Genomic DNA, 1,152,005 nt, shown 5'->3' with positions numbered 1-1,152,005 from the left:
CACCCATTTTTCAAAAGCTCTGATCTTGTAGATATTCCATCTACAACATAAGAAAGGATTTTTTTTGTTTTGTTATGGGAAGCGTCTCAAGTAAATCAAATAGTGACAGACAGGTAGTTACTTTTAAGAGACTTGTTTAAGTAAGCAACTTGCATTTGCTCTAACCAACTTCTGTAGCGTTACTGTGGTGGTGTATCCAACAATCTTCATAAAGCTGAGTTTTCAACTTTAAGCACAAGCTCCATTTCGCTTTCTGAAAATGTTGCCCAAACTGATGCGTGTTTCCAGCACTTCCTGTTTTATTTCAGCCTCATAGAGAACTTAAAAGCTACAGGTCTACAATGTCAAGTATTACTTGTTTAAAGTTATTTATTCAATTTCTAAGTTTCAGATACACACAAGTTAGTGGCCACGTTCATTCTTCATGAAAGGTGTTAAAGCAAAGTTTTCTATATATTGCATCCTAGTAGTACCCCACGAATGTTGGCTCAGAACTTCATGCCACAAACTCTCAGGGTTTGCAGATAAATTGACTATCAATTTTCTGAATAATTTCCTCATTGGTGAATCCCTGTGTATGGGCAAGTGCTTGCATACTTGAAAGCTAATGTGGGAAAAGCATTGAGTCAAACAAGCCCAGCTGATGTCTGTCTTGCAAGCCTTTATTTCTGTCAAGCATATGTATGTTTGTGCATTGTATGAGAAAACATATTTAAAAAAGCCATTGAAAAGTAAACAGTTTAAACCTATTAAGCAAATACTACAACCTTTAACAAATAAGAACACAACTCAAATTGTCTGGAAGTTACCCTTCCCCTTCACTGCCATTCATTTCCTTTAAGCTGAATGGAGTATAACGTTCTCCTTCGGGTGTAACTAATAACGCCGAATTCAACGTCGAGATAAACCACATTCAATGAAAACCAGATCGCAGTAAGATTAACCATTTACTGTTCACTCTTCACATTAACATATGGTGAAAACTGTTGATAAAACAATACAAGATTGATACAGTATTTGTTCCTTAATATCGCATTTCCATTGTAAATACTGTAAAAGTGACCATAACTACATTACATGAAGGTGCAGTATACAGGCAGAGTTTACCTACGCCATTGATTACTTTAAATACACTTCAAAGCAAGCTATCCGCAACTCTTTAACTAACGAAAACATAAACATTATCGACCGTCGTTACTTTTAACAGGATCGGCATTAACGTCTTAGTTCAATATATCGATTATCTATTAACTTACAGCGTTGCTCTCACTGTGATTTCTAATGCTTGCAAAACAACTTCTGCTCAGGTGTGCCTCGTGGTAAGCCCCCACCCTCGTGTTAATTTCAAACCGGTACTTTCCCTCAAGATGCGGCGAAACCGGATGTGACGTCATCGCATGCCGATATATTTTACATGCAATGAATGTACTTTAAACACTTCTAATTCTAACTAGAAAATACTAACAAATGAATTACTAAGCGAAAATATTATAAACTAAATAACTGTCGTAAAGACAACACACTCCCCGCCTGACCTTCGTAAGGTCACAATGAACAGAGTACAAAACTTAGTCTCTTAATCAGTCATTGGGTAGAAGTAGAATAACTTCTGTAACTGGCCTTTGGTAAATTTTCACATCGCCTTGGTCGGTGGTCTTCAATTCGATCTTCCTGACATGTCCATTCCCACTAGGGAATGTAGCAGTGATTCTGGCCATTGGCCAGCTGTTGCGGGCGATTTGCTTGTCCCTGAGCAGGACTAAGTCTCCAACTTGAAGATTCCTGCGGGGTTCTGTCCACTTTTGTCTCTGTTGCAACAAAGGTAGATATTCCTGTCTCCAGCGAGACCAGAACTGATTTGCCAGAGCCTGGACTTGTCTCCATTGCTTTGTGTACAAATCCTTGTCTGAGAAGTCTCCTGGTGGAGGGGGTGCTCCTGCCTTCTGCGTAAGGAGCATTGATGGCGAAAGTATGAAGGGGTTTTCTGGGTCAGGAGACACAGGTAGGAGTGGTCGTGCGTTTATAATGGCTGTGACCTCTGCCATTAGGGTGCACAGTACCTCGTGGGTCAATCGGGTGCGTTGCTGCATCTCAGGTTTCCTTTTCCGGGTTTTCCGTAAGGACGTGAACCGTTTGACTGCCTGCTCTTTGTTATCTGGTGAGCGCTGGCGTGGTTCTCTGAAAGGCAATGGGGCAACCCCATTCTTTGCTTCATCTCTGAAGACCTTGGTGTCCTTTGTTTTTAAAGAAATGGCATCTTGAGCTGATTGTGCAAGTTTATTTCCATGCTCGGTATGAACAAAAACTGACTGACCTAGCGTCTCGTCAGTTACTTTACGCTTGTTAACGTCTTGTTGTGCTTCCTTAATGCACGGGACACTCGGGCAGGGTTGAAAGATTGAATGGCGGCCACTCTCTAGCACATTGGTCTTGAGTGTGTTAACCATCGGTTTGTGTACATCTTCAGGGCACACCCCTCCTATCACCACGCAGCCTAGATCCAAGCGTTGCACAAAGGGGGCGTCGTGTGGTCCATTGACCTGCTGCCTAACCTTGTGCACCCAGAGAACGTCTCTCCCTAATAGCAGGAGTATTTCTGCTTTTGGATCCAGTTCTGGGATGTGTTTTGCGATGTGGCGGAGATGTGGCTGGTGTAGCACCGCACTTGGTGTCGGGATCTCAGTGCGGTTATTCATGATTCCATCGCACTCTAAGAGCGGAGGGAGACAGATGACGACATTACCATCCAGGGACTCGATCTGGATGCCTTCTGCCTTCCTTCCTTGGGTTTCCATGTTGCCTGAGCAAGTTCTGAGGTAGTATGGGAACTGCTCACTCTCAATGTTGAACAATTTAAAGAACTCTGGACTGACTGGTGAGCGATTGCTCTGATCGTCCAGAATCACATAGGCTTTGATGGCCTTGTCTTTGGCTCCTTTAGGGTACACCTTAGTGAGGCAGATCTTGGAACAAGCACAGCTTGACTGAACTTGACCGCAAACTTCTGTACAGTTCGAGCTGACAACTGTTGTCCTGGAGTGAGCCTCTCCCTCCCCGCCGTCCTGTTGTGGGGGTGAAGGAGCGTTGTCGGTTGTAAGGGCTTCGGTCTTGAGCACTGACACGGGTTTATCGATGTTGAAAACATTCGAAGAGGATCTACCTGGCTTGGTGTAAATCGTACTGCTTCCTGGACCCACGAGGCTAGGGTCGTTTCGCATCTTCGCCTCCTTGCGCACAAACTCAGTGAGGTGCTTAAAGGGAGGAAATCGACCACCGTGGTCTTCCTTGTACTCTGAGGCAACAGGCAGCCACCTGTCCTGTAGCCCAAATGGAAGTTTGTCCACGATTTGTCTAATCCCGGATGGAGTATCTAGGTATACTAGACCAGCTGAGTAGCCATCTTCTTTGGCGCCTTGGATCTCCATGAGTAAATCTCCGAATTCTCTTAACTTAATGTGATCTTTGGCTGACACCTTAGGAAAGTTTTCCAGACGTCGATATAGCGCCGCTTCAATAATTTCGGGGGCCCCATATCTCTCCCGAAGTCTCTCCCACGCTTCGCTTAAGGCTAGTTCGGGTTTGTTGATGTACACTGAACGTATGCGTCTCACCTGTTCGCTTGACTCTTTTCCCAGCCATTTCGCCATAAGGTCCAACTATTGGGTTGCTCTGAGCTGGACTCCGTCGATAGCGTTGGTGAATGTGGAGTACCATGCACGGTAATTTTCGGGTTTATCGTCAAACTGGTACAGTCCCGAAGTGACAAGATCCCGTCGTGCTAAATACTGCATCGTGGGATCAACTGTGAGCTGCATGCGGGCTGGAGAATTACGTTGGCACCTATACGACTGAGAGCGTATGTTTCTTATGGAATTTGCCATCCTGGATTCGACCTCTGCATCTCTTCGCACCAAATCTTGTAAGTTTGGTGTCGAGAAATATTGGTTGTCAGCTCTTTCATTCTCGACTTCATCACCGAGTCGCGAGGGTAAATTGTCTTCCTCGTATGGATGTGATGCAATCGTGCCTCTCTGAGGTTCCTCATAGCTGGGGATGTTATCGAATACGTATGGAGAGGAGAGACGAGCCTGCCTGCCTATTTGAGATTGTACATAGTCGCTTGTGCGTTCCAATCTGGTCCTTTCTAAAGTAGATCTTACTTCGGTCTGATCATGCGTCCTTTCAGCTTCTTCTATGTACTCTGCTTCCGCCTTGGCAGCTTCTTCTTCTCTTTCTAGCTGCAGCACTTGCAACTTTGTCGATATCTTTGCCCTTTCCAACTGGGTTTCGGTTTCTCTGGTGGCCCTTTCCTTCTGGATTTCGGCTTCTCTGGCGACCTTTTCCTTCTGGATTTCGGCTTCTCTGGTGGCCTTTTCCTTCTGGATTTCAGCTTCTCTGGTGGCCTGTTCCATTTTCAAAACTGCTTCTTGTCTGGCGTAGTGCAGTCGCACCCTGGCGGCTTCTGCCTTGGCTCTTGCCTGGGTGGACTTACTTGATTTCGCTCTACTGCCCTTGTCGCTGGGCGGCGTCGACTTGATGTTGGATCGAGCTGACATTGCAGCACTTGAAACACCTGATAATGCCGCTTTTTCACTATAACGTTCTCCTTCGGGTGTAACTAATAACGCCGAATTCAACGTCGAGATAAACCACATTCAATGAAAACCAGATCGCAGTAAGATTAACCATTTACTGTTCACTCTTCACATTAACATATGGTGAAAACTGTTGATAAAACAATACAAGATTGATACAGTATTTGTTCCTTTCTTAATATCACATTTCCATTGTAAATACTGTAAAAGTGACTATAACTACATTACATGAAGGTGCAGTATACAGGCAGAGTTTACCTACGCCATTGACTACTTTAAATACACTTCAATGCAAACTATCCGCAACTCTTTAACTAACGAAAACATAAACATTATCGACCGTCGTTACTTTTAACAGGATCGGCGTTAACATCTTAGTTCAATATATCGATTATCTATTAACTTACAGCGTTGCTCTCACTGTGATTTCTAATGCTTGCAAAACAACTTCTGCTCGGGTCTGCCTCGTGGTGAGCCCCCACCCTCGTGTCGATCTCAAACCGGTATTTTCCCACAGGACGCGGCGAAACCGGATGTGACGTCATCGCATGCCGATATATTTTACATGCAATGAATGTACTTTAAACACTTCTAATTCTAACTAGAAAATACTAACAAATGAATTACTAAGCGAAAATATTATAAACTAAATAACTGTCATAAAGACAACACATGGAGACTTAGCACACAATCTGATTTTTATTTTAGCGTAGTACTTTAGAAGTACTGAAAATATGTGCTTTGATCTTGTATCATTGTCAGCATGGAAACAGTCTGGTAAATAGGAATTCTATGTTCCTACTTGAATGTCCAAGAATCATAATCTTTCTTGACATAAGACCGTAACCATGTCATAGGAACAGAATTTGACCACTCAATCTATTGAGTCTGCTCTGCCATTTAATTATGGGTGATTTATTTTCCCTCTCAACGCCATTTTCCTGCCTTCTCTATATAACCTTTGACATCCTTTATAATCAAGAACCTATCAATCTCTGTTTTAAGTACACCAAATAATGGCCTCCGCAGCCATCTGTGGCAATAAATTCCTTATATTCACCACCCTCTGGCTGAAGAAATTCCTCCTCATCTCTGTTCAAAAGAGACATTCTTTAATTCTCCACATCCACTCTATGTGGAGATTTCAAAATTCATTAGGTTTCAATGGGATCCCTTTTGATTCTTCTAAACTCCAGTGAGCACAGGTTCAGAGCCGTCAAACGTTCCTCATACTTCAATCCTTTCTTTCTTGTAAATCTCCTCTGTACCTTTGCCAAAGCCAGCATATCCTTTCTTGGACAGGGGGCCCAAAACTGCTCAAAGTACTCCAGATAAAGACACTCTTCACAATACAGAGAAATGCCAGCATTCTGTGCTTTCATGGATGAGTGCCTTCTGTGGTATGAAATTTAATGGCTCATTAAATGATGATGTTTGAAGAACATTTGAAGAAAGATTTGAAGAAACCTCCATCATGTAATGCCCTGAATTCTGAAATTGCGTTGTTTACTGTAATTGCAATGTCAACGTCCTATGCAGACTTTGATTGTAAGCCTGTGAATAAGGAAATATACTTTAAAATATTTTAAACAGACCTTCTCTCTGACAAAATCCATTAGCACAATGTTCACTGCTCTAAAACATCGTGTAATGTAGGATAACAATCAGCCAACAAATAACATTCTGACGTGTCACTCCTTGGACTCCTCTTTTGCCACAATGAGGCCACTCAGGGTGGAGGAGCAATACTTCATATTCCATCCAGGTAGCCTCTAACCTGATGGCATGAACAACTATTACTCCTGCCAGTATTTTTTTTCATTCCCCCTTCCCTCCCCTTCTATTCTCTGCTCTGACCTCTTACCTCCTCTCCTCACCTGCCTATTACCTCCCTCTTCCATGATCTACTCTCTTCTCCTATCAGACTCCTTCTTCTCCAGCCCTTTACCTTTCCCACCTGGCTTCACCTATCACCTTCTAGCTAATCATCCTTTCCCTCCCTCCAACTTCGTGTTCTGACATCTTCCCCCTACTTTCCAGTCCTGAAGAAGGGTTTTGGCCCAAAACGTCAACTGGTTATTCACTTCCATAGATGCTGCCTGAACTGTTGAGTTCCTCCAGATCAATGGAGCCTATGTTCGACTCCATTGCTTCTCTCCGAATGAAGAAGAAGAGAAGAATAGCCCTTAACTCGGCAGTGGAGTTATCGGGGCACTGTCATGACTGTGTTCCGTAGCAAGCTATTCTTGTTCTTACAAGGCCAAGTTGCTAGCTCGACACTCAAGCTGACTTGGATTCAAACTCGGGAACCTTCGCTCCGGAGTCCAGCACTGATATTATTGCGCCACCAAGTGGGACTCTCTCCAAATGAGGCATTGAGCAAAGCTGAAGCTAACGAAGACAAGAGCAGAGGACAGGTGGATGCTTGATGCCATCTGCCTCTCTTTGACCAGTCTTCCTCTCTGTCTTGCTACCTGCTGTTGGAGAAAAGTTCAGGAGTCTTGGGATCCATGGTGCAAGGATTGATCGGCGAGGCTAGTGGCTGAGGACTCATTTTGAGGGTCATGGTTTTTGCTGTTTTTGAGCAGTTAGATCGGGGCAGTTGGAGAGGACTGGGGCACATCGGTGGAGTCTGGCTCTGCAGCCTGCAGGTGGCTAGTGGCGTGGAGCTGAACTGGACTGAACTAAACTGAATACTCCTGGACTCCTGGGATGATTTTGATATTCTCTGTGTTGTTCACTCACTTCTTGCTGTTTGCGCGTTGTTTTTGGGTGTTTAAAGTGTCCCATGATGTTTTGTTGTTTCATGGCTGCCTGCAGGAGGACGAATCTCAGAGTTGCATTCTGTATACATACTTTGATAATAAATGTACTTTTCTATTTGAACTTTGCCTTGGGATTTTTTTTTACACTAAAGCTGCTACTTAAGCACAAACCACTGCTATTGTAACCGAAGTACTTCTGTAGGGAAAAAGAGTTTCTTGTCTTTTTCATTGAAGTTGATGTAATTGTCAACCAGAATATTCCATATTTAGTTTATTCCACTTCAAATACAATGACAGACATGCTGCAGCATTCACAAAGCTGTGGTTAGGTTAAATCTGTCTATTTTCTTGGTGTCATACTTCATAAAAAACAAAATGACAGAATAGGGACCTTCCTTAGGTCATATAATCTGGTCCAGGAAATGGTAAAATCTTCAAGGCTAATCTGTAAAATGCTATGATAATATTCACATTATTCAAACATTCCAATGTATGCTTCATGATTTTCCATTACTGGCTCTGTACCAGAAAATTGTGGTCTCCACCCGGGCTATTAGTTTCAAGAGGCAAATGTAGACAGGCTTCTTCACCAAAGTGAAGCAAATTCCATCAGGTTTTCAGCAGATGGGGAAACTATTCATTGCTTCATTCCATTTCAATACTCTGCTGGAACTTTTCTGGATTAATTCACAGCTAACTTGTTTCCCCATTCTCCATACAGATTGTTCAATTGGTCTACTTCAAATATTTAATCTGCTTTCCCTGAACGATCTCTGTTGTTGCCTTTGCTATTCCTCTGGCAAAGTATTCCTTGCCTAAACAATGCTCAACATAAGTATAAATACAGCAACTTTTATGTACTGACTACCGTCTGGATTGCCAGCCAGGGGGAATGATTCTTCACTCTTATCTAAATCCTTAATCTATTTTAAAGATTCCATTCATTTTCTTCTGCTGTTTTAGATCTGGTGAGAATAGTCCCATGTCTCTTATGACAAACCACTGAGACTTGGATGGCTCAGGGGCAGGAATGGTTACTTTGAGTACCAGGCTTTAGAAATTTCAGAAAGGACAGGGAGGGAGGCAAAAGAGGTGGGGGCGTGGCACTTCTGATCAGAGATAGTGTCACGGACATAGAAAAGGAGAAAGACATGGAGGAATTGTCTACAGAATGTCTGTGAGTGGAAGTTAGAAACAGGAAGGGGTCAATAATTCTACTGGGTGGTGTTTTTATAGACCACCCAATAGTAACAGGGACATCAAGGAGAAGATAAGGAGACAGATCCTGGAAAGGTGCAATAATAACAGGATTGCCATGGTGGGAGATTTTAATTTCCCAAATATCAATTGGTATGTCCCTAGTGCGAGGGGTTTAGATGGGATGGAGTTTGTTAGGTGTATTCACGAAGATTTCTTGACACATTACGTAGATAAACCTACAAGAGGAGAGGCTATACTTGATCTGGTATTGGGAAATGAACCTGGTCAGGTGTCAGATTTCTCAGTGGGAGAGCATTTTGGAGATAGCGATCACAGCTCTATCTCCTTTACCATAGCATTAGAGGGGGATAAGAACAGACAAGTTAGGAAAGTGTTTAATTGGAGTAAGAGGAAATATGAGGATATCAGGCAGGAACCTGGAAGCATACATTGGAAACAGATGTTCTCAGGGAAATGTATGGCCAAAATTTGGTAAATGTTCAGGGGATATTTGCGTGGAGTTCTGCACGGGTATGTTCCAATGAGACAGGAAAAGGATGGTATGATACAGGAACTGTGGTGTACAAAGGCTGTTGTAAATCGAGTCAAGAAGAAAAGAAGACCCTACGAAAGGTTTAAAAAGCTAGGTAATGATAGAGAACTAGAAGGTTATAAAGCTAGCAGGAAGAAGTTCAAGAAAGAAATTAGGAGAGTCAGAAGGGGCCATGAGAAGGCCTTGGCAGACAGGATTAAGGAAAACCCCAAGGCATTCTAGAAGTATGTTAAGAGCAAGAGGATAACACGTCAGAGAATAGGACCAATCAAGTGTGACAGTGGAAAAGTGTGTATGGAACTGGAGGAGATAGCAGAGGTACCTAATGAGTACTTTGCTTCAATATTCACTATAGAAAAGGATCTTGGCAATTGTAGGGATGACTTACAGTGGACTGAAAAGCTTGAGCATGTAGATATTAAGAAAGAGGATGTGCAGCAGCTTTTGGAAAGCATCAAATTGGATAAGTCACTGGGACCAGATGAAATGTACCTCAGGCTACTGTGGGAGGTGAGGGAGGAGATTGCTGAGCCTCTGGTGATGATCTTTGTATCATCAATGGGGACGGGAGAGGTTCCTGAAGATTTAAGGGTTGCGGATGTTGTTCCATTATTCTTGAAAGGAAGTAGAGATAGCCCAGGAAATTATAGACCAGTGAATCTTACTTCAGTGCTTGGTAAGTTGATGGTGAAGATCCTGAGATGCAGGATTTATGAACATTTGGAGAGGCATAATATGATTAGGAATAGTCAGCATGGCTTTGTAAAAGGCAGGTCATGCCTTACGAGTCTGATTGAATTTTTCTGATGATGTGACTAAACACATTGATGAAGGTAGAATAGTAGATGTAGTGTATATGGATTTCAGCAAAACATTTGACAAGGTATCCCATGCAAGGCTTATTGAGAAAGTAAGGAGGCATAAAATCCAAGGGGAAATTGCTTTGTGGATCCAGAACTGGCTTACCAGTGGTTGTAGACGGGTCATATTCTGTATGGAGGTCGGTCACCAGTGGTGTGCCTCAGGGATCTGTTCTGGGACCCCTATTCTTCATGATTTTTATAAATGACCTGGATGAGGAAGTGCAGGGATAGGTTTGTAAATTTGCTGATGACACAAAGGTTGGAGGTGTTGTGGATAGTGGGGAGGGCTGTTAGAGGTTACAGCAGGACATTGATACGATGCAAAAATGGGCTGAGAAGTGGCAGGTGGAGTTCAACCCAGATAAGTGGAAAGTGGTTCATTTTGGTAGGTCAAGTATGATGACAGAATGAAGTATTAATGATAAGACTCTTGGCAGTGTGGAGAATCTGAGGGATCTTGGGGTCCGAGTCTATAGGACACTCAAGGCTGCTGTGCAGGTTGACTCTGTTGTTAAGAAAGCATATGGTACATTGGCTTTCATCAATTGTAGGACTGATTTTAGGAGTCAAGCGGTAATGTTGTAGCTATATAGGACCCTGGTCAGACCCCACTTGGAGTACTGTGCTCAGTTCTGGTCGCCTCACTGCAGGAAGGATGTGGAAACCATAGAAAGGGTGCAGAAGAGATTTACAAGGATGTTGCCTGGATTGGGGAGCATACCTTATGAGAATAGGTTGAGTGAACTCGGCCTTTTCTCCTTGGAGCGGCAGAGGATGAGAGATAACCTGATGGAGGTGTACAATATAATGAAAGGCATTGATCATATGAATAGTCAGAGGCTTTTCCCCAGAGCTGAAATGACTAGCACGAGAGGGCACAGTTTTAAGGTGCTTGGAAGTAGGACCAGAGGAGATATCAGGGGTAAGTTTTTTTACGCAGAGAGTGGTGAGTGCGTGGAATGGGCTGCTGGCGACAGTGGTGGAGGCAGATACAACAGGGTCTTTTAAGAGACTCCTGGACAGAAAAATAGAGGGCTATGGGTAACCCAGAGTAACCTCAGGTAAGGACATGTTTGGCACAGCTTTATGGGCTGAAGGGCCTTTATTGTGCTGTACGTATGTTTCACCATTATTGACAAATCTACTCTGAAAATGCTCTGTATTATCTTAAGGAAAATATCATACTTGTGATCTAATCAATGTTTGGGATAAATTACCTGCCAGCTTGTACTCCTTCCTCTCACCCCGCCTTCTTAGTTTGGCTTCGTTCCTCTTCCCTTCCAGTCTCAGCCCAACATTTTCACTGTTTATTCCCCTCCATAGATGCTGCCTGACCTGCTGAAGTTCTCCAACATTTTGTGTGTTGCTCTGGATTTCCAGAATCTTGAGAATCACTTGTGTTTGGGATAACTTTTAATTCACTTCATTGTTCCTGTGGATTTCCACACTGATCTGCCCATCCTCAGCATACTCCACTGCCATGGCGAGACCAAATACAAGCTAGTAGAACAACATCGTATACTCCACTTGGGTAGCCTTTAACCCAATAACATCAGCACTGAATTCTCCAATTCAGGAAACACACACTCCTACGTCCCTTTCCACCTGGGTCCCCTCTCCCTTTGCTTAAGTATTTGATGTCACCCTTTCCCCACAAGAACTCTGTCACCTAGATTTGCAACTCTCCTCCACCTGGCTCCTTCCACCCGTGATCCACACCTATCCACCTGAGTTTCTTCCCCTCTCCCAACTGATTACATCTGCCATTTGCCCCTCCCTTATCCACCATCCATCTCCCTTCCATGGTTTTACATGCCCATGTTTTTCATCTGCTTCCACCTATTGGTCACCAGATTTTGTCTCAAGACTGCCCCCCCACACCCCACCCTGGCTCCATCTGCCCATCATTCACTAGGTTTCAGCTATTACTTACTCGCCCCTGTCAGACCCCTTCCTTGCTCCTCTTTACATTAGCTTCTGAAGACATCCCCTCTACACTCCAATCCCGAGGTAGTCTCAACCCAAAACATCCCTTCGCTTCTACAGATGTGGCTTATCTCGCTGATTTCCTCTAGCAGTATGTTTTTTAACAAAATGTGAAAATGGCAAAGGCTAAAAAAAACCCAGCATGATGAGTAACACACACACAAAATGCTGGAGGAACTCAGCAGGCCAGGCAACATCCATGGAAAAGAGTAAACAGTCGACGTTTCGGCCAAGACCCTTCATCAGGACTGCATGAAAAATTCATCAGCAAGATGATCAATGATTGCTAACTACAACGAATGTAGTGAAGGACGGCTATGGCTGAAGTCTGTAAACAGTCAAGCTACCAAGTGTGACATGAGCTGGGACAATGTTAATTTTGAAATAGATGTACTGTCTAGCCATGGAGAAAACATTAATTCATTCTGAAAGGAAGGTACTAATGAGGTACGGTTCTTGAAACAGAACATTAAGGAAATTGAAGGCAGAACACTCAGAAGACATGCAATAAATGAGGAGTTATAACATCCGAAGGACCTTACCACTGGAGCAAGAACACTTACGACAAAATATGGAAAGGTTCATGTGAAAGATCCAATTTAAGGGAATTCAGTCGGAGGGAGAAGGAACAGAATGAATAAAACATAAGGGTGTAGTATCGAGTGAAGGGATAGATAGGCCAGTAAACATTAAGCCACCATATAAGATCAATGGAAAACGTGTACAGAAGTACATCCGGGCAGAAAGTAGTGCAATTAGAGGACCAGAATCTGCCGTCAACAGGACAGAACAAGAGATGAAGGCACCTTGCCAAAGGTACCCAAAGGACAAGATTCACCTTTCCAGAAACAAACCACAACCATTGCTGATGTTAATTGTTATTTCCTTTTGCTTAATAAAAATTAGTTAATAAATCTGTTCTGGTTATAACAATGCCCATATTAATTTAAAACAGAAAATGCCAGAAATGCCTGTATAAATCTGTAGACAAGTGTGAGGTGTTGCACTTTGGGTGGACAAACTGGGGTAGGTCATACACATGGTAGGGCACTGAGGTGTGCAGTAGAACAAGGAGATCTGGGAATGTAGACCCATAATGCATTGAAAGTGGCATCACAGTTACTTAGGGTCAAAAAGAGAGTTTCCTTTACATTGGCCTTCATAAGTCAAAGCATTGAGTATAGGAGATGGGATGTTATGTCAAAGTTGGTTATGCCAGATTTGGAGAACTATGTGCAGTTCTGGTTGCCTGTCTGCAGGAAAGATATCAGTAAGATTGGAAAAAGTACAGAGAGAATTTACAAGATGTTACCAGAACTTAGTTATAAGGAAAGGTTGAATAGATTGGCAGTTTATCTCCTGGAGCGTAGGAGATTGAAAAGAAATTTGATTGAGGTACACAAAATTATGCGAGGTAAAGGTAGGGCACATTTGCTAGAACATTACCTGGGTTTCAGCACCTAAGTTACAGGAAAAGGTTGAACAAGTTAGGTCTTTATTCTTTGGAGCTTGGAAGGTTGAGGGAGGACTTGATAGAGGTACTTAAAATTATGAGGGGGATAGATAGAGTTGATGTGGATAGGCTTTTTCCATTGAGAGTAGGGGAGATTCAAACAAGAGGACATGAGTTGAGGGTTAAGGGGCAAAAGTTTAGGGGTGACACGAGGGGGAATTTCTTTACTCAGAGTGGCAGCTGTGTGGAACGAGCTTCCAGTAGAAGTGGTAGAGGCAGGTTCAATATTGTCATTTAAAGTAAAATTGGGTAGGTATATGGACAGGAAAGGAATGGAGGGTTATGGACTGAGTGCAGGTCAGTGGGACTAGGTGAGAGTAAGCGTTCGGCATGGACTAGAAGGGCCGAGATGGCCTGTTTCTGTGCTGTAATTGTTATATGGTTATATGGGTAAATGCAAGAAGTGAAAATAAAACTAGAGGTCATAGGTTATGTGTGAAAGGTGAAATATTTAAGGGGAATCTGAGGGGGATCGTCCTCACTCAGAGGATGGTGCAAGCTGCTAGCACAAGTGGTGGATGTGGGTTCGATTGCAATATTTAAGAGAAGTTTGGATTAATACATGGATGGGAGGAGTGTGGATGGTTATTTTCCAAACGTCGTTTTTTGGGACAAAATAGAATAACAGTTCAGACTACATAAGCCAAGGGACCTATTTCTATGACTGAAGAAATGCAGTAATAATGTTTCAGATCAAAGATCTTTCATCAGAAATGGGATAATTGAAATCAATGTTAGAGAGTCTGGATTAAAGTCTCTCTAAATAAATCTATGCAAAGTTAGGTTTACATCACAGAGAGAGTGGGGTGTGAGCTTTTGTTGTCACAAACACGTCTTTTCATATAGGAAACAGAAATAAACAAAATATAAAATCTTGTGTAATGATAGCAACAGTAGAGTATACATGCAGTTTTGGTTCTTGACAATTAGGATGAATTAAGAACTCTATCAGAGTTCAGCTGAGTGGTTTCCCATTGTTCAATAGAGTAAGATTCCTTTTGTGAAGAAGTAAATATCCTCATATCAATTTATGCAGTAAATATGTTCTTATAGATCATAATTACTCAGTGCAATTCAGTCTTAGCTGGAGCCTCAAAAATTACTGTACAAAACATTCCTTACAATTCAAAATACACAAAATAAAACAAGGGCCAAAATTGAAAGCATAAATTCTCTCAACAGAATCCATATTTCACTGTGCTTGTGGAATAATGACTGGTGCTAATAATTTGAACAAATACTTGCTGTGATTGTGTATGAGTACTTAAATCATGGGTTTAAGTAGTTGCTCAGCCTTTCTAGTTCCATCTGGGCACTCCCAAACCCACTAGAAAGCAATGAAAGGTTCAACTACTTTCTTGACAGAGTTAAACTAAGGTGCCCTTATTTTCTCAAATCCACAATGATTGTTGAAAGATGTTTAATTGAAAGATAATATTTTGCAATTTCTGTTCCCTGAAAGGTCATAAACCATAATTCTGTTCAGTGCTCTGGACAAATGGGCAGAGGTCTCCATTTGAGACCTAGCACAGACTAGACGACTGCTTTGCTCAACACCTGTAGTGGCCATCTGGAGCTCTTGGTTGAAAGCCATTTTAATTCCATTCTCGGTCCTACACCAGGCTGGCTGGCCTCAGCATGAAGCCAAATACCAGCCAGAAGAACATCGTTTCATATTCCCCCGGCTAGTCTAAACACAGAATGAGAATCAGAATCAGAGTTATTATCATTGACATGTATGATGAAGTTTTTCTTGTGGCAGCAGTACAGTGCACGTGTACATAAAATACTGCAAGCTCTATAAATAAAATAAATAAACAAACAAACAAGCAAATACCACAAAAGAGGAATTGAGAGGGAGTATTGTGGCAGAGATGACACTGTTCCTAAAAAGTTGACTACAGAACTTCAAGCTCCTTTACCTCCTTCCTGAAGGTAGTATGTTCAGTTGGTGAGGGTCTTTAGTGATGGATGCTGCTAACATTAATAGTGGGAGAATGCTAGGATGCACCACAGGAGATGCATTGACACAAAACATGATAAGGACTGGTGGGACTGGATAAAATAAGCATGGGTTTATGAGATCATACGTAATCAGAATCTCATTATTATATTTGTGTATGGAGTTATAAAAGGGAACCCATGAATGTGGTGTACTTGGTCAAACAGCCTGCTTCTGTGCTGCAAATTCTTTTTTGTTATTTTTGGAGAGGTGTTCACTGAGTGTGTGGGTAAATTAAAGCTGATCAAATGGTGAAAGGCCTTGATAGAGTGAATGTGAAGAGGATGTTTCCTATGGTGGGGGTGTCTAAGATCAGAGGACACAACCTCAGAATGGAGGAGCGCCTTTTTAGAACAGAGATGAGAGGAATTTCTTTAGCCAGAGAATGGTGAATATGAGGAATTCTTTGTCACAGGCAGCTGTGGAGGCCAAGTCTGTATGTATATTTAAGGCAGAGGTATATACGGTAGTTTCTTGATTGGTCAGAGCGTGAAGGGATTTGTGGAAAAGCAGGAGACTGGGGCTGAGAGGAAAAATGGATCAGTCATCATTGATGGGCCAAATGGCTTAATTCTGCTCCTTTATCTTAAGGTCTAAATAAACTGAAGTGGTAGAATCTTGGCAAATGTGTATGTTTAAAAGAGAGAGAGAGAGAGAGAGAGAGTACAAGTGGATGCATGTTTTAGGGAAATATGCTAACAAACAATGAAAGATGATGAAAAAAGATCTTCAGGTATAATGAGAAAGTCTTAGGTTCTGAGTACTCATTTTGCCCTCCAGAATAAATGCTGCAGTCATCTACGTGTGAATAGCCTTTCTGGTGGCTGGAAGAGAGTAGCTGGTATACTGAGCTTTACCTTTAAGGGCTGACTAACGAGCTCTCAGTTGTGTGATTAAGAGGTGGCGGCTGCAAGAAATTTAACTAAAGTTTCTCAGTAACACTTGTTGTTTGTGAAGCAGCATGATTTGATGTCTAATAATGCAGCTTTTCAAACACTGATGTTGAATATCTTCTTAAACCTGTTTAAAACAGTGTTTGAGAGACATGGTGATGGCATTTTAATGTCTAGGAAACAGTACATTTGAATTTCTGGGCCAGAGTATATTTGAGAAACCATAATACTGCTCAGTCTATAATAAACGTTACCAGACAGGGAGGAAAACCAATAAGGAGCAAGTTGCAGAAAGTTACATTTAATGACAGGAGGGATCTTAATGATAATAAACCACTGGAAGAGGGCTTAAGCTTGTTCCTCCTTCCATGGATCTTGATTGATTTACTGAATATTTCTAGTATATTCAAAGTTCAAAGTAAATTTAGTATCATTGTATATATACTGTGCCTCCTGCTCGATGGTAGTAGAGAGAGGGGAGGGAGATGGGTCAAACCCAGGCAAGCGGGATGGGCTTAGGTCTGACATGGAGAACTGAGCTGAACACCGGTTCATTTTCCGCTCTTGGTTTCAAAGCAGTCATCATTTTAATCTGGTTAGATGCTTAAATCCACCAAACCTTGGTTTGTCTTCCACTCTCGGGCTTTGACACTTTAGTCTGGCCTGAAGTTTGCTCCAATGGTTGCTACAACAATGGCTGTACCTGTGTTCTTGGGAGACCAGTTTGCCAAATTGTTCAAGAAATCACAAAAACATCTAAATGGTTCTTAAAGAGAAATAACAGGCTGCGGATTTGTAAAGGGGAACCACAGGCTGCAGACTGCAGCAATCATAGTCCAGAAGAAGTATATTTAGTAGAATAGCTAGTAGTTTTGTGAGATGCCTGCAAAAAGTTGCCTTAAATCACTAGCACCATCTTGAGTTCTTATTTCAACTGAAATGGAAATTTGTTCACTAATTGAAAGCAGAACTGTAGAAAAATAACTCAAAGATTGTTATGTGTAAAAGTTAAGGAACAATGGAAGGCCTTCAACATGGACAAAATTGAGGACCACCTTTTCATAATGGCGACTTGATAAGCTTTTGGTTATAAAGCAGAGAAATAAACTGAGAAACCCAAGATAGCTAGGACTTTGTGGAATATCTACCTCTAACATGAGAAAGTCTAACTGCACACACTTTATATTTAATAGTATTACGTTTACCAGTTCCTCTTCACCAACATCCCAGGGGATCAACATTTTCCAGAAACACAACAGGTATGGGGGTTGGATATTCTGCAGATGAGAAACTCTGCAGATGCATATAAATCCAAAGCAACACACAGGAGAAGCTCGGCAGGTCAAGCAGCATCAGTCGACGTATTGGGCCAAGTCCCTTCTTCAGGACTCAGGAACAGGTACTGAAGAAGTGTCTCAGCCCTAAACGTTGATCATCTATTCATTTCCATAGATGCTTCCTGACCTGCTGAGTTCCTCCAGCATTTTGTGCACATTGCCTTGGATATCCTGCAGTGAGTGCCTCATCTCCTGACTCCATATTCTACAAGGGAACGTTCAAGAATGTGATGGACTTGCTTCCACTTGCTTAGATGAGTGGAGCTGCAACATTCAGGGACCTCAGCTTTCTCCCAAGACAATGCAGCCCACTTGATTACAGTTGGGCTTCCTGAATGTTGTAGCTTAACTCATCCAGGCAAGTCCATCACATTCCTGAACGTTGTCAGGAGATGAGGCAGTCACTGTGAGATATCTATCCTCCCAACCTGGATTACAGCAGTTCACTTTCTCGGGTGTCATTAAGGATGGAAATAGATGCTGACCTTGTCAGCCAAACATGAATTAAAGAAAATGCTGAAGGATATCTATAGCATCACACAGCATTCCAAGTATTTAATGAAATCCATTTGAAATGCAGTGAAGTTGAAAATGCAGATTAATTTAATTTGATTTTTTATAGCTTGGTAAAATCCCAAAGCAACTTACACTTCTAAACTTCTCACCAGTAACACACACCTAGTAAATTGCCCTTGTTTTCAATATTTTAATGTCGGCCATAATGATATAATTAACATAAGTCATTGCCTAATTTGCAATCACAGCATTCACGAGTAGGAAGCATTCCCACTTTTGGCACTAAGAGTAAGCATCAAAATTCCCAAGTGATATATAGTTTGCCAAGGTCCAGAATAATACTCCTTTCAATCAGTCTCCACAAAATGTGTTGGCTCCATTTAATTCTCTCAGTTTCAATACACAGGTCATTATCATAACTGCCCCTCACTGAGATTGCTTCAGATTTTGTCATGACTGCTGCCTATACATGGTGAGAAATGACTTTATTCAAAATTGGAGATGGGAAATTCCAAATTCCGCTCAATTCAAGTGGAGATCCAAGAAAGGACTTTGTTAAGCCAAATTGTCCCTTGAGCAACATTGAATTTTTTTTAAAGTTTGAAGCATTTCTAAATGTAGTGTTGATTTCTATCCAATTTTTTTATAAAAGATATAATCAATTACACATTACTTTTATTCAGTGATGTAACCATTCTATCAGGGCAAATGATAAAGACAGTGATTTAATATGTATATATACTTATGGAATTCTTTTGAATTTACTTGTATATCTGCCGCACTTTTGCAGTTCCATGGGCCAAGCAAACTGAGGTCTGGATTCTACATCTGTTTAGTGAAGTAGAGAGAGCTGTAAGTGACATGTATCACCGAGATACATTGAAAAGCTTTCCTTTGCATACAATCTAAATAAATTATTCCATACATAAGTATATCAAGAGTACCCAAGAAATGCAGAATATAGTGGTACAGTTATAGAAAAAGTGAGGTGCAGGTAGGCAAATGAAATGTGAGAGCCATTATGAGTTAAGTTCAGAAGTTAAAAGTTCATTACTAGCATAGAAAATAAATCTTACAATATTGGGATAGATGTTGCACTTGAGCATGGTGGCGCATGTTCTCAAGCTTTAGTATCTTCTGCCTGATGGAAGGGGAAGAAGAGAATGACAAGGGTGGGAGTGTCCTTGATTATGTTGGCTGCTTTCCCAAGCCAGTAAGAAGTGTCGTGAGAATCAACAGAGTGGAAGCAGGTTTGTGTAATGGACCAGGCTGTGTTTGCAACCCTCTGCCACTTCTTGCAGTCTTGCCATACAATGTTTTGATGCATTCAGGCAGGAATTCCCTTTCTGTAAAAATTGGTGAGAATCATCAGGGACGTACCTTCGAGGAGATAGAGGCAGTGGTGTGCTTTATTAGCCATTGTGTCCATGTGACTAGACCATTCATACATACAGGAGCGTGTATTCTACCCCATTCCATGAATTGATGAACAGCTCTTTTGCTGACATTAAGGTAGAAGTTGTTGTCTTGTCAAATCAGCTCAAGTCACTTTTATTGTCATTTCGACCATAACTGCTGGTACAGTGCATAGTAAAAATGAGACAATGTTTTTCAGGACCATGGTGTTACATAACACAGTACAAAAACTAGACTGAACTACATAAAAAACAATACAGAGAAAACTGCACTAGACTACAGACCTACACAGGGCTGCGTAAAGTGCACCAAACAGCGCAGGCATTACAATAAATAATAAATAGGGCAAGGTGTCAGTCCAGGCTCTGGGTATTGAGGAGTCTGATAGCTTGGGGGAAGAAACTATTACATAGTCTGGTCGTGAGAGCCCAAATGCTTCGGAGCCTCTTCCCAGATGGCAGGAGGGAGAAGCGATTGTATGAGGGGTGCATGGGGTCCTTCATAATGCTGTTTCCTTTGCGGATGCAGCATGTAGTGTAAATGTCCATGATGGCGGGAAGAGAGACCCCGATGATCTTCTCAGCTGACCTCACAATCTGCTGCAGGGTCTTGCGATCCGAGATGGTGCAATTTCCAAACCAGGCAGTGATGCAGTTGCTCAGGACGCTCTCAACACAACCCCTGTAGAATGTGATGAGGATAGGGGGGTGGGAGATGGACTTTCCTCAGCCTTCGCAGAAAGTAGAAACATTGCTGTCTTTCTTTGCTATGGAGCTGGCGTTGAGGGACCAGGTGAGATTCTCCACCAGGTGAACACCAAGAAATTTGGTGCTCTTAATGATCTCTACCGAGGTGCTGTCGATGTTCAGTGGGGAGTGGTCGCTCCGTGCCCTCCTGAAGTCAACAACCATCTCTTTTGTTCACATTAAGAGACAGGTTGTTGGCTCTGCACCAGTCCGTTAGCCGCTGCACCTCCTCTCTGTAAGCTGACTTGTCGTTCTTGCTGATGAGACCCACCACGGTCGTGTCATCGGCAAACGATGATGTGGTTCGAGCTGTGTGTTGTCACCATGCCACCAGGCTCTCAATCTCCTTCTTGTATTTTGTCTCATTGTTTGAGATTTGCCCAGCTGTATTATGTCATCTGCAACCTTGTAAATGGAGTTAGAGCTGAATTTTGGAATATATTCGTGAGTGTATGGGGAATAAAGTAAATGAGGACATGGCCTTGCAAGGCAAATGTGCAGAGGATAATCATGAAAATATGTTCTAACATAATTAAAATATACAAAATTTACTAAATAATAGAAGTGATTTGAAAGTATAAAGTGAAGTAGTGAAAACACACAAACCACTGTTTTACCTTTTAATTAACATGGTGATACTTGGCATCCACTATGACTGGAGTCTTCATCTATGGAGTTAGATATCAAGAACACCCAGCCCCTTATCTACCCTGGACTCACAGGCAACATATGCCTCCAGTTCCTTTCTAACTCCTACACTTTCAATGTACAATTGTGGAAGTCAGAAAAAAGCTGGGCCACAAGGTAAGTACAGTATTTCTGGCAGATCCTGGTGGAAATGCTGGCTGGAGGGTTGCTCCTTGCACCGTGAAATGTTCTGATTTGAACTGCAGGAGGAGCCGGTGCAACGTATTCCTGGTCAGAATTCTCATCACTCAGCAATGACTGGGATTAAAGTAAGAGATGCTGAAATACACATTTAATAATTATTAATTTGCAAAAATCTCAACTGATGTAAAAATATGGAAGTGCAATTTTTTAATATGGTTTCAGAAAAAATGCAATTTGTTGTTAATTTAGTTTATTTTTTAATTTGTTCACAAATTTCTATCTATCTTAATCTATTTGATTATTTGATTTTTAAGATGTTTCTATCAGAGATATTTACAAATGACTTAAAAGATTGACTGTGGAGGGACAACTTAATGGTGTTGGTTGCCTGGACCCATGGGCAGACAGTTCTAAAACAGCCTTTTTCCATTGATGCTGCCTGATTTATTTGGAAATATATAGCACAGGTCAGGCTCTTCTGGCCCTTTAAACCATGTGACCAGCAACCCGCTAATTTAACCCTAGCCTAATCACGGGACAATTTGCAACCACCAATCTTTGGACTGTGCGAGGAAACCAGAGCACCCGGAGAAAGCCCAAGCATTCGGAGGGAGGATGTATAAACTCTGTACAGATGACATCAGGAATAAACTTTGTACTCCAACGCCCCTAGGTGTAACAGCGCTGTGTTAACTGCTACAACACTATGGCGCATGTGGAGTACAAATCCCTGATTTAGGAATATCTTCAGAGAAAGCAGAGATTTGTTTTTGTATAACAGCTCTTTGGAGAATTGTCTGCCTATTCAGTTCATTTCTTAATTTAATATTTTACAATTGAAAAGTGACACGAACTTTCCGACATACTTTACGGAGTGTTTCTTCAAGGTCTTCCAATTCCAGCTATCTTTTCTTGTAAATACTTCCACTGAGTTTGATAGTGATTCGTGACAAATATGTTGCAGTGATGTCATACATTATTATTGAGATGAATGTTCCATAATTTCAATTATCTCATCAGCATTATCCTGTGATGGACAGATTAACTGGTGAGGAGAGCAGAGAGACTGACTCTACACATTGCAGTTTAGAACAATGAGAGATGATCGAATTGAAACATTTTTTTAAAGTCATAACTTACGTGGAGAATGTAGGGCTGATGATTTTCCAATGGCTTAACACACTTGATTAACTTGGCTTTGAGAAGTGATAAGTAGATTTATGTCAACAGAAAATAAAAAGTTTGTTTGTATTGCAACAGGATGTCAATAAAACCTCGATTGTAATGGTAATGAAAACATGCAGGGAACAGCACCTCAATGTGTAAATTCAGCACATACACATAAATTGAACATTTGGATTAATTTAAGCCAGGACAAATGGGAGTTGAGCATCTGCGAAAGAGGTGGCAAAGGCTGTCCTTAAAGCCTGGTGGTGACTGGAAGGTGAAGATAGAGGAGGGACTGATGACTGTCTTGTGCATCTGCGAGTGCTGTAAAATCTTTAGTACCTGCGGAGCTCATGGAAATTGGTCTCAGACTGATTTGATTAATATTAATGCAATTTGCCTAAGCTTTTGCTTATAACACCACTTTAGCTTCCTGTTAAACAAATATAAAGATGATAATTAGTGAGGGTGCCCTTGAGCAGAGTTTGCACATTGGATTTGTGATTGTGCAGGATAACATCGGTGATGGTGAGAGCCAGAATGAGTATCTGAAATGTTCCTAGCAGGATGGGACAGCTGTGGGCCAAGATCAGATCTTTTGAAGCTTATAACTGCTGCAAGGATCAAAGAGGAGAATTATGTGCACAGTTTTCAAAAGTTATGCTCCCTCCCTTGAAATCACAATTATCTGAACTGGCCATTCTCAGGAATGAAGGCACCTCAGCAATGAGATTAAAAACCATGGCCAGCTATTCATCTAAATCTTTCAGAAAGATAGTAATAGTTATTGGTCCCACAACAAAATTGAATCTCAGGGTGAATGTGTAACAAGATGGATTACATATTTACATTATTCCCTTGTTCAAGGACGTGTAAGGAAAGGCTGACAACAACAGGCCAGTAGTTTAATATTGGTGAGAGGAAAGCTTTTAGAAACAATGATCTGAAACAAAACAATTAGTCGCCTGGAAGAAAAATGGATAAATTAAGGCCAGCCAGCAAGGACTCCTTAAGATCAAATCATTTTTAACAAATCTGAAAGAACTTTTTAATGTAACAATTTGGGTTGATAAGGATAAATCAGCTAATGTGTAAGCCTTTGATGTGGTGCCATATCAAAGATTGATCAGCAACTTTGTAGCAAATGGCACAAAAGAGACATTGATGACATAAAGTTTGCTTAGTAACACCATATGAAGCTCTTGGTAAAGGGTTTTTTCTTGAACAGAAGGAAGGTGAGCAGTGGAATTCCACAGGACATGTCATTAAAGGACAATAATTATTAATCTATTGATGCTTATTGACCTAGACTAGGATGGACAAGTCAAACTTTCCAAATGTGTGGATAACAGAAAACTTGGCAGGATTGCGAAAAAGAACAGTGGAGTATTTCACAGACACAAGAGATCTTACAGGTGCTGAAAATCTGAAGCAACACACACACAAAATGCTGGAGGAACTCAACAGGTCAGGCAGCATCTATATGTATTACAGAATAAAGGCATAGACTATTTTCTAAAAGTGAAGGAAGTTTAGAAATCAGTGTTGCAAAGGAACTTGGGGGTTCTAGTGTAGCATTCCCTCAAGGTTGATTCACAAATAAAGAAGGCGAATGCAAAGGAAAACTAGGATATAAAGGCAAGAAGTTACTGCTGAGGCTTTATGTATAAAATATTAGTCAGACCACACTTAGAATATCATGAGCATTTCTGGGCCGCATATCTAAGGAAAGATGTACTGGTCCTGGAGAGAGTTCAGAGGAGGTTCTGAAGAATAATCCCAGAAATGAAAGGCTTAATTTTTAAGGAGCATTTGATGGCTGCAGGCTTGTACTGAATGGAATTCAGAAGAACTGGGATGGGGAGAGGGGATCTTATTGAAGTCTACCTGATACAGCAAGGCCTGAACTGAATGGATGTGGAGAGTTGAGTAACTAAAGGCACAGCCTCAGAATAAATCAGAGCGTGAAGGAGGGAAACTTCTTCAGCCAAAGGGTGGTGAATCTATGGAATTTGTTGCCACAAAGGGCTGTGGAGGTCAAATCTTTAGGTTTATTTAAAGTTTAATAAATTCTTAAGATTGTATTCATCCCCAAGGATGAATATAATTGATCAGGTTTTTGATTGGAGAACGGGGTTGAGAGAAAAAAAGCTATGATTGAACACTGGAGCAGATTTGATGGGCTGAATGTTCTAATTCTGCTCTTGTACGAGCAGTTAATAAGGCACTGTAGCGGTGTGCTACACGCAGCGCTGAAATAACGACACGTAGTCGATGAGCTGCAGTTGCAAAAGAGATTTATTCGAACTTCGCAGCCTCGCTTTAAAGCCTTCCTGATCCCGCCCTCCCCGGGTGGGAATGCTGTAGGGGGCGCGTATTCACAGTCCCGTCCTGCACGCGGGCTTTTCCCCTTGCTGGTGAAGCAGACTTGGCGCCCTTTTTGGGACTGGCCTCAATGCCGGTGTGCGCCGGTTTGTGAGCCGGTTCAAGTGCGCTGGGAAGTGGGTCGCCACATAACCCTGTTGCAGGTGTCGTAACTCATCGGAGGTAAGGCGCTGATCTCGGCTCCGGTGTCGACCAAAAAACGGCATCCTGAACGCTTGTCCCACACATACAGGAGGCTATCCCAATGGCCATCAGCGGCGGCTGGCCTTGGCGTTTCCTGGGAACTTGCAGGGCGGGCTACAGCGGTGGGCTTCTGCGCCCCACCGTTGGTGGTAGAAGCACCATTGTTCATTGGTCTCCTCACCCCTGTCTCTGGGGTTTGCGGGCTCTGCTGCCGGGCCTGGTCTGGTCTGCTGCTGGGAGCGTGGCTTGGTGATCTGTACAACGGATGCCCCACTCTCCTTCTTGGCGTTCCACAGCAAGTCCGCCCGGGCTGCCACCTTCCGGGGGTCGCTGAAATCCGCGTCGAACAGCAGCAGGCGTATGTCCTCGGGCAGCTGCTCCAGGAATGCCTGCTCAAGCATGAGGCAGGGCTTGTGACCTCCGGCCAGGGACAGCATCTCGTTCATCAAAGCTGATGGCGGTCTGTCTCCCAAACCATCCAGGTGCAGTAAGCGGGCAGCTTGCTTGTGCCGTGACAGTCCGAAAGTCCTTATGAGCAGGGCTTTGAATTCCGTGTACTTGTCATCCGCTGGGGGAGACTGTACGAACTCCTCAACCTGGGCCGCTGTGTCCTGGTCAAGGGAGCTCACCACATAGTAGTAACGTGTGTCATCCAAGGTTATCTGCCAAACGTGGAATTGGACTTCTGCTTGTTGGAACCATAGGTGAGGTCGCAGCATCCAGAAGCTTGGCAGTTTAACGAAACTGCATGAACAGATGTGGCGTCGTTCATCTTCGGCTCAAATATCGTTTGGGCCGTCGAGGTCACCAATTGTAGTGGTGTGCTACATGCAGTGCTGCAATAACGACACGTAGTCGATGAGCTGCAGTTGCAAAAGAGATTTATTCGAACTTCGCAGCCTCGCTTTAAAGCCTTCCTGATCCCGCCCTCCCCGGGTGGGAATGCTGTAGGGGGCGCGTATTCACAGTCCCGTCCTGCACGCGGGCTTTTCCCCTTGCTGGTGAAGCAGACTTGGCGCCCTTTTTGGGACTGGCCTCAATGCCGGTGTGCGCCGGTTTGTGAGCCGGTTCGAGTGCGCTGGGAAGTGGGTCGCCACAGCACCTTCATTTCTGAGCATCACCAGCTTTGTATAAAAACAGAAATTATGCAGGATTTAAAAAAATACTGATGAGGCTTTAACTGGAATGTTGTGTTCAGGTCTGGAGCGAAATGAAAACATCAGGGAGGTTCCAACGGAAAACTCTGAGAAAACTCCTAGGCTGAGGGATTACAGTTACAAAACAGATTAGAGAGGGTGGGACTGATTTCTTTTGAGAATCGAATGATTTAGGGAGGTTGTTGAAAGGAGCTTACAGAAGTGTATAAAATGATGAGGGACCTGGATGAAGTCCATAGTGGGAATCTGTTCCTATTGCTGAAGGGGTTAAGGACTGGACATCACAAGTGTCAACCAAAAGGGAAGAGAATTAAGAGTGAGATGAGGAAAAAAGCATTTTATGCAGCACATGTTTGGAATGCACTGCCTGCAGATGTGATGGAGGCGTATTGCATAGTGGCCTTTAAAAGCAATTTGGATAGATGGATATGGTGGAGAAAACTTACAAAGGCATGGAAAAATGGCTAGTGGGTGAAACTATAGAGTTATAGCAGAGGGCTGGCAAGGACATGATGGGCCAAATTATCTCCTTTAAGCTGCAAACATTCTAAAGTTCTATGACCTTCTACATTATTGTTTGAGTGATATTCCTATTCTGAAACTGGCTGTTCTGCTTCTATGTTCTGCACTTCACAAAATGCATCAATGTTATACAGTGCCTTCGAACATTCTGAAAAATGCTATACAGATGCGAATCCTCCTTCTCTTATTCAGTGGTAAACAGAGCTTCTTTTCTGTGGTCAACTGCATCTTTGAATTTAGCGTGTCTCTGCCCTGTTGAGATATGCCAGATATTACTTAGAATATCAGCTTTCTGCTCTGCCGCATCTATTGACTCAATTATGCAGTCCTCTAAGTTGCTATAAGCCTTTAAGCCCTTCAGCATGCTGCTTTCCGTTCCTCCAACAGGCAGGCTCCAGATCCAAGACATGAGCCTGCTCCAAGATGTTGCCATCATCCCTGCAGTAGGATGCATGAAGTAAGATCCAGCCTAACTTAGTCCTAGATCTAAGACACATGAAAAATATTGAGGAATATTGCTTTATCTTTTCTGTTGTGTGAGAAAATATCAATCCTTGAATTGATCTTGCAATAGTTTTAAGGTGCAAATTAGACATTGGGCCAAACAAAATTGAATGGTCATATTAAATGGGTACACGAATACAATGCTTAAATTACTGGACCAGCATTCAACAGGTTGAATCGGAGGTAAAAGTTCACATCCCATTAGAGCAACTCTGGAATTTAAATTTAAAGAATTAAGTAAATCTGGAATTTAAAAAACAATGTAACTGCCCAATTATTATAAAGGTCACCCAGTTCATTAATGTCCTTCAGGTAGGGAATTTGTTATCCTTAGTCAGAGAGGCACATTTATGATTCCAGGTACCATGATATCGCAGTGTTTAGTGCAATACCATTACAGAGTTCGGAGTTCAATTTTGGCACTGTCTGTTTTATACTTTCTAACCATGACCACTTGGGTTTCCTCCAGGTACCCCTGTTCGCTCACACAGTCCAAAGACATATACATTAATAGATAAATTGGTCATTGTAAATTATCTGTGTTTAGATTAGTGTTAAATAGGTGTTTTACTGGGTGGTGAGCTGGAAGGGCCTGTTCTGAATCTGAATCAGAATCAGGATTAATGTCACTGGCTTTAATTTGTTGTTTTGCAGCCATAGTACATTGCAATCCATAATAATAAAATCTATAAATTACAATAAGTATACATATTTTTAAAAATAAATTAAATAATAGTGCGAAAAGAGAGGGAAAAATAGTGAGGTACTATTCATGGGTTCATTGTCCATTCAGAAATCTGACAGCGGAGGGAAAAAGCTATTTCTGAATGGTTGTGTGTATGTCTTCAGGTTCCTGTACCTCCTCATTGATGGTAGCGATGAGAAGAGTGCATTTCCTGGGTGATGGACACCACCTTTTTCCGGCATTGCCTTTTGAAGGTGTCCTCGATGCCGGGAAGGCTAGTGCCCATGATGGAGCTGGATAAGTTTACAACTTTTGGCAGCTTTTTCCAGTCCTGTGATGTACAATGGCTCCTCCATATCATGTACTGATGCAGCCAGTTAGAATGCTCTCTACGGTACATCTGAACCAAGGGGGACCAATATCCTTGCAGGCAGATTTGCTAGAGCTATTGGGGAGGGTTGCAGCCAGTTAGAATGCTCTCCACTGTACCTCTGTAGAAATTTGCAAGTGTCTTTGGTGACATACAAATTCTGCTCATTTTTGTACTATCCTTGTAATTTCATCAATATGTTGGGCCCAGGATAGATCCCCAGAGATATTTACACCCAGTAACTTGAAAGTGCTCACCTTTTCCACCTCTTGATCCTTCGATGAGGACTGATGTGGGTTATCTCGACTTCCCCTCTCTGAAGTCCATAATCAATCCCTTGCTCTTACTGCCGTTGAGTGCAAGATTGGTGTTCTGACACCACTCAACCAGATTATCTGTCTTGCTCTGTACGCTTCCTCGTAACCATCTGAAATTCCACCAACAATTGTAGTGCCATCAGCAGATGGTGTTTGAGCTATGCCTAGTCATGCAACTGTGGGTGTGGAAAGAATAGAGCAGTGTGCAAACACAGAGTCTTGAGGTGTGCCAGTGTTGTCCTATCTTTACGGAGAATAGTGAGGCCAGCAGGCTGCAGTGCTGATTCCGAAATCCTGGTTATGAGCCATGCTTCTGTAAAGCCAAGTATACAGAGTCCGCGCGGGATGTCTAAATAAATAAACTGGTGGTTGACTTTTAACTGCTGCATTCAGCAATTAGAGATGGATAATAAACCCATGGCCTTGGCAGTGACAACCACATTTTGTGAATAAATTAGTAAAAGAATTTGCAGTTCACCCACAATACAACCTTCTGACAAATAATGCTGCCAAAATGCATCTAATTTATTTTCAACCAACAACAGAAAGTAAAAATACAGCCTTTTGTTGAAAATTATTGAAAATAGGTTACTCTGTACAAGTATAGAATAAATACTTTTAGTTTATGATCACATTCAAAAAACGATGAGTGGGCAAAACTTACAGGAGTTCATTACACATATGGATTTACTATGGAAAATCCCTAAGAGGAGGGTGGAGACTTTACAAGAAATGGTGCTGAAATTGAACTTGGACTTGTGTTGGTTCTGCAATTTAAAATTGCACTTTGCAGGCCCGCACCCCCATTTGAATGATCCTGAGTATGAGATTTACCATTTATTAGTGAATGCAGCAGAAGTACTCTACAAGAAATGGATCTGTGACCGTGAATAGAGTCACGTAATGTAGCTGAAAAATATTTTAATTGTAAGACGAAAATCAGTGGATAATGGCATGTTTCTCTCTCCCAATTATTTTTGACATGTAGCCTATTTTTATAAATTGTATGAGAACCTTCCTAATTGGCTTAACTTAATTTTAATTTATCAGTCTGCAAATTTGAATAATGCAAGGAATTGATAGTGAGCTGGTCACTTTATTGAGCAAGTAATCTGGATTAATGATTTTCTCTATATGATTAAATTCAGTTAATAGAAAAACTCAATTACAAAGCTGGAATCAGAATTAAACTACAAGATTGCTATCAAATCCCATCAATAGGGAAGAAAACATACTCCTCCTGTTTCAGCCTGTAAGGAGTCATAGAGAGATACAGCACAAAAACAGGTCCTTTGGCTCTTTGAGCTTGCACCAACTATCAACCACTCATTTACACTAAACCTACATGAAACCCATTTTTTATTCTCTGTATATTCTCATCAATTGCCCCAGATTCTCAATCCTAACTACAAATTACAGATATTTGCAGTGGCTAACTAACCTACCAAACTGCATGTCTTTGAGATGCAGGAAGGACCTAGACAACCCAAATGAAGGCCTTGGTGAACATGGGAGAACAAGCAATTCCACACAGACTGCACTCAAGGTCAGAACTGAACCTGTTTCTTCGGCACTGTGAAGCAATGGCTCTACTGGCTGTATTGCCCAGAAATGAGACACGATTCCAGACACTGATGTTGAACTAAGTTAACAAGTGACCAGAGAAAAAGATTCAAGCTGTCCCGGAGAAAGGTAACATTCCCAGAGACTCAAGAAAGACTGCAGATGCTGGAAATCTGGAGCAACTCACAAAAAAAGCTGGGGAACTCGGCAGGTCAGGCAGCATCTAGGGAGTGAAATGAACAGCCAGTGTTTCAGACCAAGGCCCTTTGTCAGATCTGGAAAGAATGAGGGCAGAAACCAGAACAAAAGGGTGGGGGCAAGGGAAGGAGCTCATGCTGGTGGGTGATGGGTGAGTCCAAGTGAGGGGTGAAGATAGGTAGGTGGGGACAGGTAGTGGGAATAATGTGAGAAGCTGGGAGATGATAGGTGGAAGAGGCAAAGGGCTGAAGAAGATGGAATCTGATAGAAGAGAATGTGTTTTAGTGTTAGCATTCTTGGTTCTCTTTCTACAGATTCTGCCTGACCTGCTGATATTCCCAACATGTTCTATTCTTACGTGACAATATTTTATGTGATATTTTATCAACTAGTCTTAAAAATTCAAATATATTACATCTACCAGCTTCCCTTCATTTTGCCAGTTCTGGCCTCAGCTTTGTCAAACACTATTTCCCATTCATTAAGCCATATTGACTCTGCCCAGTCATGCTATAAATACCCAATTATGATAATCTTGACAGATTATAACACTTTGGTGATAACATATAATGACGTTAACTGATCTGTAGTTATCTCACCTTCTCAGCACCAGAGACGTGGCTTCAGTTCTGAAGCTGTCTGCGCGGAGTTTCTACGTTCTCCCCGTGACCGTTTGGGTTTCCTCTGGGTGCTCAGTTTCCTCCAACATCACAAGGGCATGCAGGCTAGTAGGGTAATTGATTACATGTGTGGCCATTTTGTTTGGCCAGAATGGCTGATAACTGTGTTATATCTCTAAATACCAGTAAAGAAAAATAAAGGACAGTTAGCCAAGGATTCTTGGGAATTTCTGGCCATGGATTATCCAAAGTGGAGCAGCAAATGGGATGGTGGCAAAAACCCAATGCTATACGTCAAAAGTCCATAGCAGCAAATGAAGCACGCCATTTCACAGACTACCACCCACTCCTCGCACCCCATCCATGGTAGATTCTGGATCTAACTATCCTGTAACAATTATTAACTGTACAACAACATATTAAGACTATTTCTTACTTAAGCTATTTCAGTGAATTTGTTCAGTTAAAATTAGAAATCTCAATTATGTCATAGTTTGTTTGGAAATATATCAGACCATCACTTGTCTTTTTTAGTATAGTACTTCTTTCATCCTTCGAAATAATCTGAATTGCCAATATACACTCAGTGGCCACTTTATTAGATACACCTGTTCAACTGCTTGTTAAAGCAAATATCTAATCAGCCAATCATGCAGCAGCAACTCAATGCATAAAACCATCCGGACATGGTCAGACCATACCTCAGAAAGGGTAAGAAATGTGATCTAAGTGACTGACTGTGGAATGATTGTTGGTGCCAGATGGGGTGGTTTGAGTATCTCAGAAACTGCTGATCTCCTGGGATTTTCACACACAACTGTCTGAGTTTAGAGAGGATGGTGCAAAAAACAAAAATTGTCCAGTGAATGGCAGTTCTGTGGGTGAAAATTAACAAGACATTCTCTTGTTAATGAGAGAAGTCAGAGGGGAATGGTCAGACTGGCTCAAGCTGGCAGGAAGGTAACAGTAACTCAAATAATCATGAGTTACAATGTTGGTGTGCAAAAGAGCATCTTTCAATACACAGCCTGTTTAACCTTGAAGTGGGAGGTCTACAGCAGCTGAAACATACACTCAGAGGTGCTTTATCAGGTACAGGAGGTCCTTAATGAAGTGATCGCCAGTTTGACTGACAAATGTATGGCTAGTTTCAAACACAAGAGTACAAGAAACAGGGTGAGTAGGCCATTCAGCCCTCTCAGCTTCTTTCCCATTCACCAAGACCATGAATGTTCTTTCATTGCAGCAATCATTTGTTGTGCTCACAACCCCCAACACCCACCGTGCCTTGATTCCTCAATATCCAAATATCAAGTTTTCTCACCAATTGAGCTGTCACAGCTCCCTTGGGGAGAGAATTGTGAAAAGTCACTACCTGCTGAGTAAAGAACATTATTCTCATCTTAGTCTTGAATGGCCAACCTAGTGACCTTTGATCCTAGACCCACAGCTCTCATCTTCCCAGCTAGAATTTTCAGGTCTCTTAACTATAAAGATTATAGGCTCAGTCTGCATAAACCAGTGAGCATTGTGGAGGAGCTTCAATGAATTCCTTCTCTTACAAATGTATCCTTCCTTAGATAGAGGGACTATACTTGTGCAGAATATTCTGGGTGTGGTCACAACAGGATACTGTGTAATCGGAGTGCTCAAATCCTTTGTCACCAAGACCAACACTATCAATTACTTTTCTAAGTTTTACTATTTTACTTTCATGTTTACTTTCAGTGATTCACTAAATACCCAGATTCTTTTGAACACAAATATTTTCAAACTCTCATCATTTAAAAATGTGTTTCCCATTTTTTTTGAAAACAAAATTAATTAACTTATGTCCTTCTGTGTTATGTTCCATTTTCCATGTTCTTGCTCATGAATGTAACCTGTTCTTATTCGCTGAGGCTTCCATGCATTTTTACAATCCTCATTAAATCAGCTTTGTACCATCAATAAGCTTAGATATATTATGCTTGCTCTCCTGAAGCAAATTATTGTCCTCACCACCCCCCACCCCCTACACTTATTATCCAAACTACTACCCAGTTTGTATCTTCAGCATACTTGCATGTGTTACTCATTGATAAAGATTGTGAACCCAAGCACTGATCCTAGTAGCACCCAATTACTCACACACTGCCAATCAAAAAATGACAGATTCACACCTTCTGTTTTTTCAACTAATTGACCAATTCTCATTCCGTGATGATATATTTGCCTCCAGTTTCAAGTCCTCCTGCAAACTGGATTATTGCTGCTGATAGGGTGCTGAGATAAAGGGATTGACAGAACACATGAGGTACTATAAATATTACCAGTAGATCGTAAGATTACTGTTTGTCTGATATGAATCACAATAATGAAAGTTCATATGGTATTTTTTGCCTATAACACTATTTTAAAATCTGCCTTTTTAAAAATGGCATAGAATATTTTATCAGTCATTACTTATTCTTGGTCAGATAATAAGAGAAATAAAATGTGCTCAAGACATCAGCATATTTCAAATCACCAGTTTATTTTGAACGCAAGAGATTCTGCAGATGCTGGAAATCCAGGGTAACGCGCACAAAATGCTCGAGGAACTCAGCATGTCAGGCAGCATCTGTGGTGAGGAATAAAGAGTTGACATTTTGGGCTGAGACCCTTCATCAGGACTGGAAAGGATGGGGTAAGAAGCTAATATAAGAAGATGGGGGGGAGGGGAAGGAGTACAAGCTGGAAGGTGATAGGTGAGGCCAGGTGAGGGGGAAGGTAGTTAGGTGGATGAGGTGGGGGAATGAAGTGAGAAGCTGGGAGGTGAAAGGTGGAAAAGGTTAAGGCATGAAGAAGAAGGAATCGGATAGAGAGTGGACAATGGGAGAAAGGGTAGAGGAGGGCACCAAAAGGAGGGTCTAGAGAGACAAGGAGAAGAGGAGGGGTGAGAGAGGAGCCAGAAGTTGAGAAGTGAAGGTGGGGTAAGAACTGCTGAGATCACTCAGCATTTGTGTGTGTTACTCCAGTTATAGTGATTCACTTGTTTTTCAAAAACATGTTGTTTGTGAGATTTTTTTTTAAAAGCAGTCTTGTGATAGCTGCAAACAGATGTAAACACATGGATAATTAATCCAGGACCCAATGGAATATACATCTGGTTAGGCACAATAAGTAAAAAGTTTGAAAAACCTGTAAAATAAGTAAGAAAATCCCAGGGTAAAAAGGGCAACTTGATTGAGAAACACAAAAATAGGTTGAATTGAATGTGCTGACAATAGTAGGGAATTTTAATAAAGTTGTGAAAGCAACTACAGGTTGGCCTTGACAACAAGAAGATATGTGAGAACATGAGAAGTAAATAGCAGGAGAACCAACTGTTAACACTAGCAAAGTCCCCCAGCATCTTCCCCTTTAAAATTGCTCAGTGAAGGTTCATCCAAGATATGAATTCTAAAAACTACTACGTAAACCTTCACCAACAAGATTTGTCAAGTTTGTGCTATGTTTCTACATTGCTACGGGATTTCTTGGCTACTCACGATTACTAGGGCTGAGGAAAAATGGAGGAAATTGTCTCCAACACTCCGCCTCATTTTCCTGAGAGATGTGCAGATGCTGGAGGCTGAGCAAGTTCACACGGGCCTCACAGCCAGTAAATGATTTTCATTGTTGCAAGGACCTGTTGTCACAGCATCATTTTGAATGATATTCTCTCACAGGCCAGAAGCTGTCATCCTGTGTCATATGTGTCAGCCTCCCTCTTTGCTGTTTCTAGCCATGAGAACATGTTTTGAATGCTCACCAAGGCTGTGTGCTCAGCCCGCTGCTGTTAACACTGCTGACACATGACTGCATCGCAGGATCCAGCTCGAACCGTGTCATCGAGTTTGCGGATGGCACAACAGTGGTTGGTCTTATCAAGAACGATGATGAGACGGAGAATGGAGAGTAAGTGGAGAGGCTGGTGGATTGGTGTCAGAAGAACAGCCCAAGCCTGAACACGGAGAAGACATAAGAATCATTGTGGACTTCAGGAAGGTGCAGACAAACCATCTTACATGACTCCTCCATAGAGAAAGTTACGTGCACCAAATTCCTGGGAGTTCACATCACAAGTGACCTCACCTGGTCCCTTAATATCACCTCCCTAAACAAGAATGCACAGCACTGCCTCCACTTCCTCACAAGCAAGCCTCCCACCATCACCCACCCCAGCACCTATCTTTACTGCGTTTTACAGGAGCACCACTGAGAGCATCCTGAGAAGTTGCATCTCCATCTGGTAGGGGAGCAATCAAGCATTGGATCAGAAGTGCTTACAAAGGACTGTGACAACAGCTGAGAGAATCACAGGGTCTCCCTATAATCCATCAGGACATTTATCATGAGTGCTTTTTACGCAAGGCTCTTAGTATTATTACCCATCATTCCAGTACCTTCTTCGACTTTCTACCATCAGGCAGAAGACAATGATACATAAAAACAGGAATCGTCACGATGAGAAACAGTTTCTTCCCCCCAGGCCATTAGGCTTCTGAACTCCCAGCCACACCATATTCAAAGTGTCACTGGTTAATCTGTTCCGTACCTTCCAATATTTAAAATTAATGCACTTTAGTTTGTTGTTTATGTGTGATTCATCTATAGAATTTATCCTTGCCTTCATAAGTTATTACATGTATTGTGTGTTTTGTGTACTACTGTGTTTACACCCTGGTTTAAAGAAACATTGTCTCGTTTCTATATACATTACAGTATATGGTTATGTATGTTACAATAAACTTGTGACAATAAACTTGACTTGATTTGACCAGTTTGGATTCAGCTAACGGCCTTCCATAACAAATTGTAAAATATCTTTTACACAAGGGAGAATTTGTCTGTGTTAGAAGATTAGCCCTTTTGGATTTAATAGTTTACAAAGTTACCTAAAAAGGTTGTTGTTTGGCTACTTTTTTCAACAGCTATGTGGCTAGCAAGAGCCAAATATAATGAAACAGTTTATTGAATTATTTACTGAAGCATAAGTGGCTATCAAAGCAGCATTGTACCAATGCTCTTCTTCGGTTGTCCATCGGAATCCGATGACAACGTCCACTCCTTTAACGGTGAGACCTTTGATGACTATACGGTCCTATCCTGGACCCACAAGTTCCTTTGCAGGTGAGGCATGTATATATGGTAGTAGTTGTAGTGATGATAACCATGGCTGCATTTCTCCTGGCTCTCTTCTGCTGTCTTCTGGTTGTTTTTTCCATCTCCAGAATATGAACCCCGTCCCTACACAGCTGTTGCCAAGTGCTACGGTCGGCAGCAACATCCTCCAGGTCCTCAGGTCTGATCTTGTACTTCCTTAAAGCATTCTTCATCTGATCCCTACTGCGCTTCTTCAGCCCTCCAGCTGAGCGTCGACCATGATGTATCTGGCCCTATAACACCCTGTGGGGTAGCCGACATGGGGGTATCCTTATCACATGCCCCAGCCACTGCAGCTGACGCTGGGTGATCACGGCCTCAATACATCTGCAGTTGGTCTTTACAAGTATTTCAGTGTGAGGCACCCGCTCACGCCAGGTAATTCCCAGGATGCACTGCAGGCAGCTCATGTGGAAGCGCTCCAAGGCCTTGATGTGATGGCTGTCAGTTACCCAAGCTTCACAGCTGTAAAGGAGGGTGGTGACACAGACCGCTTGGTATACAGCGACCTTTGTGGAGGGACGAAGGCTCCTGTTCTGAAAGACTCTACGCCAAGGTCTCCCAAAGGCAGCTGATGCCTGTTTAATGCGGCTCTGGATGTCATTGTCAATGCCGCTGTCCTCAGAGGAGAGAATGCTCCCCAGATATTTGATACTACTGACAGCTTTTCATCACCAACAGTGAAGGCAGGTAGGGTGGGTGGGACACTGGCACTCCATTGGCAAACCACTTCTGTCTTGGTGGTATTGACAGTCAGCCCCATCCTGCTGTACGCTCTCACCGCCACGGCAAGGACAGGCTGAAGATCCTCCGGAGTATTGGCCACAGGAGCACAGGCGTCTGCATACTGCAGCTCCAGGACCCGCTCCCTAAAGAGTTTGGTGGTTGTGTGGAGCCTCCTGATGTCAAAGAGGTGCCATCTCATCTGATGTCCACTGCCACACTGCTGCTGTCCTCAATCTTGTTGCGGAGAAGCTTAGTAACACACGAGAGGAAGATGTTAAAGAGCACTGGCACTAGCACACACCCCGTGCATACAAGGAAGGGCTTGGACTCTTGTCCTCCTATGGTCACCATAGCAGTCATCCCATTGTGGAACTGGCGGAGGATGTTAACAAGTTTATTGGGACAGCCAAACCTGAGGAGAACATCCCATAAGAGCTCTCTTTGCACAGTATCAAATGCTTTGGAGAGGTCAACAAAGGCCATAAACAGCTCTTGATGTTGCTCCCGGCACTTTTCCTGAAGCTGCTGGGCTGTGAAGATCATGTCGATCGTGCTCCTGTTCTTCCTAAATTCACAGTGCGATTCAGGCAGCATTGACTCAGTAATGCAACTAATGCAATGCAACTAGGTTACAGAGACATTAAGGTCTAGATTTAGTTTATTCCGTCAATCTTTAGGATTAAAATTACAAGCAATTGTTTACATTGCAAAAGGTCCTTATTCTAATACCTTATTATTTGAAAATCATCTTAAATAGATTGCAACTTGCAATTACATAATATTTAAAGAGGATATTCTGTCATACACCATTCCAGACAAGAGCACTGAGTCAGTGATCAAACTTGCCCTCCTCCTGGAGATCTTATCGTTAAGATCTTACTGGCACAGCTACTGAAGCCTCTTCCACACAGCACTCAAAGCTTGGATTCAATCCATGCTACCTACGAGGAGTTTGCCAGTACTATCTGACTTTCCTCTGGGCGCTCTGGGTTCCTCCCACTTTCTAAAGACATTTTGGATGGCAGTTAAGTTGGCCACTGTAAATTATCAACAATGATTGACAGAATCTGCAGGATGTTGATGGGAACAAGAGGAGTATAACAACAAAGGATTGGTGGAATTGGGCGACTGATGATCAGCACAGACTCATTGGGCTGAAAGACATGTTTCCAATCTGTCTCTCTCTATGACTCTGTTATGGAAGCAAGTCTTTAACAATTCAATTCAGTTTATAAGATGGCAACAACAGCTGAATATACTGGGTGAGGAAAAGGTTACAGAGACTGAAAACGTCTTACCTGCTGTGCTCGATATCTGTCACAGGACTTGCTGTGGAGTAGTGTCCATCTAACGAAGTGGGAAATGGCCCAATCATCAACTCCTTAAAAAAGCCTAATAAATCTATTTCAGGCGGTTGTCCCCTCATTGCTGTAAAGTGGTCTTGTACTAACTTTCACACTAATGCTCAGACTTTATTCTGCCAATGCAATTTCTCCAGATCTTATTAAAATTTTGATCCACCATGCTTAATTAAATGTAGTTGAGAGCTATAGTGAAAGAGGCTGTCTTGGATATCTAAGTAAAGCACCAAGAGGCTTGAGTAAACCGAAGTTAGTGGGGTCGAGGGGAAAACTTCCACTGGCTGTGGACCTCCTTAGCTGATGGGTGTATGGCTGGGACTATTGGAGAGCGTGAATATTGGACACTGTACCTCCCAATCATTCACAGCTACTTCACCTCTCCGTAGTGCTGGAAACTGCAACAAACCCAGATGGCTGCATAGCCTTTAATTCCAGTTTCGACCCATCACAGTGAAGCAGCACATAGCAAGATCCAGGCTTTGGACTGACGTGCTATAGAACAATTACATCACACAATTCAGAGGCACAAGGTATTCGACAGATGCTGGAAATCTTGAGCAACACACACACTAAATGGTGGAGTAACTCAGCAGGTCAGGCAATATTTAACTCTCTAACTCTTCATTTCCTTTTCTCCACCTCAGGGAATAGGCTCCAAATATCCACTGCATGCCCAGAGACTCCCACATCCATCTTGATTATAAAGACAAGAGATTCTGCAGATGCTGGGAATCCTGAGCTACCCACGCACACATGTGTGTACACAATGCTGGAGGAACTCATCAGGCCAAGTAGAATCAATGGAGGGAAATAAACAGGCCAAGAATCAGCCAGAAACGTTGACTGTCTCTTTCTCTCTACCTGACCTGCTGAGTTCCTCCAGCATTTTGTGAGTTTTACATCAAACCATTGGCAAACAATGATCATCTCCTAAAGCAGAATGACCTAATTGTTATGGAATCAAGCATCATGGAAACAGGCCATTCAGCCCACAATATCCATACTGACCAAGATGTCCATCTACATTCATCCATTTCCTGCATTTGGCTCATATCCCTCTATTTCTCCCTTATTCACATACCTGCCCAAATACATACAAAATGCCATGATTTTACCTGCTTCTACCACCTGCTCTGGCAGCTTGTTCCATATGACCACGGCCCTCTGTGTGGGAAATCTCTCCTTAAACGATATCCTTTCTCACCTTGAACATCCTGGATGTTCTCTTGTTTTATGCTCCCTAACTATTGGATAAAAACTATGATATCTACTCTGTCAATGTCTCCCATGATTATATAAGATCACCACTCAGCCCACTGCACTCCAACAAGAACAATGACAGCCTACCCAAACTCACCTTGAAATAAAGCCTAAGAAAATCTTGCTTCCTAATGCTTTTATATCCTTTATGCACTGCGGTGTCCAAAACACCACACAATATTCTAAGTGTGGCTTAATCCATGTCTTGTACAACCACAGAATGAAATCCCATCTCTTATACTGAATATAAGTGCCTAGAAAGGCAAGCAAGCTAAACACCACCTTTACTTCTTCGCTATCCTGTCTACCTGTATCACCTTTTACAAGAGTTAGGAACTTGCACCACGTGGTCCCACTGTACATCAATGCTTCTAAGGTCCCTGCTGTTCACTGTACCTGTCCATTCAATATTAGACAACCAAAAATGCATTACATCTCAATTGGCTGGATTGAAGTCTATCTGCCATTGCTCAGCATAACTTTGCAGTTGATCTTTGTCCTGATATATCATTAGACAACCTTCCATGCTGTATCCACCTCCACCACTCTCCATGTCATCTGCAAACTTGTTTATCAGATTCCAGATATTCTTAACGAAGTCATTCATATTTATGACAAACAATAAAGGATCCAGCACCAAACCGTGTGGCATAACCACTCGTTACAGATCTGTCAGAAATGAATTCCTCCGCCACTACCCCCTACCTCCTAAGGTGGACCATGGATACTGTCAAAAGAGTGCTAGGAAAGTATTCTTATAATTAACCATAGAACCATAGAATACTACAGCACAGTACAGGCCCTTCAGCCCTCCATGTTGTGCCAACCCATATAATCCTTAAAAAAAGTACTAAACCCACACTACCCCATAACTTTCCATTTTTCTTTCATCCATGTGCCTGTCCAAGAGGCTCTTAAATACCCCTAATGTTTTAGCCTCCATCACCATCCCTGGCAGTCATTCCAGGACCTCACAACCCTCTGCGTAAAAAAAACTTACCCCTGATGTCTCCCCTAAACTTCCCTCCCTTAATTTTGTACATATGCCCTCTGGTGTTTGCTGTTGGTGCCCTGGGAAACAGGTACTGACTATCCACCCTATCTATGCCTCTCATAATCTTGTAGACCTCTATCAAGTCCCCTCTCATTCTTCTACACTCCAAAGAGAAAAGTCCCAGCTCTGCTAACCTTGCTTCATATGACTTGTTCTCCAAACCAGGCAACATCCTGGTAAACCTCCTCTGCACCCTCTCCATAGCTTCCACATCATTCCTGTAATGAGGTGACCAGAACTGAACACAATACTCTAAGTGCGGTCTCACCAGAGATTTGTACAGTTGCTATATGACCTCTCTACTCTTGAACTCAATCCCCCTGTTAATGAAGCCTAGCATCCCATAGGCCTTCTGAACTACCCTATCAACCTGTGCAGCGACCTTGAGGGATATATGGATTTGAACCCCAAGGTCCCTTTATTCATCCACACTCTTAAGTAATTGACCATTAATCCTGTACTCAACTAACAGGACCTTCATATAAGTGTATGTTATTCCAGTGACAGCAAGGAGCTCCCTACATGTTGTGCTCTGGTTTTGTGTGTTCCGAGGTGACTGATGCCATTGTGGACTTTGTATACTGTGCAAAGTCCACAATGCTGTGCAAAGTTTGTCAGATGGGATGGAATTGTGGATAAATTTGAGGCAATGTGCTTCTTTTGTTTGTTCCCTGAGGAACTCCTCCTGTGTGCAGTTTTGGGCCCCCTATCATAGAAGGGATGCACTGATGTTGGAGAGAGTTCAGAGAAAATTTACGAGGATGATTCCTGGAATGCAGAGGCTATCATATGAGGAGCGTTTGTCGGTTCTTGGACTGTATTCATTAGAGTATAGAAAGATGAGAGGGGATCTCAGAGAAACATTTCGAATGTTGAAAGGGTTGGACAGAATAGATGTGGAAAGGCTGTTTCCCTTGGTGGGTGAGTCCAGGACAAGAGGCTACAGTCTTAGAATTAGAGGGTACCCATTTAAAACAGAGTAGAGGATTTTTTTTTTTAGCCAGAGTGTCGTGGATTTATGGAATTCGTTGCCACATACAGCTGTGGAGGCCCGATCATTGAGGGTGTTTAAGGAGATTGATAGGTATCTAATTAGTCAGGGTATCAAGGGATCTGGGGAAAAAGCCAGAAATTTGAACTAGATGGGAGAATAGTTTAGCTCATGGTGGAGTGGCGGAGCAGACTCGATGGGCTGAATGGCCTACTTCTGCTCCTTTGCCTTGTGTGTAATCTTGATCCTGCAGTTTCTGAGATTGGTCTCCACTAATCGAAATCATCTTCCTCTCAGCTTATAGCAGAAGAAATCTAATGTACTCAGGTTTATGTGCACATGGACTTATGGCTGTCAGTACAATAACGAGTGATCTTTCTTCACATTGTGTGCCCGTGGGCCAGGAACTCCTGGACAGCTGTAGGGATGATGCACATTTTCAAGGGGGACATCCTTGGATTTTCCTCTCTCCATCTGGTAATCTCTTCTCGTGATAGTACTCAGGATAATGTATCTGTGGGAATCAAGAGGGGAAGAGGGAAAGGACTAACCAGAGGGGAAGTGAAAAGGAAAGGGTGCTGAAAGGGAGACAGAGGGTAAAAGGATTAGAGATAGGGAGACTGAAGAAGGGACTTAAGGTTGGAGAAGGTGAGAGAGAAGAGCTGAGGAAAGTTGTGTTACATGATTGTGTCACAGTGAGTGGAACTACAGGGTTCATCCCTGTTTATTTTGTGTGGGTGTGGGTATCTGTACACACATAAGACTATAAGACATAAGAGCAGAATTAGGCCATATGTCCATCAAGTCTGCTCTGCCGTTCAATCATGGCTGATGTTTTTTCCCCTCCTCAGTCTCACTCCCTGGCTTTCTCCCCATAATCTTTGATGCCGTGTCCAATCAAGAACCTACCAAGCTTTGCCTTAAATACGACCTGGCTCCACAGCTGTCTGTGGTAATAAATTCCAGAAATTCACCACTCTCTAGCTAAAGAAATTTCTCCGCATCTTTGTTTTAAATGGACGCCCCTCTATCCTGAGGCCATGGTCTCTTGTCCCAGACTCCCCCACCATGGGATATAGTGTGTGCTAAGACACTACAGCAGATTCTGGTCTGCAATTGGCTATCTACATATTCCAGGCATTCGTATAGTGAACCATCTCTGTTTCCAATGCATTAACATCATACCTTGAATAAGGAGACCAGTCCTGCAGACATGCTCTCATAAAAGGTCTTACTGTATATAATTGAAGCACAATCTCCAATTCAATTCACCTATCAGTAAACAAAATCATTCTGTTAGTTTTCCTAATGACCTGCACACTGCCCATTTTGAAAATCATGCCCTCAGACAGCCAGATCCCTCTGCAACACCTCACAAAATAGATGCTTTTTTCTTATTTTCTCCCCCAGACTTCATTGTTCGAGATTTTCAGTGTGGGAGCAAGGATGGGTTGTTGCAAGTATACGGGGCCTTGGTGTGACCACGCTTGGTGTATTGTGTACAGTTCAGATTCCCTTGCCTATGAAAGAATGTGCTTGCCATAGAGGAAGTGCTTCAAAGGTTCACCAGATTCACGAACAACCATACGAGATCTAACTGCGATTGTGCTTATGCAAGTTTATAAGAACAAAATGGAATTTAATTGATAAACACGAGAGATTCTGCAGATGTTGAAAATCCAGAGTAACGTACACACAAAATGCTAGAGGGAGCTCAACAGGTCAGGCAGCATCCATGGCAAGGAATAATTGAAACTTATAACTTTTTAACAGGACCAGACAGACTGGATGTGGGGGGGTATGTTTGCACTTGCCGGGGTGTCTGGAAAGAAGGTGTCACTATCTCAACTTACACAACAGAAGTTTTAGAACTGCGGTAAGTGGAATTTTTGTCCTGATTGGAATGGAATTCCTTGGTAGTCTTCACTACCACCTACATAGAAGTCAAAATTCTCCACGTCATATCAAACGTAGGTCTTGTTTGCCTAACTCTTTTGATTCTATTCTTTCATGTGCATTCCTAAAATTTCTTAAAATTAGACAATATATGCAACTTGCCTGTGAATGGATGATCCAGAATCTCCCTAAAGTAACAATACCTTAATAGGTCTTTGAACATGTTGATATTTTCATTCATGATTTCTACCAATTTTGGCTGCTTATGAAAAATTTATAGCCTTCTATTATTTCAATGCCTCCAGACTCTGCAAATGTGATACCTTGTGGCGACCCACTTTCTGCGCAGGCGAACCAGCTCACAAATAGCCAGCGCGTGGGGGAAGACTTTGGTAATGCAGCTCTGATGTCATTCACCTTGAACAAGTTCTGTGAGTAATATTGCCTTCTGTTTCCTCATTGCAGCATTCAATATTCCTGAATTTCAGTGTTGTTTTCCCACTTAAGAATATCATTGGCCTTTACAATCATAACTAGCTTCCCCATGTGGGCTTTGAGTGATCTGTACACCTTGTTCTGTACCTAGGCTGCACTTAGAGCCGGCTTGGCTGATTTATTTCTTACTGTACTCCAGCTTCTAGTCTTTGTGTACTTCTGCCATCAGCCGTTGCACTCACGTACACTGACTAAATTGCTTTAATTTTTCCTTTAAAAATTGGTGCAGCTTTAAGAATGACAGTTGCCTGGAGCTGTCCATGCCTTCCTTTGATGTGTCCCCTGTAACCAATGCTAAACGGTCTTGGCCTGCAGTCAGGACATTGAACCATACAGGTCTGTTTTAGCTGGCAGCATGGAGTTTGCACAAACTATACGAGGAAAGAATGCTTACGTTAAAGATGTAACCCATTTTTCTTCTGATTTGATTTTTCCCTATACTGTACTAATTTGTGTCACTGTGTATGAAAGGAGACCCTGGATCCTGCCTGAGAGTGAGCAGATTGTACTTACAATAACAGTTACAGGACTCTGAAAGAAGAGTACTTGTTCTGTTCTAGCAAAGGTAAGGAACTCTACACTTGGAGCTTATCTCATAGGAATGACATCGCTATGCTCTCTGCCCACATGACTTATTTAGATGGCTATAAACGCAAATATCACATTGCTGGCTTCTATGTGACACACGTCCCCATTATCACTGGTGAATCATTCACTCTCAATATCTTAGAAATCATCAGTGATCATAAACCAAATGCAATAGCCATGATACTTATGCAGTATTGCATTAATTGCTGAGTGACTCATCGCCCAACTCCCTGGCCATTACCGATCTGGTTTCTTACAGGTTTCAAGGCACAAGTCAGAAGTGTGATAGAATATACTCATTTGCTTGGATAAAGCATTCCAAAGGGGGAGGGTGAACAGCCAGAAGTTGTGGTACCTATTCGTACCAACAACATAGGTAGGAAATGGGAGGAGGTCCTGAAGAGAGAATCTAGGGAGGTGGGTAGAAAGCTGAAAAGCAGGACCTCCAGGGGAGTCACCTCTGCATTGCTGTCTGTGCCATGCACCAGTGAGGATAAGAACAGCAAGGTATGGCAGATACATGCGTGGCTGAGAAATTGGTGCAGGGAGCAGCGATTCAGATTTCAGGATCATTGGGATCTTTTCTGGGGAAAGTATGACCTATGGAAAAAAGACAGGTTACACCTGAACTCGAGGGGGACCAAAATTCTTGCAGGCAGGATTGCCTCAGCTTTGGGGAAGGTTTAAACTAATTCGGCAGAGAGATGGGAACAAAGAAGATAGGGCTGAAGATGGAGCAGCAGTACACAAGCAGTGTGTAGTGAGCCTGTCAGGAAGGGTGGACAGATGATAGGGAAAAATTGCAGTCAGTGGGATGAGTTAATGTGTAACATGGGGGTGAAATCGAAAAGGGTGATGAATACAGGACTGAATGTGTTATATTTGGATGCACACAGTATATGGAATAAGGAAGATGATCTTGTAGTGCAATTACAGACTGGCAAGTACGATGATTTGGGCTAAACTGAGTCATGGCTGAAAGAAGGTCATAATTGGGAGCTTGACATCCATGGATGCACCACATATCAAATGGACAGGCAGGTTAGCAGAGGGGATGGGGTGGCCCTGTTGTGAAAAACTGAAATCAAATCCTTAGAAACATAGGATCAGAAGATGTAGAGTCCTTGTGGGTGGAGTTAAGAAACTGCAAAGGTAAAAAGATCCTGATGGGAGTTGTATGCAGGGCCAAGATGTGGGATACAAATTACAATGGGAGGTAGAGCATGTAAAAAGGGCAATGTTATGATAGTCATGGGGGATTTCAATATGCTAATCGAATGGGAAAATCAGATTGTTGCTGGATCCCAAAGGAGGGAATATGAGATATGCCTATGAGATGGTTTTTTAGAGCAGCTTGCGGTTGATTCCACTAGGGGAAAAGACAATTCTGCATTGGGTGCTGTGTAATGTACCAGATTTGATTAGGGAGCTTAAGGTATAAGAACCTTGGGAAGCAGTGATTATAATATGATAGTATTCACCCTGTAGATGGAGAGGGAGAAGATGAAGTTGGATGTATCAGTGTTATAGTGGAGTGAAGGAAATTACAGAGCTGTGAGAGAGGAGCCAGCCAAAGCTGATTGGAAAGGGATACCGGCAGGGAATAAGGCAGAATAATAATGGCTGGAATTTCTCTGGACATTTTGGAAAGGATTGGATAGATACATCCCAAAGATGAAGAAGTTTTCTAAAGAGAACTAACGCTACCATAGCAGACAAGGGAAGACATCTTAACAAGCATTCATTTTTTGAGGAACTCAAGGTAAGGAATGCCTTGATTGAAATTGATTTTAGTTCATTAACAACAATGATTAATTGAAAGGTGACATGAAAGATTATTTATTTGTGGTGAAGAAGGGAAGTTTGAGTTTTGATTAAATGCAAGCAATGCATATTGTAAAGTTAAGGATAGAATATTTTCCAGTTGATAATATTGATGAAAACATTAAATTTTATCATATATCATAAGCAAAACTGAGACATTTAGAAAATAGCCTTTGATCTTTCTTTTACATTATACAGATAAAAGTAGCTAGCTAAATCAGCACAAGTTTTGCTTTTCAAAGGTCAGTTTAATAAATTGCAGGGGAGTGGTTGTTAACTGCACAGACTGTACTCAAGGTAATAAGTTAATGTGTCATAAAATTTAGGTTTAATAGATTTTCTCTTTTAGATCAATACAGATCTTCAGACTTCTAAAATAGTCCTTGTTTCTCAAAATATTGTTAACATAGTTGTGCATGTTTTAACTTTATGAATTGTTCATCACAACCTTAATCTGGTAGTAGAGTGCTGTGTTAAATATTACTTGTCCCTTCCTGTTAGGCTGTCCCTTGAGACTTTTCATTCCTATTCAGGCATGATCATTGTGGCCAGCATTTATTGTCCGTTACGAATTGCCCATGAGTAAGTGATGGTGATCAGCTCCATGAAGTACTCGAGCTCTTTTGGTGAAAATACTCTCACTGTTGCAAAATATAAATCCATTGATGATGAATGCAATGTATTTTCAAAGCGGGATTGTCCTTACCAGAAGGGCAGGTGGTCATGTTCTCATATAACTGCAGTCAATACTTCTTTGTGGCAAAGCCTGCAGGTTTGGACAGTACAGCTGGAGCAGCCAGGGTTAATAACTGCAGGATATTTTGTAGATCTTACACACTGCGGTCACTGTCTGCTGATAGTGGAAGGAATGAATGATTAGGATGGTTGATGGAATGCAATTGAGTGGGCAGTTTGCCCTGGATGTGGAACCCCTTGAAGGTAGATGTTGCTACCATGATTGTTCTGTGGGTTTTAAGATGATTATTGACTCTGCCATAGTTGAAGCAAGGGCTTGCCTGAGTTTTTGGATTGTTGTAAGGGCCTCCCACTGTTTTCACATGGCTTCCGTGCACACCTGTTGGCCTATCCCACCAAAGGACTTTGAAGATACAGTGTTGGTGGTACTTTAAGACCCCTGCAGTACTGCTGTAAGTTCAAGGCTGTGGTGCATACATTATCACTCAGCAGACCAGGAACCTGGTGCCTGGTTTGAGTACTCGTGTTCAAATACCTTTTTTCTCAGGTGACCAAATATTGCATGAGTACACCCAAGACTGGTGAATTTCATCATGAAAGTCTGCTCTTGCTGATAGGTGGCTATCGTGTCATAGGAAGTGATCCATATTGACTGCTGGCCGAGCTAACTGTGCTCGTGGGAGCAAACTGATGAAGGATCTTTTACTTGGCAGTGTTTTCTGTCTCATACTTTGTGGAGAAATCAGTATTGGTCTGGAGTTCCGCCTCTAACTATGCAGAAGCTAAAAGTGTTGTCAGTATATTGGAACTTGACGACTGTGGTTGGTTGATCTAGGTTCTGGAGTGAAGAAAATGAAGATTATAGCATTTCCTGCTTCACTCCTGCTGGAAGTCAAGTAAAATATTACTGTGAGGAAGATTGAGAAGATGGTTGATGTGTTGGCACGGACTGACTTAACCAGTACTTAGTCAATGGCAGATCCTTAATGAGGATCTTGGCTTATCGTTCATAATGAAGCAGGTGGATGATGATGACAAAAGTTTGGCAATTTCTAAAGGATACAGAGGCCTGAGGGCACACACTCAATGATTCAGGAGCAGCTTCTTCCCTTCTGCCATCTGATTTTTGAATGGACACTGAACCCATGAACACTATCTCACTACTTTTTTTATTTCTATTCTTCTTGCACTATTTAGTTAACTTAATTCAAATTCAGATTTAGTTTATTGTCATTTAGAAACCACAAATGCAATACAGCTAAAAAATGAGACAACATTCCTACAGAATGATATCACAAAAGCACATGACAAAACAGACTACACCAGAAAATCCACGTAACGTTTGGCAATCCCCAATCCAGAGTCCGGAGAGGCTGCAGCATATTAATGTCGCACTACTGTAGCGATGTGCTACACACAGCACTGAAATAACGACACGCAGTCAGTAAGTCGTTTCGAGACTAGTTTATTCAAACTTCGCAGCGCTGGCATTTAATCCCTAGTGCCCGCCCTCTCCGGGCGGAAATGACATCAGAGGTGCATTACCAAAGTCTCCCCCTGCGCGCTGGCTATTTGTGAGCCAGTTCGCCTGTGCGGAAAGTGGGTCGCCACATAACCCCCCTCCCCCCCCCAGAACCGGCGATACACCCCCCAATGTCCACAGTCTGGATCAGCCTCTGTTTGGGAGGTCTGCCTCTGCACCGCAGTGCCTGAACCTCAACCGGCTGCGCCAAGTCCACATGGGCTGGTTTGAGTCAGTCCACGGTGAAAACCTCCTCTTTCCCCCCAATGTCCAGAACGTACATGGACCCATTGTTGTTGATCACCTTGAACGGCCCCTCGTATGGCCACTGTAGCGGTGCCCAGTGTCCGCCCCTTCGTACAAACACAAACTTACAGCACTGCAGGTCTTTGGGTCCATGGGTCGGGGTCCGTCCGTGCTGTGAAGTCGGCACGGGGGCCAGGTTGCCGAGCCTTTCGCGTAGTCTGTCCAGGACTGCTGTGGGTTCTTCCTCTTGTCCCCTTGGGGCTGGTATGAACTCTCCCGGGATGGCCAGGGGTGCACTGTACACCAACTCGGCCGACGAGGCGTGCAGATCCTCTTTGGCCGCTGTGCGAATTCCAAGCAGGATCCAGGGAAGCTCATCCACCCAGTTGGGTCCTCTCAGGCCAGGCCATGAGAGCCGACTTCAAGTGTTGGTGGAAGCATTCCACCAGTCCTTTCGACTGTGGGTGGTAGGCAGTAGTGTGGTGTAGCTGCATTCCCAACAGGCTGGCCACAGCCAACCACAGGCTGGAAGTGAACTGGGCGCCCCTGTCGGAGGTAATGTGGGCCGGTACCCTGAAGCATGCTACCCAGGTTGCGATCAGTGCTCGGATGCAGGAATCGGCAGATGTGTCGGTGAGTGGGACCGCCTCTGGCCACCTCGTGAACCGGTCTACCATAGTTAGGAGGTACCGCGCTCCTCGGGACACTGGTAGGGGGCCCACAATATCCACATGAATGTGGTCGAACCTCCGGTGGGTGGGTTTGAACTGCTGTGGCGGGGCTTTAGTGTGCCGCTGCACCTTGGCTGTTTGGCACTGTGTGCACGTTCTGGCCCATTCACTGACCTGCTTGCAAAGTCCGTGCCACACGAACTTGCTGGAGACCAGCCGGATGGTTGTCCTGATAGGTGGGTGCACCAAACCGTGTATGGAGTTGAAAACTCGTCGCCTCCCGGCTGCCGGGACGATGGGGCGAGATTGGCCAGTAGTCACGTCGCACAGGAGGGTCCTATCACCTGGGCCTACGAGAAAGTCCTGCAGCTGCAAACCCGAGACTGCGGTCCTGTAGCTGGGCATCTCGTCATCTGCCTGCTGCGCCTCCGCCAGTGCTGCATAGTCCACCCCCAGGGACAGGGCCTGGACAGCTGGCCTGGAGAGTGCGTCTGCCATGACATTGTCCTTTCCCGAGACATACTGGATGTCCGTCATATACTCGGAGATGTAGGACAGATGTCGCTGCTGGCGAGCCGACCAGGGATCGGACACCTTCATGATGTGAAGATCAACGGTTTGTGGTCCGTGAACGCGGTGAACGGCCTGCCTTCTAAGAAGTACCTGAAATGCCGGATTGCCAGATACAGTGCCATCAGCTCCCGGTCGAAAGCACTGTACTTGAGTTCTGGTGGTCATAGGTGCTTGCTGAAGAACGCCAGGGGTTGCCAGCGCCCCTCGATGAGTTGCTCCAGCACCCCACCGACTGCTGCGTCGGTTGTGTCCACCGTGAGGGGTGTTGGAACGTCCGTTCTGGGGTGCACCAGCATCACGGCATCTGCCAAGGCTTCCTTGGCTTTAACGAAAGTGGCCGCGGCCTCCTCATCCCAAGTAATGTCCTTGCCTTTACCTGACATCAGGGTGTACAAAGGGCACATGATACGGGTTGCTGAGGGGAGGAAACGGTGGTAGAAGTTCACCATACCAACGAACTCCTGCAGGCCTTTGACCGTGTTGGGCTGGGCAAAGTGGCAGATCGCGTCTACCTTGGCGGGCAGAGGTGTTGCCCCATCTTTGGTAATCCTGTGGCCCAGGAAGTCAATGGTGTCGAGACCGAACTGACATTTGGCCAGGTTGATCGTGAGGCCAAAATCACTCAGGCAGGAGTAGAGCTGGCGGAGGTGGGACAGATGCTCCTGACGACAACTGCTGGCTATAAGGATGTCGTCCAAATAGATGAACGCAAAGTCCAGGTTGCGTCCCACTGCATCCATTAGCCGCTGGAACATCTGTGCAGCATTCTTCAGGCCAAACGGCATTTGGAGGAACTCGAACAGGCCGAACGGGGTGATGAGTGCTGTTTTGGGGATGTCTTCAGGGTGCACCAGGATTTGATGGTACCCCCTGACGAGGTCTACTTTGGAAAAGATTCTTGCCCAATGCAGGTTTGCTGCAAAGTCCTGTATGTACAGCGCGGGGTAACGGTCTGGAGTTGTAGCCTCGTTCAGTCTTCGGTAGTCGCTGCATGGTCTCCAACCCCCGGCTGCTTTGGGCACCATGTGCATGGGGGAGGCCCATGGGCTGTCGGACCTCCGTACAATCCCCAATTCCTCCATCCTCTTGAACTCCTCCTTCGCCAGATGGAGCTTTTCCAGGGGGAGCCTTCGTGCATGGGCGTGGAGGGGTGGTCCCTGGGTCAGGATGTGGTGCTGAACCCCATGCCTGGGCATGGTTGCCATGAACTGTGGTGCCAGAATCGATGGAAAGTCCGCCAGGATTCTGGTGAATTCATTGTCCGACAGCGTGATGGAGTCCAGGTGTGGGGCCGGCAACTTGGCTTCACCCAGGGAGAACATCTGGAAAGTCTCGGCAGGTACCAGTCTTTTCCCTTGCAAGTTGACCAGCAGGCTGTGAGCTTGCAAGAAGTCCGCCCCCAGGAGTGGTTGGGCCACGGCGGCCAGTGTGAAGTCCCACGTGAACCAGCTGGCACCGAACTACAGCTGCACTTTGCGGGTGCCATAGGTCCGTATCGTGCTGCCGTTTGCGGCCCTCAGGGTGGGTCCTAGCTTCCTGTTGCGGGTGTCATACCCCGTTGGGGGCAGGATGCTGATTTCTGCTCCGGCGTCGACCAAGAAGCTACTGTTTGTCCCAGACGTACGAGAGGCTGTTCTGGTGGCCAACTGCCATAGTCATTAGTGGCAGCTGGCCCTGGCCCTTGCAGGGCAGGCAACAACGGCGGGCTTCTGTGCCCCACCGCTGGTGGTAGAAACAGCACTGTTCACTGGCCTCCTCACTCCTGTCTCTGTGTTGTGTGCGCCCCCCTGATGGGCCTGGTCTGGTCTGCTGTTGGGCGCGTGGCCTGGTAATCTGACCGACGGATGCCACGCTTCCCCTCTTGGCTTTCCACAGCACGTCTGCCCGGGCCACCACCTTCCAGGGGTCGCTGAAATTTGCGTCAGCCAGCAGCAGATGTATGTCCTCGGGCAGTCGCTCGAACGCTTGCTCAAACATGAGGCAGGGCTTGTGTCTGTTAGCCAGGGCCAGCATTTCGTTCATCAATGCTGACGGCAGTCTGTCTCCCAAACCGTCCAGGTGAAGCAGGCGGGCACCTCGCTCACGCCATGAGAGGTCAAGGGTCCCAATGAGCAGCACTTTGAATGCTTCATATTTGCCTTCTTCCAGGGGCGACTGTATGAAATCCACAACCTGGGAGGCCGTCTCTTGGTCAAGGGTGCTTACCACATGGTAGTAATGCGTGGAATCGGAGGATATCTGCAAATCTGGAACTGGGCTTCTGCTTGGCTAAACCACGCACATGGTCGCAGCATCCTGAAAGTCGGCAGTTTTAGCGAAAAGATGAAGAGTCGGTCATCTTTGGTCCAAATCCCGTTTGGACCGTCGGGGTCACCACTGTAACGATGTGCTACACACAGCGCTGAAATAACGACACGCAGTCGGTAAGTCGTTTCGAGACTAGTTTATTCAAACTTTGCAGCACTGGCATTTAATCCCTAGCGCCTGCCTCTCCGGGCGGAAATTATGTCAGAGGTACATTACCAAAGTCTCTCCCTGTACGCTGGCTACTTGTGAGCTGGTTCGCCTGCGCAGAAACTGGGTCGCCACAATACCATCTTAGCATGTTCCCCGGAAAGGAGCTCCATATCCACCAGACAAAACAAAACCGAAAACTAAAGCTACAAGACCTGCACAAAACCATATAGTTACAACAGTGCAAACAATAGCATAATTGATGAAAAACAGACCATGGGCATAGTAAAAATAGTCCAAAGATGTTAAAAGACTGTAAGTTTGAAAGAAACCACCACACAGTTTCCACAAGTCCTCAGGGTCCCGATAGACTCGTTATCCCATGCAGGTGGCAGAAGGGAATACCCCCGCTATGGACTTCCACGGCGCCGCCTGACTCAGCCTCGCAGATGCAGCAAACAATGAAAGCTCCATCGAACCCAGCCTCGCAGACACAACACACACTGAAAGCGCCCCGACTGCAGCGGACTCTGAGTCCGTCGAACCTCCGAGCCTCCGACCATCCCCTCCGACCATCCCCTCCAGCACAGCTTCTCTGAGCACCATCCTCTGCCGAGCGTATTAAGATACCCCTGCCAACGTCCACCAGCAACGTGACCCCAAGGACTGGAGCCTGTTCTTCTCAGCAGAGACCCGGACCTCACAGTAGCAGCAGCAATGAAGAAGGTCTTCCTGGAGATTTCCAGATGTTCCTCCGACCTCCCACGTCCGTTTTTCATCAGATTAGAATTGTGCATGGCACCCCGCTTAACAAATAACATATCAGCACCGGAGTGGCCGCTGCAAGCTGCGTCGCGCCGCATCCTGGCTCAGAGGATGTCTTTAGTTATTAAATACATGTATTTACTTAGTAATTCTTTATTTCTATTGTTATGCTTTTGTTTCTATTGTAAGAATTGTTATTTCTATTATTTTGTATTGCATTGTACTGCTGCCATAAGAACAAACTTCACAACATGTGCCAGTGATATTAAACCCAATTCTGATTCTGATCCCACTTTAATCCTTCCTGATTAATAGGTGACAGCTTCTGTGTGTTCAAGGAAGGCCACTTCTAAGGGTTATGCTGGTTCCCACGTGCATCGTTAGATTTATTACAGGGTGACAATCACCTCTATCATGCCTCTTGATAAACTGAATCATGAGGAAGTCTTCTGCAACTGGTAGAGGAAAATTCTTATGATTCTTTCCCTGTGGCAGGCAGAGGAAAAACCTCAAGATAACATTGACAAAGAGACTTGTCTCCTTTCTAGAGAAATGGTTATGGTAATGTGATAACACTAACATGCTTGTCTTTTCCTTGGTTAGGGAGATGAGGTCATGAATTTGTGCCTGCACTATTTCCCTGCTGTGCCTCTTCACGCAGGCTGGAGTTTTGCTCAGGTCTCTGACATTTACTCCATCTCATCCTTATTACTTATCTTGCCAACTTCAGTGAAAGCACAGTAGCAGTCCTGCTGAAGGGTCTTGGCCCGAAACATCGACTGTACTTTCTTTCCATAGATGCTGCTTGGCCTGCTGAGTTCCTCCAACATTCTGTGTGTGTTGTTGTTCAGATCAAGTGTCAGAATGGGGAAGGAATGTGATCTAAGTAACTTTGACCATGGAATGCTTGCTGGTGTCAGACCAGATGGTTTGGGTAACTCAGAAACTACTGATCTCCTGGGGTTTTCACACACAAGAGTGCCTAGAGTTTACAGAGAATGGTGCAATAAACAAAAAACATCCAGTGAGCAGCAGTTCCGTGGGCGAAAATACCTTGTTAATGAGAGAGGTCAGAGGAGAATAGCTAGTTGGTTCAAGCTGACAGGAAGGAGACAGTAACTCATATAATGATGTGTTACAACAGTGGTGAGCAGGAGAGTATCCCCAAATGTACCATACGTCAAACCTTGAAGTGGATGGGCTGCAGCAGCTGAACACTGCCAACATGCACTCGCTGACTGCTTTACTAGCTACAGAGGTACTAATAAAGTGGCTGCTGAATATATTTTCTTGGGAGGTCTGTTTTGTGTAGAGATGATCCGTTGTTTCACTTTTCTCATTCTGCCTCTTCGATAGATAGATACTCTATTGATCTCAAAGGAAATTAGTTTCACAGTGGCATTACAAGTGAACAGTGTACAAATTTTGGAAGAGAGCTAAGAAAGAATGAAAAAGCTGAGTTACCTTAAAAAGAAAGATGTACAAGATTTACAAGTTCACTCCGATAAGTTGGTAGTGTAATAATTACCATAATACTATACAGTAATGGGTGCACATTCGCAGCGACCAGATAAGAAGTGATGCTAGTATTGACAGGGTGTCCGCGATGGCAGGGTGTGGTAAACTGAGCTAAACAGAGCTTAAACAGAGGTTAATAAGAGTCGAACAGGAGGGGATCATCTCTTCCCTGGCTATAGGTTGACTCATTATGGAGTCTAATGGCCAAGGATGAGAATGACCTCATATAGTGCTCTTTGGAGCAGTGCAGTTTTCTTGGTCTATCACTGAAAGTACTCCTCTGTTCAACCAAGGTGGCATACAGAGGGTGAGAAACATTGTCCAGAATCGCCAGGATTTTCCATGGGATCCTTTGTTCTACCACAGCTTAGTCTCCAGCGTATTCAGTTTGACTCCTATATCAGAGCCTGCCTTTCTAATCAGTTTATTGAGCCTGTTGGCATCACCTGTGTTGATGTCATTGCCCCAGCACACCACTGCATAGAAAATTGTACTGGCGACAACAGACTGGTAGAACAAGTGAAGGAGAGGCCTGCATACTCCAAAGGACCTCAGCCTCCTTAGGAAGTAGAGGTGATTCTGGCCCTTCTTGTACACAGCCTCTGTGTAAGTGCTCCATTCAAGTCCATCATCCAGGTGTACCCCCAGGCACTTGTAGGTCCCCACCAGATCCACATCTTCACCATCAATAGTAACAGGGAACAGCACAGGCTTAGTCTTCCTGAAGTGCATAACCATTTTATTTGTCTTACTGATGTTGAGCTGCAGATGATTCAGCTTGCACCATTTAACAAAGTCCTCCACCAGGACCCTGTATTCTTCCTCATGTCCGCTAGACACCTAACTATTTCTGAGTAAGCAGAGAATTTCTGTAGATGACATGACTCAGTGTTGTATCTGAAGTCCGAGGTATACAGGGTGAACAGGAAGGGAGCCAGTACAGTCCCTGTGGGGCCCCAGTTCTGCTTATAGCCATGTTTAACACACAGCTCTGAAGCTGCACGAACTGTGCTCTGCCAGTCAGGTGGTCCATTATCCAGGATACAATGGTGCCAACCTGCATTGAACGGAACTTTTCCCCCAGCAATGAGGGCTGTATGGTATTGAAGGCACTTGAAAAATCAAAAACATGATTCTCACAGTGCTGCCCTGTTTCCAGATGGGAGTAAGCTCTGTTCAGCAGGAAGATGACAGCATCGTCGACTCCAATGTGCTCCTAGTAGGCAAACTGCAGGGGTTCAAGGAGTGATCTGACCAGGGGTCATAGAGAGCCAGCACCAGCTTCTGTAGGGTCTTCATGATGTGTGAGGTCAGGGCCACTGGACGGTAGTCATTCAAGAACTTCATTTGGCTTGTCTTGGGTTCTGGGACCATGCATGATGCTTTCCACGCAGTTGGGACCCTTTCCAGGCTGCGACTCAGATTGAAAATGCCCCGGAGAACTCCACGCATCTGCTCAGCACACTCCTTCAGGACCTCGGGGTTCACACCATTCAGTCCCAATGCTTTGCCGTGTCCGAGTTTCCCCAGAGCCCTTCTCACCTGCTCTGTAGTGAAGGCGATGACTGGGGAGTTGGTGGAAGGCGAGGGCTGGGGGAGGTGAAGATCAGGACACCTGCAGTTGGTATGTGGTGGTGTGGAGGGTGGGTGCAGGGGATGGAGGGGGTGTAGACAGTGGTAGCCTGTGTTGTTCATCCACTGGAGGTGGGAGGAAGGGAGGAGGGGAGGTGTTGGTGCTGAGGAATCGTTGGGTGCCTCAGCACCTGGGCTGGTGCGCTGAGGGGAGTGTGAACAGGAGGGCAATTGTCAAAACTGATTGAAGAATTGGTTTAACTCATTTACCCATTCAAGGCTGCATTCCGAGGCTCTACAGCTAGTCTGATTGAAGCCAGTGATGTTCTTCATACCTCTCCACACCTCCCACGTGCTACTCTGCCCAAGCTGGTTCTCCAGCTCTCTCTTGTATTCCTCTTTAGCCACCTTGATTTTTCTCCTTTAGCTCCCTCTGCACATGTTTCAATTCCTCCCAGTGTCCTGATCTAAAGGTTCTCATTTTGTGGTTGAGAAGAGCCTTGAAGAGTTTTAGGTGACAATTTCAGTTTGTTTCTAATTTCAGCATGTCCTTGGGTTTCTTTTTCCTGGACTGGGAGACATCCTGGCAAAGATGCTCATCACTGATAAAACAGCGAGGATATTTTTCTTTAAGTTTAATTGTTTGCACAATGAGTAGTTAAGGCATTTCAAAGAACATTAAGAATTCAACATTTTCAAGCTATTGTTACAGGCACTTGGGGGAGGTGTTGTGAACAGGAAGCCCACTATTCCAGGTTTCCCAAATGCTCAGCAGTTTTCAAATACAGATAACATTTTTTCTCTCTTTACTAGAAATAGGAGTTTGTGAAAACACTCAGCAAATTCTAACAGGAGGTCTTGGGCCTGAAAGATTAACTCTGTTTCTCTTTCCATGGGTACTGAGTGTTCCGAGCATTTTCTGTTTTATTTCATATTTCCAGCATCTGTGGGTTTTTGATGTTCTCAGTTTTCTTGTAAGGGTTGACCATAATTTACTTCATCTCTGGTTCTTTGTATCTACGGTAACTGATGAGGGTAATTTTGGACTAGCAGAGTGTGCCAAAGTGCAGCAGGAGATTCTTGTTGGGTTTGGCAGGTTGGTGGTCTGTTCCTTCCACTCATTCACTCAGCTTCACACAAGCTCCTGTCGGACATTTGAGGTTATCAGTGCCAGCCCAGGAGACCCTTCTCCATCTTAGATTGTCATTCGCCAGGAATCTCACGAGCAGGTGAGGATGCTGCAGTCGGCTCTCTCTGCCCTTCTGTTAATCTGATGCCATTTTGAAACTTGAAGTAGAACACTTCCTTCTGATGAATGCTCAGAAAGAACGGGAAATACCTACCACCAACATTATCCTGTCAATGGATTTTGGAGGATTGTGCATAGAACACATGGGTCCTATGCCTCCAGTCCTTTGAGGTGCCTGCTGTAGGTAGTGCACAGGAGAAACTAGCTTTGTATTGGGCTTGAGGTCTTGATCTTTGATTGACCTTCAGATGTCTTGAATTGAATTTCCTCACTTGCAGACCCCAGTCAATATGGACTGGTAACAACACCTCCTGTACGATCTCCAGCAGCACAGGTGCAGCTCAATGCTGTGTACTTAGCTCCCTGCTCTACTTGCTTTATACTTATGACTGTGTGGCTAAGCACAGCTCTGACACCATATTCAAGTTTGCTGATGACGCCACTGTCATAGACCATTTCAAAGGTGGTGACGAATCAGCATATAGGAGGGAGACTGAAAATCTGGTTGAGGGTGCCACAACAACATCCTCTTACTCAATATCAACAAGAGTCGATTATTGACTTCAGGAGAAGGAAACCTGAGGTCCACGAGTCAGAGGATCAGTGGTGGAGAGGGACAGCAACTTTAAATTCCTTAGTGTTATTATTTCAGATGACCTGTCTTGCACATAAGTGCAATTATGAAGAGAGCATGGCATTCTAAGAGCTTACGAAGATTCGAGATGACATCTAAAACTTTGCCTAACTTCTGTAGATGTGTAGTGCAGAGTATATTGACTGGCTGCATCAAGCCTGGTATGGAAACGCCAATATCCTTAAATGTAAAATCCTACAAAAAGTAGTGGATACGTCCCGATTTATCACGGGTAAAGCCCTCCCCTCCACTAAGCACATCTACATGGAGCATTGTCATAGGAAAGAAGCTTCCCTCATCAGGGATCTCCACCTCCCAGGTCCTGCTTCTTCTCACTGGTGCAGGAACAATTATTATCCCAGGTTCTTGAACCAAAAGGGATGATTTCACTCGCCCCATCATTGAAATGTTCCCACAACCTATGGACTCACTTTCAAGGACTGTTCAAATCATGTTCTCCATATTTATTTCTCCCTGCCCCTCTCCCTCTCCCTCTCACACTTTTGTTATCTTTTGCACACTAGTTGGACACCCATATTAGTGCAGCCTTTCATCGATTCTGTTATGGTTATTATTCTATTATGGATTTGCAGAGTATCCCCACAAGAAAATGAACTCAGGGTTGTATCTGGTAACATATATGTACTCTAATAATAAATTTACTTTGAACTTTCAAAAGCTGTGGTGATGTATTGGAGACTGATGAATTTCATCATGAATATCAGCCTCTGTGGAAATTGGCTTCCAAGAAAGTAAAAGTGGTCTTTGTGTGTGGCGGTGAAGATAATGTTCAATAGCAGGAAGAGAAAGAGAATGTGTTCCACCCTCAGTGATGGACAAAAATAACGGCTGGTATTTTTAATAACTGGCTGGATTCAAAAATATTCAGGGGTCGAAAAAGACAACAGATTCTGCAGATGCTGGAAATCTTGAGCAACGTACACAAGGTGCTGGAGGAACTCAGCAGGCCAGGCTGCATCTATATAGGGGGGGCATGTTTAAATGTATAAGTGTTTAAATAAATGTTTATACCCCTCCAAGATGTTGCCTGACTTGCTGAGTTCCTCCAGCATTTTGTGTGCCTATTGCTCAAGCATCTAAGACAACTTGTCAAGTGTTTTTAAACTGGATTTGACAACCTAGTGGGGTATTCTCTCACACCAGGGAAAATTCATATGGCTCACGTTGTTCCTCAGTTTCTGAGTTTCACCGTAGTCTGACTCGAGATTTCACAACCAATCCATTATCCAAACCAGAGGCTGCAAGTGTAAAGAAGAGACTTCTTCATCACTCTCATGCTGTGAAGTTTAACCACAGAGGAATTCTCATCTGTCTGAAACGACAAAGACATGTGGATCAAGTTATGGAGAGGACAAACTGGGGATTGTGGTGGGATGAAGGGAGAGGTAAGTAAGGGAGCCTTCTTAGACCATCTGTAAATCATATATCTGTATGCCATTAAGGATCAGTGTGCTGCAGTATGGTGGTTAAACTGATAATCATGAGTATATCCTCCAAGGCATGCAGCCAATAGAACTGTGCATGCATCTAGGAGGCTTAGCGCTGCTTCTAGCCATTTTGTGTCATCGTGTCTTGCAGGAGAGAGGATTATTTTGGAGGATGTCACCCAATGTACTTGACTGATATGTGATATTGCTTCCAAGGAAAATTTATTAACATCATGTACCATCTCTGAAGTGTGGACATCAGACACGGGGTTTGCGGTAAGTTGTGGGAGAATGTTTTGAATATTAGGCTCCAACCTGGATTGATAAAGAATATCATTCTATTGCTGAATGGTGTATGAGGATATGCTGTATTTGGTGGGAGATGGGGACAACCTATTTTGCTCATCTTAAATGTACATGTAAGGTTACCAAGGCCTCTTGATCCATTGTCTTCATTTCTTGGGCTTGGTTCCTTAGCCTTCACATTGCCTCTTGACTGTCTGCTACAAAGGTTTCTTGCCCCAAAGGTAGAAGACCTCTCCTCTTTCCACCTTACTACATCAAAGCATTCAGGGCCATCTGCCATCAAAGAATGCCATCAAAGCATTCTGTGTGCCCGCACCCACCCATGTTTTACCATCTCTCAAAGTCTGTTACCAATGCTTCCGGAATGACTTCCAACTCCATTTGCAGGTACAAGCCAACTCAGCTTTAAAATGTGCAGACTGACATTAGATAACTTTAAGCCACTTTTTTATAATGCAGTTTACATTGTAAATATTGTATATGCTGGTATTTGTATGTTTATGCACTTTTTATTCCATATTCATACTTCTAACTTTATTTTTATGTTTTTTATCTTTATAATTGTTAAAATATTTTTGTTGGATGTCACAGCAACCCACCACAGCAAATTCCTAATACATGTAATAATAATTATATCTGGCAAATAAGGTTGATCCTTGATGAATTCAAGGATCAACTTTAAAAACTTCTGTAGTTGTACAGTAGAGAGCATTCTGACAGGCTTCATCACTGTCTGGTATGGAGAGGCTATTGCACAGGACCGAAAGAAACTGCAGAAGGTTATAAGTCTAGTCAGTTCCATCTTGTGCACTCACCTACAAAAGTACCCAGGACATCTTCAGGGAGCAGTGATTCAGAAAGGCAGCATCCATTATTAAAGATCTCCAGCACCCAGGGCATGCCCTTTTCTCACTGTTACCATCAGGTAGGAGGTACAGAAGCCTGAAGGCACACATTCAGCGATTCAGGAACAGCTTCTTCCCCTCTGTCATCCGATTCCTAAATGGATATTGAAGCTTTGGATGCTACCTCACTTTTTTTTTAATATACAGTATTTCTGTTTTTGTACATTTTTAAAAATCTATTCAATACAAGTAATTGATTTACTTGTTTATTTATTATTATGTTTTAATTTATTCATTATCATTTTTCTTTCTCTCTGCTGGATTATGTATTGCATTGTACCACTGCTGCTAAGTTAACAAATTTCACATCACATGCCGGTGATAATAAACCCGATTCTGATTCTGATTCCTGATTAGTCAACACTGGCTGGCTTGAGCTGACTCTTACCGTGAGAAATTTGGGTGTCACAGTTAAATTCTAAAGCAACAAACAAAGCTATTACAAATATCTCTTTGCTGAAATCTTGCTGAATAGGTTGGACTACAAATGCTTTGTGTCCTGGACCAGACCAAACAGATTGGTTTTTAGCACTATTCCAACTAGTCCCCATTCTGAATATCATGTCATTGCTCAGATATGACTGAATTGTGGTTTTAACTGGGAAATGAGTCCTGACAAAAAGACAAAAAGACTTCAGTGTACTGAAAATGATTGATAAATTATTGGGAAATGGCAGAATATTCTGCCTGTGTAACGTTAAGCCAAATGAACCATGCACTACAGAAATAATGATGTGTGAGAAAGATGTTTTTAACATTAGTTCCTCACAGGGAATTTTGAAGTCAAGACAAACTGATGGTGTTGAGTGGTCAGTTTCTATTTGATAACTTCTGTGTATTTCTCTATTTGTTACGGGTAACCTGGACGACAGTAATGAGATATATGTAGAATACTCATTATGAACTGATTATCTGCTGTTAAAGCATTCAAGTTGTAGATGTGTTTCAATGGACTATCACTTAAAATAGATTCAATATGATATTGATGTAATTCTCGGATATCATGTGTTTTGCATTAGTTGTTATGTTTTGGTTTTCAATAATGTATTTCTCACATCCATGGGTGTTAGTATGTTAAAACACCGATTATGCCCCTGACCTCCAGTTCTTTGTGGCTAGGCAGGCACCCATAAATAAACTCATCCAAGTTGGTATCTGCCTTTCAAAAATTCTAGCTACTTTTAGAACAGAATTAGACAAAAAACTTTAATTGTAGTTTTACTGGAAAGTGTTGCTGAATGTAAGAGAATATCTAATGAATTTCAGTTGAAAATATGATACTCTTTGGCATCACCCATTGCTATAAGATTTGTGGTTTTAATGGATTTTGGCTAAAGATGAAGAAATCTTGACATTAATTGATAAAGTTCCAATTTTTACATCAATCAGTATGTGAATAAGGTCCTGAAAAAATATTTGAGCCTGTTTTTTTTTCAAACTGCAGTTATAATGTGCAAGTTTGCAGTTACTTTAGTTTGATGTAAAGAATTGAATGTGCCTCTGGGATCACACAGTAGTTCTTTCCGACAAGTAACAAAAACCATTCAAATTTGATAGGATGCCCACTAAATGGTGACGTAGCTCATCTGAACCTAGTGAGGGAAGGACATCGGTTATTGGTTTTAACATCCTGGTAGTTGTGGAAATAGAATTTGAAGATTGGAGGATGGAGTTGATGGGAGGAGGGGCCACTGTAATCAAAATTGCAAGGGGAGAGAGAACAGAAAGAAGCTCGGCCTCAGGCAAAATCTGAGCTTTCCAGATGATAAAGTCATGGAATATGCAACAAAGTATTCAAACACTTGCAATGAAATTGCCATGGGGACACCAGAATTTCTTCTGGAAGCCACAGTGACATTTTACACTAAGATGCTGATGGTATCATAGCGATTGTTATAAAAGCATTCTGCTGGACTTGATGGAGCAGGGACAGGAATCAAACGTCAGGGGGGTAGGAAAAGCCCAAGATAATAAAACAGAACGTTCTAGAATGGGGCTAGCAGCATCTGTGAAAAGACCAACAGTTCGTGTTTCAGGTCTGAGGCCCTTCATCAGACCTGGGAAAGAGAGAAAATGTTACTTTTCAAAAAGAGAAAAGTTGGAGAAGGAATAGATTGAACATAAGGAGTATCTCCTATAGTGTGAAAACAAATGACTTGAAGTGGCAATTAAGAAGCAGATTATGCTTTGTTGTCTGGTGGATGTGTTGCTAATTGTAAGGTGGTGAGAAATTAGCCAGCAAACCAGACTATACTAAAAGAGAACTGAAAAACTGCACCATAATGATGATGGGCAGAAGTGGGCAGGCCTGATATGGACAGAAGGACAGAGTGAGTTAGCCAAAGCTGGAGAATTCATTATTGAGTTCCACCTTCCCAGGGTGTAGTCATTCTGGTATAGAGACTGCATCTTCTGGCATACCTGGAGGAATTATTAAGTGAAATCAATTGGTTTCATTGAAGGTGCTTACAGAAAGTGCTGATATTAACTACATAGTGCCTATGTCGAAACTATCCCACCTGTTCATACTTAGCTAAGTCCTGGTATAGACAGTAGGCTTTAAATCTAGAGACAAATAAATCACAATAGATTCAGCATCATGCTGTTTGCCCAGATATGGGAATCCAAAGGAGATGAGAACAGAGGAATCTCTTACTGAAAGGACCAGTGAAGTATGAGAATTTGTGCTTATCCTTAACCTTAGATAATCAACTGTTCAGCATTGAATGTTTACACTCAAATTCAGTGCTATTAGAACAGATGGACAAAACCTTGACCCCAACCAGTGCAACGAATCGGCATATGAAGGCTGCAAAACTCTCTACACCCTTGGTATGTTTGGAGTCTACTTTCTAGTACAGGTGGCTTCTAAAACATACCAATGCCATATCATTTCATGTTCAAAGATTTAAAGATGGGACCATTGAAGAATCTTGGTAATTTCAACTCATGGATGAGGGGCACTACCAACTAGTAGTGTGTTCAATACTTCCAGGCTAACCATTTCCTACTCCTCATCGTCTAGGTAGCTCCTATATAATATCACAGAATGGGTGCTGGAGCATGGAGACTGTTTGGCTTTGGGGCTGATATGCTTCCTATTTAAGCTAGAATTGTTGATGCCTACATTAGAGAGGCATCGGAGTGGGTATGCAAAGGAGATCTGCAGTCGAATAGCAAGAAATCATCTTAGTCACTTTTCTTGTGATCGCAAAACCCTGTTGGAAATTGTTGATGTGGAATACAGTGAGTCCAATTCACTAATTTATTGGAAAACAGTGGGGACGGATGGCGGGGAAGCTACGTGGCCTCAGTCGTAGCAAGGACGTGGCCTCAGGGGGTTGACATTCCAGGCGAATGCCACGGAGACCGGGTTACTGCCACTGTGCATGGGTCCATGGTGCAGAAGGGAAAGAGGAAGAAGAGGGGAGCGGTAGTGAAAGGGGACTCAATAGTCAGGGGAACAGACAGGAGATTCTGTGGATGTGAATGGGACACCCTAATGGTACGTTGCCTCCCAGGTTCCAGGGTCAGGGACGTCTCTGATTGTGTCCACAACATCTTGGAGAGGGAGTGAGAGCAGCCAGATGTCCTGGTACATATTGTATCAGTGGCATAGGAAGGAAAAGCAAAGAGACAATTTAGAGAGCTAGGTAGAAAGCTGAGAAGCAGGACATCCAGGGTAGTAATTTCTGGATTGCTGCCTGTGCCATACGCCATTGGGGATAGAGAAAGGGTGATTTGGCAAATTAATGTGTGGCTGAGAAGCTGATGCTGGGGCCAGGGCTTCAGGTCTTTGGATCATTGGGATCTCTTCTGGGGGAAGTATGACCTGTTCAAAAGTGACAAGTTGCACCTTAACCCATGGGGAACCAATATTCTCACAGGCTGGTTTGTTAGAGCTGTTGAGGAGGGTTTAAACTAATTTGGCAGGGGGGTGGGAACCAGAGTGAAGGGACTCAGGGTAGGACGGATGGTAAAAAAGCAAAGATAACATGCAGTCAGATTGTCAAGAAGGGCAGTCAGACAATAGGACGTAATTGCAGGCAGCAGGGTGAGTATCAGTACATTGGAGATGCAGAATCAAAAAGGGTACAAATGCTGCGCTCAAAGTGTTTTATCTCAATGCATGAAGTATAAGAAGTAAGGTGGGTGGTCTTGTTGCACTATTACAGATTGTTGTGCATGATGTTGTGGACATCACTTAATCATGCTGAAGGATGGTTGTAGTTGGGAGCTGAATGTCCAAGGTTACACATTGTATCAGAAGGCTAGGAAGGTCAGCAGAGGGGGTGACGTGGCTCTGCTGATAAAGAATGACATCAAATCAGTAGAAAGATGTGACATAGGATCAGACGATGTTGAATCCTTGTAGGTTGAGTTAAGAAACTGCAAGGGTAAAAGGACATTGATGGCAGTTACATACAGGCCTCCAAACAGTAGCTGTGATGTGGACTACAGGTTACAAGAGGAAATAGAAAAGGCACGTCAAAAGGGCAGTATTATGATAATCATGGGAGATTTCAACATGAAGGTTGATTGGGAAAATCAGGTTGGTAATGGATCTCAAGAGTGAGTTTTTTGAAAATCTACAAGATGGCTTTTTTTTTAAGAGTGGCTTGTCATTGAGCCTACTAAGGCATCAGCTATGTTGGATAAGGTGTTGTGTAATGAACCAGAGGGAATTATGGAGCTTAAGGTAAGGAATCCTTAAGAGGCAGTGATCACAATATGATTGAGTTCAACTTGAAATTTGATAGGGAGAAAGTAAAGTCTGACATTGCAGTATTTCAGTGGAGTAAGGGAAATCACAGTGGTATGAGAGAGGAGTTGGCCGAAGTAAATTGGAAGGAGATGCTGGCAGGGATGACAAAAGAGCAACAATTGCATAAGTTTCAGGGGAAAATGAGAAAGGTGCAGGATAGATGTATTCCAAAAACAAAAATGGCAAAATAGTACAACCGTGGCTAAAGGGAAGTCAAAGTTAATGTAAAAGCAAAAGAGAGGGCATACAACAAAGCAAAAATTAGCGGGAAGACAGAGGATTGGAAAGGTTTTAAAACACTACAGAGAGCATCTAAAAGAATCATTAGGAGGGAAAAGATGAAATATGAAAGCAAACCAGCAAACAATACCAAAGTGGATAGTAAAAGCTTTTTCAAGTATGTAAAAAAAAAAGAGATGAGAGTGGATATAGGACCACCAGAAGATGAGGCCAGATAAATAATAACAGGGGCGAAGAAGATAATAGATTAACTAAATGAATATTTTGCATCAGTCTTCACTGCAGAAGACACTAACAGTGTCCCAGATGTTAAAGGGTGTGAGGGAAGGGATGTGAGTACAGTTACTATTACGAGGGAGAAGGTGCTCAAAAAGCTGAAAGACCCAAGGGTGCATGAGTCACCCGGGCCAGATGAACTGCACCCTGGGGTTCTGAAAGAGGCAGCAGTAGAAATTATGGAGGCATTAGTAATAATCTTTCAAAAATCATTGGATCTGGCATGGTGCCAGAGGACTGGAAAATTGCAAAAGTCACTCCACTCTTTAAGAAAGGAGTAAGGCAACAGAAAGGAAATTATAGACCAGTTAGCCTGACCTCAGTGGTTGGGAAAATGTTGAAGTCAATTGTTAAGGATGAGGTTACAGAGTACTTGGTGACACAGGACAAAGTCAGCATTGTTTCCTAAAGGGAAAATCTTGACTGATGAACCTGTTGGAATTCTTTGTGATTACAAGTAGGATAGGTAAAGGGGATGCAGTAGATATTGTATATTAGGATTTTCAGAAGGCCTTTGAAAAGGTGCCACACATGAGGCTGCTTATCAAGTTAAGAGCCCATGTTACCGGCATGGTTAGAGCATTGGCAGATCGGTAAGAGGCAGCCAATGGGAATAAAATGACCCTTTTCTGATTGGCTTCCAGTGACTGGTGGTGTTCTGCAGGGGTCGGTGTTGGGACCACTTCTTTTTATGTTGTACATCAATGATTTAGATGATATAATAGATGGCTTTGTTGCCAAGTTTACAAATATTATGAAGATTGGTGGAGGAGCAGGTAGCGTTGAGGAAACAGATAGGCTGCAGAAGGACTCAGACAGATTAGGACAATGGGCAAGAGAGTGGCAAATGAAATACAACGTTGGAAAATGCATGGTCATGCACTTTGGTAGAAGAAATAAATGTGCAGGTGATTTTCTAAACGGGGAGAAAATCCATAAATCTGAGATGCAAGGGGTCTTGGGAGTTTATGTGCATAACACCCAAAAGGTTAACTTGCAGGTAAAGTCAGTGGTGAAGAAGGCAAATGCAATGTTAGCATTCATTTCAAGAGGTCCACAATACAAGAGCAGGGATGTGATACTGAGGCTTTATAAGGAACTGGTGAGGCCTCTCCTTGAGTATTATGAACAGTTTTGGGCACCTCATCTAAGAAAAGGTATGCTGGCTTTGGAGAGGGTTCAGAGGAAGTTCACAAAAATGTTTTCCGGGAATGGAAGGGTTATCATACAAGGCTCGTTTGATGGCTCTGGGTCAGTACTCGCTGTAATTCAGAAGGATAAGGGGGGATCTTATTGAAACCTTTCAAATGTTGAAAGGCCTAGACAGAGTAGAAATGGAAAGGATGTTTCCCATGGTTGGGGAGTCTAGGACTAGAGGGTACAGCCTCAGGATAGAGAGGCATTCATTTAAATCAGAGATGCAGAGAAATTTCTTCAGCCAGAGGGTAGTGAATTTGTTGCCACAGACAGCTCTGGAGACCAAGTCATATTTAAGGCAGAGCTTAATCTGTTCTTAATTGGATGTGGCGTCACAGGCAGAAGGCTGGGAAGTGGGGCTGAGGAGGGGAAAAAGGATCAGCCATGATTGAATGGTGGAGCAGATGTGCTAATTCTGCTAGATCTAATGGTCTATGGTCTTACTATTGCTATAATTTAATATTCATTTTTTACCTCTTTGACACCTACTGTAAGATAGTATTGGATACAACCTTTGTTTTACATCAATAATGTGCCACATCCCAATTTTGAAAAAATTGTGTTCCAGTGTGAGCTCTAGGCTGATGGTGGAGTTAGTGGTGGAGAGTTGGGAAGGGTAGTGGTAATGTACCCTCTTGATTTTGAAGTTTGAATGAGTTTTCCCCTAAATTATTGTGCAATAAGTTGAGGTAGTCTGTTTTCCAGTATTAAAGATTAACTGTATTTGTTATGTATACATTGAAACATCGAAACCTAACAGTGAAATGCGGTGAATGCAGCAAATCAATTAGTGAGGATTGTGCTACAGGCAGCCTGTAAGTATCACTACACACCCAGCATGCCCACAACTTAATAACCCTAACCTCGCATCTTTGGAGTGTAGGAGGAAACCAGAGCACCTGGAGAAAACCCATGCAGTCACAGGGCGAACGGGCAAGCTCCTCACGGGCAGCAGCAGGAACCAACCCCCAATCAGTGATCACTGGTGCAGTAAAGCAGTTGTGCTCACCACTATGCTACCATTCCATCTCTTGTATTTCCAGCAATGCAATAGAAATCCACAGATTTATGACAGTGTGCTACAACCCACAATATTCTAAATCTGTTCTTCCCAATTCAAGATCAGAAATCCGATGACGTTTGAACTGTCAATCGCAGAATGGCATTAGAGAGATTGTGCCAATTTACAGCTAAATTGTTTTGAAATCTTTAGATTTCCACAAACAAAACTCTACACTGGCTAGAGCCTGATTCCAGGTTAGACAAAAGTGAAAAGATAACTTGCCTAACCCAATATGTCTCCCTCTCCCACTTCATTATACAAAACAATAGCAGAATACTTTTCAAGAGTTAAAGTTATTAGAGCGCATGTTTTATATTATTAAAAGTTCTTTTTATTGTATCATACCCTTTCTGTTGATTCCATTGATCATGCACAAAATGAACTCATTGATTATTAGCCTGGCAGAACATAAGAAACATGAATAGGCATTGTTCATTCAGAGCCTCATGCCTGTCCTGTCATTCAGTAAGATCGTGTATGTTTTCAACATTCTTCTCATACCTTTTGATTCCCTTGCAGTTCAAATGTCTGACAATCTCTGCCTCAAATATGGCCAAAGACTCTGAGGTAGAGAATTCCAAAGGGTTAGTCCTCTGAGAGAAGAAGTTGCTCCTTAACTCTGTCTTAAAGTCTCCTCATTCTGAATCCGTGCTCCTACTTCTAGCATTTGTCCTCGTTCCCACTATGAGGACATGCTTCTAGCCTCGCAAGTATTGCAATAATTTCTTTCTTCAAATCATCAATGAATATATCCAAATTATTAAATCTGTCTTCATATTTCAACCCCTTCACCCCAGTAATCTGCATAGTGAGCCTTCTCTGTGTTGCTTTCGTCCATGTATACCCTGCTGTAATTTTTTTTTGTTCCATCAGTATGCTTTATTCAAAATAATAAATTGTGAAAAAACAATTGACAGAGTCTTTCTCAACATTCAGTGTGCCATCAAATCAATGAGTTCTCTCACCAGTGTCTGAAGCACTTATGCTTCCTTCTCAAAAAGTACACCCATAACATGTTGAAGTTCTTAGTGGTGGCAGAAGCCTGGATTATGGTTCTTCCCCACAAAGCCTTCGCAGCAGCTGCAGTGAACTTCAGAACATCCCGCAGCACATCCACCTCCACCTGGCAGCATTAGCTTATGAACATCTGATTCCACTGGAGGACCAACAAGTTTCAGGAAAACCATAGTGCATCTTTTTTAGACTTGAGATCTTCTGCTGCAATTTACATTTGTTTCACTATGCATCCCTGGGAACAGAATCATTTGATGCATTAACCTGAAAATGTTCCATTTATCCTGACTGGTAATTAGTCAATCCCCTATCTAATACACCCACATGCTAACCCAGCCTTGTGTGCTTTCCACTTATGCAGTAACCTGACTGAATTTCTTCTTGAAATCCAAATGTACAACATCTACTGTATTCCTCTTTTCTCCATCATCTGTCACATCCTCAAAACCTCCAGCAAAATCATCAAACATATTTTTGTTTTGTAGGGCCATAGGCTCGTAGGACACAGAAACAGACCCCTTGGCCCAATGATTCCATGCTGAGCAAGGAGCCTACCATGGCTAGTTGCATTTGGCAGCAATTAGCCAGCCTGTATCCATACGCACCTTTCTGATCCATGTAAGTACATACGTCCTGTCAAAGTATGTTTTAAACTTTGTTATTGCACCTGCCTTTACCACTTACTCTCACAACTCATTCCATAAACCGAAGCCACCCCCCACCCATGAAAACCTTGCCCCTCAGGTCCTAATTAAACTTTTCCCTTTCACCTTAAACTCATCTAGTTTTAGATTCAGCTACACTTGGAAAAAAGACTGATTATCCACCATATCTCGGCCCCTCATGATTTTATAAATGTCTGTAGGTCTCCCCTCAGCCTCTTTAAATGCAGGGAAGACAGTCCCAATCTGTATGACCTCGCCTCATAACTCCAGGCTTCCATTCCCAGCACCATTATTGTGAGTCTTTTCTGCATCTGCTCTAGCTTAATTGAAGTTCAAAATGCATTTATTATCAAAGTATGTTTCTATTGTATAACCTTGAGATTCATCTCCTTACAGGCAGCCACAAAACAAAGAAACCTCTAAAAAACCATTACAAAAAGACAATCACCCAATACTGAGAGAGAGAGAGAGAGAAAGCAAATCGTGCAAACAATAAAAGTAAGCAAACAGCATGCAGAACTGAAGTTTTATGAAAGATATGACGCCAGGCATCACTGTATCTGGAACAGACCACAACCTCAGTTCATCACAAAGCCGAGTAAACGTCACAAGACCACAGACACAAAGCCAAGCATCACTGCAGCCAGAACAGGCCACAGCCTCCGTTCAGTGCAGGTTTGAGTAAACATTGTAGAGCAGCAAACAGAACCAGCCCTCGCCTCGCTTCCAGTCCTGACACTCTGACCTTTTCAATCTGGCCCGGCACTCAAATCATCCAAACACAGGATCATTCCTTGCTCACGGACCTCTCTGCGGCCTGCACCCTGCCACCATGTTTTGGCCCGTATCCAACCTTTCCAATTTGGCCTGACACTTAAATCAATCAGATATCCAGACTTCCCTCGCTCTCAGGAACCACCACTCTACTTTGACACCGCCTCTGTCTTTGCTTGCCTCAACCATGCCTTCCCTTGCTTCCATCACTGCTTGCCTCCACTTTCCTCCACCATCTCTTGTCTGCACCTCTGCCACAGCTCCCTCTACATCGTTGGCATTGATTGGTATTGGTGAAGTGTTAATAAGGTATTCAGTAGTTTTTAGTTTTGTTTTTTTTTGCCGCCAATAAGTAGTCAGTGAGCACCACCAGTAACATCTTAAACCAGAAGTTTCATCCTTCCTGGTCAATCAGAACTGCACACTGAGGAGATCACAGCTTGTGTTAACATATTGGGTAAACCTACAAGGGCCTGGAGAAAATCAACCAACTACACAACTTTTGGATCCGTGCTAGGGAAAGGAAAGAAGGAAAAACACAAGTGTTGAAGGAAGAGCAGAAAGGACAGGAATTGGGAACAACGCAGTGAGTGCCTCTTCCTGGGCTGCCTCCATGGCTGTGTGAAGCACTGAAGGTGTATCTTCAATTATTTGAAAGGAGATAGAAAAATAGAGAAGTGATTTAAAATCAAGATGTAGGTGAATCTTAAGTAAATAATTATTATGGATATTTACAAATATACACAGATGCTTCAGAAACTGTAATAGATTGGGGGTAGGATTGGTAGTGCCTGATTTTGAACATGATAAAGCAGGTGAGGATGAATGATGATTTCTCAGTATATACAGCTGCAATGACAGCTGGACTGTTCACTTTGCAGTGGGTGGAGGAAGCGAGACCAATGAGAGTTGTAATACTGTCTGATTCACGCACAACAATCAGGAGTCAAAAAGATTTACCTTCAGAGGCAAGACCAGACATTATGTGTGAGACAATACAAACCTTATTTAGACTCAAATAATGGGACCCTGGTGATGTTTTCTGTGGATTTCAGCACATGTTGGTATTGGGGGGAACAAGCATGTGGGTAAATTAGCAAGGATGACAACTAGACAAGCAAATAAAATAAAATAGCATTCAAATAAATTACAGTGAAGGAGAAATGAAAAACATTATTAAAAGTGGAAGTGAACACAATAGGACAAATAGAGAACAGGAGGACATCTTTATAACATCCAGAAAGAAGAATGTTGAGGAATGCAGGAAAGAGCAGGAGGTGATAATATTGAGACTGAGGTTTGGGCACACAGGGTTAAATAGTATATTGTTTTTAATAATGAAACACAATAATGGGAGGAGTGAGTATCGTATCAGCAAGGAACGGTTGAGCACGTACTGGTGAGGTGTCCAAGATATTATCAAGAGAGGAGATGGTTGATTTTAGAGCTATGATAGAATAAAATACAATTTAACATGAACAATATTTTGCAGAAAGGATTGCATTAAATCTATAGTGCTGTTAGTTAAGAATACATGATGTTTATAGAATCTGGTACACATATACAGTAAATTGTAAATATAAAAGCTTGTGTTTCCCCCACAAATAGTGGCTACAACACTCCAGCCAGACATGATCATGTGGTCCACAACAGCAAAGCTGGCATATGTTGTGGAATTGACAGTACCATGGGAAGATGGTGTTGAAGAAGCTTATGAGAGGAAAATGACCAAGTACTCTGAACTGGCAACTGAAGCTGCCCAGAATGGCTGGAAGACCAAGATTTTCCCTGTAGAAGTGGGATGCAGGGGTTTCATGGCTACATCTATGACCAGTCTATTGATGAAGGTGGGGGTGAGGGGTTATTCACTCCAACAAGTAATCAAGTCCTTGTCAAATGCAGCAGAAGAAAGCAGTAATTGGATTTGGATTAAATGGAAAGACGACAACTGGGCTGCAAGATGAAGACAGGAGGGTATGGAGCTGAGGGGTGGGGGTGTATCTGGGATACCAGGTAGCACCGTTCAGCCCTCTGGAGATGTTGTGGGCTTATCAATGAAATGTCAAAGAAAGAAGGTGCCCATCTGATGACCCTGATGAGGTACCTGCCCTCCTTGTCACCACTCCAAGCCAACATCGAGAGTGCTGACTTATCATCGGGATTGAAACATCAAGTCCTATTAGCTCTACTACTATGATATCCTGACCTACACTCCAGTTCAGAAGGTGGTGGTAATGCACCTCAAAGCTGTTTGCCAACTGCTATAAAACCTCAGAAGAAGAAGAAGAACTACACACAATACTTTAATGTCTCACTCGTGTCTTGTACAGCTCTGACATCTCAACTCTTGCACTCAGTGCCCCAAATGGTGAAAACAAGTATGCCAAATGGTTCCTCACTGCTCTGTCACCACCTTCAGGGAGCTATGCACTTGTACTCCATGTTGTTCTGTTCCACAAACAGTTCCCAGGGCTCAATACAATCTTCTTTACCCCTAGCACTTTGCCCACCTCTTCCACCACCTTGCTATAATCGGTTCCAGCAACAATCTCCACCCAGCTGCTTAGCAGCTGTACCAGCATTGAAGGTAATTGGGGTCAGCTTCTCATTAGTGAGCTCTGCTGGTAAGTTCTGCTTTGGTTTACTTTAGAAAATGTATCACTTGGCACTTGTCAGAGTTGAATTCCATCAGCCATTCCTTTGCCAGCTTACCCAATTGATCTATATTTGCTGTAACCTTTGGCAATAATTGTTGGGGTTGAATATACCACCATATTTGGTGTTACCTGCAGAGTTACTAATCATGCCACCTATATTATCATCCAGATCATCTATATTTATGACAGTCAACATGTTTTTTCATAAAACCATTTTAACTCTGCTAGATTATCTAATGATTTTTTAAAAAATGTCCTACTATAAAATCTCCTTAATGATAGATTCCAGCTTTCCCTAACATGGCGCTTCTATCTCCCTCCTTTCTTGAATGGTGGTGCTACATTTTGTGGTTTTCCTATGTTCTCAACCCACTGCATAATCTGGGAAGTTATGGTAGATTACAACTAATGTGTAGTATGCATTATTACTACTGCTACTTCCTTGAAGAGCTGAAGATGTTGGCCAGTGAGTCCAGGGAACTTGTCAGCCTTTCACCTGACAACTACTAGTTTGCCTAGTATGTTTTCTCTAGTAGTTCATCCCTCCTTTGAGTCCTTTGATTCAATGTTTTTTCTTCCAAGGAACACCTGATCAAATTGCTTTATCCATAGTGTCAATTGCACTGTAGCAATCCACTGCACCGACGACAAAGGGTCTTTTACCTGACACATCAATTATTTTCTGTTCACCAATGCTGCTTGATCTGCTGAGTATTTCAAAGCTCAAAGTTCAAAATAAGCTTATTAACAAAGTACGTGTATGTCACCTTACATTACCTTGTGATTCATTGTCTTGCATGGCATTTCCAGACAAGAAACCAAAGAATGTGCCCACTGGTATCAAAGGAAAAAAATCAAATAGATTTTCCAAAAAGCTATGCATAAACCACTGAAGACTGACAAACAAACAACCAATGTGCAAAAGAAAACAAACTGTGTAAAGAAAAAAAACAATACTGGGAACAAGAGTTGTAAATTGTTCTTCAAAATGAGTCTTCAGGTTGTAGAATCATTTCAGAGTGGAAGTGATTGAAGATTGCCTTGGCAGTTCAGGAACCTAGTAGTTGTCGGGTAGTAACAGCCCCTGAACCTGCTGGGCTTCTGTTCCCTCTTGCCTGACGGTCGTAGTGAGAAGGGGGTGTGACCAGGGTGCTGAGGCTTTTGATGATGGATACAGCTTTCTTATGACAGAGCTCTACGTAAATATTCATTAGTGGGGAGGGTTTTGCCTGTGACAGACTGGGCTGTATTCACCTCTTTCTGTAGCTTCTTCCATTCTTGAGAATTGGTGTTTCCATACCTGGCTGTGATGCAGCCAATCAGGATCCTCTCCACTGTGTACCTGTCGAAGTTTTTTGGTGACATGACAAATTTATGCAAAATTCTAAGGAAGTAGAGGCACTCCCCTGCCTTCTTAGTTAAGAAACTTACATGCTAGTCCCAGGGACATGAAGCTTTGAAAGTTTATAACTTTTGACATGTTATAAACCTGCTTCTGGAATTTGCTGCTTTTATTTTAGATTTCTAATGTCTGCAGTTCTGTTTTGATTTTCAATATATTCTAGTTCTCAGGTGAACATTTCAGTGGCTGATAGTTTTTGTTCATCCAATCATCATTATAAGCTAATCCTTTGACTATTTCAATGTTGTCCACGTTTACTGATTGATTATCTGCATGATGATGTTTTTTTTAATAATACAGTATGTGTATGGCTGCCCCCTGGTGGAAATAAAGATTGAGCTATTAGTTGAACCTGGATTGAAAACTAATAGCCAAGCTTCCACTGCAGTCTCAAATAACAACCAGTGCAATTCAACGTGTTCAATTAGGACCACAAAAGATTAAACAGGAATAGAGGAAGGGCCATTTGGGATCAACGTGGTATTCTGTGCCTGGAAATGGATGACACGGATGAGGTCTTAAGTGAATACTACTTTTCACTGTGGAGAAGGATGTTGTAGTTAGAAATTTCAGAGAAATTCCGTGGAACACTAAAACAAATTACCATTAAAAAGGAAGAAAATGGTGGGATACAGGCCATATGCAGACAGAATGAATTAGATGTCATTAGCTCAAACACGAGGAAATCTGCAGATGCTGGAAATTCAAACAACACGCACAAAATGCTGGTGGAACACAGCAGGCCAGGCAGCATCGATAGGGAGAAGCACTGTTGACGTTTCGGGCCGAGACCCTTCGTCAGGACTAACCGAAAGGAAAGGTAGTAAGAGATTTAAAAGTAGAGTCATTAGCTCAGTTAGTTTGGTGTAATGTTGTGAACAGAAGGAGCTATCCCTATGCTAAATTCTACTGTATGTTCTATGATTTATGTATTTTAGATAGCCAGACGAGTAAAACTCCTCAGAGCTTGATGAGATGCACCCCAGGCTGCAAGGGGAAAGAAGTCAGGAAATTATTGGGTTCATTCAGAAATTGTCAAGTTTTATTTTTCAATTGAATAGGTGCTAGATGAATGGAGGACAACAATTATAGTATCCTGATTCAATAAAGGCAACAGAAGAAAACTAGATAATTACAGGTCAGTGTGTCTAAGGTCAGTGACAGAAAAGTTTTTGGAAAATATTATGAGAGACAGGATTAATCTTGCAATATCTCTGTACTTCTTGATGAACAACTTAGAGACGTCTAAGTGGAGAAGCAGGGATTAAACAAGGAGAGTCACCATGGCTTTATTCATGAGAGCCTGTCTTCTCTCCCGATGCAGCCTGGGATGCATCTCATCTGACTAATTAGAAGTTTTCATTGTGGACGAGGAGGCTACTATTGATAATCTACCTGGACTTCAGTGAGGCCTTTGATAAGGTCCTACAAGGAAATAAATCTGAATGGTCAGAGCCCATGGGAATCAGAGAAACTTTGCAAATTTGATGTAAAATTGTAAAGGTGATGGTTGAGGGTCATTTATCCTGTGACCACTGGTGTACTTCATGAATCAGCAATGGTACACTTGCTGCTTGGTAAATCTGTGTGTGAGTGTGGAAGGCTTGATTAGTAAATTTACAAATTGGTGACGTAATCAACAATGAAGAAAATTAGTGTTCAGCTACAGAACAATATTGATTTGGTAAATTGGGCAGAGGAATATCAGGTAGAATTCAGTCTTGAAAAATGTGAGGTGATATGAGAGGATTAATAAGGCAAGGGTATATACAATGAATGGTAGGTTTTTAAGAACAGAGGAGTTTTTGTACACAAACTCAAAGAAGGCAGCCCCACAGGTAGATCAGATGGTAGCCACTAGCAGCAACATGAGAGAAACAGACTGCAAGGGAGAGACAGCTCCATAATTATTCCCAGGCCTGGCAGAATCCAGCCAATAATATACATGCTGAGAAGATTCTGTATGTTAGGAAGGATCACGAGACCTGCCAGGCACACCTTAAGAAGAGGCTAGTAGGAGGGAGAAATAGTGGTCTCCTCCAGGAATGAGAATCCCTGTTTGATGGGGCAAAGCTGGAGGAAATTTCACATCCTCACAAGATATGACAGGATATTGCATTTATCGCTATTTATTCCTGCAGAGTTAAGATCCTCACAAGAAATGTATTTTATGCAGAGCTCTGAGTTCTTTAAGTGGAGAGTAATTAATCAAATAGAAATATTGCATCAAGACACTAAAATTAGCTGGAAGAAAGTTTCTTTCATTCATGTTTATATTCATGAATATATATTTATAATATTCATAAACATGAATATAATTTGCATATGGACCCGAATAAGAGAACATGAGGAGATTTCATATGTCTTCTGTTCTCACTGGTTGATTGTTGCTACCCCATGTTAGTGTTTAGTATTGTAATGTTTTTATTTGTTTTAGTTTAGTTTATTTAGAGATACAGTACGGTAACAGACCCTTTTAGCCCAATGTGCCCATACTGCCCAATTACACCTGAGTGCCCAATTACCCTACTAACATGTACATCTTTGAAACGTGGGAAGAAATCGGAGCACCCAGAGGAAACCCACGTGGTCACGGACAACGTGCAAACACCTTATGGACAGTGGCAAAACTAAATCCGGGTCACTGGCATTTGTTAACGAGTCTCTTATTTCCCTTGTAAATTATTCCTGCTTCTTCCACTCTGATGGGAGGTAAGGTTTTGCATACTGTGCAAAAATGTTTCCTGCTCCTTGTGTTCCTGATGCTCTAGTAGCTCTGTCTGATGGATCTTTAGGCTTTCGGCTTTTTCATCCCTCTCCCATGTGCTTCTGTATCTGCCTAGTGGGTGACATGACAGAGATCTGCTACAACTGCTTGTAAAAACCCCGGCTGACAGTCAGTGTAACCACGGAGTTGGCAGTCTGGGTAGCTGAGCATGGCCAAGTGGCTTCTCTGATATCAGTGACGATAAGCAAAAATAAACAAAGATCTAGAAATCTGAAATTTCAAAAAAACAAAATGCTGCAAGTACTTGGCAGGTCAGACCACATTTACAGAAAAGAAACAAAGTTAATATTTCACCTCAATTTCTGCCTCCACAGGTCTTTTGCATATCTCTGCTTTTGTCTCTGTAATGACACTTTGAAAATGTACAGAAAATCTTTCAATACATTGCTCATCAGCAAGACCCAGGTGGAATACTCTGGCATAAAGCTCCTTGCTGATCGGTGCATCTTTGCCTCCTGCCCTGAGGTCTGTGACCCATGCTGGGTCTGGCCATAATAAAATCAAGTGTAATGTTGGGAGTGAGGCAACCATTGAATGCAAATGTCAGCAGGTAAATAGGTGAAAAGGCAGTAACTGTTACATTTCCTGGACTCTCCTCGAGCCAGTCTGATGCTCTGCAGTCAGGTACTGTATCCTGTTCAGTTAAATGCCTCTTTATTAAGTAGAAAAAGTAATTAGCTGCAAGATGAGTGTGCTCCATGACAATTGTAGATCACGGCCTTCTTCTACAATTTATATCAGCAAGGACAGAGGTATGCTTCACACAAACAATGATGTCATTTAAGGGTTCCCTCATGCTGGAAGAAACATTAGGTAGGAGCACTAATGTGAATAACACACAGACATGCCAGGCCCAATTTTGCGTCTGGCGCCTTTTTATCAAGGAATGGTCTTCAGCACAATAAACTCCGGATAAAGTGGAACTTGGACTCCTTACACTCAAAAAGCAGGGGCCAATTTCTCGACTATTATCCAATTTCTAGACTATTATCTACACAGACAATGTGCTACACTCGCCTAGTTCCCAGACGCCAAATTATAAACAAAGTCTTACGTATAGTTCTTGGTATTTCTATGGCTTCCTGGGATTCTGTGTCTGAAATTATACATGACAGTTATGTCTTTTTCATATTTATGAATTAAATACTAATGTTAATTTGAAAGAATGTTCATTGTAAAGAGAAACCACCGGAATTTGATGAAATGTTTAGTCAGTTCCACAGAAGGAATAACCAGAAAAGTTTTCTTTTCCAGATGTCAGTAAATTTACTGTTTTATTTCAGATGGATGTAAGTTATTTTTAATTAGATTTCCTGTCAGTCTTGTGCAGCTACAAATATCATCAGTGCTGTAGTTTTCAGTTTCCAGTGCAGCTAATGGCTAGCTGCAATTAATATTATTTATTCACAGGATGCCAGTTCTGTTGACAAGCCCAGTTTATGTTGCCCAACACCAATTTCAAGGTCACTTATGAGTCGATGACTCCGCTGTGGAGCTGGACTCAAGCGTAGCTGATTAAACATTATTAGCTCAATGGAGTTTTGTTCCAATGTTTCATGTTTACGGTCCTAGCTTTCAAGAACTGGATTTAAATTCCCTAGCTGCTGAGGTGTGATTCAAACTCCTGCCCCTGGATCAATTGCCCAGAGTATTACTATTCTGGTAGCTATGCCGTTATACTTCATGGCCCTGGGTTTGTAGTTAACACTTGAATGCAAGATTTCGGATCTCTTAGCTAATAGTTGTGACTCGTATTTTGATTTGATTGCAGTGATGGCAAACTGAACACCAGTAGTAATCTGCTCAAGGGTTCATTTGTGTCTGAAACAAGTTTTTAATGTTATAGCCTACACAACTGGAAACTTTGAGGGGATTATACAATTGTTTCGGCTTACTCTATTTCTCTTGAAACCTATGCTGTCTTTTCTCTGTAATATATTTATTTTGCAACCCTTAACAAACTAAATTTTAACTGAACTTGTACTTCAATGATGATTTGCAACAGACGCTGTGGCCAAGAAAGTACACCAATGCCTCTACTTCCTCAGAAGGCAAAGGAAATTTGGCATGTCCCCAATGCCCTCATTGATTTTAAGGATGCACATTAGACATCCTATCCAGAGGTAGCATAATTTGTTGTTATGGCAACTGTTCTGCTCAACTGCAAGATACTGCAAAAAGCTGTGAACACAGTCCAGTCGATTATAAAAACTTTCCACCCCTCCTTTGACTTCATGTATTTAAAATTATAGCTGGCTGGTGGCATAGTGGCATCAGCACCGGACTGCAAGGCAAATGATCACGAGTTCAAATCTGGCTGGCTCCTTGCACGCTTTCCATCCATGCTGGATTGATCATCCAGCTAGCTACTTGGCCTTGTGAAAAAAAAATAGTCAAATGCTATGGAAGTGGCAAAGATGCTGCTTGATGTATCACAAGGCGCGAAAAGGAACAACAATGTAAAACCATAATACATTAAATTATTCAGCCCTTCAAGTCGCAGTTAATTATTTAACCCCATTCTCTTGCCTTCTACAAGTAACCTTAACCCCCTAAACAATCAAGAACCTATCAATCTGTGTGGCTTCATAGTAGCACAGTGGTCAGCACAACGCTTTACAGTACCAGCAGCCAGGTGGCTTCAAATCCTACCACTGACTGTAAGGAGTTTGTATGTTCTCCCATGACCGCGTGGGTTTCCCTATGGTGCTCCAGTTTCCTCCCAGTCCAAAGATGTACCGGTTGGTAGGTGAATTGGTTAATGTAAATTGTTCCGGGACTAGGCCAGGGTTAATTTGGGGGATTGCTGGGTGGCACGGTTTGAAGGGTCAGAAGGCCTATTTCATATTACATCTCAAAAAATAAATTGTTGCCTTAGCCTCCACAGCCCTCTGTGGCAACAGATTCACCACCTACTGGCTGAATAAATTCCTCCTCACCTCAGTTTTAAAGGAATGTCCCTTTATTCTGAGCTGTGCCCTTAAATCCTAGACTCCCCTACTAATGCAAACATGCCAATTCCTCTCCATCCAGTCCTTTCAGTACCTGGTAGATTTCAATGAAATGGCAGACAGACAGACTTCGGTCTTCCGAACACTGAGTGCAAGCCCAAAGATATCAAATTGACTCATATATTAAGTCTTTTATTTCTGAGATCATTCTTGTGAATCCCTTCTGGATCCTCTCCAAGGCAAGAACATTCCTCCATAGATATAGGGGCCAAGATGGCTGTCAGTATTCCAAATGCCTTATAAAACCTCAGCACACATCATTACTTTCACACTCTAATCCTCTGGAGATCAATGCTAACATTTCATATGCTTTCCTTACTATCAACTGAAACTACAAGCTAATCCTGAACTAGGGCTCTCTATTCCCTTTGTACATCTGATTTCTAAATATTCTCTCCTTCAGAAAATAGTCTGTACCTTTATTATTCCTACCAAAGTGCTTAATTCCAGATTTCACTATGCAGTGTTTCATCAATGACTGTCCAATATCTAAACTTGTCCAAGTCCTTCTGCAGAATTCCAACCTATCCAACATTACCTGTTGCTGAACCTACTTTAGTACTGTTTGCAAAATTGGCCACAATGCCAGCTATTCCTTCATCCAGATTATTAAAGTAAATGTTGTTGTCCCAACACTGATCCTTGTGGAACTCCATTAATCATCAGGAGACATCCTGAAAAAGAGACCCTTTATCCCCACATTCTGACTTTACCTATTAACCATGTCTCTATCTTACCTCCACTACCATGGGTTCTTATTTTGCTCACCAGCCATGTATGTAGCAGCTTGTCAAAGGCTTCTGATATTCCAAGTAAGTAACATGTACCAACTCTGTTGTTTAACTTGCTTATTACCTCTTCAAATAATCCTAACAGGTTTGTCAGGCAAGACAAAAATGCGCAGACTTCGTCCTATGTTATTAGATATTTCCAAGTACTCAAAAATGTCATACTTAGTAAAGGACTCCAAAAATGTTACCAACTGCAAAAGTCTGACTAACCAGCCTATAGCGTCCTGTCTTCTAAAGGCCTCTTGTACGATAAAGAGTTCCTGCTCTCTCAGTCTATCTTGTCATGGCATTTACACCTTATCTGACTACCTGCAGTGCACTTTCTCTTAACACTATGTTCTGCATTTTGTTATTGTTATTCTGTTCGTACTACTTTGATGCCTTTATGTATGCATTTATCTATCTGGTCGGAATACAAGCAAAGCTTTTATGTGCTTAGGTACAAGTCACAATAATAAACTAATTACTAATTACCAATTATCTGACTATCCTTCATAGCAATATCAGAAAAGCAAGGAAACCTTAAAGAAATGAGTTCAACTTCAGTTATATTGTCATCTGCCGTGATTTTGCTAAAGTTATGGTGAGTGTTTCAAACTCCTGCAAGAAGTCAAGTTCACTAACATTTTAAAAATTGGATGACAATATTCTCCTTAGGTTGATATTGGCACAAATAATCAAGCTACTAAAATGCTGAAAACACTGGCAATTAGCCCTGAACAAGCTCTGAACACCAACAGAGATGGAGGACCTTCATTGCTACCCTAAATGCCAGCAGTGTAACGGGCAGTTAAAAACCAGCAATTATTTGCCAAAAATGTTATATTTGAGTTAATCCTACTTATATTCGAGTCTAATAGTTGCTGTTTTGTGTAACCTTTTCCATTTTAATAACAGACCAATTACTGGTGGGAAAGATGCCCAGGCTTTAAAGTTAGTTATGAGACTAGATTTAAACAAATTCAGTTTGCAATGTTTTAGGACAAAGAACAGAGAACAGCACAGCACAGTTCAGGTCTTTGGTCCTACAATATTCTGCTAACCTTTTAACCTACTCCAAGGTCAACCTAACCCTAAGAACTCTCCATTTTGTGATTCTTTCATCAGTGTTATTTTTTCTTTATTGTCAACGAATATAATTTTATATCATTTTATTTAAGAGATACAAAAGGGTGACAGGCTCTTCTGGCTCAACAAGACCATGCTTCCCAATTACACCAACGTTACCAATTAACCTGCTAACCTGCACATCTTCGGAATGTGAGGGAAAACTGGAGCACCTAGAGGAAACTGAGGTGGTCACCACTGGAAAGTACAAACTCCTTACAGGCCACAGTAGAACTGAAACCAGGTAACTGGTGCTGTAATAGTATTATGCTCATTGATACAGCACCATGCCTCCCATATATAAATAGATACACAACTCTATATTTATAGTGGTATTCTTTTTATAATGTTTAATTAAACAATAAACCAAAAAAACTCCTCGTGTTTTTTTTTGCAGAAATAGTCAATCTATCAAAGACTGCATCTATTGTGCATCTCCTGTTGCAGTTCAGAAGCTGGTGGTGATCTAAGTTCTTCAACCACTGCAGTCCCTCCAGTAAGTGTTCATAACAATGTACCTTCCTGCTCCTTCAATATCAGCCCTTCCAATCGATGCAAATTCACCAAGTCCTGGATTGTTCATCCACTTGTAGAGAACATGAGCTGGACTAGACTGTCATGAGACAGGTTAGATCTCCCCACCAATGAATTGTTGCTGTTCAGTATGAGAGGAATCCCAGGTTTGGACAATTTGGGTATGTGCTTGTCTGAGGAGCCAATAGTGCAAAGGTACCATCCACATGATTTTGACCGAATGCTTCCAAGTCAGTATATTTGCTCAATGATATTGGATAGGGAATTCCAGAACTTAGATCCAGATATGGTGAAGAAATGGTGACATATTTCTAACTATGACTTGGACAAGGATCTGCAGATGACTGGTGTTCCCATATGTTTACTGTTCTTGTCCTTGATGGTGACAGTGCCTGTGTGATTAACCAGGTGTATTTTGCAGATGGAAGACGCTGCAGCCATAATGCACGGGGGCAGAGGGAGAGAATGTTATAGTGGAGAGTAGAAGAGTAGAACGGCAAACAAACACACGACATTGTCCTGGGAAGTGTTATATTTCTTAAGTGTTGTTCCAGCTGCATTCATCAAACTGAACGGAGAATATTCCTTGTTTCTGAATTCCACCTTGCTTATGGGTATTGAGCAATGTGTTACTCATGACAGGATATCTCAGTCCTGAGCCCCTCTTGCAGCCACAGTGTTCATGTAGCTGATCTCATTAGGTCAATGGAGTCAGAGAAAAATACAGCACAGAAACAGGCCCTTTGGCCCATCTAATCCATGCCAAACCATTTACAATGTTGAACTCCCAGGGTGTTGATGTTTTGGGACTTATTGTTCATTTCACTGAATAAGGAAGGTTGGTGGTTAGATACTATCTTGTTGGGATGTCCTGTGATACTAACTTTACTTGCCATTCAGTCACCAGCTCATGACTGAGTTTTACAAAGACCATGTTACATGCAGGCCAGGACCACTTCCATTTCCTGAGCAGTCATGGACAGAAAGGAACGCTGCAATCATTAGATGGAAGGAGCGATATTGGAGAAGCAATTGAAGATGATCAGGCTAGAATAAGTACCCCCATTAATCACCAGCTTCTCTGTGTAAGCTAATGTTGGCCAACATCAGTCCATTGACTTACACCACAGAAAACAAACAAACAAATTTTACTCACTGGTGGTTACAGGAAAAGTTGATTGGTTGTCTACAGGACAATAGCTTATATATTAAAATGGTCCACTGATAATGAACCTATGGAGTATTTGTTTTTTTTCTTTGTTTACTCAAAATCTTGAACCCATCAGAATCATTTTTTAAGCTCTGGGTCTTGCTTTAAATATTTTGAGTCATCTTCCTAATATCTGTGGCACTTGGATGCCAACTGAATCCAACTGATGAGGTGCTGGAAGAGTTTCTTCACACCTGCTCTTGGGCACCTAGACATCAACCTGTACAGAATGATGGCCTACCTGGGCAATGAACAATGTTACACACACAAGGTGCGAGGAGGAACTCAGCAGGTCAAGCAGTATCATTGGAAAGGAATAAAGAGTTGATTTTGAGGGCGGAGATACTTCACATCAGTATGCCCTTCACTTTTGGGCTGTAGATCTAAGATTTGTAGAGGGCTTTCCTTAAGATGGATGGGGAACGAAACAGCAGATTCTAAACAGGGAATTGATTCAGATCACTGCGGTTGAGGATCAATTGCTTCCCTTCAGGTCTCTGGGATGTGTGGTGGTTGATGAAGCCCATACAAGATCCACGTGTGAGAAATTGCCAAAGATGGAGTGTGTAATTTGATAGCTTGGTGCCTCTGTGATCCTTCCACCATTTTTGCTGGTCTTCTGTGTTAGTCCAGTGAAGATATCCTGGATGCTCTTGGACATTGGGCAGTCATCGGCCAGGGATCCCCAGGAATTGATAAGGATGTAACTTTGCGACCATTCATCAACTATTTCCTCTGTACTTTTGATAATCTTTTGCAGTGATGAGGCTTGTTTCAGGAGTCTAGTGTTAGGCATGCAAATTGTATAAGCAGATAAACAACAGTTTGACCAACGTTTTGGATACACATTTTAAACACATTCTGTTTCCATTATATTAACACCCCAACTGTATCATCACCTTCAAGATGGAGGGAGGAAGTAGTAATAATTACAAAGGCATGAAGTGCTTAATCAGAACATGATTACTTTGGCATTTTGTTAAATGTGGATTGACAAGATCCAATGCTCATTTCTCTTCCCCATCCCAAACTGGGCTCTGCGGCAATCGCAAATGATTTCCTAATTGGAATCAATAAACACCTCGTTATCCCACAGGAAAGTGTTGGAAGTGTCCGCACAGACCTTTCACACGAGGATGGAAAGCTGTGAAAAATTAATTTTGGTGATGTTTAACTGGAGTTGCGTGTCATCAATTTACACCTTTTTACTAGTAGGAGTTGCTCTTAGCATTCTCGAATTAACAATACACAGCCACTTGGGTTTGATTAAGTTTTATCTTTAATCTGCATTGTTAGGCTGCCTCTTTTTCCACTTTACGAAACAGGAATATGTTAGCATTCAGCAAGTTTATGAATATGAAATGCTAACTATGGTTAGGTTTTCTAATAATTTGAGGTTTGTTTTCTTGGTCTTTCTTTTTGCAGAATTAAAAAATCATTTTTTGTAATAAACTCAAACGTACACGTCTGAACCCACCGCTTGTTACGGTAGATCAAATCTTCTTGTTTATTAGTAACTTGTTTAACTAAATTTAAGTTTTTAAAAAAATTTCCTAATATTTTTCAAAGCTTTCATCTGATTGATATATTTTGCAAGCGAATCTTTAAATAATAGCAAATTTCTCTCCTTTACTGATACTAAAAGATTCCTGAAAGTGACAATACCAAAGTACCAAGCGGGTTAAAAAGTTTGCGTCCCGCTGATTTTGAATAGGGTAGTTGAGTATTTCCGGAGCTGTATTAAAATTGCAGTCCATCAAGCGGATTTCAACCGTGTTATAATTCGGTAGTGAGCGTGGGATCTAATTTTATAATTGAAGTTGCGGTTTGATTTTCTAAGTGAGCCGAAACTAATTTGTAAATAATTATCTATTCCTTTTTATTAATTATCCCGTCCCTTTCAAAGCTATTGTTGGGCCTTAAGATATAATGTCAATGTTGTCTCGCAATTTATGCTGCAATTACGGTAAATAGCACACTTTTAAATAAAACATGCTTGAGGACAAGGTCAATACAGGCCTTAGGACGAGTATTGGGACACACCGAACAGAAGGTGTATTCAGAGAAACCATTCCATGCCCGATCCAGATCACAGTGACTTTGGCCGTCCCTGTTCATAGCTAGAAGTATTATTTAAGTGCGCGGGGTTCAACAATGACATGCTTTCAGGTGGGAAAGAGGCTTCTTGAATATTTCCTTTCTAATCTTCTGCGTCTGGCAGGGATTCACCGTTCACTATCTGGATGTCACCTCCCGTCGTGTGTTGAGGTGACAGTGATAACGCAATACGGAATAAATCCTCTTTTCAAGTTATCTGAACTCGGGGATAGCCTGCACACGCTTCTAACACCCTGTGTTGTTGTGCTGCGGGCATTTAGTGAAATGTTTATTGTGTGTAATGGGCGCGTTATCGCTCAACTTTTAAAACTACTTTGCGGTGTGTATTTATCTGAAACCAGCAGCTGAGCCCTGAGCCCTGCAGCCCAAAGAAAATGTCATCCTTAAAGCATGTGTTTTTACTCCTTGGCCTTGTAAATGGAAAATACCGGTAGTTGAGTACATTTTGTAAAACAATGTGACAGCTGACTCACACTCAGAAATTCACCGGTTTATTTATTAACAGGCTCTTAACGATTCTGGACGCTCAAATTGAATTTCAAAGGGCACTGGTCGGATTTGTTTTGGGCTGGGCTTGCCCCACACAAAGACGACGCCTCTTTCTAATTCATCAGAAGTGATGGAGGCGGGTGTGTCGTTGGCGGTAATGGACGAATTCCTGCCACTGCTCTGTGAATTTCGGGAGCAAATATTTGACGCCGCGCTCGCTCAACTTGTGTGGCTTTCGCATGGGGAGTTCGCAGCTGGCACCTTGAAGCACCCTCATTTACACCTCCTCCGACCTGCATGTGCACGCGGAGCGGAGCACCTGATCCTCGTGGGTGGTGAAATAACATTTTACTCACAATTTTAATGAAATCCCAAATTCTGACACTTTGCCTCCGAATACCCCATTCGCAAGGTCACGCACAACGGTAGGATGGGTCATTACACCGTCCATTTACAAAATGTCCTCTTCAACCTTCATTGTAGTTGTCCAAAACGAATCTGTTCAATTTTAAATGTATAATTGAGCCCTATTCCCAATGGCCACAATCTTAGAACAACTCAGGATTTTCAGGGGATCTTGTTTGGCGTAGATATGATTTGTACTGACTACATTAGGCCAGTAAATATCTTTAATTCCTAAGGATCACGGGGCGGGTGTATCCTCATTATCTCGATGTTATATTCTACTGAATGACCTACCAGCTCCGTGGGCCGTTCTCCCGCAGATATGTAGGATTGAACCATTATGTTCGATGTACCTTCGCTCTGCGTTCCCCTCGAAATATTTCTTGAATCATTTTTCCCTTTTTAGCATTAATGTTGCAGCATTACCGCAGGTCATGTGGTTCACAACATTCGACAGACGTTTAAAATATTACTGGAGTCATAGCAGCCCCAAACATGGCTGTTCCGAAGTAATTATAACTGACACCTATAGACGTGGATTTCCCAGTCCCTCGTTCGGTGAGGATGTTACAAATAAATTAAGGCAACATATATAATCTCTTTAGCGCAATATTTTATGCAGTTGGTATTTAGAATGACATAGATGGAAACGGTCACTGACAGCGGGGTCTGTTTGTGGCGTGAACGCCTTTGCTTTGGGTGAAAACTTTCCTCGATATTCGCATGAATGTATTGGTTCAGACAGAGGAGTTTAATCCCTCTCTCCAAGATCCTTGGATCAAGATACAGTTCATGGCAAATGGTTGTTTGAGCGGCTGTAGAAAGCGGGAAGGAGAGAGTTGCAGAGAGTACTTAAGTTGACAGCGGCATCAATAAACTAACATAACTATGTAGGATCAAAATTACAACAATTCCGTAAATGACGACGGAAGTCTACGTGCATCCTACACCAGATATCATCTGCGACTGACTTAAGTAACTATTCGGCCCTGATCTTCTCAGCCTGTCTGCAGGCTCCTCATGGTTGACCACATATTCCCCGAACCATTGTGCAACTGGTTGAAGTTGCAGTAACCTAGTTCCCAGTCTGAACCATCCAATCTTGGCCCTCAATTCGCTCATCAGATGCCCGCAATTTTAAACATGTATCGTCTTTCTAACTCCTTACATGACCACCTGCGAACTCTTCCAATCCTCTTGATGTCTGGGCTTTCTTTGGAGTTAAAATGTAACAGCAGAGGTGGGACTATTGTGGGTCATGTTCAAACAGTAATGACCAGGAGAGCAAGTTGTGCCAATGGAAACCAATCGTTTCCGGGTACTTAGTTGGATGGAATGTCTGCGCATTCTAGTACTGGCAAATTAGGCTTGATAGAAGGATGGGTGTGGTTGAGCTGGGTCTGATATTAAATGCTCGGGTTTTATTATGCCATCTCTCTGTACAGATTCAGTTGGGATACCAGGAAGTCGTTTGGTGTTCCGAATCTTGAGCGTACAATTAACGGCTGGACCATGGCACAAGAAATGTCACAATACTTGTATCTGAGGCAGATCAAATGTTGGCCCTGTGGAGAATCGCTCTTTTCACGATACTGCCTTTAACACCGATAATAGAAGTACTACATTCTTTGGCAAGCTGCGTTCCTAAGTTAAAGGTCCACACTGTTGACATTTAGATGCTAAACCCGATATATGATGCACTAGGGGGAATTTGTATGTGCAAAGTGTAAGTAAGCAGTCGGAATCTTAGCAGAAATAATATGTTCACTAAGTGGGGAAAAATTTCCATTCAGAATGTAGGGATTGAAAAAAAGTTGCGCAGCGCTAATGAGAATATTTTAAAACAGGCTGTGTGATTATAATCATTTCAGTGAACTTTTGTGAATGATCGTTATTGCTTTTTGTTATAGGTAAATGTGATTATTATCACCCTTTAACAATCATGCTTCATATTGGGTTGGACGTTTTGTTCCTCACCAACTCCCTGTAGTCGGAGCCCGCGGTATAAGAGGGGGAAAAAAGCAGGATGGGAAAAAGATGGGAATTCCGCTCAGTGTTCAGGAAGCGATAGTTTAAATACATCAACACAACTGACGACGTTTCTTTTTATGTGTAATATTCGAAGGCAAAAGACAATGAAAAATACAAATTTGCATTATGTTTGAATTATAACATCACTTCCCGCATTAAACGTTGCATATATCCCCCCTAGTTGTTTGAGTTTTTGTTGTTGGTTCGAATGTATGCCATATTACTTCCCTGATTTCTCCCCGATGATCACCAATGCATTTCAAAACGCGGAACATTTCCGCGAACGAGCAATTCGTTTTAATTCACAAAATGTTATTATTTGTAACTTTGCAATCAGCCAATTTCTGAAGCCGGCAAAGATATTTTTCCATGAATGTCTGGAACATCGGATTGATGCAGAATCTAAATGAGTTCTGACTCTCGAGTCCAACGTCAATTTGTTCCAGCTCTATTGTAATTATTAGTCGATGTAGACTTTTCCTGGATTAGAAATATTTATATGAACATTTTCAACAGCGCTACCTTTGTAGATAAGATGAAATAGGCTAACATTCAGAGAATCGCAGGAGCAAATTCCAAAACGAAAGTTATTCTAAGTTTTATGAAAACGACCCACAGTATTGGCACCTAATTTAAAATTCTACTATACAATAAGGGACAAGCAAACATACTTGGCCAACCTACTTTTTGAATACACCCAATAGAGCGTCTATGGTGGACTCTGAAATCCGGATCTTAAATATATGTAAAACTATAAAATTCGGAATAGTTATTTGTATTTCAGTGCTTAGCCGCATGCCTTCGCATGAAACGATTTGTCCCTCTTTGCCAACAGGTATGCCTAAGAAAAGGGAGGATAAATGCGGACAGTCGATCCAGTAACACAATCAAACAAAATGTACTTTGCAACTTCCTTGCCTTGATTTCACAGACAATTTAGTGTTCAGTCAGTCTTGCTCTGGTTTAGACAAATGCAAAACACTGCCCGAGGGCTTGTAAAAGTGTATTTCGCTGCTCAATTGATTCAATCTCACAGCGATAGTTCTCAGTTTTAAAATACACACTGGGTTCTCGGCTCCGAGCGCCCCCCCCGTCTGTTTTTCATTGTTTTAACACTTTCCCAGGGAGTTTGAAGAGGGTCCCACGCTGTGTCTGCTAATCATCTTTCTATGAGTCGATTTGAATATTCCAGTGATTAAGGCTTTGTTGACTTTGATGCATGTTCACGGCTTTGTTAAGACTATATAAAAACAGGGAGTCCGAGTACAAGGTAGTAGTACTGGAAGGTTGGATTTCGTGTAGCCACAACAAACTTTCGCAGCTTTCCAGAGCTTCTCAAGGCCTCTCAACGGTCTGTTGTTCGTTGGAAAGGACCGTTTCCCTCTCAGAAATCGAATTATCATTTACTGGATACAGTAGACACAATGAGAATTCTTTATCTGGTATCTGTGTTACATTTAGTGTTTTTGAAGTTGATATCTGAAGCAGTTAGCTTCCGACCGAAGATTCAGCCCTTGCCCATTCAAGCAGAAGATGATCTCGTTCATTCTAAAGGAGTTGCAGGTAATTCCCTCTTGAAACCTTTTCTTCCCTGATCATCTTTCATACAGTTCTGGGGCAACAGAGTATAAATCACGGCATTTTCTTGCTGTAACAGTTTTCCCCTCGGTCTTTTGGGAATAAATCTTGTTTGGCATCAGTGTGGATCTTAGATATTGTCCCTCTTGCTAACCTTTTAGTTCACACTGATGTCAGTTGCATGTGTGTTTAGTCGAGGACGCTGTTCATTTCTGGATGTGAACATCGGGACTTCAGATGTTCTGTTGTCACCATGTAGGTTGCTCTTTCGGTGGGAAACTATACGCGCTCCGGGATACCTGGCACCCGGACCTAGGGCAGCCTTTCGGAGTGATGCACTGCGTCATTTGCCACTGTGAGCCGGTATGTATCTCGCCACATCTCGATTTTTTTTTAAAGCTGCATTTTGTATTTTCAATTGTTTTATTTGGAAGGAAATACCCCTTAATTTCACGTGTATAGATCCTTTATTTCGTTACTTCACTCTCCAGCGGGCTTTCCTCAATCTCTCCGTTACTGAGCCGGCTCTGTCAAACATTATTACATTTAAGTTCACGGAGTCGTGGCACGGAAAGAGGCCAGTCAGGCCATTGAGTCCATCTGCTGATCAATGTATCTACGCAACCCCCCCCCCCACCCCCAAACTGTAAATTATTTTCTTTTAGCACCAATCCTATCCGCTTTGGAAAGCGCCGGTGGTCCTTACTCCACCCACCAAGTAACCTCTCAACTTTCTTTATCCCACTCCGAACAATTCCAGCTGCTCCATCTAACAGATGAAATGCCTTGTCCCCAGAAGCACTCTGGTAAACCTCTCCTGCACCCTTTCCAAGACCATCACTTCTGTTGTCATTCTAAAAGAGTCTGCTCTCTGAATGTGCGTTCTCTGAATTCAGTCTGCAATGCCGTTCAGAAGAGACGAGGAGATTTCCTTCAGAATTATTTTAGATCATGTCCGTCAGTTACAAGTACGTATTGCAATCACGGTCTAAAAACTTGGAGAGCAAACCAAGAACTTGGATGAGTTTTCTGTGAATGATCCGAGAGTTATTGCAGGTTGTTTCTGTTCAAAGGCTTTTACACAAAGGACGGTAGTTTAAAGGTTGTAAGTTAAACTCAGCGGTCAGTGTTGAAATTATTTCATCCCTGTCCTCGGCGAAGTGATGAATTAACTAATCCTCGTTTTCCTTTCAATATAAGTTTAACATAAACCGATTTTACTCAACAACCGTTCGTGCTAGTTTGCAAAATTCACGCAATTACGTACTGTATTATTCCCCTATTAGCTAAAGATTATGAGATACTTAAAGAGCAATACACATTTCTGTTTTAAGCAAGGCATTCTTCTCTCCACTTTCCACTACTCACCTCGCTAATTAGGTGTTTTATTTTATAGAGATGAATGTGTATTTGATAAACATTCGCGTCACTGAATTGCTGCCAATTAGACTGATAGTTACGTCTTGGGCAAATGTGGTCACCTTGAAGAATTTAACAGCAACAGAATAACTCGTGAAGATTAAACGATATTTATAACGTACATTTCACTCTTAGTGGAATATTTTATCAAGATAACTATTGTTTCTTAATTTGTAATACATTTTCAGAGCTAAAATATTCTTCAATATTTCGTCTTTTTTTAAAGCAACGAAATCGACGAGGTAAGGTTAATGGCAAAGTAAGCTGCAGGAATATCAAGCAGGACTGTGGCGAGCCTCCCTGCCGCAACGCGGTCTTACTGCCCGGACACTGCTGTAAAACCTGCGCCAAAGGTATGGACATTTCGCTGTCGTCGTCCGTTTCCAACCAAACCAAGCTTTTCAGAGAAGCCATTGCCCCAGTGTTCCGGAAATGACTAACCCGCCGTATTTTCTAACCTGCAGAAGGTGCCGGCAGCTCAGAGAAGGAAGCTGACCTCACCTCGGACGGATTTGAGTACTTCCCTCTGGAGAAAGAGGATGACCTCCAAAAAAGTCACAACGACCGATCATACATCACCTCCGAGGATATTTCAATGGACGACAGCAGGACAGGTACAAATTATACATGCCCTCAACCACCAGGATCTTGAATAAACACACGCAAAATGCTGGAGGAACTCAGCAGGCCAGGCAGCATCTATGGAAAAGAGTCAACAGTCGACATTTCGGGTTGAAACCCTTAATCAGTCTCGGTCCGAAACGTCGACTGTTACTTTTTTCCACAGATGCTGCCTGGCCCGCTGAGTTCCTCCAGCATTGTGCGTGTGCTGCTTGGATTTCCAGCATCTGCAGATCTTCCCTCGTTTGTATCTTCAATCAAATTCACTTGCCCATCATTGAACTGTTCCCACAACCTACATCTGATTTTCAAGAACCCTTCCTCTCATGTTCTTGATATTTATTGCTTATTTATTTATTATTATTTCTTCTTACTTTCTGTATTTGCAGTTTTTTTCTTCTACACTGGTTGAACACCCAAGTTCGGTAGTCTTTCATTGATTTTTTTTAATGGTTTATAGATGTACTGATTATGCCCACAAGACAATGTATATGGAGACATATATCAATTTTGAAAATTTACATTGAACTTTGAACTTCACATGGTCAATGAGGCAGTATTGGTCTTTGGTGCTTGTGCTGGGAATTCACAGGGCTCTGCACTTCCCTTTCAGATTTTGTGGCCTTGCTCACATCAACAACCGGCCAACTGCCAGCATCCCCAGGAGTGGCTAAAGCTCGTCTCACGCTGGTCAGATCCAACCTGGTATTCGCCATTCACTATGAAAGGTATTTCAAATGGGCACGTCGGGGAGGAGAGTCATGGAAGGAGGGGATATATGAGGGAGGAAGGTCGCAACTACCCATCAGCAGGCTTGTTTGCTTAGCCAAAGTCAGTGATGGTCTTTGCATGCATCCTAGTACTGTGAACAAAACTTAGCAGAATTTTAACAGTAATAAATTAATCCTAAAGAATTTTAAATAATAAAAAAATTACATTTAAATTGAATGCCCAAGTGAGTGGGTGCTGCCTCCCATCTCATGGCATAGGCACTGAATTCTGTCGACTTCCCTGTGGCAAATCCCATACTGGTCGGGCACCTCATGGATACTAGGCATAGAGAAGGAAGCTAGAGGAAGGCCTGGGGAAGTTTTTAAGCTACCAGGGGAAGTCAACGTGGGTTGGAAGGACCAAGACAACTGCTGCCACCACCAACAGATTCTGCTCTGCTCCCTCCGACCAGCTCAGACCCAAACCAGATCGTCTTTGATTTTGATCACCATCATCCCCTGCACATCAGCAAACGCATGCTATAACTTCCAGGACCGGAAGAACAAAGGACCCCCTCCCTCTTTGGGTGAAATCCTGCTCTCCATTTCCTTAAGTCTATGTAATGGCGGCAGCTGGGAGAATGGGAAGGTCTAATTCAATTTGCCAAGGCTGCTTCTGCTTTTATGTATCTCTTTTAAATCTTCTCTGCACCAAAGAAAGTGACCACAGCCTAAATAATCAGTCCTTATAACTAGAATCATTTAGCCCAGCCAACCTGGTCATAATTCTCTGCAGAACCAGTGTTCCTTCCTTGGTTTCAGACATTTTCTAATCCAGGAGCCTCTTAAAAGACCCTATTGGATCTGCCTCCACTACCACCACCGGCAACCCATTCCACATACTCACCACTCTCTGCATAAAGAAAACTTACCCCTGATATCACCCATTTCCAGGCAACTTAAAACTGTACCCTCTCATGCTAACCATTTCAGCCCTGGGAAAAAGCCTCTGACTATCCACATGATCAATGCCTCTCATTATCTTATACACCTCTATCAGGTCACCTCACATCCTCCGTCATTCCAAGGAGAAAAGGCCAAGATCGCTCAACCTATTCTCATAAAGCATGCTCCCCAACCCAGGCAGCATCCTTGTAGATCTCCTCTGCACCCTTTCTATGGTTTCCTGTAGTGAGGTGACTAGAAATGAGCACAGTACTTCAAGTGGGGTCTGACCAGGGTCCTATACAGCTTTAACATTACGTCTCAGCTCTTGAACTCAATCATACGGTAGATGAAAGCCAATACTCTCCATGCCTTCTTAACCACAGAGTCAACCAGCTGCTTTAAGTGTCCTATGGACTCGGATCCCAAGATCCCTCTGATCCTCCACACTGCCAAGAGTCGTACCATTAATGCTATATTCTGCCACCATATTTGACCTACCAAAATGAACCACTTCACACTCATCTGGGTTGAACTCCACCTGCCACTTCTCAGCCCAGTTTTGCATCCTATCGATGTCCCAGTATAATCTCTGACAGCCTTCCACACTATCCAGCACACCCCCAACGGCTGTATCATCAGCAAATTTACTAACCCATCCCACCACTTCCTCATCCAGGTCATTTATAAAAATCACGAAGGGAAGGTATCCCAGAACAGATCTCTGAGGCACACCACTGGTCACTGACCTCCATACAGAATATGACCCATCTACAACCACTCTTCTGTGGGCAAGCCAATTCTGGATCCACAAAGCAAGATCCCCTCGGATCCCATGCCTCCTTACTTTCTCAATAAGCCTTGCACGGGGTAACTTATTAAACGCCTTGCTGAAATCCATATACACTGCATCTACTACTCTACCTTCATCAATGTGTTTAGGTACATCCTCAAAAAATTCAGTCAGTCTCGTAAGGCACAACCTGCCTTTGACAAAGCAATGCTGACTATTCCTAATCATATTATGCTTCTCCGAATGTTCATAAATCCTGCCTCTCATGGTCTTTTCCATCAACTTACCAACCACTGAAGTAAGACTCACTGGTCTATAATTTCTTGGGCTATCTCTACTCCCTTTCTTGAATAAGGGAACAACATCTGCAACACTCCAATCCTCTAGAACCTCTCCCGTCCTCATTGATGATGCAACGATCATTACCAGAGGCTCAGCAATCTCCTCCTTCACCTCCCAGAATAGCTTGGGGTATATCTCATCCAGTCCATAAGACCATAAGCCAAAGGAGCAGAAGTCAGCCATTCGGCCCATCGAGTCTGCTCTGCCATTTCATCATGAGCTGATCCAATCTTCCCTTTAGTCCCATTCCCCCGCCCTCTCACCATAACCTTTGATGCCCTGGTGATTAATCCAACTTGAAGCTTTCCGAAAGCTCCTGCACATTTTCTTTCTTAATGTCTATATGTTCAAGCTTTTCAGTCCACTGTAAGTCATCCTTACAGCTTTCAAAGTCCTTTTCCATAGTGAATACTGAAGCAAAGTATTCATTAAGTACCTTTGCCATCCCCTCCAGTTCCATACACACTTTCCCACTGTCCCACTTGATTGGTCCTATTCTCTCATGTCTCATTCTCTTGTTCTTCACATACTTGTAGAATGTCTTGGGGTTTTCCTTAATCCTGCTTGCCAAGGCCTCCTCATTGCCCCTTCTGGCTCTCCTAATTTAATTCTTAAGCTCCTTCCTGCTAGCCTTATAATTTTCTAGATCTCTGACATTACCTAGTTTTTTTGAACGTTTCATAAGCTTTTCTTTTCTTGCCTAGATTTACAACAGCCTTTGTACACCATAGTTCCTGTATCCTACTATCCTTTCTCTGTCTCATTGGAACATACCTATGCAGAACACCATGCAAATATACCCTGAACATTTGCCACATTTCTGCCATACGTTTCCTTGAGAACATCTGTCCCCAGTTTATGCTTCCGAGTTCCTGCCTGATAGCTTCATATTTCCCCTTACTCCAATTAAACCCTATCCTAACTTGTCTGTTCCTATCCCTCTCCAATCTATGGTAAAGGAGATAGAATTGAGATCACTATCTTCAAAGTGCTCTCCCACTGAGAGATCTGATACCTGACCAGTTCATTGCCCAATACCAGATCAAGTACAGCCTCTCCTCTTGTAGGCTTATCTATATATTGTGTCAGGAAAAATTCCTGAACACTCCTAACAAACTCTACCCCATCTAAACCCCTTGCTGTAGGGAGATGTCAATCAATATTGGGGAGACTAAAATCTTGGTGCGTGGCCAAGTGGTTAACACATTGGTCTAGTGACCTGAAGGTCGCTAGTTCGAGCCTCAGCTAAGGCAGTGTGTTGTGTCCTTGAGCAAGACACTTAACTACATATTGCTCTGTGATGACACTGGAGCCAAGCTGTATCGGCCCTTGCCCTTCCCTTGGACAACATTGGTGGCGTGGAGAGAGGAGACTTGCAGCATGCGCAACTGCCGGTCTTCCATACAACCCTGCCCAGGCCTGCCCCCTGGAAACTTTCTAACGCGCAAATCCATGGTCTCTCAAGACTAACAAATGCCTATTATTAAAATTTCCCACCACAACAACCCACGTCAGGGATTGTCTGCCTGGTATCAATGATTGCATAACCGAGACTTGTAACCAAGTTCATAACCAAGACATCAGCTGATCATTTGAGCATCCACCACCTCCTCCTATGGCTTCATGTGACCCTGATCGGGAGGCAGACAGTTCTACAACTTGCCCAAGTGTGGCCTGCAAGCTAGCAGAGGGAAGGAGCCCCTTACACCTCCTCTGGTAAAGACCTATCTCCAGCCTACCACCCAATCAACTGAGTAAGAGAGCAAAACTACAACAGGTGGAGTTCAAAGGAGGGGAGTGTGAAACTCCCACCTTGGGTCTCTGAAAGGAAAACCTGTCCTGAAGAAGGGTCTTGGCCCAAGTTTTTGATTGTTTATTCATTTCCATAGATGGTGTCTGACCTGCTGAGTTCCTCCAGCATTTTTGTATGTGTAGCTTTGGATTTCCAGCATCTGCAGAATCTCTCGTGTTTAAAATATTTTCTTACTGTGCAGAAACCCAAAACTGAAATGAGCACAAAAATTCATGTGTCCATGTGGACAGATCACTGAATGCCGGTGTAAAAAAAACAGAACTCTGATGGATTGCTAGCCTAAAAGCATTAAAATGCACACAGAGGAAGTGATGCTTCTGTTAAATACAGCAATGATCAGTTCTCACTTGGAAAACTGTATTGGGCACTGAGAATCAGAAAAAAAATATATTGGTTCTAGAGGAGGTACAGGATATATTCATCCATGTGATACTGTAGCCTGGGAGATAAATTCTGAGAATATGCACCATAAACCTAGCTTGTGTTTCTTTTCAATCAAAAGGTGTCTATAATAATAAGAAATATAATCTTAAGGGAAACCATTTCCTGAAATGGAAGTGCATAGAACTAGACCATTTGGTGAAAACTGATAAATATTTTTGCACTTTCATGGTTGGAGATAAGGAACAAATTTGCTATGGATGGTGAATCAATACATTTAAACACTGAATTTGATAGGTCTCTCAAAGAATATGGAATAGAATGGTCTTGTAGAATTGAGGTGGGTACAATTTGGCATAATTTAAGTAAGTGAAAGAATTAGCTTGACAGGATATCGGAGATCTCCATACTCCCTACCTCACATCAATTGTCATTGAAATACTTGATCAATGGTATCGTCCATTTGTATTCAATTTCTCCTATGACTCTCTTCCCAGACTTTCATATTCCTCAAGTGTCAGGTTATTCCAATGCTCATCTTCTCTTGCAGCTAGCACTATTTTACCATTATAGTCGTCCTCCCTGACATACTGCCTTCTTCAGCCTATCTTTAAAATTCTTCACTCTAAGCCATCCAGTGATTCTATACCCATAGTTGGAGTAGTTGACAGAGGTGTAAACTGGGCAAAATGTCTAGAGCATAAACCAGATACTCTGAATGTCCAGTGCTCAGCAAGGGCCCTACCTTTGTACCCTTTCACCCACACCCCTGTGAGTTCTGTGCCTGCTATGATGCCGGGCTCCCCTTCTGTTGTGCCTGTCTCCAAGCCCACTTCTTCTTCAAGAATTACCCATCCCGTTCCTTGCACCCCTTCTCCCATCTCCAACTTTCCTCCTCTTCTTAGGCACACTCTGGTTCTCTGACTTCCCTGGATCATCTCCATTTGCCGACGAGGCGTCAACCTGGACAACTTCAGCATTTTCTCTCCTCCTCGAACCTTACCTCCTTGGAACACACTCCGTACCAAACCCTAACCTTACCATCAAACCCGCAGATGATGAAGTGCTTTTGCTGTGTGGTGGACTGACCTCAAACTTGCTGAGGCCAGGCAGCAACTCTCTGACACCTCCTCTTACACCTCCCTTTTAATAGGACCCTGCTCTGGACCATCAGAAAACTGTCTCCAACACCTCCCCTGACCATATCAACTGTGGAGAGCTCCTTCCACTGCTCTCCGCCATTATAGTTCCCTTACCATCAGTGCTCACTTGTACCTCCTACCCAAGATCCACAAAGCAGACAGTCCAGGTAGGTCCATTTTCTTTGCCTGCTCCTGTTCCATTGAACTTGTGTACTCGTATCTTAACTCCATTCTATCCCCCTTGGTTCAGTCTCTTCCCACCTACATCCAACACACTTCTCATGTTCCTGATTCCTCTTAACTTGCAATTCCTCAACCCTGACCGCTTAATTTTCTCCAAGGATGTCCAGTCCCTCTACACTTCTATCCCCCATCAAGAAGGCCACAAAGCTCTCTGCTTTTTCTCAGTTAAAGAACCAACCAGTTCCACTCCACTGCCACCTTCCTCTATCTAGCAGAACTAGTCTTCCCTCTCAGCAATTTCTCCTTCGGCTCCTCCCATTTTCTCTAGACTTGAGGGGTGGCCATGGGCATTTTCATGGGCTCAGCTATGGCTGCCTTTTCATTGCCTACATAGAACAGACCATTTTCCAAGACTTTCTTGGTAATACTCCCAACTCTTCCTGTTACAGTTACGATTATGTTGGTGCTGCTTCGTGCACCCATGCTGATCTCGTTGATTACGTGAACTTTGCCTCTAACTTCTACCCAGACCTTAAATTCACTTTGTCCATCTCTGAAGCCTCCCTCCCCTTTCTTGATATCTCTGTCTCCATCTCTGAGGATAAATTGTTGTCTGATAACTTTCATAAACCTATTGATTCCCACGGCTCTTTTCCCACCCTGTCTCCATTAAAAATACTATTCCTTTTCTCAATTCCTTCATCTCCACTGAATCTATCTGTACCCAGGATGATGTTTTCCTTTCCAGGATGTCGGAGGTGTCCTCCTCCTTCAAAGAACGGAGTTTCCTTTCCTTCACCATTGTTGCTGCTCTCACCTGTATCTCCTCCATTTCCCAGACATCTGAACTCACACATCTACTCATCGCCTTAACAGTGATAGAGTTCCTTTGTCCTTACCTACCACCCCATAAGCAATTTCTGCCATCTCCAAAGGGATCCTACCACCAAACACTCTTCCACCCCCACCCACCACCAACTGCTTCCCACAGGGATCATTCCCTCCATTCCCTCCATTCTCACCATTCGTCCCTCCTAACTAATCTCCCTTCAGGCACTTATCCCTACAAGCATCCAAAGTACTACACCTGCCCGTTTACCTCCTCTCTCACCTCTACTCAGGGTCCCAAACAGTCCTTCCAGGTGCCGCAACATTTGGGGTTGTCTATTGTATCCAATACTCCTGATGCAGCCTCCTCTACATTGGTGAGACCCGTCGTAAATTGGGGGACCGCTTTGTCAAGCATGTCCACTTCCTCCGCCAAAATTGGAACTTCCCAGTGGGTCAACATTTTAATTCCCATTCCCATTCTGACATGTTGGTCCATTGCCTCCTCTTGTGCCACAACAAGGCCTCCCTCAGAGTGGAAAGCAACACTTTATATTCCATCTGGGTAGCCTCCAACCTGATGGCATGAATAAAGATTTCCCCTTCCAGTAAAAAAAGATTTTCCCTTTCCTTCCCCTCTTCTTCTATTCCCCACTCTGGCCTCTTATCTCTTTTCTACCTCCTCCTGTGCCCCTTCTCCTTCCTTTTCTCTTATGATACACTCCCCTCTCCTATCAGATTCTTTCATCTCCAGCCCTTTACCTTTTCCACTCATCTGACATCACCTTCAATCTATCCTTCCTCCCTTCCACCCACCTTTTTATCCTGGAGTCTTCCCCCTTCCTTTCCAGTCCTGAGGAAGGGTCTTGGCCCGAAAAGTCGACTGTTCATCTCCATGGACGCTGCCTGATCTCTTGAGTTCCTCCGGGAGTTTGTGTGTGTTAATCGCAATTTCCAGCATCTGCAGAACCTCTTGTGTTTATAGGTTTTATAAAATCTGATGTTTCACACACAGATACAAATCTGTATTTCATTAATTTCTTAAGATTTGCCTCCTTGAGGCTATAAAATAAACGAGGGAGATTAAGGGAACCAAGCCAATATAACATTGTTGTTAACTAAGATTATTATGCTAAATGCTCATTCTGAAATGCATCCCTGTAATCTGAATATCTGCTGATTTCTTCTGTCTATAGACTCCGCCGCCCTATTAGGGTAAGCTTTCGGGATCAGGATGGGACAGTTTTATTCGAACATCCAGTTCGCAAGATGACTACACCTCAAAGCAACCTGGTAAACGGCTGATCGTCTTTCACCCATTTCCAGCTGGATTCTTTATTTTCTGGTGCTTTCTCTCTGATGTTTGCGTTTGGCCTTGTTTGCAGATCTGTGGCCTGTGGAGAAATGTACATAAACCTTTTATCAAGCTGCTGAAGTCTGATCAGCTCCACATTGTGCTGATGGCACAGCCACAGTCAGATGCTGCCATCCTAGGCAAAATTGTCAAGCACAGAGCACTCTTTGCTGGTAAGTTGATCACCTTTTAAAAAAAAGCCTTCACTAAGCACTTAAGCAAAATTTGAAGAGTTTGGGGTGCTTCATGTTTCGATATTTTCCCCCATTGGCTCCCAAAGTATTAGAGGAAAGCCAGTTTATATACTAATAAGTAAACATATCTTGTTTATAAGATAACTTGCATGCTGCAAAAGGAGGGTGTTCAACAACAGCTTCCTCTGTAGAACCAGATGGCTTCAAAACTGAGAAAGGGTAACAAGAACTTAAAGGTCAGTTGTAAGTATTCTTCCAAAAGAGGCACCAAACCAATGTTTTGTATTTTACGAATATGCTTCATTCTCTAGAAACATTCAGTTCTGTTCTGACTTCGACTGACGCTGATCACTCCGGACTGGGTGGCATTGCCATGCTGACACTCAGCGATGTTGAAAATAATCTACATTTTATCATCATGTTTGAGGGGCTGCTGAACAAAAGTGAAAAAGGTAAAACCATTTACTATTTTATTGTTCTTTTTATTGGGTTCAGACATCAGTTTATAAAGAGCTTATGATCCTCTAACACAACTCAACCCTACATTAGAGTAGCCTTAAATGCTATATAGCACATGCATGACTATAAGAGATTTTGGAGAAGGTAATGTTCCATCTACTATGATTTTCATAACTTCTTTCATTTTGACTGTTATGTTCATGTTGTGGCTTTGGCCATTTGATAAAATGTATTGCAAACATCCTGTTTACCTCTGCATAATCTTGCGGTATGCTGCTCACTTACAATTCCTTTGTTCTCTTGCAGACCACAGCCTGGTCCCAGTCCGCGTGCAATTATCATATGGGAGCCAGCCATTGAGAGAAGTCAGAGCCAACATCACCACCCATGTGAGATATCGTTCTCCCAAACTTTACTCTGCAACAGGTTTTAAACACTAAACACTCAAGGCATGGATGAAGGAATTAGAAATACTCTGCCAAGCCTCACAATACTTCAGAAACTTTGCCTTGTACCAGAATTCACATGGGAACATGTGAACACATCACTAATTCAATTTTTATTACTGCTCTCACAGTTTTAATTATTACCCAAATTCTGTAACCCAAAACTTCACCTGATTTTGAATCTAGTCTAGATTGCAACTGCACTTTAATTACAAATATTATTTTTTAGGATGATGTTTTATTGGACAACATATTTTTTGTTCATATATGAGATCTAGATGTCATTGGCAAGGCCAATATTTGGTGTCCTTTCGAATCCCCAAGTCAAGTATCTACTGAGACAAGCTCAGAGGTCAATTAAGAGTCAGCTGCCCTGTTGTAGGTCCAGTGGGGGCTATTAATGAACCATATGGGTTTTTACAACAGTCCAGTTGTTTCATTCTCACCACTCCTAATACTAGCTTTGAATTTCAGATTTTTAAAATTACTTTAAATTCACACAAAATGTATTCATGGGATTTGAACTCACATCTGCAGATCATTAATCCAGAAATGTGGAATCTAATTAATTCTACCGTGCCATCACACTCTGTACTTTATTAACACTCAAAGTTGATTCCATTGAATAATAAAATCCAAAGTACTCTGATGTTATAACTTTATATTATATTGAGAGAAATGCGTCTCCTCTTTGCCCAGGACTCCAATTTTGCTGAAGTGATGACTGACCTCAGTAACAAGGAGATGTTCCTGCTTTCACATGGCCAGTTGGAAATTTCTCTGGAAACTGAAGGCAGAAATCCAAATCGTATTTCTGGAATTGTCACAGCCAAGAAAACATGTGATAGTAAGTGGAAAACTTAAGTAATTAGGAACATGGAGGGACGGGAGTGAATTACTGCAAGAGTTCTGAAACTGCAGCTCAGCTGAGTAACTATGGAAACCATGGGGTAAATATACTTTACGCTGTTTTGCTTAAAGCTTCTGGCACTTTACAGTAAACAAGAGAACCCCTTTATCATTGTCTGCTGTTTATATGACATGTGCACAAGGGTTTGAAGCTTTGCACTGATGTTAAATGTTGAGGGACAATTTGGAGTCAACATGCACACAGCAATCTCAAAGAATCAACAGGAAAATACCGTCAAGGCATCAAAGTCATTTTGTCCAGCAGATGGTGTTATCACAATAACACAATCTACTGGGTTGTGTTGTAACTCAATATAACACGATCCTGGGAACCAACTATCATCCCCATTCCTCTCCTGGGTGAAGAGTGGGGATGTTAGTTGGTGCACAAGGTAACACAAGAATAAAACCTGTGATTAATTTAACAAAACTCTGGAAAATTCTGCTTCAATCCCTGGAGGAAGTCAGGGAAACTTTAGGAGATCCTGATAGCCCCTGGCATATTATAATGTAATTTGCGATGTCCTCTTCTTTCAGGAACTGCTCAAGTTCCTTTTTAAAGAACCATAATAAATGGACACCCATCATGTCGTGCAGGAATTTGTTCCAAAGGACTGAATAAGCGATAATTCCTGGCATCTATCCCAATTAGATTCAGCAAAGCATGACACGTTTGCCTCACAAGAGAGCATAAATTTGAAAGCCAGATTTTTCTGTCAGAATACCTCCGAAAAAGAATACTTTACAATGGTATTGTAATAAAAGCATTTAAAAGAAAGTAAGCAAAGCTATATGCTGTCTTAGAACTGTAGAGCAGTTTAGCACTGAAATAGGACCTTTGGAACAATGAATCCATACCCTCCACATTCCGATCCCAATTTCCTTTATATGGTCCATATTTCTCCAAGTCCTGCTCTTATATGTAACTACCCAAGTGCCCAAGGCTCTCCAATACTTAAATGTTATTACTTTACCTGCCTCAACCACTTCCTCTGGTAACTTGTTCCATATACTCACCACCCCCCCCCCCCCCCCAGTGCAAGTTGCCCCTCACCAGGTCCCTTTTAAGTCTTTCCTTGCTCACCTTAAATCTATACCATCTTGTTTTGGACTCCCCTACCCGGGGAAAATACTGTTACTATCCATCTAATCTATGTCTCTTATAACTTGAAAATGTCCTATAAGGTTGCTCCTTATTCTCCTACATTTCAGGGAATAAACACCTATCCTTATAACTCAGGCACCTGAGTCCTGGTAAAATGCTCAGAAATCTTTTCAGGTCTTTCCTATAACAGAGTGAACAAAACTATACGCAGAACCCCAAGTGCAGCCTTACCACTGACTCCTACAACCACAACATAATGGCTCAATTCCTACAGTCAGTGCTCAGACTGAGGAAGGTCAGTGGGCTACACACCTCCTCTGCCACCCTGTCCACCTTTGTTGTCAATGAAGTATGCACAATGATTTCTACATCCCTCTGTTCCATTAGGCTCCCTATTGGTCTACCATTCAGAGTAAAAGTTCTTTGTTGCTTTGACTTTCCAAAATGTATCACCTCGCACTTATCTGTATTGAAATCCATTTGCCACCCTTCGGCCGCATCCCTAACTGATCAAGATCCCCCTGTAATCTGTGACAACTTTCTTCACTATCAACAGCAACTCTTAATTTCATGTCATCTTCAAACTTACTTATCAAGCCTAACTGACCCCAGTGTCCCATGACTAGACATGGACCTTCATTCTGAGAAGCAACCTTCAACTATCTTCCTCTGCTTCCTACCATCAAACAAATTTTGAATCCATCTCCCTGCCTTCCATGGGATCTAACCTTCCAGTCCAGCCTACCATGCAGGTCCTTATTAAATGAAAGGAAATAGAATAGAATAGAACTTTATTATCATTGCTCAAGACAACAAGATTGCAGTGCTACTCCAATCCATGGAAAACATTGCATGAGGTATGGCTCTCCCTTTAAAAAAAAATAGAAATTCCCATATTTACAGTACATGCAACAAGTGACTTTGTTTGTCCCAAACACTCAAAGGCCACTGGCAAACCGGTGTGTAGCATTATTCAGCTGCACAACAGCCCTCAGGAAGAAGCACTTTTTCAGTCTTCCTGTCTAAGCTAAGATGTTTCCGTATCTCCTACCAGATGGCAGGAGTCTGAACAGGCAGTGTCTGGGATGGGATGGGTCTTTAATGACGTTACGTTGGCATCGAAAGCTATAGATTGTCTCCAATTCCGGTAGTTGTGTCCCAGTGATGTGCTGAGCACCCATTCAGTTACCTCTGATTTTACTAACAATTTTCAGTGTTAGGTTTTCATACTATTCTTACAGCATTAGCTCTTTCCCAATTTGAATCACACTAAATTTTACATACTTGTCATGCATTCAAGAGTAAACATTTTTCTAAATATTTGTCACTTAATTAATATGAGATGAACTTATTTTCAGGCAATTAGTTAGTCCTTCCTATAACATCACATACACGATGATGCATCAATAAGATATGCCTTAAAATATGAAAAATGCACAAGGGGAAGTGCCAGTAAGAGAAAATCGTTACACTTACTGTATATGATATTCTTCATATAATACATTTTATTGCTCATGAATTACAATATAGATGTCATAACTGTAGTTTTGTGGACGAACAATCTTGTGACTACTAGTTCCAACGTAAGAATACATACACGACGCTGGAAGAACTCTGCAGGTCAGGCAGTATCTGTGCGAAAAGAGTAGCCAATGTTTCAGGCCAAGACCCTTCATCAGGAATGGGTGTGGGGAGAGAGGGCCGAAGCCCAGTAAGAGAGATAGAGAAGGGGGAAGGGCTAGAGGTGCCAGGTGGAGAACCAATCAGAGGAAGGGTAAAGGGGGGAGGGGATAAGCATGAGAGAACTGTAGAGATAAAGGAGCAGAAAGTTGAAAGGGGAGAGGGGCAGAGAGGGACCAAGGATGGGGGGGGGAGAGGGGAAGGGAATTACCGGAAATTGGAGAATTCAATGTTCATACCACCAGGCTGGAGGCTACCCAGACGGTATATGAGGTGTTGCTCCTCCAACCTGAGTTTGGCCTCATCATGGCAGTAGAGGAGGCCATGTATGGACATATTTAGATGGGAATGAGAGGCAGAGATGAAGTGGGTGGCAACCTGGAAATCCTGTCTGTTGTGACGGACGGAGCAGAGGTGTTCGACGAAGCGGTCCCCCAATCTGCGTCATGTCTTGCCGACATTCCAACATAAACCTTTGAGCTTCATTGCGGATTTTATTGGTATTCAGAATTATGTGCTCTCCAACAGGGAATGTTGAGAATTTGGCCAGGTTTCTGGATATACTTGAATTGAATTGTTTAAGAAAGGGGGTCATGGCCAACAGAGCAAAAATTCGAATGATTAGTCCTCACTCACCAAGATGCACCTCTCATTGGTTCATAATAAGGTGGTATTAATGTTGACACTCTTTTAGGAATCTCAAAATCTCACTGATTTCTTAAATAATAATGAAGCAAAGCACTGATGTATGTAATCCAATTTGATTTAGTATATTTAACATGGTTTAATGCTGTTTTTCCCCCTTCTATTAGCTATTCAGAGTGTACTCTCAGGTGGAAATGCTCTCACGGCCACTAAAACTGGTGCTGTTGGTTCAGCAAAATTTACTTTACATGACAATGGGACTCTTGAATTTCAGGTAAAAGTTTTATTCCATATTATTCTGTAACCGTGTGCACAAAATACTTATTCTAATAACACAGATACCTTCTTCTATAGAATATTATTGGCATTGTTTAATACCAGAAAATGTATGCATATGATTAACCTTCAATTATAATTGCAGAGGATTTCAAATATTTGATTATAATCAATGGCATGCAGTGTTGGGTAACACCTCTGGCAAATGAATGTTATGTTACAGGTACAAGTAGCTGGCATTGCCAGTGAAGTCATAGGGCTCACAATTGAAACAAAGCCTCGACGCAGGCACAGACGGAATATTTTACACGATTTAACTTCGGACTACAGGAATAATTTTGTAAGTACCATGTTTGTATCTCTTTCTGAAAAGGTAAATTGCACAGTATTTAACAAGTAGCTGTCTGTGTTTTAAACCCCAAATGGTTTGTTTGTAATTTTAGGCAACTGGAATTAGCAACAGTCTAAATGCCAGGGACGTTCATATGCTATTACAGAATGAGCTCTTCATCAATGTTGCAACAAAGGAGTATGAAGAGGGGGAACTGAGAGGACAAATCAGTTCTTTACTCTATAGTGGCCTTCAAGCAAGATACTACGGTAAAGAAAATAATTAAGTCATCAACTGTTTACCTGAGAACAATACCCATTTTAAGTTATCATTCAGTACTTCAGTTCAATTAGCAACTCCAGAAACGATGTTTTCTGCTCAAATTCAGTGGTTTTATGAGCTCAGTTTTATCTTCTATAATAGAAACAACCAAAAAATACACTACAAAATGTAGATTCTGGAAATATGAAGTAAAAGCAAATAATGTTGTAAGTTCTCAGCAGGTCAGGCAATATCTGGGAAGAAAGACATAGCGTTTAATAAATAGTTGCCAGAGCCCAGTGAATTCTTGCTCTTCCTTTTGTTGGCTATGATATTAGTAAGTGTCTGAAGGATAGTCTATTGACTAGGTTTACTTCATGGAATCTAGAGCTGTAACCAATGCAATGAATCAGAGAGTAATGATCCAAAAGATCTGGACAGGGGAGGTAAGTAACCAGGAAAGTGCAGTAGGAGGGCAACATAAGTAAGTGTCCAACTAGGAGACTGAAAATAGTGAAAAAATTGAATTGTATTGCAAGTGGTAATGTATTTCAAATAATAGACCGGGAAAGAGTGGGGCTTTGTTGTGTAGGTTATTAGAGTAACAATAAAATTATCAACATATTTGGCTGGTACTTTTAATACAGACAAAGATAGCATTTATTCATCATTTCTATCATTCCCAAGTAGTCAGAAAACACATGACACAATTCTTTCAGCTTACAGTGGGAGACCTTTGAAACCAGAGAGGATGATTTTGGAGTTGCATCTGACAATCTAACTGTGTAATTGGAGTAAACACGAGGAAATCTGCAGATGCTGGAAATTCAAACAACACACACAAAGTGCTGGTGGAACACAGCAGGCCAGGCAGCATCTATAAGGAGAAGCACTGTCGACGTTTCGGGCCGAGACCCTTCATCAGGACATTAATTGGAGTCGTGTTCAGTTCAGATTCCTCAATCAGACTATAAAGGATTTAAATAGTCTTGAAAGGAAGCTGCAAGATGGGTTTCAGAATTTATAGGATAACGTTGTGAGAAAAGGTTATCTATCCTGAAGAAGGGCCTCAGGCCAAAATGTCAACTGTTTATTTTTTTTTCCCACAGAAACTGCCTGGCCTGCTGAGTTCCTCCAGTATTTTGTGTGTGATACTTTGGATTTCCAGCATCTACAGATTGTCCTGTGTTTGTGATTCTCTATCCTGATACTTTACTTTTCTGAGAATTTTAGAGCAAGTGAATGATTTCTGATCTACTTAATTTTCAATAGTTAAGAATTAACTTCTACCTGAAAAGAATTTCTTTTAAGGTAAAAACACTTCAAAACATGCCTCAAAGCTAGGTGTGTCACGGAAAATAAGGAATTTATTTAAAACCATTTTTTCCCATTTGAATGGGATTAGAAATGTAAAATAGAAAGAGCTGCAATAGCAGAATCCAACAGGTTTAAGGAAGGATTAGATGGTGTTTTTCTTGGAAGTATGTTTCAGGATCACTGATTCGCAGGAAAGAACCAGATGGGAGATTCAGACAAATCACTGACCTCTCCTAGTCAAAATTTTAATGGATTACATAATGTGTCCATCAACACCCAAACAGGACAGATTTGCACATTGAACAAATCACTTAATCAGATTTTATGGGTCATTTTCTTGGCCCTCAGTTCTGACTGAGGTCACTTCAGGCTAGAAACATTATCTGTGTTCCTCCTTTCAGTTGCCGATTAACCTGTGGTACTTTGGTGGCATTTTCTACTTTTATTTTATTTGGCCCCTCATTTTATAGAATCCTGTTCTTATTGCAAAAGTTGTTTTTAGCTATTAAAGTGGGCCATGTGTAAAATGTCTGTTGGTGAAGAAGCTCTTCAATACTAGTACAAACAACCTCTTCTCTACAGATCTGCCAATCCCATTAGCTGGACAGTTTGTGGTACCCCCTGTAAAGACTAGCTCAGCAGGGCATGCTTGGATGTCTTTGGATGAACACTGCCACCTACACTATGAGATACTTGTGGCTGGGCTGAGTAAAACTGAAGACATTACCATTAATGCACATCTCCATGGATTCGCTGAGATTGGGGAAGTGGATGAGAACAGCGGTGAACATAAGCGGCTCCTTAAAGGGTTTTATGGATCTGAGGTAATATTTTGTTTAAATAGCATTTTTTTTAAATCAAAATCACTTCAAACATATGGATGGGGAGAATTTGACCCAAGGCAACATTTTCATGACATCAACTTCAGAAAGTTATTTATTGACAACATACTCACTAAATGTGTAACCAACATGCCAAGCTCTTCCCTGGATTCACGATCTGCTCTGAATTATCTGATCTCAGTTGGGCAGCCATTAGAATACTATTACTGACAGAATGTTCACGGGGAATCAGCTGGGGTTCCAGCTCTGGATTCTAATAGACTTAAAGTTCTCTGGAGCAGATGCTGAGTGAGAATAGATTGGAATTCACAGTCATCCATGCTAAATTACAACCTGTCAACTTCTCCCTAAGTGGGCTTCTTGCAAAATTAAATACTTTATCTCATAAAAAGAAATTCAATGCATATGCCCAAGAAAATCGCCACATTTTCCATGTCAGGTCTCACGTGCAGAACCCTAACTGATTTTGGTCTGCAGATGTTTTTGAAACCAAACCTCTGGCGGAAGACAATACCCTTATTTTCACAGCAAAACGGGAGACTGACGGTCACTGTCACAAAACCAGTCTGCCATGTCATTGTTTGATTTTGAGATTCCTAACTCTAAAGTTGGCAGCAAACTCTTCCCCCCACCCCCACAAGAGAGAGAGAGGGAGAGGAATTTGCTCAATTACAGAGAACTCTGTCCATACATCTGCCGCAGCAACATCCTGATGATCCATCTCCCGTAACGCTTCGGTCAGGGACACTGGCTTGGGATCAGCTGTCCACCAGGCCGCGCCCGAGAGGTGCCATCTTCCAAGCCATGCCTGGAGAATGTCGGAAAATAGTCAGCCGGCAAGCTCCAGGAACAGGAACTCATCTGCCATCAAATAAAAGCAGTTTGAGTGCCATTGCAGATCAGGACTTCGACAGAGACGTGACCACCTCATTGCAAAGTTAATTATTGGTATTTTTAAAATCCAGTACCAATGCATTTAAGCAAATCAAAAACAATTTAAGGAATGTATGATAATTTTGATTTTTACATACAGCTAAAAGAACTTACTTTGTATTGGTCTTTTAGGCTCAAGGAATATTGAAGGATATTAGTAGTGATCTCCTGCGACATCTTAATAGAGGAACGGCATTTATTCAAGTTACCACAAAACTTAATCCTAGAGGAGAAATACGAGGACCGGTATGTACCAATGTGCTACAATTGGAAGCAATCTTTCAGCATGGCTACAAAATGATGTTAATGAACTGGTTAGGAGGAGAGAATAACAGCAAATCCTGATAAATGTGAGGTGATACCTACTGAGAGGGTCAACAACAGCTAGAGTATATAATGAATGATGGAACCCTTGGAAGTTGTGCAGAGCAGAGGGAGCTTGGCATACATGTCCAAAACAGCTGAAGGTATAAAGGTAGTTAAGAAGACATGCAAGATTCTTGTGTTCACTAATTGGGACACAGAGCAAGGTGGGTATGATTCAACCATAACAGGAATTAGTTAGGCCATCCATAACTGGAAAGCCATGTTTATTCCTGGTCACCATATCACAGGATGCATATAATTGCATTAGAGAGATAGAGAGGGCAGAGGAATGTCAAGCTATTGCTTGCTTGGAGCATTTCAGCTCTGAATGAAAAGACCATAACACCATGACACATAGGAGCAGCATTAGACCACCCAACTCATCGTGACTGATTTATTATCCCTGTCAGCCCCATTCTCCTGCCTTCTCCCTGTAGCCTTTGACATCCTGACCTACCAAGAACCTATCAACCTCCACTTTAAGTATACTCAATGGCTTCCCTCCAGAGCCTTCCGTGGCAATGAGTTCCACAGATCCACCGCTCTCTGTTTAAAGAAATTCCTTCTCATCTCCATTTTAATGGACACCTCTCTGTTCTGAGGCTATTCACTCACTATAGGAAATATCCTCTTCAGATCCAATCTATCCAGCCCTTTCAGTGTTCAATAGGTTTCACTGAGATAACCCCCCCCCCCGCCCCATTCTACTAAACTCCAGTGAGTACGGGCCCAGAGCCATCAAGTGTAACATCACACAATAACCCTTTCATTCCCAGAATCATTCTTGTGCACCTGCTCTGGACCCTCTCCACTGTCAGCACATCCTTTCTTAGATAAGCGGCCCAAAACTGCTCACAATACTCTCAGGGTAGTCTGATCAATGCTCTATAAAGACTCAGTGTCACATCCTTGCTGTTATATTCTAGTCCTTTTGAATTGAATGCAAACATTGCACTTGCCTTCCTTACGTCTGACTCAACCTGCAAGTTTAAAAAATCTTCTTCCTGTTTGGAAAATAGTCTACACCTTTATTCCCTCTACCAAAGTGTATGAGCATACACCTCCCCACACTGTATTCCATTTGCCACTTCTTTCTAATTGCTCATTCTCCCCAATCTTTCCAAATCTTTCTGTAGCCTCCCTGCTTCCTCAATGCTACCTGCCCATCTACCTATCCTTGTATTGTCTGCATACATGGCCTCAAATCCATCAATTCATTATTCAAATCATAGGCACGTAATGTGAAACGCAGTCTGAAAATCCCAGGAGACGGGTGTAGGAGTCGGTGCTGCTCCCCAGCGTTTGTTTGGCTTGGTACTGTGGTCAACTGCAGACTGCTGCAACATTCATGGACTCATGGAGTTGGATTATATTATTTCTGTGTGACTGTATTTTACTGATCTCTGGTATGAGCTTGGTATCTTGTATAAACCAATATGTACCTTGTGCTGCGTGTGACTGTTGGTACTTTGTTTTGCAGCTTTGCCCTGAAGTTATGCTGTTTTGTTTGGCAGTATCCCTGGGTATTCGTGTATGATTGAATGACAATTAAATTTGAACTTGAAAGAAGTGGTCCTACTAGGTAGCCAATCAATCGGAAAGGACCACTTTCTTCCAACTCTTTGCCTCCTGCCAATCACCCAATCTCCTTTCCATGCTTTTTTTTAGAGCAAACATGAGGAAATCTGCAGATGCTGGACATTCAAACAACACATGCGAAATGCTGGTGGAACACAGCAGGCCAGGCAGCATCTATAAGGAGAAGCACTGTCGAAGTTTCGGGCTAAGGACTGACAAAGGGTCTCGACCCAAAACGTTGACTGCTTCTTTCAACGGATGCTGCCTGACCTGCTGAGTTCATCCAGCTTTTTTGTACCCTCCCCTTTGGATCCAGCACCAACCTGATTTTCCCAGTCTACCTGCATATTGAAGTCACTCCTATCATTACATTGCCCTTATTACATGTTTTTATGTTTAGAGTTGAAATTTACATCACATCCTAGGTGCTGTTCAGGGGCCAGTATATAATTACCATCAGGATCTAATCACCCTTGCAATTTATTAACTCTATCCACAACGATTCTACATCATCTGAACCTATGTCACATATTTCTAGGGATATTATTTATTACTAACAGACCCACCGTACCTTCTCTGCATACCTGAAGGTATTGATACCTTGGATATTAAGCTTCCAAGTAAAATCTTCTTTCAGCCATGACTCAGGGATGCCCACAACACCATTTCTGCCAATCTATAACTATGCTACAAGATCATCTACCTTATTCCATATATTGTGTGCATTCAAATATAACACCTTCAGTCCTAAATTTATTATACTTTAATTTTGGCCTTGGCTCATCCCATTAGCTGCTATTTTTCCCTATCATTTGTCTGCCCTTCTTCACTACATTGACTTGTCCATCCTCAGCCCAATCACTCCAGTTCCCATTCCCCTGACAGATTAGTATGGACGTTTGCCAACAGCTTTAGCAAACCTGCCTGCAAGGATATTGGTCCTCCTCGGGTTCAGGTATAAGCCATACTGTCTGTACAGGTAATACCTTCTGCAGAAGAGATCCCAGTGATATAGAAATCTGAAACCCTGCCCACTGCACCACTTCTTCAGCCACTCATTCATCTGTGCTGTCATCCTATTCCTGCTTTGATTAGCACATGTACTGGGAGGTCCCGCTCTTCATCCTCTTCCCTAACTCCATTACTCACTGCACAGGACCTCGACCCCCTTCCTACCTATGTCATTGGTGCATACGTGTATCACAAACTCTGGCTGCTCAGCTGCCATCTGGAGAATCTTCTGCAGCGACTCCGAGGCATCCTGCACCCTAGCACCTGGGAGGCAGCACACCATCCTGGCTTTTCTTTTGTGGCCACAGAACCTGCTGTCCGTCTCTCTAACCACTGAGTTCCTATCACTATCATTCTGTCTGACTTTGCCTTTCTCTTCTGAGTTTCAGAGCTAGGCACTGGCTGCTGCTGCTGTGCCCTGTATGGTCATCAACCTAGCAATATCCACGGGGTGAGGTGGATCACCACAGGGGATCCTTACACTGACTGCTTATGTCCCTAGTTCACTGTGTGGTTGCCTATCCACTGTCTGAAGCCGGCACTCTGGGTGTGATCGTCTCAGTGAGGTTTTGGTCCCGAGTACATCCTTCTTCAGCTCCGGGTCATTGACCTTGTCAGTCAGGAGCTGAAGTTGGGCACACAACTCACTTCTCAGTGAAAGGGCAAATCTGTTTTCCGGAGATTGGGGAAGTTGAGGTAGGACCTGATTTGGGTAAGCAAACTCATTAGGGGCATGAACAGGTTAGGTAGTGAGAAACTTCACCCCTAGCAGAGGTATCTATAGCCAGATATGCGTTAGGAGAGAACTTATAAAAAAATATTATGAAGAATAGAAGGTGGTTGAAATCTGGAATTTCTGCCTGAAGGGGTGGTGGGGTGACATACTCTCATAGTTAAGAAATATTTAAAAGAGCTCTTGAAATCCAATGACACAGGTGGACATTAGCTGAGTTTTAGAAAATGACAAAGGTAGAGGTATGTATTTGATAGCCAGCACAGAGTTGGTAGGTTACAGCATCTGTTTCATGGTGAATGAAACTATGAGCATCAAGCATTTGTTTAAAGAAATATCCATCATATTTAGTGACTGCTGCCTGCTGTAGTCCCAGCATTTTCAATCGTATTAAAGCTGTAATCTTCCTCAGGTGCTGATTCCAAACCAGTGCGAGTCGAGAGGGTTTGTCACAACTAAGGAACCGGAGTTTGAAGACGGTCTTTTTGAGGAAGTTGTACCTGCTTCAGAGGAGTTGAAGAAAGATCCAAATTCTTGTTACTTTGAAGGGAAACGTAGAGCCCATGAGTCCCAGTGGGCACCAGATTATGACCGGAAGTGCTCCATCTGTACTTGCCAGGTGACAAAATGAAAGCCAACTTGACTGAGCGAAGGTTCAGTTGGATTTACTTTATCGATTATTTTTTTCCAGCATGGCCAGATTTACTCATATTAGACATATTTCTTTACTGTTTCAGAAAAGGACTGTAATATGCGACCCCATCATATGTCTTCCTCTGAACTGCACAGAGATTGTTCATGTTGAAGATAAATGCTGTCCTGTTTGCCAAGGTATGTTTTCAATCAATAAGAAGCAATGTGCCGTGCAATTAACAGCAACTGTCAAAACCCATCATTCTGAGTAAATACAGCACTGGATACATGCAATTAATATATTTAGAAAATTATCAATGCATCAAATAGTCATAAGTGATGTTGGTAGAATTCTTTTTTTTAATTGTATTAAAATTATCTGAAACTATCATATACTTTATGCCTTACTCAATTATAATTTGAACAGATAAAACCAAAGCAAAAGATGAAAAGAAAACAGGAACAGTCCAGGCTGAAGGTAAGTTTTCATTGACAAAATAAAGCTTTAGCTAAAATAATCATACATGAATTGGTGTTATGTAAATGTTTAAACCTGGAATTTCTGCTTAATTTTTCTGCACAGTCTTATCAGTATGAGCTTACCTGGTGAAAAGATTGAGGAAGTTTAATGTGTAAATTTTGTCCAGCATAACTGAAAGATGTTAAAACCTTTAGCACTTGTTCAGAAGCAGTGTGGCAGCTCCCAACACAAAAATGTGAACTGGTGATTGGGAGTTGAAATGGAATGGCCTCTAACAAAGCACCAGCAATTAATCTGGATATTTTCAACAGCATGTTAATAGGATTGAATATTTCTTGGACCCCTTGCCATGAAACCAAATTCTGTATCCCAATGAAGGAACAATAACTACAAGACATATTATAAAAATATGCTTCCAATAATGTGAGAAATAGATGCCATGATTTAATTTAATTTTTGGAATGCCATGATTTAATTTAATTTTTGGAATGGCCACGTTTTCACTGAAATCTCATGATATTACTACATTTAAAGGAATATTTTTTAAAGCAAAAATTAGATTCTTGGCAATATGCAAATGAGATTGAAGAGAATTGTTCAAATTTTTGGAGCAATTTCTGTTGGAAACTGGACTGCACTCAAAGTGGAAACTTCATCCCCTAACGTTTATTGAGGTATTGCTCAGAAATCTGACAGGCAATTTAGAGGAAATTGTACAGTATATATGAAGATGAATGCTTGAAATTCGAAAAGATAGGGAACAGTGAAATTAGACTGTTGAAATGTTTTATTTTTAAAAATTGGCACGGACATGGTAGATTATTTTCCTCATTTTCTTTTGGTAATTTCCTTTGTCTCTTTGACATTTGTTTCTGATTTTATTCTGGATGAAAACTGCAGAGATTTTTTTTGTTTTAAATTTCACATGACATTAAAGGATGCTATTCCGCCATTGGATCTATGCCAGGTCTTTGGACAATCCCACCAATCCTTTCACCAACTCACTTACCTGTTATCTATTCTTTCTCATGCTCACCCTAAGACACTTACATACATCTACCACTTGTTTTATCATTGTACCTCAGATCTGAGAAGCCTCTCATTTCGGCAGTCTGAGGTACCCACCTGCTTCAAGCAGGCAGGCCTCAATCATACCTGTGCCTAAGAAAAATGTGGTAACCTGCCTCAATGACAATATCATCCAGTAGCACTTACTTCCACTGTTATGAAGTGTTTTGAGAAGTTGGCAATGAAACACATGAACTGCCTGAGAAGCCAATTGGATCCACCCCAGTTTACCTACTGGCACAACAGGTCCACAGCAGATGCCATCTTATTGCCCCTTCACTCAATCCAGAAACATCAAGATGCTCTTTATTGTCTTTAGCTTGACCTTCAATACTATCATCTCCTCAAAACTAATCAATAAGCTTCAAGACCTTGGCATCAATCCCCCCCCCCCTTATGCAATTAGGCCCTCTATTTGTTCACTGGCAGACACTAATCAGTTCAGATTAGCAACAGCATCTCCTCCACAATCTCCATCAACACAGGTGCACCACAAAGCCTTGTGCTTCGCCCCTGCTCTACTCACTTTACACTTATAACTGTGAGGTATTGGCCAAATCAAAGGTGGTAATGAATCAGCACGTAGGAGGGAAATTGAAAAGCTGGCCGAGTGGTGCCACAACAACCTCTCACTCGATGTCAAAAAGACCAAGGAGATGGTTATTGACTACAGGAGAAGGAAACGAGAGGACCAGGAGCCAGTTCTCATTGGAAGATCAGAAGTAGAGAGGGTTGGTAACTTTAAGTTCCTTAATTCAGATAAAAGCTACTATTGAAAAGCACATTAAACATTAGAGTGATAGAAATTTCCCCCTTAATCCTCTACTTTGTGAAGTAGATATTATTATTGATGCTTTAAGATGTTGATTATATTTCGATTCAATCATTGATCAACATAGTTTTGTTAATACGAGTCAAATAGAAGATGCAAATGTGTATTGGGAGTTGCTAAAAATTGACAGCATTTTCCATTCTGCTTTTTGAGGTCTTCTTAAAGTGCAGCAATGATTAGAACCATAGAATAATAGAACATCACAGCACAGAAACAGGCCTTTTGGCCCTTCTTGGCTGTGCCAAACCATTTTTCTGCCTAGTCCCACTGACCTGCACCTGGCCCATATCCCTCCATACACCTCTCATCCATGTACCTGTCCAAGTTTTTCTTAAATGTTAAAAGTGAGCCCACATTTACCACTTCATCCAGAAGCTCATTCCACACTCCCACCACTCCCTGTGTGAAGAAGCCCCCCCCCTGATGTTCCCTTTAAACTTTTCCCCCTTCACCCTTAACCCATGTCCTCTGTTTTTTTTCCTCCCTTGGCCTCAGTGGAAAAAGCCTGCTTGCATTCACTCTGTCTATACCCATCATAATTTTATACACCTCTATCAAATCACTCTCATTCTTCTACGCTTCTGGGAATAAAGTCCTAACCTATTCAACCTTTCTCTGTAACTCAGTTTCTCAAGTCCCGGCAAATTCCTTGTAAACCTTCTCTGCACTCGTTCAACCTTATTAATATCCTTCTTGTAATTCGATGACCAAAGCTGCACACAATACTCCAAATTCGGCCTCACCCATGCCTTACACAACATCACCGTAACATTCCAACTCTTATACGCAATACTTTGATTTATAAAGGCCAATGTACCAAAAGCTCTCTTTATGACCCTATCTACCTGTGATGCCATTTTAAGGGAATTTTGTAACTGTATTCCCAGATCCCTCTGTTCTACTGCACTCCTTAGTGCCCTACCATTTACCTTGTATGTTCTACCTTGGTTTTTCCTTCCAAAGTGCAATACCTCACACTTGTCTGTACTAAACTCCATCTGCAATTTTTCAACCCATTTTTCCAGCTGCTCCAAATCCCTCTGCAAGCTTTGAAAACCTTCCTCACTGTCCACTACACCTCTAATCTTTGTATCATCAGCAAATTTGCTGATCTAATTTACCACATTCAGGACTGAATCGTCTTGCCACGTGTCATGAGTTGTGTCCAACACAGCGATCATTTGAGGACTATCATATTTTTGTATCTGCTAAAATTTCTCATTTTTAACAATATTGTTTTCCGCTATATTGAGAGTTTCATCGCTAATTTCCAAAACTAAATCTTTCTGATGACTACTTAGAAGAAACCACTTTTTGCGAAGAGCGTTTATTTACTGAGATAGAGTGTGGAATAGGCCCTTCTGGCCCTTCGAGCCATGCTACCCAGCAACCCCAGATTTAATCTGAGCCTAACCATGGGGCAATTTACAGTGACCAATGAACCTAGAACCAGTACATCTTTAGACTGTGGGAGGAAATCGGAGCACCTGGAGGAAACCCATGTGGACACGGTGAGAAGACCAGACTAATATGCAACAGAAAGTCACAACACTCCCTGTCCCAAGTGCTGTTCATTTGTAGAATACATACTTTGAATGTAGTTTCCTATCTTTGAATCCTTAGCCGTGTCATCCCAGGAAGCATGACTCTAAGGAAAGTTATAGTTACTCTCGTATATTTTCCTATTTCACTCTTGCCAGCCGAGGGTTGAAATGGGATGCTAATTCATCCAAACAATGAAACATCTGCAGGAAGAAATTATAGAGTTTATAAAAAAAAGGGAAATTTGAAATGAGTATTAGAAATTTCAGCACCATTTCTAGAAAGATTTGTCTGAGTTTTCATAGGGATAATAGGCTGTTAATATCAGTTATATTTTCACTATGTCCAGGTACAGAACAAATGAAAATAAAGTAACTCTAATAAACCATCCTTCTTATTATGTTCCAGGCTGCTACTTTGATGGGGACAGGAAATGGCATCCTGCTGGGACAACCTGGCATCCATTTGTACCACCGTTTGGCTATGTGAAGTGTGCAGTATGCAGCTGTAAGGTAGAAAACTCTTTAGACTATTATCAGAATTAGGTTTAATATCACCGGCATATGTCATGAAATTTGTTATTTTGTGGCAGCAATACATTGCAATCCATAGTAATATAATCTATAAATTACAATGAGTATGTATATATATGTATATGTACATTATGTATGCTGTAGGTTTATTGTCCACTCAGTAATCTGATGGAGGGGAAGAAACTGTTCCTGCAACATTGAGTGTGTCTTCAGACTCCTGTACCACCTCCTCGATGGAAGCATTGAGAAGAGGGCTTGTCCTAGGTGAAGGGTCTTCAATGATGGATATTAAGAGATCACCTTTTTGAAGGTGTCCTTGATACTGGGGAGGCTAGTGCCCAAGATGGAGCTGGCTGAGTTTACACATTTCTGTTGCTTTTTCCTGATCCTGTGCCGTGGCCCCTCCATACCAGATGGGGATGTAACTAGTTAGAATGCTCTCCACTGTATATTTGTAGAAATTTGAGTCTCTTTGGTAGCATACGAGGGGTGATTGATATGTCCGTGGCCTAAGGTAGAAGGAGTCAATTTTAGTAAACCTAGCACATTTATTTTTCAACATAGTCCCCTCCTACATTTACACACTTAGTCCAGCAGTCATGGAGCATCCAGATCTTGGACCTCCAGGAATGCTGCTACAGCATTCAACCAGCTAATCTGTCTCACTCCTGTACACCTCCACATCACCATCTGAAAATCTGCCAACAATAGTTGTGTTTTGGCAGATTTATAGATGGCTCTTGAGCTGGCCTTGCCATACAGCCGTGGGTGTAGAGAGAGTGGAGTAGTGGGCTAAGCACACACCCTTGAGGTGCGCCAGTGGTGATTATCAGTGAGGTGGAGATGTTCTTTCCGATCCACACAGACTGCGGTCTCCCAGTGAGGAAGTCAAGGATCCATTTGCAGAGGGAGGTACAGAGGGCCCAGGGCTTGGAACTTGTTCATTAGGTGTAAGGGTATGATTATTTTCATGAATTGGATAAAATTTTCATGAGTAATTTTCTTTCTGTTGATTGTTATAATGTTTTAAGGAAGAAGTGGTTAAAGAAATTACTTTCACTTGATTATTTTCTGTTTAGTGAATGTAATGACCTTCAAGCGGCTTTCTGCTGTAAATTCATGGAACAATGTGAGAAATCTGTTTGCAAATGAAGAAAAAACATTGTTATTTGAACAAAGGATATCAGAAATGAGGAGAATCCTGAAGTGAGCGAGAATGTCCTTTGCAGTGTGATTGATTAAAGGAAAATTTGATGTTAAATAGAGGAGAGGTAAAAGCCATGAGCTGGTGGGATACATCATGAGTTCTAGGAAGAGTTGATGGAACTGAAGGAAATTCATTCATAGCTACCAGCACTAAACACTTTACTTGTCGGTATTTGTGTATAGCACTCTGTTTCTAAAATTCATTACCATTTAAGTGGGTCCAAATTACAGAGGAGGAACATAATGTTTTTGTGTATTTCACAATTGAATTTCTATCAGGTGTGATATGTGGAATGGCAGTGAACAGGTATTAACAATTTTTAAAAAGATGGATAAAGTAATTCTTGGCAGGTCCATGCTTTTCAATTAAGCCCGAGTTAGCGGAAAAACTGTGGGTCTTTAAGGGGGAAAACACTTAACTTCATTGCCAGCATTTAGTGTTTGGGATGAATGCTTATATCAGGCACTGCTTCACTCTGCTCCCCGTATTTCATTTCACTGGGATCACAAGAGCCAAATGTCCAAACAGGATACAGCCATCTACTATTATACTCACATATATTTAAAAGAACCAACCAAAGTGGAGTTTCTTCTTCCATAAATTTAGACAAGAAGGGAAATAGTTTAACCAAAATGAGCAAAATTATGGATTGCAGTAAGGTTCCTGATATGTTGTGATATAGGCTGAATAAGAATTAATATTAAATATTTCTTGTGTTTCAAAGGGGGCAACTGGGGAGGTTCATTGTGAGAAGGTTCAATGCCCAGCTCTGCCTTGTAGCCAGCCCATTAGGAGGAATGCATCAAACTGTTGCAAAGAATGTCCAGGTTAGTAATTTGTACCACTTAACCTTTTAATGTAGTACATTCACAAAAAGGAAAACATCTTATACTTTTAGATCACTTTTATTACCTCAGAGTGTCCCAAATCTCCTGACTTTTGAAGAGTAGTCACTGATATATTGTAGGATATTAGTTAGTTGGAATTGACTTGCGATTACTAAATGGGCAATTGGTCAATTAGTAGTGTTGGGCAACATCAGCAAAATATCAAAATGTACCCCAGAGTATCCAAAGCACATTACAAGTCAGAAATAGACTTTGCATAGTTGTGGATTGATACTCTGAACTTGCTTCTGAAATTTGCTTTTTTACCACAGTTACAGAGATTGCCCCTTTTGACCACACAGACATGATGCAGGCTGATGGGCCCAGGCCCTGCAAATTTGGGCGTCATATATACATGAACAATAATAAATGGCATCCTGAAGTTCCTCCGTTTGGGGAAATGAAATGCATTACTTGCTGGTGTGATGTAGGTATTCTATTTAACGTTAAGAAACAGACCACATCAAAGTGCTCATTTTGCTTGAAATGTTGGAGTTAATACTTAAGGAATTACCAAAATTCTGCTATCAAAGCTATAATTTGTCCAGCCAAAGTCAGAAAATAAACTCTAGCTCTAAGATATTCAGTGAGATTTATGCGTAGTGGTTTAATAATGTAACTTGATGTTGGATTTTGTTGTTTTGCTTGCATTAGAAAATACCAGCTTATCAAAGCACAAGTGCACAGTATGGGGCTGTACTGGAGGATTACTGTTTCAGTTTTCACCTTTTTGAATTGTGAGGTGGTTTAACCCAGATGATTGAACCCTTACCTAAAAGAGAGGGGTTATTACAAATTGAACCAAATCTGTGACTCTCTCCAGCTGATTCAGAGCAATGTTGGCAGAAGCTTGGGAGAAGAAATACTTCCCCTCCTCTTGGCTTTAGCAGGCATCATCTTCAATATAATGGAAGGAAAAAAATTAATTGAAAAAACAAAATAGTTTAATATTATCCTCTAATTGCATGAATTAATCCAATAGTCGAAACATAATGCTCAGATTTGATACAGGTTTAAAACAAGAAGTCAATAAGGGCCACTTCCTCACACAGCCAGACACACCTGTGTTCAATCTTGACCTCAGGTGATATCTGTCGGAAGATTGCATATTCTCACTCTGACGGTGTGGGTTTATTCTGCATGTTCATTTTCTTCTCTAATGCTCTGAGTATGTAGATTAATTGCGGGGGGGGGGGGGTTTAATAAATGTGGTGTGAATAAAAATGGGATTAATATGAAAGGGTGGTTGCTGGTCAGTGGGGCAAAGGATCTGTTTCCATGCTGTATGTCTCTATGAAATGGTTTGAAATGTCATCACTCTCGTAATATTAGGAAGTCCATGAAGCTAATTCATGCATAGGAAGATCCTTCCAACAATAATGAGATAAGGACTAGATAAGCCATTTTACTGATGATGACAGAAGGATAAGCCTTAACAAAGATTTCTTTGATTGGCATAGGGGTTCCCAAGCTCTTTTATGCAACAGAGCCTTACCATGAACCAAGGGGTCCACGTACCCCAGGTTGTGATCCCCTGGGTTGAACCTTATTGTATCTTATGTCCTCTCTGAGTAGAAGGGACTTCATGCATTAATCTTAACTTGATTCTGACAGCCCAGCATTCCCTTCTGGCTCTGAACTGTGAGAGGATTATATGTTTAAATCTCTAGTGTGGATTTAAACTCATAACCCCTGAATCAGAGGCAAGAATGCTACCATAGGGCCAAGACTAACAGCAATTAGTAAGCGACAACATTGGGAATTCTGCATGTCATTGTGAGCCAGGAATGCTGTGACAAAAATCCACTAATTGTGTTTAAAATTTCAGGAGGGGTCCACAAAGTGTCAACGAGAGAAGTGTCCGCTTCTAACCTGTGAGAAAATTGTAAAGCAACAGCACAAGTGCTGTCCAGAGTGTGAAGGTAATTCGCATCTGTTCTAGTAAGGGAAAGCTGTGTCCGACCAACTTGATGCTATTTTGAGGGAGATAACGAGGAAGATCAATGGTGGTAGTGTATTTGACACAATCTATCTGGTGTTCAGCAAGGCTTTTGGCCAAGTCCTGTGTGGCAGGCTGTGTGCCAGGATTCAAAGGAGAATGGAACGCTAAGCCCAAAACTGACTTTGTGGCAAGAAGCACGGATACTTAATGATTGTGATTGGAAACTTTTACCACTGAAGTTTCACTGGGTTCAATACTCAGCTTCTTGGTTTTTGGAATAAATATTAATGATTTAGGCCTAAATTTATGGAGCAAAATTATTCAAAATCTGACCATATATTTGAGAGTGAAGAGGAAAATGTTGTATTTGCTGGAAGTTAGAAATGTTCTGGTCAGTTGATTTGAAAAAAAACATTTTCCTCCTTCCCCTATCTGGGTGGGGGGGAGGTTAGAGAGGGAATTCCATATTATCCTTAGAAAACTAGTAACACTCATCAAAATCAAGGATGGATTTAAAGTTTTGTTTTGTACTAATCGTAGTTATTTTTGAGCTTTTGCTCAAAGAGGATGTCAGATTTTTGCCCAAAATGATTTTGGACAGTTTGTTACAAGGTGCTCCCAGAAGCATGTGTAAACATTATAAGGACTTTAAAATGGAGTAAACAGCAAGGATCTGTTTCCTGTAGCATTGGGGCAAGCTCAGGGAACCTGGATTTAAAGTAACTGGTAGAAATTTTAGATGAACTCTCCCTGAAAAGGTGGTAGTACCTGAAATAGAACATTCTAAACACGACTTTGATGCGTAATTGATGTGCCCTGACCTTCCAGGACCTAATGCTGAAAAGTGAATTTTGACTTGATGGGTTTTTTTTTGACTACTATAGATAGACACAATGTGGTTAAAATGTTACTGACAAATTTCATCCATTTAATGGCAATTGCATTCTTGAAGTTGGATATTGAGAGTGTAGTGTTCCTAATAATTCAGAAAGATGCCATACTAATGACAAGAATCATGCAAAATTTTTGTGTGTGGGAGCTCATTTCTGATGTAGTCGGGATGCATCACTTTGATTATTCACGCACCGAGCCCACATTCTGTGTGGAGGACAACAGCCACAGTTTGAACTTCCCTTGAAGACCCTTTCGAATGAACTGGCTCACTCAGGAGTATTGGCACTTCCTTCTCGGAAACTGTTGTCTGCACAAAGCACTTCTTGCGAAAGGGTCTCTCCTTTGGGCGATATTCTGCAGGCATTTTATCCGCAGCTCCTGCCAACAGACCCCAAACCAGACCATTGTCCTTCAGAAATCAGATCCTTCCAAACTTCCATCACGTCCCAATGGGCGGAAAGGTACAACATATACCAAGAAAAACCCAACTGGCTGACACAACATTCCGAAATTGGACAAAACTGCTCCTTAACTTTAGCCAAAGCCAACACACTCCTACTAACAGGTCACACTGCTTTTGCAGAAAACTGCTGAAATAAAAAATACCCTACAGCATAGCAGTAAGAACCTTATTTAGGGCATTACTTAAGGATGCATTGCAAGCTATGAAATATAACAGACAGCACCTCCTGCAGGCTGGAAGATATAAGGCAGCAATTAGCAGTGATGTCCATGGCTGAATTGTCCTTTGTAAAGTAAAGATACTGGAGATGTATTCCCCAGCAGTTCATACCTGGAATGCTTTTGACTTTTTGTTGTGGTCATGACCAATGTTTTTGGCAGTTCTCCCAACTGTTCCTGCTTCCTTTTTTACCCCCAAGATTCTTTACTCTGAAGCTATTCATACCAGGCCACCCACGACTGAAGATGGGAGACAAATGTGGTGCCGTAAGATCTCACCTTAGTCATGAAGGCTTAAATTTGAAATTAGAATATGAATGAAATAACTCAGTGAACAATCAGCCTGCACGACAGACTTGTAACTAACATGCTTGTAATGAATTAACTGTTCAAACTAAATTACTGACAGTTTTTTTTGAGTGTTGAGCAAGCTTATTATGCGCTAAATCGGGGCAGACCAAAATGACGAAAAGATCACATGATGAGCTTAAGGATCTTATTTAGATATTTTAAATGTTGCTGAACAAAGTTTTGGCATGTCCTGCATTAAAATACAGAGCAGAGTACCCATTGTACATGATGTATCATAAGTGAATAACTTTTTAAAAATATGTAGTTAGTACTGTTACTAATTGTTGAATTTCTAATAATTTTCCTCTTAAAATGAAAAGAAGAAACATAAAGGACTAAAATTAGTTATAGTGCAGAGCTTAGCCTCAGAGAACACCTGCAGAATATATTTCTTGGCTCATCATACAGCTTGTGCAATGCATGGCTTTTATTTTGCAAGCGCTACAGGACTGACAAGATGGTATACGTATTTCAAATGGATGCACCATTTTAGTGAACAATTTAAATTTCATTGTCATGAAAGTAATTCAGGAGAGAATTTCCTTGGGGACAGGTGGGTGCAAGACAAGGAAGTCTCTTCAAAATGCAAATAATGCAATAATGATCTCTGCTTCTGGTATGCTTAATGCCTCCTGTACATGCTCCTTATAAGTGTCTCTAAAAATATTGCTTCAATCTACTGATTGTCTTTTACTTCTTTAGCAGAGACTTCATATTATAATGAAGATGGAGAGAAATTAAAAAGCCAACAGGACAAGAGCTGGGATTCTCAACCACTATCTGACTGAATTTGTGTTAATACATTCCACACGTGCAGTGAACAGAGTAAGCATGTGCAGGGTGCAAGGATGCCTACTTCAGTTCATCAGATTGAGATTTTGAGGCTTCACTTGAAAGATGAATGAAAAATCAATGAATGACAGTTGACTCAGTATTTGGTGCTGTTAATCGAAGAGGAACAAAGCTGTGAATACCATCAGCAACTGTGACTTGTTCTTCGTAGTGAATTCAGAAGTAGGTACTTGAGTGGCCTGGAAAAAAGACAATCAGATCCTGCAAGGAAGCATGAAATCAGACTGAAAGATCTTTCAGAAATTAGATGAATGAGACAATGATGAAGTAATCATTGCCAAAAGGTCTCTGTTAACTATCATCAATGCTTTCTGCAATTCAAAGGACTTTGAGGAACAGACTTATTTCATGTTGTTAGATAACTTTGGTTTAAAATGGCAAGATGTTGTGCTTCCCATGCATATGTTAGCTTTTTCTTGAAGTGTAAATCCACAATCATGTGATTATCGCACAACACACAAAAAAATCACATGGGTGTGCAAGTTCCATCCAGTGAGGGACTTCCTGGGAAGGGAGCCCAGAACACAGCTGAATGAATGAAGGTGTGATACCTTTCTTTTTCTTTTAGCAATTTGTCGTTAAATTTCTCTTGGAGATTCCCAGTGGGAGAAGCGGCTTGGTTCATGTGTCCTGATCTGCATTTCAATTGACCTTTTTTATATCCTCGCTATGCTTCTGTGATAGTCATTTGCATATGCAGAAAGACCCCCCCCCCCCCCCCCCCCCCCCCCCCGGGGATGAAGGTATCAGATAATGGAAGTGTTAAGTATGAGGCAATTTACATGTGTGCCCTCAACAAGCCCCAGTTGCATTCTTCCTAAATTCCTCACAGGGTCTTTATTTGTTAACCTCTGCAAGAGTGCTTTTGTTGAGAGATTTAATTTACAATGAAATAAATTGTAGCAGGTGAAAGTGAAGAAAGATCTCCAGCCAACATTTGCTTTAAATTGTGGCGACCCATTTCCTGGCACATCCGAACCGGCTCACAATTAGATAGCCTACGGGGGTTTGCGAGCACAGAGCTTTGGAGCCTCTGCGCCATGGGGGGGGGGGGGTGGGGGGGCAGGTTGAGGGAGGCTTAAAAGTGAGGCTGAAGATTTCGAATAAAGTTTTTCCTTCGACTGCAGTTACCGACTCCGTGTCGTAATTTTAGCGCTGCGTGTAGCACACCGCTACAAAATCATAAACATACGAATAGAGGAGCAACTTCACTTCACTGTGTGTATCTGTGTTACTGTGAATAAGAACTTGGTCTCTGCTGCAGGTGACGTTGTGAAATGTAGATAATGTAAGTTCCTGGTTTATCTTTTTCCCCGCTTCAATATTTTGCTATTTAATAGAAATATACAACGGTAACCTTGTTAGTAACCAAACCACATCAAAATGCTGGAACATGTTTGAATAGTTACGAATTGCTTGCCGAGTTTTACTTTGAATAAATAAAAATGAAATTTAACTGTAACTCTTGGGACAGAGATCTGCAGGAAGGTGAAGACTTTTAATAAAAGCAAGAGGGGCACCTGTATTTGACAAAAGAAAGTTGATGTGAACACTAAAGGGTGTGCTGACGCCTCCTGCTCTTTCTCCGTACCAGACCCATGTTACTTTCCCAACAATTCCAGTTTAATTGTCAATCAGCCATACACATGTACAGAGCTAAATGAAACAGTGTTCCTCAGGGGGCTAAGGTGCAAAACACAGTGCATACACTCACACACAACATGTATAGTTATGCCGGCAGTTACAGTCACACAAGTATTAGCACAAGTCCCTGAGTGGCATGGCCTTGAAGATCGATGTTGTCCTGGAGCCATGTTTCTGCAGCCCGGTGAGTAAATCCATACAGTGGAAGAAGGCAAAGGACAGACGTTGGTGTGGGAGTCAGAAGGAGAGTTCAAAGGGTGCTATGGGAAGGTCCTCAAATTGGGAGAACAACACCTCGTACTCTGCATGAGTAGTTTACAACCCAGTGATAGGAACTTCAAATTTTCCAATTTCAGGTTTACCCTCGCCCCCGGTGCTCTCTTTCCACACACACTCACCTAGTTTCCTTCTCCCTGTGCTCATCTCTCCTGTCCCATCCTCCACTTGGTTTCATCCCCTACCCCTATCAATCTCCCTGCCACCCTCCTTTGTCCTTTCATGTACAGGTAAGCCTTCTGTCTCCATCCTGATGCAGGGTCTTGACCTGAAACATCACTTTACACCTTTTGCCTCCACGGATGCTGCTAAACCCCCTTCTTTCTTCCTGGGATCTTTTCTGTGAACTCCATAATATCTGAGAGAGGGAACAATTTCAGCTTTAGAAATCAACAGAGTGATTCCCAAGGAACAGAGGATCATTTGAAGAATAATTATTTTCTTGGCATTATATAAGACCAGAAGGCATAGGAGCAGAATTAAGCCATTCAGCCTGTCAGGTTTGCTCTGTCAGAGCTGATCCAATTCCCTCTCACCCCCAGTCTCCTGCCTTCTCCCCATAACCTTTCATGCCCTGACTAATCAAATAGCTAAAAACCATCAATTCCATCATCCAAATTATTGGCACACACCATAAAAAGTAGTGGAACCAACAGTGACCCCAGCAGAACCACACTGGCAGCCAATCAGAAAAGGTTCCCTTTATTCCCACTCTTTGCCTCCACTCTGTCCATGCTAGTGTCTTTTCTGTTATATCATGGACTGTAATCTTGCTAAGCAGCCTCATATGCTGCATTTTGTCAAAGGCCTTCAGAAAATCCAAGTACACAACACACTGCATCTATCCTGCTTGTTATTTCCTCAAAAAGTTCCAACAGATTAGTCAGGCAAGATTTTCCCTTAAGGAAACCATGCCGACTACAGCCCATTTTATCATGTGCCTCCACATACCCCGAAACCTCATCCTATTACAATGAAGTGTAATCATAATTGCTAGAATTTTGCATAATAGTTGTCAAATGCCCAGATTCATGTACTGGAGCAAAAGCACCAGCTGTTCAAATGCATTTGATTTTCTTCAGAACATTAGTTACTAACGGAGAGATCCAGGAACTATACTGGAAACAATGAGAATCTTAAACCTGAAAGGGTAGGTTCATTTCATTAGTACAAAGAAATGGAATCAGAAGCAATTTTTAAAGTTATATGTATAGTAAAAGTTAGCCAGAAGAAATGCCCTTGCCAGATTGAAATTTCACTTCAGTTTGGAAATTTAGGTTTCACTTGGCACCCAGTCCTTGCCTGCTTTCACTATGTTATCCTCCCACTTGAGTCAGTTATATCTCAAGAATTTGACCACCAAATTTTCAACTGAAGACAATATTAATGTTCTGGTTCCAGCATCCAGCAATTACTTGGTAAAGGTCTTCACTGAATCAGGAAAACCAAGATATGGCAAGTTCCATGTCAATGATCAATCAAACTCGGTGGCAAATCTTTCCAGAGAGCGCAACAAAAACAGATCCCCATTATCTTAATTCCTGACTCATATATCCTTTTATGGGAATTAGTGTTTATCCATTTTGTAGGAATAGGGATTAGTTTTGTGTTTTGGATTACTGCCCTTTTATTTTTACAATTCCAAATTCTAATATTATTGGAACTATGGTTAAGTTTATGTAACACCGTTTCAGATTTTTACTGCTGTGCTGTAGGTATTTCATTGTAGCAGTTCTGTAAGAGCCGTCTGTTCTGCCTGTTTGGGTTTGAGCTGAGATAAGAGGCTTTGTTGTTCAACTTGGGAATGTCGGGTCATCCAATCAGGATGGTGGAATTGGGAGAAGGTTCTAGAGAATGCCGGGCAAAGCGGTTTTGTGAGAGACACTGGTGTGGGTCGAGGTCTTTTTGACGGGAGCTGGGAGAAGACAGGAGGGAAGATTGCTGAGGATGCCATCCCTCTTAGACAAGGTGCTCTGTGCAGATGAATGGCTTCAAGGAGGAAGGACCAGTACTCCTGTGGGAGAACCCATTTTTCGATGTGGATTTCGAGTGTCATTGGGAAGGTGGTGTGTGCTTTCATGCAGACGGTCCAGCATATGAGTTACAGTCCAACTCATGTGCATATTTGACTTTGTAATTATAATGGATCCTTTTTGGGTTTTTTTTCTTTCATCTCTTTAATAACCCTTTGGTGAAGTTAATGTTCATAAATATACTATCTTTATAATTGTATGTGGTGGACCAACTGCTATTTCTTGTCAACGGGTGATTGCAGGGGGCTATAAATCACGCAGCATTCACACAAACCAGGTCTGGGAGGGCACGGCATCACAACCTCATGGGTTTGGCAGGACCAAAGTTTATACACGCTGGACATATGGAGCCTGAGAAAGTTGGGGTTCTTGCTGTGGAGTCTGGTGGCTGTTAGCGAGGGGCTAACGAGTGTATTTCCAGAGACACGCAGTTAAAAGGGGTTTAGTTTAAAATGATTCATTGCTTAGGTATTTTCCAAAATTTATGATAACCATAGAATAGTGTCAGAAATAAGACAGATGAGCTTGAAGCTCAGATGAAAATGGGGAACTACGATATTGTTGGGATAACGGAGACATGGCTGCAAGGGGATCAGGCCAGGGAATTGAGTGTACCAGGGTATACGTGCTATCGTAGAGACAGAAATATGGGAAGAGGGGGTGGGGTGGCCCTGTTGGTGAGGAATGAGATTCAGTCCTTAGCAAGAGGTGACTTGGGAACAGGGGAAGTAGAATCTGTGTGGATTGAGCTGAGGAACAGTAAGGGTAAAAAGACCCTAATGGGTGTTGTGTACAGGCCCCCAAACAGTAGCGTGGATATTGGGTACAAGTTGATTAGGGAGTTAACATTGGCATGTGCTAAAGGTAATGCAGTCGTTATGGGAGATTTCAACATGCAGGTGGACTGGGAGAATCAGGTAGGTGCTGGACCCCAGGATAGGGAGATTGTGGAGTGTCTAAGGGATGTATTTTTGGAACAGCTTGTGCTTGAGCCAACCAGGAACGAGGCTATTTTGGACTTGGTGATGTGTAATGAACAGGAATTGATAAGTGATCTTGAAGTAAAGGAGCCATTAGGAAGTAGTGATCATAACATGATAAGTTTTTATCTACAATTTGAGAGGGATAGGGGCAGATCAGAGGTGTCAGTGTTGCAATTAAATAAAGGAGACTACGGAGCCATGAGGGAAGAGCTGGCCAAAGTTAAATGGGCGGATGCCCTGGCAGGAAAGACAGTGGATCAGCAGTGGCAGATACTCTTGGGCATAATACAAAAGATACAAATGCAGTTCATTCCAATGAGAAGGAAGGATTCAAAGAGGGGGAAGGGGCCACAGTGGTTGACAAAGGAAGTCAGAGATTGTATAGCATTAAAGAAAAAGAAGTATGACAGGGCTAAGATGAGTGGGAATACAGATGATTGGGAAAGTTTTAAGGAACAGCAGATCTTAACTAAAAAAGCAATACGGAGAGAAAAAATCAGGTATGAGCTCAGTCTAGCCAGGAATATAAAAGGGGATAGCAAAAGTTTTTTTAGCTATGTGAAGAGAAAGAAGATAGTTAAGAACAATGTTGGCCCCTTGAAGAATGAATTGGGAGAAATTGTTATGGGAAACAGGGAAATGGCAACAGAATTTAATGCATACTTTAGATCTGTCTTCACCAGGGAGGACACAAGCAATCTCCCAGATGTATGGATGGGCCAGGGTCATAAGGTATCAGAGGAATTGAGACAGATTGACATTAGGAAAGAAACTGTGATGAGTAGACTGGTAGGACTGAAGGCTAATAAATCCCCAGGTCCAGATGGTCTGCATCCGAGGGTTCTAAAAGAGGTGGCTCAGGAAATTGCGGATGCATTGGTAATCATTTTCCAATGTTCCTTAGATTCAGGATCAGTTCCTGAAGATTGGAGAGTGGCTAATGTTGTCCCACTTTTCAAGAAGGGAGGGAAGGAGAAAACGGAGAACTATCAACGTTAAAACGTTAGCCTAACGTCAGTCGTGGGGAAGATGCTTGAGTCCATTATTAAGGACGAAATAGTGGCACATCTAGATGACAAAAATAGGATTAGGCCGAGCCAGCATGGATTTACCAAGGGCAAATCATGCTTGACTAATCTATTGGAGTTTTTTGAGGGTGTAACAAGGATGTTAGACGAGGGTAAGACAGTGGATGTTGTGTACCTAGATTTTCAGAAGGCATTCGATAAGGTGCCACATAGGAGATTGGTGAGTAAAATCAGAGCTCATGGCATTGGGGGCAGGGTTTCAACATGGATAGAAAACTGGTTGGCAGATAGAAAGCAAAGGGTAGCAGTGAATGGGTGTTTCTCAGACTGGCTGGAGGTGACTAGTGGGGTACCACAGGGCTCTGTATTGAGACCACAGCTCTTTACGATTTATGTCAATGATTTAGATGAGGGCATTGAAAACTATATCAGCAAGTTTGCTGACGATACTAAACTGGGTGGCAGTGTGACATGCGAAGAGGACGTTAGGAGAATACAGGGAGACTTGGATAGGCTGAGTGAGTGGGCAGATACTTGGCAGATGTCATTCAATGTGAATAAATGTGAAGTTATCCACTTTGGAAGCTGGAACAAGAGGGCAGAGTATTGTCTGAACGGTGTCGAGTTAGGTAAGGGAGAAATGCAAAGAGACCTAGGAGTCCTAGTTCACCAGTCAATGAAGGTGAATGAGCAAGTGCAACAGGCAGTGAAGAGGGCAAATGGAATGTTGGCCTTTGTTACAAGGGGAATTGAATACAAGAGCAAGGATGTTCTTTTGCATTTGTACAGGGCCCTGGTGAGACCACACCTGGAATATTGTGTACAGTTTTGGTCTCCAGGTTTAAGGAAGGACATTCTGGCAATTGAGGAAGTGCAGCGTAGATTCACTAGGTTGATTCCTGGGATGGCAGGGCTGTCTTACGCAGAGAGATTGGAGAGATTGGGCTTGTACACACAGGAATTGAGGAGATTGAGAGGGGATCTGATTGAAACGTTTAAGATAATTAAAGGATTTGATAGGATTGAGGCAGGAAATATGTTCCAGATGTTGGGAGAGTCCAGTACCAGAGGGCATGGATTGAGAATAAGAGGTCAGTTATTTAAAACAGAGTTGAGGAAGAGCTTCTTCTCCCAGAGAGTTGTGGAGGTGTGGAATGCACTGCCTCAGAAGACGGTGGAGGCCAATTCTCTGGATGCTTTCAAGAAGGAGCTGGATAGATATCTGATGGATAGGGGAATCAAGGGATATGGGGACAAGGCAGGGACTGGGTATTGATAGTGAATGATCAGCCATGATCTCAGAATGGCGGTGCAGACTCGAGGGGCCGAATGGTCTACTTCTGCACCTATTGTCTATTGTCTATTGTCTAATAACTAGAGCAATTGTAGTAAGCTGATTTGTTTTTAATTTAAATCTGCAAAACTTTCATTTAGTTTATCAGTTACTTTTACCTACAAACGATTGTACATCTCAAATGCTCAGTAAGAACCAACAATATATTCTTTTAAGTACAGTAGCTGTTCACAAAAGCTCACTTATGCGATCTAATTTCCTCTTTTCTCGCTACAATTCAGTTCCTTTTTAACATATATCATCTACTCCAGTTATTATCCAAGCACCATCAGCTCGAGTTCTGATTTTTCATCTTTGATTAATTTCTTCAATTCTTGCTGGTTTCACAGCTCACACAGTGATACCAACATCATCTCATCTTAATCATCATTTGTTGATATTTCAGAGGACCTGTCCTGGGCCCAGCAGGTACGTCCAGTAATGGAGAAAACATGGCAACACCTTACTGTCTAAGAAGTTTGCAAAGGTTCGGCATGACATCTAAAACTTTGACAAATTTCTATAGATGTATGGTGGAGAGAATATTAACTGATATTGGCTGATATGGAAACATTAATGGCCTCGAACAGAAATTGCTACAAAAGGTGCTGGATACAGCCCAGTCCAGCACAGGTAAAAGCCTCCCCACCATTGAGCAAATCTACATGGAACACTGTCACAGGAAAGCAGCATCCATCATCAAGGACCCACACCACCCAGGTCACACTCTCTTCTCGCTGCTGATATCAGGAAGAAGGTACAAGAGCCTTAGGAACTACACCAACCAGGCTCAGGAACAGTTATTACCCCTCAACCACCTGTCTCTTAAACCTTCTCACACCCCATCACTGAACTGTTTCCACAACATATGGACTCATTTTTAAGGACTCCTCATTTCATGTTCTCATTTTTCTCTTTTGCATTTGCACAGTTTGTTGTGTTTTGCACATTAGTTGTTTGTCCGTCCTGTTGGGTGTGGTCCTTCATTGATTCTATTGTGTTTCTTGGATTTACTGTGTATGCCCACATGAAAATAAATTTCAGGGTTGTATATGGTAATCAATTTACTTTGAACTTTAGACCATAATTTCATAACACATAGGAGCAGAATGAGGCCAGTTAACCCATCGAGCCTACTCCGCTGATTCATTATCCTTCTCAACCTCATTCTCCAGCCTTCACCCTGTAACCTTTGATCTCATGATTAACCAAGAACCTTTCAACCTCCACCTTAAATACACCCAATGATTTTGACTGCACAGCTGTCTGCAGCAATAAATTCCATAAATTCACCACCATTGAGTTAAAGAAATACTTCCCCATCTCTGTTCTAAATGGATGTCCCTCTATTCTGAGGCTCTGCCCTCTGGTCTGCGACTCACCCACGATAGGAAACATCCTCTCCACATCCATCCAGGCTTTTCAATATTTGATAGGTTTTAATGAGATTCCCCCTTCATTCTTCTAAACTCCTGTGAGTACAGGCACAAAAAGCATCAAAAGCTCCTTGTAACCCCTGTTAACCCTTTCATTCCCAGGATTGTTCTTGTGAACCTCTTGTAGACCCTCTCCAATGACAGCACATTTTTTTCTTAGATAAGGGGCCCAAAACTGCTCTCAATACTCCAAGTGTGGTCGGACCAATGCCTTATAAAGCCTCAACATCACATCCTCGCTTTTCTAATCTAGTCCTCTCAAAATTAATGCTAATATTGCATTTGCCTTCCTTATCACTGATTCTGACAGCAGGTTGATTTTTAGGGAGTCCTGCACAAGGACCCCAAGTCCCTTTGACCTCTGACTTTTGACTTTTCTTCCCATTTAGAAAATGGTCAATGCCTTTATTGTTTCTGCCAGATTGCAAGACCACAAAAGCATCAATTCCTTCATCCAAATCATTGACATATAATGTGAAAAGAACGGGTCTCAGCAGCAACCCCTGCGGCACACCACTAGTCACCAGCAGCCAACCAGAAACAGCCACCTTTACTTATTCTCACTCCTTGCCTCCTGTCAGTCAGGCAATCTTCTATCCATGCGAGTATCTTTCCTGTAATACCATGGGTTCTTATCTTGTTAAGCAGCCTCATGTATGGCACCTTGTCAAAGGCTTTTTGAAAATCCAAATAAGCACCATCTACTGACTCTTCCTTGTCTATCCTGTTAATTCCTCATGGAATTTCAACAGATTTGTCAGGCAAGATTTCTGCTTTAGGAAACCATGTTGACTTTGGCTTATCTTGTCATGAGGCTCCAAGTACCCTGAAACCATATTCTTAATAATAGACTCCAAGCACTGAAGTCAGGTTAACTGGCCCATAATTTCTTTCCTTTTGCCTCCCTCCCTTTTTAAAGAGTGGAGTAATATTTGCAATTTTCTGGTGCTCCAGAGCCATTCCAGGATCTAGTGGTTCTTGAAAGGTTCTTTGCTTTGTGGATCCAGAACTGACTTGCCAACAGAAGGCAAAGAGCGGTTGTAGAGGGGTCATATTCTGCATGGAGGTCGGTCACCAGTGGTGTGCCTCAGGGATCTGTTCTGGGACCCCTGCTCTTCGTGATTTTTATAAATGATCTGGATGAAGAAGTGGAGGGATGGGTTAGTAAATTTGCTGATGACACAAAGGTTGGGGGCGTTGTGGGTAGTGTGGAGGGCTGTCAGAGGTTACAGTGGGACATTGATAGGATGTAAAACTGGGCTGAGAAGTGGCAGATGGAGTTCAACCCAGATAAGTATGAGGTGGTTCATTTTGGTAGGTCAAATATGATGGCAGAGTATTAATGGTAAGACTCTTGGCAGTGTGGAGCATCAGAAAGATCAAAGCTTACGGTTAAGAAAGCATATGGTGCATTGGCCTTCATCAATCGTGGGATTGAATTTAGGAGCCAAGAGGTAATGTTACAGCTGTATAGGACCCTGGTCAGACCCCACTTGGAGTTCTGTGCTCAGTTCCGGTCACCTCACCACAGGAAAGATGTGGAAACTACAGAAAGGGTGCACAGGAGATTTACGAGGATGTTGCCTGGATTGGGGAGCATGCCTTATGAGAATAGGTTGAATGAACTCGGCCTTTTTTCCGTGGAGCAACATAGGATGAGACCTGATGGAGGTGTACAAGATGATGAGAGGCATTGATCATGTGGATAGTCAGAGCCAGGACTGAAATGGCTAAAACGAAAGGGCATAGTTTTAAGGTGCTTGGAAGTAGGTTCAGAGAAGATGTCAGGGGTAAGTTTTTTTTATGCAGGGAGTGGTGAGTGCATGAAATGGGCTGCTGGCAACGGTGGTGGAGGCAGATACGATAGGATCTTTTAAGAGACTCCTGGATAGGTACTTAGAGCTTAGAAAAATAGAGGGCTATTGTGGGCTACAATATTGTGGGATAAAGGGCCTGTATTGTGCTGTAGGGGTTCTATGTTTATAAAAAAGCCATGAAGACAGAAAAGGCGAAATATGAAAATAAGCTAGCCAATAATATAAAAGAGCTTTTACAGTTATATGAAGAGTAAAAAAGTGATGAGTGGAGATTGGACCACTGGAAAATTATGCTAGAGGTAGTAATGGGGGGGGGGGGGTAAAGAAATGGCAGATGAACTTGAGTATTTTGCGTCAGTTTTCACTGTGGATGACCCTAATGGAATGCCAGTTACACAAGGGTATTATGGAGCAGAAGTGAGTGGCATTGCAATTCCTAATGAGAAGGTGCTCGGGAAGCTGAAAAGTCTAAAGGTAGATAAGTCACCTGGACCAGATGGACTCCACTCCAGGGTTCTGAAAGAGGAAGAATGAAGATGCTTAGAGGCATTGGTAATACATAGAGACATAGAAAACCTACAGCACAATGCAGGCCCTTTGGTCCACAAAACTGTGCCAAACATGTCCTTACCTGAGAAATTACCTAGTGTTACCCGTGGCCCTCTATTTTTCTGAGCTCCATGTACCTATCCAGGAGTCTCTTAAAAGACCCTATCGTATCCACCTCCACCACTGGCAGCCCATTCCATGCACTCACCACTCCCTGCATTAAAAAAACTTACCCCTGACATCTCCTCTGTACCTATTTCCAAGCACCTTAAAACTGTGCCCTCTCATGTTAACCATTTCAGCCCTGGGGAAAAGCCTCTGAATATCCACACAATCAATGCCTCTCATCATCTTATACACCTCTATCAGGTCACCTTTCATCCTCTGCTACTCCAAGGAGAAAAGGCCGAGTTCACTCAACCAATTAGTTGCCCTGTTGGTTTTGAAAAGCTTCCCCCTATTTGTGCTATATTATATGCCCTCTCTTTTGCTTTTATGCTTCTTTTGACCTTTTTTGAGAGAAGTACAGCAGAGAAACAGGCCCTCCAGCCCATCTAGTCCATGCTGAAACCATTTAAACTGCCTACTCTCATTGACCTCACCTGGGACCATTGCCCTCAATATCCCTACTATCCATGTACCTATCCAAACTTCTCCTGAATATTGAAATTGGGCTCACTTGTTCTGACAGCACATTCTACACTCTCACAATCCTTTGGAGTGGCAAAGTCTCCTCTTGTGTCTCCTCCCCCCACCCACACTTCTCACCTTTCACCTTTAACCCATGACCTCTGGTTGTCGTCTCACCCAACTGTAATGGAAAAAGCTTGTGGTTCCCTTGTAAGCCATAGTTGCCTCATCCTCCCTTTCATCTACTTTCTCAACTTCGTGATGTATCTGTCCTGCAGCTTCGGAATAATCTCCTTTATGACCTTCAATGGGGAATTATTTTATTATACAGAAAAGATCAGAAACATTTTCTACCTGATAATGCCTTTAATATTGAGTCTCCTTTACCTGTTATTATTGTTCATCTTTACATGATCTTTGGCATCCAAAATAATTTCTACTGCTGGAACTGTCTTTAATAAGTTTGGCTTCCCACAAAGCTCTTTCCTTTCTTCTATAGCTTTCAAATGTTTAAAATCTAAATGATTTTTTTTTGGTTTATTTTTAGCCTTTCATTCCTTCTTTCAAGCAACTGTAGTGGCCTGGACTATAAAATCTGATAATTTACTTAAGATATCAATAAAACAAATGACTTTCAAATTTTTCTACTCTGGGCATTTCAATACTTGCATAAGTTATAGTAACTTTCCTGAAAACAGATGCTTGACATAAAAGGACAGAAATTAATATTTATTCAAAGCAGAAACTTTCAAATGATTTTAATAAAGAGCTGTCAAGCCTGCACAAGGTACTATTGTTGTTTCATGAATCTGTGAACTCCCAAGATTAATTGCCATAAAATATTCTAAGTAATTACCAATGAAGTATTGTTGAGCCAATTACTATAAGCTCTATTACAGATCTGTTTGTCAGATGTGGAAGATTTTAGATCACAGAAACAGTTGAAAAGCATTCAACTCAAGCGCAGCTCCACTTTGAGATTTTAACCCTGTAGGAATTCCAGTTTCTTTGGGTGGGGATTTTTCTACAGAAACTAATGCCTGTTAGTTTACATTAATAAAACTACTTCTTTGTTGGTACTTCCACTTACACCATCACCAAAATTCAGAATATTTCTTTTATTTAAGATTATATTTTCACTTTGTGGAAGCGAGCCAGGAAGTTATTCCTGGTTACATGTGCTACTTGCTCATATAATGGTAGCCTTTGTTCCCAATTCCCAGCCTTCAGCAAATGTTTCCACCTTCACTTCCCATCTCCCCACTCACTCCTTTAGCACTACTATTTCTGTGGTATTACTTTGTTTATTATTTATTGAGATGAAGCACAGAATAGGCCCCTCCAGCCCTTTAAGCAATGCCACCCAGCAATCCCCCAAGTTAATCATGTGTCAGGACACTAGAGCAGGGATCCAATCGCAGACCCAGTACTGTGCACACAGTGATTTTACTTGAGTAACAAACCCTAATGTGCAAACACAGTCAGTGTCAAAGGTCAGGCAGAGATCAAAACATCCAGAGAAATCAAAAAAACAGAATTGGGAAACAGGCAGAGTCAATATTCAGACAAACAGAATACAGTTACAAATGCTGGAAAGGCTCAGGAAAATTCATTGGCACAATCTGGCAACAAACAGCTGAAAACACAGGACTGAAATACTCTGAGCAATAAACAGAGAGGCAGATGATAGGTAGAGCACAATGAGACACAGATGGCAGCAATACAGGTAATAATGAGAAGCAGATGAGAGACGGAGTACTCAGTGATACAGGGGCCGGAGAAGAGCAGGGACAGGAACACATGGCAATACAAAACCACAGACTGACAGCTAGAGGGAAACCCACAAAAAGACTGAGTTCAACTGGAGGTTCTAATATCATGGGACAAGTTACAATGACCAATTAACCTACCAACCTGTAAGTGGAAGAAAAGCCATGGAGTCACAGGGAGAATGTACATACTCCTTATAGGGAGTAGTGGGAATTGAACCTGGGAACACTGGTATTGTAAAGCATTGTGCTAACAACCATACCACCATGCAGCCCCATCAATATTATCCATCACGATAGCACATGGTTAGTTGAGTTAAAATAATTGATAGAATTTATCAAGAATAAGTTGCAATAATTGAGAATCTTTCACAATTTTAAAACAAACCAAGCTAGTTTCAGACAATTATCAAAATGGCATCTGTGTGCAACACTCCTTTGGTTGATGTCTTCTGGGTAGATCATGAAACCACACATTTACCTTCTTTTACGTTTTTTACATTTGCTGTTCATCGTGAATGTGACTCTGGAACTGTTGGAGCCTGCAATTTGCAGTTTGGAGAACGGTTGGATGTGCCAGTGCTCTGCAGTCTCCGAGGGGATTCCAAGAGGCAGAGGCAGTGTGCAGGAACTTTGTGGAGAGAAGGCTGCAAGCTGATGTTTGACTCCATTTCGCTGATTGAAGCTTCCTTTGTTCACCATTTAAAATGATGAGGAAGATTGAAACTTCGGCTGTCTGCCTTTCTATCACTGGGAGATTACTCTGCTGCTGGAGAGGGCAGACTCTCTTTATCACTGGTGAGGTTGCTCTGCTATGAAGAGAGGAGACTGCTTTTTATCGCTGGTGAGATTACTCTGCACTGAGAGGTGAGGTTGCCTTTTTATTGCTTATGAGATTGCTCCTTGCAGAGGGGCAGACTGCCTTTAATCACTGGTGAGACCACTCTTCTACAGAGAGGGAGAATGTTATCCAGGTATTCCGGGTTTTGGATGTGGACTTGGACTGTGGACCTTTTTCTAGTCTTATGGTTTTTTTTCTGTATTCTGTGCTTTTCCCCCCAATCTTTCTTGGACTTGTTTGTGTGTAGGGGAAGGGGATTTGGGGGTCAATGTGCCTGTTCCATTTTTGTTTGCTTTCTTGTGTGGGAAGGATGAATTTGGGGGTTGATGATTGTGCTGCCTTCTCTTCTTTGTTGGTTTCATGGCTGTCTGGAGAAGAGGTATTTCAGAGCTGTATATTTTGATAATAAATGAACTTTTGAACCTTTGATTATGAACTCTTAAGGTTAAAACAAAAAATGCTGGAAACACACAGTAGGTCATGTTGCATCTGTGGAAAGAGCAGAAAAGTTAATGTTTCAGGCCACAACACAGTGCCACTCAAGTACTGATATAAAACAGGAAATGTCTCAGTCAATACATGCACCAGTTAGCATAACCAAAACTGAAACAATAATCAGGATTAAAAAAAAACAATATTAACTGAAGCTTAAATATTAGCCAATGTACTTGGGAAAAATTATTCCTAACAGTACCATTGTTTCTTTCACATCAGCACAAGGTAATGTCACATTCAAAGGAAGGAAATTTATTCAGCTGTACACTGAAATATCCAAGTAAATTCTGAGCTCAAGGACTCTGAGGTGGAATTGACACTACAAAATTCTAATCCCAAGGCAATAGCACAAGGTAATAAACTGATGTGAAAAAGGGAAGGAAAATGGAAAGGTTCAGCAGGCAAATGTTCCCTTAAAGTATTCAGTGATAATTAGTGGCCGATAGAGAAGTGATCTTGTGAGTTCAGGTGAGAGTATGAGTAATCAGCTATTCATATATACATTGAAATGAATTGGGCAGGTTGATATAATTGATTTAAAACAGTTATTGTATTTGACTTAGCAGGCCCTCTGTTATAATGAAGAGAGAAAACCCTCAACTGCCTTACCAAAAGTCAAATACAGTGCAATATGTCTGGAATCAGGTTGCTGGTGACTTAAATACAAATCTAAGTTAAAGTTTGCCTGAGGATGATTGCATTCTGTTTCAATGGAAAAAGTTAGTATATACAACAAAGATATCATAACCTTTGGTTCATTATTTGAATATTTTTAGTTTTGCTTACACTGTGTCAGTGATTTCAATGGTGTGAATCAGAGCAGCACAAATAACTTCCAGGCTCTATACCACCAAAGTAACCATTGAAATTGCATTATTTGCAGAAGAGAAATTGATACTCAGAAATGGAAAGCTCCTATGGTGTATGGATCTCTTTTAGAGTTGGTAACTAGAACCAACAGATGATGTATTTAAAATCAAAATAAACTGGAAGTCAAATTTCATAAAGTGGAAAACTATAAATGATGAAAATTGGAAACAAAAAGCTGGAAATGCTCTGCAAATCCAAATCCAGCAGAAGCAATGGAGAGATGGAAATTCAACAGCTTGAAATGTTAAATCCTTCTCTGTCCACAGATCCTGCTTGACCTACCAACTACTTCCTTCAGATTAACTTTTTTTTTTACTATGGAAATGGAAGTTAGTCATTTTCTGAATTCCTGTTTGTGTGACACATGGACATAAACTCATTTTATTAGGTACCCCCGTACCACTGAGTACAAGTTAGTGACCTTCTGATTTTGTAGCCCATTTACCTCAAGGTCCAACATGTTGTAAATTCAGAGATGCTTTTCTGTACACCATTGTTGTTAACACATGGTTATTTGAGTTGCTGTTGCCTTCCTGTCAGCTTGAACCAGTCTGGACATTCTCCTCTGACCTCTCTCATTAAAAAGGCATTTTCACCCACAGATCTGCTGCTCACTGGATGTTTTTTTTTGTTTTTTGCATCATTCTCTGTAAATTCGAGAGACTGATGTACATGAAACTCCCAGGAGATTAGCAGTTACTGAGATATTCAAACCACCCTGCAAGCACCAATAATTATTCCATGGTCAAAGTCACTTAGATCACATTTCTTCCCCATCCTTATGTTTGAACAAATGAAACTCTTGATGATGTCTGCATGCATTGGGTTGTTGCCCCATGATTGGTTGATTAGATATGTGTATTAACAAGCAGGTGCACCTATTAAAATGGTCACTGAGTGTAAGTTGAGCAAAGTGTTGGTGAAGCCAAGCTGGTTGTCAGAAATGTAAAAGGCAACTGGAATGTCTGGGCTTGTCAGTGAAAAAAAAGTGGTAAAATCTCAATGTACACAATGTATATTCTTAGTGTATTCAGACATTGAAGAATCTCAGGTAGGGAAGCTGGAGACACAATTAAGACCATAGAAGTCTGGAGCAACACAAAATGCTGGAGGAAGTCATTCAGGGAACCTCCATGGAGGAAATTGGATGGTTGATGTTTGAGGTGGAGATTTCATCAGGATTGGGATGATGACCCAGTTGTGGTGTGAAGGATCTCGACCCAAAATGTTGACTGTCCATTTCCTTCCAGAGATGCTTTCTGACTTGCTGAGTTCTTCCAGCATCTTGTGTGTTGCGGAGAAAGGCAAGCATTTGGTTCTATCAGATTGACAGTTGATGTTAGGTAGCTGAGGCCACCATTTATACAGAGCAGAGTTGACTAGTTCTGTGTTATCATGGAGGAAAGTTCAATCGTTATTAAAGATAGCAGATAACGTGCCGCTTTGGATCAGGAACGGTAGAGTGTGGTGTATTGTAGGCAAGTAGAATAAATATTTAATTCAATATAAGTGTCACAGACTTGTTCAAAGTAATATGTCACTTTATTTAAGAAGGGAAGCGCTGTAATGAAATGACAGCTGAATAAAATCAATTTGAACTGAATGCTGGAGAATGCCTATTCTTCAGCTACATGCGTAATTATTTTCAGTTCTTCTTTGGCAATGAACACTGAGTCTTTCTTGATGACAAAATAAAATTTTTCACAATACCTCTGGCATCAACATTTTTTTTAGTTCATACCTCAGTTGTGCGTGCTGTCTTAAAAACCCTGTGTAATTCTGCGCTATATGCAGACGGTATGCAGCTGAACTGTATCAGACCGATTGCGAGAATATGTTGAATGCAGATGCAGCCAGTTGATCACGTGGTGAATTGATTTGGCCTCCTGCATGCAGAACGCTCTCTCTCGCTTATCATGGGCTTTCAATTACGTGTGTTTTCTTCTTGCACAGGCCTCATTCGTCGTTCCCTCAATAAGTTGTCCAGCATGTACGCTGGCTGACATGACTCAGTAAAAATGTTTAACCCTATTACTCCATTGCTGCTCTTCCTCCAAGCATCCATAACAGCAGCAGTAAGGTGGAGTTCTAATTAAATAGATTTCATATCATTTATAGTACAGGTTAAGTATTCCTCATCTGAAAATACAAAATCCAAAAAACCTCCAAAATCCAAAATTTTTTTTAGCGTTGGCATGACATCACAAATGGAAAATTTCACAAGGAAACTAGGAAGGTTCCCAGGCAAGGCACACGTCTCTGTGCACCACGGACAGTACTGGGAAGTGAACTCACATATGTAATGAGCAGAGTTAATGAAAAATAGAAAAACACCACAGAAAGTGGAAAAATTAAGATCTCGATCGTGTATCGAAAGAGTAGATTGGTCAGCATCGCGGCAAACACATGACACTTCACAGTATACCGATCGTGAAACAAACGAAGATTTATCATGATGAACAGAATACTGACGGCAATTGTGGATACTCAGCAGTCTGGTTGCAGAAATTTAAGAAAAGGCATTGCATAAAATTTTTAAATGTCTGCTGATCACAAAGCATCAGAGGAATTCTTTGCTGAGTTTGACGAAGGTCTTGGCTCAAAACATTGACTGTTTACTCTTTTCCATAGATGCTGCCTGGCCTGCTGAGTTCCTCCAGCATTTTGTGTGTGTTGCTTTGGATTTCCAGCAGCTCCAGATTTTCTCATGTCATTAATGAGTTTTCCAAGATTGCTGCTGGTAAACATCTCACACCAGAAGAACGCTACAATGGTGATTGATATCATATCTTGTATAAAAACTTTCTTAAAAAAGTAAAATACGTACAATATACTGTAAACTTTTAATCAAAATACAGGACTGAAATCCTGCCATTGCTTGTTGTTGTTCAACAGCTGATTCAGGTATTCTCCAAGTACCCCTTTTATCCAAAACACTTCTGGCTCCAAGCATTTTGGATAAGGGGTACTCAACCTGTATTGCTTTTATAAAGGAAATACATAAAATTTGTCCACTTACATGTTTAACACTTAAATATAGAATATCTGCAGCATTATATTTGATATGATGAGTTTGACATCGTAAGCCTTCGCTCACTTTTTACGATTCAGCAAGTTGGAGTTGCGTAACAAAAGCCTTCGAGCTATTCTGTATGTGCTGTCCAGTGAAGTGTAATTGCATGTCATGGCAGATCAGGTTGGGCAAGCTGTGTTTCTCCTTCACATTTTTTCACTGCCTCTGCCTTCTCAAAGGTCTATGTGTCCTTTTTGTATACAGTAGCACAGGGGGACGGGGACAGGACGCGGTTTGTCTTGTTCCATCCCAGGGCAGTTCATTTTCATTATCAAATAATACTGGAGGAAACAACATCAATTTGGAATTAAGTTGTACTTTTCTCTTCACATTTTCCCCTGCAGCACCTGTCAAGCACACCTATTTCAATTAGAAAGAAGAGGCAGGTGTGGTTAAAAAATGTTGACCCTTTTCTGTAGCTCACAGTAATTCCTCCACAATCTGAAGAAATTTTAAAAGTAACAGTGACCTGTGTATTTCAGTGTCATGAATTGAAGCATAGAAATATAGAACTTGAATATGTGAACCTGGTCAGGGCTTATTAGGGGAAAAGGGAATTGAATTCATTATTTTTATCCTTGTTTCTTAAATTCTAAGTTACACATCAAAATGCCCGATGAGTAGAAGGAAGAGCAGGATTCTGTATCTAGTTACATGTTGGCTGTAGTTACAGCCCTGTAGGTCTTGTCATTGTAGTCAGTCTAGTTCCAGAAAAAGTCAAGGAATGAGTTATCCTGATAATAATCACCTTGCACAACTTTTAAATATTGCATATTGACACTAATTACCTCACTTGGATCTCAAAGAGATCTCAGACTACTGTCTGCTCTGGATTGCCTAGGTCCCATGAGTCAGCAATACTGTTCTGGGTCAACATCCCAGGCCGAGTACTCAGCAAGTCTGCACACCAGCTCACTGTCATCTTCACGGATATTTTCAACGCTTCACGCATCCAGGGTACTGTCCCCATATGCTTCAAATCAGCCACCATCATCCCTGTATCAAGGAACGCTACCCCTTCAGAACTAACCAACTATTGCCCGGTGGCACTGACGCCAATCATCATGAACAGCTGAGAATGGCACATAGCAAAAACTCCATTCCTGCCATATTAGACACATCCAATATGCTTACCGGCAGGGCCACTCTATGACAGATGACATAGCTCTGTGATGCACCTGGCCCTGACACACCCAGAAAATAAGAACACTTACGTCAGAATGCTGTTTCTGGATTTCAGTTTGGCATTCAATATTATTGTCTCACAGACCCGGGTGAACAAACCTACTCCTTAGTCACAACATGGCCTGTGCAATTGGGTGTTGGATGTCCTAACAGACAGAACTCAGATAGTCGGGATGCACAACTGTTCTCCCCTCCCCACCATCCTCAACACAGGTGCCCCCCAGGACTGTGTACTGAGCTTATTATGGTGTCCTCGTACAATCACACTATCAAGTTCGCTGATGTGGTGGGGCTCATAATCATCAATGGTAAGACAGTCTGCAGAGGGGAGGTGGAAGAGGTCTGGTGCAGAGTGAATAACACCATCCTCAATATCAACAAGATAAAGGAGGTGGTTATCGACTTCAGGAGTACACACACTACTCACACGCTCCTTTATATCAGCAGCACAGGCAGGTTTCTAATTAGATGTTGCAATTTTGTTCATGCTTAATGGCATTCCTACTGCAACTCAATTGTGTCTCTGGATGATGTTTCTATCGATACAGCTATTTTAACTGCTCTTTGAACTGTGATTTGTGCTTCTGTTAGGAGCCATTTGTGAATGCTTTCTTGTGATTTTCCACAAACTAAGTGATTGCTTAGCCTCTCATTAAGCCCATCCCTGAATTGAAAATGCTCAGGCAATTTCTTCAATTCAGCCACATAAGCTGAAATGGATTCATCTTCTTTTTGATCCCACTTATGAAACCTAAAGGTGTTCTGCAAACAACAATGGTTTTGGTTCTAAATGTTCCAGCATTATGTTCACAATATCAGCAAAGCTCATTCCAGTTAGTTAGGTTGGAGCTGTTGAACTTCCAAGCAAACTGTGTGCTTTTCCACCTCTTACACTCTGCAACAGTAGCACTTGTTTCTCATTTTCTTCAAAATACTGCTCAATTCATTCAGTAAACGTCATCCAGTTATCTGTTGTGCAATTGAATGCATCTATCATTCTGATGTAACCAGACATTTCTGTTTTTTTTTAACTTATTACTATTATCACGCAGTACTCACAGTTTATGAACTAATAAATTTCGTCTGTTTTTTTGCCTTTTTTTAAAACTTGACCATCTTGCTCCCCTTCTGAAGAAACACATGCTGTGCATTTTTTAAATTTGAACCTCCCTCTTGCTCCTCCTTCTGAAGAAAATATATGCTGTATTTTTTTTAGCTCAAACATCTCACTGCACTTCAACAGGTAGGTCATCATCCTGGGTTTGTTTTAAAACTACCTCATCGCTATTGTTATGCTTTGTAACTCCAGAATCTAAACAAAAGAAAAACTCAGGAAGCAGGAAAACAAGTGTAGTTAGTTTAATTTTAGTGAGGCGCACACTTATAATGTGGCGCCATAATGACAAATGTCATTCACTTACAGTACTTCTTACGTATAACCCCTAGTGAATTATGTAAACAAAGAATGATTAATCAAACAATATATTTACAAAATTACCCAAACATTACTGTAATATTAAACAATACTGTACATTTAGCTCCCAACTATGACCTCCTTTCAGCCATAACTCAGTGATGCCTACATCATGCCTGCCAATTTTTAACTGTGCTGCAAGATCATCTACCTTATTCCATATACTGTGTGCATTCAAATATAAAACTTTCAGTCCTGTATTCACCCCACCCATCTTGTTGATTTTTTTCCCCATGTTATACCACAACCCATCCCACAGACTGCAATTTTGGCCCATCATCTGCCTGTCCTTCCTCACGGTCTCAAGACACAGTGCATCTAATTCTATACTAACCATTCTGTCCTCAGCCCTACTACTCCAGTTCCCACACCCCTACTAAATTAATTTAAACCCTCCCCAACAGCTCTGGTAAACCTGCTCGCAAAGATATTGATCCCCCTCGGGTTCAACTATCACCCATCCTTTTTGTATAAGGTCACGGCTTCCCCAGAAGAGATCCCAGTCGTCCAGAAACCTGAGACCCTACTCTCTGTACCAATTCCTCAGTCACGCATTCATCTGCCAAATCATTCTAATCTTACAGTCACTGTCATATAACTTACACACAACACATAAAATAATATTACCCAAGTAAATGAGCAAGTAATACTTAGTTTTCTTATCGACTAGAGCTCCTTTTAAATAGCACAAGAGCTGAACCATTCATTCACTGTTCCCAAAGTCTAGACAAGTGGTTTCCAAATTTAGTTATCAAAATTCTTCAGATGTTTGACTCCCTCGAGGGCTGGCAAAGTGTTGGTTTGCAATATTAGAGAAGAATAGTGAAATTATACATAATATTGAATTAATTAATAGTTTCACAAAAAAAGTTAAAAGAACAAGATAGAAAATGTTGAATCTGATAATACTGTGATCTAGAGGTTCTTCAGAAGTCAACATTTGGTATTTATGGCCATTTTATTACTTATTTATTACAAAGGAATGACAGTAATTAATGTACTCTACTGTAAGGAAGGGAAAGAACAAAAAAACAAAGAAAGAAAAAAGAATAAAGCATTCCTGGTCACCATATAATAAAATTAGTTCAGACCAGACAGATAAAGAACATTCCACTGATAAGTGGTAAATAGTGAGGTTCGGTGGTGTGATACAGATTGCAGAGAAAATTCCGGAAAAAATACAGAATCAGCTATACAATTTATGAAAATCTACTGAAGAATTACACACATCTGGGTGATTATATAAAAATATAAGCAAGCATTCAAAGCTCAACAATGTTGAAATAATAATTTTACCACTCTAATTCAACATTCTCTCTCTTGATTCTAAATCACACATTTAGAATTATTGCATCTGAAAATTCAGAGGCAGAAAAACTTGTGGTAGTTGCATACAGCACAAGACTTAATCCACATTTTGCTCCAAGTTATGCAAACATGAAAGAATATTTATAAATCTATGTCATAATTAGGTAGATCACACTTATGGGTAATTTAATTAATAGGACTAGATCTTACAATCCCTAAAGTTCCTGCACTGCACTTGACTTGAGTGGAAGTGGTTCTTAACGGTGACCACTAGATTATGTTACTACCATTACGACACACCTTCAGTTGTGTACCTCGACTTCACTGGGTGTTTCGGCCTTTTTTCACAAGACACCCTCAGCTGAGGCAGGCCCACCACAGGCTGACCAGACTTAGTTAGTCTCTAGGTGGTCACTTGGCAGCCCAGACAGCATCCCTTCTTTTCAACCACAGCCAGTGACTGCTCATTTCGGTGGCATAAGCAAGTGCTTTGATTGCCTTCCTATGTGCCTGCCCTCTGACTCCCACTTCCCTCAGCAGCCTATGGTGGAACTGACTACAAAGCCCCTGCACCCCACCTCAACTGGGCGCACTTTTACATTCCAGCCTCACTCCTCTGCTTCAAGTGCGAGGACAGCATATCGCAGACTTTTCCGTTCGTAAGCCTCATCAACAGCATCCTCCCGGGAGACTATCAACTCAATGATAAAGACAGGAGTTGGACCAAAGGACCAGGTCAAGCCGCAGGTTGGTCGTTGCAATTTCAGATGGGAAGGTAAGTTTCTGGCCTAAATCGACACGTGTTTCTCATTCCCTGGTCGAACTCCGTGGGCATGAGTCGTGAGACAAGGGGTTAGCCCCGGTTTCTCTCCTTCCTGGATGAAGGATGGTAGTTGTGGGACCATTGTCTGGGCATTGAGATCCCTGGCATTGGTAGTTACTGTCTTTACACTCAAGTTCAGCTGCCAAACGCCTCAGCACTTGGTTGTGTCACCAGGTGTATCTGCCTTGTATTAGGCTGGTCTTGCAGCTAACCAAGATGTGCTTGAGGGATGCACAGAGGACAGGCTGGATCCTCTCCCAGCCAAAGAGTTAGGTTTGTAGGAGAGGGCAGGACATCATATGTTGCTCTGATGATGAAGCTCAATCCGTTTGACTCCATGCTCCACAGCTCACTCCATGTGATTTTCCTCCTCTCAACACCCTCCCATTTCATCCAGCAGCCTTGCTTGGCTTGGGATGTTGCTTTGGCACATCTGGCTGCTTCTTCTTGGTGATGCACCTCCTCCTCCACCAGGTGCTGGTGTTCAGTTGTAGTAGCCTTTTGCCAGGTAGGTTTCATTGCTCCAAGGCCAAAGCCTCCTCTGCCCTGTTGGACATAGCCCACTATGTCCCGGTGTCACAGAGCGGCTTCTGCGTCCAGTACTGCTGCGGCTGGGGTCCATTTCTTCCCTGTTGCTAGAGCAGGAGCAATGCCTGTTACAATTGGGTCCTGAGATTTTTTGAGTGTTATTTCTAGCCTTGCTTTGGCACACTTGTATTCCTCCACCAGGCTAGAAATTGGCAGAGAAAGGACTCCATTCCCATAAAGTCCCATGCTGCTAAGACATCTCAGTAGCCCAAGCCACTTCCTCACATGTGGGTTCGCCAGCCTCTCTGCCCGATTTGCATGAGATATAGTGACTTCATAGATGGTAATTGGCCACATAGGTCGGGACAGCAGTCCAAACTGTAAGCACCAAAGCTGCAACCTCCCTGGGAGAGTCGTGTTGTTGATTAGCTTGAGGCCACTGATTGTATCCTCCTTTAGCTGTTCCACCTACTCAGTGTCTCTGAGGTCTGCATTGCAACAACGTCTGAGGCTGTTGATGGGCTTCTCCAGGACAGTTGGTATTGGCTCAGCGTTGATTCGAAACCTTCGGTTGGTGAGCCAACCTATGACAATTGAGATTCTGCGAGACTTACTGGGTTTGATCTCCATTTGTGCCCATTTGATGTTTCCCCGGAGTTTATCCAGCAGGCATTTCATGCATGCTGTTGTTGTTATTGTGGTCATGTCATCCATATACACCCTGACTGAAGGAAGACACTGCCCATTCTTCAAGCGTTCCCCTCCGACCACCCATTGTGATGCTCGGATAATGAGTTCCATTGCCATGATAAATGCCAGAGGAGAGATGGTACAGCCCGCCATTATGCCTATCTCAAGGTGCTGTCATGTGGTGGTGTTATCTTGTGTTGTGACACAGAACTGCAGATCCTGGAAGTACGCATTGACCAGCTTTGTGATGCCCTCTGGAAAAAGTTGAAAGCTGCCCACAGAGTCTCGTGAGGCACCGACCCAAAAGCAATGGAAAGATCCAGGAAGACCACATGCTTGAGCAGCTTTATTAATGATTACTCTTATGGAAGTAATTAAGATGTAGGCTACGATAAGGCACACCAGGGCAATATTATAGTCTGTAGTTTCAAGTAACCCTAGCTTCTTTGCTTTGATTTGATCCAAACAAAGAAATCCTATCCATCAGATTGATCATTGAATACTTATGTCTTCAGACTCACCAGGTATATAAATACAACTCTTGTATATAACTGCACACACTCCCCCCCCCCCCACCCCTAACTGCTAAGAGAATATATAATGTCATATGATTTTACATTGAATTTTACACAAACATTTTATGGGGTGTCATCAGGAAGCAGGAGGCAATCTTTGTCCTCGTAGTATCCTTCATGATCATATTGTTTGGTTATGATGGAATTTTAATGATAGCATAACATAATTTGTCAATGGAAAAATATGGAGTTCTGACTAAAGGTCATTCAGCTAGAACCAGTTTCCATTTCTGCAATATCTGAGTGGGTGGGGGATGGTTCATAAATTTTACCAAATGTAAACAAGTGAGGATTTCATTTAAAAAGGTTTGGAATCATTAATACAGAACCCGAAGCGCCACCTCTGAAAATGTCCATTTAGAGATTGAAATAACGGGGTTGTTGTATACTTGGAAAGAGTAGTTGTAACATTCTCTTACAATCTTTAAATATCATGAATATCACTCAGCTGGAGGGAATGACTGGAGGCAATTAAAAACAAAAATAGTTGCTATTGTCTATGACAAATGGCAAATGGGAGAGCAAATATATTTTAAATTGTCTAAAATTAAATAGAAGAGCACTGGATTTAGAACATCTAGGAACAATTAAGCATGAATGTGCTTAACTAAAGGAGGATTAATTTTAGAGTGTTGGAAAGTGGTTACACTAAAGTCAAATAATGATAGTTAATCATTGATGACAAAGGCAGATCAGAGGGAAAATTTGTTCTCAGTCACATGGAAGAAAACAGTAGTCATTACATGTTGCAACTTCCCAAATTTGATTCTGTTAATTCCAACAAAACCCTTTTTCAAAAGCGAAGTACTTTACGAAGCTGCTCCCACATTGCACTCTATGACCTTGACTAACTTGATTGCATTCTTTGTTAAAGGGATTGATGAAGACATTGTTGTCACTAATTCTGATTCTCTCTCCACAGATGCTGTCTGATCTGCTGAGTATTTCTAGCATGAATTGAATTAAATTGACTTTATTACTTACATCCTTCATATACATGAGGAGTAAAAATCTTTGTTACCTCTCTATTTAAATGTGCAATGTGCAATTTATAGTAATTTATAATAAATAGTATGTACAATGGGACAGTCAATATAACATAGAAATACAATTGTGTCAGCATGAATTAATTACTCTGATGGCCTGGTGGAGGAAGCTGTCCTGGAGACTGTTGGTCCTGGCTTTCATGCTGTGGTACTGTTTCCTGGATGGTAGCAGCTGGAACAATTTGTGTTTGGGGTGACTCGGGTCCCCAATGACCCTTCGGGCCCTTTTTACACACCTGTCCTCGTAAATGTCCTGAGTAGTGGGAAGTTCACCCCTCCTCCAAATGACCAGGTGTTGTGTCTCACTGTGGCTGATGTGAGGCAAACCCTGTGCTGGTTCAACCCACGGAAGGCTGCTGGACCAGACAATATTCCTGGTAGAGTGCTCAGAGGATGTGCAGACCAGCTAGCAGATGTTCTCACTGACATCTTCAACATCTCCCTGAGCAGCGCCACCATTCCAACGTGCTTCAAGGCCGCCACCATCGTCCCCGTGCAGAAGAAGTCTTCAGTGTCCTGCCTAAATGACTACCGTTCCATTGCACTTACATCCGTCATCATGAAGTGTTTTCAAGAGGCTCATCATGAGGCACATCAAGTCCCTGCTGGACCCCCTGCAGTTGCGTACCGACCCAACCGTTTAACAGACGAGGCCTTTGCCATCACCCTTCACCTGGCCCTAACCCACCTGGACAAAAAGGACACATACATTCGAATGCTGTTTATAGACTTCATTTCAGCATTCAACACAATCATCCCTCAGAAACTGATTGGAAAGCTGAGCCTACTGGGCCTGAACACCTCCCTCTGCAACTGGATCCTAGACTTCCTGACTGGGAGACCTCAGTCAGTCTGGATCGGGAGCAGCATCTCCCCCAAGGCTGTGTGCTCAGTCCACTGCTGTTCACTCTGCTAATCGATGACTGTGCTGCAACACACAGCTCGAACCACATCATCAAGTTTGCCGATGACACGACCGTGGTGGGTCTCATCAGCAAGAACGACGAGTCAGCTTGCAGAGAGGAGGTGCAGTGGCTAACGGACTGGTGCAGAGCCAACAACCTGTCTCTGAATGTGAACAAAACAAAAGAGATAGTTGTTGACTTCAGGAGGGCATGGAGTGACCACTCCCCACTGAACATCGACGGCTCCTCGGTAGAGATCATTAAGAGCATCAAATTTCTTGGTGTTCTTCTGGCGGAGAATCTCACCTGGTCCCTCAACACCAGCTCCATAGCAAAGAAAGCCCAGCAGTGCCTCTACTCTCTGCGTAGGCTGAGGAAAGTCCATCTCCCACCCCCCATCCTCATCACATTCTACAGGGGTTGTATTGAGAGCATCTTGAGCAGCTGCATCACTGCCTGGTTCGGAAATTGCACCATCTCGGATCGCAAGACCTTGCAGTGGATAGTGAGGTCAGCTGAGAAGATCATCAGGGTCTCTCTTCCCACCATTACAGACATTTACACCACACGCTGCATATGCAAAGCAAACAGCATTATGAAGGACCCCACGCACCCCTCATACAAACTCTTCTCCCTCCTGCCATCTGGTAAAAGGTAATGAAGCATCCGTGCTCTCATGATCAGACTGAGCAACAGTTTCTTCCCCCAAGCCATCAGACTCCTCAATACCCAGAGTCTGAACTGACACCAACTTACTGCCCTCTACTGTGCCTATTGTCTTGTTTATTATTTATTGTAATACCTGCACTGTTTTGTGCACTTTATGCAGTTTTGGGTAGGTATGTAGTCTAGTGTAGTTTTTGTGTTGTTTTACGTAGTTCAATGTATTATTTCATGAGGCATCATGGTCCTGAAAAAACGTTCTCATTTTTACTGTGTACTGTACCAGCAGTTATGGTCAAAATGACAATAAAAAGTGACTTGACTTGACTTGATCTACAGATGCACTGGGCTGTCTGCATCACTCTCTGCAGAGTCCTGCGATTGAGGGAAGTACAGTTCCCATACCAGAGAGTGATGCAGCCAGTCAGAATGCTCTCAATTGTGCCCCTGTGGAAAATTCTTAGGATCTGGGGGCCCATACCAAATTTCTTCAACCATTTGAGGTGAAAGAGGCACTGTTGTGCCTTTTTCACCACACAGCCGGTATGTATCGACCATGTTAGATCTCAGATGATGTGTATGCCAAGGAACTTGAAGCTGTTCACCCTCTCAGCCTCAGATCCATTGATGTCAGTAGGGGTCAGCCTGTCTCCATTCCTCTTGCAGTCCACAACCAGCTCCTTTGTTTTTGCGATAACCTGTTTTTATTCAAATTTCTAGCATGTGTTTTGTTTTTTTAACATTCAACTTTCAAATCTCATTTGATAGAAGGTGAAATGTAAAAAAAACAGTTAGCAAACCTGAAATTCAGGACGTTTTGGCGACTGGCTAACAAAAAGTACAGCTAATGCTGAATGTTTTATTTTATCCTGTTATCCCCAGGGACCGTTTCTTTAGGATTACTTGAAATAAAATCTTCTCTCCTTTGGGTATTCAGATCAATTTCAATGTTTCCAGGTACGAAGCAAAGAAATGTAAATATAATTTGGCGAGGAATGTTGTAAGCATTTGCAGAAAGACATCAGCTGATAAGATGAACCCCATACATTATAGATGAAAGTTAACCCTAGGAAATATGAAGTGATTCATTTACTATGAAGAGTGAAGAGGGAAATTTATACCAGTAGTTCTGAAGGGAGATTCAGGAACAAAGAAGGGACTGTATTTTGAAAAAGCAAGGCTAAGTAAGAATGATAGAACGACGTTTGGTTCAACAAACAGAGGTTTGGAGAATAAAATCCAAAAACTTTTGCAGATCTTTCAATGATCATTAGAGTACTCTGTGCAATGGCATGCACCATACTTTGGAAGTGTGCTAAAGGCTTCGAAGAGCCCAGAGAAGAGTCACTATAGTCCAAGGATAGAAATCTACAGCACATTTCAGGCCTTTCAGCCCACAATGTTGAGCCAACCATGTAACCAACTCTAAAGACTGCCTAGAATTTCCCTACTGCATAGCCCTTTATTTTTCTAAGCTCCATGTACCTATCTAAGAGTCTCTTAAAAGACCCTATTGCACCCACCTCCCCACCAGCACCGGCAGTGTATTCCATGCATCCACCACTCTCTGTATGAAAAACTTACCCCTTGTACCTTCTTCCAAGTACCTTAAAACTATGCCCCCTCATGTTAGGCATTTCAGCCCTGGGAAAAAGCCTCTGGCTATCCACACGATCAATGCCTCTCATCATCTTATACACCTCTATCAGGTCACCTCTCATCATCTTATACACCTCTATCAGGTCACCTCTCATCCTCTGTCGCACCAAGGAGAAAAAGCCGAGTTCACTCAACCTATTCTCATAAGGTATGCTTCCCAAACCAGGCAACATCCTTGTAAATCTCCTCTGCGTTCTCTCTATAGTATCCACATCCTTCCTGTAGTGAGGAGACCAGAACTGAACACAATACTCTACATGGGGTCTAACTAAAGTCTTATTTATCTGCAACATTACCTCTCGGCTCTTTAACTCAATCCCACAGTTGATGAAGACGAACACACCATAGGCCTCCTTGACATCACTGTCAACCCGCGCAGCAGCTTCGAGTGTCCTATGGGCAACGGACCCCAAGATCCCTCTGATCCTCCACACTGCCAAGAGCCTTACCATTTATATTATATTCCGTCTTCAGCTTTGGCCTTTCCAAATGAACCACTTCACACTTATCTGGGTTGAAGTCCATCTACCACTTCTCAGCCCAGTTCTGCATCCTATCGATGTCCCTCTGTAACCTCTGACAACTCTCCAGACTATCCACAACCCCCCCCAACCTTGGTGTCATCAGCAAACTTACTAACCCACCCTTCTACTTCCTCACCCAGGTCATATATAAAAATCACAAAGAGAAGGGGTCCCAGAATAGATTGGTCACTGACCTCCATGCAGAATATGAGCCATCTACAACCACCCTTTGCCTTCTGTGGACAAGCCAATTCTGGATCCACAAAGCAAGGTCTCCTTGGATCCCATGCCGCCTCGCCTTCTGACTGAGCCTTGCATGGGGAACTTTATTAAATGCCGATGAGAAGTTTTGTCATTTTTTGTACAGTGTTTGCTCTTATTACTGTATCTTTTTGAATATGGAGACATTGGAGATGTTGGTGTTGTGCATCTTATATCAAATGTAAGGGGAGTTCTAATGGAACAGTTAAAATGTAGATGGGAAGTAACATTATTTGAAGTGAATGATTTGCAGAAACTTCAGAGCTAGTAACCAAAGGATTTAGAAGAATCTGAGATGAACAGAAGATAACATTTTTATAAATTAGAATTTATTTTGAAAGATTCTAGTTGAAAGATTGGTGGAAGCATGTTCAACTTACTAAAAGAAAATGAATAAATACTTCAGGCTGAAAATATCAAAGGGCGTCAGGAAAAAATATACAATTAATTTAGTAGCTCTTTCAAAGTTTTGGCATAGTTATGATCAAATAAATTGCCTCCATTGTGCTGTGTAATTCTATAATTTAATAAGAAGCTGTGGGAGACAAGGAAACATTGTCATTACCTGGAAGAATTAATAAATATAGCATTATGACAGCCTTAAAAGCAAACACAATCTGGACATAATTAAAAAGGTAGTTAATAACATAAAAACCAACAAAAGGCTTGAAACATTTAACAAGTCAGGTGGCAGCTTCAGAGGAAGCAATAGCGGGAGCAGTAACCTTGACCAAAATGGAAAACCGTCATAGTTTGACAAATACCGTGATGAACAGGGAAGAAGGTAGAACAATAGGAAAGCAGGAGAGATTAAATGAGACAAGTTATGGTACTAGAAAGGAACAGAGAGGCAATGATGTGAAAGTAAAACTTGAGGTGGGTCAGTGATGGTATGAAAGGCTTCTGTAATTCCTATTCCTTTCTGTGCACTGCACTTCTGACTAGAAAACAATCAAACAGCAAGAAATCTGGTGCTCTCGTACCAGCATCTTTCATATCTCTTACTGAGCTCCCCAATGAAGTGGAGTTGAAGTGTATTCTCATATGCAATGTAACAAGCATGGCTGGATATTTGCACATACCAAACTCGCACAAACAACATGGTGATAACGATCAGGTCATCAGGTTTACTAATATTGAGTTCGATAGCGGCGAAGACCAGCTGGTAGGAGAACTGCGGCAATCTGCAGTGCTTGTGTCATGTGTTTTAGATTTCAGCATGGGCACACTGCTGTGCTGAAGTACAGCATGCACTGTAATCAGGCCTGACGCCCATTCTGTCCCTGGACTCGCCATTGGCTCCAGGGAAGATCCGTATTTTTAAAAGGAAGGGGCTAAATACACCCGGCTCCTTGGATTTGGGTCAGTCACACCTAATAATTCCCATTCTTCAGTGTGGGCCTCGATAATCCTTTATTAAAAGAATGCAGCTATTTGTTCAGTTTTCTTTATTTCACTGTACGTTAATACTTTTAGTTAAGTGGTTGTATTTCATGTTTTATGTATTGCTTTTTAAGTAATTTCAATTGATTTTCAGGGACATTTTAAGACAGTGAAATGAGCCCTAAAGCAGTGCTGAGACCTGGGCCTTGGGACGTAGTGGGAGACACTCTCTGGCTCACTCCGCGTCACAGAGAGCCGAGGGGCAAGTGTGAGTTGCAGGTTGGACTGTATGTGACTAAAGGGTAAACGTTGACCAGCACAGCTGGGCTAACTCTTATCCTTCACCTCACACTAGCGACAAGGGATTTTTAATGACTTGTGAGAGAAAAGACGGCTTTGATGTTCCATCTTTACTGAAAGATGGCCCCTCCAATAGTGCAGCTGTGGTTGAATGGACTGCCAGTTTTGAGCTTTCTGCTCAAGTCCTTCAGGTGTGGCAATGATCCCAGAGCCTTCTCACATGGCTACCTGCTGCATGAGTGATCCGGATTCGTACATGTGTGAGGACATGGAAAATATTTGGGGCCCAAAGAGACATGCCTAAGTTAGTGACAACAGAGGAGGCCATGGGGAAAAAAGAAGTACTTGCGTGTATTAAGGAACAAGCTGTTCATCTGTCTTTCTGTCTTCTGAAAAACAAAACTGTGGCTTTGTAATGGATGTACTGGACTGCTGAATTAAGAATCGACACATTGAACTAATTCTAAAATGGGTTGTTTTGGGCAAATGGAACTCTCTGAGTTGCCTCAGTGTTACCAAATTATGCCTGAGCATGAATAACTGGAGGTAGTGGGAGAGCAGGAAGCTTTGACCATACGTACAAAATGCTGAAGATTTTCCATAGAAACTCCTGAGAAAGTTCAGGCAATAATTAAAAGCTCAGTACAGCTTGTTAACACTAGAGGTTGCTGATGGGCTTTTAAAATATTTGATGAAACCTTATCAGGAATGTTAGCAATTATGAATCAGAATCAGAATCAGATTTAGTACAATTGACGTACATCATGAAATTTGTTTTGTGGCGGCATTTCTACACTGATGAAATCTGCACAAAACAAATTTCATTAGTGCAAACCCTGCACTGTAGACCACAGTGCAAGATCTATAGTGTGGAAATCTTGCACTGTTTGGCAGCAGTTCAGTGCAAGACACAGAACGAGTGCAAAGGAAGCAGAGTGAGGTAGTGTTCATGGATGGTTCAAAAATCTGAAGGTGGTGAGAACAAAGCTGTTCCTGAAAAGTTGAGTGACAGGCTTCTCTGTCTCGTTGCTGATGGTAGTAATCATTTCCCAGATGATGAGAGTCCTTCAAATCAAATTAAAGATGGTGACAAATTGACATGTAGGAGGGAGATGAAAATTTGGTTGAATCACAACAACCTTTCATTCAACATCAGCAAAACTAAAGAGCTAAATCAACTACAGGAGGAGGAAGCTGAAGGTCCATAAGTCCATCATCATAAGGGAAATGGAGATGCAGAGGATCAGTAGCTTTAAATTCTTTGGCTTTAACATATCAGAGGATCTGTCCTGGAGCTAGCACAACATCTCTAGTTTCTTAGAAGTTTGTGTACGTTCAGCATGTCACAAGTTTGACAAACTTCTATAGATGCACAAGGGAGAGTATCCTAACTTGTTGCATGTTATGGAAATACCAATGTCCAGGAATGGAAGAGACTGCAGAAGGTGGTGGACACATCCCTGTACATTACAGGCAAAGCCCTCTCCACCATTTCGTACATTTATATGGAACACTGGTATAAGAAAGTAGCATCCATCATCAAAGAACCCCACCATCCAGGCCAAGCCATCTTCTTGTTACTACCATCAGGCAGGAGGTTCAGAAACTTTAGGTCCCACGCCATCGGGTTCAGGAGCAGTTATTACCCTACAACCACCAGGTCCCTGAACTGGCAGGCATTAATTTAATCATTACTAATCAAACTGATTCTGTGATCTACAGACCCACTTTCAAGGATTTATTTTACAACTCATGTTCCCAGTATTTTTTAAATTTACACTTTGTCATCGTTTGCACTTTGATTGTTCGTTAGTTTTAATCTGTTTATGTATAGTTCTTTTGTAAAGTCTACTGTATTCCTTTATTCCCTATAAATGCCTGCAAGCAAATTAATCTCATAATAATTTCATATATGCACTTTGAGCTAATGATTGAAGCTGCCTTCTTGACGGAATAGTCTTTTGGTGCCATCCTCAGTGGTGCTAGTAATGGAGCAGTCTAAGTCTAAAATCCTCCCTGCACCTTGCTGTTGCAGCCAGCCGGAAAGCTCTGCATGCGATTTCTCAATCTGAGTTATGCCAAAGTAACTCTCAAAAAAATGAGAAGCTTTTAAGCTTTATTGTTATATTTCCTGTTTTCAAGCTGCATTTTCATTCGTTCTTGTTGCTTTTGAGGTTCTTTCTCTCTTTAATAATGGAGTCAAAAAATAACTCAACTGATTGCCTATTGCAATTGTAACTTTTTACAAAGATTTGCCCAGAACAGATAGAAGTGAAACAATAGATGGCATGAAAGAGAAGAGCTGTTACAATGCATGTCTTCACAGGAACCCAGGGAGAATCGAGGCTTTGAAATGAAGGGCCCATAAGGTAATATTAGTGATGGTGGTTGGTTACCACCACAACATAGGGTGCAATGAAGCAGGAAGGTGAACCTACAGTCAGCTGAGGCTGCACCTAGTAAAGCATCAATCATCAGGGGGAGCTAACATGCCTGTCTAACTGGTAGGAAAACTTTAGCAAGGTCCTGACTTTGCCTAAAGTGAAGGCAAAACACAAACTATGTATGCTGGCTAGAAATATGAAATGGGTAATTTGTCATGCTCTACAGAGTTGTTGTTTTGATATCAAATGCATCTCAGTCATAAGGGAATGAAGACTTCATTCTCATTCTCCTATTCATCCAGCTTCAATGTTCAAAGTTCAAAGTAAATTTATTATCAAAGTATGTATATATCACCATATATGACACCTTTAAGAATAGCAAGGTATAAAATTGGTCCTCTTGAAGATCAGTTTGTAGAGCTGAAAGAAAAAAGCACAGATCATAAATGTATTTTTTTCATCTGTATTTACTCGGGGGGGGGGCACGTAGACACAGAATCTATAGAACTAAGGCAAAACAGTAGTGAAGTCAAGGACTATACTGTACTGTATACAGAGGAGTTGTTTGCCATATTGAGGCAAACTAGGGTGGATAAATCCCCAGGGCCTGACGAGATGTTCTCTTGGACTTGTGGGAGGCTGGTGCAGAAATTGCAGGAGTCCTAGCAGACATCCTTAGCCTTAGAAGAGTTGCCAGACCATTGGAGAACAGCTAATGTTGTTCCATTGTTTGAGAAAGGCCCAAAGAATAAGATGGGAAATTATGGGCTGGTGAGCCTGATACCAGTAGTGGGGAAGTTTACTGGAAGGTATTCAATGGGACCAGATATATAAGTATTTAGTTAGACATGGACTGATTAGGGATATTCAAGGTAGCTTTGTGCATGATAGGTCATGTCTAACCAATCTTACAGAGTTTTTCGAGGAAATTACAAGGAAACTTGATGAAGGGAAGGGAGTGGGTGTTGTTTACATGGACCTTACCAAGGTCTTTGACAAGGTCCCACATGGGTGGTTGGTCGAGAAGACTCTGTCGCTCGGCATTCAAGATGAGGTAGTGTATTGGATTAGGTATTGACATTGCTGGAAAAACAAGAGGTGGTAGATAGTCACCTCTCTGACTGAAGGGCTGTGACAAGTGGTGTGGTGCAGGGATCAGTGCTGGACCTGTTGTTTGTCATCCATGTCAATGTTCTGCATGATAATGTGGCAAATTGGATCAGCAAATTCTGCAGATCACACCAGGACGGGGGTGTATTGGACAGCGAGGAAGGCTTTCAAAGCTTGCAGCAGGATCTGGACCAGGTCGAAAAGCAGGATGAAAAATGGCAGATGGAGTTTAATGAAGACAAGTGTGAAGTTTTGCACTTTTGGAGGACAAACCACGGTGAACAATAGGGCACTGCAAAGTGCAGTAGGATAGAGGGATCTGAAAATAAAGATCCATAACTCCTTGAAAGTGGCATCACAGGTAGATAGGGTTGTAAAGAGATCTTTTGGCACATTGTCCTTCATAGATCAAAGTACTGTGTACAGGAGTTGGGATGTTATGTTGAAGTTATGTAAGAAGTTGGTGAAGAGTATTGTGTGCATTTCTAGTCGATATCAATAAGATTGAAAGAGTGCAGTGAAAATGTACAAGGATATTGTTGGGACCTCAGCTATGGGGAACAGTTCAATAGGTTAGGACTTTATTTCCTGGAGCTTACGAGAATGAAGGGAAACTTGATAGAAGCATACAAAATTATGTGGGGTATAGATAGGGTAAATGCAAGCAGACTTTTTCCACTGAGATTACATGAGACTAGAACCAGAGATGAGGGGTTAAGGGTGAAAGGTGAAATGCTTAATGGGAATCTGAGAGGGAAGTTCTTCACTCAGAGAGTGGTGAGAGTGTAGAACGAGTTACCATGGGAAATGGTGGATATCAACATTTGCAAGAAACTTGGATAAGTACATGCATGGGAGGGGTATGTTCCAGGTGCAGCTCTAGGGACTAGGCAGAGTAATAGTTCAGCATGAACCAAATGATTTGATTCTGTGCTGTATTATCCTATGACTCCATATACCACCTTGAGATTCAATTTCTTGTAGGCATTCATAGGCAAACAAAGGGACAGAATAGAAGGAGCGAAACGCTTCAATATATCACTAATTATTCTGGATCAATTTAGATTTGTTCCAGAATGAGAACATGAAACACTTCTGAACAGATTGGTGGTGAATTTGAATGCAGGTTATGATGCCCAATTATTGCGTTGATTCTCAGCAGGCAGAACTCAGAATTTACTCCGCTTTTTCACTATCTAACTTGATAATTGATTAGGTGGATGCATGATTAAGAGTCCAAAGTCATATGTGGTTCTCAGCAGGCAAAGTTGCCAGCACTATGTAAAGCCACCCTATCAAAGGGGAGGGGCCACTGTGGCCATCGTGCATCAGTCTCTCAGAAAATGAACTTGATCTAGAAGACTTACACCCCCACAGAAGTTGGTGAAGAATGACCTATCCACAGGAGAAGACGCTCTTGCAGACATGCTCAGAAGGTGAAGGAAATGAGTAGCTTTGGTGGTGAAAGTCAAAAGTCAAGCTCCAATGTCAGTGCTGCAAGAGTTTCAAAGATTTGTCCTGAGTTGTCAATGTCAGTGGCTGTTTCTTCAAAGGCCGTACCACATTCCCTTGTTCCCAGACACTGCTTAAAGCACAACATCCTCACCACATACTGAGAAAACAATTTCTGTCCATACCTAATGTGCATATATTTCACTGTTCCCTCATATGGCATTGAAGGATATCTTAGACCCACATCCTCATAACTTGTACGACCTGCCAACTACTCAACCATGAGAGTTGCATCCCCCAAAACAAACTGCGCAACAATCATTGGCGCACATTTGTCTTTCTTGCAAGACCGGTTTTATGAAAATTTGTAGCAGTAGCAGCTAACTTGAGGGATAGCTGCCTGATTTACCTCAGAGGTGATGGTATTGGGTATAACTGGGTCTGCTGTTGCAGGGCTGAATCCATTAAAGATTTCCGATCATAATACTTCATCCTCCATCTCAAATCCCATCTTCCAATTAATCCACCTTCTTCTGATTAATAAGTAGCAATTGGTGTAAGGGTGTGTCCCATATTTCTCCACACCCGCACCTTTGTCCTTAGCCCTTTTACACCTTAACTATCAAAACAATCGAGCAAAGCATGAAGAGACCTTTCAAACACAGTTTGATACCAAACCAATTATGTCGACTTTAGTGATAATAAAAGAAGTTGGTCAAAAAAGTATATTTTGGGGAGAGCCTCAAATTTTTAAGCAAAGCCTTTCTTATTATCACTGGTGTCAACATAAGTAGCTTGGTTTCAAATGATGTTTGAAAGGTCACTTCATGTCTGTTGTGGTTATAAAAGATAATGCTGGAAACACTCAATATCTGTGGAAGCAGGAGCAGGGAAACATTTTGGGTCAAAGACCCTTAGTGAGACTGAGTTAAACACTAGTGACCAGCAGATAATCTTCATTGCCTGGTAGTTATCTTTTGTTTCTTTGTAGTGATTCCGATATGGTCAGAACAGCAAGAAATGATAAAGGACAATATCTCGAAAGCTGCCAGGCTCACAACCACTGACCTACAGAACTTGCTGATCACAGTCCAAGCAGTAGGGTGCTCAGGGAACAGGATCCCTCTGGGTGGCAACACAAGTCGGAATCAACATGCAATGTCTGCAAGCAAACAGTGCGACCTTTCACTATGGGAACTCAAAGATCCTGGTAAAGTCACACGCTCTTTCTTCTTGCTGGTTTCTGGTCATGGAGATTGTTCTCTTTGAATAGAGAAGTTTGGTCACCTCCTTTACACAAACCACAGGAGTTTACAAATACTTCCAGCTAGAGCCTGAGAGGAAGCTAGCACATAGAAGTGTATAGACCAGGCATGGGCAAACTACGGCCCGGGGGCCATATGCGGCCCGTTAAGCTTTTTAATCCGGCCCGCAGAACTTGATGAAATTATATTAATAAACCTTGTTAATGTTTTTTCCCCGCAATTCTGGCGTTTTCCCAATAGATGACGCACACATTGACCTTTGTTGAGGTGCAGCGTATTACTCCATATTTGCGCTTTACTCTTTGTTCGGCTCGACCTATTTGTGTGAACAGGCGTTCAGCGTCATGAACATCAACAAAGCCAGCCACAGATCCAAGTTAACTGACCAACACCTCAGATCCATCCTGAGAATTGCCACAACAAAACTAAATCCAGACTTTGATGCGCTGGCTAAAAAGGGAGACCAACAACACTGTTCCCACTGAAATTAAAAATAAGTTTCTTCGTTGTGTTATGTAAAAAATGCATTTGAAAATATTTTTTTCAATAAGCCTTACATGTTACATGTCATTTCTGTTAAGTGATGGACATGAGTAGTGCGCAGGTGCACATAAGTTCTCAAAATAAAAAATGCGCTCCAGATCAAATAACGCGCTCTGCATACTGTTCTGTCCTTGTGCTGGTCGTTGTTGAGTTTTGGCACAGGGGACAATTAAATAAGAAGGAGCAGGACAAGTAGACCTGCATCTCCTACCGTTTTTGAAATAAAGACAGTCAGGAGGAGAGTGATGATGATAATATCTTGAAGGATAACAGAATTTTCAGTGCTTTAAAATAATAACTGTTACTATTAAAAAAGCTGTATTTTATTCATTTAATTTTCAGTGTTTTAAAAGTCATTTCAATAAATAGCTAAATACCATGGGACGTCAAAGACAGATATTTTGTTGTAATGCATTTGTTCATTTTCAATTGAAATTAAAGCATGTTTTCTACATATCCCATGATATTTTATTTTCTCCTATGAGGTGTATTACCAAAACACTCCGTCCATCTGCTCCTGGTCCGGCCCCCCTGTCAAATTTTAGAACCCTTTGTGGCCCACAAGTCAAAAAGTTTGCCCACCCCTGGTATAGACCTTTGCAGCCAGTAGTTTTGTGATCCTTGTCTTGAACTGAAGAAGTAGACACAGCAACGTGTTTTAGCAAGGGACTCTTCAATGAAATACTGACATCTCATACACTTTTCCTTACTGAAGTTTGGGTAGAAAAGAATCTTGAAGCAGTTAGGTGGACATGTCATTCTGAGAGAGCTTCCCCCATTTCTGCTTTCTCCAGCATCTTTCCCTCCCCTGCATGCCCTCTGCTCATTTTCCCTGTCATGCTGTTTCAAAATGCCTATTAATGCACTAGTATCGAGGCAATTGAATTAATCAGAAGTTCTGAAGTTCGTGCAAAGTCCTTCAAGCATACACCATTCCTCTCCCTGAACACTTATGCAATCTGGACTAACCTCAGTAAGCGCCACGTTATTATTGTAGTAACAACCCAGAGAAATCAATCAATAACTAGCCTGGAATTAATTGATAATGTTTCCAAAAGGTGCTGATTAGTTGTGATGGACATTCCTTCCTGAATGGGGGTTTCCCCTTTTGAAAAGATGTGAAGGCATATGCTGGTGTGTACAGCCCTAATATGACAGCATGACATTCTCAAAAGTGCATGCTCCTTAATATCATGAGTTGGACGTTTTGCATTCTTCCTGAAAATTCCTGCTGCACACACACTAATGTCGTCAAGACTGTGTCTATTGTGATTCACCGCTGCTGTGCATGCAGGCCACGGATGTCATGATGGAGCTCCACGGACACTTACAATGCCAAATGTTCTGATCCTCCTGAGCCCAATTTTATCTGGGCTAGGTTACACCATGTGCTATTAAACAGCAGGTTATGTTTCAAAATAAGCCCGAAATAAGTGAATGTCAGTCTGAAATTTAATAAACTAAAATTAATATTAATGTCAATGCTGTATCATGATAAGTTTGATCATTTCTGAGAATCTTTAAGTATTTTTCAGAATTTAACAATAAAGCAATTGCTATAGAATGCAAAAGATTCTTTTTTTGATTTAGTTAAAAGGTAATTTTGACTGTGTTAGTTAGGCCAAATATAGGTTGATAAAAAAAACATACAAGTTTTTTTAAAAGTAGCAGGACAAGGCTGATGAAAGGTTTTAGCCCGAGATATCGACTGTTTATTCTTTTCCGTAGCTCCTGCCTGGCCTGCTGAGTTACTCCTGCGTTTTGTGTGTGTTAGCGGGAGAAGGCTGTTTAGCCCTTTGAGTTTGTTGTGCCATTCAATACAATCATGACTGAAAAATACCTTCTCTCTCCTCATATTCCTTAATGATCTTTCTATCAAGCTCTTAAATATTTTTAATGAACTGGCTCCTACAACTTTCTGTGGCAGATTCTACAGACTCACCACCTGATCCCAGACCCATCTGCATCAAGCCTGTTCAGCCCGGCCAGAACTTTCAATGATATCTCCTTCGTTCTCTCTAATCCCAGCCCTGGTTGATTCAATGACTGTTGAGTGAACTTTCACAACACTCCCTGCAATACAAAGCTAGGAGAACAAAACTGTACACTTACTCTCACCGAGGTCCTGAGTAACCTTAGTAAGATGTCCTTGCTCCTGCATTCAATATCATCGTGTCAAAGAGCAATACTTCATGGGCACAGGACCTCTTCCCAACCAGTCCACGTTGACCATGACACCCAACCAGCTTGTCCCCATCTCCCTGTCAGGCCCCTCCATGAAACTATGCAAGTCCTTCTTAAATGATCCTACTTTGCAATTACAGTAACATGATTCAGTAACAACTTCTTCCCTCTGCCATCAGATTTTTGAACAGTCCATGAACCCCTGAACACGATCTCATTTATCTTGTTAATCTTTTACTTTTGCACAATATCTTTATTTTCGTAATTTATAGTAATTTTACATATTTGGACTATACTGTTGCCACAAAACAACAAATTTCATAACAGAATAAGAATCAGAATCAGGTAGATTTGTTATCATTGACTCATCACAGAAGTTTGTGATAATAAATCGGATGCTGTTTCTTAATCTGATTCCATTTGCTTTCCCAACTGCTTGCTCTGTGCCTAGCATGTTTGCTTTCAGTCACCATTGTACAACAGAACCTAGATCCTGTTTTCAAATTTCTACCAAAGTTTCTCATTTATATTTATCCACATTGCACTGCATCTGCATTTGTCCACTTACTCAATCCGTCTAAATTATCTTGTAGTCTTATTTGTAAATTCACAAATGACAGCCCATAAACACATGAGATTCTACAGATGCCGGAAACTTTGACAACAGTTTTGCAAAGTGCTGGAGGAGCTCAGCAAGTTTGGTAGCAACTATGGAAGGGGATAAAGAGCTGAGGTTTCAATTCAAGTTCTCTCGACAGGACTGGAAAGGAAGGGGGAAGAAGCCAGATGTTGTTATCAAACCTAGGAAGATCTTACTTAATTCCACTATCCACATCATTGATATACATTGTGAATGGTTTGGCCCCAAGCATTCATCCCTGTCTACCTTGGTAGTCAATGCTTGCCACCCAAAAAAAAAACCCTGCTCTGTTTCTTGTCTGTGAACCAATTTCCTATCCACACAGTTACTTTACCCCTAATCCTATATTCTTTATACTTGCAGCTGAACTCTTAAGTGAGAATATTATTAAAGACCTTATGAAAATCCAAGTACACCACATCCACTAGTTCTCCCTTTACTATTCAACCACTTACACCCTCAAAGTACTCCAGCAGGCTTGCCAAACATGATTTTCCATTCATGAATCCATTTTGACTTTGCCTAATATTTTGTAAGTGTCCATTATCCCATTCTTTATAAATGAATAACTTTTCGCTACTGCAGGAAGGTCTAATTGGTTTTGAGTTCTCTTATCTGCCTTTTTAAAAAGGTAGCCACACTTGCCACGCTCCAATCATTTTGGAAGATGACAGCCAATGCACTTACAATTTTTAGTGCTTCCATTTTTAATGCAGATTATCAAATTCTTGGAATATGTTAATTTTCAGTCTTGTTAATTTTCCCAGCATTACTTTTTCAATACAAATTTTGTTTAATTTTCCTCACACCTTGTGGGGAGCTTTTTGTTTAAGACAGAACCAAAGTAGCTTTTGACCTGCTGTGCAACTTTCTTTGTTCCTCATTATACATTTCCCTGTTTCTGACTGTAAGCAACGTACATTTGCTTTTGCTACTCCTTTCTTTGGTTAAATAGCTTAAGTGTGCAACGCAGAACTAAAGATGAACTTCAGTTGTTGTTTACAAGTACCTAAAGGAAGACAGAGAACATTATATTATCCTACATCAAATGTTTTAGTAGAACATTTCAGCAGCATTGAGACTTACTTCCTGGCCAGTTTTGTGTTTTCTGAGTAAATATCCTGGACTTACAAGAGTCTTCAAAGCTGAATAGACTAAGATCTCATATCTTCCATAATTCTGATTTCCCATATTCTATATAAAATACAATGAAGTTAAACACACTGAGTAGTTGATTTGGAGATCCTACATGCTGTATGAATGGTCATATTTGTTGCTTGTGATGGAGTAGAGCCAGAAGAGCCATCACCATAGTGGTGGCCATCCCTCACGCAGTGATGCATTTCAATTCACTTTATGTCATTAGATCACATTCTTATAAACAAGAGAAAAACGTTTGCCAAGATTTTAATTTTGTATGAAGGTTGTAAGGTGGTGGCAAAGCATTGGGATCAGATGGTGTGAACCCGAGGTCCTGAATGAGTGTGCCGAGCAGCTGTGTGGAGTTCTCCAGTGCAATTTCACTCACAGTCTCTGCCTGGAAAGCGTCCCGACTATGGAAAGCATCATGCGTGGTCATAGTACCCAAGAAGAGCAGGCTGAACAACTTAAACTATTACCTGCTAGGGATGGAGGGATACTTTTTATTAAAAAAAAGAGGACAATTACCAATGAAGATTTTGCTGGTGGTGGATGTGGACCTGCAAGAGGCTCAACAGTCAAAGTAAATTTATTAACTAAGTGTGTAAATGCTACCATATACTACCCTCACATCTATTTTCTTGCAGGCATTTACAGAAAAAAATACAACTGGATTTCTGAAAAACTCTCCATAAACAGACCAGGATTGACAAACACCAACGTGCAAAAGGCAGACTGTACAAATAAAAACAATATCGAGAACGTGAGTTGTAAAGAGGCTTTGAAAGTTAATCTGTAAATCAGTTCGGAGTAGTGATGAATGAAGTTATTCATGCTGGTTCAGGAGCCTAATGGTTGTGGGGTAATAACAGTCCCTGTACCTGGTGGTGTGGGGACTGAGATTTCTATACCTTCTGCCCAGTGGTAATAGTGAGAAGAAGGCATGACCTGGATTGTGGGGGTCTTTGATGATGGATGCTGCTTTCCTGTAGCAGAGCTCTTTGTAAGTATACTCATTCACTCAGTAAAAGGTTCTCTGCAGACTAATAGGAAAGTCATGGCTTATTCTGCTCTGGTCACCTAAGACTCCCCTCCTCACCACAACAGCCCAAAAGTACCTCCCCCTCCACACAGGCTTCCACTGTCTACATCCCCTCCTTCCCCTGCACCTACCATCCACACTCCACAAACCAACTGCTATTGTCCTGATCTTCACCTCCCCCAGCCCTCACCTTCCACCAACTCTCCAGTCATCACCTTCACTACAGAGAAGGTGAGAAGGGCTCTGGGGAAACTCAGACACAGCAAAGCATTGGGATCAGATGGTGTGAAGGAGTGTGCTGAGCAGCTGTGTGGAGTTCTCCAGCACACTTTCACTCACAGTCTCTGCCTGGAAAGGATCTCGACTATGGAAAACATCATGCGTGGTCATAGTACCCAAGAAGAGCAGGCTGAACAACTTGAATAACTGCTGTACAGTGGCCCTGACCTCACACATCATCAAGACCTTAGAGAGACTGGTCCTGGCTCACCTTGACCCCTGGTTAGATCAGCCCTCGATCCCCTGCAGCTTTGTCTACCAGGAGCACGTTGGAGTCGACGATGCTGTCATCTACCTGCTGAGCAGAGCCTACTCCCACTTGGATAAGCAGGACAGCAGTGTGAGGATCATGTTCTTTGATCTTGCCTTCAATACCATACAGCCCTCATTACAGGTTGGCACTTCCATTGTATCCTGGATAATGGACTGCCTGACTGGCAGAGCACAGTTTGTGCAGCTTCAGAGCTGTGTGTCAGACATGGCTACAAGCAGCAATGGGGCTGTTTTTGCTCTCTTTCTGTTTACCCTGTATACCTTGGAATTTAGATACAACACTGAGTCATGTCATCTGCAAAAATTCTTTGATGACTCAGCAATAGTTGGGTGTATAAAGGGAGGACGGGAGGATGAATACAGGGCCTGGTGGAGGACTTTGTCAAATGACACAAGCTAAATCATCTGCAGCTCAACATCAGTAAGACAAAGGAGATGATGATGGAATTTAGGAAGACTAACCCTGCACTGCTACGTTACTATTGATGATGAGGACCTACAAGTACCTGCGATGCACCTGGATGACAGATTTGAGTAGAGCTCCAACACAGAGGCTGTGTACAAAAGGGCTGGAGTTGCCTCTACTTCCTAAGGAGTCTGAGGTCCTTTGGAGTATGCAGGCCTCTCCTTCACTTGTTCTACCAGTCTGTTGTCATCAGTACAACCTTCTATGTGGTGGTGTGCTGGGGCAATGGGATCAACACGGGTGATGCCAACAGGCTCAATAACCTGATTAGAAAGGCAGGCTCTGTTATTGGAGTCCAGCTGGACACACTGGAGGGAAGCTGTGGTAGAACAAAGAACCGTACAGAAAATCCTGCCAATTCTGGACCATGTTTCTCACTCTCTGCAAGCCACCTTGGGTAAACAGAGGAGCACTTTCAGTAAAAGACTAAGACAAATGCACTGCTCCAAAGAATGTTATATGAGGTCATTCTTACCCTTGGACATCAGGCTCTATAATGAGCCAACCTATAGCCGGGGAAGTGATGACCCCCTCCTGTTAGACTGTTTGAGGAAACTTATTTTTTATTCTTTCTACTTCTGTTGGAATATTTATATATTGGTATATCTGTGCGCCTGCAATGCTGCTGTGACACTGTAATTTACTTTTGGATCAATAAAGCATCCATCGCTCTATCTACCTACCTCTGGTCACATCTTCCAACATGTGGCTGCTTCTGGGCAATGTAGTTTTATCCAGCTTCAGTCTGCAGACACATTCTTCAGAAGCGAGGAGTACAACTGCAGGTGAGTGGGTTGTTACTAGGCAGCTGGGGTAGAGCTTTGTCCTCTGTTATATGCATGATGCAATAACATCCGTGCACTGAACTCTAGTTCCAAAAGAGACTTCAACAGAGCAGAAACACGAGATGCTGGAAATCAAAGCAATCAAAAATGATTCTAAAATGAAACAATGGAAAAATTCCGATTCCCATTCTGACATGTCAGTCCATGGCTTCCTCTACTGCTGTGACGAGGTCACACTCAGGTTGGAGGAGCAATACCTTATAATTCCATCTATGTAGTGTCCAACCTGATGGCATGAACATCGATTTCTCAAACTTCTGGTTTCCCCCTCGCCCCCCACCTTCACCATTCCCTCTTTCCCATTTCCTTCTCTCACCTTACCTCCTTACCTGCCCATCACCTCCCTCTGGTGTTCCACCCCCTTCCCTTTCTTCCATGGTCATCTTCCCTTTCCTATTAGATGATCCCTTCTCCAACTCTTTATCTCTTTCACCAACTTCCCAGCTCTTTTAATTCACCCCTTCCTCTCTCGCAGTTTCACCTATCACCTACCACCTTGTACTTCTCCCTCCACTTCCCCCAGCTTCTTGCTCTGATCTCATCTTTTTCTTCCAGTCCTGATGAAGGATCTCGGCCTGAAACGTCGATTGTACTCTTTTCCATAGATGCTGCCGGGCCTGCTGAGTTCCTCCAGCATTTTGTGTGTGTTGCTTCAATACAGTAGAGTTTGAATACCTTATGAAATAATTTGTTCAGCTCATACAACAAAAGATGAAATTTGACCTGTGTTTATGTGTTAACAGATCATATGATCTCTTGAGATGTCTCTATTCACAATATAATTTTATGACCATGTAATTTGGATTGCATAAGTGGCCTAGTTAGCAATGTAGTTTATTCTAGTATTCTAGCACCATGCAATAAAACCATGTGTTAATTTATGCTGCAACCTATCACATTCCCCATATGTTTTAAATTGCTTTCAAATAAGAAATTACTTTGAACACATTGGTTGCCTTTCTATGGACTACTGTGGTAGTCATTGGGTACAGTTATATCAAATAGCAATATGACGGTTGGGCACTAATTTATCTGTTTTTGGTGTTGGATGAGGGAATGAAAAGCTAGATTATCCAAGTTGATTGTGACGCCTGAAGAAGCTTTCTCAAAACTTCCTTCAAACCAGCATAACATCTGAAATTTATCAGTGTTTATCATCTCTTCACATCAACAGTGCACTGTTGATTTTCTAATTACTGTCTAAGCTCATTCTTTTTTTGATTTTCATCCAGTTTCATAATTCTTGTGACCTAACTTCCACGATAAATTCAATACGCACTGTGTCTGTTCATGCATTATAATAATAATTATCATGCATTATCCAGTTGAAGCAATAATTATACTTGCAAAATGATGGGCATTTGGCAGAGGGCGCTTTCAAGCTAGATCAGTTTAGGGAGATCCTTAGAAAAAAATGTGAAGAGTAATATTTTAACAAAACTGGGTTCTTGACTGTTCAGACACCAGTTCAAACATCTTAAATGCTCTCTCAGAGTGATGCTTCACTTCAAAGAAAATGGCCAGTCATTGAATATTTTCAGGGTGAGCAGGGTAAGATAGCCCCCTCAGGATCATGGATGACTTGCTTCCCTTTTGTTTCTTCAGGTTCTGAGGTCACCAGAGGCCTATGAAGGATGATTAGAAATTTTAACAGGAGTAGCCTGGTGGGGGGCACAGGAAGTTATATGAGAGATAGAAAGCTGTTCATAAAGAGTCCTTGTCCATGACTACTTGTAATAAAGAAGCACATTTGGAATGACATCAAAAACACTCATGTTTACATAGTGCTTCTGTATATTTACCAATATATAAACTTGAGTTTTTTGATGTCATTCCAAATGCACTTCATCATTTCAGGTAGCCACAGGTACCTGTGAGAATCTGTGGGGATATTGTAATTTTGCAGAGGGGCTTTGAGAATATCGTTGAATCTCATTCTCTGCTCATTTGGTAAAGTCATCCTGTGGCAGCGCTTAAAAGAGAGTGTCTGGTCAGAATGACAAATCACAAGGAAAAGTATAAACTATTCTGATGCAATGGGAAGACAAAGTACATGTAAAACAAGATCAAAATGGTTAACTAGCTGTTTGTAAACAGAAATTCAACCAAATAAAACATGCTGGTACAGGCTAAAAGAAAGTAGATCTATTATAAGAGTAGAATAGAAAGTTGAGATAATTTCAGGAACAAAGATAAAGAAGGAGATTATATTGGCAATTAAAATGCTATACAGGAATGATAGATGAATTATACAGAGTGTACATCTGCAAATGTCAATGTTGATGCAGGTGTGATCCCATAAAGAATAAGATTTGATGGGAAATTATATTTTGTTGGAATTCTGAAGGATTCTTTCAATGGACTGGGGGACAGCTAACGTAGGACCAGTACTCAAAATGGACAACAAAGGGAACAAGCAAGTTGGAGGTTCATTTGGAGGAAGTAGGCCAAATTTGGAGGCCTGACACCATATCTGTATTATTTATAGAAATTAGGATCAGTATCTGATTTTAAATACAACAGATTCTACAGATGTTGGAAATCATGAGCAACAGACACAAATTGCGAGAGAAACTCAGTAAGCCAGGCAAAATTAGAATCAAGACTGATGAAGGGCTTTGGCCTGAAGTGTTAACTGTTTATTCTCCTCCATAGATGCTGCCTAACTTGCTGAGGTCCTTCAGCATTTTGTGTGTGTTGTTCAGCATCAAATTTCTGAAGTTTCTTCCATAGAACCATAGAACATTACAGCACAGAAACAGGCCTTTTGGCCCTTCTTGGCTGTGCCGAACCATTTTTCGGCCTAGTCCCAGTGACCTGCACCTGGACCATATCCCTCCATACACCTCTCATCCATGTACCTGTCCAAGCTTTTCTTAAATGTTAAAAGTGAGCCCCCATTTACCACTTCATCTGGCAGCTCATTCCGCACTCCCATCACTCTCTGTGTGAAGAAGCCCCCCCAATGTTCCTTTTAAACTTTTCCCCCCATCACCCTTAACCCATGTCCTCTGGTTGTTTTCTCCCTTAACCTCAATGGAAAAAGTCTGAAAGTTAAATAAATAATCATTTATGCAACCTAAAAATCAGCTGGTTTTGTGCTGAGTGGGAATCAAGCCAGCTAAATGGCTAATCATAAGAACCCTACTAAAGTTGAAATATGGCTCATCCTGTGTGGTAAGGCTTTGACTGTAATGGGCTTGATTACTTAGTCCAATAGAGGTCATCGGCTTTCCCTGTCTTGGAGTCCTAGAACTCCTTTCTGCAAATGACTACAATTAATAGAAAATAAATATTACTCCTCTGCAGCTTTTTCTGTCTTGCCTGCAACTCTGCAATTCTTTGAATTTCATCCCACAGTTTACAATTTTTCAGTCGTGTTTGAAAATAATAGGGAGCCTTGAAAATGGTAACATTTCTAAAGAGGAACTATGATCAGTTTTGAATGAGCAGTCAGGATGTCAATATTTTACACATGCAAATTTTTCTCAGAGTCTTTCACTATCCAGCTGTGACTGATTCTTTCCAGAATCCTAAGTGCCAACATTTCCCAATGATTGACGGTGAACATCAGAAAGATCTGACATTTCCTTCTGTATTCAATTGTTTTCCCACTTTTTTGACAGTAAGATTATTTAGTGTTGATATTCCTCAGCTGTCTGATCTGTTTACCAATCTTTGTTCCGCGTGATATGCCTCCTTCCCTTTCCCCACTGCCTTCCTCCATCTGTTTCATCATAATCACTAACATATTCTTCAATTTAATTAGAAAGATTCTTTTTCTCAATAAAGTACCTGCTGAGTATGGCCTCCAGGGCAGAACTGTCCCTGATTTGGCAAAAATTGGAAAATCTCACTTGGAGCACTTATGGGATGATTGCTGCAGAAATTTACATTGCTGATTTGAGGCAAAGCACAAATTTCATTCTCCATGTGTAACATGAGACCATTCATATTGTATCAGGTCTTCCCCTTTAGAAAGAAGGAAGAAATTAAGGCCAAGCTGGCCTTGTAGAAGAAGAAGTGATCCAGATGTACTAAGCTTTCCTCTCACAGACAAGAAAGTGCATGGGCCTCAGCCAGGAAAACAGACTTTAATAGAAAGATGAAGGCCAGCTATGATACTCCAGAAAGGAACAATCCTTATATGAGATAATGTTGGGGGGTTTGACATGGAAAACCACAATAGATTCTCTTCCCCCAATGTACCAATGGACCAGAAGAAGCCAAAGGAGAATCCTAAGGGTTTCTACAGATATATTAAGAGCGAAAAGATAACAAGGGACAAAATTGCTCCTCTGGAAGATCAGAGTGGTAATCTATGCGTGGAGCCGAAAGAAATGGGGGAGATCTTAAATAGAATTTTTGCATCTGTATTTACTCAGACAACGGACACAAAGTCTATAGAAGTGAGGCAAAACAGCATCAAGGTCATGGACCCTATACAGATTGCAGATGAGGAGGTGTTTGCTGTCTTGAGGCAAATTGGAGTGGATAAATACACAATGTGTTTCCTCGAACTCTGTGGGAGGCTAGTGAAGAAATTGTAGGGGCCCTAGCAGAGATATTTAAAACATTCTTAATGGTGGGTGAGGTGCTACAGGATTGGAGGATAGGTAATATATTTTCATTGTTTAAAAAAGCCCCTAAGAATAAACCAGGAAATCATAGGCCAGTGAGCCCGACACCAGTAGTGGGAAAGTTATTTGAAGATATTCCTAGGGACTGGATATACAGTATAAATATTTGGATAGATAGCATCTGGTTAGGGATAGTCAACATGGCTTTGTGTGTGGTAGGTCATGTCCAACCAATCTTATAGAGTTTTTCAAGGAAGTTACCAGGAAAGTTGATGAATGCAAGGTAGTGTATGTCGTCTGCATGGACTTCAGCAAGGCCTTTGACAAGATCCCATGTGGGAAGTTGGTCAAGAAGATTCAGTCATTTGGCATTCATGATAAGGTAGTAAATTGGATTAGACATTTGTTTCACAGGAGAAGCCAGAGATTGGTAGTAGATGGTTGTCCCTCTGGCTAGAGGTCTGTGACTACTGGTATGCTGCAGGGACTGGTGCTAGGTCCATTGTTGTTTGACATCTATCTCAATGATCTGGATGATATTGTGGTTAACTGGATCAGCAAATTTGCGGATGACACCAAGATTGGGTGTGTAGTGGATGGCAAGGAAGACTATCAAAGCTTACGGCAGGATTTGGATCAGCTGGAAAAATGGGCTGAGGTGTTGCACTCTGGGAGGACTGACCAGGGTATGTCTTTCACGGTGAGATTGGGGGCACTGGGGAGTGCAGTAGATCAGAGGGATCTGGGAATACAGACCCATAATTCCATGAAAGTAGCGTCACAGGTTGATAAGGTCATAAAGAAAGCTTTTGGCCCATTAGCCTTCATAAGAGAATGTACTGAGTACAGGAACTGGGATGTTATGTTGAAATTGTATAAGACATTGGTGAGGCCTAATTTGAAGTATTGTGTGTGGTTTTGGTCACCTATCTATAGGAAAGATGTAAATAAGTTTGAAAAAGTGCAGAGAAAATTTACAAGGACGTTGCCAGATTATGAGGACCTGAGTTATCGGGAAAGGTTGAATAGGTTAGGACTTTATTCCCTAGAAGATAGAAGATTGAGGGAGATTTGATGGAGTGATATAAAATTATGAGGTGTATCAGTGCAAGTAAATGCAAGCAGGCTTTTTTCCACTGAGTTTGGGTGAGACTACAACTAGAGGTCATGAGATAAGGTTGAAAGGTGGAATGTTTCAGGGGAACATGAGGGGGAACTTCTTCACTCAGAGCGTGGTGAAGGTGTGGAGTGAGCTCCAGCACAAGTGGTGGATACAGGTTCAATTTCAATATTTAAGAGAAATTTGGATAGGTACATGGATGGGAAAGGTTTGGAGGGCTATGGTCAAGTTGCAGGTCGATGGGACTAGGCAGATTAATGGATTAATGGATCAGCATGGACTAGATGGGCCTAAGGGCCTGTTTCTGTGCTGAAGTGTTCTATTTCTTTAAGATTGGATGAGTTTATTGCAGGTGTCAACATCGGCCAAGACATTGTCCATCCTCAGGTGGCTGTTTATTGTCAATCATAGAATTAGATGACCTGAACCCACATTCTCCTTTGTTTACCACCAATTGCCTTTGTGTATTGCCTCTTTAAGAGATCCCAGCATGACAGAACACGGTAGAGGTATATTTTTGCTTCCTGGATTAGTTCTGAGACTCCAGTCAGTTATGGTGTGAAAATTATGTCACTAAAATGCATAATAATTCTCTCTTCCCAAGCTTGGATAACTTTTTACCGGCCTTTTTTGCATTGTGTAATGGGAAAACATACTGTGTGTTAGAAAGACAAGTTTGACAGGGCTGATGTGTCTGACTGTGCTAGAATTCCCCTCAGAATCTGAATTTAAACATGAAAGCCTGAGGGACATTAGAAGCAAGAGCCAAAGGTAGAGTTACCTTGTACCTTGACCAGGTTTTTGTGTTGCAAACTATTTCTTGATAACATATCACTTACATATGCATTCATGCATTCTTAGCCCATCTATGTTCACTATATCTGTCCTTACTTGGAATGGTATGTATGTAAAAATCCTTAGTCACATTTTACATGATAATAATTAGACAAACAAGATGGGTGTAGGATATATTCCTTACACCTGCAATTTCTTGTTTCTTGCAGAATGACATGACATTTCATTAAGAGAAACAAGCCCCTCCTGAAGGATAATCTATAGATTGCGATGACTCAATTCCCTTGGAGGAATCACCATGGATGTAAAAGTAGGAGCAGCTCTCAGGGAGTGGTCAACATTAAAAGTCAAGGCCCGTCAGGTCTGCACCATGCCCTCTCTCCAAACACCCCAAATCCTCTTACCAAATAACCTTAGGGCTAATACCATTCTCTCTATTAATGTCCTGATAGTTCAGATATGTACTCAGATACAGAAACAACAATACAGTGTACAGTAAGAACTGTTAAAGGCAATATGTAGGAAAGGTGGGATTACTTTGAATGGGTTAGATCAAGAGAGACTGATGACTGATTCTCAGAGTTATGAGGACTTTCTTCAGCTGGGGGGTGGTGAAAAATTTGTGCAGTTTTTTGCCACAGAAGGTGGTGGAAGTCAAGTCATTGGGTGTATTTATGGTTATGGGCAGAAGGCAGTAAAATGGCATTAAAAAAAAATTAGCCATGATTCAATGGCAGAGCGGACTCGATGGGCTAAATAGCCTAATTCAGCACCTACATCTTGTGGGCTTGTGAACCTTTGCTAATTTGTGACAACCTATTTTTCTTTTATTGTAGGCTAGATAAAATTGGCTACCAATGAGGCAGTGGGCCTAAGCTAATCCTAGATCCTTGCTAAGAACTCATGATTTTATCCACAATTTCCCATCCGTGCTTTGTACTCGCCCACAGCTGAAACAGGTTCTCTGTTCTGTTGCATGCTTTCATCATATTAAAGCAATCCCAGGTATCCTACAAATGCTATTTATTTCAGAGAAAAAAAAGCCTTTCTTGTTCAATCTTCCTTGATTTTTAAATTTCCACAATTCCAATAGCGGCCCACCAAACATCTTCTGCAAATCATCAATACATATTTTGCATTCTAGTTGCCGAAATTGCATGCAATTTGAGGGCTTATCAAGATTCAATATAACTTTATTTTACTTCCTTGCTTTTGTATGCTATTATTTTAGAATGAACTTATCATTAGCCTTGCTAATTATAATATAGAATATTGACTGCACCAGTGATACCATGGACTCAATTGTGAGGGTTTTCCATAAGGAATGGAATTCAAGGGCAAAGCAAATGGACAAGAAATAAAATGTACCACTTCCTTCACCTCTTCTTTAGTTATTGTCCAATGATTATCATTGTGCAATTATTAAACCAATTGTTTAAAAACTTTATCACAAAAGAACAAATATAAAAATTCTCCAGAACAATGGCCATCAATACAATTACAATTTTACCTTGAATGGTAATATGATTTAATTTATGAAAGAATTACTGAAGGAATGTCAAATATCCAGCTTTCATTATAAGGAATGTTGAACTTTTGACCTTCATCACAAATCATTTGATACTGCTTACTTTTCACAAACCTGTAATGAAGTGAATCTTAAAGTTTCTTAAAGTTTAGCTAGGACTTCAAGAGTAGACATATTTTAATTAATTATTCCAGTGTCTGTAGGTGTCTTTCAATTTGCTGTTCACAAAGATTAGAACAGCCAACCAAATGACCTTTATTAAAAGCAGGGAACACCCATCTGCTTGTAAACATGTATCAAAAATTATACCACATTAATGTCAAAATTACACATGCATCACATTCACATTACACTGATTTTTATTGAAAACAAATGTAAAATGGCCCAAACATTTTATTTTCAATAATTATACATCAGGTTAAATATATATTCATATACATAATGATTTTCAACTATAAAATCAGTCAAGAGATGGGTCTTTATAACATTTAACAGCACATCAACTGCAAGGATATTTGTTCAAATCCGGCAGGTGGTCTCAATTTTAATGGATTCTCCCCGTCTCTGGGTTGTCCATCGATATTTTCAATGGTTCCATTTAATATCAGAGATATGTATACAATCTGAAATTCTTGTTCTTCACAGACATCCACGAAAACAGAAGAGCAGCCCAAAGAATGAGTAACAGTAAAAACATTAACCCCAAAGCCCCCTACACTGCCCTCCCACTTCTGCACAAGCAGCTGCAAAGCAATGACCCCCTCCCACTTCTGCAAAAGAGCATCAGCACCCTCCTTCCACCGAGCAAGCTATAGCACAGCCCCCAATAAAGACCATGATCTGCAGTCCAACAAAAACTAATCATTCACCCCACAGTTTGACATGACACAGGCTCTGTCTCTCCCTCATAAAGGGACAGAGAGGTGTTACCCTTTCACAGCTGGAGGGGAGACATAACAAAACAACTCGCTGATTTGCAATGATGAAGTCTGCTCTTTTTTATGAGAGAGGGAGAGGGAGAGAGGGAGAGAGAGAGAGAGAGAGAGATTTGTCAAGTACAAAGCCTTGGAACCGCAAAGGCACACTCGCATTCGAGACTGCATCCTTCGGATATCAAAAAGCAGCCAGTCGTCAGAACACTGGGAGCAAGATCCACCACTGCAGAGAAACGGAGTCTGAGTGTAACTCTAGGTCACGGTTTCCGACAGAACCCCATCCACCCTGAAAAGGAAAAAGAGAGACATTAAAGGTAGAAATTAAGTTGTTTCTGCAGATGATGTCAAAGGAGTCACCATTGAAGCCCCGTGTCCCTCCCCATTCTTAACTTCCAGTACCTCCTAATCCACATCTCGTACAGTATTGAGTACATCATAGAACCTGATCTGTACTTAATCCCAGTCTTACCCTGTACATCTTGTTTGCTCCTTGGTTATCATATACCTGTACAAAAGAACAACATGGAACTTTTATACATCTTTATTAAATAGTTCCCAACCCTCAGCACTTCTTCATTCTCCTCATGGTTCCATCTTGCCAATTCTCCATGGCCTGGTGATTGGACTATGACAGTGGCTCTCATCGGAAATCTTTTCCCATAGTTTTCTATCTCTTCATCTGGGTCCAATTCCTTTCATCCATCTGTCCTTCAAATTTGGTCTATGCCAAACTCAGCTGAGTTATTACCAGCTAGATGGAGGGTAGCTTTGCTAGAGTGTAAGCTAGTGCTCTACAAACATAGAAAATAGGAGAATCTGGGCATTTGGGTCTTTTCTACCACAGATGATCACGGCTCTCATTAACTTCTGTACACTGCTCCTGCTTTGTTCTCACATCCGTTGGTCATCTAGCATTACCAATTTCTTGAATATAGAACAATAGAACACTACAGCACAGTACAGGCCCTTCAGCCCTCCATGTTGTGCCGACCCACATAATCCTTAAAAAAAAATGTACTAAACCCACACTACCCCATAACCCTCCATTTTTCTTTCATCCATGTGCCTGTCCAAGAGGGTCTTAAATACCCCTAATATTTTAGCCTCCACCACCATCCCTGGCAAGTCATTCCAGGACCTCACAACCCTCTGTGTAAAAAAAATCTTACCCCTGATGTCTCCCCTAAACTTCCCTCCCTTAATGTTGTACATATGCCCTCTGGTGTTTGCTACTGGTGCCCTGGGAAACAGGTACTGACTCTCCACCCTATCTACGCCTCTCATAATCTTGTAGACCTCTATCAAGTCCCCTCTCATTCTTCTACGCTCCAAAGAGAAAAGTCCCAGGTCTGCTAACCTTGCTTCATATGACTTGTTCTCCAAACCAGGCAACATCCTGGCAAATCTCCTCTGCACCCTCTCTATAGCTTCCACATCCTTCCTATAATGAGGTGACCAGAATTGAACACAATACTCTAAGTGCGGTCTCACGAGAGATTTGTAGAGTTGCAACATGACCTCTCTACTCTTGAACTCAATCCCCCTGTTAATGAAGCCTAGCATCCCATAGGCCTTCTGAACTACCCTATCAACCTGTGCAGCAACCTTGAGGGATAATATGGATTTAAACCCCAAGGTCCCTTTGTTCATCCACACTCTTAAGTAACTGACCATTAATCCTGTACTCAGTCTTCTGGTTTGTCCTTCTAAAATGCATCACCTCACACTTGTCTGGATTGAACTCCATTTGTCCTTTTTCTGCTCAACTCTGCAGCCTGTCTATATCCTCTTCAACAACCTACAGCTCCATCCACAACTCCTCCAATCTTCGTGTCATCCACAAACTTACTCACCCATCCTTCCGCCTCTACATCCAGGTCATTTATAAAAATCACAAATAGAAAGGGTCCCAGGACAGATCCCTGAGGCACTCCACTAGTCACCGACCTCCAGGCAGAATACTTTCCTTCCACAACTACTCTCTGCTTTCTTCCTTTAAGCCAACTTTTTATCCAAATAGTGAAAGTTCCACTTATCCCATGCCTCATGACTTTCTGGATGAGTCTCTCATGAGGAACCTTGTCAACTGCTTTGCTAAAGTCCATGTACACCATATCCACTGCCCTACCCTCATCAATTTCTTTGGTTACCTCATTAAATATATTTAATGACTTGGCCTCTGTGCAGGGGAATTCCACAGTTTCTGCACCGTCAGAGTGAAGAAACTTCTGCTCACAGTTCTAAATGGCATACACTGTATTCCAGGGCTTTGACCCTTCTCTTTGAATTATCCAATCACCAGAAGCATGTACCTTGCCTCTAGTCTGTTTAGTCCCCTCTCATTCTTCTGTACTCCTGAGAATAATGATATTATCAACCCAATCTCTCCTCACAATCTATCCTACCATTCCATGAATCAGTCTAGTAAAACGGTGGTTACATTCCTTCCAATGCAAGAGCATCTTTCCTCAAATAAAGAGACTTACGCTGCATGACAGAAACACTCTCACTAAGACAGGTACGGCTGCAGCAAGTGATCCTTGCTCCTGTATTCAAAATCTCTTGCAAAGAAGGACAACATAATAGTAGTATTCCTAACTAACTACTTTCTGCATTGTAACACTTGACCTCAAAGACTCATGTACAAGGACACTCAGCTCATGTTTAGGTTTCCTATCTGCTAACCAATCACCATACAGATAATGATCTGACTTCCTGTTTTTAGAACCAAAGTTGATAAATTCACATTTCTTCGCATTAAACTGTATCTGCCATATACTTATCTACTCACCTGTCTAAATTACATAGGAGTCTCTGCTTCCACTTCACAGCTCACACTCCTCCCAGTTTTGTGTCACATGCAAACAAGCAAATGTTAGATTTATTTCTCATATACTAATTTTTGATTTACAGGTATCAAGAATAATTGGGCCCAATCACTGCCTGCCACCCGGGAAAATAAAATATTTATTCCTGTTCTCTGTAACTATAACGTAACTAGGCGGCACAGTAGCGTCGTGGTTAGCACCAGGCTTTGCAGTATAGGTGACCCAGGTTCAATTCCCACTGCTGCCTTTAAGGAGTTTGTACGCTCTCTCTGTGACCGCATGGGTTTCCTCTGGTGCTCTGGTTTCCTTCCACAGGCCAAAGAAATATCTGTTGGTAGATTAATTGGTCATTGTAAATTGTCCCCTGATTACGCCAGGATTAGATTAGGAGATTGTCGGGTTACATGGCTCAAAGGGCTGAAAAGGCTTTTTCCCAATAAAAAAAAACATTTAAAAAGACTCCAGGAGATTTATTAAATGTGATTTCCCTATGCTGACTTTGTCCAAACCTGTTGATGTCTCCCAAGTGATCTGTTATTTCATCTTTATTATATACACTAATATTTCTCAAGGATGTCAGGTTAACTGGTCTGTAATTCATTTCTTCTCCCTCCCTTGTAGTCTATTTCAAGCTGCATCAATGCTCGTGTTCTGCTTCTGCAATGTACTGTGGCTCTGTAATCAAGTAATACTACTTAGCCTTCTGTTTCTGCATGACCGTGAAGAAATGATAAAGACCTCGAGATGTCTGTTGTATTTTGTCCATGGTAGATGGAAAGATCTTAGGGGATGCTTTAACTCCATGGGGTATTAATAACCAGGTATCTATGACTCTCTAAATCCAAGTTCAACCGTGCATGGGCTTGACATTCATACAGCGTGCTAAAATATTAAGTCTCTGCTAACACTGTGAATAACTTTTATAGTTTTGGTAAGGACTACTTCCCACTATATAATTATTCCCTTTTCCCAGTGTGAGGGATGACTATCAATAAGGCTGCCCGTTCACTATATGAACCTTTAGCGATACCTCATTCTTTTCTATCAGGCACATTTTGTCCTGTGTATGTGGCCGAAAGCCAAAGTGAATTGATCTCAGCTGATAACAAATAGGCTTAGCTCCTGGACGATTGTGAATGTAAGCCTTGTACCCCATAATCATGTTGTATGGACGAGTAAGAAGGTGTTGTTAGCAGCAAAGGTATTTGTAGACCACAGATATTGTTACAACACTATTGCTTTTTTGCCCCGTTAGCAGGCATTGGCTGTAACCAATCCACCCCATGAGTGCTCACTAAAGGTCACGAACCTGAACCTTCACCTTGGTTTCTCTCTCTACAGCTTCCTGACATGCAGAGTATTTCCAGCGTTGGATCCATTTTCTTTCCACAGTGATGATGTGTTTGCAATTCCACTGTGTGAAGATTACCACAGCAGTCACCAACATACAATTGTAATGTATTTGTGCAGGAAATACTTTGCAAGTAAGGTGCTCCGAAATACATTTTGGTTTTTTTTTATTATTGTGCCTCCAGCCACTAATACATTTTTCAGTTCAAGTGGTCTCAGACGATTGTGGTGTTGCCCACTGAACCATGTACAATAACTTACTTGGATCACAAAACAGGGTTTTCCCATGAGAAGAGTAAGTGAGCTTTACCTCCATTGTAGAGAAGCATAATCAAAATGGGAGCAGGAGTAGGTCATTCAGCCTTTCAAACCCCCTCTGCCATTTTATGTGAGCATGGATGATTATCCAAACTTGAGAACCTGGTTCAGCTTTCTCCTCCTATTCCTTGATCCCTCTCACCTTTTGAAAAAATACTGTACACAACGCATCTCTGAACATTCTAATTACTTGGCTTCAGTTGCTTGATGTGGTAGAGAAATCCTCAAATCCTCAGGTTCCTCACTGTCTAAGAGAAGGAATTTCTGTTCAAAAATCTGGTATTCGTCCCTTGCCCCATATAATGTTCTATGAAAGACACATCCTATACTTCCAGCTCTTAGTAAAAGTGGATGTCTAATGACATGCACTGAGTTGGAGGTGTATGACAAATCTGCACACGTTTGAACCGTGTAAGATCCACATAATATTTGTACTTCCATCTAATTTTTATGAATACAGCATCCAGTCAGTACCGGCTGCCTTACTTATTCGATAAAAACCCCAGAATAGAATTTCAGAATTACCTGGTGCTGATCGAAGCCATTTCTTCATATATTAATATTAAAGGAAGATGTTGATTGATCCCAATTACTTTTGAAATGTACTTGAATAGTTTGGATGGAGCATGGAAGAGTTTTCTGATTTTCTGACATGCCTCTTGATGCCCTTATTGGCTCGATGGAATGGCAGAGCAAGGTCCTGTCTTCCAAGGTTTGCAGGAAATATCTAGGTCTATACTGAAGTGACAGTGAAAATCTGTAATACTTCTCCCCTCCCGTAAATGATATCCAAAAGCAACACAAACAAAAGCAAAATTTTGGCATCAGTATACCTCCAGTTGCCTCGTGACCTCTAGGAGATGGAAACCACAAAATCTGGGGATAGATGCAGGTTTGGATTTCTTTCACTAGAGTTAGTGGTCTGAGTAGCGTTACCTTAGAGCAGTAAAAAAAAAACGATGTTGGTATGGCACTACAGGTATAGGCAAGCCAGTCATGAGCCCTGATGAAAGGTCTTGGCCTGAAACGTTAACTTTTTATTCCTCTCCATGGATGCTGCCCCACCAGCTGAGTTCCTCCAGCATTTTGTATCTGTTACTCTGAATTTCAGGATCTGCTGAATTTCTTGTGCTGGAGGAAAGACTGATGCTTTCTCCTTATTATTGGTGTTCCAGCTTGGCTTCTCACTTCATGATGAGATTTTGGATGAAATGAGTCATTTCATACTGGGAAAATGATAATGCTCCTGGAGACACTGGGAAATGGGCACTCAGTCTTGTTGAAAGGGGCTGGAAAGAATCTGTAATAATCTCAGTGGTATTATGTCCTCCTTCTATTACACTCAATTAGCCATAGCTTCTTGGATTCTATTGATTTCTAGGAATCTTGTTTGCTCTCTTTGTTCTATTTTAAATACAAATCACAAACTAATTGCTGTCCAATGAGAGCTCAATGGGAATCCTACGGAAAGGAGATATTAATATCCATGATTCTGTGTGTGTGTGTGTGTGTGTGTGTGTGTGTGTGTGTTGGGGGGGGGGAATGCATGTGGGGAGGAGAGGAAATTGCAGTATTGGTGGGAGTAGATGGTCCTCTTCTATGGCATCCATGGAATGTAATAAATAATAATACAACCACCTCCTCTTAATGTCATCCTTGGTCTGTGAACTGAGAAACCTCGCCACCGTGTCCAGTGCCGAATCGACAAAGATCAAAAACATGCTGCAGACCGGACTGTTATGGATTGGACTATCCCAATCAAAACTTCTGATATATGTAGCAGTGGAAACAACATATGTGGGAGAATCAATAGAAAAAGGTTGATGCATAGTTTATAATTTCCCATCCATTCATATTCCATGGTAGGATAAATCTTGGGTGTACTACTGGACTGTTATGAGATTGCTTGCAGTCTTTGTCTTCCTCAACGGAATGAAGTTTCCTTGTGAGGATTCCCAGCTGATAAATTGGCTTAGTTGTAGCAAGAGTTATAGCAACACTGTGTATTGTAACTTGGTGCACTTACTCCTTAATGGTCGTGAAGCACCATCAATAACTCTCGGAGACGTGAGGCGAGATATAGGCTTTTATTCGCTGGAAGAGAGCAGTCAGCAGCAAGAGATCCCCACACGACATCCTGGAGACTAAGGGAGGAGCAGTGCCTCCAATCACCATTATACCAGGGTCTGTGGGAGGAGCCATAGGAGCAGTCAGCGGGGGGGGGGGGGGGGGGGGGGCGTCCAGACAGGTATATGTAGTAAATCCTCTTCCTCTTGGAAACAATTTGTTTTTCTGCTCGAGCATTAATGCTAGAAGTAATTTTAGGATTATACTGTTTACACAAGGGATGCTGTGTAAAATGAATTCTGTGCACAATAATATAAGGAAGTTGGCCAAGCAATACAACATTAACCAGACATTTCTTTAAGTTTGAGAAATGTTTTGAAACAGCTTAATATTAAAGTCACCTATTTGGTGAGAACAGTTTGCTGCTTAAGGGCTATGAAATAGTATCTGGCTTTTTTCACTGGTCTCTATTCATTGGAGTGTAGAAGGTTGAGGGGGGATTTGATCGAGGTATTTCAAATTTTGAGAGGGATAGATAGAGTTGACATGAATAGGCTGTTTACATTGAGAGTAGGGGAGATTCAAATGAGAGGACATGATTTGACAGTTAGGGGGCAAAAGTTTAAGGGAAACACGTGGGGGTATTTATTTACTCAGAGAGTGATAGCTGTGTGGAATGAGCTTCCTGTAGAAGTAGTAGAGGCCAGTTCAGTTGTGTCATTTAAGGCAAAATTGGATAGGTATATGGACAGGAAAGGGCTGAGTGCAGGTAGGTGGGACTAGGTGAGATTAAGAGTTCGGCGGACTAGGAGGGCCGAGATGGCCTGTTTCCGTGCTGTGATTGTTATATGGTTATATGGTTTTCCAAACTAGAGCAGCCTCGTGGCCCAATACATTGAGAGGGGAAATATTCATTACCCACTGGAATCTGCATGGCTGCATTGATAGCTAAAACCATAAGTTATTTGCATTAGGGAGTGCTTTGTGATGGCCAGCATTTTCACTTGGAGTCATCAGCTGTCACTGCTTGTAGCTCAGCCCATCCCAGTCTTCCGCCTGAATTTGGCCAAATACAGAAGTCTGGCACATCTGATCTCCTGCTCTGCTGTGGTGCTTATTATCGAATCTTGTGGCGGAACCTTTGCACATTAGAGGGAAGAGCCAGATCCACTTAACATTTGGCACCTTAACTTTATGGCAGATTGATCTTGTGTACAAGTGGTAATCCCATCATTTCAATGACATTGCCAACTCTGGAAAAGGGAGGCTATATTTTTTGACTTTGCTCATTTTAACAGTACAGAACCAAAAAAGATCATATATATATATATATATATATATATATATACACACACACACACACACACACACACACACACACACACACACACACACACAACACCATAATCATGAACTCTGGTTTGGATCATGTATTCTTAGGAATTCCTGGTTTTATCTCCATCACCGATTTGTAAACAGGGAACAGCTTTAATTTCAGCCGCAAGGCATCTGAATAAACAAGGCTCTGCAGTTTCAACTCAATAAATGAATAACTTACATTAATAAAATATTTGAAGCTTGACTAAACTTCACTGTTGTTCTTGTGCCGAAATAAATAGGCAGAAGGGAAGGTGAAGTGGGGAGGGGGTCAAATTGACCCCAAGATAACACACTTGATAATGGAATACAGGCCTTTCCTTTGGACTTCAGCAGCAATGGCAGCTACCACTAAAAAACCTCTCAAACTGTGACATGAAATTTGCTTATTGACAGGAAAAAAATGTCAATTTTATTTATTAAAATTTTCTTTCTTTACTTTTTTCTTACTTTCTCTATCTATCTACATATTTATTTGTATTTATTTTGCATTTGCACAGATTGTCTTCTTTGCCACATTGGCAGTGTGTCAGTCATTATGTGCAGGTTTTCATTGATTCTATTGGATTTCTTTGTTCTAATGTGAATGCCTGCAAGAAAATGAATCTCATAGTACAGTATAAGAGATATATGAGACAGTATATGTCTGGTAATAAATTTATCTTGAAATTTGAACTTTGAATGCTTCGAAGTTAATTACCATTCCCAGTGATGACCCTTGAGTGGCAGGTAGCTATTCCACACAATGGTGATTCTCAGTTACTCACTCTCACCTAAATCCCAACAATAGTGCTGTTGTTAATAATAATAAACCTTCACAGCATATTAAAATATTCAAACATCTGTATCACAACTTTAATAATTAGGTTTTGTCTAAGTTTGCCCATTGTATTCAAATGAAATCAAGCAATTGATCAGAAAGTACAAGAGAAAGAGATTCTGCACAGCAACTTGACAAAGAATTGCCCAGGTCAGCAATGTTCTGAGTGGAAGATTAAGGATGACATTCAGAATCTTTGTTGTGTCAGGGTACACTTAGCAGCCAGTATTCTCACTTCTGGATCAGATCTGGATTGGTTTAATCTTCCCAGATGCTTTAGCATTTCTAAGAATTAACAGAAATGATAGTGCTGTGTTGTATAATCTTCTAGAAATAGCCCCTGCTTCTCTCTTTGCCAGTAATTTTAAAATATCATTTATTATTTGAAAAAGAACAAATGAGATACAGGCAAGACCTTACCCACATTTTTACCACCAACTAACACAATTAAAATGCATTGATTATTTTTATAACACGTTGCTAGGTGTGGGAGTTACTATAAGATCATTACACTTTACAAAATAAACAAAAAAGGCCTTATGAACTCTGGCCTTCATACACAAAAGAATGAAGTGCATCGAATTAATATCACAGTTTTTCAAAGTCCTGGTTAGATTATACTTGGATAATTCTCTGAGTAGATTCAGATCCACACTCTGGAAAGAATATATTGATCTTTGAGAAAGTGCACCAAAGCTTTACTTGAATAACAGCTACATACTAACTGCTGAATTACAAAAGAAGATTACGCTATTCTCTGGAATTTAGAAGTTTAATCATGGACATTTTAAATGTACAAAACAGGAAGAGAAATTGTTAAATATTTAGAGGATCTATCTCTATTAATTGAAGTTTGCAGTGCTACATTTGGGGTTAGGTTTATTAAGAACGAAGTTAGAAACTATTTCAAGTTCAAAGTGCAATTTATTATCTGAGTACATACATGTCACCATATGCATCACTGAGAATCTTTTTCCTGTGGGCAAACACAGCAACTTGAAACTGGTCAGAAACTTGAGACAGTGCAGCAGTTCAAATACTTGGGGGTAATCATCAGTGATGAAGGATCAAGACCAGAAGTCCTGGCAAGAGCCACACAGACAATGACTGCACTATCCAAACTCAACAATATGGAGGGATAGCAACATCACCATGAAGTACAAGATCAGACTCCAGTGTTCTTTGCTATTCTCCATCTTCCTGTACGCATGCGAGACATGGACCCTCACAGTGGAGCTACAGAGGAAGATACAGACATTGGAAATGAGATGCCATCGCAACATCTTGGGCATCTCATACTTGGACCACATCACAAACGAGCAGGTCCGCAAGACCATCCGGCACCACATTGGCCCTCCTGAAGACCTTCTCACAACGGTGAAAAAAAGGAAGCTGAGATGGTACGGTCACGTAACAAGATCCAGTGGCCTTGCAAAGACCGTTCTACAACGAAATGTGGAGGAGAAAAGGAGAGGCAGACAGAGGAAAAGATGGATGGACGACATTAAAGAATGGACAGGGAAAACATCTGCGGTGACCCAGGCCCTGGCACACAACCGTGACAGATGGAAAAGACTGGTGCAAAGCTTGGCATGACGGTGCCCCGACGACTCCACCAGGAGTGAAGGGCACAAGAAGAAGATACTCAGTGAATCTATAGAATAGCAATTGTAAACAGGATCAATGAAAGAGCAAGAGCATAGGAGGCAATAAACTGTGTAAATGCAAATATAAGTAAATAGCAATAAATAATGAGAACATGAAAGAACTAGAGTCCTTAAAGGGAGATCATTGGTGGTAGGAATATCTCAATAGATAAGTGTAGTTATCCTCTTTTGTTCAAAAGCCTGATGTTTGAGGGGTAGTAACTGTTCTTGAACCTGGTGGTGTGGTTCCTTAGACATTTGTACTTTCTACCTAATGGCAGCAGTGAGAAAAGGGCATGACCTGGGTGGTGAGGATCTTTGACGATGGATGCTGCTTTCCTACGACAGTGTTTCATGTTGATGTGCTCAGTGTTTTGGAGAGCTGATGATGTACTGAGCCAAATTCGCTCTTTTACCAGATTTTCCATTCAAAGACATTGGTCTTCCCATAACAGGCTGTAATACAGCCAGTCAGCACACTTTCCACTACACATCTATAGAAGTTTGTCAGGGTCTGTGATGTCATGCAGAATCTCCACAGACTCCTAAGGAATTAGAGGTGTTGTCTTGCTTTCTTTGCAATTACATTTATATGATGGGTTGAGGACAGGTCCTCTGAGATAGAGATACCCAGGAATTTGAAGAGAGTGGTATAAATTTGGAATTCTCTGGCAACTTGTTTTCCCACACTAGATCAATTATATATTAAATCTGATATTAATAGATTTATGTAAACCAAAATTATTAAGGAGTACAGGGTAAGGAAGTTGGTCATGCATAGTCAAACAAGAGGAGCGGCTTCGAGCTATTGGCTGCCCTACTTAGATTCCTATGCACTGGCTAAAATGTTTCCTCATAGTAGAGAAGCTCTAAAATAGTTAATTATCTGTGAACACACACAAAATGCTGGTGGAATGCAGCAGGCCAGGCAGCATCTATAGGAGAAGCACTGTCGATGTTTCGGGTCGAGACCCTTCGTCAGGACTAACCGAAAGGAAAGATACTAAGAGATTTGAAAGTAGGAGGGGAGGGGGAAATGCGAAATGATAGGAGAAGACCGGAGGGGGTGGGATGAAGCTGAGAGCTGGAAAGGTGATTGGCAAAAGTGATACAGAGCTGGAGAAGGGAAAGGATCATGGGATGGGAGGCCTCAGGAGAAAGAAAAGGGGAGGAGAGCACCAGAGGGAGATGGAGAACAGGCAGAGTGATGGGCAGAGAGAGAATAAAAACAAACAACTAAATGTGTCAATGATGGGGTAAGAAGAGGAGGAGGGGCATTAACAGAAGTTAGAGAAGTCAATGTTCATGCCATCAGGTTGGAGGCTACCCAGATGGAATATAAGGTGTTGTTCCTCCAACCTGAGTGTGGATTCATCTTGACAGTAGAGGAGGCCATGGATAGACATATCAGAATGGGAATGGGACGTGGGATTAAAATGTGTGGCCACTGGGAGATCCTGTTTTCTTTGGCGGACTGAGCGTAGGTGTTCACCGAAACGGTCTCCCAGTCTGTGTCGGGTCTCACCAATATATAAAAGGCCACACCAGGAGCACCGGACACAGTATGCCACACCAGCCGACTCACAGGTGAAGTGTTGCCTCACCTGTAAGGACTGTGAAATGTTTTGAAGTGTACGGGCAACATACAAGGACCTGCACTGATACTTGCAACTTCCTTTCTAAATTAACCTACATTGCAATGGTTGTCATGACCACAATTTAGAAGTTGTCAATTATTAATTGAATAGAACTCCCATTATTATCCATCTCTCTCATATTTCATGTTTGTGTATGGTTTCTAGGATTAGATGTTAGTTAGTAGGTACTTTTAAAAGCTTGATTACTGGGTGAACACTATTATACTGGTCCAAGGTCCTATTTCCCTGAATTCCTATCCAAGATACAGATGAAACATGGTGACTGTTCCACATTACCCCTGACATTAAGTAGAACTCTAATGCTGCTTGTGAAAATCATATAGAGAGAGAGAGAGAGCTTTGAGTTTGATGTTTACAGTGTTATTGGAGGTGCCTGTGCAAACCTGACATGGAATTGACATTGATAGTTCACACATTGTAGGCTCTATTGGTGTATTGAATAGACAATAGGTGCAGAAGTAGACCATTCGGCCCTTTGAGCCTGCACTGCCATTTTGAGATCATGGCTGATCATCTACTATCAATACCTGGTTCCTGCCTTGTCCCCATATCCCTTGATTCCCCCATCCATGAATGTTCTGACAAACCTCAGCAATCATGTAGATATGATTTCTGTAGCCATTTCTTAGTACAAGTGTTTCTCTCCCAGCTACAGAGGAGTGTTGCTACAGGATTCTATGTGGATGAAAGGGAATAGGAGTGTTCTTTTGGCGGAGAGCAATGCTGAAGAATACTACTTTCCAGAAACATGCTTTTTGAGTCTCCACTTTGGGGAAAGTGCAAGCTCTACTTTCTTACCTGGTGCAAAGGAAAGAAAACTAGCTGGAGCCTTGTGTTTGGGCTCCTCCCTAGCATACCAGGGACCGCAAATTATCCCATGTGGCCAAGTTCAATAGCAGCAGCCTGGATTCAGCCTGAGACTAAGAAGCATAGAATGCCCGTGACCCTAAACTCATGAAAAAGCAGTTACAGGAAATACAAGCTGCCTTTGAGGTCACTGTAGGTTACAATTCAGAGTGAGGATGGAATAACAGTTCTGAGTGTTGACCCTTCGAGCAGCATCAGAGTTAGAAAAAAAGTTGATTTGTAAGTAAATTAAAAAACACTGCTTTTCAAACCAACTGAACACCTCACTGCTGGCCAATCTCATGTGTTGCATCAGAGTTGTGGAAATTTGACACTGGAAATATGCTAAGGAGGCAAATTTCCTGCATTTTCCGCTACAGGTTAAAATTTTCAACGGCAAAGCATTATTTTCTTTCAAGTTACATGAACACATTTCTAGCCTAGTTTGTCTATTGTGAACCAGGTTATGTTTACAACTGCTTTGTACTTAAGCAACCTCAATTTACTTTTATTCGACGGAATGGACTCACGATGCCTGATCGCACAAACTGTGAACATACTTCTGTGTCATAGTTGTGCGGAGATTTTATAATTAGTTATTGCTCTCCTTTTCTTCCAGCTCTACTGTCAATTTCTTTGTCATACTGTTGCATTAAAACATAACCTCAAGCGCCATTATTTTCACTTCCCTTTACTCTTAGCTGGACTGGTTCTATCTGCAGATCATGCTTATTTAAATTATCCAAAGTTGCTGCTGTCCACTGCATTGTAATTGAAATATCAATAGTCTAAGGAAGTTACATCCTTATTCCATTTTGATGCTATTGCGATTGTGAAACCTGGCTACGTTCCTTAAATTTGCCAACACCAAGGAACACTCACTCCTTCTAACTGGAGAGATGACTACACAAATTACTCATTGTGTAGTGCACCATCAAGAGAAACTTAAAATTGGCACAAACCCATTGGGTGTCATCAGAGTTCATTAGATAACAGACCTATTACCTCTTATCTGCAAAGCACAACTAAAGTTTATTAAAAATAACACTAAGTTACAAATCACCACCATTAGTTTTATTAGGTTGCAACATTTAACTTACAACTCCTCATTAACTCTTGAACCTGGAGCATGTCAATCAGCAATAGATCTGAATCTTAAGCATACTGTAATCTTGAAACTATGCTGAGTTGTGTAAAACCTTCAGCAGAATAGGAATTGATGAGGCGGAATGTGGTTGGGAATCGGTTGGAGGACGTGGTTGAAACTGATAATCAGTCTCTTTCCCAATAACTGACCCCACTCCACTCTCGGAGAGAAAAAAATAGAGTGATATCGCTGAACTTAAAACAGGTTCACATTTAACAGGTTCTTAAGCTTGCAACTCAGCATATTAAAAACAGGCTGTATATTAAGGCACTTAATTGAATTTTTCTGTGGAATACAACCCAAGAATCAGAAATTTAAATGTTAGTGGCACTTCACCCTCAAATATACTGAGGTACTTTGACTGACTATTCAGAACAGCTTGTGATTTCTTCCAGGTTCCTGCCAGGGCAAAAAGGTGGACTGACTTTCCAAGGTATTTTCAGCGCAAGTGGGTTTGAGGGTTTTCTGTTCAAGGGGGGAAAAGCTGCACCAAATTGGGAAAGTACCCACTTTATACCTGCCTGATTTTACTCTCCATTGATTTTAGGCAGCCAGCTTCCACTGGGCAAGACTGGATTCAGAATTCCTCCAGTGAAACCAAAATCTTACAATTATTCATGGCTACAAACCTTGGCAGAGGCGATAGACTGATTTGGGTGTAGGGTGACATGGCAGCAGAAGGCCTGGGCAATTCTCTCCTCTTAGACCATAGAATCTATAGCACATTACAGGCCCTTTGGCCCACAATGTTGTGCTGACCATGAAAGCTACTCTAGAAATTGCCTAAAACTATGCCTCCTCATGTTAACCATTTCAGCCCTGAGAAAAAGCCTCTATCAACACAATCAATGCCTCTCATCATCTTATACACCTCTATCAGGTCACCTCTCATCCTCCGTTGCTCCAAGGAGAAAAAGCTGAGTTCACTCAACCTGTTTTCATAAGGTGCGCTCTCCAATCCAGGCAACATCCTTGTAAATTTCCTCCGCACTCTCCCTATAGTATCCACATCCTTCCTGCAGTGAGGTGACCAGAACTGAACACAGGGCTCCAACTGGGTTCTAATTAAGATCTTATATAGCTGTAACATTACTTCATGGCTCTTGAGCTCAATTGCACGGTTGATGAAGGCCAACACACCATACACCTTCTTAACAACATTGACAACCGCACAACCTTGATTAGCAACTCACCCAAACCAGACATGCAGTGGGGGTGGGGTGGGGTTGATGGTGCAGGCTTGAAGGGATTAGCTGGAGGTCAAAAGTCTGGTTTTGTTGGTCATATGATAGTTCATGGGGGAAGGCTTCAGAGATACGAAAGAAACAGAAGGGCTGATTTTCTTTAAAGAAAGCAGAAAGACCAGAGCAGCTTTCCAGCACAGGCCACAGTTTCATACCCTGTCAGTGGTTTTTGCTGTCAACTTAGGTGAACAGGTTTAGATTGAGCCGTGTGGGTCCAATGTGGATAGTTGGTGGGTGAGTTACTTGGAATTTCTAATTCCCAGTCTTTACCAGCTGGTTAAGAGTTAAAATCAATTACCAATACAATGAGAAACTGGAATCCACTTCTGTCCAAGGGTTTCTGCCGTTTCTTTGCCAAAGTTAACATTGGCCAGTGAGAAGGGCTCCTGAAGAAAATCTGTCAGAGACCAAAAGCAAAATTACCTGTTATCTGGGACATCTTTTGAACAATTCTAACAACTTACCCCCAGTACTCATGGCAGAGGTTAACTGAGCAAAAATAAAATAATCTGCTGGAGGGGCTGGGTAGGTCAGGCAACATCTGTCAAAGGAAATGCACAGTCAATACGTCCAGTTGAGACTCTTCGTCTGATCGATTTTTTTTCCCGTTTTCTCAGTTAGATTGAGGGTTTATATATACTTCGACCTAATTGCTGATCAGAATTTCCTTTCAGCACAAATGGGGCGAAGGCCATTCGGTATCTGAATTCTGCTGTTCTTGGCTTGTACTCAGTAAAAGAACTGCATAATAAATAAACAATGCTTCTCCTTATAGATGCTGCCTGGCCTGCTGTGTTCCACCAGCATTTTGTGTGTGTTGCATAATTGACGGCCTTGTTAACGTAATAAGAATTTCATCAAATTGTGAGGCATAGATATCAGATATTAATTTAAAAAATAACTATTCAACGACTTCCTAAGATTTCACCAGTAATGAACAAAAACACAACAAAAGCACGGTTTGTCTGGAGAGAGGGGAAGCAAACAAGCCAGTGAGAGAGAATGCCAGGGGGTATACAGTACTATTTCGATAGATCACAGACTAAAATGCTACTATTTAACGTCTCGCACGTCAGTTGCACTACGAAGACATTTACACCGTGAAAATATGCTGCATCTATCTCCAACACATCCTGCAGCGCTGGCGACAAATATCCGGAACTCCTCTCCCAATCAATGTGCTCCGCATTGTTAACCAACACGGGCCACGGGTGAGGAAGGGGGATTCCGAGTCGCCGGCTGACTCCGTCCAGCCGCCGATCCGGGGCGCTCGGCGACACAGCGCGTTAACAGAGGGCAGCAGAGGAGGGGAAGGTGCCCCCGCTTCAGCGCCGCGGCGGGGCGGGGCGAAGCGGCGACTGACAGGGAGCGCTCACCCCCTCTGCTGCTGCTGGCAAGTGGTGCGCTCCGCGGCTCGCATTGCCACAGTCGCGGGTCGCTCAGCGCTGCCCGGCAGCTGCAGACATGGCTGGAGTCGAGGCAACCCGGGGGGCGCTCCACTATGAACAAACTTTGGTACGAACTTTATTTTGTTATTAACCATTCTGTTACCGTTGGGCTAGCGTGGCTCCGCATTTGACTGAGTGACTAGCGCCGGCTCAGTTTCGTACGTCCCTGTCGCTTTAGTCTTCACGCGGTCTGCTGTCCGATCTTCCCCAGTGCAGCCGGAGTTTTGCTGCAGCGGTGTCGTTGGAGCATCAATTGAACGCTGCCAGATGTGAACACCGTTCTAGGCGCATGGACCACGCGTGTTCTTTCCAGCTAAAAGCTGGCCTTGTTAATTTGTCAAGAGTAGTACGGCAAACACACACTAGGAATTTTAATTTAGGATGGAATGGAATAACGTCTTGGTAACAAGGCAGAGGTAAATCGCGCCATTCGCAAAGACACATCCAGCGTTTTTAAGTTACTATCTGGGTAATAATTTCACGATCAGAAATAATGAAGTGAAGCTTTAAAACAGGGCTTTCCTATTAGAATTTTTAAGATTGTGCTCTAAAGGCCTCACCCTATGCCAATAATTGCTGGGATCAGTTGTTAATAAATCCTCTGAGCAACTATTTTGATTGCACATTCTCAGACTTGAGCTGAGAACTTTCCCCAGTGTTTTGTATCGTCTGGCAAATCTCAAAAATTGAAAGGGATTGTCATTTGATAAAGGAAAACAGCTATTTGGGAAGGATGTGCACAAATTATAGACTAGGAAATGTGAAAGAATGTAGGTTTAGCATTGCATTTCCCCAATTGAAGTATCCTCAAATTTAGTCTTGGCACTTTATCTTTGGGTGTAACATAAGTTTAAAGTGCAGTTTGTGCCAGTGATATTTGCTGGATGGTATGGGTTGTAAGGACAGATTCCATATGGTGACTGTGCTGTGGTGCTTGCCACCTGTCCAAGGTTGGCGTGTTTTTGTCCCAATGGGTTTTTGATAATTCACCTGTTTACAGGGGGAATGTTGCAAACCCATCTTCAGGAGTACGTGATGGCTCTGCTGTTACGTTCAGGAAGGACTGGTGCTCAGCTAAGAATGGTGACCAGTTTCTGGCCATCTTCCCCTTTATCTATCACCACAAAGGCTAACTTGCAGGTGTTTCCAACCTTTTTAATGCCATGAACCAATAGTATTAATCGAGGGGTTTGTGGACCCAGGTTGGGAACCCCTGGAAGGAAGTTAGATGTGTGTAAGCACTACTGACTGCAGGTTCCCTTCTAAGTCCTGTGTGTTGCTACTAAGGAATTAAAAGCTGCCTTCAACTGTTTTAGAGGATGTTGAGGACTTAATTTTTGTGGGTGGGGGGAGGTTAAGTCTGCAAAGCTTTCGTCTTGAGTGAGCAATGCCGGCTGTTCCTCCTTTGCTGTAATTTATAGGCATGGATGATCAGATACCTGCATTTATGCTTTCCAATTACTATATTATCTCACTGCTTTATTATCATTGCTGAATTCACCTCCTGGAGCTCATTATGATGGGGAGGCTTTTTGCAGAAGGACTGCACACCACATTCTTTGGCTACTGGTGTTAGTGATTCCTGCTTCCAAAAATGACTGAGGGAAATAAACTTTTATAAGACTTCCCTCAATCCTACTGCTATTAGTAAATGACCAAACTGTAATCCAAAGTCAAAGATTTAGTGTTAGTAGGCCTGCTACGCAAGTAAGCACTGGGAAGGCCTTTCTCCTTTGTCCCTAAATTGAGCTGTGTTCCCCCAGCAACAGACTCGATCTCTATGCCTTGCAACTGCCTGAAATGAGGTGTTTGCCTATTTCTTTCACCTGACTCTGATTGTGCTTCAGTTTATTTGCTGGTGGTTCTTTATCCTTTTTGTTTAACTTTTAAAACCTAAACACAATGCACCCTTAACCAGACTGCACCTTATCTCTAAGTATGAGATTATACCAGGTGCTGATGTCTGTCCTCTCAATTCCAGCAGGTCCTGGAGTTGTAGTGTCATACAGCACAGAATGGGTCATTCACCCCACTGTGTCTTCTGCACGTCCTCTGGACATCTGGCTAATCAGTGCGTTGTCAATTATTCTCATATTTGTTTTCCAGTCACTCCGTGGCACATACGTGTGTCTGTGCGTGAGTGTGAGTGTGTGTGTGTCTGTCTGTGTGTGAGTATGTGTGCGTGTGTATGTTTCATTCTCTTTTCCAGCTCTCAAAAATTGTTGGATATCTGTACTCTCAGCCATCCCTGAACTCTTCCACTGACTATAGCTATGGCCAATATTTCTAATGTTTGATTTTGTTTCTTAAGTCTCTCCTGCCTCTGCTTTTTAGTTAACTTTCAAGCACACGTTGTTGAAGATGAGGCATCCTCTTTCTGGGCCCTCCAAAGTTCTCTTTCAGTGGCCCTAATATCTCCTTGTCTTGCAGTCCCAAATTTCGTTTGAAACCACTCCTCTGCAGCATCCATGATGTTTCACTACGGAAAATTTCCATTAAAGCATAAGGTCGATTTGAAATATTAGGACAGGAAGTTTATTTTTGGTTCCCTGTGTACTGCTTGTAGGAATACTAGCCTCCTCATGCAGGCCAAAACATTTCTCTTGAGTCTTTGATTTCCAGATTTTCAGTTCACTTTCTTAGCTTTAGTTTGCCATTCTCCTGTGGTTCTCTTGCCATTCTCTTGTTGGTCTGTCCAACAATATCACTCATTAGCATTTTGCCATGTTTCATTATTGTTTCATCTTCATTTAATATATCCTGTGTGTTAGGGATTTTCCCTGTATCTTTAAGACTTTACAACTTGTCCAGTCATTGGAAAACTCATGTTTTAATTTTGTTACTGTTGGTGACTGTTGTGGGGGGAAAATACAGCAATTCAAGACCCTATTTTTTCCTGAGTTATCATAGACCATAAGATACGGCTGATTTATTATCCCTCTCAACCCAGTTCTTCTGCCTTTTCCCTGTAACCTTTGATGCCCTAACTAAGTAAGAACTGGTCAATCTTCGCTTTAAATATACTCAACGGCTTGGTCTCCACAGCCGAATGTGGCAATGAGTTCCACAGATTCAGCACCTTCTGGCTAAAGAAATCCTTAGCATCTCTCTTCGAAATGGATGTCCCTCTATTCTGATGCTGTATCCTCTGGTCCTAGGCTCACCCACAATGGGGATCATCCTCTCCAAATTTATTCAATCTAGGCCTTTCAGTATTCGATCAGTTTCAGTGAGATCCCTCTTTGGAGCAACATCTACGGAAGAAAGTGCAATTGATTTTTCAGGCCAAGACCCTGAAGGGCCTGCCGAAGGGTCTCGGCCTGGACCATCGATCATACTTTCCTCCACAGAAGCTGCCTGGCCTACTGAGTTCCTCCAGCATTTTGTGTGTGCTGCTTCTTTTAGACTTCATTTTAGGGATGCATCTATCCTGCACCTTCTGAGACTCCAGCCACAGCTGTTCTGCCACCATCACTGTTAGTGTCCCTTCCAGTCAACTTTTGCCAGCTCCTCTCTTAGGCCTCTGTCATTCCCTTTACTGCATCGTAATACATCTGACTTCATCTTCTCTCTCTCAAACTGCAGGGTGAATTCTATCATATTATGGTCACTGGCTCCTAAGGTTTCCTTTAACTTGAGCTCCCTAATCAAAACTGGTTCATTACACAACTTAATCCAGAATTGCCTTTCTCCCAGAGAACTCAACAACAAGCTGCTCTAAAAACCCATTTTGTCGGCATTTGACAAGGTCACTCTCTTGGGATCCAGCACCAACCTGATTTTCCCGAGCTTGCTGTATATTGAAATCCCAAATGGCTATTGTGGCATTGGCCTTATTAACTGCCTTTTCTACTTTCTGTTGAAATTTATATCCCACATTTTGACTCCTGTTTGGGGGTTAGTACATAGCTCCCACAAGAGTCTTTTTACCCCTTGCATTGCTCATCTCTACCCACAAAGATTCTACATCTTCTCTTCCTATGTCACCTCATTATTTGTATTTGGCTTTTTTTGCCAACAGAGCAATGCTACCCCCTCTGCCTACCTGCCTGTCTTTTCAATACAAGGTGTATCCTTGGATGTCACGCACCCAACTCTGATCTTCTTCATCCATGGCTCAGTAATGCTTACAACGTCATACCTGCCAGTCTCTAACTGGACTACAAGATCATCTACCTTACTTTGTATACACCTTCAGTCCTGTATTCATCATCCTTTTCAATTTTGCCTCCTTGTTACACTTCAACTCATCCTACTAACTGCAATTTTGCCCTGTCACCTGCCTGTCCTTTCTCACAGTCTCACTAATCACTACGTCGACTTGGGGACTAACTGCCCCATCCTTGTCCCTTTCACTCCAGTTCCCATCCCCTGATCACTTCTTTCCAGCAAGGACTGAGACCGAATGGGTACTTTCTATTTCCTTCCCCAAACATTTGTCATAACGTACTTCGGGCTGCGTATCAGCAGAATGATATTTGTATTATTATAGCGTTAGTTAATCTAGGGTTTTCTTTGGAACTCTTTAAAATGGGATCCTCTGTTTGTTTAGACACTGGATGTGCATCCTATTCAGCTATTGGCCCTTGTCACCAAACCACAATGTCCTTCAATGTTTAAGTGCTTGCTTCTTGTTGAGAAATACTCAGAAGCGTCCATCTTATAAACCATTTGAGCAGTGAATGTTGTGGTCACTGTAGTTGTACCGAGTGCTGCTTTCTGATCTGAATGAACTGGTTATGAATGGAAAATAGTGTCTCAAAGGTGGGGAAGAGGCCCAGGAGGTAACCATTGGTTGTTTTTGGAGCAACGATAAGACGCAATGATGAGTACTATATAAATCTGAGCACTACATTTCCTTGAGGAATATACAGTGGATCTGGTTAATTGGGACACATTGAGATTGGTACATTTTGGTCCAATGTAAGCAGCTGCCCCTATTAGTTGAAGTTTCATGGAAATAATAAGTTCTTAAAAAAGACTAACTTCCATTTGTGAATAACAATTTATGTATTTAAATGAAATAATGAACTAATTAGAAACCTTCCAATTCTACTACACTGTTATAAGTCTGTGTATTAGTTCCTAATTCCTATCAATGGAGAATTTCATCCAGTGTATGCTGATTGACTGTGAATGAACAAAATCAGCACAGACACCTTCATACTGCTTTCATAGAATACTTTCAAAAGTTGCATCCTTCAAATCTTCATTTTCATTGAAACATTTAACATGATTGTTGTTGCCTTCAAATTCTTCAAGGTTCGTAACTTGTTGAAGTAGTGAAATTGAATTTTTCATTTTTACTCCTGGCTTTTTCTGGCATCTCTATGCCTCAGCGCTGGAAAACAGTTCAGAATTGTCATACAGCTTGTTTCTCACCCCCTATCAGTGACAAAAATCACTGCTTTTTGAAGACAAACAGACACAATTGATGCTATTTAAAAGCTATTTGCTGTAAGCGTGGTGCAGTGTTTAATAGTCTCACAACTGCACACAACTGGTGCCAGTTAGAAACTGTTCGGAAACAGCCTCCTGTCCCAGTTAGCGGCATGGTGCCCCAAATAAACAAAGGGAATCCTGACTATTTTCTCAATTGGCTTTTGTTCTTTAAAAGTTGTCCTAAATGAGCGTCTGCCCCGATTTACCCATGGTCCAATTAATTGGAATCCACTGTATTATTATTGCCAGAGTTGTAATGCAGACAGCCCAGAAATGAATGTGAGCCTAGTGTGTTAGATGGGAAACCGGAGAAGGTAATCCAGTGAATCGTTTAAAATGGTTTGTTAGTTTAGCTTCTGTTATTTTTGAATGGCTTCCTAATCTTTACATTTAGTGAAGGCTATGGAACATAATTCATCCTAGTTTGAGGTTTGGACCAGCGGATAAAGTGAGAGAAAGGGACTGACCACAGAGAGCAAGCATTGACCTGATTGGCTGAATGGGACCCTTCTTTACTGTAATGATTGCAGTATCTTAAAATAGCCCACTTCCATTTCTGTTAAAATAATTTATTATGATCTTGCCACAGCCTGTCCTGAACCATTGTTTAGGTCTTTGTTAACTGTAGACTTGACTCTTTGGTGCAATTCCTTGTTCTACTCTTCGTAGTTGAACTTGTTTAAAAGTCTGTAGCCCATTTCCAAACTTGGTCCAGGTTGTGTTTCTCCCCATCACCTATGGCTCCTGTTTTTGCTCCTGATTAGAACATAGAACATAGAAATCTGCAGCACATTACAGGCCTTTTGGCCCACAATGTTGTGCCGATCACTAGAAGCTGCCTAGAATTTTACTACTGCATAGCCCTCTATTTTTCTAAGCTCCATGTATCTAACTAAGAGTCTCTTAAAAGACCCTTTTATATCTGCCTCTACCACATTGGCTGGCAGAGCATTCCACACACCCACCACTCTCTGTGTGGAAAAACTTAGCTCTGACATCTTCCCCCTCCCCCTCCCCCCCCCCCCCCACCACTATGCTCCCTCATGTTAGCCATTTCAAACCTGGGAAAAGGCCTCTGGCTATCCACACGATCAATGCCTCTCATCATCTTATACACCTCTATCAGGTCACCTCTCATCCTCTGTCGCTCCAAGGAGAAAAGGCCGAGTTCACTCAACCTATTCTCATAAGGCATGCTCCCTAATCCAGGCAACATCCTTGTAAATCTCATCTGCACTCTCATAGAATCTACATCCTTCCTGTAGTGAGGTGAGCAGAACTGAACACAATGTGTAACATTGGACATTCAGTTCCAACTACAACCATCCTTCAGCCACGATTCAGTGATGGCCACAGCATCATATCCAATAATCCGTAAAAGTGCAACAATATTTGAAAGCATCAAGTGGGATAAGTCACCAGGACTGGATGGGATGTACCCCAGGCTACTGTGGGGAGTGAGGGAGGAGATTGCTGAGCCTCTGGCAATGATCTTTGCATTATCAATGAAGACAGGAGAGGTTCCGGAGGATTGGAGGGTTGTGGATGTTGTTCCCTTATTCAAGAAAGGGAGCAGAGATAGACCAGGAAATTATAGACCAGTGAGTGTTACCTCAGTGGTTGGTAAGCTGATGGTGAAGATCCTGAGAGGCAGAATTTATGAACATTTGGAGAAGTGTAATATGATTAGGAATAGTCAGCATGGCTTTGTCAAAGGCAGGTCATGCCTTACAAGCCTGATTGAAGTTTTTTTGAGGGCGTGCCTAAATACATTGATGAAGGAAGAGCAGTAGACATAGTGTATATGGATTTCAGCAAGACGTTTGATAAGGTACCCCATGCAAGGCTTATTGAGAAAGTAAGGAGGCATGAGATCCAAGTGGACATTGTTTTGTGGATCCAGAACTGGCTTGCCCACAGAAGGCAAAGAGTGGTTGTAGATGGGTCATATTCTGCATGGGGGTCAATGACCAGTGGTGTACTTCAGGGATCTGTTCTGGGACCCCTACTCTTTGTGATTTTTATAAATGACCTGGATGAGGAAGTGGAGGGATGGGTTATTAAATTTGCTGATGACCCAAAGGTTGGGACTGTTGTGGATAGTGTGGAGGGCTGTCAGAGGCTACAACGGGACATTGATAGGATGCAAAACTGGGCTGAGAAGTGGCAGATGGAGTTCAACCCAGGTAAGTTTGAGGTGGTTCATTTTGGTAGGTCAAATATGATGGCAGAATATAGCATTAACGGTAAGACTCTTGACAGTGTGGAGGATCAGAGGGATCTTGGAGTCCGAGTCCTCAGGACACTCAAAGCTGCTACACAGGTTGACTGTGTGGTTAAGAAGGCATATGGTACATTTTCCTTCATCAACTGTGGGATTGAGTTTAAGAGCCGAGAGGTAATGTTGCAGCTATATAGGACCCTGGTCAGACCCCACTTGGAGTACTGTGCTCAGTTCTGGTCACCTCACTACAGGAAGGATGTGGAAACCATAGAAAGGGCACAGAAGAGATTTACAAGGATGTTGCCTGGATTGGGGAGCACGCCTTATGAGAATAGGTTGAGTGAGCTTAGCCTTTTCTTTCTGGAGTGACGGAAGATGAAAGGTGACCTGACAGAGGTGTACAAGATAATGAAAGGCATTGATCGTGTGGATAGTCAGAGGCTTTTCCCCAGAGCTGAAATGGCTAGCACAAGAGGGCATAGTTTTAAGGTGCTTGGAAGTAGGTATGGAGGAGATGTTGGGGTAAGTTTTTTGTGCAGAGAGTGGTGAGTGCATGGAATGGGCTGCTGGCGACAGCGGTGGAGGCGGGTACGATAGGGTCTTTTAAGAGACTCCTGGATAGGTACATGGAGCTTGGAAAAATAGATGGCTATGGGTAAGCCTAAGATTGTAAGCCTAACATTCTAAGATGAGGACATATTCGTCACAGTTTTGCGGGCTGAAGGGCCTATATTGTGCTGTAGGTTTTCTGTGTTTCTAACACCACCCACCTTATTTTTATACTCCCTGCACTTTGAGTACTTTATTCTTTAACACGACGGTCACCTACTGCCATATCAGATTTTTTGGCTCTTTTTGTATTTGCAGAATAATTGTTCAACCATTGATACTGCTCCTCCTTCCCCTCCCAACCACCTGCCAAGGTCCCAAGTCCCAGAATTTCCCTGTCTCTTTAAAAGACAGCTTTAAACTGTGTCCTCTGCATTGATATCTGGTTGTCTAACTTCAATTTTGTTTTTGATGATGCTTTTCAAAAATGTCTTGGAGTTTTCTTCGCTACACTTGAGGCCTGATACAGAATTTGATGTTAATGACTAGTTAGCTCAACGTCAGTGACAGGAGAGAATAATGGATTATTTTTTCCTCTCAAAAAATGTGAGAGAGAAGTCGCTGGACATTGAAAATATAATTAACTATAGCCAGCAGGGATTTCAATTGGAAGGGCATTCTTGATTGGTTATTTATTTGAGAACAGCAGAAAAATGGACATGGTTAGTACAATGTATTCAATATATTTTGGTCTTTAATAAGATATGGCATGCTGTATGTAGGAGTTAAGGTTAAAGCAGTCAATACCGGGGACAAATAACAAGCTACCAAACAACAGGCAGTGAGTTAAGGATCCACGGTAATTGTACAGACTGGTTTAAAAAATTTGGAAGTGCTCTGCACAGATTAGTGTGAGATCATTGCAATTTACTTTAATGATATTCACTTGAGAATCGCAAGTACAACATTTGCAGACAATATCACATTGGAGAGAGTGCTATTGCAAAGAAAGACTGTGACAAAAAGACTTAAATATGCAGTGCAATTGGCAAAATAGCTTCAGTGCAGATAAATGTAAAGCTGTACATATTTGTGAAGAATTGATGAGCTGCTTGTGTAATGAAACACGGAACAGGAAAGTGCAGGAACAGGCCCTTCAGCACACAATATCTATGCTGAACATTTTGAATTAAACTAATTCTGTTCTGAATGTACATGATCCCTTCCCTGCATATTCATACATCTAACAGCCTCTTAAACATGGCTCTTGTATCTGCTTTCACACTCCCTCCCCCCAAATAAATAAAAAGGAGAGAAATTAATTTGACGGTGATTCATTTTCATAGATGCTGCCTGACCTGTTGAGTTCCTCCAGCATTTTCTGTGCCTTGCTCTTGGAATATTTAATTCCTTACTTGGGCCACTTTTGCAATCATATTTCCTTTATCCTTGTTAGATCTAACCCACTTTTGCTGTCAATTTACTTCTTTATACTGCTACCTACATCCAGAGAACCTTCAACTTTGTTGTGTGCAATTATTTTTGAAGAATATGCCTGATTTTCTCAAGTCTTAATAGAAAGCTTATTGGAATTGTTGATAATGTGACACTTCACTTAATAGCTGTAACTTAACATTTTTGGTGAGGTGTGGAAAGCAGCAATATCACGTTGCCACTTCATTTCACAGTTTTTTTTTATAAAAGTCTCCCTTAATGTAATTGTAAAGGGAAAATTTGCAATTTGAATAATGAATATACAATCTGACATTACCTGTTTTAACACTAAATTGTAGTTCTGCCAGAAACTTGCATACTTCCAGGTTCCAGAAGGCAATCATCACTAGCTTCTCAAGGGTAATAAGGATGGATAACATATCCTGGCCTTGATGATGCTTCCCACATCTCAGAAATGAAGAAAATTATAAATTAGTTTTTAAAATAAGTTAATAAAAATCACAAGTGATTTACTTACGACAATAAAATCACTTTAAAATAATGGTTCATCAGATAGCTTCATCAAAATGCATTCTTTCATTGAACCATCAATTTAATTTATATTGGTAGCAATTTTATTTCTTTTTAAAAATACGTGCAGATATTGAGTTCTTTTCATTCACACTACCTTTTGTCACAGTTGAGTGGATTTGTTTTCAGTCCATAATGTTTGTATTTCTTTTGGATTGTGTGAATCAATTCTGGAATAAACATTAGAATTAGGAGAGGGATTTTGCTGACATTTATGTCGCATATAAGACATTTATGCCTTTAATTCCATTTTGGTTGTTTTGGAGCATGGTACCCTTCTTGAGTAGTGAGCTTAATTATCAGGGTGTGGCTGCAAAAATTAAATGAAGATTTGATTCTTTGAATTGTTTTGTCAAATAAAGGGAAGACTGCAATTTTTTTCCTACAGTTAGTATGGAATATTCCTCCGAATCTCATCTTGCCAAAGTAGAGAGAGTGGATTTTATTCCATTTATTTAATGTAGTACTTCTTATTCTCAGAAAATGCCTTGTGTAAATGGGGAGATTTCTTCAGATAAGAGTTTGTTTAAAGCATGCCACGACTTCTATCAGCCCCAAATAAAAAGCCAAGTAAATTTGTCTGGTATAGAGTTAGGGTTAATTAAGTGAGTGAAGGAAAATGTACTGTGTCACTTAAATTTGCAGTTTATTTTGGTTGTGTCACGTCTTCTGTAGTGCAGTTCAAGACATAAAAGTTGGGTGCTCTTCTACCATTTGTACAAAAGCCAGCAGAAATTTTTGACATTTGGACATTGCTTTGCAATATTCCATAAATTAGTGCTACAAGGAAGCTAAAAGTTTTGAAGAAGAAACTATATCAAAATTCATTGACAAGGAAAAGCCATGGAGTTGAAGATCAGTACAGCACAGAAACAGGCCCTTTGGCCCATCTAGTCCCTGTCACACTGTTATTCTGCAGAGCCTCATTGACCTGCTCCTGGATGGCATCCCTGCATGCCCCTCCCATCCATGTACTTGTCCAAACTTCTCTGCTTGTATTTGCCCGATCGATACCCTCATTTGTATACCTCCTATCAAATCGCCCCTCATTCTCAAATTAAATATTGCAAGTGTAAAGAAAATGGACAGAGACTTTTTAAAGGAAAGTAGAAGAAAATTATAAAACACAAAGAAAGTACAGGTGAAAGTACTGGTTCATGAGAGGGACCCTTACTCTGTGATAGTAGTCCTTCAAAAGTAAAATACCTACAACTGTTTTCTGAATAAGTATTATTCACAATCGCTAGATGACTTAACTATTCCTCAATGATGAAAATTATTGATAAAGGAACATCCATTTCTTTTATGTTAGACTTTATCAGATTACACTTTACTCTCCTAACAAGACAGTAACTCTAGATTTGAAGTAGGATCCTCTTGATTGCAGCAATAAAACTTTCATGAGCTTTTAAAACTTGTTGTGTGTTCCTGCTTTAAAATTTTATTTCCCTTGTAAACTTGAAGCTTTTCAGGATGGTTTTTCTGTCACATTTTTTTTGCTTCATACAATTTCTATTGTTGTAAAGAGGCAGGCAGCGCACATCTCTAAACTGAGTTGGTAACTTTTTGTGGAAGATGACCTCCTGGACTTCAGCCCCACTCAGTTGCAAACAGATATTAGTTTACTGCTGCTTTTAGTCCCTAGTTTTTCCGTGGCCTTGACAATTTTAACTTGTACTGCCACCACAAATTAAAGTTGTATTTTCTCTAATTGGCCTATAACGTTATTATGGCTAAGTGCTCAGCTTAAAACCGGTAGATTTTCAGTGTTGTATTATGAGAGCTTACATCAGTAATAATATTATTAAATAAAATTCCTTTCTTTTAAATTCTTGGCTACTTTCAGTTGAGTCGCAATATGCTGCTAACTTCCAAACACTTTATTTTTGACTTGCTGAGTACCTATTCGCAATTGGCACAATTAGAATGGTTTCTGATAATCTCAGTAAAAGGCAACTCACCCTGGAGCAAACACGAGGAAATCTGCAGATGCTGGAAATTCAAACAACAACACACAAAATGCTGGTGGAACGCAGCTGGTCAGGCAGCATCTATAAGAAGAAGCACTGTCGACGTTTCGGGCCGAGACCCTTCGTCAGGACTAACTGAAAGGAGGGATACTAAGAGATTTGAAAGTAGGAGGGGGAGGGGGAAATGCAAAATGATAGGAGAAGACCGGAGGGGGTGGGATGACGCTAAGAGCTGGAAAGGTGATTGGCGAAAATGATGCAGAGCTGGAGAAGGGAAAGGATCATGGGATGGGAAGCCTTGGGAGAAAGAAAAGGGGAGCACCAGAGGGAGATGGAGAACAGGCAGGGTGATGGGCACAGAGAGAGAGAGAGAAAAAACAAGCAACTAAATATATCAGGGATGGGGTAAGAAGGGGAGGAGGGGCATTAATGGAAGTTAGAGAAGTCAATGTTCATGCCATCAGGTTGGAGGCTACCCAGCCGGTATATAAGGTGTTGTTCCTCCAACCTGAGTTTGGATTCATTTTGACGGTAGAGGAGGCCATAATGGGAATGGGACGTGGAACTAAAATGTGTGGCCACTGGGAGATCCTGCTTTCTTTGGCGGACCGAGCGTAGGTGTTCAGCGAAACGGTCTCCCAGTCTGCGTCGGGTCTCATCAATATATAAAAGGCCCCACTGGGCCCCCCTTCCCCTTTCTTTCTCCCGAGGCCTCCAGTTCCATGATCCTTTCCTTTCTCCAGCTCTGTATCACTTTCGCCAATCACCTTTCCAGCTCTTAGCTTCATCCCATCCCCTCCGGTCTTCTATCATTTTGCATTTCCCCCTCCCCCCAACTACTTTCAAATCTCTTAATACCTCTCCTTTCAGTTAGTCCTGACGAAGGGTCTTGGCCTGAAACGTCGACAGTGTTTCTTCCTATAGATACTGCCTGGCCTGCTGCGTTCCACCAGCATTTGTGTGTGTTGTTTGAACTCACCCTGGAGATTTATACAGGCTTGTTGCTCTTTGATTTGTGGAATAATGATGTTATGCTCCAGCCCTGACTGTGGCACATGTCAGTATCTATAAACAGCTTGAAAATTCAAAAAAAATTACAGCTGCTGGAAATCTAAAGTAAAAGAAAAACTGGAAATACTCCGCAGTTTGGGCTGCATCCATGGGAAGGGAATTTTTCAGATCGAAGACCCTTTATTGGAAGTGAGACTGAGAGCTTGAAGAGTTGTCAATCTGAAACATAATTCTCTTCCTCATCCCATAGAGGTAGCCTGACCTGCTGAGTGCTTCCAGTAGTTTTGATAACTATAGACATATTAGTCATATATCTGGAATTGCAGCAGTGAAATTATGATACTCACCAACTTCACATAATATTAGAGTTCGCAAAGATATTGTTTCCACCTCAAGTGGCTGGCATTTGCTTGATATTTTCATGACCTGCTATTAATTCTTTCAATTTAAGAGTAAGTGTATTAAATTTTGTCACAGCTGTATTTACCAACTGGTCGCTGGTCGTTGGCTCAGCCCTGGTTTATTTTCACACTGTGTTTAGATGAGCATGCTGTCTGTCTTTGCAGCCCACTGTTCACCTTGTGTCACCTGACATTAAGGGTGGTATTGTGACGACTGCTGGGGTATTGCAGTGCGCACACTGTGGTATAACGTCGGGATGGTATTGCACATGCTATCTATAGTAACTTCACATCTTTTGCCAAGGGCATCAACCAAAACCTTAGTTGGTCTGCATACTAATGCAAATAAAGCTAAATGTGCTGTCGGTGTAGAGGAAGACCAGCTCCTGCACACAAATATTATTTGCTTTCCTATAATGTAGACTGCAATATGACATTTTTTATGTGGCCTAAAGTATTGTAATGTGATGGAGGAAATTACTTTTGAGATTTTCAGGACGTACTGTTTGAATGTTATTTGAACTATTACATGTTAGAAAATGCTATTACATATGATATATAGAAAAATTGAGCACACTGGGATCTTGTAAATCTTAAAAGTAAAGCTTTGCTGAAATAAGACCGTGGCTCTTGTGTGTGAGTGGACATTAGCCTGCTGGAGTCTGTATCGGAAAGTGTTCCAAAGCATTCCAATTCAACTGTGGGCATCTGGGGATTTTCTTGGTATTGAAGCTGCTGCTGGGAATTGAGGTCTCAGACGGACCCCAGCAAGAACCCTGCTGCTGCCCCTGGACCAACAGTTCAAACTTGACACCTGTTGGTCAAGAAGCTGCTCCCATCACTATTTTGTTTCAGGGATGCAATTGGTGAGGAATTTCCCACCCCTCTCCTTTCTACTGGTAACCACGAAGCTTGCCCCTGTCACCACCCCAATTGTACATTATAATTAACATGCGCATGACGTTTTCATCTTGAGTTGAGCTGTCCTGCCTTGATAGAACCAAGTGGTTGGGAAGATGTGCTTGAGAAGCATGGTTTTGAATTTTTACTTCTGATTCTTTTGCGGAAGCTGATGCTTGTTGGATTTTTAGCGCCGGATATAAGAAGTGAGTGGGGCCTACCAAGGCGTTCTGTGGAGCCTGAGATTGTTTGGGTTATTAGACACTTGGCAAGGCCAATGAAGAGGAGGTTAGATCCAAGCAGAAGGGCCATTCTGGGAGCAGCTGTTATGCCAGTGGGATTGGATTAGAGTGGGGAACAGAGGCTTTGGCTTGAGAGGCTTCATTGAGAAGAGGCAGAAATGTCCTCCCTCCCTCTTTTTCTTCCACCCACCCCCCCCCCCCCAACTCCAGCTAGAGAAGTGGGAATTGCAATCAAGACAGTGGAACACTCTACTTATGGGACGTGGGAAGCCAGGATGGCCTCCAGGGAGCTGTCCCTGATAACTGCCCCTGCAAAAAGTGCACCCAGCTATAGCTTCTTTCAGACCACATTAGAAGACGAGAACTGGATGAACTCGATCATTTAAGAGGCTGAGGAGTTAATTAACAGGTGATGCAGGGATAAGTAACTGGGTGACTGCAAAGGGAGGGAAAGGGAAGAAGCACCCAGTACAGGACTCCTCTTAATAACGTGCATACTTCCTCGGATAGCTGGCTGGTGGTGTAGTGGCATCAGCGCCAGCTCCCTTGCACGCTTTCCATCCGTGCTGGGGTGAGCGTTGAGCTGGCAATTCGGCCTCATAAAAACAAGAAAGCCTGCCAAAAAAACGCCGTCATGACAGCGTCCCGATGACTCCACTCGGAGCTAAGGGCTTCCTTCTTCCTTGGATACTGTGGGGTGGTGGGGAGATGAGGAAAACTACGGCACTGGTTCCACCTAATTACGTTGACTCAGAAGGGAAGCGGAGTGAAGACCCAAGCAGGAGTGATAGGGGATTCATTGGTTAGAGATACAGATGATAGGTTCTGTGGATGAAACAAGATTCCCAGTACCAGTGTTGGGGACACCTCAGATTGAGTCCATAGTATTCTGGGTGAGCAGTTGGAAAGCAGGAACCTACAATGTAGTGGTGTGAGAACTGCTGTGACCTGAAGAGTTTTGACTTTTTGTTAGAGTGAGCACATTGACCCAAATCAGCCCCCTCTGAGACAGTAAATTTCAATGATACTAATCTTTGATAACGTGCAAAGGTTTTTGTTGATGTTGGACTTGGATGGGGAGCTAGCCATTGACGTCCCACCTTGTTGTACACCCTGTATTCTTCTCTGATTTCCACTGAAATACAAATATATTGGGTTTGAAATGAGGTTTCCGCTTTTGTTGTTTCTACCTGTAATCTAATTTCACCCCCTCTAATTTTATGAGTACAGTAGATTCTGGTTAATTGGGCAGTCACTTAATCAGGGAAGCCACTTACTTGGACAACACTTAAAGAATAAAAACTAATTGATAAAATTTCCAGAAATTCCTTTCATTTATTTGGGACAATATATGTCTCTTAATTGGGACAGCACACTGCTACCAAACAGCTTCTAACTAGCATCAGTCACACGTAGTTATGTAGCCTTTGGATGCTCCACTGTGCTTAGAGCGGGCACGTTTTAAATGGCAGCGTTTGTGTGTGTTTGTCTTCAAAAATTAGTGATTTTTGTCACTGATAATTGGCAAGAAGTAATCAGTAAGACAACTCCAAACTGTTTGCTCACTCACTGCAGTCTCAAGCATTTAGGCTTAGAGGTGCCAGAATCAGCTGGGAGTGAAAATAAAACGATTTCACGCCTGCAATAGATTAGGAACTGTGAAAAATTTGAAGGTATCGACAGTCATCTTGAACAGTACAATGAAAATGAAGATGTGGAGGATGTGATCGTCAATAGCATTGTATGAAGGCAGTCCATTATCTGCACTAGGTGTCTGCACTGATTTTGTTCATTGCATACACTGGATGAATTCCTCTGCCAATAGCTATTAGGAACAATACACAGCTTTGAAGTACTGTATTGGTAGTGTTCTAATGTCTTCTGAATTTCATTTAAGTACATAGTTTATTACTCAGTATGTCTTTTTTTATCCCTTTTTAATTATTTTATGAAACTTCAGCTAATTGGGACAAAATGTACTGATGATGATATGTCCCAATTAACCAGAATCTACTATTTCAGTTTGCTTTGATGACCAGATGGAATTTGACCCTATCTATTTAAAGAAAGCTGTGAATAACTTGCTGCAATTACATGATAAGGTTTATACTTCTTAGACTACTTATAAACATTGGTTTAAGAGCTTACTAGGTTCATGGAGATAAACTTGAGGGTAAAGTCTTGAGTGGGTAGCCATAAAGTGATAGCCATAAGCTTGGTTTGCTTTTTTAATAAATCCTTTGCCACAGTAAAAAGGAATGAAATCTCTACCTCCCAGAGGTTAAATACATTTTTCAAAAGAACCTGTGTGCCGTGCTAAAAACAAATTTTAATTTTTTAAAAGAAGCTATTGACTTGGCAAGAATGCTGCTCTGGGTAATCATTTCTCAGTTGCTCTGGATAGGATACTGGTTGGTTCTTCCTTTTGGAAGATATCATATTGTACCAGTGGTGTTATTCCAGTTGATATACACCAACACATGCACTCTTCGTCCAGAGATGCAGATGTCTGTCAGAAAGTTGAAGTCTGGCTGATGTTTGTACTCAACAGAGGCCAGCTATACAGTTCCCCTTCATGATAGCAAAGTCCAGGTAGAGTAAGGTTTAAATATAAGACCTGTCTGGTTATGAATATTTATGACACAATTCAAGTATAATCTCTGAATTGCCAATTACATATGGCAAAGCTATCTGGTTATTTTTCTTTCCTCTGTTTTTGTGATTCTTTAAAAATAGAGGTTAAATATTGGACCTCCTCCCAGAGCTTGCATTTCCCTTCTTTATGTTTTAAAAAATATTTTATTGAAAGGCAGTTTGAAAAGCTGTTACCAGCGCAGATGGAAAAAATCACTGGTGAAATCACAACACCATCAACTTCATTCATGTGGCTTTCTGCTTTGACTGAATACAAAGCTTGCCAGCTATCTGTGGAATGAGGCCCTAACCTGGACTAACTACTGTACCAACCCATCGAAAATCCTGGATTCAAAAGTTCAAATGCTTAATTTCATAGTAATTGACTGGAAAAGAAGCTTTAAAATTTATATAAAGACACAGTTTTTTGGTTGTGTAATAATAAACCGTATATATCAAGTCAGATGCACAGTTAAAGAATAAACTGAAATGCTCACTTATTTGTTATAGGCACAAATTTTTCCCACTTATTTGTTATAGGCACAAGTTTTTCCCACTTATTTTTGTTGGGAGTGACATTAACTATGGTTACGTCTCACCAGTGATGTATCGATGTCACCAGTTGCATCGTGTCTTGAGTGGAGTTGTTTGCCAGTGTGGCAGTTGAAAATCCAATTCATCCTGGTGTTGGATTCCGGAAAGAGAAGAGGCTGGGGATTGGGGTGTTTTGGCCATTGCGATGGATTGCACTGCTCTTTCAGTAATAGGCAAACGGTAACGCTGTTAACACCTCCACCCACTAACATACCCCGGCTATCTCCACCCGTCAGAGTTGCCTATGTACAGACACTCCTGTGCCGAGAGTCACTATTTAAACATACAATCAACCTATGTATGTAAACCATCTCATGTATTTATAGTTATTGCTTGTCTGTGTTATATTTATTGTGTCTGTGTTTTTGTTTGTTGCATTGCATTGGTTCCGGAGTAACAATTACTCTATTCTCCTTTACACTTGTGTACTGTACTGGAAATGGCATTGAACAAATTGGAATCTTGTTTATTGTAGATTGTTGTGTAAGACTTTTAAGAAATGGGAGTGAGAGTAAGACATTCAAGCCCTTAAGACTATTCCCTTTGTAATACAAGATCTGGCTTTGGCTTAATGCTCCGCTGCCTGATCCTGAGGGGTTTTGTTTTTTAAAAATTATTTTATATCCTGGAATCCAAAAGTCCTTAGCGTTTGAGAAATAGCTGAAGGGTACATATAAACAGTGGAATTTGTTCCTCTGCCAAGGGATCCGCATGTAGCTAAAATTTAAATTTCAAAGATGTTCCTTTATTCATAAAACTTGCAAGAATTTGCAAGTGCATTCATGCTGCCATTTTCAGAACAAGATATAACATCCCATTTGGATTATATAAGCAAGGTATCAAATATCCTATGCATACACTCCTTGAGGAAATAGTCCAAGAATATTTTGAAGAAGTTCTTGCCACTTAGTGGTGTTGGAGGCTTAAAACTGTGGTGTTTTCTCAGTCTTTGGCAGGAGGGGGTTGTTGCAGGGCTGCACCAAGGACCAGAGTGCATTTCAGCATGTGGTCCTGAGTCGTGGAATGGGTAATCAACCTTCCTTTAATTAGAAGAGGAGGATCATTTTGGGCAACTGATATTTAAGCCCATTTCTAATTGCCCTTGAATTACTGCTTGCCAGAACATTTCTAGAGCATTATCATAGCGATGCTGGACAAAGCCAGCCACTAGTCTTTCCTGGGGGACACAAGTGAAACAGTTAGGGTTTTATCAACAGTGTGGTAGTTCAATAGTTGTCAACGCTGTTTCTAGCTCTCCTGCCCTTGGTGTGTATGTACAGAGCTATGCAGTGAGTTAAACACCTCCTCAAAAATCACCCAAGACAGAAGTTTCCTTCAGAGTTTTTAATGAGATCTTCCTTCTGGAAAGTATTGCTTTCTCAAGGACAACTAAAGAGGGGATGGAGATGGAGATGGATGCCTTTCCACAGTGCACGTCAAAATGAATCCAAATTAACTCGCCCAGGAAATGATATAAAAAGCAGCTTGCATACAGGAAGTGACGTTCATGCAAAGGAACTGTGCCGCAAGAGGCCAGAGCTCTAGCATGTATTTAACTGAATACAACATGAGATTTGCATATTTCTTTGGATCATCGATCCAGAGTCCCGGGTAGCTCAGTGGTAGCAGAACTGTTGTACTTTTTCTCCCTTCAAACTTTCTGTGTCACAAAAGGATGGAATTAGTTGATCTGCTCTGTCAGGGATGGGGGGTGGGAGGGAGTTGAGAGACAAGATTGTTGGAGCTCAATGCCGCACCCTTTTAATATTTGCTGTTTATCACGCCACTGTCCTATCATGTCAGAGGTTGTTCTTCATCAACATAATTTAAAATCCATTTCTAATTTTGAGTAAGAGTGTTAACATGGAAATGTAGGTTTGTTGTTTCTGTATGAATGGTTGACTAATTTTATAATACTTTTAAATTTTGATCATTGTAAGCAGCAGTTATGTTGATTTTAAAAGCTGAAGCCTCCAGTTGGAGTCTTAAGCTTTCGTTCATTCTTTGCATGAAAAAAAGTAGTTTGAACTTACCTTTTTGAAATAACATCCCTTCTGTACTATTACTTTTGAGAGACTTGGTGCCACTATTCTGTCTCATCAAAAAGTAGTCCTGAACAATGCCGCTACAACCTTGTATCCTGTTTGCATTGTATCAGGAGGTTACTTGGAAGACAATTTTAAATCTTTTAATTTTGTTTCAGTGGTTTTTTTTCCGTACAAATAAATGAGACTTTGTTTTGATGTGGACTAGTTTTTACTGTGTGGTTTCATAATTGAGCAAATCAGAAAGTTTATTATAAGATGTGTATAGTTTTCTTTTATCAGTCCTTCCCCCAAAAAGCCTGCTGAAGTTTTTGCCAAAAGACGATGGACTCTGCTGATTATGGCATCCTGTGCTAAATGTGCCTGGTAATCAAATGGATGACTTTCTTATTGGGAGTCCAATGTTTCTTGCTTGATCTGGTGAATTGCCAGTAATATCTTTGTCTGTGGCTGGTGACTTGGAACAAGTATTTGTTGGCCTTGACAGTTTGATGTTGGTTTACCTGTATTGCAAATGTATTATTTTTGATCAGCCTCAATAGCTTAGTGGTTTGTTCTAATATTGTAAATGAGACAAAACCAGTAATGTTGGCACAATTCTTGCCCAAGATTTTTTTTAAAGAAAATGTTATTGTAACTTCCAGAAGACTTTTGGGACTGCAACTTTAAATCCAATTATGAGAATTTGCAAGATTTTTCAATCCCTTTTGGGCCTTACTTCATGGGGATTCTTACAGCTGTTATTTTCTCCTCTGAAGATCCATTGAAATGTTCAGTATGTTTTGTGGCAATGTAACTTTTCCATTTTATAAGTTTGCAGAAATAGCGACCTTTATTTTTAACTGGTGAATGCAAAAGCAAAGAATGCTGGGTGACTGGTTTTATATCAACTGGACGAAGTTCATGTGATTATTTTTATTATCTTGACTATCAAATGCATTTGTAGAAGGATTTCTCATGTAAATTTCTCTTCTGCGTTTTGCGTCACTGGTGTATTTGGAGCTTGAAAACTTTTCATTTTGTACCACTTGCTGCTTCAGTTTAATTTTTGCTTTTCAAAGAGTTGGCTTTAGTGCATCACTGTAGGGGGAAAGAAACCTTTTTATGCTTTGGTGTACAAGGCTTCCTGTGAATGCGTTGGCACAGAATGTTCCACTAAATACAGATTAATGCTGCGTGTTGGTGGAGAAGTAGAGCCCACAGAGGCTCCTCAGGATGTTGAAAGATGGCTTCAGATTAATTGGTGGTGTTGAAGTCACACAGAGGTTGCCTTTGTTTTCTACCGCCATGTGATTACAAAGTGAGGTTTGTTAAAGAAAACTTCTCAATATATTTAATATACAATTTCTATTTAAATTGCCAAACGCAAAGGCTATTTGAAAAGCTGTGGAAAGTTAGAAATTAAAGTAAACCAAATCTTTCTTTTATAAATCAGGCTTTAAATGTATCTGAATATTCCAAATCTGCCCTACAACATTGTGCCAATCTCTCTGCTAGTATTATGAGACACAATATGTAATAATGTGTACTCTCCCGTCAGTGTGTTTCAAGTGAGCAGGATGTACTATAAGTGTAAAAAAAAATCACTTTTCCATCAGGAAGAAGCATTAACTCTTGTATCCAACTTATTTTTTGTTGCTTTGTCCTTGTATAACACACACTTTCACCTAAAATGAACCTGGACGTTCACCACGGAGAAATCTACTTCCCATTCTGAGACGTGGCTGTTTATTTTTAATTTTTTGTTGTTTCAGGAACACTGTCACATACAAACTAACAATGTTTGTTCTGAGACTATGATCATGGTGCCTAACTCTCCTTGCCTCCCATTACTTTGTTGCGTGGGAGAGTACTTACTGGGGAATGGTCAGAGACCGTTGCACACCTTGACCAAATTGTGCCATCCAGTTGAAGTCTTGCCATATTTGTGTCCCAGACGAGTTACAGGCTAAAGCCACTTGATACACTCCCCTAACAAAGAATCCTGATTCTTAAAGTGACTCGTCTATAAGATGAATTCCCATTGTTCTGGATACGCTTAGGCGTCACCAGTGCCACTGTACTTCATCAGACCCCTCGAGCACCAAAACAGCCTGGTTTTTCAATTATTCTTGAACTTTAAAGACATGAATGAAACGTCTTTGATCGGCTGAGGTGTTGAGTGTAAAAGTTGGGGAGCTGTGTTGTAGCTGACAAGTTGTGAGTTAATCAGTGTAGTTCGAATGGCCATATTACAGGAAGGATGCCGAGGCTTTATAGAAGATGCAGAAAAGGATCACCAGGATGTGGCCTGGATTAGAGAGTATTAGCTACAAGGAGGGGTTGGACAGATTTTGATTGTTTACTCTGGGGTGTCAGAGGCTGGAAGGCAGGGGGAGGGGAGGGGTGTTCTTGTGCTGTACCGTGCTATGTTCTTAATTTCCATAAACCTCAACAAAGGAAAGTGGTTGTGGATGTTGGGAAGTCAATCATCTCATCCCCAGGACAGTTCATGAATGATGCCCTTATTGTGGACACGGTGTTCAGCTGCTTCATCAATCACCACCCATCATCAGGTCAGAGGTAGGAATGTTCACTGTTCAGTTTGCAACTCCACTTCCAGTCCTCGGATAATGGGATCTCAACTTGATACGACTTTTGGCACTGAACAAGTGGAAAATAACATGTCAGAATGTGATAGTCTCAAATGACAGAAGGTCCAACCACTGAAGAATCAAAGGCATTTCCAAAATCCAATCTCCCTACCATAAACAACATGGGACTTATTATGGAAACTAAATTGGGCCAACCACTAAATTAGAGCAATTCTTTCTCAATAAAAGAGCCAACCAGTTTCCCTCAGCCAGCAGCCTCCTCTGTCTGGCAGAACTGGCCCTCACCCTCAACAGTTTTCCCTTTCATCTCCTTCCACTTTCTCCAAATTCAAGGTGTAGCCATGGGCCCCAGCAATACCTGACTTTTTGTTGGCTACGTTGACCAGTCCATGTTCCAAGCCTTTCCCTGTAATGCTCCCCAACTCTTCCTCCACTCCACTGATGACTGCATTTGTGCTGCTTCATGCACCTATGCTGAGCCCATCAATTTCATCAACATGTCTCCACCCTGCCCTTAAATTCAACTTGGACCTTTTCTGACATCTGTGTCTTGAGACAAACTGTCAACCAACAAGTTTTTATAAACCTACTGATTTCCGCTGTTATTTGACTGTACCTCTTCCCATCCAGTTCTGCTGTATAACAAAAAAAAACCTTTCCTTTTCTCAGTTCCGTTGTCTCCGCTGAATTTATTCTCAGGATGTGGCTTTCTTCTCCAGAACATTCACTGATGTTGTCCTGTCCTCCTCCTCCAAAACACTGAGTTTTCCTTCCTCTACCATTGATGCTGCCCTCAGCTGTAGCTCTTCTATTTCCCAGACATCTGCACCCATCCCATCTTCCCACTGCCTTAACAGGGATAGTTCCTACACCCATGACATGTCATCCTCCACAAGTTCCGACCATCTCCAAAGGGATCCTACTCCAAGCATATCTTCAATTCTCCGCCTCTATCCACTTTCTGTAGGGATTGCTCCCTCTGTGATTCCCTTGTAAATTCATCCCTCCACTCAAATCTCCCTCTTGGCTCTTGTCCATGCTACAGCTGACTATTCAGCTCCTCCATCACCTCGATTCAGGGCCCCAAACAGTCCTTCCAGGTGAGGCAGCACGCCACCTGTGGATCTGCAGGGGTTGCTTATTGTGTCCAATGTCCCGATGAGTCTCAGCAATGTAGAAGAGACACACAGAAACTGGGGACCGCCTCCTCGAGCACCTCCACTCCATCCATTAAGAGCATAACTTCCTGATGGCTAGACATTTTAATTTCAATTCCCATTGCGTTCTGCCATGTCGGTCCATGGCCTCCTCTTGTGGCACGATGAGGCCGGCCTCAGGTTGAGGAACCACACCTTGTATTCCATCTGGGTAGCTGCCAACCTGATGGCATGAACATCGATTTCTCCTTCAGTAATGCATTTCTCCCCTCCCCCTCCCCTCTTCTATTCCCCACTCTGGCCTCCTCCTACTTCTCCTCTACCTGTTGTCTTCTGCACTCTGGTTGAGTGCCCTAGTCCAGTGGTCCTGCATTGAATCTGTTATGGTTATTGAGTACATGCAGAAAAAAATGAATCTCAGGGTTGTACATGGTGACATGTATTTACTTTGATTTTTGAGCCAACATGCTCTCCCAGTTGTATAGTTTCCAGACTTGGAAATATGTTGATTTCTTTCTGTGTTGCTGGCTTTTTATACGAGAATTCTCCCAATATCTTCTCAAAGTCAGTAACGGCACCACTTCCACGCAACTTCTTCAGCACCAGATGGTCGCCAGCCAGCCTGCCTGCCCCTGTGCTCTCCAGCACCCCACCCTTCTTCAACCAGGCTCGCTGGTCATGTGATTACAGTCATGGAGTGATGTGGATGTTCAGTAATATTGATGGTTAGTCAACCTGTGGGAGTTCATTGATACAGACTGTTGTGGAGGCCAAGTCTTTGGATATATTTAAAGCAGAGGTTGCTCAGTTGTTAGGTTGTTAGGGAGGTACTGATTGTGTATGATCAGCCATGATCACAGTGAATGGTGGTGCTGGCTAGTAGGGCCGAATGGCCTACTCCTGCACCTACTGTCTATTGTTATAGGGAGAAAGCAGGAGAATGGGATTGAAAGGGAAAATAAATCAGGCGTGATTGAACGGCAGTACATACCTAATGGGCTGAATGGCTTAATTCTGCTCCTCTGTCTTATGGTCTAAAGTTTGTCCTTGCCAACGTTAATTTCACTCATGAAGTCCTGCTATTGTTCTGATAAATGTGTACTTCTCAGAAGCATCTTTACTGGGGATCTTTGTAGTTCTTTGAATGGGTCTCTGAATGGTTCTCTGACGGTGGTGTCTGAAAAGAGGATGCTGTCCAAGTTGCATGCCATCTTGGACAATGACTCCCATCCACTCCGTAATGTACTGGTTAGGCCAGAGACTCATTCCACCGAGATGTTACACTGAGTGTCATGGGAAGACACTCCTGCCTGTGTCAGACACCCTGAGCCAATAGGCTGGTCCTGGACTTACTTCCACTTGGCATGGTTAACTTATTATTATTATTTAATTATTTATGGTTTTATATTGCTATATTTCTACAGTATTCTTGGTTGGTGTGGCTGTAATGAAACCCAATTTCCATCGGGATCAATAAAGTATGTCTGTCTGTCTGATCAAGGTGTACTGCATTTCAAACCAGTTGAAGTAAAATCCAACATTCTTTTAGTGTTTTCCATTGCTTTTTACACTTAATACAAGCTTCAAGAAATTGAGTCCATGGATATCCAAATCTCTTGAATACAAAGGATAGAAATATTTGAGGTTGATTACAGAGACTGCAGCTACTTGAATCTGGAGGGCAGGGTGGTGTTTTTGTTTACTTCTCTACAAAACATGCAAAGTGCCCTTGCACTGGAATCGCATGCTAGGGAATACTTGACAGAGCTGTGCCGATGTTACTTGTCAGCAGCAAAGTCTACATGAAGAGCACATTTTGCTGTACGCTGTCTCAATAGAAGCCAGGAACTTGCTCTTCATGTAGTAGAACTAAATTGCCAGAGAGTCGCGACGCCACCCTGGAGATGAGCACTACCTGCCCTGGGTTGGTGACACATGAAGAAATTGCAGCTGGTTAGCCTAGAATGTGCATTGGGGAGTAGTAAGTGGAGCCCAGTAATGACCGGTATAAGATTTTCTCTATAGATAGACTGCCTCGTGATCATCCTCAATGAATTAGGCCCTTTTTCTGCTGATTTTGATTTTCTTCTGGTCTTGGAAGAAACCAGCTGTCTGAAAACCTGCTTCTATATTCAAGATGTGTACTGCTCATGAAGCATGTGATGGAATTGAGAATATATGACAGTTACCTCAACCACGTGTTTTGACCATAGATGTTACTGCTGCATCTGGCTGCACCATTGTACTATATGCACGGAGAATGGTAATGTGATTTCTTAAAGTCGCTGATTGCAGTTTGGAATCTATGTTCAGGATGAGATACGAGCAGAAGTGGAGGAAGAACGATACAGCAAGATGGTCAGCATGTACAAACAAGGCGCCTGGACTGATGGGAGCTTGCGGAACCTCGCAAGGTCACCTGGACAGAGCTCTGGTGAGCCAAACCATTGCACATCAAGTTTCTCATCCAATCAGTCTATGACATTCCCCCAAGCCCGGCCAACCTGCACAGGTGGGGCATGGCAAACACTCCAGCATGCCAACTGTGCCAGAGGAGGGGCACTTGGAGCATATCCTCAGCGGCTGCCCGAAGGTGTTGGGGGAAGGGCGATACCGTTGGCACCATGACCAAGCCCTAAGGTCTATGGACACAATCAGCACAGCGATTCGAGACAGCAAAAATCAGCACGCTCCCAAACAGTCCATCATCTTTATTAGAGCGGGGCAGAAGGCTCAACATCGGCCTAGCTCATTGGGAGGGCTTCTTGCCACCGCACGAGACTGGCAGCTCCAAGTCGACCAGGGAGGCAGGCCAAGTTCCCAGAGATCATCGCAGCCACTCTGCTCTGCCCGGACATGGTGTTAATATTGGAGTCTACAAAGCAAGTGGTCCTGCTGGAACTTACTGTCCCCGGGAAGACCGAATTGACGAGGCCAAGGAGCACAAGAGGGCTAAATACATAGATTTAGTTGCAGAATGCTGGAGCAATGGCTGGAGAACTCGCTGGGAGCCAGTCGAAGTTGGGTGCCAGGGCTTTCCTGGTCATTCGTTACAGCGGACTCTTAAACTCCTTGGAGTTAAAGGACTGCAGTGCAGCAGAGCCACCAAGAACATTCTGAGGGCTGCTGAAAAGGCCTCGCAGTGGCTGTGGACCGGAGGGGGGATCCGTGGATTAGTGAGCCACTTGGACATAAGTCGGGGGCTGATCACCCCCGGCTGGGTCGCCCAGGCGAGGGTGTCTGATGAGTAAAGACCCGAAACATCCTATGACCCCGGGTTCATAACTGAAGACATGTCCGAGTCGCACCAGAAGGTGCATTCTACAACTCCAGGCAATATTTCTATTACCTGGTGCAGAAAAAATCATTGCACTTTTGATGGACTTCCAAGACCTTTATCTATCCAGTGCAGAATTTGCAGCGTGGCATTTTGTTATGATTTGTGTTACAAGCAGCAGTACCTTGGCATAAATATTCAGTCCTTGGGATCCAAAGATTTCCAAACTTGGGCAAGGTTGTAAAACAAAAGTCATTGCCTGAGATCTCATAATTGAGAAGAATTTTTTGATATAATAAATTGATCTGCTTGCCTTCCTCTCTTCCTCACTTCCCTTTCTTTCTTTCTCTTTCAGTTTCTTTTTGTTGCGTAACTTGTCTGGTCTCCTTCCATTTCCCCAACTCCACCTCTTTTCTTTTATTTCTACCTACATTTGCTCTTTGATTCATCTTTTTCAGTTCCTTCGTGTTTGTTGTTTTTAGCCTGTGTGTGTTCTTTCTCTGAGAAGAAGAAGAATTCATTTTCGTGGAAAAACAAGTAACGTGATACTGTGCAAACTACTTGTAACATTTTGGATAAAGAAACTAAGCTGCTCATTGGAATGAGAAATTGCGGCTTGTGTTGTACTTGGACATTCTTTGGCTGGAAATAGATACTTTATTGATTCAAAGGAAATTACAGTGTCACAGTAGCATTACAGATATACAATTAGACAAATATTAGAAGAGAAGTAAGAATATATGAAAAAATAAATTGACTCAAACTGTCTAACAGGAGCAGATCATCACTTCTCCGGCTCTAGGTTGACTCATGGAGCCTGATGGTTGAGGGCAAGAATGACCTCATATAGTGCTGTTTGGAACAGCGCAGTTGTCTTAGTCTATTACTGAAAGTGCTCCTCTGTTCGGCCAAGGTGGCACGCAGAGGGTAAGAAACATTGTCCAGAATTGCCAGGATTTTCCGTAGGGTCCTTTGTTCTATCACAGTCTCCAGTATGTCCAGTTTGACTCCGATAACAGAGCCAGCCTTTCTAATCAGTTTGAGCCTTTTGGCATCACCTGTGTTGATGTCATTGCCCCAGCACACCACCACATAGAAGATTGTACTGGTGACAACTGACTGGTTGATCAAGTGAAGGAGAGGCCTGCATACTCCAAAGGACCTCTTCAGGAAGTAGAGGTGACTTTGGTCCTCCTTGTACACAGCCTCTGTGATGGTGCTCCACTCAAGTCTGTCATCCAGCTGCAACCCCAGGCATTTGTAGGTCCTCCACATCCATACCATCAGCAACAGGGAACAGTGTAGGCTTGGTCTTTCTAAAGTCCATCTCCATCTCCTTCATCTTACTGATGTTGAGCTGCAGATGATTCAGTTTGCACATCTGACAAGGTCAAATTAGCTACATGTTTACAATGAGTGGGTTGCATTTAAACTTAATGTATACATCTGGATTATTTGAGGCAGTGCCTTAAATCAGTCAGGATGATGTGCCGTTTTGGTTCTGCTTTCTATGATCTGGGGGCATTAAGCAAGACCAGCTTCATGGCTAAAATATTTTCAGTTCAGTAGATTGAGTAATCTACTTGTAATTGACTATTTTAATGTAAGTGTTTTGTCATTTGACATTGCTGTTAATTCCAGGTCTGTGAATAAAAAGCTGAGTTGTGTAGCTACAGTCATTATCTTGGTCTTTAGGCAAAACAGATCTTGGTTTCCCTTTGCTTAGTGAGTGTTCTTTGGCAGAACCTGTCTGGTCAGATTTGAAGCGGCAACAAGTGATGAAAGTTTCTTGGTTAGTGGAGTGACCCCATCTTTTCCCCTTGGTTCTCTTTGACATTTGAAAAATGTGTCTTGCTCAGAAGGTCTCCGTTAGAATGTGCTGGCAAACAGCTCTGTTTGCAATGGTTTTGGATTTTCTTAGTTATGGAAAGAAGACAAATTAAGAATCCAAGTATGGCAAATGGCTCTTTTAATCTGCTGTACAATTCATTAACACCATGACTAATCCACCTCAGCATTATTTTCCTGAACTTTTTGGTTTCTTACCCCACCCCCGTCAGAAACACTGAATTCTCTGTACTGAGCAAATTCAGTATCTGACCCACCAAAGCCTTTCAGGATCCAGAATTACAGATATTTACATTCCTCTGCTCAAAAATATTTCTCCTTTCAGTTTGAGATGGCCTCCCTCAGGCCATGATGTCTGGTTCAAGACTCCTTAACGAGGGGAGATGATCTCATCAGATGGCTGTCTTGTTAGTTGGTAATGTACTTTAAAAGTTTTGGAATAGGGGAAGGTTGACGTGAAGCATTTATTCCCTAGAGAAAAGGAGATTGAGGGGGGATTTTGTAGCGGTATGAAACATTGAGGGGTATAGATCAGGTGAGTGGATTCAGGCTTTTCCCTCTCGGGTTGGATGAGAATAGAAGAGGTCATGGGTTTAGGGGGAACGGTGAGATACTTAAGCAGACTCTAAGGGAGAACTTCTCCACTCAGAGGGTGGTGTGAGTACATAACGAGCTGCCAGCAGAAGTGGGTTTAATTGTAACATTTATGAAAAGTTTTGGTATCTACATGGATGAGAGCGACGTGGAGGGCTGTGATCTGAGTGTGGTGGATGCGAATGAGCAGAAGACGACTGGATAGGCTAAAGCTCCCAGCTCTATGCTGTCATGGGCTGATTCTATAGTTGAACTGACATCTTGTTGACTCCCCCCCCCCCCCCACCATCAGCTCGTTTAAAAAAAAATTAAAATATTTCAAAGAAAATGTCCTTGATAGAGAGGGTGGGGGAAACTGTTTCCTTTGTAAAATAAAATTAAAATGTGTACCATCATGTTAGGTTTACAGAAGTTGGAACAGAGACCATAAGACTATAATGTATAGGAGCAGAATTAGCCCATCGAGTCTGATCCACCATTTCATCATAGTTGATTAATTGCCACTCTCAGCCCCTTTCCCCATAACTCTGCCTTTACTAATCTACAGCCCGTCAACCTCTGCTGGAAAAAATACCCAAATGACTTGGCGCCCACAGCCATCTGTAGCAATGCATTCCACCCTCTAGCTGGAGCAATTCCTTCTCATTTCTGCCTAAAGGGACATCCTTGTATTCTGAGGCTGTGCCCTCTGGTTCCAGACTCCCCCACTATAGGAAATCTCCTGTCCATGTCCACTCTATCTGGCTTTCAAAGTCCAGAGTGACTTTGAAGATGTAGCAGAGTGAGGCTGCGTTGCTTGCTTCTGTTCTACTGGTAGATTTTACTGCTGAGTTAAAATTGAGAGACTTGGACTTCGTACCATCATGACTGATACAAATATAGTGGTCTGGACATCATATCTGATTAAAATTGCCTCAGCATATTTCTGCTCAATTTCAGGACAGTGTTGAGAATTCCTTTGACAAATTACTCAATATTTTGTGCACAGAAGAGAAGACGTGCCTGTTTTGGACAGCTAGGTTTTAACTGTGACCTTTTAACATGTACCACTTACCATGAGGTGGCATGCTAGTATAGTGGTTAACACAATGCTTTTCAGTACCAGTGACCCGGGTTCAATTCTTGCCGTAATCTGTAAGGAGTTTGTATGTCCCCCCCCCCCCCCAACTCACATCTACAATGATGAAGTGCTTTGAGAGGTTGGTTGTGGATAGAATCAACTCCTAGGATCATGACCCACTGCAATTTGCCTATCGCCACAATAGATCTACAAGTGCGTGTGATCTCATCGGCTCCTCATGTGGCCCTTGATCACCTGGACAATATCAACACTTGTATCAGGCTGCTGCCTATTGACTGCAGCTCAGCTCAACAGTTAACTCAATCATTCCTACAGGTCTGATTGAAAAGCTCAAAATCCTGGGTTTTTGTACCTCCCTCTGAAACTGGATCCTTGACCTGCTTACTGGGCGCCCACAATCTGTGCAGATCAGAAGAAACATCTCCACCTCACTGATAATGAATCAGAATCAGGTTTATTATCACCGGCACGTGACATGCAATTTGTTAATTTAGCAGCAGCAGTTCAATGCAAAACATAATATAGAAGAAAAAAAATGTAATAATTAATAAATCAATTACAGTATACATATTGAATAGATTAAAAATCATGCAAAAAACAGAAATAATATATATATTTAAAATAAGTGAGGTAGAGTCCAAAGCTTCAATGTCCATTTCAGAATCGGATGGCAGAAGGGAAGAAGCTGTTCCTGAATCACTGCGTGTGTGCGTTCTGGCTTCTGTACCTCCTACCTGATGGTAACAGTGAGAAAAGGACATGCCCTGGGTGCTGGAGATCTTTAATAATGGAAGCTGCCTTTCTGAGATACCCCTCCCTGAAGATGTCCTGAGTACTTCATAGGCTAGTGCTCAAGATGGAGGTGACTAAATTTACAACCCTCTACAGCTTCTTTTGGTCCTGTGCAGAAAGGGTAAGGCAAGGGAACATGCACCAGTCCTCATCGAGGGATCAGAAGTGGAGAGAGTGAGCAATTTCAAGTTCGTGGGTATCAACATCTCTGAGGATCTAACCTGAGCCCAACGTTTTGATGCAATTACAGAGAAAGGACAACAGTAGCTATACTTCATTAGGAGTTTGAGAAGATTTGGTACGTCACTAAAGACCGTTTCAAATTTCTACAGGTCTGCTGTGGAGAGCATTCTAAATGTCTGTATCACGGTCTGGTATGGGGGTGGGGGGGGAAGGGTCACTTGTTATCTCTGGCAACAATGAATATAGAATAGAGTCAGGTTTTTTTTTATAAACAAATAAACATTTATTAAGCTCTGCTCAATAAAAATGAAAAGTAAACAAACGACTAACTTAACTGGAAGTTAACTGCTATACGCAACTCTGGAACAGTTCTTAAAGTGGTAAATTCGAACACAGTCTTAAAGTGGTAAATACGAAAGTCCAAGTGATTTATACAGTCAATTAGGAGAGACTTTCTTGAAATAATGAACTCCTCGACAACATGACGTCACTGCTGATCCTAGCTGAAATATGCCTTGTTCGAAGGATTCACGACGAAGGAAATAAAAATGGTTTAAAGGAACTGACCTCTTTCTTGGCAAATGAACTCTGCACAACCTTTTCTACCCTTGGAGGTAGGGGTTATCTCAGATGCTGGTCACTATTTCCTGAATGAAGATCCAACAAGGTTGATCCTGTATTACCGCCAATGACACCAACTTTACTTGATCCTTTGGGTTCCTGTACTTCGGTAAAGTCTTCACTCTCCAATATTTAGACTTTTAATTTAAATCAAACATGCATCAAAAATAACTGGCAGTGATTTGCAAAACTGCCGGCACAACGATTCTGTACCTTACAGTAGAAAGTAAAACTCCACTTTAAAATGAAACTACGCAGCATAACAGAGTAACTGATGAATTAAATGAGGACTCAACACAAAAACTCCTGCGTCACAGCAGTCTTTCTCGTTTTATACCTGTTGAGAACATGTCATCACGTGACCTCACACTGGGGGGAAATTACAACACCCCACCATCACAAGACCATTACATCATGCTCACCAGATACTGAATTATATCATGGTCATAAGACAGTCACAAGATACCCACGGGGTATTTAACACACTGTACAGGATTAAAATAAGCTGTAGAAAGTTGTGAACTGAGTCAGCTCCATCATGAGCACTAGCATTCAGGACGTCAAGTAGTAATGTGTCAAGAAGGCAGCATCCATCATTAAGGACCTCCTCCACCCACGACATGCACTCTTTTCAGGGAGGAGGTACAGGAGGCTGAAGGCACAAACTCAACAATTCTGGAACAGCTTCTTCCCCTCTGCCATCAGATTTCTGAATGGATATTGAACTCATGAGCACTACCTCGATACTTTTTAAAAATTTATCTATTTTATATATACTTTAATTCACAGTGGATTTAATTTGGCTTTTTTGACACTGATCAATAGGAAGACTCTTTCTTGTCAAAGTGAAAACAGATCTCTACTAAGTGATCTAAATTAATTACAAATATAAAACGCAGAATAATTGCACCTCCTTCACGTCAGTATTTAGTAGGTGCACTTTTGGCAGCAATTACAACTTTGAGCCTGTGTGGATGGGTCTCTGTCAGCTTTGCACATCTGGACACTGCAATTTTTCCCTGTTCATCTTCACAAAACTGCACAAGCTCCATCAGATTGCATGGGGATTGTGAGTAAACAGCTCTTTTCAAGCCCAGCCACAAATTCTCAATTGGATTGAGGTCTGGACTCCTGCCTTGGTCATTCCAGGACATTAATTTTGTTGTTCTTAAACCATTCCTGTATAGCTTTGGCTTTATGCTTGGGGTCATTGTCTTGCTGGAAAACAAATCTTCTTCCAAGTCTCGGTTTCCTTGCTGACTGCATCAGGTTTTCATCCAGGATTTCCCTGTATTTTGCTGCATTTATTTTGCCCTCTACCTTCACAAGTCTTCCAGGGCTTGCTGCAGTGAAGCATCCCCACAGTATGATGCAGCCACCATGATGCTTCACAGTAGGGATGGTGTGTTTTTGATGCGTTGTTTGGCTTACACCAAGCATTGTGTTTAGTCCGATGGCCAAAAAGCTCAATTTTGGTTTCATCAGGCCGTAGAAACTTCTTCCAGCTGACTTCAGAGTCTCCCGCTTGCCTTCTGGCAAACTCTAGCTGAGATTTTATGCGAGTTTTTTCAACAGTGCCTTTGTCTTTGCAGTTGTCCCATAAAGATGTGACTGGTGAAGCACCCAAGCAACAATTGTTGTATGCGCAGTCTCTCCCATCTCAGCCACTGAAGCTTGTAACTCCTCCAGAGTTGTCATAGATCTTTCAGTGGCCTCCCTCACTCGTCCCCTTCTTACACGGTCACTCAGTTTTTGTGGATGACCTGCCCTGGGCAGATTTAAAGTTGTGCCACATTCTTTCCATTTCTTGATGACTGACTTGAGGGATATTCAGTGACTTGGAAATTTTCTTGAATCCATCTTCTGACTTGTGCTTTTCGATAGTCTTTTTGCGGAGTTGCTTGGAGTGTTCTTTTGTCTTCATGGTGTAGTTTTTGCCTGGATATTGACTCACCAGCAGTTGGACCTATCAGATACAGGTGTATTTTTACTACAATCAATTGAAACACCTTGACTGCACACAGGTGATCTCTATTTACCTAATTATGTGACTTCTAAAACCAATTGGCTGCACCAGTGATGATTTGGTGTGTCATATGAAAGGGAGTGAATACTTACACAATCAGTTATTTCCTGTGTTAATATTTGTAATTAATTTGAATCACTTTGTAGAGATCTGTTTTCACTTTGACAAAAGAGTCTTTTTGTTGATCATTATCAAAAAAAAGCCAAATTAAATCCACTGTGATTCAACGTTGTAAAATAATAAAACTTCTGGGGGCGAGGGAGTGGAATTAAAACTTCTTATCAACAATGGATAATCACATATATACATACTGTAATTCAGTTTTTATTATTGTGTAGTGCATTCTACTGATACCTGACAACAAATTTCACGGCAAATGCCGGTGATACTAAGCCCCGATTCCGATTCTGACCACGTGAGCTTCCTCTGTGTGCTCCAGTGTCCTCCCACAGTCCAATGATATACCAGTTGGTAGGTTAGTTGGTCATTATAAATTCTCTTGTGATTAGGCTAGGGTTAAATCAGGGGTTGCTTGGCAGTGTTGGTCAAAGGGTCTGTCCACTCTGTATCTCAACCAATAAATAAGTAAGTAGGCCTACTCTGAAATGAAGTTCGGGTCAGTCTGATAAACTTTGTATATTACAGGTTGAAACAGTAGAAGAACTATTTTCAGCTGTTCCAAACAAGCCTTGGGATGGGTTAGGCACTACAGTGGATGACCCATTTAATCTGCTTGTTCAGGATGTTGTTGGAGGACTGATGGCTGAGCAGAATGCTGTGAGAACTTGCTGCTCTGTACTGTTCTGAAATGTAACATCCTCAAAGATTGACAGCAATAGCTGGTGTACCAATTTTGCTGAAGAACCACGCTAACAAGATGACAACTCATCCATGCTGTGGAAGATTGGCAGAAGGTATTATGGCCAAGAAAAATGAGCTGCCAGCTAAGCTAAGCTTAACCATTGCCTAGCTTCCAAAAACAATGACAATATGAAGAATTTATCTGCAACCTGGGTTGAAACTTAAATCAATTTTATTTGAGGGATTTGTATCATGTTTGTCAGATTTATACCCAGGCTCTATGGCTAACCATCCTGAACTGATGTTCTGTATCATTAACTCTGGTTCTCTCTCTTCAGATATTGCTTGACCTCCTGAGTATTTCCAACATAAATTTTATTTTAAAACCCTGATTGTATTTTCTTTTTGGATTATCAATGTACTCAGCTGTGCAGGAGAATGACCGAGTGCTTCTTTAGGAATCTCTTGGTTGGGGGGAGGCTTTTTTTTAAGGACCATCCTGAGTTGTGTATCTGAAATCAGAATTTGGAAAGTCTGAGTGAAACTTGTTTCAGTAGTAAGTTAGAAAACAGAACTTTTGAGTATCATCCTTAGTTTGAATCACGCCCTCTAAGTGATTAGGTATGCAATATATTACTCCATTATCTGACCATCTGGCATAGACTGCTATTGAACAAACTTCTGGAACTCCAGTTTGTGGTGTGCGAGTAATGACAAACATACTGGTCAAATGCCCGCAGTAGAATCTCAAACACAAGAAGATCTGCAGATGCTGGAAATCCAAGCAACAGACACAAAATGCTGGAGGAACTCAGCAGGCCAGGCAGCGTCTATGCAGAAGAGTGAACAGTCGATGTTTTGGGCCAGGACCCTTCATCAGGACTGGGAAAAAGATGAGAAGTCAGAGTGAGAAGGTGGGGGAAGGTGGGAGGGGAGGAAGACCCCTAACACTGTTAGGCAAGTTTAATCGTGGCTATTGCAGTTTGAATCGTGAGGTTATCCTTGTGTGAATGCAATAATAATTATTTTGATTCCGATCCTAACTTCTAAATTGGCTTTGACTGGAGATGGTGTGACTTCTGTCAGGACTTATCTTTCCCCAGTTGTTTGCCTGATGGATAACTGAAGCAAGGCTGAAATGTAATTCATAGGAAAGGCAACAATTCCCAGCTTAGTTGATTCAAGTTGTTTGGATATTTTGGAAAATGTAACAGGGAATGAATGACAAGGTCTCAGATGAGCAAAAGGGCCTGTTTCGGTGCTATTCTATTTTGTCTTGTGATAATTGCAACAAGACTAGGACCTTAACTGTAATTTTGATGATCCTAGCTGACAAGACCAGACCTTAAGTACAGGCAAAGAGGGATATTATGAGATGATGGGGGGGCTTGTTTTAATAGACTGTGACAGGATCCCCAACAGTTTTGAGTGTGACACTGACAGGAAGTGCTATCCAAATTCATGAGGTACTCAAATATAGGGATCAGTTCTGACTTCTCGAAGAAAAGTTTTGAATTTAGAGTTTGCAAAATAAAGGAAATAAATGGAAACGGGCATTGTCAGCATTACTGATTGTTTCTGAGTTGCGCAGGCTCCTACAGTATTAGGTCTTGCTGCCTGTCGGCTTAGGTGGGTAGGTTTGCAAGTTGCCACTGACGAGCATAGTTGTAGGTGGACCTACGTTTTCATGTAACAGAAATTTGCCCTCAGAGAATTAGCCAGTTGCTCCTCAATAATTCAAAAATAATTGAATAAAATTTGCCCTCCTGGAACTTACGTGAAGAAAGGGAAATGAACGCGACTTTTATTTTCAGCTTTCGTTTCTTGACCCATACACAAATAAAATAGCTTTGCATTATGGAAGGTCCAATTCAGGACCATTTTCACAAAACATAACCTAGACAACCACATCTTGATTCGCTTGAAGGTTGTGTTTTTATTAGCTGTTACCTGCAGACAGTATTTGTGTAGATCAAAGAGCTCAGCAAAAATATTGGGATTACCTATTTGAGTTATGATGGCCAGGATACTGACTGGCATTCTTGCTGTTCCATGACTCTGTTCATTTTTCTGTGTTAGCAGCTCTGTATACACTCAAGCTGCCATTTATCAAGCTTCAATAGTCTCTGTAGATGAGCAAGACATGGCTGTCACCAGGTTGGATCTCAAGTTACGTTCCCCTTTTTGCACACTTTCCTGAAATGAAACTGCATTAACACAGGAGTTTTTAACATCTTCAGAAATGGTTTGGTAACCTTATAAACTTGGAAATCTGTTGATTTCTTGTACTCTTTTTAAGATGCTAAATACCACTGATAATATAGCTGAGCTGATTTGCTGCTGTTTGTGGTCAGTCATTCATTTCACCACAAATGGCAGTAACCATCCTCCAGCGCAGAAATACTTTGACATCTGGTTAAGCCACACTTTGTCCTAGCTATCAAGGCATTGTGTACCATACTCTTTCAAAGATCAACATTAATTTATTAGATGAATGTACTATTCAAGTGGTTCCTGGCCAATGACCCTGCAACTAACCCAAGGACTCTGTTGGAGGTGTAGCAGGCAGCAGTGCCAAGCAGCAAGCATCTTCCTGTAAATCTCATTCATGCAGTAAAGTAAAATTTCATCAACAGCTTTAGAAAGAAACTCCCCTACCCACCCTCCTTGCAAAGGTCTAAGTGAGCAGAGTCACCCTTTTACTCTGCTGTGGTCATGTTTCCCAGCTCTCCTGCTGAGGAAATTGGAGTCCAGCCACAGCAAATCACAGTTGTCGCATTGTCTGAGTGACCCTTGGATGTCATGAACTTAAATTGTGTTCTTCTTATATGTGTCGTGATCTAGCATGCTATCAGTAGATGTGATGTACTGACAGAAGTTGTGACTTTTTTAGTGTAAACTGTTTTGTGCATTTGTGGGACACCTGACATTTTTTTTGGTTGTGCAAACCTTTTTGTGATTCTTTTCCTTTTGGCTTTGCACTTCTACTCATTATACTTCTTAACAGTAATATATTGTTTATATTTCCTCATGACGCGGGTTATTCAGTCCACTGAAACTTTGCTGGCTTTCAGAGGATTCCTCATGTCTCATGCCGTCATTTTTCCTGTAATCTATTTTCTCACTCTTATCTGCCTCCCCCATCCCACCCCACTATGAAACACACCTACACTACAGGATAATTTATAGTAACCAATTCTTTCTGGGATGTGGGGGGGGGGGGGGTACCAAAGAACGCATGAGAAAAGTTTGCAGTTACAAGCAGAGCATTAATATCTGCATAGACAGTGTTTGTGCTTAGGATCAATAGACAATAGGTGCAGAAGTAGACCATTTGGCCCTTTGAGCCTGCACCGCCATTTTGAGATCTTGGCTAATCATCTACTATCAATACCCAGTCCCTGCCTTGTCCCCATATCCCTTGATTCCCCTATCCATAAGATACCTATCTAGCTCCTTCTTGAAAGCATCCAGAGAATTAGCCTCCACTGCCTTCCGAGGCAGTGCATTCCAGACCCCCACAACTCTCTGGGAGAAGAAGTTTTTCCTGAACTCTGCCCCAAATGACCTACCCCTTATTCTCAAACCATGCCCTCTGGTACTGGACTCTCCCAGCATCTGGAACATATGTCCTGCCTCTATCTTGTCCAATCCCTTAATAATCTTATATGTTGCAATCAGATCCCCTCTCAATCTCCTTAATTCCAGCGTGTACAAGCCCAGTCTCTCTAACCTGTCTGCGTAAGACAATCCTGACATCCCAGGAATTAATCTTGTGAATCTATGCTGCACTTCCTCTACAGCCAGGATGTCCTTCCTTAACCCTGGAGACCAGAACTATACACAATACTCCAGGTGTGGTCTCACCAGGGCCCTGTACAAATGCAAGAGGATTTCCTTGCTCTTGTACTCAATTCCCTTTGTAATAAAGGCCAACATTCCATTAGTCTTCTTCACTGCCTGCTGCACTTGCTCATTCACCTTCAGTGACTGATGAACAAGGACTCCTAGATCTCTTTGTATTTCTCCCTTACCTAACTGTACACCATTCAGATAATAATCTGCCTTCCTGTTCTTACTCCCATAGTGGATAACCTCACACTTACTCACATTAAACGCCATCTGCCAAGTATCTGCCCACTCACCCAGCCTATCCAAGTCACCCTGAATTCTCCTAACATCCCCATCGCAAGTCACACTGCCACCCAGCTTAGTATCATCAGCAAATTTGCTGATGTTATTCTCAATGCTTTCATCTAAATTGTTGACATAAATCGTAAACAGCTGTGGTCCCAATACCGAGCCCTGTGGCACCCCACTAGTCACCACCTGCCATTCTGGGAAACACCCATTCACCGCTACCCTTTGCTTTCCATCTGCCAACCAGTTTTCTATCCATGTCAATGTCTTCCCCTCGATGCCATGAGCTTTGATTTTACCCACCAATCTCCTATGTGGGACCGGGACTGGAACTGGAACTATGAGGCAGAAGTACTAACTTCTGTGTCATATTTTCACTCTATTAAATAATTGGAAATTTTCACAGAGAATGGTGTTATTCAGTCCCTTTGTGGTTATAACTGCTCTTCAACCAGGTCGGCTAAACCTTATTTCCTTATCCCATAGCTACGTCTGTTTATGGTCTTCAATTAATAATCACTTAAAGAGAAGGATATAATTATTGTCTAGTATAGGAACTTGAGTAAAGTACTGCATTTTCTAATAAATAACATGTTGTAACTTATACCCTTTTGTTCTTTAAATAATAAGACTGTCTGTGCCGTGTTGCTGAATCACCAATGCGTGAGCTAAGTCTAAGGAATGATCATTTATATTGTGAAACCTTTCATTTATTTTGGAAACCTCTTTGAATTGAATGAGCTGCTCCCCTTATAATTTTTGGATTCTGATAGGCCTTTGATATTGTGGTAGACCTAATATGTAATTAAATTTGAGGAAAGTGTTTAAGGTTTTTGTGTCTGGCTTTGGCTTGTGGAGAATTCTACTATTTTGTAATTTCCTAAATATAGGGAGAAATTACCAGGCAACCTGCATAGCATTGCCAATGGATAATTGCTGTGGTTAATTTATTTATGTTGGTATAAAGTCTTTTTGTTAGATTGATTTGGTCATCTCCATGTAGTGAGAGTTTGCTTCAGAGCTACAGAATAGGGTAACCAAAATGGAAGATACATTTTCCCAATCATATCATCAAAACCATTTGTTTTATAATATTAAAAAGTAGTCTAATTAAGTACTAATTCCTGGAATTCAAGGTTCACTGCATTATTACTCTATACCACAACTACACTGTCTATTGGTGGTAAAAGCCACTATTGATTAAATGAATTCAATAAGCTTCTGCAAACATGTCTCCCAAAGTCATCATGGATCTGCTTTTACACAACTATGTTTGTTATTTTTGCGATATTCATAAGTGCTCCACTGCAGTAGAAATACTACAGTGTGAAGTTTTGCTTTTTAGGTGAAAACAGGCAGCCAATTTGCACAGAGAGTGACTAGGCAAACATTCAGATCTTGCTCCAAAAACTGGCATAGATACATTTCTTTCCTCAAGTAATAATACTGTTTGTGTATGTTTATGGTTCCAGGAAAGACAGTTTATGCCTCACCCTAAAGGTACCTTCACTAATCCAGAGTTTGTTTTCAGCAGCTTCTCAGGTTTGCAACTACATCCCCCTCCCCCTTTGCACATCAGTGGCCTCAAAATCCTGTTTGCCATTTCTGTGGTTTCCAGAGTCTAACGTCCACTTCTCTCAGACATGACTGGGATTTCTGAACTCTCCCTTCCTGCCCTGGATGCTGTTGAGATGATCGGCCTCTCAGCTGCTCCTGAACTCTCCTTTTCACCTACATCTCCCACCACCACTCAGGCCATTTCTAGGACAGCCTTCTCTTCCCCATTCGCTCCTGAGGTCTCTGACCCAATCAACTCCAGGGGTGACCCCTCATTATCCTTATGGCCACTTCCTGGGGTCTCTAACCTTGCTAATTGCACCGTGGTTTTCTAGTGTAATCCCATGTGTGACAACAAAGGATTCTAACGCAGCGCTTGGGTTGTACTGAGTTAGATGACCTTTGCTGTTACTGTTGGGGTTTTGCTGAGCTTTGCCTTGCCCATTGTGGGAATTCCACTGAAGATGAGATTGTCCATTGTTTTGCTGCTTAAAGCTGAAATTTGTTGCTGTTTGAGCCGTGAAAGATGCCTCAGTTATTGAGCAGACAGATGTTTGCTTGGATCATATCGAATAATGACTTTGCTGCTGTACAATACAAATTATCAGCCATCCCTTAGGAACCACTACAAAAACAACTTGATCGACATTATTGTGTTAGATAAGAATATGTGGAATTGTCTCTAACATTGTGTAAAACTGTCCAATTACATTTAGGAAATTATTTTTAATAAAATCCCATGTAATCTAATGGAGATGTGAAACCCACTGATTAATGTTTGAACTTCTGCTAATTAGCTTATTGAAAAGCTAATGTCGTATTAAGTTTGAATAAATACATAAATAGCTGCTAAAGGACACAGATTTTGAAGGAAATTGCTGGTGGAATTAGCTTAATGTTGCATTGCATTCAGCTTCAAAACTTGCTCAGTCTGCAAATTGAACCTTGGGAAGAAACATGTGGGCAGGATGCTGGGACTAATTTACATTCTTAAAATGTCACTGTGTCACGAGTGTATGTGAAAGCTGAATAAAATTTATTTTGACTAGCATAATGGCTGCTTGTTTTTATTGATTTGAGTAATATAGCAAATTTGTGACAAACTGTAAGTGCAGATGCACAAGAAGAAACTGCATTAACACATCAGTTCTCTGTTGTGAATATCAGTACCAAGATGAGGGAGCCTTAAAGGACAAAGAAGTCTTGAGCAACCTTTAACATAGATAAACTGCGTTAGTTAAACAATGTATAGATTAGTGTATCTTTTCAATCCTTAGTTACTTATTTAACTGTTAAGTTTTGTAATTCCAAAGCCTAAAACGAATTGAATGAAAAACACGGAGCCGGGAGATGTGTGTTTTAGTTTTGTTTTTTTACTTTAATGAGGCCTGCACTTCTGACACAGTGGCGTAGTGACGTATGCCATTCACGTACTTTTACATAAAACCTGTAATGAATCATCCGCATGAAACCTGTAATTTGCCATCCACAGGGTAAAATTTGAAATTGACTCATTCGGGCCTAAAGATTTAATCGCTATGAAAGATTTCTTACTCTTGTGGGATAATGTCTTTTCTGACAAGTGAGGTCGCTCTGCTTAGCAGCTTAGACTTGGCTGTGAAGCAATCTCAGGTTCTGGGACCTCCTCCATTGTGGTTGTAGGAGTTAACTGCAGGAAGTAGTTCTCACAACTCTAGACAGCTTTCCCCTCTAACAGTTGGCTCTGCTCTCCTGAACTGATTGTGTTGTCTCCAGTTGACATCAGGCACAATCCCCACTCTGTAGGAGAGTGGTCCTGTTCTGTCTTTAATCTTCCCAAGTACCCTCTTTTTGACCAGCTCTGCAGTCGCTCTGCAGGACTGCATGTTCAGGAGTGCTCAGTTTCTCTCAGCTGTTTGTCCTCAGCTCCATCTGAGATTGGGTTTGAGCTGATCCAAGTGTGAGCTCAAGGGATGACCCAGGAACCGTATAGCTGGTGAGTTGTTGCCAGAGCATTGCGACAGGCAAGGAGGGGGTTGGTGAGGTTCTGACTCAGTGTCAGTGTGGTGTGTTCTGCTGACAATGTTTGCAGTGTGTTCTTTAGACTCTGGTCAAACCTTTCCACCAAGCCATTTGTAGCTGGTTTGTATGGTGCAGATGTAATATGTCTAATTCCATTAATTTTCAAGAAGGACTGAAACTGTTCCACAACAAACTGTGAACAAACAAGAGAAAATCTGTGGATGCTGGAAATCGAAGCAACACACACAAAATGCTGGAGGAACTCAGCGGGACCAGCGGTGTCTGTGGAAAAGAGTAAACGTTTTGGGCCAAGACTCTTTTGATTCTGTTTATGAAACCTAAAGCATTCTGCAATCAACAGTGGGTCCTGATGAAGGGTCTCGGCTCAAAACGTCAACTGTACTATTGTCCATGGATGTTGCCTGGCCTGCTGAGTTCCTCCAGCATTTTGTGTGTGTCACAACAAACTGTGGTCCATGATCACTGACTATGTGTTCTGGAACACCAGTCCTTGAACAGGCTTCCCAACACATCAATAGTGTGCAAGGCTATTGGGAACCCTTCTGGCCACTTTGTAGCTGCATTCACAACTACCAAGAAACTTGTGCCCATGAATTTGGCAAGATGCACATGAATCCTCTGCCAGGGAAATGCAGGCCATTCCCAGGGATAGAGAGGTGCTGTTCTTGGCATCTTCTGGATGTGTTGTCACCCTGAACAGTTCATGGCAAGTATCTGCTAATTTATCCTGGGCCACCAGACAAAGCTTCAAGCCAATGCTTTCATTTCGACCATGCCTAGATGACCAGTGTGTGGCTCCTCCAACACTTTAGATCTCAGCTTGATGGTACAATAACTCTCAATCACCACATAAGGCGACCCCCATCAAGGGCAAGTTCATCTCGGCACTGGTAAAAACGAGGGAGTTGGATCATGCTGCACTTGTGTTGCTCTCTTGTGCAATCAAACGCATCTGTATTTCCAATGTCACCAGCCAGCCATTATTATTACCTGATACTCACTGTTTAGGAACCCTTGAATTTTGTCCATCTTCTGCCTTTTCTTCAACTTGATTGTCTTTCTCTCCTTTTCCAAAGAGGCACTTGATACACTTTTTTAAACTTGAACATCTGATAGGTAGGTAGTTGTTTCGGTTTTGTTTAAAATATTCTTGTTGCATCTGTTGTTTTGTAACTCCAAAACACAAAACATAGAGCCGGGAGATGCTTGCCTTAGTTTTGTTTTTTTACTTTAGCAAGGCTTGTACATATGCTGTGGCGTAATGACATATGCCGTTCGCATACTTTTATGTAAACCTGTAATGAATTATGTAAACAACTAAGAATGCTTAATGAAACAGTATACGTATTAACAATATTACATAAGTATTAAATGCACAACAGTGAGGAATGAGCAGTAAGACAATTTAGAGCTATTTTGCTCACTGCAGTTTCAAGTATTCAGGCTTGGAGATGCCAGTAACAGCCAGGAGTGAAAATGAAAGGTTTGATTTCACAACTTAAAGTTAGGAACTACCAGGAATTTGAAGGTCTCAACAATAACCTTGAATGCTATAATTAAAATAGATATGGAGGATGTAATCATCAATAGAATTATATAAAGACAGTCCATTGTCTGCTCTTGGTGTCTGTGCTGAGTTTGTTCATTTACGGTCAAAAGAATGAAACTGATTAATTCCTCCAATAACTATTGGGAACTAATACAGTTTTATAGTACTGTAATAGTATTGGTAATGTTCTAATTTATTCTGTATTTCATTTAAATACACAATTTCTTACTCATTTTGTCTTTCTTTATCTAGTACAGCACAGGAATAGGCCCTTTGGCCTATGATGTTGTGCTAAACGAATTAAACCAATAAATATAATCACAAGAGAAAATCTGCAGGTGCTGGAGACACAAAGACACAGACACACACCTCGAGGAACTCGGCGGGCCAGGCTGTGTTTATGGAAGAGAGAAGAGTTGATGTTTTGGGCCAAGACCTTTTGGCAGGGGTGGAACTGGGGCAGAAGCCAGAGTAGGAGGTTGGGGATGGAGGAGCGTGCAGTTGATAGATGAATCCAGGTGAGCAGGAGAAGGTAGGTGATTTGGGGGGGGGGGGGAGAATGGGAATACTGTGGGAAGCTGAGAGGTGACGGGTGAGAGAGGTACACAGACAAAGGCCTGAATAAGCTGGAATGCATCAGGAGAGGACAGCAGATCACGAAGGAGCTGGGAAACCAGTGGGAGGCTATAGTTGGCGATGGGAAGGTTGGGGTGAGGTTGGGCAAAGAGAAGGGTTGAAAGAACCAGAGCAATAAGGGAATACAGTCAAGAGAAAATCTGCAGATGCTGGAAATCTAAGCAGCACACACAAAATGCTGGAGAAATTAAACAGGCCAGGTAGCATCTATGGAAATGAGTAAACAGTTGATGTTTTGGGCTGAGAGTGATGATGGGTCTCAACCCAAAATGTGGGCTGTGCTCATTTCTATAGATGCTATCGAGCCTGCTGAGTTCCTCCAGCATTTTGTGTGTGTTGCTTAACACAGTAAATAAAAGCCCAGCTAAATGAACCCCTTCTGTCCACGCAGTATTTATATTCCTCTATTCTATGCTCATTATGCACCTAAGAACCTCTGAAATGCCTCTGTTGTATTTGCCTCTGGCAGCACATTCCAAGCATCTGCTACTGTTATTTTTAATTATTTATGAAACTTGCCTTGTACAATTCCTCTTGCCTTTAAATGTTTGCTCTCTTGTATTAGACACTACAAACATGTTACCAGCTCTCTATCCTATCTTAGCCTCCCATAATCTTATAAACTTATGTCAGGTTTTCCCACGGCTCCAGAGAAAGTAACTCCAGTTTGTCCAACCTCTCCTTAGGACACGCCCTCCAATCACTGAAGGAGGTGGTGTCATGGTTACTTGAAATGACCAGGAGATGCAGACAATTCTTCGAGAAGTTTAAACCTTTATTTGCAAACAAAGGCTGAGGCAATCAATGAACTTGTCACCGAAAGCCCACCGAGCTCTGGTGTACAGCATTCTTTATAGTAATTTCTTATCTCAGTTACATTTTGGTTTTTTCAGCATACCCAATCAATTTTTAGTTGCATATCATCTATACATTAACTAATCAATCGCTCTTGCCTAGCTCTCGGTGCGCCACCAGTATTTCTTTCCAGTTCACATCTTGGGCCTCATTCCTGACCACAGTTGTTTCTCAGTCAGCCTCCCTTAACCTCCCTCACATTACATTTTCTGCTCGTACCATCCTGTCTGCCACCGTTATCTCTTAATGAACAAAGACTGAGTATAATACATGGAGTATGTTTCAGCTAGTTAGTGCTGCTAGCTGAACAGGTGTTCTTTAACTGCCACAGTATGTAACTAAGAGAATACAAGGTATCTAGTAAAACAATACATAGCAAAATGTGTCCAGTAAAATAATACATAGTAATATTCAGTACATAGGAGTGATTACATAGTGATTACATAGTGTAGTAAATAGCTAGTACATAGTGGTTACATTTCAGGTATATATAGTGATTACGTCAGGTATATTTCTCAATAGTGGTAAGTGGGGTCTTCATTTAATTTTGTAGCCAAAGTTGTTATCACCTTTTCTTTTGGAAAAGTACTGCCAAGTATTATAGGCATTTCAACCTGTTTTGCAATCAAATTCAGTGCATCATTAACTACGTACACATTAAAATACCTGTTATTAAATCAGCTGTAAAACAACTTCAAACAGTTTCTGTTTTGTTTTTCCATCTACAGTGTTGAATTCAGGAAGAATTAATTAAATTAATTTTTTTTCTTTGTCGAGAATAAAGTGTTGGATTTGTGTATTCCATTAACTACATGTGGGAAATTTCCATTTAAGGTTTTAGTTCTGTTTGGTTAATTTGCATAAAACAAGAGTTGGCATACATGGTAGTGCTGTTCAGTGCCAGTTCTTGGAGCCAGTTCATTAGTCTCCTGAGATTGTAATAAAATTTGGATGGCAAAGCACAAACCAGGTCTGTAATAAATGGGGATCTCACTGAATTAGTTTTTGAGGTAAAGGATGGAGTGTGTAGCTTGAGGCAGTTGAGGATCTGTGCTTTCATCATACAGTGCTGTGGGTAATTTATTTAAAACCCAAAAATGGAGATTTTTGTAATTGAGCCTAACCCAAGATCCAGAGATCATTGAAAACACTGAAAATTTCCAGATGTGGCTAATTTTTCAAAGAAGAGGTGAACCCATCTCATTGTTTAAACAGTGTGTTCTCCATGGAGATGTATGGTAAACCTAGTCACTCAAAAATTCTGGAGCTTTTAAATCAGCTAAATCTGGAATAAATAAACTTCCATTGCTTTGAATTTACAGCTAAACATGTGCCTTGTTTTCTTAATTTGTTTCTTTATTCTTGAATTCTTCCAGTTAGAAAAAAATCCTTTCAGCCCAGCAACTGCTGCTTATGTAGTTGCTACCCCCGTGTCTTGCTATGTGTTTCTGAAAGCTTGTGCCAAAACACTTGGTGTCCTTTCCTTTGTAAGGCCAGAGTTTGAACTTGTGGCAATGTGTTGTTACATTCTTTGTCCTGTTGGACTGCAGATGCAATCAATTTGAAACAATACTATCTTGTTATCTGCCCAGACTAGAGTAATATTATTCAGAGAATCCAGTTTAAGTATAGGCAACCTGGCCCTGGTTGCAGGCTAAGGGGTCTCTGTGGAACATAAATGCTCTTTTTCAGTTTTCAATGAAGTTGCATTATCCAATGGAACCTATGATGACCTCCCATGGAAAAATTTTATTAATTTTCTGTGTTTTTATATTCAATACCCCCCTCATATTTTGCTGAATCTTTAATTTTCTGTTTTGCATACAAGGTTGAATATCCTATTTTTTTCATAGTTAAATTATAGTTTAAAGTTCAAAATAATATTTATTAACTGAGTACGCAATTCACCATATACAACCCTGAGATTCATTTTCTTGAGGGCATTCACAATAAATACACAGAAACACCCCAGAATCAGTGAAAAATCTCGCACGAGATGGACAAACAACCAGTGTGCAAAAGACAACAAATTGTGCAAATTAAAATAAATAAATAAGTAATAAAATAGAGAACGTGAGATGAAGAGTCCATAGATTGTGGGAACAGGTCAGTTGAGGGAAGTTACCTTCTGGTTCAAGAGCCGGATGGTTGAGGGGTAATAACTGTTTCTGAGTCTGGTGGGGTAGGTCCTGAGGCTCCTGTACCACCTTCCTGATAGCAGCTGTGAGAAGAGAGCATGAAAAGAGTGGGGGTGGGGGGTGTTCCTTGATGATGAATGCTGCTTTCCTGTGACACTGCTCCATGTAAATGTGCTCAGTGGAGGAGCGAGCTTTACCAGTGATGCACTGGGCTGTATCCACTACTTTTTGTAGACAAATCCATTCAAGGTCTTTTCATGGTGTTTCCATACCAGGCTATGATGCAGCTGGTTCTCTCCACCTCCCCTCCCCTGACGAGGACGAGTTTATGGACCTCCAGTTTCGTCGATCAGCTGCATGGTTTTGCTGACGTTGAGTGAGGGGTGTTGGTGCACTACTCAGCCAGATTTTTAATCTCCCTACTGTATGAAGATTTGCCACCATATTTGATTTGAACAATGACAGTGGTGTTGTCAACAAACTTAAATATGGCATGGGAGCTGTGCTTAGCCTCACAGCCATAAGTATAAAGCAGGGGCCTCAAGTACACAACCTGTGCTGAAGGTGATTGTGGAGAAGATGTTGCCAATCTGAACTGATGTGGTCTGCAAGTGAGAAATCGAACATCCAGTTGTGCAAGGTGGTATTAAGGACTAGGTCTAAGAGTTTATTGATCAGTTTTTGAGGGGTTGATAGTATGGAATGCTGGGATGTTATTAGTGAAGAACATCCTGATGTATGTATCTTCACTGTCCACATGTTCTGGGATTGAGTGAAGAGCCAATGAAATGGCACTTGTTGTTGCCTTGCTTCGACGGTCGGCAACTTGGAGCGGATCCAAGTTGCTCCTCAGACAGGATTTGATATGTTTCATCACCAGCCTCAGCCTCTCAAAGCACTTCATCACAGTGGATGGAAGTGCTACCAGATAATGGCCATTGAGGCAGATGCCATGTTCTTCTTGGGCACTGGTCTAATTGAAGGCTGCTTGAAGCAGGTGGGTACCTCAGACTGACGAAACAAGATTCAAAGTTATCAGTGAACACTCCGGCCATTTGATCAGCACAGATCTCCAAGTGCCCCATATGCTTTCTATTTGTTCACCCTCCTGAAGGATGCCGTCGCCTCTGCCTTTGACCCTGTGATTTCAGTTTACTAGGGGGCTGTAGATTTCCTATCAGGGCCTCCATGTTTTATTGATCAAAGCAAGCATAAAAGACATATTTGGTACAAAGCTAGTTCTGGAGCACAGGTCTTCAGTTGTGCAGCTGGAATGCGAACTAGTCCCGAAGTATTCTCTGTGTCCAGTGCTCAAAGCCACTTTTTTAAAATGTCATGTGGTGTGAATGGGAATTAATTAGCTGGAGACTAACTTCTATGATGGTAGGGTGATTTGGGAGAAAGCAGAGATGGTTTGTTCATTGGGAACTTCTAGCTGAATGAGGTTCTGAATATTGCAATTCTTCAGTACTTGTGCAAGGCTCAGCATTTGACCATGGCAATTCCTGGTTCTATTTCCTTCCATTAGCTTTTAAATTGTTCACCATCATTCGTGACTGGATGTGGTTGTGCTGCAGAACTTCTATTTGATTGGTTAAGAGATTGTATGCTGATTGTTTTTATTTTGCTGCTTAGCATGTGAGTTTATTGCACCTTTACATGCCTGGCATATTGTTTGTTTTTTAGGTGCAGTATGTTTGGTGTTGCTCATTGCATCCCCTCTGCACTCCCCCATTGGTCCTGGCGATGCTGATGTTAGAGTGAGAGATGTGTTGGCCATGAGGTTAGGAAGTAGCAGTGTCCTTTTCTGATGCTGCTGATGGTTCACAGAACCTCATTAGGGCCCAGTTTTGAGTTTTCAGATCTATTACGTCATACTTGTAGCATCATGTCCTCAATGTGGAGATAGGAATTTCTCCACTATCGTCGTAGAGACTTCCATGCGCAGTAATGTTGGTGGATGCATCTGCCACAGAGATTTACACGAGCTGTCAGTCCTGATGCAGGGCTTTGTCAAGCGGTTAACTATCCCTCTGCCTCTGCCGATACGCCACTGAGTCATTCCAGTAGCTGATAAAATGCAAGTTGATAAATTTGGGGTAGAGGGTACAGTGTGGATACTTTCCAATATTTTCTCTGCTCTATTGAGCTCCCTTTCCTATTGAGTTTTATAAAGCAGCCAGCATAATCGAAGACCTGACCCAGCCCAGACATTTGCTATTTCCTTCCTCTTCCATCAGTCGAAGATACAAAGCCTGAAAGCGTTTGGCATCAGGCTGCAGGACAGCTGCTTCCCGGCTGTTCGGACTGTTGAATTGTTTCCTAGTGTGATCAGGTGGACTCTTGTCTGACAATCTACCTTCTTATGATCTTACACTGTTTGTTTACCTGCACTGAACTTCCTTGCACTTTATTTTGCACCCTGTACTGTTCACACCTTTTCCTACCTCAGTGCACTGTGTAATGATTGATCTGTATGGGAATGCAAGACAAGCTTTTTCACTGTATCTTGGTACATGCGATAAACCAATTCAAATTCTGATTCCAGTGCTTTCATTTCTTTGCCTTGTTAAACAAAGTTGTATTTTCAGTGGACTGATTGGTTTTAGTATTAGACTCAGACTTGCATTATACTAACGGCATGCACTCAGTGGCCACTTTATTAGGTACAGGAGCAGAACCAGGTGTGGTCTAAAGCTGCTGTAGGCCATCACTTCAATGTTCAGCGTGTTGTCCATTCAGAGATACTCTTCTGCACAGCACTGTTGTAATGCAGAGTTCTCTGAGTTGCCTTCACTTTCCTGTCAGCTTGAACCAGTCTGGCCATTCTCCTCCAACCTGTCATTAACAAGGCTGGTGCTCCCCGGATTTTTTTTTTTGCTTGCACCTTTATCTGTAAACTAGAGACCGTTGTGTGAGGAAAACCCCAGGAGTTTATGAGATATTCAAACCATCCTGTCTGGTACTAACGATTATCCCACAGTCACTCACATAGGCCACATTTCTTCTCCTTTCTGATGTTTGTCCTGAACAACATCTGAACCTATTGGCCACGTCCGCATGCTTTCATACATGGAGTTGCTGCCAGATGATTGATTGATTAGATGATGAACAGGTGTATCTAATATAGTGGCCACTAAGTGTAGTTCACAATTATATTTTCTTAATTTGCTGCTAATTCCAATGTTATCCTGTGAAGATATTGTTATTTCATTGATCTTGAATTTTTGACCATTGTGAGACAATATTTTCCTTGTGTATAACATTACACCTTCAGTAATTTCTCAATGCACTTATCTATTTATTATGATGTCTTTTCTCCTCTCTGTTTAGAGTACTTTGTGTGACATGGGATCAATTTTGATTAATAAAATCTCTGTGTGAATTGGTGGGAGCATCTTGTAGCATTAAATGGGACATGAATGCTGACTGTTCGGGGTATCTTTTGAATGTTTAGACTGATTAGTTTCTTGATTAGTAAGGGCGTCAAAGGTAATAGGGAGAAGGAAGGAGAATTGTGTGTGTGCGTGTAACAATAAATTGGCCAAGATGGAATGATGGAGCAGACTTGATGGACCAAATGGTGTCCTAAGTCTTTTGGTCTTATGGACCTGATCTTTTTAATTCTGAAAACCAGCGTAACCTTGATGGGCTTCGTGGTGGCTTCCTTTGTCATTTGAAAATGTGATATAAACTCCTATAATGTATGTACGTTAATTTGGGATCATACAGTACTCCTGAATATTGATGGTCATTCATTTGTGCTGTTGTCCTGATTTGAGTCCCTTCCAAAATCCAGCACTATCTGAAACCAGAATTCATAAAAGTAAAATAATATATCAAAGAAAATGTAAAATAACCTAGTTCTTTTTTTTATAATTTAAAGCTCAAATAATTAGAGTAGATCTTACAGCAATGAGAATAGGTCACCTAGCACAGTGAGCTAATGAGACTGATGACCTTTGAACAGATGGCTGATATTCATAGCTGATATCAACTGATTTCTGACCTAATTCTGTACAGCCATCATCACATTTTTATTCCGCAATACCTTTTGATGGAATCTTGCAATGAAAATTAATGATTGATGCACTATCAACTTACTTTTATGAAGTAGTTTTAGAGTTCTCTCATCCTTTTCCACATTCACATGTTTGCTAATTTCACTCTTTAAAAAATCGAACTCTAATTTCAGGTTAAATTATTGGTGCTATTCTGTACCCATCATTTAATTTCTTCTAACTTTAAACTTTAATTAAATTACCCTTAATCTTATACTTTCTGGGAAAATTAGTTCTGATTTGTACAAGAGCAAACACGAGGAAATCTGTAGATGCTGGAAATTCAAACAACAACACGAAGGGTCTCGGCCCGAAACGTCAACAGTGCTTCTCCCTATAGATGCTGCCTGGTCTGCTGTGTTCCACCAGCATTTTGTGTCTGATTTGTATTACATCAGATTTTCTTAGTTTGACCCTTAGAGACCAAATTTTCTTCTTTCAAATTTATTCTGCATGTTTTTTTTGTTGTTGTCCTTACCTGGTTTGCCTACATGCATGTCATGATCACGTCATGTGATTGGCTCTCAACAATCGGCTGAAGTGATTTAGCAATTTACTGTTACATTTAAATACTATGACAAAATTTATGAATGGAACTGGACAGTCTGACCAAAGTTGACCCAGCCCCAAGATTAGAAGACGGTGGTGCAGGCCATCCAATTAACAGCTTGTCGTCTTCCCATTGAACATCTGGAAGCTTGTGAATAAATTGGCAGTGCTGTCCCACAGACCAGTCAAGAAACAATCTGTCTCAGTATTTCTCAGAATCATACATTTTAGCCAATTGCCCAGACACGTCTGTCATCTCTTTTGGGGATGACCTGGAGGTGCACTTTGTGACACTGCTCTGCAGTTTGTGGGATGAGTGAATGAATGCTCGGTAAGGTCTTGAGAGTCTTCAACATTGATTCTGGATTCCAAGGAGACACGACATCATGGGCAGGGACGCCTGTGCTGTCACCTCCCACCCACCCTCAGCAGATGAAGGAAAAAGTAGTGTGAGTGCACAATATTGTCAATGAATGATCAGTTTCTGATCATCTTAACTGCCCACCGCCTGCAAGGTATATCTGCAGTGTGAAGGAATAATCTCACATGCTTGAATAAGTGAAACCCCAGTGATCCTCAAGGCATTCCACACCATCCAAAACAAGATGGATAATTTGATGGCATCCCTTCCCCATCTTAAATGCTCATTCTGCAAAATGCTCTCCAGTAATGTACTGTTACAACTCCTGTACCTACCAGAAGGACAGGGCAGAAACTACAAGGGAATCGCAGCGTTTGCAATACTTACTTAGCTCACAGATCATCCTGGTTTGGGAGCAATCCCTCGAAGTCATCAGAACAAAATCCTGGAACTATTTGCTCAACAGGAAGCTGTGATGTCTGAGTGGTTAAGGCTTTGGAATCAAAATCCACCGGGGGTTCCCCATGTAGCTTCGATCCCTGCTCACAGTGAGTTCACGTTTCGGGGTGGTGCGGTAGCGATCTGGGTTCAGTTCAGACACTGTCTGTAAGGACTGTGCATGTTCTCCCTGTGACCGCATGAGTTTCTTCAAGCTTCTCTGGTTTGCTCCCATGTCAAAATTCAAAGCACATGTATGTCACTACCCCTCCCCCCGAGGTTCATTTTCTTGTGGGCATTCACAGTAGAAACAAATAAACAATAGAATCAATGGGAAAATGCACCCAAGACAAACAACAGAAAGTGCAAAAGATAATAAACTGTGCAAATACTAAAAGAAAATAATAATAAATAAATAAACAATAAATATCGAGAGCATAAGAGGAGTCCCTGAAAGGTGAGTCCTGAGATTGGGGAGAACAGTTCAGTGTTAAGGTGGGTGAAGTTATTCCCTCTGGTTCAAGAACCTCATGGTTGAGGGGTAGTAACTGTTCCTGAACCTGGTGGTGTGAGTCCTGAGGCTCTGGTACCACTTTCCTGATGGTTGAGGGGTAGTAACTGTTCCTGAACCTGGTGGTGTGGGTCCTGAGGCTCTGGTACCACTTTCCTGATGGTTGAGGGGTAATAACTGTTCCTGAACCTGGTGGTGTGGGTCCTGAGGCTCTAGTACCACTTTCCTGATGGTTGAGGGGTAGTAACTGTTCCTGAACCTGGTGGTGTGGGTCCTGAGGCTCTAGTACCACTTTCCTGATGGTTGAGGGGTAGTAACTGTTCCTGAACCTGGTGGTGTGGGTCCTGAGGCTCTAGTACCACTTTCCTGATGGTTGAGGGGTAGTAACTGTTCCTGAACCTGGTGGTGTGGGTCCTGAGGCTCTGGTACCACTTTCCTGATGGTTGAGGGGTAGTAACTGTTCCTGAACCTGGTGGTGTGGGTCCTGAGGCTCCAGTACCACTTTCCTGATGGTTGAGGGGTAGTAACTGTTCCTGAACCTGGTAGTGTGGGTCCTGAGGCTCTGGTACCACTTTCCTGATGGTTGAGGGGTAGTAACTGTTCCTGAACCTGGTAGTGTGGGTCCTGAGGCTCTGGTACCACTTTCCTAATGGTTGAGGGGTAGTAACTGTTCCTGAACCTGGTGGTGTGGGTCCTGAGGCTCTGGTACCACTTTCCTGATGGTTGAGGGGTAGTAACTGTTCCTGAACCTGGTAGTGTGAGTCCTGAGGCTCTGGTACCACTTTCCTGATGGTTGAGGGGTAGTAACTGTTCCTGAACCTGGTGGTGTGAGTCCTGAGGCTCTGGTACCACTTTCCTGATGGTTGAGGGGTAGTAACTGTTCCTGAACCTGGTGGTGTGGGTCCTGAGGCTCTGGTACCACTTTCCTGATGGTTGAGGGGTAATAACTGTTCCTGAACCTGGTGGTGTGGGTCCTGAGGCTCTAGTACCACTTTCCTGATGGTTGAGGGGTAGTAACTGTTCCTGAACCTGGTGGTGTGGGTCCTGAGGCTCTAGTACCACTTTCCTGATGGTTGAGGGGTAGTAACTGTTCCTGAACCTGGTGGTGTGGGTCCTGAGGCTCTAGTACCACTTTCCTGATGGTTGAGGGGTAGTAACTGTTCCTGAACCTGGTGGTGTGAGTCCTGAGGCTCTGGTACCACTTTCCTGATGGTTGAGGGGTAGTAACTGTTCCTGAACCTGGTGGTGTGGGTCCTGAGGCTCTGGTACCACTTTCCTGATGGTTGAGGGGTAATAACTGTTCCTGAACCTGGTGGTGTGGGTCCTGAGGCTCTAGTACCACTTTCCTGATGGTTGAGGGGTAGTAACTGTTCCTGAACCTGGTGGTGTGGGTCCTGAGGCTCTAGTACCACTTTCCTGATGGTTGAGGGGTAGTAACTGTTCCTGAACCTGGTGGTGTGGGTCCTGAGGCTCTAGTACCACTTTCCTGATGGTTGAGGGGTAGTAACTGTTCCTGAACCTGGTGGTGTGGGTCCTGAGGCTCTGGTACCACTTTCCTGATGGTTGAGGGGTAGTAACTGTTCCTGAACCTGGTGGTGTGGGTCCTGAGGCTCCAGTACCACTTTCCTGATGGTTGAGGGGTAGTAACTGTTCCTGAACCTGGTAGTGTGGGTCCTGAGGCTCTGGTACCACTTTCCTGATGGTTGAGGGGTAGTAACTGTTCCTGAACCTGGTAGTGTGGGTCCTGAGGCTCTGGTACCACTTTCCTGATGGTTGAGGGGTAGTAACTGTTCCTGAACCTGGTAGTGTGAGTCCTGAGGCTCTGGTACCACTTTCCTGATGGTTGAGGGGTAGTAACTGTTCCTGAACCTGGTGGTGTGAGTCCTGAGGCTCTGGTACCACTTTCCTGATGGTTGAGGGGTAGTAACTGTTCCTGAACCTGGTGGTGTGGGTCCTGAGGCTCTGGTACCACTTTCCTGATGGTTGCTCCTCCTCTTTTTATTTCCCCCGATGAGTACTGGCTCATGGGCTTCTAGTACCCAATACTATACTTCCTGAGAAGGATCAGAGAAACTAGTATGGTGTTCAGAGTTGCCTGAGTGGTTTAGTGATGACCTATATAGCTGTAGCATTCCTTCCAGACCTGGAAGATCAGCATTCCATTGGCCTTTGTGACTTTTTACTTCGTCTGTCTTGATGACTACCAGATTTTTTTTTGGTACTGCAGGTTTATGAGCATTTAGTCTGTTCTGATCTCTGGATCCAGAGACTTGCCTAAATTGAAAATCACTTGCAGGCTTTTGACTTCTTTATTTAGATGATTTCAAAGTAATTTTATGGTGCTATCTAGGCTGTTTTTAATATTACCCATCTTTTATGCCACCTACCTAGTCACCAGTGAATGCAGTCAATATGAGAATCCATCATACAGTCCCTATTAAAGATAATACAGTCCCTTTGTCAGTCCTCGGCCCAAAACGTCAACAGTGCTTCTCCTATAGATTCTGTCTGGCCTGCTGTGTTCCACCAGCATTTTGTGTGTGTTTTTTGTCTTCATTACTGTTAGTTTGCTCTCAATTATCCATTATTGCCTCAAAATTGGTTTCTTGAGAAATCTGACATGATCATCCCTCAGTTTCTGCAAGTGTCGACATAAAGTAATTATTGATTTACAATATTTTACAAAAGGACTTGCACCATTCTTCTGAACTATTTTCCAGAATTAGTGATATTTTATATTGAGTTTCAATTTGGCAATAACTTTTTACTTTAAAATGGATTTTGACTTTCTAAATAAGGCAATCTCTCTGAAGTCACTATCTTTAATGGTTTCAGTGTATCATCCTTTTTAAGAAGGAGAAGAAGTTGCAATGATTAATTAAAGCCTGGTGAATTGATGGTGCAAACGATATTTGATTTGATAATAGATCCATAGATCTATGGAGGTTTCAGGCTATCGGTAGACATGGCGATCAAAGCATCAGGGAGTTGGTCAGGTATAAGATTTCATCGTAGCTTGGAAACAGGCTTTTGGTCCAACCATTCCATGCCAGACAAGCATCAACATCCAGGTTAATCCCATTTGCCAGTGTCTGGCCCATTGACTTCTAAATCTTTCTCATCCATGTACCTGCCTCACACTTGTCCAAATTAAACTCCTCCATTTGTTATTCTTCAGACCATTTACTCAGGTGATTAAGATTCCCCCATAATTTCTGATGATCTTCATTATTCCCTGTACCACCTATCTTGGTGACATGTGCAGACTTATTAACTATGCCTTGTACATTCCTATCCAAACCATTGATAACAGATGACAAGCAACAATGGGTGTAGCATTAACCCCTGAGGAATGCCACAAGTCTTAAGCCTCTAGTCTGAGGGTTCCCAACTTCTGGTTCATGGACCCCTTGCTTAATAGCGTATGGCATAAAATAGGCTGGGAATCTCTGACTCTAGTTTGAGAAACAGCTTACCACCATTACCCTTTGCTTTATACCATCAAGCCAATTGTATATCCAATTAGCCAGCTCTCCTTGAATTCCATACAATCTAACCTTGCAGGGCAGCTTGATATGGGGAACCTTACCAAAGGCCTTACTGAAGTCCATATGAATCGGGGTTGCCAACTTGGTGTCCACAGACCCCGTGCTTAATGGTCAAGGGCATAAAAATGGTTGGGAATCCCTGATGCAAACCATGTCTACCTCCCTGTAGTCATCAACTATCTTGGTCACGTCATTTAAAAAAAAACTCAATCAAGTTTGTTAGATGTGATCTTCCAAAGCAATGTTGACCGCCCCTAATCACCCCCTAACTTTGCGGATCCACGTACGTGTTATTCCTCAGGATCCTTTCCAGTATCTTGCCTACAATAGATGTTAGACTCACTGACCTATAGTTCTCAGGTTTTTCTTTGCTGTTCTTTTTGCTACCCTGAAGTCTTCCAGCACTTCACCCATGGCTGCTAATAATGCAAAAAATCTTATTCAAAACCTGAAATTTGTTTCCTTGCCTCATGCAGCATTCTTGGATAAACCTGGTGTGGTCCAGAAGATTTGCCTACCTTCATACTTTTTAAGACAGCTAGCAACTCCCCTGCTGTAATATGATCTATCCCCAAGAACTCTTCTTGTACTTTTACTGATTCCGAAGCCTTCATGTCTTTTTCCATAGGAAAAACTGAAGAAATATTCATTAAGGGCCTAGTCCATCTCCCATGGCTCTGCCTAAGGGGCCCTGTTAACTCTCCAGTTACTTGTTCCATTAATGTGCTTATAAAATCTATTGGGATTTTCTTTAATCTTCTCTGCCGAAGTTACCTCATGCCCTGTTTTTGTCCTCCTGATTTCCTTGAGTGCACTTCTACATTCTTTACTACTTTTCCAGGGATTTGCTAGACCCCTGACATCTAGCAAATGTCGGGGATCTAGCAAAACTTGACCCATGCCAATTCCTTTTTCCTGGCCAGGGTCTCAATATCCTGTGTCATCCAGGGTTCCCTACTCACTCTAGGCTTTCATTATAATAGGAAGATGTAAACCTTAAACTCTCACTTTAGAAGCCTCCCATTTGCTTGTGATTCCTTTGTCTGAAAACAACCTACTCCCATCAACTCTTGCAAAGTCTTGTCCGCTACTGTCAAACTGCCCAGTGCCCCATTTGGATCTAATATGCCAGCACACATCAGTCCTTATCGAGGGATGAGCAGTGGAAAGGGTGAGCAGTTTCAGGTTCCTGAGTGTCAATGTCTTTGAAGATCTGTCCTGGGCCCAATGTATTGATGCAATTACACAGAAGGCACGACAAAAATTATACTTCATTAGGAGTTTGAGGAGACTTGATATATCACAAAAGATTGCCCCAGATTTCTACAGATGTACTATGGAGAGCATTCTAACTGTTGCATCACTGTCCGGGATGGAGGGGCCACTGCGTATGATAGGAAAAAGGCTGTAGAAAGTTGAAAATTTAGCCAGCTCCATCATGGGCACTAACCACCCCAGCATCAAGGACATCTTCAAATTGTGATTCCTCAAAAAGATGGCATCTATCATGCAGGACCCCTTTCACTCTGGATATATTCCCTTCTCATTGCTACCATCAAGGAGAAAGTACAACAGCCTGAAGGCGCACTCTCATTGTTTCAGGAACAGCTTCTTTCCCTCTGCCATCAGATTTTTGAACGGACAGTGAGCCCACATTATAGTATCTCACTTTTTTTTTGTTTTGCAAATCTTCCTGCAGATTTGTTCTTATTTCCAGTGCCTATTTGGGGGCCTGTAGTACAATCCCTACAATGTTAACATCCCCTTCTTATTTCCCAGCTCCACTCATAAAGGCTAAGTAATTTCATCTCAGTTGTGATTAGGACACCGAGCAAATGGATATAGGGGGCAAGAAGTTGGTAGGAGCAATATTTTGCAGAAAAGCATGTAGCTATCCATTTTGGAAGGAAGATTGAAAGGGCAAATTATTACTTAAGTAGTGAGACTTGAATGTGTGCCAGTACAAAGGCAGCAGCTGGTCAGAATGCGTGAAGTAAAAATGGTCACGACAAGCAATTAGCAATGTAATGAAATGTCCCTTTTTGCAAAGAATATATAGTCCAAAAGTGGTGAAGTTTTGATGCAACTTTGCAGGTCTCCACTTGGTGTCCCACACAGTTTTGGCTTCCATATTTAAAGAATATTGGAGGCTGTGGACAGAAGGGTTAGTAACTTGATGCTGGGATAAAGGGTTTGATTAGAGAAATTGGGTAGGTTGAGGCTTCTCTCAGTGCAGCTTAGTAAACCAATCCTTTTCAACATAAAGATTCTGGGTGGGGGGGGGGTGGATGGGCAAGCTGAATGCATTCCCCAAGTGGGGCAAGGTTCCAGAATAAGGGGTTACCCATTTCAGACAGATGAGGAAGGAGTTCTTCTTTCAGTTGTAACTGTTTGGAATTCTTCATTTCAGAATTCAGAATCTGATTGTATTCAAGGTGGAAATTGACAGACATTTAGACTGGGAGTTGAATGGGACGAGATAGGAAGAAGAGGGGAGCGTGGTGTTGAGCCCATGAATGGCAGAATATGCTCGGGGGAGGATACAGGTCAGATGTCATAAAAGGGAACTGGCATTGTGGCAAAGGTAAATGTGGATTTGGCTAAAATGTTGCATTGCTGGTGTTAAGGAATGAAAATAATTGCTAGCAATAGGGTAGAAGGCTTGAAGCACACTAAGAATTTGAAAGCCTTGTATGAGGCTGGTGAACTGCATCCAATTCAGGTAGGAGAAATTTGTGAAGAATTACATATTATTAATCAAAAATAATTCAAGTAAAGAAGGAAACAGTTATGTCCTTCCAGGAACAAATAGTGAGAGTATATTAAATTTTTACCTGAATTGAAGGGATCTCTGCTGCCTTTTTCATTCATACCATGTTAAAAGTGGCTTTAGGATTAAATTCAAAAATGCCTACAAATCTTAGAAGAATTGAAGACTAATGGGTGCATTATGTTGCATAAAGCAGAAATAAAATAATATTGATATAGTCCAAACCAATTGAATACATGTTGTGATCTACCCAAGAAAATTTCACGCAAACTACATCCTGGAATGGAGTTCTTCTTAAAGTTGCTTTATTTTTCTCCCAAAGTTTTGGTTCAAGCTTATTTGCATTTCAGCAGACAAGTTTTTTTTAATGAATTTCTTCATAATTTAGGATGAAATTTTTGACTAGCTTGATGTTAGTGAAAATCAGATTATCAAAAGACAATGTGCATGTTTGTTCCAATGAGTAAATTAATTGTATGTTTTTGGCTAGCAGCTTTCTTGTTTTTAAATAAACTTGTGTACCATTGCCAATTTTTTTATTTGTGTAAGAGCAGTTTTATTAAATACTTTTTAAAACCTTGCTATTTTGCCTTTGTGCTGTCATATTCCTTTATTATTGCAATCCTATGCATTGTTAATTTACCTGGCACGTGGTAATTAGTTAATCTACAAAATACCAACTATAACGTTTGCATCTTGTTTTTTGCATGTTCTCCCCTCCTCCAGGAATCTTGGTTGATTTGTGAATCACTGGAACTAGCACTTCGGCCCAACTAGTCTGTTGCCCACCGTATGCTTTTCTTGTGTTTTGGTTATGCATGGGCATCATTCATTTTTAAACCAGTTGTAATATTGCAATGCAACGTGCACAAGATGCTGGAGGAACTCGGCAGGTCAGGCAGCATCTATGGAGGTGAATAAACAGTTGATGTTTTGGCCCGAGACTCCACATCAGGACAAGAAAGGGAGGGGGCCAAGTCTACCCCTCCATTGATGCTGCTTGACTTGCAGAGTTCCTCCGGTATCTTGGTATGTGTTGCTCAAGGTCTCCAGCATCCGTAGAATCTCTTGTGGTTCACAGTGTATAATGATCATATCGCAACTGCTTTCCTGATATTGAGGTGATGTGCAAGTTTCGTATATAATCAGGGCTATGTGGTCGTTAGTGCAACGCAATTACAATTAGGGACATTGGAGTTTGGAGTTCAATTCCAATGTAATCTGTGAGGAGTAGGGATTTTCTTCAGGTTCTTTGCTTTCTTCACACAGTCCAAAGATGTACAGCATCTTTGTAAATGGCCTGTGATTAGGCTAGGGTTAAATGGGGGTTGCTGGGCAACATGCCTCAAACAGCTGGAAGTGCCTGTTCCGTGCCTATTCTCAATAAACAGCCAGTCAGTCAGTTAAGGGATAACTCTCGAGTCAGGCTATCCAGAAGCAATATGTCAATATAATGAAAAGTGCTTGGTAGGTGGAGCTATAGTGAGTTACTTACTCCGCACGGATGGTCTGTGCGTGGTCAGATTAGAGAGACTACAGTGCTTTCTAGGATTACATGATTTTTATGGAGTTTGTTACCCACCAGAGTACTGCAGAGTGGTGTCATTCTATATTTTAATGAGAAATGCAGTTTTAAGTGACTGTAAGATTGTTGAAAAGAAGCACTCAAGGTTCTTTAAATACTTCAGTAGGTAATTATCTTTGATTCTGTGAGCCAGGGAGATAGGGAAGTTATCTAAGCTGTGTGGGATCTCAGTTTGGTCTGATCATCCAGGGGTATATGCTCTTCATTTAGATTTTTCAAAACCATGTGAAAGATGGTTTCTTGGTTTTGTGGGCTATCTGGAGAGGAAGAATTTCAGAGATGTATACTTTGATAATGAATGAACCTTTGAAAGATGAAGGGAGGTTTTACACTGAGTGTACTGCTCATTGGCTGTTGTGCAGTGTTTGTGTATGGTTCCGAGGGCAGCGATACGCCTGACACTGCTGCAAACCACAGCTTAATGGCTCTCCTCCTTTGTATGGCTTCATGCATGAAGAGCAGAAAACAGCACGTTCTCCTGGGTCTTTGGAAGCTTGCAGTTTACTGCTTGGGTAGGGCAGATGCTGCAAGGATCAGGCGCCTGCTTATGGAAACCATTGAATTTTCTTTACATTGTAATTGAATAAGGGATTCATTTTATTCCCTTAGAATCTCACTTTATCAGTTTGGATGCTAAAGCTGCTCCTTTCAACGTTTGATAAGGCGATCCGTAATAAGCAGTCACTGAAGTTTGTACATCTAGGCCTTGGAGGAGATGAATGCAAATACTCTCAGCATTCTAAGGTGGGCAAAGAGGATAAACCAAAAATTGCTGATGCTGGATATCTGAATTAAACTCTTCCAACTTCAGAGTTTGATATAAATAGGTAATTTAAAAAATTCTACCCGAGTTTTGAGAAGTAATATTACTGATATAGATAGTACCATAAAACAGTCTGATTGCTGGTGCCAAACAGATCACCAGATGATCTTGCTTCTCACTGGCTGGTTATTAAATGGCATGCTTCACCATCAACATGCTCTCCACAAACATTTTGTTAAATTAAATGTCAGGAGTGGTCAAATGATAACAAAACTGAGTTTTGTCCTGTTCCGTACAGCCCATACACACATCCTTTGTATAACCAGTGCAGTAATGTTGTCAGATTGAAAAGGAGCAATTAAGTTTGCTGAGTAGCTGGTAATTCATCTGCTAACACAGACAATAAGAACATGCTGACAGATAGGGGTGCTTGATGCTGAGAGTAATACTGCTTTTGGGAGAAAGGAATTTGACAGCTGAAACCCCTTTTTAATCTAAGCTGTTATTTCAGTATTGCATTTCGATAGTCAATCCAACATTATTAAATTGCGCCCATTCACCTATTTAGATATCGACAAGATAATCCTCGTGCAATATTCCCACTTTTTGTGCCTCTTCTGCCTTCTCTCCTTCCTACTCCTTGCCATTGCAGGCCCCCAACCCCTGGCTTTCTACTTTGGTAATTATTTTCATCTTGCAAATTAGAAGTAAATATCATGATGTGAACACTATCCTGCAGAACACTAGATGGCCCTCAGATGGCAGTAGGCACACTGAAGCATTTGCTGTCCCAGGTGTCCTGCATATTGCTTCTGTTACTCGTTTGCTGGGAGGTCTGGCAATGCAGCAGTTCATGAATATCATAGGTGGATGTGTGGAGTGTGATGCCCGGTGGCAATATAGGCTCGTACGTTAGGGGCCGTCACTTCAGACTTGATAATACCATCAACATTTTTATCACTTAAGGTTGCAAAGAGAGTTAAATTTAGGAGTTTATTTGATCTTGGGCATGTGGATGTAAGTAAGTTGGAGGCTATGCGAGAGAGAAGCATTAGATTGATCTTGGAGTAGGTTCATAGATCGGCACAACATCACGGGCCAGAGGACCCGTTCTGTTTTATGTTCTATGTTCAGACCAATATGCATGGTTTTGTGGACAAAGTGCATCTTTTCCTTTCTGTCTCATTATGTTTGCTGTGTTCCTTTTGCTCACTGTGTCTTCATTTACACCTTCTTCCTCTATCTACCCCAGCCACCACCAATCTAAGTCTTATTGTTGCTGCATAATGACCTCCTTTTAATTTAATATTAGGCTTGATCTAAGTTGGAGGTCCCCAAATGGGGTCCACGGACCCTTTGCTTAATGGTATCGGTCCATGGCTTAACCCTTTGGGAACCCTTGCTCTAAGTATTCATCTGGAGTTGCAGAATGTTGCTCCTCGCCCGACCAGTTTGGAAGCGATGTGCAGTGGAGTATTTGTGACTGACAGCTGTGCACAGGGAGTTTTCAGCTGACAAATTAATTTACTTCAAACTTGCTTGAAAAACAAAACATTGGGAGAAAAGTATTATGGTGCCTGGAGGCATCATAAGAATGCTTATTCCCATTAGGAAGTACTGGCTTCCAAAACGACTTTCCTTTATGATTGTATGCTTGATTGAAAAATACCCAAATTTGGAATCCAAATCAGGTAATGCTATATCGATTATGCTGAGAAATCAGCATAAAATATCCAGCTGAATATCTAATATTCCATCATGGTCAACACTAATGTCAACAAACCTACACTGATCATAAAGTCAAAAGGAGTGTATGTGTGTGAATTTTTTTTGCTGTGCTCAGTGGATTGGGGGCAGTTTAAGTTATTCTGATGCTTCCATGAATTTCTATTATAAGTTGAAGCAGAAAATATATCTTCCAGTCTCGTGCTCCTGTTGTGGCCATAAACTCTGTTTATTGTTCTGATGTTATCGGTTGTGTGTAATGGGATGAAATACTGCTTTATCTCTAAGAGCAGCACCCTCTGATGGATAAGAATGCAATTGTTCCTAAAAGCTGAGGGTTATATAATATTTCTCCAGAGTTTGAATGCATAATGATTAAATTTGCAGGAGTAATTTATTTCTCTATTGTTCCATTTGAGCTGTTTCCAAAATTATTATATCAACACTTTGCAAGATCAGGTGAATATTTTGTTAACATTCAAGGAATGTGGTCTTTTTAGGCCCATTCTAATTGCATCTGAGGAGGTGAGTTACCTTCTTAAGCCACTGCACTGTCAGGGGGGAAAAAAACTGCAGGGACGGTGACAATTACAGGCATTAACAAACATTTGATTCCTTTAAAATTAAACTCACCAAAGTTAAAATTAATACTGAGCTGGTGGGGCACATAATGCACTGACATCAGTGTTGTTCCAGAGTAATAGACTGTTTGAGATTAGTTCTTTCTGTAACATTTAGAACAGGTAAGGAGATAAAGTATGTTATCGTGTTTCTGCACTTTTCAAAGCGAAAGAGTAACCTGAATCTCATGTTGTCTCTGGCCGTCTACCCCCAACTATCTCTTGGTGCGAAGCGTTTAAATTTTTTAACACTGAAGCTTCAGGCAAAATTTTTGGAAGAGGAGACTGTATCTCCACAATTTCCCCCAAGTGAAGAAGGACAAAGGAGCAGGAGCATGTTATTTACGACCACTTGAAAAGAAAAAGCTCAATCCCAATCCCATAAACAAAATTGTTTCCTAATGAACAACGTACAAGCCCGTTACCCTGCAGTGGTTTTCTATATATTCTCAGGATTTGTATACAACTCCAGGATTGGCCTTCAGGCCTCCAGTGGCATCACGGACTCGCGGACAATGTTCCTCTGACTTCCCCAGTTGACTTCAGACTTGTAGACCCAGGGCTATTGCCATTTGACTTCCAATCTTCAATCAACCTTAGGGTTTTGATCTTTGGTATCAACCCCAAGATTAGCGATAATGGGACTCCAAAATTCCAGGCCTCAAAGTTTGGACTTGCCAGCTTGCGTACCTATGGAGTCACGGGCCCTCGTGTCTCCTCGCACGGGCATTGTAATCCTGGGACCCACTGAACTGGGTTACTCACTGATCCAATGGGTCACCAACCCTCATCCATGGTGCTTGCAAACCCAACATCTGCGGATCCACAAATTCACATTGCTGACCTTTGAACACAGGGTGGGGACCTGGACTCTGGATGTCTTTCATCCCATGTCTGCATCACTGATCTTTGAATATGGATCATAGACCTAGACTCCAGTCTGATCTCTAACTCCTCTCTGTCCCCCAAATCATTTCTATGAACTTTAAAAAGTCGAGCAGGTCTGAGCAATGGTAGAAAATCAAGCTGAGGCAATTCGTCTGCTATTAATTTGGCCTTTGTGTTGATGGTTTTATATCGTGTTAATATTGAAGACTATTCATTTTGTCTTCTCTATCTGCCTTGATTACAGAAGTGTGAGTGTCACTAACATTTCAGATAAACCCTATCAAACCACTTTTTCCCCTTGGGTACCGTGTCTGCATACACTGGATAGTTACTGGAGCAGAACTTGCTGGCACAAGTCCACTATTTGCACTTATGACTTGTGATCATACCATATTGGTTCCTAGCTTGTCTGGGTGTGGAGTTTCTATCTTTCTCTCAGAGAATCCTGACCTCAATCGGACAGGGCTCTGGCACGGTGAAAGTGCCTTGAAAGCTTTGGTGCGATATCCCTATTCGTGGCATCTGCTGTGAAAGAGCTTATGAGATATTAAAAATGAAACATACTTTTAGAAAATGATACCATTCAATGTATTAATTGAAAAGATTAAATCTGTAATAGTTTGAAGTAAGGAACTTGCTTATCTTTCTTGCAGCCCTTTCATTCCCATTGAAATCAAAGGGGTTAAACATTCTGTGCTGAATCAAATGTTGCTGGATGCAAGAGCTGAAATTTACCCCGCCCCTTCTGCGTTCCCTGCTGAGCTTAAATGATGGGGAATCTCGGTCAGAGGGATCCCCACTGATGAACTTGGTAAAATTCTGATAATCTTGCTATCCAGTTGTTTTCAAATCCTGATGGTTCAGCACCTGCCTTCCTGGGAAATGTTTCTTCTGCCGCCTTTAAACACACTGAGGTTCCCTTTTAAGCTGACTAGGGTTTGATACCAAAAAAACCTTTTAAACTCAGCAGCGCCTCAATCACACAATCCTCTTAAACTCAGTGGGGCACCATTTCCTGAGCCTCTTTTAACCTACCGGCTTCATGATTGTGTAACTCTTAATAATAATGAAATAGAGTTAAGTGTTTAGTGTATTAATAGAGGCATATCCGAAAGACTGGAAAATCTGTTGGTCTGGCACCTTCAAATTTCCAAGAGTTGGAGTTCAAAGTAAATTCGTTATCAGAGTACATGTATGCCACCATATGTAAGCCTGTTATTCATTTTCTTGTGGACAATCATGTAACTACAAGAAACACAATAGAATTAATGAAAGACCACACCCGACAGGGACAACAACCAGTGTGCAAAATAAAACAACAAACTGTGCGAATGCTAAAAGAAAGAGAAGAAACCAAAATTTTTTTAAAAATCAGTGAATATTGGGAACATGAGATGAAGAGTCCTTGAAGGTTGTGGGAACAGTTAAGTGATGGGGTGAGTGAAGTTGAGAGCCTGATGGTTGAGGGGTAATAATTGTTCCTGAAGCTGGTGGTGTTCCTGAGGCTCCTGTACCACCTTTCTGATGGCAGCGGTGTGAAGAGAGCATGACCTGGACGGTGGGGCCCTCAGCAAGGGATGCTACTTTCCCACAACAACGTTCTGTATAGATGTGCTCGATGGAGGGGAGAGCTTTAATCCTGATGGACCACGTCATGGAATACAGTTTTACTGCATGCGTGACAGCTATGGGGGTCGTAAGATCAATCTTTTCTGCCTTTCACCATGCATGCATGTAAATAGTGGATTTGATGTCTTTTAAGATGGGCAGTTGCCAGTGGTATCTATGGCAGTGTGGTTAAAATGAGAAAATGATTGACAAATGCTTTGTTGCAGCCACAACATCACAAGCCATGTAAACCAAACAAAGATTCAATTTAGGACACGGTTTTCAAAGCGGGTAACAATCACTTTGTAACACTGGAAACGTCAGTGACTGTTCAGTATTTCCCTAGTCTGAATGACTCTTAGTAGCTTTTATTTCTCTGCTGAAAGACTGAGAAGTGGGACATGGAATTCAATTGACTTGTGGAGCAGAAGCACCAGTATGGACTTGTTGGGTTGAGAGGCTTATTATTACACAGTACACTCAAACTAATTTAATTCCATCTGTCTACTGTATTTAACTAATCTCGGCAGCCAAAGAGTGTTGGTATTTTCCTCTCTTTGCCTCACCTTGTCCACAACTGCAAGGATAAGCAAATTTAACTGTTGATCTACATAGAAAATTTAAGCCCTCCAACTCTTGCATTGTTCTGTTCACAATAACACTTTGAGAACACGATGCTTCATGTGCTATAATGTAAAGAAGTCACAGCATAGTACCATAAGCTTTTACTTTTATTCTCCTGGGTATTTATTCCCACTGATGTCAATATAGATAAAGAGAGTGATGTAAAACTCAGCTAATTTCCTGCCAGCAGTTATACACTGTGGCACAAGTATTATGCTTTTTGTGAACAAATCCTTGGAGTCACTTTTTTTTTTGAATGGTGCCTTGGGAATCTCATCTTGTGCTCCTAACTTTGGAAGTCTACTCCAGATGATAGATCTCCACATAACACCCTTCCCAAGTGTGAACTGAATTTGTAAATGGGAAACTCGTGCAGTCATTTATTATCATTTTGTTGTTGTGCATTTGTCAAATTATTATCAAAAGAAATAGCATGAGGCAAATGAGCTCCTTTGGGATTCTCATACTCGGTTCTGCTCAGATTTCTTTTGATGTAACTTGGCAGCTTGATGAGCCCCGGTGTCACCGTGTAATGAATGTTTTGTAAATTCTAGGTTTTGGCAAGCAAATTGGAAATTTCTGACGTACGCTTTTAAACCCTTTACTAAAGATGTAATCCAGGGTGACTATATGCCTCCTGGACTTGATGTCCTTTTTTTATGTGTTGATGTCTCTTGTCTTTTCATTGGGCCAGAAGTAAAAGTGATTTTTATTCCTTTGGGAAAATATACGAAGAATATCTGACGTCTGCAGAGTGACCTCTCATTAGTGCAAATTGTGTTCATTGAAAAGGTCAAATACTTCAAGGAAAGTTAAGAGAAACTTCTTCCTCAATGTAGTGGAGTTCAGAGAATTAAAACAGACAACTAAACTTCACAACCTGTGGCATTCTCTCTTTGATGTGTGTGGAAGTAGGGCACATTTGCCTTTCCTAGTTGTCTCTGAAGAATGATTAACCTTCAGTACTTAAGGAAGATGAAGGGTCTTTAAGTGGTATGAAATTGATGATGCCTTTTTGGGAGTATTTTCTTTCCCCTCTTGATAGTGCTAACTCTTTTTGTACATTTTCATAAACTCCTCAAATAGAGAAGGAATGCATTTGACTTTAAAACAATAAAAACTGGGCTACATTTTTGCATTGCACCTTCAATATGGTTTAAATCCATCCTTTCTGTATTTCTATCCTACAAGTCCCTTTGTCTTTCATCTGCCATTTCTCAGCAGACAAGTGACACCACAAGCATTGTCTGCAAACACTGGCTATTTACTGTGGAGCTTGTGGTTAATTGGAATCCAAAACTCCCTGATAATCCCTACAGGGACAGGTTAGGCAGGACGAGCAGAGAAATCTGTAGTCTTTGCAGAGTCTGAACAAGAAGCTGATAAGTTAGAACAGTAAAACTAAACTCCAAATAGGGTTCTGAACATTGTGTGGGGAAAAGAAAGAAAGGTTGTATTGAGAGTAAACGGAAGATGAACGTAAACGTAAGAGATTCTGCGGATGCTGGAAATCCAGGCAACACACACAAAATGCTGGAGGAACTCAGCAGGCCAGGCAGCATCTATGAGAAAGAGTTAGCAGTTGACATTTCAGGCAGAGGTTCGGAATCCTGTTGAAGGATCTTGCCCGAAAAGTCAAGTGTGCTCTTTTCTCTAGATGCTGTCAGGCCTGAGTTCCTCCAGCAATTAGTGTGCGTGGTCTAAAAGGAGAGGTCACAATCGGGGATGGGGTAGGCCATTTTAAAGAAAGAATTCTTCAACCTTGTGAATTGTGAATCTTTGGCTTTCTTTTTCAAGGGTAACGTGAAGTCAGTCAATAGCTTCAGAACAGAGATTGATAGATTCTTAGTTATTATGGAAATAAGAACATAAGGTATCGGAGCAGGAGTGGGCCATCTTGTTTGTTGAGCTTGTGCCACCATTCAATATAATCATGGCTGATCTAGCTGTGGACTTAGCTCCACTAAGATGCCTTTTCCCCCGTAACTCCTGCTATACAAAAATTTATCTAAACTCTGTCTTACATATATTTAATGAGGTAGGCTTTACTGCTTCCCTGAGCAGAGAATTCCACAGATTTGCTTCTCTCTGGGAAAAGCAGTTTCTCCTCATCTCTGTCCTACATTTATTCCCCTGAATTTTGAGGCTATGTCTTCTAGTTCTCATGTTACTTATCAGTGGAAATGACTCGATCTTATCTATCTTTTTCATAATTCCATCTCCAGAATAAATTAGTGAACCTCCTCTGCACTGCCTCCAAAGCCAGGATGTCTTTCCTCAAGTGAGGAGACAGGACCTGCATGGAGTACTCCAGGTGCTGCCTCTAGTGCATTGTACAGTTGCAGCATAACCTCCCCACTCCTTAATTCAGTCCCTGCAGCAACGAAGGCCCACATTCTATTTGGTACCTTGTTAACCCGTTGCACCTGTAAAACAACCTGTTCGGACTTGCACGAACTCTCCTAAGTCCCTCTGCACAACACCATGCTGCAATCTTTCACCAGTTAATCAACAAATCTAATCTTCTATTTCCCCTTCCAATGTGGATTTACCAACATTCCATCTGCCTGTCCCTTGCCCATTCACTTAACCTATCTAAATTTCTCTGTAGATCCCTCTGCATCCTCTTCACAATTTGCTTTTCTACTCAATTTAGTGGCATCAGCAGTAACTACACTACACTTGTCCCCTCTTCAAGATCAGTAATATATATCATTAACATTTAAGAGCCCAGTCTATAATTACCTGCCATTTGCCTACATTTTTTTTTATAGACAGTGGTGTGACATTTGCTGTCTTCCAATTGACTGGCACTGCCCAGAATCCAGAGAATTTTGGTGAATTATCACAAATGTTCCACCATTTCTCTCAGTACCCTGGTATGCAAGCTACCGGGGCTAGGGGACTTTGTCTACTAGTTTACTCATTGCTTTGCTCTTTAGAAACAGCAATTGTGCCGATGTCCTCACCTCCCATGGCATCTATAACATCTCTCTTTGGCATGTTAATCATGTCCTCCACTGTAACAATCAACACAAAATAGTCATTCAAGGCCTCTGCATTTCCACATTATGCAATATTAATTTCCCCTTGTCATTGTCAATGGGACCTGCATTCACCTTAGCCACCTTTTTCCACTTTATATAACTATAAAAAGAACTGGTTTTTAAATATTTTCTGCTAGTTTACTTTCATAATATATTTCCCCTTATTGCTTGCTTAGTGGTTCTTAGTTGCCTTTTAAAGTTTTCCCTGTTTTCCCAGTTTCCCACTACTCTTGTCAACTTTGTATGAATAAGCTTTTAGTTTTATGGCTTCTTTTATTTTCTTAGATATCCAAGGCTGGCTTTTACCCGTATTGTCCTTGCTTCAACAGGAATGCAATTTTATTGAGCACTGTGTGAAAAATCTCTTTGAAAGACTTCCACTGTTCTTCAATTGGTCCCATTATGTAGCCCATGGTCCTAGTCTATGGTTGCCAGATCCTCTCTCGTCCTCGTTTAGGCATAATACACGGATTTTAGATTGAACTCCACTTGTATAAGAAATGCAATCATACTCTGATCACAATTTCCAAGGCGACCCCTCGCCACAAGCTCATTCATTTTAGCATTTTCCCTTGTAGGTTCTCCAACATGCTGTTCAAGGAAGCTATTACTGATTCACTCTCTGAAGTCCTTAATACTGCCTCCACCAACTTGATTCATCTAATCAATGTGCAAGTGAAGTCCCCCATGACAATTGCTGTGCCATTCTTACATGGATCAGATATTTCTTTTGCCCATAGACACAACTCCCAGTGGTTTTTCTTCCCCACTTACTATTCCTAACCTCTGTCCAGGTGGACTGAACATACTACTCCTTGGATCCCCCTTACCTTCCTGCCTATCTGTCTATTTTACCTGACGCTCTGTAGTATTTAATTCCCATTTCTGCCCACCCTGTTAACATGATAGCGTTGCGGCTGCTAAATCATTCCCCTCTGTACTGAATTGTGTCACACGTTCACTGACCTTGCTTTGAATTCTACTGTTGCTGTCCAAATTTACATTTTAATATCATTGAATGTGGATACCCTTCCTGATATTTCTACTGCAAAATCTGCACCATTGCACACTTGCATTGCAAAGCATGTCAGTGGTCCAGACGACAGTATAAATGTGGAGGCAAAAGTTTATAATAGAAGCTGCTTACATAAACTCTGAATACCGTCACATCTCCGTTGCGGGGAGGTTTAATTACAAGGTGCAATGCGGTTATACAAGATTATATTGGAAAAAAGTTGTCAGGAAATGCTGGCAGATGTAGGATTTTTAATAACATACTGGTTGATTTCCCAGGCATTGCACACACAGAGTTGTGATCAAGGTCAGGTTTTAGGTGGGGTGGATTAGACAGCAAGGAATACCTGGGTGACGGCAGGGAGCTGTGATTCTTTCCTTACAGCTCATGGATTGTGACTTTCAAAGTACAAGGTTCCAAGTAAATTTATTGTCAAAGTTTGTATATGCTGCACTGCGATTCATTTTGTGGTGGGCATTCACAGTAGGTACAACCTAACAATAGAATCATAAGAACTATGGATAACCAGTGTGCAAAAGTAGACAAACTGCGTAAATGCAATGAATAAATAAATAATATTGAGTTGTGCATTCCTTTAAAGTGAGTCCATAGGTTGTGAAATTAGATCAATATTGAGGTAAGTGAAGTTATCCACACCTGTTCAGGACCCTGATGGTTGAAGGGTAATAATGTTTTTGGGTGTGGGACCTAAAGCTCCTGTGCTGCCTTACTGATGGCAGCAGTGAGAAGAGAACATGGCCTGGGTATCGGGGGTCCTTGATGCTGCTTTCTTGCCACACTGCTCCTCGTAGATGTGCTCAGTAACGGGGAGGGCTTTTACTGTGATGGACTGGGCTATGTCCACAATTTTTTGTCGGCTCTTCCATTCTTGGGCTCTGGAGTTTCCCTATCAGGCCATGATGCAACCAGTTGGTATACTCGCCACTGTGCATCTATCAGAGTTTTGGATGACATGTCAAATCTGTGCAAACTCAAGGAGAGGCCAGCTGTGCTTCTTCGTAATGGCATTTGTGTCTGGTCCCAGGACAGGTCCTCTGAAATTGTAATGTGAAGGAGTTTTAAATTGGTGACTCTCTCCACCTCTGATCCCCTGATGAGTACCGGCTCCTGGAGTTCTAGTTTCCTTCTCCTCTCATCAATAATCAGCTTGTGATCTTGCTGACATTGAGTGAGAGGTGATTGTTGTGGCACCACTCAGCCAGATGTTCATTTTCCCTCCTATATGCTGATCCGTCATCACTTCAGATTCGGCCAATGACGGTGGTGGTGTTGACAAACCTGAATGTGGCATTGGAGCTGTGCTTAGCCTCACCCTCACAAGTGTAAAGCGAGTAGAGCAGGGGCTAAGCACACAACCTTGTGGTTCACCTGTGCTGATGGTGATTGTGGAGGAGATGTTGTTGCCAATCCAAACTGACTGGAGTTTACAAGTGAGGAAATTGAAGAACCAGTTGTACCATAGGCTATTGAGTCCCGGGTCTTGGAGCTTATTGATTAGTTTTGAGGCAATGATAGTATTGAATGTAGACTTATTGTACACTTGTGTATTTTCTGTTTCTAAATATCCTTTAATATTTTGTTTTTCTGACTTTGATATGATTTACTTCATTTATTTTCACCTATGAATTAAACATTTCTGATGTACAATGTAAATATGTGGTCTCTGATATCTGCAATTGTTCTAATATACTATTGCCTTAGAAAGGAATGCAGATCCATGTAGATAAAGCAGATGAATTTTAATCAGGACCTTGAACTTCCACAAGGATGGGGACAAGTGGACAAGTTCCTGTATGAAGAGTCATGACTTGTTGAGGGTGTTCAGGACTGTTTCCTGTAATTAAACATTCTAGACTAACAAGGAATCAGGCCAGATTAAATTTAATGATCAGGATTTGGTTAACAAGCTAAGAATATGTAAATGTTTACCCCAATATTAGAGAATCATGGAATGTTTATAATATAGGAGTACATTCAACTCATCGTGTCCTTGCCAATTTCCCATCAGAGCAATTCTGCAGTTCCATCTGCTGTTGCAGGCCTCTTCTCCATAACCTTACAATTCTTTTTTTCTCTACTATTTACTTATCCATTTCCTAGCAATAAAAAGCTGCTGCTCCTGGATATCTGAAATGAAAATCTAGAATACTGGATCTACCAGTGAGTCAGGCAAAAGAAACAGTTAACACTTCAGTTCTGATGTCCCAATGTAGGGTCTCAGTATGAGTTCCGCGTTTATTTCCCTCCATAGGTGCTGTCAGACTTGGCTGAGTTCCTCCAGTATTTAGTGTGTGTTGTAACATTTAACAACTCTGATGTATTGATCCCTGTTTTTGTTGCGGCTTTTTTTTTTGGTTCAGATTTTTCTGTAGCTTCTTTTTCGTGGTGCAAACTTCAAAAATGCTTTCTTAAATAGTAACTACGTGGAAGGTCTTCTCAGCCTTGGGGTCAATGACTGGTCTCCGTGAAATAATAATGCTGCCATTCTTGTTCTCCTTCCTTTTCGCTTGAGTTCTGATCCAAATCCTTTGTTAATACCATGATTGAATCTGTACTGTGTACAAAATGATTCTCTTGATTCACCTTTGGTTCCTTGCCACATATTCTCTGCCTGTATTTTCTGTCATGGGAACAGTTTATTCTTGTTCACTTGGTTTGGACCCCTCATTAACTTGAACATGTCTTAATTTTTAATAATGTTAGGTTCTCAAAGTTCCTAACACCCATGGAGTGAATATTGTTGATATCTCAATCCTAAATCCATTCCTGTAAATATTTTTGAACTCTCACCGAGGCATTTACCCTTTTTGCAGTGACTAGTCATTTGTTTAGCGAGGCATTGGAAGTTACCTCACAGATCTCAATGAACAGGTTCAAGAGACACAAGAGATTGCAAAGGCAAAAGAATAAATTGCTGAAAGAGTTCAGCAGGTCAAACAGCATCTGTGGAGGTAAAGGGATGGTTAAAATTTCAGGTCAAGACCCTTCTTGATTGAATTCTGACAAATATGTCCTTTTGTATTTTAATTCACTTTTGTTAGTGGAAAAAAAATTATATAGCTATTGTATATATTGTGTGTGTGTGTGTGTGTGTGTGGTATTACCATAGTATGTACCATAGTAGGGCAATTAGAAAGATGTATCCCTGGCTTTTATGAAGCCTTTTTTTAAACCTTCCTTGAAAATACTCCAAGCTCCAACGGAATATTCGAGAAATAATGAAGAGAAAACCAATAAATGTACTTTTGTTGGAGTAAGATTTATTTTAACATCCTGTGCTGCTTTTGTAATAATCTGATATGGGTCTTAAGAAGACGACCTTGGAATAGATTAGACTTGCTCATGTGTGCCTACTGGTTTTAGCAAGAGTAAGGTGATGGCAGTGTTGCTGTGCTTTGGCAATAAGCTGACACTTTGATTAGTTGATAGGTGAGATGCAAATTGCCATTAGAAGACTATAATGTGGGCTGAATCAACTTTTATTTATGCCGTACCTTCTATATTTTCAGAAGAGCTGGAAGCGCCAACAAGCCAATAAACAACATTTAAACATTTAGCATTCATTTGTTATTCAGGCAAATGCTACAGGATGTTTGTGTACAGCTAGGCCCCAAAAAGAGATGTAAATAATAAGCTGCTTTCCTGGCACTGTTGTGGATTCAATAATGCCATGTTATCTTTTCTGGTTACTGGAAGAGTAAGCTTTGATATCAGTGCTTCTGATTAAAAGCAATAACTTCAATTACCGATTTATCACATTGAAGTGATAGGCTGACTGTTTTGTAACTTTTAAAAAGGGTGGCAATCTTGGGATTCCTGCCTGTGCCACACACAACGGTGAGGATAAGAATAGAATGAGGTGGAGGATAAATGCATGGCTGAAGAATGGGAGCTGGGGGCAGGGATTCAGACTTCTGGATCATTAGGACCTCTTCTGGGGCAAGTGGGACCTATACAAAAGGGACAGGTTGCACTTGAATCAGAGGGGGACCAATATTCTTGCAGGCAGTTTTACTAGAGCTGTAGGAAGTGGTTTAAACTAATATGGCAGGGGGACGGGAGCCAGTATGATAGAGCTGAGGATGGGCCAGCAGGTTTACAAGTAGATGGTGTAATGTGAATGCAAGAAAAGATAAACCAATGATTGGAACGAATGCAAACACAGCAAAGAGTTAAATTGTACCACAGAGGCAAAATTAAAAGGAGTGAAGAATACAGGACTGAGGTGCTGTATTTAAATGCGCGTATCGTTCAGAATAAGGTGGGCAGACTCCTGGGAAAATTAGAGATTGGTTGGTATGATGTTGTGGACATCAATGAGTCGTGGCTGAAAGAAGGTCACAGTTGAGAGCTTAACATCAAAGGATATACTTTGTATCAAAAAGACAGGCAGGAAGGCATCGGCGGTGATATAGCTCTGTTGGTAAGAGGTGGAATTGCGTCTTTAGAAAGAGGTGCATAGGGTCAGAGAATGTCGAATCTTTATGGGTAGAGTTACGAAACTGCAAAGGTGAAAAAAAATTATGAGAATTATATACAGGCCTCCAAATAGTAGCTGGGATGTGGGGTTAAGATTGCAAGGGTAATGCCACAATTGTAATGGGGGACTTCAATATGCAAGGAAAGTCAGGTTGGTGTCTGATCACAAGAGAGGGAATTTGTTGAGTGCCTACGAGATGGGTTTTTAGATCAGCTGGAGCCTACTTAGGGAAAGGCTAACTTAGATTGGGTGTTGTGTAATAATCCAGATCTTATTAGGGAGCTTAATGTAAAGAACTGCTAGAAACAATGATCATAATATGATTGAATTCATACTGCAATTTGAGAGGGAGAAGCATAACTCACGTGTATCAGTATCACAACGGAATAAAGGGAGTTACAGAGGCATGAGAGAGAAGTTTGCCCAGGTGGATTGGAGGGGGATACTGATGAGGATGATTACAGAGCAGAGATAGCTGAAGTTTCTGGGAATAATTCACAAGGGGCAGGATAGATATGTCCCACAAACAAAAGTAGTTCTTAAATGGCAGGGTTGGGCAACTGTGGCTAACAAAGATCTGCATAAAAGCTAAGGAAATGACATACAAGGTAGCAAAGGTGCGTAGGAAGTTGGATGATTGGGAAGCTTTTAAAATCCAACAAAAGGCACTAAAAAGGCTATAAGAAGGGAAAAGGTGAAATATGAGGGCAAACTAGCCAATAATATAAAGCAGGATTTTTTCAATTATGTAAAAAGCAAAAGGGAGGTGAGAGTTGATATTGGACCACTGGAAAATGATGCTGGTGAGGTAGTAATTGGGGACAAAGAAATGGCAGATGATCCTAATGAGTACTAATAAGTACTTCACTGTGGAAGACACTAGCAATGTGCCAGAGGTCCCTGAGTGTCATTGCTATGTCACTGCAGAGGAAAAAGTGTTAGGCACACTGAAAGGTCTTAATGTGCATAAGTCACCTGGGCCAGATGGACTATATCCCAGAGCCCTTAGAGACTTTGCTGAAGAGATAATGGATAATCTTTCAAGAAACATTTGATTCTGACGTGGTCCTGGAGGACTGGAAAATTGCAAATGTCACTCCACTCTTAAAGAAGGGAGGAAGACAAGAGAGGAAATTATAGGCAATTAGCTGAAGCTCAGTGTTGGAGTTCATTATTAAGGATGAGATTTTGGGGTACTTGGACACGTGGTAAAATAAGTCAAAGAAGTCAGCACAGTTTCTGTGAAGGGAAATCTCGTCTGACAAGTCTGTTAAGAGTCCTTTGAGGATGTAATATGCAGTGTGGACAAAGGAGAGGCAGTAGATGTCGTTCAGTTGAATTTTCAGAAGGCATTTGATAAGATGTCACACATGAGGCTGCTTAACAAGATAAAATCCTAAGGCGTTACAAGAAAGATACTGGCATGGATAGCGGAATGGCTGACAGGCAGGAGACAGTGAGTGGGAATAAAGGGGCCCTTTTCTGGTTGGCTGCCAGTGACTAGTGGTGTACCATTACTTTTCACATGGTTTGTCAATGATTTGGATAATGAAATTGATGGTTTTGTGGCAAAGTTTGTGGATGATACGAAGATAGGTGAAAGGGTAGGTAGTGCTGAGGAAGCAATATAAATTGCAGCAGGACTTAAAGAAATTGAGAGAATGGGGAAAAGAGTGGCAGATGGAATACAGTGTTGGGAAAGGTATGATAAATGCATTTTCGTAAAAGGAACAATGGTGCAGACTATTATCTAAATGGGGAGAAAATTCAAACATCAGAGTTGCAGAGGGACTTAGGAATCCTCATGCAAGACTCCCAGAAGGTTAATTTGCAGGTTGAGTCTGTGGTAAAGAAGTCAAATGGAATGTGGGCATGTATTCCAAAGGAATAGAATATAAAAGCAAGGAGATGATGCTGAGGCTTTATAAGACACTAGTCAGGCTGCGCTTTTGAGTATCATCAACGGTTTTGGGCCCCATATCTCAGAAAGGGTGTGTTGTCATTGTAGAGAGTCCAGAGGAGGTTCAGGAGGGTGATTTTAGGAATGAATCTGTTAACATGAGGAGTGTTTGGCAGCTTTGGGCCTGTACTCACTGGAATTTAGAAGAATGCAGGGGGATCTCATTAAAGCCTACTGAATGTTGAGAGGACGAAATAAGGTGTACATGGAGAGGATGTTTCCTATGGTGGGGGCATCCAGAACTAGAGGACACTGCCTCAAAATTGAGGGTGACCTTTCAGAACAGAGGTAACGAGGACTTTTTTAGCCTGAAAGTCGTGAATCTGTGGAATACTCTGCAACAGATTGTGGTGGAGGTCAAGTTCATGCGTGTATTTAAAGTGGAAGTTGATAGTTTCCTGATCGGTCAGGACATCAAAGGATATGGCGAGAAGGCAGGTGTATGGGGTTGAGTGGGATCTGGGATGAGTCATGATGGAATGGCAGAGCAGACTTAATGAGCTGAATGGCCTAATTCTGTTCCTATGTCTTATGATCTTAATTAAATGACACTGAATAGTAAAAAGGCATAATATTGTGTTCCTCCTGTTGTTGGCTATTGTAATGGACACTAATGACAAAATTATGAAGTATTTGTTACTTACATTCACACTATCCTAATAGCTGCTTAATTCTAAAGCACAACTGCATTTTGTTTCTTATGTCTCCCATGTACCTGTCCAAATATCTTTTAAATGTTGTACCTGCCTCAACCATTTCCTCTGACAGCTCATCCCATATACATATCATCATCTGTATGTAAAAAGTTGCCCCTCGGGTTACTTTTAAATCTCTTCCCTTCATGGTTTTATAATCCTCTGTAAGCTCTCCTCTTGGTTTCTTCTGCTCCTTGCCTATCCAATCTATCCCGATAACTCAGTCCATCAAATCCTGGCAACATTCTCGCAGATCTTTTCTGCACCCTTTTCCGTTAATGGTGTCTCACCTATAATGGGATGATGAAAACAATCCTCCAAGCACAGCCTGACAAGCATCTGGAATGTAACAGAACATCCTGGTCTTTACTCATTGCCTTACTGATGCAGGCCAGCTGCCTTCACCACCCTATCTACCCATTGTTCCACCGTCACAGACCCACAGTATGTCCTTTTCTCCTTGCTCCTCTGGTGAAAGCCCTAACCTGGTTTGACTCAGCAGTCCTTCATCCAAGACCGTTCTCTAGCTTGTTATAAGCGCCTGGCTATTTGGAAAAAACCCCCCACAATTCTACAACCATTGTGCACTGTTGACATAGAAGTTACAGCAATTAAATAGGCCAGTCTGGTCAGGATGTGTTTGTCCGGCAAACACGCAGCATGCCTGATCCATATCCACTCCCTGTTTCCATTTCCCATAATTTCTCTTTTCTTTAACCATATCTTCAACTATGTACCTAAAACTATTCTGTTGCATTGTTGATCTGGTTTCTGCCTGTCTTTAATTTAGAGAGGTATTGTGTTCTATAACTTGAGTTTCTTCTTCTATGATCCTAATACTTTTTATCTTATTATTTGTCTGTTTTTACGTACCATGTTCCAATATATGAAATTTCCCGTTTCAATGAAAATGCTAACAATTTTTGACTTTATTTTGTCCTTCTTCATGCTGTGAAATAATCACAATGGATCTTTGCTACACCCTCTGTCATTTAAACATCCTTTCATAGTTTGCAGAGCAGAAGAGCATTTAGCTTTCAGTGGTGCTGTTATTACTATTTTGTACAGCTTAACAATTACATTTTATTTTTAGATTTTGGACCTCTGTACACAGATAACAGAATGGCACTTGTTTTCTTTCTGGCTGTATTGGCCTGAATGGCCATTGTCCATTTGTCCTTCCCCACTAGCTTGCCGCCCCCCCAGCTCCAGCACTTATTCCTGCGAGCGGCCAGAGTTCCACAGCTCTGATCAGGGCTCCAGGCAGTTCTTCCAGGTGAGGCAACACTTCACCTGCAAATCTGCTGGGGTCGTCTGTTGTGTCTGGTAATTCCGACGCGGCCTGCTCTAGATTGGCGAGATCTGTTGTAAATTGGGAGACTGCTTTGTCCAGCACCTTTGCTCCATCTGTCAAAAGTGGAGCTTCCTGGTGGCCAAACATTTTAATTCCCATTCCTGTTCCCGTTCCGACATGGTGAAGAAGCCACCCTTGGGGTGGAGGAGCAACACCTTATCTTCCATTTGGATGGTCTTCAACCCGACGGCATGAATATCTGTTTCTCTCAGTTTAAAAAAAAATCCCTCCCCTTATCTCTTCTATTCCCCACTCTGGCCTTTTACCTCTTCTCTACCTGCCTATTACCTTCCCCTGGTACCCTTCTTCCCTTTTCTCCTATAGCCCACTCGCCCCTTCTATCAGATTCCTTCCTCTTCAGCCGTTTACCTTTCCTATTCAGCTGGCTTCACGCATCACCTTCGAGCTCTCCTGCATCTCCTACCCCCACTTTTTTATTCTGTCGTCTTCCCCATTCTTTTTCATCCGTGACAAAGGGTTTTGGCCTAAGATGTGGTCTATTTATTCGTTTCCAAGAATACTGCCTGACCTGCTGCGTACCACCAGCATTTTGTGTGTGTTGCTTTGGATATCTAGCATCTGCAGACTTTCTCATGTTTATGATGTTTCTTTAAATATTTTATGTTCCTGAGTTCTTCTTTCCCTCTGACCCCCACATCATTTATCAAAAATAAATTTAAAAATGAAAATGCCACACTTTTTGCTCGCTCGTTGTGGGATTGGGACCCGCTGTTGGGGTTTCATGACTGGCAGTTGTTTGTCACACCAAGGGCTCGGCCTAAGCGATTCACTCACCTTCAGAGGTCCGAGATCTCGCGGCTTTAGAGACGGGCAGATTAAATGTCAGTGTCCGGGCAGGAGATCGGTGTGTCGTGGGAGTCGGAAGATATCTGGCTGTGTGCCCAGAGACCTGAGATCTTTGGGCACAGAGCTCGGAAAAAGTGACGCAAAGGACTTTTAACATCGTAAACCAGCGAGTTGTTTGTTATTTTTCCCCTCTCATTGTGAAATGGAGACACCTCTCTCTCCCTTATTAGGGGGAGAGAGAGAGAGAGCCTGCAGTGTATCAAATACCAGGTGAATGTGTAGACTTTGGGCTACTGCAAGTCTGTGTCTTTGCTGTTGCTTTGCTGCATACTTGAGTGCTCGGTGATGGGTGCCAATGCTTTTATCTTGCTGGTGGGGGAGGGGGATCATTGCTTGCTGCCGCTTATGTGTGGGAGGGGATCTGGGGGGGGGCTTTGGGGTTCTAACATTCAACTGTCATCCATTCTTTGGGGGCACGCCTCTGTTTTTGGGATGGTTGTGAAGAAAAAGAATTTCAGGATGTATGTAGTATACACTTCTCTTGACATTAAATGAACTTTTGAAGTCTTTGAAACCTTTTTCACATTTCATCATCTGATCCATATTTTGTATGTGGCTTGCTTTGGATCATAATTATTTATGGTCTTTCTTTTAAATTCTTGGGCAAATTTACATGCTGTTCTTTCCAGCCCACTCTCGACATTGATGTAAATGGTGTAAGTGCAGTTTTGTGTGATGTCAGCACCAACTCCCATTCACTTTCTATCCCTCCTCATCTTGAAACTTAACTTTCTGTTTTACCTTTGATTCAGTGTTCTAAGTGCATCTTACGTGGTACCCAACTATAGGCTCTCTGAAAGTCTGTGAATATCACATGGACATTATTATCTTCATTAACCACTTTAGCAGCTTCCTCATAGAACATAAAATATTGTCCTCCTTCCTGAAATTCATCTTCACTGACCTGCATTATTATTTTTTCAGTCATTTAGTAATCTTTAATTTTAAAAATCTGGCATTTTATCCATTAGGCATGTTAAATTCAGCCCGTATTATTTAGATTGGCTCTGTTTCCACCTTGAATATGGATATTACTGTTGACTTTTCTAATTCACTGGTGTATGTAGTCATGAGCAGCAGAAAAGTCTGATACACTTTCTCTTAAGTACTCACCATTCTTGTTTGCTGTTTTTCTCTAAGTTCCTGGATATATCACTCATGGCTCTTGAATGTTGTTCTTCATACTTAAATAATCTCTTAACAATTCCTTTCTGTTACAGCAACCTGTTTGTTTTAGCCAGTCGACCAATCACTTTAACATTATGCTTCACTTTTATAAATTATGCTAAGTGCGTCACTTTGGTGTTTGTATGACAGGAAGGCAGACAGTCCCATCTCTTATCCCAAAAGGGATAATAAATCTTAAGAATTAGATTTATTATCACCGACTTGTGTCATGAAATTTGTTGTTTGATGCAGAAGTACAGTGCAACAATGGAAAAATTACTATAATTTATCAAAAACCTTGAGACAGGCTTGTGTGTAAGAATCTTCTGCATTTCATTTTACAGCTGAGATCAAACTGCTCAGCTGTAAAGGCTGTTGGGATACAACAGAATATGAGCAATGTAATATAACCAACAGATTATTCTTCATTACTGTTGAGTGTTTGTTTGCATTTTAACGGTTGTGCCTTTTTATTAACATTGGCCAGTTTCTGGGATCTGATTCATGGTAAACAGAAAAATTAGTTTAGGAAATTTATGGAAGATACCCAGTATGTCATTGTTAACTTTAAGCTGCTATCTCTGCCAGCATTATAAAGTGTACCCACAGCTAATGCAAAGCTTTATTTCTAGAACCTTGAACTTTAAGGCATAACTGAAATGCATTTACAGCCACTAGAAGAATTGTTTTTGTTCACTCAAGACATACTTTCAAGCAATCTTTAGAAAAACAGCATGTCAAGTGGCAATAGTTTTATTTTTGCTCATGGTTGTATAATGCAGGGCAGTAGGTTAATTGTGGGTGGACGTTTTTTTTCCTGATCTCTGGAGTCTTTTATTATTTAAAGCAAAGCTTTTCAAACTAGAGGTTTAGTCTAGGATACATATATTGCCCTGGGGGCCAAATGTACCTTCATTGTTCTTGAGCCAAAGTAAATTGCAGCTGACAAAAGGCTGTATTTCATTTAGAATTATGAACGCACACCAGGAAATGAGATTAGTGATTATCTTTTCTTGTGCATTATCTGCAGGAAGTAACCAAATATGTTGTTGTCTAAGTTTGATTTAGTTAATCATTTGAACATAATAGTAATTCAAACTGTTCATGGTTGGAAATCCCTAATGATGTCGTTATACTCAACCATCCATGGTGCACTTCTCCCACTTGTTTATACATGGCTGTTGCTTCTGCTCTGTGGCTTTGTAACTTGCATTGAGAGATGTGCATCGGATCTCTGAGGGTCGATGGTTTTCTGAGATGTAGTTGTAATCAAGTTATTGTCAGCAGTGGGTGCGTAGACGGTAAGTAATTACCAGAGAAGCAATTAACTGTGTGCTATCATAGTGTAAAACAATCTAAGGACTCCAGTGGTAATAATCCAAGAAAGCAGGGATCAGCCTACTTGAGCTGAAGCCAGAACTACAGCATTATGGACCATGCATGGTGCCAATATCATTTTTACTTTTACTGTTTTACATGGGGGGATATCCCTAGTTTTGAGAGCACATGAGATGGATAATAGGCAAAGTATCAGCACAACGGTCCAATATCTCAAACATAATGCAGTCAAATTAATTTTCTGTTGGAACTAGAGTTTTAAAAAAAAAGTCAATCCTTCCTGCAATTAAGAATATCTTTTCTGTCAAATGAATGCTTTTGTAATCTTATTTAAAACTGTTACAGGTTGATTCCTATTATTTACCTGCTGTTTAAAAGCAGTGAACATAAGCCCTCTAATATATAATGCAGCATGAAAAGAAATGGTGTTGCCTTACCAGTGATGGAAGATGTGCCATGTCATACAGTGAGCGCCTGACCCTTACCAGGGTTCTTTCATGCCTTTTGATGTGGGAAGCGGTCGTTTCCTAATATAATTTTTAAGGGCAGATTCATTCATCAGTGAAGGTTCAGTAGTTGAGCAACATTGATCTTTGGTTGATGGTTATGTTGGGAGCAATACCCTTGGCTTGAATGATATAATCTGGAAGACAGGGCATCAATACAGGTGAGAAAGGTGTTGAAGGCCACCTGTATGTGGTGACTAGATGTGGCTGATAATCAGATCACTTTCGTACTCATTTTTTTGTTTGTAACCCATCCTTCTTTTAATTATTTGAGGAATGTGTTGTCCCTCCTAACAATGTAAAGTCTCTGTTTTTCTTGAAGTGTCCTGTCCTGTGGGCATTACCAGTTTTAAAGTTCATTATTTCCTTTCCATTTTTGATATTTTTGTTAGAAGCATTATTGCTTTATTGGAAATGCTGATGATGAGACAAGCGGTTTGAAGTTGCTGAGTCATTAGAAATAAATGCACAATTAACTTACAGATGCATTTCTTTCACTTCTTTTTGCAGTGACCATATGTAAGTGTGTATCCCAGTTTATAATCCATAAATAAAATAATAATTTCTGTGAGTAACAACAATTGAGGAACAATTTAGCAAAGGCAAATATTTTGCAACCTGAAATACAGTTTTTAAAAGAGGACTGTCAAGAATGTTGAGCCTTTCTCCATCTGTTCTACACTGTTTATGACGCTTAAAATGGAGATATACAGTATATAAGTGTTTATGATGGATTACAATGCACACAATTGGCTAAGTGTAAACAGGATTCTCAGCTTGATGAGATTTAGAATTGTGCACTATCACGCTATCCATTTGGATATTTCCAACTGGCACCACAATAACACGGAGACAATGTAAGCAAGCCAGGAAAGTTAATCAAAGTAGCTCATGGCCTGGTTGAATATCTTTCTGGGTTTCTGGAATCGGAAAGGTGAATGGAGCTAAAAATCAATTGTTTTGATAAATATGTCACAGATACTGACTTCAGTTCATTCAGGAAAGAAAGACGTGCATTTGTAAAACCCTGATGATTTTGATATCTGCAGGTCAGCATTTGTAATGTCTTTTTAATGAAAGTATTTCCTAGTGTATGGAGGGGAATAAGCGGTCAATGTTTCAGGTCCCGATGAAGGGTCTTGGCCTAAGACATTCTCCTCTATCAATGCTGCCTGATCTGCTGACTTACTCCAGAATTTGGTGTGTGTTGCTTAAGATTTCCAGCATCTGAAGAAACTTGTGCTTGAAGTTTTATTCCTACGTTCTGCATCAAACATTTTAGAGAACAAACGGAAACATTCAACTAAGAACTCGTAGTTGAATGCTTTACGGTGATCATTGTTACCCCATGTCTCAATTTGTTTTGGTCACCGTGATGTGATGTGTGGAGACTGGGTAACCAATTTGATAAATCATAAAAACACAAAATGCTGGCAGAACTCAGCAGGCCAGAGAGCATCTATGGGAGGAGGTAGTGACGACATTTTGGGCTGAAACCCTTCATCAGGAGTGAAGTAACATGGGATGGTCGAGGGGGGATAAGAAGTGGGTGGAGGGATGAAGTAGAGAGCTGGGAAGTGATAGGCTGGAGGGAAATGGGCTAGGGGGAAGGTGGAGAATTATGGGACATAAAAGAGAAAGAAAGGTAGGGCTGGAGGGAGATTGTAGTGAGGGGGGAAAGAGAACCAGACTAAAATTATAGATAGGGATGGGGCAGGGGTATCAACAGATGTCTGTGAGTTGGATGTTCATGCCGGCAGGTAGGAGGCTACCTAGGCTGGAGATAAGGTATTGCTCCATCGACCTGCGTGTGGCCTCATCTTGACGGTAGAAGAGGCCATGGACAGACATGTCGGAGTGGGAGTGGTCTGTGGAATTGAAGTGTGTGGCCACAGGGAGATACCGCCACTGCTGGAGGACTGAGTGCCGGTGTTGGGCGAAACGGTCTCCCAGTCTGCGGCGGGTCTCCCCAATGTATAAATGGCCACATCGGGAACACCGGATACAGTACATCACCCCAGTTGACTCGCAGGTGAAGTGGTGGTCTGCCAACATTTTGTGTTTTTATTTATTTCCAGCATCTGCAGATTCACTTGTGTTGCCTTTGATAAATGTTTTCTTTGGAATAAAGCTTTGCATTTGTGTAGCACCTTGCATAACCTCAAATGTCTTGATATGCTTTCCAGCCAGCAAAGAACTTAGAGTGGCAATTTAGAGTCAGATATTTGGGAAAAATGCAGCCCATCAGTCCATGTGGTCTGTGCCAAACCATTTAACCTGCCTATTCCCATCAGCCTGCACCTGGGACCACAGCCCTTCATACCCCTATCATCCATATACCTATCCAAACTTATCCAAATTTGCTTATTATTGCCATGTACTGAGATAGAGTGGAAAAACCTGTCTTGCATACTGTTCTTGCAGATCAATTCTTTGCACAGTGCATTGAGGCAGAACAAGGTAAAAGAATAACAGGTTGCAGAATAAAGTGTAACAGCAAGAAAGAAAGTACGCTGCAGTTAAACAATAAGGTGCAAGATCACAACAAGGTAGATTGTGATCAAGTCCATTTTATCCTACTAGGGAACCCATCAAAAGTCTTGTAACAGCAAAATAGAAGCAGCACTGGAGTCTGGTGTCACATTCTATCAGGCTTTTGTGTCTCCTGCCTGATGGGAGAGGGGAGAAATAAGAATGTCTGTGGTGTTGGAGACAGACGGAATGACAGACAGTCCATGGAGGGGAGGCTGGTTTCTGTGATGTGTTGAGCTCTGTTGTTTCTTGTGGTCACGTATGCAGTGCAGTTATCATGCCAAGCTGTGATGCATCCATGGACAAGAGGTTATGCAGATGCTGGAAGTCTTGAGCAACATACACAAAATGCTGGAGGAACCCAGCAAGTCAGACAGCATCTGGGGAGGGGAACAAACTTGACGATTCGGGCTGGGACCCTTCATAAGGACTGGAAAAGGAGGAGGCAGAAGGGGACGGGGGTGGTTGGAGAGTACAGGTTGGCAGGTGATAGGTGAGGCAGAAGGTGGATGAGGAGAAGGAATGAAGTAAGAAGTTAGGAGGTGGTAGGTGGAAGAGGCAAAGGGCTGAAGAATAAGCAAGGAAGGGAAGGAGGAGGGGAGCCGGTGAGAAATGATGGGCTTATCAGGAAAAGTGGAAGTAGGAGAAGGTAATCAGAATAGAGAATGGGAAAAGGGAGAGAGGAGTAATTGCTAGTTAGGGAGGTCAATGTTCATGCTATCATGTTGGAGGATACTAAAGGAAAATGCAGTGACATGCTGATGGGATGCTTTCTATGGTGGATCAGTAAAAATTGGTACAGGTTGACAGAGATGCTAAATTTCTATTAAAATGTTCACTGTTTTAATATGGGCAATTGTGACGAACAGTTTGCATTTAAATGTGACAATGATCAGATAATAACAAAAACTGGGAGAAAAATAATGATCAAGACGCTCAGATTTTGTTTTGCCATAACACTAATCAGAAAGGTAGCACTTTTAATGGTTCAGCTCACCGCCCCACCCACCCCTGTACTCAGCCTAGGTTTTAAGCAAACTGCAGGAACCGACACCGAATACCTCCATTTTGGTGAAGTGGATTATTTCTGCGTCAGATATTTTCCTTTTCGAGTGAGTGACGGTCCAGGTTGCTCCTGTACAGTTATGCTTTTTTTTACTTCACTTAAGAAGCTGTGTACTAGATTTCCTGATTCTAACTAGTATTGTAGATTGTTTGAGGAAGATGAATTTATGCAACTATTCTATATACTGGCCTCGATGGATATTCTGAAGGTGGTCAGATTTAACACTGTGACTTTTGAATAAATTCCAAGGACTTTTTGGTGATTCGTCGGTAAGTTCTTGAATGGGTTAAATGGGTTCTCTTCCAGCCATTGTTTTTGACATGTGGTGACTGGCTCTGCTTCAGAGACACTTCATGGGGAGAAAATAATTTATCTGCTGGACTGTCCTGGTCATGATGAACCTCAGGGTGATCCCTCACACCCAAATCAAGAGAGTATGAAATGGACCGTTGTGAAGGCCCCCTATTGTTCATTGTAGGCTACTGACTTCCAGTTTCATGAGATCTGCTAATTAGTGTCAGCCACTATTAGCTGTTGGGAAACCTCAAACTTTAACAGTCCTGGACAGTGCAGGACAGCAAACTGTTAGCGAGCTGTTAGCGAGGTGAAAAACAGTTTGTGAAAATTAAGGATTTAAAAAAATATTAATTTTATTTGGTATTCTCGCAAATTTAAATGGATTGCAAATATTTGAAAATGAAACTGCTTTATTTCTGTTTATCAAATGCTCTAACATGACAGTGCAGTTAAAAATGAGACATATTATTATGCCTTGTAAATGTTATCCAGCCACTAGGTATTATTTCATAGTAGAGAAAGTAACCTTTCACCATTGTTCTTTCTTTCTCTCCCACCTCAAAGGTGAGTGATGTTTCATACAAATTAAACTGCTGTTGAGAAAAGTGGCTTTCATTTTGTGACAGAATGTGAATTACTTTCAAACCAGGTACTGTGCAGTGTTTTGTATTTATATCGATGCTCAGGATGTACAAAAAAGTTTTGTAGCTGAGTCACTATTTAATCTAAAGAATCTCCTCTACCCTCACCCCAAATAATTTGCAGTCAGCAACTCACACAGACAACACGAGGTAAGTGATAATCAATTTGCAGCACTGCTATGAATGTCAGTTTTGATAACTTCGTTCAAGGACTTGGAAAGGGCACATGAATCCATGACCTAAATGAGGATAATAGACTGGTATTTTGGGAATGCAATATAAATTTTTTCTTATTTGCAGATGTCCCTTCCCCTCTTTTATAAAAAAAACATTTTATTATTTGTCGTTGCCACCCATTATCTGGTTCATACACAACAGCTAACCTATGCAATTTTACCAAGTAAATGAGAATTAAAAACTGGGTTAGTCCCGGTAGTTAAATGGTGTGTTGTCACAAAAAAAAGTGATGATTTCAGTCCATGAAATGTGCCAAACATACAGTGGTGTTACGACTATAATCACGCACCTCAGCTGTATCAGTCAACAGCAAATGCAGCCAACTCTTAATTCTAGGCATTCATCTTGAGAAACTCAAATCTGCAGTTGGTTTCCATTGTAGACTAGAGTTGATTTGACAGAATGCTCGTCAAGTCAATGGAGGTGAGGGAGGCAAGCAGATGATTGAATTTGGAATGGTAACCTGGCCCATTATTATTATATTGCTAACAAAGCCTCTCCTTTTATATATTATTCACTTGATTCTGCCTTTCCATTTTATTTCTAGATGTATGGCAGATATACCCAGGACCTGGGAGTATTTGCCAAAGAAGAAGCAGCTCGTTTGCGTCAGGAGAAGGACCAGATAAAAGTATTTTCCAGAGAGCGTGCCAAGCGTGCTGAATTGATCGAATACGATCGAAGTCGTTGTGCCCGATGTAGAAGTAAGTAATTTTAAACCAAATCTATGACTGTATATCAGCAACCATTAAAATTTCATGTGTATTAGGCAGTGATGTGAAAGCTCTTCAACTCATTTACCATTTGCTTTAATATTTTGTTGTGAGATGGTCAATGGTTCTAGTTATAAAATAGTAGTGTTTTTATTATTCTGATTTTTGTTAGATTTTGATTTTATTGTTTAAATTTGGTCACATAATAAATATTCTCCTTTATAATTTTGTCTAATTTTGAGAGATTTTAACGTCATGCTTTGTTAAATAAATTGGCGAGCAGTATTCTGACTTAGCTGAGGTTAGAATAATAATGGATAATATTTGTTGTAAATTTTTTTTGAATTATCTCCAATTAGACCACTACCAATAATAGAAACTTGTCTTAAATCCAAAAAAGTTCTATATCTTAGAACTTTCCTTGATAAAACATTGGTGGATTTTTTTCTGATATAAGAGGGAAATTTATCCGTTGTTTAATTTGGCCAGAGAACACTTTCTCTGCTAAAGGGAAGTGGGAAGGGAAGGAAAGTAACTTATCTATCCTATGTGTAAGTAAATGTCTAATTAGGAAATCCATACAGGAAAAATGGTACAATCCTCGTGAATGGAAGATTTTCCCCAAACCTCTACTTAACTATGTTTCCTAATAAACATCCCGCTTGCATCATTTGATGATTTGTCATGCCTTTTCTCTCTTTGTCAGCTATTGCAATTAATTCAAACTTCAAATATTTGAAACATTTCAGTTTATAATGCCCTGGGGTTTAAAACTCCCAGCCCATATCTTGTATCAAGTCTTTTCCCCACATCAGTTGATCTTGTACAAAGTGAATTTTATCTGAAATTATTCAATAGTGTCCCAAGTAGATGATAAAAGAGACATCTGAGGTTACAATTTTTCTTTTAGTGTGGTCGATGATGTGAACACAAATTGCTCCCAAAATTGACTAATCTTGATGGGAGTTTTAGTCCCTGCAGGTTTCTGCTGAGATGCAATTGATCATTGCTGAAAGCAAAATCTGCCCTGAACTAATCTAGTGCATTGAATCAAATTAGTTTAAAATAGAAAAATAAACATTAAGCACTCTGTAGCCTAGTTTTCAAAATTTGAAAAGGATCTTCTTAATAAAAAAAATAAGTCATTATAAAAATCAAGAGTTCTTAAAATATCAAAAAAAAACCTAGAGATTTTTATTTGAGCCAACAAGTAAACACAGCAGAGCTCTGTAAGGTGATTAATTCATATTGAATCTCTTGCCAGTTCTGGTTGTAAAAGTGCCACTTTCTGCAATGGACTTTGATTTAAACTGAGGCAATTCGTGTTTAGCATTCTGCAATCCATGTGTGTTAATGTTGCCAGTTTTGGGAATATTGTGGAGAATGAAAGATGGCAGTTGAACGGGAACTCGAGGCTCAAGTGATCTACTTCACGAACCAGCCTTGGAAATACACTGCTGCCCTGCAGAGGGTTGTACTTTGGCTGCAGCTTTGAGACACCAAGAAGTTGCTGTTAGTTCCCTAAGGCAACCGTGAACAAGGTTCACACACAAAACACCATTGATTTTGGAGACACAAGACTGCGGATGCTGGAATCCAGAGCAACAAGCAACTCAGCAGATTATGCAGTGTCTGTAAAGAGAAAGGATTTGTTGTGTCGGGCCAAAACCCCCTTTCAGGACTAAAGGTAGGGAGGGAAGATAACCAGGATGAAGGGGATAGAACACAGCATGGAAATCTACTGCACATTACAGGCCCTTCAGCCCACAATGTTGTGCCAACCATGTAACCTACTCTAGAAACTGCCTAGAATTTCCCTACCGCATAGCCCTCTATTTTTCCAAGCTCCATGTACCTATCTAAGAGGCTCTTAAAAGACCCTATTGTATCTGCCTCCACCACTGTCGCTGGCAGCGCATTCCATGCACTCACCACTCTGTGTGGAAAAACTTACCCCGGACATCTCCTCTGTACCTACTTCCAAGCACCTTAAAACTATGCCCCCTCATGTTAGCCATTTCAGCCCTGGGAAAAAGTCTCTGGCCATCCACACAATTGATGCCCCTCATCATCTTGTACATATCTATCAGGTCACCTCTCATCCTCCGTTGCTGCAAGGAGAAAAGGCCATTCACTCAACCTACTTTCATAAGGCATGCTGTCCAATCATAGGATATGATGAGCGGTGAGTCTGTGACTGGTAGGTGATAGGTGAAGCAAGAAGGAGTGAAGGGGTAATGAGCAGATGAAGCCACAGCCTCGAAGCCTGTTCATTACTGCAGCTGGGCCGGAGCCTGTTAGTTGCAGGCCACATTCTCAGTTCAGCGCAGAGACGAGTTAAACTTGCAGAGCCCTATCTGGCCTTCTGCTTAAATTGGGCAAACAATGGCTTATTCTTTGCTGTTAGGCCTGGGGCTTGCCATATAACCATATAACAATTACAGCATGGAAACAGGCCATCTCGGCCCTTTTAGTCCGTGCCAACGCTTACACTCAGCTAGTCCCACTGGCCTGCACTCAGCCCATAACCCTCCATTCCTTTCCTATCCAATTACCTATCCAATTTTACCTTAAATGACAATGAAACATAGAAACATAGAAAATAGGTGCAGGAGTAGGCCATTCGGCCCTTCGAGCCTTCACCGCCATTCAGTATGATCATGGCTGATCATCCAACTCAGAACCCTGTACCTGCTTTCTCTCCATACCGCCTGATCTCTTTAGCCACAAGGGCCATATCTGGCTTCATCTGCTTGTTACCCCCTCACTCCTCCTTGCTTCACCAATCACCTACCAGCCACCGACTCACAGCTCATCTTATCCTATGATCCTTCTCTGTACTCTCTCTATGGCAAGAATGTCTTTCCTCAGATTAGGGGACCAAAGCTGCACACAATAATTTAGGTGCAGTCTCACCAAGGCCTTGTACAACTGCAGTAGAACCTCCCTGCTCCTGTACTCAAATCCTTTTGCTATGAATGCCAACATACCATTTGCCTTTTTCACCGCCTGCTGTACCTGCATGCCCACCTTCAATGACTGGTGTACAATGACACCCAGGTCTCGTTGCATATCCCCTTTTCCTAATCAGCCACCATTCAGATAATAATCTTTTTTCCTGTTCTTGCAACCAAAGTGGATAACCTCACATTTATCCACATTAAATTGTATCTGCCATGAATTTGCACACTCACCTAACCTATCCAAGTCACCCTGCATCCTCCTCATAGCTAACACCACCGCCCAGCTTCGTGTCATCCACAAACTTGGAGATGCTGCATTTAATTCCCTCGTCTGAATCATTAATATATATTGTAAACAACTGGGGTCCCAGCACTGAGCCTTTCGGTACCCCACTAGTCACTGCCTGCCATTCCGAAAAGAATACCGTTCTGAAAAGAAAACAATACCGAACCTGCCTCTACCACTTCTACTGGAAGCTCGTTCCACACAGCTACCACTCTCTGAGTAAAGAAATTCCCCTTAAACTTTTGCTTCCTAACTCTCAAATCATGTCCTCTTGTTTGAATCTCCCCTACTCTCAATGGAAAAAGCCTATCCACGTCAACTTGATCTATCCCCCTCATAATTTTAAATACCTCTATCAAGTCCCCCCTCAACCTTCTACGCTCCAAAGAATAAAGACATAACTTGTTCAATCTTTCCCTGTAACTTAGGTGCTGAAACCCAGGTAACATTCTAGTAAATCTTCTCTGTACTCTCTCTATTTTGTTGATATCTTTCCTATAACTCGGTGACCAGAACTGTACACAATACTCTAAATTCGGCCTTACCAATGCCTTGTACAATTTTAACATTATATCCCAACTCCTATACTCAATGAGCAAACATGAGGAAATCTGAAGATGCTGGAAATTCAAACAACACACACAAAATGCTGGTGGAACACAGCAGGCCAAGCAGCATCTATAAGGAGAAACACTGTTGACGTTCCGGGCCGAGTCCCTTCATCAGGAAGAAGGAAGGGTCTCGGCCCAAAATGTCGACGGTGCTTCTCCTTATAGATGCTGCCTGGCCTGCTGTGTTCCACCAGCATTTTGTGTTCCTATACTCAATGCTCTGATTTATAAAGGCCAGCATACCAAAAGCTTTCTTCACCACCCTATCCACATGAGATTCCACCTTCAGGGAACTATGCACCATTATTCCTAGATCACTCTGTTCTACTGCATTCTTCAATGCCCAATCATTTACCATGTATGTCCTATTTGGATTATTCCTACCAAAATGTAGCACCTCACACTTATCAGCATTAAACATTTGCCATCACTCAGCCCACTCTTCTAACTGGCCTAGATCTCTCTGCAAGCTTTGAAAATCTACTTCATTATCCACAGCGCCCACCTACCTTAGTATCATCTGCCCTTTGATTTGGCCCCAAGAACGTTCTAACAATGGGTCGTTTCTCACTCTTGGCCCAGAGCCCACCGCCTCGAGTTGGCCTGTACACGCTGCACTGCTCCTTCATCGAAATGTCTGTTGCTCTGATGCAAATAGAAAGCAATCTTCCCTCATTTCCCATCCAGCAACATTTGAACTCTCCAGGTGACAGGAATTCCTGTTACCAATAAGAGCGACTTTTGTGTATGGCTTACAGGTTGGGATTCGAAGACCAAAAGAATTGTTAGTCCTGCTATTCTCTGTAAATTGTAGTGAAGCCTAATAGGACTGCTTCCAGAGAAGCAGGTAGCAAGATTCAGAAAGGCACAAGCTCAGGCACTTAGGTGATCAGCATCAGTGTGTTAGTTCTTTTTCCAATGGTGCCTCAATTTTCCATTGAATGAGACCAGATGTGACATGATGCCCAGCACTGGTGTATGTTTGGGTGTAGCTAATCATGAGTTGCATGGGTGCTGGTATGGATAGCAACATGACTGAGTTTGCTGGAAGTGTGGCTGCCATGTGAATGGAAGTTTGCGATTACAATGACATTTTAACAGATTGGGTAAATTTGTGGCTCTATGAATTCTTTCATTTTGGATCTAAGAAGTATAATAAAATGAATCACTTTCTACGTCATGAAAAGCTGGTATATTGGAGGTCAAAAGCAAGTTGGAGATGCTTGGACAATTAAGTATCGTAGACATGTATGGGATATGGTTAGTGGAATTTTTGTTGGAGGCCGTGCGTTCAGCTGCATGCTGAGGCTCTGCAATTCTGCGTTTACATGGCATCTGGAGGACTGTCGATTTCACGGCATTGCATCTTGTTAATGATATATTGGCTGCAGTGCACTGTAAATTTATCAAACTAAAACAGAGTCTTTACTGGCTCATTTAAGCAGAGAGATTAAGCAAACTTTGGTAATTTTCCAAGAACTTAAATGGTGATAATTAAAGTTTTCTGGATATTAAAGAGGACTGAAATGATGGGTAGAGAATGCTTGCACTGGTTTGGGAGTTTCAGCACTCTGGAGCAGCAAGCCCATTGCTGCACACTGTGCTCACATGACTGCACCACCAGGCACCCAAGTAATCTCATTTGCTGCTGACACGGCGGTGACGGGGCTCATTGCCAACAGGAGAAGAAGGAAGAGCTCGGGGTCTGGTGCCAAGCAAATAACCTTTCCCTCATTGTCAACAAGACAAAGATGGAGGTTGTCGACTTCAGAAGAACTCCCACCTTTGACATCTCCCATTACGTCAGCGGCAGAGCAGTTCCAAACCCTGGGAGTGCACTTCCCACACAACTTCTCATGGTCCCAGAACACATTGGACACAATCAGGGAAGCTCACAAACTCCCCTACTTTGTGAGGAGGCTGAAGAGAGCTGGTCTATGTACATCTATACTCCCGCCCTTCTACAGATGCACAGTAGAGAGCATTTTAACAAGCTGTGTCACTGCACGGTACTGAAACTGTACTGCGGCGCTCAGGAAAGCTCTACAGCAGGTAGTCAAACCTGCCCAATGCATCTCTGGTACTGCCCTACCTGCCATCAAAGACATATACAGAAAAGGGCCACTCAGGTTATGATGGATCTCAGTCACCCTGCTCAGGGACTGTTTCTCCCACTTCCATCAGGAGGAGGTTGTGTGGCATCCAGACCAAGAACAGTTATTTCCCCAAGCACTGAGGCTGATCAAACACCTCCACCCACTCACCTGACCCTCCACTCCTCCTGCCACCACTACTTTACCATTTCCTGTCAGAGTCACCTTACATACAGTCCCTCCTGAGCCTAGCATCACTTTTGGGCATTCAGAGAGCCGATGTATGCAAGCTATCTTCTGCATTACTATTTAGTGTGTTTTTAAATTTCTGTTGTATTCCTTATTGTGCTGTTTTTGTACTGCATTGGATCTGGAGTAACAACTATTCCTTTTCCTCAACACTTGTGTATTGGAAATGACAAACAACTATTATTATTATTATTAATAACCACACATTGCAGCAGTGGTGCCTGGATGAGCATCTCTGAATGGAAGACACGTCGAACATTGAAGTAGGTGAATGGTCGTAGTGGAAGTACTGTACCTAATAAAGTGGCCACTGAGTATAGTTCCCTGGTGTGATGATGGACTCCTGACCACACTATCTCATTATGATCTTGCACTGTACTGTTTACCCACACTGTACTTCCTTGTTTGATGTTGCACTTTATTCTGCATTCTGTTTTTGTTTTACCTTGTTCCTCCTCATTCCACTTTGTAATGAATCGATCTGTGTGAACAGTATGCAAGATGAGCTTTTCATCTTATCTCAGTCCATGTGACAATAATAAACCAATTCCAATTCCATTTTAAATTTCGGGTCATGGTATCATACAGGGCATTGAGCTGATGTCCATGGCAACTGATGCTAGTTCCATTTTCCTGCACTTGACCCAGATCCCTCTGTTCCTTTCCTATTTGTGTACCAGTCCAACTCTGTTTTACTATTGCATTTGTACCTGTCTCTTTCACCTCCTCTGGCAGCTTGATCCTCATACCCAACCTTCACTGTGTGTGGGGGGGGGGAGGATCTTTACCTCTCAGATATCTTTGAGATATTGCCCCTCTTACCTTTTTAACCTTTGTTCTCCAGTTTAACACTCCCTTTTCCTTCGAAAAAGACCGTTCACTTCATCTGTGTTGTCTATGACTTTATAAACCTTTGTAAGGTCACCCCATATCCTTCTGGGCTCCAACGAGAGCCGAGGGTGGATGGGTTCAAGGGGAGTGGGAAATGGATGTTTTCACCCAGAGTCTGAAAGGGTGGCAGAGGCAGTAACCCTCCCATTTAGAAGTGCTGAGGAATATACCCACAGCACCACGACATCTTGCTGCAAGGTTGGGCTAGAGGGGGTAGCTGCTTTTAAACTGGCACAATCTTGGTAGAATAAATGGCCATCTCTTGCAAATTTTCCCTGCCTCTGTGACTTAATTGTGCATCTTACAGTTTAAAAAAAATTGTAATTCTCCTTTGCAAATGGCAACTGATAGTAAGTTAATTTTTTTTACTTTAAATCAGAAATGTTAATATATTTTGTAAGTGATGGGTTTTGAGTGAGCATGGAGAAAGGTCACAAAGCAGCTATAATCTCATGGAATAGTGGTGCCAGCTCGATGGTCTGATTCTGTTCATTCGTCCTTGCTGCCTGACATCAGTAAGCACAGAAAGCTTCTGATCAATAGTGTCCTTACTCTCTATTGAATGGAGGAAGAGAGATTGCAACTAGACTCGAGCCTTCCGCTTACTGATGGTGTGTGCAGAAGTTGACCAATTAGGACGAGAGTTGCAGAGAGCTCGACCCAAGCCACTGGGCCCTTTGTATGTCTTGCAAAGCTCTGTTGCCGAGATGGCATGTTCCAGCAAAAAAGAAAACTTGCTGCACCCTCTGTCGGGGAACAAAACCATGTCTAGGCCATTAAAGGGACCGATTCGATTCCATGCACTGTTCAGCTAGGTGACAAAATCAAAACGTGTGGATCTCTTGACGTGCTCAGATCACCAGGGTCAAGTTGCAGCATTTTGAAATCCTTAAGAGGCTCCATTAATGTGCTTCTTGAGTATTAAAACGGAAATGCAGGTTGGGTTTCCTGTTTCTTATCGTGTACATTGGTACTCGGTGTCTTGACTTGCAGCTGTCGGTGTGGTGAAGGTGCTTTGAATGTTTTTTGGGGAGTTCTAGGATTTAAACCAGGTATTCACAGAAGCACGTACTACAGTGGTTTGTGAGAGCAAGTTTGGGTGATATCAGAGCTTGGCAGCTACAGAACATTTGTAGATGGGGATATTGCTGTCTTGGTGATCTGGTGGTGGAGGAAAGGTTTGTTTAAACTTCAACGTTAATTACTCTCTGACAAGGTTGGCAGCAGTGGATGTTCATTCAAGCACTCAAATTAGTGATCTGGGTGTAGGCCTGTGGTGTCTTTGCACACGTGCCAATGCATCACAAGTGCTCCCTCAGTAAGTAGTGGGAAGCGCCTTTGAAGTCCTTGGAAACGGAGAAGTCAGGCACGTTCAGTAAGCTGTGAGATAATTTAAACCATACATTCCACTAACACAACTGACGTTTGAGGATGGAGATTGCCCCCCAGCCTGGCTCCCTGGATTTCTTTTCCAGTAGATTTCTTCACTGTCTGATCTAGCAATTAATTCAAAAGCTGGAAGAGAAGATAAAAACTTACTGCTCCAGTGCACTGATAACTTAAAACAGTAATGTTTGGAATCCTGGCAGTGGGCGAGGAGAGGTTTCCACTGCAGTCCAGGAGAGATCTCCTATGAGTGGGGAGCAAAATAATCCCCAAAATACTGCATTCAAATAGAAAATTACTTTGTTTTTGGTGTGCTGATGTAATGCTGCTAGAACTTTTGGCTGTGGACTTCTCAATGTACTTTACAGAGCTTTTAACGTGAAGATCTGTAGCATGGTCTTCAATTTATCTCGCAATCTGGACTTTTAAAAAAAGAATAATTTTTCAAAGTAAGCTTAAAGTTTATTTATGTCAGCAGCCTACAATTGGCACCAGCATCCAGGATTGTGTTTACTGGGGTTTGGACCTGTCCTTTGTGTTTACAGGCTCTGCTATTTAGATTTAACAGCATAACCCAGGCTGCCGGTCCTGACAAAATTAGTATTATCGGTCTGATACAGATGGGAACACCCTTTTGAGCTGCGCTGCTCTAATATGTCACGATGGCACGGTCAGCATGCTTATGAAGGGAGATTAGTTATGGGGCATCGAATAGGTTGCATTGAATACCACAAATCTCTGCATGAAGCAATTCCAACTTCCAGACCTTCTAACAAACAACGGATATGGCATAGAGAGTCATTGTTTGGTCCAGAGTTAATACTGAATGCAATTTAAAATGAATTTTGGAGTAACAAATCATAGTAATTGTTTAAAGTGGATTATTTCTTGGATTTGTATGAGATCTGATAGGAAAACATGGAGTGACAGAAAGAGAGAAAATTTGCATTTATAAAGCTTGCTGTGATAAGATTGATGTTTATAATAAACATGCAAGACACACTGATTCCCTGGAACCAATCGACTGAGCTTTATTCCAACTTTAATAAGAGAATGCATATTCTGAGAATGATTATTCCACAAGGTACATAATGTAGGTCATTTGTCTTTTCTGGCCTTTAGGATATGCAAGGGAAGTGTGATGTGGAGCTAGCCAGAGCTTAACTCGCAGGGTCTACCTGCTACTTTTGCAGTCATACATTGTCTGATCACTCCCTGGCCAGCAGATCTCTTTGAGATTGAGGCTGCCAGCTGGCATTGGGCAAAAACTGATGCCAAAGGAGAGATAGAGTGGTGGAATTGAGGGTGATAGAATTGGAGGTGCCCAGTGTTTGGTTATGGGGCAAGATGGATCACTACTGTTGTTGAACAGAAACAAAACCTGTTTTCCAGCAGCAAAGTAGACCTATTGCTGCCATAGTCATTGGGATTGCTCTCAAAATTGGATCAAAGAATTTTTATTATAAATTAGTACGGCAGCTTCTAGTTTTAATTGTGCAGTATCCAGTATAGGGATTTTTAAAATCATTATTGAGCTGTAAACAGCATCTAGCCAATAACATCTCCACTGCACGTCTCTGTAGGTAATAGATTTTATTGTTTACCGGGAGGACTGCTTTCCATGTGTTTTCCTCAGCTTTAAGTTTAATTTCACAGGAAGCCAATTCTTGTTTATGGAAATGGGTGTTTCCATTGAATGTGACCTTAGTAAGTAATTAGAGGGTGCTCCTAACATGAGGTTTCCTATTGCTTTTACAGCTGGAATGAGTGATAATCGAGTGCCCTAAAATCAGTAATAAAAACCTGGTTCATTTCTGCAGTCAACAGTCAATGCCCACTGGAGGTAATCTCAATAAGATAACTCTGCCTGACATGTATTTAATGCCCACTGGAGGTAATCACAACAAGATAACTCTGCCTGACATGTATATGAGTGACATTAACATAATTATTTTAACCTAGAGTTCCTGTTTAAAAAAAAATGTAACTTGGCTTCGCACATAACATGCTGGAGGAGCTCAGTAAATCTTCTGGTGGACCTTTCGGGCTGAGACCGTTCAATATCCACTGTCTGTTCCTCTCCACCAATGCTGCCCAACTTGCTGAGTTCCTCCAGCATTCTGAGCATGTTGCTCAAGATTTCAGCATCTGTGGAACCTCTTGTGTTTATGAACTAACTTGGCTTGTTTTGCTTTCATTTAGCTGAATCAGTATGCAAACATTTTCAATGAACTCACAATTGCATCATTAACTTCCTTTTCGGAGTATAAAATATCGAGTCATTTGCCAATGGAATTTTTCCGAGATCTGTACAGACAGTGGCCACTTTATTAGGTACACCTGTACACCACTTAAATGAAAATACCTAATCAGCCAATCACGTGGAAGCAACCCAGTGAATAAAAGCATGCAGGTAAGGTCAAGAAGTTTATTTGTTATTCAGACCAAACCTCAGAATGGGGAGGAAATGTGATCTAAGTGACTGACTGTGGAATGATTGTTGGTGCCAGATGGGGTGATTTCAGTCTCTCAGAACTGCTGATCTCCTGAGATTTTCACACACAACAGTCCCTGGAGTTTGCAGAGAATGGTACGAGAAACAAAAAACCCTCCGGTGATTGGCAGTTGTGTGAGCAAGATCTTTTTGTTAATGATGAGGAGAATAACTAGACTGGTTCAGACTGACGGGAAGGTGACAGTAACTCAGATAGCCAAGCATTACCACAGTGGTGTGCGGAAAAGCATCTCTGAACACTCTACACTTTGAACTGGATGGGCTACAGCTGCAGAAGAGCATGGAATAAAGTGGCCACTGAGTGTGATTCCCTTTTCAAAACTACATAATTTTGGAAGCACCAGGCTGATGCTGGATGCCGTTTGTTCCAAAGGTTTTGTAAGCTCTCTGTCTACTGGTGTCAGCAAAGGGAAACAGGGCCCTGTTCTTCATCTGGCTGTGATGATGGTCTCTCCATTCATCTTGGACACGAATTAGCACAGAGCCTATTTCACGCCCCAGTGGAAAGTGGATAGACGTTAACTGATCAGCACAACAGCAGTTTTTCCAATTTCGGTTTGGCATTGCAACTAGATCGCTGCTTTGAAATACTTAGTAAACATTCTGGCTAAGGAGTCCATCGGACAAATTTCAATGGCAGTGGCAAATTTAGAGCTGTGGCTTGTTCCTACACTGCCGTTGGGCAGTCAAACCTTCTTGCTGATGTTTCTGTTTCAAGCAGATCTGACCTGACTTGGCTCACCAAATCCAACCGTGCTGCGGCTGCGTCTGAAGTATATCAGGTCTATAATTATCTGTCTGATCCGTACACACCCAGCTATTACTTGTGTGTCTACTGTAGTTAACGAGTTATGCTCACTACCTTTCTAACCGCATGTGCTAGAAAGTGGGTTCGTGGAATCTCTGACTTCCAGATTGAAGGGGGCAGTTTACCCTTTGAAAAGAGCCCCGCATGGAATCAATACGGCTCAGAACGTGGCCACTTGGTCTGTTGAGACCACGTGAGAACAAAGCTTCCCTGTCCTTTCCCCATAACCCTGCATATGGTTTCCTTTTTCAGTTAGTCCCTCATCCATGTTCCTGCCTTGTAGCCCTACAAAATTTTGAGTTTTGGTTTTTGACAGCCAGTGTCCTTGGCAATGTAGAGTTGATCTCGACTGTCCCTTAATTCCTCCCTCCTTGATTGTTCCAGGGTGCTCCTCTATACAGCAGCACAATATTTTACCACTTCCCATCTAGCTTGTATCCAGATACTTTTGGAGCCCATTGCTGCCTGTTTTCTTCTCCATATCTTTGTTGTTGCCACAATATTGTGATCCCACATGGTGAGTTGTGCTCGTCCCATGTCAGCTTTGCAAAATACCTTTCTTGTGTTTACACACGCATTCTGTAAACCCATCTTGGATCATCTTGTATTCTCTCCATCTGTGCTGTTGTAAAGCTTCCTATCTCTCCATTTGGGCTTATTTACCTCTCTCTGTCCTCTGTGTGCGTGTGTGCACGCATGCCTGTGTTTTAAATCTCACTTGTGTGTCCTTCACCGACTGTCCTCTGTTTGATGTCCCCACTGCGGAGGTCACAGAGTGTCCTTGTTTGCTCTTTAAAGCAGCTGATGATCTCGAACACCTGCAGTGAATCTTGCCTAATCTCTGGGTGCTGAAAGGTGAATAAAATCCCAGTGGATCTCCTCTCTCTGCGTGACACATTCCTTCAGCCTTGGTATGTGGTTACATAACAATTATTTCTGCTGGATATTTACATTACCAAATCCAAGCAACTCCAGGTACTATGTCATCACCCCCCAGCAGAGGAAGCAGTTGAGTACTTCTCTGTGTCTGCTTTCTTTATTCTGCCACATGCAATCCGAGTTTAGCTAACAGGCTGAGTTTCTAGTTTGCAAGAGTGGCAAGTGAGGGTGGCGGACCGTGTTGTGAGCTCAGTGGGTGCATGCTGTTCGTGTGCCCACTCTCCAGGTACAGAACCCGAGGGATGTGTGGCCATCCCACTGCTGACCGGAGAGGCTCACTGAGCCAGCGGCCATTCCCCCTTCAGGTGCTCGACCCTGCACTTGCCTGTTCTGGGCAGCTGGTGAGGCCCTGACCCCTGCACTTGCATTGTGAGACCTGCAGGCACACAAATGCAGGTAATGAGTGGTCTGGCAAGGTATTTGTGCTAGGAATTGTGTCCTAAAGTCCCAGGCAGCAAGCAGAGACACAGAGCTGCGCCCCTGGGGAACTGCAGGTTCTGCTGGAAGGGAGTCCACAGCATGAGATCCAGAAGGGTCAATGGGAGCCCATTAGGAGATGGCCCAGGGACACCTTCTTCCCAACCCATTCCTGTCCTTTGGTCACCAACAGTGGTGGTAATAAGCAATGTGTCTTTGGAAACTCCAGCCCAATGAGTGGTTGGACTTTGTTAAACAGAGTTTGCTGAGCTTGAGGAGTTCTTGCTAAGTTCTCTCTCCTATTCGCCCTTCGAATATCATTAAGGTTGGTGACCACTAAGAAAATCAGAAGTGATTGGGTGTTGTTGGATTTCTGCTTTGGGGTACTGCCTGCTCTGGTGTAAATGATGAAGTCACTGTTAGTGATGTGCATAGTAATTCTGTCAAACACACTTGTTTTATGTACGTATCTTCTGCTTACCCAGAGCTCACGAGGCCAGGTTAGTCAGTGGACAGTGCTTAACCTGTGAGCATCAACAAGCAAGAGAGAATCTGCAGATGCTGGAAATCCGAGCAACACACACAAAATGCTGGAAAAAATTTTGCAGGCCAGGCAGCATCTGTGGAAAAAAGTACTGTCGAAGTTTTGGGCTGAGACCCTTTGGTGTGAGCAACAACCTGTTTGAGGAACTCAGCTGCTTCGAGCAGCATCTGTTCAAGTTCAATTTCAACCACACTCATAAATACTGTCAAACGAAACCGCATTCTTCTGGGGCCGAGGGGCAAAATGCAGTACGTCTAGTTGCACACAGCCTGTGTACTTACAAAGGCAGAAAAACAATTTTTTCCTTTTTTCTTTTTTTTTGGAGACTATTTATTTACTTTTTATCCATCCCAAGTCCCTGAGTAGGGACTGTAGAATGAGGGTGCCGCAGTCCTCATAATGCACCAGCATAGCCGCATCTGTGGGTGAGGTGGGGAAGGAATAGTTTCAGATCGAGATATTTTGACTTGGATAGAAAGGTTCAGGAGGGTATGGGTCAAATGAGACTGGAGCCAGAAGACACCTTGGTCAGTATGGATGAGTTGGGCCGACAGGGTTAGTTCCCTGCTGGCCACCTCAATGACTCCACTGTGTGCACGTGGGGAGAAATGTATTGACTAGTGCTTGAGTGAAGGAGTCACTGCACAAGCTGCCTACTCTGCTTGAGGGCATCTGATGGCATTCAGTGGAACTGAGGGAAAAATCATATCTAGTGTTCCCAATTGTATATTCGCAGATAATATATACAAACTGAACAAAGAAAAGTACTCATACTGGGAATCAAAGCCAGCTCAAAGTTGTAGGTTTGACATTTACCCAGCTGTCTTCTCAAAAGCAACAAATTGGATGCAGTTGGTTACTTTTTCAGTTATCTCTTCAAAGGAATCCATCAGATTCAAGGAAGCTTCTGCACATGAGATTAATAGGAATAGTGTCCTGTGAAATGGCCTTGGGGCATTTTACCCATTCCAGATGTAAGGCAATCCTTCACCAATTCCTATTGTATTCCTCTTTGAGGTACAGAATCTGTTTTTTCAACCCTGTACCATCTATGTGCATATTTTGCGTTCAACCTTTTACTGAGGGCCCTGATGCCCTTGACTTGCGTGTATTTTAAATTCTGTCCCTCATACTGAGTTCTCTTTTGTGAAAGCCTGCCAAAACTATTCCAAAGGTACCTTATGTTTAACTGCTTGTGTTTTTAGTTGCTTAAGGACTTGCGTAGTTTTCATCTTCATTATTCTTGCTGGTGTTATTCAGATGACTTGCATGCTGTGCAAAGAGTGGAGAATGCTCTTTGAAAGTGTACAACTTGAACTTTGCTTTCTGATGCGCTTTTCAAAGGATGAACTGTGTCATGTGATGGCTCCTCGTTTCATAAACTGGCACCTTTTGTTTCTGATGAAGCCCAGTGTGCCCTGGTTTCTGGTGAAGACTTTGGATTTCCTGCCACCTGCTGGCTGATCATTATTACTGCAGCAATGCAAATAATTGATGCACAATCCAGCAAAGTATAAATACAGTACTTCAAAATTATTTTGTATCTTGTGTGATAAATACTGAAGACCATCTGTTCATAGCAGTGAATAATGCTGAAGTCTTCTGGGCTGTTATTTTTAGTTGAGATTTAAGTGCCTGTGATGTTAGTGGTTTATTATTAATATTAAATTTGCCATTCCGTATTTCCTTATGAAAGTAGGAAGCCATTTCTCAGAGTAATCCCATTCTCCTGCTGATTTCCTCTGCAGCGAGATTCTTCCCTCACTTCTATTAATTCCCCCCAGATTCTACCACTCATCTAAACATGGGGGACTTGCGGTGAGCAACTGGCCTACTATCTTGTATGCCTTTGGGATGTGCTAGGGAACTGGACCGCTGGGAAACCTATGCTGTTACAAGGGAGCGTGCAAGCTCCAGATGGTGTTGTTCAATGTAAATAAATGATTAAAAAGCGTGCGGGTTGGATTTTAGAATATGCCCATAGTCTTGGAGGTTTATTCCATTTAGTCCGCCATCCCATGATAAAAAAATAAATTAGTTTAACTCCATTTCTATTCAGTTTTGATTTGTGCAGAATTAATTTCTATTCAGTTTTGATTTGTGCAGATTTAAAGCAATTTGCCCAATGCAGGGCGATACACCCTGAGGGAAATTGACATGTCTGGCAGATTCTGTATTTCAGATTTGCTTGTGTGAAAAACACAGCCCTTTCTGTGAATTGTCTGAGTTTGGGCATCCTCTTTGAAGGAGTTATTGCTGCAGATAGCCTTGGATATTCAGAGCCCTAAAAATCTTGGCCTTGGCTTGTAGATTACCCATTATCTGCAGCAATTCCAAATGTGTAAAAGTGATCTGCATTACAAGTAGCAGCGAGGGTGGCTGTAAAGGACTTTTAGATTGTAATTGACCAAAATAATTAATTCATTGGAATACAAGGGATTTGGTCTGAAGTTCGCTAGGAGTTAACTCCCAGCAATGCTGTTGGATATGGACACTCCTTGTGTTTGGGAATACTGATGTGGAAACCCTTAAATGTGATTGAATGTTGCTGTGTGATGTTGAAAATCTCAGTGCTCTCTCACAGCTTCATTAACCAAAAACAATGGCTGTGTCAGTTTGATTGGTGTGGAGTGGCAGTTGAGAAATTTGAAATAATGAAACAAGGCTCCAGGGTTTACGGTCAGTCCTAGCAGGCAAAAGGCTTTACTACCAACAGTGTGGTTATTTTATGAGTTGTATTTAGTGCGGTTGACAGGATTGGCTGCATGAAAGCCAGGATCTGACATTCTGACAAACAAGCCTGGGTTGCAAATTGTTTTTTAACATTCTTCTTTTAAAACTATGCTGAATAATTGGGATTGGGGTTCATGACTTAAACAGGCCCTTTGACATTGACATCTTGGTCTAAAGGCCCCTTTCTCATACTGTGTAACAGTTGGAGCCAACACGGACCTGGAAGTCTAAATCCCTCCCCCCCCCCCCCCCCAATAGGTACAACCAAGGCATGAAGGGCATTGCATTTTGGTCTGGTCAAGGGAGTTGGGGTGTGGGTGGTGAAAGAGAGGGCCAGCTGTAACAGGCCCAGTTGGGGTCTGGTCTTGGGATGGGTCAGAAAACAGTTATTGAGGCCAGCTCTACCCTTGCATTGAACCACACTATCTTGAGATTGTCCAGGCTACAGAAAGGGGCAGACACGGTGCAGTCCATCACAGGCAAAACCCTCTGCACCATTACATACATTTATGTAGAGCACTGCCATGAGAAAGCAGCATCCATTACCAAAGAATCACTCCATCCAGGCTTGCCGTCTTCTCAGGTACAGAAGCCTTGGGTCCCACAACAGTTTCAGGACCAGTAGTTGCCCCATAACCATCAGGCTCCTGAACTGACGTGAATAGTTTCACTCACCACAACTCTGAGCTGATTCTATGACCTGCAGACTCACTTGACTCTTCCAACTCATGCTCTCAGTATTTTTTTTATTTGCACAGTTTGTCTTTTACACATTGGTTGTTTGTCAATGTTTGCCCGTTTATGTAGTTTTTCGTGAATTCAGTTGTAATTTTTCCTGTAATGCCCATAGGAGAATTGATCTCAAGGTAGTATATGGTAACACAAGCGCTTTGATACTGAAGTTACTTTGAACTTTTGAACACATGATAATTGTTGCTAGCACTGCAGGGGGAACAATATGATTTGCTGCTCAGCTGATGAAGTTGTTGTGTTGTAACCCTATTTTTATTTTCTCCAGTGTGACTTAATTAGTTCATATAGAATTAGATCATTTGAGGGAAAAATTAGCATTTGGCAATCTCATCATTAAATGCTCTTTTCCTTTAGGAGTTCCAAGCTGATTTATTCCACGCTGCCATTGACGCACACTCTGAAACTGAATTACCCAGCTGGGAAATGCCCTGCAGTGCCCCTCTAAGGCCAAACAGTTCATCCAATCCCATGTAGTAGATAGACTTCAAATTCAAAGATCAACTGTTTACTCAGTCGGCCAGATGTCATTTTGTTTAAGTATTCCCCGTTTTGCGGGCGAATAACTGGTGTTGTTGTTCTGTTGGAAGAAGGAACATTTAGAACGGTCCTCTAACTTGACTTGTCCAATGTCAATTTGGGTACACATTTTCAGTTGTGTTCCCAGGCTTCTCCCTCTGGCACCTTTCACAGTCCAAGGATGGATGGTGTTACGAATGTGCCACAACTCTGAGGGGCCAAAGGGTACAAAGTCGCCCCCCCCCCTCCTTTTTTGAGAATCGCAAGATCGCTATTAATTCGGGCCTGGGACCCAGGAAATGAGAGAGAGACACGCAGAATCCACAAAGTTTGGAATGTGTCCTGGCCTCAGCGAAACAAAAACCCCTGATAATGGCCATTGTCTCTTGGAGAAGGAATTGTGTATTGAGTACTGTACTATTCATTAAAGCCCCTCAGGCGATGACCAGAGTGGGCTGGTTGAGGGATTGCATCATCCCATCCTGATTGACATCTGAGACCCCGTGAGTCAGGATAAAAGAGGGTCTGGGGAACAGCCCCTTTAGACGCACCAGGAGAAACGCTGGAAAGCCAGTGACAGCGTTTTATAGTGAACACCGGTGAGGGCCCGTATGCATCCTCCCTTGCCAGGGTGGCGGGCTCATCATGGAAGAATGGCTTAGTTAAAGGAGAGGCCACAAGTGAACGGCCACACCAACAAGACTCTGACGGATCGAAATCATAAAAAAGGAAAGCCGGCAAGTTTTTCCAAATCTCTCTCTCCCTCCAACAAAGGCTGCAGCCTGCATGAACTGTGTGACTTTTATATTTCCATTGGACAAGACATTATCCCTAGACAACGATAGAGCTTATTTCTTATTGATTATTATTATACCCGCACTTTTAGATTTAGTATTGACGACGTATATTATCTGTGTGGTTGCATTGATATTATTTTTGTGTATTTTTACTAATAAATACTGTTAAAAATAGTACCATCAGACTTCAACGGACCTCTCTATCTTTGCTGGTAAGTGACCCAGTTACGGGGTTCGTAACAAAGGGGAATGCTTGACAGAAGTGCCTTTTATCATTTTTTTTGTTCTTGTGCTAGGAACACGGGACATTATCATTTCCTAGCACATTCAGCAGTCCCCGCCCACCCGTCCCTCCCTCACCATTATGTCCACTGCTTTGCAGAGCAAGTTCTGCCTGAGAGGAATGGGGTAGGTTAAGAAAGTGTTAGGTTGCCAGAATGCTCAAGCTATATGTACAACATCAATGCAGAGGTCACAGTTTAAGTGTGTGCTTCATGGCATCTCCAATTGTAATATTTAGTTAATTACGTTAACAATAAAATATTCTAACTTAGTTGGTCACTTGCTAAGTTCTGACCACATATTTTGTTGTCACTAATGCTGCCTGTTTCCACCTGCAGAACAACTCCCATTTGACCTTCACGTCAGCTCATCAGTGACTGAAACTTGCTCATGCCTTTCTGGGCACCATACTTGTTTTCCCAACTCTCTTCGCCCTTTCACCACCATCTGTAAATTCCAGCTCATCCTGAGCTTCTTTGTTTCACATACTCGAACACCCTGTTGTGTGTGTCCCATTTAGTTATCACACCTGTTCCATTATTGATGATGATAATTGTATTTCCTTGTGACATAGAGGGTGGTTATTTGGTCCTCCTGAGCTTTTGCTGGCTCTCAGAGAAATACCATCAGTTCATTCCCACAGTCCTTCCTGTACTTTATCTTTTTTCTGTCACTCATCCGCCAGAACCCGCCAGTGTACAATCAAGTCTTTGGTTGTTGTTGAGTGCCGTCGAGTTACTGTTGACCTGTGGCAACCCTATGGATAGTGTAGTTGTCCACAGGGTTTTCATGGGAAGATACAGAAGTAAAATGGCAGGCCTTTCTTCTCAGATATGACTGCTGCCGGGGTTGGGATCCAGCCGGATTCGAACTTGGGACCATCTGCCTCAAGTCCAGCACTGATGCCATTAACCCACCAGCTGACTCCTAGCCTTTGTTATTTATGGGGGTACTGGATCACCCCACACAGTCGTGAGGAGAAGGTGAAAAGGCCACAAAGACATCACCTGAGTCAGGACTGAGCCTGGGCCACTATCTCAGTGAGGGGGTAGCACTGGTCTGTGATGGGGCAGTGTGCAGAGTTTTGACCCAAAACATTAACAATTCCTTATCCTCCATGGATTTGCTGAGTTCCTCCATGTTCCCCCTGATTCCAGCATTTGTCGTCTCCTGGTTTAGGCAATGCCTCTTTTTAAAAATACTCTCCTTGTGTACAGAGTTCTCCATGGGCTGCTGTTTCTGTCTATGTAACTTTCACTGGCCCATACAACTGTCCAAACTATAACAACTCCTTGAGAATCCTCATTTATTTTTTCTCACATTCGATTGCTGTGCTTGTTGGAGTCTAGGCAGCCAAGCCAGTCTGCCTCACTAACTCTTTTTCCATTCTCCAAGGTCTCTCTCTTCAGCCAAGCTTCCCCAGTTTTCCTGTAAGCGATGTAGACAGTTTTTATTTAGTAGTACTTGTGTGAAGCGTATTGGGAAGATTAATTGCATTAAAGGTGCTTCATAAATATTTTTGACTGGTTTGTCTTCCCTTCTCTGATTTATACAGATCTCTGCTTTAATTGAGAAATCACAACATCAGTGGCATAAAGTGATGAGATGCAGCTGATGTGGTTTTCTCACTGACTGTCTTTGTTTTCATTTTCTCATCCACCCTTCAAACATCAGAAATACAGAGATTACTTTTGTCAGCATTATTAAAGAAATGTAAAATGCCTTTCTGATATTTTTAATTCAAACTGAACTAATGTTTCACCAAGAAAATAGTGTTGTACTACACCTTAATTTAAATTTTTATTTGAAAAAGCCGGACCTAATTTTGTATATTTAAACAAATGATCTGGAAATTTGTGCTTAGTGTTTTTTTTATGTCAATGCTACCTATAGGAACATCAATCATTTTTCTTGTTTCTTGCTTATAACTATTTCCAGGTCAAATCACATACCACAGAAAAATGAGCAGGAACTTTTGTGAGCCAGCGTTGTACATCTAGTGAACCTCCCTGTAGAACATTCCTTTTGGGTGCTTGCTGGCGAAGTTGATCCATGATAAGTTGGAGAACCATTCATTGGGTGCTCCAAGAGCATCTTGTGACCAAGCTGAGCCCACTCGTGTAAGCATCGTTATTTTCATCCTGACCCTGTGCAGCCGACTCTTATTACTGAAGATTGTATTTAGTCGCCTCAGGTGCTGCTGAAGGTTTGCAGTGACCTTCTCAAAACGGAGATGCCTGTATGCGTGCACTGCAGTGATCCAACACGCAGTCAACAACCATTATATCTATTTGGTTTTAAGTTACTAATTCACTCATCACTTGAATTTTATCAATCAATTCCTTTGCCTTAAAATGGACTTCTTTGATGGAGATCAGGGAGGCATGAGAAAAGATGCATGCTGCATTTGAAGCCATTGTCAGTACTGTGGACTGATGATTGGCTGACTGCCAAAAGGCAAGGATTTGGAATAAAGGGAGTCTTTTCTGGTTGGCTGCCAGCGTCTGGTGATTTTCCTTAGATATTGGTGTTGGGGCTCCCACTTTTCATGTTATAAATTAATGATCTGGATGATGTAATTCACAGCTTTATTTTGCAGATGATATAATGATAAACCGAGGGGCAGGTAGTGTCATGGAAGTAGAGAGTCTGCAGATGGACAGATTAGGAGAATGGGCAAAAAAGTGGCAAACAGTGTCGGGAACTGAATGGTCATGAGTCTTGCTGGAAGGAAGAAAGGCATAGACTATTTTCTAAATGGGAGGCAAATTCAGAAATTAGAGGTGCAAAGTCCTTGGGAGTCCTACTGCAGATACCCAAAAGGTTAACTTGAAGGTTGAATCAGTATTCAGGAAGGCAATGTGATGTTAGCATACATTTCAAGAGGACTGGAATGTAAAAACAAACATGTAATGCTGAGGCTTTATAATGCATTGGTCAGACCACATCTGGATATTGTGAGCGATTTTGAGCCCGTACCTAAGAAAGGATGTGCCAGCATTGGAGAAGGTCCAGAGGAGGTTTACGAGAATGATCCCAGGAATGAAAGGGTTAACATATCAGAAGTGCTTGCTGCCTCTGGACCTGTACTCACTGGAGTTTTGAGGGGATTCTCATTGAAACCTACCAAATATTAAAAGGCCTAGATAGAATTGTTATGGAGAGGATGTTTCCTATAGTGGGAGAGTTTAGGAGAGGGGACAGCCTCCGAATAGAAGCATATCCATTTATATGATGAGAAATAATTTCTTTTGCCAAAGGGTGGTGAGTTTATAAGTCAGTGCAGACGAAGTCATTGGATATATTTAAAGTAGAGGTTGATCGGCTCTGGATAAGTCAGGGCATCAAAGGTTATGGAGAGAAGGCAGGAGAATGAGGCTGACAGGGAAATTAGATCAGGCGTGATCGAATGGTGGAGCCGACTCGATGGCCCAAGTGATCTTGTGTCTAATGGTCTGTGCTTTAGCTGATCCTGCAATGCGTGAGCTCAAACAGCAGCCCAGTTTCAGAATGGGACTGGCTGTTGGCTGAACTTAATGCCTCTCCATAACACTGACTGTAAGGAAATCAAGCTGCGGGAAATTTCAAACAAAAACATCAGAATGCTGGAAACAGTCAGCATGTCAGGTGGCAACTGTGGAAAAAGAAACGGATTATTGTCAAATTCTTTGCTGCTGATCTGAATGTTTCCAGCTTCTCCTTATTCAAGAAAGATTAAAGCTGGGGTGAATTATTATGTTTCCGCCCCGTTGCTTTTCTCACTTTCGTGCACCTGGCAGCAATTTGTACATGTCATCATTTCACTAAGGCGGTTGGATGCACTGTCGAAGAGCGTTCCTTGACAAATAGCTCGACAGCTCGCCAATCCACGGCCGCAGCGCTGACAGGTAAGACGGCCATTTTGAGAAGACTGGGTAGGAGGAAAGCTCACACATACAAGAAATCAGTGCAGAAGTTAGGCAGGAGCCTTAGAAGGAAATGCAGCTACATTGAACATCTGGTTTGACTGCTGAGATGTCACAGGTGTAATGGGACCAGTGTTTGTACTCATGACTCCCACGCTGTGATCCTGATCTCAGATACATTACGGCATGTGCTGTGGTCTGAGAGATTGCTTCCTCCCTGGAGAGAATAAGGCAGATGAGTGAAAACATAGCTCCCTTGGTGCTTGTCTCCAAAACTGACCGTTGTTTGCTTTCCAGCTCTCTCTCTCTGTCTGGCAATCAGCAAATCAGACAAGATGTTTCTCTTCAAGCTGGAGTACAGGAACATTCTCAAGCTGGCAGGCAATAATATTCTACTTAATACTACTTCCATACGTGGCTTTGTGATGCTGTTAGTGGGGAGCCAGTTATTGATGTCTGGCAGTTGTGTATACCAGGAAGAAGCATTTCAGGGTGTCTTATGTCAGGAAGATCTTAAGGAGAAAAGGAAGTTCCTGCCCAATGCACACATCTCCCTGGCCTGTCTAGAGGGAAATCCCAGCTCAAGGTTCAGTTCCCCAAGTATCATTACCTCAAGATTTTCCAACCAGCAGTGAGACATTTGCGGCTGATGCAGGAACTATTGATTATTAAAAGATGATCTGTTACTTCCTACAAGAATATTCTCTTCTGCAGCTTTGAATTTATTGAACTCTTACATCCATCTCACAACGTGAGGGAGTAAAATTCTTTTGTGTTATGACTCCATCGCAGTGTACAGACATGTGAATTTAGAAGTCTTATGGCTTGTAGAAAGAAGCTGTCCTGTACCCTGTTGGTCCTGGCATTAGTGCTGTGGTACTGTTCGCCAGACGGAAGCAGCTGAAACAGTTTACGATTGGGGTGACTGGTGTCCCCGATGATCTTCCAGGCCGTCTTTCTGTATCTGCTGCTGTAAATGTCCTCAATGGAGGTAAGTTCACATCCACAGATGCGCTGGGCTGTTCGTACCACTCTGTAGTGCCCAGCAATTAAAGTTGGTGCAGTTCCCATACCAGGCAGTGATACAGCCAGTCAGGATGCTCTCAATGGTGCCCCTGTAGAAGGTCTTGAGGATTTGGGGGCTCATGCTGAACCTCTTCAGTTGCCTGAGGTGGAAGAGACGCTTTTGTGCTTCTTTTTGCCACACAGCTGGTGTGTTCAGTCCAGGTGAGATCTTCAGTGATGAGTATAATGAGGAACTTGAAACGATTCGCCCTCTCAACTGCAGTCCCATTGATGTTTATTAGAACAAGCCTGTCTCCGATCCTCCTGAACAAGGCAGATAGCTGCACGATTCAGACCAACCTGAAACTACTTGCTTGTCTTGAGCAAACGGGTGCCATGCTGTATGATCTGAAAGTGCCAGCACACCAGTTAGCCTTCTTATCAGTTCTCCAGGCTGTAGGTTGTATCAAAAAAAATCACTGCTGTTTGATTTCTAAAATTGAGGCATGAAAAGTCCTGATGCAGTGGTTTTCATCATTATCGGAGAATGCTTTTTAATCGTGCTTTAACTTGTTGTCAGCTTTCAGGAGCTGCGTCAGCATTTTAAAAATTTATCTGTCAGCTTCTTTGAATTTGTATGCATATTGCTGAAAACTATTTGACACTAAATTAGCATTTCCTAGCTTGCTTCGTGGAGCGGAGAAAAGTATCATAAGGGCTTTTTAATATCAGATATTACCTTGAGAGGAGAATGTTTGAAGTTACTTAAGAGCTTCTGCAGTTCAACAACATAGAGGAGGAGGACTGAAATGCCATAGGGCACCGAGCTCCTTGTTTATCAAAACAATTCAACCAATGTTTGTGTCTGAGTGTAAAAAGATTTCCATCAAGATTATAACACAGTTAATGGTTTCCCAGAGATGGAAAAATACAAACATTCACTAATTTTCCCCCTAAACTATCTGTGAAATTTAGACTGGTAAAACTTAACTGCATAGCAATGCTTGGTTTGTTCGTTTGTTTAAAAATTAAAGGCTAAAACTTTTTTGTAATAATACTTACAACTAGACAATTGTGCCAGTGTAATAATTCCTTTGTTATCTTGAGAAAGATGAAACGTTATGATCTATGCTTTTATTTAATGGTTTACATCTGTTTTGTGCATAATTAATTTTGGCACTTTTCAATTGTCTTAATAGTTTCCTTTGTTACAACAGTGCTCAGTGAACTTGTGTTTCACTCAATTAATAATGGAATAGACAAGCGATGTCTGATTTTAAATAGAATCTGAAATAGTAGCTAGAAGTTCTTGGGTTAGGCCATAGCCATATTCGCTTTTCCATCATCTAGTGTTTCGTGTAACCTACTCTCAGCTTTTTCCCCAGTCCTTTGGTTACAATGTTAAATCATGAAGGTTTTGTTGTTATACATTTCCCTGGAGTGCCACATCTTTTCATTGTCAACTGTTGGCAATTGGGAGTTTCTCAGCCTAACAGCAACCATCTTACTATTTATATTTATTGATTTCTTTTACAACAACATATATGCGTATATCTTTAATATATAGTTTAATAGATTCGTCTAAAGAAGTTGTCCGAATTTCTTAATTATAGAAATTGATCGGGGCACGACTGCGCAAGCACATGGACGTCAGCCAGTGAGAACAGTGAGAAAAGTTTAAAAGGAGACACCTTATAGAGCGGGCGTCTGGAGCAGGTGATGGAGTAGAAGAAGACAGGGCAGGAAGGCTTTGGCTCAACAGGGCTTCGGCGATAATGCGCCTAGGTAAGGTAGGTTGCCTGTGTAGAATACAGACAGGAAGAATGTGTGTGAGGCCAGTGTTCTGTGCTCGGTGTCAGATGTGGGATGTCCGGGAGACTCCCAGCCTCCCGAACAGCCACATCTGCGCCAGGTACATTGAGCTGCAGCCCCTTAGGGACAGGGTTAGGGAACTGGAATTGCAGCTCTGTGACCTTCATCTGGTCAGGGAGAGTGAGGAGGTGACAGAGAGGAGCTATAGGCAGGTGGTCACACCGAGGCCTCAGGAGACAGATAAGTGGGTAACAGTCAGGAGAGGAAAGGGCAGGAGTCAGAGGCTAGAGAGTACCCCTGTGGCTGTACCCCTTGAAAATAATACTCCTGTTTGAATACTGTTGGGGGGGAACAGCCTACCTGGGGGAAGCAACAGTGGCTGTGCCTCTGGCACAGAGTCTGGCTCTGTGGCTCAGAAGGGTAGGGAAAGGAAGAGGAAGGCATTAATGATAGGGGGCTATAGTTAGGGGGTCAGACAGGCAATTCTGTGGCTGCAGGAAAGAAGCACGGATGGTAGTTTGCCTCCTCGGTCCCAGGGTCCAAGATGTTTCTGATTGCATCCACAATATCCTGCAGTGGGAGGGAGAACAGCCAGAGGTTGTGGTACATATTGGTACCAACAACATAGGCAGGAAAAGGGAAGAGGTTCTGAAAAGCAGGTAACAGGGAATTAGGAAGGAAGCAAGACCACAAAGGCAGTCATCTCGGGATTACTGCCTGTGCCACGTGAGAGTGAGTATAGGAATAGAGTGAAGTGGAGGATAAATGCGTAGCTGAGGGATTGGAGCAGGGGGCAGGGATTCAGATTTCTGGATCATGTGGGGCAGGAGTGACCTGTACAAAAAGGATGGGTTGCACTTGAATTCCAGGGAGACCAAGATCCTGGCGGGGAGGTTTGCTAAGGTTACTGGGGAGTGTAAACTAGGGTTGTTGGAGGGTGGGAGCTGAACTGAAGAGACTAGGGAAGAGGCGGTTGGCTGACAAATACAGAAAGCTTGGAGACGGTGCGAGAGGAAGGATAGGCAGGTGATAGAGAAGGGACGCGCTCAGACCAATGGTTTGAGATGTGTCTATTTTAATGCAAGGAGTGTTATGAACAAAGTGGATGAGCTTAGAGCGTGGATCAGTACTTGGAGTTATGTTGTGGCCATTACAGAGACTTGGATGGCTTAGACAGGAATGGCTACTTCAAGTGCCAGGTTTTAGATGTTTCAGAAAGGACGGGGAGGGAGGCAAGAGAGGTGGAGGTATGGCATTGCTGATCAGAGATAGTGTCACGGCTGCAGAAAAAGAGGAAGTCATGGAGAGATTGTCTACGGTGGAAGTTAGGAACAGGAAGATGTCAATAACTACTGGGTGTTTTTTTATAGACCACCTAATAGTAACACAGACATCGAGGAGCAGATAGGGAGACAGATTCTGGAAAGGTGTAATAATAACAAGGTTGTTGTGGTAGGAGATTTTAATTTCCCAAATATTGATTGGCATCTCCCTAGAGCAAGGGGCTTAGATGGGGTGGAGTTTGTTAGGTGTGTTCAGGATGGTTTCTTGACACAATATGTAGATAAGCATACAAGAGGAGAGGTTGTACTTGATCTGGTACTGGGAAATGAACCTGGTCAAGTGTCAGATCTCTCAGTGGGAGAGCATTTTGGAGATAGTGATCACAATTCTATCTCCTTTACCATATCATTGGAGAGGGATAGGAACAGACACATTAGGAAAACATTTAATTGGAGTAAGGGGAAATATGAGGCTATCAGGCAGGAACTTGGAAACATAAATTGGAAACAGATGTTCTCAGGGAAATGTATGGGAGAAATGTGGCAAATGTTCAAGGGATATTTGCGTGGAATTCTGTATCGGTACATGCCAATGAGACGGAAAGAATGGTAGTGTGCAGGAACCGTGGTTTACAAAGGCTGTTATAAATTGAGTCAAGAAGAAAAGAAGAGCTGATGAAAGATTCAAAAAAAACTAGGTAATGATAGCGATCTAGAAAATTATAAAGCGAGCAGGACGGAGCTTAAGAAAGAAATTAGGAGAGCCAGAAGAGGCCACGAGAAGGCCTTGGCCGGCAGGATTACGGAAAACTCCAAGGCATTCTCCAAATATGTGAAGAGCAAGAGAATGAGGTGTGAGAGAATAGGATCAATTAAGTGTGACAGTGGAAAAGTGTGTATGGAACCAGAGGAGAAAGCAGAGGTACTAAATGAACACTTTGCTTCAGTATTCACTATGGAGAAGGATCTTGGTGATTGTAGGGGTGACTTACAGCGGACTGAAAAACTTGAGCATGTAGATATTAAGAATGAGGATGTGCTGGAGCTTTTGGAAAGCATTAAGTTGGATAACTCACCGGGATCAGATGAGATGTATCCCAGGCTGTCAACTTGCATGGCAACTTTGATGGATCTATGGACTTTGATGGATTCAAGATCCCTCAGTTTCTCTACACTATGAATCCTGCCATTAACCTTGTTGCACCACACTGATCCTTTTGATTCCTGGTTTTTACCTGCAGTCTTCCCAACCTCTGTCTCCACAACCTCTCTACTAACTGTTCCGACACTTGATTCCCATCCTAAGCACACTTTCCACTATTCCTTTTGCGAGACTCTTATCTTTTTAATAATATGTAAAGTGCATAAATGGGAAACTGTTTTAAAAGGAGACAGTTTAATATATAGCAAAGTATCTTCAAAGTATTGCAAGAACCTGATAGGTGAGTGATCTGTTCTAATCTGAAAGCTACTTTACAGTACAGGATGTATTTTACTGACAGTGAATAAATCAAATGTTCTGTTTAAGACAGGTGCAGTATCAAATGCAGTGAGACTGATATATGTGAGATGTTTGTGAATAATATCCTGATTAACTCAACTCATTCAAGAACATAAGTCTTAAGTTATTTCTGAGATCTGTTTGTCTGCTGTCTCTCATTCACTTCCCAGTTCAATGTGATAATTTCAAAACTGACCAGAATTGCTCCCTGAAAGATTTGCCTGTGTTGGAGCAAAGTAAGAGAACTAAACCTATTTGCTTCAGTAGATTTGCCTTTTATATGAAGCTTTGACAGCGTAAATAAATTCATTTCTCAGGCTGCTTTGGGACAACCTTCTGTCTGATTCTGTATTATAATGCAATGCTTTGTTTATTTAAATTGTTAAGCATGGAGCCTAAAGATAAAATGCAGTTTCTCTAATCCAGCTCTTAATATTTTTCACCCAAAGCCATGGATGTTCATAGATTGATCTAATTGTGAACAAGCAAACGAGTGCAGCAGTAGTGCTGAGCTGAACTCTCCTGTCACCTGACTCTTTCATTCTGCACTTCCTGCGTACTGATGATGCTGCTCTTGTGTCTCCTTGCCTTAGTAACCATGGAAAGGAACCTCCTGACTACTATTTTCAAAGGCCCATTTTCCGCTATTCCTTTTTGCTGGACTTGTATTAAAAAGGAAATTGTTGAAAAAAACCCTCAATCTTTAATGTATTGACTAGTATGTATTGCGACATATCCTCACAAGCACAAGCCTTGACCCAGTTGGTCAGCGATCTGTTCTAATCTGAAAGCTACTTTACCGTACAGGATGTATTTTACTGATAATGAATAAATTGACAATTAAAGGCATGTTAAATATTTGTTTATATTTAGCAGGAAAATTCTGATAAAGCACCCACTACTTCAACCTCTGTTAACTTCATATGCCTCAATTCGGAATTCAAGGTGAAATATTGGAGAAGCACATTACCATCTGGGAGTATATGGGGGGGGGAATCCCCCAAATTTTTACTGATCTTTTATTCTTTGTGCTGCCTATTGCAATACTCTGCGATATTTTATAGATAATGTTTGGGTGCTCTCTGTGGTGAGTTTTTATTGTAGAGCTTAGTGCACTTAATACGTGGACCTTTCCCACAGATTAACACTAAGGTCACATGGACTTGCCTTGCTTGTTTCCCTGGCATCGGTTTGCAATGGATGTTTGAGCAGGGAGGTTGCAGAGTGTGAGAGAGAACAGGGAGAGTCATAATGATGCCATATTTGAGGAAATATATTCGTATTTTTAAATCACGTCCAAGTAAGGAATTAAGCATTATCTTCTCTTGACTTTAATTTTTAGTCCACATGTTAATTGATGTACTTTAACACAGGAAATTAGAAAGCATTGCCATCATACCTTGAATGTTTGACTAGAATTAATTCTGAGAATATTTCATTAGTTAGTACATAACTGGAGAAAAATTGTTCTCACCAGATTCAGGTTTTTAAAATTTGAACTGTTTACATTATCTACTTATCAAATGCTTAGGTCATCTTCAGCAATATTGATTATTTTGCATTATAATTCTTGAATGATTTTGCACTCTGTGAATATTTGAGAATCTTAAGTTTTTATCTTTTCGCTTGGAAAACGACACACTTTGTTCACTTTGCTTTGTTTTTATGAGTTTACTATCAGTGTGGTGATCTTTAAGGGCCAGAAAGCATGTGTTTGGGAGCAGTTAATGGGTCTAAATCTGGGACACAACAACACATCAGGAAGCCGATTCCAATCTGCTGACTTCTGCATGTTATTGAGGCAGGGCAAACAATGGATAGCTAATCTACTTCCTGATGTGGATGGCATGACAAATATTGAGGCTGGAAGCCTCTTATTTAACCTTTTGTAATGCATTGTCTAGGTCCCTTTGAACCAAATAACCATACAGAAAGATGAGCTTTTACAGCCATGACTGAGGTATGTTGGTGACATGAGTGTTCCCCGTCGGAGTTGAAGGATTAGATAACTAGACAATGGTCTTTATGGTCCTGAGACCAACCTAGAGCATTCACTCCCAATTAGATCAGCTTTGGGTTGGGTGTCTGTCAGTGCCGAAAACCGTCACATTTTAACTCCAAAGGGTGCTAGGAAATTCTGGCTTTTGGGTTTCTTACCTGAAAATTCATCTGCACAATTTGGTGTAAGCATCCAGGTTGTTGTTTCATTGGGCTGAGTCATGCCTACCCATGGCTGGCAATTCCACTAGAAGCTACTGCTATGTCCTTCTGGATCAACTTGTCTGACTTTCCCAGTACTGACTCCAGCTGCAGAGCAGCTATGTAATGAGCTCAGGGGCAGATAACAGGGGAACTCAGTGGGGAGGGGAAGGATTGTCAATATTTCAAATGGAAACCTTGCAGCATTTCCTTTCCTCCCATTCGTCCCACGAGTTCCACAAGCAGATTTTTTTGGTGCTCCATATTTTAGCATCTGTAGTCTGTTGTGTCTCTTATGAATTCAGGGCCAGGTGGAGGAGCTGGGTCCATCTCGGTAGCTTTGTGCCGGGGTGACAAACCTGGTCTGTGTGGCCCCGTTCACTGGAATGGCATCAATGAGCCAGACTTAAAGGACGCATGCTTTGCTTATTTTAATTTATCCTGTATAACTGGATTGGAAGAGGTGAAGAGGGGATATGTTTGTGTTACATAAAAATTATGACCACTATAGATAGGGTAGACTAAGAGATATTTTCCTTTTCCAGAAGTAGTTAGAGAACGTGGATTTAAGGTGATGGGTAAGAGATTTAGATGGAATCTGAGGTTTCACCTGGAGGGTGGTGAGTTCCTGGAGCACACTTCCTGAGAGAGTGCCGAAACAGTCACTGAACATTTGTCTAGATCAGGGTTCCCAACCTGAGGTCCACCAACCCCTTGCTTAATGGCGAGGGTCTGTGGCACAAGAAAGTGTTGGGAACCCCTGGTCTGGATGAACACTGAATTGCCTAGTCCTATGGCTATGACTAAGTGCCTGAAGATGGGATTAATATGGAAGGGTGCCTACTGGTTGACATGGATCTGGTGGGTATTATGGCCTGTTTCACTGCTGTTTGACTTCATGACTTAACATTTAGATTTAAATCCTATAACATTCTAAGGTTTTTTCCTAATGAAGTTTATTGCTTTTTTAATCTATTTGAACTGTTCTTAAACAGATCTGATAATCAGAAAAACAGTTTAAAAAAACAAACACTTTGGTAGAAGCAAGCTGTTTAGAAAAGATTCAAGCGGGCTGCACAAATGGGTGAGGCCTTGGCTTCAAGGACCATTTTGCTTCACGGGATGGCCGTGGCAGGTGCATCTTGAAGTTAGTTATCTGTTGATCTTGTTAGTATCTCTGCAGGAAAAACTCAGATCATGTGTGGTAGAGGGTCAGCTGATGCCAATTCATTTCTTTTTAGCTTTTGCAAGGGAATTTTATCAGTCTGCCATTGCTTAGATTTAAATTTTTGAACTTAAGCTAATTAATGGTTGAAATTAAAATATTTCACCAGAATTTCACACAGATTATTTTAAAGATTTTTACAATTGCATATTGTGAAGTAGATTTGGGGCCTTGCCTAGGATTATGCATTTTATTTTGACATATATTTTCCTTTGCACAAGACCATGAGCATTTCCAACACCTTTGGGAACTGTACCATGATATTTGCTCAGCATTTATGGTCAGCTTCCTTTTATATTGAAGATACTGGAGCAGAATTTTAGCTGACCTCACTCACAAGAGCAAGGTGAATGGATGTTTAAGTTGCTGTTTGATACTTACCACTGTCTTCCTATAAATAGTCATTTTATAAGAATGGTTAATTTCACTGTCTGATGCATTGTTCTCATAAATATGGAAAAATCAGTGTCTTATTAAGATTCCAACATGTTTTAAAAACTCAAAAAACTTAAAAATTAACTCACATCTTATCTAGTAAACCTTTGTGAGGGAAGGTCATTAGCTTGAAAAGTTAACTCTTTTTCACTCTGTACAGACGCAAACTGATCTGCTGAATATTTCCCACAATTACTGTTTTTGTACTGCATAAAATCTAACCTCCCTATCACAAATGCCAAGATTGGTCTTAATCTCCTGGAACTGCGACTTGCAGGTTATTGGATCATAGGATTTAACTGCTTGCCTCAAACTTGCTCGAGATGTCTCAGTGGTTTATGATCAGCCTCTACTTTGATTATGGGAGGAGTGTAGGAAATCTGGCTCTCAATTTGTGCTCAAGCATCAGTATGGCGATGGCTAGATGCACTTCACTAATTGTTCTTAGTTTGAGGCACAGATTTTGCCAGGGAACTTCAGGAGGATCAGACTTGCTGTTTCCCCTCAGGGAACAACCAACATGGGTGGGAATTGTGTTTATGTCTGAGAAAGATCCAGTCACAAACAAGATCGTACACAATTTACCAACAGCTGCTATTCTGATTTAAATGGACTATTATGTACTGCTTAACCACTAATAGAGTCAGATCAGTTGCAGACGACGACAGATCTTACTCTTTTCATGGTTAAGCAGCATAGAGATAATCGAAGATGGTGAGTACCAGGATTAGAATTGAGCACAAACTATTTGACCACTTCAAACTCAGAAAGCAGAACGTTGGCTGTCTTTGAGCCTAAAAAGATACGACAGAAAATGGAGTTCCAGCTTGCAGGGGCTTTGTCTACCTGGGATTCGCCACTGTTGCCCACATTCAAAATTGTATTCACAATGTTCTACTTCCGATGAGAGATTGGAGAGATATTTTGCTGTGGTATGTGGAGGGAAAATAAGAATTGAACTAATGATTCACAATTGATTAATGAAGAACTAAGAAGATTGTTAGCATGACTTGCTGCAATCTTGGATTATAGTTTGCAGAATAGTAACAAAGGCAATGGAAGTGCTGACTGGAGTCATCATCTGTTACTTTTACACAACCGGCTTGTCTTCATGCTATACTTAACATCACAATTTCAGAACGTGGTTTGCTGGCACTTATTAATAGTTGTATCAAAAAGTTTTGTGCATCCAGCATCCAATTTCATAAAAAACAAAAACTGGAATTTATTCTTCCTACTTTTTCTTTCTGAGCTCATGATTTGAAAATTATGTTGAAAGAATTTCAAAGCCTTGTTGTATAAAACCCCAGTTAGACCACACTTGGAATATTGTGTCAGTTCTGGTAGCTTTAGAGAGGGTGCAGAGGAGATTTACCAGGATGCTCCATGGATTGGAGAGTATGCATGAGCCAGGGCTTTTCTCTTTGGAGTGAGGGAGGGCGAGTGGTGACTTGATGGAGGTGTACAGGATGATAAGAGTCATAGATCGAGTGGACAGCTATAGAGACTTTCGTAGGGCAGAAATAGTTAATACAAGGGGCCATAATTTTAAGGTAATTAGAGAAAAGTGTAGGAGGGATGTCAGGGGTACGTTTTTTTTTACAGAGTGTGGTTGGTGTGCAGAACATGCTGCCAGGGTGCTAGTAAAGACAGATATATTAGGATATTTAAGAAGCACTTAGATGGGCAAGCGAATGATTGAAAGATGGAGGGTTATATGGAAGGGAAGGGTTTTAATAATTTTGTGTCTACATTTTCAAAATCAAGGGCTGAAGGGCTTGTTCTGTGCTGTAATCTTCTTTGTTCTAATTGATGAAGGGAAGGTCCTGAGGAGGTGCAACTAGCATTCTTTTAGATCTGAAATGCCTGCAAACACTGATAGTAGCCAAAGGGCTTTTTGAGCCTCTGTAGTTCCTTTTAATTCTGCATGGTTTAGTGCGTAGTTTCTAGTGCCATTACATGTGAATATGATAAGATTCTTCAAGACAAGTGGTCTTTGAGGCAGAACAGTGATTGGATTGAGGATTAGCTATGCAGTATTGTGGCAGGGAGCAAAAGCATCGGGCAGGGTAGAAAGTAGAAATTTCATGCAGGAAGAAGAAGTGTCCATGAATTGAACAGAATATCTGGTACCAACATTTTTAGAACTAAATTCAAAGTATGTGAACTGGTGAAAAAGGACAGCTTCTAGGAAATGAATTTTAATCTTGTATGAAATTCTGAGGAGTATGTAAATGATAGTTCTTGTTAAGAATTTTAGAGAATAATGCACAATTGTGTTCCACATTGTATTGAAAAGAATTGTTGTCCTCTCATCACACAGCTGTGTTTGGTTGCCGTGAGTCTGATCTGTTCTTCCAATACTCGATGCAAACTCAGCACTTGTGAATCCCTTAACAAATTTAGACCATAAGATATAGGAGCAGAATTAGACCATTTGGTCCATTGAGTCTGCTCTGCCATTTCATCATGGCTGATCCATTTCCCTCTCAGCCTCAATCTCCCGCTGCCTTCCTGTAGCCCTTAGTGGCCTGACTAATCAGAACTTCTTCCATGATGTGTGTATTGGTACAGTGAAGCTTTTAGTTGATAGTGCATTAATGTATTATTTTTAGGTGTGACTAATGTTTTGAAATTCATGTGCATTATCACTGTATCCTCGCCTATCTTTGTATTTATGGAGGAGAGCTTCAGCCCGCATGGACTTGTGAGCCACTGTGTTGAATGCTATGAGCTGAGTGTAAGGTAAGTTGCATCATGTCATGAATGTAAAGAAATTTATTAGTGGTTGAAAGAATTCACCTGGATCTTGAGTGATTCTTGAGGCACTTATTTACTTAAGCTTAAAAACTATGTAATGTCACATTCTGGGCAGAAGATGTAATGTACAGTAGCTCTCTCTGGTAATGAATAATTTTCATTTTCATGGGTATCCAAAAGTCAATTTTGTCCATCAGTAAGAAAATACACAAACATCACTTGAATATGGTCAGCATACCTCCGTAGTATTTGTAACGAATGGTATCAAAAGCACATAGACTGATGAGAAAGAACAGTTACTAAAAGTGGAGAGAAAAAAAGAAACCAGTTCCACTGACCATGAGCACGAGGATGTGCACTTGCATCAGACTTCAGAATTTAGTAAATTATGGAAGGTTGCTCATATGGAGGGTGTCTATGTTTGGCAGTTGTAACCCAGGAACTGCCTGTACTTGGTGTGGTCCTCTGATAACAGAAAGTGAAAGAAAGATCAAGCAAAAACATTTGATACTTCAATTGTTATTAGTAACTAATGACCTGTAAATTTGAGGGGAAGAGAGTTGGCGACATTCATGGTTCTCTGGTCTGTCATAAAGCCTCTCTGGCTGGAAAGTATATTCATATTTTATGGGCTAAAATATGTGAGTTGTTTCTGCATTGTTACAGATTGCCTGCTATTCCACTATCAACTTCATCAACAATGTATTTATGTGAATCGGGTTGGATAACTCCGTGTGTATAGCCATACTGCTTTTGAAATGACTGCTAAGGCTAGGCTGTCCACCCACAATCGGTTCTATTTGTTCTTGGAATTGTACTGATTTCATAAAGTGTAATTGCAGTTCATTTCTGTCCAAAACTATTTATGTAATCACAAATGTGAATTGTCTAATTATGTCTGTCAATTAGTCATTGCAATAGAATAATTTTTTTTAAATTCCGTATTTTAAAACTAAGTACAGTAACTCAATGCGTTGATAAAGCAGGAGGTGGGAAGATGGTGTATTCATCAATTTAATGACTGTTTGAACATTCTCGGATTTACCTAATCTAAAACCACTGAATCTGCACCAGGCAATTCCCCTTCAATCAATGTACTTTGTCTTAATGAACTAGCGCTTTCAAAATCTTCAGGAGGACTTAACTCTCTAGCATGTGGGTACGGCACCTTTAAGCGGAAGAAGGTACATCACCATGGCTGGAAGCGAGGGAGAAGGGGAGGACTCCACGCCAGACTGAAACATCAAGCAGAGAAGGTTCCTCTACCCAGCATCTCGTTAGCAAATGTACAGTCGCCAGAGAACAAGATTGAGGACCGAAGGCAGGATTGCTGTAACGGAGAGAAATGAGGAATTGCCACATTCTGTGTTTCATGAAGACATGGCATAGAAGATAATGAAGACTTGGCATAATATTTAAAACTTTGACAAACTTCCATAGATGTGTGGTGGAGAGTATGTTAACGCGTTGCATCATGGCCTGGTATGGAAACAGCAATACCCTTGAACTGAAATTCCTACAGAATATAGTGGATACGGCCCAGTCTATCACTGGCAAATCCCTCCCCACCGTTGAGCACGTCTACATGGAGCACTGCAGCAGGAAAGCGGCATCTGTCATCAAGCACCCACGCCATCTTGACCATGTTCTCCTCTCACTGCTGCCATCAGGAAGAAGGTATAGGAGCCTCGGGAATCTCACCACCAGGTTCAGGAACAGTTATTACCCCTCAAGCATCAGGCCCTTGAACCAGAGGGGATAACAACAACCATTGGTCTCTGTTTCAGGCACTCCACCTCATCTTCTTATATTTATTGTTTATTTGTTGGTTTGTGTCTGCACAGTTTATTTTGCACATTGGTTGTTTGACTGTCCTGTTGGATACAGTCTTTCATTGATTCTATTATGTTTCATGGGTTTACTGTGTATGCCTGCAGTAAAATAAATCTTGGTTGTATATAGTGATTTATGTACTTCAATAATAAATTTACTCTGAACTTCAACTTTGATAATTGCTTATTTAAAAATAGTAGTTAAATATTTCAAACCTTCAAAGTATTTAAAACGAAACAAGAGTCAGGGAGGTATGAGGTCACTCCCCAGACACACATGACTATACATAATATTTATTATGTTAACCTGCAGTCGTGGGCAATTTTGAGAGTGAGCTTATTTTTCAATCAGTGTTGAATGTTGTTGAATCTTGATTTTGAACTTCATTTGATGTGCACATGTGATGAATGATGTAAGCCTTGATTAATTGAGTGGACTGCATTTAAGGCAGAAACCTGATGTGGCAAAAGTTAACAGGCCTGTCCCCTTTGGAGAGTTTAGCAACAAAATTAATTGAAGAACTATTCTTTGACCTGAGTTTCAGTTTTGTTGTCTCCTCCAGCTTGATTGCTCCAGCCATCTTTTCCCCCATAGCTGAACTCCTCAACCTACTGATGTAATTTGATTTCAGATATCCTTTTGCTACCTTAGATCAATTTGTAACCCACCCCTTGGGTCTTAAATCTTTTATCTGAACTCTTTCATCTTCTCTTTCCTCAGTTCCTCATTCCATTCCTCAGTACCATTCTTCACCTGAACCCAACCCATCTGTTTACAATATTAAATACCCTTACAATGGTGTTTAACAATGCAGCTAAATACAATATTAGCAAATACACATGAAAGATTTGTTAATTTAATTTCATTTGCAGTTTTAAGTTCATTATTCTGTTAATTAAATGGTACAAACCCAGATTTCATTATGGCGTCTACAAACTAACCACCCGGGAAGGTTTGTAAACCTTGTTTGTTTATGTGCATTGCTTAATGTGCTTCAAGACTACAGGAGTAATTCATGAACAGTCTGATAGCATTCCTGTTGGCGGGGGGAGAAATTTGGGAAGCTCTTATATTTTCTTTCCACGTATGTGTTTCCCCCCCCCATTTTGTGCCACTTTACGTTTCGTGCATTGCAATGTCATAACACAAGATAAATTGCAGATTCAGTGAGTTTTGGATCATCAAACCATTTTCTTGATGTTGTATTAACAAAATTGCCCCAAAGCCCAATGGCAATTGACAGTATTATGTAATTGAAAATTAACTGAACCTGATATAAAAACCTTTTCAGAGCCAATTCACATCACTTATGAAATGTAACTAAGTACAATTAACCTTTCCTTCCTTGTCACAATTTCTTAGCAAATTGTACATAGGATGTCAATCCCAATACACATTTACTTTTGAAGAACTGCAGGAACTTGGACTAGGAGTGACCACCACCATCACTTCCCTCAGTATTGTTACTAAGCTCATGAGGTCCATGATCTGACTTTCCAATGGTCCAGGGGCTCAATAGTCCCAAGTGTCTTCATTTAACTCGGGGATTCCCAAGCTTTTTTATGCCATGGAGCCTACCAAAAATTGAGGGGTCCGTAGACCCCAGATTCAGAACCTGTACTTTTGCAAATCTTCAAAGCAACCAAAAGAGATGCTGAATATTAATCCTTACTTCTTCGCTCAGCCACTTGGCTATTGCTGTCTCCATTTGCAAGTACAATATCATTTTTATATGAAGTATTAAAATCTGATGTAGTTTAAGTTTTCTTATTCTTAAATTAGTCTTAAGACAATGAAAGAAAATGCCGGGTGAAATGTAAAGGGACTGTGCTTCACCAGTGCTTACTTGGTTCCTGATGACTGGAAGAATCCAATCGATACAACAGCATTATATACAGTTCCATTTTTTTATAACGCTACTTTTAGATGAAATCATTTTATAGTAGTTTTCACAAGTCTTTATTTAGCCTGTAATTATAACCTTTATTTCTGTGGAATTCTCTGCCACGGGAAACAGTTGAGGTCGGTTCATTAACTATATTTAAGAGGAAGTTAGATATAGCCCTTGTGGCTAAAGGGATTGGGGGGTATGGAGAGAAAGCAGGTACAGGGTTCTGAGTTGGATAATCAGCCATGATCACACTGAATAGCAATGCAGGCTCAGAGGGCTGAATGGCCTACTCCTGCACCTATTTTCTATGTTTCTGTGTTTCATGTGACCTTTCACCAGCTGAAGATGCACTTTAGTGTGGAACGAGTACATTTTGTGCATTTGTACCTGTGAGTTCAGTAGTGTCTGTACATGCTCGAACAACAAGTGCTGGAAGAACACTTCCAGGTTTTCGTGATTTGCGGTTGGTTGAATTTGCGCATGCGAAATCCGCGGATAAGGAGGGCCGACTGTACTTGCATCATTCTTATTAGCAAAAGCCACACCTACAGAATCACAATGGTCACAGATCGTCAGGAGGGCCATTCATTCCTTTGTCCATGCTGGCTGTTTTTGAAAGCAGTCTAGCAATAACCCACTCACTCCCTTGCCCTTTCTCCATAGCCCTGAAAGTTCTTTTTCCTTCAGTGTACTTGTCCAGTTTGCTTTTAAATGGTCCCAGTGTTCAAGGATGGTTAGAATGTAATTAGGATATATTAGAAAAAGTTAGGAAATTGATTTGATCGTGAAGAATATTACTTTATTTCATTCGTCTTTTCGAATCCAATTAAAGCAAGAATGACTGGAGCCATTAAAGAACTTTAGCTTTGAGTTATTATTGGTCTACCCTTTTAGCATTTGGTAATCTTCATAGCATAATTCATGAGCTTCCATAATTCACAGGCTTACATAATTGTTAGGCACCAATTGAATATGTAGACAAATATTTTTTTAAATGACATACTTTAGTTCTGCAGAATTTTTTATATATGTTCCCAAATTGGGAATCCATTTTGAAGAAGCAAATTGTCCAAATCTGGCCTTCTGGGCAATGTTACAAATAACTTGACAACCAACTAATGATACTTATTTACATCATTTGATATCCATGGATGAACAAGCATTTAGAGCTAAGAAGCCATTATTGAAACTCCTGCAAGTGTTTCAAATCAAATTGACCATCAAACCTCATGCTAAGTTGTGCATATTAGAATACAACCAGTACTAATGGGATTTTCACCATATCCACTTATGTCGAAAGTGGATGGGGGGAAAAAAACCATGAAGTGCATTTTAACCTCTTGCATGATTTACAAAGTTTACTTATTTATTTCCTGCATGTCTTTGTAGAACTTGTCAATATGGCTTCTTATCTTTAGGTGGCACACTAGCACTAGGCTTTACCGGGGTTCAATTCTCACTGCCGTCTGTATGTTCTCTCTGTCACCGCATGAGTTTCCTCCGGATGTTCCAGTTTCCTCCCACAGTCCAAAGATGTACCAGTTGGCAGACTAATGGGTCATTATAAATTGTCACGCGGTCAGGCTAGGGTTAAATCGAGGGTTGCTGGGTGGCACAGCTCAAAGGGCCGGAAGAGCTTTTCTGCACTGTACCTCAGTAAATAAATAATCTGGATGGGTTACAAGAGCAGTCAGACGCTGACTGGGGCCAGCACACATACTTGATGTACTGCCAGTAGATTTTCTGTACCATCTCTACCCAATCATCCAAATTTCAAATTGAGCTCTGTAAACAGTGCAAAACATTAATATTCAGTATTTTAAAATTTAATATGAACTATGAAGAACACTCTCATTGCTTATCTGTCTTTCCTGTTCAATATTTGCATTGTAGCAAGATGTGTCACCTCTCTCCTTACACCATGCCGTGATATCACACACAAGCTGAAATTATTAACTGCGATCCCTGACTCCAAATTGAAGATGATTAAAGCCTGATGTTTGATTTTTACCAGAGGTAAAGCATTTTTTGATGAGTGACTCTGTTTATGCTGGACTTAATAAATGCATTCACAATTTTTTAAAAAAGGTGAAGAATTATAAATAAAACAAGATTCCTGTAGCAAATACCGGAAATTGTTCTTTCATTATTCAGATAAATAATCAATAATCCCTTATGTGTCTTCCAAGCAACTGTTTTGACTGGCTTTTCTTTTCCCAGTAAAGTCACCATGGGTTGTTTGATTTTGATCGAACCTTGTTGCGACACCCTGTGTTTTCATGTGATGCACTATTTCAGTCTTTGCACATGAATTCAACATAGAGCCATTGATTTCATGTGATTGTCAATATTTTATACATGACCCTCTGTGCAAAATATGAAAATGCTGGTTTGTAGCAGACACTGCTACAGACACTGAAAATCTAAAACACACGGAAAATACAAAAGGCACTTGAGCTGACAGGCAGCATCATTGGGGTGAGAAACAGAATCCTTCATCAGAGTGTGCTAAATCTGGTTGAAAGAAAAGGATCCGGTGTAATTGAACTTTTAAAGTCTTAATAATTATTGGTTAAGCTCACAGGCACTGTAAGTTAATTTTCCGTGTTTCATTCCCTTAAACATTTAAAAATTACAGGGGTTTTCACATAATATCAAATAATTTATATTTTCAAAGTTTGCAACCAGTCACTGGCCTGGATTACTCTACTGTCTCACAATGGTCCCACTGAACAATGAGCAGACATTTTATGCAAGTAATTATTGGGTAGATTGAGGCTACTGTTTGGTTTCTGCAACAAGCACCACTATTCCCACTATAAAGACTTAAGCTGTATGTTACACAGAAGTGAGTTTTACTGCCACAGATTTCAATATTAAAACTTCATCATTCAACCCTGTAACTGGATACAGTCAGGTACTGCCTCAGCTCATCTACTGCTGAAATTTTCCTTCATGCCTTTGTTACCTCTTGGCCTAAGCATCTCTATGCTCTGGTAGATAACCACAGTTAACTTGTGCTCATCCAAAATTCTCTTCGAGTCTGGTTAATGAATTCTGCTTGATCTTGCTGACAGCTCTAGCTTGCACTATGACAATCATTCTGCTGTAAAATGCATAGGTTTTCCAAATCTCGTGCTGTTACTTCTGCAACAATTTCTAGTCCTGCAGCAATTGAGGATCCCTTTGTTCTTCCAATTCTGGTTTCTTATTCTGTGTGTTAACACTTCCCCCCCACACACCTAGTTTAACAGTTCCATACACACAGGCTGTGTTTTCAGCTACCTTCGCTGAAGTATCTAGGAATTCTTTCCTTAAAACACTCTCTATTTCCTTTTTTAAAGACTCATAACTTCTGCAATTATTTGTTCTTGTATCTTTTCCCTCCTACCTTTCCCTCATATCAGATTTTTGTTCGATATTCCTTTTCAAGAGTCTTGGGATCATGAGTTGTAATGGAAATGTCATATGGAAGTAAGCTGTTCTTGTTGAATTCTACCTGCTGCCTTACTTTACAAATACATGCCCTCAATGTTATAAAATCTACAGTGAGTTGGTAAATGGGATCTAAAATTGGTTAAGTAACGTTACACAGAGGGTAGACGTAGAAGGGTGTTTTTCTGATGGTCTTTGGTATACAGGTGGTTTGATTAGCGATTTTGCAGATAATGTGAAAATGTGTGGAGTTGTAGCTGGCAGGGATGTAGCAATATGTAGATCTGTTAGAAATTTGACAGGAAAATGACATGAAGTTGATCTGGTTGCATATTTGGAGGTCAAATTCAAGAGGAAAATGCACAGAAAATTGTAGGGCCCTGAGGAGCATTGAAATACAGAGGGATGTAAGGATGCAAGTCCGTAGCTCTCTCTGAAAGTGATTACACAAGTGGGCGTGGTAGTAAAGAAGGCAGACAGCATGCCTGTTGCCTTTGGATCAAGCCACTGAGTGTAAATGTTGGGAGGTTATTTTGTAGCTATACAAGACTTCTTTATGCCACAGTGTTTAGAGTATTGTGTGCAATTCTGATTACTACTTTTTAGGAAGGGTGTCGAAGCAATGGAGTGGCTGAAGGAGAGGATCAAGAGCTTGATGTCTGGATTCAAGCACATTAGCTATAAGAAAGATTGAAGAAACTTGGACTGTTTTCTCCGAGAAGCTGGAGAGGTTTGACCTGACAGAAGTACACAAAATTATGAAGGGCGTAGATTAGGTGAGAGTCTTTGTCCCAGGGTGAAAGTTTCAGATACTAGAGGGTATAGGTTTAAGGTGAGAGGGGAATAGTTTAAGGAGATTTGTGAGACACAGTTTTTTTTTAAAAACAGAGTCATGGGCGCCTGGATTGACAAACACCCAAGTAAGTATGGACTTACAACGTGTTGTGACTTTGCCATACCTTTCTGTGTTCATCTCTTTGACTTCTTGATTTGCTTCTTGTAAATACCCCTCATGCTTTTTCTGGATGGCATCACAGATCCCCTTCAGACCTCGTGTGATCTGGATTGTGTCGCAAGTAACCTCAATCCACACTACAGCTCTGTCTTCATGTCACCCATGGCCAGTGTGGCGCCTTCATTTCAGAATGGGGCATCCTAAAGGTAACTTGCATTGACTGATTATAACTTTCTGAAAGTTTGATATTGTTTCTTACATAAGGGATTTCTGTAATGGTATTTAGTCCCAACAAAATTTCAATAAATCTGCATGATAAATGGATAGTATAACAATATCCGTTTTCCAGTAGGAGGTGTGATTAGCCTTTAAAATCTTCCCCACACTGTAGTAATTGATTCTGTTTTCTTTACATCAAAAAAATTCAGCATAAATTGTTATATTTATTAGAGTATGACAGAACAGATTTTATTTTTCCTGTCACTTTTGACATCCAAAAATATTTATAGCATCTGTGTTGGTGTTAAATTGTCATTTTTTTTTGCCAAATGGTAGGAAGCGTACGTTACTCATGGGAAACTTTACCTCCTACAAGCCTTTATTATCCCCTGTTGGTTACAGTTTTTTTCCAGTTCTTTTTAGCTCAAAAACTTCCAATCCCTAATTTGCTAGAAAAATAAATTAATGACGTCATGGTGAGAACAACTGGATATCTGGGGTCTTTGTGAGTGGAGTAGGAAGGAGGTGAACCTTTAACCAACGAGAATCCAGGAATTAAAGAATGGTAAATTCAATTGAGTGATAGATTCAATACCAAATTACTTACAGAAATGGAAGTAAACAGGAGGAACAAAAGATTAGATTGAGGAGGGGAATGCAAAAAAAAAATTGTGATAAAGAATTAAGATATTAGACAAGTTCTCCAGTATATTTTTTTTCTAAAGAAGTGGGAAATCACAGATTATTTTTTAATTTTCTGGTCCGGGGTTGGAAAAGTGGTTTATGAAAAAGCATGAACATTGATAAAAAGGCATCGAAAGATTTTAATTAGTAACTTGCACTATTAAACATAAAACAACTTTCTGTGGTTTTATTATGTACTGTAATGAAAGCACAAATCCAGCACATTGATGTAAAATATGTGTGCACAGTGTGCTCTTGACCCATAAGAGAGACGGGATGTGTTGGCTGACATACAGTTGGCTTCCAGCAAGAATCATGCCGCAGATATAAATCCTGAGGCTTGAGCAGCTCAAACGAAATGTAGTTTGTCAATTCAACGACTCTCTCAAATTGTGACTGCAACAGTTAGTCTCATCACTCAATCCATCAAGGGGTGTATCAACTTTAAAGTAACAGCGGCTGGTCTCACCAGATGGTATACCTATCACTGTTCTAACAAGTAACAGGAGAACTGCAGATAAGATGCTTTCTCCCCCCAGACAGTGAAGTATTATAAGCTAGCTAATTTTACAGATATGCAGTTCAGTGGTTTATAAATTCTGTTCTGTGATTAAATGCTTTAGTATATTATGTGGTGGAATTTTCACAGAATGTGACATGGTTCTCACAGGAAACCAGACTGTTGCTGAGTTTTAGGTGCTTGTTTACCATGTGCAACTGTGTGCAGAAGGGCCTTTATATGCGTAGCAGCTTCCAGTGCACGTTTACCTGCTATTTGCATAATGTTGGTAGGTCAATTTGAAGACAATATAGTATTAATGGTAACACTCTTGGCGGTATGGAGGATCAGAGAGATCTTGGGGTCCTTGTCCATAGGACACGCAAAGCTGCCCGCACAGAGAGCGTGGTGCGTGGAATGCACTGCTGGTGACAGTGGTTGAGGTGGATACAATAGGGTTTTAAGAGACTCTTAGTTAGATACATGGAGCTTAGAAAAGCTGAGGGCTATGTGGTAGGGTAATTCTAGGCAGTTTCTAGAGTAGATTACCTGGTCGGCACAACATTGTGGGTCAAAGGGTCTGTAATGTGCTGTGGATTTCTATTTTCTGTGTTCTGTGGCTTGTGATTTTCAGCATCAAGATCAAAGTAAATTTATTATTAAAGAGGTATAAATTATACAGCCTTGAGATTTGTTTGTGTACAGGTAGCCACAAAGCAAGAAACCCAAAGAACCCAATTGTTTAAATAAGGAAGACCAGAACCACTGCACAGCGAAATAGAAATAGGAACATGCCATGTAAACAACAGATGCAAATAACAGCATTCCAAACCAGATTGATCAATTCTACTACCGTAGTAACAGTTTTTCAGAATAACCGGGCGGCTCACTACAATGCAGATTACTGAGGAACATTGGCAGCCTTTTCAGCCCATGGAGTCCACTGGCTCCTTACTTATCAACACGTGTCCTTTAATTTTCCTATAACCCTTTCTTCTCACTGTCCCCTGATTCTACCACTTACCTTCATACTAGAGCCATACTAGTGGCCGGTATGTCTGCCAAATGGCTTGCCAGAATTTTCGCACTGGATTATCTTGCAGATCTCAGTTAAAAAAACTAACAATTTTTATGCCTGAAAATGGACCCTACTTGCTCACCTCTGGATCTTCCTGCCACTGCCCTCCTCCAAATCATGTATTGCTGTATACCTGCAGTTCTCATTAAGCATTGCTCCTATTTAAGGAAGAACGTTAAAGGATTGTAAGAAACCCAGTAAAGTTTACTCGACACATGAGGAAAGGTTGGATGATCGAGGCTTGTTCCTGCTGGAGCTGCGAAAGTTAAAAGTAGGTATGAATTATGTATATAGGATCGTGAGAAGTTTTGACAGTATATATACTACAAGTCTGTCTTCTTGTGGAAGAATGTAGAACTAGGAGTTATTATTTGAAGGTAAATGGGTCAAGCTTTTAAGACGGTTGAGATTTTATTGCTTCAGGGTGTCCTTGGAACTCTCTTCCTCGGTCTGGTGGAAGCACTTTAGAAGCATCTTTGAATATTTTAAGGTATAGTTAGATACTTGGTAAGCAAGAGGGTGAAAGTTACTATGGGAACATGAAGTGAGGTTACAATCACATCTAATTGAAGGCCAACATTATTTGGAACTCTCCAATGTTGAGAATATTTTACAAATATATTTGTTATAGATTGCTGTAGGTGACATCTGTTTATGCTGCAGTGACTTAGTTTAATTAATATAACATGGTAAAAATGTTTATTTTGCAATATTCTTTACAAAGAGAGAAACCATTTCCCAAATTCTCTAAAACATGGGGGGGGGGGAGCTTTCATTTGCATATTGAATATAAATTTAGTCCTACTTATCAGCTAACCAGTGTAGAACCGTATTCCATTGAAAATGTGTCCCATGAGGAATAGTTTTAGTCAGTAATGAATGGCTTAAAAATGCAGTAAGGGCAGGTATGCTGAGAATGATGAAAAGCAGATGTAATGTGTGGTAAAAGTCATGAAGCGTAGCATAAAGGAGCTTGAGCATATGGTTTGCAAATGCCATAGATTTTACCCCGATGCAGTCACATGACCAGTTGACACCCTTAATTTTAAAGCTACATCATAGAGACAAGTCAAATCTGGCCAATTATACAGGTGTAATAAACTTTAGCATCCAGGCATACCTTAGAACAAAAGTTCTGCTCTGATTCAGAGAATTAATTTTTGACCGTACAGTAAAATTATTTTCCTCTTTAATGACTGGTGACCCTAACAATGAGAACAACCCATGGGCTGGGGTGCTCTCCTTCAAAGGTACAATTTGCCTGTGCTGTTGAAGTTGTGTAGTGACCACAGTTTGGAGTGGGTGTTCCCAGTTACTTTATTGTCATGGCGAGAGATTGCACAAGATTAGGATGAGTATGTGTTTTGTGCATGATTTAGTTAACTGAAGATTGAAATGTGGTAGATATTAAAATACTGGTCCTCTGTGGCCTTGCACAAAATTGCTCCTGCTACCCATGCACGGTAATCTTAACCCACGGACTTATATATCTGAGAATTACCAGGCATGTATGTTTCTGAAACGCGAAGACTTTGTCTCGGACTGTGAGACTATCCAGACTGAGATGTTCTTTAAACTAAAACTTAGCAGGAAACAGCGACATAATAATGAAGCTTATCTTGAAGGCAAGTTGAAGGGCACTTTATTCTGCATATTGCTGTGATGGTTAATTACCTTGGGGCAACTGGCTTCTCTCACTATTGCCAATATTCGGAGGCTCCTAATGATCTCAGTAAATCACTGTTATGAATAAGTGCCTGCAATCTGACTGTTCAACGATGGCCCAAGAATTCTTTAGTGCATTAAATATATGGTGCGTAGTAGCCCCCAGCATGTATTATGCCTGTAGATAATTCCTCTTGTTCACAGAGCCCAAGGTCTTGTAATCACCAATAATAAATTAACTAAAATAATTAAGCCCATAGCACATGCACTCTTATGACTCAAACATTTTTGTTTTACTTGTGAACAGGAGAACAGCACAGCCCCTGTCACCCACACTGTTTTGATGTCTGAACAGAGAGCAGTTATTTTTATACAAGTGGTCTCACTTCAAAGCTCTTCAAACTCTTGTCTGGGTTTGAATGTCACTGTTCCATACTTTACAATATTTAATTTGTGTAGTTTGTTATTCATGTACCATTCATTGGTAGATTTTATCATTGCCTTCATAAATTATCGTATGTTATAGAACATAGTACAGCGCATTACAGACCCTTCGGCCCACAATGTTGTGCTGACCCTCAAACCCTGCCTCCCATATAACCCCCCACCTTAAATTCCTCCATATATCTGTCTAGTAGTCTCTTAAACTTCACTAGTGTATCTGCCTCCACCACTGACTCAGGCAGTGCATTCCACGCACCAACCACTCTCTGAGTGAAAAACCCTCCTCTAATATCCCCCTTGAACTTCCCTCCCCTTAACTTAAAGCCGTGTCCTCTTGTACTGAGCAGTGGTGCCCTGGGGAAGAGGTGCTGGCTGTCCACTCTGTCTATTCCTCTTAATATCTTGTACACCTAAATATTATGTGTACTACTGTGCTTCACACCCTGGTTTGGAGAAAGGTTGTCTTGTTTCCATGTAATTATTTGGTTTGTGTAAGTTATATACATGTATATAGTTAAATGACAGTAAACTTGACTTGCAGTCAAGTGGATGTTGTGTTTAACCCTTGCATTACCACAGCTTCCACAATCCCGTGTGCAAAAGAGCCCACAGCTACTTGGGTTGTGCAGTAGTGCAGCAGTTTGTGCCTCTGCTTCCTGGCTCAAGGCACCTGGGTTTGATCCTGACTTCAAGTGCTGTCTGTGAGCATTTTGCACATTCCTTCTATGGATCTGCAAGCTTCTACCAAGTTCTCCCAGTTTCTTCCCATACTGTGCAAAAATTATTAGTAGTTAACTGGCTGCTGTTAGTTACTCATTAATGTAGGTTAGAGGTAAAAGAAGATCAAAGGGCAGGTAACGGAAATGCAGTAGAGAGAGTAAGTTGCAGGTAGGTAAGGAGACAGGTTTCCTAACTAATGGGATTGTTGCTTTGAGAGCCAAAATGGACTTGATGGACAGAATGGCATCATAGTGTGCATGCTTGCACATTTAATGTCCTCAAGTTATTCCTCTAAAAATTGAATAGGACCCTAGGTTACAGGAAATAGGAAGATGGGAAGTGTTACAAACAGGATGAGGACCAAAAGGGTTGACTTGGGGCATCAATAAAGGGTTGGTAATGGGGTTTGTGTTCAATTGGTGTTCCAGTGTTCTATGTTGTAGTGATGTTGCTTGGGATGTAATGCGAAAGTAGAAGCGCTTGGATCAAGTTAGGGCTGTCTAAGGGAGAACTGAGGTGAGGGATAAATTTGTAATGTAGGGTACCTAACATTGGCCAGATCTTACAATGATAAGGATTTTCAGTTTTGCGCATGAGTTATGCTAAAGGAAATAATATTAATTTCAGGTCTGTCACTAAACAATGGGGCGGACGGTAGTGTAGTGGTTAGCACGATGCTTTACGGTACAGGCAACCCAGCTTCAATTCCTATCACTGCCTGCAAGGAGTTTCTGTGTTCTCCCCGTGATCGCGTGGGTTTCCTCTGGGTGCTCCCACAGTCCAGAGACATACCGGCTGGTAGGTTAATTGAATTGTAAGTTGTCCCGTGATTATGCCCGGATTATATTGGGGGATTGCTGGGCGGTATGGCTTGAAGGGTTCCGTGCTGTATCTCAATATGTTGTGGTGAAGTATTGACGGGAACTGGTCTGCCATGTGTTAAACATCACTGCCCATGTTGGGGTATCAATTAACTCACACAGGTGGATAGCTGGGAAGGGAATCACAAATGCTGAGTTATTAAGTTGCTAAGATCAGTTCTCAGATTGAATGTGATTGTACACTGCTGCATCATATGATGTTATTTCTTGGTCTTCATACTTAAAATCTGAAGGGCACATTAACTGGAGAAATATTACCAGTCCTCTTTGGCCCCAGAAATGGGGATTGTGTTGTGAATAGTTTTTTGTCTGGAGTTACTTTATGCATAGAACATAGAACACTACAGGGCCTTCAACCCTCCATGTTGTGCCAACCCATATAATCCTTAAAAAAAAGTACTAAACCCACACTACCCCATAAACCTCAATTTTTCTTTCATCCATGTGCCTGTCCAGGAGGCTCTTAAATACCCCTAATGTTTTAGCCTCCACCACCATCCCTGGCAAGTCATTCCAGGCACTCACAACCTTAATGCACTAAAATAAAATTCCCTTTTTCAATTGAGACTTGTATTCATTAACAACTAGCTTTTTATTTTGTGTTCTAGCAAAGGTCAGCAGAAGAATGGTGTGATTTTAACTATTTTATTACATTCCTACATATCTAGAGACGAGTTTCATTTCATGCTGTGTGATTTGTTTTCCAAATGTATTTCCCAAATGAGAACAGCAAATAGCCTCCTGCTTGCAGGTGACTGTCCATGCTGTACTCTGCTGCCATGATTGATCGATATCAAATGTTAATTACTCTGTGAAAATTAATGTTACTTCACTCTTGTTTGGATTTGCAAATTACCCACGAACACAGGAAGATAAGGAAGTAGGAACTGCGGTAGGTCATCGGGCAACTTACACAAGAGAGGTATGCATCACCAGTTGGGTTCTGGTGACTTAGCTGGCTTTAGACCCTGAGCATAGAACATCATGGTGAAAAAAGTTTTGATTTCTACTCAGTCTATGTACAAAGCACCAAATGTCAGTATGATGCTCAGTCTTATCCTTACCAAGGTGGCAATTTTGGCACGTGCCCCGTGACTAAATAGGGTAAAGATGGAATTGCGTTCCTGGCACGACTCTCCAGCATTGATAATGGTGCAAGAAGATGGACGGAACCACTTGGAGGGTGTACAACTCTTGTTCTTCAGTTTGACATTCCTTAACTGCATTCTGGGCCAAGATGAATGTCAAAATGTATAAGTAACATCTGCTTGTGGAAATCTTCATGATGAGTATTATAGGAGTGTTTTAACTTAAGTGGGAATAGTTAATTTCCACATTACTCAAATATGATATGAGTGAAGTGGCAGCTTCTGGAAAAAAACTATTGTAATCCAAATGTAATCCAACTCATTAATTGTTCAGGTTTGATGAACATCTTTAATTTTAACACAACTCACTTGGGCTAGACTTGTTAAAATTCCAGTCAATATCTAAAAAGCAATATACGTACTTTTTTGGAATAACTTGTATTTTTAATATTTAATACTGAAGATTAAGAAGAAGAGGAAGAAATGGAGGTGCATTAGCAAATGCGATTTTTTTTGTGTGTTAAGTAATATGTAATGAAGCCTTCACTGTGGGTGTATAAAGTGGAGAGAAAAATAGAATTTATGTATAAATTAATAACTTTGCATTTGAACTTGGAAAGTTAAATTCATGAAGAAGCAGAGAAAGGAGGAGGGGAATGAACTAAAGGGAAGATAAATGATAGAAATATAGAAAGCCAACAGCACAATACAGGCCCTTTGGCCCACAAAGATATGCCAAACATGTCCCTACCTTAGAAATTACTAGGCTTACACATAGCCCTCTATTTTTCTAAGCTCCATGTACCTATCCAAAAGTCCCTTAAAAGACCCTATCATATCTGCCTCCACCACCGTTGCCGGCAGCCCATTCCACGCACTCACCACTCTCTGAGTAAAAAAACTTGCCTCTGACATCTCCTCTCTACCTACTCCCCGGCACCTTAAACCTGTGTCCTCTTGTGGCAACCATTTCAGCCCTGGGAAAAAGCCTCTGACTATCCACACAATCAATGCCTCTCATTATCTTATACACCTCTATCAGGTCCCTTCTCATCCTCCATTGCTCCAAGGAGAAAAGGCTGAGTTCACTCAACCTATTCTCATAAGGTATGCTCCCCAATCCAGGCAACATCCTTGTAAATCTCCTCTGCACCCTTTCTATGGCTTCCACATCCTTCCTGTAGTGAGGCAACCAGAACTGAGCACAGTACTCCAAGTGGGGTCTGACCAGGGGCCTATATAGCTGCAACATTGCCTCTCAGCTCCTAAATTCAATTCCACGATTGATGAAGGCCAATATATCGTATGCCTTTTTAACCACAGAGTCAACCTACACAGCTGCTTTGTGCATCCTATGGACTCAGACCCCAAGATCCTCCATACTGCCAAGAGTCTTCCCTTTAATACTATAATCAGCCATCATATTTGACCTACCAAAATGACCCACTTCACACTTATCTGGGTTGAACTCCATCTGCCACTTCTCAGCCCAGTTTTGCATCCTATCAATGTCCCGCTGTAACCTCTGACAGACCTCCACACGATCCACAACACCTCTAAACTTTGTGTCATCAGCAAAGTTACTAACCCATCCCTCTACTTCCTCATCCAGGTCATTTATAAAAATCAGGAAGAGTAAGTAAGGGTCCCAGAACAGATCCCTGAGGCACACCACTGGTGACCAACCTCAATGCAGAATATGACCCGTCTACAATCACTCTTTGCTTTCTGTGGGCAAGCCAGTTCTGGATCCACAAAGCAATGTCCCCTTGGATCCCATGCCTCCTTACTTTCTCAATAAGCCTTGCATGGGGTACCTTATCAAATGCCATGCTGAAATCCATATACACTACGTATACATAGAACCATAGAACATTACAGCACAGAAACAGGCCTTTTGGCCCTTCTTGGCTGCGCTGAACCATTTTTCTGCCTAGTCCCACTGACCTGCACCTGGACCAAGTTTTTCTTAAATGTTAAAAGTAAGCCTGCATTTTTACCACTTTATCTGGCAGCTCATTCCACACTCCTACCACTCTCTGTGTGAAGAATCCCCCCCTAGTATTCCCTTTAAATTTTCCCCCCTTCACCCTTAACCCATGTCCTCTTTTTTTTTTCTCCCCTAGCCTCAGTGGAAAAAGTCTGCTTGCATTCACTCTATCTATACTCATCATAATTTTATATACATCTATCAAACCTCCCCCATTCTTCTCTGCTCCTGCGAATAAAGTCCTAACCTATTCAACCTTTCTCTGTAACTTAGTTTCTCAAGTCCCGGCAACATCCTTGTAAACCTTCTCTGCAGTCTTTCAACCTTATTAATATCCTTCCTGTAATTCGGTGACCAAAACTGCACACATACTCCAAATTCAGCTTCACCAATGCCTTATACAACCTCACCATAATATTCCAACTCTTGTACTCAATATTTTGATTTATAAAGGCCAATGTACCAAAACTCTCTTTACTGCCTTATCTACCTGTGACGCCACTTTTAGGGAATTTTGTACCTGTATTCCCTGATAAAATAAAAGAGATTAATTAACAAGAAAAGCTCAACTAAAGTGGAAGAAGTTGTGTCTATGCACAACAACATAACAATTAAATAAAAGCAAGCACGCTTTAAGTTGGCTTTAACTGATGTATTCACAACAGATCAATACATACTGCTAAGGGGGTAAAAGAAACGGATCTATTCATTACACTTCATTCCCATTTTGATTAATGCAATATAAAACTGTATATGTAGAAAATATTCAATTTTCATTTCATAAACCCATACTCCAAATAAGCATGCTTTCACAATAACAGTCTATAACTAACTTCACAGTTTGAAGGTTCAGTCTTTTGGGTGGCACTCTGTTTCTTTCAGGATAGCCCCTCTGGACCTGTGAAGTGGCATCCGGTTTAGTAGGTATCTTGTTGATGACAACATTCTTGGTGTTCTGTGTCACATTGCTGTCAGTGGCACGATTATCACTGAGAGGTAAATCTGGTGACTGTAATGTATCCGTCTTTGTGGATGCAATTAACTTAGGTGAGCGTACAGTATCTGTTGCACATGACGTCTCCATGTCTGATCGCCAACATTCACTGTGTACAACAGTGGTCCAGTTCTGTTAGCCATCCTACCAGGTGTCCACGTCTCATCGGTCATAAGACACAGGAGCAGAATTAGGCCATTCAGTCCATCGAGTTTGCTCTGCCATTCCATCATGGCTGATCTGGATCCCACTAAACCCATACATGAGCCTTCTCACCATATCCTTTGATGTCCTGACTGATCAGAAAACAATCAATTTCTGCCTTAAATATACACATGGACTTGGCCTCCTGCCACAGACTGCAGTGACCATTCCACAGATTTACTACTCTCTGGCTAAAAAGAATTCCTCCTTACCTCTGTTCTAAAGGATCGCTCCTCAATTTTGAAGCTGCGCCCTCTAGTTTTGGATACGCCCACCATAGGAAACATCCTCTCCACATCCACCCTATCTAGTCCTTTCAATATTCGGTAGATTTGAAGATCCCCCCACATTCTTCTAAATTCTAGTGAATACAGGCCCAAACCTGCCAAACACTCCTCATATGTTAACCCCTTCATTCCCAGAATCATACTCATGAACCTCCTCTGGATTCTCTCCCATGATAAAACATCATGAGATATGGGGCCCAAATACTCTAAATATGGCCTGACTTGTGTCATATAAAGGCTCAGCATCACCTTGCTTTTACAGTGGCATACAAAAGTTTGGATACCCCTGGTGAATATTTCTGTTACTGTGAATAGTTAAGTGAGTAGAAGATAAAACGTACTCCAAAAGTCAAAGTTAGAGGTGAAACATTCTTTTCAACATTTTAAGCAAGATTAGTGTATTATTTTTGTTTTGTACAATTTTAGAGTGGGGAAAAAAGGAAAGGAGCACCATGCAAAAGTTTGGGCACCCCAACAGATTTGAGCTCTCAGATAACTTTTACCAAGGTCTCAGACCTTAATTAGCGTGTTAGGGCTCTGAAGTGAGGCTGTGTGGGAGGAGCTTAAGCAATGAATTTACCAGGTGCGCCGAATTCAAATGGTGTGTTGGAAAGATATTATAAATAGGAGGGAAACCATTGTCTCCAATGAAGGTTGCTGCTTGGGTATTTCATCGGTTCAGTTACCAGGGCCCCCATAAACACTTGGGGCTCCTCTTCTAACAGGTTTTCAGTCAGTGGCCCCCTTCAGATGTGCCAGGACCCCCAAGGGGGCCATATGGCCCTGCTGACAATGGCTGTTCTAACCTCAAAGTCAGCAGTATTTCTGCTGTAGTCCCTAATGATATTGCAATGGCCAATGCCCATTCTCAGGTCAGATCTTTTTGGATAGTAGCCCTTTCGACTATGTATGCCAGTTACAAGCCTGTACCTTAATGCATCAGAAAGTCCATCTCTATAGTCACAGTACTGGGAAAGTTTGTGCATTTCTGTAGTCTACTCAGAAATACTTTCATCATTTGACCGGTTCCTTTTGTAAAATCAAAATTTCTTGGCTATTGTCAGCAGTTTAGGGCTCAAGTGATTTTGCAAAATTGTAGCAATTTCATTGAATATCTTGCTTGCTGGCTTTGGAGGGGTAATTAAGTTGCGTAAGAGACTGCATGTTCTTGGGCCTATTAAGCTAAGAAACATAGGGGTTTTGTTAGTCTTCCACATTGTTCGTGTTACAATACAGTTCAACCCTTTCGATATAAGACTCCCGGCCTTCATTAGCACTATCAAATTAATCAACTTTCCTGACTGAAGCCATCGCCACATTATTTTCACTTTAACTTCAGCACATCTTTCACTGTTACTATGCACTGTACTCGCATGGTTGTTGGCGCCTGTGACGGCCTCCTCGTGCTGTCCAGTAACTGTCCGTGCAGATGGTGATATTCTGTGACATTCAGATTTGTACCTGTCGCCAATTTGTTGTGTCTGTGCACAACTACATGTGTATTAAATAAAAGCACACACGAGGAAGGTGGCTTTAACTGGTGTATTTGCATTGCAGCAAGAGAGAGAGAAAATATGAGAATGCGTGTGTTTGTAGACAACAGCGCATGCACAGACAACTGATCAGTACGTAGTGCTAAGCAGGGAGCGGTCATTGCTCCAAAACAAATTGAACCATACATTACAGAAGTAACACACAAAAGGCTGGAGGAACACAAGCAGGTCAGGCAGCATCTATGAAAATTAATCAACAATCGACGTTTCGGGCCGCGATCGTCCTTCAGGACTGGAGAGGAAGGAGGAAGACGGGGTGGGGGAGGGCAAGGAGGCTAGCTGGAAGGTGGGTGGGGAAAGGTGAAAGATGAACCAAGTTTAAAGGAGGAGGTGTATAATTATCTTAAACAAATGATTCATTTGACAACATTGTAGCAGCCATTGAATTGGAGATGTGTGTGAGGAATGTACATGACTTGTAACAGTTTACTGCAGTGTAATCAAGTGTAGCCCTGAAAACAACACAATCACTGAATGGTCACATAATTAGATCAGAAGGGTGGATGAAAGTACCATAGATTTTAAACTGATAATTAGCAACATACAAGTACCTCACCCTTACCTTGCCTGATCAATCATCAAACGCCATTTCACATTGTTCCTATGCCTAATTATTTTATTTTCCTTTTAATCCCAACGACACCCCACAGTTGCTACCGACAAACCTGCACTCTTTTGGAACATGGGGATAAACCTATAAGAAAGCTATCTAATGTAACCTCCATACAAATAGTACTGAAGGTCATGTTTGAACCTGGGTCGCTGAGGCAGTAGCTCAATGTTCATTCTGACTTTTTATTGCCGTTATCTCTAAATACTTAATTGGCACTTAATCCTTTTATTTTTTTGTTTATTCATCCACTAGTGGGAAGCATTTTTGAGGAAAAAGTAAATTAAACTGGAAGACCAAAACCTTCATAAGAGAATAAGTCACCTCAGGTTAAGTGTTTCTGTTGGAGTTTCATACATAACTTGCCAGGGAGGTACATTTGAATGGGTTAAGATAAATTCCACTTGCTATTTCCTTTAGGCAATATTGTGGATCAGGGGTTTCCAATCTTTTAAATTCTGTGGACCCCTACCATTAACCAGGGGGTCTTTGGACCCTAAGTTGGAGCCCTGACCATTAACCAAGGGGCCTGTGGACCCTAGGCTGGGAACTCCAACCATTAACCAAGGGGCCCATGGACCCTAGGCTGGGAACTCCAACCATTAACCAAGGGGCCCATGGACCCTAGGCTGGGAACTCCAACCATTAACCAAGGGGCCCATGGACCCTAGGTTGGGACCACCTCCTGTAGATCCTGTAAGATGGTTCATAAATTAAAGTGTATATTGAAGTTTGGAGAGATTTCATGATTTCATTTGTTAACGATTTTTTCAGTACTTTTGCTTTTTTTATAATTTACAATGGATTTATCCTGAGAATATCTTTTGTACAGAAGCCTCCCCTGCTTGCCCAAGGAAAAGTGCTCAATGGTACATTGTTTGTAATCAAATATTATAAAGAATTCAAAATAAAAAGAGAACAGTGTATGAATTTCATGAGGAGCTGGTTTTGCCCTTGCTGGTGGATTTCCTGCTCCCTTTCGGTCAGGGTTGTAGACAGTGTTTCAGTTTTATATGAACAAGTGAGAATACCTTTTGCCAGCCAAGAATAAGCTTTCTTGAGCCAACTCTGTCTGCTCTTAGTGTGGTTAGAGACTGCCTTACTCCTCAGTCAGCATCTGTGTAGCCGTCCTTAAAGTCATGGAAGTCCATGACTGCTAGTCTTAGAGGAGATGTGACTTGTGTCCATACTCAGTTTCTGTGCACAAGGACAGGGTGCAGTCACCGGCAGCTAAAACAATGCCTGCACGCCCAACCTCATTAATGAACCAACATGGAAAATGTTACAACATGGCAGCAACTTATTATTTTGTGCGTTGCCTGTGATTGAAACCATTTTGGAGGAAGGGGGAAAAGCAGGGAGTAATCATAGTCTCCACGGCAACAAAAAGAACCAGTTGAAAAGGTCCAGGTTTGTTATTCGGCTTTCAATTTGTTTAAAATCTATCAGTGGGGAGTCATTACTTTCCCATGATTTATGATTCTTTTCCCTGTTGGTTTGTAATGGTGTGGAGTGTGTTATTCAGAGTATTTGTAGTTCTAAGTACCAAACTCGATAGTCTGAAGCCAGCAGCAGTGGAAATGGAGCATCTGACGGAGCAGAGGGGTTTAAGTGTTGTAATGTCTATGAATAACCAGCGTGTAACATTGGGCTGGTAATTTGCACTGGAATTCTTCATAGTCAATATGACACAGAAATGGCAGAAAGCTTGAGATCCCAGTGCAATGTCCCAAACTTCCAGAGGTGCTCACAGGGATTTTGCCGACTCCGTGCACTTCATAGGCTCTGGCCGCAGAGTGCAATCTTTCCGCATTTTCCCGATGTTTCCAATGGGAATATACTCATTGAACCGACACGTGGATGGCCTAGGCACAAGTGGGAAGCAACAGTTGTGATGTATTTTTATTTATTAAATTTACTTGCCTTATCTTAGGCAGTTGGATTAATTTTTAATTAGTTTTAGATGTCTTGAGACATTCAGAAACACTTAGTGGTGTGACATTTTTGACAGGTTACTAAACCATGAAGTATACTGGGAAGGCAGCTATCAAAGATGTTTCAGCTTTTCTCTAGACATTGCTTGTTCCAGCCTCATCACACGATGACAGTCGTACAAAATGTTGGTGAGACTTCAAGTACTGTGTACAGTTCTGGCAGCCTGCTCTAGGAATGACATGATTAAATTGGAGAGGGCACAGAAAAGATTCACAGGGACGTTGTCTGGTCTGTGGGGTAGATACAGTCATGAGGGGCACAGCTTAGGGTGTTTGGTCAGAGTCTTTTTTCCCATGATATAGCAGATCATAATCTTGGAGGGATAAGTTTACGATGAGGTGAATAACATGAAGGGGAGTTGAGGGGTAAGTTTTTCCACGCTGAGGCTGGTGGGTCCGTATATATATGGAGCCGTTGCCAGAGGATGTGAGAGAAACAAGTGAAATTGGTAATTCCAAATTTGAAAGAAAATTTCTTTTCAAAGTACATATATCACCATGTACAAACATTGTCTTGCGGGCATAGTCAATAAATCCATAGAGTAATAACCATAACAGGAACAATGAAAGATGACACCAACATGGGTGTTGAACCAGTGTGCAGTATTTAAAGCACACATGAGAACATTCACATGGATCGGAAAAGGCCATAGGGATATGGGCCTGACGTAGGCAAACAGGATCAGCTTAGATGGACATCTTGATCAACATGAATGAGTTGGGCTGAATGGCCAGTTTCCATACTATATAGTTCTGTGAATCTATATAAAGAATTGGCCTGCAGTTCATCAGTGTGACCCAGAGTTTGCAATGTATATGATATTCTTGATAGTGAAGGGTTTGTTGGGACTGATGTATCCTTCCCCATTACTTACTGTAGATCTGATAGGAAACTTTACATATTTTGCTCTTCCTTTCATTCATGATATTAAAAAATTTATGGAACATATTAGTTGTCACACCCACCTTGATAAAGTTGCAGGGATAAGGTTTTCTTTGTTTTAAAATGAAATTTGGATCATCTTTAACACTACATCAAAGGAATGTTTCACAGACCATATAATGTTTAATTTAAGTTAATAATCACTTTAAGAAAACTTTTCAGGTGTGATAATCATGCAATTACTGAACTTTCAAATAAATCGTCCTAGTTCACTGATGATATTCAGGAAAGAAAATCACAATCCTTGCCTGATCTGCCTGTGTAATTACTCACAAACATGACTGACTTTAAACTGTTGTCGCAGTTTAGAAGCATTTGGGGTGGCATTAAGTACTGACGTTAGCAGCAATGATTACGTCTTGGGAACGAATAAATAAAAGGCAAAAATAACTTGCTCTTGAGCTTGTTGTTATTTCATAAGGAAAAGAAAACACTGGAAATACACAGCTGGTCAGCCAGCATCCATGGAGTCAGATAAATAATGAGGTGTTCAGATGGAAGGTCATTATTCGAAAATATTAACTCTGTTTTTCCTTATCTCTGAGGCTGTCTGACTACTGAATATTTATCGCTTTTTGTATTTTTAGCTTTCCAGCAACTCCATATCTGGATTTGAGTTCTGCATTTTATCAGAATATGTTATACCTCTTATTTAAGTTATACAGATGATGTTGTATCTGTCAGGGGAGTATGAAGTTAACATGGGAACTATTTTAAGATTTGGATGACTTATTGTATTGATGTCACTTTTTTCTCCGCAATCAGATGTGTGAACATCAGCTGGAAGGTCCTTCTACAAAACCAGATGGAAATCCAATATTTTAACATGGGTGTAATAATTAATTTCTCTAAGTTAGAAATTAGTTTGATACGTGTACAGCATTAAATGAATTTTCAGCAAAATTGGTAAATGTAAGCCCCAGTTTTTATAATAGCATGTAATAATGAGTCCCCCGTAAGTCCTGATGAAGAAGCATAGCCCGAATCATCAACAGTTTATTTCCCCCATAGATGCTGCCAGATTTACTGAATCCTTCCAGCAGTTTATGTGGGTTGTTGGAGATTTTCGACATCTGCAGAATCCCTTGTGTCAGTAATAGTGAGGATGTACACACTTGAATGTGTTAAATATTTGATGATGCTTGTAATGTGAGACTTCTATTACTGGTGCATTTGCTAATTTAGTGAGAAGGAGCAATTGATCTTATGCGCAATGCATTTACACTTACTTCCTGCCCCGGTGAGATTATCGTTTATGGTCAATCTGTATTTGGATATAATTAAATATGAGAGGTGACCAGCAATATGTGGACCACATTTGTGGAACTGTTACAGGAAATGCTTTCCTAATTTTTTTTATTTTTGTATTTTGATCATTTTGCCTCAGATACCAGAATTTATTACTAGATTTCTGCCTTTTGAATTCTGTTTTAGTTTTGTTACATTCTGCTCTAGCCCAGAGCATCAATGGGTTGGCATCAATGAATCAGCCTTTGACAATGTCTTAGTCAAGACAGCAGTACTTGCTTGGGGGGGGGGGGGGGGGATTTATTTACATCCTCCTCCCTTGGCAAGCTCAGCTCTCATTTTAATCGGCAATCCTTAAAAGACACAGAGCTCATTTCCTAGTACCAATGAGTAGAATGATAGTCTGGCATGAAACCAATCTCAAGTTCTTTCTGCATCAGGTTCAGATAAAACTGCTTAGATGGTGATTGTGGCTTTTTCTGCTCTTTAAAAAAAAACAAAATTCTCTTTACATTTTATTCCATTATACCTTACTGATATAAGTCACTCCTTCACAGCTGATTCATTATATTTCAATCGACAATAAAATTATGTATGATGTTAGAGGGAAAGTCACAGATGCTGCAAATATACAGTATATCATAGGCCAGGCTGAGTGTGCATAAACTATAGAGGTTTATCCTGCTGAAATTTGAAATTTGCTTTTAAATAGGTGGGGAATATTTGGGTACATGCATCAAGCAGCCAGAGGAAGTGGAAAAGAGGGTACAATTACAATGTTTGAAAGACCCTTGGACAGATACACAGATAAGAAAAGTTTTGCCAGATATTGGCAAACACGGGCAAATGGGACTAGTTCAGATAGGTTTTATAGTTGCTTGGTTGGTATAGAATTAAGAGTGGCTCTCCAGGCTGTTTAATTGTGATTCTATAAGTAACAAACATCAATAGCACCAGTTACCAGTTGATTATATTGGAAGGAATAAGAACAGGAGATTCTGCCTGTCGTGTGAGACTATACCCTCAATCATTGACACTGGAAACCCAGGGGAGGGGTTGAAGCTTGTATGCATTAGCTACAGAATTGGAGGGAAAGTTCAGTTCTACGCTAAAGATAATGGGAATGATGTAGATCACAGCACAGGAAGGGGACGGAATAAGACAATGCTAAATCTCGTAGTCGACAGAATGGAAGATGAAAGGAAATCTGTTTCTGAGAGTGGGTGCGTCACCATTATATGGCCTGGGAAGGAATTATGAAAAGGGTGCTTAAATATGAAGTCTGTGGGTTGCATATGAGAGGATGTTTCTATAAAATGCTGACAAATTTGCCTTTTGTTTTTATTTAAAATTGTGTTTAAATTAAGAAGGATATTTTAAAATTAATTTCTATTTGAGCAATGCTCTGCAAATATCTACTCTGTGAATTACATAAATGTTAGCTTGCACATTAAATATCCTTAGGTGTATGATAATGTCCATGAGTTTGTTGGATCAGTAAGTCTGAAGTTCGTGATTACCTTTTTACCTGCATGGGCTTGCTATGCTGTACTCAAGAATATTACCCTCAGTGGATCTGTAATTACTCAGTTTGTCATACTCTATCAGTCAGAAAGATAAGGTTCAAGTCCTGCTCCTATGCAATATTAAAGAAGCGTTGGAGTATCCAAAGTATTGAATCCGAATCGGGTTTATTTTCACTGACATGTTGTGAAATTAGTTTTGCAGCAGCCAAAGTCAATTATCCTCTTAGGTGGATATGAAAGGTGCCAAAGCACTAATTCAAAGAAAAATAAGGAAGTTAGCCCCAATGTTCCGAGTGCATTACTAACTTAACGGTACAAAACAGATTTTCTACTTGTTGCTCTCTGTGGAAGCGTCTCATTGTTTTTATACTGCTGAATGATATACTGAGAAGAATATGAACAACATTAAATAAATACAAATCTTCCTTGCTTCAGGTTGGGTACAAGCCAAGTCAATAGTGACATATTTAAATTATCATCCAAAAATAGTGAATCATTAAAGTATTCTGTTGGTATGATTGTTCTGCTGATATGATTGTCTGTGATCTATGACTCATTGCCTACACGATGCACTGCAGAATAGATCTGATGCAAATGCCTCTGGAAGCATTATGAAGTACATCAAAAAGTGAAAGGTAGAATAATTTTTTGAACATCTGTACTTGATTTTTGTTTGTTTGATTTGCTTCTTTATCATTTTCAAGGAAGGGAATTACTTCTGAAATACAATGTTTGGTGACATTTAGTTTAACTGAACCATGCCAGTGTTTGTTTCCCCAAAGATGCCTCTAACCCTGTCATATCTCTTTGTCCCCACCGTGTGTGCCCATGAGTTTCAACTGCTTTTTGTAAATGAAGGCAGAACATCACCAGCCCATTCCTTCCCTAACTCCTTGCTGCATAACTCTGATTGCAATTGACATAATGTACAGAATGGTGGGAAAGCTGAAGGAAAAAGTGATAGTCTGTATGTGTACCCTACCATCCCCATTGCTCTCTCCTTTATTGGCGATTGCTGGACCTAATCTTTTCTAGATTATTACTATACTTCCTAACTTCATGGTCTTAATTGCCATTAAAGTTCTCTGCTTAATTTCAGGAAGAGCTTCATTGGTATGTATTCACAGACTAGATAATGGTGGCTGGAGCCACTGCCAAAATTCTCCTTGCTGTTGTCCCAGTCTGAAGTGGAGGAGCAATATTGTGGTCCTTCCATTTCAGGACTTCTGTAGACAAAAGGTGTGAGCTTAGCAGTGACGGGGCCTGAAGCATGTAGAAGAGTCCTACCTCTGCCTCACCCTTGACTAATTGAAATGTAATTGACTTTGTTTTTCGCAGCTAACGTTCAGATTCACTTATGAACTTGGTATGTTTAAAAGTAAATAAGTAAATTCATCTAAAGCACCCCAAATCTGCCTAGAAAACTTTTAAAGACATTCACATAAAGAAAAACGGTCAAAAAATGTGCTCCTTCCTCAACCACAAACGTGAAAATGTGCAGCAGTTTTATTCCGCCTGGGTGGCCTCCAACCTGATGGCATGAACATCAATTTCTTGAACTTTTGGTAATGCTCTTTACCCCTCCCCCACCCTTCACCATTCCCTTTTCCCTCTCTCACCTTTTCTCCCTACCTGCCCATTGCCTCCATCTGGTGCTCCTCCACTGTTCTTTCTTCCATGGCCTTCTGTCCTCTCCTATTAGATTCCCCCTTCTCCAGCCCTGTATCTCCTTCACCAATCAACTTCCCAGCTCTTTACTTCACCCCTCCTCCTCCCAGTTTCACCTATCATCTTGTGTTCTCCCTCCCCACCCCCCCCCCCCTTTTAAATCTTCTCCTTGTCTTTTTTTTTCTCCTGTCCTGCTGAAGCGTCTTGGTCCAAAACACCGTCTGTCCTGTTTTCCATAGATGCTGCCTGGTCCGTTGAGTTCCTCCAGCATCTTGTGTGATGCTTCTTTCCCCTTTCTCTCCAGTCCCGATGAAGAGTCTCAGTCCAAAACATTAGCTCTTTCTTCCTCTCCCTAGATGCTGCCTGACCTGTTGAATTCCTTCAGCATGTTATGCGAGTTCCTCAAGATTTTCTGTAGCTAAAGGATCTCTTGTGTTTATATTTTTTTTAAAAATTGTTTCTTCCTTTTCTCTTTGCCTCCGCTTTCAGGTCAGACACGGGCTAGGATCCAAGTGGCAACTATCCAATTCTGGGGACCCAGCAAGACTTGTCTCCATTGAGAGTGAGCTCAATGGTCTCTGAATTCATAAGTAAATCCTGCACCTCCATGCTTGCCTTTACTTATGTGGAACTCTGGGACTCAATGCAGTTTCAGTGACTGCAGTTGTCGGGAAGTCACAAAGAAAAGCAAACAGGACTAGCCCACATTTAATCCTCATGCTTGCCTTGCATTCAATAAGATCACGACTGATCATTTACCTGAACATCCTCTTTCCTTCACCTGACACATATTGATTAACTTCCTTAACATTTAAGATCTTTCCGTCTCTGTCCTGAACATAATCTGCAACTTGGGTTTCCACAGCACTCATGGGTCGATAATTTCAGTGAGTCACAACTGTCTAGGTGAAATATAGTATTCCTGAATGGCTGACTCATTATTTTGAGACAGACCTTATTTCTAAACACCTCATTATTGAAAACTTCTTCCTTTCAACAATCCCATTAAGCCCCTCAAGGATTTTTCAATGAGCTCATGTCTCATTTCTCTACACTTTGGAAAGTAAAAGCCCAGTCTGCTTATTTTCTCCTTGTATGAAAATCACACTAACCCAGGCATCAACCCTAATGAAGCTTAACTGTGCTCTGTCACTTGCAAGTAGGGAGAAGAGAGCTGCACAATATTCCAAATGCATTCGCTCCAGGTCGCTACATAACTAATGTAAGGCATTTCAGTCGAGCCTTTGGATTGCTCTTCCTCTGTCTTTGCTAAGTTCACCTCGATCCTTAACAGTGGGTGTTCTTGACTCCATCACACTGAAGCCAGATTGATCCATTTCAGCTGATGGGAAAAGAAATTAAAAAGACAAATGCTGACTGAAAGACAACGTTGTGGATTAGAGCAGGAAAGATGATACTGAAGTAAAAGATCACCTATGATTATTGAGAGATAGAGCACATCAGAAGGACCAAAATGATCTGCCTCTACTTTGTTTCTTTCATTATATTCTGACAAGTGCAGCAAATGAAAGTCAATATTAAGTCCCAGACTTTCATGCAAGCTCAGTCAAACATGGAAGTGCAGGGCTTACTGGAGGATTCACTGAGCACCCCAGTTCACTCTTCAACATTGATGAAGTCAAGTCTTGCTAGGTCTCTGAAATCAACGTTTGGATCCTGGGCTATATCTGCCCTGAAACTGGAGACAGAGGAAGAGAGGGAATTAATTGTTTTCCTTTAATCTGCTTAATGCTTGGTTCATGATGGTATGTGATTTGCTAACCAAGTCCACAGCTAAAGCCAGTCTTCTTGCAAACTGGTGTGAAGTGAGATTGTATTGTTGTCCCAAGTCTTTAGACTTTCTAAGGACAGTGCTGCACTTTGCATCCTTCAGGTTTCCCAATGATAAGGAACTAATGTGTAGAAATAATGAGAAACTGTTCAGACTGTACCATTACTCTAGAACTGAGATCAACCAACTTGGTAGTAAATCTGGTGTATGTATCTGATGTACCATAAGGCAGAAAGGCAAGTCTACTCTGCCATTTAATCATGGCTGATCCTTTTTTTCTCTTGCTCTCCCCAGCCCCACTCTGTGGCCTTTTCCCCGTAACCTTTGATTCCATGGCTGATCAAGAACCAATCAATCTCCACTGCAGATACACCCAATGACCTGGTGTCCACAGATCCCTGTAGTCACAAATTCACCATCCTCTAGCTAAAGAAATTTCTCTGTATCTCTGTTTTAAATGGATGCCTCTCTATTCTGAGGCTGCACGCTCTTGTCCTATACTCCCCCACCATGGGAAACATCCTTTCCATATACTCTGTCTAGGCCTTTCGACATTCAATGAGATTCCCCCCTCATCCTTCTAAATTCCAGTGAGTACAGACCCAGAGCTATCAAACGTTCCTCATATAATAACTCTTTTATTCCCGGAATCATCCTTGTGAACCTCCTCTGAACTTTCTCCAATGACAGCACATCTTTTCTTAGAGAAGGAGCCCAAAACTGTTAACAACACTCAAGATGAGGCCTCATCAGTGCCTCAGCATCACATCCCTGCTCTTATATTCTAGACCTCTTGAAATGAATGCTAACAATGCATTTGCCTTCCTCACCACCAACTCTACCTGCAAGTTAACATTAAGGTTCTTCCACACAAGGACTCCCGTCCCTTTGCATCTCTGATTTTTGGATTTTCTCCCCATTTAGAAAATAGTCTGCACATTTATCTTTACTACCAAATTGCATGACCATGCATTTTCCAACATTGTATTTCATTTGCCACTTTCTTGCCCATTCTCCTAACCTGTCCAAGTCCTTCTGCAACCTACCTGTTTCCTCAACACTACCTGCCCCTCCACCAATCTTTGTATCATCTGCAAACTTGTCAACAAAGCCATTCATTCCATCACCTAAATCATTGATATACAGCATAAAAAGAAGTGGTTCCAACACCAACTCCTGCAGAACAGCACTAGTCACTGGCAGCCAACTAGAAAAGGATCCATTTATTCCCACTCACTGTCTCCTACCAATCAGCCAATGCTCTAACCATGCCAGTAACTTTCCTGTAATACGATGGGCTCTTAACTTGGTAAGCAGCCTCATGTCTGGCACTTTGTCAAAGGCCTTCTGAAAATCCAAATATACAACATCTATTGCATACTTTCTACCTATCTTGTAATCTCAAAGAATTTCAACAGGTTCGTCAGGCAAGATTTTCCCTTAAGGAAACCATGCTGGCTTTATTCTATCTTGTCCTGTGTCACCAAGTATTCCATAACCTCATCCTTAACAATTGACTCCAATGTCTTCCCAACCACTGAAGTCAGGCTAACTGGTCTGTAATTTCCTTTCTGCTTTCTTCCTTTCTTAAAGAGTGGAGTGACATTTGCAGTTTTCCAGTCCTCTGGCACCATGTCAGAGTCCAATGATTCTTGAAATCTACAATCTCTACTGCTACCTTTCAGAATCCTGGCACTCAGTTCACCTTTAGGTCTTTCAGCTTTTTGAGCACCTTCTCCCTTGTAATAGCAACTGCACTCACTTCTCTTTCCCCACACCTTTCAGCATCCGGCACACTGCTAGTGTCTTCCACAGTGAAGACTGATGCAAAATACTCATTTAGTTCATCTGCCCCCCTGTTATTATTTCTCCAGCCCTATTTTCTAGCGGTCCTATGTTCACTCTCATGTTTGTTTTTTTTATATACTTGAGAAACTTTTTTTATCCATCGTGATGTTATTTGCTAGCTTGCTTTCGTATTTCATCTTTTGCACCCTAATGATTCTTTTAGTTGCTTTCTGTAGGTTTTTAAAAGCTTTCCAATCTTATGTGTTCTCACTAATTTTTGCTTTGTTGTACACCCGCTCTTGCTTTTACGTTAGCTTTGACTTCCCTTGTCAGCCACGGTTATTTTGCCATTTGATTATTTCTTTGTTTTTGGAATACATCTATCCTGCACCTTCCTCATTTTCCCCAGAAAACTCCAGCCATTGCTTCTCTACTGTCATCGCTGCCAGCAGCTCCTTCCCATTTATTTGGCCAACTCCTCTCTCATACCACTGTAATTTCCCTTACTCCACTGAAATACTGCTGCATCAGATTTTCCTTTCGCCCTATTAAATTTCAAGTTGAGCTCAATCATATTGTGATCACTGTCTCCTCAGGGTTCTTTTACCTTAAGCTCACTAATTGTCTGGTTCATTAGAAAGCACCCAATCCAATACAGCTGATCCCTGAGTCGGCTCAATGACAAACTGCTCTGAAAGGCCAGCTCACAGGCATTCAACAAATTCACTTTCTTCAGATCCATTGCTAACCTGATTTTCCCAATCTACCTGGATGTTAAAATCTCCCATAACTATCATAACATTGCCCTTTTGACGCACCTTTTCTATTTCCTGTTGTAATCTGCGGTCCCAGCTACCGTTTGGAGGCCTGTATATAACTGTCATCAGGGTCCTATTACCCTTGCAGTTTCTTAACTCAACCCACAAGGATTCAACATCTTTCAATCCTATGTCACATCTTTCTACTGATTTGATGCCATTCTTTACCAGCAGAGCCACACTACCCCCTCTGCTGACCTTCTTATGCCTCTGATATAATGAGTAACCTTGGATATTCAGCTCCCAACTACAACCATCCTTCAGCCACGATTAAGTGATGGCAACAACATCATACCTGACAATCTGTAATAGTGCAACAAGATCATCCACCTTATTTCTAGTAGTGCATTGTGATGTAACACTTGGAGTGCTGTATTTGCTGCCCTTTTTTGATTCTACATTTTCAATGAACTGATACTCAGCCTGCTGGCTGCAGTTTTGTCCTATCATCTGCCTGCCCTTCCTGACAGTCTGACTGCATGCTATCTTTGGTTTTTTACCATCTGTCCTATCCTGAGTCCCTTCACTCAGACCCCTGTCAAGTTAGTTTAAACCTTCTCCAACAGCTCTAACAAACCTGTCTGTGAGAATATTGGTCTCCCTTAGGTTCAGGTGCAACCCGTCTCTTTTGTCCATGTCACACCTACCACCAGAAGTGATCCCAGTGATCCAAGAACCTGAAGCCTTGTCCCTGCACCAGCTTCTTGGTCACGCATTTATCTGCCCAATCATCCTGTGTCTACTTCCTGATACTTGCATGTGTTTGAAAGCTATTCTCCAAGTCATCAAAATCAAAGAGAGTTTATTATTGAAGTACATATGTGTCACATATAAAACCCAGAGATTAATTTTCTTGTGGGCGTATTCAGTAAATCCATAGTAGAATAATAATCAAAACAGAATCAATGAAAGACCGCACCTTGTGTGCAAAAGACAACAAACTGCAAATACGAAAAGAAATAGTAATAAATATTGACAGCATGAGATGACTAATCCTTGAAAGTGAGTCCATAAGTTGTGGAAACATTTTAATGATGGGCAAATGAAGTTATCTCCTTTTGGTGCAAGAGCCTGATGGTTGAGGGGCAATAACTGTTCCTGAACCTGGGGGTGTGTTCTAAGGCTCCTGTACCACTTTCCTGATGACAGCAGTGAGAAGAGAGCAAGTCTTTGGTGTTGTGGGTCCCAGATGATGGATGCTGGTTTCTGTAACAACATTTCGTATAGAAGTTCAGAATGGTGGGCTGGGCTCTACCTCCGACTGGGCTGTATCCAGTACTTCTTTAGGATTTTCCACTCAAAGTCATTCGTATTTCCATATCAGGCTGTGGTGCAGCCAGTCAATATCCTCTCCACTACATATCTGCAGAAGTTCGTAAAAATTTTACATGTCGTGCTGAATCTACGCAAACTCCAAAGGAAGTGGAGGCACTGCTGTGTTTTCCTTGTAATTGTACTTGTGTGCTGGGCTCAGAACAGGTCCTCTGAAATAATAAGAGAGGAATTTAAAGTTGCCTACCCTCTCCACCTCTGATCCTCTAATGAGGACTGGCTCATGGACTTCTAGTTTCCTTCTCCTGAAGTCAATGATCAGCTCCTTGATCATCAGCTTGTTCAGTGAAACGTATGTGAATAGAATAGAATGCCCCCAAGACAAGGCCCTGTACCAGTTTGCCTCCATGTGCAGCACTGCCCTCTGGCAATTAGCAACCAGAAGAAGACCCTGGAAAACATGATTTTCCATTTCTTGGGATCTGCCCTGTGGAGAATGCAGACAGCAGTGTTGAAATTCACTGTCGCTCTCCTCGTTCCTTGTTGCTTCATTTGAGTGATAATCGTAGCAAGTATTTCTGCAGCTGGCATGCTATCTATGCCATATAGCAGCCAAGTTTCCATTGTTTAATTTTTAGTGTAATTTAGGGATACTGCACAGTAACAGGCCCTCTGGCCCAACGAGCCTGCACCGCCCAACAACATTCATGTCATCAAGTAGCATAATAACCTGTATGTCTGAAATGTGGGAGGAAAATGGAGCATACGGAGGACACGTGGAAAGCGTACAAACTCCTGACAGACAGTGGTGGGAATTGAACTCGGTCACTGGTTTGGTAAAGTGATGCTCTAACTGATGCACTACCATGCTTAAATGATTGAATTGATTGAGTCTGTGAAGAAGCCTAAATAGAGGCTAGTTGTAACTGTGGCTCTCAGCATGCACTGTAACTGGACTGTTGACAACACTTTACCCACTGAAATAGGATCACTGTGGTGTGAGTGTTATTAATACACTCCTGTTCATTGTTAATTCCATACCCACAGTGGTGAGGATAGTGGTGCAGACAGACCAGCATATCTGTAGTTGTGAGCTTCCCATGATTCAGGATATTTAGAAGGACAGGTGTGTAAAAAGGGCCCGCAGGATCACTGGAGAATGAAACCATCCCAACCACAACCTATTCCAGCTGCTACCATCCAGTAAGTGGTACCACAGCATAAAAGCCAGGACCAACAGGCTCTGGGACAGCTTCTTCCACCAGGCCATCAGACTGATGAACTCACACTAACTTGAATGTACTCTATATTACATTGATTGCTCTATTTATTATAAATTACTGTGATTGTACATTTAGATGGAGACGTAACGTAAAGATTTTTACTCGTATGTGAAGGATATAAGAAATGAAGTCAATTCAATTCATGCCTGTATTTCCCTGCAGGTCCCCCCCACCAACTAATCCCATTTTACTTGTAGGCTGGTCTTTATTTCCACTTAAGACAGTAGGAGTTGAATTTATCTTCAAATACATCAAATGCTTTTATTTTCTCAGCATTTTTAGGCCAAAGCTGGTTCTGTACTTGTTTATCAGGTTTGCCAAATTTTGTAGTTCATCATATCTTAATGACTGTAGTCTTTCCTGAACAGGATGTGTCAAATGGAGTGGATGCGTCAATTTTTGCTGGCGTGTTGGAGAGGCTCCGTTCTCTGACTCCCATCGACGTCACGACTCCTGGTGTTTTCTCAGGTTGCTCATGAAATGCATTTTTCTGACCCAGCCTTCCTTGTGTGTCAGCCTCGGCTCTATTTCACCTTAATGTCACAGATCTCGGCTGTTCATTCTGGCATCATCACTCTAAGTATCTCTGGATTGCTATTTGTCTTCCTTGCTTCACAGTGTTTAGCAAGCTCCATCATTCTGATTATGTTCTCAGACATCTCCACCAATTCTTTTCTCAGGATCTACATTTACCTCTGAACCACTGTGCAGTTTGTTGATGGGTTTTGTATATTTCATACTCCTGCTCTTGAACTGCATCATTATTCAAAAAATGGAGAAATAAGGTATATTTTGGGAAGTGAACAAGAAGTTAACTACTCTGTGCCGAAGCTGAGCACACACCACAGGATATGTTGAAAGAGTTATACTGGGAATAGTTCTGAAAACAAAAAAATTATATTTTTACCTTGTGATGTTTAGAAACTCTGCTTTGCAATTTATCACGTTCGCAGCTTCACTCTTGTGATGTAAGCAGAAACCAAGATGCACCGTGCTTTTATATTGAAGACTTGCGTAATTTTGTGAACATAAAATCAGTCACTCAAATTAAGGTGTAGTATGGAGGTTTTGAGTTGTACTGCACTGTGTTGTGCATATATTACAGGGTTTCATCATTATACTGCATTGCATGAGTGAAATTCCTCATATTTCTCACCCTCATCTGCATTAAATAAGCACAGACAAAAGAGTAGATTATATTATTCATGATGCATGAATAACTGATGTCTGGGATTTACACTACAGAGTTTTGCAATACTGATGCATGTAGTTGATGCAGTTTCTGAGGAAGGTTAATATATATTTTCCAACACAATCAAGAGAAAATCTGCAGATGCTGGAAATCCAAGCAACACACACAAAATGCTGAAGGAACTCAGCGAGCCAGGCAGCATTATTGGAAAAGGGTACAGCTGACATTTCAGGCTGAGACCCTTCATCAAGACTCTGATGAAAGCCTTGGCTTGAAACGTCGACTGCAGTCTTTTCCATAGATGCGACCTGGCCTGCTGAGTTCCTCTGGTATTTCGTGTGTGTTGCATATATATATTTTTTGGTAGTCTATGATGATGCGGTTGACATCTGGAAAATTAAGTGAATTATCATTTATTATATGATTAGCTACTATATGTTCTTCCATGAATGGATCACATTGTCACAAATCACCTGTGTGTGAGAATTGATAGTAAGTAACAGGTGGCTGAACGAACGGGCAGCATTTAAAATTTGACAGAGCCACAATGTTTTGATTATTAATTTACTCATTATAATATTGTTTGATCCAACAGCAAATCTATTGGACTTTGTCAGGAAGCAAGAAGAAAATTCAAGCGCAGAGGCTTTTTGGTCTGTTTTGATTTGGGATGGTAGAAAAAAACAGAAAGATCTGTTCTTGCTTGTCACAAGTTTAAATTTGTTGCTTCTGACGTGAACCTGCTTATCGGTTCAGATGAGATTCACCCAAGTCTAGGTAGACCACGTTTACTAATGTAAGTATTTGATGGACTAATTTTTCACAAGTCTAGTGACCATGTGGTGTACTTAAAAGTTGATTTTAGAAATACAGATGAAGTAAACACACGATGATAATAAGCATTTCATTTCTTGTATCGGTCACTTTTTGAATTTGCTCCTGGAATTTGGGTAGTATTGGGAATGCCATGTTTATTGTCTTCAGTTTTTTTCCCAGGGCATAATGCATGAACTACATTAAGTAGAGGAATTTACATATAGGTTAGACTATAAGCTTCATGAATAAGGGAACCTCAAGGCCCTTATACAACTGTATTATGTGGCCTCATTCCATTTAAACTATGCTCCGTTTTCTACTCATCCGACTGAAGTGGATAACCTCTTATATTCCCACATTATATTCCATCTTCCATATTTTAACCACTCCCTTAATCTATCTGTTTGAGGCCCCCACTAATATTTATATTGTCAGCAGAGTTGCTCACTTTAGCTAAGTCATCAAGATAGATTGTAAATAGCTGAGGGTCCAGTATTAGTCCTTGGGGCATCCTAGTTACTGCTTGTTGTTCCTTTTTGTGCCTTGTGCAAGGTACATTGGGTGACATTTTTGCCATTTCCGTAGCACGTGACATTTTTTGAGGCTGGGTTGCTAGACCTAGCGCGAATGGAAAGCGTGGAAGGAGCCGGCCGAATTTGAACTCGGGACCATTCACCTGGAAGTCTGGTGTTGATGTAGCTACACCACTGGTCAGCAGCTACTGCTCGAAAAAGATCCATCAATCCCAACCCTCTGTTTTCAACTAGCTAGTCTTCCATCCTTGTTAACAAATTATTTCAATATCTGGACCTCTTCCCTTGGCATGCAATCTTTTATTTCACACTTTGTTGAATGCCTTCTGGAAGTCCATTGTTTGCCATTTATTCACCAGGCTCATTATATCCTCAAAGAACTCTAATAAAATTGTCAAATGTGACTTCCCACTTAGGCAATTATGTTTGAGTTGTGTTATGATTTTCTAAATGTCCAGCCTCTTCCTTCACAATGGAGTCCAGCATTTTTCCAATGACTGATGTCAAGTTAACTGGCTTATAGTTTCCATATTCTCTCTCTTCCTTCTTTCTTGAATAAGCATATTCCATTTGTAATTTTCCAAAATGCTGGAAAAATTGCAAGATCATAGGAATCCAGCCACACCTTTTAACACCTCAGAATACTAGTCTGAGGAATGTGATGTCTTTTTAGTTCCATTGTTGCCCCTGTATTATACTATTACTGGGATTATCTTAGTGTCTATTGCTATGTGATAGATGGATGCTAATTCCTTAAATAATTCCAGCTTCATCTTTTATGAAACATTAATTTTACTCCCATTTTGTGTACTTGTATAAAGAATCAACTTTATTTTCATGCTCTAATAACATAACTATTCTTTGACCTCACCAGGACTTCAACAGAATTGCAGAAAAACAAAACATTTGTTCATAGGAGCAATTTTCCGCAAGTCTCCCTAAAAATCAAATGTACTTCAACCACAGCAGCTGGGGATTTAAAATTTCCTGAATAATGTGCACTTCATTGTAACTTCCGTGATAAAATTTGACCCCTTCACGAGGGTAATATTTCTGTGTGCTTTTCTGATAAAGCCATACTGGAATTCTCATGCTTAGCAGCAGCCTATTGTTGTGAAACCCTTTCCTTACACAGCATTGCTGGAATGGCATTGCATCCTTCAAGTCTGAAATAATTAAGAATTTTTAGTTATTGACTAAGCTCTCAGGAAAAAGAAGTCCCTGGCAATAAGTCTACATTAGTGAAAGAATTCATGCTTCAGGGACGTTATGTTGGACTGTAGTTTTACTAGAAACCATTTTCATTGATTAATGATGGTGCCAAATAGATAACCCATTTATTATATTCACATGGAGTAATTTTGGTTTTAGGGTTTTCTTAAAACTTCAATTTATTTAAAATTATGTCTAGCACAGGCGTCCCCCGCTTTATGAATCTTCGCTTTACGTCGCTTTGCTTTTATAAAAGACCTACATTAGTAACTTGTTTTCACTTTTCAAAGAGGATTGTCGCTTCTATGAAAATTTTTCCCATATAAATTAATGGTTCTTTGCTTTATGCCATTTCGGCTTAAGAAAGGTTTCATAGGAACGCCCTTATGTATTTTGAATGCAAGTTCTATGTACAGTTGCTGCAATAAAACAGATAATACTGGAAATACTCAAAGGTTAGGTTGCATCCGTAGAAATACGAAACGGCTTTTCATTTCAGGTTGAAGACTGTCAGAACAGTGAAGGGGGACAGAAGCTTGTTAAATTACAGGGAGTTGGGACAAGGTAAATTATCCTGCTGCTCTTGTTTTCTAAACAGCAAGGCTCCACTTGTAAAATCACCAAAATGAAGAAATCTTCAAACCATAGTCATTTCTATTTCATACTGTGCTTACATATGCACATGATGTGCATGATAGCATGACAATTAACGCAATCACTAATCGGGGTTTAATACCAGTTGTCTGTAAGGTGTTTGCGCATTGTCCCTGTGACTGTAGGTTTCCTCTCAAACTCCAAAGATGCCCAGGTTAGGCTTATTAAGTTCTGGGCATGCCACATTGGCACTGGAAGCACAGCAGCACCTTCAAGCTGACCCCAGCATAAACATCACTGATTTGATTTGATGCAAACGGCATGTTTCACTGTATGTTTCTGTCTTGCTGCACACATGACAAATAAAGCTTATCGTTATCTTTATATATGAATACTTGCTACTGTGTTGAAATGTCGCAAATATTTTCATGTGGAGTCTATTTTTTTTGATAATATCTCAAGAGGTGAATGATTTGATACTTATGCAAGTTTTTATTATGATCAGACACCATTGTAACAAAACAGGGTGACTTGTGATAAGTAGCACATTTTGAAAGTGAAATTGATTTATCATTTTTTTAAACAAAAAGGAATACTGGTGAATCAGCACCATATATTGCTGTGCACCCAGTTTTATTTGTGCATAGAGTGAGTTATTGATTTGCACTTCTGGCTGGGACTAAGTTCATCCCATCAGACACTTGATCCTAAGTCAAGGCCCACTTTCCAGATGAAGGCCTAGAAATTATGCGCTTGGTTCTGAACATTAGCTTGGTTAGAACCCCATTGACTGTGCTGATCAAGCTAAATACTTGAGGCTCAGATGTTTATTATAACCATTCATTATTGCCCAGAATTTAGATTTCATTATTTTTCAAGTGTTTGCCTGAGTTTAGCAGTAGCACCAATGGTGGAATGGTATCTGGCTCAAAGAAAGATGAAAACAGTTTTTAGAAGCCAATCATCTCATTTTCAGAACATTCCTCAAAGTTTCTCAGAGCTTTCTTGCAGGTCCATTTCTTCAAAATTGGAGTCAGGTTTATTATCACTGTCGTATGTATTGTTTTGCCACAGCACTACAGTACTAAGATATAAAATTACAATAAATTGCAAGATAAATCGCGTAAAGAAAGGAACAATGAGGCAGCGTTCATGAGCTGTTCAAAAATCTGATGATGGGGCAAGAACCTGTTTCTGAATCATTGAGTGTGAGTCATCAAGTTCTTTACCACCCCCCCCCCCCCCAATGAGAGAGGGCATTTCCTGGATGCGGAGGATCCTTGGTGGTAGATACTCACTTCTTGAGGCATTGCCTCTTGAAGATGTCCTCAGTGGTAGGAACGGTTGCACCCTTGATGGAACTGGCAGAGACTACAACCCCCCTGTAGCCTCTCCTGATCCTGTGCATTGTAGCATCCATTCCAGGCTGTGATGCAACCAATCAGAATGTAGAGTTTTTGGTGACATACCAAATGTCCTCAAGCTCCTAACGAAGTAGAGTCACTGGCATACCTTCTTCATGATTCAATGTGTTTGGCTTAGGTTAGACCCTCTGAGATGTTGACACCTAGGAGCTTGAAGTCGCTTATCCTTTCTACTGTGGAATCCTCAAATTTGACTTGTGTGCGTTCTTCCAAAAAGCAAGTCCTTGGTCTTCTAATGTGCCTCATCACAAGATTAGAAGAAGAAATGTTAAATAATTTCAAATTTTATAGTTCCATTTGTAATTCCTATGACTACATATTGCAAGATCTAATCAAGTTTCAGGGTGCTGCTGAGAAATGATTTTCTCAGTAATCATTTTGGGCAGAAACAGTCTCCTTCTTGACCACATTACAAAAGCAAGATTTCTGCTTACAAGTCAAAATTTTCAAGAACTCAACCAGACCAGTCATAAAAATGGTTTGGTCTCAAGAGTAAGTGAAAGACAAGGCATCCTGCAGTCAATAATCACTCCATTTACAAATCACAAATCAGGTGTGATGGCACACTGACTGCTTGCACAAATAGGTGCAGTTACAACATAAGCTGAGGCTCATCTGTGAAAGATAGCATATTTGATTGTCACTAAGCATTCACTTCTCCACTCCATGGCTGCTTTGTGAACCAGAGCAAAACTCACTGTTGCCTTTTCAATGTCACCTTCAAAATGCTTAACATCTTGTCAAAGGAGACAAGTCTGGCAAGAGTTTGGGTTCCCATCACCTACAACTCCCAATTCAGGCTGGATGCAGATCTGGCCTGGAATTCTGTATCCATCATCACTGCGGCAATTTCTTTGCCATGTAAAGGAGAGTGGTTCACCACTTGTAGCCACTCATAGATGGGTAACTGGCTCTACAAATCTTCCAGGAGGAAATAGAGAAAAGGCTGTCTCGCACTGTCCCACTGTGATAACACTAAAACCTTTGTAAAGTCTAAGTTCAGTTCACATTAAGCTGGTCTGTATAGGCTATGACCTCAAGTTTTATATTGAGGCTGCACATAAAAGTGTGTTTATGTTATTGGTGTGACTCACGTATTCATACTTGCTCTGTGTAAAGGGCAGAATGTTCTGAGCAGCTTTGATATTATTTTGCCATGAATCCATTTTTTCATAATATTGCTCAACTGTGCAGTGAGACAGCAGGGAGCTTTCATTCTGAAATCTTGTCAGAATTTCTCCAAGCTAGTGAAACTTGAATGCAGAATACAATCTGCGGCCAAAAGTTCTTCGTTCCTCTTCAAGGCTCCTTAGTATTTTCTGCAGTCTTCAATATGATGCTACCACTAGGCACCCCTTCCCCTTCCTCCCCCCCCTCATCAGTCAGCCTGAAATAATATTGCCTCAGTGATTCCTTGGTTCACTTCCATCTCCAGTACCCATGAAATACCAGACTTTTTTTTGTTTCTTCCCTTTCTATCCTCCAGGACTTCAACAGTCTTGTAGGCGAATCAACAGTTCACTTGTATTATTTCCATTCTGGTGTTCTACATTTGGAAGTTGCAAATTGGTCTTCTCTGCACTGAGGAAAGCAAATGCACATCAGATGACTGCTTTGCAGAACACCATGCAATCATGCGTTTCCAGTTGCCTGTTATTTTAATACTCTGTCTCACTCTCACTCCCACTCAATTCAGTTTTGGCCTCTTGCACTCTTTTACGGAGCCAGATGTAAACTCGAGTGGCAGCAGCTGGATCTGTATTTGGATGAGAACGGCCCCCAGTCCTCAAAGAATTCAACGGTTTCAGACCAGCCTTTGTCAGAACTGGCCAGGTCTGATGAACAGTTGTCAAGCTCTAATGCTAATTCAGTTTTTTTCCGCCTCGCGATATTTAAGCTGACTTGATGGGTGTTTCCTGCCATCTCTGTTGGAAATCTAGCTAGTATGATGTTTTGTTTCCCATGGTTGTAATATTTGTTTTTTCTTTGTCCTCATTCCTCTGTTTTTATTTAAATGTCACCGGCTGATGAATTGCAATTAGTAAGCCATTCCATCCCCCCTCTGCCTGAGCTATGACCGTTGGTGTCATCTCCCTTGGTTCCCATCCTACCACAGACTTCGCCTTTGTTCTCTTCATTCTGCTCCCTTACAGTTTTTTTAATATAATTTCTCCTTGTGATGAAAGATAAATATGAAACATATATGAGTGTCTCCCCTTGTACTATATTCTACTGGTAGTATTTCCATCATTCTGTTTTTAATTCTTATGATTCCAAGTTATAGGCAGCCTCCGTGTGAGTGCTGATTTAGCAGAAATGTAAACACTTCAAATCTTATATCTGGGAGTTGATGCATGTGTTGACCCACAAGCCTTGCATGATTTAATTACGTTAGTAGCACCTTTGTAGACATTCCATGTAATATTGACAGTGAATCTGCAACTATGATATTGACAACGAAAACCACAAGTTAATTTTCTGCATCCACTGACTAACATACTGATCATAAGAAACGGACTCTGAATCAACTCCTGACCTGGCTTGCATCTTCACAGGCAAACTGCGAATTTGGCCTGTGCAGTGTACTGGGAGGAGACTGCATAAAGATTGCATTTAGAAATGGAGAAGATGTTGAATTTGAAAATTAGGGTAAGAATTTAAAACTGGCAGATGGTGCAGCTTTGGGAGCTGAGGACAGGAAGTAGCAGTGGGTCAAGTGTAAGATAGATATGGATAGGAGTTTTGGGTGAGCCAAAGGAGGCGTTGGAATAATCAGATTTGGAAGAAGCTAAGAAAGGATGAGAGTCTTACAACAGCTGGACCTCCTGTGTCAGCAGCTTGATAGAGTCTGAATGAATTGAATTGAAAATACACATGGACTAAGATATTAACTGTCCTGTGCTATCATCAGTTGATCTGCCACCTGTCTTCAGGAGTTTCGGCCCGCTTATGATCAGGACTCCCGCCAGGTGGTGGGCCAGCAGTGCTAAAGCACCACCTCCCACTGGTGAGCTTAACAGCTTGGTATCTGCCTCTATTAGAGTTGCTGGTCGCTTCCATCCAACAGATAGTCTACTCTTCAGGTGTCTATGCAGTTACTGAAGAGTTTACAAAAGATGGATACACTGCCCCTCTGGACGTACTTAGTCCACACCCATGATGATCCTGCCTCTGCTGCCTCAGCTACAGCCCTGCTGGTTGACTTGATCTCTCTTCTAGTGAAGCCAAGGTCACACAGCCACTTCTGGAAAGTGAACGCAATAAAGCCACGGCACCCTACTTCGAAGCACTGTACTGCTTTGCTGAAAGTGTTCACTCAAACAGGTATCTTCACAATGATATTGATTAAACATAGCAATCCCCAAACCTTATCGTGTTTCCAACTAGCTTTAATCTAACACTTGAAAATTAAACGTTATTCAAATGCTGGATTGCAAGTTGAAAATGGCCTTACAGTACAATAAATGTTTCAAACTTTGGACTGTCTGCATTGTACCACACTTGGCAGAATCCTTTCTTGGTGAGCTTTGTTGGCATGGTAGCTGTCTATTGAGTTCTGCTGGTGCCTGCAACTTGTTTGTAATGTAACAGAAGTAAAGTAATTAAAGCATTGTTGATACTGTGCTTTGAACTCCCAAACAATTCTAAACGCAAATAAATAAAACTGGGGTACTCCTAAAGGTACAGATGATTCATAGTTAATATCAGCCGTTGCTAATTTTATAATCCTTAGTTTTTAGATGCCACTTTGAGACATTGGATAGAAGCTTCACGTAAATCACCTACTGCATCTATGTTTGTCTTTTCACAATGATCATGGGGCTGAATCAGTAAGCTAATTAACTGATAACCAGCCACACTCCTCAACATCTGAAGAGTAACAAAATGGACCCGAGATCTTAAACTTCCAATTAAGATGGAGCAACTGACCATGTGCAACAGCTTTCTGGCAATCAAAAGGCTAAGAAATCCAACTAAAAACATCACTAAAAATATATTTTCTGAGGTAAAATGTGTTAAATTATTGCTGCAAACAGTGAAGGGGCGAGTGTTGGCGAGGTGAGATCAGTGGATGAGTCAAGATGCTGTGTCGCAGAATCGTTGCAGATGGGGTTCTGATGCCTAAACAGCTGGCCTGGGAGTGAGGTTGGATTACTCTGGGCACTGAAAGGAGAAGTTGAGGCCTGGGCTGAGGAGAATTGGTGCCCCTGCAACTGGTTTGGGTGTGAGGCTGGATTGCTCCAGGCACCAAGCTGATTTGAAGAGCTTGGGCGCAGCTTTGGACTGGATGAAGAAATCTGGGCCCGGACCAAGCCCTTGACTGGGTTTTCTAGCAGTGGTGCCTGGGTCCTAGTCCAAGGTATGCTGTTTCGGCAACTTAAACACCAGCCCAGATCAGGGACGGGAACTGATTTCGCTTGCTCTCGGCGATCTTCACTCCTCTTTCTAGTGCATCAGAGCCTTTCATTATTCAGTTGTTTAGTCAATTTAAATGCCAGCCCAGATAGACCAAAAAGACAGTGTCAGTTGGGACGAGAGCCAGTTTCACTTGATCACCACGATAGTCATCTCCATGGCTCTGAGGCTATGAAGACAGCCTTGACTGCTGTGCTCAGTGCATGCTAATATGATGAACCGATGAGTGAGGCTTTCGGCCTGCTCCGGGATTTGGATCTGAGAACTCAATTTTAGTTCAGATATTCGCTTCATTTGTTTGCTTGACTTGTGGGTTTTTTTTCTTTCTCTTGTGCATCAAGTGTTGGTCCTTTATTTTTATTTTTATTCTCTTTGTTTTTTAAATTGGGTTCTTCCAGGTTTCTTGCTTTGTTGGCTACCTGTGGGCAAGCAAATCTTAAGGCTGTCTAGTTTATGCATTCTTTGATAACAAATCTACTTGAATCTTGAATCTGTAGGAGAACAAGAAATAGAAGAAGGAATAAGCTAGTTGGCATCTCACATCCATTCTGTATTCAATAAGATGAAAAATTACCTTTAACCTTAGTGTCACCTCCCTATAGTAATACAACATCCCTTAATTTCTCTAATGTTGTCAGATGCTTCGTTCGTGCTGATTCCATGTGGACTCGAGTGCTCTAATCGGACTGCCTTGGTCATCATTTAATTTGGCTGAATGCTCTAGCACATGATGAAAAGACTACACACAGATTCAGGAGCTCAGTCGCAGAAGGTCTGATCCCGCCTCAGAATGTGGCTGTTGCCTCATAAGCCAACTGACAGAATTCTCAGCGAGCCTCTATCTAATTAATCCAAGATCCACCAACTGCTGTGTTCTTCAGCACTTCTCTTATATCTACCATTATTCTTGCTTTAAGATTTATCACTCCCTCAGGATGTTTATACTTTAAGTAGTTCTTTACATTCCCATTTATCATGTCATGTTGGTACCCAGAGCTCCATAGATTTTTGTCTACTAATTCCTAGTCTGAAATATTAATATGCTTTTAGTGTGAATACATCTATTTTTCACAGTCACAGATCTTGGCGCTCTAAAGCAAAGGTATATTAGCTTTAAATATGTTCGCCTTTATTATTAAACAGGTTGTTCAATGCAGCGGGCTTGAAATCTTCTTTCATGTAGGAAGGTTTACCGGTGAACTGTGGCAGCCAGGATTCAAAGTCTTGAAAAGGTAATTCTGATTTAAGCACTTGGAAGATATTTGAAAGCGCAGAATTCAATGCCGCAGAAAAACTGTAGAGGCCAAGTCAATTGATTAGTAAGGGTGTCAATGGTTACAGGAAGAAAGCAGAAGAAAGGGGTTGAGAGGCATGATAAACCATTCATGATGGATGGTGGAGCAGAGTCGATGGGCTGAATGGCCTCATTCTGCTCATATGTATTACAGTCCTATGGACTGGTTAAGAGCAGAAGGGATTTGATTTCTATCTCTGGACTGTCATTTACTTGGATTTTCAGAAGGCTCTTGATAAGATGCCATACATGAGGCTGTCTTGCAAGATAAAATCCTATGGTTTTACAGGAAAGATGCTGGCATGGATAGAGGAATATTGACGGGCAAGAGGCAGGGAGTGGGAATAAAGGGGGCCTTTTTTTGTTTGGCTGCCAGTGACAAGTGGTGATCCACAGAGGTCAGTATTGGGATTGCTACTTTTCACAGTGTTTGTTAATGATTTAGAAAGTGGAATTGATGGCCTTATGGCAAAGTTTGGGGGTGATGCAAAGATAGCTGGAGGGGTAGGTAGCACTGAGGAAACAACGCGATTGCAGCAGGACTTGGGAAGAATGGACAAAAAGTGGCTGAGCAATGCAGTGTTGGGAAATGTATGATAATGCATTTTGGTAAAAGGGACAATAGTGTGGACTATAATCTAAATGGAGGAGAAGGTTCAAACATCAGGGGTCAAAAGGGACTTAAGAGTCCTCATGCAAGACTCCCAGAAGGTTAATTTACAAGCTGAGTCTGTGGTGAAGAAAACAAATGCAATGTTTGCATTTATTTCAAGGGGAATAGAATATAAAAGCAAAGAGATAATGCTGAGCCTTTATAAGACACTAGTCAGGCCACAATTGAAGTACTGCCAGCAATTTGGGGCCCCATATCTCAGAAAGGATGTGCTATCATTGGAGAGAGTCCAGATGAGGTTCACAAGGATGATTCTGGGAAAAAAGGGTTAACATATGAGGAGCATTTGGCACTTTTGAGTCTGCACTCACTGGAATTTAGGAGAATGCAGGTGATCTCATTGAAACTACTGAATATTGAAAGGTCTAGATAGGGTGGATGTGGAGAGGGTATTTCCTGTGGTGGGCGTACCCAGAACTAGAGGGCTCAGCCTCAAATTTGAGGGGGCGACTTTTTAGAACACAGACATCCCACCTCTCCCAGAAGTTCTGGGAGTCTCCCGCATATTGATAACGGCTCACTGACGCCCACAAATTATATACAATATCCCAGAAATCGATTTTTTTTGAAAGGGAGAGGAAGAGTGAGAGGGAGCATCCTGATTGGTCTGTCTTCATCCTAAGTAGACCTATCAGTTTTCTCTGTGGGCGGGCTTTACAGTCAACTTCAAAAATACTGACAGTGTTGCTCGCTGCATTGTTAACAACAGTGACTTTTCTATTGCCCATGGTGGGTTAATTGACTGTAAAAGACATGTTGTGGTGAGTTTAACAGGAGTCATTCATTTATTAGCACAACTAATATTATTTAAACTAGCTGGCTAGCTGCTAAGCAGTTACTCTATTGGTGTCCTACATGATGAGGTCAAACTCCCTGTAGACTTGCTTAAAGTTGTAATAGAATAAAAAAAACACTCCATTATAATATAATATAAGTGCATATTTTAATGTCACATTTTCTGCATATACCCAACTTGGTTTACAGATTAGACAAAATCACTAAACAAAGTATTACATACACCCTTGGAGGTCGACCGGTTGGGAGGGATATGGGGTTGTGGGGGGCGGGGGAGCTAACTCCTGAAATTATTTTTGCAGGGTGGGATGTCTGAGAACAGGGGTACAGGGGAAATTTTTTAGCCAGAGAGTAGTGAATCTGTGGAACACTCTGCCACAGACTTCAGTCAGGTCATCAAAGGATATGGTGACAAGGCAGGTGTATGGGGTTGAGTGCGATCCAGGATCAGCCATGATGGAATGGTGGAGTAGACTCAATGGGCTGAATGGCCTAATTCTGCTCCTATGTCTGATGGATGCACACGAGGACCTTTGTTGTATGTTTTTTTTAAAAAATTTAATTTTCTTTGTTTGAGGAACAAACTTTTTTTTCTAATACAGTATTTGCAGTTTGCTCATCTGGTTTTTAAATGTTTGGTAGCATTGGATACTTGGCTCTTCAGATGCCATGCTGTTCACTCATTTCTGGTCTTAGTGGAAATCTAACTTTACTCCATGGTGCAGTTACTGCCAGAAATAGAAAAATATCTAATTTTGAATCTGTGTTATTATGTGGGATTCTGTACCACTGGTGGGATTTAAAAAAACCCTGATTATAAATTTACCCTGTTGAATTTCTGTCTTGCTGCTGATTTACCGTAAGTGGGTGCAAAAGTGATTGCCATTGATTAAATCACCCCTGACAACTAATGAAGAAGATGACTTCACTTGTTTATTCCTTTTGGATCTCTACTTGATATCAGTGCAACTTGAATCAGAAGCACTGTTAAATGCAGCCACATCACCACTTCTGTCATCTTCGTATCTGTGCCGTTTTAACAAGGTCCCTCTGAGTAGATGGCATGCAGTTGTAAGCAGCAGATTTGATCTCTGGTATTAGATGTCAGACTGAGGCAGGTGGATGCAATCTAAGCCATCTGCAGTTGCAAATCTGATTCACCCTGCCCCTTTAATAGCAACTCAGCGTGAAAATCCTGTCTGTGTTTCTGTGGCTCTGGGGGGGGGGGGGGGGTAGGAGGTGGGTTGCTGGGAGGTGAAGTATGTTGCATTTTGCTTGTTGCTAAACAACATCAGTTACAGATTTTTTTCTTTTAATGTGCTTCAGATGGCATAACCCCAGGGTGCTTAAGGAAGTAGCTGTAACAGGGACAGATGTCTTGTCTGTTTGACCCTTTTGGCTGCCGACAACACAGTGACATTTGGAGAAAACTCAGTGGCACTGACAGCCTGCTTTCCCTGTTTCCAAGTGCGCGATTAGCAAGCTGACTCTGGTGATTGCTTTCATGTATAAAACAGAGCGGAGTTTGAGGACGTATTTAGCAGAAATGGAATCTGAGACGAGGGAATCTGCAAATGCTGGAAATCCAAAGCAACATGCACAAAATGCCAGAGGAGCTCAGCAGACCAGGCAGCATCTATGGGAAAGGGTGAGCAGTCGACGTTTCAGGCCGAGACCCTTCATCAGGAGTCATGGAGAACTCGTGAAACGTCGACTGTTTACTCTTCTCCCTAGATGTTGCCTGGGCAGCTGAGTAATGCCAGCATTTTGTGTTTATCATTTTATTGCATTTTTGTATCAATTCAGAGTTCCAAAGCTTCAATAAAATCCATCTCTTCTTGTTGGAGACGCGGAATATTCCTTTGTAGAGATGGTCTCATCGCTGTTTTTTTTTGGAGTGGATGGTCTGTACTTGTGGATGACTAGCTTCTTCAAGACAGTTAACCAATTTTTTGAACTGATCCAACTGGATTAGCAAAGAGATTACTGGGAGGATTTCTAAAATTGATCAACATTGAAATGTATAACCTTCAAGTCAAGTCAAGTCATTTTTTATTGTCATTTCAACCATAACTGCTGGTACAGTACATAGTGAAAATGAGACAATGTTTTTCAGGACCATGGTGCTACATGAAACAGTACAAAAACTACACTGAACTACGTAAAAAAACACAGAAAAAAAAACTACACTAGACTACAGACCTACCCAGGACTGTGTAAAGTGCACAAAAACAGTGCAGCCATTACAATAAATAATAAACAAGACAATAGGCACAGTAGAGGACAGTAAGTTGGTGTCAGTCCAGGCTCTGGGTATTGAGGAGTCTGATGGCTTAAGGGAAGAAACTGTTACATAGTCTGGTCGTGAGAGCCCGAATGCTTAGGTGCCTTTTCCCAGATGGCAGAATAGTGACATTGTCGGTGCTGACTGATTTTCCTGTTGGTATGGCTGTTCCAGCTTTCCCTCCAACATTACTGAACCTAAACAGATTATTGATCAATGCTGGTTGTGGGTGCTTGTGGCATGCAAATTGCCTGTCAACTTTGTTACATTTCAGAGGAGTTACACTTCAATGGCTCCACTTTGCTTTGGGTTGTACTTAAAGGGACCTAAGATTTCATGGAATGCAAGCCTTTTATTTTCCAGGTTCCTGTGCAAAAATGATCAATATTTGCTTCTTGAATGAAGTTTGCAGAATTAAAGACAATGCAATCTAGGGTGAATGTAATCCCCTGTGCATGCACTGTGCAATTACATCTAAAGGAATGAAGGATTTGCCTTGAGTAGGAAGACATCAAGCAGTGCTTCCAGGGAATGAGTGGCAAATCTTTTCCAAATGGGTGTTGAAAGTTAGTATTACTATCGGCTGACATTTTATCATACAAATGTTTCATTTTCGATTGGATACCCTGGTAAAGTCACCAAATCCTTTTTGATTTGCTTTCACCTACACAGTATATTCCTCTTGGTGTATGTTCTGTTGATTAGCCTGTGCCGTTGTAAATGGACCATGTTATTCAGCATCATTGGCTCCAAAGCCTTCCTTGCTTCACATCAAGGACGGCGATACGCTGAAGTACTTCTGATTATAATGCTAACTTACTCCCTCTATCCCTGTCCTTTAAACCAGCAAGGCAGCAAAAAAATCACTAACTTCCAACAGGTATTGTGCACAATGGGAAATGTTGCCAAATAAGCAAACGATGCTGTTCCCAGAAATCTGTTTCTACTATCTTCAGTTTCAGATGTTAAAGCTTAGTTTTGTCTGCTTCAACTTGTACACAGTACATGTTTTTATTTTTTTTAAAAAAGGTTCAGGATCTTTACTTCATCATTGAAATGTTCTGGCAACCAATGGACTTAGTTCCAAAGACTCTTCATCTCAAGTTCTCATTATTTATTGCTATTTATTAAGAGCATAAGAAACAGGAGCAGGAGTAGGCCATCTGGCCTGTTGAACCTTCTCCGCCATTCAATAAGATCATGGCTGATCTGGCCATAGACTCATCTCCACCTACCTGCCTTTTCCCCAGAACCTTTAATTCCTGACTATACAAAAATATATCAAACCTTGTCTTTAAATATATTTACTGGGGTAGCCTTCATTGCTTCATCGGGCAGAGAATTCCACAGATTCACCACTCTCTGGGAAAAGCAGTTCCTTCTCATCTCCATCCTAGATCTACTCCCCCCAAATCTTGAGGCTATGTCCCCTAGTTCTAGTCTCACCTATCATGGGAACCAACTATCCTGCTTCTACCTTTTCTATCCCTTTTATAATTTTATATGTTTCTATATGATCCCTTTGCATTCTTCTCAATTCCGTTGAGTACAGTCCTAAGTGTCTCAATCTCTCCTCATGGTCTAACACCCTCATCTCTGGAATCAACCTGGTGAACCTCCTCTGCACCACCTCCAAAGCCAGTATATCCTTCCTCAAGTAAGGAGACCAGAACTGCGCACAGTACTGTAAGTGCAGCCACACCAGTACCCGGTACAGTTGAAACATAACCTCCCTGTTATTAAATTCAATCCCTCTAGCAACGAAGACCAACATCCTATTTGCCTTCTTGATGGCCTGCTGCACCCACAAACCAACCTTTTGTGATTCATGCACAAGCACTCCCAAGAACTTCTGCACAGCAGCGTGCTGCAACTTTTTTACCAGTTAAATAATAATCTGCTCTTCCAGTTTTCCTTCCAAAGTGGATGATCTTGCATTTACCAACATCGTACTCCATCTGCCAGACCCTTACCCACTCACTTAACCCATCTATATCTCTCTGCAGACTCTCTGAATCTTCCGCACAATGTGCTTTTCCACTTAATTTGGTATCATCAGCAATCTTAGATACACTACACTCAGTTCCCTCTTTCAGATCATTAATGTATATCGTGAAAAGTTGCAGGCCCTGCACCGACCCCTGTGGCACACCATTCACCACTGTTTGCCAACCAGTGTATCCAGATCTGCTTTCTGTGAGTTAACCAATCCTCTATCCATGCTGATACATCACCCCAACTCTATGCATCCTCATCTTATGGATAAATCTTTTATGCGGCACCGTATCAAACGCCTTCTAGAAATCCAAATAAGTAATGTCCATCTGTTCCCCTCTATCCACTGTGCTCATTATATCCTCAAAGAACTCCAGTAAGTTTGTCAAACAGGACCTGCCTTTGCTGAATCCCTGCTGCGTCTGCTTGATGGATCCATTTCTTTCCAGATGCCTCGTTATTTCTTCTTTAATGATAGCTTCAAGCATTTTCCCAACTACAGATATTAAACTAACTGGCTTATAGTTACCTGCCTTTTGTCTACATCCTTTTTTTGAGCAGTGGCATGACATTCACCATCTTCCAATCTGCTGGGACCTGCCCAGAGTCCAGAGGATTTTGGTAAATTATCACCAAAGCCTCTACTATAACTTCTGCCATTTCTTTCAGTACTCTGGGATGCATTCCATCAGGATTAGGGGACTTAACTATCTTCAGGCCCACAAGTTTGCTCAGCACTGCCTCCTTAGTGATAGCTATTGCATCGAGGTCCTCACCTCCCACCAGATCCACAACATCTTTTTTTGTCATGTTAGACGTGTCCTCCACTGTAAAGACCAACACAAAATAGTCATTCAAAGCCTCTGCCGATTTCTCATTACTCAATATCAATCCCCCTTTCTTGTCCTCAAAGGGACCTATGTTCACTTTAGCCACCCTTTTCTGCTTTATATAATTATAAAATCTTTTACTATCCATTTTTATATTTTGTGCTAGTTTATTTTCATAATCTAGCTTTCTTTATTGCTTGCTTAATGGTACTTATGTTGTTTTTTAAAGTTTTCCCAATCTTCCAGCTTCCTAGTACTCTTAGTGACTTTTTTTTTAAACTGGAATATACTTCTGTTAAGCACCAATTCTTTCACTGTTCCTTAGTTGTCCCACCATATAGCCTGTGTTCCCAGTCTACACGAGCCAAATCCTCCTTCATCCCATTGTAGTCTCCATTGTTTAGGCATAATACGCTGGTTTTAGATTAAACTATTGCACCCTCCGTTTGTATGAGAAACTCAATCATACTGTGATCACTCTTTCCAGGAGGATCCTTAATTGTACCTGTCTCATTGCGCAGGACCAGATCTAAGATAGCACATTCCCTTGTAAGTTCAGTAACATGCTGTTCAAAAAAGCCATCATGGATGCATTCTATGAAGTTCTCCTCAAGACTGACTAAACCAACTTGATTCACCCAATCTATGTGCAAGTTAAAATCCCCAGGGATAACTGCTGGATCATTCTTACATGCCTCAGGTATTTCTGTTTATTGCCTGTGCCACTGTAATGTTTTTATTTTGTGGCTGATAGACAACTCCCACCAGTGTTTTTTTTTTCCCCTCTCTTTTCCCCATCTCTCTCTCCCCTTTTCTCCCCCTCTCTCCCCCCTGAATTGATTGATCTCCTGCTAATACGCCAAGCCCCGTAAAATGCTCCCTTTTTTTTAAAAAACTCTTCTCCCCGATCTGTGCTAAGCTATCTCTCTCTGCAAATTGATCGGTTTGCCGCAGCTAATGTGCTGGGCCCTGTAAAACGCCCCCTTTTCAAACTCTTCTCTCTGTCCAAAATTTATTTTGAACTTTGAACTTAGAAGCTGTGCATCCTGAGCTGAGTTAAGAAGGCTTTGATCCTTTGGGTCTAGAAGTAGGATGTTACATTTTTGTTACCATCATTTCATTGACAGTACATTTAACAACAGCTAGATTCAAAGGTCTTTCATTATGGTTTAAATTCTGGCAGGTATAGCCCTGAGAGCTACAGTTACATTTAGAATCTGACTGTTCCCTATATACAGCTTAAGTATATGTAAAGATGATCTTTATGAGTTGCAGTGAGATCCTGGCTGCCATCCAAGCAATGGCAGTTTTGCAAACACCAATAACTGAAATAAATAATTAGATTTAAATTATTCTGCTTAAACGTAATTTTCATTTTCTGCCTTAGAAACTTCTCCTGTGCTTTGTGTAATGAATTTGGGTCTCCCTGGGTTTGGGAGAATAGAACTACCACACAGATTTTATGTGTTAGCTTCATGGCCATCCATGGGGACTTTGTGCAAGAACATTGGAATTTGCTGAATGAAGTCATCACTGTTTTCTTAATCCTCTCTGAACCCTACACCCTGCACCCAGCCACTCTGCCTGCATTGAGCCAAAGCATTTGGTGTTGCAGGAGTGAAGTGAAGAGATCATGGAGTTTGCTGCCACGTAGGTTGATTGGTCTCGCAGTAAGGCATTCACGGGGAGCTTTGAGAGTCGTATATAAGATGAAGGGGAATGCAGAGATGTGGAAAGTGAAAGTACAAACACTGGCATTGAACAATGGGGTCAGTTACTTCTGCTGATTTTATGTACTCTAAGTGTGGAAATGTTGGGGTGGTAGGGAAATGGAATGGAATTGAGTTCTGAAAAGTTACAATTTCTTGTTGCAATTGTAAGCTAATTGGCAAAATTAGGAAGTGTTTGAGCAGCTTATCTAGTAGATTTGTACCTACTCAAATACACAGCTTCTACCTACTGTAGATATTTACTAAGGGTTTGGTCACCTACTGATGGCTATGCCAACCGTTCTGCTGACCAAGAGGGTTCAGCTCCGTGATTCTGACTGCCAAAAGATGACATTGCCCAGATACTTGAGATATTGAACATCTCCTCCATGGTCTCCATCAGCGCAGGAGCACCACAAGGATGTGTGCTTAGCCCTCTGCTCTTGTCGCTTTACACTTCTGACTGTGTGGCTAAGCACAGCTCCATGAACACACTGTTGTGGGCCGAATCAAAGTTGGTGATACATCAGCATATAAGAGAAAGATTGAAAATCTGGCTGAGTGGTACCACAAAGACAACCTCTCATTCAATCTCTGTCAGTAAGACCAAGGACTTGAGTATTGACTTCAGGGCGAGGAAACCAGAGATCCATGAGCCAGTCTTGATCAGAGGTGGAGAGGGTCAGCAACTTTAAATTCCTCAGTGTTATTATTTCAGAGAACCTGTCTGGGCATAGCAATTAGGAAGAAAGCATGGCAGTGCCTCTACTTCCTTAGGGGTTTGCGTAGATTCAGCATGACGATAAAACTTTGACTAACTTCTATAGATGTGTGGTGGAGAATATATTGACTGGCTGCATCAGTATAGTATGGAAACACCAATGCCCTTGAAAATCCTACAAAAAGTAGTGGCCACGACGCAGTTCACTACAGGTAAAGCCCTCCACACTATTAAGCATATCTACATGGAGCGCTGTTGCAGGAATGCAGCATCCATCATCAAGGCCATACTCTCCTCTCATTGCTGCCATCATGAGGAAGGGACAGGAGCCTCAGAACCTACACCACCAGGTTCAGGATCAGTTATTATCCCTCAACCATCAGGTTCTTGAACCAGAGGGGATAACTTTCACTTGCCCCTTCACTGAACTGTTCCCACGGTCTTACTTTCAAGGATTCTTCATCTCATGTTCTCAATATTTATTTATTGAATTTTTTTTCTCTTTTGTGTTTGCACTGTTTGTTGTCCTTTGCATACTGGTGTAGTCTTTTGTTTATTCTATTTTGTTTCTTGGATGTAATGTGTATGCCCTCAAGAAAGTGAATTCTGGGTTGTATATGGTGACATATACAGCATGTGCTTTGATAATGAGTAGCATCTCTGTATCTCCGTGGGCAGGGGTGTGCTTGTAATTCTGAATTTTACATTGATGCAACCACTTGTTTTCTATAATATACAATAGTACCAGTTAAAAGATTAACATAGTGGTGGTGCAGAAGGTTGTAAGTTTAGTCAGCTCCATCTTGGGTACTAGCCTACAAAGTATCCAGGACATCTTTAGGAAGCGGTGTCTCAGAAAGGCAGCGTCCATTATTAAAGACCTCCGGCACCCAGGGCATGCCCTTTTCTCACTGTTACCATCAGGTAGGAGGTGCAGAAGCCTGAAGGCACACACTCAGTGATTCAGGAACAGCTTCTTCCCCTCTGCCATCCAATTCCTAAATGGACTTTGAAGCTTTGGACACTACTTCATTTTTTAATATACAGTATTTCTGTTTTTGCACATTTTTAAATAATCTATTCAATATATGTAATTGATTTACTTGTTTATTTATTATGTTTTATTTTATTTATTATTTTTTTCTCTCTCTCTGGTAGATTATGTATTGCATTGAACTGCTGCTGCTAAGTTAACAAATTTCACGTCACCTGCCGGTGATAATAAACCTGATTCTGGTGAAATAATCGGTGGCCGATAATATAAATCATGTTACAAGTCAATATTAATTTAAATCTAAGCTTCTGATTTAAAATTAACCTGATTCTGATTCTGATGATTTTAAACTTTGAACAAAGTCTCTGCTGCACATGTTTGCATTATCCTGTTAGATAATGAAAGACCGTGTCAGAAAACAACGTGCACACAATGGTCATCCATTGGAAAAGTAGCAGCCTCCACATGTGTGAACTTAGTGTTCAGTTGTATGAAAATGGCCCTTAAACAACACATGGGAAAACGCAAAAACTCCTCTTGTTTGCATTTTTATATACAACACGTGGGATTCTGTCCTTCTAAGTCATTACTGTTCATGTTTATTTTGTATCTCCCATCAGTCCCACCTGCCTTCCACAATTTCCTTAAACTAACATTTGTTTCCTTAATTAAATATCAAAGGTAGATCCAGAGGTTGGGAGGAGCTAAGCAAACTTAGATTTTATTCAGTGCAAGACCTGCTATTGCCCACCATTAATCAGCCAAGCAAATAGAGCAATAAAGAGCCTAGATTAATCCAAAAGTAGCCAAGTTCTTAGAGTGATTTTATTTTCGCATACAGTACTTCCTTGCGTTTAATGAATTGAAAATCATCTGAAAACCTGACAAATTGCTAGCAAATTACTGCCTGTATTATTTATTCTAAATGTGAAAGTTTAAAAGTTTTTGCAAAGCAGTTGTCACTAAATCATTGCAGGACTGACTTTCTTTATGTAGGCAAGGCTATGTGCATTTTTCCCCCTTTATATTGAAAACCCATAGGAGTCTGACACCATGGACCATAATCCTGTACATGACACCAGCTTCCTCTTGGTTATCTTGAACTACACATATTTGAACTGGAAGCAAAGAGATTTGAGAATTGAGTGATTAGACATGTTGTCTCTGCTTGCTACAAGAGACTCTCGGGGGTATCTATTGGGCTAAAAAGTTCAGTAGAAGAGTGCTGGCTTAACAGATCGTAGCCACTGCAGGTTCTGTCATATGATTCAACCCTTACTCTATAATGTGCACCTTTCATAATGAGAAGTGCTTGTAAAGTAGGGCAGTTAAAGTCCTGGAGAGAAATTCACTCCAGAAGAGACTTATAAAGCAAACTCAATTAAAGGGAAGCAGTATGGTTCGTGACTTTTCTCTGCCAATGCCGTTATTTATCCTGTATGCGGATTTGCTCTTGTACATTTGAAGCATCTCTTTCCGGTCATTTACATCCTTTAATTTTCTTCAAATTGTGCACTTTCTTTTCTTTGAACTGTTATTTCACTGGAGAGGTATATAGCAAGTTAGAAAGAATAAGCAGCATCACTACATGGAGTCATTCAGGTAAAAGGGCATCCCTATGGCAACTGAGTAGTTGCTAGGGTGAAGGATGGCTGTAGAATCCATTCCTTTTAGAGATTTAAAGAAATAATCGCAGTCTGCCACACTTGAGTTCAGGTGATTATGGTAACTTAGAGTTCATGTCTGCTGCTGCTATGGAAATGGGAGTCTACGCAAAGAAAATACGAGGCAATAGAGTTTTAGTTTCCATAGCAACAAAAGCTGATGCTCCAGGGAAATCAGGCTAATCACAGCTGACTGGTTTTCATGCTTGAGCTCAGTAGATAAAAAGGTTGCTACATTATAAATTTGCTGAGAATTACAATCATTATTTCTACTACTCTGATACTTGGTGAACAGTATTTTGCATGAGGTTCCTGTGAAGAAGCAGATTGTAGCTACTAGGCTGTTGAATTAAAGCACTCTGTTCAATTTTGGTTAACAGGTCCACCTTGAGGCCTTGCTGGTTATTTGTGAAATTAATGTACTTGTTGCTAACAAGCACTTTAAAGTGAAGTCCCTCAAAAGATAATTGGCAGGTAAAATTTTGTGAACTACACTCCCAAACTGTAGAGCTCAGTATCTAAGGGATGCAGACTCAGTTGACACTTTAAAATGCCATTTCAAAACTTATTTATTTAACCTGGCTGTTAACAAATATAGCTTTGTCTTTTAATTTTATTTTCGCACTTTACCCCATTGTAAAGCATTTTGAACTATATCATTTGTATGAAAAGAGCCCTATCTTTAAAAAGCAAGTGTATTCATTTTGATAATTAGGTTTGAGTGAAAGCATATGTGCCACCTGTAACTTTGATCTTTTCTCAGAGTACAAAGAGTATGTTTCCTTCCATCCAGAAGTATTGATTATTGCCTTACATTTTGCAACTATAAAGGAAGTTAATATGATTGTACATTCAGCCCAGAGTAGCAGTTTGCAGTCAGGGTTGCAACTTCAATCATGTTATGCATCATTTACATTGTTATTAGACTTCATACAAGGGAGGACAAATCTTAGCACAAAAAAAAAATGTCAAACATAAGAAAATCTACAGACGCTGGAAATCCAAAGCAACACACACAAAATGCTGGAGGAATTCAACGGGCCAGGCAGCATCTATGGAAATGAATAAACAGTCGACTTTTCGGGCTAAGACCGTTCATCAAGACTTCAGGAAAAATCTCAAAGTAGAATCATAAACATTATGTGATGTACAGTATCAAAAAAGTAACATGTTTAGTCACATTACAGCTGCTTTTTATATTCCTCTGAAACATCAAACTATTTTCATAAATTGTCTAGACAGTATTGCATTTTTTTAAAAATTGGGCAAGAGATCTATATCATTGGCTTTATAATAATCTGTGGAGATATGTTTTAGTTCAGTTTAATATGTCGTTACAGAGTAACCCAAAGAAACAATTTGTGTGACATGAATCTCAAGCCTCCAAGCATATTTGTAATCTGTTTATAATGATCTATAAAGGCCTTGTTCTTCCAGCATTTTCTGGCAGCACTTTTTTCCCATTTTAGTACTGTAAATTCCAAGGCTACTGGTAATCAAAATGATGCAGGGAGAAGACAAAATCAGCCACGTTATAATGTTGCATTGGCCATCAGAGAATATTCCTGGTAGTAAAGAATATTGCACTGATAAATCTTTAAGATATAATGCTGTAGTTATGAAGTTTCTTTGGCATTTGTAAGATTTAATGGTTGGTTGAGTTTCTTCGACATCTGTGTAAATGTAATGGTTGGTTTGAGGAAAGTCCTTGGTTACCGATATTTCTACTAATTGAGATTAACAGGAAAGTAAAGGTCCTATTTTTAATGTACTTTTTAAAATGTTATTTTGGTCAAAATGAGATAAGATACATTTTGAAACCGTCTTTGCTGCACCACCACATTGTGCAACAAGTATTTTGCTTCACACTGACTATCAGTACTCTGAACTCCTTTGAGTATTCCTGTAAAAGTAGGAGATATATCTTTCATTTTGAGAAAGAAAATAGCCAGCATAATTGAGTAAGTTTGGGATGACTTGTTTCTTGTTGGGTATACTATTCCTTTTCATGATGACAAGTGGGGAAAGTATTGCTTCTCCACCATGGCTTAGGATACAATTGGTCCTCCCTGTTATTGAAAAGTATAGTGTTCAGGCAGGTGCTGGAGCCCAGTTAAGCATTAAAAGCTAGAAGTTCCTTTCTCCACCATAAGATTTTGTCTGATACCCCTGCTGGAGACTCAGTAATTCAATATTGAAAAACATGGAATGCCTGAAGTTCATGGGTATGAGACCTGACAAAGAGTAAGTGCAGTTTTAGCAGTGTGAAATGTTTTAAGTACTACAAAATACCAGAATTTAATCTACATCTGAAAATAAGTATTTTTGTTGCTTTTTCTTGGTTTATATTCTTCCTCTGCCTTTATCCCAGCATGATTTCTCTCATTTTATTTTGCTTTCAATAATTGGCTTGCCACTCATTACTTGTTACCAGAAGTGTACATCAGCAGTACGAAATGCATTGGAGTGAGGCTGTGATTGACTGAGACCTCGACTTCCGTGCAGGTATAAGGACAAGGAGGCAACAGGCACTAAACAATCTGGAAATTGCTCAGGGACATTCTGCCCACACAAAACAAGAATGGTTGGATACAGTTTGCCCAATTGATGTTACATTCCAAATAGAGCGGCACTTTCACGAGTAACCAACTCACTGGGAAGCCAAGTCAATTGCCATCAATGAGTAAGACTGGAGTTAATGAAACTCAAAGGGAAGATGGTCCACTGGTTGAAGATGCATCCATCTTGTGACTTATGGAAGGCAATTGTGTCTGCTGCAGGAGGCATGACAGCACTACAGTAGCTCCTGGGGCCTGTATTCTAGATGCACAGACCTTAACTGCTTCTTTGCTATTTATCCTTCTATTGTAATGTCAGAAGCAGGGCTCTACACTGCTGGTTATAGAACATTAAATTCGATTTACAGTGCTCAGATAAAGTAATGTTCTGTTATAGATGGACAACTGGCAAATTTACTTCATACAGCAAAATTGTTCGGCAATATTCTCTCCAACAGGGAGGAGTCCAGTCGTTTCCACTCTGCGTTTAATAGCATAGCCATTGCAATAGATGAGAAACATAACTGGACCAGCCACGTGAATAGTGTGGCTACAAGAGCAGGTTGGAAGCTAATTGCCTCCTGAAACCCAGAGCCTTTCCACCAGCTGCAAAGCACATTAGAACAAGTCGTCGTTACTCACTTTACGCCTGTATTAGCGTACTTCCAACTCCCAAGAAGCCTGACACACTCAAGAACGTTTCCTGGTCACCATCACTTTGATGCTGACCCTTCCAAGTCACCCTCCTTCCTTCAAGCTTCCTTCATCCTCTTGACGAAAAGTAGCATCTCTTTTGTCAACTGTGGTGCCTCACCCTACCATCTTTGCCCTGCCTCAATGGGATAAAAGCTATACAGAACCCCATCCAAGTTCTCCCAAAACAGCCTGTACATTTCCCTGAAAACATCTGTTTCCATTCTACCGTATGCTCCCGAGTTCCTGCCTAATGGTACCATAATTCACCTCCCCCGATTAATTACTTTCAAATATTCTTCAATGCACTATTTTCAAATCATTATTATATTACTTACTTTGTTGGAGCTCTACAGGGCTTTAGTATGTTTAGTTTTCCTTTTACCCTTGGGTCTCTATGTGAGGCACTTCCATCTGCATCATGCATAATGCATTAATTGCAGTCGACAATATATTTAGTACTGTATAGAAGTTGCTGGGTAACAGGGTGTATGTTTTCAGTGTTACTTAAAGTGAGCTCATCTGGTAAATACTCAAACTATTGTTAGGTCATTGAATTCACAAAATCATTTTGGCAAATCCTGAAAACAGTGTTCCCATGGATGAGTAGGGAACCACTGACAGCAACTTCTGGACTGAGTCTATGCTTATTTTGGCAAGTGCTACCACTTTCATAGTTAAGTGACAACAAATACTGACTGTTACACTCTCACTTTAACCACAAAACTTGGGCCATCTGGTTTACCTTCCCTTGCCTCCTAATTAATACACTTTTGTTTGGCACTCTGCTTCACTGACAAGTTTGAATATTAGTCACATTTAGAATGGAAACAATCTTTATTAACAATAGTCCTAGAATGTTATTTCACTTGTGTTGGATGATATCACCATTTGTATTCCTGCTTTATTACCATAATACCAGTTAAGATCTGTAAGCTTGTAAATCTGCTCTGTTGTCCTTTAATAAAGCAAAAAATCAAATAAGCCTCAAATTTGATTGAATGTTTTCTTGTGCTTTGACAACTAAGACTGGACAAAATGTTCCAATCTTAACCTCAAAGTTCAAAGTAAATTTATTATCTAAGCATGCATATGTCCACTGAGATTCATTTTCTTGGTGTCTTGCCATGTACAGGTTTAACATCATCTTCTCCAATGCACTATCTTCGAATCATTATTATACAGGCAGATTCAATTGCATTCTTCATTGCAGCTGTACAGTAGGTCAGTATGTTTAGTTTTGTCTTTTACCCTCCAGCGTCTACATGTGACACTTTCATTTGCATTATGCATAGTAATGTGTTTGTTGTTCCTGTCAACAATCTGTACATGAACACATTTCATTTACAAATCCATTGATGGAAATTATAATTCCATTCTGAGTGGAACAGCAATGGGAAGAAGAATGTAACATAGAAACACTGCCATTTCTTTGAAAATTTAAGTATTTTTAAACACGCAATTCTGCATATACTGGAAATCCATAGTAACACACAAAATGTTGGAGGAACTCAGCAGGTCAGGTAGCATCCATGGAGAAAAATAAGCAGTTGGCATTTTGTGCCAAAACCCAACCATTCTCCTCCCCAACGTTGAGCACCACTACACGGAGCGCTATTGCTGGAAAACAGTATCCATCATCAAGGGTACCCACCACCCAGACCATGCTCTCTTCTCACTGCTGCCATCAGGAAGAAAGTACAGGAGCCTGAGGCACCACACCACCAGGTTCAGGAACAGAGCCTCAACCGTCAGGCTCTTGAACCAGAAGGGATAACTTTACTCAATTTCACCCACCCCATCACTGAACTGATCCCACAACTTGTGGATTCACTTTCAAGGACTCGTCATGTCATGTTCTTGAAATTTATTGGTTATTTATTGATATGTATGGGATTTTTTTCTTGTGTATTTCCTCAGTACAAAAACCCTAAAACTCAGTTAACAGTTTGGTATGCCCTCAAGCATTTAAATTAGCCGGCTGGTGGCATAGTGTCATCAACGCTGGACTTTGGAGGAAAGGCTCCCAAGTTCGAATCCAGCCAGCTCCCTTGCACGCTTTCCATCCGTGCTGGGTTGAGCGTCGAGCTTGCAACTCGGCCTCGTAAAAAGAAGAAAGTCTGCCAAAAAAACGCCATCATGACGGTGTTCCGATTACTCCACTCAGTGTTAAGGGCTTTCTTCTTCTTCAACCAGTTTAACTCTGCATTAACTCTGGGTCACTGTGATATACGGCATGGAAAGACACCCTTCAGTACTGCAAGTCTGAGTCAATATCAAGTGTTTATTCATATACGAACCACACCCTAATCTATTTTATTCTTAACAAAATCACAAAAGTTACTGCCTCCCAAATCTTACTTGTCTTTGGATTATGGGAGAAAACTGGAGCACCTGCCGGTTGCTGGGACATTGACTTCCACACTGACAGCACTGGAAGCCAGGATTGAAACTGTGTTACCGTGGCTCCACTGGCTGCACCACTGTCTCACTCTAATATCAGAATCAGGATTATTATCCCTAGCTTGTATGACATGAAATTGTAACAACAGAGACATAAGATTGCTATAAATTACAAAATTTTAAAAATAGTGCATAAAGTGAATAATGAGATAGTGTTTGCGAGCTATTCAGGAATCTGATGGTGGAGGGGAGAGAGTTCTCTCTGAATCATTGAGTGTGGGCCCTCTTGTGCCTGCTCCTCTTTCCTGATAGTTGTAATGATGATGCAACAAAGTCACCGAATTTTAATTGTTTGCCAAGATTGATTAAAAGATGCCAGTCAGACAATGTGGCAAACTGAGAGGAGATGGTAAAATGTGCTGTCTTGCTCCGGCCTCCATGCCTGAGGGCTCAGTGATGTTTGCTGTGCTCTGAACTGAGGCTGAGGTACTGGCGGCTCCAGGCTTCATGTCTGTGGACTCGATTTTGTTCTGAACGCGGTTTGCTTACTTTCATAGTTTGGATTATTTGATTGTTTTCTCTCTGCAGTTTGAGAATTTGACGGACTTTTTTATGGGTTCTTTTGGGTTTCTTTGTTGTCAAGGTTGTATAATGTACACATACTTTGATAATCAATGTACATTGAACTTTGATCTGAGCTGAGGTGATGGTTGGTCTCCAGCTTTGGACTTTCTGGGTTGGCAGAGGTGCTCAACGGCTGAAGAGATATTTTCTTCCACTGCATCCAGCACTTGGTCATTGCGCAAGTGGTAGCAGCCTTTTGGGCAGCTGCTGAGGATGTACCTCTGCCAGGGCAAAGAGGACATGATGGTGCCTCACTTTTGCTCCAAGCAAAAAGGTTCACTGGACCAGGCAGGAGGTCATACCCAGCCTGGATCATGAACTTGTGCTGGAGTTCTCCTGCCAGATGTTGTACCTGTACCTCCTTCCTGATAGTTGTAGTGAGGAGGGAATATCCTGGATGGTGAGTGTCTTTAGTGATGGATGCTGCCTTCTTGAGGCACTGCATCTTGAAGATGTCCTCAATAGTAGGAAGAGTTGTGACCATGATGGATTCTGCCACCCTCTTGTAATCATGTGCATGGGGGCCTCCGTATCAGGCTGTGATGCAACCAATTGAAATAGTCTTTACTCTGCACCTACAGAAATTTGCAGGAGCCTTCGATGTACCAAAACTTCTCAAACCCTTAATAAAGTAGACCCGTAGGAGCAGATCCATGGAGATGTTGATACCCAAGAATTTGAAGGTGCTCATTCTTTCCAGTGCTTGCCCCTCAGTGAGGACTGCTGCATGTTCTCCAAACTTTCCCTTACTAAAGTCTGCAATTCTCTGCCTTGCTGACGTTGATTATGAGGTGGTTGTTGTGACACCAACCAACCAGCTGATCTACCTCATTCCTGTATGTCTCCTTGTTTCTAGCTGCGATTTTACTAGCACCAGTGATGTTACCTGTGAATTTATAAATGGTGGTTGAGCTGTGCTTAGCCACACAGTCATGAGTGTAGAGAGAGTACAGCAGTATATGGTGATTATATATACACCTTGATAATAAAATTACTTTGAAATTTGAACTTTGATTGAAGCATGGATCTCTGAGGGGCATCTGTGTTTATTGTTAGTGAGGAGGTGTTATTATCGATCTGTACTGACTGAGGTTTCCCAATGAGGCTGTCAAGATTCTGGATGCAGAGGGAAGTACAGAAATCCAAGTTTTGAAGCTTTGTGATTAATAATTCTAATAGTTCTAATAATTCTAATTATAATCTTCAGTATAAAACTTGGTTGCTGTAGGAATGTGTAGGAATGTGATGATCTGAATGGCTTGATCCCATAGCTGACTGTGTTTATTCAAAATAGAGCTGGGGCTTCACTTTTAAGAAGTTCTTAGTTTACAGTGAGACAGAAACTCAGTTACCAATTGGGCATGACAAATGGTAAATTTATTTAAAGTTGCTAAATAACCAGCCAAATGAAAATCTGACCTGAAATGGGAAGTTGACTTCTAATCCTTATTGTTTAAAGGAATGCCATTTATCAAACTTAGTAGTAAATAAGCATCCTATTTACTTTTAAAGCAATTAAATAAATTCCACCAAAGTAACCTCTGATTTTATTATGATGTAATACGTAACCTGGTTATAATGCTTTGCATGTATGCTCAGGAGCTACTTTATTAGGTACAAATAATGAAGTAGCCACTGTTGTGTGTTCAGAGATGCTCTTCTGCCCACCACTGTTGGAACGTGTGATTATTAGAGTTATTGTTGCCTTTCTGTCAACTTGACCCAGCCCGTCCACTCTCCTCTGACTTCTCTCATTAACAAGGCGTTTTCGCTCACAGAACTGCCACTTGCTTTTTTATGTTGTTTTTTGCACCATTCTCTGTAAGCTGTAAACTGTGTGAAAATCCCAGGAAAGCAGCAGTTTCTGAGATGCTGAAGCTGCTCCATCTAGCACCAACAATTATTCCACGGTCAAAGTCACTTGGATTACATCTTTCCCATTCTGCTGCTTGGCCGGAACAGCAACTGAACTTCATGACCATGTCTGCATGCTTTTCTGCATTGAGTTGCTGCCACATGATTGGCTGATTAGATATCTGCATTAACGAGCTGGTGTACCTAATAAGGTAGCTAGAGTGTAGAATTTGTGTTTCTCTCTCACTTTTCTTGCTGGCCGTGATTTACAATGTACTTCCAGGGGATTATAAATAGTCTTATGCAGTCCACTGTATCCTTCATGTGTACTAGCTGGTAAACAGCAGAATGCCCATCTAGTCCTTTTTGTGGGGTTTTGTCTGACCTGAGGAAAAGCTTGATGTGGGATTTATTGGCTTATTCAGCAAAAGGATACAAAGTTTAAATCTAACAAGTGCGTCTGAATAAAAAGGAATGATTTCAGCAGGCTGGGTATCTGCCAGCCAAGAATGTTAACTTGAAAAATTATTTTACTTCAGTTGTGCTAACATGAAAATGAAACATAGTTTGCTAACAGTATGATTTCATGAGAACAATTTAGCCATTCATTTATAGAAATGAAAAATGAAATATTAAAAAAAATCAGGGAGATCAGCAAAATCTGAGCTAGAAAGAAAAATGAGCTTTCATGAAAACACTGTTAATGCCCAATTATCCATATTCATGGCAAGAGTATTTTTAAGAGAAAAGAAAATTGATTCTATTGAGGACATTTTATTTTGAACCGAATTTGCATGGTAATTCTGTGGATGTACCCCAATGCCAAAGCAGACAGTGCTCAGTGTAGCTTTGTTGTTGGATGGTGTTACTGGCCAGTCGGTGGTTCAGTGGCAAACCTGTGGCCAGCTGCAGTGCATACTTCCACACGTTCTTCACATCTGCTCCTGCTCACTGGAAGCAGAAGATGGAGATCAAATGATGCCACACATCTCATTCCACTGCTGGGCTCAGCTCTGAATCCAGAGTCCGAGCTCATCTGTGCTGAACTGTGGTGTCTAAGCACTTCACAGTTGACCCCTCAGCTTTGCACCAGCTGCTGAATGTAGGTCAGCCTCATTCATTTAAATGGGGGAGTTGAGCTGGTTTGAGTAAGTTCATGTTTTTAATCAATTTCCACCATTTAAACATTTTTATATTTTTTGTATTGTATTTAATATTTGAAATGTTTCCAAGTTCAAAGTAAATTTATTAACAGAGTACATATATGCCACCATATAAAATACTGAGATTCAATTTTTACAGGCATACTCAATAAATCCAACAACTGTAACAGAATCAATGAAAGACCGCACTAGGAGGGCAGACAACCAGTGTGCAAAAGACAACAAACTGCAAATACAAAAACAAGGAAAAAAAACCAAATGATATTATTAATAATAATGGCTCTCTAATTTACTCAATCGGATGAAAGTAGGGTGTCAAATCAGAAACAACCAAACAAATTATACCTTGACACACCTTCTATGCATGGACAATTTGAAATTGTATGCTCCTTCATCAGTAACACTAAAGCAGTTAGTTCAAATGGTAGAACTTTTTTCAAAAGATATGAACATGAACTTAGGATTAGATCAGTGCAGAACATTAGATGTAAAGAAAGGTGCAATAGAGCTGGTAAAATATAGAACAGAGCAGATCTACAACACAACTGATGGATGAACAGATAGATAGATACTTTATTGATCCCAAAGGAAATTACAGTGTCAGTGACTCTGTAATATGAAGGACACTGTAATATACAGAACAGTGAATATGAAACATAGAAGTATTTGGGATACGAACAAGCAAAGAAAATCTAACATACTGCAATAAAGATAAAGCTTACAACAGAATTTTCTTCAAGGCATAAGAAAATCTGCTAAATCAAACTCAATTAAAAAAAACAAAGACTTTAAACACTTTCGCTATACCCATATTCACATATTCTTTTGGCATAAATCTTGGTCCGAAACTGATTTGGAAAATTTACAAAGAAAAATGAGATGACAAATTTTAGAAATCACTATGTACACTTGAACACACTTAGATTAATACTACCTCGGACAGAAGGAAGAAAAGGAATAAAAGACATACAGTTAAAAAAATTACACAACAAATAAAACTTCTGAGGATGTATTTTCATCAACAGAAACAGGATTCAGCACTCCATGCGAGCATATGCAATTCTGATAAGAATTACACATCACTAAGCTTAAATGAAAACAGAACCCAGAAAAATGAAGAAATAATCACCATAGCAGAAAAAGTTAACCAGTGGAAGAACATGACCCCCCATGGAAGATATCCCCATGATCCAAGCAGACTAGATGTTGACAAGGATGCATCAAATGCCTGGCTCAGAGTTGGAGATGACATCTGAAGGGATCCTTGTGGCAAGACAGGACAAGGGGTTAACACAAAATGTGATGAAAAATATTTAATAAAAGACCACGAAATTCAAGCTGATAAGTGCAGAAAATGTCGAGACAAACCAGAAACAAGCCTGCACATTACAGGGTCTTGCAGCATTTTAACTTAAACACGGGCACATTCACCAAAAGCTTGCTTTAAAATACAAACTCATAAAAGAAATTATACATTATCATAAATACAACAAAACAAAATAGAAGGAGTACAGAGAAGATTTACTAGAATGTTACCTGGGTTTCAGCACCTAAGTTACAGGGAAAGGTTGAACAAGTTAGGTCTTTATTCTTTGGAGCGTAGAAGGTTGAGGGGAGACTTGATAGAGGTATTTAAAATAATGAGGAGGATAGATAGAGTTGACGTGGATAGGCATTTTCCATTGAGAGTAGGGGAGATTCAAACAAGAGGACGTGGGTTGAGAGTTAGGGGGCAAAAGTTTAAAGGTAACATGAGGGGGAATTCCTTTACTCAGAGAGTGGTAGCTGTGTGGAATGAGCTTCCAGTAGAAGTGGTAGAGGCAGGTTCGGTATTGTCATTTAAAGTAAAATTGGATACGTATATGGACAGGAAAGGAATGGAGGGTTATGGGCTGAGTGCGGGTCAATGGGACTAGGTGAGAGTAAGCGTTCAGCATGGACTGGAAGGGCCGAGATGGCCTGTTTCCGTGCTGTAATTGTTATATGGTTTCAAGCCTGATTCAGTTTTAGAGTCCTACAAATTATATTACAACCGATCCGTTATCACAGATAGGACAATCCATACAGGACAAACAAGCAAGAACAAATTACTGGAATTGAATTGTCTTTATTATGTATACCTTCACATACATGAGGAGTAAAAAATATTTACGTTATGTCTCCGTCTAAATGTGCAATTTATAGTAATTTGCAATAAATAGGATGTACAATGGGGCAGTCAATATAACAGAGAAATACAATTGTATCAGCGTGAATTAATCAGCCTGATGGCCTGGTGGAAGAAGCTGTCCCACCTGTTGGTCCTTGCTTTAATGCTGTGGTAATGTTTCCCAGATGGTAGCAGCTGGAACAGTTTGTGTTTGGGGTGACTCGGGTCACCAATGATCCTTCGGGCCCTTTTTACACACCTGTCTTTGTAAATGTCCTGAGTAGTGGGAAGTTCACAACTACAGATATGCTGGGCTGTCCGCACCACTCTCTGCAGAGTCCTGCCATTGAATGAAGTACAGTTCCCATACCAGGCAGTGATGCAGCCAGTCAGGATGCTCCCAATTGTGCCCCTGTGGAAAGTTCTTAATAGATATAACCATTCCAAACACACATACAGAAATCAACAAATTAAAAACACCAGAAATATGCTGAATTAAAAAAGGAAATTGAAAGACTATGGAACATGAGAATGTTATACATTGTCCCAATAGTCATATCCACAGCTGGTGTCACCCAGATTCACTACACAATAGCATTAAACAATTAGGCCTACCCAGCAATATTTATGTCTATACACTGAGAGCCACAATACTAAACACCACTAGAATACTCTGAAAGTTCCTAGCAATTCAGAAATGAATGTGCTTAGGTTTTACCAGCTTGAGCTGAAAAAAAACAATAATGAGTAATGAATATCGAGACCATGAGATGAAGAACCCTTGGAAGTGAGTTCATAGGTTGTGGAAACACGTGATGGGGCACGTGAAGTTGAGTGAAGATACCCTCTTTGGTTCAGGGGCCTGGTGGTTGAAAGGTGATGACTGCTGCCACCCCATCTTCCCACTGCTAAACCAAGGATAGGGTTCCTCATCCTCACCCTCACCTATCACCCCACCAGCCTCCATATCCAGCACATGATTCTCCATAATTCCTGCCATCTCCAAAGGGATCCCACCACCAAGAACATCTTTCCCTCCACCCTCCACATTCAACTTCCTGCAGGGATCACTCCCTTCACAACACCCTTGTCCACTCGTCCCTCCCCACTGATCTCCATCCTGGTTAACGTTCTTGCATAGTATATGGCCTGCTGTATATCAGTGAGACCACACATAGATTGGGAAATCGCTTCAGCGAGCACCTACGCTCCATCCACCAGAGAAAGCAGGATCTCCCAGTGGCCACCCATTTTAATTCCACTTCCCATTCCCATTCCGATATATCTATCCATGGTCTCCTCTACTGTCACGATGAGGCCACACTCAGGTTGGAGGAGCAACACCTTATATTCCGTTTGGGTAGCCTCCGACCTGATGGCAAGAACATCAATTTCTCAAACTTTCAATACTACCCCCCCCCACCCCTTCACCATTCCTATTCCTGTTTCCCTCTCTCACCTTTTCTCCTTACCTGCCTATCACCTCCCTCTGGTGCTCCTCCCCTTTCTCTTTCTTCCGTAGTTTTTCTGTCCTCTCCTATCAGACCTCTCCTTTCTCCAGCCCTTTATCTCTTTCACCAATCACCTTCCTAGCGCTTTACTTCACCACTCCCCCTCTCCCCGTTTCACCTATTACCTGCCACCTTGTACTTCTTCCTCCACTCCCCCAACTTCTTACTCTGACTTCTCCCCTTCCTTTCCACTCCTGAAGAAGAGTTTTGGCCCAAACCATTGAACTGTGTACTTTTTCCCATAGATGCTGCCTGGCCTACTGAGTTCCTCCAGCATTTTGTGTGTGTTACTTGGATTTCCAGCATCTACAGATTTTCTCTTGTTTGTGATACCTGTTCCTGAAGCTGCTGGCGTGGGTCCTGATGATGGATGCTGCTTTTCTGCGGCAGTGCTCTGTGCAGATGTGGTCAATGGTGGGGAGGGCTTTGCCTGTGATAGACTGGGCTACCCACTGCTTTTTGTAGGGTTTTCCATTCAAGGGCATTGGTGTTTCCACACCAGGCTGTGATGCAGTCTCCAGTATTCTCCACTACACATTTACAGAAGTCGGTCAGAGTTTTAGATGTCATGCCGAATCTTTGCTGATTCCTAAATAGAGGTGCTGCTGTGCTTTTTTCATAATTACACTTAGGTGCTGGGCCCAGGACAGGTCTTCTGAAATGATATCATAGAGGAATTGAAAGTATTTAAAGTTGCTCACCCTCTCCGCCTCTGATATTCGACCTCCTCTCCCCTGATGTAGACTGGCTCATGGAACTCTGGTTTTCTCCTCCTGAAGTCAATAATGGGCTCCTTGGTCTTGCTGATGTAGAGTAAGATGTTGTTGTTTGTTTTCACTATTTACATCTATTTTGCCTGTTTACTTGCAAGCTATTTTTATAACAAGTAAGATGGCCTTTGGCAGTGAGTTGTCAGAATTCGATTAAGGCATTGCAGGGATAAAGGCATGGATCTGCCCCTGAGGACAGCAGCCTTGTAGGACAGCAAGGCGTCACTCAATGTTGCATGCAGTATGGAATAAGCAAGAAGCAGTCTGTATCAAACATGATCTGGCCTATTGGAGAAAGACTTTCTTACTGTTATAAGCAGTTAAAACACTGAAGGAATACAGCTTAGTTATTTCTGGTAAAAGCACACTAGATCATCAAGCAATGAAGACTGCACTCATTAACGTGAATGTAGCGTTGTTGTTTGTGAAAGGAAGAACACAAGATGATGATACTGCATTATATCACCCTAAGAAGCTTTCAATTTTTGATGCATTATCGTATTTTAAGCACTAAAAGTTAGGAGGCTTCTTCTAGAAATATTCAGCCATATGCCATATTCAATTAACCATTTGTCTGATGTAGTTAACTTTATACTTCAGAACTTATGTGTCAAACCAGCATCTTAACAAAAATACCATCTGTTTATATTTAATTCATTACTAAGATCTCTGAAAATCATTTGTCTTTAGCTTCTGCGTGATGTAACACATCCAGAGAGTGGCACTGCAGAGCTCCCAAATCTCAGTCAGTTACCACGGGCCAGAAAGTTTGCTTTCTTTCACCATATTGATGACTTTAGTCCACTTAGCTGTTATTTCCTCATATCCCTCAACACCATTGCTTAAGAAACATATCAATTTCAGATTTAAAATAATCTTTGAACTGGTAACTAATTTTGTTTGAGGAATAACTATTATCACGTTCAACCTCCAAAGTCTAGGTTCTCATTTTTAGTCCATCCTCACTTATATTACCAAGAAAGTGAAAATATTGAAGTCCCTTTCCATCAATAAGCTTCAAGACCTTGGCCTTAATACCTCCTTGTGCAATTAGATCCTTGATTTCCTCACTTGCAGACCCCAGTCGGTTTGGTTTGGCAACAACATCTCCTCCACTATCTCCACTGCAGAGGTGCATCACGAGGCTGTGTGCTTAGCCCCTGCTCTACTCACTTTACACTTGTGACTGTGTGGATAGGCACAGCTCCAATGCCATATTCAAGTTTGCTGATGAAACCACTGGCGTGAACTTGAATCAAAGATGGTGATAAATCAGCATATAGGATAGAGATTGAAAATTTGGCTGAGTGGTGCCACAACAACAACCTCAGTCAATGTCAGCAAGACCAAAGGACTAAATATTAATAATATCTACATGAGGCGTTGTAGGAAAGTAGCATCCATCATCAGATACCCCCACCACCCTGACCATGCTCTCTTCTCACTGCTGTCAGGTCCAGGAACAGCTATTACCCCTCAACCATCAGGCTCTTAAACCAGAGGGGATAACTTGCCACATCATTGAAAGGTTCCCACAACCTATGGACTCACTTTCAAGGACTCTGTCTCCTGTTTTGGATGTTTGTTGCTTGTTTACTTATTTTTATTATTTCTTTCTTTTTCTATCTGCAGTTTGTCATCTTTTCACACTGACTGAATCCCCAAGCTGGTGCAGTCTTGCTTTGATTTGATTATAGTTATTATTCCATTATGGATTTATTGAGTATGGCCACAAGAAAATGAATCTCGGGGTTGTATATGGTGATATATATGTACTTTGATTTTTAAAAAAATGCCTCAAACTTTCCAATCAATTCCCTCCAAGTATTTCGAAAAGTGCAAGCTAATTCCCTGAATCCAAATTTTAGGGAATGCCAAGTCAGATTCGGTAATCTCTATAATTTAACCCTTGGAGTCCAGTTATCACTCTAATGAATCTCTGTACTCTGCAGTGTCTCCAAAACCAATAGAGCATGCCCCATTTAAAGAGGGAGTTCATTTTTATTCATGTATGGGGTAGTAGCAAGCTCAGCAATTATTCTCTTGCTAGCTGCCCTTGAGGTGGTGAGCTGCCAGTCCACTCAATTGAGTTAAGTCCACAATACTAAAGAGTATGAAGCTTCTCTATTCAGATATAGATGTGTTGAGAAAAGGGCAAGCCTGGATAATGTGTGACGCAGAAGAGGACTTTCAGATGGCAGCACTTTCATGCACCAATTCCCCTCGTCCTTCTAATTTCACAAACCTTCAGCACTATCAATGGAAAGTTGCAGTTCCTGAAGGTCTTTCTTGCATTCATTGCTTCCACTGTATTTTATATACCATACTGTTGTGTGCTGAAGACCAGCCTTTCAGATGGTAAGGCATTCATGTAGAACCTGGGTGAATGACACACTCAGCCCTTCTGACTGGTGAATTGCAAACGCTTCAGCCTTGTGTTTGGCACTCTTGTGCTTTATTCTCCCCAAAGATGAGAGTGAGGATGTTCGTGAAATGTCCATATTCCCTATCAGTAACGATTGCTTATGATAAGACTGAAAGTTTTTGACTTCATCATTCAGCTGTCCTCTTAAAAGTGTACATTACATCTGTAGGTATGCACCTGATCCTTTGATGAAAATTGACTAGGTTGCCATTTCATTTAATGCTGCTCTTGGCATCTTCCCTTGGGTCAGTCACTAATTGAACCAGAGATGGTCTCTAACTTGATAATGTTGGATCATGAGCTTAGGCATGGTGTGACGTGACTCTACCAATGATGACCCACAGTGTCTCATGGAAGCTTCTTAATTTTGTATTTGTTCTGAATATACCCTGCTTGGGACATTGTTAATGCTATTTTGTATGTTATCATCAGCATGAAGATAAGAGTTTATTTCTCCTTCCAGTAAATAAATTCCCCTCCCCCTTCCTTTTCTCCTCACTCTGACCTTTTATTTCTTCTCACTTGCCTATTACTTCCCCCGGGTCGCCTGATCCTTCCCTTTCTCCTGAGGTGCACTCTCTCCTCCTATCAGATTCTTTCTTCACCAGCTTTTGACCTTTGTAACCCACCTGGCTTCACCATCACCTTCCAGCTAGCCTCTTTCCCCTCCCCCACCTTTTTATTCTGGCATTTTCCCACTCCTGATGAAGAGTCTCAGCCCAAAACGTTGACTGTTTATTCTTTTCCATGGATGGCCTGACCTGCTGAGTTCCTCCAGCATTTTGTACATGTTGCTGTGGATTTCCAGCATCTGCAGACTTTCTCTTGTTTATTTCTGCGGATTTACTCCTCCCAAATCTGTTATGACAAGCTCTAAGTGCAATGGGTAGGTTGGTGAGAGTTAAGTCAGTAGATTAGGCTTGTTGTCTCACAACCTTCTGCTGATTTTGTCCAGCCATGAATGCTTCACATGTCGATGAGCTCACTCAGTACCACTGTCACCAAACTTTATGATGGATCTCTACTGCAGATGGGCTTTGGCAAAATGTTTCTTTGCCGGTTCTTGAAGGATCTGGAGTCAACATTAACTAGTCCCTATCATCTTCCTATCGCCTTCTCTCCACCTATCTATGTGCTACTGTGCCATCTCCTTTGGTGGAACTGGACATGCTCGAAGGTCATGATGGTAGAAAGCAGAGTATTGTTTCAAAGGCATGATCTCCTGAGAGTGATTTCAAGCTGTTATTTGCCTAGATTGTACGAAAGTTATCTTAACTTTGGCACAGGTCACTAGATGTCCATAAATAAAGTTTTAAGCAATTGTGCTGGTGTGTATGAGGGCCTTTGCCACCTCCAGTTCTACGCTTCGGTTGGTGCCAGATTATCCATACAGTTTTCTTTTCTTGTATTACTTTGAAATTGTGGTTTAATTTGTAACGGATTGCTGGGGCATTTCTGAAGACATTTAGTTTTCCAACCATGTTGCTGTGGGTTAGAATCAAATACAGGCTAGAATAAGAAAGACTTGTATGATTCCTTCACTAAAGAATATTAGTGAATCAGGTGGGTTTCTATGACAGTAAAACCAGTTTCATAACCATACTGTTAAGACCTTATTATACTAGATTTATTTTAACTAATTGAATTTAAATTTTCAAACTATGTTGGTGTTATTTAAACTAGACCTTCATATCATTAGCACAAGCCTCAGTAATTGCTTTAATCACTATTCATGTTGTAGTTGTTGACATCCACTTGTTTATTAGCATATAAAGGGCTATTGCCTCACGCAACATATGGCTAACATCAGCAGGTATTGCAGATTAATAGCTGAGAAGAAATGCAGTTTCACAGATGCTTCTCTCTTCAATCTTCCAAACATTTAAGAGTGAATTTGATAAACAATGATACAGGTGAATTCAATAGAATGTGCAGGCATGTGTTGTAACAATCTCTTGTGAAGTTGCTTAATCTTGTTCTACCATCAGGTCATATAGACATCCAGTTTAACATAACAGGAGGCTAATCAGCCCATTGTGTCTATTCTTGTTCTTTCAAAACTGCTGTCTAAATTAGGGTCCATGCCTATTTTTCTTTTTGAAAATACGGTCATTTTATATTTGAGAAAAATATTTCCATTAGATTAAAATTTTAGATTGTTTACAGTTAAATGTGCTAAAAACTGTCTTCTGACTTTCACAATTTTTTTAGCAATTATCTTAAATCTCATATTAATGACCCTCCTACCAGAAACAATGTGTCCCTGTCTATTCGAGCAAAGTCTCTCTAATTTTGTAAGCCCCTATTCAATGCTTTGTTCCAAGGAGACCAGTTTACCTAATCTCCATTTAACTGAAATCACTTGTTCCAGGTACCATTATGGTAAATCTCAATTGCATTGTCTCTTACCTCTTGAAATAATTATAGAATAAAGGAATTGGAGTATCCCATGAGACAGAAAATAATTTATGTTCATACCAGCTAAATGAACGTAACCTTGAAATTAGAGCTGATTGGCTATGACTGGGCTCACTAAATATTAACGATATGAGTAATCTGAAAAGTTGTCCCAAAAAGGTATTGAGCTTTGCATCAATTGAAAATTTAAAAATTTTGAGTTTAATAAAATTTTATTCTGCCCCATTGTCAATACAGTAGTTGATTTCAGATATTAAATCTGTGTGTTCTTGTACAAGTTCTGATATTTACAGTGTTATATCATCCTCCCTGTCCTCATTCTCCTCCTGCTCGCAACTTTTCAAACACGTAGCAGCTGGACTGTGAGTTTCTTACTTGATTTTGACTATACTAGATAGCAGCGGCAGGGTTACAAGAAACCTTTTTTATTGTGTCAGTATAGAAGGGCCACTCTGGATGGGCCACTTCTTTCACTGGGAACCCTGATGAATAATATTTTCCAATGAGTTTGAAGAGAAGAGGAACAGAGTGAGATATTGCATTGCTCTGTGCTCTGTTCAGATTCAGATTCAGTTTGTTGTCATTTAGAAACCACAAATGCAATGCAGTTAAAAAATGAGACAACGTTCATCCAGAATGATATCACAAAAGCATATGACAAAACAGACTACACCAGAAAATCCACATAACGTTTGGCAATCCCCAATCCAGAGTCCGGAGAGGCTGCTGCGTATTAACATTGCGCTACCGTCATAGCGCGTTCCCCAGAAAGGAGCTCCAAATCTACCAGACAAAAACAGGACCAAAAGCTAAAGCTACAAGACCTGCACAAAACCACATAATTACAGCATATAGTTACAACAGTGCAAACAATAGCATAATTGATTAAAAAAAACAGACCATGGGCACAGTAAAAATAGTCCAAAGATGTTAAAGGACTATAAGTTCAAAAGAAATCACCACACAGTTTCCACAATTCCCCAGGGTCTCGACAGACTCGCCATCCCATGCCGGCAGCAGAAGGGAATACCCGCTATGGACTTCCACTTCATCGCCCAACTCAGCCTCGCAGACGCAGCACGCACAGAAAGCGACCTGACCATAGAGGACTCCGAGTCTGTCGAACCTCCGAGCCTCCAACCATCCCCTCCGGCACAGCTTCTCCGAGAACCATCCTCTGCCGAGCGTATTAAGACCAGTGGCCATCGGCAATGCGACCCTGAGGACTGGGGGCCTGTTCTTCCCAGCAGAGACCCGGACCTCACAGCAGCAGCAGCAACAAAGAAGGTCTTCCTGGAATTTCCCGATGTTCCTCTGTGCTCTCACATCTGTTTTCAATCGATTATGATTGCGCACGGCACCCCACTTCACAAATAACAGATAATCAGTTCCGGAGTGGCCGCTGCAAGCTGCATCGCGCCGCTGTTTTGGATCAAAGGTGAAGAAGTAAAATTAATAAACTAAACATTAACCTTTACTTGGTTCCATGCTTGCCCACTTGGAGTTAGAAAATACCTGGGAAGGCAGATATTGCATTGTTCTTCAGTGCATGCTTGTTCTGTGAGGAGAGGTGAAGCAGAATGGCCCTGTACCTGCAGAGAAGAATGAGAGGTGATCTCTTTGGAACATGCAAAAGGGCTTGACATGATGAATACAGAGTTGTTCTTGATTAGCCAGGGCATCAAAAGGAGAAGGCAGGAGAGTGGGGATGACTGGAAGAATTGGATCAGCCCATGATTGAATTATGGAGCAGACTCGCTGGGCTGAATGACCTACTTCTGCTCCTATCTCTTATGGTCTTAATGATTCTCCTGGTTTGAACGGCTAGGACCAAGGGTTATTGACTCAGAATAAGGGTTGGCAATTTAAAGCAGAGATGATAACATGTTTATTCATCCACAGGTTGTGGAATCTTTGGAATTTATTGTCCAAATGGCCTGTGACAACTCAGTTGGCAAGGATATTCAAGTCTTCGGGTATTGAGGGACTTGAGAACAACGGGGTTAGTGCAGAAGTTAAAGATGAGCTTTGACTTTATTGAATGGTGCAGCAGACATGATAGGTCAAATCGCGTTTTCCTTCCACCTCTGATATTTGCAATTTACGTGCCTCTTTCTGTCCAAACTCAGTCTGCATTCTGTGTAACCTGCCAGCTGACCAACATATAAATGCAAATCAAAACAGAGCTGCTTTAGTAGACTTTTGAAGCTTGTAACAACATGGACACTATTATGATTGCATTGGTACTACGTCCTGGTCATGAAATACAATTGGTTAAGAAGGTTAAATTGGTTTCCATTTTATTTATGAATATATATGGTTTAAGTGATTTGCAAAACTTAAGTCATTTTATCAGTCAGATGGATCATTTCTCATTGGAAATCCAGTTTGATAATCTTGTCGTAATGCATAATTGGCTGCATAATTTAGATACTGAAAGTCTCAGCACTGTTTCACAATAATAATAAATTAATAAAAATATTTTATTAATCCAGTCCTGAGAACTGTGGCTAAATTTGCTAAGTATGGTATACCCTTGACTGCATAATTTAGGTAGAAAGTAGAAGAATAATTGACCGTTTACAGTGATGGATTTTAAATGATCTAATATAATTCTAAAATGGAATGAAGTTGTAATAATCTCATTTAAGCTATTATGAAAATGATTCCAATGGAACTTATATCTTTGTTTCATTATCTCTTTTTTTAACCCTAGAAAGGATAGAACAGGAAATTGAAACAGGAAAAGAATGTTAATGAATCACAGCATTTAAGAAAGGCTCGGAACACATTCATGTTTTTGGTTGGATAATGAAATCGCCAACGCAGCAGGAGTTTTTGGTTGTTGAATGATTAATGTATGTGTGAACATTATATAGCTTACTGGCTATCAGAAAAGGAGACTCATGCGACTTACAAGAATAAATTTGATAGCTTGTGTTGTTTGGAAAAGCTTGATCATTAATATGGGAATCACTTTTTAGTCTGTCTTTTTATTGGAAGAACATTATTAAGAATAAATTGAATTACCTCCTCAAACATTACACATTTCAATGGCAATAAGATTTGTTCTTAACCACAGAGGGAAATTTATGAGTGAAAGCAGGTCCAGCAGTTCATCAACTTTCATTGGCATGCAAGGAATTTGTAATAATCTCCGCCATTGACCATTTTGATTGTGAGTTCACTAGTGCCCAAAGCACAAACATAAAAACAAATACATTGAAACAAATTGATTTAAGTCAAATAACAAGGTCTGCTACTTGATTTCAACACAGCCAGTATAGTTAATCTTGGCTCAAGCTCAGCAGGCAAATTTCCCCCTCTGAGAACGTGGAAATCTGCAGAAACCTGTGCTTCTCCAGTAGGTTTGGTAGGTAGTCCACAGGCACAATGCAGAACACTCCAGGTTAGCTGTTGAGTTCATAGCCCAAGTTCATGCCAGTCCTGCACTTTGGGACCACCATGGAAAAAAGCAGCAAGTCCTGTTGGAAGTGTTAGTGTCTGAACAGAAACTGAAGTATATTTCTTTCCAACAATTATTGTTCACCTTTAAGTGCTTCACTTGAATGTTGCTGCCTTTGGTTTTGACACCTCAGAAACAGATGATAACCTCAAGTTGTTTTCACTCAGGAAGGTGGCCTGAGTCAGCTGGAGACGCTCATGGAGTGAGTACCGTTTTGGATTCGCTCCATAACTTTTACTTTTTTTAACCTTTGATCACCCTTATTCAGCGTAAGTTATAATTGTTTTTAGTGATTATATTTTTATTCTTTTTACAACTAACTATACTTAGAAATATGGTCTTTATTATAGCGATTTTATTTTTAAAGTCGGGGTGATTCTTTTATATATATCCTTTTTATATGGAGTGTTCTTCAGCTGACATGGGGGTAGGATTAGTCTTACTTTTTCTCTTTTTAAGTCATATTTTGGCTTTTTCTCTTTTTCTCGGGGGGTGGGGGGATGGTCTGTTTTCTAATTCTATTTTTTTTGTACCAGTTTGTGTTAGTTTTTTTATTCGGGCTGTTTTTGAACTTCAAATATGTCTGTGTTGTCGTCACTTCCGGGTCTTCTCACTACTTTTGTTCCTCTTCCGGGTGCATGAGTTTATAAGTTGGTTAACCCTTTCTATACCAAAGGGTTGATTATAGAATTATGGCTCAGACCATTAATTTTGTGTCTTGGAATACTAATGGTTTAAATCATCCAATTAAACGAAAGAAGATTTTCAAAGTATTCCAAAGACTTAATGCTCATATCATTTTTGTACAAGAAACTCATGTGAGGAGGGAGGACAAATTTCGTTTTTTTAGATTTTGGCGGGGTCAACAGTATCATGCAAATTCGAATGCTAAAGTAAAAGGAGTTTCAATTTTTATTGACTCCTCTATTTCATTTGTTCAACATGATATTTTTTCGGATCCGAATGGCAGATTTTTGTTAATTACGGGTTTACTTTGTAATAAAAAGGTTGCTTTGGTTAATGTTTATGCTCCAAATGTGGATTGTCCTGACTTTTTTAAAGTCTTTATTTACTTCTTTACCCAATCTAAACGAATATAAGTTAATAATGGGTGGTGACTTTAATTGTTGTTTAAATCCTCTGATGGATAAATCTTTATCTATTCAGACTTTACCTAATAAGTCGGCCACTTGTATTAACTCCTTTTTGACTGACAATGGAGTTTTTGATGTTTGGAGATTTCGGCATTCTAATGACAAAGAGTTTTCTTTTTTCTCACATGTTCATCACTCTTATTCAAGAATTGATTATTTTTTTGTAGACTCTTGTTTTATTCCATTGGTAATCGGTTGTAACTATGATATTATAGCTATCTCTGATCACGCTCCGTTATTACTTTCTATGAAATTTACGGATACAGCTTTTAATGCTAGACAATGGCGATTTGACTCTATCTTGTTGCAAGACTCTGACTTTATTAAATTTATGGAGGAGCAGATCGACTTCTTCTTCTCAACTAATTCTACGGATGATATTTCCTACGGAACACTTTGGGACACTTTTAAAGCTTATATACGTGGACAGATTATTTCTTATTCTGTTGGTTTGAGGAAACGTATCAAGATGGAAACTCTTTTATTGGTTGATAAAATTAAAGAGATTGATAAGAAATATTCGATTGCTCCTAGTAAGGAGCTTTACAAACAAAGGGTTGAACTTCAAATGGAACATAGTTTATTACTTACATCCTCGATTGAAAATCAATTAATGAAAACTAAATCTGATTTTTATATACATAGTGATAAATCTGGTAAACTGTTAGCTAGTCAATTGAAGAATGCTCTGGTTAAACGTCAAATCACTAAGATTGGTCAGCAGAATGGGAATCTGACAGTTAATCATGATGAGATAAATAAGGCATTTCAAGATTTCTATACCTCCCTGTATCAATCTGAATTTCCTCAAGATTATAATACCATGTCTGATTTTCTGGGGAAATTAAATTTTCCAAGGTTATCATCTGATGATCTTTTGATATTGGATACTGCTATTACGGATGTAGAAATTAAAGGGGCTATTTCCTCAATGAATTCTGGGAAAGCACCGGGTCCAGATGGTTATACAGTTGAATTTTTTAAATTTTTTTCCGCTACTCTTTCCCCTTGGTTAGGTAAGGTTTTTGAGGAGGCCATTAGATTAGGGAATTTGCCACAATCTTTTTATAGAGCTTCCATTTCTCTAATATTGAAGAAAGATAAAGACCCTACTAATTGTGCTTCTTATAGACCTATATCTTTATTGAATGTAGACTCCAAGATTTTTTCTAAGTTACTGGCATCTAGATTGGAGAAGGTATTACCCAAAATTATTTCAGATGATCAAACTGGCTTTATTAAAAATCGTTATTCTTTTTTTAACATTAGGAGATTGTTGAATATTGTTTATACTCCCTCACATGATACTTCAGAATGCGTGATTTCATTAGATGCAGAGAAAGCATTTGACAGAGTTGAATGGCCTTACTTATTTAATGTGTTGGAGAAGTTTAATTTTAGTCCGATATTTATATCATGGATTAAATTGATTTATCATACTCCAGTAGCCTCAGTGGTTACCAATAATCAAAGATCTCCCTTTTTTCGCCTATTTCGGGGCACTAGACAGGGATGTCCTCTTAGTCCATTACTATTTAACATTGCCTTAGAACCTTTGGCAATTGCCATCAGACAATCACAGGATATTTTGGGTATTAATCGTGGGACAGATATTCATAAGTTATCTTTGTATGCAGATGATTTATTACTATTCATTTCTAACCCGGAGAAATCCATTCCAGCAGTTTTATCATTATTGGCTCAATTTAGTGAGTTTTCTGGGTATAAGTTAAATCTTAATAAAAGTGAATTGTTTCCATTAAATAAACGGGTCCCAATTTATGGAAATTTACCCTTTAAATTAGTTAATGACTCTTTTACTTATTTAGGGATCAAAATCACAAAGAACCATAAAGATTTGTTTGGATTTAATTTTTTACCCTTAATTGATCAGATTAAAGGTTTGTTTACTAGGTGGTCACCTTTGTCTCTATCTCTAATAGGCAGGATTAATGCTATTAAGATGGTTATTTTACCTAAGTTTTTATATATTTTTCAAGCGATACCAATTTTTATCCCGAAATCTTTTTTTACTAATGTTGACTCTAAAATTTCTTCATATATATGGCAGTATAAAAATCCCAGGTTAGGTAAAACATATTTACAGAAGACAAAAAAGGAAGGCGGGTTAGCATTACCTAATTTCAGATTTTACTATTGGGCAGCTAATATTAGATATTTGTTATGCTGGTTGAAAGATGGGGGTGGATCTTTTGGCCCTTGTTGGGTGAGTTTAGAAACTAAATCGGTATCAGCTTATGCTTTGGGTTCTATTTTAGGGACTTCTCTCCCTTTTGCTCTTTCTAAATTGCCGAAACGAATTGACAACCCGATAGTTAAACATACATTGCGTATATGGTTTCAATTTCGGAGATTTTTTGGGTTGACTCAATTCGTTTTAAATAGTCCTATTGTATCTAATTGTTTTTTTCACCCTTCCATTATAGATCAAGCTTATTCAGCTTGGAAAACTAAGGGATTACTAAGATTTTCTGATTTATTTTTAGATAATTGTTTCATGTCTTTTGAACAATTATCCAACAGATATAACTTGCCGAGATTTCATTTTTTTAGATATTTACAGATTAGACATTTTTTAAGTTCTGTACTCTCTACGTTTCCAAATTTTGTGCCTTCAGATACTTTGGAGAGTTTATTTGAATTAGACCCTTTTCAAAAAGGGCTTATTTCAAAACTTTATAATATAATTATGAAGATACGTTCAGAGCCCCTTTATAAGACTAAACAGGATTGGGAAAGAGAGCTTAGTTTTAGTATTTCTAGTGAGAATTGGGATAGAATTCTTCAATTAGTTAATACATCATCGTTATGTGCCAAACATTCACTAATACAATTTAAGGTTGTACATAGGGCCCATATGTCCAAGGATAAATTAGCTCATTTTTACTCTCATATAAGTCCTATTTGTGATAGATGTCATTCTGAAATTGCGTCTTTAACTCACATGTTTTGGTCGTGTTCATTTTTGGAGAAATATTGGAAAGATATTTTTGATATTATATCTGCGGTTTTGAATATTGATTTACAACCTCATCCTATTACCGCAATTTTTGGTTTACCAATGTTAGATTCACAGCATTTATCTTCTTCAGCCCGTCGAATGATTGCATTTCTAACTTTGATGGCTAGAAGATCTATATTGTTGAATTGGAAAGAAATTGATCCTCCCACTGTATTTAATTGGTTCTCTCAAACTATGTTATGTTTAAATTTAGAAAAAATTAGAAGTGGTACTTTTGAGACTTCTATTAAATTTGAAAAGTTATGGAGACCATTTATTCAACATTTTCATATGATGTAATATGACCCTTTGCCAAGTACATTTGATTTCCCAGCTTTTAGCTTATGTATTTTGAGAGGACCGGAAGTGACGGCATTGATGAATACTTATTTTTGTGAGATATTATAAACAGCCCACTTTTTTTTTACTTCTCTTTTGTTTGTTTTTTTTTCTTTTATATTACTTATTAGCTATAGTTATTAGATTAGATTAGTTAGTTCTGCATTATATAAATTTTTTTTTGTTTTTTTTTCTTTCTTTTTTCTGTTTTTTTTATATTATACATTATGAAATATTTAGATTTACTATGTCCATACATATATCTTATGGCTTATGTCTTGGTAAACTCATTTATATTGTAACTATTATGTATGTTTTTTTTCATATGTAATGGAATGTGTATGTTGGTAATTTCTTTATCAATATATCATCTGTATTCTGTCCATATTATTAATATTAATAAAAAGATTTAGAAAGAAAGAAAAGAAAAGGAAGGTGGCCAATATTTCAGGTCTCCAAGACTGGCTCTTCAGTTGGCGATGAGCTACTTTCCTGTTGCAATTCTGGGTGGGAATTACAGCTGCCAAGAGGTAAAGACCAGGATTCCCAGTTAAGGTTGTGGAGAAGGGTGTGGTAAAGCTTAAAAAAGGAAATGTGGGTCCAGGGGAGTTCGCAGATTTCCTTGATGAGTATTGAAATGCTTCCTCTTTCTTAAATGATCACTGCATTCTTCTCAGAAGCTTGTAATCTGCTACTGCCTGGAGGGGAGGTGCAGTGATTACTGCTCAGATCTCAGGTAAAAGTTCACTGAGATTTTAATGATTTTGCAGACCTACTAATTAGCAAAATTTAACATTTACCCAAGATCGGAAGGCAATCTGTCAACATTTGAATCACGAGATCAGTAAGTAAAAATGGGCACAAATTTGTACGTCTTTGTAAGCTTGTCAGTGTGGGGATCCCCTGTGGCTATTCCCCTCAGTATCAAGTATCCCTTTGGATGCTGCTGGGGGTGATAACCTTTCAGTGTACAGCAGCAACAGCAACCGGATCTGACACTCAGCAGGGAAGGCTAAAGTCCGGCAGAGTGATAGTGATAGGAGACTTGATAGTTAGGGGGGCTGGAAGGAGATTCTGTGGCTGTGAAAGAGATGCTAGGACGACGTGTTGCCTCCCAGTTGCTGGGGTCCGGGATGTCTCAGAGCAGTTGCAGGAGATTCTCAAGGAGGGTGAGCATCGAGAGGTTGTGGTGCACAGTGACACCAATGACATAGGTAGAAAGGGGAAAGAGGTCCTGCACGTTGAGTACAAGGAGTTAGGGAAAAGTCTGAAGGACAGGACCTGCAAAGTAGTATTCCCTGGATTTCTCTCAGTCAGGACAGAAATAGGATAATGAATGAGTGAAGAACTAGTGCAGGGGGCAGGGTTTCAGATTTCCAGATTATTAGGATCTCTTCGAGGGAAGGTTTGACCTGAACAAGGTTTCACGTGAACCCACTATCCTTGCCGGCAGGTTTGTTAGATCTGTTGTGGCGGATTTAAACTCATTTGGCAGGGTGTTGGAAACTGAGTGATAGGGCTGAGGATGGGACAGTTGATATACAAGTTGATGCACTGTGTAGTGGGACCATCAGGGCAAAATTGCAGTCAGTGCGATGTGTTGAAGTGTAACATTGGGGCAAATTTGAAAAAGGTGATGAATTCAGGACTGAAGTTGTTATATTTGGATGCACATAGTACAGGAAATAAGGTAGATGATCTTGTAGCACAGTTAGAGATTGGCAGGTATGATGTTGTTGCTGAGAAGAAGATCATAGTTGGGAGCTTAACATCCAAGGATACACATTATATCAAAAGGACAGGCAGGTAGGCGGGCTGGGGTGGCTCTGTTGGTAAAAATGAAATCAAATCCTTAGAAGGAGGTGACATAGGACTGAAAGATGTAGAATTCTTGTGGGCGAAGTTAAGAATCCACAAGAGCAAGAAGACCTCGATGGCAGCAGTATCCAGGATGGGGGTTATAAATTTCAATGTGAAATAGAAATGGCAAGTAATAAGGGCAATGTTATAATAGTCATGGGGGATTTCAATATGCAGGTACACTGGGAAAATCAGTATTACCGTGCAGTACAGGGAAGTACAGCAGCATGAGAAAGGAGCTAGATAAAGTGGATTGAAGGGGACACTAGAAGGGATGACAGCAGAACAGCAATGGCTGGAGTTTCTGCGGTACAGTTTGGAAGATGCAGGATAGATGCATTCCAAAGATGAGGAAGTATTCTAAAGCGTGGATGAGGCAACCATGCTGAGAAGGGAAGTCAAAGACAACATAAATGCAAAAGAGAGGGCTTATAATAGAGGAAAAATTAGTGGGAATTAGTAGGATTGGGAAGCTGTTTAAAACCAAAGGAAGGCAACTAAAAAAAGCAGAAGGAGAGAAAAGCTAGCTATTAATATCAAAGAGCATACCAAAAGTTATATAAAGAGCAAAATCAAGGCGAGAATGGGTATTAAACCACCAGAAAATGACACTGGAGATATAATAATCAGGGACAAACAAATGGCAGATGAACATATTAAGTATTTTGTGTTTGTCTTCCCTGTGGAAAACATTAGCAGTATGCCAGAAATTTCAGAGCGTCAGGACAGAAGTGAGTTTTGTTTCTATTATTAAGGAGAAGGTGCTGGGGAAGCTGAAAGGTCTGAAGGTAGACAAGTCATCTAAACCAGATGGACCTCACCTCAGGGTTCTGAAAGAGGTCGCTGTAGAAATTGTGGAGGAATTAATAATGATCTTTCAAGAATCACTATATTCTGGAATGGTTCAGGAGGGTTAGAAAATGTGCATGTAACCCCCTGGGTTGCCTCAGGCTCGCTCAGCTCATTCTTGTCTAGGGGGAGCAGCCCCTCCAAACTGGGTAATCAGCTGGTGTGGATGCTGTGTGATGTCCCCACCTCGCCCAAGAACAGACAGTACACCATATGCGATTAAATGAGTACAATTTATAAAGGTTACTATAACTAAGTGATTAATAACGATACAGTATATATGAAGGAAAAATAATAAAGAAAAGGCGCCAAACTTATCAAAGTCCAAACCACTTCTTGCACAACCGTTGGAGCTCAATTACTGAATTCTTCTGGCCACCATTCGATCCCCTCCGAACTCCTTGACTCGCAACTCAGGACCACCCGAAGTGGTCAACCAAGCACATCTATCGTCGTCTCCTCTCCTCAGGGTACCTCCTGGCCTTGGACCCCCCCCCCCCCCTTGGGATCCATTCCTCGCTCAGTTTACAGCATCGCGTCCTCTCTCTCTCACCCCCTCACGCCGATCTCCCCAAAAGTCCGCCAACAATAGCTTACAGACTCAGAAGAATGAACAACATTAATCCCAATTGGTTTACAAAGGAATACAATTCTCATTATCAGTAAATTTTAACCCAAACAAGCTTCCAGCACTCTCTCGCAACAAAGAAGCATTCCTACTTTTAACAAAACAAAGAAGCCATTTTGATTACATACACAGTAACAAAGAGAAACAAAAAATCCCCTTTGTCACTCCGCTCTTCAAGAAAGGAGAGGGGCAAAGAAACGACACCTTAGGCCAATTAGCCTGACTTTAGTGGTTGAGAAGATGTTGGAGTCCATTATTAAGGATGAAATTTTGGGGAAAGTCAGCATGGTTTCCTTAAGGGGAAATTTTGTCTGACAAATCTGTTGGAATTCTCTGAGGAAATAATAAACAGGATAGACAAAGTAGAACCAGTGGCTGTTCTGTACTTGGATTTTCAGAAGGCCTTTAACAAGGAGACACAATGAGCCTGCTTAACAAGATGAAACCCCATGGTATTACAAAAAAGATACTATAAGATTGTCTGATTGGCAGGATGCAAAGAATTGGAATAAAGGGGACAATTCTTGTTGGCTGCTGTGACAAGTGGTGTTCTGCAGAGATTGCTATTGGGACCACTTCTTTTCTTGTTATATGTTAACAATTTGAATGACTGAATTGGTGGCTTTGTGGCCAAGTTTCTAGACAATACAAAGATAGGTGGAGGGTCAGGTAGTATTGAGGAATTAGGAAGTTTGCTAAAAGACCTGGACTGATTGGGAGAATGGGCAATGAAGTGACAGATGGAATATAGTTTAGGTAAATGTATGGTTATTCAGTTTGGCAGAAAAAAAATACAAAGAATATTTTCTAACCAGGGAGATTATTGATAAATCAGAAGTGCAAAGGGACTTGGGAGTCCTCGTGCAGGATTCTAACTTGCAGGTTACGTTGGTGGTAAGGAATGCAAATGAAATATTGGCATCAACTTAGAGAGGATCAGAATATAAGAGCAAGGATGTGATGTTGAGATCTTATAAGGCACTAATCAGATTGCACTTGGAGTATTGTGAGCAGTTTTGGGCCTCTTATCAATGAAAAGATGTACTGACATTGTCACAAGAATAATTCCAGAAATGAAAGGATTAATGTCTGAGGAGCATTTGATTTGTCTGGGGCTATAATCACTGGTGTTTTGAAGAATGAGGGGGAATCTCATTGAAATCTAGTGAATATTGAAAGGCCTAGGCAAAGTGGATGTGGAAAAGATGTTTCCTGTAGTGGTGAGTCAAGATTCAGAGGGTCTCAGAATAGAAGGACGGCCATTTGGATCAGAAATGAGAAGCAATTTCTTTAGCCAGAGGTTGGTGAATCTGTGGAATTAATTGGTCTGGTGGCCAAGTTGTTTGAGCATACTTAAAGCAGAGATTGATAGGTTCTTGGTTGGTCAGGGCATCAAAGGTTACAGGAAGGAGGCAGGAGCATGGTGTTGACAGGGATGATAAATCAGCCATGATGGAATGGCGGAGCAGACTTGATGGGCCAAGTGACCTATTTGTCCTCCTTCATCTTATGGTCATATCTGTAGGTTCCTCATTCTGTTCCTAGGAACTGAAGAGAGTTGGCATTCCCCAAAAAATATCTCCCGCCTTCTCCTAATATTGGGATTGTTTATGTCGAACCTTAACATTAGGAGTCAGCATTACGGTATTTCTCTGGCTATCTTTCAGTGTTTGTTTGGTCTTTTTGCTGATCGAAGCTGAATACTTTACAGTTTCATTATATTTTGCTCTGGCATGAATCCTGCTGCATTAGCTGTAATATTAAGTATTCTACAGATTAAGCTAATTGCTTCACTTAAGATAATTAGATGTGATTGTTATATGTTCCAATGTCACTAAGTCTCTTCCAACTTCTCAGAGTCAGGTTTAATATCACCGGCATATGTCATGAAATTTGTTCACTTTACAGCAGCAGTACAATGTAATTCATGATAAATATAGAAAAAGATCTGAATTGCAGTAATTATATATTTATATTAAATAGTTAAATTAAGTAGTGCAAAAACAGAAAATTTTTAAAAAGTTGTGAGACATTGGCGCAGCCAGTCAGAATGCTCTCCGTAGTAAATCTGTAGAAGTTTGAGTGATTTAGGTGACAAACCAACTCTCCTCAAACTCCTGATGAAGTATAGCTGCTGTCTTGGCTTCTTTATAGTTGTATTGCTATGTTGGGACCAAGGTAGATCCTCAGAGAACTTGAAATTGCTCACTCTCTCCACTTCTAATCCCACTAGGGATTAGTTTGTGTTCCCTCATCCTACCCTTTCTGAAGTCCACAATCAGCATATTCATCATTTCTACAAATTCATGGAATCTGTATTTTGCCCCTTTTGTCTTCATACATGTACTGCTTTATACTAAATTTCTTCTGTTATTTAGTGGTCCAGGTTCATATTTTAATTCATCATCTTGCTGCTTCAGGGCACCTCCTTCAATTCCACTATCGTTCATGGTTTAGCATTAACAGGCTATCTGATAAATTTGCTTTGAATTTTTGACACCACGTTACTGATATAAATTCAAAACAGCCTAATGTTATGACTATTGCCCTGAGGTTATTTCTTTAATCTGTGCTAGATATTTCAACACACAAGTTGAATTTTCTTTTATCCATCCCTTCTGGCACTTAAATCCTACATCCGTTCGATGTTTCTTGAAAACCTTTATGCATAACTTTCATCTAATGCTATATAGAATTGACAAGTAAATGCTTATCTTAGTGTATTTTTTGGGTATCAAATATATACTGTACTTTGTATGAATGAAGTGCTTCAATAGAAGGCTAAATGAGATAGTAGTTTGATTTCCTTCTGATAACAGATTTCATTGTTTTTTATGAAATATAAATTAATCCACAGGACCTGTTCTGCTTGGCAACCCATTGCAAGGTAGAAACCACCTAATGCTGTTTCCAATTTACAGGTACCTTTTCCGTCCCATCAACTCGCACATATTGATTGCCAATGTCAAATCTCCTAACTGGTTTTGTACATTAGAAATAAAAACAATTGAACTTGAATTCTAGATCACGACAGGACAGAAACAGGGCCTTCTGTCCATCTAGTCAGTGCTGAACTGTTATTCTGCATGGGCTCATCAACCTGTACCTGGACCATACCTCTTCATACCCCTCCTGGCTATAGACTTAGCCAAACTATCATTGAAGTTAAATCTGCATCTACCGCTCCCTCTGGCACCTTGTTCAAATTTATTTTAGGAGGGTTAATTTCTTCAAAAATCTTGTCTTGTTTTTCTATTTTATTAATGTCAATTATGTATATCACTTTGGTACGTTTATTTCTAGAGTTATTTTAAAGAATGAAAGTTTTCTTTTAGGTGTCTTTCTCTCCAAATAACTCAGTCCTCCAATACCATGCCAAGGCAACATGCACAGAGAATGTCTTGTATGTGCTGAAAGGTAATGGGAGCTGGTACAAACATTTTTCTCAGTAAGATTACTGCAGTCAACCTGTCACCATTTAGACAAATGTCAAGCTTTGCTGTCAATATACAGCATTTGAACATAGGAGCACTGAGTGCTGCTGTGATTTCAGCCATTTTAAGTATTCAGTTAACAGCAAAAACCAAACCTTTTCATAACTTATTGTAGTTTGAAGACTTGCACTAAACCTGAGCTACCAAATGAAAGAAATCTTCTCATTGTAGTGCTGACTCAGAAGACAAAAACAAAAGAATAAAGCCAACTGGTTCAGTTTTGGACCATTATAAAAGGAGAATTAGTTTTCAACATGAATCATTGTTCTTTAATCAGGTTGTATTTGACCTTATCAAAGTTTGGCTGTAATTTGACAGCACTGGCAGCTTTTTTCACGTTCGTGGGTTTGTCAATAATTGAGTGCAGCTTTATTACCTAAGAATTTAATCAATCTTGTCAGACTAGTCAACTGGCAAAGTCCCAGCCTGAAATAGAAAGGAAGTTCCTTCTAAACTTTTAGACTAAGCTTAATTTCTTTTTGCTGATGCCCGCAGCTCTTTGAAATCCAGCAAGTTATCCTTTTAATTATACTTTTGGTTTTATTGACAGAAAAGTTTTTGATCATCTTCCTACAAAAAAAAATCAGCTTATGAATTTACATACAGTGCGTATAAAATACATTCACACCCCCACTTGGAAATTTTCATGTTTTATTGTTTTACAACATTGATTCACAGTGGATTTAATGTTCTTTTGACACTGATCAACAGAAGAGACTCTTCTGTGTCAAAAGTGAAAACAAATTGGTATACATCTATTGCAATTATTAAACAGTAAATAATTGGTTGCATAATGACTCACCCCTTTCAAGTCAGTATTTAGTAGATGCACCTTTGGCAGCAATTACAACCTTGAGTCTGTGTCGATAGGTCTCTATCAGCTTTGCACACCACTGCAATTTTTCCCCATTCTTCTTTACAAAATTGCTCAAGCTCTGTCAGATTGCATGGGGATCATGAGTGAACAGCCCTTTTCAAGTCCAGCTACAAATTTTCAATTGGATTGAGGTTTGGACTCTGACTTGGCCACTCCAAGACATCAATTTTGTTGATTTTGAGCTATTCCTGTGTAGCTTTGGCTTTATGTTTGGAGTCATTGTCTTGCTGGAAAACAAGACACGGTTCTCTTGTTTTTCCTGACGGGAAGGTGATAGTAACTCGAATAGCCATGTGCTACAATGTTGGTGTGCAGAAGAGCGCCTCTGTGGAACTTTGAAATCGATGGGCTACAGCAGCAGAAGACCACGAGCATTGACCGTGTGGCCACTTTATTAGGTACAGGAGGTACCTATTGAAGTGGTGACTGTGTGTATAAATCATGTAACTACAAATTAAGCAATTAATAGGAAGCAATAATAGGAATTTAAAGCAGGAAATCAGATATTTTATGAATTATAATGAAAATTATGATTTCAAAGTTTGAAGGACACGGGTGCAATTGTATCCATTGTATGTGCAATTAAAATCAAAATTAAATTGGATTAACATTTTAAATTGTGAAATAAATCATTTTTAATAACTTGACAAGCCTGACTATATAGTTCAATAGGTTGATGTCTATGTTTTTTAAAATATATTAAAATGTCATTACATTTCATAGTTCACTGATTGGATTTTGTAATATTACTGCAGATGTTAATAATCAAGTTGTCTATTGCATTCATTAAATATGTCACTACTTGAATTTGGTAATTCAATTACTACAGTGTATTTTATAAATTGGTGACAATTCACAAAGGTATTGAGAAATAATTCCCAGTTTATTAGTTTATGGTTTTAGGTCTGTTATTCTGATTCCTTGTATTTTGTCCATGACTGATACCATGCGAATCAGCTAATATAATTTATTAAAGACGAGCAGGAAGGAGCTTCCTGACTGCGTTATCGCACAGTATCTCAGGCACACATTAGAACAGCTCGTTAACAATATATAAAAAAACACAGCAGTATACACTTGCTGCATTTAGCTAAGTTTGCAGTGATACCAGACCTAGTAAGGTGAATTAACAGGCTTTACTGTTAAGATGAGAAACGATAGTATTAATACCTAGGATGCCTATCCCAGGCCTGCAGACATAAGTTTTTGTAACTTTATACAAGTATGTGTCTGGAGATAATGGAGCCAGCTGCTGGGCGGTTCTCATTGCATTGAAGATAACTTCAGAAGGTCCTGTATGGATGTCTCCATAATGATCAGGGGTCTGGTTAGAGAGGAGGCACAATCCTGCACATGTAGACCTGATGCCACCAGAGAAAGAGGGCCTTTACCTGTCCTGATCATTCAGAGCTATTTGTGTTGGAAGAGATTAATTGCCATCTTCTATACATCATCTGCTCAGTGTTAAAATGTGAATGTTTGAACAGTGGGTGAAGGTAGGTAGTGCACCTTATTTCAGAGTACATTTCAGTGTACCATACCTTGTACAGTTGGTGATTGTGTGGACCATGTCTACTAACTTGTGATTGTGTGGACCATGTCTACAAACTTGAGTGGGCTCCACTCCCTCCTGCAGGTGTGAGTACGTACTTCTCTCTTGTCCAGAGAACAGACAAGTGTGAGTGATTCTTTGTTGCTTGACTTTCCAGTTCGGTTTAAATACCTGTCATTGTTCTGGACCAGAACAGTAAATTTAAAGGATATTATCTAAACTGAGTTTGTGGTAGATTTTCTGGTGTGGCAACTTTGGTACTACAGATTATTGACTTTTTTTTAAAAAAGATCTAGATGGAATTTTGTGTTTTTCTGGTATCTGATCTGATTATATTTTCTGATGATATCAACCCGATTATAGTTGTTAACTGTCTTACACGACATGTCAAGATGGTGCGATTAAGTACAAACAATGATATGTTGCTAATGAAGGGTGGTTACCCTTGCAGCTTGTAACAGCTTTGAAAAAAATGACGTGAAAGCTGCTGAATGTGTAGATAATTAATAACGACATTGCTACCTGTTCACATGTTGACAATTATTGATGTCAGATTTCATCTGTAATCTGCAGCACTCTGATATTTTCCATTTCTTTTTGCCTGCAGTATTGAGTGTGCGATGCCAAACATTCCTCATCTCAAAAGTGGGGGAAGACTGGATTTTCCTGATTTTGTTAGGATTGTTGATGGCTTTGGTGAGCTGGGCCATGGACTTTGCTATTGCCATGTGCTTGCAAGGTAAGAACACAATATTGCTGATTGTAATTGAAAATGGAAGAAAAATTGAGGGAGTTCATGGCCATTAGGTTAAAGGAAAATATGTAGGAGAATAGCATTAATTATAATTGCTCTGAAAACCAGGAAGTTGCCGAGGAGCTGAATGGCTGCCTTCAATGTCATCAGGAAGCATTGTGGGAAATCTTCCATCTTGGGTTTATTCTGATGACTGTGATGTATCTCCAGATGCTATAAGGTCACTGATTGAGGCTGATGAGAATTTGCTTCCTTGCAGGAAGGAGAGGCAGACTTTTACTGTAATTTCTGTGGGGAGAGATGGTTAATTAGTTAGAATGAACCCTGACTGCTAAAATAGATGCAAAAGTTGATCTACATTTGAATCAGACAATATTACTTTTTTTTTAAAAAAAACCTGTTGTGTTCAAATCAGTTTGGGCTCCAAATGGCACTGACATGGATCACTAAGGTAAATGTAACCTCAAAGTTATGCAATAGTGAGAGGGCAGAAGTGAAAAACACCGTGAGCACGGTTATCTTGAGCATATGATCTCACATTGAGGTATAGGCATCCGTTAGTCTCATGAGACCATGGATTTGCACCTTGGAAGGCTTCCAGGTTGCAGGCCTGGGCAGGGTTGTATGGGAAACCGGCAGTTGCCCAAGCTGCAAGCCTTCCCTCTCCATGCCATCAAAGTTGTCCAAGGGAAGGGCAGCTTGGCACAGTGTCATCGCAGAGCAATGTGTTGTTAAATGCCTTGCTCAAGGACACAACACACTGCCTCAGCTGAGGCTCGAACCAGTGACCTTCAGATCACTAGGCCTTATGCCTTATCCACTAGGCCAGATGCCAACATATTGAGGTAATTTACTTGATTAAGATGAGCCAGATTATCTTCCCTTTGTAGTCTAGTAACAGGACAATATTTCAACACTTTTAGAACACTTTGGCTCTGCTATTTTTCTGGTCCAAGTGAGGGGGATGTTGGGAGTGAAGTTTAAAAAAAAAACAGATGAAGATCCTGGGAAGTGAAGGATTCTGCTGAAGTTAACAGAGTTAAAGTGACATGATGCAGAATATGCAACATTTTGCAGACTTGTAGATAGCGAGGGTGGATTTCAAAGGATATGATGGGTCAGCATGTTGCTGCTCTATAAAGCTCTGGTTTGGTGAAATTTGAAGTGTGCAGTTCTGGTCACCACACTTTATGAAGGATATGGAGGCTTTGGAGAGGGTGGTGAAGAGTTTTACTAGGATTAGAGTGTATTGAATTAAGGAGAGGTTGGCCATATTGGATCATTTTCTCTGGAGCATTAGAGATTGAAGGGCTGCTTGAGGGTATATAAAGTTATGAGAAGCATTGATGGTCAGAATCTTTTTCCTGGAGTGGAATTGTCAAGTACTGGAAGGTATTGAGACAGGGTGGGAGGTAAAAGAAGTGGGAGATTGGCATTGCTAATCAGAGATAGTATCACAGCTGCAGAGAGCGAGGGATCTTGAGTCAGTGTGGGTGAAAGTCAGAAATGGCAAGGGAACAATTACTCTATCAGTTAATAAATTTTCAGATGACACAAAGGTTGGTGGTTTTGTGGATAGTGTAGAAGTTTGTTATAGGATACAATGGGATATTGATAGGATGCAGAACTGGGCTGAGAAGTGGCAGATGGACTTCGATCCAGCAAAATGTGAAGGAGTACATCTTGAAAGATTGAACTTGAAGGCAGAGTACAGAGTTAGTGGCAGTATTCTCAGCAGTGTGGATGAACAGAGCGATCTTGAGGTCCAAATGTACAGATCCTCTAAAGTTGCCATGCAAGTTGATAGGGTGATTAAGAAGTTGAATGGTGTATTGGCCTCCATTAATTAAGGGATTGAGTTCATGAGCTGCGAGGTAATGTTGCAGCTCTATAAAACTCTGGTTCGACCATGCTTGGAGCATTGTGCTCAGTTCTGGTCATCTCATTGTAGGAAGGATGTGGAAGCTTTAGAGAGCATGTGGAGGAGATTTACCAGGATGTTGCCTGGATTAATTAGCAAGTCTTAATGAGGATAGATTGAGCGAGCTAAAGTTTTTCTTTCTGGAGCTAAGGAGGATGAGAGGTGACTTGATTAAGGATCTCCTGTCCTCTCATCAGAAAGAAAACAGTACACAAGGGATCATTTATAATAACCAATGGATAACTAAAACTTTGAATCTCATAAAACTCAATATTTTAACCTACAGATGTAAAGGTTTTGCAGTGTCAACTGTTGTTTTGACATTACCAAATCTGTTTTTGAAGCTGAAGTTGTGGGGATGGTTTGGGTATGTGAAAGAGATTTGGATCAAGTCAGTCACAGGGCAATTTGAAGATTACGCTTCAGACTAGCTAGCAGTCACAGAATAAATTGGAGGTTGGGTTTGGATTGAAGCTGATGCCGGTTTTCATTTGTGATCCTGTGTAGTCTTTACCCTCAATGTTTTATCAGCCATCAAAATGTTGATTTCTAATAAGGTTTTTTGAGGGGAGGAACTTAACCATAACTCAGAGCTAGAAAGTTTATATATTTCAGATTCAACAACTTTTTGGTACTTTCTAAGTATTATTAGATTGGTTTTGGGCTAACAAGAAGGTTCTATGCTGAAAAATGAAACAAAAATTGGCTTTCAGTCCACAACCAATACATTGAGCATTCCTGGTTTCAGTTTTGGAAACATTGGTAACAGTATGCAGTGTTGTATTTATAGGTTTCAGCCCTAATTCTCTCATCAGTATTAGACAAGATTCATAGTTCTATTTGTTGTTTTAACTAATATTTATGGATTTTGATGAAGGCGATCTGAACTTTGAATGATCTCAAGTTTTTGAGCTTTTATCCATTGGAATTGAATTCAGATTATCTGGATTTAGTTTATAAGCTATCTACAACTATTATGAAATTCTGCATATTTAAAAATCTTGCTTAGCTTCAGATGTGTAGGCAGATTGCAGACAGGCATAAAAGCCAATTAGATTCTAGTCATGCGGGATTTTAACTTTATTGATTGGATTATCTAAGTGCAGGAGGCTAAGTTGGAGGGAAATTTGTAAAATGTATCTAAGGATTTTATAAAGCTCTATGTAGAGAGCCCTCCTGGGGAGAGGAATGATGATGTGCAAGTAATCAAGTGTCTCTGCACTGCGACCATTTGGGAACACTGAATATAATTTGGCAAGCTTTCTGGAGTCATGGAAAAAGAAAAGTTTGGTCCTCAAGGTAGGGCCCTGAGCTGGCGGAAGGCAGATTTCTATAGTGTACATACGGCAGGACCTTGCAGAAGCAGAATGGAGCAGATGCTAGGAGTGAAAATGACATCTGATCATTTGGAGGTGTTTAAAAACAAGATTTGAGGAGTTCAGAAGCAACATCAGAAGTAAAGAAGTAAGGCATAAGAAGTAAAGTTTGATTAAGAAAAAGAAGGAAACATATGGTGGGTATAGGAAATTGATACTAAGTGTGTCTTTTCAGGTTTATAGAGGATGAAAGAGAGAACATGAGAAAGCAATCAGGAGGTAAAAAAGGGGATATGAAATGGCCTTGGCAAGTAGAAATAATGAAAATCATAAAACCTTTTATAAGTAAATATTAGAAGTCAGAAAGTAGTTAAGGAAAAGGGGATGTCTCCAGGCACTATAGGGTTAACCCCTGTGTGATGCTATGGGATATGAGTGAGATCCTGAATGAATACTTCTCCTCAGTATTCACCAGGGAGAAGAACATGGTAGCAGGAGAATAATGGGATTAGCACTCTGATATTCTGGAGCATTGCTTTTATCAGGAAGAAGGAAGGGTTAGAAATACCAGAATACATTTGGATAGAAACCTCCTCAGGGACTGACAGATGTATCCCAGGGTGCAAGGGAGGAGATTGCTGAGGCTCTGATGGAGAGATGTTTGCTTCTCTGTTTTCATGGGTGAAGTTTCAGAACATGTGCTCTTCTTGTGCAGGAGAGAACATTGTTCTCAAATCTGACTGAGTTTTCTGAAGGGGTAATTGGGAAAATGGTTGAAGGCAGCAGGGGGAATGTGGTTGGCATGGACTTCAGAAAACTTTTGATAAGATAGCAGGTGGTAGCTGGAACATTAAGTTAAAGAACAAGGGATCCAAGGTGTATTGGCAAACTGAACCCAAATTTGCTTGGTCACAGGAAGGAGAGGGCCTAGGTAGATTGGTGGTCCTCAAACAGGAAGTCTGTAATATGTGGTGCTAGGGCCTATATTATTTGTCATATAGAACCATAGAACATTACAGCACAGAAACAGACCTTTTGGCCCTTCTTGGCTGTGCCAAACCATTTTCTGCCTAGTCTCACTGACCTGCACCTGGGCCATATCCCTCCAAACACCTCTCATCCATGTACCTGTCCAAGATTTTCTTAAATGTCAAAAGTGAGCCCGCATTCACCACTTCATCTGGCAGCTCATTCCACACTCCCACCACTCTCTGCGTGAAGAAGCCCACCCTAATGTTCCCTTTTCCCCCTTCACCCTTAACCCATGACCTCTGGTTTTTTTCTCCCTTAACCTCAGTGGAAAAAGCCTGCTTGCATTCAGTCTATCTATACCCATCATAATTTTATACACCTCTATCAAATCACCCCTCATTGTCCCACGCTCCAGGGAATAGTCTTGACCTATTCAACCTTTCTCTGTAACTCAGTTTCTCAGGTCCCGGTACCATCCTTGTAAACCTTCTCTGCACTCTTTCAATCTTATTAATATCCTTCCTGTAATTAGGTGACCAAAACTGCACACCAAATTCGGTCTCACCAGTGTCTTATACAACCTCACCATTACATTCCAACTCTTATACTCAATATTTTGATTTATAAAGGCCAATGTACCAAAAGCTCTCTTTACTACCCTCTCTACTGTGACGCCACTTTTAGGGAATTATTTATCTGTATTCCTAGATCCCTCTGTTCTACTACACTCCTCAGTGTCCTACCATTTACCTTGTATGTTCTACCTTGGTTTGACTTTCCAAAGTGCAATACCTCACACCTGTCTGCATTAAACTCCATCTGCCATTTTTCAGCCCATTCCTCGAACTGGTCCAAATCCCTCTGCAAGCTTTGAAAATCTTCCTCACTGTCCACTACACCTCCAATCTTTGTATCCTCAGCAAATTTGCTGATCCAATTTGCCACATTATCATCCAGATCATTGATATAGATGACAAATAACAATAGACCCAGCACTGATCCCTGTGGCACACCACTAGTCACAGGCCTCCACTCAGACTAGCAATCCTCTACTACCACTCTCTGGCTTCTTCCATTGAACCAATGTCTAATCTAATTTACTACCTCTCCATGTATACCTAGTGACTGAATCTTCCTAACTAACCTCCCAAGTGGGACCTTGTCAAAGGCCTTACTGAAGTCCATGTAGACAACATCCACTGCCTTCCCTTCATCCACTTTCCTGGTAACTTCCTCGAAAAACTCTAATAGATTGGTTAAACATGACCTACCATGCACAAAGCCATGCTGACTTTTTCTAATAAGTCCCTGTCTATCCAAATACTTGTAGATCCTGTCTCTTGGTATTCCTTCCAATAATTTACCTACTAACGATGTCAATCTTACTGGCCTATAATTTCCCAGCTTACTTTTTGAGCCTTTTTTAAACAATGGAACTACATGAGCTATCCTCCAATCCTCTGGCACCTGACCCGTGGATATCGACATTTTAAATATTTCTGCCAGGGCCCCTGCAATTTCAACACTAGTCTCCTTCAAGGTCCGAGGGAATACCCTGTCAGGTCCGGGGGATTTATCTACTCTGATTTGCCTCAAGACAGCAAGCACCTCCTCCTCTTTAATCTGTATAAGTTCCATGACCTCCCTACTTGTTTACCTTGTTTCCATAGACTCCATTCCAGTTTCCTTAGTAAATACAGATGCAAAAAAAAACCATTTAATATCTCTCCCATTTCTTTTGGGTCCATACAAAGCCAACCACTATGATCTTCAAGAGGACCAATTGTATCCCTTACTATCCTTTTGCTCTTAACATACCTGTAGAAGCTCTTAGGATTATCCTTCACCCTTACTGCCAAAAAAAAGCTCATGTCTTCTTTTAGCTTTCCTGATTTCTTTTTTAAGTATTTTCTTACACTTTTTATACTCCTCAAGCATCTTATTTCCTCCCTGTTGCCTATGCATGTTATACATCTCTCTCTTCTTCTTTATCAGAATTCCATATATATAACTGACATTGAGAATGTAGGTGGTTCAATTAGTGAAGTTGCATACAAGGTTTAGATGGGGACAGAATTTGTTAGGTGTGTCCAGGAGGGATTCCTGACTCAATATATAGACAGGCCGACTAGAGGAGGGACCATACTGGAGCAGGTGCTAGGTATGAACCAGATCAGGTGTCAGATCTCTCAGTGGGTGAGCAGGTCGGAGATAGCATCTACAGTCTTGGACATGGATAGGAGTAAATGATATAAGAACGTGTTTAATGGGGATGAGGAATTATGGTGTTATTAGGCAAGAACTGGGGAGCATAAATTGGGAATAGATTACTCAGGGAAAAGTATAACAGAAATGTGAAGTTTGTTTAGGGAGCACTTGCAGGCACTTCTTGGTAGGTTTGTCCACTTTGAAGCTGGGAAAGTATGGTAGGATGAAGGAGCCATGGTTGACAAGAGATGTGGGACATCAGTTTGAGAGGAAGAAAGAAGGTTTAGACAGCAAGGATCAGACAGAGCTCTACAGAGTTACAAGGTAGGCAGGAAGAAGCTGAAAAATGGACCCAGGAGAGCTACAAGTGGGTATGAGAAGGCCTTGACAAGTAGGATTAAGGAAAACCCTAAGGCGTTCTGTATGTATGCAAAGAACAGGAAGGTAGCCAGAGTGAGGGTAAGACTAATATCAGGGGTAGTAGAGAAAATGTGCCTTGAGGTAGGGGAGGTGCTTAATGAATACTTTACCAGTATTTACCAGTGAGAACGACTTTACATTTTGTGAGTATGGGATGAAACAGGCTGATTTACTAGAACATGTCAATATTAAAAAATAGGGTTGTGCTTTAACTTTTGAAAAATGTTAAGATATACAAGTCACCGGGGCTAGATGGGATTAACACCAGTTTACTATAGGAAGCGAAGGAAGAGATTACTGTACTTTTGCATCGTCACTGGTCACAAGAGTTGTACCAGATGACTGGAGGGTGGTAAATGTTATTCCTTTGTTGAAGAAAGGGAGTACGAATTATAGACCAGTGAGTGCACAAAGTATTGGAGAAGATCCTTGGTTTCAGGATTTGTGAACCTTTGGAGAAGCACAGTCTGATTAGGCCTGTGGAAGGCGGAGGGTGGTAGCAGATGGAGCGTATTTTGTCTGGAGGTTGGTGACTAGTGGTGTTCACAGGGATGAGTTCTGGGAGGGTTCTGTGTGATTTTTTTTGTATAAGAGACTTGCATGAGAAAGTGGAAAGGCTGGTTAATAAGTTTGCAGATGACATGAAGGCTAGTGGAGTTGTGGATGGCATGAAGGGTTATTGTAGATTGCTGCAGGACATTACAGGGTGCAGAACTGAGTGGAGAAGTGGCTGTTCGAGTTCATCAGGATAGTGTGAAGCGATTAATTCTGGAAGGTCAAATTTGAAGGCAAAATACAGCTATTTGAATGACAGGCTTCTTCGTACCACACAGGAACGGAGGGATCTTGAAGTCTATGCTCATAGATCACTCAAAGTTGCCTCTTAAGTAGATAGGTTTGTTAAGAAGACACATGGCACGTAGGCCTTCGTTAGCTGGGGGATAGATTTCAGGAGCTCCAAGGTAATGTTGCGTCTCCTTAAAACTCTAGTGAGGCCACACGGGGAATATTGCATTTAGTTCTGTTGGAAGGATGGGGAAGCTTTGAGAGGGTGCACCGGAGGTATATCCTGGACTAGAGAGCATGTCTTATGAAGATAGATTGAGCCAGCTCAGGCTTTTCTTTTTGGAGTGAAGGAGGATAAGTATTGATAAGGTGAGAGGTGTTCGATTGATAAGAGGCGTAGATCGAGTGGATAGCCAGAAACTTTTTCCCATGGTGGAAATGGCTAATATGATGGGGGATAATTTTAAGGTGATTGGAGGACAGTATATGGGGAGGATGTCAGAAGTAAGCTCTTTTAGACAGAGTGGTGGGTATGTGGAACGCTTTGCCGGGGGTGCTGGTAGAAGTTGATACATTACAGGCATTTTTTAAAAAACTCTTAGAAAGGCACATGGGTGGTAGGAAACTGGGGATTAGATTGATCTTAGAGTAGATGAAAATGTTGACACAACATTGTGGACCAGAGGGCCTGCACTGTGCTGTAATGTTCTATATGAAATAAAAATTGGGCAACTTTTTTTCAAACAAAGGTTATTTAATGATACAGTGACCAGGCTCATGAATCAGATGGAAATTAATCTAAACAAGTACAAGATAATGTATTTTAATAAGTCAAATTCTGGAGCGCATATAATGGCAGGGTCCTTAGGGGTTTAGATGTAAGAGGGGAGAAAATTAAAGGAGACTACAGGGATAATTTTTTTACAGTGAGGTAAGAAGTAGTGGAGACAGCTAGAATTCCAACATTGAAGGGGAATTTGGACAGATACTTACAGTGCCTTGATAAAGTATTCAGCCTCCAACACTTTGTTCTCATAAGTATTACAACCAGGGATTTTGATCAATTTAACTGAGAACTTCTTTTTCACAGTAGAGCCCAAATAACAGGGAAAATTGTAAAGCATGGAAAAACTAAAAATTCAAAAAACTGAAATGCCAGCAGTTCAAAAGTGTTTGTTCCCCTTTGCCCAGTGCTTAGCTGAACCACCTCTTGCAGCCAGTAGTCCTTTGTATAAGTCTCTAATAGCTTTGCATAACATGATGGAGCAAGATTTGTCCAATCCTCCTTGCAAAATTGCTCAGGCTGTACCTAGTTAGTTGGGGAGTGGCAATGGACAACAATCTTGAGGTCTTTCCAGAGATGTTCAGTCAGGTTGTCAGGACTCTGACTGAGCCACTCAAGAACATCTGTTTTCTTCATTTGAAGCTATTTCATGGTTGTTCTGGCAGTGTGCTTTGGGTCATCGTCCTGCTGAAAGATGTATTTCCTTCCCAGTTTTAGCTTTCTGGCAGAGGCTAGTAGGTTTTTATCCAGGATATCTGTCTGTATTTAGCAGTGTTCATCTTCCCATCAATCCTGACCAGATTTCCAATCCCGCTGCTGAAAAACATGCCATAGCAAAATGCTACCTCCACCGTACTTTACAGTCCGGATGGTGTTACCTGGCTGATGCACAGTATTAGATTTATACCACATATACTGTTTAGTGTTGAGGCCAAGAAGTTCCACTATAGTCCCATCCGACTACAAGATCTTCTTCCACATCTTTATAGTATCTTCTAAGTGATATTCTGTAAAGTCTTTACAGGGATGGATATGTTTTTTTTAGCTAGGGCTTCTTCCTTGCGACTCTTCCATAAATATACTTTTTGGGCAAAGCCTTAGGGATTGTGGAGCCATGAACTTCACCTCCAGTTACAGCAACTGATTCCTGCAGCTCACTCAGAGTGGTGACAAGTGTCATTCTTCTCTGGCAATTAAGTTTAGAGCATAGGCAGTGTGGCTATGGTTCCATGATGGGCTTCACTGAGTTCGGAGGTATGTTCAGTGCCTTTGAGATGGTCTCATACTCTTCCCCAGTTCTGTGCTTCTCTATAACACTTCCCTAACTTCTCTTGAACCATCTTTTGTCTTCATTTTGCTTTCATCTGGTGAAAATTTACCATACTGTTGGACCTTACAGATAGAGGGTATACTTATCTTATGAATTCGTTGAAAGCAGGTGATCCTCCAACTTCCTGCATCAACAGGTTGGGTGAGTTGGTAGGGTATTGTATACAGCGCACAGTATTGCACCTGCAGAAAGTTAACATGGTAATTACAGAGGGAATGACTGCATTTTCAGACTCGCAATTTTGGTTTTTAATTTTTAGTTAATTGCTGATAGGTTTTGAAATTTTTCTTTTGATTTGCCATAATGCACAATGTTTTGCAGATTAACTCAATAAATCATACTTCAATATATATTTAAATTTTTTAAAATGAGTCAGTAAAGTGTGAAAATATTTGTGGGGGCCGAATACTTTTTCAGGGCACTGTGTATTGGAAGGGAATAGAGGGATATGGGGCTACTGAAGGCATATGCGATTAGCGTAGATAGATATCATAGCAAAAAGAGGTCATTTCTGTGCTTTACAGTTCTATCATTCTTTGATTCACTCCAAAAGGCGGTTTAAACAGATATTCAACAGCTGCTCCCAATGGCTGATTTTGAAACAGTTAACTCACTGTAGTGGAAATTTACAATTATTGGTGGGAACTTAGCAGCTTCATAATTTGACAAGCAGCATTTTATTGTATTCTAGACTAAAATTAGTTTCCAGTTGCAAGAGATAGAGGGAAGATGTTATTTGTCACCTCATTAAACAGCTTGTTGATATTAAGTGAGAATGAGAAATTACTTTCGTTTTAAATTGATCTGGGCTAAATTTGAATTCAGGAGTTTGTGGAATAAGCTGTGGAGGTATAAGCTGCATAGAAATGTCTTCATACTTGTATTTCTCATCCTTCAGATGTGTTAAGATAATTAGAAGGGAAAGTTATTACAAAACATGCATTTTATAAATCATTTTAATTATTTGTGGACTGCATGGCCTCAACCATTACAGATTAATAACACTATGTTTCACTTGTCATTGCTTGTCAGATTAGATTTCCTGAACATCAGCTAAATTAGTGTAAATCTGTCATTTCTTAAGAAATATTTTCTCTTCCAATGGATTATTTTTCTGAAAAAATATTGCTCTTCTCTCACCAGCTTTCCCCAAACTCACTGACAGGTTTGATGTAGAACAAACTTCAATTCTTGCATCTTTTCATCAATATTGTCAACATGATCGAACTCCCCAACGTGTGCAAGATGATCACATTATTTTTGTTTCTTAGTTGACTCAGTCCAACTTTGGAAACTTTGCTGTCACGACCCAATGTTAATGTTATTTAATACCCCAGTATTCCTAGTACCATTTCTTGTTGTGCATATTAAAGTTGTGCTATTTCTCCGCACTGGGCTCCATATTTTGAGAATACTTTCCATTATGATTTCACTGGGGTACGGGGCCCACTGGCTACTGTCACCTGGTTTAACCCGCCTGTTGAAGCAGTGTAACAGAGTGTGGCCACTGTCGCATGGAAACAGCTACTTGGAGCCATAGGTGAGAGCTGAGAGTCTGCTGGCAACCCAAGATGAGTGAGCTGCCCCGGAATGATCACGACAAGCTCCTTCACCAGAGGTGCTATCCTTCTCTTGACATCCCCATACATCCTGGCATGTGGATAAACCTGAAACAAATTTGAAAGAGTTTAAAACAAATTACGCCTGTGGATTTAATTTCACAACATGATGCTGTGACTGTTCAAAAGAAAATCATTGGAAGTTTGAAAATGGGTGAAGCTGAAAATATTCATCAGGTATGGCAGTGCCTGTGGTAAGGGAGTTAAAACTACAAAGTGACATTCTTACATCACTCTATTTCTCTCATTTTCTCATTATGTTGATGTATTAAACTGCTGGTGCAGTGCACTTAATCCGATGACCTGCCCAACCGGTGAAGAAAAAGATTCATTCACAGCACTGTTTTCCGTTTAGAGCAGATTGACAAGTGGGCACGTTGTCACATCCCCTTCAAACAGTAACATAAGCATTGTTAACTTTCAAGAAGTGCAGATGCTTGATTTTTTTTTTGTAAAAATCAATCTTAGAAAAATAAGTCACCAGTGAAATTTCATGCATGATTCTGAAAGCTTTGTGAACCTAATCTTAATTGAGTGATAAGCAAGTTTTCCATTTGTGGAGTAGGCCCTGATTCTCAATCACCTCAATAGAAGAATATGAAATAAAGCTTAGGGCTTAATAAGGATGATTAAAATAGGGGAAAACAATGTATCTGAGGAAGAGAGTAAATGGATTATATTTCAATACATCTCCCAGTACTGAACTATGAACCTGAAATACAAACTACCTTCTGCTTCCACTGGGTACTTACTACCTTAACTTTTGTACATAGAGCTGTGAAAGAATCTTTCTCATCTGTGGTTGAACAGGTCATCAGATTAGGTGCATTGTATCAGTATTTTAATAGTGGTTATAAACAGAAAATGAACAATTTTTCCATCCTAACTCTTCTCTTATGTCAGATGCTGTCTGTTCTGATGAAGATTTCCCACTGCGTCCATTTCCTTTCAAATTTCCAGTTTCCGTGTTTAGATTGGATTTTAAAATAAATACAAATAGGAGCAGACATCAAGCTTGTTTTGGCCATACTTTTTTTTAATGAGGCAAGTATGAAAGGTGTGATGCCACATAAGCAGCATTTTGAGTTTCTGAATATTTGAAAGTGATAGATGGTACTTAAGAGAAAGTTCATCCAGCTATTATATTTGTGTTGCAGATATTTTCTGTTTTGATTGCTTTGGTTTAACATTTTTTGATCGGGTCCACTTTCAAGTAAAATATTTTTTTCTATATGTCACTATTTTTATAACTAGTGAGTAACCATAAATTTTATTTGCATTGGTGCATTCTGTCTTTCAAGTTTCATGAAAATATACTTTAAGGACTGTTGTATATTTTAACAACAGTACTGTACATGCAGTTAGTTGCATTATTTAGCTTACTTGTAGTTTAATGAAGACATTTTTTCTGTCAATGGAGTACACTCTAACATGGCCATTGTTGCTTTGTTCCCTCCTAGAGCTTTGCTCTGTTGTACAAAGTAATTGCTGGTAGAACAGTGATTAATCTTCCAGATGTTCAGCGGCTTGGACCAGTAATCCAAAGACCCACGGTGGCTATGGAATTTAAATTCATTTAATCATCTGGAATCTCGAAGAAAAGATATTGAGAAGGTGGTGATGTCGACTTCTTAACTTGTTGAAGTCCTCCTGAAGGAGGTGCTTCCACAATATTTTTGAGTGGAGAGTTCTGAAGGAAGAACTCTGAAGGAGTATCTTCAAGCTGGGATGGTGTGCGATTAAGAGGGAATCCTGCCAGTGCACCTCCTTCAGCATTGCATGTTGTGTTCTTTGTGTAATATTTGCAGCTGTCCACTCCTAGGAAGAGTAGCCATTTGTTTCCTCCATTTGTAGTCAATTTCTCTTGCTGTGGACTGATGAACACTCGGGTCTTTAGAAATTTTTTGTAGCCTTTTCCAACTTCATACATCTCTACAATTCTTCCAGTATGGTCCCCTGAAAGTTGTTTTGATCAAGGTGTGATGCACATATAGAGATCTTTCTTGAGAAGAGCAGGCTTTGTCAATAACCTGACTAGGGGTGTCTTTTTTTATATATAGGGCAGGGCACCTCTGCAACCCACACCTCCAATTTCTTCTCATTGATTGGAACACCTGGCTCCAAATAGCTTTTGTGGAAGGCATTACCTTGGAGATTCACATACTTTTCCCAACAAATAAATGTAATATTGATCATTTTTCTCAATAAATAAATGAACAAGTATAATGTTTTTGTGTTATTTATTTAATTGGGTTCTCTTTATCTAGTTTTAGGACATGCATGAAGATTTGGTCACATTTTAGGTCATATTTATCCAAAAATAGAGAAAATTCTACAGGGTTCACAAACTTTCTAGCACCACTGTAGATGTAGGGTAGAGGATTGGAGATCTGGAGGGAAGTTTTCTACTCAAAGTGGTGAATATCTAGAATACACTGCTTGACAGACTGGTGAAAACAGAATTGTTGATGACACTCTCGATTCACTAGAATCACCAAGGCATGGAGGGCTGTAGATCAAGTGCTGGAAAATGGGATTAATATGGATGCCTACCTGTCACCATGTGGTGGGCTGAATGGCCTATGCTGTATGACTCTGTAACTAGGAGTCGTATTTTTTCCAGACTGCACCAGCAAATTTAAAATTGATAAGGGTGAATAAGTATCAGGATTTGTTGGTAGAGCATTTGCAGAATTGTGAGCTGTTGCTTATTCAATGCAAGTTTACACTGGTAAGGTAGACTTGTGTATTCGGTACATTGTGACAATGTCAATGTCAAAATATTTTTCCTTAGTGATGTGTTCTTTGGAAGCTATTTACCTTCAGGTCTGAATTGTAAATCCCACCCAACTTTAATAAATCTGTCAACAAACAAGCTGAGCCTATTAGCCCTGTACTGACCTTCCTTCAGTTAAAAATTAGGCCTTGGATTCAGTGAAAGGACCTTTTTGTTGGCATGACTCTGATGTAGATTTACATTGACATTGAGAATGATGAGATTGTTAATACGGTGTAAATAAGGCTACCACAAAAGCAACAACTGACAAATGATCACAGAGGCTTCTTTAAGCACATTAAACTTAATGATAAAAATAAGAAAATTAATATGTAAGTTTTATTGAAAATCCACAAATTATTTTTGAAGATGATCATATCATACCATGGTAAAGATCAAGTGAACAGGATTAAAGATTCCTTTACCAAGTACTTCTTGAACTTCATTGTAATGTTGGTTGTAATATTTGTTTCCACAGCTCAGAAATGGATGTACGGTGGCCTCGACCACAATGTCTTACTTCAGTACTTGGCCTGGGTTACATATCCTGTTGTTCTCATAACCTTCTCAGCGGGGTTTGTCCAGATCATTGCTCCTCAGGCAGTAGGTATGTGCCCCTTGATCTAAAATGTTTAATGCTGCGATGATTTTGCATTGGTAATTTGTATGTCGTGTTTATTCTCAACTGTCATCTATCCATTTGCCTTTTCTTGGTGCCAGCCAGAAGCTGACCTTGAAGGTGGCTCTCAGTTCAAAGTGAACTTATTATCAAACTCCATGCAGTGCCATTAAAAAGTATTCACCCCTTCCCTCTTGGAAGTTTTCACGTATTATTGTTTTACAACGTTGGATCACAGTGGATTTAATTTGGCTTTTTTTTACCCTGATCAACAGGAAAACTCTTTTGTGTCAAAGTGAAAACAGATCTCTAGAAAATTGATCTAAATTAATTACAAATATGACACAAAGTAAGTATTCACCCTTTTTGATATGACATAGCCAAATCACCAGTGGTGCAGTCAGTTGGTTTTGGAAGTCACATAATTAGGTAAATCACCTGTGTGCAGCCCAGGTGTTTTGACTGATTGTAGTAAAAATACACCTGTATCTGGAAGGTCCAACTGCTGGTGAGTCAGTATCCTGGCAAAAACTACACCATGAAGACAAAAGATGGGACTAGTGAGGGAGGCCACCATTATAGACAATAGGAGCAGGAGCAGGCCCTTCGGCCCTTCGAACCAGCACCGCCATTCACTGTGATCATGGCTGATCTTCCACAATCAGTACCCCATTCCTGCCTTCTCCCCATATCCCTTGACTCTTCCATCTTTAAGTGCTCTATCTAACTCTTTCTTGAAAGCATCCAGAGAATTGGCCTCCACTGCCTTCTGAGGCAGATCATTCCACAGATCCACAACTGTCTGGGTGAAAATGTTTTTCCTCAACTCTGTTCTAAATGGCCTACCCCTTATGCTTAAACTGTGGCCTCCCCCAACATTGGGAACATGTTTCCTGCCTCTAGCATGCCCAATCCCTGTTAGACCTATGGCAGCTCTGGAGGAGTTGCAAGCTTCAGTGGCTGAGATGAAACAGACTGCACATACAACAACTTTTGCCCAGATGCTTCACAAGTCACAGACTTATGGGACAGTGGCGAAGAGGAATCCACTGTTGAAAAACACTCATGTGAACACTCGGTTAGAGTTTGCCAGAGGGCATGTGGGAGACTCTGAAGTCAGCTGGAAGAAGGTGCTATAGTCTGATGAAACCAATGTTACGTACTCGTGACACATGACAGTGGTACCCTTGTCACGTGACTGGGGTTGAAGCTATACTGGACTTGAGGTAATGGTCTTGTGATGGTGGAGTGACGTCATTTTCCTGCCAGTAGGGATCATGTGACAGGTTTTTTTTACAGGTTATAAAAGGAAGCCCCCAACCTGTGAGGAGGGGCAGTTCGTGGCTGGATTTGCCATGTTGACTTCATGCCACTGCGTGATTTAATGTGATGACGCAGTTGAAAGATGAAGTTTTATCTAATACCTAAAGTTTAAAAGGTCATTGCCAGCAGGTTCTTTACAATACTGCTAGTTTGAGAAATCATTGGAGAATGAAGATTGGAGTTCGGGAGTTAAAGATCGAGGATAATCTATTTTGACGGTGAAACGGGTTCAACCTTATTTAATCCTTATTTGAAAGGAATTCGTTGACTGTTCTCGTGTTAATCTCTGTGGGATAGCAGAAGATTGAGGACAGTGTGATAAAGGAAAGGTCAGTGCCTTTAAGCCGTTTCGTAAATTCTTCGTGGGAAAGTTCGACACCGGGGATCGAAGCAAAACGACGTGAAAGAGAATTTAAATCATCTTATAAAGTCTCTCCTTTTAAATGGACTGTGAGCATTTCGAACTTTTGGCAATACTACTTTAAAGAACTGTTTGAGCTGCATCGCTTTAAGAACTATTTAAGCTGCCGCACCGCAGCTTGTTTCTGGTTTCGTTAGTGTTTGTTTACTTTTGGGGGGTTTGTTTTCAGTGTTTAATAAAAGTGTTGTTTGTTATAAAAACCCTTGCGAACTCATATATTTATTGTTGTCTGAATACATAACACCAAAATGGAGTTTTTTGACCATAAGACTTAGCACACCATCCCTACCATGAAGCATGGTGGTGGCTGCATCATGCTGTGGGTTGCTTCACTGCAGCAGGCCCTGGAAGGCTTGTGAAGGTAGAGGATAAAATGAATGCAGCAAAATACAGGGAAATCCTGGAGGAAAACTGACAACAGTCTGCAAGAGAACTGTGACTTGGGAGAAGATTTGTTTTCCAACGAGATAGTGACTCTAAGCATAAAGCCAAAGCTACACAGGAATGGCATAAAAAAAAAACAAAGTTATTGTCCAGAGTGACCAAGTCAGGGTCCAGACCTCAATCCAATTGAGAATTTGTGGCTGGACTTGAAAAGTGCTGTTCACTCACGACCCCCATGCAATCTGACAGAGCTTGAGCCGTTTTGTAAAGAAGAATAGGGAAAAATTGCAGTTAACAGATGTGCAAAGCTGATAGAGACCGATCCACACAGACTCAAGGCTGTAATCGCTGACGAAGTTGCATCTACTAAAAACTGACTTAAAGAGGATGAATACTTAAGCAATCAGTTATTTTGTTTTTAATAACATAATAAATTTAGACCAATTTGTAGAAACTTGTTTTCACTTTGACACAAAAGAGTCTTTTCTGTTGATCAGTGTCAAGGAAGCCAAATTAAATCCACTGTGATTCAAAGCTGTAAAACAATAAAACATGAACATTTCCAAGTGGGGGGGGGGTGAATACTTTTTATAGGCACCTGTATACGTTACTATGTACAACCCTGAGATTTATTTTCTTACAGGCATACTCAGTAAGTCCAAGAAACATAATGTAATCAATGAAAGATCACACCCAACAGGACGGACAAACAACCAACGTGCAAAAGACAACACCTATGGAAAAAAGTACAGACAACATTTTGGGCCAAAACCCTTCGGCAGGACTGGAGACGAAAGCTGAGGAGTAGATTTGAAAGGTGGGAGGTGGGGAAGGGGAGAGAGAATGCCAGGTGATAGGTGAAACTTGGAGAGGGAGAGATGAAGCAAAGAGTTAGGAAGTTAATTGGTGAAAAGGACAGAAGGCCATGGAAGGAAGAAGAAGTGGGGGGGGGAGCACCAGAGGGAGGTGATGGGCAGGCAAAGGAGATAACATGAGAGATGGATGAGGGGATGGGAAATGGTGAAGGGGGCGGGTGGAGGCATTACTGAGAAATCGATGTTCATGCCATCAGGTTGGAGGCTACCTAAATGGAATACAAGGTGTTGTTCCTCCTACTTAAGTGTGGCCTTATCCCAACAGTGGTGGAAGCCGTGTATGGGAATGGAAAGTGGAATTAAAATGGGTGGCCACTGGGAGATCCCACTTGTTCTGGCAGACGGAGTGTAGATGCTTGGTGAAGCGGTCTCCCAATCTACATTGGGTCTCACCAATATACAAGAGGCCATACTGAAAGCACTGAACACAATATATGACCCCAACAGATTCACAGGTGAAATGTTGCCTCAGCTGGAAGGACTGTTTGGGGCCCTGAATGGTAGTGAGGGAGGAGGTGTAGGGGCAGATGAAGCACTTGTTCTGTTTGCAAGGGTAAGTGTTAAGAGGGAGATCAGTAGGGAGGATGAATGGACCAGGGAGTCACATAGGGAGTGATCCCTGCAGAAGTGGGGGGGGGGGGGAGGGAAAGATATGTTTGGTGGTGGGATCTAGTTGGAGGTGGCAGAAGTTTCGGAGAATTATGTGCTGGATGCGGAGGCTGGTGGGGTGGTAGGTGAGGAAGTGTGGTGGGAGGATGGGGTAAGAGCGGATGTGCACAAAATGGAAGAGATACAGTGGGGTGTAACTCAGTCCCTCTGGTTAGAACTCAAAAATAGAAAGGGTTCAATTACGCTGAATGTGAGGAAAATGGAAGGATATGTAGGTAGAGCACAGTCATTTAGTTTGCCATTTGATTACTAATTGAATAGGTTCAGCACAATGTTGTTGACTAAAAGGCTTGTTCTTGTGCTGTGTATATGTCCTGTTTGAGGCTTCTTGTGTTTGCATTCACTTCCACACTTGCCCACAGAAGCACACACTGGAGCTTGTTGTCTCTTAAGCGTCAGAGACTCATTTTACAATTTTATGCAGCTTTGGTCACGAGTACAACTGTCAACAAAAATACAATTGACAGTGTTTTGCTATTTCACCACATTTGAGGATAGATGAAATATGTATCAAGGCGTGCATCATTTCATTAATCTAAATCCCACTCCAGTTAAATAGATAGGATGAAATAATATTATTTAAATTCAGCTTTTGTGTTTGTCTAGTACAATTCCTCCTAGGGAGATCCTTGGGTGTGAAAACAACTGATTTTGTGTTTACTGCAGGGAGTTAATGAGGCTAAGTCTGTTGTCAAACAAAAAAGACATGGATGCCAATTATACTTCTGACACACACCACAAGAAGGTTGCAAATTATTATTGGATATGTTTCCATTTTTTGCTGCACTTGGTTGGTTCATTAATTTCAAATGCGCAGGCCATATTGTTTTCTTGTTGTTGTGACAGTGTGTGACTGATGATGAGTGGCAACCCAAGGTCTTGTTCAAATTAAGGCTTATTAATCCCACTTGGAAAAGAAATGAAAAGTGAATCTTAATAATGCAGTTTATCTAGCCTGCGCTGCAAAGGTTAGATTAACAAATGTTCTGTAGCACTCTGCATTTACAAAATGACTTATAATTTCAAATCTGTTGCACTGGCCGGTACTGAAAATTAAGATTCAAGATTGTTTAATGTATTACTAGTACAAAAGTGTAAAGGAGAATGAAATAATTGTTACTCCAGATCCAACGCAGCACGCAAAAGAACAATAAGGTAAGAGAACATAATAATAAAAACACACAATAATTATAAATACATAAGATAGCTTATATACAAAGATAGGAGTGTCTGTACATAGTGACTGAGAAGAAATGATAAAGTTGTGGACGGTCGGGTTAATGGGTGGAGGTGTTGATCAGCCTCACTGCTTGGAGAAAGTAACTTTTTGAGTCTGGTGGCCCTGGCATGGATGCTATATAGCCTCCTATCTGGGAGTGGAACAACAGTCCATGAGCAGAGTGGATGGGATCCTTCGTGATGTTACTGGCCCTTTTCCGGCAACCTTCTGCATATATGTCCTTGATGGTGGGCAGGCTGGTTCAAATTAACTGCTGAATGACGTGACAGGAAAAAATATCCTAGGTATTGGTGAAATGAGGAGCCTGGGAATTTGAAACTAAAGCAAAAGGAAACAGCAAGTTGGCTAGGAGAAAGGATGACGTTAATGCACTTCCTCAATAGAACATATAATGAAGAGCTCACCAGTAATTTTTAAGCTCTTTCTCTTTATGTATGCTCATTGTACAATTCACTGTTGCTTTAAGTTACACAAGATTGTTGATGAAATAGGATATTGTAAAATGTCTTTTGCATAGTTATAGGTGTTTTTGATGGTGTTGGGCCTTTTTGATTAATTTAGAATCTACTCTGTTGGATATGGTGAAAAAGGTGCGTACACAGCAAACTGTTCTGATTAATATTTCCCCATGGGTACATTGGAAAATTGCTTAGTTTATAAAAATGTACAAACTGAAACTTGGTTTTCAGAAGTAGTGTCTGCACAATATTCTGCAAGGTGAAAGAAAGATTTGCCTTTCCTCAGCACATTTCCTCACCAGACTGAGGAAAGGACTGAACTGCAAACAAGTTATTTTGAAGTAAGTTATTATTGCAGCACAGGAAATGTAGCAGCCAGTTTGGCCAGAGCAAGCTCCAAAAGACAACATTGTGAGAATGATTAGGGCACTCTATCGATTCTCTTTCCTTTCTTTGAAAGAATGCCACGGAAACTTCTATCAGCCTGAGCGAGCCAAAGGAGCTCCTTTTTTTAACATCAATATGAATCAGTTCACATTGAGGTATGTGGCAGCAGAAGTCATTTCTGTCTTCACCATCAGTTAGATCAGCTTTCAACCTACAGTTACTGAAGTAAACGATTTGCTAATATACTCTTCCTGAATAATGAACCAATGATTAATTTGATATCCTGTTGCATCTGTACAATTTTCTTAATTTGTTTGGCACTTTCAAGAATCTTTTGATAATGGGTGCATGATTACAGTAAACACTTGAATGGTGTAGTATATTATCCATTAGTGTCAACCACGACCAAGACTAATGGATACAGGGAAATGCTTTTATCTTTCTGGGGCATTGAATCTTGTTACTTTCTCCTGCCTTTTGAATTCTTGCAGATTTATAGCAGTCTCTCTGCAGGGCAGCTCCAGGAAATGACAATAAATAGAAGTTCCAGCACGTATCTGAGCCTGACTCTCCTGCGATAGTGCAGCTGGGAAAAAGCAGGACGTCCTGGTGGAGTGTAGTCCCTGCTGTCAGTCTGCTTTGTAATCACGCCTGCCAGCTGAACTTAAACCCTTTCTCTGCACTGATTCTACTTGTGATCTTGAAGAAATTCTCTCCATACACTGGAAGCTGTATGAAACTATCCCATAAAATCCAAAACCCCTACAGAATGAAGTCTCTGCCCCTATCTTTGCAAAATTAATTCTTACCATGCATTTTACAGTGAAAAAACTTCTCTCCCGTTGCCATGGCATTTGTTCACCCACATACAATTCAGTTTTAAAAATAACATCACGAATCAAATACACAAAAGTTCAATAATGTAACGAAAATCCTGGTTTGTCATTAACCCATTCTGCAAGAGCTTCAGCTGCCCACAGCTTGCCCCTCTTCAGCATTTTCCAGTCTCCCTCCCCCCCCCACCCCCAATGCCAGTGCAGGCCCCCACTTTTACCACTGCTAGCAAGAGAAAGCAGGGAAATATCAGTAATCCTTTTCTTTCTCCACAATGTCTTCTGCATTTGAGTGTTAGTCCCATGGTCTGTTTGTTCTCAAGTTCACACAGATTTCAGTTTCAGGAATAAATTAAAGGCAGTTCCCAGTTGACGAGAGGGTTCCAGTCCTGAGAACTGTTTGCAACCCAGATTGTTCAAAGTGAACAAATAAGGTTTTGCATCACATTTAACTGTTATTTTAACCATAACTAGCTATGATTTAACAGCCTGGCTGGCTTTCCAGCATTCCTCAATTGATCCTTGAAAGGGAAATCACCTTCTATTAAAAACATCCTTTTCCCTTCAACCTTGCTATTTCTTTCTACTTTAAAGGTCGTTTCTGCATGTAAGCTTGTGTACATTTGTTCAGTTAGTTTTCATTGCTTGACATTTTTGTTCCTATGGACCCATTAACTGGTTAACTTTAAAACAGAGGTTGATAGGTTCTTGAATAGGAAGGATGTCAAAGCTTTCGAAGAGAAGGCAGCAAAATGGGGTTGAGAGGGATAATAATTCAGCTCTGATCAAATGGCAGAGCGGACTCAGTTGCCCAAATGGCCTATCCTGTTTCTTATGGCCGTCCAGTTATTCAGGCTATACTGTATTTGTTTTTAAACTGGAAAGAGTGCAGACAGTTTATTGCAAAGTTGTTTGTCTGGATAGAGTGCCTGAGTTACAGGGAGAGGATCACAAAGCCAGGGCTTTATTCCCTGGAATGTTGTAGAAGGAGGGGCAGTCTTGTATTAATGTTTGAAGTTATGGGAGGCACAGGTAAGGTGGATATTTACAGCCTTTTCCCCAGGGTAGGGGAGTGCAAAAGTAGAGGACACAAGTTTAGGGTGAAAACTAGAAAGCATATGTTTTGGGTGAGAGGGGAAAGACTTAAAAGGGATTTGTGTGGCAACTTTTTCCACGCAAAGTATATGGAGAAAGCTGCCAGGTGATGTGACTGAGGCAGACCCCTTAGCATCGTTTAAGAAACACTATGATAGGTACTTGGAAGGGTGGGCCTTGGTTGAATGCAGGAAATTAGGACAAGCTGGGTGAGCACTGTGTTTGGCATGTAGTCATTTGGGCCAAGGGGCCTGTAACCATGCTGTGTAGCTCTGTGACTCTGTTCCTTCTATCTGCCTTTCTTGTATTTGTGGGCTTCGAAGGGCACTGAAAGAATGATCTGTTCTTTCAATGGTGCAATAGCAGTCATAGTGGAATACAGCACGGAAACTGGAGTTTCCGCTCAGCCAATCTATACCAACCACAGCATCCTACCGTTGCCTGCTTTTGGCTCATAATACTCCAAACTTCTCCTGTCCGTGTACCTGTCCAAATGCCTCTTAAGCTTTGCAATTATACACTCCTCCTCCACTTCCTCTAGTAGCTCGTTCCAAGAACTCACTACCCTCTGTGTATAGAAGCTGCCTCCCAGCTCGCTTTTAAACCTCTTGCCTCTTAATTCTGTACTTTCTAGTTTTGAACCTGCAGACCCTGGGGAGAAGACTATGACTGTCTATCTTATCTATATCCCTCATGATTTTATAGACTTCTGAAACTTTGTAGCAAGTGACATTATTAGAAATCTGCTGGTGTGTGAACACTTTCAAAAACTTTTGTTAGACAGTGTAAAGAGGATTCGTGTCTTACAGCTTTGACAAGACCCAGAGGAAATGTCAAACTACCAAACTGAAGCTGCCAGCAGAAATGGACAAGGCAAACTGAGTCTGGGGATTGTTTTTATCAAAGGAAAGGAAAATATATGATATTCATCTGTTACTTTCATGGCTCATTCAGGTTGACTCATTGGAACACAAGCAAGAGAATTCCTTCTTCAATCATATAGGGTATTAGCAATTTCACTCGTGTGGTTTGCAGTTTTGATTTCAAAGATGTACACACTGGAATGGTGCAACACACGTCAGTTGATTGTTTGCTTGGAGGACTAGTGTGTGAGCGCAGCTGACCATGCTTACTGAATTTAGAAGAGAACTAATCTCACTGCAATGTTCACAATTTTCAAAGGTTATGTGCTGAGAGGCTGCATTCTCAGGAATTCAGAACTTATTTTGGAATCACATTTAAAGTAATTTAACTTATTTAACTCATTTAAGATGAGGAAAATGCAGGATGAGGATTCTCAGTCTATTGAGCATGTTTAGGAATTTAGGCAGGTTTAACAGCAGCTATTTAAACCACTTGGTTCTTCATCCAACTGCCACAACCCTAATCACTGGGATTTAGCAACACTATGATTACTGTACAAAAGTGGACTTTGTATTCTTTGTACTAGTTGTGTTCTTCCTTGAAAAAATTGTGTTTAAGCTTTTTTTTTCATGAATGCTACTTATTTGAAATGCTGCTGAAAGTAAGATTTTCAACATACTTAAGCCATAAGATATAGGAACAAAATTAGGCCATTCAGCTCCATTGAGTCTGCTTTGCCACTCGATAATGACCAATTCATTTTCCCCTCAAATCTATTATCCTGTCTTTTCCCCATAACCTTTGACATATGCCTATGTGTGCATATGCCAATCATCTCAAAAGCATGAATGCAACAAAGAGATATCAGAATACTGAATCATGATGCAAACATGAGGGACAAGCTCTATTCGTGCTTCCAGTGCAGTGAAACAACGTTGCATATTATATCTTGATGCGTTCTGTCCTATTGTTTAAACATAGCAAGATTGGCACTCCTAAAAAAACTGAAATGGTAAATCTAAATACTAATATCCATAATCATCTGTCAATATTCCATATTTTGGCTTGTTCTTTGCTAAATTTTCAGCACCAAGATCATTTTTCAGAATACCCTTGATCTGAGAGATATTGTTCTATGTGTAAGTTAACAAGGAACCAACTCAAAAGGTTCAAGAATCTTTAGAAGGTTTGAACCTATGAAAATCTTTTATTTTTGAGGAAATATTCTCAAAATTTGTTCATGTTTTTGTGCGGCTATTTAATGACGTGAGGAATTATTAGACTTTTTTATAATTGGGTGCCCATTGATAACATATTATCAACCGATGAGTTGAAGACAAGGCGAAGAAGACAGGAAGCACAAATAGATCAGAAAACAGACTATTTAAACAGTAAATAATAAGTTATGATCAAAACTATGTTTGGATATTATGTAAGGCATGGTTCACAGATGATACCTAAAATGAGTGGTATTGTAGACAATGAAGAAGGTTATTAAAAATTACAAAGAGCTTTTGTTGAGCTGAGTAAGTGGGCTGAGGAATGGTAAATGGAGTTTAATTCGGATAAATGACAAGTGTTGCATTTTGGAAAGTCAAATCCAGGCCAGACTTTCACAGTGATTGGCAGGACTCTGGGGTGTGTTGCAGTATAAGTATATTGCTCACTAAAAGAAGAGTCACAGTTAGATAGGGTGGTGAAGCAGGACTTGGCATTCTGCCCTTCATAAGTCAAAAGTTAGGTGATGGTGAAGTTGCTGGTGAGGATGCAGTTGGAGTATTGTGTTCAGTTTTGGTTGTTCTGCTATTGGAAAGGTTTATTAAATCAGAAAAATGCAGGAAAGATTTACAAAGATGTTGCCAGGACTTGAGGGACTATAGAGAGAAGCTGGACAGGTTTGGACTTTATTCCTTAGAGCATAGGAGACAGAGACGTGATTTTATAGAGGTAACTAAAATCATGAGGGATATGTGTTGGGAGAATTCACTCAGTACTTTTCCCAGGGTTAGGGAATAAGGAACTAGAAGGCATAGATTTAAACTAAGAGGGGAAAGGTTTAATAGGAACTTGAGGGGCAATTTTTTTTTAAACAAAGGGTGGCACATAATTGGAATCTGCTGCAGAGGATGTGTTTGAAGCATCTACAATAATAAATCTTAAAATATTATTTGGACAGGTACATGGATTGGAGAGGTTTAAAATGTTACAGGCCAAATGCTGACATATGGGACAAACTACTGCCACATCACCAAAAAAAACAAAATAATTTCTCCAGATAAAAATGCAGTGAACAATGGACAATTACAATTTGCATGTGTGAATTTGGCCCACCTCTTGTGGCAGGCTAGGTACCGGACTTTCTTGGCAGGAAAATTACTCCATCACCTTCGCTTATTGGGAATAGTACCATCATTATTTACAAACTTTTATATTAAGAAACAGCTTAAAAAGCCCAAAACAATTTTAAAATCTTACCTTTCAATATGTATTGAGTATCTATATCTCTACTCATTGTAACTCTTGCGTGTACAGTACTGGATCTCTTGGTATGACAAAATGGTCTCATGTTGTATTCTGTCTGGGCTTTAGACTGGCTTGTACCCTTCTCCTGTAATTCTAACTTCCATTGTTAGAAGTATTTACAAACAGCGTTGGTCTTCAATAACTCGTCTGTATCCACTGTGTTTGGCCTTTTTTTTTTGCTTTGCAAGAACATTATTTCACAAGAATGAGAGCAGACTTTATAAATAATTATCAGCCATTAACTACCTCTACGTTGCAATACAGTTCTTGTTTTTTTTTAGAAAAAAACGAAATGCTGGTGTTCAGCCACTTTAGCTTGCAGCTTGATTATCTGAATGTAGTCAAGTATTCATCATATTGATTTGTTGAACAAATGTAAAGATTTGGTGACTACAAATACATGATGTTTCACATGTCAGTCAATATTTAAATACTGACACAGTAGTCAGGATGGTTAATGTGTGTCTCTCGAGAGCTGGATGCTGGACTTTAACTTTGTTGAGTTTTGTGGGACCTGCATCTTTAAAATCTTAAATTGTGTTGGGGAAACATACAAATTGCTGGAGGAAATTAGCAGGTCCATGGAGAGGAGTGAACAGTCAACATTTCGGGCTTAGTCCCTGCATTAGGACTGGAAAGGAAGGGAGAAGAAGCAAGAGTAAGGTGGTGGGTGGAAGGGAAGGAGTATAAGCTGGAGGTGATCGGTGGGCAGGGAAGGGAGGATTGTTTATTAATTTCCATTGATGCTCTCTGACCTGTTAGGTTCCTCATGCATTTTGTGTGTGTTACTCTAGATTTCCAGCATCTGCAGAATCTCTTGTGTTTGTGTCAGGGAATGAGTGCTTGGATATAAAATAGTAGCTGATTTAATAGACTAGTCACCAATGCCTCTGAGATTTGAATAGACCCTGGCAGATGTGGCATCTGAGCTTGAGTGATGAACTGAATATTGAAATTGGGGAAAAAAAAGTAATTCCCTGTCAGCAGTAAAGGTGAATCGATCAGAGTGTACTAAAATGTGGTCTTGTTCACTGAGATGTTTAGAGATAGAATAGGCACAGCTTGTATATGTAGCGCCAGAAATTCTTCTGTGGTTGACTGCTTCATCAGTTATGATGTAAGGAAAGGATTATAAATGACAACATCACCAACAACTTCAATATCCACATCACATAAACAAATGAGTTTTAAACATTTGTCGCAAATCTCGGTGTTACACATTTTCCATGGTGGTGATGGTATGGTGATGGTGGTGGTGTGGGGGGGGGGGGGGTACGGTAATGCCAATGTTGCATTTCTCCTCCTCTAATCTGCACGTTTTGGGTTTCTTGTGTGTTTTGTTTGCAATAGACTGAACTCTAAAATGGGGGAAAGAGATGGAGCAGATAAATAACTAACATCAAATAATGTTGTGAGCATTGTCATGTACTGCATCATGTCTTGTCACTGTGGGGAACCATTACAGTAGTTCATTCACAAGCAATGGGATTTGCATTCTTTTGGTCTTCCTTCATGGCCTGAAGCAATAATGTTTGTACTAATACTATTTAAAGTCAGCATTATCAATGGTAGTCTTCTGTTGTAGTAAGCATTGTTTCATTAATCTCTTACTTTTAAAATATATTCATTATTGATTAAATTGCAGACCATTCTCCTGGGTCCTATCTGAACACAAAATGCTTGTTCTCTTCTCACAGGTTCTGGGATACCAGAGATGAAGACGATCCTACGTGGAGTGGTGTTAAAAGAATACCTCACCTTCAAAACTTTTGTAGCAAAAGTGATTGGCTTAACTTGTGCATTAGGAAGTGGAATGCCATTAGGTAAAGAGGTAAGTGCTTTGAAAACGACCAGTCACGTTCTGGGATTTTTTCTTTTTTTGACAAAATAAATGATTCAAGCAGTTAAAATAAAATTGGGGCCAACATTGGGATCGCTACTTTGTCAATGATTTCGATAGTGGAATTGATCCCTTTGTGGCACAGTTTGTGGATGATATGAAGATAGATGGATGGGTAGGTAGTGCTGAAGAAGCAATGCGATTGCAGCAGGACTTAGACAAATTGGAAGATTGGGCAAAAAAGTGTCAGATGGAATACATTGTTGGGAAATGTATGTTAATGTGTTTTGATGAAAGGAACAACAGTGCAGACTGTTATCTAAATGGGGAGAAGATTCAAACATCAGGTGCAAATGGACTTGGGAATCCTCGTGCAAGACTCCCAAAAGGTTAATTTACAGGATGAGTCTGTGGTAAAGAAGGAAAATGCAACATTGGCATTTATTTCAAGGGGAGTAGAATATAAAAACAAGGTGATAATGCTGAGGCTTTATAAGACACTAGTCTGGCCACATTTGGAGTTATGTCAACAGTTTTGGGCCCCATATCTCAGAAAAGATGATGTCATCATTGGAGAGAGTTCAGAGGAGGTTCATGAGGATGATTCCAGGAATGAAGGGGTTAACGTATGAGAAGCATTTAGCAGCTTTGGGCCTGTACTCACTGAGTTCAGAAGAATGCGGGTGGGGGGGAGGTGGAATCTCATTGACACCTACTGAATGTTGAAACAGCTAGATGAGATGGCTGTGGTGAGGATGTTTCTTCTAGTGGGATATGCAGAACTAGAGGGCACAGCCTCAAAATTTCGGATGACCTTTCAGAACAGAGGAAAGGAGGAATTTATTTTAGCCTATGAGTGGTGAGTCTGTGGAATGCTGCGCCACACACTGCTGTGAAGGCTAAGTCCGTGGGTATATTTAAAGCAGGAGTTGATAGATTCCTGATTGGTGGGGCATCAAGAGATACGGTGAGAGGGCAGGTGTATGGGGTTGAATAGGATCTGGGATCAGCCATGATGAAATAGTGGAATGGACTTAATGGGCTGAATGGCCTAATTGTGCTGCTATGTCTTTATGTCCTGAGGTCTTAGAGTATCCTAGGAGTATTTCAAACTCCTTTTAAATAAAGTGGAAATCTATAGCCACCTACAATAGAAAATTTGTCAACAGTTTCATCCATAGCTGCTTTTAAGCTAAACCTAGGCAGTGTTGAAATGGAAGAGTGGAAGGAATGGAAAGTGGAAGAAGGATTATACAGGTAGACTTCCTCAGTTGATTTGTGATTTACTTCTGTTACTCTGAAGCTCAAGTTCTTGTGAAAACTGCTACAAAATTGCTCCTGTGTAGAAATTGAAATTGGAGTAGGGGGTGGTTGCACTCTACTGTCCATTTTACAAATGGTGCCAGAAAAATTCAGGCTATCATGGGAGTTTTCCTGAACACAATGTAGACACTGTAAGAGGAGGTTTTTAGTCCAGCATAAAGGGGTGGGTAGCTCTAGGGAGTGAGCACTGCTCAAGTCCTGTTTGCTGTTTCAAATAGGCTCTGTCTGAACAAGCTGCAATTTCATCCTGTCATTAAAACGGAGTTGATGCTAACTGTTGAGAGTTCCACTGCAAATCTCTTTCCCAGGGGTTTGGTGTTGAGTGTGGCTGACTAGCACTTGTATGTGTTGAGTTAGTCAGTAAAATTTGATACCAAAGCTCCCCCAGTCTGTCCAATAAAGGTTGTTACCTTTCAATCAGGAATCTGATAGTTCTAATATCCTCTCTGTAACAGGACAGCCAATCACCATGTGAGATGGATAAATCTCTGGAAAAAGGCACATTATCAGTAGTGAAGGTTATTGCTAATGTATTTTACATTCACTGTGCCTCATTGCTACTGCAGCTTCTTATCATTGCTGCACTGCTTAGAAGATAACTCCTCTATAATCATCCTCCTTTCCTTTCTGCTATGGTCCACTCTCCTCTCCCATCTGATTCCTTTTGTTCCAACCGTTTGCTTTTCCTGACCACCTAGCTTCACCTATCACCTTCTAACTATCTTCCTTCCCCTCTCCCGCCTTTATATTCTGACATCTTTCCCCCTTCCTTTCCAGTACTGAAGAAGGGTCTCGGCCCGAAACATTGACTGTTTATTCATTTCTGTGGATGCTACCTGGCCTGTTAGGTTCCTCCACCATTTTGTGCGTTGTTCTGGATTTCTAGAATTTGCAGAATTTATCGTGTTTAATTTTAATGTCTCTTCCCCAGTGGTGGTACAATTTTGTCCAGGAGTTTTGTTTTAACTTTGGGACTGAACTATTGGAATATTCCGACATACTCAGCTCTGTTAACTCTAACTGATACTGGACCTAGCCACAGGGAGAGCAAGGCGGCTGTGAAAAGTGAAGAGGTGCAGGGTTTTGAGCAAAGTCTGCTCATCACCCTGCTGCACCAGAAGGGAGGACACTCCAGAGTGCAAATCCAGATCCGGCAGGAGGGAGCCCGAGTGGAGGTTAAAGGGTGATGGCACGGTGCGGTGTAGGCAGACCTGGGAGGTAAACGGTAGGCTGAAGCTCAGGCCGGGGAGCGTGGCTCAGTCAGACTTTAAAGGGAAAAAGCAGGTGTGGATCTGAAAGGGAAAGGACGGGCAGAAGTTCTGGCTATTCTGAAACAGACGGCAGGGTGGAGATGACACAGACCTGAAAAGGCAGTGGCCCAGGAGCAGGAATGGATCATAAAGCAGGGATGGATGGATCAGTGCCTCTTCCTGATTCTTGGAGGTTTCATCAATCCTCCTGGATGTTCCTCATTTTTTTTGTCAAGCTGCATGTATGCATGGGTAATGATGAGATTTAAACACCAATCCTTTCAAATTGAACAAGAGAAAGTGGCTAAATTTATTGTGGGCCTGTTTTTTCAAGTAACTACTGATCCTCGAAATAGATTGTTTAGCATGTTTTCTTTTGTTTAAATTACAAAAATCAGAACATCTAAAGTAAAGGGAGGGGAGAAGGAGGATTAGGAAGAGTGGTACTATAACCTTCCAGTGATCTTGGACTTGCCTCTAGCCGTTGGCTCTTTCTTAGATGCTCCATTTATGGTCTGCACTCTGGAGTGGGATAAGGTGAGGCAGCTGACCTGGCCCTTGCTGATTTGTTGCTGCGACAAGTTGTGTGACATCTTGTCTGCCAAGAGAAGCAATGTTAATGAGTATTACACAATGTGCATGGAGGCTTAGTCAGAATCATAGAACCACACAGAACAGAAATGGGCTCTTTCTCTCACCTCGTCCATATCAACTATGATGACAGGCCGTACTCATAGTTTAGTGCATTTGAGACAGAAATTGACAGATATTTGGATGCTAATGATGTGATGGTATTGAGTTTGCTGATGGCAAATTTCTAAACTCAAACGAAGACCTTAAGCCCTATCAGAGGCAAATAGCCGCGAGCAGCCTCGCTAACAGGAGATTATACTGTAACTAACAAATCTTCGAAGACTAGTTTACTTCACTGTTTAGCTGCCAATACCTACTATTTATGTGGTGGGTTGGCTCACCCTATCAAGGAGAAGATACTAATAGCCAAGAAAATAGTTGAAAACACAGTTCATTTATTTTTAGTGTTACACATCTGAATTCAAGAAACACTCTTAAAACACATTTAAAACTCTCAGAGGATTTATATCTTAAACACTTGCAAATCATAACACATTTCTTATACACAAAGCATTAAGCACAAAGCATAAATGACTTCCAAAACATAGGCAGAGTTCCTTTAAACTAAAAAGAATTCCTAGAGAGTTGCAGATGAGCAAGTTGTCTGTTGTAGAAAGCAAAGCTGGAGGAATGAGATCTCATTCATTCCATGCTTCCTTCTTACTCCTTGATGGTCCTTACCCCATTCCTAATAAGATTGAACTGCTCTTTACATTTATACCATTTTCTTCTCCACTTGGATGACTTCAGATGCATGCATTTCAGATATCCTTTTAACACATGGTCTAAAAGCCTCTTTTGGAGACATAGACTTCAGCTTAATGTTCACAGTTCACAATTAATGCTGTAAATGGTGTAAAGCTAACTTCCTTGAGTGCATAAACTTCCCAACTTAAAAACACAACAGTTAATGATGTGCTAAATGTCCATCTAAATTATCCGCAAGCCTCCCTGAACTAGGCAACTTAAAGTAAGCTTGTCTGAAAACAACCCATTGTCTTGTACTATACCTCGAGCAAGATTAAAGCAGGTGCAGTGACTAGCATCTGCTTTTTCACAAACTGACCTTCTGCATTTATACAGAGTTTGTTGTGAAGCTGTTCTACAGCAAACGCTCTTTTAACTTCAAGCTGATTTCTGCTTTTTATTTACATTCTAAGCACTGAAGACTGACTCCCATTTTATGACCAGAAGCGAAGCAAACTGTTAGTTGGAGGTTTATTGGCATCTGATTTTGATCTTACAGGTGGCAGCTGCTTGTGTTTAGAAAGCTTAGCAAGCACGGAATCTCCTGCCTCTTGTAATCCGTCACAAAAGAATCAAAAGATGCTGGTTTAATACAATAAGGTGGTGTTGAGGTTAAAGAAATAATCAGCCTTGATTTTATTGAATGGTAGTACACAAGAACATTGGAGTAAGGTACTTGAGCCTGTCCTGTCATCCACTCTGATCATGACTGGTCTATCCTGGCCTCAATTTCTCTTCTATTCCAGTTCCCCATTAATCTCAATTTTCAGCCTTTCTCCGCTGGATTTTTAAAACTTTCCAGACTGTTGGTCTACCACCAGCTCTTGCTGCTTTCTATGCCCTACTTTCCAATTTATCCTTAATCACCTTTGTCAACCAGCTGTGGAGTTGAATGACTTCTGCTTCGATTTACTATGTTTTGATAATGTGTCTATCATGGTTGAAAAGCTGTCGGCATGTATAATCGGTAAAATATGGATGTGAGTCTAGCGTTATAAGTGAATCTGTAGAGCCATATTGGGGCGTGTGAATGTTTGGTCGTTCCCTTGGTGGACCTACATTGTGGGTTGTAGTGCAATGAGCAGTGTCTGAGGTTTTGGCTGTAGAGAGTGGACTGTGCCATTTGATGAAGTCATGACCAATCATGAGCATATATACAAGGTCAATGAAACACTGCATTCATAGCAACACACACAAATGCTGGAGGAGCTCAGCAGGTTAGGCAGCATCTATGAAAATGAATGAACAGTCAATGTTTCGATCCAAGATCCTACTTCAGGACTGAAAAGGAAGGAGGAGAAGTGAGAATAAAAGTGGGGGGGTAGGGGAGAGGAGAGGAGGGAGGAGGATAGCTAGAGGGTGATAGGTGAAGCCAGGTGAGTAGGAAAGATAAAGGACTGGAGAAGGAGGAATCTGATAGGAGAGGAGAGTAGACCATTGGAAAAAGGGAAGGAGGAGTTGCATTGCGGTCTTCTCCTTTTATTTATCTGATTTAGGTTTCTGGACAGCACCCTGAAACCCCTACAAACAAACATCATTCCAACTTGTGGACGAAGATCTCCCATGGCCGAAAACTGTGGAGCTTTCTCTGTAAAGCATTGTGTTCTGCTTGCAGTGTGTTATAATCACTTTCAGAATGACTTCCAGCACCTACTACAGGCACAGTAGATGTTCCCTTTAGGAGGTCTTGGTTGGCCTTGAGCTATGCAAGATACCTTAAACAATACTCAGAAAGCTATGCCCAGTAATGATGTAGCAAAGAAATCAACAGCTGGCTGGTAGCATAGCGGCATCAGTGCCGGACTTTGGAGCAAAGGCTCCCGAGTTCGAATCCAGCCGGCCCCCTTGCAAGCTTTCCATCCGTGCTGGGTTGAGCACTCGACCTCATAAAAATAAGAAAGCCATCACGACGGCGTCCCAGTGACTCCACCGGGACTTGAGAGCTTTAAAGCAGGGCTCAGCTGAACACTCACAAATGTATGATTGGCATGCAGTGTGCCAAACAGACCCTGGTTAGTCACACCTCACAATTCCAGAATTCCTTTCTCAGTTTATCAAGTTTTGGCTGCAAAATAGAATTCCCATAATGATTGACTCTTCGGTGTTTTAAAATTGCTTTGGGTTGAGATTATTTACTACCTGCCTTACACGTTGGAATATTTGTGAAAGGCTACTCAGCAGCTATTTAGCACTGAGAATTTCTGCCACCAGTACAAGTGTTGCAAGAATTTTATTTGGAGCCAATGGATTTCTGAGAAATTAGCAATAACAAAGCTATATTTAGTCTACTAATAAGGACACGGCATTGCTTCAGTGATTAAATTTACCAGCAATTACTCCTCGCTAACAACTGATTCAGCCAGTGTAGGAATGTCGACAAAAATCAACACGAGTGTAATTACTTCTAACGTACTTTCTTTTTACCCCACAAACAAATGACGACATTGTATATATATCAGAACCCCACCCCCCCCGCCCCCAACACATAATAATGTACAACATAACACGTAACATACACGGCGAACTTAACCCTTAACAGTCTGGGCAAATGAAACTAAGGAGCCCCTACGATGGCTTAGAAAATTTATTATGTTCTGGAGAGAGGAACTTTATAATATTTCAACTTGATAGAAAAGTGTTGGAAATTATCATCAGTCAATCAAATAATGAAAGAATGGTTTTAATTTTACATCCAAATACATTGTTTGCACAGCCTATCTCTACAGTAGGAGATTGTGTGGCTGCACTTATTGATGGCTTTAGTTTCCTGAATCAACACCATTCAGAAATTGCAATGCCATTTATAGTTTTTGACATAAGTAAATAACATATGCAGAAACTCTTAATAAACTGCTTTCTAACAATTTTATTCCACTTTATATTTCATTCTAACTGGTTGCATCACTATCTAGTATGGAAGAGTCACTGCACAAGATCATAAAAGCTGCAGAAAGTTGCAAATTTAGCCAACTTCTTCTCCTTTGCCATTCAGCCCATGAATACTACCTCACTACTTTTTCATTTTAATTTTTGCTCCAATTGTTTAATAAATATAAAATATTTTTCTATTATTATGTATTGCATTGTACTGCTGCTGCAAAGACAGCAAATTTCACAACACAAGTCGGTGATATTAAACCTGATTCTGGTGTTCAATATGATTGTTGATACCTTCATAATTCCTAACTTGTTGAAGTAGTGATGTCATTTCATTTTCACTCCTGGCCATTTCTGGCATCTCCAAGCCTGAATGCTTGATACCGCAGAGAGCAAAACAGTTCTGAATTTCTGCTTATTTCTCACCAACTATCAGTGACAAAAAAATCACGGCTTTTTGAACATAAACACACGCAACTGATGCTATTTTAAAACCGATCGCTGTAAGGACGGTATAGTGTCTTAACAGCCACTCAAGTGAATGTGACTCACACTAGTTAGAAATTGTTCACCAACAGTCTCCTACCCCAATTAAGTGGTATAGTGTCCTAAATAAATGAATAGAATCCCCACTGTTTTCTCAATTTAGTGTTTCCTCTTTAAGAATTGTTCCAAATTACCTGATGCCCCGATTATCCAATGGTCCAGTTAACCAGAATTCACTGTGTTTGAAATGATTATGTCAGTACTGACAGCCTGCAAGCATTTGATATTGTATAAAATAGAGTTAGGAACTGGAGGTGCCTGTTAAATATCCATCTGCTTTTCAAATAGCAAATGACTCACTGTTTTCTAAATAAGTTTTTTAATATCGAGGAGGGTAAATAATCTGATATGTAAAATGAAGTAGCAAGACCTTGGAACAGCAAGCATAGAGTTTACCAGCGTTATGTGCTGGCCTAACCTTGAGGGTTTGTTCAGGTAGATATTTGTACGAATGTATCACTTGGACTAGGCTTATTGGGTTGTAACAAAGTTAGAATGATCAATATAAAGTGCATCAGTCATTCTAGTTGGCTCCCCACCTCCACTCTTACCCCTGTCATTGCACTACACTGTAAACACTTTAAACTGCTTTTTATACTGCAAAGACATGCTGGTATTTATCCATTTGTGCACATTTTATTTCATAGCTATACTTTAATCTCTAACTTTATATTGTTCTTTATTCTTTATAATTGTTGAAAGTTGTGTTTGCATGTTGCACCCTGACCAACACAACGCCATGAGTTCCTAATATGTGTAATTGCATATGGTGCATCAAGTTGATCCTTAATTCTTGATGTTTAAAGAACCTTCAAGCATGCATCCATATATATGGTCACCTATTTCTCCAGCTGCCTTCCTTTTAATGTTCTGTCTAATACCACAAAGTGACATAAAGGAAACTTCCACAGATTAAAAATTCATGATTAGTCCAAAAGTTAGCAAACAAGAAGCTTAGATGTTGACTCATCGTGAGGATTTTGTGAATTCCAATATCTGGATTGTAGCAGTTTTAAGGAATGCGTAGTGTTTTAATTGCAGCCTAAACCTGCAGTTTTGAGATGTCACTATTATAAATGTTATTCTACACAACTAAAAGATTGTCTGTGCTCTGTTTGAATTGCAAGCTAAAACTACCTTGTACTCGGTTGATGTTTGTTTATGAAATCACATTTAATGCTGCACAGTTTTGCTGCGGAGATGCGTGATGGATGTTTGGAGCTATTATTAGCATGATGGTTTCATTCCTACTGGTCTGCTTGCCATTGTTCATCAATACAAATGCCAATGAGCCAGAACAGTTCCTCAATCAATTGTTGCAATATTTCTCTAGAAGCTAAAGTATTTCAATGCTCATGTCAAAATGACTACAGTAACTCTAAGCATATGAAGCTTGGCCAGAAGCACAAAAGCTGCCCCATCTTTCTGGAAAATACCGGAAATGCTATTAAATTAAAAACAAGAGCAGTTCTTTGGTATTTTCATATGTACATGATGTAGTTCAATACTATATGCGCTTTAAAGCATCTATACCATAGAAAAATGTTCCGATGCAGAAGCCAAATAAACCAAGTACTAAATGTAGAGACAAAGAGTGATTTGTTAAAATATTGTTCAAAGAAGTGGGGTTTCAAAGAATGAAGCAGAGGGATAGAATATGCAGGGAGACTTTGTGAAGAATGCCAGCATAAAGAATTCAGACGCTAAAGACATCCTTTGTTTGTAGTGGGAAGGAGAAAGATGTTTGATAAGTGATTTAGGAACCTATATCAGGAAATTTAGAATTAAACCAAAAAAAACAAGGAAGCCACCAGGAATGGGTCTTGGATCTGTGGTCTTTATGATGATACCCACTATAATTTGCCATTTGCTTCAAAACCACAGCAATCTCACTGGCTCCAAGCTCGGCCTTGGATTATCTCAGAAGTAGTAATACCTACGCCAGGCTGCTGTTTATTGATTGCAGCTCAGCATTCAAAACAATCCTACTAACCAACAAATCCTGCAACCCCTGGGCCTCTACCTCTCTCTGCAACTGGATCCTTGACTTCCTCACCGGAAGACCTCAGTCTGTGCAGATCAGAAATAACAGCTCCTCCTTTCTGACAGTCAACGGAGGTGTGGCTTGAGGACATGTGCTTAGCCCTCACTACACACTACCCTCTCTACCCTCACTACGCACACCATTGTGTGGCTAGTCACAGCTCAAATGCCATCTGCCTCTTGGATAAATACTTGTTTTCACTCCCAGCCGGCACTGATTGCTTGGGTCTGGTCTAAACTATACAAAGGCATCAACGCACTTTCCTTCTGTGCAGTGTCCCACCAGCACTGTGCTATTGCCAGCTGCAGTCGCAGCTCAGTCCAATTATATAGCTGATGGGTACTCTACTTATTATTTTCAACATTCTCCTGCTCAGTTCCTTGAGTTTGCTGCCCTGGCACTGAGATTTCATCCTTCAACAAATTTCCACAGCCAAGCTCAGCTACCCGAAAAATATTCAGCTTGAGTGTAATGAAGATGTTTATGTCCAGGCCATGCTCGGATTCCCCAATGCTGCTGGGTTTGTATGTTCTCTCCATAAGCATCACAGCTCCAAATCAATTAACCTTCAACCTTCAGCTCCTCTGCCTGAGTTGTATGTTTAGTATTCACGACTGGGATTCCCTGTGGTAGGTCCTGGCCAATGAGATGAAGAGCATCAGTAACAAAGATGGCAGATAGGGTGGGGGCAACGATGTAGGCCCGTTTGACTCCAGTCTTGACAGTGAAGGGTTCAGATTCTTCAGCACTGTTGCTGTGTACTGTGGCTGACATGCCATCATGCAGTAACCTCAGTTTTCATTAGTACTTGTCAGGGCAGTTATGCCTTGATAGTATACGCCGGAGATCTTGGTGGTCTACTGTGTCAAATGCCGTTGTCAACCCTTTGAAAGCCAGGTACAAGGGTTGCCTTTGTTCATGGCATTTCTTTCCTGTAATTGGAGTGCTGTGACGATCATGCCTGCGGTGCCTCTGGATCGGCAGAAACCACACCGTGATTCAGGGAGTACTTCAAATAGTGCAAGAAGTTGTTTGGCAAGGATACGTGCAAGAATTTTGCCTGCTGGTGACAGGAGGGATATACCTATGTAATTGCCACAGTCTGCATTGTCTTGCTTTTTGTATATGGTCACTGTTGGAGCATCCCTGAACTCTGAGGGTAATTGTTTATTTTCCTAGACTTCCAGGAGCAGAGCTTGTATGTGCTGTAGGCGTGCTGGTTCACCTTTCTTGAGGATCTCTGCTGGGATCCTGTAAGAACCAGGGGCTTTGTTGCTTTTCAGGTTCCTGATGGCATCGTGGACCTCTTTCACAGAGAGAGGCTCTCCCATGACTTCTCTCACAGGTTCCAATCAGATATAGAATGGACAGCAGGCTTTTCGGCCTCAGCGGATTCAAGGCCAGGAACAAAGTCAGTGCCACCACTGTCATGAAGCTTCAGTATGTGGATAACAACACCATCACAACAGACTCTAAAAAAATCCTCTAATGTGTAATGAATGTCTTTGCCAAGGCATATAGAGCCCTAGGTCTTGTTTAGAACATTTAAAAAAAAGACAGGTCCTGTATCAGCCACTGGCAAACCAGCCATTTATCCAGCCCTCCATAGAAGTTGCTGCTTTCGCCCATGAAAATGTAGACCACTTCCCTTACCTAAGCAGCATTCTCTCCTCAAAAGCAGACATTAACTCGGGGATTAACCACCCCCTGAATAGTGCTAGAGGAGCCTATGCAAGTTTAAGATAAAGAGCAACACAGACAAAATGCTGGTGGAACACAGCAGGCCAGGCAGCACCTATAGGAAGAAGCACTGTCGACGTTTCGGGCCAAGACCCTTCCTCTTTGAAGGTCACGATGTTCAGGTCCAAATAAAGCTTTTGGTCTTTGAAGCAGGTGTCCTTCCTACTTTACTGTACAGAGCTGAAAAATGGATCACCTACACTAGGTACCTGGAAGAACACCACCAAAGAACCTTATAAAAGATTTTGAGAGTCAGCTGGAAGGACAGACCCACTAACACCAGCATACTGGAAGAGGTTAACATGAACAGCATCTTTACTACGATAAAGCTACACCAATTCCGATGGATAGGTCATGTCATCCGGATGCCTAACTCACATCTTAGGTGGTGATCATAATGTGATAGAATTCGCCCTACTGTTTGAGAAGGAGAAGGTAAAGTCAGTTCTATCAGTATTACAGTTGAGTGAAGGGAACTACAGAGGCATGAGAGAGAGGAGGAGGAAGGGGACACTAGCAGAGATGACAGCAGAACAGCAATGGCTGGAGTTTCTGAGGGCAATTTGGAAGGTGCAGGATAGGAACATCCCAAAAAATGAACTAGTATTCTATAAGGAGGATGAGGCAACCATGGCTGACAAGGGAAGTCAAAGACAGCATAAAAGGAAAAGTGACAGCATATAATAGAGCAAAAATTTGTGGGAAGTTAGAGGATCAGGAAACTTTTAAAAACCATTAGAAGGCAACTAAAAATGTGCAGAAAGAAAAGATGAAATATGAAGGTAACCTCACCAAAAATATTTAAAAAGACATTGTCTTTTTCAGATACTTATATAAAGAATTAAAGGAAGGCCAGAATGGGTATTGGACCGCTGGTAAATGATGTTGGAGAGGTAGTAATGAGGGACAAAGAAATGGCAAACCGCTTCTTTTCAGGCTATATTGGATTTGATAGTTTTGTGACCAGGTTTGCAGATGTTATGAAGATAGATGGAGGGGTACATTGTGCTGAGGAAGCAGAGAGTCTGCAGAAGGACTTAACTTTGTCTGATTGGGAGAACGGGGAAAGAAGTGGCAGGTAGAATATAGTGTACGGAAATGTACAGTCATGTACTTTGGTAGTAAGAATAAAGGCTTAGACTATTTTCTAGATGGGGAGAAAGTTCAAAAATCAATGGTGTAAAGCAACTTGGGGGGGCCTTGTTCGTGATTCACTAAATTTTAACTTGCAGGTAGTAAGGAAGGCAAATGCAATGTTAGCAAGAGAACTAGAGTATAAGAGCAAGGTTATAGTACTGCTTTATAAGGCATTGGTCAGACCACCCTTTGTGTATTGTGAGCAGTTATCTAAGAAAAGATGTGCTGATGTTGGAGAAGGTCCAGAGGAGGTTCATGACAACAATTCCAGGAATGAAAGGGTTAATGTATGAGGAGCATTTGATGGCTCTGGGCTTGTTGGGGGTGGGGTGGATCTCATTCAAATCTATTGAATATTGAAAGGCCTAGATAGAGAAGATATGGAGAAAATGTTTTCTTATACTGGGTGAGTCTAAGACCAGAGGGCACAGCCTCAGAATAGAGAGAGATGTTGATTTAAAACAGAGATGAGTGATTTCTTCAGCCAGAGGGCAGAGAATCTGTGCAATTCATTGGCACAGATGGCCATGGAAGCCACATTATTAAGTATATTTACAGCTGAAGTTGATAAGCTCTGGATTAGTTGTGGTGTCAAAGGTTACGGAGAGAATGCATGAGAATAGGGTTGAGAGGGATAATAAATCATCCATGATGGAATGACGGAGCAGACTCGATGGACCAGATGTCCTAATTCTGCTTCTATATCTTATAGTCTCATGGTTTCCCTTTAGGAGAATGTAATTCTCAACTTGAATGATTGTATTACTGCATTCAACAGTCTCTGGTTATGTGTACAAAACATAGACAGTACCGCAATTAATTGTAGTATTGAGAAAGCAAAGGAATGACGATTTTTAGTCTTGACGGATTCCTGGGCAGGGGCGTACTGTTAAAAGCTAGGGAATCTGCAGAATGGAACAATGCTTGTTGTGATGGAGACCTTGGGCAATGGGATAGCTTCTTCGTGATGCCAGGATTCTTCAGTCAGATGTGTTGGCAATGTGGGATCATGAGGGATGGGCCATACAGTGTGGTATTTGTGCCCTATAATGCTCATTTATGGAAACCTCAGCCCCAGTGTCACAAATCCAATACATTGAGTAAGGAAGTAACAAGAAGGGGTTGACAGTCTATGAGATGTCTTGACGTACAGGAAGGTGCTGGATCCTTGTTGGGGCAGGGCAGTGAATGGAGTGCACTAATGAGGTAGAGATGGCTTAGGGTAAGAGTAGTTAACAGTGTGGGAAATAAAAGCAGAAACTGTCGGAAATAACCAAGACATCCAGTATTTGTAAAGAGGGAGAACAGTTACTAGTCAATGACCCTCCATCTGAACCTGAAAATGTTAGAAAACGAGATTGTTTAAGTTCCATTAAAGGGATGAGAAGAACAAGAAAGGCTGTATGGTGCAGCTGGGGATGATCCTCTCTCCCGAGTAACACATACAACCAGCCACGTTTTATGATTTAACAAAATACATTCCCATCAAATCCTCTTTTAAACTCTGTCCTTTCACTCACCGTGGATCTGTGCTCTCTTGTTTTTGACATTCTGAGCATGGTGAAAATTTGCTAACTATCCATCCTACTCTTTCTTGTTGTTCTGGGTTTTCAGTATCTGCAGAATCTCTTGTCTTTGTGATTTACTACCCTATCCATGCCTTTTTTTAATTGTATTTACCAACGTCAAGTCATCCGTCTGTCTCCTTTGCTGCAGGAAAATAAATGCAACCAGTCTAACCCCTCTCCTTACCAGTATCCTCCAACCAGGCAACATCTTGGTGAATCTCCTCTGCACTCTCCGTTGTAACCATGATCTTTCTATAGCATAGAGTAATCCAAATGTGATCTAACCAGTGTTTTGTAACATTACAACATAACTGTCCATTTTTACATTTTGTATGGCTTCTTCACCATCCTCTCCAGCTGTGCAGCCACTTTCAGGGAACCTTGACTTGAATACAGAGGTCTCAGGGTTCATCAACCATTTATTGTATATATCCTGCTGCTGTTTGACTCCCCATAATATATATTTGTCAGGATTAAATTCTATCTGCCAATGCTCTGCCCAGTTCCCCATCTGATCCAAATCTTGCTGTACCCTTGGACAATCTCCCCCGATATTCGCAACACCATCAATTTACTATTCGTACCTCCTATATTCATATCCAGTTGCTAAATTCATCAGAAATAAAACAAGTTAATATTATAGATTATAGACCCCCCTGTAGCTCAAAATCTGTGGAATAAGTAAAAGTCAACATTTCAGGTCAAAACTCTTCATTAGGATTTCCCACAGATGCTGTCTAAGTGGCTGAGTGTTTTTGACATCTTCTGTTTTTTTGGTTCCCTTTTATAGTATTAATAGTGCTTTGATTTTATTTAATATTTTAGACAGAAGATTCTTCATCAGAGTTGGCGAGCTTTGGTACAAACTGCAAAGACTTGTTATTTTTTATTGTTGAATTCAGCATAGTATCCTGAGGGCATTTGCTTACATAGCTGAAAAATGTAATGATGTTTCCTGGGCTTTATCCGAGCACTGCAGGAGGCTAAAGAAAGAGGTCAGAGTGTGAGAGGAGTGGAGAATTAAGTTAATGTGGGTGGTGGGAGAGCAGAGTTCTTTTTTGAGGGAAGTGACCTCTGGTAGTGGTTGTGATAGAGGGACAGTTCCTGGTAGATTGTTCTTGAAGGAAGCTGGCTGCCAGTGCTGTACAAGTAGTACTATAAGGTTAAATACTAAGGGGATTCAGCCGTTGTTGAATACAATCATTTGCTGAGTTTCCCAAGGCCAGGGCACTCTGCCATCTCTGGTTAAATATAGAATGACTATTAAAGTGAAGGCTGACAGCCTTGAATTTAAATGAGCAACTGCTTTCTGTGAGTAGTTTGGCCAGTTCCCTGACCACTACTGAAGTAAAGGGATGTGAACCCAGCTCTGTTCTTCCAGATCTTTAATTTCATTTTGAACCCCAATATAGTTTAATTGGACATTCGGGTAGAGAATAGAGAAATAGATTAATTAGACATTTGGGTTTGCGCTACTCTAGTACAGCTTGGGCATTCCAGAATTCAGAGTTCAGTCCTGCACCGTCTGTGAGAAGTTTCTACGTGAACCATGTTGGTTTCTTCCCACAGTTCAAGGACCTACTGGTTAGTAGGCTAATTGGTCATAGTAAATTGTCCGGTGATTAAGCTGCTATTAAATAAGTGAATGGCTGGGCGGTGAGGCTCAGTGAGTGAGGCGAGGGCCTGTTCAGTGTTGCAAGTAAGTGGTAGTTGAAGTCTAATCTGGGCAAGAGTGAGGCAATGCATTTTGAAAAGTCCAATGCAAGAGAAGAGTATGCAGTAAATTGTAGGGCACTTTGGAGCGTTAATGTACTAGGGGATCTAAATTCTCTAACTCCCTGAATGGCAACACAAGTGAATAGAGTTGTCAAGAAGCTGAGTGGCATGTTTGGCTTTCTCAGTGGAGGCATTAAGTGTAAAACTGGGAAATCATGTTGCAGCTGTATAAAACCCTGATTAGGCCACATATGGAGATGTGCCACCCTGGTCACCAGACAGTGTATGGAGGCTTTGGAGACGGTGCAGGAAAGGTTCACTGGAGCTTTGCCAGATTGGCATGTGTTAGCCATAAGACGGAGGTGGATAAACTTGGATTGTTTCCTCTGCAGTGTTTGAGGCAGAGGGGTGACCTGATAGAATTGAATAAAATTTGGAGAGATGTAGATTGAATAGCTAGTCTGTCTTTTTTCCAGGGTAGAAACGTCATATGCTACAGGACGTGGGTGAAAGGTGGAGATGTATAACACAGGTTAATCTACTTGCCTGAAATGTGCTGCCAGGGAAAGTGGTGGAAGCAGCTACAATAACAATGTATAACAATTTGAGCAGGGAACAGAAGGAGAGGAATTGTGTGCAGTAGATGGGATTAGTTAGATTGGGATTGTGGTCAGCACAGACACAGTGGCTCAAGATGCCTGTTCCTGCACTGTCCTACTCTGTTCAGTGTAAATGAGTTCCGAACTCTCACAGTGAAGATTCAGTCTCTTGTCCTTGGACTATTTCTCGAAGGATAATAAACTCGTACGAGAGTGAGATGCGCTTATAATGAATCCCATGGAGGCTGCGGTTTTTACGGCACAGAAGAGAGGACTCTATGCCCGTGATTGGATAGCCTGAAGGACTAGATCTGCAGGGACTAGGTGGTGGTGGAGAGGTTGTTGAGGGGGCTGGTGTAATCTATCAGTGACAAAGAAGACAGATGTACTACTGTCACAGTGGCTTTAAGAATGAAAGCAGAAAGTAGGAGTAAAAGGGGGAGTAAGGGATAGCTATTCACAATGGGCTATTCACAATGGAAGAAGATGAAGAAGCTATGTCATGGTTCTCTACAAGAATTGTTGCCAGGAACAGTGCTAATCACAATTTTCAAAAATAGTTTAGACCTTGGGATGTGAATTTGTAGAAGATACTAAAATGGGTTGTTGGTGTGTGGAGAGGTGATACTGAAGGAAATGGTAGTAATCTATGCACTAAACCTGCAGAATGGGCAACTAAAAGTTTCTGCCGTAGGTTATCCATCTATAATATCTACACGCTATTTCTCTGTCCAGTGGGCTTTTTCTACAGCTCTAAATGTGCATTTCACGCACGGTAAGTTCCATTATTTGTTTTCACTGTTCCTCTCTCTTGCCCCCCCCCCCCACTTAATCCAATCACCTACTGTCTGCAACTGCAAACAAACTTATTTTCTTTTGTTCTTTGTTCTTACAAAAAACATTTTGCTGCCTAATTTACTGAGTGTTTATTGCATATTCTGTTTATTTTATTTCAGATTTTCAGCATCTTTGGTGTTCTTAAATTTTCATTTAAACTGAAAGGGTCTGGAGTGATAAATCACTTATGAATGTTTATGAAATAGTAAATTATTCAAGTGAGGTGCATACATACAACTTGGAAACTCTACATTCAAGAAATTCTGGTGAAACAGTTTTCAATATATAACCCTGATTTAAAATATCAGTGGTGTGGTGTTGCTAGGCTCCATTCAACTTGTATACATTTAAAATTCTTTCGGTAACTCTAATACCATTTCCAATAAATGTTGATTTTAAATGCATAGACCAGAGAATATGTTTTTTAAAATACTCAGATTGCAGTATAATCTTTTTTCCTGTTCACTAATTATATTATTACATCGGCAATTTGCTTTTGGTACCAAAAACAGCTCCCTCCTTGGTTGACCTTTATAGATCAGATATATTGTTGGTCATATTTATATCTCACTTTTTGTTTTTTCTCGTCTGATCCACAGGGACCGTTTGTTCACATTGCAAGCATGTGTGCTGCATTGCTGAGTAAATTCATGTCACTCTTTGGTGGGATTTATGAGGTAAGACTTTTTCCCCCATGCAGTCAAAACTGCCAATTGACGCAAGAAGTTCCTGTTCTCTTTTGCTTTCTTTCTCATCCCTTTATCTCAACACTTCTAACTGGAACTACAGCAGCCAGAAGATTTCAAACATAATCCTTGCAACTTGGCACTTAACCAGAATTCTGTGGTTTATTTCTCCTTTCTACTTTTCTTTTCAAACTTGATGCTTTTCAGCTAGATTACTGTAAAGGCCACAAACTGTGAGATCTACCCTGGTGAGCTACAAGGCAAAATTATTTCTGTGTAGCCAAGTTGGGCAGGGAAATCCAAATGATGCTCATTTTAAATTCTTTTTATAGATTAACTATTGAGTGGCAATAAAGCCTGTGCGGGGAAAGTGAAAGGAGAATCTAGTTATCATTTAGACAGGAGAATCTAGAATTCTGACCAATATTTTGAATACAGAGAAAAGGATGCCTTAAGCAAGAAGCTTGAAGATAAGCAATCCTGCATCTGAGGAGTACGAGACAAGCTGTCATCCATAATTCAGAATGACTTTGGTCACATCTTCACTCCATCGGAATGTCAGATGGCCAAGGTGCATGCTTTGAGGCACAATGAATGGGAGAGACTGTATACAACGTATATTTATTTTTAATGCTATTTTATTTGGAGATACAGTGTGGAACAGGCCCTTCTGGCCTAGCAAGCTGTGCTGTGCAGCAACCCACAAATTTAACCTTGGCCTAATCACAGGACAATTTACAATGAGCAATTAATCTACTAACCGATATCTCTGAACTCTGGGAAGGAACTGGAGTGCCCACAGAAAACCCACGTGCAAACAAGAAGAACATACAGACTCTTACAGAGGGCACCGGAGTTGAATTCCAAACCCCGACAATCTGAGCTTCATGCTAACTCTGATACTACTGTGATCTTGAAACTTAGTGATGAACAGTGACAACAGGAGCCCTCACAGCAGTTATTACTAAGATGCATGCTATATTCATACACTATTAATGATACCAGCTCCCATATTGAAAGGGCTTGAAGGATGTCAGTATTCTAACTTGGGACAAATTCCAAAGCTGCTTATGCAAGGGATAAAATGAACCCTGGCAGAAAATTAAGCTCAGATTTTCAATATATTCTATTAGTATTAATTTTGGTTAACTGCATTCTACTGATTACTAATGTTGCCCACAATCTCTTCAAATTCATTATTAATGTTGTGCATTGTAACTGAATTGCGAAGTGTTGGATCGCTTACTTAAAGAAAGAAATGAGGCAAATAACGGTGAATTAAATACATTGGTCTTTTATAAGCATTATGCAATTGAGAATAAATGTGGTTTTTTTAGAGTAAATTGTGAAGTTTAGTTAATTCTGCAGATGCACAACAATCATCAGGCTTTGATCTAGCACTTCAGTTTGTGGTTCCTGCTAGTGCATCTGAGATGTTTGATGCCTGGGGCAAACACAGAATCTTATCAGCCATCATGCAGAAGTCGTATAGAGCTGGGTGAAACAATATCACATTTTTCTGCTTGAGGCAAATTGTCAGCCACTGATCGGGAGTCAAGTATCCTCAGTGCTCCATTTTCTGAGCTGACCAATTTAAACGGCCAATCATACACTTGACACTTCCGTGATCTGCTCTGGAGACTGCTAATGCTCTTTATTTATTCATTCATAGGATAGAGACATTACTGGTAGTGCCAGCATTTGTTGTCAATATTTATTTATTCCAGTGTGAAAGAGAGAGTTGCAATTTAACTTCATCGGTGGGTTCAGAGTCTGCATGAGCTGAACATGGCAAAAAATGATAGATTACTTGCCTTAAAGGCTGTGATTCAGCATGATGGTTTTGACAACTGTCTAGTAGCTATGAACTTACTAGGAAATGTTCTTAAAGTTTAAATTTATTTTATTTCTTAAATAACATGAGTGATGGAAGCAGGATGGTCCCTCACATCAGCTTTTCCATTCAATAATGTCAACAGGCCTGTTAGGAAGCGGCCTGGTCGAGGGAAGTGCCTGGTGTGAAAAGTGCCAGTCTTTGGCTCAAGAGTCTTCGGCGAGAGAACTACGCCAGGCACAATTGGAGAGGGTGAAGACATGACCACTAAGCTGATTCAGTGTGCTACATGCATGACGTGGGAGGTCAGGGACACTGATGGTGCCCCCGGCTGTTACAGCTGTGGAATGTGTGTCCAGATTCAGCTTCTGAAGGAGCATGTTGCAGCACTGAAGAAAGAACTGGATGACCTCAGGTTTATCCGCGAAGACAAGAGTTTTCTGGACAGGACCTACAGTGAGGTCATTACACCGAGGATACCGGAAGAGAGAAAGGAGGCAACGATGAGGAAGGAAAGGATGCTTGAAGTACAGGAGACCCCAGGGGATGTACCTCTCATAAACAGGTTCACCCTCTTGGAAGCTGTCGGGACAGAAGACACTGCCAGGCTGAGAGGCGAACAAGTCTGCGAGCCGAAAATTGGTGCAGAAGCAGAGCCGAGGAGTCAGACATCAGGAAGAGCCGTGGTAGTAGGTGACTCCATAGTAAGAGGTACAGAAAGGGGTTTCTGCGGCAACATGTGAGATTTAAGGATGGTGTGTTGCCTCCCTGGTGCTAGGATCCAGGACATCACGGACCGATTGCAGGGAATCCTCAAGGGTGAAGGTGAACAGCCGGAAGTGGTAGTGCATGTTGGCACAAATGACATCTGGAAGAAGAGGAAGGACATTCTGCAGCAGGACTTCAGAGAACTCGGAAGAAGGCTGAAAAGCAGGACTTCCAGGGTGATATCTCTGGTTTGCTTCCAGTTCCTCGTGCTGGAGAGGGCAGGAACAGGGAGATAATGGATCAGAATGTGTGGCTGAGGAACTGGTGCAGGAAGCAAGGATTTACATTCTTGGACCACTGGGATCTATTTTGGGGTAGGGATGAATTGTACAAAAGGGACTGGTTGCACCTTAATAGGCGAGGACCAACATTCTGGCAGACAGGTTTGCCACTGCAACACAGATGTGTTTAAACTAAGTAGTGGGGCGGAAGGGATGAACTGGAAATATAAGGATGGAGTTAAAGGGAAAGTGAAAATAAGAAAAGTTAAAAAGGACAACAGAATCAATGGAGTAGAAAGCTCAAGAAGAGATCATACTATATGGCCAAGTGAAATAGGAATTGATATGAAAGGAGAGGGGAGTAACAAATTAAAAGTATTATATATGAATGCACGAAGTATAAGGAATAAAGTCGATGAGCTTGAGGCTCAGTTGGAAATTGGCAAGTACGATGTTGTGGGAATAACTGAAACGTGGCTTCAAGCGGACAGGGCCTGGGAGATGAATATTCAAGGTTATACATCTTATCGAAAGGACAGACTGACTGGCAGAGGGGCTCCATTGGTGAAGAATGATATTCAGTCCCTTGCGAGGGGGGACATAGAACCTGGGGATGTAGAGTCAGTATGGATAGAACTGAGAAATTCTAAGGGTAGAAAGATCCTAATGGGAGTTATCTACAGGCCCCAAAACAGCAGTCTGGATGTAGGGTGTAAATTGAATGAAGAGTTAAAATTGACATGTTGCAAAGGTAATGATACAGTTATCATGGGGGATTTCAACATGCAGGTAGACTGGGAGAATCAGAATGGTACTGGACCCCAAGAAAGGGAGTTTGTGGAGTGCCTCCGAGATGGATTCTTAGAACAGCTTGTACTGGAGCCTACCAGGGAGAAGGCAATTCTAGATTTAGTGTTGTGCAATGAACCGGATTTGATCAGGGACCTCGAGGTAAAGGAACCATTAGGAGATAGTGACCATAATATGATATGTTTTAACCTACAATTTGAGAAGGAGAAGGGAAAATCAGATGTGTCAGTATTACAGTTGAACAAAGAGAACTATGGAGCAATGAGGGAGGAGCTGGCCAAAGTTCCTAGCAGGGAAGACAGTGGAACAAAAATGGCAGGTATTTCTGGGAATAACGCAGAAGGTGCAGGATCAGTTCATTCCAAAGAGGAAGAAAGAACCTAAGGGGAGTAAGGGGTGGCCGTGGCTGACAAGGGAAGTAAAGGGCAGTATAAAAATAAAAGAGAAGAAGTATAACATAGCAAAGATGAGTGGGAAACCGGAGGACTGGGAAGCTTTTAAAGAGCAACAGAAGATAACAAAAAAGGCAATACGCCAAGAAAAATGAGGGACGAAGGTAAACTAGCCAAGAATATAAAGGAGGATAGTAAAAGCTTCTTTAGGTATGTGAATAGCAAAAAAATAGTTAAGACCAAAATTGGGCCATTGAAGACAGAAACGGGTGAATTTATTATGGGGAACAAGGAAATGGCAGACGAGTTGAACAGGTACTTTGGATCTGTCTTCACTAGGGAAGACACAAACAATCTCCCAGATGTAATAGTGGCCAAAGGAACTAGGGTAAAGGATGAACTGAAGGAAATTTATATTAGGCAAGAAACAGTGTTGGATAGATTGTTGAGTCTGAAGGCTGATAAGTCAATAGACAATAGGTGCAGAAGTAGACCATTCGGCCCTTCGAGCCTGCACCGCCATTCTGAGATCATGGCTGATCATCTGCTATCAATACCCGGTTCCTGCTTTGTCCCCATATCCCTTGATTCCCCTATCCATAAGATACCTATCTAGCTCCTTCTTGAAAGTATCCAGAGAATTGGCCTCCACTGCCTTCCAAGGCAGTGCATTCCAGACCCCCACAACTCTCTGGGAGAAGAAATTTCTCCTTAACTCTGTCCTAAATGACCTACCCCTTATTCTCAAACCATGCCCTCTGGTACTGGACTCTCCCAGCATCTGGAACATATTTCCTGCCTCTATCTTGTCCAATCCCTTAATAATCTTATATGTTGCAATCAGATCCCCTCTCAATCTCCTTAATTCCAGCGTGTACAAGCCCAGTCTCTCTACCTTCGCTGCATAAGACAATCCGGACATCCCAGGAATTAACCTCGTGAATCTACGCTGCACTTCCTCTACAGCCAGGATGTCCTTCCTTAACCCTGGAGACCAAAACTGTACACAATACTCCAGGTGTGGTCTCACCAGGGCCCTGTACAAATGCAAAAGGATTTCCTTGCTCTTGTACTCAATTCCCTTTGTAATAAAGGCCAACATTCCATTAGCCTTCTTCACTGCCTGCTGCACTTGCTCATTCACCTTCAGTGACTGATGAACAAGGACTCCTAGATCTCTTTGTATTTCTCCCTTACCTAACTCTACACCGGTCAGATAATAATCTGCCTTCCTGTTCTTACTCCCAAAGTGGATAACCTCACAATTATTCACATTAAACGTCATCTGCCAAGTATCTGCCCACTCACTCAGCCTATCCAAGTCACCCTGAATTCTCCTAACATCCTCATCACGACACACTGCCACCCAGCTTAGTATCACCAGCAAGCTTGCTGATGTTATTCTCAATGCCTTCATCTAAATCATTGATGTAAATCGTAAACAGCTGTGGTCCCAATACTGAGCCCTGTGGCACCCCACTAGTCACCACCTGACATTACGAGAAACACACAATCACTGTTACCCTTTGCTTTCTATCTGCCGACCAGTTTTCTATCCATATCAATATCTTCCCCCCCCCCCCCCAATGCCATGAGCTCTGATTTTACCCACCAATCTCCTATGTGGGACTTTGTCAAATGCCTTCTGAAAGTCGAGGTACACTACATCCGCTGGATCTCCCTTGTCTGACTTCCTGGTTACATCCTCGAGAAACTCCAATAGATTAGTCAAGCATGATTTGCCCTTGGTAAATCCATGCTGGCTCAGCCCAATCCTATCTCTGCTATCTAGATATGCCACTATTTAATCTTTAATAATGGACTCTAGCATCTTCCCCACTACTGATGTTAGGCTGACAGGACGATAGTTCTCTGTTTTCTCCCTCCCTCCTTTCTTAAAAAGTGGGATAACATTAGCCATTCTCCAATCCTCAGGAACTGATCCTGAATCTAAGGAATATTGGAAAATGATTACCAATGCATCCGCAATTTCCAGGGCCACCTCCTTTAGTACCCTAGGATGCAGATCATCTGGACCTGTGGATTTGTCAGACTTCAGTCCCATCAGCCTACTCATCACCGTTTCCTTCCTAATGTCAATCTGTTTCATTTCCTCTGTTACCCTATGTCCTTGGCCCATCCATACATCTGGGAGATTGCTAGTGTCTTCCCTAGTGAAGACAGATCTAAAGTACTTATTAAATTCTTCTGCCATTTCTCTGTTTCCCATAACAATTACACCCAATTCATTCTTCAAGGGCCCAACATTGTTCTTAACTATCTTCTTTCTCTTCACATACCTAAAAAAGCTTTTGCTATCCTCCTTTATACCCCCGGGACCTGATGGTCTGCATCCTAGGGTACTTAAAGAGGTGGCTCTAGAAATCGTGGACGATTTGGTAATCATTTTCCAATGTTCTATAGATTCAGGAACAGTTCCTGCTGATTGGAGGGTGGCTAACCATTGTCCCACTTTTCAAGAAAGGAGGGAGACAGAAAACAGGATTATTATAGACCGGTTAGCCTGAAGTCAGTGGTGGGAAAGGTGCTGGGGTCAATTATAAAAGAGGAAATTATGACACATTTGGATAGCAGTAGAAGGATCAGTCCGAGTCAGCATGGATTTATGAAGGGAAAGTCATGCTTGACTAATCTTCTGGAGTTTTTTGAGGATGTAACTATGAAAATGGCCAAGGGAGAGCCAGTGGATGTAGTGTACCTGGACTTCCAGAAAGCTTTTGATAAAGTCCCACATAGGAGATTAGTGGGCAAAATTAGGGCACATGGTATTGGGGGCAGAGTACTGACATGGATTGAAAATTGGCTGGCTGACAGGAAACAAAGAGTAGTGATTAACAGGTCCCTTTTGGAATGGCAGGCTGTGAGCAGTGGGGTAACGCAAGGTTCGGTGCTGGGACCACAGCTGTTTACAATATACATTAATGATTTAGATGAAGGGATTAAAAGTAACATTAGCAAATTTGCCAATGACACAAAGCTGGGTGGCAGTGTGAAATGTCAGGAGGATGCTATGAGAATGCAGGGTGACTTGGACAGGCTGGATGAGTGGGCAAATGTATGGCAGATGCAGTTTAATGTGGATAAATGTGAGGTTATCCACTTTGCTGGCAAGAACAGGAAGGCAGGTTACTATCTAAATGGAGTCAAGTTAGTAAAAGGGGAAGTACAATGAGATCTAGGTGTTCTTGTACATCAGTCAATGAAAGCAAGCATGCAGGTACAGTAGGCAGTGAAGAAAGCTATTGGCAGCTGGCCTTTATAACTAGAGGAATTGAGTATAGGAGTAAAGAGATCCTTCTGCAGCTGTACAGGGCCCTGGTGAGACCCCACCTGGAGTATTGTGTGCAGTTTTGGTCTCCAAATTTGAGGAAGGACATTCTTGCTATTGAGGGAGTGCAGCGTAGGTTCACAAGGTTAATTCCCGGAATGGCGGGACTGTCATATGTTGAAAGATTGGAGCGACTGGGCTTGTATACACTGGAATTTAGAAGGATGAGAGGGGATCTGATTGAAACATATAAGATTATTAAGGGATTGGACACGCTGGAGGCAGGAAGCATGTTCCCGCTGATGGGTGAGTCCAGAACTAGAGGCCACAGTTTAAGAATAAGGGGTAGACCATTTAGAACAGAGATGCAGAAAAACTTTTTCACCCAGAGAGTGGTGGATATGTGGAATGCTCTGCCTCAGAAGGCAGTGGAGGCCAAGTCCCTGGATGCATTCAAGAGAGAGTTAGATAGAGCTCTTATAGATAGCGGGGTCAAGGGAAATAGGGAGAGGGCAGGAACGGGGTACTGATTGTGTATGATCAGCCATGATCACAGTGAATGGCGGTGCTGGCTGAATGGCCCACTCCTGCACCTACTGTCTATTGTCAGTATCTTTTACCTCGGCACCATTTTTCTGTATGAACTCCCACATTCCTTGCCTTCCTGAATATACTGAAGACTGATGTGGACAAAAAACATTTATCCCACATCAGTGCCAGGCAGTGATCATCTTCAACAAGAGAGAATCAAACCACCTCTCCTTGATAATCAGTGGCATCACCATCACGGAATTCCCCCTCTGGTCAGAAGATCCGCTGTACCAGGCACATAAAGCCAGGTCAGAAACCTGGTTTGCTGCAGAGAGTAGTTCAACTTCTGACAACTCCCATACACACCCAGGCTGTACTTCCATCTTTAAGGCACAAAGCTGAAGGATAACAAAACACTTGTTTAGATGGCTGCAGTGTCAACAAAGCTCAACAGCACTCGGGACAAAATTCCCTACAATTGGCATCACATCACCCACACCCAGTATTCATTTCCTTCATCTCCAGCACGTAGTGACTGCAGTGTGTATCATCTACTTGGGTAACTCCATTGGCACTTACCAGATCTGCAACGTCCATCTCCAACAAGGACGAGAGGAGCAGGTTCCTCTTCAATCTTCACACAGTACTGGCTTGCATATATTAGTGGTCTTGTACCTCCGCTGAGTCCAAATCCTGAAATTTCCTTTCGAATGTTACTGTGGAAGTACCTTCACTAAATTCACTAAGTTCAATAAGTGTCTCAACACCATCTTCTCAAGGGTAGTAAGAGTTAGGGCAGAAAATGTTGGCCTTGTTACTACTGCCCAGATCCTAGAAATTAATTTTTAACAATTGCCAATAAATGTCCTGAATATACTGAGTGACCAATCCACTTGCCTAGGGAGTTCCAAATATATGCTGTCCTCTGGATAAAGCAGTTTCATCTCATCTCTCTTCTGAATGGCTGATCCCTTATTTTGAGATGGTGAGCATGATTCTATACACCCTGGTAACAGTTCAGCAGCTACCCTGTCAAGCTTTGTAGCATTTTTATGTTCAGTAGAGATCACCTCTTCATCTAAACTCTAGAGAAAATAGGACAGGTCTGCTTCATCTCTCCTTAAAGGACTATGCTGCAGCTCAAAATGACCCATCCCACCAACTCTATCCATCTTCCTCCAGTACAAGCCCAGATACATTCCCTCAACATTTTATGGTCTCATCAAAGCTCTATTTATTTTCAGGAAAATACTGTTCTACTCAAGTACTCTTTCAACACCAACCAGCATATACCATTTGGTTTCCTGGCTCTCTGCTGCTTCTGCAAGATAGCTTTCGGTGATTTGTGTACAAGGGCATCCAGATCCCCCTGGAGACCAACACGTTCAATCTTGCATCATTTTAAAAATACCCTGGGTTCCTGTTTTCCTTACCTTTGTGGATGAGTTATGTTCCATCTACCATGCCCTCACTCATTCATTTGAACTCTCTATAGCCCCCTGAAGACTCTCTGCATACCTGCAACTCGTGCTGTCGCACAGCCTAGTTTCAAGACAAGTGGAAAATATGCCTTTGTGGTCCTGTGTTGTGCTTTAGTGAGAAGACTATGTGTTAAATTAGTTGTCACAGAGTACCTGGTCTCCGTCTTGTGCTGTTAACCACAAAGTTTATGCATTTTTTTTTCATGTTGGTAATTGCTGCCATATTGTTCAGTAAGGATTCAAATACCAATGCAAATAAAATACATAACTTAAAACGTTGTAAATAATGAGGGAAGTGAGTTGCCGTCAGCATAGATATGATTGGCAACAATACCAGGAGGATTTCTCAGCACGCTTATAAATTATTACAATCCAGTGGACTCATCAAGAATCCTTGCAGAGAACAGCTATCATTAAAACCCATACACCTGAAAAGGCAATGATTTATTTTCAGATTTTCACCATCTGCAGTTTTTTTTTTGCTTTTCAGACAAGTTAAATATACAGCAGCTATGATTAGGAAGGGAAATTTGTAGCCTTCAGTATAACCTTACAGGCATTTTCCAAGTTACAAATGCCCACCAGCCTGTAGATGTGAATGTTCACAGGAACATTCCCTGAGGAAAATCTGTACAGAGCTGACCACTAAACACTATAATTCCTACACCCACCATGGAGTTAGCATATTCAGTTTGGGAAGCCTGTAACAAAGTTAATTTTTTGCTGTTTAAGAATAGGAAGCTACAGAACGCTAACACATGTCAAATGATTAAATCCGAAAGAATGCTTTGGCTAACTGCATATAAATCCTTCTGGAGAAAGTGATGTATTTTCTTTTTGACATCGCAATGGCTCTAACTTTGAAGAACCCATATCAAGAGTTTTAATCTTTCTAGAATGCTTCAGTAGCATGAATACAGATTGTAAAAGTCCTGATGCTTCACATCTAGTACTAGAATACTGTTGCTTAGATACTGCTGGAAAACCAGCTAGTATGGCTCTTTAAGAACAATTTTTTCGCGAGGTGACTGTAATACCCATGTTAGATCAAAGTACTTTAATTTAGCAAATATCATCAGTCACCTTCACCTCACGTTACTGACCATTGCTTCTGGTTCTAGTTCTGTTTCTTGTATTTTGCAGTTCAAATTCCAAAGCTGCAGTTCTGAAGGATTGACTTTGCTGCCTCACTGGGATCGACCCTACATTAAAATTCTTTTACAGTCTTCTGTGTTTTATTCTAGATAAATGAAGTGACAGGATGTCACTGGGACCAGGGAAGTGGAATATATAAAACTGAGTTTTGCATAATTTTTACCAATGCTAGAAGTGTTTACAGAAGGTGAATCATAGGGGAGTATTTGGATATTCTGAATGACAAAGTTTTTGAATCTTGATTGAGAAACTGGAAAGGCCTTAGGATCAGGTTTTTCTTTATTTTCCTAGTAGTTGTTTCAAAATACAAAATAAAGCCATATTATGAATAATTATGATAATACTGAACTCTAATGTGTCCTCCAGCAACTTGTGGGTTAGAGCACTAACTATTTCAATTTTTTTTAGCAACCATACTTGTGTGCAACTTATGTCCTTTCAGGAAAAGATTAAGTAAAAGGCTTTTTCAGGCTTTAGAAAAATGGAAAGTCTAGACTATTGCATCAGTGTAGAAAACTTGGGAAAGATTCAAATTTGAATTGACTGGACTGTCTGATCATTCCTCCTAAGCACAATTCAAAACTTTATATATTTACTCTCGTAAATAACAGTATATTGAAATGTAATGTCTCAACCATCCAGCTCTTGAACCAGAGGGGATAACTTCACTTACCCTGATACTGAACTGTTCCCACAACCTATAGACTCATTTTCAAGGACTCCTCATCTCATGTTTTCGATATTTATTGATTATTTATTTATTTATTTATTATATATTTTCCTTCCGTTTGTCTTTTGCACTTTGGTTGTTTGTCCATCCTGTGCGCTCTCTTTCATTGATTCTGCAGTGTTTCTTTGTATTTACTGTGAATATCCACCAGAAAACAAAAGCTCAGTGTTGTATATAATTACATATAAGTATTTGAACTTTTGATTAGTTCAGCAGAATAGGAGGTCAGTAATGTACTGGAGGGAATAGGCAGGTAATTTGTCTTCAAATAGCGATGTGAACTGGAACAAATAACAACTAAATATGTCACTGATCAGGATAATTCTCTACATTTAAGATGTCTTTCTGATGCATATTTTTTTCTTTTAGATAACACTGTAAATATTATCAATGCCTATTTATTTTAAACAAACTCTTATGCAAGGGACTACACAACAGATTTTCAGAAATGTTCAACTGTTCATTGCACAGGGTTGAGAGATGGAAGCAGGTGAATGGCCAAGGGGGTTTTAATGTGAACGCTGCCAGGGATTAAAATGTATTTTCTGTTTGGTCAAGGCAGAGCTTAATGAGAAACCGATAAGGAAGGACATTCATTTTAAAGGCAAATAGGGCAATGTTTGTTTCCTTTAAATGTTGTGGGAAATAAGAATAGGACTGGATAGGAATACAGAGACCATCAAAATATGTGAAACCTAAAGAAACAGCACTCGTGTTCAGCATTATGTAAGTGTAGTCAGTCTGTCTTGCTGACAGATTGCAAGATCACGACAATAGTTTGGTTTGGTTCTGGTGACCTCTCATGCAAAACACTGCTTTACACATGCGGTGAAATTTTCTATTTGAGTAAATAATTCTTTCCTTTATTGTGAGCAAGGCACTCTTTGTCCAGTGCCTGGTGTTGTAGTCCTGGGATTTTGACAGTAGATTTCTTATTCTCCAGCCATAACTTTGGCAGGAAATCAGCAGGAGCATTTGATTAGGTGGCATTGGGCCACTAATGCTGGTTTTCAGCAGACTCTACTGCAGTCACAGTGGGAATTCGAGAATAGCCCCACCGGAATTCTGTCAATGTGTAACACTACCTCAGCAAACACTGAACTCTGGCATAGGTTTTTGAAATCAACAGACTGTAATCTTCTTTCCCTTGGAATTAATGATGCACAGTTACACAAATGATCAATTTCCTTATCATGAATTTAATTTCTGATGCAAGGGTGCATGATCCTACCCTTCAAAGTAGCACTCATAGTTTCAAACACACAGACAGGTTTCCCCCCCCCCATTCAAAATGTGTTTAAAAAAATCACAATATTATCAGCTACTTATTTTTATAGATGCTTCAGTCAGATCTGAATTACAATGTAATTTTGGTAATGGCTTCAGTCGTGTGCATCAGTGTAAGTTATGTGAACTGATTACTTATCATGAGTTTAAACATGTCTGAGTTAATAAAATTATTAAGGAAGTGCTGGACATCATCCTCTACCAAGCAGACTTGAGCCATATTTGAAATGTGATTGATAAGATGGGATGTGATTCTAACAATATACGATCAATTTTAAAGAGATACCAGATGAAATTTTCATCCGCTCTCACTGGGTGAGACTCTAAGAAAGCAGATTGCCACAGATTATGTAGCACTTGTCTTTTTGGAATATGCGTTTTGACAGATCAGATTTTCTAAAAATACAAAATTGCTTCTGCACTAAACCTAGTGATTTAAGATGCACCGTTGTCTCTTCACCAGTTTATTCTACCCATGGCATTGATAAATTACAGTGTAATTTCTACTCATAAAGTCAGACAAAAAGGAGCATAGGTAACATGAAAGCCACTGTCTTTCTCCTTGGTTAGGGAAGTCCAAAAGTAAAGCTCATAGGTTTAATATAAGTGGGGAAGGATTTAAGTGAGACCTGAGGAACATTTTTTTTCTCTCTTTGGTGGGTAAATGGAGTAAGCCGCCATGGAGTGTTGGCTAGGCAATACAATTACAAAGTTGGAAGGACATTTGGGCAGGTACCTGGATTTAAAGCTTCAGGTACCTTTTCACCTTTTTCACATGAATGAGTTGGTGCCATGCCTATGACTCTCAGTATGGATGTGTAAAATAGCACAGGTCCTGAAAAGATGCCGAGAGCAAGGAAGGAGTGGTGTGCTTGTGTTAACAGAATCACATCACACATTACTCCTTGCTGAAGTACTCTTAGCAGAATCGCTCCCTCAACACCTTCAGTGGATCAGACTTCCTGCCAAGGAAATATTCCCTTTTCTCCTCAGCTCTGAGTTGGTTGCTCTCGTCGACAGGCCCGCTCCTTATTGTTCTTATGCTGTATTCCTAGGTTACAGGCAAGTGTTACCACAGCACATGGAGGCCTGTGGTCAAGAAACCTAGTATTTCTTCAGCAATACCACTCAATGCAGATTCCATAAAGAGAAATTACTCCAAACAATATTCAATGTAAATACATTAGCAATTGGAAAAAAAATCCACAAAACTACCCATGTTAGGAATCTAAAATAATTTCAGAACACACTCCAAATACCGGTCAGATCCTGTCAGTGGGAAAAGGGTTAATGTTTCACTTAGAGATCCTTCGTCAGAATTGGGAAGGATACGAAAGATGCTTATTAAGCTACAGGCAGGTTGGGGGAGGGGTATGTCTCTGATAGGGTTAAAAAGAGTTACCAGAAGGATAAACAGTGAGTAAGGTTATCTTGTTGATGAGTAAGTGGGAGCAGCTGGAGGGTGAGATCATGGACAAATGAATGTCTTGCCTTGCCTTGTGCCCTTCACTCCTGGTGGAGTCGTCAGGGTGCCGTCATGCCAAGCTTTGTACCAGTCTGTTCCATCTGTCACGGTTGTGTTCCAGGGCCTGGGTCACCGCAGATGTTTTCCCTGTCCATTCTTTAATGTCGTCCGTCCATCTTTTCCTCTGTCTGCCTCTCCTTTTCTCCTCCACAGTTCCTTGTAGAATGGTCTTTGTAAGGCCACTGGATCTTGTTACGTGACCGTACCATCTCAGCTTTATTTTCTTCACTGTTGTGAGAAGGTCTTCATGGGGGCCAATGTGGTGCCGGATGGTCTTGCGGACCTGCTCGTTTGTGATGTGGTCCAAGTATGAGATGCCCAAGATGTTGCGATGGCATCTCATTCCCAATGCCTGTATCTTCCTCTGTAGCTCCGCTGTGAGGGTCCATGTCTTGCATGCGTACAGGAAGATGGAGAATACCAATACACGCAGGAGTCGGATCTTGTACTTCATGGTGATGTTGCTATCCCTCCATATTGTTGAGTTGGGATAGTGCAGCCATTGTCTGTGTGGTTCTTGCCAGGACTTCTGGTCTTGATCCTTCATCACTGATGATTGCCCCCAGGTATTTGAACTGCTGCACTGTCTCAAGTTTCTGACCATGGACTGAGATGCCCATTGTGATGGCACCATTGGCATTTGCCATGAGCTCAGTTTTCTCGGCACTTATTTCCACTTCAAACCTTGTGGAGGCTCTGTCAAGATGGCTGACCAGGTTGGCCAGTTCGTCCTCTTTTCCTGCAAGTCCATCAACGTCGTCAGCAAACCTTAGGTTTGTGATGTTCCTCCCTCCGATGCTGACTGTGCCCACATGATCTTCAAGGGCATCACTCATGATCCATTCCAGGAAGACGTTGAAGAGAGTGGGGGAGAAGAGGCAGCCCTGACGGACTCCTACAGAGGTATGGAACCACTCCCCAATAGTGCCTTGAGTGAGTACTGCACTGGGTGCCTTGGCGTAAAGCTGATGAATTGTATGAATCAGCTTCTGCCCCATGTTGAATTTCTTCATGGTGGCCCATAAGGCATCATGCCAGACTGTCAAACGCCTTCTTGAAGTCTATGAAGACGTGGTAGAACTCTCTCTGGTGCTGAAGGTGTTTCTTACAGAGGGTGCGGAGGTTGAAAATCTGCTCAGTGGTGCTTCTGCCCTTACGGAAGCCTGCTTGCTCCTCGGCAATGATGTCTTCTGCCTGAGGTCTCAGTCTCTTCAAGATGATTCTGAGCATTACCTTGGCTGATTAGACTGATGGTACAGTAATTCTGGCAAGTTGGAGATTGCCTTTCTTGGGAAGCACAATGATCAGCGACTGAGTCCAAGGTGTTGGCCGTTCACCTGTCTGCCAGATCTTATTGCAGATGGTGGTAAGCATGTCTGTTGTGGCCTCTCCTCCATGCTTCAGCAGTTCAGCAGGGATGTTGTCAACTCCTGCTGACTTCCCGCTCTTCAGTGGTCGTATCGCGGCCTCAACTTCTTCACGCATGATTGGATAGTCATCCTCATTGGAAGAGTGAAGGAGTTACAAAATGCGGAACAAGAAGATATGTCAAGCAGATCAGCCCAGACATGTCCTCCACTCCCAGAGGAAGGAAAAATACAGAACTAATATCAGATAATTAATTGGAAAGCTATTGATGATTTAATTAATCCTTCTGCAAATCATTGGGTTCTCCAAGTAACTTGTAAACATGTAGAGAATGGACATTGTAACTATTCATTCTTCTGCTCTATATGATTAAACTTCTATGAAAAGTTGAATGTCTTTGAAAATTGGGATCTTATCATCCTGACTTAGAGGTCAATGAATTTTCTCCTGGGCCCTCTGTGTATTTGTTACACTGGCATACAGAAAGCAACTCGAATGAAGCAAAAGAATTGTTTACAAAGTCCATTCACAGATAATACAAAAATTGTACTTATTCACTGAGTTTTATTTTACTACAAAAAGGAAGAGAAATGCTCTGTCATCTTATCAGTGTAGTCCACACACAATCTCACCAATTTTATTTCTATACAAGTTCAAAGATGAGACACAAAGTACTTCCAATACATAATCAGCTGTCACTTCGTCACTAATCCAAGACAAAAGGCATGTGACCAGGCTTTTCTGAAACTACCATTACTGCATCTTATGCTGATTGGTGTTTGATCTGGTGACCCATACTCTTTTATTTAGTTACGGTCTTGTTTATCATGGTAATGGCCGTAGAACCAGGCCAACTATTTCCAAATGCCTCCTTCCTCACAGGAACTGTTAGCTATCTCTTATTTTGTCCTCTGCTGCATGGACCAGGTTTGACTTACTTCAATGAATAGAAATATACTTCGCTCTTGCACAGTGTTTTGTAAGTTTACAATTTATGCTTTGTCTAGACAATTCACAATTGATTTTGTTGTTAATACTGGTATGATGCAGTGTCTTGCATACTGTTCGTGCAACTCATATCATTGCATTGCAATGGAACAAAGTGAAGAATTTACCAGTGCAAGTAACATGTAAAAGCTACAGAGCAATTGCATTGCAGGTAAACGAAGCACAAGATTCTAAAAACATAGGTTATGAAGTCAAGTCCATTTTATCATACAAGATGTCTGATGTATTCGAGAGTTCGCTGATGGTGGGATAGATCATGGGAGTACGTGCTTTTAGTCTTTTGTATCTTCTGCACAGTGGAAGAGGGGGGAAAAGAGAGTGTCTGTTTTACTGAGGCACCAAAAAGTATAGACACAGTCCATGGAGGTGAGGCTGGTTTCTGTGATGTGAGCAGTAAAATTAATGATGTACAATTTATGTCTGGATACTACTTTTGAGATATGTGATTGATATGGGTGATGGATAGCTTTTTCTCCTGTAAGACTAATTCAGGAGCCCATGGGGAAATTATGCAGTACTGAAACTTCCTGGCTCCTGTCAACACAAAATGAATTTGTTGGCTTACTATGCCACGTCTGACTAATGTGTCTGAGATACCAATTAATTTAGGTGATGGAGTGCCGTGGATGAACTTTGCAACATTGGTGTGACAACCCAATCAAGACAATGCGAGCAATCTCTGTTGATTTGGCAATACATTGAAAGAGCTTAAAATGTTACCAAAAGTTGGAATTGTAGTGGGTGGTGATTAACCCCAAATTGTTCTGCATTATGTATTCCCACCTTCTCTCTGAAAGCTTCTATTAGCACAACTACAGTATTTTTGTTGATGTTTTATTTCTTACACTTTTTACTAAAATAATTATCTTTTCAACTGCATTCTTGTGATTAAATGATACTTTTAAGCAATGCTTTTTGTTGGGAGGTAGAAGCAGTCTTAACTGCCAACTTATTTTTAATTTTTTATCTGTTTTTAGAATGAATCCCGCAACATTGAGATGCTGGCAGCTGCCTGTGCTGTTGGTGTTGGCTGTTGCTTTGCTGCCCCAATTGGAGGTAAGAACACTTTGCTTCTTCGTTGGATGGAAAATTATACCCAATGCATGGTCTCCATAGTATTCTAGCTCCACTGATTTAACAATAATAATTTCATTCGAGTGAAATTTGACAAGTCTGCAGCCGTGGAAAATTGTGCTATATGGCTGTCTAATGAGATCTTCCTTCTAAGATAGACACCTTAGAGTTCAGGAGGGTCAGGTCCCTTCTTCAAAAAGCCATGTTTTTATTTGAAAGATCTACTTACCATTTAGTACAGTTTCTAACTCAAGCACCAATTGACTTATGGAGGAGTTCTTAATTGGATACAGTATCCAAAATGTATAATAAAGAAAGAGGGTGCAGCAACTTATGTAAATAAAACATAATTGTACAAAATTAAACTTTTCCAAAGTGAACATTCAGTCCATTTCTTTATTTTCACTACAATTCCTTTTTAATTTGTACCAGGACTCCATTTAGAATCAGTGAATGATTTATGTTACATGTATCACCTGTGAGTTTTTAAAAATAAACAAATACACAGCAATAATGAAGGGTAACAGGATGTCAGTGAAGAATTTATTTGCCTATTTTATAGATTTATTAAAATAAATAATGGATCTTAGATTTGGTTTAACTAGTATATTGATACTCTTGCCAATTTGATTTTAAAATTTTGAAATAAAATTAACTTCAAGGACTGAAAAACTCTTGCTGCTATCTTTGACCTGGATGAAGTTATAGGCAGCTGAAATGAGAGGTATCTTGGAAAGTCCTGGCTGTTAATGAGAGTAGAAGCAGTTGGTAAGACTAGACAGAGAAACCAACGAGCAAGCCTGAGATTGTCTATTACTTACTCCATTGTCTGGCAGCTATTATTCAGTAGCTACATGCTTTTGGGGAAAAAAAGATATTGTCTAAAAAGGTACTGTCTGTTAATAATTATATAATTAATCTGCCAATAATTAAAGAACAGATTTTCAGACCCATTCAATCATTTCCAAGTCTGCATGCAATTAGCGTTAGGGACATTTACACTTTCTTACGCTGTCTTTTGTCCTCAGAAATGCACTACAACTCTGGAAGGAATAGGCTGAAGAGAGATCAGTAGCAAATGTGCCAGAGCTGTGCTCTATCTGTTTGTCAGATGGATGCAACTTCTGACTATAATATTTTGCTAGATAGTTGTCCTGAAGTCTGTCCTTGCAGTTGGCAGTATCTTGATTCATACAATAGACTAGGCTGTGCTAAGTGTGTTACCGATGATGGCACTGCTCGGTGATTTGCTTAGATTAAAGGAAGTATTCAATGTTATCTATCATTTGGAAGTCAGTGTTTGGTGTGTAGAGGAATCAGGATCACATGATAAGATCAAGTTAAGGACCCTTCTGCTCTACGTGGCTCAGTTATTCTTTTTGTAATCAGTCTGGGGCAGGAGGCTATAATTCCTCAAGGTCTAAGGCCATAGTTCCTCAGGATCCCATGCTTAGCAGTGGAAGTATATTGTTGCTCCCTCATGCGTTTGTTGAACTACATTCATTCTTCATCTGCGACTGCATCAATTTCCAAATTCTCAAATGCAAGAGGGCAGAATTGAAGGTGCAAATTGACCACAAAGGACTGCAAAATCTCTCTTCTCGTGCAGTCCTTTATGGTCACTATGTGCCGTCAATTCTGCCCTCTTGCATGTTGATTTCAATCTGTGCATCAGTTATGGCACAATCAGCTTTCTTGACTCTAATGTTTGGAATTTCTTTCCTCAAATTATCTGCTTCCCTTCTTTCTTTCCATCTTTTCAAAAGAATCATTGTAGCCAAATATTTTTTGAGCAAGTTGATGGTCTTCTGTCCAAGTTTCACACTGGTTTGCGACAAAGCTTGTCTGTCAACACCAGCAGGAAGTCTTTGGATTATTTTATGATAAAGGTGTAAATTTGATGCTTTTTAATACATTGTTAATTTGAGCATTGCTTATCCGGCCAGACTGATTATCATTTTTTTTTTGACTGAAGTGATCTGTTAAGGTGATTCAGGAGTTAGCTGAACTTAACTAAGTTGAGAATGAGCAATTTTGTCCTGGAACCCAAATTGTTTTCTGAAAGAGATAACAAAAATAGAGAAGTATTGTTCATGGGTTGGTTCAATGTCCATTCAGACATCTGATAACTGAAGGGAAGAAGCTGTTTCTAAAACGTTGAGTGTATGCCGGTTTCTCATCACTGACGGTAGCAATGAGAAGATTGCTAACACTGCCAACAGCACCACTTGCTTTCCATTGTTCCTTGCACTTCGCCTGCGTTTTCATGATTGCGCCAAGCCTCTCTGGCTTACTTGCACAATGCCGAGTGACTTCATGACAGGGTTAAAGGAAACTGCAAGCTTCTAACATGGAGCAAATGCTAGAGATCCAAAAACTGAAAGCAGAAAGTTCTGGAAGCTGTCCGCAGATCAGACAGTGTCACTGAGGAGAGAAACTGACCGAGTGTCGCAGGTCAGGGGCACTTACTCGCAATTCAGAAAAGTGAGACGACAAGTAGGTTTTAATGTGCAAAGAAGGAGAGGAAATTTCTGTAATCAAGTGCCAGCCAGGGTTGTCAAGGTAACAATCGCTTTGAAAACTAGAACTTGGATACTGATGAGAAAAAAAATAAAACTAATTGAAACAGAAAGGAATAGCAATATCCACGTGAGGATGGGAGGAGCGAGAGGAGAGTTTCCTTGAAATTGTTAAATTATATTCATATTTACATATTCTGAGACTCCTAAATTATTTCTTGAAGGAGAGAAAGGAGAAGTGTTGCTCTACCCAAAGGGCAGGAACAAAGTCAAGTACACACTAAAGGATTTATAATTTCAAGTTGACAGAAAATTGAGTACCACCAATTAAATGAAACTGTACCATATAAAATGATTTAACCAGAGCTAATAGAATGTTTAAGCCACAAAAAGCTTACTTTTTTCTTTCTGAATCTTTTCCCTTTTCCATTTTTTAACAGATTAACAACAGCAATGATATATTTATTGTACCGATTTCTTAATTCCTTTGGCAGAGTCAGTATTTTTAATCCATTCTCATTTAACCCTCATTGTAATCTTAAATATTAGCCACAGATAGTGACCTTGTGGCTTTTGCTGATCTTGCAGCTGTTGCTTTTAGGTTAGCAGAGCCCAGCTGCCCCTATTTGAGTGTTGGCGTTGTGTTACCCTTTGACCTGTGCTTGTGTGACTGCGCTGGCTGGTGCTGTGGCTGCTCAGTTTTATTTGCATGTTTGCAATAGTCCTTGAAGAAGAGTAAGTTACGTGCTTTAGATTTTATTTTATTCTGTGTGCTATTTTGTCCCTGGAATGTTTGTTCTTTTGTTAAATTATTTAAATTTTGTTAAATTATGCAAAATTAACTTTCATGGCATGTGTATGAAATTGTTGAAGTTGTTGATCTTCTGGCTTCCTTCCAATAGGTGTACTTTTCAGTATTGAAGTAACTTCAACATTTTTTGCTGTCAGAAATTACTGGCGTGGCTTCTTCGCTGCTACCTTCAGTGCCTTTATTTTCCGAGTCCTAGCTGTCTGGAACAAGGATGAAGGTATGCATATTAAAGTTGCAAGTAGATTGTGAAGTCAAAGTAATGCCCTGCTTTTGAGAAATACTTCCCATCTGTCATTAAATAATTAACAAGATACAAACTTCCATCTGTCTTTTGCAGAAACCATCACTGCCTTATTTAAAACTCGATTCCGTCTCGATTTTCCATTTGATCTTCAAGAGCTCCCTGCTTTTGCAGTAATTGGGTATGTTTTTGTAATGAGACGGTTGTAAGTAGCTTAAAGCAATGTACAGTTATTATAACAAAATTTGGCATAAGTCAATATGCAAATATGAAATTGGTCACTTTTATGAATTAAAATGATTGGGTCTGCAATATTGGATTAGTAACCTTCATTAATGTGCTGAACAGGATATATGTGATGTTAGTAGCAAAATGTAATTGATGCCATTGGTAACATTTGGTATTTGCACCAGATTAAGGACTTTTTACAGCCTCTCTAAAGCTTTTTCTAATCAAAAAAATAAAATGCAGAGACCCGCTAATTCTGGTGTAACCAATGTTAATTTTGATGCTGTTCTGGCTGTTATGTCTAGGACCAGTGGTGTTCCTCAAGCATCAGTATCAGGAACTCTTTTTTTCTGATATGTACAGATGATTTGGATGAAAATGCAGGTGGACTGATGAGTAAATTTGCAGAGTTGTGGATCATGAGAAAGGGTGTCAAAGGATATAGACCAGTTGTAAATGTAGGCAATTATGTAGTAAATAGCAGGGCCCTGGGAATTATTGATCAACACAGCAGTCTTGGAGACAAGACCTGATAGAGGTAGATAAAATACTGAAAGGCTTAGATAAGGTAGATAGTCAGGATCTTTAGCCTTGGATGGAATTAACAGATACTAGAAGACGTACATAGTTTTAAAGTGAGAGGGGGAATGTTTGAAGGAGATTTATGCCTGGAACCCACTGCCAGGGGAAGTGGAGGAAGAAGATATAATTATAATGATGAAGGCATTTAGACAGACGTGAATGAGCAGTGAATGGAGAGTTTTGACTATCCACGGCAAATAGGAGTAGTTAACATTGGAATGGTCGGCATAGTTATGATGGGCTGAAGGGCTTGTTTCTGTGCTGTACTATTTATTATATGATCTACAGCGTGTACTCCATGAAAGGCTTCACCTTCATCTGCCATACGCTGGAGCTCCCTCACTAAATCTTTCTGTCTCTACTTCTCTTTCTGCCTTTCAAATGTTTCATTAAAAATCATTTATGTCAATGTTTTTCCTATCAGCCTTTGAGTAAGTGCTAGGCTGCTCAATGTTTTACTGCAGACTGCTTGTAGAAATTGTTGCTAAAAAACTTGCCAGCTAAAGAAACTTGACAGTTAGAATGAGAGTTCATGACAATTTTGGAATAAAAAGGAGAAAAGCTGTGATGCAGAATTATGTACCTGCTTATACTTCAGGAGTCTAGACTTGCACGTGTGCACCTTGGACACTGCTAAAGAAGTTAAGTGTTTAGGACAATAAACAGTTTAGCGATGGTAGATGAAAAGCAGGTTAGAAATCAAATACTGTGAATGGCCGGAATCATCGATTCTATAAGTGTTGCCTGACTTGCTGAGTTCCTCCAACATTTTGTGTGCATAACAGTGAGTAGTCAGGTATCTTGAAGACTCAGTACATAATGGTGTCCCAGCATGTTAAAGATAAAATTGCAAAATAGGTTACAGAAAGTGTAATCAGTGGTGCTGTCAAATAGCATTTACAAGCCAATAACCTATTCACCAACACCCAGAACATTCTAATGAATGTTTCTCTTTTTACAGGTGCTGAGTTTTTTTCTAGCTTTTTCTGTTTTGATTTCATATTTGCAGAAGCTGCAGTTTTTGTTTTGCTTTCATTACCTGTCTGTTATGCTCCAAATCATAACCATCCTAACCTGGAAATGTGGCATTGTTCCCAGCTGCTGCTGTCCTTCTGGTGACGGTACTCCTGAAGGACTACGCCAGTTCCAGCTTTTTGCCCTCATCCCCTTCTGAAGAGCAGCTGGACGCTGGCAATAAATGTTGTCGTTGACAGCCCGGTTACAAAAGCATTAATGACCTGGGAGAAAAATCGAGTGATTGTCATCGTTCCATACTTATCAAAGTAAATGGGTTTTGCAAAGTTTCTGCAAATAAGCTATTTTTGATTCCACAACAGCACAGTGGTAATGCCACAGTAGTATTGTGATTTATATTTGAGCAAATTGTTTTATTTTCGACATTTTACTGGGGATGATGGAATGCTTAAATATAAATCAGATCCCATTTTGGCAGGCAGCAAAATCTTCATTATGGAATGTCATTTCTCCTGGTTGAAAGTCGGTGATGGCAGGCAGGCAGAAGAAATGTAGATTTGACAGAAGAGTAAGCTTCCTATAGAATGTTGAATGGTTTCCAGTCTTCAGGAGATTTAGGCATCGGAGGTTTCGATCCATGAGGGTCTTAGCAGATCTCAGCACAGGTCCCGATCAATCACTGGCTCCTTATCTTTAAATTCACCGATGACAGAAGTTACTGGGTCTTTCCTGGATAGAGCCGGTAATGTGTGTTTTTTTTTCAAAAGAAGCTACGCTGGTATGGATGTACATCAGTTGAGCATGCCAATGTGTAGTTACCACTGATGCTGCGTCAGTTGTTCTACGGAGAGCTGGAGCACGGCAACCGTGTCCAGGGTCGCCCAAGGAAGAGGTACAAGGACTACCTCAAGTCAAACCTTAAGTGGGTCAAACTCCAGCCCCGCGACCTCGAACACACTGCTGCTGATCAGTCCAAGTGGCGCAATCTATGCTCCAAGGCAGCAAACAACTTACAAGCCAGCTGACGCATGCAGCGCCTCAAGGCGAGTCAAGAAAGACACAGGAAGGCGTCCACTCCTGCCCCAACAGGCGGTGCTCCTTGCCCTATCTGCAAACGTATCTGCGCTTCGGACTTCGGCCTCAGAAGTCATATGCGTGCCCACAGAAGTTGACTGCGCAACACATCCGTCTTCCTCAGACTCAAGAGACTACTACTACCACTGATGGTGATGATTACTGCGAGCTATTCCATTGGGAGATTGTCCATCAACCCAAAAAACCCTTTCCACAGGGAGGCACTTTTTTCCAAGGGATAAACAGAGAACAAGTGCTGTCTCTTTACTTTCGGTCTGACAAGGTGCATCACATCACATTTGGCTGGGTTAAACTCATTGTACCATTTCTGCCTTCATATCTGTGCTGATCTATATCTCCTTGTATTCTTTGCTAGTTTCCACACACCACCACCAATCTTCAAATCATCTGCAAACTTACCATACATATATAGAGACCCATTTCAGGATCAGATTTAACATCACTCACGTGTGTCAGGAAATTTGTTTTTTTTTGTCAATACATAAAATTGCTACAGTACTGTACAGAAGTCTCAGGCACTCGAGATATATGTCTATATCTACTGTACGTTTTCATCTCAGTAATTTATCTGCATCACAAAGAGCAGGTCCCTGCAGAACACTGCTAATGACAGACCTCCATCCAGAATAAGCTCCTTCAACCAAGTGCAAGCTGGGCTGAATCACTAGAACTCCTGCTGTTAAAATAGCTATAGCCATGTCTGTAGCTGGGAAATAAAGCCTCTGTAAGTGGATAGTAGTTTTCATTATTCTGAAATTGATGTTCAAGTTCCCCAGTATCTGCTAAGTATTGCATTGTGGTTTTATTTTTGGATACAAGGCACACAATAGTCCAGGTACTGTACATTAGGAATTAGAGAAACTTCATGACAACTTCTCTTCAGGTTTATGCAAAAGGAATTATCTTCAAAGGTTATTCCACACTTAAAGGAGACTGTCTCATTCTCAAGGGTAAGAAGTTGTTCAAATACTGTTTTTCTTACTTTGAAATATGGAATAATTGCCAAAGCAAGTTGCTATAGAAACCCAGAAGTGGAAGTTGGGAATTTGTGCTGTAAGGAAGCAGAAGAACATCAGGGCCTCAGCTGTGCAAATGTTAACTGTGATTACCTTTAAAAAGTGAACTGTAGAATTAGCATATTAGGCAATTAATAATCTTTCACTATTTACAATAACCTTTCGCATTTTATAATAATCTACATTTCATCCTCAGTTGCAATCCAATTTACACACTTCTCATCTATTTTCACATTATTAATTATCCTGTTGAAAATAGTTTTAAGGAAAATTTTGAACAGTTGCTTGGAAACAACCTTGACAATGTGTTAATCAGTTAATCAAAAGCATTTAATTAGTACATTAATTTAGCAGCAGTGATTCGGATATTGCAGTATGGTCAGGGGATACTTATTCTCATTCCATCCAGTTACAACTTATTGTGTTATTATTAATAATGGTTGCGTTTCCTCTCCTTCAGCTATTTTATTTTTCTATCAAAATTTGCTTTTTAAAATGCTGAATGACGATTTATAGAGGCTTTTGGATTTTCCCTCAGAATAAAATGTGATGGCAGTGAGAAGAGGAGGTAATCACTACTAATAAAATCAAGAACCTATCAACCTTTGCTTTAAATATATCCAAAGACATGAAGACTTGGCCTCCATAGTTGTCTGCAGCAGTTACTTCCACAGATTGACCAACCTCTTGAGAAAAGGGGTGGTGAGTCTGTGGAGCACATTGGAGGGATAATAAATCAGCCAAGGTGGAGCAAACACTGGGCCAAATGGCCTAATTCTGCTCTTATGTCTGATGGTATGAATGAGGAGGTACAATTACAATGTTTAAAAACATGACTTAATTCTGCACCTATGTCCTACGATTTAATTGTGGAAGAGAAAAAACCTTGTGGTCTAAGGATTGAATGTTTCACCAGAGGGTTTAATGCTTGAGACTGAAATATAGCATTAGCAATAAAAATACTAATTCATATTATCTTTCTGGCTACATATTGGAATCATCAGCTGTAATGGCCTTCATATAAGCACATTCTTAAAATATAAACTACAAGCAGTTGTTTTAGAATCAATAGTTCACAAATTATTTTAGACTAAGCAGATTAATAAGAGGCAGCTTATTGTAGAGTGGCTGAAAGAGTTTCTTCAACATACTGTACTGGTCTGTTTTTATAAAATTCCCTTATAGTGGAACAGATGAGAGCAATGAATATTGTGTGTGTATAAGAGGAAAACTTGATTGACGCAATCATAAGGCATAAGTATATTGGAATAAAACAAAAATTGCTAGAAGCACTCAGCAGATCAAATAGTGTCTGTGCAAAGAGAGTTTTTAGTGTTAGGTCTAGTACTTTTTGACAGAACTGAATAGTTCTGAAACATTAACTTCTCTTTCCACAGATATTGCCTGACATGCTCAGTTTTTGCAGCATTTTCTGTTTTTATTTCACCCGATACCTGCAGTTCCCTGGATTTTCAGCAGTGTACGGGAGTCAGTTTGTCATGGAATTTTTTTTTCTCAGCATGACTGAGAGTGAAGATTTGGGATTTTTAAAAAAATGTTCATTTGATTAATTTTCTAACAGAATTTCTACATTATTATCTTGAATAGGGAGCTTCCTGGTATCAAATAGAATGTTTGACTATAAATGTTTGAGCCAGGGATTAAGGGAGCTAGGGCTTTACTCTTTGGAGAGAAGGAGGATGAGAGGAGACATGATAGAGGTATACAAGATATTAAGAGGAATAGACAGAGTGGACAGCCAGCGCCTCTTCCCCAGGGCGCCACTGCTCAATACAAGAGGACATGGCTTTAAGTTAAGGGGAGGGAAGTTCAATGGGGATATTAGAGGAAGGTTTTTCACTCAGAGAGTGGTTGGTGTGTGGAACGCACTGCCTGAGTCAGTGGTGGAGGCAGACACACTAGTGAAGTTTAAGAGACTACTAGACAGGTATATGGAGGAATTTAAGGTGGGGGGTTATATGTGAGGCAGGGTTTGATGGTCAGCACAACATTGTGGGCCGAAGGGCCTGTAATGTGCTGTACCGTTCTATGTTCTATGTTCAAACTAATCTCCAATATTAGACACCATTGTGTTCAACAGTAATCTTGACTTTATTCTTGTTTTAGCAGTTACACAGGTTTTTGCCTGTCCAAGTACAATTAATGATGCGTATTTTAGTGAAATAGGGTTAGTCATTTAATTTTAAAGTAGTTATCTTCAAATACAGTGAGGAATTCTAAACACATTCATAAACTCCCGTAGGATAATGAGGAACATCTGAACAACTTCTTCCCTGTCTTTTGTTAAACCAGGAGCATAGCTTAAAATGAGCAAGTCTTGAATTACCAAAATAACCACAGCAGCAGAGAATGTTTGATCTTATTCGTTCAGAATAAAAAAATCAATATAAAATTATTTAATTCTGTTTGTCATCAATGATCCCTTAATTTGAGAATCTTATTCTCCACAGATTTACTAATTACCCTTGAGATAACTTGGGAGTCTGATTGTGGAATCACAATCCCTCCTGATGGAGGATACAAACATCTTTGTCTGCTGCTGGTGGTTCTCTTTTTCCTTCCTCCTCAGAGCCAGCCATTGCCTGGTTCAGGATGTGATATCATCCAGGCCCACTCCAAGTTGGGACTGTTTCGACTGCCTGGTATTTCTGTAAACTAGCTTAAGACTTCTGCCTGTGGGTGAGCGTGAGCGTGGATAATTGAGCTCACACTCACCAGCTGGTGCATGAGAATATTGCCTCATTGCCGGTGGCATTGACTTCACAATTTCTGTGGCTTAAGTATGGTGATCTTCCCACATGATGAGGAAGACCTTCTACTGTTAACTCAGCAGACATTTCAGATATTGCTGGTAGGTCACCCAGGTTTCATCTTAGCAGAGGTGAACATTATAGAGGTAATATCAGTCAATGCAGCTTACCAAAGGAAGCACTTGTGTTAGTAAAAGTAAAATGTATTGGCAAATATGGTAAATGAGGTTATGTATTGTGGTGAACTATGTGCCTGTCTGCGTAATGGGGGACCCATTGGGCGTAATAGGAAAAAAAACCCAGGCACCGTCTGAGGGCCTTGAGAGTGGTGGGAAGAGGGAGTTCTAACAGGGGGCGCATACGTTCGGGATCAGGGCCAATAACCCCGTTTTCCACGACATACCCAAGTATAGCAAGGCGGGTGGTACCAAACACACACTTGTCCCTGTTATACGTAAGGTTCAGAGCTGCGGCCACTTGGAGAAATCGTTGGAGGTTGGCGTCGTGATCTGGCCTGTCGTGACCACAGATGGTGATGTTATCCGGATAGGGAAATGTGGCCTGCAGTTGGTACTGGTCCACCATCCGGTCCATTTCCCTCTGGAAGACTGAGCCACCATTCGTGACACCGAAAGGGACGCGCAGGAAGTGATAGAGCCTGCCGCCCGCCTCGAAGGCGGTGTAGGGGCGGTCCTCTGGGCAGATGGGGAGCTGGTGATAAGCGGATTTCAGATCTATTGTCGAGTACACCTTGTACTGAGCAATCTGGTTGACCATATCCGTGATGCGGGGTAGGGGGTACCAGTTCCAGTCAATAAAATTGATGCACCATCAATAACTCACACTGAGACGTAAGGCGAGATATCGGCTTTTATTGACTGGAAGAAGGAACCAGGAGTGAGTGTCCATCATACTATGACCTGGAGACTGAGGCCGAGCGTCAGGCCTCAGATCGCCTTTATACAGGGGCCTGTGGGAGGAGCCACAGGAGCAGTCAGCAGGGGGCGTGTCCAGACAGGTCTACACATAGTTCACCACATGTATAGGACAGATAATGTAGAGGTTTCAGAATCTCAAGAGATGTTAAGCAGTGCTTATCCAGCTTTTAGTTTTTGGAGTGCTTTTGTTAAAAAGACATTGATCCTAATTCTGTCTTTAGCCAAATTATCATTTTTCCAATGTAGATACTACTTCAAAGTTTGCATTCAAATCTGTAAAAGTGAAGTTTTATTGTTGCTAGACATGGGAAAATGTTAGAGAAATACTCAGCGTGTCAGGCAGCATCTGTGGAGTGATATACAATGTGAATGCTTCAAGTTAATGAGCTTCCTTTAAATTTCACCATGTATCCAGTTCTAATAGGAGATCATTGATAGAAATATTAGCTGTTTCTCTTACCTCTGAGGCTCACTTGCTTTTTGAGTGATTTAATTCCAAACATGGAGAGATGTTTTAAAAAATGTGATCAAGAGCACAGAAGTCGCGATAATGAGCAGAACACAAGTGTACCTTGCTGTCTGTTCTTGCACAGAAAATGGTGGACACGGTAATAAGAAATTCCATAACATTTTGAAGGGTGTTCTCATCTTATTCTCTCCTCACATCTTCCTCAAGGTGTGACCAGGTTGTCTGATGTAAAACTCCTTCAATCTGATGGTATTGAAATCTCTTCATGCTATTTTATTTGAACATTGAATAGAGCTACCAATTTAAGCATATTTACAATACAAAAGATGATCAGACCTGTATCACTTTTATACTTCGTGGAATTCAATTCCAGGAAACATTGGAGATAACACTAATTTCATGGATTTTTAATTGTAAGAAATCATGTTAAACAATTGAAAAGTGGTAACTATTTGATTAAATTCACCAGTGCTGCCTCGTAAGGTAATGCCATGCTGCTATCTGAAACAAGATCCAGCTATTGTGTGCTGTAGCCAGGAGAGTGAAATGAATATTCTACTGTGGCAAGCTGAACAGCTTTTATCTAGTCCATAATGTATTTCTGGCCAGAGTACAAAACCTACTTTGATTTGATTGTCTTTTTCTAAGAGCTGGACATGAATGCTTTGCCTTGAGAATGAGTCACCTCGCAAAACACTCTGAGCTAAGGATATACTATTTGAAGATACTCGACAAGACACTGCCTTTCCCATGCTGCCCAGATTGTACCTGATTTAGTAGGGTGCTCGGACTTGCATGAAACTTTGGCCATCACTATCACTTCTGCAGCTATTTTGCTGTGATACTAACAATCAATTTGCTTTGAAGTTTACCTTGTATGTCTTTTCCTCTTTCAAGAAGTGAAGATTTTATTGCATTATGTTGACTGCCTTGGTGATTTCTGTAACTTGTAGTGTTTATATGAGGAAGGACATTGACGCTGATTGAAGTTTTGGCTCAAGTACAAAAGGTGTCTGCCAAAATATGCTGAAAGCCTCACTTAGCTAAATCTAAAGCAATGTTGCCAATATAGATACTTCATCTCCTGAAATATTTGCAAATTATCCATTTCTTAAGTGAAAATGTCACTGATTCCTGGATGTTTTTGCAGAGGGTAAATATCCTTCCATTGCTCTGTGGTCTCTTTTTGAAGATCCTTTGAAATTATTAATGCAAATTCATTTGGTAAAGTAGGAACATGACATAATTAATTGGAAACAAGAGAAAATCTGCAGATGCTGGAAATCCCAGCAACACACACAAAATGCTGGAGGAACTCAGCAGGCCAGGCAGCATTAAAGGAAAGGAATACAGCTGACGTTTCAGTCCTGAGACCCTTCAGCAGGACTGGATACAAAAAGATGGGGAGTCAGAGTTAGACTTTGGAGCAGAAGTAGGCCATAGAGCCCTTTTGCTATTCCGCAAGATCATGGTTAATCTTCAAGCTTGATTCTGTTTTCCTACCTTATTCCATATCCCATAATCCCTGTAATATTCCAGAAATCTATCCACTTCTGTTTCAATTGCAATCTATGAGTGAGCCTCAATAGCTCTCTGGGGAAGAGAAATCTAAAGCTTCACAGGCCAGTGATTGAAAATATTTAGTATAATTTAGGTTCTAAAATGCATATTCTATATGTTGAGATAGTGACCCCCCCCCCCCGTTCTAAATCTGTCAATCATGAGAAATATCCTCCCCATACCTTCATTCTGCTTCCTCTAAGAATTTTGCAGCTTTCCATGAGGACACCAGAAAACAGAGGCCCAGTCTACTCAATTTCTCCTGTTATGACAGCCCTACTATCCCTGGAACTAATTTGCCTGTACTTCTTCTAAAGCAAGTATATTTTTTTCAGGTATCAGTCCAGAACTCAAATCTGTTGCAACAAAGGCCAACATACTGCAGCACCTGCATGTTTGGTTTCAATAGCTTATGTACAATGTTCCTCTGAGAAACTACATTTACCCATATTTTGACGTTTGAAAGAACGCTCAGAAGTTCTGTGTTTTTTACTGAATAAAATGACATTTTCTAGCTCCTTCTACCATACTCTTGCTCACTCACTCAACTTGTCTGTATCTCCTTAAGAGCCTTTGCATCCTCATTATTTTATAACATTTGCAAATTTAGGAAGGTTTACACGTGAAGCCCTCAGCACTGAGTTGAAGCACTGATCTCATCAGTACTCTAATAGTTACAGAACTAATTTCTTCCTGCACTGATACTAGCTATCTCCCCTCTCTACTTCCGGTTCTAATGCAGGGTTTTAAACCAAACTCTTAACAATTCCATTTCACCTAACAGATGCTGCTTGATTTGCTCGTTCTTTCTGCAGGTTGTTGCTCCAGATTGCAGCATCTGCCATCCCTTGTGTCTCCTTGTTCTTCTTCCTGTTCTTTGCTTTATATCCATAAGACAGCAGTCAACTAACTCAAGAATATTAGCTCTCGTTTCATAACTGCAATCCTATTTACCACCACTTTCATGGGGTCCTATTGAAAATTCAAATGAGCCCTGCCCAATGGTTTCCGCCTCACCTATTCACCTGGGTACTGCATCAAAGAACTCCAATAGATTCGTGGACTGTAATTTTCCTTTCATAAATCCTTGCTAAGTTTAATCAATCAATGTTCTGTCACGTCATTAAAGATGCCAGCATTTCCCCACCACTGATTTCAGGATACTAGGCTGGTAATTTTCTCTCTTCCTCTTTACTCAACCAGTATGGTCACATCTCTTTCTTTTCCAATCTGCAGAAACATCAGCTATGCATTTGGTGGGGGGGGGGGGGGGGCACTTTTTCTGTCTTCCCTTTGATTTACTCATAGTTCCCTATGTTTTAAACTGCAACCATATTTCTTCAGCTGAGATGGAAAGGCGCTGTGCACTTGCTTATTTGTTCTTTTCTATCTGAATCCTTTTGGAAAAGTATGAAGTAGTAGCTGCTGTTTTCTTTTGAAAAGGGTTGGAGGGGTGGTTACCGACCATAGCCCAGAAGCAGGACAGCATCCACTGACACCTTATGTCAAAACATCAGTCTGCACTCAACTTGATGCCATCATGTTCCTTGCTATTCCAAGTGAATGCTCTTAGCAGTATCCTTCCACAGTAGACAGTAAATCCAAGCTTTTTCTGCCTTCTCGGACAGGTGTACTGTTGTTCAGTGTGCTGAGCAAGGAAGAACTGGAGGCACCCCTACCTATAACAACCTCCCACCCCCACCCAAAACCTGGCAAGTGTTTATCACTCGGGTATGATCATTAAGGAAAAGTGAAATATTTGGCTGACTATCTCAAAGTTATAATTAGGAATTTACTGAATTCAGAATCAAGCTTAATTTCACCAGCATATGTCATGAAATTTGTTAACTTGGCGGCAGCAATAAAATGCAATACACGATAATATAGAAAAAATAAGTAAATCAACTACCGACGTCAGATGCACGTCAACACTGGCAGGGTCTGCAGGACATTACTTCCTACAAAGCGAAACCCAATAGCATGAATGGCAGCGATGCTTCATTACCAGATGAACTCAACACCTTCTATGCCACTTTGAAAGGGAGAACACAACTACAGCTGTGAAGATCCCTGCTGTACACCGTGATTCTGTGATCTCAGTCTCGGAGGCCGATGTTACGCTGTCTTAGTTTATTGTGCTTCCTCCCATTTTGATTGAACTTCGGATTTACAAGTTATGTTATGCGAAAAATCAGTTGCAGTGTTTTACAGAAATGAATCATATTGAAAATATTAATGTTTCCATTCCTATTTCTTGCAGGATCGCTAGTGGCTTTGGAGGGGCCTTGTTTGTTTACTTCCACAGAAAAATTGTGGCTATAATGAGAAAACAGAAAACTATTAACAAGTTTTTAATGAAAAAGTGAGTACATAATACTGTTTCATTACTTAAATGTTTAGGACTCAGTGTATGACAGGTAACTTAATTAAGGTGTTCAAAATAATGAAAGGTCAAGTAAAGGGAAGCTCTTCCCTTTGCAGAAGGATTGGGATACAGAGGAAGTAGATCCAAAGTGATTGACAAAAGTGGCAGGAGTGATGTGTGGAAATTGTTTTTCATCCGGTTAGTGGCTGTGATCAGAAATTCACTAGAAAAGTCTGGGAAGCGGATCCAGTCATAGATTTCAAAACGATTCCAGCCGAGATAGAAAAGATTTCAGCATTTGGGGAAGTTCTGAAGAATGCAACCGAGTAGATTGCTTTTGCACGGATCTAGTATGGATTTATTGACCTGAATGTCTTCCTTCTGTTCAGCAATGATTCAATGACTGTCTCTACTACTGATGCCTCCAGATTATATCAGTATTATTCCTCAGCTGTAAATGGAGAGGATGTGACAGGAGCACTGGCCAAGGTTTGACAATAGACAACAGACAATAGACAGTAGGTGCAGGAGTAGGCCATTAAGCCCTTCTAGCCAGCACTGCCATTCACTGTGATCATGGCTGATCATACACAATCAGTACCTCGTTCCTGCCCTCTCCCCATATCCCTTGACCCCGCTATCTTTAAGAGCTCTATCTAACTCTGTCTTGAATGCATCCAGGGACTTGGCCTCCACTGCCTTCTGGGGCAGAGCATTCCACATATCCACCAATCTCTGGGTGAAAAAGTTTTTCTGCATCTCTGTTCTAAATGGTCTACCCCTTATTCTTAAACTGTGGCCTCTAGTTCTGGACTCACCCATCAGCGGGAACATGCTTCCTGCCTCCAGTGTGTCCAATCCCGTAATAATCTTATATGTTTCAATCAGATCCCCTCTCATCCTTCTAAATTCCAGTGTATACAAGCCCAGTCGCTCCAATCTTTCAACATATGACAGTCCCGCCATTCCGGGAATTAACCTTCTGAACCTATGCTGCACTCCCTCAATAGCAAGAATGTCCTTTCTCAAATTGGGAGACCAAAACTGCACACAATACTCCAGGTGGGGTCTCACCAGGGCCCTGTACAGCTGCAGAAGGATCTCTTTACTCCTATACTCATTTCCTCTTGTTATAAAAGTCAGCATGCCATTAGCTTTCTTCACTGCCTGCTGTACCTGCATGCTTGCTTTCATTGACTGATATACAAGAACAACCTAGATCTCATTGTACTTCCCCTTTTCCTAACTTGACTCCATTTAGATAGTAATCTTCCTGTTCTTGCCACCAAAGTGGATAACCTCACATTTATCCACATTAAACTGCATCTGCCATACATTCACCCACTCATCCAGCCTGTCCAAGTCACCCTGCATTCTCATAACATCCTCCTGACATTTCACACTGCCACCCAGCTTTGTGTCATCAGCAAATTTGCTAATGTTACTTTTAATCCCTTCTTCTAAATCATTAATGTATATCGTAAACAGCTGCGGTCCCAGCACCGAACCTTGCGGTACCCCACTGGTCACAGCCTGCCATTCTAAAAGGGACCCGTTAATCACTACTCTTTGTTTTCTGTCAGCCAGCCAATTTTCAATCCATGTCAGTACTCTGCCCCCAATACCATGTGCCCTAATTTTGCCCACTAATCTCCTATGTGGGACTTTATCAAAAGCTTTCTGAAAGTCCAGGTACACTACATCCACTGGCTCCCCCTTGTCCATTTTTATAGTTATATCCTCAAAAAACTCCAGAAGATTAGTCAAGCATGATTTTCCCTTCATAAATCCATGCTGACTCGGACTGATCCTTCTACTGCTATCCAAATGTGTCATAATTTCCTCTTTTATAATCAACTCCAGCATCTTTCCCACCACTGTCGTCAGGCTAACCGGTCTATAATTATCCTGTTTTCTGTCTCCCTCCTTTCTTGAAAAGTGGGACAACATTAGCCACCCTCCAATCAGCAGGAACTGTTCCTGAATCTATAGAACATTGGAAAATGATTACCAATGCATCCACGATTTCTAGAGCCACCTCTTTAAGTACCCTGGGATGCAGACCATCAGGTCCTGGGGACTTATCAGCCTTCAGACTCAACAGTCTATCCAACACCGTTTCTTGCCTAATATAAATTTCCTTCAGTTCATCCTTTACCCTAGTTCCTTTGGCCACTATTACATCTGGGAGATTGTTTATGTCTTCCCTAGTGAAGACAGATCCAAAGTACCTGTTCAACTCGTCTGCCATTTCCTTGTTCCCCATAATAAATTCACCCGTTTCTGTCTTCAATGGCCCAATTTTGGTCTTAACTATTTTTTTGCTATTCACATACCTAAAGAAGCTTTTACTATCCTCCTTTATATTCTTGGCTAGTTTACCTTCGTCCCTCATTTTTCTTGGCGTATTGCCTTTTTTGTTATCTTCTGTTGCTCTTTAAAAGCTTCCCAGTCCTCCGGTTTCCCACTCATCTTTGCTATGTTATACTTCTTCTCTTTTATTTTTATACTGCCCTTTACTTCCCTTGTCAGCCACGGCCACCCCTTACTCCCCTTAGGTTCTTTCTTCCTCTTTGGAATGAACTGATCCTGCACCTTCTGCGTTATTCCCAGAAATACCTGCCATTTTTGTTCCACTGTCTTCCCTGCTAGGAACTTTGGCCAGCTCCTCCCTCATTGCTCCATAGTTCTCTTTGTTCAACTGTAATACTGACACATCTGATTTTCCCTTCTCCTTCTCAAATTGTAGGTTAAAACATATCATATTATGGTCACTATCTCCTAATGGTTCCTTTACCTCGAGGTCCCTGATCAAATCCGGTTCATTTCACAACACTAAATCTAGAATTGCCTTCTCCCTGATAGGCTCCAGTACCAGCTGTTCTAAGAATCCATCTCGGAGGCACTCCACAAACTCCCTTTCTTGGGGTCCAGGACCATTCTGATTCTCCCAGTCTACCTGCATGTTGAAATCCCCCATGACAACTGTATCACTACCTTTGCGACATGCCAATTTTAACTCTTCATTCAACTTACACCCTACAAACAGGCTGTTTGGGGGCCTGTAGATAACTCCCATTAGGGTCTTTCTACCCTTAGAATTTCTCAGTTCTATCCATACTGACTCTACATTCCCAGATTCTATGTCCCCGCTCGCAAGGGACTGAATATCATTCTTCACCAATGGAGCCATCCCCACCCCCTCTGCCAGTCAGTCTGTCCTTTCGATAAGACGTATATCCTTGAATATTCATCTCCCAGGCCCTGTCCGCTTGAAGCCATGTCTCAGTTATTCCCACAACATCGTACTTGCCAATTTCCAACTGAGCCTCAAGCTCATCTACTTTATTCCTTATACTTCGTGCATTCATATATAATACTTTTAATTCGTTACTCCCCTCTCCTTTCATATCAATTCCTATTTCACTTGGCCATACTGTATGATCTCTTCTTGAGCTTTCTACTCCATTGATTCTGTAGTCCTTTTTAACTTTTCTTATTTTCACTTTCTCTTTAACTCCATCCTGATATTTCCAGTTCATTCCCTCCGCCCCACTACTTAGTTTAAACACATCCATGTTGCAGTGGCAAACCTGTCTGCCAGAATGCTGGTCCACCGCCTATTAAGGTGCAACCCGTCCCTTTTGTACAATTCATCCCTACCCCAAAACAGATCCCAGTGGTCCAAGAATGTAAATCCTTGCTTCCTGCACCAGTTCCTCAGCCACACATTCTGATCCATTATCTCCCTGTTCCTGCCCTCTCCAGCACGAGGAACTGGAAGCAAAGCAGAGATAACCACCCTGCAAGTCCTGCTTTTCAGCCTTCTTCCGAGTCCTCTGAAGTCCCGCTGCAGAATGTCCTTCCTCTTCTTCCCGATGTCATTTGTGCCGACATGCACTACCACTTCCGGCTGTTCACCTTCACCCTTGAGGATTCCCTGCAATCGGTCCGTGATGTCCTGGATCCTTGCACCAGGGAGGCAACACACCATCCTTAAATCTCGCCTGTTGCCGCAGAAACCCCTTTCTGTACCTCTTACTATGTTTGTATCTCTTCAGACCTGCTTTGTCACACTATGTGGCTATAGAATGTCAGCCTCCATTGTGTTCCATGCCACCCACAAGGAAAGTGTAGGCAAGATCAAAATGAGACCTAGTACTGTATAACTGTTTGTGTCGTGAGGATTTTAGTGATTGTGTTATGGTAATTTTCTATTTTAAATTGAGCAAGATTACTGCTTCAAACTTCCATGTATTACCACATTGTTTTAAGCTTATTTTTCAAGCACTTGGTCCAGAATTTGCATAATCTGATTCAAATATGATGCAGAATTTGTTAATGTAGATGTTGAATTTGAAGTATGAATTCAGCAATTCAAAAAGAAAATATCTTGAGCTTCTAAAATCCTGCAGAGCATGCTGTGAATTCTCAGCAGGTGAAACAGCATCAGTGGAAAGAGGAACAGATTTGTATTTTCTGGTCAATAACTCTTCCTTTGAACCTTTAATTTCATGGAAAGTTAGCGATCTGCAGCATTCGCTCTGAGACCTTTTTTCAGAGTTGTGCCTGACTAGCTGAGTATTTCCTGGAATCACTTTCATTTCAGCTTTACAGCATCTGCAGTATTTTACTGATGGATTTTCCTTTAGCTTTTCACTTCAACTTGGGCACAAGTTTGCCACTGATGTTTAGAGAGACCATAATGCCAGTGGAATAGCATTTCAACATCTATGTTGCATTTACACCATGTAAAGAAGTGTATAGATGATGAAGCTTTGTGTGATGTGTAGAATCTGCTGGAATGAAGCACAATTGATTTAAACTATCTCCCTTTCTTTTAGGCGCCTGCTCTATCCAGCAATAGTGACTTTACTTATTGCCACTCTCTCATTTCCTCCTGGCTTTGGCCAGTTCATGGCTGGAGAGGTATGATTTATTTTTCTAACTCCATCAGCGTTGAATTCTAACATCAGGTAGGTCGCTGCTACTGCATTTCAGAAGTAATAGAAAAGAATACTTGGTTTATCCTGATGGGATTCTGAATAAGTTTGGTAAAACATGAAAACTCTGCCTAGGGAGCCAGAAGTGTGGCAAAGCAGCTATATATATACATTTAGAATGCCTAAGACTTTTTTCCCACAGTACTGTAGTTATTTTGTGTATTGCACTATACTGTTGCCACAAAAAACAAATTCCATGATATATGTGAGTGATCATAAACCTGATTCTGATATGGATTTCTATTGTGGACTGGGAGTGGGAAGGGTGCAGGGAGAGGGGAATCGAGGTTGGGGAAAGGGGAAGGAAGAGGGGAGATGTATATGACCGGTGAAATGGGCAAATGTTTAGAATTCCCTTTACCTAATGTTTGATCTGAAGTTCCCTGCCCCACCATTTGGATGCTCCTTAAAAGCTACCTCTTGACCAGGCTGCAGTTATTATGTGGCTCAGGGTCAGATTTTCTTTCATGATGTTCCAATGAAGCACCTCGGGATATTTCATTAGCCTGAGGGCATTGGTCTAAAAATTCTGTTGTGACACAGTTTATTTTGTTGTGTGACCAATTAAAGTTATGTGAAAGAGCTCTGTTAAAGAAAATTGAGAACTGGCTGAGCAGGTCATGATTCTGCAGAATTCCTGAGGGAGAGATATCATGCTGCACAAAGTCATACGGTGGTTTGCACAAAACACCCACAGATATTTACCATCTTGGAGACACTTTACTTAAAGTGGGTCTATGCCTTTCATCCTTGGTTAAAGGGAACCACTGTATCTGACTTTTTTCAAAAGTTCATATTCTGAACCTTCTGATGTGAGTTCCTCTTACCCTATGATTTATTTCCTGCCTATTCCTGCCCCCCCCCCAATTACTGATCTGACCTCATGCTCCAGACTTCTGACTGCTCTCTTCTACCTTTCTGCCCCCAACAACTCCTTCAGTAAGGTCAGTAAGACCTTAAGGCCTGCACTTTTATCCCAGCCTCCACTTCCCATTCCCTGGCCTCATCTGGCACTCAGGCCCAGTTTATCAAATTTTCTATGCAGAATTATAATGCAAAGTCTGTCAGCTGATGCATGCTATCTTAAACTATGCTTCTGAATTTTGTAGGAGTGGTCCTTTGACCAAATGGTTTGCTGATTCACTATAGGGGAACTGCTGAACTCATCCTGTGACAGCATAACATTCTTCATAAAAAGCATCAGTCTTTCAAAATCTTTTCATAGGTCTCCAATCCTTGTGAAAAGATGAATGGAACTAAACAGTTTCTGTTTCTGTCAACCTGGAATTAAAAAGGATTGAATTGAACAGGGAAATGTTTCAAATCAGATTACTTTGAATGATGATTTGCAGAATGGTCAGTTTGAACTGTTTATAATTTAATTCATTTGGAAAGCCAGTGTTTGTATACCTTCAAAAGAGTTTGTATTCATTCATAAAATGATCTCTTATTGATCATTTGAAAATGACATTTTCATTTAGTATTGTTGCTTGCAAGTAGTGAAAATGTATTTACAGAAATAGTTCCCAACAAGGGGATGTCACATTTTCTTTGTAGCTTTTAGAAGCAAAGTCCACGTGCTTTTACTTTCTAAACATATGAGCTATTGAATTGCTGTTGGATTTTCTTTGAGGCAGTTACTTGATAGCCTTCCTTCCTCTGGCATTGACATTTATATGCATAAACTATATGTGAGTGAGCAGAATGAAAGATTTTCTTAAGTCTTTAATCTTTCATTACAATAAACATGGGATATGTGAACAGCAGAGTTGGCAGCCTATTCTTCAATTATCTGCCCGATGACTCACCATTGCAGAGCCCATTTTTGCAATCCCTTTTACAGATTGCTCTGGGCATGATTTTAATCAATTCTATAAGCCTATGCTCTTTCATGACAGCTATCATTTTAAAAGTCACTAATAAATGCATATTTCTTGCAAATTGGAGCAGCTGGCTACAGTCTGGTTATTATATGGATTTATAATGAAGCATTGTCTCGAAGAGAATTCAAACCAATGAGCTGAGATTGCCCAGCACCGTCTTCCTAATTGGTTCCCATGTCAGCATCTCGTCATTCATAAAAGGCTGATTGGTCTATCAAAAAGAGTGAAATATTATCACTCTGGTGCAGTTAGAAAAACATCTAATTATGCTGAGTATAACGTGCAAATTGAGACAATTTGTCTCCCAAAATTGCAGCATATGTCATGGTGTTTGAAATCCCATTGCATTTGTTAACTAGTTGAAGTACTACAAGCTAATGATAAAATTTGTGAATTTTTGTATTGTGAGAAATGTCAATAGAAAAGGCAGTGTTTACATAAGGGCTAAAGAACTACCCATGAAGGATTTGATCATTTTGATTTGGAGGCTGTTTTTATAAATTTGCATTGGCTATGCTTGGCTAAGCTGCATGTTCTTGAAAAAAAATATTCTTGCTTTTTTACAGAGTTAAGTTTTCAGTCCTGGGGGGTGGGGGTGGGAATTTTTGGAATTTCTATTGCATTGCAAGGCACAAGGAGCAGAAATTAATTGACTAGCTCATGGAATTAAAGCGTGCTGACAGTAAGACTGGTGCTTTTCTTTATTCATTCAGCGGAATTGGGGTTCACGGGCTGAGCCGGCATTTAATTTTAGCCAAGTCACAAGAGGAAATTCTGAAGGACAAGATCCACCAGCACTTGCATAGTCTGTGCCTGATCATTGATAGCCAGCATGGGAGGTCATGTCCGATGAGTCTTTTCGAGTTTTTGAAGAGAGAACTAGAGATAGAAAAAAGTAGAGCAGTATATGTTGCCTACATGGACTTTAGTATGGCCTTTGTAAGACTGATCGTGAAGGTTAGATCTCATAGGATTCGGAGTTGGTTCAATGATGGGAAGCAGAGGGTAATGGTAGAAGGTGAATTCTCCTTTCTGAGGACTGTGATTAGTCAGGTACTCCGGGGGACATATTGTGACCTTGGTTATTTATTTATGTAAATGATTTGGATATGAATGTACATGGCACAATTAGCAGATTTGCTGATGGTACCGAACTAAGGAGTCTTATTGATAGTGAAGACGGTTACAATGAGCTACACTTGGTGTCATGGCAGGAGACCCATGTGTCATTGCTGCTGTTGTGTGCCCAAAGACCCTGGATCTTCGAGATCTTTGGGCACAGAGCTTGGAAAAAGCGATGTAACGGACTTTTAAAATCGTAAACCAGCAAGTTGTTATGTCTCCCCATTCGCTGGAAAAACAGAGACATTTCCTTCTCCCTTATTAGGGAGAGAGAGAGAGAGCCTGTGGATACCGGGAGAAACATAAAGTCTTTGGTTTAACTGCATGTCTGTGTCTTTGCTGTTGCTTTGCTTATGGTTGAGTGCTCAGTGGTGGGTGCTGATGTTTTTTTTGCTGGTGGGGGTGGAGGGGGGATCATTGCTTGCTGCCGCTTATGCGCGAGAGGGAGGAGCTGAGGGGGGTACTTTGGGGTTCTGACGTTTAACTGTCCTTCATTCTTTGGGGCACTCCTCTGTTTTTGTGGATATGAAGAAAAAGCATTTCGGGATGTATATTGTAAACATCTCTCTGACATTAAACGTACCTTTGACCTCAGTTCATGATCAGTTAGGGAGATGGGCTGAGGTATGGCAAGTTGATTCCAACTTAGATAACTGATATTTTGGGCAGTCAAATAGTGTAGGGCAGTGGTGAGTATTGTGGAAAAAGCACACAGTTCACTGAAAACAGCTGACAAGTAGACAGGGTGTTTATCGTGCTGGCCTTCATTAACCAGGACACTGAGTTAAGAGTCGGGGCATTATGTAAGTAGTTAGTGAGGCTGTACTTGGAGTACGGTGTACAGTTCAGGTCACACAGGTATGGAAGAGACATTGTCAGGATACGTGGATTCTGTTTGGACAGGAGAGGCTGAGTTACAGGGAAATGTTGGCCAGGCTAGATCTTTATTATGCAGCAAAATGAGGGGTTCCCTCACAGAAGCTGATAAAATTATGAGGGGGTGGATAAGGCTGAAGCTAGAGGGCACATGGAGAGAGATTGAAAAGAGATCAGAGGATTGTGATTACCTGGCCAAGACAATACAATTGCAGCACACAGTGCCCTGAAAAAGTATTCAGCCCCCACAACTATTTTCACACTTTACTGGCTCATTTTATGATTTAAAATATATTGAAGTAGGATTCTTTGAGCCAAGTCTACAAAACATTGTGCATCATGTCAAATCAAAATAAAAATTCCAAAACCGGTCAACAATTTACTAAAAAGTCAAAACCAAAACAGTGAGGCTGAAGTATTCAGCCCCCCCCCTTTGTAATTACTACACTACATTTAAGAGGCATTTGAAAAGGTGCTTGGGGGAGGGTCTTGGAAGGTTATGGGTCAAATGTGGGTAACTGGGACTGGCAGGCCCTATTTCCATGCTCCATCACTCTCTGACTCTAATTGCCCATCCCTGATTGCTCTTCATAAGGTGATGGTGAGCTGCCTTCTTGAACAACTCCAGTCCTTGAGATGTGGTTATACCCACAATGATGTTAAGAAGGGATATCCAGTCTTTTGACTCAACGGGGTAAAGGAACAGCAATGTTTGTTCATGCAAATATCGAAAAAGCCAATCATATGGCAGCAATTTGATGCATAAAAACATGCAGACATGGTCAGGAGGTTCAGCTGTTGTTCAGACCAAACATCAGAATGGTGTAGAATGGAAAAGTAATGACTTTGACTGTGGAATGATTGTTAGTGCCAGATGGGGTGGTTTGAGTATCTTAGAAACTGCTGACCTCTGTGGATTTTCACACACACCACTCCCTAGAGTTTACAGAGAATGATGTGAGAAACAAAAATCGTCCAGTGAGCAGTGCTTCTGTGGGTGAAAATGCCTTGTTAATAAGTGAGGTCAGAGGGGTACAGCCAGACTGATTCAAGCTGACAGGAGGGCGACAGTAATTCAAGTAACCTCACGTTACAATAGTGATGCGCAGAAGAGCATCTCTGAATGCACAACACATGGAACTTTGAAGTGGATGGCTATAGCAGCAGAAGACAATGGACCTACACTTGATGATCACTTTATTAAGTATAGGAGGTACCCAATAAAGTGGGCACTGAGTGCAAGTTTGTGCTTTTAATATTTGTTTGATTCTTTAAGATGTTTGCAGTCACCCATCCAGCTCTTATTTCAGTGATTTTGTTACATTTCCCTTTTCCCAGGGCATTGTAGGCCTTCTTCACTGAACTACTCCCATCATTTCTCTTCCCAACTCTTAGCCATATTGGTCTTTGCAAGTTAACATTACATCCAGGCTAATACTAGTCCTAATGAAGACCTCACAATCAGGAAGACAAGTACTTGCAAGGTGTGTTTTTAATCAAAGATTTTGTCTTTGCCTTTTAATCAAAAGTTGTGTTTCTAATTGGCTGGAAACATGAACTGCCATTCTTTGTCCCTTTTTATAGTGACATACTGTTAATGGAAGTGTATATTTTATAACCACTCACATATATAAATCATAAATGTATGTGCTCTACTGCTCAAGGTTAGTGCTCCAACGCTGAAGAAATGAGTCTTTATTTAAGCATGGCAACAGTAAATACCTGCACCTCAGGTGGGATTCCTTTGTGCCCTGCCAGCTGCTTCAAGGGATTAATTGAGGATTTGAACTATTTGAAATAACTAAGATTGTAGTTTTGAAAAGATAGGCAGGTTGTGATTACATTCATGTTCATTGTTATATAGTGACTTTGACGGTGATGTTTACCTTTTGCTAGAGTTAACAAAGAGTCTAATAATATAAAGAGTGAAATAATTACTTCTATGCTAAATATTTTTCGGGTTTATTATGTTCACTGTTCTGTTCCAGAGAACTACCACTGCATAATGTCTAACCAGTGGTGAGTTGCTGCAGTTCAGTCTCAAAGCCAGTTCGGCTGGTTCATTGGCCACCCGATGCCTTGAGTAGACTCTTTACTAAACTCACCTCTTGTTTTACTTCCATTTGTAATTTTACTAAACAAGCTCATTGTGTTTGTCTCCCAGCTCACCCAGAAAGAAACGCTGGTGACCCTCTTTGATAATCGGACGTGGGCAAAGCAAGGCGTTGCGGAGGAACTTGAGTACATTGGAATCTCAGAGGCCTGGAAAAATCCTCAAGCAAATGTCTTTGTGACACTAGTGACGTTCATCCTGATGAAGGTGGGCCTATAATAAAAAAATTTCCAACAGTAAATGTAAGCAATGTGGAACATTTTAAAAGTAAGAGAAGAGCAGCTATCCTTCACCCTTAATGTGAGTGTTGCCAATATGAAGCAAGGAGCAGCTTGTCGTTATTAATCTTCCCCTGGGCTTTCCTGAAGCCTGCAGTGGGAAATGGAGCCTTTCTCCCACCTCTTGTTTTGGGAAAGAACTCCAGAGTTTCAATTACATTCCTCAAGTCTCTTTCAAAATGACAGACCTTGGTAAGAATTTATACTGCTTTTCAGTGTGGTTTTTACATAAAAGCTTTATGCTGTGTGCTTTTGTGACTATGATACCTCAAGGTCCAGATCCATTAATGCCAATCTTTTGTGAATTACTCATTGAAGACTGTTTGCAGCAAAGCTGTCTATTCACCTGCATAAGCAGGCACACATGTACTGTACTTCAGTGGCTGCAGTTGCAAGTCTTCAAAGGATTCAACAATTGATGCTGGAAATGTGAAAACAAAAATTAAATAGAAAATGCTAGAAAGCTCAGTCCAGCAGCATTTGAGGAAAGAGAAACAGAGTTAACTTTTCAGCTCAAAGAAAATGCAAATTAGTTTTAAATTTCCAAGAGTCTGGGGAGAGATGGATGGAACAAAGGGATTATCTCTGAGTGAGGTTCAAATGCAATCGTCCAGTTGATAAATTAACAAGGGTCGCCAATGCATGCATGAGAGAATATGATAAAAAAATGAAAGTCATTTTAAAAAGAGAAAGTTGTCAAAGGAACGTCAAAGCTGCAAATTGCAGCAGTATAGGCCGGTATGGATTTAATGTTGAATGTGACTACCTCGGGTACCTCAAATAATTTTTATCAGAACTGCACAGTTCTACTGTAGGTCACCATCAGTAATATTGGCCTATTTTTTCTCTCTCCATCAGCATTATCTGACCAGCTGCACATTTCCTACATCTATGTTTTCATATCCCTTTCTTTATTTTTAACCTCTAACTGCCCTCATTAACCTATCAATGCAGTGACTCCATTTACAACTTGTACCCACCACAAACCACACCTCACCCTATCTGAGGTATCCCCTCTGCCCTATCCATCTCTCTGTCTCTCACCTTTTCCTTTTTCTCGTCCCCAGTTCTGATACAAGATTAACTGTTTTTCCCTTTTGTTGCAGGTGCTGCTTGACCAGTTTAATGTTTCTAACATTTTCTCTGTTTATTTTTCAAGGATTCAAAATTTTGTGCCCTAGGCAGATTCAAAACATTGAATGTTTTTTTCTATCAGGTATATTTGTCAAGATCTGTAGCTGAAATTGTTTTGTAACTTTATTACAAGTCATTCTTGAGTTGATATTAATTTCAAAACATTAGTATAGCCAAAATTGGGATCAGGATTTTTTTTAATGTACAGAGATTTGAAATAGGGTACAAGCCAGTTGTTGAGGTGGTGCCAGGGGTATTAAGAACAGTAATGGCACCAGCTTCTTTATCTGCATTGTGTCTTCTCTTTATGACTTGAAAGGTAGTAAATGCACAGACTTTGGCATTTTTATGTATGGCATAGCTCTGACTGACCCACAGAGTCCAGCCATCATGAATCCCCTGGATAAAGCTGCCTTCCTTTTCCTGACTGACGCTGATCTTCATACATCTGAGAATCTTGCTGGTTGTAAGGTATACTTCATGGTGTAGACCTCTGCATTAGCACTTTATTGATCACTAGCATGGCACCAATGGCCTGGGTTGCTCTCTGCTCTGGACTTTCTGAGCTTTATGTCTACTGCTTTTTCTGTTTCCCTGACTCAAATGACTATCAACATAACTACCTCTGCGCTCAGGGATGAGGTTATGGATTTCTTCCGGTGACACAATAGGATGATCAAAGATGCTGCCTTCAGAGTTCATCATTAGCTTGCAATGACTATGTCTGTACATTGAATTTGGGGCAAAACTGCTAGTGTTACCCTCTTCAGCTGCCTGCCCCGTAGTGCATAAATTGTAACTTCTTGTCTCACACCGTGCTGCTCCTCAGAGCATTCCAGATTAGATGAGGTCGTAAGCATCAGGCATATTGCCACTGTCACAATATATGCCCACCTCCTTTAATAATGCAGGCTGGCGCCTGCATCTCATACCATTGACCACCTGTAGAGGCATACAGGTAATGAACAGCACGGCTAATGTTGGCTGCACACAGCATCTTGCAAATGGTTAGGTGTGCTGCCTGTATCAGAGCCAACAGGCACAGCTTAACCATTCATCTCAAACCCATGTCATTTTCACAGGCTATCAAATTTAGCTCACTGCAAACTGGATCCTGAAAGCAGAAATCTAAACAAATATATTCGCAGTATAATAAAGGCACTGGAAAGAAATTGAAAGTTCTCCTTTTTTGTTGAATTGATTTTAATTGATTTTAATTCTCAGCATATATAAAGAAAGATTGTATGCTTCTTTCATAATTTCTCCAATGAGAAGTGCTATGTTAAAGCAATAATTTTTGCACTGTCTAAGCAAGTAATCAGACTTCACTAGCAAAACCTTCCAAATGTTTCCCAAATTACTGGAAGCCACTAATTAAACAAAATATTGCATGGGATATGGTTTCAGTGATAGATGGCAAATGGAGTCCAAAATTACCTCAGAGGTTTAACCAGTGTTGAAGGAAAAGTTTTTACTTTGTAATAAAGGGGAAAAGCCCTCATGGGGTTATAATTTTATTTCTGTTCTAAATGGCTTTATAATTGCTTATTTATTTGTCAGCTTCGACTTGGTTCTGGTTCCTCTTTGTGTAATTTAGAGTTGTTGAGGGTGTAAATGTCCTCCCTAAAATGAAACTAATTATACATGCCTCTGATTTACTGCTGATTCCAACTGACGTCAGTCACAGCAGGCTTATAACTGCCTGATTATTGCAGCCCTGGTATTAATACTTTGTCAGATTTTGGAGCTTGTGTGAAGTTACCCTGCAGGTTGTGCTTGTAATTAGACAAGGCTTGAAGCATGACTTTAAGCCCAATAAATGAAAGCAGCTTAGCATACGCAGTTATTAAGGATCCCTAACAAGAGGTGAGGTGCTAAGGCTAATTATGTGGAAATACTGTAGTGTTGTTGAAAGACAATGTATTTGTAAAATAAGATGGTTCAAATTTAGCATGTGTTGTGTTTAGTAAAAGAAAGGCATGTCATCACAATGCAGAGAAAATAGCTTTTACAAGGCATGGTAAAAAGTGAACATTTTGCCATTTCAGCTTTAATTTATAAGCATAATTCTATATACCTGGTTGCTGCATTTGGCTTCCCCAGTATGCATATTCTGATATTTTTATGACATGTTTTATTACAAAAGCGTCCATGCACTTCCCCAAAAGCATAAGGGTAGTTGGACAATAAGACCGAAAAGAAAATAATCAAAATGATTGCCCGGGTTGGAAAGGCTTATTCTGTGCAGTATCTCATTCAATCGATCAATAAATATTGTATTTTAGAGGTGGCCTTAAAGGGCAAGGCTTTAGACTAGTGGCCGCCAACCCGTCGATCGCGATCGACTGGTCGATCTTTGAGACTTTCCCAGTAGATCCCCCCAAAAAAAGAAAAAGAAATACATTGTTAATATATTGAAAAATAAATAGAATTTATTTTAAAATAATAACATTGAAAAATAAATAGATTTGTTTCTGGGTTGCGGGGTTTTAGTTCCATTCTTCCTGCCCAGTGTGCATGCGTGTGGCTCCCCCGCCACGCACTACACAGTGGTCCCCAAACACCGGGCCGTGAGGAAACGATATAATTTGTTGAATTTGAACACACGTAAGGTCATCAGTCACCTAACGCAGTGACACCCTCGCGCCAGGGATCACTGGTTGGTCTCAGGTAACGGCGGCCTCGTGCGGCTGGTGAAAATTGCCGTTGCTACCAGCCTGGAGCACGGACAGATGGGCGCCTCCTCTAAACCTGCTTAGCACACCAAATGTTCGTGGGGAACCTGGTGCTAAAATATTTGCAGATGACCTAATTCGGGCCCAGGGTTTCATAAGTAACAGAGCAGCTACCTCGCTGCGATCTACTGAAACAAATTTTTGTCGGCCGATAGATCCTACAAGGAGGGCGGGTGCGCGTCTTGTCGCACTCCTTGCTCAGTCGGTCGTTCTCTCCGAACTGCGACCGCCACGGCCCCGGCACAGGGACCTCCAGGCCTTACCTCATCCTCTCACCCCACCCGTGACCAGCCGCACCTAGCCAAGGCGGCAGGCGGGCAGGAGTTCAGCCCGGAGGCTGTCTAATGAGGCAATGAAGCCCTCAAAACTGCTTCGGCACTCTGAATCCAAGCACCCTGCACTTAAAGACAAACCAGTTGAGTTTTTTCAGCGGAAGAAACGTGTGCAAGTGGGACAGAAGTTAAGTGCTGATAGCCATGTAAACTAAGTTGTGGAATAGACTGGACATAAGGAACCTGCTTCGAGTATCACTGTATTCCGGTCTTGATTAACACCCCCCCCCCACCCCCCCGTCAGCCAGTCCGCAAGAATATTGTCAATATTAAACTGGTCCGTGGTGCAAAAAAGGGTGGGTACCCCTGGTGTACATACATTGTGTCTACTTTTGGATTGTGCAGTTTACCTCTGGTCTTTTCTGCCTGCTGTGCATGCGTGTGACTAATCGATTAAGTAGGGTCAATCTCGCCTTTCACTAAGGCCGAGGTAGGGGATTTTGGGTTTACAAAGGTTGGTGACCACTACGGTAGACTGTATGTTTCAGGCCAAGGAACTGCGTGTTTGTAAATACAGTAAGTGGTAGCGAAGAGAAGAGAAAGGATGCTTGAAATTCAGGTTATGGATATGGGAAGTTCAGGAACTGTAGTGCCAGAACCACTGAGCTACAGATATGATTGGAGCGAGGCATTGAGGGATTGAAACAGAAGACTCGAATGCAATCATAAGAAATCAAAGGATTGAGTATCACTTAAGTTGAGGGTCATGGCAAGAAGAAAGATGCGAAGAAGGAAGGTAATGAACATGCTGAGGGTTGTGTGGGAAAAATTGAAGCCTGATCAAGATTCAAAAGGAGGTGAAAGGAAATAAGTGTTCAGTGAGGGATAATTTTGGGCTGGGTGATGTTATCAAAATCTTAGTGACAAGTGGCTTTATGTTCTGTGTTGGAGTGTTCAAATTACTAGGCTGGTAAAACAAAAGCAGGGTTTAACAATGACTGTACCAAATATTGTGGTCATTGAAATACATAAGACCAGGAATCTGTTTATTCCTCTGAGAGTCATAAGAAATGGAAACAGGTCATCCATAGTAATCCCATCTTCTAGCATGGCCATTTTCAGTGAAAATGTGCCTCCCCAGAGCACTTCAATGTATGTCATACTTCATCCTATATCTCTGTCCACTTGTTTTATCTAATTCTGATAAAGGGAAAAGTTTCCTCTAGTCTAATAATCCTGATTATACCCCCATAATTTTAGATAACTCAGTCACATCTCCTGCTAACCTTCTCCACTCCAGTGAAAACAGAGATAGCCTCTCCAGATTCTCTCTATAATTGAAATGTTCTATCCCAGATGACGTGCTCCTCATCTCCAGCAAAGTCACGTCTTTCCTGTGGTGTGGTGGCCAGAACTGTATATCGAAAGCACCAGACTTGCTAACCATGCCACCTCATACAACACAAGAGTTTCTGCAGATGCTGGAAATCTTGAGCAACACACACAAGATGCTGGAGGAACTTATCAGGTCTGGCACCATGCTTATTCCCCTCCAGTAATGCTGCCTGACCTGGAGAGTTCCTTCAGTATATTGTATGTGTTAATCATGCCACCACCAATCTCACCCAGATCTCTGGCATTGGAGAGGGTCCAGAGGAGGTTCACAGGATGATTCCAGGAATGAAAGGGTTACCATCCCCATGGCTCTGGGCCTGTACTTGCTGGAATTCAAAAGGATGAGAGGGGATCTCATTGAAACCTTTCGAATGTTGAAAGGCCTAGACAGAGTAGATGTGGAAAGGATGTTTCCCATGGTGGGAGAATCTAGGACAAGAGAGCACAGCCTCAGGATATGGGGTGCCCTTTCAAAACAGAGATGTGGAGTCATTCCTATAGTCAGAGGGTGGTGAATTTGTGTAAATTGTTACCACAGGCAGCTGTGGAAGCCAGGCCTTTGGGTATTTAAGGCAGAGAGTGATAGGTTCTTGATTGGATATGGCATCAAAGGTTACGGGGAGCAGGCCAGGAACTGGGGTTGGGGAGGAGAGAAAAAAGGATAGGCCATGATTGAATGGCGGAGCAGACTCGATGGGCCAGATGGCCTAATTCTGCTTCTATATCTTATGGTCTAAACAACAGTGGACCCAGCCCTGATCCCTTTGGCACACTCTGATCATAGCTCTCCAATCTAAAAAACTCCCCTCCATTATCACTTTCTGACTCCCTTCCACTTTTATTTCAAGTTGCTATCTCCTGTTGTGTTTTACCCTTATAGTTCCAGCGTTGCTCTCTCCTCCTCTGCTCAGTTCCAATTCTCTGTCATCCATGTCCCACCTGACATCTCAGCTCTGCTTGATAAGCCTTGACTATCTTCTCTGTCATTTAAACTTGCCTTCTGTTTTTACCATCCTTGTTTAATTTCTCACCTTTTCCAAATTTTGATGAAAGCTCTGAAATGTTAACTGTTACTCTCACCACTGAAGTTTGTCTAACCTGCAGAATATTTTCAGTATTTTAATAATTTCATTATTGCCTTTCAATAGCACCAAAACAGCACTGTAGAGGTTGTCACATCCTTATTTCACGTCAAGTTGCATCAGGATCAAGAACTTCAATTGTGAGATTCACAGAGGAGTTGTTGGGTTTCCCTGTACATTGATGCATTAAAACAGATATTAGTTCTTGCAGCTCTTGGCTTTTAGCCCAGCAGGTGTGCTCACTGAAGCCGACTTCTAAAAAAAGAACTGTGCAAGCAGCGTTCTTCCAGCCAAATATATAGGTGATTCAAGGAAAATCAATGAGAGAAGTTCTTTGAGCAAGGAGGCAATGGAGATCATTCAGGACCACAGTTTGCCATTTCTGGTCTCTGTAAGCACATGTTAACAAAGGTCTCTATAAGAACATGAGTGTGGTCTATGAGTCCTTTGTTCTTGGGGAAGCGGACAGTGTGGGAAAATGCTGGTGCCCACTTGCCCCCTGCTTGTAAGCTGAAGGCAAATTTGCCATGTGGAGAGATGTAGCTGGGCAATCTCTTTAATGGAACAATTAGCAATGAACTATGAGGCTTGGTAACGATCAGGAACAGCAAACTGTAATATACCAAAATCACAGAAGGAAACACGTTGGCCTCCAAGGGCAAAGCACTTAACACCCAAAGTTGTATTGGAGCTAGTCAGATATCAAAGTTGATAGATATATGTACAGGAAAGGAATGGAGGGTTATGGGCTGAGTGCAGGTCAGTGGGACTAAGTGAGATTAAGCGTTTGGCATGGGCCAGAAGGGCCGAGATGGCCTGTTATTAATAAAGAATGCGGATGAATATCGAAAAAAAACAGATCTGTCAAACCTTTTCCTTCCCTAAGTTAACAAAAAGCCCTCTGTTTTCAGAACAGTGAAGTTGAAAATTCACTGCAGATGAAATTCATTGCTTCACAATTGATGTTATTTGGTGAAGTTTTATTTTGGGGAGAAAGGTCCTAGGGCAATCACAATTCTGGGTGAAAAATTAGCACTTGTATGTCCTGGTGTTAAAGCAGTACTTCTCTATTCTAACAGCTCATGGCTTTTCTTTTCAGCCTGTAATTTCTTTTTTGTAATTTATTTTTTTATTTAAGATCAGTGTGGAAATGCTCTTTCTCTAGCTCCTGCACTTAGCCGAGTATCATGGTGGGCATACAGATTATCATGGTGTGCTTGGTCTTGCACTGAAGCAGATGATTCAGTGCACTGTTCAGATTTTATTATAAACACAGAAACAGGTGGTCGCTCACTTGGGCCTGGTCCAGAGTAGCTGGTCGACTCCAACATCAGTCAAGTTGGTGTCGGTGTATTCTATTAATATTACCTGCTCATTTGGATGCAAACAGTAATTTCCCTTAGTGTTACAAAAAAAAAGTCAGTTTCATTAGGGCATGAGGATTATTCATTTACTTAAAGTACCATGGAAAGAAAAACTTCACATTTTTGAGTGTTTGCTAGTTCTCGGGCTTTCCTGTTGTTATTCATAAATTCTCTCCCTGGTTGCCACAGCAACTTGCAAATTATAGTTCCACTGGAGCAGATTTGAAAATAAGCAGTATTATGACATGCTTTTCTTTTCTGATGCATCTTGTTCATAGGTATAGCTCTGTTGTGGTTAAATCACTGGTGACTAAACTCTCTCAGATTCTGAGTTTTAAGTTGAACTCCGGACAGTGGAGTAAAAAGGCTCAGGTAGCCATTCCCATGCAGTACCGAGGGTGTACTGCATGGACAGAGATGGTCATTTGGTTGTGGTATTAAACTGACTCAGGCTTCACTGTCAAGTGGATGTAACAAATCCCATGTTGATATTGTAAAGACCAGTATTTATTCCTCAACTATCATGTTAAAAATAATTTACTTAGTTATCACAATGGTGTTTGTGGGAATTTGCTGTGTTCCTTATATTGCATTATCTTTGTGGTAACATTTCAAAAATATGTAATCCTTGGCAAACCACTTTGGAGTATTCTGAAAGTGTCAGGAATTGGTGCTAGGTAAATGTAGTCCTTCTACATGGTGTTACGTTGTGCAGAACGATACTCTAGATCTGCATTTGAAGAGCAAAAATAACAATCTCACGGTTCTTATCTCATAACAATCTCAATCTCAATCTCAATATCAATATCAATCTCATAACAATCTTATGATTCCCAAGGAAATAAATGCACGAACCAAAATGCCAAATCTGAATGCCCAGTTTTGTAAGGATGAAAGATGTCATCAGTGATCATTATAAAGTAAGTGCTCATCTATAACAAACAGAGGATACAAAATTTAAAAACAAAAGATACAACAACCCTCTCGTCAGCTATGGTATTACAGACACCAAATATAAGCATATCATCTCCTGTGAAAGGAATCTAGGCATTGTAAATTGTCCCTAGAGAAATAGTTTGGACTTAGCCTTCCTTTAAATTATTTAGAAGAGTCTTTAAACAATTTCCCTGGTGTTGTGGTGGGATTTGAACTTGAGTCTCTGGATCAGTGGGCTTGACTTCAGGATTCTAATCTCGTAGCTACAATAATACTGTACTGTAATGTTTCTTAAAAAAATATATACTCTGGACCCTCAAAATTAGTCATATCAGTACCAAGTAGTTTATATGAAACACAGAATTCATTTTGAATAATTGCAGAAATCTACTTGTCAGCCTACACAACCCAAGTGTTAAAACTATCATCACAAGTATGAATACAAAATCCTATAATAGTGCAAATTTGACTCAAAATGTATTAAACCTTGAGACATGATTCTTTTGGAACAATGTGCAGATTACAGGTTTTCTTTAACAGCCATAGATTTTACAACTATGCATAACAGTCTAAGTATTGTGTAATGCTTGTAAAAGAAGCTGGAAACTAAATGGGGAAAATTATGTAAATTTACACATTAGTCATGTGAATATCCGTGCAGTATTGATGGCCAGTGCAACTGTTCTAAGCAATATGAAGTGCACTTCACACTATATTACAGAGAATTTAGAACTACTTTGATTATTGCTATGATAAATTGCAATTAGAATTACGAATCAGAGTAGCTGTTACATCATTGCAGCAGACCTTGGACAGCAGAGCTGCAAGCATCAGCTTCCTCAGGAAATGAATTTTCATACACATGATTATAGTTGTTGGACTTGGCACCTAGCTGTTCGAACCACAGGACACCCTGGTGTTGAAGCATCTTTGACTTGTCTATCATTGTGTTAACTCTTGCCCTCCTGGTGCAGTGAGGGTTTTATTTGCTATTAATTGGCACTTTGGAGCTCAAATTCCTAGTTGGTTAGGGTAAGTTGTTTTTTTTTATTGAGTAATTCAATGTATTGATTAGTTCATAAATGCATTAAAATAGAAGATAATTGTAAAAATGCTACCAAATAAATAGTGGACATGTTTAAAGGAGTAGTTGTTCACAGAACTTTGAATGTGGGACAGGAATGTGGAATGGGGAGCGAAAGGTTTCAGAGTCACCATGAAAAATGTAAAACGGAAGGGAAAAATCTATAAAAATAAGAGATTCTGGAAATCCAGAGTAACTCGCACAAAATGCTGGGGGTGTGGGGGGGGGGGGGGCAGCTCAACAGGTAAGGCTGCATCTATGGAGAGGAATAAACAGCTGACATTTCAAGCTTAGATTCTTTATCAGGACTGGAAAGAAATGAAGAAAAAGCGAGGATTGGAAAGCAGGGGAAGGGGAAGGAATACAAGCAGGCAGGAGATAAGTGAAGCTGGATGAGCGGGAAGGTTTGTGCATGGGGTGGTGATGTACCATCAATAACTCTCTGAGACGTGAGGCGAGATACCGGCTTTTATTGACTGGAAGAAAGAACAAGCAGCAATTGACCACCGTGCTACATCCTGGAGACTGAGACCAGGGCTCAGGCCTCAATCGCCTTTATACCGGGGTCTGTGGGAGGAGCCACAGGAGTCAGCGGGGGGGGGGGGGGGGTGTCCAGACAGGTATATGTAGTTCACCACATTCACCCCCCCTTTGTTTTAAAAGAGAATCCCCATGGGGCGAAGTTTCTTACAAGTATATTTACAGGTTAAGTCTATCAGGTGGTCGAATCTTTTGCTGCGATCTACGTAGCACCGGCTGTGATTGCACAGGTGCCGGTGGTGATTGCACCAGAGACGGTGGTTGTGACACCTAACTGGAGGTGTCAGCCCACTAGGTGTCAGTGATCCCTCATGCGAGTGCGAGGCGCCTGGTATATGCGTGTATGAGACTCCCGGTATAGGAGTGTCGTGAGGAGTCTGTGTAGGGCTCGGTGTGCGTGATGTCACCTCGGGTACAGGGTTCATAGTTACCGTGGAGTGTTCGGGGTAGTGGTCTGCTGCTCCTGCGGGCGCCAGGTCGCGGACGGAGACCGTGTCCTCCCGCCCATCGGGTAAGACCACGTAAGCATACTGGGGGCTAGCATGTAGAAGGTGAACCCTCTCGACCAGCGGGGAGTATTTATTGCTCCTCACATGTTTCCGGAGCAGCACTGGCCCTGGGGACATCAGCCAAACCGGTAGAGTGGTCCCAGTGGCAGACTTCCTGGGAAAAGAGAATCGGCGCTCATGAGGGGTGGCATTGGTGGACGTACATAATGGAGCGGATAGAGTGGAGTGCCTCAGGGAGGACCTCCTGCCATCGAGAGACCGGCAGCCCTTTTGACTTAAGGGCTAAAAGTGTGGCCTTCCACACTGTGGCATTCTCCCTCTCCACCTGGCCATTTCCCTGGGGATTATAGCTCGTGGTCCGACTAGTAGCAATGCCCCTAGCCAGCAGGTACTGGCGCAGCTCGTCATTCATAAAGGAGGACCCTCTATCACTGTGGATATAGCAGGGATATCCGAACAGAGTGAAGAGCTGGTGCAGAGCTTTTATGACGGATGTGGCAGTGGTGTCGGGGCAGGGGATGGCAAAGGGGAATCGCGAGTGCTCGTCGATAATGTTGAGAAAGTAGACATTGCAGTCGGTGGAGGGAAGTGAACACTCAATCGCTCAAAGGGGCAGGTGGTCTTGATAAGTTGCCCCTTTTCAGGACGGTAGAAGTGCGGTTTGCACTCAGCGCAGACTTGGCAGTCCCTGGTCATCGTCCTGATGTCCTCAAGGGAGTACGGCAGATTCCGGGCTTTCACAAAATAGTAAAATCGGGTGACCCCTGGGTGGCAAAGATGTGCATGGAGGGCATATAGCTGGTCGAGCTGTGCGCTGGCACACGCTCCCCGGGATAGGGCATCAGGGGGCTCATTGAGCCTTCCAGGCCGGTACAGGATATCATAGTTGTAGGTGGAGAGTTCTATTCTCCACTGCAAAATTTTATCATTTTTGATTTTGCCCCGCTGTTGGTTGCTGAACATGAACGCAACTGAGCACTGGTTGGTCAGCAAGGTGAACCTTTTGCCGGCGAGATAGTGCCTCCAGGTTCTAATAGCTTCCACTATGGCCTGGGCTTCTTTCTCCACCGCGGAGTGAAGAATTCCAGGGCCTTGAAGGGTACGAGAGAAGAATGCTACTGGCCTGCCTTCCTGATTGAAGGTAGCAGCCAGCGCGAAATCGGAGGCGTCACTCTCTACTTGGAAGGGAATGGTCTGTAAACAGATCTGTTGTTTATGCGCTAAATGACAATATCAATGTAGTCTACAAGCTTTCTTGAACTAAACAACTTAGCCAGAATTGTTTATTCTGAAATAAGCCCAATTAAAACTTTCTGTTTAAGATGTCAATATTGAAGGTGAATGACAGCTTACTTCAATACTGAAGGCAAGCAGTACTTCAAAAGGCAAGAAATTCAACTAAAAACATTATTGAATACACCTTTTTTTGAAGTAAATTCTGGTTAACTATCACCGCGAACAATGAAGTGGTGAACAAAGGCGAAGCAAGTTCAAGGGATGAACCATATTGATGCATTGCAAAATTGATGCAGATGGAGTTGGAGCGAGTGATTCAGACAGGAGAAATTGAAGCCGGGGTGTTTTGATGGCGGGTGCGAAGTTGATGTACACTCCTCTTTCCGCGACGCTGAGGCTGCGAGACTGCCCTGGCTGCTATGCTTTGCGGTAATTTGCCCCACTATTACAATGAACTGCTTGGGTCTACTCCAGACTGCCTCGGGGATTCGGATCTATGGACTCAAATCGGTTCCGAACATTGTTGAACACTTCTATTGTTTGCACGATTTATGTATTTTGCTCTTTCTCTGTGCATTGGGTGTTAGTCTTCCTTTTTTTAAAACCGGGTTCTTTCAGAACTCATGATTTGTGCTGCCTGTAAGTAGACAAATCTCAAGGTTGTATAATTCATACATTCTTTGATAATAATTTTACATTGAATCTTTAAGTTAACATACCCCACTATCTTGTATGGCAATTTTGAGCAATAGGTCCAAGTGCTCTGGACCGGCAAGTGTGCTGTATACACAGTGTTTGTTTGCAAAGCTGTCTTTTTAACTTCAAACTGATTCAGCTTTCCACTTACAATAAGAACTGAAAGCTGGTTGCTGTTTACAGCCAGGAGCTAAACAAAGAATATCGGTTAGAAATTTAACATTCAAAAATAGCACTTTGATCTTTAGAAGGGTTAGCTATTAATGTTTAGAAAGCTGAGCTTGGCAAAACGCAAGGCCCCATGGCCAAGAGACAATGACTATCCATCACATCTGAAATTAGCTTGGATAGTATCAAACTAGTTTCTAATCAGCATTAAATTATAATTGAGCATGAAATGACATCAAATAAACCAATTAATTTCAAAGCCATATGGATTGCTGATATGGAAACCACAAATATTGGAAACGTTTGGAAAGTGCTCAATTTGGACCATCAATTTTGGTTAAAATCAGTGCTACTGACAGCAGTATCTCTGGAGCTGAGGTCGGTAAAGGTACTGATTGTGCGATAGATGTCTTCAGTGAATATATGTTCTGCACCTGCAGATTGATCAATAAGTGTTTCCATTTACTACCTTCTTTAGAAAGAAAGTAAGATTAGCTGTATTTGTCACATGGACATTGAAACATACAGTCATATGTGGTGTTTGCGTCAAATCAAATCAGCAAAGATTGTGCTGGGCAGCCGACAACTGTCACCACACTTCCAGAGCCATCATAGCTAGGCCACAATTTGCTGACCCTAATCCATACATCTTTGGAATGTCAGAGGAAACTGGAACACCTAGAGGGAACATGCGAGGTCACGGAGAAAACATACAAACTCCTTATAGGTAACAATTGCATGTGTGATCGCTGGCACTGCAAAAATTTAATGAATATGGCTAATGTCTATTAACAAGTGATTGTTGTTCAAAAGTTGTTGCATCAATGGCCTGGAAGTTTAAAAGAACTGTAGATGCAAATTGCCCAAGGAACAATTTTCACAAGAATGCAGCTGAGAGGCTGAGGGCTGGGTTGAGATAACAGTCAGGTGAATCAACACTTGAAGATTTTGCAGGGAGGAGTTAAAGATTAGCTGCAGGAAGTTGGTGGAGGTGCTGGGGTAAAGATGGATTGCTGAGCATCAGTTGGTGGAAGATTGCTGGGAGGTCAGCTGAAGGGATTGGGCTGGCAGGCTGTTTTAGGCAGTGAGATGAGGATAAATTTCCTGGGGTCCGTGGGGGGGGGGGATGTGGGAGATGGTATTCAAGTGGGATTGCTTGTTGAAGGGGTGGGGAAGAGTCGATAATGAGGTCTGTGAGTGGCTGGTTGGAATGGAATTAGAATTGGTTTTGTTTATTATCATCATGTACTGAGATACAGGAAAACCTTGGCTAGCATTTTGCTCACACAAATCATTACACAGTACATTGAGGTAGTTCAAGATAATACAATATCATGCAGAATAAAGTGCAACAGCCACAGAGGAAGCGCAGTGCAGAGAGGCAGTAAGGTGCAAGATCATGACAAGGTGGATTGTGAGGTCAAGTGTCCAACTATCGTACTAGAGAGACATTGAATAGTCCTATAACAGTGTGGTAAAAACTGTCCTTAAACCTGGTGGTTCTGGTTTTCAGGCTTTTGTATCTTCTGTCCGATGGGAGTGATGAGAAATGAGAATGTCCGGGGTGGGCGGAGTCTTTCATTATGCTGGCTGCTTTACTGAGACAGCAAGAAGTTATAGACACGAGTGCGTGGAGAGAAAGCCGGTTTACTGATGTGTTGGCCTGTGTCTACAACTGTCTGCAGTTTCTTGCAAGTCATAGGCGGAGCAGTAGATGAGAAAGAGCTGCCACATTGGTGTGAAGATTACCTGAAGCTGGTGTGCATCAGTAGACTCCATTATCCCTCTTCAGCATAATGAAAAGGCTGACCAGACAAGCACTGTGTGTGCTCTGTACTGCCCTGATGTATGTTTGCCAGTCTACTGTTTGCAGTATGTTTGCAAACGGCTACTGTACATAAGCAACTGTGGCCGACGCCATGAGGAAGACCTGGACACAAAGTTGTGGAATTCACAGATCTATAGCTATTGCTTCAGTGCATAATTGGAAAACTATCTTGAAATTTAACTGGATGCTAAAATCATGTTAGCCTGATGGGTCGAGAAAATGCTGCATGAGCTGTAACAATTGATAGAGACTGGGTTTTATCAGAATGTTTTTGAGGCCTCTTGGAAATGGGCTTTAAGCCAATGCACAACTATTGAACTAATTCCTCCTTGAGAGCAATTAATGAATTTGCTTCCATGGTGTTACAACTTGGAGGAAAGCCTTTTTTCCATGACTTATGGCTCTCTGGTCAGTTATCTTAAACCTTGCCATTGGTTGGTATCTGTACCTAAGATTCTTTGATGTTCCTATCAGTGACTCGTACTTAAAAATTTTAGGAAACTTTACATCTGTTAGTTTCCTGCTTGGGAAGCCTACAAGCAAAGACTATAGTCTGTTCTTGTATTAAATTGTTATGCTTTGTGATATTTTATATTCAGATATTGGCCAGAAGTGAGACAGTTGCTCTCCGAGTAAGTTATGTGCAATATATGAATCTTTGTGAAATTGGAGTCCACTGCATGGCCAGTCAAATTAATTGTTCTTTAATCAGCAGAATCTATTTTGACGTTCCAAGTCTCATTAAAACAACAAAAGGAACTTTCTGCAATGCATGTGTGATGTGCCACGTTAGGGCACCCACCCTCCTTTTGTACCCTCTGAAACTATAACCAGAGTCCTTCCCAATATTGGCACTACCTCTACCCATTTGTACACCATCCTAACTATATGATTATTTACAAGAGATCCTAGAATTTCCATACCAGTGGCTATGTGGTAGCAAAATTCACAAGAGCTGCAATGTGTTTAGTTGTTAGACCCACAGCCTTCATAGAGACAGGTGTGGGCAATAAAATGCTGGTCTTACTACACATATCAAAAGAAAATACACCAGGATTCATTCCCAGATAAACATGCCATGCACAATCTGTTATTAGTTGTTTTTCCCAGAACCATCATAAAACAGCTGGGATGTCATAAAGTATTCCCTTTTTACAGCTATAAATGTCTTCCTTTTTAAATAACTGCTAGTCAGCTCTTCAGAAATAGATAATTCATGATGCAGATCCAAACAGAATATTAAAAATATTTATAAGAATGCAGAACATGTTCGACAAAGTAATAACTGTGCAACATGAATTTTTTTGTTGACCATTTTGGAAACACAGAAGAATAATAGTACAACATTACTCATTAGCAAGTGTGGCATGTTGTGTAATCTATCCCTGAATATGAGCTACTTTTAGAATAGATTTCTCAGCTACACCAGGAATTAACTATTGGTAATAACAGAGCCCAAGTAAATTTGCCTGATCCAACATTTGCTTGGTCATCTGACATTTGACATAATATTACTTCTGGGAAAAGCAAAAAACACGTCAGTGTTACTGGGACAATATCAAGACCACTTCATGACTACTCTACCATTTTCTGCTGTTTATAATTTCAGAGTAAAATCAAACAACTGAACAAGCAATTTTGTAAAGCTAGCTTTAATTTGGACATCTAAATTAAGATTAGCATTCCAAAGTAGATAATTCATAAGGATAATGAATGGATAAACATTAACCTTTGTAGTTCTTTGCTCAAGTTTTCTTAATTAGCTTAAAGGCCCCATAGTTTCATAGTTTATCTTTATTTTCAGTACTCCATTGCATTCACATGATTCATTTTTACTTTTCCATTACGCCAAATGCCTCTGATATAATAAAAACACAAATATATTCGATCATCAAATATAAATGCAAGACTGTACAGGAGCTGGAATTCCAGAGTAAGTGCTGGAGGAACTCAGCCAGTCAGGCAGCATCTGTGAAGAGGAATAAGCAATCGGACGGAGACCCCTTACCGGGACCCATTAGAAACGTCTGTATTCCTTACTGCATTTTGATCAATGAATTGCCCTTTATTTTAAATCAATGTTGTTTCATCCAGAAATACATTGTCACCCAGCAGATTACAAGAGAACTTTTTAAATACTGCTGCTGAAATAAGATTTTATTGAATTTGGATTTGATGCCCCAGATAAAAACACAAAAAACATCGATCTGAATAAGTGTATTCCATGGCATTGTTTCCTATTGGCTGTTTTAAAGCACTCTAAGCACATTGTAGCATGTGCTGCTGTCATTTTGATTTTTGGGGGCAATTTTTTGTGGTCAGACTTTAAACATTAGTTGTATTGTTTCCCATCCTCATCTGGGGGATCAACTGAAATACATCCATACATAGAGGTTGTTTACAATGAAAGCTTAATTTTAGCTGCTTTTGTATATGTATTTTAATTCAATTTGCATTTAGTCTTTTAATATGTTTCCCTTATAGTTTAGAATAAATAAATCAATTACTAATTACTTTAAAAGCCCTATTATTTAATTTCTTAATGAAATAATAAAGGTCACATTTAGAATATTTTCAACAGTTTTGGGGCCCATATCTCAGAAAGGATGTGTTACCATTGGAGAGAGTCCAGAGGAGGTTTACAAGGATGATTCTGGGAATGAAGGGGTTAACATATAAGGAACATTTGGCAGCTTTGGGCCTGTACTCACTAGAATTTAGAAGAATGTGTGGGAATCTCATTGACACCTACCGAATGTTGAAAGGACTAAAGGACTAGATGAGGTGGATGTGGAGAGGATGCTTCCTTTTATGGGGATATCCAGAACTAGAGGGCACAGCCTCAAAATTGAGGGACGACCTTTTGGAACAGGGGTAAGGAGTAATTTTTTTTTTAGCCAAAGAGTGGTGAATCTGTGGAATGCTCTGCCACAGACTGTGGTGAAGGTCAAACTTGTGGGTATAGTTAAAGCAGGAGTTGATAGTTTCCTGATTGGTCAGGGCATCAAAGGATATGGCGAGAAGGCAAGTGTATGATGTTCAGTGGGATCCAGGATCCGGGATCAGCCATGATGGAATGGTGGAGCAGACTCAATGGGCTGAATGGCCTAATTCTGCTCCTATATCTTGTGATGTTAAATGATGTTGTGCATTACATGAGATCCATTGTGGTATTAGACCTGGTGATTATTTTCAAATATTAAAACATTTGTAATGTTGTTGAGGGATCAGTTTTGAACAACATTACGGATGTAATAACAGTAATTCTCTTTGTGAATAGATTTTCTTCAAACCAACTAACAGCTGGCAGCTATTAGAATTTACTTTTAAAATTATTAATTGGACTCCTATACAGAAAACCCCACAAAGGGTCCTGAGAGAGAATCTTTTAAAACATGAAGTGCGCGGTGTGGAAACAAAACTTTGTAGAACAAGACAGACACTGAAACTTTGGATTGTGTGCTTCCACGTGAACGGTATGCTTACCCCCAAGGTAAGCACAGTGGTGGTATCAGTCACCATGTCTCAAGTGCTATGCATCTCTCATTCTACAATGGCCCGCACAGAAACATTGTGAGCCACAAACGGGAAAGCAGCACCAGTAAGAGTAAACAGGTTAACTTTGTAGGCATCTCCATTACAAAAGACTTGGATCAGTTCAGTGCACATCCAACACTGAATTAGATTTGTTCTTTGTTTAATTGGCGATACAGCACGGTAACAGGCTCTTCTGGCTCAATCAGCCCATGCCATCCAGTTACCCACATGTGACCTGCTAACCTGGACTCCTTTAGAAAGTAGGAGGAAACTGGAACACCTTGAGGAAAGCATTGGGTCATGGGGAAAACATACAAACACTGTACAGTCAGCAACGGAATTGAACCTGGGTCGCTGATGTTGTAATGGCATTGCGCTAACCGCTAAGCTACCGTGCCCAATTTCTGATCATTATTCAAGTGACATCTTCTATATTTTAGCAGAAAGGGCCGTAATTGTCCTGATTTCTGTTTTGTTTGTCCGCCTCTGTCTCCAAAGTCTCTTGTGCGTGGCAGAGAAGTAGCCTACCAGCAACAGATTAAACTCCGAGCTGTGGTATTAAATGCTCTAAGCAGAAATGGGCACGACACTGGCTGGTTTGTAGTCACAGCTGGCCTCCAGGCTTGCGTGCAGTTAGTCTGTGGAGCAGCACAATATATTGACAATCATGCCTCCTATGCACATTTTTTTGTATGATATGCCCATGTTGAAACCTCTCCCCAGCAAAAATGGAACAAACGTCAAGCTTCTCCCACCTTCTCTCCATCACCACCTTCCACATTTTAGACCTGGTGGAATATCTTGTCAACTTCCTATTCTTTTTTCTTTTGCCAATATGTCAGAACGCTGTGACAATTAAGGCACAGCCATTTTCTCCCCATATGAGTTTCAGCATGTGCACAAGGAAAGCACTGACCGACAGCAGAGTTTTATGCTTCAAAGTAGCTTGAGGTCAGACTGATCCGCAGGAACTGTGCTTCTAATTGTTGTCAAGTTGGCCACAGTTGTTTGAGTCCTGAAGCTGCAATATCAGGGCATCATCCACTTGATTCAGTTTTTCTTGTTCACCAGATCTTTGAAGAAGCCACAAAGGTGACATAAGCTTTAATTTTCTAAGTAAAAGTCAAAGTTAAGTTTATTATCGTGTGCATAAGTGCAGGTGCAATGTAAAGCTTGCATAACAGGCACATAATATGTTAGCAGCATTTACGTGAACAACTTAAGCCTGCCATAAACTATTGCAGTTTTTAAAAGAAGGAACACGATTAAAACATAAAAGCAAAGTCGATTTTAGTCCAAAGTGGTCATCATTTTGCTGAAACTAAAGATTAGGGTTTTGCTGTTTGGTTCAAGCACTGAGTGGTTGAAGGGAAGTCACTGTTCAAAGTTAACCAATCACGTAGCCAGCAAAGCACCAGATTGCACAGCCCTCCTACAAACACACCATTAGATTGTTTATCACAGGTTCCGATCACACACAGCTTCATAGTAGAATCATATTTGCAAGAAGTAACAGAAAGGGAAGTAGTTTTGTGAGCTGTCTGAAGGATGTCGCCATTTGTCACGTTGTTCACTGGCGCCGTCTCATATGGCACATGTTTCAAGGTCTCTGGTTCGATGTTTAATATTCTGTGTGCTTTTCACTCATTTTTGCTGTTTGTGCAATTTGCTCTTTTTTTGCACATTGGATGTTTAATGTTTCATTGAACAGGGTCCATGGTGTTTCTTTGTTTGGTGGCTGTCTGTGGGAAATCAAATCAGTGTTGTACACTGATAATAAATGTTCTTTGAACTTGGAGAAGGTGAAAGGTTCTGCTTAGCTCCACAGCAATATTGTGAATATCCACCAGTCTGTCTTGGCTCCCACCAGTGGGGCTTAGCCACAACCAATTCCTTTGCAAGGTAAATTAGCTTCTTATTGCCACATGTACTGAGGTACAGTGAACTATTTTTCTTGAATATCATTCATACAGGTCAGTTCATTACAACAGTGCATTGCTGAAGTACAAGGTCAAAACAAGAACAGAGTGCAGTCTTGAGTGTTACAATTACAGAGAAAGGGCAGTAAGGTGGAAGGTCATAATGAAGTAGATTGTGCATTCAAAAGTCCATGTTACCATACTCTTGAACCATTCATTATTCTTGTATCAGCAGGACAGAGCTGTTCTTGAGCCTGGTTGTCCATGCCTCCGGGCTTCTGGATCAATGTGGAGTGCAAGGAGAGAGAAAGGGTTAATGTATCAAGAGCATTTGATGACTTTGTGACTGTACATACAGTTTAGAAGAATGAAGGGGAATCTCATTGAAACTACCAAATATTGAGAGGCCTTGATAGAGTGGGTGTGCAGAGGATGTTTACAATTGTGGGAGAGTCCTGCGCGAAGAGGTCACAGCCTCACAATAGAAGGACATCCCTTTAGAACTGAGATAACCATATAACAATTACAGCACAGAAACAGGCCATCTTGACCCTTCTAGACCATGCCGAATGCTTACTCTCACCTAGTCCCACCTACCTGCACTCAGCCCATAACCCTCCATTCCTTTCCGGTCCATATACCTATCCAATTTTGCTTTAAATGACAAAATCGAACATGCCTCTACCACTTCTACTGGAAGCTCGTTCCACACAGCTACCACTCTCTGAGTAAAGAAGTTACCCCTCGTGTCACCCCTGAATTTTTGCCCCCTAACTCTCAAATCATGTCCTCTTGTTTGAATCCCCTCTACTCTCAATGGGAAAAGCCTATCCACGTCAACTCTATCTATCCCCCTCATAATTTTAAATACCTCTATCAAGTCCCCCCTCAACCTTCTACGCTACAAAAAATAAAGACCTAACTTCTTCAACTTTTCTCTGTGACTTAGGTGCTGAAACCCAGGTAACATTCTGGTACATCTCCTCTGTACTCTCTCTATTTCTTGACATCTTTCCTATAATTCTGTGACCAGAACTGTACACAATACTCCAAATTTGGCCTCACCAATGCCTTGTACAATTTTAACATTACATCCCAACTCCTATACTCAATGCTCTGATTTATAAAGGCCAGCATACCAAAAGCTTTCTTCACCACCCTATCCACATGAAATTCCACCTTCAGGGAACTATGCACCATCATTCCTAGATCACTCTGTTCTACTGCATTCCTCAATGCCCTACCATTTACCATGTATGTCCTATTTGGATTATTCCTACCAAAATGTAGCACCTCACACTTATCAGCATTAAAGTCCATCTGCCATCATTCAGCCCACTCTTCTAACTGTCCTAAATCTCTCTGCAAGCTTTGAAAACCTACTTCATTATCCACAATGCCACATATCTTCGTATCATCTGCATACTTACTAATCCAATTTACCACCCCATCATCCAGATCATTAATGTATATGACAAACAACATTGGACCCAGTACAGATCCCTGAGGCACACCGCTAGACACCAGTCTCCAACCTGACAAACAGTTATCCACCACTACTCTCTGGCATCTCCCATCCAGCCACTGTTGAATCCATTTTACAACTTCAATATTAACACCTAAAGATTGAACCTTCCTAACTAACCTTCTGTGTGGAACCTTATCAAAGGCCTTACTGAAGTCCATTTGGACAACATCCAGTGCTTTACTCCGTCAACTTTTCTAGTAACCTCTTCAAAAAATTCAATAAGATTTGTTAAACATGACCTTCCACGCACAAATCCATGTTGACTGTTCCTAATCAGTCTATCCAGATAATTATATATACCATCTCTAAGAATACTTTGCATTAATTTACCCACCACTGACATCAAACTTACAGGCCGATAATTGCTCGGTTTACTCTTAGAACCTTTTTAAACAATGGAACCACATGAGCAATACGCCAATCCTCGGGCACCATCCCCATCTCCAGTGACATTTGAAATATTTCTGTCAGAGCCCCTGCTATTTCTACACTAACTTCCGTCAATGTCCTAGGTAATATCATGTCAGGATCTGGAGATTTATCCACTTTTATATTCTTTAAAAGTGCCAGTACTTCCTCTTCTTTAATCATCAGAGTTTCCATAACTACCCTACTTGTTTCCCTTACCTTACACAATTGAATATTCTTCTCCTTAGTGAATACCGAAGAAAAGAAATTGTTCAAAATCTCCCCCATCTCTTTTGGCTCCACACATAGCTGTCCACTCTGATTCTCTAAGGGACCAATTTTATCCTTCACTATTCTTTTGCTATTAATATAACTGTAGAAACCCTTTGGATTTATTTTCACCGTACTTGCCAAAGCAACCTCATATCTTCTTTTAGTGTTTCTAATTTCTTTCTTAAGATTCTTTTTGCATTCTTTATATTCCACGAGCACCTCATTTACTCCATGCTGCCTATATTTATTGTAGATCTGTCTCTTTTTCCAAACCAAGTTTCCAATATCTCTTGAAAACCATGGCTCTCTCAAACTTTTAAGCTTTCCTTTCAAGCTGACGGGAACATGAAGATTCTGTACCCTCAAAATTTCACCTTTAAATGACCTTCATTTCTCTATTACATCCTTCCCATAAAACAAATTGTCCCAGTCCACTCCTTCTAAATCCTTTCACATCTCCTCAAAGTTAGCCATTCTCCAATCAAAAATCTCAACCCTGGGTCCAGTCTTATCCTTCTCCATAATTATATTGAAACTAATGGTATTGTGATCACTGGACCCGAAGTGCTCCCCAACACACACCTCCGTTACCTGACCTATCTCATTCCCTAACAGGAGATCCAACACTGCCCCTTCTCTAGTCGGTACCTCTATGTATTGCTGCAAAAAACTATCCTCCACACATTTTACAAACTCCAAACCATGCAGCCCTTTTACCGAATGGGCTTCCCAGTCTCTGTGTGGAAAATTAAAATCTCCCACAGTCACAAACTTGTGCTTACTACAAATATCTGCTATCTCCCTACAAATCTGTTCCTTCAATTCTCGCTCCCCATTAGGCAGACTGTAATGCACCCCTGTAAGTGTTACTGCACCTTTCCTATTGCTCAATTCCACCCATATAGGCTCCCTAGACGAGCCCTCTAATCTATCCTGCCAAATCACCGCTGTAATATTTTCTCTGACAAGCAATGCAATACCTTTCCCTCTTGTCCCTCCAATTCTATCACACCTGAAGCAACGAAATCCAGGAATATTTAGTTGCCAATCACACCCCTCCTGCAACCATGTTTCACTAATAGCTACAACATCATATTTCCAGGTATCAATCCATGCTGTAAGCTCATCCAACTTTCTTACAATGCTCCTAGCATTAAAATAGATGCATTTATGAAGCTCTCCACCTCTTACTCTTTGATTATCCCTCACGGTGCAAACAACTTTATTATTTTTTTCTTCCTTCTCCCCTACATCTTCAGTCTGAGTGCTCCCCTTCTCTGTCAACTGCCTATCCTCCCTCGCACACTGTCTACTAGCTTTCTCTATTTGTGAACGAACCTCCTCTCTCCTAGTCTCTTCAATATGATTCCCACCCCCCAACCATTCTAGTTTAAAGTCTCCCCAGTAGCCTTTGCAAATCTCCCCACCAGGATATTGGTCTTATTAGGATTCAAGTGCAACCCGTCCTTTTTGTACAGGTCACACCCACCCCAAAAGAGGTCCCAATAATCCAGAAACTTGAATCCCTGCCCCCTGCTCCAATCCCTCAGCCACGCATTTATCCTCCACCTCATTCTATTCCTACTCACACTGTCGCGTGGCACAGGCAGTAATCCCAAGATTACTACCTTTGCGGTCCTTCTTCTCAACTCCCTTCCTAACTCCCTATATTCTCTTTTCAGGACCTCTTCCCTTTTCCTATCTATGTCATTGGAGATGAGAGGGAATTTCTTTATATTTAAATTCTTTCAGCAGTTTTTTCAAATGTAGTCTCCTTGTCAAAAGTAACTGTTGGGCTGAGAAATAAAGGTAGGTCAGAAAGGAAGTTAGAGTGTTTGACGGAATGAAAATGTAAAACAATAGTTGAAGTAATGGTCATGCACATATAATAGATCATGTACAGTGTTGGATTTGTTCCATTACCAATTCATCAGGACCTGCTGCCTTTCCTTTCTTCATCTTATTTATTACATTATGAACTTCAGATTTTGAAATACTTAGACTTTCAATGTTCTTCTCAATTTCTGGTTTTTCACCTCGATTGTCTTCCAACAATTCCTGAATATACTCCGTCCATCTGTTCATAATCTCATCTTTTTCAGTGATATTGGCACCGTCCTTTGCTTTCAAACATCCACCTGAAGAACAGAGGAGCTTTTCGCCAGTAATATTCTTGATTTGTTGATGTAACCTTTTTGGATCAGTAATAGGGATTCTTTCTAGTTGCTCACATTCCTGGTTTAACCATTCTCCTTTGGCTTTTTGACATAAGCTTTTAACTTTTTTATCTAAAGACTTATGTTCTGCTGGATTTGCTTTCTTCCGTCTCCTTTCTTCCATTAGACTTTTGATTTCATCTGTCATCCATTTATTCTTTGTGCTTTTTTCTTTTTTTTAGGAAGCACTGACTTTGCTGATTCTACCAAGGCATCCTTCAGAGAGTTAGACTTCATTTCTACGTGACTGCTATCATCTTCAACAGATTCTATTTCTAGACTTTGAAATCTATTCCTTACTTCAATTGTAAATGTTCGTCTTAGGTTTTCTTCTTTAATTAATTGCGGGTAGTCAAGGGATTGTTCAGGTTTTTGCTTCTTTCATTTTTTAACTTTTACTTTTACATGACATGTTACTGGGTTCTGGTCACTACTACAGTCTGCAACTGGATATGTTTTGCATTAAGTCACTGAGTTTCTAAATCTTTGGTTTATAGTAATAAAGTCAATTTGATTTCTGGTGTTATCACTTGGATTGTTCCAGGTCCACAAGCATCTTGGATAGTTTTTAAAGTAGGTATTCATAATGACCTGATTATTCATCTTGCACCATTCTACCCATTTCTCACCCCTTTCATTTCTTTCCCCTAGTCCAAATTTTCCTATGGTATTTCCATCAGCACCTTGTTCTATTTTAGTATTCAGATCTCCCACGACAATACCAATTATCGCCCTTGAAGATGATGGAATTGAAAAACTTACTGATTTAATCAATGGCATTTATGAGACTGGAATAATACCAGAAGAGATGAAAAAAATCAGTATTTATCACTCTTCCTAAGAAACCTGGAGCAATAGAATGTGAATTGTATAGGACCATAAGTTTAATGAGTCATATCACCAAGATACTTATAAGACTTTTGATGACAAGGGCTAAAAGTAAGATACAAGCTGAAATAGGTAAAGAACAATGTGGTTTTGTGAAAGACAAAGGTATAAGAAACCCGATATTGATGTTAAAGATACTATCAGAACGAGCTATTCAAGTGCAAAAAGTTTTGTTTGTTTGTTTATCACAAAAGCAATTGATAAAGTGAAGCACAATAAGTTATTTGAAATATTACAGGAAACTCTAGATCTGGATTCAAAAGACCTCCGCCTAATAAGAAGTCTGTACTGAGAACAATCTGCCGCTGTAAGAATAGATGGAGAAGTGAGTCAGTTTACGAAAATCAAGAGAGGCATTAGACAAGGATGTGTTTTCTCCCCTGATTTGTTTAATGTGTACAGTGAAACAATATAAAAAATAAGAGAGACATCTTGGCAATCAAAGTTGGCAGTGAAACCATCAATAATTTCAGATATGCGGATGACACTGTTAATTGCAAGTACAGAGGAAGAACTACAAAACTTAATTGATATAGATGTTAAAGAAAGTGTAAAAATGGGTCTATCAATTGCAAGAAGACAGAATGTATGGTGATATCCAAAAAGAAGGAGAATCCTATCTGCAGGCTGAGAATAAACAGGGAAGACATAAAACAAGTACAGAACTTTTGCTATTTAGGAAGCTGGGTGACATCAGATGGCAGGTGCGACATGGACATCAAAAGAAGAATAGGGATGGCAGAAGACACTTTTACGAGAATGAAGAGTATACTGACCAACACTAAACTAGGCATGACAACCCATCTCAGAATACTGAAATGTTACGTTTATCCAGTTATGTTATGTGGCTTAGAATGTTGGAGAATGTCTAGTAACATGAGGAAACGAATTGAAGCAGCAGAGATGTGGTTTCTGAGAAGGATGCAAAGAATATCATGGACGAAATGAATATCTAACGAGGATGTCATGATTCGAGCAAGCACAAAAAGAGAAATAATGAATGAGATCATGAAAAGGCAATGTAACTTCATTGGACATGTGATTAGGAAAGACGAGTTAGAATGCACGGTAATTATGGAAAAGATTGAAGGGAAAAAGCAAGAGGAAGGCAAAGACAAATGATGGAGAGAACAGCCAGAGAACTGGAAATGAATACCAATGAATTGATCCACTTGACCCGAAACAGGAGGGTGTGGGCCATGGCAGTCAAAGCTCAGACTGGGCCTGGCACCTGATGGTGATGATGACAGTGTTGGATAATTTGATTTGCAATGATTATGTCTTATCATATTGTGTCTTTGTGTCTGTAAGAACAACTTTAATGCATTTATTTCATGTATTGACACTAAATCAAAATTTGTCAAAGATAAAGCAGATCACAAAATAGCAATTTTTTTAAAAGCTAACCATGGGCAGCAAGCACTGATCACATTTAGCTGTCTACGTTCTGTAACTGAATTTGCTGAAGCATTTTTTGTTTCATCATAGAGCACATCGATGCTTTTGCTGCAAATTTTGGACTTTTGCGGGGAGACTAGCGTCTTCATTGTAATGTATTGTGTTATGAAAGATGATGTTCTGAAACTTGTGGCCTGGCACAATATGCTTCTAAAGGACTGTGTGTGAAATAGTTTCCATGATTAATGATGCATTTAGTACACCTTTACTAAATGATATTACACTTATCAACTATCTCAAGCGGCTAAATGGCACCTTCCACCACTCTCTGTCAGGATTGTTCGCACTCCTGATAGGAAGTACACGTATCCACAGGTGCAATGAAAAATTTGCAGTAGCATCACAGGCATATCACATCACATGAGCCGCATTCACAAGCAGAACATAAATTATACACAATTTTACAGGGAAAAACTATAATTAGAGCAATAATGTGCAAAGTGATCTGAAGAATCATTGTGTAGGAATGGTTGAAGAGAGCTTGCTGTTCCTGAAGCTGGTGATGCGGGACTTTGGGCTTCTGTACCTCCTGCCTGGTGGTAGTTGCAAACAGATAGCATGGTCCGGAGAATGGGGATCTTTGATGGATATTACCTGCCCAAGGCAGTTTCTGCCTCAGTGGAAGGATAGAGGGATATGGTATAATGTGTCAGACAGACATCACTAATTTTTGCAGCTTTATGCTTGCCTGTGCATTTGAATTCATGATATATGCCAGTGATGTTAAACCTGATTCTGATTCTGAGCTGCCACACCAGACCATGAGGCAGCCAGTTAGGATTTGTTCAACTGAACATCTGTGGAAGTTTGTTAGAGCTTTTGTGATCAGCCTTAATCATCCTTAACCTCCTAAGGAGAGTAATGATGCTGGCACACTTTCCTTATGATTGCACGTATATGCTGGTCCCAGAACAGGTCACCCGATACGTTAACACCCAGGGATGGAAAACTTGCGTCGATGTAGACCGGTGCATTGTCGGATGCCTTTCTTTCCCTTCACTGAAGTCAGTCATTGCTGATGTTATGTAGGAGGTTGTTGTTCAGCCAGGTGCCCTAATTAGCACTGATTATATTTCATAATTTAATTAGTCTTTTTTATTTTAGCTCGATTAAAATAAAATTGAAAATCTAATATGTATGGACATAGAGTTGATACCTGGAACATGCATCTGAAATTATCAATTAACAACAATGCAAATTACCAGAAAATTCACAGATCCTAAAATTGGAAACTTGTTCAGTAATTCAGTCACACCTACAAGACAATTACCAGCTGCCTGGATTTGCATCAGTTGCATTGCATCTTCTGCCTGGTGCAAAAATATATATCAAAAAACTACTTGCTGTTTTATTAGATTTGCTGGAGCGATCATCCTTCATGTGGGACTTGTGTAAATAATCAAGAACTTACAGATCTCTGCTACTAAACTCAACGCAGCTCACGAGGTTCAGTCAAGGTCTCACGTCTCCCAGCTCTTCATTGCTTTTCATACACATGCCAATCTTCGGCCATTACATGACATTGACATGATAAAGGTTCAGATTATATGTATTCCATCCGATTTCATATTTTTTTTGCCTTCCTTCCCGTTACTGAAGTCAGAAATTGCTGGTGTTTTGCAAAGAGTTGTTGTTCAGCCAGGTATCCTAATTTAAACTGATAATAATTTTATTTAAATTGCTTGCATTTCCCATCTCTGACAAGTACATAGAACACAGATCAGTGCACATTCTTTAGCTCACTATGTCCATGCTAACTATAATGCCAATTTAAATTGCATATCTGCCTGCGCATGGTCCACACTTTTCAGTTCCCTGCTTGTTCATGTGCCCATCTAAAACCTACTTAAATGTTGCTGTCATATCTGATTCCACCATTTCCCCTAGCAGTACATTCCAGGCACCTACCCCATTTAATGTATAAACTAGCTTGCCCCATCAATCTCCTTTAAGCTTCCGTCTCTCACCTTAGGGCTTTGCCCTCTAATATTTGCCTTTTCCATCCTGGAGGATAAATGACTCTGACTATCTGCTCCTCTCATAAGTGTATATATTTCTGTCAGATCGGCCCCTCATCTCAGATGCTCCAGAGAAAGCAGTTCCAGTTTATTCAGCTTCTCCTTATAGATAAAATTCTTTAATCCAGGTGACCTTTTGGCGAACCTCTTCCAGAGGCTCCACGTCCTTCCTGTAATGCAGTGACCAGAACTGCATGCGTTACTGTAAATGTGGCCAAACCAAAGTTTTATACAGTTGCAGCATAACTTTTATGTGTAACGTTCCAACTGATATTCTTGCCATAGAGGGAGTACAGAGAAGGTTCACCAGATTGATTCCTGGGATGGCAGGACTTTCATATGAAGAAAGACTGGATCGACTAGGCTTATACTCACTGGAATTTAGAAGATTGAGGGGGGATCTTATTGAAACGTATAAAATTCTAAAGGGATTGGACAGGCTAGATGCAGGAAGATTGTTTCCGATGTTGGGGAATTCCAAAACGAGGGGGTCACAGTTTAAGGATAAAGGGGAAGCCTTTTAGGATGGAGATGAGGAAAAACTTCTTCACACAGAGAGTGGTGAATCTGTGGAATTCTCTGCCACAGGAAACAGTTGAGGCCAGTTCATTGGCTATATTTAAGAGGAAGTTAGATATGGCCCTTGTGGCTGAAGGGATCGGGGGTATGGAGAGAAAGCAGGTACAGGGTTCTGAGTTGGATGATCAGCCATGATCATACTGAATGGCGGTGCAGGCTCGAAGGGTCGAATGGCCTACTCCTGCACCTATTTTCTATGTTTCTATGGTTACCACAATCATGCTGCCAGGAGTCCTGCCATTTATTGTCTGCCAATTACTTTATTCTTTTATCTTTGACCTCTCCAAGTGCAACACCTCACACTTAGAATATAGATCACTACAGCAATGGACAGGCCATTTGTCCCATGATGTTGTGCTGATGTTGTTGTTAATTTATACTAAATGTCCTCCTGTCTGTCATTCATATCCCTCCATTCTTTGTTTTCAATTGTCTATCTGAAATCCTCAATCTAAACTACAAACTGCTTTCTTCCACTGCTAACCCTGGTAACTTATTCTAGACACCAACTGCTCTCTGCATAACAAAACATCCTTGCTTGTCATGCCACCTTTAAACTTCCCTTCCCGCCAACCTTAAGAACATGCCCCCTGCCCTGGGGAAATGATTCTGATTATCTATCCTAATTATATATTGCGTCATTTTAAAAACCTTTGTCAGGCCTCTCCATGGCTTCTGACACTATAAGGAGAGCAACCCTAGCTTCTCCAAGTAGAAATTTTCATCCAAATAATTTTTATATATCACAAACAACAGAGGTCCCAGCACTGATCTTTGCAGGACACTGCTGGTCACAGACCTCTTGACAGAAAAACCCCTTTTCACCCTGCCCGCTGTCTTCTGTGGCCTCCAATTTTGAATCCATTCTGCTATGGATGATTTATTCCAAATTTTTTGGATTTGTTACCAAGAGGGACTTGGTGAATGCTTTACTGCAGTTCATGTATACGACGTCAACAGCCCTTCCCTCATCAAGTAGATTGGGTCTTTTCTAAAACTATTGGATATGAAAGCTCCCAAGCAGTGAATGGCCAGTTTTCACTAAGGATTGTCATCTTGTCGTAGCGGAGGGACTTGTGAGTTCCTGAGATCCCGAGAGCAGTGCCGTCTGGAGTTTAACTCCTGGTCGGGTCATCCATAGTGTTAAGGTCAAAGGGGAGATCCCAGAAGAAGAGCGATCCAACCAAGACCTCATCGGTGGGGCTGGCGGAAGATGGTGCCACCTCACGACATCAGTGACGGCGGTGGAAAGCTGCAGCAGTGAAAGGACCCCGGTCGTGTTGCATTCCATGGCACTGGACCCTGAGCCCTATCTGCCAGGGACTGTCTGTGCATCATGCTCCCACGTTAAACAAAGTCACGCACAGGCTTACTCCATGAAGGGTCTCCATCCTAACATCCCGGACTAAGTCCCATGGCAATCAGCAAGTGGTGAAGTGGGGAGGATTGTGCGGTCTGGAAGCCCCTGGTCACGAGCTGGCATATTTGGGTGGTGACTGTTTGATTCAGTTGCTGGGCTCTTGGATTGAAGCAGTAAGAGCACCTCAGCAGCTGCAGTCAGAACCTTAACTATTTAGGATGCACTATGCTGACCCTACTCAGGGAATGGGCTGGAAAGGGTGCCCTAAAACAAGGGAAAATCTACAGATGCTGGCAATCCAAGCAACACACTCAGAGTACTGGAGAAACTCAGCAGGCCAGGCAGCATCAGAACTGTTCTGATGATGGGGTTTGGCCAAAATATTGACTGTTTACTCTTTTCTATAGATGCTGCCTGGCCTGCTGAGTTCCTCCAGCACTTTGTGTGTGTTTCCTAAAGATAGCCTGTCTTGAAACATTCCGAATGGATTACTGCAACCAGAAGGATCACCATATCTGGTCAGAAGCAAAGAAGCGAGCTTTGGAACGCTTGCTGATAGATTGTGCAACCAGTGATCAACAAGAATGTAAAACTGCGACCATTGCCAGAGAACTGAGAAGATGCCTGATTGACTTAGCTGCTCTTTCTGAAGTCCACCTGGCAGACGAAGGGCAACTGGAGGAGGAGAGGGGTGGTTACACTTTCTTCTGGAAAGGGAAAGGCAGCTAATGAGCCCAAGATCCATAGTGCTGGGTTTGCAATAAAAAACCAGCTTGTCAGTCAATTCTCTGAATTTCCCTTAGGGATCAGTGAACATCACATAACGATCTGTTTGATGCTTGCTAACAACTAGATGGCTATTACTCCATCAATAATTAATAGTTTTTGGTATTGCAGTGGAAAATTTCCCATTCTTCCTACCTTCCAGACTTTAAGGAATTTTGAAAGATACAACCAAGGCATTTACTATCTCTGTAGCAACCTCATTAGGTCCTGGGAACTTGTCAACAACACTCTGCACCCACCCCCCCCCCCCCCATCTCAGCAGTTTGTCTTATACCAATTCTTGAGTGCTGGCGATAGTACTTAATTCCATGTCTGTATCCTTTAATATTGGTGAAATGCTCTTTGTATCTTCTACCGTAAAATATCTGTTTAACTCTGGCACATCTCTGTCCTTCATAAGTATTCTGAAGCCTCATTCTCTAAGGAGCCTAAGCTCACAGTAATCTTGCTCTTTCCCACTTCTCATACTTGTCTTTTTTTTTGTCACAAGTTTACTATCGTGGTTTCTCCTTGATGGCCTGCTTGGTCATCTTTGCTAAATTGAATTTATCCCAATTTATGGCCATTGATTTTCCTATTTTCTATATATCCATTTCCTTTTGACATGATAAACCAAGTGGCCTCGTTCTGAGACTCTGCTGGTTCTCAGGACGTTCCCATCAGTCCCATTCTACTTTGTTTTCGGTAGTTTACTCTCACGTGTGCTCAACCAATTCTTGTGGTTAATGAACTCAGTGGCTGGGTATGGGCTGGGTTAGGAAACCAGAGAACCTGCTTTGTTTTTCGCTTTCTTCCTTAGTTTCAAAGTAATTTGTCAAAACATTTCCATAGGTTTAAAGTAGTAGAAATGGGTCTGTCAGTTGAAATAAATGAAACTGCCTTTCAGTACATGATCACAGTGTTTTGATGAAGTTTGTAGCATCTGTTAAATGTAACCTGCCAAAATGGATAACATCAAAGCTTTGGTGCATGTCCATTCATTGGGAAACTATTCATTCTAATCACAGTGAACTGATGTTTTAACACACAGATTGATGCTTGAATAACCCACAAAGGGGAGGGGGCAACATTGATATTATCTCCTGCAAATAATCCCTCATGTGGATAAATCTGCATATTTTTCTTTCTGTGTGCTTTATTTTCAAACTGTTTTATTCCTAATGGCAGAGAATGCTGTCTGTTAGAAGCAGTCAAAAGTTTAGTGTTGAATTAGTATCACCCTAATGCATTTCACATGATTACCAGCTCCTTGCTTTAGTTAGAGTTGTATGATGGATTGGTGTAATTAATTAATTATGAGAGGAATGCTGGAATGCATATCTTGGACCTTATACAAAATCAATCTTGTTGGCCTTGTTTTTCCAGATGAGTGTATTCCCTGGGTTAAGGTCACATTTTTCATGTATTTATGTTTTGGTACAGAAGAAAGGGAAGCTGGTTATTATGTAATGTTAGGGCAAAGATTGGTAGATTCAATTATTTTCAAGTATTCCATAATTACAACAGAACTGAAAACTAATGACCAGAGATTTCTCTTGTTGACCTAGAAGCAAATTTGAGCAAAAATTGACCCCTCAATTGGTTATTCTAATTCCTCACTAAAGACGTGGGAGATCTAAACAGTCACATTGAACTTTTGTGCAATGGTTTACTGGATCATGAGGCATCCAGGTTTGAAACAGGCCTTTCAACATCAAGCACCTATTTACACTGTTCTCTCACCAACTTCATTTTTATTCTCCCCTCACTTCCATCCACTTGCTTCCATAGTCGGGACAATTTGTAATGTCTGATTAATCTGCCAATCAGCACACCTTAGGGATGCAGAAGGCAACCAGAGCAAACCCATGCAGTCACTGGAAGGGCATGCAGACTCCACGCAGACAGCATCAGAAGCCAGGATTTAAGACTTGCATGAAGATCTGATCACATTTTAGGTCATATTTATGCAGAAGTAGAGAAAATTCAACAGGGTTCACAAACTTTCTAGGACCACTGTACATAAATGTAAAGGGAATGGGGGGATATAGATGATACATAAGAGGAAGACTTATAGTATAAATTGACATCAAGATCGGCAAAAATCATGAGCCAAGTGGCTTGTCCAACCATTTGGATCTTTGGCCAGCCGTCTACTGTGGCCTGTGGTTAAGGAGCTACTGTACTAAAAACAGAACTGCTTTGTGGTGTGTAGGCTTCAAATTATTGAACTTTTAATGAAATATGTGATTTCACCAACTCCCTCCTACACAAAGGTGGTTGAATTTTATGCTATTTTTACATTAGTAGGCGCAAAAACAATATGCTTAGTGAAGTTATTGAAGACCAGTCCAACATTTCGAGTTTAAGTGCAGTTTAGAAAAACTGAAATAGCACAGCAATTTGGGCAATGTAGTTCTTAATTAATGGAAATATGCAAACATGATTCAATGTTTGATTTTCATTTTGCATTGCAATTAAATCTCATTTTTTCATTATGAATAGCATCATATAATTTAAAAATGCTTATTATTTTACATAACTGTTCACCTAATGTAAAGAATCCCAGTTTCAGCAAGACCTTGTTTTGACAGTCTTTTCCCATTTGTTTTGATCCTGTTGGAAAAATAAATGAAAATTCTACAGTCTGATCTGATAAATTTGCCTGTTTCTGTTTTTCCTCATTTCTAACTTGCAGCTATGGTGACACAAGAATTAATCACTAGTTTATTTAATTCTGTTTTGATTGTTTGCCTTTGAGGCCTCTCTTGAAAATTAATGAAACAATTTGTTTCTTTTCAGTTCTGGATGTCTGCATTGGCCACAACAATTCCTGTACCATGTGGAGCCTTCATGCCAGTCTTTGTTATTGGTGAGCTTTTTTTAATCTTATTTACAAGTTTTCATCCCCACCCTAATCTTATCCATTTGCTGTTTGCTCTGTTATTTTGACTCATTCTTCATAGAAACCATATTTCCACATCTCCTTCTTTCAACTGAAGTCCTGTGTGGTTTCTGTCCAAACCCGGTTTACATCGGGTTACCCTGATATGTCATTGTAAGGACTCTATCAGAGTTGTGTTGTACATGCATACTTTGACAATAAAATGAACCGTTGAACCTCTGAAACAGTTGAGTTTAACTGAATGCTTGTATTTTTTATTTCAGCTGCTCTTTGCTCTTGTTATTCACAGAATTGCCGTACTGCATGGGTTTTCATCCTTGGTCCACGGACCCCTCTGTTTATGCTAGGGGTCCATTGCATAGGAAAAGGTTGGGTGCCCCTGCCATAGAGCTTTTAAACTTAAAATTGTCTTATTATTGCAATATGTTTGTCAGTGAAATCGCTACACCAAATGAGGTTTTGCTAGAAATCTTCTTCTCGTGCATTTCAACACTGCTCTCTGCAATACGTTAGCCAGCAGCCTCTTTGGAGGCCATACGATGGTACTTAAGGTCTTCCTGACAGTGGATGCATGATCTTGCATGGATTACATTCTTGCATATTGGTGTCTAAACAATTCTCACAGTAGGTAAAGGCAGTAATCTGCTTGAGAGAGGGACAATTTGCGTTGTAAATGTGAAATAGGCTTATTTGAAATGGATCCAAATTGATTTTGCATCAAGCTTTTTGTGCTAGCTTTGCTATTTAGCTGCTGTCAAGACGTTGTACTCCCTGAAAGGGTATTGAGGATGAAAATGATGAGTGGTTTTGATGTGCTCTGGATGGTAGGTGGACTGCCATCCAGAGGAGGCAGCGTGGGATCCATTGTTTTGGGCCATTATATATACCAGATCATGGAGCAGCTCGCACAAGGTGCTTTGCCCAGCTGATAGTTCACAGTCCCTGGACAAAACAACAGTATGTCATTGGAACCTTCACAGTAATTGCATGAAATATCAGTTATATTAAGATGTGAACCTTAGAGGCAAGAGGATTGACAGTTCGGTCAGCTTTAGCTGACAGTTGAGGGCTGCTTCAGTTATCACTGAAAAGAGCCAGCTGTTGACTTGAACAATGTGTGGTTGATGGCTAATAGCAAGAACAGATATCAGATTGAAACACAAGTGGACTGTAATCTTAGTCATGGTACATGGCCTGCATTTCCATTCTGAAGATCCCACCTGTTTCTGTCAGGAGATCCAGTCAACAGGATGTAGGTCCACCTGAAGCTCTGAGTAGGTAATAATATCTAGGTGGGTCAGCATGACTACCCAACATTTGAATTCATTTCTACTGCTGTCCTGCTTTTAAGTGCAAGTGAAACAATATCCTGTTGTCTTTCAGATATATTATTTATTCTACATTTACTTTAAAAAATATGATAGAGCACTGGACAATATTTTCCTTTGTTTCAATGCTGAGCAGGAAAAAGACAAAATTGCTTTAATCCCATAATTGTGAAATCGGAGTTCTAAAATTACTTTGTTGTGTATTCTATATCTTTCCTCTAACAGTTGTCTGTATTCATTCAAGTTGTTCCTCCAGTGATTTCAGAGAGATTGAATCCCATTTCACAGTTATAACTGTATATAACTGAAATGACTATTTTGGGTGAGAGCTGGACTTGTAATCGATAGATCTGTACCTTCATTTTGTGTGAGAGTTTGTGGAACAATATTATCTGTTAATGTGAGTGTGCAGTAAAGTGTAGGTTCCATATTTTCTTACAACGTGGAAGAAAGCTGTTTCAGCCACTCAGGTTTACTGCAGCTCAAAAGAGCAGTTCCATTTGCCCACTAATTTTCCCAGTTAAACTTAGTCTCCCCAGTTTCCCATCAATACCCAATCCTCCAGATACTACAATATACATGCACACTGGGGGCAACTTACAGAATGTAGAACAGTCCAGCACAGCAGCAGACTTTTGGGCCACAGTGACTGTGACAACCATGATGCCAATTTAAACTGTCCACCTTTCTGTACGTGGCCTTACAATTCCCTGCCTGTTCATGTGTCTGTCGAAAAGCTTCGTAAGTGTTGCTATCATATCTGCTTTCAACAGCTTTCCCAGCAGCACATTTCAGGCACCTTCCACTCTCCAATGTTAAAAAATTTGTTTTTTTTTAAATTACACACTAACCTTCTTTAAACTTCCTTCTTCTCACCTTAAAACAATGCCCTTTAGTATTTGACATTTCCACTTTGGGTAAAAGACACCAACTACCCACCCAGTGTGTACTTCTGATGATTTTATATGTGCCAGTATAGATTTTCCCTCAATGTTCCTGAGAAAACAATCCAATTTTGTCCACGCTCTCAATGCTAATATGTTCTAATCCAGGCAACTTCTCGGTGAATCTGTTCTGCATCCTCTCCAAAATTTCCTCTTCCTTCCCATATTGCGGTGATCAGAACTGCACATCACGCTGAACAGTTGTACTCAGTTCCTCTTGACTTCCCTGTTTTTATACTCAACGCACCAATCAATGAAGACCAGTACAGTGCGTGCTCCTCTCGACCACCCTATCTACTTCTTTTGCCATCTTCAGGGAACTATAAACTTCCACGCCAAGGTCTCGCGTTATAATTGCCCTACAATCTTTGGAATGTGGGAGGAAGCCAGATTCCTCAAAGGAAGCTCACACTTACAAAAGAAGTCAGGAAGCAGGTCACTGAAGGTGTGAGGTGGCAGACTCCTAATTTTGCCATAGTGTCACCCGTGAGCAGCTGTTGAGCTCTCTGATAGTGACCTGTGAGCCAATACCGTAGTGCTGGCAGGCTCTATTTATTGCAATTCCTAAAAGAAAACCCAAGGTTTCAATATGTGGATACCTTCTCTCCAAGAAGGTAAACAGCAGCCAATGTGTGCTTATAACATGCATATGAGGATATAATTGCCCGAAATACGCAGCTTTTTATAGTCTCTGTAAAAGAATGATTTACATTTACGCAGCAATTATGAGTCCACTCTGTTGAATGGATTTATCAGACTTCCTTAATTGTTTTTAGGTCTCTGATGTTGTAACTTGTTGATGTGATAGATGTATGACATCCTCAGTTAATTCACAGTTTATTTATCTCTTCTGCAGTAACTGTTTCTATGTCCAAATTTACTCCTCATAATATATTTCTTTGATACTTCCATTTCATTTCTCAAGGCAATCATTTGGGCCGGGTGGACACTTGTGCAATTTGAAGCAGATATCCATTGGTCCTGCAGATGTGTTCCGCTTCACCAATAATCACTTCTGCATTTTATATTTGTTTCTTAGTCTTTTATTTTTCTATTTTGATGTCATTTAAACTGTTTCTCGGTGCCTGTTTCCTTGAGCTGTATTGATGCAAATCATGTTGCGTCTCTGAGCTTTCTCCAGAACCAGACTAAAAAGAACCCAAGTTTGTTCAGTTTCTAACTCATCAACAATTCCACTAAAGTGAACCCTCTGTTTTAATGTGGTATTCTACACTCAGCGGTCACTTTATTTGGTACTACCTGCACCAAATTAAGTGGCCAGTGAGCGTATGTTCATAGCCTTCTGATGCTGTAGCCCAGCCACTTCAATGCTTGGCATCTTGTGCAGTTTGAAATGCTCTTCTGCACGCCACCATTGTAACATGTGGTTATTTACATTACTGCCACCCTTCCTGTCAGCTTGAACCATTCTCCCCGATCTCTTCTGTAACAGGGCCTTTTTGCCCACAGAGCCACTGCTCATTGGATTTTTTTTTGTTTTGTTTCTTGCGCTATTCACTGTAAACTGCATGAAAATCTCAGGAAAATAGCAGTTTTTGAGATACTCAATGTACCCTATCTGGCACCAACAATCATTCCATGGTCAAAGTCACTTAGATACTTAGCTCACATTTCTTCCCCATTCTGATGTTTGGTTTGAACAGCAACTGAACCTGTTGACCATGTCTGCATGCTTTCGTGAATTGAGTTGCTGCCACATGATTGGCTGATTAGATACTTACATTAACCATGAACAAGCAGGTGTACGGAATAAGATGGCCACTGAGTGTATGATACTTGAATTAGAAGTTGGATAAGTGGTATAACATAGGACAGTACAGCACAAGAACAGCCCACAGTGCTTGTTCAGAACATCATGCTATGTCAAACTAAATCTCTTCTGGCTGTAAATGATCAATTTTTCATCTCTTCATATTCACGTATCTATCTAAAAGCTTCATGAATGTCACTATAACGAGTCTCCACTGCTACCCCCAGTAGCCTATTCCAGGCTTCTGCCACTTATTGTATTAAAAAAAATCACTCCTTTAAATTTCTCCCCATCACCTGAGATTTATATCCTCTAGTATTTAACATTTCTACCCAAGGATAATGATTCTGACAGTCTACCCTATCAATGCCTCTCACAATTTAACAAACTTTTATCAGGTCTCTCCTCAGCCTCTTGAAGCTTCACATTAGGTGTTCCCAACCCTTTTTATGCCATTAAGCAAGGGATCTGTGGACCCCAGGTTGGGCACCACTGCTCTAGAAAATATATTCCAGGTTTTACAACCTCTCCTTGTCGCTTATAATCTCTGATTCAGACAGTATCCTAATGACTCTACTTTGTACCCTTTCCAAAGACAACAGATCCTGTAATGAGATGACCAGAGTTACACACAATACCACAAGTATGGCCTAACCAAAGTTTTGTATTGCTGCAAAATTACTTCCTTATTCTTATGCTCAATGCCCCAACCATCAAAGGCAAGCTTGGCATACACCTTTTCCACTCTGTGTTCAAGGAGCTATGGACTTGGACCTCATGAACTTTCTGTATGTCAATGCTGTAATGAGTCCTCCAACACCTGTATACTTTTCCCTTATGTTTGACCTCCAAAGTGCAACTTTGCTCAGATTAGACCCGTATCTGTAAGTGATCTGTTTTTTCCTGTATACTTTAACAACCTGCTTCACTGTCTACAACTCGCTAAATCTTTGTGCCAGCTGCAAACTCCACCAAACTCTCTTTTATCTGATGGTTAAACTCTTACCAATTTGGAAAACGCCTCTTCAATGTTTCCTTTAGAATTTGGTTATGTTGTTAGACTCTGGTTATCATGGGAAATTTACAGGACACTTGATGTTGCTGCATCTCATAAACTGTTCAAGCAGGATTCGTCATGAATAGAGGCCCATTGTTTGACACCTATTCTCCACATCTCCTGCCTTGCCAGCTGTGCACACCCACTGTAGGTATGTAGGATAGAAGTAGCCCTGAGAGTCTTTGACAATGACTCCACCTTTCATAAAGTCTAACTTGGGCAAGGACACATCCAACCTCAGATGATGAATCGATGCTCCTTCATGTTGAATGACATTTGGGAGATACACTTACTGATAGCAATAGCATAGGGTATACTCTGTCACTCTCAACTGACACTGACTGGGCTGGAATTCAGCATGTTGGAAAAACTGCTTTACCTTGTACTTTACAGTTCGAGTCATAGAAAACTATAGCAGTTTCTAGCTGAATCACAACACTCTCATTGGGACTTCTATGTACTGATTAAGGAAACTTCCCTGAACACATTTGACAAACTGTATTCACCTAGCCCTTTTACAGTATGGGAATCCCAGTCAATATGTGGAAAGATAAAATCACCTGCTAGCACAACCTTACGTTTCTTGCAACAGTCTGCAATCAGTCTACAAATTTGTTCCTCTAAATCCTGCAGACTGTTGGGTAGTCTATAATATAGCCCTATTAATGTGGTCATATCTTTCTTATTCCTCAGTTCCACCCATATGTCCTCACAAGACAAGTTCTCCCATCTACCCTGACTGGCCACTGCCATGACATTTTACTTGACTAGTGATGCCACCCCTCGTCCTTTAATCCCTCACTCCGAAAACAATGGAACACCTCAAGCTGAAGTTGTAACCGTGCTATTTCAAATGGCTAATCCTGGATTTTCTGGACTACCCGATTAGTTAGGTTTTGAAGCTGACAGAGTAATCATTTAATACTTTCTCATATCAGTACAGTATGTCTGCACATTCTTGGCAGACAGTAATCCTCAACTTCAAGAGTATTATCCACATAGAACATCTCCTGCAAAGTGTGCTTGCTTTAGACACCTAACCTGGCTGCATCGTCTGTGCCAAGCCATTCAGTCCTGCTTCACTGTGCATGGTTCCATCTTCAGCTTGAGGTGTAAAAGAAGAGGAGAATCAGTCAGCTACATGAAGGAAGCCAAAAGGAGAAGACTTCATTGCCACAGAGCTGCACTGTAATTACTTCTACCAGCAGATCATGAGCAGATGAATCTGCCACACATAAACTCTGTTCCATTGCTTTAGGTGTGAGGGATTAAAGGACGAGGGGTGGCATTACTAGTCAAGGAAAATGTCACGGCAGTAGCCAGTCAGGGTAGAAGTAGGAGCTTCTGCCCTATGCTTGCTCCTCATGACCGCTGCTGCAGACCACAGCTGATTTAACATGGTATTGCTTACTCTGACTTATCCACTCAGCATGCATGCAGGAAGATCTAAACACCTTGGCCAACATTACACCCCTCAGCATAGGGCCTTGAGGCTACTGATCTGCAACGCTCAGTTGGTGCCTCCAAGTTTATTCAGAGTTCAAAGTGAATCTATTATTAAAGTACATGCAGTATATGTCACCATATACAACCTGAGATTCATTTTCTTGTGGGCATACTAATAAATATCAAAAAATGAGTTGAAAAGTCCTTGAAAGCGAGTCCAAAGATTGTGGGATCATTTCAGTGATGGGGCAAGTGTATTTGAATGAAGTTATCCCCACTGGTTCACGAGCCTGATGGTTGAGGTATAATGACTGTGTTCCTAGACCTGGTGGTATGAACACTGAGGCTCCTGTACCTTCTTGGTGACAACAAGAAGAGAGCATGGCCTGGATGGTGGGGTCCCTGATGATGGATGCTGCTTTCATGTGACAACACCCCACGTAGATGTGCTGATTGGTGGGGAGGTCTTTGCCTGTGATGGACTGGCAGTAACCACTGATTTTTGTGGGATTTTCCATTCAATGGTATTGCCAGGCTGTGATGCAACCAGTCAATATACTCTCCACCACACAACTGTAGAAGTTTGTCAAAGCTTTAGATCTTTGCAAACTTTTAAGGTAGTAGAGACACTGCTGTGTTTTAAAGTGCTACAGCACTACAGAAGCAGGTTGTAGTATATTTGCTGTTCTGTGAACACAACACTGTAGTGCTATCTACAATAATCTCTTGGAGTTTGAAAACATAGATGAGAAATTTACTGAAGTGCAGTAACAATTAATATGTACCCACATCATGTGTATGAAGGTACTATTGCAATAGACTCCAAGGACTTCTATACACCATATATGAGTGAGTAAATGTGCAGAAGTATACAGCGACTTGGTGAATGAATGTGTTATGCTAGTCTCTGTTGGACTGTGAATATGGATAGAAGTGCACAGGAAGTCAGTTGCAGCATAACTAAATAGTTTTTCTCCACTTCCTAATGTTAGTGTCAGTCCAGAAATTTGACCAGCGTTTCCACACGTGAGTAAGCTCTGACCAGATCTCTGTATGTAAAGCTATTTTGATAGATTACAGGACATCTTGGGCACTCCTGGAGCAATGTACTGTGGGTTTCCTCGTAAATGTCTGAACTAGTTGTCTTTATCCTTTGGCTCACACTGCTCCCTACTACTAGACCATCAGCCACACAACTGACTATCAGTGGTTGGTAAGATGTTGGAATCCATTGTTAAGGATGAGGTATTGGGACACTTGGAGGCACGTGATAAAATAGGTCGATGTCAACATGATTTCCTTCAGGGATAATCTTGCCTGACAAGCCTGGTGAAATTCTTTGTTGAAATAACAGGGTGGATAGACAAAGGAGAATTGGTGGATGTTGTTTATTTGGATTTTCAGAAGGCCTTTGACAAGGTGCTGCAGATAAGGCTACTAGCCAAGAGCCTGTGGTATTACAGGAAAGGCACTAGCATGGATAGGAGGTTGACTGACCAGCAGGAGGCAGAGAGTGGGAATAAAGAAGCCTTTTTTGGTTGGCAGCTGGTGACTAGTGGTATTCTGCAGAGCTCAGTGTTAGGACCAATACTTTTCATGTTATATGTCAAATGATTTGGATGCTATTATTATGGCTAAGATTGCAGACAATTCAAAGATAAGTCTAATGACAATGGTCACCCCTGCAGAGGTAGTCACAAATAGTGCATCAGAATAGTGCAAGTATGCATATGCAGTGGAGCTCATTGTTCATTGCGAGTGTGGAGGTAAGGTGCCTTCATTTGTTGAAGTTATACAAATAATAGTTATATATTTAAATGTGCGGTTCCTTACATTCATTTCTGTATTAGTTTGACGCATGTCTTCTGCTCTAAGGGAGCATTTCTTTTGCATAACAAGAAATCGCGGTTGTGCTCATCATCAAAGCAAATGGGCTGGCGTACGTGCGTAGCATACCTGCAGTTTCCTGATATCAGTGCCCTGCCTGTGAGGCTCCTCATCAAAAGCATAAACTCGTAAAATCTGCCTTTGTGTCACTTTGTGAATAATCTTTCACTTGCTAAGTCTATGTAAATTCACCTTGTGTAATCTCCATCATTTTGATACACTAAGGCATTCCACAGGAATGTTCAGTTGTCAGCAAATTTTAGAAAATGCTTTCAAATCTCTTCTGCAGTATGTAGATAGGCAGAGGCAAGTATTCATCAAAAAAACATTTTCAGTTGTTGCTTCACAGTGATGTTTTCAATTTACAACTATTTTCTTACTTAATTGTAATGCAGCTTTACCTTTCTATTATTAATAGATCTTTGTTCAAAAATGTAAATAAATAATACTGTTTTAATTTGATTTATCCATCAGTTCCTTCAGAGAGATCTAATATTTCTGAGTTGTGACTTTTTTACCTGATGTTGTACAATCTTTTACACGTTAATCTTTTAAAGCTCAGTTATTCATCACTGTTGGCATATTTTCTATAGTTAACTCCAGCATTGCCTTGACTTTTCTGCTAGTCAACTATTTTACATACCCCATTCTTCTATTAAACTTCAGTCAACTTGCTGTCTCCTACTTCACTTTTTCTGTGTTTAGAAGTTTTGCCCACTAAAGCCTTTATATTAATAAAATCAGTTCAATTGTAGTCCAGTGTTAGAATCATCCTCAGATTATGAAGAGGTGATGATTTCCTTTGTTATCCCAGCTGAAATCTTCATGTAGTTTTGCTACACTTTGGCAAGTTCACAAAATTAGACAGAAGGAGAGACTGGTTGGAGATAGTAATATTAGGGATATTTAATAAACTCTTAGATAGGCACATGGTTGATAGAAAAGTGGAAGATACTGTCTTGGTCCCTTAACTGGATAGTGAGATGCTATCAAAGAAGTGTTGGCAATTTGTTTTATTGTGTGATATAAACTATGTGCCCTGCAGCCAGTCTACAGGATACAAAGCAAAAAATAGTCAATCATGTTACCCATCAGCAATTTTTTTCCCATCAACATCCTTGAAATCAGCAGGTGAAATCTTATCAGATTAATCACTGCTCCATCCTTCTACTCTCCATCAGTAGCAAAATGATGGAAATTACCAGTAAGCACCATCTACTCACCAGACACTTGTTCACTGACACTTAGGTTATGCCAAGACCATTTGGCTCCAGATATTATCACTACTGTGGTGTAATGATGGGCCTGTGCAGCCCACTGGAGAGCATTCAGCTCTGAGGTTTCAGAGCACTTGAACTGGTCAGTTGTTGTTCAATGGAAGTCGTCAGCCATTTAGAGTTGCTTGTGTTTTTCTCGAGTTGCTTGCTCTTTGTAATGTGGTCTTCTGGTGCTTTCTGTTTAATCCTGTTCAGCTTATTTTGATTGGCTCAGTGATTCCTTGTTACCTGTATTATTTAAGTGGATGTCTGATAAACACTAATCGTGGTCCCTAGTTTTAAGAATGTTACTTCTCGTAGTGTCTCTCGGCTAAGCCACAGATGTTATCTTGCTATTATCATGAATAAATTCTAGTTGACATCTGGACATCAGAGTCTATCTTTCCTCTGCACTTGGATTTCAATATTGCCAACGCACATCTTCCAAACACCAACCAAAGAGCTGAATTTCCAAGAGACTGCCCTTTGCTGTTGATAGAGAGAGGGCTGATTGGATGAGTCCTTGTGAACAGGAGGGCATTGATACAGGATATTAGTGATGCTATTATAATTGTAAAACTTAGATGATTGGGTTCCTTGTGTTTGGAGATGGGGATTGCCTAGAAATTGTGTCATGAATGTTGCTTTGCCACTTTGCTTATGCCTGAATATAGCAGGAACCAGTTAATTATCTCAAGAGTTCCAAATTAAACTGTGAATATATTTTTTACATTTTTGGCATGCTATAGAAGGAAGATACTCACAAAGCATTTGAAAATTATTGCACCATGCTGTTGCCCAGGACAACTCTTGTACCAGTGTCTTGGGACTGACTCAACAGATGAACAGTCACAAAAGCTTTGTGTCTGAGTTGTGACTCCCACCAGTGGAAAGTTTTCCACTTTGATTCTTACTGGCTTCAATGTAGTTAGGATTCCTTGACACCAGACTCAGATGGGGCTGTATTGTATAGGACATGCTCTCTCTCCTCATCCCTGGAATTCAGCTTTAAATCCATGTTTGGATCCAAGCATGGCTGTGAAGCCTTCTATACTGGGGAGGAAACCAAATTTCTTAATAAAATGCATAAATGCTTAGGAATTTTTATCTTGTTTACCTTTAAGGAATCACTAGAGGCAACTTTCACTTCAGATGAAGTACAGTTAGTGCAAAACAAATCGCGATTTCACTGTTCCATTCTCCCACCCGCTATCACCACTTTCCCGTATATCTGTGATTTTACTTCATATTTTTACACACATCTTTTTACCCATAAAATTACATCTTCTTAATCAACTACGGGGATGAAAGTAAACTTTCCTTTAGTTAGATCAATGAATATGGTACTTCAGCAAGTTTAGACAAGTGTTATGACTTGGCCTTCCTATGGGTTGCAAATCTGTTGACTCTGGGAGGAAGAGAATCCTTGATAACTTGGTGAGGATGAATGACGTTTTTTCAACAATGCTTTGTGAAGATTGCAGATAGATCAGAACCAAATGGAGATGAAGATTAGGGTATGAATGTAGTCTTGTATCAATCGCACCACAGATATTGCTTGAATTTCCAGCATAGTGTCACCTGTCCTTTGTGTAAATACAATATGCATTGCACAGTGATCTTTCTGAGCAGCTTAACTGAAAACCTGAGCTCTAAGACCTGAATCATAATATGCAGGTTGAGCTTTCAAAACCTTAGTCATTCTGGATCCATTGCCCAGATTTTACAATTTCATTAGTTCACATCCCTGTTCTTTTGTGCTTCCTATGAATACCTTAGACTGGATCTGGAACACACACAAAATGCTGGAGGAACTCTGCATCTAGGAAAAGAGTGCAGCCGATGTTTTGGCCCAGAGCATCAACTTTACTCTTTTCTTGGATGTTGCCTGTCCTGCTGAGTTCGTCCAGCAATCTGTCTGTGTTGCTTGGATTTCCAGCATCTGCAGATTTTCTCTTGTTGGTGATTAGACTGGATCTACTCTTGTTTATTCATTCCCAATCTTAGTTCATAATTCTATATTGATGCTATTTTACTGATGACTTTTTAGCCCCTTGAAAGCTATTATTTCTTAATTGCTCAATGGCTTTAGTTTAATTCTTTCTGTTCGTAGATACATACATACCAATTGCTTTAAGTCCATATGGCTTAGTCAGCCAATACCTTTAGTTAAAGGTTGCAGATAAAAATAATCAACATGGAACAGGCACCAGGATAGAGCAAAATCAATCAGAGCTGCAGTTAAGATTACTGAAGAAAAAAATAGCCACTGACAGAAGTGCAAAGTCAGCATGCGTAAGAAAGCTTGTCATCAGTGAATAACTTTTCAATGAGACCGGAGTAGAAATGCTTTTCCTGGCTATTCTTGGTTTTTACTGTATCAAGGACATTCCCTTTGTTCTCTCCATTTCTCCCCTTTCCCTCACTTAACACATGTACGTCTTCTCAGTTCTCCAATACCAATCACTGACTTGAAACATCAACTGCTTTCTCCGCAGATGTTGTCTGACCTTTTGATTATTTACTGTATTTTCTGTTTTTAATCTACTCTAATAGAGTGCTGTCTGTTTTGGATGGATTATAAATGAGATCCAAGGGAAATTCCAGATCTTACATCTGATCTGAGTCATTAGGAATCTGGGGATATTTGGTTGAGCATTGAGCGATATAATGACAGGACCTTCCAAATGCATATGTCTCATGCAAGCTAAAACCAGTAAACCTAAGGTACTCTTAGAAAATAAAAATGATTATAATACTTCTGAATTATATATAAACTGCATAAAATTGTCTTAACTTAAAAAAATTAAAGAGGATTTAAGAGAGCATTTGACGTCACCACACTGCTCCCAGCATATGAAGGAAAGATGGTATTCTTCACATTTTGTCTCTCAATGTGGCACGTTAGAGCCCCAGGAACCCCAATAGGTTATTTTTGAAATACTGACATTTTTCAGTATAAGAAATTGAGGGAAAACAGTTTCTGAACAAAATATGGAATTCAATTGCTAGATTTGAGTGAATTTGTTGATATTTATAACCTTAGTATATTCACTGATTTTGTTTTAATCTGGTATAAATTTCTTTTGCTACTATTTTAATTTAGATGTGATTACTGTGAAAGTAAAGAAATGTTTTAGTGTCCTTTGTATAGTCACTCTGATACTAAGACCACAGCGCTGCTCCAAAGAGTGCTATACGAGGTCATTCTTACCCTAAGCCATTCAGCTCCATAATGAGTCAACCTAGAACTGGGGAACTGTCTAACTCCTGTTAGACTGTGATAACTTATCTTGTATTCTTTCTACTTCTCTTCTAAAATTTATATCTGTATGCTTGTAATGCTGCTCTGCCACTGTCATTTCATTTGGGATTAATAAAGTATATCTATCTATTTTGTTCTCATCTGGTATAAATTTCTTCTGATTATTATTATGCTACCATTTTAATTTAGATATGATTACTGTGAATGTAAAGGAATACTTTGTGCTTTGTATTTTGGATCTGTAAAAGCAAGATTTTTAATTCAGAAATTTAATGGGCTAATTAAATAGGAACCATTGACTTGCTGCCATCTGATTACATTGCATAGTAATTGCGTTCAAGAAGTGTTGAAAATTTTGGTACATACAGAAGAGGCAAATCTTCCTTCCATGCTGTATATGAACAAATGGATATTTTTGTATAAATAGTGAAGTATGACTGTTGTATTTGCTTCAAGCTACAAGTCTTGGCTTCTTTTTCAGGAGCTGCATTTGGTCGCCTTGTTGGAGAGAGCATGGCAGCCTGGTTTCCTGATGGTATCCATGCAGATGGTAGTACTTATCGTATTGTGCCAGGTGGATACGCTGTTGTAGGTACGACTTTTTCTGTCTGCAATAATTATTTTTGGCCACAACAGAAGAATAAATAAATTCAGTGTGTGCCAGGTTCACCAGTTGGGTGCTTCATTCACCGATTTCTCTCCCCAGGTGCAGCAGCTTTGTCCGGTGCAGTGACCCACACAATTTCCACCTCGGTCATTGTTTTCGAGCTCACGGGTCAGATCTCCCACATTCTGCCAGTTATGATAGCAGTCATCCTGGCCAACGCTGTTTCCCAAAGCCTGCAGCCCTCTGTCTATGACAGCATTATTCGCATCAAGAAGCTTCCATACCTTCCTGAGCTCGGTTGGGGCCACCTTGAGTGAGTAGTTTGATCAGTTACTCATCTTGAAAGGGATTGGTTACATCAGGGATGTTAAAGCTTTAAAGAGTTGATATTTTCGTTGTAGATTATAAGAAATGTGTTGGCAGGTTAATTGATGGCTGGCACCCTGACCTCACTGTTTTCAAATGCTTTCAAATGTTTTCAAGGGTCACCAGAACAGATATTATGATTTTGAAAGGTGGAGTGAATGCACTTGGAAGGATGTAAAGGAGATGCCAACTTTGTATCATGGTTGGAAGAACTGAGAGCCTTGCCAGCATTTAATATTAGAGTTTGATTCCTCTTTAGTATACTTTGAGGCAAAACCCAATTCATGAATTGGAGACACCAGAGACTGAAGGTACTGTAGTCTAGAGCAAAAAACAAACTGCTGGAAGAAGGAAGAACCCAACAGGTGAAGCAGCATCTATGGAAAGAATGGAAATGTCCACATTTCAAGCTGAGGCCCTGCTTCAGAACAAAGGGATTCAGGGTCTTGATCAAAACATTGACAATTCCCTCCATACGCTGAGTTCTTGCAGCAGTGCCTTTTTTTGTTCTGTCTTGTAAACTGAGTAATAAAATCATATTTGAACAAAGGTGCAAAGAGAACTGATGAAACCAAGTGAGTGAGCATTGGTGATTCAACTATAGCTGACAGTCACTTTTTTGCTTCATGAACAGAGTTGCATGAAAAAGCTTAAATTTGCTTTTTTTGGATTGCGTACATGTCCTTTATGTGATAGAGCAAATGTGTGTTTATGCTTCTAACGTTCTATTTTTCATATCTTTTCAATGATCATTGGAGGTTTTGCTGCTATGACCTGCTTTTTCACCCACATACACATATCTTAGGATCAAAAATCTGAGGTGCAATGGGACTTGGGTGTCTTCAAGCAGGATTCCCTGAAGATTAATTGCAGGTTGAGTTGGTGATGAGGAAGGCAAATGCAATGTTAGCATTTATTTGAGAGGACTAAAACATAAAAACAAGGATATAATACTGAGGCTTTTAAAGGCACTGTCAATGCCTCACTTGGAGTAATGTGAGCAGGTTTGGCCCTCTTACCTAAGAAAGGAGGTGCTTTCATTGGAGAGAGTTCAAAGGAGGTTCATGAAAAAGATTCCAGGATCGAAAAGCTTAGCATATGAGCAACATTTGGTGGTTCTGCGCCGGTATTTGCTGGAATTCGGAAGCATGAGGGGTGACCTTATTGAACCTATCGGATGTTGAAAGCCTTTGATAGAATGGATGTGGAGAGGATGTTTCTTACGCAGGGGAGTTTAGGACCAGAGGGCACAACCACCAAATGGAGGAATATCCATTTAGAATGGAGATGAGGAGGAACTTCTTTAACCAGAGGGTAGTGAATCTGTGGAATTTGTTGCCACAGATGGCTTTGGAGGTCAGGTCAATGTGTATTTAAGGAAGAGGTTGATAGACTCTTGATTCATCAGGGTGTGAAAGGCTACAGGGAGAAGGTGGGGGAATGGGGTTCAGAGGGAAATGGATCAGCCATGATCAAATGGCAGAGCAGACTCAGTGGGCTGAATGGCCTAATTCTGCTGCAATATCTTATAGTCTTATGATCAGTGACAATGACTCTGTCTTATATTTGCCTATAATTTGTTCTACTGTTGTATTCCACCTCCTATTGCTGTATCTCCTTTGTCATTGATCATCCAGTTTAAATCATATTGCAACATATTTTTCAGGTTGTTTCAATGTTTTTCCACAGTTTGATTAATTCAACATGTGCATTTTCTCTTTTGATTTTCCAAGATCATGAATCCTTTACTCATTTCTGCTGATGCCTGTGATACCTCTTACCCTCACTGCAGTCTCTTTCCCTTTTGCAACTTATTTGTGTTGTTGATATTATTTAATATCTGACAGCCTTGCAATTGAAATATTCTTTTCATGACTTTATTTTTAGAACTTCAGGTGGTAGAATATTGCAAATTATTGATCAAATTGTTATTTATTCCAATTGAATGATGACAAAGAAGAAAGGCCCAATGAGTCATTCCGAATCCCCAGTAAAACAAGTCCCATCAATTCTACTCTTTATTTTTTTGTGGCCCTTCGCATTATTTTTCTAGCTCCCATTTTGAATTTTTCTCCTACATACCTGTAATAATTGGTAATAATCAGTAGCCAGTTAAAGAGTACATGAAGAAAATCCACGTTACCATGGAGACCATACAATCTCCATACAGAACTCTGTTCTGAACCCAGGTCATTGTAAGCCATAAGCACTGACTATTGCACCACTGTATGCCAGTGATCCCTTTTAGAAGTTTGCATCTATGAATGTCTGTCATGATAAAGTACCTCAACAATACTGTTATTGGTAACATTTTTAATGAATGCTCTTTAGATATATAAATAGATTAACTGGAACTACAATACCAAAGCAAATTAAATTGAGGGAAAAAAAGTTAACAAAGAAACTTAATATTAAACAAGTCATTAGCAACAGAGCATCGAAGCAATTGTGTGATCTCCGCTGGTTCAATATGTGGCCTGGTTAGTGGTTCAAAATAATTCAGAACGGTTTGAGTTTGATTCCAGGCTTGTGCTTGGTTAGCCAGTCATAACAAGGATGATACTCCCAATACTGAGAATGAACTGAGCATTGCAAAGCCAGAGGGGAAAAAAATCACAGCTTGGTTCCCAACTCCTGCCTCTTTCAATAATCCCTGTTTTATTATGCGGCAAATGGACAAAATAGTTGGTGACTGTGATGCCGAGTTAGATGAAGCACCTCTTGGCATGCACTGACTAGACTTGCCCTTGAAGAGGTTACTGAGGGGCTATAAGCAGTGTGGAGCATGCCCTGTAATGCAATTTATCAATACAAAATTTTGTTAGCCAGCAATATTGGGATTAAATGAAGGATTACTGGACTTTATGATATAAATGTACAGTTGATATTTCAGAATAAAAGGAGAACTGTAATCTGGTGGCTACTTTAGTTATGATCTTCGATGATACTCAAGCTTCAGATCTTTACTGAACTAGTTTGCTGGAAAATTTGAAAATTAAAAATGTTAATTTTTCATACATTTTTATTGTGTTGAGTGAATTGTTTATGCAATAGGCTATCAATATGATTGGAATCTAGCATCTCTATATATTTAATACCTGGTGCTTGGAAAATGGGTGTTATCAAGCTCTCTGCAACATCTGATTAGGATCTCCCTTGTAAAACTGATTTACAGATTTGCAATTAGCACCATATATGGATCCAGTACAAGAAAGGAAAGGTCTTAGTAGCAGGAGTAACAGGATGCCAACACTAAAAAATTATAATTAATTAACTGCAGTTATTGTGGAGGAAGTTAATGTGGAGAAGAGATTACAAACTCAGCACTGCAGTTGGAAACTATGCAGAAAGGGTAGATGAGTGCTTGAACATATTTTGGAAGGATTGTTGTTGATCCTGCTGGATCTCCATCTTGACTAAGGGCCGGAGGAAAAAAGGAAAAGACAAGGTAAACTTGCTGGAATAGGAATGTATACACTGTCATTATCAATAAATCCTCACTCACTCACAATTAGTGATTGGAGCAGCTATGCCCACAACAAGGGAAGAGTGTGTACCATGTGTGGTACCATCTTCTATGGCTGAAGAGCTATGACAACAAAGCATACAATTTATGAGAGAGTGGGCAAATGAGTAATTCAATCTTGACCAGACCTGGAGCAATTAAGCATCTTATTATTATTGTGGATATTGATCTCTTGCTTTTGTATTTGATGACTTTCTGGACTCTCTAGGCAACTACCTCTTCTAAGCTGGTCAACCTGTCTTGTGTGTATGTGAAACTGAAACCCATTCCTGTGTGCTCCACAGTCTTCATCATAACTTTCATCGATAATGGTCCTATGATCAAAAAGGTTCAAAGTAAAATTTATTATCAGAGTACATGCACATTACCATATTTAACCCTGAGATTCTTTTCCCTGTGGGCATACTTAGCAAACCTATAGAACAGTAACTGTAAACAGGATCAATGAACAACAAGCTGTGCAAATGAAAATATTAGCAATAAGTAACGAGCATGGAATAAAAAGTTAAAGAGTCCTTAAAGTGAGACCATCGTCATGGAACACCAGAAATAGAATGAGTGTCGTTAACCCCTTTTATTCAAGAGCAAGAGCCTGATAGTTGAGGGATAATAACTGTTCTTGAACCTGATGGCAGCAGTGAGAAAAGAGCATGGCCTGGGTGGTGAGGAGCTTTGATGATGGATGCTGCTTTTCTACGGCAGTGTTTCATGCAGATGTGCTCAATATTAGTGAGGGCTTTACCCATGATGTACTGGCCAAGTCCACTACCTTTTGTAGGATTTTCCACTCAGCGGTATTGGTTTTCCTCTACCAGACAGTAATGTAGCCATCAACAGACTTTCCACCATTGCATCACTGCCCCTTTAAGAGTTACAGAGGGGAAGATATTCAAGCTGAGTATTTGCTGCATTGGAGCAAATTAAAATGGGTACTTCTTAAGCACCCAGGTCTTTGTAAAAGATCTGTGTGTGAAAATTCTGCTCAGAAGGTTGTACGGCAACTGGCATGAGTCTCCATTTTAAGAAATACTTATGATAGATTAGTAAATTCCAGCTTATAATCTTTACAAAATTAAATTACAAAAATAATGCACAGCATGCTGTTAATCGTAACTATTCCTTTTAAACAAATTTGCACGGAAATCTTTTGGTAATTTTGTTCTCATCGCCTACAATAACATAAAGCAATAAAGAGACCAAAATTACCTTTTAAAAAATTTAGCAATTATCTTTATCCTAGCAGCTCTTCAAAAGAAATATTATACATATAACTTCCAACAAACCTCTCAGGGTAGATTGCATCATTTGTTCACTTTGAGTCTTAAGTAAAATCATTTGGCAGGTAGTGGATTCAGCTTTCAAACCTTCGGTGATCTGTTAAGTATCACATTTACTGCCACTTCAAATTGGTGCCTTACTGAGTGAACATCAGTTTTACTGAATAGTGACAGTGGGTGTTATTGGGACAATGTACAGATTTTTGTGTTTCTCAAATACACATTAATTCACAGGAGAGTCTTTGAGTACTTGAGTGCTTTCTGATTGGTCTTTTCTCCTGATACAGCATCTCTGTGGTAGCGCTCTTTTCATTGTTGTAACAGATACTGACTCAGGTTTCCAAATGGACCTTTTTGTCTGGAAAAACAATGAGTGGAAATTTATTTTATCAGATCTCTGCTCACTTTTCCACAATTCCACAAGGCCTGAAGCAGTTGTCTGCCTTAAAAGCAATGATTCCCATCTGAAGTATTTGAAAGAAGAATCATCTCAGGAATCTGGTCAGATTATGTGCGTGGTACGATAGGGACCAGATCACTTTCATCAGAAAGAGAGCAGTTTGGTGCAGCTGACAGAGCAGACCTGATTGAACTTCTGGCATGTTCAATGATGTTAATGCTGATGCTTCCAATATTCTGCATAGTATTCAGTTTAGTAGAGCTGCATTAGAACCGTGTGCCAAAATGGTCAAAATCCAGCAAGGTGTCAGCAGTACATTTAGCAGGTTCTGCCACATAACATTGCCTAACCTACAGAACATGGGTTCCCAACCTGGGGTCCATGGACCCCTCGATTAACGGTGAGGGTCCATGGCATAAAAAAGGTTGGGAACCCCTGCTCTGGATAATTGTTGTACATAGTTGTACCTTGTGATAATTTATCTCATGCATTCTCAAACCTTCAGCCATATTTTGTTTTCTCCTGCCCCTGCCTGTTTTTCACTTCAGAAAGCTATCATTTATCCCTCTTTAAAGTTTACCCATTTCACCTTTAAGTTATCTGAAGCCTTGAATGTTCACAAAAAGTTGGTGTAGAAGGGCATGTCCTGGGTGGTGGGGATCCTTAATGATGGACGCTGTCTTCCTAAGGCACTGCTCCTTGAAGTTGGCAGGTTCCAGAAGTGCTGGGTTAATGCCTAATGTCATATTCAAGCTACACAATGAATGGCTTGCTGCCATGGGCTTTCTCTGATTTTGCTGCGACACAATTGATGAACTCTATTAAGGATAGAATTCGAGGTTAAAAGCTTTATACTTTCTGTAAGTTTAAAAAAAGTACTTTCAGAAATAAAGAAGAACAATTAGCCAATAAATTGGTCTTTCTGCCACACTTACAAATTAATATTTCTCCCAGACATAGTCAATGAAATGTTACATCATGATAATTTTACTACTCTGCCCATAGACTTAATAACATTTAATATTAAATATTAAAATTCAATCAAAATGAGCATCTCTGAGATATATTGACTGAAGGCAATATCTTCAGTTTATACACATACTCTATGTCAAAAAAAGTCTTTTTTGTTGTTAAAATATCACTTTTAAAACTGTTAAAAACTGTACCCAGCCTTAAAAGCCAGGAAATTCCAAGTTTACCCCAGTCTGCTTTAATGACCATTTTTCCAATACATCTTCTGCAACGGTTTCCCACCTCACTGCTTGACAATTCCAAGTTCTCCTCAGGTCTAACCCAGGCTCATGGTCAGCCCTGATAATAAAGCAGCAATTGCTGGAAATAGTCAGCAGCATTTGTGGAAAGTTTTGTGCTGAAGACTCTTTAACAGCATTGGAATCTTCAATTTAAAATATTATCCCTGTTGATTTTTCCATTGCCTGACTTGCTGAATATTTCCGATATTATTCTATATTTATGATTTATGGCATCTACACTTAATTTACTTCCAATTTCTGTACTCTTCTATCTTTGCAGTTCCCATCCTCCTCCTTTACATGTGTTTTGTTTTTAATAAATGTTGATAACATGCATTAACAGCTCTCTCTATCACTAGCTTCTGAACCATTGTGCATCCAATAGCATAACCAGAAACAAGTATCAAATATAGCTTCCACAAAAGGGTCCCCCTGCCACCACTCTTCAAGGTTTCACAAACTGATCCAGGCAGGTACTTCTATGACCCTAATATGCCCTGTACCATCAAACCAGCTCTTTTGCATCTTCATAGCACTTCCTGGAGTTCTTTTGTTTTCTAGGTTCACTACTGCTAGTTAATCATATTTATTACTCCATTAGTTTTTGTGCCAACGTTCAGAGTTCCATTCAATAAGCTTTGCGATTCATGAAGGTTCCTACACCTGAAGCCTACCTGCTCTGCAATATTCGTTCGTTTTGCTAGTGCATCAGTTCCAACGCCTTCAACATATGATGTTATTCAGATGCAGGAAATCAGAAGTAGCACATACGAAATGCTGGAGCAACTTAGAAGGTCAGGCAGCATCAATGCAAAGGAATAAACAGTCAATGTTTCGGACAAGGCCCTTCATCAAGATATGATGAAGGTGCCCTGATGAAGGCTGTCGGCTCAAAACGCCAACTGTTTATTCCTTTCCATTGATGCTGCCTGATCTGCTGTGTTGTTCCAGCATTTTGTATGTGTTATCCAAGGCCTTAATCTTGACAAGTTGCTTCTGAGGATATGTGATAGAACCAATATGGTTAGGAAATATCCTTTTTGAGCAGTGTTTGGGAAGTGAATTTGGAAAGAGTTGTGGCATTGCTTATAAAGTGTGAGGCTGAAATAGCAGAAGGGTTTGCTGCTAAACGTAAGGTGTCAGGAAGAGAATGTAAAGGACTGTTGGGGTGGTGAAGTGTGGAGTTTCACATCAGTTCCATCACATATCCTCTGCTGGTGAAGAAGTTGACTCCATGCTTCTCCACCCAACCTCCTTTACCTTCCATCCCCATCACCTCATATTCTGCAGCAGACTCTTTAGCTGTCTCACCCCTACAATTCAACCTATGTCATGGCTCCTTCCAAATTCACTTCCCAGAACTCTATTCAAACCTGTACTACCCAGGCCACACATTACCCTCACTATGTTTCATGTTTGGTTGTCTTTGCCACCCTGAATTACTGCAGTATTTGTTATTAATTTTTTTGACATTGAGTTAGCTGTTTCTAATTAGGATGGCAGCAGGCACTGCGCAATTTGCTTTGCTGTTCATGGGTCATTAACCCTGATAATTATTCAGTGTGTCAGATTGGCAATATGTGTGTGGATATTGGTTAGCACAGAATTAAGCACAGTTATAGTTTTATAATCTGCCATCACTCTCTGTCAAGGTTCATGAAGGATCAATGGACAATTAGTTGAGGTACTTGTACATGCTTGGTACCAACAGAAGTGCAGCCAGCAAGGAGCCAACAGCTGCAGGAAAGGAGGAAGCAATTACTCGATGAATTAAAGAATAGAATTTTATAAAATGCTTGCTAACTAATTCTGACAGCTGCAGGATGATAGGACTGATAAGACTCTGTTGTCTACTGATTGCATGCACACTTTTGAGTGCCGTTTGTGGCATTCTGGGATATCTACACTGACCTTAGGGGTCTCCAGGTTTGATCATGCAGGAGTGTCTATGTGGTGGCATGAACTTGAGGGCTTTGCACCATACGGACTACTTGGCTGCTATAAGCTGGTGACGTTGAGCTCACTTTGACCGTTAAAACAAAGTGGAACCATTGTAAACTCCCACAGCCCCCAATGATCCTGTGAATTCAGTCTCTGAGGCGGATGTGAGAGCATCCTTCTGGAGGGTGAACCCACAGAAAGCATCTGGATGGAGTACCTGGCCAAGTACGAAAGGCCAGTGCTGGTCATTTGGCTGGAGTCTTCATTGAAGTCATTAGCCTCTCACTTCAATAGTCAGAGGTACCCACCTACTTCAAGCAGACTTCAGTTATACTGGTGCCTAAGAACGTGATAATCTGCCTCAATAACTATTGTCTGGTAGCACTTACATCCATAGTGATGAAGTGTTTTGAGAGGTTGGTGATGAAACATATCAACTTCTGCCTGAGAAGCAACTTGGATCTGCTCCAATTTGCCTACTGGAGCAACAGGCCATTAGCAGATGCCAAATCAGTGGCTCTTCACTCAACCCTGGAACATCTGGCAGCAAAGATGCATACATCAGGATGCTTTTTATTGACTACAGCTCAGCATTCAATACTATCATCCCCTCAAAACTAATCAATAAGCTTCACAACTTGGTCCTCAATACCTCCTTGTGCAATTGGATCCTGGATTTCCTCACTTGCAGACCCCAGTCAGTTTGGATTGGCAGCAACATCTCCTCCACAATTTCTATCATCGCAGGTGCACCACAAGGTTGTGTGCTTAGCCCCTTGCTCTACTCACCTGACTGAGAGGCTAAGCACAACTCCAATGCCATATTTAAACTTTGCTGATGACACCACTGTCATTGGCCGAATCAGTATAGAATCTGGCTGAGTGGTGCCACAACAACAACCTCTCGCTCAATCTCAGCAAGACCAAGGAGCTGATTACTGATTTCAAGAGGAAGAAAACAGAGGTCAGTGAGCCAGCCCTCATCAGGGGATCAAGAGGTGGGGAGAGGGCAACTTTAAATTCCTCAGTGTTAGAATTTCAAAGGATCTATCCTGGGCTCAGCAAGCAAGTGCAATTACAAAGAAAGCACAGCAACATCTTTAATTCATTAGAAGTTTGCAAAGATTCAGCATGATATCTAAAACTTTGACAAACTTCTACAGATGTGTAGTGGAGAGTATATTGACTGTTTACATTGCAGCATGGTATGGAAACACCAATGCCCCTGACTGGAAACTCCTATAAAAAGTAGTGGATACGGCCCAGTCCATCATGCGTAAAGCATTTGAACGCATCTACATGGAGCACTGTCGCAGGAAAGCAGCATCCATCACCAGCCAGGCCATGCTCTCTTCTCACTGCTGCCATCAGGAAAAAGGTAGAGGAGCCTCAGGATCCACACCACCGGGTTCAGGAACAGTTATTACCCTCAACCATCAGGCTCTTGAACCAATGGTGATAACTTCGCTCAACTTCAGTCAGCCCCCTCACCCCATCGTTAAAATGTTCCCAGAATCGATGGATTCACTTTCAAAGACTCTTCATCCTCATATTCTCAATCTTTATTGCTTATTTTATTATTTTTTATTCTCTTTTGTATTTACGGTTTGTTGTCCTTTGCTCATTAGTTGTCTGTCCTGTTGGGTGTGGTCTTTCATTGATTCTATTGTGTTTCTTGGATTTACTGCAAGAAAACAAATCTCAGGGTTGCATATGGTGACATATATATGCTTTGATAATAAATTTGCCTTGAAGTTTGAACTTTTTATAGTTGTGCTGGACCAGAAGTCTGTGCAAGTCAGCTGAAGCAATATTTGAAGCTAGTCCTCTAATAGTAATGTAATTGCTCAGATTTTTTTCTTGATTTTTTTTTCTTCCTTTTATTATCATTAAGGGGTGTGTTTAAAACCTACTGTGACAGATAGCTTGTCCCATAATCCTTCACAGTTTGCTGGAATGGTTTCCATACTACGTAACTGAGCTATCCTTACCTTTACGGTACAAAGGTATCCCACAGCACTCGGACATGCAGTGGCCCCTGTCCATTCCTGCAACTGAGCTTTTTTATCCTATGAAATCTCATTCTGCCCTTAGAGTGTTTGGCACAGTTCTCAATGGGTCAATCTTTCCTTCTACCTGAGTTTGAATATTGTGCATTGCTACACTGAAGGAGAGTCTATTAGTCCAATTCTGTGAGTGAAGTCGTGTGGAGTTAAAGTTCTGTTTTCCTCCAGGTAAACAAATTGAAAAACCAAATTTAGCCGTACAGAAACAAAAACGGAAAATATTGAGGAAGATCAGCAGACCAGCCAGACTCTGTGCAATGAAAAATTGAATTAACATTTCAGGTCAATCACCTACAATGGAACAATGCAGGTCCTTTTGTGGAGAGAAGATATTGTGGCCTTTGTTAAATCTAAGCTTCTGAAAATGTGCACTTTGTTTGTAAAAGCTCAGGTTGAAAGAAACCTTGTTCATGAAGTATTATGTTATTTCAAAATGCTCCCAGGGCAAGGACAACTTGCTTCTATTCTCACATCTTCATATTCTGAGGCCCCTCTACCTTGGACATGTGTAGGACAGAAAGTGCTTGATGTGTAGATTAGGAGATGTTCCTTCCACTATTTACAGTGTCTATAAAAAGTATTCACCCCCCCCCCACCCCGGAAGTTTTCATGTTTTATTGTTTTACAACACTGAATCACCGTGGATTTAATTTGGTTTCTTTTGATACTGATCAATGGAAAAAGACTCCTGATAAAGTGAAAACAGATCTCTTCCAAGAGATCTAAATTAGTTACAAATATATAACACAAAATAATTGATTGCGTAAGTATTCACCCCTTTAATATAGGTAGATGATACCTTATTGTTCACAAAGGAAATTAGTGTCTCAGTAGCATTACAACTGCAGATATACAAATATTAGAAGAAAAGTAAGAAAAAATATAAAGTAAGTTGCTTCAAACTGTAACAGGAGGGGAGGTATGTAGGTTGACTTGGCTATAGGTTGACTCATTATAGAGCCTAATGGCCAAGAGTCAGTAGTGCTCTTTGGAACAGCACAGTTGTCAGTCTATCATTAAAAATGCTCCTCTGTTCAGCGGAGATGGCATACGGAGGGTGAGAAACATTGTCAGGAATTGGCAGGATTTTCCAGAGGGTCTTTGTTCTACCACAGCCTTCAGCACCAGTTTGACTCCAATAACAGAGTCAGCCTTTCTAATCAGTTTATTGAGCCTGTTGGCATCACCCATGTTGATGGCTTTGCCCCAGCACACCACCACATAGAAGATTGTACTGGCGGCAACAGACTGACAGAACAAATGAAGGAGAGGCCTGACTACTCCAAAACAACTCAGTCTCCACAGAAGGTAGAGGGGACTCTTCTTTTACACAGCCTCTGTGTTGGTTCTCCACTCGTGTGTCATCCAGGTTCACCTCCAGATACTTGTAGGTCCTCACCACATCCTCACCATTAATAGTAACGGAGCAGTGCAGGCTTATTCTTCCTAAGACTAAAGTCCAGCACTATCTCCTTTGTCATACAGATGTTGAGCCACAGATGATTCAGCTTGCACCATTTAACAAAGTCCTCCCCCAGGGTTCTGTATTCATCCTCTTGTCCTCCCTCTATACACCCAACTATTGCTGAGTTATCAGAGAATTTTTGCAGATGACATGACTCAGTGTCGTATCTAAATTCCAAGGTATACAGGGTAAACAGGAAGAGAGCAAAAACAGCCCCATTGCTGCTTGTAGCCATGTCTGACACACAGCTCTGAAGCTGCACAAACTGTGCTCTGCCAGTCAGGTAGTCCATTATCCAGGATACAATGGAAGTGCCAACCTGCATTGAATGGAGCTTTTCCCAGCAATGAGGGCTGTATGGTATTGAAGGCAAGATCAAAGAACATGATCCTCACAGTGCTGTCCTGCTTATCCAAGTGGGAGTAGGCTCTGCTCAGCAGGTAGATGACAGCATCGTCGACTCCAATGTGGAGCACAACTACAGAGGATCGAGGGCTGATCTGACTAGGGGTTGGAGCTGAGCCAGGACCAGCCCCTCCAGGGTATATATGATGTGTGAGGTCAGGGCCACTGGACAGTAGTCATTCAAGATTTTTGGTTGGCCCTTCTTGGGTACTGGGACTATACAGGACCCTTTCCAGGCTGAGACTGTGAGTGAAAGTGTGCTGGAGAACACACAGCTGCTCAGCACACTCCTTCAGGACCTCAGGGCTCACACCATCCAGTCCCAATGCTTTGCCATGTCCGAGTTTCCCCAGATCCCTTCTCACCCACTCAGTAGTGAAGCTGAGCCCATGATGACTGGGGAATTGATGGAATGTGAGGGCTGGGGGAGGTGAAGATCAGGATGATAACATTTGGGATATGGAGGTGTGGATGGTAGGTACAGGGCAAGGAGGTATGACACACCAAATCATCACAAATTTAGCCAGTTTTGGAAGTCACATAATTAGTTAAATAAAGATCACGTGTGTGCAGTCAAGGTGTTTCAATTGATTGTAGTAAAAATACACCTGTATCTGGAAGGTCCAACTGCTGGTGAGTCAGTATCCTGGCAAAAACTACACCATGAAGACAAAAAAAACACTCCAAACATCTCTGCAAAAAGATTATTAAAAAGCACAAGTGGAAATGGATACAAGAAAATTTCCGAGTCACTGAATATCCTTTGGAGTACAGTTAAGTCTATCATCAAGAAATGGAAAGAACATGACACAGCTGTATATCTGCCTAGAGCAGGCTGTCCTCAAAAACTGAGTGACCGTGCAAGGAGGGGATTAGTGAGGGAGGCCGCCAAGAGATTTATGACAACTCTGGAGGAGATACAAACTTCAGTTGCTGAGATGGGAGAGACTGTGTAGAAACAACTGTTTGACTGGGTGCTTCACCAGTCACCGTTTTATGGGAGAGGGTCAAAGAGAAAGCCACTGATGGAAAAAAAACTTTCATGAAATCTCAGCTAGAGTTTGTGGGGGACTCTGAAGTCAGCTGGAAGAAGGTTCTGTGGTCTGATGAAACCAAAATTGAGCTTTTTGGCCATCAGACTACATGCTATGTTTGGCATAATCCAAACACCACACATCATCCCTACTGTGAAGCACGGTGGAGGTTGCATCATCCTGTGGGGATGCTTCACTGCAGCAGGCCCTAGAAGGCTTGTGAAGGTAGAGGGTAAAATGAATGCAGCAAAATTCAGGGAAATCCTGGATGAAAAGAACTGCAACTTGGGAGAAGATCTGTTTTCCAGCAAGACAATGACCCCAAGCATAAAGCCAAAGCTGAATGGCTGAAAAAGAACAAAGTCAATATCCTGAAGTAGCCAAGTCAGAGTCCAGACCTCAGTCCAATTGAGAATTTGTGGCTGGACTTGAAAAGGTCTGTTCACTCACAATCCCCAAGCAATCTGACAGAGTTTAAGCAGTTTTGTAAAGAAGAATGGGGTAAAATTGAGCAACCAAATGTGCAAAGTTGATAGAGACCTATCCACACAGACTTAAGATTGCATTTGTTGCCAAAGGTGTATCTACTAAATACTAACTTGAAGGGGGTGAGTAATCATTCAATCAATTATTTTGTGATTTAATAATTGTGATAAACTTAGACCAATTTGTTTCACTTTGACACAAGAGTTTTCTTCTGCTGATCAGTGTCAAAAAAGCCAAACACTGTGATTTGTGATTCAATGTTGTAAAACAATAGAAATGAAAACTTCCGGGGGGGGGGGGGGGGGAGAGAATATATAGGCACTGTATGTTGGCTGAGAAATGAACTTGTAGTTCTCAATGTTATCCCAAATGCATGACCTCCATTCTGAAAATGTATGGGCTACAGATCCCAAAAGTTGGTGGGTATGAAGTCCTTTTCTCAGGGACACTTTGAGAACTTCCTTGATTGCTTTCAGCTGAGCACAATGGAATCTGTTGCTGTGACAGAGGTTAGGACAGGCATCTGTTTCAGAAGTCTGGACATGGTGGCTCCAAGGGGCATATGAATGACATGGCTTGTCCATCTCTTGAGTGATTTCCTACAAGAATTTCATGAACCAGGTGTGAATGAGATGTCCGAGACCCAGGCTATAAGGTAAACCGTGAGCATCTGTGCCAGCTTTGAAGTCTTAATCTTCAAGTAACCTTTTCCTTTGGCAACCAAATGTCATGCAGGTGCACTAAAGGTCATGACCAATTCCATCAGCAATACCTGCCTTTGTGGAGAGGTGACTCTTGATATATGGAAAGCAGACCACATTTTCCAGGGACTTACAATGAAAGTTTATTGCCAAAGGACAATGTAGTACAGCAGGGCAAGTTGGTAGAGGACATTTGTTGTGCAGATCTCAGATGTAAGGCTTGTTTTCTTGGATGCTTCAGTGAACAGGTTAATTACGGCTTGGGGCTCCGACTTCAAACATGTCATCTGTATTTTGCAGTTCAGTGACTGAAGTGGAGATGACATTGTGGATGACACAAAACAATGTGGCGTTGCTGATAATGGGGAAGATGGTCGTAGGTTACGATGACATTGATCAACTGGTAAATTGGAAGAAACAATTTAATCAATCAATCAATCAATCAATCAATCAATTAATTAATTTAAACAATTTAATGGTATTTAATCCCACAAGGTGTGAAGTGATCTATTTTAGGAGGTCTAGTATAGGTAGGATGTGCACCCTGAATGCTAGGGCTCAGGAGTATTGGAGAACAGAGGTATACAAGTACATTATCTCCCTAACGGTGGTAGTACAGATAGAGCAGGTGTGAAAAAGGATCACAGAATGCTGGTCTTCATTTACTGGGGCATAGAATGGTATTTGTGGCATAACTTTTTCAAGCTTTAGTTTGGCCAAAATATTGTGTGCAGTCCTTTTCTGAGGTGTTTTCTTTAGAGATACAGCACAGCAACAGAACCTTACAGCCCAAAGACCCCATGTCACCCAATTACATAAATGTAACCAATTAACTTGCTAATCCATACGCTTTTGGAATGTGGGAGAAAACCGGAACACACACGGTCACAGGGAGATTGTACAAGCTCCTTACAGACCGCAGTGGATGTGAACCAAGTTCCTGGCGCTGTGAAGCACTACTCTGACTGCTACACTACAGTGCCACCTGAATCCTGGACATCACACTGTAAAAAAATGACTCCGGTGCACTAGGTGTGGAGAAGAAATTTGCCAAGATGTTGCCTGGGTTGCAAAGTTTCATATAGGAGGAGAGACTGAGCGTGCAGGGTTCATTTTTTGTAGAGTAGCAAAGGCGATGGGGGTGGGGAACTGATGCACACTTTCCCCCATAATTGAGAAGTCTAAAACTAGAGGAATTAAGATGAGGAGTAAGAAAATTAGTGGGGAACTGAGGAAAAACATTTACCTAGAGGTTTGTTACTATTTGGAATTCCTGCCTGAGAAGATGGGGAATGTTTGTTCGCCTTGTGTGCAATTTTTTATTCATTTTATTACATTTCATTGTATTTTTCTGTGAATACCCACAAGAAAATTAATCTCAGAGTACTATATGGTGACATGTACAGAATGTACTTTGATAATAAGTTTACTTTGATCTTTAAACTTTGGGGGGGGGGAAGAGGTCATCCTTGTGAAGCTTCTAAATCCCAAGTTCACAGCTTCTTCTCTTATATCTAAGATGTTAGAGGACCTGTGAGATGCCACATCCTTGATCAGCTTCTAGAAAATATATTTACGGATTAGAATAGCTACAGAACAGTTTCTCTCCTGTTTGCTACAAAGAGTCATCACCAAGGTCCTCCTCAGCTGCCTTCCAGTGGCTGAAGAGATGCCTGCAAAATTATTGCATAAGTTTTGTTCATCTTGAGGCACAGAGGATATGATCTGCACCACACAACACTCCAAGAAAAATGCAGGGAACAACTTCAGCCACTGCATGTGGCCTTTTTTGACTTCACAAATATCTATTTGTCAGGTCCAATAAGTGACTGAAATACGCAGTTTCATGTTAATTCGGAGCGAGCGATATAAATTCATGGGTGATATTTGCATTGTATTTGGCTATACAATCAATTAAAATCAGCATAACCTGATGCACTTCAATTTCATTCATTCAGCATCATCAACTATTGTGTGAAACTTAACAGTCACCAATCCTCAAAGTTCAAAGTAAGTTTATTATCAGCCTGTCACCAAATACTACCCTGAGATTTATTTTCTTGCAGGCATTTACAAAGCAATACAATAGAATCAATGAAAACTACACACAAAGGCTGACAAACAACCAATGCACAAAAGAAGACAATCTGTGCAGTCCAATAAAAAATAAATAATGCTGAGAAAATGAGTTGTAGAGACATTGAAAGTGTGTCCATAGGTTGTGGAATCAATTTGTTCTTGAGCTGAGTGAAGTTATCCGCACTAGTTCAGGAACCTTGATGGTAGAAAACTCTTCCTGAAGCTGGTGATGTGGCACCTAAGGCTACCTCCTTCCCAATGGCAGCAGTCTGACCTCGATGATAGGACCTCACGAAAGAAAAGCATTTTTTGGGTTTGTTAGTCTTCCTTTGCATTTTATTTTGCACTTTTAACTACCCCTTGAAAAATAGCTAAAAATAACTTTGTTTTTCTTTTCTGAATTGAACATCCACCCCCACTAGACCAGGTACACCAGCATTAACAGAATGCTTAGTTGATTTTCTGTAGGTGCACAAGCAAATTCATATGAGGCACTCAGCAATTTGCTATCACTTTCCTGCTGGTAAAATTGCTCTGAATTATAGGATCCATCACCAGAAGGACAAATTACCTTCAGAAGAAGCTGTGTATTAGGTTTGTTTGAGTTTCAATCCACTCCTTAATATAACTACTAAACATCATTAGTGTGGAGTATTTACCCATGAATCCTGTTCAGTTCACCAGTGGTAATCAAACTTATAACCATGTGAACAGCTATTAATTTAGCTTGCAATTATATTGTCAGAACTACTCTGAGAATAGTGCCCACTGATTGTGAAATGCAGACAACAAACCTTTATTATACTGTAGTCCTGTCTGATGAAATCAAGGTGGTGGCTTGGAAATGTGTGTGCATGATTGCATGCATCAGTGACAGCAGTATATGCTTTTGCCTAATGGCAGTGTGTCTAGAGCACTTTACTTCACCTAGCAGAATGATTGCTTTGGAAATTTTGCAAAGAGGCCATTTAAAAACGGAACACTGCGCTGACTAACTGCAGCAGATTGAAAGTTGATACAAAGCATAGTTGCACTACTTGTATCCATGAGAAAGGAGCTGCTTTTTACACTTGTGCATAATTAAACCCAAGTTAAGTTGAGGTGACCCTTAGAAGACATAAAGATATGAATGTAAATGAAGTGGTCTGTATGCAGTGATACATGAGCACATCGGCCTGTAACACGAGGATTAAGGCCAATTGAGCTTTCTTTCCCCAGAATTAAACAGGGTGCAAACATGTGAAAACCTTTTGAGAGAAAGCTTGACCCTGTTTGAAGAATTGTGAACAGTTGGTTTCCTTATTTGAGGGAGAATAAAACTGTATTGGAAGCAGTTTCAGAGATTTATTCAACTGATAGCTGGAATAGGTGGATTGTTGCATGAAGGAAACTGGACAGTGCAAACTTGTGTCTGCTGGAGCTGAAAGGAGGAAGTGATGCCTTGATTAAAGCATTTAATCTTTATGACCCAATTAAGATCTTTACGGCTATTGTTGGGATGGATGTGGATAATCTAGATTCAGGGTTTAGGGTCACCTATTTAAACTGGATGTGAGGCAAAATATTTTCCCAGAGAGCAGTAAGTCTTGGAAAATTTCTTCCTCAAAGGGCGGTGGAAGCCTAGTCTTTGAATATTTTTCAGGCAGAGGTAGGCAGGCAGACAACTAAATAAACACACAGACTAGCAGTTGATTGAAAGGTCACCAGAATCAGTGGAGTGTAGAGTTGAAATTATAATCAGAATGGCCATGATTGCATTGAATTGTGGAGTAGGTTTGAGGGGTGAATCACTGACTTCTGCTCCTAATGTGTATGACCTTCGGAATACAGCTGGGGAACACAACGTTCAGAAAGGCAACAGAAGGCTTCAACACTATGAAAATGAGACAGATGTGATTTCTGCAGAAACACGGATCATTTAATATTGCATCATGGAGCTGTGGACAACATGGCCCCCTTTAAATATGTAAAATTAGTGGTGCTTCTTCATGACACACATTGACAATAAACATGAAGGTACAAGCTGCAGTTATCCTCCATATTTGCATGCAAATTGGAAGAGGTGTGCCAGTGCAGAAGGAAAATCCACAGACATTCTAGTTATGTCACATACACCCATAGCCAGATCATTAATATACACAACAAACAAATGATGAAGGTGTTTGGCACACTGGGCTTCGTCAGTCAGAGTGCTGAAGACATAAATTGGGAGATTATATTGCAGTTGTACAGGATGCTAGTGAGTCTGTTCTTGGAGTGTTGACGAGTTTGGTCACCTTGCAATAGGAAAGGTATTATTAAACTAGAAAGGATGCAGGAAAGATTTATGAGGATGTTACCAAGACTTGCGACTGAGTTATTGGAAGAGTGTGAGTGGGCGAGGTCTTTTTTCCTTGCAGCATAGGGGAATGAGTGGTTTTCGTGCTGGAAAATATGAGGGGCATTGATAAAATTAATGCACTCAGTTTTTTTTGCAGGATTGGATAATTAAGGGCCTATTTTGAAGGCGAGAGATGAAGATATAAGAAGACCCCAAGGGGTACATTTCCTACACAGAGGGCAGTATGTATATAGAGTGAGCTGCCAGAGGAAGTAGGTAGAGTAACAACTTTTAAAAGAACAGTCAGACAGGTGTTACATACCCCGTAACTGGGTCACTTACCAGCAAAAATAGAGAGGTCCGTTGAAGTCTGATGGTACTATTTTTAACAGTATTTATTGATAAAAATACACAAAAATAATATCAATGCAAACATACAGATAACATACGTCATCAATACTAAATCTAAAAGTGCGGGTATAATAATAATAATCAATAAGAAATAGCTCTATCGTTGTCTAGGGGATAATGTATTGTCCGATGGAAGTATAAAAGTCTCTTCAGTTCATTCAGGCTGCAGCTTTTGGTTGGAGAGAGAGACGGAGTTTTAGAACTTGCCCGTTTTCCTTTTTTATGATGTCGATCCTTCGAAATGTCGTTGGTGTCCTTTTCCTTTTAGCTAAGCCGTTCTTCCGTAGGCCGTTCCGCCAATCCCAGGCAACGGGAAAGGACGCACACGGGCCCCACCGGCTGTCGCTATTAAACGCTGTCACGGGATTTCTAGCGTTTCTCCTAGTGCGTTTAAAGGGGTTGTTCCCCAGACCCTCTTTTATCCTTACTCACAGGGTCTCAGATGTCAATCAGGTTGGGATGGTGCCATCCCTCAACCCAGCCCACTTTGGTCATTCCCTGAGGGCTTCAAATAAATAGTACAGTACTCAATACACAATTCTGTCTCCAAGAGACAATGGCCGTTTTCCGTGGCTTTGTATCGCTGAGGGGCCAGGACATTCCAAACCCCTTGTGGATTCTGCATGTCTTTCTCTCATTTCCTGGGTCTCCTGACCTGAATTTATAGCGATCTTGCGATTCTTAAATAGGAGTGGGCTATTTTGTACCCTTCGACCCCTCAGAGTTGGGGCACAGGCGTAACACAGGAAAGGTTGAAAAGGATATGGGTGTGTGGGACTAACTAGGATGGGCATCTTGTTCAGTATGTACTAGCTGGGCCAAAGGAGCTGCCTCCATGTTGTAAGACTCTTATCAACACCAGCACTGCTCAGCACGAATCAACCTGCTTCAAAACCTGGACTTCTTTACTTCCCTATGCAACTGGATCCTTGACTTTCTCATTGGGAGACCAGTCAGTGCGGATCAGTAATGACATATCCTCCTCACTGAGAATCCACACAAGTGTACCTTAAAGACGCTCTACTCTCTCTGCACTATTGACTCTGTGGCTAGTTACAGCTCAAAGGCCATTGGTAAATTTGCTGATGACATCGCTGTTGGTGGCAGAGTCTCAGATGGTGTTGAGGAACCATACAAGAGTGAGGTTGATCAGCTGGTTAAGAGATGTTGCAACAACAATCGTGCACTCAATATCAGCAAGACCAAGGAACTGGTTGTGGATTTCAGGAAAACACGCACCAGTCCCCCTTAAAGTGGTCAGCAGTGAAAACAATGAGCGGTTTCAAGTTACTGGGCATCTCAAAGGATCTGTTTCATACAGATGAAATCATGAAGAAAGGCATGCCAGTGGCTATGCATCATTCGGAGTTTGAGGAGATTTGGTGTGTCACCTGACACTCCAGCAGATTTCTGCAGATGAACTGTAGCGAGCATTTGAACCAGTTGCAAAACTGCCTGGTGTGGAGGCTGGAATGCACAGGATCAAAAGAGTCTGCAAAGGGTTGTAGATTGAGCTAGAGCCATCACAGGCAAAAGCCTCCCCACCATCTTCGAAAGGTAGTACCTCAATCAGCCATCAGGCACCATCAAGAACATGCCCTCTTCTCATTACCAACTTCAGGGAGGAGGTATAGATGCCTGAACACCAACACCTAACAATTTGGAAACAACATCTTCCCCTCCACCATCAACATTCTGAATAGTCCATGAATACTATATTCCTTTTTTTTACACTATTTATTTATTTTATCTCATTTTGTAACTTACAGTAATCTTTTATGTCTTGCAATGTATTGCTGCTGCAAAACAACCAACTTCACAACATATATCAGTGATAATAAATCTAATTCTGATTCTTTACAGAAGTTAGAACAAGGGAGGGTAATCAAGGAAGTTCATAGTGGTCAAGTCTCGAATTAACAAGGTTATGGATGAGACTTTTAACAGCAGATAAGCTGAGGTACATGGTGATGTCAACTGATGTTGCTATGGTGGGGGGGGGGGGTGGGGGGGGAGGTTTCCAGTGCAGATTTATGGCCTGAAGCTCCATGTTTGGCGTAAAAAATGGCACTAAAGTTGAAAACAGTTTTATTCAATTCCAGACTAGAAAGAAGAAGACCTTGGGGAGGGAATAAAATTTATAGCAGAGAGTGACAACAAATGTTTTAGTCTTCGGAATATTTAGTTGGAAGGCAATGCTGCTTACGCTGCATTTTATGTCAAGAAACACACAACAGTTTAACAGACTAAGGTTGTGTGTTGTTTGCCTAAGTGGACAATATCATAAACAAAATGATGTTGGAATGCAGCAGGCCAGGCAGTATCTATAGGAAATTCTTCAAATCTCTTACTATCATTTCTTGATGTCCTGATGAAGGGTCTCAGCCTGAAACGTCGACAGTACTTCTCCCTATAGATGCTGCTTGGCCTGCTGCGTTCCACCAGCATTTTGTGTGTGTTGTTTGAATTTCCAGCATCTGCAGATTTCCTCGTGTAGACAATATCATCATGGTTTTGCTATTGCTGAGTATGTGAATGAGAAATGAAAGGTGGATGAGTGCTGGTCACAGAAAAATACAGTAGAGTTAACTACTGATGACACAAAGGTTGGCCATGTTGTGGATAGTCTGGAGGGTTGTCAGAGGTTATAACGGGACATCGATAGGATGCAGGACTGGGCTGAGAAGTGGCAGATGGAATTCAACCCAGATAAGTGTGAAGTGGTTCATTTTGATAGGTACAATTTGAAGACAGAATATCATATAAATGGTAAGACTCTTAGCAGTGTGGAGGATCAGCGAGATCTTGGGGTCCGTGTCGATAGAGCACCCAAAGCTGCTGCGCGGGTTGACTGTGTGGTTAAGAAGGCGTTTGGTGTGTTGGCATTCATCAATTGAGATTGAGTTCAAGAGCCGTGAGGTAATGTTACAGCTATGCAAGACCTTGGTCAGACCCCATTAGGAGTACTGTGTTCAGTTCAGGTTGTCTCACTACAGGAAGGATGTGGATACTATAGAGAGAGTGCAGAGGAGATTTACAAGGATGTTGCCTGGACTGGGGAGCATATCTTATGAGAATACTGTAGGTTGAGTGTACTTGGCCTTTTCTCCTTAGAGTGACAGAATGAGAGGCGTCCTGATAGAGGTGTACAAGACGATGAGGGGCGCTGATCGTGTGGATAGCCAATGGCTTTTTCCCAGGGCTGAAATGGCTAACATGAGGGGGCATTGTTTTAAGGTGCTTATAAATAGGTGCTGGGGGATGTCAGGGATAAGTTTTTCACACAGAGGGTGGTGGGTGTGTGGAATGCACTGCCGGTGACGGTGGTGAAAGCGGGTACAATAGGGTCTTTTAAGAGCATCTTAGATAGGTACATAGAGCTTAAAAAATCAGAGGGCTACGTGCTAGGGAAATTCTAGGTAGTCTCTAGGGTAGGTTACAAGGTCAGCACAATATTGTGGGCCGAAGGGGCTATAATGTGCTGTTAATTTCTATGTTCTATGTTAACAGTTTAGACATGGGAAAAGAAGTGAGTGTAGCCAGGTGATTCACAGATTGTGATTGGGAAATGAGAACAGAAACATGGATGTGATCCCACCTATCTGAACACTAGGGGAGAGGCTTTGGAAAATATTGCTGTGGTCAGAAGAAGAGTTTGGTGAGATTGAGTAGAATGAAAAGCAATTTTATTTCCATCATCTAAGACTTGTAATAATTTTGATAAAGAATGGAAGTACAGTTGATTCCATTTAAGGAGGGGGTTTGGGGAACGAGTGCGGTGAACCAGGAAGGCCTCAACACGTTTGGGATTTTGGTGAGTTGTAAGGGCAGAGGGAGCAGGGGTTCATTTTCTGAGGAGAGAGCTAAGGACAGTAGAATTCAAAGTAAGGTAGTAATAATAGCAGCCAAAGGAGGGACTTCAAGAGAGTTTGTGTAGTCAACAGTATAATGGGAATGAAGTTGAGGGGATACTAGGGAGGTAAGAAAGGCTCTGATTCCGTGTTGGAAAATAGGAACATACTAAAAAAAAGCACATTCAGGCCTAGGATAATTGGGGTGGAGTGGGTGGGGGGAGTCTATGAAATTCAGTTCAGTGCATTAGGGAGAGGGAGGAAAGAGAGATAACAGACTGTATGTTCTCAATCTGAGAGACAAAAATAAATCAATCACCACCTTGCACTCGTCGTAGCCAGGCTCAAAAAGACCGGCACACCCAACATTTCTGTGAGCATTTAAACGGACACTAGAGAGAAATCCAGCCTTGATCATGTTCACAGTGCATATTGGTGCTGAGGTCACTGTTCTACTGGCGGGACCGACGGCAAGAGAGCTCCATGATCTCAGTTGTAGCACAGACCCGGACTCAAGCTGTTTGCATTCACCAAGGAGAGAGGCATCCGAGCTGCCCTCCGGTGTTTGCGCAGTGGAAGACGAGCTGGGTTGTGCTTGTCCTCAGACGGCTGCGGGTTTGCTCTTGGATTCACTCCTGGATTCGGGCTATGTTTTGTTGTGTGACTATATGCTTACTGCTACTTTATATGTGATATACGTGCCTTGTGCTGTGTGTGTTTTGCAGCTTGGCCCCGGAGTAACACTGTTCCATTTGGCTGTATTCATGGGTATTCATCTATGTTTGAATGACAGTTAAAATAGTCTTGAACTTGAACTGAAGTTTGGAATGTTGCACAGTCAGCACTTAATTCCATAACTAGTGCATGTGACTGAGGGCAATTCACAGTCATAAGTCCAAAGTACATATATGTCACCTGTAAACAGCCCTGAGACTCATTTTCTTGTGGGCATGCACAATAAATCCAATAACCATAATAAAATTAATGACAGGCCACACCAACTGGGCTTGCAACCAATGTGCAAAACTCAGCAAACTGTGCAATTACAAAAAGAAAGAAGAAATAATAAATAAATATTGAAAGCATGAGATGAAGAGTCCTTGAAAGTGAGTCCATATGTTGTGAAAACATTGATGGGACAAGTGAAGTTACCCCCTTTGGTTCAAGAGCCTGATGAATGAGGGGTAATAACTATTCCTGAACCTGGTGGTGTGGGTCCTGAGGCCCCTGTTCCACCTTCGTTATGGCAGAAGTGAGAAAAGAGCATGGCCTGGATGGTGGGGTTCCCTGATGATGGATGCTGCTTTCCTGCGACACTGTTTCATGTAGGTTTGCTCAATGGTGGAAGGGCTTTATCCATGATGGACTCGGCCCTATCCACTACTTCTTGTAGGATTTTCTGTTCAAGGGCATTGGTGTTTCCATTGGTGATGCAGCCAGTCAATGTACTTTCCACAACACATTCATAAAGTTTGTCCATTTTAGATGTCATGCTGAATCGTCACAAACTCCTGAGGATGTAGAGGCACTGGCTTGCATTTGCATGCTGGGCCCAGGACAGGTCCTCTGAAATGATAACACAGAGGAATTTTAAATTGCTGACCATCTCTACCTCTGATTCCACCCCCCCCCCCACCCCCATGAGTACTGTCTCTAGTTTCCTCCTCCTGAAGTCAATAATCAGCTCCTTGGTCTTGCTGACATTGAGTGAGAGGATGTTGTTATGGTACCACTCAACTAGATATTCAATCTCCCTCCTATATGCTGCTTTGTTACCATGTTTGATTCGGCCTATGATAGGAGTATCATCAGCAAGCTTGTATATGGGATTAGAGCTGCACTTTGCCACACGTTCATAAGTATATAGCTATTAGAGCAGGGGGCTAGGCACACAGCGTGGTGGCGCGCCTGTGCTGATGGAGGTTGTGGAGGAGATGTTGTTGCTGAGCTATAGTCAATAATGATGTATGCATCTCTGCTGCCCAGATGTCCAGGGTTGAGTGACGAGCCAATAAAATGGCATTTGTTATGGACCTGTTACTCTGGTAGGGGCAAATTGGAGCAGATCTAAGTTGCTTCTCAAGCAGGAGTTGATATATTTCATCACCAACTTCTCAAAACACTTCATCATTGTGGATGTAAGTGCCACTGTACGAAAGCCATTGAGGCAGGTTACCGTGGTCTTCCTGGGAACTGGTCTAATTGAAACCTGCTTGAAGCAGGTCGGTACCTCAGACTGCTGAAGCGAGAAGTTAAATACCTCAGTGAACTCTCCAGCCAGTTGATCAGCACTGGTCTTTAGTACCTGGCTGGTTGCTTTCTGTGGCTTCACCATTCCAAAGAATTCTTGCACTTCAGCCTCAGAGACTGCTATCACAGGATGTTCGGGGGCCATGGGAGTTTGTGATGGTTCCTCCATGTTTTGATGGTCAAAGCAGCCACAAAAGCACTGAGCTCATCTGAAAGCCAAGTCCTGGTGTCGCCTTTGTCGCTTGATTTCACTTTATAAGTGGTGATAGCATTCAAGCCCTGCCACTCCTGTTGAAGATCCTTCAGTGTAGTCCGGAATTGCCACCTTGCCTGTGAAATGTCTTTCTGGAGATCGTACCTGGATTTTTTTTTTACTTTCTTGGTTGCTAGAATCTGATCTAGCCCTCAGCAGATGGCAGATGTCATAGTTCATCTGGGGCTATTAATTGGGAAGGACTCTCAATGATTTTGTGCAGATACTTGTCTACAGTAAGTCCATAAAGTAGCTATATCAAAACAGTACCTTCTATAGGGCTGCTGCGGCATTTAACAGTATGGCATAAAAAGTGACGGTCTTCAACCAGACTTAAGAATTGCAGCACAATGGACAAGCTTAAAGGGAATGAAAACACTGGCTTAGTTTTCTTCTGAAGGAAAGTGTCGTTCATATTTATTAAAATTAAGTTTCAGAGCCAGTGAGATTGTTCAGCAATGTTTGTTACTTATTGACGCGTTTTAATCACATGCAAATACAACATTCGTATTGCTACAGTCATTCTTCAGTCTGTCACTGAAGACTGCAGTAGGAGGAGTGGAGTACCTGTATTTGCAAGTATGCAAGGATGAAGTCCAACAGTAGTTCTCAATTCACTCTGTTATGGCTGGGACAATTAGTCTCATTATTAATAGAAATTAAGAATAAGAAACTAAGAATATCTCCAATAGTAACCATTTTAGACTTACACTAAGCATATTTTTATTTACAGCACAATTAACAATTATTTCAAGCAATATATTGCTGAAATCCCATAACATCTATTCAGTTTTACTAGCAACTAAGCACCCATAAAAAGGAGAGCTTTGTTTGAAATAAGCACGTGTGATGCTTCTGTGAAATACTATTTGATGCATGTTTACAAATTAGTAGCAGGTCTTGCATAGATCCCTGTTCAATCAAAGCAATGCTACTTGCAAATGTTCCTGCCGTGTAGTTCAGCATAACCAATAACATTTTGATAAAAACAAACTTTAAAATATTACATCAAACTTCGAAGCTTTGCAGACAGGTGTTCTGGCAGATTGTTTCACCATATCTCAGTACATGTGACAATAATACAATAAATACTAATTACCAAAGCAGCATATTTCAACAGTTCAGAGTCTAGCAAACTCCTGAAAACACATACATGGTGATCCCTTTCACCTTGCTACAGTATTTCACATGGCTCAGATATACCTGTGCTCTCAGTGGAGTCAGTATTCATCACTTTCTTTTATCACTCTCCATCCACACAAAAAGACTTATCAGGTTTCTTGGTCTCTTACATTTAAAGGAAGTTTTTAAATTAAATATTCTCTTCTCATTGTTCTGTGCTAGTAAAACTCCATTCATGCCAGCAATTTTAATTTTTTTGCTCCTTTCTTCCATTTGCAGCCATTTCACCAAGCTTCTGCCTTTTAAGTTTTCCCACTCAAATCTTCTTGAAGAGTATTTTTCATGTTCCGTTAGAATTACCTTCCTTTGGTTCTTAGCTGGAGAAAATTGAACACTGTCCTCTAATTCTTTATTCAGTTTTACAGAATTTTGTTTTTGCAAATCTCAACAAAATATAATAGTATTTTTCTGCAATCCTGCTCTTCTTTGGGACACTTTTTTTCTATAAAATTACATATTTGATGATTTCTCTTGCTGTATATCTTCCTGTGCATTTAGTTTGATGAGAAACATAAAGAACTGTTTTTTTGTGTGCTAACAAAACAGAGAATCAAGATACTTGTCTTTAAAACACTGTGAAATTTTGATATAGAAGTTGTAATGGATTACCTGCTGTTCTGGAAGGTCTTCAGAATTGACAAGCTCGTGATCCCAATAGTTTCTGTTTTCCCATTCATGCTAAGTAAGGAATCAGTGATCTTCAAGTACGGAGGGCACCTTCTGACATTGGGTGCATTGAATATTTAAGTCATGATCATTTTAGGGTCCTAATATAAGAGTGGTTACCTGTGACAGGACATATGCCTTAAGCAGCTTAACCAGCCATTCTTAATGGGACGGTTGCAGTGCTCTCAGAAAGAGGTTATTGAAACAAAAATATTTAATTTCTGTGAGAGGCAGGTGTCTTCTCCTGTAACCCCTTGGTGTTATCTTTAACTTGCTTCCTTATTAGTTCCTTGGATACTAAGAGGAATGATGAGCCCAATGTGATACCTGCAGACTAGGATACCCTTGTTAAGTCAGATGGGTAGCTCCGGAGGTGATGTGCCACCTCTTTTATTTAAGTTGGGTTTTTGTGAGCTCCCTACAAAGGAATTTGGCAATCTCAATGGCAATCCCTTGCCCTTTCTCCACTTAGAATAGTTACACCCGAGGGATTTCCATGGGTCATTAGGGATGTCAGCCTTTTCAAAGAGGCCTTTGGAATGGCTTTGACCATTCCTGGTGTTTGTTTGGTAATCTCTTACCATGGCGGAACTCAGTGGAGTTTGTAAATATTAAGGAAATATGGGCAAAGTGCAAGGAAATGACTCTGAGGTTAAAAAATTAGCATTGATCTAATTTAACAGTGGAGCAAATACAAGGAGTCAAATATCCTACCCTGGTTTCTGTTTTCCGTATTGTTCTGTCTTTTTCAGGATTCTGGTATTGAGCACGTGAACAATGTGCTTGCACGTAGAAAGTGAATGATTGAAACTTGGTGCTAGGAATGCTTCTGCTTTGAACTTCCCTGAGACAGGGCACGAGGGACATTAGCCGTTGGTGTTGCCCCGAGTGCCTTGTTCTGGGAAGTTAAAGATACAGAGGTCTACAGAGCAACAGGGATTTATAAGTGCCTTCCTCTGGGAAGTTTGTTAACTCAGAGATATACAGATGAGCAGGAATCACTGCTGTCTGCTTGACTGTGCATTTTGTGTTTGCTTCGAGGTGTTGACCTTCAAATACATGTGCCCCTGCATTACAATGGACTCAGTTCTTTGGAAACAAATTTTTGGGTAGCAGGGGAATTGAGGATTATGGGGGAAAGGCAGGTAGGTGGACTGAGTCCACAGCCAGACCAGCCGTGATCTTATTGAATGGAGGGACAAGCTTGACAAGCCAGGTGGCTGACTTCTGCACCTATTTCATATTTTCTTATATTCTTATGAAACAATTTTCCATAATTTGAGGCCATGTCATCTGCTCATGCATCATTAAACATGAGTTTATTACAATTATGTTTATTTATTTACTTTTATTCGCATAAATTATATGAGAATGAGTTTTATTTTTTATCTCAAATTTTTGGTAGTGTTTTGTGAATTTTGTAACAATTTCTCAGCAAACTATTAGCATCCTCATAGGTTATCGACTGGAACCTACAAACACAAACAACCAACAGAACACAAGGCACGTGTGAAAGCAGCTAAATCAAGAACTTTGAATTCATTCATTTTAAAGACAGCATGTCAAGAGGATTCCATGAAAAATCTCATTCATAGATTTTTACTTCCAGTTTTATAATATTCACAATTCAATAATGCATAGATTCTAGGAAGGAAATTCATTTTAACTTTATAGGTCATTATCTCCTTTTATTTATATTAAGTTTTGACACTGTATCTTCCTCCGCAGCAGGCAGGATTTACTTAGTCGAGGGCAGTTACTTTCCAAAAGGCTTTTACTAACAAATGATAACCTTATAAAGCTATCAATCAAGCTAAGTCTCTAGAGTGTTGAATCAGAAATGTATATAATTTGATGACCGGTGTCCTTCTGTGAAATGTACAGTTGTATTTCTGTCGAATGTGGTCTAAATGTCAGATGGTGGAAGAAAGCCTAAGCAATTTGTAGCAAAACAGGTCAGATTTGGGACCCAGCAGAAAACAGGAAGAACATCCTAATGAGAAGTAATTTTACACACTGTGATGTAATTCATCCAGGATTTGAGGCAGCAATGATTTAGAATGTACAGTCTTTTCTGTGCATCAAGGATGTGAACAGAAACAAGGAGGACATGCCAAACTCTCAGTAAATGTTTTTGGCTTTATCAATAGCTGTGTCATGATAAATGTTGAAACAAAATGTTCATATATTGGAACAATTGTTATCGAACCTCGAAATAAAGCACCTGCAAGATATCAGAAAATTAGATACAGTTAAAGCTTTCTTGGAAAGATGTACAACAAAGGGAATATTAGAAGCTCTATAAATCAGAATCTCAAGCACCTGTGATAAGAAGTAGGAGCAGGAGTCGGCCATCTGGCCCGTCGAGCCTGCACCGCCATTCAATAAGATCATGGCTGATCTGGCCATGGACTCACCAACACCTACCTGCCTTTTCCCCATAACCTTTAATTCCCCTACTTTGCAAAAATCTTACATCTAACCTGAAAAAGATTTATCACCATGTAATGGTTGGCATCTGTCTGTCTCAAAGGACAATAGGTGATGATCATCAATATCACAAGTCTGGGCGGAAGGTATGGAGATCCTGAGATGTCCATTAGTCAAAATCATACCTGTGGTCCTCACAAGTGTAGTCTCTTGCTGTTGGAGAGGCTAGGTACTGGTAGGGAGAGACTTACTCATTCAGCTCTCCGTCTGGCAGGACTGCTAACCAGCGGTGGTAGCTGAAAGTGAGAGTGACAAGTACTACCCACTAAGCCATCACACTAGACACATCATAACAACCATTTTGAAACCACCATGAACTACTTCTAGTTCAAAGGTTCATTTATTATCAAAGTATAGAACTCTGAGAATCATCTTCTCCAGATAGCCACAAAACATTAAAAAACCATGGAAGCCAATCAATGAAAAACATCAACCCCCCCATATATAAAAAAAACTTGCAAACCCCAAGCCCCCTTACTCACACAAAAAAAACTAACAGATCACTCCACGTGGAAAACACTAGACCATCAAACCCCAAACTGCCAACCCCCTCCTTTGCACGAAAATACTAACAGATAGCTCCCAAGCAAGAACAGGCAAAAACACAAGAGTGCAAAAAAAACACATAGAACTAAAAGAGGCCAGTCTGAACTACAGTTAGTTTGAACTCTCATCCACAGGGAGCAGCTGTATCGTGGGGCTGCAAATTGCCCAATTCAGAAACAACTGCAAATTGTTATTTAGCAAGGGTAAGCTCGGCTCAACTTAAAGGTGCCTGAATGTGTTCATTCCACATTGATTTTCAGCTTATATTAACTGTAAAAGCAGTCTAATAATCTAAGAGTCATAAACTCTATAACTCACCATGGAAGCAGGCCATTTGGTCCAACTAGTTCATGCCAATCAAGATGCCCAACCATACTGGTCCCACTTGTCCGTGTTTACCCCATGATCTTCATGGGATGGAACTACAACATGTGATATCAACTATGTTGCTTAAAGTGCTAATGGTAGTTGCTCATTGAGAGAGAAAAGTTGTATTCATAACATGCAACATCGAAAGGCACAGGGACCTTAGTCTGTGGTTCCTCCTCACAGGGCCTTTGCATGAGCTGCGTCCTGCAACGTGGACCATCACGGCCATAGGCATTTTAACTTTGACCTGCTCTGCAGCTGAAGTTTTGTGGCTACCACCTGTCAGTAACTTGATAATGTGCTCGCTTGTCAACATTTTGGAACCAATTTTGCTCAAGTAGTGACCAAACTACAGATGCTACTTGATCAACTTCTTTGGCCCATGTTTATTTAAGCAAGTCAATGTTGAGGGAGAAATACTGGCCAGATTAGAAAAGCAAGGCATTTTCTCAAACTTTCATTTGCAAGCTCGCTATGCACAAGTGACCCTCTAAACCACACATACCAAATTCTGAAACAGCTACTGAAATTTTATTGTGGAAATATACATGTTATCGTCATTCAGTTTTTAAAGAGATATATCTCATTTGTGAGATCAATACATTATTAATGTTTTTGAGGGGCCATTTGCTGTTAAATACTGAAGGTTACAGGAAAATTGGGGCGCCACGGTGGCGAAGCAGGTAGTGCGTGCTGTTACAGCTTAGGGGCTCTGGAGTTTGGAGTACAATTCTGGAGTCATCTGTAAGGCGTCTGTATGTGGAACGTGTGGGTTTTACCCCAAGTCCTCCTGTGTCCTCCCACAATCCAACGACATACCAGGTAGGATTTGTCATTGTAAATTGCCCCGTGATTAGTTAGGGGTTAAACGAGGGTTGCTAGGGCGACAAGGCTTGAAGGCCTGGATGGCCCTACTCCATACTGTATTGTTAAATAAATAAATAGAAATAAAATTTTGATGTGTTGCTTTTTGGTCTGCTCTGTCAGGAAGGCAGCTGAATGGTGGAGCAAACCCTGCACAAAGATCTAGAGGCAATAAATCAAAAGCCATTATACTTTATTAGCTTTTGGTCTCATAAGGTTCATTCCATTCCAAGATATTTTCGATATTCGGATTGCTATTTCATGTTTAGACAGCAGATCGGTATTTTGCTTTAATATTTCAACCACTTATTCATGTTGATGTGCTTGTGCACAGTGTTCAACAAATTTGTCTCCAGCAAATGTATCATTGTTTTCTGTACCAAGGAACTCACACTGTTGCTGAGCAACCAATGAGAAGCAGCCAGTTAGCTATTTTTGTAGGTAGAAACAATTTAATTTGGTTAGTTGTTCAGAATATGGCTCAAATCTCATTATCTCGAAGAAGTATGGGAGGTTCAGGTGATAGGCAATTTCTTCAAAAGCTTTGATGCAAAAATTACCTGTTTGACATCAATGAAGGAGTTACTGTAGTTCAGAGACTCTGTACTGCTTGGAGAGCAATACTGTATTCTGAGGAGTAGGCCGTGTTGGGAAGTGGAATTTGAGAAAGCAAAACAACTGTCAAGTATTCATCCCGAACTGGAAGTGTCAACTGCACTGCATTGCAGTAGCAGTGAACTCAAATTCAATTTCTGAAGTTCGGTTCCACTGTGATATTGAGTTTTGGAACCAATTTGGAAATTGTAGCCATGACAATGGCTGGAGATGAATTACTGGTGACTTGTTATGAATCATTGACTGCATCACAATTTGAATATTGGCACCGCTTGCATTCAAAGTTAAAAGTAAATTTATCATCAAAGTATATGTATGTTACCATATATTACCTTGAAAATCATTTTATTTCAAGAATCTACAGGGTAAAAAGAAATTCTATTTATTTTATGAACAAACTATACATAAAGAGACAAAGACTGACAAGCAACCAATGTGCAAAACAAGACAAATTGTACAAATAAAAATAATACTGTACAGAGAGCATGAGTTGTATAGAGTCCTTGAAAGTGAAGTTGGTTGGCTGTGGAATCAGTTCTGGGTAGTGGTAAGTGAAGTTACCCACCGAGGATCCAGTTGCAGTTGTGGGGGACCACTCCTTTTAAAAAAAAATGTCAAGCCTTTGAAGTTAGTGCTGGTGTGATTTCTCAGAAATGAAAGAGTTCATTTATGTGGAGAGGCTTCAGAAATTGGAGTTACACCCCATAAAGCAACGGAGTTTAAGGGGAGATTTAAATGGGATGTTTCAAGTGATATTGAGGTAATAGAATGGATGACAGAAATTAACTTCAGTGCCTGAATCACTGGTCACATAAGTGTGGTAATTGAGATAAGTGCAATGACTTTCTAATTAGTTCCTTTAAGCATTCCTTGAATGCATTGCATGGAAGGATGTTGGAAATAAATAATGCAGTGACTTTTGATTTTCAAAAATAATGTACTCCTTTGCTTTCTTACTGTTCCTGCATGATAATTTCTCATGATCCATGTCCAAGGTGCTGATTCCCGTCTGAGTACCAGCACATGCTGATCTTCCAATGTTCAAAAAACTTCTCCTTTTACCATATTTTACCAGAATTAATTGATTCATATTTCCCCATAATCATACTGCAACTTCCTTCCTATTAGCCACCCTCTTAAGTGATCCAAATCACCTTGCAGAGGTCTTGAGTCTACAGTCCGCTTTCACATTCAGCAAGGTCATACTTTGTACTTTCATCAGAATTATTGAAACGGATTGCATATAGTTGAGAAGCAAGCACTGAAATTCCCTCAAGTCCTTATTGCTACTGTTCAATCTTCAAACTGTGTAAAATATTTCACATATTGAGGATATCATGAGCCCCAATCTGGCATAACATTCTCTTTTTGGCACCAAATTAATTGTCTTTTGGAAACTCAAGTAGAATATATTCATCAGTTCCTCCTCATCTACTGTGCCAATTATATCCTCAAACAAAATCTAATGAAGTTGACTGGCACATTTTCAAAATTGTTTTGAGTTGATTCCTTTAGGCACTGTCATTGCAAATGTGAGGATGGAATATGTCTCTAGAACCCCTTCTAGTAAAGCTTAATTAATCAATTTACAGTGTTTATTACGGATGGAAGTTATTTAACTAACTAACTTGGCATTATCTCCTGGATGTTGCTATTATGTTAGTGTTGGTGATGTGAGAATTGTGACAGGTGAACCAGCAAACATCTGTGGATGGACAAGGACCCAGAATTAACCTTTAATACGATTAAGCACCAGCTCATTAAGCTCTGTTACTTTTCACATTAATGATTCCAAGTGCAGTGAGGATAATACTAATTTCTAGCATTTAATAAGCATCTTGAGTTTTCGTGTTGCCAAGAAAATAGAGGAAATGGGTAGAAAAGGTCATATAATGTAGTAGTTTCAAAAGGGACTAAAATACAATGCTTTAATGTCTATGGGAAATATCGAATAGAAGAAAAGTCACTTTAGTGCTTACGTATGAAATCATTGAGGCCTATTGAAAGATCAGCAGGCAGTCGTCTATATTGGCAAAAATACATAATCATTGAAGGCAATGCTGAGAGTTGTCTCCGGTAACTGAGTGAACAATTGCGATGTATAAACGAGGTGATAAAAAGAAGCATCTAATACAGGGCAGGCTTAATGGGAGATTTTACTTTTTAGTTAACATGATCAGTCTAGTTGTCAAAAAAAAAGATTGATCTTTCTTAGCTCGGTCTGAGTAATTTCTGAAACAATATATACTGGTACCAATTAAGGACAAGCCTTTTTTTTTTAAGTTAAAGTAATGAAACAAGTCGGGTCTTTGAAATTAAAATAAATTTTGGAATCTGAAACCAGCAGTTCAGACAGCATCAATGGAGAAGGAAGCAGTTAACATTCCTGGCTGATGACCTTTTATCATAACTTGCTAAAATTGGAAATGAAAGATGTTTTAAGTTGCATAGAATAGTGGTGGAGTGAGAGTGACAGGGATGTATGTGGCAGGTGGAGACCAGGAGAGGCTGGAAGAAGCAGACACTGAGAGAGGGTAATGAAGACTTGTTAGTTGCTGCTGCTATTTCTGGAGAAGATATAATCAGCAGGTGAATGAGGACAGAAGAGGGAGGAAAAATACATTATTAGTACTATATGAAGCACAGTAGCTGCTGGGAATCTGAAATACAAGAGCATGATAGAAGTACCCAGCAAATCAGACAGAATCTGTGGAGATCTTTCAACTGGCAAGATCCATTTTAAATTATAGTATACACCAAGCAAAGAGCTGGTGTGCTAGATGGGGTGACTGGTTTGTGTTTGTGGTTAAAAAAAACACTCAAACTTTATGTTGCACAACTACATTCTGTCCTGCATGTAATTAATTCATTTTGAGCATAATTCCTCATGTGTTTGCCCTCTTATCATACAGAAGGGATGCAACATCTATTCTAAGCACCAAAGATTTCCTGAACAGTCCATCTCCACTGCTAATTGATGGTTTTCACCTGTTTTGCAAAGTCATCTATTTTCCAACCCAGAAGAATGCAAGGAGTAAACTGTCAGCTTGATTCATCTAGTCAATTGTGTCTTTACTTTCTCCCTTGATACATTGTTCTAGTAAAATCTGTGATATTTGGTCTTGAAAATTTAAGTTAGTCCCAAATTCCCCATTGGGACACAATTATAAATGTGTCAAATGACGCATGCTGATTTACTTACAGACGGCCGAACCTTGATTTAAAATTGTCATGCTAAAGTAATTGTGAGGGAAATTCAAACAATCACATTAGAAGAATAATTCTATAGCAGTACAGTGGATAAGTTCAGGATTATGTTTTTCCTTTTGCCATTCATGCATATGCTTAGATCTTTTGACTTCAGACAGTCAGCGGAATTCTTTTACAGATCATTTCATTTTGAAATATTCTTTTCAGAAAATATAACATCCGTGTGGAAGATATCATGGTAAGGGACATCCGATTCGTCATTGTAAACTGCAAGTACAGGGACTTGCAGGATCTCCTTCACAGCACCAAACTTAAACATCTTCCTCTTGTTGAGTCGGCAGGTAAGAAAATAAGCAGCATTGAATAATTTCTGATAAGACTATGAATTAGAGAGGTTTCTGCATGCTAAGGAACCTGAACTTTACTTGAATTATGAAGGACTATTTTTGCAATTATTAGACTTGCTTTGCTTTGATATTCCTTCAGGAAGTACAATTCATTATCCACGCCTGTCAATTTGGAAATCACTTTGGTCTGGAACAACTTATTAGAGGTCTAAAAGGATATAGTACAGGATTTTTATTTTAGAATGATATCAGCAGCATTGCATATTTTTATTAAAGAATTACTGGAATATTGTTGTTCTGTAAAATTCAGTTTCTGAAGTATTTTTCTGTAACATATCCATGCCATGGAACTTTTCATTGTCCTTGTTTTGACATCATTGTCAAGGGCAGCATTTAATGTCTATCCGTAATTGACCTTGCAAAAGCTATGGTGAGCCTTGAGCCTCAACAATCGTGATGAACGCATTTCCACGGTTATGTTATTACATTTTGATATAGTGGTTTGACACTACTGGGTGACTTACTAAATTCGTTCAGAGGGCAATTAATAGTCAACCACTTGATCCTTGGCTCGAACTATATACAATCAGGATCGGGTTAGGCTGGTAGAATTTTTCCCCAAAATTGTAACAGTTAAGTTTTTGACAATAGAGTTACATCATTAGTTTTTATTTAATACTAACTAACTTAATTAACTGTATTTAAATTCCATAGATGCAAACTCTTGTCTGCAGGCCATTAGTCCAGGCCTCTGCATCACCGCTCCGGTATTACCAACAGAAATTTACTATTTCCATATTTAAGTACTATGGAGATAATATTAAATCTAGCTGAGTTATATATCTTAAGCACAGTTTGTATATAAATTGCACAGTTGCAGCAGATCGATAATGGCTGTTTAATGCCAACACAAAAAGATAAAATTAATCCCCAAAGCTGAAACTGAGAAATGCTCATTTGTGTCTCCCTTGCTGCCTTCAGCATTGTTAACAGAGCTCCGTTCGCATCAGCAAAGTAATTGAAGCACAAATATTGAAATTTCCAATTGTGCGTTTTATGACTTTTTTGTATTTATTCTCTTAATTTACTTTTTTTAGTTGCTGAATGTTAAGAGCTGTTTAAATTACCTACCTGATATCAGTACTCTAAACCAGACTAAGCCAGTAAGGAAACAAATAATTGGCTACACAGGAGTCATGATTTCCCGTTCCCTGAAAGTGCCCTCTTTAAATAGTTGGGCCACTGCAGTAATTAAGTCAGGATAAATTTAAATTGAATAAAAAGAGCTCAATTGTAAAACAGAAGAAGTCAACAGAGTGTGAAGTTCATTGTCACTGGAAATTAAACTTTGAACTGTTGTTAGATTTTTTTTTCTATTTTCTGAGTGAGTGAGAAGAATTTTATTCTCGCTAATTTGGCATTGTAGGGAAAGGCTGGATTTTAAATGCATGGAAACAGCAGCACAAGAAACCTTTGGGTGTTCATAAGCCCTTTTTACTCTCAAAAGAGTGCAGCAATCGCATAGAGCGATGGGTGATCAACTAAAGATCACAGAGGGAGACCAGATTCACAACTCCAGAAAATCCCTGACATATTGGTATTGTGTGAGTGAGGTTTGGGCTTGACCAATGTGAACTGGGCTGTAACAACAGCTCAGGCACGAGTTTGGGAGCATCTCTGTCAAGCAACGAGCTCGGGCTTTTTTTTTGTCTGATTTAATAAAGTAGAGCGAGCAAAAACATGTTAATAACACAAATCACAAATTTAATAAGAATTAATTGAAAAATGACCAAATGATTGAGAAGTTGCAGAACCTGGGCCTCTTAACCACCCTCTGAAATTGGATTCTCAACTTCCTAACCGGAAGACCACAGTCTGTGCGGATTGGTGATAAAATATCCTCCTCGCTGACAATCAACACTGCCGCACCTCAGGGCTGTGTGCTTAGCCCACTGCTCTACTCTCTATATACTCATGATTCTGCAGCTAGGCATTGCTCAAATACTCTCATTAAATTTGCTGACAATAGAACCATTGTTGGTAGAATCTCAGGTGGTGAGGAGAGCATACAAGAGTGAGATATGCCAACTAGTGGAATGGTGCCACAGCAACAACCTGGCATTCAACGTCAATAAGACAAAAGAGCTGATTGTGGACTTTGGGAAGGGTAAGACGAAGGAACACAAACCAATCCTCACAGAGGGATCAGAAGTGGAGAGAGTGAGCAGCTTCAAGTTCCTGGGTGTTAAGATCCCTGGTCCCAACATATTGATATAGTCATAAAGAAGGCAAGACTGTGGCTATACTTTATTAGGAGTTTGAAGAGATTTGGCATGTCAACAAATACACTCAAAAACTTCTATAGTTATACCATGCAGAGCATTCTGACAGGCTGCATCACTGTCTGGTATGGAGGGGCTACTGCACAGGACCGAAAGAAGCTACAGAAGGTTGTAAATCTAGTCATCTCCACCTTGGGTACTAGCCTACAAAGCACCTAGAACATCTTTAGGGAGTGGTGTCTCAGAAAGGCAGCGTGCATTATTAAAGACCTCCAGCATCCTGGGCATGCCCTTTTCTCACTGTTACCATCAGGTAGGAGGTACAGAAGCCTGAAGGCACACACTCAGTGATTCAGGAACAGCTTCTTCCCCTCTGCCATCCAATTCCTAAATGGACTTTGAAGCTTTGGACACTACCTCACTTTTTTTTAAATATACAGTATTTCTGATTTTGCTCTTTTTTAATTTATTCAATATACATAATTGATTTACTTGTTTTTATTTCTTATGTTTTATTTTATTTATTATTTATTTTCTCTCTCTGCTAGATTATGTATTGCATTGAACTGCTGCTGCTAAGTTAACACATTTCACGTCACATGCCGGTGATAATAAACCTGATGCTGATGTACTGAAGAAGTATAGTAGTGATATTGTGCATCTTTTGTTGAAGACATGATATAAATATGTGAGAAGTAGGCAGTACGAGTTTGTTATCCAAGACCATGAAATGAAGTCCTGTCATAGCAAAGAGAAAGTATTCTCAACAACACTAACCACAAAACTGCCAGTATGTCATAAGAAGACACGTTGTTCACTGAAGCCCTTCACAGAAGGAAACCTGGTATCCTTACCCAAACTTGTCTGCTTGAGACCCCAGACCCCTAAACATGGTTCACTCTTAACTGCTTTCTTGATTCAGAACAATTAGGTTGACATTGTTAAAATTGCCAGCAGTGTCTACATCACGTTCAATTCAATTCAAATTTAATTGTCATTCAACCATACATGAATATCCGTGAATACAGCCAAACAAAACAGTGCTGTTCCAGGGCCAAAGTGCAGAATGTAGTACCAACAGTCACACACAGCACAAAGCATGCATAGTACATACTAAATAGCAAGCACATGTAAAATACAGTTTGTCATCTGCCAAGCGAATACTGGGTGAGGCAGCACTGACTCAAGCGTGGACACCGCACGATATCACCCTTGGTGAAGCGCACCAGTTTCGACGACTTTTTCCTGATGGCTGTAAACTACAGCCTGAGGCCTAGGCCTTGCTGTGACCGAGGCCACACACTTCCTCCACTGTCCGCCAATAAATCAGTGATTAAGACTTGCGGCACTCCACATTAACAATATCCAAAAGGGTCTTGAAAGAATGAGTGAATAAATGAGAAAGATGTACATTTATACTAAGAGGTAAGTAACAAAGGTGTTAAGGAAGAAGAAATGTACTGCAGAAATTAAAAACAAATAAGTTGTGAGACTAGAACCAAATAGTTAAGGTAAATTGATGTTTACAATGGGAAAGGGTTGGAGGTGGTATATACTAGGAGTTGGAAAGTGTTTTCTGAATAGCATATATAAACAACACAGTATAAATTTTCAAATCATTCCACAAATATAAATGAGAATTGGCAAACATCTAGGTAACTGGTGTCTAGATTGTGTAGTCAGGCAGCAAAAGTTCACAATGGATTTGATTATGTTTTGGAAGGGAAAAACAAGGAATAAATGTTTGGTATAAACGCAAGATTCTGTAGATCCTGGAAATCTTGAGCAACACACACAAAATGCTGGAGAAACTCAGCTGGTCAGGCAGCATCTATGGAGGGGAATAAACAGTCACCGTTTCAGGCCAAGGCCCTTCAGCTGCTTTCTTCCCTCCGTAGATGCCGCCTGACCTGCTGAGTTTCTCCAGCATTTTGTGTCTGTTGAATAAATGTTTGTAATTTATAAAGATTTGCTGAAGGCTGGGGTTGCGTAAAGTGTACAGTTTTGGTGGCAAGTTACGTACAAGGGATTCGAGCATTAAGTTAACACTCTGCTGCTGGGAATTAGGAATAATGTATGTTTATGAAAGAACTGGGATGGTCACTGATTTTTATCCAGAATCAAAGCTGGCTGAGGTGTAGAAAACTTGGAATTTGGGAATGCTCCATATTCTGCAACCTATGCAATAAAGTCTGGATTATTTTAGCAGCCAGGTCTCAGATTTTTGACTTTTTGTTTAAGAGAGAAGGTTAAAATTGAAACTGACAAGATACAGTGGGCTGTTTCTGAATCAAATTATACATACAAGAAGTAATTTTTTTAATTTTTCCTTTTTGAATTAATTCATTGATTGATTAATTGATTCAAAAACAGACAATTAAGCAAGGAATTCATAAGTCAAGACAAAAATGGGAAACTGATTTAAATATTAAAATTGATGAAACAAGTTGGTCAAGACTATGCCTTGGCAGTATGACAAATACAATATATGTCCGACTTAGATTAGTACAATACAATTTTTTACATCAATTATATATTACACCACAAAAAATAAATAGATTAAACCCAAATTTATCTGACCAATGTTTTCGATGTAATCAAGAAATTGGTACTTTTTTACACTCTACTTGGTTTTGTTTTAAAATTCAACCTTTTTGGATAAATTTAAGACTTTTACTGGAACAAATTATTGGAATACAACTTCCACATAACCCAATATTATTTTTATTAGGCGATATTGAAGGGATAATACCGAAACCTAAATTGAATAAATATCAGAAAAAATTTATAAAAATTGCATTGGCAGTAGCCAAAAAAGCTATTGCAGTTACTTGGAAATCAGATTCATACTTAACTATGGACAGTTGGAATAATGAAATATTTAGTTGCATTCCACTTGAAAAAATTACTTACAATTTAAGAAATGAATATGATGTATTTTTGAAAATTTGGCACCCTTATTTACAAAAGATAGGATTAAATATATAGGTCCTTCGAAGATAAAATTTTTAGCTATTTGGGGAAAAAAGATAAATAAAGATGTATACTAAAGCTATTTTGAACTCCATGGAGCATGTGGGGATCTTCCGATATCCAGGCACTCTTTCTTTCTTTTTTCTTTCTTTCTTTCTTTTATTTCTTTTTTCTTTCTTTTTTTTTAGATAGGGATGTTAAGGGGGGAAGGGTTAAGGGGAGGGGGGAGGGCTGATACTAATTTTCATTACTCTATTATTCTGTTCATTTTATGTAATTCTCTTAAAAATTTAATTAAAAATAAATTTTAAAAAAGATACTGTAGGCTACTTTAGAAAGGAAACATTGATTATGCAGAATTAAATGGAGTTTACATGTGACATATGCTATCTTTGGTAAACGCAATGTTTAGGAATTAGATTTGTTTATGTACTTGAGCTTGTGAAAGTGTATTTTCCAGCTTGATTCCTCTCTCTCTACTTGGAAGTGCTAATCTTGTTTCAACGGGTATTGATTTAACACTGTCATTAATTCACTCAAATTAAATAGCAAAAGAGATAAAGCAACATTGTTTATAACCTCTTGTGTTTTTGCTCCTTCTTCTGACATTTCCCAATATTTTTCATTTCTCTCATGCTTTCCATTCCTTTTTTCACTTCCTTCTTACTCTTTCCTGGTGCATTTTATCATTTTCTTGCTTCCAGTTTTGTACCTATGCATTGTGTGTCTAAACTGTCCTCTTTTCCCAGATCAGTTCTTGCATCTTGTTTGGCTTTCCAATGGCTCATTGTACAGACTAATAATAATTTATATACATCTGCAATTTGTAGTCATGGATAGTTGGTATCAGTTTGTATTGAACATGTTATACTCTTTTCAGAATATTTTAAAACTGATCAGTGGCTATTTGCAAAATAACTTCATCAGTTTACAAAATTGGTAGCAGAGATCTGAAGTGATTAGCAGTAGCTTATAAAAATAAAGATTAGCTCAATTAGTCACATGTACATCAAAACTTTGAAACATACAACAAAATGCATTGTCTACATCAACGACCAACCCACAGTCCAAGATGAACTGGGGTCAGCCTGTAATTGTCACCGTGCTTCCAGCAGCAACATAACATTCTTATAGCATACTAAACCTAACTTGTACTGTACACCCTTGGAATGTGGAAGGGAAACGAAGGACCTGGAGGAAATCCACACAGTCACAGGGACAACATGCAAGCTCCTTACAGACAGTGCTGGGAATTGGCCCTGCCGTGTGCATTAACCTTAACAGTTCTCATTAAGTCTTTTGATGTAGAGATATGACTCTAGGTACTTCAGAAAAATAAAATGTTTTAAACACCAGTAGGCAAATTGAGAGCTCGCTGTTGTTGCTGTTCTGTGAGATTGCAAGATGATATGCATACCTAATTTGATTGAGTGGGTGTAATTTAAAATGTTCCTAACCTCTGTAGGCTACCAATTTATACTCTGTTAAATACTGCACTGGATTATTAAACTGGCAGCCATGCTGCTTCCAACATCAGTGCTTTTATTATTGTTGGTTATAATGGATTCTCTACCTGAGTTTGCAAGCTGCACATTATGCAGTGCAGGAGTGTTCCTGACTTTTCAATCTCCCACGATGAGTTGTGTAAACTAATTATAATACTGTAAATGGTTTATCCAGCTAGTAAGTCATCTTAAAGTTGTACAATGTAACCATTGCTATGTATTACTTTCCCTGAAAATCTAATTTGTCTCTCCATTCTGAACAGTGTGCAACATTACTGTGGAAACCAAGCACACCCTGTGAAAACCTCTCACCCTTGTGTAATAATTCCAAAGCTCCCTTAACATCTTGGGTTATTGAGGTGACCTCTGTTTGCATGGATATTGATCTTTCTATCTGCCTGGTTGTGTTAGCAAAGCAAATATGAAAATTTGAAGCAGGTATGTACAGTTGTCTGTAGCTTGAATATAGATTATTCAAGCTGACAGGGAGTAGCACTGTAATGAACTGATTGGCAGACTTCAGCATTTAGGGTTCATATTGAATACTGGCTTCACATTTCTATGTATCTAACGTGGGATGATTTTATCTGTAGATTCCATGATTCTGCTGGGCTCCATTGAAAGGAATCATCTGCAAGCCCTGATTGATAATCAATTGAGCAGACAGAAGAGAATGGACTACCTGAGAAAGAAAGCTCAGGCAGAGGAAAAGGTAGATCCTGACTCGCTCAGAATTATCGATGAAGGAAACAAAGGCGCCCCTGACGCTGGAGTCAGATTTGAGGTAAAGATTTGTATCCACATTAATAAAACATCCAAATCACTGAATAGCCACCCATTATTTTCTCAGCTTTAAGCTGTTTTATTTCAACATTCTGTAAATGCTGTTGGTGTTGATGGTAGGTAGTCAGCCCATGGTAAAGTGGCATTACCAGTTCTGAGACTCCTGTACAATCTGCTCAGAATGCACAGTCTGCAACACTCGTTTACAACCAGGCAGTGGGTTGATAATATTTCCCAGTATTTTTTATTCATGGTCCAGTTAAGAGCACTAATGGTAGGACTGTCCTTTATTGGCCTAAGTGACCTCCTCTCTTCCCTTCTATATCCATAGTATGAATTATTCATTGGGTGGGGTGTGTCAGGATTTAGCCCCCCCCCCCAATGAAGAATGGTATGAACCTTGGAAAGTAATCTGTTCGTGTGGCATTCAATCTGTTTATTATCCTAATCCAACCTGACAAACAATTGGAAGTTTCTGTCTTGTGTGGCCTGGGTAACGAGTGTATTTTATAGATAGTTCAAACCACAGCCACATTGGTGAATGGAGAAACATTTGGTGTCTCGGTAGGGTCCTTAATCATTTATTGTGGCTCAATCTTTTGATTACAAGCAGTTTTCTCAGTTTATCAATTGGAATAGGTGATTCTGGAACTGCTTCTGAGTTCCACTTGGAGCACTAACTGCCTGCACTCTAACCACACAAACACGTGGCACAGAATCACATATTCCTACACGTCTTTTCCTTGTCCCCACCTAATACCTTCCCTTTCCCCTAACTTGTCAATTCCTCAGACCCTCTAAGACCTTGTATCCTGCTCCTCTGCTTCTTTCCTTTCACACAGACCCTTCAGACCCCTTCCCTCTTAAATCTTTTCCTCCCCAACCTTGCTTTATCCCCTTCCTTCCCCACGACTAACGAACTGCCAGCCCTGCTGCGCTTCCAGGTACGTGATCTCCTCCCAAGTCACCCGCCACTCAAGACAGCAGTCTAGGGTAGATGTATAACCATATAACAATTACAGCACAGAAACTGGCCATCTCGGCCCTTCTAGTCCATGCCGAACGCTTACTCTCACCTAGTCCCACCAACCTGCACTCAGCCCATGACCTTGCATTCCTTTCCTGTCCATATAATGATCCAATTTTACTTTAAATGACAATACCGAACCTGCCTCTACCACTTCTACACACCTCTACATTCCACACAGCTACCACTCTCTGAATAAAGAAATTCCCCCTCGTGTTACCCCTAAACTTTTGCCCCTTAACTCTCAACTCATGTCCTCGTTTGAATCTCTCCTACTCTCAATGGAAAAAGCCTATCCACGTCAACTCTATCTATCGCCCTCATAATTTTAAATACCTCTATCAAGTCCCCCCTCAACCTTCTGTTCTCCAAAGAATAAAGACCTAACTTGTTCAACCTTTCTCTGTAACTTAGGTGCTGAAACCCAGGTAAAATTCTAGTAAATCGCCTCTGTACTCTCTCTATTTTGTTGACATCTTTCCTATAATTTGGTGACCAGAACTATACACAATATTCCAAATTTGGCTTTACCAATGCCTTGTACAATTTTAACATTACATTCCAACTCCTATACTCAATGCTCTGATTTATAAAGGCTAGCATACCAAAAGCATTCTTCACCATCCTATCCACATGAGATTCCACCTTCAGGGAACTATGCACCATTATTCCTGGATCACTCTGTTCTACTGCATTCTTCAATGCCCTACCATTTACCATGTATGACCTATTTTGATTATTCCTACCAAAATGTAGCACCTCACACTTATCAGCATTAAGCTCCATTTGCCATCATTCAGCCCACTCTTCTAACTGTCCTAAATCTCTCTACAAGCTTTGAAAACCTACTTCATTATCCACAACGCCACCTACCTTAGTATCATCTGCATACTTACTAATCCAATTTACCACCACATCATCCAGATCATTAATGTATATGACAAACATCATTGGACACAGTACAAATCCCTGAGGCACACCACTAGTCACCGGCCTCCAACCTGACAAACAGTTATCCAGCACTACTCTCTGGCATCTCCCATCCAGCCACTGTTGAATCCATTTTACTACTTCAATATTAACACCTAAAGATTGAACCTTCCTAACTAACCTTCCGTGTGGAACCTTGTCAAAGGCTTTACTGAAGTCCATATAGACAACATCTACTGCTTTACCCTTGTAAACTTTCCTAGTAACCTCTTCAAAACATTCAATAAGATTTGTCAAACATGATCTTCCACACACAAATCCATGTTGACTGTTCCTAACCAGACCCTGTCTATCCAGATAATTATAAATACCATCTCTAAGAATACTTTCCATTAATTTACCCACCACTGACACCAAACTTACAGGCCTATAATTGCTAGATTTACTCTTAGAACCCTTTTTAAACAATGGAACAACATGAGCAATACGCCAATTCTCCGGCGCCATCCCCGTTTCTAATGACATTTGAAATATTTCTGTCAGAGCCTCTGCTATTTCTACACTAAGTTCCCTCAAGGTCCTAGGGAATATCGTGTCAGGACCTGGAGATTTATCCACTTTTATATTCCTTAAAAGCACCAGCACTTCTTCCTCTTTAATCGTCATAGTTTCCTTAACATCCCTACTTGTTTCCCTTACCTTACACAATTCAATATCCTTCTCCTTAGTGAATACCGAAGAAAAGAAATTGTTCAAAATCTCTCAAACTCTCCCAAAAGCCTTGGGGAAGGCCCAGAACTCCATTACTGTAGGTCTATTAATAAGTCCCAACACATGTTACTCTGTCTCAACATGGTGTAGAAGGCAGCATGTAGGAACCAAGCAGAAAGAGGCTGCGAGGATCCTGTCAACCTGCCCAACACCTGTACTAGCTGTGGCAGAATCCGAGGATCGTGTATTGAAGACCATAAGATATAGAAGCAGAATTAGGCCATTTGGCCCATCGAATCTGCTCAGCTATTTTATCATTACTGATTCATTTCCCTCTCAATCCCAATCTCCACCCTTCTCCTCATTATCCCTTCATGCACTGACTAATCAAGAATCTATCAAGCTCTGCCTTAAATATACCCAATGACTTGGCCTTCACAGCTGCTTGTAGCAGTGAATTCCACAGATTTACCACTCTCTGGCTAAAGAAATTCGTCCTTATCTCCATTTTAAATGGACACTCCTCTATTCAGATGCTGTGCCCTCTGGTCTTAGACTGCCCCACCATAGGAAACATCCTCTCAAAATCCACTCTGTCAAGGCCTTTCAGCTTTCGATAGGTTTCAGTGGGAACTCCCCTCCACTCCCCAATCTTCTGAATACCAGTGAGTACAGGCCCAGAGCCATCAATCAGTCCCCAGATGGTAACCCTTCCATTCCTGGAATCATTCTCGTGAACTTACTCTGAACCCTCTTCAATGTCCAGCACACCCTTTCATAGAAAAGGGCCCAAAACTGCTCACAACACTCCAAGTAACGGCTTTCCAGTTCCTTCTAAATCCTCACCATTATATCCTGGCTTTTATATTCTAGTCCTCTCGAAATGAATGCTAACATTGTATTTGCCTTCATCACCATGACTTAACCTACAAATTAACCTTTAGGGAATCCTGTACAAGGACTCCAAAGTCCCTTTACACCTCAGAGTTTTGAATTTTCTCTCCATTTTGTATGTGGTTTATTCTTTTATTTCTTTTACCAATGTGCATGATCATATACTTCTTGACACTGTATTCCATCTGCCACTTCTCTGTCCATTCTCCTAATCTGTTTAAGTCCTTCTGCTTCCTCAACACTACCTGTCCCTCCACCTATCTTCATATCATCCACAAATCTGGCCACAAAGCCATTGATTCCTTCGTCAAAATCATTGACATTTAACAGAAAAAGAAATGGTCCCAACACAGACCCCTATGGAACACTATTAGTCACCAGCAGCCAACTAAAAAAGGCTCCATTTATTCCCGGTCTCCATTTGACTCCTGCCAATGAGCCAATGCTCTATCCATGCTAGTATCTTTCCTGTAATACCATGGACTCTTACCTCGTTAAGCAGCCGCATGTGCAGCACCTTGTCAAAGGCCTTCTGAAAATACAAGTATACAACATCAAGCGATTCTCCTTTGTCTATCCTGCTTGTTACTTCTTCAAGTAATTCCAACAGATTTGTTTGGCAAGATTTTCTCTGAAGAAAACCATGCTGATTTCAGCCTATTTTATCATGTGCCTCCAAGTACCCCAAAACTACTCCTTAACAATCAACTCCAACATCTTCCTAACCGTTTGGGTCAGGCTAACTGGCCTATAATTTTCTTCCTTCTGCTTCTCACCTTTCTTAAATAGTGGAATGACATTTGTAATTTTCCATTCCTCTGGAACCATGCCAGAATCATTTGATTCTTGAAAGATCATTGCTAATGCCTCCATGGTCTCTTCAGCCACCTCTTTCAGAACCCTTGGATGTAGACCATCTGGTCCAAGAGATTTATCTACCTTCTCCCTGGTAAAGGCAACTTCACTCATTTCTGCCACTGCTTCCATCATATTGCTAGTGTCTTCCACAGTGAAGAGTGATGCAAAATACTTAAGTCACCTCAGAATCCAAAGAGAAAGAGCAAGATCTGGTTACCCATCTTGTGCATTTCATTTGCCTCATGGTAGCAGTCACACTTCTGATTGGGAATATTCTGAGTTTAGTAATTCTACCTCAGCAGATAACTTGGGTTGACACTGTGATGCAGTAAGGAAGAAGTGCTTCAATGTAAGGGATCCAGTTTTTTGGATAAGATTTCTCTAATCACTGATATATAGAGTAGTCAGAAACTGCTTTTCCTAATTCCTTAAACTCTGCATGCAAGACCTCATTCCATTTGATCCTGTCTTATGATATCAGTAAAGACCACAATCTCTGACTGTTCAACTGTTCCCCTTCAGAATTTAGACAGAGTTTCCATAATATCCTAGAATCGCATCTGCAGTCAAAGAAATGTCCACCTGATCCCCCAAAGGTAGAATATTGAACTATAACTATTAAACCCTTAACTTTTCACTTCCCTCCTCTCGAGTTGAACCACCCATAGTACTTTAGCCTTTACTGCCCACAAGAAAACCCTTTTCCCTTATCATTACTCAGAAAGAAACTGCTGGCCAGAGAACAAAATGCCCCTGGGCTTTTTCTCGATCACCTGCTTGCTACTCTTTATTTTTACTGCTGAGCACTCTCTCGAGATGTAGCGTGATCCCCTCCAAAAATATGCTATCCATGATAAACTCAGCCTTGTGACATCAGTTATTGCTGAACCTCCAAGACCCAGATCCAAGTCTCCACCAACAAACAGACGTATCCAGGACTGAGGATGTGCCCTGGGGTTTTTATGGTGCAGGATCCACAGTCCACTGAATTAAGAGAAATGGAATACACTTAAGTTACCTTTAGTGACAAATTACTTGTTTCATATCCCTGAATAACTATTTATAATTTACCAAAAGATTATCTTAGTTCACTATATCATATTTTATATGTTTTTTTTTGTAAACCTCACAAGCCCTCCCCCCCCCCCATTATTTGTAAGCTCAATAAGCTTTCTTTCCTATTATCTTTTTAAACTCTCTTGGGCTCTCCCAGCCACATTTCTTTCAAACACACTAGCTTTCTGTTTCCCACATCACCTTTAAAGTCACTGGGTCTGTTTGTCACCATCCTTTAGAAGTTATTGGGGATCTATCTCCAGCGATCCTTTCACATTCACTCCTCCATCTCCTTTGCTCTTTTGCTAGTTACTATTTGGGGTCTCTGTCTATTGTGCTCCTTTTAAACCTCCTTTTCTCAGTGATCTAGTCTTCAAGAAGAGTCTTTTCTGCATTCTTTGGCATTTTTTGTATCCTGAAATTCTCAAGTTTTTTGAGACAGTGAATCAGGAACAGGACAAATGTGCCTATTATCAGCAATCTTCCAAATCCTTTGAACTTAATATATTTGCTATAGTTTGCTGCCCACACTTTTCCACTGTTTGAAAGCAAAGCGTCAGTACATTATCTTTGTTAATTTTTCTGTTGCACAAGCATTAATTGCAATCTGTGCTCTCTGTTTTGAAAACACGAACATTTGAAAAAGGGTTTTGTTCACCGCTTCAGGGAGGAAGATTCCATGTCTCTGAACACTCTTTGTAAAGGTGATAAGAATAGTCTCATGTTTACAGGGAATAGATAAGGTTCTAAAGCAAGTTAAATTGACATTTTTCCTCTATTGCAGCTTGCATAATCTCAGCGTTCTCAGAATTACTTCATCTTATAATTTTTAAAGAAAAAAAGTTACTTGAAATAAAGACGCAAGAGTCCAGACTGTGGGAATGTAGAGCAAGAAATAAACTGCGGGAGAAACTCAGCAGGTCAGGCAGCATCTGTGGAGGCAATGGTTTCAAGTCAAGGCCCTTCATTGGCCCTGGAGAGAGTGTGGAAGGGAGATGGGAGTATAAAAAGGTGAGGGAGAGAGGTGTGGAAGAGATGATGGGCCGATGGAGTCAGGTTTGGGGAAGGGTGGATTCGGGGGTCAGAAGATGGTGGGTACTAGGTAGAACCAGATAAGGAGGGAGACAAATGGATCACCTGTTTTTTTGGGGGGGAGCTGGAGAATGAAAGGATGGTGGAGGCAGAGGTAAAAGCAGTGATTAGATGGTAATAAGTGCAGATGCTGGAATCTGATGAGTAAGGCAGGTGGTAAGTAGAACAAGTTAAGGAAGGGCTGATGAGCAGATGGAACCAGTTGGCGAATGGATGGGAAGCTGAGGAGGCCAGTGTGTTAAGTGGGTGATACTCAGATGAGGCAACATACACAAAATGCTGAAGGAATTCAGTGAGTCAGGCAGCATCTCTGGAAAAGAATGAACAGTTGATATTTAAGGTCAAGACCTGGAAGGGGGAAGATTCCAGAATAAAAAGATAGGGGAAGGTGAGTGAGGCTAGCTGGAAGGTGATAGCTGAAGCCAGGTGGGTAGGAAAGGTCAAAGGTTGGAAAAGAAAGAATGTGATAGGAGAGGAGAATGGACCACAGGAGAAAGGGAAAGATGAGGGGATCCAAGGGGAAGTAATAGGCAGGTCGGAAGAAGTAAATTCAGAGTGCCTGTCTTGGAAAATACTAGACCATAAAACATAGGAACAGAATTAGGCCAGTTGGCCCATTGAGTCTGCTCTGCCATTCAATCACGGCTGATCCTTTTTTCCCTCCTCAGCCCCACTCCCCAGCCTTCTCCCTGTAACCTTTGATGCCATGGCCAATCAAAAGCCTCTCAATCTCCACCTTAAATACATCCAGCAATCTGGCCCCCACAGCTGCCTGTGGTAACAAATTCACCACCCTCTGGCTCTTGATATTTCTCTGCATCTGTTTTAAATGGATACCCCTCAATCCTGAGGCTGTGCCCACTTGTCCAACACTCCTCCACAATGAGAAATATCCTTTCCACATCTACTCTGTCTAGGTCTTTCAACATTTGAAAGGTTTCAATGAGATCCCCCCCTCCCCTTCTAAATTCCAGTGAGTACCGGCCCAAAGTCATCAAATGTTCCTCATATGATAACCATTTCATTCCCTGAATCATCCTTGTGAACCTCCTGTGAACCCTCTCCAATGCCAGCACATCTTTTTTTAGACGAGGAGCCCAAAACTGTTCACAATAACATGATGTGATAAATGTAGGTAAATTTTAACAATTGAACATTGACTCTGCATTGTAGGTTTCTGCTCACCTGCACTGTCCATAAATTGATATTAGAAAATCCAGCATTTCCTCACTTGTAGTCAAAAATGTTAATTGAACTGGAGCAATGGGTGCCATTTTCATTGCTGACCTTTAGACTGAGAAATTTATTTATGAAATGAACAATATTTTAAGTCAGTTCTACTGTTTATAGCTGACTGGTGTTATCAGTTCAGTCAAATGTCAATAAAATTCTATCAAGCAGCAAGATCAATGTTTAAAGGGATGGTAAACATGGTCTCAGTATTATTTTTTATTTGTACAAATTGTCTTCATTTGCACATTGGCTGTTTATCATTTTTTGTTTATATAGCTTTTCATAAATTGTGTTGTATTTCTTTATGTTCCTGCAAGAAAATGAATCTCAGGGTAGTTTATGGTAACATATACATACTTGGATAATAAATTCACTTTGCACCTGAATTTTAAAGTTTGAATTGCATCCTATGTCCAAGGGGGAAAGTTGTTTTGTTGACCAGGAAATCTTTTCTTGAAGTCCAGTCATGATGACATTAGTGATACTATCCTCTCAACAGAGCAGGCTTCCAATTCGGTCAAGTCTTAACTGCAAACCCATGGGTTTCTTCAACCTCAATACAGACCAAATTCAAACAGAACATAGGAGATATAATTGCTTAAAGCATTCCTTTGCCAATGAATGTGAAGTTAAATGAAGGACAGTGACATTACATTCTACCTTTGACCAATAAAACTCTTTTTAAAATAAAAACAGATACTGGCTTGCAATCTTCAAACTAATTTATGGATGTTGCTGCAGCATTATGCAAGAGGAATAGTGAAGATGAGGATTTTTGGGGTACAAGGTTACATACAGGAATTTATATAGTGGGAGAAGTCCAGGACCAGAGGGCACGGCCTCAGAATAGAAGGACATCTCTTAAGAACAGAGATGAGGAGGAATTTCTTTAGCCAGAGGGTGGTGAATCTGTGGAATTAATTCCTGCAGATGTCTGTGGAGACAAAGTCACTGGGTATATTTAAAGCAGAGGTTTATAGTCGGAGTATCAAAGGTTATAGGGAAAAGGCAGGAGAATAGTTTTGAGGAGGATAATATATCAGCCATGATAGAATGGCAGATAAGACTCGATGGGGCAAATGCCCTAATTCCACTCCTATGTCTTATGGTCTATGGAGTTGTGGTTTCTGATGATACTACAATGACTCATGCTTTTCTGAACACACTATTCTTTCTCCAAAGGTTGGAACTGAGCAATCATCATTTTCTCCAGCTCGAAGTGGATCACAGAAGCCGCTGAAGCCAGCACTAAAGCGCGTCCCAAGCAGTGTACACGATATGTCGGGTATGTGCAAGTTTCATGTGAATAAGAATAGATATTATAAAGTTCTCGTAACGGTAATTTCTTAGAAACAGTTCTTTCACTGTAAGTGTTCAGATGTCTCCAAATGCTTGTCCATATGTGCCAATAGATTCACATCTGCTGATTTCTTTTTGATACTGGAAATTATGCAAAAAATGCATCAGTTAACTAGATTATATTCTGAAATTTGATTTTCAGTTCAATAAGACATTTTATGTGAGAATAACTTAAGATGAAAAGATTTGACTGATTTCTGGCCAGCATGAACATCTACACATCTACATCTACACATTGTATTAGAAATTATGCCTGCTAGTGTTTCTTTCTTGTCTATAGTTTCTGCTTTCTGTTCTTGTACCTACATTTATAATGGAGGCCACCAAGGCAAAGCAGATAACTTCTGGTGTAGGTATGAGAGAAGGGGTATTATAAATGTGGACAAGAAAGTGTTGAAATTACAAAGGTGTGATCAAAATATTAAATGTGGATTGAATCACATCAGTACACATTGATCCTTTGGCCTTCCTCACTTGGACTAAAACATTTCTTGCCTGTGTGTGCAAATTACCACTGGATATGTGTATTAGAATAAGCTAATAATCTTGCTGGCTTTTATCAGTAGAACAAAACTTCAAGGCATGAGTAAAGATGGACTTCTGATAGTTTCGCTCAGCTGATTGTCAATTCCAGAATAATTGTGCTGCACCAGTGAACTCCTTGTTGATTCCAGTAGGGAATTATGAACAGCTGCAATTGTACAATGGAGGCCAGGCAATCAGTCCAGCGAGCTTTCCCGAGGTCATCTGGCACAAGTCCCGCATCCGCATTGAATTCAATTGAATGGAACAGCTATGCATAGAAACATCAGCACAGGGCAAATTCTTTTTTTATGGATTTCGCTGAATCTACTTAAGTACATTTTATTCTTCTGTTTGCTGGTATCTTTGTGAATTCATTTTTAAAACTTAAGAATTTAAAATGCTTTACTTGTATTTTTTTAAGTTCGATTCTTTTGGATGTTTGTGAGAGATGCAGACTGACATTCAATCTGCCGAACAAAATCCAGAGGCAGGGACTGACTGTTACTCAGGAAAGGCTTCTGCCTCGAAATGAGTCTCACAAATCAGCTCATGCTGGGTTCTCGGGAATTAATTGTGCTTGGAACCTCTGCTCCAGATAAGAGCCATCTATAAGGGTAGATGGAAGGTGAACCCTCTCGCAAGGTCTGAGTCAGCCTTTCAATTTCATCAATGAATTATCCACAATAATGTGAAATGCTAATCACTCTTAGAGAGAGGAGCAAAAGAACATGCAAACTCATTTCTGCTGTCATTACTTAATACAGCTTCCTGTATGGTAGCTGTATTGATCATGTAGTAATGTAAATATATTGATTTACATAAGTTGGGAGTACACACTGAGTATTTTGTATATTTTAAAATCCCATGCAAAATTAATTAATGTTTAAAAAAATAAAAGTATTCGGTTGTTATAAATGAGCAATATAGGTTAACTATTGAAACCATAAGGTTGATATATAACATTTTTAATCAGGATCAGTTTGTGGAAAGATTTACACCATCTGATTGATATTAGTAAATGTACTGTGTTATTCACTTTTGATTGTGTGTTTTTATGTTCGTTCGCTTCTACACGTGTCCTGCAGTGTCTAGTGCTGAGAGATCAGATAGCTGTAAATCTGGAGCAGGCTTTATTAATCTGAGCCACCCAGCAGGGAGTATGAGAAAACAGCTAAGCAATGAATCCATTTTCTCACCTCTCTAGAAGGTATCTTTGATGTTCCTGATGTCTGCTCTCAGTAGTACAACTGAGATTGGGAACCGATAGACTGTAGATCATTGCTACAAAGCTGCACCATATCCCGGTGCACTGCACTCTTCCTTCCACTTCAGTCTGCCTTTACAAAGACTCTAGCTGGAGGGATACTGTTATTTCCACAACACTCCCAACCCATATATCTGCCAGTTCAATAACTGGCAATTCTTTTTTTTCAGCAACATTCAGCATAAAGTCTCTTATTTCCCAAGCGAGTGATATTTCAGTCGCTTTGCATCAGTCTAGAAACCTGACATTTTTACTAGTGGGCACTGAGTACTTTTCGGCCCTGCTGCAATTTCTGATTGAGGTATGAGGGATAATGTAGTTTGCCTAACCTTGTTCCTTTCAGACAATACTAGGAAAAAGTGGAAAATGTTGGATGAGAGTGACCACTGCTGGATACTCCTGAAACAATATGGCAAAATCCCAGGCCAGTTCAGCTGCAAGACTGAGTGAAAGCAGTGCTGCTTTCACCCTTGAGCAACACTGCGCCTTCAACTCTGCATTGCACTGTCAACCCAAAACCCCTACGTCTGCTGATCCCACTCCCAATATTCCCCTCAACTTTATGAGGCAATTTGCCCTACCTGCTCAAGGAATTATTGATGGGCAATAAATGCTTGTCTTGCCACATCCCATTTCTTTAAAAAAGCACGTATAAAAGTTGAAATGCAATTCTTATTCTATAACCCAAATGGATTTTCAGACAAGCCTTGGACCATTTATAAGCCATATGCTACAGTCAGCTTATTTTTCAGAAGTCTTTCTAAAGCCCTGTTGAAATCTGTAAAGAATCGATATTCTCTGCATCAATCAAGGCAACAACTAGCACCAATTTATCTACAGGATGACTATATCAATGGTATTTGTTGTTCATTCCCATTAGCCACAGGAAAGTGATGGTGAGCTAGAATGGACCTTTGCAGACCCTTCCTCCTGAGGTTCTCCTCAGTGCTGTTAGATAAGAGCTTCAGGACGTTGATGAAGAAGACCTTCAAGTCAGGATGTTCTGTAGATGTGAGCAAAACCTCGAGGTAGCATTGTTCCAATGTGCTAGCTGCCCTGCAGACAATATACCAATTGTGGTTTGTCTTGTTCTCCAATTCACCTACAGCCAATCAGCACCCAGCAGATCATTTGCCTGGAACACACACAAAGTGATGAGGGAACTCAGCGTGCCAGGCATTATCTAGGAAAAGAGTACAGTCGACATCTTGGGTCGAAACCCTTCAGCAAGTCTGTGTGTGTTGCTCGGATTTCCAGTATCTGCAAATTTTCTCTCGTTTGAGATCATTTGCCTTCCTAATTGCTGACATCCGAGTTGCTCTGGTCCTGTCCATGTAGTTGAGGCAAGTAACTGCAGTGCGTCCTATAAGACCATAAGATACGGGAGCAGAAGTGGGCCATTCGGCCCATCCAGTCTGCTCCGCCATCCAATCATAGCCTGATCCAATTCTTCCAGTCATCCCCACTCCCCTGCCTTCTCCTGATACCCTTTGATGCCCTGGCTAATCAAGAACATATCTATCTCTGCCTTAAATGCACCCAATGACTTGCGCTCCACAGCCGCTTATGATAACAAATTCTACAGATTTACCACCCTCTGACTAAAGTAATTTCTCTGCATCTCTGTTCTAAATGGATGTCCTTCAATCCTGAAGTCGTGGCCTCAACTCCTTGACTCCCCTAACATGGGAAATAACTTTGCCATATCTAATCTGTTCAGGCCTTTTAACATTCGGAATGTGATGCACAAGCCACATACAGCAAGGATGGAAAGACGTAGAAGCATAGAAAACCTACAGCACAGTACAGGCCCTGCGGCCCACAAAGCTGTGCTGAACTACCTAGCCTTACCCATAGCCATCTATTTTCCTAAGCTTCCTCTACCTATCCAGGATCTCTTAAAAGAACCTATCAAATCCACCTCCACCACCATCACCAGCAGCCCATTCCACACACTCACCACTCTCTGCATAAAAAAACTTACCCCTGACATCTCCTCTGTACCTACTTCCAAGCACCTTAAAACTATGCCCTCTCATGCTAGCCATTTCAGCCCTGTGGAAAAGCCTCCAACTATCTGCATGATCAATACTCCTTGCACACTTCTATCAGGTCGCTTGTCATCCTCCGTTGCTCCAAGGAGAAAAGGCGGAGTTCACTCAACATATATGGTACAAACCAAGCAAGCTTCTTTCCACCAAGGTGGGAGGGAAAAGATTTAAAAGGAACCTGGAAGGAAACCTTTTTACACAGAGGGTGATGCATATATGGAACCTGCTGCAAGCTGTAGCGGGCGGTACACTTACAGTATCTGTGTTTAAAAGACTTTTAGTCAAGTACATGGACAGAAAAGGTTTATAGGGATATTGTCCAAATGTAGGCAAATGGGTCCAGCTTGATCAATATGGATGAGTTAACCCAAAGTGCCTGTTTCAGTGCTGTATGACTCCTGATGAATGAATAGAGGTGTTTTGGGTAGGTTGATCATGCTCTCGAACTGTGACCTGCAGACACAGGGAAGACAACGGCATTTCAGGAGATGATCGTGTGTCTCAGGGTACCCGCCCTGCTTTTGTCACTGGTCTTGGTGACTCTGAGGATAGTACTATAATTTTGTGATTTGGTAACACCATTGAAAGTCAAAAGTGTTAAGACTATGGTGTTGGAAATGGTCGCTGTTTGGCTGTGTGTCAGCACAGGGTGGTTCACTTTCTGAGGAGTTTCAAATGGAATGAATGTTGTGCTGTCATCGGCCAACATGATGAAAAGAGGCTCATTGTTGAAGCAGCTGAATATGGTTGAGCAGCAGACATTCATTCAGCAGTGGACCTTCTGGACTGATTGCTGTGCAGCAGCTGTAATCATTTTCCTTTGTATGTTTGCTGATGATTGGCCAAATTAGATTTTCCTGCTTTTTCTGAACAGGCAAGTTTCCATGTTGTTAGGTAGATGCAAGTGTTACAGCTGTGCAGGATCAATTTATCTGGATATTTGGCTAATTCTGGAGCATGTCTTTAGATAACAATATGATGGACTCTTGAACTCATAATCTACCTCATTATGAATTTGCTCTTTATTGCTTACCTGCACTGCACTCTCTCTGTAGCTTTTACCCTGCATTGTTACCTTGTGTAGTGATTTGATCCGTATGGTCAGTGCATGAGACAAAGCTTCTCACTATCCCTCAGTACATGTGACAATAATAAACCATTACCATCTGATACCAGTGCCAGTTTATTGCAGTGGCAAGGATTGTCTGGTTCTTTACCCTCACTGTGGGCACTGCATTCAGTCATTTCTTGGTGTCACATGGAGAGAGTCACATTGCTTCCTGTGACAGTAGGGATCTCTCACCCATTTATCACATTTAGCTGAACCTGCATGCAACTCCACTCTCATACTGTAACCTGCCGTTGTTGAGGCTCTAAGAACATCTCCACTTCAGTAGGGTTTTAATTGTCCACAATCATCTATGACTGCAATTTAGTATGCCTGCTACCAGTAACCATGACCTGAAATTCAAAAATCGTATCATCCAGCTTCTCCTGTTTATTCTTATCTTTCATTCAGAGCTTGACTGTCTTTCTTCATTACTGCATGATAGGTGTCAACTTTACTGCCGCCTTCGGCCTTGCTGTTTTTTGTCTTGTAAGGACACGAAAAAAATATTGTAAAACTGGAAGGGTTGTTGTTGTCTGAGCTGGGAATGCATGAAAGTTTTTTGTTCTTTCAAAGCATATTAGAACCTTAACTATTTATAATTTCATTTATGTGCCACTTTTATTAACAGTTGCAATATAAATTAAAATATTGGAGAGAATAGTTCAGATAACGTGTCCAAATTAAATGTTGTTCATGCTAATTTTCTGGTTGCAAAATGCTTTTCTATAATGTCAAAATTAGGATTTTTGATCATTTAAAAATAAACATTTTGTTTCTGTGGGTCTTCCGCTCCCTATTATTAATGTAAATGCATCTTTTATTCTGTTCGACCTTTTAAACAGAGTTTAGTAAGTTTTCATGTGATTTACAGTTCAGTCAAATCATAACATTGCAACTGTACAGGTAGCTATAAAATATTTGATGACCATCAGATGAATCTATAATATATTTAGAGATATAATTTAAATATCAGGTACTTTAACCTGGAATGCACTGAAATTCACTTCAATGCAGATCTTTCAATTATTAACTCACCTCATGAAAGAGAAATTCATGGTCCAAATTTTCTCTTATTTGTTGCTGAAAAGCTTATTTTGAACATACACAGAGCCATGCTTCCAACTCCATGAAATGTCATAATGTGCTGCAAGTAAAAAAATGTTGTTTGGATTTCATTGCTTAGAAATAAGAAATTAGGATCAGATTGCTATCGTGTCAGAACAAGAGAAGGTGATATATATTCTAAGGATGATTTATATTAACTGGAGATGAAATAATAACAAGAAAGCAGAGCTCCTCAGTTTTAAAAGAAAATAAGCCATTACAGTGAGGTGAGGGGGCTGTGGGATCATGTCACATAATTTTAATATCATGTCACATAACTCCTAATACCTCAACTTCTGTGCAGTATGACAGAAAAGAAGCCAGAACCTAGCTGAGAAATAGTTTGATTCTGTTCTTGCATTTAAATAGTTCATTAACACCATAGACTGACTTCTCAATTGCTTATTATCTGTTTGTGCGTCTAATCAGAAATTATCACAAAGTCTCTCTTCCACATTGAAAAATCTATCGGGTTCCCTGTTTAGAGAATTGAATGTTTTCCAAACAATTACCTTATTAGTAGATAAGAGAGTGTGCAGAGAGAACCTTCAAAACAATTTGCTCGATTAATAGCTCCTTAAACCGAATCAAATCATTCATTCCGTCCTATTTCATCACCACTCTTAATTTTTGTATATTTTCAAATTTCGCCCTTCATTTTGCCAAATAGTCCAATCCTTTAGAATATCTCAGAAAAGGTTTGGAGGTTCAGAATTTGGTGCTGCCTTGCTGTTTTCTGTTCAGTGGTGTCAGGCTGCTCTTAAGTAGTTTCAGCATTTAGCTCCTCTCAGCGATGACTCACATTGCCGCATTTAAATTCTGGTCCAAATATTAGTGTCCACTCCATCAAGCGACCCTGCATCCAGAAAATCACTAGGCAAATCAAAGCTTGATTTAAATAATTAATCTGACTTTGTGCTCGTTGAGGTGAACTTTACACATCAAGATATATTAAGTTTATTTCATAGATAAAGCTTATTTATGTGTAACAAAGCAATGTTAGAAAAATGCTACATTGCACAACAATCTTGCCTGACCTCAGGCTATTTTCTAAATCCTCCCTTTATGTTCATACGTCACTGCACAACTATTTTAGTAGTAATTTCATGATTTTTCTCTTTAACATTTTAGCTGCTCCTGTCATTGTCCTATCCTCATAGGAAGTTTAGATTTCATTCTTTATACAAGGGTTGGTTACCTGAGCCTTTACATTCTTCCTTTGAAACTAGCTTCAAGTACAGGACAAGAAAGAATGTTTTACCACTGTTTTCCATGAAAGACTTGATGAGCCATGTCTCAGGGTTTTGAAGAGTTGGCTTTGGAGAGAGTAGATGCATTGGTTACTACCTTCCAAGATTCCATAGGTTTTTACAATGGCTCCCAAAGAATAGAAGGTAGCAAGTCTAAGCCCACTATAAAAGAAATGAGGAAGAGAGCAAACAAGATGCAATAAATCAATTAGCCTGACATGAGAGTTATGAAAATGCTGAAATCTTTTATTAAGATAGTGGTGGCAGGGCATTTAGAAATTGATTTGGTAAACGGGACGGAGTTGTGGACAATGAAGAAGGTTGTTAAATGATACAGAAGGTTATAGTTCAGTTACACATCTGGGTGGAGAAAGGCCATATGGAGGTTAACCTGAGCCATGGCACTTCGGCTGGTCAAAGTAAGGGGAAAATATACAGGTAATGGCAGGACCGTTAAGAGCATTGATGACCTTGTGGTCCAGGTCCATACCTCTCTGAAAGTAGGAAAGAAAGGTACGAAGGTACATGGCCAGCTTGTCTTCATTGCTAGGGGCCTTGAGTATAATAGTCTGGAGGTAACGCTACATATGTGCAAAACTTTGGTTAGGCTGTACTTGGATGATAATGTGCAGTTCTGGTTGCCCCATTACAGTAAGTGTGTAGAGTCTGGAAAGGATGCAGAAGGTGTTTACCAGGATGCTGCCTGGATAGAAAGGATTAGCTATCAGGAGAGGTTGGAAAACTTGGGCTGTTTTCTCTGGAGCGCGGGAAACAGTGGGGGTGGGGGGTGGGGCGAGGATTTTGGATTTAGAAATGGTCTGCTGGGGGCAGTCTACAAGGGTCGCCATAAACTCTGGTGCAATCGTAGTATGCCCACGATTTTCAGCAGAGGAGAACAAGAAGCAACAACAGCAACAGCATCAAAACAAACCCCTTTCCCACCCACCTCCCACTCACACAGACAGGCCTCCAATTCCAAGACAGGCTGCCTCCAGGTCTCCAATCTTGGCCCTGAACTCCCAAGCTTACAAAGATCAGGACTCGAACTTTGGACTTCACCTCAGATGTCACTGATTATGGATTTGACCTTCAACCCTAAACCCCATGACATGCCGATCACAAGTTTGACCTTTGGACCTCAATTTCTACACAATCACAGACCCCAGTTCTGACTGCATTTACCCAAACCTCTGACCCCTTCAGGCATCTACCTTCAGCCTTCTACATCAGGACCTGCCATACTCTGACCTTCATCTTTGCCCTTTAGACCACTCTGCCTTCTAGCTATCGACCCCTAAACTCACTTATCACCAGTGTCACCTTCAAGCCTTGACTCCCGACTCATACGATCTCTGACTCCAGTGCTTGGGGGCGGGGGCTCACAGATTTCCCTGTACCTAGGACTCACTGCCTGAGTGAACCCCCGACCCAGAACCTGAACTCTGGGATTGCTGACCTTCGACCACAGAGCATTCTGACCTGCATTCCCAGTACCTCCTACCCAGATTCTTCTCTTACAGCCCCTGACCTTTAACTGCCACTCATCCTGTCCCTAAACCCTAACCTGACCCCTAGCTTCCCACACTGCCCCAAAAACTAACCCTTTAAACCTAAGAAAAGCTAACTGTGAGCCAATATATCAATGAACATTGCAGCTTGACAACATCTTGACCAGAAATTTTGACATCTAATAGATGATTACAAAATTATGAGAGACATAGAGGGGGCAGACAGTCAGAATCTTTTTTTTTCCTATGGTAGAAATACCAGATAGAATGCAGTTACAGTGAGAGGGGAAGTTTAACGGTGATGCACCATCAATAACTCACACTGAGACGTAGGCGAGATATCGGCTTTTATTGACTGGAAGAAGGAACCAGGAGTGAGTGTCTATCATACAAGGTCCTGGAGACTGAGGCCGATCTTCAGGCCGCAGGTCTCCTTTATACAGGGGCCTGTGGGAGGAGCCACAGGAGCAGTCAGCAGGGGCGTGTCCCGACAGGCACATAGTTCACCACAAACGGAGTGTTTTCTTTACACAAAGAGTGGTAGGTGTCTGGGGGAGGGGTCATAGAAACAGAATAGTGGTGTCCACAAGGCTGTTAGACACATGAATATGCAGGGTATGAAGGGTATGAATTGTATAGGTATAATCGATGCAGTGAAGCTAACTTCCTTGAGGGTGTGTATAAAACTCCAAATTATAAACACGTGTTATTTAATACTCTCAGTGATATTATCCATCTGATCTGCAGACTTCCTTGAACTAAGCAACTTAGTCAGCTTGTCAGTTTGAAATAACCCAAATTAAACAACCTATTTCTTGTACTGCAGCTCTGAGCAGTAATAAAACAGGTGTAATGATCTAAATCTTATTTCTCACAGAGTGCCTACTATCTATAGAACTTGTTTCCAAAGCTGCTCAAAAGAGAGTGCTCTTTAAGCTGGTTACTCCTTGCCATTTACATTTTAAGAACTGAAGACTGTCTTCCATTTACAAATAGAAGTCGAAAATTTACTTAGAACTGTTTGAATCTTACAAGTGGCAGCTGCTGTGTGTAGTAATCCAAGATTTGCAAGCATGAGTGATAGTCCAAGGATAGTGAATATCCATCACACTGATAATGTAAATATGATCCATTATTTGTTGTGGAAGGATACACAAGGACCTCAGGAATTTTCAGATGGGCAACATTGAAGTTAATGTGGTAAACTGGGGTTATCCAATTTGGTTAGAAAAAAAGAGCAAGTTAGACTATTATAAATTATAAGAGATTGAAGGTGTTTATTGTATAATGACTTGAGTCTTTGTACAGAAACATTGCAAGTTAGCATGCAGTTACAGCAAGTAATTTGAGAAAGCAAATGATATGTTGGCCTTTATTGCAATAGAGTTTGAGTATAAGAAAAGAGACAGCTCACTGCCATTCTATTATTGGTCCTGGTCTGATTACACCTGGGACCTTATCTACAGATCTGGTTATCCAAAAACGTAATAAGGATCCACTTCTAATGGATTGAATACAATAAAGACGAACTGATTGAAATCTACGAAGCTCTTGGTAGGGCAGGTGCAGGGGGATGATTCCACTGGCTACTAAGTTTGTAATCAGCAGTTAACATTTGAAAATAAAGTTCTGACAATTCATAGCTGAGATGAAAAGAAATTGGTTCACCCGATGTCTAATGAATGTTTAGAATTCTAAGCTCATGAGGGTTGCATAGACTGGGTTGCTATTTTCATAGAGATTGGTGTGTTTTCATGGAAAGGCATTCAAGGCATATGAAGTTAATTTGAGGAAAGCGAGCTGTTCTTTTACATCAGAATTGGATGTTATTGAATGGTAGAACGTGCACGAAGAGCCAAATGGTCTGTTTCTGCTTCTAATTCATATTCTGATTAGAAGTGACTCCTTTGGTTTCCATCAGCTCCAGATTCAGATTTATTTATCACATGTAGGCCAAAATACACAGTGAAGTGTGTCGACAACCAACACATCCAGGGACGTGCTGGATACAGACAGACAGACATACCTTATTGATCCCGAGGGAAACTGGGCTTTGTTACAGTTGTACCAACCAAGAATAGTGTAGAAATATAGCAATATAAAACCATAAATAATTAAATAATAATAAGTAAATTATTCCAAGTGGAAATAAGTCCAGGACCAGCCTATTGGCTCAGGGTGTCTGACACTCCGAGGGAGGAGTTGTAAAGTTTGATGGCCACAGGCAGGAATGACTTCCTACGACGCTCAGTGTTGCATCTCGGTGGAATGAGTCTCTGGCTGAATGTACTCCTGTGCCTAACCAGTACATTATGGAGTGGATGGGAGACATTGTCCAAGATGGCATGCAACTTGGACAGCATCCTCTTTTCAGACACCACCGTCAGAGAGTCCAGTTCCACCCCCACAACGTCACTGGCCTTGCGAATGAGTTTCCTGTAACATGTGACAACCTGTAAGTGTTGCCACATTTCTGAAACCAGTGTGACATGCCTTTAGAACAGAATAAAACTGAACATACCAAGAACAGCAGCAAATCAAGCCCTCTTCCTCCCTCTCTCCCAGCCACACACGCATCATGCACATACATAGACCTCTAAACACAGGCCAGGCCGTTTCTCAGCCTCCAGCCTTCAGTAGGCTCATGGATTCCCAGACATTGAGCCTAGGTAATGATAACAAGTCAAATTTTAATGTGTTCACCAGCTTATGACCCACTTTTTGGAATAATCTTTTATTTAAATATGCAACACTTGATCATACCTATATTCCATTTTAATTCCATGAAAGGTATTCAAAATAATCCAGAAGTGTGCTGAGGACATTGATTTAAGTCCTTCAGAACGATTAACTCTGTAATGCAGTTATCAAGCATTATGTTTCTGAAAACTGTAATTATGGCTGTAGTACACCATGCAGAAAGATAATATTCTGAAACCATTTAACTTTCTTTCATTCGTTAAGATTCCTGTGTATTCAGAAGAATGGTGACTAAAACTATTTTATGAGTTTACTTTAAAGAGTTAATAACAAATTATTGAACTCATGCTCCTAGCTCTTAATAATGCAGTTAAGACCTTTTTAGCTAATTATTTTATCTCGCAGCACATACTCATGCCAGATTTAATTTCTCACATCTTTAAGACTTTGCACTATTACCTAACAAGATGAGTAACAATCTGTCACTGCTTCTTGCAGTGCCATCTGAAGCTATTCATTTAATACTCTGAAACCTGAGGACTGAGCCATTCCAGGATTTTTCTCTTGAATAATCTACATCAAGGTTCAACCTTCTATCTTGTAATCACATTAAATGTGATTTGTTGTTACATGCACCATCTTATTTATCTGTACCAAACAGCATTAACTCAAAAGCTCATGCTCTCCAGATCTCTCTGAATTATCTCCTCATCGTACATTTTGACAGTCTGTATATTTGGTGTCAACAATGAACTTTAAATTTGTCCCTGTAACATCTGACATTCCCTTTGAACTTGCATTAGCAATTGTAAATTAAAAACCAGGTTTCTATGTTTTAACTTGAGTATTTTTAAGTTCATGATTGCTTACACCTATCTGAGATAATGCTCCTATGTAAACGTAGTGTCCAATATATTTTGTCAGTGTAAAAACATATACGCACACATTTTCATTTGCAACTACTTGCACAATTTCTCAGCCAGTCATTTCAACCAAAGCAACTTCTCTGTTCACCTCAAGTTCAATTGTATACAGCTAAATGGAACAGTGCATTGCACAGAGTGCACACAGTTGTTACGATAGCACATACGGTCACAAAAAGCAATATTAGCACAAGTTTGAGCACAGGAACACATTCCAAATGCTGAGGAACCCAGCAGGAAAGGCAGCATCTATGGAGGGGAATAAAGGTTTATTCCCCTCCATAGGTGTTGCCTGACTGCTGAGTTCCTCCAGTATTTTGTGTATGTTATAGACAATAGGTGCAGAAGTAGACCATTCAGCCTTTCGAGCCTGCACCGCCATTCTGAGATCATGGCTGATCATCTGCTATCAATACCCAGTTCCTGCCTTGTCCCCATATCCCTTGATTCCCCTATCCATAAGATACCTATCTAGCTCCTTCTTGAAAGCATCCAGAGAATTGGCCTCCACTGCCTTCCGAGGCAGTGCACTCCACACCCCCACAACTCTCTGGGAGAAGAAGTTTTTCCTTAACTCTATCCTAAATGATCTACCCCTTATTCTCAAACCATGCCCTCTGGTACTGGACTCTCCCAGCATCTGGAACATATTTCATGCCTCTATCTTGTCCAATCCCTTAATAATCTTATATGTTGCAATCAGATCCCCTCTCAATCTCCTTAATTCCAGCGTGTACAAGCCCAGTCTCTCTAACCTCTCTGCGTAAGACAGTCCGGACATCCCAGGAATTAACCTCGTGAATCTACGCTGCACTTCCTCTACAGCCAGGATGTTCTTCCTTAACCCTGGAGACCAAAACTGTGCACAATACTCCAAGTGTGGTCTCACCAGGGCCGTGTACAAATGCAAAAAGATTTCCTTGCTCTTGTACTCAATTCCCTTTGTAATAAAGGCCAACATGCAATTAGCCGCCTTCACAGCCTGCTGCACTTGCTCATTCACCTTCAGTGACTGATGAGCAAGGACTCCTAGATCTCTTTGTATTTCTCCCTTACCTAACTCTACACCATTCAGATAATAATCTGCCTTCCTGTTCTTACTCCCAAAGTGGATAACCTCACACTTATTCACATTAACCGTCATCTGCCAAGTATCTGCCCACTCACTCAGCCTGTCCAAGTCACCCTGAATTCTCCTAATATCCTCATCACATGTCACACTGCCATCCAGTTTAGTATCATCAGCAAACTTGCTGATGTTATTCCCAATGCCTTCATCTAAATCGTTGATGTAAATCGTAAGCAGCTGTGGTCCCAATACCGAGCCCTGTGGCACCCCACTAGTCACCACCTGCCAGTCTGAGAAACACCCATTCACTGCTACCCTTTGCTTTCTATCTGCCAACCAGTTTTCTATCCATGTCAATGCCATGAGCTCTGATTTTACCCACCAATCTCCTATGTGGGAACATATCAAATGCCTTCTGAAAATCGAGGTACACTACATCCACTGGATCTCCCTTGTCTAACTTCCTGGTTACATCCTCGAAAAACTCCAATAGATTAGTCAAGCATGATTTTTGCCCTTGGTAAATCCAAGCTGGCTCAGCCCAATCCTATCACTGCTATCCAAATATGGCACTATTTCATCTTTAATAATGGACTCTAGCATCTTCCCCACTACTGATGTTAGACTGACAGGACAATAGTTCTCTGTTTTCTCCCTCCCTCCTTTCTTAAAAAGTGGGATAACATTAACCATTCTCCAATCCTCAGGAACTGATCCTGAATCTAAGGAACATTGGAAAATGATTCCAGAGCCACCTCCTTTAGTACCCTAGGATGCAGACCATCTGGACCTGGGGATTTATCAGCCTTCAGTCCCATCAGTCTACTCATCACCGTTTCCTTCCTAATGTCAATCTGTTTAATTTCCTCTGTTACCCTATGTCCTTGGCCCATCCATACATCTGGGAGATTGCTTGTGTCTTCCCTAGTGAAGACAGATCTAAAGTACTCATTAAATTCTTCTGCCATTTCTCTGTTTCCCATAACAATTTCACCCAATTAATTCTTCAAGGGCCCAACATTGTTCTTAACTATCTTCTTTCTCTTCACATAGCTAAAAAAGCTTTTGCTATCCTCCTTTATATTCCTGGCTAGCTTGCGTTCGTACCTCATTTTTTCTCCCAGTATTGCCTTTTTAGTTAAGTTCTGTTGTTCCTTAAAAATTTCCCAATCATCTGTCCTCCCACTCACCTTAGCTCTGTCATACTTCCTTTTTCTTAATGCTATGCAATCTCTGACTTCCTTTGTCAATCACTGTGGTCCCTTTTCCCCCCTTTGAATCCTTCCTTCTCCAGGGGATGAACTGATTTTGCACCTTGTGCATTATTCCCAAGAATACTTGCCATTGCTGTTCCACTGTCTTTTCTGCTAGGATATCCGTCCAGTTAACTTTGGCCAGCTCCTCCCTCATGGCTCCATAGTCTCCTTTGTTCACCTGCAACACTGACACCTCCAATCTGCCCTTATCCTTCTCAAATTGCAGATAAATGGTCACTACCTCCTAATGGCTAATTTACTTCAAGATCGCTTATCAAATCCTGTTCATTACACAACACTAAATCCAGAATAGCCTTGTCCCTGGTCGGCTCTCGTACAAGCTGTTCCAAGAATGCATCCCGTAGGCACTCTACAAACTCCCTATCCTGGGGTCCAGCACCAACCTGATTCTCCCAGTTCACCTGCATGTTGAAATCCCCCATAACTACTGCAACATTACCTTTGCCACATGCCAATGTTAACTCCCTATTCAATTTGCATCCAATATCCATGCTACTGTTTGGTGGCCTGCAGACAACACCCATTAGGGTCTTTTTGCCCTTACTGTACCTCAGTTCTATCCACACAGACTCTACTTCTCCTGATCCTATGTCCCCCCCTTGCAAAGGACTGAATCTCATTCCTCACCAACAGGGCCACCTCACCCCCTCTGCCCACATTCCTGTCCCTACGATAGCACGTATACCCTTGTACATTCATTTCCCAGGTCTGATCTCCCTGCAGCCATGTCTCTGTTATCCCAACAACATCATAGTTACCCATTCACACCTGAGCTTCAAGCTCATCCACCTTATTTCTGACACTTTGTGCATTCAGATATAGAATTTTTAGCCCATTTCCCCTCTCTCAGTTTAAATCGCTGCCTATTGTGCTTAACCCGGCTCCCCGAACTCCCATTGGGCTATATGCCCCTTGAATTTTGTTGTCCTTCCTAAATTTACTTATTCTTTCAGCACATTTAACTTCATGTTCCATCAGACCATCCCTCTGTACATGTGTCCTCCTTATCACTTGTTCCTCCTCATCTTTCTCTACTACACATTTAATATTCCAGAACCGTGTAGTCCCCACCCGTCCTTTATTCTTCATCTCACTATCCTCTCTCGCATTCTGGATCCCTGCCCCCTGCAAATTTAGTTTAAATTCCCCCCCCCCGAGAAGCACTAGCAAATTTTCCTGCAAGAATGTTAGTACCGCTCCAGTTCAGGTGTAAACCGTCCCGTCGGAACAGATCCCACCTTCCCTGGAACAAAGTCCAATTATCTAAAAACCTGAAGCCCTCCCTCCTGCACCATCCTCTCAGCCACGTAGTAATCTGTATAATCCTTCTGTTCCTTGCCTCACTCGCACGTGGCACAGGTAGCAATCCTGTTGCACAAGATCTCCAGCTTCTTCTGAATGTCTTGTGTCTCCACAAAGCACAGGAAGACGGTGAAGAAGCAAGCTATAAACTTGCATCAATAATTATGTTTATAAGCACTTCCTTCAGCCCCTCCTTCACATTCTACTTCAGTAGTCCACTTTCTGGCGCAGTCAGAATAATGAGTAAGAAAGCGTTCTTCTCCAAGGCAAGGACTGTGCAAAAGTCTGAGTCACGTGTTAAAAATTCTGTAAAGCCTAGATGCTTTCAAAAATAATGAAATGAAAAGTTTCCAAATATCAAAAGAATCACTATAACGTGTAGTAAACAGGAAAAAAACTTAATCAAATCAATATTTGGTCCTTTGCCTTTAAAACTGCATCAGTTCTCTTCAGTACACTGTTGTGCAATTGTGTAAGAAGATTGTCTGGTAGGTTGTTTCAAGCAATTTGGAGAACTTGCCACAGTTCTTTGGCAGACTTTGTCTCAGTGACTTCAGTCTTCAGGTAATCCCAGATCGCCTTAATGATGTTGAGATTAGGGCTCTGTAAAGGCCATACCATCTGAAACCAGATAAAAAATCTAGAGTGCCTAATTCTTTTGCACAGTACTGTATTTCCACCTTCCTAGTGACAGTAAAGCAGGCCATTCAGCCCATTAAGTCCATGCCAGCTCTCAGGCGACATTTCTTTGTGCCTCACCAATGTTTGCTTTGATTTTCTTTCCATTTTTATTCTATCTGTACTTGTGTTTCAAGATGGGGCCACAGCTTAAAAGACCAACATTATTCCTCATCTCTTATTGCTCTTGAATCAGAATCAGGTTTATTATCAATAATGTGTATGTTGTGAAATTTGTTGTTCTGTGGCAGCAGTGCAATGGAATAGATTTTAAAATTGCCTTTAGTTACAAGAGGAAATATTTCAAAATAAATAAGTAGTGACAAAAGGGAATAAGGTAGTGAGGTAGTGTTCATAGACCGTTCAGAAAATTGATGGTGGAAAGGAAGAAGCTGTTCCTGAAATGTTGAGTGTGTGTCTTCAGGCTCCTGTATGCCCTCCCTAATGATAGTGAGAAGAGGGTATATCCTGGGTGTGGAGGGTCCTTGATGATAGATGCTGCCTTCTTGAGGCATGGTCTTTTGAAGATGTCCTTGATGGTGGGCAAGCTAGTACCCATGATGCATCTGGCTGGGTTCACAAACCTCTGCAGCCTCCATAGTAGATGGTGATTCAACCAATCAGAATTCTCTCCACTGTACATCTGTAGAAATTTGCCAGAGTCTTTAATTAAACATATACTCTGGCGTGTCCTCTTTATAATTACATCAATTCGTTATGCCCAGGATAGATTTTCAGAGATGTTGATACTCAGGAACGTGAAGAAGTTCACTCTTTCCACCGCTGACCCCTCAATTAGGATGGTGTGTGTTCTCCTGACTTGCCCTTCCAGAAGTCTACAATCAATCCTTTGGTCTTACTGATGCTGAGTGCAAGGTTGTTGTTGTTGATCTATCACTCCTGTACACCTCCTTATCACCATCTAAGAGACTACCAACAAAAGTTATGTCATCAGCGAATGTATAGCTGGTGTTTGCACTATGCCTATCTGCGCAGTCGTGACGGTATAAAGAATAGATCAGCAGGCTAATGATGCATCCTTGGGGTGTGCCAGGTTGACCTTCAGTGAGGAGGAGATGTTATTTTCGATCCACACTGACTGTGGTCTTCTGATGAGGAAGTCAAGGATCCTTTAACAGAGGGAGGTACAGAGGCCCAGACTTTGGAGCTTGTTCTAACCAACTGAGAGTATGATTGCTGGTGTTTATTGATTACACTGAACTGTAATCAATAAACAGCAGTTTATCATAGGTATTGTTAATGCCCAGGTGGTCCAAGACCAAGTAGAGAGCCAGTGGAATTGCATCTGCTGCAGAATTAATGTGGCAGGAGGCAGATTGAACTGGATCCAGGTTCTTGCTTTAGGCAGGAGTTAATTCTAGCCATTACTAAACTCTCAAAGCACTTCACAGTAGATCTGAGTGTTACCAGGTGATTGGCCTTGAGACAGCTTATCCTGATTTTCTTGGGAACCATTGATACCCTTTGGAAGCAGGTGGGAACCTCTGACTGCAGCAGTGAGAGGTTGAAGATGTCCTGGAATGCTCTGGCCAGTTGGTTGGCCCAGGTTTTCAGTGCTTTGCCAGGTATACCATCTAGGACTCATGGGCCGGGTACACTGTCGAGGCCTCATGGGCCATGTATACCATTGAGGCCTTGTAGGCCACGTATACTATCAAGGACTGGTGAGCCAGGTACACCGTCGAGGCCTGGTGAGCCAGGTACACCATCAAGGCCTGGTGAGCCAGGTACACCGTCGAGGCCTGGTGAGCCAGGTACACCGTCGAGTCCTGGTGGGCCAGGTACACCGTTGAGGCCTGGTGGGCCACTGCACTTCTGATGAAGGTTTTCTCCCAGTGCTGTTGGAATATTTCTGCAACCTGGAGGCAATCTGCATCTGCTGTTTTATTGCACCAGCTGCCTTTGTTATCCTTGATAGCAGAGATTTTGGTTCTAGGAGATGCTTTTTAAGTGACCTGGGCAAATTACCCCAGTGTATTTTGTAGATGGAATGATGTCTAATTGACAATAGACAATATACAGTAGGTGCAGGAGTAGGCCACTTGGACCTTCTAGCCAGCACCACCATTCACTGTGATCATGGCTGATCATACACAATCAGTACCCTGTTCCTGCCCTCTCCCCATATCCCTTGACCCCGCTATCTATAGGAGCTCTATCTAACTCTCTCTTGAATGCATCCAGAGACTTGGCCTCCACTGCCTTCTGGGGCAGAGCATTCCACATATCCACCACTCTCTGGGTGAAAAAGTTTTTCTGCATCTCAGTTCTAAATGGCCTACCCCTTATTCTTAAACTGTGGCCTCTAGTTCTGGACTCACCCATCAGCAGGAACATGCTTCCTGCCTCCAGTGTGTTCAATCCCTTAATAATCTTATATGTTTCAATCAGATCCCCTCTCATCCTTCTAAATTCTAGTGTATACAAGCCCAGTTGCTCCAATCTTTCAACATATGACAGTCCTGCCATTCCAGGAATTAACCTTGTGAACCTACACTGCACTCCCTCAATAGCAAGAATGTCCTTTCTCAAATTTGGAGACCAAAATTGCACACAATACTCCAGGTGGGGTCTCACCAGGGCCCTGTACAGCTGCAGAAGGACCTCTTTACTCCTATACTCAATTCCTCCTGATATACAGGCCAGTATGCCATTAGCTTTCTTCACTGCCTGCTGTACCTGCATGCTTGCTTTGTTTGACTGATGTATAAGAACACCTAGATCTCGTTGTACTTCCCCTTTTCCTAACTTGACTCCATTTAGATAGTAATCTGCCTTCCTGTTCTTGCCACCAAAGTGGATAACCTCACATTTATCCACATTAAACTGCATCTGCCTTACATTTGCCCACTCACCCAACCTGTCCAAGTCACCCTGCATTCTCATAACATCCTCCTGACATTTCACACTGCCATCCAGCTTTGTGTCATCAGCAAATTTGCTAATGTTACTTTTAATCCCCTCATCTAAATCATTAATGTATATCGTAAACAGCTGCGGTCCCAGCACCGAGCCTTGCGGTACCCCACTGGTCACAGCCTGCCATTCCAAAAGGGACCCATTAATTGCTACTCTTTGTTTCCTGTCAGCCAGCCAATTTTCAATCTATGTCAGTACTCTGCCCCCAATACCATATGCCCTAATTTTGCCCACTAATCTCCTATGTGGGACTTAATCAAAAGCTTTCTGGAAGTCCAGGTACGCTACATCCACTGGCTCTCCCTTGTCCATTTTCATAGTTACATCCTCAAAAAACTCCAGATTAGTCAAGCATGATTTTCCCTTCATAAATCCATGCTGACTCGGACTGATCCTTCTACTGCTATCCAGATGTGTCGTAATTTCCTCTTTTATAATTGACCCCAGCACCTTTCCCACCACTGACGTCAGGCTAACCAGTCTCTAATTATCCTGTTTTCTCTCTCCCTCCTTTCATCAGGTCCCGGGGACTTATCAGCCTTCAGACTCAACAGTCTATCCAACACTTTTTCTTGCCTAATATAAATTTCCTTCAGTTCATCCTTTACCCTAGTTCCTTTGGCCACTATTACATCTGGGTGATTGTTTGTTTCTTCCCTAGTGAAGACAGATCCAAAGTACCTGTTCAACTCGTCTGCCATTTCCTTGTTCCCCATAATAAATTCACCCGTTTCTGTCTTCAATGGCCCAATTTTGGTCTTAACTTTTTTTTTGCTGTTCACATACCTGAAGAAGCTTTTACTATCCTCCTTTATATTCTTGGTTAGTTTACCTTCGTACCTCATTTTTTCTTGGCGTATTGCCTTTTTTGTTATCTTCTGTTTCTCTTTAAAAGCTTCCCAGTCTTCCGGTTTACCACTCATCTTTGCTATGTTATACTTCTTCTCTTTTATTTTTATACTGCCCTTTACTTCCCTCGTCAGCCAAGGCCACCCCTTACTCCCCTTAGGATCTTTCTTCCTCTTTGGAATGAACCAATCCTGCACCTTCTGCATTATTCCCAGAAATACCTGCCATTGTTGTTCCACTGTCTTCCCTGCTAGAGTATTGTTCCATTGAACTTTGGCTAGCTCCTCCCTCATAGCTCCATAGTTCTCTTTGTTCAACTGTAATACTGACTCATCCGATTTTCCCTTCTCCTTCTCAAATTGTAGGTTAAAACATATCATATTATGGTCATTACCTCCTAATGGTTCCTTTACCTCGAGGTCCCTGATCAAATCCGGTTCATTTCACAACACTAAATCTAGAATTGCCTTCTCCCTGGTAGGCTCCAGTACAAGCTGTTCTAAGAATCCATCTCGGAGGCACTCCACAAACTCCCTTTCTTGGGGTCCAGTACCATTCTGATTCTCCCAGTCTACCTGTATGTTGAAATCCCCCATGACAACTGTATCATTACCTTTGCGACATGCCAATTTTAACTCTTCATTCAACTTACACCCTACATCCAGACCGCTGTTTGGGGGCCTGTAGATAACTCCCATTAGGATCTTTCTACCCTTAGAATTTCTCAGTTCTATCCATATTGACTACATCCCCTGATTCTATGTCCCCCCTCGCAAGGGACTGAATATCATTCCTCACCAACAGAGCCACCCCACCCCCTCTTCCAATTGGTCTGTCCTTTCGATAAGATGTATATCCTTGAATATTCATCTCCAGGCCCTGTCCATTTGAACCCATGTCTCTGTTATTCCCACAGCATCGTACTTGCCAATTTCCAACTGAGTATCAAGCTCATCTACTTTATTCCTTATACTTCGTGCATTCATATATAATACTTTTAATTCATTACTCGCCTCTCCTTTCATATCAAATCCTATTTCACTTGGCCATACTGTATGATCTCTTCTTGAGCTTTCTAATCCATTGATTCTGTTGTCCTTTTTAACTTTTCTTATTTTCACTTTCCCTTTAACTCCATCCTTATATTTCCAGTTCATCCCCTCCACCCCAGTACTTAGTTTAAACACATCCGTGTTGCAGTGGCAAACCTGTCTGCCAGAATGCTGGTCCCCCGTCTATTAAGGTGCAACCCGTCCCTTTTGTACAATTCATCCCTACCCCAAAACAGATCCCAGTGGTCCAAGAATGTAAATCCTTGCTTCCTGCACCAGTTCCTCAGCCACACATTCAAATCCATTATCTCCCTGTTCCTGCCCTCTCCAGCACGAGGAACTGGAAGCAAACCAGAGATAATCACCCTGCAAGTCCTGCTTTTCAGCCTTCTTCCGTGTTCTTTGAAGTCCCACTGCAGAATGTCCTTCCTCTTCTTCCCGATGTCATTTGTGCCAACATGCACTACCACTTCCGGCTGTTCACCTTCACCCTTGAGGAATCCCTGTAATCGATCCGTGATGTCCTGGATCCTAGCACCAGGGAGGCAATACACCATCTCGCCTGTTGCCGCAGAAACCCCTTTCCGTACCTCTTGCTATGGAGTCACCTACTACCACGGCTCTTCCTGACGTCTGACTCCTCGGCTCTGCTTCTGCACCAATTTTCGGCTCGCAGACCTGTCAATTACAATTACAAATATAATTGTATTATATTTTATGTATATCTCAATACTGAAGGATATTATCAAATAGATGTGAGAATATAGCATAAGGATGTTCTAAACTATAAATTTATGTTCGTGTTGGCCACTACCTGGAAAAGATAGAGACCAGCACCAATACATATTTGACCAAAAATGCCGGTTTTACTCTGAGTGACTAAATGTGGCAGAATTGCGTTACATGTAGTTTTAATAATAGCTGTTATGTTTTCTGCTTTTCAATTAGATAATCTGCTGTGTTTCTTATTTTTCCTGCATACTTACCAAAAGCTTACAGATGGAAAGTGATTAAAACGTTGCATAATTTGCACATTCAGTCCAGATTACTAACCAAAAATTTTGTAACCATCCAAATGGACTTTGGTAATCTCTAGTTTCATTTTAGTAAGTTACACTCTATATACATAACTGAACGGGTGAAAAATTGATTTAAAAGTCATTCTGGTACTTCTATTGCTTGATTTTGTGAGTGACTGCTCCAAAGTCCTTCCACAATCTCAAGGCACATCAGGAAGAATAATCTTCATTACTGTAAGGAATGGAGCTCCAACAATGCTCAAGCTCTATATTATCCAAGTTAAAGCAACCTGCTTGATTGATATTCCATCCATCACAAGTATTATGTGACATCAGAATATGCCCAACCATAAGTGCATGGCAGTTTCTTGCCCCTGTTCTTTAATGACAACCACCACCATCTTGGGAAAGGGTTGCAGGTTCACATGTAAGTTATGCATTATCAATAATCCTTATCATGGCTGAGTCCAAGTACTAGAACCCCTGGTGTGGATGAAATTTCACTACACTGACCAGAGGTGTTCTAGAAGGTAGGTTCCAACCACTTTCTCAAGAAGTGCTGCCATTGCTGATAATGTCCACATCCTATCAATTCTGTACTTATAATGAAGGAACCCATGTTGTCAGTGCCTGTTTTATCTCTTGAAATTTTACTAACAAGTTTAGAAGCAATAGTTTGTCATATACTTTTTGATTAGGTACATGTATGAGATAAACCATTTTGCCATTATTATTCCTCACCAAATAGCTCAATCTAGCTAATCCAACTTGAATTTTTTTTCCACATCCATGCCTATTTTCTGTTACTAGCAACTAACGTTTCAAATTAATTTTGTCCCAGCTTATTTCCCTTAAATTATCTCCTCCATGAATGAGAACCAGCCTTGATCTTTTCTTTCATGAGTTTAGCCCTTTCTGTCTTTTGACCAGTGTGCAATATTTGCCATTCTCAGTTATTCTGACACCACAGTCCTGCCTTGGGAAGCGTGTAGGGTTTTAATCTAGGCAAAGCTATATCCACCCTTCACTCAGTAACTATCCAGACCAATTCAGTTGTCTCTTTTGAGAACTGTCATTCTTTAATGTATGTATTTCTTAACTATTTTATATTCAAATATTACTTTAGTTCTATAGTAAAGATTGAGATAAAGTACTGATAGCTTTTCTCATAACCATCCTTCCAGTTTGAACGGAGATTACTAACAATGAGAATGTTTACAAATGATCATAATATTGTATACTGTTGCAATGTTAAGTACCCCCACAGTAAACTGAAATCTTTTTTCAATATTTTACTTGTTAAAATTTTACATTATATTCTTGCAAACTTCAAATCATCGTTACTTTGGAACAAGTTAACATGGCTTTGTACATGGCAGTATATTGGAAAGAATGTGAATTTTAGTCCCAATACATGTAGGGTTTTACTTTTTTGTCCTGGGATACAACTTCAAAGGGGAAAATGAAGTCTCTATTCAAATAGAAAGCTGCTACTGAGAATACTGTTTCAAACTTTTAGTTATTTATTTGCTTATTGCTGATCTTAATTTTACCTCTGGCAGCATCAAGCATTGTGGATTCTCCAGGTAGTTAATTATTGTAAATCTCACATTCTGCTTTAATTCTGCTCAGAGTATACTTCACTGCTGTTGATCCTGATTGTAAACTAAAACTATCTGTAAGAATGCATGTTGTCTTCAGCAGTCCCTCTGTGTAGAGGTTACTTGTGTTGAACTGTAAAAGAGAACGCTCAGCCTGATTTCTGCTCCCTGTTAGTATAATCTTTAGTCAGTAATAGCTAGTTTGTGACTCCAGTGAGGTATGGTTGTATGGTATTCTGTGAACAACAGCTGCTTTGAGAACTACTCAGCATTTCAATCACAACAACTGAAGGGTGGATGGGCAGTTAAAATGGAGTGACTTAGTTATCCAACCTGTTATTGAAAATTTAATTATGAAGAAGGTGAATACTGAGAAAACTCAGTGGAATTCTTAATATGAATTTATTTTCTCTAGGTACCCTCGATCAAACAGGAATTGCTTTGAAAAGTCTGTTTTGTGTAAACTCAATGGATGAACCAGGAGAGGTAAGTGGCCCCTTGTTGTTTGTTCAACTCATTTATTCTAATTTTGTGATTATAGTTCAAAGTACATTTACCTTCATCTTTGAAGTGGTGTCAAGTACATCTCTAGGTATCAGGAACAGACTTCATCTGAGAGTCTTTCTCTGAACACTCTGTATTGTTCATAGCGTTGATGAAAATGATTTCCATGGTAACATGAACTTTGGCCAAAGTCTTGTACCTCTCCTCATGTTATAATCTTTGCTCCGCAAGTTATTGCAGTTTCCTTCCTATTTAACCACCTTATAACACAGGCAATAACATTTTACTATCACTTTGCCATTTCTTAAGGAAACCTTTTCAAATGATAATATGAATAATCTCTACACATTTGAATATGTTTGTGTAGTAACATACCAATCAAAGAAAGTAATGGTGCGTGACTGATTCTCAGCAAATCTACAGAAAAATGTTTTTATATCTTATTCAGTTCATGGGATAAGTGATATTAACTGACAGCTTTGCCATCTACCATTTTTCCCTGGAGCATAGAAGAATGAGGGGTAATCTGATGGATGTGTATAAGATCACAAGGGGCATAGATAACATGAATGGTCACAGTTGTTTGCCCAGGACAGAGAAGTCCAAAACCAAAGGGGGTAGATCTAAAGTGACTGGGAAAGATTGAACGGGAAACTGAGGGGCAACATTTTCCACATAGAGGGAGATGGGTATGTGGAACGAACTGTTAAAGGAAGTGGTAGAGGCAGGTACAAATATGATATTTAAAAGACATTCAGACAGGTCCATAAGAGGGATTTCAAGGGACATGGAACTAGTTTTGGTAGAAAACTTGGTTGATAACAACTAGTTGGATCTCAGTTCCTGTTTTGTGCTGTCTAAGTATGATTTCTCAGAGGCTATTGAAACACAAAACATGTAAGGAAGATACTCATTCAAACGTGTTCTATTTTTACCATCTTTTGAAAATTAAAGCTAACTATTCAGAAAGAAGAGAAAAAAGTGGTGTACAAGTTATTCTGAGACAACATAGCCCAAATTTTATGCCAATAGCAAGCTTTCAGATGCACTTTGGATGAATAACATTGTTTCCTTACAAATACTGTGGTAAAGTTGATGGGATTCAAGGAGGCTGCTGTTGAGAGATTGTGATGCCAAAATCACAGGCTAAGAGTTTTTCAGTGAATTAAGTGTGATTTTCATATTGAGTCATGTTGGTCTAAATTCTTCCTGTGCATGAAAGAGTATGGTAAGCAAACTGTTGAAAGTGCTGCGAATTAATCTGTTGCCTTCAAAAATTTACACTGCTTTGCATTGGATCATCGCAGTTGTTGAGTGACAAGTGAAAAGCTTTATTCATTCCTCCACATACAATGTACCGTGCTTTTATTATGTAATAAATCTCTAGCGCTGCTATATTTGTACTATATCTGTCATGTTTCATAAATTGTAGCTGAACAGCTAACGGATCCTATTGTGACACCCTGTCAGATTGTGACATAACCTCCAGTGATGTGAGGCGTCAGCAACTGCATCACTATTAAGTACTTCTGCATTTTTTGGCAAAGTAGAGGATTATTATTATGAAGTAATTTTTAAAATTAACATTAGTAGGTGGAGGACAAAGAAGCATGAAAATTTTAACTGTTAGAGGAAATCATGTTTTGACTGAAAATGTTGCAGCTAATTTTAAGGCAGATGCAAGGCTTCATCCTTGACAGTACTACAAGAGATGTATAACCTGAATTATCCTCTTTCCATCAAAGAATCAGGCAATGTCAGAGCACAGAAAGTCGAAACGTGTACGCATATCTATAGTGGTAAGTGAGGAAATGACATGCGGTCAAACCATTATCATCAATATATAACCGCATTGTCCAATCAAAATTAATACAGATTTCTTTTATTTTGCTCAAAGCATCATGCAAATTCATTTAAATTTTATCCCATGAGCTCAAAAGGGTGATAATTAGACACAGCTGTGCAGTTGAACAGCAATATTGTCTCATACGACCAGAGGCCCTTATAGAGTTAATGCTACACAATTGAAAATTTTGTTTCATCTGCAGAACTTGTTATAAAATGGTGACTGCAATTCTTCAAAGAAATTATAACACATTCATATACATGTGACTGATACGTTTACTAAAAATAAATTAGAATATTTAAACAATTTCCCTAGAGTTCAATGCAAATATGCTCTGTTTTGGGAAATTTAAATGAACTAGTTACCTTTTTTAATCAAGTTTTTGAATGAATCTAGTATTTGTTAAAGAAAGGAAAATGTTAAACTTTCCTAAATCTAAGAGAGAAAACTACGAATACTGCAAAACATGGCACAGTGCCTGAGAATGTCAATTAATTACAAACCCAAAGGTAACAGGGATTATAGATCATTGTCATACTGTTGAGTTGATTGTCAGGTTGCTAATCTACATCAGCCCAGAGATAATGACGTGTTACACATTTCAACAGCCATCAAACAGGCTAGCCAGCCCTTCTGAGGGGTCCTAATTGAAAAGAATGTTAGTGTCTTCTGTAATTCTCTTTAGATCTCATGGGATAACTTTTTCAATAAGTACTTATACACATGAAAATCATGTCCGTTCTGAGGTACTTGCTGCAGCACTGCAACAATATTTTGTCAAGAGGAGTGATGCTGTTCAGCCAGTAAGGCTATGAAAAATAATTATCTTTGGCTGAACTCGGACTGTGGCAGCATCAGCACTGAGATAACTGTTGTCCTCAGTAGAGCTGCCTTTTGAAAATGCTGATGCTTTCACGTTAAATGAGCAAGCAACCAATCAATGTTGAGCAAATCCATTCAATTCAAAGGATGACCCATTTTGACAATGACTGATTTGTCAGTTGTTTGATCTGATTTGTACTTGATTCTTTTTTTCTCTAAATCATATTTACACAATTACTAACCTGTTTTGATTCTATTTGGCTGTGATGAAAGAAATCATTCAGAATTCACATTTTCTGCACATTGACAAAATTCACATGTTCTGCACATTGACGAACTGTTGGTGCTCTTTCTTGTATTGCTTTCCCGTCGCCATCTCCCACCACCATGCTTTGCCTTGTGGCACGGGAACAGAATTGTCTAGTTTGTTGATGCGTCCATTCTTTGATAGACCACTGCGTATATGTCATGGCAATCAGATTTGTCCATTTTAACTTGCTGTATTTCACCTCTTACAGTGAACTACTTCAATAGTGCACAATGCTCCAAGTAATAAACTACTAACAGCTGACAGAGTTTGGCTATGTTGGAGTTGAGTTCTGATCTCAGCTGCAACTGTTAGGTGTTGTTATACTTGCAGTATGTTTCTGGGTACCGGCCTTTGTCTGGTCTGTGACTTCATATGCGACTGATGAGTATCAAGAAAATGCAAATAAAATAGAAATGCTATCGATACTCAGCAGGTCAGCAGAGGGAGAAACTATTAATGTTTCAGGTCCAAAAGCAAGAAGCAAGTTTTAAAATGCAGAGAAAAGTTGGGGCTAGGGAGAGAACAGAAAGCAGGGCCTCTGATGTGCCAGAGGACAGAAGAAATTAAATGACTGGAAGGTGGCATAAACTGATAAAGGATTAGTGAGTAAATGAAGGGCAGTGCTGAATTCATACTGAATGATGGCTGTACTGCTACTGGAAAGTACTTACTCATGAAAAGCAGTTTGGTGAGTTGAGAAAGCTGCAATGTAGAGTTGAAGAGATGATATCATCTACAGGAGAAATTGTATATCCGTAGTGATTCTGTGATCACATACTCCTCGCTGGGAAATTAAAATGCAGTGACTTGAATTCAGTGCTGCAGAGATCAAGCTATTAAGTGTGGCTTCCTGACAGAGGACTCAATTTCCTCACTGGCAGACCCCATTTGGTTTGGATTAGCAACAACTTCCAGGCTCAGCATCAGTACAGGTGCACGTAAGGTTCTGTGCTTAGCCCCATGCTGTATCTAACTTATGCCTATGTTTGTGTGGCTAAGTACAGCTCTAATGCCACCTTTAAGTTGTGCAGATAACAGTACTGTTGTTAACCAAATCAAAGGCAGTGATGAATCGGCATATAGGAGGGATATTGGAAGTGGTTGAGTGGCGCCACAAAAGGAACCTCTCATTCAACATCAGCGAAACCAAAGAGCTGATATCATCTACAGGAGGAAGATTCTCAGGTCCATGAACCAGTCGTCATTAGGAGATCAGAGGTGGAGAGGGCCAATAGCATTAAATTCCTTGGCAACTGCACATCAGAGGATTTGTCCTGAGTCCAGCACGCAAGTGCCATCACAAAGAAGGCACAGCAGTGCCTTGACTTTCCTAGAAGTCTGCATAGATTTGGTAGGTCTCCAAAACCTTTGACTAATTTATGTAGATACACAGTGGAGAGAGAGTATCCTAACTGGTTACATTGCAGTCTGGTATGGAAACACCAAAGCCAGGAATGGAAACATGCAGTAAGTGGTGGATACAGCCCAGTGCATCACAGGCAAAGACCTCTTTATCATTGAGTACATTTACATGGAGCACTGCCAGAAGAAAGTAGAATCCATCATCAACAAACCCCACTGTCCAGGCCATGCCCTCTTACTACTGCCACCAGACAGAAGGTCCCACACCACCAGGTTCAGGAATAGTTAATACCCTACAACCGTCAGGCTCCTGAACCAATGTGAAGAACTTCATTCACCACAATTCTGAACTGAATCTATGACCTACAGACTCATTTTCAAGAAATCTTTACAACTCCTGTTCTAGGTATTTTTTTATTGTCTTTTACACATTGGTAGTTGTCCGTCTTCATTTAGGTATAGTTTTTCATAAATTCCATTGCATTTATTTTCCCGTAAATGCCTGCAAGAAAATGAATCTCAAGGTAGTATATGGAAACATTTCCATACTTTGACAATACATTTTCTTTGATTTTTAACTTGGCGCCAGGACACAGCATCTTTAGTAGGGATAAAATAAAAGTATTAAAAGTTTAAAAGTGTGTAAAAGCTGAACCATCTACTAGAATACAGGACAGATTGTAGTTAATAAAGTTAAATCAAAAGGATATTTGGTGAATATTTGTGAAAGGACATCTGTTGCAAAGTTAGTACCATTGCGAACAGATGAGGCTTTCTTGCACTGCTGTCTGGTTTTACAGTGAGCTCAAAGAGTCTTGTCACAAAAAAAATTGTGCTGCTCATCATTTGGATTTTGTTTCATATTACGAACACACAGTAACATTTGGTTGCTGTCTGCACCATGTAGGGGTGAAGTTCATGCTGACACAATTGAATTTCTAAGCTATATTGACTGTATAAGTTGTATATCTTACTATACATACTATTTATTGCAAATTAATATAATTTGCACCTTGTGGATTCAGACGGGGACATAACGGAAAGATTTTCACTCCTCACTTATGTGAAGAATGTAAGAAATAAAATCAATTCAATTTAAGTTGTGTGGAATTGAATGGAAGGCTAGGTGTGGAAAATTGACGTGTCTGGTTGAAATTTGAAGGCTAATAGCACCTTTTAAAGGAGGTATTTGCTGTGGCTGAAATTGAAGAGTAAACTGCTGGATTGGACCCTGAGGTACTCTCCTACCACTGGGAGAACCTGGGTAAAAATCAACCACATACTGAAGCAGTATAGGCTTGAATAAACCTGCTGCTTATTTCTTTTCCCATTTAAATATGGTCTAATGTAAACCAAATTGCTGTACAAAAATTTCTGAAGTTTTTCATTTGGCATTAGCATTCCTTTAATCAGTTGAGGGGGAGACCTATGAGGTACACTGGAAGGCGAGTGGGTAAATGCTGGTAATGGAAACTGTGAGGTTTCGAGGTCTTGGGAGGGTAGCTCGAGTGAATGATCCGAGGAAGATGTTCTGGCTGCCCATGGTTCTGCTGTTTGAGTTAGGAGTGAACCTGCATTTCAACTGCACCCAATAAAATGTAGAGGCAGCGCCTCTAATTTCTTAGAAGTTTGCAAAGATTCAGCATGACATGTAAAACTTTGACAAATTTTTATAGATGAGCAGTGGAGAGTAGATTGATTGGTTGCATCATGACCTGGTATGGAAACACCAATGCCTTGAACAGAAAATCCTACAAAAGGTAAGGGATATGGCCTCACCCATCACGGGTAAAGTCCTCCTCACCAATGAGCACACGTACATGAAGGCCTGCCATAGGAAAGCAGCACCCATCATCAAGGACCCCTACCACCCAGACTGTACTCTCTTTTCACTGCTGCCATCAAGGAGAAAGTACCAGAGCATCAGGATCTACACTACCAGGTTCAGCAACAGTTACTACCCCTTAAGCATCAGGCTCCTGAACCGGAAGGGATAACTTCACTCAACTTCATTTGCCCCATCATTGAAATGTTCTCATAACCTATGGACTTCTCTTTCAAGAACTCTTTATCTCATGTTTTTGATATTTATTGCTTATTTATTTATTATTGTGATTATTACTTTTTTTTTTCTTTTTTTATTTGCAGTTTATTATCCTTTGCTCACTGAGGGGCAAACCTGGTGGGGGCAAACTTTCACTAATTCTATTGTTTTTCTTATATTTTCCGTGAATGCCCAAAGAAAACGAATCTCAGGGTTGGATGTGGTGACATATATGTACTTTGATAATAAATTTACTTAGAACTTTTGTTTCACTTATCTCTTCACCTTATCCCTCCTCCTAACTGTTCTGACTTTCTACCTTCACCCTCAAAGGCAAGAAATAGGAATTAGCTATTTCTGCTCCTGATTAGGTCCAGGCGTTCTCTTGGAAATCAAAATTTATTTCTAGAATGAAAGATAAAGCCCACGCATGTGCTAGATGGTTAAAGAAGGTGTTCCCAACTTCCTGGGTTTCATTGGATCACATTGTTTCCTAGTTGCAGAGGAGGGTAATCTCGACAGCACGTTCTAAACTATCAGACTGATAATGGCAACAAGTTTGGAAAATAGTATATGCATAAATAAAATTCTGGTATTAGTACAATCTGTTATACCTTTGCAACTTTAGATTGGGTTGGCTTCCTCAGTTCTGTTCAAGTATTTTCTCTTTTCTGTAGTAATAATGATTTTAGTCCATCTGTTTGATAGGAGTAGCCCTGCAGCATAGGGATTTACAAGGTCAGCTACAGAAATAGCTCCTGAATCATGGTTAAACACTAGGAATATTCAGAACCCAAAATGATGTGGGATTTCACTGCATTTCTCTCAAATCAAAAGTGAAGTGCAGAAGATATAAGCTGACTGCTTGTAAATGCCCTGGGGCAAGGTGTTTCCAGGGGAAAATAGCAAAATCTGTACTGAATTATTTAAGTATAAGTTGTTATTATTGTCAACTGTAATTATAGTTGACTCTGTACCTGAAAAATATAATTGAAAGAAATCATTATACATATATATAGTTTTCATATTTTATTGTTTTACAACATTGAATCCCAGTGGATTTCATTTGGCTTCTTTGACACTAGTCAACAGAAAAAGACTTTTGTATCAAAGTGAAAACAGATTTCTACAAAGTGATTTAAATTAATTACAAATATAAACACAAAATAATTGATTGCATAAGTACTTACCCCCTTCAAATCAGTATTTAGTAGATGTACCTTTGGCAGCAATTACAGACTTGAATCTCTTTGGATAGGTCTCTATCAACTTTGCACATTTGGATGCTCAATTTTTCCCCGTAATTCGTTACAAAACTGTTCAAGCTCTGTTAGGTTGCATGGGATCATGAGTGAACAGCCCTTTTCAAGTCCAGCCACAAATTCTCAATTGGACTGAGGTCTGGACTCTGTCTTGGCCATTCCAGGACATTAGCTATGTTGTTTTTAAGCAACTCCTGTGTAGTTTTGGCTTTATGCTTGGCGTCATTGTCTTTCTGGAAAACAAATCTCCCAAGTCACAGTTCTCTTGCAGACTGCATCAGGTTTTCCTCCAGGATTTCCCTGTATTTTGCTGCATTCATTTTACCCTCTACCTTCACAAGCCTTCCAGGGCCTGCTGCAGTGAAGCATCCCCACAGCCTGATGCAGCCACCATGATGCTTCACGGTAGGGATGGTGTGTATTTGATGACGTGCGGTGTTTGGCTTACGGCAAACAAAGCGTTAAGTGTGATGGTCAAAAAGCTCAATTTTGGTTTTATTAGACCATAGAACCTTCTTCCAGCTGTCTTCAGAGTTTCCCACATGCCTTCTGGCAAACTCTAGCTGAGATTTCATGTGAATTTTTTTCAACAGTGACTTTCTCTTTGCCACTCTCCTGTAAACCTGTGACTGGTGAAGCACCTGGGCAACAGTTGTTGTATGTGCAGTCTCTTCCATCTCAGCCACTGAAGCTTGTAACTCCTCCAGAGTTGTCATAGATCTCTTGGTGGCCTCCCTCATTAGTTTTCTTTTTCCACGGTCTCCCAGTTTTTGAGGACAGCCAGCTCTAGGCAGATTTACAGCTGTGCCACATTCTTTCCATTTCTTGATGATTGACCTAACTGTACCCTGGAGGATAATCAATGACTCGGAACTTTTATCCAACTCCTAGCTTGTGCTTATCAATAACTTTTACAGAGAGTTGCTTGGAGTGTTCTTTTATCATCATGATGTAGTTTTTCCCCGGATACTGACTCACCCAGCAGTTGGACCTTCCAGATACAGGTGTATTTTTACTACAATCAATTGAAACACCTTGACTGTTCACTGGTCTCCAAACCAGATCTCCATTAACTAATTATGTGATTACTAAAACCAAATGGCTGGACCAGTGAAGATCTGATGTGTCATGTTAAAGGGGGTGAATTCTTATGCAATCAATTATTTGTGTATTATATTTCTTATTAATTTAGATCACTTTGTAGAGATCTGTTTTTACTTTGCCATGGAATAATCGTTTTCTGTTGATCAGTGTCAAAAAGCCGAATTAATTCCACTGTGTTTCAATGTTGTAAAACAATAAAACATGAAAACTTCCAATGGGGTGAATACTTTTTATAGGCACTATGTATACATATCAGTCATGGATAAACCTTCAGGTGCGTTCCCACAATAACTCCAGCTAAAGTCCAGTGAAATCTCCCAGAAATCAATAAGGATGCAAGTAAATCCAATATACATATGATACTTGCAACTGACAAGATGTGACTTCATGTATTGAAATAAGTTAGATCACATAATGTATACTTAACTTTTTTCTTGTGTGATTCAGTTTTTACTAATAATAAAGGGAATTTATCCTCAAAGCTTTGTGGACTAATACCGTGAAATGAGTTCTCACTCAAGAAAGTTAAACCCAGTTAATCACATAGTTGAGCACCAATGAAATATTCTGAGATTTCCAGCAGCATGCTCAATGACGATGGTTATTTTATGTTCCATTACCTCAAAGCAGTGAAATAGATTCAGAGACATTGTATACGTAAAAGTGGAGCCAGTTGAAGATGATATCTACTTTCTTTCAAAACAAATAGGGCTTTAACTGGTAAATGGAACTGGACAGCAACCTCCGTAGATTCCTTCTGTTTTTATTCCAATGTGGCTACCATGTCCTGTCATAATCAGAAGCTGCAAGTAGGTCAGATCCTCAAAGAAGGGGAGAATTGGCGCAGGACTAGGCCTGGCTAACATCATTGATTATATGAAGCTGTTGGCATTTAAAAATGGATTCTGAAATTATGTGAAACACTTACCCAACAGGCTGGTATATGTCTAGGGGAAAAGGAGATCCAGCCACTCACCAACCCCACTTCCCATACACGCAGGTGCTGTGAGAATCAAGTTTATGCTGCGGGTACACACACAATATCAAACTCACACCAGATACCGTTATGGAATACACTTTAAAGATTTATTAAAACTAAAAGAGTACTAAGCAATACAGTATATATGAAGGAAAAGAAAATAAAGTAAAAGGTGCCAACTTATCAAAGTTCAGTCAGTTTAGTGCACATCGTTGGAGCTCAACCTCGTCACTTTCCTCCGACCTCCACATCCTCGCACCAGGGACCACCCCCAGCGACCGAGCAGTGCAGCGCACGTCCACCTTCCTCGGCATCTTCTTCCTGCCTCCCCTGAAAAGACCACAAAACCCCCCAAGCTCCCAGCCTCACAAGACAAAATAACATTCCCCATTGGTTAAAAAATGAATACAATCCCCATATCAGCAAGTCCAAAGCTAAACAACTGCGAGAGAAAACACTTATCAAACATAAAAGCATTCCTACTCTAACAAACCAAAGAAGCCATTTTGATTAACGTACACAGTACATCGTACATATGTAATTCTGTTAGAATGCTTATAAGTAATCTCTCTCTTTTCAGTACCAGCCCATCTCATTAAAGCTTGAAATAGCTGATGACACCTGAAGGTGTTGTGGAAAGTGTTTATGAATGCACCCTAGATCCTCATTTGGACTAAAAACAATTTGTGTATAAACTTATCTGATGTTTTGTTGTATGTAATTTATCAATTCGTTCCTAAGTCTGGTGCAGAAAAACACAGGATAACTGCCATTCAGATGGTCTGGCCTGTGGATTAATGCCCACTCTTCTGCAGGTATTCAGCACGAAAAGCATTTATTATCTTTAACATGACATGTCACTGCTCTTCCAAACAATATGGAATTACATGTAGTAAAAAACAAAATAAGTAACTAAATCTCTTGGAATTACATTAAATCCAATGTATCATGTGCTGTCTGATTGTCCAGCTAGAGGAAGGATGTTATTAAGCTGGAAAGCGTGCACAAACGATTCATAAGTGTGTACCAGGCCTGGAGGGTTTGAATTGTACAGGCAGACTGAATGAGCTGGCGCTTATTTCCCTGGAGTTTAAGAAGCTGCAGAGGAGGCAACCTTTCAGAGGCATGTAAAATCATGAGAGGCATGGGAAAGGTACATGGTTGCAGTCTTCTCCCCAGGGTTTGTGTGGGGGGCTCTAAATTAGAGGGCATAAATTTATTAGGGGGAAGATTTAAAAGGAACCTGAAGGGAAATTTTTTTCACAGAAATGGGAACACAGAATGAGCTGCCAGAGGAAATTATAGATGTGGGTATATTTACAGTGGTTAAAAGACATTTAGACAAGCACGTGGACAGGCCTCACTTGGACTGTTGAGAGCAGTTCTGGGCCCCTTATCTACGAAAGGATGTGCTGACATTAGAGAAGGTTCAAAGGAGGTTCACAAAAATGATTCTGGAATTAAAAGGCTTGTCATATGAGGAGTGCTTGATGGCTCTTGGCTGGCTTGTACTCACTGGAATTCAGAAGAATGAGGGTTGATCTCATTAAAACCTATCAAATGTTGAAAGACCGCAATAGAGTGGATGTGGAGAGGTTGTCAGAATAGAAAGACATGCATTTAGAATGGAGATGAGAAGGAATTTGTCTAGCCAGAGAATGGTGAATCTGTGGAATTTGTTGCCACAGACAACTATGGAGGGCCAAGTCATTGGGTATATTTAAGGCAGAGGTTGATAGATCCTTGATTAGTCAGGGCATGAAGGGATACGGGAAGAAGGCAGGTGATTGGGCTGAGAAAGAAAATGGATCAGCCATGATGAAATGATAGAGCAGACTCAATAGGCCAAATGGCCTAATTCTGCTCCTGTATCTTGTGGTAATGAGGGATATAGGCCAGGCAAGGGCAAATGAGACTATCTTAAGTAGACAGTTTGGTTTGCATAGACGAAGTGGGCTGAAGGGTCTGTTTCTTTGCTGTTTGACTCCATTTGTAATGTGCGCACGTATAGTACTGAGTGTAGCATTTTATCAATCTATGTTCAGTTCTGGTCACCTCACTACAGGAAGGATGTGGAAGCCATAGAAAGGGTGCAGAGGAGATTTACAAGGATGTTGCCTGGATTGGAGAGCATACCTTGATTGAACTTGTCCTTTTCTCCTTGGAGTGATGGAGGATGAGAGGTGACCTGATAGAGGTGTACAAGATGATCAAGATGATGAGAGGCATTGATCAAATGGATGGCCAAAGGCTTTTTCCCAGGGCTGAAATGGCTACCACAAGGGGACATTGTTTTAAGGTGCTTGGAAGTAGGTACTGGGGGTGGGGGGGGGGGGGGGGTGGTAAGAGGTAAGTTTTTTACACAGCGTGGAATGCACTGCTAGTGATGGTGGTGGATGCAGATACAATAGGGTCTTTTAAGAGACTCTTAAGATAGGTACATGGAGCTTAGAAAAATAGAGGGCTATGCGGTAGGGAAATTCTAGGAAGTCTGTAGAGTAGATTACATGAGCTGAAGGGCCTATAACGTGCTGTAAATTTCTATGCTTCTATCAATCAATTACATTGTGTAGAACAATGTTAATATATTAATGTCCCAGACACTGCTGTATTACTTGAGAGTTGCTGCTTATCTCTACCTAACATCAACATAAATAAACCTATATACACATAGGTATCTAATAATATTAAACATAATGTTCATCTTTGATGACAGTATTAAAATATGATGGTTCCAGACAGGCAAGGTTTTACTGAGGGGTTCAATCTGCGAAAAGCTTCCATTTTCCCCGGATGCTATCCGACATGCTGAGTATTCCCGGCATTTCCTGCTTTAATTTCAGATTTCCAGCATTTGTTTTTTTTTCCCCATTTGGCATCGTATAATGCAGTTATACTTCCCCTCATGAAGCTTGGGTAGTCAACGTGCCAGATCTGAACTGACACTCTAACAATTCCAGTACAAAGAATTCAAATCAGAAATTTAATGCAGACGTGAGCACAGACATTCCATTGGCAATATATTTTAAGCAATTTTTGAGCTGAGACTAATTTAAAATTTAATTGGAATTATTTTCTATTAAATGGTCCAGATTGCTGGCTTGTCTATGGCACACCTGGCAACACATCAATCTCATGCTCACTATCTCGAGGGCTTCCTTTATTAGCCCCTTTCACTTGCAGCTTGGATTCTTCACTGAGAGCAAAATGGCAACGATGCATCAAATTGCAGTCATCTTGGACGTTCAGTTCAGTACTCTCAAATCTTCCCACCTGGTGGATCCTTTGCCACTGATGTGTGATGTGTGATATATCACTGTGCCAGTGATATGCTAACTGGTGCCCCTGAGGAAGCATGTCCTTGTTGTATCCTATTTAGTTGTAATTCAAACTTTGGATCTGGCCAAAGCACTACCTTGTGTAGATTCATCAAGCACACAGTAGAACCTGAAATCAGCTTGGCAGTGAATGTCTCCTCGAGATGAAAAGGAGTAATAAATCAGCCATGATGGGATAGGGAAGCATACACAATGGCCTGAATGGCCTAATTACACTCCATGTATTATGGGTGGTGCAGTTCAATATTGAAAGCATCACAGGCTCTGGTGAATCAGGAAATGTCTCATACCTACATACTAATAACACAGGGCATACGTACATGGGGAATGAGCCTCAGCAAGTCATTAAATAAGGTTGGAGGACTATCCTTGCTGGGGGTGGTGGGTTCATCAAGCCACACACAATCAGCAGAGGCAAGTGAAAATATACTAGTCAGGGCAAAAGCTGTTTGCAGTACCCCAGCCTTTACAGATTGCAGAAGGAAAATGTTGCCAGTGTACAATCCTTTGCAGAGGGTATACAGATAAAAGGCTGTGCAAGTAGGGGTAGAAAATGATTTAAATACACAACGGGTCAAGAAGCATCTGTGGAGAGCAATTTCTCAATTAACTCAGCAAAACAAAGCAGCATTCCTCCGTGGGCCAAGGTACAAAACACATTACCAGCAGCACACAGCACAAAGCTCATATGGTTATGATAGCAGAAAGCACACGGTTACAAAAAAATCCCTGAACGGCATGGCTCGTAGAATAATGGTGTATGGGATATTGTCCTGGTCCAGCTTGTTCTTCCACTGAGCAAACACTGGAGGACAACACCAATGGGAGGTGCTACCCCAATCCAGCATGGGTTCCAGCGTGCCCACAGAGTCATCTGGTTTCTCCCACACCACCTCAGCATCTATTTTCCTGGGTGACTACAATAGGCCACCCCACAACTAGTCCTCGCCATAACTGAGGAAATGCAGCTTCCATGCCATTGTTCTCACCAATGAGCCAGTGATCCTAACTTGCAGAATTCTACATTACCAATGTCCAACTGGGTCTTGCAATCACAAGAAAAATATCTAAGACAATTACTCTTTTTTTAGACTGCGCACAGCCTCAGCGCAACCTAGCAAGTGACAACACAACGACAGTATGTAGCAAGTCCAGCACCATCACTATCAAGCAACTCACTAATGGGGTAGATCTGCAGTACTTAATAAGCAGCAGTGTCTTGTGATCATATAAAAGACAGGCACAGAGTGAAAAGGGAGATATGGAAACTAAAGTGGGTGGAAGCTATTGGTGACAAAAATGATAATAAAGGAGTGGGAGAATGATGATGGATTAAATGAAAAGGGGATTAGTCTGAAGGAGATGTAAGATGATGGAAGAGATCATGTGTCTAAAATTACAAATGGAAAGTAACTGGAAATCTGAAATAGAAACAGGAAATGTGATTATCTAAAATTGTTGGTGAATCCCGAAGCTGTGATGAGCTGCCTCGGACAATAAAATACTGTTCTTTTAGCTTACATTGAGATTCATTCAACAGGAATTGTAGGCTGAGGACAGAGTTGTCAGAGTGGGAGTGAGATGAGGAATTAAAATGACAGTTAACTGAAAGCTGGCAATCACATTGAGCAGAGTTATTTCACATGCAGTCACTCAGCGTCCTGTTAGGACGCTGCTAGGTAATAACTCAGAAGAAGTGAAACGAAATCACAGTTCCAAGGAAGATTTGTGGTAAAATGGCAGGTGTTGTTTCAGTTTCTGTTTGCATGGAAAAGTGCCATGGGAAGGGCTGGCGTCATTGGTGGAAATGGAGGAGTAATACCATGGTATTACAACAGGAAAACTTTAATTGGAATGTTGAAAGAAGGAAGTAAAATTGTACTTAGCAGATCAACATTGTCAGAAATGTGGAGGCCGGTGGGGACAAAGTAAATCCTATTTCTGGGAATGTGAAGAAAAAGTAAAGAGCAGAAGTGCAGGAAATGGAATATATAGACAGTACAATAGACAATAGACAATAGGTGCAGAAGTAGACCATTCGGCCCCTCGAGTCTGCACCGCCATTCTGAGATCATGGCTGATCATTCACTATCAATACCCAGTCCCTGCCTTGTCCCCATATCCCTTGATTCCCCTATCCATCAGATATCTATCTAGCTCCTTCTTGAAAGCATCCAGAAAATTGGCCTCCACCGTCTTCCGAGGCAGTGCATTCCACACATCCACAACTCTCTGGGAGAAGAAGCTCTTCCTCAACTCTGTTTTAAATAACTGACCTCTTATTCTCAATCCATGCCTTCTGGTACTGGACTCTCCCAACATCTGGAACATATTTCCTGCCTCAATCCTATCAAATCCTTTAATTATCTTAAACATTTCAATCAGATCCCCTCTCAATCTCCTCAATTCTAGCGTGTACAAGCCCAATCTCTCCAATCTCTCTGCGTAAGACAGCCCTGCCATCCCAGGAATCAACCTAGTGAATCTACGCTGCACTTCCTCAATTGCCAGAATGTCCTTCCTTAAACCTGGAGACCAAAACTGTACACAATATTCCAGGTGTGGTCTCACCAGGGCCCTGTACAAATGCAAAAGGACATCCTTGCTCTTGTACTCAATTCCCCTTGTAACAAAGGCCAACATTCCATTTGCCCTCTTCACTGCCTGTTGCACTTGCTCATTCATCTTCATTGACTGGTGAACTAGGACTCCTAAGTCTCTTTGCATTTCTCCCTTACCTAACTCTACACCGTTCAGACAATACTCTGCCCTCTTGTTCCTGCTTCCAAAGTGGATAACTTCTATATAGATATAGATCTACACACATACGCAAAATGGTAACTAGGTCCCTTTGAGAGTTAATATGGTCACCTATGTGGAGAGATACAGGGGATGGACAAGGTCTTAATTGAATGTTTCCCATCTGTACTGTTTACTGTGGAGATCATGAAAGCTAGAGAGTTCAGGGAAGAGAATAGTGATGTCTCGAAGTGTTTAAAGCTGGATAAAACCCCAGTGCCTCACTAAGTATATGATAGGGCACAGTGGAAAGCTGGTGAAGTAATTGCTGGGTGCCTGGCAGAAACATTGTGCCATCGTTAACCATGGGTGAGCTACTAGAAGATTGAAGGGTGGCTAATGTTGAGAAGGGATGCGAGAACAAGCCAGGGAGCTACAGACCAGTGAACAAGGTGGGAAAGTTACTAGAGGGGATTTAGAGAGGCAAGATCTAGCTGCATTCAGAACTAATTTGGGATAGTCAACATGACATTATGCATTTAGAAAGCATATCTTATGAATTTGATTGAGGTTTTTTGAAGAAATGACCAAAAGAATTGATGAGAGGACTTATTAGTGAGAATGCAGCTGAAGTTCTGATCCTCCAGCGACATGAAGGATGTCATTCAGGTGGGAAGGTTGCAGACGATAGAAGATATTCACAAAGATCTTACCAGAACTAGAGGTCTTAAGTTATAAGCAGTGAGTTAGATAAGCTGCAGCTTTTTTCCCTGGAGTATAGGAGGATTGAGGGGGTGGGGGGGAGCAGAGATTACCTTACAGAGGTATATAAAATCATGAGAGGCATAGATAAGATGACTAATCAGTCTTTTTTCCTCAGAGCAGAGGAGTTTTAAACTAGGGGACATGGGTTTTATAAAACACTTAGACAGATATGTGGTTAAAGGAGCACAGATAAATAATAGTAGCTTGGGTAGGCAATTTTATTATGGATGAGTTAGGCTATAGGGCCTGCCTCTGACCTTTACAACTCTTGTGACCTGTGGAATGGGACTGAGCCCTTGGTAGAAGCTGGATGGGAGGAAATGTAATGATGATAGCCCATGGGATTCCAGTAAATGTTGTTAGTCAGCCTGTCTACTATGAAGTCAAAAGAGAAAGAGTAAGAAGTGGCTGCGTGACAGTGAGAGGTTACTGAAATGTCAGGTGATTGAGTGCTTTAGGTCAGGGCAAGTTGCACAAAACACATCGGTGCACTGGAAAAGGAGATGAGCCACGGGCCGGAATAGCCTGCTAGTGGTAAGTGGCATCTGCACCGGATTTCAATCCAGCTGGCTCCTCGCGCGCTTTCCATCGAGCATGTTCCATCGAGGTTGAGCATCAAGCGAGCAACTTGGCCTCGTGATGAAGCAGACAAGTGCTAAGGAAACAGCAAGGTTGCTGTCCAATGCGCCACAAGGCATAGAGACGAACAGTAATAAAAGGGCCTGAATACTGACTGAAGCAGGAAATGTTTCCCGTGTTCTTTGAATCCCCACAGTAACACATCTTTTACAAGTGAATAGAGTCAAAGCAGATGATTGTCCATCTGAGAATGAGTTCAATTCAGTGGAGGAGAATGGCTGAGCTTTTTTTTCTTATTTATTCGTTTCCCAGAATCTGGTTGACAACTTCACTGCTTGCATTTGTTGCCCACCGCTAATTGCACTTGACTTGGTGGTAATGAACCACTGCTACAGTTATCCTGAGAGACCAAATTCCACAATGCAGATGGGTATGAAATTACAGGATTAAAATCCAGCAATGTTGAAGGCCTGGTGAGTTCTTCAAGTCAACAGCATGCTGTTCATCATTGAGGGGACCAGTGGGTGGCAGTGTTTCCAATGTCCTGTGTTTTTTCGATGGTACCTGAGATGAGTTTGGGAGATAGTACTGGAGAAGCCTGGCTGAGGAACTCAATTGGATTTTGAAACTAGCAGCCAATGCAAACACTCCACGAGAGCTGGAGAAAATGATTGCCTAGGTAGACAACAGAGTGCTATTGGGAAGGTTACTTCAACCCGGATGCCATTGAGTTTCTTGAATGATCCTTGTTCTGCAGTTAGGCTTATGGACAGTATTCCATCAGGCTGTTCACCTATGCCTTGTGGTGTCCGACGTAAATCCCCACTGCAGGGTGTCCTGCCTCACATACCACAATATTTTTACAACTAGTTCTGCTGAATTTTCTGGACAACTGTGATACTGTGGATGCTGATAGTGGGACAGTTTAGTGATGGCATTGTCATGTTCTTTTGTTGGAGATGGACATTGTCTGCCACTCAGATGCAGTAAATATCGCTTGCATCCTGTCAGCATAAATTAGATTGTAGTGCAGGTCTTGCTGCATTAGGTGTGGGCCCCTTCATTTGATGAGTTGTCAACAATATAGATCATTATCAATTCCTGACGTGATGAAACAAAGGTCATCTGTGAAACAATAGAAGAATTTTGGTCCCAAGGTGGTGGTGACCAGAGGAACCCCTACAACATTGTCTTGAGGGGGGAGGGATGATTGACCCCCCCCCAACAATTATAAACATCTTCCTTCATGATGGGTGTGACTGCAGGGATTCAAATACTTTCCAGTTGATACCCTCTAATGGTCACCTTCAATAGTCTGTCTGAAATTCAACCCTTTGGTTCATGTTAGAACCAGCTTTCTCGAATGGGTAAACTTAGAAGACCACACTGTCACACTGGAGGAGGTCACACTGTCTTTGTGTCCAGAAAGAATTGTTCAATTGAAATTCTTAACCTGCTCAGTTGAGGAAAAACACCAGAGACACGAAATTACCTCTGAAACGGTTTTTATTCAGAGAGGAGTTCGCAGCCCCACGCACTTCGGGCGTAAGGTAGCCAACTCCCAATTTGTAAGTTTACAAAGGTCATACTTATACCGAAAAGCAGGGTACTACATTCACAAATATGGTTACCGATTCAAGTTCATCAATTGATTGGCTATTGCTAGCTAAGCACGCAAAATACTCGGAATAAGCATAGACGCAAGCGTAATACTTGGAATGGGTATGGACACAAGCAAAACACTCGAAATAGGTATATAGCTCAAAATACTTTGCCGAACACATTGTCTTGTGGTTGCAAGGTTCCTCTTTGTGGTTGCCACATGCTGTCTGGCATCTTATTTTAGTTACCTCTTCCCTGTCCTCCTACACTTCCCCAATGACGTATCCTCTCCCTGGTCCTGTCTACATATTTTGCTACACTTATCCCTCGCCTACCCCTTCTACAAATACCCCTTACCCTCATTCCCTCCTGTGATCATGAAATGATTATTCATCAATATCGTGAAAATCCTCTGGTGCAGGTTCGAGGAGCTCGGTGGCCTCGACGTTGCTGGTACTACCATCAGTGGCTTAGCCGGCAGCAGGTCCCCTAACGAGGCCATCATGTGTTCAGGACACATTTGACAATGGCGATACAGACAAAAATCCCTATAATAGCTGTCAGCCCATTGATCAACCAGTCCCTCCATGCACTTAGTCCCCAGTCCCCCCCATCCTGCCCAACCTGTTCCTTCCTTAATGGATCCTAACTGTTCATCTGTTTTGTTCATATACTGTGTTATGTTGGCAGTAGCATTGTCTAGCCCCATTATGCATTTGTCCTTTACGATGGCACAGAGCCCACCCTCCCTGGCGAGGAGGTAATCAAGTGCATAGCGGTTTTGCATGGAGAAGAGCCGCAGTTGGTTAAGGCTGTCAGTTATGAGTCTTAATGCTCCCCTGCTGGCGTTCCCAAGGCTCATGAGACCACAGGCCAGATAGTTCCGATTGTGGGCCGCCATAGTGGCTCCTGATGCTCCCAAAGAGAAAAAGCCAGCTGCCCCGTATCCAGCCACCTGACCTGCGGTTAGGGTGGTCAGGACTTGGTAATCTGCACAAAATTCTTAGGAGACCTCTCTCTTGTACCTCCCAGATGGGCGGGACGGGGGCCCCAAGACCCAGGGCAAGGGACCGCCGTGGGGAGGAAGGTGCCATAGGCCACCGAGGAAGGGTATGGGTACAACAAGAAGTTGGTGGCAATGCCGTTATAGAAGAAAAAAATACCCCGGGACGGTTTACATGGTCTCAGTGCAACCCTTACCCTTTAGGTGTATGGCATCACTCCATTCTCCTATACTGGCAGAGGTGTACACTCGTTTGGTACCCCTGCGATATTCAGGTCGTAGGAATACATGATCATTGACCCGGAGGTGGGTGTGGTTCCCCTCCCCACAAAGAAGTTGCACCCCCTGGGCCAGGGACTGGCACTTTGTCTCATGGCAAGAGCAAGAGATCCCTAAGGGGTCCTTGGTGGGGTGACACTCCCTTTCCCTACAGGGCTTGGAGAGGCAGGTGACATCATTAGAGACATACACGTCTGAACATCCCCACCCTGTTCCGAAGTAGCAGTTCTCATATACTCAGTCACCCTTCTGGGGCTTGGGATTCCCCTCCCACCAGAAATCTTTTCTCTTCCGCGGAAGGAGTCCATGATTTGACCGTTTACTGATGGACGGGGGAAATAGGCAGTCCGCGACAGGGGCCGTGGAAGAGTCATAGGTGAGTTCCACCCTCTTTCCCTCGGGCAATATTTCACTGGCAGGGGCACATCGGAAGGGTTGATCGGCACGATCCCAGTGTGGGGAAAATGGTAAGGAGCAAGGAGACACTGGCGGGGTGGGGATAGCAAACGATGGTTGTAGTGCCATACAGTCATTTCTGCACGTTTTGGAAATAATTATCACTTCTAAACCCCAAGGAGGATCTTTCAAGGGTGGGGCCTTTGGGGAAGCCCCAAACCCTTTTCTGCCTTGAAATGTCCCCCTTCGATCTCTTTAGGGGTTTTGGTTCCTCGTCCAGCCATCCCTCAAGCTTTGCCTTATACCCAACTATCCCTAAAATATAGATAACCAACAGCATCCTACCTTCCATTACCAGAGTACAGTTTCAAGGATGTGACACCACAAGGAAAAAGGAATTTAAACACACAACAGTTCAATCAAGTCCATTTATCAGTCCCTTCATTTATCTGTAGTTTCTAGCGGGTCCGAGGTCCAGCGCTTGCAGTCGCTCAGATGAATCCAACGTTCTTGTCCCTTCACCTTGACAGCGGAGGGGGTCTGCAGGAGGTCCTGGTACGGTCCTTTCTACTGGGTCCCAGCTTGGGTCGATCCCAGTTCCTTATTAACACCCAATCTCCTGGTTCTGCTCCCTGTCACTCGCCTTCTCTGTCAGGAACAGGTCTTGAGGCTTCCTTCACCTGAGTATGTAGAAACTTAAGAGACAAAGTTAAATGCTTGAGGTAACACTGCAATTCCTCGCCCATCATTTGTAGACCTACTTGTATTGGCGGGGGGTTTTGGTCACTGCCCCATGGTTTCAGCAGCAGTTAGCCCGGTACCGGTTTGAGTTGTAACGTGCATGTGATACAGTGCCAGGGGAAGGACTTTAAGCCAATTTAGTCCTGTTTCAAGGGTCAATTTAGTTAGTTTATTCCTCAGGGTGCCGTTTGCACGTTCCACGATTCCTGCGGCTCGGGGGTGATAGGCAGAGTGGAATTGTTGTTCAATCTTTAGTATTTCGCAGAGTTCTTTATTTATTTTCCCAATGAAGTGCGGGCCGTTATCAGATGAGAGTCTTTGTGGAATACTAAAACGAGGAATAACTTCTTTCAGCAGCATCCGCACTACCGTGGAAGCCTTGTTGTTCGTTGTGGGGAAGGCTTCAATCCATTTACTGAAGGCGTCAATTATAACTAAACAGTACTTATAACAATTCACCTTAGGTAACTCAATAAAGTCCATTTGTAATGTGTCAAATGGTCCTGCTGGGGTTGGGGTGCACCCTTTATCACATCCAATAGATTTATCCGGGTTTACTTTATGGCAAATTAAGCAACCCCTTGCCCGTCTCTCCGCTGCATCATTTAAACTGGGGGACCACCATGTTTTTAATAACAACATACATATTCCCTCCTTGCCGAGGTGGGTGTCAGAGTGGAGGCGGTCGACCAGGGCAGGCAGGAGAGTATCAGGAATACAAGTCTGACCTGCTGGGCTCTGCCAGAGGCCCGTTGCGTTATTAATAATACAACCATGTTTCTTCCAAACATCAATTTCTGTCGCAGTGGCGTCCCCCTGTAATCGCGCGATGTCGGATATGCCTGGGCTTTCAGCCGGCAGAAGGTGTGGGGCCAAATACACAGTTATTGTTTTAGAGGAGGAGGCTCGCTTGGCTGCCAGGTCTGCCCTGGCATTGCCTTTACTAACGGGAGAGTCATCGGATAAGTGGGTGGCACATTTTATAATAGCAAGCTTACCGGGGAGCTGGATGGCTTTGAGCAAATTGTCAATGTAGGGGCCGTTGGCAATGCTTTTGCCAGCTGACGTTTGGAAGCCCCGCTGCGCCCATAGTGTGTCAAAATCGTGAGCGACCCCAAATGCTTAGCGTGAATCTGTGTAAATATTGGCTGTCTGACCCGAGGCGAGGATGCATGAGGGCGAAAAGCTCAGCCTGTTGGGCCGAAGGCTGCCGCCTCCACGGTGGTGTGTGGGGTCACAATGGCATAACCTGATTGCCGGACACCGTCCGGGGAGACAGAGGACGAGCTGTCCACAAAAAGTATCAGGTCCGGATTGTCGAACTCGATGTCCTGGAGGTCTGGCCGCGGGGAAATGAGGAAGTGGTTTCGGTCTACGCAGGAGTGGGGAGGTCGGGCGAGTGATCCACAAAGGTAGCAGGGTTAAGTGTGGTGCAATAGGGGAATGTCAGCAATGGATTATGGAGAAGAGCAATCTTGTAGCGGCTGAGTCTGGCCTGAGTGAGATGTTGAGTCTGTGCAAGGTTAGAAGGGCAGTTATCGCATGGGAAGAGTAGACCGTCACTGGTTGATGCAGGGAAACTAAAAAGATCCCTTGGGGTCGCCCTGTAGATCTTAATAGTACTCAGCAAGTATTCAATAAACTCCTCCGGTTTCTGCTTTCTGTCCGGAGCGCCCTGCATCACTACCAGCATTTCATTGGGCTTCCAGGGGGTATACACAGAAACCGTCAAGGGATTTTGCACAGCATCCTCAGCCTGGGCTGGATTGTGACGAGGGTTCGGGACCTCTCACGTTGGCATCTGTTGGGGGCGGGGGTGGGGGGGGGGCTTGGATCTTCCTGGATCTTTGGTGGAGTACCAATCAGGGTACTTTCGAGCAAGGGCTGCGTCAGGATTATCCTCGGGGTCAGTATCAACACTGGAGGTGGTAAAGTCTGAGTCAGGGTCAAACTCGTCCCTGGGGGTCTATCAATGGGCCGTCACCCACATAGAGGTTCCGTCCTGCAGTCCATTTACGAGCCATGCAGTTCTTAGGGGTTGCAGGTTTAGTACCTTGTGTGTCCCCTTTCCTGGTTTTAGCTCGGGTACGGGCCGCAATGGGGTTCGTGAACCGTGGGCTTGGGGTCGGGAATGCATGAGGTCATGGGTCAAGGCACAGGGGGAGCGGAAGGTTCCGAAGGTACAGGCGGGAGGGATTCGCAGCCCCCGCAGGCGAAGGGACCTGCTGCTCCTCCTCCTCCTCCTCAGTGTGCTCATTAGGGTCAAATAGGGTCTGCAGCCCAGTCATATCCGGCGTCGGCCTTTTATCACCAAGTTTTACATAATGATCATCAATCCTACACTGTTCATCATAGATTTCACATAAGGCCTTCAGTACCGGCCAGCCCCTGGGTTTTCCGTTACTATCATTGATGGGTATTTTTCTATTTTTTGCATTCCCCTCCCAGGAGGTCTGGCGGGAGCGCTCATTAAGTCTACTGGTCACGGTATACCACGCGTAATTAGATCTTTCCATTTCTGTGAGATATTCTGTCGCCACACCTGTCCCTCTGCTCGCTTACACTTCTCAAGATCCCAGGTTCCCCCAATGGCCAAAATTCATTCCCCAACTCCTTATTCATCCACACGCTCAGTCTCCGTAAGTCTGTCTTGTTTTCAGGGAATTCTTTACACATTTTCCATAATGGTGTATTTGGTCCTGATTTATCCAGAGTCTGGCCCATTTTGGTAACTTACTCTCGGATCCACTTCAGTTTCCTGACCGTCGTGTGGCAGATTTCTGCTCTTAATAACCAGTCTAAGGCAGGATGCGGTTTCAGTTAGATGTTGGGACCAGACCTTAGTCAAATTAAATATGTATGGCTCCGGAGCTTCCAACCCCAAACCCCATGCAGGGACTGTAACCCCGCTTCCTAGACCAGGGGACTAGAAACCCAAACTCTTAAACCAGGGGCCTCTAAACCCAACTTCTTAAACCAGGGGCCTCTAACCCCAACTTCTTAAACCAGGGGACTCGAACCCCAAACTCTATGCAGGGCCTCTAACCCCTCTTCCTGGACCAGGGGACTCAAACCCCAAACTCTTAAACCAGGGGCCTCTAACCCCAACTTCTTAAACCAGGGGCCTCTAACCCCAACTTCCTAAACCAGGGGACTTGAACCCCAAACTCTATGCGATTCTGACCTGTTATCCATGTCTCCCAACTGAGGTTCTCCGTTTTGTCCGTGGAGGCCGTAAGATGGTCAGCCGGAGCCAAAGGGGTCGGAACAGGGAGTCAGAGAGGGAGAGAGAGACTGAGAAAAATCTCTCGGAGGGCCCTTCTGTCTCTACCCGCTCGTACCTGCCCGCCAATCTCTTACACGGGTTCCTGGACTGCCAACTGTTTGGCTCCTGGCTCGGCTCGCCAAATTGTCAACCTGAAATTATTAACCTGCTCAGTTGAGGAAAAACACCAGAGACACAAAATTATCTCTGAAACGGTTTTTATTCAGAGAGGAGTTCTCAGCCCCACTCACTTCGGGCGTAAGGTAGCCAACTCCCAATTTGTGGGTTTACAAAGGTCATACTTGTACCCAAAAGCAGGGTACTACATTCCCAAATATGGTTACCGATTCAAATTCATCAATTGATTGGCTATTGCATAGCTAAGCACGCAAAATACTCGGAATAAGCATAGACGCAAGCATAATATTTGGAATGGGTATGGACGCAAGCAAAACACTCAAATAGGTACATAGCTCAAAATACTTTGCTGAACACATTGTCTTGTGGTCGCAAGGTTCCTCTTCTTTGTGGTTGCCACATGCTGTCTGGCATCTTATTTTAGCTACCTCTTCCCTCTCCTCCTACACTTCATCAATGATGTATCCTCTCCCTGGTCCTGTCTACATATTTTGCTACACTTACCCCTTGCCCACCCCTTCAACACGTACCCCTTACCCTCTTCATATTCTCAGTATCAGCTAACTTCTCTGTCAGAAGACAAAACCGGAAGATAAAATCTGAGAGCAAAGAAAATAGAGTGTACAAAGTATAATGGAAAGAATCTAGTTGAAAACCAAATCATTTTTCCACAATGAAAGCTTGGTTACCTCTTCAGAATTAAAACCTGCCTCCCTGCCAGCTCGTGCAGATTCATTGATCCCCATGTAAGGTACCAAATACAAGCAGACAAGCAACTGGAGTTCTGACGAAAAGAAGGTAAGTGAGTACAGACTTGCCAAAAGCCACGGCACCTAATTAGTAATGGTTTATTCTTGTCACATATTCACTGCTTCAATTGAATATCAGAGAATCTATACCAATTACAATCTGAAACTCTTACTCTTCACAGACATCCACAAAACAGAGAAAATACCCAAATAAAAACATTAGAACCCAAAGCCCCCTCCCCCTCCCATGCATGAGCAGTAGCAAAAGTATCAGTGCCCCCCCTCCCCCTCACTTCAGCAAAAGCATTAGCCCCACAACCCATTATCAAACAGTAGCAAGCTATTGTCCACGTAGCAAGATTCAGTGAAAAGCTCATCGTGACAACTGTTCATACAGATCAAATCATTATGCAGTTCGTTGTGCTAGGATAAGCTAAAACAATAACAATGCAGAACCAAGAAAGTGCAATGTAAGTAAACAATAAAGTGCAGGGTCATAGTGAGATGAAGAGCCCATCCTATTGTACAGGAGGTCCAGTACAGATCTCATGATCACACGTGCCTGCTGCCAGACTGCAATGTAAAAAGATCACACTTTGCTGGGTAACAAGTTGTCAGACTGCAGTAGTCTTCACTTAGGTGAATGAATTCAAAAGCAATCAATGAGGGACCATTCAAGTACACTCTTGACGAGTGTAATTTCTGTTTCATTGAGAAGACTTCGGGAGTAAACCCTGAGAGAAAATCCAGAGCTGGAGTCCCTAAGACAATCCTACATTAAGTTCAATGCAGGTTGGCAACTCCTGTGACACCACTGGTGCCAAACTGTATCGGTCTCTGCCGTTCCTTTGGATTCATCAGCTGCGTGAAGAGGGGAGACTGCTACACAGGCAAGAGTTTGCTCTCCCTATCGTCCTGCGCAGCTTGTGTCTCACATAGACAGCTGGGACGCAATATCCATGGTCGACACCAACCAGCAGAGGGCCTTGTAAATGACAAAAGCCTGGAAGAACAATGTGGAGACCCAAGTTCAGATTCTGTCATGGCAGCCAGATAATTGAGTGTCTCAGCCCGAAACATAAACTGTTTCATCATTTCCATGGATGCTGTCTGACTGCTGAGTTCCTCCAGAGTTTTGTGAACATATGTACCATTTAGCTGATAACCTGACAAGCCAATCAGTTATAATGATGGCCACAAAGTTACTGGGTTGTTGTAAAAATAATATCTTGTTTCTACTTGAATTTTGCAGAACAAAGTCTACCATCTTTAGCTCATCAACCTGCATGTGACTTCAGGTTACATGAAGGGCAGTAAAAGTTGTCCCTGCCAGTTGCTTCCGTATCATGAAATTTAAAAAAAAACAGTTCTGAGCTTGTGGCATGAACATCCCTTTGTCACTGTACAAACCATTTCTACATGTTGTTCAGTTTTTGCTGGATACTGATGTAAACTACTGTACATTGTTATCATCAGGGACTGCACAACATTACACAAAACAGCTGGCTGAGTATTTCTTTGTATGAGACAGCAAATATTTGATATCATTCGCTAAGGAACAGTTTAAGAAATGTTTTCTTATGACTATGAAACCCTCAAGTACATGTACTTGACAGCCTGGTTTATAAACATGCCTTAAGAGGGAGGATATCTCTTCTTTCTCAATCTCCCTTTAAAGTGCTGTATCTGTTTGATAAAAGTGCAGTAGTCTGTTTTTATGAAATATGTGCACACATATAGAGCATTATGTAAAAATACTGCTTAAAAGTAGGCCCAAGAAATATTTATTTTATTCAAGTTCATAGTGATTAACTTCACATCAAAGATTACTTTTTGAACAATACAACTTGCCTGACATGTTTTCTGGCTGTTTTGTGAAAGCAGCTTTGTCTTTGATTTGTGGATGAGGATATAGTTACTGCTGAATGTAAAGCATCTATAAAGCCACAGCTAGAGTGCTAAGTACAGTTTTGGTCACCGTAACGAATGAGTTATGTGAGGGTTAAACCAGGAAGCAATCATTCCCTAAACAGGGAAATTGATAAAACAGGAGCATTGATAATTGGAAAACATCATGAAATATTTTTCATCTTAAGTGTAGTTAAGGTCTGAATCTCACTGTTAGAAATATTGGTGGATACAAAAACCTTTATTATATTAGTAAAGGTTACATGAAAAAAAAAGTTTTGTAATCTATCCATACAAATCATTTCATTGCATTGAGGCAGTACACGGGAAAAGCAATAACAGGATGCAGAATGTATTATCACAGAGTTACAGAGAAAGTGCAGTGCAAGCAGATTGTGAGGTCAAGAGTCCCCATCTTATCATACTGGGGGGCTGTTTGATCATCTTAACGATGGAAGCTATCATTAAGCCTGGTGGTGTGATGTGCTTTCAGGGTTTTTGTATCTTCTTACAGAGTAGAAGTGGGGAGAGAAGATGGTGGGGTGGGTATGGTGAGGTATTTGATTACGTTGACTGCTTTACTGCATGATGTGTAGACAGAACCTGCTGAGGAAAGGTTGGTTTTCATGATTTGCTGAGCTGTATCCACAATTCCCTGCGATTACATTACTCTTAGATATTTTTTAGATTGTCACATAAAGACCTGCAGCATACCAATCAATAGCCAGGGAGTTCTGTAATGTAATAAATACAAGAATAAAACCCTACCTATAGCTTCTTCTAACTTCCATGCAAAACAAAATCCCCTTTATTTAATTTCTCTTTCCCAGTTCTGATAGAAGGTCACTTAATTGAAACTTCAACCTTGCTTCCTGTTTCCCAAACAACTGGATGTTTCCAGCATTTTCCATTTTAAACCTAAATTGATCCCTGCTTGACCAAGACATTTTGGGCCAAGCAGCATCCTCCTCAATTCTGTGGCAGGGTTTATTTTCATTGGGTAGTCTAGATGTTCATTGGATTTCAGCAATTTGTTCCTTTCCTGCCCCATTCCAAAGAGGATTCAGACGCTTTGGCTGGCAGCATTGGAGAAGTAAGATCTTGCTTCAAATAAACTTAATCAGTTGTCTGAGTAGGCTTCAGCTTGCCTGTAGACTTGTTGCCAGAGCAGGAGTTTGAATCGGGCTCTCCTTAATACTGAGGCAGTTCTTTGCTGCGGTTGCAGGAAGTATAATGGAATGAATCTTTAGCAGGGATGTTGTAGGTTGTCTGCTGGCAATGTAAACATTTACAATGAGTAGAGAGTAAACAATAGATTGTCCTTGTAAGGATTTACAGCAGATGAAGTTCTGAAAAATTGCAATCAAAAATAACCATAATGTAAACTTTTGTTTCCCTTGAATTCTATAATAGTCAAAATGAGTAATACTAGTGTGGTAAACTGCCTGTCTGGACACGTCCCTTGCTGACTGCTCCTGTGGCTCCTCCCTCAGGCCCCTGTATAAAGGCGATCTGAGGCCTGACGCTCGGCCTCAGTCTCCAGGACTTAGTATGATGGACATTCACTCCTGGTTCCTTCTTCCAGTCAATAAAAGCCGATATCTCGCCTTACGTCTCAGTGTGAGTTATTGATGGTGCATCAACTAGTAAATGGAGAATAAGTGAAACTTACCCCAAATACATTCTGAACTGATTATAAAGAAAGCAACTATCCTCCATTAAGTCAAATTTCATTTTAATTGGATTCATTCTGAACTATTTGCTGGGATGTATTTTTCAAAAATTGGATTAAATGTGCCATCTTTCCTTTTATTTGTGGATAGTGCCTTTTCCTAATCAAAGAATAAATGCTTATATCCTACTGCTCAGCTCTCAGCAATACAAATCAGTAGATTAAAGTTTAGATTTGATAACTCATAATTCTTTCCATTAATTCCTGTTTTCATTGCATCGTGGTAGCAAGCACCAAACCTCCATTATGTACATTTTTTGAATTGTAAATTGTGAATATTATGGTAATGGCTTTCACCCGCTTCCACATGGGACATCTGTGATGCTTTGTATAATAAATAGTCTCTTTTTATAGTCACGTTCATTGATCCCTTTCATGATAAGATTAGATTAAAAATGAATTACTGGAGCTCCCACCTTTAGTTCTCAGCTACATGTTTCTCATCACACTCTGGTCTTTCCCAGGTGGCCATCTTGAGCTGGTACATGATTTTAGTTAGCTGCTTAATTCCAGACTACTCCTCTTTCTCTCCATCCATTTAGTTAATTACCAGCAGAGTACTGTCTCAAAGTAAGCATTTCTCTCCTCCTGTTGCCAGTCACTTGAAGATTCACCTCCAGTTCAATCCTCGAATGGGCATTCTACATTGACAGATTTTCTTGAACCACACAACTATCCGTTCTCCTCTTATCCCATCTGCTCTGTGATATGACCTCATGTTAAAGACTTGATATGCTCTGTTTCTTTTGTCACCCTCATCATTTTCACACTTGTCTGCTTCTTCTGCAGCACCACAGGTGGCTTTGCTTTCAAGTACTATTCCCCTTCCTTTGAGTCAAAGACCACTACAGCTCAGAAACAGGCCTTTGGCCCATCTGGTCCATGCCAAACTATTGTTCTGCCTTGTCCAACCAACCTGCACCTGGATCATATCCCCCATAAACCTCCTGTCCATGTACTTATCCAAACTGCAGTTGAAAATTGAACCTCATTCCACACTCTCTCTACCCTCTGAGTGAAGAAGTTCCTCTTCAAGTATTTAACCTTTCCTCCTTAACCTTTGACCTCTAGTTGTAGTCTCACCCAACTTTAGTGGAAAAAGCCTGCTTGCATTTACCTTATCAATGCCCTTCATAATTCTGCATACCTCTATCAAAATTCTCCTCATTCTCCTACACTCCAGGGAATAAAGTCCTAACCTATTTTACCTTTTTCCTATAACTCAGCTCCTCAAGTCCCAGCAACATACTTTAAATTTTGTCTACACTCTTTCAGTCTGATTGATAATTCAATTTCCGTGCCCCACAATATTGGTTAACAACCTGTCTGATTTTAAAAACTCTCCTCAGAAAGTTCATAACATGTATTTCCCCTTCGTAGGCCATTCAAGTCATATTTTCCCACCTGCCCAAGCTCCTCACATTATCCAGGTATCATTGTGAACTTTTGAAGACGCATCCACTCCGTCTGCAGAACTGAGCTAAAAGCAAAGCTGATGTCATTGCTTAGCCCTATAAAACTTCTCAGGAATTGCTACAAGCTTCTTCATGAAACGAGAGTATTTAGTTTGTAGTTTTATGAGCTGTGTAAGTGATTTCCCAGCAGTGTGCTGCTTCATAAACCAGGTTGTCTGTCACAGATTAGGTTATAGAGCTGTGGGCAATTGTGTAGTTACAGCCACTCCAAATTAAAATCAAAGTTTAGAACTAACCTCCCACTGAAACCTTGAAGGTTTAATAATTCTGCCACTTATTCTTTCAATTTGATGCTGAAATGATAAGAATACCTTTGAGAATTCACTTCTAATTGCAAAGGAGAAATAGTATCTGTCATTGGGCTCCAGGTTTGATGAGTATTGCTAACAGATGTATTCTGATGTCGGTTTCATGTATTTGGGAAGACTGTTATATAAATCATATCATAGCACAGGAACAGGCCCTTCAGCCCATTATGTCTATGCCACTGTGCCAAATTAAACTAATTCTCTTTTGCACGTACATGATCCATATTCAACCATCCCTGCATATCAAACAATCTCTTAAATGCCACTATCAATATCTGCTCCCTTCCACTACCCCCGGCAGCCTGCTCCAGGCTACTGTTGCTCTCTGAGTAAAAAGAAACTTGCCCCACACATCTCCTTTGGACAATCCTCCTCAAGTCTGAAGTGCATTCCTCTAGTATTTGACATGTCTGATGTCTGCTCTTGGAGAAAGATTCCCCCATCTCTGTCTTTTATAATATTAAAAACTTTGGCACTCCAGAGAAAACAACCCAGATTTGTCAAATCTCTCCTTATCCTCTCATCTTGGCAGCATCCTGGTAAAGCTCTTCTGCAGCCATTGATTTAACTACAACATGGCTTCCTTATGTGCACAGACCCAACCAGTGAAGGCAAACATGCAATATACCGTCTCTGCCACCACGGCCAATTTCAGCGAGCTATTAACATGGACCCCAAGATCCCCTGTACATCAGCGCTACTAAGGATCCCGCCATTATCTGCATACCTTTAGCTTACTTTAGTTTTCCCAAGGTGATACACTTCACACTTGCATGGATTAAATGCTGACATATCTCCACCCTTATCTATATTCTGCTGTATCCTTTGATAGTCCTCTCCACTCTCCATAACTCCACCCATCTTTGTGTACTCTGCAAACTTACTAACCTACCCATCTATATTTTCGTCTGAGTCATCCAGGCAAATGAGAGATGTTGCATTTTGGGAGGTCAAATGAAAGGAGAAAGAATACAGTTAGTGGTAGACCCCTTAACAGCACCGAGGTATAGAGGAAGACCCATAGTTTGTTGAAAGTGGCTAAGATAGTAAAGAAAGCATATGGTACGCTTGCCTTGAATGGTAGGGGTGTTGAGGATCAGAGTAAGGAAGATTTCTGCTGCCGCAAAATAAAGCTTCAATCAGACTGCACTTGATATATTGCCTGCTATTCCACTCGCCCTATATTGGGAAGTATGTGGAGAGTGTGGAAAGAGTGCAGAAGAGGTTTACTAGGAGCCTTAAGTAGAGGGTATGAGCTAGGAGGAAAGGTGTGGCAAGCTTGGTTCGTTCTCACAGGGGTTCCTAACCCGGGGACCATGGACCCCTTGCTTAATGGTATTGGTCCATGGCATAAAAAAAGGGTGGGGACGCCTGTGAGCATCAAAGGTTGAGAGCAAACATGGTAGTTGTTTTACAAATGATGAGCGGCACAGGCAGGCAGGTTCCTTTCCCCAGCATCATAACGTCAAACACCCAGAGGACACGCTCTTGACGGTTAGAGAGGGGAAGTTTAAACATGACGTGTGTGCATGCAGAGAATGGTGGGTACCTGGATTAGGCTACCAGAGATTGGAGTGGAATCAGGGAGCTTGATTTTCTTTAATAGGCTTTTAAATAGACACACAAAGGAAGGGAATGGACAGATATGAATGATAGATGGGACATTTAAAATAAACTTTAAATTGATACTAATGTCAGCACAACATTGTGGGCTGTGCTGTACTGTTCTGTATATGAGATATTCAATGTAAGAGATATGGGGAAGGCGTATTCTCCCATTCTTACGGGGAGACGCTAGAGCGTTAGTATTTAATTGTTTCTGAAATGATACCGGAGTCTCAGTAACAACTCTGCTACATATTACTCATTTTTTATGTGAAACCTTTATTGCTGTTGGTCACAACCTTTCATGGTTTGAGCCTCTCCAGCTTGGTGTTATTAATAGCCAATGACCTTCACAGTTCTCTATGTAGCTTGCTGCCCTGCTCACCTTCATTAACTAATTTAATCCTGGCAGAACGGAGAAGGCCAGCTGTCTCAGTTTTACCGTACAAGTCAAATCGTCGACCTCCGAGACCAGCCTCATGACCTTCTCTGCACACCGTGCAAAATTTGCATTTTAAGAGGTCAGAAATGAACTTGGCGCTGTGATTTCATTCTAAACAAAACTGCCTCATATTCCAAAACACATTTTCCATTCAGTTAGTCATTCTTTATTGAATGTTAGTCTTTTGTATTAAATAATTTCACCTGAGTTATTTCATCTGTCATTCTGCACAGTCTCTGAAATGAGAAGATCTAGAAAAAGTACATCTTACAGGTGACTTCAATCTCACCTTTTTTCTGGTCTGCTCTCCGGCAGCACATGCTGTCAGAAGTTTCTGATGGTGCTTATCAAATCTTTTGTTTCTCTGGCCCCTCCACTGACAACAATATCATCTTCCCCTTTCTGTGTTTTGCTGCATTTCTCTGTTCTCTGCCCTCACCTGAACCTTGACACTGTTGTTTGCCTTCAGGAGTATTTACATACGGGCGGGGTAAATGGCTGATCCTGATCATATCTCCCAAGCTCATTCACGTATTCACCATATCCACTGGGCGCCATTATCACTGCACCACCTTAACCTCTCTTTATTAATCACTTCTTACTGGATCACTGTCCTTCTGTTCCCTCAAGTCACAACATTACACACCATTGTAGTGTCCATAGGTTTTTGAGCGTTGCTGTTTTCAAAGCAAGAAGCAGACGAAGATCTCTTGTAGAACATCCTTAAGTAGGAGCAGCGAGCTCTCACTTAATCATCAGTGAGTGGTACACGAATACTGAAATATGCAAGTTGATCCTTTTGGTTAAAGTCTATCAAGTTCTCTTCATGTTCAAATGTATTACCATTGTGGATCCCGTGCCATCCTGGGTTCACATATGACCAGAATCTTGCATGGATCAAATGTAATTGCTGCATTTCCTATATTAATAATGCTTTTCTAACATCTGTGGAACGTAAGAGAATGATGAAATATTGTCCTCCTGACAGGATGAGTAGTGCTACAACATACTAGAAAATTCGTATCATCAAGGCTTCATTGGCGACCCATACATCATTTAAAAGTTCCTTTCCTCCACTATTAGCACAGTGTGTGCTGGCTACAAACTCAGTGTTTTGTGAGCAACAGCAACTGCTAAACCAGCGGTCTCCACAAAGGCAGCTAGCAGCAAGGGAAAGCCACTGCCTACAGGTTCCTCTCCAGCTTGGATAAATGTCTGATGCTACTCCCTTGTTGGGATAACGGGAGTGCCATCACCACAGTGAACCACGGGAGTTAGCGTGGTTTCAGAAAGCAAACATACTCCCCATCGGCTTTGCAAGTGCTGGCATGTTGAACATGTTAACAGATGGTATTGCTGTTCCACTAAAGAATGAAAATAATGAAACAAATATCCCTCAATCTGCCACAGAACCCATTTTACCTTCTCCTCTGCTAATTATCTCCAACTCTGCTTTACCAGAACACGTCTGAAGCATTCCAGCATTCCAATGCATCCTCATGCATAGAATCAAGACTAAAATCATTTAATTAATCATGCACTCCCTGAGCATCAAATTTACGTGTGGCTTTTGCCAGTTTTATTGTTTTTACCTATTGGATTCAGCCATGCTGGTGAGCGCCTTGTCTGTTGCATCGCAGGAGACTGCAGAAGGCATTGAAAGATGGATTCATGCAGTTGTGGGCCTAGTTAATAGTCTGGCCTCAGACAGTATCATCTTTCCACAGTGACGGAACTCTGTGCCAAGTAATGGACAAGAGAAAGAGCACTGGCTGGGAGACAGTGATGAAATTCTTAATACTGATAATGTGAGTGAGGTCAGCTGATTTATATCAAAGAGCTCGCCACAGGAGCAGTTCCTTGGCAATTCTAGAAACCTGTAGAGTGGTGTATTAGAATGTCACCACATCTTCAAAGCCCCTTTGTACACGGCTATCCAACACCAGTATGAACCCCCTGCAGCTGCTAATCTTTAAGTAGTTTCAAGTTCAAATTCAGTTTATTGACATTCAACCATGCACATGTGTACCACTAAACAAGACAGCATCCCTCCAGCCCAAACTGCACGACACAGTACATGCAACTCACACACAACACATAATGTTATAACAAAAAAATTAACAAATAATAAGGTGCATGTACGACACAAGTTTAAAAATTAACAGTATAGCGCTACCGGTGCTTCATACGTGATGAGGTCTGGCTGGTGGCAGGGAGTTCAGTAGTCTTACAGCCTGGGGGAAGAAGCTGTTTCCCACCCAGACAGTCAATGACGTGGACCTGCCTTGTGGTCTGTTGTAACCAATAACAGTAAGTACGGTGAGGTCAGGGCATGACAAGTTCCTGATGAGTGTCGCACTGTGTGTAGCTCAACAATGCAAGCTGTTTTTGGGGGCTATATAAAGTAATCAGAGCGTACCCAAATCAACATGTACACTTGAACTAGCAGGCACAGAATCCTAACTAGGATGAGATAAAGTCTGCAACATAGAAACCCAGTGCAGGTCGATGGGAGTAAGCAGGTTAGATGGTTTGGTGTGCTCTCGATGGGCCACATGACCTGTTTCTGTGCTGTGCTTTTCTATAACCCTTAGCTTTTGATTAAAGATGCATTAATTAATTTCAAGGTGGCAAAAGAAGAATTAGTATTCTGAACTAGAAGCACTTAGTAATTTTGAACAGAAACCCTTTCATTTAGTTCCTTGGAGCAGTTCTTTTTTAGTTATTTCATGATGATGAACGAAGGTGAGTTTTCCACTGCCTGCTCTGTGTTTGACTTGGACCTCAGCCCAATGATTCTTCCTTGTGTTTTCATTGTAACACAAGTAGACTGAGTAACTATGAACAAACATTGGTGTGAAGTGTCGTGTACAGTACATGTTCAATTGTTTATCCCTTATGGTAATACATGTTACTCTGAAGATCAAACAAGATAGTTCTGCTGTTGCCTTCAATGGCAGCAGGTATCCTTTCGTCAGACTATGGGTGGAGGCTAAAATTTACGTACGCTTTGATTTGTCCTGCATTAGCTGTTTTGTTGTCTGACTGTAAACCTGTTAGGCATTGGGAATGTAATACTATAGTGTAATTAGTTAAAATAAAATGTGACTCAGGATTTTTTTTTATATCAAAACTGCTTTTTGAAATTAAATTCTCGAACTGCTTAGTAATTAGGATGTCTGGTTGATCGCCGAGTTTGGCAAAATGTTTGCCGACATTTTGGCTCTAATCGAGAAGCCATCATCAGTGCACAGTTGAGGGCGTTGTCCCCTCAGAGTGCAGCTTATATACTCCGGGGTCCCAAAAGGATTACTGGTGATTTGCTGATTGTTGACTTCATTGTTTCTCTTTTCTCTATAAGGGTTCATATACCAGATCTATGTGGCAGGTAATCTCGGGATCTGGACAACAAAGCAAACACTTCCAAAGGACCTCCCTCGAAGCTAGCCGGTCAGAATCTTCTACTGCTGAACTGTTCAGTGTTCTGAACCAGACAACCAGGTCACAACATCTAATCAATATCCATTTGGACCCTGGAGGAGTATATGATGGCATTCTGAGTAGACAACACCCTCAACTACGCACTGATGATGGCTTCTTGATTGGAGCGAAAATGTCTGCAAACAATTTGCCAAGCTCAGCAATCAACCAAGCTTCCAAATAGCCAGCCTGCGCTACCAATATTCCTCCATATTTCAAACTGCATAGTAATTGTTAGGCTTTTAGATGAATCATGAAACTATCCAGGTTGACATTTCTGGTGTTGTACTAAACTTCTCGGTTCAATAATTACAGCTAAAAATTGAAGAGTAGTAATTTCTACTCCACATCCCTCAAATCTTGCTCACTTTGCCAAATGCTGATATTAGAAATGTATTCACTAGTTTGCAAGGAAATGCAGGTATCACCCTGTTCCAGAAACAGGGGATTGGCTCTTTGGAGTTGGGAGGAGAGAGGTGGGTGATACTGAGATCCAGAAGGATCCAATACAAAAGGTGAATTTTTAAGTTAAGTTGAGTGAATGAATAAATGTTAGCAAAGAGGTGCACTGGTAAGTCTTACACGTGGCATCTCTGTACATGAGTGCTTCAGACATGCAGAAGGTGCAGTAGCAATATGGGAGTCTGTGCACTCAGTTAGTTCTGGATTTTACATTCCGATGCTCCTGAATTCCTTTAAAAATTCTGTTTTTATGGAAATTGTGCTGTCAAGTGTGGAAATGCAGGGTTCCTGAGAGAATCCTACAAATAATTGTGTCGTTACTCTGGTAGTGCTAGCCAATGTTTATCCCATTGGAAATTTAAAAGAAATTGACTGGTCATTATCACTCTGCCATATGAGATTACAGTTAGCTTTAATTGGCAGAATCCTAGATCATGTTTTACTTAGCATAATAATTCATGAATTGTCTGTCACCAAGTTCACTTTATTTCATTTGGAATGTGTGGTAATCATCGCTTAGGATGAACATCTGTGGGTGAATTCATAGGCAATTTGTTGTGCATTTCCTTCTAAGTTTATCAAGCTTGTTTTTAATTTGAGAATTTCTAAATTGAATGTTCAGCTAAAAGCATAGACATATTGTAACTTACATGTATAAAAGTAATAAATATTAATTGATTTTATTTTTGGGTTAGGATCCATATGCAATTGAAGATGACATGACACCATCAGAGGTAAACCTGCTTTCTTTGGAATTTTAAACTTGTTTATAATTTTGTCCACATTTTACTTAGTAAAATAAGTAAATGATATAATTCATTCACAAAATTATCTTTCTCAGATGTATTTTTCCTGCCATGTTTATATAATGTTATGATGTTCTCTAGCCATATTTGAAATATTTCAGTAAGTTGCTCAGGGATTTGGTTATTGAAAAAGCAAGCTTAATTAACTTAGACTCTGATATCCAGACATCCAGAATATTGTGGAAGCCTAGATGGATTTTCCACCACTTGTAACGCAAGCTGTAAAAGAACAAGATTACAAAGATCAAGACAGGCAATGACAAACTTATTCTTTGCTAATTTTATTAAGAGCAAAACCTGTGCATCAAAAGGACAAAGAAAATGCAACCTTTCCAATACAATCAATCAGGGCTAGAATGGCTGTCTGTATTATTGGATTGCAGCCTAGTAAAGCAGGGAAAATAGTGCAGAATCAATATAAAGAATTAGTTTGATATGTCCATTTATGCTCTTTCTTGTATGATCAATGACAATGTACTTTTAACAACAGCATTAGATTCATAGTGTAATGCAGCATGGAGACAGGCACTGTAACCTAACTGGTCCATGCTAACCACAGCAACCTCCCTGCTGTCTGAGTTAGGCCCATAACCCTCCAACCTCTCCCCTCCCTATATCCATCCAAATGTCTCTTAAATGTTACAGTGTGCCCTCCTTGACCACTTCCTCTGGTAGTTTGTTCCTGGTACTCACTACGCTCTGTGTAAAGGAGTTACCTCTCAGGTCTCCTTTAAATCTCTCTCCTCCTATCTTGTATCCATGCACTCTAGTTTTGGACAATCTTATCTGTAGCCCTCGTGATTTTATAAACCTATGAAGTCACCCTTCTTTCTCCTGCCCACCACAGATTAAAGATCCAGCTAATCAGCCTCAGTCTATAACTCAGACCCTCCAGTCCAGGCTCTTCTGTCCCCTCTCCTCCTTCACATTGTCTTTCCTGTAACAGGGTGACCAAAACTATACTCCAGGGGATCTCACCATGTCCTCACCAGCTAACTGAACTCTGAAACTAGCACTTGTTCCTCAACACACACAAAATTCTGGAGGTAATCAGCAGGCCAGGCAGCATCTATGGAAAACAGTACAGTCGACGTTTCAGGCCAAAACCCTTCGGCAGGACTGGAGAAAAAATACTGTGGAGTAGATTTAAAAGGTGGGGGGAGGGGAGAGAGAAACACCATGTGACAGGTGAAACCTGGAGGGGGAGGGATGAAGTAAAGAGCTGGGAAGTTGATTGATGAGAGAGACAGAGGAGAATGGAAGAAAGAAAAGGGAGAAGGAGCACTGGAGGGAGGCGATGGGCAGGCAAGGAGATAAGGTGAGAGAGGGAAAAGGAGATGGGAAATGATGAAGGGGTGTGGGGTTCGGAGGCATTACTAGAAGTTTGAGAAATCGATGCTGATGCTGTCAGGCTGGAGGCTACCCAAACAGAATATCCTTAATGTGGCCTCATCACAGCAATGGAGGAGGCCATGGAGGGACATATCAGAATGGAAATGGGAGGTGGAATTAAAATGGGTGGCCTCTGGGAGATCGTGCTTTTTCTGGCGGACCGAGCATAGGTGTTCAGCGAAACGGTCTCCTAGTCTGCGTCAGATTTGACCAACATACAGGAGGCCACACCAGGAGCACCAGACATAGTATATGCTCCCAACAGACACACAGATGAAGTGTCGTCTCACCTGGAGGGAGGAGGTCTAGCACTTGTTCTACTTGCAAGGATAAGTGGCAGGATGAGATCAGTGGGGAAGGACAAATGGACAAGGGAGTCGCTTAGGGAGCGATTCCTGCAGAAAGCATTAAGTATGTGGGGTGGGGATTCCTCAATTACATTTTATTTACTTGTGCATAAGAAGAACAACATAGCACTATCAGCACGAAGAAATACCATTTTTATACGGAGTTGACTAGCAGTTATGGATAATGGCCAATTGGTAAATAGTCAATGCCACACACAAAATGCTGGAGGAACCCAGCAGGCCAGGCAGCGTCTATGGAAAAGAGTATACAGTTGACGTTTTGGGCTGAGACCCTTCAGTCCTTTCTTCGAAGGCCTTACTTGCTTGGGTTGACTGCACACTATCTGTAAACTATCCTTACCTGGACATTACCTTAACCCTTGCTATAACTTCGACAAACAGCGACCTGTATAACTGCAATATCATGTCCCTACTCCTAAATTTAACTATTTTGTCTCCATTGCTAGTCTTCAGTGATCATATCCTATCTTCCACATGTTTCAATTGGTGCAAAAACAAAATTCTGCTCCACACAATTTGCGCTAAGAGCTCTCAACAGCCACCAATTGCTCTGCTCTGCAGGTGTAGCAAACTCTCCCAGTTACAATCGTACAATAGCATTTCATTAACACTGAAGTGAGCAAAAGTAAGCAGGAAAGTTTATAGAAGAATCTTCAAAAGTCTTTACTCCACTTCTGAATATCAGTAACAGTGATGTCCTATGGAAGACTAGAGTCATGCAGTGCAAGAGCATTGACACCTTATTTGGCTAATGCAACAATGTATTTGCTAATTAATTTTCTTTGGTTTTCACATCTTAAACAATTGGAGGCAAGTAGATTCAGTCAGAATGTAATTTCGACTAGATCTGAGAAGCCTCTTTGGATTGTCACATCCATATAGGGCTGGTGCATTCAGAATGAGTGAATTTGTAATGAAGTAGTGTGCTAAATTCTGCTAAGAAGATTGCAAAAACTAACTTAATGCTGACATAGCTGTCATTCCTTCTGAATACTTCATTTCACTCTCATTCCCCCACTTTCTTTTTCATTTTCCATCCATACAGTAATTAAAATATGACCTTCCCATGCTTAATTGCAAGGTTTAGAATCAAGCATCTTATGACAGCAACCATGTACTTTGTGAGTGGCTGTTGGTGAAGTGGACAATTCCCATTTACGTGCCACTGATAGGAAAATCCAGGCATAAAGATGAATTTATCTTAATCACTGATAAAATGATCAGTTTTACAAAATACCCTTTGCCTTTTTATAAAGTTGTAAGATTATCTGCAGATCCCTGAATGCTGAAGTCTCTCTAAGATTATTATTAATAAGGTGAATTAAGATTTCTTTCCCCGAAGCCACCATCTCCATTAAGGTAATTAATTCCACCTCCTGTCAAATTCCTTTGAAAATTTTGCCTTTGGGTGAGCTGCTTCTCTCTTGCTTGTCAAAAAGATTAGATAACAAGTGGGAAGTGTTGTGGGACTAATACCATTTCCTTTATAAAGCCCTGCTTTTTAATGATCTCTAAACTGCAAGATAATGAAATATATGGAACACAAAAAAACAGGAGCAGGCCACCAGGCTCCTCAAGCCTGCCTTCCATTCAATGGGAACATGGCTGATTATAGTCCACATCCTGAGGGTTTAGTTATTTCATTGATTATTAACTCTAGCATCGTATTGACAAGAGCTCAGTGATGGTCCAAGGGCAGAGCGAGAGGCGCAGACACAGTATGAACTGCTCACTGGACTTCAAAAAGAACTGTACTGAATGAAGGAAAATAATAACTGCTAGACCAACAGGGTTGCTAAGTAAAAACACTCAAACAAACTAAAACCTATTGCCGTTACTGCAGCTCAAAAGCAGTAACCTAGAACTAAATCAATACCGCTTCTTTAACAGTGTCTATCAAAATCACTAATCCTCTTTCTCAGAACATGGACTAACGTAAGCAAGGAGCACTGTCATTGCCATGCTTCAATCAGAACTTGACAAGACTGAACCAAAACAAAGAAAGTTAAATGGAATTACAGAGGAACCCTAATTGGCTGGAATGTGTGCGTGATTGCTGTGTTATTTCAGCTGCCTGCCTACCTGCAAGAGCACCCAGATTCCCTGCAGTGTCCCTGACTGTGACTGGACTGAATCCACCCTCCACCACCCCCCCCCCCCCCAGCACAGATCCCAAGGCACCAGAGACCTGCGCCTGCTGCAAGTCCTGATTGAAAGATGTCCAGGATGTGTCAAGCCGGAACCTAAGAACATTCCTCTGGGCCACACTCCTCCCAATCAACGTGCTACTGGACATCCAGGAAGGTGCCAGGATGCACCACACAGAATAGAGCAGGATCCATCCACCAAGCATGGAGTTGGGGGGTAAGGGGAAGGTGGTGGTGACTGGTGCAAATGGAGAGATAGTCACTGGCTTGAGCTGGCAAACATGGAACAGTGGGTGAATTTTCATGGATGATGCTAGTCACACACAGCTTAGAAGAGGCTTTGTTAACACCCTTCTCTACGAATGGTCCCGCATAACATACGGCCAACTTGCAGCTCTGTACTCTCAATGGATGATCTCTAGATGCCAGCCAGACTTATTCCCCTGGCTTGAGAAGCCTCACCTGCCTTTGGAGCTGATCAGCCGGCTAGGCATATTGTTTCTGGGTTTGCAGCAGAGAAGATCTGAAGCGATGGACCAATTGTTTAGCAGCAGGGACTCACACATCTGTCTCTCGGCCAGGAACGGGGGGGGGGGGAGGGGGGGAGGGGGGGGGCTGGGATCCCTTTTGGCATTCAGAGTGGGGGGTGTGCCAGTGGAGGACAACTAGAAGTTATTGTGGGTAATCTGTGCCCAAACAGTGGGATCTCTGGATCACGGGGTTGGAAGAGTCAATGCAGCACAGGATTGTCTCCAGCTCCTGACTCACACTCAGTCTGGCTGTTAGATTGGGGGTGGGAAACTGATGAGAGGCTGGCTGGTAGCTCTCAAAGTGGAACAAAAAGCTTTCCTAAAACAGGACATGACCTTGGTCATTGATCAGACACTGTGTCCTGATAGTGCAGTACGATCACGTACTGAACCACGAGGGTGGCAATCTCACGAGCTGACAGGAGCTTGGGAAGAGCAACGAAGTGGGCAGTTTTAGAGAACTGGTCCACAGTTGCCTGAATGGTAGTGTTCCCACCTGACGGAGGCAGACCAGTAATGAAATCCATCGAGACGTGGGACCAGGGGCAGTAAGGCACAGGCAATGGGCAGAGCAGACCAGCAAGTTGCTGATATGATGTCTTGTTCTGAGCAAAAAATTGCACAGGCAGAGACAAAGTCATGGACATCTTTGGACATCGATCAGCATCAAAAGCGTCTCTCTGTAAATTGCATCCCCACGTGGCCAACCTGATGGGAAGAGTGGCCCTCCTCCAATGCTTTGGGCACACAGCAGCAGGGACAAACAGCTGGTTGGGAGATCCCCATCTGGGCCTGGATCTGATATGGGCAGCCTTCACCTCTGTTACCATTCCTCATATCACCCGAGCAGCTATGAATGTGCGGGAAGAATGGGCTCTGGATTGACATTATCCTCAGAGATATCAGATTGCTGGGACATAGCTTTGGCCTTGATATTCTTGCTGTCAGGGAGGTAGGTGATGGTAAAATTAAACCAGGTGAAGAAGAGAGCCCAACAGGCTTGATGGGAGTCTCTTGGCGTCACAAATGTAGGAGAGGATTTCGTGATCGGTCCATACCAGTAAGGGGTGCTTTGCTCCCACCAAGCGGTATTGACATGTCTGCAGGGCCTCCTTGACAGCCAGAAGTTCTCAGTTCATGACGTCATGGGAGTCAGGTGACAGGAAAGAAAAGCACTGGGAGCGCTGGGAGAGTACAGCTCCAATGCCAACATTGGATGCGTCGACCTTGACGGTGGATGGATGAGATGGGTCTGGGTGCTGCAGCACTGGGGCAGTGTTGAAGTGTTTCTTTAACTCTGACAATGCTTGATCTGTTTCGCATGTCCACTGGAATCCTGCAGAACTTTACTTGCTGAGTACATTTATGGGAGCCAAGATGGAACTGAAGTTTCCGATGAACTAGCAATAAAAATTTGCAAAACCCATGAAGCACCTCAACTGTTTGCCTACAGATGGTTTGGGCCACTCTTATGACTGCCTGAACTTTACACAGATCTAGTTGAATAGTGGAATGTAGCCTAAGAATGGCTTCTGCTCTTTGTGAAACTCACACATCTCTGGATTGGCATAAAGGTTGTTCTTGAGGAGCCATCTGAGAACCTTCTGGAAGTGCTGGATGTGTTCTTAGTGAGAGTGGGAATAGGTAATATGTCATCCAAATAGACAAAAACAAACTTGATTCAACATGTCCCGGACACATCATTGACCAGGGCCTGAAAAACAAAAGGAGCGTTGGGCATCATAAGGTACTCATAGTAGTCAGAGGGAGTGTTGAATGCTGCCTTCCACTCAGCCCCTTCTCAGATGCCAACTAGATTGTAACCATTATGCAGATCTATCGTAGGGAACATGGTTGATCCCTGGAGATGTTCAAAAGCAGAGGCAAGCAGGGAAGAGGACAGCAGTTTTTCACTGTGATATTGTTGAAGAGCGGATTATCAATGCAAGGATGGAGCTTGCCATCCTTCTTGCTCACAAAAAACAAGTCTGCCCCTGTTGGTGAGATGGTGGTTGTCCATTTTGTCCAATGATGACAGGAAACCGGTGTGGGAGGGAGCTTAAAACAGAAAAGCCATTTCACTGGGGCAGTTCCATTCTCTCAGCCTCAGAAGTCCAGGTCTAGTGGTACGAACAAGCATCACAAACTGGGGTCTTCCTTGGTTACTGTGGATGACCATGACATCTTCTGTGCTTCATCATTCCACTCTCTCTCCATAGAGCATTGCAGGACCACCTCCCTGTAGATCTCATCCACCCAGTCCAGCAGAGCTACTTTCCCATGCAAGGATAGGCACATCCCTATCTCACTGGGGTATGAAACTACCAGCCACCCTCACCGGGTTTAGACTGCCCGTTGAAGCGGTGTACCGGGGTGTGGCCACTATCACAGGCAAACAGCCACTTGGAGCCACAGGTGAGAGCTGAGAGTCCGCTGGGGACCAAAGGTGAGTGAGCTGCCCCGGAATGGACACAAGTCCCTTCACCAGAGGTGCTGCCCCTCCCTGGACACCCTGTACGCTCAATGATGAGGTAGATGGATTGATAAATCCTAAGGCCGTTGCCTTCTTGATGTATTCTTCCATGGCCACTGTTTCAGTATGAGACAGGGAAAAGAGTTCACCCCAAGAAGGACCAAAACCAGGTCAGAGGTCAATGGAGCAGTCGTACAGCCGGTGTCAAGGCAGCGAGGTGTCCGCCACCTTAGTGACTACTTCAGTAAAGTCAGTATGTTCAGATGGAACCCCAGACCAGTCCACAAAAGCAGTTTGCCCAGGAAGGGATATGCTGACAGGGGTTTGGGCTGGACCCAGATTGGCATGCCAGTCCCCACTCTTGGAGTGTCTTTAGGGCCCAATTGATCCATGTGTTGTGTTGAGTGAGTCAAGGAAGGCCAAGCTCCAGCAGCAGATCACATGATTCAGCAAAACTGGAGGAAACCCTGTGGTTGCCTTCTAGCACAAATTGGAGGGGTACTGCGGAAAGGCAGAACATCCAGTGCCTTGATGTCAATATTCTCTCTCAATTGTTGAGTGGGAGTTCCCCATCACTGAGCCCAAGATATGTCCGTGAGATTCCTGGCTGCCCCGGAGTCAATAAATGCCAGAGGGTGATGGGTCTGGGATGCCCATGATAGGGAAGCTGGGAGCATTACTCAATTAGGGAAAGGTGCTTGCAGGGAGAATCAAGCCACCAGCATTCCATTTTTTACTGATGGGTCTTATTTTACTGGTTGCTTGGGTCATGATGCCCAGAAATGTCCTGGAGATCCACAGTAGAGGTAGCAACCTCTTCTGGACTAACCTTGTTCCTCCTGAGATAGGTGTGGGCACCCACTTTCATGGGCTTCTCCAAGGACTGCATACTGGTGCTGAGAGAGGGAGTGAAGGCAGCTGGTGATCTGATGAGTTGGGAGGTTCTGGCCAGTCTCTCTCTCTGTCACTCTGATGCCCAGCTGTCTATTTGAATGGCCAGATTTATCAGCTCATCCAGGCTGTCTTGTTCATCATGCACTGCGATCTTGTGCTCGGCCGACATTGGAAAGAGATGATGAGAGATCTCTTGTTCCACCCCATTTTAACCTCATGGGTGTGGAACTTTACTTCGTAGTCTCTCACTGACCCTCTCCCTTAGCACAGGAGTCGGTGGGCAGACTTCTGACCCTGTACTGGAATGTCAGACGCTCCCCTAAACTCGACTAGAAATTGCTGGGAAGACTGGGCTGCAGGAGAACCTTGTTCTCGTAGGGTGTTGAACAGGCTGAGTGGGGGTCAGTCTGAGATATTCACCACGTAAGCCAGTTTTACATGCATTATCACTGAGCTGACTTGACTGTGCTTGGAAGGTCAGTTCACTCTAGGGAACACCGTACCTGCACCTTACAGGGTGACCAGAGTATCTGCCTGGTGAAGGAATGCTCAGTTCAGGTCCTGAAGCAGTCAAGGGAATTAGTGGCTGAAGCTGATGAGATTGCAATAGAGGAGGACAGGGGAGATGCTGGCACTGGAAGTGGGGCTGTTCTGGCAGAAAGCTGCTCAATAGCGACCGTGAGAGTAGTTTCGGCTGACACTTGATTCTGGCTGTCTATTATGAGTTACTGAACTTCCATTGCGATTGCTGGCACCTGATCTTGCTGCTCTGAGAGCAATCGTCGCACTGTGGAAGCCATTTCTAACAACCCAGCCTATACTGACTTTCACTTCTCCTCCACCTGACCAATGAAATTCAGGGCCTGTTTCAGCTGTTCTCTCTCCACCAGGTCCACTTAGATGATCAAGCCTTTCTGACACGAGTTCAGTGATGGCCCAAGTGCACAAGGGCTTTAATAAGAACTAAACTGAACTGAACTGAACTGAACTAAGGAAATGAACTGGGCCAACAGTGTCACTAACTAAAAACTCTCAAACGAACTATTTTTTTTAGTCATATTTGCAGTGAACTTCATGATGCAAAAAAAACTTATCTGCTTTTTCTTTGTTTCCTCTTTTTAATTTGGAAATCTTACAGCTATCTTAACTGTCTTTTCATATTTAATTATCCACTGAAACTCTCACTATTTATTTTGATATTATTCTCACAGTTTTTCTTACAAAATCATTTTCTCCCTTTTTATTTTTATTCTTCCATTGCTTGATCTTAAGACTTACCAGTCCTTTGACCTGCCACTGCCCTTAACACTTTATATAGCTTAGTCTTCAGTTTAACAATGGTGCTAAGCTTTTGTTAATTTCTAGTTTGTAATTATATCCCTGATATCTGTAATGCACAAGGTCTAAAATAGTTAGTTAGATAATGGAACAATCCAGTGCTGGGTCCTCCAGCTGATTTTAGCCTAGGCTGCAACAACTTCCATTTATAAGAGCCTTTACCATAGCAAAAATGTTCCAAATGTTTTCCCACTAGTTTTAATCACATTTTAAAAATTCTCCTACTTGCCATATTAGGATATCAGAGGAGCATTACTGGAGCAGCAAACAGACCATTAAAAACTGTTCACAGTTGCAACTGGATATTTGAGAATGGCAACATTCAAAAAGAGAAATATAAAGTGTAGGTAATAAGAAAAAAAAATGTTGGAAGTACTCAGCAAGTAAGGCAGCACATGCCTTACACCAATGCCTTTGAGAGGAAAATCCTACAAAAGGTAGTGGATTCAGCCCAGTACATCAGGTAAAGCCCTCCCAAACACTGGCCACATCTACGTGGATCGCTGTTGTAGAAAAGCAACCTCATCATCAAAGATCCTCACCACCCAGGCCATGAGGTAGAAGGTACGAGAGCCTCAGGATTCACACCACCAAGTTCAAGAACAGTTACTACCCTTCAACCATTAGGCTCTTTGACTCATCCGCCCATCTATTGAGATGTTCCCACAAGCAATGATCACTCTTTAAGTACTCTTTTATCTTGTTATTTCATGTTCTCATTATTTATCGTTATTTATTTATATTCGCATTTGCACAGTTTGTTGTCTTCTGCACTCGATCTTTCATTGAAACTTGTTATCGTTATTATTTCTATAGCTTTGCTGAGTCTGAGTATGCCTGCAGGAACAAGAATCTCAGGGTTGTATGTGATGACATATATGTACTCTAATAATGAAATTTACGTTCAACTTCCAGCATCTGTGGGAAGAGTTAACATTTCAGATGAATAACTGAAGGCGGTCTTACTTCCGATTTTATTCTGGATTTCCAGCATCTGCAGTGTTTTGCTTTTGGCGTGCAGGCCCATTCATCTGGGTATAAATGGAGAAACATTGAAGGGGGATGATATGGTCAACAAGTCAAGACTGGCAACAGGGGTTATAATTTACATTTCTGTTAATGTAAAGTCATTTCTTCCACTTTGTAAGCTATCATAGTATTTCCATTATTGGCTGTGTGAATATTTTTGCAGATGAAACTTGACATTTTGGAACAACTAATTCTGGGTCATATAATAGGAATTGTTTGTGATGTTGTCATATGTAAACTGTTCCAATAGAGTACAGTCGGCCCTCCTTATCTGCGGGGGATTGGTTCTGGGACCCCTTGCGGATACCAAAAACCGCAGATGCTCAAGATGGTGGTCTTTAGGACCCAGTGGAACCCGGGACCTTATATAACCTGTCTCAGTGCGGTGGACATTAAGACCCGGCACAGCTCAGTATCCGCAGTATTTCTGTTCATAATCATAATCATGATCACAATTGAAAAAAAGTGGAAGTAATAAAGCAATCCAAAAGAGGTGAAACACCATTGGTCACTAGAAAAGCATTAGGCTACAGTCGGTCAACGATCGGAACAATTTTAAAGGATAAAGTGAGAATAATGGAGCATGTGAAGGCCCTGCCCCGATGAAAGCTACAATTATTACTAAGCAACGCAGTGGTTTAATTATTGAAATACATATGTTTCTTAAGTGTTTTATGTGCATAAAAAGGTAAAATATATACTATATACTAAGACAAATGTTTGACTAGCTGACGCTAAATAATACCGGATGTACCTGTTCCGATTTCAAATCCGACTTAAAGACGGACTCAGGAACGGAACTCGTTCATAACCCGGGGAACTGCCTGTACTTTTAAATCATCTCTAGATTACTTTATAGGTGTTATACTGTATTGTTTAGAGAATAATGACAAGAAAAAATAGTCTGTACATGCTCAAAAAACGAGTGCTGGAGACCAAACTTCCGGGTTTTCCTGCTCCGCGGTTGGTTGAATCCGCGCTTGTGGAATCCACGGATAAGGAGGGCTGACTATTATGTATTTCATAACTGAATATTAATTCAAAGTTCAGACTAAATTAATATCAAAGTACATATATGTCACCATATACAGCTCTGAGGTTTGTTTTAATTTTCCTGAATGTTCTGTTAATTTGTATTTATTAAGTATATTTTTTTTAAAATGGAAATTACTCTTTTAGTGATGTGATCTTGAATCTTTCAAAATGTTTTGCTCTGCATTTCATTATAAGAAATCTATTCCTCATGATGTATTCAGCTGATCATGTACATAATTTTGACAATATTTTCTTTAGTAATTGCTGTTCAATTTTGTGATATTAAAGCAGTTGGGGACTTAATCAAGAGTTGAAGAATTAATTAGGATTTCCGGTCTGTATTCAAGATAACAAATGTCAGAAAGAACATCAAACCCTCAGTGAAGCTGATACTAAAATTGTCACTAGAATTACTGAGAGGCCCTAAAACCTGAACTTCGTGGCTTCCTGAAATGACAGATTGGGACTACTTAACTAATTGAATGTATATTGAACTCTGATCTAGACACTGAAATGCCATAACTAATTACCTGGATGTCTCTATGCTATTTCTGTGTGCTGAATTCAGTTGTGAGCCACGGAAACACTGCACTGTAATTGCAAACTGATGATTAAAACCATTTCCCTAGGTTATGGAATGGGAAGAGAAACAGTTGGATGAGGAAGTGGACTTCAACAACTGTAAGATTGATCCAGCACCCTTCCAACTGGTAGAGTGGACATCCTTACACAAGGTGAGATCCATTAAATGCTTCCAAATGCTCTATTGCTAAAGTTACTGTAACTTTGTGCTATTAGGTTGTCGTCCAATAGGGTTGCATGCAAATTAATTTGTTATCGCACCAATTAATTATTTAGTTATTTGTTTAATGTTTCTTAATACATTTTCATTAGAGTTACTTAGAATTTTGATAAAACAGGCTTGAAAATTAATCATGGTATTTAGAAGCAATGGTCAATGAAGTACTTCATCTATGAGATTAATCCTATTTTCTGTGAATATGTAGTTGCTGAAACAATACACATGCACTTATATCCTTTTGTATTAAAGTCCAACATACTGTACAATTTGCTATCCTAATTGCTGCTTGTTAATTTTCAGTATCTTTGTGTACAAGGACACTCAGGTCACATTTTTAACATAAACATTTTCTTATTCCTCATCGTAAAATAGAAGACTCATTTTTTTCTAATTATACCACAAAGTGAACAACCTCACATTTTTCTACATTACATTTAATCTGCCATATTTTCATCTACTCATTTAGTTTATCCACGTCTCCTTGGAGCCTCTTTGAAACCTCCTCCCTATCATGATCTTGCCCTGTGTTGTGACATTATTAAACTTCTAAAGTCGTTACTTAGTCCCTTCTGCCATATTTTATTGATTATGAGTAAGTGAGGTCAGTCTCACCAACTTCTCTCTTTTTTAAATACTAATTTTCTTTAGTTCTTTATATTTGTTGGATCCTTTATTATTTAGTATTTTTAGCAGATTTTTTTGTCTTTTCTATGAAGACTGACGTGAAGTATTTAATTTCTCTGCTGCTTCCTTATTCCCCATATTTTGGTCTATAAAGGAACTACATTTACACTTGCTAGTCTTTTTTTAAGTACCTACAGATACTCTTTTTCATACTTTTTGCCATTTTACTCTCATATTCTATCTTCCCCCTTTTTATCAATTCCCATGCTCCTATTACAGAGCCCAGATGAATTTTATTTCAGACTTGAACTCTCTAAACTATTTACTCTTTTTAAAAATGGATCTAGCGCTTTCTCGGCATATATGATGAATGAACTCTGCTCTGGCTTCCAGCCGGGTACAAGTATCGATGGTATTAATTCAGTATTTCTACAGGATGCTGGCGATCCTTCTAGAAGCTGTGGAAATATAGGGGAGACAGGCAATAGTGACGGGTTCCCCTCCTCGGTGTTAGGTTTCTTGGTTTTTCTGTCAGCCCTTTTAAGGGCCCGATTGATTTCCTTCACCTTGCAGCCATCCTGTAGGAGCAGATTAATACCATCCACAAACCCGTAAGGAAGCTCAGATCACAGCTTCTGTGGGTCAAAGATGATCGGGGAGTCCACTCAGCTGGTGTTTACAGAATTCCCTGTGTATGTGGATCAGCGTATATCAGCTAGATGGGGTGCACGGTGGAAACCCACATCAAGGAGCACATGAGGTGTTTGGGATAACCAGAGAAATCAGCGGTAGGAGAACATTGCATATGCAATGACAATAGGATTGACTTCAACAGCACAAAACTGCTGTGCCACCCCAATAGCTTTTGGAATCGCCTGGTAAAGGAAGCCACTGAAATAAAACTAGAGGGAAATAATTTTAACAAAGAAGGTGGTCTCACTCTAATTAAGAACTGGAATTCAATTGTAAACAAGGTTTGAGAGTAGGAACCTGATTGAATGAGTACTAGCCAATCAGGAGGGATGGACAACGGGGGTATGAATACCACTGGACTAGATGTACCCAGGCATCATCCGTGATGAAGATGGCAAAGTTTGTCTTCAAAACATCAGTTACAATCGTTATCTGTACCCAGCTAGAAGCCCAAGAAGAGTTTATTAATATTTATTCTTAACTTATAACCATATAACAATTACAGCACGGAAACAGACCATCTCAGCCCTTCTAGTCCTTGCCGAACGCTTAATCTCACCGAGTCCCATCAACCTGCACTCAGCCCATAACCCTCCATTCCTTTCCTGTCCATATACCGATCCAATTTTACTTTAAATGACAATATCGAACCTGCCTCTACCACTTCTACTGGAAGCTCATTCCACACAGCTACCACTCTCTGAGTAAAGAAATTCCCCCTCGTGTTACCCCTAAACTTTTCCCCCCTAACTCTCAACTCATGTCCTCTTGTTTGAATATCCCCTGCTCTCAATGGAAAAAGCCTATCAACGTCAACTCTATCTATCCCCCCATAATTTTAAATACCTCTATCAAGTCCACCTTCAACCTACTACGCTCCACAGAATAAAGACCTAACTTGTTCCAACTTTCTCTGTAACTTAGGTGCTGAAACCCAGGTAACATTCTAGTAAATCTCCTCTGTACTCACTCTATTTTGTTGACATCTTTCCTATAATTCGGTGACCAGAACTATACATAGTACTCCAAATTTGGCCTCACCAATACCTTGTACAATTTTAACATTACATCCCAACTCCTATACTCAATGCTCTGATTTATAAAGGCCAACATACCAAAAGCTTTCTTCACCACCCTATCCACGTGAGATTCCACCTTCAGAGAACTATGCACCATTATTCCTGGATCACTCTGTTCTACTGCATTCTTCAATGCCCTACCATTTACCATGGATGTCCTATTTTGATTATTCCTACCAAAATGTAGCACCTCACACTTATCAGCATTAAACTCCATCTGCCGTCGTTCAGCCCACTCTTCGAACTGTCCTAAATCTCTCTGCAAGCTTTGAAAATCTACTTCATTATCCACAACGCCACCTATCTTAGTATCATCTGCATACTTACTAATCCTATTTACCACCACATCATCCAGATCATTAATGTATATGACAAACAACATTGGACCCAGTACAGATCCCTGAGGCACACCACTAGTCACCGGCCTCCAACCTGACAAACAGTTATCCACCACTGCTCTCTGGCATCTCTCATCCATCCACTGTTGAATCCATTTTACTACTTCAATATTAACATCTAAAGGTTGAACCTTCCTAACTAACCTTCCGTGCGGAACCTTGTCAAAGGCCTTACTGAAGTCCATATAGACAACATCCATTGCTTTACCCTCGTCAACTTTCCTAGTAACCTCTTCAAAAATTCAATAAGATTTGTCAAACATGACCTTCCACGCACAAATCCATATTGACTGTTCCTAATCGGACGCTGTCTATCCAGATAATTATATGTACCATCTCTAAGAATACTTTCCATTAATTTACCCACCACTGACGTCAAACTTACAGGCCTATAATTGCTAGGTTTATTCTTAGAACCCTTTTTAAACAACGGAACAACATGAGCAATAGGCCATTCCTCCGGCACCATCCTAGTTTCTAATGACATTTGAAATATTTCTGTCAGAGCCCCTGCTATTTCTACACTAACTTCCCTCAAGGTCCTACGGAATATCCTGTCAGGACCCGGAGATTTATCCACTTTTATATTCCTTAAAAGCGCCAGCACTTCCTCGTCTTTAATTGTCATAGTTTCCATAACTACCCTACTTGTTTCCCTTACCTTACACAATTCAATATCCTTCTCCTTAGTGAATATCAAAGAAAAGAAATTGTTCAAAATCTCCCCCATCTCTTTTGGCTCCACACATAGCTGTCCACTCTGATTCAGACAGACAGACATACTTTATTGATCCCGAGGGAAATTGGGTTTCGTTACAGCCGCACCAACCAAGAATAATGTAGAAATATAGCAATATAAAACCATAAATAACTAAATAATAATAAGTAAATAATGCCAAGTGGAAATTAGTCCAGGACCAGCCTATTGGCTCAGGGTGCCTGACACTCCGAGGGAGGAGTTGTAAAGTTTGATGGCCACAGACAGGAATGACTTCCTATGACACTCAGTGTTGCATCTTGGTGGAATGAGTCTCTAAGGGACCAATTTTATCCCTCACTATCCTTTTACTATTAATATAGCTGTAGAAACCCTTTGGATTTACTTTCACCTTACTTGCCAAAGCAACCTCGTACCTTCTTTTAGATTTTCTAATTTCTTTCTTAAGATTCCTTTTACATTCCTTGAGCACCTCAGTTACTCCAGGCTGCCTATATTTATTGTAGATCTCTCTCTTTTTCCAATATCCCTTGAAAATCATGGCTCTCTCAAACTTTTAAGCATTCCTTTCAAACTAACAGGAGCATAAAGATTCTGTACCCTCAAATTTTCTCCTTTAAATGACCTCCATTTCTCTATAACATCCTTCCCATAAAACAAATTGTCCCAGTCCACTCCTTCTAAATCCTTTCACATCTCCTCAAAGTTAGCCTTTCTCCAATCAAAAATCTCAACCCTGAGTCCAGTCCTATCCTTCTCCATAATTATATTGAAACTAATGGCATTGTGATCACTGGACCCGAAGTGCTCCCCAACACATACCTCCATCACCTGACCTGTCTCATTCTCTAACAGGAGATCCAACACTGCCCCTTCTCTAGTTGGTACCTCTATGTATTGCTGCAAAAAAATCTATCCTGCACACATTTTACAAACTCCAAACGATCCAGCCCTTTTACTGTATGGGCTTCCCAGTCTATGTGTGGAAAATTAAAATCTCCCACAATCACAACTCTGTGTTTTCTACAAATATCTGCCATCTCCTTACAAATTTGCTCCTCCAATTCTCGGTCCCCATTAGGTGGTCTATAATACACCCCTATAAGAGTGCATCTTCCTTATTACTGCACCTTCCCCATTCCTCAATTCCACCCAAATAGTCTCCCTAGACAAGCCCTCTAATCTATCCTGCCAGAGCACCAGTGTAATATTTTCTCTGACAAGCAATGCAAAACCTCCCCCTCTTGTCCCTCCGATTCTATCACACCCGAAGCAACGAAATCCAGGAATATTTAATTGCCAATCACATCCCTCCTGCAACCATGTTTCACAAATAGCTACAACATCATATTTCCAGGTATCAATCCATGCTCTAAGCTCATTCTTGCAATGCTCCTAGCATTAAAATAAATGCATTTAAGAAATTCTCCACCTCTTTCTCTCTGCTTATTTCTAACGGTGCAAACAACTTTACTATCTTTTACTTCCTTCTCCCGTACATCTGTTCCTACACTCTGGTTCCCCTCCCCCCGTATCACCCGTTGTAACTTCTTGCATCCTTCCTTATAGATTCCAGATATGTATGTTTGTGTGTGTGTATATATATTTCTTTCCCTATAAAAAGATTTCAACCTCCCCCTGGAAGGTTTCATGTTTTATTGTGCTACAACATTGAATAACAGTGGATTTAATTTGGCCTTTTTGACTCTGATCAACAGAAAAATACTTTGTGTCAAAGTGAAAACAAATTTCTACAAATTGGTCTAAATGTATTACAGTTATTAAACACAAAATAATTGATTGCATAATAACACACCCCCTTCAAGTCAGTATTTAGTAGATTCACCTTTAGCAGCAATTACATCCTTGAGACTGTGTGGATAGGTCTCTCTCAGTTTTGCACATATGGACACTGCAATTTTTTCCCCATTTCTCTTTACAAAACTGCTCAAACTCTGTCAGATTGCAAGGGGATTATGAGTGAACAGCCCTTTTTAAGTCCAGCCATAAATTCTCAATTGGAATGGATTCTGACTTGGCCACTCCAGGACATTAACTGTGTTGTTTTTAAGCCATTCCTGTGTAGCTTTAGTTTTATGCTTGTGGTCATTGTCTTGCTGGAAAACAAATCTTCTCACAAGTTGCAGTTCTCTTGTAGACTGCATCAGGTTTTCCTCCAGTATATCTCTATTTTGCTGAACTAATTTTAACATCTTACAAGGCTTTCAAGGCCTGCTGCAGTGAAGCATCCCCACAGCACGATGCAGTGACGACCATGCTTCACGGAAGGGTTGGTGTGTTTTTGACGATGGGTGGTGCTTGGATTACACCAAACGTAGTGTTCAATCTGATAGCCAAAAAGCTCAATTTAGTTTCATTAGACCATAGAACCTTCTAGCTGACTTCTGAGTCTCCCACATTCCCTCTGGAAAACTTTAGCCAAGATTTCATGTGTGCTTTTTCCAACAGTGGCTTTCTCTCTGCCACTTTCCCATAAATTTGCAAGTGGTAAAGCACCTGGGCAAGTTTTATATGCGCAGGATCTCTCATCTCAGCCACTGAAACTTGTAACTCCTCTAGAGTTGTCGTAGGTCTCTTGGTGGCCTCCGTCACTAATCCCTGTCTTGCACGGTCACTCAGCTTTTGAGGACAAACTGCCTCACAGCTGATCTACAGCTGTGCCATAATCCTTACTTTTTTTGTAGATAGACTTAACTGTACTCCAAGGGATATTCAGTGACTTGGAAATGTTCTTGTATCCATCTCCTGCTTTTCAATAACCTTTTCATGGAGGTGTTTGGAGTGTTCTTTTCTCTTCATGGTGTAGTTTTTGCCAGAATACTGACTCACCAGCAGTTGGACCTTCCAGATACAGGTGTATTTTTACTACAATCAGGTGAAAACCTGGACTGCACACAGGTGATTTACCTAATTATGTGATTTTTAGAACCAAATGGCTGCACCAGTGATGATTTGGTGTGTTATATTAAGGGAGGGGGTGAATACTTATGCAATCAATTATTTTGTGTTTTATATTTGTAATTAATTTGGATCACTTTGTAGAAATCTGTTTTCACTTTGACACAAAAGAATCTTGTTCTGTTGGTCAATGTCAAAAAAGCAAACTTAAATCCACTGTGATTCAATGTTATAAAACAATAAAACATGAAAACTTCCAAAGTGAGTGAATACTTTTTATGACACTGTATATATGTGCCTTAGACTTTTGCACAGTACTGTAGGTGCTTTTCATTTACAGTGTCAGTAGTGGTGTAGAATACAGAGGACAATTGGCTCCACAAGTTCTGCAAAAAAGATCGGATTGTTTTTGTAAAAGAGATCTTCAAAACTGTTGATAAGTAATATGAAGTAAAATGTTGAATTGATATTTTAGTGCTTCTCTTGAATATTTACAGAAGAATTTTCTGTTTAGAAGGAGTATGCGTGAAACACGAACATGCCGCTTCTCTTCTAGTTACTACATGAGTCACTGATTGTTTTAGACCATAAGACCTAAGAGCAGAATTGGGCTATTTGGCCCATCAAGTGCGCTTGCTGTTCCCATCATAGCTGATGTACAATCCCTCTCAACCCCATTCTTCTGCCTTCTCCCTGTAACCTTTGATTACCTTACTAATCAAGAAGCTATCAACCTCTGCTATAAATATTGCCAATTCACCACCATTTGGTGAAAGAAATTCCTCCTCATCTCTGTTCTAAAGGTTCGTTCATCCTTCTATTCAGAGGCTATGCCCTCTGCTCTTAGACTTCCCCACTATAGGAAACATCTTCTCCACATCCACTCACCTAGTCCTTTTCAAACATTATTTCTGAATTCTAGCACATACATTTCTTTTGTTCATTGTTAGTTAAGAGTCCTTTATGCATTGGTTTATTTTTCTGGTCTCTGAAATAGATCATCCCTTGCTGACATGGACATTGCAGTATATGCAGAACCCACTTCAGCTTTTCCTGAAGATTTACTGTTGTTTTTTAAGCTGACGTATACATGTATGTGTCTCAAACTCTATTGAGAGACCTATTGTTAAAATAATACAAGGGATTCTAATATGGAAGAGGTAGCTAAAATTTTGATTTGGTTAACAATGTTTTAATGTGTACATAAAATACTCAGTATGCATTAAAAATTAGAAACAAATCCCTGAAAAATCATACATTGAAATTGCACAATTGAATAATTGATATATTTTTCCTGAATTTTTTTTTACCAAGCGGTGCTACAAGTAAAAATAATTGCCTTAATGTGGATAATTCATAATGTAGGCAGCTCTGAGATTGCTGTCTCATTGTTTAAATCTCTGATTTGTGAGCACGTCTGGCAACAGTCGGCATATTATTCATCATGTTGTGTAATAACATTGCAAATAACACTGTGCAGAGTTACCGTCATAAATATTTAAAAGAGGAAGATAATAAAATAATATGTTGCATGTTTCCACAGAGGGCTGGCAGTATGATATAAGTACATTTTGACATGGAACAATGCACTGTTTCTTTGCATACATTTTCAACAACATTGTTTTAATCATTAGACCATCTCCTATCAGCATCAACACTTGAGCAATTTATTCTATTAAGACCACTGAGTTAGATTTCAAATGAATCTGTGCGCTCAAGGACAAGTCAATTAAATGGTTATTTGTCAAAGCAATACTATTTATCCCACTGTGAGGAATGCTCATGAATAGCTATAGATATTTTATCTTCTCAGTGTGTTATTTTTATCATTACCCTTCTTATTATGCTTTTCTACCATGTAGTCTTTTTCATTTCTTTTGTACATAAAATATTCATTGTGTTCTTAAAAATTAGAAACTATATTTGTAGTTAAACCAATTTTTTTTGTATAAAGATGCAGTGCTCTTAAAAGTTTCAAAAGCATAAATTTTCATGAGTTTTATTTGAGGTATTCCTTCAGGCAGATTATCACCTATTTTGGTTGGGAAAGTTAAAGGTTCAGATTACAACCTTCAGATAAATGACTGAGGGGAAAATTAATGATGTGCCCTCTGTCACAAGGAAGGTTCAATACCCATTTTTCTTCATAGTCAATGCTCACTGATGATGTGATTAGAAATTGTGGCTTGTGCTCTATCAATACCTGCTATAACATTACATACCTCTGTCAGATCACCTTCTGCCTCCTTCACCTCTAGTCAAACAAACCAATCTCCCCCATAACTCTAGTCTATACAACATCCAGTGAATGAATCTCCTCTGTATTCTCTGTAGCACAATCGCATCCTTCATATGATATAGCAACCAGAAACACAAGCAATAAGTATAGTTTTCTGAGAATCTATATAGTGCCTATAAAAACTGTTCAAACCCCCTTGAAAATTTTCATGTTTTATTGTTTTACAACATTGAAATAGATGTGGATTTAATTAACTTTTTTGACACTGATCAACAGAAAAACTCTTTTGTGTCAAAATGATCTAAATTAATTTCAAATATAAAACTCAAAATAATTGATTGCATAAGTATTCAGCCCCTTTAATATGACACACCAAATCATCACTGGTGCAGCCAATTAATTTTAGAACCCATATAATTAGTGAAATGGAGATCTGATTTTGGAGAGCTGTGTGCAGTCGAGGTGTTTCAACTGATTGTAGTTAAAATACACCTGTATCTGAAAAGTCCAGTTGTTGGTGAGTCAGTATCCTGGGAAAAACTACGCCATGAAAACAAAAGAACACTCCAAGTAACTCCGCAAAAAGATTATTGAAAAGCACAAGCCAGAAGATGGACTCAAGAAAATTTCCAAGTCACTGAATATCCCTTAGAGTACAGTTAAGTCAATCATCAAGAAATGGAAAGAATATAGCACCGCTGTAAATCTGCCTGGAGCAGGCTGTCCTCAAAAACTGAGTGACCGTGCTAGGAGAGGACTAGTGAAGGAAGCTACCAAGACACCTGTGACAACTCCAGAGAAGTTATATTGGCTGAGGTGGGAGAGACTGCGCATATAATAGCTGTTGCCCGGGTGCTTCAGCAGTCACAGCTTTATGGGAAGTTGGCAAAGAGAAAGCCACTATTGGAAAAAAAAACTCACATTAAATCTTGGCTTGAATTTGCCAGAAGGCATGTGGGAGACTCTGAAGTCAGCTGGAAGAAGGTTCTATGTTCTGATGAAACAAAAATTGAGCCTTTTGACCATCAGACTAAATGCTTTTTTTGGCATAAGCCAAACACCACACATAATCAAGAACACACCATCCCTACCATGTGGTGGTGGCTGCATCAGGCTGTGGGTTGCTTCACTGCAGCAGGCCCTGTAAGACTTGTGAAGGTAGAGGGTAAAGTCAATGCAGCAAAATACAGGGACATCCTGGAAGAAAACCTGATACCATCTGCAGGAGAACTGCAACTTCGGAGATTTTTTTTCCCAGCAAGTCAATGACCCCAAGCATAAAGCCAAAACTACACAGGGATGGCTTAAATTCAACAAAGTTAATGTCTTGGAGTGGTCAAGTCAGAGTCCAGACCTCAATTCAGTTGTTGCTGGAGTTGAAAAGTGCTGTTCACTCACGATTGCCACGCAAAGCTGCTAGAAACCTTTCCACACAGACTCAAGGCTGTAATTGCTGCCAAAGGTGCATCTACTAAATACTGACTTGTAAGGGGCGAATACTTATGCAATCAATCATTTTGTGTTTTATATTTGTAATTAATTTAGATCACCTTGTAGACAGCTATTTTCACTTTGACACGAAAGGGTCTTCTTCTTCCGAGGGGGTGTAAATACTTTTTATAGGCACTGTATTTGCGAACTAACTGCCAGTCACAGCACAGCAATAACAACTCTAATAAAGTTATCTACTTTTCAATTTGGCAACTCACAACAAATTCATTGTCAGCATTGTGATGATACGTCAAACTGCTGACATTGATAACATTTGATAACACAAGGGATTTACTGCAGTAAGTTGCAATGGTCCTCTGCCGAGCATTATGGGCGTGCAATGTTGGTGCCAGAATGTGTGGCAACACATTCCCCGAGCAATCCCCAAGTGTGTTGGTTATTAACGCAAATGAAGCTTTTCATTGTGTGTTTCGATGTACGTGATAAATAAATGAATCTGAATCTAATTAGGAAGGCCGAGAGAATGGGGTTGAGAGGGATAATAAATCGGCCTCAATGGAATGGCAGATCAGACTTAATGGACTGAGAGGCCTAGTTCTGGTCTTGTGTCTTGCAGTCTTACTGTTCATGCTCAGCTATAAAGAACGTAAAACATTAAAATTTTAAGTTGTGTGATGTTTAAGTTGAGCTGCACTGAAGCAAATCGTGAAAGAAATAATAGAATCACAATGTTCAAATGGAGTCCTCATCAAATTACAATCAACTCTCTAATCAAAAATTCTTATCTCCTTTCAGACTCACACCATGTTCTCCCTGTTAGGACTTAACCATGCTTACGTGACGAGTATTGGAAAGTTAATAGGAGTGGTAGCTCTTAAAGAGGTGAGATATTTTACACTTTATTAGCAACATGAAGCTGAGTGACTGCAGTGGAGAGTCTATTCCGGGTGCCTGTTGAAACCTGTTTGCAGTTCAAAAATGTCACATGTAGTGTTGATTAATGTTGAAGGATTAGTGTGAAAAGGAGATTTTCCAAATTAACCTTATTTCCACCTCTGTCGCATTGGCTAAAAGATGATGGACTCATTCATCTGCTGGCATAATTTGGAGATTTACACTCTTGCTATCAATGTTATGCAGAGAAAAAAAAACTATATTTTGCACAATTATCTGATGTCTGAGTTTCATTAGGCTACGTTTGCCAAATCTAATGGAGTTATTGGCATGTACAGATGATCAGTGTATTTGCTTTTATGGCAGGTGATTGATACCCAATATCTACTAGCCAGGTAAACATATAATAGTATAATTCCATCATGACAGCCAACTAAATCCTTTGTAAGGGTTTTGATCTCTCTATCAGTCGACCAGGCTATCACTAAATGAGGCAACATTTGGTTCAAATTTGGACCTTTAGTTAGTAGGCTGAGATTTGCTGAGAAATGAACCATGTAGGAAATCCAAGCCTGTGTAATGGCCTGGATACCAGCAGACAAGGTCTGTTTTCATTAAGCAAAAGCCCTGAAAGGTAATGCACAGGGAAAAAACATTCTACATTTTCAGAAGCAGTTCCAAAAGGGTTATTGAATAACAATGCCAGTTTTGTTCAAGTGCAGATGTCTGCTCGATCCTGATTAGTACCTTTCCCATATCTCTCTGTGCTTCAATTGAATAAGTTTGTAGGACAAGCGTGAAATGTACACGCACATGTGTGTGTGTGTCTATGTAAGTATTATGGAGACAAGAGAGGAGTGTAGACCATAGGATTTAGCTCCCAAGTAATCAAAATAGCTTCTCACAAGCTTCTAAGAGGAATCAGGTTTATAGTGAGGAACAGCAAACTTAAATTCTGTGCCAAGAATTATGGAGTAGAAATTTGTACTTCACAAATACAAAATGCAGTTACAGCCCCATGCTGAACCCTGATTGCAAAGTCAACGGAATGAAATTTAAGGAAAATGCAATGCAAAACTGCTATTAAAAAGGCATAATTAATGCAACCAAATGTCCACACATTTCTAAAGCAGTATCTTTACCCAGAGGGAGATCAACACTTTTAGACCAAACCATAAAATTTTACAATGTAACGTGATTCAGTGACTAGCAGTTAAGATTTTCATTAACGTATGAAGTTTGCACGTCATGAATAGGTGTTAAACTAAATGTGTGATATTCAATGGCTAACTGAGGTTTTGCATGTTTCTTTTTTTCTGTCTGTACTACTTTGGTTGAGATTATATCTGACACTTCTAGAAAAAGAGGACAATGTAAAACAAACGCCAGGTTTGGGTGAGGATGCTGTACCTTTTGCAACAATTTTATTCCTGCCAGGATAGTGCATCAAGTGTCCTGACTGGACTTTAAAACTCGTATTTCCCTATCTTGGCCATCTCAACAAAAGAGTTTATTTCATTCCCCGTACAAATGCCAAGATTGGTATCTGACTATTCCAGGGGAAGTGTGCATGGTTTTTTAAATTATTGTTCGTGTATTTGCTTTTGGAACTTCTATACCCACTTGATTAAATCTGCTTTTGGTGATGTAAAGTTAATGTCCCTGAGGTACTGGGAATTAATATTTTCATTAACAGTGAAAATTAATTTTGCTATTATTTTTGTGTTTGAAGATTAAATATAGTCCCTGAATGTCAAATCCACTTTAGTCATTGCATTAGAAAAAAGATCATACCAGGATTCTAACCTGTGCAATATCCTATCAAATGCAATGAAGTTATAGTTAATTTCTTATTCTAGCATTACAGGTATATCATTTTCCTGACACCAGACTTAGTCCAATCAGAAGGTGATTTGGGAAATTAGAGCTTAGCACATAGAATGTTGCAGCACAGTAAAACCATGAGAAAACCATAGGCATAGGAGCAGAATTAGGCCATTTGGCCCATCAAGTCTGCTCCACCATTCAATCATGGCTGATGCTTTTTTTCCCCTCCCCAGCCCCACTCCCTAGCCTTCTCCCTGTAACCTTTGAAGTTGTGTCCAATCAGGAACCTGTCAAGCTCTTAAATACACCCAACAAACTGGCCTCCACAGCTCCCTGTGGTAATAAATTCCACAAATCACCACCTTGTAGCTGAAGAAATTTCTTTGCATTCCTGTTTTAAATGGATGCCCCTCTATCCTTAGGCTGTGTAGTCTTGTTCTAGACTTTCACACCATGAGAAACATCTATTCTGTCTAGGCCTTTGAACATTTGTAAAGGATCCCCTCTCATCCTTCTAAATTCCAGTGAGTACAGACCCAGAGCCATCAAACTTTCCTCTTATGAAAACCCTTTCATTCCTGGAATCGCCCTTGTGAACCTCCTCTGAAACTTCTCCAGTGGCAGCACATCTTAGACAAAGAGCCCAGAACTGTTCACAGTACTCAACGTGAGGCCTCACCAGCGCCTCCTAAAGCCTCAGCATCACATCCCTGCTCTTGTATTCTAAACCTCTTGAAATGAATGCTAACATTACATTTGCCTTTCACACCACCTACTCTACCCGCAAGAAAAGCTTTAGGGTGTTCTGCACAAGTACTCCCAAATCCCTTTGCACCTCAGATTCCTGGATTTTCTCCCCATTTAGAAAATAGTCTGCACATTTATTTCTACTACCAAAGTGCATGACCATGTATTTTCCAACATTGTATTTCATTTGCCACTTTCTTGCGCATTCTCCTAATCTGTCTAAGACCTTCTGCAGCCTACCTGTTTCCTCAACACTACCTGCCCCTCCACCAATCCTGGTATCATCTGCAAACTTGGCAACAAAGCCACCTATTCCATCATCTAAACCACTGATATACAACATAAAGAAGCGATCACAACACTGAGCCCTGAGGAACACCACTATTCACTGGCAGCCAACCAGAAAAAGATCCTTTCATTTCCACTCACTGCCTCCTGCCAATCAGCCCATATTCTAACCCATGTCAGTAAGTTTCCTGTGATACCATGGGCTCTTAACTGGGTAAGCAACCTCATGTGTGGCCCCTTGTCAAAGGTCTTCTGAAAGTCTAAATGTACAACACCCACTACATCCCCTTTATCTATCCTATGTGTAATCTTCTCAAAGGATTCCAACAGGTTCATCAGGGCAAGATTTTCCCTCAAGGAAACCATACTTCCTTTGTCTTGTCCTGTCCTGTGAAACCAAGTACTCCATAACCTCATTCTTAACAATTGGTTGCAACGTTATCCTAGCCACTGAGATCTAGCTAACTGGACTATGATTTCCCTTCTTAGAGTGGAGCGACATTTGCAATTTTCTAGTCCTCTGGCACCTTGCTGGAGTCCAATGATTTTTGAAAGATCGTTACTAATACCTCCACAATCTCTCCCTCAGAACCCTAGGGTGTGGTTCATCTGGTCAAGGTGATTCATGTACCCTTGGGTTTTCCAGCTTTTTGAGCACCTTCTCCCTTGTAATAGTAACTGCACCCGCTTCTCTTCCCTCACACCCTTCAATATTTGGCATACTGCTAGTGTCTTTCACAGTGAAGTCTGATGTAAAATACTCATTTAGTTCATCTGCCATCTCCTTGGCCCCCATCATTATTTCTCTGTCCTCATTTTCTAGCGGTATATATATATATACTTGAAAAACCTTGTTCTATCTACCTTGATATTATTTGCTAGTTTGTTTTCATATTTCATCTTTTCTTTCCAAATGATTTTTAGTTGTTCTCTGTGGGTTTGTAAAAGCTTTCCAATCCTTTGACCATGGTTATACTATTTTGCCATTTGAGTATTTCTTCATTTGGTAAAAGGAATGTTCACTTCTCTCTTTGTTTCGATTAATTTCAGCTGAGAAAAGCCATCGAGGGCTCAGTCACATCCAAAGGTGTGAAGGTGAGGCCACCTTTGGCCAGTTTCAGGGAGAGTGCCAACAGCAGCAGCGAGTCAGATACCACCGAGATCCATAAGCTATGGGACAGAAGGGAAAGCCTTACACTTCCACGTGAATCCAGTCCCTCAGACACAGATGACAAATCACACTGAACAAGCCCAGCAGGGAACAACATGCCTGATTATAACTGCACTATTCACACTTAAAGCACTTGATTTGGATGTGGAAATGAAATCTTTCAGCTGTTGTCAGGAAGGTTGGATTTGTATGATGCACTTCCAAACAAAAAAGTAATTTGAAGTTGGTAACCTTAAAAGCACTGATTCTACATTTTGTTGAGGAACTTCTAGGGGGTATGCTGATTTTCGTATACTAGCAAATGTCTTTTTTTTAAACTCATATAGAGCCTGATTTTTAAATTGATAAATCAGTGTCTGAAAGTGAATGCAGAAAGTTTGGAAATGGGATAGTTGAAAAGATGATTTCACTTCCATGTTGGAATTAATATTCACGTGTTTCTTAGTATCTTGTGTCCTGATATCAATGTTCAGTTGTACCAGTGTTTACAAACAAACATGCATATGAGGTGATAGCAGAAATATCTGGAAACAAGTTTGGAAATGCAAGTTTAATGTTTAGGCCCCTCTGGAAAGTTCTGAGATGAAATGTGGGAAATATAAAGGAGCTCATTCCATTTACTGTTTTGCTCTCTCCAGACATTTGTATGCTAATGAAATAGGCTTATTAAAGCATGCTTGTGTTTTAAATTTTGATTAAAAATGTGCACCAGTCAGGTCTATAATTGTATTCTAATACAGGGAGTTGATTTGCAGGGAATGTATCTTAATTACACATAAGGTCCACCTTCCCAAGAATGTGATGGTCATTTATTCAGGGGTTATATATGCATGGTCATCTTTTCCAACCAGATATTAAATTCTACTACTGAAATTCTTTCCAGGTGCTATTTGTGTGGCAATCAATGGGATGGCCAAGCTGTTTCCAATCCCAAGACATTTCAATAGTATGTTCTGCTCTGAGTTATCAAGTGCACATTTCAAGCAATATCGATCTGTAGTTATTGCAGTGAATCTGTCGAAATCTTAATGCCTCAACTTTAATGTTGTCCACCCAGGAATGAGTCATTGCTGCAGCATCAGGCCACCAGCTTAATTTAAGCTCTTACATTAGTTTTATTTAAAATCCAGGAAGTCTCAAAATATTGGGAATGATCTGTGCCAAATCTGTGCTGGATTTTTATTCTTTGCCAGTTGCTGTACAGCCAAGACTGGTGTACATCTGGTGTGACAGGGGGCATTGACAGATATACTTTGACTTGTTATCGATATGTTGATGTGGTGAGTCAATTCTATTTAATACAGAGGTATATTCATGGTCACTGCACATAGTTTTACAATACTGTACATATTCATGTCCCTATAATTAAGCTTGAATGTCAATAAATTGACTTCCAAACTCATTACATAACTCGTTAAAAGTGCCACTTCCAAAAGCCGTTGTCACCTTCTATTCATTAGAGTTGTTTCATCCTATTCTGTTGATAAACACTCATTAAACCCATTAACCACAGTACTTACTAGCTACAACAAACATAAGATCAAGCTAAGCAAAACTCATTCTTTACAAATGAGATCCCACTTTAGATCAAAGATTTTAAAGTCAAGTGTCAGTTCAATGTTATTTATGTTTATCTTTTATTTCAGCTTTCTGCCAATGTTTTAAACTTCTGTTTAGAACCACAAGCCAGGCCAGGTCATAAATAGATCATGTTTCATTGAAATAGAAACCTGCTTCCTTTTGCTGAATGTGATTGGAATAGTAATGCTTTGGTGCTTATGATGCCCCTGAAGTATCACATACTGGTGACTAGTTCTGCAGCTGGTGAAAGATTATTCTATTTGAGCTGAGTTAAATTATCAGATATAATATAAAATAATGCACAGAGTTTCCAAGGCAATGTAAGCAAGTGGTGCAGAAAATAAAGAATATAATTAGTCCACAAATTATTAAAACTATTGGTAGAAAGGTAGGTAATTTGCTATGACAGGTCCAAAGTTATCCTTTCTGAGCTCAGGTTTGCAAACAAATAGAGCTAAAGATGAAGAACAAGAAAGTCTCCTTTAATATCTGTGTAAGATAATGAACTTGTATACATCTCTAAAATATAAAAACTCAAATTCACATACTTTGATACTGTAGCTACAACAAGCTCAGCATTCAAATCCAAGCTGCAGCTTGGCAACTCTCAATGCAAGTAACAGATAGTCACTTTAGTTTCTGCATGATTCCAATTAAAAAATGTAACGCAAAGGGAATTAGTGGTAGAGAGCGTGAAACCAATCAAAAATTATAATTCACAAGTCTTGTATGTTACATTCTATCTTTTAAACAAATGACAGGCAATTTGATTCTCGTTCAGACGTCATCTATCAAGGCTCTGAGTCTAGAATGTTAAAAATCGGTTTCATCAGTTTGGTGCCTTACTAACTTGCATCGAGTTTTTTTAAAGGGACTCTTGAATTTAACGAGTTGATTCAGTGTGCATAAGTGGCAGTGCTTTACCTCTACAACAATTCTTCATTTATTACAATCAGTGACTCATTTGGGAGGCAGTGTCCATGCATAAAGACTGAACTTTGGCATAGATCTTCAATGTCACAAATACAGTGCACATTGAATTAGTAACCTAGCCATATCCTTCCTTCTTGAAATGTCATCGTCTCAATTTCTAGACCTTTTTTGGAGAATTGATCTCAGTGGTTCTATGCTTTCCTATTTTTTAAAGAGTAATTTAATTACCCTGAGTGGCAACTGTTATATGATTATCTGTTCTTCCTGTGAACTAACAGCACACGTTTACAATTTGTTTGTTCATAAGTTCATTTTTTAACATTTTGTGGATGCTTCTCAGTTATGGCATTCACATATGAAAGAAATGTTTAAAAATGCACCTTTGTGTTTTTATGGAGCAGGCAAAATGGATGCAGTGTAACACTACTGAGCCAGTGCTGGAATTTTCCAAATATACTGCCAATAGCTTTATTCTGCCTCAGTTCTCTGTACCTCTTGATAGTTTCTTCTCAAAACTGACTTCCAAGCACTTGTTGGGCAATCTCTCCTTTTTTCTTCATCCCATCCCTGATTGTCCTTGCTGCAGTTCTGTTCTGATTGAAGTCTGTCATAGCCTCTGTATTTATTAACAGTTTCCATATTCAGGACCTTCTTTCTTTGGTTGTCTGTGAGTGATTGTTGGCGTGTGCCAAGGAAATAGTTTAGGCTTGATTAGTTATTTGCAAAATGATGACAGGGAAGTTATTGAATAGAGTCCCATTTAAAACATTCCAAAAGGTAATTTATCTTTTCAAAATTGAATGATATTAATGCACAGTAATCATTGCCTTAAGTAAGCTAAATAAAAATCAGATACCCAACGCGACATCAAAGTGTGTCAGATAATATATAAAAAAGTATATCTATGAGGAAAGAACATTGCAAGATAAACTGCCCAAGTTAAAGATAGCTACGCCATATGTAGATTGAGATTTGTAAATGAAAAGTAAAGCTATTGTAAGTTGTATTTAGTTTATATACTGTACATATCATTGTTTTGCAGTCTCAGTGATCTTTCCTGAACTGTTATCACTTTTTTTTCCTTGGTGTTCACCTACGAGAAACCAACCATAGGAAATAAAAGCAGGGGTGGGCTGTTCTGTCCTTGGAGCCTGATAGTGATATTTGAGCAAACCACCAGTTCTAGATTGCAGAGATGTCTATTCCAATTATTTAGTAAGTTTTATTATTTTTTGTATTTTCTTTAAATTCCAACTTCCACATCCTTTCCTTAAGAAGGGCAGGTAGCTCATGAGCAGAATCTTCATACACTTGGTTTAATCGTGATCACACTGAAATAAGGAATCTTGCATTGGCTGTTTGCCAAAATCCTTTAACTACTGAATCAGAAGTACCCAGGTTAGATTTTTTTTTATTAAACTAACTTTCCAAACTAGAATATAATCTGAGTACCTCTGATTTTCCTGGTTAGATTTACTTTGCTTTTACTCTATATATAAGAAAAACAATGCAAATAGCTCTGCTTCATCTGTCTTCTCATTCCAATCCAACAACCAGTTGAGTAATTTTTGGAAAAAGGTGAGGTAATTTTTGGTCATTACTTTTGGTAAAACTATGATGAACCACTGCACCTTTGCTGTTTTATCACTTCATCAAATCTTCATTATTGGTTTGAATTACACCCCAACTGTTACACCTTCATCATCTCAAGAGATTGGTCTTTTGTGTTCTCAGGATTTAACCTGGTAATAGGCACTGCAAGCACTAGGACAAACTTACACCCAGGAACCTTGTCTCTGCTTATCACCTGGTTTGACTGTCACTTCCATGGATTTTATTGGCTGTGTAAGCTTCCTATTCACTGTATGGGACATCATTAATATCTAAATCTAAACCAAGCTGCTTTATGCAATTTTCAAAAAATTTCTGAATATATTGTCTGGGATTAAACTTGAATTTGTTTTTACCACTGGCTTATGGGAGCCCTTCTATTAAATCTTTGATAAGTTGGCTACTCATATTTTTGACCTCAAATTATAACAATAACTTATTCTGCAAGATTCGTCCTTGGCTTGAAATTGCATTGTGCAATAGCAGGCTATTTTATAGCAATTATTTAGCTCCTTCTCAGAAGTTTTATTGATTGCATAGAAAAATGTTTAGGCATTATGCAAGTAGAGATCAAAACGAGCCTGGAATACAGCATATTACTTAGGATAACCTGTTGCCCTGGATGTTCTTGCAGCAATGTATATCACTCCAATCAAACAATCTTAAAATGATGTTTATTATACATATTTTATTCTCAAAAGACAAAATACTGTTTCTACAATATAATTTATTTCTGCTTATCTTTCATTGGATTTGCTTTTTCAATTCCCGACTGTGTAAGAATTTTCCATGGTGAGATGAAAGTTAAAGTGTCACAGAAGTGCAGCTTTTTTCTGCAGCTGTCCTTCAGGATTCTTCCTGTGATGACATGGTTCAGGAGCTAAATTACATACAGAACAACGAACATTGTTTAAAATGTTGATGTACAAGATATTAATGGTGATATTCTGGAGAATTAAATAATCTACAGAAATATAGCATTTGCAGTTTTGTAAACACTGAGATGATTGGAAAACAATTATAGCTTGGATTTTTGAGCATTACAAACATTCTAAAATAAGCAATATGTCTGTAGTCATTAAGTTCAAGCAAACAACTGTCTGCAAACTATAATAATATTTTTACATTGATTTATGAAATTTATGACATACTGTGAAAAGTTTTGCAATCTATAGGGTTTGTGTAAGAATTCAAAATCAAATGCTACATATTATGGGACCACTCACTAATGTGCGGTCTGTGTAAAATACATTTTGTTATATTTGTTGTGATTCTTTCTAACAGTGGAACAAAAATGTGATTCTGAAGTGAGGTATCAATTTAGAAACAATATCAATGAACACTAAATAACAGTCTGATTTTGAAAATCGCTGTAATAATTGACCTAAAATATAATAATTGAATTGCATTTTAATATTTGAATTATTCTTTTAATTTAATTTGAACGTATTTTCTACATAATAATTTGCTCTAAAATGGAAGCTGTTTATTTAGATAATTGCGCAGTTTTTCACGATTATAAAACCGTATGGGTACTCCATGTTGATATTAGCCTCAGAATCACTACTTGTGCAATAATTTTTTGAATCGCAGATTTTGTCATTCAGTTCTATATATGGAATTAATTCAATTAACTTCATTTTTATATCAATTGATCAAACTTCCACCAGTAATTTCTGTTGTGCTACATTCAGATGGTTTCTGATCTGTGTTAAATCTTATGTAAAATAATTTCTGTATATTAGAGTGAGCTCAGAGTTTAACAAATTTCAGTGTTATTTAAAAAAAATAATTTGTTTATCTTGAAACTGCAAGGAATAATAAATTTTTAACCAATGTTTACTGTTTTTGGATTCTTGCTTGAGAGAATTGATTTTCATATAAGATTGATGATCATTATTGCTAGAGTACTTAGAACTGGAATTCCTTTATGCGACACATTAACTTTACATGTGTTAATCTGTGACCTTCAAAAGAAACAAAACATGTTATGATAATATTAAAACATTAGGGAATATTGTTATATAGCTGCTCGGTTGAAAAAAAATGCCTCAACTGCTATGATTACATTTATTAACCTATTCAGAGAAAATTAAATTTTTGGCATGATAATTGAAAATTGTATCAAAGATAGGCTTCAGAGATTAAGAGCGAAACCAACAAGGCAATTTACAACACATACAGGCAGTTCACAACATCTATGATGATTTGTTCTGATGACGAGGATGACTTATGCTTACACCAGAATGGGTCATTTTATTCACTGGCAGCACATCTATTAACTACCGGGAGTGGAACTATTTTGGGAGTAGGGGTTGCTACAAAAAAGCAATTGCATTCTCTTAAATGAAAGATAGGTTCTGGTCACAAGAAGCTGATTAAGAAATGGCTAAGCAAAAGATCAAGTGTGTCAAAGGTTTCTCTGCCCCTCATTGGGGCCCTGGAATAGAAGGTACAATCTAGTTTCCCCTTTGAGACGAGCAAGCCTGTCCAGAGGCAGGGGGAAAAGGTTGCTGAGAATAATGGTCAAAAGAGTCTGAAACACTTATAACATAATGATGTTGTTGGTACTCTGCAGAGAGGAAAGCGAAGGACTTTGGTCTTCCAGATTTTAGAGAGAGACCCATCCTCTCAGACATAGTGATGATTGACTTGACGACGGTTTGAGTACAGGCTGCAGGTGTACGCTCATCACCTACATACTATAACTCAAAACTGATGTAACGGCAACATTTCCTCACTCTATCTACATCCTTAGTGGTACCAGAAAGTTTATGACCGTACCCTGCTAAACTGCAAGTGTTTTATGAGGATGGGCTCCAACTGTATCAGACAATGGAAGAGGCATGAAGGCCAGAGGGTTTCCCATCAGCGGGATCAAACTGAGGAAAAGCCTTATTGAGCAGTTATCCTAGTGAGAGATCCTAGCAGTTATCCTAGTGAAATAGTGAGAGAACTGAGAAAGCAGGGGATGGGAGGAAGGCGAGGGAAATATATCAGGAAGAGACTGGGAGTTTTCCAAAGACAGCCCTCACCCCCTCCAGAAGAGCCATAAGGTTTGGCTAACTTTAAAAATGTTGAGAAGCTAAAAGGAAGCAAAAATAGAAGGTGCTATACCTATCTGAAGAAATACTTATTATAATGTGGATTTTATATTACTCAATTATTCTTTTTTATTCATTCATTCACTCACTCCTTTTTCCCCACCAAAATGAGAATATATTATGTGGGAGGAATACACAGGGAAATCTTTTGTGTAATGGACAGAGATTTGTTCACTCACTTTTATGGGTACCGTATTGGGGGCCCTCAACTCACAGGTAGGAGAGGCTATCCCCCACAGCTAGATGTTTCCTCTAGCTCAACCCAACATCATCTACTAGAGACCTCAGCCTTGGAATCACACCTTCGTTGCCTTTTTTTTAAATTATTCATGTTTTTTGGTTCTATTTTTTCAGGGAATCGATCAATAAAGTTTTATTCTGCTAATTTCAATGATATATTGACAGATAAATACACATGGCTAAGGACAAAGTAAAGTTCATTTCTTTCAATGAAAATGGGCTGTTAAATCCAATCAAATGCAGTAAAATTCTATCCAAAATAAAAAAACAAGCCCGTGTAGCATATTTACAGGAAACTCACTTAAGTAATAATGAGCATGGAAAACTAAAGAGAATGGGCTTCACTAATTTGTTTTTCTCATATAAATCAGGACATAGGAGAGGAGTTGCTATTTTCATCTCAAGCAAGCTAAATTTTGAAAAAAAAGTATTCAAAATGGGAGATAAGGAAGGCAGATATATTCTGGTAAGGGGGAATATAGATGGAAATTCAGATACTTTATTAAATAACAACACACACAAAATGCTGGTAGAACACAGCAGGCCAGGCAGCATCTATAGGGAGAAGCACTGTCGACGTTTCAGGCCAAGACCCTTCGTCAGGACTAACCAAAAGGAAAGATAGTAAGAGATTTGAAAGTAGTGGGGGGAGGGGGAAATGCAAAATGATAGAAGACCAGAGGGGGTGGGGTGAAGCTGAGAGCTGGAAAGGTGATTGGCGAAAGTGATACAGAGCTGGAGAAGGGAAAGGATCACGGGACGAGAGGCCTTGGGAGAAAGAAAGGAGGGGGTGGGGGAAACACCAGAGGGAGATGGAGAACAGGTAAACAACTAAATATATCAGGGATGGGGTAAGAAGGGGAGGAGGGGCATTAATGGGTTAGAGAAGTCAATATTCATGCCATCAGGTTGGAGGCTACCCAGCCGGTATATAAGGTGTTGTTCCTCCAACCTGAGTGTGGCTTCATCTTGACAGTAGAGGAGGCCATGGATAGACATATCAGAATGGAAATGGGACGTGGAATTAAACTGTGTGGCCACTGGGAGATCCTGCTTTTTCTGGCGGACCGAGGGTAGGTGTTCAGCAAAACAGTCCCCCAGTCTGCGTCGGGTCTCACCAATATATAAAAGGCCACACCGGGAGCACCGGATGCACCATTCAGGGCCCCAGACAGTCCTTCCAGGTGAGGCAACACTTCACCTGTGAGTCAGCTGGTGTGGTACACTGCGTCCGTTATCTCCCGGTGTGCCTAAAAAAGGCACAAATGCCACCCAGCTGGAAGAAAGCAATAATCTCAGCAAGACCGAAAGAAGGCAGGATAAAATGGAATGTGAGTCATTTAGACCAATATCTGTTCTTAATGTCGATTATAGATTATTTACCCCCATCATGGCCAAATGATTAGAAGAGTTTCTACCCATACTGATACATAACAATTAGACAGGTTTTATACAAAGCCAAACACAAGGCAATATATGAAGGACACTTCACATTATGGATCATTTACAAAAAAAATTAAACCAAAGCAATAGTGATCAGCATGAATGTTGAAAAGTCATTCGATTTAGTTAATTGGAATTTTCTTTACAGAGTTTTATGTAGATTTGGTTTCCATGACACAATTAAAACTATACAGGCACTATATGACAACCCTACTGCTAGGAATAAAATCAATGGATATTTATCAGTCTTACCCTAGAAAGGGGCACGAGACAGGATTGTGCATGGTCACTGCTACTCTTTGCATTATATCTGGAACCATTAGCTCAATACATTAGACAAAATGAAGATATCAGGGGAATTACTGTTAAAGGGACATAATAGTGGCTTATAATAATGCTGGTGGCTTGTTATGCGGATGACATTTTGATCTATCTAGGGCAACCAACATATTCTTTACCCAAATTGATACAGTCCTTTGAACAATATGGTCAATTATTAGGATGCAAGATCAACATAGATAAAATCCAATTACTTTCATATAACTATAGCCCACCAAGACAAGTTGAAAGTAGATATCCCTGGGCATGGCACAGAGTCTTTCAAATATTTGGGCATCATTATGCCAAAAGATTTGGCAAAATTATCAAAATGCAATTATCAGCATATATATATATATATATATAAAAATTATGGAAGATGTGGCAAGATGGAACCTAATTCCTTTTTTTAGTCTCAGTTCAAGGTTTGAATCTATTAAAATTAATATACTGCCCAGACTATTTCAGACCCTACCAATAGAGATTAATCAAAATCAATTCAATGAATGGAACAAAATGTTATCAAGATATATTTGGCAAGGTCAAAAGCCTAGAGTTCATCTGTAAACTTTGCAATTAGCCAAGGAAAAGGGGATGGGGCCTACCTTCTCTTAGAGATTATTATTTTGCAGCACAGTTGAGAGGGGTGCAACCCATCATATGACGCTCAATGGAAAAACACTGAGGGGGGAGATACTTCCCATCCCCATACAGGTAATTTTGGCTGATAACAACCTGCAAAGGTACATAAATACTATTGATAACCCATGAGTGAGATGGACTCTTAAAATATGGAAAACTATTATAGAAGAATATAAACTGGAGGGGAATATTGCAATTCTTAAATGGCATGCATATGACTTGGATTGTATGCTGAATAAACTGGATGCTAGATTTAAGGACTGGACAGCTAAAGGAATAACAGTTCTTTGCAATATAATAAAAGAAGGAACACTTCAGTTTTGAAATGCTTAAAGAGAAACACTTATTAGAAAAACAAGACTTCTATCAGTATTTACAGATGCGGCAATATGTTAATAGGATGGTTAAAAATGTAACCAAGGCAAGAACATGTTTGATAGAGCTATTTAGAAAAGCATATAATTCAGATAGCGGTAGTAGAATCATTTCAAGCATGTATAAGGGTTTGTCAAATCTTAAAATACATTTGACTTCATACATTAAAATAAAATGGGAGAAGGAAGGAGGGATAATTATATCTGAGGAAGAATGGACAATAATATGGAGGTATCAATGGGAGTGTACTAGTTCACAGAAATGGAGGGAGTTTGGATGGAAAAACTTGATAAGATATTTTATTACACCCTCTCAGAAATCCCATTATGATAGTAACCTCCCTGTTTGCTGGAGAAATTGTGGAAATCAAAATGCGAATCATTATCATATTTTTTGGGACTGCCCTGTTATCAAAAACTATTGGAGTGGGATACACAATGCCCTACAAGACATCTTTAAATGTGAAATACCCTTGGAGAGTAAGACCATGTATTTTGGGTATATACCTCAAGAATGGTTGAAAAGAAATAAATATTTATTGAATATACTGCTGGTGGCTGGTAGAAAGACTTTTACTAGGAAATGGTGATCACAAGAGAGGCCAACCTTAAATACATGGATGGAAATTACAATGGACATTTACAAAATGGAGAAGATAGCAGCATCTGTTAATCATAAACTGGAACGATTTGATTCATACTGGGAAAAATGGTTTAACTACATAACACCTCATAGGCCTGATCTTATCCTCACAAATCAATGAACATGTAAAAAAAAACCACTCCCTACATGTACATAGTTTTCTCCTTTCACTTTTCTTTCTTTCTTCTTCTCTATAAGTGTAAACCTCAGATAAATATGATGTGGAGATTTGTGGCATATATAACTATATGATATATATGTACAACATCAGAAATACGTCTTATGGAAATGATTGTTTGATGACGAACTTCAATAAAAAACAAATTACAAAAAAAGTTTGTGAACCCTGCTGAATTTTCTCTACTTCTGCATAAGTATGACCTAAAATGTGATCAGATCTTCACATAAGTCGTTAAACTAGATAAAGAGAAACCAATTAAATAAATAACACAAAAACATTATACTTGTTCATTTATTTGAGAAAAGTATTACATGTATTTATTGGGAGAAGTAGGCGAACCTCCAGGGTAATGCCTTCTACAAAAGCTATTTGGAGCCAGATGAGATGAGAGGTGTGGGTTGTAGAGGTGCCCTGCCCTATAAAAAAAACTCATAAGTCATGTCACTGACTGAGCATGCTCTTCTCAAGAAAGATTTCTTTATGTACGCCATGCCTCTATCAAAACACCTTTCAGAGGATCTTAGAAGACTTGTATGAAGCTAAAAAAGGCTACAAAAACATTTCTAAAGATCAGAGTATTGATCAGTCCATAGCAAGAGAAATTGTAAACAAATGGAGGGGAAACTCAGTACTGTTGTTACTCTGCCTAGGAGTGGGCATCCTGCAAAGATCACACCAAGGGCATGACATGCAATGCTGAAGGAGGGTGAAAAAGAACCCAAGGATAACAGCAAAAGATCTGCAGAAATCTCTAGAACTTGCTGAGGTCTGTGTTCATGTGCCCACTATAAGAAAAACACTGAAAGGAACTGCTCACAAAAAACATTGGTGCAAGTCTCAAGTTTGCAAAAGACCACCTGGATGTTCTACAGCACTTCTGGGACAATGTTCTTTGGACAGGTGAGACAGAAGTTGAGCTTTTTGGCAGAAATGCACATTGCTGTGTTTGGAGGGAAAAGGGCACTGCAGACCAACACCAAAACCTCATCCCAACTGTGAAGCATGGTGGAAGGAGCATCATGGTTTGGGGCTGCTTTGCTGCCTCAGGCCTGGACAGCTTGCAATCATTGAGGGAACAATGAATTCAAAATTGTATCAGGGCATTTTACAGGAGAATGTCAGGGTAGCAGACCGTCACCTGAAGCTTAATAGAAGTTGGATAATGCAACAAGACAATGATCCAAAAGACAAGAGTGAATCAACAATAGAATGGTTTAAAAAGAAGAAAATCTGTGTTTTGGAATGGCCGAGTCAAAGTCCTGACCTTAATCCTGTGGAAATGTTGTGGAAGGACCTGAAGCAAACAGTTCATGCAGGAAAGTCCACCAACATCCCAGAGTTGAAGCACTTTTGTAAGGAGAAATGGCTTTGAAAACCCTGACCTGCAGTTACACTTTGACTTCGGTTCTTTGCGGGAATGAGATCCGCTCTCAGGGCCTCAGGGTCGTCTTTTGATCTCCCAAGGATGCAGCCTAGAAGACGAGTGAACCTTCAGGGTTCTGAGATTTTGTGGCTCTGGGGACGTGTTGATTCTAGGCTGGTGCCCCTGACATGGCGGGAGAACACAGAACATCAGGAGCAGCAGGTTAGCTGCCAGGGGTTGTGTGTCCGGACAACTGCGCCTTCTGGGTGCTGACTCTCTTGGGCACAGAGTTCAGAAAAAGTGACGCAACGAACTTTTAACATCGTAAATCAGCACATTGTTTGTTATGTCTCCCCTCTCACTGTGAAACAGAGACACCTCTTTTTCCCTAATTGGGGGGGGAGGAGAAAGAGCCTGTGCTATGTCAAATTACTGGGTGAATAAGTAGTTTTTGGGATACAGCAAGTCTGTGTCTTTATTGATGCTTTACTGCATGCTTGAGTGCTCACTGTGGGGTGCTGATGTTTTTCTGCTGGTGGGGGTGTCTGTTGCCTTACTGCTGCTTGTGTGTGGAGGGGGGGTCCATTGGGGTTCTAATGTTTTAACTGTCATTCATACTTTGGGGCACTTCTCTGTTTTTGTGGATGTCTGCGAAGAAAAAGAATTTCAGGATGTGTATTGTATACATTTCTCTGACATTAAATGTACCTTTGAACCCACAATTTCTCCAAACCGATGTGCAGGACTGATCAATAGTTATCGGAAATATTTGGCTGAAGCTGTACAGGGGGTCGCACCAGTTACTGAAAGCAAAAGTTCACATACTTTTTCCAACAAATACATGTAATATTGAATCATTTTTCTCAATAAATGAATGTATAATGCTTTTTGTGTTATTTATTTAATTGGGATCTCTCTATCTAGTTTTAAGACTTGTGTGAAGAACTGTTCACATTTTAGGTCACATTTATGCAGAATTAGAGAAAATTCTGCAGAGTTGTCAAGCATTTTAGCCCCACTGTAAGTCCTGTCCTCCTTTCAGCCATCTCTCCCATTCACATGCCTCTGCTGTTCCTCCACGACTCTCCCATTCTAACCGTTTGCCCTTTTCCACCCTACCTCTCACATTTTCTCTCCAACCACCATTCTCTCTCACATAAAACACCGCCAGCTCACTTCCATTTCCATTCATACATCTTCTTCCCATGCTCGTTCTTACCTCTTCAATGTCATCGTCCTATTGGAGTCGGTGCCTCATGCCATGATACAGTAAAGTGCTTCTCTTGCATATTTATACAGATCAAGTCATTTACATAGAGCATTACACTAAACAAGGTAAAACAACACTGCAGAATAAAGTAATTAATAAGTGCAGGATCATAAGATATGCATTGTAATGTCAAAAGACTTTCTTGTATTATATTCAGCAGCCATTTAATAGTCTTATCGCCCCAGGGTAGAAGCTGTCCTTGAGCCCTGGTGGTAAGTGCTTTCAGGTTTTTGTATCCTTGACCCAATAGGAGAGAAAATAACCAGGGCTGGGGGTGGGGGTCTTTGATTACAGTATGTTGGTTGCTTTACCATTGCAGTTAGGAGTGAGGACACAGTCTATTTAGGGCTGGCTGGTTTCCATAATGTGTTGAACTTCACCCATGATTCTCCGGGGTTTCTTGCAGAGCAGTTGCCATGCCAGACAATGATGCAGCCAGACCGTATCCTTTCTGTGCTACTTTGATTAAAATTGGTAACAGTGAATGGGGACATTTCTTCAGCCTCCTGTGCAAGTATAGAGGTGCTGGTGAGCTTTCCTGGCAGTGGTGCCTATGTGGTTGGACCAGGACAGGCTGTTGGTGACATTCAGTCCCTGGAACTTGAAACTCTTAACCTTAACACTGTTGGTGTAAACAGAAGCATGTGCATTGCCCTCTCCTGAAGTCGATGACCAGCTCTTTTGTTGACATTGAGGGAAAGAATGTTGTGACACCATGTCACTAAACTCTCTATCTGCTTCCTGTACTCTGACTCATCGTTATTTGAGATACAGCCCACTTCGATGGTATCATCTCCAAACGTAGATGGAGGTAGAGCTGAATCTGGCCACACAGTCGTGACTGTACAGGGAGTAGAGTAGGGGTTGAGGATGTAATATAGAAACATAGAAAACCTGCAGCACAATACAGGCCCTTCGGCTCACAAAGTTGTGCCGAACATGTCTGCCTTAGAAATTACTAGGCTTACCAATAGCCCTCTATTTTTCTAAGCTCCATGTACCTATCTAAGAGTCTCCTAAAAGACCCTATCGTACCCGCCTCCACCACCATTGCTGGCAGCCCATTCCATGCAATCACCACTCTCTGCATAAAAAGCTTACCCCTGACATCTCCTCTGTACCTACTCCCAAGCACTTTAAACCTGTACCATCTTGTGGCAGCCATTTCAGCCCTGGGAAAAAGCCTCTGACTACTCACATGATCAATACCTCTCATCATCTTACACACCTCTATCAGGTCACCTCTCATCCTCCGTCGCTCCAAGGAGAAAAAGCCAAGTTCACTCAACCTATTCTCATAAGGCATGCTCCCCAATCCAGACAACATCCTTGTTAATCTCCTCTGCATCCTTTCTATGGTTTCCACATCCTTCCTGTAGTGAGGTGACCAGAACTGAGCACTGTCCTCCAAGAGGGGTCTAACCAGGGTCCTATATAGCTGCAACATTACCTCTTGGCTCCTAAATTCAATTGATGAAGACCAATACACATGCCTTCTTAACCATAGAGTCAACCTGCACAGCTGCTTTAAGCGTCCTATGGACTCAGACCCCAAGATCCCTCTGATCCTCCACACTGCCAAGAGTCTTACCATTAATACTATATTCTGCCATCATATTTGACCTACCAAAATGAACCACTTCACACTTAGCTGGGTTGAGCTCCATCTGTCACTTCTCAGCCCAGTTTTGCATCCTATCAATGTCCTGCTGTAACCTCTGACAGCCCTCCACACTATCAACAACACCTCTAACCTTTGTGTCATCAGCAAACTTACTAACCCATCCCTCCACTTCCTCATCCAGGGCATTTATAAAAATCACAAAGAGTAAGGGTCCCAGAACAGATCCCTGAGGCACACCACTGGTCACCGACCTCCATGCAGAATATGACCCATCTACAACCACTCTTTGCCTTCTGTGGACAAGCCAGTTCTGGATCCACAAAGCAATGTCCCCTTGGATCCCAAGCCTCTTTATTTTCTCAATAAGCCTTGCATGAGGTACCTTATCGATTGCTTTGCTGAAATCCATATACACTACATCTACTGCTCTTCCTTCATCAATGTTTAGTCACATCATCAAAAAATATCATTTTTAAAATCTTTTTTATTAATTATTATTGAAGATCAACAAAAAAATACATTAAGGTAATCAAGTCAATATGTCATGTGCAATGAAGAATTAAATTAGCAAATAACCAATTAACAAAGCTAAGCAATATATCAATAATAAGAAGAAAAAGTGTTAAGAATACTTTTTGAAAAAAAAAAGAAAAAGAACCCCTACTAACTAAAAAAACCGGGGAAAAAAACCCATTCGGAGCACAACCTGAAAGCTATACATCATACAAGCTTCCATAAAAGAAACATCAATCTGCCAACTCAAATCCATTTAGAGAAAAATCGGAAGGGAACCATATTAATTAACTCAAATCAGATGATACTAGTGGGTGAATGACCCCCCCCCCACTTCCTCAAAATCAAATCGAGGACCAAAGTTCGACTTCTGATTTTCTCCAAACTAAGACTTAGCATCACCTGAGAGAACCATTGTAGGAGCAGAAGCATTTTTCCATTTCAACAAACTAGCCCTTCTGGCCAATAATGTAACGAATGCAATTACATGTTGGTCTGATTGAGGGATTGTACCAAACAAAGCTGTTAATTTATTAGGTTGTAAATTAATTTTTAAAAACTTTAGAAATTGTAGAGAAAATAGACTTCCAAAAATGTTTCAGTACAGAACATGACCAAAGCATATGTGCCAATGTGGCTGTCTCAGTTTTACATCTGTCACACTGATTATCAACATTAGGAAACATTTTAGACAGTCTCTCCTTTGTCAAATAGTAACGATGTACAATTCTAAATTGAATTAAAGAATGATTGGCACAAATCGAAGAAGAGTTAATCAACTTAAAAATCTGCAACCAATCCCTGTTATCAGGGTCATGTTAAGCTCTCTATCCCGATCTTGCTTAATCTTAAGTGAAGAGTAATTGTGCTGTTGTAACAATAAATTATAAATTTTCCCAATAAAATTTTTCACTAAAGGGTTCATTTTTAAAATAATATCTAACAGGTCAGAATCCTGCATATATGGAAAATTACTTAAATATTCTTGTAAGAAGTGTCTGACCTAAAGATATTGCAGGAAATGTGAATACGAGAGAGAGTATTTAGTTACTAATTTCTCAAAAGACATCAATCGGCCATCTTGGAACAGATCCGTGAAGGAATAAACTTTGGAGAAAATTATACCTCCAAAAAAGTAGGATCACTTAATGAAGGTTTAAATAAATAATTTCAATAAATTAAACTAGAAAGTTTTAATTTTTTGAGATTAAAAAAATACAAAATTGGAACCAAATTCATAATGAATGCTTAATCACAGGATATAAATTTAAATTAGCAATTTTGGCCAGTTGTACAGGTAGAGAAGCTCCTAATAATGAGATAAAGTGAAACTGTTTCACAACATTCAATTCCAAATCAGTCCAAGGTGGTCATTCATTTCTATCAGCCCAATATAACAAAAAACACATATTATGTATATCAACAGCCCAATAATACATTCTTAAATTAGGTAGAGCAAAACCTCCATCCTTTTTTAATTTTTGTAAATGATCTTTACCAATTCTTGGTCTTTTATTATACCAAACAAAAGATGAAATAATAGTGTCAACCTAATCGAAAAACTTCTTAGTTAAAAAAATAGGGATACTTTGAAATACATATAAAAATTTTGGTAAAATCATCATTTTAACTGCATGAATTCTGCCAGCTAATGAAAGTGTAAGTGGATTCCATCTACAAAATAATTGCTTCATAAAATCCACTAAAGGAACCAAATTAACTTTATAAAGGTCTTTATGATTCTTAGTGATAATAATACCTAAATATTTAAAAGAGTCCGTAACTCTAAAAGGAATGTCATCATATATGGAAGTAGAATCATTTAGGGGAAATAAATCACTTTTATGAAGGTTTAGTTTATATTCCGAAAACTTTCCAAAATCGTTTAATAGTTTCAATAAACTAGGAATGGATTCTTCAGGATTCGAAATATAAACTAAGAGTTCATCAGCATAAAGGGAGATATTACGAACAGTCCCATTTATGAAAATTCCATGAATCTTTAGCTTCATGAAGTGCAACAGCCAAGGGTTCCAGCACCAAATTAAATAACAAGGTACTTAACGGAATCCTTGTCTCGTACCCTGCGAAAGCCGAAAAGAAGGAGATCTGCAATTATTAGTAATAACAGTAGCAATAGGGCTTTTATATATCATTCTGATCTTCTTATTAAAATTAATACCAAAGCTGAATTTCTCTAAAACTTTAAATAAGTATTTCCATTCAACTCTGTCAAATGCCTTTTCAACATCGAGAGAAAAATTTAATCAGGCTCACAAGGCACAACCTGCCCTTGACAAAGCCATGCTGACTATTCCTAATCATATTATACCTCTCCAAACATTCATAAAACCTGCCTCTCAGGATCTTCTCCATCAGCTGACGTAAGACTCACTGGTCTATAATTTCCTGGGCTATCTCTACTCCCTTTCTTGAATAATGGAACAATATCCGCAACCCTCCAATCCTCCGGAACCTCTCCCATCCCCATTGATGATGCAAAGATCATCACCTGAGGCTCAGCAATCTCCTCCCTTGTCTCCCACAGTAGCCTGAGGTACATTTCATCCAGTCCTGGCGACTTATCCAATTTGATATTTTCCAAAAGCTCCAGCACATCCTCTTTCTTAATATCTACATGCTCAAGCTTTTCAGTCTACTGCAAATCATCACTACAATCACCAAGATCCTTTTCCATAGTGAATACTGAAGTAAAGTATTCATTAAGTACCTCTGCTATGACCTTCGGTTCCATACACACTTTCCCACTGTCACATTTGATAGGTCTTATTCTTTCACGTCTTATCCTCTTGCTCTTCACATACTTGTAGATTGCCTTGGGGTTTTCCTTAATTCTGCCCACCAGGGCCTTCTCATGGCCCCTTCTGGCTCTCCTAATTTCCTTTAAGCTTCTTTCTGTTAGCCTTATAATCTTCTAGATCTCTCACTACCTAGCTCTCTGAACCTTTGGTAAACTTTTCTTTTCTTCTTGACTAGATTTATTACAGCCTTTGTACACCACGGTTCCTGTACCCTACCATAACTTCCCTGTCTCATTGGAAAGTACCTGTGCAGAACTCCACACAAATATCCCCTGAACGTTTGCCACATTTCTTCCGTACCTTTCCCTAAGAACATCTGTTCCCAATTTAAGCTTGTAATTCCCCTTACTCCAATTAAATGCTTTTCTAACTTGTCTGTTCCTATCTCTCTCCAATGCTATTGTAAAGGAGATAGAATTATGATCACTATTGTGGTGAACTATGTGCCTGTCTGGACTCGCCCCCTGCTGACTGCTCCTGTGGCTCCTCCCACAGGCCCCTGTATAAAGGCGATCTGAGGCCTGACGCTCGGCCTCAGTCTCCAGGTCATAGTATGATGGACACTCACTCCTGGTTCCTTCTTCCAGTCAATAAAAGCCGATATCTCGCCTTACGTCTCAGTGTGAGTTATTGATGGTCTCTATCTCCAAAATGCTCTCCCACTGAGAGATCTGACACCTGACCAGGTTCATTTCCCAATACCAGATCAAGTACAGTCTCTCCTCTTGTAGGCTTATCTACATATTGTGTCAAGAAACCTTCCTGAACACACCTAACAAACTCTACCCCATCTAAATTCCTCACTCTAGGGAGATGCCAATCCATATTTGGGAAATTAAAATCTCCCACCACGACAACTGTTAGTATTACACCTTTCCAGGATCTGTTTCCCTACCTGCTCCTCAGTATCCCTGTTACTATTGGGCGCCCTATAAAAAACACCCAGTAGAGTTATTGACCCCTTCCTGTTCCTAACCTCCACCCACAGAGACTCCATAGACAATCCCTCCATGACGTCCACCTTTTCTGTAGCCGTGACACTATCTCTGATCAACAGTGCCACGCCCCCACCTCTTTTGCCTCCCTCCCTGCCCTTTCTGAAACATCTAAAGCCCTGCCCTTCAAGTAACCATTTCTGTCCCTGAGCTATCCAAGTCTCTGTAATGGCCACCACATCATAGCTCCAAGTACTGATCCACACTCTAAGCTCACCCGTTTTGTTCACAACACTCCTTGTGTTAAAATAGACACATTTCAAACCATCGGTCTGAGCACGTCCCTTCTCTATCATCTGCCTATCCTCCCTCACACACCGTCTCCAAGCTTTCTCTATTTGTGAGCCAACCACCTCTTCCCCAGTCTCTTCAGTTTGGTTACCACCCTCCAACAATTCTAGTTTAAACTCTCCCCAGCAGCCTTAGCAAATCTCCCCGCCAGGATATTGGTCCCTCTGGGATTCAAGTGCAACCCATCCTTTTTGTACAGGTCTCTCCTTTTCTTTTTCCAATATTTTTATTAAATTTCATGTACACAAATATGGAATTCATAAGAATACTTATTATAAATCAAAATAAGATAGCTCAAAATGCATTACATAAATCACAATATCCCATATTCATAATCAATCAAAAAAATAAATTGAATTATGAAATACAATAATAACATGGTTATTTAAAAAAGTCTACACTCACTACCAAGACAAAGCTGGTTGGTAAAAAAAAATACAAGAGGAAAGAAAAAAAAGAGTACTTTACCATATAGTGTTTTATAATAATAGCCCAGATCTATATTTTAGTAACAATAACAATTCAAAGATTTTTAAAATAGTTCAGAAAGGGTCCTCATAGCATTTGAAAATCTTGGTTAGAATCAGAAATCAAACAACAAATCTTCTCTAAATTTAAACATGACATATCATTGCATAAGCATAGAGCATGCGTGGGGGTGGGGGGGCAACCTCCTTCCAGTTAAGCAAGATCACCCTCTTAGCCATAAGAGAAATAAAAGCCAGTACCTGCCAATGAGAAGGCTCGAAAGTTATAGCTTTTTCCTCAACAATACCAAATAAGGCAGTCAAAGGATTGGGCTTAAAATTAACTTTTAAAAGTACAGAAAAAGTTTGGAATACATCCTTCCAATATTTTTCAAGGCTCGAACATGACCAAAATATATGAATTAATGAAGCTTCTCTTTTATTATATCTGTCACAATAAGGAGATACATCTGCAAACAAAAATGAGAGAGCTTGTCTTTAGACATATTAGCCCTATGTACCACTTTAAATTGTAGGAGGGAATGACGAGCAGATAATGATGAAGAATTAACTATTTTGAAAATAGCCCTCCAGGACTCATCAGATAATGAAATCTGTAAATCCTTTTCCCAATCTTTTTTAATTTTGTCTAAAGGAGCCATTCTCAATCCCAACAACAGACCATAAATATAAGATATTGAGCCATTATCAAAAAGTTCCAAATTAAAAATTACATCTATTATGTTCTTATCCAGGCTGGTAGGAAATATATGTAGTTTAGATTTTAATTTTTTTTTTATCTGTAGATATCGAAAAAAGTGGGTATTTGATAGGTTATATTTCACTGAGAGCTGCTCAAAAGAAGAAAGAGTCCCTCCAACAAACAGATCCTGAAATCATTTAATGCCTAATCTATCCCATTCTCTAAAAAACAGATCGGTCGTAGATGGTTTTAAATAAAATAAGGAAAAATAGGACTAGAAAGGGAAAATCTCAATAAACCAAAATGTTTTCTAAACTGCAGTCAGATCCTCAAAGTGTGTTTAACCACCAAACTGTCAGTTAATTTATTTAAAGATAAAGGAAGAGAGGATCCAAGAAGAGAAATAATAGAAAATTTCGTAACAGAGTTGGCTTCCAAAAAGACCCATATTGGACAATCCTAACAATTAATATACTGTAATATAACCAGAACTTAAGATTTCTTATGTTAATTGCCCAATAATATAACCTAAAATTGGGTAGAGCAAAGCCTCCATTCTTTTTAATTTTTTTGAAGGTGGGCTTTATTTAATCGGGGTTTTCTGTTCTTCCATATATAGGAAGAAGGAATCGAATCTAAAGGATCAAAAAAATACTTAGGAATAAAAACAAGTACGACTTGAAAAAGGTATATAAATTTAGGTAGAATAGTCATTTTAATAAAATTGATTCGACCAATCAATGATAAAGAGAGAGGCGACCAATTAGAAAGTATCTGTAACTGCATCAGTCCAATGGAATAATGGCCACACAACATACAGATGTCCTTAAAGATTTATTTTATTTCCCTCTCTCTTTCTTCAGTAGACACCATGAAAACTACAAGAAAGTAAAGGTCATAAAGGTTTGAAACATACATCTCTCAATCTTCTAAAGTCTCTCAAGCTAGCGTCCACCAATAAACAGGCCCAAACACGTTAGCACAACAGAAGTGTGCTGAAATCAAGTAAATCACTAAAAACATATCACACTGTCCATTATAGTGGCACATCAACAACATTGTACACAATATAAAACAATTACCTTGTGTGCCTCTTGGACCACATACAGAATAAGGTTATTCAAGAGCCATGTGTCTTTCTCTGCTTCCATGTTGGTTCTGACCCATAATACCACAGTCATGCTTTATTAATCTCTGTTCATGTGACCCATTACACACTATATTAAAATAAAACCTTACATAAAATATTATAAGATGATAAAATAATCATGAATTTATGACAAAAACATAAAATAAACATCTCAATGAAACATGTCTCTGAGACAATTACAGTGTCTTTTTCACATAATTCATCAAGGTTAGAAAATTTTCTTTGAATAGATCTTTATAATTCTTAGTGATTGTTACACCCAAATATGTAAATAGTTTCCTTACAATTTTAAAAGGAAGGTTAATATCAGTTGGTATCAAATTATTTAAAGGAAACACTTCACTCTTATGCAAATTCAATTTATATCTTGGAAATTGGCTAAAATTAGTCAGTAAAAGAAACAGATGGTAAAGAAGTTGTAACATTGGATATAAAAGACAATAGGTCATCAGCATAAAGTGAAACTTTATGAATAGTACCTTTCCTTAAGATACCAGTGATACCTTTAGACTCTCAAAAGACAATTGATAAAGGTTCTAATACCAAATCAAAAAGCAAAGGACTCAATAGACATCCTTGTCTGGTTCCATGTTGGAGTTTAATTGGTTTAGAAATCTGAAAATTAGTAAGAACCCAAGCAGAGGGAGATAAGTAAAGTAATTTAATCCAATTAATAAAATTGGGCCCAAAATTAAATTTTTCTAACTTTTTAAATAGGTAATTCCATTCAACTCGATCACAGGCCCTCTCCGCATCCAGAGAAATCACACATTCCGATATTTCCTTAGATGGAGAATGCATAATATTTAACAGTCACTGAATATTGAAATGGGAATTTCGATTTTTATTAAATACTATCTAATCATCAGAAGGTATAATATTTTTGAGTCTACGGGCCAGAACTTTAGATAGGATCTTAGCATCAACATTGAGTAAAGAGATTGGTCTATATGAAGAACATTCAGTGGGATTTTTATTCTTTTTAAGAAAAAGCAAAATGGAAGACTGTGGCAACCTACCTACCTTGAAAGAATCCATAAGGGTAGAACACAAATAAGGTATAGCAATGAAGAAAAAGCCTTATAAAATTCTCCAGAGAATCCGTCAGGTCCTGGAGATTACCCAGAATGCAATGAACGTATAGCCTCAGTGATTTCCTCCTGGGAAATACGTTGATCCAACTGTTTTCAATTATCAACCGAAAAACCAGGAATATTTAATTGGTTTAAAAAATGGTTCATTGCAGTTTTACCTTTAACAGAATCAGAACTATACAATTTAGAATAATATTCTCTTAAGGTATCATTTATTTCAAAATGGTCAGTTGTCGTATCTCCATTGGTTTTGCAAATTTCTTTAATTTGCCATTTAATTATAGAGGTCTTCGATTAATTAGCCAATAGTTTACCAGTTTTTTCTCCATGTATATAGAATTTGCTTCTATCTTTTAAAAGTTGGCTTCATTGTACAGGTCACACCTGCCCCAAAAGAGGTCCCAATGATCTAGAAATCTGAATCCCTGCCTCCTGCTCCAATCCCTCAGCCATGCACTAATCCTCCACCTCATTCTGCTCCTATTCTCACTGTCATGTGGCACAGGCAATAGTCCCAAGATTACTACCTTTGCGGTCCTGCTTCCCAACTCCCTTCCTAATTCCCTGTAGTCTGTTTTCAGAATCTCTTACTTTTTCCTACCTATGTCATTGGTACCAATATGTACCATGACCTCTGGCTGTTCTCTCTCCCACTGCAGGATATCATGGATGCGATCTGAAACATCCTGGACCCTGGCACCTGGGAGGCAAACTACCATCGGAGTTTCTTTCCTGCGTCCACAGAATCACTTGTGTGACCCCCTATCTATAGAGTCCTCTATCACTACTGCCTTCCTCTTCCTTTCCCTACCCTTCTGAGCCACAAGGCCAGACTCTGTGCCAAAGGCACGGCCACTGTTGCTTCCCCCAGGTAGGCTGTCTCCCCCAACAGTACTCAAACAGGAGTACTTATTGTTCAGGGGGACAGCCACGGGGGTACTCTCTAGTACCTGACTCTACCCCTTCCCTCTCCTGTCTGTGATCCACTTGTCTGTCTCCCATGGCCCCAGTGTGACCACCTGTATATAACTCCTTTCTATCACCTCTTCGGTCTCCCTGACTAGACGAAGGTCATCGAGCTGCATCTCCAGTTCCCTGGCGCTGTCTCTTAGGAGCTGCAGCTCGACACACCGATTGCAGATATGGTCGTCCGGGAGGCTGGGAGACTGCAGGACCCCCCACGTCTGACACAGAGCACAGAACACCGGCCTCACACACACACTTCTTCCTTTCCACAAATAACACAGGTAAACCCACCTCGCCTCGTTACCCCCTAAACCCGTTGAGCCAAAGTCCTATCACTCTGCTACCCTCTCACTCTGCTGCCAGCTGGATATGGCGGTCTGCTTTTTAAACATTTCCTGCTCTACTGGCTGACGTCATGTGCCTGCGCAGTCTTGCCTCTCTTTACCCCGAGTAGTAAAGTGCCTTCGCTCCAGAAATCCTTAGCCAATCCACTCGCAGCCTTCTTGCTTCCACAACCAGTGTTGAGAGTAATCATGGCAGAGGTTTTGCTGCCTAGCCTTACTGATTGTGGTCTGTTGGTCAGGAAGTCAAGGATCTTTCTTTATTTGTGACTGCTGATGTGCCAAAGGGATATTTGCCAATGACTTGAATGAGAATGTTGGTGGCTTCCTTTGCATGTTTCTGGATGACCCCAGAACTGCTGGTGTGATGGACAGTGAAAAAGGTTGTCTAAGTTTACAAAGGATCCAGATCAAGCAGGAAAAAGTGAAGGAGCAATAGAAGGAATACGGCCTTGTTAAGAGAAAAGAGGAGGCACATAGCAGCTATAGTTGGGAGGAATAAATGAGGTGTTTATTGAGTATAAGAAATGGCAGAGAACACTAAAGAAAGAAATCTGGGGGGGCTAAAAAAATGCATCAAGCCTCCCTAGTGGACAAGACGAAGGAGAATTCTAAGAGATCCTATAGATATGTTGAGAGCAAAAGGATTGCAAGGGACAAAATTGGTCCTCTGGGAGATCAAAATGGTAATCCATGTGTGGGGTCAAAGCAGATGGGAGACGTGTTAAATAATTATCTTTGCATCAATAGATGGACTCAGGAGATGGACTCAGGGTATATAGAAGTGAGGTAAAGTGGCACCAAGTTCATGGACCCCATAGAGATTACAGAGGAGGAGGTGTTTGCTGGCCTGAGGCAAATTAGAGTGGAGTAAATCCCTCGGCATGGCAAGGTATTCCCTTGGACTGTGCAGAAGCAAGTGCAGAAATTGCCAGGGCCCTAGCAGAGATATTTCATCATCCCTAGTGACAGGAGAGGTACCAGAGGACTGGAACATTGCCAGTCATGTACTGCTGTTTACAAAATGCTCTAAAACTAGGAAATTATAGGCTGGTATGTCTGAAATCAGCTGTAGGAAAGTTATTGGAAGGTATTCTAAGGGATTGGATATGTAAGTATTTGGATAGACAAGGACCGATGACTTCATATGTGGTAGGTCATGTCTAATCTTAGAGTTTGTGGAAGTTACTCAGGAAAGTGTATGAAGGCAAGGCAGTGAACCGTGTCTACATGGACTTTAGAAGGCATCTGGTGTATGAAGGCAAGGCAGTGAATGTTGTCTACATGGACTTTAGAAGGCATCTGACAAGGTCCCACATGGAAAGTTGGTCAAAGGAAGTGTATGAAGGCAAGGAAGTGTACGGTGTCTACATGGACTTGAGAAGGCATCTGGTGTATGAAGGCAAGGCAGTGAACGTTGTCTACATGGACTTTAGAAGGCATCTGACAAGGTCCCACATGGAAAGTTGGTCAAGGATGTTCAGTCACTTGGCATTCAAGATGAGGTAGCAAATTGGGCTAGACATTAACTTTGTGAGAGAAGCTGGAGAGTAGTAATAAATGGTTGCCTCTCTAATTGGAGGCTGTAACCAGTGGTGTACCACAGGGATCAGTGCTGGGTCTGTTGTTGTTTGTCATCTATATCAATGAACTAGATGATAATGTGGCTAACTGGATCAGCAAATTTGCAGATGACACCAAGATTGGGTGTGTGGTGGACAGCAAGGAAGGCTTGAAGAGGGATCTGCATCAGATGGAAAAATGGTAGATGAAATTTGATGCAGACATATGCAAGGTGTTACACTTCAGTAAGACCATCCAGAGTAGGTCTTCCACAGTGAACCGGGGGGCACCAAGGAGCATTATAGAACAAAGGGATCTGGGAATGGAGGTCTATAATTCATTGAAAGTGGTGTCACAGGTAGGTAGGGTCATAAAGAAAGCTTTTGGCACATTGATCTTCATAAGTCAGGGTATTGAGTATAGGAGATGGGATTTTATGTTGAAGACATTGGCGAGGCCTAGTTCAGAGTATTGTGTGCAGTTTTAGTCACCTACTTACAGGAAAGGTGCAAATAAGGTTGAAAGAGTATAGAGAAAATTTACAAGGATGTTGCCAGGTCTGGAGAACCTGAGTTATAAAAAAGAATGAATAGGTTCAGACTTTATTCTCAAGAACATAGAAGATTGAGAGGAGAATTGATAGTATACAAAATTATGAGGGGTATTGATAGGGTTTTTCAACTGAAGTTGGGTGGGACTACAACTGGAGCACAAGTGGTGCATGCAAGCTTAATTTCAACATTTAAGCAAAGTTTGGATAGGTACATGGGTAGTAGGGGTTTAGAGGGCTATGGTACCAGAGCAGGTTGAAAGGAGAAAGCAATTTAAATGGTTTCAGCATGGACTAAATGGGCTAAAGGACCAGTTTCTGTGTTGTACTTTTCTATGACTCCATGACAAGTGGAAGTGTTGCATTTTAGGAAATTAAGGGCAAGATATTATTTAACTGAATTTTCCAATGGCCATTGTGGGCTTTGAACTTGTATCTCTTCATTTTTAGTCGACGTCTCTGGATTACTGGAAGTATGAGTACCTGACACAAATGAATGTCAGCAGTTGCATCGATTTTTGCAAATAAAAACCAACACTAATTAAAACTGTTTGCATACTTTATTGACCCTCTGGCAGAACACATTTTTAATGTAACTCTAGAGATATGTTGGTGTCTAAATTTGTTAGGTTCTGTCACCTAATTAAAAATATTCAAAGTGTTTATTTTCAGGTTGCTGATGTCACTGGCAAAGGGAAATTGTCCCATGAAAGAAACAGAATAAATTACTGCCTTCAAACGAGAATGACAAAGATTTAAGAAGGAATCATTTGCAGGGTTATGGAGAAAGAGCAAGGTTATAGGATTGCTCTAAGGGTCAGGCATAGGGATAGGGTGAATGACCTTCTTTTGGACTGTAACAGTTGTATGATTCTCAGCAAAAATTCAGCCGGGGAATCAGAAGAATAAATGTTCCATTTTTTTGGCAGTTTCTCAAGTTGGCTGACCACTAAATTACCCATCAGCATGACAATGTTTGCACTGTGCACAAAGAAAAAAAGTTTAAAATTAAAATTAATTTTATTATCATAAGTACTTGCCATGTCACCATTATCAGAATTGTTGATATGATGCAAAATCCCAATCATGTAATATCTTATCTAATGATTTTCATTCACCTTTTTTAGCACCGTCCAAGTGGCTTAGAGCAAAATGCAAGTACAGTATTCTGAAGAATTAAGCTATCTACAACTGTGAAGTGTAATCAGTGCTAACTCTGTTACAGGCAGAAGAAAACAACTTGATGATATTGCTTAATGGTACTTAAGAGAATTGGGAGATTGCCTTAGGAGGGCTGCCAGCATTTTCATCTAGTGTTTCCCCTTCCAAGATTTCCATGTTTTACCTGTCATCAAGTTATTTCAAGATAGATTAGGCTGCTTGTGGAGAAAACAATTTTTGCTGCATCTTCCAAGCATTCTCATAATGGTTAAAACACTATTGTAAACCTTTCATGTCTTAGAAAAAAAGGAACTTGTCTGGCTTTCTCAAGAGGAAGGATCAAAGCATTTCTAGAGCAGGAATTGATTATTGTACAAATAATTGTTTGCTTTGAGAAGAATTGCTGTGATCGCTACACACTATGTAACAGAAATATTTATCTACCAAGATGCTTATCAGAGTTGTGCAATCGGCACTCGTGTTTGTTATACCAATGTGAAGGATGCTGATGATGCAGATCCTATTTACAGGATGTGTTCTTTTAAATACAAACATATCTCTTTTAAAAGTCCCTCCAGTGTCTGCTATCAATTGGCGCTTGCACTTGCATTATGGTTTCTCTGAGACACTTGCTAACTTTGACTTCACATCATTTCGTACCAACAATATTGATGCCATTAATTCTAAACAACATCAACAAAATGGGCCTGAGGTATTCCAGGATTCTTAATAACTGATGTAGGTGAGTAAAATAAGATGGTGCGTCATCTCTGCTTCACCACTTCTCTATTTTGCTCCTATGTTGCGATTTTATGTCAACATTACATCTGTAATTATGGTAAGTGTCTAATGTAGAGTGACTGCACCCACTGAGACTTACTAAATGGGTGGTTAAGTTTATGGCCACATCATTGCAACTGCTGAACGTGACACATGCATTAGAACCAACATGTCAAAAACAGTTTAAAGCCCAGTCCTGCACTGTGCATCCTCATAATTTGGTGAAATAAGCCCTAAAGCGAGAAAGGGTGAACTGAATTAAATTAATTTTTGGAAGGTCAAGGCTTGAAGGGTTACAGGATCAAGTCTATCAGAATTAATATATTGGATATGTCATAATCCAGCTCAGCAGCAGCAACAGACTTTGGGGCTGAATGGTATGCTCACGTTCCAATAACCCACTCACCCTGTACATGGACACATGCTGCAGCATGGTGGTTGTAACTGGGCTTGCATGCCTGAGACTGACCTAATTGGCATAATTGTGCCAACTAGAGAATTTAAATTTGGTTAATTTTTTTTAAAAAAGGAACAAAGGGGTAATACTAATAAAGAGAACAAAGAAACCATTGGATCACCATAAGCCCCTTACTAAATTTAATCTAACTTAAATTTGGGGATTATATTTCAGCTGATTGAGAGCACAGTCCACATAATTCAGTGCACTGTAAGAATCCAAGTCCTATAAACTACAGGATCTTACATGTCTCAGTAAGCCCCTTCTTTGAGTCAACAGACTGCTCCAGCAGTCAACATTAGGTGAACATAACTGCGACTTCAATTCAGCATTCAACACAATCATCCCTCAGAAACTGATCGGAAAGCTGAGCCTACTGGGCCTGAACACCTCCCTCTGCAACTGGATCCTAGATTTCCTGACTGGGAGACCTCAGTCAGTCCGGATCGGGAGCAGCATCTCCAACACCATCACACTGAGCACAGCTCCCCCCCCCCCCCCCAGGGCTGTGTGCTCAGTCCATTGCTGTTCACTCTGCTGACCCACAACTGTGCTGCAACACACAGCTGGAACCATATCATCGTTCGCCGATGACACGACCGTGGTGGGTCTCATCAGCAAGAACGACGAGTCAGCAAACAGAGAGGAGGTGCAGCGGCTAATGGACTGGTGCAGAGCCAACAACCTGTCTCTTAATGTGAACAAAACAAAAGAGATGGTTGTTGACTTCAGGAGGGCACAGAGTGACCACTCCCCACTGAACATCGACGGCTCCTCGGTAGAGATCGTAAACAGCACCAAATTTCTTGATGTTCACCTGTCGGAGAATCTCATCTGATCCCTCAACACCAGCTCCATAGCAAAGAAAGCCCAGCAGCATCTCTACTTTCTGCGTGGGCTGAGGAAAGTCCATCTCCCACCCCCCATCCTCGTCTCATTCTACAGGGGTTGTATTGAGAGCATCCTGAGCAACTGCATCACTGCCTGGTTTGGAAATTGCACCATCTCGGATCGCAAGACCCTGCAGCGGATAGTGAGGTCAGCTGAGAAGATCATCGGGGTCTCTCTTCCCACCATCATGGACATTTACACTACACGCTGCATCCGCAAAGGAAACAGCATTATGAAGGACCCCATGCACCCCTCATACAATCTCTTCTCCCTCCTGCCGTCTGGGAAAACGCTCCAAAGCATTCCGGCTCTCATGATCAGACTATGTAACAGCTTCTTCGCCCAAACTATCAGACCCCTCAATACCCGAAGCCTGGACTGACACTTTGCCCTACTTTCCTGTTTATTATTTATTGTAATGCCTGCACTGTTCTTGTGCACTTTATGCAGTCCAGTGTAGGTCTGTAGTCTAATATAGCTTTCTCTGTGTTTTTTCACATAGTTCAGTCTAGTTTTTTGTACTGTGTCATGTAAACCATGGTCCTGAAAAACATTGTCTCATTTTTACTATGCACTGTACCAGCAGTTATGGTCGAAATAACAATAAAAGTTGACTTGACTTGACTTGTGGCCAGATTGGAAGAAGGCATTACAACACCTTTCAATGTGGGCTGGAAATTAATTCCAGAACAAGTTGTACCTGGTGCTGTAAATGCTAAATCAATTATTCTTGCAGAAGTGTACATTCTGCATTCCTGAAGTAAATCCAGAATCTTCCCTTAGTAACATTTTTCAAGTTATGAAAATGAGATTACCTGTAGATCTGAGTGGTTACTAATTTCACATCACAATTTACCCCAAATACTTCAATTCCATGCAGGTTCAATTTATCTGAGGTTGGAAGAATTCGGATCAATTATAAATGATGCATTTCCACAACTGTTGGAAGTGAGGCAACAGATTCAATAGGTCTCAAAGACAAGGACTCTGAACACACAGCCTTGGTAGTAAAGGATTTTATTTACAGAAGGCAAACGTGGGAAAATGGCAACAGAAGCAACACGCACACGCGCACAAATTACAGCAGTCGGATCGGGAATAAAACACACGCAATTACTAACAAATGTGGGAAAATTGCATGGGTACAAGGTACACACACACACACACACACACACACACCCCTCCACCCACCCCCAGGGAAAAGTCAATACAATACCCACCCCCTTGACTCTGAGTAGGTATGGTTCTTATGTTACTAGGGACAATTATGAACACTCCCAACCCTATTCGATGCACCAACAGTTTCTCCAGCACTGCTACAGTTCTTGGCCTGGAGTGAAGCAGGGTGATCCCTCAGGGATTGCAAAAAGAGACGGGGTCCGGCACACGTGGCACCCTTTATAGTGCAACAGAGCTGGCGGGTCCCACCCAGGTAATTCACAGGAGGACCAATGGCTCGGTGCCAGCAGAGTTAAGCTGATTACAAAGGCCAATTGCCTGAGGCCAAGTACAAGGCTAATTAAAGGTGTCAATGGTTAGTTGCGCATTGATGGGTGAGGAGGGGTCAAACCTTGCTTGGCAGGTGGCATGCCTTCCAACCAGCTAATGGGCAGTGCTGTCACGTGACAGTCACAACCCCTCCAATACAGCAACAAGATTTATACGTGCTGTGTGTGTTATGTATTGAAGCTGAAGGAAGTAACAATGTTGTCTTAGTTACTCAGCATCTAATAGCTAACACCAGAAGCTTGGTGATCTAACTTCCAATCCTATTCATGTATAATTATTAAGTACACTTTGAGAAGGAGCAAATTCAGTTTAGCTCTCTTACATTGATTGCCTTGTCCACTTTCCCACTGTCATGCCAATCTATCTCCAAAAGGTAAATGTATTTAATACATAGGTTTTTTTATATTAAAATACTCAGAACAACTTTTTTCAAGATTAAAATGGCTAAGACATGTGCTCCACTGTTTCTTTACGAAGTTCACACTGTCATCCACACCAGACCTAATTGGGTCTTGACAGTGACTGCCCATTAAATGCTTCAGAAATTACTGCTTTGAATCATTAACATATGTAGATATGCAGACACAGCAGATGAAAGTCATTAACTCCTATAGCTGAATTTCACTATGGTCAACATTTTAATATGGATTTAAATCTTGACATGTCACAAATAGAATCAAATGTTAACATTCATTGCTGATACTTGCATAACATAATCTTGCGTATTGAAGTTTGTCTTTGATTTTTAAGCAAACTTTTTATGTATCTTGTTTTCTCAGTTTTAGCTGTTTCTGCTTTGCGATGATAAACAACCATTTTGTTAATATGAGTAATGTCATTGGAGACAAACATGCAAATATTTTTAGATTAGACTTAAAGATTCAGCATTCTTTGTTGTTGTCAGTATATTCAGTAATTTTGAGGCTGCCAGTTTCTTGTTCAGAGTCTCTGTTTCAGTATGATTAACTTGCTGGTTTTAAAAAAAAATCATTTGTTTTGGCCTGAATGCTTCAATCTGACCTTGTTACACTGAATGTTGTTTGAAGGAGTCTGGAGTCTGGGAAATGTTCTGCATATTCCATCTGTTCCCTGGTAGGAAGATTCAGTTATTGCATTACAGCGAAAAACATTTTTTTTTATTGATAGGGTCAAGTCAGTTGTTGGAAATTTTCTTTCATTTCTGAAAATATAATTAAAACTTGAAAGAAAACCAGAGTTGTAACATCCATATTCTCAGTGACTTGGAGATGTGGTTATATTACTGGCATTAAGTCATATACCTCCTGTAAAGTTCAAGTTCAGCTTATTGTCCTTCAAACATACACATGTATACCACCAAACAAAACAACGTTCACCTGGGCCAAAGTGCACAACACAATACATATTACTCACACACATAACGCCTAAAGTAATATTACCAAAGTTAATTTATTAATAATAAAGTGTATTTGCAATACAAATTTAGGAAGTAAATAATATAAGTCTACTGGTGTTTCATATGTGCTGAGATCTGGGTGGTGGCAGGGAGTTCAGTAGTCTCATGGCCTGGGAGAAGTAGCTGCTTCCATTCCTAACTGTTCTTGTCCTAATGCTGTGGTACCTCCCACCTGATGGCAAGGGGTCAAAGGTAGTGTTGCACAGATGAGAGGGATCATTGACAATGCTAAGGGCCTGGCGAATGTAGCATTCCTGATTAATATCTCTAATGAGTGGAAGCTGATCCTCTCAGCAGACCTCACAATCCTTCGTAGGGACTTGCAGTCAGATGCCTTGCAATTCCCATACCAGACAGTGATTCAGCTGGTCAGGACACTCTTGATGATGCTCCTGTAAAAAATGGTTTAAACGGGAAGTGGGGGAGCCTCACTCAGCTCAAACTTCTCAGGAAGTGGAGATGCTGCTTTGCTTTCTTGACCAAAGAACTGGGGCTGAGAGATCAGGTAAGATCGTTGTTTCTGTGCACTCCCCGAAACTCGGTGCTTCTAACTTTCTGCTAAGAGGAGGCATGTATGTGCAGTGAAGAGCGGCCGGCCTGCACCTTCCTAAAGTCCACAGTCATGTCTTTGGCCTTTTCACATCGAGACTCGAGTTGCTGTGCTTACACCATTTCACCAGCTGCTCTACCTTCCCCTTGCACGCCGGCTCATCGTCGTCATTGATGAGGCCAACCATTGTTGTGTCATCAGCAAACTTAAGATTGGGTTTGATCAGGACCTAGCTGTGCAGTCAGGCATCGGCAGTGGGCAGAACACACAGCCCTGGACAGTGCCTGTACTCAGTGTGATGGAGCTAGAGATGTTTCTGCCAACATAGACTGACCATGGCCTTGCTACCAAAAAATCCACGATCCAGTTACAGAGACAGGTGTTGAGACTCAATGAGAACAGTTTACTCACCGGCTTCAGAGGGATAACCATATTAAATGCCGAGATGAAGTCAATAAACAGCATCCTGGCATATGAGGCACCATTTTCCGGTTGGACAGGAGTGCAGAAGCAATGAACCAATGAACCATCAAGGAACCAATTGGAGTGATAAGTGAACGCGAAAGGATCCAGTGAAGCAGACAGATGGTATTTAATGCAATCCATAAACCGCCACTCAAGGTACTTCACTGTTGTTGAGGTCAGTGCCACTGGACAGTAGTCACTGAGGCAGGTTACTGCCTTCCTTTTGGGCACCAGAACGATGGTGGCCACTTTGAAGTCTAAGGGAGCAGTGTACTGTTCCAGAGAGATGTTAAAGATCTCTGTTAGAACCTCAGTTAATTGGCCTGCGTGGTCCCTCAGCACACGGCCAAGTACGTTATCAGCTTTACATGGGTTAACCCTGGCCAGGGTCTTCCTAACACCAGCTGTGCCTGCTCCTCAGGGGGGAGGGGGAGCTTTCCTCGCCAGCCAAGTCATATAGTATGACAGGAGCCCTTCAACCGTCAAACCCCCCCCCCCAGAAGTAATCCCCTTTGCCTTCCACATCTTCATCGATTCCAACCCCTGCTTCTCTCTGGCCACTGAACTTGCCAACCGCCTTTTGAAGGGGCATTTTCCATAGGCAATTAACCTCCCAACTGATATGCCTTTGGCTTGTGGGAGCAAACCAGAGTACCGGGGGGGGGGGACACACTCACATTTCCAGGGACAGCATGTAAAATGAGCACAGACACAATCCAAAGTCAGAACCAAAGCCATGTGACAGCATGGCCGCTGTGCACCAGCCCACCAAATATTCATTTTCCTCCGCACACAGCAAGAGGCTTTGATGGTAATTTGAAAAAGTGATCTTTGGTAGCGAGGAATGACATTGGATCTGAGGTGGTACACTGGCTCAGAATGTACTATATTGCTGTTAATTACTGAGTTGCTGAGATTTGGGATGTTTAAAGCAGTGGTATTAATAAAATGATTTATTGATTCAGAGCAATTTGCAAACCAAGGAGTTTGATGGACAACTAAGTAGTTGTGATCTGGGAATGAAGGTTGGCCATTGGGTCACAGGATGTATTCGTTGAGGTAGGATGGGGTGGCCAATGATCATCATGAGGGCAAGGAGAGGGTAAAAGTTGGAGTTTGAGAGATCTATCAGTAACGTTGAGGATTCAGGAACTCGTTATAGGAAGGTCATAGACCTGGGAGAAAGGATTGTCAGGTACTGGGAGATCAAGCCTCTGGGTGATTAGAGGACCTCGATCCTCATTGCAGGGAGCTTGAAGCTTAATCTGGTCAAGGTGAAGGTCAGTGATGGGGGCACCACCTTGGGATGGGTTGCCTGTGCTGAAAAGTAATTCTGCTTCTTACTTCAGTTCAACACAGAACTGTGGAAAGGGAACCAGAGATTGCCACATCCTGGACAACTTTCACTAGTCTGCCCAGCAAGACTTGTAAAGAAATCTAGACAAAGGGGGTAAAAGCCATGGTGATTCACTATGATTTATTGCACAAGTCGTCAGTAATTAGGGAGCATTGCATCCTACCCTGGTATATTCTGAGGTTTAACTGCTTCTCGAGATATTTTCAAGTTTACATGATAATTTTTCTGGAAGCATCTGGGAAGTCTGGGGCTTCCCTTCTCCTCGATGCTTGAACACAGAGGAGACTGTCCCACTGCAGCAAATGTCAAGAGAGTTTTGGAATTTCTGAAATTTGTTGAAGTTGGGATTTATTTGTCCTTTAACTCAAACCGCAATAAAAACAGCAGGAATTCGGAGCTAAACGTATATTGCAGACCAGTACAAGTAGCAGAAAACATAAAACGAAATATTTTATAAGCGCTGTAGTAGCGATAATGTTTAATATTACCTAAGAATTTAGAATTTAGCCTAGTACTTGTTATGTAGCTTTATATATTTCTGCAAAATGTGAATTTGTACAAATATGCTTTGATTTAGTAGAAAATGAAATTATTTCTGCATGATATTTTAGAAGTAATTCAATATTTCCCCCCAAATGTCAGGACACTTGTGAATTGACTGCACAATTAGGACCTTTACAATAACTCTAAAGTAAAAAAAATGCAAAGGTTGTACAGAAATGTTCATATATTTTTAGGCCACATTACTGAACCAGTATGAATTAGTACATCTATAACTGAACTTCACTCCGATAAACTGGTTGTGGAGGTTCTGCTGGTTTCAGTCGGTTCCTTCTTACATTGATTGTCAGAATACCAACATCCGTCCGTGAACAGCTCACAGATAGAGGGTCCATGTCTTCAGGGAGCTGACACTTATGAGTGAAGGTATCTATGACAGTTCCATCTTCAGCCATCTGAAGAAATGAAAGCAAACTCTTGTTAATATTTGAGGTTTATGGTATAGAAATAATTGCTCCAATAGAAGCATCTTAATTTCACAATCCTAGACATAAAACACCATTATTCCCACCATAGGCGCTACTTGTCTTGCTTGGTATTTCCGGCATCTTTTGTTTTAATTTCATATTTACAACTTCGGCATTTTGTGCTTTTCATTTCTTATTAGTGTGCATTCAAATCCCTCCGTTTTTAAACCTATATAGCAAAATCTTATTTATTATTTCAGTAAAAGTAAGATACCTGAATTAGAGTGTGAAATAATGCTGAATCAAATAGATTTTTAAAACATCATTTGCTTAAACATCTGCGATATATTTGTTGTCAAAGAACATTTTACTTTACAGAGCCCAGTGCTGAAAGCACAATAGCGCTCCAAGTTTCACTTGCAACAAATGAGATTTTCATTAGGTCTAATTACAACGCATTACAGCAGCCTGGAGACAGCAAAAGGTTAAATTTGAATAAAGGAAACTGAAGACTAATCAGCTGTATTTCTCTTTCCTCATTTTGTTTTACAAAGGACTCCATAATCCTGATCCATAAATTCAATTCTTGTGTCTGTGATCTGAAATCCCTTTATTTCAGTCGTAGATAACAAATGTTCTTTTTCTCCAGTCCTGCCTTTTGAGGGCCATTTTATATATGATACGAGCAGTCTGGACTGATACTGATTACATCCTACAGTATTCTGGTTGGTAATCGATGGAAGGTGTGTGATATCTCCTCATGTGACAAATGATGACAAGTAATGTGCAGCTATGAAAGAGACTGCTTAAACTCAGTTTAAGTAAATCTGGAAATGAACTGTCAATCTTTTAAATATTTGTTTTTGCTATTTTGTACACAGCAAAATAAGGATGAATCATTTGGACCTTTTCTGCTTTGATGACTATGTGGTAGTTGTACATGGTGACAATGATCTCTTCTGGATCAAACTGACTGACATCAGCTGTAACTTGGTAAGTATCCCCAATAGTTCTGACATTTCCAAGGCCTCCTGGATGCCCAGGTACTGGAGCTAGATAAACAAAACAAAACATAGTGAAAAGCAAAAATGGATTCTTATTTATATTATACAGGCATATATTTCTGTCTTAGATAGGCTGATTAAAACATTTCTGGTTATCGTACTGTATAAAAAAAATCGTTCCAGTAGAAGTATCATCATTTTGCAATCATAGACCTAAAACACTGTTTCTCCCACCGTAGGTGCTTCTTGACCTGCTCGGTATTTCCAGCACTTTTTCTTTTAATTTCACCTTTCATTTTTGCCTTTCGTTTCTCGTTAGTGTGCGAAACAGGGGGGACAGTATTTCCTGAGACAAGTGAGCAGGGAAATCTGCATTAAGCTTTCACTCCAGACGTCAGAGAATAATCAAGGCCAGTATGGAGTTCACAGATTGTGGTATGATTGGGCTGTATAAATTTGTCTGTGGGCTCAGGATTTACGTATTTTATCAAGTGGACATTCCAGTGCATTTCCAAATGCATGTTCTACCACTGGATGGAGTTCTGAAAGCATTCTTAAGCATTAACTCTCCTTCAGTCTACTTAGCTAGCAAGGCAGTTTCATAGAAGACCAGGAAAACCTGGCCCTGATTAAAAACGAACAAAACCTTTTCATGAACAGCAACATAAATAGCAATGTAAGGAACAACAGCACATCATTCTCTGCAATTTCCAACATCTCCAGTGGGATCCTACCATGAAACATGTCTTTCACTACTCCCACCCCCTCGTTCTCTGCTTTCTGCAGGGATCGCTCTCTATGTGTCTGCCTTACCCTTTGACCTCCCTCATGGCACTAATCTCTACAAGCGAGACAAGTACAACACCTGCCCCTTCACCACTATTATGGCCCCAAAAAGTCTTTCCAGGTGAGGCAACGCTTCACCTGCTGGTCTGTCAGGGTTGTCTGCTGCATCAATACTCCTGGTGTGGCCTCCTCTGCATCAGTGAGACATAACCTAGACTGGGGCACTGCTTCATCGAGCACCTTCATTCCATTCACCACAACAGCTGGGATTTCCTAGTTCTACTTCCCATTCCCATTCCAGCATGACAGTCCATGGTCTCCTCTGCTGCTATAAAGAAGCCACTCTCAGGTGGAGAAGCAATAGCTTATATTCCGTCTGGATAGACTCCAATCTGAAGGCATGAACACTGATTTCTCTAACTTCTGGTCATTTCTCCCCCCTCCCCTTCTCTTCTTGCATTGTTTATGCTGGTTCCCCTCTTACCCTTTTTCTTTACACCACTTGCCCAGCATCTCCCTCAGTTACCCCTTGTCCTTCCCTTTCTCCCATGGCCTGCTCTCCTCTCTTATTGGATTTCTTCTTCGTCAGCCCTTTACCACCTATCACTTCCCAGCTTCTCACTTCATCCCCCTTTCCCCACCTCACCTGGTTGCACCTATCACCAGCAAGCTGGTATTCCTTCCTCTCTCCACCCCTCCCCCCACCTTTTTATTCTGGCTTCTTCCCCCTTTCATTCCAGTCCTAATGAAGGGTCGCGGCCCAAAATATCAAGAGCTTATTCCCTTCCATAGAAGCCGACTGACGTGCTGAGTTCCTCAGAATTGTGTGTGTGTTGCTCTGTATTTCCAGTATCTGCAGGATCTCTTGTGTTTATGTAAAGGACAATCATTTGTACACTTCGTATATAACACTAACTGTAGTAGTTATATATTGTGATACTCTGGATCAAATTGACTGACATCAATCATGTCTTGACCGGTATCCTAGATTATTCTGAGATTCCAAAGCTCCTTCAGTGCCCAGCAACTCCCAGATTTTCTGTTTCACTGTCTCCATTGTAGCTCCTCTGCTGATCAGACTTTCCACAGCAGTGTCTTTAGGATGTCTTGCTTGTCCATGATTGTCCCCAACAGGACTTCCATTTCCACCACTTCCACTCTCACCCCCTCTCCCCAGGGACGCATCGTTTCCCAGTCCTAACGAAGGGTCTCAGCTGTTTACCCTTTTCCATAGATGCTGCCTGGCCTGCTGAGTTCCTGCAACATTTTGTGTGTGTTGTCCACAAATAGGGTTCCCATTATCCGCACTACCAGCCCCTACCTTCAGTGGATCATCCACTATAATTTCCAGTACCTCCCAAGGGAAAATTACTTTTCTCTTCTTTTCAGCATTTTGTCAGGCCCATTCTCTCTCCAAACCTCTGGTTCAGTGTTCCATCTCTGTAAACCATTCTCCTGTCTGACTGTTCCAGTATTGTCTATTGTTTTCCCGATTTCCAATATTATAGTATTTTGTTCCAGCAACATCTGTGTTTAATTTAGGATGGCATGGTAGTGTGGTGGCTAGCACCAAGCTTTACAGTGCCAGCAACTCAGGTTCACTTCCCGTCACTGCCTGTAATGAGTTTGTACATTCACCCCGTGACCATGGGTTCTCCAGTTTTCTCTCACAGTCCAAAGACAAACCAGTCAGTAGGTTAATTGTCATTGAAAATTGTCCCATGATTAGACCAGGGCAACAAAGGGGTTTAATGGCCAGTGTGGCCGAAAGGGCCGGGAGGGCCTATTCCAAGCTGTATCTCAATCAATCAATCAATTAATCAATAAATCAGTTGATAGATAGAGAAACCAGCATCAAAAATTGATCAAATGTTTTAATTTGGAAATATTTCGCTGCTCATAAATTTTGCAGTTCGGTCACTCGTATTAAAATAAAGATGTTCTTTGAGATTTCTTTTCTTATAGATCTATACCCAATCCTTTTTTTTAAAGTATGGATAGAGACGTTTGTGCATAGCACAAAAAAAATGTAAAATGTTCTTCAGGTCATGATACACTTAAAGTTTAAGCAAAAAGCAAGAACATACCCCGCACCAGGAAAGGAAAGATGGAAAGCAAATTGCAGAGGAATGAATGTAACAAACTAAAAATAAAGTAATCAATGAATAGAAGGATGACAGATGTTTAAAAAATGGGGAAAAGGTGCAAAGCAAAATAAATTTAAAACAGTGATTGAAAGGGTGTTTGGATCAAAAAGCAACAGCACATTGTTCTGGTTTGTTTCTGATCATCTTGTTTCATACTTTTCAAAATGGGAGAATTTGGTCATTAGAAATGAAACGTCTTTCAATTGTTTGTATTAATATTCATGTCAATCATCTAGTCTTTGCCCTTTCAAAAAATTGTCCTAAACTCATTGTCATAGCTTTTGTTCACATTTTATGTCAAAGAAGGTTGAGGATTATGTGCAAAATAAACTTCTCTATATTCCGATCTTGAAATAAAGAGTTCACTCCATACCAAGTAGTTCAGTTCTCTCCCAGAATGAGATTGCAAAGGATGGCTAGTTTTGTATTGTTGCCTTAAATTTGTGTGGAACTGGTTTGAGGTTGCCTGAAATTCTCTCCACTGCTAGAGTGACGGGAAAGACAAGGGTGCAAGAGAGTAAAACTGTTGACTTTGATTTTGTTCTGTCTTATTTTATTTTATTTTTATCTTATTTCAACAGACATGTTGCAGCATTAAAGCAAAGGTGTGACTTGTGACCAATTAGGCAATTTTTAATGAATGTATTTGTGGCAATTACCATGAGTAGCCTTTGACATTTTTATTATCACAGCTAGAACAAGTGTTGTGTTGCAGTCCAAGCTCCAGCAAAAATCCCACAAATTTCAATGCTAGCTAGCTGTGGTGTGATCTACTATTGGGAACCATTGAGTTTGCACATATCTGGAAAATACCAGCAGCTGAGCAACAAAAGGAACTCTTGCTACAACATTCTAATTACAACTAGTCAAGAAATATTTTGCAAACCAGTAATTTAAACAATCCTAACCTTTACAATATAGCAAAAGCTGATAGTTAACTAATACTTCCCCATTAGACATATATGGTGATAAAGGAGGATTTGATGTGGAATTAGTTTTTAATTAATATATCAACATTAAGAAACAAATTATATTTTGATTTATTTGTGGTTCAAAAGCAAAGGCTCCATAAGAAGATTCTAATTAACTATGAAGTCAAAGTCAAAAGAATTCAGACATTAAAGACCAAACCTGTGTATCCAAAGGATTCACTTCTAGGCCTTGCAAAATGACCATTCCCGAAGGAGGATTTTTCCATTTCTTCCTCAAATATGTTCCGTGCTGCATCGATGTATTGATCGAAACAGGGGTCACCTGATGATCGTCGGCTATAGTTGCTGTAACGCTCAGATCTGAAAGTTGAGGAAGAACTACGGGATGACATTGTATGTGTAGCAAAGCAGGAGAAGAGTGAATATGGCTGGTATCTGAGACAATAGCAGCAAAGTTCACAAGTTCTGGCTGAAAGCCAAAGTATTCTTAATAATCTGGAAGACCACCTCATCAGCCAATAATAAACCTTCAATTGTTACCATAAATAGGAGCTATCAATAGTTTCCAATACAAATAAGCATAAGGATTCAAAGTACTTGACTGATGATAACAAAAAAGGAATAGTGTTTGTGGAATGTGAGATAGGACAGCTTTCTCTGATATCAGCAAAATTCCTTTGGACAGATAGTCCATGAGGATTTTAAAAAGACACTGCAAACATTAAATTTAGAAAAAAACAGTAGTGTAAGAGGAGATTCAATTATACCATGTATTTTTGTAAAATAACAAACTTATTGAGAGTTGTGGACTGCTCGGGTCATTGAAATAGATATCAATGTCCCTAAGTCTGTCTTAAGCACAGAAGTTGAAATCTGTGTTTATAATATAACCTCATTCATGTGCCTATGGACAGCAAACAGAGGGTGCTTCTGAGAAATCTTGTTGAAGAAATCAAAGTTCAGGTATATTAAACAACAGAATAGCCTTCAAGAATGTCAAACCATACAAAATGAGCTACAACCTCTTGTTAACCATTTAGTTTTGGTTTGGAAAAGGATTCTTGTTCCAAATCTTCACAGGGCAGGAAAACTAAAAGGAAGTGAAGTATTGAGACTTCCAGTTCAATTGAAGTATTAACAGGTGAAGGAAGGGGGCTGGATCACATTAGATTGAACCTACTTCTTGGAATTGCCCCTTTAGACCCTGAGTACAGACTTATGTTGTACCTGCGGCTGTCTCAAGTTAGATTGTGAGGTCCAGATGACAACTAAGCGACTAGTTTCTACCCTGAAAAGCCCCTGACAACTACTGAGCCAGCAGACCTAGGAATAAAGCAGAGACTTGTCTTCCATCAAATGCTTCTGATGTTTAATGATTGTTTAAAAAAAACTAAAGATGAAAAGTTAATTAAAGTACATTAAAATTAAAAATATAATTAAGCAAAGAGCCTTACCTTCCCAATACGTAACAATTCTGACATACAATGCCCACTGAGTGAACAGGATTTCAGATCCTACGGCAGCTCTAACTGGCACAGATGCTGAGAAGACATTCTACAATGTAACACTGATGAATCCCAGCAAGACTGGATCTCCAACTGAGCTTTGTTTGAATGGCCAACCATTGACTGTTCCTATTGGACCCTCGATTCACAGCCAGCAAGATTTGTCTCCCAGGATACTTCAGGTTTTGCACAAGCAGAATTCAGTAGAGGGAAATCATAGATGTGATCATCCCTCTGAGAGAGAAGAGAGACCAGCTGCCACATTTCGCTGTACACTTGATCTCATTAACTCACCTTCACCAACACTGCAAAAATACTTCAGTGAATATTTCCAAAGCTATAAATGCATTTATGCTTCATACAAGAAATTGCATTTCTTAAATTATTGAAGTACTTATTAAGTTAACTCTACAGGAAATCATTTGGATCTTCTGCCAGACCCACTATTGTATTGGCTGTTTTGGAATATTTGTTAGAGGAGGCACACGCATGAAGAATGAAAGATGACACGTGAAATACCATGCAGAATGATCAAAAACAGCCAATTGTGATAAGACCGCAAGGTAGTTGGGGATGTTAGGACAGCGTGGTGTTTGTGAAGTGGAACAGTACTATTGTCTAACAGCACTCAAGGAAGGATCCTGTGATCCAGAATCAAAGACTGGTCTTTAAATATCAGAGCAATGAGTAATAAGGTGTATCAGAATCAGGTTTATTATCACCAGCATGTCTCATGGAATTTGCTAACTTAGCAGCAGCAGTACAATGCAATAAATAATAACATAGAAAGGAAAAAATAAATATATCAATTACAGTAAATATATTGTGTGTGTGTTATTTATTAAAACTATTTATTAAAAATAGTGCAAAAACAGAAATAATATATAAAAACGTGAGGTCATGTTCATGGGTTCAATGTCCATTTAGGAATCATATGGCAGAGGGGAAAAGCTGTTCCTGAATTGCTGAGTGTCTGCTTCAAACTTCTGTACCTCCTTCCTGACGGTAACAGTGAGAAGCAGGCATGTCCTGGGTGATGGGAATCCTTAATAAGGGATGTCGGCTTTCTGAGGCACTGCTCCTTGAAGATGTCTTAGGAACTACAGAGATGGAGCTGACTAATCTCACAACTTTCTGCAGTTTCTTTCAGTCCTGTGAAGTAGCTCCCCTCCGTGCCAGACAGTGATGCAGCCTGTCAGAACGCTCTCCACAGTACATCTATAGAAGCTTTTGAGTGACTTAGTTGACATACCAAATCTCCTCAAACTGCTAATGAAATATAACCACTGCCTTGCCTTCTTTATAACTGCATTGAAATGCTGGGACCAAGTTAGATCCTCAGAGGTCTTGACACACAGGAACTTTCAATTGCTCACTCTCTCCACTTCCGATCCCTCGAAGAGGCTTGGTTTGTGTTCCCTCATCTTACCCTTCCTGAAATCCACAATCAGCTCTTTGGTCTTCCTGACGGTGCTCCACAAGAGAAATGGGATGAATAGTGAGAAAATGGTCTGGTGGGAAATGGGGAAGGGGAACAATTGGGATTAATTGAGATTTTGAAGGTAATATTATCTAGTAATCTCAAAATTTATAGGACGTCTGCATTAGTGGAAGAAACAATGAGAGAGTTCAGACCTTTTTGAAATGTATGATCCAACAATCAGAGTGGGATAATTTCACAGGGGATTCTGTTTCCTTGCACATCCTAAAAAGTGCTGATAGTAATTAATCACTGTGAACTGACCTTTAGTATCGGTTGGTGGAGAGTAATAAGAAAGAAAAGCACATGAGAGTAAGATGCAGGACTAAAGGGGATCGAGACAAAATGGATTTGGATTCACAGGATTGCTCTGCTGAGAGTGGGCATGACCTCGATGGGTTGAATGGCCTCTTTTTATATATTGTATTAATGGAGTTTCTCCATAAGCAAGTAAAAATTACTTCCTAAAAACACTCATTTATTATACAAACCATGAAGAAACCATTTCCCTCAGTTATACTTCCTCTATAATTAATTCTCAAACCAGGGTCCAAGGGGCATGCTGGGAGCAGTACCAGGCGTGCTTGAAAATGAGTTGAAAAATCAGCACAGAACATCATACATATTGAACATGTAACAGAGCTCAGTAATTAAAGTAGGAAAGTTCCAGAATCTAAGGGGAGTTTATGGGAATTAGGTAAAGTAGATTACAAGGAAACAATTGTTCAAGCCAGCATAGGTTTGAAGGGCCAAATGGCATTCTTCAATGTCATGAAGTATGAAATGTCACCGCAGGAGTGTTCTTGCTGATGGGTTCAGCTGCTTTGTCAATTACCTTCCTTCCTTCACAAGGTCAGAGGCGGGGCTGTTCATTGTCCGTGTTCATGATAACAATGCAGTCCACCCCACTGTGCTGCAAGAACAAGGCACCTTTCAGGTGCCAACTCACACAGGACAAGTAATAGTCACACTACAAATGTGGCAGGTAATTCAGATTCAACTTATCATATGTACGTCGAAACATCCAATGAAATGTGTTATTTGCATCTACAACCAACTCATCTGAGAATTTTATTTAATGATTTAGAAATGGTGTGCAGAATAGGCCTTTCTGGCAGTTCGAGCCACTCTGCCCAGCTACCCTCAATTTAGCCCTAACCTAATCATGGGGCAATTTACAATGCCCAATTAGCCTACTAACGGTACGCCTTTGGATGGCAAGAGGAAACCAACCCATCCTCTGAGAGCAGGCTGCAAATGCGGCCATATATTCCAGCAACACAAGCCCCTTTCTCCCTCCCACCCACACACATCGACACTACCTCCAACTCCAGGAGGGGCCTCCAGTCTCAAGGCTTTGGACACTGGGCTTTGACTTACAGTCAGCCTTTGGTTTCAGTATCAGTCACTGCCCCTACACCCCCCCCCCCCAGACTAGCCAAAGGCAGGGCCCTGATCTCCGGACTCAAACTCCAAGTGCACCGACTGACTGGCCCTCATCATGGGGCAGTCTGACATCTTTGGATGTCCTCTGACACACGTTCACTGATGACACAAATTCTTGATACGCAAAGGTGTTACTGTACCTGCAAGTAATATCCTGGAGTGACTAGCAAACAAAAAAACTGCTGGAGGAAGTGAGTGGATGAGGTAGTGTCTGTGGAGGCGCTTTTCTGATTGAGACCCTTCACTTGGACAGTCCCTTTAGTCTGCACCCCATACACTGCCCTTAGGGGTCTATTCATTCACTCCAGATAGATTATGCCTACAGAACCATGTACAAAACTCACTGCAACTACTCAGATGGTACCTCCCAAACTAATGACTTCTAACACCAAGAAAGACAAGAACAGTAAGCGTTTGGGATATCCACAGCCAGCAGTTCCTCCTCCAAATTACACACAATGTTGACTATGAAAAATATTGCCTATCTTTTTTTGACTCTAAATCCTAGAAGTCCCTACTCTAGCAGCATTAAGTAGGTACCTTCATCAGAACTGCAGCAACTTTACAAAGTGGCTTACTGCTGCCTTCTCGAGGAACTGGGCTCGAGCATTAATGCTGACATTGCCACGATGCCTAAGTTTTGAATTTTTTTTATCTAAGGGACCAGATACGCATAAATATTTTCAGATACAACTTCAGGCTCTGCTGGAAGAAAAACTCTGACACTGACAGCAAACTATTTTTATCAAGCCAAAAAAGTCAGAAATTTAAATGTAAAGTACCTGCAGATATTTTCCATCGATCTTATTTTTCCCTGTGTTTGTTGGCGTTGTATATTTTCAGCCGTTTATCAAAGAACAAATGCCTAGTCCTGCAATAATTTATCTTTTATATTACACAGTACTGCTTGACACTTACATTTGCTGAATGTTTATTTCTGCATGAAAAATGTGTAGATTATGTGCTTCAATTTCTATATCCAGTCATCACCACTCTTCTCTTCATATATATTGTTAGGTCCATAAAAACAAATGTAGGAAGTATTGTGTTTTTCTAATTTACACTTAGAAATGTCATATCTTCTATAGTTAAGAAAACAATCAAGAATTTAGCCCAAATCAGAATCCTGGACCAATCATTGTTACTTTGTTAAAAATCTGGGTTCTGTTTTTTACTTGTCAGTAGGGGGCTCTGCTGCAGTTCTTTCCTCTGATGCAGTGATCGAACTGTGGGCCTGATCTTACCGACTGATGGCCAAGATTTCCAAAGGGAACTGCCAGCTATCAGTTTTTCACACTATAAGGAGTCTCAGGCTCCCAAGTTTGTGTGGCTAAATACGGAAGCCTGAGACTTTCTGAAGGCAAGATGCTGAGGCGTTTGGCAGTCTGCTCCAGCGCTGAATTTACCACTGGGCCTAGTGTGGAACATAGACCTCTTGAAGAGAGGGACCCAATTCACCTGTCTGATTGGAGTCACTAACCTCGTTTTATTTTAGTTTAACATTCTTATTACTTGCAGTATTGTAATGAGTTATACTATCTTATTTGTTGAAATAGTTTGATAAATTGATTATTTTAAACTGTTTCAGTAGTTTTTAAATATCTCTGACAATTGGGGCACTGTGCCCTCTAAGCAGCACAGCTGTGTGGCCGTGCAGTAACTGAACACTCCCGCGTAAATAGCCTTTGTTGGAGCTGGAATTTTCTTTTCAGTAATGCTTTATTAAAGTGTTTCAGGCCATGTAAAAATTTCCTGCTCAGGGCAATGGTCGGCCTGTGCAGCTGTACAAAAAAATAGAGGAAACATTAATAAACTGTTAAAAAATCTTACAGACTTTGAGATGTAGACAGGATCAGGACCTGAGACCTGAAGACTACGCACTTATGGATCCCACTCTTGCTCATCAGATGCTGTCAGGTGGGGAGGGTCACATCGTGAAAAAGTGGAGTAAATAGCTTTTACTCCATTTAAGTAATTGATACCATCCTGAGAAAAATTTTGTTAAGTGAAGTTTTATATATCAAAAAGGCTGGACAAAACAGCCAATGATTCTGAGCCCCACTGAAGCCAGTATAAACTAGTTCAATCTTGCTTGTGATAATACTATATTTTAAATTATTTATATCAATTTTTCTCAAGTATGAATGGTACTGCCAATCTTGATCAGTTAGGAAGATGGGCTGAGGAATGGCAAATTAGAGAAGTGTGAGATAATGGACAGTCAAACCAGGGTGAACCTATCCAGTGAAAAGCAGGGGACCTACAAGTATTGTGGAATAGAGGGACCCGGGAATATCAATTTGCTGATAGTGGTCAAAGGTGGTTAAGAAGGCATCTAGTAGCGTGCTGACCTTCATTAATCAGTACAGCGAGTTTAGGAGCGAGGACATTATGTTACAGTATTCTAAGTTATTGGTGAGGCTGAATGTGGTGAATTGTGTGCAGTTTCGGTCACCCTGTTGTAGGACTTTTTAAAAATCTGTCAAACTGGGGAGAATACAGAAGAGATTTACAAAAATATTGCCTGGACCAGAGGGCCTGAGTTATAGAGAGAGAACTTGCCACACTGGATCTTTATTCCTTGGAGCGTAGGAGAATGAAAGGTAAAAGTTTATAAAATCATGAGAGATATGCATAAGGTGGAGGAGCTGGGGAGCGTAGAACGAGAGGGCACAGATACAAGATAAGAGGTGAGAGATTTAAAAGGGACCTGTGAGGTAACTTCTTCACACAGAGGGTAGTGGGTACTGAGCTGCCAGAGGAAGTGGTTGAGACAGGTACAAAAGCAACATTTCAGAGGCCTTACGATAGGTACCAGGAGGGGAGGGGCTTGGAGAATAATGGCTGAATGTGTGCATTTGGGACTCGTAGGAAGGATACTGTGGTTGGCAAGGGCCATTTTCAGGGGCGTATTGCTCGATGACCCTGATATGCATTTGTAATCAAGTCATTTAGTATGTGACTGATTGAGTTCAGTTTTGATCAATTGTCACCACAGGCCATTGAAGGTAGGATGCTGAGAATAATGGTGCTTGAATAATAACTGCATGGCATGAATTTTACTTGGCATTTATCATTACGTTTGAATATTATCTCTAGATCATGAAATTAAAATAGGAAATGCCAAACAAACTCAGCAGGTCAGACAATATCTGTGAGGGAGAAGCAGTTAATGTTTCATATCTGGTCCTTTCACTGGAGTGTTATGTTCAGCACAGTACCACAGTGGTTTGAGGAGATGCTTTCTCACCATTTCCTGAGGACAAACAATACTAACGTTGGTGGAGCTATTGACAAGTCCATAGAAAGTGCGATTGATGCACCATCAATAACTCAGTCTGAGATATGAAGGCGAGATACCAGCTTTTATTGACTGGAAGAAGGAACAAGCAGTGAGTGACCACCATACTACATCCTGGAGACTTGAGAGGCCGGGCTCAGGCCTCAATCGCCTTTATACAGGGGCCTGTGGGAGGAGCCACAGGAGCAGTCAGCAGGGGGCGTGTCCAGACAGGTATATGTAGTTCACCACAGCGATCTAGAATGCTTTGATTTATATAAAGTCAGCATATAGCAGGAACAAACTAACACAAAATACTGACTATGAACAAGAAATCTTATCATAGTGGGTTTCAAGTGGTTAGATTTAGTGAATGCACTTAGAATACACATTTTCATGCAAGCTCATGTTCTGGAGTAGTAAGGATTCACATTTTAAAAGAAGGAATAAAAACTGCAAGATTATCAAGATAGGATATCAGAGCATTAGACATAGGAGCAGAATTAGGCCATTTGACCCATTGAGTCTGCTCTGTCATTTCAGCTCGGCTTATTTATTAACCCTCTCAACTCCATTCTCCTGCTTTCTCCTCTAACCTCTGACACCCTGGCTAATCAAGAACCTATCAACTTCCACCTTCAATATCCCCAATGATTTGGCCTCCACAGCTGTCTGTGGCAATGAATTCCACAGATTCCCCACCCTCTGCCTAAAGAAATTCCTCCTCATCTCTGTTCTAAACTAAAGCAATTTATATTTCTTTGGCAGATCATTCTTCAGGAACGGAAAAAAAATCAGCACATAAAACTTCGTCTTTTTTCAAATGCCTAGAAGCCTGCTGTATATTCTCAACCTCTCCTGATTGGTACATGATTCAGTGTTGTTCTTCAGGACAGAATGATTACAATTTGAATCATTGAGATTTAAAACATGGAAGCAGTCTTTCAGCCCACCAAGTCCTTACCGGCTATTTTATCCAACATAACCATCCATTTTAAGCAAGTCCTACATTAATCCTAAATGAAGATTCAAAAAGTTCAAAGGTTCATTTTATTATCAAAGTATATATGCGGAATACAACTCTGAAATTTGTCTTTTCCAGATAGCCATTGACTACGGAAAACAATATTAGTTGAAGGAAAGACATCAATTTCCTCCCCCATCATGAAAAGAAAAAGAAACAAAAACTCACAAACTCCAAAAGCCCCCCAAACCCCTCCCTCGCATAAAAACTAACAGGACATCCATACCCCCCCCAACCCACCAATCCACAACAAGAAAGAAAGGGCGTGGACATGGAAGAAAAACCATAGAACTGAAAGAGACCAATATGAACCACAGTCCAGTCCATAAATCTCAGAATTTCAATAGCAACGCCGCTCCGAGGGCAGCAACTCAAACCAGTGGCCGCTCCGAGGGCAGCAACTCAAACCAGTGGCCCCTCCGAGGGCAACGACTCAAACCAGTGGCCCCTCCGAGGGCAACGACTCAAACCAGTGGCCCCTCCGAGAGCAGTGACTCAAACCAGTGGCCCCTCCGAGGGCAGCAACTCAAACCAGTGGCCCCTCCGAGAGCAGTGACTCAAACCAGTGGCCCCTCCGAGGGCATCAACTCAATCTAGAGGCCCCTCTGAGGGCAGCAACTCAATCTAGAGGCCCCTCCGAGGGCAGCAACTCAAACCAGTGGCCCCTCCAAGGGCAACGACTCAAACCAGTGGCCCCTCCGAGAGCAGCGACTCAAACCAGTGGCCCCTCCGAGGGCATCAACTCAATCTAGAGGCCCCTCTGAGGGCAACAACTCAATCTAGAGGCCCCACCGAGGGCAGCAACTCAATCTAGAGGCCCCTCCGAGGGCATCAACTCAATCTAGTGGCCCCTCCGAGAGCAGCGACTCAAACCAGTGGCCCCTCCGAGGGCATCGACTCAATCTAGAGGCCCCTCTGAGGGCATCAACTCAATCTAGTGGCCCCTCCGAGGGCAGCAACTCAATCCAGAGGCCCCTCCGAGGGCATCAGCTCAATCTAGTGGCCCCTCCGAGGGCAGCAACTCAAACCAGTGGCCCCTCCGAGAGCAGCGACTCAAACCAGTGGCCCCTCCGAGGGCATCGACTCAAACCAGTGGCCCCTCCGAGGGCATCAACTCAATCTAGAGGCCCCTCCAAGGGCAGCAATTCAATCTAGAGGCCCCTCCGAGGGCATCAACTCAATCTAGTGGCCCCTCTGAGGGCAGCAACTCAAACCAGTGGCCTCTCCGAGGGCAACGACTCAAACCAGTGGCCCCTCTGAGGGCATCAACTCAATCTAGAGGCCCCTCTGAGGGCATCAACTCAATTTAGAGGCCCCACCAAGGGCAGCAACTCAATCTAGAGGCCCCTCCGAGGGCAGCAACTCAAACCAGTGGCCCCTCCGAGGGCAGCGACTCAAACCAGTGGCCCCTCTGAGGGCAGCAACTCAAACCAGTGGCCCCTCCGAGGGCAGCGACTCAAACCAGTGGCCCCTCCGAGAGCAGTGACTCAAACCAGTGGCCCCTCCGAGAGCAGCGACTCAAACCAGTGGCCCCTCCGAGAGCAGCGACTCAAACCAGTGGCCCCTCCGAGAGCAGCGACTCAAACCAGTGGCCCCTCCGAGGGCAGCGACTCAAACCAGTGGCCCCTCCGAGAGCAGTGACTCAAACCAGTGGCCCCTCCGAGGGCATCAACTCAATCTAGAGGCCCCTCTGAGGGCAACAACTCAATCTAGAGGCCCCACCGAGGGCAGCAACTCAATCTAGAGGCCCCTCCGAGGGCATCAACTCAATCTAGTGGCCCCTCCGAGGGCAGCAACTCAAACCAGTGGCCCCTCCGAGGGCAATGACTCAATCCAGTGGCCCCTCCGAGAGCAGCGACTCAAACCAGTGGCCCCTCCGAGGGCATCAACTCAATCTAGAGGCCCCTCTGAGGGCATCAACTCAATCTAGTGGCCCCTCCGAGGGCAGCAACTCAATCTAGAGGCCCCTCCGAGGGCATCAGCTCAAACCAGTGGCCCCTCCGAGGGCATCAACTCAATCTAGTGGCCCCTCCGAGGGCATCAACTCAATCTAGAGGCCCCTCCAAGGGCAGCTATTCAATCTAGAGGCCCCTCCGAGGGCATCAACTCAATCTAGTGGCCCCTCTGAGGGCAGCAACTCAAACCAGTGGCCTCTCCGAGGGCAACGACTCAAACCAGTGGCCCCTCCGAGGGCATCAACTCAATCTAGAGGCCCCTCTGAGGGCATCAACTCAATTTAGAGGCCCCACCGAGGGCAGCAATTCAATCTAGAGGCCCCTCCGAGGGCAGCAACTCAAACCAGTGGCCCCTCCAAGGGCAACGACTCAAACCAGTGGCCCCTCCGAGAGCAGCGACTCAAACCAGTGGCCCCTCCGAGGGCAGCGACTCAAACCAGTGGCCCCTCCGAGAGCAGTGACTCAAACCAGTGGCCCCTCCGAGGGCATCAACTCAATCTAGAGGCCCCTCTGAGGGCAACAACTCAATCTAGAGGCCCCACCGAGGGCAGCAACTCAATCTAGAGGCCCCTCCGAGGGCATCAACTCAATCTAGTGGCCCCTCCGAGGGCAGCAACTCAAACCAGTGGCCCCTCCGAGGGCAACGACTCAATCCAGTGGCCCCTCCGAGAGCAGCAACTCAAACCAGTGGCCCCTCCGAGGGCATCAACTCAATCTAGAGGCCCCTCTGAGGGCATCAACTCAATCTAGTGGCCCCTCCGAGGGCAGCAACTCAATCTAGAGGCCCCTCCGAGGGCAGCAACTCAGACCAGTGGCCCCTCTGAGGGCATCAACTCAATCTAGTGGCCCCTCCGAGGGCAGCAACTCAAACCAGTGGCCCCTCCGAGGGCATCAATCTAGAGGCCCCTCCGAGGGCATCAGCTCAATCTAGTGGCCCCTCTGAGGGCATCAACTCAATTTAGAGGCCCCACCGAGGGCAGCAACTCAATCTAGAGGCCCCTCCGAGGGCAGCAACTCAAACCAGTGGCCCCTCCAAGGGCAACGACTCAAACCAGTGGCCCCTCCAAGGGCAACGACTCAAACCAGTGGCCCCTCCGAGGGCAGCGACTCAAACCAGTGGCCCCTCCGAGAGCAGTGACTCAAACCAGTGGCCCCTCCGAGGGCATCAACTCAATCTAGAGGCCCCTCTGAGGGCAACAACTCAATCTAGAGGCCCCACCGAGGGCAGCAACTCAATCTAGAGGCCCCTCCGAGGGCATCAACTCAATCTAGTGGCCCCTCCGAGGGCAGCAACTCAAACCAGTGGCCCCTCCGAGGGCAACGACTCAATCCAGTGGCCCCTCCGAGAGCAGCGACTCAAACCAGTGGCCCCTCCGAGGGCATCAACTCAATCTAGAGGCCCCTCCGAGGGCATCAGCTCAATCTAGAGGCCCCTCCGAGGGCATCGACTCAATCTAGAGGCCCCTCTGAGGGCATCAACTCAATCTAGTGGCCCCTCCGAGGGCAGCAACTCAATCTAGAGGCCCCTCCGAGGGCATCAGCTCAATCTAGTGGCCCCTCCGAGGGCAGCAACTCAAACCAGTGGCCCCTCCGAGAGCAGCGACTCAAACCAGTGGCCCCTCCGAGAGCAGCGACTCAAACCAGTGGCCCCTCCGAGGGCATCGACTCAAACCAGTGGCCCCTCCGAGGGCATCAACTCAATCTAGAGGCCCCTCTGAGGGCATCAACTCAATTTAGAGGCCCCACCGAGGGCAGCAACTCAATCTAGAGGCCCCACCGAGGGCAGCAACTCAATCTAGAGGCCCCTCCGAGGGCAGCAACTCAAACCAGTGGCCCCTCCGAGAGCAGCGACTCAAACCAGTGGCCCCTCCGAGAGCAGCGACTCAAACCAGTGGCCCCTCCGAGGGCATCAACTCAATCTAGAGGCCCCTCTGAGGGCATCAACAATCTAGAGGCCCCTCCAAGGACAGCAACTCAATCTAGAGGCCCCTCTGAGGGCATCAACTCAATCTAGTGGCCCCTCCGAGAGCAGCGACTCAAACCAGTGGCCCCTCCGAGGGCAGCGACTCAAACCAGTGGCCCCTCCGAGAGCAGTGACTCAAACCAGTGGCCCCTCCGAGGGCAACGACTCAAACCAGTGGCCCCTCCGAGGGCAGCGACTCAAACCAGTGGCCCCTCCGAGAGCAGTGACTCAATCTAGAGGCCCCTCTGAGGGCAGCAACTCAATTTAGAGGCCCCTCCGAGGGCATCAACTCAATCTAGTGGCCCCTCCGAGGGCATCAACTCAATCTAGAGGCCCCTCCAAGGACAGCAACTCAATCTAGAGGCCCCTCCGAGGGCATCAACTCAATCTAGTGGCCCCTCCGAGGGCAGCAACTCAAACCAGTGGCCCCTCCGAGGGCAGCAACTCAATCTAGTGGCCCCTCCGAGGGCAGCAACAATCTAGAGGCCCCTCCGAGGGCAGCAACTCAATCTAGTGGCCCCTCCGAGGGCAGCAACTCAAACCAGTGGCCCCTCCAAGGGCAGCAACTCAATCTAGTGGCCCCTCCGAGGGCAGCAACTCAATCTAGAGGCCCCTCCGAGGGCAGCAACTCAATCTAGAGGCCCCTCCGAGGGCAGCAACTCAATCTAGAGGCCCCTCCAAGGGCAGCAACTCAATCTAGTGGCCCCTCCGAGGGCAGCAACAATCTAGAGGCCCCTCCGAGGGCAGCAACTCAATCTAGAGGCCCCTCCGAGGGCAGCAACTCAATCTAGTGGCCCCTCCGAGGGCAGCAACTCAATCTAGAGGGCCCTCCGAGGGCAGCAACTCAATCTAGTGGCCCCTCCGAGGGCAGCAACTTAGTCTAGTGGCCCCTCCGAGGGCAGCAACTCAAGGTGGAGCATTTAACAGTGACTAATTCACCGAGCAACCTACACATCATTGGGATGGGGGGAGCAAACCAGAGCGCCCAGGGGAAGCTCGTGCTGCTGCAGTGAGAACGTGCAAACTCCGCACAGACAGGAGTAAACCCAGCCTGGTCTCTGCCGCTGTGGGACAGTGAGTGCCATTGTCTCACAGTCAAACAGTTATGCCACCTTTTAAAAATCACCTTGTGATCTACCGTGTAACTATTTCAATATTTATCAAAATGCTGTAAACACTTTTCTAGATGCCGCTGAGGTACATTTTCTTCCTGTGCACAGTTTTGATTTTTTACAATACCTCCCTGGGTCACTGGCAACTTGCTGTCCCATCAATAAGACAATAATTGTCCAGCTTCTTTTGAACACAGGGAGCCAGCATGATGCTATTAAGAACCCAGATTTAACTTCAGACAATGAATTAAACAACAACATAACCCACAGAGACAAATCAGAACTTGGCAAATCATTATGATTTAAATCAGGGCTGTGTGATAACAGTCTGCCTAATTAGAAAGATTAAATCAACACCTCTTGAAATTGTTTATAGCCAGATCTTACATGGATACAACTATCTGTCCATCGATTTCTTCCATTTGGAATGCAAAGGCACAATAGTACAGGAGTTTCCCTTCACTCATTTTTTTCTCAACTTTTATTCAATTGCTTACCAAAAATAAAATAATTCCTACACACGCAGCACTTGCCAGAGAGCGCCCTGCTGTTGAAAGCCAAGGCCAGAAGTTTATTGCTCTGCTTACTTGACTTTGAATCATGTTACACATCTCCCTCACGTTGACACAAAAGTATCCTGATGTTGCACTATACAGTGTGTGTTATTTTATCTTCCTCATGTAGTGAATGCCACATCTTCACAAACAGCGGGTGTTATAAGCAGTTCTTTACGGTTGTGGAACACAGCCAATACCTTATTATACATACACGCACTCTTCCACACACTGAACAGTGCGGCTAACTTGTAGGTGGCTGCACGAGCCGTCACTGAGGGCAAGGACTGTGTTGTCGGGATTAGTGAGAAGGACTTTGGAGGCTGTGGATCAGGAGTAATGTCATCTGGTTAAAAGAGATCAGGAGACTGCTAAACTGACATCAGCTGAAGGTAGAGGATCAGCACCCCCTTATGTCTACCATTGAATCGTGATGAAGGGTCTCCACCCAAAACATCGACTGTTTATTACCATCCACAGATGCTGCTTGGCCTGCTGAGTTCGTTCGGCATTTTGAGTTTGTTGCTCAAGATTGCCAGTATCTGCATTTCAGATCTGCAGATCTTGCCTTCTCCTCCATTTCTTTCTCGACACCAAACTCACTCTGCCTGTCCCTCCTACGCACAAGCTGATTCTGCCCTGGTTTTTTAAAATTCTATCTCCCTCTTCCTCGCTATAGGTCCTGCTGCCCTGCCTGCCCCATTCCATTTTGTGTCTTGCTCAACTTCTCTTTAATCCACACCAACTAGATTTAATTTACCTTTCTCATTTATTCAGAGACAGTACCAGCTAAAGATGCTTATGTCTGTCTATTAGAGACTAAGGAAGTGTAGGATTATTATACTATGAGAGCTCCTTATTAGGATGCTTTGTAATTGTGAGGTCACAGCTTGAAATTAGTGCACACTCATAATGTTAGAGAGTCACTTGCAAAACTTTTTTTAGAAACACTTGGCTTGTGTCCTGTGCTGGCAGGCCATCTTGGGACATTAGCTTCAGCATGAACTCATCTTTCAGACATGTTTAAGGAACTGTACTTTTCGATGTACCGAGGCTGACGTGTGTAAAATGATGCAGGCTCCAACATATCACAAGTGCCCTCACTGCTGTTAAGAGGCATTTGTTGGTGAAAAGATACAGCCCGCTGCTCAGAATGGCTGCAGCCCCATGCAGGCGTGTCTCTTTCTCCTCCCACACTCCCCACAGGGAGGCAGGAGAGGGACACCTGGCTCGTGAAGGAGAAGTTCCAGCCCACCACAGATCAGGAGGATTTTCCACTGGGGCAGTCGATAAATCCTGTGCACCTTGTTTTTGCTGAACTTGAGCCCATGTACACTGGCCCCTGAGGGAAAGGATCAGAGGGCTGCACTGCACAGGGAATGACATCGGGCAGTAGTAGCCTGGAGTCAGTCAGGAGAAGGGACCCATTGTCTCAGTTCCTTGGAGACTGTGCCCAGTCAGTAATGCTCACTCTGTCATTCCAGCCCCAATACCGGGAGCCATTCAGGGGAAGGCTCTTGGGCAGATATTCTAAAACATATGGAAAAAGCATTTGTCCTGTTAGACTAGACCCTGAGATATTGGAGTGATGAGTCCATGCCTAACAAACACAGCGACTGAAGGAAGAGGCACGGTCCTGGTCCTTCAGAGTTGTGCTGAGTCTGACCCGGAAAAAAGGGTCAGCCATGATTGAATGGAGGAGCAGACTTGTTGAGCAGAATGGCCTAATCCTGCTCCAATGCCTTATGGTGTTATGAACCAGCTGTGGACTAATTGGGGCGAGGGAGGGGGCAGAGAGCCACATCTTGCGTTGCTGAACCTCGATGCAGATGGCTGTGATCCACTGTCCTCTGCTGCCTCACCAGAGTTCTGGAGACTACACTGACACCTGAACAGCACTGGCTGTGCCTGCCCTGAAGTACGTGAGGGCAGTGGGAAACCAGACCCTTAATGCCACTGAGGTGCACAGTCCCTCCTGCAATGGCAGGCTCTCAGGTACTGCCAGTGCATCCCAACCTTCTCCTCTAGACTACAGGTTGACAGCTCCTCAGCTGGAGCGAGCAATTTGCATAAGTAACCAACACAGACTATGGATGTGCTGGGGGCAGCCCGCAAGTGCCAACATAGCATGCCCACAATGCTCAGCAAAACAACACAACAACGTTTCCCAAGTCTCTTGGACAACGTGATAAAGGTGCTAAGTGAGTGGATTTTGACACACTGCCTCACAGAAGCAATTGTGTCAGCAAGTTAGCTTATCAACTCAATATTTTGTTCCATTAAGTAAATAAAAGAGATCCTGCAAATCTTGAGCAACACACACAAAACGCTGGAGATGCTCAGTAAGTCAGGCAGCATCTATGGGGGGTGGGGAAACAAACTGTCTGCATTTCTGGTCTTGTCCTGAAACATTGCTTATATATCCCCCTCCACAGATGCTGCTTGACTTGGTGAGTTCCTCCAGCATCTTGTTCCTTTTAAAGTTGATTGTCCATCTGTACACATCATGCTGAGTGAAGTCGTTTAACTGACTGCAGATTCCGCTCACCCTTTCCGCCCCTCAGCTCTCAAACCTTTCTTAACCAGGATAGTTCAGCTGGGTGCTTCATTGGAGAATTTCTGCAGCTGTCACCACAGATCACAAGTGCCTTTCTCAATCAATCCCATGTGCTGTTGGAGTATAAACTTCCTCCCTTATGTGTCTCTTGCCCTTTCCCTGAGCAACATAATGTGTCATTCAGTAGAGAGGACATTGTGCCTCAAAGTGGAAGGCCAACAGGGGGTGCCATGATAGTGTAGTGGTTAGCGCAATGCTATTACATCTCCAGCTGTAAGACCGGGTTCAATCCCTGCCCCTGCCTGTAAGGAGTTTGTACATTTTTCCTGTGGTCGCATGGGTTTCCTCTGGGTGCTCTGGTTTCCTCCCACATTCCAAAGATGCACAGCTGTGGTCATACTATTTTGGCACCAGAAATGTGGAAAACTTGCACAATCCTTGTTGATTTGATTTGATGTAAATGACATGTTTCATGGTATGTTTCAATGTACATGTGACAAATAAAGCTAAGCTTATCTTTATCTATGGTACAATGCCATGAGTTCAGGTACCCAGGGTCAGAGTCTGCTGCTGCTAGACTCCAGTATAGCACAATGATTTCTATTGTAGAAACTAAACACTTTAAAATACAGAGATTTCATAGATTTTAAAATAATATGTATAAAGTAAAAAATACCACAAAGTATCCAAAGATAGCTTAAAATGAGAGGTCAACATGATTTGAGAGGAACATATATATTTCAAAAGAAAAGGATAAGAACAAATATAAAAATCATTGTATTTCAGTCAGACGGGTGAATCTATGGAACAGTTGTAGTGAGAATTTAAAATCATGCACTACACTTAACAAGTTTAAAAAAAATTTAAAAATAATTTAATGAACAAATATAAAATACAGATTTAAAATGAATGGGAGTAGTGTAAATAAATGACATTTGGAATTGGATTTTTTGTTAAAAGATTATGAAACTTTTTGTTTTGATGTGATGATTGATGCCAAATATGTTGTTGTATAAGTAAGAGGGGTAGGCGTAATAAGCTGTAGCTTCAGCCTACACCCTTTCAGTCTGTTTTAAAGATATTTATTACTTAATTTTGTCTTGTGAAATCATCGTTACGATAATGATGTTGTTGTTTGTGCTCACCAAAAAATAAAATTTCATTTATTCATTCATTCAGGTGATTGCCTGAGACAAGGATTTTCCTCAGAAGTTCTGTTGTAATATCTGGTGTTGTCATGTTGAGTAGGACCCAGGGGCAGAATCACTAGCCAGTGACATAAATGATTTTGGGTGACCTCAGTGCTGATGATGCTGACAGATGCCATTGATCAGAAAGGGGGGAGGGGTGGGACGGGGAACTAGGCTTCATGTCCTACTGTCTGCAGGACGGCTATCATTCAAGAATTATCATTGGGAGAAGTACAGAGACAAGTGCACCTTCTTTGAGCTACTGTACTTCATTTCTCAGCTCCAGTCACTTTGTTAGGAGGCTTTGTGAGAGCGTAGAAACCATGTTTGGCTGTCAGATCTGTAACTGAATAGACGGAAATGTCAAATGTCAGTGCTGGTCCTGATTGAAATCTCAGCCAGTTCTCTATAAGGCTGCTGAGTGAACTTCTTGATCTTCAGTCTGACTCTGAATGCGGGTCTACTGTGGATGGCTGTAGAATGGGAATATTTTTGAGACCTCAGTATTAGTAAAATCTGGTTCTTCTGTGAGTGAATGTGAACAGTTCCTTTTCATTAATGTATCATGTAAGTATATATTTATGGAGATAGGAGTTAGGAGTGGGAGTAGTTCCTAGAACCTGCTCCACCATTGCTGATCGGTCTGTAAATTAACCTTGCTCTCTCTGTTAACCTGTAGTAAACCTACACTCTCTCACTTAGCAAGAATCTAACTACCTCTGCGTTAAAAACATTTAAAATTTGACTTCCACCAGTCTTTGAGATAGAGAGAGTTCCAACAGCTCACAGCCAAATGAGAGAAAAGATTTTATATCATCTCTGCCTTAAATGTACAAAAATTATTTTTGAACAATGATTCTCCAGCAACAGGCAAACCATTTCTACACATCCAGTTCCACCTTTCGAAATCAGTCACACTCTTTTATGATTTAATCAAGTCTCTTCTCACTCTCCTTGAATAGATGCAAGCTTAACTTGTCCAATATGTCCTCAAAAGACAGCCTGTCCACTCCAGACATTAGGCTATCAAGTTTCTCTGAACTACTTACAAGGCAGTTACATCCTTCTTCAAATAGACCAATACTGTAAATTATATTTCGGATTTCCTCTCACCCATGACATTAAACAAAAGCCTCTCTATCTTTGCATTCAACTCACAAAAATATTGTGTTTACTTTATTAATAAATTATATCTTCACACTTCAGCAAATCATGAACTACAAGAGCAATAGTCCATGTGTCTCAGACTCTGCAATCTCTCCTCATCTTCTTTTCCTACCAAAACGAGCATTCACATTTCCCTGAGGTTATCTTGTTCTCACTGCTTTACCAGATCTTTGCCTACTCAGTTAAACTGATCTGTATCTTCTTGTAGCTTCCTCATACCTTCTTTGCTACTTACTCTTCTACCTATCTTTGCAGCATTGGCAAATTTACCAATCAAGTCCAGTCCCTTCATCCAAGTGTATTGAAGTGTAAATTGTAAAACTTAAGCCCCCAGAACCAGCCTCCATGGTGAAACACTCATTATATCTTACCAACTGGAAAAGGACACATTTATGCTTACACTGTTTCTCTTTCCTAATTAGTCAGCCATATACATCTTGTACCACAATAGGAAAACAGTGCTGGAGAAATGAACCAACAATGTTAGTAACTGATGCTGATATTCAGAATGTACCCAAAAATTATTCTGCATAAACCATCAAATGCTGTCTTCTGACATTTATTCTTCAGTTATTTCCAGGTGACATTTTGTTGCCAAACCATTTTCAAAGATTATCTTTTGTTTCATCTATTCAAGATGTCTATCTGGAACATTTGATGTACTGTTTGCACATAAATATTTTTTTTTAAGTTGCTTTAAAGTTGTTCCCGTGGAGATAATGTCATTCACTTTGTCCTAAAAATGGAATGAGCTGTAGAATTGTAAGCACCTTGTGACAATTGGGCAGGAAGGAAATAAAACAGTGTATTAAAGGGAAAAATATTCTTACAAATCTTGCAGTTAAAATACAGAGCACAGTATATTGTAGAGTATATGTGCATGCAGTCTACTGTACTGCCATGCATTTTCTAGCCTCGTGCAAAACTGGTAAATTAGAGGAGAGCCGATTTGAGATTATTTCCACCGTGTTATCTGTGGAAGCGGTGGAAGGCCTTAAGTAAATTGCATTGGATTTTTGATTACATATGTTTGTTTTTGATGCCAATGAATGTCTTCCTTTGGCCAGAGATGTGTGAATGTAATTGAAAACTTGTTTCAGATTTCCTTTAGTTGCTTGTCTGTGAAGATAGAGATTCTGAATATTCACTTTTCCTGCTGTCCCTTTCGCCCTGAGAAGCTTAAATGCTCCTTCTAAAGTATAAAATCATGGTTTTTAAATGAGCACATCCTCCTGATGGATGAAACATGAAAATTTGTGACCTTCAATTGGAAAATTGTTTTGATTTCATTAAATTAAGTGCATGTAATAGCTCAAAACTGATGTCAGCAAACTCGCCTTGCATCCGGTGGGACCCAGTCCAGCGGTGGAGCCATTTACACTTGCAGCAGCATTTACTGCAGTGAGCTAGCAAACTCCTCACAGCCCACACAGACTTCAGCAGAGGATCCAGCAAATCTGCCCACCCAGCATGGAGAGAAAAGCATTCTATTCATTTAATTTGGTTAGTTTAAGATATTCTTCCTAAGTGTACAACTGATTTTCAATACTTTTTCGTGAGTTTTGGAATGTTTGAGAGAGTTAAGGGCATTCACAAGCATCCAATTGAACTAGTAGCTCTGAGAGCTGGACCACACCTGCTGTTGCAACGCTTGTGTGAGTGCAGACAGCCACCAGTCACCATGTTGTCTTGGCCCCTCAACCACACTGGACGTAACAGGATGGGCCAAAGCGTGCAGCTAGTGAATGGCTTTCAGTTTCTGTGTATTTGTGACAGAGATCTTTGCCTAGAAAAAGGACTAGATGCACTGGTAACAGGGTAACAAGCAGCTGGCCTTGTGCTGTCTGAGGGAAAATGCCTTGGGTGTAATGGACTGGGCACTGCATGTATCTGGAATCTGGGAACGGAGGGATGAAGGTAGAGGAGATCAGGGTCCTGCAGATTGAAAGGTTGGTGTAGAGGAGACCAACAGCCTGGTTAGGTGGATTCAGAAAGCAGTGCTGGACAATCAGTCAGGGGGATCAAGACTGGCCATTTGTTATTTGTATGGATGGGGGTGCTGGAATAGTAGAGATGAGCTGGAATAGTAGAGATGGAAGGCTGATGCTAAGAAGATGAAGGAATTTATTTCAATTCCAGCGGTATGTTGAGACCAGGGAGAACCAACAGTGTCCCAGATAACTTGTTTCAAGACTCCCCCCAAGACTCTCCACTGTTAGGAGAAAATGCTGATGCCCTAAAAGAATTGATCCTCAGCCTTTCACCCTACTCCTTGTGCACTCATGCCCAAATTCTGCTCCAGCTCTATCTAGAGTTTGCAGATGATACCACCATCGTGGACAGCATCTCAAATGATGAGTCAGAGTACAGGAGAGATGTAGCAACCCTAAAGATAGTGTCATGACAACAACCTTTATGTTAATGTCAGCAATACGTCATTGACTTCTGGAAAGGGGGCAATGCCCTTGTTCCTCAGTGCTGAGCTTGACTCCTAGGGGTGAATATCGCCTGTCCTGCTCCAACCACATTATGCCAAGACCAAGAAAGCTCAGCAGACCTTCCACTTCCTCAGGAGGTGAAAGAAGTTTGACAGGTTACCCACTGACCCTCACCGACTTCTACCAATGCACTACAGAAAGCATCCTATCTGGGTGTATCGTGGCTCGGTACAACAGCTGCTCTACCCATGACTGAACAGTCATGGACACAGTGCAGCATGTCCTGGAAAGGTGCCCCTCCATGCACTCTGTGTACGCTTCTCCCTGCCTTGGTAAAGCAGCCAGCGTAATCAAACCCAGATATTCTGCCTTCTCCCCTGTCCCGTCAGGCAGGAGAGCACAACCCCTGAAAGCACTGACCACTAGGCTTAAGGACAAATTCTACCCCACCATTGTAAGACTATTGAATAGTTCCCTGGTACAATAAGATGGACACTTGACCTCACAATCTACCTCATTATGACATTGTATCTCAATGACTACCTCCACCGTATTTTCTCTGCAACTGTATTCTGCATTCTGTTATTGTTTTAACTTGTACTACCTCAACGCCCTGTCGTAATCAACTGATCAGTATGAACAGTATGTGTGATAAACTATGTATACCTGTCTGGACACGCTCCCCCTGCTGACTGCTCCTGTGGCTCCTCCCACAGACCCCTGTATAAAGGCAATTGGAGGCACTGCTCCCCCCTCTGAGATGTTGTGGTCCTTTTGCTGCTAATAAAAGCCTATCGTTCACCTCCCGTCTCCAAGAGTTATTGATGGTGCATCAGTATGCAACCTAAGGTTTTCACTGCTTCTCAGTCCATTTGACATTAATAAACCTATTTACCAACTTACCTCCCACAGGCATCAATGCAGAAATCACATCAGGTACACAAAGGTGACTCAGACCTGGAAATCCCCAGCAAATGAAATAAGCCAAAAATAGTTGTCGATTACGTTTCACTAGAACTTCGGGGTTGGGGCACAGAAAGTGAAAAAGTCAGTTTCCAGTGTTACAGCACTGTCATGTGCTATGTTACTCTAACTTCTGGACACAAATCATTTAAAATGTAGCGGTAGACCTAGTGGTCAATAACATACTTCAGCTTAGCAAACAACCATTACTAAAAGAAAAATTTGCTTAAATATTTCCATTAATTTGTTTACTCTACACAAAAATAAAATAATTTTATTTGTGCAGCAAATGGGAGAAGAGCACCAATAATCATTCATTATAAAGGTTCAGGTTTTATTGCAGTCAGAGGCAGTCTATCCAACAGAGAATCGGGCAGAGTTTTGTGACGGATATTCAGCTCCCAGGGCCCAAGAGGCTCATTGGTGACCTCAGCTTTCCAGCCTCAGCATAACCTTTCCAAAGGGACAGAGTTGGTTGTGAAAAAGTTAAGCTTGTAACCAATATTTCTTGCACAGCTTTTTGTTCAAAGTTCAAAGTAAATTTATTATTAAAGTACACTTATGCCAACAACCTGGAGATTTATTTTCTTGCTGGCACTCACAGTAGTTGCAAAGAAATGCAATAGAATTGATGAACAACCATACCCAACAAGGCAAAGAAAAAACCTGCAAAAGACAACAAACTGTGCAAAAACAAAAAAGGAAAGAAAAGCAAAATAATAATAATAAATAAATAAGCAATAAACATTGAGAACATAAGATGAAGAGTACTTTAAAGTGAGTGCCTAGCTTGAGGGAACAGTTAAGTATTGGAGTGAGTAAGTTTAAGTGAAGTTATCCCTTCTGGCTTATGAGCCTGATGGTTGAGCAGTAATAACTGCTGAGGCATAACTGTTCTTGAATCTGCTGGTATGGGTCCCAAGGCCCTTACGCCTCCTTCCAAATGGCAGCAGTGAGAAGAGAGCCCGGCCTGGATGGCGGGAATCGTTGATGATGGATGCTGCCTTCCTGCGACAGCATTCCTCATAGATGTGCTCAGTGGTTGGGAATGGTTTACCGGGCTGTGCCTTCTACTTCTTGTAGGCTATTCCATTCAAGGGATTTCGTGTTTCCATACCAGGATATGATGCAAACATACTCTATATGCTCTACACTGGACATCTATAGAAGTTTGTCAATGTTCTAGCTGGTATGTCAAATTTTCACAAACCTTTAAGGAAGTAGAGGTGCTGCTATGCTTTCTTAGTATCAGCACTTACACCCTGGACCCAGGACACACCCTCTGAAATGATAACACTGAGGAATTTAAACCAGTTGACCTTCTCCACCTCTGATCCCCTGATGAGTACTGACTCATGGACCTTAGGTTTCCTACTGTCATTTATAATCAGCCCCTTGGTCTTGCTGACACTGTGTGAGAGGTTGTGCAGAGGAGATTTACAAGGATGTTGCCTGGATTGGGGAGCATTCTTAATGAGAATAGGTTGAGTGAACTCAGCCTTTTTCAATATCCCCTCAGCCAGATTTTCAATATCCCTCCATTCATCACCAATTTTGAGTCGGCCACCGACAGTGGTGTCATCAGCAAACTTAAATGTGACTTTAGAGTGTGCGTAGCCTCATAGTCATAAGCATAAAGCGAGTAGAGCAGGGGCTAAGCACACAGCCTCGTGGTGCACCTGTGCTGATGGAGATTGTGGAGGAGATGTTGTTGCCAATCCAAACTGACTGGGGTCTGCAAGTGAGGAAATCAAGGAGCCACTTGCACAAGGAGATATAGAGGCCTAGGTCTTGGAGATAATTGATCAGTTTTGAGGGGACAATAGTATTGATCACTAGACCTTTGCTATACTAAGATAAAGAATGCCTGCTCTTCCATCCCCGAACTGCACGATGGGAAATCGGATGGGAAGTGATCCATCGGAAAGGCATCACTTGCTTGTCCTTTTCCTACCTGCATACAGGCAGAGGCTAAAGAGCAAGGCTCCAGAGATACAGCCAACAAAGAGGTGGTCATGGGAGGCAGAGGGATGGCTATGGGATTGCTTCGAGTTGGTTGACTAGGCCGTGTTGAAGGACTCATCTGTGGATCTGAGTGAATACACCACGGTTGTAACAGACTTTATAAAAACAGTTGTAGACGAGTGTGTCCCCACAAAATCATTCAGAGCCCTACTCACCCAGAAGCTGTGGATGAACCTTGAGATCCACAATCTGCTCTGGGCCAGATTAGTTGCATTCAAGTTTGGTGACCAAGAAAGTTACAAGACGTCCAGGTATGATTTCTGAAAAGACATCTCACAGGTTAAGTGGCAATTCTGGCCTAAACTTAAATCAATGAAGGATACTTGACAGCTGTGACAGGTCTTGAAAGCTATCACCTCCTACAAAGTGAAATCAAATGTCATAGCGGACAACAGGTCTTTGCTTCCAGATGGGCTCATTGCCTCCTATGTTCGTTTTGACTGTCTTGACATGAAGAAACCATTACAAGCTCCCACAGCCCCCAAAGATTCGGTGATTTCAGTGTCTGAGGCTGACCTGAGAGCATCCTTCATGAGGGTGAAGCCATGGAAAGCATCCAGTCCAGATGGGGTACCTGGCCAAGTACTAAAGACCTATGCTGACTACTCAATGAGATCTTTAAGCTCACACTTCAAGAATCTGAGGTCCCCACTTGCTTCAACCAGACTTCAATAGTACTGGTGCCGAAGAAGAACTCAGTAACACGCCGAAATTACTTACGTCCACGGTGATAAAATGTTCTGAGAGATTGGTGACCTACCACCTGGGACATGCTCTCCTCTTGCTGCTGCCATTAGGAAGAAGTCTCAGAATCCACACCAGGTTCTGGAACCATTGGACCCCTCAACCATCAGGCTCTAGAACCAAAGGGGATAACTTTATTCAACTTCACTTGCCCCATCACTGAACTGTTCCCACAACCTATGGACTCACTTTGAAGGACTCTTCATCTCATGCTCTCAATATTTATTGCTTGCTTGCTTATTTATTTATTTATCTATCTATCTCTCTATTTATTTATTTATTTATTTATTTATTTATTTATTTATTCTTCTGATGATTATTATTTCTTTTTTTATTCTTGTTGGCTTTTGCAGATTGGTTGTCTGCTCTGTTGGCGCGATCTTTCATTGATTATTATGCTAATTGGATTGATTGAGTAGGACTGCAAGAAAATGAATCTCAGGGTTGTATTCAATGACATATATGTACTTTGATAATAAACTTACTTTGAACTTTAAAACCATGAGGACGGAAAAGATGAACTATGAAGAATGCTAGCCAAAAATATCAGAGGATACACAAAAGTTTATAAAGAGTAAAAGAGAGGTGAGAGTGGATATCAGACTGTTGGAAAATGATGCTGGGGAGGTAGTAATGTGGGGCAAAGAAATGGCAGGTGAACTTAATATATATTTTGCATGCCCGGAATTCGAGAATGTCAGGGGGCAAAAGTGAGTGCAGTTGCTATTACTAAGGAGAAGGTGCTTGGGAAACTGAAAGGTCCAAAAGTAGATAAGTCTCCTGGACCAGATGGACTACAACCCAAGGTTCTGAAAGAAGTACCTGAAGAAATTGTGGAGGCATTAGTAATGATCTTCCAAGAATCACTAGATTCTGGAATGGTTCCAGAGGACTGGAAAATTGAAAATATCACTCCACTCTTAAAGAAGGGAGACAGGCAGAAGAAAAGAATTATAGGCCAGTTAGCCTGACCTCAGTGGTTGGGAAGAAGTTGGAGTCTATTATTAAGAATAAGGTTTCGGGGTACTTAGAGTTGCATGATAAATTGGCTAAAGTCAGCATGGTTTCCTTAAGGAGAAATGTTACTTGGTGCATCTGTTGGAACTCGTTGAGGAAACAACAGGCAGGATTGACAAAAGAGAATCAGTGGATGTTGTTCACTTGGATTTTCAAAACGCTTTTGACAAGGTACTATAGATGATGGTGCTTAACATGATAAGAACACATGGTATTACAAGAAAGATACTAGCTGGATAGAAGATTGATTGATTGGCAGGAGACAAAGATTTGGAATATCATGGGCCTACTCTGGTGGCTGCCAGACAAGTTACACAGGAGATGGTATTGGGACCGCTTCTTTTCACATTATATGTCAACGATTTTGATGACAGAATTGATTACTTTGTGGCCAAGTTTGTGGATGATAAAGAGCTAGTTGGAGGGACAAGGTACTGTTGATGAAGCAGGGAGTCTACAGAGGGACTTGGTGAGATTGGAAGAATGGGCAAAGAAGTGGCAGAAGTAGTCCTGCACTTCTGTGGATGGAATAAACATATAGTCTATTTTCTAAATGGGGAGAAAATTCAAAAATCAGAGGTGCAAGAGGACCTAGGAATCCTTGTACAGGATTATCTAAATGTTAACTTGCAAGTTGAGACAGTGGGAAGGAAGCTAAATGCAATGTTAGCATTCATTTCGAATGGACTAGAATATAAGAGCAAGGATGTGATACTGAACCTTTGTAAGACATTTCTCAGACCTCATTTGGAGTACTGCGAGCAGGTTTGGGCTCTTATCTAAGAAATGATGTGCTGGCATTTAGAGACGGTCCAGAAGAGGTTCATGAGATGATGCTGGGAATGGAAGTGTTAATGTATGAGGAGTGCTTGATGGCTCTGGGCCTATAGAGTGATAGAGACACAGAGTTATAGAGAAGTACAGCACAGAAACTTTACCTTTGACCCATCTAGTCCATGCCAAATCCAATTAAGCTGCCTACTTCATCAACCTTCACTAGCCCCATAGCCCTCCATACTCCTACTATCTACATACCTATCCATGCTTCGTTTAGACATTGAAATTGAGCTCACATGTACCACTTGCACTAGCGGCTCATTCCACACTCTCACGACCATCTGAGTGAAGAAGTTTCCCCTCATGTTCCCTTTAAATGTTTCACCTTTCACCTTAAACCCATGATATCTGGTTATAGACCCACACAACTTCAGTGGAAAAAGCCAACTTGCATTTACCCTATCTATATCCCCCATAATTTTGTATACCTCTATCAAATCTCCCCTCAGTCTTCTACATCCTAACCTATTCAATCTTTCCATATAATTCAGGTCCTCCAGACCTAGCAGCATCCTTATAAATTTTCTATGTACTCTTTCAAACTTATTTATATTTTTCCTGTAGGTAGGTGACCAAAACCACACACAGTACTCCAAATTATGCCTCACCAACATCTTATATATTTTTAACATCCCATCTCCTGTACTCAATACATTTATTTTTGAAGGCCAATGTGCCAAAAATCTTTCTTTACAATCTTATTTACCTGTGATGCCACGTTCAATGAATTATGGACCTGTATTCCCAGATCCCTTGTTCTACCACACTCCATAGTCCTACCATTCACTGTGTAAAACCTATCCTGGTTGGTCCTACTGAAGGGCAAAACCTTGCACTTGTCTGCATTAAATTCCATCTACTGTTTTTCAGCCCATTTTTCCAGCTGATGCAGATCCCTCTGCAAGCCACGATAGCCTTCCTCACTGTCCACTACACTTCTTGGTCATCTGCAAATTTGCTTATCTGGTTAAACCCATTATCATTCAGATCATTAATATACATAACAGACAACAAAGGACCCAGCACTGATCCCTGCAGTGACACACCACTAGTCACATGCCTCCAATAGACAACAGGTGCAGAAGTAGACCATTCGGCCCTTCGAGCCTGTACCGCCATTCTGAGATCATGGCTGATCATCTACTATCAATACCCGGTTCCTGCCTTGTCCCCATATCCCTTGATTCCCCTATCTATAAGATACCTATCTAGCTCCTTCTTGAAAGTATCCAGAGAATTGGCCTCCACTGCCTTCCAAGGCAGTGCATTCCAGACCCCCACAACTCTCTGGGAGAAGAAGTTTTTCCTTAACTCTGTCTTAAATGACCTACCCCTTATTCTCAAACCATGCCCTCTGGTACTGGACTCTCCCAGCATCTGGAACATATTTCCTGCCTCTATCTTGTCCAATCTCTTAATAATCTTATATGTTGCAATCAGATCCCCTCTAAATCTCCTTAATTCCAGCGTGTACAAGCCCAGTCTCTCTAACCTCTCTGTGTAAGACAGTCCGGACATCCCAGGAATTAACCTTGTGAATCTATGCTGCACTTCTTCTATAGCCAGGATGTCCTTCCTTAACCCTGAAGACCAAAACTGTACTCAATACTCCAGGTGTGGTCTCACCAGGGCCCTGTACAAATGCAAAAGGATTTCCTTGCTCTTGTACTCAATTCCCTTTGTAATAAAGGCCAACATTCCATTAGCCTTCTTCACTGCCTGCTGCACTTGCTCATTCACCTTCAGTGACTGATGAACAAGGACTCCAAGCTCTCTTTGTATTTCTCCCTTACCTAACTCTACACCATCCAGTCAGAGAGGCAGCCATCTACTACTGGTCTCTGGCTTCTCCCACAAAGCCAATGTCTAATCCAGTTTACTACTCATTTTCAATGCTGAGAGATTGAGCCTTAGTGACCAAGCTCCCATGCAGGACCTTGTCAAATGCTTTGCTAAAGACCCTTTGCACTGCCTTGCCTTCATCCACTTCCCAGGAAACTTCCTCAAAAAACTCTGTAAGATTGGTTAGACAAGTCCTACCATCCACAAAGCCATGCTGACTAGCCTTAATCAGTCCATGTCTAGCCAAGTACTTATACAGTATATCTGGTCCTTTAGAAGACCCAGTAACTTTCCCACTACTGATGTCAGGCTCACTGGGCTATAATTCCCAGGTTTCTGCTTAGAGCCTTTTTAAAACAGTGTAACAACATTGATTATCCTTCAATCCTCTGGTACATTTCCTGTCACTAAGGATGATTTAAATATCTCTGCTAGAGCTCCAGTAATTTCTGCACTTGCTTTGTCAGGCCCTGGTGATTTATCCACCCTAATTTGCCTCAGGGTAGCAAACTCCTCCTCCTCTGTAATCTGTAGAGGGTCAATGAAATTGATGCCACTTTGCCTCACTTCGATAGACTCCGTATCCATCTGCTGAGTAAATACAGATGCAAAAAATGTATTTAAGATCTCTCCCATCTGTTTGAGCTCCACACATGGTTACCATTATGGTCTTCCAGAGAACCAATTTTGTCTCTTCAAATCTTTTTACTCTTAACATATCTGCAGAATCCCTTAGGAACCTCTTTCACCTCATCTGCTAGAGCAACTTCATGGCTTCTTTTATCCCTCCTGATCTCTTACATTTCTTATACTCCATAAGCACCTCATTTGCTCCTACCTGCCTATACCTGCTAAGTATCTCCTTTTTTTTTATTTTAACAAGGGCCTTAATATCTCTTAATGCAATAAGATATAGGAGCAGAATTAGGCCATTCAGCCCATCAAGTCTGCTATTCCATCATTGCCGATCCCGAATCCCACTCAACCCCAAGGTTCCCTTCGCTTGTTATCTTTACCTTTAATTCTGCCAAGTCATTGAGTATATTTAACACAGATGTGACTAGGTTCTTGGTTAGGGAGAAAGCAGGAGAATGGGGTTGAGAGGGATAATAAATCAGCCATGTTGGAATGGTGGAGCAGGCTTGATAGGCTGAGTGGCTTATTTCAGCTCCTATGCCTTATGGTCTTATATCTGTGTAGTCAGAGAGTCAGCCCTCAAGGAGTTAATTTTGGGTGCCTGGGTTTCTGTCCCCAGAAGCTTTTAAACCATCTGTGTGAATTACTTTGTCCCAGCAAAGGTATCTGAAAAATGTCACATGTGAATAATGTCAACTAGTAGCAAAGCAGTATAGATGTTGAAAAGCATTGAGGATTGTTAGGAATGACAAGAATGAGAGAAAGATGGGGTGAGAGAAAGAAGAACTAGAATTCATTCCTCAGGCTTCAGTTTCTGCGGCTCATTGGCATGTTCTCTTAATTCTTTATTTGTTAACTCTTAATTGTTTTATCAAAATGAAAATAGACTATTTTGCTAGCTGGAAGTATCCTCCTTGTTGGGGGCAAAGTACAAGTAGTGAGTATTGGCAGCTGGACCTCACTGCATGAAAGTAAGCTAGTCTTTGAACAGTAGAACTACAAACAAGAGAAAATCTGCAGATGCTGGAAGTCAAAGCAACACACACAAAATGCTGGAGGAACTCAGCAGGCCGGACAGCATCCATGGAAAAGAGTGAACAGTCAACATTTCAGGCCAAGACCCTTCGTCAGGACTGGAAAAAAAATGACGAGAAGTCAAGAGTAAGAAAGTGGAGTGAGAGGAGAAATAAGTACAAGGTGATAGGTGAAACTGGGAGGGGGTGAGAAAAAGAGAAGAAAGAGATAAAGAGTTGGAGAAGGGAGTTTCTGATAGGAGTGGGCAGAGGATCATGGAAGAAAGGGAAGGCAGAGGAGCACCAGAGGGAGGTGATGGGTAGGGGAGATAGGAATGGGGAATGTTGATGGAGAGGCAGGGCAAATACTGGAGGTTCAAGAAATCGATGTTCATGCCATCAGGTTGAAGGCTACCGAGACAGAATATAAAGTGTTGGTCCTCCACCTGTGTGATCTACTGTCACAGTAGAGGAGACGCTGGACTGACATATTGGAATTGAAATGGGTGGCCACTGGGCTATGACACATTTTCTGGTGGACAGTGTGTAGATGCTCAGCGAACCGGTCTCCCAATCTACATCGTGTCTACCGGATACAGTACTGACCTCAGCAAGCTGACAGGTGAAGTGTCATGTCACCTGGAAGGAGTGTTTGGAGCCCTGAATGGTAGTGAGGGAGGAGGTGTAGGGGCAGGTGTGGTACTTGTTCCACTTGCAAGGCATCTCTACCACAACCAAAATAAATAAATTGACAAAAATCTAACATGGTTATGAACTAGCATGTAAAATAAGACCATAATATAAATAAAAGGAGTATTAGTTAGTTTGGGCCATCAAGTCTGCTCCACCATTTCATCATATCCTCATCCCCAGTCTCCAGCCTTCTCTCTGTATTGCTTCACACCCTGACTAACCAAGAATCTACCAAATTCTGCATTAAATATACCCAACGACTTAGCCTCCACCGCCGCTGGTGGCAACAATTTCTACCAATTGGTGGCATCACTGCCTAAAGAAATTCCTCATTTCTGTTCTAAATGGATATCCCTTTATTCTGAGGCTGTGTGCCCTGGTCTTATACTCACCCACCATAGGAAACATTCTCTCCACACCCACTTCATCAAGGTCTTTCAACATTTGGTAGATTTCAATGAGGTCCCCCCTCATCCTTCTGAATTCCAGTGAACATAGGCCCAGAGCTATCATTGCACCTCATATGACAAGCCCTTCAATTCCAGAAGCATTCTCGTTAACTCCTTTGAATCCTCTTCAATGTCAGCACATCCTTTCTTAGATAAGGGGACCAAAACTGCTCACAATATTCCAAGTGAGGCCTTACCATTGCCTTATAAATCCTTAACATTACATCCTTGCTTTTATATTCTAGTCCCCAGATATGAATGCCAATGTTGCATTTGCCTTCCTCATCAAAGACTCAACCTGTAAGTTAACCTTTAGGGAATGCTGCACTGAAAAAGTCCCTTTGCACCTCTGATTTTTGAATTTTCTGTCCATTTAGAAAATAGTCTACGCTTTCATTTCTCCTACCAAAATGCATGACCATACACTTCCCGACACTGTATTCCATCTGCCACTTCCTTTGCCCATTGTCCTAATCAATCAAAGTACTTCTGCAGCCTCTCTCCACCAACCTTCATGTTGCCTACAAACTTGGCCACAAAGCCATCAATTTTGTCATCCAAATCATTGACAAATAACATACAAAGAAGCAGTTCCAATTAGACCACTGTGGAACGCCACCAGTCACCAGCAGCCAAACAGAGAATTCTCCCTTTGCCTGCTGCCAATCACACAATGCTCTATCCATGCTAGAACCTTTCCAATATTACCATCAGGCTCTTAATTTGTTAAACAGCTTCAAGTGTGTCAAAGGCCACCTTGAAATCCAGGTGCACAACATCCACAGATTCTCCTTTGTCTATCATCCTTGTTATTTCTTCAAAGAATTCCAATAATTTCTCAAGCAAGATTTTCCCTTGAGGAAACCATGTTGACTTTGGCCTATTTTATCATGTGCCTCCAACTACACTGAAACCACATCCTTAACAATCGACTCCAACATCTTCCCAACCACTGAGGTCAGACTAACCAGCCTGTAATTTACTTTCTTTTGCCTCTCTCCCTTCTTTAAGTGGAGTGAAATTTGCAATTTTCCAGTCCTCTGGACCATACCAGAATCCATTGATTCTTGAAAGATCATTACAAATGCCTCCACAATCTCTTCAGCCATCTTTTCAGAACCCTGGGGTGTACACCATCTGTTCCAGATGACTTATCTACCTTCAGACCTTTCAGTTTCCCAAGCACCTTCTCGCTAGTAATGCACCTTGACACATTTCAGACCCCTGACACTCTCACACTTCTGGAATACTGTTAGCATCTTCCACAGTGAAGACTGATGCAAAATATTTACTCAGTTCATCTGCCATTTCCTTGACCCCTATTACTACTTCTCCAGCATCATTTTCTAGTGGTCCAATAACTGCCTTGCTTCTCTTTTATACTTTATACATCTGTAGGAATTTTTAGTATCCTTTTTGATATTATTGGCTAGCTTACCTTTGTATTCCATCTTTTCCTGCTTTGTGATGTTATTAGTTGCTTTCTGTTAGTTTTTAAAAACTTCCCAATCTTCTATCTTCCATCTAATTTTTGCTCTATTGTACGCCCTCATTTTGCCTTTGATGTTGGTTTTGACTTCTGTTGTGAAATAACCCAAAGATGTCCTGCCTTCTTGTAGAAGGTCCATGAGTTTTAATGATACAAGAATAATTAACTGTGCAACAAACTCTGATTAAAAATAAACACACAAAACTTTGTGAATTGCAATAACCTATATTAAAATCCATAATATTGTAGAGTTATCTATAGTAAATTTCTTTATATCAATTCAGCTTCTACTTTAACCACACGTGACCATCCCAGCCTTTACAGACTTTGAACTAATGCAACTTTTGCTGGTATCTGCACTGAGCATGCCCAGTATTGGAAGCTCTGGAGTCTAGGCACAGGAGTACGTTCAGCCAGAGACTCACCGAGATGTAACACTGAGCGTCATAGGAAGTCATTCCTGCCTGTGGCCATCAAACTTTACAACTCCTCCCTCGGAGTGTCAGACACCCTGAGCCAATAGGCTGGTCCTGGACTTATTCCGACTTGGCATGATTAACATATTATTATTTAATTATTTATGGTTTTATATTGCTATATTTCTACACTATTCTTGGTTGGTGCGGCTGTAACGAAACCTAATTTCCCCTCGGGATCAATAAAGTACGTCTGTCTGTCTGTCTCTGGTTTAATCTCTTTTTCATCAGAATACGGACCATGGAACCCTATCGTTAAGGAATTTACCATTTTCAATGCGATATATTTATTTGTGCAAAAACTGTAATGGCAATTTCTACAGTCTATGACATTGACAGAAGATTGGAGAATATGAATCTACTGCAAGGTCCAAGAAGAAAAGTCCACAAGCTGTTTGAAGCAAACAAAGGAACTTCACCGATAGTTTATTTGGAATTCTTAATTGTTGCTATAACAAAGAAAATGATAGACAAAAGAAGACATTATTTCCTAAAGAACAGTACTGCATCATACATGTACAATTTTACAAAATAAATGAGTGCAAATAGATTTCATCAGAACATTCACAGTGGCATCTTCCATTAAACTGGGAATTTTTAAAACCTTTAGAGAGATGAAAATATTTTGGCAAAGCTTGTAATTGGAGAGGTCTGCATCCTATGCTAATCAGCGTGAAAAATCATTTGAAGTGGTTTATTCAGCAAGGTTTCTTAGATGCACAAAGCAGAAGTGCCCTGTGCTAAATCCAATGACTTTAACAAGGACTAGCATATCCTTAGTTGCAGACTCATACACATCCAAAACAAACAGGCAATATCATTAAATGTCCATGACTGAAAAGTGATTGATTAACAGTTTTTCTAATTGTAGAGACTGATCTTTTAATGTTGCTCAGTTTTTATGTTTTTCCCAAATGGTACCATACGCTTCTCTTAAAACGTTTTTCAAGCAAGAACAGAAACTAACCATGTTATTTCAGTATTCTGGAGAAGATAGAGTATATTCAGAGAGCGCATGAAGTATTGGAAATGTTTTAGTACATAATCGAAGCAGATGATGTTTCTTGTGAAAATTAGAGTATCTACAAACATATCCAAATAAAATGCTAGACCCAGTCAAATAATAGAACTTTTGCTTATGAGGTCTAGCAAAGCCATGACTGAAGCAAATTGCAGGAAAACAGCCATAAGCAAGAAGAAACATTGCATGGGGAGTTTTCTTTCCATAGCCAATCCATTATCATGCCAAGGGAGCATCAACAACACAAAAAAAGCTACAGGCAGAGGACTGTCATCAACTAAAGTCTTCCTTACATGCAAGTATGTGATCTGAAAATGAGAGCCCTGGATACTGTAATAGTGGACCGTTCTGAATGGAGTGGTAAAGAAAAAACTGCACCATGTTTCATTGTTTAGAGTTTTCACAGCAAGTCATGTCGAGAGAGAATTTACTGGTGAACTTTTCTGAATTTTACAGAAAGTGATTGCGAGTCTCACCGATCAGTATTTCAGGCTGTGAGGTGGCTTTTATTGGAGTGGGAGGGTTTCTGTATTAGTTTTATGCAGATGTTTGTTGAAACACTTGCAATTTAAACAGCATGATTATGAAAGTCAGTAATACCACAGTATTTTTGTTTGTAGACGATATCACACAGTGATAACAAAGAAATATCCTACAGCAACAGCACTGAAGCCCCGTGCAATCTAATTTACAGCAATACCTCACAAGATGCAGACACAAATACAAAAATATAAAATTTGAACCATAATGCACTTTTCCTTTACTGCATCAGTGGAAACTATTTTATCCAAAATTAGAGGATTCAACTGTGGGAATTTAAAAGATTTAGACACTTTAATGTGTTTCATTAGACCATTGAAAATTAATTATTTGTCAGATTATAGTATGTTGAATGGTAGAAAACTAGTAGGTTAAAAGCAAATACCTCTCAGGTGAAATATTTTTAAAAAGACATTGCATGTCTGTTTTTAAGAACATTCCAGCAGCTGTTTAATCTTGTATGAAGATTATAATTTGGCCATTTTAACACAAGACGTAGCCATGCCGTTGAGACTGCAGAGTGCTTTCCAGCAAGAAAAAGTAACGTAGCATGTAATTTAAAGATCCAGTATGAAAAGTTCTCAAAGCTTGAGCTACATACCGTGCTAAGAACATTTCAGCAAACAGTTCCTTTCAGCACCTCATAGCATGCAAACCTGTGAAGTGCTTGGACTTTTGCACCAAACCTCAGGCAATTATTTGTGCGAAGGGGTAGTCTTTTACAAAATACAGAGCGATTGTGTGGACGCCTAAAGACCAGTATCAAAGAAAGAAATGCATGCCAGGGTCACAAGGGTTTATTGATCTTCAGCATCATCCTCATCCAGAGATACTACACCTGAGGAAGCAACGTCTGATACCTTCCTCCGCCCTTTGTATTCCCCATCCTCCTTCTTACAAATGCTTTTGTAGTCTTGGCATGACATATCGTCTTCTTCTGGAGTAAAACAAGATTCAGCATAAGACACAGAATAAGAGGAGTCCTCGCAGATAAGGTTCCTAAAGGCACATTCAGTGTTTCCGTTTGGGTGCAGCTGAGAAATCACATCCTGATGACCGGGCATTGCACCGATCTGGCCAAACAGTTTTGCAGCTAATTCGGTCGGGGTCCCCAGCTCCATTTTGAGCAAAGGATGGTCCTCCAGACTGCACAGACTTGAACAAAGGGTCTCTGGGGAGACAGTCTGGGAGGACTCACTTTCCTGTTCACATGATGTCTGCCGCACTGTAAGTTGGCACAAGTGACTGTGCAGCCTGTCTCTTGAATAACTCACTTGTGGGTGCTGTCCTGCTTGATCTGAAATAAAAACATGGTATCTCATGAATAGTGGCACATTTACTGATTATTGGTAATTATTCTTAACAGCAGATTAAGATTCATTGCATTCATGTAAAATCTAAATAAGATACACCATACTTTCATTTAAAGCATCCAAAACAAAAAACAAAGTACTGAATAGGATTTATAGCCACTCCTATTAAAGCTTCTCTTCCCACAGCCCTCCAGCTAGAAATGGAAGACGGGGCCAAATAAATTTCTGCATAAATTTGTGCTTATACCCATTCATCTCCACCACTTAAATCACAAAGCTGGCCAAAAGGACATCTGAAATGGCATTATGGTGGTTTATATCCGGCATCAGGGTGTAAAATTACTCTACAGTGAGAGTAGTGCCATTCCCCGTATGATCACTCATTTGAGCACGGTTCTGGCAATTTATTAAGCACTCATTTTGGCAGAGTTTCAGTCTTTCAAGTTCAAAGTAAATTTATTATCTATGTATTTATATGTCACCATACACTACCCAGTTTTCATTTGCTTGCTGACATTCACAGTAGAACAAAGAAATACAATAGAACCAATGAAAAAATGCATGCAAAGATTGACACACTACCAACGTGCAAAAGAAAATAAACCATCAACTACAAAATAGAATTAATAATAAATAAAATAATAAATTAATAAATAATAATGAGAACAAGTTGAAGAGCCCTTGAAAGTGAGTCCATTGGTTGTAGAATCAGATCAGTGTTGAGGTGAGTAAAGTTATGCATGCTGGTTCAGGAGTCTGATGTTTGAAGGGTAACAACAGTTCCTGAGCCTGGTGGAGTGAGGCCTAAGGCTCCAGTGCCTCCTTCTTGATGCCAGCAGCCACTCCCCATGGTAACTGTAAGGAGGAGTAATGGCCCCAGATGTTGTCATTCCCACCAGAAAGATAACATTGGACAGCAAAGCTTTTGCTTCCTGTATACTCTTGAGTCTATCTTATGGAATTTTGGCTGCTAATCATGAAAATTGCCAGAAAAATTTCCTGTCACACACCACTTTTTTGAAATCACCTATATTTATCATTTCAATTCATAACTCAAGTCAGAATAACTGATTCCAAGTTGAAGGAAGGCATTTTTGTTAGTCCAGAATTCAAAGAGGTCATCAACAACAAGCCATTCAAAGAATATCTACTGGGACTGGAGAAAATTGTATGGAAGGTATTCAAGGATGTTGTTGAAAGTTTTCTTGAAACCAAACAATATGCAGCTGGTTGACAATATGTTTCAATCACACAAAACCATGAAGTGCGACATGTCACTAAAGATTCATTTTCTACATTCCCATTTAGAATTCTTCCCTGCAAATCTTGCTGCTGTCAGTGATAAGGATGGTGAAAGGTTTCACCAGGACATTGCTGAAAGAACAGTATCAGGGCAACTGGAATCCATCAATGCTGTCTGATTACTTTTGGACACATAAGTGAGAAGCCTCAGACACTGAGTATGAATGAAAATCATCAACAAAGCATTCTTAGCTTAGTTGAACTTCTGCAAAGTGTCAGCACCATTATGCAATTAAATGCATTATAGTCAAACAAAGTTAATTTCTTGTTTCTCCAAATTCCTACATGATACAAGGAGTCTGAAATTATATTGGTGTTCAGCTTCAAGCGATCTAGCAAAACAAAACAATATTCTGAGGAAGCAGCAGTTTTGAAAAAAAACTATTGTCCTGTGTAAACACCCAGGAGGGCCTGAATGCCAGGGGATCTCTGAAGGCTGTGCTGAGTAGAGCCTGGAGACAAGAATACACAGTCGTTAGGTGTGACAATTTATAATCAAATGGACAGACCGATAGAATCATTTGGTTCACTTTGGGCATCATGATTTTGCAGACTCCTTGCCGGAAGCATTTTCTCTATCAAGAAGCCTCTCGTATCCCAGGCAAACAATGCTTCATTCCCTCTACTCTGCTGGTAATGGAACCTAGGCTACTGAGTTGGGATGTCCTTCCAGCTGCCAACTTCTGCTTCCTGCGCCTGCCACTTTAAGCATTTGATCTCTTTGTCATTCTTTCTCTGCCTTCAGATGGCAGGTTATGGAGTATGCAGTGTCCCACTGAAAAGGTCTCTGCGCCTGTGTATGGTGCAATTCACCCCTAACTACTGCAGGTAATGGAACCATTGTTTTTGAACACCATTGCTGCTTTCTGCAATAGGACCATAAGATATAGGATCAGAATTAGGCCATTCAGCCCTTCAAGTCTTCTCTACCATTGATCATGGCTGATCCAGTTTTCCTGTCAGTCCCAATCTTTGGTCTTCTCATCTTGTCCCTTCATGCCCTGACCAATCAAGAATCTAGCAACCTCTGCCTTAAATATTCATAAAGACTTGGCCTCCACAACTGCCTGTGGCAAAGATTTCCACAGATTCATTACCCTCTGGCTAAAGAAACTCCTCATCTCCATTCTAAAATGACACCCCTCTATTCTGAGACTGTGTCCTCTGTCTTAGACGGTCCCAACATAGGAAACATCCTCTCCTCATCTACAGTATCAAGGCCTTTCACCATTCGATAGGTTTCAATGAGGTCACCAACCATTCTTCTGAATTCCAGTGAATACCAGGCCCAGAGCCATCAAACACTCTTCATATAACAGGCCATTCAATCCTGGAATCATTTTCCTGAACTTCCTTTGAACCCTCTCCAGTTTCAGCTCATCATTTCTAAGGAGCCCAAAACTGCTCACAATACTCTCACGCATCATTTTCCAGTAGTCTGATATCCACTCTCATCTCTCTTTTATACTTTATCTATCTGGAGAAACTTTTGGTATCCTCTATAATATTATTGTCTCTTTTACTTTCATATTCAATCTTTACCTTCTTAATAACTTTTTTAGTTGTCTTCTGTTGGTTTTTAAAAGCTTCCCAATCCTCTATCTTCCTACTAAATTTTGCTCTGTAATATGCCCCCTCTTTGGCTTTTATTTTGGTTTTGACTCCTCTTGTTAGCCATGGCTGTGTCATCTTGCCTTCAGAATACTTCTTCCTCTTTGGGATGTATATATCCTGCGCCTTTCAAATTGCTTCCAGTAATTCCAGCCATTGCTGCTCTGCTATCATCCCTGCCAGTGTTCTTTTCCAATTAATTCAGGCCAACTCCTCTCTCATGCTTCTGTAATTCCCCTTACTCCACTGAAATACTGATACATCAGACTTTAGCTTTTCCTTCTCAAATTTCTGGATGAATTCGATCATATTATGATCACTTATCCTTAAGGGCTCTTTTACATTTTTTAAATTCATTTATGGGACGTGGGTGTCACCAGCTAAGCCAGCATTTATTGCCCACCCCTAGTTGCCCTTGAGAAGGTAGTGATCAGCTGCCTTCTTGAACTGCTACAATCCCTGAGGTGTAGGTACACCAACAGTGCTATTAGGATTAAACGCTCTAATCAATTCTGGTTCATTGCACAACACCCGTCAGCTAATCTCCTAGTGGGCTCAATCATGAACTGCTCTGAAAAGCCATCTCGTAGGCATTCTAGAAATATCCTCCTCTCAGAATCCAGCACCAACCAGATTTTTCCAATCTACCTGCAACGTTTCTGGCTCTTGTGTGGTTGTTTTAACAGCAGCCATCTTTTGAAATTCAAGGAGGAGTTCAAGCATAGTCACTTTCTTGGAAGATGCCAGCTGTTCAACATGTTGGTGTGAATTCCCCAAGAAAGCAGCACTGATGTGTTTTTCTTCTGGAAACATATTAACCATGGGGATATCCTTCTGATGATCCACTAGCTCCCGAAAACCTTTTCTCAATAATAAGAGGTAGAAACACTGAGGCTGCAAATATCTTGCTCATCCTAGAGGTGAAGGTACATGAAATTCCAAGGAAGTAAAGTTAACAAGACTAGCAAAACAAAATCACCTTCAATGTGTTAACGGAGAGTCTTCGTCATGAAAGATAGAAATCTGCCTCACTGTTTGAGCTTTCCCAGCATTTTCTGCGATTATTTCAGATCTCAAGCCTCTGCAGGTTTTGCTTTTCAATAGCTTGAAGTCATTCTGCTGAAAGATTAGCCACTAAATTGTATTGAATGCAACCATTAAGTAGCTGCAAAAGTGCATCATGTGGAAGCACCTGATAGTGATAAACCAAAGAAAGTACTTCCAGAAGTATTAATGTTGGCACTTAAATTTTCAAATGCATTTGAATTGTCCATAACAACACCATATGTCAGGGACATCTGTTAGATTCTGGCAACCTGCATTGCCATGGCAGTGATTTCCGAGTGCTTCTGATGGCAGAAACAGAGCAATCAGATGCTCATCCCACAACATCATTGCTCTTCCACTGATCTCGAATTCCAAGATCTAAAGATGAAAAAGCTGGGCAGTGTCCACTCCTTATATTGGAAACTAAGAGATGCCTATAAGTGCAGGTCAGACAAGTGAAAGAATGGCTCTGGTTATCAATTCTGCCAATTTAAGACTGCATAACAGCCATAGGCAAGGATCGCACATGAATAATGGAGTGATAACCAGCCAAGAGATCATGGGCCAGAGAGAAAACATCAGAAGGAGGCGATAAAGTAAATTATTGATAAAATATTTAAAAAGTGATGATGTGGTGTAAGGTTAGCAAATGTGCAAGGACTAGTAACATTCCTTTCAGAATTTCAGAAATAAAAAAAATCTAGTGGGAAAGACAGAGAAAGAAGGAGCACAAAATTCAAGTCTTAAGTAACATTATTACTTATAACACTGATGAAGGGTCACAAAATATCAACTGTTTATTCTTCTCCATAGATTATGCCTGACCTATTGAGTTCCTCCGGCATTTTATTCTGGACTTCCAGTATCTGAAGAATCTCTTGAGTTTATTGTTACCTATAAACTTTTGACATAGAACCATAGAACATTACAGCACAGAAACAGGCCTTTTGGCCCTTCTTGGCTGTGCCGAACCATTTTTCTGCCTAGTCCCACTGACCTGCACCTGGCCCATATCCCTCCATACACCTCCCATCCATGTACCTGTCCAAGCTTTTCTTAAATGTTAAAAGTGGGCCTGCATTTACCACTTCATCTGGCAGCTCATTCCGCACTCCCATCACTCTCTGTGTGAAGAAGCCCCCCCTCCTAATGTTCCCTTTAAACTTTTCACTTTAACCCATATCCTCAAGTTTTTTTCTCCCCTAGCCTCATTGGAGAAAGCCTGCTTGCATTCACTCTAGCTATACCCATCATAATTTTATACACCTCTATCAAGTTTCCCCTCATTCTTCTACAGTCCAGGGAATAAAGTCCTAACCTATTCAACCTTTCTCTGTAACTCAGTTACTCAAGTCCCGGCAACATCCTTGTAAACCTTCTCTACACTCTTTCAACCTTATTAATATCCTTCCTCTAATCTGGTGACCAAAATTGCACACAATACTCCAAATTCAGCCTCACCAATGCCTTATACAACCTCACCATTAACATTCCAACTCTCATACTCAATACTTTGATTTATAAAGGCCAATGTACCAAAAGTTCTCTTTACTATCCTATCTACCTGTGACACCACTTTTAGGGAATTTTGTATCTGTATTCCTGGATCCCTCTGTTCTACTGCACTCCTCAGTGTCCTACCATTTACCTTGTATGTTCTACCTTGGTTTCTTCTTTCAACGTGAAATACCTCACACATGTCTGTATTAAACTCCATCTGCCATAGTTCAGCCCATTTTTCCAGCTGGTCCAGGTCCCTCTGCAAGCTTTGAAAACCTTCCTCACTGTCCACTACACCTCCAATCTTTGTATCATCAGCAAATTTACTGATCCAATTTACCACATTATCATCCAGACCATTGATATAGATGACAAATAACAACAGACCCAGCACTGATCCCTGTGGCACGCCACTAGTCACAAACTTCCACTCGAAGCAATCCTCCGCTACCACTCTCTGGCTTCTCCCATTGAGCCAATGTCTAATCCAATTTACTAACTCACCATGTATACCTAGTGACTGAATCTTCCTAACTAACCTCCCATGCGGGACCTTGTCAAAGGCCTTACTGAAGTCCATGTAGACAACATCCACTGCCTTCTCTTCATCCACTTTCCTTACAACCTCCTCGAAAAACTCTAATAGATTTGTTAAACATGAGCTACCACGCACAAAGCCATGTTGACTCTCCTTAATAAGTCCCTGTCTATCTAAATACTTGTAGATCCTATCTCTTAGTACTCCTTCCAATAATTTACCTATTACCGACATCAAACTTACTGGCCTATAATTTCCCGGATCTTATAACAACACTATTTGTTCATACTTTTTACCATTTTTACACTGGAGTGAGCTAAAGGAAATATGCACAAAGATAATTAACAAAAAAAAACAGGATAGCTTATAAATAATAATTTCTATAGCAACACTCCCGCAGTTCTATAGTTGCAGACTAATTATAAATACCACAGAAATGCTTGTAAAGGTCACCATTACCAGCTGTTTGTGTGCTGTCAGTAGTTGGTACAAAATCTTCATCATACGAATCATCATTTGACTCATCACCATCGACAGACGACCATGCTTTCAGTTTAGCCTCTGCAATTTCAAACTGTTCCGCCACACCTGAAATACAACTGATATCATGTAAAACTACTGTGTAAACAGATTAGTGAAACAAAACCAAAAAAAAAGTTACCCAGTCAGAAGTTTCAACAGTCTGGAAGAAGATGCATTACAATTGCTCTCTGAACTGCAACTCATTCCTCAATGGGAGAAAAGCAACAACAATTTGCATTTACAAAGAATAAAATTGTAAAATGCTGGAACCAATCAGTGGGTTAAACAGCATCTGTGGAGAGGAACACAGTGTTTCAGGCTGGAGACACTTCAACAAATTTGGGAAAGACAAGTTAATTTTAAGTTATAGAGAATGTGAAGTCAGGGTTCATCTGGTTGATGAAGTGCAGTAGGGTCTAGTGGCTCAGGCTGTGTTAATGGAGTGAGCAAAACTGAGACAATATCATAACTTGATGAAATGCAGTGGAAATAGCCAGTTTTGATACAGGTAGAAAGGGAGAATTAACTCAAAGCGTAAAATTCAAAGTTGCAGCCAACTTGATATAGTTAAGTATTTCCCAACCTTTTTAAGCTCTTTCATACTTTCCAATGTCCCTTCAAACTTGCCAATGCCTCTCTTAGTAACAATATTCTTTGCAGTGCCCCCATAGTGCAAAAACATGTCCACCATATGCTAACATGAGAAAAATTATTCTGCTTTAAATATTTTGTTTGACTTTAGACCTAGCTTACACAGTACCTGTGCACTGGACAGCAGCTTCAATATCAATGTGTTCCTTGAGCTTGATGGTTTTTAGCGAGAGTTGAAATACCTGGTTCAAGTTCAAAAGTCTTAAGTCCCCAGTATAACAATGTCCATGCGGTTTCTGTTCATTGTGAGTATGTGGTTCACTGTACTGAAGCCTCATTTCAACAAGGTAGGAGGATGGAAATGCAAAGAAGAGCAGTTTGGCTCTTCTCCACAGACCAGAAACTTCATGTGACAGCATGGCCACATATCACAAAAGCCAACAATATTGAAAAGTGTTTTTGCTTCTTCATCGTTCTGAATTTTGATTAATTCTTCTTGCAATCTCTCTTTCTTTTCTTCCACCTTGCAAAGAAATGGTTTAATTACCCAGTCCAGAATTTCTAGATCATTCAAATCCTTGAATCGATTATGAAAATCCTTCTTTAGTGACTGCGGGCAGAAGCAGTACTCTTGCAAATCACCATCTGTGAAAGAGAGTGCAATACTTTCCATGCAGGGAAATTGCGAGAACATTCTTCTCCCAGTATTTTGCTTATATATTTCCAATTTTCTGATGAAAGTGGACACTGCACTTTTTGCCTAGATTAAATTGATATTGTCACCCTGCAGTTTCATATTTGTTCATTATGTCATACAGATCAGCTAGGTATGCCACATCTCCACATAGAAGTTCCATCTTGTTTACCAAGCCCGTGTCAACTTTGAACAAAAATTCAACCACAAAGATCAAAGAGATCAAAGAAATGCTTTAAGCAACAGCCCTTTGACAGCCAAAGCATTTCAGCGTGAAGAAGCAAGCATTCAAACTCTTCATCGTTACCTTGGCATAACTGGTGAAATATTCTGCTATTTAATGGATGAGTTTTAATTTTGTTGATAACAGATATTACAAGAGTCTTGCTTGAAAAACGTCACTGGCTGAGATTTTTAGCCGCGAGATGTTGATGATGAATTACACAATGGATTGAAAACAGACTTGGTTTTTCTTTGTTCATGAATGCCATTAAATCAGCGTGGCAACCTGTCATATATGGTGCTCCATCTGTTGCACAAGAAATCATGTTCCTAATTGGTATACTTGTATCCTCAGTATATATTTTGAGTTCGCTGTAGATTGATTCTCCGTTGATAGTTGTTTTAAATTTTTTTACGAAAGAGAATCTCTTCCTAACTTTTTCCATTGTTGAAAAACTGTACATATACCATTAGCAATGCCTCATTGTCTCACACAATTGACTCATCCAGTTGTATCCCAAATTCTGTTTTTTGTAGCTCTCTGTGTCAATGTCTTCACTCATTTCATCAATACGACAAGCTACAGAGAAATTAATTATAAAATACTGATGTCCATATCGAGAACAGTGGTGAGCACTTCTGATACAGCAGGCATTATTGATCTTTCACCAATTGTATGAGATTTTCCACACTTTGCTATCACTGTTTTTTGCCAGCACTGTATCTTTGAGTGACCTGTTTTCTGTAGATCTGTGGAGAAAGTTGAGAGGGTGTACTTCACTTACCAATTGTTAAATTGCATGAACTCGTTCTGTGCTGCAAATCAAGGGGAACTGTTGGCCACCTTGGTTGCTAATATATGCATTCCCAATAATGTCTGGTTGGTAAGGTTGAATGAGACTGCCTACTTTCAGACATTGTGACGCCTGCAGAGCTGTGATTCTTGTGGTGTTGCAGTGATTGGAAGAGCCTGCTCTACTAACAGTCAGTCAGGTCTCGTGCCTCAAGTTAGGGTACTGCTTACCATCCCCCAAGAATCTTAAATGCTCCCTGACACACCCTTAGGGCGTGTAAACGCGCGCGGGGGGGGGGGGAGGGCGCGGTACCACCCCTGTTGAGAATCACTGGTCTAGCTCTTCATTAGCTTATCCTATCTGCAGCCTTCCTATTATCATGCAAGGAACCATGGAGAGATAAATCAGCAATGAAATGGGATTGAAAATTGAAATTGCAAGCAAACGAGAGCTTGAGTGTCTGTGGACTGAACCCAGGTGGCCTCCAAAGCGATTATCCACTCTGCATTTGAATTTACAAATTTAGAGAACACACTGTGAACAACAAGTGTGTAGTATGCTTGCAAGAAGAGCAAGTGAATTGCTGCATCACTTTGAAGGACTGCTTAGGTCGATGGATGACGGGAAGAGAAGAGACAGGAGGACATGGCACCCCCTGTGATTTCATAGGAGAGTGCAGTGAGGGGAATGATTGGTGGAGACAGAAAGTAGACAGGGACAATTATCCAGTATGTGATCTTTTCTGAAAAGTTTTCATGTAAGTTGTTTTTCCAAAAAAGGTACACAAATAACTTTATACATGAGAGAATTTCTAGATTAAACTTTAGTTTGTAACTTAAACTTCCTTCTGAGAGTTCCATGTCTATAATTTTATTTTATTCATCTGTCTGAGCGTTGTCTGCATTATCTGATTCATGTTCAGAAGTTTGGTGAAAAGTATCAAAGCAACACTTTGATAGTATCACTCATCTGTCACTGTTTAAAGGCCACAATAAATGACATTTATAATCTCTGCTTTTGATCCTCAACGTGTAAAGCACCAAAGTTCAGAATTACTTCTCATTTTCATAAGTTAATATAGAACGCAGATACTGACTTTCAGATTTAAATGTATTGAAATTTTAGGCATGTAATGAAAAATTGTTCCAGTTCAATAGTGAAGGAGAAAAGTCTAAGATAACTGAGACAGTTTCAACGAAAGCAAAAAGAGCCAAGTGGAGATCTGGCATGCTTCACTCTTGCCTACCAAACTAATACCCTTACACTGCTCCCCCACTGCATGACATTCCCAATAGGACTTTTGTAGAACACAGAATAGTACAGCACAGTACAGGCCCTTCGGCCCACAATGTTGTGCCAACCCTTAAACCCTGCCTCCCATATATCCCCCCCCCACCTTAAATTCCTCCATATACCTGTCTAGTAATCTCTTAAATTTCACTAGTGTATCTGCCTCCACCACAGACTCAGGCAGTGCATTCCATGCACCAACCACTCTCTGATATCCCCTTTGAACTTTTCACCCGTTACCTTAAATCCATGTCCTTTTGTACTGAGCAGTGGTGCCCTGGGAAAGAGGCGCTGGCTGTCCACTCTATCTATTCCTCTTAATATCTTTTATACCTCTATCATGTCTCCTCTCATCCTCCTTCTGTTCAAAGAGTAAACCCCTAGCTCCCTTAATCTCTGATCATAATCCATACTCTCTAAACCAGGCAGCATCCTAGTAAATCTCCTCTGTACTCTTTCCAGTGCTTCCACATCCTTCCTATAGTGAGGCAACCAGAACTGGACATAGTACTCCAAGTGTGGCCTAACCAGAGTTTTATAGAGCTGCATCATTACCTCATAAACTCTATCCCTCGACTTATGAAAGTTAACACCCCATAAGCTTTCTTAACTACCCTATTTACCTGTGAGGCAACTTTCAGGGATCTATGGACATGTACCCCCAGATCCCTCTGCTCCTCCACACTACCAAGTATCCTGCCATTTACTTTGTACTCTGCCTTGGAGTTTGTTCTTCCAAAGTGTACCACCTCACACTTCTCCGGGTTGAACTCCATCTGTCACTTCTCAGCCCACTTCTGCATCCTATCAATGTCTCTCCGCAATCTTCGACAATCCTCTACACTATCCACAATACCACCAACATTTGTGTCACCTGCAAACTTGCCAACCCACCCTTCTACCCCCACATCTGGGTCATTAATAAAAATCACGAAAAGTAGAGGTCCCAGAACCGATCCTTGTGGGACACCACTAGTCACAACCCTCCAATCTGAATGTACTCCCTCCACCACAACCCTCTGCTTTCTGCAGGCAAGCCAATTCTGAATCCACCTGGCCAAACTTCCCTGGATCCCATGCCTTCTGACCTTCTGAATAAGCCTACCATGTGGAACCGTCAAATGCCTCCCTTACTTCTGAAGAATACATAATTGGTTGAACATTCCACAAGAACTGATGAGGCCACATCAAAAAATAGTGGACCTCAATCTCTTATTACAAAGCCAGACAATACTTATGGTTTATCCAGGAGAAATAAGATATTACAACACGCACAAAAAACGCTGGAGGAACTCAGCAGGTCAGGTAGCATCCGTGGAAATGAACAGGCAATGTTTCGGGCTAAGATATTGCGTGATTTCTTCATTACCATGTTCCTAAACCCCAATGCCCCTCATAATCCACCTGCCGGCAAGTTAAAGAAGTCATGAACATCCTTGATCTGATGACCAAAGCCATCCTCTCTACAGGCTCTTCTGTTTGATACAGCTGTCACTTGCCACTAAACCATCCCCAGCAGGATCACAGTTCTTGACTCTGTTGTCTCGAGCTGCTCTCCTATCTACCCACATGCTCTCCCTCAGCTTATATTGTATATGAGATCCACCCCCCTGTAATATGACCACGTTTCAACTAAACTTTTGCTGGGACCCCTGCTAGATGTGGGTTATGTGTGGACGTAGTGTATGTAATAAAACAATTCAGTTCCCAGTGTGCAATGCGGGCAGTGACTTTGGTGAAAGGGACACACACACACACACACTCTCTCTCTCTCTCTCACTCACTCTTGGCAGGCTGAAGGTCGTGAGTAAAATGTGGTCAAACTGAAGCCATTCTGTAAATCTGTAAATAAAATAGTCCTAGCTCTTTTACCCGCGCAAGTTTGCCTTGTAAAAGAATGAACATAACATGGTGACAGAAGTTAGCGTGAGGTCTAAATACAAAGCATAACTGAATATCGTGAGCAACTGAGAAAGAGACACTGGTTCCAACACAGTCTTTTAAGAGACTCTTGGATAGGTACACGGAGCTCAGAAAAGTAGAGGGTTACGGGTAACCCTGGGTAATTTCCAAGGTAAGTACATGTTTGGCACAGCTTTGTGGGCCGAAGGGCCTGTACTGTGCTGTAGGTTTTCTATGTTTCTCGTGAAGCTGCCAGCCGTGTCTTGAAGCTGCTGAAGTTTACTGGATTCACCAAGAGAATACCAGGTGAGAGAAGCCTAGAATATTCTGTAATGGATAACCGAAGTCCTCCTGAAGCTATGCCGTTTACCAGCAATCTAGCTGATTGCTTCAAACATCAATTCAATATATATTCAAAGCATAATAGAGCTTTGACCAATGGCCAGTCGGCTGGGTTTGGGATTGATTAGTGACAGCAAATGAAAGGAAGGCAGGGCAAGCGCAGCGGCCATTGTTGCAGCTTCCATTGTCTGAGTGGACAGAATCGGAGTCGTGATCTTGAGGCTTCATCGAAGAGAGGCTTCAGTCAGAGAAAGCAAAGGAAAGAAAAGTTTTAAGTTTTTTCCTTCACTTTATATCTGCTCAGCTAGGGACTGTAAGGATGCCAGGCAAGATAGCGAAATGCTCCTCTTGTGGGATGTGGGAAGGCAGGGAGACCTGTGGTGTTCTGATGACTATAAATGTGAGAAGCGCATTCAGCTGCAGCTTCTAACAATCCGTGTTCAGGAGCAGGAGCTGTAACTAGATGAACTAAGGGATCATTTGGGAGGCTGATAGAAAACTAGTTACACCCAAAGTTCAGGACACAGGAAACTGGGTGACAGTCAGAAATGTGAAAGGCCAGTGCAGAGTACCCCTGTGGCCATCCTCCTCAACAACAGGTATATCACTTTGGATACTGTCAGGGGGATTGACCTAACAGAGGAAAGTCACAGTGGGTGGGTCTCTGGCACAGAGTCTGCCTCTGAGACTCAGAAGGGAAGGGGGAGAGGAGGGACACTGTGATGATAGGGGATTTGTTAGTTAGAGGAATGAACAGGAGGTTCTGTGGGCTCAAAGAAGATTTCAAGATGTTGCCTCCCAGCTACCAGGGTCTGGGATATCTCAGATCAAGTCCAAAGCATTCTGAAATAGGAAGGGTGAACAGCCAGTCATGGTCGATGATATGGGTAGGATGAGTGACGAGGTTCTGCATAGGGAGTTCAGAGAGTTAGGTGCTAAGTTAAAGGGCAGGGCCTCCACGGTTGTGATCTCAGGATTGCTACCTGTGCCTCGTGCTAGTGAAGCCACAACTTGGAAGGTTATACACTTTAAAATGCGGCTAAGGAGTTGGTGTAGGGAGGGCTGAGATATTTGGATCACTGGGCTGTCTTCCAGGGAAGTTTGGACCTGTACAGGGGATGGTTTGCCCCTGAACTGGAGGGGTCTAATACCCCAGCAGGGAGGTTTGTTAATGCCGCATGGTGGGGTTTAAACTAGAGTTGCAGAGGATGGGAACCAGAGTGCCAGGACAGTTAGTGGACAGGTTGTGGAGGCAGACCTCTGACAAAGTTAGGAATCAGAAGGTTGAGCATGGTGTGACTAGTGTCCTGAGCTGCGAATATTTCAATACAAGAAGTATCAAAGGAAAGGCAGATAATAGTGCTGAAGATGAGGTAGCTGGTTTACCAACAGAGCAACGTGTAGTGAGGAGAGGCTGTTGATAGGACAAAATTGCATTCAACAGGATGAGTTGCAACATAAAAGGCAGACAAAATCAAAAAGGGTAAATACAGGACTGAGGGTGTTGTATTTGAATGTGTGCAGTATATGGAATAAGGTAGATGAACTTGCAGCACAGCTGCAGATTGGCAGCTATGATGTTGTAGGTATCACTGAATCATGGCTGAAAGATTATAGCTGGGACCTTAATGTCCAAGGATACTCATTGTATCAAAAGGATAGACAGGAAGGCAGAGGGGGCAGTGTTGCTCTGTTGGTAAAAAATGAAATCAAATCATTAGGAAGTGAGAAGGGGTCAGAAAGTGTTGAATCATTGTGGATAGAGCAAAGGAACTGCAAGGGTAAAGAGACCCTGACTGAAGTAGACGAACCTCCCGAACAGTAGTAATGATGTGGCCTACAAATGACACTGGGAGATAGAAAATACATTCTGAAAGGGCAATGTTGCAGTAGTCATGGGGGACTTCAATATGCAGGTAGACTGGGAAAATCAGGTTGGTGCTGGATTATAGCATGAGCTATTTCTAGAGTGTCTATGAGATGGCTTTTTAGAGCAGTTCATGGTTGAGCCCACTAGGGGACCAGCTATTCCGGATTAAGTACTGTGCAATGAACCAGAATTAATTAGAGAGCTTCAGGTAAAAGAACCATAGGGGCTGGTGACCATAATATGATCAAATTCACCAGGAAATCTGAGAAGGAGAAGCTAGAGTCAGATGTATCAGTTTTACAGTGGAATAGAGGGAATTACAGAGGCATGAGAGGGGAGTTGGCCAGAATTGATTGGAAAAGAACACTGGCAAAGCAGCAATGGCTGGAATTTCTGGAAGCAATTCAGAAGGCAAAGGATATATACATCCCAAAGAGGAAGAAGTATTCTAAAGCAAAGATGACACAACCATGGCTAACATGGCCAACATAAAAGCCAAAGAGAAGGCACATAATAAAGCAAAAATTAGTGGGAAGTGGGATTGGGAAGCTTTCAAATACCAACTAAAAAAATTCATTAAGAAAATAAACATGGAATACAAAATTAAGATAATCAGTAATATTCAAGAGAGTACCAAAAGTTCATTCAGATACAAAAAGTGTAAAAGAGAGGTGAAGGTGGAAATCGAACTGTTGGAAAACGATGCTGGAGAGGTAGTAATTGGGGGCAATGATATTGCAGACGAACTGAATAAATATTTTGCATTAGTCTTCATTACCAGTATTCTGGAAGTTCCAGCTGTGTGAAATGTGTGAATAGGTACCATAACTAAAGAGAAGCTTCTTGAGAAACTGAAAGGTCTGAAGGTAAATAAGTCATCTGGACCAGCTGGTGTACACTCCAGAGTTCTGAAAGAGGTGGCGGAAAAGATTGCGGAGGCATTATTAATGATCTTTCAAGAATCAGTAGATTCTGGAATGGTTCTGGAAGTCTGGAAAGTTGCAAATGTCCCTCCACTATTCAAGAAGGGAGAGAGGCAACTAAAGTAAGAAGGGAACCTAGTCTGACTTCAGTAGTTGGGAAGATGGTGGAGTCGATTATTAATAGACAATAGACAGTAGGTGCAGGAGTAGGCCATTCGGCCCTTCTAGCCAGCACCACCATTCACTGTGATCATGGCTGATCATACACAATCAGTACCCTGTTCCTGCCCTTTCCCCATTTCCTTTGACCCCGCTACCTATAAGAGCTCTATCTAACTCACTCTTGAATGCATCCAGAGACTTGGCCTCCACCGCCTTCTGGGGCAGAGCATTCCACATATCCACCACTCTCTAGGTAAATAAGTTTTTCTGTATCTCTGCTCTCAATGACCTACCCCTTATTCTTAAACTGTGGCCTCTAGTTCTGGACTCACCCATCAGCGGGAACATGTTTCCTGCCTCCAGTGTGTCCAATCCCTTAATAATTTTATACGTTTCAATCAGATCCCCCATCCTTCTAAATTCCAGTGTATACAAGCCCAGTCGCTCCAATCTTTCAACATATGACAGTCCCACCATTCCGGGAATTAACCTTGTGAACCTACGCTGCACTCCCTCAATCGCAAGAATGTCCTTCCTCAAATTTGGAGACCAAAACTGCACACAATACTCCAGGTGGGGTCTCACCAGGGCCCCAGGTACAGCTGCAGAAGGACCTCTTTACTCCTATACTCAATTCCTCTTGTTATAAAAGCCAGCATGCCATTAGCTTTCTTCACTGCCTGCTGTACCTGCATCCTTGCTTTCATTGACTGATGTATAAGAACACCTAGATCTCGTTGTACTTCCCCTTTTACTAACTTGACTCCATTTAGATAGTAATCTGCCTTCCTGTTCTTGCCACCAAAATGGATAACCTCACATTTATCCACATTAAACTGCATCTGCCATACATTTGCCCACTCACCCAACCTGTCCAAGTCACCCTGCATTCTCATAACATCCTCCTGACATTTCACACTGCCACCCAGCTTTGTGTCATCGGCAAATTTGCTAATGTTACTTTTAATCCCTTCACCTAAATCATTAATGTATATCGTAAACAGCTGCAGTCCCAGCACTGAACCTTGCGGTACCCCACTGGTCACAGCCTGCCATTCCGAAAGGGACCTGTTAATCACTACTCTTTGTTTTCTGTCAGCCAGCCAATTTTCAATCCATGTCAGTACTCTGCCCCCAATACCATGTGCCCTAATTTGCCCACTAATCTCCCATGTGGGACTTTATCAAAAGCTTTCTGGAAGTCCAGGTACAGTACATCCACTGGCTCTCCCTTGTCCATTTTCATAGTTACATCCTCAAAAAACTCCAGAAGATTAGTCAAGCATGACTTTCCCTTCATAAATCCATGCTGACTTGGACTGATCCTTCTACTGCTATCCAAATGTGTCGTAATTTCCTCTTTTATAATTGACTCCAGCACCTTTCCCACCACTGACGTCAGGCTAACCGGGCTATAATTCCCTGTTTTCTCTCTCCCTCCTTTCTTGAAAAGTGGGACAACATTAGCCACCCTCCAATCAGCAGGAACTGTTCCTGAATCTATAGAACATTGGAAAATGATTAACCATGCATCCACGATTTCTAGAGCCACCTCTTTAAGTACCCTGGGATGCAGACCATCAGGTCCCGGGGACTTATCAGCCTTCAGACTCAACAGTCTATCCAATACCGTTTCTTGCCTAATATAAATTTCCTTCAGTTCATCCTTTACTTTCCTGGGAGATTGTTTGTGTCTTCCCAAGTGAAGACAGATCCAAAGTACCTGTTCAACTCATCTGCCATTTCCTTGTTCCCCATAATAAATTCACCCATTTCTGTCTTCAATGGCCCAATTTTGGTCATAACTTTTTTTTTGCTATTCACATACCTAAAGAAGCTTTTACTATCCTCCTTTATATTCTTGGCTAGTTTACCTTCGTACCTCATTTTTTCTTGGCATATTGCCTTTTTTGTTATCTTCTGTTGCTCTTTAAAAGCTTCCCAGTCCTCCGGTTTCTCGCTCATCTTTGCTGTTATACTTCTCTTTTATTTTTATACTGCCCTTTACTTCCCTCGTCAGCCACGGCCGCCCCTTACTCCCCTTAGGATCTTTCTTCCTCTTTGGAATGAACTGATCCTGCACCTTCTGCATCATTCCCAGAAATACTTGCCATTGTTGTTCCACTGTCTTCCCTGCTAGGGTATTATTCCATTGAACTTTGGCCAGCTCCTCCCTCATAACTCCATAGTTCCCTTTGTTCAACTGTAATACTGACACATCCGATTTTCCCTTCTCCTTCTCAAGTTGTAGGTTAAAACATATCATATTATGGTCACTACCTCCTAATGGTTCCTTTACCTCCAGGTCCCTGATCAAATCCGGTTCATTGCACAACACTAAATCTAGAAGGATGATGTCTCAGGGTTCTAGGAGAAACATGATAAAATAGGCCATAATCAGCATCGTTTCCTCAAGGGAAAATCTTGCCTGACAAATCCGTTGGAATTCTTTGAAACAAACAACAAGTAGGATAGACAAAGGAGAATCAGCTGATGCTGTGAACTTGGGGTTTTCAGAAAGCCTTTGACAAGGTGCCACACTTAAGGTTGCTTAACAAGCTGCAAGCCCATGGTATTACAGGAAAGATTATAGCATGGATAAAGCAATGGTTAATTGGCAGGAGGCAAAGAGTGGGAATAAAGGGTGCCTTTTCTGGCTGGGTGCCGGTGACAAGCAGTGTTTCACAGGGGACTGTGTTGGGACTAATGCTTTTTACGTCAATGATTTGGATTGGATGATGGAATTCATGGCTTTGTTGCAAAGTTTGCAGACGATATGAAGGCAGGTGAAGAGTTGATGAAGTAGAGAGGCTACAAAAGGGCTTAAGACAGATTCAGAGAATGGGTGAAGAAACGGCAGATGGAATATAGTGCTGGGAAGTGTATGGTCATGCACTTTGGTAGAAGAAATGAAAGGGTAGACTATTTTCTAAATAAATGGAGAGAAAGTACAAAGAACTGAGGTGCAAAGAGATTTGAGAGCCTTTGTGCAGGATTCCCTAAAGGTTAATTTGCAGGTTGTGGCTGAGGTGATGAAGGCAAATGAGATGTTAGCACTCATTTCAAGAGGACTAGAACATGAAAGCCAGGATGTAATGTTGAATCTATAAAGCACCAGTGAGGCCTGTTGTGAGCAGGTTTGAACCCCTTATCTTAGAAAGGATGTGCTGAAACAGGATTCAAAGGAGATTCACTAAAATGATTCCAGGATTGAATGGCTTGTCATACGAAGAGCATTTGATGGTTTTGGGCCTGTACTCACTGGAACTCAGAAGAATGAGATGTGACCTCACCTATTGAATAGCGAAAGGCCTTGATGGAGTGGATGTGGAGAGGATGTTTCCTATGGTGGGAGAGTCTAAGACCAGAGGACACAGTCTCAGAACACAGCTGAGGAGGAATTACTTTAGCCAGAGTGGTGAATGTGAGGAATTCTTTGCCACAGGCAGCTGTGGAGGCCAAGTCTTTATGTTTATTTAAGGCAGAGTTGATAGATTCTTGATTGGTCAGGGCATGTAGGGATACGGGGAGAAGGCAGGAGATTTGGCCTGAGAGGGAAATTGTATCAGCCATGATGAAATGTTGGAGCAGACTCGATGGGCCAAATGGCCTGATTCTGCTTCTATACCTTATGTTCTTATTTAACAGTGAGGAGAGCCAGATGCATAGATGAACAATTGAATGTGTCTATCTTTCTACATGTAATTGGCAAAGATGTTTTGGACAACTATTACAGCTTTCAAACTGATGAGACAGTCCTGACGTTCAACACTCTGGTGATAAGATTTGAGGAGTATTTTGTCCCAAGTAAAATCATCAAGTTTGAAAGATACAAATTCCTTGCCTGTGAATAGAAACAGGGTGTGAGCTTTGCCAAATACTTAGCTGAACTTCACACACTGAGTAAGTGCTGTGAGTTTGCAGATTTGAGGGACTCACTAGTTAGAGACAGAATAGTCTGCTGAATCCCAGATAATGGACTTAGAGAAAGCCTGCTCTGTGAAAAAAGAATTAACACTAGAAAAGACTGGAATATGTGTAGGACAGCAGAGACCACACCAGCACAAGGTAAGGAGCTGCACAGAGCAGAAACTACAGGGCATGCTGTGAAAACAGAGGGGCAGATCACAAGGTGTTTCCCAAAGCAACAGTATAGCCAAGAGATAGGCTCAAACAGTGAACGTGGAGGTAAGCACATTCCAAAGAAGTGTCCTGCTTATGGAAAATCTTGTAATAATTGTGGGAAGAAGAGTGATTTTGCAAAGTGCTGCAAAGCTGGGGCTAGCATGAGAAAAGTGCACAGTTGAAAGAGGAAATGTAGGAAGTCTTTGTGGATTCTCTAGACTGCTGGTGCTGGTAAGACAGAGTGGATTGTTCCAGTGAGTGTGAATGAGACAGTAATTCCATTCAAGCTTGACACTGGAGCCAAGGTGAATGTGTTACCCATGGATGATTACAAGACTGTCAAAGTATTGAACAAGAAGTACCCAGTGAAGTTAAAAGTGACAGACTATACTGGGGAGAACATTCCAGTAAAGGGTGGCCTCCAAGCACAAGAAGCCACACCTAAAGGCACAGCAACTGATTGCAGAAAAGCTCAAGGGCTCAGATACTTACCTCGTGTACACAAAGTTCATGCAGATGAGACAGTAGCTCCTGCTCACTGTGCATGCTGGGAAGTTCTGTTTACACTTACAGACAAACTTAATTAAGAACTAGCTCACATGGAATGGCTAACTGTTACACAGAAAACTGAAGAACCAACAGATTGGGTGAGCTTGCTGTCATTGTGTGAAAAGAAAATGGAGCATTGTGGATATGTCTAGACCAAGAGATCTCAATAAAGCCATCCAAAGAGAGCATGTTAAATCGGAAACATGGGAGGAGATCACGTCCCGGTTTACAGGTGCCAAGTGGTTTATCAAACTCGATGCGTCGTCTGGGTTTTGGCAGATGAAGCTTGATGAGGCAAGTCTGAGACAATGTACACACCAGAGGATGGATATCTCTTTCTTTGTTTATCTTATGGGATCCTGTCTGTACCAGAAGTCTACCATAAAACCAACCACATGGTCTTTAAGGATATGCCTGGTGCTGAGACCATGATGGATGACATCATTGTCTCGGGGTCCACCAAGGAAGAACACGATGCACAACTGAGACAGGTGCTAGTCATGACAATTTGAAAAGAAAATATGAGTTTGGTGTTAAGGCACTGAGTTTCATAGGAGATGTCATATTGGAAGTGGGAGTAAAGCCTGACCCAAAAAAGATGTTAGCCATTGAAAACCTGGAGAGGCCCTGAAACAAAGAAGAGGTGAGCCATTTCCTGGGGATGTTGACTTACTTGGCTAAGTTCGTCCCTTGACTGTCTACATGTCAGCACCACATAGGTTACTCCTTGAGGAGCGAAATGAGTGGATTTGGCCTTAAGATCAAGAAAAGTATTTGCAGAGGCTGAAAAGAATCTTAACTGAAGAGCCCATCCTAAGATTTTTTGATCCAGAAAAGTGTACGAGGAGCTCGGCTGATGTTTCCCGTATGGCCTTGGAACAGTACTACTACAGCAACATGATGACAAATGGCAACCTGTGGCCGATGCATCAAGGTCTTTAACAAGTGCGGAAGGAACTATGCAAAGATAGAGAAAGAGCTTCCTTCCAGCACATATGCATGCACAGGTTTCCATCAGTACATCTATGGAAAAGCTTTTGAAATGGAGACAGACCATAAACTCAATTCTGTCCAAACCCACTGAATGGCTATCCAATGAGGATACAGTGCAGGTTGATAAGATTGCAGAAATATGATGTGAAGACAATTTATACACCAGGAAAATATATGTTTGCTGCTGATGTATTGTCTCACTGATATACAGATTAACGCTGATACACCTCGTGATTGTTACCTCAGTTCCAATATCCCCCGATAGAACAGAGAAGATCGGGGCAGCAGCAGGGACAGATGAAACAACGAGATAATATGGAAAGGACGGCCAACAGCTAAGAATGACTGTCCAATGTGTATTTAGGGTTACTGGGCTCGCAGAGCTGAACTGTCAGTAATGGAAGATATCGTCTTCAAAGGGAACAAGTTTATGATGCCAGTACCACTACGCAAGGAAATGCTTCAGAAGATACGTAAAGGGCATCTTAGTGAGGAGAAATGTAAACAAACAGTTTGTAAAGTGAAGAATGAATCAAGACATCAGCCGGAACACTGCTTCATGTGAGATAAGTCTTACCAAAGCAGCAAGCAGAACCACTTACACCACACTCTGTTTCAGACAGGCCGTACTTCAAAGCTGGAGTGGATTTCATGGGTTGTAATTGGAAGAGTCATATTGTTGTAACAGACTACTTTTCCAATTACCCAGAGGTTGCAACACTGCAATCAACATCCGGAGAAGTGGCCATCGCCTTCCAGAAAGCTGTGTTTGCCAGGCAGGGGGTTCCACGAGAAGTGGTATCAGAAGATGGTTCACAATCCTTCAGCTGTGAATTTGAGTCCTTTCCTAATGATTGGGGGGTTTTGACATATAACTCCCAGCCCACATCACCCAAAATTTAATGGCCTAGCAGAGAGTTTGGTCAAGATAGTCAAGGGTCTCATGAAGAAAGCAGAAGATGGATGAGAGGATTTCTGATGATTTACAGAAGTGCGCCACTGCAGGATGGCCTCTCTTCGGCCCAAATGCTGATATGTTGATGTATTCACACTAACCCTCCTGTGTATGAAAACCTGTTGACACCTAAAGGAGCACACAAGGTCAAATTAGCTAAAGTGACAAGGAAAGAAAAACAGAAACAGTATCACAACAAGACTGTAAAAAGCCTACCAGTCCTGAAACCTGGAGATCAAATGCGAATCCGAGATCACGATACCGGTGCACAGTCCATGCAAGGATATGTGCAAGAGGAAGTTGCTTCATACTCCTGCCAGATCCAGACAGAGCGTGGAACCCCTCTGAGAAAGAACATGCGGCTCTACGACCACAAGCTCCAACCCTTAGCTGTGACACATCACCTGTCAGTACATCAAAGGGTCCAGCAGATGAGAAAAATAAACTTGTTGCTCAGAGTACTCAAAATGACATTAATATTAACACAGCAAGTGAAAGCAATACATCTGTGGAGAGAAACAGCAGACCAAAAAGGACCACTAAGCCACTTCGGAGACTAATTGAGAGATGATGAGTGAATATGGGGCTGTATTTGTTCATTACAATTGAAGTTAATGTAAATATCTCTGTTGGAACGCTCATTACAATTAACATTAATGTAAGTATTTTTGTTGGGAAGCATTATTTCTTCTTGCAGGTTTATGGGGACATATTATTCTGTTTATTTTTCTTCAAAGGAGGAAGATATGCTATATTTGTGTATACAATAAAGAAATTCAGTTCCCAGTGTGCGATGCTGGTGATTCAGATGGAACTGGAAGTGACGTTGGTGAACGGGACACACACACACACACACACTCACACACTATTGGCAGGCTGAAGGTCTTGTCTAAAATGTGATCGAGCTAAAGCCATTTAGTTAATCTGTAAATAAAAATACTCTAGAGTTTTAAGCACACAATTTGTCCTTTTTAAAGAACAAATGTAACAGATTCCCCCTCTTCAGATATTATTGCCCATTCTCTGACCCTCTTTTTAAGCTGCCATTCCATCTAGTCTTCAGCAATCTCTAATCTGTGCCCAACTTTTCTGCAATACCCTCACAAACTAAGTCACTTAGTGACCATAATAAAACTGGTACTTTACAAGGGCCAGTGTTCTGTGGTTTAAACTCTACATGCTTCACTCGTTTTTTTGAATCGTATTTGGTTAGGGAGATGCAATTTTTTTCACACAGGTCCAAGATCTTCTAGAAAAGAAGCTGGGCTGAAAGGTTTTTTTAAATCACATTTAATTAATAAAATGTCTACAAGTAGGCATCAGCCAGCACTGACTATGCTTGGCTGAGCCCACTCCACAGGGCTCTGAAATTATTTTTCCTCTGTGTCCTTTGTTGCTCTACAGTCAATATAAAACTTGTCCATTGTCCATGGTCCATTAACCTTCTGCCATTGTTTGGGGTAGTACCATTCCCCCCCCCTATTTAATTCAAGTATAGCATATCAATAAAACACTTTTTCTCTCCCATCTTTACAACACTATGGAATTCTCTCACTGGCTGATGCTTTGACTCACCTTCTTCATTATGCAAGTACTATTACTTGTCACCAACCCTCTCACTTCCGGCATCTGGCTACTTACTGGAAGAAATAATAACTAACTTCACATTGTGCAGAGCTTCCAAGCCTGTAAATCTACTATCATAAAATTACCAAGGCCCACCTTGGCTTAGTCTGCTCACAGCTCAAACCCATGCCAATATTCTTATGTAAAGAGTTGAACGAAATCCCATGTTCTCCCATCTTTCACCTCCTATAAAGCAGCTCACCTGAGCCTCTTTATCTTAACTTCCCCACACTCGCCAACCATCACCAAGCTCTACTTTGCTTCACTTTCATTTCACTGATACCACAAATCTATTTTTCTTCTTGTTTGTCGACCCCTTGGGATCTGAAGTAACTTGCTTCCACTTCAATTTTGCGGGTTTTGAGGTGGCTGCCGAGGCCAATGTAGAAACGACAAAACTCTTCCACAGATGACAAAAGAGGTGTCTGCTGGGATAGATAGGTATCCTGTGAGATGGTGAGGTGATGCATTCCTTCTACCCAGCCCTCACATCAAGTTTCTGTGTGTATCCGGTGACTAATGGTTCTCAACAGCATCTAAGTGAACTTGAATACCCTTTTGCAAACAGAAATAAAAGAAAATCCAAAACCCTCTGGGAGAAAGGACTTGTGAACCCTCACGCAGGATTCCCCAATGATTAATTCGCTGGTGAGGAAGGCAAATGCAATGCTAGCATTCGTTTTGAGAGGACTAGAATATAAAAGCAAGGATGTAATGTTGAGACTTTATTAGGCACCAGTGAGGCCTCACTTGGAGTACTGTGAGCAGTTTTGGAACCCTTATCTACCTGTAAGAAAGGACGTGCTGACCTTGGAGAGGTTTCAAAGGAGGTTCATGAAAATGACTCCAGGATTGAAAGGATTATCAAATGAGGAGCATTCTATGGCTCTGGGCCTGTATTCACTTGAATTCAGAAGAATGGGGTGTGGGGAACCTCATTAAAAGCTATTGAATGTTGAAAAGTCTTAAAGGAGTGGATGTGGAGAGGATGTTTCCTATGGTGGGGGAGCATAGGACCAGATAGGACAGGCTCAGAATAGAGGGGTGTCTATTTAGAATGGAGATGAGGAGGAATTTCCAGAGAATGGTGAATCTGTGGAATTCCTTACCACAGGTGGCTGTGGAAGCCAAGTCACAGGGTATAAGTAAGTTCTTGATTAGTCTTCTCACTCGTCCTTTCTAAATTAACCTGTTGGATTACAAGTACATTCTCTGGAATGCTTGTGTTGCCAGAAGCACTAAACTTATTTAAACAATATTTCTGCCTTTTCCCTGAAATTCTGCAGGTGCAGCTCCAAACTACAATTAAGAATGTGAGCATTTTTTTTTTTGCAAATAAATAGCAAGCAGAAAAGACTCTCACTCACAATAATAAGAATTAGATCTATTCACCAGCCTATCCAAAAAGAAATGTGAGTCTGTTTATCAAAACAACTTTCACCCTGCCAACCTCTAAGTTAAAACCTATCAAACCCACTGTCCAACAGAAGCAAACACTATAAAATTTTACCTTAAAAGGAAGAGAGAAATTTGAAAAAGAACACAAACTAAGCTCAGTTACTGCTGTCTTGAACAGTTTCATTTAATCACAATTTCAGTGCAGTGCAGATACATCACACGTAAGGCTACACTTCATTGATGTATTCAATTATCATTTACAAGATACATTCATCATCTCCTGTGTAGCAGGATATGAACTTCACAGATCTCATTGCATGTGAATTTTGTAACTGTAAAAATTGATATCCTTCATAAACCAATGCACAAACTGGGATATACTGCTACCCATGGATGCATATGAATTTCTTTATCAACATGAAGGGACATTCTTCAACTGAGGAAGTGCCCATATGCTAAAAAAATATATGCAGTTATGTATATACTTGCACCAACTTTCCAAATGGGGAAAAGAATGGGTTGAACATCTTTAGTGTAGAAATTATGCTTACTACTTGTTAATTGCTTTAGTGCACAAGTGCAGTCATTATATTGTCCTGGTTTGAAACTTCAATCCCCACAGAAAAACTTAAATCTCGGCTGACACTCAGTACTGTACAATACTCAGGAATTAATAAACTGTTAAAGTGCAAGAGACCATTAGAAGTGGAGGAAAAAGTAATTTTTTTAAGGATGAAATCCATCTCTAAAAAGAAATAAATTTAAGAGGGTGCGAAATTAACATTAGCCACTGCACAAGAAAAAAACTATGAATTAATGACACAACCAGTTCTAATAATACAGATAATTTAGAATAGTACTTAGCATAAGATGACAATATAATTATCATTGAGAACACTCATCAGCACAATCTCAAAATATATAATTTTTCTCTCTAAGGGCCAAACAGATTGCATTGCATGAAGTGAGCTGTCTAGGGGCTGCATTACAGTGGTTTCATTGCACTGGTGTCTATCTAAGGACTGGATTTACCTGCTGCAAATCGTGCTTCCTGTTCACCTTCGCTTAAGTCGGAGTAGGAATTGAAATCAATCTCGAGAGTCATCGGCGACTCCATTGGCTTACACCAACCTTTCCACTCGATGAGATGAGCAACCCGACCCTGAGCCATGGCTGTAGGCTTGGTTACATGGTCTTTCACCACCTGGGAAAAACCTGGAGAAACAATAAGAAACTCCTTCAGAAAAATAAACACATGGAAAGTGTGGTCATCTTCAAAGAATGCACCAAACAATGAAAGGACAGACCCTGATTTAAATATTCAATTACTGAATTAATCTCTTTTAATGCAATTCCAAAGAGTTGTATAAAGAAATTGGTATAAAGTGTAAACATCAACATTAATTAAACACAAACCTACCTTCATCATTACAAATGTACAAGTCTCACACTTATCAAGAAGAAGAAGCAGGTTTTAAGGATACAGGACAAGGATAAGCTGCTTTTAAACAGGGCAAAGCAAAAGGCCCAGTTGCATCTTGACTTCACCATGGACAAAACATGGCTTGGAGTTCAGGAAACCAAAATTCCAAAATATAAATGATAAAGATGTGAAAAAGAAAGTAAAACCTGCTTATCCTCCAAATATTGTAACAGAAGGTTGCAACAAGATCCAAGAAAATAAGAAATACTGAAATGTTAGGGCTGTGATTTTACTCTTGGATTAACTGGAGAAATATTAACAAATTTCACGACACATGCCTGTGGTATCAAATCTGATTCTGATTCAAACAACATAGGGTAATTTTAAGTTCAAATTTATTAATGGAGTAACCTCTTCTATACACAGATAAGCAAGCAGCATCTTCCTTAAATTCATATAATCTGATTTTATTTGTACATTTGTCAAACTCCATCACCTACCACCCCACCAGTCTCTGTGTCCAGCACATAATTCTCCATAACTTCCACCACCTCCAATGGGATCCCACCACCAAGCACATCCTTCCCCTCCCCCCCCCAACCTTTTGCTTTCCACAGGGATCGCTCCCTATGAGACTCCCTTGTCCATTTGTCCCTCTTCACTGATCTCCCCCCGGCATTTATCCTTGCAAGCAGAACAAGTACCACATCTGCCCCTGCATCTCCTCCCTCACTACCATTCAGGGGCCCAGGCAGACCTTCCAGGTGTGGTGACACTTCACTCGTGAGCCTCTTGGGTTCATCTATTGTATTCAGTGTTCCCAGTGTGGCCTCCTGTATATCGGTGAGACCCGACGTTGATTTGGAGACCACTTCACCAACAAAAAGCGAGATCTCCTGGAGGCCACCCATTTCAATTCTACTTCCCATTCCAATTCTGACATGTCACTCCCTGGCCTCCACCACTGTCACAATGAGGCCACACTCAGGTTGGAGGAGCAACATCATATATTCCATCTGGGCAGCCTCCAACCAGATGGCACGAACACTGATTTCTTGAACTTCGGGTAGTTGCACCCCATCCCTTCTCCTTCACCATTCCCCATTTCCATTTCACTCTCTCACCTTATCTCTTTACCTGCCCATCACCATCCTCTGGTGCTCCTCTCCCTTCCCTTTCTTCCATCGTCTTCTGTCCTTGCCTATCAGAATCCCCCTTCTCCACCCCTGTAACTCTTTCACCAACTGACTTCCCAGCTCTTTACTTCGCTCCGCCCCCTCTCCCAGTTTCACCTATCACCTACTACTGTGTATTTCTTCCTCCCTTCCTCCCACCTTCTTGCTTTGACTTCTCATCCCTTTTTCCAGTCCTGATGGACTCAGCCTGAAATGTCGGCTGCTCACTATTTTCCATGGATGCTGCCTGGCCTGCTGAGTTCCTCCAGCATTTTGTGTGCATTGCTTGGATTTCCAGCATCTGCAGATTTTCTGTTGTTTGACCATCATATTATTACTGTCATTGACAGTTATGGAAGTCAGAAAAAATCCAAATGGAACCAAGATTTATTTTTCTAGAGCTTTCTCTGGGATTGCAAAGTTTCTCCTTACAGGTATGTGGCAGTTGAATATAGGCAGTTGAAAAAGTAAATCCTCTGAGATTAGCTTCAGATGCAATCACACCTGGAGTATTTTCATAAGTATTCTATTCTGCCTAATAAGTTGAGCAGTTGTTTGCACATACACGTGTCCAATTATTTAATGCTTCAGTGTTGAAATACATCTGCTTTGGCACACTGGGGATGGGATATCTGGAACCGTTACAAACCCACCGACACCCAGATTTCCAAATGGTGTACAAATGGATCATCATTCAATGCCCACCATGTCCAATGAGCTACATCAATGGAGGGTTGAAGGGAAAAATAGACGCACTGCCTTCGTAGATTAGATTAATTAGTCACACGTCCACTGAAGCATACAAGGAAACACATTGTTTGTGTTACCAACCAACACAGTCCGAGCATAGCCATGCGTCCAGCACCAACACAGCACGCCCACAATGTTCAGAAGAACAATATGCAGCCAACATACTAAAAAACAGGCACAACAACAGCAAAGCAAGCCATGCCCTACCCTCATCCCCCATCAGACATCTCTAGAGATCTCCACCTGCAATCCTTGACCTCAGGCACTGCAGGGAAATTCATTCAGGCTCCATTTCTCCCCCTGCCTTTCTGCTGTGACTCCAGGTCCACTTTACATCCCTGTAATGGTTGCCGAGCATTTTCCACCTGGGGCACCATGGTATAAACATAGCTTAAGAGTGTATGGGGTGTCTAGGGTCGCACCTCTGGTGGTGGAGGGGCCTGCCATGCCCTTTTTCAGGACAGCTTGTCCACCTTTGGTCCCCGCCTGGTGCTCAGCTATCACCTTTGGCTCCAAGTAGCTGTAACACGCGCATCGGCCACACCCCGATAAACCGTTTCGGCAGATAGGCCAAACCAGGTGAGGGCAGCTGATGGGTCTTCGACCGTCGGTGAGGTAGGGGATCTGTCTGTCCCAGCGTGTGAAGTCTGGCCCTGGCAGATTGAGCAGAGGAGACCGATAATGGTCCAATGGTCAAGAAGGCTGGCCAGCAGGCGTTGTGGAGCGCTAAGAGCACTAGAAGACACCTAAATGTCCTGGTCATCCACTGCAGTAGGAGAGGTCTCCGGCCGTAACAGTTGTCCGTACCACTGGATCAAGGTCTCTTCAGCCGAGAAAGTGGGGTTGCCCCGTGCAAAGGCTGTTCCACTTAAACCTCCATCACGCAGTTTTCAACGTGTCTTCTTCAAATCCAAAGGACTACTAACATTACCGAGATAAGATATATTTGCTTTTTTCACTTCAGGAGGTCAAAGGTCAGATTCCAAGTGAAATGTACTTGTTCTATTTTACACGCTGTACCTGATGCTCACAAACCTAAGGTAACCAAAGCAGATGGATTGGCTGTTTTGCACAACGCCTGCATTCAGAGTAAAGCAGTGACCCAAAACTTCAACTCTCCATTCCTCTTCAAGCTCCTCCTTGAAGCCCAGTAGAAGTTCCAAGTACTGCACATCCTTTTCAATTCAGGCACGTTGCAGTTCAATGCTGAATTCAACATTTTCTGATGATTCCCTATTCCAGTGTTGTATCTCAGTTCCAGAACTCAGTTTTTCCCTGTCCCCTTATTTAGATTTCATTCACGTACTCCTTTTCGCACCCAAACAAACAAGACTGGTGGTTGTCATTCATTTGCCCTTACCAGCCTCAATTTCTATCATTCAGTCTCTGCTGGTGTTTATTTTCTCTCTCTCTCTCTCTCTCTCTCTCTCTCTCTCTCGTTCTCACCACCTTTCCCCACTTCCTCTGCAACTTACAGTTATAATTTCTCAGCTGTCATGAAAGGTCAACAGTCAGAACCTTTATTTCTCTTTTTGTGAGTGCTACCATTTCCAGCAGTTCATTTGAATTTCATTCCTCCAGCATCAGCAGTATTTTCTGGCAAAATTTAAGTCAATGGATTCTAAAGCATGCTTATATAAATACAATTAATTATTAATGCACACATACCGTGTAAAGATGATCTTGCAAGTGCAGCAATCTCCTGAATAGTAAGAGCGCGTCTTGATTTTGGTAACATTTCAATAGTGTCTTCAACATTTACCTGGAAAATTGGAAACCAGGTACAAAGGTTGAACTGCTGTTCAAATGTTCTCAGCAATTAAAAACACCTACACATAACCTCCTTTTACATTCAGAGCATCAGCGCTTATCAGCAATGTATAGTCTGTTTTAGTCGTGATGCTTTTCTCTCTAATTGTACATTAGAGTTAATTAAAATACCCAATGCCAGCCAGGTCTGCCTGTCTGCATCAGGGTACACACATGCTTTACTGCCTGTCTGTCTATCTGTGTGCATATCTCTCTATGTATCTGTCTGTGGTCTCAGATCCCCTGAGGATGCAGAGCTTTTCTGTAGAAAATATTATTCTAGCTTTTTGATGTAGTGCAGAGTAGTTATAGAGCAAACAGATTTTATAAATTTTCTCCCCACAATGCTCACTTTAAAAATTGAAAACTTTTATCTGAAAGAGCTTAAGCTGTGTACTTGATTGAAGTATATATAGGAAATGCTAGCCAATCAGTTAACATTTAACTTTTTAATATTTGTATGAGTAACTAACATAGTGAAACTCTAAGTCAGCACTGTCAGAAAGAAGCCACACAGTGTAATAATATAATAATTACTAATAATTAATTAAGTAAGTGCAATATTATTATTATTATATTAATAATATATATTATTAGAGAAAATCTAATAAGATAGAGCCTGAGTTTTGATATTATGCAGTTCTTCCACTGTAAAAAGATCATTTCAAATTATGCAAGCATCATGCATGCTGCTTCACATCTAGTACTGTCACAAATGCTGCAAACTTTGCAAGTCATCATCACTATGACAAACCTGTCATCTCCTTACTCTACACAATGATCTTTGTAAATGTTACTAAAATGCAAGGACACAAGAAATGGAACCAGAAGCAGAAGCTAGCCATTCATCCCAGATCATTGCTGAAGGCTGATTATTTCACCAGTGCCATTTTCCTTAACTCCCCAATGTCCAAAACTCTGTCTTGACATTTTAATAAACAACTCCACAGCTCTCTAGAAAAGCAAATTCCAAAGATTCACCATCAGCTAGATGAAAAAAAAATCTTCTCACGTGAATGGACAACCCCTTTATCTCAAGACTGGTACTGAAGGATCTGGACTTCCTCATCAGGGAAAACATCGATTTTGTGTCTATACCAACAAACCCCCTAAGAGATCATATTCACTCTAAGCTCTGGGGAATAAAGGCCTCTGTGTTGAATCTTTCCTTCTACAATCAACCCTTCACCCCAGGAATCAACCTGGCCATTCTTTGCTGTACTCTCCCAATCATGGGCGTATCCTTCCAAAACACAATATTCCGTTTGTGTTCTTATACAGTTTGGATGCAACAACTCTACCTCTGTACTCAAATCCTAACACAAAAACGTCAACATACATTTATCGTTTGAGCCACTTGCTGAAACCACACACTAACTTTTGGTGGCTTATGTACAAGGACAACTAGGTCACTCATGCAGGGGTAGGTGGGTGGGACAAGAACAGATGCTTAATGTTTCAGGGTTTCAATATTTTAGAAAAGAGACAGGGAGATTAAAGGCCAGGGCCGAAGTACTAATTGGACAATATCACAGATGCACTCAGAGGGGACATAATGGAGGGCTCCTCTGCTGAGTCTGTGTGGGTAGAACTCAAAAATAGGAAGGGAGCAATCACTGTAATGGGATTGTACTGCAGACCAACGCCCCCCCCCCCGCCACCCCCCAATAGCCACTGGGACACTGAGGAACAGATAATGCAGCAGGTTAAGAAAAGCTGTAAAAATAATAAGGTTGTCGTTATGGGGTCTAGTATTGGGTAATGAGCCTGGCCAAGTGACCGCCCTTTCAGTGGGTGAGCAGTTAGGGAACAATGACCACAACTCATTAAGTCTTAAGATAGCTATGGGTAACGATAAGCATGGGCCATGTGGGAGAGTATTATTTCAGAGCAGGGCAAATTATGAGAGCATTACGCAAGAACTGAGGAGAGATAACCGGGAACAGCTGTTTATGGGCAAGTCCACATCCAGCATGTGGAGGGTGATTAAAGACCAATTGCATAGAATACAGGACAGGGACGTTCCTGTCAGAAGGTCAGACAAGGATGGCAACTTAAGAGAAGCTTGGATGTTGACAGAGGTGATGAATTTAATCAAGAAGAAAAAGGAAAAGTATGTGTAAAGAGAGTTTCTTCTTTTTCTTAACTAGCAGGAATGCTAATTTACTGATAACAAGAATGGTATTCCTTTGTAAACCAAATGGGGATTAATGTTCTTTCTTCTGAGTCTGTAAGCTTTTGTTGACGGGCTTTTGGGCAGATCGGTGCGAGGGGGTCGAGAGAGAGGACGCAATGCTCTAAGCTGGGCGAGGATCGGACCCCAAAGGGGGGTCCGAGGCCGGGAGATTCTCCGAGGAGGGGGGGGGATGAAGCTAGATGTGCTTGGTTGACCACTCAGAGGGTCCTGAGCTGTTTGGAGAGTCGAGGAGTTCGGAGGGTCCTGAGCTGCGAGTCGAGGAGTTCGGAGGGGATCGAATGGTGGCCAGAAGACTTCAGTAATTGAGCTCCAACAGCTGTGCACGAAGTGGTTTGGACTTTGATAAGTTTGGCGCCTTTTCTTTAATTTTCTCTTCATATATACTGTATCGTTATTAATCACTTAGTTATAGTAACCTTTATAAATTGTACTCATTTAATCGCATATGGTGTACTGTCTGGTTTTGGGCGAGGCGGGAACATCACACAGCATCCACACCAGCTGATTACCCAGTTTGGCGGGGCCGAAGGCTGCTCCCCATAGACGAGAACGAGCTGAGCGAGCCTGAGGCAACCCAGGGGTTACATTGAGGGGTGCTCGTCCGGGGTTGATTTCTGTGGAAGCTGTGTGATCACCCTCTTTAAATTGTGTCTGCGGCGAAGAGCTGGTGTGCCTTTGTGGGTGTGCGATTGCTGGTTATCGCTGCATGTGTGTTGGGTGGGGTGGCTGCTGTTGCTAGCCTGGAGGTCGTTGTTCGAGTTCCAATTAGTGCTGACGAAATGGTGGTGGGACCATGGGTTGTCCGTACTGTTTGGAGAGTGAGGAGTGACAGGTTGGGATGTTTCAGCAGTGGTGAGCTCCGCCCAGTTATTGGAATAATGTCCAGCCCTAAAGGGGCGGAGGCGTGGGCGGAGCGGACCCCTCATTTGTTGGGTGAGTGGCAGTGCTTGGCTGAGGGAAAGCGACAGGGATGGGTTGAAAGTTTGAGTAGGCGGGCTGGTGACTTTGTTAAAACTGTCGGGCGCAATTACCTCGAAGTGACCGCTGCCAGTTCTGGGAAAGTGCGGGAAAATGCGTGTGGTTCGACTGGAAGTCAAATGCCGCAGCTGGGGGGCTTATCATATCCGTGGCAGGAGATTGGTGGGAAGTTTTTAGGGTATCCCTTTTTGCCTAGGGGGGCAGATAAATTGCTTGTGGTGCCAAGGGGATCAGTTGTTCCGTTGATTCGAGAGGTGTTGGGAAACTTAGAGGAGGCCCAGTGGGGGAACGGCTTGGGGTCTCTGGGGGAGCACGTTCCCAGCAATGTACCAAGGAACTGAAAGGAACAGACTCTATTCCTGAAGGCTTAGAGGGGCCATGCGCACAGGTGTTGTTACCGATGGATGGAAGTCAAGTTAAAGCCATCCTCGGCACCGGGGCGCCGGTTAAGTTGCTGTACAGTTTGTTTCATAACCGTTATTGGAAGCATTTACCCTTGACGACATTGAGGACACTGGAGATTCCGGGTACCAGTGCCGGTGATTATCCAGACGACGGTTGTTGGTCAGTGAAAATGGAGTTCTTGGAGGCAAATGTGGAGGAGACTGAGGTTCATGAATCGTTAATGCTGATGTGTCCGGACCCTGTTGAGACGGGCAGCGTTTCTGTTCTAGAGAGAACCAATATCCTGCTGGTGCGCTTGGGGGCCTGCCCAGAGGAGGCGGGTGAGCGCTGTTTGGAGGCATTGTCGATGCACCCAGAGTTTCGAGCTGCTTGTGTGGACGTGTGTAGCAGCGTTGGGCTGATACCGAATTCAAACAAGAGCCAGTGGCGGTACGGCCTGGGGGAAGTATCTGAGGGTGAGACCCTCTTAGTGGACGCTGCAAAATACCACGAGGGAGGGGAGTTGACTGCTGAAGACACCTTGGAGAGAGAGAGGTTGCGACGACTGGCCCCTGAAGCCGTGGAAGACGTAGGCAGCGTGTGTGTGGATTGTATTGCGTTGAAGAGGCGCACTGTCAGTGACCAGAATATGGCCCTGAGGGCCGGAGAGGCGATGGCCTGTCTGAGTGGTGCGAAATGGTTTAAGGTGCTGGATCTGAGGAGTGGATGTTGCCAGATCCCGATGAGTGAGGCTGACAAGGAGAAGACGACCGTTATAAATTCCCTAGGAGTCTTCGGGTCCGAAAAGATGCCACAGGGCATATCTGGAGCCCTTGCAACCTTCCTGCTGGGCAAGTGGAAGACCATAGGGGATGTGGAGGCGTTTGGAGTTTTGGTGTATGTGGATGACCTCTTGGTGTTTGGATTTGCCTCAGGAGAATATGAAGTGAGGTCGTTGCAGGAGCAGCTGAGAACTACCGAGTTAAAGTGCTTTCGGGACACGTGCCAGGGCTGGCGAAGGTCGCAGCTTGTGAGTGACTGTCTCTACGGAATCAAGTTTGAAATGAAGACGGAGAGACTGGAGGAAGCGATCTGGAACCAGTCGGAAGACTTACAAGTTGGAGAGAATGAAGAAAGTTGTCTGACTGAGGGTAATAGCAAACTGAGAACCCAGAGAGGGGAGTTTGCGGAGGTGAAGAAATTACAGACGAATCTCAGATGAGAGAAGCAGAAGCTTGAAGGGAACCTGAAGATGACCATCGACAGTTCAAATGAAGTGCAAAACCTGAAAGTTGATCTGGAAGAAGTCATGAGGAAGAAAAAGCTGGAGAGAAGTGCAGTGAATACTGAACAGGAGGCTGAAGAGACTGCGGGAGCAGTGCAGGCCACGTGTTTCCGTTTGGAGAAGATCAAACAGCAGCTACCGATCACAGGAATGAGGAAGAATACAGATTCGATGGATGATGTGCTGGATGTGTGGTACATGCTGCCTTTTGCTGACTTTCCCTCGATTGAGGAAGAGACCTTTGGCCCTTCTCCCATTGAGTCAGGTGTAGCGGGGAGGGTTAGCTGTGTGCAGTGTGGGGCATGAGTGAGAGGTTGAGAGAGGAGTTGGTAGTGGGCCCAAGGTAACCCCAGTTGTGTCCGAGCCTGAAGGGTTTAGGTGAGGGGGTACGGAGGCCTTAGAAGGGTTAGGGAACTCCCAGATAGTTGGCCTAAGTAGCGCCTGAGGAACAGGGCGTGAGGGTTACTGTGTGGGGAGGAGATGTCACTGTTTGTGCTTGGGTTACGGTGTGTTGGCAGGAAAGGTGGCGAGTTATTTAGTAGTCATGAGGACATGACTTTTATTTGGTGGAGGGAGAGTGTAAAGAGGGTTTCTTCTTTTTGTTAACTAGCAGGAATGCTAATTTACTGATAACAAGAATGGTATTCCTTTGTAAACCAAATGGGGATTAATGTTCTTTCTTCTGAGTCTGTAAGCTTTTGTTGATGGGCTTTTGGGCAGATCGGTGCGAGGGGGTCGAGAGAGAGGACGCAATGCTCTAAGCTGGGCGAAGGCTGCTCCTCCTAGACGAGAACGAGCTGAGCGAGCCTGAGGCGACCCGGGGGTTACATATGTAATGCTTAGAAACCAGAATCAGACCGAGCCCTTGAGGATTATAAGGCAGCCAGAAAAGAACTCAAGAGAATTAGAAAAGCCAGGAGGGGCAATGAAAAGTCCTTGGCAAGAAAGATTAAAGAGAACCCTAAGGCATGCTATACATACAGCTAAAGCAAGAGAATCACCGGGGGTGGGGGGGGGGACCACTCAAGGATAAAGGGGAGCGACATTTGCTTGGAAGTGGAGGATGTAGGTGAGGTCCTTAATGAGCACTTTACATCAGTATTTACCTAGGAGGATGTGGACAATAGGGAGCATATTAATATGCTTGGGCATTTTGAGGTGAAAAAGGAGGTAGTGTTGGGTCTCTTAAAGAGTGTTAAGGTGAATAAGTCTACAGGGCCTGACGGAATATACCCCAGGTTATTGAGAGGAGCAAGTGAAGAAAGCACTGGGGCCTTAACCAATACCGTTTGTCTCTTCTCCAGCTACAGCCAAGGTTCCAGAGAACTGCAGAGTAGCTAATGTTGTTCCATTGTTCGAGAAGGGAACCAGGAATAATCTTGGAAACTATAGACTGCTGAGTCTCATGTCCGTGGTAGGGACATTACTGGAGAGAATTCTTAGGGATAGGATTTATGAGCATTTGGAAAACCATGACCTAATTAGGGAGAGCCAGCATGGCTTTGTGCAGGACAAGTCATCTCATTATAACTTGTTTGAGATTTTGTTTGAGGTGACAAGGGTGATTGATCAAAGTTCAAAACTCAAAGTAAATTTATTATCAAAGTACACATACCTGTAGGTCACCATATACAATCCTGGGATAAGTTTTGTGACAGAGATAGAGCTGTGGATAATGTCTACATGAATTTTAGTAAGCTGTTTGACAAGGTCCCTCATAGCAGGCTCATCCAGAAGATTAAAATGCATGGGATCCATGGTGAATTGGCCACTTAGATTCAGAACTTGCTTGCCCATAGTAGACAGAGGGTGGTGGTTAAAGGGACTTATTCTAGCTAGAAGTATGTGATTAGCAGTGTTCCGCAAGGATCTGTACTGGGACCTTTGCTGTTTGTGATGTATCTAAATGACCTGGATGAAAATTTACATGGGTGGATTAGTAAGTTTGCAGATGATATGAAGATTGGTGGTGTTTTGGATGGTGTAAATAACTGGCAAAGAATACAGCGGGATATAGATCAATTGCAGAAATCGGCAGGAGTTTAACACGGCCAAGTGTGAAGTGTCGTATATTGGAAGTCAAATGTCAAGAGACAACACACTATTAAGTTCAAGACCCTTAACAGTGTTGATGAGCAGAGGGATCTTGGGTCCATGTTCATAGTTCCCTGAAAGTGGCTTCGCAGGTTGATAAGATGGTTAAGAAGGGATGCCTACCTTTATTAGTTAAGGCACTGAGTTCAAATGTCAGGAAGTTACATAGCAGCTTTATGAAGCCCTAGTTAGGCTGCATCTGGAGTATTGTATACAGTTCTGGTCACCCCATTATAGGAAGGATGACAAGGCTTTGGAGAGGGTGCAGAAGACGTTTATCAAGATGTTGCCTGGATTAGAGGGCATGTGCTGCAATGAGAGGTTGGACAAACTTGGGTTGTTTTGTCTGGAGTGTTGGAGGCTGAGGGGAGAGCTGACAGAGGTTTATAAGATTATGAGATACATAGACAGAGTAGACAGACAGTATCTTTTTCCCAGAGTGAAATGTCTAATATCAGATGGAATCTAATCTCATTTAAGGTGAGAGGGAGTAGTTTTAAAGGAGATGTGAGGGGCAAGTTTTTTTACACAGAGAGTGGTGAGTGTCCCTGGGGTAGTGGAAGAGGGAGATAAATTAGGAACTCTGAAAAGCACATGAATGTGAGGAAAATGGAGGAATATGGGCATCGTGTAGGCATAAGAGACTATTTTGGTTGGCTGTTTGATTATTAATTTACAAACAAGGGAAAATCTGCAGATGCTGGAAATCCAGGCAACACACACAAAATGCTGGAGGAATTCAGAAAGCCAGGCAGTACCTATGGAAACAGTTCAGTCGGCGTTTCGGGCTGAAACCCTTTGGCAGGAGTTCCCTTAGCATTTTGTGTGTGATTACTAATTCATTATGTTTGGCTAAACACTGCGGGCCAAAGGGCCTGTCTTGTGCTGTACTGTTCTATGCTCTATCTTCCCGGCTTGAAGATAATTCATGCCAGTATGTTACCCCTGATACCGAATACTATGTGCTCTATTTGTTCATCAACAATCACATCTGTGACATCTTATCAAAGGCCTTCTGAGAGTCCAAATATACTACCTTAACTGGTTTGCCATTACCTATCTATCTACTACCATCTCAAGGAGGTAAAGTACATTTGTTAAACATGATTTCCCTTTCATAAATCCATGTTGACTCTCCCTAATACTATCACTACTTTCCAAGTCACAAACAAGAGAAAAATCTGCAGATGCTGGAAATCCAGGCAACACACACAAAATGCCGGAGGAACTCAGCAGGCCAGGCAGCATCTATGGAAAAAAGTAAACAGTCGGCGTTTCAGGTAGAGATTCTTCATCGGGACTGGAGAAAAAAAGATAAGGAGTCAGAGTTTGAAGGTGGGGGGAGGGGAGGAAGGAACGCAAGGTGATAGGTGAAACTGGGAGGGGGAGGAATGAAGTAAAAGAGCTGGGAAGTTGATTGGTGAAAGAGATACAGACTTGGAGAAAGGGGGAATTTAATAGCAAGGGACAGAAGGCCACAGAAGAAAGGAAATGGGGGGGAGCATCAGAGAGTGAGAGCAAGGAGATAAGGTGAGAGGGAAAAGGGACTGGGGAACGACGATGGAAGGTTCACCATTACTGTACGTTTAAGAAATCTATGTTCATACCATCAGGTTGGAGGCTACACGGACAGAATATAAGATGTTGCTCTTCTATTAGTCTTTCCTTAATATGGATTTGTGATTTCCCTTACTATTGTTGTTAGACAAATAGACCAGTTGCAAGAAGAAACTGCTGGAAGAGCTCAGCAGGTCAAGCAGCAAAACATAATGTGAGAATGTTTCACGGCAAGCCTTTGCATCAGGACTTCCCCACATTCCTGCACCTTCTCTCACTCTGAGCCATTCCCTTCAAAACCTAAACAACTAACTCATACTTTGTGCTTCCATGGTTTGATTTGTTTAGGTTTAAGACTCTGATTTCAGATTGAACAAACATCACCTACCATTTCTTAATGAAATATTAATATATTCTAATCACTGTAAAATGGGATGAGTGCTTTATCGTTATGGTAAAAGATGAACTCTTGATCTCTCAGTCTACCTTGTCATAGTCCTTGTGCCTTATTAGACTACCTGCACTGCACTTCTTCCTGTAACTATAACATTATATCCTGCATTTTGTTAAAGCTTTTCCTTGCATGCTACCCCGACATAGTTATGTCTTGGAATGATCTCTCCGGATAGCATGCAAAACAAAGCTTTTCACTCTATCTCAATAATGAACCAGTTACCACTGTCTCCTAAAGACCCCTTCACAATCAGAGCATCAATAATGCTTTCCTCAATACATAATACTAGATCTAAAGCAGAGTGTTCTCTCACTGTTATTCGTTCAGTATGTTGATGCACCAGTCTCACATTTATCCTCTATACTGTTACTTATTTGCTTTTTCTAGTCAACAGGCAGATTTAAAGTTCCCATGATTATTGCAATATCCTTATAATATTCACTCCTTATTTCCCAAATTATTTGATATCCTACAATACCTTTAATATCTGGGTCCTTCATATAACTTACTTGCACCTCTGGCTCAACCCAAATTGATTCTATTTGACTTTCTGTGCCAAGATCCTTCGTTGCTGTAGTCCGTATCCTGAACTTTAAAATCAAGCTACCTCACCTCCTTTCCCAATTTGCTTTCCCTTCAAAATCTCAAGTATCCTTGAAATTTAATTAGATTGCAATGACATTTCTGAAGTGGCTATTAGACCGGATCCAATATTTTTATTCTTGCTATTAATTAACAAATCTTTTTAACAAATGCTGTGAGCATTCACATAAAGATAGTTCAGTTGCATTTTATGCTATTTTCCCCTTTTGGGGTTTAATTTGAAGTAAACCTTTATATTTAAGACCATAAGATACAGAAGCAGAAATAGGCCGTTTGACCAATCAAGTCTACTCTGCCATTTCATCATGACTGATCCATTTTTCCCTCAGCCCCAATCACTTGCCTTCTCCCCATATCCCTTCATGCCCTGACTAATCAAAAATCTATCAAATTCCACCTTAAATATACCCAATGACTTGGCCTCCACTGTCACCTGTGGTAACAAATTCCACAGATTCACCACTCTCTGGCTAAAGAAATTTCTCCTCATCTCTGTTCTAAATGGACGTCCCTCTAATCTGAGGCTGTGTCCTCTGGTCCTAGAACCTCCCACCACAGGAAACACCTCTCCACAGCCATTCTATCAAGGCCTTTCAATTCAATATGTTTCAATGAGATCCCTCACACATTCTTCTTAATTCCAATGAACACAAGCCCAGAGCCATCAAACTCTCCTCATATGGTAAGTCTTTCAATCCCGGAATCATTTTCATAAAGCTTCTTTGAGCCCTCTCCAATGTCAGCACATCCTTTCTTAGATAAGGGGCCCAAAACTGCTCACAATACTCCAAGTGAGACCTCACCAGTGCCTTGTAAAGCCTCAATATCACATCCTTGCTTTTATATTCTAGTCCTTTTGAAATGAATGCTAACATTGCATTTGCCTTCCTCACCACAGACTCAACCTGCAAGTTAACCTCTGAGGAATTTTGCACGAGGACTCCCAAGTCCCTTGGCATGTGAGATTTTTGAATTTTGTCTCCATTTAGAAAGCAGTCTATGCTTTTATTTCTTCTACCAAAGTGCATGATCATAACACTTCCCGGGACTGTATTTCATCTGCAACTTCCTTGCCCATTCTCCTAATCTGTCTAAATCCTCCTGCAGCCTCTCTGCTCCCTCAACAATACCTATCTATGTATCATCCACAAACTTGGTCATAAAGCCATCAATTCCATTATTCAAATCATTGACATATAACATAAAAGGAAGCAGTCCCAACATGAAACACCACTAGTTACCAGCAACCAACCAAAAAAAGCTCCCTTTATTCCCACTCTTTGCCTCTTACCAATCTGCCAGTGCTCTATCTATGCTAGTATATTTCCTGTAGTATCATGGGCTCATAACTTGTTAAGCAGCCTTATGTGCAGAACCTTGTCAAAGGCCTTCTGAAAATCCAAGTACACAACCGATTCTCCTTTGTCTATCCTGCTTATTATTTCGGCAAAGAATTCCAACAAATTCGTCAGGCAAGATTTTCACTTGAGGAAACCATGGCCTATTTTACCGTGTGCCTCCAAGTACCCAGAAACCTCATCTTTAACAATAGACTCCAACACCTTCCCAACCTCCGAGCTCAGATTCACTAGCCTATAATTTTCTTTCTTCTGCCTCTCTCCTTGAAAAGTGGAGTGACATTTACAATTTTCCAGCCCTCCAGAATCATGCCAGAATCTACTGATTCTTGAAGAAAAACATTACTAATGTCTCCACAATCTATTCAGACACTTCTTTCAGAACCCTGGGGTGTACTAAAGTTGACAAGGCCATTTGGTCCAGATGATTTATCTACCTTCAGACTTTTCAGTTTCCATGGCACCTTCTCTCTTCTGCCCCGATATTTTTGAACTTCAGAATTATCTACCACAGTGAAGATTGAAGCAAAATACTTACAGTACTGAGTTTGTCCCACATTACTACTTCTCCAGCATCATTTTCCAGAGGTCCAATATCTACTCTTGCTTCTCTTTAATTCTTTATATATCTGAAGAAACTTTTGGTGTCCTCTTTAATATTATTGGCTCGCTTACCTTTATATTCCATCTTTTCCCTTGTTATGACTTTTTAGTTATCTTCTGTTTGTTTTATAACATTTCCAAATCTTCTAACTTCCCACTAATTTTTGCTTTATTATATGGCCCCTCTTTGGCTTTTACGTTGGCTTTGACATCCCTTGTCAGACAGGGTTGTGTCAACTCACCTTTAGAATACTGCTGCTTCTTCTTTGGGATCCTATCCCGCAACTTCCAAATTGTTCCCATAAATTCCAGCCACTGGTGCTCTGCCATCATTCCTGCTAGTGCACCCTCCTTGTCAACTTTGGAATAGCTGATCCCGTAGTGGGCTCAACCACAAGGGGCTCTAAGAAGCCGCCTGGTTGGCATTCTACAAATTCCTCCTCTTGGGATCCAGCACCAGCCTGATCTTCCCAACCTACCTGCATATTGACATCTCCCATGATAATCCTAGCTTTGCCCTTTTGACATGCATTTTCTATCTCGCATTGTGATTTGTAGCCCCATCTTTGCTGCTGTTCAGAGGTTTATATACAGCTCCCATCAGGGCCTCTTTACCTTTGCAGTTTATAGGACACAGTACAGGCCCTTCGGCCCACAATGTTGTGCCGACCCTTAAACCCTGCCTCCCATATAACACCTTAAATTCCTCCATTTCTTAGCTCAACCCACAATGGTTCTAATCCTTACAATCCTATGTCACCTCTTTCTAATTATTTGATTTCATTTTTTTACCCACAGATCCACCCCATCCCCTCTGCCTACCTGCCTGTCCTTTTGATACAATGTGTATCCTTGGACATTAAGCCCCCAACTATGATCTTCTTTCAGCCACAATTCAGTGACGCCCACAATGTTATACATACCAATATGTAACTGTGCTGCAAGTTCATCTACCTTATTCCATATACTATGTACAATCAAATATAATACCTTCAGTCCTATTTCACTCTTTTCAATTTCTGTCCCCGTTTTATATTGCAGCTCATCCCATTGACTGCAATTCTGCCCTATAATCAGCCTGTCCTTGCTAGCAGTCCCACCATACATGCCTCTGTTTGTAAACCAACTGCCCCATTCAATTTTCTAACCTTGATCCCTGATCTACTTTATCCACTGCACCTTCATAGCTCTGGTTTTTTTTTTACTTTTAATACTGGGTATTCATATTCCTTAAGCAGAATGTCCTTGGTTTCATCTACATCTGTGGTTCCCAGATGATCCAAATTAACCAGATTTTCCCTCCAGTCTGACAGAGATAGCTGCACCATTCCCCCACTCATGGCCATCACGTCCCTCATCATGTTACCAATCTGAATGCACCTTGCGTCACAGCGCTGTGGCCAATTTACTCATTCACACTGTTAAAGTCTACACTAATATCACCACTTCATTGATTGTCTTTTCACAACACTCAGGGGCAGCAACAGCCAAGCGCAAAAGCCATTGAGAACATCCAATGCCGTAATTAAATCTCAAGGCCCTACTGATGTTCAGAAAGCCAAGCAACATTATGCTATTGGGATCATTAAATCTTCTCTGCTGAAGTCCAGCCTCGTTATTTATTCAGTACTCATTACTAATTAATACTAATTTACAAGGTAATTCATAATTTTATACACAGTTATAATCTTGTGATGTAGAAACACCACTTCCCAGCTGACAATGCAGATGGATTCAGGTGAGTGCAGGTGGCAGCTTGACAGCAGCATGTACAATTATTAATACATGTTGTTCTCACTCTCACACACACACACACACACTCACTCACACTCACTCACACACACACACTCACTCACACACACACACACACACACACACACACACACACACACACACACACACACACACTCACACTCACTCTTCAGGGACTCCAGCAGAAACCTTGCGCTAAATGAACAAGCAAAATAGACGATATGCCTTTATATTCTATGGCTTTATTTTAGATTTCCAGCAATTTTGCTTTTACATTAAAAAATCAATTTACAGCTAGCCAAGCCAAGCAGTCCCCTTGATCGAAGCTTCAGGTAGTTCAGGAACATAGCTTCTTCTGTTCCAATCACATGAAGTCATAAGACATAGAATTAGGCCATTCAGCCCATCATATCTCCTTCACCATTCCATCAGGCCGATATGCTGATTGGTAGATTCATTAGCTCTGTAACTTGCTCTAGGTGTAGGAACAACTGTGTCCTTTCTTATAGAAAAATGTACAATTCAATCTGTTTTTCTTGTGAGTGCTACATATATGATGCTATAGCAGCCTCAGATGCTCTCGCAAGTTTTTCAGTGCAAATGACAATAAACGAGAACTGAGGGAGGGAAGTGAACGGGATTTACTGCGGGCTGGCATTGGTTCAATGGGCTGAATAACCCCAATCATTCAAAATAAGAAATACATCTTCGAATTAGAATGGTACAGGACTGCCATCTGTCTGCTCCCCTTGCTAGTCCCCTCAGCTCTGCCAGTCATACCCTGAAGAGCAGATAAGCATTTTCAGGCTCTTAAAAAGCTTGAACCCGCTTTTACACCCACGATGAGAACTACAAGCTGAAAAGTTCGTCACATTTACAAGGCCTCACCGTGAAGGTCCAAGTCAGCTTCAGCAAGCAGTTCACAATACAGACTAAGGAAACAGTATATGAAAATGAAATTCAGAGATCAGTGGAGGACAGCGGCAGCCCCACACAGAATGTTGACAATACTTGCATTTATTGGCCAACCCTCTGAGTCAACTACATTTGGTCTGGAGTCATATCTAATCTATGAGGTCCTCTTTTGGTCAGCGTCAATCAAGGATATTGCGTCCTAACTGTCTAGGTGATACACAAGCCAGGGAAGTACGATATGGAGAGCAAGCTGTTGCCCAAGCAACATGATGAAGCCAAAGGAACGGCAGAGACTGACACAGTTTGGTTCCAGTGGTGTCACAGGAGTTGCCAGTCAGCATTGAACTCAATGGTGAACTGCCTTAGGGACTCCAGCTCTGGGTCTTCCCTCAGGGTTTACTCCTGAAGCCTTCCCCATGAAAGGGAATTGCCAGAAGGCAGCGGAGATTTGAGATCAGAGTTTTCCTTCTCCTGGATGTGCTGCCAGACTCAGCATACAAGCCCCATCTGCCTGAAGCAACTGGTTTTAAGGTGCCAGTAACCTATGGTGGCTCCTTCTCCTGTCAGTAGAAACGGTTCCACCAGGGCCTAGTTAGTAGTTAAGTCACACATGAAAGCCACGTGCTGGATTTGACTGTCAGAGGCCATTTGAGACGCATACTATTGGGAGCTTGTTCCCACTACCTCCCCCAGCTATGACAAACTTAAGGAATCACATATGATCTAAACTAGATTAAAAAAGCAGATGTTAGTGAATCTGGTAACGATACAGTAACTTCACAGATATTGTTACTGAAATTAGTTCACATTTCCCCAAAAATGACAGATTTATTTAATTTTTGACTTCAAATTTCCCAGCTGTCGGTGTGGGAGTCAGTGGCCCAGAGCTCCAAGTGCTAAATATATTTACAATAATATGCATCACTACCACTGGTATTAATTTAACAGCATTTCACCTAGGTAGTTAGGCATGAGATTTTAATAGATTCATAAATACAGATGTAGAGAAACAAACACAAAATAGAGGAACTCAGAGAGTCACGCAGCATATATGGAGGGGAATAAACAGTCAGTGATATAGACTGACTCAGTCGGAGCAATAACTACAACATATAAATAATATGAAATTCCAAATTGTGGAATTTGCACCAATATGCAGTATTGGTGTAATGAGATCATTTGCAGCACGTAATAACTTTAATAGGTTTTGCAACAAATTTTTCATTATTAGCCATGATAAAGAATAATATTAAAATAAGATTGTTAATGTATTTAAATTAGTATATTCTGTTTATCTCCAGAAGCCAGGAAGAAGTGAGTAGACAGAATATAAATGCTAAAATGGCAATTAAGTGATGGGCTTTACTAATGTTTGTGCAGCTTGTTATTTATTGTTTTCTTCGCAGGGACAGGTAACCATGCTTCATTGCTAAAAGGAATAAATGGCCTTGCCTACAATATTCAACAAGAAGTCATAAATTAACAATGGCAACAAGAATTAAGTAATGTCTCTAACTGTATCCATTTTCTATGTTGCCATCAACTGTGTGCAAGTTTCAACTGGGCATGTCCTCTTCTCACTACAACCATCAGAGAGGAGGTAGAGGAGCATGCAATCACACTCAATGATTCAGAAACAGCTTCTTCTCAATGGTCCGTAAATACTATCTCTTTATTCATTTCTTTTTACACTATTTATTTCTTTTGTAGTTTAGAGAAATTTTTGTCTTTGCACTTTACTGCTGCTGCAAAGCAACAAATTTCATGTTATCATATAAAAAAATAATAAACCTGATTCCGATTCTGAGTTATAATGCGGGTGACTGCTCAAACAAAGTTCTGGTTAGAACTGCTGTAAACAAGTGAACTGTAACAATCTCTTGTGATCCAAACAATCACAAATCTTGTCAACGATTTAGATGAGGGCATTGAAAACTATGTCAGCAAGTTTGCTGACGATACTAAACTGGGTGGCAGTGTGACATGCGAAGAGGACATTAGGAGAATACAGGGAGACTTGGATAGGCTGGGTGAGTGAGCAGATACTTGGCAGATGTCATTCAATGTGAATAAATGTGAAGTTATCCACTTTAGAAGCTGGAACAAGAGGGCAGAGTATTGTCTGAACGGTGTAGAGTTAGGTAAGGGAGAAATGCAAAGAGACCTAGGAGTCCTAGTTCACCAGTCAATGAAGGTGAATGAGCAAGTGCAACAGGCAGTGAAGAGGGCAAATGGAATGTTGGCCTTTGTTACAAGGAGAATTGAATACAAGAGCAAGGATGTTCTTTTGCATTTGTACAGGGCCCTGGTGAGACCACACCTGGAATATTGTGTACAGTTTTGGTCTCCAGGTTTAAGGAAGGACATTCTGGCAATTGAGGAAGTGCAGCGTAGATTCACTAGGTTGATTCCTGGGATGGCAGGGCTGTCTTACGCAGAGAGATTGGAGAGATTGGGCTTGTACACACAGGAATTGAGGAGATTGAGAGGGGATCTGATTGAAACGTTTAAGATAATTAAAGGATTTGATAGGATTGAGGCAGGAAATATGTTCCAGATGTTGGGAGAGTCCAGTACCAGAGGGCATGGATTGAGAATAAGAGGTCAGTTATTTAAAACAGAGTTGAGGAAGAACTTCTTCTCCCAGAGAGTTGTGGAGGTGTGGAATGCACTGCCTCGGAAGACTGTGGAGGCCAATTCTCTGGATGCTTTCAAGAAGGAGCTAGATAGATATCTGATGGATAGGGGAATCAAGGGATATGGGGACAAGGCAGGGACTGGGTATTGCTAGTGAATGATCAGCCATGATCTCAGAATGGCGGTGCAGACTCGAGGGGCCGAATGGTCTACTTCTGCACCTATTGTCTATTGTCTATAAAAGCAAATCACAAGTTGGCTATTTTAGATACTGGCAGCAAAAAACCTGAAAACCCTAACTGGTTGCTTAAATGCAATTTTGGAACGTACCAATTCTTACAACATTAGTCAGAAGATATTTTTAACCTAACCCAGTGGTTTACTTTTAGAGGAAGCAAGAATGTGTGGTACAGTGCAATCGTACCAGAGTAGGGCAGTGATCCATGCTAGGCATACACTCTTTTTTGACGTGGTTATTGTGGCCTGTTCTCCAATACTTTCAAATTGTGACAAGCTGCCTGCATAAAGGCTAAAGATCATGTATTGCAGCAGTTCTTCTGGAGAGAGGGTCCAGTGGAGGTTCATCCCAGGAATGAGAGGATTAAGGTATGAGGAGTGTTTGGTGGCTCTGGGACTGTACTTGCTGGAGTCTGAAAAAATAAGGGAGAGGATCTCATTGAAATCCATCAAATACTGATTGTCCTAGATAGGGTGGACATGGAGAGTATGTTTCATAGTGGGAGAGTCTAGGACCAGAGGGCACAGCCTCAGAATACAAGGGTGTCCCTCCAGGACAGAGATGAGGAGGAGTTTCTTTAGCCAGAGGGTGGTGAATCTACTGAATTAATTGCTACAGATGGTTGTGGAGGCCAAGACATTGGGTATATTTAAAGCAGGGGTTGATAGGATCTAGATTGGTAATTGTGTCAAAGATTATTGGGAGAAAGCAGGATAATGTGGTTGAGAGGGATAATAAATTAGCCTAGATGGAATGGTGGAGCAGACTTGATGGGCTGAATGAGCTATTTCTGCCCCTCTGTCTTATGGTCTTCTTTTGAGGTGAGGTTGGGGGCAGTCAAAATCTTGATTTTCATTGCAACCTAATGAAATCAATGACATTAACGAACAAAGAGATTCAGTGATGCTCTCCCTACAGCCAATGGGCATGAGTTACTTCCAAGTTGGCAGCCCAATCCAGCCTCCCTGTAACAGTGTGAAGCAGACTGCATCACCGCCTCCAGTATCAAATCAGGGATTAGATGAGGAAGGCACTTAGCAGTCACTGCAAATCTGTCATGGTAGGGCTAGCCAGCAGATTTATTTAGCAAGTATAATTGGCAGAGAGTGCTTGTCAGAGTGCTTTCTCTTAATCTGTTACAAATGGACCCAACCTGCAAACCAAACAATATCATGCGTCACAGCAGCAAGGAAACATCCGTATTGCCACTTAATACCAGGTCTACCATTATATCCGCATTTGAAATGCAATTCTGTAACATACATGCAAAATATATGTAATAATTAACTACTTCCTTTTGCATACCACAGAGTCCAGGAGGGATTTTTTGGAACAACCCAAGTCTTTTATTGTCATTTCGACCATAAATTGCAGGTACAGTACACAATAAAAATGAAACAACGTTCCTCCAGGACCATGCTGCTACATGAAACAACACAAAGCTACACTAGACTTTGTGAGACAACTCAAGGCTACACTAGACTACATAAAAACAACACAAAACTGCACTAGACTACAGACCTACACAGGACTACATAAAGTGCAAGGATGGTTGTGTTGCCGACTCGTATCGCAAGTGCAAGGCAGCACAATAATTAATTAACAAGACAATAGGCACAGTAGAGGACAAATTTCAATATAATAATAAATGATGTAGATGTCAGCCTAGACTCTGGGTATTGAGGCTTGGGGGAAAAAACTGTTGCACAGTCTGATCGTGAGGGCCCGAATGCTTCGGTACCTTTTGCCAGACGGCAGGAGGGAGAAGAGTTTGTATGAGGGGTGCATGGGGTCCTTCATAATGCTGTTAGCTTTGCGGGTGCAGCATGTGGTGTGAATGTCTGTAATGGCGGGAAGAGAGACCCCGATGATGTTCTCAGCTGATCTCACTAACCACTGCAGAGTCTTGCGATCTGAGACGGCAACACAACCATTTTGATTTTAAACTCTGCCATAAACAGTCCAGGCCTGGCTGCAAGAGGAGGAGGGTTGGGCATGGGACTAGTAAACCTTACCATTTAAAATCCAGTGCAACAGACACACCAAAAGAAGGTGCAAAGACCTCGTCCTGGGGAGAGAACGGAGAAGATGGGCTACACCTGGGTGAACTTGAGAAAGACTGGCCCAGGACAGAGGATTCTGGCAAGATGCTGTTGGCAGTCTGTGCTGCAGTAAGTAGGTAATCCTGATTTGAGGGCAAAGTGGTGCACAAGAGGAAATCACCAACTTTGAAGGTAGCTCCCTCAACTTGACACTTCCAGGGTCCACGAGGTCCACAAATCCAGAGACTGTAGAGTTTGGAGACAGAGTTAAGGTCAATGTCACTTCTACGGCAGGAAGCTGACTAGCATTCTTTTCCTTTGGTTCTGTACCCGCATAGCAGTGTGCAAACATGTCAACACAACATTCCGAACCATTTCCTGTTTTTTCATAAACATCCCTGCCAAAGCTTAATTTAACGGAGAGTAGATCTGACAACTCAGATGAAGTAGTTGATGTATTTTTAATTTCTGTGACATGATACTTGACAGGTTGCCCAAATCTAATTACTGCTGACTTGCTTTCCCTTGGCTGATGCAACTGCGCAATGCTGGCAGGTTTACCTTATGGACATTATTCAAATGCAACATATTTGGACTGGAAAGCAAATACAAATCAATCACAGATTGTGCAATTATTCCTTTCAAATTCTTTTGAATAAGGATAAAATGCTTGGTTACAAATATAAATGGTTTAATATACTGTGTTTATATGAATGCACACCACAGTACCGCAAATGAGTGGGGTTGAGTTACCATGCCTACAAACCGGTTTTCTGTATTGACAGTGACATTTCTGACTAGTTTTGCACAGCCATGGAAAGGGTACATTAACAGTTCTGAACCGGCAGTACAAAGGTCCATATCATTGTTTGTCTGATGGCTTTTTATAACCTCATCTTTAGTTTGTAGACATTACCATTTTTGACAGAATGTTTCATCTTTTATTTTCCAAATCTAAGAGATCAAAAGATGGGAGTGGGTCATATCAACCGAACTAATAACATGACAATGGTTTCTAATCAACCTCAAGGCAAAAGTAAATTAGAAAGCGCATGTGAAATCAAACTCCAGCCCATGGGGAGTACAGGCTTGTTATGAGCACAGTATGTGCAGCACTGTACTGGAAAATTATGTGTGCCCAATAATATTTCACAATACAGCCTGTCATAGCACATAACGTTAACCATTCCGTGCACCACAACCCAGGACAAATTAAGATTGTCAGTTTCAGAAGGGAACAGACTAGATGTGCACATGAACAGGAGCAGGTGGCGCTGACAGTAAAGGAACAGAGACATATTGTTTACAGAGCTAACTTGTTTTCTTCCTCAGCTTCTGCCTGCCGTTTCATACAGTCACTGAAGGATGTTTGACACATGCTCCAATCCGTGCTGATGAATTTGGAAACATCCATGAACTATATTTGTGTAATCACATGCAAATTTTTTTCTCTTCTCAATCACAGGTCACAATGGCGTCTACAATTCTAAAGACGATAAACCATCAATATCAAAATACCCTTCACACTTCTGGCATGGGGGGGGGGAGACTCACTTATAAAAGGATCTTTTTTTGGGAAGATGAGGAATCAGACCATTAAAATAAAGTCAAATCTCTCCATGACAATCATTACTGTTTCATGGTCTACTCACTCTGTTTCTGAGATCTCAGGACATGGCCAGCAGGAGAGATGCTCAGAGAGAACAATTGGCACAGCATTGTGATTTTTTGTGCACGATGCCACACAAATCTCATTCAGAACTAACAGCATCAGCCACTCTTGTCCCAAATTTGTATGTCAATGTACGTGTAAGAGAAAAGGCACGGCTGCCCAGCTCTGGGTGTGGTCGAAACAGTCAGAAGACTACCCTATAAAACTGCTGAAAGGGTGACTCACTCATACACAGTCAACAACCGCCATGCTCACTGTAACCAGTGCTTTGTATTATGCAAACACAATCATTTTGATCCCAATCAGGAACTCATGATACTTCTTTCGAAAGCATTTTAGAGCAGGCATAGATGAGTCCAGCATGGGCCAAATGGGCTGAAGGGTCCGTTTCTGTGCTTACCACTCCATGCATCTATCAGCTTAATGACGACTGTCTAGATGAAGCCCAGTGTAAAGTGGTAGAATCCAGCAAAAAGGAATCCCTAATGAAGCTCCTGACCCTTCAGCCTGAAATTACACCCTTTGGAAGAATACTAACTTTTATGCAATTGATCACTCAATTAAATTTTTTAAAATGTTTTTAAAGAGATAATAATTTTGTTGAAAGTTATTGTCTAGTCCACTAATTTAATATCTTCACTTTTGAACGGTGTGCTTTTACTTTAGACTTTTGATTTCTTTTCAAAACCTTTGTAGTCAAAATATTTGAGAGTGCATCAAATAATGTTTCCGACTCGGTCTGGATGTCCAGTGATAAAATTTCTAATCTTGTCTGTTTGGGCACGAGTGTTTTCACCTCACTCATATTCCGTGCATCAAGCAGTTCACTACGAGGCACTTCTCCACCTTTGCCTTGGTCTTTAGGTCATTTACTGTCTCGTTCTAATGTGCCGCTGAAGTCTCGGACACTAGTCCGCTGATCACAAGTGAATAGCAGCAAAAAGCTTCCAAGTCAATGGAGGACAAATCTCAGACAGAGGGGATGTCATTTTATCTTTTAGAGTATGGTATATTATATTTGAATACTGCTAGCTAGTGACATTTTGACAGGTGGCGCATGTGCTTAATCATGCCTAACCAGGCTAAGTCATTACCATGACAACAGATCCTTTGTGTATACACCTGATTTATATGCCATAACTAGCTGTGTGTTGTTTTTGTGATGAAGTGGCAAAGAAACAACAACTGTGACAGAAACCAGTACGTCATCCCAGGACCTAGAGAAACAGGGACCCAATCCAGGAAATTATGGTCTGACTACAATGGTTGGCAAAATGTTAGATAGAGTTTTGGGGTACTTCGAGGAACATAATAAAATAGGCTGATGTCAGCATGGTTTCCTTAAAGGGAAATTTTGCCTGACTAATCTACGGAATTCTTTGAGGAAATAACAGGTAGCATGGACAGTAGGCGTTGTTTACTTTGATTTTCAAAAGGCCTTTGACAAGCTGTCTCTCATCAGCTGCAGAACAAGATATGAGTCCATGGTATTACGTGGGCAGAAGACAGACTGACTGGCAGCAGGCAAAGTGTGGGAATAAAGGGGGCCTTTTATGGATGGCTGCCAGTGACTAGGGGTGCTTCACAGAGTTCGAAGTTGGGGCTGCTACTTTTCCCGTTATATGTTAAAGATCTGGATGATGGCTTTGTGGCCAAAATGATACAACGAAAGGTGGAGAGGCAGGTCGTGTTGAGGAAACAGGGAGTTTGCTGCTGCAAACTTGCACAGTTTAGGAGAATGGGCAAAGAAATGGCAAATGGAATGCAGTGTAGGGAAGTGTATGGTCGTGCACTTTGGTAGAAGAAATAATGAATAAAGAGACACAATTAATTTCTAAATAGGGAGTGAATTCAGAAATCGGAGGTGTGAAGGGATTTGGGAGTCCTAGTTCAGGATTCCCTGAAGGTTAACTTGCAGTTTGGGTCATTAGTAAGGAAGACAAATGCAGTGTTTGCATTTATTTTGAGTGGACAAGAATATTGGTTGGTATGGTAGCGTAGTGGTCAGCACAATGCTTAACAGTCAGGCCACATGGGCTCATTTTTTGCCACCGCCAATAAGGAGCCTGTACGTTCTCCCCGTGACCATGTGGGTTTCCTCCCGGTGCTCCAGTTTCCACCCACAGTTCAAAGACATCTCACTGGTAGGTTAATTGGTGATTAGGCTTGTTTTAAATTGGGGGATTGCTGGGTAACACAGCTCAGTGGGCCAGAAAGGCCTATTCCATGCTGTGTTTCAAAAATAACAGTAATAATAAAGATTGAAAGAGTGTGATGCTGAGGCTTTCTAGGGCAGACCACATTTGGAGTAATGTGAGCAGTTCTGGGCCCCAGGTCCAAGAATCAATGTGCTGGCATTGGAGAGGGTCCACAGGAGGTTCATGAGAATGATGTTGGGAATGAAAGGGTTAATGTACAAGGTGCATTAGATGAGTCTGGGCCTGTACTCGCTGGAGTTTACAAGAATAAGGTGGGGGGGGGGGACTCATTGAAACCAACCAAATATTGAAAGGCCTTGGTAGGTGGATGTCGAGAGTTTGGGACCAGAAGGCAGCCTCAGAATAGAAGGTCGTCTCTTTGAGATGAGGAGGAATTTTTTTATTCAGAGGGTAGTGAATCTGTGGAGCTCATTGCCACAGATGGCAGTGGAGGCCAGGTCCCTGGGTACATTTAAAGAAGGGGTTGATAGTTCTTGAATAGTAAGGGTGTCAAAGTTACAGGAAGAAGGCAGAAGAATCGGTTGGCAGAGAAAATAAATCATCCATGATTGAATGGTCAGCAGGCTCAATGGGCCAAAAGGCCTAATTCTGCTCTTCTAGTCTTCTGGTCCATCCACTCCAAATCCCAGATAATGAGAGTAATTACCCTCAGAGTCCAGATAAAGTACTGCTTCACCCAAAGAGCTGCTGGGACTCTAAACTCCTCCTAGTATTGGATCAACATTTCACTGTGTGACCAGGATCAACCTAATGCTTCATTACATAAAACTCCTGCGCTAACCTGACTCAGGTGCAACACGTCACCACCAAAGAAATAAAGCTAAAACTATCTCAACACCCATAACTTGAAATGACGAGGGTTCATCAAGTAACCCTTGGCCTTTAACAGATCTATGCCGATTACATCCATTCAATTGAAATAAGAATAAGTGGCTGCTCATTCTACCCGTGATTATCGTTTCCAGAAATTTTTCCATTACATTGATTAAAGAGACTTGTCTTAGATATCGAATTGAATTGACATTATTTCTTACATCCATCACATACATGAGAAGTAAAAACCTTTACATTACGTCTCCGTCTGAATGTGCAATGTGCAAGTTGTAGTAATTTGCAATAGACAGTATGTACAGTAAGATATACAACACAACAGCTTAGAAATACAACTGTGTCAGCGTGAATTATTCAGTCTGATGGCCTGGTGGAAGAAGCTGTCCCGGAGCTGGAATTCTGAATTCCGATCTCTTTTTTAGAACAATATAGATTGTGTACATGCTGAAATTAATATCCATGGTATAAGGTAAGATTTAAATTTTTACCACAGATACTGACGTTTTATCACAGGTGCTGCCTTAGAGTGTATCAAAGTGCTCTCTTTGACAAAAAAGGGAAAAATATTATTATAATATTGATTGAATTATAATAATTCAGTGCAGTTTATCTACATGAAACACTGTGGTGGAAGCTCAAATCTCTTGACGCCTTTAAAAACCCCAACAAAAAATATTTCACAAAATAAAACTTATTACCGTGGCTGGGCACACCATGACATGATTACAGCTTGAGGCACTGGAGTTTAGGGTTCAGTTCTGACGCTGTCTGTAAGGAGTTACTACGTTCTCCCCATGACAGTGTGGGTTTCCTCCGGGTGCTCCGGTTCCCTCCCACAACCCAAAGGCTTAACAGCTAGTAGGTAAATTGGTCACAGTGATTAGGTTAGGGATAAAACAGGTGGGTTGCTGGGCTGGATATGCCGATTCTGTACCGTCTCTCACAAATAAATAAATAAAAGGTCACAATTAACATTTTCAACAAGGATGTTCCTCTAAAGCAGGGGCTTCTCAGCTTGGGATCCATGGATCTTTCAGCTAATGGTCAGGGTCTACGGTATAAAGAAGACTGGGAACTCCTGCAAGCCATTGAAACTATATTGCCTACGTTCAGTACGGCACCCCACCTCTTTTTCTGAAAACTGTAACAGATCTCCTACATGTTTCTGGCGTTAAATACTTTTATTTCAGAAATCCTCATGAGCTTTAAAGGTCAAGAGGTGAAGTTATGCATGATGTCTCCTTTTCAAATAGCTAAAATTCAGCAGAACAGCCGAGAAGTTCCAGAAAAATGGTATAAATGAGGAAGAGACAGTTATCCTGGGGAGGTCTTTGCCCTTCTGAAAGACAAGCAGGAGAACCTGTGTGAAAATTCAACTTCATACAGCATCTCTGAATCGAATTTAAGCAAGTCAAGGAATGGAAAGCAAGTGACTAAGAGCTCCTATGTGGGCAGTTTCAAGCCTCCAGCTGCTTAAAGTACTTATATAAAGAATTTTATTGAAAAAGAAATGAAAAGGCTGCCAAGACAACGTAGGGGAAAACTTTCAGATTCCAATCGGCTTAGCGTGTGGGAAGAACACCTGCCCAAAGCAAGTAGATTGTTCTTTAATTATGCAAATCATGTTCCAAAGATACCACTGACTTTAATCAGTAGGGTGCACGAGGGAGCTGTTACAATGTTCCCACCAGGCCAAATTGGCAGCAAGAATTAAAGCCTGGGGGAGCCACTAGCAAAAAAAATTACCTTCACTTAAATTTCTGCGTGGATCCTTGTAGAGAAGTAATCATCCAGGCCTGAAAAGAAGTTCACATCTTTCCTTTCCCCATCCTGTTCCTTCCTCGCCTAATCAGAAATCCTGCAAACACCTTCCCAGCAAATTGCTGAATGCTACTGGCTGCCCCTCCAATATCAGACTTGCTCCTGCACTGGCCCGATTCTGAAAGAATGTACAATGCTTCCCGACAGATCCAGCTAGAAAATTGACAAAGCCTCGACTCTCACCAGAGAGCCACTGTCCAGAATTAAACTCAGGATTATTATGTAGGATACATTAAGTAAGTGGATTTTAGACAAGAGATGAAATATAAAATTTATATCAACACACACAAAATGCTGGAGGAACTCATCAAGTCAGGCAGTATCTATGGACATAGACAGATAGTCAACATTTCAGGCCGAGACCCTTCTTCAGGACATTTATATATCATTTATATAAAATTTATATCATTTCTTCCCTATTTTGCATCAGTATTCAATTATGGAACAAGAGTGTGACGCAGTTTTGAATGCAAGTATCAACCATTCACTTAAATTGCACATAACCTGAGGTTTTAAGCAAACATTGGAACTCAGGACAAGCAGATCTCTGCTCTCACATGCTAAAAATGGTCTATGTACCAGCATACAAATGTCAATGGACTGATCTCACACCCGACGCCTCCTAAAGTTTTCTCACAGTGTTCGTGAATCATAACAGTTTTAAATGTGCCTTATGAATATTCTATAAACATTAATTAACAACTGGGCAGCCTGTTTAGAACTTCCACTACAACTTGAGGAATCACAAGGAATTAATAAACTAGAGAAATTACTTTTGAACCACTATAGCAGTTAGGGAAACATGCAACAACAAAAAGAAAACTGGTAATGTTAACCATGAAACTGCAAGATTAACATTAGAAAAAAAGGTAGAGGTTAATTAATATATTTTAAATCACCTGACCCTTGACTGGTCTTGCGTATATCTGATTCCATTAAGGTTCATTTTTAATTGACTTCTGCAGGACAAGCCATTGAGTTGGATCAAGAGTCTACAATAATAAGACCTCTCCCCCACCCCATCCCCACAAAGATGTCCATTGCTACCTTGTCAGGGAAAGGAAGAATGACAAAAGTCCTGGCCTTATCCAAGAAGCCCATAAATTCTGACCAAATGCAGTTCATTTAATTAGCACCCTAAGAATCAATACACCACATCTGCACCACTTCTCATCATAATTTTGTCAAATTGTCTTCAAAAGCATATTGGTGCCTTATAGAGGTTTCAGAGAAACATGATAAGAATACGTAAATGATGAAGAAAAGCTCAAAAAGCTGACCCTCTTTGCTAATGGTTACTAGAAGTTTTATAAACAAGCACGATGGAGTTTGAATACATCCAATTTATAATTATCACAGACCTAGTGGATGTAAATACAAAATAGGAAATCTCGCTTTTTATATGAAATATTAAATTGTGAAGCTTGTCAAAAGCAGTTAATTACATGGTTATTGACTACCTTGAAAGGAAACAGTTGAACATCTGGTTTGGATCAGGACTGAGATTACAGCACTAAATAGAGAATTAGCTGAGGAAACATCCTATCTGCCTATAATGTTAAAATCCTGCATGTTTCACTTGTGGAATGCCAACTAGTCAAAACTGAATTTTCTAGATTGTAAAGACAGATGTAATTTACAGCGTTGCTAAACTAACCACCAAATCAACACATGCAAGGTTTTTTTTATAAAGAAAATAATGTGTATGTTATTTTTCAGATTACATGAGTGGGGCAGTCAATACAAATTGTGCTTGTTTTGTGGAAGGAATACATTTGAAGGATAAATTAACCATTTCCAGACATTGTTGTTAAGATTGTAAAGTTCAGGTTTCCCGCTGCTGGTCTTTTGACAAAATGCACACGAATTGACTGCGCCATGATTTAGCATAATTGCCACAGCCTTGCCCTCCAGCATCAGTCTCCTTACAGTGTAAAATCAGGGGTGTTACCAAAGAAGAGGCTTTTCTTCAATAACATTCAAGCAAGTCCAATATTATTAATTTGTCTCCATATCAAATATCGAATTTGAACTCCATTTTGTATTCACTCTTCCCTTTAACATTTCAAAGATTATATATTCAGTTCACAATCTATAGTGTGCCAGATGTGTGTAGATAGGTTAAGCTAGCAGCAAATGTTTACGAAAGGCAACGTAAGGAAATCTAGAACCAGGTTGTGGTTTAGCAATTGGAGCATCGCTGATGTAGAATGAAGATGGGGAGGAATTTATTATCTCAGAGGGTCATGAATCTGTGAAGCAGAACCCAAAAGCAGTGGAGACAGGTAGATCGAGAAGGGAATTGAGGGGTATGAGGTGATCTTACTGAATGGAGGATCAGACTCCAGAAGTCAAATATTTTACTCTCATGCTTTTTTTCTTATGTTGTCAATTAGTTTTACAAAAATACAAGCATTACAATCAAATATAGCAGGCCCGTGTAGATTACAGTAATTCTGATGCCCATGAGGATCTATTCTAGCTTCTTCCTATTTCTCCATTACTTGTTGTCCTTTAACTATCGGTACAACCTCCACACTCCATTCCACCTCAACTGCATCCTAATTTATCAATACGGTGTCCAGCATCCAGCCTGAATAGAGATTCCCACCTATTAGACAGTGGAAAGACTGACTTTGCAACAACATCTCCCCCACACTCACCAAGAGCACAGGTGCACCACAGACCGTGTGCACAGCCCCCTGTTCTACTCACTCTATACTTAACAGCGTGTGGCTAAGTACAGCTCAAATGTCTTATTTAAGTTTGCTGATGACAGCACTGCCACTAGGCAAATCAAAGGCGGTGACGTGAATCAGTATATGGGAAGCAGATTGAAAATCTGGTTGAAGGATGTCACAATGACATCTCACCCAACATCAACAAAACCGAAGAGATTTTTGACTACAAGAGGAAGAAGCAAGAGGTCCTTGAACCTCATAATGGGAATGGAGGTGGAGAGGGTCAGCAGCTTTTAATTCCTTGGATCTGTCCTAGGGCCAGCACATGTCATCACAAAGAAGGCATGATAGACTCTACTTTCTTAAAAGTTTGCGTAAATTTGGCATGTCACCAAAGACCGACAAACTTTTGTAGATGTACGGCGGAGAGTTGCATCATTGCCTGGTACAGATACACCAATGCCCAGCAACGGAAAAGGCTACAGGAAGTGGAGGACAATGCCATCCACCACAGGTAAAGTCCTCCCCACCACTGAATATGTTTACACAGAGCACGGCTTCCAGAAAGCAGCATCCATCATCAAAAACCCCTCCCCCCATACTTCTCACCACTAATTCTACAATCTACAGACTCACTTTCAAAGACTCTTTGCAATTAATGCTCAAAATATAACTTTTTGTTTTCAGAGTTTGTCTTCAATTGGCACCACAGTAGCGTAGCAGTTAGTGCAACTCTGTTACAGCTCGGGCATTGGAGGCCGGAGTTCAATTCCTATGTCACCCGTCAGGAGTCCATGAAACGCATGAGTTTTTCCCCCGGGTGCTCCGGTTTCCTCCCACAGTCCAAAGACGTACCAGTTCGTAGGCTAATTGGTCATTGTAAATTGTTCTGTGATTAGGCTAGGCTAAAATCAGGTTGCTGGGCAGCAGGGCTCAAAGGGTTGAAAGGGACTATTCTGCCTTGTATCTTTAAATAAATAAAATAAAAATGCACTATGGTTTGTCAGTCTTCATCTGTTTATGTACAGTTTTTCATCAATTCTATTGTAGTTATTTTTCTCCTGTAAATGCCTGCAAGAAAATGAATCTCAAGGTCATACATGGTAACGTATATGCACCTTGATAATAAACTTACTTTGAACTTTGATTATGTTCAATCTCCACGGCAAGTTCAACTCCCCAGCCCTTCAACTCCCTTCAACTCCCCAAGGGTAAACAGGACAGTTTACAAATTTGGCATCGTATTTTGCTTACAATCAGATATCCGCACAACTATCACTGATGTATATCTCCAGCTGGTTAGCGGCATTATAAGGTTATCTCTGACTTTTTGTGCTAGTAAGGAACATCTCCTGCTGCAAAGGATATGAATGGTTAAACACTAAGATCTCTGAATACAGTGCTCATATATTCAAGAAATAGCAGTGGAATATAATCTCTTCAGATGAGAAAACAGGATTTGGTATCTTCAAGAAGTGAGAACAGAAATGGGTAGCAAATGTCTGCATGTGCAACCAATAATTTAGCCAAAATAAATTATAAAATAACACCACATTTTAAAATTCTAATCTGAATCCTAAATCTGATTTTATATTTTACTTTAATTATATAAAGCTTCTGAAACTTAATTCCAAGCAAATAACTGGTCAAGCGAGAATAGGCTCCTAACATATGACAGCTATCAATTTATTAAGATAGGAAAAGACACTTACAAAGCAGGAAAAACTCCACCAAACAAAACATTACTTTCTCCAATCAGTTTCATCCAAACCATTTAAAGATACTTTCAATTCCTTCATTACAAAGGTCTTCCAGTTATAATGTAGCATTTCCACAGTAACAAGAAATTATGAAGCAATGCTCCCTGTGATTGCACCAACATCACAAGAAACATTAAATACTCAAGGCTTCAACAAATTAACTTGGCTTTCACTTTGATGCACAAACTAACTGGGAGAGTAAGATCATTACTTGAAAGGCAACGCTGTTAAATCTAATCTTGTAGAACACAAGTTGGCATAGGCTTTTTTATTGCAGTAGCACATGTGATGGCTCCACACTTGTGTAAAAGGCCCCCTAGTGGTTATTTCACAAATGGCAGAACAGGTTTTTTTTGTAGAAAATATTTCTTCTCGCTCTTATGTAATCATTTATTTATTTATTTGCTTGCTTATTGAGATACAGGCCAGAAGTCATGCTACCCAGCAACCCCAGATTTAATCCTAGCCTAACTATGGGACAATTTACAATGACCAATTAAGCTAGCAATTGTAGGTCTTTGGTCGGCTGTGGGAGGAAATTGGAGCACCTGGCAGATCACAGGAAGAATTCCTTACAGACAACAGAAGGAACTGAACCTGGGTCACTGGTACTGTAAATCACTAGGCTACCATGCCATTGTCCAGTAATAATAACTGTTGTCGTTCCTTTTCCTGCCTTGTGACACATTGGGTAAAAACCTTGCCTTTTCGTCTTTTTTTTTAACGAGGCTGACGTTCAACCCAGCACAGATGGAAAGTGTGCAAGGAGGATTCGAACCAAGGACCACTTGTCTCAAAGTCCAGTGTGAATGTCACTACACCACCACTACACTACAGAAGTCACGGTAAATGTACTGCCCAAGGTGAAACCAGACAACACAACTATCTGACTTTAGCTGGGACAATAGGAGACAATGCAAAACTGGATCCTGCTGCAGGGCCAGCCAAGTGGAAAGAAAGATCCACTAAGATTTAGTAGTAAAAGACTACTGAAAGACCCACCAGTTAGGTTCCAGGTGAACTGAAACCATCAGCAGCATGACTATGTCTGATGGTACTCAGGATCCAGATTCATAGACAGACACAAGAAGTCTGAGCCCATAAAATTATTATCTAGCAAAAGTCAGTGGCTTCATAGGACAAAAAATTTTTATTAGTAAAACAACAAGCTGACTGGATGTTGTGATAACCTTAACACTTTCACTTGCATTTTCTTCATTATCACCATCCAACTGCAATTCCACTAACTTCTTGATACTGTGTTGAGTAAAAATTAACTTTTAAAAGATTTAAAATATGTTTATTAGTGCAAAATTACTTTAAAATATGGTATTTCCAACAAAAGGCCACTGAAGGGAAGTATGTAGTTCTTTCTAAAGTTGCTCTGGTTATGAAACAATTAGATTCTGATTGCATAGTAACTGTAGAAGAAACAAATTGTAACAACAAATAGATGATTATTTATGCAATCCACTATTACTTAAACACATTCATTGCTTGTTTATTCCGTGGTTCATCTGCAAAGTTCAAAGCCATGACTCCCAGAGGGTCTGCTTGGCACACTGCTGTTGAATCCCCTAGGCATTATATTATGTGTAAAATCTCATGCAATACTATATTGGGGACACATGATTCAGTTAATTACTGTGCTCAGGTAGCTTCCATGATACAGTATATTGTAACTTTGCATTGTGCACAGCTGAGTTCCTATGAGATTTGCATCCTCCTTTAACCATTATCGCACAGATACGCCCCAGGATTTCACTAAAGCGTGAATAATTTTAAGTATTGTCAGCTGGCAGACTACAAGTGTCTACAAATATAAAACGCTGAAGCATTAAAACTCAAAACAAATTATGAAACATCTTCTTTATAGTTAGCTCTGGGCTTTTCTAATTTTTAAGATGCTCCTTATTAATTTTAGAGGTTATTTTATTAATTTATTTAATCTCCAATCTACATTGTTGGCCCCACAGTAGTGTGGCAGTTAGTGCAACATTATTACAACATCCTGGAGTTCAGAGTTCAAATCTGGAGCTGTTCTGGAAGAGGTCCTCCCCACGGAATGCATGAGTTTTCCCCGGGTGCTCAGGTTTCCTCCTGCAGTCCAAAGACGTACCAGGTAGGTTAATTGGTCTTTGAAAATTGCCCCTGTTAGGGTTAATCGGAGTTTGCTGGGGATTGCTGGGGCGACCAGAAGGGCCTACACTGCACCATGTCACCAGATAAATAAACAACAAGTTTGAAATCTGTTAGTCGTTAGCATTTCAACAGAACTGTGTATAATCACCACCTGCACTTTCGATTGCTAGAGTGATTATCTGCTTGCTACAGGAGATATTGATTACTCCAACAAAATTTAAACTGATCAATGCAGCTGAACAGATCCTTTCACTCAGCTTACAGTTGTCATAAGAATGGTATACAAATCTATTCTATATATCTTGGGAAAGAGCTGACAACAGGAGGATAGGGGTTGAGTTATATTAGTTCCACTAGAATATTTATCTAATGAAAAAACCACTTGTTGATATCTTTAATATGATAATTTTATATTTTACTGAAGTCCACAAAGAAATTATACAATACAATACAAAGCACGGTTAAATTAAATAAGTGGTGTTTCACATTTCATTTTTGGGTTGAAGATTAAAGGTGAAAAGCTAATTATATTTAAAACCAAAATTAGATTTGTTTCCCAAAACAGGAAGGCATCTATGCAACTTATCTTCTGATTTTGACAGTAAATGCAGGAACATCAGCAGGTGTTTCATTAGAAGAGCAGGTAGAACAAAGACAATCGCTTCCACATTCACTGATCAGCAAAACAGGTTGATGAAGCAAACTGTTTGCCCATAAAAGTAATGAAAACTCTTCTTGTTCTATAACAGGTGGATAATCACTCCAGCAATTCAAAGTCCACATGGTGATTATTCACAATCCTATTGATATTATGCAGTTCACTCAACAGAAGAAGAAAAAAATACCTAGGTCATTTACAAATCCAATATTTATTCTGCTGGAATAATAGCCTTCAACGTTAAGATAAAATTTCCATTGTTTCCATACAATCCCTAGTTATCAACTCAACAACAAAACTAGCCGCATTTGCTTGAATAAAAGCCACCAAGAGGGCTGGTACACACAAGATTTTGTTTTAATTTTACAGATGGAACAAAGGGAAACTATGAAGCTCTTAGGCAGGAACTTGGAGGCATAAATTGGAAACAAATATTCTCAGGGAAATGTACCAAAGAAATGTGACAAATATTCAGGGGTTATTTGTGTGGGGTTCTGAGTAGGTACGTTCCAATGAGACACGGAAAGGATGGTAGGGTACAAGACCCGTGGTGTACAAAGGCTGTTGTAAATCTAGTCAAGAGGAAAAGAAGAGCTTATAAAAGGTTCAAAAAACTAGGTAATGATAGAGATCTAGACAATTATAAGCCCAGCAGGAAGGAGCTTAAGAATGAAATTAGGAAAGCCAGTAGGGGCCACGAGAAGGCCTTGGTAGGGAGGATTAAGGAAAACCCCAAGGCATTCTACAAGTATGTGAAGAGCAAGAGGCTAAGACGTGAGAGAATAGGACCAATCAAGTGTGACAATGGAAACGTGTGTATGGAACTGGAGGAAATAGTGGAGGTACTTAATGAATACACTGCTTCCGTATTCAAATGGAAAAGGATCTTGGCGATTATTGTGATGACTTGCAGCAGACTGAAAAGCTTGAGAATATAGATATTAAGAAAGAGGATCTGCTAGAGCTTTTGTAAAGCATCAAGTTGGACAAGTCACCGGGACCAGACAGGATGTACCCCAGGCTACTGTGGGAAGTGAGATTGCTGAGTCTCTGGCGATGATCTTTGCATCATCAATGGGGATGGGAGAGGTTCCAGAGGATTGGGGGGTTGCATATGTTGTTCCTTTATTCAAGAAAGAGAGTAGGGACAGCCCAGTAAATTATAGCCCCATGAGTCTTACTTCAGTGGTTGGTAAGTTGATGGAAAAGATCCTGAGAGGCAGGATTTAGGAACATTTGGAGAGGTATAATATCATCAGGAATAGTCAGCTTGGCTTTATGAAAGGCAGGTTGTGCCTTACAAGCCTGATTGAATTTTTTGAGGTTGTGACTAAACATGTTGATGAAGTTAGAGCCGTAGATGTAGTGTATATGGATTTCAACAAGGCATTTGATAAGGTACCCCATGCAAGGCTTATTGAGAAAGTAAGGAAGCATGGGATCCAAGGCCACAGAAGGCAAAGAGTGATTGTAGACGGGTCATATTCTGCATGGAGGCCGGTGACCAGTGGTGTGCCTCAGGGATCTGTTCTGGCACCCCCACTCTTTGTAATTTTTATAAATAACCTGGATGAGAAAGTTGAGGGATGGGTTAGTAAATTTGCTGATGACACAAAGGTTGGGGGTGTTGTGAATAGTGTGAAGGCTGTCAGAGGTTACAACGGGACATTGATAGGATGCAAAACTGGGCTGAGAAGTGGCAGATGGAGTTCAACCCAGGTAAGTTTGAGGTGGTTCATTTTGGTAGGTCAAATATGTTGGCAGAATATAGTATTAATGGTAAGACTCTTGGCAGTGTGGAGGATCAGAGGAATCTTGGAGTCCGAGTCCACAGGATGCTCAAAGCTGCTGTGCAGGTTGACTCTGTGGTTAAGAATGCATACGATGCATTAGCCTTCATCAATCATGGGAATGAGTTTAAGAGCTGAGAGGTAATGTTGCAGCTATGCAGGACCCTGGTCAGACCCCACTTGCAGTACTGTGCTCAATTCTGGTCGCCTCACTATAGGAAGGATGTGGAAACCATAGAAAGGGTGCAGAGGAGATTTACAAGGATGTTGCCTGGATTGGGGAGCATACCTCATAAGAACAGGTTGAGTGAACTCAACCTTTTCTCCTTGGAACGATGGAGGATGAGAGCTGACCTGATAGAGGTGTATAAGATAATGAGAGGCATTGATCATGTGAATAGTCAGAGGCTTTTCCCCAGGGCTGAAATGACTAGCACAAGAGGGCATAGTTTTATGGTGCTTGGAAGTAGGTACAGAGGAGATGTCAGGGGTAAGTTTTTTTACACAGAGAGTGGTGAATGCGACGAATGGGCTGCCGGCGTTGGTGGTGGAGGCAGAAGTGATAGGGTTTTTCAAGAAACTCCTGGATGGCTGCATGGAGCTTAGAAAAATAGAGGGCTATGGGTAAAGCCTAGGTCGTTCTAAAGTAGGGACACGTTCCGCACAGCTTTGTGGGCCGAAGGAACTGTATTGTGCTGTATGTTTTCTATTTCTATAAAGTGGCCCAAAAAAACTATCAAAATGATGGCAAGTGCCTTTTTCATGTCCAAATTCTACAGGAAATACAGGTACAAACGTGAGCTGATTTAACTGAAACACAAATGTTTGTTCAACATGCTTCACCTGGCCGCCTGCCTGCCTCACAAAGGCATCATCTAGATCTAACAACACTTACACATACAATGATTAGTGTCAGTCCCTGCACCTGCACAATAAATATGAAGTAAATTCATCACAAAAAACTGTTTCGAGGCTAATTACATGGTTTTGCCATTCAAACTCTTTGGCCATGATGCAGTATCAGGTCTCGCCTCTTCAAGTTTTAATAGAATTGAGTGCTTATTTTTTAAAATTTAGAACAAAACAAAATTAACTTTCAATTCCCTTCCTAACCCAAAGTTGATAAATGAATTCACTTTTTTAAACTTAGATTTCCCAGTTCAGACCCATTCGATCTGACTGGTTAATGAAATACATAATTCCTTGCCCTGATTACTCAGATCCCAGATGCTCCATTACAGATGTAGTGTTATTTCCAACTTCCACTTTTAGCAATTCTGAGCTGCTTTTGAAATGTTTGGTGCAATGTTATAATAAAAACAGAGGCCTCAAAATGAGACTGGGCTCTCCTTGCATAAAACTTCTTTTATCAATAGAGTCTGATGGCATTTCATGAAATATGGGGAATGCAAAACAGAATAAAATAATATTATACAGGCTAACAATTGTGTTAAAATAGAATATGTGAAGTATATTTATTGAGTGTATTACCAAATAACATTTATAAACTTGGTAAGCAAAATTACAGTCAAATACCAAGCATCTAAATGTAAACTATATATGAAAAGTTACTTATCACAGTAATAAAAACTTTAGATAGTGGAAGTGTGCATCAAATATGCATTAAGTGTTCTTCCATCCATAAACATTGATGTCACAGTAGATAATGAAATACTGTGCTGTGGGACTTTTTTTTGTAAAATATCCAAAATGTTTGGAACCCACATTGTTAAACTAAAACCAAACCTGCTTTTGCATTTTACGAGAATAAGTCTTAAAATCACGTATCAGAGGGAGTAGGAGATTATTGGAGCAGTGTTTAATTAGTTATATCAATGTATCAGTTGTGGATGATAAACATGTACTCACAGACTATACACCTAAGCAAATGCAGGACACTCGTATCCCTACAAACGCATGAATTGAGGGCACGAGTAGGCCACTCGACCCTTCGTACTTTTCATTCTTCGTACTCTTCGTATTGTCATTCAGTGCAATCATGGCTGATCTCGCACTGCTGTCTAACAACAGAAATCCTTCACTGCTCTGATTCTTAAGCAAGCATCTACCTCTGGCTTCAAACTGTTCAAAGATTCTGCTTCCATTACCCTTTGAGGAAGAGAACTTCAGTGATTCTCAGCTTAATGGGACTCTAAGTTACATCTAATTACTTTCTAAAATGGGTGATCCCTTATTTTAAAACAGAGACCCCTGATTTTAGAAAACATCCTCTTTTTATACCACAAGGATCTCAAAGAATCTTGTTTATTTCAATAAAGCCCCCCTCTAGTGATTACAGTTCTAGCCTGTCCAAACTTTCTAAATAAGGCAACCCACTCATTCCAGGGGTCATACCTGTAAATGCTTCCCATGCATAAAGATCCTTCCTTAAATAAGGAGACCAGTACTGTCCACAGAACTCCAGTTGTGGTCTCACCAATGTCCTTACCTGAACTGTAACTTTGCTACTTCTGTATTCAATTCACGTCACAATAAACAATGTTGTTCTGTTACCTTTGCTAATTGCTTTTGCCTGCATACCGACTTTTATCAAATCATGTACTAAGCCGCTCAGGTCCCTCTGCAATCACTTGTCATTTAGAAAATATAATTTCTTATAATTTTTCTGCTGAAGGAGGCAATTCAGACTTTCTTTTCATTTGCCCTCTCACATAACCTATCTATATTTTTCTGTAGACTTCTCCTATCTCCTTCACAATGTATGCTCCAACCCATCTGAAAGTTCTCTGTAAATTTAGCAACCATACCTTCAGCGCCTTCTCCCATGTTATTAATATAAATTATAACAAGTAGAGGTCCCAATACTAATCCCTGTGGGCCACAACTCATTATGTCTTACCAACCAGAAAAAAAAGATCAATTTATGGCTGCTCTTCACTTCCTGTTAGCAAGTCAATCTTTTATCCAGGCCCCTACATCATGAATTTATTTTCCACAGTTGACAGGTTTATCAAATCACTACCAGAAATTTCAAAACATGCTCTTTATTCATAGCATATATTTTTTCTTCAAGAATTCCAATAAATTGGGCAAACGTGACTTTCCTTTCACAATGCCACCTCAATTTTGCCTGTTTACCCTCAATTTTCCCAAGTGTGCTCTTTAACAACAGAGATGCTCGCTGATCTGGTGTTTCCTGCCTTCAGTCTGCCTTCGTTTTTAGGTAAAAGAATTCATTTTCCAACTTCCAACTTAATAGAACCTACCCAAAATCTACGGAACCCTGGATAATTAAAGGCAAAGAATAAACTTTTCAGTAGTCATTTCCTTTAAAACCTTGAAATAAAGTCAGTTAAGGCCCAGCAACTTCAGAGTCCGGGAATTTGTTCAGAACCACTTCCCACATCACTGTAGTGTTCCTGACTTCCTTCTTCCCTTTTACATTTAATTCACAGCTGGTTTCAGGAAGGTAGTTGTATCCTCAATAATGTAGCCTGGTGCAAAATGCTTGTTTAATTCATCGGACCTCTACTAGCTTTCCATTAATACATTGACAGAACCATGCCTGCCATGTCAGTTCTTCTTTGTTTAATATCTATAGATGCGCTTATCCATGCAACTAAAGGCTACAACAAATATATTTGGAAAGGATGAAATGCAAAGTTTCCCTATGAAATCAATAGTAAAACACCTTTACTGTTAACAGCTTTACAAAACCTGTTAATGACAGTTCTATCATGAACTGTTGCAATGACATTAAACCCACACTCAAATATCTCAATTTATTCAACCAATGTTGTTCCTCTCCGCGCCGTGGCAATTTTTTTTTCGCTGTTTCTTTAGCATTTGTCTGGTTTTTATGAGGCTGAGTTGTTAGCTCAATGCTCAACCCAGCACAGATGGAAAGTGTGCAAGGAGCTAGCCGGATTCGAAACCAGGACCACTCAACTTGAAGTCTGGTGCGGATGCCACTGCATCACCAGCTGGCTTATTCAAGCGTACGGCTACCTAATAATTACTTCAGAAGTACTCTTGTTCGATCTATATTATACTTTTTGAAGCCCATATACATTTTTCACCATAAAAGGTAAAAGTTTGATTCATTTAATTCAAGTCTGTTAACTAAGCTCAAATACAGAACAGAAAATGCTAAAAATATTCTACAGTCAGACAACGTGTGCAGACAAGAAACACAGTTAATGTTTCAGTCTGATGACCTATCAAGCCTTGGAAAAGCTAGGAAATATGCATGCGTTAAGCCCCAGAGAAGGTGAGAGTTGAGTGTGGAAAGAGGGGTGCAGAGAGCAAATGTGGAAGTTGTATTAGGGTGTAGACTGAGAAACCGAATAATGCACGTGGTGGTGGTACTGGCTGACTAAGAGAGGAGAATGCTTGGTAATCACGGTCCATCAGACTAGAGAAAATGTAAACAGAAGATCGGCTGGTAAAGAAAGTGTACATTCTGCTTAATGTTCAGGGCAATGAGTACAAAACTCAGGAAGTTGTGTTGCAGCAGTACAAAAGCTTTAAGGTGGGGGAGGAGATAAAAGATGTGCAAGTATATTTTTACAGACTGGCTGCTAAATGTCTGGGACATATTGCCAGGGCAGGTGAGGAATCAGATGATTTAAGAGGCATTAAGATAGACACATGAATGGGCAAGGAACAGAGGGAATGGACCAAGTGCAGGCAAATGGATTAGTTCAGATTGGCACTATGGCCAGTTCAGATATGGTGGACCAATGGCCAGTTCCTGTTCAATACTCCTCAACATTCAAATTCTACATCTATGGTAAATAACTCCTCCTGTGGTTGCAGGTGAACTTGGTTGAGAAGGGACCCAAAGAGCACAGAATGATTGAGAGGAGAAAAATGTATCTAGTGGTCGTATCTGATTCAAGATGGTGGAAAGAGTGTAGTAGAGTCCATTGAATATAGTTGGTGGATGGAAGTGAGGTGATGGGGGAAAATTATCCTTCCTCTGTCTGGGATAAGATGATTGAAAACTGACATGAGGGAAATGGAAAAGCACCAAATGAGAATCCAGTCAATCATGGTAAAGAGCAGGCCTTCTAAAGCTACCTCAACAGCATGGATAAAGATATTGTCATCATTATATACCTGTGTATGTTAGGGAGAATATAAAGTGTTCATAAACAAAGAAAGTTAGGAGTTTACAAGATACTGCAGGAGTCTGTGGACTTGAATTTAGTCATTAAGCTCTCCACAAGATAGAGGTTATAAGTCAAGAAAGGGAAAGTAGGAGTTAGAGATATACCACATGAAAGTGGCAGGAAAACTTTACAAGCTCTATAAGGCAACAGGAAACATGCCAATACTGTCATGAGTGAACAAGAAAAAGAGGGTGAGGGAGGAGCACTGACTGGCATCAAGAAGAGCAACACACTGGAGGAATCAACAGATCAGGGAACATCCATGGTGGGAAACAGAGATTCAACTTTTTGTGTTGAGATTCCAGCAATCCCGATGAAGGTAAATCAATAACTTTAGGAATCAATGGCCTGGTAGAACTATAGTCATCGAGGAAGATATGATGAGGTGTCAGAGTGCTGGATTCAGCCTCTGGGAGGTAGAAGCTCATTCAACAAACAACAGGTATAATACCCTTACGTCAACATTGGGGTTAGGTCTCAGTGGGTCTTAGGTTACAGTGAGTTAGAGCAGTGGAGAAACTTCTTTTGATATAGTGATGATTGATCTGCTTCTGGCTTTGATACTGAACCAATGATTTTGTTATCCTTGCTGCCAATATCCACTCATCTCTCCCTTCCCCATGGCCTATCTCTGACTTTCTGTTCCCCTTCTCAAATTCTCTTTTTCAAGCATAGCGTTTAGCCTAACATCATTACAGCACAAGCAAGCCAGATTCAATTCTGCCGCAGTCTGCAAGGAGTTTGCATGGTCTCCTGACGCTGGGCTGGTTTCCCCACACATTCCAAAGACCTAGGGGTGAGTAGGATAACTGGCCACATGGTGTAATTGGGCTCGTTCAGCCAAAAGGGCCACTTACTGTGCTAAATCTTTCCATTCTAATTTAAAAATACCTAAATCAATCTCAGTGAATAGTGATCCATATTAATTAGAAACCCAGAAACATCTATCTTGACTCCATCTCCTCTCACCCTTTTCCCATACAGACTCAATCCGTTCTTCCAGTTTCTCTGGTTCCCTCACCTCTGTTCTGATGGCACCTTCCACACAAGTTCTCAGGAGATGCCTTCTTTGATCTTAACCATCATAACTGACAGAACTACCAACTGCAATAGTTCCAATTCCTGCACCTCTGATCTCACTGCCCTTTCCCCCCACCCAGAGCAAGGGATGGGTTCCTCCTGCCCTCAGTCTCTGCATTGAGCACTGAGGAAGTGTCCAGAGCTCCCTGAACAAGTCATTGCCAGTAGGGAGGGTGGTGAAGAAATAATACAACATACTGCCTTCATCAGCTGAGGTGATGAGTATGAAATTCAGCGAGTCATGTTGTAACTGTATAAAAGTTTAGTTAAACTACATTTGGGGTGCTGTGCTCAGTTCTGATCTTCACATTTTAGGAAGGATGGGGAACCTTTGGACAGGGTGTAGAAAGGATGTTACCTAGACTAGAGATAATTAGGAAAGGTTGGACAAACTAGGACTGGTTTCTCTGGAGCATCGAAGGCTGAAGGGTGACCTGATACAAGTATATAAAATTCTGAGAGGTGCAGGAAGGGTAGAATAGGGTCTGTTTCCCTCGGTGTGGGTTTAAGATGAGAGGAGAGAGTTTGAAGAAGATTCATGAGGCATTTTTATGCCTCATGGCAGGTGTCTGGAACCCCCCGCCAGGGAAAGCGGTGGAAATAGAGATATTGGGACAGGCACACAGGTGGGCAGGGAGAAGAAGGAAATACATCAAGTGTTGGCAAATGGGATTAACTTAGATTTGTATTGCGGTCTCCACAGAGATCACGAGCCATGGGTTCCTGTGCTGTGCTGTATTGTTTGATGCTCATTCAAATGAGCGCCCGCCGCAACTTCTGCTTGCTTCAGTACGAAGCTATGAACAGACTTACTTTCTCTCCCCTCTTCATTGTGAACCTCTCTGGTTCTCACATACAACCACAGAAGCAGCAGCAGCCCCGTTTCACCACCTCCCTTCTTCCAGAGACCCCGCTGATTGAGTCCGCTGGATTACACCGCCTTCAATACTGACTGTGCAGTGTACCTTACCATGGAGAAACCAAATGATGCACTGGTGACTACTTTGCATAACACATTTACCCCGTCGTTAGAAATGATCAAGTTTCTGGTTGCCCAAAGATTTAGTTCTCCCTCCTCCTCACTCTCTAACGTCTCTATGTTTTGATCTCTCACAGAGTTCTGAAAAGCCCAATGCAAGCTTGAAGAAAAGCTCACCTTCTGACAGAACATGTTGCAGCCTTCAGGACTCCAATAACAACTTCAGATAGTCAGCTTTTTCTACTTTGTATCTGAACTAGTCAGTCCTGATTTTAAATCTATCATCAATCTGAATAATTAATGTTCTCTCCACAGATTCTGCTTCACCTGCTGATTTCCTTTACAGCAGGTACTGTTTTGTATGTTGGATCCAATATATTTTTCTGTTTGCCTCACTGATAGCTCTGCCAGACAGATCGGATTTACTTTAGCCAGATTTCACCAAGTTCCCTCAGCCTCACACGTGTCTCTCAGTTTATCTGGGTCTCCACCCTGTCACTGTCTCTTCGCCCCCTCCTCTTCTCCGTAGCTTAAAACATAATTTGATTTCTAATTTTTCCAGTTCTAACGAAAGTCAGACATTGACCGTTTTACTCTCACAAACGCTGCCTAGTTCTTCATTCCCGCTTCTTTTTATCCGTCCGATGTAAGACGGCTCAGAGAATTCCATTAAAATGAAGGCTGTAACTCCATTCAAATAAAACACCTTAATCAAGATCACTCAAATAAACAAATCCAACATTCGTCTAACTAGATTCCACATCGACCTGAAAGTTTACTTAAAAGAAAGATTTATACCTGTAATATACTCAGGTGCATACCTTTCAAAAACATCTCACCAAGTTTCCTACCGATAGATTAAATATTTGTTGACTCTGTGCAAACATTGATAAAGAGCAGTTTAAAATTGATGCCATTGTTCTGCAGTCATGCCTGGAGTTACACTTTGGTTCTACAAACACACATGCAAACGGAACGGCGCGTACCTCGGCAGTGTCCGGGCTGTCGATTGATGTCTGCTGTACCAGTCTTCGCACCAGAGAGGTCGTAGTATTTCCCAGCGGAAAGAGAGCTGCGGCCGACTTGACTTCCTTCCACTCCACGCGTAAGGTAGTATCGACTGCCACTGTGAAAGAGAAAGCAACACTCCATTCATCCAGCACGTTGGATAAATACTAGCTTTAGCCACGACAAAATACACAACTGCTCGGCAAAACTGACAGCTACTAGCCGACTTTAACGCGCTAGGATTAATTGTGAGCGAGCCCGTTCCGCATTCTAGCTTTCCGAATAGAGATTTCATAGAACTTTATCAATCCTTTCGATGCAATACCTTGTAAACTAACCGGCCGTGCATGAATCAATGTTTATGTATCCCAGAGCGAACGCGGATATCACAGCATCTCCTACGGCTCTGTGTGCGCACGTCGCTACTGCAACCCCGCTGATTCGCTCTCTCCAAAACACAATAGCATGCTGACATTCAGGGAAGATTAGCACAACACTGGGACACGGCAGTGCACGTTGCCAAGGAAACGCATCGATTTGCAATTTTGCTTGCAACTCCTACGCAGGCAATGCATAAAGGAAGCAAAGGGCGCATCAAGCAACCCCAACGTGCAGGAGCTAGGTGCTTAAAGTAACAGCTAATTGGGATCTTGACAAAGATGTCTCCACATTCTGCGTGTTCTGTTCAGAATTACATCGTAATATTTGACAATCAGCCGCGGCCAGACGCTTATCCCAGACAGTCTGAAGCTATCAATGCGATTGCGTTGATATGATTTGTCCTAACTGGTAATTCAGAAGGAAGTCAGCGACGTGGCGGCAATGTGCCTTTTGTTATCGCCAACAATTACGGTCGAATAAATACCGATTTTATTATTAAATAAATTTTACTACTTGCCGCTTGAAATCAAACCTGTCTATAACGTAGGATGTGGTCGGTGATTTATTTACTCTGCCCGAAACAAAGCGGATATGCCTCCCATTCTAACAAAGCGTTAGAAAAGCTATCACTGACAAAGCCCGAGACCGTCTATAGTACATAAGTATGCGTTGTTCAATTAAATATATTGGATTGCAATCCAAAGATTATGCCAGCGATATTATTTAGATTGTTCTATATTCGGGATAAATAAGCCTGAATTTAATAAATAAATTAGTAAGATTGTTGCCTCCGTTTTTAAAATAATTTCCCCGTGTTTACAGTATATATAACCATCACCTATTCTTTCAAATGACATTATTAAAACCGTTGCAAACTGGAATGAGTATAAAGTATGTTTGCTCACAAGAAATAATTAACGTTTGGAATAATCTATCAAACCAGGTCAGGGACAAATAGTGGATTCACTCCACATGCAATTAACCTCAATAAAAGCAGAATTTAAGTGAATAACCACTGGCGCCTTTTCAGGTCTGTTTTGTTTTTAATGTATCTTAAACAGTTTCAGTTAGCAAATTGAACAGAGCAATTCGCGTCCAATTCGAATCCTGGCTGATCTCCAACAGATAACACAGCACCAAGAAGTGACTCGGGCATAACTTGTCCACAGAATCAGATCTTACCCACCCCTTCCATCTCAAACTGGTTATTAATCTCAGTGTTCCTGCTCTGTTTCTTTTATAACCACACTTGGTCGTGAAGGTTATGTGCTGTAATTGCGAGGCTAGCCTGCAATGCAAACTCGTGCATTGAAGCAGTTCGCGAGTTTGCTCAACAAGTAGTTTCACAGTAGTTTACACTGTTTTTATACCGAAGGGCGAAGGTCTGACTTGGTTTGTTCAGATAGATCAACCTGCCCGGCCTCACAGAGGGGACCTTTAGTCAGGCAGATAAAAATCAGGAATGAACGCCAAGGTTTACAGGGAGACGTGAAAATCAGCAGATGGTTGGACCCTTGCAGGACGCGAGTTTTCAATTCATTTCAAGGCAGGTCTATCAACTAGTCGTTTTTACTTCAGGGCATGAAGGGATATGGGGAGAAGAGGGGAGATTGGGGCTGAGAGGAAAACTGGATCAGCCACGACGAAATAGCGGACCAGACTCGATGGCCTAACTCGAAGCTCCTATACCTTACGGTCTCACTAACCAAAATGAGTGGCGGAAAAGATAAAGGTATGAAAGAACTGGAGATGGGTATTTAATGGTATAATGAAAGGAACGAGTCTTTCGCTACATTCGAACCGCCGGAGAAATTGAAACAGTGTTGGGTATGATTGCTGTTAAATCAGCCCCACGGGCCAGCTGAAACCCCAAGTCTAGCGAACTGAAATCACTGGATCTAGGCGTGATACATGCTCATTAAATCATCTGCCTAAAATAATATCTCGCTGGACTTCCATCCATTCTCTGCAGTCTTGATTTTTAAACTTCATTGAGCACAAAAGGCAACTGATATGAAATAGTCTTCCGGGATATAATTGAAATGCTTATTAATCAGACAGCAGCTTTAAAAAAACCGATGGGAACGATGTCTCTAGTGAGACACGGGAAGCCGCTTTCATGATAACTTATTCCCTATCCAAATAAATTATTGACGTTCCTTGGGGAGAAAATAGCCGTTCATCACTGCTCCCAAACTCTTCATCATTAAACTATGTGTGAGGACAGTCTGAAACGCCTGGAGCTTATTTATTGTCTTACAACATTAATGGTCAAAAGACACGATGGTATAACACGTGCGCATCAAAAATATGTCAAACTTACAATGAAGAGGGATTGCTCTGATAAGGACTGGGCATGACTGATGTGATGAAATGTATTGATCGCACCCCTCGTGTTGTGGCATCGATGAAGCAAGATTGATTCGCTTTGCTGCCGCGGCTCCTCTTGGCAGCAGCTGGGACTCTCTCCATCGGTTCCCGCTACGGTGCAGGAGCCGCGGGCTGTGCTGGGAGGATGCTAACCGCGGATCATTTGTCAGTCGCTGTACATTTATGTACCACCTAGATCGGGCAGATTTGCAGCGAGTGAGAAATATCAATGGGAGAATAGGCGGCTCGAGCAGGGCCACGCCCTAAGGAAAGATGTCGCCAGCTGTGGCCGCCACCTATTCTGAGATTGCTATTTCTTCTACCAGTGCTGCGAATCAGCGTGTGCAAAGTTAATTAAGCACTCGTATAATAAACACGCATGTAATTCTGGCGCCTTGCTGGTTACAGAGTCTACTGTACAAACTCCTTGCTAGTGCCACCGTTCTTGAAGTAGTAAATGAAAATAAATTGTGGGCGTGTGAGGTGCACCGTATTTGTTCATCTCGCCTTAAATTGTGGCCCGCTTCTCTGAAACATAACTGGGCATTTAACTCGGATTTCAAGCCGCTCTCTTTCTGCACACTGAGACCTGTTTCCAATGATTTTCTCTCGCTTGCTGCCAAACTCTCCAGTCTGAGTTCCGAAGTGAAACGGAGAGTGACACTGCATTTGCAGCGAGTGAAATTCTGCTGCTCGCTTTGTTCCAAAAATCAGAGTCGATACGCTACCAAATCGGCAGATTTCAAAACTGCAACGGAGGGGGTGGGGTGGGGGGGGGCTAGGGCAACATCGAAAATAGAAGGAGATCGTTCGATTTCGAAAGGAAATGTTACAAGATGACTTTTAAAATAAAGGCAATTAATGTCCATTCACATCTTCGGGGCTCAAAATATGACCAAATGCTTCTGAGTGTAATTGGTACTGGTAAATTATGATCGCTTATTGAATGGTTGTGTGGTTCCATCTGAGTTATTTCGCTGTGTACTATAAGATAATTACTCCCTCTGACTAAGTGACAAGAATCTGCATGTACAAAGAGCCCCTTGGCCGAATTGGACTACCGCGGCCCATTGAAGTGTGGGGTGATGCACGCTTTACGCTCCAAACCTCGCTTCATTGCTCGCTCTCAATGCCAATCCCAACAGCCTACAACCATTTGCTTACGATTAGAGGCCGTGCAATCGAACTCGGCGCAGCCCGGAGCACAATAAGAAAGCAAAGCTTCTTACCAATAGTTGTTTTGGAGCCTATACAGCCCATAATCGGCGCTTTTAGATGAAAAATTAACCCTTGTTCCAGACTGGAAACATTTCCACAGTACCTCATGGAAATTAACGCGCTGGGTCTGAACGACTAAGCCTCCGTAGCGATGAAATCGCAGCGCCGATGTCTTTCAAACGTGCCAATGAATAGAAGAGTTTGCCTCCAGCTTGGGTTGATGGGCTCTCGTTCTTGGACATTCACCTTAGCACGTCACACGGGCGGGTTTGCGTGGGGTGCGGCGGACTCTGAGGGAGCCCTGGCTGCTGGTGTGATCTTTTATGGACGGTGTTTGGATGGGCGGGGGTGCCGCTGCTCACTCGTTCTGCATCTCGTCGTTAGAGGACAAAACGGCGGCTGATGGTCCCTGCCGGCGGTCTGCGTGAAGTACACAACAAAACCCCTCGCAGCATCCACCGATTGCGCGTAACCAACCATGCCGTCCCGGCTAACGTCTCATATCGAAATAATAAAAGGGTATTTATTATCTATGCTTTGTCTTGCACTGGATAAGCAAAATGGCTGGTGAATCTCTCCAGTTCAGGGAATGCATGGAAAAACTCAAGCAAGCTTGCCCAAAGTATACCAAAGTGTAAAATTGAGGAAACTACTTTCATCATTTGAGGGAGCGAAAATTCTGTAAGTTTGGAGGCAGCCTAAAGCTCAGGAACTCTCGCCTACTCTCTCTCTCTCTCTCTCTCCCCCTCCCTCCCTCTCTGTCTCAGATTGCCTCTGGAACAGACCATTGTCCAGGATTGGACAGCGAAGACGAGCTGTTCAACATTATTAATGATGGAGTTTGAAAACAAAAGTGACTGAAACTGGATTTTCCATCACTTCCTGATTCCCGCATAAAAGGGGGTTTCAGGTGAAATGGAGCACGCCCGGAGGCGGCGTGGCCACCTGCACTCCAGTGGGGAGATCTTGGTGTACCTGCACACGCCACATCTCTCCCAGGTTTTCTTGGCCTTGGATTAGTCTTTGCGTCAACTTCCTGTGGAATTGCATTTGAAAAGTGTCCAGGTGATGCACATTTCCAAGATTACAAAATCTTACTTGTTAAAACATGTTTGTAGTACGGTCTTCCTTTAGCAATAATGTAGATTCGCCTCATTCAGTTATTCGCTTCTTACTCGTTGGTTACCAGTCAAAACACATGATAGGACCGTGCCCCAAACTTAATACTTCACTAAAGGTCGCATTCTACAAGTAATGTGAGATTTTATCTGAAGCATAAATGCAAGCTTAGGGAGCAATTCCATCAGCGATCAGCGATATATTTTAACAGGACCCAAGTACAACAAAACCAGATCATGATATTGTGTTAACTCCTTCCATGCTGACTTGTTTATCTATTGTTAATTCACAGGACAGTGTGTGCACTAAAAGATAGACTATTTGATTTTGTGCAGTTTGGGTAACGAGCCTTTTCTGTTAATTTCTGCATGGTGTTAAAAAGATCTCAGTCTTCCACCAATTTAGTAGGATTAAGCGATGGGGTAAGCACTCAGTTTATTCTCCATCAAAGTGGAAGCGCATGGTTTGTGAGGCAATGCCTCCACATTGCTGCATCTATGCCCCAGTCCAAGTCATTTTCTGTAGGAGGTACAGAAGCCTGAAGGCACACACTTCAACCATTCAGGAACAGATTTTTCCCCTATGCCATCCGATTCCCAAAAGGACATTGAATCTTTTGACACTACTTCACTTTTTTTAATATACAATATTTCTGTGTTTGAACGTTTTTAAAATCTATTCAATATGTGTAATTGATATACTTGTTTATTTTTTATTTATTTACTGTTTTCTCTGCTACATTGCATTGAACTGCTGCTGCTAAGTTAACAAATTTCACGTCACATGCTGGTGATATTAAACCTGACTCTGAGGATTATTTTTCATATATTTTGAACAGGTGCCCAAGCCATTTAAGGAACACCTGCTGCACTTGTCTCAGGTGTGGAAACTAGCCATAGCACCTGGTTGGGCTGACAGAAATTTTAAACAGGAAAAGAACCCAGTTTTACTGAGCAAAAGCTGAGGGTTTAATGTAAAATCTCCTCCTTCATAAGCATTATTGCAAAGATGTACAGGGTGGAAGAATATTAATATTTCCCTTCCTTTCCATGCCTGTTACCTGAGCCCAGAAAATCCATATAAATTCTTACAGCAAAAATTAGTGGAATATGAACCTGGTGTAAACAAATACTGCTCCTAATTCCACCCAAATTCTGTTGTTCCTGAGTAGATGCAATAAATATTTGGTTCCAATGTTTTGCATTTTTATTTCAGATGGCCATGAAGTCCATTTTTAAAAGTTAGTTATGCCAAATCCTTGGCTCTTTCCCGAGGAAACATGCAGTAGCTTTGAAGTAAACAATAAAGCATTTAGATGTCAGATTATTTGAAAATAGAGATTTTGATTTGCTTTTTATCAGGCTAATCACACCGTGACTCCAAATTGGTTGGTTCTTCTGTCCTGAGATACCTACTTCAGCTACCCAGCAGGAAAGTTGTTCTTTACCCAACCCATTCATTGCATCCATCCATTCATCAGTGTGTCCCAACACGGAGGATTTGCCACATCATCTGATTGCACATTGATGTATACAACTGAGGCAATTGGGCTATGCCTGTATTTCTTTGTGAATAAATCAAGGTTAACCTCAAAGGTGGAGTACCTTCTGGTTTTGAGTCAACAATTCCAAATATCTAAATAAAAATCAAGCTTATTCAGATAGCTACATTTTAGCACAGTATAAAAAACACTTGTCCTAGCTGCTTAATTTATGTTATGAGACTGTCTACATTTTATTAACTGAAAAAGTAGGAACAATAAGACTAAAATTTCCAATTGTAAACTAAATCATTCACAGTTGAGAATTCTTTGTTTTGTTAACTTGCTGTTTATAATAATTTCCACAGATGTTCAATTAATTATCACTTAAGCAGAGCTGTCAAGAGTCTACAACCAACTCTTTCAATGTTGTAAGCACTAAGCAGATAAACCAGGTAAGTGGCACTCAACTCCTTTTGTCAACAGCTTTCAACTTTTTAAAATCTGTTCAATGTTTGATTCCAGGGCAACTTTACTTGCACAGATTTGGTAAATATCAAGTTATAGATATGTTAAGGCAAGGATTAACATTCTATTGCGCTAATATAAGCAGTTTTAAGAATAATTTCCTGTTTTTTTTGCATCTGCAGATATTACAACACTTTAGATAGCAGTGTGATGGTAATTGCACAATGATGCCATTACTAGGGTTAGGGTTAAGGTTGACCCTATCTTATCATTGGCTTAAACAACACACACAAAATGCTGGTAGAACACAGCAGGCCAGGCAGCATCGATAGGGAGAAGCACTGTTGACGTTTCATCCTGACGAAGGGTCTTGGCCTGAAACGTCGACAGCGCTTCTCCCTATAGATGCTGCCTGGCCTGCTGTGTTCTACCAGCATTTTTTGTGTTGTTGTTTGAATTTCCAGCATCTGCAGATTTCCTCGTGTTTGCTCTTATCATTGGCTTGTATGGTTTAATTTACGGTGCTGGGCAAATTTTTAAAAACTATTGAATCAGATTTTGGTTGGCAAACTAAAAATGCAGCACTTTCACTTATTGATGTAGATCTGTGCCCAAACAATCCCAAAGCAAATGAAGTGTTTTATTGCATTAATGGCAGTTAATGGCACTTACAATGCATCACATTAGCCCATCGATAAATGAGCTAGGGGATTTACACATTAAAAGCAGAGGAAAAAATGTCTTTAAAGCAAATGTCCTTCATTGGTCTTGAGCTATGAGGATGCATTCCTTGGTGAGTGCACTGTTACTCTGAAATTCGTTGCATAGCTGTGATTTTAAGAAGGCTCTTAAGAGAACTAGGAGAGGTATTCACAAGAGACTGCAGATACTGGAATCTGGGCCAACACACAAGATGCTGAAGATCAGTCCTAATGCCGGAACTCAACCCAAAAACTCAATAATTCCTTTACTCGCAGATGCTGAATGGCCCACTGAGTTTCTTGTGTGTTAATTGGGAGAGGTAACTGGGAACAGGAAGCTGGCTACCAATGAACTGATAAGGCAGGAAGGAAAAACGTTCAGATAATCTGCACTTGCAGTATCCAGTAAGTGAATAAAAATAAAATATAAATGATATTCTATCATGAATTCAAACTCACAGTTTGATATTAATTTCTATATAGTGAGCATTGATATGCAGCAAAACATGGAGAAAATATTTGTGGTCATGAAGGCAACATGAGCAATGGAAACAATATGGAAGTTCCACTTGAGTATCAAAGAAGCAACAAGGTTATCAATAAATATGTGCAATCAGATGTAATCACTCTATATCATCGCTTCACGTCCAGAACACACAAGACGACATGATTCATTCCTGAATCAGTCCAGTGAATCTATAACTGGCATCTGCTAACTGGAATTTACTTTCCATTTTTCCTAGAGGGAGTACAGCAACAATTGACTGACTTCGTAGGAAGGCAGGTTTGCCATAAGGAAAGATTAAGCAGGGTGGACCAATACATTCTAGAGTTCTCAAGAATGAAAAGTGATTTCATTGAAATATATTAGATTTTTATGGGCTTGACACTGCAGAGCTGATATTTCTCCCTGGCTGAAGCATCCAGGACCTAGGGTCTTAGTTTCAAGATAAGGGGCTTGTCATTCAGTACAGAGACGTGGAGAATTTTATTTCACCTAGAGTACGGTCAATTATTGGCACTCTCAATTCAAGAAGGCCACCAAGTTTCAGTCACTAAGCATATTCAAGACAGAGATTGATATTTCAGATAGTCAGCGAATCAAATGGTATGGAGTTCAGCAGGGAGTTGACACCACAAACACAGAGTCAAGTTCTTATTGATCAGCAAGGCAGGCACAAGATGAACAGCCAACTATTTCTTGCATTTCTCTCTCTCCCCCTCCCCAACTCTCTTTCATGGCATGTTGCTTTCACTGCTTTCCAATGGGGCAGTTCTAGTATCCAGGAAATTGTGGAATTTCACACATGCTGGCTTTTCATCATTCCGATGATAAGTGGAAACCTGTGCAGGAGAGTTTTTAAGGTGCACTGGGACAGTTCCACTCTTGACCTTGGAAGTCTAGGTCCAGTGGTACTAGTAGTTGTCCAGCTGAGGTCTTCCTAGGTTGCACTGAATGACCATGACTTCTGTGCCTTGTCATGTCCTTCACTCACCACGGAGCATTGCAGTACCGCCTTCCTAGCTGTTGGATCTCACTGTAGATCTCAGCCGCCCAGTCCAGTGGAGCTGAATTTGGATGCAAGGAAAGGCACGTCCCGGTCTCACCGAGGTATAAGGTCTGTCACATACCCTCATCTGCTTTAGCCCACCTGTTGAAACAGTGTAGCGGGGTGTGATCACTGTCACATGCAAACAGCTACATGGATCCACAGGTGGGAGTTCAGCACCCAGCGGGGACCAAAGGCGAGTGAGTTACCCCAGAATGGACACAACGAGCCCTTCACCAAAGGTGCTAACCTTCCCTGGACACCCCGTACATCCCACTTTCATATACAAAGGAAAGGTAGATGCCAGGCCAATCCTGTCAAATGGATTCTCTTGGGCATGCTATTATTCCCTTCATTCTCCTCATCCCTTCTCCTCTCTGAAACTCAAAACACACAATTGTTCTCTTACTTTTCCATTTCTGGTGAAACCTCATTAGCCTAAAATGTTTCTATGTTTCTCTCTCCACGTATTCTGCCCAACCTGTTGAGTATCTCCAGCATTGTCTTTCGTTATTCAAATCTTTGTAGCATATTGGTTATTGTCTTTCTACCCGACCCAGTTCAATGTAGACTGTAAGCTGTCTCCTACAATGTTCCCCTATTTTAAACAGGTTGCATGTCCGGACATCCAGCCATCTGGGCATTTTTATTAGAGCCATTGTGAATCACATTTTCATTGGTTCTGAGCTCAGACCAAATTCTCTCTATCAGCATTTGGTATTCAAATTTGGCAGAGTCCAAATGTTTCATCAGGCAGAACTTAAAACCATGGCTATCTCTCTCTCTGTTAGTGAAAAATAGTTGGTAATTCAAATTAACAGCATTGGTACTTAATAAAATAAAATCCTAAAAAGGATAGTTTCCTTGCTGTGGCTTCCTTCAATAGGGAGGAAAACATTCGACACTATAATATTGATATGCAGAACATGAAGAGAAGTCTCAATTATAATGGAGTACTCATCCAATATTTGCATCAGCCACATACATTGCAGCCACTAAGGATTTGCTAGTTCAGGGTTATTTTTACTCCTGTAAACCAAGGCAGCAAAGTTAACTTCACCAATGCTTGAAGGTACAGTGGAGTTGATGTGCACACATTCACATGCATGGGAATTTTATATTAGGAAAACATGGTAATGTGATGATGCAATTCTCTCTTTGGTGTTAGTGCCTAATCCAAGTGTGACTTCTAACATCAGTGGTGTAATGCTTGGTGTGAAGTGTTACATATATTGATCACAAGCATACTAAATAACTGCTGTTACCAATGGTGAGCTTTAAAAACAGAGTTAAATCTGCAGCTAAAGATGCAACTTGGCTTTTAAGCTGTCTCATAAAATATTTGAAGCCAACCGGCATTCCATTAACATTAAACTACTGTTGCCTTGAATATAGATATCCGTGATAATTTACAACTTATAAACTGAATTGTGTTTGGTAATGGGCTATATTTATTTTAAAATCTATCTGAATAGATATTGCTGCATTACATTTCAGTTTCAGTCTAAATATATGATAAAAATTAAATAATAACATACTGTAAAACCAATTTAATTATGCCTCTATTCCTTATGCAAGTATTACATTAATTATTTCACATTTAAGCTGCTAAGATGATCGATGGTACATAATCTGTACTGAATAGAATATTCACTGTAGCACCTGAAGTTGATTACATTAAATACTAGGTGACTGAATAGTACTATAAAATTCACCACTATTATTAGTTAAATGAAAGATCATACAAGCATCTAAATTATGTTGCATTAGTGCCCCCTGTGGAATTCAAGTTGCAATCACTTGACATCTTTAAATAAACTATATTTCAATGTTTTCTTTAAATATCCTTTCATGAAAGTTCTGTTAATAATGTGAATGTTTGCACATTTGAACTTTAATGTTTTTCTCCCCCTACTTGAACCACTGATAGGCATACTGCTTTGAAAGACAGCATCTAGATGTTCCCTAGTGACTCTGAGCCAATTCCTAGACAGAAGATTTATTAATCAGCCCTTAGCAAACAAGGGAAAATCAATAGTTATAAATAGGGGTAATCAATTCACTCGAGGATTTTTTATCATAGTCTGAATAAGGCCTTAATAGAAGAGATAATAACCATTGTCTAACTGGCAAAACTTCCATTCAACTATTACATGAACACAACAGCAGAATATTTTGTACAGTCTAGGAACTCCCAGCCATTTAGTGTTGGAAAAGCACACAGGACTTGTCTATTTCAAAGTGTGGTTCAGAATTTGGAATGGAACTCAAAAGCTGCATGAAGTTTAATCTCCTATCAGCTTCCAGTAATTTGCAGACTGTCACAAGGTTAGAACTCCGACCAAGAGCGGAGGCTTCATATAATAGATGGGTGACCATGGGGGGGGGGGGGGGGAGTAAGGGGAGTAAGCAGTCAGTGCAGGGTTCCCTTGAGGCCATTCCCCTGAACAACTTTGGATATTGCTGAGGGTGGGGGGGGGGGTGGTGTGTAAAGCCTTTTGAGGGGACAGCAGCAGTGTTCAGGCCAGTGACACTGTGGCCGGCTCCAAGGCTCAGCAGGGAAGGGTAAAGTCAGACAGAGTGACAGTGATAGGAGACTCGATAGTTAGGGGGATGGACAGAAGATTCGGTGGCCACGAAAGAAGCCAAAATGGTGTGTTGCCTCCCAGGGTACCAGGATCCAGGACGTCTCAGAGAGGCGGCAGAAAATTCTCAAGGGGGGAGGGTGAGAAGCCGGAGGTTATGGTGCACAATGACAAAGATAGAGGGTATACCCAGTGAGTATTGGAAGTCAGGGAAGAGGCAGAAGAGCGGGAATTCCAAGGATTAAACCATTGCTAGTCAAGGCAGGAATAGGAAGATAGTACAGATGAAGGAGTGGCTGAGAAAGTGGTGCAGAGCGCAGGGTTTCAGATTTCAGGATCATCGGGATCTGTTCTGGGAAAGATAACAGTACAAAAAGGACAGGTTATATTTGATTCCGAGGGGACAAATACCCTCATGGGCTGGTTTTTTGGAGCTGTTGGGGATGCTTTAAACTAAGCTGGCAAGGAGATGGGGCTGAGGAATGCACAGTTGGCATACGAGTCGATGCCGTGTGTAGTGAGACTGGGAGGGAGGACAGGCAGATGATAGGACAAAATCGCATGCGTGAGTTGAGCTGAAGTGTAATATGGCAGCAAAATCAACAAGGGTGATAAATACAGGACTGAAGGTGTTATATCTGAACGCATGCAGTATACAGAATGAGACAGATGATGTTGCTGTGCAGTTGGAGATTGGCAGGTATGATACCATGAGTATTGCTGAGTATCAGCTAAAAGAAGATCATAATTGGGAGTTTAACATCCAAGAATACCCCTTGTATCGAAAGGACAGACAAGAGGGGGTGGGTTGGCTCTGTTGGTAAAGAATGAAATCAAATCCTTAGAAAGAGGTGACATAGGATAAGAAGACGTGATTAATTGAGGCTAGAGTTAAGAAGCTACAAGGGTAAAAAGACCCTAACGGGAGCTATACATAGGCCCCCAAGCTGTAGCCAGGTTATGGGTTATAAACTTCATCGGGAGATAGAAAAAGCAAGTAGGTTGGGAAAATCACGTTGGTGCTGGATGCCAACAGGGGGAATTTGTAGAATGCCTTCGAGGTCGGTTGTGGCTGAGCTCACTCTGGGAAAGACAATTCTGGATTGAGCGTTGTGTAATAAACCAGATTTGATTAGGGAGCTTAAGGTAAAGGTACCCTTATGTAACAGATCATAAGACCACATGACATAGGAGCAGAATCAGGCCATTTGGCCCGTCAAGTCTATTCCACCATTCAATCAAGGCTGATCAGCACAGTACAGGCCCTTCAGCCCACAATGTTGTGCTGACCTTTTAACCTACTCAAAGATCAATTTAATCTTCATACATACCTCTCCATTTTTCTATCATCCACGTGTCTATCTAAAAGTTTCTTAAATACTCAAAGTATCAGCCTCTAGCACTAATTCTGGCAAAGCTGCTACACACGGACCCTCTCTGTGTAAAAAAAATACGAGGGGTGATTGATAAGTTCGTGGCCTAGGGTAAGAAGGAGTCAATTTTAGAAAACCTAGCACATTTATTTTCCTACATTTACACACTTAGTCCAGTGGTCGTGGAGCATACGGATCCCTTCTTTATTGAAGTCGGTGTCTTGGACCTCCAGAAGTGGTCCACAGCAGGGGTGATTGATAAGTTTGTGGCCTAAGGTAGGAGATGAGTTACTAACTTCAAACTTTCTGCATTTTCACTCAGAGTTGAACAGCTTATGCATGTAACGAGAGTTACCTTAGGCCACAAACCTATCAATCACTCCTGCTGTGGACCACCTGGAGGTCCAAGACACTCTCGTTACATGCACGTGCAGTTCAACTCTTTGATAATGCAAAGAAGTTTGAAGTTAATAACTCATCTCCTCCTACCTTAGGCCACAAACTTATCAGTCACCCCTGCTGTGGATCACTTCTACAAAGAATGGATCCATATGCTCCACGACCGCTGGACTAAATGTGTAATTGTAGGAAAAATAAATGTGCTAGGTTTTCTAAATTTGACTCCTTCCACCTTAGGCCATGAACTTATCAATCACCCCTCGTATATTTACATCTGAAATATTGTCTGGTAAGTTCTACTTAGAAACTCTACTTTGTAGCCACATTTGCTGCCATGGAAAATTCATTTCATTGCCATACAAAGGATTCCAGTTAGTTAGCCCATCAGTTTATTGGGGCAGCCACTTATTTGGGACAACTCTTAAAAAACAAAAACTAACTGAGAAAATAGCTGAGATTCCTTTCATTTATTTGGGACACTATGCTGCTTAATTGGGACAGGAGACTGCTGCGGAACAGTTTCTAACTAGCGTCAATCGCGTGCGTATGTATGGGTATTAGACACTACACCATGCCTGAAGTGAACAGTTTATAAATAGCATCAGTTGAGTGTGTTTGTGTTCAGAAAGTGATTTCTGTCACTGATAGTTGGCAAGAAATATGCAGTGAGACTAATCTGAACTGTTTTGCTCACTGCAGTTTCAATTATTCAGACTTGGAAATGTCAGAAATGGCCTGGAGTGAAAATAAAACAATTTCACTACTTCAACAAATTAGGAACTTTAAACAATTTGAAGGTATTGACAATCATCTTAAAAGTTACCGTTCATCCCGATTGGACACTCAGCTCTCACCATTCACTCCAGGTGGCTGTTTGCATGCAACAGTGCCCACACACTGGTACACCTTAACAGGTGGACTAAACCAGGTGAGGGTCTTCTATCCTGGTGAGATAGGGATATGCCTGTCCTAGCATGCGAAGTCACCTCCAGCAGTCCGATTGGATGAAATCTGCAGTGAGATCCGAAGGCCAGGAAGGCAGTTCTGCCAGGCTATGTCGACAGCAAAGGGACAGAAGTAGTCAGCACCATCTACCACAATCAGGGAAGACCCCGGATCCAACATCTACTCATCTGACTGGACCTGGACTTCCAAGGTCAAGAGAGTGGAATTGCCCGGTGCAACGGCCCTTCCTCTTTAAAAACTCTCTGCACAGGTTTCCTGTCATCGTCAGCTACGACAAACAACCACCAGCAGGATTGGTAATGTTCTCATTTGTTCTATTCTTCATACAAATACATAACTTGTTACACAGTTAAATGGTAGTTAGTCTTTTTTATACCGTTTTAACTATTTGCTTGAAACTTCAGCTAATTGGGAGAGCCACTTAATTGGGCCAAAGTGTACTGGTCCCCATGTGTCTCATTTAACCTGTATTAATATCTCATGATCAGACTTTGTACCTTACACCTAGAGTAATTAAAACCTCTGTCACTGGATCACTTCTCTCGGTCTTCTTGTACACTACTGTGTGGAACTTGTCTCAAAGTTTCCAACGTGCAGCAGTAATGCAAGTTACCTTTCAGTCTAGAACACAGAGCAGTACAACACAGGAACAGCCCTTGAACTACAACGTTCTGCCATACTGCAGTAATTAAACTAGTAATTAAATGCCTAGCTAAATTAATCCCTTCAGCTTACACAGTGTCCATATTTTCCCATTCTTTTCAAATGCATGGACCTGTTTAAGAGCTCCTTGAACCCTCTATTATATTTGTCTGCACTACCAACCGGAGCACGTTCCAGGCATCCAGCATTCTCTCGGGAAAAAACAATTTGCCCCACACATCTCCTTTGAATTTACCCCTTCTCACCTTAAATGTTGATGCACCATCAATAACTCACACTGAGACGTAAGGCGAGATATCGGCTTTTATTGACTGGAAGAAGGAACCAGGAGTGAGTGTCCATCATACTATGTCCTGGAGACTGAGGCCGAGCGTCAGGCCTCAGATCGCCTTTATACAGGGGCCTGTGGGAGGAGCCACAGGAGCAGTCAGCTGGGGGCGTGTCCAGACAGGCACATAGTTCACTACAAATGTATCCGTCTGGTATTAGACATTTCAATGGTGGGAAAAAGATATTAGCTGTCTACTCTGCTCATGCCTCTCATAATCTTACAATTTACTGTTATGCTTCCCCTTGGCCTCTGTGCTCCAGAGAAAACAACCCAAATTTATCCAACCTCTCCTTATAGCTCATGCCCTCTAGTCCAGGCTGCACCCTCTCTGAAGCCTCCAGAAATCTAGTGTAAGTTTATTCACATGCTTCAGTGACAACTTCTCTCCCCACAGATGCTAGCTGACCTGCTGAGTATTTTTTTAGTATTTTGATCTCCAACATATGCAGTTTTATTTTTGGATCCACCACCACCACCATGTATTTTCTATTTATTCTCACTGAAGATATGATAAGAGTTAGTCTGTCAAATTAGCTTAGCTTCAGAACAATTTGCAGAACACTGCTCTGGAAATTCAGCCATTGAGTCGATGTCATCTCTTTAAGCAACCCTATTAATCCCCGTAATCTAGAGATATAGAATGCATCTGCGTGGAAATAAGTAGATTCGCCCACCAAGTCAGCACTGACCATCAAACACCCAGTCACTCTAATCCTACGTTCATCCACACTCCCTACACTTTATCCACTCCCCCACCCCGCACACAAGGGGCTATTTATGATGACCAATTAACCTAATGACTCACACATCGTCGGGATGTGGGAGGAAAGACATGCAGTCACACAGAGAACAAGCAAACTCTACAGCAGCGGTGTCGGGAGCTGGGATCGAACCCGCATCTTTGGATCTGTGAGGCATTGTTCCCCAGCGGTTCCAATGCCCTATTCTTTCTCATTCTCAACTCCCCACCCAGCTAATGAACCAACCAATCAGGATATTTTAAGAAGGTCTTTCTGGCAGCTTCAAGAGTTTTATCTCGCTGTAGACTCCAGGTTATAACCCCATTAATCTTAATTTTGCTTAATTCCTGCATGTTGATTCAATTATACTCATTTTCACTTTCTCACAGATTGATATCCTCTGAATAGTCCTAAGACCTCTTATTACTGTTTCTTCATTTTTTTTAAACTGTCCACTAGCATCATGTTCAGTTCAAACAAACACTTTAAATCAAATAATGCAAAACAGCAACAAGTGTAGCACGACAGGAACTGCAGACAACTGCAATGAATAAGATAACTATAAAATACTGGGAACATGTTATCATTCCAGAACAAAAACTGAGTTGTAAGACTGCTGTCAACATAAAGCTATGACGTACTGTATATATACTGAGGCCCTAGTACTTTTGTGAAAGATGCAGAAGTCCTTCGAAGAGCTGCCTGGCCCAATCTAGATTCTGATAACTTCTGAAACCTTTTAAAATATAATACTGTTTTCTCATGTTGAAGTGAACAAGTTTCTAGTTAGCTATAATCCAATTTTCCACTTGGGTGAAGCAGTACAAATGAGATATTGCAGGTCGGCCATTTCCTTCATTCTCAGCATGCCTAGGGAAGGTCAGATCAATGGTGACTTGCTCACTATCTGTTCAATTTTTTAGTATCAACCATACTAACGCTAGGTGCAAATCAATTGAACTAGATTAGTGTATGATCATAAACAACAGAAGTAACAGCAATGAAGACATTGGTGACAAAATGTCATAGGCACCAGCAAGGGGCTGCAGGGAAGATGGGAATGGAGTGTTTGGCTGTAATAATAGTAAAGTAAAACTTTTCAGAGCCTAATGCAGGCTGCAAGAAACCTAATTCAGTTAATGACAGGCACCCTATTGTAAAAAGGATATGAAAGCTACTGAGAAGGTGCAACAAGCATTTGCCTGTTGACTGCTGAGTGGCAAACCCAAGATAATTAATTGCCAAAGGAAGTGAAAGAGATTGTCACAGAAAGCTCTACATATGAAGATAAATTAAATTTTAAAAATAAAATATAAAAGGGCATAGGTTGTGAGCAGGAGTAAATGGGTAGATTTAATGGTTTTTTGAAGAATAATTGATCTGTCTGTTTCCAGCCTGTAATATCATATGCAGTACTTTAGTGACAAAGTATATAGAGATCTTGCTGGAGGATTTCTACACACTCTCTTAACCAGCTGTCTATTTCTCCTACCATTTCCTCTGAAACATATCAATAACAATGTCAACTTGCTAGATTTTTGTTAATTAAGATAATTTCCAATTAATTAAAGGAATTAATTGGATCATTTCAGCACTGGAGATAACACATCTGATAAATTCAAAGAAAGGTATTATTTTTGTCTAGTGTTAATCTGTTATTTAATGTTTAATTTGGAAAATAGATCGCTACATAAGAAAATCAGCAATCAAAATATTCAACTAAGTTGTAATGTCAGGTAAGTACATGGGTGCAATCTTAATCACGGCTGCAGTGTCCACGATGAACAAGAAGCAGACTCACCAAGATGTACACAATTTTTAATAGCTTAGATTCAGTATTTCCCCTGGTTCAGAAGTCTAGGACGATTTCAGAGAAAGGGGTAGGTCATTTAGGACTTGCACAGATGAGGAGAAATCTCTTCATCCAGAAGATGGTGAACCTTTGGAAATCTCTAACTTAGACATCAGTGGAGGCTTATTTGCAGTGTTCATCTAAAACACTCATCAATAGACTTCTGGACATTAAGGGAATCAGGGAATGGAGATAATGTAGGAAAAGGGCACAGAAGTAAAAGATCAGCCAAAATTGTAAAGACCAGAAGAGTAGGGTCAAAGGGCAGATGGCTTAACCAGTTCCTATACTTTTACATTCTAGCTTTCACAGATAACATTTTGGAAATTATAAACAAAACTAAACTAAGTATTTAGTATTATAAAAAACTTGAGCATCCTGATACACTAATCCCATTTTATTCTCCCCATATTTCCATCAACTCCCCCCAGATTCTCACACTCACCTACATGTGAGCAGCAATCTACAACAGTCAGTAAAACTACCAACCTTCATGTCTTTCAAGTGTAGGAGGAAACATTTGGCAAGAAGGATTAATGACCACCAACCCCCCCCCCCCCAGGCGTTCTACACATACGCAAAGAATGGAAGGATATCTAGAGTGAAGATAGGACCGATCAGGAATAAAAGTGGAAACGTGTCTGGAGTCAAAGGAGGTTCCATATGGGAGGTCTGTAATGAACACTTCCCTTCAGTATTTACCAGTGAGAAGGACATTAGTGTTTCTGAGGAGAGTGTTAAACAGACTGATATGCTAGAACATGGTGAAGTTAAGAAAGTATGTGCTGAAACTTTCGAAAAGTATTAGAATAGTTAAGTCCCCAGGACCAGGCAGGATATATCCCAGTTTACTACAGGAAGTGAGGGAAGAGAAAAGTGGGAAGTGATTCACTTTGGAAGGTCAAATTTGAAAGCAGAATACAGGACTAATGGCAGGATTCTTAGCAGTGTGGAGGATCAGAGGGATCTTGGGGTCCAAGTCCATAGATCCCTCAAAGTTGCCATCCACATTGATAGGGTTTTTAAGAAGGCTTATGATGTGTTGGCCTTCATTAGTTAGGGGACTGAATTCAAGATCTATGTTGCAGCTCTAGAAAACACTGGTTAGACCACATTTGGAATGTTGTGTTCAGTTCCGATTGCTTCATTACATGGAGGATGTAATGAGAGAGTGCCACAGGAAGTTTACCATCTTGCTGCTGAAATAGAGAGCTTATCTTTTGAGGACAATGCCCGGAAGAAACCATACTGCCACAGGAAAAAGTGCAAACTCTATGCAGTCAACACCAGTGTCAGGAGGGAACCTGGTCCACGCAGATTGTGAGGCAGAAACCGTTCCAACTGTTCTGTTCTACCCCTACTAGACAGGTCCTCTTTCAACCGGATGGGTTCCAAACAGGCTATTTGCTGACAAAATTAATCCTCATCTTCTTCATGCAATATAAGTTATGTACATCAGACACCACACTGTGGGCAGAATCTCAGATGGCAATGAGGAGGCGTACATGAGTGAGGTTGATCAGCTGGGTGAGTGGTGTTGCAACTACCTTGCCCTCAATCTCAGCAATACCAAGATGACTTCAAGAAGGGGAAGTCAGGGGAACACTCACCTGTCCTTACGGAGATTTAGCAGTGGACAGGGTGAGCAGCTTCAAGTACTTGGACATCAACATCTCAGAGGACATATCCTGGGCTCAATATATTGATGCAATCATAAAGAAGGGACCTTCACCGCACCCCTCTATTGTAAATACTTTCCTTCTTAGGTAAGAAGATCAAATTGTACGTACATGTGATCTTATCAACATCCATTTTTTTAAAAATTACTTCCTTTCTGCTGTATACAAATGTCTCATAATAAAGCGAACATCATTTGTCTTATGAGAGTCAGTCTTATGAGGATAGGTTGAGCAAGCTGAGCCTTTACTGTTTGGAGTGAAGAAGGATGAGAGGTAACAAGATAGATGGATATCATTAAAAGAAGCACAGATGGAATGGATCGCCAGCAATTTATTTCCAGCATGGGAATGGCTAATACAATGGGAAGCGATTGGCGAGGGGTATGAAACATAGGTGTTTTTTTTTTACACAGAGAGTGGTAGGTGCATGTAGGTTTATCTCAAAGTAGTTTAAAAGGTTAGCAGAACATATTGGGCCGAAGGACTGGTTGGTTAGTAGATTCCTGCCTTGCTTTTCCCACCCTTTCTGAAATGGCGGGGTCATGAAAACTGCCCTGTAACCCACAGGAGTAATTCCAGATAGAGAACTTTGGAAGCTGATAACCAGACCAGTCATTACCTCCAAAGTCACCACTTCCAAAACTCTGGAACATAAATCTCTGGGTCTTGGAGCACACCAACTTCTGTAATCCTATTTTTGCCCAATACTTACTTCTTTCAGTTTCTTATTCACTCAGGCCCCAATTCTTTAATATACAGCATCTGGCAGATTTTGTATGGTTTCTTCTGTGAAGACAGAAGCAGAGTACAGTAATTATTTACTTCCTCTGCCATTTCCTTGTTCTTCATTATAAATTCCCCTTTCTTAGGCTCACCAGTCTTTGATGTCCCTTACCCTACAAATCCTCTTACTGACACTTCTGTTTTGTGAAATAAAATACAAAGACATTTCCAATCAAAATAAATTTGAATGATTTGAAATCCTGAAATTCTCTTAAGAGAGACTCAGAGTCACAATCAGGTTTAGTATCATTGGCATACGTCATGAAATTTGTTGTTATGTGGCAGCAGTACAGTGCGATACTTAATAATAAAAAACTATAAATTACAATAAAAATATAGAGACAAGTTTTTAAAAAGAACAAATAAAAAGCAAAACAAAATAGTGAGTTAGTTTACATCTGAGGGATGGGGGGAAGTAGCTTTTGCTGAAGTGTTGAGTGTGTATCTTCAGGCTCCTGTACCTCCTCCTTGGTGGTAGCACTGAAAAGAGGGCTCATCCTGGGTGAAGGAGGTCCTTAATGATGCCTTCTTGAGGCATCGCCTTTTGAAGGTGTCCTCAAAGCTGGGGAGGCTTGTGCCCATGATGGAGCTGGCTAAGTTTACAATTTTCTGCAGCTTTCTCTGATCCTGTGCAGTAGCTCTCTGTGATACAGCTGTAGAGATTTGCAAGAGTCTTTGGTGGCATACCAAGTTTCCTTAAGCTCCTAATGAAACATAACTGCTATCGTTCCTTCTTTGTAATTGCATCAACATGTTGGGCCCAAGATACATCTTCAGAGATGTTGACACCCAGGAACTCGAAACGGCTCACCATTCCCACTGCTGATCCCTTGTTGAGGACGTGTATATATTCCTTCAACTTCCCCTTCCTAAAGTCCACAATCAATTTCTTGGTCTTACTGACGTTGAGTGCAAATTTATTGTTGCATCACCACTCCACCAGCTCACTCCTCACCGTTATCTGAAATTCTGCCAGCAATAGTTGTGTCAACAGCAAGTTTATAGATGGCATTTGAGCAGAGCCTAGCCATGCGATCATGAACTGTAACTGTCACAAAGCAATGCCGTAAAGAATGTTTATGTTCTCCCCAAAACCACATGGGTTTCCTCCCATATTCCAAAGACTTACAGTTTAGTAGGTCAATCGATCATGCATGCATGTAATTGGCCGGTGAGGGCTTGTTGGGCCGGAACAGCATGTTACCATGCTGTATTTGTAAGCAAGAAGACAAAGAAATAAATAGATGTAGTAATATTGCGTGTTTATTTGACACCAAAGGCACTTAACGTACAATGAAATACGTAGTCTCTCTTATTGCCTTTTTACTTTTGTGTTTGGATTTTGGCATCTATCACCTTTTATGGTTGATGCACCATCAATAACTCACACTGAGACGTAAGGCGAGATATCGGCTTTTATTGACTGGAAGAAGGAACCAGGAGTGAGTGTCTATCATACAATGTCCTGGAGACTGAGGCCGAGCGTCAGGCCTCAGACCTCCTTTATACAGGGCCTGTGGGAGGAGCCACAGGAGCAGTCAGCAGGGGCGTGTCCCGACAGGCACATAGTTCACCACAATGGTCCTTGCATTCCCAATACCCATTAACCGATGGGTGGAATTTTCTCCTGGTTCTTCTCCAATCAGTTAACTGAACTTAAACCTCCTGGTCATCAACTTCTCCACTATAGGAAACAAGTTTGTCATGTTCATACTCCCTAGCTCTCTTACGGTTTTAAATTTCTCACTTAAATCTCACCTTCCCCACCCACCACCATTTCCTTTGAGTGGGCTATGCTTATTCTCTTTGGAACAATCTATCCTTATTACTAAAATTCTGTAGCCTAGACAACACCATTCTATATCTCTTTCCAATGTTTCAAATTATTTATTTTGGTTGGAAATGTTTTTGTACTTTAATCCACAAAACACAAGGGTCAGTAAGAGGTATTATAGGTAAGGGAAAACCAAGACTAGTGAGCCTAAAAATGGGCCACTTAGAACCGTAGAACATCACAGCACAGAAACAGGCGTTATGGCCCTTCTTGGCTGTGCCGAACTATTCTTTTGACTAGTCCCACTGACCTGCACCTGGCCCATATCCCTCCATACACCTCTCATCCATGAACCTGTCCAAGATTTTCTTAAATGTTAAAAGTGAGCCCACATTTACCACTTCATCTGGCAGCTCATTCCATACTCCCACCACACTCTGTGTGAAGAAGACCCCCTAATGTTCCCTTTAAACTTTTCCCCCTTCACCCTTAGCCCATGTCCTCTGGTTTTTTTCTACCCTAGCCTCAGTGGAAAAAGCCTGCTTGCATTCGCTCTATCTATACCCATCATAATTTTATACACCTCTATCAAATCTCCCCTCATTCTTCTACGCTCCAGGGAATAAAGTCCTAACCTATTCAACCTTTCTCTGTAACTCAGTTTCTCAAGTCCCGGCAACATCCTTGTAAACCTTTCAACCTTATTAATATCCTTCCTGTAATTCGGTGACCAAAATTGCACACAATACAAATTCAGCCTCACCAATGCCTTATACAACCTCACCATTACATTCCAACTCTTATACTCAATACTTTGATTTATAAAGGCCAAGGTACCAAAAACTCTCTTTACTACCTAATCTACCTGTGACACTACTTTTAGGGAATTTTGTATCTGTATTCCTGGATCCCTCTGTTCTACTGCACTCCTCAGTGCCCTACCATTTACCTTGTATGTTCTACCTTGGTTTTTCCTTCCAAAGTGCAATACCTCACACTTGTCTGTATTAAACTCCATCTGCCATTTTTTAGCCCATTTTTCCAGCTGATCCAAATCGCTCTGCAAGTTTTGAAAACCTTCCTCACTGTCCACTACACCTCCAATCTTTGTATCATCAGCAAATTTATTGATCCAATTTACCACATTATCATCCAGATCATTGATATAGATGACAAATAACAATAGACCCAGCACTGATCCCTGTGGCACACCACTAGTCACAGGCCTCCACTCAGAGAAGCAATCCTCCACTACCACTCTCTGGCTTCTCCCATTGAGCCAATGTCTAATCCAATTTACTACCTCTCTATGTATACCTAGCGGCTGAATCTTCCTAACTAACCTCCCATGTGGGACCTTGTCAAAGGCCTTACTGAAGTCCATGTAGACAACATCCACTGCCTTCCCTTTATCCACTTTCCTTGTACCCGCCTTGAAAAACTCTAATAAATTTATTAAACATGACCTACCACACACAAAGCCATGTTGGCTCTCTCTAATAAGTCCCTGTCTATCTAAATACTTGTAGATCCTATCTCTTCATACTCCTTCCAATAATTTACTTACTACTAACATCAAACTTACCGGCCTATAATTTACCTGATTACTTTTAGAGGCTTTTTTAAACAACGGAACAACATGAGCTATCCTCCAATCCTCTGGCACCTCACCCGTAGATACCAACATTTAAAATATACCTGCCAGGGCCCCTGGCAGATAGAGACAGGGAAATTTATAATGAACAAGAAAATCGCAGAGGAATTAAATAAATACTATGCTCGGTCTTCACAGAAAAAATCAGACAAAACCTGTCAGATGTTTGAGAATCAGGGCCTGAGTGAATAGGAACTGAAGAAAGTATTAGAGTGGTGATAGAAATGAGCACCCTACTTAGCTGTGAATTTTCTAATGTTTGAAGCACCATGAAATTAATACTCTTGTATTCCATGACACCACCAATTAATGAAAGTATTCCATATGCTTCTGGATAACCTTAAATGCCTACTCTGTATATCCACTCCAAATTCTCATTCATCCTCCACTGTTAGAATCCTACAATTATTTCATTTCTTTATGCAGTACCTCTAGATTCAGCATGACTTGATATCAATCCAGTTTTATGGTGTCCAGTGAGGTCAATATGGGAACAGTAAACTCTGGGACAGGAGCTGCTTGAGGGGTTGGATAGGTAGGTAGATTGAGAAGTGTGGTAAACTATGTGTATACCTGTCTGGACACGCCCCTCTGCTGACTGCTCCTGTGGCTCCTCCCACAGACCCCTGTATAAAGGCGATTGGAGGCACTGTTCCCCCCTCAGTCTCCGAGATGCTGTGCTCCGTTTGCTGCTAATAAAAGTCTATTGTTCACCTCCCATCTCTGAGAGTTATTGATGGTGCATCAATTTTATTAGCAGCAATTTTAAACCATGGAGAGCATTTTACGACCGGACAGATTGGATAGTGACCCTCAATATCAGGAAGCCGGCATTGCTTTTGTTGTCTGGCTTGCATGCTTCCAATCGTGCCTGGAGGAGATTCGTGTGACCGAGCCTGCCACGATGCACAGAATTCTCCTCTCCAGGGTCAGTCCGCGGGTCTACTCCCTGATCAGGGACCTGCTGACCTACCAAGGGGCACTGGACGCCGTCAAAAGACAATACCTGCGGCCGGTGACCACCGTCTACACAAGACATCGCTTAGCGACACGGTGGCAGTGGGCCGGAGAGTCGAGCGCTGAGTTTGACCAGGCCCTACAGACACTCGTGTGGGCCTGCGACTGCAGGGGACTGACGGCGGAACAGCATGCGGAGCTGCTAGTAAGAGACGCCTTCGTTACGGGGATCAGGTCAGTGTACGTGCGCCAGCGGCTGCTGGAACACGTTGATCTTACCTTACATTCGGCCATCAAGCTGGCCGACACGCTGGAGGCCGCTCTGCGCAACGCTGACGCTGTCCATGCATGCGATCTCCCGCTGACCCCGTGGACGCTGCAGATCCCGCAAACCGCTGGCGAATTGACCTCGGCTGCTGCCAGTCGCGAGTCTGTGAAGACCCCGCAACCCACCGGCGAGTCGACCACGGCTGCTGCCAGTCGTAAGTCCGTACAGTGTCACTTCTGCGGACTCAAAAAGCACCCCTGAAAACGCTGCCCAGCCCGAGAAGCTACCTGCTCCAGCTGCGGAAAGAAGGGCCACTTTGCCAAGGCCTGTGAGTCCAAACCACGAGCGGGGTCGAGCAGCACTGCATGCGAGGCATGGGGGTCGCCATCTTGCCTGTCCGCCTCGTGCGAGGCATGGGGGCCGCCATCTTGCCTGCCCGGATGGGAGCAGCCATCTTTGTCGGTGCCGCCTCACCCCACCTCCGACCCACGGGTGCTTACCGGGCACCAAGACAGCGGTTCAACTCTGGCCTCCGTGACCCTCGACCAAAGCGCCCCACACCAGCTCGCAAGGTCAATGATGGACATCCAGGTGGAGGGGCACAGGACTAGCTGCCAGTTTGACATGGGCAGCACTGAGAGTTTTATTCACCCGGACACGGTGCAACGCTGTGGACTCGTGACACAGCCGGTAAGCCAGAGGGTCACCCTGGCTTCTGGGTTGCATTCCACAGACATCTGGGGGGGTTGTGTAGTGACACTGGTAGTGCAGGGCACAAAATATCGGGACTTTGTGTTACTGGTCATGCCTCAACTATGTGCCCCTGTGCTATTGGGGCTCGACTTCCAGAGCCACCTGAAAAGTGTGACAATGGAGTATGATGGGCCCCTCCCACCAATCACGGTCAGAAATCCTGTTTTATGGGACTTCGTCATATACCCCGCTATTGACCACACACACACCGACCCGCACATCCCACCCAATACCATGCCAACGGCCGCGCTACTGACACCACTTGCAGCCTCTCCACCCTCAAGATCCCTCCCCCACCGCTGTTCGCCAACCTGACCCCCGACTGTAAACCTGTGGCAACTAAAAGCAGGAGGTACAGCGTGGGGGACAGGGCCTTCATTAAGTCGGAGGTTAAGCGGTTGTTCAGGGAGGGGAATATTGAGCCAAGCACAAGTGCTTCTAGGGCCCAGATGGTCATTGTTCGGTCCGGGCAGAAAAATAGGATGGTCGTGGGCTATAGCCAGACCATCAATAGGTTCACGCAGCTTGACGCATACCCCCTACCCCGCATCGTGGATATGGTCAATCAGATAGCTCAGTACAAGGTGTACTCGACCATAGACCTGAAATCCGCTTACCATCAGCTCCCCATCTGCCCAGAGGACCGCCCCTACACTGCTTTCGAGGTGGGCGGCAGGCTCTATCACTTCCTGCATGTCCCCTTCGGTGTCATGAATGGTGTCTCTGTCTTCCAGAGGGAAATGGACCGGATGGTGGACCAGTGCCAACTGAAGGCCACGTTCCCATATCTGGATAACATCACCATCTGCGGTCATGACTGGCAGGATCACGACCCTAACCTCCAATGATTTTTCCAAGTGGCCAAAGCTCTTAACCTTACCTATAACAGGGAAAAGTGTGTGTTCAGAACCACCCGACTTGCTGTCCTTGGGTATGTCATGGAGAACGGAGTCATTGGCCCTGACCCCGACTGTATGTGCCCTTCGTTGGAACTCCCTCTTCCCAGCACCCTCAAAGCCCTCAAACGGTGCCTGAGCTTCTTTTCCTATTACGCCCAATGGGTCCCCCATTACGCAGACGAGGCCCGCCCCCTGGTCAAGTCCACCACATTTCCCCTCTCAGTCGAGGCCCGCGCGGCCTTCAGCCACATTAAAGGGGACATTGCCAAAGCAATGATGCATGCAGTGGATGAGACCATTCCCTTCCAAGTAGAGAGCGACGCCTCTGATTTCACGCTGGCTGCTAACCTCAATCAGGAAGGCAGGCCAGTAGCATTCTTCTCTCGTACCCTTCAAGGCCCCGAAATTTGACACTCCGCGGTGGAGAAAGAAGCCCAGGCCATAGTGGAAGCTATTAGGCACTGGAGGCACTATCTCGCTGGCAAAAAGTTCACCTTGCTGACCGACCAGCGCTCAGTTGCGTTCATGTTCAGCAACCAACAGCGGGGCAAAATCAAAGATGATAAAATTTTGAGGTGGAGAATAGAACTCTCCACCTACAACTATGATATCCTGTACCGGCCTGGAAGGCTCAATGAGCCCCCGATGCCCTATCCCGGGGAACATGTGCCAGCGCACAGCTCGACCAGCTATATGCCCTCCATGCAGATCTTTGCCACCCGGGGGTCACCCGACTTTACCATTTCATGAAAGCCCGGAACCTGCCTTACTCCCTTGAGAAAATCAGGACGATGACCAAGGACTGTCAAGTCTGCGCTGAGTGCAAACCGCACTTCTACCGTCCTGAAAAGATAGATAGATAGATAGATACTTTATTCATCCCCAAGGGGAAATTCAACATTTTTCCAGTGTCCCATATACTTATTGTAGCAAAACTAATTACATACAGTATTTAACTCAGTATAAATATGATATGCATCTAAAATCACCCTCCCAAAAAGCTTTAATAAATAGCTTTTAAAAAGTTCTTAAATAGTTTACTAAAGTGCATTGAGTGGTAACTTAAACTCAGTCCTAGCCCCGGCACTTTAACATGTCTTGCCCCTGGTGGCACAACTTATCAAGGCCACCCACCCTTTTGAGCAACTGAGTGTTGACTTTAAGGGCCCCCTACCCTCCACCGACTGCAATGTCTACTTTCTCAACATAATCGACGAGTACTCGCGGTTCCCCTTTGCCATCCCCTGCCCCGATACCACTGCCACGTCCGTCATAAAAGCCCTGCGCCAGCTCTTCACTCTGTTCGGATATCCCTGCTATATCCACAGTGATAGAGGGTCCTCGTTTATGAGTGACGAGCTGCGCCAGTACCTGCTGGCTAGGGGTATTGCTACTAGTAGGACCACAAGCTATAATCCCCGGGGGAATGGACAGGTGGAGAGGGAGAATGCCACTGGGTGGAAGGCCACACTCTTAGCCCTTAGGTCAAAGGGATTGCTGGTCTCTCACTGGCAGGAGGTCCTCCCCGAAGCACTCCATTCCACCCGCTTCCTGTTATGCACGTCCACCAATGCCACCCCTCATGAGCGACTCTTTTCTTTTCCCAGGAAGTCTGCCACTGGGACCACCCTACCAGCTTGGCTGACATCCCCAGGGCCAGTGCTGCTCCAGAAACATGTGAGGAGCAATAAATACTCCCCGATGGTCGAGAGGGTTCACCTACTTCATGCGAACCCCCAATATGCCTACGTGGTCTTACCTGATGGGCAGGAGGACACGGTCTCCGTCCACGACCTGGTGCCCACAGGAGCACCAAACCCCTACCCCGAACACTCCACGGTGACTATGAACCCCGTACCCACCAAGGTGTATACCCACGAGACACCGCACACACCAAGCACTACACAGACTCCTCATGACACTCCCATACCGGGCGCCATGCACACACACGAGGGATTACTGATGCCTAACGGGCTGGCACCTCAAGTCAGGCCGGAGCCAGCACAACCACCGTCTCTGGTGCAATCACCACCGGTGCTACGTAGATCGCAGCGACAGACTTGACCGCCTGATAGACTTAACCTGTAAATATACTTGTAAGAAACTTTGCCCCGTGGGGACTCTCTTTTAAAACGGGGGGGGGGGGGAGGGTGAATGTGGTAAACTATGGGTATACCTGTCTGGACACGCCCCTCTGCTGACTGCTCCTGTGGCTCCTCCCACAGACCCCTGTATAAAGGCGATTGGAGGCACTGCTCCTCCCTCAGTCTCCAAGATGTTGTGCTCCGTTTTGCTGCTAATAAAAGCCCATCGTTCACCTCCCGTCTCTGAGAGATATTGATGCTGCATCAAGAAGCTCCTTCCACTCCATAGAGTTTCAATGTGTTCCATCAGGAGATGGCCATAAGGAGAGAAAGGATTAAATATGGAGGCAAGTTAGCCAGTAATGTAAAAGAGGACGCCTGAAGATTTTCAGATAAATGAAGAGTAAAAGGGAAGTGAGAGTGGATATTGGAACACTGAAAAATGTCACTGGACAGGTAGTAATGGGTGACTATGAAATGGCAGACAAACACTAAGTGTTTTCCATCAGTTTTCACTGTAGACAGGGGTTCCCAATCTTTTTTATGCCGTAGACCAATACCATTAAGCAAGGGGTCTATGGACCCCAGGTTGGGAACCCCTGACTATGTAAGATACCGGTAGTATGCCAGAAATTCAAGAGTGTCAGGGGGTTCAAGTGAGTGTAGTTGCCATTACTAAGGAGAAGCTACTTGGAAAGCTGAAAGGTCTGAAGGTAGATATGTCAGCTGGACCAGATGGACTATGCTCCAGGGATCTAAGAAAGGTAGCTGAAGAGATTGTGGAGGCATTAGTAGTGATCGTTCAAGAAACCTAGTTTCTGGAATGATTCTGGAAGACTGGAAAATTGCAAATGTCATTCCACTCTTTAAGAAGAGAGGGAGGCAGGAGAAAGGAAACTATAGGCCAGTTAGTCTGACTTCAGTGGTTGGGAAGATGTTGGAGTCCATTGTTAAGAATGAGGTTTGGGGGTACTTGGAGGTACATGATAAATAGGCTAAAGTCAGCATGACTTCCTTAAGGGAAGATCTTGCCTGACAAATCTGTTGGAATTTTTTGAGGAGATAACAGACAGGATAGACAAAGGAGAGTCAGTGGATGTTGTTTACTTGGATTTTCAGAAGGCCTTTGACAAGCTGCTGTACATAAGGCTACTAAAAAGATAAGAACCTTTTGTATTACAGGGAAGATACTAGCACAGATACAGATAGAAAATTGGCTGGCTGGCTGGCAGGAGGCAAAGAGTGGGAATAAAGGGGACCTTTTGTGGTTGGCTGCCGGTGGCTAGTGATAGTCCACAGGAGTCGGTGTTGGGACTGCTTCTTTTCATGTTGTATGTCAATTATGTGGATGATAGAATTGATAGCTTTGTGGCCAACTTTGCGGATGATACCAAGATAGGTGAAGGAGCAGGTAGTATTGAGGAAGCAGGGAGTCTGCAGAAGGACATAGATTGGGAGAATGGGAAAAGTGGCAGATGGAATATAGTGTAGTGCACTTTGGTAGAAGGAATAAAGGCATGGATTATTTTCTAAATAGGGAGAAAATTCATAAATCAGAGTTGCAAATAGGTTTAGGAGTCCTTGTGCAGGATTCCCTAAAGGTTCATTTGCAGGTCGAGTCGGTAGTAAGGAAGGCAAATGCACTGTGAGCATTCATTTTGAGAGGACTAAAATATAAAAGCAAGGATGTATTGCGGAGGTTTAATAATGCTTTTGCAAGACCACATTTGGAGTATTGTGAGAAATTTTGGGCCCGTTATCTAAGAAATGATGTGCTGGCATTGGAGAGAGTTCAGAGGAGAACCACGAGAATGATTCCACGAATATAAAGGTAAATGTATAAAGAGCTTTTGATGGCTCTGGGCCTGTACTCACTGGAGTTTAGAAGAATGAGGGGGAGATCTTATTGAAACCTATTAATATTGAAAGGCCTAGATAGAGTGGATGTGGCGAGGTTGTTTCCTATAGTGGGGGAGTCTAAGACCAGAGGGAACAGCCTCGGATTAGAGGGACATTCATTTGGAATGGAGATGAGGAGGAATTTCTTTAGCCAGAGAGTGGTGATTCTGTGGAATTCAGTGCCACAGACGGCTGTGGAGGCCAGGTCACTGGATATATTTAAAGAGGAGGTTAATAGGCTCTTAATTAGCCACAGCGTCGAAGGTTACGAGAAGCAGGTAGGAGAATGAAGTTGAAAGGGATAATAAATCAGTCAAGAGAGAATGAGGGAGCAGACTCGATGAGGCAAATAGCCTAATTCCACTCCTGTGTCTTATAGTTCTCAAATATTCCTTCCTACTTGGAATAGTTATGATTCAAAGCTTCCCAGGAATTGGTGAGAAAGTTGAATATATTCAAGGAGGTTTTAATCACATCTCTCCATCAGGTAGAACCTTTCCTGTCCCTTCACCTCTCTTGGTATCATCTGCAAAGTCGGCCACAAACCCAAGAGTTCGGAATACAGTGTCTATTTCTGGAATCTGGAGTCAGGCCTCCCCAGCATGGCTCACATAGACTAATCAGGGCATCAACGCAGGGGATGTCGGCCTGTGAGATGCTGCCATGCTTAACCTTCCATTACATTTTGGAAGATTTTCTGAGATAGTGTGGGTGGCGCCTTCTCCTTGCTTTGTAGTGCATACTGTAAATCTCTTAAGTGTGGTCCAGCAGTAGCGTCAGAGCTTGATCTTTCAACTCACTTTCTGCAAGGCTAGTGCTGGTGGTGAATTTCATCACCTTCACTGACAGGTGGTTCCCAAAGTACAGTAAGTGGTCTGTTTTTTTCCAGGATCTTTTCTGTTTGAGGGCAGGGAGCAAGGTTGGTAGGTATCCTTGTCCTGATGAAGGGTCTCGGCCCGAAACGTTGACTACTCATTTCAACGGATGCTGCCCGACCTGCTGAGTTCATCCAGCTTGTTTGTACGTGTTAAGGCTGGTAGACATTTGCCTTGCAGCATCAATAAATAGGTGGACAATGGGTTGGAGCTCAGAGCATGCACAAATGCAGTCATCGTCCGCCTCGTGCAGCATGACTGCTGAATTTCAGGTGACCTTGATGGAACAATTTCCCTTTGTTGCCTCGGGGTTATTGTTGGAAGTGAGGTGCAATGTTGTAGCAAGAAAGACCAGTAACAGTGTTAGGCCAATAAGAGAGCCCTGTTTGATGCTGGCCTTCCCGGGGCCCCCCGGTAGCATCGTGACTAGAGCAACGCTACAGCAGCTCAGGGCGTCCTCTGTAAGAAAGTTTGCACATTCTTCCCGTGAGTGCGGCGGTTTCCTCCCACAGTCCAAAGAGACATACTAATTAATAGGTTAACTGATCACTATAGATTGTCCTGTGATTAGGCTAGAGTTAAACAGGTAGATTGCTGGTTAATGTGGCTTACTGGGCCAGAAGGGCCTGTTCCACGCTGTATCTCTAAATAAATAAGGAAGAAATAATATAAAGGCAACACAAGTGAATCTGCAGATGCTGGAAATAAATACAAAACACAAAATGCCGGCAGAACTCAGCAGGCCAGACAGCATCCATGAGAAGAGGTAGTGACGACGTTTCGGGCCGAAACCTTTCATCATCATTCTGATGAAGGGTTTCGGCCTGAAATGTCACCACTACCTCCTCCCATCGATGCTGTCTGGCCTGCTGAGTTCTGCCAGCATTTTGTGTTTTTTAAGAAATAATATATTAGCTTTGTCATTGACCTTACAGGTTAGTACATGGCTCGTTTGCCACCATGGTGCAGGTATAAAATGGAGACATATTACGGTGAGGAAAGCAGTCAAGTTCAAGTTTAATTTCATTCAACCGTACATGAATACAGCCAAATGAGACAGCATTATATTCCACAGTTCCTCCCAATATAGTGAAGTTGAAATAGCTCATATCCAGTTGCTCCCATCATTTTTCTTGCAATTGTTACCTGATACTTCACTCACCACATTAAACTAATCCCTGAACACAACCTATGCACTCACTTTCAAAGACTCTGCAACTCATTTTCTGGCATTATTCATTTCTTGTGTTTGCACAGTTTCCCTTCTAGTTAAGTTGCTTGTCAGTCTGTGTGTGGTTCTTCCATTGGTTCTATTGTATTTCTACTGTAAATGCCTGCAAGAAAATGAATCTCAGGGTAGTGTATGGTGACATATACACACATTGATAATAAATTCATTTGAACTTTGATGAAGATCATGCCCTTCGTTTTCCTGGATGGACAGAATTCCACAGGCCAGTGAAGAGAGGTGATTCCGAAGGACCCTGGTGAAGATTTACGCTGCATCAGATACCAGATTGGCACTTCTACAGTTTAATTTCTCTCCTTTCTTGAATATTACCCATTGGGACATCTCTAAAGTCCCGTGATCTATCCTTCTCTCCCCTGATGTCACAATGTGATTGTAGGTTCTGTGATGAGCAAACCAAGCTGAGATGGGGTCCAGAGTTGACCCCCCTGTGAACTATGCTGCTAATGAGAGAGAGAGAGAGAAGAAGAGGGGGGAGGCATTCTGCTGCAGATAAGATGATTTAATATTATGGTTTTGGCTGATTGTTTACCTTTGCTCCGAGGACACTTTCTGTGCCTGATTGTGAGGATTCTTGCTGAGACAGCAAGGCGGGACCAGGTGATGGATGGCCGGTACCCCGCAAGGGGAGATAAAAAGCAGGTCTGCTAAGACACAAGCAGACACACCACGGGACACTGAAAGAGCGTTGTGCACCCACATGCAAGTGGGGGTTTGGAGGATCAATTTGGGGAATCGATCAGGGGCTCACAGTGTGTGAAGGTGCAGCCGGTGGGGACTTGTTTGTGTGTCCGCCCTCGCCTGGGTGACAGGTCTACCACTGAAGAACAGTCGTACGGGGTCACAGTCGGTGACCATAACAGAACATGAAGACAACAGAAGGTTCAACGGCGATGGCATCTTTTCTTTCTCTCTCTCGCTCTCTCTCTCTCCCTCTCCCTCTCTCTTCCCCCTCTCCCTCTCTCTCCCCCATCTCCTCCTCCTCCTCCTCCTCCCCATTACACCAACACTACCTCGACCTGACCTGAACTGTACTGAACTCTTCACCATCGTAAGACTGTCCATTTACTCCTAGACTTTGATAGAGCTTGGTTTTGATTCCTATTTCCACACTTCTGTATATATCATTGCTGACCTGTTTCATATATTTGCATTTTATAGTACTGTATTACTTGGTTTACTAATAAACACTATTAGTGACAGTAATACCAGACTCCAACGTGTATTCCATTTCTGCTGGTTCGATGTCCTGGTCACAGGGTACGTGACAGTTCTTACTGAAGTCTTTCACCACAGAGTTTTAGGGATTCAGCAGGGGTGGCATCAGCGCCTGAGGCTTTGTTACGCTCTATCTGGGACATGAAGCCAGAGGGAAAATGTGCACTGTGAAGAGGATCCAAAGTGGCTACAATGTGATTTAGACAAGTTCAGTGAAGGGCTAGTGAATGGCAGATGCAGTTTTATATGCATAAGTGTGATGTTATTCACTTTCATTCCGTAAAACAGAAGAACAGAACAGAATAGCATTTGAATAATGATAGACTGAGAAAACAAAAGATGCAGTGAGACCTGTATGACACTACAGCCCGTATTGCAAGAGGATCAAGGATTTGCAGCATCTGTGCAGGGCTCCTAATGGAATTCCGGTAGATGTGTAGTTTCGGTTTTCTTGTTTGAGGAAAGATGTTCTTGTAGAAATTAAGTCCTGGAAATGACAAGACTGATGTGTAAGTAGAGAGTTGGTTGCTCAGGCCTATACTTACTGGAGTATTGAAGAATATGAGAGAATCTTTTCTGCAACCAAGATGGAAATGGGAGGCCAAGTAAGTAGGTGTCTCTTTAACTTAATGTGTCTTATCTTTATCAATTAAATGTGCTTTACAATTTTTTTGTAAGTCCTTAGTTTTTAAGATAAATGTAAATGATTTGGTACTGCTTTTAATTATCTCAATTACCAAGGAAGTGGGAATGCAGGTGCCATAGGGAGAACAATTCTGGGGCACCGTAGCAGACATCACCACTATACTTCCTTGTTGATGTTTTATATAATGTAGCGTAAGAATGTAACCCTCCAAGTGTAAATGTGACAACTTATACTCAACCAGTTGCTCTGCCAAATATTCAGTTTTTAACATGTCAACTTTGATAGCTTTTTTTTCCAAAAAGAACCAATATTTTGCCTATAATTATCTTCCACCTTTTGCCATCTAATGTTGTTCAGTCCATGGAACGATTACTCAGGAGTCAACCTTTGACTAATTAGCAGCACCTCACAGACCAGCACTTCCCATTATGAAAATCAAAGTTGAGTTTATTATCATGTGCACGAGTAAATTTATGCAGTGAAAACCTTGCTTGCGGCAGCATGATAGGCACATAATATCATATAAGCAGAAATTCACAAGAAAACTACAAATTACACACAGTTTTTACAAATTGAGCACCATTAGAGTGAGAGATTATCAAGTGCAAAGTGGTAAAAGTTGTCATAGTGTTACTGTACTGCTTGGAGTTGTACTAGTTGGTTTAAGAATCATTTGATTGAAAGAGTAACTATTCGTGAACCTGATGGTATGGGACTTAAGGCTTCAGTTCTCCTTCCCAATGGTAGCTGTGAGAAGATGGCATAGTCATATAATGCGATCTTTCATGATAGATGTTTTCTTGAGGCAGTGCTTCATAAAGATAAAGAGAATACTTGGGGCTCCAGAGATAAAAGAACATGGAACCAGTAAAGGGGAGGGTATTGGAGTAATAAGAACGCAAGAAATAAGGGGAGTAGTTGACCATCTGGCCCGTTGATCCTGCTCTGCCATTCAATAAGATCATGGCTAATCTGGCCATGGACTCATCTCTATCTACCTGCCTTTTCCCCAGAACCCTTAATACCCCTACTATGCAAAAATCTATCCAACCTTGTCTTAAATATAGCTACTGAGGTAGCCTCCATTGCTTCATTGGGCAGAGAATTCCACAGATTCACCACTGTCTGGGAAAAGCAGTTCCTCCTCATCTCCATCTTAAATCTACTCCCCCGAATCTTGAGTCCCCTAGTTTGAGTACTGTGCAGGGATTGGAAAGAGCAGGTTTCCCAAGGAGAAAAGGTCTCCAGTATGATTACTAAAAAGATAGCCAAAGGGTAACTGAAGTCAGAGGAAGAAATAAGAAATGTATGAGACTAAAATAGCTTTAAAAACATGCGAACATGTAAAGTAATATGAAACGTAAACAAACTGCAGGCCTGAATTCAACTTGTGGGGAGTGACATGGTAATCATATTTTCCCTTCGACCTGAAGTAGGCTATTCAGTCCATTGAGTCAAAGCCAGGGATTCCATTCCCCCTATTAGCTCCCATCAATCCTCAGTTATAACGATATAACCATATAAAAATTACAGCACGGAAACAGGCCATCTCGGCCCTCCTAGTCCGTGCCGACGCTTACACTCCCCTAGTCCCAGTGGCCCGCACTCAGCCCATAACCCTCCATTCATTTCCTGTCCATATACCTATCCAATTTTACATTAAATGACAATACTGAACCTGCCTCTACCACTTCTACTGGAAGCTCATTCCACACAGCTAACACTCTCTGAGTAAAGAAATTCCCCCTCGTGCTACCCTTAAACTTTTGCCCCCTAACTCTCAAATCATGTCCTCTTGTTTGAATCTCCCCTACTCTCAATGGAAAATGCCTATCCACGTCAACGCTATCTATCCCCCTCATTATTTTAAATACCTCTATCAAGTCCCCCCTCAACCTTCTATGCTCCAAAGAATAAAGACCCAACTTGTTCAGCCTTTCCCTGTAACTTGAGAGTTGTCCATCAACTCTATCTGATTTGTATACCACCCACTTACAAGAGAGGGGTAATTTATATCAAACAATTAATCAGAATAAAAATCAGGATCAGGTTTAATATTACTGGCATATGTCGTGAAGTATATTCTTTTGTAGTAGCGGTACAGTGCAAAACACAACTATAAATTATAATAAGAAATAATAGTGGATTCCAGTTAATTGGGGCAGTTTTAAAAATAGCGTCAGTTGTCTGTGTTTGTGTTCAAAATACAGTGATTTTTGTCACTGAAAGTTGGTGAGAAATAAGCAGTAAGACAATTCAGAACTGTTTTGCTCACTACAGTTTCAGCATTCAGACTTGGAAATGCCAGGAACAGCCGGGAGTTAAAGTGAAACTATTTCACTACTTTAACAAGTTAGGACTACAAAGAATTTGAAGGCGTTGACAACCGTCTTGAACGTTAAATGAAAATGAAGATTTGAAGGATGCAATCATCAAAAGCAATATATGAAGGCAGTTCATTATCTGCACCAGCTGCCTGCGTTTATTTTGTTCATTTACAGTGAATCAAAAGAACACAGCAGAATACACCGGATGAATTCCTCCATTGATACTGTACTGTAGTAACAATGGTAGTGTTTTAATTTGTACTGTATTTAATTTAAATCACATAATTTGTTACTCAGTTAAACAGTTTTATACCTTTTTATACTTTTTAAATTATTTCCATGAAACTTCTGCTAATTGGTGCAGCCACTTAATTGGGACAAAACATACTGGTCCCGATGTGTCCCAATTAATCGGATTCAACAGTCTATATATATATTAAAAAAAATGAAATAAGTAGTGCAAAGAGAGAGCAAAAAAATAGTAAGTGTGGTAGTGTATATGGGTTCAATGTTCATTCAGAAACTGATGGTGGTGGGGAAGAAGCTGTTCCTAAAATGTTGACCGAGTGTCTTCAGGTTCCTGTACCACCTCCTTGTCCTAGAGATCCTTAAAGATGGATGCTGCCTTTTTGAGGCATCGCCTTTTGAAGATGCCCTTGATGCTGTGGAGTTTAATACCCATGATGTAGCAGGCTGAGTTTGCAACTTTCTGCAGTTTTTTTTTCCAGATCCTGTGCAGTGGCCCCTCCATACAGAATACTCTCTATGGTATATATGTAGAAATTTACAAGAGTGATATACCAAGTCTCCCCAAATTCCTAATGAAATTTAGCTGCCTTCTTTGTAAATGCATCAATACATTGGGCCCAGGATAGATCTTCAGAAATGTTGACAGCCAGGAACTTGAAATGGCTCACCCTTTTCATTTCTGATCCCTCAATGAGGATTGGTGTGGGTTTCTTTGACCTTCCCCATCCTGAAGTTCACAATCAATTCCTTGACTTACTGACGTTGAGTGCAAGGTTGTTGTTGTGACACCACTCAAATTTGTCACCATTTGAAATTCTGCCAACAACTGTTGTATCTTGGAAAAAATTATAGACTGTGTTTGTGCTGTGCCTAACCACGCGGTTGTGGGAGCAGAAAAAGTAGAGCACACCACTATTGTAATGCATGGTTATCTGAGTTAATATTGTCTTCCTGTCAACTTGAACCAGTCTGACCGTTCTCCTCTGACCTCTCTCATGAACAAGGTCCTTTCACCTACAGAACTACCACTCACTGGATGTTCTGTTTCTCGCACCATTTTCTGTAAACTCTAGACACTGCTATGTGTGAAAATCCCAGGAGATGCAGTTTCAGAGATACTCAAACCACCCTGTTAATCATTCCAAGGTCAAAGTCACTTTGGTCACATTTCTTCCTCATTCTAATGTTTGGTCGGATCAACACCTGAACCCTTTGACCATGTCTGCATGCTTTTAGCACTGAGTAGCTGCCACATGATGGCTGATTAGATACTTGCATTAACAAGCAAATGTACAAGTGTACTTCATAAAGTGCCACTGAATGTCAATGGAAATCAGCAGGCAGTTGATTATTTATGGGGGCTGTTAAGAAATAGATTGAAAACTCTGTTGGAAATTATGAATAAAACAATGGTAGAAGCTATGAAATTTAAAAATGCATCACAGCAGAAGTTAAGTAAGCACACAACAAAGGCAGTGTGAATTTAACAGGGATTTTAACTTTCACATTGGTTTTGATTAGCTAACTACCTGGCATGTGAAAATTAGAGACTTGTCATCTGTTTTCTACAACATTCTGTTCTAGAAGCAACAAAGGAAAGACCTCATTAGCTTCAGAAACAAGTGTTGAGCCAGATTTGGTTAATAGTATCCTTTCATAATAAATAACAGGTATATTTGACATGATGGCCATGAACTTACGGCAGTGATACATATGGAAGCTGGTGCCAACAAAGGGAACTGCACTCCAACAGGCATTTGGCTGTGATAAAAGCAATACAATCTCTGCACAAACAGTCACTTCCCACTCATGTGCCAAGCATTTAACAGATCACCATCCCAGCAGATGGAACACTTCACAGTAACAGAAAATCAGCTAAGTTGTCAGGGCCAGTCCTACCCAATTCCTCTCTGACTATTGCTTGGGTCATTAAGCATTGTTTCAGAGCCAATGGGAGCTCCAGTTTAAATCTGAGACATGAGCAGCACGGTAGTGTAGCAGTCTGTGTGATGCTGTAACAGCACGATCATCTCAGGTTCAACTCCCACCGCTGTCTGTAAGGAGTTCTCCCTGTGACATTCTCCACATTCCAAAGACGCATGAAGAATGAGATTAATTGGTTACGTGGATACAATTGGGTGATGTGGGTTCGTTGGGCCACAGGGGCCTGTTACCTCACTGTACCTCTAAGAATGTATTACTATCATGATTGAATTCATGTCAGTAATACAGTAAAAAAAAACAGTATGAGCAATATTTTAACTAGAGGAAATAATGTATGATTCTTCACCAGAAAATCCCATAATGGAAAAAGTGCAATGATAATCCACAGTGGTGGTGGAGGTGGGGATAAAATTTATTATAAAAAAGAAAATAAATCGAGTGGGTTGTCACTTACTATCAAATGGGTCTATTCCTGTGCAAGACTAGGAGCATCTTCACCGAATAGCTGATGGTTAAACATAAAAGCCCAGCTTTTGCTGTCCGTGGTGTATCATACCGCCAGATAGAAAATGGCATGAGACTAATCACAAGCACTGAACGTAGGGAAGTTTCTATACCTGCACAAGAGATGAGAGTACAAAATTGTTCTGTGCAGAAAGATTTTAAGGTAACAAGATGCATGGATTTGAGGAAAGAATGAGGGATTTGAGACTGACTGAATTATCCTACAAAAAGCAGAGCCTTTGTGCTGTATGACCTTCATCTATGACACATCAATTCTATGCGTCACAATAAACTTGCCACAGGAAGTCGGTATGTCTATTTCAATCCTATTTTAAACAACGTAATGTGGCTTTATCATCCTCAGTTTGTTCCCCTTCTCCATTCTCCTGCTCTCTCTCTTTCCCAATGTTCTCCACCTCCTGCCTTCCCGCACTCATTATTTCCTGGACTCTGCAGTGTTGAAGATGGCTGAGTTGTTTTCAGTGCAGCCTGGGGGCGTGTTACCTCTTCTACCACCCCTACCTACTACCTCCTCCAATCTCAGACACCAATGAAGGAATTTTAACACCACCCCCCTGCCACCTCACCCAGAAACTGGCTTGTGATCACAATGCAATGGCAGACAGCAATAAGTGCTGGTAATGGTTTCCATAGAACAGTACAGCACAGGACCGGCCGCTCAGCCCACGATGCTGCCTCAAATCAAATAAATTAGTAATCAAATGGCCGACTAAACTAGTCCCTTCTGCCTACACAGTGTCCATATCTTTCCACTTCCTTCACATTCATGTGCCTACTATACTTCTCTTAAAAGCCCCTAATGTATCTGCCTCCACCACCACCCCGGGCAGTGTATTCCAGGCACCTACCACTCTGTGTAAAAATTACATGCATCTCCTTTGAAGTCACTCCCTCTTGCCTTAAATGCATGCCGTTTGGTATTTGGCATTTCGACCCTGGGAAAAAGGTTCTGTTCACTCGATGTTTGCCTCTCATAATCTTATAAACTTCTAACAGATCTCCCCTCAGCATCTGCCATTCCAGAGAAAACAACCCAAGTTTACCCAACCTGTTGCACATGCCCTCTAATCCAGGCGGCATCCTTGTAAAGCTCTTCTGTACCCTCTCTAAAGCCTCGACATCCTTCCTGTGCCACCAGAATGTAGGTAATTCCCCAGATGTGGCCTAACTCACATTTTATAAAGCTGCAACACAGCTTCTCGACTTTGAACTCAGTGCCTCGACTAATAAAGGTAAGCTTGCAATATGCCTTCTCAACCACCCTATCAACCTATGTAGCCACTTTCAGGGATCTATGAACTTGGACCCCAAGATCTACACTGTCTTGCTCTTTTACAGTGTTCGGTCTCTTTACATTTAATCTGTCAAGGTGCAGTACTTCACATTTGGCTGGCTTTAGCTCAATCTGCCCTTTCTCCACCAGCATCTGCAATTGATCTACTGTATATCCCACTGTATTCTTTGCCAATCATCTATGCTATCAACAAAACCACCAATCTTCATAACATCTGCAAACTGCAGGTAGTTTATATACATCACAAAGGTCTCAACACAGATCACTACATAACATCACTGACCAGACCTCCAGGTAGAATAAGTCCCTTTGACGACCATCCTCCATTTTCCACGGGCAAGCCGTTTCCAAGCCCAAACAGTCAATTCACCATGGATCCCATGCATCTTAATCTTCTCATGAGGGACCTTGTCAAACACCTTCCTAAAATCCACATAGACAACATCCACAACTCTACCTTCATCAATCATCCTCGTCACCTCATCAGAAAACTCAGTCAAGTTAGTCAGATATGACTTGCCCTACACAAAGCCATGCTGGCTCTCCCTAACTTGGTCATGGTTTCCTAAAAGCTCGCAAATCCTATCCCTAAGGATTTTCTCCAGTAACTTCCATACTACTGATATGAGATTCACTGGGCTATAGTTTCCAGGATTATCTTTGGTTTCTTTCATGAATAATGGAACAGCATTAGCTTCTCACCAGTCCTCTGGGACTTTGCCCTGTGGCTAGAGAAGATATTGGTCAAGGCCCCAGCAATCTCTTATCTTACCTCTCTCAATAACCTGGGGTATATCCCATCAGGTCCTGGCAACACTACCTCCTCCTTTACTTCAAAATGCCCCAGCACTGACCCTCCATTCTCCATATCTTCCTCCTTGGTAAGTACTGATGTGAAGTACTCTTCAAGGACCTCACCCATGTCTTCTACATCTAAGCAAATGTTGCCCCCCCCCCCCGCTTTATCTTTGCATGGTCCCACCCTCTCCCTATTTATCTTCTTGCTCCTGACGTACGTATAGAATGCCTTGGGATTCTCCTTAATACTACTTGCCAAGGACATTTCATGGCCCCTACTAGCTTTCTTAAATTCCTTCTCGAGTTATTTCCTGGGTTCTTTATAATTCTCAGGGGCTCAGTTTGATTCTAGCTTCCTAAGCTTTACAGACTTTTCCTTCATATTCTTAAGTAAATTCATTGCCTCCCTTGACATCCACGGTTCTCTTACCTTGCCACTCTTGCCCTTCCTTCTTACTGGAACAAACCTATGAGATTTGTTCCACTGTGTCTCTAAACACCTCAATATGTCGGATGTGGACTTGCCCTAAAACAGGTGTTGCCAATTAATTCTGCCTAGCTCCTGCCTAATGCTCTCATAATTTCTCCTGTTCCAGTTTAATACACTCTCGCAAGGTCCACCCTATCCTTAACTATAGTTATCTTAAAACCTAAGGAGTTGTGGTCAATGATCCCTAACTGCTCAATCACTGAAAGGTCAGTCACCTGGCTGGGCTCATTACCCAACACCCGATCCAATACAGCCCCTCTTCTTGTTGGACTATCTACATATTCATTTAAGAAACCCTCCTGGATGCACCTAACAAAGTCTGCCCCATCTTGCACTCAGAAGGTCCCAGTTTATATCAGGAAAGTTGAAGTCCCCCATGACAACATCCCTATTGTTTTTACACTTTTGGACTGTTCCTGTTTTTGAATTCTAACCATAATCAACTCAATGAATAAGCCTTCCATTAGGTCCCCTCTGAGTGGAACTGTGATATTGTCCCGGATTAGTAGTGCAACTCTTTCCTCCAACTATTCCCCCCCCCCCCTTTACTTCTCTATCTTTTCTAAAACATCAAAATCCTGGGACAATAAGCACCCACTCCTGTCCCTCATTCAACCAAGTCTCTGAAATGGCCACAACATCATAGTTCCATGTACTGATCCATGCTCATACTGATCCAAGTTCATTGCCTTTATCTACAATACCCCTAGCATTAAACTATTCGTCCTATTGTATCTATTACTTTTCTCCTGCCTGGTTTTACTGGCCTTACAACTTAATTTTTTTAAATGTCAAATCTCATCACAACTTAAACCTTTCTCATTTATTATTTCCAATTCACCTGGAAGCTGATAAACGACAAAATTGTCATGTTTAACTTTTTAGGTAGGAACATATGTCTTCAGATCAAAGATCATTAAATGTAATTTAATGCAAAAAAAGATCATTGCCCTGAAATGAAGTTGATTGACATTTGGTACTTCAATTTCATAACCAAACTTTCTAGTTTAATAATCTGAAGAGAATGATACATGAAAACTTTTACCACTGGCAAAGTGGATTAGTTTGCACTTCCAGATTTAATCATAGTTCTGAAGTGGAAAGTAATCCTGTATATCACTGATAAAAGTTTGCATGTATCATTTTCTTCAACTTAAGTACATACTTTATCTAGCTGAAAAATTCCCTCTATTTTTCCAACAATACTTGTGATAAATAGATACGCATATTTTAACACATGATACATTGCTTGACAAAGACTAAAAGTGCAGTCTAGTCCATTGACTGGTAAAGTGTGGTAGGAATAAAATGCAATGAAAAGATAAAGAGTGAAATTATTTTTTAGCCAGAACTCCTGCTGTCACTTGGTATTAATAGTGGTGCTGCTGTTTCATATTTCTCATGACATAGAGGCAATTGAAACCATCCAGTCTGTTAGTTCTCAGAATAATCCCATTTCTCTACTAATTCCCTCTCAGGTGCCAATCAACCCCTCCCAATTGTTTTGCTACCTACGCCCACTTGGAGTAGTTTACAGTGGATAATCTATCAAGCTGCTCATCTTTGGGATGTGGAGGAAGCAGGAACACGTGGGGGACATCCATGTGGTCACAGGGAGAACATGGAACCTGAGGTCAGGACTGGGCCAGGATCCCTGGAACTGTGGACCAGTAACTCCAACCGCTGTGTCATCATGCCAGCAAAAGAAACTAGCATTCATGACACTATCAATGTCATCCCCACTGGGATTAGTACATTTGAGAGACAAAGGGAGGAACAAAATGGCATAAACAAATAAGTACATCTACTGAAGTCACTTTGAAGAGAACATGAAGAGACTGAATTCTTGTTTGAAAGATTCTAATTATCATCTAAAGTCATTTTTTTTTCGGAATGGTAGTTTAGTGAAATATCTAAATACCTTGGATACGATCATTCTGTACCACGCTTGCCAGTGACGGATGTGGAAGGCCAATCTCGCTGGCCCTCCGAGGGCTAGAGACAGATGAAGACTTCGAGCAGTAAAGTACATGCTCTTCCCACGGGAACGCCCCGGCAACTAGTGGTATTTTAATACGATTAAAACTGAAATGTTTTTAATAAATAGTTCCAAAAGTAGAAACTATAAATGATAATTCTCTGAGATAATTAGAAATGTGATACAAAAGTAAAATATTTTTAACAATTACTTTTCTTTTGCCTTCTTGACACACAGACTGAAAATCACAATTGAAATCAGTAGCGTTTCTACAAGCCAATTCCCAAACACAATGTTGAAAATCCCAGCGAGACAGAGCCCCCTGCTGGATTTTATAGCAAGTCCAGCTTCAAAGCACAATACCAGTTGTAACGTAAACACGGCGAAGGGTCTCGGCCCGAAACGTCGACAGTGCTTCTCCCTATAGATGCTGCCTGGCCTGCTGTTTTCCACCAGCATTTTGTGTGTGTTACCAGTTGTAACACGGCCTTTGAGCCAGCATATGTTGGACTTCCAAATTTTAAAATGCAGACATGCTGTGATTGGTGTCCTCAGCTGCTGATATTTCAATGCACGAAGTGTCGTGGGGAAGGCAGATAAACTCGGGGCATGGATCAACACCTGGAATTATGATGTAGCCATTAGTGGGACTTGGTCGCAGGAGGGGCAGGACTGACGGCTCAGTATTCCAGGGTACCATTGTTTTAGATATGACAGAGTGAAGGAGGGGTGGTGTTACCAGTCAGGGAAAACGTCACAGCAGTGCACCGTCAGGTCATACTCAACAACTTGACTAGTGTTGACTAGTTATGGGTGGAACTGAGAAATTAGAAAGTTATGACCACATTAATGGGGCTATATAACAGACCACCCAACAGTCCTAGGGATTTAGAGGAACAAATTTGGTGAAGAGATCACAGATTATTGCAAGAAATCTAAGTTTGTTCCAGTAGGTGATTTTAACTTTCCACATCGTGACTGGGGATCCCAGACTGTTAAAGGATGAGATGGGAAAGAGTTTGTCAAATGAGATCAGGAAAGTTTCCTTCATGAGTATGCAGAAGTCCCAAAGAGAATCTATGCTGTATTTGATCTGTTAGTTGGGAATGAGATAGGGCAGGTGACAGAAGTTTGTGCAGGGGAACACTTTGCATCCAGAGACTGCCTTGCCATTACTTTCAAAGTAACTATGCAAGGAGATAGGTCTATTCCGCTGGTTGAGACTCAAAATTGGAGAAAGGCCAATTTGGATGGTATCAGAAATGATCTGGCAAGTGAGGATTAAGACAGGCTGTTTTCTGACAAAGATGTATATGGCAAGCCTTCAAAAATGAAATTTTGAGTGTACAAATCTTGTATGTACCTGCCAGAATAAAAGGTAAAGATAACAAGAGTAGGGGACAACACACACAAAATGCTGGTGGAACACAGCAGGCCAGGCAGCATCTATAAGGAGAAGCACTGTCGATGTTTCGGGCTGAGTCCAAGGGGGGATCTTGGTTTTCAAGAGATATTGAGGCCCTGGTTAGGAGGAAAAAAAGCAAGTGCAGGTATAGACAATTAGGAACAAATGAGTTGCTGATGGGGTACAAGAAATGCAAAAGAACATTTAAAAAAGAAATCAGGAAAGCTAAAAGGCAGCATGAAGTTGCTCTACAGATGAGGTGAAGGAGAATTTCGGGGTTCTACAGATATGAGCAAAAGGATTGCAAGGGACAAAATTGGTCCTCTGGAAGAGCAGAATGGTAATCCATGTGTGGAGCCAAAACAGATGAGGAGAGTCTTAATTGCATTCTTTGCATCTGTATTTACTCAGGAGATTGATACGGAGTCTATTGAAGTGAGGCAAAGCATCATCAATTTCATGGACCCTGTACAGATTACAGAGGAGGTGTTTGCTCACCTGAGGCAAATCAGGGTGAATAAATCCCCAGGCCTGATGAGGTATTCCCTTGGAGCCTACAGGAAGCAAGTGCAGAAATTGCCGGGGTCCTAGCAGAGATATTTAAAACATCCTTAGTGACAGGAGATGTAGCAGAGGATTGGAGGATGATCAATGTTGTTCCGCTGTTTTAAAAAGGTTCCAAACAGAAACCAGGAAATTATAGGGCGGTGAGTCTGACATCAATTGTGGAACAGTTATTGGAAGGTTTTCTAAGGGACTGGATATATAAGTATTAGGATAGACATGGTCTGATTAAGGATAGACAGCATGGCTTCATGGGTGGTTGGTCATGTCTGACCAATCATAGAGTTTTTAGAAGTTACCAGAAAAGTGGATCAAGGCAAGGTAGTGGATGTCGTCTACATGGGCTTTAGTAACGCATTTGACAAGATTCAGTCACTCAGCATTCAGGATGAGGTAGTAAACTGGATTAGACATTGGCTTTGTGGGAAAAGCCAGAGAGTGGTAGATGGTTGACTCTCTGACTGGAGAACCATGACTAGTGGTGTGCTGCAGGGATCGGTGCTGGGTCCTTTGTTATTTGTCATCTATATCAATGATCTGGATGATAACACGGTTAACTGGATCAGCAAATTTGTGGATGACTCCAAGATTGCGGGTGTTGTGCACAGCATGGAAGGCTATCGTGGCTTGCAGAGGGATCTGCATCAGCTGGAAAAATGGGCTGAAAAATGGCAGATGAAATTTAATGCAGACTAGTGCAAGGTTTTGCACTTCGGTGGGACTAGCCAGGGTAGGTCTTACCCAGTGAATGGCAGTGCACTGAGGAGTGTAGTAGAACAAAGGGATCTGGGAATAGTGGTACATACTTTATTGAAAGTGGCATCACAGGTAGATGGGGTTGTAAATAAAGCTTTTGGCACATTCATTCTTCATAAATCAATGTATTGAATGCAGAAGATGGGTTGTTATGTTGAAGTTGAATAAGTCTTTGGTGAGGCCTAATTTGGAGTATTGTGTGCAGTTTTGGTCACCTACAGTAAAGATGAAAACAGAGAAAATTTACAAAGATGTTGCCAGTTTTGGAGGAATTGAGTTATAAGGAAGGGTTGAATAGGTTAGGACATTGTCCTTCAGAAGCTTGAGAGGAGATTTATAGACAATAGACAATAGGTGCAGAAGTAGACCATTCGGCCCCTCGAGTCTGCACCGCCATTCTGAGATCATGGCTGATCATTCACTATCAATACCCAGTCCCTGCCTTGTCCCCATATCCCTTGATTCTCCTATCCATCAGATATCTATCCAGCTCCTTCTTGAAAGCATCCAGAGAATTGGCCTCCACCGTCTTCCGAGGCAGTGCATTCCACACCTCCACAACTCTCTGGGAGAAGAAGCTCTTCCTCAACTCTGTTTTAAATAACTGACCTCTTATTCTCAATCCATGCCCTCTGGTACTGGACTCTCCCAACATCTGGAACATATTTCCTGCCTCAATCCTATCAAATCCTTTAATTATCTTAAACGTTTCAATCAGATCCCCTCTCAATCTCCTCAATTCCAGCGTGTACAAGCCCAATCTCTCCAATCTCTCTGCGTAAGACAGCCCGCCCTGCCATCCCAGGAATCAACCTAGTGAATCTACGCTGCACTTCCTCAATTGCCAGAATGTCCTTCCTTAAACCTGGAGACCAAAACTGTACACAATATTCCAGGTGTGGTCTCACCAGGGCCCTGTACAAATGCAAAAGAACATCCTTGCTCTTGTATTCAATTCTCCTTGTAACAAAGGCCAACATTCCATTTGCCCTCTTCACTGCCTGTTGCACTTGCTCATTCACCTTCATTGACTGGTGAACTAGGACTCCTAGGTCTCTTTGCATTTCTCCCTTACCTAACTCTACACCGTTCAGACAATACTCTGCCCTCTTGTTCCAGCTTCCAAAGTGGATAACTTCACATTTATTCACATTGAATGACATCTGCCAAGTATCTGCCCACTCACTCAGCCTATCCAAGTCTCCCTGTATTCTCCTAACGTCCTCTTCGCATGTCACACTGCCACCCAGTTTAGTATCGTCAGCAAACTTGCTGATATAGTTTTCAATGCCCTCATCTAAATCATTGACATAAATCGTAAAGAGCTGTGGTCCCAATACAGAGCCCTGTGGTACCCCACTAGTCACCTCCAGCCAGTCTGAGAAACACCCATTCACTGCTACCCTTTGCTTTCTATCTGCCAACCAGTTTTCTATCCATGTTGAAACCCTGCCCCCAATGCCATGAGCTCTGATTTTACTCACCAATCTCCTATGTGGCACCTTATCGAATGCCTTCTGAAAATCTAGGTACACATCATCTACTGGCTTACCCTCGTCTAACATCCTTGTTACACCCTCAAAAAACTCCAACAGATTTGATAGAGATATACAAAGTTATGAGGGGTGAATGCCAGCAGGCTTTTTCCACTGAGGTTTGGTGGGACTACAACCAGAGGTCATGGGTTAAGGGTGAAAGGTGAAAAGTTTAAGGGGAACATGAGAGGTAAGTTCTTCACTCAGCAGATCATGAGAATGTGGAATGAGCTGCCAACACAAGTGGACCATGTGAGCTTGATTTCAATGTTTAATAGAAGTTCAGATAGGTACCTGGATAATAAGGGTATGGAGGGCTACAGTCCCAGTGGAGGTCAAAGGGAGTAGGCAGTTTAATTGGTTTCAGCATGGACTAGATGGGCCAAAGGGTTTGTTTCTGTGTTGTACTTCTCTATGACTCTTTCTGAATGACACAGCAAAATTATGTAATGACCTGGTTCACATCTTTGCTGTTATGCTGTAGGTATTTCATTTTCAGCCTGTTTGGGTTATCGTAGAAGATAAGGGATGATGTTGAATGTGTGCCAAACAATTAGTGGGAGGTTTTTTTGATGAGGGACAATAAGGTTGGACTTGGAGCTGTTGTTCAAGAGAGAAGACACTGGGGAAAAATGCATACAATCCATTTGTTCGAGATGCACTGCGAGCGACGTTCGGAAGGTGGTCTGTGCTGTCACATGGATAAGTTCAAGATGAGCTCCACTTTGTGCACATTTGACTGCTTAATTAGAATGGGCCCTTTTCTTTTTGTTATTCTTTACTAACCCTTTAGTTAAGATTCATAAATATAATCCCTTTAATCATATGCAGAGTGTTGTCTGTTGTTTCGTGGCATTAATTTGTAACAGGGTAGTGAATTACGCAGAATCCACACAAACAGTGGGTGGGGGGGCTCGCGTCTCAATCTCACACATTTGGCGGGTTCGGAGATAATCTTCCCTAGACTTATGAAGCAGAGGAAACCAAAGTGTTTCAATTTTATCAGGGAATAGGAAAATTAAACATTCCACAAGTCATTACTGAAGAAACTCTGAACATTCCATAAAGAATAACTGATCTGGAGTGAACAAAGGGCTGATTGAACCATATTAAAGCTAGTACTGGAGATGTTCACAGGACTGACAGTGAATAACTACCAGGACCTGATAACCAGCACTCCAAGGATTTGAAAAATATGGCCATGGAGGTTGTAGAAGTGCTGGTGGTCTGTAAGTGTTGGAAGAGTTCTCAGAAACTGGAAAGTAGCAAATGTATTTCATATTTAAGAGGGAGGGACAATGAAAATATGAACTAAGCGTTTGTCATCCTGACATTGGTAATTGGGGGAAATGCCAGAGTCTATTATCAAGAGGTTACAAGGCACACAGAAATGTATTGATCTGTTTTTATGGTGAGATACCAAAGAGGCCCTTCCAGCCCAATGAGTTGCACTGCCTCATTCCCCATCTATTTAACCCCAGTCAAATCATAGGACAATTTACAATGACCAATTAACCTACTAACTGGTAGGCCTTTGGAAGGTAGGAGGAAACCAGAGCAACTGAAGGAAACTGATGGACACACGGGAAGAACGTTCAAATTTTCTTGCAGAACACGCCGGAATTAAACTCCAATGCCCTAAGCTGCAATAGTGTTGCACTGACCACTACGCCACCATGGCGCCCAAGTTGAAGGCTGCAAAGCTGACATGTTGATTGCAGGATTCATATAACAACGTATACATCTTACATTATCACCCTCTGCAAATGGATCCATCAGGAGATCAGTCAGCACAGATCAGAAATAACATCTACTATTTGCTGGCAAATAACACTGGAAAAACCTCAGGGATTCATGCTTATCCAACTGCTTACTCCATCTACACCCACCCACTAGGCACAGGTCTATAAATTTGCCAACGACACAACTGTTGTTGGCAGAACTTTAGGTGGTGATAAGGAAGCGCATATAAGTGACATAGATCAGCTGGTTGAATAGAGTTGCAACAACAATCTTGCACGCAATGTCAGTAAGATCAAGGAGTTGATTATGGACTTCAGGAAGGGGAGGCTGAGGGAACACTGACCAGTCCTCGTTGAGAGATCAGCAGTGAAAAGGTTAAGCCGTTTCAAATTCCTTGGTATTTACACCTCTCAAGATCTATCCTGGGCACAACATATTGAAGCAATTACAAAAAAGGCACGACACCAACTATATTTAATTAGAAGTTTGAGCAGAATCTATATGTCACCAGAGATGCTCACAAATGTTTACAGATGTACCTTGGAGAGCATTCTAACTGGCTGTGTCGCTGTCTGACATGGAAAGGCCACTGCACAGGATTGGAAAAAGCTGCATGAAGTTGCAAACCCAGCTACCCCACCACATGCACTAGGCTCCCCGGCACTGAGGGGTACTTCAAAAGGTGATGCCACTAACATGGGGCATCCATCATTAAGGACCCCCATCACCCAGGACATGCGCTCTTCTCATTGCTACCATCAAGCAGGAGGTACAGTAGCCTGAAGACATAAGCTTAATATTTTAGGAACTGGTTCTTCCCCTCCAACATCAGACTTCTGAATGGACAATGAACCCATCTACACCACCTCAGTATTTTTTTCCTTTTTTTTGCTATTTTTGAACTATTTACTTATTTCTTATTGCAAGTTATAGTATTTTTATATTTGTACTGCTGCTGTAAGACAGCATATTTCACAATGTATACTAGTGATATCAAACCTGATTGTGATTGTGGTTTCTGGAGGCAGACAGATTGACTTCAACATTTCCCTATGTAAATAAGTTCACTGTAAATTGCTTTCTAATCTGCATTCTGCTAATCGAGCATAGATATGTTATTTTGCTGTAATCATTACTTTGTGCAAAATTGAGAATCGCCCATCCATTACCTCATTTTAAAATGTGAGCAGCAATGTCAAACAGGATTGAAATGATTATTGACATTGAACATTAGCTGTTTTTCATTCCACACACTGCCTAACTTGCAGATAGTTTCCAATATTTTACTCATTCTCTAGAAAGAAACAAGCTAACTAGAGATTGTGGATGCAGGAATCTGGACGTAGCACAAAACTGCAGAAGGAACTCAATGGGTCACAGCATCTGTGGAGCAAAATCGATAGAAGGCATTTCAGGTTGAGACTGAAGGATAGAGAGGAAATATGGAAATCTACTACTGAAACTTTTTGGTCACACTCACCAGCTACAAATACGGTTATATTACCAATTAGGAAAAAAATGGTAAGCAATGTTTAACAAAAGAATTCATGGTAATTGATGCAGAGTACAAGTCTGTTTATCCAATCTACAATCATGTATTTGAGTACTTCCAATGTACTCAACACATATTAATTGCCATTAATGAATTGCCTGAACTATTTCTCACCTGTTTTACATTTACTCACTCTCCAGGCCCACACAGTATTATTAAGATAGTGTTTAATTTTAGGGGCCTCAAGAGACAAACCCAGACATCTTAGTTCTACCAGGAGTTTACCAAGAGTAATCAAAAGTTAGAACTTGTTTTAGAGTTCAGCAGAGCATTTGCAAGACCAGTTACGTTTCTACAGTACTAAAAAGACTACATTTAATCCAAGAACAAGCCTTCTCAGAAAAATTGCAGGATGTTTCAACACATTTTCATAAAAAGGACACCACACTCAAAAAAAAGGTCCTTACCCTGGATTATGCGGTCAAAAATATCTCAGAAGTATAGACCGGAAACAATGACTTTTTGTTCTCATACTGGGAAATTTTCACAGGTTGGAAGACCCAAATTTTACAAAATAACGTATCAGATTTACTCAGACTTTAAGCAATGATTTGGTGATTTCAAACATTTACAACATCTACATTTTCTAAGAAATAACAGTGCATTAATCAAAGCAAATTAATTTGTGGTCAAATTTGACAATTAAAATAAGTTTCATGTGCAGAGCAAGAGTTCTGAGTGCACTGAGAACTATTAAAGACAAACTTGCACAACAAAACAAAATGCTTCAGTCAACAGGTCAGTTGGCAATCATGGAAGGAAATGGCCAATAGTTTGGGTCCAGGACACTTGGTATAGAACTGGCAATGAGAGCAATGGGTTAGATTCAATAAGAGAGACTACGAGGAAGCGAAATATAGAAAAAAAAATCTCTGAAAGGGCATCTAAGGTGCTTAAAGGGGACAGTCACCAACACATTGAGACCCTGAGTAATTGATGAGGATGTGGCATACACCTGGCAGACCAGACAATACAATTTAAAGAAAATCTGTGTTAAAATGAACTAGTCAAAGTTGGAGAATTCAGTATCGGGGCAAGGAGCTAAGATGGTGACTTCTTTGAGCTCATCTGCAAAACAGCTTGAACTCCTCTCTTAATAGTCTCTTTATTCCTTTTCAAGGTGGCTGGGGTCCTGTCAGAGTCTGTGATCTGCAGCTGCACTCAAACTCTGGTTCTTCATGGCGGTAGGTTCCAGCTCCTGCTGTTCACCTGTCTGCCATTTCTGATATCACCAGCAGCAGCCTGGAAGACATGCGTCTTTGGGGCGTGGCCTTAGGCAGCTTCTGTGGACCCAAATCCTCATTTGTGTCACCAGCTGAAGCTTCGCAGATTGGAACATGGATACAGCAGGTGAGGTTCTGCACTCGAGCAATTGCTCTCTCTTGATGGGGGTGGGGAAGAGAGTCTGCTGGCTCTTCAGTCAGGTGAGCTCAAAGCATGGCTGCAGACTGGTATGTTTAAGTGTGGGGTTATGGATGGTAGTTTTTGATGGACCTAGATCAAGGTCTCTGGGGGGTTTTGCTGTTGCCTGCTTGGTGGGGGCTGCTGGAATAAGTGGGGGAGGGGGAGGGTTGACACTTTCCTGCTGCTTGTGAGTGTGGTGGGGGTGAGGGGGCTTTGGAGTTCTGACGTTTTTCTGTCATTCATTCCCTGTGATTTTCTTCTGTACCGTGGATGTTTGTGAAGAGTAAGAATTTCAGGTTGTACACTGTATACATTCTCTGATATTAAATGGAACCATTCAACCACTTTAGTCTTGTATGCCAAGATGAATAGATCAGAGTGGGAGTAAGATGGGAACTAAAGTGACTGGCATACAAGATCTCAGAGACTCAGTGTTTTCTTTAAATTTTGGTGTAGTTTGTTCAAAATATTTTAAGATACTGTACATCATGTTAAAATGCTTTTTTTTGTATCTGACTGAAATATGCAAGTATGATTGAATTTTCAGCTGAAGCCAAAACAACTGTTTGGAGACATGCAAATAGTATCATTTTTTATATTGGAATATGTAACCAGACTAAACCTTCTATAGTTTTCTCTTAATTGGCAAAAAAAAATAACTTTTTAGCTGAGTTTATCAAAGTACTGTAAATTGACAGCAGGAAAATTCAGTCTCTTGACACACTTTAAAATTTTAGTTACCCATTATCAAAGACTACAAATTTTTCATTTATATTTACATTTCTAGATGAAATCAAATTTAGGCAATATAGCCATTCAGATGACCTAAATTCAATAATACAGGCTCAGTTAGGCACTATGCCTTGCTTTGAATGCATTCTTAAAACTGACAGATACAGGCAGAAATCCGGAGTTCTTCAGCACAAGTTATTATTAACATTAAACAGTCGATTAAAGATTAAAAACTTATTGCAATGGAAAAACCTAGTTCTGCATATTCATTAGTATGAGAAGTTAGGCCTCAATTTTCAAAACAATTCATGAAGTGGAAAAAGAATTGCAAGATTTGTTACAATTGAGCATGTAAAACTCAGGGTAGGAAGGCACCTGCGAGTGTCTTTCTATGCAATCAAATGATTAAACACTTTGAAGATTTATTTTACCAGACGTGGCAATCACTCAAATTTGGATAAATGCATTATGTAGCAAAGCTGAAAATAAATGAGATGGGATCAGATAACTGTGGATAAGAATAGTTAAATTGTTCAAATGCATCCAGTGACAGAAAAGTAGAGAACTATTCATCAATGAGGAAATGATTCATAACTTGCAACTGGGAAACAAGTACTCAGTTGAACAATTTGATGGGAAATACAACTACTTAAAAATGCAATTGGCTGTAAATAATAATTCAATCAGAAAGACTGACTGATTTGCTAATCTGTTGCCTACAGAGAAGAAATCACCCTGACACAGTGGTGTCAAGAAAACAACTTCTCCCTCAGTGTTGCCAACACAAAGGAACTGGTTGTGGACTACAGGAGGAATGAAGACAGTTGATCCTATCCTATCCCATCCAATTGATAGATCTGAGGTTGAAAAGGTGAACAGTTCCTTGGCGTAAACATCACCGAGGATCTAACGTGGTATGTGTGGTGAAAAAAAGCACAAAACGGTTTAAGAAGTTTGGCATGAGTCCCCAAATCCTAAGGACTTTCTATAGGGGCACAATTGAGAGAATCTTGACTGGCTGCATCACCGCTTGGTATGAGAACTGTACTTACCTCAATCGCAGGACTCTGCAGAATGTGGTGCAGACAGCCCAGCTCATCTGTAGATGTGAACTTCCCACTATTTAGGACATTTACAGAGACAAGTGTGTAAAAAGGGCCCAAAGGATCTTTGGGGGCCCCCGAGTCATCCCAACCGAAAACTGTTCCAGCTGCTACCATCTGGGAAATGGTACCAGGCTCCAGGACAGCTTCTTTCAGCAGGCCATCAGACTGATTAATTCACACTGATACAACTGTATTTCTATGCTGACTATCTTGTACATACTGTTTAATACAAATTACTATAAATTGCATTCAGTCAAAGATGTAACAAAGATTTTTTACTCCTTGTGTAATATACAGGATGTAAGAAATAAAGTAAATTCAATTCAAGTGCATCCAAAATATTAGCTGCACCTTGGATTTTTGGAACAAACCTAAAGGATGGAGATTATACTGGTCAATAGCATACAATAACCTAATTATAACAAAAGAGAAGAGGAAAAAATTTACAGCTAGGCTGCAGTAATTCTAGCAGTGTTTAATGACAGTGATGTCAGGTTTAGCAATTACTGGAGAGAAAAAAAAGCCAAAATTGAAAACAATCTAGTAGCTATGCCTGAATTGTGCTGGTGCTTGTTAATTTAAATGCCAAACATTGACAGCATGGCAGAAGTGGAGAACAGCAAGAAGAGAAAGTAGCACAAAGAAAGATTCACTGTTGAGTTAGATTATGTGAAAGATAGCAGAGATCGAGATAGATGAAGAATGAAGTCCCAATTAGCATCAAAATCAAATGTTATTTTGCATGAGACATTTGCATGGCAGCATGATCAATGACCTCAAGGAAGATTAATGGGGGGGCGGGGTGCTGGGGGTGGTTTGGAGTCAGTTGGTTATGTACTATGATGATCTTTTTTCTTTAACAAGGTGGATTGGGGAGCAAGAAGCAGATCATGGGGAAACTTGACTGTCACGGGTAGGGGTTATTTATACCTTTGTCATAATGACGTTTTATTAGAAGCAAAGGTTAACGATGTACAAGGCAATTGGGCAAGTTTCAATCTCTCCAAAAAAGATCGTGCAATTTTTCTTGGTTAGAATCAGGGGAACAGGTGAAGAGGAGAGAATACTTTAAATGGTTGGTAGTGAAGTTGCCAGAGGATGGTAAAGTTAACCAGGATCCTCAAGTCATAGAAGTTGTAAGCAATTTTGGTTAAGGCTTATGCTTTTAAAGGCTCATTAATTCCAGATCTGCTCCAACAGATTCAGCGAAGGATAGATGAACCAGTTGTTTACTAGATTCAGGGAGCAAGCAGTGTTTAATTTCATTAAGAGTACAACAATAACATCAAAGATGGGTACTAAGAAATGTGTAAGTAATGAATGAAGACCCACTGGATTTAAAACAGTAATGTTGAAGAATTCAGAGTATGATTAATAAATTTGCACTTGATACTAAAATAGGTGTTAAAGTGAAATAAGTTATCAAGAAATGTGCAGGATCTTGACCAGCGAGTTAAGTAAGCTGAAGAGTGATAAGGGCTTTCAGTTCAGTTAAGTACAAGGTGTTGCATTTTGGGAAGACAAACCTGGTTAGAACTTATACAGGGAATAGTAGGGCCCCGAAAATATTGTGGAACAGGATGACCTTGGAGTACAAGTACATGGTTTGCTGAAAGTGGTGCCACAAATAGACAGAATGGTGGTGAAAAGGCTAATGCAGCCTACATTAGTAAAAGCATTGACTTTAGGAGTTGTGATGTTATATTGCAATTGTACAAGATATGAGGCTGCACTGTACTCCAGTTTTAATTACCCTGATGTCATTAAGATGGCAAGAGTGAATAATGATTTATGAGGATGTTCCCAGGCCTCCAGGGCCTGATTAATAGGGAGACCTTGGGCATTCTGGGACTTTATTTTTTGGAATGTGGAGGTGGTGGGTGATTTTATAAAGGTGAACACTCGCTCCCCCCCCCCCCACCCATTGGAAAAGGGAACCAAAAACTAGAGGTTTAAGCCAAGAAGTAGAAAGATTTAAGAGACCCAAAAGATATCTTCAAAGGACAGTGTGTATATGGTACAAGCTGCCAGTAGTAGTAGTTGAGGTAGGTACACCACCAATATTTAAAATATATTTGACTAAGAACACATATAGGGGAAAACAAAAATCCGAGGGATATGGCCCAAATTCAGGCAAATGGTTCTTGCTTAGGTGGGCACCTTGATTGGCATAGATAAACTGGGCCAACAGGTCTGTTTCCTTGGTGCATTACTTTGTGACTCTAGGAGCTCTTTCTAGTGACAGATATGGGTGGTTGGAAGAGGCTGAGGGTGGGCTTTTATTACAATTGATCAATAAATAAGGAGTCCTTTACAGGCAGCAGCTCAGCAAATGCAATAGAATGAAGGGAGCCAGCTGAAATCACCAGCAATGAGAAAGTCAATGCAAAGATAAAGAAAAACTTTGACCAATGGCAGGGAGAAGGAAAAACAAAGTTGCTGAGGTAGGTAAATCAGGTTGAGAGTCACAGGGTGAAATCAAGGTATTCTGTTGCTTAGTCATTTGGGTAGAAGTAATAGAAAGGCTTCTGAAAAGTGCAAGATGTCATCACTACACAAGCCAAGTTTCCATCAAAATCAAATCACTGTAACGAACCATGGTAAGACTGAGAAAGCCTCAATTGTTAGTATAACTGATAATCTGCTGACATGGTCCAGACTTTCATTACTGCATTAGATGCATGTAGCTGTGTAATTAACACCCAGACATGTTATACAGGAGCTACTGCCAAAAGTCATGAAAGATGCCTTTAAGAGCCATACAGAACACATCAGAAAAAGCAGTAGGGTAGATGCAAAGATTCAAGTTGTATCTTTGATACAGTTGAACCGAAAAGTGGTTGTGCTCGTGGGAAGTAACTTATCAAAGGAGGGAGTGAAGGACAGAATTGTTTGCCGGATTAGAAAAGGCACTGTAGATATCTCCAGAGGGGAAGAAATAGGGTTGGCTCTAGAAAAGGCCAGCACATGCACCAACAATGGACACAGGATATGGATTAATCAAATTTTTGGTTTACTGAAAAATAGATAACAGTAATTCTCACATTTAAAATGGGTAGAGCAGTCCATCAGAACCTAAATTAAGTCAAAAAATCTAATGAATTAATCATGAAGCAGCTGTTCCAGAGTCATTGAGTTGCTCAGCACAGAAACAACACGTCCATGTTGACCTCTACCTTCTTTCTACATTAATCCATTTGCCTGTATGCAATATGCCTTGCCTAAATGTCCTTTAAATGTAGTAATTGTACCTAACTCCACCATTTAATTTGGCTGTTTTCCAGATATCTGATTGTGGAAGAAAACCTCCTTTCACCTTAAACCCATACCCTCATGCTTTAAATAGCCCTACCTTGGTGAAAAGATTCTACCTACCCTAATAATACCTCTTACTCTCAGTAGCCACTTTATTAGGTGCCTCCTGTATCAAATTGTCATGGTCTTCAGGGGCTGTGGACTATCCACGTCAATATGCTGTGCAGATCACAGTTGGAATGTGGTTATCAGTTGCTGTTCATTCTCTTCTGATCTCTCTCATTAACAAGGCATTTTTGCCCACAGAACTGCCGCTCACTGGATGTTTCTCGCACAACTCTAGAGCAGGGGTTCCCAACCTAGGGTCCACAGGCTTAACGGTAGGGGTCCATGTAAAACTGTAACTGTAAAAAGGGTTGTAAAGTCCTGCGTGCCTGAAAATCCAGATCAGCAGTTTTCTGAGAGCTTAAACCACCCCAAACTGGTATCAATAATCCTTCCACTGTCAAAGTCACTTGGGTTACGTTCTTCCCCTTTCTGATGTTAGGTCTTAACAACTGAACCTCTAGACAATGTCAGCATGCTTTTACGCATTGGGATGCTGCCACAATTGGCCAATAAAATATTTGTATTAATGAGCCTAATAAAGTGGCAACTGAGTGTACACTTTTTTTAATATTCCCAGCAGGTCACACCTTAGATTCAGTGAAAACAAATCTTACTCTCTCCAAAACTAGAGCATTCTGTCATTGGAGAGAATCCAGGTGAGGTTCATGAGGATGATTCCGGGGTTAACATATGAGAAATGTTTGGCAGCTTTGGGCCGGCATTCATTGGAATTTAGAAAAATGCGGGGGGGGGGGGGGGGGGGGGAGGCCCCGTCGAAACTTACCAAATGCTGAAAGGACGAGATTGGGTAGCTGTTTACTCAGGTGGGGGTATCAAAAACTAGAGGGCCCAACCTCAAAATTGAGGGGGCAACCCTTTGGAACAGAAGGAGTAATTTTTTTTGGTTAGACAGTACCAAATCTGTGGAATACTCTGCCACAGACTGCAGTGGAGGCCACGTCTGTGTGTATATTCAAGGCAGAAGTTGATCGTTTCCTGATCAGTCAGGGCATCAAAGAATATGGCGAGAAGGCAGCTGTATGGAGTTAAGTGGGATCTGGGATCAGCCATGATGGAAAGGTGGAGCAGACTCAGTGGGCTGAATGGCTTAATACTGCTCCTATGTCTTATGGTCAATCCCGGCAACGTCCTTGAGAATCTCCTCTGCACATCTCGCAGTGCAATCACAACCTTCCTCCAACTCATATTCTGTGCTCTGATCCATGAAGGCAAACGTCTTCTTCACCAATCAGTGTTACCACTTTAATAGAACTGGCCCCAAGGTCTCTGCTCATCAACATTCCTTTGTGCATGACCAATCTTACAGCACACTGTCATTTGACAGCTACCGTTGGGCAGAAAGTACCAAAGCCTCAAGTCCTAAACCACCAAGTTATATGAAATGATTCCCTTCAACCTTTTGCTCTTGAACGAACTGGCACTTCTATGAAGTTTGTTTTTCTTGCTACTTGCTGTGATGCTGCAGCAAGCTTTTCTTTGCATCTGCCATTACACATACTTGTGCATATAACAATAAACTTAGCTTTGACTTATTGTCTCAGTCCTAACCCCATATTTGGCTCCCCAAATTGCATAACGTTGTAATGCTAGGATTTAAGTTTTATCTGTCAATGCTCGACCCAACTTTCCATCTAACCTATATCCTTACACAACCTTGCCATCGCTATCACCACCAACCTGTCATCCACAAACTTACCACACTGACATCCCAAGTTGTTAATCATACAGTATACTATTACAAACAAGGGTCTCTGCATAGATCCCTGTGGTACATCACTGGTCAAAAAAGTACCTTTCCACTGCTTTCTGCTCCCATCATTTTGGATCCAATGAACCAGCCTGCCTCGACCTTGTCATTTGCCTTGCCAGAGAAAATCCTTCATTGATATTTTGAGTTACACAATTCCCTTCTGGTTAAGATTTCACCCTTTAATATGTAACTGCATATACACTGATATTAATGTTCACTAATGAGTCTAATTTAGGACACAAGTGAGAAACGTTAAAAGATATTCAGTATTGTCATTTGAATTGAGATGAAAGCAACAAATGAAGCAACCAAAATACAGTGTGAATATCAAGCAACTAGATTCAGCTGTCCTGAATAAGAAGTTCTATTTATTAGATTTATTGTTTCCTATTGGAACACTAAGCCTTAAACAGCTGAGGCCACTGCAAAGAGCATAAGATAGAAAATGAGGATGAAAAACCAAGTTTTTCTCATGCAAATTCAATCACACAAGCATTGAACTATTCCCCATTTAAAATTCACAAGCAAAACGGGCCATTGCTCTTCTAGGACTTCCACAGTTAAGAGGACCATTGGGCAAGACTTTGAACTCTTGATATAACGAGATTTCTGGGCAATATTTTCATTTCGAAGGGATTTAAGAATACAGTTAACAGCAGACACATTAGAAGGTAATTTGCCTTTCCAGACTTCATGATCAGGAGTAATTTAAATGGAATGCTCAGCCGACTTATAGTGCAAGCATTTCTTGCCAACAACTAGGTTCAATATAGCTACTATAATGATCAGAGAAACAAAAAGTAATCAGTGCAGATAGTTATTTTCTTCCACTGAGGCTCCTTGCTCTAATATCAATAAATGACTGACTATATGAATTCCAGCATCTTTCCCCTAGCTTCAGCTCAAGCAAAATGTTAATATATAAGCAATCTTTTATAATCCTCTCAGATCAACACATTCCATTACTAATATGCAAAAGAAAATATCTGCATCATTATTTCATAGCTTTATAAAGCCAAAACATCATTTTGCCAAAGGTGAATTTGAAACCAATCACAATTTTTCTGAAGGCTTCTGCTGTGAGAAAATTATCCTGCTACAAACAAGAGTAGGAGACTTTGCAATATGTTCTTTATTTTCCAGTTTCGGGTGTGAAAAGAGGCATTAATTTTTAATTAAATACTTAATAAAGCAAAAGTATTTACACATTCATTTAAACTGTAATCAATGAAGGATTCATTCTTGTTGATAATTACAAGCACCTTATGAACTCAGGAATTCTATAAATACAAGAGACACTGCTGCACTTTATCAAAGACAGCAGAAATAACATGGCATTACATTAGCAATATTGCAAAACATTTATTTACAGAACTGTCCTAAAACTGTTCTACATTAAGTAGAATCATCTAGGAACTGTACTGTTTTACTTTTTGTCTAATTAAACTGTTAAACTCTTACTGATTTTTAAAATCCACTACAGGCTTGTTCAAGGCTTTTTATACAACTCATAGGCATAAGAACAGGAGTCCAATGGCCTGTGTACCCTACCCTTCAAAAAAAATCTAGCATAGGGAAGCCAAGTTGATATATCCTGGGATTCCCAAATTTGTTTGCATCGTTGGTGATTTAACACCAAGGTATCCACCATTCTATTTTAAAAATCAAAAATTCCCGCCACTTTCCTATGCCCATGACAACCACCTAATTTTGAGGACCATCTCAATAGCCCTATTTTTTTTCTAAATTGTTATATTTGTTAGACATGAACTGTTGATGTTAAAAAATAGATAAAACCTTGCAGTACCAAGGGTTTATTGAATAGACGTTCTCAGAACCAAGCACTTGATTGTGCAAAAATTCAAAGGACAGTCCTCATCTGTCTAATGCAATTCATCATATGACTGATATCTGTCAATAATTACTTCTAATTGCCTTCTGATTCTTCTTCAGCTTCTCTTAACCAAGTGAAGAAAGCTGTCACAGATTTCAAAGCTACTCCTTTTCCTTGTTGTTCTGCTGGGTCTTTACTGGACTCCCATTTGTAAAAGGCTTCTTCAGATATAACATCCTCATCATACAAAACATCAAAAAATGTCCTTAGTAAATCTGCAAAGAAAAAAGAAAATAAGTGTACAGCTTTCAAAGTATTCAAAGGAATACCTGTAAATTACCACATTCAAACTTAATCACTATTCTGCCTGATCTTACTGACGGGAGATGGCAGTACCCCAAGTACATCAGATGGGTTTGTGCTAGGCTGCACTGTGCAGACCAAGCTCAGTATTTCACTTAAGTCAATAAAAAGATTTCAATCAATAAAAAGATTGAAAAAGAAAAGTATTTCACTTAAGTCACAACAATCTGCTCTATACTACCAGCATATGAATGACATATTTATGGTAATTGATGGAGTGGTTTGGCTCTGGAAGAAATGCAATTACTCAGACGAGGACTTGGTTAGAACTTCCAACTGCAGATATGGACAACAAGTGCAAAGTGCAACATACATGACCATATATTTGCATTACGCATTATGTTTACTGTGAATATTAAGATCAGCTTTTTAACAATTATGTGGCATCCTCAGATTATGAGTCAAAAGAACCAAAATATTATTTCAGAAGTCAGATTAAAAACTGAACACATGGTCATGGAAAAACCTTTTTTTAAAAAAACATCCAGAATAAAATAGTAATTTTCTAACATAAAAATTGAGTATTTATGGGCTTTTTATTTGTGACTGCAAATTTCTTTTCGAGTGATACACAAAAGTGAAAATAATTTTTTTTAAATGAAATGCAAAATTTCATGGGAGTTGGGAGAAGTGATGGAAACAACATATTACTCCTATCCATTTGCAGCAATCACTCAAATAGGACCTGTGATATCAATCACTACAAGGAGCCAGTAACCTCATTCCTGCAATTGCTAAAGCAGATTTATGGCATTGAGCAATCTGAACTATTTTGGTTAGCAAAGACCTAAGCTTTAATAGCATGGAATGAATTAAGACCCACGAGCCCAGTTATTTTTTTTTTGTGGATTTCATGTTGTGCTGCAGTAAGTATCAGAATAACCTAATGAGCATCTGTGTCATAGAGAAAATATACAAGTTTGATACTTGGTTTTCCAAATACCATCCAGATGCCAATAAACCATCAGGATAGAAGGGTACACATTTGTTTTAAAGTCTGTCCTCAGATGACAGAAACTCTGGAGGTCTATTCAAAAGCAGCAAATATTGTACTTACTTGCTGGTTGTTCTAATATGGCCATTAAGGCCTGCAGGGCATATAGTGCTTGTAGCTCACGCTGGGGATCAGAATTCAGATATTTTGTCAGGACCTTGACTCTATTTTGGATGATGTCTGTATCTACACGAACAGGGTTTTCAACTAAAATGGGCAAAAAAGGAAGAGAAAGGGATTAACAAATTACAGTGGATATTTTACCATATATGAGTTTAAAGATGAAAAAAAAATACAAAAGTATACTTACATACAACAGCCGAATGGCATATAGACTTCATTAATGCTCTGATGAAGAATGGAGAAATCAATTGCTTTTCATCTAGATTGGCCTAGAACAGAGTTTTACTTGGAGTTAATGACATACACTATTTACATTATATTTACTACATTACATGATTAGATACTCCACACTTCTGAGACTAAAGATAACTCCACCCTCACCCTCCAAAATATGCAACACTAACTTTCAGTTTGACTCAATATGCAACTTACAGGTCACTAATTCCACTTAGAAACCTGTGCATAATACTGGCAGCCAAGTAATAAGCTTATGATACCTGATTTCTAAACCATTCACTTACATAAAATGGATTTTCTTCCCCACCCCGGCAGAATAAAGCTTAAAATTAAGATACTGAAGTAAGCTTACTTCAATCCAGTCAAATATTCTTTGGTTCTCAGCTTTCTCCTTAATCAGTTTATCAAACTGTTCACAGAGTTCATCAAAGGACATTTCCATTTTGCTTGGTATTCCCTCATGACAAGATTCATTTCCCAGAGTAAATTCTACTTTCTGTAAGCAGATCAAATTAAAATTAGCCATTTTAATACTTGTTATTTGATTTGTCTGCAGCTGGTATATCAACTGTATGCATTCGTTACTTCCCTCAGTTTCTGGAGAAGACCTAATAGATTGAGAAACACCAAAACTTTTTAGAGAACAGGGAAGAACCAGTTAGCCCATTATCAATTCTCAGCGGGAAGTTATAACAAGGGGATCAATTTATTGTCACAATCAAGACCCTGCTGCCCCCCCTCACTGAACTGCCTGCAGTTCGCGTACCGTCCCAACCGTTCAACAGACGCCATTGCCATCACCCTCCACCTGGCCCTAACCCACATGGGCAAAAAAGACACATACGTTCGAATGCTGTTCATACTTTAGTTCAGCATTCAACACAATCATTCCTCAGAAACTGATTGGAAAGTGAGCCTACTAGGCCTGAATACCTCCATCTGCAACTTGATCCTAGACTTCCTGACTGGGAGACCTCAGTCAGTCCGGATCAGGAGCAGCATCTCCAACACCATCACACTGAGCATAGGGCCCCCCAGGGCTGTGCGCTCAGTCCATTGCTGTTCACTCTGCTGACCCACGACTGTGCTGCAACACACAGCTCGAACCACATCATCAAGTTTGCCGATGACACGACCATGGTGGGTCTCATCAGGAAGAACAAGAAGTCAGCATAAAGAAAGGGGGTGCAGCGGCTAACAGACTGGTGCAGAGCCAACAACATGTCTCTGAATGTGAACAAAAGAGATGGTTGTTGACTTCAGGAGGGCACGCAGCGACCACTCTCCGCTGAACATCGATAGCTCCTTGGTAGAGATCGCTAAGAGCACCAAATTTCTTGGGGTTCACCTGACGGGAGAATCTCACCTGGTCCCTCAACACCAGCTCCATAGCAAAGAAAGCCCAGCAGCATCTCTACTTTCTGCGAAAAGTCCATCTCCCACACCCACCCATCCTCACCACATTCTACAGAGGTTGTATTGAGAGCATCCTGAGCTGCTGCATCATTGCCTGGTTTGTAAACTTCACCATCTCAGATCGCAAGACCCTGCAGCAGGTAGTGAGGTCAGCTGAGAAGATCATCGGGGTCTCTCTTCCCGCCATTACAGACATTTAATGATCCAAGATGGCAGCGCGACGCAGCTTACAGCGGCCACTCCGGAACTGATTATCAGTTATTTGTGAAGTGGGGTGCCGTGCACAATTATAATCAATTGAAAACGGATGTGGAAGCACGGAGAAACATTGGGAAATTCCAGGAAGACCTTCATCGTTGCTGTTGCCGCTGTGAGATCCGGGACTCTGCTGGGAAGAACAGGCCCCCAGTCCTCGGGGTCGCGTTGCCGATGGCCGTTGGCAGGGCCATCTTAATACGCTCGGCAGAGGATGGTGCTCGGAGAAGCTGTGCCGGAGGGGATGGTCGTCGGCTCGGAGGTTCGACGGACTCAGGTCGCTTTCGGTGTGTGCTGCGTCTGCGAGGCTGAGAGGTGGCACCTTGGAAGTCCATAGCGGAGGTACTCCTTTCTGCTGCCGGTGTGGGATGGCGAGTCTGTCAGGACCCTGGGGACTTGTGGAAACTGTGGTGATTTCTTTTGAACTTACAGTCCTTTAACATCTTGGACTATTTTTACTGTCCCATAGTCTTTTTTTTTTATCAATTATGCTATTGTTTGCACTGTTGTAACTATATGTTGTAATTATGTGGTTTTGTGCAGGTCTTGTAGCTTTAGTTTTTGGTCGTTTTTATCTGGTGGATTTGCAGCTCCTTTTCGGGGAACGCACTAGACGGTAGCGCGACGTTAATACGCAGCAGCCTCTCTAGACTCTGGATTGAGGATTTTCTGGTGTAGTCTGTTTTGTCATATGCTTTTTTGATATAATTCTGGGCAACGTTGTCTCATTTTTTAACTGCATTGCATTTGTGGTTCCAAAATGACAATAAACTGAATCTGAATTTACACCACACGCTGCATCCGCAAAGCAAACAGCATTATGAAGGACCCCCTGCACCCCTCATAGAAACTCTTCTCCCTCCTGCCGTCTGGGATAAGGCACCGAAGCATGCAGGCTCTCATGACCAGACTATGTAACAGTTTCTTCCCCAAAGCCATTAGAATCCTCAATACCCAGAGCCTGGACTGACACCTTACTGCCCTATTGTATTGTTTATTATTTATTGTAATGCCTGCACTGTTTTGTGCACTTTATGCAGTCCTAAGTAGGTCTGTAATCTAGTGTAGTTTTTTGTGTTGTTTTACGTAGTTCAGTCTAGTTTTTGTATTGTTTCATGGTCCTGAAAATCATTGTCTTGTTGTTACTGTGTACTGTACCAGCATTTATGCTGGGTGCTTGAAGGAGGAAGTGCAATGCAAACAAGCTTGCTGCTGAAATGCAATACCAGTTGCAAAAATATACACTGATGAGCAAGCAGGCAAGAATAATATCAATATCCAGTCTGGCAGAAAAATTACTTTAAAAATACAAAATTATTAAACATGTTTTGCAACTTCCAAATAATTAAAATGTCCTCATGTAATAAATACAGTTAGTATAGAACACTGATAATTCATCCCCTTTGCAGTAATGACAGAAAAAGCCTTGTCACATTGTACAGGGCTGTTAGTCTTTCACAGAATGAAAAGTCCAGTCTATCTTTCTAGAGATAAGAATGACAAGGCCTCATTGAAACATTCTGAAAATACTTCACAAGACTTACAAGTACGTAGATATGCCTCTGATGAGGGAGTCCATTCCAAGACATCAGCCTCATAATAAAAAGGAGTGGGTATTAGCAACTTATTTCAGAATGTGAATCCATGGAAACTCTAATCTCAAATAAAAGCAGTGATTCAAGGCTGGTCATGACAGATTTCAGAACTCCATGGAATTACTAGATTACAGTGATAAAATGGGAAAGTGTTGAATTCTCAGATTAGCCATGGCTGTAATGATTAGGTTTAAGAGACAAAATTCTCCCAGTTCCAAAATTCTTATTCGTTCACTTACCTGGCAAAGAAAGCTAATATATTAAGGACACAAGCAGTGAAATAAGACATGTGGTCCTATAAAGCCTGCTTCAACATTCATGACTTCTGTCCCACCTCATTGTCTTTTTGCAGCACCACCTCCATATCACACTAGTCCCCTGAAAATCTATTATCTCTTCTGAATGAGAACAATGACAAGCCTTCATACCCCACAGAAAAATCCAAAGGTTCACCACCATCTGCCCAGTTGTACTTCGTTGCTATCCCTCCTCAGGAGTTACTTCTAGAATAAGTGCAGTGTATTTGGAGATGACACTCTTCAGACAGTGTCATTAATAATGGTGGAAATTAATCTTTATTGTCAATTAATGGTGAACAGTACCAAACAGTATCACTGAGATCTTTGTGAAGGAATATTTCAAACTCTTTTATAGGCAGAGATACTGTGATGAGATATGGACAAAGTCAAACATGAAAATCAGCAATATTCTCACGAAGTGCAATTAGTAACAAAGATGATCATATGAACAGAAAAGATCTTATCAATATCAAACCACTTACACTAACATTACTATTCTCTTACTTGAAATGCAAAGCTGTATTTAGGAAATACCTTTTCAGTGACAAACTTGTTAATATCCTCTTCTTCAGAAAGGAATTCCTTCCAACTCAGTCCTCCATCTCTCCACAAAGAACCCGCCTTCTTTCGGCTCTGTGCAGTTAAGGTAAAAGTATTTAGGGTTTTGAAACTTGAAATTACATGGGTAAGTAAGTACATTCAGCCAATAATTTTTTTTAAAAGAATTACCATTCCTTTGCAAAGTAAACATAAAAGATCAGCAAGCAGAAGCCCAGCTTTCCCAATGGTGACAAGAGGCTTGGCCACTTCTCTGTAAAGTTTTAAAAAAACACACATTAATTTCACAAAAAAAGTCTGGAGAAATTGCATCAACTTTATCTGAATATTTTGAAAACTTATGTCAATTACAACATTGGGAGACAAGCTTTTAAAAAAAATCTTTAAAGAAAAAAAAGATCACTGGCAAAATAAAGCATTTATTTCCCATCCATAACTGCCCTTGAGGGTAAAGGTGAGCTACTCCTGAACAGGTTTAACTGAGTGAATGTAGCTTACAGTTCTATAGGTGGGGAATTCAAGTGGTGAGACAAGAATAGGAACAATAATATTTGATGATTGACACTATTGAAATTGACGCAGTTGGTCTCATTTGGGTGCAGAGAGTTGAACCGATTCGCATCCAGACTCCAAGGCTATACTTACTTTGACCAGCTATTTTAGCCAAAGAGAATTGTAGCTTTTTCTATTATATTTTCTTAACAAATGGTGAACATTGATAACTGGAAGAGATTTAGCAGATCAATGCCACCAAATGCTACCTCAATGTCACTATACTCTTTAGTTAAAAGTGGTCATTACCTAGAACAAACTGCCCAGCATCTTCATCTGGTGATAGCAGTACAAGCCAGATCATTGATCTCAATGGTGCAATGCAACTCCAAATATGAATGGAATGCTTACTTAATGGAAGAGCTACGTTATTCAGATTTTTTAAATCCTGATGGTATTTGAAGAGGTATAAGGTGGTTGATGTCCTGATTCAAATTTACCTCACAACCACCATCACCAAAACACATCAACTCATCATTTGATTAGTTAGTGAGACTTTGTTATGCCGATAAATGCAGCTACATCTGCTGACTTAACATGGATGCACTTAAGAATTAAACTGGCTGCAAACTCCACTGTGATGTAATTTGCTTGCACAGTTAATATCGAGTCAATTCCCTCTACAAAGAATGCATTTCGTTTTTAAACAGCTGCAGATTGCATTAACACTGTAAAATGAAATGTTACCTGAAAAGTTCTGTCATTGGTATACCTCCATCATGTAGCATATGAACAATTAGTTCTGCGAGATACTGCCATATATGTGGAATATCGATTTCCATATCTTCAGCTATTTCAAGGATTTCACTTAGCCTGTGGTACACAAACAAATCATGAGAACCCTCAGTGCGGAAGTAAAAATATGTAACTCAAACACAGCAGAATACCACCCCACTGTCCACATCTACCTAGCTTAATCTGACATTCATCTTATTCTATAACTTTGCCAGCCACACCCAATTCACATCACACTCTTCCGCAAAAGCTATTTATAGTCAATTTTTAAAAAATCAAGCCCATTAAGTGCCTGTTATACAGAGGATAAAGTGGAATGGAAAGGAAAGACAAAAAATGATAATTGAGGAATCTTTGATCACTCTCAGAATTAAAAGCTATCAACTTTTTTAAATGATACATACAGTTAACAACATTTGGGTTAAACTTCATAGAGTATTTAAATCTTGCAGATCCATGGTGTACACATGGATCCGTTCTTACCCTTTGTAATACTGTTGCTTTGATAGAATGTCAGTTTTTACTAGTTGATACAAAAGCATGCCCATGTGTTCTCTTGCTATTGCACTTCGTTCCAAAGTTGACTCGACCCCAGTTCGAACAAAGATGTGCAATGTCTTGGCTGACTCAAGTTCCTGTACACATTGCAATGCTTCCTAAGAAAATAAATTGAGATTTAAATTTCTTTTCTTAAATTTCACAGAATATTGTAATAGCAAATTGGCAAAATTTCCAAGTGTACAATATTTTTAAAAAAATCATCTGTGAAGATAATAATGAATTTCAAAATAAAACACCATGTTGGCAACATATTGTTACAGAACCTTTACAGTGAAAAGGATTTAAGCAGCCCCAAATGTACCCTTGAACACCTTGTCATTTAGGCAAGAAATCAATGATGCAATCTTAACCTCAATACTAAATTTCAACTTTCTCCCCTCTCACACCCTATATACCTTGACTTAGTTTTAATATAAAATATCCATTGTTCTCCTTGATTATACTATCCAAAGACTTCTGAAGTCAAGAATTACAAAATTCACCATCCTCGGAAGATAATTCTTTCTCATCACCACCTTAAATAGGTATCCTCTTATTTTAAAACTATGCTTCATCCTTCTATATAATCTTAAGTGATTACAGTAGCTCATCTTTCTATACTCTAGTGAACTACTTGAAAATGCTTCATACAATTCCTTTTCATATAACTATGTTGATGACACTCAACGGCCTTATGATCTTCTAAATATTATTGCCTCCTTAATAATTAATGTCAGCAATTTCCCAGCTAATAGACGCGAGGTTCACGGGCTAAAAGTGCCTGGGCTTGTCTCCTTCCTATACTGAATAATGACTATAAATTTCTCTGGCATCTCACCAAGACCTACAGAATTCTGTCAAGATTAGAACCAACAACGACTTTCCTAAAGGAACTAGAATGCAAGCCATCAGGCTCTGGGGTCTTTAACCCCATTAGTTTATTTACCATCCTCTGTAACTTTTAGATATCTACACTATGCATTTTCTCACCTATTGATATTTATGAAGAATTTCTTTGAATGTCAGATATATTACCTTTTATTTTCTCAGTTCTCTTTAGCCAATCCAATTTATAACCATAGTGGCTCCCTTTAAAAGTGAGAATACAATTTTCTCATCCTCAAATGAAATTTGAATTTCAGCAACATAATTCTGAGGATTACTCACAAGCTCCAAATTACACGTAACTTATCCTTGCAGCCCTACATATTTTGCTTTACACAGTGATTAAAATCTCACATGATTATTGCAGTACTTTTCAGAAAAACAACTCTTGGTAAACAATAAACATGAGGAAATCTGCAGATGCTGGAAATTCAAACAACACACACAAAATGCTGGTGAAACACAGCAGGCCAGGCAGCAACTATAAGGAGAAACACTGTCGACGTTTCGGGCCGAGATCCTTCGTCAAGACTAACTGAAAGATAGTAGAGATTTGAAGTAGTGGGGGTAGGGGGAAATGCGAAATGACAGGAGAAGACCAGAGGGGGTGGGATGAAGCTGAGAGCTGGAAAGTGTTACAGAGCTGGAGAAGGGAAAGGATCATGGGACGGGAGGCCTTGGGAGAAAGTGGGGTGGGGAACACCAGAGGGAGATAGAGAGCAGGCAAACAACTAAATATGTCAGGGATGGGGTAAGAAGGGGAGGAGGGGCATTAACAGATGTTAGAGAAGTCAATGTTCATGCCATAGGATTGGAGGCTACCCAGCCGGCATATAAGGTGTTGTTCCTCCAACCTGAGTTTGGATTCATTTTGACAGTAGAGGAGGCTATGGACAGACATATCAGAGTGGGAATGGGAAACAATAGACAAGTTTATTTATCAATTAGAAGGCTGAGGTTCTGGTAATCTCTCTGGAATGAGTGGTAGTGCATTTATTACCTATCGACTTCATTGATTTCCAAACCCATCACCTTCAGCTCCATTGCTGTGGATTCTGCCTGGAATAATTTTCCACACCACAGAACCAGCTCATTTTCAGTTCACCGGCTCTGTGGGACTGCCATAAACAAAATTCATACAGTTCGCAAATAATGAACTAGTAAATATCTGTGCCTACCTTCATGTCATTAATGTGTAAATATTCCTCAATGATGGCCTTGGATTTCTTTTCAAGTTCTTCCTCAGAGAGAGCAAGTTTATCAGATGTTGTAGATAGCGAGACTGGTTCAAGCTTAACTGGTAAATTTAAAATAATTAGAATAAATTTAATTCTTTGAATCAGTACAACTTCTCCATAATTTAGATCACTAACGCTTAATTTCCATTTTATATTTTTCAGGTACAGACATGCATGCACCTGACATACCGTTCACTTCGCACAAGCTGAAATTGTAAACAGTGAACTTTGCTGTTGGGGATAATGCCAGAAGACTACACTTCAGATAATGAATACAGCCAATAGTATCCATGCACTGCAAACCCCATACAGCACAGAAATAATCAAACACTTGTGAATTAAACAGGTCAACTGAGATCAGTAAATGACATTTTTAAACAGTGGTTTTGGGAAATTGTAGAACAGCTTTCTGGGTCTTCTACACTGCCTGCAACCTGAAAGCATTGTTGGCACATCAACTCACTTGTATCAGGAAAGGACTTGTGCTGTGCTAATGTCCTGGGAACAGGTCTAAAATCATTTAGGAAAGGAGCAAATTAATCGTTCATTAACCATTAGAATTTAAGAACTGAAACCACTTCATAGTAGAGTAATCCCACAGTGAGTAAACAGCAAATGAATTCAGGTATCACCCGCTTTACGAAAGTTTGCTTTAGTTCACTTCGCTTTTACAAAGCACCTACATTAGTAACTGTTTTCACTAACTGAAAGAAATCCAGAGGATTTTCACTTTTATGAAAAAAGACAAAAAGCAAAACTAGCGTTCAGCATGTTTTGCAGCGAACTATTATAGAGGCAGCACATACCCCGAGCAGCGCCGCCAAGCTCCTTCCCCGGGAACTACACTCAGCATCAAGCTGCCATAGCTTTGAACTGTGTCTGTGAGCATCTGTGCTTTATGTATTTTGTGCATCCGTTTGCAAGATGTGCACTAAGGTATCAGAAAAGCCTAAAACAGCTCATAAAAGTGTTACACAGCGTAAAATTAGACATAATTAAGCATTTCGATCATTGTGAACAAAATAAAGACATTGTGCGTGCGTTGAACTTGCCTGCATCCACCATTCGTACTACATATTTACATGCAGAGAGAAAGAATCTTGATAACTGCCGATGTTACTATTGGTTCTGCTAGTAGCAAAGTGGTCTCTCTTAGTCGGCATCCAGTAATGGATAAAATGGAAAGTCTATGGCTTGAGTGAATTGGTGTACTAGCGATAGTGAATAGCGAACAGCAGCAAAGTTGTAAGTCAAACTACACTGTACATACATTATTTCTACTTTATATAGGCTGTGTACTTATTTCATTCCTGCTTTTACTATATGTTAGTGTTATTTTAGGCTTTGTGTTTTATTTGGTATGATTTGGGAGGTTATTTTTCGAGTCTGGAAACGCTCAAAAATTTCTCCCATATAAATTAATGGTAATTGCTTCTTCACTTCACGCCATTTTGGCTCACGAAAGGTTTCATAGGAACGCTCTACTTTCAGATAGCAGGGGAAACCTGTACATAATATACTATATAGTTTTAAAAATTTATCTGCAAAGGCAACCTTGGCAATGTTCCTGTTGAGGGCATCAATCAAAAAGCTGACAATTTACCAGGCTCTTTACTTCGATCTCTCACATGTCCTCTATCTCTTTCTTCGGTCATGCTGGCTACACGTCTTACTGGCTCTTGAGAGTTTCGTCGTTCTCTTTCCCTGCTTCGGTCATCAACTTCTTTGCTATAGCTTCTCTTGGTAAGTGAAGGTCTATTGCGATCACTCTTCTCAGATTTCTCAATCCGATCACTTTTGTCACCCTTTTCACTGCGTTCAGTTCGTTCAAGCCGATCACTCCTCTCACTTTTCTCGTAACGTTCACTTCTTTCAAACCGGTCTCCTCGTTCACGATCACCTTTTTCACTTCTTTCACGACTTGAACTACTCCTGTTGAATACCCCCCCAAAGAAAATAAAGATCTGTAAGAGCTCCATACTTTTACACATCTACACAAGACTCTTTAATCCTCTCCAAAGATGCTGAGTTCCTCCAGCATTGTGTGTTACTGAGTCAGACAATTGTTGATTCAAGTCCCACACCACAGAATTGAACAGGGGGGGAAAAAAACAAAAAAGTATGAAGCAAGGCAGTTATTTTCTTTTAGCATATCACACACAAGGATACTGAACAAGCCACTTTATTTTAAGTACATTGCAAGGAATTGTACCTGAGCACTTAAGTTACTTCCATTACCCTGTGCTATCCTTCACTCAACAAAAATAGATCAGTTCGTTATCACATTTTGAGGGAGCTTTGTTAATTACATTCCTTTCACACTAACAATGACTGTTTCAAAAGATATTTTGTTGTTTTTGTGCCACTTTGGGACAAACCCATTGGAAATGAAATTTTGTTCCACAAACGGCTTGTGTTTCACTTTCAGTAAAATTTAAAATAATGTACAAGTTGTCTCTCCTGTTATCCCATTACAATCATTTGGGTTACGGAACTTCACCCTTACAAAATTCATAAATAACACAAATTTGAGATATGAAATATAGTTACTTTGGGAATGTGCAAGAAGAGTCTTTGAAAAGACTAACAAAAACTGCTAGAGATCTCAGCATTTTAAAAAAGTGCACTTTTTGATGCACATATAAAAAATCGCGGTAAAGCAAGTAATAATGCAACCCTCCATAAAAGAAGTTGCCTGAATGCTTCATGTTCCTTAGAGGATTTCCAAATTAAGCAATCTCACAGTAGCACAGTCAAAAGACATTTATTATGTATTTCTATCTCAGTGGTAGTCCTGCAACAAAACATGCAAATGATTAAAGGTTAATTTTCCAGTAATCAATTCTCTTGACTTACCTGGATACAACTCTTCGTGCATCAAAATTATCTGTGGATGATGATTGCTGGAGAGCCGAAAATCTATTCAATGTGGCTGTGGCTGGCCTTCCTGAATCCACACCTAAATATACAAATAGGAAATAGTGATACGGGTGCATTCAGCACTATTATAAACCAATATGCATCAACTGGAGTTGACTGAGTGACTGATACAGAGTTTCTTCCCCCTCCTTACCTCACGAGGAGGGAATAATTCTTATGATAACTTGAAATAAAGAAGCCTCATAGTCCACCTTCACAAATCACACACAACCCATCAAATCTGGCAAAACAGAATACACTCCAATAGAAATACAAATTCAAGACATTTTTTATATTTATGAATTATCAGATACACATTCAAATAATAAATTATTAAATAAGGCAGTCATCATGAGTGATTTGGCTAAAAGCAATTTATAGATCTTCTTGGTTCAATATATTGCCCTTTTCAAATTTTATGCCACAATCAAATTAACCACCTATAATAGCTATTGCTCACCAAACTGATACAATAAACTATGCAGATAAACTGGTAGTTTGGATATTGGTTTGAAGTACAAATAACAAATTTCATGAAATATAGCAAGTAAATCTGAGAAGTGGCTGAATTTACTCATCTTTATGACAGATGTGGTGAGCATTTACTTCTTACAAAGCAAAAGGCATTTGCCTCAAGGCATGCAAGCCCCCAGAGCAGTTACTTTTTAACCTCTCCTTCTTAGAGGCTGCAACTTGCTCTTTCACAGGTTTTCAATTCTCCTTTGATTTTATTACTAAGGGGTCACTTATGATAACCAATTAACCTACAAACATATCCTTGGAAAGGAGGAAAACAGAGCTTCCAATGGAACCCCATGCAGTCACAGGAAGATTGTGCAAAATGCACAAGACAGTGGCCGTCAGGAACAACTCAGGTCCTTGAAGCAATGTGGCATCAGCTGCCCTGCCTTTACTGACACAAAGCATTTTCCTTTACAATGATACTGAAGCATCATTTTAGACCACACACTAAAATAGAAGTATTGCTGGTGTGCTTGTGCCAAATCTAAAAGTGACTCTAGAACATATGAATTGCAGGAGGCGGAGTAATTTAAAATTTAAAACCAGAAGACAAAATTGGCAGACAAGAAATAGTTTTTGCATTAGTCAATTTACTTTTCAATCATTTTGAGTATTTAGGTTAATGTTTGCAACTTGCTTACTCTTAATTCAGGAGCTTAATTACTGAAACACTAGTGCAACTGTAACAGCATTTAATTACACACATCAAAAGCAATTCTTCCAATAACTCAAGCATTGAGGGGAAAGTTCAAACTGTTTCTATATTGGCCATAGTGACTTTCTTACAATATTTAACTTTGACGTTACCTGCATCACTAGGTTTGCTTCCAGATCCACCACTGCTCCCTTTAACCCAACCACCAAGTCGACCTGCAGGTGCCAGCACTTGATTGTTGTAATCCATAGCCCCAGCCTGTTTTGTATAGACAAGGTAAAGAATTCAAGTTATTAAATACAATTAATGATTGTTATTTTTAAATGTAAGTTACATTTCAGTAAACAAATCCCTTACCTTACTAATCTTACTTAACCTACTGGTATCAATAGGCCTGCTGCTTTTGGCAATCGGTACAGTATTCCAGCCTGCTTCATCAGTTCCTTGACTTCCTCTACCACCTACACACAGCAATATTTTGTAATTGAAAAAACCAATGTATAAAACCCAAGTCAAATCACACACAAAACTGGTTTACACATAGTTAGAATAAGCAACAGAGTCTTAGGTCTGTGTGCAGTTTAAACAGGAAATCAAGAATACGATTTACACTGACAAGTCATTTTTACCATTACCAATGCATACAGGTTCAGCAGATTCATTCAAGAGTTGGAAATTTTTCAGCAAACATAATATGCGTGATGGACAGTGATTTGCAATGGTTGGACTATAATGGTCACTTGATTACTAGGAAGACACCAGTTAAAGATGTACAAGTACTTGAACCAAAGTCAAATGTTCAGAAGCAAAATTTGTGAAAAGGGGGAAATGACTGCAGTAAAATATCCAACAGATTCTAACAGCCTGCTTTAGAATTATGCCTGTGTTACCCTTAAGGTATTTGTTTAGCTTTATTACATTTTCGCTTTAGTAATTCGCTTGTAATTATTTTCTACTTAAAGTTAAGGTTGTTGATAGTAAATTCGTTGTCCGTGATTTAACGCGGCATGTGATGACGTCACACCCAGTTTCACCATGTCTTGTGGGAAAATACTGGTTTGGAGAAACGGGAAGGAGGAGGCTTGTGTGTGCAGGATCAGCACGAGGGAAGTTTCTTTCTACGCACTAAGAAACATCATAGAAGCAACGCCTCAAGTTCATAAGATAATTGATATGTTGAAGTAAAAATTTTAACACTGATTCTGTTAAAAGTAATGATGGTTCATAAAGTTTATTTTCTTGTGTTATTGAAAGCGTTACTGGACAGTTTGTGTTGAAGTGTATTTAAAGCCAGTTGATGGTGTACGTAGATTCTGACTGTATGTTGTACGTTAATGAGACTTTAATATAGTTTGTTGTAGTTCTACTTTTGCAAGTGTTTATGATGTAAATGTGATGTCAAGAAGGAAACAAATACTGTATATATTTTGTATTGTTTTATCAACAGTTTTCACCATATGTTAATATAATAATAGACAATAGGTGCAGAAGTAGACCATTCGGCCCCTCGAGCTGCTGTTAATGTGGAAGAGTGAACAGTAAACGGTTAATCTTACTGGGACCATGCCTCATTGACTATGGTTTACTTCGGTGTTTAGTTCAGAGTTCTTACACCTGAATGAGAACACTACAATGCCAGTCCACCACAATTCAATTCAGTTTTCCCTGATGTAAAATGTTTCAAACTCATGGAATAAAATAGCTCCAGAATAATTACTACACATAGAAATGAAGAGAGACTGCTTATCAGCATCAGTATTGAACTCACCTGTGCTACTACTACTGCCTCCACCACCTCTCCTTTTATCTTGCTTAGATAGCAGCTGCTGTTGTACTCTTAAATGCTGTTGATGCTCTTCTATTTGTGCTTCTCTGTGTATCTGTTCTAATGTCTTGGGTCCCTGATCACCTCTTCGAGGTACCCAGTTATTCTGCAAATAAACAATTCAATAACATTATTTAATAATAACATTATTTTCCACCGCAGTACCCAAAACATCTACAGTCAATTATTTAAATCAATGCATTCTAGCATCAGAGGAAACATGTCGATTCAATTATACATTGGAAATACTGCTGTACAGAAATGTTATAGGCTAAATGGCTTTTTGTTGGCTGTGTTGTCCAAAACCAAATAATTGCAGACATTGAGAAGCTGACACTAACTAGATCAGAAAAATTTTCATAACCATAGAGAGACTTTGAAATAGATTTACTATAGCACTGATCTGCCAGATAAAACTACTGCCTTATGAAATACTGCAGGAAAAAAAAATCCAAATGGAGGTTTTTGTTTACACAAGTTACAGATCATTTACCATCTTTTTAAAAAAATTAACTCACTTGTCGCAGATCAATTACATCTTGTACCATAAAGCGAATCCTAGATGAAGTTTTCCTTTCTTTGATAATTTTTTCCATTTGGTTAAAATACTGATCCATTCTAGGCTATAAAATACAAAAAGGTAATATTTTCTGCATAAAACAGCCAAATACATCTACACCAAATCATGCCTTTTCCACCATGCATTTAAGTAAAATTTCTTAAACTTACTTTGGCTTTTTCAAAATCCAAATCTTTGCCTATCGTAGTTAACAACCTACATAGGCACTCTAGTGATTCCTCATCGTGATTCTTTAGCAGCTTCACTATACAGTCATGCATAATAGGTTCTGTCAACATTTTTAGTTTGAAGAGTTCACCAATAAACTTGATATTGCCTAGTGACCGTCGCCTGCCTTTATCTCTGGCATCCTTTAGCTCCTCTTGGAGACGAGTTTTCTCTTCAGACTGAAATGGAGAATTAAAGGCAATTTTAGAGGGCAATAGAAACTCAGTGTAGAAACAGAAGACTGTCGGGTAATAGAAGTGAGGAACTAAGAACCACAAAACTGTAGTGGCACAGCAATTAATTAGATTGTTAATCCAGAGATTTAGGAAATCTAATAAATCTAAACATAATAAATTAAACAAAAACAGTGATGTTAAAGCAATGAAGTAATAAGTCATGACTGAACAACTGGATTGTTTTTTTTAACATCTCAGCTGATTTAATCACACCCCTTGGGACCAATATCTAAGACCATAAGACATGGCAGCAGATTTAAGCCACTTAGCCCTTCGTCTGCTTAGCCATTCCATCATGGCTGATTATTCCTCTCCACACCATTCTCCTGGCTTCTCCCCGTAACTTTTGCTGCCCTGACTAACCAAGACCCAATCAATCTCCACTTTAATATACTCAATTACTTGACCTCCTCTGTTGTTTGTGGCAATGAATTCCATGGATTCACCACCTTCCGGCTAAAAAAATACCTTTTCTTTCCTGTTCTAAATCACTCTATTCTGAGCCTGTGCCCTCTGATCCTAGATTCCTCCAATATAGGAAACATCCTCTTCACATCCACTCCATCCAGGCCATTCAATATTCGATAGGTTTCAATAAGAACTCATACCCTCATTTTTATAAACCAGTGAGTACAGACCCAGAGCCAAAAGCTCCTCGTACATTAATCCTTTTATTCTCAGAATCATTCTCCTGAATATCTTCTGGATCCTCTCCAATGCCAACACATAAGGGACCCAAGACTACTCACACTACAGTGCAGTCTGACCAATGTTTTCTGAAGCCTCAACATCGCATTCTTGCTCTAATATTCTAATCCTCTTGAAATGAGTGCTAACGTTGCATTTGCCTTCCTTACCACTGACTCAACCTGCAAGTTAACTTCCAGGTAATCTTGCATGAGAACTCCAGAATCCCTCTGCACCTCTGATTTGTGAATTTTCTCCCTATTTAGAAAATAGTCTTTGTCTTTATTCATTCTATCAAAGTGCACGACCATACACTTCATTGACCATTGTCCAAGTCCCTTTGCAGACTCTCTGCTTCCTTAATACCACCTGTCACTCTACCCACCTTTATTTTGTCTGCAAATGGCCAGAAAGTTGTCAATTCTATTATCCCAAACAGTTGGCATATAACATGATAAGAAGCAGTCTCTATACTGATCCTTGCAGAGCACTAGTCACTGGCAGTCAACCAGAATAGGCCACCTTAATTCCATCTCTTTGCCTCCTGCCAGTCTTCTTTCCATGCTGGTATGTAGCCTGTAATATCATGGGGTCATTAAGCAGCCTCATGTACAGCATATAGTCAAATGCCTTCTGAAAATCCAGGTAAACAACATCCACTGACTCTTCAGACTATCCTGCCTATTATTTTTGCAGAGTTCCAACAGGTATCACACAAGATTTCTCCTTAACAAAACCATGCTGACTTTGGATTACTTTATCACGCACCTCCAAGTACCCTGAAATCTGATCCTTGATAATAGACTCCAACAGCTCCAACTATTGAAGTTAGGCTACCTGACCTTTAATTCATTTTCTTCTCCCTCCCTTGAAAGAGTGGAGTGACATTTGTAATTTTCTAGTCCTCTGAAACCATTCCAGAACCAAGTGATTCCTGAAAGATCAATACTAATGCCTCCACAACATCTAAAGCTACTTTTTTCAGAACCCTGGGGTGTAGCCCAAAGCTCACCTGCCTTTCCTAAAAATACTCCTTGCATTGAAACATACACAACTCAGACCACTATTCAAATTTCAAGGTTGTAGATGGTGACATATATACTTTGATAATAAATTACTTTAAACCATGCTCAATCTTCCAATTCCAAACTGCATGTAGGCTTAAAAACATCATGTAGGCCCTACAGTCCTCCACTATCTGCTCTGGGGCTCTAGTTCCCAGCTCCCTGAAACCCCACAAAGATATTAATTATCCTCCAGTTCAGATGCAAACCATCCATTCTGTACAGGTCCCACTTTCATTGGAAGAGCACCCAATGATGCAAAAATCTGAAGTCCTCCCTCCAGCTCCATCTCCTTAGCCACATGTGACAAGATTCCCAATGGTAGACTCATTTATAAAGTCAGGAGGCACAGGATCCAGGGAAACTTGGCTGTGTGGATTCAGAATTGGCTTACTCAAAGACAAAGTTTGGTAGTAGATAGTCACTGACTAGTGGTGCTCTGCAGTGACATTTAAGAGACTCTTAGATATGCATGCAGATAAAAAAAAAGGGTGGTTATGTGGAAGGGAAGAGTTAGATGGATCTTGAAGTTAAAAGGTGGGCACAACAACTTGGGCTGAAGGGTTTGTACCATGCTGGAATTTGTATTTTGAACAATTTGGCAGACAATGTCAGGGTGAACAAAACACATGTAAAAATCACTCTTTAAAACCACTCAGATAAAAATAACTTCATCAGCAGAGCAAAAAATGCTGAACACTTTCCATCAAGTGTCACCAATGTTAAATGACACTTATGCTTTCTTGCATCAACCAAAGAAATGAGAGACACAATGAACTTCATTTACATCTAAAATAATGTTAAGAATAAATTACCTAGATACTAGTCAAAGACCTCTAAAACAGGAAAAGGTGTAAGTAAAACTCTAATAACTCAGACAAAAAGCCTACATCTCAACCATGTTTAGAGTTGAGAAGCTCCAAGATAACCAGAAGACAGCTATATTTAAAAAGGCAATGACAGGAGTGCAGCACTATTTATAACCAACAAAAAAAGCCCTGTACTACCTATGAAACCATCTTACAAGTAGTACTGAGTGAATGCTAACAACAGGATCAGTGACAACTACTAACTCCAGTTCCCTCAAAGCTCACATGAAATAATCACATTTTAAGGGATTAGAAGCTGTCAATTCCCTAATAAATTTGAAAATAGAAGGAATAGAAGAAATCATTGCTAGAAAGTATGGCTCATTTCTCTGCAAGTTTTGTGGCACCTTACACCAAATCACCTAATGAAACAATATTAACAGTCATACTACTCTATTGACTACAGTACTTCCTCAATTTATATATTAACCATATAAACAATTAAGAACCGTAGAATAAATGCAGCATTCTATACTTGGATTTTGGAGGTTACTATCAAAATACACCAGTTTTTGAGGACTGCTGAGATGGCATTCTTGTCTAAACTGCATCCCCCATAATGTGAAGTGACTCTCAGCTTTAGCACAGCAGTCAAGAATCATATCATATGATTGCATGTTGCTACATGAATGGAGATGGCTAAAGCAAAAGCCTTGTTGGTGTCACAGATCCCGATTTGTTACCTGATCATTTGATCACACTGGATAGCTTGGGTGAAATGAATCAGATCCTTAATATGGCTTACACTATCCTATTTCATTAGTGCAAAGCAAAGTAATCAGACCTATCTTGTTTACTTTGTGCTTGAATAATGTTCAACTTTTTCAAATAATGTTCACTGAGTTTGCATGATACTTCTGAATAAATGGTGAAATTTTGGTTATTCTTTGCTTAGTGAGTACAACTTAAACTATATAAGAAAAATGGAAGTTTGAGAATGAATGAAAAGAAATAACTTCAAATGAAGTAGCTTTATCAGTTGTATTCCACATCCATTCAAGTTTGCGTCATTTCAATACGATGCTATTACCAGCACAACTGGTCAAAGTGAAAAAGTGTAAGTAAGGAGCCATGTACACAGAAGTATACAATCAAGCAGACTGGCAGCCGGAGAAATATATTGTCAAAAAGCCACTTTAAACACTTGCGATTTTGTAAAAAAGGAAAAAGTTCAATTGGAAACAGCCATTTCTAGGGACATAAGTAAGAGAACAGGTGGAATCAAGAGGAAAGAGAACCCTGTCATTGCAGCGTTACAACACACTGATCTTGATGTGAGACTGCATGTTCAGGGTTGGGGTGAGAGAGGGGCATATCCACAAGTGAGAGATAGGTCATTAGGAAAGAGGGCAATGAAGGGGGAGCATTATGTACAAAGGGTGAAATACGAATGTGATGTTGCTATGGAGACCAATGGTGAAAAGCAATTAAGATAATCTTGTTTTCAAATTACATTTGGTAAACAGCAAATGTGGAAATAAAAGCAAGAAAACCATGATTTATACTTCTGTGTATGGGCTACACGACTTTTACTTTTGCGGAGGGCTCTAAGACGTAGCGAGCATGCGCTGGTGTGTGCCAAAACACCAGTTGGCGGTGGGGTTTCTATGTCACTGTGTTGAGTTTCTGGAGAGAAATGGACTAGGAAATGCATTTCAAACATTTTCACATGTCGGCAGGTAGATTTGACGATTTGGTTCCATCTATTTTGCATCGGTGTACAGCCATGCAGAGAAGAAGCAACCTGAAATGTGTAGGGGGAAATGCGATACTACAAAGCGGACCAATCACAGTTGCTGCAGTCTGCATCGCTGCAACGCACAAGTTACTTCTTTGGGGAGGTGCATGTCACCCTACGGCGTAGATGCAACGCAGAAGTATAAAACAGTAGCTTGGTTAAAAAGCAACTGCTTATAAAGCCTGGTTGTTTAATGCAGTAAGCTGTTAAAAACAGTACAGGAGAATTGGGGACAGAATTCCTTTAGCCTTGGTAAAGTAGGAATGAATGGGACTACTACATAGTTATTAACAAACTATACAACAGAATGAACAAATGGCTCTATAAAGATTTTGCTTGTGCCCAAAGCTTGAACACATGCATACAATTCAAGGTTGCAAAAACTGAATTGGTGACAAATCAGAGAACATGCCTGGAGGACAATGTATTTACATACAAGGAAAACTGAGAATTTAAATTTATGGAAATAAAGTTGGCATCTAAGGAACTAATGAGCATCGAGCAAATTAATCATTTATTATCTGCAAACATTGATATTTTACCTTTTGAAGGGATTAACAGAATGTACAATTGACAAGCTATGGGCAATTAACTTTGTTCTATGAACATATCATCAACACTGCACTACTAGATCAAAACCATATTACACATCCTAAGTAATGCACAAGCAAACAGAATTAATATGGGTCGCAATCCAAACCAAAAATTTTTTGAAGTTCATTACCATAGCTGCAGCATCAATTTCCTTCTGTTTTTTGTCTATTACAGCATCATCATCTTTATCTTTTTCAAACTCCTTCTGACATCTGTTTAAGAGCAACTTACGGAAATTTACAGTTGCACCAGGTTTGTCAGGGATCGGTACTTTCAACTGTTGAAAATGCAAATGAGAAAAGAAAATCCAGTAAGAAACCAACATTTTAAATTACAACACCATGTACTCTTAACTTTGCAAATTCCACGTTCAATACAACTGGCCTTTGAAAAAAGACAAAAATCACCCTCTACATAAAATACAACATCCAGTGAACTGAAATATTAACCTATCATTGGATTTATTTTTGCCCTTCAATAATGGTCATTTAACAATAAACAGAAATGTATTAACAGTTCTACAGATCAAAATTTGGGTGCCACAGTATTACAATGGTTAGCTTGAGGCCATTACAGCTTGGGATACTAGAGCTTCAAGCTCAATTCCGACATCCTCTGTAAACAAGTTTATACGTTCCTTCCCATGTGCCTGTGTGCACAGGGTGCACAGGTTTCCTCCTACAGTCCAAATCCATGCCGGTTAGTAGGTTAAATGGTTATGAAAATTATCCTCTGATTAAACTAGGGTTAAGATGATTGGGTTGCTAAGTGGGGTGGCATGGCTTGGTGGACCAGAAGGGCCTGTTATGCACTGTATCTAAAACAAATAAAAGCAGCTTCACTCAGTATTTTTAGAACAATTCACACAAATTGCTTGTAATTCAACTGAAGAAATTATTGAATCCATTAAAGATGTGCTTAAAACACAGGCGTAAATACTTGGCAGCTGAAGAATAATATGTATTAATCACAGCAAAGGTTTCAGCTACTACACAGATTAAAGTGCTTTCAAATTTCCTCTGGTTACACTCATATTCCTAAATATTAAAAGGGTACTTACAGTAGTAAGACAGCGGCACATGTTGGCATAGGCAACAGAGAAGTTTGGTTCTGAGATTGCTTTTTCAAACACCAGATCAATAACACCTTTTAGCCTTTCTTCATTATCAATTGTCAATTCTGCAACTTGTTTCATCAACTGCTGGAACATCTGTGGTGTCAGCTTATTCAAAATACTGCGGACCTTACGGAACAGCTCCTAAACAACAAAAACAATTTTAGATTCCTCTAGCTAAACAATCACAGGAACAAATGCCACACTTTTTGTGTATACAATTTTTATATTTGCATTCATTAATCAATCTATATATAATGATCTGTTCAAGTGCTTGATGGTGAGGAGGGTGTATGGGGTGTGATTCAGCTAGCAACTTGTAATCCAAGGAAAACTTCAAAATAGAATGAAGACTTAGTTTGCACTTGATGTTATAGCAAACAGGTGTTTCTTTAAGTGAGGAATTAGGGCTAGGAGGTAGGTGATTCATCATTAGCTACTCTTGTATCACTTCAGGAAGAAAGCGACAAGAGCAAGTCACAAAGCAACTCAATGTGATAAAATGTTCGTCAGAAAGGGATCTACTTTCATTAAAGCAAGCTCAAGGAGAATTTCAATTATGGTAGAAAGTAAACCCAATCATACACAAGATAGGTAAAAGTATTTTCACCCATAAGCTTAATAAAACACATCTTGCTTTAAGTATCATTTAGCTGTCAATTACAGAACTGCAGTGTTAGTTAAACAATAGATTCAGAACATCCTACTTCTATGCCAAATCTTGCTTACAAAATGTAATGTGATTCCCTCAATGCCACATACACAATTTAAAACAAAGGTTAATGGCAGTCACTTGGAAATCAACATGCTGTTTTACTCTGAATCCATTTTCAAGACTGCAATACTATGTGGTAAGGATCACATTAATATTTCAAGGGCCCACCCTGAGTTGCTTCTAACTCTTTATAGCTACCAAAATGGAACAAAGGCACAATACAGGTAGTCCCGGGTTACGTACGAGTTCCATTCCTGAGTCCATCTTTAAGTCCAATTTGTACGCAAGTCAGAACAAGTACATCCGGTATTATTTAGCGTCAGTTCGTCAAATGTTTGTCTTAGTATACAGTATACATTTTACCTTTCTATGCATATAAAACACTTAAGAAATGTATGTATTCCAATAATTAAACCACTGTGCTGCTTAGTAATAGTTGTAGCTTTCATCGGGGCAGGGCATTCCACATGCTCCATTATTCTCACTTTATCCGTTAAAATTGTCCCGATCGTTAACTGACTATAGTCTAACGATTTTCCAATGACTGATGAAGTTACACTTCTTTCCAAACGCTTTATTATTTCCACTTTATTTTCAATCACGATCGCTTCCCGTCAATGGAACAGAAACACTGCGGGCGGCGGGTCCCGAGCTGCGCCGGCTCCCGAGATCCGCTGGGTCCTTAGTACCACCGTACTGAGACAGGCTAAATGAGACAAGTGGGGGCTGTGCTGGGTTTGGGTACTTGTTCCTCCACAATATTCCGCGTGGGAATTTAAACTGGAGGTGGCAGGTTTTTTTTAAACAAGGTCGAGATGCGAGCTCGACATCAACCTGGCACAGATGGTACGGGAGTCACTGGATCAACATCAACCCGGCACTGGAGCGGTCTGTCACTGGATTGAACTCATTGATCTCACTGCGCCACCAGCTGACCGGAATGGGGGGAGGGGCGGGGTCAGGGCAAATCTTACTAAGAAAAACTTAAGCCAAATACAAAGTTAAACACTCAACACAATGTCAATGGCAACGACTTAAAATGACGTACAGCGTCGCGATCCGACTTAAAATGGCCGGCAGCATTCTCCTTCCTTGGTTCATAAGTATGAGTTGCCAGTAAGTTGGGGCATTCATAACCTGGGGACTACCTGTATTGCCAAATATCCAATCAAACAAATGGAGTTTATTTTTGTAAGAATAGCTAGGCAAAATGAGAGGAAATATTAATGCCGCAATTATCTGGCAGCAGTTACAGATCCAATCAGCAGAACAAGCAAAACTTCTCCCACCACATCGCAAATCAGCATAATCATGCTCCCCAAAATCAGGGAGTTGAATTAGAAAGCTGATCAACTCAGAGCATCTCCCAAACAGTCAAAGCCTGCCATTTGGCTGCTTTAAAAATATTTTGTAATTATTAAAATTCATGTTCACCAGATAATAAATTGAGGATCAGAGGGAAAATCAACATCTAATACAAAATCTAAAAGTTCTGAAGTAGAATGTCAATAATTTTTGAAATGGTTACCTGTGTTTTTATCATCTCTGGGTCATCCTCATCAGGTTGTTTCTTCACTGAAGGTTTCCAAGCATGTTCTGCCTTCTTAAGTTGTATGTCATCGTTTAGGGATACAGTTGCAATAATTTTACGAGGTTCTTTTCTCTGGCCTGGCTGAGATCTTCGTGGGCCTACACCTGAAAGCTATAAAAGAATTGAAAATGCACACAACTGGTCTTTGAGGGAAATTGCTTCTTATGTGTTAGCACTGAACTATTAATTTAATTCAGATACATAATAGAAGGAATTCTGAACTACAAAAAAATTAACAAATAAAATTGTTAAGACATCATTTGAGTCCAGCAATTTAGAATACATGAAATACTCCATATCAATTAGCAGATGTTTCAATATATTTGGCTTCTCAGAAGTTTGGACTATGATTAACCTCACAGTGCTCGACAGTACTTATTTAGCATTCAGCCCAAATGAGGACAGGGAACAAATAAGCAATTTTGCCATTGTGTTTTGGAAATAACTTACATCAAGTGCCTTTTGGTTCAGGAGGATGTGAGGCAAGAAAGAACTAAAAACCTCAAGCTCACAGTACAATATTAAGAAATTCCAACTTATAATAGTGTAACATGTTACACTATTATGAGGATGATAGATCAAAACTTGTCAGAGATTCTAGTAATGGATGAGAGGTTATAAATATGGATGTGTTAAATGAAATTTCTCCTAGCTTCAGTTTTCAACTCCAGTAATGCTTTACTGGAGTAAACATCAAATATTACTCCAGTAATTGCTTTTCAAGATGAAAGCAATAACGATGTGAAAACCTAAAACAGAACTAAGCCAGCTTCTAAATACACAGAAATACAGAAGCTGGAGATACAGTTGGTAGCCATTCACTAAAAAGTGTTATGTACAATTCTTCGTAAGGTACTACATTGAATCTTTATGCTTTAAAGATATAATAAACACAAACACCTGACTATCAATAAAAACTATTAGTTAGAAAAGGGATTGTTCAGGGAACTAAAAGTAAACTAATCACCAGAAGCTGATGATTTGCTTTCCAAGCTTCTTGACAGAAGACTGCAAAAGATTACTACAAATGATGATTGTCCACAATTCTCTAGGTTTTAAGTTTAGCCTGTAAAGATTTGAAGGCATCAAATCTAATTATGCAGAAAAGAGAAAATGGAAATAGTTGGTCTAATTCAGTTGCCAAACCACACAAATTCATATTAAATGTGCAATAAGGAACTAAAAAAATCACAAAAATTGACAGACAAAACATACACAGCAGAGTACAGAGCAAACGGGATATTGTCCAACCTCCCTTTGCAGTAAAGGCCTACTTGAAGCAATGTCTTGTTGTAATTGTACAGGGCTTTGACAAGACCCTAGTATGTGTACTGCGCAGAATTCAGATCTCTACACCCATGCATTCAGAAGTTTTGGTGACTTTGTTAGATCAAAGCTAAAGATACTAAGACTGACAATAAACATAATTTTCTCTTCCTTGGGAGTTTAAAAAATAACAACAGCAATTTAGAACTATGATGGAATAGGAAGACATTTTTATATGCTCAAGGTGATTTAAAGAGTACTCCAATCTTTGTATACTCAAATTTAAAAGATCTAATTGGGATATGAAAGTTCAGGATTTACCATGATCTTATTGAATGGATAAGAGGAATTGTGCAGCTTACTCCCATCTCTGTTTTCAGAGGTTAAGTCTTCCACTCTTTACAGTTCTTTTTAGTTAAACACAAGTTAGTAATATTAACATTTTTACTAAAGGTTATCAGCTTCAAAGCATAAAACTTCTCAAAAGTGAAGCTCTGACATTAACAGGAACACCATAAAGCTTTGAATGGTTAGCTACTGTACTTTCAAGCTGTATGCTTTCATAAAACATTCAGTACTATGAAGAATTCTCATTAGTTATACCAAACGGCAGTTTTTCAAATTTGCCACAAGTGCTTGAGCTTAAATACTGAAATATTAGCAACCTTTGCAGGAATGTTACCACCTTCAAATATCTGATGTTAACACTGACTGATCATAGTCTCAGAAGCTTAACTTACTGGTCCTCTTCCAATTGGCTGTCGTCCTATTTGTGCGAAGGATGGAGTGAAGTCTGGCCCACAGTTTATACCCACTAGTCGGCTTGGCTCAAGAGGACGAAGTGGTGTCTTGTTCGCCTGTATAATCAAAACACCAAATAAATACTCAATAAAGTGGAATCTAGCTTAAGCCACCCATGCAAAGCCAAGATCAATCACCTACAGATAACCCTGTGTTTTACAACACAAATTTTGCAATTTCACACATTGACTGCAAAGAGTCAAAAGACAAGGGAAATTTACACTTACTACACAGGAGATGCCCAAAGTTGTTTCAAACATTTTTCATGTCAAGTCAGCAGTCTGTTAGCAAAACGTGCTACCAACATTTTTATATACATTTGTCATGGTATGTGATTATATACATGCTACACAAAATGGCAGGTAACACTTTTTTGACCTCACATGAATAATATTCTGATATGTGCTGCTGGAGAGTTTAGAAACCACATCCCCTCTCATTTCGACCTTCAATGATTATCTGTTCCTTTTGCTCCTTCCAGATTATACCTATACCCTCTGCCCCCAAGCTTAATCACCTCTCTCAATCCCTACTTTTCCAACTATCTGCCCTGCATCTCTAGTCTCCAACCATAAGCTGGATGCCTCTGAACAAGCTACCCTTTTAGCATTCTTTAGACAGGGAATAAATTAATGTTTGGAGAATAGAGCTGTTGCATTTTGAAGTGTTATAATATTTTTCTATTTTAAAAATGCAGGATAAACTCAATACTCTATTTCAAATTGACCTAGACAAAGGCAAAAGATCCTCGTTTTATTTGAATGTGGAGGTTGAAAGAAAGATGGAGGAATGACATTACTCACCACAGACAGAGTATTCCTCATTCTTTGAGAGAAGCTCAACCTCCACATACAAAGATCCTTTCCTGTCTACTGCTCATTTTCATTCTGACCTGGAGTGGTTTAGAACCATTTTATTTGGCCTGTTTTCATTTTGCTTGATAATACCTTCCTTGCTAGAATGTTATAGTATGTCAACTAACCTTCAAAAAAAGGAACCCAATAAAAAATTAAGTGACAAAGTAACAAGAGCAAGATCAAATGATTTGTTCCTCAAGGTAAATATGATAAAATGCATTCTTGTACTACTTAGTCTATCAGAAAGACTGCTTTTTTAATATAAAAAATTGATAAAAGTGGGACAGTGGTCCAAAAGTGAAATAATCTTGGAGAGCATGCAATAAGTACTGATGGATTATTAGGTACTTTCTTCAAGAAAACTGACGTTGAAGAAAGGAATAGGATAAAGAAATACTATTTAGAAAAAAAATATCAGATTACAATGTGTAGCTTGAACCAAACACATGCAGAATAGCAATTAAAAACATTGCAGACCACATCTGACTCCAGTTACTCGGAATTGAAGTGAAATTAGAAAGTACAGAACAACGTGGCTCCAATTTGAAACAAGCTGTTGTTGGTAACTAGGATGGGGACCTCAAAAGTTGCTACTGACCTTCAATCCATCAAGGAAACTGAAAGGTTGAATAGGTTAGAACTTTATTCCCTGTAGAGGAGGGGAAATTTGATAAACATTATGAGGGGTATATTTCGGGTAAGCAGGCTTTTTCCACTAAGGTTGAGTGAGACAAGTACTAGAGGTTATGGGTTAAAGGTGCAGGGTGAAATGTTTAAAGAGAACATGAGGGAGAATTTCTTCACTCAGAGGGTGCTGAGAGTGTAGATAAGTGTGGACGAGATGCCAGCGGAGGTAGATGGGGTTGGATAAGTACATGGATAGGAGGGGTATGGAGGGCTATGATCCAGGGCAGAATAGCTGGGCATAGGCTAAATGGGCCAAAGACCCTGTATCTGTGCTGTAGTCTTCTATAACTAAATAATGCTATTACAGGATAGAAGACAATTTAAACACTGCATTATAAAACACAGGGGATAAACCTGGTAAATGCAGACCATTATTTTTATTGTAAAACGATTAGAAAACACTTAAGGACAAAATTAATTGTTACTTGAAAAAATATGGTCAAGCACAGCTAATGCTTATTAAAATATCCAGCTGGTTAGGGTAAGATAGCACATAAAAATCTCAAGATCTTTGGAATGGCATTTTCCAGGAAGGAAAATAGGTATTCAGACCAGATCAATTAGCAGTCGGCAAAAAAAAACTGACATCAGAGAACTACTTCTATGTTCTACAATTTTGGAAACAGAAACCATAAATTTGAAATTACTGCTTAATGCCATGCGATAGTTCACAGGCAGGACAGCATAAGACAATAAGGACAGATAATTTACTGAAATGGGAGAAGCATTTCAAATGTAAAGTAATTGGGTAAAGCCAATATGATGAGCTTGATGGTATAGTTAAATGATACAATTATCAGAGACGACACATGATTAGAAAATTTTCTGGATACATATTTACAAACTCTTTAACTCTTAAAGTATGCTGCACAACAGTCCATCTTTTGGTCTTTGATATGCTAAAATTGTTTCTTGAGAATTCAGCTGGAATTAGTTATTTTGAGAAATGGGGAAAATCTGAATTATTCTATTTAAAAGCTAAGCAGATATTGAAAATGGTGGATGAGAGGAATTCCACAGATGGACTAATTAGCTTTGAAGTATTTTTTATTTTTTATTTTTACTATAATAGAGATATAGCGCCAAACATGCCCTTTCATTTGCACTGCACCCGATTTAACCTTAGCCCAATCACGGGACAATTTACGATGACCAATTAACCTAATAACCAACCACAGTCTTTGGACTGTGGGAGGAAACTGGAGCATCCGGAGAAATCCAAGAGCAGGACGTACAAACTCCTTACAGAGGACACTGGAATTGAACTGACAACTATGGCATAATGGAAGAGAAGGTATCAATTCATGTAATGAACATGATAATATGCTTGAACAAGTTGGAGCTTCAGATTCAAAATTAAAATGCTGAAAATTTGCAACAGGTCAGGCAGCATCTGTACAGAAAGGAAGTAAATGTTTCAGATAATAACTTTTGTCAGAACTTTTATAGAAAAAGTTAAGACAGTGTTAAAGGGGAAGGACCAAATACTGAAGGAAAAAGTTGAGTTTTGAAGAGGTGAATAAAAAATGTGTCTATCAGAAGTATAATGGGTATTGAAGAATGAAATCACAAAGGAAAAACTGATAATGAAAGCTAGATACAAGGCTATAAAGCCTAATTACCTAATATCATTCAAATCAAGATCAAATGCAGAAGTTTGATATGTCTGCTTATTGTGACCCAGCAAGGCAACAGGTTCTTTGGCCCACTGAATCCACACAAGTCATCACTAATTCCATTGGAAAATGCAATGCTCTGCATTGGCCTACATAGATTCTGATTCCATGGGAACGTATGATACATAGCTAAGTACGTTTGAAAAGTAATGCAATGGATTATTCAGAAAGACTGTGGGGTGGGTGGAAATAGAACTTTTAATCAAACAGCTGGCTATATAGCAAGAGTCAATAAATAAATTAATTCACAAGCTCACCACTGCCCAACTACTCAAACCACTACTCTTAACTTAATGGCTTCTGGAAACATATCTGATGACAACTATTAAGTAGTATTCTCTGTACAAGAGAAAAAAATAAGTCTAAGCCTGGTCAACTATTCTTAGTCTCGTATCTCTCTCTGATTTGGATCACCTGAAAGAAATAACATAACGAGTTCAGCAAATTCTATCTTACTCAAAACATCCCTTCAATGTTCTCATCAATTTCAGAATTCCTTTCCTTAAAGCTGAAAAACTACAAATTGATGTACATAATCCTGAAAGAGTAGGTAGAGACTTGGATTCAAAAGAGTTTAATGATAAAAACCCAGAATGACAATGCACATATAAAGATCTTTTTTCCTAATCACCCATTGCAAGAAAAGCAGGCGCAGATATTTTGGCTGAATAGCGTGGCCATCCCATCACAACTATTGATCATCTGATCAGAGGGGTGAAATTACAAGAAACCTAATAGATCACTGGAAACACTCATGCTGTGTGAAAGAACTTAAAGGGTCTATTCCACACATTGGCTTAGATCATATGGCAATGATATGATTCAAGTACCATTAACACATAATTAGCATATACTGAATCAAAACCTCTTTTTAAAACATAAAAACAAGCTTTATTGTACTAAGCAATAGCAGCGGTTGGCTCCAGATTAATTTTGAGAACCATGCCTGAGAATTACAATTCAAGGGCATTGAATAATATAATATTAACGTCGTATTCCTTTCAGAACTGATCATCAGTACAATCCTCATCCACTTTTACCACTTCTTTGGTTTGAAAGGATGTTTCTTAAAAAAAACTATAATTCTCTGCATCAAGTAGAGATAATCCTCAAGAGATTGTTGACTTGAGCGTAGAAATCTTCTGATGTTTCTAATACTGTTACCAGGTAACTGGCATGGATTGGCATTTATTGTGATGCAGCATTAAAATGTGTTCCAGGTTAGTTTAAAATACGATTAATATGGAGAAATTATTGCATTTGATCACATCCCAGATGACAAAAAACCCCTCAATTTACCACATATGCAAAAACTCCGAAGATAGAGTATAAAGCATCAATGACATCAAGAAAGCAGATTAAAAGGGAGTAAGACTGAAATTCTTGCACACATCCAGAAAAAATATCAATGTTTACGTATCAGCCACACATATTTTGTGCTGCATTCCCACTTGTCCTTTCACTCAAATGTTTTAAGCTCAGGATGCTAAAAGGAAGGCCAAACTGAGCTGAATGGGCTATTATACTTAGTGTTAAAGAGCGGCATGAGGAGTAACAAATTTACAAATTCAAGAGACTATAGAAAAATTACATTTAAACTGTTATTTAAAAACACTTAACACAAACTACACTCATCAAGTTAACTGCATACCTTATCCAACACAACATCGCTAATTGCCGGTAGACCTTCAGGTTTCTGCATGCTAGCGAAGATGAACTGGAAACCCAAGAGAAATTCACGGTCATATTTCTTCTTATCCTCAGGGTTAAGTGGCTTCCAATTTTCTAATAGGGTAAATTACAATAGTTAAAATTGGAAATACTATTTCAGCATTAAATAACCTTGTAGTTATCTTCCATTCCTTCCTCCCCATTCCCAAAAGTCATGCAACAGCCTACATCCTTCTCAAAATGACCTGTCTAGTCAAGTTCCCTTAGTTCTAACTCCACAAGACAAAGCAATAAAATCACCCAAAACATTTGTAAACTTCACCAAATTGAAGAACATAGGAAGCCTAGAAAAACTTCCAGCATATATCAGAACCATAGTAACTAAATGTTATTTCATGAAGTACAGACAGTACAAACATTCAGCAACCTAAGTAACCTAATTAGATAACTTCATACTACAATTTGTTGTGCTCCTGGATGATCTGAAATTGTGTTATACTTACTCCTTTATTACATGGGCTTCTGGGATTTTTAATTTAGTGTCTTGCTGAAAAGTTATTTATAATAAATGAATGTATAGTAAGACATTGCTTTAGGATGTGACTGGGAAATAAAATAAAAATGAAACATACTGAAATATTATATTTGGATTCTCAGGAGTTGAGTTAATATATCTCAAGTTACAATGGCACCAAAAGAATTCTACACAAAATATATCAGACTAGTGATGTGTATATTAACTATATAAAAACAGTTACCCAAGAGAATTACATTGGAGTAAATAATGTTTATTGACAGAATTGAAAATCTCAAAATAGGACAACTGATAAACCACCAGAACATGACATACCATAAGCTAAGTGGTTTTCACGAAACCTCAATTTGGTACCAAAAATCTAGCCAGTATGGAAGACAAATTGAAGTTTATTGAAAAGCAAAAGAATGAATGAAGAACATTTGAAATAAAATCAAAAAGTCTGGAAACACTAGCAGGGCTGACAGCAACCAGGGTTGAAATTTTAGGTCAAAGATCCCTCACAAAGCTGGGAAAGACTACAGCAATTTTGTTTTAATACTAAAGAGGGTGGGAAGAACAGCATATTCCAGGAGACTATCTACCTAAGTGAAAAGTGGAGTTGCTACAGTGATACTGTTAAAAAAAATGCAAATGCTCGACTGTAACTGCTCTGACTTGCAAGTTAGAGCTGTAGAGAATACAACACTGATCAAGTGAAATCAATGACAAAAATAAAATTACAATTTGGTATCACATATGCTGCATTGCTCAAGCCAGATCAGGAACATCTGGATCCAGCAACAATTAAGTGTTATCCAACACTAACAATATCAGAAGAGATCCTACATCCACAACTACTGCCTTTGAATAGGTATAACTGAACCCCAAAGCACTATTTCAAAATCACACCATTTATCTTGACAATATATTTATAAACAATATGGTCATGATTTTGGAGGCCAGCTGCATGCATAATTGGCTGCTACATTTCCACAAACACAAACAACCTTCTGAAGACCTCATTGGCTGTAAAGAGGCATGAAAGAGAAAGGAAAAGTATTGTGTCAATGCATATTTATATCCTCAAGAAAAAAATCCTTCTAGTCCATTTACACCAAGTGCAGAATCAATATTTTCATTCTGAAACTATCTTCATATCTTGGCTCATAAACCAGAGGTCTATAATCCAGTCCTCATTGGATCAGAGGTGGAGAGGGTCAGGAACTTTAAATTCTATTGTGTTATTTTGGAAGACATGTCCTACACCCAGCACAGAAGTGCAATTATGAAGAAAGCACAGCAGCATCTCTACTTCCTTATGGGTTTGCGAAAATTTGGCATGACATTTCAAATGCTGTCAAACTTCTATAGATGTATAATGGAAAGTGTATTGACTGGCTGTGATATTCTTGATTTGTTGACATAACCTTTTTGGATCAGTAATAGGGATTCTTTCTAGTCGCTCACGTTCCTGGTTTAACCATTCTTCTTTGACTTTTTGACATAAGCTTTTAACTTTATCTGAGGACTTATATTCTATAGGATTTGCTTTCTTCTGTCTCCTTTCTTCCATTAAATTTTTGATTTCATCTGTCATCCATTTATTCTTTGAACGAGTGATTTAAGTGCAAAAAAATTTGTTTATTTTATTGACTACACAAAGGCATTTGATAATGTGAAGTACAGTAAGTTATTTGAAATATTACAGGAAACTCTAGATCTAGATTCAAAAGACCTCCGCCTAATCAGAAATCTGTACTGGGGACAAACTGCCGCTATAAGAATAGATGGAGAAGTGTGTCAGTTTACGAAAATCAAGAGCGGCGTTAAACAAGGGAGTGTTTTCTCCCCTGATTTATTTAATGTATACAGTGAAACAATAAGAGACATCTTGGGAATCAAAGTTGGCAGTGAAAACATCAGTAATTTCAGATATGCAGATGACACAGTGTTAATTGCAAGTATGGAGGAAGAACTACAAAACTTAACTGATATAGTTGTTGAAGAAAGTACAAAAATAGGTCTATCAATTGTAAAAAGACAATGTATGGTGATATCCAAAAAGGAGAATCCTATCTACAGGCTGAGAATAAACAGGAAAGACATAAAACAAGATGATATATTCACCATCCAAAAAAATATCAGACTGTATATTATTCTTAGATGCAGAAAAAGCCTTTGATAGGATTGAGTGGAATTATCTTTTTAAGACCTTAGAAAAGTTTAATTTTGGGCCTAATTTTATTCGTTGGGTTAAATTAATCTACTTGTCTCCTACTGCTCAGGTTATTACTAACTCCCAAATTTCTAAGCACTTTAAATTACAGCAGGGAACTAAACAAGGATGTCCTCTTAGTCCTTTACTTTTTGCTTTAGCTATAGAACCCTTAGCAATAGCACTTCAAGAAGCAAAGGACATTTCTGGTATACTAAGGGAAGGTATGTCACATAAAATTTCATTATATGCTGATGATATTTTACTTTTTATCTCTAACAAGTACAGAATTTCTGCTACTTAGGAAGCTGGGTGACATCGGATGGCAGGCGCAACATGGACATCACAAGAATAGGGATGGCAAATGACACCTTTACAAGAATGAAGAATATACTGACCAATACTAAACTAGGCATGACCCACCTCAGAGTACTGAAATGTTACGTTTGTCCAGTTATGTTATATGGCTCAGAATGTTGGGCAATATCTAGTAACATGAGGAAACGAATTGAAACAGCAGAGATGTTTTTGAGGAGGATGCAAAGAATATCGTGGATGAAACAAATATCTAACAAGGATGTCACGAACAGAGCAAACACAAAAGAGAAATAATGTATGAGACCATGAAAAGGCAACATAACTTCATTGGACATGTGATTCAGAAACACGAGTTAGAATGCATGATATTTGTGGAAAAGACTGAAGGGAAGAAAGCAAGAGGAAGACGAAGACTAGCCATGATTGAGACACCTGATTATGATGATGATTGACTAGCTGTATAACAACCTGTTATGGAAATACCCGTGAACTGAAAATCCTACAAAAAGTAGCAGGTATGGTCCAGTCCATCATGGGTAAATCCCTCCCACCATTGACACATCTATACAAAGCACTGTCACAGGAATGCAGTCCCTCACCACCCAGGCCATGCAGTCTTCTCACTGCAGCCATCAATGTCGTACAGGAGCCTCAGGACTCACACCACCAGGTTTAGGAACAATCATCTCTCACCTATCAGGCCTTTGTACCAAAGGGGGTTTATTTTTCCCATCGTTGAAATGTTCCGATATCTATAGAATCACTTTCAAGGACTTTTCATAATCACATTCTTGATATTTATTTTTTAGTATTTTTTTTGCAGTTTGTTGTCTTTTGTATACTGGTTGAACACCGTAGTTGGTGTAGTTGTTCATTGATTCCATTATGGGTTGAGTATGCTCACAAGAAAATTAATTTCAGGGTTGTATATGATGGCATACACTAAATAGGTGGCATACAAAAAAGATTTATTTTTAAGCTTGTACTTTGATACTTTCAATCTTCTACCTTCCACTGACCACAGAATGTCTGTTTTGACTTTCCTTGCCAATTTTATCTACATCTTGAAACTTTCAAACCTCATAGCTGATAAAGACCGCTGATTTATAACATCAATTCTTTTGCCATCCGAAGGTGTTGCCTGGCTCTTTATTTTTTGCATATTTACTGAATCAACAGTGACAATTACGGGCAGATTCAGTCAATTGATCCAAGGAGTGCAAAATGCAAGAGATACCATAAACTGTCTCACCCCTTTTTACAAAAGTACATGAAAAAGCATTCTGGCTTTCATGAAAGTAGTTACCCAACAATAAGAGTATGTATCTTATGTAGAGGTTACCAAATGTAGGTGTTACATATCTAGTTCCAAGAATCCTTACTGGTAAGTATTATACCCAAATTGATTCAGTCAAGACAATTTGCCTTAAAAAAGTTGACAAACAAAACTACAAAACTGAAATGAGAGCTTCATAGTAAATTGTTCCAGACACAAAAATTTAGCTATAAACAAAGCATTAACATAATTAAATATTTCTCACAGAAGCAGCATCATAGAATAGGGCAAATTGCCCTAACAGCTAACAGTCTCATTGCATAAATGTCATAGCTACTTTCAACAGGAAAAACCACTTTCTGCTTTTTACCCTGAACTCACAAATCCTTCGTTGTATATGGAAATAAATTAAATGACCATGCATTTTGTTTTGGCTCTATATTCAGCCCACTGATTTTTTTTTGTGTGTGTGTGTGCGTGTGCGTGTGTGTCTGTGTGGTGAGAACAAGAATACAGATCAGCACCTTAAGTACTTCCAATATTTTTGCCTAGTGTTCAGCTAAAACACAAATTTATATTACTTTATCTCCACCTTGTGGCAAACAACGACTTAACTTGAAAAAAGGCAAGATAGTGAATGAGCTCAGAACAATAAGTAGCAGAGTCCGGCAGTTTGAACTGTGCTCAAATCAATGGATACGTAATAGACTAAAAAGTAGAAAAAAGGGGTCAATTGAGAACAATAGCCAGTTACTTTGTGCCCCCATTTCTATTTTGCTTTCAATAACACCTTCATCAAGTTAGATGTTTTCCATTCAGCAAAATAAAGTTACAGTCCCCTCCCAAGATCCATTTTAATGTTTTTTTTAAAAATAATAATAACTTACCTTCCTTATATTGATATTTTTGATCTGACAACTTAATTCCATCTGGCTTGACATTTTCTACATCTTGTTTATCCTCCTTCTCCTCCCAGGTTTCCTCTGGTTCTTCACGAGCTGGAGCAATTGGTTCAGCCACTTCAGTAGGTACAGCGGCAGGCTGGGCAGCAGACTCAGCTGCAGGCTCTTTGAATTGAGGCTGCAAAAAAAAACAATGAGTATGAAAGTTGCGTTTCAGATAAATGGCTGCTAACTATTTGAGAAGCATATCCTAAACACTAACTTGGATTTCATTATGCCATCTCCCCCAATCCTGAAAACGCTCAACCTTCGCAATTCCATGGAATAAAGAATTCTGAAGCTGCATCGCTCTGAACAAATTACTTTCAGTCCTAAAAGGACTATTCCCTTCACCAAGTGTTTGATATCCCTTAACTAGGAAAGATAACCTCCTTTCAACTGCCCTTGTTAGGCCCCATCACCCTCTCCTTACACTATTCTAGGAAAGACGCAGGCAAATGTTTGTTCAATTGCAAGTACATTATTTTATGTAGTATTTAAAAAGACCAACCTGTTTTTTAATACACAGTATATTCACAATAACCGCTATCTTTGTCATTGGTTGGTAGAATTAATGATGATGGTATTACCCAAATTCTTATATTTATTTCAAGCATTACCAATTTTTATTCCTAAATCTTTTTTTGATATTATTGACTCCAAAATATCTTCTTATCTTTGGCAGAATAAAAATCCTAGACTAGGCAAAAAATATTTACAGAAGCCTAAGGAGGAAGGTGGTTTGGCTTTGCCAAATTTGAGATTTTATTACTGGGCAGTTAATATACGATATTTAATATTTTGGACACAAGAAATGACTACAGCTGCCTGCCCACAATGGGTAAATTTGGAATGTAAATCTGTACAAGACTTTTCGTTGTTTTCAATCTTAGGATCTTCACTTCCTTTTTCTTTATCTAAATTGAATAAACAATTAACTAATCCTATTGTCAAATACACATTGCGAAACTGGTTTCAATTTCGTAAATTTTTTGGTTTGAATGAGTTTATTCTATCATGCCCTATAGTATCTAATTATTTTTTTCGGCCTTCCTTTATGGATCAAATTTTTTTTAATGGAAAACAAAAGGCATAACATGTTTTTGTGATTTGTTTTTAGATGATAACGTTATGTCCTTTGAACAGTTATCTAAAAAATATAATTTACCTAAAACTCATTTTATTTTAGATATTTGCAAGTTAGAAATTTTTTGTATAATGAGTTGGAGTTCGGAGTCTTTTCCGAAACTAGGTCATTTGGACATTACGGAAAGAATTTTGGCTCTGAATCCTTCTCAAAAGGATTTAGAATTATAATATGATTATTAATATTTATAATATGATTATGAATATACAGCCAGATGTATCAGAAAAAATTAAGAAGGAATGGGAAGAAGAACTTCATTGTCTTATACCCACTGAGCAATGGGAGAAAATGTTACTATTAGTTAATTCGTCCTCTATTTGTGCTAAACATGCTCTTATACAATTTAAGGTTGTACATAGAGCTCATATGTCTAAGGATAAACTTGCTCGATTTTATTCTTAGTTAATTCAACCTGTGATGTTGCCTCATTAACCCATATGTTTTGGTCTTGCCCTTGTTTACAAAATTACTGGAAAGATATTTTCAGTATTATTTCAAGAGTTTTGAATATTAATATCCAACCGCATCCTTTTACCGCAATATTTGGTTTACCAATGGTGGATAATAGTTGTCTATCCTTTTCATCCCGACGAATGATTGCATTTGTTACACTAATGGCTAGAAGATCTATTCTATTGAATTGGAAAGAAATTAATCCTCCAACTATATTTCAGTGGTTTTCTCAAACCATTTCTTGTTTGAGCTTAGAAAAAATTAGAAGTGTTGTTTTTGATCCTTCAGTTAAATTTGAAGAAACTTGGAGACCATTTATTCAACATTTTCATATGAGTTGAATTGTCTTTTCCTAAACCTTACTTATATTATCCTTAATTGTTTGGATGGAGGTTTGGAGTTATTGGCACAACTGTATATGTACTTAACATTATTCAATGGCCCATGCTGGTTAGTGTTTTTTTTTCTCTTTTTTTTCTCTGGGGTCTTTTTTTTCTTTTTATTTCTTTGTTCATCAATGTTAAGAGTTTGGGAGGTTATATATTTTATTATTATATGAATGTCTATTTAAACTATTAATTATGTACTCTCAAACACTTTGTATTCATGTTTCATTTATGTTTGTTTAAAATTAATAAAAAGATTTAAAAAGAAAAAAAAAATAACCGGGTGTTCTCAGCAAGGCCATACACAACTATAGAAAGATGTTGTTCTTGTACTCAAATTTTAATGTAATAAAACCCAACAGGCCTTCATCAACCGTGGGATTGAGTTTAAGAGCTGAAAGGAAATGTTACAGAATGTATAGGACCCTGGTCAGACCCCACTTGGAGTACTGTGCTCAGTTCTGGTCACCTCACTACAGGAAGGATGTGCAAACTATAGAAAAGGTCCAGAGCAGATTTACAAAAGAAGTTGCCTGGATTGGGGAGCATGCCTTATGAGAAAAGAACATAGAAAACCTACAGCACAATACAGGCCCTTTGGCCCACAAAGTTGTGCCAAACATATCCCTACCTTAGAAATGACCAGACTTACCCATTCCCTCTATTTTACTAAGCTCCAGGTACCTATCCAAAAGTCCCTTAAAAGACCCTATCATATCTGCCTCCACCACCGTTGCCGGCAGCACATTCCACGCACTCACCACTCTGCATAAAGAAACTTACCTCTGGCATCTCCTTTGTACCTACTCCCCAGCACCTTAAATCTGTGGCCTCTTGTGGCAACTATTTCAGCCCAGGAAAAAGCCTCTGACTATCCACACAATCAATGCCTTTCATCATCTTATACACCTCTATCAGGTCACCTCTCATCCTCCATCACTCCAAGGAGAAAAGACCAAGTTCACTCAACCTGTCTCATAGGTTAGTTTTTCTTCGACCTCCCCCCACACACAGAGAGTGGTGAGTGTGTAGAATGGGCTACTGGCCATTGGTGGAGGAGGAAGATATGGTAGGGTCTTTTAAGAGGCTCCTGGATAAGTACATGGAGCTTAGAGGTCTATGGGTAACTTTAGATAATTTCTAACTAAATACACGTTCAGTACAGTATTGTGGGTCAAAGGTCTGTATTGTGCTGTAGGTTTTCTATGTTTCTGTGTAATTTGCCTTCCTAGCTGCTTTTGGATATTAGCATTAAGTAACATGAACTGATCCCTTTGAGTGTCATCTCATGATGTATCAGCCCCTAAGCACCAGCAATATTGTATCTCTGCCAACGTAGGGAAAAAAAACCTGTCATGCTTTTGCCTGCTGTCTCAGTTTGTCCAAAATCCCATAAAGCCTCTGGACTATGCAATCCCACTTTTGTGCAGTCAAACTTGGATTTTATTTTTCCTTCAGTAAAGTCTGTAATTGAACCTGAAATACATTTCCAACCCAGGACATGCCCTTTCATTCCTCTTAGCCAAGTCTTTTACTACAATCCTTTTCATCAAGTCATGGCGAAAGCCTTCTGTAAATCCAAATGCAAGAATTTTCTGATTCCCCTTTATGTAGTCAACAAGATTCACCCTTAAAATTCCATATTTCACTATTTTCCCCAATAGTAAGCAACTTGACAGGTCAGTGGTTCCAAGTCTCAAACAGGGAAGTCTCAATTCTCAATCTGTAGACACTATCACAGATACTGAACAGTGTCCCACATTATTCTTACAGCCAGAATATACTGAAAACTCTTGGGTTGGATGAGGGTTTACTTAATTTCTTCCTTTAAAAATTTAAAAAATTTTTTTAAATTAAAGCCAAAGTAACGCCATCTGCTCACAGCAATCTTGATGTACAAAGTCAACCTCAGACTGATCAGTATTCCATGAAACTGTGGAGATCTGAAGTGAGACAGTAACAGCAATCAAATTCAGATAGCCACCATTTAATGGTCTTTACCCAGGGAGCCAAGACCACCATTAATAGGTCATTCAATAGGCCAACTGGATTGGCATTTGAATTAAATCTTGATGCAGAAAATAGTGTCTAAACTTCTCAGCATGTTACCATAAACACAAGACCCCATCATATACAATTAATACTTTGTGATGTATATTGTGTATGGAAGATATGTATGCTTTATATTTTAAACAAACTTCATGGTCATTGCACACAAGCTACCACATCGGTTTGGAGTGAGGAAATGCCAAGGAGGTCCAAGGTAACACAGACCAGAAGTGCTCACTGCCCAGATATATAGACACAAACCACATGCTCTTTCACTCAATTCTGCCACTCCCCTGCCAAAACACCCAACTCCAGATACCCCCTTCCTTGAGACCCCTTTTCCTAAAGCCTCTTCACTCGGTCCCATCCCCTTTCAACTCTCAAAACGAGTTTCAGTATTTATATCATGCCAGAAGTCTGAAATTCAAAAGGATCTGAGCAACATCTGCATTATAATACACTTTCAGCAGAGGGTTCAAAAGCTAGGTAATTCCACAACCAGTGACGAGTTAATTATTGCACATCTTAGCAGATGTATGATACAGACACTGACAGTCTGGATCCTGCATGTAAGTAGTATTTCTAACTCGTGCATTATGTTTAAGCACAAATACCTCTTTGAAAGCATCAAGCAGGTCTCCAACTGCCTCTTTTTTGTTTAAGTCCTTCATTTTCCTCTTCTTCTTTGGCACCGATACAGCCGCAGCTGAAAAAGAGAAATGTCTTCAGTGAACTGACAACACGCATAAACAATGACTGAGAAATGAGATCATTCTATAATAATTAGCAAAGGTAAAGCCCATTAAGGATCAGCATGATTATGATCTTAAATTTAACTGCAAACTGAGAACTAACTTCACATTTGAACAATTAAATGTTGAATCATGAACAACAGGTTTAAAAGCTCAGTACACAAGAACAATACAAAGTAATCTTCCCCCCAACTACTCTTCTGTTCCAGTACACATGGCTTTCAATCCTCTCATTGCTCAAGAATGTATCAATCCCTTCTTTAAATATATCTGGTTTCCAAAGACTCCAAAATAAATTCCTGTGCAACTCAGTTTTAAATAAGTCCTATTCTTACTGTTTCCGCATTTAATTGCACCTCTTGTCAACATTTACTGTTACACCTTGAGAATTTTGTATGTTTCAATAAGATTAGCCACCGTTCATACTTCAAGGAAATCAAGTCTAACATTTTTAGCTGCTCACCATAAGACAAACCTATTGTCCCAGAAATTGGCTTACTGGACTACCTCCAATACTAATACACCTTTTGTTATGGGGACTAAAGCTGTGCACAGTTCTTTAGGCCCAGCGTCACCAGTACCCCATATTAGAGTAACAAATACTGGCGACATTGGCAGACTGCTATTCTGGTAATAACAATCTATCCTGAAAGAATTCTCAAATTATTGGGAACTGATTTTTGTAGTAGATAAAATCTGCTCACAGAGAATTTGTGAAAAAAGAAGAAATGTACAAGTTACATATCATGATGCTTGCATAAACAAAAAAGATGTTATGAAAAATCACGATCTGGATTCTCTTCAAAGAATGCACACCTTCCTGGAACACAGAGGCCCCCTATACTTCCCTGTATTTCAACCACAAGCTAATTTACTATTTGCTGGGCTTAAATGTTAACCATGAAGACTGATGCCAAGTACTGGCTTTAGTTTAGTTTGTTTCCTATTATTAATCCTCAGCTCCACTCAACAAGTTTCCTATATTTAATTTAGCCAGCATCTTCCTTTTTATATATGCAAGTACTTGCTGTTTGTTTTGAAATGCCAGTTTAGCCCGAATTAATTCTCTTGTTTTATTAGCTATTTAGCTCAGGAAAAAAATTGCAGCCGTCTAAACTGACATCTGATGTTACTACTTTGTATGCTTTAACTCTTGATTTAATATTTACCTTGAAAAGATTTACCAAAAAGATTGTTTATCTTTCTGAATGTGACTAATCTCAACTTCAGCATTATGAAATGGCAGCATATATATCTGCCAAAATGGATTGAAAATTCAAATGCAACATTTAGAAGTAAAAAGCAAATTAGATATGTATATAAAAATAAACCTGCATGACTAAGAGGAAAGAAAATGACTGAGTTGTTATCATTGGGCCTTATCTACTGCAAAACAGGTTCTGTTAATTCATTATTATTATTGTTAAGAGCAGATCACTTGAAGAGTGCCTAGGCTCTGCATCTACTCCACACTGAGAAATGTTGGTAAACTGCATCAACCTACCATTAATATCACTATTAGTACTTTGATAGCATAATTGCTACCATATTACTCTGGACAAGACTGACAATATTATAATAATATGCCATAATTTCACTTGAAAGCCATGGCTCTATTTCACTCTGATTCCACTGACTCTGACCTCCTGCACCCCCTCCAGTCAAAACTCAATGCAATTAAGATGTGCTTTGCTTTCAAGACAAAGGAATAATATTCATAACTGTAGTTTTCCTTAAAAACTTTTAAACCTGGAGAAAATATACCAATGCTTATGTCCAGAAATGGAGGACAAGCAGACTGCATTATCTGTCAAACCACATGGTGACTAATGGTGTTCCACAAGGGTATGTGTCACAATAGATTCATTTTATGTTTCTCTGTCAATGATTTGGATGATGGAATTGATGGCTTTGTTGCAAAGTTTCCAGTCAACAGCAAAGAGGGCCATGCAGTTTTGAGGGACTAGAGAGGCCGCAGAAGGACACATTAGGAGAATGAGCAAAGAAGTGGCAAATGGAATAGTGTTGGGAAGTGTATGGTCATGCACTTTGGTAGAAGAAATGGAAGGGTTGACTACTTTCCAGATGGAGGGAAAAGGCTGAGGCGCAAAGGAACTTGGGAGTCCTTGTGAAGGATTCCCTAAAGGTTAATTTGCAGGTAAAGTCTGTAGTGAGAAAGACAAATGCGATGTTAGCATTAATTTCAAGAGGACTAAAATTTAAAAGGAAGGATGTAATGTTGAGACTTTATAAAGCACTGGTGAGACCTCACTTGGGAGTACTGTGTGCAATTTTGGGCCCCTTCTCTTAGAAATTATGTGCCGAAACTGAAGAGGGTTTAAAGGAGGTTCAGGAAAACGATTCCAGGATTGAATGGTTTGTCATATGAAGAGCAATTGATGGCTCTGGGCCTGTATTCAATAGAATTCTGAAGAATAAGGGGTGACCTCATCAATAAGAGTGGAGGTGGGGAGGATGTTTCTTATGGTGGGAAAGTCTAAGACTAGAGTAGAGCAGACTCAGAATACAGCAGTGACCTTTTAGAAGAGATGTAGAGGAATTTCTTTAGCCAGAGAGTGATGAATCAGTGGAATTTGTTGCCAAAGGCAGCTGTGGAGGCCCAGTCCTTACAGTGGCATGCAAAAGTTTGGGCAACCTGGTCAAAATTTCTGTTACTATGAATAGCTACACGAGAAAAAGATGACCTGATCTCCAAAAGGCAAAAAAGATGACACATTTCTTTAATATTTTAAGCAAGATTGCTTTTTTATTTCCATCTTTTACAAGTTTCAAAATAACAAAAAAGGAGAAGGACCCTAATTAAGGTCTGAGAGCTTGGTAAAAGTTATGAGAGCTCAAATCTCTTAGGGTTCCCAAAATTTTGCATGGTGCTCCTTTCCTTTTTCTCCCCACTCTAAAATTGTACAAAACAAAAATAATACACTACCTTGCTTAAAATGTTGAAAAAATGTTTCATCTTTAACTTTATGACTTTTGGAGATCAGTTCATCTTCTACTCACTTAACTATTCACAGTAACAGAAATTTTGACCAGAGGTGCCCAAACTTTTACATGCCACTGTATGTATACTTACAGCAGAGGTTGATAGATTCTTGACTAGGCAGGGTATGAAGATAAACAGGGGAGAGAGACAGGAAATTGAGGCTAAGAGGAAAAATAGATCAGCTATGATGAAATGGCTGAGCAGACTCGATGGGTCAAATGTCCTAACCCTGCTCCTATACTTTATGATCTTATGTAAAAACATAAGCTTCAATTTCACTCCATGTCACATTAGGGAAGATAATAATTTTAAAAGCAATAGCATTTAACTTCAGCTCGTGTTTCCACCTACATCCTTTCAGAATGCAAGACATCAACACATACTTAACATTAAACTTTCCCTGTAATGCTGTACAATTCTCTCAATATTTATTACTAATACCTTGCATAGAATTGTCATTAGTCTGTGATAACACAGCTGCTGATGGCAAAGGATCTTGCGTTTGGTTTTCTACAGAGTCCTCCTCCTCCTCTTCCTTTTCTTTCTCCTTCTCTTCTTTCTCTTTCTCCTCTTTCTCCTTGGGACATGCCAAGACAGTTTCATTCTCTTTAGATTTCAATGTTTCAGGCTCAGAAATGGGACTAATATGAGATTCCTGCTGAGCATCTGAAACTTCTGATTCCTGCTCTTTTGAAGGCTCCAGGCCATTAGTCAATTTTGGTTCTTCAGGTTGTGCAATAGGTGAATCCATTACAGGTTCAAGTGAGGGTTCAAGTGAAGGCTCAGATTCTTGATTAGGCTCAACTTCCTGTGTTGGCGTAAAACCATTACTTTCAACTGTCAAGATTTTCGTGCAAGATTCATCTGGAATCACTTCTTCTTTCTGTAGCTCTTGTATCTCTGTTTCACTTTTCTGCATTTCTTTAGCCACATGTGGCAAAGTAGGAGGTTCTGCCAAAGGGTTCATTTCATCACCGCCGCCATCAAGTGGCGCAGAATCTGTTACCGTCACATCACAAGATATTGCAATGTTTGTAGTGTCCTCTGGCTCTGTGATTGGAGTTTCCTGGACTTCTTCAGAGTCTGTTTGTTTAGTGTTGCTTTCAGATTTGTCTCCTACAATTTCAGGCGAAACAGATTTCTCAAGTTGGTTCAGCTCTTCTAATGGTTTAGATGTCACAACAGGAGACTTTGGTTTATCTATGAAAATGAAAAAAAAAAGTTATTAGAAACATCAAATAGAACTCAAAACTGAGGAGAGACATCATGGTGAAGATGATAATTGTCTAGATAAGCCTTCGATAAAGTCAAAGTCAAACTTACTATTGAAACACGTGTTCGTTACTAAATACTACCTTGAAATTATTTTCGTGCAAACATTTAAAGGAAAATAAGTACAATAGAATTTTAAAACAAAGGCTGACAAACCAATGTGAAAAGTTAAGGCAGATTGCGTCCAATTGTGTAACATTTGAGTATACAAATTTATGACTTTAATACTTTAAAACTTCAGTAGCCATCTTGTACCACCAAAGAACATCTACCACAATCCAGTAAATAAACATTTACCAAAATTCAAACAAACTGTGCACTTCAAAAGACAATCAGCATCCATGCAAGGAAATAACTTATAATTTACTATGAATTTTTTAAATTGAATTATATCAGTCCTGTGGTGGTTAGCCCAAAAACAGTTGCTTGCAGTGTGCTTGTGCTCTACGTAACTGAAGAAAATTGGCACAAGCATCAAAATGATAAATAAGTAAACTTAGTAGTAATAAATTAATCAAGCTCCCAGCAATGGAAATTGAAGTTCAGCAGTACGACACGATAAATTATTTGGATACAGTTACTTGGAAAAGCTCCCCCAAAGCCTGAATTAAAAAAAAACAATTACAAGAATATACTAGGAACCAAATCGCAACACATTTGGCAGTTTGGTTAATGACCATCCAAACCGAAAATGTATCATCATTTTGTCGACATAATCAAACTGTTAACTCATTCCAATGCTGAGCTTTTCAACTCACCTGGCCGGATGACAACTGGCACCGGATGAGGACTTTCCCCATTTGCCTGTACAGCACCACCTCCTTCTAAACTTCCTGCAGACTGTTAAATGAGAAAGACTGATATAAACTTCACTTAATATCTTTAATATCAAATGTTTAAATTCCCTTGAAATCACTTGACATATATTTAAAATTTCAATCAGAGGTTATAGCTTTTCTTAGGACATAGGAAGCATATTTAGTGCACAAAAAATACCCAAATAAGAATCAGTGTCAACCCAACAGAAGCTGCTAGAAACATCAGCAATACCATTTTAATTTTTATTACTTTTGACAGCACAAGTGTTGGTGTGATAGTGGAAATAATGTAGGACCAGGTGCTGAGTGGTTGACAAATCAGCATCTTGATGGGTCCAAGCTGTCCCTATATAGCATCTCTGATGCTTTACATGTCACACATTTCATATGGATACTTTAACTCAACAGTTTATATTATACAGCATTCCCAGATGTTTCCAATGCTTGGGGAAAACAAATTCACTCCCTGCCTTCCATAGAACAGAGCACAACAAGCATAGTTAAAGGTCTTTTGGGCCAATATGCTGTGCCGACCTTTTAACCTTCAAGATCAATCTAATCTTTCCCTGCGACATAACCCTCCATTTCATTTCTAACTCTCTCAGTCCTGATTGGGTTATTGCCCTAAAATGTTAAACACTTCTCTTCACAAATGTTGAGAATGCTATTCCCAACGTTTTCTATTTTTAATCTGGAGTATCTTACAAGAGTGTAATAAACCTAAGTTCCATATATTTGTAACTACAGTCTAAATGGGTGACAGATGACAGATTAAAATTCAAACTGACAATCTAAGAAAAGCAACTGTAACTCTGCAAATATAGCAAAAACAAGAGAAACTATAGAAAGCAAGCTTCGAGAATAATCAACACTATGCACAAAAAAAATCTGCAACACAACAGATAAAGATTTTCAAAAATAAAATAACATTTGATTCGTGGCTTATTTCTTATACAATCTAATATGATGTACTTAATGGTACACAAATATTGGCAATTAGGTAAAATATTTCTAATGCTTCTTTCAATTATAAAATTAAAAATAGGCAATGCCACATCGGGAAAGTAAAAAACATGAGCCAAGCCCAGTTTCTACAAGCACAACAGTAGGATCCATCAGCCAACATACACTTACCTGTGGCGGTGTTGGAGTAGAACCGGATCTTCCTCCAGACATAATCTCTTCTGTGATATCTTTTCCACCCTGGTTTGGATCCCGAATCCGGATCTAATAAGCAAAATATCCAGAAAATAGATGCATCAAGGGACCTTCCTGCTTATAAAAGTTGTTAATGAGGAAGAAATCTATTAAATTGACACTTCACTTTGCTTGATCTATCCTCTAAAATGGCTTCACATTACTGAAAAGCACCACCTCTGGCAATAAAGAACAGGAGCAACAAAAAATGAAAACATAACTTCTCTGCATCACAAATTGAAATAAAATTGAGGGGATTCTACAGTGAACTTTACGAAGTATGAGAAGTATGGCATAATTATTCTTACTTATTCTACCCAAAAGGCCAATAAAGCATCACAGATTATTGTACAAGAAATGACAAAGCCAGTTTTAAAAAAACACCAATTCTATAGTAAATGCACATTTTACACAGGAGAGTAAAGCAAAAATTAAGTAGTCTGCGTTTCCATCTGTTCCACAGTTCTTGTAGACCATGGAACCTTCCTTCCAGCTGACTTCAGAGTCACCCATCTGCCTTCTGACTAACTCTAGCCGAGACTGCATGAGTGTTCCCTCTCCAAAAAAACAGTGGCTTTCAACAGGTTGTAAAACAATAAAAGCTGAAAACTTCCGGGGTGCCGGGGGGAATATTTTTTATAAGCATTGTATTTCCACAATCATTTATGGATTTAAAACTTCACTTCTTTGTTCAGACGGTAGTGAACCTATGGAATTCTCCACCCAACGGTTCTGGAAGATACACACATAAAATGCTGATAGAACACAGCAGGCCAGGCAGCATCTCTAGGGAGAAGCACTGTCGACGTTTCAGGCCAAGACCCCTCGCCAGGACTAACTGAAAGGAAAGATATTAAGAAATTTGAAAGTAGGAGGGGGAGGGGGAAATGCAAAATGATAGAAGACCGGAGGGGGTGGGGTGAAGCTGAGAGCTGGAGAAGGGAAAGGATAATGGGACGGAAGGCCTAGGGAGAAGGAAAGGGGGGAGGGGAGCACCAGAGGGAGATGGAGAGCAGGCAGAGTGATGGGAAGAGAGAGAGGGGGAAAAAAGGGGTTGGGAACTAAATATATCAGGGATGGGGGTAAGAAGGGGTGGGGGCATTAACAGAAGTCAATGTTCATGCCATCAGGTTGGAGTCTACCCAGCGGGTATATAAGGTGTTGTTCCTCCAACCTGAGTGTGGCTTCATCTTGACAGTTGGACACATGGATAGACATATCAGAAAGGGAATGGGACATGGAATGTGTGGCCACTGGGAAATCCTGCTTTCTCTGGCAGACAGAGCATAGGTTTCTGATCAGACATGAACACTGACTTCTCTAACTTCCGTTAATGCCCCCCTCCCCTTCTTACTCCATCTCTGATATATTTAGTTTCACCACCCCCTTTTTCCCCCTCTCTCTCTGCCCATCACTCTGCCTGTTCTCCATCTCCCTCTGGTACTCCTCCACGCTTTCCTTCTCCCTAGGCTTCCCATCCCATGATCTTTTCCCTTCTCCAGCTCTGTATCCCTTTTGCCAATCACCTTTTCAGCTCTCAGCTTCACCCCACCCCCTCCGGTCTTCTATCATTTCGCATTTCCCCCTCTCCCTCTTACTTTCAAATCTCTTACTAGCTTTCCTTTCAGTTAGTCCTGACGAAGGGTCTCGGCCCAGAACATCAACAGCGCTTCTCCCTATAGATGCTGCCCGGTCTGCTACATTCCACCAGCATTTTTGTGTGCTGCTTAAATTTCCAGCATCAGCAGATTTCCTCGTGTTTGCTTTTAAGTTCTGGAAGCTCATTTGCTGAGTTTAACCAAGGCAGGTGGATAGAAAGACTTTTACATTTTGAGAAAATTAAGAGATGTGATAGTGCAGGAGTTAAAATTATCTTAGTGTGTTGCTGGTCTATTTTTATGTTCAATCACAATGAAAATCCACTTGAGTACAAGAAATGGAAACAACAAAGGCAGATTACTGGACAAAATACTAGATATCCCACAAACAATAAACCAAGGGAGCAAGTCCGAACATCAACTTTACGCTCTTTAGTTCAACAGAGATTAGATCAACATGACATTAAGCATTCTGGTACAAAGGCCAACAATCTTCACCACCCTAAACATAAATAACAGTGTGCCCTGCTCTATATACAAAAAGCATTAAGAAAAAAATTGAGGTACCATGGAAAAAGATGGGAAATGGGCTAAACACAAACAGGAGAAAATCTGCAGATGCTGGAAATCCAAAAAACACACACAAAATGCTGGAGGAACTCACCAGATCAGGCAGCATCTACGGAAAAGAGATCAGTAGATATTTTGGGCTGATGCATTGACTATACTCTTTTTCATTGATGCTGCCTGGACTGCTGAGTTCCTCCAGCACTTTGTATGTGTTGCTTGAAATGGGCCAAATACAGGATTCATGTCGGGTAAGATGGCACCATTAAGGTGCAACTGTTCACATGCCGTTCCGATGCAAATTATCAAATATTCCTGCTCAGGACTACTACAGCTGAAATCCAGAATCATAGCCATGTACTTCAGTAGGCAGCATCATTTTAAAATGCTTTTTTAAAAAAAGCAGTTGATGAACTTCTGCTTTGAATCAGTGGACTGGACAACATTCAGGGATTCATCTTCAAGTCTGAATGAATACTCCACAGTTGTCATGTGCCTTCGAGAACATTCTGAACGTACCCAAACCAAAAACTGTGGATGAACCAGAAGATTCATAATCTGCTGGGGGGCTAGATCTGTGGCATTCAAGACTGGTGATCCAGAACTATACAAAAAAAAAATCCAGGTACAACTGACAGAAGACTATTTTAAGGGTTTTCAGTTGAAGATGGGAGTCCAAATCAGGTGTATATCAGCTCTGGCAGGCCACTGCTTCCTTCAAAGCAAAACCTATCACGAATGGGTGCGATGCTTCATTCACAGATGAACTCAACACCTTTTATGCACTCTTTGAAAGGCAGAATTAACTAACACCTGTGTGAATCCCTGCAGCATCTGGTGACCTTGTGATCTCTGTCTCGGAAGCTGATGTTAGAACATCTTTCAAAAAGGTGAACCCTTGTAAGGTGTCAGGCCCAGCTGTACTTGACTAGGTTCTGAAAACCTGTACCAACTGGTGGGACTGCTCAAAGATATCTTCACTGCTACAGTGAGAGGTTTCCAGCTGCTTCAAAAGGGCAACAGTCATACTAGTGCCCAAGAGCAAGGCGAGCTGCCTCAATGACCAACAACCAGTGACACTCACATCTACTGTAATGAAGTACTGGTCATGGCTAGAATCAACTCCTACCTAAGCAAGGACCTGGACCTGGCTAGGTGTAAAGAATGTAGAAGAGATTGGGTGGTTAGTCACAGTTCAAACATTGACAAATTTATAGATGGGGACACAACTGTTGTCAGCAGAATTTCAGATAGTGATGAGGTACCATCAAGGAGTGAGATAGATGAGGTAGTTGAGTGGTGTTGCAGCATACAACCTTGCACTCAAGGGCAGTAGGACCAAGGAACTAGTTGTAGGTTTCAGGAAGGCAAAGTCGGAACACACAGTCTTCATCGAGGGATCAGAAATGGAGACGATCAGCAGTTTCAAGATACTGGGTGTGACATCTGAGCACCCAACATATTGATGCAATTACAATGGCAAGACAACAACTATATTTCATTAGGATGGTTGCATCACCGTCTGGTATGGCAGCCCCATCATGGGCATCAGCCTCCTCAACATCAAGGACACCTTCAAAAGGTGATGCCTCAAAAAGGCAGCAGCCATCATTAAGGAGCCCCATCACCAAGATACCCCTTTTCCCATTGCTCCCTTCAGAGGTAGTACAAGAAGACATACACTCAATGTTTCAGAAGTAACTTCTTGCCCTCCATCATCAGATTACTGAATGTACAATTTACCCATGAACACTTCTTTAGTATTTTTTCCCTCTTTTTGCACTAATTTCTTTATTTTTAAAAAAAGAAAAGTATAATTTATTACTTATTGTTATCTATTGCAGTGTACTACTGCTGCACATCACAGTTCTCAACATATGCCAGAGATATTAAAGCAGATTTTCATTGGCCCCGACAAGAAGTCTAACAACCGTATGCCATTACTTAACTTGAAAAACAAGAGGATGACTAATTAGGAACAAAATCACAAATCACTAGATCGAAACTCGTTACAGGGAAATTGAAATAGATACTTCAGTATAACACTGAGGACTGGATCAACAGGTCAGCAACTGATGAGGTAGACTTTTGATCAAGCCATTAATCAGAGTCCCTATCTGTTCAAGCAGGTGTACCGGATTGCATTGTGTTACAAGGAACTACAGCTATGTTATCTGCCTGTTCTTCAAAGAAATACATTGATAAAGTTCAAGCTGGGCAAATTAAATGAAGTTTTGCTTTGCAAAACTAAGCAATTGATAACAATGAATAGAAATTCCATGTGAATATATGCATAGTCTGCCACTTGACTCAAATGGCCGGAGTTCACAGTTAAACAAATCATTAAATTTACTTTCCCCTCCCCCCTTCTCTCCAAAGGTCAAAGTTACTGCAAAAAGGCAGACTGGTGTTTACCAATGTAAGAATCCTTTCAAAGGACTGGAATCACACTTTTGCTATGTTTCTTAATCTTCCAGGCTCAAAGAAAGTGGGTAAGTCTTAATCTTCAGCAAAAAATTGTTTCTAGTTCTTTATTAAAAATGTTTCAATTGATTTTCCAATCCAATCTCAAGTATTTTGGAAAGTTCCACGGTCATGAAAAATGCTCAAATATTACAGCTCATAACTATTTTAAGATGACTGCTTGAAGTTCACCAGGAAACTACTCTCAATTTGCAAAAATAAACTATTTAAACTGTGTCAAATTATTAAAACTTATTGCGAGAAATGGCAATAACTTTCAAACTGCACTCTATGTCCCTCCATAGATTAGCCTGTAAACTCTTCCCATCCTACAAATCTTTCAGATCCTTGTTCCTCCAATTCCATGCTCTTCCATACCCCCAATGTCTTTCATCCCTTCTATCTGCAACAGTCAATGAATTATCAATTAGTTTGGTTATTCCCCTCGCAGAAGAACTACTTTGGAATAAGTTAGAAGATGACACTAAACAATTATGCGTGAGGATAGGCAACATAACCGCACAAACACAAAATGAGAATTGTGCAGATGTACCAGGCACAGCAGATCCACGGGAAAGAGCTTAACACTGATCCAAAATCAACAGTGCAATTTTAAAGTTCTAGTTAACGGATGGGAAACCATGAGATGGCACTATAAAAGGAGCCAGTGTACAGATTAGGCCAGATCTGTAAAAATCTCCATGACAGCAAGATAAAAATCTCTTGGTCCCTACAAGCACTTATTAAATGCAGAGCTTGTTGTTGGACAAGCACCTCCTTTGACCATACAGTGGCCTTCATTCACAAACTATAATTGCTGCTGCTATTCTAGGTATTACTTCACTCCAGGTGCAACATGGAGAGCATTGCAGGCAAGGGGACAACCATGTCAACAAGTAAATGGGATAAAGAATCTGCATTTGGGCTCAATGCAAACCCCAAACTTCCATTCTAATGCAACACACAAAGACAGACCGGTTGCTCTATCCAACCCCATTGCTTGTGTCAGACTGCAGGCTACAAATCCCACAATCGCATTGCTTCTTAAAACTCTATAAACCACAGTTAAATTACCAATTTTATTTTAAATTAACATTAATCAACATTTTTCATTTTTCATTATGCTAAAGATGAGTATCCTTGAAGTAATATTGTTAATAAAATTGGCATTGTAAACTATATTTTTGTCAGGAAGTAAAGGGGACTAGAACAAGGACTTTCTCATCAATCCCAGCATCAAATATAAAAAATGACAGCAGCCAATTTAGAAGCATGAAAGGCAGTCAATTTTCAGTAAAAGGATCTTCACTGATAATGAAATTTGCCTGTAATTTAAGTTTCATGAGAATAATGCAATATTGTAGAATTTATAATAACCAACCCAAGAGAATGACAGTTTATCAAAGACATACCTGCTTCCGTTCTCTTTTTGGAGGCATTTGTGGCTGTGTAGGATTTATCATAACAGTGGCAGGTGCCACTGGTGTAGAATATGGTTGCACTCCCTGTGCTGCTGGATAATAGGTTCCTGAAGAGACAAAGTTTCAACAACTTTAAGGACAAATAGTCCATCTATTACATGTCAGGATCTGATGTTTCATAATAATCCTAAAATGAAGTTTGTAGGAAAGCAAACAAATGCTAGGAACAAGTAAATAGAAATTATTGGCCCCTCTCACCTAAGAAAATACAGAAAGATAAAATTTTAATCACTAACTGCTTAGAATCCAAACTCAAGAATATTAGAATAAACAAATACTGTAATAGTCAGGTCAAACCTACAAATGCAGTCTCAATGTCTCTCTTCTCAACAATCTAACATCCAGATACAAATGCTGATTAGTTGAAGGCTTTCACAGCAGCAGCTGAAAAGTACTTTTAAGAGTGACAGTACAGTACAAACAATTTTTCAAACTGAGGAGCTAAATGTTAGATAGACGGGCTTTTAGGCTATTCCTCCTACAGTGTGTATTAATTGCTTTAGTGCTTTGAACAAATTCATTGCTTCATTAACCCATCACCTTTATTAGTTTAGTCAAATGTTAAAATTCCAGTTGCACAACAAGCCCAAAAAATTGAGTGCTTTCTCCTCCAATTTTCACAAAGCAGTGTTGCATCTTTATTAAGCAGTAAACCAGCAAGAGATATGCAACAATATCCATTAGCTGAAACAAGACATAATTACACTGGAGATTACACAGATTTCAGATTTTATCTGTCACACATACATCGAACATACAGTCGTCTGCATTAACAACCAGAATAATCTAAGGATCTGCTGAGGGCAGCCTTCAAGTACTGTCACACAATCGCCACCAACATAGCATGTCTACAATGTTCAGCAAAACAAAACAAGCAACAGCACAAACAACAATAAAACAAGCCCTTTTCCCACCCACTCACAATGGCCTCCAATTCCAGGAAAAGCCACCTACTGAACTCTGGTTTCAAGACATCGGACCTCCAGCTTCTGAACATGCCGACCTAGGAGCTTCAATTTTTGGGCCTCTAATCCAGATTTGCTGACTTTAATCTTTGACACAACCCATCCCCCAAAGATTGCTGGCCTCCAATTGCCAAGAGCTCTGACAATCATCTCCTGACCCAAAGTCTATTTACTGCCCAACCTCTAATTTCTCATTCCTATACCTGAATCCTAACTGGACCTCTGGACTTCATGAGTTGTCTCCAAAACCATCCCTATGAACCCAAGTCTGAGGCATGACCTCAATGGATATCGCTGCCATCTTGAGCCTTATCAGAACAATGCTGGAACTGGAATGTTTCAATTACGATGGAGAAGCCCAAGCAGATCCTGACAAAATGCAGCAAAATTCTAGGAAGCATAAATAGGTGGATAGTGAAACTGTCTGGCACAACAGAGTCATCAAATATTGAGGAGCACAGGTTTAAGTAAGGAGTAAAGAGGTTAGAAGGGACGTATGAGAGAAAGTGTTTTCACCACTCTGGAACTTACTCACCAAGAAAAAGCACCTAATCAAGCACACTAGAATGTATGGCAACTCCTGAGGGCTGCCCCCAGCATATACTTGAGTTGTGTTGGTTGTTAATGACATGTTTTGTTGTATTTTTTTTAAGCATACAATAAACTAGTTTCAAAGCACAAAGGCTGAGAATGAAGTGTGCAAATATCCATTTTTCAACAGGTATTAGTTCTTCAATGACGTTAATTTTTCAAAGGCATTTCACAGGAACTCAAAAAATTACCACTACACACGACCAAAAACATTTTATTTTCAAACAAGACCTAAAATTCAAAAGTTTAGCATCTTAAATCATGGAAGTCAAAGGCAGAAATGGTACATCATAGGTAAACATGTTAAATGTACTCCTACTGCTCAAAAGCAAATGTTATCCAAGTTCTTACACAAACACAAGGATTTTAAAGTGGGAAAAAAATAACAAAAACATATGATCCAAGACACGTACAAGTGTGTGCACGTACACGTGTGTGCGCGCATACGTGTACATATATATATATATATTTATTTATATATAAAAATAAACTTCTGATGGGGCATCGCAAGTGAAAGCTCAATCTAGAAATAGACTACTCAGATATTCAAAGAAAATTAGGTAAATGTCAGATTTAAACACCATAACATTATTCACTCATTTGTCACAACGTCAAGTAGCCATTGCCACTAAACAGTGAATTGTATCTGGTATTCATCTTATAAGATAAAAAAATAAATTTGCTTTCAACTTTGTACATATGTGTTGAATGTTAATGCATACACTTTATCGATTAGACTAACTTAGAAGCAAAATTTTTCAAACACAACATTAAATCCGATCATTAAAACAAAGTAACTAGCAATGCCAATTACTTATACTGATCCAACAAATTTACAGCTAGGAAATCCATCAACTACCTTTACAAATAAATACAAAAGGGAACTTACGCCTTTTAAAACCTTCACAACTGTTGAAGCTTATCCTGCAAATCAGACACACTACACTAAAAGACGTTACTGGCACCTTCAAACGATCTCAACAGAGATAATGAAAGCAAATACTTGGGAAATGAAATGGCTGTTCCTCCTTTTCTATATTCCATGTTGTAGTGTACAAGGAAGCATTTGGCCAAAAGTTCAAACACAATTTAAATACTTCAAAACAGATCAAGCTGTCATACTGGAAAATGCGCAATTCCACTTTCTGCTTTAAAGTTGCAGTTGGTTATTGAAACAAGAAATAAAGATCCTGCACTAATAACTAACTACATTAGTGGCTTTACAGGATCACAGAGTATATTTAAACTCCAACATCAAGAACAGCCACAAAATAAAAAGATCTAACTCTGGATTATACCTAATTTAGCATTAACACTCTTCAAATTAGCTAAGGCAAATGCACTTCGTTTTGCGATTTAAAATGTACAAAGTGCATGGTATAAAGTCTGAGTTATTTCAAGTCGTCCTTGTTAAGGATTAACCACTGATTCTAAATGTATAATACATGCAAAAGTATACAAATAGTAAGATATGGAGAGCTTTGTAAACAATGTGAACTATTCTGTTCAATCCAACTTAAAAAGCAGTATGCACTTCCAATTCACTGAAAAAAATACACAGCCAACAGACATTGTATATACGAGGTCATACTTCATAAAGTAATGATGCAAACTCCCATTCATTGCAAAAAAAAACTATTGGGTAGCCTTTCCAAGTTGTTTTTGTAAATAGCAATCTTCAAAACTTAAGATACCACACAAACAGCTGTTAAATACAGCTTATTCTGATGGTAGCAAGAGGGCTTTAAAGGAGAGAAGCATTTAAGATGTTGGTTAGAGGATGGAAAATAATCGGAATACACCAGCTCCGCCTGAGGATCAACACTGCACTTCCAGCTATGCAGTTATCCAAAATACATTACACTCTGATTTTAAGTTCAATGTACAATGCCATGAGTGCTCAGTCATGTGCACTGAAAGCAAAGAAGCACAAAACAAGCAATAAGGAAGGTAAAATTATATGGCAGCCTTTGCTGCTGCAGGAATGGATGTCTTTATGATGTTATATGGGGACTGGCAAAACATCATCTGGTTTGACAGCAATTAAGGCAAAGAATTACTAGGAAGAAATTTTGGAAAGCAAGATTTAAATTAGTTACAGTTGGAAGAAATAGCAATTACCTTTTTGAAAGAGGCTTTCATGGGGTTGTTGCCATTTTTGGGTTTACCCTTTTGGAATAAAACAAGTTGTGCAAAACAGTTGGGATTCTCTGTTGTAAGATTAAACAAATTTCTTGAGATACTAAGGAAAACAGAAAATAATCCACACAAGCAAAATGAACTGGTGACAAAAATCAGCTTTAATGTTACCAAATGGCAGAATTCAAGGGACCTTACAGCTGACTCAAACTATTCTCTTTTAAACATTTTGACAACCACATAAGCTTGCAAGATGCTGCTTTTTGATGTTTATTGCCTTTTTACTACAAGTACTTCTCAGTTTAATAATGCCAGCATGTGAACTACATATATCTGTCCGGACACCCCCCCCCCCCCCCCCGCTGACTGCTCCTGTGGCTCCTCCCACTGACCGTGGCTCCTCCCACAGACCCCGGTATAAAGGCGATTGAGGCCTGAGCCCTGGCCTCAGTCTCCAGGATGTAGTATGGTGGTCGATTGCTGCTTGTTCTTTCTTCCAGCCAATAAAAGCCTGTATCTCGCCTCATGTCTCGGAGAGTTATTAATGGTGCATCACAGCATCATTTGCAAAGCTCTTAAAACAACAGACCTAAAAATAAACTACCTTGAGTTTTGCAGTACACCTCAAAAGGACAAGAACAAAAAAAACAAAAGCTTGCCTGTGGGTAATAATCAAGCACATCAACAAAGCTTTTCATTTACTTTGCACTCACTTTGAAGAGGTACTCTCATGTAGGACCATTTGATTTTGTTCAGGTCACTACTCCTTAGCCAATAAACTGCCCCAAACTTTTCTGCAAGTACTGCTAGATTAACAACCAGAAAAGTTAACTTTTCCCAAATAGGAGTCACTGTGACTGAGATATTTAGGACAGCACCAAAGCAGATTTCTAAAACAAATTCCAAATAACCACGCAAAGCTTTTTAAAACATCCAATAGATCAGTAAAAGCTCCAGCTAGTAACAGCATTAAGGCATTTGGATATGCTAACTTTCCAATATATATGCACTGGACAGCTTGCATTTATCTATCCATTTTCAATAGCTTAGACAACTATGACCTGTTTTACATGCATGAATCAAAGGAAATTACTGAGTGTATTCTTAAAAAGCGAGAAAAACATTTCCTTCTTTGAACCCATGTACATGGGTCAAAAATTCAGGGTGCTTTATTCAGGATTTCTGCTAACATTAAAAATGTCCAAAAGCATTGAATTTATTACAAATTACAAACTCACTGATTTCAACCTACTGCAATACCAACTGATAGTAATATAATTATGAATACATTACTCATCAACAAATTATGATACATTAATAACATGCACCTTCCAATACATTCACTGCACTCAAACTAATGCTTAATATTTTTACTCAAATTAAGTTCCTCACACTTGTCATCCCTGATACAGAACTAGATATCAGAAACAGAAGAATTTTGAAATACAATTATAGTTTCTAGAAATAAACAATTACCAACTTCATGTAACAGTAAGATTGGATGCTTGGTAGAGTTCTTGTCCTTACCTACCTCCCCATAAGCCTCCACATCTAGCACAACATCTTTACAACTTCAGTCATCTTCCATGGGATCCTACCACCAAGCACATCTTAACCCGCCCCCCCCCCCCCCCGCCCCACTTTCCACAGAGATCACTCTCTCAATGATTCCCATGTCCATTCATCTGAACTCACTGATCTTCTACTTGGTACTTATTTCTGGAAGCAAGAGTGGTGCCAGACCTGCCCGTTCACCTCCTCCCCCACCATAATGTGTCCCAAACAGTCCTTCCAGGTGAGGCAACACTTAACCTACAAGTCCATTATGGCCATTTATTCCGTCTGGTGTAGTTGCCTCTATATCAGTGAGACCGACATAGATTAGGGGACCCCTTTGTCAACCACCTTTGCTCCTTCTGCAACAAGGAGGATTTTTCAATGGCCAGACATTTAAATTCTATTGCTCATTCCCAATCCAGTATGTCAGTCCATGGCCTCCTCGACTGCTATGATACGGACTCTCTCAGGTTAGAGTAACACCTTGTATTCCATTTGAGTAGCCTAACGACGTGAACATCAATTTCTTTAATTTCTGGTCATCTCTCCTCTCCCTCGCCCTCTTTTTCCATTCCCCAATTCTAGCTCCTCCCTTGCCCCTTTTCTCACCCACCTATCACCTCTGCTGCCTTTCCTCCTCCAATTTCTGCCATGCTCCATTCTCATCTATCATCGGAATCCTTCTTCTTCAGCCCTTTCCTTATTTCATCTATAACCTCCCAGCTTCTCAGTTTACCCCCCTCCCCCAATACTTACCTGCCTGCACAACCTTCCCCACCTTTAGGCCTGATGAAGGGTCTCAACTCAAAACATCCACTGATTATTCCCGTCCATAGATGCTGCCCAACTTGCAGAGTTCTTCAGACCAGTATTCATTTCTTGCAATTCAGGCTACATGCACTTCTTAAGAAGTATTCAGATTAATCAATAAAGAACATCTGGATAGGAAATTTTCTTCCTTATGTTCTGCTCAATAGGCAGTAATGTTGTATCTTTGGCTTTCATTCTTCAGTAATTCCAAACACGGAGATAAAAGGAAGTTCAGCCAAACCAGAGACCAAGTATGCAACTCATTTCAAACCAAGCTGCAATCCTTAATAACCTATCTGCCATAACTTCGTTCCATTTACAAAAGCAAAGACAACATATTTCAAGACTATAATTATAAGCAGTGTGTAATTAAAATCAGTGTACACAAAATGAGTTTTATCTTTTCAAACCAATTACAATATAAAGAAACCATGTATTTCTCACAAGCTAAAACAAATGTTCCATTTTAATAATACAAGATACCCAGAAGGAGCCAAAAAATTATTACTCAGCAAACTCCTTACTTAAACTGCACTGCCTAATTGGTAAAAAAAAATTTTAAACTGGTTCATCCAAGGGTGCCACGGTAGTATAGTGGTTAGTGTGACATCAGGGCAGAGTTCTGTGTTCAATTCCAATGTCATCTGCATGGAGTCTACATGTCCACCCTGTGAAATGTGTGTTTTCTCTGGATCCTCCAGTTTCCTCCCACAGTCCAAAGGTATACCGGTTAGTAGGTTGAATGGTCATTGTAAATAGTCCCGTGATTAGTTATAATCAATCGGGGATGGCTTGCTGGTGCGGTTCAAATGGCTGCAAGAGCCTATTCCATGCTGTATCTCTAAATAAATAAAGATAACTTAAAAGTGCGAGTCATATTTTTAATAAAAATAGAACCAGACAATTATGTTAATAATACTTAACATTTTGGTAAAGTTCATATTGTTGTAGCAATATGAAAATAGATACTTCATAAATTTATGGGAAAGGCAGGACTGATTGTATTAGTGCTGTCCATGAAAAAACATCACAGTTGATTTGATATACATTAAAAACCCTTGCAGTGTTACCTCTACTAGGAGAGCACATCTACAATCTTGACAGAAACTAGAAGGAACATACCATGCTATGAAATTGAACACAAATCTGTGTTCTATTCCATGGTGCAGGAGACTGAAAAACCACTCTTTTTCTTAGCACACTGGCAGTGTTTTTAAAACACAAAATTTTCTATTTGAAAATTGTAGGCATTAGGCCAAATAGCAATCCTAATTTTCATACCTTGTATAATATATTCACCTTAGCAAAACAGTTGCACCATTATGACAAAGTGCATGACACTAAACCTATGCAAGAACACTGAACCATGCAAGAGGGCTGGCATCTGAAAACAACATTTGTTTTACTAGAAGCAAAAAGCACAACTAATTTTTGCATCAGTATTACAATAAACCCACTGAAGTAATCAAGCGTAAGTACAATTGGCCCTTCTTATCCACGGGGAATTGGGACCCCCTGCGGATACCAAAAACCGCAGATGCAGAAGTCCATTATATAAAATGGCATAGTATTTGCATATAACATATGCACATCCTCCCATATACTTTATATCATCTCTAGATTACTTATAATACCTAATACAATGTAAATGCTACGTAAATAGTTGCTATACTGTATTGTTTAGAGAATAATGACAAGAAAAAATGCTCAAACGAGTGCTGGAGAGAGAACTTCCGGGTTTTCCCGATCTGCTGTTGGTTGAATCCGTACATGTGAAACCCGCGGATATTGAGGGCCGACTGTATTCCATTTGCTGGTCTGCAGCAGAATCTATTAACCTAATGCTGTGATTTGGAAATGAACCTCATTACTACCCTCTCCTTGACAAATTGAATTATAGATGCCAGCTGTCTAAAAAGTCTGAGTGTTAGTATATTTAAAAAGCTGCTAGATCATTAGAATAATGCCGAAGAATAATACGGATGGACCCATAAAACAACAACAGAGCATCATGTAGCATCATTCCATGTTGCAGAAAGTGAAACTGCTCATTGTGGGTTCATCATTACATACAATAGAATTTAGCACAAGTTAGCTAGCCTCAGATTTAAATAATGTTGGAGCCAATGATAGAGCAAAATAAAGAGCAATTATGCAAAGGATTATCAGTAACATGGTAGTGTAGCAGTTAGCGTCTAACGCTATCACAATGTCAATGACCTAGATTCAATTCCATCACTGTAAGGAGTTGTATGCTCTCTCCGTGGGTTTCACCCGGCTATTCCCGTTTCCTCCCACATTCCAAAGACACACAGATTATTACTGGTTACGTATGCAGAGCTAGGTGGCATTAAGCTGGAAGGGTCTGTAACTGTGCTGTATCTCTAGATAAAAATTAGCTACAGCATGAATCAGAAAATTAAGTATATCTGATGTGGTAGAAATGGGTAGTAATTCATGGGGTATTAGCACCACAAAGAGAAAAATGCAAGTTTTTTCTGTTGTATTGGCCTTACTTGAATCAGACTGGGACCAGCATTCAAACATATCACAGCAGTGTGATGCAGCTAGTAGAGCCACTAACCCACAGATTCAATCCAATTTTGATAGCTTCACGTGGAACTTGCATGTTTTCCCTGAGTGCTCTGAATTCTTCCCACATATCGTTTTAGCTGGCGAGTTAAATGGCCACTGTAAATTGCCCCTGTCTGCCAATGCCAGATCCAGCAAGGTTGAAGGGGAGAATTGAGATATGGGGAGGATACGAAATGGGATTAATGTAGAGTAAGTGCAAATAGGTACTTGCTAGTGGGGACACGGTGCTAAAAGGCTCGTTTTGTGCTGCATCTCTCTATGATGTGGCCAATTGATTGATTAGCTTTAAACAAATGGGAAGCTGGTTGAAGGTTTCTATTGAGGGAAAATTTAGAAAGTCCAACAGAAAAGGCAAGGGAACAGAGAACTTTTAAAGCAAGGATTCAGCAGTCAACATGGACTGATGAAAGGAATGTTAAGACTGTCACTAGTCAAATAGATAAAGACAGTACAGCTAATGTACTTGGAAGTTAGGCCTTTGAGAAGGTATCACAAGTGTAGATTAAGGAGTGGAGAAAAGGTGACAGTAGAAATAATCTAGTCAATTTTTTGGGTCAATATCTATGACAAGTGGAATACCACAAGGTTTAGCAGCTTATGATTGAATAAGGGAATAAACTATAACACAGTTTGCCAATTATGACAATGCAAATGGCAATGTGGTCAGGAGGCTTCATGGTGGCATAGGTTAGCCAAACAAATGAGCAAGACTTTGGCAGATGTAAAAATTGGAGATAGTGGATATTTCACAAATTAAGCACACGGTCAGAATAAACAAACAACAAAGTTAACATGCAGATAAAGCAAACAATTAAAGACAAACATTGGCCTTTGTTACAAGTGAATGAAGATAAGAGTAGATGCATGTTGTTCCAAATACATTGTTCTCTAGTTACTTTGCAGCCAGATTGTGATCTTCATATTAAAGACACATGCAATCAAGGTATATTACAGAGAAGGACAGAGTCAAATCATTGTGAATTTTATGGATTCAAGACTATCAGAACTACCACATTTCTAGAGCAGGGCTCAATTTATATAAGATTACAATGAAAAGATAATAATGCTATATCAGCTGGCTCCCCTACAGAAACAATTACAAACAGGAATTTGTTACTGGTGGTTCAATATTTTTTTCTTTAATTCAAACAATGTCCTGAACAGAATACAAGTGAGTCCACTAAACAATACAAATGCCTTACCATAAGGATACTCTCCAGGATTTGGATTTGAATAAAATCCAGTTCCAGGTGGAACAGGATACTGTTGAGTCGGCTGTACAAATGAGGAACGAAACTGGGGAAAAAAAACAAAGTTAATGTTAGCATTAACTTCTAGCTGCAAATTGACCATCTAGAATTAACTTGGTAAATGTAGCCCTTTGTACAGACAGTCTTGGCTAAAAGAATAGATGTCTGCATTCATTTCAAAGTGTTTTAAAACACTTTGCTCTTTCTATCCTGACAATCCAATTAGGACTTATAATTCTACATTTACTCAACTTATCCTGATGTGGAAACAACACTGCAAACTAAGAAATTAGAATTAGGGAATGAGTAGATACCTCAGAAATAGAAGATATGCAGTGAGCACCAGAAATTAATACAAGCATGCCAACATTGTTAAAATATGTAGAAGATAACAGAGCCTATGATAAAGAACTACTACTGAAAATACTGTACTGAAAACTGAAGTACAGGCCTTGAGAAAAAAGCACGACAGCTATGCTGATTTGGTGCGACTCACTTTAGGCAATTTTTAAAGCATCAACAATACATTAGGACTCCCTCTTAAACAATATTAGAACTATAGAAAATTATAATGCATATTCAATGAGTTAACAAAGGACACTAGAGCTTGATTCAAAAGAACACATGAAGATGTCAATGCAAGATACATTTGTAACTCTGGAGTAGTTTGAGAATAAACACTGAAAAGATTTCCACTGATGAATCATGAAAAAGTAATAAAATGCAAAAGTACTCCAAAGACAAATCAGGCACAATTGGAAATACAATGGATCCATAAAAAACAGCTGTATTGCATCACTTCAGAATTAGGAAGTCAAAGAAAAAACTAAAATATAATGAACAGTTGCAGCAGTTTCCTGCAGTTCAGGATACTGGTTAATGGAATTAGCAAAGACTTGTGAAGGGAAAGCTAGCAGCCAATTGTAATATGTCTTTAATTTGTACATTTACCTTAACACTGAACAAGATTGATTGAGAAATGCATTCTTAATTGAAATTTATAAGGAAATTTTGTTTTCTTAAAACAAACTAGTCAACTAGGATGGCAAACCTTTTGGCTATAAACTTTAATCAGATGACAGTCAAATTAAAAGTTTTGAAAATTAGCATTATTCTAAACTAAACCAAAACAGTGAAAAAAAATTCCCCATTTAGAAAAGGTTCTTGCCTGGCTTGGAACATAATAAGGTCCTTGTGACTGATATGCAGGTATCTGTTGCGTTGTCATCATCATAATAGCCTGAGAGCCAGGTTGGTAGACATGAGTTGCAGAGGCCACAGGTCGAGTCGTTGCACTACTCTGAACCCTGGATGCATTACTCTGCTGCTGGGCTCTGCTTGGGTAGTATTGCTACAGAAAATAAACAACAGCATTAGCAAGCAGCATGCATTTTAGATCCAACAGTAGAATTGCTCAGTTCCATTCAGGTGGTGGATAGGCATTTCAATGAGGCAAAATCCATTTTATACTACTGAGTTATCACTTGCATACAATTTCAGAAAAAGTCTGCAATATAAAAGTTCCAAACTTTATGCCAACTTCTGCCACTTTGACAACATAGAATCATAAAATCTCTGCTTTTGTGTACAAAAACTGCACTGGATTTGGAAACAATTTGAATACAAACTTGGCGAGATAAAAACCTTCAAAAAAAAAATGGGCTGTATTTTATTCTGTGAAAATTTACATTAAAACAGTACATGATTTAAGTGCAGAAAGTTTATTAAAATGAGTTTAATTCCTTTCAGCTCTACTTCCTGCAACATACCCAATGTTATATACATGTACGTCATTCAAAACTACAGAACCATTTAGCAGTTACAATGTCATACACAATGTTCTACATAAATATAAAGTTTTACAGAGCCTTCTCTCAGTATTGAGTGTGCTTCCTTAAAAACAAGGATACATTTAGGTGATTATCCGAAAAGTTACAACTTTTACTTGCAAATGTACCCATTTGGCTGAGATCTATTTCTCATTCTTCTTGAACTAGTTCAAATGAAAGCAGATATTCCCAATTTGCATACAACATTTGCCCTTCATACTCTTATTTTTGCACTGTTTCCTGACATAAGATAATTTTTTCTGAAATAGCAGATATAGTCAGGAAAAAATTCTAGCCTAATTTTTTTTTTAAATGAACAAATGGATAGGGCATCATTATACACTCAAGTATATCAAAACTGCATATTCATGCAGAGTGCAATCACAAAGAAAAGAGCATTCTTAACAGTCAATACTTAAGTTAAAAAGAAATGGTATTTAATTTGAATACAAGTATTTGTAGCACGTGAGATGGGTGAATAAATCCAAAATAAATCAATCTGATCTTAAAAGCCAATCATAATGCATTATAAAGACCTGACCATACAAGGCACATGATATTTCGAACAGGCATCAAGGTAACAGAAAAGGGTGCAGAATTATCTCAATAATTAAATGCAACATCTAGGTAGGAAACACCTTGACAGCAAGTAGAATCAACATAGGAAGAGAAACTAAATGTTAGCTGTAGTATGATTATATAGAAAGTATTAACTAGTGTCTGATCAGGTTAATCTTCACAGAATGTCTGATCAAATTGGCAAAGTTTTGAGAACAAGTTCATATAAAGCACTGCAAGGGATTCCTGAAAAAAATACATTATAGAGAGAACATGTTAGCTTGGCGCTTTTTTTTTGCAGAGTCAGAATTAATTAATTAATTAGTGTCCTGCATTGTTAGCTTTATGTATTAAACATCATTTAAAAATTACTTAAACCTAATTTTAGGAAAAAATGCAAAAATAATTGAAGAAGCAACCAAGTTAACAAATGGTCATTGAGAAAACAAAGGAAAAGAAATTGAAAATGTATTGGCAGAAAATGTAAAAGAACAATAATTTCTGCAAGGACCCAGAAGAATAACCGTTCTATTTGAGAGTCCAGAGATTCTGACAATACACACGATGATGAAAAATGAGTTTGACTGTAGATATTTTGATCTGTCTTCATAGGGTAACACAAACTTAGTGTGGAAGTAGTGGAAGCAGAAAGGACCATAATATGGAATGAGAATTGAAAGTAGTAGTAGTAAAGAGAAAGCATTGATGAAATGCAGTGAACAAATCATCTGGGCCTGATGAGTTGCATTCTTGCATTACAAAAGGCTGTTCAGGAAATAACAAGGTATATTGGTAAAAAGACTTTTTCTCTAGAGTGGAACAATTCCAATGTATTGGAAAATATCAAAAGTACATTTCATTTCAGCAAGGTTAAAAAGTAGAGGGAAAAAAACACATGCCCAAGGAAACACTGGAATCTATAAAGACCACAACACGAAATATAGAAATCCAGTGAAATAACAAGACTGAGAAAGTGATTAAACAATTGCATGAATCTTCAGAGTTTAGTAGTAGTAAAATCAGGAACAGGCAAATGAGGAGGAATGCTTTAGTGAAAATAAAAATAAGATCAGATGATTCTCAGGTTAACACACTCTTACCTCTGCTACTTCAATCATAACTAAGATGAAAGGCCATCTGCAATAATACACACACAGGGAAGCTATGGTAATGTTGTTGGTTCTGCAAAAGGGCAAGTGAAAAAGCAAGTGGTACCAGATCATGTATATGCAAGGAAAGTGTAAGGTTTTATGAAAATTAAATCTAGTAGCTGGGTGCCAGGTCTGCTGGCAAAGTAAGCTGCTATAGACAAAAGCAATTTGGGAGCCTTTATTCAAAGAGTAAAATACTGGATTTAGGAAAAATGAAACTCCACAGCAGTCAGTTCCTTCAAGAAACAATATGCAGTGCAAAGTTCAAGAATGCTGGGATGGTGATGGGATTTTTCAATGGAGAGAGATTAAAATCAACCTATGTTCTCTAGAGCAAGGATTCCAAACTTTTAGATGCATTGGATCATGTTAACCGAGGGGTCTGTGGACCCCACACTGGGAACCCCTGCATCCCCTGCAATATTTTAGAAAAATATTGTCTTGTTTAAGATCATCAAGAGAATAAGCTCAGGAATTGTGTCACACCAACATGCTTTCTCATTCTATTAATAGCTTAACACAATTCACTTTTTAAAAAATAAACATGTTAAACAGAATAAAGTGAAGTAAACCTCACAAAATGCCAAAATCATTAGGACTTCTAACTAATCAGATAGTAGATAGTTTTACTGTACTTCTTAAAAGAACTACAGAACTATCCAATTATGATGAGAAAGAGTTCCATCACTCTGGGTTGCAGAATCTTCAGAATTACCTATTCTACAAAGCATACAGTAAATGTTCATTCAATGCACTTTCAAAATTTAGGCTGACAGTTTCTTAACTGCAAACTGAATTGAGGACTATGAGAATCAGACAGAAAATTAGAGTTAGTTATGCATTTGTCATTACAGAACTAAGTGAATTCTATGTTGGTACACAATATAACTGTGGTTGCTAAAAGAAGTTTTAGAATTCAAGAACACAATCCAAAGAATTATGATCTGATAGCGTGCTGTTTCATTAAATCATGAAGCTTTCAGCATAATTTTGCTGTGACATGCTTAGTACATACTATCAAACTTTATTAGGAAACACTTTTCCATGGCTGCTGAACATTAGAAAATACTTCTGTGAAAACTTTCCTACAATACGAGTACACCACAAATATCATTCAGAATGTTTGCAACTTCTAGAACACATACATTTGTTTAGTGCTATTCAGACTGGAAGGCAAGGGGGAATACACTAGAATAAAAAAGGTGAGGGAGGGGGAGGGGGGTCCTGCAGCGGGTCTCAACCCGAAATGTTGACTGTTCATTTCCATGGATGCTGCCTGGCCTGCTGAGTTCCTTCAACATTGTGTGTGTTGCTTTGGATTTCCAGCATCTGCAGAATTTCAGGTGCTTAGGAAATATTTCCACAACTGCAGAGCACAATAGCACAGAACCAGCCCCTTCAGCCCATCTAAATCATGACCAACTGTTACTCTGCCTTCATTATCAACCTTCAAATGGACCATAGCCCTCAGTAGCCCTCTCATTAACATACTTCCAATTTTTTCTTAAACACTGAAATCAAACCTGCATCCACCATTTCTGCTGGCAGCTCACCCCACAATCGCATACCCTCTGAGCGAAGTAGTCCACCCCCCTCACATCTCCCATAAACATTTCAACTTTTACCCTTAATCTGTGGCTTCTAGTTTTAGCTTTACCCAACCTCAGTGCCTGCTTGCATTTACCCTCATAATTCTGAATACTTCTATTAAATCCCCCATTTGCCTTTGCTCCAGCAAATTAAGTCCTAACCTTTTCAACCCTATAATATTCACTTTTCTTTAAACAGTACTCTCCAAACATTAAACACCACTCATCTAACTGTTAAATCATTGATAATTTAGTAGCTTGAGAAAACTCTTAAATTAGCAACCAGGAAAATGCTGGGTAGGCAGTGCCAAAATTCCACTTTACATTGGTAAAGGTTTGAAGAGTATTACTTCACTTCACTCTTCTAGTGCTTAGTTGCATTCTCCATCCAATTTTTAAGTCACGGTTTCATCAGCAGATTTTACTATCTAGATGGCCCACCCAAACATGTGAAAAGTTATTGGGAGCCAGGGCTCTTTAGAGCTGCCATGGAACAATGCACTTATCGTTTGATTTACCTTTCTAAGCAATTTTAAGAGCACAAGCCTTATAATTTACTGCCCAAAACTGAAGTTTATGAAGGCAGACAAGGAATATTCATACCAAGGTAATTACTGATAGTTCCTCAGAAGTGATGAAAGGAGAAACAAGAAACATGAAACGACGTATATGTATCAGAATTCCATATCTATACAAGAACATCAACTTGAACAACTCAGGCCAGGTAGAAGACAGCTTAGTAATCTGTTAATGTGCAAATCTAAGATTCCAGGTCATTGGTGTAAAGCTTCTAAATCCAAACATTATTGGTGAATGCCTTCAAAATAGGTAGGAAATTAAAACAAACTAAATAGGAGGAAGACTGATTGCTGCATTTTTGCCAACTTGAGCACTGGTAATAAAAACTACCTTGTCATGTAAGCTAACAAGGTTACAAGTAGAGATAATGTAACTAACATGGACTTAATAGTTAGGTCTGATCTCAAACACGGAAAGTGATGAACAGCTAAGTAGTGTCATAATGATGTAATATGCTGTCAGGGAATTAATTTTGGTAGTTCCAACAAAACAATTCCACTTCAGTACATAACACTTCTTAAAATATTAATCAGCAATTTCAAAAGCCCACTGGTGCCTGTCTTGGTATTTGTAACATCCATTTATTGTACCATGTGCTTCAAGGAAAAGATGCAATTTTGCAATGGAGAAAGTGTAATATCAAATCACTTAATATTGCTCTTTTAATCAACACTTTAAATACCAAGATGGTAAGATGACAAACAATGTTATGCAGTAATTCAAATGGCACAGATCTCCCAATAATATGCAAGCCTCTTAGTATGTTCTTTTATTGACAGCACAATTTAGAGAGGCAGGATTCACAACTTCAGCCCTAACACTATGACATATTGGTATTATGTGATTAATGTTACATACACCTGTATAGTAAGATGGTGAAATGTTGTCAGCTACAGAAGTGTGCTAATTATTATATAATACATCAGAATTATCAACTTCAAAAGGTGGCACAGATGTTTATAAACAGTTCTACTACCTTTCCATTCAGAAGTTTCTTACCTGGCGTGGCTGTGGTTGAGTGTTCATTTGTGGAGATTGCTGTGGTGCAAAAACTACTGGAGCAGTTGTCTGGCCAGAGGGATAGGCAGTCTAAAAACAATGAAATGTTTCTTTTTTAGTGGTTGACAGTACAACAAAATCACACATTTAGAAATCAAAACCATATTAGTGTTGAATTACCTGGGCTATTCCAGAAGGGGGGGGATGTGGGGCAGATGGAGGTCCTCCAATAGGTTGGGGTCCTTTGTTCATTTCATGTGGCACAGCATGTGGACCCCCTACTTGTCGTGAAATCTGCAGTTAACGACAAATCAGAACTGTCATATAGATAACCATCTAGTTGGTTTTAGTTTAAAACAGAATTTGATTAATTCCGGCAAATAACTTAAATTACAAATATTCAAAACCCTGCTGATATAACAATTACTGAAAATGCACTTCTTCAATGGTATTCAAGGTTTGAATTTCAAATTTCTCTCATTTTCAAAGAACAAAGTGAAAGGGAAAAATTCAAAGACAGTCAGGAAATCAATGTCTCATAGTGACCTCACGCTAAAGAAATCCCCACAACAAGGATCCCATTTTGTACTTGTGATTAATGAAAGTAGTAACACAATAGGCAAAGCTAATACCAGAGAGAATAAAAGGCATTTTTCAGACTAATGAAGCACATTCAATCTGATGACAATCTTATTTAAAAAAAAACAAATGTGTTCATCTCAAAAGGGTTGGATAACATTCCTGGCTAATATTATTCTTCAAATTTAAACTCAATTTTGCTTGACATAGACAATAGTTACTAAAGCAGCTAATGGCATTTTTATGGAAGTTATTCCACAAGTGACAACCATTCCATATTAACTTCAGCAATATCAAAGAAATCTAACATACACTAAAAGAAATCAACGAGCTACTGGAACAAAAAAAGGTAGAGTGCCAAGGAGGGTAAGTCAGGGGTGGGGTAGGGATAAGTAAAGAAAAAACTAATATCCAGTAATGTACTGCTACATGACAACTAAGTGCACTGAAATGTCTTCATTCAACTCAGATTGGATTCAAAGGCTAAAATCACAATTTGAACTTTTTATAACCACCCACCCCACTCCCACAATCATTACTATTCAATACTCCAGGAACGAAAAGCATTTTAGAGCAATCAATATCCAAAACCTTAACCTTAATCCATTCAAAATGGAAGCAAATGCACTATTCAGTGTGGAACTTACCCACACAGACCAAAAGTTCCCATCCCTGATCTGTACTCAAGTTAGCTGACGTCAACTGAGGTGGTAGATCAAATGCTACAAATGGCCTCAGGACTCCTGGACTAGGGAAGTCGAGAGAGAGAGAAAAAAGAAATCAGCTAAAACTCCTGTTCTCAAATACCGTCTAGTGACCACTGATATAAAATACATGCCAAAGACAAACTCTGTTTCATCCAGTTATCACACAGTAACTTACTAATACTCTAAATTCCTAGATGATGCAGAAGGATTTTAAGCTAGGAAAGAATTGATCTCCAATGTAACATCCTGGAATAAACTGAATTCACCATTAAAGCTCATTTGTGAATAATACCACCAGGGGAAGGCATGGAGGACAAGCTATATCCATGGAAGATTTTTTGGCTTCCTGCAATAGAAGCAGTGTGCAAACACAAACATCCATGGCAAATGCTCAATATTGCTGTAAATCTCTTCTCTGCTAGCTCTGGGTCCTTTTACTTGTGTAAAACCCTTCTACACAATGCCAAAGTAGGAAAATCAAGACTTATTAAAATTAACTAAACCTGCAATGAAGTCTATAAACAAGTCTGCTTAAAACATATCAAAAATAAATAATACTGACACATACACCGGAATATGGATTTACATTGAGCAAATACATTTTCTTGAAAACTGTGGACACTAAATTTAAATTAATATTTATTACCTTCAAAGGATAATGCTGAAAGACAGTTCATCAGCACTCTTCATGCAACACTTAGTTTTACTGCCTTTGACCAATGACTGAGGTCAATTAAGGAAATAGCAGAGCAGAAATCAGCCTTCATCGTATTGAATGGTGGGGCGGACTGGAGGGGCCTAGTTTCCTGCTCCTATCTTGTGTTCTTGTAAGAGGGCACCGTTTAACAACGTGGACAAGTTATACCCTGATTTGTTGTTGTTACAGTGAAACTGCAGTTTATTGACACTTAGTTTATTAACTCAATTATGGAATTCATTCACTCCTAAACTAAGAGGTAACTAACAGTGGTAAATACAATATTTCCTTAAATAATGTACCATGCAAAAGTCTAAGGCACATATATATAGCTAAGATGCATAAAACCTTTGCACAGTTCTGTACTGCAATTGCAAATATAAGTGTGTTTTCTGGAAGACTAGGGCAATTATGGGGAAATCAAAACATTCTATAAAAGGATTACTACTTTATTATTAAAACTTTAACATCTTGCTTTTGCTCCTTTAGGCTACATATATTGCATTATTTCTTCCAAGTGATAGCTAAAAGTGGGTCTCAATCTTTTTCTGCTTGTAGACTACTTTTAACTTTTATTTACTTCTGTGGCCCCCACCTTCCAATATTCTCAATTAGATGCCAAAACTTTTTTTGTTATCTGTACTAATTATTCTAATATATAGTTAATATTTATGCTTTCACAAACAAGAGAAAATCTGCAGATGCTGGAAATCCAAACAACACACACAAAACATTAGAGGAACCCAGTAAGCCAGGTAATATCCATGAAAGAAAAAGTACAGTCAACGTTTTGGGCCAAGACCCTTCAGCAGGACTGGAGATAAAAAGAACCTCTTTCTCCTCCAGTCCTTGCTGAAGAGGCTCAGGCCTAAACATCGAGTGTACTCTTTTCCATGATGCCTGGCCTGCTGGGTTCCTCCAGCATTTTGAATATTTATGTTTTAACAGATTATATAGGGGAAAAAACTATATTGTACTACTATATTTTAGAATATTTATGTAGTATTCTTCCAACCAGCAAAAAAAAAGCGCTTAGTAATATTTAGTAAGATCCTTGCGACTGACGCACATGAGTGAGTTTTTGAATACCTGGTTGCAACTTAAAGACAAAGAAGAGAAAGAAGATCGCCTGTTTTCACATCAAGATGAGCTTTTGATAGCAGGTGCAGAGCTTGAATAAAACCATGTTCAACTAGATAAGAGGTAGGAAATCCCAATTAAAAAATAATTTACTTTCTCCCAGAACTGTGGAAACTCATTTTGAATATCACTAGTTACCAGAAAATTTGCTTGAGCTGTCATATCATTCTGCAGCTCAATCCTACATTATTGCAATGTGGTGTCAACATCATTCACATTCAACCCAAATGGATCCACCATCCAATCTGGAATATGCATCTCCAGCAGGTCTCTGGACTAAAATTCCATTATCAGTGTAGTTGTTTCAAATGATCAAGATAAACAATCAGATCATCTTGCAATTCATTTTTTTTTAAAAGAGTGGCCAGTGCAGGAAATTGCATAAACTCTCCATATCTAATATTGCTGCTGACAAGTTTGGGTTTTCCAACGAAAGCACTAACAGCCTCTTTGCATGAAGTGATTTCAGTTTTTTTTAAAACCTTGTAACTGTAAATTGTTGGGTTTTTTCCCCCAAATATATAGTGGCATGCAAAAGTTTGGGCACCCCAGTCAAAAATTCTGTTACCGTGAATAGCTAAGTGAGTAAAAGATGATCTGATTTCCAAAAGGCATAAAGTTAAAGATGACACATTTCTTTAATATTTTAAATAAGATTACTTTTTGGTTTCCACCTTTTAGTTTCAAAGTAACAAAAAAGGAAAAGGGCCCAAAACAAAAGTTTGAGCACCCTGCATGGTCAGTACTTAGTAACACCACTTGTAAACGCTTCCTGCAGCCAGCTAAGGTTCTTTCAATTCTTGTTTGGGGAATTTTCGCCCATTCTTCCTTGCAAAAGGCTTCTAGTTCTGTGAGATTCTTGGGCCGTCTTGCATGCACTGCTCTTCTGAGGTCTATCCAGATTTCCGATGATGTTTAGGCCGGGGAACCGTGAGGGCCATGGCAAAACCTTCAGCTTGCCCCTCTTGAGGTAGTCCACTGTGGATTTTGAGGTGTGTTTAGGATCATTATCCTGTTGTAGAAGCCATTCTCTTTTCATCTTCAGCTCTTTTTTTTACAGATGGTGTGATGTTTGCTTCCAAAATTTGCTGGTATTTAATTGAATTCATTCTTCCCTCTACCAGTGAAATGTTCCCTGTGCCACTGGCTGCAACACAAGCCCAAAGCATAATCAATCCATCCCTGTGCTTACTAGTTGGAGAGGTATTCTTTTCAAGAAATTCTGCACCCTTTTTCCTCCAAACATACCTTTGTTCATTGCGGCCAAAAAGTTCTATTTTAACTTCATCAGTCCACAGACCTCAACCTGTTAACTACCATTTCTTAACTACATTATGAATAGAGGAAACAACTACCTGAAAATACTTTGCTATCTTCTTACAGCCTTCTCCTGCTTTGTGAGCATCATTTATTTTAATTTTCAGAGTGTTAGGCAGCTCAGAGGCTGCTGATTGTTGGGACAAGGTCTGAGGAGTCAGGGTATTTATAAGGCTTTGAAATTTGCATCACCTGGCCTTTCCTCATGATGAATGTGAACAAGCCATAGCCCTAACAAGCTAATTAAGGTCTGAGACCTTGGTTAAAGTTATCTGAGAGCTCAAATCTTTTGGGGTGCCCCAACTTCTGCATGGTGCTCCTTTCCTTTTTTCCCCCCACTCTAAAATTGTACAAAACAAAAATAATACACTAATCTTGCTTAAAATGTTGAAAAGAATGTTTCATCTTTAACTTTGTGACTTTTGGAGATCAGTTCATCTTCTACTCACTTAACTACTTATTCGCAGTAACAGAAATTTTGACCAGGGTGCCCAGACTTTTGCATGCCACTGTACCTGGCAGGTAAAATATATCAGACTGGGCAATGATAATTTGTTCTCCAAGCTGCTATTTTCCCACTTATTTTATTGTGTTCTAATTAAATTACATATTAATCTGTTTATTTACATATTTTAATAGTATTTCATTAAAACAGTAAACTTATCATGGCTGATTCAGAAACTCCTGTGACCCTCAACTTATTGTTTTTTTCCCCCCACTTGAGGTCCCTGTGGAATCTGCCATGGCCTAATCAGAAGCCATATGGTTCACACTGAAAACCACTGAACTAAAATATTGGCATTTGCAATTGATAGCTTGTTAAACCTCTAGTATAACCTAAACAATGGGAATAGTGGATGACTCAGCTTTCCTCTCCAAGAAAGAAGCCCAAGAGCTTCTGATCAGATATCTACAGCAGTATTTTTAACAGATCACAAATAAGTGAATCAGATTATAACATCTCCACTGATATGTTGCCATGTTTATCACTATCATTTTACATGGCAAATATGACTTGCAAAAATCAAGATACAAAACTTTTCAAAGAATACCTCAGAAAACCATAAAAACTATACATACTGTGCTGAAAGGTCCAGAGGCTGTACTGTGCTTGACGCAGGCCTTCTATCAATTCTGTCAAGCCAATGACAACAGGAAAAATCTCACATTTCAAGATGAATGATTCAGATACACTACGAATAGTAGTAAATGTGTATTATTAGTTTGTGAATTCCCAATTGTAAAGCTAATGTCCCTTTCGAGAATTTCTGCTTTTAAAGCAATAATTTTTCCATAATTTACAACATGCTTTTGCTATAAAATCCCTGAATTCTCTGTATAATTACACAAGGACATCCACAATCCAACACATGCATGGCTAAAATGTAGCACCTTGGGAGTCATTAAGTTCTGGTTCCAAGTACCAGTCCATAAATTGGAGCTCAATTTGGAGCAACTCTATGTGAATATGTAACCTTTGTCACACTTCTTGCTATTGATTCCCTGTGCAATCAATATTTATTCCTATCAAAAATCACGATTATTTATGGCTCATTGGAATATTAAATGCGCTTCACAAGCACTTCAATGACATAAATGTGCAAGGCTCCAAATGAATACTGTACATGTTGAATTTTTAAGAAATGGAATTTTTGGCAGAACTGCATCATATGCAGAATGTTAAATGTTTTAACAATTCTTTCACCCACACATAATTGCTACCAAAAACAGCAAGTACATTCACTGAGCCAGTGTTATCCTTTATTCTACCCAGGTCTATGCCAGATTACATTTAACTAATAGTGTCTTGTTGTCCAACTCAATAGCAAGTTAGCATCAAGTTATTTTTCTTTGGCATAGTCTCTATTCAGCAAATACATGATAAAAACCAGTGTCGGAGTGTCGACAAAAATTACACGAGTGTAATTACTTCTAACTTGCACTTTATTCAATCCAACAAATGGCGAGAGAGAGTGTTGAGTGTAAGCGTGAGCCTGTATGGCAATTATTCTTCCATTTATCTAAAAATTACAGAACCCTTGCTATTGCAATTCATGAAGCTAAAGATATTCATGAAATTCTCATAAATGGGACTGTTCATAAGATCTCCCTTTATGCTGATGATCTATTAGTTTATATTTCAAATCCTGAAAAATCCATTCCTAGCTTATTGAAACTATTAAACGATTTTGGAAAATTTTCGGGATATAAACTAAACCTTCATAAAAGTGAATTATTTCCCCTAAATGATTCTACTTCTATCTTTGATGACATTCCTTTTAGAGTTACAGACTCTTTTAAGTATTTAGGTGTTATTATCACTAAAAATCATAAAGACCTTTACAAAGCTAATTTGGTTCCTTTAGTGGATTTTATGAAGCAATTATTTTGTAGATGGAATCCACTTACACTTTCGTTAGCCGGCTGAATTCATGCAGTTAAAATGATGATTTTACCAAATTTTTATATGTATTTCAAAGTATCCCTATTTTTTTTAAACTAAAAAGTTTTTTGATCATGTTGGCTCTATTATTTCATCTTTTGTTTGGAATAATAAAAGACCAAGAATTGGGTAAAGATGCTTTGCTTAATTTAAGAATGTATTATTAGGCTGTTAATATATGTTAAGTGTTTTTGGTTATATTGGGCTGATAGAAATGAATGACCACCTTGGACTGATTTGGAATTGAATGCTGTGAAACAGTTTCACTTTATCTCATTATTAGGAGCTTCTCTACCTGTACAACTGGCCAAAATTGCTAATTTAAATTTATATCCTGTGATTAAACAGTCATTACGAATTTGGTTCCAGTTTCGTAATTTCTTTTAATCTCAAAAAAATTTAAACTTCTTAGTTTAATTTATCAAAATTATTTATTTAAACCTTTATTAAGTGATCCTACCTTTCTTCTTTGGAGAAATAAATGTTCATTCCTTCACGGATCTGTTCCAAGATGGCCGATTGAGAAATTTAATAGCTAAACACTCTCTCGTATTCACATTTCCTGCAATATCTTCAGGTCAGACTCTTCTTACAAGAATATTTAAGTAATTTTCCATATATACAGGATTCTGACCTGTTAGACATTATTTTAAAAATGTATCCTTTTGTGAAGGGTTTTATTGGGAAAATTTATAATTTATTGCTACAACAGCACAATTACCCTTCACTTAAGATTAAGCAAGATTTGGAGAGAGAGCTTAACATGACCCTGATAACAGAAGACTGGTTGCAGATTTTAAGTTGATTAACTCTTCTTCGATTTGTGCCAATCACTCTTTAATTCAATTTAGAATTGTACATCGTTACTATTTGACAAAGGAGAGACTGTCTAAAATGTTTCCTAATGTTGATAGTCAGTGTGACAGATGTAAAACTAAGACAGCCACATTGACACATATGCTTTGGTTGTGTTCTGTACTGAAACATTTTTGGAAGTCTTATTTTCTCCACAATTTCTAAAGTTTTAAAAATTATTTTTATTTGGTATAATCCCTCAATATAGTCATGGTATTTCTCTATCAGACCAACATATAATTGCATTCGTTACATTATTGGCCAGAAGGGCTATTGTGCTGAAATGGAAAAATGCTTCTGCTCCTACTTTGATACAATGGTTCTCTCAGGTGATGCCATGTCTCAGTTTGAAGAAAATCAGAAGTCGAACTTTGATCCTCGATTTGATTTTGAGAAAGGGAGGGTCATTTGCCCAATAGTATCATCTGATTTGAGTTAATTAACATGGTTCCCTTCCGATTTTTCTTTAAATGGATTTGAGGTGGGGGATTGATGTTTTTTCTAAAATGGAAGCTTGTATGATGTATAGCTCCGGGGTTGAGCTCCCAATGTTTTTTTTGTTTTTTTTTCCAGTTAGTAGGGGTTTATTTAAGTTAGTAGGGGCTCTTTTTTTTTCCTTCTTTTTCTTTCGAAAAAATATTAACACTTTATTTTTTCTTTATCATCATTGATATATTGCTTAACTTTGTTAATCAGTTACTTGCTAATTTAATTCTTTATTGTACATAATGACATATTAACTTAATATATCTTTTTGTTAATCTTCAACAATAAAAAAGATTTTAAAGTGAAAATGAAAAATTACTTTCAACATTACTTAAGACATTAAATAGTATCAGCACAAAAATGACCTAATGTTGATCAGATTTTCAACTGTTATAGGCACTGGATTAGAGGAATGAAGGATTAGTACATTTTTAGGATGGGATATATCTCGCCTAGCACCATAACTTGGTCTTTATCAAAGACCAACTCCTCCACAGATTCACAGACTACATAGATCTTACGATCTCTCTCATCGCTTTCTGTCAAAAGTAATGCAAGTTGGAGTCTGTCTATTTCCTTTCTGGGCTGCATGGCTCTCCCTAGATTGGAGACTTTTCTCTATGGAAGGAACTCAATGGCCAACCAGCTTGCTGCCATAGAAATATTCCAGCAGGAAAAGACAGCAACTTCCATAACATCTAACAAGCAGCAACGAGACCGCAGAATCAGGTTGGTCTGATAACAAGCAGCCAGTTTTGCCTAGGCTGTACCCAAACCCCAAAGTTCAACATCAAGTGGCTGCTCCACATCTCTTAACCCACCTAGCATCACAACCCTCAATGGCATATCAGTACATTGCCTCAATGGTTCAATCTACAAATAAAATCTGTGAAGAGATCACAATTTCATTGCTGGAGGCCAGTGCAACAGTAAGATGTCACTTTATTTTTAAAAGAGTCTAAACTGCTGAGTCCAGGACCAAGAACATTATCTTGATCTTGATCACATGTGCTGTCCATTTGAAAGTGTACATTCTCTGCTGAGACTGTGTAGGCTTTTATCTGGTGCACCTGTTCCGTTCCACATCACAAAGATGTGCTGGTAGGTTCATTTGATACTGTAAACTATCTGTCATGTAGACCACTGGCAAAATAAAACCCAACAGCATGGGGAAGAACAAATGCAGGTTATAAGGAAAAGGGTGGATAATAGACAGTAGACAATAGGTGCAGAAGTAGACCATTCAGCCCTTCGAGTTTGCACCGCCATTCTGAGATCATGGCTGATCATCTACTATCAATACCCGGTTCCTGCCTTGTCCCCATATCCCTTGATTCCCCTATCCATAAGATACCTATCTAGCTCCTTCTTGAAAGCATCCAGAGAACTGGCCTCCACTGCCTTCTGAGGCAGTGCATTCCAGACCCCCACAACTCTCTGGGAGAAGTTTTTCCTTATCTCTGTCCTAAATGACCTACCCTTTATTCTCAAACCAAACCATAATGAGAGTAATGCGATTACTCTGCTAGAACTAACAGATCCCAAAGGACTAAATAGGTTCCTTCTGTTCAATGGTGTGTTTAATGGCTCAATATTCAAACAAGGGCAACTGGATTTCAAAGGTTCAGGAATTATTGTAATCCTATGGAAATATTAAGATAGGAATTCAAATCCCACAGTTGCTGAAGAATTTGAATTCACATAATTTTAAAACTATAACTATGGCCCGCATTGAATTCCAGATGTGTATGGTTAATCCAAACAGCTAAATGCAACTTGGGATTTGCTTTCAAGCATATTCCAGAATAATGGCTTGGCAACCAACTTATTTGGATCAAAATTAATTAAGGTCAATGGGGGAAAATCTTTGTTTTGTGCATTGCAGTGGCTCATGAACTGCTTGGGCAATTTAGATGGGCTATAAAGGTGCCATTGTGTTCGACACACATTCTCTAAATGATTTTTTTTAAACTGAGCTTTGGACTTGGGCAAGTACATCAAGGAAAATTTCCTGACCCTCCTTTCATATGTTTTTTATATCTTTAAAGAAAATTTGAAGGCACTATTTGCCACTACAAAATGTTACTAGACATACCCATGTCATATAGTTTTCACACTGTTTTAACATACTAATGAAATATCTTGCAAGGTAACCAGGGATTATTAAATCTCCAAGACCTCCCCTTCCTAAAAGGTCTGGTGATTGATTTCTGAGCTAAAGTTGCTGCATCAAAACTTATTTCAAACTAGTCTTTTTGCCTTCTTCCACAAGTTGGCAGAAACTAGCCTGGAGCACATTTCAGTGAAAAGTATACCCTTAAATTCACTTGAAAATGAGACTAGCTTGCTAAATTTTTTTTTAATTTAAAAACAGCAATGTGACAATCCTGTACAAGTCGAGCTTCTGCACAATTTGAAACTTTCAATATTAACTTCCACCCCATATCATCACAAATACATTAAAAACATAGCCAAGCAAGTGTGCAAGGTAATTCATAAATTAAAACTATACAATATTTAATTGGTTTTGTTCAATTTTGCTGCTGACCCAACTAGTCACAATGCCTTGAGATCAAAGCACCTGAGTGCGTATTCCCTCTGACTCTGGCAGGAAGACCAAGAGTAGTGTAGACACTTACATACCACGTACCATATCCCAGCTATTTTTCCAGAATATAAAATATATACTACAGCACAAAAGATCCAGTAAGTTCAAGATGCTTCACTTTTATCTCTACACAACTTGAGAAACACCAAAAAACAAGGCCAAGGTTAGTTTACAACTTCATCTTTTTCCCAAGCCCAGACAAGAAAAACATCACCATGAATAATCAATTAAATTGGGATTAATATAAGTTATTCAGTTTCCTTTTCATTCTACACCCTCCTAAAAGCCTTTTCAAATTACACATCAAGATATCCTTCCCTAATCTAGAGAAAAAAATACACTTTATAATACAAATCTTTAAGATATAAAGAAGTTTATTGGGATAAATTTGATGTTTATACCCACCAAAACCTTCATGCATAAGAAATAACCTGCTTTTCTAAAACACATTTGACATTTTTCTCTAAGATCCCAACCATTTTACAGTATAAGGTCCCATAAATGAATGAACAATTAACATTATTTTCAGTTGGATTAGGCTAGCCACAACTCCCTTTTCCAAATTATGCAGGCAAGGTACAAATTTATTTTGGGGCCTCAGCTTAATGAATCTCCAACAGAGCTGCACTCATATAATGTTATCTCTAATCCAGAATTTAAGCTTGAAACATGCACCCTAGGGCATGCAGTAAAATATTTTCAAAAACTAAGATCAAAGTTTCCCACAGGTTTTCCCAATCTCTCTAATAGTGCAACATGCCAAACTATGATGAGATGTTCTTTTGGATTCACTGCACTGCACAAAAGATTTTCTCATTCATATCATAGGTAACTTCAAGAGAGGTGTGATCAAATGACCACGTATCCCAAGAGATTGTTTCCATGTTTTCCAAGCAAATTAAAAGGCAATTCATCTTTTTTTACACTGGAAAATATTTTTCCATCTATAATTTTTAAGAGCATTTCCCAAGGAAGCTCAAAATGGTTCAGCAACCAGAAATTATCACAGGCCAGCAACTTCAAAACAAACTAGAAATACAGGTTTCCCCTCCCATTCGAAGGTAGAGCTTTCCTATGAAACGGTTCGTAAGCCGGAATGTCATAAAGTGAAGAAGCAATTACCATTTATTTATATGGGAAAAATCTGTGAGCGTTTGGAGACCCAAAAAATAACCTACCAAATCATGCCGACTAACACATAAAACCTAAAATAACAGTAACATATAGCAAAAACAGGAATGATATAATAAATATGGCCTATATAAAGTAGAAATACTTCTCTGCAATTGTTGCAGCATTGCCCACCGTAGCGAAAATCTCAGCAAGCGTTCTCAACAGAATCACTTGGCGCAAGCGCTCTCGCAGAAGCACACTCTCCAGTAACCTTTAAGCTATGAAGCTGCCAAATCATACCAAATAACACATAAAAATACAAAGCCTATATAAAGTAGAAATAATATATGTACAGTGTAGTATCACCTACCGGAATCGGGGAAGATAGTGAGCACACCGATGAACGTGTGTTAGGTTGAGTCACTGGAGATTGGGAAGGTTGGAGGTAGGAGACAGGGGCAACATCTCATCCTTGTCTGTTTCCCTCGGGGCAGGCAGGTCACCTTTTTCTATGTCTGCCTGCCTCGATGTCAAAGGTTGAGGTTCGTTGTCTGCTGTGGCTGATGTGGAAGGCTTGAAAAACGACAGTATGCTTGACTGCTTAGCCTCGCGCTTTTTTCTATCATACAGTTCTTTGTATGCACTCAAACCATCCTACAAATATGCCCTAAACCTATTACCCTTTCAAAATTAAAGTCGTACTTGTCTGCAATCATTGCAGCATTGTCAATCGCAGCGAAAATCTCACACAATTGCTTCACGTTCAGTTCCTGCACGACTTCACTTTGAGTTCGCTACTGCGTTTGGTTTCGATTCTTATCCTTTCCTCTTCCAATTGCATCAGCTCTTCATCAGTTGTTGGTCATGGGATGCCAAAACCTCTTCAACATCATCTTCATCAACTTCCACAAACCCAGCCTCCTTAGCCAAAGTCATTTTGTCCTTAATTTGTTCACCACGATTGAAATGCTTAATTATGTCTAGTTTTACGCTAAGTGTAACAACCTTACAAGCTCTTTTAGGCTTCTCTGATACCTCAGAACTCATCTCGCTAACAGATGCACAAAATAAATCGATGTAAAGCACAAATGCTCACTTGCACATGTTTAAGCAATACCAGCTAGAATGCAGTTCCAGGGGAGGAGCTTGGCTGCTCGGGGCGTGCTGCCTTTTTTCGTAACAGTGAAAATACCTTCTGTTAGCGAAAACAGGTAACTAATGTAGGTCTTTTGTAACAGCGAGGTGTCATAAAGCAAACTTTCAAAAAAAATGGGGGACACCCCGTTAAATATGTCCCAATGGGGACATTTAACTTAAACACTAACCTAAGATCATCAATCAAGGACCCAATTACAAGGATATCAATATCAATTTTTTAAAAAATAAATTAAGCTAAAGTGACAAGAGGGAAAATACTCAAATTGAAAGTTCCCAAGTTTTGTGGAAAGTAAAACAAAATATATATTCAATCTACTCCCCAGACAAGATAATTTACCATTGAAAAGGTCTAAAGTTGGGTGGAGTTCAACTTTAACTGCACTGAATTTGCAGCCTGGTGAATTTGCCTGGTGAAACTGGTTCCTTTTCCATAGATGCTGCCCGACCTAAGTACTTACTGCATTTTTTTCTTTCCATCTCCAACATTTACAGCTTATTTGTTACTACTGCAAGCTGTATTAGAGTGCTTAGCTGCTAAAGGCAACAATTAATTAACTGTTTTGTTGAAGTAAAAAAGGATCTTTTCTACCTGAAATGGGACCATGTAGATGAATGCCTTGGAGTGATCCTGAAGTAGAATAGGAGGCTACAAATAAGAATGACACTGAGCACAACAGATCTCAGATTAAGAATCAAGTTAAATGAACAAACTATACTATGGGAAGCAAAAAGGAGTTTGTGGGACAGAATTCTTTTCAGTGGCAGAAGCAAGTTATCTTGAGGTGGTGACTACATTGATAATAAAGCATTCATAGAAAAAAATACACTTTCATCTGACTGATTAGTTAGAAACATGCCTCCATACAATCATTTCACCCAGGCTGCATGAAAAAGATTTACCACACATGAATACTGAGAATCGCCACGTGTAAGTGCACCTGCAGGAAAGAGTGTACTATAGGCAATGTTGGATTTACCCACACTGCACTGGAGTCAAATGTTTGACTAAATATACATGTATTACATTTAAATTCTTAGTGATACAACCAAGACTCACATCAATTATTCAAAAATGGATCAGCTGCAAAGCTGGGCCAAGTGTGTTCCCTATAAAGAAGCAATTCCGATCTATACCACTCCTGCAAGCCAGTAGTCTTTCCATTAAAGTGCATGAGGAATTAATCTGTGATTGAGCAAATGGTCCTATTAAATAAACACTTCTATTAACAGAGTGCAGTTAATTGAGATGCACTGACTTTGTGGCTATATACTTCTAATGGTATCTGACAAAAATTCACCAGGAAAGGCTTACAAAGGCCGCATTTTCAGTCCTTGAAAGCACACTAACCTAATTTTAGACAATAAGATAGAAATAAAACTCAAATCTGCCAAACAGGCAAGTAGCAGATGAACAATTGCCATTATCAGGGCCACTGTTTTGAACACAATCATGGTAAGTACAGCTGTACTCTCCAACCCACCTGCAGTTTGACATTTTCCTAAACAGCACAAGGGCTAGTTGACATATGTCTGACTTGCTGGCAACACAGTTCAAAATTAAGACAACTCTTAATTCTACATATCCTATTTTTGGTATGCTTACAATCACAACATTTTTCACCAACAGTATTCATAAGTATAAGTAGGCCATTTGGCCCATCATGGACAATCCAATTTTCCTTCATGCCCTAACCAATCAAGACCCTCTGCCATAAAAACACAAAAAGACTTGGTTTCCACAGCTGCCTGTGGCAGATTTCCACAGATTCACCACCCTCTGGTTAACAAAATTCCTGCTTAATCTGCTTTCTAAAATGATGCCCCTCTATTCTGAGGCTGTGTCCTCTGGTCTTAGACTCTCTCAACATAGGAAACATCTTCTCCACATCCACTCTATCACGGCTTTTCACCATTCGATAGGTTTCAATGAGGTAATCGAGCCAAACACACTTCATACGACAAGCCATTCAACCTTGGAATCATTTTCATGCACCTCCTTTGAACCCTCTCCAGTTTCAGCACATCCGTCTAAGATGATGAGCCCAAACCTATTCACAATACTCCAAGTAAGGCCAAACCAGTGCTTTATAACATCTCAACATCACATCCTTGCTTTTAAATTCTAGTCCTCTTGAAATGAATGCTAGCATTGCATTTCCCTTCATCACCACAGATTCAACCTAAAAATTAACCTTTAGGGAATCCTGCACAAGGACTCCCTTATTCCTTTGCACCTCAGTTTTTTGTATTTTCTCAAAGCCATTAACTCCATCATCCAAATCACTGACATATAACGTAAAAATCGGTCCCAATGTAGACCTCTGTAGAACACCAATAGTCACCAGCAGCCAGCTAGAAAAGGCTCCCTTTATTTCCACTTTGCCTCCTGTCAATCAGCCACTGCTTCATCCATGCTAGAATCTTTCCTGTATTACAATGGGCTCCTAGCCGGTTAAGCAGCCTCACGTGTGTCACCTTGTCAAAGGGTTTCTGAAAATCCGAGTACACAATATCAACCAGTTCTTTTTTGTCTATCCTGATGGTTATTTCTTCAAAGAATTCAAACAGATTTGGCAGGCAAGATATTCCCTTGAGGAAACCACGTTGACTATGGCCTATTTCGTTATGTGCATCCAAGTATCTGAGACCTCATCACTAATAATCCGTATCTTCCCAACCACTGTCAGACTAACTGGCCTATAATTTATATTTGTCTGCCTCTCCCTTCTTCAAGAGTGGAGTGACTTTGCAATTTTGCAGTCCTTTGGAACCATGCCAGAATCTTCTGATTCTTTAAAGATCATTCTTGAAAAACCATTACTAATGCCTCTGTGATTACTTCAGCCACCTCTTTCAGAATTCTGGGTTGTAAACCAATTGGTACCTACAGACTTTTCAGTTTTCCAAGAACCTTCTCTCTAGTTATGATAACTTCACATACTTCATGTCCCGTGACACCTGGAACTTCCACCATACTGATAGCAATAGTATCTCCCACAATGAAGACTGATGCAAAATACTTATTCAGTTCGTCCACCATTTTGTTGTCCCCCCATCACTACTTCTCCAGCATTGTTTTCAACTCCTTTGAAATGACCATGCCTATTTATTAAACCACAACAGTCAATTAACATGCTTTTAGAATGACAATATAACACATTAAACAACTTGTAGTAATTTTAGGCTTTGACTATATTGTCCTGAACAGAATATCTAGTTTTAAAGATTGAATATTCATCAGAAAATGTTAAATTATCTGTATACTTACTATACAAGTCACTTGTTTCTGAAAAACAATTCAGATTGGAGTTTAAATTCTCTTGAAAGTTCAACAAGTAACATGAAATTGACCAGAACATCCATGCACCCTAAATTTAGTATTTTTTGGAAGTAAAAGTTTATGAGTAAGAAATCCTTTCTGGGCCAGACGAATGGTCTCAGCCCGAAACGTCCACTGTACTTTTTCCTACAGATGCTGCCTGGCCTGCTGTGTTCCACCAGCATTTTTTGTGTTGCTTTAACTTCCAGCATCTGCAGATTTCCTCGAGTGGGCCAGATCTTATTGGTCTCACCCATGTCACCACTACAACTGTACAGCACCACTGCTATGGGTAAACGTTCTCACACATCTCAGAATCACCAGCTTCCATAAGATCACCTCTCATTTCTCAATGCTAGCAAGCTCAAATCCACATAGTGAAGGACCAGTAATGCACCTTCCTTAAATAAGACCAAAATTGTGTCTTGGGTATGGTCTTAGAAACCTGTAAAGTTGTAGCAACATCTCACTTGTGAACTCTGTCACCTCACAATAAAGAATGCATTCCACTTGACTACTCAATTTACTGTAGCTACACATAACTTCTTACACAAAATCACAAAGAACAGTCTCAACAAAATTTGATGTTACACAAATTGAACATTTAACTAATTACCAATTTTTGGCCTATTCATTTAACACGAGTATGAATTTTAATTACTGTACCAGAGTTATATCAGCAGCAGACTCAGTTTTTATATCCAATTCCTTAACATAGGTTCCAATGACAGGTCTCAACAACAGACAGGTGGACAGGTACACCTTACCAACATGAAAATGACTCACTGACCCCTAAGCTTTGTTTTCTGTAATGCTTAAGAGTGTTCTGTAATGACAAATAATGCATCCACCATGTGTTACCTTTTTTTAAAATCCTAAAATGCAAGTTACCAGTTCTCGATGATTAGTTACCCCTTGATAGTTACTTATTTTCTAGTGCCATCAATTATTCTAACCTCATCACTTTTACCCCTTGACTATATTATTTTGGTATGCTTTTAGTGTTTTCATTTTTGCAATGCCACCTTTACATCCTCTTACTGGTTTATCTTGGTCAGTTCACATTCTTTCTATTTTATTCCTCTATCAATTATTATTCATCTTCTCTAGGTTCTTAGAACCAAGAGGTTGAATATTATTGAATCAACTTCCACAGTTTTTACTAACAGGTCAAGAAATGCCGCATTTCTACTGTGTCACAGTTCTATCCTCACTTTATAAAAACTAACTATTTTCCTATTTTAATCTTTCTTTTATATTTTAAGGAACAGAAGACATTGTCAAATCATTCCTTTCTCACTTTAGACAATCTTTCATCTTTCAAAGCCTTAGGAACTTTCTTTAACATATCCTAGAGTTAAATATCAAACTGGACTACTGTTTTATAAAGGTCTGGCATAACTCATTCATCTATTAATGAATAGAGGGCTAGGCACTAGAAAATTTTTCGGCAGTTTCTAGAGTAGGTTAATGGTCGGCACAACACTGTGGGCCAAAGGACCAGTAATGTGCTGTAAATTTCTATGTTCTATCTCCTGACCTTCATATCTTAGTTCATACTCTCTTACTCCTAAAATACATCAGTTTACACTTACTTGCAATAAATCTCATTTGCCATGTCTGACCAATGTCTTCTTGAAGATCGTCTTATTGCTGATTACATTTAAAGTACTGTAAAATCTGCAACTTTGAAATTGCTTCGGCACATTTTTGCAAGTGACAAGCTGTGGACATAGTGTCCAATTCAAGAGATCAGGAATGCATTACCATCTTTACCAATGAAGTGATTTGCCATCTGTCCAGTCATTCTCAGCAAATTAACAGAATATGGTTTACCACAAAGGGGACAGTACTCCGTGTGCTATCAAAAACAAGTTGTTTCTGCATGAAATGAAGTACGGGTTTTCCCCGCTATCCAAAAGTACAGCGTTTCTATGAAACCGTTTGTAAGCCAAAATAACGTAAAGCAAAGAAGCAATTACCATTAATTTATATGGGAAACAATACTGAGCATTGCTACCCAAAAATATAACCTACCAAATCACACCAAGTAACACATAAAACCTAAAATAACAGGAACATATAGTAAAAGCAGTAATGATATGATAAATATACAGCCCCTATAAAGTAGAAATATTGTATGTATGGTATAGTTTCACTTATCAGAATGAGGAAGACAGTGAGCCAAAATCGATTTGGAAAAAAAATCAGCATGTACATGCCTACGCACACAACTGCCCGCACAAGGCTTCACAGTCATGGTAGTCTTTCTCGGGTAAACACATGTATAAAGTGGGTGTCTTTTTTTCGTAAAAGTGAAAATCGTGTTTGGTTAGCGAAAACAGGGACTAATGTAGGTCTTTCGTAACAGCGAGCTATCGTAAAGCAAACATTCGAAAAATGGGGGCCACCTGTACTACTACTGGCAATGTGTGAATTAAAAAAAATAAAAGCTTGTAAGTAGAAACTAAAAGCAATTTAAAACCACTAATACAAAATCAGCATATGCTGGAAATCCAAGCAACTCACACAAAATGCACCCACGGAAAAGGGTAAACAGTCAACATTTCAGGCTGAAACCATTCACTAGCTTTTCGCATGTTGCAGCAATTTTAAAAGACTAATGAATGTGGTTATGTGATTGAAATCAGCAGGACTATAAGAGATTTTATAAACACTTAAGGTTTATAAAGCTAATGAATGAAGCATTTGGTTGAGACAGTGTCAGCCACGATGGTCCGCAGGTAAAGAATAGAGGGTGGGAGGGAAGAAATGAAATATAGTTGAAACCTACAGTGGCAAGAGGAAGTTAGTGAACCCCTTGCAATTACCTGGTTGTCTGCATTAATTACTCATAAAATGTGGTCTGATCTTCATTCAATTCACAATAATAGACAAACACAAACTGCGTAAACTAATAACACACAAACAATTGTGCTTTTCATGTCTTTATTGAACACATTGTTTAATCATTCACAATCCGGGCTGGAAAAAAGTATGCGTATTTAATAAAAGGTGGAACCTCCTTTAGCAGCAATAACCTCCACCACACATTTCCTGTTGCTGCACAATGGGGAGGAGGAATTTCCAGTTCATCAATATTTCTGGGATACCTTGCATGAACAGCCCTCTTCAGGCCATGCCACAGCATCTCAATTGGGTTAAGGTCCGGATTTAGCCATTCCCAAACACAAAATTTCTACTTTTTGAACCATTCTGTTGCTGATTTACTCTAGTGTTTCAGATTACTGTCTTGTTGCATCATCAAACTTCTATTATACTTCAGGTGATGGACCACTACCCTGACATTCTCCTGTAAAATGTCTTGATACAATTTTGAATTAATTGTTCCCTCAACAATTGCAAGCTGACCAGGCCCTTAGGCAGCAAAGCAGCCCAAAATCTTGATGCTCCTTCCATTATGCTTAACAGTTGGGATGAGGTTTTGGTGTTGGTCTGCAGTGCCCTTCTTCCTCCAAACATAGCAATGTCCATTTCTTCCTAAAAATTCAACTTTTGTCTCATTTGTCCACAGAACATTGTTCCAGAAGTGTTGTAGAACATCCAGGTAGCCTTTTGCAAATTTCAAACATGCAGTAATGCTTTTCTTTAAAAAGAGAGCAGTTGTTTCCTCGGTGGTGTCCTTCCATGAGCATCATTCTTGCTCAGCATTTTCTTTATCGTGGACACATGAACAGAGACTAATTTCTAGAGATTTCTGCAGGTCTTTTGCTGTTGCCCTTGAGTTACCTCCTTCAGCATTGCAAGTTGTGCTCTTTGTGTGATCTTTGCTGGACGCTCACTCCTAGGGACAGTATCAACAGTCCCAAGTTTCCTCCATTTATAGTCAATTTCTCTTACTGTGGACTGATGAACACAGGTCTTTAGAAATGTTTTTGTAGCCTTTTCCAGCTTCATGCATCTCTACAATTCTTGTCCACGATCTTCTGAAAGTCATTTTGATCGAGGTATGATGCACATAAAGATATCTTTCTTCAGCAGACTGTGTCAGTAACCTGACTTATTGTGTCTTTTTTTTATAGGACAGGGCGCCTCTACAACACTCACCTCATTGACTTAAACACTTGACTCCAAATAGTTTTTGTATAAGACATTACTCCAGAGGTTCACATACTTTTCTGAACCTAGACTGTGATTGTTCAAAGAGTGTACTCAGTATTGACGAGTACAATTGTTTATGCGTTATTAGCTTAGGCAGATTGTGTTTGTGTTTGCAGATTGCGACTTAGATGAAGATCAGACCACACTTATGAGTAATTAATACAGAAAACCAGGTAATTGCAAAGGGTTCACAAAACTTTTCTGACAACTGTACACGTGCAACTATAGTCTTCACTATCCAATTTGAGTAACTGCCTCACTCATTCAGTACTCATTCCTACCAACAACTCCATCAGAATTGTATTCTTGGTTTGCTGCACATAGAAGGCCATAGCCAACAGTGGGAGATTGAGCAATCCACTATATTAAAATTTCATACAGCAACTCATCTGAATCTGCAAGAACTCAAAAAGGTCATCTTTACATACCACAAAACTTCCCATGCGTGCCGGGTTGAGTGCCCAGCTAGCCACTCGGCCTCATAAAAAACAAGGGTGGAGTCAGGAACGTTCATATGGTTAATCCGAAAGGAGACCAATCCTGACACTACGCGCCAGACAAGAATGGCTGACTGTCTGGTGCAACAAGCTATGAAATGAAACCACAAAACTGGCCCTAAGACATCACAGTCGATATGCTACTCAAGACTGTGGATAAATTCATCAGCACCAAATATTCCCAGATTGCATTGGCATATTGAAAGTACAACCTGTTTCCCCATATTTTGTATATAAAGACAGTCTGCCAGAAGTTGGGAATTCAGTTTAAAAGTGATCTCCTACTGCTTAATGTGTGAATTCACTTCTGTGCTGTCACATGACAAGAGATGAGACTACCTTGGGCTGCATATGCTTAAAACTGTCATAAATGTCTTTTGGAAAATACAGTAAGGAACAAAATTTCTCCACATCCAGTGATCAAGATGGTAATATTTGGATTCAAATTAAAGAAGGATCAGCACCACTGCTCGGTAGAACTGATATTGTCACTTAAACAGTACTGTCTGGGCTTGCATATTAAACAAAGTTAATAGAAAAATGCCAGCATTTTTTATTGAAGCTCAGCAACTTCGATATCAAATTAGACACTAACTTTGCACTTTCACTAAACATTATGCCAGTAACTTTCTCATTTTTCAAAGATGACTGTCAGTAGTCATTTTTAGAATTAGAATTAAAATAAAATTCAGACAAGCTTCAACTATACCCACTAGATGGAGCACTTTACAGACCCATAACAAAATTTGCAACTGTTGGCAGTTTACTAACAGGTATTTGTAGTAAAACTTAGGACATCCCATACCCCAAATGAAATCATTCACACAGAAAAAAAAATGGCTGCAAAAAGAAAAACTTCTCTGCCACATAAAATTTAAGGAGAATCCACCTTAAATCAACTTTAACTTTTCATTTGAAAAAGTTTGAAACTGCAACCAGCATATTCATACCTTTAATAAGCAAAATTGGAAGAGTCAAGCTCATTTACAAGATGATATGCAAATCCTCAATTATTCAACAAATTTTGTACTACCCAGTGGATGCTGTACAATCACTGTTGCCCCAACTGTAGTATTTGTATAATTAAGGGTACTCCATTTTGTTGCATGTGTCACAATTGTGGAAGGCAGCACCAAAACTCACGACGACAATACTTCACCAAAGACTTCAACAATGCGTAGTGTAGGCCTCCGTTAGTCTCGATAGACCATGGATTTGCACTTTGTAAAGTTTCCAGGGCACAAGCCTGGGCAAGGTTTTTTTTAAAATGGAAGACCAGCAGTTGCCCAAGCTATAAGTCTCCCCTCTCCACGCCACCAATGTTGTCCAAGGGAAGGGCATGAGACTTCAACAATACAGAGAAGTTAAAGTAGATTAAACAATTAATCACTACGATGATCACTGGATGCCAGAAATTGAGATATTCAAAGTTGCACAGAATTGGGGTGATTTTTTTTGCCAGTTACATTTTCTCTTCAAGCAGATCACTAATACAGGTTTGTGCAATCTAATGAATCTACAGAATGAAACATCCAGGAAGTGCTAACAGGAGGTTCCAGAAAAACATTCAAGAGCAGCTGGACACTTACCAAAAGTATTTATTGTACAGTTAAGAGGAAATTAAAACTGGGCTTGATACTAAACTAGCCAACTGTTTCAAAGATAGAATAAATCTCTAGTTCTACAAGATTCTATACTGTAATATGGGAATGAACTGACTAGATAGAGATCAGTGATTTGTATTGCTTATCATTTATAAAATCTCAGAGCCTAAAAATGCCCACTTTTAAAAGCATAAGATCACCCAAGTTTAGAACAATTCTCAGTTCAGAAACAATGTTTAATTTGAGAACATCAATTTCATAATGCTAGTTCTTTGAAGTCAACTCAATTTCAGATATTATTGGATCTTAGCTCAAAAAGTGCTAAGAGAACTTGGTTATTGGTCAAAAACTAAACCTTATACATTAATCATGGGTGTGTTGGTTACATCCAATTTATATTCATTAACATGCAATAGACTAAATTAAACTTGTTCTTTGGCTAAATTTAAAAAACAAATTTAGCAACCATGCTGCTAATATTAGAACTTCACAAAGTTTACTTTTAAACACTAACTACACCTTGCCAACCATGACTGTATCACATAACTGTTAGCAAACGACAGACCTTTTACATTAGCTGACTGGCAAATCAAAGAAACTCAACTATAACTTATTACAGACATTAAATGCCTTTCTTAATAACCCCATGAAAGAAATGAAGTATCAAATGTTAAAACATCGAGATAAATATTTGTTGAAACTTTGGCCACTGTGAAAACTTAACCTACTGTAATGCTAGCCAACAAATCAAGATGTGTTTTACAGATGGCTTGTTTCAATCTTGCCATCTTTCCAAAAATTCACTGTGTACCAGACCAAAGTAATCAATAACAGCTGTACAGATGCACCCAACTTTTTTTTAAATAAAGCACGTACGCATTTAGTAATATTTAGTCACCTATCTGTATTTTTAGATTGCCACATTAAGAAAACGCAGGTCATTGCATTTTACCTCACTGCAGAATATTTAATACTGAAATGTTTAAATCATTTAAATACACAGATTATTTCTGACAAAATAAGGCCACATTAAATCATTTCCCTACAAATTTCAGACACTTTCATCAGAGACCATTTCAGAGCACCTAGACTACTTTTCAAAACAACCATCCCCAAAATTACTAATAATCTTTAAAACAAATGCAGATTACACACAGGAAAATGTCAATAATATACTAAAACTATAGCATTGCTAAGAATCACAACACATATGGTACTCACACCGTTAGACCTTAGCCTGTTACTGCAGTGCAGAAGCCTAAAAAATTGTAATGACACCAAAACCACACCCACAACCAGGAAACAGCACAGTAAGCCCATGTAGAACTTGCTGATAAAGGTAAGCAGGCTCCCTATACACATGTAGAGTGACTTACTGCACTTTCATTCATTCCATTTTACAATACAAGAACTGCACTTTGGGCCTTCCAACATTCAGGCATATTTCCTTATGCAAAATTATGCATCAAACCAAGAAAAACATTACTTTTGTGAAAAATGAAATGAGTATGCCTTCAACATTGACAGCCGTAACATTAATTTCTTCCTTATGACTCTCAATTTAACTATATGCTAGTAAATTTAATTTTGTGCCAGTGTCAAAGTGACCCCAAATATACTTTAATTCGTCATGCCAAATCCTGAAAAAATTAGCCAAGACATTTGTCACTAACTGGGGGTGGGGGGGGGGGGTTACCTTCACATTATTTCAAAACACAATGTGATGCTACTGCAAACTAGTAATTAAGTAAAATAATTTTGAGAGCAGTAAACATGCATATGCTATAATGATATTTATGGACACATATTACTTCAATGTTAAGTTTCAACATCTTCACTGCCTCCCCAGCCCCCCATAACAACTTGAAAAATGACCATAAAAGTTTTGTTTAAAACAACAAGTTCCATTTTCACAATGTTCAAGGATTTAATATAAACTCTACCAACAGATTACTCGAATGTGTTCCAAGCAATGCAGCATTGCGCCACTGCTCAAGGTTGCCACTACTTGCCCCATTGCTTGCTCAACATATTTCCCAAAGATGGTCAAAACTTTATTAGACTTCCGTTTCAAAACTGAGCCCCCCTCTTTAAAAATGATCACATGGTTAACTTTTCATCCAGTACTGCATCCATTTCTATATATAGATAAAGACGAAGTCGGAGTCTCTCATTTAATATCAGCAGTTGAGTGTGCCGGGTTTTCTGCAGCGTGAGTCTGCAGCTGTGTGTTTGTGGGGAGGTGACACTGACTCACCGAGTGAGCTGCGCCATACTCGGATCCAACCACCAGTCGCACATGGTTCTTACCGGCGTTTCTTCCCCTTCCAGCACTAACGTGTCAGTTCAGGCTCATACAACAATACCACCCGACAGTAGTTTTCCCTCTCCCCCACAGACAACATCGGGGTGATGAAACATTAAGGTTTTTCTTACTAGTGTCAAAGTGGGAAAAAATTTATTGCACTCCCCCTCCCTCAGACCGTTTGAGTTACATTCCACTGTAACCAACTCCCATATGGTAGCAAAGGCCTCGGCGCAAGCCTCCGACCTAACTGCTGAAATCGCGGATCCGACCCTATCGCCGCAAATAAACTCTACGACAGGGGATTTTCATAAAACCGGAGACACCCCCTTCCATATCACCATTTCCCTCCGCCCTAGAACAGGGGAGGGAAGGGGCCCCAACCCTAGCGGCCTGCTCTCAGTCACGCCTGTCTGGCCTGGCCCGGGTGTGCAAGCAGGCCCTGGGCCGGCACCCAGCTGTTCGGCAGGCTCGCGTGGAAAGGCCGGCAGCCACACGCGGCCCCTACCGGTAGGCATGAAGCCAGCCGGCGTTTAAAGGCACCTTCTCCCGGCGGGAGGGTCGAGGACCAGGAAAAGGCAGCGCCCGAACCCGGCAGCGGAATGTCCGAGCTCGGGTACAAAAGGATCCGGGAGCTGGATCCTACTGTAGCGGCTGCCCACCGCCAGGCCACGGCTCGCCGCTCCGGGAATCGCAAGCACGTCAGGGCGTCCTTACCCGGGAAGTACTCGCTGCTCTTCTGCTTGAAGGCGTTTTGATTTTTCCTTCTTCTGCCCTGCGAATCATAAAAATAACAGAGTCAGGCCATAGCGGAGAGGGCGGGGCAGCCGGCAGCGGACACGGCAGCGCAGTGTGGAGGTATTCACGCCGAGGATGGAGACGGATAGGGGAACACGGGGCAATAATGGCGTACCTTCCTCCTCAGTCCGCAAAGCCGGACGATCGGCTACTTTCGGCGATTTCCGCTTCTAGCGCTCCGGAAAGGAAGGCAGGGGCACGTGACACCGCCCGGGCCAGCGGAGCCGCCGACTGCTTCTGCCAACAAATGGTTATTCTCGTTACAATAATGCGTCTGTTCGGCACTTTACAGACAATAATAAGCCTCTGCCAATAACAGTTCTGTAAACCTGCACCAGATTTGTATTTTTTTTTGCATTAGACAGCAGCAATTACTTTTGCAATGTAACAGCAGCAAAAAAAGAACAGAAAACGCTCATCAACGTCTGAGAAGAGAAACATAAAAAATTCCAGATCATTGGCCTGCCACCAGGAGAGTAGCATCAGCGCCTGGACACTGTCCCAAAGCGAATAACAAAATGAAGAACAGAACATCTGCTTTTCCATTAACTCACCAGAGTTAAATAACTCATCCAAATGCCATCCTAGGTTAGCTGCTATAAGTTGTGAATCCACAGATGGAACTGTTCACAAACAAGCTAAGTTAAACAGATTGATCAAAAATGTCAACAGAAAACACTGAAAATATTCAGCAGGTCAGGTGTAGAAAGAGTAACAGAGTTAACATTTCAAGAGTGAGCTGCTTTGTCAGAATGTCCCGACAAAGAGTCTCGGATCCGAAGTTCAATTGTGTTTCTTTCCACACATGCTGACCAACCTGAATGTTTCCACTAGTTTCTACTTTGATTTCCAATTTCTAGTATCTCCATTTTTAATTAGGTTTGCAGTATGCCAAAGTGCAGAACCTAAATGAAGATAAAACACCATATACATGTCCGAACCTCAGGTTCTTCCATTGTCTCCGGGTCATGAACTATTTATGAGCTTTATTGGTTAGAATTGTTCAGATCAGAAATGTTTTGATTTTTCTTTCTAACCCATTCATGGAAAATTTACTTTCTCTAATCATAAAAATGCAAATAAGAAGTGAACATGGAAGGATTTATTTGTAGATGTGAATCTATTTCCTCATGTTCTATAAAACAACATATCTTGGTATACTTGCATTACATTGTACTATATAGTAATGTAGAAGATAGCATATTATCTTTTACAAATATATTTTATTTTACAATTCTGTATTTGAGACAACTTAGTAAAATCTGTAGCAAAGCCTGCATGTCACAATGTGGTCATTACTGGACATAAAATAAAATCATACAGTGATAATGTATAAAGATACCAAAATCTAGTAATTATTAATACCTCTTTGAAAGTACCATGATCATTGTACAATACAGCTACTATACCAAGTAGCAACCATCCCTATTCACAGCGTGCAGTCAGTTTATTCGATAAAGACATACAGGAGTAAGATATACCAGCCAGTTAAGTGGTGTTGCAGCAACAACCTTGCACTCAATGTTAGTAAGACCAAAGAGCTGATTGTGGACTTCAGAAAGGGTAGGACAAGGGAACACGAACCAATCAGAAATGGTGAGAGTGAGCAATTTCAAGTTATTGTGTGTCAAGATCTCTGAGGATCTAACCTGGTCCCAACATATCAATGCAGCTATAAAGAAGGCAAGACTTTGGCTATATTACATTAGGATTTGAGGTGATTTGATTTGTCAGGTAAAACACTTGGAAACTTCTACAGTTGTACTGTGGTATGGAGAGGTGGGCTACTGCGCTGAATCAAAAGAAGCTACAGAGTGTTGCAAAATTATTCAGCTCCGTGGCGGTTATTAGTCTCTGTAGTATCCAATGCATCTTCAAGGAACGGTCCATTATTAAGGACCCCCATCACCCAGGACATGCCCTCTTCTTATTGTCACAGGTACAGAAGCCTAAAGACACACTCCCAGTGATTCAGGAACAGCTTCTTCCCCTCTGCCATCCAATTCCTCAATGGACATTGAACCTATGACTACTACCTAATTTTTCAAAAATTATTTCTGTTTTGGCTCTATTTTTAATTTAACTAATGAATATACATATACTGAATGTAATTGGCTAACTTATTTTTTTATATTATCATGTATTGCATTGTACTGCTGCTGTTAAGTTAATAATTTTCACCACGTACTATGTGCTGGTGATATTAAACCCAGTTCTGATTCTGAACAAGTTAAAATCGCCAAGAAAAAAATGTTCTTAACAGGAATTTGTGCTTTCACCTTCATTGTCTGAACCCATAATTGATGCATCAGTTTATCGTACTTCTAAAGGATATTCACAATGAAACTCAACAGAATGCGCAATCTGAATCATACAGGTTAATTAGGTGCCTGATATCTCACCCTTTTCCATCACAGTCTGTACTTTGGATCTGAAAAGGTCTTCCTGAAAAGAGGAATGGTTTGTTCTCAACAAGAATTGGGTCTCATTAACTAAATTGGGAATATTTACATATTTACATTATTTACAAGTTTCCTTATCCAAAGTGAAAATATTTTAACTATGTCACAATTTACTGATTTGATGTCAATAGCTGTGCCATGACATCATAAAGCAGCTTAACTACCTTCAGAGTTTAAACTTTAAATAGTTAATGGTTTGCAAATTATGTATATTTATGTTCAAATAATATGTAACTAAAATTCAAAATACACTTTAGAATCAACACAACCCACTTCTAATATCACAAGTACTGATTTAATTCTCAGGCAAAGACTGTGGATGGAGCAGAGAGTATTTATAACCACAGAATGGTGAATATCATGTGTGAGAATCCCCATTAGTGAGATATAATCAGCCTTGTGCTTTATGGAGGCAGTGAAGAGTTTATTCCCCCCGACACACAGGGTTGAGGGAACCGGAGACTCTTCCACCCTCTGACAAAAGGAGGGTTACCATGCAGGTGATGTTACGCTTCACCCATAGCTTATAAAGGGCTGTGTTCTGATGCATCGTTTTCAGCTTATTGTCTATTGTGTGTTCTACTTTATAACAACTGTAGAATATTTTCAACTAAAATATTTTGTTTAGTGATGTAATTTCATATTCTGATGTCATCACAATAAAATAAAGCTCTACATCTATGTTTTTTGCCATGTAAATGTCTTTGGAATCAGCATGTATTCTAATGGCAAAGGCAGCCTTAGCTCAGATTCCCTGTCAAGGTCTAGACTGTCTTGTCAGGACAATATTTCAATTGAAATATCAAACCAATGCCTCATCTACTCCTTCAGGAATATGGTAACATATACTTTCCAATATTTGATAAAAGAGCTGTTGGAATTATCCTGCCAAATATTTAACCCTCATCAAAATAACGGGAGATTACCTGGATATTTTACATTTCTGTTTGCAAGAAATTGCATTTTTTCAGATGCTTTTTGCTGCTTTGCAAAAGTGACAACACTTCAAAACGACATCAATGACAGCAAAATACTTTGAGATGGCATGAGAAGTGCCAGTCTTCCATTCTTGAATGGAAAATATGTCAGTGAGAAACAACATTAATAAATATCATAGCATTTTTTAAGTTTGGTCATATTCATTTTCATAATATTATTTTGAACTATCTTGGTGCATTTTGCTATGCTTAAGGTTCATTGTAAATGCAATGAATTGCTGCTCGACAGTCAAAAGAATAAAATCTGCTCATTAGTTAGCAAGACCAAATTTTATTTTGATATTTGGGTTTTCTTTCACCTAAACAAATCAGATTTAATAATTAGCTATTGCTGACTGAGTGTCCCCTCTGAAAAAGAACATACTGTAGAACATTGAACACTATAGCACAGTACAGACCCTTTGGCCCACAACGGTGTGCTGACCTACTCTAAAATTAATCTAATCCTTTCCTCCAACAGAGCCCTCCACTTTTCTATCATCCATGTGCGCATCCAGGAGTCTCTTGAATGTGAACAGTCTTTCGGCCTCTTCCACCACCCCCAACAGGACGTGTCTCGCAGCCGCTACTCTGTTTAAAATATTTACCTCTGACATTCCCCCCCCCCCCAGTACTTTTCTCAAATAACTTTAAAGTTATGCCCTGAAAAACCCAGAACAATTTAAATAAAGTTGTTAGAGTACACTTCTATTGTAATTTAATACCAGTCTAAATAGTTTCTTTCAACAAATGTTCCAGCAAACAAACATACTTACAATGTATCTGTTCGTTAGGACTCTGCAGTGGCTGTCAAATTTAGCTGATGACTATCTGAACATAGAAACATTGTAAACCTACAGCACCATACAGACCCTTCAGCCCACAAAGCTGTGCCAATCATGTCCCTACCTTAGAACGACCTAGCCCTCTATTTTTCTAAGCTCCATGTAGCCATCCAGGAGTCTCTTTAAAGACCTTATCGTATCTGCCTCCACCACCACCACCAGCAGCCCATTCCACACACTCACCACTCTCTGCATAAAAAACTTAACCCTGACATCTCCTCTGTACCTACTCCCCAGCACCTTAAACCTGTGTCCTATTCTAGTAATCATTTCAGCCCTGGGAAAAAGCCTCTGACTATCCACACGATCAATGCCTCTCATCATCTTGGTCACCCTTCATCCTCCGTTGCTCCAAGGAGAAAAGGCCGAGTTCACTCAACCTATTCTCATAAGGCATGCTTCCCAATCCAGGCAACATCCTTGTAAATCTCCTCCGCACCCTTTCTATGGTTTCCACATCCTTCCTGTAGTGAGGCGACCAGAACTGAGCACAGTACTCCAAGTGGGGTCTGACCAGGGTCCTGTATAGCTACAACATTACCTTTCTGCTCTTAAACTCAATCCCATGATTGATTAAGGCCAATGCATCATATGCCTTCTTAACCAGAGTCAACCTGCATAGCAGCTTTGAGTGTCCTATGGACTCAGACCCCAAGATCCCTCTGATCCTCCACACTGCCAAGAGTCTTGCCATTAATGCTATACTCTGCTATGATATTTAACTCACCAAAATGAACCACCTCACACTTATCTGGGTTGAACTCCATCTACCGCTTCTCATCCCAGTTTTACATCCTATCAATGTCCCACTGTAAACACTAACAGCCCTCTACACTATCCACAACACCCCCAACCTTTGTGTCATCAGCAAATTTACTAACCCATCCCTCCACATCCTCATCCAGGTCATTTATAAAAATCACAAAGAGTAAGGGTCCCAGAACAGATCCCTGAGGCACACCACTGGTCACCGGCCTCCATACGGAATATGACCCCTCTACAACCACTCTTTGGCTTCTGTGGGCAAGCCAGTTCTGGATCCACAAAGCAATGTTCCCTTGGATCCCATGCCTCTTTACTTTCTCAATAAGCCTTACATGGGGTACCTTATCAAATGTCTCACTGAAATCCATAATCACTACATCTACTGCTCTACCTTCATCAATGTGTTTACTCACATCCTCAAAAAATTCAATCAGGCTTGTAAGGCATGACCTGTCTTTGACAAAGCCATGCTGACTATTCCTAATCATATTATGCCTCTCCAAATGTTCCTGTCTCTCAGGATCTTCTCCATCAACTTACCAACCACTGAGGTATGTCTCACTGGTCTATAATTTCCTGGGATATCTCTACTCCCTTTCTTGAATAAAGGAACAACATTTGCAACCCTCCAATCCTCCGGAACCTCTCCCATCCCCATTGATGATGCAAAGATCATCACCAGAGGCTCAGCAATCTCCTCCTTTGCCTTCCACAGTAGCCTGGGGTACATCTCATCTGGTCCCAGTGACTTATCCAACCTGATGCTTTCCAAAAGTTCCTCTTCCTTAATATCTAGATGCTCAAGCTTTTCAGTCCGCTGCAAGTCACCCCTATAATCACCAACATTTTTTCCATAGTGAATACTGATGTAAAGTATTCATTAAGTACCTCTGCCATCTCCACCAGTTCCATACACACTTTCCCACTGTCACACTTGATTGGTCCTGTTCTCTCACGTCTTATCCTCTTGCTCTTCACATACTTGTAGAATGCCTTGGGGTTTTCCTTAATCCTGTACACCAAGGCCTTCTCATGGCCCCTTCTGGCTCTCCTAATTTCATTCTTAATCTCCTTCCTGCTAGCCTTAATCTTCTAGATCTCTATCATTACCTAATTTTTGAACCTTTTGTAAGCTATACAGCCTTTGTACATCACAGTTCCTGTACCCTACCATTCTCTCCCTGTCTCATTGGAACATATCTACGCAGATCCCCTGAACATTTGCCACATTTCTTCCATGCGTTTCCCTGAGAACATCTGTTTCCAATTTATACTTCCAAGTTCCTGCCTGGTAGTTTAATTTCCCTCACTCCAATTAAACATTTCCCTAACTTGTCTGTTCCTATCCCTCTCCAATGCTATGGTAAAGAAGATAGAACTGTGATCACTGTCTCCAAAACGCTCTCCCACTGAGAGACCTGACACCTGACCATCATTTCCCAATACCAGATCAAGTACCACATCTCCTCTTGTAGGCTTATCTACATATTGTGTCATGAAACCTTCCTGAACACACCTAACAAACTCCACCTCATCTAAATCCCTCACTCTAGGAATATGCCAATCAATATTTGGGAAATTAAAATCTCCCATTACAACAACCCTGTTATTATTACTCCTTTGCAGAATCTGTCTCGCTATCTGCTCCTCGATGTCCCTGTTATTATTGGGTGGTCTATAAAAAAGTCACAGTAGAGTTAATGACCCCTTCCTATTCCTAACTTCCACCCACAGAGACTCCATAGACAACCCCTCCATTACTTCCTCCTTTTCTGCAGCTGTGACACTATCCCTTATCAACAGTGCCACGTCCCCACCTCTTTTGCCTCCCTCCCTGTCCTTTCTGAAACATCTAAAGCCTGGCACTTGAAGTAGCCATTCCTGCCCCTGCACCATTCAAGTTTCTGTAATGGCCATAACATCATAGCTACAAATGCTGATCCACAATCTAAGCTCATCCACTTTGTTTACAACACACCTTGCATTAAAATAGACACATCTCAAGTCTTCCGTCTGAGCGTGTCCCTTCTCTATCACCTGCTTATCCTCCCTTTTGCACTGTCTCCAAGCTTTCTCTATTTGTGAGACAATCTCCCTTTCCTCTGTCACTTCAGTTCAGTTCCCACTCCCCAGCAATTCAAGTTTAAACTCTCCCCAACAGCCTTAGCAAACCTTCCCACCAGGATATTGGTCCCACTTGGATTCAAGTGCAACCCATCCTTCTTGTACAGGTCACACCTGCCCCAGAAGAGGTCCTAATGATCCAGAAATCTGAATCCCTGCCCCCTGCTCCAATCCCTTAGCCACGCATTTATCCTCCACCTCATTCCATTCCTAAACTCACTGTCATGTGGTACAGGCAGTAATTCTGAGATTTCTACCTTTGAGGTCCTGCTTCTCAACTTCCTTCCTAACTCCCTGTAGTCTGCTTTCAGGACCTCCTCCTTTTTCCTACCTATGTCGTTGGTACCAATATGCACCACGACCTCTGGCTGTTCACCTTCTCACTTCAGGATACCGTGGACACGATCAGAAACATCCCAGACCCTGGCACCTGGGAGGCAAACTACCATCTGCATTTCTTTCCTGCATCCACAGAATCGCCGATCTGACTCCCTAACTATAGAGTCCCCTATCACTGCTACCATCCTCTTCCTTTCCCTATCCTTCTGAGCCACAGGGCCAGACTCTGTGCCAGAGGCACGGCCACTGTTGCTTCCCCCAAGTAGGTCACCCCCACCCCACCCCCCCCCCCCCGTAACAGTACTCATACAAAAGTACTTATCATTAAGGGGGACAGCCACTGGGGTACTCTCTAGCACCTGCTTCTTGCCCTTACCCCTCCTGACTGTTACCCACTTATCTGTTTCCCCAGGCCCTGGAGTGACTACCTGCCTACAGCTCCTCTCTATCACCTCCTCACTCTCCCTGACCAGACGAAGGTCATCGAGCTGCATTTCCAGTTCCCTTACACGGTCCCTAAGGAGCTGCAGCTCGATGCGCCTGGTGCGGACGTGGCCATCCAGGAGGCTGGGAATCTCCAGGACCTCCCACATCTGACACCAAGCACAGAAAGCCTTAATGGACTGAAAGTAAGGAATGTAATCATCCCTTTGTGCTGAATTGACTGATTCAAGCAGGTAGAGGCAATGGAGGAAGTTGTTATTTGTTTCAATGTTTCACAGCTAAATCTGACAAGATCCCTGCTCCTTTTGTTTCTTTGAATGACCCCAGCTCACCAGCCATGTCCCTGAAAATGACTTACTGAATCATGCTGGCTGCAGCTAGAGTCCAAAGTTAACAGCCATGTCACATCTACCTGGAGCTAGATGTGTGCAGATTGTCTGAGTGACGGATGCCACAGCATATAATGCTCCACTTGATCATTCCCCATGTTATGCTGGAAATCACACAATAATAATACCACATAAGTCAGATTTGCTAGAGTGGGGAAGCTCCCTGTTCAGTTCAATAGGGATTCTTAGCCAGGAGAAAATAAGATACTTGAAAAATAGTTTAATTAAATTACTTAATGCTTTAATCAGCATCTGAGAAGGCAGAGCGATAACCGGCATTTCAGGCCAAGACAGAGTGTGTAGAGGGAAGAGAGCCAGCGCAAAGAGGTGAGGGCAAGGGTAAGCCAGGAGCTGGAAGGTGATAGGTGGAACCAGGTGAGGAACAGAACAGAGGTCAGATGGAACCAGGTAGGAGGAGGGGAGGTTGAAGGTAGAGCGAGAGGCTGGAAGGTGATATGAAGGAACAAAGAGCAGCAGATTCTGGAATCAGGTGAGGTAAGTTGTAGTAGAACTGGATAAGAGATGGTTGATGGGCAGATGGAACCAGCTTAGGAGGAGATCTTGAGTGGCATGCCATTTCAATTCCCTTTCCCTTTCCTGCATTGATCTGTCCATCCTCAGCCTTCTCCACTGCCAGAGTGAAGCCAAGCTCGGAATATTCTGTCGGAGTAGTCTACAACCAAATGGCACAAGCATTGAATTTTCCAGCTGAGGTAACCCCACAACTCCTGAACTCTTTACTCTCCTGGTCCAGGTTCTGTCACCCTCTTTCTTTCCAGGTGGAACTGGAGCTGAATCTGGCCACACAGAGCCTTGCCTTCCTCATTCACTTTCTATTCTTCTCTTTCATTTCTGTCATTTACTCCCTTTCCTCTTGCTCCCTTGCTCCTCCCTCTGAGAGTTTTTAACCCTCGCCATCTGCGGTAGCAATCATCCTTGTAATAATGAAGTGTTTTGGCCTGAAGCAACAACCATCCATTTCCCTCCACAGATGCTGCCTCCAGCAGCTCAGGTTTTCTGTAATGACATTGGATCAGGTCCTTCGAGCGAGTAACCTACCCAGCTTACATAGACTCCATCTTCCCAAAAACTGGTACCAGTACTCAGGAATCTGAATCCTGCCCTGTACAATACCTATCCTTCCTCTCTTGCCAACGTCTGCCCTGTGGGAAATCTAAAACTGTTACCCTGGTACTGACTACCATTTTATCTCTTATCTCTATAGTCATTCCTCTTTATTCACCAGCGTTGTTAGTACCTCTATGTACCATGGCCATGACCTCCTCCAGAATGTCCTGCAGCTGTTCTGTGACTTCCTTGAACTAACAACTGAGAGGCAACGTGGCATCCGGGAGTCATGCCATCTCCTGACAGTATCCAGAATGGTTTGTCTGTTTGAGAGAGGGATGGCCAAGGTCACCCTGGATTACTTGGATGGTTGTCAGCCCTTCCCTCCCTGCCTGAGATGTGACCATCTCTCTAAATGAGTTAACCACAAAGGTTCACAATTTGCCACAGTAACTTCAGCTACAACTGTAGCTCCTAAACACAGATTCCCACAGCTGGAGACACGGTGTGACAGTCCTTGCCTTTCCACATTTTGCAAAGAAGCATACTGTGTAACTGAGCTGTTCAGAGCCAACTGCCACAACCCACAGCACAACACTGTGACTACTTTGATCAGTATGCACTAAAATAAACTGTGCTTTTTTTTTCATTCTAATCATGTTCTTTCTTGTAAAAATTGGGGTAATTTATGGTGAATTTATGTTTTTCTTGTGAATGCGGCTTACCATTGTATTGAATTTATTTAAATCTTACATCCATCCCCACAACACGAGGGAGTAAAAGTCTCTGTGCTATGACTCTGTTGCAATGTACAGACACGCGAATTTAGAAATCTAACGGCTTGTAGAAAGAAGCTGTCCTGTAGCCTGTTGGTTCTGGCATTAATGCTGTAGTACCGTTTGCCAGACGGAAGCAGCTGAAACAGTTTATAGTTGGGGTGACTCATGTCCCCAATGATTTTCCAGGCCTTCTTTCTGTACCTGCTGCCGTAAATGTCCTCAATGGAGCGAAGTTCTCATCTACAGATGCACTGGGCTGTCCGTACCACTCTGTGCAGTGCCCAGTGATCAAGGTTGGTGCAGTTCCCGTACCAGGTAGTGATACAGCCAGTCAGTATGCATTCAATGGTGGCCCTGTAGAAGGTCTATGTGCCTGTGACGTTGCTGCAAGTACATTTCTTATGGATATACTTATGCATTTGACAATAAACTCAACTTTGTCTTTTTGACTTTGAAAATTATTCTTAAATGATATTAATTACAAAATGTTTTACTCTAAACATTGCTTCCTCCAACATTAAATTTGCTTTCATTTTTACCTTTAACTCTTGAGTAGGAGAAATATTCATCTGATCCCACTTCCCGATTAGCAGCCCCACTCTACCTCTGCATATCTCGTAAACTCGAGGAGCCTTTACCTGCACCTTGAAGCTCACACAACCTGTTCCCTCTGTTTAAAAAACGTGATCTACTCTGATTGTAGGATCAATCTAGCCACTTCAGGGACTTGGATGTATCACATTGATCAGATATTTTGTGGACTACTAACGCGATGAGTTGTTTTCAATACAATGGATATTAAAATAAAGTATTGGTTGATTTTTTAGCTGGACTCAGAAATGATCTACTGCATGCAGGTGTATCTTTCTGACATGAAATTTCTTCTGTCCCCAACTTATATATTGTACATTGAGTATCTACGACCTCTTGGGGCTTTTCAGAATCGTTGGTATAAACCACCAGCAATAAATATTCCTAAACTAACACTATTTATGGACATAGTAAATGACAGCTGACTAAGTACACATCCCTGTGGAAAAGAACTTACCTCATCTACAGAGCATAAACTTCATTTCAGCCCTGTATTTCTTTAACACCCCTTAAACAAATGTTAAAGGTATTTCTCATACTCATATAACTCTATGTTCAGTCATCGTTGACTTAATGAGATAATTTCAAATGAATGAATACAATAAATCTGCAGATACTGGAAATCCAAAATAAAGACAGAGAGTGCTGGAAATATTCACTCGGTCCAGCAGCATCTGTGCAAGGAGAAGCAGGGTGAACATTTCAGATCAATGACCTTTCATCAGAACCGTTCTAATGACATTTCAATATCAAAACAAAGCATATCTAAAGCATGTGTTTATATTTCATGTTACTTAAAATTTCTCCATGGTTGGTCAGTATGAGAAGAATTTAGCAATCCCTATTGGTTGGTCCTATCTAACTAATATTTTGACAATATATTAATCACTTAATGTGCTATTAAGCATTCTGGTAATTCATTATCAACCCAACTCAAGTCTCACTGGCCTACAATTTCTGTTGTGACTCCTGACACTCTTTTTGCACTTCTGCCACAATTTTATTTTCAATGGCATTTTTGATCACTATAGTTTCTTCTCTAACTTCCTTCTTTACAAAAGAATATAAACTGTTGAGTAACAGCATTAGTATCATTTCCTTTTAAATAATAATTTTAACTGATTATTCCAACATTAACTTGAGGTCTTCTATTATCAAAATATCTCAAGAAGTCTCAGGCTGAATAATATTCCTTCATTCTCCATTATCATTTCACTTTATTATGTGAGGAACAGCATTATTTTAAATTGACATTAAATTTGTGAAGAAAATGTCACAGATCACAGAAAAATATGACACAGGAAAGGGTCTCTTAGTTGTCCTGTCTGTGATAGCCATAATCCAAAATAATCCCATCTTCCTGTATGTTGTCTATATCTCTCCATTCCCTGCATGTCTAAGTACCCTTTAAATATTGTTATTACATTTGCTTCCACCATTTCCCTGGAAGCACCTTGCAGACACCAAGCACTCTGTGTGTGAAAAACTTGCCTTGTAAATCTCCTTTAACCTCTCCCCCAGAGTTTACAACTGTGTCCTCTATTATTGGACATTTTCACCAAGGCAGAATGAATGTATCTGTACCCCTAATAATTTTATATATTTCTGTCCGATCACCCCTCAGCCTCCAACACTCCAGGAAAAGAACAATTCAAGTTTGTCCAACCTCTCCTTATAGTACTTCCCAATCTGGGCAACATCTTGGCAAACCCCTCCAGCACCCCTCCAGATCACTCCTATAATGGGCAACCAGAGCTCTATACAATACTCCAAACATGTCCTGACCAGAGTTTTATACAGCTGCAACATAACTTCCTGACTTTGGATACTTTACACCCTAACTGATGAAGGCAAATATATCTCATGCTTTCTTTCTTGCGTTGCCATTTTCAGTAATCTATGAACTTGCACCCCAAAATTCCTCTGCACATCAATGTTCCTAAGCGTCCTGCCATTTACTGTGTACTTTCCTCTTCCATTTGACCTCCAAAAGTGCAATTTGTCCAGATTAAACTTGGCCTGCATTTTTCTGCCCGTAATTTGAATTGGTCCATACCCTGCTGAATCCTTTGACAACATTCGTCATTATCCCCACTCTGCCAATTTTTGTGTCAGAGTCTAAAAATATTCTAATGAGAATCTATATTTTTATCTAAGTCTGTATATGTACACACCTCCACCATTTGGCAGCAATTACAGCCTTGAGTCTGTGTGGATAGGTCTCTATTAGCTTTGCACAACTAGACACTGCAATTTTCCTCCATTCTTTACAAAATTGCTCAAGCTCTGACAGATTGCATTGGGGTCGTGAGTTAACAGCCCTTTTCGAGTCCAGCCACAAATTCTCAATTGGATTGAGGTCTGAACTCTGACTTGGTCACTCCAGGACATTAACTTTGTTGTTTTTAAGCCAGTCCCGTGTAGCTTTGGCTTTATGATTGGGGTCATTGTCTTGCTGGAAAACTGATCTTCTCCCAAGTCACAGTTCACTTGCAGACTGCATCAGGTTTTCCTCCAGGATTTCCCTGTATTTTGCTGCATTCATTTTACTCTCTACCTTGCAGAGTCTGCTGCAGTGAAGCATCCCCACAGCATAATGCAGCCAGCACCATGCTTCACGGTAGGGATGGTGTGTTTCTGAAGATGTGTGGTGTTTGGTTTATGTGTAGCGTTTAGTCTGATGGCCAAAAAGCTCAACTTTGGTTTCATCAGACCATAGAACCTTCTTCCAGCTGACACCAGTCTCCCACATGCCTCGGGCAAACTCTAGCCAAGATTTCATATGAGTTTTTTCCCCACAGTGATTTTCTCTTTGCCGCTCTCCCATAAAGCTGTGACTGGTGAAGCACCCAGGCAACAATTGTTGTACGTGCAAGTCTCTCCCATCTCAGACACTGAAGCTTGTAACTCCTCCAGAGTTGTCACAGGTCTCTTGATGGCCTCCCTTACTAGTTCCCTTCTTGCATGGTCACTCAGATTTTGAAGACAGCCTGCTCTAGACAGATTTACAGCTGTGCCATATTCTTTCCTTTTCTTGATGATTGACTTATCTGTGCTCTTGGAAATGTTTTTGTATCCATCTCCTGACTTGTGCTTTTCAATAACCCTTTCACAGAGTTGCTTGGAGTGTTCTTTTCTCTTCATGGTGTAGTTTTTGCCAGGATACTGACTCACCAGCAGTTGGACCTTCCAGATACAGGTGTATTTTTACTACAATCAGGTGAATCACCTGGACTGCACACAGGTGATCTCCATTTACCTAATTATGCAACCAACTGGCTGCACCAGTGATGATTTGGTGTGTCGTATTAAAGAGCATGAATACTTATGCAGTCCATTATTTTGTGTTTTATATTTGTAATTAATTTTGATCACTTTGTAGAGATTTGTTTTCGCTTTGGTATGAAAGAGTCTTTTTCTGTTGATCAGTGTCAAAAAAGAACAGAATTAAATTCACTGTGGTTCAATGCTGTAAAACAATAAAACATGAAAACCTGGGGGTGGTCATACATCTATCAAATCTCTCATTCTCCTATGCTCTAGTGAATTCAATCTTTCCCTATAACTCAGGTCCTCAAGTACTGGCAACATCCTTGTAAATTTTCTCCAAACATAAATGGAACTCTTAAAGTTATATGACAATAAATATGTAATAAAATGCAACATATAACCCAGTTTACATTTTAAGGCATATATTTACATTGAGGCTTACAGTTTACCTCTCCCAGGAATACAAAAAAATATTTCACATGAATTATTTGGCTAATGCAATAATTTGTTAAGTTGGACATCACTGCAATCATTTTGGACAAAATAGGATACCTTATTGATAGAAATAACATGTTAATACATTTTAAGTTTGCTTATATGTAGAAGGAAAGTTAGACCAGAAAAAACTTACATATGGTCTTTAATGTCCATTTGAATCACTAGAAAAGGCAAATATGGCTTGTCAAAATGGCCTTTGTGCCCAAGCTAAGTGTAAACACCATGTTGTGAGTAATTTACACAACTGGATCTGAACAGACCTTTGCCTCTAGCTGTGGAATTTATCCGTCACGTTGACTTTCGTAAGCTCTTTGCCTATAAGATTGCATGCAAGAGTTGAACTGCTGATGTCATTTACAGCATACTTGTTTGAGAATGCAGGGAATGATTTCTCATGGCTAATCTATCTAGAGAAACTGAGTCACTGAATGCTAATGCTGAGCTGCAGTTGGTGCTGAAGGAACCAGAGAAAAAGAGAGTTTCTTTCCTGCTTCAGAACTCAAAGTTTACAAGTACTAATCTGGCAAGAGTTTGATAGGGTCACTAATGTCTGCTTCATGAAGAAAGTCAATTAACACAAATAAAAAGCTTTTGACACTGAAGTCTGTATAACCTGTCTGCTATTTCCTGTTGGCCCTACAAAGCATTTTAACTTATCATTAGAGCCAATTAACTACTTCCCATGTAGAATTAGTTCCCACATACTAATTTGTGTGCCATTACCCCTGCTCCCAGAAAGTTGACAATGAAGATATGCACTCTGGAGTTACGAAAGGGGCACTTTTAATTCCCCCTTTAAGCACAGGAAATTTGAGCCTCAGGTGGGAATGCAGAAGCCCGAACTTCCTGACAGGTTTTCATTGGGATCAATGTTGCATCTCTGGATTCAGTCCAGGGGCAGAATGCCAACATCTTGCAATTCCTCTGCACTCACACTGGGGAATCTGCTTTGTGCTGGGTCACGAGGGAAGTAATGGAGGGGAGAGGAGTGCTGAGGCTGGATTGTTGCCAGCTGATGACGTGAGAATTGGAGAAGTGAAGACCGATAACGGTGACTGCTTCTCTTACACCTATTCAGGTCCATGGAGCTTTTGGCAATTTCATTACTGTCCACTGTGCACTTGTTTCAGGTCTCTTTCTCTCTGGATGGAACAAAATTTTCCTTCTTCACCTGACCCCTTCCATCACCACCTCTGGGTTGGTTAGCTACTGAATTCTGAACAATTTCTGCTTCCAGTAATGAAAGCGAGAAATAGAACATCACTCTAAGAGATACTCTCGGTCTGAATATGTCTGGTTGCCCTCTGGAAGTAGGAGGGGAACTTCTCAGTGAGATTCCTGTGTAATCAAGTAATTAAAATACCCAAAATATATTATTAGAAATGATTAATTTCATAATATCCCATTACCTGAATTAAAATAGTGGGTATTTGCATAGTTGTAACAAAGTTTTATCAGAGGGTTAATAGCACTCCAGGGTTTAGTTGGTTGTTTATATGTACAGCAGTCTGCTTTAACCATTCTATACATAGTAGCATTGATTTGATATAATTTAACAATATTTAATCTTCAAGGACAATCTGTGGCCATTAGGGATTAATAAATACCTATAAAAGTTAAGGAATATTTTCTGTGCAAGGTCATGATACACTGGTGAAATAATGATTTTTTTCGGTAATGTCAATGACTGCATCATGTTGTATGTTGGTAAACAGAAAGAAAATCAGAAAATCATATCTTTCACTTTGCAAATAAACTGTAATGATGTTTCCCAATAAATATGTTACATGTACAAAATGTAACTCATTGACAATCAGATAATTGTACACTATGTGGGGTCTAAATTGGATAACAGAGGAATATACAGTAAACTCATATCCATAAGACTCGTCCAAAAACCTGCTTCCACCTCATTAATGTCCGATCAGCATTATCTGGTTGTTTCTCTGATTTAGCATGCGTTCACCAGGCCCAGTTTGAAGAGTATCTGGTAGCAGTTGAAGGCAGTTGGCCCAAGCTGAATCTCAGAGCTCCCCGGTTAAAGCCTTTCCAAGGTTTTGAGAGCCACCTGGAAGCTAGGGCAATTCGCGGGAAACAGCAGCCATTCCAATTTTCAGACGCAGCCCTGGACAGAGAAGTCCATGAGATGGAGAGAAGGAAAGACCGCCTACCCACAGGGGTCAGGTAGACCTTCAAGTTCACAACCAAGCATCATGGGTAGAATATCACAATGAGGAGACCACAAGGAAAATGTATGGAGTTTTGAAGAAAATTGAGTAATTTTGTGCTCTTTGTCAACATCATGAGGACACTATGACAATTCCATCTCCCATTGACTGCGTTCTCTCCTCACACATGCTCGTCATTCACCTGGGATGTTATGTTGAAGTTGTATAAGATGTTGTTGAGCCATAATGTGGAATATTGTGTTCAGTTCTGATCACTTACCTACAGGAAAGATGCCATTAAGTTGAAAAAGTACAGAAAAAATTACAAGAATGTTACTAGGACTTGAGGCCTTGAGCTATAGGGAAAGGTTGAATAGGTTAGGATTTTATTCCCTGGAGTGTAGGAGAATGAGCTGAGATATGATAGAGATACAGCAAACAAAATTATAGGGAATATAGCAAACACGAGGAAATCAGCAGATGCTGGAAATTCAAACAACAACACGCACAAAATGCTGGTGGACCACAGCAGGCCAGGCAGCATCTATAGGGAGAAGCGATGTCGACATTTCGGGCCAAACAAAGGGTCTCGGCTCGAAACATCAACTTTGCTTCTCCCTATAGATGCTGCCTGGCCTGCTGAGCTCCACCAGCATTTTGTGTGTGTTGTTATAGAGAATATAGATAGGGTAAATACAAGCAGGCTTTTTCCATGGAATTAGGCTGAGACTAGATTGAGAGGTCACAAGTTAAGGGGGAAAGGTGAAATAGTTAAGGCAAACATGATGGGGAATCCTTCAGCCAGAGGGTGGTAAGAGTGTGGAACGAGGTGTCAGTGGAAGTAAGGACATGGGTTTGATTTCGACATTGATGAGAAGTATGAATAAGTACATGGATGGGAGGGGTATGTCCGGGGGAACTTGTCAGAATAATATTTTAGCATGGACCAAAGAGCTTGTACCTGTGCTGTAGAGTTCTATACCTCTGTGACTCTGTCAGTAAGGGCCATGTTACAGCACAACATTCACATGGCTGACTACACTCCTCCATTCTTGTTACTGCTCAGTGCTTTCCATGAAGAGCTGATGGTTCCAATATACTATTCAGCCTTCGCACAATTCTCACTCTAATGTCACAAACCCACTTCAATCTCTTGCAGGAGATGGTGAGGGACATTTGGCAGAGAAACCAGTAAGTTGTGAGCTACATGCAGGGGTCTACTGTTCACTGCCCTGGAGGGCATTATTTAGGTGAACACTAGCAGAACTGCCCTGTGGCCATGCAAACAGAACACATCCAAACCCATTCACACAATCTCTTTTGATCTATGATCAGTAAATGCCATGAACCTTTTCATTCCCCTTCCGCATCCCCCCTCTCCTTTCATTTTCCTGATTTTCAGAGTCACTGGACCATAACGAATCAGTTGTGCCATCAACTTTGATAGTGGTGCAGCAAATTGTAGAGGTCAGACCTACACACAATGAGCTTCTGGGCATGAGAATGTTGAAGGCAAAGCAAAGGAGAGGTAGACCAGCACCCAGTTCTCCCAAGGCTCAGAGCATTTGTGAGTTCTGTGCCAGGAATCTCTGATGAGGCAATCGGATGTGTACTGAGACCTTTGACAGGAGTAGGTGAGTGAGGCCAAACAGCGTCTTGTGGGAATTGGAGCCTATTACCTTGAAATGGAAATGATGCTAGTTTGATATCATGCAACACCTGTTTGTCAGTGCCTAAGCTTCCTTTGCAACACAGGCAATTGCCAGCCATAGTAGGCAAGGCCAGCATTTAATGTGCTTGAGAAGGTGATGACAAAGTCACCTTTCTGAACTTGTGTTGAAGGTACTCCAGAAGAGCTGAGAAGCAGTTTTGCAGAAGGCTCTCTCTCCTGAAGTGTGGATTTTGTTTTCTGCTGTACAGGTGTCGCTGAACAACACGTTGTATTATTGTAGTAGCATGTAGCAAGTTTCAGCATTTTGGAGCATTGCTACATACTTCCAAGCCAGCACGGTTTGAGACCTAGCAGGAAAACGGGTGATAGTGATCAATGTTGTCAATGCATTGGCTTTTCAGATGGTAGGGGCTGCACCACAGTGAGTAATGCCAAGGAAAGGAAGAATGTAGAGTGGTGAATTCCCATCAATTTGCCTATCACACCAACAGGTCAACAGAGGATGCCATCTCCACGGCACTTCACTCTGAACAGCCCCAGCTCTTACATCAGAATGCTGTTCATTGACTTCAGTTCAGCATTCAATACTGTGATCCCCTCCAAGCTGATCGCCAAACTTCACCAGCTTGGCCGCGTGGTGTGCCAACAACAACCTGGCCCTCAACACCCAGAAGACCAAGGAGATCATTGTGGACTTCAAGCATGCTAGGAGCCACACTCACGTCCCCATCTACATCAATGGAGCAGTAGTGGAGCGTGTATCAAGCTTCAAATTCCTTTGTGTCCACATTTCTGAGGATCTCACCTGGTCCCTGAGCTCCTCCATCCTGATCAAAAAGGCTCAACAATGCCTTTATTTTCTGTGGAGCATCGAGAAAGTTCACCTCCATCCCAGGATACCGATGGATTTTTACCACTGTACCATTGACAGCATACTCACCAACTGCATCTCAGTCTGGTATGGCAATTGTCCCGTATCGGACCACAAAGCACTCCAGCGTGTGGTGAAAACTGCCCAATGGATTATCGGCACCTAATTGTTCACCATTGAGAACATCTACCATAAATGCTACCTGGGCAGGGTGAAAACATTATCAAGGATGCATCTCACCCTAACCATGGACTTTTTACTCTCCTCCCATCTGGTAGGCGCTACAGGAGCCTCTGCTCCTGCACCAGCAGGCACAGAAGGAGCTTCTTCCCTGAGGCTGTGACCCTGCTGAACCTCACATCACAGCAGTAAGCAGTATTGCACCTATATTGGACTGTCTCAGTACTTTTATATTTGTGTGCTGTAGCACTTAGTTTTTATTTGCAGTTATTTTGTAAATAACACTATTCTTTGCATTTCTGGGTAGATGCTGACTGCTTTTCATTTGGCTTTGTATCTGTACTCGGCACAATGACAATAAAGTTGAATCTAATCTAATCTAAAAATCCATAGCCACTGCCCAGCCTCACAGGTACCGTTGTTACCTGAAGCTGCTGTAATAATAATAAACGTCTTCCTGAGAGTAAAGAAAATATAGAACATAGATGCATAGTTAAACAACATAGAGAGACTTTTCAACCCAACTCATCCATGCTGACCAAGATGCCTATCAGCGATCCCCCCATTTATCTGCATTCAGCCCAAATCCATGTCTTTTAATCATTGTAATTGTATCTGTCACTAATAACCTCGACAAGCTCATTTCAGTTACCCACCACCCTCTTCTTTAAAAATGTCTCCTCTCATCTTAAATCTATCAATGGGCCTTATAATTTCATAAGCTTCTGTAAGGTAACCCTTTATCTCCCTTCGCTCCAAGGAAAACAGTCTCAGTCTATCCAATCACTACGTATCGCTCACATCCCCCAATCCAGGCAACAACCCTGAAAATCTCTTCTGCATTTTCTAGTTTCATCACATCCTTCCAACAGGGTGGTGGCCAGAAAGCAAACGATAGTCCAAGTACAGACTTGCCAGTACTTTGTATAACATGATGACCCAACTCCCTCACCAAGTGCCTCAGTCATCAAAAACGAATATACCAGACATTTTCCTCACCTTTCTACTTACCAGTGTAGCCACTTACAGAGAAAAAACATACTTGTACCCCAAGGTCTTGCTGTTCAGTAACATCCCCCAGGACTCTGTCATTTCTTGTGTAATTCCTGATCTGATTTAACTTCATGAAGTGCATCACTTTGCACCTGTCTCAACTAAATTCAATCAGCCATTCCCAGTTGATCCAGACTCTTAGATAACCTTCTTCACTCTCCACTATTCTAACAGTTTCTATGTCATCTGCAAATTTACGAATCATGCCATCTCCATTGCCTGACTAGTTACTGAACCAGTTATGGACAAATTACCCGAGAACACATATTGAAATTATACCACAGCAGTTTTAAATGTAACATCAGTTCATCTAATTAAATGTATCTGAAATAAATAATCTATTGTCAGATAACAATGACACTGTTGGATTTCTATAAAGCAAGCATGGCTTATTCCTTACCTTATCCCAGGGTAAGGAATTATGCTCTCCCTATCTGGTCTGGCCAACAACTGACTCCATTTGTTTGACTTTGACAATCAAGTATATTCAGGGATGGCCAATAACTGCCGATCCCAGTCAATGAAGTTCATATTCCTAGGAATGAATGAAAGAAGAGAGCAAAAATAAACTTACTTGGTGCCTCTTATGCTAACATTATACATTCTGTGTGATGTAAAAACACAGCGTTAAATAGACTGAGGTAAAACAAAATGAAACCTGCCAAGTAAATAAGGATTTTCAAATGCAAGTTGAGAGTTTTCCATACTGGTGGAAAACTCAGGCTATGTCCACACTAGACCGGATAAATCCATAACCGAAGCTTTTTCTCTTCGTTTTTACCCTCCGTCCACACTAAAACGGCAATTTTGTCCCCTGAAACTGCAGCATTTCAGAAATGCTCTCCAGGGCATGTAATTTTGAAAATGCCGCTTGGGTAGATCAGTGTGGATGGGGTGATCGGAGAAATCTGATGGATTGACGGCATGACGGATGGTGACGGCAGCGTGCCATTTCATTGTTTTCTTGAACACAACCTAACAATTTCAGAACAGATGGCAACGAGACTGAAGCCAGAGAGTTAGAAATGTACTCACCAAATACTTTGACCCATAACTTACTGAATACATAAGTATACTCACTTTGCCCTGTTTTCTGTCCCTGCTTGTATGAAGGTGGTTTACCTATTCATGCAAGCACTTTTCTGACAGGAGATGTGTAACATCCTAATGTAACATTGTATGGAAATACAAGATAACACTGATGCAGACATATTTTATATATTTAACAAGGGGCTTTATTAATACAACAGAGTTCGTCAGTTTTTCAATGTTCGTCTTCAGCCGGGTCATACTGTCTGTGAACTCCCTGTCGGTTGCTGCCGTACGCTCCAGTATTTGTTTTTTTTAAAGTTTTTTTTAAGTCCTCCTGCGTGAGAGCCAACAGCTGCCCGTCGTTTAAGTTTTTCTAGTCTGTAACTGAACAAACACGCACCGTCTTTCATGGCGAGATTTGACACCAAACATGTTGCTTGTTTTCGGTAGATGTGTCCTGCACATGTGCAGTAGGAGGAGATTCACTGAAATCTCCATTTCAATGTGGACAGAGATATTTTTAAAAACGCATAGTGTGGACGCCTATCGTTTTTACGTGAAACCGGCATTTTCAAAATTATCCAGTCTTGTGTGGACGTCGCCTCAGGTTGATAGTTGTACACTACAACAGGTTGATAAACCACTTGCGGAACATTTGCAAGTTAAATATGCCAATATATGGCACAATTACACCAGCTCTTCCAATTTGCATCATTCACAGTAGAGCTAAATAACTGCACTCTACTAGAAAAGATTTTAAACATATTGTCCAAAAATATGGTCATTGTTTTTCTTACCTTGATAAGTGCCTAATAAAAATTACTTTTTTTCAGTTCTTCTCTGATTGATTTTATTAAAAGTATTTCATGTCAACCTGACCTGTACTGAACAGTACAAAACATGTCGTACACAACCCTGCAGCATATGTCCAGGTGACCTTTATTTTTATTTTAATAGGCTTTACATTCCTTATAACTGGTGAAACTACTATGTTCTAAGAAGTATGAAATATAAGAGGAAGTGTGGCCTTTTCCCTCAATTACACCAGCTCATCTTTAAGGCTTTATATGAAAGCATGAACACAATGGCACAAAGCCTTTAGAAAGTTTCCTCTCACTAGTCTCCCAAGGGCCGTATATCACCATGCTTCTAATGGTGAGTATAAAACCAAAGTTTCGATTATTTTCTCATTGTTCATGTTCCTAAAGAAGCCAGACTCAGGAGAATTATACAAAGCTTTTCAGGCTGGCTATCCCAAACTGGGTAGTGTAGCGGTTAGCACACTGCTATTACAGCTCGGGAATGTTGGATTTCGGAGTTCCATTCCGCGCCATCGGTAAGAGTTTTGTACGTCCTTCCCAAAAACCGTGTGGGTTCCCTCTGGGTGCTCCGGTTTCCTCCCACATTCCAAAGACGTACTGGTTGGTAGGTTAATTGGCCATTGTAAATTGTCCTGTGATTAGGCTCGGGTTTAATAGGTGGGTTGCTGGTCGATGTGGCTCGTTGGGCTGGAGGGGCCTGTTCTGTGCTACATCCCTAAATAATAAATAAAAATAAATGCAAGATATCTCTGCAAAGAATTCAAGCAATTTTTTGAGAAAAGTTTTCTCTGCTGACTTTCCCTAATCAGCTCTCAGCTTTCTGAGTGCATGTGACTCCGGTTCATTTATATTCTCTCCAATAATTTCCTGCCGGGGCTTAAGTTTCACTTGTCTGCAGTTAACTGGCTTATCACTGCTTCCCTTCTTGGATAAAGGAACATCATTAGCTATCCGGGAAGAGAGAAGGAAACAAAATTGTTGAACTCAGTATTTTCAAGATGAGAGGGAAAGATTTCAGGGAAACTTGAGGGGCAATTTTTTTATTAAAAAGATTGGTACCTACATGATGAAGTGGTTGAGGCAGGTAGAATGACAACTTTTAAGAGACGTTTGGATAGGTACATGGTTTAGAGGATTATGGGGCAAATGCTGGCACCATCTTGGTTGGCATGCTCTGGGTGGGCCACAGCGGTTGTATTTGTGTTATATGTTTCTATGACTCCACTGCTCGGTGACCAGACTTGGAAAACACCTATGTATAGTACATAAAAATAATTTTCTTTCAAAATTACACTGTATTCATATCATTTGCAGTATACACAGTACATTGATTTGTACAGAATCTTGCATAAATCTTGTACGATTTTTCAGGCAAATGGGGCTCGTTAGCCATGGAGAAGAGAAACTCTGATCTCAAACCTCTGCTGCCTTGCAGCTATACCCACTCATGAGGAACGCTTTGGGAGTAAATCCTGACTGAAAAATCCAGAGCTGGAGTCCCCAAGGCGTGCCTATATTGAGTTCAATGTAACTGGCAACTTCCGGGATGCTGCTGATATCAAACTGTATCGGCCTCTGCTGTTCCTTTGGATTCATGAGATGCGTGGAGAGGGGGGTGCTTGCTACATGGACAACAGCTTGCTCTCCATATCGTACTGCCCAGGCTTGCATATCTAGACAGCGAGGACACAACATCCACGGTCAACTCTGACCAAAGGAGGCCCATGCATGCGTGCATATATAATACCAATGCAACATCAGATTTCCTTTAACAGAATTTTTGCGAGCCAAGAGTCTGAGATTCTTTTACATGGTTCCAGCGCACCCCTCATCCTCCCACCAGTGAACAATGGAGGGGGGAGATTCCCCACAGAGTTTTTACAGCAGCGACACCAAGCTGAGTGCTTCCTTCAAGTTGCATCTTCATCTCCATCTTCGAATGTGTCCGGTTGTAATGTTCAATCACAGACCACACCTTCCAGTGATCAGGTAGACTGAGGGGTATTGTTAATTGAGCTAGTGATCTTCCTGCCATGATTAACGCTTGTCTAATTGTGCAACCTTAGAACTGTCCTTAAAGCAGTTTGTATTATGCTGCTGTTTGGGAGGTAACTTCACAGAGAACACTGTATCTCAGTCAGCTCCATCGTGGCACAAGCCTTTCCAGTATTGAGGACACCTTCGAAAGACGGTGCCTCAAAAAAGCGGCATCCATCAAAGAGGACTCCCATCACCCAAGGACATACTCTCTTCTCGTTGCTACCACCAAGGAGGTGGTTACCACAGGAGCCTGAAGACACACATTCAACACTGGAAGAACAGCTCCTTTCCTTCGCTATCAGATTCCTGACAAAGAACATGCACACTTCCTCAGCATTCTCTCCTTCACTTTCTGCGCTGCTTATTTAAAAATACATATTTAGTTAACTTATTATTTTAAAATGATTATGTATTGCCACAAAACAACAGATTTCACAACCTATGTCAGTGATAATAAAGCTGATTCTGAATTCGAAGTGAGGCAGAACCTACGGAGGGAGACTCCTGGTTGAGGTTTCACACCATTGACCTCTCAGCAGAAACAGGAAATGCTATGAATTTAAGATTGTTTAAGTGGCAAAGAAAGTTCACACAAAGCTAGCTAATAAAAAAATCAAAAGAGGTGAACTAGATGTTCATTTCTTTTCTGTTTGAGGGAACTCTGATGAATAATCACTGTATTTTTCTGAAAGTATCTGTGACTGAATTCTAAAAAAAAATTCACTGTGTTCAAAGCTCTTTCGCCATCCCAAAGCTGTGAATTAATTTAGTTGGTTGTTACTTTGTTTCCACATTAATAATTGCCACTAAGTGGGAAGCATTGAAAAGCTGTTGCATAATCTATTTCACTTTCTCTTAAAAAAAGGACAGGAATACTAGAATTTGGCGGTTACAAATAAATTCAGTGATTAAAATTTAACCTATTTTATACACCAGTGAAAATAGATTCCCATATGTTTGTGTCATCATGCAATTGGCTACACAAATATTCTGGGGTTTTATTATATTGGAAAATCTAAAGATTTCAGTGAGGATTTTTGTTACTGTTTTGATGCAGGATTCAATTATGTGAATTTTACCAAAAACAAACTCTGAATCAGCCTACCATGCTGAAAATTGTCACATGTCTTATCAAGATCTGTATAGATAACATCTACTCTCCTGCCTTCATCAATCTTCTTAGTTACCTCCTCAAAGAATTCAGTCAAATTTGTGAGAAGGGTTTTCTAGATTCCCTGCTGCTGCCTGTAACCCTGTGACGACGGAGTTTCCTCTGGGTGCTTTGGTTTCTTCCCACATTTAGTTTGATTGATTACACGGATGACCTGGGCTCATTGGGTCAGGAGGGCCTGTTACTGTGCTGTATTTCTAAAAAAAAATTAAAAGCAAAAAAAATTTTTTATTATTCTTTCGATATTGTACATTACTCTCAAGTGAATGCGACATAACAGACAGGAGTGAATAGTAGTCACAGCTGGAATCCATTTATCAAAGTTCAGATTTATAGCTTAAACAAGTTTAGAACAGTAGAATTAGATTTGTTTAAAAAGTTTGAAAAAAAATCATAGAATTGGGTCATTCTAACAATTTGTGACAACATTCTGAGAAGGTGTTCACTCCTGGCATTAATTGTTGAGAATTTCCTGCATATCAGAGGCACACAGTAGGAGGGTGGAGCTGTGGTCTTGACTGGAGACCTGTTTTATAGGCACTGACACACAATGTAGACATATTGTTTCAATTTAGCATTCAGTGGAAGATGTGATGTGGCAAATTATTAATCACTTATTATTTATGAATATAAACTGTCTGGTAACAAACAATTACCTGCACTAATCTGCAGGTGTGGTTCTGACAATGGAATCAGATACCCATTAATCTGCCCACTGAGTTTTGCAGGAGCTTATGGGGTCAGCAAGAGAACACCTTGTAGCATGCTGCCTGTAGCACTACAATCTCAGTTCGGGCTCCTGCCTAACTCCTGTTGCCAGGACCTACAGTAGCAGCAGGTATTTGGTAATTTCTCTGGAGACCGATTTACATTGTAGGCTGGCATTTCATTATTTCCCCTCCTTTTCAGACCTCTTCCTTTGCGGGCTTAGCCTGACCTTTCACCTCTTTCAACTCAACTCGTAACAGATTAACATTCCTCAAAGTAAGTTTGTTATCCAAGTATGTATACGTCACCATATACTACCCGAGATTCATTTTCTTGCAGCCATTCACAATAGAACAAAGGAAGTCAATAGAATCAATGGAAAACTACACACAAACAGCCAATTTGCAAAAGGAGACATGTTATGCAAATACAAAATATAAGTAAACGAGTAAGTAAATAAATAAACAAACAAGTAGATAGATAATTGTAGAGTCCTGATAGTGCCTCCATGGGTTATGGAATCAGTTCAGTGTTGTGGAGAATGAAGTTATCTGCCCCAGCTCAGGAGCCTGAAGGTCAAAGGGAAGTAAAGGCTGATTTATACTTGTGCGTATGGGCTACGCGCAGCCTACACCGTAGCCCTGATTTTCACTTCTGCATGACTCTACACCTTAGCAAGCATGTGTTGGAGTGCGCTAAAATGCTAGTTGGCAGTGGGTTTCCATGCCACTGTGTTGAGTTTCTTCATGAGAAACATGGCTGAGGAAATGCATTTCAAACATTTTCGCCGGTCGGCAGGTAGATTTAACAAGTTGGTTCATCTATTTCATATTGGTGTACACCCAGCCTACAAACATGGCGGAGAAGAAGTAACCAGAAATACGTAGGAGGAAATGTGATGCTACCAAACGGACCAATCACAGTTGTTGCAGTCTGCGTTGTCACAACGCATGGGTAACTTTTCTGGAGAGGGGCACGTCACCCTACAGCGTTGGGTAGTGTAGGTACGGCGTAGGGTACGCGATACCTACGGCATAGATGCAATGCACAAGTATAAATCAGCCTTAACTGTTCCTAAATCTGGTGCTATGTGACCTGAGGCTCCTGTACCTCCTTCCTGACGGCAGCAGCGAGAAGAGAGCATGGCTTGGGAGGTGGGGGTTCTTGATGACCGATGCTGCTTTCTTGTGGCAGTACTGCTTGCAGACTACCTTTGCATCAGGCTCAGTCCTCTGCAGCGTCTCCTCTAGATCAAAGGTGCTAGAATTCTCTTCATATTGTGTTACAACCCTTCCCATCCCCAAGTACGAATGCCCTGAAATGAACAGAAACTTCAGCTCGTGCTAAGTTAGATTTCTCAACGTAGGTTTAAATCTGGTATATTCAGATTCCAGTCCTTATCAGAATGTTTCCATTCAATTTCCATCAGAGTGTTCTGACAAGATTCTGGAAGAATGGTTAATCAAAGTTCTCCTCTTGAATTTTTACAATCCACTATGAATTATCCAGCAATATTAATACATTGTTTGTACTCAACAAGTGTTTAAACACTGGCCTGGATTTTTGCTGATTTAATGATCCAAGAATTTGCAGTATTTTATATAATGATGCTGTGAAACTGACTGACACATCTGGAGAGAGCACATATCCAGTTAAACTTGGACATCCAGAAACTACAGTGAGTGATTATCTGTTCCTTCCTACAGCCCTCAGAAACTAATCATCAGGTTACAATATTAACTCTATTTTCATTGTATAATATCCTGTAAATGTTGCATGTTGTGCTGGTGATTTTTTAAAAACTTTTTTTTAGCAATGCTACCAACTTTGACTCCATGGATTACAGTTTCCTAAAATTTATATTTAATGTGATGAATGTTAAAATTATAGTGTTTATATTTTTGTCTATCCTTAGAAAATGGTTTGTTAATAATATTTCAGTTTTGGCGCTAATCTCATAGACTGTGACCATACAGTCAATTTTTTTTATCTTGTGCTGTAGAAAACATTTAAAATGTTATTTTAGTAAGTGTGCTTTTTACTTCTGGTTTCCTGACCGTACGAAGTCTTCAGAATGACTGACTGGTCAGCCAGTTTGATGAAATTACTGCTGGAGGGCATTAGGAATTCATTTTGACTGATACATGATAGCAATAGATGTTGGGAGAAAGGAAGTGCTCGTCACAAATCACTTCATTTTTGGTATGCAGGATTCGTCAACGTCAACAGTGGGTGCAGTGTCTTCAACACTGACTGCATAAACACAGCCCTTTGCCTTCTTGCTTTTGTCATTTCTGGACTCTGTGTTTCCCAGTATTCTTCATAAATCTCACTTGTTTCGCTGAAACAACATTCACAGCAAGAGCTGGAAACCTGTTAAACAGGTTTAGTCTACTTTTGGAAAAGAACAACAACCCATTGAAGAGATTAGTTTTTCTCCTAAATAACTTCCAGCCATAACTTTAGGTTCACCCCCATCAATTAAGTTACAATAGTTGCTCTACATATGTGAAATGTAGTTGTTACATTATTTTATGAATGCCAATCAAATAATCTTGAAAAGTACAAAGACCAAGCTAAGTGAGGCTACATCAGCAAATAAAACATTTTTTAAATAAGAACTAACTTCTTTCCAGCCTTTATATAAACCACCAGTTGAATTGCCAATAAAACACACAACGTACTGGAGGAACTCAGCAAGTCAGGCAGTGACTATAGAGGGGAATAAACAGTCAATGGTTTGGGACGAGACACTTCATTAGGACTGGAAAGGAAGGAGGCAGCAGCTTGATAAAGTGGTCCCATCATCTGTGTTGGGTCTCACCAATGTAGAAGCAGGACACCAGGAAGATAGGATACAATAGATGACTACGACTTGCAGGTGAGGGGTAGCTCCCCAGTTCAATTCGACTCCAATTCACATTCAGGCAGGTCTGTCCATAGCCTCAAATGCCATGATGAGGCCAAGGAGCAACTCCTCATATTCCATCTGGGTATCCTCCAACCTGATACATGAACATCGCTTTCTCGTACACCTGGTAATTTCTTGCCCCTCCCTCTTCCTCTATTTTTCTATTTCCAAATTCTGGTTACCCTCTCATCCCTTCTGTTCTCCTCACCTGCCCATCTCCTCCCTCCGGTCCCTCTGCTTCTTCTCTTTCTTCCATAATCCGCTGTCATATCCTATTAGATTCCTTCTTCTTCAGCCCTTTACCTCGTCCACCAATCCACACCCAGCTTCTTACTTCATTCCCCCTCACCTGTCTTCAACCTATCACCTGCTAACTTGTACTCCCTCCCCTCCCCCACCTGGTGATTCTGGCTTCTGACCTTTCCAGTCCTGATGTAGGGTCTAATCCCAAAACATTGACTATTTATTAGATGCTGCCTGACTTGCTGAGTTCCTCCAGTGCTGTGTGTGTGTTGCTCAAGACTTCCAGCATCTGCAGAATCTCTTGTGTAAATTGAATTGCTGAAACCAGCTTTGGTACTTTAAGTGATGCCTAAGAAGAACTTAGTTCAAGAGCAAATAATAGGCATTTTAAAAATAAAAGCAAAATATATAAATCAAGATACTGTTCCATGGCTAAGTTCTGTGGCTGCCTTGGAGCACAATGGTTAGCGTGACCCTATTACAGCTTGGCGCATGCTGGAGTTGAAAGCTCAATTCTGGTACCATTCTGTGAGGAGACTCTGTATGTCCTCCCCCTGGAATGCTTGTGTGCTCAGGTTTCCTCCCACAGTCCAAAGATGCACCGGGTAGGTTAACTGGTCAATGTAAATTGTCCCGTGATTATGTTCAGGTTAATCACAGTTGTGGGATGGCTGAGGCAGCGTGGCTCAAAGGGTCAGATGGGCCTACTCTGAACTGTATCACTAAATAAAACAAATAAAGTATATTGTCCTTTGGGCACTGTTGAACCTTGTTTGCTTTAGCTGTAGATAAAGTAGTTAACTACAGAATAGCAGGTAAATACAGCTGTGTTTATTAACAGGTGGTTTAACTGCACGATTCTACATAGATTGCATTAGTTTTCTCATTTCTGGGGGCAAGCAAGGTCAACTGGCTTATAAGATGTATATTATTTTGTTCTGATTCAGGTTAGAGATGGAATCTGAAGCACGTTACCTCTAGCAGGATTTGCAGGTCATTACTTCCTACAAAGCAAAACCTAATGTCATGAATGGTTATGGTGCTTCACTCCCAGACAAGCTCCACAACTTTTCTGCACACTTTGAAAGGGAGAATAAAACTACACCTCTGCAAATCCCCACAGTATCTGGTGACGCTGTGACCTCTGTCTTGGAGACTGACATCAGAAAATCTTTCAAGAGGGTGAACCCGCTCAAGGCGTCATGCCCTGATGGTGTACCTGGCAGGACTCTGAAAACCTGAGCCAACCAACTGGCAGGAGTGTTCAAGGACATCTTCAATTATGTGGTTTCCACCTGCTTCAAAAGGGCAATAATCATACCAGTGCCCAAGGAGAGCAAAGTGAACTGCCCCTCAACAATTATTGCCCAGTGGCACTCACATCTACTGTGGTGAAGTGCTTCAAGAAGTTCGACATGGCTAGAATCAACTCCTGCCTAAGCAAGGAACTGGGTCCACTGCAATTTGCCTATCACCACAATAGATCTACAGCAGATGCAATCTCACTGGCTCTCCACTTGGTCTTGGGTCACCTAGACAATAGCTATACTGACATCAGGCTGCTGTTTCAGTGATTACAGCTCAGTGTTCAACATAATCCTACCGTCAGTTCCAATCAACAAGGTTCAACACCTGGGCCTCTGAACCTCCCTCTGCAACTGGATCCTTGACTTCCTCACTGAAAGATCACGATCTGGGCAAATTGGAATTAATATCTCCTCCTCACTAACAATCAACACTGGCACATCTCAAGCATGTGTGCCTAGCCCGCTGCTTTACTCTCTCTACACCCATGGCTGTGTGGCCAGGCACAGCTCAGATGGCATCTATAAATTTGCCGATGACACTACAATTGTTGGCAGAATTTCAGATGGTGATGAGCAGATGTACAGGAGTGATAGATCAGCTGGTTGAGTGGTGCCTCAACAACAACCTTGCAATCAACTTCATTAAGACTGAGGAACTGATTGTAGACTTTAGGAAGGGGAAGTTGAGGGAACCAATGGCAGTTCTCATTGAGGGATCAGCAGTGGAAATGTAAGCATTTCAAGTCCTGGGTGTCAATATCTCTGAAGAGCTATCCTGGGCCCAACATATTGATGCAATTACAGAGAAGACACAAGGAAAGCTATATTTCATTAGGAGTTTGAGGAGCCTCGGTATGTCACAAAGACACAAATTCTTACAGATGTTCCATTGATCATTCTAACTGGTTGCATCACTGTCTGATATGGAGGAGCCACTGCAGAGGATTGGAAAAAGCTGCACAAGTGGTTAACTCAGCCAGGTACATCAAGGACCCCCATCAGCCACGACAAGTCCTCTCCTTATTGCTATCATCAAGGAAGAGGTAGAGGAGCCTGAAAGTGCACACTCAACTCTTCCCCTCCTTCATCAGATTTTTGAATGGTCCATGAACCCATAAACACTCCCTCACTATTCTTTTCCTCTCTTTTTGCACTATTTATTTATTTTTTTTTAAAATTATGATTGTAGTTTATTATTATTATGCATTGCAGCATACTGCTGCCTCAAAACAACAAATTTTATGACATCTGTCAGTGATATTAAACCTGATTCTGATTTTGTTCTAGTTGTTTAGAATGAGTTAAATAAATACTATTTTTTCAGCTTATCTGTCTTACTGTTATCTATCATTACCAATAGAAGAGTCTATTTAAGATTATTTCAAAAGTTCTGAAAATTCAAAGTAAATTTATTATCAAAGTACATATATGTCACCATACACAACACTGAAATTCATTTTCTTATAGGCATTCACAGTAAAACAGAACACCTGTGGATATGATATCTGCTTTCTTCTTGCTAGTAGCTTCAGAGCATTAGATGAAAGTGTCATAGAGTACCACATGAAAACTATCCCTTCAGCCCACCTTGCCCATGTCAACCATGGTGCCCGTCCCAAGACAGTCCCATTTGCCTGCATTTGACCCATATCCTTTTAAACATCTCCTGTTAAACACCTCCTCGCCATGTGTTTATCCAAATGTCTTTTAAGTGTTGTTATCATACCTACCTTTTGGCAGCTCATTTCATTTACTCACCATCCTCTGCATGAGAAAGTCCCTCAGATCGCTTTAAATCTTTCACCTTTTACCTTACCAACAATGCATTGTTCAACTTACCAATCATGCCTTCTACGTTCCCATAAATAGGTAGTTCTGATGAAGGGTCTTGGGCTGAAATGTCGACTCTGTTCTTTTCATAGATGCTGCCTGACTTGTTGAGTTCCTCCAGCATTTTGTGCGTGTTACTACAAATAACAAAGGTCCCAGCAATGACCCCATGGCACAGCACTTAACACAGACCCCGTATGAGAAATAACCTTGGACCATCACTCTATGCTTCCTACCTTTGAGATAATTATGAATCCAATTAGCTGTTTCTTCCTGGATACCATGCAACCTGAAAATCCAACCTCTTTTGGAATGTGTGGCAGGTGACACTTCTCTACAACTGTATTCACGTGTGGCTTTAGTTAGCAATGTTTCAAAGGAAATAATAGAAGGTACTAACGATCATCTCTTTTCCTATTTAACTTTAATTTTCAGATGTCAAAATCCCTTTCACTTTTGGGGGTCAGTTGGCTCTTCTTCACTTTTGTAAAGTTGGAATGTGTTCACAGATTGGATGCTCTTGTTGATAGCTTATTCACATTTTTCCCATGTATCTTTAATTGGCCCAGTTTATCAACTGGAGGTCATGCGATTGCTTTACCCATAGGGACATAATTTCCTACTTTGGAACAGTGACTGCACTTGAAAACCATTTCATTGGTTGAAGTGTTTTGGGATGTGGGAAGACTATGAATGATGCTGTGACAATTCAAGTCTTTCTTTCTGATTGTGGTGGTTCCTGTGCTCTGGAGCCAAACAAAGCTGACTAAATAAGGGTGAATGCAAGACATTCCTGCAAATATATTGAGATTTATAACTAGAAGTGGGATTTGGCTTACACAAGGCCAGTAACTGATATCAAAGAAAGTCTCTGGCAAGTTCGTCCAACAAGCACTAATAATTCAACCTATTAAGCCCTGACATTGTTGTTGTGAATTTGCACCATACTCTTAGCTAGATCATTGAGATGAAAGGCACAAATGGACTCTATACAACTAAACTGTGTGGTCTGCACACAAGGGTGGCCGTGCTGATGGAGATGGCTTTGGAAGGGTAGGAGGAGGCTTGAGCGGAGCACATCTCCAACATGGAACAAAAAGCCTGTCTCCAAGGATTTCATTTCCCCTTTGATACAAGTCATCATTTCATTGATCTTGCTGCTTTATCCTCTCCTAATGACCCCAATTTTCAGTTTCCAGCTTCTCAATCCCTAATCCATTTCAAAAGATCACCTCCAATTCAGTGTGCTTTGATAAGAATCATATGTGTTTGTTTTTCAAAAGCCTTGTTGGAAAGCATCCAGGGACATCAAAAGTGAGCAACTTCCTAAAAAAAATTAATCGACCTTCAATTATATCATTTCAGCTGACTATTTTTCAGCTACCATCCAGTCACGCTCCTGTGTTTGTAAATTCACACAGCTGATATTCATGGTGGTTTTGTGATGATCTGGAAGATCCCTCACTTGTGATTTAATACAGAGGCATGTCTGGTTCTAAAGTCAAAGTGGCAGAAGCTCACTAGATCCTTCAAAATACTTCCCATTTATATCTGCTGCATTCTCCTCCCGAGCCACAATCAGCTTGTTGGTGTGGTGAACTACATATACCTGTCTGGACACGCCCCTCTGCTGACTGCTCCTGTGGCTCCTCCCACAGACCCCTGTATAAAGGCAGTTGGAGGCACTGCTCCTCCCTCAGTCTCCAGGATGTTGCGTGGTGGTCTCTTGCTACTGATCATGGTTTCTTGCAACTAATAAAAGCCTATTGTTCGTCTCCCATCTCCGAGAGTTATTGATGGTGCATCAGTTGGTCATCTAGCTCTTTTCAAGGAATGTGCTGTACAAGTTCTTCCTTCCATCTGCCCTCTTCTTCAATACCTTGCTCTAGCCCCCTCTTCTTTTCTCACCCGCCTATCACCCCCCTAGTGCCCCTCCTCCTTCCCTTTCTCCCATGGTCTGCCCTCCTCTCCTATCAGATTCCATCATTTCCAGCCCTTTACTTTTTCAACCCATCACCTCCCAGCTTCTCACTACATCCCCCTCCATAGCCATCTGGCCTCACCTATCACTATGTGGCTTGTACTCCTCCCCCTCCCCCCACATTCTTATTGTTTCCTCTTCCTTTCCAGTCCTGATGAATGGTCTTGGCCCAAAATGTCGACTGTTTACTCATTTCCATAGATGTTGCCTGAACTGTTGAGTTCCTCCAGCATTTTGTGTGTGTTATTCAGGATTTTCAGCACCCGCAAAATTTCTTGTGTTTATGCTATAAATTATCTTCTTTTCCATTAATGTCAAGGATTCAATAAATAGGAAGTTGTTTAAAAATATACATTCAACATCTTCATTTTCATAATTTAAATATTCTTAAATTTTTCCACATGGAAGAATTATTTGGGTCATTGAGAGTTTTTTTTGTGAAAAGTTTCTGAGACTGCTGCTTCAGTGTAGGCCTCCAGGGATTAGAGCCAATATTTCAGTACACAGTCATCAGAACTGAAGTCTGCCAAAGCTTGTGCAACCTTTGTACTGTAACCTTTTACTTGGTGCGTGAGTGTTTCCACATGTCTACAAGGGAGAGCTGGAGTTAAAAGTGCTATTATTATGTAAAAAGTTGTAAATATAAAACTGAGAAAGGTTCACAGGAATGTTCCTGGACTGGAGGGCTTGCGTTAGAAGGAGTGAATAGACAGGCAGGGCCTGTTTCTCCTGGAGGCTGAGGATAACTTTAGCAACATGAGGGACAGGGATAGGGTAGGTAGTTACAGTCTTTTTCCTGGAATAGGGGAGTCAAAACTGGAGAGAATAGTTTTAAGGAGTAAGGGGAAAGATTATAGGGGAGCAGAGGGACAAGTTTTCACATAAAGGGTGATGCATGTATAGAATGAGCTGCCAGAGGAAGTTCAAAGTTCAAAATTCAAGGCACATTTTATCAAAGTACATATACAGTACTTTATACAACCTTGAGGTTTGTCTCCTTACAGGCAGCCACAAAACAAAGAACCCCATGGATTCCATTAAAAACAAAAAACTGTCAAACACCCAGTGTGCAGGGAGAGAGAAAAAAAACAAACCATGCCAACAATAAAGGCAAGCAAACAGCATTCAGGACTGACGTTCACAACACTAGGCATCACTGCAGCCGAGCCAGAATCTACCAGTCGCAGGCCACAGCCTCAGTCCAGCACAGATTTGAGAAAATTCCATGAAGCAGTGAGTTGAACTGGCCCATCAATTCCCTCTGACCCCAAAACTCAGACCATTTCAATCTGGCTCAGCATTCAAATTGCCGAAATCTTACTTTTTTTCCCTCGCTCTGGGACTTAGGCTCTGCCACTTTGATATAACAAGTACCTGACCTTTCCAACTTGGCTTGGCTCTGAAATCAATCAAACCTTAGATCGCGCCTTGCCTCAGTCGCATCGAATTACACCAACTTTCCAGTTCAGCTTGGCTTTTAAATCAACCACACCTTGGCCCTTCCTTCGCCTCACCTCGGTTCCACTGCATCGCATTGCCTCCAAGACAGCTCCAGCACCTTCAGCCGGGCATGGTGCAACTGTCCTGCCCCGGCGAGTCTCCAGCCACAATGCAAAAATGCCAGGTCGTACAGGCAAACAAGAGTAAAGCTGCCAATGCTGGGAATCTGAGCAACGCACACAAATTGCTGGAGGAGCTCAGCAGGCCAGGCAACATCTGTGGAAAAAAATACAGTCGACATTTCAGGAAATCCAGTTCATCTCTGACAGGGAAGCCACAGGCCACTGTTTGCAGAGTTTTCAGGCCACTGTTCACCAGAAAAAATGTGAATAACCAAGTATTTAGTTGCTTTCTTTGGTTCATTGGCCACCAGCAAGTTGTTGCTTAAACCAGTAGCTTCGTCTTCAACTGGAAGTGGTAGAGACAGATACAATTACAATGTTTAAAAGACATTTAGATAGGTACAAGGATAGGAAATGTTCAAAGGCTTATCAGCCAAGTGCCAAATACAGGCAAATGGGATTAGCATGGATGGAATGGGCCCAAGGGCCTTTTCCCATATGGTATAACTCAATGAAACCATCATACTACTGCAAGGGTAAACAGAAGCTGAAGTGTGGATGGTTGATGTTAACTGTAGCTAGCTCCACGTCTTTGTAGATGGCGCCTACAAGATTCGTTTTGCTGAAAGCGTAAAATTAACTTAGCTCTGACTGGCCTTTTTTTCTGATGTGGAGGTCAGTTATTTTTAGGTCAGCTGCAGACGTTCTCAAATTCTAGGTAGGAGTGCCCTCAGCAGGATCTGAACAAATTGTGGTTTGACTTCCATCTTGGGCCCACCAAGAAGAACAGTTAAATAAAAAGCTACATGGAAGGGGAGAGAACAGGTTTGCTTGTTTTAGGTTTCTTACCCAATTGAATTTCACGATACTCAGGTAGTGGGTGGTTTGGCAGCTGTTTCAGTTTGTAAAGGGATTGTTGTGTACAGAGATGGGGAAAGGGAGAGTAACATCTTCCTTTCTCACTCTGTCCACAGTCATTACAGGCAAAAAGAGAGCAGGATGAGTAAGTTAATCAGTATGCTTCAAATCAAGTTTAATATTCATTCAAACTATACATAGATACAAGCTGAATGTGACAGTGATCCTCTGGGACAAAGTGTAAAACATTCAAAATAGCAAGAAAACATTCAAAAGCATATTCAATCATATATAGTCCAAGACCCTTAGTGGCAACATCCCGCAATTAATGGTATAGTATCCCAGCAGTGTACAGACACACGCACTCCAGCCTGTCATTCCACAGCTTGAACACGGGAGGGAGGGCAGTACCGAAGGGTAAGGCCAGACCCCGGCTGAGCTCAACCATGCTGCAGCGCTTTCACATCCCTCACCTGGTCTGCAGCAGGAGGCAAGGCTGAGGCTTAAGGCCTAGTTCTTGCTACAGCTGAGGCTGCACAGCTCCAATGTCGACTGACCCTCCACTAGACAAGGATTACAGGCCTGCGGTAACTGACATTATCACTGTCAACAGAGTCTTGCGATCGCAAGTGAAATGTCTGAGAAATTTTCTATGGTTATACTGCTCCAACTTCGATACTTCTGAGTAGCGGGTATTGGAGTATAAAAGTTGCATTGTTTGCTGTGTAACCAAAACTATGTAGTCAGCTTTGTGTTTGCTATTTGCTATGTACTTATCCAATTTAGTAGGAGAATGAAATCTCTGTATTGTCTCTGTACTATTGAACAAATCAGTGACTTAAGAATGTAGCCAAATAAGAAGATAATGGTGTGTTAATGAGAGGTAGCTAAGAGATGTAGATTAGAACATGATTAAGTTAATGGATAGAAACAATAGTGGCTGATGTACTAGTGATACACAACTATAGACCGATTGGATATGCTAATGCAACTCAACCAGGAGATTGCTATAAAAAATGCTATGTACAAGGATCGATGGGCAATCAGTGACTAAATCACTGACTGTCTCAGCTTTGATTTGCAAATTAAAGTTTAACTTATTGAAGAATCTTCTGCGTCTCCTGGTCATTTGTGGGCAGCACGGTCTGCAACCAGGTCAGCTCCTCTGTACCCAAATCAACTCCTCTGACACATCGACGGGCTCCACCGATATCCCGACCAGCTCCTTTAACACCTTGGCTGGCTCTACCACCAACTACAATCAACAAGCAACTCTCTGATGGAGCAGCCCTGCAGTATCCAATGTTCTTTGAGTAGAACTGTCAATGGATCAAAAAAATCTAATTTTACAAAGGAAAAAGCACCTTGCCACCATCTTACCGAAAGCTTGTGAAACCCAGCAAAAACGAATGCATAGACTTCCAGTTTAAGGAGGCAGGAATATCACCCAAGGCATAGATTGAATGTAATTATAATAGTTGGACAAAGTTTGCCTCTGTAGATATCGGGAAATATTTGAACTTAATAGCTATGTGTCAATGTTAAAGGAAGGCACAACTTTCCCATATACACCAGGTTAATGATTAGTACTACTGAATATCATTCCCTTTAAGATGAGCCAGAAGATATTGACTTTATATTGTAAGAATGCCTCTGGTCAGACTTTAACTTTCACGGAATATCCTGGTACAAAATTCAGTTGACAGCAACAGAATACAAGAAAGGCTCAGCAGAAAATCTGACAAATATGCTTCTTAGCTACTATTTGTGACGTAAACCATAACTGCTTTTCTGTGTGTTCAGAGAAGTCTAACTATTTATTGAACCAGAGGGTTATCACAGACTTGGCAAATGACCTTTGCGTGAAGTGCAAATTGTGCAAATTCCAGGCCTGAATTTGCATACCACAGAGTGACTGAAGTAACCTACCAGTTGCTCAAGCAACTTTCTGCCATGATCTGTTAGTTACCCCACTCACTTCATTTTCCGACCCCTGTGGTGTTCAGACATGCACATCATTTTTAGAAGCTGCACCCTCAGGATCTCTCTTCTTGTTGCTGCACATTCTGAACCATCAATTCTCTCCCTCCCCCAACCCCTTCACGACAACCTTCTCTGACTTTCAGGAGCAGCTTTCTTACTTTGCAGGCTTTTCAAGCCACAGAATGGACAGCTGCGTGTTAAAGGAACTGGAGTAAAATAACACGGGGGGGGGGGGGGGGGGGGGGGGCTGCCATTAACCTCAGCAGGACCAGCACATTCCAGGCATTTTTGCCGTTTGAGCTACACGAACCTGCCCCTCCCTCTGTGTACTCTGTGGTGCACATTTTGATGATGTTACAACAGCCAATGTCATCATCAGAGGCCATATGCCATTTACTTTTGCTATTACAAAAAGTATTTCATTGGCTCAAGGTCAGTTAAGTGGGAAGTTTTCTTTAATTATTTGCAGTTTGAATGAGCTTTCAAAGAGCAGAATGTGTAAGTTCAAAGTTCAAAGTAAATTTGTTATCAAACTTACAACAGTAAGTGAGTTATACCTCTATTATGTAGGTATAATAAAACTTAAACTTTCAGAAGACACTATGCAACATTGGTCTGATTCCTTATTACATTTTTGGGCAGGATTGGCCTTTAAATAATATCCTCAGAGCAGAACAAGCTTCTTGATTAAAACCATAAGTCGAGCTGTCACTCCCGCAACTCAGAGTGCAACGTCATACAACACAGAACACAAAAAATTACTTCACTGTAAGAGTCAAAGTTGTAGCCCCAATATTTATGGTAGTTTTACAATTGAAATGCATGTTAAAAGGAAACAAATTAATTCTGATTAATATTTAAATTAGAAGAACACAGGAAGAGAGGTAGACTACTCAGCTTGTACGTGTTGTGTTGGACCTTAAAGTATCGGTATGAAAGTTGATGTTGTGTTTCATTTATTGCTTTTTAACCTTATGGCAATTTGTTGCAAAGGTGCCCTATGCCATGGATTATTCTCCAGCTGGTTGAGATGCTTCAATGGATTATTCTGTCAGGAGCACACAGTGGGTGAAAGACTAATGATTCACACCCAAATCATTCCTCCACACTGTTGGCAAACAGGGGAATGTGTAAAAATATTAAATTTACTAATTTGTGACTTTTTTAAAAACTTCTTTCCTTGCCAAGAATATTGCAGCTATTTTGCCAATACTTCCCATCTTGTTTATATCTCAGTTCTCACAACTGGATTTCATGTAGTTCCTTTATTCTTCCTTCCCTGCAGTGAACATACTTGCTAACCTCTCACTAATCCTATTGTTATGATCAAGAGCTCATTAAGTGAACAATTAACAACTAAGTTAATGCTCCTCAGAGAGTTTGAATTTGAATAGCTATGCCAGTTATTAAGTGTAAATGAGGGAGTCACAAATAAGTTTAGGACGATGTATTAGCTTCAGCTGGACAACCATTTCTGATTGAGGTAGCTGACTGTTTAAGGTAGTCTGCAGTCAGCTGAAGTTTCTGTTATATTCGGCTGTGTGAGTTTATTTCAATGAATGGCATAATCTCCCAATATAACATAGAAACATAGAAAACATACAGCACAATAATGGCCTTTTAGCCCACAAAGCTGTTCTGAACGTGTCCCTACCTTAGAACTACCTTGGCTTTACCCATAGCCCTCTATTTTTCTAAGCTCCATGTAGCCATCCAGGAGTCTCTTAAAAGACCCTATCATACCCGCCTCCACCGCTGTCGCCAGCAGCCCATTCCACGCTCTCACCACTCTCTGCGTAAAAAACTTACCCCTGACATCTCCTCTGTTCCTACTTCCAAGCACCTTAAAACTATGCCCTCTTGTGCTAGCCATTTCAGCCCTGGGGAAAAGCCTCTGACTATCCACAGGATCAATGCCTCTCATTATCTTATACACCTCTATCAGGTCAGCTCTCATCCTCTGCTCCAAAGAGAAAAGGCCGAGTTCACTCAACCTATTTTCATAAAGCATGCTCCCCAATCCAGGCATCATTCTTGTAAATCTCCTCTGCACCCTTTCTTTTTTTTAAATTTTTAAAATTTTATTTTATTAGTTTTTTAATACATTTTACAAATTAAAAAACCCCAAATCAAAATGAGGAACATTAATACAGTGCAAAATTAAGCATACAATGACAATATGATACAAAGAAAGAGAATTTTAAAAAAAGCACCTAAATTGAAGACAAGTAAACTTAGTATCCTCCCCCAACCCCACAACACAATAAAAAAACTCCAGACCAACCACAACACAATATAGAGAATATAAATCAGGACAATCAAACTCCCAGACTGTGAATACACTTAGCAACAGAGGATAATAATGCCTACTACCAGAAAAAAAAGGGAGCTGAAAGCAAGGGACCGAAAAGAAAAAAAACCCTAGTCAAGAGGAAGGTTATGAAAGTACTCAATAAAAGGTCCCCAGACCTTATGGAACTTTAGATCCGAATTAAGAACTGAATAATGAATTTTTTCGAGGTCCAAGCAGGCCATGATGTCGTTAAGCCATTGAGCATGAGTGGGCGGGGCAGCATCTCTCCATCTGAGGAGGATCAAGCGTCTAGCCAGGAGAGAGGCAAAGGATAATATTCGGCATTTCGTCGGACTCAGAAACCGAACAAAGCAATTAAGGGATTTGGTTCTAGGTGCTGATTCAGAATATATGATAACATAGTGAAGACATCTTTCCAAAATTTCTCCAAGCTAGGAAAGAACCAGTACATATGAATGAGAGAGGCCTCGCCCCTCTGGCATTTATCACAGAGCGGACTAATGTTAGGGTAGAATTGAGATAGTTTAGATTTAGACATATGGGCTCTATGAATAATCTTAAACTGTAAAAGGCAATGGCAAGCACAAAGAGAGGTTGAGTTAACCAATTTGAGAATTGAGTCCCAACTCTCATCAGATAAGGAGGTATTTAAATCCTGCTCCCATGCCATTTTAATTTTATCCACAGGGGCCCGTCGTAAGGCTGCTAATTTATCTCGAATAATTGATATTAAACCTTTACCTAGTGGATTAATGGAAAGAAATAAGTCCATAGCATTTCTCACAGGCATTTCAGGAAAGTTGGGAATTAGAGGAGCAATGAAGTGTCTAATTTGGAGATATCTAAAAAAATGAGCATTGGGCAGATTGAACTTAACAAAGAGCTGCTGAAAAGAAGCGAAGCGATTATCAATGAAAAGATCTTCAAAATGTCTAATGCCCTTCCTATACCAAACATGGAATGCTGAATCGTACGTAGTTGGTAAAAAAAGGTGATTATGTACAACAGGGCTGGAAACGGAAAAACCATGGAAACCATAGCATTTCCTAAACTGAGCCCATATACGCAAAGTGTGTCTAACAAGAGGATTAGCTATTAATCTGAACAGACTACTAGGGAGTGCAGAGCCAAGAAGTGCAGAGATAGATAATTCTTTAGTGGAGTTCAACTCCATTGCCACCCAATTAGGGCACTCGGGTTGGCCATGGAAGTAAGACCAAAAGGTAGCACAACATATATTAGCTGCCCAATAATATAAACGAAAGTTAGATAAAGCCATGCCACCCTCTTTTTTAGATTTTTGGAGATGGATTTTATTAATTCTAGAGCGCTTATTCTTCCACAGATATGACAAAATAATAGAGTCTAAGGAATCAAAAAAAGATTTAGGAATAAAAATTGGGATAGATTGAAATAAGTATAAAAATTTGGGGAGAACATACATTTTAACAACATTAATACGACCTACCAAAGACATAGATAGAGGTGACCAATGTACCAGACTCTGTTTTATAGTATATGAAAGATTGGCAAAGTTTTCATTAAAGAGATCTTTAAACTTCCTTGTGACTGTAATTCCAAGATAAGTAAATTGATTATGGACTACTTTAAAAGGGAGATCACGAAATGTTAATTCTTGTGCTTCTTTATTAATTGGGAAAAGTTCACTCTTATGTAAATTATAGCCAGAGATCTGGCTAAACTGGTCAAGAAGTGAAAACTTTGGAGGTAAGGATGTAGACGGATCTGAGAGAAAGAGTAATAAGTCATCAGCATAAAGAGAAAATTTATGCTCAACACCTGCACCCTTTCTATGGATTCCACATCCTTCCTATAGAGAGGCAACCAGAACTGAGACAGTACTGCAAGTAGGGTCTGACCAGGGTCCTATATTGCTGCAACATTACCTCTTGGCTCTTAAATTCAGTCCCACAATTGATGAAAGCCAATGCACTGTCTGCCTTCTTAACCACAGACTCAACCTGCGCAGCAGCTTTGAGTGTCCTATGGACTCAGACCCCAAGATTCCTCTGATCTCCAACACTGCCATGAGTCTTACCAATAATACTATAATCTGCCATCATATTTGACCTACCAAAATGAACCACCTCACACTTATCTGGGTTGAACTTCATCTGCCACTTCTCAGCCCAGTTTTGCATCCTATCAATGTCCTATTGTAACCTCTGACAGCCCTCCACACTATTCACAACACCACCAACCTTGGTGTCATCAGCAAATTTACTAACCTATCCCTCCACTTCTTCATCCAGGTCATTTATAAAAAAATCACAAAGAGTAGGGGTCCCAGAACAGATCCCTGAGGCACATCACTGGTCACCAGACTCCATGCTGAATATGACCTGTCTACAACCACTCTTTGCTTTCTGTGGGCAAGTCAGTTCTGGATCCACAAAGCAATGTCCCCTTGGATCCCATACCTCCTTACTTTCTCAATAAGCCTTGCATGGGGTACCTTATCAAATGCCTTGCTGAAATCCATATACACTACATCTATGGCTCTACCTTCATCAAAGAAACTGAGCCAGCAGCAACCAAATGTGGATACACAATATCTAACCACAATGTACTTTGAAATGAGACTGTTCTTTGTGAGACTTAGGATGAGGACCAATGGTTTTAAATTTAATACAATTTAATTTAAGTTAATGGAATCAGAAGAACAGGATCCAGCATAGCGGTTTCTCAATCTCTGTCGGGTCTCACTGATATACAGGAGGCCACGCCGGGTGCACCAGATACAGTAAGTGACTCCAACAGACTTACAGGTGACATATTGCCTCACCTGGAAGGACTGTTTGGGGCCCTGAATGGGTAGTGAGGGAAGAGGTAAAGGGGCAGGTGTAGCCCTTGTTCTGCTTGCAAGGATAAGTGCTAGGAGGGAGATCCATGGGGAGGGACGAATGGACAAGGGAGTCATGTAGGGAGCAATCCCTGCAGAAACCAGAAGGAGGGGGTAGGGAAAGATGTGCTTGGTGATGGGATATCGTTGGAGATGGCAGAAGTTACAGACAATTATGTGTAGGATGCGGAGGTTGGTCAGGTGATAGGTGAGAACAAGAGAAACCCTGTCCTTGGAAGGGTAGCGGGAGGATAGAATGAAGGCAGATCTGCGTAAAACGGAAGAGATACAGTTGAGGGCAGCTTTGATGGTGGAGGAAGGGAAGCCCCTTTCTTTGAAGGAGGAGGACATCTCCTTAGTTCTACAAAAGCCTCATCCTGAGAGAAGATGACATTTTTACAAGAAATAAGAGTATATTCCAGGTAACTGTGAGAGTCAGTGGGTTTATAAAAGACATCAGTGGATAAGCTGTTTCCTGAGATAGAGAGAGATTGGGAGACCACTTCATTGAGAGCCTATGCTACATCTGCCAGAAGCAGGATCTCCCAGTGGCCACTCATTTTAAATCCACTTCCCATTACTATTCCGACATGCCAGTCTGTGGCCTCCACTGCTGTCGCGATGAGGCCACACTCAGGTTGGAGGAGCAACACCTTATATTTTGTCCGGGTAGCCTCTAACCTGATGGCATTAACATTGATTTCTCGAACTTCCAGTAATATCCCCACCTTCATCAGTTCCCATTCCAACTTCCCTCTCGCTCCTTATCCCCTAACCTGCCCATCACCCCCCTCTGGTGCTCCTCCCCCTTTTCTTTCTTCCATGGTCCTTTGTCTTCTCCCATCAGATTTCCCCTTCTCCAGCCCTTTATCTTTTTCACCGACTTCCCAGCTCTTTACTTCACCCCCCCCCCCACCTCCTGGTTTCATCTATCGTCTTGTATTTTTTTTTCCCCTTTCCCCACCTTCCTACCCTGACACCTTGTCTTTTTCTCCAGTCCTGCTGAAGGGTCTCGGCCCGAAACGTCGACTGTACTCTTTTCCACAGACACTGCCTGGCCTGCCAAGTCCCTCCAGCATTTCGTGTGTGTTGCTGCCCATCTCACTATTGCCTCTTTTGAGCTGTCTTAACCAATGAAAGCAGGAAAGAAAATGCATATATTGATATACACATCAGGTTATAGAATCAACCAAGTTGTAAATGGATTAGTTCTTTGAGATCCCACAAATGATTAAGCCTCAAACATGAGAAAATCTGCAGATGCTGGAAATCGAAAGCAACACACACAAGACGTTGGAAGAACTCAGAAGTCAGACAGGCATGGAAAAGAGTAAACAGCCGACGTTTTGGGCCGAGACTCTTCTTCAGGACTGATGTTTAGACAGATGTTTTTCAGAATGCTTCAGAAATTGACTGATGGGCAACAAGGTAATTCTGCTGGTGACTCAATATTGTTTTATTCTTAAACCACTATCACTGAAAATAATTTCATTTTCACTATGCACTATCCCTGCATCCTAAGGCATTTTTTGGCTTTACCTGCCAAATTCCACTGAGTGCTCCTTTGATTTCACATTCACTGCGTTTCTGGAACTTGGCCGTATTTGATTGGTGGCCGTTTAAAGGACAATAGTTGGCGTGGGTCCACATGCTCTGCCTTTTGTGAGCAGCACACGGTTGAGCAATTTTGCATATTTTTGAGTAGGTGCCAGAACTGTAGCAGTGATCAAACTTTTTAGCTCCATGGAGAGAACATTTGGCCGGTGGGATTAGTGTATTCAGCCCGCCTGCATTTCCTGCCGATGGCATATTCGCCAATTCCACAGCTTGGAAGGTCTGCTCCTGCCCTGGATCACTGCCTGCCTGTGCTTGCCATGAACTGAACAGCCTGAAAGGTTTTCTTCTGCTTTGAGAAGATTCCAGATGCCTTGGGCTCCATAATGACCCAATGGTGTTAACTTTCCAGTCTTGATTGACTAAAGAATGGATATTCACTTGAAGGATTTTCAGTATTCTTTTAAAATTGCTGAATCCCCTCTCTGATTCGTAAGGAAAATGTGGTTTTATTTGAATGGTTCAGTCAAAAGCCAGTAGTTGTTAGCTATCTAAAAGGCTCCAGTGACTCCGGCTTTTGACTGAACCGTTCTGATAATAACCCCTTCATCTTAGCAATCAGAGAGACACCAGCCCTTTGAAAAGGTCTGGGAGATGTTGAGTTGTCAGTGAGGTGGAAAGCAATACCCAACAGTGAGCGGCAGCAAGTGGAGCTCAGAGGAAGCAGGGAGGGGACAGCAGAGGGGTGGGGTTCATGGATCAGAAAGGATTATGACATTTGTGTGTTTAAATATGACTGAAAATATCTGCATCCATTTATATCCATTGAAAATCTAATTTCATCTTTGTGAGTGGCCATTTTGGATTGTAAATCTCATTTTTCTTGTTAAAATAATTTGCGCACCACTGGTTTAGTTTTGCAACACAGGTCTTTGACTTTATGTATGGGGCATATATCTATTGCTGGGTCTGGTGCTCAAAGGCAGACGTTACACAGAGTGAATTAAAGTGGTTGAAAACTTCCATCTGTGGTGGTGGTGGAGCCTTACAAAGCAAAGAGGATTACCCAGTCTATCCAGGGGAATAGACAGGAAGAGCAGAGCTCCCCGTGGCTGTTCCCATCAACAATTAGTATACCGTTTTGGATACTGTTGGTGGGGATGACCTACCAGGGACAAGTTGCAGTGGTTGCGTCTCTGGCACCGAGACTGGACCCTCAGCTCAGAAGGAGGGAAAAGAGGAGAGTAGTATTGATAGGGGATTCAATAGTTAGGGGGACAGATAAGAAGTTCTGTGGAAGAGATTGAGAATCCCAGATGGTCTGTTGCCAGGGTCCACGATATCTCGGATCGACTTCTCGGTATTCTCAAGAGGGAGGGTGAGCAGCCGGATGTCGTGGTCCACGTAGGGACCAATGACGTGAGTAGGAAAAGTGAGGAAGTCCTGAAAGGTGAGTTTAGGGAGCTAGGTGCCAAGTTAAAGGACAGAACCTCTAGGATAGCAATCTCAGGATTGCTACAAGTGCTACGTATAGGTGGGTTTAGAAATAGTAAGATAGTGCAGATCAACACGTGGCTGAAGACATGGTGCTGGAGGGAGGGTTTCAGATTTATAGATAATTGGGCAGTTTTCCAGGGAAGGTGGGACCTGTTCCGGCAGGATGGTTTACATCTGGACTGGAGGAGGACAAATATTCTTGCAGGTAGGTTTGCTAGAGAGGCTCCAGTGGATTTAAACTAGATACGAAGGGGGAGGGGAACCAGAGTGTAGGAACAGATGTATGGGAGAAGGAAGAAAAAGACAGTAAAATACTTTGTACTGTTAGAGATAAACAGAGAGGAAGGTGGAGAATTTCTTAAATGCATTTATTTTAATGCTAGGAGCCTTGTAAGAAAGGTGGATGAGCTTAGAGCATGGATTGATACCTGGAAATATGATGTTGTAGCTATTAGCGAAACATGGTTGCAGGAGGGGTGTGATTGGCAACTAAATATTCCTGGATTTCATTGCTTCAGGTGTGATAGAATCAGAGGGACAAGAGGGGGAGGTGTTGTGTTGCTTGTCAGAGAAAAGATTACAGCGGTGTTCTGGTAGGAGAGATTAGACGGCTCGTCTAGGGAGGCTATTTGGATGGAATTGAGGAATGGGAAAGGTGTAGTAACACTTATGGGGTGTATTATAGACTACCTAATGGGGAGCGAGAATTGGAGGAGCAAATTTGCAAGGAGATAGCAGATATTTATAGTAAGCACAGGGTTGTGATTTTGGGAGATTTTTATTTTCCACACATAGACTGGGAAGCCCATACTGTAAAAGGGATGGATGGTTAGGAGTTTGTAAAATGTGTGCAGGATACTTTTTTGCAGCAATACATAGAAGTATGGACTAGAGAAGGGGCAGTGTTGGATCTTCTGTTAGGGAATGAAATAGGTCAGGTGACAGAGGTATGTGTTGGGGAGCACTTCGGGTTCAGTGATCACAATGCCATTAGTTTCAATATAATTATGGAGAAGGATAGTACTGGACCCAGGGTTGAGATTTTTGATTGGAGAAAGGCTAACTTTGAGGAGATGCAAAAGGATTTAGGAGTGGATTGGGACAATTTGTTTTTTGGGAATAATGTAATAGAGACATGGGGGTCATTTAAAGGTGAAATTTTGAGGGTACAGAACCTTATGTTGCTGTTAGATTGAAAGGAAAAGTTAAAAGTTTGAGAAAGCCATGGTTTTCAAGGGATATTGGTTAGGAAAAAGAGAGATATCTACGATAAATATAGGCAGCATGGAGTAAATGAAGTGCTCAAGGAATATAAAGAATGTAAGAAGAATCTTAAGAAAGAAATTAGAAAAGCTGAAAGATACAAAGTTGCTTTGGCAAGTAATGTGAAAATAAATCCGAAGGGTTTCTACAGTTATATTAATAGCAAAAGGATAGTGAGGGATAAAATTGGCCCCTTAGAGAATCAGAGTGGACAGCTATGTGTGGAGCCAAAAGAGATGGGGGTGATTTTGAACAATTTCTTTTCTTCGGTATTCACTAAGGAGAAGGAGATTGAATTGTGTAAGGTTAGGGAAACAAGTAGGGAAGTTATGGAAACTATGAAGATTAAAGAGGACGAAGTGCTGGCGCTTTTAAAGAATATAGAAGTGGATAAATCTCCGGATCCTGACAGGATATTCCCTAGGACTTTGAGGGAAGTTAGTGCAGAAATAGCAGGGGCTCTGACAGAAATATTTCAAATGTCATTAGAAACGGTGATGGTGCCAGAGGACTGGCATATTGCTCATGTGGTTCCATTGTTTAAAAAGGGTTCTAAGAGTAAACCTAGCAATTATAGGCCTGTCAGTTTGACGTCAGTGGTGGATAAATTAATGGAAAGTATTCTTAGAGATGGTATATATAATTAACTGGATGTATAATTATCTGGGTTTATATATATTATAAAATATATAAATAAAAAATATATAATATATAATTATCTGGGTTTGATTAGGAACAGTCAACATGGATTGGTGTGTGAAGGTCATGTTTGACAAATCTTTTTGAATTTTTTGAAGAGGTTACGAGGAAAGTTGACGAGGGTAAAGCAGTGGATGTTGTCTATATGGACTTCAGTAAGGCCTTTGACAAGGTTCCGCATGGAAGGTTAGTTAGGAAGGTTCAATCGTTAGTTCAATCTAAGGTTCAATATTGAAGTAGTAAAATGGATTCAACAGTGGCTGGATGGGAAATGCCAGAGAGTAGTGGTGGATAACTGTTTGTCAGGTTGGAGGCCGGTGACTAGTGGTGTGCCTCAGGGATCTGTACTGGGTTCAATGTTCTTTTGTCATTTACATTAATGATCTGGATGATGGGGTGGTAAATTGGATCAGTAAGTATGCAGATGATACTAAGGTAGGTGGCGTTGTGAATAATGAAGTAGGTTTTCAAAGCTTGCAGAGAGATTTAGGTCAGTTAGAAGAGTGGGCTGAACAATGGCAGATGGAGTTTAATGCTGTTAAGTGTGAGGTGCTACATTTTGGTAGGAATAATCCAAATAGGACATACATGGTAAATGGTAGGGCATTGAAGGATGCAGTAGAACAGAGTGATCTAGGAATAATGGTGCATAGTTCACTGAAGGTGGAATCTCATGTGGATAGGGTGGTGAAGAAAGCTTTTGGTTTGCTGGCCTTTACAAATCAGAGCATTGAGTACAGGAGTTGGGATGTAATGTTAAAATTGTACAAGGCATTGGTAAGGCCAAATTTGGACTATTGTGTATAGTTCTGGTCACCAAATTATAGGAAAGATATCAACAAAATAGAGTGAGTACAGAAAAGATTTACTAGAATGTTACCTAGGTTTCAGCACCTAAGTTACAGGGAAAGGTTGAACAAGTTAGGTCTTTATTCTTTGGAGCGTAGAAGGTTGAGGGGGGTCTTGATAGAGGTATTTAAAATTATGAGGGGGATAGATAGAGTTGACGTGGATAGGCTTTTTCCATTGAGAGTAGGGGAGATTCAAACAAGAGGACATGATTTGAGAGTTAGGGGGCAAAAGTTTAAGGGTAACATGAGGGGGAATTTCTTTACTCAGAGAGTGGTAGCTGTGTGGAATGAGCTTCCAGTAGAAGTGGTAAAGGCAGGTTCAGTATTGTCATTTAAAGTAAAATTGGATATGTATATGGACAGGAACTGAATGGAGGGTTATGGGCTGAGAGCGGGCCAGTGGGACTAGGTGAGAGTAAGCATTCGGCACGGACTAGAAGGGCTGAGCTGGCCTGTTTCCATGCTGTAATTGTTATATGGCTATCATTCCGAATGAAGATAGCTGCAAATACTTCAGCTTTGTCACACACTGAGCTCCATGATCAGTGGAAGTACTATTTGATGTGGTAGGACCACTGAATTTTGGTGTGAATGGTTGTTTTTGAGATTGATTTGCACAAAGAACAATACAGCACAGGCCATTCGGCCCACAATGTTGTGCCGACCCTTAAACCCTGCCCCCCCCTCATATAACCCTCCACCTTAAATTCCTCCATATACCTGTCTAGTAGTCTCTCAAATTTCACTAGTGTATCTGCCTCCACCACTGACTCAGGCAGTGCATTCCATGCACCAACCACTCTCTGAGTAAAAAACCTTCCTCTAATATCCCCATTGAACTGTCCTCCCCTTACCTTAAAGCCATGTCCTTTTGTACTGAGCAGTGGTGCCCTGGGGAAGAGGCGCTTGCTGTCCACTCTATCTATTCCTCTTAATATCTTGTATACCTCTATCATGTCTCCTCTCATCCTCCTCCTCCCCACAGAGTAAAGTCCTAGCTCCCTTAATCTCTGATCATAATGCACACTCTCTAAACCAAGCACATTCTGGTAAATCTCTTCGTACCCTTTCCAATGCTTCCACATCCTTCCTATAGTGAGGCGACCAGAACTGGACACAGTATTCCAAGTGTGGCCTAACCAGAGTTTTATAGAGCTGCATCATTACCCTGCGACTCTTAAATTCTTTCCCTCGACTTATGAAAGCTAACACTCCATAGGCTTTCTTAACTACCCTATCTACCTGTGAGGCAACTTTCAGAGATCTGTGGACATGTACCACCAGATCCCTCTGCTCCTCCACACTACAAAGTATCCTGCCATTTACTTTGTACTCTGCCTTGGAGTTTGTCCTTCCAAAGTGTGCCACCTCACACTTCTCCGGGTTGAACTCCATCTACTACTTCTCAACCCACTTCTGCATCCTATCAATGTCTCTCTACAATCTTCGACAATCCTCTACACTATCCACAACACCACCAATATTCGTGTCATCTGCAAACTTGCCAACCCACCCTTCTACCCCCACATCCAGGTCGTTAATAAAGATCATGAAAAGCAGAGGTCCCAGAACCAATCTTTGTGAGACACCGCTAGTCACAACACTCCAATCCAAATGTACTCCCTCCACCATGACCCTCTGCCTTCTGCAGGCAAGCCAATTCTGAATCCACCTGGCCAAACTTCCCTGGATCCCATGCCTTCTGACTTTCTGAATAAGCCTACCGTGTGGTATCTTGTCAAATGCCTTACTAAAATCCATGTAGATCACATCCACTGCACTACCCTTATCTATATGCCTGGTCACCTCCTCAAAGAACTCTGTCAGGTTTGTTAGACGTGATTTGCCCTTCACAAAGTCATGCTGACTGTCCTTGAACAGACCATGATTCTCTAAATGCTCATAGATTCTATCTCTAAGAATCTTTTCCAACAGCTTTCCTACCACTGACGTAAGATTCACTGGTCTATAATTATCTGGACTATCCCTACTACCTTTTTTGAACAAGGGGAGAACATTCACCTCCCTCCAATCCTCTGGTACTGTTCCCATGGACAACAAGGACATAAAGATCCTAACCAGAGGCTCAGCAATCTCTTCCCTCGCCTCGAGGAGCAGCCTGTGGAATATTCCATCAGGGCCTGGGACCTATTCATCCTAATGTATTTTAACAACTCCAACACCTCTTCTCCCTTAATATCAATATGCTCCAGAACATCAACCTCACTCATATTGTCCTCACCGTCATCAAGTTCCCTCTCACTGGTGAATACTGAAGAAAAGTATTCATTGAGGACCTCTCTCACTTCCACAGCCTCCGGGCACAACTTCCCACCCTTATCTCTAATCTATCTTCACTCCTGTCAACCTTTTGTTCTTCACATTGGGCCTTGGGGTTTTCCTTTAACCTACTCGCCAAGGCCTTCTCATGCCCCCTTCATGCTCCTTTCTTGCTACCCTATATTCAACAGACCCATCTGCTCCTTGCTTCCTGAACTTTATGTATGCTGCCTTCTTTCATCTGACTAGATTCTCCACCTCACTTGTCACCCATGGTTCCTTCACCCTATCATTCTTTATCTTCCTCACCAGGACAAATTTATCCCTAACATTTGCTTTGGCTATGTTGCGTAGTGGACACATCTTTTCCTGTAGATTTATCAAGTTGAACACATTCAGGTACTGTTCCCGACATGCTCTGTAACATCCTCTGTTGACCCAGTGAATCTGACCTTCTGGTTATGGCTGAGTGATGGTTATATCAATTTTGATACGCTAGATTTGTTCTTGGTTTATCCATCTTGGCACAATGTTTGTGCCGCATAATAATATTAATAAAAATAATACTATGGAACTGAATAGGGTATACATTATCCCAATAGTAATCTCTACAACTGCTATCATCGCAAAGTCTCTACACAATAGCATTAAACAATTAGGCCTACACTGCAATTTTTATGTAAATCTTCAGAAACGCACAATATGGAACACCACTAGAATAGCCCTAACGTTCTTAGCAATTGAGAAATGAGTGTGCTTGGCTATGCTGTACCTCCGGTTTTATCAGCTTGAGCTGAAAATACAATAATAATAGTAATAATGGAGCACCTTTCATACAGATGATTTAGTTTGAAGTACTTTACAATGGGACAAAATGCCAACTTATGAAATAAGAGACAAAATAATGTTAGCTAAAACACAAGGTTAAATAAATCGGTTTTGAGCTGGCATTTTTAAGTGCCCAATGAGTTTGCCTCCCTTATAGTTTTTAGGTATTGACTTCTATAGTTTTGGAGTATCATTAAAAAAAACTGACCTGCCAATTTTCTTTTGAGGGAGATTGTTTACATTTAAGAGACAGATGGAAGAAGACTTGAGAGCCCGAGCAGGATTATAAAACAAAAGCGCTTCTGTGATGCACTCTGGTCCCAGACCATCGAGAGCGTTAAAAGCAAGCAAGAGAACATAAAAATCAATTCTGAAAGATACAGGAAGCAGATGCAGAGTAGTTTGATGGGAGTGATATGCTCTCTCAACTTGGGTTTAGTAAAAAGTCTTTAATCTCGCAAACGTGGGCTCTTCTTGGAGCATATAGCAGCATTTACAGAAGCCAGTTTTTCCTTGACGGTTGACTTCTCGCTCAGATTTGCTCCATTTTCTCAGCTGATCACGGACAGAATAGTTTAACTATGTTTGACTCAGCAATTTATTTATTTGTTTAATATATTGGTCAAGTTATCATTGAAAGAGCCAGAGGAACACACACAAAATGCTGGAAGAACTCAGCAGGCCAAGCAGCAACTGCAGATTTTCTCTTGACGTGATTGAAAGAACCATTCCATTAACTGAGCAATTTAGGTCACGTGGCTTAGATAAACCAGCCATCTCAGAGAATTTAAGTTGCTTTGCAGCATTGAGAAAATTTCATTTGTAATTTCTTTTGTAATCTTGATTATAGGCAGGAAAACACCAAAAAGTATGCAAAAATAATCAGAGATAGTGGTAACAGACAGAGAGATGTTCATGTCATTACTAAATCAAGTGCATTTCCAGATTAATGGGTAGGCTTAGTGACATGCTGGTTAAGATCCAGGCTGTCTCATAAATTCAGGAATTCAGCTGCCATAGAGTTCACATTTGAGAGATTATTCATTAATCTGAATATTGAAATCAACAGTGATGACAATCCTATTGTAGTTCAATATAATATAGGATTAGAATTCTGAAAATTCTGAGAGCAGTCATTGGGTTTGTCATGATGGACGAGCCAATGCATAGCTAAATCTTCAATGTTCAAAGTAAATTTATTATCGAAGTATGTTTATGTCACCATATTTTCTAGTGGGCATTCACTGTAGATACAAAGAAACACAATAGAATCAAAGCAACTCACACAAAATGTTGGGGAACTCAGCAGGCCATGCAGTATCTATGGAAAAGAGTTAACAGTCAGAGTTCAAAGTAAAATTTATTATTGGAGTACATACATGTCAGCACATACAACCCTCAGGTTCTTTCTCCTGTGGCAATACTTAGCAAATCTATAGAGCAGTAACTGTAAAACAGGATCAATGAACAACAAACTGCACAAATGCAAATGTAAATAAATAGCAATAAATAACGAGCATGAAATAACAAGGTAAAGAGTCCTTAAAGTGAGATCATCGGTTGTGGGACACCAGAAATTGAATGAGTGTAGTTATCTCCTTTGGTTCAAGAGCCTGATGGTTGAGGCCAACTGTTTTTGAACCTGGTGGAGAGAGTCCTGAGGCACTTGTACCTTCTAACTGACAGCAGCAATGAGAAAAAAACATGGCCTGGGTTGTGAGGACCTCTCCAGCTCTGGTCCTCTGATGAGTACTTGCTCATGGACCTCTAGTTTCCCTCTCCTACAATCAGTTCCTTGGTCTTATTGACATTGAGTGAGAGGTTGTTGTTATTACACCATTCAGTCAATGTTTGGGTCCGGGACCCTTTATTAGGACGTGTTTGTGACAATAGAATCAATTATGTGTCCCATTCTATACAATATTCTCCTTTGGAGCAGGGCACTTACAAAACTGGTGATGGAGGTTCTCTGAGGCACAAATTCTGTTAAGTATGCTTTTGCTTGACCTCCTGTGAACTAGTTCTCCCAACCTTGGTACATAAAGGTGAGAATGGCTTTGTTATGCAAACTAACTTGAATGTAACTTTATCATCTGATTTGGTGAGGAGAGTGGTCCATCTGTTATTATTCTTATGCTACATTGCAGCAGATAGAGGTAAAAGGTTTGGAAGCCCAACGCAAACGGTAATTAAGATTCAATCACATTAGTATGGGGCTGGATTCATAGGTATTTAATGGGGATTGCTGTTTGAATTTATCAACAAGTTTACAGAGAGGCAACACTTAAATACATTTGCTTGCACTCTTCCCATCATCTCTAATTTAAAAAATACTCACCTTTGTACTCTAAATCTAATCCACATGACCAAATTGAATCATAGTTGCTGGATTTGCACATTCATTTTGTGTATCATTCTAACTTCCTACTCCACAAAACTACAGTTACGTACTGTATCTTATAATTTAAAGTAATCTGCAAAGTTAATAAAAAGCTGTCCATATCTTCATTTGAAGTCATAGTGTGCAAGTACTTGTTATGGGATGATCTATCATTCCGTTAAAAAGTTAGTACAGGTCACATTGTGATTTTATAAAACATGAGGAACATAGAAACAGGAGCAGATGTCAGCCATCCAATCTTATGCTCTACCTTTCAAAAGCATAGGTGATCTTCTACCTTAACATAATTGTCCTGCATTATCCTTATATCCCTAAATACCCATGATGTCTAAAAATCTGTTCTAAATTTTTTTGGAGTGGAGAATTTCCCTGTCCTAAGTGAAGAAATTTCTCTTCATCTAGACAATTTTGAAACTGTGTCCATGGTTTTTGATTCCTCTGCCATGGGAAATATTCTCCCCACATTTATCCTGTCAAACCATTTAAGAATTTTGTGAGATCTGCTCTCATTCTTCTAGACAATAGAGTCATATGTCCACTTGACCTCTCTTCAAGTGGCAAACCTAACATCCTGAACTGGCTCCGTGAATCTTTGTTGCCCTCCCTCTATGATAAACACATCCTATCTTTGATAGGGAGAACAAAACTCTACACAGCACCAATAAAATTACAATATCACTTTCTTACTCCTGCATTTAAATCCTTTCAAGGATAAAATATGCTTTGCCTTCCTAATTCATGTGCTTCACTCTCATATTGGCTTTCAATCTCTTTCGATATCCACTTCCTACTATTTAACAAAAACATTGCCTTTCTGTTATGTGGATGACCTCACTTTTTTTACCATGTTAAGTTTCATTTCCATGATTGTACCCTTTCATTCATCTTACTTTTCCCACTGAAGCCTCCTTATACACAATCCGACAGTCACAATCCAAAGTGGTTTATGGTCATTAGTAAACTTTAAAATATGATCAAGTTGTTGATGTGGACTGTGAAAAGCTTGAATTGACCCCTGCAGTACCATAACTGCTCGAAAATGTCTCTGCTAACTCTGTTCAATCCTAATTTTCTTTTTATAGTGCTGTGTTATTACATCCTTCATTTTTTTTCACCTCTGACATTAGGTTAACATGTCTAAAGTTCAACCTTTTGGGGCCACATGGTAGTGTAGTGGTTAGCTCGACATTTTACAGTACAGGTGACTGGGTTCAATTCCTGGGGCTGTCTGTAAGGAGATGACTTATTCTCCCCATGACCTCGTGGGTTTCCTCCCACAATCCAAAGATGTACCAGTTGGTAGGTTAATTGGTTATTGTAAATTGTCCTATGGTTAGGCCAGGGTTAAACTGTGGAATTGCTGGGTGGCTGGAAGGGCCGACACTGTGCTGTAAGCCAATAAATAAATAGAAGTGTCACATTTGCTACTATCCAATTCACAGGAATAATTTCATAAAAGTATGATGAGAGCATCTACTATTTCTAAAGCTACCTCTTTCCAATCTCAAGGATGTAAATCATTGGGATTTTTGGGTTTATCAGCTTTCAAGATCATCAACTACTCTGGTAATATTTTTGACGAATACTTAGTTCCTTCATCTCTTTGTTCTTGGCTCTTCATTGACTGCAGGCACACAATAATATTTATTATTACAATAAAATCAAATAAATTATTTATTTTTTCTATTTCATTATTCCCCATTATACTTTCTCCCATCTTTGTCTGTATGAAAAATTCTATTATCTTGGCAATACAGAAATTGCTTGGCAAAGGAGTTCCCCGTGTGCTTTGCCACTCCCATGCTTTCAACCATGTTTGAAAATCAAAATAGAAGTTGTATGTAATTCGAAGAGGAGAGCAGTGGACACAGCAGCCTCTTGATCAACTTGAAATGTTGCATGAGAGGACTTAAATAAATGGATATGGCAATTGAGGATTAATCAATTGCTGTCGGGCAGAGGTTGGAACTAGTTCAGTCTTAAGCTCTAATGCTTCCTGCATGGAGTTTGCACACTCCCCATGTGTGCATAGTTTTCCCTGGGTGCTTTGCTTTCCTTTCACATCCCAAGGACATGCTGATACTTTAAATGACTGTTATTAACTACCACTTGTGTTTCTGGGTAGTATGGGAATCAGAGAGTTGATGGGCATGTGAGAGAAAATAAGTCACAGATAAATAAGTGTGGGGAATGGATTGATGGGATCACTGTAGGTTGTCACAGACTTAGATTGAAACACTCATGTTGCAGGGGCAAAGTGAAACCTACAGCTTATCTGTCTGGGAAATAACACGGAATCCTGTGTAACTTCTTTTATACTGTTGCCACAGATTAAGTAGGGAGCTAATGTGGAAACTCTGAGTAATAGCTTTAGACTTCTGTGGAAGCTAGCTATGAAAATATGTTCCGAGAAATCCACAATTTGATTGAGAGCGTGACAAAGTTTCTAATAGGTAATCAGAAGTTGCTGAAACACTCAATTTCCAGCTTTAAAGCCATTCTGAGAGAAACATTTCAGCTCAACAATATAGTTAAAAATAATATTGACAATGACCTCACCCATTTTATGGGGCATAAGAGTGCTTAAATCTGTTGTGAGCTAAACAAGTGTTCAAGTGTCAGAATCTTATTTACAAAATTATTTGTATTCTCAGTCAGACTTTCAGCCATTTCATCTTGCTTTCCAAGTGAATGGGAAAGATTTAAGTTCCCCTATACCACTGCATTGAAGTACCATCTTAAAGTAAGCAGCGTCATTAAGCTGTGATTAGATCCCACAATCTTCTGATTCATAGTCAAGAGTGTACCATCAAACAAGCCTGACATTGCAGAACCAGAGAACCAAATGCTAGGAAACCAGAATTTTCGTTGGTCTTGGAACAGTGCCATAGTATCATTAACTTTCTACTTGAGTCACTGGAATGAGTAATGGTTTTACTTTAAAAAAAAGCATCTGTGACTATACAGCAATTCCTCAGGCCTATTCTTAACCTCAATTTAAATGCTTAGGTACAGACCTAGAGGAATGACTTTAATCTTAACTCCCTGCATTTACTCCCAGTAAGTTAAACTGCGGCACAAATTCCTAATGATTTTATATTTTCCAAATATATAGGTCATTTGGCCTTCAGTCATTTCCATCTTTCATACTCATATTTCTTACTTACCTTCCTATAACCTATTAGTTTTCACATGCCCAACATTTCAAAGTTGAAAGTAAATTTGTTAAGAAACAAATCATCATATACAACTCTGAGATTCCTTCTCTTGCAAGCAGTAACAGTAAATACAAAAACCTCCCCCACAATAGTATCTATGAAAGACCACACCCAACAGGGTGGACAACCGGACAACCACCAATGTGCAAAAACAAACATCAGATCGTGCAAATACAAAAGAGGAATAAAACAAACAAATAAATACGGAGAACATGAGATGGAGACCTTGAATGTGAGTCCAGTTCAGTGATGGGGTGAGTGATGTTATCTGCCGTGGTTCAAGACCCTGATGGTAATAAGTGTTCCTAAACCCACTGATGTGGGTCCTGAGGCTCCTGTACCTTCTTTCTAAAGCAGTGAAAGAGAGCATGGATGGTGGGGGTCCTTAATGATGGAAGCTGTGTTCCCGCGAGGATATTCCACACAGATGTGCTCAGTGGTGGGGAGAGCTTTAACTGTGATGGACTGGGCTGTATCCACAAGGGCACTGGTGTTTCCATACCAGGCTGTGATGAAACCAGTCAATATATTCTCCACTGCACATGTATAGAAGTTTGTCATACCAATTCTTCACAAACTTCAATGAAATTAGAGGCACTGTTGTACTTTCTTTGTAACAATTCTCCTTCAACCATTATTTTTCTTGCCACCCAGCTGCAGTACAAGTAATTTATTACAAGTCTGCACTGGAAGTCAGAATCAACTCTGGGTCATTGGAACTTGAGGCAGCAGCACTATCTTTGGAAAAGGGGAGGAAACTGAAGCACTTGGGCTGAAAGCTATACTCAAGGGCTTTATAATATCCAGTCTCCTGAGCTTTGAGTTAGCAACACTACCTGTTGTACCACTGTTTCATCCTGGCAGTTAGATTCCCAATAAGGCTTTAACATACTTTAACATTTACACGTAAAACACATTCTAGGATCATTATTTACAGATTTACTTGCAATCTATTGGAATTTCCCCCCTCTAGTCCTACCAATATACTAATAAGCCATATTATAGGTTGAATAACTCCTTATCCAAAATGTTTGGGGCCGGAGTATTTTGGATTTCAGATTTTGGCATATATAATGAGATAGCTTTGAATTGCCAACATTTCCGACACTGAACTTATGTGCTACTGTTAATCAGTCTCCGTCTTATACTTGGTCATCACACATACAGTGTATACTGATACAGCCATTCAGTTTGTTAGATTTTCATCAGCAATCATAACTCATCAATGAATTTTTCTGCCACTTCGTGATCAACAGATGCTTTGTCACAAATCTTTAAAAATTTAATGCCGTAACTTTTCTTAAATTTCTGCAACCAGCCTGAATATTCACAATTAACTTCAATTTTCACTTTGTCGTGATAGATCGCTCGCTTCATGATCAGCACACCATTAAGTAGGATATGTTCCCTCTGAAGATAACAAATCCACTGCTGTTCATTATATATGTGAGATCACTTCTCCAAACTGTCTGTAGTGTGCAGACTTGTGCATTCCCTGGGAACCTCCCCACAGCCTTGTGAAATTTTTCTTATCATATAGCACTCAAAAAAAGTCAGATTGCACAGGTTTGCGGATTTTGGAATTTAAGATAAGGAGTATTCAACCTGTACTTTAAATAGTTAAACTTCAGTATTACTGCAGTATAAACATGAAGTTCTAAAGTCTCACCTGTTGCCAAAATTCTCCTATGCTCTCCATGAGTAAGTTGGGTGTGTCCCAGAAATAATACATGTTGTCTCAGTAACTTGAAGAGGTTTTGCTATCAACTTCTTTAAGAATGTGGAAGGAATTATTGCTTATTACAAAAAGCAGCACCATTTGTTCCAGATAGTTTCATTTAACAAGGATTCAATAAATTTGATAGGTTTTTAATATGCAAAAGGACAGAGCTTATTTTTGGGATATACTTGATAGTTCTCCAAGAGCCTGCACAGGCATGCTTCCAAATTCTATGAATAGCAAGTCTGAAAATCCTAGCAACAGTATTTCATTTCTACCTGCACTTCCCTCCACACCTCACCTAATCACTGATGCTTCACCTGTCATGGAAGAACCTTGTCCTGGAACCCCAAAAAACCAAATACACATTAATAGCAATCAAACGTAAACTAATGCATTTTATGTACAAATTCAAGACAATGCGTGTTTAAAATAGAATGAAGAATACAAACTAACTGTCAATTACAAAATATACAAGAGGAATTTAGGTATGATTTGTTATTTAATGAAAATTTCCATTCAATGTAAGTTGTTATTGACATTGCTAGTGAAACAATAGGATGGATCTCATGGACGTACAAATTTAAATCAAATTTACTAATTTTGCACAGGTCATACTTCATATTCATTGAAATCCTGTGCACATCAGACAGCATATGCAACATGCAAAAGATGGCTTGAAGGAAGGTTACTTCAGAGTCAAATCTCTATTTCGCTATGAGTCTGTGACAAACAAAGATAACTATAAACTTGTTTCAGTACCATGTTAATTTTCTAAACACTAGAAAGTCTGCAGATGCTGGAAATCCAAAGCAACACACATAAAATGCTGGAAGAACTCAGAAGGTCAAGCAGCATCCATGTAAATGAATAAATAGTTGATATTCCAGGCTAAAACCCTTCTTCAGTACTGAAATGGAAGAAAAGGTGAGGGGCAGGGGAAGGATATGTGATATGTGAAGCCAAGTGTATGGGAAAGGTAAAGATCTGGAGCAGAAGGATCCTGATCGGAGGAGAGCGTACCACAGGAGAAAGGGAAGGAGCAAGAGACCTGGGGTAAGTGACAGGCAGGTGAACAGAGATAAAAAGCCAGAATGGGGAATCGAAGAAGAGGGGAGGGGATACAATTTTTACTGGAAGGATAAATTAATATTCATGCCATCATGTTAATTTTGTGTTCTTCAATATTAGGTACAGTTTCAGTCATTCTGTTATAGGAAATACATTAACAATCTGGAAAGAGTGCAGCGAAGACTTATGAGGATGTAGCCATGACTTGAGGGCAATGAATTATAGGGAGAGGTTAATCAGGTTGGGACTTTATTTCTTGGAGCATAGGAGACTGAGGGGTGACCTTTTAGAAGTGCATAAAATTATGAGGGGCATAGATATGGTGTATGTAGAATCTTTTTCCAGTGGAAGGGCAACTTAAAAACTGGTGTGTATAGGTTTAAGTGAGAGCTGGAAAATTTGAGGGACCCAGGCAGCAACAGGGTGGTGCATATATGCAATGGACTGCCAAAGAAAGTTGAGGCAGGAATAATAAAGACATTCAAAAGCCGTTTTGAATTGGTACATGGATATGAAGGATTTAAAGGAATACAAGCCAAATTCAGGCAAATGGGACTAGTATGATCAGCAGCATGGGCAGGATGAATGTTGGACGAAAAGGGTTAGTTCCAAGCTGTTATTAAGCTGACTTAATAATCATCCTCTGTGAAACCATATTTTCTTAATTAAAATGCCTTTTAGCAATAGATCAACTTTATATTTCCATGATAAATTGTAACAAATTGTTAAATAATTTTCTTGGAGCACAGAAAACCCAGTTGAATGAAACTAATGTAATTGCTTCCATGGAGCTGGCACTGACCTAAGGTAGTGTATTCCTATGTCATTGTAAGATACATGATACCTGTGCACTCAAAAACATCACCTGAATCCTGTCTTTTTTTGCTAACACAGGTTTCTTCCCCTCCCAAAACTCATATTGAGATACTCAGTCACACTGTTCACTGTAGAATATGCAAGCCAGCAACATATACCAGCATTATAAAAGCCACAGTTCATCAGAATTACGTTGCTGACACTACACCACAAAAAGATTTCTCAATATAAAAATACGAAGAATACTGGGGAGAAAAGTGCTGTGGGAGGGGAGACATTCCTTAATTATCAGTAAAACAAATCAACCCCAAAATATCTATCTACTGAATTGAACTCCAAAACATCCCAAGCTGTAATAGCATCGTGCTAACCGCTATGCTACCGTGACACCCAGTTAAGCACACTTTTTTCTTAAATGATTTTCACCTGCATCAAAAATTTGTTTCAGTAGGGAACATATGGAGCTTGATCAGAAACATGGAAACAATTCATTTGTTCTGTTTGTACGAGATGGTTTTAAAAAGATTTTTTCTGCTCTAATTGTCCCCTCCTTTTGATTAGTTTAAAATGGTGATATTAATACATCATGTGCACCGATAACATAATATGGGACATAAATAGAACAAAAGTCACTAAAATATTAACACTGCAAACAAACCTAGATTTATGGACCAGAAATAAGTTTATTTAGATACTGTAGAATTATAACAAAATTTAATGAAGAACATCCATCATGCGGTAAAAGTAATATAAAATATAGAAGCTCTGAACCAATATTCAAAACTGGCTCAAGAGTAAAGTTGCAAATATTTCACCAATAGATCAACAGTATTTGCGGGCATAGATCTATGGATGACTTCTTCAAAAGAAACTCCATATACAGAGGGCCAAATATTAGGTACAAACTACACACTATAATTGGGATTTTTGCGCAAAATAACAAATCCCTCTAGGATTGGGGTTAGAGGTGTGTACTCTTCAGTTGCCAATTCAGCTCTTTCACCATGTGCTAATAGCACAGGTGTGGTGTGCGTCTGAAATCCTGTGATAGTCTTGGGCTTCCCTGCTTGCCCTACAACATCCACAGCCTGCAATGATAAAAAAAAGTTAATGGATCTTCAAAGACTCACACTTTAGATACACAGTCCAAATTTCTCCCAAAGTTGTTTGCACAAACTACAGTGATATGTAAGTACAGGGTCATTTGAGCTCTAATATTCAAATGCTAACTCAATGCTTATCACAATGTCATCCAATCTAATAACTACCATCTATGTCACCCACACGTGCCAAGACAGACGAGGAAAAATGCTTTTTTTCAATTTTGCATTCCCAATGATATCAGCAGACTTTCAACTTGATATGTGGTATCACACGAGGCTACTAAACAAGCTAAGAACCCATGGTATTACAGGATAGATACTAGCATTGGCTGACTGGCAAGAGGCAAAGAGTGGGAACAAAGGGGGCTTTATGGTTGGCTGCTGGTGACTCGTGGTGTTCTGCAGGGATCAGTGTTATGACTGTTTCTTCTCATGTTATATGCCAATGATCTGGATAATTGAACTGATGGCCTTGTGGCCAAGCTTGCAGATGATAGAAAGACAGGAAAGTTGAGGAAGCAGGGAGTCTGTAGAAGGACTTGGACTAATTAGGAAAATAGGCAAAATAGTGGCAGATATAATACTGTAGAGAAGTGTATAGTTATACACTTTGGTAGAAAGAATAAAGGCGAAAACTATTTTCAAATCAGGAAGCAAACTCAGAAATCAGAGGTGCAAAGGGACTTTAAGAGTCCTCATGCAAGATTACCTGAAGGTTAACTTGCAGCTTGAGTAGGTAGTAAGGAAGGGAAATATAACATTAGCAATCATGTCAAGACTAGAATGAAAAAGCAATGTAATGCTGAGGCTTCACAAGGCATTGGTCAAAACACACTTGGAATATGGTGAGCAGTACTGGTTCCCTTATCTAAGAAAGGATGTGCTGGCATCAGAGAAGGTCCACAAGAATTATCCTGGAAATGAAACAGTTAATGTACAAGGAGCAAATGATGGCTCTGGGCCTGGGCTCAGTGCAGTTTAGAAAATTAAGAGGGAAATACCTTTGAAACCTATTAAATATTGAAAGGCCAAGAATGAGTGGATGTGGAGAGGATGTGGGAGGAGTCTAGAACTAGAGGGTACAGCCTCAGAATACAAGTATGTCCCTTTAGATTATAACAAAAATGAGGAAGAATTTTTTTTTAGTTAGAAGGTGGTGAACCTATAGTACTCATTGCCACAGATGACTGTGGAGGACAACTCATTGGGTATATTTAGAGTGGAGGCTGATAGTAAAGGTGTCAAAGGTTACAGGGAGAATGTAGAAGGATGGGGTTGAGAGGGATAATAAATCAGTCATGATAGAATGGTGCAGCAGACTCAATGGGCTGAATGACCTAATTCTACTCTGACGTTTTATAGTCATATTGTGCTTAGATACATATATGGTAAAATTAACAGGTCCCCTACTAAACAAAATATAGATGAAATTAGATAGGAAGGAATATATATTGATAAGTTTTAACTGACTAAATGTAAAACATACAAAATAGCTAATTAGCACATGTACTGTCTTGCACAGACATACTATCTGCAAGAAAACGGATAAAATAGTGATTTTTTTTTAAGAAAAGGTATTGCTTCTGCTTTGCCAAGTGTAATCTCCAGCTTTGATGTTGGAGACTGCCATCATCAACACATTCCATACATTTAGTAATGAAGGACTATAAATTTTTTGAAATTTTGTGTTTCTGTTTTCTCATTTTTCTTTATGGAGGGTTTTACTGCTTCACAGATAACTTGTCTGCTATTTTCCTCAAAGGACAGAACTAGAGATGTGAACTGACACCTTAAAATAAATTGTCAGGCCCAAGGTGTTTAATCTGCATTCTTCGCAAGTGCAAACAACTCAATGTTCTGTAGCGTTTTTGCCAGGTGAATCACACCCTTGATAAAAGAGCTAATATTGGAAACATAGATTTGAAAACAATGTTGACTGCATCATCTACATTCCTACCTGGCCAACACGGACTGATACTGGCAAAGGATGGAGCTCTTCATCGAAAGTAACCAGCATACGAGGTTGCATTGCTGCAACCAGTCCATAGAGAATATAATGGGACTTCCCAAGAATAACTGCAAAAAATTGTTTAAAAAACCATAATTTCAACATTTTTACTTTAACTTCCTACATTTTCAAATTTTCCTAAGATTGCTTATATTCTTAGCAATTGGAAATGGGCTGATAGCTCGCAAGTAACTTCTACAGTACACCGATGACAGAAAATGACTAACTTCAAGAGAATCTAAATACAAATAATCAGTTGCATTGTCACTAAATCTTGCATGGTCAACATTAGGGAGGCCACAATTAACCAGAAAATTCATTGGATTAGACACAAATACCATAGATGCAAGAGATCAGAAATGGGTTTGTCTGCAGCAAGCAACTTACAAAAGTAATCAATAAAATCTATCAGATGTGCAGAGGGCTTAAGATCACAGTATAGTAGAACACTTCTCAAGTGCATGGAGATCTGCAGCTCCAACATCATTCAATTAACTCAGTATCATCTGGAGCAAAGCAACCCACTTGACAATCGTAACATTAGTTCATTCCATTACTGGTAAACTGTGGTTGCAATGAGTAGCATCTGCAAAATCCAATGCAGTTACTTATTAAGGTTTCTTCTATACCATCACCCAAATATGCAACCTTAGCCTGAAAGGATGCAAGCAGCACACACATTGGAAAGCAACCAAGTGCAACTTAACCACCAAGTCACACTTGCCATGACTTGGGAATATATTATTCACTCCTTAGTACCCTCAAAATAACATGGCAGCATTGATTTAAAATGGGCAGTTAAGGATAAGTGATATACAGGCTTGACAGTCATACCTATATCCTGAAATGGACAGGAACTTCCATTGCTAAAGTTATTCTTACAGCTTCTCATGTTAACTGAACTGTATAGGTGTGGATTTATTCATTTAAGCACTATATTCCCTTTCCAATATCATTAGATTTCCTTTTTGCCAACCAACATTTTTAAAACTTTTAAAACTGGTGTTTTTCTTTGGGTACCTTTGCCTACCATTTACCTTACAGCATCCATTAACTTAATCAGGTGTCAGGGCTCAAACATTTTTTAACAAGTGCTTTTATCAGAATCAGTATCAGGTTTATTATCACTGGCATTTGTCGTGAAATATGTTGTATTGCAGCAGCAGATTGCAATACATAATAATAAATAAGAATAAGAAATATATACAGTGTATTTTAGTTAATTGGGCCGTCAGTTAATCGGTGCAGCCACTTATTTGGCACACCTCTTAAAGAACAGCAAACTGTGAAATAGCTTGGATTCAATCGATTTATTTGGAACTTAATTGGGGCAGAAGACGGTTGCCGAACATTTCTGACTAATGTCAGTCGCGTGCATCAGGTGTGGCCGTTAGTGGTCACCAACCTTTTTAAAGCCCAAGATCCCCTACCTCGGCCTCAGTAAAAGGCAAGATCGACTCCACATCAATCAGTTACACGCATGCGCACCAGGGCAGAAAAGATCGGAAGTAAAACCCCACAACCCGGAAGTAGAAATAATATATAACCACCGGGGGTACCCGCTCTTTTTATGCACCGCGGACCGGTTTAATATTGATAATATCATTGCGGACTGACCAACGGGGGTGGGGGGGGGTGTTAAACATGACCTGAATACAGCGATATTCTAAGCAGGTTCCTTATGTCCAGTTTATTCTAGTTTTCGTGGCACTCGGCTTCTGTCTCGCTTGCTCACGTTTTTTCCGCTGAGAAAACTCAGCGGGTTCGTCTTTAAGTGCTGGGTGCTTGGACTCGGTACTGAAGCAGTTTTGAGACATTGCCTCCAGGCCCGGACTCAGCCTCACGCTCGCCCACCGGCAGGCGCCTTGGCCAGGTGCGGCTCGTCGTGGGTGGGGTGAGAGGACAAGTACAGAGCCAGAGGTCTCCTTACTGGGGCCGCAGCGGTCACAGTCAGAGACTGCGGCCGACCGAGCGAGGAGTGCGACAGAGCGCCTGCCCGCTCCCCCTTGTAGGATCTATCGGCCGACAAATGTTTGTTTCAGTACATCGCAGCGCGGTAGCTGCTCTGATACTTACGAAACGCTGAGTCCAAATTAGGTTGTCTGCAAATTTTTTAGCACTGGGTTCTCCATGAACATTCGGTGCGCTAAACAGGTTCAGAGGCAGTGCTCCAGGCCAGTAGAGACGGCACTTCCCACCGGCCACCCGGTGATCCCTGGCGTGAGGGTATCACTACGTTTAGTCGCCTGATGACTTTGTGTGGGTTCAAAGTGGGCTGACAGGGAATGAGGAAAAGTGCAGCTGACTCGTATCGTTTCCTCGCGGCCCAGTGGTTGGGGACCACTGAAGTACACTGGGTAGTGCGGGGGGGGGGGGGGGGGGAGCTATACGCACGTGCACTGGACAGAAAGAACGGAACTAAAACCCCGCAACCCGGAAACAATCTCTCAACAGTATTTGTGTATTTATTTTTCATTTTTTGTCAGGATCAACTGGGAAAGTCTCAAAGATCGACGGGTTGACGACCACTACCCTACACTATGCTTAGAGCAAAAAGTTTTAAAATAGTGTTACTTGCGTGATTGTGTTAAAAAAAAGTGATTTTTGTCACTGATAGTTAGCAAGTAATAAATAGTAAGACAATTCAGAACCGTTCTGCTCACAGCGTTTCAAATATTCAAGTTTAGAGGTTCCAGAAACAGTTGGGAGTAAAAATGAAATAACTTCATATCTTCAACAAGTTAAGAACTATAAAGAAGTACAAGGTATCAACAATCATCTTGAGTGTTACAATTAAAATGAAAATTTGGACAATGCAATAGTCGAAAGCATTATATGAAGACAGTCCAGTATCTGCACTAGTTTGGTTCATTTACAGTTAATCAAAAGAATACATCAGCATACACTGAATGAGTTCCTGTGTCAATAACTATTAGGAACTAATAACAGTTTTACAGTACTGTATTAGTTTTAGTAGTGTTATTTAAATACATAATTAGTCTTTTTTTAATACCCTTTTAACTATTTCAGCTAATGGGCCAAAATATACCAGTCCTGATGTGTTCCAATTAACTGGAATCCACTGTACATAAAAAAAAATTAAATATGTCATACAAAGAGACAGGAAAGAAAAAGAAAAAAATAGTGAGGTAGTATACAAAGGCTCATTGTGGATTCAGAAATCTGGTAGTGGTAGGGAAGAAGCTGTTCTTAAAATGTTGATTGTGGCTCTTCAGGCTCCTGCACTGCCTACTTGATGGCAGCAATGAGAAGAAGGCATGTCTTTGGTAAAGGGAGTCTTTAATGATGGATGCTGCCTTTCTGAGGCATCACATTTTGAAGGTTTCCTTGATGCTGGGGAGCCTAGTGCCCATGATGGAGCTGGCTGAGTTTACAACTTTCTGCAACTTTTTCCAATCCTGTGCAGTGGCCCTTCCATACCAGACGGTAATACCACCTGCTAGAATGCTCTCCATAGTACATCTGTAGATATTCGAGAGTGTCATTGGTGACATAAAAAGACTCCTCAAATTCCTAATGAACTGCAGCTGCTGTCATTCCTTCTTTGCGATTGCCTCAATATGTTGGCCCAGGATAGATTTTTAGAGACATTGAGAACCAGGAACTTAAAACTGCTCACCCTTTCCACTGCTGATCCCTCGATGATGTATTCTCTTGATTTCCCCTTCCTGAAGTTCACAATCAATTCCTTGTTCTGACACTGAATCCAATACTGTTATTGCGACACCACTCAACCAGTTGATCTAGCTCACTCCTGTATGCCTCCTTGTCACCATCTAATTTTCTACAAACAATAGTTCTGTCATCAGAAAATTGATAGATTGCTTTTGAGTTGTGCCTAGCAACACAGTTGTTGGTGGTGTAGAGAGAGTAGAACAACGGATTAAACACACATCCTTGAGGTGTGCCAGTGTTGATTATTAGCAAGGAGATGTTATTTCTGATCTGCATTGACTGCTGTTGCCTGATGAGGATGTCAAGGATCCACTTAAAGAGGGAGGTACAGAGGCCCAGGTTTTGAAGTGTGTTGATTAGCGAGGGTATGATGGTTTAAACCTAAGCTGAAACTCTAGTTGTCAGCAATATGAAATGATTTAAGAATACCATTGGTGACAGTAAAATTGCTACAAGAAAAATGACTTCAATGCTTAATGATGCTATTTTTAAGTGGAACAGAGACAAGGGACTGGAATCTTTCAAAGATTCTACTCAGAGAAATCTGCTAGTGTTTAAGTACAATCAAGGTTGAGATTTTTGTACAGCAAGGGGAATGATATAGGCACTGGCAGGGAAATAGCGTTGAGGCCAAAGATTAGATCAACCATGATCTTACTGACCATATTCAGGGACTCAACTTCACATCTGAATGATTATGCCACGGTCATCACCAACTTCATCAAAACCTGTGGGAATGAGTGTGTGTCTTTAAGGACATATCAGGTACAAACCAGATGCTGTGGATCAACTAGGAGATTCGCAGTTCTGTTAAGTGTTAGATCTGTGTCTTTAAGACTGGTGATCCAGAACCCTACAAGAAGTCCAGGTGTGTCCTATAGAAGGCTATCATAAGAACAAATGGCAATTTTATGTGAAGTTATGATTAGATGCATGACAGCTGTGGCAAGGTTTGCATACCATTACTTCCTATAAGGTGAAATCTTAATAACATCTTACTCAATGGCAGCAAGACTTAGAAGCTGATTATTAACTTCAGGAGAAGGAAACCAGAGGTCCATGAGCCAGTCCTCATTGGAGGATCTGAGGTCAAAAGAATCAGCAGCTTTAAATTCCTCGATGTTATTTTGGATGACTTATCCTGGGCCCAGCATGCAAGTGCAATTATGAAGAAAGCAAGGCAATATCTCTACTTCCTGAGGAGTTTGCAAAGACTAGGTGTGACAGCTAAAACTGATGAAAAGAATAACTTTGAGGCCTAGTTTCATGTTGCTCTAATTTTACATTTTCAATTTTTATACGTCAAAATATTAATTAATAATTCTGTTAGCTATGCATTACCAACCTATGCACAGCAACATGAAAACTTACTGTTCTTTACATCAAGGAAAGAGACCAGTACAGTGAGAAGACCAGCCACTGCTACTTGGCTCATCAGTTGTCTATCACTGTGGTATGGACACAGTGTGAGTGTTCCCTTTCCAAGATGAGTCAAACCCTAGTTATAGGAATACAAAACAAAATTCAATTAACTTCTGACATCAAATTCCATTATAAAATATCAGTAGTTAACAAAGGTAACCAACAGAATTCCAGCCAAATCCAAATACCCACTAACACAGTGCCATGTCACATCAAGTACAGTATAGTATTGGCTTACAAATGGACAAGATGGCTACTGCCACTTTTCCCTTCCAGTCAATTAGGTTGCTCCACCTAGTGTTCTAAATAAGAACTGATCAAATTATTGCAATTGAAAATAAAGAGCATCATTTAATGCACAAGCTCAAAAATATAGTACAACGTATTGTGGGAAAAAACTCTCCTGGCAATGACGGTTCATTGCTTCCCAGAGAATAGACTCTGTAGGTAATTGTTAACATTAACTACTTGGTAAAAAAACCACACCATTGTACAAATTAAAAATTTAAATCAACATCAGCACTTTTTCAGTTGTCTGCAATCTTCTTCTTTAGTAAAGGTATTGTACAGTTTTGCCTCTGTACCGAGGTTCTGCTGTACTTTGATCAAATTGATGCAATTCATCTGAGCCTTGTCAATGAGATAGACGGTTTCCTTCTATTTACATTCCAAAATCACATTGCTCCAATTAAGTACGGATTTAAAAACTCCATTAGTAACTGAATTGATGGTCACTATAACATTTTTAAACTAAATGCATTTTGGGATTGATTAATTAAAGGATTAAAATATTTGATATAAAAATTGTTTGAGTTGCAAATCAATGTATATGTCAACTTACCTTCAATCATTCACCATCTTAAATGACAGTTATGAATTATAAAGCAAGAAAAACCACTGACCTGTGCTATTCTAACCATGAAAAGATTATTTGGATCCTTTGCATGGTACTGTGCTAATTGCCTCAGCATGGCAGCCAACCTAGCATTGTTGGTACCTTAAAGAAAAAAGATGGTCATTGCAATTCACAAAATATAGTCAGTTACAGCATGTATTTCAGAAAGTCTTGCAATGTAAAGATCACCTATCCTGACAAGGATAGCACAGAAGCAAAGCTCCAAAATTATGAGTGTTTATTGATACTACAGAAGTCAAACTTGTACACTGAGAATTACAAACTAGAATAAGGTTTTTGAGACTGATATTAAATAATTAAGGAAAGAACAGCAATGTTAAGATTCAGATATATCAAGATGTCCAAATCTTCAACAAGTCAAAATAACAAAAAGGAAAAAGCTTTTGGTGACTCTAAATCAATAACATTAACATTTAGCAGGAGAGATATTTTATTTCAAGTCTGCTCAAATAAAGTAGTAGTTGCATTAGATCATTAATGTAAACTGTTTCCATTATCAGTCATGTTTGCAGCATCACCCAGCATTCGCATGTACTAAAATGGACAATGATGCTCTGGAAAGGCATTTGGGCAAGTCACCAAAATGAATTCTATTATAACAACGTATGTCTGACACATGGCAGGTGGATTATGCAAGATGTGGCATATATGGAAATAAAGGAATCAAAATTAAGTGTGTAGTAATTTCTCCTCCGATAATTATCAGTGGCCATCAACACGGTTTCCAAATTCTAAACAAAAGCATTTCAAACCTTGGGCCTCTATATGTAGGCTTCCAGCTAGAGTCCAAATATGAACTAATATCGACTCTATTTAAGAACTGGCTCAAGGCAAAATGCATAGTTTCAAGCAAGATGTTAGAAGATGATTGCTTTGGTATTTCAACCAATGAGGAAAAAATTGATTTCTAGTACCATGACTTTAAGCCAACAAGCAAGCTTTCTGGCAATATGTGCTAACTTGTACTTTGAAGTTGTTGAAAATCAGGCAGAGAATATCTAATCTCTGCTATCAAATTGTAAGTAGGCAAGTGAAGCTCCACTGGACCATTTATAAATTCAACCAAATGCTATCAAAGGATAAGATTTACGGAAACAAAGCATGACCTGAACTTGCTGATTTATCACTTTTTCTTAAATGGCAGTACAGTTCCTGCATATGATAAAACATAGAACAGGATGGGAACAGGCCAATTGGCCCACAATGTTGTACTCAATCAGCTAAAAATCAAAACACCCAAACACTAATACCTCCAACTTATATCATGTCCATATCCCTCCATTTTTCTAACATCCATGTGCCTATCCAAACATCTTTTAAAAGCATCTAATGTATTTGTCTCAACTACCATACCAGGCAGCACATTCCAAGCATCCATGATTCCAAGTAACGTACCCCTCACATCCCCCTTGAACCTACCTCCTCTCACTTTCAACGGATGCCTTCTAGTGTTTTAACCCTGGGAAACAGATAATCCCTGTCCACTCTATCCATCCCTTTCATAACCTTGCAAACCTCCATCAGGTCTGCCCTCAGCCTCCAATGCTCCAGAGAAAACAACCCAAGTTTATCCCAGCAACACACACAAAATGCTGGAGGAACTCAGCAGGCCAGGGAGCAGCTATAGAAAAAGGTCCAGTCAACTTTTCAGGCTAAGACCCTTCAACAGGACTGGAGAAAAAAAAAAGGAAGAGTAGATTTAAAAGGTGGAGGGAGGGGGGAGAGAACCACAAGGTGATAGGTGAAACTGGGAGGAGGAGGGATGAAGGAGTTGGGAAATTGATTGGTGAAAGAAATGTAGGGCTGGAGAAGGGGGAATCTAACAGGAGAAGACAAAAGGCCATGAAAGAAAGAAAAGGATGAGGAGCACCAGAGAAAGGCAATGGGCAGGCAAAGGGATAAGGTGAGAGAGTTAAAAGAAGATGGGGAATGGGGGTGGGGGTGGGGTGGGTGCATTACCACAAGTTCAAGAAATCCAGCCTCTCATGATAGCACATGCCATCTAAACCAGGCAGCATCTTGGTAAACCCCTGCTGCCCTCTCCAAAGCCTTAACATCCTTCCTATAGTGGGGTAACCAGAACTGTACACAATTTCCTAGATGTGGCCTAACCAGAGCTTCATAAAGTTGCATCATAACCTCCTGAACTAAATGCCTCGACTAACAAAAGCAAGCATTCCATAAGCCTTTTTAACCATCTTATTAACCTGTGTAGCTATGCACCTGGATCCCAATTCTTTCTGCTCAGCAACACCTCACATTTATCTAGGTTAAACTTCATCTGATATTTCTCAGCTCATAGCTGCAACTGATCTAATACTGTGCTGTATTCTTTGCCAGTCCTCTACACCATCTACAACTCCACCAATCTTGGTATCATATGCAATTAACCCACTAATCTACATTTTCATCCAGGTCATTTATGTATATTACTAACAGCAGAGGTCCCAGCACAGATCCATGCAGAACTCCACTAATTACTGACCTCCAGTTCAAATAAGTTTCTTCAACCACTACCCGTTTTCTATATGCAAGCCAGTTGTGAGTTCAAACAGCTAGTTCACTGCAGATTCCATGCATCTTAGTCTTCTGGATTAGCCTCCCATGAGGGACTTTGTTAAAAGCTTTATGAAAATCCATGTAGACAACATCCACTGCCCTATCCTCATCAATCTCTATCACCTTGTCAAAAAACTCAATCAAGTTGGTACAGTATGACCTGCCACGCACAAAGCTATGCTGGCTGTGGGTTTCTAAATGCTCATATATCCTACTCCTAAGAATTTTCTCCAGCAATTTCCCTACAACTGTCATGGGACTCTCTGGTCTATTGTTCTCAGGATTTTCCCTTGTTCCCTTCTTAAATAGAAGTACAATATTAGCCACTCGCCAACACTCTGGAACCTTGCCCATGGCTAGAGAGGACACAAAGATACTGGTCGAGGGCCCAGAAATCCCATCTTTTGCCTCCTTCAATAACCTGTGTAAATCCCATCAGGCCGTGGGGACTTATCCACCTTCATACTGATTAGGAGGCTCAACACTTCCTCCTCCTTGACCTCTAAATACCCAAAATGTATTTATACACACAGCATTGACCGCCTGGTCCACCATATACTTTTCCTCAAAAAGTACCTCACTCATACTCTTTGCATCCAAGCAAATGTCCACCCCTCCCATCCCGGTTATCCTCTTGCTCTTGATGTATAGAATGCCTCGGGATTCATCTTAATCCTACTCGCCAAGATCTTATCATGATCCCTCTTGGCTTTCCTAATTTCATTATTTAGTTCTTTTCTTGCTTCTTTATACCCCTCATGCGATTCATTTGATCCTAACTTCTGAAGCTTTACACACTTTTCCCTTTTCTTCTTGTCTAAATTCATTATCTCTCTGGACATCTAAAGTTCTCTAATGTTTCCAAGTCTGTTCTTCCTTCTAACAGGAACATACTTTTCTTGTAATCTGTACAACTGTACAATCAGTAAAAAGGTGTTCGCAATTAAAGCTTCTTAGTTCCTGCCTAATGCCCTCATAATTTGTCCTGCTTCAGTTTAAAACTCTACCACAAGGTCAATACCAATCCCTGAAAGTTAAGGAGTTGTGGTCACTGTTCCCTAACAGCCCACCCACTGAAAAGTCAGTCACCAGGCCAGACTCATTATTCAACACCAGGTCTGGTAGAGTCTGACATAATACATGGCACCGAGATTAGAGTCACATCGCTGGAGATGTACTTTGCGTCTTCGAAGCTATTGTGTCTTGACTTCCTACAAGTAAAATGAATTTAGCTTAACTGTGTGCATAGGGGGAATCTGATTTGCAATAGTTTAAAATATAGAAAGCATTATTCTGTTAATGACTTTAAAGAATAAACATTAAACTTTAATGAAGTTGATCGTACAGAATGATTCTGTTCATTTCAACATGTGAGCATGCAGACTGATTATATCAGAAAGCTACCTGAAGATGGACATGGCATATTCCTATTGTTTCCATAACTAAATAGTTTCAGCTGTAAGAGCATTACAATACATTACTTACCACTTCCAACCATACCCATGGCAAAGATAGAATTATGAGAAACTTCTGCATCAGCATCATGAGAGAATTTGCTCAAAGTGTCCAATATACTCAACCGTGGATTAGAGACTGAAATCAGTGCCAGTGCCAAAGGTACAGCACGTCTTAAAGTAGGCTCACCATACCGTAACTACCATAAAAAGAAAATCACATGTTTTAAAGGATTATAAAAAATATTCAAAATTTTCATACACTTCATTTTGTTTTAGTTTTATCCTATATTATAATTATTGTGGCACAAGTATCACCAGAATTTATTTTAATAACACATATGCCATTGATGAAGTTAGTGATTATTGTCCATCACAAATTTCCTTGAAAGCAACATTTTGCTTGAGCATTTCAATTGTCAGCTAAAGCCAATCAAAATGCTGAGGGTATGGATTCACATATTCACCAGCAGAAGACCGATTTTCTTCCTAAAAGGACATTGGTAAACCAGTTAGGTGTTTGAGACAATCCAGCTCCCAAATGTCATTACACAATTTGAATTAAAATTCCTGGACTGATAGTCCAGATCTCTGATTACAGGCACATTAGCTAACCACAGTGTTACTGTACCCCTTTGAATTAAAAGAATGTGGAGGACATTACTTAATTCAGTGAGCAGAGAGCAAAGCTGGATGTGATGAAGCCTTTTTAATTCCTTTCAGAGGATACTCAAACAATGAGTGAGACAGTGAATACTTTCCCCTTTTCGAGGGAACAGAATATTTATAATCTTGAAGCATTTTCTGAAAGGCTATAGGTCACTGATCTTCTCTAGGAAATGGGCTCTACATTCAAAAGGCATTTAAAGTGGTACTTGGATAGGAAAGGTGTAGAGAGACTCCTGACCAAGGACAAGTCAGATTAGTGTAGACAGGCATAATGGTTTGTAGACAGGCAGAAGACGGGCTGAATGGGCATCTTGAATGAATTAGAAAAAAAGAGACAAGTGGATGGCATTGTTGGCCTGAGAGCAAATGCCTGATCAATTGCTCAAGTTCATTCAAATGTCTCAAAACAATTTTCTTACATTGTGCTGGAAATGGCAGTCGAGGTGAGGTGATGGTACTGGGAAGTGGATTGGATGAACACCTCACATCTCATTAAGAATCAGTGGATAGGTTCTGATCAGAGCAATGTAAGCCTTGCTGAGTAAAATTCACAAGACAGCTACTGAAATGCTTCTGGTGCATGCACAATGGTCATTGAGCATCAAAAGACCATTGCTAACATTCGAAAATTGAGCAAAAATTTAAAAAATACAGAATGAAATGTTATATTAGCAACACTCACTTGTTGCTCATGAATTCCATCATCTGCAGAATCTCTTGTTATATTATTAGACATTTAAAATATACAATACTAAATATCAATTAATTAGTAACAAAACTTAGCTTGTGTTATTCTCCTTTCCTCAGGCAATTTTAAAATAAAACTGAACTCTATGTGGAATTGAGTAGCGAACGCAGTTACATTTTTGGACCAACTATTAGCTGAGTAAAAGTGTGGGAATCCCACTTTCATTCAAGAGTAATACAGTAGTTCTGTTGGCCGTTTATGAAAGTAAGAGAGATAATGTAAGCAAGCCCATGAAGTTAGTTAAAGTGCTACATGACTCAACAGTTTTAAAGCAGTAAAGTAAAAAAAAATATGTATTTAACACAAATAATGGAGCTCTGTTTAACACTTAATGGTGGAAGTTTCTCCTTGTAAATTAAGACTTAAGACATGGTTTCAAAATGCAAATTTCTGAACCAGCATTTATCAAACTTATTGTAGAACTTACAAGATGGCCAAATGTGCGCAGAGCCATTTCTGCTCCAATCTCTTCTCCCATGGCAATTAAAGCAATACCAAGCACTGCCACCCCCTTAAAAAGAATGAATTACAAACATTTGTATGAGGTTATTGTTTGTTCTGATCACCAAGGTCATTAAAATACAGCTCAACCATAATCTTTTCAATACATTTTTCTTCTACTTTCATACACAATTAAAACTGTAACATTTTAAAATGAATCTCAATTAGAATCAAAATAAGCCAAATAAAGGTAATTTTTGGACACATACTGCTCTGAATAAATTTTAATTTTGAAGGGCATCATTTATAACTACAATGCCAATTCTAGATGCCAATGAACAATTGTAGGTCATCTTCTTTAGAAAGCTTCTTTTCTTTCCCTATCCTGTTGTATGAAGTACCTTCACACTTCAGGGGTCAATTCACAAGGCAAGAATCAGAAAAAAATCAATCATGAATTTTTCAGCAGATTTCCTAGTTATTTACTTCCTCTTTTATTCATGAGGAATAATTAAAATCAAGTTATGCAATTTCAATTCAAGTTATTAATATCTCGCTCTTTCCCCTCCATTTCTTAAATTTTATGTAAGTTTAATAAAAATGACCTGAGTTGGAAAACAATTCAGCAATTTTCAGTTTCAACACAAAAGCTGACTCACTGTGGAATTTCATCATGCACTACGAAACTTTAGGAAGCTGATTGTAGTTACATTTTCAATTAGATTAATATTTTCTGCCACTACACAATACCTGATGTGCTCCCATATCTGCAGCATTTTCCTTTTTGTCCTTATCTTTCTCTTTCTTTTTATCCTTATCATCTTCCTTCTCTTTTGAATCAAAATGCTCACTGCAAATGTGAAGTAACTGCTGGACTTTCAGTACATTACCAGAGCCTGTAGAATTGTAAGGTGAACAAACAAAATATTTGACACAGCCCACAAATTGCTATAAAGGTTTTCTAAATTTTCTCCCTTCCTGTAGCCTTGTACACCTATATAACAAAAATATCAGGCAGAACAGTTCTCATGTTTACATTTGATTAACTTTCAAGGATTCATGTATTTAGGTGTGTGACTTGAATCAAATGAGAAAATACTGAAAATGCGAGAGGGCTGAGAAGCAAGTTTGCAGATGACACAAATATGGCAGCATTCAGGATAGTGAAGAAGATTGTCAAAAGATTGAAAATGATATAGACTAGTTGGAACTGTGGCCAGAGAAATGAAAGACAAGTGTGAATTGTTATACCTAGGAAGGTCAAATCTAAGGGGAAAGTATAAAGTGGAAGGAACCTTAGGAGGATTGATGTACAGGAGGGAGTTCTTGGGATGCTAGGAATAGCCCTGGAAAGTGGCTACACAAGTAGGAGATAGAGTGGAAAAGGTGTATAGCATTCTTGCCTTCATTCGGCAGAATGTTGAGTATAAAAGTCACAGAAAAGTTTGGCTAGGCCATGCTTGGAGTATAGCGTAGAGTTCTGGTTGCTGAATTAAAGGAAGGCTGTGTAGGTTATGGAAAGAGTGCAGAAGAGATATACCAGGATGTTGCCTGGATTAGAAAGTAATAGCTACAGGATAAAGAGTCCGGATAAACTTGGACTGTATTATTTTTTGGAGCACTGGAAGTTGAGGGACAACTCAATAGAAGCAGATAAAACTATGAGGGACTTAGGTAGTTGCTGTCCCTATTATAGAAATTTCAAATACTGGAGGATATAGATTTAAGGCGAGAGCAGAAAAGTTTAAAGGAGATTTAAAGGCTTTTAAAAACAGAGTGGTTGGTGCTTGGAAAGTGCTGCAAGAGGTGGTGGTAAAATTAAATATGATAGCAATATTTAAGTGGCATTTAGATATGCACATGAACAAGCAGGGAATATTAGAATACAGACCACGTGCAAGCAAATGGAATTTATTGGCAACATGGTTGGCACCAAGAAGTTTGTTCCCTGAGATATTCTGTTCTATGTCACAATTAAAGCAAAAATCAATTTGTAGCATGCACTGATGGATCATTTCCTATGTGAAAAAATGGCACTAAACTGTCCACCCATCACATTGCATTTTTGCCTTGCTAGCTTAGTAATTTTCTTGCTCTACAATTATAAAATGTTGTAGCGATGTGTTACACACAGTGCTGAAATGATGATGCAGTTGGTAAGTCGTCTTGAGACTAGTTTATTCAAACTTTGCGGCGCTGGCATTTAATCCCCAGCGCCTGCCCTCTCCAGACGGAAATGACATCAGAGGTGCATTACCAAAGTCTCTCCCCGCGCGCAGGCTATTTGTGAGCCGGTTTGCCTGCGCAGAAAGTGGGTCGCCACATAACACCCCCCCCAATGTCCACAGTCTGGATCAGCCTTTGTTGGAAGGTCTGCCTCTGCGCCGCGGTGCCTGAACCTCGACCAGCTGCGCCAAGTCCACATGGGCTGGTTTGAGTCGGTCCACTGTGAAAACCTCCTCTTTCCCCCCAATGTCCAGAACGTACGTGGACATGTTGCTGCTGATCACCTTGAATGGCCCCTCGTACGGCCGCTGTAGCGGTGCCCGGTGTCCGCCCCTTCGTACAAACACAAACTTACAGTTCTGCAGGTCTTTGGGTCCATGAGTCGGGGTCCGTCTGTGCTATGAAGTCAGTACGGGTGCCAGGTTGCCGAGCCTTTCGCGTAGTCTGTCCAGGACTGCTGCGGGTTCTTCCTCTTGCCCCCTTGGGGCTGGTATGAACTCTCCTGGGATGGCCAGGGGTGCGCTGTACACCAACTCGGCCGACGAGGCGTGCAGATCCTCTTTGGGCGCTGTGCGAATTCCAAGCAGGACCCAGGGAAGCTCGTCCACCCAGTTAGATCCTCTCAGGTGGGCCATGAGAGCCGACTTCAAGTGACGGTTGAAACACTCCACTAGTCCGTTCGACTGTGGCTGGCAGGCAGTAGTGTGGTGTAGCTGCATTCCCAACAGGCTGGCCACAGCCGACCACAGGCTGGAGGTGAACTGGGCGCCTCTGTCGGAGGTAATGTGGGCCGGTACCCCGAAGCGTGCTACCCAGGTTGCAATCAGTGCTCGGGCGCAGGAATCCGCAGATGTGTCGGTGAGCGGGATCGCGCTCCTCTGAACACTGGTATGGGGCCCATGATATCCACATGAATGTGGTCGAACCTCCGGTGGGTGGGTTCGAACTGCTGCAGCGGGGCTTTAGTGTGCCGCTGTACCTTGGCTGTTTGGCACTGTGTGCACATTCTGGCCCATTCACTGACCTGCTTGCGAAGTCCGTGCCATGCGAACATGCTGGAGACCAGCTGGACAGTTGTCCTGATAGATGGGTGCGCCAAACCGTGTATGGAGTCGAAAACTTGCCACCTCCAGGCTGCCAGGACGATGGGGCGAAGTTGGCTAGTAGCCACGTCGCACAAGAGGGTCCTCTCACCTGGGCCTACGAGAAAGATTTGTAGCTGCAAACCTGAGACTGAGTTCCTGTAGCTGGGCATCTCGTCCTTTGCCTGCTGCGCCTCCGCCAGTGCTGCATAGTCCACCCCCAGGGACAGGGTCTGGAGAGTGAGTCCGCCATGACATTGTCCTTTCCCGAGACATGCTGGATGTCCGTTGTGTACTCGGAGATGCAGGACAGATGCTGCTGCTGGCGAGCCGACCAGGGATCGGACACCTTCGTGAATGCGAAGGTCAACGGTTTGTGGTCCATGAACATGGTGAACGGCCTGCCTTCTAAGAAGTAGCTGAAATGCCGGATTGCCAGATACAGTGCCAACAGCTCCCGGTCGAAAGCACTGTACTTGAGTTCGGGTGGTCGTAGGTGCTTGCTGAAGAACTCCAGGGGTTGCCAGCGCCCCTCGATAAGCTGCTCCAGCACCCCACCTACTGTTTGTGTCGGATGCGTACACCATGAGGACGGTCAGAACGTCCGTACTGGGGTGCACCAGCATCACGGCATCTGCCAAGGATTCCTTGGCTTTAATGAAAGCGGCCGCGGCCTCCTCGTCCCAAGTAATGTCCTTGCCTTTACCCGACATCAGGGTGTACAAAGGGCGCATGATACGGGCTGCTGAGGGGAGGAAATGGTGGTAGAAGTTCACCATACCAACGAACTCTTGTAGGCCTTTGACCATGTTGGGCCGGGCAAAGTGGTGGATTGCGTCTACCTTGGCGGGCAGAGGTGTTGCCCCGTCTTTGGTAATCCTGTGGCCCAGGAAGTCGATGGTATTGAGACCGAACTGGCATTTGGCTGGGTTGATCGTGAGGCCGAAATCACTCAGGCAGGAGTAGGAGCTGGCGGAGGTGGGACAGATGTTCCTGACGTCTACTGCTGGCTATAAGGATGTCATCCAAATAGATGAACGCAAAGTTCAGGTTGCGTCCCACCACATCCATTAGCCGCTGGTACGTCTGTGCGGCATTCTTCAGGCCGAATGGCATTCGGAGGAACTCGAACAGGCCGAACGGGGTGATGAGTGCTGTTTTGGGGATGTCTTCAGGGTGCACCGGGATTTGATGGTATCCCCAGACGAGGTCTACTTTGGAAAAGATTCTTGCCCCGTGCAGGTTTGCTGCAAAGTCCTGTATGTGCGGAACAGGGTAGCGGTCTGGAGTTGTAGCCTTGTTCAGTCTGCGGTAGTCATCGCATGGTCTCCAACCCCCGGCTGCTTTGGGCACCATGTGCAGGGGGGAGGCCCACGGGCTGTCAGACTTCCGTACGATCCCCAATTCCTCCATCCTCTTGATCTGCTCCTTCGCCAGGCGGAGCTTTTCCGGGGGGAGCTTTCGTGTGCAGGCGTGGAGGGGTGGTCCCTGGGTCGGGATGTGGTGCTGTACCCTGTGTCTGGGCATGGCTGCCGTGAACTGCGGTGCCAGAATTGGTGGAAAGTCCGCCAGGGGTCTGGTGAATTCGTTGTCCGACAGCGTGATGGAGTCCAGGTGTGGGGCCGGCAATTTGGCTTCACCCAGGGAGAACGGGAACCCAGGAAGTCTCAGCATGTACCAGTCTTTTCTCTTACAAGTCGACCAGCAGGCTGTGAACTCGCAAGAAGTCTGCCTCCAGGAGTGGTTGGGCCACCGTGGCCAGTATGAAGTCCCACGTGAACCGGCTGGCGCCGAACTGCAGCTGCACTGGGCGGGTGCTGTAGGTCCATATCGTGCTGCCAATTGTGGCCCTCAGGGTGGGTCCTAGCTTCCTGTTGCGGGTGTCGTACCCTGTCGGGGGCAAGACGCTGATTTCCGCTCCGGTGTTGACCAAGAAGCGGCTTCCCGACTGTTTGTCCCAGACGCATAAGAGGCTGTCCTGGTGGCCAGCCGCCACAGTCATTAGCAGCAGCTGGCCCTGGCCCTTGCAGGGCAGGCGACAACAGCGGGCTTTTGTGCTCCACTGCTGGTGGTAGAAACCCACTGTTCACTGGCCTCCTCACTCCTGCATGTGTTTTGTGCGCCCCCCTGCCGGGCCTGGTCTGGTCCGCTGTTGGGCGCGTGGCCCTGTAATCTGACCGACGGACAGATTAGCTCTCCCTCTTGGCTTTCCACAGGACATCTGCCCGGGCCGCCACCTTCTGGGGGTCGCTGAAATCTATGTCGGGCAGCAGCAGATGTATGTCCTCGGGCAGTTGCTCTAGGAACGCTTGCTCGAACCTGAGGCAGGGCTTGTGACAGTCGGCTAGGGCCAGCATCTCGTTCATCAATGCTGATGGCAGTCCGTCTCCCAAACTGTCCAGATGAAGCAGGCTCACACTGTGAGAGGCCAAAGGTCTCAATGAGCAGCGCCTTGAATGCTTCATATTTGCCTTCTTCCGGGGGCGACTGTATGAAATCCGCAACCTGGGCGGCCGTCTCCTGGTCAAGGGCGCTCACCATGTGGTAGTAACGCGTGGAATCAGAAGATATCTACTGAATCTGGAACTGGGCTTCTGCTTGGCTAAACCACACGTGTGGTTGCAGCGTCCAGAAAGTTGACAGTTTCAGCGTAACTGCATGAACAAATGAAGAGTCGGTCATCTTTGGTCCAAATCCTGTTTAGACCGTCGGGGTCACCAATGCAGCAATGTGCTAACACAGCGCTGAAATAATGACATGCAGTTGGTAAGTCGTTTCGAGACTAGTTTATTCAAACTTCATAGCGCTGGCATTTAATCCCTAGCACCCGCCCTCTCTGGGCGGAAATGACATCAGAGGTGCATTACCAAAGTCTCTCCCCGCGCGCTGGCTATTTGTGAGCTGGTTCGCCTGCGCAGAAAGTGGGTCGCCACAATGTGTGATCACCTTATCAATTAGAGCAGTAGTGAAGATGCAAATGAGTAAACGAGCCAACAGCCTGAACTTTCTGACTTGAGGGATAAACTGGAGGGAATAAATGGGAAATGTGGTCATTATTCCTAGGAAGGCTGTGGACATCCAACTGTGTCATTGAATTTGGGGAGGGGGAGGCCTAACAGCAAGCACACATGCTTCCTCTCTTTAAGGATTTAACCTCAGCAGGGTAAATGCCTACCATTCCATGTCGAGTCCTAATTTTTGGAAAATCTGATCACTTGGCTGTTTTTCCCTACTGCATGTAGGCAAAGGCTGAAGAGCAAGGCTACAGAGGACAGCAAGGAGTAAGTTGCAGGAGGCAGAGGAGTGGATATGGAATTGCTTCAAGTTAATAGACGCAACCACGTTCAAGAACTCATCACAGGATCTGAGTGAATACACCATGGTTGTCATGGACTTTATTGAAAAAGTTGTGGATGAGTGTGTCCCCACAGAATCAGTCTTCCCCAATCAGAAGCCCTTAATAAACCATGAGATTTTTTGTAATCTGCAGAGGGCCAGATCAGTGGCATTCAGATCTGGGAACCAGGTAAGATACAGAAGGTCCAGTCATGACTTCCAGAAAGTCATCTCACGTCAAAATGGCAATTCAGGACCAAACTTGAATCACTGGGGGTTGCTCTACACCTGTGGCAGGGTTCCTTACCATTACCTCTTACAAAGTGAAACCAAGCGACATAGGTAACAAGGCTTCACTCCTAGATGAGTTTAATGCCTTCTATGCTTGCTTTGACCATCAACGGGGAGAGGAACCTTCATGAACTTCTACATCCCCCAATGACCCTGTGATTTCAGTCCAAGATCTATGTGAGAGCATCTTTCAGGAGAGTGAACCCATGGGAAGTATCTGGCCCAGATGGGGTAGCTGGCTGAGTAAAAGACATGCACTGATCAGCCGATTGGTGTGTTCACTGATATCCTTAACCTCTCGCTTTGGCAGTCTGAGATACTCATTTGCTTCAAGCAGGTTACAATTATACCGGTGCCTTAGAAGAATGTGGTAACCTGCCTCAATAACTATCGTCCAGTAGCACTTATATCCACTGTGATGAATTGCTTTGAGAAGCTGGAGTTGAAACGTAACAAATCCTGCCTGAGAAGTGACTTGGATCCACTCTGATCTGCCTACCAGAACAACAGGTCCACAGCGGATGCTACTTCATTGGCTCTTCACTCAATCCTGGAATATGTGGGTAGCGAAGACGCACATACCAGGATGCTCTTCATCAACTACAGCTAGGCATTACCATCATCCTCTCAAAACTACTTAATAAGTTTCAAAATATTTGCAATTGGATCCTCGATTTCCTGACAGATCCCAGTCAGTTCAGATTGGCAACCACACCTCCACCACAACTTTAATCAGCACAGGAGCATCAGAAGACTGTGTGCTTAGCTCCCTGCTCTACCTAATACATACTTATGACTGCGATGCTAAGCACAGCTCTAATGTCATATTTAAGTTTGCTGATGGCACCACTGTTGTTGGGTGAATCAAAGGTAGTGATGAATCAGCATATTGGAAGCAGATTTTGAAATCTGGCTGAGTGGTGTCACAACCACCTCTCACTCAATGTCAGCAAGCCGAAGGAGCTAATTATTGACTTCAGGAGGAGGAATCCAGAGGTCTATGAACCAGTCCTCATTGGGATATCAGAGTTGAAGTGGTTCAGCAACTTCAAATTCTCAATGTTATCATTTCAGAGGACCTGTCCTGATCCAGCACTCAAGTGCAATTATGAAGCCAGCAAAACAGTGCCTCAACTTCCTTGGGAATTTGCGAAGACTCGGCATAACATTTATAACTTTGACAAACTTTTGTAGATGTGTGGCAGAGAGATTATTGACTGATTGCATTACAGCCTGGTACGGAAACACCTATGCCCTTGAATGGAAAAGCCTACAAAAAGTAGTGGATATAGCCCAGTCCATCACAGGTAAAGCTCCGCACTACTAAGCACATCTACACAGCATTGTTACAGGAGAGCAGCACGCACCTTGAAGGAGCCCCACCACCCTCACTCACTCTTCATGCTGCTGCCATCAGAAAGGTGGCACAGAAGCCTCAGGACCCTCACCACCAGGTTTGGGAACAGTTATTACCCCTCAACCACCATGCTCTTGAAACAGAGGGTTAACTTCACTTGTCCCATCATTTTAATGTTCCCACAACCTACGGACTCACTTTCAAGGACTCTTCATCTCTAGTTCTTGATATTTATTGCTTCATTATTTATTTTTATATTTTTCTCTTTCGTATTTACAGTTTGTTGTCTTCTGCACATTAGTTGTTTGTCTAGCCTTCTGGGTGCGGTCTTTCATTGACTCTTTTGTGTTTCTTGGATTTACTGTGAATCACCACAAGAAAATGTATCCCAGGGTTGTATATGGTGATGTGTATGTATTTTGATAATAAATTTACTTTGAACTTTGGATTACAATCTTTCTTTCTACTAAAATGGATGTTATGCTTCTTGCACAAGGAAGAAGTTGCAATCCAGGAAGGATAGTTGAAATTATAAATAGGTCAGCCTCATGAAAGATAATCCAACCTGGTGCCTTGATACCATCAAGATAAAAACACAATGATGATAGGGTTTGAGTAAATATGGCAAGTATGCATCTAAATAGACTAGCCTTTAAAATGAGCCAAGTTGTTAAGGAAACCTCCATTATATAATGCAAAGATAGATCAAAAAACAAAATTGGAATTGGAAAAACTTAGTATGACAGTGTGATTTCTATTTTCAGATAATGAAACTATATTCTGTTAAAAAGCGTAAATGAAAATATGTTTCCCAAGATCTGATTCCAGTCAGAAAGATTGTCAGGTAATTAAATTGGTTGCAAACACAAAGTACACTGCAGAAGCTGTGGTCAAATCAAGATGTACAAAAAGGTTGGATGAACTCAGCAGGTCAGGCAGTATGTGTTGAAAGGAGCAGTCAACGTTTCGGGCTGAGACCCTTTGTCAGGACTAAAGGAGGAGGGGGCAGGGGCCCTATAAAGAAGGTGGGGGGGGAGGGTGGAACGTGCCAGGTGAAAAACCAATCAGAAGAAAGATCAAGGGGTGGGAGAGGGAAAGCAGGGAGGGGATAGGCAGGAGAGATGATGAAGGAATCTAAGGGGAAAGCACTATGGGTAGTAGAAGAAGGCAATTAAGTTGGTTAGATTTGTACCCCGACTAACCTGCATAGGCACAGACATCAATCAAAGTATTGGCAAAGCTACGGAAAGGCTCAGAAACCACTTCTAGATCAGCCAAAATTGCCTCAATGGCCTCTCCTTTTCCTGCAAATTAGAAACACATAACATCAATTCTTTCATCAAAGAGACGGCTTTGTGTTGACCATTTCTGTCTGTGTATAAAAAAAAGCCACTAATGAGTAACACTGTGTGATCATATTTTTAAAGGGTAAAGATAATTTTGTGTATTTGGCAAGTATTTTCATTAACCCTCAATGAAAATTTTTAGAAATGCAGGAATATACACAAGTTACAGCATAAAAGCATTTGACTCAACTGGTCCACACCACAGTGACCCTCAATGAAAAGTAGTACATCCATTCTGTACCTTTTTAAGTAAACCCTCCCCACCATTTCCTTCTCTTATGCAATCAGTTACTGCTTTGTCCCAACTTTGATCCTTAATCCTGGAACGAAGAACACAACTCTGAAAGACATTTCCTCCCAATGTTATAAAGGTCTCAAGTTTAATTGCACTTATGATCTCTCATTCTACACTCAAATACGAGGAAGTCTGATTGCATTCATCTTATGTAACTTTGGTAACTGTGCATCTTTATTCTGTAATCCCATAATCTATGTTGCTCTAATAGAATCATTGTATTTTTGCATTCTTCTTTATACAGAAAACAGAAAATAGGATAAGCAGGTAATTTTCAGGCTGAGATCCTGACCAGTGCAAAGTTATTATTTCTTTGGAAGAGGAATCTACAACAGGGTTCTGTGTTATGTTACCAGCTGTTTGGTTCAAGGATGGGTAATGGTGTGGGGTCTGAGGAGGATGACAAGAGTTATCAGGAGTACATAAGTTAGGAAAATGGACGAGAACATGCAGATGGAATATAATGTGGAAAAAGTAGGGTCACTCATCTTGAAGTTGAAGTACCTAGAATATTTGTATGTTGACTCTGAACCCATAACTACAGAAGAATATATTCTTACAGGAGTACAGTAAAAAAATCAGATTTATTCTTGGGATTGTAAGTTGAAATACAAGGCAAGATTAGCAGAACAGGCCTGTCCATGAATTAAGAATTAAAGAAATGAAAGGACACCTTATTTAAGGTCTGCAAAATTCTTGTGGATCTTGAACAAGGGTTCACACACAGTCTTTAAGGACAACCGTTTAAGATAGATGAAAAAAAAATTCACTCAGAGCTGTGAATCATTGGTGTTCTCCATCTAAATGGGCTACATGTAAACACTGAGTAAATTCAATTCAGAGACTGAAAAAGAAATTTGATAAATGGAATCAAAGGATATTAGGTTATTGCAGGAAAATATCACTGAAATAAAATATTTTATTGCTTATCAAAACTTGTTCGAGGGTTTCCATTCTTGTCTCAGGTAGCATCCCCAACTGTTAAGATTTCTTTATCCATCTCCTTAGTGAACTATTGAGTTTGATGTACTTTACATCCATTGGATTAAACTATCCATCATTACCATTTCCCGATCAAAGATTTTCTGTAATCAACTATATAATTTTAACTATGTGTAGAATCACAAACACGAGAAAATCTGCAGATGCTGGAAATCCAAAGTAACACATACAAAATGGTTGAGGAACTCAGCAGGTCAGGCAACATCAATAGAAAAGAATAACCAGTCCATGTTTCGGGCTGAGATCCTGCTTCACGACTGAGAGGGAAGCGGGGGGGGGGAAGATGCCTGAATTACAAGGTGGGGGGATGAGGAAAGAGGGTAGCTGGAAAGTAATAGGTAAAGCCAGGTGGGTAGACAGGGCAAAGGCTGGAGAATAAAGAATCTGATTGGAAAGGAGAGTGGACAATAGGAAAAAGGGAAGGAGGAAGGGATCTGGGGGAAGTAATAGGCAGGTGAGTAGCAGCTAAAAAGGTCAGAGTAGGAAATAGAGGAGGGGAGGAGAGGAGAAATTTCGGTCACGTGAAGGAGAAATTCAAATTCGTACTGTCAGGTTGGGGGATACCCAGACGGAATACAAGATGCTGCTCCTTCATCCTGAGAATGGCCTCATCTTGGCACAAGAGGAGGCCATGGAGCAACATGTCAGAACAGGAGTGGGAATCAGAATTAAAGTTTGGCTGCCGGGAAGTCCTGCTTGTGGCGAATTGTGCAGAGGCACTCCACGAAGCGGCCCACTAATTTACAACAGGTCTCACTAATGGTAGAGGAGGCTGCATTGGGAGCACCAGACACTATAGACAGCCCCACCGGATTCGCTAGTGATGTTTTGCCTCAACTGGAAGGACTGTTTGGAGCTCTGAATGGATGCGAGGGCAGAGGTGCATGGGTAGGTGTAGCTCTTCGATTACTCGCAAGGATAAGTAGCTGGAGGGTGACTAGTGATTAGTGGGGAGGGATGAACAGACAAAGGAACTGCGGAATGAGTGATCCCTGTGGGGGGGGGGTAGTGGATGAAAAGGTATGTTTAGTGGAGGGTCCCTTTGGAGAAGGCGGAAGCTACAGAGGATAATGTGTTGGATGCACAGGCTGACGGAGTGGTAGGTAAGGACAAGAGCGATATAGAATTTAATTCTAAAATACTAAAAATCATTGCAACATGTTAATTTGCAACTACACATTTTAGTCTAATTTTCTTCTGCAAAATTACTCTACACCAATTAATGTTCTATCCTCTAATACAAACACCCTTGTGCTGTGAAATGTAATTTCTAGATCTCAACTACTACCTACCCATTTTCCTCTAAGTAGCTATGTGTGTAATGCTGGATCTCAATCTGTATTCTTAAATTTAACTTTACTGAAATCTGTTTTTATCTGCTATAACATTACTTATTACCCTTTTCCCAACTGGCTGAAAATTCACCACTTTGGCAATATTTCAAAACATCCCAAGAAAAGCACAAACTAAATGCAACCTTTAAATCGACAATTTTCTGTACCTTTGCAACAAAATATTTCATTGTTCAAAATGCTCCTCCCTCACTTCCTCAAAATCTTGCATTACTATCTGAAGAATCTGCAGGTTTAAAACAGCCTTTCAGCTTAAAGGTAATAAAGTTCAATACTTTCAAAACAAATGAAATTTATAGTAGAAGTGCAAATTTCCCCTTTTGCTTTCTCTCCAAGTTAGTAGCTCAAGGCAGAAAAACTATTAAAATACACCAAAACCTTGCTAACTCGTGAACTCTTCAGAAACAGTTTCCAACAAGCCATAAGAAGCATACAACATATAAAACTTGAGAACTCAAGAATGCTTAATGGATAAAATCAAGAACTGAATATGAATTTCACCCTTGAAAAATGGAAAGAATTATTCTAGGTTAGATCAACTAATTAAACAGAGCACTGATCAAAAACATTGATGATTTTTATGTTATAATGGCTTGAGTTAGTAAAATTCACTAGAATTTATAAATCAATTACTCTGCAACATTATTATCTGCAAATGCAACATTGAAAGGACTTTTTTTGTGAAATCCAAAATGTTATGAAATAGTAACGTTCAATTAGTACTTGCTTTGCCACAATAGATATTCTTACCTAAATGGTTGAGACCTAGGCCTAATGGCAGCCACCTTGCATAAGTGTCTTTCAACTCTTGCTCAGATTTTTTTGTTATAGCTTCCTTGATGCTGGTATTGACAGCCTTATTGCAAGAGCCCACTGCAATCATTCCACATGCCAAAGCCGTCACACCTATTACCTAGAGATTATAATTAAGATCAAATAATGAGACAACTGATCAAAATATTAAAGTTTCAATAATTTACTTTAATCTTTAAACTGGAAGAGGGCAGGAAATCAATAATACATGTTAAGCTTCAACACATTATTAAAACCCACGACTGCCATCTGCTGTAAGCCTTTGAATTTCCTCCTTTAGTAATGGCAAAATCAAAATCACTCTGCCATCTATCTAATACTAATATTCAATAAACATGCTTCTGATTACTAGGTCAAACCAAAATAGCAATGAGAGAGTATTTAAATTATTGCTGTATGGATCAACCAGCCCAGTCCAATGCAGCATTATTTCAAATACATTTAGTCAGTCACATTAAAACTAAATAATATCTCAGGTTTTCAATATTGGGAGTTGCTTTTACCATACCTCCATGCTAGATTTAGAATCTTGAATCACAGGAAGCAGAAGAGCCAATACATCTTCCCGATTGGATCCTGCATAAGCAAGCCCAAGCCTGCAAGCCATAAAGTTGAAGAAATTATACAATGATGAAACTTACACAAATGGTAACTCTTCTGAAAGGCTAAACCTTAACCATTACGTATTCAGCAGTTCAGCACATTTCGGTACTTCAACTCATGAAGCACATTCCAATCGTGCAGAGTCACCAAATAGTCCTTGGTGGATTCTGTTGAGAGCAGTGTATTGGCAGTGACCAAATGGGCTCCACATTACGGAGCTTCATGGTAGCTGAAGTACTTATTTGAGTTTTGGGTGCAACCTGCAGATGGTAGCTACTTTTCTCAGGACCAAGAGGGTTTAAACACTTCTGTGATGGTTTTGCCAAGTCTTTCTGAATGGGATGGTTGGTGTTACTTATGACTTTTTCCGTCTCCGCCACACCTTCGTTTGACAACTAGCAACAGGAATAATGGCCCCTTACCTGCTTGGTGAGGGCTTTACACAAAGAGCTTTACCCAATCACAACACTAGGCAGTGTCAAGCATGTGAGAGTTGAGGTACCAAAGTCAATAAATATATTTAAAAAAGGATGCTGAAAGTCTTAAGTAAAAGCAGAAAATACTGAAAACACTATTGTTAGTATGGAAAGAGAACTAGTTAACATTTCAGAATCAGGACCCTTCACTAAATTTAGTAAAAAGGAAAAAAAGTTAGTTTAGGTAGCAGAGAAGGTGGGATAGGAGGATGGGTTGAACAAAGGGAATATCTGTGAAAGGGTGAAAATGTGGCACTTGTGGAGCAGTTTAAATCAGATTAAAGGTAGGACATGCCTAGGAGGCCAAACTATACAAAGAAAGTATTGGTCTCAGAAATATTCCCTTTGTTCCTCCAATCATCACCCATCCCCTTCTCTGCTACTTAAATTAACTTGCCTTTTCCCTTTTCTGATAAAGGTCTCTCAACCTGAAATGTTAATTGCTTCTTCTTCCACAGTACTAGCCTATGCTGCTGAGTGGCTCTAGTGTTTTCTGCTAAGGACAACTTTGCCCCAAAGCCAAGATAAAACGTGTATAAAGTTTCACAAGCCACCTTCACAGATATTATCGAGGAAATGCAGCTTCTGAACAAATGGCACAGATAGCATACAGTGTGTTATATCAGAGACGATACACTGTGGTCATCTCAGAACATTAAACTACCACTGGCAGGGTTCAACACCACCCACAAATTGTATACAGCAATGGCAGCATTGGAATTTCCAAATAAAGCCAGAATAGCATGATACTTGGGAACTACAGTAAACCTGACATAGCCTTACACAATAGCCTTCAAATGTAGAGGATGCAAGCTGAGCATTAACAAGGAGCTTGCAACGACTGAAATATTTTCTGCTTGGGCTTGCAGAAATGGTTGTACCCATTAGGAATTCATCACCGCTAATAACTTTGCACAACAATTATTGGCACATGTGAAGAAATCAAAGATTGACTTTGCTCCAAAAATTAAAAAAAATCTGTATGGTAAACAAGCCATTTTCTCCAATAAATACTTTAAGAACGTAGGTCACATCTCTATAATGGAAACTGAACACAAGAGAGGGAAAACATAGGAACAACATTATAAAATTAATAAAAACCAAAGTTCAGTTATGTAAAAATTGAGGGAACATGACAAAAATAGAGATAGGAGGGGATACAGTTTTATTTGCAGAACTAAATTATTTCATTAAAAAAATCTCTCAAAAATACTATGTTAATTATAGTAAGGCAATGTTAAAACACTACAAAAATCTGAGTCATTCCAGTTTCAGGGAAATTTCAATTTGCTAAGGCCAGTCATGCACATATGTGGCTGTTTAATTTTAGATGCTTTATTTATGACTTCAGTTATTTTACTGTCACTCAGATATTCCATTTGGTTGATACCAATTGGATTACCAGAAAATACATTCAATAAATGATTTAATTATGAAGTGTTATTTTTCTAAAATGCTGTCTTTGTAAAGGAAGTGCATACAAATAGAGCTTGATCAAAAGAAATAATTTTTATTTCTCTGCCACAGTTCAAAATATATCAACCATATAATACAGCAAAAATTAGTGGGAAGTTAGGGGACTGGGATGCTTTTAAATACCAACAGAAGGCAACTAAAAAGTCATTAATGTAAAGATGGAATACGAAAGTAAGCTAGCCAATAATATTAAACAGGATAACAAAAGTTCTTCAGGTATATGAAGTGTAAAAGAGAGGCAAGAGTGGATATTGGACTGCTAAAAAACAATACTGGAGAGGTAGTAACAGGGGAGAAGGAAATGGCAGATGAACTGAATAAGTATGGTGAATAAGATACTAGCAGTATGGTGGAAGTTCTAGGTGTCAGTGTCCATGGTGTGAAATTACCAGTACTAGAGAGAAGGTTCTTAGGAAACTGAAAGTAATGATCTTTCAAGAATCACTAGATTCTGGAATAGTTTCGATGACTGGAAAATTGCAAATGGCACCCACTCTTCAAGGAGTGAGAGAGACAGAAGAAAGGAAATTATAGGCCAGTTAGTCTGACCTCGGTGATTAGGATGAATTAACTGTTAAGGACATGGTTTTGGGGTACTTGGAGGCACATGATAAAATAGGCCATAGTCAGCCTGGTTTCCTCAAGAGGGAATCTTGCCTGACAAATCCGTGGGAAACTCTTTGAAGAAATAAAAAGCAGGATAGTCAAAGGAGAATCAGTTGATGTTGTGTACTTGGATTTTCAGATGGCCTCTGACATGGTGCCACATGAAGCTGCTTAACAAGCTTTGAGGTCATGGTATTACAGGAAAGATTCTAGCATGGATGATTGGCAGGAGGCAAAAAACTGGAATAAAGGGAGCCTTTTCTGGTTGGCTGCCAGTGTCTAATGGTGTTCCACAGGGGTTTATGTTGGGACCAATTCTTCACATTGTATGTCAATAATTTGAATGATAGAATTGATGGCTTTGTTACAAAGTTTGTAGATGATACAAAGATAAGCTGTGAAAAAAATGGGAAGGCTACAGAAGGACTTTATTACAGATTAGAAGAATGGGAAAAGTAGTTGTAGTTGGAATACAGTGTCAGTAAGTGTATGGGTCATGTACTTTAGAAGAAATGAAAGGGTTGACTATTTTCTAAATGGAGAGAAAATACAAAAAATCTGATGTGCAAAGGGATCCGTGTAGGATTCCTTAAAGGTTAATTTGCAGGTGAGTCTGTGGTGAGGAAGACAAATGCAATGTTAGCACTGATTTCAACCAGTAAGGATGTAATGTTGAGACTTCATAAAACACTGGTGAGGCCTCACTTGGCGCATTGTTAGCTCTAGCCTGTATTCATTGGAATTTAGAAGAATGAGGGGTGACCTAACTGAAACCTATCGAATGGTGAAAGGTCTTGATAGAGATGATGTTGGAAGGATGTTTGCTGTGGTGGAAGTGTCTAAGACCAAAGGGCACAGCCTCAAAATAGGAGGGGCATCCTTTTAGAATGGCGACGAGAAGGAATTTCTTTAGCCAGAGAGTGGTAAATCTGTGGAATTCTTTGCCACAGGCAGCTGAGGAGTCCAAGAAGGGCTACAGGGAAAGGCAGGAGAGGAAAAATGGATCAGTTATCATGAAATGGTGGAGCAGACTAAATTTATAGAATGCTGAAAATGGTATTAGGACAACTCCAAATTCAGCATTTTTGGGTAAACAGAAGAAAAATCAGGCATGCAGTGCATTAACTAGTGGCAGTTGAGAATTATTTTCTGTCCCCTAATAAATACAACACTTACCCAAAGATGGCTCCAATTCTCATTGTATTACTGCTATGCAGGACATAATCTGACAGAAGAGCAAGAGCTGGATCACACTCATTCCGGACACCAGAATTTACAATACCACATGCTAGCAAGGCACCAGACTAGGGAAAGAAATGCAAATTGATGACAAGTAGTTTGATCAGATGGATACATTGTAAAAACACTCAGTCAGGACTCTTCAGTTTATTCTGCTTGAAAATGTGACAGAAGTACAGGTTGAGTAGCCCTATCTGAAATGCTTGGGGCTGGAAGTATTTTGGAATACAGTGGCATGCAAAAGTTTGGGCACCCTGGTCAAAATTTCTGTTACTGTGAATAGCTAAGCGAGTAAAAGATGAACTGATTTCCAAAAGGCATAAAGTTAAAGATGACACATTTTTTTAATATTTAAAGGAAGATTACTTTCTCCCCCCATCTTTTACAGTTTCGAAATAACAAAAAAGGAAAAGGGCCCGAAGCAAAAGTTTGGGCACACTGCATGGTCAGTACTTAGTAACACAGCTTATAAACGCTTTCTGTAGCCAGCTAAGATTCTTTCAATTCTTGTTCCGGGGATTTTCGCCCATTCTTCCTTGCAGAAGGCTTCTAGTTCTGTGAGATTCTTGGGATGTCTTGCATGCACTGCTCTTCTGAGGTCTATCACAGATCTCCGACGATGTTAGGCCAGGTGACTGTGAGGGCCATGGCAAAACTTTCATGGCTGCTGATTGTTGGGACAAGGTTTGAGGTGTCAGGGTATTTATAAAGCTTTGAAATTTGCATCACCTGGCCTTTCCTAATGATGACTGTGAACAAGCCATAGCCCTAATAAGCTAATTAACCTTAGTAAAAGTTAATCTGAGAGCTCAAATCTCTTGGGGTGCCCAAGCATGGTGCTCTTTTCTTTTCCCCTCCCACTCTAAAATTGTACAAAACAAAAATAATACATTAATCTTGCTTACAATGTTGAAAAAATGTTTCATCTTTACAACTTTTGGAGATTAGTTCATCTACTCACTTAACTAGTTATACACAGTAACAGAAATTTGACCAGGGGTGCCCAAATTTTTGCATGCCACTGTATATAATTTGGTAGCTTGGGATCGCCAAACAACAGACTTCCAGCCTCCACCTACAATGTGTTTTTTTAATTAAAAGGTTACAGTACGCTACAACTGTCTAACTTTTAAAGGCTTTATACAAGGTATAAAAACAATCAGTATTGTAGATTTGTTCTGGTGTTAAGATTTTCATCAGCAATGATCTTGGCAAACAATTAATTTTTTCTGCTGCTTTGTGATCAGCAGATGCTTTATCACCACAAATCTTTAAAAATTTAATGCTGAGCCTTCTCTTAAATTTCTGCAACCAACTTGCTGAATATTCAGTTACCTTCAATTGCCTGTTCATGATAGATCTTTGTTTCATCATCAGCATTCTGTAAAGTGGCATATGTTCACTGCAATGCTAAAGCATCCACTCTTTCAATATAAAATTGAGATCTCACTTTTCACTTTATGCGGTGTTTTTCTGTATTTCATTAACATATGTAAAGTCACTTCTCAGAACTGCCTGCAGTGCACAGAGACCTACGTATTGCCCGGAAACCATCCCAGTACCTTATGGAATTTTCCATTTGTGACGTCCTATCAGTGCTCAAAAAAATTTTTTGGAGTCTTTCAGATTTTGGACTTTTGGATAAGTGGTACACAACATGCATAGCTTTTTTCCTTTCTTTTGTAAAATGATCATCTCAGCAGATTACAGACAAAATATTCCAACTGATAACCATTTATTACATTGGACAGATGCTTTAAATATATGTCTTTATATAAATATATGGCTTAAAATATGTCTTAAAACATTATGTCAGGTGTCAGAGAACTCCAGACAAAAATTATCTGAAATGAAGCTTGATCCAAAATGCCAATAAAAAAAATCTACAGACCTATTACTCTGCAGTAGCATGCTAACATTCCATTTATTTTAAAGGAAGTCTTAACTACTATACTGTTAAAATTTTGTAAGCGATAATACCTTCTAACGCACAAACTCACCAAAATTTATCCAATAACATCCTCCTCCTCCAAATACTCAAATAAAATATATCCAGTACTGAGCAAAAGTCTTAGGCATCTTGGATTTTTATTTAAATTTTGTTTTAGATTTTTTTTGTGTGTTCTGCATTCGTCTGTCAGTAGAAAAGAGCAAATTCTACATTTTCCAAAACAGTCCTTTTCCAAAAAAATAAATGTTAAGTGAAATTTTTGTATTTAAAGAAAGTAACATATTAAGTAACAGACCACTTTTCCAAATAACAATTTGATTACTTTGTAGATATATACCCTAGTACATGATTAAACAAACATAACGAAGGAGTGTTAATGACCAATAACATAATGAGCTGAATAAACTAAACTGATTAAGAAATGAAACAGGCATAGAAGCAATCAAACTGAGCAAAGGGCAACCAAACTAAAAGGTGAGGGTATGGCAGATGTGACAGTTTAAACTTCAAATCATCTATTCTTACACATGGCAAGAGTGAGCTCAGCCACAAGACACAGGGTGGTCATCCTGCATCATCTCCCAAGCAGAAATTTCACAGCAGACAGGAGTTTCAAGATGTGCCATCCAAACTCTTCTGAAGAAGCATAAAGAAACAGGCAACAATGAGGGCCAGAAACACCACAGAAACAGAGTGCAGCAGATGAGAGATACATCAAACTGATGTCCCTTCTAGATCAGAAGTAGCAGCAGCTCTGAACTCAATGAAACCAACAGAATCCAAGTACACCCCTCTACACCAGAAAAGTCTTATCAGAAATGGTCTTCATGGAAGAATTGCTGCCAAAAAGCAACTCAAACAGGAGGCAGCTTGCCTGTTGAAGAGCTGGACAGCACTATATGGGTGAGTGTCTGCCATCAATACTGAAGCACAGTGGAGGTTCACTACAGGTCTGGGGCTGCATTTCTGCCATCTGAGTTGGTAATCTGGTCAGAATTAATGGAATCCTCAACGCTGAGAAGTACAAGTAGATTCTCATCCATCACACAATACCACCAGAGAGGCGCCTGATCGGTCTCAACGTCATACTGCAGCAGGACAACAGCCCCAAACACACGGCCAAGGTCATAAAGAAATATCTTCAGTGAAAAGAAGAACAGGGAGTTCTGCAACAAATGGTGTGGCCTCCACAGAGCCCTGATCTGAACATTATCGAGGTTGTGTGGGATTAGCCAGAGGGACAGAAGCAAGCAAAGATGCTTGCAACAACTTACCAGCCAATTTTCTTATAAAACTGCACGACTGTGTATCTAAGAGAACTGATGCAGTTTTAAAAGCAAACGGTGATCACACCAAATATTGATTTATTTTTTCTCACTGTTTACTGCTCTTGAAAGTAAATTTTTTGATATTCAGAAACTTTATTATTTTTGAAAGCATCTTTGTGTTACTGATTTTTTTTACATGTGCCTAAAGACTTTTGTACAGTACTGTAGTAGCAAATGCATTTGTTGGGCCAGTCATAAGAGGCTGAGAGAAATAGTATTCAAATTTTAAATTAAAGTGCTTACTTTTGAAAAACAGTAAGACATATTCATCTGATTCATTGATTTCAAGTTATGTGCAAGCAAATAGCTTCTAATCACAAAATTAACTGGCAAAAAAACTTAGCAACCTTTACATCAGTTACAGACCATGAAGTGTTTACAAGGCATGAATCTTTAAGGTACTTCTGTGATTACATAATAAGGTATATACTGAAACATACCAATTGTTCTATCCAGTTCAAAATTGAGAGACTGGACACTAGGAATGTTACCAGGTTTCTGGGGAATCAATTCAATTAGCAGCAATCAATCAATCAATCAATAAATAAATAAATTTATATGGTAACCATGGCATCAACAATACCTCTTCAAAATATTTACTGGGGGAAGGCAACATGAAGTAAATTCATATTTGAGAACTAGCAACTGCCTGCACAGTTTATTGAATTTGATAGGTGGTACTCGGAGTGAAGGCTCTCCTACCCCCCAACCCTCAATGTCTTCACTTACATAGCCATGACATGGTATCCAAGGCAGTCACTTCTACTCTATACTGAATAAAATATGTTTAAGCATATACTTCGATTGACTCACCTTAATATAATCCTCGGATGAATACAAATACTTGTCAATCTGTGTCAGTCCCCCATCAACATCCCAAAGTAGTATCATTCCCAATGAAGCTGCAGCACTTAGCATGCCTGGCAACAGACATGAAAGATCAATGAAAAAGCTCAGATCATCTATTGCATTTCAACACCTCTTTGGATATACTCACCATGGTCTTTGTTTTTATAAAGCCATTTATTGCCATCTTCTGTCAGTAGTTTATCTTGACCAAATGCAGCATTCACAAAACCATTAACAAATGAAGAAGCTAGATTCATTCGAGCAGAATCTATCTGGGAGCCAGTGCTTCCAAAACCTGCAAATTAAACAAAAAAAAAATTGAAGCAGTATAATTAAATGTATAATTTAGTTCCAAGAACAATTTTTCTTTTTAAGCTCATCTCAACATTTTTGCATTAAATATCACTAAATGCATTAATATTTTGTAACTAATAACACTCAAATATTCTAGTATTTTCCCGTTGTTACTTCCCTCTATATTTTCTCTACAAGCGGGGATTTTCACCTTGCTCAAATGGACACCTTTCATATGTAAATATTATATTATGCTTTAGTGGCATCTTCAATTTGTCATTGGTCCCAATTTCAACTTTTACTGCAAAATGGGAACATTCAGGTCCTCTGTTGGTCAGGTGTTGACCACGAACATTGCAGCCTAAGTGTCTACATGATATGCAAGCCAGGACTGATATGGAGAGCAAGCTGTTACCCATGCAGCAAATTCCCCATCTCCACACAACTGATGAATTCAGAGGAATGGCCAACTTATTACAGTTTGACGTCAGTGGTGCCAGTTGCCAGAAGAATTGCTTTAGGGGCTCAAGCTCCAGAATTTCCCTTGGGGCTTACTCCCAAAGCCCTCCCATGAGTATAGCTGTAAGGCAGCAGGGGTTTGAGATCAGAGTTTTCTGTCTCCTAGATGAGCTGCCAACTATAGCTGGCAAGACCCATGTGTCTGAAGCGACTGGTTTTAAGGCACCAGTAACCGCCTTTGTCCCTTCTTCTGTCAGCAGAAAGCACCAAGCTTAGTAGCTAAGTCAAATATGAAGGCAGGAGTTGGTTGTCAGAGGCTATTTGAGATGCATGCCATTGAGAGCATTCAATCAGTAGTGGGGGGTTCATCCCCACTATCTCCCCCATCTTTGACAAACTTAAGGAACCGATGGGGGATTAACTTAGAGAAGTAATTGTTAGATTTTTACTTCAAGTCTGGTTAACTATACAAATCTCACATATACAAACTCATCTTCAAAGTCCTAGATCTACTATTCAGCACATCCCTCTGCAACTGGAAGAGAGCAATGAATAAAGATTGCTGAGGCACCTTCTCCATAATTACCATCAACACTGGTGCCCTGAAAGGCTATGTACTGAGCCCGTCTCCCTGTACACCTATGACCACGTGGCCAGATTTTGTACAAAGTCAATTTACAACTTTGCAAATGACATCACTATGGTGGGCGTGATTTCAAACAATGAGATCAGGCAGGAGATGGGTATCAAGATAACAATTTCTCCCTCAATATCAGTAAAGCAAATGAGCTGGTCATTAACTTCAGGAAACAAGACACAGCATATATGGCCCTATCTTTATTAAAGGTGCCAAGGTAGAGATGGATGAGAATTTCAAGTTTCCAGGTGTAAATTTCACCAAGAATTTGTTTTGGTTCAGCCACATGAAAGCCATAGTCAAGAAATCACACCAGCACCTCTACTTCCTCTGTTGACCACCTACGCCTCCCTAGATGAGCCATTCTCTCTTCTTTACTCTCCTACTGGGCAGAAGATGCAAAAAGCTTAAGAATATATACAACCAAGCTCAAGGATAGCTTCAACCCACTATTTGAAAGATGATCTCTTGATCACTTTATCTATCTCATCATGGCCCTTGCACATTATTTGTCTATCTGCATTGGTTTCTCTGTAACTTTAATATTATATTTTGAATTTATCCCTCTTGAAACTACTCTGATGCACACTTAAGGAGTAATCACTCTGAATAACATGAAATTAAAAGCTTTATTTTAACTGATTTAACAAATTATCAATTTGACTAACAGATCACTCAATGGGTATTTGAATTTGAATTGAATTGGCTTTACTACTTACATCCCTCATATACATGAGTAAAAATCTTTACGTTACGTCTCCTTCTAAATGTTCAATGTATAGTTACAATAAAAAGTATGTACAACAGGATAGTCGATATAACTTGGAAATACAGTTGTGTTAGCATGAGTTAAGCAGTCTGATAGCCTGGTGGAAGACGCTGTCCTGGAGCCTGTTGGTCCTGGCTTTTATGCTGTGGTTCTGTTTCCCAGATGGTGGCAGCTGGAACAGTTTGTGGTTGGGGTGACTCGTGTCCCCAATTTTTACACACCTGTCTTTGTAAATATCCTGAATGGTGGGAAGTTCACATCTACAGATGTGCTGGGCTATCTGCATCACTCTCTGCAGAGTCTTGCGATTGAGGGAAGTACAGTTCCCATACCAGAGAGTGATGCAGCCAGTCAGAATGCTCTCAATTGTGCCCTATAGAAAGTTCTTAAGAATTGGAAGCCCATACCAAACTTCTTCGACCGTCTGAGGGGAAAGAGGCACTCTTGTGCCTTTTTCACCACGCAGCCAGTATGTACAGACCATGTCAAGTAAAGTCAAGTCAACCTTTATTGTCAGTTTGACCATAGCTACTGGTACAGTGCATAGTAAAACTGAGACAATGTTTTTCAGGACCATGGTTTACATGACACAGTACAAAAACTAGACTGAACTACATAATAATAAAAAAAAACAGAGAAAGCTACACTACAGACCTACACTGGACTGCATAAAGTGCACAAAAACAGTGCAGGCATTACAATAAATAATAAACAGGACAGTAGGACAAACGTGCCAGTCCAGGCTCGGGTATTGAGGAATCTGATAGCTTGGGGGAAGAAACTGTTATATAGTCTGGTTGTAAGAGCCCAAATGCTTCGGAGCCTTTTCCCAGACGGCAGGAGGGAAAAGAGATTGTATGAGGGGTGCATAGGGTCCTTCATAAGGCTATTTCCTTTGCAGATGCAGCGTGTAGTGTAAATATCCGTGATGGCGGGAAGAGAGACCCCGATGATCTTCTCAGCTGACCTCAGTATCCGCTGCAGGGTCTTGCGATCCGAGATGGTGCAATTTCCAAACCAGGCAGTGATGCAGTTGCTCAGGACGCTCTCAACACAACCCCTGTAGAATGTGATGAGGTTGGGGGGTGGGAGATGGACTTTCCTCAGCCTTCGCAAAAAGTAGAGATGCTGCTGGGCTTTCTTTGCTATGGAGCTGGTGCTGAGGGACCAGATGAGCTTCTCGGTCAGGTGAACACCAAGAAATCTGGTACTCTTTATGATCTCTACCCAGGAGCAGTCGAGGTTCAGCGGGGAGTGGTCGCTCCGTGCCCTCCTGAAGTCAACAACCATCTCTTTTGTTTTGTTCACATTCAGAGACAGGTTGTTGGCTCTGCATCAGTCCGTTAGCCACTGCACCTCCTCTCTGTAAGCTGATCCTTAGTGAAGTTTACGCTGAGGTACTTGTGCAAGGAAATGTTTGCTTTTGTGTAGCTTGTAGGGTTCCATTGTGAGAGGAGATGGGCTGGAGGTTAGTTTGTATTTGGTGGGGCTGGAGGGCCATTTCTGTGATGTATGATTCCATGACTGAAGAAGAATGCTGATGTCAGACAGTAGATAAGAACAACATCCATTTGGCATTTTTAGTCAAAGCTCTAAAATGTGTCAAATTCATTACTTACATTTACATTTTTGCAATTATCACTGATGTCCATGTAAGTACAAATGAATAAATTTTGAAGGTCCAAGTAAATTCTTTATCAATGTATGTATTTATTTTTTAGAGATATAGTATGGTACAGGCCACTCTGCCAAATTATACCCATAAGACCAATTAACCTACTAATCCCATGTCTTTGGAATGAGGGGCGAAACTGGAACACCCGAAGGAAATCTGCGCGCTCATGGAGAGAACGTACAAACTCCTAACAAAGACCATCCGAATTAAACCCAGATAACTGGCACCGTAATAGCATTACACTAACCACTACACTACCCTGAGATTCATTTTCTTGTACAATGCAATACAATTTTATGAAAGACTAAACATAAACAGGACAGAGACTGATGAAACACCAAAGTACAAAAGACAAACTACAAATAAAAATAATATAGCGAACATGAGTTGAAAAGAGTCCTAGAAAGTGAGTAGATTACAGAAGGAATTCAAAATAATGATAAATGAAGTTATCCACGGCTGTTCAGGAGTCTAATGGCTCTAGGGTAATAACGGTTTCTGAACCTGGTAGTATGGGACCTAAAGCTTCTGTAACTCCTATCCAATGGTCATAGCAAAAGGGCATGATCTGGCTGCTGGAAGTCTTCAATGATGGACCCTACTTTTTTGTGGCAGTGCCCCATGTAAATATACTCAGTGGTGGAGAATATAACAATAAACTTGGAAGTGGGTTTGCAGAAAAATAGCCAGGAATTTGCATTCATTTCCCACACTGTATCAGCTCTAAAATATTAATTATCAATATTTATATTAAAGCCAAATTTAATTGCAGTAGAAAATTTGTACAGAAGTCAACTTCAGTTGGCAATTATTAACTACTGCTCCAGCCCACAGCCCTAGGTCTATGAACACTTAAAATCTATCAATTAGAAAAAAAAGTTGAAATTATGCAAAAAATTATACATGTAATAAGATTAATGGATCTCTCTCTTAAATAACATTTATCCTAGTTACAACACCTTTAACAACCAATTAGAACTGGAATTGGATTAGTATTGTCAGATGTACCAAAGTACAGTGAAAAGCTGGTCATACAGATCAATTCATTACAAGTGCACTGAGGTAGTACAAAGTAAAAAATAAAGAAAGTCCTTCCTTCGGATTTTCTGTATTTCATCTGCTACTGAACTATTGTACAAATTTCAGATTACAGCAACATTATTTAGAGGTTGCCGTTGTTCAAACTTCAGCTCATCTAAAATGATGTTCTAATTCTTGCCTTTTGTCCCTTCTTTTTGTCAAATGCTGGACTGGACTTGGAAGGGACCGAGAGTCAATCTGCAGCACAAATAAAAGCCAACTTGACTATGCTAGTAATTACACCACATAACTCTCCTTCCTCTTCCCATGTTACTTTTATTCTACTGTTTTTCAAGTGCTCAACTTCACTTGCATCAACAAATTCTCAGTGTCCCCTTGACTGGGATTTTACAATGCAATTCACTTGCCACAAATCTTAAAAAAAAACCTATTAGGCGTCCTCTTTTCCAAAACAAAAAATCTCATCTTGCTCATTGTTTTTGATGGCGGCATATTTTCAGTTTTGGCAAGATCACTTCTACACTTATTCCAGGATCCATGATTTTGATTGAGCATGGCTGAAGGAATGTCAAAAAAATTCTAAATCGGAATGCTGTATCCCAGAGAATAATATGCAGGCAACAAATGACCACAGACTGCTTGCTAACTGTGATTTTGAAGGTAGTAAGATGTTGTGTTTATAGTTTTGTTGTTGACTATCACTTGCTTAAGTTGCTGCAATGAGTGGTTCTAGTGATGAGGAAGAAGGTTTCAAAACATTAGTCAGGAAGTACCCTTTGACAGCACAGTGACGACAGATTCCAAAGCTCTGCTAATGAGCAAGAGTAGGATGATAAAGTGGGAATAGATCAAATTAATATTCATGCTTTTTTTGGACATTGTATACCTGGTTAATTTTTCAGATTGTTAAGCAGATGTGTATTATAATTGCACAGAAATTGTTTTGGCTAGAGACATGCCTCATTCAGTAATACAGGTCTTCATCACCATATAGTGGTGTAGTAGAAGGCCACTGTTTTTTGTTGCATTTGATGACTCCAGCTGTACTTGAGACCACATGGAGTGAAGAGATTATATGAAAACTTGCTTGCATGCTGTATGGTTGTTGATTTATATAGCTATCATTCCAGACCTCAGTTCCTGTGCACCATGTAACAAATAACTGTCCTCAAAACGTATCACCTCACATTATTAAAACTAAATATTCATCCTTGTATTCAGCAAAATCAAGTTTAACTTCCCCCTTAGATGTGCATTATCCATGTAATTAATGGTTGATGTCATTTATAAATTCTGATAAAACATCTGCAATGTCCATTTTAAACAAAGCAGTAGAGTGCCATTTCCCACTGGGTGAAGCATGACAACATAGCCATTAGTGAAATGCTATTACAGTGCTAGCATCCCAGATTCTATTCCACAGCTAGCTGTAAGGAGTTTGTACATTTTCTAGGTTGGTTTCCTTGGGGTGCTCCAGTTCCCCCCACATTCTAAAGCAGTACAGGTTAGTAAGTTAATTGGGCATATATGTGTAACTTGGAAGTGTAGGTTGGAAGGTTGCTATCATGTTGCTTCACTAAATGAAATGTTTTAATTTCTAGGCTTCATTTTTCAAGTAGTAGTCATTTTCAATCCACTAACTGGCCCTTGACATGGATTTATTTCTAGAAATCCATGTGTGGTATTTTCAATATATTCTGTCTCTGGGATCTATGGATGTCTTTTTATCAGGGATTCTAGCATCTTTCCAGCTACCAATTTTTAAGTTTATCTACTTTGCAATTGCCTACAATTAATTCTATCTTACTTGAAGACGGGAATTATAACTACTGGTTGCCAATTTTTAAACTATATTCTGAATCTTCTACTGAATGCAAGTTACCATACCAGAATATAATGAAAGAAGCATCAGGAACAAAGGTGATGTACTGACAGCTTGGATACATACATGGAATTATGATGTAGAGGCTATTACAGAGACTTAGCTGGCACCGAGCAGGAATGGATTCTCAATATTCCTGGATTTCAGTGCTTTAAAAGGGATGGGGGGGGGGGGGGGAAAGGGGAGGAGGTGTGGCATTACTGGTCAAGGATACTATTACAGCTACAGAAAGGGTGGGTAATGTAGCAGGATCCTCTTTTGAGTCAGTATGGGTGGAAGTCAGGAACAGGAAGGGAGCAGTTATTCCACTGGGGGTATTCTATAGGCCCCTTGGTAGCAGCAGAAATACCGAGGAGCAGATTGGGAGGCAGATTTTGGAAAGGTGCAAAAATAACAGGGTTGTTATCATGGGTGACTTTAACTTCCTTAATATTGATTGGCACTTGATTAGTTCCAACAGTTTGTTAAGGATGGATTCCTGTCACAGCATGTTGACAGGCCAACTAAGGGAATGCCATACTAGATCTAGTATTAGGTAATGAACCAGGTCAGGTCACAGATCTCTCAGTGGGTGAGCATCTGGGGGACAGTGATCACCACTCCCTGGCCTTTAGCATTATCAAGGAAAAGGATAGAATCAGAGAGGACAGGAAAATTTTTAATTGGGGAAGGGCAAATTATGAGGCTATAAAGCTAGAACTTGCGGGTGTGAATTGGGATGATGTTTTTGCAGGGAAATGTACTATGGACATGTGATCAATGTTTAAGGATCTCTTGCAGGATGTTAGGAATAAATTTATCCTGGTGAGGAAGATAAAGAATAATAGGGTGAAGGAACCATGGGTGACAAGTGAGGTGGAAAATCTAGTCAGGTGGAAGAAGGCAGCATAAATGAGGTTTAGGAAGCAAGGACCAGATGGGTATATTAAGGAATATAGGGTAGCAAGAAAGGAGCTTAAGAAGGGGCTGAAGAGAGAGAAGCGGGCATGAGAAGGCCTTGGTGAGTAGGGTAAAGAAAACCCCAAGGTATTCTTCAATTATATGAAGAACAAGAGGTTGACAGGAGTGAAGATAGGACCGATTAGAGATAAGGGTGGCAAGATGTGCCTGGAGGTTGTGGAAGTGCGAGAGGTCCTCAATGAATACTTCTCTTTGGTATTCACCAATGAGAGGGAACTTGATGACAGTGAGGACAATATGAGTGAGGTTGATGTTCTGCAGCATGTTGATATTAAGGGAGAAGAGGTGTTGGAGTTTTTAAAATACATTAAGACGGATAAGTCCCTGGGGCCTGACGGAATATTCCACAGGGTGCTCCACGAGGCAAGGGAAGAGTTTGCTGAGCCTCTGGCTAGGATCTTTATGTCCTTGTTGTCCACGGGAATGGTACCGGAGGATTGGAGGGAGGCAAATGTTGTCCATTTATTCAAAAAAGGTAGTAGGGATAGTCCAGGTAATTATAGACCAGTGAGCCTTACGTCTGTGGTGGGAAAGCTGTTGGAAAAGATTCTTAGAGATAGGATCTATGGACATTTAGAGAATCATGGTCTGATCAGAGACAGTCAGCATGGCTTTGTGAAGGGCAGATGGTGTCTAACAAGCCTGTTCTCTGAGGTGACCAGGCATATACATGAGGGTAGTGCAGTGGATGTGATCTACATGGATTTTAGAAAGGCATTTGACAAGGTTCCACACGGTAGGCTTATTCAGAAAGTCAGAAGGCATGGGATCCAGGGAAGTTTGGCCAGGTGGATTCAGAATTAGCTTGCCTGCAGAAGGCAGAGGGTCATAGTGGAGGGAGTACATTCAGATTGGAGTGTTGTGACTAGTGGTGTCCCACAAGGATCTGTTCTGAGACCTCTACTATTCGTGATTTTTATTAACGACCTGGATGTGGGGGTAGAAAGGTGGGTTGGCAAGTTTGCAGACAACACAAAGGTTGGTGGTGTTGTAGATAGTGTAGAGGATTGTCGAAGATTGCAGAGAGACATTGACAGGATGCAGAATTGTGTTTTGGAGCTCTGCTGAGCAGTGGCAGATGGAATTCAAACCAGAGAAGTGTGAGGTGGCACACTTTGGAAGGACAAACTCCAAGGCAGAGTACAAAATAAATGGCAGGATACTTGGTAGTGTGGAGTAGCAGAGGGATCTGGGGGTACATGTCCACAGATCCCAGAAAGTTGCCTCACAGGTAGATAGGGTAGTTAAGTTTATGAGGTGTTAGCTTTCATAAGTCAAGGGATAGAGTTTAATAGACGCGATGTAAGGATGCAGCTCTATAAAACTCTAGTTAGGCCACACTTGCGAGTACTGTGTCCAGTTCTGGTCGTCTCACTATAGGAAGGATGTGGAAGCACTGGAAAGGGTATAGAGGAAATTTACCAGGATGCTGCCTAGTTTAGAGAGTATGGATCAGAGACTAAGGGAGGTAGGGCTTTACTCTTTGGAGAGGAGGATGAGAGGAGACATGATATCGAGTTGTACAAGATATTAAGAGGAATGGACAGAGTGGACAGCCAGCACCTCTTCCCCAGGGCACCACTGCTCAGTAGAAGAGGACATGGCTTTAAGGTAAGGGGAGGGAAGTTCAAGGGGATATTAGAGGAAGGTTTTTCACTCAGAGAGTGGTTGGTGCGTGGAATTCACTGCCTGAGTCAGTGGTGGAGGCAGATACACTAGTGAAGTTTAAGAGACTACTAGACAGGTATATAGAGGAATTTAAGGTGGGGGTTTATATGGGAGGCAGGGTTTGAGGGTCGGCACAACATTGTGGGCCGAAGGGACTGTAATGTACTGTACCGTTCTATGTTCTATAATAAAAAGGCATGTGACATAATAAACTTCTTCATTTTCACTCTTACAAATATAGTATACAATCTGAACTCAGTGCTAATTACACTGTAAATGTGCAAACCTAAAATAGCTGAAGCAATATAACACTCCAAATTTTAAATGAATGTTCAGACACTTACGGTTGTTTTCTAAATGTGTCTTGTAAATATCCTCTGGAACTTTAGGCTCCATAATGTCCAACTAGGGAGAGAACACATTTATCTTAAATTTCAAGTCTTCAAATTGCAAAACTTCAGTTTCTCTATGTATCATTTACCATATCAAGCATCAGAAGAAAATGCTAACATTATAAACATCCTCACTGCATATAAACAAACAATATCACTGGATACCCTGGATAAATGTAGCAAGCTCTGGAGAACCTAACCCAAGAATCTACATACTTCTATAACAAGATTATGAGCAAAATTCCTATTTGCTCCAAAACACAATTTTGCCTTTTAATCAGTAGATGCGTCTAAGTACCCTATCTCTGTTCATTTCCTTTGATGAAAATGTAAATGAAAAAAAAAATGGAAGGATTTAGCAGGAATAATAACCAAAAACCTCTCAAAACCTACCTTTGCTACATCAGCAAAAACTTAAATCAAGATTAGTCGAGTCATTCTCAGACTAGGAAGCCCAGAAAATATTTGCACTTTGTTTCATACAATGCTCAGATATCTTGCGTCAACTAACATTGGATTTACTTCAGTGATACTTGTGTGACAATGTGATAGCCAAGAGGTTACTTATTCAGGGGAATCCTGTCACCAGATGAACCACACTACCTTCCTTAATGTACAGAGAATCAATAATGCAAAGAATGTTAGTGGTTTTGTATCCTCAATGTTTGCCCACTTTATCCAGATCATCTCCAGGATAATATAAATCTCAGTTTATGCTTTCCCATGATACAGTGAATATAAAAAATATGGATGTGTTTCTTGTTAATAAAACGAATCCTATAATCCAGGTTGTTTATTCAGGTTCAGCATTCTTTCATTAAAAATACTGCAAAATACACTTAACTCTGTGGTTAATAAGGCTTATGGTGTATTGGCCTTCATCAATCGTGGAATTGAATTTTGGAGCCAAGAGGTAATGTAGTTATATAGGACCCTAGTCAGACCCCACTTGGAGTACTGTGCTCAGTTCTGGTCGCCTCACTACAGGAAGGATGTGGAAGCCATAGAAAGGGTGCAGAGGACATTTACAAGGATATTGCCTGGATTGGGGAGCATGCCTTATGAGAATAGGTTGAGTGAACTCGGCCTTTTCTCCTTGGAGCGACGGAGGACGAGAGGTGACCTGATAGAGGTGTATAAGATGATCAGAGGCATGGATCATGTGGATAGTCAGAGGCTTTTTCCCCGGGCTGAAATGATTGCCACAAGAGGACAGAGGTTTAAGGTGCTGGGGACTAGGTACAGAGGAGATGTCAGGGGTAAGTTTTTTTTTACTCAGAAAGTGGTGAGTGCATGGAATGGGCTGCCAGCAACGGTGATGGAGGCGGTTACCATGTACCTTTTAGATAGGTACATGGAGTTTAGTAAAATAGAGGGCTATAGGAAAGCCTAGTAATTTCTAAGGTAGGGACATGTTCGGCAAAACTTTGTGGGCCGAAGAGCCTGTATTGTGCTGTAGGGTTTCTATGTATATAACCTAACTGAACATCTTTTTGTTAAATTCAAATGCTACTTACTTCTCGTGCAAGGGCCAAGAAATTACTGTTTAATTGGACATTTGACATTATTTCTGTCAGATCCTCATAATCTTCCACATCCTCATTTAGCTCCAAGAATACACCGTGACGACCCAACATAAACGCTACTTGCTTCTGTATTATACTGTGGATCAAATGAAAAGAACATTTTAAATAAAGATCATTGGATTGTGTTTTTGCAGCTTATTGTTTACTTTGTATCAGAAAAAAGAGTGAACTCTAATAGATGTCCAGTGTGGTTCCACAAAATTCTGAACCAAAGTCAGCACATGTTTGTACGACTTCTATACTGGCTGTCAGAACCATTGCTCAAGCACAAGATGATATATTTTTTCTACCCAAGTATACATATATTCATCAAGAAAGATCAATTAAGACAGATTGTTCTCATTCTTAGTCCAAGAGTACTAAAGCAAATTTTAATCATCTGCTAAAATACAGGTTTTCATCCTCCAACACATCTACATGTTCAAAATACCAGCAGAACTACAAGCAGTGTACTTCAGATCTATAGGAACCACATCCTCAATTAGTTAAAATATTATTACAACAGAACGTACCTCTGATATTTGCATAATTCTCAGAATACTTAGTATCAACTGACATATTTATTTCAGTGACACCTTTGTGATAACAAGATAGAGAGGTCTGTTTGTGGAATCCACATCAATGGATTGATAATTACATCCTAGGACCATGCATGTACAATGAAAACTATAGTGGCTGTAGTTGTTATTTTGTGTTAGCTATGGGGCAATACTTTAGAAGATACTACAGATCAACACAAGGTATCTTGGGAGTAATTACAAGTTAGACATTTAAAAGTTAGATGATACTACAAAGGAGTGTTTCAAGTTCTCATGAATCTGGACTTTTAAGTCAGTTTAAAAACTGATATAACTTCAATGAATTTCACTGTTCCATACAAACTTGGAAGCTAAAACTAATCAGTGATTTTAAAATTCACATGGCCTTCATTTTCATTGTTTTGGTATATTGGCAGCAATTTTTTTTGCTAAAACGAAACAATTTGCAAACTGAAAATCCTTTAATGCTATCATCAGTATTTATTACATAAATTTAAATAAGATGGATAGTATAATGACATGGTGTTATGTCAACCGTTCCCTCAATGTCAACAAGACCTCAGAAAAGGGTGGGAGGAAGCAGAACACAGGCTCCTGACTATATTGTCAGTGTTGATATTATGGCCAAAAAAGCTCACCAGCACCTCTACTTTGTGAGGAGGCTAAAGAAATTCAGCATGTCCCTGTTGACTCTGATCAATTTTTAATTAATGCACCATACAAGGTATTCCGTCTGGATGTATAAAGGCTTCACACATGATCATAAGAAACTGCAGAGAGCTTTGGACATAGCTCACCACATTACAGGAACTAGATTCCCCTCTATAGACTCTGTCTATACTTCTCGCTGCCTCAGTAAAACAGCCAGTACAATCAAAGACCCTACCCACCCTGGACATTCTCTTCTCCCCTCTCCCATCAAGCAGAAGATACAAACGCCTGAAATTGCATGCCACCAGGCTCAAGGACAGCTATTTTGCTATTATCAGACTCTTCAATGGACCTCCTGTACAATAAGATGGCCACTTGACTTCACAATCAACCTTGTTATGATTGTGCACTTTAGCTTTCTGCATTGTTGCTTTTACCTTATCCTAGCGCAATATGAAGATATTTGATACTGTATCTCAGTACGAGTGACAATAAATCAATAATAATTTGCAGGCTAAGCAATATTCAGGAAAATAGAGACTAATCAGTTCTAGTTCAAAACCTTGTTTTGTCCTGTCATTTGATTGATACTGAACAGCAGTGGGACAAGTTAGGAGTGAAAATTCAGACGCCATTCTTACTCTTGACTACTACCTGGCAAGCTCTCCTGAAAGTATCAGTGATTCTGGCTTCTAATCAAGACTGCTGACAAAAACAGTGACCATACAGTGAGTTATCGCTGGGCGACAGCAAATCATACTGGACAGTAAGAGATTTGAAAGTAGGAGGGGGAGGGAGAAATCCGAAATGATAGAAGACAGGAGGGGGTGGGGTGAAGCTAAGAGCTGGAAAGATGATTGGCAAAAGGGATACCATCCCCAGATCCTTTCCCTTCTCCAGCTCTTAGCTTCATCCCACCCCCTCCCGTCTTCTCCTATCATTTTGGATTTCCCCCTCCCCCATTCAAATCTCTTACTATCTTTTCTTTCAGTTAGTCCTGACAAAGGGTCTTGGCCCGAAACGTTGACTGTGCTTCTTCCTATAGATGCTGCCTGGCCTGCCGAGTTCCTCCAGCATTTTGGATGTTGCTTGAATTTCCAGCATCTGCAGATTTCCTCCAGCATTTTGGGTGTTGCTTGGATTTCCAGCATCTGCAGATTTTCTCATCTAAGAGCAAGACATATCTGCTTTCTCAACTGTGTGTATTTGATTCCACTGCACCATTTGAGGTACAGATGAAATAGCATGCTTTGCCAGTATTTTCCTCCTTCCACTTGAATGAACAGAAGTAAAACATCATTTGGTCATTCTTAAACAAATGTGGCCAGTACTTATCTATCTATAATTGTTCTCAAGATGATCACCTTAGGGTGTACAAATTCACTTTAGAAGGCCATTTTGAATAAACAATACTTCTGTGGATCTAAAGTCACATATGGATAATAAAGAACAGAAATGAACAAAATTGTAAGGGTTGAACAGCTACCATTACCAAAGTTAGCTTTTTTCCCCTCAGCTGTTGTGAGATTTGAATTAACCTCCATTTTTAAATTGCTTTGATTTCTTGTTTACTTGTCTAGTGTAAAAACCACTAAGCTACAGTACTTCTAAATTCACATTTGTAAACTTGTGATCAAGCTGCCTGTTGCAATTTTGACAATACAAATGTAAATCAATAAGATCAATGGCTGCAAACTGTTTTAGGAGATCCTAAAGTTTTGAAATCTTCCTTTTAATATCCCAAAATATTTTTACCAAATAATTTTATGAAGCAGTATTCACTTCATAGGTATCTGTCACATATTCACACAAAATAAGCACTGTGATTGAGATTCTCCTGAGGAGAACTGCGAGGGAATACACCACTGCTTGAACATGTATTTTATAGCCTAATCAAAATTCACAGAGCCTAAGTTTATTATTTCAATGTCACACCTGCAACAATGCATGCATTATTATTAAGTCCAAGAGTCCAATGTAAATTTAAAACCTAAATTAAATGTACATAAACCAATTAAGCTAAATTGACTTTTAATAACAGTGTTAAATTTTGAAAGCAAGGTTAAAGAGTAATAAGTTCACTAATCTGAAAGCAACTAATCTTGCCATATATTTTTCATGTTGTCCCAGAGCTAGCAAGCAGTCAATTATAATGACCTCCACAACTTAAATTAATTAAAGGGAATAACTGAATCAATAATGATCATATTAGCTAGCTTTGATACTGCAATTAAAATCTTTATGGGGAGATTATTTTGCTTATTAAGTATTACATTTAAAAAATAACTTTATATTCCATTCTACAACTTCCACAATTGCGTAACTTTCAAAGCAAATTACAAATATATTTAATAAAAATTGTTCTCATTTCCGAATATCCTTCTGAGTAAAAGCTCTGCAAAGATTCTGCCTATCAATTCATGCCACCAGCTGCTTCCAGCTGAAGTTGCAACTCAGTATTCAGCCATTGCTTGCATTACAAAATGGCTTCAAGGAGAATACACTTAAAAACTACTGGAAACCACAGTTCAGCACCCTCAATCAACTTTACAAAATACATTTTAACAACTGATATATATGAGACTACATACACATCTTTACAGGAAGCAAATATACTTTCGACTAATTTCATGTCATTCAGCATCAGTGCAAGACGCAGAGCCTCAGGGTATCTGTTGAATTTTCGGAAAATACTAAGAGCACACCGAAGCAGTTCAGAATTTTCAGGATCAGGAACATAACTGACACAGCTAGAAAAAAAAAAGCAAAAAAAGTCACAAGTTGCATAAATTTAAAGACCAACAAACTTTGAGAGTTTAAATAGTAATTAACTTCATTTTGGGGCAAGCCTTCCAGAAAATTCTAATGCAATCTAGGTGATTATTATATGAAAGATAGGCAGAATCAAAAGTTATGATTGATCATTTTTATGAATTTCATTAAGGTTGTGATATAACATTTAATGCAATCCATTTCAGAAAGTGTTTTTCAGACACCATGATTGCCCTCCGCTCATGAGACAAAACTGGCATGCATGAGATGCTGAATTTCTAAAACACAAGGGAAGAAAACAAAATTGGTTTCTACACAAACTCAAATGTATCAAGACCAAGTAGCCTCTAGAAATTGATTGGAGCTGGAGGTATAATGAAACCAAAGGATACTGGTAAAGCCGCTCACTTTCAATAAGCATTTGACCTGAATATTTAAAATTTGACATATTGAGTAAAAAAAAAACGAGTCATTTTCAGGAAGTGGGGAAATTCAAAAGCATTGGAGAATAGAATACAAGTCTAGGTTAAGGAGTTAGACGGTGCAATAGTACTAAGTGCAGCAGTTCCATTAGTTAAATAACACAGGGTATGATTATAAATGCAAATATTACAAGATCACAAAGTAAATATTAACATTTTTTAAAAAATACAAACTATTACACAATACTTCTACACAGTTTTGCTTTTCTACCCAGTAAAAGATCGATAAGCTTTGCCTTCCATTAAGAGACAAAAAGCAATTAAAAGTTGAAATTGTACTAGGCATATATATATAAACAAGTTCAGAACACAACTAAAACTACAAAAGTTTGATTTTCAACTGTTATCTCCTTACGGAAAGAGGAAGCAACATACCTTGTTAAATATAAGCAGACTTTAGAAAATGCATTTTCATCAATATACTCTTCTAGCATATCAAGACGTTCAATTTCCATGAGAAGGTCACATGCTTCATGTTCAGCATTGTGAGCCATATTATAGGGAACCACTGCTTTTACCAGATTGAGCAATACCTCATGTTGAGCTTTATCATTCTCATCTATCTCCTGCCATTCTTTTGCAACTTCACCAGCCAAATGCCTAGAAGAGGATAATTTTAATGTCAAATATACATCCTTATTAACAAAGAGACTGCAGATAAAAGAAAACTCTACATACAAGATTTGAAAAAAAAAATCAAGAAGCGTTTTCTTGATTTATTTTCTTTTAACATTATTGCCAAAGCAAAACTTCCAATAAACTTAGATATATAATGACTATTCAGGCAGTACTCTTGATTTCAGTCTACAATATCTTGGTATTTAGTTAGTCTTCCTACCATCGTTTCCTCGAGTAATTTTATTTATAGTTGAACCACAGAATAGTCTAAAAGTACAAATTCACAGTAAAGATTTCAAATATATTATGTAATGGTGCTAGTGAACCATGGTGACATTCTGCAGATTACAGACAATACTTCTAAATACCTCTTTCGAATTACTCTCATTGCAATCTGCAGCATGCAATTTTCCTTTAAGCAATGTTCTTTTAAATCAACATAATGATCTACAGATTTCACGATTATCTCAAGAATTTGGCAGACCAAGCAGGTACAGTACCTTTAAGCTGATGAAGGTTATCACCATGCTGAACCGAAACAGGAGAGGGAGCTCCAAGCCATGCTGAAATGCAAGGGATGAGGACCCCCTGTACTCAGCATCTTGTTAGCAAAAGTGCATCTGCTAGAGAACAAAATTGAGGACCTGAGGGCAAGATTGCCATATCAGAGAGAAATGAGGGATTATTCTGTTCCATGTCTGAGTGAGCTGAGGCTTACTCTGGGTATGCCAGGTACAGCAACTAAACCAGAAGGCTTTTCAATTTTCCATATAGACCGAACTGCTGATATGGAAAAGGCAAAAGATTGAAGTGTGTGTTCATGATAAATTCTTGGTGGTCCTCAGATATGGCAACTTTGTTAAACTTGTGTTCCCTGACCTTGAACACCTAACAATCAAATGCCGACCGTTCTATTTACCAAGGGCATTTCTCCTCCACGATCCTGACATGCAGTTTACGCACCCTAGCGGCTGACTATAATCAAGCACTTGAAATATTGCATGATGCCATTTCCAAACAAGAAAACAGCCCATCCCGATGCATTTCAAATCATAGTTGGGGACTTCAAACAGGCTTGTCTGAAGAAATCCCTGGTCAATCACCATCAATATATAACCTGTAGCACCAGATGTACAGATAGAGGCTAAAGAGCAAAACTCCAGAGTTAAGGACAAGAGTTGGTTGCAGCTACAGGATTGCTTCAAGTCAGTGGACTGAGCCGTTCAAAGGCTCATCTGTGGATCTGAATGAATATATGTTTGTACCAGATTTTATTAAAATGTTGTAGATGACAGCGCCCCCACAAAATCATTTAGTCTTCCCCAATCAGAAGCCCTGGATGAACCATGAAACCATAATCTGTGGAGGGCCAGATAAGAGGTATACAAGTCTGGTGACTAAGAAAGTTACAAGTGGTCCAGGAACAATCTCTGGAAGTCATCTCACGGGCAAAGCAGCAATTCCAGATCAAACTTGAATCAACAGCTCGGCAGTTGGCAGGGCTTGATTGCCATCACCTCTTATGAAGTTAAATCAAGCGATGTAGGCAGCAGCAGGGCATCGCTTCCAGATTAGCTCAATGCCTTCTATGTTCGTGTTGGCCATGAAAACATGGAAGAAACATCATTAACTCCCACAGTTCCCAATGATCCTGTGATTTCAGTCTGAGGTCAACGTGCGAGCAACCTTCAAGAGGGTGAATCCATGGATAGCATCCAACCCAGATGGTGTACCTGGCAGAGTAATAAAGACCTGTGCTGATCAACTGCGTGTAGCATTCACCTATATCCTTAACCTTTAGCATTGGCATTCTGAGGTACCCACTTGCTTTAAGCAATTATACCATTGCCCAAGAAGCATGTGGTAATTTGACTCAATTACTATAGTCCAGTAGCAGTTACATCCACAGTGATGAAATGTTTTGAGAGGCTGGTGATGAAACATATCAACTCATGCCTGAGAAGAGACTTAGATCCACATCAATTTGCCTACCAGAGTAACAAGTCCACGGCAGATGCCATCTCGTTGGCTCTACACTCAATCATGGAATGGCTGGACAGCAAAGAAGCATACATCAGGGTGCTCTTTATTATCTACAGCTCAGCATTCAACACCATTATCCACCCAAAACTAATCAATAAGTTCCAAGGCCCTCCTTGCAATTGAATCTTAGATTTATTTACTTGTAGACCTCAGTCATTTTGGACTGGCAACATGTCCCCCACAATTGTCATCAGCACAAGTGAACCTCAAGATTATGTGCTTAACCCCCTGCTCTACTTGCTTTACATTTATGACTGTGTGGCTAAACACAGCTCCAATCCCATATTATAGTTTGCTGATGATACCACCACTGTCATAGGCTGAATCAAAGGTGATGATGAATCAGCATATAGCAGTGAGACTGAATATCTGGCTCACTCAATGTCAGCAAGACCAAGCAGTGTATTATTGACTTCAGGGGAAAGAAGCCACATGTCCCAGAGCCAGTCCTCATTGGAGGAGCAGAGATGGAGAGGGTCAACAACTTTAAATTCCTCAGTTTTATCATTTCAGAGGACCTGTCCTGGGCCCAGCATATAAGTGCAATTATAAAGAAAAGCATGGGTGCACCTCTACTTCTTTGGGAGTTTGCAAATATTTAGTATAACATTTACAACTTTGATGAACTTTTATAGATGTGTGGTGGAGAGTATATTGACTGATTGCATCACAGCCTGGTATTGAAACATTGATGCCCCAGAACTGAAAAACTTACAAAAAGTGTAGTGGATACGGCCCACTCCATCACAGGTAATGCCCTCCCCACATCTGCACAAAGCACTGTTGCAGGAAAGCAGCATTTATCATGAGGGGCCCCCATGACACAGGATACACTCTCTTCTCACCGCTGCCATCAGTAAGGCGGAACAGGAGCTCCAGGACTTCTACTACCAGGTTCAGGAATGATCGATACCCCTCAGCCATCAGGCTCTTGAACCAAAGTGAATAATTTCACTTGACCCATGAATAAAATGTTCCCACAACCTATAGTCCCACTTCCAAGGACTCTTTACTTCATGTTCCCAATATTTATTGTTTATTTACTTATTATTGTTTCTTTTTGTATTTGCAGTTTGTAGTCTTTCACACACTGGTAGAACGCCCAGGTTGGTGCAGGCTTTCATTCATTCTGTTATGGTTATTCTTTTATGTATTTATTGAGTATGCCCACAAGGAAACAAATCTCAGGGCTGACATAAAAGTACTTTGATAAATTCATTTTGAACTTTGAATACGCATAAAAAAATGCTGGAGGCACATTCTATGGAAGGAAATGGACAGACCTGAAACATCAAATGCCCATTTCACTCTGTAGGTTCTTCCTGACCCACTGAATTCCTCCAGATTCCAGCACCTGCAGTCTCGTGTCTCAAAGCAGTCTTGGATTTATACAGCACAAGACCCAGAGTGCTAGCATATGCAAAACAATCAACTAAAGCCTACTGAGTCTATGCCAATAATTTTCTCACAAGTCACTTAATTTATTGTCTTTCAGCTAATTCTCCATACGATTTAATAATCCTTTTGTTCGTGTAATTAAATTGCTTGGTCAAATATTCATGGGCTCTAGCAAACAATATCACAACATCTAAACAAGAAAACAATCACAAATTTTACTAAACATACCTGACATATTCATGCCCCCAAGAAGCTAGTTCTTCTTGAGATCCTAGAAGCCTGTATTTAAGACATTCTCGCTCTCCACTCATGGTCATGGCTAATACTGACACAATGTCAGCACAGAATCGCTGCAAAAGAAAAAAAATGTCTTTACTACAGTGAATATTATCACTTTTCACTTGGAATTTACTGTTAAAAGAAACTCCTGAAATAAGATACATTTGTTAATCTCTAGGGTTGCATCAATTCCAAAATGGGTACAGCTCCAAAGCATTAAAATGCTTCCATTTGAGATAGTGCCCTTTTAACCCAGCTGGTAAAAGAAAGCAGGTGGAGAATAAACACACTGCTGATGAGGTGAATTGGAAATAAAAATTGGAAACACCCAGCAGATGAGACTGTGGTTATAGAGAGAGAAAAATGGGTTAATACAAGAGATTTATAATTTTAGGGCAGTATTGGACAATTCTGATACAAACAGGAAACATTGTCTGCATTCATTAGAATTCCCAAGGCTGTAACTTATCTAGACAGATCAAAGGGTGGCTCCGTAAGCTTGCACCGGACCCCGTTGCAACAGTGCAGATGGCTATGGATAAATGCCAGTGGAAGTGAGATACAGAATTAAAATGATGGTTATTGGAAGATCAGGGTTGTCCCTTGCAAAAGAAATGCTCTGTAGCAAAGTTAATGGTGAGGGACAAGACAAGATAACAATTACAACAAAGCCAAATGTAAGCATGAGAAAAGCACTATTTCTGTCAGGATATGTTGCAGCCTTCTGGACACAAAAGCAAATACTTAATTTTGGGCAACCTATACTTATTTGTTTCAGAATTGGTCACTGCTGCCTGCCATAATTACGGCTCAACTTTTTTTTATTAATCTGGTCTGGCTTGCTGGGCATGTCCAAATGTCTTTCTATTAGCAACACATTCTTCAGACACAGATACATAATCTGATCCCAAGTACCACTTTCACTCTGGTGAAAGTGCTGCTTGGCATGTAATCAGGACACTGATTACATGAGATTGGACGTTGGCAAGACTAATTTGGAAGACCGTGTGCCATTCTGGTTGACCTGCTGTGGAAAAGATATTAAGCTAAAAATGGTGCAGAAAAGATTTACTAGAATGTTACTGGAACTGCGGGACTTGAGCTACAAGGACAGACTGGATAGACTGGGATTTCTACTCTCTTGGGTACAGGAGACCGAGGGGTGAGCTTGAAGGCTTATAAAATCATGAAAGGCATAGATAAGGTGAACGGCCACTGTCTTTTCCCTCCCAAGGATAAGGAAGTCTAAAACTAGGAGGCATCGGTTTAAGGTGAGAAGAGAAAGATTTTTTTAAAAAAAGGGATCCAAGGGAGGAACTCTTTATTTCTCATGCACAAATCTTATGTCATATTTCATCAAATGATCACATTCATCCACCTCAATACAACCTGTGGGTATCACACGTTCCTGATCAGTGAATAATATTTAACAACATTTGTTAATTTCCTGCTCTGGTGGAACTAATCCCTTTACTTTGAGGATCACCTGTTTCCCTATCTTAGCATCATCTAGTTGACTCTTCATTGTAAAATAACCAGAATAGCACAAATTACTTTAATTTCCCAACAATTCTGATAATTACATTATTTTTATACACCTTTTAAAGCACAAATTCCAACCAGTTCTTTTGTCTGCTGTATTTATAAGCACTTGCATTTTTCACAATTTCACTTTTCACTGCTGATAGACTGTCTCTGTTCACACCTTGAAATCCTGAGATCTCATCATTGCTTACAGATCACCTTCTTATCCGCTACATGTGTAAATCTCAACATCACTGAAGTGGACCTGCATTGACTCCTGGAGTTCCCTCTCTCATCTAACCAACACTCTGCATTTTGTTCACTGACCAGCTTACCTAACTGAGCAGTACATTTCCTCTAATGCCATATATTTGAAATACAAAGTATACTCAGTGGCTACTCTATTAGGTATACCTGCTCAATAATGAAAAATCTATCAGCCAAACATGTGGCAGCAGCTTTATGCATAAAGCCTGTATAAATGCATAAATCTGTAGATTCAGCTGTTGATTAGACAAAGCATCAGAATGGGGAAGAAATGTGATCTAAGTGACTTTGACTGTGGAATGACTGTTGGTGCCAGATGGAATTGTTTTGAGTATTTCAAAAACTGCTGACCTCCTGGGATTTCTACACACAGCAGTCTCTAGAGTTTATAGAGAATGGTGCGAAAAACAAAACAAAAACAATGAATTGCAGTTCTGTTTCCGAAAATACCTTGTTAATGAGAGAGGTCAAAGGAGAATGGCCATACTGTTTGAAGCTGACAGGAAGGCAACAATAACTCAAAAGACCACATATTACAACAGAGGTGTGCTGAAGAGAATCTCTGAACACATAAATCTCTGAATGAACTGGATGGACTGCAGCAGAACATACGCTTACTGGCCACTCTATTAGATACAGGAAGTACCTAATAAAATGGCCAATGAGTGCATATTGTGTTAAGAAATATCAACTGCCTCCAAAAAATCCATGTGGATACTAACTGCAAATGCTTTGTCAGTTCTAGTCAACATACAAGAGCTGCACAAAGATTGAGAACTGAAAGGTTACCTTCAACATAAACATTTTAGGATGCTATTTCTGACTGTAGGAGTAATCTGAAACTGTATAAAAAGAGCAAAACATGACTGAAATGATTCAAATGTGAAATCGAGAATTTGGGAGGGTATAATTCTTCCAATAATTGATGAGAAATACGCAGCCAGAAATAAATAAACCAACTAAAAATGTCCATGAATGTTACCTTTTCCTTCAAGAAACTGTTGAAAACTATCTGAAGCATACAAAATACTTCAAATTTGTAAACAATTACTTCACAATAGTTCTATTGAAAGCCACTAGATTTACACTGCCAGCTGTGAATAGGCACGTCTGGCTGCACTACCCAGCAACCCCTAATTTAACCCTAGTCTAATCGGGGGGTAATTTACAATGATTAATAAACCTACTAACTGGTATGTCTTTGGATTATGGGAGGAAACTGAAGGACCTGGAGAAAAATCCACGTATTCTACGGAAGGATGTACAAACTCCTTACAGAGGACACTGGGATTGAACTCCAACGTTTTGAACTGTAGTAGCATTGGGCTAACTGCTTCGCTACCGTAGCACCCTTTATGATTTTTCAAGCTTAACATTTCGTTTATAACTTAAAATATCATGGAATTAAAAGATTGCAGAAGTTGAATAGCTATTATGGGGATCCTCAGGAGATACAATTTGATAATGGGTCTCCATTTTTGGGATAGGCTGTGAAAAACTGGGCTCAGTAAAGGCATTCATTAGGTGTACTATATACCCAAGCACAAGGGGTGATAGAAAGGATGAATGGACTTACAAAACAACAGGTTCATTTATTGACACCAACTGACAACTTACAAGGGTGGCTGACTGTATTATCCCAAGCCTTGCACAAACTGAATAACAGACTTTTGTCCCACTGATCACCGATGACCAGGATGATTAAATGTAACTGAGAACTGAAGGAAGAAACAGGCACTGAAGAAAGAGTCCCACTATAAAAGGTGCACATTCCAAATTCTCCAGTTAGCAAGGAGAAGATTGTAGTAACACTTACTGGGCATCAGTCCAAGAAAAAGATCAACTGGTGTGCTTAAACAGGAAGAAAATGACCAAATGAGAACAATTTAAAATTTTGGTAAAACTGCTAATAATAGACATTGTTTACTCCCAGGTGAAAATGACAGCCCTGGAATTAATTCTGTGAATAGCATGGACCTTCACAAGAAGAGGTCTTTGTCTGGATATGTGGGAAAAACATACAAAGACCCAGTATAGCAGATGTTCTCCACTCCAACCATACACACACGCAAAATTTAATCATAATTAACTGCAATCAGATTCGCATTACTCAAAATAATGGATGGGACTCAGGAATAAATAGAGGTAGTGAACTAATCGTATTAGCTATTCTTAGAGTGCAGTTCATTTTAATTCATTGCTTATATGGAATTCATATTATAATAATTCTAGTTAACTTGTATTTACCGTAAATTTTCTATAAAGTACTAATGTGGAATTAAGGGGTAGAGTGTAAGAAAAGAGTTAAATGCGATTTCTCACTGGTATACGCTAAAATAAAAATCGAAGACTGTGAGACAAAATTGTAAATCCTTGGAGTGTGATTATATCGATAAAATACAAGAGAATCAGTCCACAACAATCCTTTGAGGAATTTAAGGAAATATAGGTTTAAAGCCATAATAGTGGAAAAAGGTGAAAAACATCTGTCTGGGGAAGGTAAGATTTTTGTGTAGGTACTAAATGCATGAGAAGAAACCAGTGTAAGGGGTTTGGAAGGATATAAAAAGAGACAAGTCCTTTGTGCTAGGGCAGAGTTTTCCCTTAGGCTTGGTAATGACCAGGACTTGTGTCCATGCTGGAGATGGAGAAGATAGAAACAAGTATGTTAAGAGGGTAAGGGGGGTGGGGGGAGAGAGAAGGGACAGACATGAAAATTTGTTAGGTATTGTCCAGATCAAATCCAAATCAACTAGATTATAAATATTAGTTTGTTTCCTGTACTCTTATTGACAAACCATTTATTTGCATTTTTGTACTGCACGTTCAAAATTACTCTATTAAAAGTGATTTCTTGTGATTTAACATATGTACGGTGTCTCCTTGGTTTGTGAATACATACACCATTGCTTATTGATGAATCAGCAAAGAACAAAATGTATTTTTAAATAATTTTCAATACAACTACCTTAAAGTTACCTTATTTTCTCCTGATGGCATTTGTTCATAAATTTCTTTCAGCTTTTCATAATGTGGTCGTAGGAACTTGAGTGGCTTAGGAACAGATGTCATGGAAGTGGTTGAAGAACGAATTTGCCTTCGGAGCTCCTCCAGTGCAGCTCGATAAAGTTGAGTGTTTGGTTCCTAAGTGTTAAAATCCCAAGAATACAATTTTACTCAAGGCATCTTATGAAATAGAAATTTTCAAAGCAACAGACAGGTTATACAGCTGCAAGATACTGAAGTGTTTAGGACGGGGGTCGGCAATTGGTCTTTTGCAGCATCCGCGCCCATGGGGGCCAGGTTGAGGGAGGCTTAAAAGCAAGGTTGTTTAGTTCGAATAAAGTTATTCGACTGCGTGAGCACACCGCTACAACGCGTTTTTATCGCTATTAATATACGTCACCACTGCCAATACCTGACACCCGCCAGTGCGCGATTTCTTTAATTTTTCGATCCAAGGTAGGCCAACTATGGAGAATTCTAAAAAAAGAAAAGTGACTGAAGAAAACAGAACGTTTAATGATACGTGGACAGATTCATTTGCTTTCACTGTTGACGAGACTGGTTTACCGGTATGCTTAATATGCAATGAGAAACTAGCAAACAACAAAAAGTCAAATGTTGCAAAGCATTTCTAGAATAAACACGCAGCCTTTGCTCAAAAATATCCGGATGGAGATGAGAGAAAAAAAGCCGTTTCGGAACTGATGCGGAAGGTTGATCTGAGCAAAAATCATTTCAAGCAATGGATAAAGTCCGGAAAACAAACGACATACGCTAGTTATATTGCCACTCAGGAAATAGTCAGGCACGGGAAGCAGTTTACAGATGGTGAATATATAAAAGAATCTTTCATTAAGATTTCAGAACATCTATTCACGGACTTTAAAAACAAGAGTGAAATTGTGCAGAAAATCAGGGATATGCCCCTCTCTGCAAAGACTGTCAAAGACAGAACCATAAAAATGGCAGAAGACATCACAAGACAGCAAATTAAAGACATCAATTCAGCTGTGGCCTACTCGATTGCCTGTGACGAGTCTAAAGACAAAGGTGATAATGAACAAATAGCGTTGTTCTGCCGGTATGTAAACTCTGCCGGGCCACAGGAAGAACTGATTGAGTTGATACCTCTGAAAGACCAAACACGGGGGGGAGGACATCTGTGAGGCTGTCTTGAATTGTTTAAGAGCCAAAGGAATAAAGACTACCCACCTGGTGTCAGTAGCTACTGATGGGGGCACCGAATATGACGGGAACGCACAAGGGAATTGTGGCTTTACTGCAGAAGTCGCTGGACAGAAAGCTGCTGATTTTTCACTGCATCTTGCACCAAGAGGCACTGTGCGCTCAAACATTTCCTCCGGAATGCACAGAAGTAATGGATGTTGTCATTCAGATTGTCAATAAAATAATGGCAAAAAGTTTAAATCACCGTCAATTCTGTTTGTTACTGGACGAGCTGGAAAGCGCATATTCTGATCTCCTGCTGCACAACAAAGTCCGGTGGCTATCCAGAGGGGAGGTGCTGAAACGCTTTGTCGCGTGTCTGGAAGAAGTGAAAACTTTCCTGGGCAGCAAAGGGCTGGAAAAGCTACACTTCATGGTAGACATGACAGCGTACCTGAACACGCTGAACACAGCTCTTCAGGGGAAAGGACGTACAGCCCTACACATGTTGGAGGAGTTTTGGCATTTGAGCGCAAGTTGACAGTGCTTGCCAGAGATTGACAGAAAGGCACTTTGTCTCACTTCCCCAATTTGAGAGAGTTCAAACATGGTCACGACATGATAAGTTCGGAGTATTTACATTCTGCAATCATCACAATGCAAACATCATTTGGGAAACGCTTCTGTGAGTTCAGAGAGGAAAAAAACACATTATCCTTCCCGGTCACTCCCCCAAGCATCAATTCCTCTCTACTGAATACGACTGCATTGGCAGGTGTGAGTAAACCTGATCTTGAGATGGAACTGGCCGAAATAGCCGACAAAGACATATGGGTGTCCAAGTTTAGACGCTTGACAGCAGACCTTGAAGATGTTGCCCATCAGAAGGCCGTTCTTGCTCAGAATCACAAATGGAGTGATATTGAAAACCTCCCTAAACCGGACAAACTTGTGTTCGAAACATGGAATGCTATCCCCGACATTTATGTAAACATTAAAAAGTATGCGCTTGGAGTCCTGTTGATCTTTGGATCCACATATGTATGTGAGCAGGTGTTCTCCAACATGAACTTTATTAAAAACAAACATCGTGCACGCCTCACAGATGACAGCTTGCGATCCTGTATAAAGATGAAGGTGATGTCATACAGCCCTGATGTGCAGATGCTGTGCGCTGAGGTCCAGGAGCAGAAATCCCATTAACCAAGTATGATACATATTTTAATTGCCTATTATTTTAGGAATATTCATATTTTTTCATTGTTCAGTGAAATAGTCCTTTTATATTTCAGGTTGACAGCTGGCTGACGTTATTTTTGGTTTGCTGCTGGCAGAAAATTTAAGTTCAGTGTTTTTCATAAATACAAGAAGAACAAATAGACATTGAGTATTTTACTTAAAAGTAACCTTCAACCCAACGTCTTTTTTTTGGAGTTCAAAATGTTTTTGTTGCATGCAGAAATGTAATTTTGTTTTCTCTGCAGGAGTTCATCAATTTCATAAATGCAACACATTATAGTTTGTTTATACATAGCATAAAGGCAAAAAAAACGTTGTATGCACTGTTATTTCATTTTAAATGTCAAACGGGTTTTGCGGCTCCCAGTGTTTTCTTTTCTGTGGGAAACGGGTCCAAGTGGCTCTTTCAGTGGTAAAGGTTGCCGACCCCTGGTTTAGGATGAAGGTTGCATTTGCAAGGTTTACTTGGTCAAAAAAGGAATTACACAAATTGAATCTAAAGCTCAAAACCATCAAGTGTACCTTGCACGCTGGACTATTAGTGTTTAATATTTCATTATTTGCAGTATATTTATGTTTTCCAGAAGAGAAAATGAACACAATCAGCTTTTAGAACAGAAAGTCTACTTACACCCAGTCTTTCCACAAGCATCTCCAGCTCTTCTTGCAGCTGCTTATCCTCATCGGACTGAAAAATAGTTGACAATGAAAATTGGAAACTTGAAATAGTTACACAGTGTCCCATGAAAACTGAACTCTGCTTTACACTATGTGAACATAATAGAAACTTGGGAAAACATCTTGAAAATGATTTTTGAATGTTTTTGATTCAGATTGAATCTTGGTTTCCAAATATTAGGCTTACAGCAGTTAATCAGCAGGAACAGATTTAGATTTATTTATCACACATACATCAAAACAGAGTGAAATGTGTCACTTGTGTTAACAGCTAGCACATCCAAGGATGCGTTCAGGGCAGCCTGCGGGTGTCACCACACATTACATTGCCAAAATAGCATGCACATGACGTTCCACAGAATAAAAAGCAAAAACAAGACAAAATAATTTATTTTATTATTTTCTGGATATATAAAAGCAGTTATTGAAATTTGCATGATTTCAGAATGATCTAGTTGTTAATTAAGAACCATGCTTGAGCCACACAAGTTCAACTGCAAACAAGAGAAAATCTGTAGATGCTGGAAATCCAAGCAACACACACAAAATGCTGGAGGAACTCAGCAGGCCAGGCAGCATCTATAGAAAAAAGTACAGTCAACATTTCAGGCCAAGACCCTTTACCAAGTTTAAATGCAATCCATCTTTCAGCAGTACAAGTGAATGAACTCCCTATTACCCATGGCCTTGAAAGTGAAATGCATAATAAATATGGAAATATGACACCAGCAACCAACGGCAATGTGCTGCACTTCACTTGTGAGTCTGTTGGGGTAACCTATTGCATCCAGTGCTCCTGGTGCGGCCTCCTCTACATCAGCGAGGCCCGACGCAGATTGGGGGACTGCTTTGTCGAGCACCTGTGCTCCGTCTGCCACAACAGACAGGATCGCCCGGTTGCCACTCACTTCAACACTCCTTCACATTCCCATTCGGGTATGCCCATACACGGCCTCCTCTACTGCCATGATGAGGCCAAACTTCGGTTGGAGGAACAACATCTCATATACTGTCTGGGTAGTCTCCAGCTCCTTGGTATGAACATCAAATTCTCCAACTTCCAGTAATTCCCTCCCTGTCCCTTCCCCCATCCCACCTTCACTCTGTCTCCTCTTCTAGCTGCCTATCACCTCTCATGACTCTGCCTTCTTCTACTACCCATAGTGCTTTCCCCTTAAGACTCCTTCTTCACCTCTCTTGCCTATCCCCTCCCCCACCCCTTGATCTTTCCTCTGATTGGTTTTCCACCCTCCCCCCACTTTCTTTATAGGGCCCTTACCCACTCCTTCTTCAGTCTTGACGAAGGGTCTCAACCCGAAACGCTGACCGCTTCTTTCAACGTATGCTGCCTGACCTACTGAGTTCATCCAGTTTTTTGTATGTCTTGGCGATGTGCTGCAGACAGCTCACAAAATTTTCCCTATTTCTGCATAAATATGACCTAAAATGTGATAAAAATCTTCATGCAAGTCCAAAAACTAGATAAAGAGAACCCAGCTAAATAACACAAAACATTATACTTGTTAACTAATTTAGTGAGAAAAATGATCCAATAGTACATAGAACCATAGAACATTACAGCACAGAAACGGGCCTTTTGGCCCTTCTTGGCTGTGCCGAACCATTTTTCTGCATGTATTTGTTGGAAACAGTACGTGAACCTTTGCTTTCAGTGATCCTCTTGTACAGCAATAACTTCAACCAAATGTTTCTGATAACCGTTGATCAGTCCTACACATCGGCTTGGAGGAATTTTAGGCCATTCCTCCTTACAAAACTGCTTCAACTCTGGGATGTTGGTGGACTTCCTTGCATGAACCTTTTGCTTCCGGTCCTTCCACAACATTTCTAAAGGATTAAGGTCAGGACTTTGACTTGGCCATTCCAAAACACGAATTTTCTTCTTTTAAAACAATTCTGTTGTTGATTTATTCTTGTCTTTTGGATCATTGTCGAGTTGTATCACCCAACTTCTATTAAGCTTCAGGTAATGGACTGCTACTCTGACATTCCTGATACAGTTTTGAATTCATTGTTCCCTCAACAATTGCAAACTGCCCAGGCCTTGAGGCAGCAAAGCAGCCCCAGACCATGATGCTTCTTCTACCATGCTTCACAGTTGGATGAAATTTTGGTCTGTAGTACCCTTTTTCCTCCAACCATTGCAGTGTGGATTTTTGCCAAAAAGTTCAACTTTTGTCTCAGCTGTCCACAGAACATTGTCCCAGAAGCGCTGGAGAACATGCAGGTGGTCTTTTGCAAACTTGAGACATGCAGCAAAGTTATTTTTGGAGACCAGTGGTTTCTTCCACGGTGCCCTTCCATGAACACCATTCCCGTTCAGTGCTTTTCTTACAGTGTACACATGAACAGAGACTTTAGAAAATTATAGAAATTTCTACAGGTCTTTTGCCATTACCCTTGGGTTCTTTTTCACTCCTTCATCATTGCACATTGTGTTCTCGGTCTTTGCAGAATGCCCACTCCTAGGGAGAGTAGTAATAGCATTGAGTTTCCTACATTTGTAGACAATTCTCTTACCATGGACTGATGAACACTCAAGTCTTTAGAAATGCCTTTGTAACCTTTTCCAGCTTCATGCATCTCTACAATTCTTTTTCCAAGGTCCTCTGAAAGTTGTTTTGATTACAGCGTGGGTTACATAAACAGATCTTTCTTGAGAAGAGCAGGCTCAGTCAGTAACCTGACGGTGCATCTTTTTTATAGGACAGGACACCTCTACAACCCACACCTCCAATCTCATCCCTTTGTAAAAGGCATAACCCCAGAGGTTCACCTACTTTTTCCAACAAATACATGTAATATTGGATAATTTTTCTCAATAAATTAATGAACAAGTATAATGTTTTTATTGTTATTTATTTAATTATGTTCTCTTTATCTAGATGTAGGACTTGTTTCGTCATATTTATGCTGAAAAAGGGAAAATTCCACAGGGTTCATAAACTTTCTAGCACCACTGTAGATATTGTTCTTCTGATATACTTTTGAACTGCAATTGACTGCAGGGGATTTGGTGAATTAGAGTGTAGGTATGGCTGTGGCAGCCACTGACGGGTGGATGTTGATGGCGGAACAGGAACTCATGAGCAGCTCCATTACTGAGTGCCAATTAAGACATTCAATTAGATCATCAAGGATGAGAGCAGAAAAAGATATGCTCAATCTCCGAGAGAAGTCCCCCGCCTGAACCGCATGGATGGTTACCTACCCTAATGATACCAAATCCCAGGGGATGGGGGGGAGCAAGAACAGCTGGTGGTTATCCCTGTCTATGCCCCATGGAAGACACAAGAGATGATCATGATAATGAATCAGGCCCCTAACAGAAAAACCAGCACTTTTTGCACAATATGTGTGGAACACAATTCAGATGTGTAGTGATATCCCACAAGATCTTTTCGGTCTTTGTTGTATGATATTATCTGTGGACAAGGGATGAAAATAGAAGGCTGAACTGGGATACCAGCCTTAGCAAGAGGTGAGGGGGGTTGCCAAGTGCAAAGCGATGAGGATCAGACCAACCGGATAATCCAGGGATTGGAAAAGGCACTGCAACAGCCTGTTAACATCACCAAGGTACTAGAATGTAAGCTGAAACCCAGGGAATCAGGGTCAGATTACTGGGAGCACTTTGTATCATCCTACAAGGCTTATGCAGGGGACCTGATCTTCAATAATGGGAATACTTCCCCTCAATTTAATATGCTTCTGCTCCAATGTGTCCCTTTTGAGTTAGCCACGATGATTAAGACCAACAAAATGGACTTGCCAGATAAAGACTGTAATTGGATGCAGTGAGCCATAGTATACTACTGGGATCCCAGCACAGAGTCCAGATCCACCTCAAAGGGAGTTACAGTTAAGCATGAATTTGTCCAATGGGATGAGGGACACCGATAGGGTCAGATAATGGCCAGTATCGTGGCATACACAGTAACCTTGAGAACAGGATTGGGATCAATTCCCCAATTGGCCTTACTCCCTGCATGATGTTCCATACACCTCAGGACCCAGCCAGGTGATGGCAATAAGGGTATCACCCCAATGACCTTATCCCGGAGCGAAGAAATGGTCCTCCTCAGCGAGCGCCCGTGTCCGGGGGAGCTCAGCTGGAGTGCGTTTTAACTGTGGCTGACAAGGACAGGAAGGCAAGTTGCCCCTAGGGACAGCAGAGATGTCCAAGGCCAAACTGGGCAGTCACCCCACTCTCCACGAACAATCCGTTTGCTAACTGACCCTTGAAAATGTTACCTATTGTGAGTAGCGACCTGCAAGAGGAACTCAACATAAACCTTCAGCTAGCTGAAATTCAGTTTCCATTTATGATTGATACGAGGGCAACCACTTCCATTCTCGATCATGAGATAGTGTTGGAACATGGATTCCGGCTTTCTGGGGTCACCATTGCCCTCTTGGGGTTCAAGGGATCTGAACGAACATACCAATGGACATAACTCCTATGAGTGGAGTTTCAGGGAAGGCAGTATATACCCTGGTAACTGTGGCTTCTAATATTACCCTACATCAGCCTGTAAATGTGCTCTCTTCCCACTCAGTAATCGAGTTTTTGACCTCCCGACAGATGCAGCACCTCACTCAGGCACAACAAAACTGCTATGAGACAGCCTTACTGAGCAATCCGCTACTGACATTTTCTCAATGTTCCACATTAAATCCAGCCAATTTCCTAGTGTTGCCACCCCAGGTTACAAACGATTCTGAACATGACTGCGTGTTGTGAAATCAACTCCTCACTGCAGCCCGCGAAGACCTCACAGAACAACCCCTACAGGACCCCGACATAACCTTGTACGTCAATGGTAGTTCTTCTGTGTGCCCTCAAGGCCAGAGATGTCTGGCTATGCTGTGGTCACAGATGACATGGTGCTCAAGCAGGCAGCCTTTCAACCAGCTGTGTCAGCAGAAAAAGCGGAGTTATTTGCCCTCACTCGTGCTTGCATCCTCCCCGCCAACAAACGTGCAGACATCTACACCGATTCTCAATACGCCTTCACGGTAGCTCATGACTATGGCATGCTTTGGGAATGGTGGGGCTTCCTCACCTCCTCAGGACATCCTTCCTATTAGCAATGCTACATTTGTACAGAATCTCCTCACTGCCTTGCAACTTCCAAAAACATTGGCCATTATGAAATGCTCTGCTCCTACCCACTAGACTGATAAAATCTCCACCTGTAACGCCACAGCTAATGAGGTTGCTAAAGCTGCAGCCCAGGCACTTGAAACTATATCCCATTGGGGCCGCCAAAACCCCCTGCACTCTCACACAGCACGGGTATGCCAGACATACGTTTCAGGGGGGCACCCCTGAGGAGAATGGTCACAGATGGGCTGTAAGGAAGGTCCTGTGACGGGCCTCTGGTACACCCCTGTGGCACAGGTCTGCATCCCTACCCAATTTCTACCAATCCTCCTTGATTATATTCATACTTGTACTCACCTCAGAAAGGAGGGAATCGTAAACAGTTTGCTGCAAACATGGTGGCATCCAAAACTGCAGAAAGCAGCAGCAAAGAGGTCAAAAGCATTTTTAATATGCTGCAAGAACAATGTGGGAAGGGGGACACCCTGTGTGTCAGTTGCCACTCCCTACCTGGAGGCCCCTTCTCATGTTTACAAATTGATTTTTCACTTTATTGAACTACCTAGAGTGCATTGTTACAAATATTGCTGAGTGATCATAGATGTGTTTAGTAGATGGATTGAGGCGATTCCTGCCACAAATAATACAGCCCTGACAGCAGCTAAAATATTGTCACAAGAAGTAATCCCCCAGTATGGGCTACCGGAAATATTGAGTTCAGATAATGGTCTCCACTTTGTAGCAAAATTAAATGAGGAAATCTGCAATGCCTTATCCATTAAACAACAATTCCATTGCTCTCACCATCCCCAGGCTGCAGGTATAATGGAAAGGGCAAACAGTACGTTAAAAACCAAATTGGCAAAACTCATGGAGACAGGCCTTAAATGGTTAAAAGTATTGCCCTTAGCATTATTCCACCCACCCCCCGAAAAAAACTCGGTTGTCACCAGCTGAAATCATCTTCAGGAAGCCCCCAAGGACTCCACGGGGTTCTGCGCAGCCTCCCACTCTTGATATAAATGGGCTACCTAACTAAGACTCTCTGAGTCTTACATTCACAGGTATGCCAGGCATACAAGGAGGAAGATGATATGATAAGGCGACTACCCAACATCATACCCAGGGACTATGTACTAATTAAGAATTCAAGCTGTAGCAAACTAGAACAACGATGAAAGGGGCCATTCCAAATACTGCTCATCTGCTCATAACACCTGGGATAGTGAAGTTCAGAACTGCAAGGGCACCCTGAGCGATTGCAAATGTCAATGTTTTGAAGGGTGGTACCTCAGGTCCCTGTTGTATATGACTTCCTCCTCTGAAGCCTCTTGGCCACACCTATGCGTGCCTCACGCCAGGGTGGCAAATACAACTTGCCACTGCAGCCGCCAGGGGAAACTTTTTCCCTGGGGAACAGCACTTGTAACACCTTTAATTACAATGCTATTGGCGGGCTTCTCCCTTTGACTGTTCCTGTCTGAGCGACTAACCAAAGTGCCCCAGAGGCTTTAGGTAAAGGGTTTATACTTATACGGTCTCTGAGTGAGTTTATCCAGATTCTACTTCCACACCAGTCAAATTATCCTACAGTTCACAATCTCATATGACTACATGGTCCTGACTCTACTTACGCAATGCCACAGGAGACCAACAAGAGTTCTAGTTAAATTATCTTTGATCTGTATTTTAAATCACATTCAAGACTTTGCTATAAATCTACCCAAGACAACAGATGGAACAGCTCCATTCTCTCTTATTTTTCAAGTACAGCACATTCCACTAAATTGGGTCAATGTTGAATCAGAGCAGCCCCTTATTTGGAACAACTCAAAGAACAAAGACTAAGTTGAGAAAATAGCCAGGCAACATCAATGGAAATGAATAAACAGACGCTGTTTTGGGCAGAGATCCTTCCTTCAGGACTGGGACAGGAAGGGGGAAGATGTCATCCTCTCTCCAACAACAACCCAACCGGAGGAGGAGGAAAACCTCGACCGAGCTGTTAGCTAGGGAATAGGTGAAGCCAGATGGGTAGGGAAGATAAAGGGTTGGGGAGGAAAGGAAGGAGAAGACCCAGGGGGAGGTGATAGCAGGTGAGAAGAGGTAAAAGGCCAGAGTGGGGAAATGTATGTGTGGGGGGGGGGGGGGGGGGGTTGGAAGAGAATTTTTTTTAAACTGGAAGGAGAAATTGATATTAATGTCATCAGGTTGGAGGCTACTCAGACAGAATACAAGGTGGTTTCATGTCAGAACAGAAATGGGAATGGAAATTAAAATGTTTCGCCACTTGAAGTTCCACTTTTGGCGGATATAGCGGAGGTGCTCGATGAAGTGCTCCTCCAATTTACAACTGGTCTCACTAATGTAGAGGAGGCCATATTGGGAATACTAGACACAATAAACAACACCAGCAGATTTGCAGTTGAAGTGTTGTCTCACCTGGAAGAACCCTGAATGGGCAGGTGCAGCATTTAGGCAGCTTATGGGGACAAGTGACTGGAGGGAGATCAGTAGAGGGATGAATGTACAAGAGAATCATGAGAAAGTGATCCCTGTGGAAAGAGGAGGGTGAGGGAGAGGTAAAGATATGTTTGGTGGTAGGATCGTCTTGGAGATGGTGTAAGTTGCAGAGGACGATGGAGGATGAAGTGGAACTCTATCCTAGTTAAGGTGGAAGGAAGATGGGGTGAACATGGGTGTCAAGGAAACTGAGAAGATGCGGATGAGATCAGCATCAATGGTGGAGGGGAAGCCCTGTTCTTTGATGGAGGAGGACATCTCTGATACCTTGAAAAGGAAAGCTTTATCCAGCAGATGCAGCAGATATGAAGGCACAGAGAAAAAGGAATAGCATTTTTACAGGAGTTAAGGCGGGAAGAGGTGTAGTCAAGATAACTGTGGGAATTGGTAGGTTTATTGAAGATATTAGTAGACAGTTTGTTTCCAGACATGGAGAAAGAGAGATCGAGAAAGTGGAGAGTTGTCAGAAATAGACCAAGTAAATTTAAAGACATGGTGGAATTTGGAGGCAAAGTTGATTAAATTGACGAGTTCAGCATTGGTGCTTGAAGCAACACCAATGCAGTCATCAATGTAGTGCAGAGAGAGTTGTGGAGCAATGAATGCATCAATTGCAAAAAAAAAACACCATAATTTTGTCACTATTCAGATTCTTGATACATCAGTTTTCCCTTTCATCACCATCACCCTAATTTTGGAAAACCACTTTGCCAATTACTGATCCATTTTCTTTTCCAATCTTTAAACATGAAGCTTCTCAAGAGCATGGGCAATTTTCCCACAAAACATTTTCAAACCACTCCAGATATTGGTGCAAAGCGTTAAAAAGGACCCACAAATCAAATGCACAAACACCCTATTTGTATCTGATAAACCCTCATTCTTCTGAAGTCATCTACAATCTTTGAGGTAGGTGACCACTATCTTTGTTCAGACTGTCCTATTCCTACCGGTCAGTCTTTCTTGGCAACATACTATAAATTCAAATACATTCATAAGTTCCAAATTACACTGAACTTTGTACTTAAAGTTGCTTTTGTCCATTTGTTCTATTATTCCATTACTTGTCTCAATTGAGTCTCCACAGATCACAAAACATTTTTTGTAAACTTAGAAGGAAAAAAATTACTTTGACAAAAATGAAAAAAAAACTGGAAATAACTATTTGTAGGAAGACATCACAAGTTACTGAAAAACAGACATCTTTTTTGTACATAATGGCTAAACTTTAGGTACAACATTATGTTCTTAAATTTTTAATTCCTAGTAGGATTAAAAGCAGTTAACTAGACCTTAGAAATTTCTCAAAAAGTGTACAGGTTAGACCTAGAAGCATTATCTCCAGACCACCGTAAAATACTTTTAAAAAAAATCACCAAAGAATACTATGGATAAGAACACAAAATGCTGGCAGAACTCAGCAGGCCAGACAGCATCTATGGGAGGACACCCATAGATGCTGTCTGGCCTGCTGAGTTCTGCCGGCATTTTGTGTTTTTATTTATTTCCAGCATCTGCAGATTCACTCGTGTTGCCAAAGAATACTATGGTTCTCCTTGGAAAGGGAATCAAAATATTCAAAATAATAAAATGCAAGAATGATGCCTTAACAGAGTTAAGGGCTGAGAGTATGAACAGAGAAACAAAAACACTTAGACGTGAATAACATGATTACATTTTTCTTGGAATACCTTGAATTCAGTTACAAAGAAATCTCATCATGGTGAAGGAGAGCAAGTATCTTGAAGAGCAACAGATTAGAACAGTTGGAATGAATCAGAATCAGGTTCAACATCATGTCATGAAATTTGTTTTTGAGCAGCAGTACATTGCAATACATAATCTATATATATTTATGGTAATATATTTTAACTAAACAGTGCATTAAAGAAAAATAGTGAGGTACCCTTCGTAGGTTCATTGTCCATTCAGAAAGCTGATGGGTGGAGGAGAATAAGCTGTTCCTGAAACATTGAGTGCATGTCTTCAGGCTCCTGTACCTCCTCCTTGATGGTAGCAACGAGAAGAGGACAGGTCCTGGGAAATGAGGTCCTTAATGATGGATGCCACCTTTTTGAGGGATCATCTTATGAAGATGCCCTTGATACTAGGGAGGCTAGTGTCTATGATGAAGTTGGCTGAGTTTTGCACCTTTGTGCAGTTTCTTTCTAGCCTGTGCAGTGGCCTCTCATACCAGACGGTGATGCAACTACTTAAAATGCATCTACAAAAACGTGCGTGATTCTTTGGTGTATCATTCCAGAATAACTTTCATCAAAGTGTTGTAAATTTTATGTGACAAGTCCTTCGCCCTCTTAACTTCTCCTATCCAAGTACTATGGCTTTTAAATGTTGTTAATTTGGTTGAAAACTCAGCCAACTCTATCATGGGCACCAGCCTCCCCAGCATCAAGGACATCTTCAAAAGATGATCCCCAAAAAGGTGGGACCCATCATTAAGAACCTCATCACGCAAGACATGCCCGTTTCTCATTGCTACCATTAAGGTAGTGGTACAGGAGCCTGAAGACACACATACAATGTTTTACAAACTGCTTCTTCCCTTCAACCATCAGATATTTGAACAGACAAAAACTATCCATGAACATTACCCCACTATTTTTGCTCTTTTTATAAGCTACCTATTTGTTTTTTAATATATATATATATATTCTAATTCAGAGATTATGTATTGCACTGTACTGCTGCTGCAAAACAAATTTCACAAAAATGACATTAAAACTGTTTCTGGTAACATACCCACCTCAATCTCCATTTCTCGCACCCGAATGCAAATAAGCATCACCCTGTGTATAAAAAAGCTGCCCTTGATATCCCTTCAAATCTCCCACCTTCAATTTTAAAGTCTTTGCACTCCTATTTTTAGCACTCTCCCCAGGAAAAAGACTACAAACTTTCACCCTGTCTATGCCCCTCATTATTTTATACCTATTTCAGATCTGAATGAATACACGATGGTTGTAACAGACTTCATTAAAACAAATGTGTCCCCATTAAATCATTCAGTCTTCCCAATCAAAAGCCATGGATGAACCATGATTTACATAATCTGCTGAGAGCTGGTTCAGGGGCATTCAAGTCTGGAAACCAAGATAGTTATAACATCTCTAGAAAGCCATCTCACAGACGAAGTGGAAATTCTGGACCAAACTTGAATGAACGAGGGATGCTCGACAGCTGTGACAAGGCTTGAATGCTATTACTTCTTATACAGTTAAATCAAGTGACATAGGAGACTGCAGGGCTTCACTTCCAGATGACCTCAAAGCCTTCTATGCTCGCTTTGACCATCAGAACATGGAGGAACCACTGAAAACTCCCACATCCCCCGATGATCCTATGATTTCAGTCTCCGAAGCTAAACCCAGGGGAGAGTGCTAAAAATAGGAGTGCAAAGACTTTAAAATTGAAGGTGGGAGATTTAAAGGGATATCAAGGGCAGCTTTTTTATACACAGGGTGATGCTTATTTGCATTCAGGTGCTAGCGACTTGTGGGCTGCCTTCCCGAAGGTGAATCTACGGAAAGCATCCGGACCTGACAGAGTATCTGGGCATGTACAAAAGACCTATGCTGATCAACTGGCTGGTGCGTTCACTGAGATCTTTAACCTCTTGCTTTGGCAGTGTGTGCTACTAACCTGCTTCAAGCAGGGAGATTGAAAATCTGGTTGAGTGGTGTCTTAACAAGCTCTCCCTCAATGTCAGCAAGACTAAGCAACTAATTATAGACTTTAAGAAAGGGAAACTACAGGTTCATGACCCAGTCCTCACCAAAGGATTAGAGGTAGAGAGGGTTAGCAACTTGCAATTTGTTGATATTACTATTTCAGAGGGCCTGTCCTGGGCCCAGTACACAAACCCAATTGTGAAGAAAGCATGACAGTGCCTCTACTTCCTTAGGAGTTTGCAGAGATTTGGCATGACATCAAAAACTTTGACAAATTGTTATAGATGTATAGTGGAGAGTACATCAACTGGCTGCATCACAGCCTGGTCCTACAAAAATAAGCAGATTCAACCTAATATATCACGAGTAAAGCCCTCCCAACTATTGAGCACATCCACATGAAACGCTGTCATAAGAAAGTGAGCACCCATCACCAAGGATCCCCACCACCCAGGTCTTACTCTCCTTGCTCCTGCCATTGGATAGAAAGCAAAAGAACCTCAGGACTGGCACCACCAGGTTCAAGAGCAGTTACTATCCCTCAAACACTAGACTCTTGAACAAAAGGGGAGAATTACACTAAACCTCACTTGCTCCATCATCAGAATATTCCCACTACCAAGGAACTCACCTTCAAAGACTCTTCATCTTAAGTTCTTGTTATTTATTTATATTTGTATTTGCACAGTTTGTTGCCTTCTGGACTCTGGTTGATCTTTCATTGATCCTGGTATAGTTACTACTTTGCAGACTTGTTGAGTACACCCACAAGAAAATGAATCTTAGGATTGTATATGGTGACATATATGTAATTAGATAACAAAATTTACTTTGAATGCCTTGATTTCCTACGTTCCAGTGAATAATGTCCTAATCTATGCAACTTCCCTTTGTTATTCAGTCCCCCAAGTTCAGGCAACATCCTGGTAAATCTTTTTCTGCACCATTTCTAGTTTAATAACAGCTTATCTTTAACAGGTAACCAAAGATACACAATACTCTAAGTGCACCCTCACCAATGTCTCATAACCGTGACACGACTTCCCATCTCTGATACTCAATGGACTGAGCGATGAAGACCAGTGTGCCAAATGCACCTTATCAGTCGGTGATGCTTTCAATGATCTATGCACTTCCATTGCTCTGCTACACCCCTCTGTTCCATAACATTGATAACTGAAGATGGCACATAGAATTCACAACCTCTAAACTTTGTCCTATCTGCACACATGGATAGTTGAGGTTTGGAGGGCTGTGGGCCAAAGCTTCCTAAGTACTTAATTGTGCCCAGGTGAAACTTCCTTGGTCTTGACTCAAAATCAATCACCAACATGAAATTTACAAAACGTATACTGGAGTCTCAAGATGCATGGACACACAATGCAGTTTAAGATAATAGCACAGAGATTCCAAAATAAAATTGCAGCCTACATCTGACATTGGCCATCCAGACGTACGATGTAATTCATTTTGGAAGCTCCAACATGGCACTGGTCAGTTAGCCAATGTTCTGTGATTCAATTCATAGTCAAAGTTTGTACAATAAATCTGTTCAGATCTCTATCAAGTCTCTGCATGTTTATTGTCACTATTGTTACCTGTTTTAACATACAAATACCACTTTATCTAACTTAATCAAAACCAGCAGAATTACTGGGCTAGTCCTTATACAATTAAGTATCGTAGCAGAAGTCAAATTTCTTTTATCATACAACACTCTATATTTTTGGGGGAGAAACTATACTTTGCGACTCCAAGATAAAATATTTGGATCACAGAATGGCATGCCTTGTTAAAGTCACTTTATGTTTAAGAAATTTAAAGATGTCATCAATAAAGAAACTCTACATAACAGATCTTATGAAATAAGCTCTTATGCCAGATGGGAAGATAATAACTGTGGGATAATAAATAAACCCAAGTATAATAAATTCATCAATTTTGCTTTTACTTGCTTCCAAATTTCAAGACCAATGCCACAAAACTAATTTTTCTCAATGTATAGACTTAAATCCTAAAGCGCCTGTATTTTACGAACACTTGAAACTGCAGAAAACATTACTGTAACATTTTGACACACTAGTACATATTTGAGTGTTCGGAAATCTTGATGGCTCAAGTCCTGGCTTATGCATTAGTCCAAACTGTCAGGCATGGGTCCATTGTACAAGTGGCATCTAGAGCACATCCATGGCTTGGAGCTGAACTGTGCTAGTCTAAGCTGTAGTCCAGTATGTTTGTAGGTGTCTGTGACTGGAGCCAGGGTCTGGTCTTTTATTTCTAGCTCTCTTTAAGCTCATTATATTCACTAGAAAAAGTAAGACATTGTTCTGCAATGTGTAAAACTGCAGATTAAAAGTCTGTTTGGATATTAATGAGTATCATCTACATGACCCTACATCTAGCAGAGAGTAAAATCTGTGTGTGTCACTAGCCAGATCACAAGAGTCCCATACCACTGGAATCTTGAGTACAAACCTTTTGTTTAATTACAGAATTAAACTTGCATTGGCGTACCACAAACAGATTGTGCCCATCAGCATAAGAGGTTGTGTTCACTCAACATGGCTCCGTGTTGACTCCACAAAAAGACTCATTAACACAGCATTCTATATTAGCTTTGCCAGCCTGCAGATTTTACAGTCAGTGACAGATACAGGCAGATCATGGAGCCACCAACTGACACCTGCAATGACTCCAATAACAATCATTGAGGTATAGGTGGTATCACATATTCTAAGGAACTTTGTTTTTAAGGCACTTTCCAATGAGCTCCTTCAGAGTTGCTCAAATAGTCTCGATGTTTCAAACTTGAATTTAGAGAAAAACCCATGAGCTCGGGACTTCCTGAATGACCTAAATTGCCAAATTAGACCATCAAAAGGTGAGGTTTAACTCACCTGGAAACGTCAAAGATAATGTAAAGCTGATGAAATCTCATACAATCTTATTCGCTAAATGAGATGCTGCAAACATCCAGACACCATAGTGAATATAAACTACGTTATATAAATTCAGCCAAACTAAACGGTACGTCCAACCGATATAAACACTTGTCACGACACCAGTTGAGAGGCATTGATTGCGGCCTAGCTTCTGAGAGAAGCCCAGGCCCGGCTCACTCGCACGCAGCGATATGTTTCCGAAACAAGAGATTATTTGGGGTGCTGTCGGGAAGATGCTGAAGGCAAGGCAGTGGTGGAGAGGGTCCGGGCTCCACAGGCCTCAGCTCGGGCCTCAGTGACTCTGCACACACCAGCATTGTGTCCACAGTGACACAGCAAACCCACGAGCGGCGAACATGGCCGTCATTCGCCCGACAGACACATTACCAGTTCCTGCTCCTGCTCCTTCTCGCCATTGGCCTTCTTGTCCTTCTCCTTAGCGGCAGCTTGCTTCTCGTCACCCCGGCGCGCCGCCGGCTGCTGGCCCTTCCTCGCGTCCTCCATGGCGGTGCACGGCCCTCCTGGTGGATGCCGGGAAGGGGGCCGGCCCGGCGCTGTCCTGCCTCCGCGCTCCGGCGGCTGCCCGTCAGAGGCGCCAGCGCCGCGCCGTGCCGTGCCGTCGTGACGCGCGAAGCAGAGGGAAATAAAGGTGGCGAAACGAGAGAAAAATCTAGAAATTGGCTGGACAATCCGTAAGAGGAATATCTGTGCGCGGGGAAGGGGGGGGGGGGGGGGAGAAAGGTTTTACCTCAGTTGCCCCCAAGGTGTGAGGTATTTAGGGACATTTCTTCCTCTGGGTAGCTCAAGTTCAAGACACTTCATCAGGAGTGGAAAGCAAGAGGGCAGAGGCCAGAATAAGAAAGTGAGAGGGTGTTGCGGATTTCTCTTTACAGCTGTCAGCTTCTCCACCCACTTTCTTATTCTGGTTCCCTTTCTATCCAAGTGTCTTGGCCCAAAACGATGACTGTTAGCTCCCCTCCACAGACGCTGTCTGACTGGCTGAGTTTCTCCCGTATTCTGTGTGAATGCTCAAGATTTCCAGTATCTGTAGAACCTCTAATGATAATATTTTAGCTAAAAGTCTTTGAAATGTTTTATGTGATGTATAATATGGAATGATAAGTCTAATTTTACTAGAGAAGGAGGTGCAGCCAATCAAGTCAACCACTAAAGATTAGCGTTCTCTTAATCATCACCTTCTTATTTTTACCCCTGACTTCTTGCCACGATAGAAATGTAGCGTAATGCATTTGGTGGAAACATGCATAACTCACAGGCACTGACATTGAGTTGGAGTTCACTTTATGAGGCTGGTCTGATGTGATGACATAATTATGTACTTTACTGAACTTTGTTCAATGGTTAGAGTACGATAAATAAGTTATCACTGTTTTTCTTAAACATAAATTGCCTCTGCTGTTTTTATTTGTTAAAACCTATATTGGTGACCCTGAAGTTTTAGAATGATTCCAGAGCTATTGAACATGTTGGGCAGCGAAGTCACTTTGCAACTTCCAGAGTTTTTGGTTTGACCAAGCCAAGACCCAATGTGTGCTGTGAGAAATCACTGCCAACAAGACCAGATTTTTCCTTGTGGTAGTGTTGCTCAGCAATACCATGGCTGCAAGAGTGGTGAGTCTACTGGAACACCTGCTGAAGACAAAAATACCAATCGCTGAAAACTCACCTTTTACAGACTTTTGGACTATCAGAGTGAGCGCGCCAGACAGTTGCTATCCTTGCCTGGCCTGGGCAATGCTAAGCCATTGGAGCTAATGGACCACATACTGTCTCTCCTAGGAAATCATCATCTTTGTTTTATTTTTAAAGAACTCTTCATGCAACAAATGCCTGATCAAGTTTGCATAGCTCTCACTAATGCACCTGTGAAGGACTAAAGGGGTCTTGCTAAAATCGTTAAAGTCTACACTCAACCAGGCAGTGGTGCATCATTCCTCCTCCTTTCCTTACCTCAATAAGCCTGGTCAGCAAGGCCCCCAACATAAGAATGCCTGTGGCTGCAAAAGAGATTACGCTAGACCTGTGTTTTCACTATGATTGCTTAGATACAAGCACCATCAAGTGCTGACTGCCCTGCATTGTCGATAATGCCAGTGCTTCAGGACATCAGAGGTCTGTGAACACCATGGGGTTCCAGCTGCCAGGGTCATCTACTGTTCATTACAGACACCCTTTCAGGGCAATGCTTCCTGTGTGACACAAGTGCTCAAGTGAGTATACTGCCAGCATCACTTATTGATGAGAAATCAAAGAACAGTGAAACCTTGCCGAAGGCTGCCAATGGCAGCAGGATCCAGACTTACGGGATACAACGGGTGAAGCTATGCTTCAGTGAGCAATGTTACACATGGGACTTCATCCA

At 40.9% G+C, this 1,152,005-nt stretch overlaps 6 protein-coding genes and 1 long non-coding RNA gene across 18 annotated transcripts; 2 read left to right on the top strand and 5 right to left on the bottom strand.

Annotated features, from left to right (window-relative positions):
- The first annotated feature begins 43,739 nt into the window (after positions 1-43,739).
- chrd (chordin) lies at positions 43,740-127,502 on the top strand. Of its 2 annotated transcripts, XM_059945188.1 has the most exons (27): positions 43,740-43,775; positions 46,079-46,189; positions 82,614-82,804; positions 82,958-83,056; positions 88,762-90,910; positions 91,185-91,288; positions 92,571-92,697; positions 92,809-92,958; positions 93,579-93,693; positions 101,299-101,395; positions 101,488-101,629; positions 101,962-102,102; positions 102,416-102,498; positions 103,255-103,402; positions 107,062-107,168; positions 107,394-107,510; positions 107,614-107,770; positions 109,662-109,903; positions 110,987-111,100; positions 114,955-115,161; positions 115,280-115,373; positions 115,603-115,653; positions 119,507-119,610; positions 121,563-121,665; positions 121,998-122,152; positions 123,554-123,647; positions 126,296-127,502. In XM_059945188.1, exons 5-27 carry the CDS (start codon positions 90,772-90,774, stop codon positions 126,379-126,381), a joined length of 2,877 nt encoding a protein of 958 aa, XP_059801171.1. In that variant the 5' UTR covers positions 43,740-43,775; positions 46,079-46,189; positions 82,614-82,804; positions 82,958-83,056; positions 88,762-90,771; the 3' UTR covers positions 126,382-127,502. The 2 variants fall into 2 exon arrangements, with proteins under 2 accessions (XP_059801171.1, XP_059801164.1); XM_059945181.1 differs by lacking the exons at positions 43,740-43,775; positions 46,079-46,189; positions 82,614-82,804; positions 82,958-83,056 and having other exon boundaries at positions 87,857-90,910.
- Positions 127,503-189,930: 62,428 nt separating this feature from the next.
- LOC132378339 (uncharacterized) lies at positions 189,931-197,786 on the bottom strand. Of its 2 annotated transcripts, none has more exons than XR_009506982.1 (3): positions 197,526-197,786; positions 196,727-196,825; positions 189,931-190,172 (listed from the first exon to the last, which is right to left on the bottom strand). It is a non-coding gene; the product is annotated as an uncharacterized LOC132378339 (long non-coding RNA). The 2 variants fall into 2 exon arrangements; XR_009506981.1 differs by lacking the exon at positions 189,931-190,172 and adding an exon at positions 190,181-191,123 and having other exon boundaries at positions 197,526-197,785.
- A 50-nt stretch (positions 197,787-197,836) lies between these two features.
- LOC132378331 (chloride channel protein 2-like) lies at positions 197,837-704,194 on the top strand. 2 transcript variants are annotated; one of them, XM_059945148.1, is made up of 24 exons: positions 197,837-197,943; positions 287,606-287,762; positions 417,604-417,735; positions 432,361-432,489; positions 445,271-445,404; positions 463,030-463,107; positions 480,493-480,571; positions 484,011-484,136; positions 484,257-484,341; positions 496,055-496,156; positions 501,004-501,088; positions 507,208-507,363; positions 542,165-542,234; positions 555,703-555,813; positions 555,928-556,141; positions 592,062-592,195; positions 599,555-599,745; positions 608,728-608,830; positions 633,543-633,613; positions 635,377-635,430; positions 671,062-671,100; positions 683,008-683,112; positions 694,098-694,184; positions 698,109-704,194. In XM_059945148.1, exons 1-24 carry the CDS (start codon positions 197,893-197,895, stop codon positions 698,301-698,303), a joined length of 2,688 nt encoding a protein of 895 aa, XP_059801131.1. In that variant the 5' UTR covers positions 197,837-197,892; the 3' UTR covers positions 698,304-704,194. The 2 variants fall into 2 exon arrangements, with proteins under 2 accessions (XP_059801131.1, XP_059801137.1); XM_059945154.1 differs by lacking the exon at positions 635,377-635,430.
- A 30,192-nt stretch (positions 704,195-734,386) lies between these two features.
- LOC132403484 (heat shock protein beta-7-like) lies at positions 734,387-739,851 on the bottom strand. Its single transcript, XM_059986885.1, has 3 exons — positions 739,653-739,851; positions 735,491-735,636; positions 734,387-734,572 (listed from the first exon to the last, which is right to left on the bottom strand). Exons 1-3 carry the CDS (start codon positions 739,843-739,845, stop codon positions 734,387-734,389), a joined length of 525 nt encoding a protein of 174 aa, XP_059842868.1. The 5' UTR covers positions 739,846-739,851.
- A 33,903-nt stretch (positions 739,852-773,754) lies between these two features.
- Positions 773,755-854,141, bottom strand: LOC132404634 (protein FAM131A-like). 2 transcript variants are annotated; one of them, XM_059988946.1, is made up of 6 exons: positions 854,113-854,141; positions 849,147-849,286; positions 806,155-806,248; positions 802,171-802,353; positions 782,640-782,768; positions 773,755-776,166 (listed from the first exon to the last, which is right to left on the bottom strand). In XM_059988946.1, exons 3-6 carry the CDS (start codon positions 806,222-806,224, stop codon positions 775,667-775,669), a joined length of 882 nt encoding a protein of 293 aa, XP_059844929.1. In that variant the 5' UTR covers positions 806,225-806,248; positions 849,147-849,286; positions 854,113-854,141; the 3' UTR covers positions 773,755-775,666. The 2 variants fall into 2 exon arrangements, with proteins under 2 accessions (XP_059844929.1, XP_059844926.1); XM_059988943.1 differs by lacking the exon at positions 854,113-854,141 and adding an exon at positions 853,149-853,659.
- A 56,609-nt stretch (positions 854,142-910,750) lies between these two features.
- eif4g1a (eukaryotic translation initiation factor 4 gamma, 1a) lies at positions 910,751-1,009,630 on the bottom strand. Of its 8 annotated transcripts, XM_059945108.1 has the most exons (35): positions 1,008,466-1,009,630; positions 1,008,270-1,008,327; positions 988,123-988,176; positions 983,829-983,929; positions 982,783-982,896; positions 982,603-982,692; positions 977,066-977,248; positions 975,850-975,943; positions 965,922-966,037; positions 959,819-959,911; positions 958,625-958,706; positions 957,036-957,794; positions 953,453-953,544; positions 948,750-948,942; positions 943,517-943,650; positions 938,585-938,701; positions 936,516-936,689; positions 934,219-934,416; positions 933,289-933,435; positions 927,913-928,149; positions 927,702-927,806; positions 927,127-927,289; positions 925,716-925,819; positions 925,511-925,616; positions 924,119-924,221; positions 922,866-923,194; positions 921,203-921,321; positions 919,083-919,255; positions 918,552-918,677; positions 917,484-917,565; positions 917,289-917,387; positions 913,542-913,685; positions 913,140-913,221; positions 912,893-913,036; positions 910,751-911,747 (listed from the first exon to the last, which is right to left on the bottom strand). In XM_059945108.1, exons 5-35 carry the CDS (start codon positions 982,852-982,854, stop codon positions 911,566-911,568), a joined length of 4,842 nt encoding a protein of 1,613 aa, XP_059801091.1. In that variant the 5' UTR covers positions 982,855-982,896; positions 983,829-983,929; positions 988,123-988,176; positions 1,008,270-1,008,327; positions 1,008,466-1,009,630; the 3' UTR covers positions 910,751-911,565. The 8 variants fall into 8 exon arrangements, with proteins under 8 accessions (XP_059801091.1, XP_059801118.1, XP_059801099.1 ...); XM_059945135.1 differs by lacking the exon at positions 983,829-983,929; XM_059945116.1 differs by lacking the exon at positions 988,123-988,176.
- A 61,700-nt stretch (positions 1,009,631-1,071,330) lies between these two features.
- On the bottom strand, positions 1,071,331-1,150,171 carry psmd2 (proteasome 26S subunit ubiquitin receptor, non-ATPase 2). The gene is made up of 21 exons (XM_059945080.1): positions 1,150,010-1,150,171; positions 1,135,291-1,135,347; positions 1,132,227-1,132,391; positions 1,127,406-1,127,527; positions 1,123,494-1,123,718; positions 1,122,456-1,122,614; positions 1,118,606-1,118,750; positions 1,117,041-1,117,101; positions 1,107,460-1,107,606; positions 1,107,276-1,107,382; positions 1,103,121-1,103,248; positions 1,099,292-1,099,379; positions 1,098,721-1,098,883; positions 1,095,178-1,095,279; positions 1,086,434-1,086,579; positions 1,085,670-1,085,753; positions 1,083,857-1,084,025; positions 1,079,799-1,079,893; positions 1,078,846-1,078,972; positions 1,073,728-1,073,846; positions 1,071,331-1,071,755 (listed from the first exon to the last, which is right to left on the bottom strand). Exons 1-21 carry the CDS (start codon positions 1,150,124-1,150,126, stop codon positions 1,071,573-1,071,575), a joined length of 2,709 nt encoding a protein of 902 aa, XP_059801063.1. The 5' UTR covers positions 1,150,127-1,150,171; the 3' UTR covers positions 1,071,331-1,071,572.
- Between the last annotated feature and the right edge of the window lie 1,834 nt (positions 1,150,172-1,152,005).

This window comes from Hypanus sabinus, chromosome 2 (genome assembly GCF_030144855.1).
Source record: "Hypanus sabinus isolate sHypSab1 chromosome 2, sHypSab1.hap1, whole genome shotgun sequence".
Taxonomy (NCBI): Eukaryota; Metazoa; Chordata; class Chondrichthyes; order Myliobatiformes; family Dasyatidae; genus Hypanus; species Hypanus sabinus.
Note: the sequence above shows the minus strand (reverse complement) of the source record. Positions and strands in the feature narration are given on the sequence as shown.

What these genes read in the sequence shown, in the direction of transcription:
- chrd (XM_059945188.1), top strand. Translation starts at nt 90,772, where the DNA reads ATGAGAATTCTTTATCTGGTATCTGTGTTACATTTAGTGTTTTTGAAG. An exon ending in CTGTAAAACCTGCGCCAAAG is followed by an intron (nt 92,698 to 92,808) that starts GTATGGACATTT and finishes TCTAACCTGCAG; the next exon opens with AAGGTGCCGGCAGCTCAGAG. An exon ending in GCTCCATCTGTACTTGCCAG is followed by an intron (nt 115,162 to 115,279) that starts GTGACAAAATGA and finishes TTACTGTTTCAG; the next exon opens with AAAAGGACTGTAATATGCGA.
- LOC132378331 (XM_059945148.1), top strand. Translation starts at nt 197,893, where the DNA reads ATGGCTGGAGTCGAGGCAACCCGGGGGGCGCTCCACTATGAACAAACT. An exon ending in TCGTTGTGCCCGATGTAGAA is followed by an intron (nt 287,763 to 417,603) that starts GTAAGTAATTTT and finishes TTTTGCCTGCAG; the next exon opens with TATTGAGTGTGCGATGCCAA. An exon ending in CTCGGTTGGGGCCACCTTGA is followed by an intron (nt 556,142 to 592,061) that starts GTGAGTAGTTTG and finishes TATTCTTTTCAG; the next exon opens with AAAATATAACATCCGTGTGG.
- LOC132403484 (XM_059986885.1), bottom strand. Translation starts at nt 739,845, where the DNA reads ATGTCATCCCGTAGTTCTTCCTCAACTTTCAGATCTGAGCGTTACAGC. An exon ending in TGAATCCTTTGGATACACAG is followed by an intron (nt 735,637 to 739,652) that starts GTTTGGTCTTTA and finishes TTGTTTATCTAG; the next exon opens with CTCCAGTACCTGGGCATCCA. An exon ending in TAGTCATCAAAGCAGAAAAG is followed by an intron (nt 734,573 to 735,490) that starts GTCCAAATGATT and finishes TCATTTCTTCAG; the next exon opens with ATGGCTGAAGATGGAACTGT.
- LOC132404634 (XM_059988943.1), bottom strand. Translation starts at nt 853,245, where the DNA reads ATGAGGTACTGTGGAAATGTTTCCAGTCTGGAACAAGGGTTAATTTTT. An exon ending in ACAGCCCGGACACTGCCGAG is followed by an intron (nt 806,249 to 849,146) that starts GTACGCGCCGTT and finishes CCAATTTTCCAG; the next exon opens with GTAAATGTTGAAGACACTAT. An exon ending in GGAAGCACGATTTGCAGCAG is followed by an intron (nt 782,769 to 802,170) that starts GTAAATCCAGTC and finishes GTTGTATTTCAG; the next exon opens with GTGTGGCGGAACAGTTTGAA.
- eif4g1a (XM_059945090.1), bottom strand. Translation starts at nt 1,008,338, where the DNA reads ATGATTCGCAGGGCAGAAGAAGGAAAAATCAAAACGCCTTCAAGCAGA. An exon ending in AAATTGATGCTGCAGCTATG is followed by an intron (nt 928,150 to 933,288) that starts GTAATGAACTTC and finishes TCTCCATTTCAG; the next exon opens with TCTGAAGAGAAAACTCGTCT. An exon ending in AGATCGAAGTAAAGAGCCTG is followed by an intron (nt 921,322 to 922,865) that starts GTAAATTGTCAG and finishes TAAATTTACCAG; the next exon opens with TTAAGCTTGAACCAGTCTCG.
- psmd2 (XM_059945080.1), bottom strand. Translation starts at nt 1,150,126, where the DNA reads ATGGAGGACGCGAGGAAGGGCCAGCAGCCGGCGGCGCGCCGGGGTGAC. An exon ending in GACACATTTAGAAAACAACC is followed by an intron (nt 1,107,607 to 1,117,040) that starts GTAAGTGTCTGA and finishes TTTAATTTGCAG; the next exon opens with GTTTTGGAAGCACTGGCTCC. An exon ending in TATCAGTCCGTGTTGGCCAG is followed by an intron (nt 1,071,756 to 1,073,727) that starts GTAGGAATGTAG and finishes TTATCATTGCAG; the next exon opens with GCTGTGGATGTTGTAGGGCA.